The sequence below is a fragment of the Sminthopsis crassicaudata genome, chromosome 2 (assembly GCF_048593235.1).
Source record: "Sminthopsis crassicaudata isolate SCR6 chromosome 2, ASM4859323v1, whole genome shotgun sequence".
Lineage (NCBI taxonomy): Eukaryota > Metazoa > Chordata > Mammalia > Dasyuromorphia > Dasyuridae > Sminthopsis > Sminthopsis crassicaudata.
In genome coordinates, this window is record NC_133618.1 from 333511876 (window position 1) to 334426843 (window position 914968).

Genomic DNA, 914968 nt, shown 5'->3' on the forward strand with positions numbered 1-914968 from the left:
TTCAAGGCTTCCTCACTCATACCCATATACATATGATCTACTAATTAGTTAGCATCTATTAAGAATACATCATTTTCCCCAAAATCATCTCATGTAAATTCTCTAACAATCTGCTGATTACTCACCAAATAGGAAATGATATTTTGCCCTGAATCTTTTTTCATACCACTTCTTATTCCCATACACACATGAATCTTCCTTTGTTTTTTTTCTATTCAACTTTTCTAACCTCTCTATCCCACAGTGATTTTTCTGTCCTCTGAATTCTCTACAACACTTACTATTTGTAGCATTTATTTGGCCCTTGACATATGCTGTCTTGTATTTGAATTATGGTTTTAATAAATTTTAAAATTCCTCCAAACATGTATTAAACACCTTCTCTCTAAAAGATACTATGTTAGGAATAAGACTATGAAACCAAAAATAAAAGTTCCCTTAAGGAATTTATCTCTTTTTAAATAAGTGACAGGGGAATATAACATGGAAACAAAAATAGTAAAACATTAATAACTTGGATATTCAAAAAAGAAATTAGCACTTGAGCTAAATGGTATTTGTTGTTTTCTAAGGTAGGAATTCTATCAAGTGGAAGATAGGAAGAAGTGAATTAGCAAGTGTAGTGGATCACTTATGCAAAGGCATGGAAGTAAGAGATAGAATTTCTTGGGTACAAAATAGATAGCAGGCCAATTTAACTAGAACAGACACTACATGAAAGCAAATAATGTGAAGTAAGATTGGAAAGGTTAAGTGGGACTCATGCTATGGAAGATTTTATTTTTGAAAAAAAATTTTACTGTTAACTTTTTTAAAATAATGCTTTTCTGTATGTTTTATGACACCTTCTCAATGTGTCTGTTTCCCATCCAAAGAGACATTTCTTTTCATTTAAAAAAAATAAAAATAAAAAGTAGTTCAAAAAATCTAATCTATCAATTAATTCCTAAAATGCTCCTCCTCATCAAAGAAGTGAAGGGGTTATTTTCTTATCTCTGCTTTGGGTCCAACCTTAGTCATTATGACTAACTGAACACAGGGTTTAATTTTGGTTTTGTTGGTGCTGTTCCTTCCTTTAATATTGGTTTAATATTGTATATATTGTTTCCCCTTTTCTACTTACTTCACTTTTCATCGTCATCATCTTGGTTCCAGAGCTTGGTTGTGTTTTTCACATTTATTGCTTCTTACATTGAAGTAATATTGCATTTTATTCATGTAGATACTAAGTTGTATATTTCTGGTGGCCTCCTTCAGCTCTCAAAGAGCAGCTGACAGACAACCTCACTGTCTGAAGCCAGGATATCTTTCCTATGAAGATGTGTCCATCTTTTGGTTGTCTTAGAGGGGATCACATCCTTGGAGTAGGCACAGAGACATCAAAACAAGGAATAGAACACTTTTTCCTCTTAGTAGGAAGGAAATACAGTACACTGGGTGAGTAGAAAAAATAATAATTGACAGCGTTCTTCCTAAAATAAAATAAAAATCTGTCATTAAGCATATAGGGCTTAGGGACAGCTAGGTGCCACAGTGATAGAGCACCAGACCTGAAATCAGGAAGACCTGAGCTCAAATCTGACTTCAAATACTTAATGCTTCCTGGCTCTGTGACCTAGGCATGTCACTTAACCCCAATTGCCTCAGGAAAAAAAAAAAAAAAAGTATAGGGCCTGAGCTAATGACTCATATTCTCATTCTCTGAGATATTTCTCTCCAGAGTGTCCTTAATCAAACTGCCAGTTATATAACTTATATTCATTAATTTTTGTTTGCTTATCTGTCTACTAGCTTGGAACCATGCACATTTGTTTAGCCATTTCCCAGTCACTGAGCACTATTACAAAAATTAGTGCTATGAATATTTTGGTATATATATCTTCGACCTCTTTGAATTATATGCCCAGCAGTGAGACCTCTATCTAAGTCAATGTATATGTTAGACATTTTCTCAACATAGTTCTAAATTTCTTTCCAGATTTGTAGGACAAATGCACAGTCTAACCAAAAGTATGCTTGTAAAACCATTTTTCCACAACTCTGACAATGCTAATTCTTCCCACTTTTTTGTTATCTTTACAAATTTGTTGGGAAAATAGTAAAACTTTAGAGTTATTTTGACGTGCATTTCTCTTATTAGTCATTCAGGGCTTTCTTTTATAATTCCTTTGAACACTATTTACCCACTAAAGAATTAGTAAAAGATTTTAAATGACTATACATATTTATTTAATCATAGAAACTATATTGTAAGTTCTCTGAAATCAGGCATTGTGATTTATAACTCTTTATGTCCCCTATAGTTACATGCATAGAGTAAATGTTAAACAATTTTTGTTGGTTATGTTGATCTTAGACTTTACTGACATTTCCCTTCTTTTAAGTCTTCTCTGAAATGCAATCTTCCTTCACATCATTTTGCAAACTAGGAAAACTTGAGCCACCTTTCTTGTTGTAAAAATAAAGAAATATAAGGATATTTCACTTTATTAAATACATGCATTATAAAGAAGAGAATGAGTCCCTTCACCTCTTATCTACTTTAGAAAGGTTAGTCTATTATCCCTTAGAAATGATATGTGAATTTCCATCTTTATAAATTTGCTTACTGCTGTTTGTCTCTTCTACTAATATGAATCCTATCCATTATTCAAAGTTAAACTCCTCCCTCATATCTTCTATGAAAACTTCCTAGACCATCTCAGCCTAAAGTGATTTTTCCTTTCTTTCAACTTCTATAGTATTCACTGATCAGCCCAATACTTGATTATGTTATCTAAAATTGTTTTGTGTGTCTTCCCAATAAGACCGTCTTTCATGTCTTTTATGTCTCTTTATCCCTAGCAACTGGAATAATGCAAGGTATAGTCAATAAATTCTTATTGATTTATTAATTTATGTTCAGTTGTGTCTAAATATAGCATTTTACAATCTATATGAAATAAGACTGTTAGACAAAAAGTGCCTTATTTGCTGAAGTTAGTCTATAACAGATGACAGAAAATAGATATATAGGTTATTGAAAAAAGTAATATGAACTTGATCCATGGGAGAATTCTAGAATAAAACAGGAAACTTTAATGAAAAGGGAAGAAGAAAAGGAAGAAAGGAAGAAAGGAAGGAAAGAAGGAAGGAAGGAAGAAGGAAGGAAGGAAGGAAGGAAGGAAGGAAGGAAGGAAGGAAGGAAGGAAGGAAGGAAGGAAGGAAGGAAGGAAGGAAGGGAGGAAGGGAGGGAGGGAGGGAGGGAGGGAGGGAAGGATGAAGGAAGGAAGGAAGGAAGGGAGGGAGGGAGGGAGGAAGGGAGGGAGGGAAGGAGGAAGGAAGGAAGGAAGGGAGGGAGGGAGGAAGGGAGGGAGGGAGGAAGGAAGGGAAGAAGGAAGGAAGGGAGGGAGGGAGGAAGGAAGGGAAGAAGGAAGGAAGGGAGGGAGGGAGGAAGGAAGGGAAGAAGGAAGGAAGGGAGGGAGGAAGGAAGGAAGGAAGGAAGGAAGGAAGGAAGGAAGGAAGGAAGGAAGGAAGGAAGGAAGGAAGGAAGGAAGGGAGGAAGGGAGGAAGGGAGGAAGGGAGGAAGGGAGGAAGGGAGGAAGGAAGGAAGGAAGGAAGGAAGGAAGGAAGGAAGGAAGGAAGGAAGGAAGGAAGGAAGGAAGGAAGGAAGGAAGGAAGGAAGGGAGGAAGGGAGGAAGGGAGGAAGGGAGGAAGGGAGGAAGGGAGGAAGGGAGGAAGGGAGGAAGGGAGGAAGGGAGGGAGGGAGGGAGGGAGGGAGGAAGGAAGGAAGGAAGGAAGGAAGGAAGGAAGGGAGGAAGGGAGGAAGGAAGGAAGGAAGGAAGGAAGGGAGGAAGGAAGGAAGGAAGGAAGGAAGGGAGGAAGGAAGGAAGGAAGGAAGGAAGGGAGGAAGGAAGGAAGGAAGGAAGGAAGGGAGGAAGGGAGGAAGAAAGGAAGGAAGGGAGGAAGGAAGGAAGGAAGGAAGGAAGGAAGGGAGGGAGGGAGGGAGGGAGGGAGGGAGGGAGGGAGGGAGGGAGGGAGGAAGGGAGGAAGGAAGGAAGGAAGGAAGGAAGGAAGGAAGGAAGGAAGGAAGGAAGGAAGGAAGGAAGGAAGGAAGGAAGGAAGGAAGGAAGGAAGGAAGGAAGGAAGGAAGGAAGGAAGGAAGGAAGGAAGGAAGGAAAGGAAGGAGGCAAAGGAGAGATGAAAGAGAGAGAGAAACTATAAACATAAAAATCTGGACCATTCATTCTATTTGAATGCCATCTAGTGGACACATTGGCTCTGCATGTGAAAAAAAAAATAACAAGCCAAATCATTAGTTGTCAGTCTCACAACAAAGCAGAGTAAGTTACAAATTATATAGTATGATTTCATAGGTTTTGAGCAAAAATCTACATTGTAAAATATTGCTCTTATGTGCCTGAAATTGTATTCTGAGAGATTTTTAGTTCAAGAATGAAAGAATTGTCCACTTGACAATAGTACTATCCCTATTCAATAAAATCCAGTGACTTCCTATTATCTCCAAGATCAAAAATCATGTTTGGCTTTTAGAGACTTTCACAACCTGAGATATCCTATCTTTCTAGGCTTCTCACATCTACTTCCTCTCCACATCCTCTACACTAATAACACTGGTCTCCTTACTGTTCCTTGACCAAGATATTTCATCTTCCAATTCCAGATATTTTCATTGACTGTCTGGCTTACCTGAAACTCTCTCCCTCTTCATCTCTGCCTCCTACATTATCTGGTTGTCTCTAAGTCCTATTGCACTTTCTGCAAGACTTTCTTAATTACCTATGATGCTAGATCTTGTTTGTATATGTCTCTTTGAGTGTTGTTTCCTATGTTAGACTATGAGCTCTTAGAGCCCGAAGACTTTTTGGCCTTTTCTTTGTGTACTCAGCACTTAGTGCAGTGCCTTGCACATGGAAGGTGCTTAATAAATGATTGTTGATTTAACACCATTTGATATTGCCTTAAACCTCCATCATCCAACACCTTATCAGGGATAAGTTGACAAATAAATAGAAGCAAGCCTCTATAGAAATAAGAACAGAGAATAAAAATCTGAGGAAAGATAGATCTGAAGTGGTCCCAAGAAAATAGAAATGGGGAAGGACAAGGGAAAGGGGAGAACAATAAAGACAAACCATTTACTTGAAAATATTGCTTTGCATTCTGCAAAATTTAGTTGTTATTTCTGTTTATATCTTATATTCAACCATTATGTGAGGAAGTATAATGTAGTGAAAAGTGTTGATCTTAGAAATAGGAGATCTGAATTAAAATCCATATTCACTTAATATTTGAAAGATGCATTCCTAATCTTAAGTCACTCAACTTTTCTAAACCCTGATTTTCATATCCATATAATAAGAGTAGTAAGGTTTTTTTAGTTTTTTTGGTTTTTTGGAGGGAGGGATCTAGACTTGTATTTTCATTACATATAGGAAATTTATATAGAGGAAATTCCCTCTGCTAATGTGAAGCTACAACCCTTTCCATAATTTACATTCCCTAGGCCAAATTGGCAACAGTGACAAAAGCAAGGAAGAATCAATATTGGAGGGTTATGAGAGCATTAGCGCATTATTGATGAAGCCATGAATTTGTACAACCATTTCAGAAAGCAATTTGGAATTATGCAAATTATATGATTAAAATATCCAATACCTTTTGACCTAGAGTTTGCATTACTAGTTACATACTCCACAGAGGTCACTGAAAAAAAAGAAAGTGTTCATGTACACCAAAATATTTAAAAGCAGCCTTTTTTGTGGTAGCCAAGAACTAGAAATAAAATAATGTCTATTGATCAGGGAACAACTATCAAATCATAGTATATGAATGCAATTAAATATATTATAAGAAATGATAAATTTGGCAAAAATTTATGTTATAAGAAATTATAAAATTTGGCAAATACAAAGAAGCATAGAAAGACTTAATCTGATTCAGTGTAAATAAACAGAGCCAAGAAAACAAGATACATGACTACAACAATACAAAGGGAAAGAACAACTACATCAAAAAATCAAAATTGAATGTTGCAAAATTAAAAACACCAAGCAGGATTCCAAAGAAGAAAAATATAAAGTGATATTCTTGCTAATTCCTTTGCAAAGATAAGAAACAGCACATATATTCAGTTATTTTAATATATCAATTAATTGATATTGCTGATTTTTAAAAAATCTTTCCCTTTTCAAATTCTTTTAAAAGTTTTCTTTGTTATTACTATAGTATTTTAACTACACATGGTAATTAAAAACAATCTTCTAAGTAGACTTAGTGCTGCCAACATGTTAAATACTTTGTACAAAGACTTTCCTATTTGCAAGAGTAATACTTAGTTACTTCCCCTGCTTCCAGAATTAGAGCTATTTGTAATAAGCAAGTACTCACTGGAGCTTTCATGTTTCCTTTGTTTTTATGCCACTATATATTTATACTCTACTTAAACTCCAGTGTTCCTAATAATAACATATGATTCCTTCAACTAAAATTACATTTTCTTTACTAGAAGCAAAAGAAAGCATATTGGAACTGTGTGGGTAGACTTGGTTCAATCTAGTTGTATATATGTTTGCTATTTAGGTTACTAGATTCTTAATGGAAATATTTGAATCATCTAGTTAGATTTATTGCATTCTGGATGTTTAGAATGACCCCATTTAGTAATTTGGGGCTCCTGAAAATAGGTCATCAAGTTCATAGGTATCTATAGCAGTCCAAGCAATGCCATCGAAAAGGATTTCCATTTAGATTTCAAAGATCATAGCAACAATATGAGTACTTTAAGTACATGAGAAGCATTCTATTTTATATATGCTGATACAGTATAAAAGTATGCATAGTTTAGTCAGCCCTGGAACTAGAAACCTGAGTTTAAGCCCTGCCTCTGACATATTCTGGGTGTATGACTCCAAGGCAAATTTACTAGCTTTCTAAATGCTCTAAGTTAAGGACACAAGTAGCCCAGAACACTCACACCACCAAACTAGATTAAAATGTAATTGTAATTGTAAAATGTAAAATTGTAATATTTAACAAAATACATAAATATAAAATAAAACATAAATAACATTAACTTTTTTTCCCCCCTAAATCAAACAAACCTCCAAGGAACCTTATATATTCACTAGTTTCCATTTCTATTTGAATTTTACACCACTACTCTAGGCAATATTATTCTTGTCCCTCTGTTGTCAAAGGTGTTGTGATTCAAACCTGTCTGCCTCCTTGTGATCTTATTTGGGGTTTTCTTGGAAATGATTTGCCATTTCCTTCTCCAGATCATTTTACAGATGAGGAAACTAAAGCAAACAGGATTAAGTGACTTGCCCAGGGTCACACAGCAGTGCCTGAAGCCACATTTGGACTCAGAAATATGAGTCTTCCTGAATCTAGGCTGAGCTTTCAATCTATTGCACCACCTAGTTGCTTTTCTCTCCCTCCTCCACCCACCCTCTCCACCCCTTCCCCGTCTTCCTCCTACCTCCCTGAACCTCCCACACTTCAGGCTATTAGATAGTGTAGGGGCTAGAAAGCTGGCCCTGGAATAAGGAGAACATAAATTCTAATACAGTCTCAGACATTTACTAGCTGAATGACCCTGAACAAGTCACTTAAGCCTATTTTTCTCAGTTTTCCCAACAGTAAATCAAGAAGAAGTTTTCATTGATGCAGTGAGGATACAACTAAGATTAGATAACATATATTTTTAGTGAACCCAGTTGGCATTTGCAGAGCATTTTGTATATATTATTTCATTTGATCCTTACAACAATCCTGAGAAATTACTACAATTATTATTCCTGTTCCACAGATAATGAAACCAAATAGGTATCTAGGATAGGATTTGAAATCAAGTCTTCCAATTTTCAGATGAAGAAATTTAAACTACTTATTATAGAAGGTGCTCTAAATCACTATTAATCAGACAAATGCAAATTAAGACAACTCTGAGATACCACTACACACCTCTCAGATTGGCTAAGATAATAGGAAAAGTCAAGGATGAATTTTGGAGGGGGTGTGAGAAAACTGAGACACTGATGCATTGTTAGTGGAGTTGTGAACAGATCTAACCATTCTGGAGAGCAATCTGGAACTATACTCAAAAAGTTATCAAACAGTGCATATCCTTTGACCCAGCAGTGTTTCTAATGGGCTTAAATCCCAAAGAGATCGTAAAGGAGGGAAAAGGACCCACATGTGCAAAAATGTTTGTGACAGCCATTTTTGTAGTGGCAAGAAACCAGAAACTGAGTGTATGTCCATCAGTTGGAGAATGGCTGAAGTTATGGTATATGAATGTTATGGAATATTATTGTTCTATAAGAAATGACCATCAGAGTGATTTCAGCCTGAAGAGACTTAGATGAACTGATGCTAAGTGGAATGAGCAGAACCAGGAGATCATTATACACAACAATATCAATATTATACGACGATCAATTCTGATGAACGTGACCCTTTCTCCAACAATGAGATGATTGATGCCAATTCCAATGACCTTGTGATGAAGAGAGCCATCTGTAGAGAGGACTGTAGGAACTGAATGTGGATCACAACATAACATTCTCACTCTTTTTGTTGTTGTTCACTTGCATTTTGTTTTCTTACTCATTTACTTTCTTTTTTTAATCTGATTTCTTTTGTGCAGTAAGAGAATTGCATAAATATGTTTATATATATTAGGTTTAACATATTTTAACACGTTTAACATATATTGAATTGCTGGCCTTCTAGGGAAGGAGGTGGGGAGGAAGGAGGAGAAAATCTGAAACACAAGGCTATGCAAGGGACAATGTCGCATGGATGTGCATATGTTTTGAAAATAAAAAGCTTTATAAAAAACAAAGAAATTGTCTTCTTGATTCCAAACCTAGTACACTATCCATTATTCCATGCTGCCTCCTTGTAAATAAAGTTCTATAAGAAAATTGTAATACTAGCAAAGTAGAATCATGAATTAAGCAGTGGGACTATTAGGGAACCAAATCAAGTCCATAATGATCACATAGGTTCCAGACATGAACCTGCTACATGCCTATCATTTGAAAGGCAGTGTAGTATAGTAGATAGAAAATTATACTTGGTATCTGAATTCAAATATTGCCCTCCTAAAAAAACTTACTTAACATCTCACTCAAACCTCACCATCCATTTTCTCTACTACCCTGTGCCATATATCTATATTGCAGATTCCCTTCACATTACATATAATTTATAAACACACCATTCCATCCATATACTGGGAAAAAATATATATCATCATTTTCCTTCATATTTTGTTATCTATCCCCATGATTTTTCTCCAAAATTATCTGAATATCCCCCTCTTTCTTATTACTCCAAGTCTCCATGGACTGGAATTTTGGGTTTCCATCTATCTATTTTGGGTCTAAAATTAAATTTATTTGGAACTCTAGGGTAGCTAAATATATTCCAAAATAAAACTCAGGGGATCTGGAATATGGTCCTGACTTTTTCACTAATTAATTATGTAACATTGAGAAAGATGATCATTCTTTCTTGCCTTCAGTTTACTTATTTGCTAAGGGAGAAGGTTAGATTTGATATCTCCAAGTCTCTTTCAGCTCTGAGATTGTGATAAGAGTCAACATAATCAAAATTTCTACATCTTTTTTTAGTCTCTGCGCATATAGTCCTGGATTTCTTCTTTTCCTTTAATAAGAAAACAGAAACAAGTCTCATCTTATTTTCCTCACCATTCAGCATTAGGAAATAGAAAATCTAGAGCAGAAGAATAGGTTTATAAATAGTGACAGGTTAGGTCAACAAAAGCCCAAGGAAGATTTATTTATATCTCAGAGGAAACTCCAGACAGTCAGTTGAAATGTCTTCCTCATCCATTCATTCATTTAACAAACATTTACTGAACTATGCACAAAGCCCTGTGTTGGGCACTAGGGAAGATACAGATATGAATTACAGAAAGCATTATCCTCAGAAAGTTTACATTCCTGGGAGATACTTAAATATAAAGATATGCAAAAACTAAAAAGTAGATGAAAAAGGGAAGATAAACCACAGATCGGTTCCTTACTGCAGGCAAAAGGAAGCCCTTAGTATGTTTATATTACTGGAAGATACCCATTTGCAAAGGTATGTGTGCCCAGCTGGTTGCAGATCAGAAATTCATAGCGAGTTTCTCTTGCAGCTGAGATATAAATAAATACATAGCAAGTTAGCTAGTCAACCTGAAGGTACGAAATTGTTAATTTATGTGGAAATGGATTTGGCAAAATGCCCTGCTTCCCAAGAGATGCAGATCAATTCATAAAAGAATCTGTCATCATCATCATTACATAATCCCCCCAAAAGACTAGAAGAAAAAAAGCAATGGTATAAGGAGAAACAAGCTCAGGGAAAAAAATCTTTCCCTGAATAGGTGGATAGTATCAATGTTGCAGCCATTCAGGTTTTTAGTTTCCTCTACCAGCACCTTCTTGAAAGGCAACTAACCCAGTTCAGTCTGATCTTCCACTGTGAGAGATTCTTTTATTTATACATTATTAATTACCTGAGAATAGACTATGTAGGGCAAAGACTTTCAATACAAATGAAATCATGGTCTTCCTATTTCATTTGAGGTAGGATGGGAAAGAAAGAAGGACAGAAACAAGCAATTCTTCAGCTCACACCATGTGCCAGGCATTGTGCTTAGCATTTTACAAATAGTATTTCATTTGATACTTGTAAAAACTTTCAAAGTCAGGTATTATTCTTATTCCCATTTGGTAGTTGAAGAGCTCCTGGAGAACAACAAGAAGAAGACAATTCTGCTTCACATGGATTATATAGGTATGCAAATATTCCAGGAAGTGCCAAAGTCCCTTTTGAGTTATTTAGCTTTGCCAGTTTTGAGACTATGTAAATAAAGAGCGGTGTATCTGATTTTAAATTGGAAGGGGTTTTTCCATCAATAGAAAAACATTTAAGTGTTCCATTTATTATATTCCAATCAGTGTGCTAGGTGCTAAGGATACAGGAACAAAATGAAACCGTCTCTGTCCTCAGTTTACACTCTATCAGAGGAAGCAATATATACATTTTTAGGTATATACAAAACATCTATAAATTGAATTCAAAGTAATTTTTTTTTAACTAAAGCACAATCAGATTAGACTTTTATCACCTACCTGTTTATTGATACTTGACCCAATACACATTCCAGTGACAAAGACTAAGCTATAATTAAAGCTGAACAGCCACAATCATTGTAATTTCACCAGCAAATACTCCCAGTAATCAAATGAATACTATGGTCTCTACCCTAGTACTAGAGGAGAACCAATTTTCTTACCCTGTGAAGTAAGAAGTTTGAAGTAGTTAAAAGATCCAGTTATCTAAGATTTCTTTCAGCTCAAAATGGCTTTTAAAATGGATATAGGGAGTAGTTTGTATCAAGAAGCCAGTATTTTGAGATTCTTATGTTAAAGGACTTTGTTGTAATTTCCTCTCTTGGTAATCTCATCAGCTCCAAAGGATTTAGTTATCATCTCTTTATAGATGATTTCCAAATATATAAATTCAGCCCTAGTGAATTCCAGTCCTCATGCATGATTAACTTTCTATGTAGAATCTCTCTCTTTTTCTCTGTCTCTCTGTCTCTTGTGTTCACTCTCTTGTTCTCTCTCTCTCATTCTCTCATGTTCTCTCTCTCTCTCATGTTCTCTCTCTCTCTCATGTTCTCTCTCTTTCTCGTTTTTCTCTCTCTGCTTTTTCTCCTCCCCCAATATGCATCTTAAATGCAACATAGCCAAAAAAGAACTCATCTTTTGCCCACTATATTTACTACTGTCCCTATTTTTTAATTCCCCCTAATTATTGATTCCCCTAATTATTAGAGTTCTCCTCTCCTCTCACCACATTACTTTGTATATTTTATATTGACCTGTGTGAAGAAATTGTGTTGTTTTGCAGTCAAAAGAAACTGAAATAGACTGGATCCCAGAATTCATTAGCTGAATTATGTTTTGTTTTTTGGTTGTTTTTTTTTTTTTGTTTTTTTGTTTTTTGTTTTTTTGTAACAGACTTCTGTATCTGTTTTTGGAGATTTCTGGAAAAGAGAAGTGTGAAAGAAAGAATCTGAGAGTTTATTCTCCATCTTGGGCCCACGTGGGCATGCCAGGATCAAACAGTTTTCAAATATGTGTTTCTTGCTTATTCCTTCTGAGATTTTTTTAGGCTACAACTGTTGCTGTTGCTGGACAAAAGTGGCCCAGAAGTGGGCCAAAGAAATGCTGAGAATAGAGAACAGTGATTGCTGAGAAAAACAAATGCCCTTCCAAAACAACTTCTTTTCTCCTGTCTTCATGGTGGTGCAAGAATCAATCCCCACTAACTGTCCACCTATACTTTTTTATCTCTCTACTTCCCATGGGGTGAAAGAAGTCAAAATAAGAATTGAATATAGAGCATAAGAATTGTCTGCTTACAGGTTAAGTTTCAAATGACCATGACAATACTGCTTTCTGTCCTTCACATTAGAATCAAATGAGGACACCCAACAAAAATAACTGGCCACTTGATAATCTCTCATTCTAGCTTTCTGCTGCTTGCCTTGTACAGGCTAGCATGACTGTAATGAAAGCCCAAAATAATCTACTCTTCAAAAGCAACAAGCTATAGAAGAAAGTCTTCATGGAACCTACTCAGGTTAGAAGAACAGAAGCCAAAAAAAAAAAAAAAAAAAAAAAAAAAAAAAAAAAACCTTTAGTAGCTGAATAAGTCCAGTTTCTTGATCATGTGTGACAAAAGCCAGGAGAATGAGTTTTAAAGATGTGCCAGAACAATTTTATATTGACTTTTTATGAAATAACCAATGGAGATAATACAAAAGATAAGGCTCAAGGAAGCTACACTTCAAACTCTGTGGGGCCCGGTAGAGATTTTTCTTTTTCTTTTTCCAACTTTTTCTTTTTTTAAAATCTCCCACAAGTAAATTTAAAATGGTATTAGTTAAAACAATAAGCAAATGATAAGGAAATAGCTTGTAAAGATAGGAAGGAACAAAAGCACAAGGATGGCATCATTTTAGTCATTGATGGTAGAGGTAAGTACTTTTAAGAGTATCCCTTCATTTTGGGCCCAATCTAGCTTAAAGAAACTTTTCATCTTTCCTCAGTTGTGGGCTAGGAGAACTGTGGGAGAATTTGAAAAAAGAGGATTCCATTATTCTCATTGCTCTGCTCCATGAATGAATGAAGGTTATAGTTTCAAAAGAAAAGATTTTGTCCTCATTTTGGCAGCAGATATATATAAAAAATTTGCTTCTGTTTCTTCAATCTAGATTTCCTCTGATTCAAGATCAGTAAACCCACAAAATGTATATTCACACACACACACACACACACACACACACACACACACACACACACACCCCTATAAGTACACAATCCCTATTGACTTTTCCTCTCAGACAATCTCAGACTGTCAGATTTACAGTCTGACTCCTCTAAAGAGGGGTAGAGGTTACATGGAGGACCTAGCTGCAGGCAGCCCACAGGGCATCACAGGAATAGAAGATTGGAGAGGGAGCCTAGGCAACAAGACACCAGGCATGTCCTGATCTATGTTATTAAAGCTGCATTGCTCAGTTCTGGAAAAAAAAAAGGAAAGAAAGAATAGAATTGTCTCCTTCCTATTCTCACAAACTGTTCCTCTCTCTTTTGCTTACTGTCCTTTAATTACTATCATTTTAATCTTCTGATATGAAAGAAATTTTGGCAGCTGCTGCTCCCTGTTTTGTAATTAATGTTAGCGTGCATAAAGACTTGGGGAAAGTCTTGGATCTTGAGTATAAATAGGCTGAAATAGAATGACAGAGGCAGAAAAAGACAGAAAAAGGCACAGAAATAGGAAAAAAAAAATTTGCTTCATCCTGAGACTGAAGGAACAGAAAGACTTTGAACCTATTTGGAAATCACAAATGTATTCTACTAAGAGTTCTTCTAAGACAGTGCAAGTTTCCATAAGGAAGTTTTATGTGGGGTGTATGTGGGCATGGGTATGTATGTATGTGTGTGTCTGTGTATGTGTGTGTGTGTGCATACATACACATGTGTTTATATGTATGTGAGAGATAGAGATAAAGACCAAGATAGAAATAGAGATGGAGAATTTAAATGTAAATTGGCAATTCCTCCTCCATCCAGAACTAGTAGAGATAAGAACTTGACATAAAAGTGAGCCAAGACCAAGGAAAAGAGAATCTCTATTACTATGCAGATTTTATATGTTATTCCCCTTTGTATCCTGTATTGCTGTTTACTTGTGAGCTTCCTATTGTAATGAGGGAGCCAGGCTAATGAGGATCAAATCCTTAGTGCATGTTAATGGATTATACAGAGCATGCACTGGATATTTTTTGCTTTCAGCCCCAAGACATGGATCATTGGATAACCAGTTTTTAGCCATGAGTGACTGAGGGTAGAACTGTGTGGTAATAAAAAAACCTCCTAATTTGGGGTTTGAAGGACTGATGACTCAGAAAAAGCTGAACCAAAAAAGAACATGCATATAAAACATTGGCGTTGTATATTTTTAACTTTTTTTCCTGGTGACTTTCAAGTGCAGAGGATGGTCATGAGTTGCTGAATGGGAAAGAGTAGGCCACTTTCTTCCATCTAGCCACTGGTACCTCTGCTTCTTTGGGATTTATTTTTTTCTTGATATTAGGTGAATGATTATCCTGAAATAGATGCATCCAAGTAACCAGTCAGTTTAGGAGATTTATCAGAGAGATTCTACCAGCAAAAAGAATTTGTGGCAGAGGCTATCAGAGTGGAAATATCCAACAACAGAGGACAAAGATAAAAGAACAGGTTGGAAGATTTCTAGTCCCCTAAGAATTTTAGGAGTAACCTTAAAAGGTTGTAATTTTTAACACTATTGATGATTAGCCCAATTCAGTGCTCCTTCCCCTAGTATCAATCTACCATTTGACATCAATTAATTTTTAGAAAAGGGTATTTAAAGACATGGTGAAAAAAGTAGCTACAAAACATGCCTCTCATCCTGAAGGGCTCACTCTCCTTTTGTGAACATGAGGTCTTTTGGAAGAGGAGGCTCAAACTTAAAAGTATAATGGGTACATATGTGGCCAAGGAGTATCCCTCCTACTGGCTTTTTTCTCCCTTTGTAAACTTCTTATAGTGTTCCTCTTAGCTGTAGCCCTTTTTAGGGCTTAATATATCTGTATCTTTTTAAAGTCCATAGGCAGACTTTCTCTCCCTCACAAGGACCATAATTCCTAAAGCAGTTGCCATCCTTGGGTCCTTCAGGGACTATTTTTCCACTTCTGTTTGCAAGCTGTATTAGAAGAGAAAAAGCTATATTGCTGGAGCTTCAAGAATCAATGTAATCCAAAGGACTCATCCTCAGCAGACTCTAGCCTTCTTGAGTGTGAGCTACAGGAGCAAAGCAGGACAACCGCAACAATAGTACTGAGTTGTATAAACCTTGAGACAATCATATAAGAGATGGAACAGTACACAATCTTATCCTCCTTGGAGAGGCAAAAGGTCAGGGGAGTAGAGGACATGAGAATCTGACATAAGATTACTTTCATCAGGTAACCCATCAGAATAACAGATCTATCTTCTGTTATAATTATGGATTGAATGGACATTCCTGTGTTGGACATACTGGAAAGGAGAATGCAGCTTTAGTCATAGAGAAGTTTAAATTTCCTGATCCTAGCTTTAAGAAATTGGAGGAGTCAGAGAAGGATATCACTCTGGGTGCCAAGGACAGTCACATTGACCTCATCATCAATTCCCAATGGACCTTTTCCACTGGGACTCATTGGGTTCCATGCAGTGGTAATAAGAAAAAAAAAAATGAGACTATAGACTGAAAAGCTGTCATGTAAAGTGGATCTCAAATTACAATTATTTTATATTATTTTTAATGACAGGTGTCTAAGTAAAATACTTTTAAAACCTATGACAGGACTTGGACTTAGTAGTATCTGGGATATATCCAGCTGAGTTTGAAATTCCCTAGGGAAGATGTTGGTGACAGCAGAAAAGCAGAGATTCTGACTTTGATATGTCCAGATCCGCCATTGTTCACTGGAGTGTCAGCTGTTAGTAATTATCAGTAAAATAGAATCTGGGGATCAAACCCCAAAATCTGAAATGGTTTTAAAAAGAATGTTTTTGCAACATTTACTTACAAAGGAGAGAGGTGGAGAAAGGATATGATTCCCTTTATTAAGTTATATAGAATTTAGACAAGAACATAAGGACATTTGCCTGATTTACCCACATGTAGATAGTAGGGCAATTTGAGATGTATTTCAGCAGGTAAGAATAAATGTTTAAATTTGAGTAACCCAAAACATAACCTTTGGATAGACCTAAAAGAAAACATAGGTAGAATTTAAGCATTCCTTATAGTCATCTGGCTTCCCCAGAGCATCTCTGAAGTCAGCCTGATCTAAACCTTAAGCTTTGGGATAGATAATTTTCTAGCCCCATAAAGCTAAATCAAACAATATTACTAAATAATATATTTTATCCACATGGTGCTAACTAATTCTAGTCTTTTCAAAATTTTAGCAGGATACTGTAAGCAAAAAGCTAAAATTCAATATCTGCATAGTTAAGCTGTTTCTATAGGTGATGGTATTATTCTCTGAGAAAACAATTGCTTTGAAATGGTACTGGACATCAGATTTTCTCACCTTTTGCTTATGGAGCTATAAGGCTTTTGGATTTTGTGATTGTGCCATTAATTTGCATATCTTTGAGATGGTTTTTGAGATCCTCCATCAAAGACAGAGAAATCCTTGCAGAGCTTTATCTGAAAGGCACATCCCACATCCCACTCATGTGTGAGAACACACTAATGATCCTCTTGTTGAGTTCCTGCCTCAATCTATCCTTCTACTTTTGTGATATTGAAGAGTCTCTAAAATTAAATACCTCAAGAACCAGTACAGAGGGCAAACAGTTGGGGCTTTTGTGGTGTTAACTGGAACTTCTTGCCTCTATCCCCTTCTAAAACTCTGCATAGTCTTTATGGATAGTCAAAATATGCAGATATTGAATGTGTTCTGTTATAAATACACACATATGATCAAAAGAAGATCAGTGATACAAATTTTGTTGAAGTTTGTGTAGGACTATAACTTTTTATGCTCTGCCAGAATTAGATCCATCTGCTTAGTCCCCACACCTTATCCCTTTATTTATTATTTATTTATCCTCAAATTCTGACTTTCCTTGTACTGACTGTTACACAGCATCTAAAATATTCTTGATCATGTGCTCCTGGCTTTCCAAAATCAAACTGAGACTTCTGAATCTTCCCTGACCTTTAAATGATCTTTCAAGGAAGATCAGGACAAGATAAGGACTTCAGTTTGTCGTGAGTGAGACTATGAGAGAAGAGAGAAATCATAATCATAGACTGCCATGAGCCCATTCAGTCTAGCTTATATCTGAAAAATCTCAACAACACACTTGAAAAGGATTCATCCAGCATTTGCTTAAAGACCTCCTCTAAAAAAGAACCCATTGCCTCTTTATGCATTCTGCTTTTAGATAGCACTGATTATTAAGCTGGGCTTCCCCCCCCTTTTTTAGCATTATTTTATTTCTTCTCCCAATTATATGTTTAAAACATTTTTACTATTTGAGGTTTTTTGTTTTGTTTTTTTTTGGTTTTGAGTTTCAAATTCTATCCCTTCTTCTCTTCCCTCTCCCTTTCCTGAAAGAGTAAGCAATCTGGCTTCTTCTGCAAATTGCTCCAAGTTCTAACCTCTTCAAGCCAGATAGAACAGATAACACTTTTCTACACTACAACCCCAAATATTTAAAGACAGTTCTCATATCTCACTTTAAATCTTCTGTTATCCAGGGTAAATATCCCTAATTTTTCATATGATTGACTTATTAAATTTGCTGGTGAAATAGTTAGTTAATCTGTTATATGACAAAATTAAGATTATGAGAAAAAAGAGTGGAACAACAAACAATCTAATAAGATAAAATTAAAACATATTGGGATGAAAAACTTGAAAGAAGAAGTAAAGGAAGATGTGACTAGCAAACCTTGAGTTAATCAACAGGAATTTATTAAGTATACACTATGTGAAGTTGGGTGATGCAGTGGATAGAGCACCAGGCCTGGAATCAGAAAAACCCATTTTCTGAGTTCAAATCTGGCTTCAATTATCAATATGACCCTAGGCAAGGTACTTAACCCTGCTTACCTCAATTTTCTCTTCTGTAAAATAACCTGAAGAAGAAAAATGGCAAACTACTTCAATGTCATGACCAAAAAAATTTCAAATAGGGCCACAAAGACAATGAAACAACAATGTGTGCCAGATGAAGGCAGCTAGGTGGCTCAGTGGATAGAGCATTGAACCAAGAGTCAGGAAGAGTTCAAAACCAAGCTTTACACACTTACTAGCTGTGTGACTATAGTCAAATCATTTCTGTCTACCTTAACACACTGGAGAAAAATGCCAAGTTACTCTAAGATATTTGCCAAGAAAACATCATGGACAGTATTGATGTGCCTATGGTACCCAGACTCATAAAGAGTTGGGCCCAACTGAACAACTCAACAACAATATGTGCCAGGCCCTGGGCTAAGAATGGGGGATACAAAGAAAGTCAAAGCATTTAAAATGTCTCTTTTTCAAGGTACTCCAAATTCAATGGCAGAGACATCACGAAAACAACTATGGACAAACTACATGTGTATAGTATACATAGATTTCAGAAGAAAAGCACTAAAGTCAAGGAGGACCATCAAATGCTTTCTGCTTTAGTTGAGATTAAATTAAGTCAGGAAAGCCAAGAGACTTCATATGAAAAGATTCTGGGGTTATTCTCTAACCCAGAGAAACCCACTATTAGGTATGCATCCTAAAAGACAGAGAGAGCAATGCCATATATACCTTAAAATATTTATGCCAATATTTTTGTAGTTATTATTGTTGTTATTTGTCCCTTGTCTTTGAAAAGAACTAATAACCAAATGGGATGATATGATGACTTGTTAATTAATTGGATTTAAATGAAGCATAGTCATACAAAGTCATCAACTTTACTCTCTCTTTCTAAATCATTGAAGTTCAGTGGCAGGACAAAAATCAAGATAACCAATGATGGCCTAGGATGCAATGAATGACTTTGGTGTCTCCAATGCTTGACCAAGCTCTAAGAGCTCCACAGCATCTGCTCCTGCCACCTTCATGGCAGGTGTGTGGCCCATTGGTTACCCTCAACCTGGTCTAACCTGTCTGCTGAGATGGTTTTATTGAGGTTTATGGAATGTTCAGAGAGGTCTGCTACCTCTGATGTAAGGACTTGCTAAATCCTTCTCAGGGCTTCTCATCCACCTTTTGTGTCTACCTGCCACCAAACTCTCACATGTTTTGTAATAATAAAAAAATTGGAAACAATATGAGTGTTTATTGATTGTACAATGGCTGAACCAGTTAGTGTTCATTCCATACTGTCACATTATCACATTTTTAAAAATAATTATTATTAAGATTTCAGAGAAAATTGAGCAGACATATGAAATAATGCAGTGAATTTAGCAGAACCAAGAGAAAAAATGTATGCAATAACCATTATGTAAAGGAAAACAGAACTAAAAATAGTAAATTTTAGATCAATAAAATGACCAATTTTAAGTTCAGAATATTTATGATGAAATAAACTTTCCTCTTGATATGGGAATAGTAGATCTATAAGTGCATAATGAGACATATAGTATTAGATGTGGTGGATATGCCAGTTTCTTTGACTTAACTGTATTTCTCTGTTAAATGGAGGATGAGGTGAATTGCTGAGATATAATACCAGAATCTTAAAAAAAAAAAAAAAAAAAAGGGTGGGGGGAGAGAAAAAAGAAACATGAATAAAATGCTAAGAAAGGGAAAAAGGCTGAGGTTTTAGAAAACTGCTAGTTCAACATGAGTCCAAAATGTGACTGTGACTTGGCAGTGGAAAAAAAGTCAAATAATATTGAATGATTCCACAGAAGCATTTTTACTAGAGCAAAGTAAAAATCTCTCCATTCTCTGACTTAGTCATTGTGTGCCATTCTGTATGAGGCATTTTATGAAGGACATTGAAAAACTGGAACAGATCCAGAGAAGAGCAACTGGGATAATAAAAGGATTAAAATCTTGGCAAAAGATTTGATATAACTGTGGATATTTAACCTAAAGCAAAAACTTTGTGGGGGTTGTGATAGTTGTTTTTTCTATTTTTGTTAGTCTATTACTTAGAAGAAAAATTAGATTTGTTTTCTTGGTGGTAGAGGAAAAAACTAGGACCAGTGGGTGAAAGTTAGATACACACGCATACATATATATAAAAGGGTTTTTTAAATATAAATACACGAATATATACATATATGTGTATTTAGGCATGTGTATATACACATTTATGTGTGCCTTATTTATATGTATATATACACATGTATAGTCTATATAGATATGTGTATGAAAGTCACAGAGACATAACATCTATATATGTATATTTGTGTGTATGAAGAGAGAGAGAGAGAGAGAGAGAGAGAGAGAGAGAGAGAGAGAGAGAGAGAGAGAGAGAGAGAGAAGGGATAACATCCTACCACTTATATATAGCTGCTCCCCATGTTCTACCAAAATAGGTACTGAATCTCCCATTTTGACTCTTGAAGCAAACATGGAATGTTTAATGTCACAAGGATTCTTGTAAAGGGTTTTTCTAATTTTAAAAAATGTATTGTTATAGGTGATAGTAACAATCATAAATGGAATTTATATAAGGCTTATTAAGGATTTTATATATGTTGTCTCATTTGAGTCACACATAAACTCTGTTAGATTTTATTATTTTCATTTCTCAGATGAGAAAATATTGACTCAAGGAGGTTGAACGATTTGCTTATAGTCACCCAGCTAATTAAGTGTCAGGAGACCTAAGATTTTTTACTCCAACACTAGCTAGCACTCTGGCTTCTGAGGTTCCTTTTAACTGTCAGATTATATGGCTGACCTCATGTAAAAAGTCTGATCCCAAGACAGGATAAATACCCAGGTTACTCAACTGGAACTCAGGGATAGACTGGTGGGGTTACCACTTGTGTCAAGGGAAAATGGAACACATTAATCACTCAAACAACACCTTCCATATTCTCATCTACATGTAACTCCAAGGTCTTGTTTCATGTGATGGATCCTGCTAAGGAGGATAACAGCTCAGCAAACATAAATTTCGGCTGTTCTCAGTCAAAAAAGAAATATAACACCAAACAATGACTCTCTAGCTATTATAACTTTTGAACTGATGACAATTAGCAGCATATCACAAGCTCTTTTTTTTTTTTTTTTTTTTTTTTTTGGCTAAAGCACTGTGTAAATTTAAGTAGGGGACTAGATTCTGGATGGATGACAGATAGTGCTAGCACAGGATATAGTGACATAATTCCTTTGTACCTTTTGAATTTCAATAGCTTAATGCTCTAGCTTTATTCCAAGATAAGATTGAGCAGAGTCATTTTTACATTCACATTGAGAGCCGTCCTGTTTCTTGCATTTTACTGAAACCTGGCACAAGGGCTCCCAAAATACTACTCTAGTCTCTTATCTAATGGTCTGAAATGATCATTGTTAGAATCATCCCTTTGAGAGAAGGAAAGACAATCATTTTCTCCTTTAGCTTTAACCTTTTAGCAAGCTTTAGTTTATCAGAAAGTTGTTAACTTGAATGGAAAAGAAACCTTGATTTTGATGGGCTAAATTGCAGTTTAAAAAATAATATTATAACAGAAGACCCTGGAGAAAAGAATTGGTACTTTCTGGAGAGGGGAGGGTCAAGAATATCTCTAGTCAGCCTAAAGTGCAGATCAATAGCACTAAGGTTGAAAAAATAATAGTTATTGGGGGCAATGAGGCAAACCAATCTCATTTTCTTCTCAATTTTGCCTAAGAATGAAATTATCTGCATCTGGTACTCCCCCCAAACCTTAGTGAAATTCATTATGCTATATTTTTGTTGTTAATATTATTAGAACCAAATTCTACTGTTCTCAAGAAATGAAAGATCTCACACATTCATAATGGATTTTTTTCAAATCTCTTGGATATCACATTTTGGATGTTCTTCCCACGATTCACTTTTGGATCTTTTCCTCTTACTATCACCAAGTTAATGCCTCTTTTTCCATGCCTTCCTATTTGGCAAATATAACCTCAATTTAGGGACAAAAAAGAGAAAGACCTTTGGTATCTGATAGAGATGGCCAACTTGAGGGTCTTGACCCATGCTTCCTGACTAAATACATCTGGTCTAATCAGTAACACTGTAGATAAAACATTTGCAAGGATCATGCTTGGTGAACTTTGTATCTGAGCATGTTAGTTTTCCGTCACCCCATCTGACACACAGTTACACCATAGAGCTTTTCCACCTGGAAAGACACAGTATTTACCACAGCAATGAAATGTTGAAAATAAAATACATTAATAATTTGCTAAAGAATTATATAATCAAAGCAAACAGCAACAGAGATGAGTCAAAGACTGCTTCATGATTATGGATTTGTTAGTATCTTTAAACTACACGGTGCCACTCAGAAAAGAGTCTGATACTCAGAACTCTCAAAACATGGGTTTGCTTCTTATTTGCATGTATTTGATTCTCTATGGACTGGAATAAGTTGTTTACAGTTTGTAACTTTTGAAATCAAGCCTCTAACTAGGATGTTATTCCATCTGTTGAGACCTATTTATTGCTAAAAAGGAAAAAAAAAGAAAAGAAAAGAAAATTGGGAATTCCAGACTCGTGCTAACTAGATTTTTTGTAAAAAGTCTTCCATCTGCCCCTTTTTGGACAAAGCTCAAATAGAAGCATGCATCTCATCAAACATAATGTGGTTTCTGTCACAAATCTGCCAAAATCTCATGCCAGTTGCTTTATTAGTGAAAAGCAACCCCCTAAAAAGAGGATTAAAACCAGCTTTAACTTAATGAGTTGTTTATTTTGTTGTTCCTTTCTTCCCTAATTGAAATCTGAACACAAATGTACTACTCATGAGAGCAACTAATATGATTACATGTATGAACTGCTTTGAAAATTATAAAATGAGAGATAAATATCCAATATTATTGGTAGTAGTATTATCATTATTATTTGAGGGGCAGCCTGAGACCTTGGAATTAGGCCTTTGACAAATACTAGCTGATGTGATGAGTGAACTTCTCATTCCAGTAATTGTCTAAGGATATAACTTATAGAGGAGTTGTCAGATTTCTTCAGTGGTAGTTCTTATGTTTGTAAAATCACAGGTCCCAAGCAAAGGAAAAAAAAAAATCACCATCATTATCATTCTCTTCCTCCTCATCATCATTTTTCAGCTATCATAGAGTCAGACAGTAAGAGTAGGAGCTTAGCTCATAGCTCCAGTTTGAAACATGAAATAACTATAGAGACATCAGACTTAGAAATGAAGAGGCTGAAAGACTGACCTAGTTCTGTTCCTTTAAAAAGCACTGAAATCAAGACTTAATTGTCTCAAGTGGCTAAATGCTTAGGCCCTTGATATAATTTTCTGACATCCTACGCACAAAATGCCAGATCACAAATATTTACCCTGCTCCTCCCTCCCTCCAGTTCCTGATCAGCAGACCAGCAACATGAACAGCATCAATACAGTAAAGCTGTATTCACTTGAATCAACAATATCTAAATATCTTTTCACTTCTGATATTAAGTAAATCTTCTTTTGCTGACTGTTAAGACAATTTACACAGGTTTCATTTTATTTAAATTCATATTTATTGATTCATTTTATTTTCATTTAATTTATTCATTCATTCATTTATTTATACTGAATCTGAACTACCAGACCATTATGGTCAGCCCAGGACTATCAAAGAGGCTTTCTTAAGTAATATCCTATTCTAACACATGTGGCATAATGCTACAGGTGAAGTTTCCTTCCTTCCTTTTATCTATTGTACATCTGTTAACTTCTCATTGTTTGTACCTCTCCATTTAATTTACATAATTATAATGATTCTCCATCTCCCCTTCTCATGAGGGCAGTGAAGCACTAAAGTAGAGGATAGGTAGAGAGAGGGCAAAAGCATAAATTTCTTTCCTTCTGGTGAATCCCAGCTATGAGACAGCAATAATTAGAACTACCCCTAATATCAAACCATTTGATAAAATTTCCAGAATTGCTAGAAATTGACTAGAACAACTGGAAAATATCATTAGAGAGTTTTTTCTTCTTATACTTTTCCTGCCGTTCTTTTCTAAAAGTCCTTTTTAAGATATATGATCTAATAACTTTATTCACAATAGTACCACTATTTTCAAAGAACAGACTAATCTAATAACCCATCAACAAATCATATTATGAAATGCAGATACAAAATAAAAAGAATAATAAGTCCCTCCTCAATCATTCCCCTAGCACAGTTTTCCTCCTCTTTAATGTAAAAATTGAAGCCATTCAAGGTGAGCTCCCTCTTCTCCCACTCTCTTCCCTCAAACCTCTTTGATTTCTTACTCTATCTCTAGATCTAAAAAAAAACAAAACTGATATCAGAAAGTAACAGTGCCCATGCTAAGATGAGCTAACACTAGGAAAAATATATATATAATTAAATATTCAAAGGATTAGAAATGCTGTCTTGTTCCTATTTAATTGTGAATATTTCATGATTTAGTAAGCTTCTATAATTTAGATAGCAAGTTTTTTTAATCCCTCTAAGTTTTTATCTTCTTTTTTCTTTTCATCATATCTGAGATTACACCTCAAGAAAACAAAGTTTTAGCTCACTAAAAGGTATACTAATTGTTGATTTTCCATGCAAGTCTAAAAAAAAAGTCATTAGTATTTGACTGTGTTCCCAAATAGCTTTAGGGATTTCTAATCAGTTTGCCTCGGCAGTACTAGATAAATGATTGTTGGTGGTAAAACACAGAATAAAAGGAAAATCCTCGAGGGTGAAGAATCCTGATAAAGGGTAAAAATATTATTTTTGTCGCTTTTTAAATGTACTTTAGCAGTTTCTCTTTATCTCTTACACTTAGCACAATAGTACCTCTCATAAATACTTAGGCAAGAATACATTTTCAACTTAAAGTATTTTATAGGATAGATATATTTGGAAAAGTGGGTTTAAATCAAATTCAATTTCTCCTTTGACTTACTTTCCTTCACAAAGTTCTACTCTAATGCCTCATTGTGGCATCAAGGATAACCTGAGTGCGCTATGGAAATACCAGTAAAGCACAAATTGTTTCTGTCATCAAAGTAATTTTCCTAAAGCATAAGTCTAACTATGTCATTGCCCTAATCAAAGAATTCCATTGCTTCCCTTTTGCCTCCAGGATCAAATCCAAACTTTTCTGTGTTACAGTATAAGACACTGATCAGAGGACCTGAGTTCAAATCCTTCTTTTGGCACTTAATTAATACCTTAATGACATTATGCATATCACTTGACTACTTTAGGTCTCAGTTTTTCCATCTATGAAATGAGATGGTTGGATTGGACAATTCTCTCTGACTTCAGAGCAAAGTTACCTCAATGAGGGACTTTACTTTTACTTATGATGATCAATCTAATTACACTTCTTATATTTCTATTGAGTCTTATTTTTGGACATATTGCTTATGTATATATATATATATATATATATATATATATATATATATATATATATTACTTATGTTATTATGTATTTTTCAGACATCACTAAAAGTAGAGGGTACCATGTATTCGGAAATTTTAATATTGTATCTTTTACTTTCAATTCCATTCAGTAAATGTACTCTGATCTACAATTTTAGTAAGTAATCCTTTGGGTCACATGAAGTTGGGAAGATCTATAATAGAATGAGAACTAAGCTGATTTTAAACATGAATTATTGTTTATAATTTTTATATTTTCTATCTCTAGTGTCTGGCACATAATATTTACTAAATATTTATCAATTGATTGGATATTCAATACTGAATGGTGCACCATTATGCGCCTGTTCTCCTAGAAGGAATATTCATTGCCTAATCAACCACATTCCTTTCTTATCCTGATGTCAACATATGGTGGATATTCCTGTGGAGAAAAGAAACTTCTATGCTTTACACTGACATGACTCTCCCTACACACACATCTGACTCTTGTCTGCAAGTCATTGTTTAATCAGACTCTGGTCCTCAAATCAAGATTATGGAATTTCAGGGCAGGAAGGAACCATGCGAACCATCACCTCTGTCCCAAACACTGCCCCATTTTAAGATGAGGAAATCAAGAGCCAGAAGACTGAAAGGTCATACTCAAAATATAATAACAAGTTAATGACAAATTCAGGACAAAAGTTCAGTTCTACTAAATCTTATTTCAGTCCTTCTCATCCACAGTACATGCATGACTCACAGATATTCACTGAATTTCAATTATTTTATCTAATATCACCCAAACTTATATACCCATTAGTAATGTCTTTTGTTCTTCTTCTACTATTCCTTACCCTACAAATACCAATTATTGATTGTTCTTTGGAAATCACAGGAATAAGAGATACATAGTAGAAACCAGGAATTAGTAAGGTTTTTGACACGTCATGTTTAAAATATACTCCAGTCCCTGGTTTGGATTGGTATAGACTGGTATAAACTGATTGGCAGCAATATCCATTTTGGCAGGTGCAAGACACAAGGTAAAAAACAGCTATACTCAGAAAAGCAATTGTGGGAAAATGTTACTATGGGATTCAATGCTTCTCCATCAGTTTTTGTTGGCTTAATTCACCAGTCCAAAGACAAACTTATAGTATCACACACTTCCTTTCCTCCCTCCTCAACCTAAAAATCCAGCTGTGTTCTTTGCCTTTGACACCAGAGTTACTGGCTTTGATACAGATAACCATCTGGTTGACAATGAATGAAGCAATGTGGAATACAAGTCCTTCTTCCCTACTCTTTTAATAGGAACAATCACACCACTTGCTGGTATCAATGATGTCATTATTCAGCTACACAAGGGGTTAATACATTAGTCAGCACTAAGTCTATTTATAGAATCTAACATCTGGTTATCCATCATTGCAATTTCCTCCTTCCCTCTCTTTCTCCCTTGCTTCCTTCCTTCCTTCCTTCCTTTCCTTTTCCCTCTCTCTTCTCTTCTCTCTCTCTCCCTTCTCTTCTCTCTCTTTCTCCCTCTCTCCCCTTTCCTCATTTGGGGACACAGTCTCTTATCTAGTCCAAGTCACAGATCTTGTCACTACACTGATCACCACAGAAGCCTTAACCTATTCTGTTTTTCTGATCTGAATGGATTTGTTCCTCTTTAGATAGCCTGCTGGCCCCTCATTCCAGGTACTCACCATATTAGCTATACAATATAAAGATACTTGATTGGCTTTAGCTTTGTTGCAGCTCAGAAAAACCAAACTCAAGCAATCCACCAGCCTCAACCTCCCTGGCACTAGGGAACTACAGATATGTGAAATCATGTCCAGACCCTACAATTTCCATAATGATTCTGAGATGACTTTTTCTTATAATTTTATAAATTCCTTTTGTATTTTTGATTTTAAAAGTTGCCATAAGAAAGTCACAGGCTTTATCTCAGGTTTTCCATAATCTTAAAAGTTTTACAGGGAAGAAATACTAGACCAAGAATGTTTGGGAGCTATTTTCTTTTAAATTATGTAATTATTATAGCATTTTTCCAAAGACTTTTTTATAGAGGGTATGGAAACTGTTAAGGGTCAAGAAAAAATAGAAAGTAACAAAGTAATGATTTTATCTGTCACTCTAAGAAATGATTTTGGCTCTGGAGAGTCTGAGAAGAAAGAGTTGTTTTAAGGGAAAATAGAGAAGATAGAAAAATAAAGATGACAAAACCTTTCTTAATAGGGAGGATTCTGAGAAGATGGTGGAGTATATTGGTAAATTTCAAACTCTCCAGATTTTCCCAATAAATAGAACAAATTTGTGTCTCAGGGTGAACATAGACTGATGAAAAATCAAGAAGACTTGGGGCAGAATAGGGGTCCTCCTGATACAATCCAAGAATATCTGAAAAAAGACCCCAGGCTGGGGATTAACCTGTCTGAAATGCACACATCTCCAATTAGCTCTACATAAATATTAAGTAGGGACCCTCAGACTAGCTGGGTGTGGCTGGAATTTCAGCAGGATCCATAGAGACTTTCAACTCCTGGACTATTTGTGGAGTCGGGGTTTGAGATCAGGAAGGCTGAGTGAACCTCAGCTGATTGGGAATGCCAGGCCCAACTGTGCTGGTGAGACTTGGCCCTGTGTGAGAAGGAACCAGCACCCAGTTAGTGCAGAGAGTGGGGAAAGGGTGCTGCTGACTGGAGGCACTTGCAGGAAGGGGGAACTCTTGGTTTGGGGTTCTGGATCAGAATGAAGAGATGAAGGGAAGCTTGAGGCACCATCTTCCATGATTAAAGGTGCTTACACTAATACCTCTTATTAAAAAAACAATGAACTGGTAAAGAAGAAAGAATCCCACCATTGAAACATATTATGGGAACAGGGAAGACCAGAGTTCATCTTCAGAGGAGTTTACTTTAGTTTAAAAGAAAAAAAAAAAAAAAAAAAAGCTTCCACTCCAAAAACTAACTTGAAATGGCTCCTTGCGAGACATTGAGAAAAAACTAAAAAGAAAAATAAAAACCATCCAAGAAAAACAGATTATGAAAAAAAAAAAAAAGTTAACCATCTATAAAAGAAGATATAGAGACTCAAAGATGAAAACAATTCTTTGAAAATTAGAATTGGGAGAGGGGAAACCAGTGAAGCTATGAGAGACCAAGAAATAACAAAACAGATTATAAAGAAGAAAATAGAACAAAATGTGAAGCATAATAAAAATGATAGATCAAAAAGAGAAAATATAAGAATAATTGAATTGCCAGAAAGTTGTGACCAAAAAAAGAAAAAAACACATTGACACAATAATGCAGGAAATAATCCAAGAAAATTATCCTGGAGTGATAGAACATGAGGGGAAATTAGAAATAGAAAAAAATCCAATGATCACCACTTCAAAGAGATCCTTTGTGGAAAACACACAGGAATATTACTGCCAGACTTCAAAAACCTAAGACCAAAGAGAAAAATTTGCAAGAAACAAAGAAACAAAGAAAGAACAATTCAAATATACTGAAGTTACAATTAGAATTGTGGGAGACTTATCAGTAGCTACAATAAAAGACTGCAGATCTTGGAATCATATCTACTGACAATCAAAAGAACTAGGCCTCTGCCAAAAATATCATTTCCAGCAAAATTATCTATAATCTTGAATGAGAAAAAATGGACATTCAATGAACTTGCAGATTTTCAGAACTTGCCATCAATCATATAAGAGCCAAAAAAAACAAACAAACAAACAAACAAAACAAAACAAAAACAAAAACAAAAAAAACCTTTCTTAATGAATGTAAATAATATGGTCATACTCACCTCGTGGTTCCATATTTGAGATGAGTTTCTTCAGTCTATAATTCTGTCCTCTTAGTACTAGAACAAAATCTGTTGCACCTCTCAAAGGGAAATATTACTTTAATGGTCTTTAATTTATATATATGTATGTATGTATGTATATGTATGTATGTATGTATATGTATATGTATAATAATTTAATAATAACTTGATTATTAAAGTCATTACAAAACAAAAGATATAAAGTAGCTTAAGTAGACTGGCTGGTGCCTAAATGTCATTGTATCCTTATCTTCTCTGAATGTCTTCTTTCAAATCTTGTGCCCCTAAGTCTCTTATCACTTATAATGGAATGCTCTTAACCTTGGTATGTTTTTTACCTCTGAATACTAACATATCTGCTATATAAGGAAACTTTCCCATATTCCACCCCTTTTAAATTGGAAGGCCTTTTCTCATAGATATGGATCTTTAGAGGAATAAGATGAAATAATGAAGATTACTTAATAGGGAATTGAAATGATAAAAGCTATATAGAAGAAATAATATTATAATGAAACATCATGGAGGAATGGAAAATGGGAATTGGGGACCAAAATTCTAGACCTAACTCTATTACTAATTAGTTGTATGTAACCTTCCCATCTCTTGGTCACAGTTCTCCACCTGAAAAATGAAGGAGTTGGATTAGATTATCTTTAAGCTTGTTTATAACTTTAATAACCCTATTACTAAAAGTCTAATGATTCCTGTACTCATCAGCACAATCTGAATTTTCCTCATATGAAAGCATTGCCTTTGATAATTTTCTGGATAGGATTCACCAAAAGCTGGATCCCAGGATTTCATTTTCCTTTTTGCTTAGGAGGTTGGAGGTATGAACCTCATTTTGTGAGCATTGTTATTAACATTCTTCTGATTGTTTATATTGCCTTAAACACTTTCTTTAAAAATGTCATTAATGATGTAGCTGGAAGGGATGGAAGGGAATTTAATCAAGAAGTCAAGTTCTAGAACAAAGGGGCATGGATAGACAGTTGTTGATGTCAGAATGTGGCCCACACAACGAAAGCAGGGAAGAAGAGCTAATGGGTAGGTAACTGGTTGCCCTGATGCACCTTATATAGAAGTAAAAATAATTTGGTTGATATCTGATACCTTTTGCTTTTAAGTGATTATGACCCCATACTGCAAACTCCTCCTGATATGGATTAAAGATTCCTTTCTAATTCCTAACCCCCATGAATCCCAATGGGAGATATCCAGGCTTTCCCAGCCGCCACTGGATCTGAGCTAACTTGGGCTGTCCCAGCTCCCTTTCTAATCTGCTCAGGTTTCCCCAACCCCCACAAACAGCTTTTTCCTTATCTAAAAACCCATTGAAACCTATTCAAATTCTAATCCTGGCTGAAGCTCAAGCCAGGAGTCAACATGGGACTCCACCCACGGGCCCCTTCACCAAAAGCCCCCCATTATAAAAGAGGGAAACTGGAGTCCACTCTTGGCAGAAGCCCCAAACATGGCATCCTTACGCCGGCCATGTTAAGAGTTCCTGTCTGCCCAGCGCTAGCGTGGCCCTGGTGTCTTTCTACCTTTACCCTCACTTCCAAACCCCAAATAAACCTCTATTATTAATTTAGGTTTTCAGGTCTGTAAATTCCTTTACAGAGGACTCTTGCGCTGCTACTAGACCTCATTTAACTCTGTATCCTTGCGCCGAATCCAAAGGGGTTGCAGCTGAGCTCTGTTTGACTCCCTGTACCTTGAACCTGCCACTAGACCTCAATTAACCCTAATTTCATCTAGGTACCTCTTACCTAACTCTCATCACTGCTACCTATTCCCTTGACATCTCTTTTTTTCCACCTCTCAGCCTGAAATTCAGACTCCAATTTCCCAACTAACATTGGAAGAAGAAAAATAAAAGAGACTAGGAGAATAAGAGATACACTGGAGTGATTTGCAGCTTCTCAGAAGTGGAAGTAATAGTATTAAATATATCAGAAAAGAAAGAGTACACTACTTCACTTAGTTCAACCCTATGAAGTCCAAACTGGCTCCCTAGAGGCCTCGGGATCAGCCAGAGTCAGGATAAGTAAAAGTCCTTGGTCTTTAGAGGAGAAGGGAAAGAAGCAAGCAAGCTGCCAGGAGTTTTGCCAAAGATCTCTTCTTGATTCTGGAGTCCAAAATCTCCACCTTTCTCCTCCTCCTCATGCTGCCAAGTAACTCTGGCTTGCCTCACCCCACCCTCTAATTCTTGCCTATGATTATATTAATACTAAACATTGAGTAAGCCCCAAACATTGAGAAGAGCCAAACATATGCTAATAGAGTCATTGTCTCATATCAAATAGGTAATTAGCCGTAAGTGCTCAGTTGTCTCATTCAAGCACACCTTTTCAGAGTTTCAGGCCTTTATACACCACAAAATCTGAGAGCAGAAGCTGTGGCTTATTCATCTTTGTATTTTCCCCAGTACCCATCCCAGTGCATTGCACATAGTATATACTTAATGAATGTTGAATGAATGAATGAACAAACTAGAGAGTGTACAATTTGATTCAATACTTTCTATCTCACAGAGATAGAATCATCTGAGTATTTTCATCTTGGCAAGACTGTGGCTTTTTAACCTATTCAGGGTCTAAGAGAATATAATATTGTTTCCCATGGTGATTCGTCTATCTCAATATTCTAGGTTCCATCCTCACCTCCATCCCCATATTAGCCCACCCCACTCATCTTCCTACAGGGTGAGGCATAAAAAGGGAAGAACCACACACTTTTATGCAACTCTTTTGCCCAACATAGTAATATAGCAATTGACTTTTGTTCTTACTTAGCATTCTCCACACTTGTTTCTTTTCTTCTGTAGTATTTGCAGATATTTTTTCACTCCAGCTGCTGCAAAATTTAAATCAGTAATTCAATACACAGACCACAAGATGTGCCACTACACTCCAACAGGCAAGGTCTGTTTCTCCATGGGGACAGAGGATCAGAGCATCTGTCACTCTTCCCCTGGTTGGTTATAATTAACCACACACCCTTTTACACACATAAATATTTATGTGTAAAAAGAAAAACTCCCTAGTGCTTTAAGCCAATCTTTCTTTTCCTCACTGAGCTTTGAAAATTGTCAAAAAATGAATTTTCTATTTACTTCAGTTTTCTGTAGAAAACTCCTTGAATGGAAAAACTTTGAAATTTAATTATTGACTTCTGGCTAAGATGGTCAAATGAGTGGAACTAGAGCAGCCCATGTCTCAAAAATATTCCAGCAAGGATAAAAAAGAGAGAAAGAATTCCAGACCCAGTAATGATCAAGAAATCTGGGGAGAAATAAGTCATTTAACATCTTTCTACCTCAATTTCCTCAAATATAAAATAAATTGTTGTGAAGATAAAAATAAAATATTTTAAAATACCTACTAGTTGCTTAATAAATGCTTGTTTCCTTACTACAGCCACTTTTCATCTCCTTTTATGTGCTGTATTTAGTATCTATTAAAATTTAAGCTCATAAGGGCAGAGACTATCTTTCTTTTTGCTTGTATTTCTAATCCCAGCACTTAGCACAACATCCATTGCCCTTAACAAATGCTTTCTCTTTCTATCATGTATCTATCATCTATTTATCTAAGATAAATTTGATGGAAAATATGGATCTTCATGAACTATAGGATTTATTAGCATTCCTGATGTAACTAAATAGATACTTTGAAATGCAAACATTCAAGTCAAGGAAAACCTAGAAAGATAAATACAATTGAGCAACTGGAAGGGACAATATAAAGATATATCCAAAGGCAAGAGAGAGAAGAAGAAACAAATATGTCTTCAAGGATCATAGAGGGAATTAAATAAAACACAAGACCTGGGAGTGACTTTGTTACATTTTGATGATTTTAAGAGAAGAAAGAAAAGGAAGGGGGGAAAAGGAAAATACTATGGAAAAAAGGAAAAAAGAAGAGAGTAGAAGTTAAAAGAAGAATTTACAAACAGAGTAAAAGATGAAAAGACTGAGTATCACATGAAATTCACTTTTATTTAAACTGGACAAGGAAGAATTTAACACATTCACCCAGAGAATTTAGTATACACATTTGTGAAATCAATAGGGAAATAGGTGGAAATAAGGAGAAGAAAATAGAGGGATTAAGAGTGAGGATAGATTCAGTAAAGCATTAGTCATTAGCAAAACAAATTCTAATTTTAGAGGATGAGTCAAGAAGGGAGGATTAAAAGGAAAGAAAGAAAGTGTACATATACATATATATATATATGTTTTTTGTGCATATATATGTATGCATATATGTGTAAATATAGATATATCAAATAGCATAATGTTCTGTGTGATGTCTCCCTGATAGTTTAGGTTTAATAGTGCAACAAAATAAGATAATCAGAGGTTACTGAACAGTTAACATAATGACATGTACTTAACTATACCAGGGATGAATATTCAAAAGGGATATATATTAAAGACAGCAAGAGTTAATTCAAGTGAATAAAGATCCTCTGTCTCTGAATTGCCCATGATGGTTCAGCTGCCAAACTTCAGGTTGTTTTTATTTACCTCAGTCTCAATTAAACCCTAAAGATAGTATCATTGCCTAGAATATCATTCCTAATATAAATACTGATTTAGATATTTGAAATAAATAGTTAATTAAATTAGAGAAAAAGACAAAATTATAATAATTTAGGGATTGGTTCTCCCTTCTGATTAGAGGGCTGGATAATGGAGTACCAAACTCCTCCCAATGATTTTCTTTATAGAGTGCAGAAACTAAACTTTTTGATTCACTCTGCTTTGCATCTACTACTTTGCCTGATTTAAATTCCATGGAACAAGGTGCCCTCTCAGTGGGGATTCCCTGTTGTTCCTATTCCCCCCTCCCTGCTTTCTTGCCTCCTTTTGTGTACTGTCTCCTCAATTAGATTGTAAGTTCCTTCAGTTTAGACTCAGGAATTGTCTTTCTTTTTATTAATTGTATTCCCAGTGCTTAGAACATTGCCTGGCACATTTTAGGTGCTTAATAAATGTTTATTGGATTCTATTGAATCTCAATGTACCCCCTTTTAGAGCGAGATAAATCTAACAAAAAGACAAAAAGGACCTGAATAAAATTTTAGAAATCTTAAATATGATTAATCTCTGGCAATTAGACTATGCATGTACACACATGTAGGTACATATATGTACATATTTGTACATTGTTGAATATATGTGTAAATACAGTGTATATGTATCTCTACATATGCACACAAATTTCACCTTCCTCAGTGTTGTTATAAGGATCAAATGAAATATATGTAATATACTTATATATGTATATTTTTTCTTAGTTGAGTGGTACTTTTACAGAAATTGATCATATATTAAAACATAAAAATGTCATCAAACATACAGGAAAAATATTAAATACATCTTTTACTAATTATAATGGGATGAACAAATTATGATAAATAATAGAATATTATTGTGTTGTAAGAAATCACAAAAGGAATGGGCTCAGAGAAAACAATAATGACTGACACAAAGGGAAGTGAGTAGGATCAGAAAAACAATACAATAACAACAATATGGCAAAGAAAAACAACTTTGAAAGGGTTAAGAACTTTGATCAATACATTGATCAACTATGATTCTGAAAGAGGAGTGATGAGCTTTACTACTTACCTCATAAGAAAGAAGTGATAAATTTAAGATGCAAGACCATATATGCACCAATATGGGGGGTTGTTTTTCTTCACTATATGTATTTGAATTCAATCTGAGAAGCAATATTTCTGTTACAGAAATCTAAAGCTCATTGATATTTACTATTACTCATTTATACTCACTTTCAAAAGATGTAGAGCATTTTTAGTCCAAAGTGGGCAGAGCCAGAAAAGAAAAATATCCTATTGAAACTGACCTCTCAAAGTCTGCCAAATACTTCTAAATCACTCCATCCAATGCTCCATTCATCCTCTTGACTTGTCTACTGAATATTTATTATCTTTGAAGACACTTGTCATTTGAATATATCAATAGATCTCCATCATCTTTCCAAAGCCTTAATGTGAATGTTCCCCAACTGTCCTTCATCAACCTTCCTCTCTATGCTCTTTCCTTTGATGATTTCCTTCAACCCTCATAATTTTAACTACCATTCCATGAAGAAGAGTCCCCAATCTATATCTTCAAACCTGACCTTTTTTCCTGGCCTCTGGATCCAACTGCTAGAGCAATTGGGTGGTGCAATAGATAAACCTAGAATCAAGAAAACCCAAGCTCAAATCTAATTTCAAATGCTTACCATCTGTGTGACCTTGAGCATGTCTGCCTCAGTTTTCTCAACCACAAAATGGGGACTATTATTAATAGTGTTTACCTCAGTTGGATTGTTGTGAGGTTCAACTGATATAATATTTGTAAAATATTTGGTACAATGTCTGGCACATAGTGGTGCTTAATAAAGCTTTGTTTCCTTCCCTCCTAAGAGATTTTACTGCCTATTTTTTCTCTACCCTTTTCAAATCATCCTTCATAACCCTCCCAGAATAATTTCCCTTATATACAGAGTTGCTCCTTCTGAAAAAAAAAATCTTCAAAGTGTGCCTATTGTTTAACAAGTAGAAGTCTCAAATCCTTAGCATTTAAGGATCTCTACAATTTGTCACCATTTTACCTTTCAAACTTTATCTCACTTTACTCTCTGTTCCAAACTAACTATTCTCTCCTGAAAATGCACTGAACTCTCTTACCTTTTTATCTGTAATCAAAAGTTGTTCTCTATTGTTAGGATTACTAAGTGAGAACTGAGGTTGTCTGGACAGTGACAAGGTGAGAATTCAGGTTTTCTGGACAATTACAAGGTGAGAACTCAGGTTGACTTGATAGAGGGGGCAAGCTCATTGGCTGGGGTGGTTCTTCCCAGAAGCCCTTGCATTATCCCACGCCCATTCTCTGGGAGAATAAAAGAGAGGACTCTCAGAGATAGAAGAAGACTCTCTGCATTACATCAGGCCTGACGGGGCTCTCTGCAGGAAGGGAAGTCACTTCTAAGGACAAGAGTTAACAGCAACTGCCTGGAGACAACGGTTTCACTACAGGAAGAAGAATCTGTCTGAGAGATTTGAGTAGACACAGCAGATCTCTTCCCAGAGAGCGATCCAGCAGCTTCTGGAGACGACAGCTCGTTACAATTGGCGCCCAACGTGGGGCTCGAACCCACGACCTGAGATTAAGAGTCTCATGCTCTACCGACTGAGCTAGCCGGGCGCCCGAACAGGGACAGATACGGTCCTGATTCCAGTGGAAAAGCCTCCCATCCAGATCTCAGTCTCTCTGACCCAGAACCGTGAGTAACGAGGAAACTTTGTTAAAGATTAAGTGAGTGTGCTAATAGATAAATAAGGAACTTGTTAAGGACTAAACCAGCAATCTCTTATAGTGAAATGGGGCAAACACCTTCTGTTCAAGGAAAATGTTTAGAGAGCATCATCAAGGTTATGAAAAGCCAAGGATTGATTATAATTTTAGAGGAGATTACTGAACTTTTAAGAACTGTGAAGGTCATATGTCCTTCTTTTTCTCTGGAAGAAGAATTGGATCCAGATGAGTGGAAATTAGTAGGAGAGCAATTAGGTGAACAGTACAATTACCTTTGTGACATTTTACCCTTTGGTTCCAGACCAAACTCAGTTTCCAAAGATACAATTCATACCTACAATTTAATCCAAATGGCTTTAAAAAATGTTATTCTAAAGGAAGAGATGAAGGAGCAAAATGGGGAGGTGTCAACTAAACTAGGTGAAAAGGATGAATCAGATAACAATGAAGTTAAGTACAATTCTGAGCAACAGCAACAGGAGCACCTCCCATCTCCTCCCTCAATTAACCCTTCATGGGTGGAGCAAGAAGGAGGAGAGGAAGAGGCAGAAACACAAACAGAATTGCCTGTGAAGCAGCCTAAGCCTATGACAAGATTAGAAAAAGCATTGGTTAAAGCTAAGAGAGAAGGACAGGATATAAGTGATTTTATACATGCATATCCTGTGATTGAAAATACTGACTCTGTAGGTAAAAAAAGGAGAAGATATGCACCTTTAGATTTGAATAAAATTAAGGATTTGAAAAAAGGTTGTACCCTTTATGGGGCTACATCAGCTTATGTCAAAATGTTACTAGATGGTTTGTCTTATGAAGTCCTAACCCCGAATGATTGGAAATCCATAGCAAGGATATGCCTGGAACCTGGAGAAAATTTATTATGGCTTTCGGAATTTCATGAATTATGTAAAATTCAAGTCAGATGCAATTTGGAAATAGGAGTTAACACACAATTCACTTTTGAGCACTTAGCTGGTGAAGGTCAGTATGGAGAGAATTCGGAACAGATTAATTATATCATGACAATATATGAACAAATTGCTAAGGCTGCAATAAAAGCTTGGGGTGTCCTTCCTGGACAGAAAGATCGTGGAGAGGCTTTCACTAAAATACAGCAAGGTCCCAATGAACCTTTTGCAGATTTTGTGGGACGTTTGCAAACTGCTGTCAAAAGAACTATTGGAGAAAATGCAGCTACAGAAATAATGACCAGACATCTGGCTAAGGAAAATGCCAATGAGATTTGCAAAAGAATTATATGGGGATTAGACAAAGATGCTCCTTTAGAGGAGATCATAAGACGCTGTGCTACAGTGGGAACAAATGCTTTTTACACCGGGACAATGATGAATGTGGAAAGGCGGGGTCCCTCCTGGCAAGGGACTTCTAGAGAAACTCGGCGATGTTTTCAATGTGGAAAAGTTGGACATATAAGAGCTCAGTGTAGGTATGGAGATACAGGGAGAAGACAGGGTGAAAGAAGACCTAAAACCCCATGTCCAAAATGCAACAGAGGACTCCATTGGGCATCAGAGTGTAGATTAATTCAGGGAAATGGGATGAGGGGCCCAGGTCCAGGGCCCCAGGCAAAAAAGACTTGGGGCATTATGGCAGCTGATGTTACACCCAAAGAGCCTTTACAAGGCCAGGACTCTGATTTAATCAACCAGCAGAAAAGCAATCACATGGCAGAAATGGATTACCTGATAAGTCAGTCAAAAGGCAATCAGATTGCAAAAATGGATTACACTTGGGGAGAATACAGGCCTTTTAAACCAACAGGGCTGTGTCCAGTGCAAACAATTCCAATGTAATTGCCAGACGATGAGAAGAGATTTAGAAAGTGGTAAATAGAAGGTAATTAGATAGGTTAACTGCCTGGGAGAGAGGGTTTGCTTGTATTTCTTCAGCAGGAAACGGAATCAGATGGGTGCCAACGAGTCATATTCGCCTTGTCCATCAGAGAGAGACAGAAAAAGAGAAAGACCTCAAAATAAAGGAGAAGATCTAAGAAACATTTGACACTGAAAGAGCATGGATAATAAGAAGACTGTTAAAGAACTTTAAAAACCAGCAGGAATCATTGGACTTCCTCACACAAGATGAGACTAATGGACAATGGACTTATGGACATTTATAAATTTTCAATTTATGATTATTTGATTATGATTATGTTATATACTTCTAGCATGTGTTACATTACTATGTTACTATGTGCTTATGTAATTTATGTAATTATCTGTAATACTTCCCATATTGATGGATTTATGTTTCAAGGTCATTTATGTAATTCTGTAATACTTCCCATATTGATGGATTTATGTTTCAAGGTCACGACTGTCCTATGTTCTAAATCAAATTAAAGGGGGAGATGTTAGGATTACTAAGTGAGAACTGAGGTTGTCTGGACAGTGACAAGGTGAGAATTCAGGTTTTCTGGACAATTACAAGGTGAGAACTCAGGTTGACTTGATAGAGGGGGCAAGCTCATTGGCTGGGGTGGTTCTTCCCAGAAGCCCTTGCATTATCCCACGCCCATTCTCTGGGAGAATAAAAGAGAGGACTCTCAGAGATAGAAGAAGACTCTCTGCATTACATCAGGCCTGACGGGGCTCTCTGCAGGAAGGGAAGTCACTTCTAAGGACAAGAGTTAACAGCAACTGCCTGGAGACAACGGTTCACTACAGGAAGAAGAATCTGTCTGAGAGATTTGAGTAGACACAGCAGATCTCTTCCCAGAGAGCGATCCAGCAGCTTCTGGAGACGACAGCTCGTTACACTCTATATCTTTAGATATAGAGAACACTATTCTCACACTATTCACCTAATAAAATCCTCCCATCTTTTAGGGCCCAAATCAAATTCCATTTGATGTCTAGTGCCCTCTTGCTGCCCTTTTACAGATTTCTCTTCTGTTCTTCCCCCCCCACTCCCACCTTTAACAGCCTGTTAAATTATTTTAAAGGAATAGATATTTGAAGGGACAGAATAATTTTAGATTAGGAGTTAAGTATTGCCTTGATTGGGATCTGCAAAGTAATCCAAAACACATTACTCAAATATTAATCTCATACACATCTAGGATAGATAATCCTTGGTTTAGTAGCTCTGGACATGGGATCAAAAGAACTGTGTTTTGAAGCTAATTCTGCCATTTTCTAGTCAATGACTATAAGCAATTAATTTACCTCTAAGACTCAGTTTCTTCTTCTGTAAAATGAAGCTAGACTAGATGATTTATAAGGTAATATATATTATAAATATATGATCAAAAGCAAGGGAGATACAATATTTATTTGTGGAATCTAGTAAATTGAATATCCTACAAGATCCACAAGTCATTACTTCAATCTTTAGCTTCTTCTGCAAACATTTTTTTGCAATTTGCCTCAGGCTTCATCAATTTAAAATATCCTAGTGCTGTTATTAACTTCCACTGTTCAGCATTTACTGCAGAGTTGACTGACACCTGCATACCTCCCTGCAACAACTAATTAGGCCCTTAGTGCCCAAGGTGTAGCTAACAAACTAACCATATGGCTCTGTTCAATGCTGCTCTATATTCTGCATGTTTAGATATAATTATATGTTTATGTAATTTAATGCAATTATTTTGAGGCTAAGTATACAGCACATTTTTAAACAACTTTGCAGCCTCCCCAAAGACTTTAAGATCCATTTAACAGTTTCTCTCTTCCATTTTAATTTCTCCCTGAACTGGCACCAGCTAGATTGGCCTCCTGTGCTTTTTTTGTTTTCATAATAAGTTCATGTATCTCATGTTTATAGAGAACTTTGAGGTCACATGCACATATATATGTATATAAGCATATACATATACACACATACAAATGTCACAAAGTTAGTATTTTGATTCAAACCCTAGTCTTCCTGAGTGCAGGAAAAACTGGTCAGTACTCTATCCATTACACCACACTACCTTTATTGTCCTTGTCTTTTTCTCTATTCTTAAAAGATTAATTGTTTATACCTAATGAGATCAGAACTAGGATCAATGACTTGAAGTTACATGGAAGCAGATGTAATATAAGAAAAATATTAGAATTTTTTTAAATTTTATAATTATGCATTTTTGACAGTATATATGCATGAGTAATTTTTTTAATAACATTATCCCTTGTATTCATTTTTCCAGATTTTCCCCTCCCTCCCTCTACTCCCTCCCCTACATGACAGGCAATCTCATACATTTTACATGTGTTACAGTATAACCTAGATATAATATATGTGTGTAAATCCAATTTTCTTGTTGCACGTTAAGTATTGGATTCTGAAGGTATAAGTAACCTGGGTAGATAGACAGTAGTGCTAATATTTTACATTCAATTCCCAGTGTTCCTTCTTTGGGTGTAGTTGTTTCTGTCCATCATTGATCAGCTGGAAGTGAGTTGGATTTTCTTTATGTTGAAGATATCCACTTCCATCAGAATACATCTTCATACAGTATTGTTGTTGAAGTGTATAGTGATCTTCTGGTTCTGCTCATTTCACTCAGCATCAGTTCATGTAAGTCTCTCCAAGCCCCTCTGAACTCATCCTGCTGGTCATTTCTTACAGAGCAATAATATTCCATAGCCTTCATATACCATAATTTACCCAACCATTCTCCAATTGATGGACATCCATTCATCTTCCAGTTTCTAGTCACTACGAAAAGAGCTGCTACAAACATTTTGGCACATACAAGTCCCTTTCCGCTCTTTAGTATTTCTTGGGGATATAAGCCCAGTAGTAGCACTGCTGGATCAAAGGGTATGCACAGTTTGATAACTTTTTGGGCATAGTTCCAGATTGCTCTCCAGAATGGCTGGATTCTTTCACAACTTCACCAACAATGTATTAGTGTCCCAGCTTTCCCACATCCCCTCCAACATTCATCATTATTTGTTCCTGTCATCTTAGCCAATCTAACAGATGTGTAATGATATCTCAGAGTTGTCTTAATTTGAATTTCTCTGATCAGTAGTGATTTGGAACATTCTTTCATATGAGTAGATATAGTTTCAATTTCATTATCTGAGAATTGTCTGTTCATATCCTTTGACCATTTATCAATTGGAGAATGGTTTGATTTCTTATAAATTAGGATCAATTCTCTATATATTTTGGAAATGAGACCTTTATCAGAACCTTTAACTATAAAAATATTTTCCCAATTTGTTCCTTCCCTTCTAATCTTGTTTGAATTGGTATTGTTTGTACAGAAACTTTTTAGTTTGATGTAATCAAAATCTTCTATTTTGTGATCAATAAAAATCTCTAGTTCTTCTCTAGTCATAAATTTCTTCCTCCTCCATAGGTCTGAGAGGTAGACTATCCTCTGTTCCTCTAATCTATTTATGATCTCATTCTTTATGCCTAAATCATGGACCCATTTTGATCTTATCTTGGTGTTAAGTGTGAGTCCATATCTAATTTCTGGCATATTAATTTCCAGTTTTCCCAACAGTTTTTTTCAAATAATGCATTTTTATCCCTAATGTTAGTATCTTTGGGTTTATCAAACACTAGATTGCTGTAGTTGTACCCTTTTTTGTCCTTTGTACCTAATCTGTTCCATTGATCGACCAGTCTATTTCTTAGCCAATACCAAATGGTTTTGGTGACTGCTGCTATATAATATAGTTTTAGATCAGGTATATCTAGACCACCTTCATCTGACTTTTTTTTTTTCATTAATTCCCTTGAAATTCTCGACCTTTTATTCTTCCATATGAATTCTGTTGTTATATTTTCTAGGTCATTAAAATAGTTTCTTGGGAGTCTGATTGGTATAGCACTAAATAAATAGATTAGTTTAGGCAGTATTGTCATCTTAATTATATTCGTTTGGCCTATCCAAGAGCACTCAATGTCTTTCCAATTATTTAAATCTGACTTTATTTTTGTGGCAAGTGTTTCATAATTTTGCTTATATAACTCCTGACTTTTCTTTGGTAGATGGATTCCCAAATATTTTATACTCTCAACATTTGTTTGGAATGGAATTTCTCTTTGTATCTCTTGTTGTTGCATTTTGTTGGTGATGTATAAAAATGCTGAGGATTTATGTGGATTTGTTTTGTATCCAGCAACTTTGCTAAAGTTGTGAATTATTTCTAATAACTTTTTATTAGAATCTCTGGGGTTTTCTAAGTATACCAGCATATCATCTGCAAAGAGTGACAGTTTGATTTCCTCATTACCTACTCTTATTCCTTTAATCTCTTTCTCAACTCTTATTGAAGAGGCTAACATTTCTAATACAATATTGAATAGTAATGGGCAACCTTGTTTCACTCTTGATTTTACTGGGAAAGGTTCCAGTTTATCTCCATTGCATATTATGCTTACTGACGGTCGTAAATATATGCTCCTGATTATTCTAAGGAATAGTCCATTTATTCCTATACTCTCAAGTGTTTTTAGTAGGAATGGATGTTGGATTTTATCAAATGTTTTTTCTGCATCTATTGAGATGATCATATGGCTTTTATTAATTTGATTATTAATATGATCAATTATACTAATAGTTTTCCTAATATTAAACCAGCCCTGCATTCCTGGTATAAATCCCACTTGGTCATAGTGTATTATCCTGGGGATGATTTTCTGAAGTCTTTTTGCTAATATCTTATTTAAGATTTTAGCATCAATAGTCATTAAGGAAATTGGTCTATAGTTTTCTTTCTCAGTTTTCGATCTACCTGGTTTAAGTATCAGTACCATGTCTGTGTCATAAAAGGAGTTTGGCAGGACTCCTTCATCCCCTATTTTTTCAAATAGTTTATATAACATTGGGGCTAGTTGTTCTTTAAATGTTTGGTAGAATTCACATGTACATCCATCTGGTCCTGGAGATTTTTTCCTGGGGAGTTGATTAATATCTTGTTCTATTTCTTTTTCTTAAATGGGACTATTTAAGCAATTTATCTCCTACTCTGTTAATCTAGGAAGCCTATATTTTTGGAGGAAGTCATCCATTTCACTTAAGTTATCAAATTTATTGGCATAAAGTTGGGCAAAGTAACTCATTATTTCTCTAATTTCCTCTTCATTGGTGGAAAGATCCCCCTTTTCATTTGTAAGACTAACAATTTGATTTTCCTCTTTCCTTTTTCTGATCAGATTTACCAAAGGTTTATCTATTTTATTGGCTTTTTCATAAAACCAACTCTTGGTTTTATTTATTAATTCAATAGCTTTTTTACTTTCAATATTATTGATTTCTCCTTTTAATTTTAGTATTTCAAGTTTGATTTTTGGTTGGGAGTTAAAATATTAGAATTTTATGAAAATGAAATGGTCTTCCTTTAAAGGTCTTGTCACTAAAAATGTTTAATCAGATACTAGAGTAAGAGCCATTAGGGATGTTGTTAAGGGGCCTATGTGTGAGGTAGAAGATTGAAATAGATGAGTCCTAAAGTTCTTTTCAATGCTAAATTATATATATTTTAATACCTTGCCTTACCCTAAGATCACCATTTTCCTCTTTAATATTCCTAATGCCTAAGAAAAGTACTTTCTCTATGTTAATACCCTTATTCCTTTAAAAAATTTCTTTGAGGGCTATCAAACTATACATACCCATTGATTGAACACTGTCTCTATTGGGTCTGCATCCCAAAGAGAACATAAAAAAGTGAAAAGGACCCACATGTACAAAAATGTTTGTAGCAACCCTTTTTATAGTAGCAAGGAACTGGAAAAATGGATACCCATCAATTGGGCAATGGCTGAATAAGTTATGGTATATGAATGTTATGTAATATTATTGCTCTATAAGAAATGACCAGCAGGATGATTTTAGAGAGGCCTGGAGAGACTTACACGAACTAATGCTAAGTGAAGTAGAGGCAAGAGAACATTGTACATAGCAACAAAATTATACAATGATCACTTCTGACAGACATGGCTCTTCTCAACAATGAGGTGTTTCAGGCCAGTTCCTATGATCTTGTGATGGAAAGAGCCATCTGCACCCAGAGAGAAGACTGTGGAGACTGAGTGTGGATCATAACAGTATTTTTTTTGCCATTTTTGTTATTTGCTTGCTTTTTTCCTCTTTCTCATTTTTTCCCTTTTTGATCTGATTTTTCTTATGTAGCATGATAAATATGGAAATATGTATAGTAAAACTGCACATGTTAAATATATATTGGAATACTTGCTGTTTGGGGAGGGACTTGGGGGGAAAAGAAGGAGAAAATTTTGAAGAAGAAAACACAAGATTTTGCAAGAGTGAATGTTGAAAACTATTTTTGCATATATTTTGAAAATAAAAAAGCTATTATAAAAAAGAAAAAAATGTCCTTTAAAAAAAAGTATTTTGTCCTCCAATTTCAGTTTTCTGGCTCAAATAATGCTATATATACATGATTCATTTCTCAATGATCACTATATTATACATAAGGTGTTATTATGGCCTATGAAAATAGCATATTCTATATTTAGAGAAATGAATTTTTACCAATACTGTTTGTTAGTGGTATAAATTTTGATATTCCACATCATTCCATTTTGCCCCAAACTAATTAAGCAAAGTGGCAGGGGAGTGGAAATGTATAGTTAAATGGCCCATTGGATAAATGCCAGACCTGGAATCAGGAAGACAAATCCTCCTGAGTTTGAATCTGGCCTCAGATACTTACTTATTAGCTATGTGACTCTGGGCAAGTCACTAAAGCCTAAGTTTCCTTATCTGTAGACGAACCATTCTAGTATCTTTGCCAAACAAACAAACAAAAACCTAATAGAGTCTCAGAGTCAGACATGACTTAACAACAAGAAAAATTAACAGTTATCCTACACCACATTCTTTTTTATGGTTGAATGTAATTCAGTGCATATTTGCTCTTTATCAGAACTAATTTTGAAGCTAGCAGGGATGATACTTAATGTTCTAATCAATTTTTCCCTTAAATGGATGTTCAAATGATTAAAGGAGAATAGTCATAAGCAATGAAAATCCATAAAATACAGATGAGTCAGTGAATAAAGGACTTTTACTAGCATAGACATAATAATTATATATCCTTAAATTACTTCTTATTTCAACTGTATGAATTTTTTATCTTTTAAAAAATATTATGTTATGTGGTATAAAAAATGGAAACTACAATACAGAACATTTAAAAATCACACCTAACTATACCACATGGTATCCTCCTTATGCCTGGAAGGATCATGTCTAGACAAAAGAAAAAATCATCAATAAGAATAGCAAATAAAGGCTCACATAAGTTGAACAAGAAAGTTGTCACTATTTATCCCATCTCAGTACTTTAATGAGAATTAGGAAAGTCAATTTCTGTGTACTCTAAAGGAATGATGTGCCCAAATAATACTAGCTTAATTAAGTTATAAACAAAACTGTAAAGCTTTTTACTCCAAACATACATTAATAAAAGGTTGACAACTATGTATGGTCTTTCCCCTAAGATCTACTCTAAAACAGAAGATCCAGAGGAGTGAAATACAAACAATTCCAATCCAATTACAAGCATTTATGTAGTAGCTACTATGTGAAAAGCACAGAGAATAAATAAAAAATAAAAAGCTTTCCTTGATCTCAAAAAGCTTGTATTCTTTTGGAAAGTTTCAACATGTAAAGAAATAAATATACACATGGAAAGTTGAGGAGGAGGAAAAGAACACTAACAGCTAAAGGGGATCAAAAAAGACTTCCTGAAAAGATAAGGTAAATGTAGTGAGTTCTGAAGACTGCAAGTGAGTAAGGAGAAAGAGGGCATTCCAGGTATAAAATCTGTCCCAAAGTCAACTGATGTGATGATAAGAGTCCAGCCCTACATGAGGGTTGGGGCAGAGTTGGCAAGAAGCAAGAGAGCTCCAATCTCTACCAATCCCCTTTAGGGATATTTCAAGGCCATTCCCCTTTCAAGACTCTACAAATGTAGTATTCCTGAATTCCAGCTTCAAGAGAGAAGATAGAAGAAGTCAGTCCCACTCTGAGAAGACATAAGTGGAGATGACAATTCCATTATGTCCCTATTCTCAACTTGCCACTCTAGAGACTTTGGGGAGTTTCACTTTGGGTAAGATCTAGAACTTTATTTTTTGATTGAACTAAGTTATCTTACTCCCAATGGAAGGGCTTCTTCACTCTAAATCGTCTAGTATATGTTTTTCCTATGTATATCTTCTCTGATTTCTGTTTTGCTACACATTTGAACAAATGGGCTTCTTTGTATTTGTTAGGTGTGTTTATTGTGGGAAAGGGGTCAAGCCTTGGATATAGAGCTTGGGGTCTCCTTTCTCCCCAAATGACAAAGCAATCAGAAGCTAGATGGACCTTATCATACTCCTTAAATTAACAATCTTCAAAAGAGCAGAGAGATACATTTCTTGCCTCTAAGGAAAGTAGGATGGCTTCAGGCCTGTTTTACCTCCTTACAAAAGTGTCCCTTGGGGAACAGTGGGGGGAAACGATATTAGAACCATACAAGTGGTGCCATTTGTGAGTTTCTCTACATGTGTGGGATTTACCATCTCTTTCTTACACAGGCTTGGGGGAAATTTGTGAAAAGGCAAGGAGAAATAGGTTGGAATGCTGCTATAATACATATTTGATGTAACTAAAATTAAAGTTCAACAGGTGAATAAATTTAAAAAGTCAACTGCTCATTTCCAAAAGAAGCACAATCTAATGAGGCAAGCAATAAGCATTCATTAAGCATCAGCTACAAGCAAAGCACTGTGCTAGAACCTGAGTGTACAAATATAAAAGTAAAGGAATATATCTTCAAGAAACTTAAAATCTAGTTGGGGGAAGTAATATATTTGTGTATATAACTATAAATAAAATAGGCACAAGATAATTTTAGAGAGAATAATGCACTAGCAACTGACGGTTCAGGCAAAACTATATATAAAAGTGGCACTTTAATTAGCTGGGCCTTAAAAGAAGGAATACTAAGAGGAGGTAATGAGGAGAAACTGCATTGTGACACAAGGGAACCATCATTATAAAGGTTTGACAGGAACAATATTTCCTACCAAAGTCCCCTGTTTGGGGAACTGGCCTAGGTTTTTCTAAGAAAGCATCCCATGAATATAAGGCTAGATTGTTTTTCCTTTTAAAAAAAAATTTGATTGGCTCAAGAAACTAGGACTGGGGCTTTTGACCCAGCTTCTAGGACTTCCAAGTACATAGAAAACGAATACCCATATAGAGTCCCCTTCAGGCAACTTCAAACTTAGCAAATTTATTATGATCACTAAATCACTACACTTTTCCCTGTTGCTTCTGTATGGGGACAAGGAGAAAAGTGGTACACGTAAGCTAAATGCTGTATGTTTGTTGCATATCCTTCCTATGGTGTAGCTAAGTAAACCTCCTCTTGTTAAATGGCTTATAAGTATATTGTGTCTTTCCTATTCTTCACTTGAAGCACAAGAGAGACCTGAATCAGGACTAGTCCAGAACAGAAAATATAGCACCAAGAGATGGAATGACATTTATAAGGAATGATAAGAAGGAAAATTTGACTAGACCATAAAGTATATGAAGAAAAGTAATGTAATAGATGGAACGATAGGATGCAGTCAAGTTATGAAGGACTTTTAATGATAGAAATATTTATATTTGATCCTAGAGGTAACAAGGAACCACTAGAGTTGGATATGTTGGACTCCTCCTTGTCTGTCACAAAGTCAATTTTGCCTTGATAGAATAGAATGACTTGGGCAATATTTTTATTGTTTTTATTGTCTTTACTTCAATCTCTCACCTACAAAAACTATCCCCTAGGAGCAATTCCAATTCATTTGGGAGAAAGCTAGAGAGTCGTCCTGAGATGCAAACTCCCTCTTGTGTATATAGTTTTATATAAAGCAAATAAGAAGTCATTCCTAAGGGAAGAACAATAGCAATTCATCTCCTACAGGAAGTGGTACTTAAGATGAACTTTGAAGAAACCTAAGACTCTGTGAGTTGGAAATAAATAGTCTGTGTAAAGATAAAGAAGTGAGAGATTGAATGACATATGCAAGGAATAGCAAAGAAGTCAGTTTAGTTCTAACAAAAGGGAGAGGAGAGAGAGACAGTAAAGAATAATTCCTTCCACAATATAGGAAAACTAGAAAGAGAAATATTTGGCAGGGAAAAGAATTAACTATTTAATATATGATTAGAAATATCTATGGGACATTTGTATAATACAGAATTCTGAAATTCCTCTATTTGACTATTACCTCCTATAATTCCATCTTTCTCTCTCCTTTCTCCTAAAAAAAAACTATTCTTTGCCTTCAGTATAACTTCCAAACCTCCTTCGCTCAATACTTTCCCATTGTCATGACCTCTATTCTGGTTTCATTTTTCTGTACATAGTAGTGGTATGCTACAGCTAGCTCATACCTTCTTGCTAGATCTTACTATTAGATTTTTAGTGTGAGCATTTACATCTAGAAACCTGTAATCACCTCAAATTAGAGTTTAATTTATTATTTTGTTTATTATCTAGATGTGTCTGACAAATTATGGCCTGGAGGACAAATCCAAATAACTTGTTTTTGAATGACCTGGCTTTTAGCAAGCTAAGAATGTAATTTACATTTTAAAATAAATTTCACTTAAATAAACTTCATTTAAAAATGTAAAAACCATTCATAGTCTGTAGTACTTATAAACAGGCTGTGGACTATATTTGGCCCCCATGGCATAGTTTACCCCAGTCTAGAATTAACTTATGTGCATATATTATCTCCAACAACAAACCTGTTGTTAAATATCTACCAGAATACTCCTATATTATTCTATAAACATTGCTTGAGCTCAACAACAATGCAAAAGAAGTCCCAGACTGAAGGCTTAGTGATTGTAGGTTAACAGCAATAATATACTAATAATAGTAACTAGCATTTATATGGTATTTTAAGATTTACAAAGCACTTTTCATTTATTATTTCACATAAGCCTCACAATATCTTTATCACACAATTGGCTTATATACTATATCAACTATTAACTGTTCTCAGTACTAGAATCCATTGGATCATTGCTCTATCAGCATTCATTCTTTTCAAAGTGGCCCTGGATTACCTCCATAAAAGTTATTTCCATGCTTGGTAAATAATAATGAAAGAATTTACACAATTGGGTCCACTACCTATTTATGTTATATAATTTCAACTAATGTCGATAACATGGAACTAAAGCTCAGAAGTGGACTGGATGTGGAGATCTAGGAGCCATCTTTATAGAGATGGCAAAAAGAAACAGAACAGAGGCATGGGCTGTATACAAGCATAAAACATTGGATATGAATGATGACCTAACAAAGAAGCCTAAAAAGATGTAGTGGGACTGGTCTAGAAGAAAAAAACTTCAGCATGTTGGAGTACAAGCCTGCCAAAGATAAATTTATTAATAATAGAATAATGTATTCTTAGAGAGAGAAATATTCAAAAAGAGCAGAAGTTCCTCACACCTTGGAAAAATTCTGTCATACTAGATCTCTACACTCAAAATTTGTTCTATTTACAAACAAAAACAAAATTCCATAAGAAGCTATAGCATCATTATAAAGTTTCATTAACAATTTTGATTCATCAAATAGAATAACTGTCACATAATTTTTGGTACACTTGAGAGAATCATTTTCTAAAATCAACAAATCCCTCTTTGACTACTCCTTCAAAATGTTCTGCTTACCATCTGGTCAAAGGTGAATTAAGATATGTTTCTATTAACTCAATCAAAGACATCTTCCAATTCTTAGTCTGATAAGTAATGATAATCACTTTAGAGAGCAGTCCTTTCTTGGCTGACCAGGCTTCTTCTTTGAGAGAAAGGTTAAAACTTTGAAAATAATGATTTTAAAATATTTCAGTGCAGAACAATGTTTTAGAATTGATAATGAAAGAAAGACAGATAGGAGCTTCTCATTCTTATCAGACAAAAGACTGAGTCCAAAATCTGGATATATGTAAACAGAGAAAAATCTAAAATGTAAACTTCCAAAAACATCTGAAGTAGTATTATTTAGTGTGAATTTTCCAGAGAGGCCTATAAAATTATAAGATGTGTGCTAAATCTTAAATTCCTATCTTAGCCAATACAAAACTTTGTGGGATGAAATTATGTTTCTCTGAGGAATATGCCTTATATGTAAATTGCCTCTGTGTTGTACTAGAAGCTTTCCTAGATTTTAGACAGATTCTGTTGGGTCTGATAATAGAGATTTCATTGATTCAATGTTTTCAAATCACAAATCAAATGTCTGTCTTAATTAGCTTTCTAATTGGTGGTGATTTGAGTAGAAAAAGTCTTGGATTGAGAAGAAACCTGGATTCTAATCCTACATTTAACTTCTCTTGGCTCTCAGTTACTTCATCTTAAAATCAAGAAGTTCATTTGGATGTTCTTTAAGATCTTTTTAACTCTAAAATTCTGACTTTCTAAGAACAAAATTTTTGTAGCCATCATATGCAAATTTTCGTGTAAGTGTGTATTTGACACTAAATTATTCTTACCTTTCCAAATAGAGCTATAAAATTTGGAACCTGTATAAAACTGTGTATACCTTTTGATCCTGCAATATCACTACTGGATCTGTATCCCAAAGAACTAAAAAGAAAAATGAAAATGACCTGTTTCTAAAAAATTATTTGTAGCAGCTCTTTTTATGGTAGCAAAGAATTAGAAATCAAGAGAATGTCTATCAATCGGAGAATGACTAAACAGTATGTGACTTATGATTGTGATAGAATACTATTGTACTATAAGAAATGATGGGCAAGATAGTTTCAGAAAAAAATTGGAAAGACATTCTAACTCATGCAAAGTGATGTGAAATAATCAAGAGAACAACAATATTGGTGTATAGAGTGTATAGAGTGCCAGCCCTGGAATTAGAAAGACCTTACTTCAAATCCAGCCTCAGCATATGACACTGAACAAGTCAATTCTCTGACAGGAAGGAAATGACAACTCTTATTGAAGAAAGTCAGCAAAAGGCATCATGAAGAGTCAGACACAGCTGAAAATGACTGTAAACAACAACAAACAGTGACATAAAAAAATCATTAACAGTGAAGGACTTAGTTACTCTAATCAAGATAATGATCCAAGATAATTCCAAAGGATCCATGATGAAAAATTTATTCACTCCCCAGAGAGAGAACTGATGAATTCAGAATACAAATTGAAACAAACTTTTTCTACTTTACTTTTTTTTAATATGTTTTTTTTTACAACATGGCTAATATGGAAATATGTTTTGCATGGCATCACATGTGTAATATATATCAAATTGCTTGCCTTCTTGAGGAGTAGTGAGGGGTGAGAAGGAAGGAGAGACTTTGGAATTCAAACTGTTAAAAATGAATGCTAAACTTTTTTGCATGTAATTGGAAAATAATGAAATACATAAAAATGTTAAAAATAAAATAAAATTTGGAGCTTAGGAGTAGTGATTCACAGCATCTGACATGATGCACTTAATTCAGGGATAACTATAATAGAAAACTTTTTCAGTAAAATATAAATTGAGAAGGAATTGTAGCTTCATTCTAGGGTTTCAATTGTCCAGTTGCCTCAAACACCTGCACAGACTCTTCAAATCCTCATGTTGAATTTTTCTTTATCTTTTAATTAACTTTTTTCAATTACCAAGCATTCATTTTTTCCTCTCTCCCATGCCCCCAAATTTTTAAAAAGCCACAAAAAGAAATTAAAAGCCCTTATAATAAATTAGTATAATTAAAAAAGAAGTCCCACATTTATCATATCCAAAAAATATATCTCATTCTACAAATCAGTCCCTCACAGATCTGTCAGGAGGTAGGCAATAGTCTTCAACATTAATCCCCTGAAATCATGACGGACTTATGTTAATTAGATTATGTTAATTAGAACAATTCTAAAATTGTTCAATTTTCCTTATTGATGTTATGATAAAAATTGTTTTGTTGGTCCTGTTAACTTAGCTCTACATGAATTCATACAAAGTCTTCTCAAGTTTTGTCATAACTAACTCACTCTATTTCTTATAGCATGAGTATTCCATTACATTCATATACCATAGTTTGTTCAGTCATCCCTCAATTGATAGAAATCTTTTGGTTTCCAGTTATTTGCTACTAATAAAAAAAAATAGAGGAGAGGGAGAGAAGAGATAGAGAGACAGAGAGAGACAGACAGACAGAGAGAGAGAGAGAGAGAGAGAGAGAGAGAGAGAGAGAGAGAGAGAGAGAGAATGATGATGATGAAGAATAAATAGTTTTGCATATATGTTTTCTTCTTTCTTTTATCTCTTTGAGACATAGGTTTGGGGGCAGCTAGGTGGCGCAGTGGATAGAGCACCAGCCCTGAATTCAGGAGGACCCAGTTCAAATCTGGTCTCAGACACTTAACATTTCCTAGCTGTGTGACCCTGGGCAAGTCACTTAACCCCAGCCTCAGAAAAGGGGGAAAAAAAAAAAGAGAGAGAGACATAGGTTTGGTCAAAGATAATAGACAATTTTGTAACTTTTGGAGCATAATGACAAATTACTTTGCAGAAAAGCTGAAACAATTCACAGTTCTACTAATAACTGCATCAATGGTTCACAGTTCTACTAATAACTGCATCAATGGACCTATAGTCTCACAATTTCTCAAATGTCTATCATTTTCTATTTTTGTCAGTTTGGGCAATCTGTTGGGTCTGAAGTAGAACATCAGAGTTGCCTTAATTTGTACTTTTCTAATGACTAGTGAGTTGAAACTTTTTTAATATGGCTACAAATCAAATTTCTTGGAGAACTTCCTATTCATATCCTTTGACCATTTATCACTTTGAGAATAGCTTTTTTTCCTATTACATCAGTCCTTATATATTTTGCAAATGAGACATTTATAAGAGAAACTTGACACAAAAATCTTTTGTAAGGTACCTGCTTCCTTTCATATCTTAGCTACATTGAATTTGTTTGTGCAAAACAATGAATATCAATGAATCAAAATTGCTATCAATTCTTTCCTCCATAGATCTAAAAGATAATTATTTTTGTTCTGCTAATTTGTTTAGGATGTGACTTTTTTTGTCAAGGTCATGTATACATTTGTAGTTTACTTTGGTATTTGGTGTGAGATGATGGTAATCTAAGCCTAATTTCTACCTGACTGTTATCACATTTTCCCAGCAAGTTTTTTTTTTTTTTTTTTTTTTTTTTTTAATCCTTGGTCCAGTAGCTGGGATACTTAGTATGTTTATAAAATACCGGCCTGAATTGGGGAATGATTGTGATGGAATGACAAGCATGATGATTTTAGAAAAACCTGGAAAGACTTATATGAATTGATGCAAAATGAAGTGAGCAGAATGAAGAAAAATTGTACACAATAACAGGAATATTATATAATAAAAAACCATGAATAACTTAGCTATTCTCAGCAATACAATGATCCAAAACAATCCCAAAGGATTCCTTATGAAACATGTTATCAACCTTCAGAGAAAGGACTGATAATGTCTGAATACAGAAAAAAGTATGCTATTTTCCACTTTATTTCTTTTTTGTTGTTTGCATCTTTTTGAACAAAAGAATAATATGAAAGTGTTTTATCTGACTGCACATGTATAAACCATATCAGATTGCTTACAATCTCAGGAACAAAGGAGGGAAAGGAGAAAGCAATAGAATTTGGAACTCAAAACTTTCAAAACTATTTTAAATATTTTAATATTATTTTGAGAGAAAAATAAAATATTAAAAATAAAACTATATAAATACTATGTTCATTATTTTTTTTATGTTGTCAGTCAACAAACATTCATTAAGCACTTACTATGTGCCAAATACTGTACAAAGCTCTGAAAATATAAGTATGAAAAAGAAAAAATTGCTCTCAAATTGCTTATAATCTAATGGAGGAAAACAATACACACACAAAAAGATAATAAAAAGAGGAGAGGGAGATACTAGTGTTGGGGCAAGATCTATTCTATTGATCAACTTTTCTAATTTTTAACTAGCAACTATTTATTTTGAGAATTATTGTTTGTATAGTTTGATATTTAGAACTGCTTATCCCTTTTCCTTCTCACTTTTTTCATTATGTACTATGAGATGTTTTACTTTTTGTTTCTCCAAATAAATTTCATTATTATTTTTTTCTGTCTCTATAAAGTAACACTGTGGTATACTGATTGGTATGGAATTAAATAAGTAAATTAGTTTTGGAATTTTTATCATTTTTAATTATATTGACTAACCATAAGCACTTACTATTCCTGAATCTATTTAGGTCTATATTTATTTCTATAAATGTTTTGTAGCTGTATTAATATTTTCTATGTTTATGAAGCAGTTAGGTCACATAATGGATACAGTGGTAGTAGAGTTAGGAAGATCTGAGTTCAAATATGCCTTCAGACACTTACTAATTGTGTGAATTTAGGCAAGTCACTTAAACTGTCTGCCTCAGTTTCTTCACCTATAAAATGGAAAAATATTAACACCTATGTCCCAGCATTACTGTGAGAATCAAATGAAATAATACTTGTAAAATATTCGGAAAAGCTTAAAATGTTATATAAATTATTATGTTGACAGGTACATTCCTAAGTATTTTACACATTCTGTAGTTATTGAAAATGAAATTTCTCTTTATATCTTTTCCTGCTGGGTTTTTATTGGTAATATACAGAAATACAGATGACTTATTTGGGTTTATTTTATATCCTGCATCTCTACTGAAATTATTAATTGTTTCAATTAATTTTTAGTTGTCTCTCTAGGGTTCTCTAAGTATACCATCACATTATCTGCAAAAAGCAATAATTTTGTTTCTTCTTGGTCTATGCATATTCCTCCAGTTTCTCTTTCTTGTCTCAATGTATATCTTAGATTTGTAGGACTAAATTAAATAGTGCTGATAACAATGGACATTTTTGCTTCACCCCGATCTTACTGCAAAGGTTTCTAATGCTGTTCTGATTTTAGATGTATACTATTTACCATTTAAAGAACATATAGATTATTCTTATATTTTCCAGTATGTTTTTAAACAGATTATAGTAGTTATATTTTCTCAAAATCTGTATCTATTAATATAATCATATGATTTTGTTGGTCTTATTAATGTGGTCAATTATGTTTATACTTTTTTAAATATTAAACCAATCCAGTATTTTTGACATAGATCTAATTTGATCCTAGTGCAGAATCTATGTGATGTTCTTTTAGCTTCTTTATTAACATTTTATTTTAATTTTTTTCATTACATTCATTAGGATTTTGGTCTATAGTTTTTTGTCTCTGTTTTTACTCTCAAGTATCAAGACCCATTTTTTTTAATTATAGAAGAAATTTAGTAGGATTATTTCTCTGTCTCATTTTAAAGAAATCTTAGGCATGTACTAAATCTGTACATTTTTTCCCTTAAGGCTCTAGGTTTTTAAAGAACCAAAACCTGAGACTGATTTAATCTTTTAGATGTTCACATTCCCCCAGGATTGAACTTGGTTCATGTTAGCACATAGATTGAAAGCTAAGCGCAACTCTTTAGCACAGAGGGAGAAGACAAGTATCCCCAGGCACTAGAGTCCAATAGAAATTATTACTGTTACATATAGAAAATGGGTAGAATTTGAACTAACACTAGAAGACAGTAGGATTTGGATAGATGGAAAAAATAAGATAGTGTTGTTTCCTACTTATAGGAAATAAAGTACGTCAATTTGACTAGAATGTAAGACATGAGAAAAAGAATTTGGAATAAGTCTGAAAAAATGGACTGGAGACAGATTGTGAAAGGCTTTAAATGCCAAACAGAGTAATATATATTTTATTCTACAGTGTGAATAGGGAGCAAAAGAAACTTCTAATTCAAGGGAGTGATATGGTCATATCTGTGCTTTAGAAATATCCATTTGTCAGCTATGCAAAGAATGAATAGAGGGGGTACGGAGGAAGGGGAGAGACAAGAAGTAAAAAGATCAATTAAAAGGTTCTTCCTTTCCTATCCAGTTGAAGTTAATTTTAGAAAAAATAGGCATGAACTTTGCATTCTTGTGAGAGCTCAATGTAACCAAGGCAGAGAAAGAGACCTGAAAAGCTGTGTGGTGCAATCCCATCATTTTATAGAAGGAAACTGAGACTCAGAGATGTTAATTGACTTATCCAGGTGACAAAAGTTATATAACCTTTAAATCTAGGGTTCTTTCCACTGTGGTGTTCAAAAAGGTTCAAGAAACATAATTACTGGGTAATTTAATTATTTTTATTAATTAAGCTAGCATTTTAATTAAAATGTTCATATGGCAATCTCTCTTAGACCAAAGATACCCACCCCCCCACCCCCGCATGATGATGGGCTTACCGTTAACATGTGCTTTGCAAAGCTGCTTCTAAGGGTGGCAATCAACTCTTTTTGGTTATGAGAAACAGATAAGCTAAGATGATAAGAAAAGGTAATGATAAATGTTGAAGAGGGTAGGGGGAAATTGGGACATCAATGCAATGTTAGTGGAATTGTGAAATGATCTGACCATTTTGGAGAACAATTTGGAACTATGCCCAAAGGGCTGTAAAACTGTGCAATACCCTTTGATCCTATGGGGTCTGTATCCTAAAGATATCATAAGAGAGAAAAAAGGACCCATATATGCAAAAATATTTTTAGCACCTTTTTTTATAGTGGCAAGGAACTGAAAATTGAGCATCTCCATTAATTGGGGAATGGTTGAATAAATTATGGTATATAAGTGTAATAGAATATGATTATTCTATAAGAAATGATGATTTCAGAAAAGCCTGGAAAGACTTACATAAACCAATAGAACATTATACACAGTAACAACAAGATTATGGGATGATCAATTATTATGGACTTGGGTCTTCTAAACAATGTGGTGATTCAAGATAATTCCAATAGATTTGGGATGGAAAATGTCAATCGCATCTAGAGAGAGAAATATGGAGACTGAATACAGATCAAAGTTTCACCTTTTATTTTTTTTTTTATTTTCTTGTGTTTTTTTTTCCCTTTTGGTATGATTTTTCTTGCACACCATGACAAATATGGAAATATGATTTAAAGGATTGCACATATTTAACTTACATCAGATTGTAGATAGATTTCTGTCTTGAGGAGGCAAGGAAGACATAAAGTCTTGAAAAAATGAATGTTGTAAACTACCTTTACATGTATATAAAAAACCAAAATGTTATTGAAAAAGAAATCAATGAGAAAAATAAAGATTACCATGAGAGAGTGGGCTATATTACAATTGAGGGTCTTGGGGTATGAGATTTGGGTCACCCAAATTTTGACCAAAAAGACTTGCCAATTTCTATATCACCAATCTGGCAAAAGAGAGAATCAACACTTCCCAGATCTGTGCAAGCAGACACAATGAACAGGAATGTATTCATTAGCCCAAACTTAGCATTTCTTTTACTGTCTGATTGCATCTTAACCTGTATAAATCTTTACCAAAGATTTTCCATACTGGCTAATTTCTGGATAAGAAAGTAGAAAAGGAAAAAACACTGGTTCTGATTAAATCATTAATGAATGCAAAAGAATAATGTTTTTCACACACTGTACCAGACTAGATGTTCAAAGATTGTGGAAAATGAATTTGGGTAGATAAAGCCAAATTATGGTAGATTTTTAAAGCCACGTGAAAAGACATTAAAGGGATTCCACTACATAACAAGCTATGTGGAGAAAGTGGCAATTTTTTTTTAATGGATTAAGAAATAGGAAAGTTTCTGAAAGGTTTTTTTAAATAATGCATGATGAACATGTTATTTTTAAAAGATTAGTCTATAATAAGTCTAGTCCAAGATCTCAAGGAAGAGAAATATTGTTCTGTATCATGGCACAGTGAAAAGAACTTTGTAGTAAAAGACCTGGCACTTATTATGTGCATGACCTTGAAAAAGTCACACTTTATTTCTCTAAGATTTATTTTCATTAACTGTAAAATGATAAGATTAAACCAAATGACCTTTGGGTCTCAAATATATACACAGGGTATATTGGCAATATACAAGGAAATATAAGAATGTATGTGCTAATCAGCTTTGCTAGCTGTAAATTTCTCATGTGTCTATTCTGATTTCAGAAGAGAAAAACAACAAAGGGTAAGTCCAAGTGGCAACAACAGTTCTTTAATCACTTCACATTTCCACTCCTTTATCATGCAGAGGTTAAGGGGGCCAGATAGCCTGCATTAGGCAAGATAGTACTAGGTTTTTGCTTCCTATCCCACTTGGAAATGTAAAAGCCCAAAGTTCTTCATGGATATATGTTGTCCTTCCTTTAACATCTGTGTCTTCTTTGCTCTCCCTTCTCCAATTCTCTTCTTCAGTTTTATAAGCATTTGCTAAGAAACTAGTATTGTGCTAGTCAAAGACAAAAACTCACTCCCGATATTAACAGGAGCTTATCTTTTTATTGAGGGAATTAGTATACACAGCTAAGTAATTGCAAAATACATACAAAATCACTGATAGTAGCACTGATGTCTGGGAAGATTAGAAAAAGGACTTTCTTAGGAAGTGACACTTAAAAGGATTCCAAGAGGCCGAGGTGAGGAGGAAAAACATTCCAGACAAGGGGGAGAAAGCCTTCATAAAGATATGCAGATCAGAGACAAATATAGAAAACTGCTAATGGGCCAGCATGACTGGAATGTAAAGCACAAGAGTGGAAAGATATGGAATAAAACTGGAAAAATCAGGTGGAAAGAGATCATATGGAGCTTTAATTGCCAAACAGAGAAGTGCATATTTTATTCTAGAGTGAATAGGAAGCAAAAGAAACTTCTTAAGCAGGATAGTGACAGTCATACCTGTATTTTAGAAATATCCATTTGGGGCAGCTAAGTGGCGCAGTGGATAGAGCACCAGCCTTGAATTCAGGAGGACCCGAGTTCAAATCTGATCTCAGACATTTAATACTTCCTAGCTGTGTGACCCTGGACAAGTCACTTAACTCCAGCCTCAGAAGAAAAAAAAAAAAAAGAAAGAAAGAAAGAAATATCCATTTGGTAATATGCACAGAATGAAGTGGGGAGGAGGGGTAAGGACAAGGGGAGAAACTTATAGGCAAGATGATCAATTAAAAGGTTCTTCCTTTCCTACTCATGACAGTTCACTGTATTAGGAAACTTCTCCTGATGGAAGGACTCCTATGTAGGGTAGGATTTTCCAACCTCAAGAAATTCTTTAAAATTCTCCTCTGATTATCAGGTTATGTCCAGGAAGTTCTCTAGCTTCTATATCATCTCCTATATTGGTATATCTGAAATCAAATCATTTTAGTAAAGTGATCACTCAAAGTGTGGCTTTACAAATCATTTCACAACATCCACTGGTCACCGTTTTGTCCCTCAGTAGAACTAAACACATGATGGATAGCCTGTGTGGCCATTTTGCAGCACTAGAGGGAGCAGGAGCCTCACCTCTTGCCAGGGAATTTTCATACCATTCGGCTGATCCAGTGAGAACTTCTTTGGCTTCCTCTGACTACAGGAGGATGCAGAACAAAGTATGGGAGAAAAGGAAATCAAATCTCTATACAGAAGGTCCGTCTTTCTTGTTTTTTGTTGGAAATACCTAATTCCCCTTTGTAACCTTTCTCTTTTCTTTTCTCCTCCTCCCTAATCTCATTAACTTTTTAACTAATCTATTTGAAAGCAAGGAATTCCCAATTTTCCTTTGCATTTTTTCCTTTCCAACTTTTTGTTTGTTTGTTTGTTCATTTTCAAAGAGGACCAACGACATCATAGAGTGATATCTTAACTTATGAGTGAATTGGATTTAAGTGAGGCAGGATTACACAAAGTGGTCAACTTCACTCTCAATGACTAGATTAGATGAGATCAATGTCTGTGTTTGGAAATAGTGAATTATAATTACTTAGTCAAACAAGGGGCATCTCCATATTGCTGAGTTTTGTTTATCCAATTTCTGCAGTATAATAACTTTCACTCTGTGATTACATTTGCAAATTTTACTAAAGACTATTTAGCATCACTAATTCTGTATGAATCATTGGCTTATACATTGTTTCACTGAATTTTCTACAGAACTGAATGTTCCACTGAAATAAATGTGAAATAAATAGGAAACTTAATGGGTTTTTAAAATGAAATATAAAAAGGTTTTAAAACAGAGAACAAGTATCATAATCATAACTAGCAATTTTTGTGAATGTGGCAAGGAGGAAGATAGGATAGGGAAGGGTGGAATTAGAGGTGGGGAACATAACTGGCTGCCATTCAAAGTGGGAAGAACGTAGATGGCATAATGAGAAAAAACTAGCTACTGAAGAACTAGTTTCCATTTGGAAGTGAGAGGAACCACAGCTGATTAGGAGCTACAAATGTAGAGAAGGAGGGAGAAGCATTCTCTGGGATGGTGTTGATACTCTCAAAATTTTAGCATTCTTAGGCCCCTTACCCAATTATGATTCTGTTAAGTAGATTCTTTACACATTTTATCAGAAGCACAGTGAAAGTACTTTGAGGATCTATAATATTTTTAAGATAATGGGACCCTTTTTCATCTATCTTACAAAAAAAAAATTGGCTTCTCATTTTTTTCTTTGAATTTAGAACTAAAGACTGCCATAGACACTTTTTAAAATTAAATCATTGTAATTCCAAGCACAGTATTTCTACTTACAGAGAAAAATAATGTACACAGCTAGAATGTATCAAAGGTAAGGCTTGAATTCTGGCTTTTCTGACTGCAATATCAGTTTTCTATGCAATACACACACACACATACATACACATATGTGTAGGTATGTATATCACACCACATCTCAAAATTAATACTTTCCTTTTAGCGAAAACAAGTATTTTAAACAAGTAACAAAATACAAACTCCTATCTTCATATCACATCTCCTACTCCCTTCCAAAAGGGAATCTGCTTTGGGGGGAGGGGGGAGAAGAGTCCTATTTCTAGTCAGAAACAATAACGAGTAAGGATGAGAGGATTTACTATCTCTAAAACTAAATCTATCCTTGAGTCCTCAGACCCAAACAAAAAGAAAATAATCGATACCAATAATAATTTCAGTTTTAAACTCCTTCTCTAGGACAAAGTATCAAAAGTTATTCCCCTAAAGGCCAAACCACTTCTGATAGCAATGAGTTTCTGTCACTTTAACTTGAAAAGGATTTTTTAACTAGAGGTTGCATGTTTCCCTCCCTAAGTTCTCCCAGAAGATATTTACTTTCACAAAATTCATTCACATTTGTGTTCAGTATAAATTAGTATCATATAAGTAAGTCCAAATCTCACCAGGCTATCTTCTGGAATATTGAGGTTATCAACAAAATTAAATCATACCAAAAGAAATCTCTCAGAACTTTTGGCAAGCATTAGATCCTGATTAAGCAGGGGGAGATGAAAAGAGGAAATATGGCACTAGAAATATTCTGCAGGGTAGGCAAAAAGTCCTTTTGTTTCCACAAATTATAGAATAATACCTGCTATTTTCAGCACATTGCTTTAACCATGTCCAGAGAAATAACTAGGGCAATACAACTAGAACTTTGGCCCAGGGCAATGAAATTTAAAGGCTAAAAAAAAAATTTAAATAAAGATTGTGCAATGTTAAATGTGTAGCATTTACATTTTGACAGAACTTTAACTCCTTCAGCAGCATAGAAACTAGTAAGCAGAAGTAATCCAATAAACAAAGTTGTGTGTTTCATCTCATCAGTGGTTTCTCCACAACCTAAAGCCATCTTTCTCCTTCCCTGGTGATGGCCTCCTTAGAAACAACTTCCTTTTATGTCAGGATCTGCCTTCATAGAAAAGTCCTAGATCTCTCCCCATTATAATCAGTGGTCTTAGGTCTTCTCCCTAGGGTCAATATCAGAGTATCCCATACAATTATTGTTGATCATTTAGGACAAATTTCATGCTTCTTGCTTCAGGAGTCAAATTTCTCCTTATGTCTCTCTTCACATCTGCATTGTCTTAAACTTTTTCTTCTATGATAAAAACAAAATTTTATAATAGCAGCAAAGTGAATGTTGCAACTTATTTTTCAAGGTTACACATTGATGTTGGCTATCAGATCCTCATCTGATCCATGATCTACTAAAAGTGTGAAGATATTTTAAAACTACTGGAACATATCACAAGTGAAATGGCTTACAAAACAATTTGGAGTTCATCCTATACATTGTTTCAAAGAGCTAGAAAAAGTATAAATACTCCTAGTAAAGCTGTTATTGCCATTATGATGTTATAAATGGGTTTTTTTAGCCACCTAAAGTAAGAATGGGCTATTATAATGTTATGGTGGGGTTTGGTTATAATGTATTAATGACATTATTGTGAAAGTATCATAACTGTGGCAATGTTGGTTATCCTATAATATATACTTACCTACCTACCTCCAGTTGATCTCCAGTTATATTACTAGGAGTATAAAATAATTACCTGCCTGCCCCTGATATAGTAGGTGATTAAATAATATTTTGTATTTCCAAATTGTTTAGAGTAGTCTCAGGTACTAGAATAGGAGCAGTCTACTTAATAAGTTAACAGTGAACATGCATTTATTAAGCACCTTCTATGTCAGGCACTGTGCTAAGCCCTGGGGATACAAAGAAAGGAAAAATATTCCCTACCCTCAAGGAACTCACAGTCTAAGAAAGTCTAATTCTTACCACTTCCCTTTCTTCCCCATTAGAGTAACTCAACCCTTGAGGTTGTTGTAACTAATAATCATCTCATGGTATAGGATTTGGACCACTGGCTTAATGGATAGAGCAACAGATCTAGAGACAGGAAGACTCAACTTGCCGAGTTCAAATCAAGCCTCAGAGGCACCATTTGCTTCATTTTGTCTGCTGTTCCCCTCTCCACAAAAATGTGCTATAATATTCCCATCACTCTTCCCCCACACACAAAAAGTGTAATAATATGACCATTACTCTAGGCCAGAATCTCAAACTATTCAATACTTTCAAAATCTTCTGTATTTTTCCCATGCTCTTTGAAATCTTGGACAGCTCACAGCATGGCCCAGAAAATGAGACTTTTCCAACATATACAATACAGACAACAGAGGCACACAGAAAAAGACATCTAGGAATAATATACCTCCAAAGGCAAAAAACTCCATCATAAAGATATCTCATCTAGGTCACTATCTCTTCTTTCAAAATGAATCAGCTCTGAAAAAGTAGTAGAATGTGTAAATTTCACAAACATCAGTCTAAAAGGACTACTTTACCTTCATTTATCTGCTACACATAAGTGTCCTGAGGAGGAGAGTCATCCACCAATATTCCAATTTCTTGAAAGATAACATTAAGCAATTACCTTATTAGTGTCTAATATCTAACTAAGGGTATAAGTAATTAATATGCTTGGCTCTCCTAATTATTGAAAATCTGCATTCTAAAACTGGAACTTAATTCAACTGAATTCATTTAATACCTTGTTGGATCTCTCGTGGTTTTGAATGCATTCTTTGTCCATATCTGAATCCATCTGTTTCTTTTCACCTTGTGTGTGATATTCTTCCGTACACTCTTCATAGGGAATTCATAAAGTCCTCCCTCTATAAATCATGACATTACACAGATATCTGTGAGTTATGAAGCCTATGGATAAATTATCCCTCATTTTTATTATATGATACTCCCACATCCTTTCCTTGTCATGCATTTCTGTAATGATACTTTTTCTGCCATTTCTTTTGCAATTATTTTCATTAGCAATAGGATGCATGTTACTGTATTAATATTATTCATACTTACGTTATTACTGACTGCTCTTTGGGCAAATCAGAACTTTAATTCTTTGATGATGGCATTCTGTGACCTTAAAGCATCACTGGAAAAATACAGATATTGAAAATATAGATTCTTGTTTCAGGCATAAGCTTAAGGTCATTAAAAACACTGAACAATTTCCCAAAGGCAATGCAGGCCTTGTTCCTCTTATCAAAACCTTACCTGAGGTGAGGCAAATGGGCCTAAGCTTCAAAAGCTGTGAAATATAGTGGTGAGATGATGGCCCAACAGTATGGGTGAAACTGAGCTTCATCTAGAGAAATGTCTGGTTTCTGAGGCAATTTCCTGGTGGCCTAATATGAGTTTGGGTCTCAGTCCTTCTCTAATGCCTCTCTTGCACTTTAAGTCCCTACCTAGAGCTGGTTCCATATCCTGATGTGGCTCTGGCAGGAGTCACACAGATATCGCAGACAGTGCTTGCCACAGGTTTCCTGCAAGGCCCCCTGTGCTAAGGCCTCTGAGAGTGGTGGTGGCTGGTTGTTCTATGTTTGCACTGGTGTTTTTTTTCCTTTAGTGCCTCCAATAGGATCACTTGTTTAAGGACTCTTAGGGTACTCTGGTGCTAGATCTGCCTTAGTGCTAGCCCAGCTGTATCCAGTTGTGGCTCCTACTATTCTCCTTCCCACAAAGATGTGAAATAAAGTCATTAATCTAGGCCCAAGAGTAATAGGTGAAGCTAAATCTTTCTAAAAACAAGTGGTAGAAAACAATGTGTGAGGCTGCTGGGACACAGAAATCTCATGGTGCCAGTACCTACCATACATATACTCATGTGTGTACACACACACACACACACACACACACACACACACACACACACACACACACACACTGTTCTAGACAATGATCTCTGCTCAACTAGAGCAATAAATCTGCTCAACTACTCACCTCCTTGAAGAGTGATGACCCTTTACTCCTAACTAGAGAGTGTCCCTGTTCACCATCCATGGAAAGAAGGAAGTGGCTCAGCACCTTTCCTGAACATAGGCAAGAATAGAGGTGGTGGCAAAAAAGTAGAAAAAGATGCCAGACTATCCCCTTCTATGTCTGCCATTCTAAGAGGCCCTATGCTTGCTAAGACTTAACTAGCACCTATTTTGTAGGAACAATTAAAGTAGGAGTCTATATTAACTTTTCATAGACAAATCATACTAATCACTATTTTTACCTAATATCTGTTGCCTCCATTTTCTCTTTCCACTTATACAAAGCTTCCAATGAGTTTTAATCTTACCACCCAACTGATTGTTAAACCCAATCTAATAGCTTTTTTTTAGTCAATATTTTTTTTCTTTACCTCTTTGGAGCTTTTGATGTTGTTGATGACCCCTTTCTCCTAGATGCTTCTCTTTTCTCAGCCTTCGTGGCACAGGTCTTACTTGGTGTTTTTTTTTTTTTACTACCTGCATGTCATATACAACATGTTCATAATTTACTAATTTTATTTCCACCAAATTCTTTCTTTTTCTAAGCTTCTGTATTCCTATTTAAAGTACTGACATTTTTCCTATCATCTGAATTCACAACCTTGTATCATCCGTTGGGTCAGGGGATATGGGTCCAAATCCCAAATCTGGGATTTATCTTTACTACATGACCTATAGGACTTTAGGCATACTTTTTCATCTCGGATCCTCATTTTTCACATCTATAAAATGAAGAAATTGGATTTCATGATGTATAAAATCCTTTCCAACTCTAAAGCTATGATCCTAATATTTTTCCTTTTTCTTTACTATACACATCCATTTTCCAAGTCTTATATATTCTACTTCCAGTGTCCATCTTTTTAAAGCTGTCTACTAGTATTGCTACATAGTAGCAAGATGCATAATATAACAAGTTCCAAAGATTTAAACGTTAATGTCATGTACAGAACATTGGATAGAAACATGTTGGGTATGAGAAGGCTACAAAATATAACCTATGAGGAACTTTGAAGAAATAGAAAAGTAAAAGATGTCACCAAAGAATTGTATGATATGAAAAGAAGAAAGGTTGATCAAGGTATAACTGATAAACAGCCAGTATCCTTGTAGTACTGTAGTGAAGCTGATAGAAATTGAGGAAGTCTTCTAATATGTTTGGACCACATGTGATAAACTGTTGATAAGATATGGATAAGATTATTAAGAATGGACCGACATGATATTCATATTTAATTCTTTGGAGCTTGTGATATTCTGTATCTTGTTATAATACAAGAATACTAGTAGATAGTATTAAAAAGATAGGCTTTTTGCTTTTATGGGAAGTTTGGGGTCACTAAAGGAACTTTGTAATTTCTTGGAATTAATCTATCCTTTTTCTCTTCAGCTCTAGAACCAGTTCATCATCTATATGAACCATCTGTCCTAGATATACTTACTGTTGGATGAGTTCCAGAGAGTGTACATCTAAATGCATATTGTAATTTGGTCAATGAACATTTTTCATAATTTGATCTTTCCTAGATAGAAGGTTAAGCCAGATTTCATCCAAAAAGTACCAAACAGCTCTTCAAAGTTCTAGAATATTTTCAAATAGAAATACCTGGAGGATTTCACCATCTATTAGGACCTCCATCTCAAACTGGCAGCTGATCTAAATCAAAATGTTGAATATTTAGGTGGCATATTTTATGCCTTATAGTTATAGAATTATTTATATTGTTATACTTTTTGAATCTTGAATGATTTTAGTGTATGGGTAGGAAACATGATTCAAAAGAGTTTATAGCATGTTGGGTACGAGTAGGCTACAAAATGTAACCTGTGAGGAATTTTTCTTCTACTGAATTTTTTTCTATCAAATCAAATGTTTTTCACAATCAACAATCAACAAGCATAGTAGTAACTTTTCTACTTCTTTTAGTAAATGGTGAAATTGTAAATATGTAGCCCATTGTTGAACATCATTTGCTAAAACTGACTTGTTCACCACTAATAACCTCATTAAATATATTACTGATTCAAGACTAGATGATTCATAAAAATCTGCATATATGGAAGGCATAAAAGTCAGTAGTTATCAGTAAACTCTCAAGAATTTGTTCCAGTATTAATAAAGTCCAAGATTTTTTCCACACCTTTAGCATCTTCTTTTCCTTCAAATATCTTGAATATTGACAAATTTTGTGACTTGCAGAGTAGTGATGATTAAACTGTTCTTGATGGAGAAAGGAGCTTGTTGCAATAATTTTAATAATTTTTTCTAATCTTCTTTTCTTTATTGTTCCTATTCCATTTTTATCTTTAAGCATCCTTGGGACAACTTGGCATAGTTGAAGGTCATGCCAAGCTTTCTTTTTACATAGATTTTAGCTTCCACTACCCTCTGCTTTATGAGATGTTACTGCCCATAATCACCTATCATCTTTCTTCATAAAATTTTAAAATCAAGTTTATATTCAAACTCACTGTTGCATTTAGAATCTGCCTCTCTATACTTAGCAAGCAAGTCACTAAGGTGATTTCTGGGTTTTTTTTTTTTTGGAATCCTTATTGCACAAATTAAATTACATTACCTGAATATCTACATGTGATTATAATCAATGTCAATGAAATTTGTTTTCTATTTTTATTGTCAATTACGTGTTTTCTTTTTACAGAATATAGTATTTCATTTGTTTATCGTATGCTCATTATTTTCTTGTTTATTCTAATTTTGATCTTACTTCAACTGAATTAATATTCTGAACAGACACAGATAATTCCAGAATAACTCTCACATCAGTAACAAGTCTTTTCTCTTAAAATATTCATTTCTTTTTTTATTTTATTTTGTTATGTTATTTGTCATGCCCAACACCTAACAATTTTTATCTCATAAATAGTATTCATTATAAAAATGTGTGAGATTTCTCTACAAATCTACAAGCCTTTGGCCTCACATGCCTTCTTCCCATCTATTTCTTCTATCCTCACTTTTTCCCACCTTTGCATTGAAGTTTGGAGTGTCCTGACAAGCTCTTCATGAAATATTTCTTTTTTAATCTTTAATAACAAGTGTTAGGAATAAACTATAGTCATTTCCATGGTGGCCTTTTTGCAAATAATTAGCTTGATAATAAAATATTTTATGAAATAATATTTCTTTATGCCTCAGCATAGATTACAACCCACTTTGCCAATTTTTTTCCTCTTCAAGTAGTACTTGTAAGTCACTTTTCTACTCAACTGGAACTTTATTTTTTATTCTGACTTCAATTACATCAAGAATATCAATATTGATTGATATGAATCAACACAAACAGCAATAATTGGTCACTGGACCAATAATTGGTCATTAGACAAAGATATTACATTTGCAGTATCAATAGTCAAATTAAGAGTTAAAATATGTCTAAAAATTCCCTTTTTTTCTATCAATTCTGCCACCATCATGTCAGAAGCCAAAAAAAGCCACATACAACTTAGGGACAGTTTGCATTTTATGTGTGTGTGTGTGTGTGTGTGTGTGTGTGTGTGTGTGTGTGTGTGCGCGCGTATGTGTGTGTGTAAAACAGATTGCTATTGTTAAAAAAAATTCATCATCTAGAGAGAGCCATCTGCATATAAACAGAGGACTGAATATGGATCGCAACGTAGTATTTTCATCTTTTTTGTTATTGTTATTTGCTTGCCTGTTTTTTTTTATCTCATTTTCTCCCCCTTTTAATCCAATTTTTCTTCTGCAGCATGCTAAATGTAGGAATATATTTAGAAGAATTGCACATGTTTAACCTTTATTAGATTACTTGCTATCTAGGGGAGGGGTGATGGGGAAGAGAGGAAGAAAATTTTCCAACACAATATTTTGCAAAGGTGAATGTTGAAAACTATCTTTGCATATATTGCTTTTTAAAATTCATCATCAAGAAAATAGCCTACTGGTAAAGATCCTTTTCATATTTAGATAGGACAGTCCTGGGATGGGGGGAAGACTCAGTCAGTTTCTGGGACCATTCTTGAAGCTTTTACAGCATGAGAGAATCTGAGAGAACTTATACTTCCCTGTCACATCCAGAATTATCTCCACACCTTGATGAATCATCAGAATAGGACTTTGTGTACTCCTCTGATGAAAGCAGTAATATTCCATTATATTATAATCCATAATTAGTTTAGGCATTCCCCAATTACTGGATACTTACTTTATTCTTTGTTATAATAAAAAGTGCTGCGATGAAGATTTTGGTATATTTCTTACTGTCTTTGAATGCCTTGCTAGCAGTGGGATATTTGGTTCAGAGAACATGAACATTTTAGTCACTATTTTAGCATAATTGCTAATTACTTTCTATAATAGTTGAACTGATTCACAGTTCTTTCAAAAATGTATTCATGTTCTTTGCTTCCTACAGACCCCCCCAAAACTCTTTAGACTTTTTGTCTTCCAATACTACCTAAACTAATCTATTTATTTAGTGCTATACCAATCAGACTCCCAAAAAACTACTTTAATCACCTAGAAAAAAATAACAACAAAGTTCATGTGGAAAAACAAAAGGCCAAGAATCTCATGGGAATTAATGAAAAAAAAAATAAAATGAAGGTGGCCTAGCTGTACCAGATCTAAAATTATTAAATTAAATAATTATACATGTTAAATATGCTAAAGTATAAATTAAATACAATATATGTATACATGTCCAGTTATTTTGCTGTACGAAAAGAATCAGACTTTGAAATAGTGTACAGTTAGCCTGCTTTTGGGATAAGAATTCATTGTTTGACAAAAATTGCTGGGAAAATTGGAAATTAGTATGGCAGAAAGTAGGCATTGACCCACACTTAACACCATACACCAAGATAAGGTCAAAATGGGTTCATGACCTAGACTTAAGGAATGAGATTATAAATAAATTAGAAGAACATAGGATAGTTTACCTCTCAGACCTATGGAAGAGGAATGAATTTATGGCCAAAGAAGAACTAGAGATCATTATTGATCACAAAGTAGGAAATTTTGATTATATCAAATTAAAAAGTTTTTGTACAAACAAAACTAATGCAGACAAGATTAGAAGGGAAACAATAAATTGGGAAAACATTTTTACAGTCAAAGGTCTCATTGTGATAAAGGCCTCATTTCCAAAACATACAGAGAATTGACTCTAATTTAAAAGAAATCAAGCCATTCTCCAATTGATAAATGGTCAAAGGATATGAACAGACAAATCTCAGATGAAGAAATTGAAACTATTTCTAGCCATATGAAAAGATACTCCAAGTAATTATTAATCAGAGAAATGCAAATTAAGACAACTCTGAGATACCACTACACACCTGTCAGATTGGCTAGAATGACAGGGAAAGATAATGCGCAATGTTGGAGGGGATGTGGGAAAACAGGGACACAGATACATTGTTGGTGGAATTGTGAATACATCCAGCCATTCTGGAGAGCAATTTAGAACTATGCTCAAAAAGTTATTAAACTGTGTATACCCTTTGATCCAGCAGTGTTATTACTGGGCTTATATCCCAAAGAGATTTTAAAGAAGGGAAAGAGACCCATATGTGCAAGACTGTTTGTGGCAGACCTCTTTGTAGTGGCCAGAAACTGGAAACTGAGTGGATGCCCATCAATTGGAGAATGGCTAAATAAATTATGGTATATGAATATTTGGGAATATTATTGTTCTATAAGAAATGACCAACAGGATGATTTCAGAAAGGCCTGGAGAGACTTACATGAACTGATGCTGAGTGAAATGAGCAGGACCAGGAGATCATTATATACTTCAACAACAATACTATATGATGATCAATTCTAATGGATGTGGCCCTCTTCAACAATGAGATGAACCAAATCAGTTCTAATAGAGCAGTAATGAATTGAACCAGCTACACCCAGAGAAAGAATTCTGGGAGACAACTATGAACCTCTACATAGAATTCCCAATCCCTCTATTTTTGTCCACCTGCATTTTTTATTTCCTTCACAGGCTAACTGTACACTATTTCAAAGTTTGATTCTTTTTGTACAGCAAAATAACTGTTTGGACATGTATACATATATTGTATTTAATTTATACTTTAGCATATTTAACATGTATTGGTCAACCTGCCATCTGAGGGAGGGGGTGAGAGGAAGGAGGAGAAAAATTGGAACAAAAGGTTTGACAATTATCAATGCTGTAAAATTACCCACACATATATCTGGTAAATAAAAAAAAAAAAAACCATTAAAAAAAAAAACTTTTTGTCTTCAGTGCCAGTACTGAACATGAGGTTAAATGTTCACGGCTTTTTTGTTGTATTTATCTTATTAGTAATTTAGAGCAATTTTTCATATAATTGCTATAGTTTGTAATTTTTGTCCAGAATCTTTTGACACACTTTATTTTCTTTCTTTTTGTAATTTTTTCATCTATTTTAAATTTAAATACAAAATGTGAAAAGAAAAAAACATTGCCATGGACACAGCAGAATGTAGGATTCAATATAAAATAATAAATATCTATTTCAAGAAAACTTATGATAAACACATTTTTTTCAAAAAACAGGTTTTTTTTATTTTTCAAAATACATTCAAAGATAGTTTTCAACATCCACCCTTGCCAAACCTTAAAATATTCTCTGCTCCTCCCCCATACTCTTCCCTAGAGAACAAGTAATCCAATATAGGTTAACCATGTTCAATTCTTCTAATCATAATTCCATATTTATTATTGTCCATCTTTTCTTTGCTTCTTTGTAGATTTTCCTTTGTTTTCTGCTATATATTTTTTGCTTTCTTTTTTCCTTTCTCCCCCCCCCAACAAAAAAGGAGTTTACAATTAAGTATAGCTATAGATACATGCACATACATATACATAGATATCTATAAACATATACATATATAATTATAATTATGTAATCATGAGAGTGCTTGTTAGATTGCTGACCCAGTTCATTGATTTTGTTATTATTTTGAAAGAGATTTCTCCTTCTATTATTTTCCTCAGAATTTTGTTACTGTTACATAGACATATTGATGATTATTGTGAACATAGTCTTTATCTTTAATAAAATAATAATTAATAATTATTTAATTTAATAAAACTGTCAATTTCTAAAAATAGATTCTTTACTGATCCTCTGGGGTTTTCTAAGAAATGGATTTTAGGGGTAGCTAGATGGCGCAGTGGATACAGCACCAGCCCTGAAGTTGGGAGGACCTAAGTTCAAATTTGACCTTAGACAGTAACACTTCTTAGCTGTGTGATCCTAGGCAAGTCACTTAATCCCAATTGCCTTAGCAAGAAAAATGAAAAGAAAGAAATGGATTTTACCTGCAAATAGGGATAATTATGTCTCTTATTTGCCAGTGTTTTTGCCCTTATTATTTTTTTTTCTCTTCCCTCATTGTTTGCATTCACATTTCTAGAATATAAGGGGAAGCATCCTTGTTTTATTCCTATACTTATTGGGAAAATTTCTAGTGTTCTCCTTTTGCAAATAATGCCTCCTGCTAGAGTTAGATATCCATTTTACCATATTAAAAATTACCTTTTTGGTTTTGCCTTTGGTATTTTTAGCACATATTAATATTATATTTTGTTGATATTTTAATTTGTTGCACATTTACTGATGCAATGATGTAGCTTATGTTTGCATTTTAGTATGATTAATTATAATAATTATTTTTTCTAATGTTAGACTATGCTTTCATCCCTTGTATAAATGCAACTTGGTATAATGAATATTTTTTAGACATTGTGTTATAGTCTTTTTCTTAGAATTTTTTATTCAAATTTTTACCTCAATATTCATTAGTAATATTAGCCTATAGTTTGCTTTCCTCTTTTATAAAAGGTCTTTAGCATAATGTTCTCTTCCTCAGTTTTCAAAAATAATTTGTGTAGAATAGGTATCAATTCCTCTTTAAATTTTCCTTTGGTAGTTCCATTATAGCTTGTTCAATTTCATTTTCTGAGATTGGGTTAAAATCTTTATTTCATGTTCTATTAGTGTTAGGGGTTTTTTTAATATTTTGCTGATAATCTTCCATTTCTTTTAAAAATCTGTTTTGCTGACATGTAATTTTGTTTAATAGTTTTGTGACCACATCTTCTCATATAAGCAGTTCAGTGGAAAATTCAAGAACACAGGTTATATGATACATCTGTGTTCACAGAGAATCTTTACAAAAACAGTCCTCTCTTACTTTATAGGGCTTGACCTAGTCTTATATACCTCCTAGAAACAATAACTACATTCTATTAGCATTAGTTTTGCAAATGGACTGATCTGCCTTTTAGTCTTCTTTGTAGAACTTTATAACTATTAGCCAAAAATAAGCCTATAAATTTTATCAGCTAATACAGTCATAGGGGAGATACTTTGTATATTCTGTGCCTTTTTCCTTACTTCCTGGTCCCCACTTTGAAGATCTTGTAGCTTCATTCATTGTTATTTATCTTTAATATCTCTAAAAAAAAAAAAAAAACCTGGCCCCACACTTAGAGTTCTCAAAATAAAAGGAGAAAAGAACAGCTATATGGTAACAATAGACATGAGATGACAGCAAGTTCTGATCCACCACTTGGAGAAGCATTGAACAATGGGAAGAGACAAAAGCATAAAATAATTACAGATTAATTCTTGAATGAGAAATAAAATTTATGTATATATGTGTGTGTGTGTGTGTGTGTGTACATTTACAAGTATATGTAAAATTGTTCTAAACACTTCTGTTTATCAGTTATTTCTCCAGATACAGATAGCATCTTTCTTCATTTGTCCTTTATAGTTAATTTGGATATTCATAATAGTCAAAATAACCTTATTCACTCAGACATTCTTAAAACAATATTGCTATTACCATATACAGTATTATCTTAGTTCTACTCAGTTCACTCTTAATTATTTTGTGCAACTTTTTCCATGTTTTTCTAAGATCATTGAATTCATCATTTTTATACCATAGTAGTAATTCATCTCTGCAATTTCCAGTTTCTTTACCACCACTAAGAGAGTTGTTATAAACATTTTAGAACATGGAGGTTCTTTTTCTTTTTTAGTCTCAGTGTCTTATAATTGTGAATGGAATAGCAAAGTTGGTAATAAGCAGGATCTAGGAAAATTCCTTTGGGAAGTTGATTAACATTCTTTTCTTTTGATAGATCTAATCTTCCAATTGGATATTATGGTAAGAGGATATCAGACAGTCATGGTAAAACATCTAATATCTGTTAAACAGAATGAAAACATTTATCAGTGCCTGAGTATAAGTTAGTGCAAAATCATCTGTAATTGTAGCTCTGTTTGGTACAAGATGCCAAGAGAGATTCATATGATATCAGGTCATGCTTCCTTTTCATAGCATTCCCAATACACATGAGAGCAATAAAGTATTAGGCTACGTAAGTCCAGTCTCAGCACAAATTTTAGCTATCTTATTTTTAAGAATTCCATATTGTCATTCTACTGTTTCTGCAGACTCAGGATTTCGTAGACAATAAGAATGCTATTGATTCTGCAAAATATTACAATTTCCCTAACAATTCATTCAATTAAATGGCTGGTTCTGTGGGTACTGGTAAACAGAGGTATACCAAATCAATAAGTAAATTCCTTGAAAAGTCTTGTAGTAACCATAATTGTAACTGCTTTCTTCTAAGGGAGTTTGTAGTCATCTTAAGTACAAAGAAATAATTTCACACAAATTTAAAGAAATACCTGTCTGTTTACAAAAGATCCTCCTGATGTCATTTTGGCAGTCTTTGATAAGGAAGCTGAACAATAAGTGAGCTTTAAAAAAAGAAACTTATCATAACTATTGTTCTGTGTTCCAGTTCATAATCACTTACACCCTTCCTCTCTCTGTTCATGGTGCACATGATTTGTAAAGTATGGTTCTGAAGGAAGGATGAAGTAAATATGTCCTGGAATCAATACAGAACTTTAAAGTCATTTACATTTTTTCATGGGATAATATTCATCTGATGTATTCCTTTAGGAGACCACTTACCATGCATTAGTATCCTTGAGCAAAAGGGATCATTTAAACCTTGACACCTAGAATAAATAAAGAAGACCAACTCTCATGAGAAAGTTATTTCACCTCTATATTTTCATACCATGGATTTGAAAATGAAGAGTGACACTGGAACCGATCATAAAGGTAGTAAGTGACTGAAGTAAGTATGTAATGTTGAAAATAGAATACTCAACTTGGAGTCAAGAAAATCTCGGTATAAATCATCTCTCTGCTTTCTGGTCCCAGCTAGAAACTCATCTTCAACAAGAAGTCTTTCTTGATTTCTTCTTATGCTAGTAGCTACACTCTGAGATATTCTTCAGTTTGTACTGCATATATCTTCTTTGTGTCTTCTTTTTTGCATGTTGTTTTCTACACTAGTCTATGATTTCCTTAAAAGCAGGACTATTTTTTGCTCTATAGGTATTGTCTGGGTCCTCAGACAGTTAATAAGCATTCATTAAGCATCTACTATGTGCCAGGCATTGAACTAAGCATTGGGGATAAAAAAGAAAGAAAAAGATAATCCTTGCTCACAAAGAGCTCACAATACAATAGAGAAGATAAAATGCAAACAACTATGTATAAGCAAGGCATATATGGGATACAGTAGGCAGTTAATAAATATTTATTGACTTTATTTCATTTCTGTCTTCCAGGATTGTTGTGAATACTGTAGAAAGCACTTAGAAAATGTTAAAGTGAGATATAAATATATACATATATATTAGTGATATATCTTTATTATGTATATCGCTAATATAATATATATGTATATGTACACATACATCAAATATATGTATATATAAACATACATATATTAGTGATATATATAATATATAATAGTATAACAGTAATAATAATAAATTATAGCTAATATATACATACATAAGCTATAATAAATTATTTATTATTTCTATATATGACATATATATTATATATAAAAATCATAACATACTTTAGAGCATTTACTAGAACAATGTTTGACTCCTGTCAAGTCTGGGTTTGAAAGCTACTGATTGACTAATCACAAAACATGTTGAAGCAAAATTTTCTCAGTTCTATTTGATATTAAGAAAAGGTCAGAAAATCATTTTGTAACTTTGTATCACACAGGGGTTAGAAGGGAGGACTATGATCTGACAATTTTACCTTTCAAGAAGAAAGGAAAAAAAAGGTGAAATGGAGTGGGAAAATCCTGTCACTGACTTCACAGGATTGCTTCCCCAAATTTCCTACCAATCTCCATCCATCTGGCACTGATTTAACACTAGAAAGTGCTCGGTAACACACACCATAGGGCTGCAAACATTTTCCCTTGCTTGGCAAATTGCTGACAAGTCATTAAAAAGACCTTTACAAGGATCAAAGTAAAAACACAAATAATAAACCAAATTTTACAGTCCCAAGATACTTCACACAATAAAGTTCACTGGTAACAACTGAAAGCAGGATAGAGTTACTGTTTTAATATTAATAATGCAAGGAATTGGAATTGTTTTACTATTTCAACACAATACATAATATCACACTGTAAAGATCTTTTATTCCCATTGAGCTCATACAATGTATTTTAAATGCTTTGGACATCTTTTTCGTCAGTGCTTTAGCTTCACTCAGCATTTCATATTATATACAACATGCCAAAGATAGAAAGATAGTTTGTTGTTTCATTCTAATTTCTCAGCATTACATGACTAGTTGATGGCATTCTGCCTTCAAGGAGCTTATATTCTATTCAAGGGAAACAACATATAATAAACAAACATGTACAAAATAAATACCAATAAAGTGGAGAACATTAGGAAATGTTTTATCTAGATGAAATATTTTTCACCATTTCTTTGTGTGTATTGAATGGATGTACTTAGCTATAAAGGACAATTGGTTTCTCACAGTTCTATTCTTATAATAATAAGATAGCAAATTGAATTCACAGTTTGATATCATAACTAATGCTAATTTTCAACAAAATAAACGAATTTCATCTATTCTTGAGGAAAAACCAGATCTAAACAAAAAGTTTGATCTCCAAATACAGAACTCAAGAGATTTCTAAAAAGGTAAAAAGAAATCTTGAGAACTATATACATAGAACACATAAATAATTTGTTCTAGAAACTAGAGGTGGAAAGAAAATTATACCAGAAAAAAGGGTAAAGTGGTGGTACTCACGAAGAGGCAAAGGTAGCCTATTATATCTGAGAGAAAGAATGTAGGGGGATGAACATAGTGTATATCATATTCTCATTAGAACTGGCTTAAAGAGAAAAATGTAGACATATTGGATTTATGGTGAAACTCCTTCCACTTCATTAAAAAGTGAGAGGGGAAAAGTGAAAAGGGAAGGAGTAAGCAAAGCATAAGGGAATACAGAAATTGTGAAGAAAAGGGGTAAAATAGGGAAGGAATACTAAAAAGGGAGGGCTGTGAGAAGCAAGTAGTGTTCACAAGTTTAATACTGGGGAGGGGCATAAGGGGGGAAGAAAGGAGAAAAGCATAAGCAGGTGTTAACAGGATGGTAAGTAATACAGAATTAATCATTTTAACTATAAATGTGAATGGGGTAAACTCCTCCATAAAGAGGAAGCAGTTAGCAGACTGGATTAAAAGCCAGAATCCTACAATATCTTGTTTACAGGAAACACACCTGAAACAGGTTGATACATACAGAAAAACCATTCAAAAAACCCCAGATGGCCTTGATTCTACTTAAAAGGTTGGAGCAGAATCTACTATGCTTCAGGTGAAGCCAAAAAAGCAGGGGTAGCCATCCTCATCTCAGATTAAGCAAAAGCAAAAATTGATCTAATTAAAAGACATAAGGAAGGGCACTATATCTTGCTAAAGGGTAGCATAGATAATGAAGCAGTATCAATATTAAACATATATGCACCAAGTGGTGCAGCATCTAAATTCTTAAAAGAGAAATTAAGAGAGATGCAAGAAGAAATAGACAGAAAAACTATAATAGTGGGAGATCTCAACCTTGCACTCTCAGAATTAAATAAATCAAACCACAAAATAAATAAGAAAGAAGTCAAAGAGGTAAATAGAATACTAGAAAAGTTTGATATGATAGATCTTTGGAGAAAACTAAATGGAGACAGAAAGGAGTACACTTTCTTCTCAGCAGTTCATACAACCTATACAAAAATTGACTATATATCAGGACATTAAAAACCTCAAACTCAAATGCAGTAAGGCAGAAATAGTAAATGCATCCTTTTCAGACCACTATGCAATGAAAATTGCATTCAATAAAAAGCCAGGGGAAAATAGACCAAAAAATAATTGGAAACTAAATAATTTCATGCTAAAGAATAATTGGGTGAAACAGCAAATCATACACATAATTAATAACTTCACCCAAGAAAATGACAATAATGAGATATCATACCAAAATGTGTGGGATACAGCCAAAGCAGTAATAAGGGGAAATTTTATATCTCTAGAGGCCTACTTGCATAAAGTAGGGAAAGAGAAGGTCAATGAATTAAGCTTACAACTAAAAATGTTACAATAGGACCAATTAAAAACCCCCAGGCAAACACTAAACTTGAAATTCTAAAAATAAAAGGAGAGATTAATAAAATTAAAGGTAAAAAAACTATTGAATTAATTAATAAAACTAAGAGTTGATTCTATGAAAAAAACAACAAAATAGACAAACCCTTAGTAAATCTAATTTTAAAAAAGGAGAGAGGAAAATCAAATTGTTAGCCTTAAAAATAAAAAGGGAGAACTTGCTACTAACGAAGAGGAAATTAGAACAATAATTAGGAGTTACTTTGCCCACTTTATGCCAATAAATTTGATAACTTAAATGAAATGGAACTTCAAAAATATAGCTTGCCCAGATTAACAGAGGAAGAAGTAAATAGTCTAAATAGTCCCATTTTAGAAAAAGAAATAGAACAAGCTATTAATCAACTCCCTAAGAAAAAATCCCCAGGACCAGATGGATTTACATGTGAATTCTACCAAACATTTAAAGAACAATTAACTCCAATGCTATATAAACTATTTGAAAAAATAGGCATTGAAGGAGTACTACCAAATTCATTTTATGACACAGACATGGTACTGATATCTAAACCAGTAAGGTTGAAAACAGAGAAAGAAAATTATAGACCAATCTCCTTAATGACTATTGATGCCAGAATCTTAAAATATTAGCAAAAAGATTACAGAAAATCATCCCCAGGATAATACACTATGACCAAGTGGGATTTATGCCAGTAATGCAGGGCTGGTTCAATATTAGAAAAACTATTAGCATAATCGACTATATCAATAACCAAATTAACAAAAACCATATGATCATCTCAGAAAAAGCATTTGACAAAACCCAACATCCATTCCTACTAAAAACACTTGAGAGTATAGGAATAAATGGACTATTCCTTAAAATAATCAGGAGCATATATTTAAAACCATCAGTAAGCATCATATGTAATGGGGATAAACTGGAACCATTCTCAGTAAGATCAGGAGTGAAACAAGGTTGCCCATTATCACCATTACTATTCAATATTGTATTAGAAACACTAGCCTCAGTAATAAGAATTGAGAAAGAGATTCAAGGAATTAGAGTAGGAAACCAAACTATCACTCTTTGCAGAAGATATGATGGTATACTTAGAGAACCTCAGAGATTCTACTAAAAAGCTATTAGAAATAATTCACAACTTTAGCAAAGTTGCAGGATACAAAATAAATCCACATAAATCCTCAGCAATTTTATACATCACCAACCAAATCCAACAGCAAGAGATACAAAGAGAAATTCCATTTAAAATAACTTGATACTATAAAATATTTGGGACTCTGTCAAAGGAAAATCAGGAATTATATGAGCAAAACTACAAAACACTTTACACATAAAGTCAGATCTAAACAACTGGAAAAATATTACATGCTCTTGGATAGGTTGAACAAATACAATAAAGATGACAATACTCCCTAAACTAATCTATTTATTTAGTGCTATACCAATCAGACTCCCAAAAAAACTATTTTAATGACCTAGAATAAATAACAACAAAATTCCTGTGGAAGAATAAAAGGTCAAGAATTTCAAGGGAACTAATGAAAAAAAAAAAAAAAAAATCAAATGAACGTAGCCTAGCTGTACCTGATCTAAAACTATTTTATAAAGCAGCATTTTGGTATTGGCTAAGAAATAGACTAGCTGATCAGTGGAATAGGTTAGGCTCATAGGACAAAATAATCAATAACTTTAGCAATCTAGTGTTTGACAAACCCAATGATCCCAATTGTTGGGATAAGAATTCACTATTTGACAAAAACTGCTGGGAAAATGGAAATTAGTATGGCAGAAAGTAGGCATGAACCCACATTTAATACCATACACCAAGATAAGATCAAAATGGGGTCATGATTTAGGCATAAAGAATGAGATTATAAATAAATTAGAAGAACATAGGATAGTTTATATCTCAGACCTGTGAAGGAGGAAGGAATTTGTGACCAAAGAAAAACTAGAGATCATTATAGATCACAAAATAGAAAATTTTGATTATATTAAGTTAAAAAGCTTTTGTACAAACAAAACTAATGCAACCAAGATTAGAATGGAAGCAATAAATTGGGAAAACATTTTTACAATCAAAGGTTCTGATAAAGGCCTCATTTCAAAATATAGAGAGAATTGACTCTAATTTATAAGAAATCAAGCCATTTTCCAATTGATAAATGGTCAAAGGATATGAACAGACAATTTTCACATGATGAAATTGAAACTATTTCTACTCATATGAAAGGGTTTTCCAAATCACTATTGATAAGAGAAATGCAAATTAAGACAACTCTGAGATATCACTACACACCTGTCAGATTGGCTAAGATGACAGGAAAAGATAATGATGAATATTGGCGGGGATGCCGGAAAACTGAGACACTGATGCATTGTTGATGGAGTTGTGAACAGATCCAACCATTCTAGAGAGCAATTTGGAACTATGCTCAAAAAGTTATCAACCTGTGCATACCCTTTGACCTAGCAGTGTTTCTATTCCCAAAGAGATCTTAAAGAAGGGAAAGGGATCTGTATATGCAAAAATGTTTGTGGCAACACTTTTTGTAGTGGCTAGAAACTGGAAATTGAATAGATGCCCATCAATTGGAGAATGGCTGGGTAAATTATGGTTTATCAATGTTATGGAATATTATTGTTCTGTAAGAAAGGACCAGCAGGAGGAATATAGAAAGGCTTGGAAAGACTTACATGAACTGATGCTAAGTGAAATGAGCAGAACTAGGAGATCATTATATGTTAGGTTCTTACTAAGTGCTAATGAGATAATAAGATATTAGGTTCTTACTAAGTGTTAAGTCGGTACTTAACAATTCTCTAATTCCGGCCTTTACTGAGAGTTTTACTTGTGAATTCCTGGGAAAGAGCTTGCATGCTCAGGAGGAGCAAGTTCATTGGTTGAAGTAATTTTTCCCAGAAGCCCTTGCATTATCCCATGCCCATTCTCTGAGAGGATAAAAGAGGGCAGCTCTGGAGGAAAGAGTGAATTTTTGTGTGGATGAGACTTGAGGCGGTTCTCTGCAGGAAGGGAAGTCAGCTCTCTACAAGAAGAAGAATCTGTCGGAGAGATTTGAATATACACAGTAGATCTCCTCCCAGAGAGCGATTGGCAGCTTCTGGAGACAACAGCACATTACAATTATACACTTCAACAACAATACTATATGAAAATCAATTCTGTGGAAGTGGATATCTTTGGCAACGAGAAGATCCAATTCAGTTCCAATAGACCAATGATGAACAGAACCAACTACACTCAGAGAAAGAAACTGGGAAATGAATGTGTACTGCTTGCATTTTTGTTTTTCTTCCCAGGTTATTTTTTACCTTCCTGAATCCAATTTTTCTTGTGCAACAAGAAAACTGTATAAATATGTACACATATATTGTATTTAAGATATACTTTAACATGTTTAACATGTATGAGACTGCCTGCCATCTAGGGGAGGGGGTGGAGGGAAGGAAGGGAAAAGTTGTAACAAAAGTGATTGCAAGAGACAATGTTGAAAAATTACCCATGCATATTTTCTGTCAATAAAAAGCTATAATAAAAAAAATTTGATGACATATATTATAATCAGAGGGAAAGGGGAGAAATTTTATAAAGATCAAAAGAAATATTGTAAAATATTTAGCACATAGTAAATGTTTGTTTACTTTCTTCTTTCCAAAATTGTCCACAGCTGTCCAATTCTCACTGAATTGATTACATGTTGTTATTATTGTTGCTGTTGTAGTTCAGTCATTTAAATCATACCCAATTCTTTATGACCCCATTTGAGGTTTTCTTGGCAAAGAGACTGAGAATTTACATTTCCTTCTCCAGCTCATTTTACAGATGAGTAAACTGAGGCAAACAGGGTTAAGTGACTTGTCCTGGGTCACACAGCTAACAAGTGTCTAAAGCTAGCTTTTTGAACTCAGGAAGGTGAGTCAGGCCTAGTATATTATCACTGAGTCACCTTACCTGTCCCAGACCGATTTGTTATATAACACACAAACATGGATGAAAGACAAGACAAATGCTTTTAGTGTCACAAAATCATTCACACAGAAAATGTTCCTCTCCTAAGATACATGCCAAATTTGCAGCATTATAATAACAATTCTGGCAGGGTTTGGATTTTTTTTCCCTCAGGGCAAATTACAATTGTTTAGGTTTTCTTTCACAAAAATTCAAGCTTTTTAAACTGGCTCAACATTCATTCCTTGCTCCAGAAAAAGCTGCTAAATATTATAATTTCCCTCAGGCTTAACTACTTCTAAAAGGTTAAGAAAAGTTTGCATGTTAATTTAAGGGAATAGACAATGTCTCTCTTTTATCTTTCAATTACAGTTTTAGTTTTTCTTTTCTCCTAAGTTACTAATAAAAATGACCACAGGGCTACCCAAGAAAGATTCTCCCATTTTACCCTTCACAAAATTAACAAACAAAAAACCCTACCAAAATGGGAGTTTCTCTTTCAGTTCATAAAGTTATTTCACACAGGTGAAGCTTGGGTGTTGTCTGCTAAAGTCATCCTTTTAACTAACTATAAGAAAGGCTTCTCTACTAAACAAAGGGATTTTTTTGTCTTTAATCCACTTTACCAAAGAGAAACTCAATGAATTTCAGTTCACTATTTTATCATTATCAAGCCCTTAGCCCACCGAATCTCTTCATCAAAAAGGAGTTGGGTCTACTGAAATGTTAGCCTAAGATCTGACAGATTCATTAATAAATTTGACACAACTCTTTTAGGAAAGGAATCTGTTCTTAGGAATCTTGCTGCCACAGAACCAAACTAAAAAGAAGTACTCTCTTCAGTACTAAACTGAACAGAATATCCAGGAAAGAAGAAAGAAAAAAGAAAGGAGAGAGAGACACATACATAGAGACAGAGAGAGAGAGGCAGAGGCAGAGACAGAGACAGAGACACAGAGACAGAGACAGAGAGGGAAGGAGGGAGAAGGAAGAAGGGAGAAAGGGAAGGAAGAAGGGAGAAAGGGAAGGAGGAAGGAAGGAAGGAAGGAAGGAAGGAAGGAAGGAAGGAAGGAAGGAAGGAAGGAAGGAAGGAAGGAAGGAAGGAAGGAAGGAAGGAAGGAAGGAAGGAAGGAAGGAAGGAAGGAAGGAAGGAAGGAAAGAAGGAAGGAAAAAAGCATAAACTGTTGTGTGTGAACTATACCTTGCTCATAAACAGAATGGTAGAGATTTTATTAAAGGAAGACAAATGAGACACATAGACACACATATAATCAAAGGGAAGCTCTTTTTAAAAAGTGACCCCTAGAGAGACTCATATATTCTGCAGAAGCAATTGCTTACTTGCTTATTTAGCACTACTCTTGAAAATGTGTTAATCCTCATTTTAGCCTTGATGTAGAACTTTATTATTATAAGAAGTAGTACTGCCTGTTTTTATCAGCTTACATACAAGAACTGAGGAGGATGTTAGAGAACTAAAGCAAAGCGAAATATGTATTCTTCTTTAAATGGAATAGATAACAATTTTTAAGATGATTACTCATGTCAGGAGTGAAGATACATATCCTTTCTTTCTTTGCTCTTTTTTGATCTTTTGATATAGTTTTGATCTTTTTCTTCATTATTTTTTATCACATTTAATTTTTATTTGCTATTTTTAGTTTCCTCTTTTTAAAAAATCATATTAGTTAAATGTTTACTAAAATAGCTAATATTTTCAAAACCTTGATTTAATTTCATCATTTTTATGGTCTTTATTTTATTTTTCCTCTAATTTTCAAGATTCCCTTTTTAATTTCTTTTTATTTTGTTGATTTCCTAACTTTAAAAATATGTCAGTTCATTAATTCTTCCCTTTCCTATTTTGTTAATGTAAATTTTCAGAGATATTTTCCCCAATGACTCCTTTAACTGCATCATATCATAACATTCTCTTTGACTTTGTTTTAATAGTACATTCTTTGAGTTACTTGTTATTCAGGATGTCACTATTATTTTTCCATTTATGTTTCTATGTTGCTTATGGCTATATATTAATTATTACTTTTATTATGTTATGTGGCCAGTAAAAGAAATGTTTAGTTTTAGTTTTTGTTTTTTTATGGTTATTTGTCTATGACTGATAATATCACATGCTCCATTATTGTAAAGAGATCAAATATTGCTGAAAATATATATGATCTTTAATATTTCCATTAAGAAAATAAAATGTCTTTCAGATACATTCTCTCCAGTTTTTTTTTTTTTATTTTATGTTTACTTTTGGTTTATCTTTTTGTAAGGATTAATAATCTCTAAGAAAGGAACATTAAAGTCTTCTATGATTACTATATTATGCTATATGGTTTTTTCAATTTATTTAATTTTTCTTTTATAAATTTAGATGCTATAAAGTTGGTACATATAGTTAATATTAATTTAGTACTGATATTATTTCATTGCCTTGCTACATAGCCTTGTAACATTGCCTTTAAACATAACATAGTTTCACTAGTTATTTCTCTTTAACTTGTGGAATTTTTATTTTTGTTTTCTATGATTATAGCTCTTGGTTTTTTGGAATCACTAGATGCATAGTAAATTTTGTTCCACAGTCTCATTTCCATTCTTCAATTTTTGAACATATTAGATGTATATAGCAAATTATAGGGTTAAAATTTTCTGCCACTCTCTTGTTTTTTTTTTTAATTGTTTAATCTATCTACATTTAAAGTTGTTATTATTAGGCTTGTTGTATTTTCTTCCATTTATTTCTTTTGCATTGATTTTTATAATTTTCTTTTTTAAGTTCAATATTTTATCCTTGTGCTTAGTTGGTTAAACTGTTTTTCTCTTAGTCTATTCCAAAAATTCTCCCCATTCCCTATTTCCATTTAACTTCCCTAATAGAGGATTTAGTCTATGTAGCATTTTCCTCCTCCTAGAATCCTGATTGTTAAAATTCCTCTTAAGCATTTAATTCCCTTATTATTGTTCTATAAGAACAATCAGCAGGATGATTTCAGAGAGGCCTAGAGAGACTTACATGAACTGATGTTAAATGAAGTAAGTAGAACCAGGAGATCACTGTACAGGGCAACAGCAAGATTATCCAATAATCAGTTCTGATGGGAATAACTCTTTTTTAATCTCAAATGATTCAGATCAATTCCAATGGTCTTGTGATGGAGAGAGCCATCTGCATCCAGAGAGAGGACTGTGGGAATTGAGTGTGAATCACAACATAGCACTTACACTCTTTTTGTTGTTATTTGCTTGCATTTTATTTTCTTTCTCATTTTTTCTGGTTTGATTTGATTTTTATTGTGCAGCAAGACAATTGTATAAATATGCATGCATTAAAAATGAAAATAAAACAAAAACAAACAAATAAATAAATACTCTTTGGATTATATTAAATTGGAAGCTTCCAGATAATCACCAAAGTGTGAGCTTCTTCCCTCTCCTCTCACTGTGTGAATTTTCCAGGGTCTTTCTTACCTGCCACAATCTGAGCATGCTTATTACACTTCTTGGCCCAGGAGTTCTAAATTAAATCTTTGCCTTCTATGGCATTCTGGAGTCAATTCATGGTCCATCAGCAGTATCTGTCTAAATTGGTAGTTACCATACAAAAATGAAAAAGACAGTTCTGGTAAAATTGATTCTGGGGATTTGGAATCCTAGGTGCTCAGAACAGAGTGTGGATGGAAAGTCAGTGTTGTACTTAGAGTGATTAGCAGTGTGACTCAGAAAGCGTGAGTAAAAGGTCGTGAGACTTTGTGAAAGTTAGAGTGTGACTCAGTATATGTTATGAGTGGGTGCCTCAGGCTGCTTTGGGCTTAGTTCTTTTTCTCTTTCTATGGAGAGGAAAGGAAAGTCAGTATAGCAAATAGCTATGATTGGTGGATGCAAAACATAGAACCACCAAACTCAAAGAATTTATATGAATCTGAGCATTCCTCTTACTTGATTTTAATTATAATGAGCATTCCTTTGCAAGCTCAGAAATTTTTCTCCCTCAAACTAGTGCCTTTGAGCATGATCCAGCTTTACTTTACTATGTAATCACAGTTTTGGTCCTATCCAGTACCAATAAGTTGTGTAGATCTATCTGGCTGCCTGAGATTTAGCTACACATACTGTATGGCTTCACTTCTCTGAAAACAGACCAAAATAGGAACTTTGAACAGCAGTGAGGTAAAAGGCTCTTAAGTCTTTAATCCCTTTTTTATGAGTGTTCTGCTAAAAGAGAGAAAGTTATCATTCAGTGAACACAGTAGCCAGTTAAAGTAGATGTCATTTTATCTTTATTCTTCAAACTTCCCAAACCTGAATAGCTTAGTGGAGCTTTGTTTGGATGAGAGAATTAATCAAATAGGTTTCTAATTAGTGGAAAGTTACTGGGAGATAATTTTTAATAGGCAGGTCACCTTGGCGAGGTCTCACTATTATTCCCATAAACAGAAAAACAGGGATGATGAGCTAAAAGGACAGAGAGTCATTTTTGCCAATAACCGTGACAAAAGCATTAGTCTCTCTTTACTAGGACTGACTTCAGCCACTACATAAATACTGGGAGAAGTAGGACTTACATGCCACCCTAAAAGGTTGAACTAATTTATTGATTTAATAGAGATTGATATTCTTAAATAAGAAAGAAAAAGAGCCAAGCAAACCTTTGTGTGGCAGAGAAATACATTGTAGGAATCTGTTGTGGCTTTTGTTACATCTGTGCTTGTATGTCAGCTCTGCAGCACCTGCCAAGGCCCACCCAAAAGCTGCCCTTAAATTCACACTCACCACAGAATCCATTTGTATTCACATTTCTTTCAATAGCACTCTCTTTTCCTGTAGAGAACCAGTAACTCAGAAATATGTCCATCAGAGATTTAGCATCACTGCTTACAGGCAGGTTGGGGACAGTTGCTTATTTCTTACTCTCTCCATCTCCCTAAATCACATCCAGTATTACCCACAAACTGCCAGTGATCCACAATCAAATGTGGCTCCACTTCAAAATATGCCTTGATCTACTTTCCTTCATTCTTTCTGTCTGATTCATTCCACTAATCAAAATATAATACCAGATTCTTCACCTAAACTCAATTCAACATACCCAGCACTCCACACCTCCAGGTGCCAATATCATTGTAACTGCTTACTAAACCTTTATAGCCCAAGAAAGAGTAGTAACTATTAATCAAGAGCTAGCATATTCCCTTTATAATGTTCAAAAATGTATCTGCTTATTTGGAACTATGCCCAAAAAGTGGTCAAACTGTGCATACCCTTTGACCCAGCATTGCTGCTATTGGGATTATATCCCAAAGAATACTAAAGAGTGGAAAGGGACCTGTATGTGCCAAAATGTTTGTGGCAGCTCTTTTTGTTGTAGCTAGAAACTGGAAGTTGAATGGATGTCCATCAATTGGAGAATGGTTGGGTAAATTGTGGTATATGAAGGTTATGGAATATTATTGCTCTGTAAGAAATGACCAGCAGGAGGAATACAGAGAGGCTTGGAGAGACTTAAATCAACTGTTGCTGAGTGAAATGAGCAGAACCAGAAGATCACTATACACTTCAACAACAATACTGTATGAGGATGTATTCTGATGGAAGTGGAAATCTTCAACATAAAGAAGATCCAACTCACTTCCAGTTGATCAATGATGGACAGAAATAACTATAACCAGAGAAGGAACACTGGGAAGTGAATGTAAATTGTTAGCACTACTGTCTATCTACCCAGGTTACTTATACCTTTGGAAGCTAATAATTAATGTGCAACAAGAAAATGGTATTTACACACATATATTGTATCTAGGTTATATTGTAACACATGTAAAATGTATGGGATTACCTGACATCGGAGGGAGGGAGTGGAGGGAGGGAGGGGATAATTTGGAAAAATGAATAAAAAAATAATTTTAAAAAAATGTATCTACTTATAAGGGTAAGGGAATATCCACAGGCTAATGCCCAAAGTCTTGGCCAAATGGAATGTCAGGGTTGAGTCATAATGATTCCATGATAGAGGCTATGAACACCATCAGTCAGATATCATAGGATCTTAATACTTGTCTACTTTGTACTCCATGATACCATTACACTTCTGCCATGTCCCTCTTTTCTCACAATTTGAACAGAAGAGTCAGTAATTTGTAACCATCCTTCTGAAAAAATTGGCAGACAATGCTAATAGAAAAGAACTAAAAAGCTCTCAGTAACATGTATTTAAACTATAACCTTTTGAAGCTAAGATCTGTTTTTTTGTAATATGAATCAAATGTCTCTACTAGTGGAATTTTTAGTCACTGTTTATTCAGAAGCAAAGATTATGAGAACAGGAAGATCTTTCTATGTCCTTCAAATTACAGGAGTAAATAGCTGCCTATTATGCCTCCTTGTATATTTAATTATTTGTTTTAATCCATAGTGATTCCTATGATAGTGTACACACAAGTTCATATGTGTGTTCAAATAATTCCATTTACATAAAGAGACACCATGGCAGAGTAGAAAAACTTTAGAATTTATTTGTTTGGTTATTTATTTATTTTTTTGCTAAGGCAATTGGGGTTAAATGACTTACCCAGGGTCACACAGATAGGAATAGTTAATTGTCTAAGGCCAGATTTGAATGCAGGTCCTTCTGATTTTATAGTTAGTGCTCTATCCACTGTGCCACCTTGCTGTCCCAACTTTGGGATTTATCATCAGGAAACCTGAGTTCAAATCCTGAAGAGAGTTAGTAAACTAGGCCAATTTGCTTGACTTTGAATCCTGGAAAAAAAAATTAATGAATCAACTAAAAAATAAGTGTCAAACAACTAGATAGGAAGAGATTTAAAGAGTCAACAGGGATTCATCAAGAATATATCATGTCAAAGTAATGTTATTTCCTTTTCTGACAGACTTACTAAACTTAGAGATGAGGAGAATGTTACCTAGTTTGTCAAGATTTTAATTAAACTTTTGATAAAGTATCTCATATTATTCTTGTGGAGAAAGAGATAAATTATGGATTAAAGCAGTGGTTGGTTCTCAAACTTTTTTGGTCAAGATTCCCTTTGCACTCTAAAAATTAAGGAGCACCCTCCAAATTAATTTTGATTTATGTACTTTATAGCTATCAATATTTATCATCTTAGAAATTACAATATCTTAGCAACATTAAAATGGTTTTGACCTCAAAGAAGGATCTTTGAAAGGTTCCTGGACCACACTTTGAGAACCATTGGATTAAGTGATAATATATTCAGGTACATTCAGAAATAATATGATGGCTGGACTCAAAGTAGCTATTAATGGTTGAGTGTCGATGTGACATGAGAAGCAACCTAGGGATCTATATTAGACTTTGTTTTCTTTAACAATTTATCATTAACTTGGATAAAAGCATAGATACTATGCAGTTAACACAAAGCAAGGATGGATAGCTAATGTGCTGGACAGAAATCGGTGTCCAAAAGAATCTTGGTAGATTTAAGCATTGAACTGAGTCTAATAAGAATCAGTTTTGATATGAAGTCTTGCATTTAAACAGAAAAAATCAACTTCAGAAGTATAAAATTAGGGAGATATGGCTAGGTAGAAGTTATAACTACTGTCCTATGCCCTTATCATACCCCATTTAGACAATGTGTTTATTACCAGAAAACATAGTTTAGTAAGTATACTAATAAACTGGAGAATATCTAGGGGAGTGCTTAAATGGTGAAGGGTCTTGATTCCAAGACATATAAGGATAACTTGAAAAAATTTGATATATTTTATCCATGGAAAATAAAATTCAAAAGGGACCTGATAGCTGCCTTCATGTATTCAAAAACTATTACACGTAAGAGGGATTACAATTGTCCTGTTGAATCCCAGAGCATAGAAACAAGAACAATGGGGAGAAGCTGCAAAGAGACAAATGTAAGCATGATTGCAAGGAAAAATCTTCTTAACAATTACAAATGTTCTAAAATGAAATATGTAATGTCCGGGCTAGCTTTCTGGAGAATCTTGGGACCAGCCTAAGTCTTTGGTCTTACTGGAAGAGGCAGGAGAACCACCAGGATGGTCAAAGATAGAATGTTTCTTTTCCAGTCCTTCTCAGCCTTTAAATACCCTATTACAATCACATCATTACAGCATACTGATTATGGGTGAACTAGATAAATGTTACATCACCATGCTAAGTACTAAGTATATGTATACTAGAGAATTATCATTTCATCAATTCCATTGAGTTAACACCTAGTTGTAAATATCCTTGTTTCAAATATACTTCTCCAAAGTTTCAGCCCTCTACAGAAATAGATGGCCTCAAGAGGTAGGTTTCCCCTCCTTGGAAGTCTTCAAGAGGAGGCTAGAAAACCATTTATCTAGTATGTTGTTATGGGTATTCCTTTTGTATACATTTTGGACAAGATGGTCACTGAGGTCTTTTCCAGTTCTCAATGACTATGAAGTTTTTATGGTAAAACTTTGGACTGAGTAGGAAGAAGCATGTTGGAGGGGATGTGGGAAAACAGGGACACTGATACATTGTTGGTGGAATTGTGAATACATCCAGCCATTCTGGAAGGCAATTTGGAACTATGCTCAAAAAATTGTCAAACTGTGCATACCCTTTGACCCAGCAGTGTTAGTATTGGGCTTATATCTCAAAGAGATCTTAAAGAAGGGAAAGGGACCTGTATGTGCAGCCCTCTTTGTAGTGGCCAGAAACTGGAAACTAAGTGGATGCCCATCAATTGGAGAATGGCTGAATAAATTGTGGTATATGAATATTATGGAATATTATTGTTCTGTAAGAAATGACCAACAGGATGATTTCAGAAAGGCCTGGAGAGACTTACATGAACTGATGTTGAGTGAAATGAGCAGGACCAGGAGATCATTATATACTTCAACAACAATACTATATGATGATGAATTATGACGGATGTGGCCATCTTCAACAATGAGATGAACCAAATCAGTTCCAATAGAGCTGTAATGAACTGAACCAGCTACATACACTCAGCGAAAGAACTCTGGGAGACAACTATGAACCACTACATAGGATTCCCAATCCCTCTATTTTTGTCCGCCTGCATTTTGGATTTCCTTCACAGGCTAATTGTACACTATTTCAAAGTCCGATTCTTTTTGTACAGCAAAACAACTGTTTAGACATGTATATATATATATCGTATTTAATTTATATTTTAACATATTTAACATGTATTGGTCAACCTGCCACCTGGGGGGGGAGAAGGAGGGGAAAAATTCGAACAAAAGGTTTGGCAATTGTCAATGTTGTAAAATTACCCATGCATATATCTGGTAAATAAAAACTATTAAAATAAATAAATGAAATAACTGCAGACAATATAAAGTACTTGGGAATCTACTTCCCAAGACAAACCTAGGGATTATAGTTGCAAAGCATGTTTCATACAAATAAAGACAGATCTAAATAATTGAAAAAATAATAATTACTTGTGGGTAGATGGAGTCAATCAAATAAAAATGACAATTCTACCCATGTTACTTATTCAGGGCTATACCAATCAAATTACCAAAGAATTACTTTGTAGAGCTAAAAGAAAATAATAACAAAGTTCATCTGGAAAAATAAAAGTTCAAAGATATCAAGGGAATCAATTTTTTTAAATTTAAAGAAACATAGCCTAGCAGGATTAGATCTCAAAGTACATTACAAAGTGGTAATTGTGAAAATAATCTGGTACTGGCTAAGAAATGGAGTGGTGGATCAGTGCAATAGGCTAGGTACATAATATACAAAAGTAAATGACCATAGTAATCTAATGCTTGATAAACCCAAATATCTAAGCTTTGGGGGTAAGAACTCACCATTTGACAGAAATTACTGGCAAAATTGGAAAACAGTTTGGTAAAAACCAGGCATAGAACAACATCTCACACTATACAATAAGATAGGATCAAAATGAATAAATGATATATAAAATAAAATGGTGCCAAGATATGAGGCACTCAGTTTTCTAGAGAAAAGGGTACAGCAAGCAAGCTGGGCCCTGAGTTTAGTTAGCATAAGAACAATCTTTTGCATTCACTTTCTGGATGATCTCAGCTACAGCAAAGCCCCAGAATTGAAATTTATGTTTTTAACTATTTAGCCCAATTTCCTAGGGTATCCTGTTCTGAGAACTGGAACTACAGCTGGCATAATGCAGCAGAAAGTTATCTTTTCACATTTTCTGACATTCTAATGATGACTATGCTTGCAACTGCTGAGTGAACCAAAACAGGTACTGCACTCCTATCTCACCATGCTAATTCTGGTTTTGTATCCCATTGAATAATCACAAGGCTCAATGATTCTTTTTTTTTTTAATTAAAGCTTTTTACTTTCAAAAGATATACATGGATAATTTTTGACATTCACCCCTACAAAACTCTGTGTTCTAATTTTTCCCTTCCCTTCTCCCACTCTCTCCCCCAGTCAGGAAGTGATCCAATATATGTTAAACATGTGCAATTCCTCTAAACATATTTCCACAAATATCATGCTACATCAGAAAAAAATCAAATCACAAAAGGAAAAATATATATATATATGTATATATATAAACAAAATACAAGCAAACAACAAAAAGAGTGAAAATATTATGTTGTGGTCCACATTCAGTTCCCACTGTCCTCTATCTGGGTGCAGATGAAGGCTTAATGATTCTAATAACTTGGAAAGTGTTTCCACAGGATCCAAGAATGTATCAAAAAAAAAAAAAAAAATGCCTCCACACATGAACCTCCCGTGAGAACTGTTTATTCAAGACCTAAGAATGACTTTTGTGGCTTTCATGCTTAAAAATCCTACACTTAGGGGCAACTATATGGCGCAGTGGATAGAGCACCAGTCCTGAAGTCAGGAGTGCCTGAGTTCAAATTTGGTCTCAGACACTTACCACTTCCTGGCTATGTGACCCTTTTCCTAATTGCCTCAGCAAAAAAAAAAAAAAAAAAAAAAAAAAATCCTAAATTTGCCATAAAGCCATATCCCATCTTCTCAGGAAAAATTCTGCTTGCAAGCATTTCCCTTACTTTGACATTAAATTTCTGTTTGATTCTTGACTGCCCTGTCTCTAATCTGCTTTATTTAGCTCCAACTAGTTCCAGTCTGATTAACAAAAGTATCATAAGCAAATTGGGGGAGCATGGAAAAATGCATCTGTCAGATGTATGGATAAGGGTAGAATTTATGACAAAACAAAAGATAGACAAATCTACTTCAAGGGAAGTAAAATGAAAATTATATGAAACTAAAATGCCTTTGTAGAAACAAAACTAATGCAACCAAAATTAGAAGAAAACCAGGAAATTAGGGGGAAGTTTTGCAGCAAGTTTCTTTGATAAAGGCCTCAGTTCTCAACTACATAAAAAACTAAATTAAATTTATAAAATTATTAGCCATTCCCCAGTTGACAAAGGTCATGTGACCAGTTTTCAGAAAAAGAAATCAAAGTTATCAATGAGCACATGAAAAAAGTGCTCTAAATCATTTCTTATTAGTTTTAAATTAAGCAACTTAAAACAGTTCTGAGATACCACCTCACCGTTATCAGACTGGCCAATGGGATACAAAAGGAAAATGATAAATGCTAGAGGGGATGTGAAAAAGTTGGGACACTAATCCCCTGATGATGAAGTTGTGCATTAGTCCAATCTTTCTGTAAAACAATTGGAAAATATGCCCAAAAGGCTATAAAATTCTGCATATCCTTTGATCCAGCAATACAGTTGCTACTAGGTCTATACTGCAAAGACATTAAATAGAAGAGAAAGAGACCTTTTTGAACAAAAATATTTATAATAACTCTGTTTGTGGTGACAAAGAATTGAACTTTGGGTATGGGAGAGGCAAAGCCAAGATGGCAGAATTAAGGTAGGGATTCACTGAGCTCTTCCCCAAACTGCTCCAACTTCTTTTAAATAATGGCTCTTAACAAATTTTAGATCATCAAAGCACACAAAAGGATGGCGTAAAATAGTTTCGAGACAAAGACAAGTTAGAAGGTCCTTGGCCCCAGGATGGAAGTCCAGCATACAGTTTCAGCACAGCAACAGCTCATGTAACAGCAAAGCAGTAATAGACTTTAAGCCTCTAAATTAGAAGCAGTACTAGATCTGTCAACCCAAAGACACCAAAAATGATTTGGAAGGTCAACAAGAAAGTTCTTTCAGTAAAGTGAGAGCAAACTAGGAATAGGTATAGGTGGTGTGCATGGTAGTGGCTGTGGCAGCTTCCAGAGGTCTCAGCTAATAGGAAGTCTCATTACTAATACTTAGAAAGGACTCTTCTTTAGCACATTAGAACTTACAGACACAGTAGAGAGGGGTACCCCTCACAGTTTCAACACAAAAAGAATGTTTGTGATCAGGTCTCCAGAAAGATCTCTGAAAACATCTTGGGACAGTGTAATCTCCACCCTGAAAATGGAGCCCTACTTTATTTTTTTTTAGTACTTAATATTTTTTATTTTTTATAGCTTTTTATTTATGCATGGATAATTTTTCAGCATTGACAATTGCAAAACCTTTTGTTCCAACTTTTCCCCTCCTTCCCCCCACTTCTTCCCCCAGATGGCAGGTTGACCAATACATGTTAAATATGCTAAAGTATAAATTAAATACAATATATGCATACATGTCCAAATAATTATTTTGCTGTACAAAAAGAATCAGATTTTAAAATAGTGTACAATTAGTCTATGAAGGAAATAAAAAATGCAGACAGACAAAAATAGAGGGATTGGGAATTCTATGTAGTGGTTCATAGTCGTCTCCCAGAGTTCTTTCGCTGGGTGTAGTTGGTTCAGTTCATTACTGCTCTATTGGAGCTGATTTGGTTCATCTCATTGTTGAAGAGGGCCACATCTATCAGAATTGTTCATATAGTGTTGTTGTTGAAGCATATAATGATCTCCTGGTCCTGCTCATTTCACTCAACATCAGTTCATGTAAGTCTCTCCAGGCCTTTCTGAAATCATCCTGTTGGTCATTTCTTAAAGAACAATAATATTCCATAATATTCATATACCACAATTTATTCAGCCATTCTCCTATTGATGGGCATCCACTTAGTTTCCAGTTTCTTGCCACTACAAAGAGGGCTGCCACACATTCTTGCACATACAAGTCCCTTTCCCTTCTTTAAAATCTGTTTGGGATATAAGCCCAATAGTAACACTGTGGAGCCCTATTTTAATAAAGAGTTAAAAAAAAAATCAAGTAATGGGCTGGGGAAATGAGCAGACAAGAGAAAAAAGGTGATGAGGAAGATCAAAACATACCCTCAGAAGAAAATTAAAAAGTCAAAACTCCTACATCCAAAGCCTTCAAGGAAAATAAGAATTAGTCCCAGGTCATGGAAGAACTCAAAAAGGATTTTGAAAATCATGTAAGAAAGATTGAGGAAAAAATTGGAAGACAATTGAGAGTGGTGCAAAACAAAATACAAAATACAAAAAATTAATGAGAAGAAAAAAATGCCTTAAGAAGCAAAATTGGTAAAATGGGAAAGGAGGTATAAAAGCTCACTGAGAAAAATAATTCCTTGAAAATTTAAATTGAGCAAATGGAAGCTAATGACTTTATGAGAAATCAAGAAACAATAAAACAAAACCAAAAGAATTAAAAAATAGAAAAACAATGTGAACTACCTCATTGGAAAATAGATCCAGAGAAATAATTTTAAATTATTGGTCCATCTGAAAACCAGTTCAAAAAAAAGAACTGAGACATCATCTTTCAAGAAATTATCAAGGAAAACTGCACTGATATTCTAGAACCAGGTGGTAAAATAGAAATTCAAAGAATCCAGTAATCACCTCCTGAAAGAGATGTCAAGATGAAAACTCCCAGGAATATTATAGCCAAATTCAGGAACTCACAGGTCAAGGAGAAAATATTGCAAGCATAAAAAAAAAAAAAAAAATTTTTTTTAATACTGTGGAGTCACAGTCAGGATAACACAAGATTTAGCAGTTTCTACATTAAAGGATTAATGGGTTTGGAATATATTCTGGAGAGCAATGGAACTAGGTTTACAAGAAACACCTACCTAGCAAAACTGAATACAATCCTTCAGGGCAAAAGGTAGATATTCAATGAAATAGAGGACTTTCAAGCATTTATGATGAAAAGACCAGAGCTGAATAGAAAATTTGATTTTCAAGAACAGGACTCAAGAGAAGCAAAAGGAGGTAAACAGGAAAGAGATATCATAAGGGACTTAATAAAGTTTATCTGTTTAAAATTTCTATATGAGAGGATGATACTTTCTCATTATTATGATAGTTAGGAGGAGTATATATAGAAAGAGGAAAGAAGTGTTAGTCGAATATAAAGGGATAATAGCTTTAAAAAATAAAGTTAAGGGGTGAGAGATTCCTCTGGGAAGAGGTGGAATGGTGCAAATTATCTGCCATAGAAGAGGCAAAAAAACAAAAACAAAAACAAATACTTTTACAGTGGAAGGGAAGATGGGGAAGAAAGTGTAGTGATTATCTCAAGAGAGATAACTGATAAAGTCCAAACACATATTGAAGCATACTTTTAAAACTTTTTTTTAACCTTTCTTGGTTTTCCCCCTTGTTCTGTGTTTTCTTTTACAAAATGGCTAATATAGACATACATTTTACATGACTTTACATGTATAATCAGTATCAAATTTTCTCAAAGAGGAAATAACATCAGCTCAACATGAGTTGACAAATCTATCTTACCCTGCAGAAAGGGAAGAAGATACAATAAGAAAGGAGGGTGATAGAAAAGAGGGCATATTAGGGGAGGGAGTGGTCAGTAGCTGTAATATGCTCTCTAAAATGTACTGTTCTCTGTTGATGTTTTCTTGGGGTCTCTGGAGGCAGCCTTCATTTCAGTTCAGTAATCACCACACGAGTAGCCAGGGGTTAAAGTCCAAATCCTTTATTGCCTCTTTTAAACTCTTATCTCATTTCCTGGGGCCCAGTTAGCTTTCTTAGAGGCCTCTGTCTCTCTTTGGTTCCTAGAGCTTTAGCTCCTGCCTCCTTCTCTGCCCTCTGAATCTCTCTGACTCCAAAGGTTTTTGCTTCAGCCTCCAGCCACCACAAAGGTGGATGATGGAATGAATCTGTCAGCCTCCAAAAACTTCTAGTGTGCTTGTCCTTTCTGGCCCTGAGAGCTTCTCCTTAGATGTTACACACTGAGTATACACCAATCATTACATCACTAGGAAACCATTATTTGTTGTAGGATTAAATCAATGCTAAACTAGATTTAACCATTGTCTCCTCAATTCCACTTAGTACCTTGTTTCAGGTTTTGGCCCATAATATCTCCTTGTATGATTAAAGCAATCATGCTAAATTAGATAACTATTGTCTCTATCAATTCCACTGATTTAGTATCTTGTATAAATCCTTTGTTTCAAGTTCAGAGTTCTGGCCCATAACAAGTAGCAAAACATTTTTAAGGAGGGACAGGGTGAAAGGAGAAAGAGAAGGGAATAAACAGGATAGGGGATTTAATTAGCAATAATAACTGGAAAGAATTTTGAGGCAAGTTTCTCTAATGAAGGCTTCATTTCTCAAATGTATAGATAACTGAGTCAAATTTATATTTTTAAAAAGTCATTCCCCAATTGAAAAATGATAAAAAAAATATGAATTATGCCCAAAGGACTATAAAAACATGTCTATGAACAAACAATATCACTTTTTTTAAAAAAGGAAAATAACCTATATGTACAAAAACATTTGGAGCAGTTCTATGCTCAGGGCAAAGTATTAAAAATTGAGGAGATGCTTAGCATTGGAGAATGGCGGAATGAAGTGGTATGTGATTATAATGGAATATTATTCTGTGGGAAATGAAGAACAAGATGCTCCCAGAAAAGCCGGTAAAGTCCTCTATGAATTCAAGCAAAGTGAAATGTACTGTATACAAAGTAACAGCAATGTTTGTGGAAGATCAGCTGTGAATGACTTTGCTATTCTCAACAATACAATTATCCATGACTAGTCTGAAGGATTTATGATGGAAAATTACATCCAGAGCTTGAGAAAGGACTATTGTATTTGAATACAAATTAAACTATACTCTTTTTTTAACTTTATTTTTCTTAAAGGCTTTTTTTTTGAAGGTGGAGATATCTCTGTTTTCTTTCACATGTCTTTTATGGAAATGTTTTGCATAACTTCACATGTTCCTTCTTAAAGGGTGTAGGGATGAAAAGAAAGGGAGAGAATTTGGAATTCAAAGTTTTGAAAAACAAATGTAAAAAATCGTTTTACATGTAACTAGGGAAAATAAAATGTTTAAATAAATACTTTTAAAAAGAGAAAGAAATCTTAGGGGATGCTCATCAATTGGGGAATGGCTAAACAAATTGTACATATGTTTGCAATGAAATATTATTTTGTCATTAGAAATGATGAAGCAGGATGGTTTCAGGAAAAACCTAGTTAGATATTTATGAACTCATGCAAAGTGAAATGAGCAAAATCAGAACAATTTTGTATGCAGTAGCAAGATTAGATTATCCTCAAACACCTTAGAGTTAAGTACCAACAGACTATAATTCATTGGGAGGGCAGGGGGAGAAAGCAACCAGAACAGTTTGACAAGGGATTTTTCAAAGAATTAGAAGTAGAAAAAAAAAAGGGGGGGGGACTGTGCTAGAAATAGAAAAGCAGAGAAGAATTTCAATGTAATGTAAAAAAAAGAAAGAAAGAAAGAAAGGTAAAAAGGGCTGTATAAAGACCTAGTGAAGTAATAATACCCACAGGAATTCTGAAACATTTTCTCATATATATCTAGGGGATAAGAAACACTAAAAAGAAAATAGTCCCATTAATAAATGACGAGTGAAATGAAATTAGTTTTTGAAATAAGTGGGCTATTGAGCTACTTCTAACAAGAAAACCCAAGACAGTTGAAAGAGCAGTATAAAGACTTGTCAACAGAATAGTGATAAATATTAAGCAAGAGAATACAGTACTTGAGGAGAGGGGAAATGAAGGTTTTCAAATTAGTAGCCTTTAATATCCTACCTTCCCAATGGGGAAGGAGAAAAATTAATTAATGAATTTATTACCTCATAATTTCTTGGAGCTCATATTGGATTCCTATTGCTTCCAAGATCAAATGTAACCTCTACTGTTTGGCATTTAAAGCTCCATACTCTTTCCATTTTACTGTATATTACTCTCCTTTCTAGACAAATTAGAATTCTTCCTGTTCCTCTTACACACATTCCTTGCCTCTATCTAGAAAATTCCTGTTTCCTTCAAAATTCAGCTCAAGCTCTACTAAGAGCTCTTTGCCTAGAATCTATAGACCAAAAGTCCATGAACAAATTTCAGGTCTATGAACTTGGAAGGGAAATTACATCTTTATTTTCACTGACCTTATTAAATTTTTTAATATGTGTATTTTTAGGCATTTTAAAATCATATTCACCAGACTACTGAAGAAGTGCATTTAAACACACACACACAAGACTCAGATGTTCTACAAAGATCCATTGCTCCACTCGGTTGCTAGTACCCCATCCAAAAAAAAAAATTTTTAATACTTTTATATACTTATTTATTTTACTGTTGTCTCCTCTGATAAAATCTAGTTCATTGAAAACAGGACTCTTTTTCATCTTTTTATCTTTATCTGAAATGCTTAACATTACCTAGACCATAGCAGGCACTTAATAAATATTTTTTGATTATTTGTTATACTAAATATCTTGTTTTCATTCAATCAGGACCATCAAGCCATATTTTAAACAGCAGAGGTCAGTCCTACTTCACCCAAACTCCCCTCTATTTTTTAGTGGCTCAACATTTGTGTTTTGTTTTTTTCTACCACTTAACTACAATTTCATATTCCACACTCTTTAATCTATCCAATACCAGACCAAAATCTCAAACAACATTACAATATTTTCATGGACATCCCTCACACTTGGTTCCTTATAACATTTTTTTTCTTACCTACTTCCACTCCTTCAAAACAGCAAACTAAATTCCCATATCCCAGACTATCTTAATAAAATTCATGGGTCTCCTGGAATGCCAACCATACCACTTATGGCTATCTCAGATTCACAACCTGAAGGTGGAAGTAACAAAGTTCAATTTGATATGTTTAAGGGTGATTGCGTCTAGAGTAGAAAGTTTCAACTTACATGAAAACAAAGATAGATGCCAGAGCAGTAATCACATTTACATAATACTCTAAGTATGAATTTATGTACTGAACTATTTTTTCTCCTGCATCTTCATTTAGTTTAAACAAACAAAAAAAAAATGTAATAAATAATGAATATATTCAAAGTACTGTCTTATTCTCTAAGGATACAAAGACAAAAATGAAACTTTTTTTGCCCTAAAGAAAGATACATTCTGCTGGAAGGTAGACAGAAAGTTGATGAACTCCAAGTGTGAAATAATAAATTTTTGGATCATGCTTGTCTAACTGGTATTTGTTATGAAAGGGTTCGTTTTAGGGGGGAGAAGTCACTGGAAAGTAAGAATAACAAAAAAAATCTTGATTCAAAAGAATTTATAGCTGCATTCAAATCAAATATTAGTAAAGAAGCTACTGCAATATATTTGAAAGATTATAACCAAGTTGTATTTATACTAAGAATTCAGAATTGGTTCAATCTTAAGTAAACTACAGGTATAATAAATTAAATTAATTACAATGATGAAAGATAGGTGTGATTATTATCCTCATTTTGTGATTGAGGACATAGAGATAGGCAGAAGTTAAGTGATTTGCCTGGGCTCATCTAGTAAGTGTCTGAAGTAAAATTTGAATACAAGTCTTCCTGGCCCAATGTTCTATCTCAGCTGCCTTTATGCATGGTAGAAAACCAAAAAAAAAAAAAAAAAACAAACAAAAAACCTTTCAACAAAAACCAATAATGCTAGAAACATTAAAAATCTTACTTAAATGGTCTGTTCCTAAGTAGTATCTCTGTAGAACTAAGACCTAATATTATCTGAAATGGAAAAAAAAAAAAAAAAGCTTTCAATCTTTCTAATAACAGTGGTAAAGCAAGGATATCCATTATCACTACTAATATTTAATATATATGACCTTGATGCCTTTCCCTCCCATTTTTCCAGCATATTGCTCACTCATTCTCCATCTTATCTTCCACCTTTCATTATCTACTAGTTCCTTCCCCACTATTTTCAAATGTATTCATATTCCCTTCTAACATTCATTAGATCCAAGAATCTTCTCAAATTATTCATTCTACAGCTTCTTTCTCTTTCTAGATCAAATGCTTATAGAGTATTTTCTACATTTGCTGAATCTTTATTCCCTCTTCTCACTCATTCCAAATATAAGCTTTTGCAATCTGGATTTTGACTACATTACTCAACTTGTTCTCTCTGAACAGAGTGAACTTGTTCTCTCTGAAATAATCGATGATCTCTTAATTGACAAACCTTATGGTCATTTCTCAATCCTAAACTGTACTTGATCTTTGCTGCACTTAATACTCATTTATCACACTGTCTCCTGTTTGTGATTCATGATACTACTCTTACTTCTCCTGAATGGTCTCACTACTCCTTGATCTCCTTTATTTGGCCATCATCCATACCATATGCGTTAACTGTGGATATCCTGGATTTCCTATAGTCTCTGAGAGTAATCTCATCAGTTTCCCATGGATTTAATTAATGTCTTATTGTCATTTCTGGGTACCCTGTAGTTCCAAATTCCAGTACAGTTTCAATGGTAATTCCAATTGGTTCCGAATTTTGTAGATCTTTGAATTTAATAGATATTTCTCAGGTTTTTTTTTTTTTTTTTCATATGTCAGTGAGTTATGACAGCCAATATCTTTTTGCTTCTACCTGGAATGGAAAATAATATACCTGAACAGTTCTTCCATGGTTATTATGAGTTCCCAGTTTTTCCCTCTCAAACTATAATTAGAAATTGGCAAAAGTTAAGTTCCTTGGTGGTTTTACTCTGATGCAATATGTAGATGATCTATTATTCTGTTCACATTCTTTTGAGATCTCTTGACACATTTCTGAGCATCTTTTTAATCAACTTCCTTTTAAAGATAATAAAGTGTCTAATGAAAAACTGCAATTGTGTAAGTCTGAGGATATATATAAGATATAATTTAAACAGAGATGGATGCCAAATAACCCCAAGAAAACAACCATCAATCTAAATCCTCCTCAACCTCAGGCCAAAAAGTGATTCAGGATTTCTTAAGGTTTGACTAATTATTGTAGACAATGGATCCCAGGATACATTTTTTGTTATAAGTTGAGTAGTTTTCAATCATGTTTCATTGTTCACAACTCTATATGGGTTTTCTTGGAAAAGATATTGAAGTGGTTTGCCATTTCCTTCTCCAGCTCATTCTAAGATGAAAAAACTGAAGCAAACTCAGTGATTTGTCTAGGGTCACACAGTCTGAGGCCAGATTTGAACTCATGAAGATGAATTTTCTTAACTCTAGGCCTAGTGCTCTATCCACTCTACCATCAAGATAATAACAGTGCTTAAGCACTACAAGATACACTACTCTGGCTAAACCCTTTTATCCTATACTACTAGACACTTGCTTTCTTCTCTTCTCTCTCCTCAACTCTTTGAAATCAAGTGTTCATTGATCACCTATGTGAAACTGCTCTCTCCTAAATTAGCAGAAAATAACCAACTCCCATAGACTTTTCTCAGGCCTGATCCTTTTCAACTTATCTGCTGCATTTCATAGAATTGATCACCTTCTCTTCTTGGACATTCTATCCTCAATGAGTTTTCATATCACTTCTCTCTTAATTGGCTTACCACATGACTATGACTATTCCTTCTTAGTCTCCTCCTTTGTTTTCCTTTACCCTCTCTTCTTCTCCTTTTCCTTTTCTCTCTCTCTCTCTCTCTCTCTCTCTCTCTCTCTCTCTCTCTCTCTCTCTCTCTCTCTCTCTCTCTCTCTCTCCCCCCTCCTCTCTCTTCCCCCCCCCCCATCTTCATTTGGATTGGGTTACTAATTCTTATACTATTCCCTTGTTCTTCCCCATGGGTATGGTTTTCTCTATAACTTTTCATCTCCTAAAATTCCTTCCATTCCTTTCCCTTTCCTTAAGAAATGGGAGTCATATTCAGATCAGTTCCAATTGTTTAGTAATGAAGAGAGCCATCTACACCCAGGGACAGGTCTGTGGGAACTGAGTGTGGACCACAACATAGCATTTTTACTCTTTCTGTTATTGTTTGCTTGCATTTTTGTTTTTCCTCTTAGGTTTTTTTTTCCTAGATCAAATTTTTCTTGTGCAGCAAGATAACTGTATGTATATGTGTGTATATATATATATATATATATACATATATATGTATGTATATATGTTGGATTTAACATATTTAGCATGTATTGGACTACTTGCCATCTAAGGGGAGGTGGGGAGGAGGGGAAAATTTGGAACAGAAGATTTTGCAGGGGAATATTGAAAAACTACCCATGCATATGTTTTGTAAATAAAAAGCTACAAAAATAAAAAATAAAAGATAAAAAAGAACAGGAGTCATAATCTATCATTGGCTAGCTCCATTCCATTATAGGGTCAGGGCAGCTCCCCACAGTATTTTGTCTTCCAGCCAACATTGTTTCCAGTTTCTTATATAGTAACAAGCACATTTCCCTAGGATAGATACAAAGTAAATGTTTCTTTTTCTAGTTGCTGAAGTGGGTTAGTATTCCCACTTTTACTTCTATTCTGTAACAGTTAGGAGGTATGACTCAGTTGAATAATGCATTTGTTTCTTGATGCCTTCCAGGCATTGAGTGGAAAGCACTCTTTTTATTGAAAGCCTCAAGGGTGAATTAGGCCATATTAATTTTATACATTAGCTATTGTGGTTAATGGGCATAGGGTTCTTTTAGATAAGATCCCTAGGTTTTCTTAAATCTCATCCTTTCAGGTAATCTGCACATGTCAGTAGATGAGGTAGAAGGTACTTCTTCAAGGATCCAACAGGCTACAACTATTTAAGCAATCAATTTTTCTGTTGCAGTACCCAGACAAAAATCAAATATGGAAAAATAAGAAAATGTAGATTTCTATCTTATTACTTTGGAATATCAATTTCTTGATGAATGGGGATTCTATCACTTCTATATGTTATCAAGTATATGGTGTTTAGTCATCATTCAACAATAGCATCCATCAATCAACTCATTGAGCAGAATTTGGTGAAGTTAGCTAAAGCAATATAATATATATTTATTCCTTGTCTTAGAGTTGGTGGAAAATGTGAGGGAAAGTTGAACAAGCTGTCAAAGAAGGAAAGAACTTTTGGAAGGAAGGAAGAAAGGTGAGAGGAAGGGAATTAATGAAAGGGAAGAGATGAGAAAAGAAAATGAAGGGGAAGGAAGGAAGCAAAGAAGGGAAGGAAAAGAGGGAAGAAGGAAAAAGGGGAAAAGAACAGAAAAAAAGAAAGAGGAAGAAAGGAAGTGAGAGAATAAAGGAGAAAGGGGAGGAAAGAAGGAGGGAAGGAAGGAGGAAAGAACGGCATTACTTTCGGCAGGAATAAAAATAGGAATTCCATAGCTTACATTTTAATTGTAGTCAAAAATTCTCATTTTAAAATAGTTCATAACCAGGAGATGTCTGAAGATACTTTAAGGATTTGTACGGAAAGAATAGATAAAATAGATATTTATTTTACCCTATGATATCTATTTTGGAAAGGACTGATCAAATGTATGTGGGGCATCTCCAGGGAACAAACTGCAAGTAACTCTAAAGCTCCCAAACAGAATTGTTGCCATTGTTGCCTTTGGTGCATTGTGACCTCAAGCTATATAAATAACAAATGCAGTACATCAAGAGACAAAGAGCAGCAACATTAAAGAGAAGATGTATTAACTAGTAGAGAAAAAAAGGAACAGATTTTGAAGAAGCCCTTTTTGTTTCCAGGGTTGATTACAACTACACTTTTAAGATGACCACTAACACAAACTCTTCTACATCTTTCCTAAAATCTAGAACAAGGTGAATCTTTGGTGGGAACTAAAGTTAGGCAAAAGGAGGGGAGAAGGAGTTGTCTATATGATCAATATTAATGGTATCTTCTACAGAAATTCTAGACCACAGGACAGTTATCTAAGTGAATTAAATGAGGACTTGAAAATAAGAAAACGAGAGTTGGTGGAGATACTGAAACCCCTGGAAGAGAAGAATGGCACCTTACTCCAGAACTTAATGACTAATTTAGAGGAAAAACAAAAAAGGTAAAAATTATCTGAGGCTATAAGAAAGCTGGAGAATATATGAAATGGGGGAGGGAAAGGGGAGTACTTTCTTTTTAAAGAGGAAGTATGTATAACAAAATTGTCACACACAAAATGGCCTAAGCATGGAGATAGAAGTTTTGGAGTTTTTTTCAATTTGGTCAGAAATATTTCAATAGACCCAATTCTTTGAGAGCTGATACAAAAGTAGAGAAAGATTCCTTGGTACTTCCATACAATTTTATGGAAAAGAAGTTGGAATAAGGGATACATTCCTATTCTTATAATAACCACAAGAGATATCCTAAGTGATCTAAGCAGGTATTCCCATATACTGAATCCTTTCAAAAGAAAGAATGATTTAAAGTGGGAAGGAAAAAGATTCTTTTTAGAAGCCTGTTTTTCCATAACCTTTCTTATTATTTACTCATATCTGATTCTTTTTGACCCCTTATGGGGTTTTCTTGATAAAAACATTGGAATAGTTTATTACTTCCTTTTCTAGTGGAATAAGGCAAGCGGGTTAAGTGAATTTCCCAGGGTCATACAACTAGTAAATGTCTGAGGTCACATTTGAATTCAGGTCTTCCTAACTCCAGGTCTAGTGAGCCACCTAGTTGCCCTTTTCTAAGGGCATAGATATTTTCACTTTAAGACAAACATAATTATGGACCCAAGAATGCAGGTGATATGTCTATTAGAAGGTTGTCTCTTCTGAATAATAGGACAAGCTGGTACTCATTTATCTTTCATATTGAAGATAAATTTGAGAATTGTGAATAGAGGACCAGCAATGGGGAGTCAGAAAGATCATTTCAAAGTTGGTTTCTGGGGGGCTGCTAGGTGGTAAAGGGGATGGAGCACTGATCCTAGAGTCAGGAGGACCTAAGTTCAAATATGACCTCAGATACTTGCTGTGTGAATCTGGGCAAGTCACTTGTCCCAGTGCCCTCAGGCAACATTCTAAAACAGATTAGATTTCTAGGGACTCTAGAATTTAGATGGGGAAAAAAATTACATTATATTTTCAACATAATTAGTTTCATTTTTAATTCTATGCATTTTATTTAATGCATTTAGAAACATCTTTAAAAAAAAAAAAAAAAAAAAAAAGAGTTCACAGTCTTTGCCAGACTGCTAAAGGGTATATGATACACATAAAACGATTAGGAACTCTTGCTCTAAAACTACAAGTTAAAAACTCTGGATCTGCATTTGTGGTGGGTACTTTCAAACAGGTGTTCCTCACATTGATGAAAATCACAGATCTAATCAAGAAAGCCTTAAGGGGATGAATAGGTGGGAACTTCCTGAGAGTGAATACATGAACTAAAACAAAAATCTCATCAGTTATGGAGAACTGATTATTTCTAGAGATATTCCAAAGTTTTCCTAATAGTCCAGCTTTAATAGCCCTACTTTTGCAGGGGAACTCTCAAGACCCAATAGTTAATTTTTTTCTCCTTCAGAGAATACTTATACTTGATGCCTTCTCCCTACTTCATAGTCTGCAGATCATGAGGCAGATCATGGCTGAAAAGGGGGGTGATTCTGATGATACCATAGTCCTGGAGATGATTGAGGAAGCAGAAGAGTTAAAACAGAACCTGGTGAGTGGGACTGGGGTTGGAAAATAGTAACATGGGCAGTGTTTAGAGAGTTTATGGTACCAGTTATTGAGACAAACTTATGGCACACCTGGGCTATGACATTTACACTGCTCCATATGATTATAGTAGATCACATTTCTCTCTCTCTCTCTCTCTCTCTCTCTCTCTCTCTCTCTCTCTCTCTCTTCTCTCTCTCTCTCTCTCTCTCTCTCTCTCTCTCTCTCTCTCTCTCTCTCTCTCTCTCTCTCTCACACACACACACACACACACACACACACACACACACACACACACATATTTCCTTGTAACACTGCTATGAGCTCAGAAAAAACTCAAGGCAACCTACATAGGACAAGAGTGAAAATACTGGGAAGAACTAATGAAAGGTGTCAAGAATACAATGTCTTAGATTTTCTTTGTGTATGCGATTTCCTAGTGCACAAGCTTATTTGCCTTTTACATCACAGCTCAAGTAGGAAATCCCCCTTCCCCAAAAAAAATATTTCATTATTAGAAGCTAAGGTAATAAAAAAAAATCAGCAATATAAAGGGTCTTTCTTGTTGTTTTTTTAACCATTATAAAGGAGACATATGGCTATAGAAACAACTACTCTACCCCACCCTCAATAGATCAAAAGGCAAAGGAAACTGAAAGGCTTTTGTTTTCTATTTTAATCAGAGTTCTAATCTAGTAATTTTGTTTTCTTTAAATTATAAAACTCATCTCTTGCTTTTCTGAAATATTTGATAGAACATTTCCTTCCTTTTTGGATGGCCTCCAGGCTACAATCTTCCTTTTCTACTCCTCTTTACCCTTTTGTGTCCCTTCCCATATCACTTCTGGTATATGTAGCAGGACAAAAACTCATCTTTCTCTACAGGAAAAAAAAAACAAGTTGCTTCGAAAAGAAATGGAGTTGCTGTGGAACAAGGTAAGAAAGCTGGATTAAAAAATTCTAGAACTTCCTGAAATTGTGGTAAACTCTGCCCCTATTATCACCATTAAAGAGATTATTTTCATCCTTGGGACATTTGATATAATAAAGTTAGGTTTTAGTTAATATCTGATGTTTGGTAATCAATTGCTAACTATGTGATCCTAGACAAGTCACTTAATAACCTCTGTTTCCTCAAATATAAAATAAGGATAATAATGCACCAGAGATTTTGTCTCAAATGAAATAATACATGAAAGTGTTTCACAGTGCTTTGCACATAGTTGCTTGTAAATGCATATTTACTTCCTTATTTAGCTCCAACTTTAGGGATTGGGGATGCAAAAAGAAAGACTAATATCCCTGGAGATAGAAAGCTTTTGTGGACTTTATATAATAATTCTCTGGTCAGAAGATGTGTATCTTTATGAGGTTTTGACTTTTGAATACTTTTCACTCAATCATTCCACAAAAAAATTGGATGCTATTAAGACCAGGTTACAGATAAGACAGACAGCACTACACTCCATTAATTGTTAATAAAATTTGGTTCTTGAGGTCCTTGGACAGAAAGCACTCAGAGATGTGAGGACATTTCCCCTAATGGATCCTAGTTCATCTAGAATTTTTCAATGATTTTCAAAAGGCAATTGGCTCATATTCCCTAGCTTTTGATTGCTCTACTTCCTCATTTCTTCCTAGGAAAGAGTGGCAAAGATGGAAGAAACTTTTCATTTATTCACTCCTTGAGAGTGATGCTGGACAAAAAATGTCTTCCAGCAGAAAAACTGAAACCCTAAATCCATCTTTCCACATCTTCAAATCAATGTAAATATAAAGTTGTTTGTTTTTGTTTTGTTTTAATTCCATCAGCAAGCAATTGAAGATGAATATCGTATGCGACAGAAAGCAATGCTACTCAAAAGCAAGGCAGAAATGCAGGAGTTAAAGGCAAGTGTACTATATGCTGATCAGAATTCTCAAGCCTTTTAATACAACACAGCTAGAAGCATGAAGCTTGGAGACAGGATCACCTTAGGTAGGCAGCTAGGTAATATTTGGCTATCTTGTTGGTTATCAGATTTATTATCTTGCCTTTGCCTATGTACAGACAGTGCCTATGCCACTGACTGCACCCCTTTCCTGGGTTCTCCTCTCCCTTTAGCTCTGTTCTTTCATCCCAGGCTCCTTAATCCCCTCACCACCTAGGAGGAACTGAAGGGACACATCATATGCAGAGAAAGTAAAAGGAGGTAAGAAAAGTAGTGAGACCTTTCTTAGTGTTAGCAGCTTAGCTGTCAGAAAATAACTTCAGAGAGAACCTAACTGTTTCAATAAGTCAAAATGAAACACAAAATAGAGGCTAAGGTGAGATCCCAAATGAATGTGAGTTTCCTTACAGAGCTTGTTCCCTTTTGTATCTAATATTACAGTGACTCTCTAAACTTCTAGGATGTTTGATCTAGGGTGAAGTGTTAGGGTCTGTCTCAATCATTATAACTCTACAATGTGTCAAGTGGACTGTGATGTGTAGTTGAGTTTATTGAAAGATTCTTAGAGAAGCCTTTGATGTATTACATGATTAGAATCTGCCTAATTCAAAGAAAATAAATTTCTTTCATTTAATTTGTCATTTGAAATTATTTTACTACATTATTGTCAATTTGCCAAAAAAAAAATTAATTTGTAAATTAGCTGAAAAAGAGTATGGTGTATCCATACCAGCACTTGATACTGTGGGAATTTCATAGCTTGTGAAGACTGATCTTTAATTTCAATTTGATTTTTCACCAAGAGATTCTTTTTTTTTCACTAGGAAAGACATCAGAACAACAAGGAGCCATTCACTTTTCAAGATGAGATTGATGATGTTCAGGTAACAACTCTTAGTTTTGGATAGTGGGTACAAATTTTAACTTATCAGAGTGTCTTCATATTATTTACTGATGAAACTCACATTCAACAAAAATAAAAGCAGCTTTGACCAGGAGCAATAGATCTTGAGTTTTATTTAAAAAGAGGCTTCAAGAGTCTAAAACTTACCCTATAATATAAAACTCTTAAAAGGCAAATTTTGCCTTTAGGCAAGGATCAGAATTATCTGTAAAATATATGTGTAAATCTTTGCTCTGCCCTTATTTACTTATGTGACACAGGGCAAGACACTTAACTTCCTGGACCTTTATGTTTCCTCAACTGTAAATGGGGAGATTTTTTTTCCCCTGAGGCAATTGGGGTAAAGTGACTTGCCCAGGGTCACACAGCTAGGAAGTGTTAAATGTCTGAGACCAGATTTGAACTTAGGCCCTCCTGACTTCAGCACTGGTGCTCTATCCACTATGTCACCTCGATGGTCCTAAAAGGGGAGATTTTTGAGGATATTACCTCTGAGATGCTTTTAAACTCCAACTCTATGAGATGCTCTGATCACTTCTCTCAGACCCTAGCACTACTTAGGTAACCTGGTGAATAGTAATAGATTTGTCAATAAAATAACATTTCCTAGTTGTGCTGGTAATCCCCAGATAATGACAAAGAGATAAGTATGTCCTTATGGGAGATTAAGCAATTCAACGATAGAATATTAGATTGAGAATCAAAAGGGTTCTGTTTCTAATAATTTTAAACAAATCACATCTTTTCTCTGGTTCATTTCTTCTGTTTGAATTAGTCTCTAAAACTGTGTAGGAATGTATAGGAGTTTGTTGGCAAACCTTGAGTAGAAGATAATGAGTAGTTAAGAAGTAGGTTTAGAGAATTAACTAAGTATTTAGCTAATTGTTGTTTTCCCAAAAGGAACTTCATAGTAGAGTGATTGAGGAGAAGATTGAAGCTCTGACGAAACACCAAAAGACACCTGATCTGCAATTATTACATTATTTAAAGCAAGATTTGGACATACCTCAATTTAACTCCAAACTTCTTATCAGTCCAAGGTAGGTTGGGGGGGAATATGGTAAGTGTATTTCTGAAGAAGGACTTGGTAGTTTAGGGGTTTGTAACACAAGCTGAGGAATCTTAATTTAGGAAACAGAGAGCTATTGCCTCTAAGGGTCCAAAACTAAAGTAAGAATAGCTGGTGTTTGTATTTTATTTAGTATTTTGAAATTTTGAAATGCACTATATGTGCATTATCTCATTTAATCCTCACCACAGTCCTAATAGGTAGGGTACTTCAATTGTCACTATTTTATATATGAAGAAACTGGGGATCAGAGAAGGTAAGCTAGAGTCACACAGCAAGTAAAATCTCAAACTCAGGTTTTCCTGACTCCAAATACAGTTATATACAATATAGCATTATGGTCTTCAATTAAGAGGTCTAGGGAGGAGCTAGAAAGCCTCCAAAGTTAATGAATTTCTGGGTCTTTATTAGTCTATGCTATTCATTAGCATAAGTCCAAAGGAAATCCACAGATATAAAAGTGATAAGTATGTTTGTTTCAGTAGCCTAGGTATTCCTCATGTGTAAGAGTTTACCTTATAAGAGTAAAGGAATGACTCTAAAAAAGGATAGGAAAGGGGGAAAAAAAGGTTCTTGAATCTACAAATAGCTATAAGGGAGTACTATAGAAAGGAATCAGGCATTGGAGATATTATATAAGTATAAACAATGTGTATTCCTTCTTTTGCTTATCCTTTCATTTTGGATTCTCCCTCAGTACCCAGCACAATATTCTCTATACATCATAGGTATACAATAAATGTGGAAATGGAAATCATGGACTTAATACTAGTATAGCTTATTAATTTTTACAGATAATCTGTAAACCCATCATAAAAGAACTAAGGGCAAGGTACCAAAGATTTGGAAGGAAAAGAAAAGCAGTGTCACCAGAATCAAACAATTATTTCAATTTCTTATGTTTATAAAAGAACCCTAGTTAGATATCAGAAAAAATGCAAAAAGTCATAAGATAAGCAAGGGCATTTACAGGTTACCTGGTGGTTATTCTCCCTAAAGTCAGGCAGTTGCCAAAGGCAGTTGCCAAAGTCTACAAACTGTTCTTATATAATGCTGCTGCGATTAATGTCTCATGTTGAGTCCTGAAAGATATATATTGATGTTAAGGAAATAGTATTGTTTTAGTTTCAGGAAATGTGATTGAGTAACCTGTTAGACAACATGAATGGATATTGCTAGCATCATACTAAAATAGATATGAATTTCCTGTTTTTGCTAACCAAGTGGTGGACCAGAAGAACCAGCATCTGGCAATGGTTTCTCACAAGACAGATATACTCTTAGAATCAAAGAATACTAGAATAAGATGAAACTTTAAAGATGATCAATTTCCTTCCTCCCAGCCCACCCTCACCATTCCATACATGAGAAAAACAAGGCTTACAGAGATGAAATGTCCGAAGTCACTCAAGTTAATGATTGGTAGGGCTAGGGTCAGAACTCAGTCCTTCCAGTTCTTAGTCAGCATTCTTTCTATACCAGTGCCAAATCAAAAATTGGTGTTGTAATAGATTTGCAAAGGGCTTGATATAGCTATACAAATATAATCTCACTTAACACAATAATTCTGTGAGATAGGTAATAAAGATATTATTACCCTTATTTCACAAATAAGGAAATTGTATCTCAGGAAATTTAAATATCAAAAGTTACATAGATAACAAATGTTAGAGATGGGATTTGAACCCAAGTATTTCCTAATTTTAAGCCCTGAATTCCACTCCACCAAATTGTGTGCCCTTATCAGATAATACCCCAACTTTTCTTTTTTTATGCTCTTGGAAGATCTATTGCTTTTCCATTAATGAAAGTTTGATGAATGAATGAGCAAATGTAAAGTTTGTCCTATATGAATCATGAAGTTCTTCAGTTATCACAAGTTAAAATGATCATAGGTATGCATTTTCTAGAATTTGGTTTTTCTATCTAGAGAGTAGAACAGAATATTGGCTCTTGCACTGTAAAACTGGATACCTAGTTTCGATCATGGCTCTGCTTCTGGGTTTTCTGATCTTTTTTTTTTTTTTTTTTTTTGTTGTTGTTTGTTTGTTTTATTAAAACTTTTAATTTTCAAAAAATATGCATGCATTATTTTTTAACATTGACAGTTGCAAGCCTTGTGTTCCAATTTTTCCCCTCTTCCCCCCACCCTCTCTCCTAGATAGTAAGTAATCCAATATATGCTATACAATATTCAATATATGTAAACATATTTATACAATTATCTTTTTTTTAATAATATTATCCCTTGTATTCATTTTTCCAAATTATCCCCTCCCTCCCTCCACTCCCTCCCCCCAATGACAGGTAATCCCATACATTTTACATTTTACAATATAAGCTAGATACAATATATGTGTGTAAATACCATTTTCTTGTTGCACATTAAGCATTAGCTTCCGAAGGTATAAGTAACCTGGGTAGATAGACAGTAGTGCTAACAATTTACATTCACTTCCCAGTGTTCCTTCTCTGGGTATAGTTATTTCTGTCCATCATTGATCAACTGGAAGTGAGTAGGATCTTCTTTATGTTGAAGATATCCACTTCCATCAGGTATTCTGATCTTTTTATAATTAAGGCAACTAGGGGGCAAGTCATTTAATTTTGTTTGCCAAGAAAATCACAAATGGGATCATAATAGTCATTTCTTCATGTGTAAAACGACGGGTTATGTTCTGTCATGTTATGATTCTAAATCAGAAATGCTCTTACATATATATACAATCCTTGTTGTTTGCTTGAATACACCTGAAGGATAAGCTAAGACCTGACAAGTCATCATAAATACTCAAGCCAACTCACTAAGTATTTATTAAGCCCCTACTATAGGGCTATAAGCACTATGATATTTGGGGAATAAAAAGACAAAAATAAAGCAGTGTCTGTCCTCAAGGAACATATATTATAATGGATCCAAAATAGATAAATAGATAGATAGATAGATTAAATACAAAGTATTTGCAAAATAATAGTGGTGAAAGAGCAATAAGTATTGAGGAGATCATGAAGGGCCTTATGTAGAAGACAGTGAGAAAATAAAAAGTTAGTTTATCTAAAATATAAGAAAAGTGAAGAGAACTAATATATAATCAGCCTGGAAATCTAGGCTTGAGATAGATTAAAGTGCTTTAAATGCCAAGTTAAAGGATTGTATTTTATTCTATAGGCAATAGGGAGTTACTGAAGCTTCATGAAAAAGAAAGTAACAAATCTGTGCTTTAGCAATATCAATTTGGATGCTATGTGGAGGATGGATGGGAGAGGGGAGAACAGGAAGCAGACTATAATAATAGTTCAGAACAAGGTTATAAAAATATGAACTGGGATGGCTGTTTTATAAATGGAGAGAATAAATAGGTGAAAAATATGTGGTGGTAGAATTAACAAGAGTTGGCAGCTTGATAAGATAATAGAAACTGAGAAAGGCTGGAAGAGTTGAAAAGTTGCCTGAGTTTGGGAACTTTGATGACTGGAAAGGATGGTGTTGCCTTCCACAGAAAAAGGGATTTAGGAGAATAAGGGTGGATTTAGAGGAAAACATAATGAGCTCCATTTGATACATGTTGAGTTTGAATCATTTAAAATAACTCTTACAGATTGTCCTTAGATTCTATGTTAATACATTTACAATTTGTCTACTATAATGATAAACATCTATTAGCTTTCATTAGCAAGGTATTGCTTTTTTTTTTTTTTTTTTTAAGAGTAGCTAACAAAAGCTGCATGCTACCCATCCCTTCATCCTAAAGATAAGAGTAGAGCCTGGCTACCCTAGACAAATCTCAGTAACTGTAGCTGCCTTTCCTTGCCTTGTGATGTCCCAGCTAGCTCCTCTGAAGGGCTCAGAATAAGTCCTTGCCCCACGTTGTGCATCAAAATGTAAAGGTCCTGTCCTCTCTCAGTTGTAATCCTTCTGTGGGAGGAGATTTCTTTACTCTGTATCTTTTCCTCTGTGTGCAGGTTTCTTGGGAGGCTTCTGGAGCCTCCAGCCAGCCTCCTCTTCTTCCTGAATCCTGGCTCTGAATCTCCTCCAGCTCTTGTCCTTCCCCAATCCAGACTGCTTGTTCAGGCCCAATGTCCCAGTCTAGCCTGACTCCTTGCCTGACTGCTCTCCTCTTTTATTCTAGCAGAGATTGTGCTTGTGAGAACTCCAAAGCCAATGAACTTGCTCCTTTAAAAGGTTGTGTAAACTCCTTTTCAGAACTCCTTTTAAAGGTGTAAACTCCTTTAAATATGTAAACTTCTTTTCAGAAGTCTAAAAGTGTAAATTCCCCTTAAAGGCCCGAACCAAAGATGTGAATTCTGAGCTAGAGAATTGCCCAGACAACCTGAGTTATCACCTTGTAATCCTAACATTCTGTGAATGTTAAATATTGCAAAAGTGGAGGGGGAGATATGACTCATTTGCCTGACAGACCATTAAGACAATTACACTTGGGGGCAGGAAAGTGGCGCAGTGGATAGAGCACCAGCCTTGAATTCAGGGAGGACCCGAGTTCAAATATGATCTCAGACACTTAACACTTCCTAGCTGTGTGACCCTGAGCAAGTCACTTAACCCCAGCCTGAGGGGGGAAAAAAAAAGATTCAGTAAGACAATTATACTTCATACCTATGTATTTTTGAGATACATTTGAGAGAAAAGTGGAGAAGTTTGAGAAAGACAAACACGATCTCTTTTAATGGCAAATGAGAATCATCTTCCTTGAGCCATGGATGCTCTGTGAAGCTGGTCCCTAACATGTTCTTTGACTTCTATAACCCACAACCCTACTGTTGAGAATGAACTCTGCAGAAGAAAGGGTAAATTGGCCCCACAAAGCTCCTGATCAAAATTCCCTCATCCCACATCTTTCTGCTGTATTGCCACAATCTTAAGTATTGGTTGGTTTCAGTGCAATAGTACTACATATCTGTGACTTGGTTGGCAAAACAAAGCTGTATTAATGGTGTCTTTAAAAGGAGATCAAACTCTGCTACTAAAACTATTAATCTTCACAGTATTCTTGCTTTTGGTAGAAAGCAGAATTATCACCTCCACTTTCACAGAAGGAAATATACTGATAGAAGGAGAAAGAATTTTCTCAAATCTAGTGTAGTATTTATTGGTCCTTATCTTTTTATTAGGCATATTGTAAAACTCAAAATAGATTGCTAAATATTAGTTTTTTGCTTTAGTTGCCTCAATTCTCTTTCCTCATATTATAAAATGTTTTTCATCTCATTTTTTGTTCCTGGATTTAGCACAATGCCTGGCACATAGTATATGGTTAATGCATGCTTCTTGTCATATATATATGTACACATGAAGCCTCTCTCTCTCTCTCTCTCTCTCTCTCTCTCTCTATGTATATATATATATATATATATATATATATATATATATATATATATATATACACACACACACACACATATATTTTTTATATATGCATATATGAAATCTTTATCCCAGAAATCATATTTTCCCCCTAAAATACTTCCTTCTTCCAAACTTTATTACTATTTAGATCACTACCATCTTCTTACTCATCCAGGTTCACAAACTTTGTGTCATCATCAACTCTCAATCATTACACATATCCAATCTGTGACCGCTTCTTATTATTTCTACCTTCTCTCCACTCATACAGCCTCTAATTTCATGCAGATCCTTAATCACCTATCCCTGGTACTAGCCTTGGATCTGGTTTCTCTCTCCCTCAAGTGTCTCCACTCCAAATTTTATTTTAAAAAAGATAATAACAAAAATAGTAACTTCTTACCCCATGGAGGATGAGCCTGAGTAGCCTGAGATCTTTGCATAGAGCCCTAATCGATTACATTGCTAAATCATATGTATTTGAAAACTAGTAAGACATATTGTATACTATATTGTAATCTATGAAAGGGATGTTGGCTTATTTTATGGATTTCTAGAGCCCTTGTAATAATTCTGAAAGCCTAGAAGTTGGTAACCATTGATATTATATACAAAGACATGATCTCTATAGTCCCAAAACTTAGATTCTATAAACAGGGACCTCACTGATCAATTTAAATTTTTTAAAAGTATATATGATAAATAGAAGTTAACTAAATATATAGAATACACAATAATACATAATAAGTGAATAACTCTGACAGCCATTTGATCTATGCTCTTGGACAAGTCATTTAACTTCTTAAGGATGTAAGACTATTAAATTACAGAAAAGTTGCCAATCTAAATTGGTAGGATGAGTTTCTTTATCCAGGTGATCTCAATACCAGTGAAATCACGATGCCCATGACACTTGATTGATCTCATTTATGTTGATCATTGGCTGTTTTATATACACAAACACACAGAGCACATACATGTTATATGTACATATATAGTATCATTTTTATCAACAGGATAAAAAAATAGCCTTAAGAATATGACTCTGGATAGACATAACTTATTTTTTAAAAAAACATGGAAGAAGCAAATAGAAGTGGAGTAGCATCGTGTGAGGTAGCATGTAGATGTGAGGGTGCTGGTTGTGATGATGTTGTAATCTCTGCTACTACAATAGCCTGAAGCTTGATAATTTGCTTGAGCTAGGGAGTTTTGGGCTGCAGTTAGGGGGTAAAGCCCAATTGGATGTCCTATTAAGTCTTATAGTTGTTTGGTCCTAGAGAATTGCATAAAAGGGCCTTAAAACCATGGACCAGGTCAGAAATACAGGAAAGAGTAGTGGAATCAAATCTTTGAGTGGCTATTGTACTTCCACCCTGAATGAGACAGAGAAATCTTGTCTAAAAAACAAAAACAAAAACAAAAAACAAGAAATTGAAGAATCAGAGGGATGAGGCATGGGAAAAACATTTTGGGTGAAGATTAACAGAAATAGAAAGTAATATTTTTTTTTTCATCAGAAGATATTACAAACCATACGAACAGAAAGAGGCGATAGATGAGGAAATGAGAAAGGGTATTGGAGCACTTTCTGTCAATATCAGAATACCAAATAACTTCTTGATTTGACTTAATGATAGCTCCATTCTTCAAAACGGGACAAACAAGGATTCTCCTCTGGATCTGGTCTCTAATTGTCTCTACTAGGGAGGAATTGATTGTTGGGGTAGAAATGATGAGATGGTTAAGAGGAACTGACCTTTCCTTCATTCCCTTTCATTGGTATGTTTTTATTTCCTTCTTTGATATAAAAGACAATCTGACAACCACTAATACTTATTTATATGATTAAAATAGAGATTTGGAGAGAAGTCTGGCTTGCAGTGAGGCTAAGCCATGAAAAAGAAAGCAGATATGATAATTTTTTGGAACAGGGAAGAAGAAAGTCTTGTATGACTTGTCTGACATGTATCCTAAGTTCTTAAGAAAACAAATTTTAAAGAATTCATACAAAGTATAGATTACATTCCATGGTTTAATATTTGATGAGGATAGTTAGCCTGATAGGGATGAGAGACTCTCAAGAATGAAATTTTGAAAAAAGAAAAAAAAATTCCAATGAGGAGGGAAAATGGGAGATGTCTGAAATGCTATGTATTGCATTGGATGTACGAGGAGAATCATCAACCAACTTAAATTTTAAAAGGAAATATAAAAAACACAAGACTAGAAACAGGGATGGGTAACATAGAATGAATGAGTGTGGCATGCCCCCTGTACAATGCTGTGCTTAAATCATTTCTTGCACGTAGTGTCCAGCTCTGGGCAACCAGAACAGGGCAATCAGAATGAAAAAATCCTTGTATCCATATCAGTTAAAGGAATAGAGGGAAAAGAGAAGAGTCAGGGGAGCACTATATAAGTTTTTGAAGGGTTGTCACATAGTTGAGAGATTATATTTCTTCTGTTTAGTCTTAGAGGGCAGACCTAAGAGCACTGATGGAACTTGACAAGGGAACAAATTTGGGGCTTGTTCAAAATTGTGCAAAAGTGAATTGGACTGCTTCTGGAAGTAAAGGGTTCCAATCCTCACTGAAGGTTTTAAAGTAAAGGGGTAAAGAAAAGGAAAAAGAATGGGATAAACACTTATATGGTACTTACTACTTGCCAGGTATGTACTAAATACTTTGCAAACAGATTTTCATTTGATATTTATAACATCCCTGTAAAATGGGTGCTGTTTTTATTTCCATTTTACAGTTGTTGAAACTAAAGTAAATAGAAATTGTGACTTGCTGGGGGTCACACAGCTAGTAAGTAACTCCAGGCCCAATATTCTGTGCACTGTGCTACTTAGTTGCCTGAATAAGCAAAATAATGATTGTTGTCTATATTATAGTTGGGGATTCCTTTTTGGGTATAAATTTAATAGGTGATCTCTAAAGTATCTTCCAGAAGAAAATTCAGGAAAAATTCAGGAATTTCCAGTGATCTTCTACTTGCCTCTGTGAAAAAGTACAAATCCTCCAGGAATTTAAAGCCTTTCCTATATCAACCCTAAATGCCATTCCATGCTCATTCTCCATTACTATTCTTCTAACACCATAGTCCAAACTAGCCTATGTATTCTTCACACATAATATCCCATTGTCTCTGGCCATGTCCTTACCCAGACTGTTCTCCATGCACTCACCTCCATACCTCTGTGTTATATAGAATCTCTTGTCTCCTTCAAAGCTCAGGACATGAGCCCATCTCCTTCATGTGGTTTTTCCTTTGGTACTCTCAGCTTTTAGAAACTACTCTGCACAAATTGTCTTGTATTGTGTGTATATATGAATATTAATGTATACATATACAAATATATAGACATGTATAAATATACATGTATACACATGTGTATAGATGTTTATATATGTACCTTTATATGTCTATATGTTCTCTCTCCCAATAGAATATAAACTCTTTGAGGACAGGAATGAGTTCATTTTTGTGTTTGACACCCAGTGTCTAGAATAGTACCCAGCACATAGTAGGTGCTTGTTTAAATGCTAATTTTCTTCCTTGCTAAAATTCTGTGATTCTATTACTCTAAAATTTCTAGGAAATAATTATATAATTTATTGAATGAAAATTAAGATATTCACATCAATGCTAATATAAGATGATCCTTTTATTACAGTAAAAAATGATTCTGTAGCAATATATCTTCATATGATAAATAATCTTTGGAGTCAAGAAAATCTATTTGAGTCAGCTATATGGAACATTGGACATAGAATGTTAGACATAGAATCAGAAAGTCCTGAATTCAAACCCAGCTTCAGATACTTTACTAGCTCTGTGACCCTGAGCAAGTCATTTAATTTCTTAGTTTCCTCATCTGTAAAACAGATAATAGCAACACTTACTTTTCAGGATTGTTATAAGGATGATTATTATAAGGATAAACTGAGATGATATTTGTAGAATGCTATGCAAACCTTAAAGTGCTATGCAAATGTTAGCTGTCACTTCTACTACTACTACCATTACCATTACCACCACTACCACTACTACTACCACTACCACTACTACCACTACCACCACCACCACCACCACCACTACTACTACTACTACTATTACTACAACCACACAGCTACACCTCTTAATACCCCAGGGAACAATTTAAGAGTGAATTGCAGAACAGGCACTGATCTATACTGATAGATTGGAAAAATTCTTTACTTGCAGGTTTCTGATACCCATGAAATCATAAGTTCAATCTTTCAAAATATAAAGAGAATTATAAAGATTATAACTCCCAGAAAGCTGATTTTCTCAAAGACAACTCACTTTTTTTTTTTTTTCTCCATGTTTCCTAATAGGTATTCCAGGCTCACCTGCACTGGGCAGAAGTCAACTTGTGATTGTGGTAAGAATGACTTTCATTTGCAATTTTTAAGAAAAATACTTTTAGGAAATATTTTGATAATAGTTTGGGGGTTTGAAATAGATTCAAATATTTGAATAGATCCTTATCCCACCAATACAATAACTGTCTAGAATAACCTATACATATCTTCTTGCCCTGCTTGATTCTTGACCTTAGCTGTTCAACATTCTTAAATCTTTCTTTTTTGACATTGTAAACAGTTTTAACACTACAAAGGAAGTGCCAGGGTATTGGATGTTATTATGGTAACATTTTTATGTGTCCCAGGGCTTATAAAGAGCAGAAACTCAAAAGGAAATTCAAGTACTAAGAGAAGTCTGATTTATAAGGTGTAGCAGGTGAGGGTCTCTTTTCTGAGTTTGTACCAAGCTAAAGCTTTGCCAAATTAAGCTGATGGTCTGAGGATTAGATTTGTACTTTGCTTTGGACTTTAAACAGTGCCTAGCAGTTTGTAGTAATTAAAAATATCTATAAATCTTTCTCTTCCTCCCCCCCCCCCCCAAAACCCCTTCGTCATCTGCAAAAGGCCACATTCTGTCAAATAGCCACTTTTTTATAACTGATAAATTCTTGTTTTGGCACAGTATATAAAATCATCAACGAAAGCTCACAGCTAATTCATAACTAAAGTCCCACAACAAGCACAGTCCCTGAAAACAGGTTTAAAAAAAACTGTAAAACATTGCCACTGATAGCAATATAACCTTATACTTCAATAATTTACTTTTAGTTAAAAAATAAAGGTGAGTTAGCTTAATTTTTTAAAAATAATGTAAGAAACCACAAGAATCAAAAGGGAAAGTATGTGGGAAGAGCATGACAAATTGAGATATTAATTCTTGGGAAAACTCCATATGTAGGTAAACAGGTAAAGGTATTAATGTCCCTGAAATCAAAAATAGGTATAGGAAAAAAAAAACCCACATCCTAGCATTCTAGATTTCAGTTGGACTTAGACAACAAAAGTTGCTAAACTGCTTATACCATATGACCCAGTAATCTTACGATTAGGCACATACCCCAGGAAAGACAAAAACCTTAAAAATTTACAATACATATTAAAATATTCAGGGTAGCCTTTTGTTTTTTGGTGTTGTTTTGGTGGTGGAATGAAATGGAACCAAAAGTGGGTATCCACTGATTGGGGAAGATAGAAAAAAATGATAAAAGAACATAATGAAGGATCTGTATAAATTCATGCAATTTGAAATATGCAGAGAACAATAAACACAATGGGTACAACAATAAAATATTATGATTTATAATATAAATAAATAAATAAATAAAATAAATATTTTAGAAGAAATTTGATAAAACCAATGAAGATCCTGGAGTGCAGAGACAATGAAACTTTATTCTTCCCTCATGGTAGTTAAGTATGATAGTGATGGTAGTGGAGACTACTACAAAAGAATGTTTACATTGGCACAGCAGGTTTTTGGTAACTGATATTTCTGCTTATTTGTCTTGGTCACAGAGTCAAAGTTAATCAGGGATGAAGTGAGTGGGAAATGATTGATAAAAAGAAAAGATATCAATAAAACCCATTAGAAAAGGAAAAAAAAAAAAAAAGACTAAGAAGCAAAGTGATTGGGGTAGAATTTTGCAGGCTCAGTATAGTCCAGTAGTGCCTAGATGTTTAAACTCAGTTTCTCTCACTCCAAATCTTTCTTGATTCACTAATTGGTAAGGGAAAACTCCCTCACAGGTTATGCTATAGGATGAAAATGATTAAGAAACACATGATGACTAGAGCTTTATCTCTAGAAAGTACATAATTCTTTTCCCTCATTGTAATTGAATGTCATTTCTCCTCCTCCCAGAAAAGGTTAATATATTCCTAGCATTTTTTTAAAATTCCTTAACACATTTTGTTATTTTGTTATACATACCAATTCAGTAGGAGTTTCTTGTATATTTTGGTAGTAAAGCAACAGGTTCAATCATGTCAGAGAAAAAAAATTAAACAATAAGAACCTTCATTCTTTCTCAAACAATTAAATCATAGAATATTAAGAACTGGAAGTGGAATTCTATCCATTTTACATATGACAAAATTGAAGCTCAGAGATAAAAAATTATTTGGCTAAGTCCACATAGTTTATTAGTGAAATCACTTCGACCAGAACCCAGTTCTCCTGACTACCAGTACAAGGGCTTTTTCATTATTTACCACGTTACCAGAGATGACAACTTTTCAAGTAAGTCTAAGTTTGGACTTTGTCCCTGTTTTTTCATGTGTTGTTATTTTATATTAGGAAATAGGAGAGCAATTCTGTTCTGGGAAGGGAGTGTTTCTCTTGTAAACCAGAGAGGAAACAGCACATGGTTAAGTATGAAATGTGATTCTTAAATGGTAAAATGAGATTTTTTTAGAATCTCTTTTCTGCCTTGTAAGATTTTAATTTTAATCTGAAAATTCACTTATAAAATTAAAACATACATATGCTAACATATAAACTATTACAATCAATTGACAAAACACAGGGGGATATTTAATGAGATGATGTATTCAAGGTGTCACTTCTTTTTTTGCATTGTTTTTATGAGAAGCATTATATTTAATATGAAATTTGGCTTTAAGCTAATATTTAAATTTAGAGATGAAAGGAAGCATAAAGTTCATGTCATTCAATGCCTACTTTTTATTTCAATTTGAGGATTAATGGATTACTCCAATATAACTCATTTACAAGATAATAATTAGCAGAACCTAGATCAAAACCAGGATCCTGGACTGAAAATCTTTCCAGTATTCACATTATTAGGTGAGGGAAAACTTTCTCATAGGTATTCTATGGCCAATTTATCCACATCATAATAGTCTAAGAAAAGTATGCTTTTGCTTTTGTTTCTAGGTTGGTTTTGATTTTTTTCACCTATATATATCATTCACTCAATCTGTTAATTTGATGATAATTTGGGAATCATTATTGGGGAGGAGGTAGGAAGGAAGTTTGCTTTTGATTATCAGCTTCATTTTTTGATTCCTCTGAATTAAGCCATTCTAAATAAGGTTAATGAATAGGCCAGTAACTACTTTCTCATCTCCAACTCCTCACTTGGATCTCCTAAAGAACTGTGATCATGCCTATCTACTACTCTTTCATACTCCTTGTCTGATCTGGCTTTCCAATTCCAGTTCTGACTGTGTAAACAATGTAGTGATAAGCAATTAGTAACTGAAAATAAGACCTTTTTGTTATGGGTAGCCATATTGACACAGGAGTCATTGGTGCTTTTCAGCCATTTTCATTTGGTAATATACACAAATTGGTCATAGTGACAGTGTCTCTTCAATTATAAAGATAGGTTGGGATGACATGACCTTTAAGTTCCATCCTCTTACATGTTTAGGATTCTATCATGTAAAACTTTATAAATAGTAATGAAATTTCCCAAGGCAGAGATAGACCTAGATTACCAAGATAATAGATAACAAGAACATAGGAAGGGAAAGTATTGTCACCATTATATTCAGCAGATATTAAAATACTAACCATCCTCAATTGCAAATGGGATATACTTTTAAAAAATATATATTTTTATTTATTTTATTAATTTTATAATTATAACATTTTTTGACAGTACATATGTATAGGTAATTTTTTATAACATTATCCCTTGTACTCCCTTCTGTTCTGAATTTTTCCCCTCCTTCCCTCCACCCCCTCCCCTAGATGGCAGGCATTCCCATATATATTAAATACGTTATAGTATATCCTAGATACAATATATATGTGCAGAACTGAATTTTGTTGTTATTGTTTGCAAAGGAAGAATTGGATTCGGAAGGTAAAAATAACCTGGGGAGAAAAACAAAAAAATGCTAAAAGTTTACACTTATTTCCCAGTGTTCCTTCTCTGGGTGTAGTTGATTCGCCCATCATTGATCAATTGGAATTGGATTAGCTCTTCTCTATGTTGAAGATATCCACTTCCATCAGAATTCATCATCATATACTATTGTTGTTGAAATGTATAATGATCTCCTAGTTCTGCTCATTTCACTCAGCATCAGTTGATATGTCTCTCCAAAGCTCTCTGTATTCCTCCTGTTGGTCATTTCTTACAGAACAATAATATTCCATAACATTCATATACTATAATTTACCCCAAAACAGTCCCAGCTCTCAAGTTTACATTTTATTGGGGAAAACATGAACTTTCCTAAGTAAATGTCAAGTAACGTCAAAGAGGTCGAAGTACAACTGGGGGAAATCGAGAGAGACCTTGGGCAAGAGATGGCATCTAGACATTTCTTTGAAAGCAGCTATACCTTCTACAAAATACAGGTGATGAGGGTTTATATTTCAGATGTGGAAGCCACTTTGTAAAGGCAAGAAGTTGCAAAGTGGAGGAACAGTCAATGTGTAAGTGACTTGCATACTTAAATGTGACTGCAACCCTGCTCATGATTTATAGTAAGGACTCAAATCTTGGTGCTACAACCAGGATACAGACTGCCAAATAGCATAGTTTCAGCCATTCAACAGGCATTTATTAAATATGCAGTATGTTCCAGTGTAAGTGGCAGTTATTCAGGGTGTACATTGTGCTAAGCCCTGGGGATAGAAACATAAAAAGCTCCTGTTCTCAAGCCTAATTCTATTAGAAATATTATATCCTATTAGGTCATACATGTTTATCTGTATGAATTTAAGCAACCCAATGTCTTTTCATTTTTACTTATGAAAATGTTCACTCTGATAAAAAGATCAAATAAGTTGGGTTAAAAATAACAAAGGGTACAATGATATTTTAGGATTTTGAAAAAAATGGCTGAAGACCTTATCCTGATACATTGGGGAGAGCAGTAAAAGCAAAACTGAACTGATGGTTGTCCAACCGAATATAAATATTCATGCAAAGGGAAAAAAAAAATCAACCTAAACACTTCCCTTGAAGTGATATTTGAGACATAGTGAGTTCCTCCTAATTGGAAATCTTAAAGCAGAAGTTAGATGACTCCTTTTTTTTTGGGGGGGAGAAGGATGTATGGCAGTAAGGATGTTGTTATGAATAGATGGCTGCTTAGTCTCTACCAATTCTGAGATTCTGTGATGCTCAGGTATACTGTAATAATCTGACTAATGATTAGACGTCAGGAACTAAGAGCATACACACGAATCAATTCACAATTAAATATAATATATAAAAAGTATAATGCTTTACAGTTTTCAAAGTGCTTTCCTTACAAAAATGCAAACCTATTAGTGACTCTAGAAAAATTCAAATCACATTCTATGGGAAGAACATTATCTTGCCAGTAAAAGATATCACACTTACACATTTTAAGTTTTTGGCAACCAATATACACCTAGGCACCTATCTTTTTTACTGCAGGAGCCTTTTTTAAAAGGGAAAGGGAAATGTATTCATTCAATTCTAACACTTTATATAAAATGTATCCTTTCATTTTGCTTTTAAAATATTTGTGGATAAAATAGGATTCACTTTTTCTCCCATTTCTAAAATAATTTTATTTCGAACTAATGCATTTCAATTCCCTGAAGAAATTCAGGACTGATGTCAGAATGTACCCAGTTGGAAGAAATGAGTTTGGTGGAAGATATATCTACCATTGGATGGCGTTTTGCAAGTTCATACAGTAACAACCACTCAGTAAACCATCAGTAAAAGGAAATCACACTAATAATCAGGCCAATGATTTTTTTTCTGTAATATTTTATTTGTTAAAACTTATTGAATTTTTGCAGAGATCATTGGCATTATAAATAAGAGACAGGTATACAGAACCAAATTCTATTAATAAATTTTAACACAAATATTTACTACAAAAACATAACTGCTTGAAATGTCAGGGATATAAAACTTTTGTCAGAGTATTAAAGTTTAAGGTAAATCACATATTGCTTCTCAAACTAACTTTGCTAAATTTTATTATACATAAAATTCAGTCAAGGACACTTTACAAAGAACCAAAGAAAGCCCATGATCTTAAAAGTATTAGTTTGTAGGAAGTCCTAATTAAATGTAATAAAGGTAGCAATTTGTTGCAGCATAAAAACACTTAATTATATGGCTAGAGTATGATTTAAAATCATCTAATCTAGCTCCTAATTTTACAGATGAAGAGAATGAGGTCCAGAATGTGACTTATTCAAAGTTTTGGAAGTGCTGGGACTACAACCCAGGTCTTTTAAACATGATTTATGTTCTTCTATGTAAGAAATAAAATTTTTTGGTTAATTTTACATTTTACAGAAAGGGGGAAAAACAACGTGGACATTTTGCTGGTGTGTATTAAACTGTGTATCTCTTTACTCTTTCTACTTAGTTTGAAATATAGATTATTCTCGGGTTATTTTACATTTGTAAATAGATGACTTTTGGATGACAGATAAATTTTGAGTTCATTATGACCACTCCACATTGTAATCTGTGAAAAATGTTTTCACATACACATACTTCTACAACAAGGTGTGTTATATAAGTATAAATTAATTTGTCTTTGTTGAATCCACTTGTTTTCCCTCCATTACCTTAAACATTTACTAAAGACCTACCCATTTGAGTCTTCAGAGTTGAATAGTTTTAAAATATTGGCTTCTCTCCCCTGGGATAATTTAAAATTCTCACTATATTAACTGTAAAACTCTTAGACATGTACAGATAATTATAAAGTAAGAATTATTGTCAAAGGACTTCTTAAAAAAAACACCTATATTTTACTAAAAAATGTTTTTCCTTGATATGTTGGGTTTTTTCAACCTCAAGATTTTATAATATGACAGATTTTTTTTTCATTAAAGCTTTTAATTTTCAAAACACATGCATAGGCAATTTTCAAAATTCACCTTTGCAAAACTTTGTTTCAAATTTTTTTCCCTTCCCTTCCTCCCCACCACCTCTCCAATATATAAATAGAAGAGTTTTTTTTTTTTTTTGTTTTGTTTTTTTTAAGAATCATGCTACTGGTGAAAAAATGGAGGACAAAACTGAATTCATTATCTTTCTTTCCCAAACCTCCCCCTTAACTATTACCATAGAGGACATCATCCTCCCAGTCCTTTGGGATTGAAACACACATATCATCCCCAACATACTCTCTCTCACAATCTCTTTTCTCTCCCCTACCCAAATCTGTTGCCAAGTCTTGTAGATCTCACTTTTCTAAGATCTCTAATATGTCCCTCCAACACTCCTACTTCATGTCTAAATTACTGCAATAGCCTACTAGTAGGCCTGCCTATCTGAAGTGTTTACTCACTCCAAAATGTTCTCTATTCAATTATCAAAATGAAAAGTTTAGTAAATAAACTAAATTTAATAATTAAATAATTGTTTAAAAATAATTTCTTATTGTAATTTATTGTAATGTAAAGTACAAGTTTTGCAAAGTTTACCTACTCACTCCCAAACTCCACCAGCTCATTCTTGCCTACCATACAAAATACAAAAGCCCTTCCTTTCCAACTCATCTTACACCTTACTGCCCAACACTATTCTCCAATGCTATGCCATTTTCTCTGCTATCTCCAGTCCTGGAATGCTCTTTGTCAATTGCTTTCTCTGGCTTTAAGTCCCAACTAAAATCCCATCTTTCCTAAACCTTCTAATTCTACTGTTTTCTCTCAATTATTTTCCTGTATCTCTCAATGACTTTCTATTTATCCTGTAGATAACTGTTTGTTATTTAAACCCATCAGACTGTGAGCCTCTTGAGGGGAGAAACTTTTTTTTTTTGGCCTCTTTTTGTATCCCTAGTGCTAACAGAGCAGGAGTGACAGAAAATGATCCGCATGCACACACACACACACATATATGTATGTATATATATAAACATGGGTTTACATATTTTATAGAAAGCACAGGAAAATAAGGAACAGCTAGGTGTATCAGTGAGTAGGATGATGGATTTGGATTTAAGAAGATCTGAGTTCAAACATATGCTGCCTCAGACACTAGCTCTGTGACCCTATACTTAATCTCTCAGCCTGTTTCCTCCTTTTCTCTCGTAGAATCGGCAGTATGAAAGGGGGTATATGCACAGTGCTGTGCAAATCTTCAATGTAAATGCTAATATTACCAAATTCCTAGAATGGGAAAATCTCATTTTTTTCTTCTCATGGAGTTCTCTGGCTGTTCATGTTTTCTTAGGGAAATAAGTTTTTAAATGCATAAAATGAAATACATAGCATTATAAAGGAACCAGTTATAAGGAAAATTGCCAATATAATGTGTATATATGTTTGTATGCAAGCATAAGCATATGCATGTCTATCTACATGTGAATACAATTATCTTTCTATAAATAAATTCAAGTTCTAAGAGCCCAGGTTAAGAATTCAATGTCTAGAACCAAGCATTTTCTTTTCTTTCTAATCAAACATTCCTTTCGGTAAATAGGTTTATTCCTCATTTTTTTTCTGCATGGGAAACCCAAGGAATGTCAGGAATGCTAAGGGAGAGAAATGACGCTAAATCACGAAGCAGCTGGGATACCGAGGAATCACCGCAAAGCGCATCGCTGAAGAAACCAGGTTGTCTAAGAGATACCTTCTTCTCCGAGGCGTTTCCGTGCAGCCAGTATTCGTCGTTCTCATCCCACCCACGCATCGCTCAAAGCTTCTTCCAAGGTCCCCACGGGGCTCTCCCCCGCCTCCCGGGGAGTGGGCGGCAGTTCTCCAAGGGCAGTGTGTACAGCCCACAGGAGCCCTACGCTTCGGTTACCCTACAAGCCAGGGGTCTTCCGTGTGCTCAAAACACCTTCCAGGGATCTCTAAAGCAAAGATTACGACGGCGCCACCCCCTCTGGCAAAAGGTGCAAGAAGAGTACTAGGGAGAGATTTCAGCTGCATCTTCCAAAAAAAAAAATCTCTGCTCGGTGGAGGATTGCTTTTGTCTGGGGCCCCCTTTAGGCTGACCGTTCCGCGCGCCTCCCGCGTCAATTTCCTACTTACCTTTCCCCTCCCCCACTCTCATGCCCCGTTAGGCAAAGAGTGCCACAGGCCGCGCGCCACTGCGCGCGGGGCCACGTTCGGTCTCTGGCTCGTGCAGGTTCCCTAACCCGTGCAGTTCCTCAGTCACTCCCCTAGCCACCTCTCCATGCTCCCACTGGCTCCTCTTCCCAGCCCGTGACTCCGCCTCTCCTCCAACCCCAACCCAGCCACCTCCGCCACCCCAGGAAACTCCCCATCGCCACTCTAGCTCCCGGAGGCTCCCACTCCAGCTCCGAGAGGCCTCCCCAAGTCCTTCGCCTTCCGAGAGCGAGATCCCAGCAGCTGTTGCCGTTGCCCCTACTGCCTCAACCTCCCGCCTAGCAGGACCTCTACTCTCAGGAGTCCTCAGTTCCAGCCCGGACTTGGCTCGCGCGGATACTCAAGGCGCGAGCGCGTCAGTGCACTCCTCCCCTTTCCCCATTCCGACCCCGCTGCCCAGTTGCCTCTCGCGGCTCTTTTCCCTTTTCTTTGCCTCCGACCCCCCAATCTCCTAGTCACGCGCTCTGACTCCTCCTCTTCGTACTTTCCCCCTCGGCCGCCTGGGCCGAGTCGCCTCTAGTCCCCACCCCCCTTTCTTTCCTCCTCCCTTTCCTCCTCCTTTTCCTCCCCATTTCTCCTCCTCCCTTCTCCCTCCTCCTCCTCTCCTCCGCGCTCGCGCGTTCCCTCTCTCCTGCTCACTAGCGCGCTCCCGGCCCCGCGCGCTCCGGGCCCCGGGTTTCTCTCGGCTCCTGCCTGTGAGGTGACTGCGCTGGGAAATATGGCGACCGAGGGAATGATCCTCACCAACCACGACCACCAAATCCGCGTCGGGGTCCTCACAGGTAACCGACAGGTGGGGGATGCTGGGACCCCCTCGGCTGCTTCCTCGGTTCCGCCTCGGGCTTCTCGCCGGTGGCCGCTCCTCTCTGCGGCCCCCGGGAGAGCGGGAGGGGGGAGGGAATCGCAGAGTTGGAGGGGGGGACTGACTGACAGTCGGCGGCGCTGCTGGGGGTTGGGGTATCCCCGGGGGTCTCCCCCCTTCCTCCTCCCTTGAGAGCTGCTGCCGCCCCCGCAGCATGTCAGGGCCCGGCACTGCCGCTATTGCCGCTGGAGTCGAAGCCGGAGTCCCCGGCCTCCTGGGAGAGCTAAGGGGCCGGCGCTGCGGGGCACTGATCGCGCGGCTAGGGAAGGAGCTCGGCGTGCTGGGACCCCGCATTGGGAAGCAATGCGTGCGCCCCGCGCCGGCCCGAGCGCATCCTCCCGAGGTGTGTGTGGTGTGGTGTGGTGTGGTGTGGTGTGGTGTGGTATGGTGGTGTGTGTGTGTGTGTGTGTGTGTGTGTGTGTGTGTGTGTGTGAGAGAGAGAGAGAGAGAGAGAGAGAGAGAGAGAGAGAGAGAGAGAGAGAGAGAGAGAGAGAGAGAGAGTGTGTGTGTGTGTGTGTGTGTGTGTGTGTGTGTGTGTGTGTGTGTTTTGGGGGGGGGGAGATTCAGTGTCCGCCCCTTCTCTGATTTTCTCCCTCCTCCTCTTCTCTATACACCCGGCAGCTTCTGGAGCTGCTCTGGCCATGGTTGAATAAGAATAAGGCTTTGGCTGGACACTACCGGGAGTGTTCGCCTGGCCAAACTCCGTTACCACCCCACCTGTCACCTCTTGACCAGTCGCTCCCTAGGGAGGAGAGAGCACCTTGCATGAGGACAGGTGATGGAATCTGCATTTTGCCTCCTTGAGAAAGGAGGTAAATTTTTATTTCCCCCTCCCCCCTCTCCGTTTTCCTACCACAGCTTTGGTACTCTACACAGACAAGGTGGTCGTATCCTGTTCTCTTACTACTCCAACCCCGATCTGACTCGGGAATCCCCCAGTACTCTTTAGCACATATCTCCCATCCCCCAACTGGTGGAAGGTCCGGAGGTTGGTAAAAGGCGCACTTTTCCTCCGGCCCGCGTTTACCTCCTTCTCCTTCGATGTGTGTGCTCTGCATGTCTGATTTGGTTGCGTTATATTTGGGTAATAACCCTCTGTTCGGCGATATGCAGGCAGTTGCTGCAGGACATGACTCCCAGGATAAATAAATAGCAAGTGAATTATTTCTGAAGGGTTTTGATTGTGCTTTGGTTTCTATAGTTGTTGCGTTACTGTGTAATAGAGACATGGTGAAATGGGTTAAAGGACCACCTCTTTGATATTTGGCTTGAAGCAAATACAAGCAGATTCAGTGATGAACCTCTGATTTTGAGATATGGAAAATAATTTACTTTGTTGATGGGAATCTAAGGTTGTCTTCTCCCTCTCCCCTCCATTGTATGTCCACATATGACAAAGTGAGATAGTGCTCTAGGAAGAACTAAAATCATGGCCATGTCTTTTATGGTTTAAAAAAAAATTCCTTAGGCTGCTGGGTGGAAAAAGACCCCAAACTACCGGCTTTTAATTTTTTTTTTTTAATTCAGACTTGAGCTTATTGATTATTTTCATTATGTGGAACTGGATATCCCTCCCAATGCTGATACTCTGGGCCGTTGAATTTTTCTTATTGAAAGCCTCTGGCAGGGGAGCTAGTTCAAATGATTTTTTAAAGAAGGAAACCCCCAAGTCAGAAGGTTCGCTGTTTTTTCTTCTTGGTGCTGAAATTGTTAAGTGGTACTGAGATTCCTCAAAGTTTCCTGGAATTAGCTAAATTAAACAAAGAATCTGGCTGCAAAATTATCAGATTGAATGTAAACTGGTTCTTCTGTTTATATTCTACAAGCTACTGTCTGAATCTTAGCTCGAAAAAGAACCTGTCTCTGGAGTTAACAATAAAGGGTGGAATATTCAGTAAACTCATAGAAGCATTATACAAAGTATCTGCAAAGATACAGTCTAAAGCCATTTTAGGAGCTTGCAATTGGAAAATACGGATAGCTGCAAACTGAACAAATATTCTAAGTATACAATATCTTTACTGATTTCTTTTACAATTGAGCTTGCATTGTGAGGAAGGTAGTATAAGTTTGAATAAGAGGTGGATTTATATTTGAAAAAAGTATTGAATATTTTTTTACTTAAGTAGAGAGGTAGAGGATTATAGGAGGAATTGAGGAATTGTAGGAGTATCTGTCTAAAAACTTCTGAAGCAGAGGATAAGGATTCATAAATCTTTAGAGGTAAAGGCATATGACAGTCAGAATGTTAGAGATATAGCTTTTACAATGGAAATGAAATATGCAATAGATGAAGAGTTCCTCAAAAGATGAAGTTGCAGTAATCTAGGTGAAAGATATTCAGAGCCTGAAATAATACAGTAGCAATAGGGGTGAAGAGAAAAGGAAAGCTTTGGGAGAATTGGTACCAAAAGGTAAAAAAAGACTTGCTTTACTTTCCCCCTATAAAAAGCTACAATGCATGAAGACAAAAGTTGTTGATATTTCTTTGTTGGAAGGTGAGACATGGGGAGGAGGAACATTTTTCTGTGTCTTATGTGTGTTTTGAAATAAGTCATTACTCTGCTTAGTATTGGTATGTATTTTTGGGAAAAATATGAAAGAATCAAATATTGTACATTTTTATATAAGAATTTTATGGCAATTGTATTAATTTTTTTCAATCATAGGATTAAAATTGTATTGAGTTATTTTATAAGACACTGACTTGATTCTTTCATATCAGGCATTCTTTAACTTGGGGTCTGTGAATTTGATTTTTATTTTTTACTATCTTGATAACTATTTCAATGTACTTGCCGTTCTTTTTAATTCTATGTATTTTTTTATGTGTTGAAAACCATTTTTTAAAAAAAGATTCCATAGGTTTCCCTAGAATGCCAAAGGAGTCCATGAAATTAAAAAAAAAAAATCAACTCTACATGATGTCTTCATATACCTCTTAAAAATATGTTTGAAAGATATTTGTATTTTTAGATTTTTCACCTGATACATTGGTTGTATTCTCTCCCGCTTTGAATTCAGCAATTTACTGTGATATATTGAAAGTTCCTTACAATACCTGTATGAGATGATTTCCTAAAATCATGATAGTAGGAAGGTCCAATATTTGACATAAGTGCTTCATTTTTACTTGATCTTTTGAATTATTTAGGAATTTGGAAATCAGCTATATATAGATGTTTCTTTAATTTTTCTGCTTAAGATTATGGACACATTTTAAACAGTAACATAAGATAGTATATATAAAAATCAGTTGATTAGGAAATTTTATGTTGAAACAATGTCACCTTTTGAAAAAAGGTCATATAGGTTTGAAATATTTTATAACTTTTATGTTGATTTCCCAGAAAGGAAGATAACATACAGTATTAATAAATGTAATTTTTAAACATCTCCTTGTTCCTTATTATGATTATAATATATATTTAAGGTAGTCCTATAACTAATGATTAATCTGAAGGTAGTATTTTCTGTTTTAAACCTAAATTTGGATGATAGATAATTATAATTAGTGTGATGATTTTTTTGACTGTCTCAGTGGTTATTATATTTGCAGGTAATCTCAACATTTCATTGATATTCACAGTAAATTATATTTTTAAAAAATAAAATTTCTCACCATTCTCAATTTTTGGAGGAGTCTTTAAAAAAAAAATCAAGGCGGAAAGCCATTTCTCCTTTAAAAAGCAGATTGAGTTAGTTATTTAAAATCACTTATTTTAAATGCTTGCTGTGTTCCAGGTGTGTATGAAATTGACATTTCATGTTGAAATATGAAATAGTAGAAATTAACTCAATAGTTATCATTAATATTATAATTTATCATCTATACTAGCTATTGTCCAAATTAATCAACAAGTTCAAGGCACATTAGAACCAATTATATCATAGGACTAAATGTTATCAAGAAAGCAGCTATTGAAAAATGAGACTTTTTAGGGAGGAGGAGGGATGTTTAATATAATATAATAATAATGCCATCAAGAGAAATAAGTACAAACATAAACAATAGCTATTATCGATTTAAAAACTTATTGGAAATCAGAACACTGTGACTATAAAAATATTTATCTGCATTTCAGTAGCATATAAATACAATTTTTTAATGAAAGCTCAGATTCTAAAGTAAGCTGGTGAGGTTTTGTTTTTTTTTTTAAATGAAAGTGTTAATTGGAGTAGACTTGTCTTTATTAAATCTTAGCTATCTACAAATGCCACAAATATTTTTTGAAAATTCCATTTACTGATATGTTGTAATCATTCATAAACTTTCTACATTCTTAATCATAAACTTTTGAGATGACGAATTTTTTGAGATGAAGACATTGCTGAAATCTTCTCTAGGACTTTGTATTATATTCTCTGCATAGTAGATTGTTAATCAATATTTGTTGAAATTTAGAATTTTCATTTTGAGAATGACAGGATTAAATAGATAAGCAGATCACTTACTACCATTGACAGAAACCAGAAAGTATGCTCAGTCAAGGTAATTCTTAAAAGCAACATAAAGATTTTAGATACAAAAAGTACAAAAATACATCTAATGCAATCCCCTTCTTTTTCAAGTGAGGAAACAGATCAGGAAAAAAAAAAAAGTTCCCAAGGTCACAAAGTTAGGATTCAAACACTTATATAAATTCATATTTAGTGTACTTTCTATTATGTCACATTACCCACTAAATATATATATATATATATATATATATATGGATATATGGATATATGGATATATATATATATGGATATTAATATTACTTGATTGTAGTCTAAAGTGACTACTGTTTAAGCAAGACTATTTCTCAGATTAATTTTTGGATTGGCTATATATTGTTGCTCCTTAATATTTATCTTGAAAGTATATAGAGGATTAAATGAAAATGAAAAGTTGAAGTTTTAATTTAAAAAAAATTCCTGGAAATCACTGGTAATACTAGCATAGAGTGCCATATTAATAAATAACTAATTTAGCTTGAAGGTATTTTGCTTTCTGTCATTTTGGGGTTTGGGGGGGATGGGGTGGGGTGGGAAGGAATATGCCATTATATCCTCAGCACAAATTTGGAGCCTTAAAACTATTTTAAATAGCATATAAATTTTTGAAAGTAAGGATTTTGTTATCTTTTTTTGTCTTTGTGTCCTTAGTACTTAGTGTCTGGCTTAAATACATATTTGCTATTTGATTTTCAGTCATTGTCATCAACTTTCAATTGGATCACTTGGTTCAGTCATTTTTCAAATTATGTGAAGAACACACAATAAAAACTCATTCTGTATCAAATCAGTGTCTTTAAAAGAGAGCTAAGAATTACCTGTGATAATATTTATATGAAAACATATTAGTTGAAGCATAAAAGTTTAAACCTTTTCTATGTTTTTGAATATTTGCTTTTAATCCAGATAATGTGATTTCCTTAATGTGTGATACAAACTTCCTATGCTGATATGGTTTGATATTGAATTGGCCCATTAATATTTCTTCAATTATTTAGATCTGTCTTATTTCTATAAAGAGTATTTTGTAGTTGTATTTGTATAGTTCCAATGTGGAATTTGATTATATACATCCTGTTGTTATTTTGAATGAAATTTTTTTTCTGTCTTTTGCTGTTGGATTTTGTTGGTAATATATACAAATTCTGATGATTTTTATGGCTTTTATTGAATAGTGGCTAGAGCTCAGGATTTGCTGTCCGCAATCACTTAAGTGTGTGATCTTGGGCAAATTATTTAACTTTTCTGTGTCTCAGTTTCCTCATCTGTAAAATGGGGATAATTTACCTATCTTACAAGGCTACTGATGAGAGAAAATAAGTTAACACATTAAAAATGCTTTGTAAACTTAAAAGTGCTATTAAATGCTGTTTATTATCTCTCTACTTTATTGTTTTAATTAGGTTTTTTAAAGTTGATTCTCTGGGAGATTTCTAAATAGACAACCTAGTTATCAGCAAAACCAAATAATTTTGTTTCTTCTTTGCCTATGCTTATTTCATTATTATTATTTTTTTTTCTTAAATCTATAGCAATATGCCAGAGATGATATTGGAAATCTTTGCTTTACCCTTTATCTTAGTGGAAAGGTCTCTAATATTGTTCTATTCCATATAATTCTGACTCTTTGATTTAAATGGGTACTGTATCACATGAAGTCTATTTACATATGCTTTAGATTTTTATTTTATTTTTTTAAAGAAATGAGTATTTTTTGCCCAAAGGGCTATCAAACTGGGCATATACCCTTTGATCCAGCAGTGTTTCTACTGGGTTTATATCCCAAAGAAATCATAAAGAAGGGAAAGGAACTCACATGTGCAAAAATGTATGTGGCAGCCTTTTTTGTAGTGGCAAGAAACTGGAAACTGAGTGAATGCTCATCATTTGGAGAATGGCTGAATAAGTTATGGTATACGAATGTTATGGAATATGAATGTTTTATAAGAAACTAACAGCAGGATGATTTCAGAGAAGCCTAGAGAGACTTACATGAACTGATGCTAAGTGAAATGAGCAGAACCAAGAGATCATTATACACAGCAACAAGATTATAGGAAGATCAATGCTGTTAAACTTGGCTCTTTTCAATAATGAGATGATTCAGATCAGTTCCAATGACCTTGTGATGAAGAGAGCCATTAACACCCAGAGAGAGAACTGTGGGAACTGATTGTGAATCACAATGTAGCATTTTCACTCTTTTTCTTGTTGCTTACTTGCATTTTGTTTTCTTATTTTTTTTTTTTTTTACCATTTTGATCTGATTTGTCTTGTGTAGCGCGATAATTGCATACTAAGTATGTATACATATATTGGATTTAACATATTTTAAAAATATGTTTAACATATTTTAGATTATTTGCCATCTACGGGAGGAGGTAGGTAAGGGGAAAAATTTGGAACACAGGGTTTTGCCAGGGTCAGTATTGAAAAATTATCAATTCATAAATTTTGAAAATAAAAAGCTTTAATAAAAAAAAATGAGTATTTAGATTTATTCAAAAGCTTTTCACCGTTGTTATTTTACTTTTATTATTTTTGTTCATATAATGTATTATATTGTTTTCCTAATAATTGAATCAAACCTGCCTTCCTGGCATAAATCCAATATTGTCATAGTATGAAATATTATAGTCACTTTTTTATCTATCTATCTATTGGAGATTTGCTAAGATGGGAGTGGTGGAGGAGGTGTAAGACTCTGGCATGATTGAGGTTGCAAACTGGATGCAAACTGAGGTTGCAAAAGAGATCGATTAGTAATGCCCTCTAGCAATAGGGAAATTTAGATAAAAGTATGGTTTTAGGAAAAGAGATAATTAGTTTTTTCTTGAACATATTGAATTTGAGATATGGGGCATCCAGAAGATATCAGAATAGAGATTAAACTAGGCTGTTTAGTTTTTAAAATAATCTTATTGGATAATTGAATTCATAGTACACACTCAGTTATGAAGTTCTGATCCAAGACAGAATCCTGATGGGAATCTAAACTAACGCACCAGGAAATAAATGATTATCCTGCCAAAGGAAAAAAAAAATTGATAAGCGGAAAAATAGGAAAGAGTAGAGTGACATTAAGCCAAAAGAAAGAGAGGCATCTAGGAATATGTGATCAATACTGCTGAAGTCATCTACATAGAGGCTAAAGGAGGAAAAGGCCCCCAAAAAAGAAGAGTCCTCAGTTATTCTTAGGAGTTTGGCAGTGAAATGTATCTTAAGAGGATGACATTCAAATGAAGTTTTTTAAAGTGTAGGATATGGGGTACATCTGAACATGGTTTTTTAAGACTATGGAGAAGCAGGCAGATAGAAGCTGAGGGTAAGAAAGGAATGAGTTCCAGGAGAGATGAGAAGGCATTGAATAGAGAATGACCATTTCTTCCTAACAAAATCAAAAGAGGAGAGAATGGGGATGTGTGTTTTAGAGGATATTTTAGAGTAGAAAAGAAGAGGAGGGAGATCATAATAGATGTATTATCTTATTGCTGAGGAGAATCAAGACCAAGTCTTCAAGAGTCAAGTCAAACTGATAAACATTTATCAAGCATATAGTAATGTTCTGAGCACTGAGTGTACAAAGAAAGGGAAAAAAAAAACAGTCCTCCATGGTGGGAGACAAAATATGTAAATAACTGTGTATAACTGTGATGTATACAGAACACTGGAGATAATTTCAGGAGTGTGCACTAAAATTAAAGATGAACAGGAAAGGCTTCATGAAGAAGATGGGATTTTATTTGAAAATGAAAAGTAGCAAGTAGAAAGAAATAGAGAAAGAGGGAATTCCAGGCATAGGACAGCCAGTAAAATTTCCTAGAGTTGGGAGGTGGAATATCATGTCTAAGGAACAGCAAGAAACCCAGTGTCACTAGATTTCATAGTATGTGGAAAGTAGTAAAGTGTAAGACTAGAAGGGCATGAAGGGACCAGATTATGATAGACTTTAAAACAGTATTTTATAATTGATCTTGAAAGTTACAAAGAGCTAGAAAGCATGGTCAGAACTATAGGAAGATCAGTTTGACAGCTAAGTGTGAAGAATGGATTAGAAAGGGGAGAAGCTTGAGACAAGAAGATAGAGCTTAATGGGGAGATGTTACAAAGACAAAACTCACAGGCCCTGGCAACAGATTAGATATGGGGGAGGGGGAGGGGGAGGATGAGATAGAGTGAGTAGTTAAGGATGACCGCTAGGTTTTAAGCCTCCATAACTGTCAGGATATTGTGGTATCTTTGACAGTAACAGGAAAATTAGGAAGAGAAGATTAGAAGATTTGTGAGAAAGATAATGAATTCATTTTTGACCATATTGAGTTTAAGATTTCTATGGGGCATTCAGTTTGAAATGTCTAATAAGGAAGACATGAGACTAGAGGTCAGAAAAAGATTTTAGAGCTAGAAAATCGAGCTAGTTTTGAAAATCGTAGCATAAAGATAATTGAGTCCTTGGAAGCTAATGAAATTATCAAATGAAATAGTATATAGAGAGAAGAGGACACAGGATAGAGCCCGAGGGGACACCATGGTTAGCAAGTAAAACTTGGATAAAGATCCAGCAAAGGAGAAGAAATTGTCAGGTAGAAGGAGAACCAAAAAGAGAATAGTCATAAAAATGTAGAAAGTCTCAAGGAGAAGAGATCAGCAGTGTCAAAGGCCAAATAGAGGACAAGAAGGATAAGGATTGAGAATAGACTATTAGATTTGACAAAAGGGGCAGCTAGGTGGTGCAGTGGATAGAGCATCAGCCTTGAATTCAGGAGGACCTGAGTTCAAATTTGGTCTCAAACACTTAACACTTCCTAGCTGTGTGACCCTGGGCAAGTTACTTAACCTCAGCCTGGGGGGGAGGGGGAAGATTTGACAAAAGAGATCACTGGTAATTTTGGAGAGAACATTTCCAGTTGAATGATGAAATCATTCTCTGATTCTCAAGGTTAAATATTACCAACTCCTTCAAATAGTTAATTTTAATTTCTTTTATTTTTAAAATAGTTATTTATTTTAACAGTAACATTTTACTTCTGGAAATTTGTGCAGGCTGTGTAGATAGTTAAAAGTAAATAATGTTGTTTATAGTCAATACCTTGAACTGAAATCAGTTTCATTAAATTTTGAACTAGGTTCAATGACCTCTATGTAGATGATTCCTATCTCTCTATGTATAGCCTTATTGTCTTTCCTGAATTTCCAATCATGTAGGTTCACAGTCTCTCTCTCATCTTCATTTCTTAATTCTCACTCATTCTACATATCCCAACTGTGCCAAATCTTGTCATTTCTAACACACACTCTTTTATAGGTCTCCTTCGCCATCATCCTAGTTTAGGATTTCATCACCTCTTATCTAGATTTATTGCAATAATTGTCTAAGTTCCTTCTCTTTCCAATCTATTTTTCTGTTCAGCTATCAAATGTTTTATCTGAATCACAGGTTTAAGCATGCCACATTTCTCACTGCCCTCTCTCATTAAATAAATAATCCCTGGGGACTCTTTATGATCAAATCCGTCTTCTGTTTGATATTTAGTTTTTCATAACTTGGTCCCTTCCTATTTTTCTTAAGTTTCTTTATTCTTCTCCATGAATAATTTAGCATTCCTGGCTTACTTGCTAATCCTTACAATACTACTATTTCAACTTCATGGTTTTGCTCTTTCCCTCATGCTTGGAATGCTTTCTCTTCACATCCCTTAAGTTTCCTTTATATTTCTCAGTACTCTGTTCATTTCTTGTCTTTTGTAGGAGGTCTTTCCTGGCCTCAGAGTTGCTAGTGATTTTTGTATTTCAAAATCATCCCTATATGGCTTTTCATTCTGGAATTTCCCTTATCTTCTAGGGCCTCTTACACTAGACATCCTGTGATGCCTTGCAGCCTGCTTGCTTCTGGATATCCTTTGGCTGGACCTATCCCCTTCTTTTATGGTTGGATTTCTCCGGGGGCCTCCATTTGGTGAAGGAGTCTGGGCTACCCTGTCATTATTCCCTTCTGTGCTCTCTTCCTAATTTTCTCTGGATTATAAAATCATATTCAGATCTCTAATTTCATTCTACCTCCCCTTTCTTAGGCTTTTCAGGTCCCTTTTTTCTGTGTAAGCTCCTTAAGGACAAGAGCTATCTTTCTTATTGCTTGTATTTGTATTCTGTGGGTTTGGCACACTGCCTAGCAGAGTTCTTAAATATTTGTTTCTACTGTGGTAGTTTTTGCCTTTTTTTTTTTTTTTTTTTTTTTTTTTAATACTCCTAGTACTTAGCACAGTTCCTGATATATAGAAACTACTTAATAAATGCATTTTTTTTTTTTCTGATTGACTGAAATTTCACTGTTATTGTGTTGTTTTGGGCATATCAAAATCTGAGTGTCCCTCTTTCTTTTGATGCCAAAAACATTTTTAGAGAATTGTAAAATTATTTTAATATATCTCAAATTATAGGATGGTTTTCCTGTGGAATAGACTTGATCATTATCTTTATCATCTAGTCCACAGAATATTAATCCTTTTATAGTTGTAAAATAATGTGTCTTTTATTAGATACTTGAAATATTTTAGTTATTTGGGATCCCCTGGATAATACAATTGTGTTTGGCATATTTCCAGTTTTCATCATTACTTCCATGAAATTTTTGAATCTGGATAAGATGGAGCCATAAGCAACTGGTGAAGAAGTTATATTACTTGTTTTTGGTATGTGGGACAATCTTTACCTGTAATCCCCCTTTTTACTTTGGGTGTGGCTGTTTTTCCTGTGGATTTCAGCTTCTGCAATCCCAAAATTACATTCCCTTTATTAGCATGTTCAATCAGTATATAACTATCTATTCTGAAGATATAATAGAAGGTAATTATGCCTTCTTGCTAGACTTCTGGTAATATTACTTGTAATTTCTATCTTTTTGGCTTTCATTCTCATTATTCCTTTTCCTGTGGAATGGAATTTTAATCATGGGTCCATTTTTTCCTGCCACATCTTCTGTGTTTTCTTGGAAGCTGCTTATTTGGACATCTTAGTAGTGTTTGGAGTTGAGTCTTTACAATATTGCCTATCTCATGGTCTCTTTTCATAGTGCTTGAAAGATTTCATCATGTGGTTTATTAAGTTGTCACAAGTTCAGGGACTTTTTTTTTTTTAATTTTACAATTATAACATTTTTTTTGACAGTACATAAGCATTATCCTTTGTATTCCCTTCTGTTCCGAATTTTTCCCCTCTTTCCCTCTACCCCCTCCCCTAGATGGCAGGCATTCCCATACATATTAAATATGTTACAGTATATCCTAGGTACAATATATATGTGCAAAACCGAATTTTGTTGTTGTTGTTGCAAAGGAAGAATTGTATTCTGAAGGTAAAAATAATCTGGGGAGAAAAACAAAAAATGCTAACAGTTTACACTCATTTCCCAGTGTTCCTTTTCTGGATGTAGCTGATTCTGTCCATCATTGATCAGTTGGAATTGGATTAGCTCTTCTCTATGTTGAAGATATCCACTTCCATCAGAATACATCCTCATACAGTATCATTGTTGAAGTATATAATGATCTCCTAGTTCTGCTTGTTTCACTCAGCATCAGTTGATGTAAGTCTCTCCAAGCCTCTCTGTATTCCTCCTATTGGTAATTTCTTACAGAACAATAATATTCCATAACATTCATATATCATAATTTACCCCATCATTCTCCAATTGATGGGCAAACATTTTGGCACATACAGGTCCCTTTCCCTTCTTTAGTATTTCCTTGGGATATAAGCCCAGTAGTAGTACTGCTGGATCAAAAGGTATGCACAATTTGATAACTTTTTGGGCATAATTCCAGATTGCTCTCCAGAATGGTTGGATTCTTTCACAACTCCACCAACAGTGCATCAGTGTCCCAGTTTTTCCACATTCCTTCCTCCCCCACAAGTCTGAGAGGTAAACTATCCTATGTTCCTCTAATTTATTTATGATCTCGTTCTTTATGCCTAAATCATGGACCCATTTTGATCTTATCTTAGTATTAGGGACTGTTTCAATGCTTTTAACATTCCCTATGTCACTTACATAGCTATTTGTCTAATTGGATGATTCTGGTCATGTCTTCATCTTCAGAGCATATGACCCTTCTTGCCATCACCCTTTTTGCCATTGCTGTTGTTCATTAGGAATGTCGAACAACTCATGTCTTTTTGTGTATTCCAGATATGTAAGTCTTGGATTTCTTCTCCTTAAGACTTAAGAGGTAATTAAATGCAGTGTTTTAGAGACAGCTGGTGAAGCAGTGAAGAGAACAATGGATGTAGAATCAAAAAACCCGAGATATTTACTAGATGTATGACCCATGGTAAGTATTTAATTCAGGTTCCTCAGCTGTAAAATAGGGATAATAGCATCTACTGTGCACGATTATTATGAAGATCAACTGAGGTAATATTTGTAATATGTGCCTTAGTACAGGGCCTGGCACATTGTAGGTGTTATATAAATGCTTCTTTTACTCTTCCCTTTAAGGCTTTCTATCAAACAATTCATCTTGTCCTCTGTCAGAAGCCTGCCAGCCCTGTAGAACTTAAATTGCATTGATGCCAAAGTATTTAAAAGGATGTTTGAGCTAAAAGAAGAAAATTTTTCTAATTCTAATAAAGCAAGTTCATTTTATAACAAAAATCTCCCACATTTATATATTTAGTGGATATTATTGGAAAACTGAGTATGATAAATAAATCAATGCCAAGTTCTCAAATTCATACTATGTTCCAGAAAAATATAAAGTGATTACATATATATAAAAAAGATGTCAAGTACCATCTTTCTAGGCACTCACATCTTTAAACTCAAAGTAACTTTGACTCCTCACTTTGATTCTCCCACCCCTCATATATCCTTTGCTTGGCAAGTGTTGTTGATTCTACTTTCAGAATATTTTTGACATCTAGCTCCTTGTGTCTACAATGCTAGTTCAAGCCCTTGCCACTTCTCTTCTGGATTAGTGATCTTCATGCCTCAAGTCTTTTTCTACTCCAATTCATCTGTTATGTTGTTGCTAGTCATATTCCTAAACACAGGTCTGGCCATGTCATTTCCTTGCTCAGCAAACTCCACTCATTCCACATAACCTTTGGGATCAAATTTAAACTTCTGTTTGGCTATTAAAAATCTTTTTAAAAGGGATTTTTCGCATTTTTTTGTGTCATGGATCCCTTTGACAGTCTGTTGAAGACAACAGATACTTTCTTAGAAAGTTTTAAAATGCATAAAATATAGATAAGATTATAAAGAAACCAATTATATTTAAATTTTTAATTTTTTTCCCATCCAAGTTTATAGAACTTCCACAAGTTAAGAACCTTTGCTTTATGCTCCAAGCTATTTTTCTAGCTTGTTACAATACTTTTCTTTATACTTACAGTGGCCTAGCTTAATTGTTTTTTTGTTTTTTTATATTCTTTTTTACATATTCCTTTTCTTATTTCGGTGACTTTGCACAGGCTGACCTTTATTCTCCTTTTAACCATATTTTAAAATTCCTAACTTCTTTCAAAGTTCAGCTCAAATATTAATTTCTTCATGAGGCCTTTCTTGTCTTTCTTTCCCTTCCCAGCTGTTAGTGCCTATTCCTTGGAATTCTTAGGTTTATTTTATACATACATATATATGTGTGTGTGTGTCTGTGTGTGTGTGTACGCATTTATGTACATACACTTGTATGAACCTATAGGATCATATATATGTATATATAAGTAATACATATCTCTGTGTATGTGTATTTCTCTCCTTATAGAATATATATGATATTGAATAAATCAGAAGTGTGGCTGTAGCACCCAACTGTGTAAGACTAAGTTGGCAGTGATGATTGCTGATTTGCATTAATAGAAGGAAGTTTCTTTACTTGGATGATACCAATGAAATCACAAGTTTTCTTCGTGTGTGTATAGTATACACATATAATATATCCCATAATACACATATATGTCTATTTGTATTCTATATGCAGATATTTGTGCTTGTGACCCCTTTGCTTCTTTTGACATTGTTCCCTTTTCTCCTTGAATACTGTCTTAGGTTTTCATGATTTTTTTTCTTCCTGGTGGTTCTCCTATCATCAAGTTCTTAAGAATTCAGTTATCATCTCTTTGCTAATGATTCTCAAATCTTTCTACTGACTTCCAGTCTTAAAAATTTCCTGCTGCTTATTGGACATATCACATCTCAAATTGAATACTTTGTAGATATCTTAAAGTCAGCATGAATAAAACTGAACTTTCCCACAAATTCTCCTTCTTCCTAATTTCACTATTATTAATATTTTGCTTTTTGCAGAGGCAATTGGGGTTAAGTGACTTACCTAGAGTCACACAGCTAGGAAGTCTTAGTGAATGAGACCAAACTTGAACCCAGGTCTTCCTGACTTCAGGGCTGGTGTTCTGTCCACTGTGCCACCTAGCTAACCCTTCACTATTATTATTAAAGAGTCATCCCATTACCCATCTTAAAACATAGGTATAATCCTTGAAACCTCTCTCTCTCTCCTCCTCCATATGTAATCTGTTGCCAAGGCCTATAGATTTTACCTCTGTAAGATCTCTTTTATATAGCCCTTTCTCTTCTCAAAGACTGCTTGCTACATTGGTATTAAAGGATCTTATCACTTCATACCTGGGGTGTTGCATTTGATCTGCCTGCCACATAACTTTTATCACTCTGGTCAATCCTCCATTCAGCTGTGAAAGTGATCTTATTGGAGTTCTGATTTGACCATGTCATCTTACCCTCTACTCACCGCATTTTATTTTCCCCTGTCATTTCTAGGATCAATTATGAAATCCTCTATTTAGAGTTTAAAATCTCTCATAATCTGAATCTCTTCCTCATGCCTTTCTAGTTTTCTTACACTTTATTCCCTTCTAAATATTTTGCAATCTCATGACATTAGCCTCCATGTTGTTCCTCAATCATAACACTCCATCTCCAAGTTTCAGGCATTTCCACCAACTTTCCACCAGATGTACAATGCTCTTCCTTCTCAACTCTTCATCTTGGTTTTTATGGTTTCCTTCAAATTCTAGCTAATATGCCATCTTTTATAAGAAACTAGATTTCCCTTGATTTATTTCCTTCTGTTAATTATTTCCAATTTGTCATGTCTGTAGTATGTTTGTACCTAGTTATTTGCATGTTGTCTCCTCATTAGACTTAAATTCTTGAAAGTAGTAGTTATTATCTTTTGCTTTTCTTTGTATTCCTATTATATTGCATAGTATAAAGAAGGTGCTTAATAAACACCTATTGACTCGATATGTGTAAAGTATATATTTGTTTTCCCAAATAAAATGTAAGCACTTTGAGTGCAGGAACTGTTTTATTTTTGTCTTTATATCCTCAGCATTTAGCATAGTGCTTGACATATATAAGAAACATAATAATGCTTGTTGCCTATTTTGATTATGGAAATTAGAGCTATGGATAATAATTTTATAGGATTTATTTTTGAAGATTTTCAATTTAATTTCAGTTTTCCATCTTATTCTTTCTTCTGCATACTACATATTAGTGACTTTAGCCTCCTTGCTATTACCCAAACATGACATACTGTCAACTAAGACCTATTTATTAATTACTTGTCCAATCTAAGAAGCAATTATCATTTCATCTTAATGACCCAGATCTTATGTACTTTTCTGAACTTGTTTTCTCATTAATAAAATGTCAATAATGCCCACCTAGTGCTTTGTAAATCTTCAAGTAGTTTTCTAAGTGGTAAGCTATAATTATGATTGTCTTTGGGTTGTTGATGTTTGTCATCATGATTGTCATGTGGTTATTGAAAATATGAAAGGGTATTCTTTGCAAAGATACTTAAATGTATCTATATTTTGTATTCTATTATTGTTGTAACCATTATTTGAGAAAACATTGCATTTATAAGGCTTTGTTGATGCTGTTGCAAAATATGCTGACCTGTTAATCTACTTTTAGTTGCTGAAGTGAAATTTAGAAAAAAAATCAAAAGCTTTTCAGCTGTGTTAACTTTGGAGCATTTGAAAATACAGAGAAAAGGTAATTGCTAAGCAAAAAAGAGTTTGTATTTTTTATTTAAACATTTTAAGCATGAGTGAAGAATTTTAGAAAAAATCCCTGTGATCAGAACATATTAAATCAAATTGTTTAAGTACATACATATTGTTTTGTGCTATATACTACAGAAAATGAAGTAATTATTACCTTCTACCAGCTTAAATGTTACAGTAAGGGCAAGGTATAATGATTTTAATACTACTTTTTATTCAAGAGCTAAGCCGATAGGAATTTAGCCCAGGTGCCAGTATATATATTGTGTAACTTTTCTTCCTTTTTTATGTCTTTTTCTTAAAAGGATATTTTTTAAATAATCTGTCAACACATCACTAAATATAATGGTCATAGATTTGCACTTGAAGGCATAGGACTCTAGATTTCTTTTCTCTGGAAGCTGAAAAAAAATGGAAAAAATTAAGAGTCAGAAGAAATGAATATACTTAGACTTTTGTTGATGATTTCTAAAGTAAAATATTTCCAAATATCAGAGATTGTTATCTAGGAACATATGGAATTGAGGTTTAAAATATTTTATGTAACACTTCTTTATGTCATTTATAGAATGACACTATTTCTTTTAAAAAGTAGAAAAAGGATTAGGAAAACAAGTACACACACACACATACATACTTAATATTTGCTAATTGTTCAACTTTTTTGTAAGAAAGGTTTAAAAAATTGAGCAATATTGATTGATACAGCCTCATGTCCTTTAAAAATTATCTCAAAATTATTGGGTTTAGATATTCTATAAATGATACCATTTTGGAAAATTCCTGTTGGATAAAAACCTTTAATTTGGCAAAATTGGAATTTTGTCTAATAATTTTAGAAATCTTAAACATATACTCTAAAATTAGCAATGTTTTTTAATAATAGCTTTTTATTTTCAAAATACATGCAAAGATAGTTTTCAATATTCACTCTTTCAAAACCTTGTATTCCATATTTCTGCCTCCTTTCTTTCTACCCTCTTCTCCTAAATACCAGGCAATCAATTATATATTAAACATGTGCAATTCTTTTAAACATATGCCCATGCCCAAGGAAAATCAGATCAAAAGGGGAAAAAAATGAGAAAAAAAAGCAAACAGCAGAAAAGGTTAAAATATTATATTGTGATCCACATTGAGTCCCCATACTCCTCTTTCTGGGTGCAGATTACTCTCTTCATCACAAATCTATTGGAATTGGCCTGAATCACCTCATTGTAGAAAAGAGCCAAATCCATCAAAGTTGATCATCACATAATCTTGTTGCTGTGTACAATGTTCTCTTGCTTCCACTCACTTTACTTAGCATCAGTTCATGCTCTCTAGGCCTCTCTGAAATCACCCTGTTGATCATTTCTTATAGAACAATAATATTCCATAACATTCATATATAATTCATATACTATAACATTCAGCCATTCCTCAACTGATGGGCATCCACATAGTTTCCAGTATCCTTAACAATAAGTTTGTCAGGAACCTTGGGGAAAATATTTTATTAAAAAAAGGTTTTAGATGTCTTTTTTTCCAGCTTCCACATCCAATTTTAAATGTATATCTTTTCTCTTTCTTACTTGACAAGTCAGTCTTTGTCAAAAATAGTTAAAAAGTTTTTAAAAGTTCAGTAAAACTGACTAACATATCAATCTGTTTATTAAGTACTTTCCACTTGCAGTACCCACTTTTTCAAAAGAAAACAAGGAAAACAATTTTTCCTCTTTTCTCCAGGGTCATGCATAGGTCACTGTAATTACATAGCTTTGGGCATCTGGGTGGCACAGTAAATAGAACACCAGCCTTAGAGTCAAATAGACTTAATTCATTTGTGACCTCTGAAACATACAACCTGTGTAACCCTAGGCAAGTCCCTTAATCCCTATTGCCTCAAAAAAATTTTACATAGCATTCAGTTTCCTTTTTATTGTTCTTTTCATTTGTTTTGTCAAGTCATTGCATAAATTATTTTCTTGATTCTACTTCGTATCAGTTTAAGTTTTCAAAAAGCATATGCATGGGTAATTTTTCCAACATTGACCCTTGCAAAACCTTTTGTTCTAGATTTTCCCCTACTTCCTCCTACAACCTCTTCTATTAGCAGGTAGTTCAATACATGTTAAATCCAACATATGTATACATATATCTTGCTGTACAAGAAAAATCAGTTCAAGAAGGAAAGAAAAGAAAAACTAAGAACAAAATACAAGCAAATAACAACAGAGTATGAGAATGCTATGTTGTGTTCAATACTCAGTTCCTACGGTTCTCTTTCTGGGTGTAGATGGCTTTCTTGACAAGTGAAACTGGTTTCAGTCCTCTCATTGTTTAAGAGAGCCACATCCCTCAGAATTGATCATTGTATAGTCTTGTTGCAATGTATAATGATTTCCTGGTTCTGTTCATTTCACTTAACATCAGTTCATGTAGGCCTTTCTAAGCCTCTCTGAAATCATCCTGCTGGTCGTTTCTTACAGACCAATAGTATTCTATAGCATTCATTGTGTAGTAAGATTCCTTTATATATACTTGCCACAGATTCTTTAGTCATTTTCCATTTGATAGGTACCTACTTTTTTTTTTTCTCTTTCCCTTATATATTGCATTTCATCTGCATATATGGATCTGCAATCCATGATTCATTCTTTGCTTCCCCAGCGTTTAGCACCATGCCTAACATGTAGTAGGTACTAAATAAATTGTTAGTTGATTGTCTGTTTCCAATTTTGTGCTGTTATCGAAAGTGTTATCAGTATTTTGTATGTTTGTGGGACCTTTCTGTCTTGGATAGAGAATGTCCAAGATACTGTTCCATCCATGGAATCTCTTATCAAAAGATAGGGACATTTTAATAGCTAAGAAATTACCTTTTTGTGATATGTATGGTAGAAAGAAATTTGGTTTGCAGTCAGATTATCTGGGTAAGCTTTAATTGTAGAGAAGGGAAGCTGCATTCAGGGAGACAAGTTAGGAAGTTCTTATAATATTCTAAGTAATAAGGATCAAATCTGGTCCTTATTGGTTGTGGTGTGAAAAGAGAGAAGGGAAGAATATGAGAGATAATTGGAGAGTGGAATTGACAAGATTTAGGAACTGACAGATTATAGGGGGTGAATGAAGGTAAAGAGGCCAGGATGAAGATGCCCTCACCAAAAATAGGGAAGTTAAGGGAAGGGTTAAGGTTATGAAGAAAGGTAATGAGTTCTATTTTGGATATATTGAGTTAGAAGTAGTTCTCAAACTTCCAAGTGAAAATATAGGCAGTATACATGTGGGACTAGAGTTAGGAAAGGGAGCTGAGGGATAAATATTTAGATTTGGAAAATCATCTACATAGAGAAGATAATAGTATCAACACAACTTGATAAAATCACTAAAGAAGAGAAAAGTACAGGGATGACAATACTGAAAAAAACTGAGATTGGTCATACATGTAGAAAAAAGAAAACCATGATAGAACAATGTAACAAAAATAGGAGAAAATATACAGAGAGGTCAATAAGAATGATAATTAAGAAAAATCTATTGAATTTTCTAATAAAGAGATCATTGCTAACTTTGAAAGAGTGATTTAAGTAAAGTGGTAGGGAGAGAAGCCAGATTGCAAGGGACTGAGAAATGAGAAAATAGAAGCAATGAGTATAGATTGCTTTTTCTAGGAGTTTGATCATGGACAGAAAGAGAACTATAAGATGTTAGCTTGAAGAGAAGGCAAATTAAAGGTTTTTTTTAAGAGTGGAGATTATTGGATAAGAAATTAAAAATTAGGGAGAGGAGATGATTGGATCAAAGATATAAACAGAAGGATTGCCATTGCCAAAGAGATCTACTTCCTCTTCCCAGACTGGAAAAAAGGGGGAGAGAAGGGAACATGATGTTGAAGGGATTTTAACTATGGAATGGGGGAGGAAGGTAATTGAACAGAGTATGTCAAATTTTTGTTTCTTCAAATTCTTTATAGAAGACCTCAGTGCTCTAAAGATCTTTTCTCTTGTGCTTTCAATATCTTGAGAATAATAATGTAACATATGGATTGTCCGTCTATCTTTCTTTCTTACTGTCTGACTGTCCATTTCTTTTCCAAGAATATATGTCTTGAGATTTTTCTGAAGCCGACTTTTGATACATTGAAAAGTTTAGAATTTATGTCTAACTTCTCCAATGCAATTCAATCCCTCTCCTCTTTTCTTGACTTTGTAATATTCCAGAGTTCAGTGTTGTTAGTACATTGTCATCTCCAAAAAGGAGCATTTGGAGAACATCATGATATTAGGAAATGCTTTTTTCTTAGGACTCTTTTCAAGACATCTTCTTCCATGATATTTAGTGACCATTTTAGACAAAAGTTCTCTGCATTGGTCACATCATATATAATTTTAATTTGTGTGTATATGAACATTGTGTAATAAACAAGGTTGTAGGTTTAATGTTGAGTAAAAGGCTTCTAAAGAAATCAGGAGGGGGCAGCTAGGTGCACAATGGATAGAGCACCACCCCTGAATTCAAGAGAACCCGAGTTCAAATCTGGTCTCAGACACTTCCTAGCTCTGGGCAAGCCACTTAACCCCAATTGCGTCAGCAAAAAAAAGAAAGAAAGAAATCAGTAAGCAAATTCATACTTAAACTTTACACAGCTCAGTTTTGTAATGGCAAGGTATTTCTATGATAGAAAATAATTTACAGGATTTTTCCAGTTTATCTCGGAGCTTTTCATTAAGGTTATCTTCAATATCTAAATAGTCAACTTTTAGAAAGATTTTCCAGGAATTATAGTTTAGCTGTCATAGTCCTCACCTTTACTTCTCCACATCTCATCTTGTAGATCAGGCTAGTTCTTTTTCCCAAAGCCAAGGAAACTTAGCCAAAATTTAAGTGGTTTGGTAGGCTCTAAGGCTTAACTATTTAGTGTGCAGTTGAGCCTTTCACAGCTTTCTGATGGTCAGCTTTAGCTGAAGGTATAAAATTGCTTGGGCCCTTCTGACTTTTGGGATGTCAAGCCCAGGACTTGAGATTCTCTAGTATATTCTGGAAATCATATGCTTTTCCATGTAGAGATAAGGGGAGGGATATTCATGTTTAGCTGAGTGCTATGAACTTCTTGAATAGTTCTGTACTATAGCTATATAAATATTTTGTTAATTTAACTATTATTGTCTAATTTTTAGTGTCAGATTTAAATTATTTGGGTCCAGTCTGAGGCATATTTACAATATTTGCTGATGTCTTCTTGGTTGACTTTTTTCAAGGACCATTTGTCCTGTCTTTCATTTGTTTGTAAATGTTATCTTCCTGTAGATGGATTGGAAAACAGATTTGTGAGAATTTTGAATTTGTGTTGCCTTTCTCTTAGTCTGAACTTAGAGGCTTTATTATAAAATATTATTTCATAATTTCCAATCAGAAGAATATAGTTATTGATCTGGATTTCAGATTCAACTCTGACACTCAATCATGGGCAGATCATTTAAGTTCTCTTGAATGGATAAAATGATGGTAATAACATTATTGTTGTGCAACAACATTATATTATATTATATACCATGAATGTTATAGTGTTTAAGATGACTTAGCCTTTGATGTTTTTGAAACTTTAAAATTTTAAGGCTATATGGAATGGTGGTTTATTCCAGGATACAAATGTAATTACACGGGTGGCTTAAATTAGGTTTTGGATCATGACCAATATAAAAAGTGAGACCTAGGCCTAAATCATATATCTAAACTGGCACTAATCTAAAAATAGGCTGTTGGATTGTCAGGATGTTTTTTAACTTTTTAATTCTTGTTAAATTTTCATTTTTATAATGGATATACTTTCATTCTATACTCTTAACTGAAAGAAAGAATAAGTTATTGACACTATTAAGATATTTTCAGATAATCATGTTACTTGTACTTAACCAATAGCAATTATGATCATAACACTGTCATTACCACCTTATGTTTGTGTTGGTACTTAGTTGATAGAACATTCTTCTCTATTATTTTAGTGGCTGATAGAGATGACAGTAAGCACCAATTGTTAGGGTTTGGTTATGTGAAGAATTCATAATGGCCATTCTCTTTGGCACAAGGTAGGTTTATTTAAGGAGGAAGTTACAGACAAAATAAAAATCACAGTAGACACCAGGAATGGTAAATGTGAAGGAGTTGGGAGAGCATATAAAAAACAAGTTCCTGAGGTTGGGGCATGCCCTTAGTGGGGGAAGGGAGGGGGGGGCCTAAATCCTGAAAGAGATTTAGTACCTTAGAGAGTTAATTAACTATAAGGAACAGAAGGGGGATTGGAAAGCATAGTTGAGTTAGGAGAGATAGATACCATGTAGCATGGGGAGAGGAGTAAGGGGAAAGATACTATGAGCAGAGTGTCAGTGGTAGACTGATCCAAAGGAGGGCCATAGCAAAACCATGGGCCATAATTAGCCTCAGAGACTTGACTAGATTACCTCCACAGAAGATAGGATCATGGAACTACTCTATCAAAACTTATCTGTCATCAGAGCCTTTTTCCTGTCTGCCCCAGGGATCACTTTAATTTTTTTCAATACTTTTCAGTTTCTCTGCCCACCACATCTGCCATTCAGGACTTCCTCATTTCTCCACCCTTTTAATTTGTTAAAGGAATCTTATGAAAAGTGGGTTGAGGATCCCTAAATAAAAATGAGGTCTAGCAAACTATTGCTGAAATTTTAAGGGCCAAATCCTGGTACACTTGTTAGTTTCCAGAAACTGGGAGCAAAATACAGTGGTCTTGGGGCTGAAGTGTTACAGAGATGAAGCCAAAATTTGGTGACATCACAGGGGTACAAAGTTATCAGATATCAAGGCATGCTAGTAGAGATTAGCCTGGAGTTAGTTTGCATTTATTAGGGGCCCACTCAGACACTGGGTAATATTTTGTTGGGGTCCATCCATCCCAACAATCAGTTTTCCTTCAAACAAATGGGACCCAAAGTCCTTTGGGGTATGGGGTGATGATCTCATCTTCTGAAGCTACTTTCTGCTGGGAATGGATATAGTCATCCTACAGCGTCCCATTTTGTAGGAATGGACCAGGAGTTGATTAAAGTGAATTATTCAGTGAATTCCAAGTTAGTTCCCTGAAGCTGGCCAATATAACTGTGTAGTGCTGGTCATTTGAAGGTGAATTGGCCAAAGCTGAGAAGAAAACAAATCTAGAAACCAGAAGTTAGGGACAGTATCGAATTGCAAACAATTAAGTGGTCACTTAGGTAGCCATGTGCCAAAATATTCAAAAGAACCTAGGCATTGGGTTGAGAGGATAAAAATTGAGGTCAGACTTTGCCCTAGCCTGACCAAAAGTTACTCCCCCACACCCTCACTGACAGCATCCCACAATGTGGGGCAAGGAGAGCTTGAGAGAAAGCACTAAGCTGTAGTACTCTTATTCTTGGGATATATGAGTAAAGGAGCAGAAAAAATAACTTAAGAAGTATAGAGAAAAACTATCTGGAGAGTATTATCAATTTTCTTCTCCTTCCCTGAAGACTGAGTATGCCAGACAGAATGGAGATAACAGTTTAAAGTGCTTAGTCACAATTTGGGTTATTTGTGACATGAAGGTGAGTCATTCTATAAAGAGCTGGGCAGGCCAAAATGAGGCATGATCTTTTTTAAATAAAGGCTACATTTTTACAAGTACTCAGTTAAGAAAGAAAATCCAGAAGTAATAATTAAAAGGTTAGAGGTAAGGTGGACTTGCCAGGGATCTCAGTTTCCAGAGACCTCCACTAAAAGTCCTTTTGATAAAAGCCTATTTAAAAGCAAAAGACCCAATTTAAGTCTGGGATGTTAATTAGAAGTGGGGTGCCAAGCAAAGTGAATAGCCAAGATGTCCCATAAAGGAGATTGCTCTAGGGAACTGAAGTTATGTTTGACTTGAAAGCAATTTTCAGAAATGAAGATCCTTCCTAAACCAACTGAGGCATCTTATTCACCCTAAACAGTAATCTGAGAAAGATGTCCTGCCAAAAGCAGGACCTTTGAGATAGATTAGTCCAAACCCTTGAGGCATGTGTAAGATCTCTTTGCCAATCTTTTCTAGACAAGCATCCTGCCTAACAATTTCTCCTAGGTTGTTCACAAGATATTCTTTGTAGCCTAGCAGAGACCTAAGAAGTTTCCACTAGCTTTTGTGGAATTACAAGCTGACCTAAAGATGTTTAAAACCACCCAGAGGGAATAGAATATCCCTTCTTTGCCAGAGTCTGTTGAAGGATCAGCTAGGAGAGGCCAATATACATTAGCCAGCAGCTTTGCATATCAAATAACTTATAAGAAAACATGTTTGTGCCACAGAACAAACATGTTATTCCTCATTAGTTTAAATAAAATTGACTTTTTGCTCATGGCTTTTATGCTGACCATTTGCTTTGAATATAGAAATTTGCTGTAAGAGAAAAAGCAGGAAGAAGACAAAGCATCCTTAACTGTTTGACTAAACATCTGAAAACCACAAATGAATTTCATCCCCTTGCCAGATTCAGGAATAGGTAGCAATCATTTCTATTCCTATAGAAAGGAATACAAATGGAAAATCAAGTTAGAAGGATTTGACCTAAAGTAGAGCTGAACAAACATCCTTCAAACTCCTTTTTACAAACCAGATGGATCAATCTCCACTTTCTGAAGTTCTATGGCATTTCTCTGAGATGGTGGTTTTTCCAATATATTGGTCCTCATCCATACCTTGGATTCATACTTGAGAAATAATATTAGTTTGGATCCTTCCCCCCTCAATTTCTCTCAAATAGCCAACTCCAAGTTAAAGACTTCAGATCCTTCCCTCCCCCCTCCTCAAAACATAGGGGATAACTAAAACTTATGAGCTAATAATTTGAAAACAGCTCATTTAACTTTTACAAATGTTTAATAATTAAATTAATAAATTATAAATTTATAAAACTTTCCCTGTGTTCTCCCTTTGAAGTTTTTCTTTCTGTCTGCATTTTGCAAATGGAAGGGCAGACAGATAAAGTGATAAGACAAATGCCATTAAAATAATTCAGGGTGTATTTGAGACGCTTGAGCTTCCTCTTTCCAGACTTATCCTTATGACCTAGGATGTCTCCAAGGGCAAAAGTACCTACCTGAATGATTAGGAGATCTTGGTAAGAGGACAAGACTTGGGGGCCATCTGCAAGAAAAAGCCATTCCAAGTACTTTCTCTCTTTGGACTGAAAAAGAGCTAGCTAAAAGCAATTTGCAAGAATAACAAGTCCAATTATTATAATTTAGAGAGTATTTTTCTGGCAATTTTCCTGGTCCCCAAATTGTGCTGGGACCAAGCAGTTTTGTGAAGGAATATGAGATGCCTTCATTTGAATTCCCTTCTGAATAGTTTCTTTTGAAGGAACCTAATGTATAAGGAGACATCCTTAGGTGAATCCTTAGGAAGGCCTTGCTTCATATTCCACAACCCTTCTCCTATACTTGTGTTCTAAAGGATGAGAAGAGAGGGAGAGAGGGTGACTAGTTGAAAGTTATCCCTTTCAAAAAGCCCATCTGACCTGGTCAGAATCTACCTTAACCAACTGTCTAAGAGCTGGGGGACACACCACTACCTGGAGTCTTGGGTGTCCTGCAGAGCCAGCAATGGATGAAAGTGGAATTCAAAGAAAAGCACCTACCTTGTGTAACAAGAGAATCCAGGTCTACAAATGGGACCTCCTGGGTCAGACACATTCTTTTTTTCTTTTTTTTTTCTTCCTTTTTCTGAGGCTGAGGTTGTGACTTGCCCAGGGTCACACAGCTAGGAAATATTAAGTGTCTGGGACCAAATTTGAACTCGGGTCCTCCTGAATTCAGGGCTGGTGCTCTATCCACTGCGCCACCTAGCTGCCCCCACATTCTTTTAAAGTCACAGAAGAGTTTATTTATGCCATCGAGCAAATTAGGTTTATTACACTGAAAATTTTGGGCTTAACTAGCAGGCTAATGGCCTACAAGGTTGTAAAAGAAAATGAAGATCATAATTTTAAAACAAGTTAGAATGGAGGTCTTAATGGACTGGAGACAAAAGGAACAAAGATAAGAGATTTTAATTGCTCCACATTCCTTAGCTAGATTCCTTAGACTCTGGATTGTGACCCATTATTTCTTCCCCTTTCTGTCTTTTGGGGAGAAGAAATTCTGAGGACAAGGATCAGAGGTTTCTATCTTCCATTCAAACCCATAGCTGTCTAAAGCTGAAAAGGGGCAGAACTGATATTTGTATGGCATAGATGTATGTCTGTCAGTAGCAAAATATTTTAATATACATTGTTATTAAAATGTACAAAATAATATTTTTCTCAGATTTTCCCAAGCTACTTGGAGGCATGAGAGAGAGAGAGAGAGAGAGAGAGAGAGAGAGAGAGATTGAATGAATCTCCTAAGGAGAAGCCGAAAGGGCCACATCCTTCTACATTGGAGTCCCAAGAGTAGGACTTTTAGGACTCTGGAACACAAGGTTGTTGTGGAAAGAAACTAAGGCTGATTCCAGGGCACGGGTCAGGGTGTTGAGGAGCCTGTCCAAAGAAACTGGACATAATAAGTAGCAAAATATTAATCAAGCAGAGTGACAAGATCAAGTTAAGCACTCTTGGACAGTGAATCTCATCAAAGGGGAGAAACCTAACTTTTAAGAAAAATTGAGGTTAGTTTGAATTTAAAAAAAAAAAAGGTTGTCATATAGACAGAAATGGACGCAGAGATAGGAACAACACAAAGAAAAGCATGCTTTTTTTTTTTTTAATTCAAGCATGAACTTTTACTAACAGGCATAGATGGTTTTATAAACTGTAAACATTATTCTAATTAATGAATTTGTCAATACCTTTTCCACATTTTTACTTAATGCAAAAATTTGGTCTTTAACCTGAGATACATACAGATAGTAAATTCCAATATTTTATAATAATTGATATAGGTACAGCAATTCATCCATCTATTTAATCATCCATTGTATATAAAGCTCTACTACTAGTACCTAGGGAAATTCAAAATTTAGCTATAATGAGATTCCTGCCCTCAATCAGCTTTATCATAGAGGGATGAGACAAATAGGGCTCTGAGGGAGAGGTGTTAACTACTTGAATAACGCTTTCAAACTCCTTGGTATAAAGGCTGTTCTGTTGGTTCTTAGCAAGATTTAGAAAAGCATATTTTTAAATTTTACATGGTCCGATATTATACTAGTTCCTTTTGAAATATTGGGGATACAAATACCCTTAAAACTCAAAATCCTATCTAAGAGCATAGAGGAATGAGAATAAGCATTTTACTCTCCAATTTTCAGGTCTATCATTCAATACCCAGTGAGCAAAGTGATACCATATGTATTGGGTGTGCCCTGGAGCTTTGCTGTGTTCCCAGATGGTGGCACCCCTACTTTAGATAAGTAGGGAAAATATTGGAGTTCACATATCTTTGGTCAAAAGGAAGGCCAAGGTTTCAAGCACCAAAATGATGTGGCTGATAACAGATATCAGATGATGGTAGGAATCAAATGTTGGGGTTTGGTTATGTGAAGAATTCACAATGGCCATTCTCTTTGGCACAAGGTAGGCTTATTTTAAGGAAGACGTTACAGATAAAAGGTACAGTAAACACCAAAAATGGTAAATGGTAAATATTTAAAAAGTTTGGAAAGCACATAAAAGACAAATCTTCTCTTCCTCTTCCTCCTCCTCCCCCTCCCTCTCTTCCTTTTCCTCCTCTCCCTCTTCCCTCATTCTCCTTCCTCCTCCTCCTCCTCCTCTCTTCCCCTTTCCTTCTTCTTTCTTCTCATTATCCTCCTTTTTGTTCTTCTCCTTTTCCTCCTTCTTCCTCTTCCTCTAGAATTTAAATAGAAAAAATAAATATTTTAAAGCAGAAAGGAAACAGAAGAACATTAGTTAAAACACAGAAAGGGAGCAGACGGTTATAAAATTTGGCTTATTTTCTTTGAGTACTATAAGACTCAAAAACAAAATTATGTGGTAGTTTGCATGCATAGAATATATCATAGTAAAGCACAGGCATAGTCTTGTATACTAAAAATTAATGTTCAGGAATTTTGCTTGCATATATGTATATATCTGCATACACACACATATGTGTGTACTATACTACAGCTACACATCCAGATCAGAATATACTATATATATGTATTTATTTATTCCCCCCTCCCCCCCAGGATGGGGTTAAGTGACTTGTCCAGGGTCACACAGCTAGGAAGTGTTTAAGTGTCTGAGACCAAATTTGAATTCTGGTCCTCCCGAATTCAAGGCTGGTGGTCTATCCACTGCTCCACCTAGCTGCCCCTATACAATATATAATTAAGAAGGAACATGGTTCTTGTCTCTCCCACTGTCTGGAGCTTTTTTATGGAAGGATCAGCAATTATTGCTTACAAATGGAATCACAAAGTATAACTTGAGATAACTGGGTTCTTTTTAAAACATATAACTTATGTTAAATGAATGTGTAGGAATAAGGATTTAAGTTTTATTTCATTACAATGCTAAATCTTACATTGCATATTAAAATTTAGAGGTAAAACTAGAAATTATTTAGTTTATTTACACTCTGTGGAAGCATGGTGATTAGTAGAGAACTGGATTCTGACACTCTTTATAATATTCTCTAGCAGTGTGAGCCTGGACAAGTCAGAAAATAAGGTCTCAGCATTGGAAGAAAAATCAGTTCATCTTGAACTATATATCCCCTAAATTAGGCCCAAGCCCTTTGCTTCATGAGAGTAGGTTCCATATAGTATATGTGTATGCATACCTTTTAAGACTTTGCCTCAGTGTCATTTTACAATAAATATATACCTGATAATAAATCCCATCTTAATACTGTAAAGCCTCACTGTTTCAAAGTTCCTTTGATTACTCTAGATACAGATTACATTATGTTGGCTAATTCTTGAGTCCTCAGTTGGGTGAACTTTCCCAAGCATGAGACAATTTACAATCCCATTTATATAGCATTGCTCATGTGAAGTTAATGCTACTTGCAAACTTGTTTTGGTAAATATAATAAGGTATATCTAGAGATTACATAGATAATAATGGGATCATTGGGTATGATCTAAAAATAAAAAAGGAAGCTTAATCACAGTAAAAGGGGATGTTAGAATTAGTAGGAATTTGAAAGAGGGCACAAGAATGAAGAAAGACTTGAGGAAAATAGGTAAGAAAAAGAATAATTCTAGTTCAGTGACTTCCCCTTTACTGCTTGGGAACTGAACTTATGTGGTGCCATAGATGAAATTGGTTTCAGTTGTCAGAACTCTTCTTTTACATATTACTAATTTGAAAATTAGCTTACTTGTCCTATTGATGAAATAAATACATGTGGTTATAACTTCCTTTTTCAATTTTCAATTGTTGAAAAATTTCCATATACTTTCTTTTTTCTTCTAATTTTTCTTTCTAATAAAGTCCAAAACAAATGTGTTTAACTTAAGTTTAAATCTGGAACTTCTATGTAACGTATGTGCCCGGGCTAGCCCTCTCTATTCAATCCAAAGTAGAGTAAATGGAGATGAGATTACAGATTTGGTAAAATAATTTTTGAAATTATGTAGAAGATTGAATTTGACACTGTTTATCGGTAAATGTTTGACTTGCCACAGCAAAATGAAATGATTAAAATTTCCTTGACCTTTTTGGAAAAAAAATCACCACACCAAAAAACTGGCATTCTTTTTCTTCTTCTTCTTCTTCTTTTTTTTTTTAGTAGTATTTTATTTTTTCCAACTACATGTAAAGGTGGTTTTCAACATTCATTTTTGTAAAATTCTGTGTTATAAATTTTTCACTTCTCACTTTTACTTCTCCCCTCCCCAAGATAACAAGCGATATGATATAGATTTTAAAAAAGTTTAATCATTTTAAATATATTTTCATATTTGCCATGTTGGCATTCTTTTTCAAAAAATTTGAAAGTATCCTAAGGATTATGCAATAAGCATTAAGACAAATTAACACCACTGGTTAAATCATAAGCTCAATTCTAAAATATTTTAGCATTCTCTGAGTCTGAGTTTCTGAGTAGGTACAGGGAATAAACCAAAAACCAGTGGTTTAATCAATTTTCTTACTAGCTAGATGAAGGAAATTTAACTAAAATTGAATCTGATTTCAGGAAAAGAGAAATTTTTTTTTTTTTTTGGAAAAAGGATATTGTTTCTTGGAGCAGTGAAATGGGAAGCTACTTTGTGGGAAAGCCCAAGGAGAATGGGAAGCCCATAAGAGAATGATAGTAGCTTGTAAGAGCTAGAAAGCTACCCAAAACAATTTTGTCTTTAAAGTTTTTTTATTGGAGCGGCTAGGTGGCGCAGTGGATAGAGCACCAGCCTTGAAGTCAGGAGAATCTGAGTTCAAATCTGGCCTCAGACACTTAAGACTTCCTAGCTGTGTGACCCTGGGCAAGTCACTTAACCCCAACTGCTTCAGCCAAAAAAAAATATATATATATATATTTCTGGACAGAAGAACAACACATTCTGTTAAAAATAAATCGATGGAGGATATCCATATTATTTTGTCATCCTGAAATTTTTATGAATGTTTTTTATAGTAGATGGTATTCATTGTAAGAGAATTTCATCTGTACTCATTTAATTTTTTTTTTTTTTTGCTACAGATCTCAGAAAAAGTTTTTGGAGTGAAGACTAATAACACTTAAGTGTATTTATAACTTTCTGTATCCTTTAAGCCCCCTTAGATTGAACTCCCTTGAATTATATGCTTTCCTTTCAGTTGTTAATTATATCTTATATTTCATTCCATTGGACTTAATTATTTTTTCTTTTTTGTTATCATGAAATTGATAAACATAAGCAAACAGCATTTCTGTAAACCAAGAACAGAAAAAGGATCATATGTGAAACTAATTATGTACAATTTTAAACACACACATAAATATTTATACATTTTACCTCTTATTACATAGTATTGATTTTTTTATGTCTATATGGATTCCTTTCTGCTCTCTTGAATTTTACATGTTTCTTTCTTTTTAAGCTTTATCATCACTATACTCTTTCCCCTTTCAACTGTCCTGCTGTGGCCCCAAAACTTATCCTTGTAATAAATAAGTATAGCAAGTGAAACAAATTCACACTTTGGCCATGACTAAAAAATTTATTTCTCATTCTGAGCTTGCTACTAAATTTATTTATTCATTCATTGTTTTTTGTTTTCAAAACAATATTTGTTGTTTTGTTTTGTTCACCTTTTTGATTAAAAAAATTTCTATTTTTTTGTTTGGAGTTTTGGATTTATTGCTTTTCTGGTTTTCTTTTTAGTTGCAAGACCCATTTGCCTCTTCTTTTTTCTTTATGGATGAGTGTTTAGAGAGATAAAATTTCCCTTTAGATTATACTTGGTATTTTAGTAATCTCATTTTTGTCCTTTTACTTAATGAAATTATCTATTGTTTCTTATTTTAACCACTAATTCTTTTTTAAAATTTTTTTAAAATTAAGTTTCCCCTGTTACATGTAAAAACAATTTTTAACATTTGCTTTTAAAACTTGGAGTTCCAGATTCTCTCCCTTGTGCTTTTCTCACCCCATCCCCACATTGAGAATGCAGCAATTCGATATATGTCATACATGTGTGGAATCAAGCAAAACATTTCCATAATGGTAATGTTGTGAAAGAAAACCTATAGACACTCCCCCCCCCCAAAAAAAAAAAACCCTTAAAGAAAAACAAAGAAAGTTTTTTTAAAAAGTGTGCTTCAATTTATATTCTGATACCATTAGCATTTGGTACATTAGCCTTGATATGAGTAGCATTTTTCATTATAAGTCCTTCAGGGTTGTATCGGATCATTGTATTGCTGAGAATAGTTATGTCATCCACAGTTTATTATCTTATATAATAATACTATTACTAAATGTACATAGTAAATTTCACTTTGCATCAGCACATGGAAGTCTTTCCAGGTTTTTCTAAGAGTATCCTGCTTGCTTTCTTTCTTTTCTTTTCTTTTCTTTTCTTTTCTTTTCTTTTCTTTTCTTTTCTTTTCTTTTCTTTTCTTTTCTTTTCTTTTCTTTTCTTTTCTCTTCTCTTCTCTTCTCTTCTCTTCTCTTCTCTTCTCTTCTCTTCTCTTCTCTTCTCTTCTCTTCTCTTCTCTTCTCTTCTCTTCTCTTCTCTTTTTCTTCTCCTTTTCTTTTCTTTTCTTTTCTTTTCTTTTCTTTTCTTTTCTTTTCTTTTCTTTTCTTTTCTTTTCTTTTCTTTTCTTTTCTTTTCTTTCTTTTTCCTTCCTTCCTTCCTTCCTTCCTTCCTTCCTTCCTTCCTTCCTTCCTTCCTTCCTTCCTTCCTTCCTTCCTTCCTTCCTTCCTTCCTTCCTTCCTTCCTTAAAAAAGATGAACTTTTAATAACTGCTTTTATCAACCTGTTAAGTCATACAGTTACAAAGTAGTTAGGAAAAAAACCATGAACTTTCTGTGATTTTTTGTTGTTGTTGTTGTTGTTTGTTTGTTTGTTGTTGTTGTTATTGGTAAAAAAAAAAAAACAACAGGGGAGATGGAGAATTCTTTCATTATATAAATAATACCTGGCACTTCATTGGGACTCTAGACAAAAGACCTTCCCCAAATAACCCCAAAGAAGTAAACTTATCCAATAAAACTAAACCACCAGATTTGATCCAATTTTGTGTCAAGGGCTACTTTGTTAGGCTTAATTATATTCAGAATATGAGATCTCTAAATAAAGAGAAAATACAAAGACTTCCAGAGACCAAGTCATTGACCAATATTTATAGCCGCCAGCTAGGATCCAAATGACAGGACTAGAACTGTTTTTGGTTAGACTGCTCATCATTTCTTAAAGCATACTAATCATATAAAACATCATAATATCACATACCACAGTTTATTTAGTCATTCCCCAATTGATGGGCATCCTCCCAATTTCTAATTCTTTGCCCCGAGAGTTGCTATAAATATTTTCATACATTTAAGTACTTTTTATTTTTTATCTCTGATCAATGGTTACAAGACCATTTTGACCTGTAACCTTAAGGAGAGCCCCAACTCCAATGTGGCCCCAAATTCAGGTGTGGTAGTGCTCCTTCTCACCCTGGCACGGCTAACTGGATTTGAATACATTTGAAAAGCAACAGAATCCTACCTCAGTGCTAGCAAAGTGACCCCACTTCTAATCAGTTGTTACCCCTTACAGCCTGTGAACTGAAAGCTTCAGAAGCTACAACTTTTGCAGCTGATTCAGTGATTTCCAACATTGCACTTGTGCTAAGTATATATTGTGCATGTAGAACCACATAAACAACTTGTAATTGTATGTAGATTATCACTTGATATCAATCTGCTTCAATCACAACACAGGTTGTCACCATCCCCTGACTTCTCAGAAGGCCGAGAGCCCTTAGTGGAGATGGGAAGCCAAATCAGATGTTGTCCTTAGGTTCCCTCTGGGTTGAAGGGTCTTAGACCTTACTCAGAATTCCCCCACTGTTTGTGACCCTCTACAACTACTGACAATGGATTATCAGTCACATCTTTTAGTTCTGGCTCATGCTGTTTAAACTTATCTAAAACTGGTAGATATTTTCTATCAATTTTTGTATGCTATATATTCATCCTGTACTAACCTTTCTATTCTAAATGATATTCTCCTCTGCAATAAAGAAGAAGAGTTAAACTACTATGAATAATGGAATTAACTTTTTCTTTGACCTTTGTTTTCTTTGCTTTTCCTTTAAACATTCTGTCTTCTACTTTGCTTTTGTCTTTGTAGAAGGAAGGTCACACAGAATTTAGGATTAGCTTATATTTTAAAATCTAAATTTATAAATTCTTAATTTCATGTGTTTTCACCACCAAGTGACTGACTAGCTTCTGCTGTTCCTAGCACTCAGCAGTTACTAAAATTGTCCCCATCTTTCTACTATTTACATACATGTTATTTCCCAATTAGAATGTAAGTTTTTTGAGGACAAGGACTGTAACTGCCTTTCTTTATATCTTAGACCTTAAAACAACATTTAGCACAGAATAAGCACTTTAATAAATGTTTGTGGGTTGCCTCTTTGAACATAGCTAGGTTAGTGCTTTAATTTTGTCAGAAACCATTGTCCAAAATTGTTGTTTTCTTGTTCAATTATTTCAGTTGTTTCTGAATGTCTCTTAATGACTATATTTGGGGTTTTCTTGGCAAAAATACTAGGATAGTTTGCCATTTCCTACTCTAACTCATTTTACAGATGAGAAAACTGAAACAACAGGGTTAAGTGATTTGTCCAGAGTCACACAGCTAGAAAGTGTGTGAGACCAAATTTGAACTTAGGAAGATAAATTTTCCTGACTTCATTATTCTTGGTGCCAACTAACTACCCTTGTCCAAAATGACTATCAGTTATATCATGAACAAATATAAAATAAAACAATAAAGGCAGTACTTCATACCTGTCAGATTGAAAAAATGAAAAAAAAATACAATTTTAATAATTCCACTACTAGAGGAACAGTGAAATGATCTATTTTGTAAATCCATTTCGAATTATTCTAGAAAAGTTACTAAGTTTTCAAATCCTTTGACTCCAATCATATCACTGTATTTATAGGATGTAAAGCTTGTAAAGGGACTTTAGAGTTCATCTAGCGAGGTCTCCATATTTTGATGATGGAGTAGACAAAAGTTGTATAAGTGCTAAATGGCAGGATTAGTATTTGAAACCATGTCATTAGACTTAAAATGAAATATTCAATGATACTCAGAGAGTAGTTTAAAAAACTGAAAAAATTCAGTTTTTTATAACAAAAAAAGATGGAACCAAGATACATGCCCAGCAATCAAAGACTGCCTGAATAAAATGTGCTATTTGAATGTAATGAAATGACTATGATGTGATATGTGGTCTTTATTGTTGGTCTCGTTTGTTCATTTTGGGTTGTGGGGATTGTTTGGGTTTTTGTTGAGAAATGTTCATTGTATTGAAAAAAATATGCCAATGATTTCTTAATTTGAATACACCCTTCCTTGAGAATACCATATTAAACTGAATTGTTAATATCCTACCTTGTGTGATTTAGTTTCCTTCTCTACCACTTTAAAGTTAGTATTCATTCATCTGAATTATAATTGTAGCTTTGAGAATTGGAATTATACCCATTTTTAAGCACTGGCAAAGTTGTACAAGAATAATGAGATAGTGAAAATGTTCCAAAATGAAAATTAGAAACAAAAATTTGTTTTGCCAAATTATTGAAAACTTAAGGCTAAAGTATCATTTGTCACAAAAAGAAGCTTCATTATTACTTTTTTTTTTTTTTTTTTTTTTGGTGGGGGCCAAGATGGAGGAGAGTAGACAGGTCTTTGCCTGAGCTCTTCTTTGCTTCCCTCAGAATCAACATCAGAATGGGTTTTAGAGTGAAAGAACTCACAAATAATTTGGAGTGTGACAAATTTCTATATTTGTTACAGAAGATATTTTGGAAGAACTTCAGGAAAGGCCTATTTTAATCAGGGGCTGGGAGGGTGACAAGGTCCAACACAGGTGCAACACAGGGAGACCCAGGGCGGAGAGGCCTCCATTCACCAAAGGAATCTAGTGGGAGTCTCTTAGCCAAAATACAACAGCATTGGCTACTCTATCCTGGTTCAGAAGCTAGTGGATCAACACACTAGCTGTGAGAATTCAAATTCAATTATAGAAGGCAAATAATGAACCCCGGAACCCTAGTATAACAAGCTGGACTTGGTCTCTGCCCACCCACTGGGCAACACTGGCTCCAGGATGGTGTGAAGCCCCTGAGGCCTATAGAGGAAGCTTGGGACAATTTTCCCTTTGCCCTAAGAGCAGACCTCAACCCTTAAAAATGAGCAAAAATGCAAAAAGAGCCCTGACCATATATAGCTATTATGGAGACGGAAGAATAGACCTCAAGCCTGAGGATACTAAAGGCAAAATGCCTCTCGATAAAATCTCAGAGGGTTATGTGAGTTGGCCTTCAACTCAAAAGACTCTCTTGGAAGAATTCAAAAAGGATCTTTAAAGAGAATGGGAAGAAAAATGGGGAAAGGAAATGAGAGCTTTGGAAAAGGAAACATACTGTGTGAAGAAAACCACTCCTTAAAAAATAGATTTGACAAAATGGAAAAAGAAAACAACTCCTTAAAAAACAGAATTTGTCAAATGGAAAAAGAGAACAACTCCATTACTATTGCTTTCAAATTAAAGACCTGTCATAACTGACTTGTCAGTATTAATAGTTGACAAATAAGTATATGTAGAACCAATGGTTATACAAATCAAGAAATGAAATGAAATGAAAAGAAATGTAATTACCATTTGGACTTATTAAAAAATAGTGATAGTTATCTGTTGTGTCCTGTTTTTTAGAGTTCCCAAGTTGGGGGTGACAAAACGTACCATGCTTTCTAAAGCTCCCATGCCAGGATGATTAAAACATACCATTCTAGTGGAGAAATGATGAGGCAAGATTCCTGAGGATGGTGGAAAAATGGAGTCTGTTTAGATTTCATATCCTTATGTAACAAAAACACTGGTCATGTGCTATTGTATATAGTTTGCCACTTGGTATCACTTTTCTACCTGGTATCACTGCTTCAGTCACAACACAGATTGTCACGGCCCCCGACTTCTCAGGAAGGCCACAAGCTGTTAGGGAAGATGGGGAACCAAACCAGACATTGTTAGCAGGTTCCCTCTGGGCTGAAAGGTCTTATACCTCACCCAGAGTTTCCCCATTGTCTGTGACCCTCTACAGTTATCAATTCACAAACAGTTAAAAAGGAATATTTTTCCACAGTTCCATGATTTAATCTTTTTCAACATAAGATTTTAACTCATTTTTAATTTTGTATAATTCTTTTCTATTTTGTTTTATAAATTTTACATATAAGATCTGCTCTGGAAATCTTGTAAGTCTAAATTAACTAAGACACTTCTCATCAATAAGTTGACCCCTAGATGAACATTTCTTTGGCTACAGCAATCCACAAACCTCATAGCAACATAATTTAATATTTATTATTAAAAATAAGGAGAAATAATTTTAGATGCTATGCTTTTGGAACATGTAGTGTAATGTGTTAGTATATGTAAAATAGCTATTTTTCCTTCATTTGCATAAATAATATCCTTTTCAAATCTGTGGCAAAATTGCTAAATTGATATTCCTAAAAACATTTAAGGTTAGCCTCATATCTTCAATTGCCCGTTGGACATCTTTACTGAATGTCCTTTTTGGCAAATTCATGATGTCCAAAACAAAATTTATTATCTTTTTGCCTTCTTCTAGTTATTGAAGCTTATAACTGAGAATCATCTTTGTTTCTTTAATCTTTCTTTTCATTGTATAATCAGATTCTAAGTCTTTTTCTCTTCTCACAATGATAACCACTCTACTCTAAACCCTCATCATTTATTGCCTTGGTTACAGCAATAGTTTCATAATTGGTAGCTCTGCATTTCAGTCCCTTGCCTGGAGGGAGAGGCAGTATAGTTGTAGGTCAGGTTCTTCAAACTCAAATAGACTAAATCACTGAACAACAGTAAAATGAAAGGCCTGGACCTAATTTTTTTATGTTCAATCCAGTTATAAACCGGTTAAGGACCATGCCTAGGTGAAGGGGCAGGTCATTTCTCTAAGAGCCTCCACAGCTATGAATCATAACACTAGAAGTAGTTGCAAAGCTGCCTTTACAGGTGTTCCTTGTGGATTGGAAATGAAATAAATTGGAGGCAAGAGGGAAGAGGAGGGAGGTCAGACAACCCAACTGCCTCTCAGTCTCCTTGTATTATCATCATCATCATCAGTTCACATGAAGAGATCCATTCTGCAGGTCTGACCTCTAGCAGCCACTGGCAGGTAGTTCTCATATCACAACATAAACTATGATTATATTATCTCTATAATTCATCTTGTTTTTGCTGGTAAATTGACAAGCCCAAAGTAAAGACCTGACTGTATCATTTTTGGTTTGAGAAGGTTTAAGTAGTTCATCATTCATTACCATTATGACAAAGTACAGATAAATTTTTTTTTTTTTTACTTTAGTTTTTCACAATCTGACTTCAGCCTTTCTTGCCATGTTAATTACATATGACTATTATATATCCTCTAGTTAGCTTGAGTTCTTTCGTAAAAAAATCTTTAATATTCTTTTTATGGCATAGCTTAGGGGCCATAAGGAGACTTTTCCTAATCTCTCTAGTTAGCTTGCTCTCCCCCCCAAAACTGTTGTGTTCATTTTGTGTAAATACCTTGTTTTCCCACAAGTGTCCTCTTCTTTGAGGACAGATACTGGTTTATTTTTGCCTTTGTATCCCCCAACACCTATAATAGAATCTGGAACAGAGTAGAAACTCAGTAAATGCTTGTTGAATAAAATTTAATTGAAACCAGTAACCTTTAATACTTGAAACATTAGTTTTGTCCAGTCTCCACTACTTTTAGAGCTAGAAACACATATTATAGAAATCATACTAATTCTTTTAAGAGCTGAACAATCTGAGTTACAAAGAAGTGAAATGACTTGCCCAAGAAAACCTGATCTCCAAACTAAGACCTCCTTCTTGTCACTTCAGTGCTCTTTCCGCTATGCCATGCCATTTTTCATTGTTATTTTAAAATATCACCAGAAATTTAAAGGTAGTTATTATAATGATGCAAATTAATTATTTTCCTATGTATTATGGAAGAATTTACTATATTCCCCTCATCAATTGATTTTTAGTACTTGGTATTTTAATTCTATGGAACTTTACATAGTAAAGTTCTTTTTAAGAAGTCAGATCATATGCTGAGTGAAATGACCAGGACCAGGAGATTGTTGTATACTTCAACAACAATACTATATGATGATCAATTCTGATGGATGTGGCCATTTTCCACAATAAGATGAACCAAATCGATTCCAATAGAGCAGAAATGAATTGAACCAGCTATACCCAGCAAAAGAACTCTGGGAGATGACTATGAACCACTACATAGAATTCCCAAAACCTCTTTTTGTCCGCCTGCATTTTGCATTTCCTTCACAGGCTAATTGTACACTATTTCAAAGTACGATTCTTTTTTTAACAGCAAAGCAACTTTTGGACATGTATACACATATTGTATTTAATTTATACTTTAAATATTTAACATGTATTGGTCAACCTGCCATCTGGGGGGGGGGAGGAGAGGAAAAATTAGAACAAAAGGTTTGGCATTTGTCAATGTTGTAAAATTACCCATGGATATATCTGATAAATAAAAATTATTAAAAAAAAAAAGTCAGATCATCAAATCCTTAGCTCATAGGCTCATCTCATTCACTCAGAGAACCATTAAGAGAATTAGAAATCGCTGAGGATGAGGATGGGGTACAAATAGTAACATTGCTGCTTCAATATAAAAGTAGAGGAAAATAAAATAGGAAAATTATTAAACAGTTTAAATTTGCATAGTATGCCTTTGCTATTTACTCTAAAAGATGAGTTGGAGATAATTGAAGAAAGTTAAATGGAAATTGCTTCTTATTAAATAGATAGGAAGTGCAATCGTGGCATACATAGTTATACTAGCTAATATTTTTAAAATACTAGCATATTAATAATTAATATGTATTATTTATATGGTACTTTGAGGTTTGCAAAATGCTTGACACCTCATTTGATCCTCACAACAATGTTATGTAGGTTATTTTACAGATGCAAAAATGAGTGTGAAGGTTAAGAGATTTCCTTATATCTGAGACAATTCAAACTCATATCTTCCTGACTCCAAGTCCAGTATTTTACCCGTTATGCCACCTAGCTGCTTTATCATTTAGACCTTAATTACATTGTTGCTGAGGATATTAGACCATAAAGGACTAGATATGCAAAAAGGCATATCAATTAATGAAAGAAAAGGCATTTTAAGTGATATTATGTGCCAAGGATTGTTCTGATCATTGGGATCCAAACACAAAAGTAATATAGTTTTACTCCTTAAGGAGTTTATTTTAAAAAGCGAAGGTTATACTTAAAGGAGCAATTGCAGGGTGAATGACTAGACTAAGAGGTCCAGAGAACTGATGGGAAGACCCAGTATTTAGTAAAGTAACTGTCACCTTATAAATAGAAATAAAGTAAAGCAAATAGTAATTGAATTTATTATAAGTAGATTGTGTATGACAACTGTAGAGACTGAGTAGAGGAATAATTAGAGAGCTGGCCCCAAAGGTAGTGGACTTGGGGCCAGGGTCTGCCTCTGAAATACACTGATTTCTTGACTCTGGGCCAGGAACTTAGCTTTTCACTGCCCTAATTCTGTAAAGTTATAATCTATAAGAGGCCTTCTGGGTACCATCCCACATTGGTAGAAGCAATTGCCTTGCCTCAGTTCTTTATTTTGTAATGCTAATGAAGTTATACCTGTACATGTTTATTCTCTATATGTTTTATTTTCTTCCATTTCTTATTTGCTATATATAGTTTGCATTTAAAAGTAAATTTAAGCAATTTGTCATATTTATGAAATACAGTAGTGAGTTTTAAGTTGTGATCTATTCCATTTATTAGCTGTTTGATGTTTCTCCAGAGTCATGACATCTGAGTCTTTATTATCTAAATGTATTGGCAACTTCCAAAACTTAGCGTGGATTGCTGTGAGTTACTAAACAGATTCTCTAGAATATGACTTGATCATGACAGATATATCACACAATATTAATAAATATCGATTACTTTTGAGGAGTCTTTACTTTTGCCTTACAAATAAAGAAAATATTCTAAAGAGAGGTAGTTGATGTAAAGTATTAATGTGTATAATGACAGAAACCAGTTTATTCCACTCAAAACTATTAGGCTAAATGAATTGAGTGTATATAAATTATTTAAATTGCTTTTAAGTATTCCCTATTTCATATTTAATGCCTTTAAAGTATTATATCCTTTTCTGGATAATTGTTTCAGACCAAATCTGATGGATTAGAATTCTATAATATCCTCTTGTCTCTAATTTTCATTGTGTCTTGATAATGTTTCCCTGAGTTTTATATACCTTAATATAGCCACTAATAATCAGAATATAAATATAAATATATTTGTTTATAATATATAAAGAATATAAAAAGAATCTGCTTGATTCATTTAACACGTAACTTACAATTTTTGATGATACTATAGTAATTGATTTAAAAATCACCAAAAGTATTTTTTTAATGTTGTTTTCTGTTTAAGACTTAAAGTACCATATATTACCAAGCGAAAGCTCCCAACACAATGTGGTCTTTGTATCTAATGGAAGTTTTAGGTGATCTTAACCAAAACTACACTAGCAAGCACCACTATAATAAGACACTGCTGGTTCACAGCTTCCTGAGGAGCTACAGCATCATGATGGCATGCACACCCACTCAGAATTTATTTTCAGAAATGACAGAAACACCTTGTTATAATTAAATTTTTGTACAAAAAGTACTGGGATGCATTAAGAAAAATACAAAGAAGCCAACAGTCTTTGGGGGATCAAAAACAGTATTAATTTTTCTATAAGGATTTCTTAACCATACAGTGAGAAGACTATAAGATATTAGAGAAAAAAAACAATCATATCATAATGCCCCATGCCTGAGACAGTGCAACTTCTAAGACCAATTATGTATAGGTTTTCTGTGTAACAGACTTGCTTACATCAAAAAATCTTTGAAAATATCAAGAAAAGATTGAATCCAGCTATTCTTTTGCATTTGTAAATATTTCCTTTGTATTAAAAACAAAAACAAAAACAAAACCCAACTTACCCAGAAACATTTCTCAGCATAATAATCATTGTCAATCATAAAGTGCTTAAAGTTTGCAAAACACATGTTATGTTATCTCATTGGCTACTTAAGAACAACTTTGTGAGATTGTTATTACAGTATTATTGTCCCTGTTTTACAATTGAAGTAAGTGAAGTTTAGGGAGTTTAATGAATATGGTCACTTATGTAGCCATGCAGTTTGACCAGGTACACTTGGGGTTACCCAGTAAGAAAGGATAGTGAGAAATTATAAGAGAACTCAAAATGGAATCATGTTATTTATATTTACATGGGAAGTGATCTAGCAAAGAATTTTTTTTTTTTCCCTTGAGGCTGGGGTTAAGTGACTTGCCCAGGGTCACACAGCTAGGAAGTGTTAAGTGTCTGAGACCACATTTGAACTCGGGTCCTCCTGAATTAAGGCTGGTGCTCTATCCACTGCGCCACTTAGCTGCCCCCATCTAGCAAAGAAGTTTGAGACAGAACAAGCAGACACATAGGTAGAAAACTGGGAGAAAGGAGCAATTTGAAAAAGTAGAAAAGAGCTAGTATCCAGGAGAAGGCAGTGGTCAATTATATGGTTAAATGCTACAGAGAGATTAAAGAAGGATGAGGATTTACCACTTTATATTTCACTATTAAGAAATAATTGGTTTATTGACAACTATAGGAACAAATGTTCCAAGTCACTAATAATGAATATCACAATACTGAGTTTTCATCTCACACTCAGCATAAGGGCAAAGATGGCAAAGGATGGGGGTGCAGTCAGTGTTGAAGAAGATGTGAAAAGACAAGAGTTGGTTGTCCCCTCTCTTCCTCCCAATTAACAAACATTTATTTTTAATCGCTTCCACTTCTTCCTTCCACTGGGAATAAAGAAAAAACAAATATGCATAACTAAGAGAAACAAGCCAATCCCCCAAAAAAAGAAAGAAAAGAAAGAGAAAGAAACCCCTTTTAAATTGGCTACATCCAAAAATCTGTCTCATTTAGACTAAATCTTTTATCTTTCTGATAGGAGATAGATAGCATGCTTCAATATTGATTCTCAGGAATCATGATTGGTTATTATCTTTATCAAAGTTCTCAGTTTTTCACAGTTGTTTGTGTGAGGGATGGGTGCTAAACCCCTTTCCCAAATTAACTAATAAGACATCTTTAGATACAAAGAGAAAGCATTTATTTAATCCCAAGGGAGAGCTGTCCAGACACATCTGGGAGCCATCCCAACTCCAGCCATGTGCCCCTGGAACTGGCCAACTTCCTGCTTGTCCAAAACTTAAAAAGCATAATACCTGAGCCTTTTCATTAGACAGATTAAAAGGACATAACAGTTCTTGACCAATGTTGTCTGCTTCCTGTGGATCATATCAATTCTTGCGATTAGAAATCACGTGACTCCCTGCAACCCGAGGTTCAAGACTGGGAATAGAGATCATGTGACTTCCTGAAACCTGAGGCCCAAAACCTCATCTTCCCTCTCTGGGTATAGGGTCTTTCTTTACTAAACTTTCATTGTCCTTTGTTCTCAAAGAGGACCAAAGTGACATCATTATGTTAGAGTCAGATTACAGTGGCTGATCAGACTAGTAGGAGCTTGGAGTGCTCTGCCACAGGTCAGACACAAATAGTCTATGTGAACTTTTGAAGTGGCTTCTCTTATTTTGTGCATCTTGTATTTCTTTTGGGCTAACTCAATTTTGCTTAGCTCATAGAGCACAGCACCTTCTCTGATGAGGACCCACCATGCTAGGAAGTTCTGTGCCAGTGTCTTTCAGGTCATACAATTGATTCTAAAGTTTTTAAGAGATACCTTGAGAGTGTCCTTGTATTGCCGTTTCTGACCTTGTGAGTGCTTGTCTTATGTGAGTTCTCCATAAAATAATTTTTTGGCAAGCATTCGTACAATGTGGCCAGCCCAACAGAGTTGTGCTCTCTGCAATAGATTTGGAATGCTTGGCAGTTTAGTTTGAGAAAGGTCCTATGTCTGGTATCTTATCTACCAGGTGATTTTCAGAATCTTCCTAAGATAACTCAAACAGAACTGATTCAATTTCCTGGTGTAGTGCTAATATACTGTCTAGGTTTCACAGGCAAAATGACTCTTATTTCTATGAATCTATATGGTGAACAGTTTTCTTCTAATTTTATCAGCATTGGTTTTGTTTCTGTTAAAAAATTAATTTTAAATTTCCTTTATGAATTTATTTTTGAGTTTTGTTCATTTCTTTTAAGAATTTGTTTTGATTTTTAATTGTATTTTTAAAGCATGTTCAGTTTCTACTTTTTAGTTGCCATTGTAATTCACTGATCTCATGAAAGTCTGTCAAGTTATACAATTTCCCTTAAAGACTGCTTTGGCTGAACCCCCCACTTTTTGATATCTCTTCTCATATTTGTATCTTTATAAAATTATTGTTTCTATGATTTATTCTTTGGGTTTTTTTGGAAAAGGTATGCCTTCTCCAGTCAATTTTCAATCTTTGTTTTTCCCAACTGATCCTTTACTGAATAAGATCTTTTTTTTTTGCATTGTGTTATAAGTATATAGTTAATCTCTGCTTTTATTCATTTGCTTGCAAGCTTTTTGTGCCTGAATAGTCAATTATTATAAAGGATACATGCACAGTATTTCCATTCAGTAGTTGAAAAAGACCTATCATATCTAACTATTTTAAAATTACATTTTAATATATTTTCTCTTTTTTGGTTAGGTTTTTCTAAGGCTGATAAGATGCATTTAATTATTGGTTAAAAAAAAAAGTTGGTTGGATTTGGTTTTCTAATCCATTCTGCTATCCTCTTTTGTTTTATAGGTGAGTCCATCTGATTTACATTCACAAGTTGTGTTCACAACTACGAATGTAATTGTTATATTTCCTCTATCCTTTCTGTCCTGGGAAATGTCTTTTAGGAGGTGATTGTTGAATTCTTTCTTTTTTCACTTTACCCTCAAATTCTAATAGATTTGAACAGTGTTCTTTCCTCATTTCCTTAAATATGCTATAAAGGCTTTGTTTTCTCATGTTTTGTGAATAAACCAGTGATTCTTTATTCTTAATTTATTTTCTTAATCTGTTTTTTAAGTCACTTGCTTGTGATAGGAGAGACCTTACATCATCATCATCATCATCATCATCATCATCATCATCATCATCATCATCATCATTTTTTTGCCTTTTCACTTTAAAAAAAATTGCTGTTATTTCATGGAATCATCAACTTGTGTTTGGTCTGTTTTAAATGTATTTGTTCTTAGTATTCTAAGCTGTGTTAATTCTCCTTTCAAGTCTATTTTTTAGATTTCAGTCTTTTTCCATTCTGTTGTTTTCATTTCATTTGCCATTTTAAACTCTTTCTTTCTGGAATTCTAGTTGACCTTGTGGCCAGTTGTATTTTCCCTGATGTTTTGTTGAAAATATTTTGGAGTCATTCTCTTTTTACTAGGCTTGTGTCTTGGGCATTCTTAGTATGTAATAATTTTTTATTGTGGGAATCTTTTTATTGTTGTTTATTCATTCTTCCAGCCATAAGTTCTAATTGTTGTTTTATGCTAAGGCCTGAATCTGCTATTTGAAAAGAATGTCAGCCTTGATTAGTTCCGATTTGTGTCCTCTGGGATTTTGCTACTGCTTTCTATGGGTGCTGTGTTCCTCAAAGATCTCATGGGTGGCGTGGCTTATTCTGGGGACAAGTTTTCATTATAGCTTAAATAGTCTGATCTAAGGCACTGGCATTAGCTTTTCTAGCTTATAATACCATTTTGGCTCTGATTAATGCTACTGCAGATTTGACTTGGTTGAAGTTCTGGGCTAGCCATAGCCTTAGCCATCTTTTTGAAATCTGCAAATTCTTAGCGATAGAACTTCAGGGTTTCCTTTGATCTGAGCTCCTTGCCTTGTTCACTCAGTTCCAAATCTCAGCCTTTTTGGAACTAGGATTCTACATTGTGTTGTGGTCAGTGTCACACAGATGTTGCTTACTTTTCTTCTAATACCTTGCTTTAGGCAAGGGTTGAGTTAAATTTTCGATCTTCCTTTCTATAGTAATACAAATTGTAATACAGTAATATAGTTATAGATAATATCATACTCATCCTCTCTTCAGTCCACACTAAATTCCTAACCTTGCTCTGGGGTCAGAGGAACCAGAGTTATTGGCTTGGTTGAGAGAGCAATTTCATTTTGGTGATAAGGTAGGAAACAATATAATATTGCAGAGGGTTGAGAAGTGAGATGAAAGGAGAGAAAGTGGCAGCACCAATTGTGGGTGGGCTTTTTCAGAGTTAAAGGAAAAGGGAGTCTAGATATGGAATGATTGATAGTAGAGATGTTACAATGTTAGTGAAGGTTTCTTGTTTATTTTAAAGATAGGGAAATTTGACTGATTATAAGCAGCAGGGAAGGAACCAGTCCGAGGGGAAAAAAGAGTTGGAGCAACTTGATGGTCTTTCTTGCCAATGCTTTTTACCTATTTTTAAATTTGAATATTTTTCCATCGTGTGTTATGTTGACTCTTGGCTTAAGGTACATAATTTCTGTTGTGCTAGGGAAGAATTCCTATTCCTTTTATAGTTTTTTAAAAATACTAAATAAATATTAGATTTTATCAGACTTTTTCTATATCCATTGTTTATATCTTTAATGTTTTTATTTATGTTATAATTATTATTTTAACTATTAGCTGTTCTTTTATAATTTTGTTTCAAACTAGTATGTTATTAGTTTCCAAAAAAGTTAACGTTCTTCCCAGACACATAAAATTCTGTGCTTACTTTTCTTTTTCTAAATTTTATGGCAAGATTATTTGTTAAGAATAAAACTTACTCTCTGTTTTAGTTTTCTTGTAGGATGAGTCATACATAACAGGGGGTGGAAGTAGAGAAGTGGAAAAATGCTTGTCAGAATTGGTTTAATTAGGAAGGAATTTTTAAAAGTATAAAGAGGATGAGTTACATACCAGTAGCTATACACTTTTACAAAAATGCATTTGTTATAGTATTCTCAATATAACTTTATACTGATAGTTTTTTTTTTTTTTTTTTTTTTCGGTCTTCCTATACTGGCCTGCTTATCATTCTTATGTATAAATTGTGCCAATACATGAAGTACTAACAAAAGCACAGAATGAATGCTAATCTATCTACTGCATGCTTTTCAAATTTAAAACTGGCTGAAGAGAATTAAGTTATAAATTCAGGCTGTGAACTAATTTAATGACATCTTTATTCTTTGTTGCCATTTTTACTCCATGGACATTTGTCTAGAGCATTCATGGTTGATTGGAGTAGATAAATAAGAGTATTTCATAGCTTAGTATAGATCCATGGAGGTAAATTTATACTTGCCTCCATTCCTGTACTCCTTAATATACACCATTTACTTTGTCCTTCATCTTCTCAATCTATTATAATAAAGATTCCAAATTATGAGACAAATAATGCCTTGTCTGGCCACTCATTATTGCTTTAAAATTCCTGAGAAATAGGGAAAATTGCTAAGATACCATCAGGGTCTATTTTGGGCTTTTCCTTTTACCTTAGGGTACAGAACTTACTTGTTCCTGTGTGCATCTTAAAAGTTCTATAAAATGTTAGTAGTAGATCACATTTATATAAGACTTTACAAAATAGTGAAATTATCATCTCCATTTATTGATACGCAAACTAGGGTAAAATAACTTGTCCAATGTCACATAGCTGGTAAATGAGAGTTGAGATTTAAAAAACTGATCTTCTAAATTCAAATCTTGTGCTCTTTTTTCTACACTATACTGTTTTCTTTTTATGAGACTTTGTAATGTCCATTGTAAGTTTCCAAATGATACTTTCAGTTGATGCTTTCTTCTTAGACTTGGTTGATTTTTCTTTTCTTACAATTCTAGAGAATTTAATATCTTTATGACAATTAATTTTAGGACTGATATGAAAAGGACTATTATTATTGGAGAAAATTTTACTTCTCTGTCCTGTACACTACTTGACTGAAAAAGGACTTTTAGAAAGAGTCGAAGAATGAATGCTCAAGAATTCACCCCTTGAAATATAATAGCTGGAGACAAATTGTTAGAGAAGGAGGAGCTCCCCTCCACAAATCTCTTTCAACAAACCTAGGAGATGCACTAGATCAGACCCTTATGGGGAAGTCCAGAAAAGGTCACAGTGAAGCATTTATAAAGTCCTGGTTGTCATAAGAAGAAAAAGAGGTCTTTCAACACTAGAGATGTGATAGGGCCAGGAACATGCTATGCATAACAGAATACTTCAGTTGCCAGGAAAAAGCTAAATGCAAGAGGAGGTGCTTAGAATGAAGGAGCTTAAAATGACCAGGATAGATACTTACTGGCATCTTTGTCACCTACTACTCAGTTTTAGAACAAACATCAAGGATAATATGAGAAGTGGACTTGCAACCAAAGTGATGTCTCTGGGGAGGGAAACGAGGGTAGCCCTCAGTAGTATATCAAGAGAGAAACAAGCAAGTAACAGCAGTACTTCTCAGACCCCAAGGAGCAGAGCAGGATCTCATTTACTGCATCTAGCTCAGGAGTAACCAGGACAGAAATCCCACCAAAATGGAGCCTATCATTCTGAACCAGGGAAATTTCCCAGCTGGCTGATAGGGACTGAATACACTGCTATTGCTAAAACCTAAATCTGGTCAGGAATCTGCAGAGCTTATACCAAAGAGCAGCAATCATACCTTGTCCTGGATGCGACCACTCTAAGAAGACTGAAAGCTTGCAGAGCTTTGGCTTGTCTCTGAGATTCTGGAATACAACACTGGAATACAATACAACAGTATCTCTCCAAAAACAGCAGATAGCCCTTCCCATACTTCCATTCAGAAGTGTCCAGAACTAATATCAGGTTATCCATATGATAACATCAGGTTAAAAGTCAATAAGCTAGAAAAATGACTTTTTTTTTTAATGGATCCCATCATAGAGAGTTGTTGTTATATGACAAGAAAGCTCAAGACACAAACTTCCAACATCTGCAAATAAAACTTAATAGAAAATTACAGCTTAGATACCAAATGACCTAGATTTTTAGAATTAGATGAAATATAAGATTTTTTTAAGGTTAGAAAATGACTTTATAGCTGACATGAGAAAACTTGAGAGCCAAAGTTAGGGGGAAAAATTTGAAAGCTTTGGAAGGAAGAATTGGGAAGGGAATTGGCTCGAAGTACAAAGCCTTGCTCAAACAACAAACTCTCTTAAAATTATAATGGGACAAATAGAATACAGTGACTCCATGACACAAGAAATATTAAAACAAAGTAAAAAAGCTGGAAAAATAGAACAAAATGTAAGATATCTCGTAGCAAAAACAATGTACCTAAAAAACGTGATTGAGGAGAAAAACATTTAAGAATCATTGGACTTTCTGAATGCCATAACCAAAAAAAGAGTCTAGACATTCCATTTTAAGAACTCTTAAAATAAAATTGCTTTAGATCTCTTAGAACCCAAGGGCAAAGTAGAAATAGAATCCATCAGTCACTTCCTGAAAGAAACCTCAAAGATTCCTGAGAATCTCACAGACAAGAATCCAGATCATATGTTCAAATCAAAGAATAAAATATTACAGTAATCAGAAAGAACAAATTCAAGTTCTATACTGAGGAGCCTTAGTATTATACCCAGTTTAGGAAATATCATATAAAGAAGTGGAGAACTTGGAATGCAATAATCTAAGACTCAAAATTTATGACTTTATAGCTTAAAATAATTTACCCAGCAAAGCTGAATGTTAAGCTCATGGGGGAAGATGGATCTTTATTGAAACAGAAAACTTTTTTGGTAAATTTTTATATTTTAAACTTAAATACAAAATAAGGAGGGAAAAGCATTAAAAGAACACCAATATAAAAAAAAAATTTCCATTTCAAGTACTTTGTTTTAAAGCTGCCCATCTTTGCTTCCTTGTTGGTTTTCTTTTGTTCTTTATAATGTACTTTTTACTTTTTTTCTCTTCATTCCCTCCCCCCATCACTGTAATGAAGTCTATATGTAGATGTGGAGACCTACCACACACACACACACACACACACACACACACACACACACAGAGTTATTTATAAACATACACCTATATATACATATACACTTATATACATATATGTAAGATTGTACTATATTTATTTCTTCCTTTCATCTGTTTCTCTGAAGTCCAAGTCTTTTCATGTTTTTCTAAATCAACCAGCTCATCGTTTCCTACACTACAGTAATATTCCAACCCAATCACATTCTATTTGAGAGACTGTCTATGAAAGTTTTCCCCTGGTTTTCTGCAATTTTTCTGTTCTTGACTACATGGGTTTTAATTATACAAGAAAATTTTAATTTAAAATAATCAAAATTATTCTTTTTCTTTATTTGAGAACAGTGTTCTCATCTCATAATATAGATATAGATATGCTAATATAATAATATAATATAGATTATGCTAAATCTATTTCCTTTACATCTTTTCCCCTAGTTTCTTTGAAAATTCCAAATCTTTTGTTCTACCATTAATTTTATTATTTTTTGTAACCCAGCAAAATTTTTTTAAGTAATTTAATTAGGATGACATTGAATAAATAGATCCATTAGATAAAATTGTCATTTTAAAAATTACATTGCCTTTACCTACCCATGAACAATAAATGTTATTTCAGTTATTTAGTTCTGAGTTTATTTGTATGAAAAATGTGTTATATTTATGTTCTTAGTTTTTCTGTTGTTCTGGTGTGTGTGTATGTACATGTACATGATGAGGCCAGGGTTGCAATCCTAATTTGAAATAAATTTGAAATATACTCTCAGGTATTTTATACTATCTAGATATTTTAAATGGTCTAAATGATATTGAATAATATTTCTGTATTGAACAATATTACTGACTTATAGTGTAGTTTCTCTATTTTTTTTTACTTTAATTAAATCTAGTTTAACTTTAACTTTGACTAAGATCATGATTTTTATCCTTGCTTTTTTTACATACTGCATTATATTCCTGCCCATTATTTAACCTCTGTGTGTTTCTTTCATTTTATAATGTTTCATATTGTTGAATTCCAATTTTTTGCCTGCTTATCTTATTTCTGTTTTAGGGGTATATTCATCCCATTCACATTCTAAGCTATAATTCTTTGCTGTGTATTTCCCTCTTTCATCTTTTTGTCCCTCCTTACTCCTTTGCTTCATTTCCATCCAACAGTTTGGCCTTCTATTCCTTAACCTACCCATCCTTGTACCTACCGATCCCTGTAATGCCTTATTCTTTCCCCAATCATATTCCCTTTTTATTTTTTTCTAAATTTAGAAGACCTTTATACACTTTTAGATATATATATTGTTCCCTCTTTAATCCATTGCTGATGAGAAAAAACTGTCCTGTCCCCTACTACCTTCTTCTGTATCAATTTTTACTTTTATCTCATTTTTTTTCTTTTATCTCATTATGTTATGTTCTCTTCTCTAAAATGTAATGTTCTCTGGGAGCAGGTTTCTTCAGGAGCTTCTGGAGGCAGCCTTAATTTCAGTTCAGAGTAATCACCCCTAACGCAGCCAGGAGATAAAGTCCAGATCTCTTTTTGTGTTTTTCAGTCTTGAATCTTTTCCTGGGCCCGGTTAGCTTTAATAAAGGCCTATCTTTCTCTTTGGTTCCAAGAGCTCCCTCGGAATCTCTCCAGCCAGCTTGAACCTCTTGTCCTCCCAATGTCTCCATCCAGCACAAAGGTGGAAGTTGGAATGAACTCTGCCTCCAAGAGAGTGGGCTTCTGGGTTCTCCCTGGGCTTGTGGGAGCTCCTTAAAAGTATGCTCTCTTAAAGGTGTGAATCTTGTGGAATTCTAGTAAGTACATTACTGAACTAGAGAACTGTTAAGTACCGTACTAAATTAGATAATTATTGTCCCTATCCATTCCAGTGACTTAGCACCTTGTGAGAATGGTAACATCTCCCCCTTTCGACTTAGAAGATAGGGTGACTTTTCAAGGAGGTGCGAACCCCAAAAAAGGTGATCATGCTTTCCCTGACTGCTCAAAAAAGAAGTGAAAACATCATAAAAAGGAGACTTCTCAGGGAGATGAAAACACCAAAGGAAATGGGAAATCAAATCAGATTAGTGGGTTTCTGAAGGGGCTCACTTGAGTAAGAATTTTAACATCATTATGAGATAACTGTCTTTTTTTTTTTTTTTTAACTCTCCATACAGTTTTGTTTTTTTAAGAATTATTATTATATACATTTATATATATACTGCTTAGCTCAAACCTTTCTTTCAAACTACCCAAATGACAATCATAAATGTATTGCTTTTATTTTTACATATACAAAGTAAATAGTTTAGCTTTATTGAATCCTTTATAATTGGTCTTTAATTTGATCTTATATTTTTCCTGGATGTTATATGTTGAATTTTCCCTTAAGTTCTAGAGTTTTTATCAGAAACACTTGCAAGTCTTTGAGTTCATTGAATGTCTACCTTCTCCCCCTCTTCACCCCCATTCAGGATTGTATTTAACTTTGCTGTGTAAGTTATCCTTTAACCTGTATACTTTGCTCAAAAAATATAGTATTTTAAGATCTATGATCCTTCAACATAGTAGCTACTAGGTTTTGCACATTCTTTGTTGTATCTCCATTATATTTAAATTGTTTTATTCGTGTTGCTTCTAATATATTCTCCCTACTTGGCTATGATATTCTTTGAAGTTTTTCTTTTAGTATCTCTTTCAGGTGGTGATTGGTGGATTTTTTTCTTTTTACTTTGTCTTTTTGTCTTAAAACTTTAGAGCAGTTGGGCTTTTGCATATTCTTATATGTATCAATTTTAAAATTGTAATTTCAGGTGTGTGTGTATGTACATGTAATTTGAAATAAGCATGGGACAAATTCACAATGGCCATTATCTTTGCCAAAAGGCAGGTTTATTTAGTGGAAGAGGTTACAAAGTAAGAGGCAAAATAGAGACCAGGAGTGGCAAATATGAAATAGAGCGGGGAGAACAATTATCAGGAAAAGGAGATTGGAAGAATCTATTAGAGTAATATGCCATGAGGTCTGACTTAGTATGCCATTGCCTGGCAGGTTAAATCCATAGAGGACTTTACATTTGTATACATTTGGTATACAATATTAGTTGCACATGTAACAAAATATTTGACAGTTTTTGGACATAACTTGAATAGGGAAGGAGAAAGTTTCCCTCTGAAGTTCCAGAGATGAGAGATTTATTTTATTTATTTGTATTTCTATGGACTTGAGAGACCCATATATTAAACACAAATTAGTAGAAGATTTATGAGATTTTTTGTTTATTAAAAACTATTTTTGAATCAATGTAGTCTTCATTTTGCTTGCATTTATAAGCCAGTGCATAAAAAGATTTATATTATTCTGTTCTTAAGAGAGCTGTAACTTTTCAGAACCTCTGGCTCACTAAATTTCTGCGTCAAAGGCAGCGTCAAGAATTGAATCATATGCTATTTAGAGAATGGGCAGGGATTTTGATTCTTGGCAGCAATGAATGTCCTGAAACACCTTGCTGGTAACTCTTTTCATGAATTTGGAACTGGAAGGGGATTTAGAGATCAGCTAGTCTATCTTATTGAGTTTATAATAAATAAATCAAAAACAAAAACAGATCAATAAAGATTAAATAACTTTACATAGGCCATATAGATTATAAATGGTAGAACTAGGATTAGATGCTAGATCCTTAATCTACATATCCTACATTATTTCAAATGAACTTTTTTTACTTCTAAAGTAAAGGGAAGAAGAGAGTAAAAGATAATCTTATGCTCACCTTGGGAAGGGTGAGAAGCAAAAAAGGATAAGCAAAGTATATAATTCAACAAATTTTTCTGGTGTGCAAGGTTCAGTTATGAGTATGCAAATAACCATAATTATAATACAACAGAGAATGTAATAAATATAAACAATGTCCAAAGAAATTATAGTGAGAAATTTTAAGAAAAAAGAACTATCATGCACATATCAGAGGATGGTTTGAGTAAAGGCAAGCAGGCAAGAGAGGGAAAACAATAGAATAAAAGGGCAGTTAGAAAACAGTCCATAAGTGGCTTGTGAACCAAAAGTGTTTGGGTTTTTTTTTCAGGATAGTGAGAAGGTGAGTCAGATTTGTGATATTGGAATATATTACTTTACCCCAGAAATCATAGCTGTGACAATCATTGATTTGCTGTCCTCAAGAGTTAAAAGTAGAGTCTTAAGGTGGAGAAAAAGTGTGCTGGTTTAAAAAAAAAAATAATTCTGGGATATTTGTTGATGCTCTATAAAAGTTTAATAGTCTATTGTCTATTTTGAATTTGAATTTCTTTTTTTTTACTTTATAGTTCTAACATTTTTCATTACTTGCATTTTCATCAGAAAAAAAGCTATAAGGGGCAGCTAGGTAGTACAATAGATTGAGTACCAGCCTTGAAGTCAGGAGGACTTGAGTTCACATCTGGTCTTAGACACTTAATACTTCCTAGCTGTGTGACACTGGGCAAATCATTTAACCCCAATTGCCTTTAAAAAAAAAAAAAAGAAAGAAAGAAAGAAAAGAAAAGAAAGAAAAAGAAAGAAAGAAAGAAAAGGAAAAATGCTATACTTAGAAGAGAGTCTAAATGAAAATGTAAGACATTTTTGTAATTATGTCTATCCTGATAGGACTTAGATAGTAATAATTCACTGTGATTTAATTTTTTTGTTTGTTGGAGTCGGTTTGAATAGAGAACTTCATATTCAATCAAATGAAGCTGAAGAAAGCATTATGAAACTATAATATGGAAATTCCTTGGAACTCAAAATTTCAAATATTCCTGGTTATGGTTCACTGTGCCAATGCTTGCTGGCAGCCAGTGATACAGGCATGCAATTTATGTGTGGTCCATTTTTTTATTCTACTCTAGAGTTTCCATGGAGGGGCACAGGATACTTTGAAAATAAGTATAGTTTGTGACTTATGGCTCTCACTTCAGTATAAAACTGAATACCTCTAAATTTAGATCTATATACTCAGTTAGGAACATGCTGACCAAAAAAAAAAAAAAAAAAAAAAGTAGGCAAATCACAGAATAGAAGTAGTAAAACACATTGAGTTGGAACATAAAAGGAAATGAAGCAAACGTTCTCAACAACCACTCCCCAGATGAATACATTCCCATTTTCTTCTTATCATAGTCTTTGAGAGGGAAATCTTCATCCATTTTCCTGTCTGCAAACTAAGTGGGGAAAAAAAACCAAAAAAACATTGCATCTTGGCAGTCATGAACCCTGTCACTTAGTGTTTTGGACTGTCATTCTGTTTCAGATGCAGCTATCACCTTGTTGGAGCTAGCAGCTTCCCTAGTAGTCAATACATATTTCTGTTTCATTTCAGTTTTTCACTATTGGCAGCTCTAGATTCCCCAGATGCCATGTTTTATCCTTTCTCCATTCAACTCTTGCCTTGAGTTTTCTTCTTTTTTGTGTAATATCCATTTCTTTTTCTTTAATCAAGTATCCCCTTCTCTGAGGGTATCATTTTTTGGAGAAGTGAAGTCCTAATATGCTCTACATCAGCTCAGCATGCTGAAAATGTTGGCTTTCCAGATAACCCTCATTTACACATAGGTGCTAGGTTTTTTTGCTTACAAAACCTTGCAATCTGGTCTCTAATTGAGGGACTTGATACAGTTATGCTATAGCAGAGCAGTGTAGTATGAATTTTCAATACTTTCAAAGTATTCAAAGTATTGATTAATGGATAGTTGTCAACCTAGCTGGCGATCTTTAATGATATACATCCTTTTCTGTTCAGTATTTTTGTCAGTGACTTTTTTTTTTCTTGCTGAGGCAATTAAAGTTAAGTGGTTAGCCAGAGTCATATATCTATCTACTGTGCTACCTATCTGCCCCTTCAGTGACTTATTAGAGACACAAATGACAAAATTTTCAGACAGCAAAGATGACAAAAGATGAAAATAATCACTATTAGAGGGGCTGTGAAAGACATTAATAACATTCTTCTGCCAGGTGTTCGTCTGATTTTCTGGGCTTTAATATCATGCTTCAGCTTCAGTCTCACTGAAACCTGGGGCCTTGAGAACCTACATGCCTGGGTCCGCTTCATGCTGGAACATTCAACCATCTACCTATTTTCCTACTTCAGTGGTCTCTACTCTGAAACTTCAATTCCTGGAGTTTCCTCACCTTGAAATATCTATCCATCCATCTTCTTAGCCTCCTTTGATCATGCTCCTTTGCCTTTTGATGAGTTCTTCCTGGGACTTCCATTTTGGAGAATCATTCCGTCATTCCTCTTATCCCTATGCTTCTCTCTCATCCTCTCAACCTTTTCCTGCTTCGTCTTTCAGAGACTTTGGTTTTGCTTGCATTTGTATCTATAGAGCTTAGCACAGGCTTAGCACTGACACATATAATCATTGAATAAATGCTTGTTGAATTCTTACCTGTTTACCTATGAACTTGTCTAGCCATTTTGAAAGGAAAATTTGAAATTAGGCTACAAATATAATTAAATTGGCCATACCTTCTGATGCAGAGATCCCATTGCTAGCATACACTTCACAGAAGTTAGAGAAAGGAAGGTCCTAGATTCCAAAATAGTGAGTGAGACAGAGACAGAGACAGAGAGAGAAAGAAAAAGAGAGAGGTGATAAAGAATTGAAAATAAAGTAGATGCCCATCGCTTGAAGGATGGCTAAAAAAAATTGTCATATTTGAAATCAAAGCGTGAGTCCCATCATACCTTAAAAAAACCAAAAATGAAGGATTCAAGAAATGTGATGTATATGAACAAATATAGAGGGAAATAAAAGAGAATCATGAAAAGAATACAGTGATTACAGCAGTGTAAATCAAAAGAACCAACTCAAACTAAAACTATTTCATTATGACCAAGTTTGACCCCAAAGAATGATAAGCACTCTTTTCTCTCTTTATTTGTGAAGTAGCAGATTATGGGTGTGGAATAATGTATTTACTATCAGATGTGGTCAAGGTCTGACTGGTTCATCAGTTTTGTTTTGTTTTGTTTCATTTAATTTTTAAATAAAATTAGTTGTTTTTGTTGTTTTGTTTTTGTTTTGTTGGTTTTTTTTTTTTTTTTTTTTTAATCTTTGTTACAGGGAAATGCTCTGGATTAGAGAAAGGGGGAGAATATACTTGAAAATGAATAAAATTTCCAAAAGCAGGAAGGTGGGATGATGTACATAGAATCCAAAAAGCTCATGACAGCTGAGACTGGCTATATCTAATAGGATGAATTTTAATAGGGATAAATATAAAGTCCTGTGATTAAGTGCAAAAAATAACTACAGGATAGGGAGAGACCTGACTAGGCAGCAGTTCTTGTGATAAAGACCCAAAGGATTTTAGAGGAATGTAAGCTCAATATGAATAAGCAATGTCATGGGACAGGTAAAACTGCTCATGTGATTCAGAGGAGAGGAATGAAAAAGGAACTTACAGAAGAAAGAATAAGAGAATGAAATTTTATGTTTCTGGTTATAGCTGTATTCTTTAGAACAGTTTCACTTGTGGGGGGGGAGAACATAGTAAATTACCCAGAAAATCTCTTCACCCCTTTTATATTTCTTCCCTGACACTGTCCTTGTTAATATAATTTTTTTTAACTGAATCTATGACTTCATTGCTATCAGTAACTTCTAGGAATGAAACTCCCTCTTCCAATATAGGGATTGACATCTGCTCTGCAGCTGGTATTTTTAGAGAGTTACCTGGAGCATTAACAGGTTAAACGACTTGCCCAGGGTTGCAGAGTGTGGCCATTATGTGGTAAGAGGCAGGAATTGAGCCCAAATTTATAGAATTCCAAGTCCAGTTTTCTATTGTTTCTATTCTGCTTCTAATTGAAAATAAATATTGACTTTAAAAAAGGAAGGTTGGAGGAAAATATACAAATACATGTTATTAATGAAAGAAATAATTTTAAAATTTTAGATGGATTATGATCAAATAACTATTTGTTTGAAAAATCTCTAATGTATTAGTTCCTACCTATCTGGAAAGCAAAAGTTATCTTTTTTATTTTCCTTCCAAAATGTGCTGGTATCAGCAACAATAACAACAAAAATTATGCAAAAATTTTTTTAAATTCCTCATATTTTATTGTTTTTCCATTTCAAATTATTTATTAAGGTGTGTATTCTGTGCAAGGCACTGTAGGAGGCATTATTGAGGATATAAAAATAAACATGATGGTATATGTCTCAGTGTTTTGTTTGGAGACTGATGTTTATATTTGGGCCAGTACTTCCTAATCTTTTCCTGATAGAAATGTTTTATAGATGGAAAGTAGCCCAAAGTCCTTCCCCAACACTTTTCATTTTACAAATGAAAAAACTGAGGTATAAAATGTTTTTTTAACTTTTTTTTTTCCCAAAGCTTAATAGGAATAAGTTAAGTGAGGTTTTCATGTTTGGTAAAGTCAGTTGAGAAAAGAGAAAAGATCTGCAAAGGTTTTTGTTTAACAAAACTGAAACAAAAGCAACAACCTTTTCTACAATAAGGATTGTAGATCTCTGACTTTTGAATCTAATACCACAATCATGCATATGGAATTGGTACTGAAGAAAACAAAGATAGGAGAAAAAGCTGAACTAGACCAAATATATTCAAAGGGTCTATAGTAGAGTTGACACAATCTTTTCTCTTCTTTTCCCCTCCCTTCCCCTCTCCCTCTCCCTCTCCTTTTCTCCCTCCTTTTTTCCTTCTCCCCTCCCCTTCCCTCTTTTTCTTTTCTTTTCTTTTTTTATATTCTTTGGAGGGGGGGTGTTGCATAGCATTTCCAGTAGAATGTTGGTATGAAAAACATAAGCCTTTGTTTTGGGGGGAAAATTTGAGTCACTAAATGAGTTTTGTCCTTTTCCTCAAGAGAATTCACTTCTACTTCTCTTGTTTGATCTTGGAATCAACTTATTGTCTCTTTGTACCGCTTTTCCCAGATACAGATCATATACATCATACAGATCAATAAATTCTATACTCTATGTTGTAATCTAAGTAGTTCTCTAATTTTCTCTCATTTGGTCTCTTGAGTGAATAGTTGGACCAAAGTTCTTTTTAGTAATTATAGATTTCTTTCAGGAGGTTCTTCATGTTCTAGGGTTTGGTGCAATTAGTATAATGTCAATTAAAAACAGAAACATCTAAAGCACCTAATCTTAGAACAGAAACTACCCTTGAACATGGACTTCATCAGTTAGCAAGTATTTTTGGCAGTCATACATGTTTATTTTATGACTTTCGTGACACTTATGATCCAAGGATTGTTAAACAATTGTTTCTGATAATACATCTTTCAAGTGATTGTGATGTATGTATAAGTCACTTTGTTGTTTTAAAAAAAAAAAAAAGTCTTTAAGGCATTGTTTTGCTTTACTGAAACGAAGGCCTTTTCATAATCAACAAACATTAAGCACAATGGGATCTTTTATATATTTTCAATTAATTATAAAACAGTAAAGATAATGTAGTTTAATGTTGAATATTGCTTACATAAGCCTGATTTTTTTTTTTTAAACTTTATTGAGGATGATCTGTATTTATGTATAGATTTCTCTCCTAAATGTTCTGTACAGATGGGGGAGTAGGCATGTAGTTTGATGTTTGTTTATTTTCTCTTGGTTGTCTTTCAATATTAATAATTAAAATCTGATATTCCTCCTACCCCTTACCCTAAACTTTTGGTATCTTTCCTTCCTTCTGATATCTTATTTCTATATTGCTTCCAAAAAATTCTGTTGCTGCTAGCTTGGAGGTCCAATTCAGCCATTTTTCTTGTTTTTATTCTTAATGCCATAACTTGCTCCTGCAATAATTTTCTGCCCATTTTCTGCCCCTTTTCTGCTTATATATCTAGGACTGTAATTTTAGGGTCTGAATTGGTTTTTGTATTATTCCTGATGAAGAATATAGTTTGTAAGAATACTTTTGGCAAATGAGTCAGATGTTGACTGGCTTAAGTGCATTCGGGACTGTTTGGTCTCCTAGTTGAGGCAATTAATTTAGATTAATTAGAGTTTTAGATTAAATTATTGCAGTTGATGTAGATGGCATTTTTTAATTTATCACTTCATTGTCTCAATACACCTATTGTCACAATAAAGCAGAACCCTTTTTGTTTAAGCCATTTAAAACTAGACTGAAAAAACATATTGGTGAATTGAGTAGGTTTACCCCTGAAGTTCAGCCTCAGGCATAATATTCAGCAACTGAAAATAAATTTTTAGGATATTTTTGAAATGTAAACAAAATAACCTAATTTTTTTAAAGGTTTAATTTCATATAAAATAACTTTTAGAGAAATTAGAAATATAAAGAATTAAACTTTGAACAGATAATAATTGGGAGAAGATCTTGTCCACAAGATAGAGGAATGCTTCATGAGTTAAGTAGTTGAGTCATTTTGCAACTCATAGAAGTTTATGCTCTAGACATAGTGTTACTATATGTGTTACTATCAAGCTGCTTAACTATGATTTGTTAGCATATAATTATTGGAATGAAAGTGACCCTTTGCTTTTAAGGGGACCTTATTTTGAAACATTTAAATATGTATTTATCCTTTTTGTGCATGAGATGAAAGCTGGAGCACCAATATCTGGTGTTTTTCTTCATTTTCTAAGACAATTTTTTTTTTTTTTACAGTTGTTACCTAATTTAAGTTATATGCAAGCAGTATTTGCTTTTAAATATAAAGAAAATAGTGTATATACAGTTTTGATTTTGTGGCATTTTTAGCTTAAAAGAAAAAAGAAAAGAAAAGAAGGATATTCAATTTCAAAAGAAAGAAGAATCCAAAGAATTAGATAGGAATCCTAACCTGAGCCAGGAGGTTAGATAGTGAAAGGATGTTTATATAAATGAGGAAAGGAAGGAGGACTACTGAAGAGATAGATATAGATAAAAAGTCTTGTATGTATGTGTTTTTAAATGTGTGTATAACCTGTGTCTATGTATGTGTCCTTTATAAAGAGGAGAGGGGCTCAGAATGTTTTGAGGAGGAAACAGTTGCTTATCCTCTTAATATATATATATATATATGCAAAGGTATCTTTAGGTAAGAAATAATTCTTCAAAGGTCAAATGAAGGAAAGGAATTGCTGTAGTTGGTAACTTTTCTAATTAATTAGCATTTCTAAGATGGTTATTCGTTAACTAATTGATAGCAACAAAAAGATCTGTTATCTTTGTGGAACATATCTTTAAGATGTGATAGAACCTTCAAAATGAGTAGCTGATATCCCTTTCTGGTGATTCACATAGGCATGAATAATACACTCAGACAGATCCTGTAAAGTATTGCCAAAGATTATGAAATCTCAGAAAAGAACCTGAAAAATATAGGGGATAGATAGTATTTTCATTTCTGGAAAACAATGGATGTAAGAGAAAAAGCACATTTGGTAGCTAGACGGCTGGTATCTGAGAATTAATTTTATATTTTTAAACTATGGTTTTAAATGTAGAAATGGATCTGTAAAATCTATATCTACAAATTTGAGAGTCCTGTAGGATTATATTTTTGTAATGTAAAAGGATTTACACTGAAAAAGGAAGAGAATGGAGAAAACTGCCTGAGTGTATCCACCAAATTTGAATCATAGGAGTTGAAGGAGACTGGGTTAGAGAATAATTTGTCAATAGCTGATCTGAGGTTGGGTAGCTAGGTGGTACAGTGGACAGAGCACCAACCCTGAAGTCAGGAGGACCCGAGTTCAAATCTGGCTTCAGACACTTAATACTTCCTAGCAATGTGACACTGGGTAAGTCATTTAGCCCCAATTGCCTCAGCAAAAAAAGACCAAAAAAAGAAAGAAAGAAAGAAAGAAAGAAAAGATCTGTGGCTACCTCAGGATGTAGTTTGTTCTTTTTCATTGGTGGTTGGAGGATCATTTGCCAGATATGTTATCTTTGGTACTCTTTCATATGTAGATTTCATCAGAAAGTTGCTGAGGTATCTTGTTACCCTCAAATTCTATGGATATGCTGTATTTTTACTTTTGCAGTATCTCTGTTAAATTCCTTATGTGTACAGCAAAGAGTAAAACCATTTTTGTTTCCCCTCCCCCCCAAAAAAATCAGTTTTTGAATCATTTTTAAGAGGAATTATATTCTAACCCTATTATAATCTAGGCCTCTTAATGGTCCAGTATTAAGATTTTCTAGTCTGAACTTTAGTTACTTAAGAATTAATGATCTTCTTGTAACAATTTTGCAATGGAAATAGATGACTGCTGGAATGTTGTTTCACCTATAGTAGTGTTTCCATTAGAACAACTAAAAATTTTACCTGGAGAAAGTTTATACAATAAATTGTCATATTTAATTTTGGATGGTTAAAAAAACAGATGAACCAAAGGAAAATGGTATCCTTAAAGAGATAAAGAACTGATGGACTTTGAATACAGATAGAAATATATATTTTTTTCTACTTACTTTATCCTTGTTATTTTTCTCTTTTTGATCTGGTTTATCTTTGACAACTATGATTAATATAGAAATATATTTTACATAATAACATGTATAAACTGTATCAAAATGTCTGCCATCTTTGGAAAAGGAGAGGGAAAAATCAGGAATTCAGAATATTGAAAAAACGAATGCTAATTATTCTTGACATGTTAATTGGGGAAAAAACAAAATATTACTTAAAAAAAACAAAATAAACAAAAAAAAAAAACCCAGATTGCCACTTTTGAGCATTCAACTATCTTGATTGACTCAGCAATTATATATTAGCTCTTTACACTTTAGTATGTCTATTACTTGACTCTAGATCCAAAACCATTCTTCATTTTCTACATTCTTTTAGCCATCCAATAATACCCAGGCCATCTTGTTTTTTGCTTGCTCTCACAACAACCCCCAACTCCTTCTCTGGAGTAAAGTAGTCTAATCAGTAATAACATTGTTTCTGTAAAGTAATCCTCAGGACAAAAATTTCCTTTTATTGCTGCTCTTCTCCTATGTTTTGTTTTCTTCTATTGAAATGGAAAAGATGTCTTTTTGTTTGTTTGTTTGTTTTTGTTTTTGTTTGTGTGTGTATTATATTCAATGCTTAGCACTGTGTCTTATGTGTACTAAGTGCACCATCATTACATATTCACTCACCTAAAATATATTAAAAGAATGAAATTACATATTCCAATATAGTTAAAAGGTTATTTATATTAACCAGCAAAAACTCAAAAGAAGACAGTAATTATAAATGAAAATCTTCAATAAAATTCATTACTGGAATAGTAGAGGAAGGTAAATGATCTAGATGTCAGAATGATGTTAAAATATAACAACGCATGCTATATAATGAAAAGTGAAAGAAAAGGTCATGAATTAGGTAGCACAACAGATTTAAGAAGTTGAAATATTTTTATTTCAGTGGAATAGAAAGTTAACAAAAGAGCTTACAGTAACTTTAATTTACTGCCAGGAGAAATGACATACTGACACAGTAGTAGCTGCAGTTTTAAAAATTACATACATTCATTTCTTCCTTGCATATGAGAGAACATGAAGTGTTATAAATAACTATGTATTTATATAAATATATATTAGAATTTCAGCAAAATAAAGTTGCAGTTATTTTCAAAATTTAGGCATATGGTAGCTAATATAAGCATGGGATTCATCCTTTCACAATGTCTCTGTGATAGGAATATAATTTTATTTTGCCTTTGATTTTTTTAAAAAAGTCTGTGAGCCAAACAATTTACTAAGCCACTGTTTTCAATCAGTCCTTAAAGATTATAACTCTGCTATATTTTAAGACCTTAAAGTAGTTTGAGTAACCTTATAAAATATAGTATCAGTTATAATTTCTATTTTAATTTAATTTTTGATTTACCTATAGGACCATGATTTCTATGTCCATCTAAATGTATTGTTCAATCATTCAGTCATGTCTGGCTCCTCATATTGTTTAAGGGATTTTCTTGGCAAAGATAATGGAGAAATTTGCCTGTTTTTTTTTTTTTTTTTTTTCCTCTAGGGTTTTAAAGCAAATACAGATTAAGTAACTTACCCAAGGTCACTTAGCCAGGATCTGAGGCCAGATTTGAACTCAGATTTTTTTTTTATTTCAGACCCAGTTCTCTGTTTAGAGACACCTAGCTGTCTCCTATCTAAATTTATCTACATTGTCAAAGAAACAAATAAACTATGTAATATACTACTGTGGGAACTATGCCTTGAAATGAACCTCTTCTTTTCTTAACATATATCATTGTCCCGATGGTCATTCTAGGGCTTTTTGCCCTTTTTCATTCCCCGATGTAATTAATTCAGGGTGAATTCTTTTCATGGGTTGCTTTGGAGAATGGTGATCTAGAGAGAGGGAAGCAGAAATTAGTTTCTGAATAGGTTACTTTTCTACTTCATCCAAGATATTCTTTCATAATTAGTGATTTAAATGATTTCTTAATATTTCTATAAAAGGGATAAAGGTTGGGTTGTCTCCTTTATTTCCAAAACAATATCTTAAGAATATTTTAAAATTAGGAGATAAAAAGCCAAAATTTTTCTTACATTGCAACAGAGGGAAAGTTTACTTGTATTTCTCAGATTTATCCTTCACCTTAATCCCCAGCAAATAGCATATAATAAGCCTCATTGAGGAAAGTATTATCCATGTTTTAATGTACAAAGAAAGACAGTAATGTAGACAGTTAAGTACTATCTCTGGCACATATTGGTATGACCTTGGATAAGGATCTCCTAGTTCTAGGCATCTAACATAGTGGTCTTCAGAGTAGAGTTGGGACTCCCCGGGGGGGTGTGGGGTGTGAAGGATGACCCAAAGGTATATAGGAGGCTGTACTAGATGACCTTTAAGTTCTCTTCTGGCTGTAAATATATGATGCTGTGTTCCTAAGACAGATTGTGTACTGTCTTCTCTGAGAATCATAGAGTTTGTCTCCAATATAATTCTTATCATCCAGTGCTTCTGCCTCTTCCCTCTGATATGCAAGATCCCAATATATCCACTTTTGAGATTGGCATTCCCTTAGGGCATTTATAACTTAAACTTACTACTGCCCAGTAGCCTCATAGGTTCCACTGGGAAAATTATACTCCTGTCCCCCATCCTTGAAATCATTTTGGGATTGGAATAAGTACCCTAAAGGGGCAGTCTCTATGCTTTGTGGAAAGTGAACAGTGAATCAAAACTTCTTGTCTCCCCCATTTTATAAATCTGAGTGGAACTGTGTCAGTCACAACAGGATAAATGGGTCATGAATAGATTATGATTTGGATTTCAAATAATGTTTTTTTTTCTGCAAACTCATTCCTCTTCATCCTTCCTTAGTTCGGTTGAAGGCTCCATATTTGTTCTAGTGATCTGGGTTTTCACGGCCTCTGTCTCATCTTCTCACAGTACCTTACTCCATGCCTTCACATATCTTGTCATTTTTATCTTTTTACATTTTCTGTATTTATCTCCTCTTCTTTCCTTAGTCTTCTATTTATAGGATTCAGGTCTTCATTTCCCCTCTTACCAGGATTATTTCAATGGCCTCCTGATTGTTCTCCCTATCTAAAATCTTTTCCCTTACAAGCCTTTCATATATAGCTGGCAAAGTGATTTTCCTAAGATGAAGGCCTGACCATAACACTCCTACTCATTAAATTCTAGTGGCTCACTATTAACTCTGGGATCAGATATAATAAGAATAGATCCTTGATCTCTGACTCATTAGTATAGGGAACGTTAGTAAGGAAGACTTTTTCTGCCCATTCAAGATAGTACTTTCTCTGTAATTTGAGCATTACCTTAAGCAAACTGAAAGTGACTTGTCCAAGGTCCTATAATCAGTATGTATGAGAGATAGCACTTGAACCCCCAGGTCTTTCTGGATATGTACTATACTATATATTTCTCTCAGTGGGATAAAATATTATTTTATTTTTATCTCATTCTTTTAAGGTGTCTATTTTTGTATACTTTTAATAATGAACATAACTACTGGTAGAGTAATCCCTATGTGTAATTAAGTAAATAGGTACATTTGGGGTACATGCTAAAATATTTTTTACTCACTGGATGCACTCTCAAAATATTTTTGTAGTGACTTGTAATCAAACAAATTGTATAGCACTGCTCTATAAGTTAGAGAGCAAGAGCCAATTTGCATTTGTCCCTTACATCAATAATCATAGGTCAAGACCAAAAATAATAATAAATTAGAACATTCATCTGTTAGGTGAGATTAAATGATCTCAGAGATAGGGATGTTAGGTATGGGAGATAAAAAAGAATGAAGGCTTAGAACTTCTGAATGTATTTTTTCATAGTGTCAAGATTGTCCTTATTGCAGTTCTGCATTTGACTCCAGAAATGCTTTTTTAATGAGATTTTCTGCTCACTAGGGATCTCATCTTTATTACAAGGAGATAGATTTGGAATAATAAATAAATTGTTTGGAGACCATGAGGACCCTTTGGCCAAAATGTAGTTGTAGTACAGCACCAGGAGATGCTTTGTTCTTCTGTGTCTGTAACATGTAGCAGCAGGCTCTTAGTTCAACCAGATGTTTTGCTTGTTAGTGATGAAATAGCTTAAATCTTGCATTCAGATATCTATAAAATAGTTAAATTTAAATCCTAGAATAAACTAGGATTATAAGGCTTAGAGATTTGTTGTGAGGCTATAATATAGAGCATATATATGGATAGATCTTCGGATCTTGGCTTTTTCAGTTGGCCCTTGGAGATCATCTAATTTAACCCTCTAATTTTACACTTGAAATTGAAAGCTAGGGGCATTAAGTTACTTGTTCATGTAAAGATTTTCCCCTTACCTTTATCTCAGAATCCCTTTTTTTCTTCAAAGTTTAGCTCAGACGCCACTTCAGATGGGTAAGACCTTCCTTAATTCCCTGATGGCTAGTCCTTCCCCTTCAAATTAATCCTGTAGAAACAAGCATTGTTGATAGAGCTGTGAACTGATCTAGTCATTTTGGAGAGCAATTTGGAACCAAGCCCAAAGGATTGTAAAAACATGCATACCTTTGATCCAGCAGTATTACTACTAGGTCTTTATCCCAAAGAGATCATAAAAGAGGAAAAAAAGATCCACATATATAATGATGTTTGTAGCAGCTCTTTTTGTGGTGGCAAGGAATTGTAAATTGAGTAGACATCAGTTGGGGAATGGCTGAATAGATTGTGGTATTTGACTCTAATGGAATACTATTGTTCTGTAAGACAAGATGAACAGACTGATTTCAGAAAACTCTGGAAAGACTCATAAGAATTTATATGGAGTAAAATAAGCAGAACCAGGAGAACATTATATACAATATCAACTATGATAGACTTATCTCTTCTCAGTAATATAGCGATCTAAGACAGTTCCAATGGACTTATGATGGAAATGTCATTTGCATCTAGAAAAAATTATGAATATGAATTGAAGCAAACTATTTTCACTTTTTTTCTTAATTTTTTCCTCTTGTTTTGGTTTTTCTTTTATAACATGAATAATATGGAAATAAGTTTAAAATGGTTGTACATGTATAATATATCAGACTGCTTGTTGCCCCATGCCTCCATGGGAAGGGAAAGAAAAGAGGAAGAAAAAGAATTTGGAACTCAAAATCTTGGAAAAGTGAATATTGAAAACTATCTTTACATGTAATTGGAAACTAAAATACTATTAAGAACAAAAAAAAGATAAAAGTTTAAGTAAAGATGGGGGAAGCATAATTACCCTATATTTATTTTGTATAAATTTTGCATGTATTATATGTACACATTGTCTCCCATAAAGGATTTTTTTAAAACTCTTTTTAAAAATGGAGACCATTTCATTTTTTGCCTTTCTATTCAAAGTATTTTGCACAAAGCTTGATATAGCTTAGTAAATGCTTATTAATTGATTTGATTTAGAGTCATAGTTAGAATCTTAGTTCTGTCAATCAGTAAATATTTATTAATTTCCTACTATGTGTCATAGTAGGGCTTTGCTCTTGGGATACAAAGAAAGGCAAAAAGTAGTCCCTGCCCTGGAAAAGATCACAGTCCAATGGAAGGGAGACAACATGCTAATAAATAAGCAGAAACAAGCTATGTACTAAATAAAGAGAAAACAGTCAACAGGAAGGCACTATAGTGAGGAGGAATTTGAAAAGACTTCAGATGGGATTTTATCTGGGACTTGAAGCCAAGTAAGGGAGATTAGTTGAGGAGAAGAGGGAGTACAATCAATTAAAATGTCCAGAATTGGGAGATAAAGCATCTTACTTAAGGAATGGCAAGACTACACTCACTGGATTCAAGAGTATGTATGGGTTGAAAGAAGATTGGAAACGTGCTAGAAAAAGGGAGGAAGAGAGGTAAGGTTGTAAAAATCTTTGAATATTAAGCAGAAGATTTTATATTTGATCCTGGCAGTGATAGGAAGCCACTGGTGTTTGTTGAGTATAGGATAACAAAGTGATATTTGCATTTAAGGAATGTTTCTTTGACAGCTGAGTGGAGGATAGATTGGAGGATAGAGAAACTTAGATCTACCAGTAGGCTATTAACAGTACTCCAGGTGTGATGTGGTAAGAGCTTAGAATGGTGGCATGATGAGAGTTATGAACGTAAAGATCTTAGATAATTCATTTAGTTTTGCTGGAAATCAGTTTTCTTCTCTGTAAAATAAGATTATTGGTCTCTATATGACCTCTAAAATCTCTTCTGGTTTGAAATCTGTGATACTGTTACATAAGTAAATTTAGAATATATGTCAGTTGAATTGTGGGCCCAGAACTTCTAGACTTAGCAAATGTGGAGACTTTTTTTTTTTTTTTTTTTTACACTTTGGTTTTGATGTCAGTATACTGTAAATTGGTTGGCTGGCTAGAAATAATAGAAGAGGAAAAAGTGCATAAGATGCCAGGTTAGAAGATGTTGAGGTGAAGAGGTAACTATTGAGTAAGAAGGTACTTGTTGTTCCACTGGCAACTGATGTGATATCAAGAAATGGTTTGATTAGGATTAACTAGGGAGAAAGATGCAATTTCCACTATCTCATTTCATGATATTATTGATAAGAGCCCAGGGTTCAAACCCAAGTACATGTCAAGCTTTTCTACATCAGTGATGTTCAGTTTTGACTAAGAGTCCCCTATTATTAAAAAAAAAAAAAATGAGTATGTACTCTTAATATGAGAGAACATATTTATATATAAAATATATACATATGCCATTATATTAGTTGTTAATATATTGTTATTTGATGATTTTTGTATATGTGTGAAGTGTAGTGGAGCTAGCTTTCAAACCAGGGAGATCTATATATTCAGATGCTGGTTCTAATATATATGTGATCTTGGCAAGCCTCTTAACTTTTAAAATTTCTAGATAACTCTTCTAGCACTCTAAGTTGCAGAAAAGATGCTGACCTTCCATTGATAGAGATTCCTCTTCTGGGAACTTGTTGTACTAGTGAAATAATAGATCTACTTCCTAATCCTAACCTGTTGTTTTTATTACTATTTACATTTTTATATGCATTTATAAAAATAGAAATTAAAATGGCGGAGATAAAGATATATATTTAAAACATTTTATTCATCAAAGCTATAAAAACTACATTTAGTGACAGGGAAATGAGCTGTTGGAGGAGAGGGAGGGAATAAGCCTACGGTATACCAAATATTGTACTAAGTGCTTTAGAAATGTTACGTTACTTGATTTGCAAGAAGCCTTTAATATTGATGCTATTATTATCCCCTTTTTACAATTAAGGAAACTGAGACAGGGATTAAATCATTTGTCCAGCATCACATAGCTACTCAAATGTCTGAGACTAAATTTAAACTTGGGTCTTTTTGACTCCAGGCCCCATGCTTAATCTATGATACCACCTTATTGCTTGATAGAATATATTCTTTTTATTACTATCAGTTATAAAATTAAATTTTAAGCACATCATGGTTTCCTTGATTATTTTATAATTTTAAGACTACAAAATACAGCTAGTTTCCAATTTGAGTGATATTAGTATTTGCAAGTTGCTCTTGTAAAAGACTAATTTTCAGGTATGGATGCCAGAACTTCTCATTCTATTCATAATATAGCTAGGGATAGGAACTATCAAATATATTCAGTTTTATCATGTGTTTCCCCAAATTTTGAAATTTAAAAGTTTTATCTTCACTAGACAAAATCTTTTTTCTTTTTTCTTTTTTCTTTTTTTTTTTTTTTCATTTTAAACAGACTTTTGAATAGATCTCTGAAAGTTTGAGCCTAAAAGATGTGTTACCATCAAGAGAACTAGAAACATTATTAGAAAAGATGGGTTTAGGGTTACTTATACCTTTGGAATCTAATGCTTAATGTGCAACAAGAAAGTGGTATTTACACACATATATTGTATCTAGGTTTTATTGTAACACATGTAAAATGTATGGGATTGCCTGTCATCTGGGGGAGGGAGTGGAGGGAGGGGGGAGATAATTTGGAAAAATGAATACAAGGGATAATATTATAAAAAAATTACTCATGCATATATACTGTGAAAAAAATTCTAAATAAAATTAAAAAAAAAAAAGAAAGAAAAGATGGGTTTAGGGGAAGGTGAGTTTTAGGTGTATTAAGATAAGGTATTGGTGGGGAATCCAGGTGGCGGTATCTTATAGATAGCTGGGGACATAAAATTAGGTTTCTTGGAAGATTAAATGAATGAAACTATATATTTAAGATGACTTTACATAAGGTAGGTAATTATCATGATTAAATAAGCTAAATACTGTTAAAAGTTTAGGTGTGGTAGATAAGAATAAAAGATCATGGGTAAGAGATTCTGAATAATTTTTTAGAAAAATTGTGTAAGATAATTTTAAGACTGCTTTGGAAATGGTTATTTCAGGTACTTTCAGATATCCAATTTCATCTTTGCACTTTTTTTAAGGTATGTGAACATAAATTGATGCTAATTCTATCTTTGGGTTTAAAATCCTGTGTCTATATCTGTCACCACATTGAATAAGGAGTTTCTGCCTCAAAACTTTCCTACAGTGAGTAAATCATAGCTTCAATACAGAAATAAAAACACAAACTCATCTCTCAATAAACACCTGCTAAGGTATAATTTTAAAACAGCTTATATGCGCCTTTAAGGTTTTCAGAGTGCTTTAATGTACATCAGTTCATTTTATCCACACAACAGCTCTTTGAGGAAAGGGATACAGATTTATTTTAGGATATATTTAAGGATGAGATAACTGAGGTTAGTAAGTATGAAATGTTTGGCCTGTTATACAAATGGTCAAAGTAAGTCCAGATCTTCCTAAGATTCATTCCATCAATTCTTCCATTATATCATGCTGCCTCCAGATGGCATAAGAAGGTTGTGATCTGTGTGGACAGTTCTGTTCACACTAATGAAATAACAGCTGTTTAAAGCATTGGTTTATTCATCAAACTGATTTTTGTTATGCACTTATAAAATTATCAGACATATTTTTACATTTATGTAGTAAAAATGTCCTGTGCCATCAATATCAAATTAACGATCTTAAGAGCATTTTGATTATTTGGCCTCTTGCTTTGCTTTTTAAGTAGCATTTTGTTTCATTTCTAAAAGTAACTATTCTCTGCAGAGTCAAAATTTCTTCTATTCAGTCAGAATATGTCATGTCTGTTCATGTCCACTGTGTGGAAGAATAGGGCAGACAATGGAGATAAATTTCAATGTTATTAAGTCATGTTCTAATAAAAATATCTTCTATTTTGTTCTTATGTCTTTTTTTTTTTTTTCAATTAACATCTATAATGCAGACTCACTTTACTAAAGATTTCATTAATCACTTATTTCTTAAAAAGTTCAATGGCATAATTTATGTAATATGTAAACAAAAATTGAGTGATGCAAGTTAGTCATCTGAATTGTGTTATAAAGAAACTCTTTACGGTAATCAATTTAATATAAAAACAGATCTATAAGGACTATAAAAAAATAAGAGATCTCTTTTCCCTCTGCACACTCAGTCATAATAGTCCCCTCTAACCTCATGCTACACTTTTTTGTTTCTCACATCCACATAGATTTATAAATCTTCCTTGTCTATATAATTTTATTCCATATAAATGTAAGCTATTTTAAAATTATGCCTTAGTAGTTGTTTGAGAGATGAGTTTGTGTTTTTATTTTTGTATTGAAGCTGTGATTTACTTAGTGTAGGAAAGTTTTGAGGCGGAAACTCCTTATCCAGTGGTAACATAATTAGACATAGGCTTTTAAACCCAAATCTTCTGACTGGCTTCTGTATTTTAAGTCTTGGTATCTTTTTCCGGACCAAAAATTCATCATCATGCCTACATGGTCTTGGGTTTTTTTTTGTTTTTTTTTTACATATTAGTTCTCAGACAGCAAACATAACTTCTTTGATCATTCCTGTATTCAAAGACATCAGTAGTGGGAAGAATTATTAGAACTTCTACTTGATTTCCAGTTTTTAAGCATTCCTGGTTACATCACAATGAAAAAAGCAAAAAACAAAAACAACAAAAAAAGCAGAGGCAACCAAATGATGATGGCCATAATATGTTTTTCATAGTATTTGGATTGTTGCTACTCTTAGCCTTCCTAATAATGCATATATTTACATTATATTGCCATTTGGGAGTTTTGAAATCATACTTCCTTTGCGAACATACATCATTTGATATTGCTTGCTAGATTAATACATGCATTGCACCCCTAAGTAATTACTTATCACATTTCATAGATGAAAGGTCTCTTAATATATAAAGCACTGAACAAAAAACCAAGTGAATTTTAACCTGTTTGCTGCAGTTAATTGCTTCAGAGTCTGGAGATTGGTCCAAGAGAGTTGAGTTAAATCAGAAGCTCTGGCCATGAACAAACTTAATATTTTGGTTTTCATTTTGCCATGGAGTCCCTTATATGAGCGCATGGCCATTTGGGAAAGAAAATTTAGTATATAAGCAAGACCATGACAGCAAACTCCCATCTGTATGAGTACAGGTCCAATGAATTGGTCATGGGTTGAGTCAAGACATTTTCCCTCTTTTGCTTCTTTTGTCAACCCTCAACCATTTTCAGTGCTCAAAGATCCCAAAGTGTAAATTTGGTAGTGTAGGGAATTGAATCTTACTTTTGTACCACTCACTTTTTAAAACTCCTGAGAAATGAACAACACAGAAATTTTTACTTTTTTACTTTTACTATATAATACAGGAAAGCTGAAAACTACCTTTGCTGTCTTCCCTTATCTCTGAGCTAGTATATCAAACTAGATAACATGTATAGCGCCTTAGAATTGTTAAAGCACTGAATAAATACTAGTTGTGATTAATGTGACACCATGGGCAGCCATATAGATCTCTAATGAAGGATTATCTTAAAATGTAGACCTGCTTTGTTAACTTTTTATTAAATATATGACTTTAGTAAACTAGGCAGGCTTGAATTTAAGTGCTTTCATTTGTCTTTCCATTCAACCATACTGCTGCAGCTCACTCTATATCACACTAACTAGAACTTTATGGTTCCTCCCTGTTAGTCTTTTTGTTGCTAATTAAGTTCAGTTGAATGAAGTAGTCAATTCAAGAATTGCTGATCTAGCTGCTAAGCCTCAGCCTTGGATGACTCTCACATTCTTCTACCTTACCTCCTATTTCTGTGCTGTCGAATGGAGTTGGAGAAAACAGAAAACTGCGAATTGGGTCTACTACAGGTTTCTTACATGATCTTAATCGAAGTGCTTGCCTTTCTTACCAAGGCAAACTCTTTTATTTGCCCAAGTGATCTGATTTCATCTCATTTTCTTTTTAGCAGATTGTATCCTTTATTATCACTAATCTTCACTTTGTCTCTCTGACTACTTTCCTATTGCTTAGAAATATGCCCTAATCTTCTCCATCTTTACAAACCTCATTAACTGCCCAATCCCACTTGCTATCATCCTTTACTAATGTTACATAGCCAAACTCCTTGAGAAAACCATCTATAATCAGTGTCTATCTTCTTCTCTCTTCTCAGTTTTCTCATCTTTTGAAGGCTTCTAACCTTATTTGATTGAAATAACTCTTCAAAATTACTAGTGATCTTTTAATTGCCAAATTGAATATAGCCTTTTCTCAGTGCTCATACAGAGGTATGAAGTCTAGAATGTCTTTTAAACTTTCTTTGCATTTTGTCTTTTCAGAGCTTAGTGCCTATCACTTAGAAAATGCTTAAGCAATGCTTATTGCCTGTTAAATATTTTTATTTATATGATTTATTTGATTTCTTTGCATTTTGTCACCTGAATTCAAGTTCCAGAAGTGCCACTTACTAGTTATTATGGCCATAAGTAAGTCATTCTTCTCAGATTCATTTTCATTAGCAGTAAAATGAGAAACTTGGTGTGGATGACTTCTCAGGTTCTTCGAGCTTTCTAATTCTTACAGTCTATGAATTCTATCCATAGTATGGACAAAAAGATTCTCTGGTAATAAGATTCTGTTTGCAAATAATAAGTTAATTACATTATGTACTACAACTCTATGAAACCTCAGTGAAATCAAAATAACATGAAAGAGACTGGTTCAGTTATCAGTGATAGAAAAAAAAAAAGTAAGAAATAAGTAATGCCATACTCGGACCTGCAACTAATTGGATAGCTCATCTATTTGGCACAGCTAGGAAGTGAAGACTGATAGCAATTCTAATACGTAAAAGTGGCATTGTGGTTTATATAACTTTTGAAATACTCATGTAGAAGAAAGGTTATACATGATTATTTTGACTCTAGAGGTCACAAAAGTAGATAGACCTCAGCTCAGTATTACAGAGGTAAGTATAGTGTTTGACCTTGGCTAGATAAAATATGACTATATTTTATTATAATGGTGATCAAAGTGAAGGACCTGTGTCTTAGCTAAACTTTGTATTCATATTTGAATGTAGTTGTTACTTAATGTTTGGTGCATAAATGGAATAGATTGGAAAAAGATGAAATTCATTTTTTATACTTGTCTGTGATTCTTCTGAGGAACTTCAGTCCAATTTAGTTTACATAGTAATATACTCAATCTAATTTAGTACATAGTTTTCATTTATTTATACTTATGCATCTTTTTTGCAAATTCTGTGCCTTTGGACTATTTGGCAATTCTTATTTACATAATACAGTCTGCCAACTAGCTATACCTGAGAATTGTTTCTTTGTTTAAATATTTTCTATTTTATGTTCCAATTATTATTTTTACTTTGAAAATTAAGGACAATAAGGAAAAACCTAAAATAGTTTATTTGCTAACTACTTTTACTCTTCTAATGGTTTTTGTTATGGTGCAGTTATGTATTAGATTTGCTAACAGAGGACCTGGGGTTCAAATCCCCCCTAATCCTTCCTCTTACTATTTGTGTGACTTTGGCAAGCTTTATTTTGCTGAGCCTCAGTTTCCTCATTTCTAAAATAATGTATTGGATGGTCTTTAATGTTCCTTCCAGCTTAAAGTTGATGATACTATAATGCCATTTTGGTATTTGTTTTGGTATTTTATGTATTATGTATTCAAAGTGCTGGGTTTTGCTCTGACAGTACCTTAAAACAAACAAAAAAAAAATTATGAAGATCTTTCTTTTCCCCTCATATTCCACCTCCAATTATAAAGCAAAAACAAAACCCATATTATTTGTCTAATAAAAATAAATTCCTGCATTAACTATGTCAAAATAAAATATCTCAGTCTTTACTTGGAGTCCAACAGCATTCTAATTAGGAGATGGATAGCATGTTTCATTCTGAGTCCTTTGGAATTATAGGTAGTTATTATGTTGATCAAAATTACTTAATCTTTTAAACTTGTTCATCTTTACAATATTGTTATTGTCTAAATTTTTCTCTTGGTTCTGCTCACTTCACTTTGTATAAGTTCACACAGATCTTCCCAGGTTTTTCTGAAACCATTCTTCATTTCTTATAGCACAGTAGTAGTTCATCATATTCATATACCAGAAATTATTCAGTCATTCTCTCAATGATGATTATTCCCTCAGGTTCTTTGCCCCCACAAAAGAGCTGCTTGTCAAAACTTTTAATTCACAGTGTAAGTGATATAGGTTTTTATACTTGAGAGTCAAAATATGTTGATGATAAAATTTGACTTTTTTGTTGTATTATTAATTGTAAATTAATTGTAAAATTAAATTTAATTGTATTAAAATTAAAAATTAAATTATATTAAAACAACTTATGTTTCTTGGAACAGATTTAGATGATAATTAGATTTTATTTAAGTATTATAAACTCTATATTAATTATTGATGTAATCAATTTATAACCATTTACATTTAAATAAACTAATTTAAGTGTATTAAATTTCATAGCATCTTTTCAGTTACTCTTTCTAAGTCTATCAGAATGCTTTGTCAGTTCATTCCAATTCATTTTTTTCCTTGTAAAATCTTTTGTTGATGCTTTTTCTTTTTTATAACATCATTGTTTCCCAAGTACTCACTTCATTCCCATAATAGTATCCTTTCTAGTAACAACTCAAGGAAAACAAACCAGTACATTGACCATATCTGAAAATGTATGCCTTTTAGAACACCTGGTGTCCATCTCATCTCTGAAAAAGGGGGAAACAAAAGTTTTCTAGAACCAACTATATACAGCTTACTTATAAACTCATTGTTAAAATTTTAGTGTGAGTATTTATGCTTCAGTAATCATATTACTAAAAATTAGAATTTGATTTATGGTTTTATTATTGTGTTGTTATTTATCACATTTTTAAAAGTACTAAAAATGCACATCATTTTTTTTAAGTTTATGCATACATGCCCCCTTTTCTCCTACCCCACTCATCTTCCATTTCATTTTATATATTTACCTGTACAACACTGAGTGGAAGGTATACTTTATTGTCAAATCTTCTGAAGATAGTATTGGTCAGTGAGTTACCCAGAGTTCTGAAGTCTTACAATATTCTTTTCCATGACATTGTTATTTGCTTTTTCTCTTACTGATTATAGTTGGTTTATACGCTGTCCTATGGTTCTTCTTTTGCTTTTCATTATTCATAACATTCTTACCACTTTTCTTAATATTACTCCTACTTCTTGGTTTAAATTATATCATAATATTCCATGATATTCTCCTTTTGTTGGACATTTAGATTGCTCCCAGGGTTATTTTTCCCAATTGATGAAGAGTACTCAAATATTCATCTGGATATCATCACTTTTTTAGCTTACTCCAAAAATACAAATCATAACCCATCCTTTACAACTCTATTGTCCTTCCAAAAGTTTACTACAGAAAGTCCACCAAACATGCTGGACCTCTATCATTGTAATTCTTCTATTACTTGTAACTTATAATAGTTTCCTTGTGCACTTAATTAGGGCTACAAAATCAATAAGCAGTTCTTGACCACAAGGCCAGCTCTCTTTCATTAATCCCTGTTACTTTTAATAAGTCAGCTGAAATTCACTGGAGTCAGTTTGATAGGCTACCATGGGATAATTGATTTAAGTGATTGGCTCCTGGTCACACAACTAAAAACTATCAGCAATGAAATTTCTGCTAAATACTCCTGACTCCAAGTCTATTTATTTATTATTCAATAGTATCAAATTCAGATTGTGGTGACTAATCCATAATAATGCATGTAGGTCACATATTGATTTAGCTGTAAAATATAATATCTTTTATTGTGTTTTTATTTGTTTTGTTAAATATTCACCAACTACATTTTAATCTGGCCCAGACTGCTCTTGGGAGTGTTGTCCCATTGATGGCATGTTTGGACCTGCATTATACTCTGCTGTTTTTCAATAAAAGAGTATGGATTTAGAAAGATTAATTAGAATGATATTGCCCAGACAACAATTGAGGAAGGCATACACTAGGATGGATTATGTTGTGATTGGAGAGGAGACAGATTCAAGAGAAATTGGGGAGGCAGAATTTAAAATTTGGTAATTCGGTGGATTAAGAGATGAAGGAGAGGGAATAGACAAGGATGATTCTTAGGTTGCATACCTCAGTGATTGAAAGAATGGTGGTATTCTTGACATTATAGAATTAGAGAATCTTGGAGGAAGGAGAGGCCAAAGGAAAATATGCCAAAATATGTGATATCATAAATATTATTCATTCAAGATGCATTTAGTGCTTATAATAAGCATTTAATTAAATGACAAAGAAAACAAACAGATGGATATCTTCAAAAAGAGCTATAAAAATTATATCAGCAGAAATGTAATAGGTATTTAGAAATGAACAAGTCATAAGTTGTGATTGTAATTTATGCTAATCCTCCCCCCTTCTTCATAGTGTATTATAGCACAGTCTTTAGAATTGACTTAAAGACTTTTAAATATATTTCTTACTTTGATTCAAGAGAGAAGCTAAGTTGGAAAACATTTTTTTTTGTCTGGAAATGGCTAGATTTTTTTAATGCACTATATAGAACCATTAAACTATTGACCTTTAAAACTTTTTTATGCATTTTTCTAGGCCTTTTTCTAGCTTTCCATTTTAAATATCAATTTTAAAATTTTATAATCATACTGAAAAAAAAAACTTGTTTTTGGAAATTTTCTTCCATCCTTTCTGAGAGTACATAGTATAAAACTGCTTTGACCAGTATGACTTTTCAATAATAATATTAGTACATTATAAGCCAAACCTAATATAACTGTGAAATCTCACTGTATCATTATTTGTTTAAAGTGAGCATTTCTAACATTTTCCCTGTGTAACTAATATAGCCTCCTATAATTTTATTTCTCCTAATATATTTTCCTAGAACCAGTTAAATAATCAATTAACAAACATTTATTGAATACCTGCTGTGTGATATTAGGATATGTCTGCCAGATATCATTTAACACCTCTCTGATCCTTTGAATCCTGCCTTTGAAATCTTTCGAGGTTATACCAAGTATATGACCTGATGATCAGTGGTGCAATTGCCTCATCTCTGGAAGAAGCAGAGAAACTTTGTAACTAGAAGATTTAAGGAAGTACTGGATTGATCATGTAAAAGCTGGTCTCTTATTAGAAATGTCAAACAGCAAGCTTAGGGGACAAAGGACAAAGTTGTCAGAAGCAAATTTGTACCAAAGTCAGCTGACTTTAGTTTCCCTTTTGGCACCCTGCATTTTGTCTGTTATGTTTGAGTTGATTTCTACATTCTGAGAACTTAGATTTCATTTGGATTCAGATGCAAACCTAAACTCTCTTTCTCTTATAAATGATGTCTGAATTGTGGCATTCAGGTTTGTTTATTATTGTTCATTTGTTTCAATCTTGTCCTAGTCTTCATGAGCCCATTTTTGTTTTTTGTTTATTTTTGGCAAAGATATTGGAGTGGTTTGTCATTTCCATTTTTAGCTCATTTTATAAATGATAAATTGAAGCAAACTGGGTTAAATGACTTCAGTAGAGGTTATACAGGTATTAAGTTGGCTGAGGGTGGATTTGAACTCAGGAAAATTAGTCTTCCTGATTCCAGGACCCGTGCTCTGTCTATTATGCCAATTAGCTGCCCAAGTAATTTTCTATAATACCCTACTGTCTGCTGTCTAATTTGACTCATAAAATAAACCTAAAAAACCTAAAGCTAACCTAAAGCTTTGTTTCTTATAACACTTTTTACCAAGTGAAGATTCCTGAAAAGCCTACCTATGGTAGAAGTAACACAAGATAAAGTTCAAATTGGACAAATATCTGTAACTTTTGGAAAAAAAAAATTATAAATAACAAATAGGAATAAAATAAAATAATGTAAAGAGAATCTTGGTCTGTGATTTCATTAGTGTAGGGCACTTCCAATTAGGGAATTCCTTTTAACCATGCAGGTTATCACCTCTACTCCTTAGTCTTAGTTGACTAGAGTACTGAGAAGAAAGATAAGTGACTTACCTAAGGTCACACAGCTAGTGTATGTCAGTGTCAAGAATTTGATCCAGGTCTTTCTGCCTACTATGCTATATTGTCTCTCTCATCATTTTATCGCTAGGAAATCATACAACATAAACTTAATTCTTAGGCATATGGAATTTTGTAATTGTTCAAGAGTAAAATGAAGAATTTCTTCCTCTTTCCTTTTTTTAATCACATTTACTAAGGGTTTGTCTATTTTGTTGGTTTTTTCATAGAACCAACTCTTAGTTTTATTAATTAATTCAATTTTTTTTTACTTTCAATTTTATTAATCTCACCTTTTATTATTAGAATTTCAAGTTTTGTGTTTATCTGGAGGTTTTTAATTTGTTCCTTTTCTAGCATTTTTAGTTGTAAGCCCAATTCGTTGACTTTCTCTTTCTCTATTTTATGCAAGTAGGCCTCTAGAGATATAAAACTTCCCCTTATTACTGCTTTGGCTGTATCCCACACATTTTGGTATGATGTCTCATTATTGTCATTTTCTTGGGTGAAGTTATTAATTATGTCTATGATTTGCTGTTTTACCCAATCATTCTTTAGTATAAGATTATTTAGTTTCCAATTATTTTTTGGTCTATTTTCCCTTGGCTTTTTATTAAATGTAATTTTAATTGCATTGTGGTCTGAAAAGGATGCATTTACTATTTCTGCCTTACTGCATTTGATTTTGAGGTTTTTATGCCTTAGTATATGATCACTTTTTGTATAGATTCCATGAGCTGTTGAGAAGAAAGTATATTCTTTTCTGTCTCCATTTAGCTTTCACCAAAGATCTATCATATCAAACTTTTCTAGTATTCTATTTACCTCTTTGACTTCTTTCTTATTTATTTTGTGGTTTGATTTATCTAATTCTGATAGTGCAAGGTTGAGATCTCGCACTATTATAGTTTTGCTGTCTGTTTCTTCTTGTAGCTCTCTTAATTTCTCTTTTAAGAATTTAGATGCTGCACCACTTGGTGCATATATGTTTAATATTGATACTGCTTCATTATCTATGCTACCCTTTAGGAGGATATAATACCCTTCCTTATCTCTTTTAATTAGATCAATTTTTTCTTTTGCTTGATCTGAGATGAGGATGGCTACCCCTGCTTTTTTGGCTTCACCTGAAGCATAGTAGATTCTGCTCCAATCTTTTACATTTATTCTGTATGTATCATTCTGTTTCAGGTGTGTTTCCTGTAAACAACATATAGTAGTAGGATTCTGACTTTTAATCCAGTCTACTAACTGCTTCCTCTTTATGAGGCAGTTTGCCCCATTCACATTTATGGTTAGAAGGACTAATTCTATATTGCTTGCCATCCTGTTAACCCCTGCTTATGTTTTTCTCCTTTCCTTCCCTCTTACCCCCCTACCCAGTATTAAATTTGTGAACACCACTTGTTTTTCACAGCCCTCCCTTTTTAGTATCTCTCCCCCACCTTAAAGTTCTTCCCCCCTATTTTACCCCTTTTCTTCACAATTTCTGTATTCCCTTCCCATTAGCTTACTCCTTCCCTCCCACTTTTCAATGAAGTGGAAGAAGTTTCACCATAAATCAAATGTCTATTGATACACATCCTACTCCTTTCTTTCTCTCAAATATAATAGGTTACCTTTGCCTCTTCATGAGATGTACTACCATCACTTTACCCTTTTTTATGATATAATTTCCTTTCTACCTCTAGTTTCTAGGACAAATTATACATGTGTTCTTTACATATCTTTGTGGCAGAAATATAGTTCTCAAGATTTCTTTTTACCTTTTTAGAAATCTCTTGACTTCTGTATTTGAAGATTAAACATTTTGTGTAGATGTGGCTTTTTCATCAAGAATAGATGGAATTCATTTATTTCATTAAATGTCCATCTTCTTCCTTGGAAACCGATGCTTTTTTTGCTGGGTAAGTTATTCTTGGCTGCATACCAACTTCCTTAGCCTTTCGGAATATATTCCAGGCCCTTCGTTCTTTTAATGTGGATGCTGCTAGATCCTGGGTTATCCTTATTCTGGCTCCTCCATATCTGAATTGCTTTTTTCTAGAAGCTTCCAATATTTTTTCCTTCGTCTGATGGTTCTTGAACTTGGCCACTCTGTTTCTTGGCGTTTTGATTTTAGGGTTCCTTTCAGTAGGTGATCAATGAATTTTTTTCAGTGTCTATTTTACTCTGTTTCCAAAACGTCTGGGCAGTTCTCTTTGATAATTTCCTGGAAAATAGCGTCCAGACTCTTTTTTTCCCCTCACATTTTTCAGGAAGTCCGATTATTCTCAAATTGTCTCTCCTGCATCTGTTTTCCAGGTCTGTTGTCTTTCCAATAAGGTACTTTACATTCTTTTCAATTGTTTCGTTTTTCTGGTTTTGTTTGACCTCTTCTTGGTTTCTCCTTGATTCATTCATTTCTACTTGTTCGAGTCTAATTTTCAATGATGTATTTTCTTCACTCACTTTTTTTATATCTTTTTGTAATTGTCCAATTGTGTTTTTAAGTGAGTTTTTTTTCTTCTATGGAATTTTTTCCCATTTTATCCATTTTATTTTTTAGAGAGCTGTTTTCTTTTTCCAGCTCACTAATCCTGTTTTCCTTGGAGTTGTGTACCTTTTCTAATTCACTAATTTTGTTTCTCAATGATTTGATTTCTTTATCCACTCTGTCTTTAAATGCATGGGATGACTTCTCCAGACTCTCTTGCCAAGCTTCCCTTTTCTTTTCCCATTTCTCTTCTAGCTCATTTGTGAGAGCCTTTTTGATTTCCTCTATGAGAGTCTTATGTATTGAGGACCAGATCATATACCCCTTAGGGGATTCTCTGGAGACAACTGTTTTTAATCTCCTCAGTGTTTGAAGTCTGCTCTCCATACAGAATCTGTCAGTGGTTAGAGCCCTTTTAAATTTTTTGTTCATTTTGTCAGAGCGGGAATCAAAGAAAACAAAGAGAAACAATTGGTCTGTTTCTGGGGGGGAGGAAGGGGATGGGGCTGGATGGTGTTCTCGGGCTTCCTCTACAGACTGGGGGAGACAGCAGCGAGGCACTAGCAGGACAGTGATGGCTGAGCTGCCTCTGTGCTCTGTGGCTCTAAGAACGGGCTGAGTCACTCTGGGTGGGGGTAGGAGTGGCCAGTCCAGAGAGAAGCTAGCTTTCTGGGGTTTTATTCTTTACCTCCTGTGTTTACACCTTCTCTGCTGCTCCTGGCTTGCTGCCAAGATGGAATATCAACACTGGGGTAAAAGTCTTTTTGCAGAAATGGAAGAGATCGTACCCTTCCCCCCTCCGATCTGAGCTGTGTGAGCTGCCTACCTCTCTCTGGCTGCTTGCCCTTAGTCTGCACTCAGTCTGTTCCTCCCCTCCCCCGAGCAAACACAGACCTATCTGGCGGATTTCAAGAATGTCTTCTGTTGGTGATTATTTGTGGGTTTCTTTTCCGTTCAAGAATTAATTCTGAGGCTTGTCATGAAATAAATTCTGAGAGAAAACACGGAGCTCAAGCAGCTAGAAGCACGCCACCATCTTGGCTGGAAGTCCCAAAATGAAGAATTTCTTAAATAAAACTAAACAAGTCTTTTTTTCTTCTTCTAGATATTGATCAGATCTCTGTTCCTTCTTAAACCAGTAAGATAATTTTAAGTATCTATATTCCACAAGTGTTCCCCAAGGCTTGATCCTAGTCCCTTTTCTGTCTCTATAATCTCTCTTAATGACTACATCAATTACATAGGGCTTACTTATCACCTTTATAGAGATGATTCACATATCTACATATCCAGCTCCTTTATCATCCCTGAGCTCCCTTTATCACCTTTCCTGAATTACCAGCTTTCACACATTTCAAATTAGAAATAAAACATTCCCAACTTTGTTTTCTTTCTTGAATATGTCACTTCCTGTCCACTTTCATACTCTTCTGCATACACTCTGACCCAATCATCAACATCTCCCTTCAGCTGAAATCTTGAATTCTGAACCTGGGATTCCAGGTTCTGAGAGGTCAGTTTTTTGCCTTATCTTGCCCAGATTAAACCATGTCTCTTTTCAATCATTGTTTCTAAATCATGCTGTCTCCCTTTCCAATTAGAGCTCCACTCTCTAATTACCTTCTATTGGAATGTGAATTCCTTGAGGACAAGGAAAATACATATTTCACAGAATCTTTTATGAAATCTCCTTTCTTATATTCTGCAAGTGGGAAATAATCATAGTTGTGATGTTTGGGCTAGCTTTCTGGAGGTCTTCTGGAAGAGCCTTGGTCTTGGCAGGATAGACACCAAAAGAATGAACAAGAATAAAGTCCAAAGTCTTCATTGTCTCCTTCAGTCTCTGTCTATCATAGTCTGTCCCAGTCTCAATCTGAACCAGTCTCCTCCAGCAGTCTGACAGTCTGCCATTGTCAATAGTCTCCCTCTGAGTCTGACTTTGTCCCCAGTTTAAATACCCTATTATAATTATATCATTATAGTAACTGAATATATGTGAACTAGAGAACCATTACATCACCATACTAAGTATATATGTGAACTAGAGAACCATTATCTCATCAATTCCACTGAGTTAACACCTTGTTTCAAGTGTACTTCTTCAGAATTCCAGCTCACTACACATAGTAATCAAAAAGCATCACAACCAATATTTGTGAGTCACTTTTTTTTTTTTTTTTTTTTTTTTTTTTTTTTTTTTTTTTTTTTGGTTAAGTATTTTTCTCTTTAGTTTTCACTTGGATATGTTAAGAGAGAACCTCATATAGAGACTGTCTCAGTGATGTATCTTAGTTTTAAAGCTATACTGATGAGGTTAAAAGAGATAGCCCCAGACACAAATGATTAACAGGAAATTCCTGTCTTAGAAGTGGTTAAAGGAGATAACCTGAGACACAAATGATTAACAGAATTTTACATCCTTAAGAGAAATTCTGGTCTTATTTACAAATATCTCCGGAACCTCTTTGATAACATCTCTATATCTGAAGGAAGCAGAAAAGTCCTTTTCAAAAACAAACTTTGTTTTAGGACCCTGATTGTGTATAAAATGAATCTCCAAAACTCTATTCCTTGCACTTGGTTTTTCTTTGCCTTGTGCCCGCTGACTTTGGTGCTGCATACCCTTTCAGGCAGTCTGGCCTTTCTCCCTGGAGGCCAACTGCCTGCCTATCCCTTTACTTATAAATAAAGACTTTGTTTTAACACAGCATTGAGTAGCGAATTCATTCACTAAACAAACCCGGCCTTTGGTACTTAGGAGGAGAAGGAAGCATTGAACCATCTTTCTTTTGAGCCTGTTTCGTCCTCATCAATACCTTAAGTATTTGGAGGAAATTAACAAAACCGAATAGATTTTGAGTGTGGTAGAATTGAAAAAGCATTAAATTTGTAGTCAGAAAATTGAGTAGTAGTTCTGACATTTATTATTTGTGGTATATTTCTGGTTCACAGTTTCCTCAATTATAAAATGAGGTGTTTGGACTAGGATGCCCCTTGGGATCCCTTCTAGCTCTAAATCTCTTAATCCCATGATTCTGTATTTTAAAAGCATTCATGAACCTGACATGTGTGACAGCACAGAAATGATAAAAATAAACTGGAAGGGTAATGGCCTTTATTTAATGAATCTGCCTAATGCTTCCCACTGAGTTACCTTTTAGGTTAACCCATTATTTCAATAGCCTTACCTTTGCATAAGAGTCCAAAAGGGGTTCATGTTTTAATGGAATCTGGAATATAGTAAATAGTGTTAGAGTAAGATTCTAGTATGATATTTATTTAAAATTATATTGAGTGGGACTGGAAAGAATTATATTGAGGCTAGCCCCTTATTTAATGAGTTGCTCAAAATATCTATAATGAAAATAGAAAATAATAATTATATAATAGCCTAAGAAATTGTGAATAATAGTGTATTAAAGACAGATTATAATCTTTCTAATGACTTAATGTGATCTTTGGCAAGTTATTTCACCTTCAGGCCTAAGTTTCCTTATTTGTGAAGTGAGGGGTTGAACTAGTAAATGAATACAGTTCCTTCCAATGATGTTATGGTTCTATTGTATCTGATAGGTGATAGGTTGTCCAGACAACCTGAGTTCTCACCTAGTAATCCTAACAACATTTTACCTTCATTGTTACCTACAGTCTCTTGATTACTCCCCCTTTCTAGTCTTTTAATCCTTTTTCCTGTCTGTAGTTTCATTTTCTCTTCTTTAAACTTTTAATTATTCTTGAGTTTTTGTCATATCTTACTCATTAAATCCTGTTACAATACTGAGGGAATGAATTAGATCATAAAATAAACATTATTTTGCTGCTATATATTTATCATGTTTTTTTGTTTGTTTTTTCTTCACTGAATATATGACTTTATCAATGATATACAACATAAGGTTCTATGCTTCTCCCCTCTCTTGCTCTTGTACATTGGGACAAGAATTGTGAATGGGACATGGGAAATCTAGCATAAGGAAATAGGGGTATCGCTGGCCTCTCTAGTGGTAGAACCTTTCTTTTGTATGGAGAGATTCATGGTTTTCCATTGAGACCATGGAACAAGATGGTTGCTATAATAGTATTCTTTGTCATACCAAGATCATAGATATAAACTGGAAGGAGCTGTATTCATTTACTAGTCCAATCCCCTCATTTCACATGAGGAAACTTAGACCTGAAGGTAAAAATAACTCATCTGAGATCACATTAAGTCATTTAAAAAATTACAATCTGTCTTGAATACACTATTATTCACAATTTCTTTGGCTGTTTATAGATATAAATCTTGCCTGGATGTTTTCTCACTTGCTCTTGAAGTTCCTTAAAGAGCTGATAAATATTGGAGGCTACAAATTTTATTTGGGCTGTGGCAATTCTTTGTACTACACCTACTGAATAGGCTGAATCAGTAATTATCTTTACGTCTCCTGGGTAATAAGTAAGAGCTAACATGATAGCAAATAATTCATTCTGTTGAGTGGACTGAAAAGGAGTCCTGACTACTCTCTTTATGGTTAAATCATGAGAGTATATAGCACAAATATTTTCTTTGGAGGCATCTGTAAAGATTGTTGGTCCTTTAAGAGGAACCTTAGAAACCTTTTCTTCAAAGATCCATCGCCAATTATGTGGTAGCCGGGTTATCTTTAATGGAGATCCATGTGCAAAATTTGGAGCTGTGGCCAATAAAATTTGCCATTCTGGGATGGTCTCACAGCATACATTAATTTGTGTGTTAGTATAGAATGTGTATATTTTTTCAGGACTTATTCCAGATAATTGTATTACTCTCTTAATAGACTTTAATAAAATCCTAGCCACAAGCACTGGGTAAGGAGTAAGGCTTTATTCTGGTTGTGCTGGGAGGTTCACCCACTCAATCACACTGTCTCCTTGATGAAGGACTGCTGTGGGTGCCTCTTTTGTAGCAAAAACTGATATTTCCAAGGGTTTTTGAGTGACTCTTTCAAGCACATTGGATAAAGCCAGTTCAACTTCTCTCAAAGCCTCTTGTGTTTCTTTTGTAAGCTGGCGTGGTGAATTTAAAGCACTGTCTCCCCTTAAAATGTCATATAGAGGTTGTAGTTGATTGGTAGTTATGCCTAACACTGGACCCATCCATTGGATATCTCCTATTAATTTTTGGAAATCATTTAAGATGTTCAACTTCTCTGTTCTTAAAGAAAGCTTTTGTACTGTGAGTGTCCAGACAACCTGAGTTCTCACCTGGTAATCCTAACAACTAAAGGTGTAAAAAAGATGTTTTAAAGATGTGAACTAAAGGTATGAATCCTGAGCTAGAGAAGTGTTAAGTACCAACTTAGCACCTAGTAAGAACCTAACAAGGAGCCATACCAGTGAGCTTCCCATTTAGTTCAAATATGACCTTGTCTACTGTCTTAGGAGCTTCCATGGAAGCAGGGATGATACTCTGAGTAGCTTCATGCCCTTCATGCCACATTTTGCCAGAGGGATCATATGCAGTTTTCTGAGTTGCAGTAAAAACATCATGGATTGTAGTCATGAGTTCTTCTTCAGTGTCAAAATTGTTACAAATGACCTTGGCCAAGAAGTTGGTAGTATGGGAAGTATTATTGAGGGTATTAATTGTGTTTTTCATGCTTCACTTCTGTCACAAACATAAGAGCATCAGGATTAAGGGCAGAAAAAATGACAGGCTTAGCTCCATCCTTCAATTGAGCCCTGGCTTTTTCTATGGTGATAAAGATACAAGTGAACTCTATTCAACTCTAGCATCTCCTCATTTAATATTGGGATTTTTGCTTCTGGAAGATAGTAAAAGTTTTTCTGTTGACCACCAGTTTTCCACAGCCATGATAATATCCTTTGCCATAGGCGAATTCATATTAGAACATAAAAACACATACTTGAGATCAATGAAGGGATCAGTGATAGTCCCAAAGTCCACTACACCTGAGGTGACTGCGGCCCTGCTTACCAGGCATCCAATATGGCCAAATCCATTGATTCCAACCCTTATCATCTTGTCTCAGGGATGTGACTGCAGTAGCAAATTCTGGCGTCAAGCTTGAGAGAAGAGGCTCATACATGTCTTTGGGGCCTATGGCTGCTTAACAGTTGTTTTAGTCTACTTTTACCAATTCTCTATCCAATCTGTCACACTCTCAACTCCCTTTCCAATCCATTTCTAAATTCTTTCTCTACTTAAAATCATCAGCCAAATCTATCTCTTATCCCTAGCAGAGAACTTGTCCTCTTCCTTCAATGAGATTGAAGCTGATTGATGAGCTCTCATATCCATCCCATTCTTTATATCTGGATTCTCACTTGGATCCCATTCTTTTTATTCCCTGATTGTTTGTAAATTTCTTTACCATAATTGCTTGTTCTATTTCTTTTTCTGAAATGGGACTATTTAAGCAATTTATCTCCTCCTCTGTTAATCTAGGAATCCTATATTTTTGGAGGAAGTCATCCATTTCACTTAAATTATCGAATTTCTTGGCATAAAGTTGGGCAAAGTAACTCATTATTATTTCTCTAATTTCCTATTTATTGGTGGAAAGATCCCCCTTTTCATTTGTAAGACTAACAATTTGATTTTCCTCTTTCATTTGTAAGACTAACAATTTGATTTTCCTCTTTCCTTTTTCTGATCAGATTTACCAAAGGTTTATCTATTTTATTGTTTTTTTCATAAAACCAACTCTTGGTTTTAGTTATTAATTCAATAGTTTTTTTTTTTACTTTCAATATTATTGATTTCTCCTTTTAATTTTAGTATTTCAAGTTTGATTTGTGGTTGGGGGTTTTTATCTTTACCATAATCATTCATTTATTCCATTCTTCCTGTTTCAGAGGAGTAAGAATCTTTACTTCTTGCTAAGATGAATCCCTCTATGTGCTTCTTTAATTTCCTCTCCTGTTTTGTTCCATCTTCCTACGTCATCAGCTGTTGTCTTTTTTCACTCATTCATCTTTATACTGTTCTTAAAATACTCTCTTTTCAGCTGTGGGACAGCAGACCTTTCCAGAACTTTCCAATTGTTAATAATCTCTCCCTTCTCAAATTATCATGCTTTTATATGTATAAATGTATCTCTCTAGTAGGATAAAAGATATTTGAATCCTAGTATTATTTAATTTTTAATCTTTGTGTCCACAGTGCTTTGCCTGCACAGATTAATCAAAAAGAACTAAATACAAATATATTTTATATGGAAAATAGAACCTAATATCTCATTCTCTCTCTGTCTCTGACTTGTTTATTTAACTAATTTTATCTAATCATCAATACAATATTAATATAGGATAAAAAGAAAGAGGTTATTTAGTTGTTCTACATCATTCATATTTAATGCATGTTTGAATTAATTTTGGTACTGAATGAAAATAAAGTAATGTAATAGAGCATGGTCAGGTCAAACAAAGATTTTAGGATGGAGAGATAAAAGGGAAGAATCCAAGGTAGTCGAAAATTTTTTGTTTGTTTCTTTCTTTCTTTCTTTGAATGAAATTTAGATTTATTAAAAGATTACAAGATGTTTTAAAAAAAATCTTTGAAATGTTTAAATTAACAAATTTTATATGTTAGGTCAAGTTAGTTTTTTATAGTAATATTCATTTTTAATGAAATCTTTACCTCTGATATTTCTTATATGAAATTCACCAAGTTCAAGCCTCTATTTAAAAATAGAGTTGTAACTTTTTGATCAACTTTTGGTACAATTTATTAATGTTAAAATTATTTCCTTGATGAATTCTGCTGTTTGTATCTAATTCTCCATTCATCCCATTCTTTCATTCAGATTTATTACTGCCACAGATTCTATTTTTTCTTCCATAGTCTAGTCTCCTGGGAGTCTTTCCTTTTTTATATTAAACAGCTTCATTAGCTTACAAATTAAGCCATGGAACAAACTATCTTATTTTGGGAGAAGTTAAGAACTTATTTCTATAGTGGAGGAACTCCCCCTTTGTGATGTAAATATGGTGTAGGTTTTCACAGAATATGAATATGACTGAATGGTTGAACTTAATTCTTTGTCTTATATGAGAGAACGTAGTATTTTTACCTTTTCCTTTTTGGTACTTGCCTTTTAAAGAATTGAGAAATAAAAAGTTTTTAAAAGCTTGTTGAATAAAGAAGATCCAACTCACTTCCAGTTGATCAATGATGGATAGAAATAACTACACCCAGAGAAGGAACACTGGGAAGTGAGTGTAAATTGTTAGCACTACTGTCTATCTACCGAGGTTACTTAAAGCTTTGGAATCTAATACTTAATGTGCAACAAGAAAATGGTATTTACACACATATATTGTATCTAGGTTATATTGTAACACATGTAAAATGTATGGGATTGCCTGTCATTGGGGGGGAGGGAGTGGAGGGAGGGGGGGGGATAATTTGGAAAAATGAATACAAGGGATAATATTATTTTAAAAAATTACTCATGCATATACTGTGGAAAAAATTCTAAAAAAAAAAAACTTGTTGAAGGAGCAACTTAATATTCACAAGAATAAAACATAATGTGATAGTGTTGCAATAAATTCAAAATGCCTGAAATACAGAAAGACAAATTCTTTCCTTTTTTTAGAATATATTGGCTCTGGGCTCCTGAGTAGGTATGAAATTAGTTGGTAAAATTTACAGGGTATGACCTGGAGAGAAAATATATAAAATATTGAGTTCTATTTTTCAGATTACATATACTTATTTTTAATCCCTTCTGATTTAAAATTCTATGGTTCTTTTCTGCCTATGAATCTCAGATATGTTTTGACAAACTATTTTCCATTTATTTTCACTTTAGTGTAGCTTAGTAATGTATATACAATCAGATGAACAACAAAAAAAAGCATAATGGTCTGTAATCATAGGAATCTTGATAACTACTGTGAGGGATTGAAACTTTTTAAAGATCATCTAAGCAATTGGGCTCCAATAGGAGCCAGCTAACAGATTTTATCAGAACCTAATTATACACACTTGCTTTCCCTGAATCTGAATCTTCTTGAGGGAAGTAGGACTACTTTTTATTTGAATTGTGAGGATTATCCTCAATAGTTATCACAGATACTATTAGGTTAATTTAGGGAAATTAATTTTTACTACTGAAATGATAGGGAGTTATTTAGTGAATTTGGTAGAATCCTGTTGGCTAAGGTCTAGAATTGATATTATGTGCAAGGTAAGACTTCCACTTAGAGGCTGTGAAGTGTAAAGCATTTGGATTAATTTCAGCAATTTTTCCTTCATGATGATAGACAAGTTTTTTTTTAATTTCTGAAATAAATTTGCATATTTTACAAATTATATAACAGATTTTTAAAAGTTTTGGGGGAAAAAGTTTTCTGGCTAATGCTTACTATTATTAACTGGAATATTAAGTTCTCTTTGGACTAACTGAATTAAATTCAGTTAATTAGAATATTCAGTTACTAAATAGTCCCCAATATTTGATGTTCCCTAGTTAGGAACAATAAGCATCTTATATATATGAATTGATTGTATACTTCTCCCTCCATGTTCCTACAGCTCTGGTGGCCAGTTTAGAGAAATGTGAACCTGGTTCTTTCCTGTAGGAAAGAAGGAAGTTGAATTACTTAATAGCTAAAGATTCTTCGAATTCCCAATTTCCCCTGATTCTTTTCTTGCCTGAAAGGGAACCTATAAAACAACACTTTGATCCACATTCTCTCTCTGGATGTAGCTAGCTGATTCCATCCCAAGTCTATTGTAATTGCCTTAAATCATCTCATTGTTAAACAAAGCCAAGTCCATCACATAATCTTGTAGTGTTCAATGCTTTCTTGGTATTCTACTCACTTTGCTTAGCATCAGTTCATCCAAGTCTTTCCAGGTTTTTCTGAAATTAGCCTGCATATCATTTCTTATAAAACAATAATTCTGTTTTAAATATATTGAAGTTGATAAACCTGTGGCACATCCAGTTTAAAATGTCAGGGAATTAAGAATAGATGTAATGGGGTTTTACTTAGTAAAGATAAGAAACTTTGGATAAGGGTCATAGATTCAAGTGAAGGGGAAAATAGGGGATAATCATGCCAGAGGGATATGAGATGAGTTTCCTTAGTGGAGGGAAGTTAGAGATTTAAGCATAAGATTGCCTGATAAACACTGATATTGTTGTATCAGAGAGCAGTCCTAAGGTTGTTTTTTGCTGGGAGGGTGGGATACAACACATCTTCTCATTCTCTTTGATTGATTATTACCCTTTTGAAGGTATGAGGCTATGAGCCCCAAAAGGGTCTTCACTCAGACTTTGGAGACCTATAACTTAAATAGCAAAATATTCAGCCATCTCCAGTAATCGAAGTAGTGGCATCTAAGTAGACACTTTGAGACAAGCAACATAAAATTGTAAAAGTGTTTGGAGCAAATCTCCAGTGGTTTTAGAGACTTAATAAGACTCCTATAAGCAGCCCTAGTGGGTTCAGGTAATGTGTCTCTGTGGAGACTGTGGGAGACCCGGGAAGCAATGTTGGTTTTCAACCAACCATTGTGGTGTCATGCACTCCTTTTTACTCCAATTATCTTCACTTTAATTTTAAAATTCTTCCTTAAATAAAGCTTATCATTAGAGAGCCCAAAGTACCACTACAGCCCATTATTTCAACATATCTTAAAGAACTCAGCACAATTGATGGCAGAAGTCAGATAATAAAATAGCCATAACTGAGTTTCAGAGAACTAAGTAGGAGGAGGAGAATTTTGGAATTGTTTTGAGTGAAAACAATTTCTTCTTATTCAGTGATTCAGTCGGAGTTCTCTAAGCTTCTGGGAAATTCCAAATAGTGGATTAAAAAGGCCATCCATAAGAAACCTGCTGACTTGGTGAAATGAACTAAAAGGGAAACTCCCATATACCATGCTGTGATTGTTTTAAATTCTAATTGAGCTAACCCATATGGGATTTTAGCAATTCACATTTCTTTTTTCCCCCATATATACATACTTTTTTTTTTTTTTTTTTTTTTTTCCCAATCAACAAGTTCAAGCTGCTTGTAAAAGATCTTAAAAAATAATTCCACTCTTGCCTGTTTAAAACAGAATTTTAACTTTGTCCAAGTTAGGAATCCTTGACAATCCTCATTTTAGTTTGGCCTTCCATGGCCAAATTGGAATGTTCAAAAAAAAAAATTTTTTTTTTTTTTCAAAAGCTAGTCAGATTTTCTCTTCCTTATTCAAAAAAATCAAGAAACATATGATACCTGGCCAGGAGCCCAGAAAAATTAGCTAATGATTATATTGTATGTTTTTTAGTGCTATGGATGAGTGAATACTAGTAAAATCATTCATTTCTCTTGATTTTTAATTAAATGTGATGAATCTGTTCAGTTTCTAGTAAAGTTAGAATGACATTTAAAATTAATGAGAATATTAAAGTAATGAGAGATTCCCAAACTATGTAATTATAATTGTAATTTGATTCAGACTTTTTTTTGGGGGAGTGGAGCAATTGGAAAGGAATAGGAAAGAGATAATAGTGAAAACAAAAAAAATTCAAAGTAAAAATTGAGATCTCAGTCTTGAAATTTGTTTGCATGGGGGGGTAAGAGACTACAAAATATCAAAAGATGCTTATTTAAAGTATAAATTTGGTGGATTTTGGTGCACCCCTACATATAAAGATTAAACAAGATTAATTGAAATGTCAATAATGTTTCAATTGTAATTTTCATCTCTAATATCAGGCAGTTAGGTGGTGCAGATGATAAGAATAGAAGGTCTGGAGATAGGAAGAGCTGAATTCAAATTTGGCTTCAGACACTTGCTAGCTGTGTGACTGGGGAATTTACTTACCCCTGGTTTGCTTGACTGTTCCTTTGTAATACCGAAATATGAATATCTATTTTTTCTCTCTCTCTGTGTATGTCTGTATCTGTCTCTGTTTGTCTTTGAATTAGTGAAAAAAAATTAGAAACTAAAATTTCCATCAATTGGAGAATGGCTAAGCAAATTATGGTATATAAATGTAATGGAATACTTTTGTGCTATTAGAAATAAAGTGAGTTAGTCATAGAAAAATGTGAAAAGATTTTGTATAAACTCATGTAAAACAAAGTGAACAGAACCCAACAGAACAAATTTTACTATAATATGGAAAATTGAATAATTCTAAAATATTTAAGAACACTAATCAGCACAATAATCAGTCCTGGTTTCAGGGGATTATTGATGAAGAAGGTTACCTACCTCCTGATACAGGATATCCATTTTTGTATTACATAAGAACAGTTGAACAAAACATTCCCATATTGAGCACATACAGAAATGCATTTCTTATTTTGCATATTAGTCCAACATCTCCCTGTGATGAAATGATTAGCATTCTTTTTTATTGGTACTCTGAAATCAAGGTCAAATATTGTATTGAATCATTCAGTGACAAACAATTTTTCTATAATATTGATGTCACTGTGCAAATTACTCATCTTGTTCAATTATTTCATTCTGTTTCACTTCATCTTCATCTTTCTATTTAAAGTAATTATTTTCCACATTTCTTATAGCAAAATATTTTATTATATTTATTTGAAGACACACTTTTTTAGTGTCTAAAGTGGGTTATTGATTTTTTTTTTTTTTTTTTACCACAGGAAGAATTTCTCTGAAGATTTTTGTATACCTTTTCCCTCTTTCTTTCATTTATTTGGATTATATGAGCTTTATATAGCATAATCACTGATGAGAAATTTTTGTGATGGCAGCTAGGTGGTGCAGTGGGTAAAGCACCAGCCCTGATGTCAGGAGTTCAAGTCTAGTCTCAGGCACTTAACACTTCCTGGCTATGTGACCCTGGACAAGTCACTTAACCCCAATTGTCTCAGCAAAAAAAAAAAAAAAAAAAAAAAAAAAAAAGAATTTTTTTGGTGCATAATGCCAGGTACTTTCCTGAATGTCTAAACTATTCTCAGTGTATCTATTTGCTCACAGCCCAACACTTGCCATTTTCCTTTTTTTTTTCCCCCTTAAATCTTTGTGTGATGATGTCTTAAAATGGCTTTAACTTACATTTATCAAATTCTTAAAGATTTGGAACATCTTAAATATGGCAATAGATAGCTTGGGTTTCTTCCCTGTCCTATCTTCAGACTGTTTATCACTTTGGGGAATGATTCTTATTTTTGTAAATTTTAATCAATTGCTGATATGTCTTATAAATGAGAAATAAGACCTTAATCAGAGAAACATGCTGCAAAGATTTTTTCCTCCAATTAATCTGTTTTCCTTCTCATGTTAGTTATGGATTTGTTTGTGCAAAAACCTTTTTTAAGTTTTATGTAATCCTTATTATAATGTGATATGAAATGATAGGATATATAGGATTTTGTAATCCTAGCTATCGACCTGAAAGGTATTTTCTTGTTTCTCTATCTTTAAAAGTGATATGACTTTTTATAACTAGGTTGTATATCCAATTTGGGGTTTGATGTGGTAGAAGATGTCAGTTATTGGTCTAAATCCAATTTCTACTCTACTACCCACCTGATTTTTTTCATCAGTTTTTATCAAGTGATGCATCATTACCCAAATAACTGGACTCTATCAAGCACTGGGATGCTGGGTTAATTTTCTGCTAAGTGTTTTGTTAAGAAATTTGTTCTACTGATTAATCTCTCTTAAACATTACCAAATTGTTTTGTTCTTTTGTAGTACAATTTGAAAAAAAAATTTCTATTGCTAGGTCTTTTTCCGCCCTACTTTTTTCATTATTTCTCTTTAGATTCTTGCCTTACAATCTCTGCCTCCCCAGTAGCAGAGATTTACACACATGTACTGCTCTACCTGCCTCTGCTGTTTCTTCTCATTTCACTTAGTATAAATTCATACAGATGTTTCTCTTACTACATCTTGTTCAGTATTTCTTAGAACATAGGAAAATTATGATATTCACATTTCCTAATTTGTTCAGCCATTCTACAGTTGAAGAACAATCATTTTCAGTTAATTACTACAACAAAAAATACTGGTTTAAGTATTATTTTTTTTTTTTTACATATTAGTCCATTTATTGTTAAAATATTTCTACATATATGTGTAGAAATCTTAAATGCATAAAAAATATTTGTAGCATTAACAGAGGCCAGTGGAAGTAAAAGTATTTTGTATCTTTTGTTTAGGCTAAGATTAAAAGGAATTTACCTATTCTTCAATTAGTATTCCACTAACTGAGAAGAAGGAAGGGGGGGAAAATTCTACATATTGGCTAGCTAGTTTAGAGTGACTAAAAAAATAAAGAGATGAATTTGTACTGAACTGTCTAGATGATAGCCAAGGATTCTTAAAAGCCAAATAGCAAAAAGTAAAAAGAAGATTTATAGCAGTAACCATTCGTGGGTCAAATAAATCAGTAACCTCTTTATTATTAAGTGCCCCATAAACCCTTATTTGTTTCAAGGAGGCTGCCAGAGGCCTCAGAGGAATCATTGCTCTTAGAGAGGATTTGATTTGTGGACAGGTCATCTCAAAGAAGCATGTTGAGCTTTAATGTTGTATTTTGAACTTGACTGGATAGAAAAACTTCCACTATTTTAATTATATAGGAGATTTTTACTTCTAGTAAATAATCTTCCTGTAGCTTGTCACTATCATCAGGAGAAAATATTATTCCTATTGTTATTCTTTTGTTAGTGTTTTTGTTGTCATTCTTTCTTTTATGTTGAGTGAGTACCTAATAACAGTCTCATATGGCAGGGGAGGGGAGATACAAACTATGAAACTTCTTGCCTTGCATTGGACTCTAATTAAGAAAACAAAAGTATCAAAATTAATTATAGTAATATTTTTTAAAAACACAGGTAGAGTAGTGATGGGACTAAAATATCTCAAGTGCTAATAATAGCAAAGTTTGTAAGCTATATGTAGTAGTTGTTTAATAAATGAGATTTACATATGAAGACTAAGTAGAATGAATTTTAAGAACTATACTAAGAAGGCTGTTAACATGTGGACAAAAAAAGAATAAGGCATGGTACTAAAGACTAAAAGCAGCATTGTCTTGAAACTTGAATTAAGTTGAAACTCTATTAAAGAAAACACTTAGTACATTTTGGTGTTTTGCCATTTCTTTTTATCTACTTTGAGGTGAAGTTTTCACTGTTTTCCATTCTACCAAAATGGAATTTAGTATAATGTGTCTATCCATTAGATTATTATATCCATTCTGTTTGACATGGTGCTTATTTTTTTTAATTATAACTTTTTATTGACAGAACATATGCCTGGATGATTTTTTACAACATTATCGCTTGCACTCACTTATGTTCCGACTTTTCCCTTCCCTCCTTCCACCCCCTCCCGTAGATGGTAAGCAGTCTTATACATGTTAATTATGTTATAGTATATCCTAGATACAATATATGTGTGCAGAACCGAACAGTTTTCTTTGCACAGGGAGAAAAGCAAAAGTGTAAACAGTACACATTCATTTCCCAGTGTTCCTTTTCTGGGTGTGGCTGATTCTGTCCATCATTGATCAGTTGGAACTGAATTAGAGCTTCTCTTTGTTGAAGATATCCACTTCCATCAGAATACATCCTCATACAGTATTGTTGTTGAAGTGTATAATGATCTCCTGGTTCTCTTCATTTCACTCAGCATCAGTTCATGTAAGTCTCTACAAGCCTCTCTGTATTCATCCTGCTGGTCATAATATTCCATAACATTCATATACCATAATTTACCCAACCATTCTCCAATTGAGGGGCATCCATTCATTTTCCTGTTTTTAGCCACTACGAAAAGGGCTGCCACAAATATTTTGCCACATATAGGTCCCTTTCCCTTCTTTAGTATTTCTTTGGGATATAAGCCCAGAACTATCACTGCTGGATCAAAGGGTATGCACAATTTGATAACTTTTGGGGTATAATTCCAGATTGCTCCCCAGAATGGTTTGATTCGTTCACAACTCCCTCAGCAATGCATCAGTGACATGGTCTTTATTACCATTGAACCCTTTGCAACGTTCATTATGTTCTTCCATGATGTGTTAGACTTAAGATTTCTTTAAAATCTTGTGGTTTCTAAAACAGTACTAGTCAGTACTAGTTTTTTTCAGTCTTTGGAGAGCTCTAAAACTTAAAAAAAAATTTTCTTAGGATCTATGATCCTGCCACTTATAAATTCTTAAAGCACAATTTTTTTTTTTTTTTTTTGCTGAGGCAATTTGGGTTAAGGGACTTAAACAGGTTACATAGCTAGGAAGTGTTAAGTGTCTGAGACCAGGTTTTGAACTCATGTCCTTTTGACTTCAGGGTTGATGCTGTACTTAGTAATTTGAAGGGAAAAAACTATCAAGATTATATTGATTGAAAGGAAAATATCTACTGTTAAGCACTTTTTTATTTTTTATTTTGATGTAATACCTGGCAAATTGCTATGTAAATCCACAGAACAGCTGGAAAAAAAAAAGTAATATATCTCTTCCTTATTTTTATGGACACTTTTACTTGTTTTGCACATATAACTCAAAGTACTAGTTTTAATTTAGGGCTTTAAAGGTAACATAGATTGAACAAATCTTTATTTCTCTTTTGAATATCAAGATCAACTAGCAGACTCATATTAAAAGCTCTTAGGCTTGAAGAAAAGAGGCTATGTGACTGTTTTCTGAGGATGATTTCTATATCATCTCTTGCTCTAACAAAGCCTGAGTATTTATGTTATATATAAAACTATTGAATTTATTTTGCTATCATATTCTCTGTGGTTTATGTCAATAGTTTAATTTAATTGTTTTTTATGTGGGCATTCTCATAAGACATGGCTTAATTAAAATATATTTTACATATCAAATAAATAAAAGGCATGATAAAAAGATAAGATATTATTTTGATTTTATGAAATCATAATGGGTCTGTTGCTAATATAAATATTCTCTTTTTCATTAATTATAATTCTTGTTTGTACTAGATTTTCTATATTTAAAAAACAAGTTTTAAAAAAATACTTAGGCCCCCAACCAAAAATAAAACTTGAAATACAAAAATTAAAAGGAGAAATCAATAATATTGAAAGTAAAAAAAACTATTGAATTAATAAATAAAACCAAGAGTTGGTTTTATGAAAAAGCCAATAAAATAGATAAACCTTTGGTAAATCTGATCAGAAAAAAGAAAGAGGAAAATCAAATTGTTAGTCTTACAAATGAAAAGGGGGATCTTTCCACCAATGAAGAGGAAATTAGAGAAATAATAAGGAGTTGCTTTGCCCAACTTTATGCCAATAAATTTGATAACTTAAGTGAAATGGATGACTTCCTCCAAAAATATAGGCTTCCTAGATTAACAGAGTAGGAGATAAATTGCTTAAATAGTCCCATTTCAGAAAAAGAAATAGAACAAGCTTTTAATCAACTCCCCAGGAAAAAATCCCCAGGACCAGATGGATTTACATGTGAATTCTACCAAACATTTAAAGAATAATTATCCCCAATGCTATATAAACTATTTGAAAAAATAGGGGATGAAGGAGTCCTACCAAACTCCTTTTATGACACAGACATGGTACTGATACCTAAACAGGTCGATCGAAAACTGAGAAAATTATAGACCAATTTCCTTAATGAATATTGATGCTAAAATCTTAAATAAGATATTAGCAAAAAAAGACTTCAGAAAATCATCCCCAGGATAATACACTATGATCAAGTAGGATTTATACCAGGACTGCAGGGCTGGTTTAATATTAGGAAAACTATTAGTATAATTGACCATATCAATAATCAAATTAATAAAAACCATATGATCATCTCAATAGATGCAGAAAAAGAATTTGACAAAATCCAACATCCATTCCTACTAAAAACTTTTGAGAGTATAGGAATAAATGGACTATTCCTTAGAATAATCAGGAGCATATATTTAAGACTGTCAGTAAGCATAATATGCAATAGAAATAAACTGCAACCTTTCCCAGTAAGATCAGGAGTGAAACAAGGTTGCCCACTATCACCATTACTATTCAATATAGTACTAGAAACTCTAGCCTCGGCAATAAGAGCTGAGAAAGAGATTCAAGGAATTAGAGTAGGAAATGAGGAAATCAAACTATCACTCTTTGCAGATGACATGATGGTATACTTAGAGAACCCCAAAGACTCTGCTAAAAAGCTATTAGAAATAATTCAGAATTTTAGCAAAGTGGCAGGATACAAAATAAATCCACATAAATCCTCAGCATTTTTATATATCACCAACAAAATGCAACATAAGAGATACAAAGAGAAATTCCATTCCAAACAAATGTTGAGAGTATAAAGTATTTGGGAATCCATCTACCAAAGAATAGTCAGGAATTATATGAGAAAAATTACAAAACACTTGCCACAAAAATAAAGTCAGATTTAAATAATTGGAAAGACATTCAGTGCTCTTGGATAGGCCGAGCGAATATAATAAAGATGACAATACTCCCCAAACTAATCTATTTATTTAGAGCTATACCAATCAGACTCCCAAGAAACTATTTTAATGACCTAGAAAAAATAACAACAGAATTCATATGGAACAACAAAAGGTCGAGAATTTCAAGGGAAGTAATTAAAAAAAAAGTCAGAGGAAGGTGGTCTAAGTGTACCTGATCTAAAGCTATATTATATAGCAGCAGTCACCAAAACTATTTGGTATTGGCTAAGAAATAGACCGGTAGATCAGTGGAACAGATTAGATACAAAGGACAAAAAAGGGTACATCTATAGCAATCTAATCTTTGACAAACCCAAAGATACCAACATTAGGGATAAAAATTCATTATTTGAAAAAAACTGTTGGGAAAACTGGAAATTAGTATGGCAGAAATTAGATATGGATCCACACTTAACACCATATACCAAGATAAGATCAAAATGGGTCCATGATTTAGGCATAAAAAATGAGATAATAAATAGATTAGAGAAACAGAAAATAGTCTACCTCTCAGACCTGTGGAGGAGGAAGGAATTTATGACCAGAGGAGAACTAGAGATCATTATTGATCACAAAATAGAAGATTTTGATTACATCAAACTAAAAAGTTTCTGTACAAACAATACTAATGCAAACAGGATTAGAAGGGAAATAACAAATTGGGAAAATATTTTTAAAAGTAAAGGTTCTGACAAAGGTCTCATTTCCAAAATATATAGAGAACTGACCCTAATTTATAAGAAATCAAACCATTCTCCAATTGATAAATGGTCAAAGGATATGAACAGACAATTCTCAGATGATGAAATTGAAACTATTTCCACTCATATGAAAGAGTGTTCCAAATCACTACTGATCAGAGCATTGCAAATTAAGACAACTCTGAGGTACCACTACACACCTGTCAGATTGGCTAAGATGACAGGAACAAATAATGATGAATGTTGGAGGGGATGTGGGAAAACTGGGACACTGATACATTGTTGGTGGAGTTGTGAAAGAATCCAGCCATTCTGGAGAGCAGTTTGGAACTATGCCCAAAAAGTTATCAAACTGTGCATACCCTTTGACCTAGCATTGCTGCTATTGGGATTATATCCCAAAGAAATACTAAAGAGGGGAAAGGGACCTGTATGTGCCAAAATGTTTGTGGCAGCTCTTTTTGTTGTAGCTAGAAACTGGAAGTTGAATGGATGCCCATCAATTGGAGAATGGTTGGGTAAATTATGGTATATGAAGGTTATGGAATATTATTGCTCTGTAAGAAATGACCAGCAGGAGGAATACAGAGAGGCTTGGAGAGACTTACATCAACTGATGCTGAGTGAAATGAACAGAACCAGAAGATCGCTGTACACTTCAATGCTGTATGAAGAGGTATTCTTTTTTTTTTTTTTTTTTTTTTTTAGTTATCAACATTCACTTTTATTAAGATTTTCAGTTCTAAATTTTTCTTTTTGCCTCCCTTCCTTCCCAAAACAGCAATCTAATATTGGTTATACAGGGGCAATCATGTTGAAAAGTCCTTCCACATTAGTCTTGCTGTGAAGGAAGAATCAGAATAAAGGGGAAAAGCCACAAGAAAGGAAAAAGGATGAAAATAGCAAACATTCAGACTCCACAGTTCTTTCTCTATTTGTAGGAAGCATTTTCCATCATGAGTCTTTTGGAACTGTCATGGATTATTACATTGCTGAGAAGAACTATGTCTGTCATAATTGATCCTTGCACAATGTTGCCGTTACTGTGTATAATGTTCTCCTTATTCTACTCATTTTATTCAGCATCAGTTCATGTAAGTCCTTCCGGGTTTTTCTGAAATCTACATGCTCATCATCATTTATAGCAAAATAGTATTCCATTACAATCATACACCACAACTTATTCAGCCATTCCACAATTGATGGAATGAATTTTCAATTCTTTGCTATCAAACACACACACAAAAAATTTTTTTGTACATGTAGTTCTATTTCCCTTATTTATGGTCTCTTTGAGTATAGACTTAATAATGGCATTTCTAGACCAAAGGTTTTGCCGTTTTATAGCTCTTTGGACATAGTTCCAAATTGTTTTTGAAAAAGGTTGGATCAGTTCACAACTCCACCAACAATACATTAGTGTCTCAATTTTCCCACATCTTCTCCAACATTTATAATGTTTCTTTTCTGTCATATTAGTCAATCTGTTGGGTATGAAGTGGCACCTCAGAGTTGTTTTAATTTCTGTCTCTCTAATTAGTAGTGTATGTAGCTATAAATGTAACATATATTATATATATATATATATATACATACATAACTATAGCTTTAATTTCTTCATCTGAAAACTGCCTATTTATATCTTTTGACCATTAATCTATTGAGTATTGATTTACATTTTATAAACTTGCCTCAGTTTTCTTTTTTTTTTTTATTTTATATATATATATATATATATATATATATATATATAATATTATCCCTTGTATTCATTTTTCCAAATTATTCCCCCCCCTCCCCCTATTCCCTCCCCCCGATGACAGGCAATCCCATACATTTTACATGTGTTACAATATAACCTAGATACAATACATGTGTGTGAATATCATTTTCTTGTTGCACAATAAGCATTAGATTCCGAAGGTACATATAACCTGGGCAGACAGATATTAGTGCTAACAATTTACATTCACTTCCCAGTGTTTCTTCTCTGGGTGTAGCTACCTCTGTCCATCATCCATCATTGATCAACTGGAAGTGAGTTGGCTTTTCTTTATGTTGAAGATTTCCACTTCCATCAGAATACATCCTCATACAGTATTGTTGTTGAAGTGTATAGTGATCTTCTGGTTCTTCTCATTTCACTCAGCATCAGTTGATGTAAGTCTCTCCAGGCCTTTCTGTATTCCTCCTGCTGCTCATTTCTTACAGAGCAATAATATTCCATAACCTTCATATACCATAATTTACCCAACCATTCTCCAACTGATGGACATCCATTCATCTTCCAGTTTCTAGCTACAACAAAAAGAGCTGCCACAAACATTTTGGCACATATATGTCTCTTTCCGCTCTTTAGTATTTCTTTGGGATATAAGCCCAGTAGTAGCGCTGCTGGGTCAAAGGGTATGCACAGTTTGATAACTTTTTGGGCATAATTCCAGATTGCTCTCCAGAATGGTTGGATTCTTTCGCAACTCCACCAGCAATGCATTAGTGTCCCAGTTTTCCCACATCCCCTCCAACATTCATCATTATTTGTTCCTGTCATCTTAGCCAATCTGACAGGTGTGTAGTGGTATCTCAGAATTGTCTTAATTTGCATTTCTCTGATCAGTAGTGATTTGGAACACTCTTTCATGTGAGTGAATATAGTTTAAATTTCTTCATCTGAGAATTGTCTGTTCATATCCTTTGACCATTTATCAATTGGAGAATGGTTCGGTTTCTTATAAATTAAGGTCAGTTCTCTATATATTTTGGAAATGAGACCTTTGTCAGAACCTTTGTTTTTAAAAATATTTTCCCAATTTGTTACTTCCCTGCTAATCTTGTTTGCATTAGTATTATTATGAAGAGGTATTCTGATGGAAGTGGATATCTTCAACATAGAGAAGAGCTAATCCAATTCCAGTTGATCAATGATGGACAGAAATAACTACACCCAAAGAAGGAACACTGGGAAGTGAATGTAAATTGTTAGCACTATTGTCTATCTACCCAGGTTACTTATACCTTTGGAATCTAATACTTAATGTGCAATAAGAAAATCGTATTTACACACATATATTGTATCTAGGTTATATTGTAACACATGTAAAATGTATGGGATTGCCTGTCATCAGGGGGAGGGAATGGAAGGAGGGAGGGGATAATTTGGAAAAATGAATACAAGGGATAATACTATTAAAAAAAATTACTCATGCATATATACTGTGGGGAAAAAAATTCTAAATAAAAAAATTAAAAGGTCATTAGGGAAGGTCATTTGTTTTGATAATATGCATATTGAGGTTTTTTTTTAACTTTATTATATTTCAAATTAATCTGAAGAGTGTAGTTTGAATGAACAACTGCAATAAGATGAAAAATGATCTATTTCTAGAAAGTCTTCTGTTCTATTACAAAAATAGAACATTTATGGAGTATTTGTACATTAACAAATTTCAAAATTAGTTAAGCTGATTACAGTGATTTGTGTCTAGGCAAACTTCCAGTGTATGTAAAGATCATTTTTTGTATTTCCTATTTAATCTGGCACAAAAAAAAAAAATCTCTTGTTGATTTTGAGGGAGGGCAGGTTTGGACAGGAAAAATTACAATTTTAATTTTTTTGTAACAAAAATTATGATAATCATTTAAGGATGTGTACAGTTTTAAAACTTCATTATTATTTGGTAATGAATGGTGTCATTAAATAATAACACAGAATACTTGAAAAGAGAGCAGCCTATTATAGGATTTCTGTTCTAATTTAAGATGAAGAAAATTGGTCATTTTTTTGCCAAAAGGAATGAAATAACTGACAATTTTTTTAAAGCTTCTCTCCATAATAATAGCTGACATAAGGCTTACATGTAGTTTTACTCAAGGTATTTCATTTGATATTCACCCAAACTCTGTGATATTATTACCATTTACATTTTAATTTTCAAAACTTAATATTTTGGTTGTTATTTTCTAATAATCCACCCATCCATGCAGCTTGAATGGTATAATAAATAAAATGCTGGACTTAAAGTAAGGAAGACCTGACTTCAAATCTTCCTTCAATTATTAGCTTTGTCACCTGAGCAAATCTGAGCAAGTCACATACTCTCTGCCTTAATTCCTTCCTTTTTCTCCCTGCTTCCTTCTCCTCCCCAGTCATAATTATTCACAACCTCCTCTCCTCCCTCTCTTCACTTCCCTCCCTCCCCCCAGTAAACCTTATAGCTTAAAATAGCACAATGGATAGAGCCTTGGACTTGAAGTCAAGAAGATCCAAGTTCAAATCTAGTCTCAGATACTTACTGTAACTCAGAGCAAATCATTTATGCTCAGTTTATTCACCTGCTAAATGAGGATAAATGTGAATATTTGTAAAGTGCTCTGCAAACCTTAAAGTGTTATGTTAACTGCTAACCATATTACAAAAGGAGTTCAAAACAACCTCTTGACAATGGCTAAGCATATACTTTGTTCTGTATCTCTAGGTCACCATTTCTCTATGAGAAAGTTGTATTTCATAATTACCAATATGACCCCAATAGCCATCATCTAAGAGGACTGACAAGTGCCTTAGCAGGTTTTACAGTTCCTGCTTTCTTGGCAGCCTGGGCTACTGAAGACCAGAAAAGAAAGTTCTTAAAACTAAAGGTCTTGGCTTCAACACGAGGTCTAAATAGAGTGTCATTAATGGAAATGGCATTAATGAAGATCTATTACCATATGTTCTGTTACTGTACCCTGGGAACTGCTGGGCATTTCCATATTCCTTGAAATTGAAACCTCCTTTTTGTTGATCTTCCTTAATTATTAGCATGTGAGCTTCTTGAGAACAAGGATTCTCTTGTCTTCTGGTTACATCCCTAACACTTAGCTTAGTGTTTTGGCTATAATGAGCACTTAATACTCTTTCATTCACTTACAATTAATTGTCTAGAGTCATTATTATATTTCTTAGAATTCTGACACTTTTAATGTTGTTTTCATGTGTAGTTGTCTGCCTTTTGACTTATACATCTGCATTCTACCTGACCCAAGAAGTCAGGAAGACCTGCATTCAGATCCAATGTTAGACTCTTAATAATAATTATATGATGTTGAGCAAGTCACTCAGCTTCTGCCTGGATTAATTTCTTCATCTGTAAAATGGTGGTGATAATAGCATCTACTTCCTAGGTTTGTTGCACAGTTAAAATGAGATAATATTTGTGAAAATGTTTACCAATCTTTAAAGTGTTCTATAAATGGTCTCTAAGCTAGTTTTTATTTTACTGTGGCTACACTCATAAAAGTCTTTTTTGACACCCTTTTTTTGTTTCCAGTTTTTAATTATTCCAAATAAAAATAACATACATGAAGCACATTAAAGAGCTATTTACATACATTATTTAATTTGATTCTTATTACAACTCTTAATAAATACATGCTATTGTTAACCCTAATTTTATAGTTGAGGAAACTAAAATTGAGAGAAAGTTATATGACCCCAAATTACATCTGGTAAAGGGACAGAGGCAGAATTCAACAGTGCTGGGCCTGAAGACGGGAAAACCTGAGTTCAAATCCAGCTCTAGTCATAACTAGCAGTGTAATTCTGCACTAGTCACTTCTGTCTCAGTTTTCTTAACTATAAAATAGAGATAATAATTGCATCTCTTTCCTAGGGTTGTTGTGAGGATCAAGTAAAGTATGTAGCATGCATAGTAGCTAGGACATAAAAGGCACTTATTAATCCTCCTTCCTGTCAATTGTGTGTCTGCTTTCCTGTAGAACATTTAGTCTTTTTTGTATAACTTTTTTGGATGAATTTGATAAGTGTGAGGTAAAGCCTTAGTTATATTTTAGTATGTACTTCTCATTAGTTATTTGGAGTGTTTTTTCATATGATCATTTGTAGTTTACCTTTTATTTGTTCATACATTTATATATTTTTTGATAAGACAGGTGAGCGACATTTATAATCTGTAATTTTTTTCTTCTACTTTATTTTATTTTATTTTTTTAAAAGTTTTTATAATTATAAAATTTTCTTTGACAGTACATATGCATAGGTATTTTTTTTTTTTTTTTTAACAACATTATCCCTTGTACTCCATTCTGTTCCGAGTTTTTCCCCTCCTGCCCTCCACCCCCTCCCCTAGATGGCAGGCATTCCCATACATATTAAATATTTTATAGTATATCCTAGGTATAATATTTATGTGCAGAACTGAATTTTGTTGTTGTTGTTGTTGCAAAGGAAGGATTGTATTCGCAAGGTAAAAATAATCTGGGAAGAGAAACAAAACAAAACAAAAACAAACAAACAAAAAACAATGCTCACAGTTTGCACTCATTTCCCAGTGTTCCTTTTCTGGGTGTAGCTGATTCTGTCCATCATTGATCAATTGGAATTGGATTAGCTCTTCTCTATGTTGAAGATATCCACTTCCATCAGAATACATCCTCATACAGTATCATTGTTGAAGTGTATAATGATCCCCTAGTTCTGCTTGTTTCACTCAGCATCAGTTGATGTAAGTCTCTCCAAGCCTCTCTGTATTTATCCTGCTGGTCATTTCTTACAGAACAATAATATTCTATAACATTCATATACCATAATTTACCCAACCATTCTCCAATTGATGGACATCCATTCATTTTCCAGTTTCTAGCCACTACAAAAAGGGCTGCCACAAACATTTTGGCACATACAGGTCCCTTTCCCTTCTTTAGTATTTTCTTGGGATATAAGCCCAGTAGTAGTACGGCTGGGTCAAAGGGTATGTACATTTTGATAACTTTTTGGGCATAATTCCAGATTGCTCTCCAGAATGGTTAGATTCTTTCACAACTCCACCAACAATGCATCAGTGTCCCAGTTTTCCCACATCCCCTCCAACATTCATCGTTATTTGTTCCTGTCATCTTAGCCAATCTGACAGGTATGTAATGATATCTCAGAGTTGTCTTAATTTGCATTTCTCTGATCAATAGTGATTTGGAACACTCTTTCATATGAGTGGAAATAATTTTAATTTCATCTTCTGAAAATTGTCTGTTCATATCCTTTGACCATTTATCAATTCGGAGAATGGCTTGATTTCTTATAAATTAAAGTCAATTCTCTGTATATTTTGGAGATGAGGCCTTTATCAGAACCTTTAACTGTAAAAATGTTTTCCCAATTTGTTACTTCCCTTCTAATCTTATTTGCATTAGTTTTGTTTGTGCAGAAACTTTTTAATTTGGTGTAATCAAAATTTTCTATTTTGTGACCAATAATGGTCTCTAGTTCTCCCTTGGACACAAGCTCCTTCCTCTTTCACAAGTCTGAGAGGTAAACCATCCCATGTTCCTCCAATTTATTTATGATTTCGTTCTTTATGCCTAAATTTTGGACCCATTTTGATCTAATCTTAGTATGTGGTGTTAAATGTGGGTCCATGCTTAGTTTCTGCTATGCTAATTTCCAGTTTTCCCAGCAGTTTTTGTCAAATAATGAATTCTTATCCCAAAGTTTGGGATCTTTGGGTTTGTCAAACACTAGATTGCTATTTTTATTCACTATCTTGCCCTGTGAACCTAACCTATTCCACTGATCAACTAGTCTATTTCTTAGCCAATACCAAATAGTTTTGGTGACTGTTGCTTTATAATATAATTCTAGATCAGGTACAGCTAGACCACCTTCATTTAACTTTTTTTTCATTACTTCCCTTGAAATTCTCGACCTTTTGTTGTTCCATATGAATTCTGTTGTTATTTTTTCTAGGTCATTAAAATAGTTTCTTGGGAGTCTGATTGGTATAGCACTAAATAAATAGATTAGTTTAGGGAGTATTGTCATCTTAATTGTATTTGCTCGGCCTATCCAAGAGCACTGAATGTCTTTCCAATTATTTAAGTCTGATTTGTTTTTGTGGCAAGTGTTTCATAATTTTGCTTATATAATTCCTGACTTTCCTTTGGTAGATATATTCCCAAATATTTTATACTATCGACCATTATTTTGAATGGAATTTATCTTTGTATCTCTTGCTGTTGGATTGTGTTGGTAATGTATAAAAATGCTGAGGATTTATGTGGATTTATTTTGTATCCTGCAACTTTGTTAAAATTCTGAATTATTTCTAATAGCTTTTTAGCAGAGTCTTTGGGGTTCTCTAAATATACCATCATGTCATCTGCAAAGAGTGATAATTTGATTTCCTCATTTCCTACTCTAATTCCTTGAATCTCTTTCTCAGCTCTTATTGCCGAGGCTAGAGTTTCTAGTACTATATTGAATAGTAATGGTGATAGTGGGCAACCTTGTTTCACTCCTGATCTTACAGGGAAAGGTTCTAGTTTATCGCCATTACATATGATGTTTACTGAAGGTTTTAAATATATGCTTGTTATTATTTTAAGGAATAGTCCATTTATTCCTATACTCTCAAAAGTTTTTAGTAGGAATGGATGTTGGATTTTATCAAATGCTTTTTCTGCATCTATTGAGGTGATCATATGGTTTTTATTAATTTGATTATTAATATGGTCAATTATAATAATAGTTTTCCTAATATTAAACCAGCCCTGCATTCCTGGTATAAATCCCACTTGGTCATAGTGTATTATCCTGGGGATGATTTTCTGAAGTCTATTTGCTAATATCTTATTTAAGATTTTAGCATCAGTATTCATTAAGGAAATTGGTCTATAGTTTTCTTTCTCAGTTTTCGATCTACCTGGTTTAGGTATCAGTACCATGTCTGTGTCATAAAAGGAATTTAGTAGGACTCCTTCAATCCCTATTTTTTCAAATAGTTTATATAGCATTGGAGTTAGTTGTTCTTTAAATGTTTGGTAGAATTCACATATAAATCCATCTGGTCCTGGGGATTTTTTCTTAGGAAGTTGGTTAATAGCTTGTTCTATTTCTTTTTCTGAGATGGGACTATTTAGACTGCTTACTTCTTCCTCTGTTAATCTGGGCAAGCTATATTTTTGAAGGTATTTTTCCATTTCATTTAAGTTATCGAATTGATTGGCATAAAGTTGAGCAAAGTAGGTCCTAACTATTGTTCTAATTTCCTCTTCATTAGTGGTGAGTTCTCCCTTTTCATTTTCAAGACTAAAAATTTGCTTTTTCTTTTTCCTTTTTTTAATCAGGTTTACTAAGGATTTATCTATTTTGTTGGTTTTTTCACAGAACCAACTCTTAGTTTTATTAATTAATTCAATAGTTTTTTTACTTTCAATTTTATTAATCTCACCTTTTATTTTTTGAATTTCAAGTTTTGTGTTTGTCTGGGTTTTTTTAATTTGTTCCTTTTCTAGCAATTTTAGTTGTAAGCCCAATTCGTTGGCCCTTTCTCTCTTTATGCAAGTAGGCCTGTAGAGATATAAAACTTCCCCTTATTACTGCTTTGGCTTTATCCCACACATTTTGGTATATGTCTCATTATTGTCATTTTCTTGGGTGAAGTTATTATGTCTATGATTTGCTGTTTTACCCAATCATTCTTTAGTATAAGATTATTAAGTTTCCAATTATTTTTTGGTCTATTTTCCCCTGGCTTTTTATTAAATGCAATTTTGATTGCATTGTGGTCTGAAAAGGATGCATTTACAATTTCTGCCTTACTGCATTTGATTTTGAGTTGTTTATGTCCTAGTATATGGTCAATTTTTGTATAGGTTCCATGAGCTGCTGAGAAGAAAGTATACTCCTTTCTGTCTCCATTTAGCTTTCGCCAAAGATCTATCATATCATACTTTTCTAGTATTCTATTTACCTCTTTGACTGTTTTTATTTATTTTGTGGTTTGATTTATCTAATTCTGAGAGTGCAAGGTTGAGATCTTCCACTATTATAGTTTTGCTGTCTATTTCTTCTTGCAGCTCTCTTAATTTCTCTTTTAAGAATTTAGATGCTGCACCACTTGGTGCATATATGTTTAATATTGATTCTGCTTCATTATAGATGCTACCCTCTAGGAGGATATAATATCCTTCCTTATCTCTTTTAATTAGATCAATTTTTGTTTTTGCTTGATCTGAGATGAGGATGGCTACCCCTGCTTTTTTGGCTTTGCCTGAAGCATAGTAGATTCTGCTCCACCCTTTTACTTTTAGTTTGAATGTATCACCCTGTTTCAGATGTGTTTCCTGTAAACAACATATAGTAGGATTCTGACTTTTAATCCAGTCTGCTAACTGCTTCCTCTTTACAAGGCAGTTTGCCCCTTTCCCATTTATGGTTAGAACAACTAATTCTAAATTGCTTGCCATCCTGTCAACCCCTGCTTATGCTTTTCTCCTTTCCTTCCCTGTTACCCCTACCCAGTATTCAACTTGTGAACACCACTTGCTTTTCACAGCCCTCCCTTTTTAGTATCCCTCCCCCACTTTAAAGTTCCTCCCCTTATTTTACCCCTTTTCCTCACAATTTCTGTATTCCCTTCCCCTTAGCTTACTCCTTCCCTCTCACTTTTCAATGAAGTGGAAGAAGTTTCACCATAAATCGAATATGTCTATTGATAACACACTATGTTCATCTCCCTCCTTTCTTTCTCTCAGATATAATAGGTTACCTTTGCCTCTTCATGAAATGTAGTACCACTCCTTTACATTTTTTTTATGTTATAATTTCCTTTCCACCTCTAGTTTCTAGGACAAATTATACATATTTCTTTTTACCTTTTTAAAAATCTCTTGAGTTCTGTATTTGATGATCAAACATCTTATGTAGGTCTGGTTTTTTCATCAAGAATAGATGGAATTCATTTATTTCATTAAATGTCCATCTTCTTCCCTGGAAAACGATGCTCATTTTTGCTGTGTAAGTTATTCTTGGCTGCATACCAAGTTCCTTAGCCTTTCGGAATATCATGTTCCTGGAACTGGAATATAATCTGTAATTTTAGATGCTATATGTACTATGATTTTATGTACTGTCTTTTCTCCTGGAAAGTGTGGGACCCGTTGTTCTCATTTTTACTAAGTCCTTGTCACAGAAACCTACTGTGTTTCTACCTAATCCTCTCTCTTATTAAGGACTAGTGATTTAATGTATTGTACTCATAACTGTTAGCTCATTTTTTTGGCCTAAAAGTAATCTGATAGCTCTATTTGCCCCATGTGGTTTATTCTACTGTTTGATGGAGTTTGTCAGATAAAAGTTATTAATGCAGTTACAATAGCCAAAAGCTATTTCCAGTGAGGAAAATTCTTAGCATTCAATCAAAGATTTGGCTCTTTGACCTTGATTTGATTTTATATATTTCTAGCTAACTTCTGGGTTCTTTATATTTGAGGCATGCCAGAAATATTTAATTAAAAGAAGTGGTCTGAGTATATTATAGTTTCTGGAAACACTGAACATAGAGAAGCATTTGATAAAAGAGCATAACTTGAAGAGGTTGTATAACTAACTTGGCCCAAGTTATCCGTTCCAAAATAACTATAGTATAATACCTGACTGTTCACCAAATTTTCTCCTTTCTCTGTTATAGTCTCACTGCACTTTGATTTGCTCTTGTTGACTTTTTCAGTTACTCTCTCAGTTGTTGGTCCTGTACAAGCTCAATTAATTAAATACTTGGTAAGGCTGAAAAGACCATCGTTTCCTTGATCCTTTCCTTCAAGCTACCCTCAGCTGAATTTTTTCTTTTTTTTTTTCTTTTTCTTTTCTTTTCTTTTCTTTTTTTTTTTTTTTTTTAAACTCCTAGATGAGACTCAAGTTTACTGGGTTTTTTTGGCTTTTTTTTTTTTCCCTGCAAGTTTTTTGCAAGTTTTCTGGCTTAAAGATTGAAATAATCCAAAGGCCTATTTAGCCTATTCAAGGCTAAGAATCTTGGTTCTAGATAGTACTAAGAGGCAACCCTCTAAAATACAAATTCCAGCATGTCAGTAAGTTCTCAAGCCCCTAATACATTTTGAAAATAGTTTATGTCCTTTTCCACTTATCTGCTGGGGGAGACAATATGGTATAATTGAAAAGGATCTATTTTTGGAGTCATGGGATGACTCCAAATCACAGTTTTGCTACTTACTACTTCATATGGAGTGAAGTAGGCAATTTATTTTTCTAGACTTTCATTTTTCTCCTTATTTCCTTTTGTAAAATCAAGGGTATAGAATAAGTTGCCTCTAAGATCCCTTCCAACTTTTTCTAAAATTCTATTTTTCTATATAACTTTATCAAAGGTAGTTAATACACAGATTGATTTTGCTTGTGCAAAAAAAAAAAACTTTTAATTTTATATTGTTAATGTTTTGTCTTTTGTGATATTTTTTTATTCCTTTTTAGTCTATAAAATTTTCCTCAAATCAAAGATATAAAAGCTACTGAATGACTGATAGGTTAGTAGTATTCTTGACAATAACAGGGAGATTACGAAGAGGAAGAGAGTTTAGGAGAAGGAATAATATATTAATTTTGGATATTTTGAGTTTAAGTCTCAGGACATACCATTCTAAAAGTTCAGTTGGAGTTGTAAGATAATCTGTATGTAGATAATAATTGAAATAAATGAAAGCTGGTGAGATTACTAGCTGAAGGCACAGAACAGTTCTTTGGGAATTCCACTAGTAATTGGTATGACTTGGGTATAAAAAAACCACCAAAAGAAACTGAGAATGAAAGGTCAAAGTAAGGAGGTGAACCAGGAAAGAGCCATAAAAACCTAGAAAGCAAAGTATGAAGGAGAAAAGGAGATCTGAGTGTCAAAGGCTGCAGAGTTCAAGATGTATGAGAAAAAGCTTTTATATTTAACAATTAAGAGATCTTTGGTAAGTTTGAAGAGAGCATTTTATAGTTGAAAGGTGAAATCAGAAGCCAGACTGCAGAGAATTAAGAGAGTGAGAATAAAGAAAATAGAATCACCAATTGTAGGTGACTTTCTCAAGGAATATAGCCACAAAAAGATGGAGCAAAGTTTTTTGAAAATGGGCAGAATGTGGTCTTGTTTATAGAGGTGGATCGAGAGAAATTAAAGATAAGTGAGACAGGGATAACAGTAGAACAGGTAATATGCTAGAGAAGATAGAATAGATTGGATTACATGTACCTATATAGAAGGGTTTGCTTTGGCAAGGAAAGGGGCCATCTCTTCATGTGGACAGCAGGATAAGAGTGTTGGAAGGCATCTGAGTGATATCAGAAGTGAAGGAAGGGGCAAGGGGGAGCTTTTGGCCAAAGATCTTTCTTTTCTATTATTTTAATTAAAGCTTTTTATTTTCAAAACATATCCATGGTTAATTTTCAGCATTCACCCTGGTTGAAAACCCTTGTGGTGTAAATTTTTTCCCTCCCTTCCCCCCTCTCTTCTACATGGCAAGTAATCCAATATATGTTAAATATGTACAATTCTTCTATACATATTTCTACAATTTTCATGCTGCACAAGAAAAATCAAATCAAAAGGGAAAAAAATGAGAAAGAAAACAAAATGCAAGCAAACAAAAACAAAAAGAGTGAAAATACTATGTTGTGATCCACCCTCAGTTCCCATACTCCTCTCTCTGGTTGCAGATGGTTCTTTCTATCATAAGATCATTGGAACTGTCTGAATTGTCTCATTGTTGAGAAGTGCCATGTCCATCAAAATTGATCATCATATATAATTTTGTTGTTCCCATGTATAATGATCTCCTGCTTCTGCTCATTTCATTTAGCATCAGTTCATGTAGATCTCTCCAGGCCTCTCTGAAATCATTCTACATCAGTAGAATGTAGTAGTAGAAGTTATTCCATAACATTCATATACCATAATTTGATTAGCCATTCTCCATGATGGGCATCCACTCGATTTCCAGTTTCTTGTCATTACAAAGAGTTACCACAAACATTCTTACACATATAGATCCCTTTCCCTACCTTTATGATCTCTTTGAGACACAAGCCCAGTAGGAACACTGTTTGGTCAAAGGGATGCACAGTTTGACAGCCCTTTTAGGGCATAGTTCCAAATTGCTTTCTAGAATGAATGGATCCATTTATAGTTCCACCACCAATGTCTTAGTATCCCAGTTTTCCCACATCCCCTCCAACATTCATCAATATCTTTTCTTGTCATCTTAGCTAGTTTGAGAGGTATGTAATTGACCTTTTTTTTTTTTTTTTTACATGAAATATGAAGCAGGGTTCTCAAGTGAGAGAGAACTGTGCAAGACTTTAGGAAGGATAAAAATGTTTGGAAAAGCTTCTGTGGTGAGTGGAATAGTGAATAAGGATAGTGAATCCCCATATAAAATAATTCCCTTTTTCAATGAGGGCCCAGTTGAAATATGTAATGTAATCTGAAGGGAGGCCAGAACATTGTAAACAGTAGCAACAGAATTGTAAGGATAATCAAATGTGAAAAACTTGGCTACTTTGAATAATATGATGATGCAAGACAATTCCAGAGTACAGTGTTATCTTCATATTTCCAGATGAAGAACTGCAGAACTAACTCTTGAGTGAAGATTGAAGCAAATATTTTTTATTTTGTTTTCTTGCTTTTTTTTTTTTCCTAAGTTGACGTATAAAAATATGTTTTGTATGACTTCACATATACAATGAATGGAGGACTGAATGAAGGGAGTAAAAGAATTTGGAACTCAAAATGCAAAAAAAAAAAAAAAAATGCTAAAAAAATTTTTTTAAGCATCATTTGTAGTAGCCTTGACATGATTTCATAATTTTCTCCACCTTTGTATAGCATCACATGAATAGGAGTAAAGGCATGAGATAGTGGGAATAATTACTGGTTAGCAGTAATTCAACCCTTATGATTTGGTTTGTTACATAAAGAAGGCCTATTATTTTTGTGGATTTCATAGCTTGCTAGTTTGCTGAAGTTATTAATTGAACTTTTTTTTCATTGTATCTTTAAGTAAGTTAAAATATTGTTTACAAATAGAAATAGTTTTGTCTCCTTTTTGTCTTTACTTATCCCTTCAATTCTTTCTCATGTAATTGTTATAACATGTCTAGAACAATTGTTATAACATGTCTAGAATCAAGTTGTAGGAGAAATAATTGGATTTCTTTATTTAACTACTAATCATCTAGGAAAGCTTTTAATATTTCTCTATTGCATATAACACTATTTATATAGATACTGTTCTTTATGTTAGGAAAAAATCTTTTAATTTTTGTTTTTTTTCCTTATGTGTGGTTGTTTAAAGCCTTTCCTATCTATTAATAACTATCCTGTAATTCATTGTTAATATGCAATTATGTTTACAGTTTTCATAGTGTTAAATTACCTTTATAATCTTTGGTATAAATACAACCTGATCATATTAAACATATTTTTGTTCCTTCTTTGGCAATATTTTATTCAGTATTTTCCCATGAGGGTTAATTGGTTATAGAGGAATATAGTTCTTATCTGCTTTATGTCACCCTATTTTGGGTATAAGGACTATATTACTCTTATGTATAGTTTTTGCTAAGATGTTCTCACTGGCTTACTTTTGTGAACCATTTCTGTACTAGAGGATTAATTTTTTTCTTAAATGTTTAATAAAATTAACTTGTATATCTATATAAACTTTCCCTTAAATATTTTTTTCCATTTTTCAATTCCAAATTCTTTCACTTTCCTTTTTATTCTTATCTACTTAGATGTCAAAAAGAGCAAAGGCTATTATAAATATGCAGTCATGAAAAAAAAATTCCCTTTTTAGGCTTGTAGAAAGAAAAGAGGAAGGAAGGAAAGAAGGAGGGGAAAACATGCTTTCATCATTAATTTTCATTAGTTGTCTGGCATTGAATAAGATGTTTCCTCTCAAGTCCTTTAGAATTGTGGACTACTTCTGAACTGCAATTGACCAGAGTTCCTAAATGTTTGATTATTTTTACAGTATTGTTGTTATTGTATAAAATTATTCCCTTGGTTCTGCTAATTTCATTCTACATCAGTTCATTCATACTAGTTTTCTAGTATGTTTTCTAGTAGTTTTCTGAAACCATCCCTTTTATTATTTTGAAAGCACGGTAATATAATATCATCAAACACCATTATTTATTCAAATATTTCCCAGTTTTCAGTTTTCAACTCTTTGCAACCACAAAAAAAAAATGCAATAAATATTTTTGTATTTATAGGGTCTTTTCCTTTTTCTTTAATCTCTTTGGGGTATAGAATTAACAGTAAAATAATGAATAATGATAGTGAGGAGGAGCTTTTTTTCACTCCAAATCTTATTTGGAAATCTTGTAGCTTGTCTGCTTTACAAATTAAATTGGCTTTATAATTGAAGACATTTAAAATTAATTAAAATAAATTATAAATTTTTGATAAGATAAAACATGTATCTCATGCTCAGGCATTGCATTAGTATAGTAGAAAGAACTTTGGAGCCCAAACATATGTCATAATTATATCCTTTAACACTCTTGCCTTTAACTAGAAATAAAATGTCAAATTTAATAACATTAACAATATTAAAATATCAAATATTAATTAATTATGTTTAATTTATTAATTAAATGTTAAAACAGTACTGAGTTATGGTGCAGAAATTGAAATACATGATTAGTGAGCTACTGTTTTCAGCAGCTCTCTGCAAACACTACTTCTTTCAGAGTTTATTAGCTTTAAAATTCCAGGGATTTCTTAAAAGATATCAGTGAGTCAACAAGCATTTGTCATTTGCCCACTCTGGGCCTGGTAACTGTGCTAGGGTCTAGCTGTATAAGTACAAATAATGAGAGTTTTTATTTTTAAGTATCCTATTGTAATGAGAGAAACAAAAGGTATGCATTGAAGTATATATAGAATATATGAAAAGAGAATAAATAAAATTAAATAGCAAGTAGTTAAATATAAAGTAATTTGGAAGAGAGGCTATTAGGGGAGTAAGGGAATTAGGAGTGGTTTTATGTAATAGATGATTTCTTAAGTTGCATTTTGAAAAGACTTTCTATAAAGTAAAGGTGAGGAAGAAGTCCTTTATAGGTAATGGGGATTGTCAGTGCAAAGGCCTAGAGATGGTAGATGGTATATTTCAGAGATAGACACCAGTTGTGTGATGTGAGCAAGCATGAGTAGTTAAGAATAATACTGAAGTTATGCCCTGGAAAACTGAAAGGATGATAGTTACTTCAAGAGAATTAGGGAAGTTTGAGAGAAGAGATGATTTCAGGAGAAAGGTAATGAAGTCAGTTGTGGACAGGTTGAATTTAAGTTTGTTCTGGGATATCTACTTTGCAATGTGTTCAGTAGGCAATTGGTAATTTGTGATTGAAGGCTAAGGATGGCTATAAAGATAGAAGTGATAAAAAAGAATATCCATGGCAACTAATGATTACCAAAAAAAGAGTATAGAAGGAAGGAGGGGAAAAAAAAAGATTGTAGGACAGTAATTTAAGGAACAACCACAATTAGGGAATATAATATGAATGATAAACCCACAAAAGAGACTGAAGAAAACTAGATGAGAATAGTGTCAGAAAAACCCAAAGTTGAAAGTATTCAGGAAGAGAGCATGATCAACAGTGTCAGTTATAGCATATAAGTCTAAAAGAATAAAGACTAAAAACACTGTCAAGTTTGATAATTAAGAGATTATTGGTAACTTTTTAGAGATCAATTTCAGCTTAGCCAAATTGCAATTGAGTACTTAGAAAAGAAGTAGCAGAAACCATTGTAGAAACAACTCTTTCAAAAGTTCTTATCTAAAGAAGTGGAGAAGTATAGGATAGCAGCTTGTTCTTTAGATTTCAGCAGTTTGTGGAAGTAATCCTCAAGAGATGACTAGGATAAAAGGGAAAGATTATATTTTATATTTGTGATGAAGCCCTCCAAAAGCACCTTATGTCTATGATGACTTACAGGATATCTATTTACCTATGCATTACTTAGGGATGCCTTCTTTTTTTCTACAAGTTAGTTTTAGAGGTTTCTCTTTACTTATAGATTAGAATAGGAAATCTCTTAGATCTTTTCTTTCAAATTTAGATTTAGCAATATTTCATGACACTATAGAAATCTTAAACATACATAAAAATAATGTGAAAAATTGCTTCATTGAATTGCTGTCATTTGGTTATAAATTGAAGGGACCTTTAAATTCATCTAGATTAAATCTTTCATTTCATAATCAAATAAAAAAGCCAAAGAGTTTAAGTGGTTTGTCCAAGGTAATGTCTATAGTGAGTAGGAGAACCAGGAGTTGTACATATGTCCTTTTATTCCATTCCAGCATTCTTTCCACTGCACCATGCTGATGACCAAAGGCAAAGTTGAGTGGTTGCTTGAATATTTAAACTTTGGGTTTTGGATTTTTTCTGTGCTTAATGGTGGCTTCAATTTTATGTAGCACTTATTATGTGGCACTATTATTCAGAAAACCTGCTTGTTACCAAACCTCTGTTACTCATTTTCAGCACAAGATAAATCTGGTGAGAATTAAAAGTATATCGCATTGGCATTTCTGTGTCCATAAGTGGCTAGCCCTCCTTCTGGCATATTCCTCTTCTCTGTTTCCACCTTCTCCATCCTTGCCAGACTTCTCCAAGAGGAATGGGAGGACATGGGTACTTGATCGTGTTGAGCCATTGGAGATATGACTGTAAATGATGAATCATTCCTTTTGCCATCTCCCAGAGGTTGACATGAATTTTTTTGTTAGTCTCACTTTAATTGATTTGACTTGAACTTAGTTTTTATTTAAAAAAAAAAATTATATATATATATAGTGCTGTACCATGAAAGGGCCCTATCTCCAAACTTTGGAAAATTCTGCTCTCAATCAATTATTCTTTTCAAACACATGTATGCATACAAGTAAAAGAGTTATTGTGTATAATTACTATATGTACATAATGAAAGTAATCTGGTTCTATGCATATTATAATTTTGCTCATAATATTGAAGCAAATAAATTTTATTTTCTCAAAAAAGATTTGCTCTGATCAAAAAAAATTCATTATAATTCATTTGTTTTATGAGGGCTGTACATTCTCCTAAATTAGCTATTTATATAGATTGGATTTTGATTAACTATGGTGTACACATCATTTGATGTAGTATGCCAGAGTTTTGATTTTCCTTATAAATTATCTAGTTTAAATTATTTTTAAAAGATGTTATCTGAGGCCCAAAGAACAGACATTAGCATATAATAAAGGTTTAGGAAATATTTATTGATTAATTAAACTCATCTTTGAACTCTCATTAATGCTTTTCTCACATTATGCTGATGCAGTTTGCATTGGTTTGAAATAAGAGACAGAAGGGAATAAACATTTTATGTAGTACCTGCTTATGTGCCAATCATTGTGCTAAGCGGTTTTACAAAAACAGCCCTGTGAAGTAGATACTGTTGTGATCCTTATTTTACAGTTGACACAGACAGAGGTTAAGTCATTGTCCAGGATCACATAGCTAGTAAGTGCCTGAGGCTGAGTTTGAACTCAAGTCTTCCTTGCTCCAGATCCAATTTTGTACACTGTGCTACCCTGCTGTCCTTTAGACAGAAAGACAATTATATTCTAATTTGATTTTGTTTCACAAAACATGATATAAATTTAATTGAAACAAAAATCAGAACTCCAATAAATATTTGTTGAATGAATAATTATATTAAAATTATATATGTTTAAAATAAAACAATGAACTCTGATGTTATTTTGCTGGATTTGAAGAATGTTCATCTTTTTTTTTTTTTTTTTCTTTGAAAACAGATTTACTTCTATTTGTATTAGATATAAAACTTCTAAGTAGGATGACAACTTAAAATAAAGAAATTTGAATAGGAATAATTGTTTTCAATAGTGAAATGTTTGAAAACTCTCATCTAGGAAGTACATGTTTCTTCTTGAAGTTTTTACCTGTGAGAAATAATTACTTAAAACAATTGTGCCATTGGGTTTCACAAAGAAATTTTTTCCCCAAACTTAAAAAACAAGTAACTTGGCTATAGAAAGGTCAAAATACAGAAAATGTCATCAATAATTTGTATGAGGCAAATATGGTTTCAATTCCTAGGATGAAAAAAGACAAAACTAAGAAACAAATCTGTAGGCCAGCATCATTAAGATCAGAATAAAAAATTGGATCAATAATTCATAAGTCATATATAGTTCACCAATATAAGTTATCTACTGAGACCAAATAGAATTTCTAACTCCGATTCAAGAATGGTTCAATTCAAGCACAACAATATAGTAAATAATATTAACAAGACAAAAAATATAAATAAGATGTGGAAAAAGCCTTCAATAAAATGGAACATTCACTTATTGTTTTAAAGAGTAAAATAAAATATAGAAAATTCTTTCCTTCATTTCATTTTTTAAAATAATACATTCCAGACTATAAAATATATTTCTATTATTTAAATGCTCCACTGGATAATGAAGAAAATACCATAAATATTCCCATTTATAAGAGACATAAAGGGGCAGCTAGGTGGCACAGTGGATAGAGCACCAGCTATGAAGTCAGGAGAACCTAAGTTCAAATGTGGCCTCAAACACTTCCTAGTTGTGTGACCCTGGGCAAGTCACTTAACCCCCAATTGGCCTCGGTGAGGGGGGAGAAAAGGTATAAACGTGGGTTCATTTATGCCTTGTCTCTTCAGCCTAACTTAAAAAAATCTTAGTAGTAATTGCAGTAACATGTGAAAAGGAAATTAAAATAATGAACACTAACAATGAAGAAACTAAAATGTCCTTCTTTATTGATAACATCATTCTATATCTAGCACACCCAAGTCAAAATAATAAAATTAATAGAAAAATTAAACAACTTCAGTGAAGAAATGGTGTATTATATAAACCTGTAAAGTTACCTGTATTTCTGTATACTTTCTTTTCACCAAAAGTTAAGAATATTCAAAGAATCAGAAATACTTTTAACAGAAAGAACTTATGTCTCATCTTCCTAACTAAATTGAGCAAATATAGTTTAAAAAAAATCAGTGCTTTATCATTTCAACTCTGTACAAATTAATAATGTTATGACCAGATTCATATGGAAAAATTTACAAATGATATAAAATTATGAAAAAATCATCAAAAAGAGACTTTTCTTTCCAAATTTCAACATTATCTCAAATATTCATATAACTCTGTGATCTAATTTAGATGTTTCCTATAATACCTCAGATTATAATTTATCTAGTACTTCCCATTCTGTATGTCTCTTCATAAATACACCAGAAGAGGTCCACTTTATACCAGTAGATAGCTTCACTTTGTCCTAATCTAGCTTGACCAATATATCCAGTGGTAAATGTTATCCCTTGATTTTAACATATCCAGCTTAGGACAGGACTAATTTATTGAAATATACTATTTTTGCTAGTCTATTCATTTTACACTTAATTTGTGGCATTTAAAAGAAAATCTTATTTCATAAATTACTAGAAGGCAGAGATTATTTTGCTTTTGTTTTGTATCTCCAATACCTTACCCAATTCCTTACATAAGTTATAAGTTTAATAAGTGCTTTTTCTAATTAACTTATTAACTTAAAGAAATTTTTGTATTAGAAATGATTGTAATAATGTTATCTCAATAGCCACAAGTTGAAATAGCAGTATATTTGGACAATATATAATTAATTTTGTAAATTGTTTCTTTAATTGCTAAGTTGGAAAAGCATAATCTTTGAAAGAAAAAGTGTATATCTATATTCTTTTCTAAGTACTTTTGAAGGAAAAATGGTAGAAGAATCATTATTAAAAGCAAAGCAACATATAATTTACTGAGTGCCTAGCTCATTGTTCATTCCTGGTTTTTCTTAAAGATATATGTACTGTTAGAACAACTCTCATTCAGCTTCATATTATAACCTGAATGATAGAAATTCTTCATTCTCCTAGGTTTTCCTATGTGGATGAGTAGAACTGACTTTTAACTGTTTAGGAAGCTTTTCAGTGTTCTTGGACCTGTGGCAATCAATATGCCATCCATAAATGGAAATATCTGAATGACCTAACCATCTTCAGGCAATCTCTGTTCCCTGTGCTATATATCATTTGTAATGATATAGATATTTTCGGTAAGCATTTGTCTCTGTTTCATACTTTACTTGATAATTAAGAGAGTTTTTATACAAAAATATGAACATTATTCCACCTTTCAAGCAATGTTTTGTGATTTTGGTAGCTGCATTAGAGACACTGTTAGAAACAAGACCTTTTGAAGTCAGTTTTTCATTCTTCTGTGAATACTTTTTAAGATTTCTGATTAAGGTGGTAGTATGAAAGGTTACAGAGGAACTTGTACTCTGCCACATACATTTCAAGAAGAATCTAAAACAATAAATACTAAAATTGCCATTATAAATAATGTTTAAATATTCCCCCAAAAAACATAAATAAGTTTCTTCATGTAATCTAGAACTGTAGAAAAATACACCCAAAATCTGCATGAAAGAAGAGGCATCCAGCATAAAACTAGCATAGGTTCAGATGGATATTAAAAAACTTGCAGTAGCACTCAGACCAAGGAAAAATTGACTAGGATGATAGAAAGCTGCCACACCCAGATTGGAGAAGTTCCTGAGGAATGGAAGATTTTAGTAGTATCATAACTTTGGGGATAGCCAACCAGAGCATTCTTTTCAAAAACATTGATGACAGTACTGTAATCACTGAGAATACAAATAGAAAATCAAGCTAGTCACTGCTTTAAAGCTCACATTCCACTGAAGGAGAAAACACATATAGAAGGTATCAGCTACAAGACAAATGGAAAGGCCAAAGCAGATAAGTTATTTCCAACTTTGTCAGTTTCTGATGGTGAACCACATTCAATAATACTAAGGACTTTCGTTTCAAAAATTTTTTTTTCCCCAAGGACTTTTGATTTCAAGAACTTTATTTTGTGGGTCTTTTGTTAGCTGTGGCTGTAAAAACTGCAGAAATATTCTAGCACAACCCCACAGGGCTTATTTCTACGTAGAATAGCACTAGAAGCTGATCTATTGTTACTATTATTCCCAAGACTCTTGGGTTCATTGTCCTGGGCTATCTCCAATAAAAACTAAAAGAAGTGGTGGTGGTGGTTTGACTTGCATTGCACTTGCAGCCTCCTATCTCTTCCTTAAGGTACTCGGCTGCTTAAAAGCCTACTGGCTTGATTGCCCTGTAGGTGGCATAATGTGAATGTGATAAAATTTTACTTCATAAGAAATTATGAATTTGAAGAATGTAGAGAGGCTAGGGAGGATATATACACATAAAATACTAATACAAAATGAAAGTAAATAAAACCAGGTAAATATTGTACATAATGCCTACAATAATATGAAGGGAAAATTAAAATTAAATTGGATGCTATGTAATTATAACTAAACTGCCTTCATTACAGACTATGAAACATAGCATATTCTTTTGGAATTGACTGACATGTTGGTTTATTTTACTGAACTCTCCTTTCTTTTCCTTTATTTGGCTTCCTAGGAGAAGGGCATATTGGGAAATAAAGATGATGTGAAAACTAAATATATCAACAAAAATTTTAAAAAGAAATATTCTCCTACTTTATTCTTTTCTCTCAGATTATCTTAATTGATCCCTAAAATTGGGACCCTTTCAATGATCCTTTTGCATTTAGATATTAAGTTAAGTGTAACTCATAATGCTGTTATCTGTGGATATAATATATAAAGAAAAATAGGAAACACCACAGCTAAAGTGCTAGAATTTAGGCATGCATTATCAAACTTTATGTGTTAATTTATGTATGTAGCTGCCAATCTGATATTGTTTGTGGTATATCAGAGACCCACATATTTCAGAATAATGTACATTATTCTGCTAATAGGACTGAAATTTCAATATAGTTTTCTTTTAAGTTAAGATCATTGGTAAAATACAGCTATTTCTTAGGTTGTATGTTACATTAAGATATTAACTCTCATCAGGAGTTTAATTAATCAAGCTAGATTACCTAGTTTAATAATAGCTAGTTTTTACATAGTGCTTTAATATGAGTTATAAGAGTGTATAGATACAAATTATGTAAAATTTTAATTGATGAAAAAAGGAGGAAAAGGGTATGAGACATTACATACTTTTTGAAGAGAGATTATTCAGGTAGAAAGTCATTTTTAGAAACTCTACTTAGCAAGAGTCCATGAATAAACAGTGATGAGGAGAATTAAGGAAGAGATAATAGAATATTAAAGACAAACTCTGTCTAGTAAGTTTTCTTCTCAGATTTGATTGTTGTAGAGGTATAGCCAGAAAAGAGATTCATTTAATCAGAGAGGATAAATCATAAAAACAAGTGAAAATTGGTACAATATCTTCTCTGATGAAAATATAACAAATATAATGATTATGGAAATGTTTCTTGTTGAGGGAGGGGGAAAAAAAGAGTGGGCATCAAGGATGTTGTAGGCACTTACCAACAAGGACTTATAAGTGCCTAGTTTTTTGCCTACACTCTGCTAAACACTGGAAATATAAATACAAAAGTGAATGTTGCCATCAAGAAGCTTGCATTTTACTAATTTTGTGTGTGTGTACACATATATACATTTATATATACATATATATATTTATATATATATATATATGCACATACACATACACATGTATATATATCCACGTAGTATATTTACACATTTACTAACAAGTATATTTACTAACTAAATAACCTCTCAAGTTCTCTTATAGCTGCTCGGTTTCAAGAAATAAAAAAGAAGAGCAGGCTTATTGAAAGACATCTGTAAACAAAATTGTTATTCTGGTTGTGTTTTCTTAATTAGATTTGCTTCTAAATACTAAGGTATTTCTTGAACAATTCCTAGTTATCATTTTCACTGTTAACAACATCAACTGCCTATCAGATGTTAATTTGCTCTTAGATATTCTACCATCATCTCAAACTCATTATGTCTAAAACATAATCTTCTTCCAATACTTTTTGTCTTAACTTTCATCTTTTTAGCAATATTATTCCCTGAAATCATAGATATAAGGCAAGAGGGAAAACTCATATAAATTTATCAATTCTTCATTAGTAATGTCTTTTTTCATCTTTCCCTTTCCCATTCATTGCTGTCATCCTGTTCTAGGTGAAATCATTGCTGGATTATAGTCTCTTTATCAATCTGTATTCATTGTTATCAATCTTTATCAATCTGTATTCATTCATACTTCCAATCAAGTGTGCATACCTGTATTGACTTAATGTAATTTTGTGGTCCCCTGATTTAGGCGTTCTAACAATCTAACAAGTCCTAAATCTTCTGGCTTTGAAAACTTCCACTCCCATTGTGTCTGATTCTGACCACTCCTTAGTTAGCTAGCTTCTAGCCTCTGGAAACTTCCCAGAGATCAAATTCCTGAGATAATAGTGAATAAGACCACTCCTCAATTCATCATTGATTGGTAATCTTGTCTGTAATAGTCTGTTCAAGGGAGAATCACTCCTTCCAGAGACAATTCCTTCCTATGAGTATATAATTAGCATATCTATGACTGAAAGCTGAATAAAAGTATCTCCTTGTTTCTTCTCCCCCCTTCCCCCCATTCCCTTAGAATTCAGTCAACTTTGTAATGGTGTTACAATTACTATTGCAATAAAGCTTTGCTCTTTGACTAGGAGATGGGTTCAAGCCTGCAAATTCTTTTGAGGTATCTCCCCGACACCAGTCTGGGACTCCAAATTTTGGGGATTCCTCCTTCCCAACCCCAACAATATTAATTTACTTTCCTAAAATATCAAGCCATTATATTCCTCCTCCCTTTTTGAAAGCCTTTAAATTACTTTCCATTGCTTATTTGTATCTTACTCATGTATGGAAACCTTACTCTCATAAATATTTTTCCTTTTATACATGTACCTTCCTCTCTAGACACACATGGGTTATTACTGTCTCTTAAACATAATGCTGTGTATTTCTGCCTCTGTGCCTTTTCCCAGACTTTTCCTCTTTTTAAAAAACTAGTTATTTTTCAAAATCTAATTCTGTACCCCCAATTATTTGTCACAGTAATCACTTTCCTTCTTTGACAACAGTATATTCATTATGTAATCACTAAATCATTTGCTAACTTGTAGAATCTCTTGTATTGCTATTTAACTTTTCATATGTGGAGTTCTTATTCTTTCAGAGAGCTTGTAAGTTTAATTGATATAGAGATGCTATTATTATTTAGCGAGCATTTCTACTATGTTCCAGGCATATTCTGGATGCTGGGAATAAAAAACAACAACAACAATAATTAAACAGATTCCCTATCCTCAAGGAGCTCACTTCTATTTGGGAAGATAAAACCAACTAAAACAAAAACATAATAATAGCACAAATGTATATGATGATTATTATGCTAAACATCTTACAATATCTCATTTAATCCTCTTACAAACCTTGGGAGGTATTTGATATTATTTTATATATGAAGAAATTGAGAATAATGGAGATTAAATCATTTCCCCAGAGGTAGAATGTCAGAGGATGAATTTGAAATCAGGTCTTCCTCACTCTAGGTTTGTCGTTGTCCTTTTACTGTCTAATTGCTTATATGTTGTAGTGAATACCCAAAGCCAGGTAGAAGATATGCTTTGCAGTCTTCATTTATTAATTTGAGTGCCAGGCTTAATATCATATTCCTCCAGAGTTAATGCATATTCCATACTTTGATATTTCAGTTTACCCCAATCATCAATATATATATATATATATATATATTTTTTTTTTTTTTTTTCTTTTCTGAGGCTGGGGTTAAGTGACTTGCCTAGGGTCACAGAGTTAGGAGGTGTTAAGTGTCTGAGACCAAATTTGAACTCAGGTCCTCCTGAATTCAAGGCTGGTGTTCTATCCACTATGCCACCTAGCTGCCCCCCCCCCCAATCATCAATATTAAGATACTTATCAACACACAGAATTGTAAATAGCTTAGTTGTGATGCTCATCAATATCAACAGAATTGCTATGTTTTATCAATACCAAAGTACTTGTCAAAACAGAATAGTAAATAGAAATTATCACACTAGTGCAGTTACCTCACATATGTCTTTAATTCATTGTTGAGTGGTAAATAGTATACTTAAAATATCTTGTTCCTGTTGCTTCTGATTTTTACCAAATATGTCTTTACAATTATTAAGGAGGTGATAAGCCAGCATGGGCATGGGCTTACTGGTCCTCTACATCTGATGGTGAGCTGATATGGCCTTAAATCTCTATACAAACCTGTTGGCTTTCTGCACTTATATGTGTGTACAATAAGTATATACGTAAATCTCTGTATATGTTTCTGTATGCATACATACTTGTATGACATTAAAAGTAAGGTAATTTGGGGAGGGGAAGTATTAGCAGCTGGGTAGATCAGGAAAGGCTTCTTGTAAAAGAAGATTGATGAAGAAGAAATTCTTAGAGGAAGAAGTACATTTCAGGTATGGGAGCGAGTAGCCAACACAAAATCATGGAGATGGGAGATTCATGTTTTTGGAACAAGGCCAGTTTTCCTGGACAGTAGAATGTTGGAAGGGAAGTAATATATAATTAGGCTGGAAAGATATAGAAAGACCAAGTTGTGAAGCACTTTAATGCCAAAAAAAAAAAAAAAAGGAATTTATATATTTATCTGAGGGGCTATAGAAAGCCATTCTAGTTTATCAAGTACAAGAATGATAGGATTAAACTCTAAAGAAAATCATTTTGGCAGCTGTGTAGAGAATGAAATGCAGTGAGTGCAGACTTGATGAATGGGGAAATGGGGAACAATTAATTGCTTCTTTCAGTAAGCCAAGTGAGAGATAATTGAGCATGTGAATTAAGGTGAGAAGGGATCAAATATGAGAGATATCATGTAAGTAGAAAGATTTGGCCATTCATTGGATGGATATATGTTATTGTCCTCTTTAAAAATGAAGAATAAAAAACAAGAAGTGATGGATAGTTCTAGCTTAAGAATTGAGAATTATGCTGGTTGGTAGTACCTTTGACAGAAATAGGGAAATTCAGAAAAATGGTGTAGGTTTGGTGGGAAATGCAATGAGTTCTTTTTCGACCTTGTTAAGGTTGTTAAATCTGATGTCTTTGTTTCATATAATAAGGCATGACATTGCTTGGTAGCATCTTAAATATTTATTGAATGATTAATTAGAAAATCTTCATTCAGCTCTTTAGTATATCATTCAAAATCATGGCCATAGTTTACATTAACTTTGATTAGTGAGTTGATTTTTTTTCTCCAGCAGGAAGTATAAATAAGTGGCATAATTAAGAGACAAATTTTCTCATCCTGCCAAAGAGGAATATAAGCTAAGAAAAATATTGAGAACTTCTCCCATTAGACTTATATGTGAATTTTGCTCTAAATGGGGCTAGAATTCAATAATTTTCTCTGTATCTTGCCCCAGATTTAAGAGTCAGATAACTTTTTACAACTTTCAAGAAAAAACAAATGAAAAGGTAAAGGAAGAAGACTTCATGTTGCCATAGAGTATTGCCACAGAGCATTGTTCCCAACATCATTTTAAAACTCAAATTATATTTCCAAGGAATCTTTAGAAGAGAAATAGTCGCAAAGGATTTAAAAACTTTGTAAAGATTTAAAGAGTACATCTAACCTATGTACTCCTTAAGTCATATACAAAGCAAGTAAAAACCTTCTAGCTGACAATTTGCTGATAATTATGCCATTCAGGGACAGCTTGATGATGCAGTGGATAGAGCACCAGCATTGGAGTCTGGATTTGGGCTCAAATTTGGCCTCAGACCCTTAATACTTCCTAGCTGTGTGACCCTAGGGAAGAAGTCACTGAATCAATTTGCCTTGCCAACAAGCAAGCAAACAAAAAAAGAAATATGCAAAGACTAAAGAGCTTAATCATAAAGTAAAGCAAAAATGTTGGCAAGTAACAATTTTCTAGAAGCCCTCAGACTGAGTAATGCTCTTTGATCCTGAATTCTCTTTAAATTGATAGTAATAGTAAAAGAGTAAAATCTGTGTGAATTAGCTTTGATTATATTATTAGATGCTATGATTACCTTGTCTTTAATATTTGTGAAACCCCAAGTTAAAAGAATGTTGATTTTAATATATCTGAGAAGTTGAAAGACTACATATTATATTGTGTATGTTTCCTCATGTTTCCATATATTATGTACTTGTAGGATCAAAGTAAATACCTCATATTAAGAGTCAGACCACTGTGGAAGGCATTTATGTGCCTGGTACCTTGTTCAAATTAACCCCAAAGGCAGCTCTAGAAAAGCTGACTTTGGAAAGTATGAGCCATGACTTAGTGATCCTCATAATTTTGCTCACTGATGACTTGGATTTGTGAGAATTTGTATTATAGGTCTGCTTCTTGCTTGAGGAAAATTGGAGAAAGGGTCCAAAGAAGGGATTACAAGAAAGTAAACCAATAAAATATATTTGGATTTTATAATAACATTTAGAATTTTCATTGTAAATTATTGTATTTGATCATGTATAGTCATAAAACTTCTCTTTCAGGATAGCAGATCTAAACATCTATCATATCAGATGCTACTCTCTTGCTGCATTTTCAATTTCTTTGGATGATGTTGAATTCTTCCCTACTGATTTGTTAAATTACTTTGTTAATTTGTTAAATCTCTTTATTATTTTGGATTTAAGTATTCTTGATTTCAGTTTAAAAAGAAAGCATATCCCTGATTAAAGAACAATCCAATCTTTTGCAAAATAACTGCTCACTTATCTCAAAAACATTTTGCTTGCTAGCACAAAGATAAAAGGAAGGAATAAGAGAATAGGCTTTATTGCTTAAAGAAGCATTAGTAGTTGCTATCTCTCTATTGTTAGTGACTAAGGTTGCTTTATAATTCTAGTTACACATGGATTTTTAAAAACTTTTTGTATATTGCTGCTAAATAATTTGATTTTTTGATTAGTATATAAAACAATTTGAAATATTTTGAAACTTGTGAATAAATACTATAATAAGTTGGAAATTTTCCTGGTATTCTGCTTATTGTATACAAATACTTTGCTATTCTATTGAATGGCTGCATTGATTTTTTTTCTTATTATTATTATTTATATAGACCAGGAAAAAAATAATTGTATAAAGCTTGATAAGTCTAGGAAAAATTTCAGCAATAACATGTTATTGTTTAAAAAACAGCATAATGTATTATTGCTCTTTAAACTTTAAACAGTATGGCCAAATATAGTTGATGCTTCAAGTTTATCTTCTCAACTGGGCCTATAGCAGCTTTTTTTTCCCCAGAAAAGATCCAAGTAATTCTTTACATTACATTACATTAGTTCTTGCTCTAGTTTAAGTGATAGATTCTTAGTATCTTCTATGTTAAAAATACATTTTTGATGACACTTTATTTTTTATCTCATATAATCTCTAATTATCTTATATAATCTATAATTGCTATAGTTAGGATTTAATATTCATGCAGAGTCTTAGTTTTTCACATCCTTTATTACTAGGTAATTGTCCAAAATTTTGAAAGGTTGTATTCTTTTCTATCAACTTGTACTAATATTAAAAACCAACTAACCAATGAAACATTTTGGAGTTAAAGATATTATCTTCATTTTTTTTTTTTTAATCAAGCCCTTAAAACCTGGTCCAAGAAAAATGGAGCTTATATAATTTTTTTTAATTGGAATTTCTTTTTTTTTTCCCACTGAGGCAATTGTGGTTAAGTGACTTGTCCAAGATCTCACAGCTAGGAAGTGTTAAGTGTCTGAGTTCAAATTTGAACTCAGGTCCTCTTGACTTCAGGGCTGGTGCTCTTAACTACTGCACCACTTAGCTGCCCCCTTTTTATTGTAATTTCCAACAAAGTATGAGGTGACTGTTTCTAGCCACATGCGGAGTATATTCTTTCTTCCAGGATACTTTATTTAGGTACTTTGTAAGTTTGTAGACATATTTCTCTCCAGTGAATAAATTGTTCCCTGGGTTTAAACTATGTATTGTGATATTAAAAACTCGTTCTGGAGTAACGAGGGTGTAAGATAAACAATGTTGAGCACCAAATCAGGGTCACTTATAGGGTCATGTGGATCATATGGGGCAGGTGACCATTTATCTGCTCCCTATGTTTTAGCTGCCAGGAAGAAGCCTGCCATGGTTTTTGGTGTCTCTGGATCCCCCACCATATCATCCTGCTCTGGTGGCTCTCAACAGCAGCCAACAAACAGCTACTGAAAATGCAAGGCAGGTAAGTTTTCTCAAATTGCCCATATGGCTGCAGTTGTATGTATGGTGACCATGTGTCCCAAATTTTCAGGGACATTTTCAGTTTCAAATAGTTTCTTTATCTCCCTAAACTATGAAAATATCCCCTAAATTCTTATCTTTTAGCAAATAGTAATTAAATAAAGAATTTTTTAAAATAATGAATTATAAAGCATTTATTCAGTGCTGCTATGTACTAGGCACTGTATTAAGCACTGGGAGCACATAACAAGCAACTTTCATTTGAATAGGGGAACTAGAAACTAGAAAGTGGGAGGGTGTATATAGAGGATGGCAAGAATGCATGGATTGAAATTGGCTGAGAGGTGACATGGAGGCCTGTTTCTAGAACAAAGCAAAAGTTCCTATATCAGAGCCCTGAATCCTGTAGTCTAAATTCCAGTGAGAACAGGATGAGGAAGATTGTCAGAGTATAGCTAACATCATTTGAATATGACTAGATACAGGGTGGGAGTGGGGAAAAGAGTGAGAGTCATGAAAATATGTGCCTTTTAATCCATTGTACATGTATCCAGGCAGTAGAGGATGTGACAGCTTTGGAGCATGATATTTCTAATATTAAAATCCACAAAGATTTCTTTGTTCACACCAGTTACAACTAGTAGCAAGACAAAATTAATGGATCACAATATTAGATGTGAATATTCATATCACAGTATTAGGGTGAATATTTTCAAAGTATTAATGACTTGGTAGTTAGAAGTTATTTAAAATTTGTTTCAAATAGAAATATGGCCATTATAAGTATTTGATACTCTAATACCCTAAAAGAATAATTGGAGGTATTTTTATACCCTCCCCAAAATAGGATACTTCTTAATTATAAAATTGCAGATTTAAAAGGATGCAGAACACCTACCCAAAGTTTCATTTCTACTTAAAATATCTCTGACAAGTGGTCATGTGAACTTCATAGACCTCTAATAATAATTAATTCATTGCCTTTTATTTTATTTTAGGCCTGTTTTAAACATTATAAAGTTCTCTTTATACCAAATGGTCTACCTTACTGTAACTTCCCCTTATTGGTCCTAACTCTATCTTCCAGGATCAAGTTAAACAAACATTTCCTCTTTTTATTTACTGCCTCCACTATGACTAAAATATTTATAACAGTTAAATATTATTATTTTAGCAAAATCTTGAACATGTTAGTAGATCAGTTTAAGGATTTTAAAGTCAGAATACAAATTTTTAAAATCATAATTTGGTAGTCTCTTTTGGACCAACCAGTAAAATAACCAATTACTTTCCTTGAAAGTAATTCATTATATATTTGCTTCTTTTATATAAATTTTTCTGCATAAATCCTTAAGCAATTAAATGCTATATAAATCTTGTAAAAGTATACAACTAAAGCCGTCTTTCAGAATTTCAGAAGTAATAACTATCTGAATTGTCAAGACAATAGTGTTTTACATGGACTTCAAATTGGTAAATTTTTGCGCCAAGCCATTTTTCTTTAGAAGGGTAAATGTTATCACTAGTCCTTTAATTATTAGAATAGATGCAAGGCCATTCATTTAGGTTCATTTTTTTCTACTTTAAATACTCAATTATGCTTAATTTTATAATGGAAATATAATTGAACTTCTTCATTTTGTTGTGAGGAAACTGAGATGAAGCAAGATTTTTACAAGAACCAGGTCTGACCCAAAATTCATTATTTTTTCATTATGCCATATATATTATAACTCTTTTAGTATGATACATAAGTGTGAAACTACTATGTCTTAAAATAAATGACCATTTTTAGAATAACAATTGAAAGTTTCATCTCAGTAGAAAGGACCATTTCAGGTTGACCAGCAGATAAAAATACTATGAGTAAGTTAGTTAAAATATGCAGTGCATACTAGCAAATTCCCTGATAATGCTGAGAATGAAGAAGTTGGCTCATCATTTAGTCCCTTTCCCAGTTTGGATTATATTTTAAACACAGGTTGATATAATAACTCAAATCAAAGGTAATGGGGAAGGAAAAAGATACTCTACCTTCATGAACAATTGATATTTGACTTTCCTTTTCAATCTAGAACACTATTTATATTGAGACATCAATTTAGAATTATCTTTAAAGTAGGAAGGATTTTTTTCCTTTTCTTTGTGTGTATATAGGAGTTACTTTTGTTCCTCTTGTTGAATTCTGAAAGGATAGAGGAAGCAGGACAAGTCTTCTTTATGATTACTATCTACAGGAGTTAGAAAAATTTGAAGTAATAAAAGAGAATAATAATAGCTGATTGATTATATTTGGTAATTTTCAATGTTATAGAAACTTTAGTTATAGTCTGCATCCCAGCTAGATGATAATGTTAGTAATATCTTGCATTTTTAAAGTGCCTACTCTGTGCAAAACACTTTACAAATATATCCTATGATCCTCACAACAACCTGAGAAGGTAGGTGTTTTTATTACCACCATTTTATGGTTGAGGAAACTGATCATTGAAGAAGATTAGCTCCTTAAACCAGTTGAAGAGATGGATTAGTGAAATGTCTATAAATGTCATTTAAAGAATTCTTATACTTTTTTCCACTCGTCCTCTTTGTTTCCCTATATCCTCTACTAGTAAAAAGCCTTAGGAAACCTAAAGAAAGGTTGTATACTTATTTCAGAGAAAGGAAGAAGTGGTAAATATACATCTTTGAAATTGGATGAGCCAAATTTCAGGGGTTTGTGGGAAAGAAAAAAAAGGGTAAGACATAGTCTGGGCTGCCCACAGAATTAAAGTGACAGACACCCTTAATTTCTCTACAACCTCAGTAGGCAAAGACTTGACTTATTTACTTACAAATTTACTTGCTCTTTGTACCCTAAAATTACAGAAATTTTTATTGTAGTCTTTCAAGATTTACAAAGTATTTTATATTCTTTATCTTTTTTTTAATCCTTATAACAACCCTGATTATAGTGAAACAATCTAATTTCAGCTAAATCATTACTGATGGTTCCAAATATTGTTTTTTTATACTTTTAAGTAGTTGAAATATAAATTAGGAAATTTACTTTTGGGAAATCACAATTTTAGGGTGAGGAAGGGAACTCAGTGGCCATCTAACTTAATTCATACCAAAAAAAATCTATCCTTACCTTATATTATATACTTGATAATTAGTCATACAGATTCTGCTTGAAGACCTTTAAGGTAGATTCTACTATTTCTAAAGACAGCTTATTCTACTTTTGGATAGCTCCAGTGCTTAATAAGTCTTTCTTATGTTATATCTAAATTTGCTTCTTTGCACCTTCCACCATTCACTCCTAGATCCACATTCTGGGGCCAAACTGAATAAGTCTAAATTCCTTTTCCATATTTGCTTTTAGTATTCTTTTCTTCAATCTAAATCTTTCTAAAGCTTTTAGCCCTTATACAGAATAGGTTCAAAGCTTTTGACCTTTCTGGTTGCTATTGGTTCTGGTAGGCAATTGGGGGGGAGTGAGGAAGAAACTGAAAACAGAACACGATGTTTCAGGTGTTGAAGACATTAACTTTGTTGCTGTCATATCAGACTACTAAATCCTTATGAGCTTGTAAGTCCCCTCAATTATTGTAGGATACTTTTATTTTATAACTATAACTTACCTATATTGTACTTGTGAAATGTATTTTTTCCATCCAATTATAAGACTTTATATTTATCCCTATTGAATTTGCAACACTTCACTCTGTTAAGCTATTTCTGACTTAGGTAAGTTTTTGAATCCTAAATTGAAGAACAATATACATAAGGAATAATCAAGAGCCACCTTTCTTTTTCTTAATTAAATTTTATAGCTTTTTATTTACAAAACATATGTATGGGTAATTTTTCATCATTGACCCTTGTGAAACCTTCTGTTCCAACTTTTCCCCTTCTTCTCCCCACCCCCTCCCCTAGATGGCAGGCAGTCCAATACATGTTAAATATGTTAAAGGATATGTTAAATACAATATATGTATACATATTCATATAGTTATCTTGCTGCACAAGAAAAATCGGATTTAGAAAAAATGTAAAAATAACCTGAGAAGGAAAATAAAAATGCAAGCAGACAATAATAGAGTGGAAATGCTATGTTTTGGTCCACACTCATTTCCCATAGTTCTTTCACTGGGTGTAGCTGATTCTCTTCATTACTTAAGAATGGGCACTGATTTGGATTATCTCACTGTTGAAGAGAGCCACTTCCATTAGATTTGATCATCATATAGTGTTGTTAAAGTGTGTAATGAACTCCTAGTTCTGCTCATTTCACTTAGCATCAGTTCACGTAAGTCTCTCCAGGCCTCTCTGAAATCATCCTGCTGGTCATTTCTTACCGAACAATAATATTCCATAACATTCATATACCACAATTTATCTATTCAGCCATTCTCTAATTGATGGAACCCACCCTTCATGCAAAAGAAATAGCTGCATGTAATTTTTTTTTTTGTTGAACATACTGTTTCTAAATAATTTTTTCTCATTTCACTCAGCCTTTCCACCAGGGAGATATATTCACCCTGTATTTCTCCTTTTCCAAAAGATGAACACATATTACCAGGGGCAGTAATAATGATCACTAATATAATCATAGATTTTGGAACTAGAAAGGACCAATTTCTTCATTTTATATATTAGGAAACTTTTAAAATAGTGAAGTGATTTGGTCAGTGTTATATGAGTACATTGAAGTTTATATATATTATATCATTTTATCTTTATACTTTATAGAGGTATTATTATCTCTGTTACAAAATGGGAAAATCATCTCTGAATAGTTAATTGGCATGCCTAAGTATGCATTGTTAAGGAGTAGTACAGTTTCAAATCTAGGTCTTCTGATTCTAGATCCATGACTCTTCCTGTTACGCTCTGAGTAATGGGAATGACTAGAAGTCTTGAATTCATTATTTATTGGGGATGTTACAGATAGGATTTGATAGGATTTATGCTTTGGATCAAGATTGAACTAGATTAACTTTTAAGTTCTTTTTCAACTTTATGATTCTTTGATTTACCATAAACTACTTTTGGCATGGCTTATGCTCTTGCCATGTATAGTCATTTAAGTCTTCAAGTATGTATGTTTATAATTTCTGAATAGATTATAGGTTCCTTGAAGTTGGGAATGATCTTTTAAAAATTTTTTGTATCCTTTGTAGGCCATTGCATGGTTCTTTGCTTGTAGTAGGTATAATATTTGTTGATTTTTAAAGTGATTTTCCCAGTTCCTATGTTGCATTAATGTAGTTTTATCACCTGATCATGAAGGGATGACTTATTGGATAGTGCTGGGCCTGGAGTCAGAAAGACCTGAGTTCTGATACTTTCTCAAACTTTTTCTAGCTGTGTGACCTTGGGCAAGCTTTGGAGTTTTTTGCTTTGCTTTTTGTTTGCTTTAGAGTCACTTTGGGCCTGAATTCAGGAAAGTGGAAGTCATAAACTCTCTTGGCCTTAATCAATTGGAAAAGGAAATGGCAAACCATCTCAGTATATTTGCCAAGAAAACACCATACAAGATCACAGAGAGGAGCTGGATATGACTGACTGACTAAACAACAAATCACCCAGTTGTAAATTTCATCATATTGTTTTGTTTGATGTATATAAATTGTATAAATTTATAGGCATACTTTTTTTTTTTTCTTAGTTTCTCTGGGAGATGGAAGGGTTAAGGCAGTTGGGCTTAACTGACTTGCCCAGGGTCACACAGCTAGAAAGTGTTCACTGTATATTTTGTCTGAGGCCTCATTTGAACTCAGATCTTCCTGACTACAGGGCCAATGTTCTATCCACTGCACCATTTAGCTGTCTAGATGTCTAGCAGGGGTTCTCAAACTATGGCTCTAGGGCCAGATGTAGCCGGCTAAGGACTATGTGGCCTGCCAAGTTATGGCAAATGGGCTGAGGGGCAGAGACAGTTTTTACTATAGTCCGGTCCTCCAACAATCTGAGGGACAGTGAACTGGCCCCCTATTTAAAAAATTTGAGGACCATTGGAAGTATTGGCATACTTTATTTCAAATATTTATTTCATATTTATTTTATAGGTTGGTTGCTTGAAAATCAAAATATATTATAAATAGCTGTTCTTTCCATAAAAATTCTCTTTAATCTATATCATAGCTAAAACAGTATTAGTAATAGTAATAATAAACATGAGTCTTAAACTATCTCTTGGAAGTCTAAATATCTTACGGGTCCTGAGACCTGAAACAAATTAATAGAGAGGACTTAGAGAATTTCAGTGGTTTGGGTGTCCACTCCAAGAGCAATATTCTTTGAAGTCTTTGGAAGTTTGAAAGTATGGAGGAAACCAAAGCAGGTCCTTAACAGCAATGACAAGGAAAGACTTCTTCGTTTTCAGGATAAAGCAAGGTACACAATGGCTCTGGACTGAGTTACAGTATCCATTTGATAAATAGGGAAGTGTCTGTGATTCAAGAATTGCTTATTTGTATATTTTGTACATGGATCAAAAGTAGTTAAGACCTTTTCTTTGCCTTCTTTGTAACTTACCTGAAGCTATAGGTCCACTAATAAATTTTGTTAAATGAGTGGGATTCTCCAGATAGGTTTTTGGTGTTTGGGGTTTTTTAAAGCTGGAAAAATTTTTTTTAAAGAAACTAGTACAAACATCTGCTCTTATTCCCCTCCTCCCCCACTTTTTAAAAAGAAGAACAAACTGAGATTGAGGAATTAGGGCACTTTCATTAGGTCAGATAGTTAATTTAAATGGCATAGCTAGGATAGTGAATGTGGATCCCATAATTGAGTTTTTTGCATTATGTGATTCTGAATTGTTTTATCTTTATGATAATTAATCCTTCTAACCTCTTCCATGCTCAGTGGATAAAAATTCACTTAAATCCTAACTTGCTACTTTAAAAACATACCATTAAAAAATTAATAATAAAGTGCCTCTTGCATAGCTTTCTACTTCAGAAAAACCCCAGAAATTGATTTTTCATAATTTTATATTGAACAATCAATATATTAGAAGTGTTCAAGAACAGTTTGACAATGAGTTTGACAAAGTGAACAATTTATTGTAAAGGATTTTTCTTTTATATATAGTCATAAAAACTTACTTTCTTAAGTTCTTTTTATCAATCTTAAGCAAATATTTCATCTTTATTGACTAAAAACATATCCCCAAAATGTTGGTACCAGTTCTATTTTTTTTTTTCTTTTTAATGAAAATTCATTAACCAGAGAGTTTTGGGCTTTCTAAATTCTTGGTTTGTTTTTTATTTGCTTCTAATTCCCAAAAAGTTATTACACATTAAATTCTTAAAAAAATTTTTTTTAGGAATATTACATACCTTTTTCTTCAAAAAAAAAAAAATTCATTTACAGTTTTTGGTTTTACATTGACTTCATTTCTCCTTGACTTCTTACCTCACCAGAAAGCAATCCCATAGTACAAAATTATCTAAAGAAAAAAAGAGATAGAGGAAGAATGATATAGTTAGTAAAACTATTCACTTTATTTTAAAAAATCTGAAAACATATGCAATGCTCCGTGCCTATAAACTTCTCACTTCTCATAAAGTCATCAGGGTATATGTCAAGCTTTTTATAATTTTGTAACATTTCTTAGGTATGTTGTTGTCATTAGGTATTGTGCATCAGCTCATAGAAGTCTTTTTCAACTTTTCTGCCTTCCTTATACTTACATGTTTTTATATATATTACCACAATTTTAAAATTTGTTTCTCAGCCATTGGCCTTCAACTTTGTTTCCAGTTCTTTGCTACCACAGATATTTTAGTATATATGGGAACTTTGTTTTTATTAATGACCTCCTTGGTTTATTTGTTTAGTAGCTATATACCTAAAATACCTGGGTCAAAGGTTATGGACATTTTAGTCATTTTATTTGTATAATTTCAAATAACTTTCCAAAATGATTATAATAATTAATAATAGCTCCACCAATAATGAATGTGTGCCTTTTTTCTTGTAATTGTTCCAACAGTTGATGATTCCATCTTTTGTTATCTTAACCAATTCATAGCTTTTCTATTTATCTGCAAAACGATGACTAACCCCTTCCCTCCACTCTTTATCTTAAAAATAGCTTTACTGATAGATTTTGTTTTATTATCTGTTGGTTGTATCTGCCTAGTATCTTTTAGGTGACTAAATGATTCCATGCATTAAGTTCTGGGACTGGGGTCAACAAGGCTTGAGGACAACTCTGGTACTCAATGCTTAGTAAGCTGTGTTATCCTAGACAGTTTATCTATCTGCCTTAGTTTCCTCATCTGCAGATCAGAGTTGATAATAATAATAATACTTATTTCCCACATGTCTTATTTTGGGGGGGGAAAGAAAGGGTGAGGTAAGGCAATCTGGGTTAAGATATTTGCCCAGGATCACACAGCTAGTACATATCAAATATCTGAGGTTGGATTTGAACTCAGGTCCTTCTGACTTGAGGGCTGACTCTATCCACTATACCACCTAACTGTTTCTATGTATGCCTTAACAAGTAGACTCCCAAGTATCTTCTGTTGTCTGTAGTTATTTCATTTTTTAAAATTGTTTTTATTAATTTTATAATTTTTTGACAGTACATATGCATAGGTAATTTTTTACAACATTATCCTTTGTACTCCCTTCTGTTCCGAATTTTCCCCTCCTTCCCTCTACCCCCTCCCCTAGATGGCAGGCTTTCCCATACATATTAAATATGTTATAGTATATCCTAGATACAATATGTATGTGCAGAACCGAATTTTGTTGTTGTTGTTGTTGAGAAGGAAGAATTGGATTCGGAAGGTAAAAATAACCTGGGGAGAAAAACAAAAAATGCTAACAGTTTGCACTCATTTCCCAGTGTTCCTTCTCTGGGTGTAGCTGATTCTGTCCATCATTAATCAATTTGAATTGATTTAGCCCTTCTCTATGTTGAAGATATCCATTTCCATCAGAATACATCCTCATATAGTATTGTTGTTGAAGTGTATAATGATCTCCTAGTTCTGCTCATTTCACTCAGCATCAGTTCATGTAAGTCTCTCCAAGCCTCTCTGTATTCATCCTGCTGGTCATTTCTTACAGAACAATAATATTCCATAACATTCATATACCATAATTTACCTAACCATTCTCCAATTGATGGGCATCCATTCATTTTCCAGTTTCTAGCCACTACAAAAAGGGCTGTCACAAACATTTTGGCACATACAGGTCCTTTTCCCTTCTTTAGTATTTCCTTGGGATATAAGCCCAGTAGTAGCACTACTGGATCAAAGGGTATGCACAGTTTGATAACTTTTGGGGCATCATTCCAGATTGCTCTCCAGAATGGTTGGATTCTTTCAGAACTCCACCAACAGTGCATCAGTGTCCCGGTTTTCCCACATCCCCTCCAACATTCATCATTATTTGTTCCTGTCATCTTAGCCAATCTGACAGGTATGTAGTGGTATCTCAGAGTTGTTTTAATTTGCATTTCTCTGGTCAATAGTGATTTGGAACACTCTCATATGAGTGGAAATAGTTTCAATTTCATCATCTGAAAATTGCCTGTTCATATCCTTTGGGTCTGTAGTTATTTCAAATTTCTCTTTTTCTTCCTGATGGGTCTTATTGTTAATATTTAGAAATATCGAAGATTTTGGTGAATTTGTCTCCTATCCAAAACTTTGTGATTTTGTTCAAGTTGTGTTGACTCTCTAATTTTCTGAGTGTGATATTTTGTTTCCTCTTTGTCTGAGCTTACTTTTTTTCCTTATCTTATCTTATTGATAAGCTACCTTTTCTAGTACAATATTGAATATAATCATGATAATAGACTTCCTTGCTTTATTCTTGATTTTATTGTGAAGGCTTCTAGTTTGTCCCCATTACATGCTGACTGTTGCTTTTAGATCAATACTCCTTATCATTTTAAAGCAAATTACTTTTTTTCCTAAGCTATCTAGTGTTTTTTGCAGGAATGAGAATTGTATTTTGTTGATTTTTTTATGTAATTTTTTTGTTATTAATATGGCAAATTATATTTATAGTTTTCCTCACATTAAACCAGACCTGCATTTCTGATATAAATATGATCTTTGTGATCTTTTTTACTGGTTTAATTTATCTTTTTCCATGTTATACTGGTAATTTTTTTTAAAGAATCAAATTAGCTAATCATTTATCTATTTTAAAATAGTTTGTTGATGTTGTTATATTGTAGTTGTTGTCTTAAAAAATACCACCACCTAGTTTTTTTTGTTAATTGACATTTTTTTTTTTTTTTGATGAGGCAGGTGGGGTAAAATGACTTGCCCAGGGTCACACAGCTAAGTGTTACATGTTTGACATCAGGACTGACTGGTCCTCTATCCACAACACTATCTAGCTGTCCCCAAATTGATTTTTTAAACTTTCAATTTTGTTGAATTTCAAAATTCCTATTTTGATGGGAGGAATTAATTTGTTGGTTTTCTAGATTTTTTTGGTTGCATGCTCAATTTACTGATCTGCTCTTTTTTTCTTTTCTTGATAAACATTTAGGGATACAAATTTCCTTTTATATACTCCTTAGGTTGCATCACATTAATTTTTATATGTGTCATGTTGTTATCTTTTCTTCTATCTAATATTTTACTTTTTGGGAGCCGCTTGATGGCATAGTAGATAGAGTACTGGCTCTAGAGTCAACAAGACCTGAGTTCAAAATAGGCCTCATACACTTAATAGTTACTAGCTGTATGACTTTGGGCAAGTCACTTCACCGCAAATGCGCCACACACACACACACACACACACACACACACACACACACACACACACACACAACACACACACACACACACAAAATTGTTTTTTCCCCAGTTACAGTTTTAAAGTTTTTGAGTTCCAAATTCTCTCGTTCCCTCCCTTTCTTTCCTTAACCTCTCCTTTAGAAGACAAACAATTAGATATAAGTTATGCATATGCAGACATGCAAAATATATTTCCATATTATGGTGTGAAAGGAAACAGAAACCAATGTATTATAAGCAATAGTATTCCATCATATTCATTATACCAGAACTTGTTCAGACATTCACCAACCAATGGACATCCTCTTAATTTCCAATTCTTTGGCACCAGAAAAACAATTGCTATGATTATTTTTGTACATAGAGGTATTTTTCCTTTTTTCTTTTTTTTTTTAAATCTCTTTGGGATGTCAAAAGTTTTATATTCCTTTGTGCATTGTTCCAAATAGCTCTCCAGAATGGTCAAAGTATTTCATAGCTATACCAACAAGTATATTAGTGCCTTAGTTTTCCCATATAGCCTAGTCTACCATTTGTCATTTTCCTTTTCTGTCATTTTAGCCCAGGTGATAGGTGGGTGGTAGCAGTTATTTTAATTCGCATTTTTCTAATTAAGAATGATTTAGAACATTTTTTTTCATATCCTATGAGTTTTTATCAATTGGAAAATGATTTGTATTTTTATAAATTTGTTCTCTATTTGAGAAATGAGACTTATCAGAGAAATTTATGTAAAATTTTTTCACATTTTTTGATTACATATTTCACTTTATCCTATTTTCAATTTTTCAGCATTGACAATTGCAAAACCTTTTGTTCCAACTTTTCCCCTCCTTCCCCCCCCCCCCCCCTCAGATGGCAGGTTGACCAATATATGTTAAAGTATAAATTAAATACAATATATGTATACATGTCCAAACAGTTGTTTTGCTGTACAAAAAGAATCAGACTTTGAAATAGTGTAAAATTAGCCTGTGAAGGAAATCAAAAAATGCAGGCAGATAAAAATAGAGGGATTGGGAATTCTATACAGTGGTTCATAATCATCTCCCAGAGTTCTTTCACTGGGTGTAGCTGGTTCAGTTCATTACTGCTCTATTGGAACTGATTTGGTTCTCATTGTTGAAGAGAGCCACGTCCATCAGAATTGATCATCATATAGTATTGTTGTTGAAGTATATAATGATCTTCTGGTCCTGCTCATTTCACTCAGCATCAGTTCATGTAAGTCTTTCCAGGCCTTTCTGAAATCATCCTGCTGGTCATTTCTTACAGAACAATAATATTCCATAATATTCATATATCACAATTTATTCATTCATTCTCCAATTGATGGGTATCCACTCAGTTTCTAGTTTCTGGCCACTACAAAGAGGGCTGCTACAAACATTCTTGCACATACAGGTTCCTTTCCCTTCTTTAAAATCTCTTTGAGATATAAGCCCAGTAGTAATGTTGTTGGATCAAAGGGTATATACAGTTTGATAACCTTTTGAGCCTAGTTCCAAATTGCTCTCCAGAATGGCTGGATGCATTCACAATTCCACTAACAATGTATCAGTGTCCCTGTTTTCCCACATCCTCTCCAACATTCTGCATTATCTTTCCCTGTCATTCTAGCCAATCTGACAGATGTGTAGTGGTATCTCAGAGTTGTCTTAATTTGCATTTCTCTGATTAATAATGACTTGAAGCATCTTTTCATATGGCTAGAAATAGTTTCAATTTCTTCATCTGAGAATTGTCTGTTCATATCCTTTGACCATTTATCAATTTGAGAATGTCTTGATTTCTTATAAATTAGAGTCAATTCTCTGTATATTTTGGAAATGAGACCTTTATCAGAACCTTTGACTGTGAAAATGTTTTCCCAGTTTATTGAAAAGCTATTATTATTAAAAATAAATAAAAATATCCTCTGGTTTTAGAATATCAGGGAAGTTTTCCTTAATGATTTCTTGAAAAATTGTATCTAGTTTTTTTTTGTTTTTTTTTTAAACCTTGACTTTCAGATAGTCCAATAATTCTTAAATGATCTCTTCTGGAACTATTTTCCAGATCAATTTTTTTTTTCTTTAGGAATTTAGATATTGTATCTTCTGGTGCATATATATTCAGTAGTTATAGTAATTTATTGTATATAATTTCTTTTAACAAAATGTATGTTTTTTTGTTTTCTTTTGACTTAGGTCTTTTTAAAAAACTTTCTTTGAGATTATGATTACTACTCCTGTCTTTTATTTTTAAAACTTAGCTGAAGCATAATCGAGTCTGTTTGAATTCCTTATTTTTAACTCTCTTGGTATTTCATTGTGTTTTTTCTAAACAATATATTTTTGGTCACTGGTTTCTAATTCACTTTAGTTTCTTCTTTCATTTTGTGTCAGTTCATCCCATTCCTTTTAGAGTTATGATTATTAGCACTGCATTTTCTTTCATTCTGTTCTCTTTTACAATCTTTCTCTTTTTTTCCCCCTTCCTCCTCTTTATTTTTTCTTTTGCTTCATATTATTCATTTATTAATCAGTCCTTTCGAGTATTCCTTTCCTATGTCTTAACGAAACCCTTTTCCCTCCTATTTTTCTGTAGCAAGAATCATCAGCAGTAATCACTAATTTTCACTTCCATTCAGCTGTAATTGATGCTTATTTTATTGATTACCTTCTTATGGTTTTCCTCAGTCCTACATTTGGAAATCAGAGTTTTTCCTAAGCTCAGGACTTTTTATCATGAATGCTTAAAAATCCTTTATTTCATTGAATGCTAATTTTTCTATTGAAGGATTATATTCCCTTTTGCTGAATAGGAGATTTTTGGTTGTAATATTCACTCCATTGCTCTTTGAAATATCATATTGTGATGAATGTTGGAGGGGATATGGGAAAACTGGGACACTGATACATTGTTGGTGGAGTTGTGAAAGAATCCAGCCATTCTGGAGAGCAATTTGGAACTATGCCCAAAAAGTTATCAAACTGCATACCCTTTGACCCAGCATTGCTGCTATTGGGATTATATCCCAAAGAATTACTAAAGAAGGGAAAGGGCCTGTATGTGCCAAAATGTTTGTGGCAGCTCTTTTTGTTGTAGCTAGAAACTGGAAGTTAAATGGATGCCCATCAATTGGATAATGGTTGGGTAAATTATGGTATATGAAGATTATGGAATACTATAGCTCTGTAAGAAATGACCAGCAGGAGGAATATAGAAAGGCTTGGAGAGACTTACATCAACTGATGCTGAGTGAAATGAATAGAACCAGAAGATCGCTGTACACCTCAATGCTGTATGAAGATGTGTTCTGATGGAGGTGGATATCTTCAACATAGAGAGGATCCAGCTCACTTCCAGTTGATCAATGATGGACAGAAATAACTGCACCCAGAGAGGGAACACTGGGAAGTGAATGTAAATTGTTAGCACTACTGTCTGTCTACCCAGGTTACGTGTACCTTCGGAGTCTAGTACTTGATGTGCAATAAGAAAATGGTATTTGCACACATATATTGTATCTAGGTTTTATTGTAACACATGTAGAATGTATGGGATTGCCTGTCATCCGGGAGAGGGAGTAAAGGGAGGGGAGGGATAATTTGGAGGGATGAATACAAGGGATAATGTTGTGGAGAAAAATTGCTCATGCATATATACTGTGGAAAAAAATTCTAAATAAAAAAAAAAAAAGAAATATCATATTGTGTGAGATGGCAACCTGACTCAAAATGATTACTAAGAGATTTCTCAAAATGAATATCATAAGTTTCATTAGAATCTCGTGAGAAGCAGGCTATACCATTACTGAGTTCTCAGAGGAAAAGACGATTTTACAGAGGCTAAGAGATGATTTAAATGGTCAAGAAGAAAAAAAAAAAGATTACTGAAACTAATCACCCAGTCATCTCCTGTTAATCCTCCTAAAATCCTTGGCAAACTCAACTTTTATTCCTTTATTTGTTTTTGGAATATAGGTGGGCGTTTGTGGCACTAGGGTCTTGGGTAAACAATGCCTATTTCAAAAAAAGAAAAAAAAAGTGGTCTATTCTGCTTCAAAGTTTGTAATATTCAGGCTAGCTTTCTGTCATAATCTGAGCCAGTCTCTTCCAGCAGTCTGACAGTCTCCCCTCCTTAGTCTGACTTTGTCTCCAGTTTAAATACCCTATTATAATTACATTATTACAGTATACTGAGTATATGTGAAACTAGAGAACCATTACATCACCATACTAAGTATATATGTGAACTAGAGAACCATTATCTCATCAATTCCACAGAGTTAACACCTTGTTTCAAGTATACTTTTCCAGAGTTCCCACTGGCCACAAAAGATTAATAATCAATTAAGTCAGAGGGGATAAAGGTTTCTAAAATAATTTAGGAGACTTGATTTTACCTCAGGCTTTTCTCAGTCAACAAATAGAGATTAGCCACTTTGTAGATTTCTCAATATCTCTAGGCCAATAAATAATTAGCCTGGTTCTTCTCTAAGCAGTTTTCTTTTCTTTTCTTTTCTTTTTTAATAGCTTTTTATTTACAAGATATATGCATAGGTAATATGATACTTATAAAATAGTATTTCTTTTTCTTTTTTCTTTTTTTCTTTTTTTTTATTATAGCTTTTTATTTACAAGATATATGCGTAGGTAATTTTTCAGCATTGACAATTGCAAAACCTTTTGTTCCAACTTTTCCCCTCATTCCCCTCACCCCTTCCCCCAGATGGCAGGTTAACCAATACATATTAAATATGTTAAAGTATAAGTTAAATATAATATACATATACATGTCCAAACAGTTATTTTTAAGCAGTCATCTCTTAAAATCTTTCTTTTTCTTCCCAGAGCCTAATGATTAAATCCTTGGTGCTAGTTTTATTATTATGAGAAGTCCTGTTTCTTGTTTCATCCATGATTAATGTGTTATAAAATGTTACAATGTTTGTTACATTCCAATCTGTTACAATGTTTACTCACTGATATAGTTGCCTTATTACAAATGTGTGCTCAAACTTAGCTGATCACAGTACTTTACTTAAACTATTTTAAGTTCTTTACCATGATATTTATACAAAGAATTTCATTTCCCAAACCCATACGTTAAAATCTCAATGGTAGGTTCAGTTTCCTTAATTACTTTATGAGAAACCACATAATCCCTTACAATATTCCAAGCCCTCTCATCTTTTAATATAGAAACTGCTAGATCTTGTGTTATTCTAGCTGTAGCTGCATTAATTATTTTTTTTCTGGATGCTTGCAATAGTTTCTCCTTAACTGGCAATTCTTAAGTTTGGCTATAATATTCCTGGGAGTTTTCATTTTGGGATCTCTTCCAGTAAGTTATCAGCAGATTTTTTCAATTCTATTTTACTTACTGGTTCTAGAATACCAAAACAATTTTCCTTGACAATAGGAAACAATGTGAAATATCTCACTTGAAAATCAAGTAACCTGGAAAATAGATCCAGGAGAAATAACTGAAAAAATATTGGATTACTTGAAAGCCATGATTTAAGGAAAAAAAAAAAAAAAAAAAAAAAAAAAAAGCCTAGATGCCATCTTTCAAGAGGTCCCAAGATGAAAACTCCGAGGAATGTTATAGCCAAATTCAAGAGCTTCCAGGTCAAGGAGAAAAATATTGGGAGCAACCAGAAAGAAATTATATTCAGATATGAAAGGAGCGACAGCTAGGATAACACAGGATTTACCAGCTTTCACACTAAATGTTTGGAGATCCGGAATATGATATTCTGGTGGGCAAAGGAACTAAGATTACAACAAGAATCACCTGTCCAGCAAAGCTGATAATAATTCTCCAGAGGAAAAAATACATATTCAATAAAATTAAAAACTTTCAGGCATTCTTAATGAACAGATCTGTACACAGGTCTTTCAAATGCAAAACTCTAAAGAAGCATAAAAAGATAAATAAAAAAGGAAAATCATAAGGTACTTAATGATAAAATGTTTACATTCCTACACAGGAAGATGATACTTGTAACTCAAATGAACTTTCTCATTATTAAGGCATAATAGAGGGCATAAGTGTTAGTTGAATGTGAAGGGGGATAGTAATTTTTAAAAAGTTACAGTGGATGGGAAGAGGAAGGAGGTAAAGGGAAATGAGTGAATCTTAGTCTCATCAGAATTGGCTCAAAGAGAGAATAACAGTTGAGTATAGAAATCTGTTTTCCCCTATAGGAAAAATGGGAGGGGAAGGGGAGAAGTAAAAGAATGGAGTAATAGAAGGACTAAGGAAGGGGGTAGTCAGAAGCAAACACTTTTGAGGAGCAGTAAGGTGAAAAGAAAGACAGAATAGAATAAACAGGGCCGCGGGAGTAAAGTTAGTGATAGTAATTGTGAAGAAAAAAATTTGAAGCAAGTTTCTCTGATGAAGATCTCCTTTCTCAAACATACAGAGAACTGAATAAATTTTATAAAAATAAGAGCCATTCTCCAATTGATATAAATGATCAAAAGATATGAACAGCTTTCAGATGAAGTAATCATAGCCATTTATCAACATATAAAAATGTTCTAACTCACTACTGATTGGAGGTACTACCACATACCTCTTACATTGGCTAATAGGACAGAAAAATAAAATGACAAATATTGGAGGGGATGTGGGAAAAATGAGACATTAATGCATTTAGTGGAGTTGTGAACTCGAACTATTTTGTAGAGCAATTTGGAGTGGTGTTCAAAGGGAATATAAAACCATGCATATATCCTTTGAATTAACAATGCCACTGCCTGGTTGGTATTCCCAGAAATTAAAAAAAAAAAATGAAAAGAGCCTATATGTTCAAAACAACAACAAAACAAAAAAAACATCTGTAGCAACTCTTTACTGACAGAGAATTAGAAATTGAGGAGATGCCAATCAATTGGGAAATGACTGAATAAATTGTAGTATCTGATTGTGACTGAATACTATTGTGCTATAAGAAATGATGATCAGGATGCTCTTAGAAAAATGTGGAAAAACTTCTATGAGCTGATGATGTAAAATGCAATGAAATGTGTACATTAGTAACAGCAATATTTTAAAATTATCCGTTGTGAATGATATAACTGTTCTCAGAAGTAAAATGATTCAGGACATCTCTGAAGAAGTTATGATGAAAAATGTTATCCATACCCAGAATAGAATAAAGAGAATAATTTATACATTCTTATTAATAATTATTCTTTTAAATTCGATAAAATTCCCATGTAAATCCATTACAAACAAGATTTTTTCTCCCTTAGGTTATTATTTTCTTTTTTGAGACTGGACTTATTTAGGATCTGTAAGTTTTTGGAGAAATCTATTAGAACTTTGTAAGAGCTTGTGAAACTTTTTAATCAGTAAAGTGGCCAAAACTGGGTTTTTCACATAACAATTTGACGGAATGAAGGTTGTATTGAATAGGGGAGAGACTTGAGATCTAGGTTTTAGTTTAGTTTTGATTTTTTTTTTCTGTGACTACCTTTCTGTTCATATAAAATTAATTTAAATTATCCTCATCCTAATTTCTTCAATTACATAATAAAAATATTGAAATATTTGGTCTTTTAGCTTCTTCCAGGTTTAAAAATTCTTTGTGATTAATTTCATTTCTAGCTTTATGTAATTTTTATTTTTAATCACAAACTAAATATTATATATGATATTTATACTCTTCTAAAGGAGTAATTGATTCATTCAACTTAGTGTTTTTTTCTTAATGGATATTTTTAATAGAGATTTTTATAGCTTTGCTCTTTCACATAATATATGGATTAATGTGTGTGTATATATGTGTGTGTGTATGTATGTGTGCATATACTTGAAGGTTTCTTGATTCATTGAAAGTTATTGTATGAAAATTCATAGATAACTATATTCTTTTAGCCATTATTTAAAACTACATACTTAAGAATACCTTTTATATGTTTTTACCTCTCACTTTGAATTTTTCCATCTTGAATTGTTGCTGAAAAGAAAATTATGTGTCTTGTTCAATTTTGTGTGTATACTATACTGAAGAGGAAAAGATGAAGGGTAGGCCATATTTAGTGTAGTCTATGTAATACTTATTTTCTCATATTTTTATAATATATGTTAGAATATTTAAACTAATTCAATTTTCTGATAATTTGATGCATATTCTTTCTTTGGTTCAAAGTTTTTGGTCTCTGAAATTTTTTTTCCCTGAATATCAATAGAATGCTGTTAAATTACAGGTGAAATGGACTTGAATGTCAAATTATGCTCTAGGATTCACTGCTGGTTGTTTTTTATAATAGATTTTCATGATACCTTTTGTTATTATGTTGTCCAGACTTCCTCTTATGGTCTTCCCTTTTTTAACTTCCAGATTGCCTTCCTTGAAGAGAAATGATTTAAGAGAAAGAGGCAGAGAGAATAGAAAGACAGATGGAGGAAAGAGATAAAAGAAGAGACAAACAGAGACAGAGACAGAGAAGAAAGGAGGGAAGAAGAGAATAAGAGAAAAATTTAGGGAAACTGAAAAATATTCTATTAAATTGTATTGAAAAATTATATTGTTATATCAGTGTTTCCAGAATTAAGTGACTAGACCAGGGTTACACAATAAATGTCTCAGGTCAGAGGTGAACTTGGAAAGATAAGTCTTCCTGGCCCCAGCCCCTGCATTTCATCCACTGTACTAACTAGCTATCTTGACAATAGAGATTACACTGCTACTGTTATCCACCTTTCAGTCTAAGATAACATTAGCTTTTTTGTAGTTTTGTCACAAATTTGTCACAACAAATTGATTAACTTCTGGTTAATTAAAGCCTTGTTTCTCTTCCCCCTCCACTCCCCATAAACTAATGACTACCCAGATCTCTTGTACTTCTGTGATCTAAAAACTAGCTTAAACTTTGCATTTGTTTCTTAAGTTCTGTGCTTTTATTTTTTATTCTAATGTATCAAAATCATTTTATATCTGATTTTATTGGTCATTAGTTCTAGATATCCTCTTTAAAAGCATTCCTTCTATTCATTAGTCACTGATAAAAATATGGAATAGGACAAAGATAAATGACATCACCTCTGTATTAAAATAATTCACCCAGAGTGACACTGTGTCTAAATTTTTTTTATTTTTCTCTAATACTTTATTTAGCCCATTTTTCATCATTTTACCCACAATGGAAAATTTTATGAACTGTGCGATTGAAATTGTAATATTCAATGTCTATAAAAATTTCCCGCCATTCTAGTAATTCTATCATAAGTAGAAATTAAATTATTTTGGTTTTATTTGATCTTTCTAAACTTACTGTATTTAGAAATTAGCATACTATTTTTCTTATTTCTCACAAGCCATCTGACTAATAATTTTTTTAGAATTTGGAAAGGTATTGACACCAAACTAATTAATCTGTAAATTAATTTAGTGCCCTAGGATATACATGGACATGGATGTTTAAAGCAAGTATATGCTTTTTCTCCCTCCCCCTTCTCTCCTTTGCGTAAATCTTGTTCTACTTTTTTCTAGTCTAAAGACCATTCTCCTTATAGATAATAAACAAAACAAAACAGAAGTTGATTCTTTCTATTTTTTTTCTCTCACTTGCTAACATTTAACCATGTTATCCAAGAAGGGAGCCTCTCCATTTCTTGGGAAGGAGGAATATTATGATAGAATGGTTTTCATTTCAGCCTGGGATTGTGTATCATTGAGATTAAAAGAGTAAGAAATGGAAATATGTTAGCTTTTGGTGGATTTAGTACTTTTTGTCTGAGGTTTTCATGTACTTCAAGAGATTGGTGAATAACAGTTCTCCATAAAAATGAGGGCCTTTATGTCTAAGACTTTAGGTCTGATCTGAATCCAGAAGGTAGATGGTACAATAGATGGAAATATTTTGAATTGTAACTTTGAAGCAGTGCATCTGTCTAGATTTCTGGTAGATTCTTTCAGTTTTAATGAGAAGACAGATATGAGGACAGCATATCCTCTTAAGTCAGTGTCAGTCTATCCTCTTAAGGAAATGAGAACTACTTAATTTATTTTATTTATTGTCACCCAGCCAAACATAGGGTTTTCAGGCTACATTTTGATGCAGAGACCCAAAAGAAAAATTGTGATATTAGTCTGATTATTAAAGTTGGATTTTGTAGTAGGCAGTCATGAGAGACCTAAAGGCAACATGAAGGCATTCGGGGCTTGCCCTGGCATGACCAAAAAGGTATAACAGATACATACTGAAGACCTGTTTTTCCATTTCATAATTTTTCCAATAGTTAGCCCTGTTCTTTTCCTATGATAATTAGGATTTAACAATAGAATATCGAATTTTCATGGAAAATAAAGCAAAAATTCTTTTCAGGAAAAAAGATCTATAATTTGTATGTTTTCACATTACTCAGTACTTCATATAATTTCCTATTCTAACCCTCATAATTTTTTTTTTTTTTAGGAGAATGCCAATATAAGTAAGAAAGACTCTTGTCTTTGTAGCTTTTTTTATTGTTTGCCTATATTTAATGGCACAGATGGAGTATTATTGTATAGATTCACCTGATTTGTGATTTCACTTTTCTATGCCAACTTTAATAAAGGAAAACAGGAGCAGCTAGGTGGCGCAGTGGATAGAGCACCAGTCTTGAATTCAGGAGGACCGGAGTTCAAATGTGATCTCAAGACACTTAAGACTTCCTAGCTGTGTGACACTGGGCAAGTCACTTAACCCCAGCCTCAAAAAAGAAAAAAAGGAAAACAGGGAAAGCAAAAAAGTTGTTATTCAGTTTTTCACTATGACTATAAAAATATGTGACTTTGTGTCTTTCTAATGAAGGTAGAGTAATTTTTTTTTGTTTTGTTAATAGAAAGGTTGACATTTTATGTTATAGAAATCTTTAGTTAGTATGACATTTCCTACATAAATCTCTTGCTTAACCAATATGCATTAAATATAATTCTCATTTTTTAATTCAAGAATTATTTTATATACAGCATTCTCAGCAAGTAAAGGATTAGAAAGATCTATAGCTACAAATTACTACTCATTACATCTTTGTTGATACCACCTGCTTGCTATATGTAGTCTTCCACTGACTGTTACATAGAGCTGAGCTAGGATTTTGGTTAATATAACATTACAAAAAAATATATTTTTCATGAAGAACTATAAATTGGGCAAAGCCTATTTTTTTCCTTCAAATTTTTTGGCCATTGCCCTTATATATGGCTATTTATTCTATATATATATATATATGTACATATATATATAATTTATTTTTTTTCACTTAATAATTTATTTTTTCAATTACATTGAAGATAGTTTTCAGTATTCACTTTTGTTAAGATTTTGAGTTTCAAATTTTTTCCTCTTTCCCTCTTCTCTCTCCAAGACGACAGTAAGCAATTTGATGTGTTATATATGTATAATCATTTTAAACACAATTTTATATTAGGTCATGTTGTGAAAGAAAAATAAAAACAAAATGAAAAAACGATGAGAAAGCAAAAAAGCCCCCAAAATGGAAATAGTATGCTTTGATATGTATTCAATCTCTGGATATAGATGGCACTTTCCATCCCACATCTATTGGAATTGTCTTGAATCATCACATTGTTGAAAGGAGCCAGGTACATCACAGTTGATCATATCACATATTTTTGTTGGTACTATTACAATGTTCTCCTGAATCTCCTCATTTCAATCAGCATCAATTCATGTAAGTCTTTCCAGGCTTTTCTGAAATCGGCCTGCTCATCCTTTCTTATAGAACAGTAGTATTCTATTACATTCATGCCACAGTTTATTCAGCCATTCCCCAATTGATAAGCATCCACTCAATTTCCAATACCTTGCCACCACAAAAAGAGTTGCTACAAACATTTTTGCATGTGTGTCCTTTTCCCTTTTTATTATCTCTTTGGTATGATATAGACCCAATAATGATACTGCTGAGTCAAAAGGAATGCACAGTTTTATGTCTCTTTGAGCACAATTCCAAATTGCTGTCCAGAATGGCTGGATCAATTCACAAAACTTCATCTAAAAAGGCAAGACCTATTTTTATATATTCAGCAATAAAAACACATTATAATAATATATAATTATACATATTATAATATTAGTAATAATATATAATATAATTATAATAAAACAATGTTAGAATAATATCATATAGATAGAAAGAATAAATAATTAAAGGGAAATACATGTGATCCCCTTCATTATTCCCAGTTATCCACATACTAAGTGAATTTCTCCCTGGCCCACTTTCATTCTATTCCCTGTTATTGCTTTCCCTAACAACAAACAGGCAGTAATGCCTTAGATTCTCTCTGTATCTCAAAGTCTCTTTCTAAGGTCTTTTCCTCAACTAAATTTTTTCAGAATGCTAATCTCATGGCTTCATAATGTTCATTATAATTTTGTTAACCACGCTTTGCCAATATCACAGAAACACTGTTAGGATGATATGATAGTAACTCTTAATTTGAATAACCATCTGGTGTATAAGTAAATTGATTGACATTCCTAATTGATTCTCTATTCTAAACATACTATTTTAAGCCTTTTCTCTCCTCAATCTTCCCATTCTAATCCCATCCCCTTTTTTTCAGCAAAGGATTTTACATATCATCTCTTTAATATTCTATCTGCATTCCCTCCTATTTCCTCATTGCATTGCCTCACTCCTACCATTATTCTATTTTTCTAATTTTCAGTCTCTACATATATCCTGGTTAGTCTATCAAAGCTATAAAAAGATCTTACATTAAAACTGTAATTATAGACATTTATTTTAAGGTACAATAACATGATTTTATTGTAGACTGAGGTTTTCTGGCCAGTTTCATTTCATTAACCTCAATAAGATCAACATTTGGTAATAGATTTTAATACAAATATCATATCCTTGTGTGTTTTTTCCTGTGATTTTTTTTTTCTTTTTCTTTAATCATTACTGTTATTGACATTGGATTGTTTGTTTTATCACAAACAAAGGTATATAAATGGAATAATGTCAAATATTACTTGAAATACTTACCAAATTTTAAGCAATTACTTAAACTTTGTGAACCTTAGTTCTCATCTCCAGAGTAAGAAAGTTGTACTATATGACCTCTGAGGACTGTTCTAGCCCTAAGTCTATAATCCTGTGACCTATAATGAACAAATACACTGAAAATATATTGTAATACTCCACTAAAATGAACAGAATGCACTATTTTTGCAGAAGTAGAACTTTATATTATAGTCTCATTTACTGTATTAAGAAGATAAAGAAGATATGAGCAAGTTGTTATTTTATTTATTTATATATATCCATTATGTAATTAAGCCCACATTTCATTTCATTTATATAATGTGTTAACTTTCCTGGACCATGTTAAGATGTTGGATGTAAGCATAATGTGTTTAAGAAATATTAATCTTTTGACTGCCAGGGGTTGATTGAGATGAATCCACTTTAGGCTCAATTATGCATCTCTCTCAAAGCTGCCTTCTCTCAAAAGTAGCAGAAGTAAAAGAAGTAGTAATGAATGATTTAGTGAAGTGAAACTGAGAAAAAGATCTCTAAACATATCTTCTCTTTTTTTCATCCCTAACTTTTCCCACATGACTCTGTCTGTAAATTAGGGAAAAGGTAACTTGAAAAACTGACAGAACTAGTAAGTAGGTTTTACTGTTTAGATTGTCATTTTCTGAACCAGTGGGTGACTATTCTTTCAGGTTAGCTATTAAAAATGAAAACATTTTTGCCATTTATATCATTATTGTTTGTACCATGTTTAAGACAGATCAACTTGATATGAGGGGGAAGAATACTAAATCAGAAACAAGCATTGCATTGGGAGTCAGAATATCTGCATTTTAATCCCAGCTTTGCCACTGATTTGTTATGTTATGGTGAATAAACCATTCTGTCTCTACAGGGTTTATTGTATTCATTTACAACATAAGGAGGTTGGCAATCTTTGGGGTTTCTTTTATCTCTAAAATTCTATAACTCTGATAGAGATGTGATATAACTGCTAACATGTACTGCTATGTGGCTTGTCAGATAATTGAAGAATGTTAATGCCACTGTACTTAATAGAATCACTATTTGCTGAGATTTTAAATAATGGTAATTTATACATTAGTATAGACTTTGCCTCAGTATAAAATGTCCCAAAAATCTGATTACAATTGTAAGAATTAAACTTAAAATCACACCAAGATTTTTGTGACACCCAGCATTGTTTTAGTAGTTCATCAATATTATTTTCATTACAAGAGGTAAGGTAGGGAAAGTAACTCTACCATTACCAATATACAAATCATAGTGAGTCCTATTGTATACATTATTTGGTTACTCCATGTATATTGAGTTACAGTGCTAGAAAATGATATGAATATATAGTTCAGAAATAGAGACCTTGAATATCTAAGACATTCACATGAAATGAACATGTATTCAGCCTGATTACTAAGTACAACTCAATACTTAGCTCAAATAGGTTTTGATGATGCTATTGTCTCTAGAACTCAAAGGTTATATTTACATTTGTTATTGTTATCCTATCATATTTTAATGAATCAGAGGCAATTAAATCTTTCTCTAAAAAACCTTACCATTTTTATTAAAGTAGTTTATTTTTTTTTTTAACTCAGTTTATTTTAATTTCCATACAAATACAAAATATTATGTTGTGGATGATTTTTGAAAATAATTATAAGAGGCAGTGTGACAGGAACAGATTGATGGCTTTAGAGTTAGAAAGACCTCAATTCAAGTTCTGATACATATTGATTGTAACCATGGGTAAATCACTTAACTTCTCAGTGTTCCATCAGTGCTCTGAGATTGTAACAGTTGAGTTGCAGATCCATATCAGTGTAGTAAATGACAACATCTGGCATTCTTCTACATTGATGAAATTGCTGTTATTGACCTAAATATATTTATAACATCCCATGCAGCCTCCCAATAATAATAATCCCAGTAACAGCACACACAAAGAACTCAGACTACATTTATACTTATTGTGCAGCAAGACCATACTTGTATAATCAGTATTTTCTAATACAAGGAATTAGAAGAATATTAAACCCCATATGTTCACACAATGAGAGTCTGTTTTATTTTATTTTTAAAATACTCTTAAGAATTCATTTTTAAAAAAAGGAAAATGACAAAATCTCATGTGCAAATAAAGAAACCTGGGTCAGGGAACCAATTGAAGAGGTTCAGAGTTGTGTCCCCAAATGATGAGGTTCAGTGCAGGAACCCCTCGATTTCCTTAGGATTCGGCACAGGGCAGAAAGTTGTGGAAACCCCTTTGATCGGCGCAGAGGTCCTTTGTAAAGGAATTTATGAACCCGAAAACCTAGACTGGCAAAAAGAAGTTTATTATTGGCATTGGGAAGTCAGCCTTTGCTAAACAGACTGAATTCCTTGGTGGAAGGTCCTGACAGAGAAGTAAAGCTTCTAGTGGAGGAATCTTGGCAGAGAGAGCGAGAGATAATGTTTCTAGGAGAAAAATCCCAACAGAAAGGTGAATAAAGTCTTGTAAGGGAAATAGTAAGAAAGATACAGAAGGGGTAATGCTGAAAGAGAAAGTTATTTCAGTGGGCAGAGGGTTTCAGCTGAGCAAGCTACTTTAGGCCTTCTGCAAGGAGCCAGCCCCCAGTTAGTTGCCTCTTTATAATTGAAACCTTGGCTAGAAGCTGGGTTGGTGGGGGCTGGGAGCAGTTTGAGCTGAATCAGAATAGAAAATCTTGGAATGGAATGAGTGTCTCTGGGCTAATTTTCAACTAAATAAGATTGGAATCTCCAGCTCTGGCTAAGTAGGAGTGGTCCTGTACTCAACTAGCCCCACCTAGATAACAGAATTCCCTGGGGCAGGTTTCTCTGGAGAGCGTCTCTTAGAAAAGAGCTTAGTGCCCCCCGCCCCCCAAAGTCAGAGAAATAGAGAGTTTCGGGACTCCCCTCATCAAAATGGTTTAAATTATAGAATCATTGAATCATTGGACTAGAGTTGGAAGAGACTTCTAATTCAATCCCTTGTTGTGATTCCTCTCCTCCCTCATTTTACAAATAAGGAAACTCATGACTTGAGAGAAGTTTCTTGCCTAATCACTGTGGTAAAGGCAGGATTTGAATCAACCTAGATCCTTTGCTGGAGTCAGTGTTCTTTCCACTGTGCCATAACAAATTGGGAAAATGAAGAAAATATAAAGAAAAGTTTAATTCAAAAATCAAATAATCCCTCAAAGGATTATAAGAATAATTAACATATAAGTTATTTGTCCCTAATAATCACAGTTAATAAATAACATAATTGTAATAGTTTTAAATAGGTTTCATTGCTTTTTAGATCACATACTTGAATTATACGTTCACACATGAGAACCTCAAATCAATATCCACACAGCAACCAGGTGTTTATTTAAAGAATATAAAGCAGAGTCATAACAGAGTGCTCTGTGGGGATGCAGCTTGGGGAAGGGGTGTGCTGCCTCAGTTTTCTTTCTGCCAAAAACATTAGCTTATTGCTTTCGCTTAGTAATTTCATCCCTCCATAGGAGAAAGATTATGAGGAAATGGGTTTGATTCTTACCAAGAGGGAAAAATTGGTTGCTGGTATATAAAAGATTGAAACCTGGAAGAGAAATAACACTTCTTCCTAGAATTTGTGATAGAGGAAAGAAAGGGTAGATAGACGCTGTACACTTCAACAACAATGCTGTATGAAGGTGTATTCTGATGGAAGTGGTTATCTTCAACATAAAGAAGATTCAACTCACTTCCAGTTGATCAATGATAGACAGAAACAACTACACCCAGAGAAGGAATACTGGGAAGTGAATGTAAATTGTTAGCACTACTGTCTATCTACCCAGGTTACTTATACCTTCGGAATTTAATACTTAACGTGCAACAAGAAAATTGGATTTACACACATATATTGCATCTAGGTTATACTGTAACATATGTAAAATATATGGGATTGCCTGTCATCTAGGGGAGGGAGTAGAAGGAGGGACGGGAAAATCTGGAAAAATGAATACAAGGGATAATGTTATTAAAAAAATTATGCATATATACTGTCAAAAATATATACTCATGCATATATACTGTCAAAAAAATTTATAATTATAAAATTAAAAAAATAATAAAAAAAGGAAAAAAGAAATGTTTAAGCTTCAAAGTATATTTTCATATCCCAAAGGTAAGTTTTGATCAGCACCAATATTAATATTGAGGCAGATTTTTAGTTAACAAAAAATTGCAGTAATCCCAAATAATGTTTTTTAAAAATCCCCAAACAGTATCAACTGATTAACTGATATTAGAAAAACACATTAGTTGCCCTTTTGTGGATAGTTTTAGAAAGTAAATTTCCTCAGTGTTACCCTTAGAAAACCCAAGAGAAGAAATATTAATTTCCATTTTGGATATTTAACTTGTCAGGGAAGTAATGGGCAATTGATTTAAGAGGTGGTGTTGTATGAAGTTTCTTTTGTGTTTCTTTGTTTCTTTACTTTCTTTTCTTTTTTTTTTCTTTTCTTTCTTTTCTTTTTTTCCTTCCTTCTTCCTTTTTTTTCTTTCCCATTTCCTTCTTTTTTTCTATTTTAATCAATACCTATTCATAAGTCTTATATGTTCTTTAGCATTACTTTTGTATGGATAAAATAAATAGCTGTTCTTCTCTAATTTACAAAGTGCATGGAAAATGTTTCTACATGAATGTTTGTTATTCTTAGCATTGAGAATTGAAATTCTCTTTAAATTGTAATCCAAGAAATATATATTTTATGATACAATACCATCCTGTGTGGAATAAAGTGGAATGGCTACTGAAAAAAAAAAAAAAAAAAGAAAGGGTAGATAGAAACTGATAAGCATTTGAGCTGTTGAGAAAGAACTAGAAAATCAACATAAAATTTTCTTAAAGATCAGAAAATGGGAATTGTACATGAAATTGAATGTCAGCTGTGTACAATTTATTCATCTTAGTAGATGTCAAGTTTAATTGGCAGTGCCAACATGGTCCTGTTTGTTACTATGTGGTCTTTCGCATATTTTAAAAAAATGTTTCTTTGATGTTCCTTGTCTTATCACCACCCTTAGCTTGCCAAACTTAGTCCTAGTTTATTACTCCCATCATCTACCTTCTCCACTCCTACTTATAAGTTACTCTATGAACTAGAGAAAATCCTTCAACTGTACTTTATAGCTTTCATGTTTTACATGGTGTTTTACAGTCATGTTATTCAATTACAACTGGACCCTCATTATAGTAGATTTCTTCACTATTTGATTCCTTCTATCCCTTCAGAACCTATTCCAAGCCTCTCTTTCTTCACCAAACTCCCTACATCTTTTGTTTCCTTCTTCTACTGAGGACTTTGCCATTTACTAGAAAAAAATTTTTTTTGATTTGATGTGAACTTCCTTTTTTTTCTCTCAGAATCCCTTAATATTATTCAACCACTCTCTTCATTTTCTTTGGCAAAGGTGGCTCTTTTCTTTCCAAAGGTTAACTTATTCACATACACCCTCAATCCCATCTTGTTCCAGATTACATTTTCAATCATCCTTACTCTCTGTTTTGTCCATTTTATCAGTGTTTTCCATTTCTTTCAAATCTTCAACCTCCTGTTAATTGGTTCCTTCCTTTCTTTTCCAAACTCTTTGAAACAGGTTTTTTTGTTTGTTTTGCAAACATTATTTCCTTTACTCTCATTTTCAGTGTCTTGCAACTAGAAATTCTTTCTTAGTGGTCAGCTGACACCAACTCCCTCCAAAGTTGACAATGATCTCTTATTCCCTAGTCAGTTTTTTAAAAGTATCTTTGATGCTCTTAATTTGTTAATGATATAACTTTTTATGTCCAGTTCATGTATCCAGATGGAGCTTATTATTGTAAATAATATGAGATACTGATCGATACCCAATTTTTTTTGTTGTTTACCAGACTGAATTCCATTATTCAAAGGCAGTTTTCTTAGGAAGTTGGTTAATACCTTGTTCTATTTCTTTTTCTGAAATGGGACTTTAGACTATTTATGTCTTCCTCTGTTAATCTGGGCAAGCTATATTTTTGAAGGTATTCTTCCATTTTATTTAAGTTATCGAATTTATTGGCACAAAGTTGGGCAAAGTAGCTCCTAAGTATTGTTCTAATTTCCTCTTCATTAGTGGTGAGTTCTCCCTTTTCATTTTTAAGACTATTTGCTTTTCCTCTTTCCTTTTTTAAATCAGATTTACTAAGGGTTTGTCTATTTTATTGGTTTTTTCATAGAACCAACTCTTAGTTTTATTAATTAATTCAATAATTTTTTTACTTTCAATTTCATTAATCTCTCCTTTTATTTTTAGAATTTCAAGTTTCGTGTTTGTCTGGGGTTTTTTAATTTTTTCCTTTTCTAGCATTTTTAGTTGTAAGCCCAATTCTTTGACCTTCTCTTTCTCTATTGTATGCAAGTAGGCCTCTAGAGATATAAAACTTCCCCTAATTACAGCTTTGGCTGTATCCCACACATTTTGGTATGATGTCTCATTATTGTCATTTTTTTGGGTGAAGTTATTAATCATGTCTATGATTTGCTGTTTCACCTTATTTTTTGGTCTATTTTCCCCTGGCTTTTTAGTGAATATAATTTTCATTGCATTGAGGTCTGAAAAGGATGCATTTACTATTTCTGCCTTACTGCATTTGATTTTGAGGTTTTTATGCCTTAGTATATGATCAATTTTTGTATGTGTTCCATGAACTGCTGAGAAGAAAGTGTACTCCTTTCTGTCTCCATTTAGCTTTCATTTTAGCTTTGATATGATAGATCATATCAAACTTTTCTAGTATTCTATTTAGCTCTTTGACTTCTTTCTTATTTATTTTGTGGTTTGATTCATCTAATTCTGAGAGTGCAAAGTTGTGATCTCCCACTATTATAGTTTTGCTGTCTGTTTCTTCTTGCAGCTCTCTTAATTTCTCTTTTAAGAATTTAGATGCTGCACCACTTGGTGCATATATGTTTAATATTGATACTGCTTCATTATCTATGCTACCCTTTAGGAGGATATAATGCCCTACCTTACCTCTTTTAATTAGATCAATTTTTGTTTTTGCTTGATCTGAGATGAGGATGGCTACTCCTGCTTTTTTGGTTTTGCCTGAAGCATATAATAGATTCTGCTCCACCCTTTTACTTTTAGTTTGAATGTCTCACCCTGTTTCAGGTGTGTTTCCTGTAAAAAACATATAGTGGGATTCTGGCTTTTAATCCAGTCTTCTAACTGCTTCCTCTTTATGGGGGAGTTTACCCCATTCACATTTATGGTTAGAATGAGTAATTCTTTATTGCTTGCCATCCTGTTAACCTCTGCTTATACTTTTCTCCTTTCCTTCCCTCTTACCCCCCTCCCCAGTATTAAACTTGTGAGCACCACTTGCTTTTCACAGCCCTCCATTTTTAGTATCTCTCCCCCACCTTAAAGTTCTTCCCCCTATTTTACCCCTTTTCCTCACAATTTTTTCTGTACTCCCTTCCCATTATCCCTCCCAATTTTCAATGAAGTGGAAGAAGTTTCACCATAAATCGAATATATCTATTGATACACACTATGTTCATCCCCCTTCTTTCTTTCTCTCAGATATAATAGGTTACCTTTCCCTCTTCATGAGATGTAGTACCACCACTTTACCCTTTTTTATGATATAATTTCCTTTCTACTTCTAGTTTCTAGGACAAATTATACATGTGTTCTTTACATATCTTTATGGCAGAAATATGGTTCTCAAGATTTCTTTTTACCTTTTTAGAAATCTCTTGACTTCTGTATTTGAAGATCAAACATTTTGTGTAGATCTGGCTTTTTCATCAAGAATAGATGGAATTCATTTATTTCTTCTTCCCTGGAAAAGGATGGTCAATTTTGCTGGGTAAGATATTCTTGGCTGCATGCCAAGTTCCTTAGCCTTTCAGAATATCATATTCCAGGCCCTTCGTTCCTTTAATGTGGACGCTGCTAGATCCTGGGTTATCTTTATTGTGGCTCCTCCATATCTGAATTGCTTTTTTCTAGCAGCTTCCAATATTTTTTCCTTCATCTGATGCTTCTTGAACTTGCCCCCTATATTTCTTGGCATTTTGATTTTTAGGGTCCCTTTCAGTAAGTGATCGATGAATTTTTTCAATGTGTATTTTACTCTCTGTTTCCAAAACGTCTGGGCAGTTCTCTTTGATAATTTTCTGGAAAATAGTGTCCAGGCTCTTTTTTTCCTCACATTTTTATGGGAGTCCAATTATCAAATTGTCTCTCCTGCATCTGTTTTCCAGGTCTGTTGTCTTTCCAATAAGGTAGTTTACATTCTTTTCAATTGTTTTCATTTTTCTGGTTTTGCTTGACTACTTCTTGGTTTCTCCTGGAGTCATTCATTTCTACTTGTTCGATTCTAGTTTTCAATGATGTATTTTCTTCACTCAGTTTTTTAATATCTTTTTGTAATTGTCCAATTGACTTTTTTTCTTCTATGGAATTTTGTTCCATTTCATCAATTTTATTTTTTAGGGAGCTGTTTTCTCTTTCCAACTCACTAATCCTGTTTTCCTTGGAGTTGTGTACCTTTTCCAATTCACTAATTTTGTTTTTCAATGATTTGATTTCTTTATCCACTCTGTCTTTAAATGCATGGGATGACTTCTCTAGACTCTCTTGCCAAGCTTCTCTTTCCTTTTCCCATTTGTCTTCTAGCTCTCTTGTGAGAACCTTTTTGACTTCCTCTATGAGAGTTTTGTGTATTGAGGAGCAGATCATATCTCCCTTAGGGGATTCCTCTGGAGACTGTCTGCTTTTAGTCTCCTCAGGGTTTGAAATCTGCTCTCTATCCATACAGAAGCTGTCAATGGTTAGAGCGCTTTTAAATTTTTTGTTCATTTTGTCATAATGGGAAGCGAAGAAAACAAATTGACAAGAGAAACAATTGGTCTGTTTCAAAGGGGGGGATGGGACTGGATGGTGTTCTCGGGCTTCCTCTACAGACTGGGAGAGACAGCAGCAAGGCATTAACAGGAGAGCAATGGCTGCTCTGGGTCTGTGCTCTGTGGCTCTAAGAACTTGCTGAGTCACTAAGGGTGATGGTGGGCGTGGCTGGTCCTGAGAGAAGCTAGCTATCAGGGGTTTTATTCTTTACCTCCTGTGTTTACACCTTCTTTGCTGATCCTGGTTTGCTGCCAAGTCTGAATATCCACACTGGTTTAAAGGTCTTTTCACAGAAAAGGAAGAGATTAACCCCTCCCCCCTCAGGTCTGCATAGTGTGAGCTGCCTGCCTCACTCTGGCTGGTTGCCCTCCTCCGAGCAAACACAGACCTTTTCTGGCCAATTTCAAGGATGTCTTCTGTTGGTGATTATTTGTGGGTTTCTTTTCCGGTCAAGCATTAATTCCGAAGCTTGCCATAAAGTAAATTCTGAGAGAAAACACGGAGCTCACGCAGCTGTCTGCCTTCTCAACGCCATCTTGGCTGGAAGTCTGTCCATGGTTTTTTTAATACTGAATTGGTCCTACATTTTTGTTAAAAATCTGGCCTGGGAACACTGTATAAACTTTTCAATACATTGCTATCCAGTGGTCCTCACACTTTTTAAATAGAGGGCCAGTTCACTATCCCTCAGACTGTTGGAAGGCCAGACTATAGTAAACTCACACTCTTTCTCCACCCCCCTCAGCCCATTTGCCATAATCCAGAGGGCCACATACACGTCCTCAGCAGGCTGCATCTGGCCCGAGGGCCATAGTTTGAGAACCCCTGCATGATAGTTTCTTTGTTACTATGTCACTCACAATGACTTAATTATCAGTACTATATATATATTTTTTTTTCACAAAAGGAGTTTGATAAGTGTCATTCTCAGTTTTTCTAAACAATTTGTGTAAAATTTAAGTGAATTTTAAAAATTTAAATCATTGATAAAATTCAAAATTCACAAGTAAATATATCATCATGGTTTTTTATATTTCTCTTCTCAGTATCTTTTGTGATTTGTTTGATTCATTTTTTTTCTAAAACTGGGTCATTCAAATTCTCTATTGTTCTGAAAATCCTGGAAGTGTGCATTTCTTCAAAATTAATATATTTAAGTTGCCAGCAGGTAATTGGGCAAAATAGTTTCTCATAATTTCCTTTCTTTTGCCTTTTTTTGTATTTTATTTTTACTGTTTTTATATTCCTTCCTAACAAATTTAGTTTAATTGTTTTATCATTTAAAAGTAGCTTGTACTTTTATTTCTCATTTCAACAGTTTTATTTTAAATTTATTTATATCTTATTTGTGCTTCAGAATTTCTACAGTATTTTGTGGTTAGTTGGTGATTTTTTTTTTTAAGCTGGTAATTTTTAATTTGTAACTTTTCTTAAATTTTATATCCAATTCATTATCTTTTTTTGTCAATGAAATCCCACTTAAGATTTTTTTCCTGAAGGAATGTTTTATCTGACTCTCCAAACTTTTGCATGATGTCTCATTGTTGTAATTTCCTCTAATTAAATTAAGTGTTGTTTCTGTGTTTGTAGTTTTATTCATGAAATACTGTCTCTATTTAAGTTGGAGTCCTTTCCTCAGAGGTCTGTTTAACTTATTTACCTTTTTAAAAATTATTTTTTGCCATGTGATGGGCATCTTTTGATCTCCAGCATTTCTCCCTGTAATTCAATTGACATTCTTTAAATACTTATATATAGCTTTTATTTCTACATACTGTGTGTGAATGCTTGTGGTGGGAGGTAAACTGAGTGAGTATTCTAACTGAGAAAGTTCTTTGGTATCAATTCATAAGGGTTTTTACCTATCTTTTATGAATTTATTTATAATTGCTTTACAACCGGCGCAGTTACTTTAGGGGTAGGTTATAATGACTAATCTGATCACATTTATGATTTTTTTTGGTTATCACTCTTCTGTAAATGAAAGAATACTGCTAGCAAAAAAAAAAAAATGTCTTTACTATCAGATTCTGAATCTTGTTAATCAGTAAACAAATATTTATGAAGTGCTACCATGTTTCCCTAAAAAAATCCATGATATAGAAATAGACTTTAATAAATGTTATATTTTATTGTTTAATATTAAATTTAAGATATTTCTTCAAATAATATAAAATATAAAAATAAGTCCAGCTTTGTTTTGGAAAAGAAAAAAATTTAATTGTTCTATAATGGGATGTTATTATGATTCATGGAGTCTTTGGCATGAAAGTCACACTTAAATAAGCTGCTATAAAAAATCATGCAAAGGTCATAGAATTTCAAAGGGTTAACATTTTTTGTGAGGAAATAATTTATTAATAAATAAGGCTGCACAATGTTTTTCCAAACCATCACCAATTGGGAATTGGGAATTGTATGACCCAGAAGAAAATTATGAATAGGGTTGTCCAATTGGTTTCTTAGCACTTTAATGTAAATATGTCTTCCCTACATTTTTATCTTTTCCTATATGAAGAACTACATAGAAACTTCTTTCTTGGCTATACTTTTGTTCTGTGAGCATTGAAAAGCCAGATATAACTGATTTGTAAACTTTTCTATCATTATATTCTTCTGATGCTCCCGGTTCAAAGGATAAATACAGTTAAGTGTCTTTTCCCTGTTAAATGAGAAGCTCTTTTTGCTGCCTCAAGGACAAGTTTTCCTGGTATTTCAATATGGTTCGGTGATACCTTCTGTGGTCTTTTAATGTATATATATTCCAAAATTTTATTACCTTGATGTAATGCCCAAAAGGACTTTTTTTTTTTTTTTTTTTTTTGTCTAATAAAGAGACCTCTATAGGACACATGGGGTCCCACCTCGCTGTTTCAGATTTAGATGGAAGAGTAATGATTTTATAAATTACATCCTTCACAGAAGTCCATTTATGAGGGGAGTTTAGATCAGACTCTCCTTTCAAGATGTCATATAAAAACCTGTATCAAAGAAATAGGAATAGGGGCACAAGCCCTTAACCATTGAATTTCTCCAACTAATTTCTGCTCATTTCACTCAGCATCAATTCATGTAAGTCTCTCCAGGCCTTTCTGAAATCATCCTGCTGGTCATTTCTTACAGAACAATAATATTCCATAACACTCATATATTACAATTTATTCAGCCATTCTCCAATTGATGGGCATCCACTCAATTTGTAGTTTCTGGCCACTACAAAGAGGGCTGCCATAAACATTCTTGCACATACAGGTCCCTTTCCCTTCTTTAAGAAGAGATCTTAATTTTTAAAACAGTTTTTAAAGGAGCCAAACTGTTTTAAACTATATATAATTTTGAATTTTCTAGCTTTGTGATTCTATGATCATTTTATTACTGTGGAACTTTACATATTTAGGGATTATAAGAGTCAATAAAATGGCTTTAAAATTTGTTTAATAATTCATTGGGTTAGATGCAACTTTGTATACTCAACAGTATGACAAGGATTGCTTTTATTCAAAGAATACATATAAGGTATATTTTTGGATTTGATTATTTGGAGAAGCTTGTCAGAGTTTGAGGAAAGGGAAAAGATTAGTAATAGAAGTTGCCTCAGATTTAAAAAAAAAGAGCCCAGTAGATACTGAAGTATATTTTTAAGTGAGAGATAAACTTAGGTTAAGTTTTCACAGAATGTGGTAAATGTAAGGCAATAAGTATTTCTGACCAATGAGTTTTCAGAAGAGACTCACTTGGTTCCAAATTTTTGATAAAGGGCTCTAGGCTAGACTGGTTTATACCAGCTGGGGTCAATGACAGGGAGAAGGCTTTTCTTTATTGAGCTTGCTTAATAAAGCTCATACATAGTATCTTCTTGGCCAGAGGGGAGCAATAACATAAATCTAGAAACAATGCAGTGGGGAAGAAGGCATTTCTAAGGGTCCCAAAAACTATTCTTTTAGCTCATTTTAGGCTAAGTGGGAAGAGACAAGGAGGAGATCTAGAAAAGCTTCCTCTAGCTTCTGTAACTGTGCACTTGTTCTTAGGGAGTGTGTGGCCACTTCTCAGAAGAATCAGGGTGTGTTCTTCAATCTCTCTCACTCTTTGAATAAAAACATCACAGGCTTTGAAATTTAATCCAGATTTTTGTGTCTTAAATTTTAGAAGAGACCAAGTCACATCGTTGTTTAATGGAGTTAAAATAGCCCACTTTCCAGGAAACATTTTAAAATAATGTAATAGAATATTTTTATCTATTTGTGACAGATATATTACTTTCTTTTTTTTTTTTTTTTTTGCAAAATGAATCCCTATTAAATGAGTTATATTGCCTTTATTGATTGAATCAGAGCAGTATTGGGGGGTAAGTTAATAACTAGATGTAATAAAAGCATGTTTAAAGATACATTTGACCACTTGAAGAATTTATTTGATAAAAGCTTCATTTCTCAGTTATGTAGGGCAGTGAGCCAAATTTATAGAAATTAAAAGCCTTAATTGGTAAATGGTCAAAGGATATAAACAGGCAGTTTTCAGAGAAAAAAAATCAAAGCTATCTATAGTCATGTGAAAAAATATTCCAAATCACTAATTGTTAGAGAACTATAAAATAAAACAGTTCTGAGGTGCTATGTCATACTTATCATATTGTCTAACATAAAAAAGAGGAAAAGGAAAAATAATGAAGAGAATATGGAAAAATAGTGAACTGATCTAATCATTCTGGAGAACAATTTGGAACCATGACCAAAGCATTGTAAAAATTTGCATACATATTTATCCAGCACTGTCACTACCAGATCTGCTTCCCTCTGTGTGAGACAGGGTGCTAGATCCCCCCCTTAACCCAAATTGATTACTTGGAGGCATCTCCAGATACAAACAGAAAGCATTTATTTGGTCCTTAGAAAGAGAGGCTCAAGCACACCAACTAGACAAAGTCCAGTATGGTTTGTGGCACATGGCAGAAAATAGGGAGTGAATTATATAGCAAAAAAACCCCAAAAAACCCAAAAAAACCCAACCTTGGGTTCAACCCCCCTTCCTGTTGATTTTTAAATTCATTAGATGGATTGAAAAGGAAGTAACCATTGTCCAATGGTCAGCAATGCTGTCTACTTCCTGGGGGACAAGTAACTTCCTGAAACTTAGACCTAGGGTCTGACTTTTTCTGCCCTACATAACCCTCTGAAAATACGGATCACGTGACATCCTGTAACTTAGACCTAAAATCTTACAACCTCTGAGAAATTTTCGTCTGGTCCCATTCACTCTCAAAAACAAAGGAAAAGGACCCATATTACTTGCTGTGGAGAACTGGTTTACTTAAATCAATGAAACTATGAGTTATGTCATGCAGACTAACCTTAGATGGTTAGGTCATAGTAGATCAAAAGATGATCCATTAGAGAAGGAAGCAAGCCATTTCAGAATATTTATCAAGTAAAAACCCTTTGGATAGTATTAAATGATAAAAGAGATGACATCAGAAGGTCAGCCTCTCAGTTTGTAAGGTGTCCCATATGCAACTGGGAAGAGTAGAGGCCAACTCAAGATTTAGGTCAAAGCCAAAAGGAAGTTCAGATGCAGATATATGCAGTTATGAGGAAAAAAAGTCTGAAACCCAGAATGTAAGATTTATGAACCAAGCTGGATGAGTAAAACAATAAACCAGGAGATGGAAAGATTAAACATTGACATTGTGTGTGTCAGTGAACTTAAATAGATGGGAACAGCGAGCAGGTGAGTTTAATTTAATGATAACTAAATATATTACTGCTCTTAAAATCCTTTAGAAAAAAATGGAGTAGTTCTGATAGTCAATAAAAGGTGAGAAAAGTACTATTGGAGTATAATCTAAAAAAAATGACTGAATCTGTTCAAATCTGAAGTGTGCTGTTGAACCTGATAATAGTACAAGTCTATGTTCCAGTTACACTTGGCCAAAGAGGCCAAAGTGATCCAGTTCTATGAAGACTTACACCATCTTCTAGAATTTATACCAAAAAAAGATATCACATTCATCATAGAGTATTAGAATGCTAAAGTAGGAAATCAAAAGATATTTGGAATAACAGGCAAGTTTGGCCTCATAGTACAAAATGAAGCAGGACAAAGACTAATTGAGTTTTGTCAAGATAACTCACTGGGCATAGCAACAATTAAAGAGATGAAGTTGCATATGTGATGAGGTTAAGAGTGGTCTAGATTCCTGGTGGTCTAGAGCTTAATGGCTTACAAGAGCGTTATTAAGAATCCCCATTAAGTCAGCCGCAGATTCTAAGAGTGAAAGAATTCACTCATTCCCGAATATTAGTTACAAAATGAAAGTTTATTGTTAGATAGAAATCAGTTTGCCCGGAGACTAACTTCTATAGTGGCAGATCTATAGAAAATAGTTTTGTACTGAGAATGCAGTTCTCAGTGGACAGAAGGTCCTGACAGCTGAGTGAGCCACCAAGGTCCATCTGCAAAAGACCTTATTTGATGGATGCTTATTATATTGGTTATCTTAGCGGGAGTTGGGAAGCCTGAGTTGGGCAGCCCAAGCAAGTCAGAATGGGGTTTGGGACAACTGAAGCAGATTCGAACCAGTAGGGGCTGGGACAAGACTGGATCTCCTATTGGAATTAAAAGGGATGCTTTTTGGCCAGGAATTATAATTGAATGTCTGGTATCCTGGAAAGACAACTTATCTGGGGAGGATATGCCTCAACCAGGAGGGACTGGGAATCTGAAAGGAATCACAGAGCAATAGGAAATACAGTTTCTTAAAGGAACCATAACCTGCTTCATGTGGACCTCACCACATGGTGAATATCAAGATCACTTTGATTACGTATTTTGCTGCCAGAGATGGAGAAGCTCTTTACAATCAGTTAAAACAAGACCTGGAGTTGACTGTGGCTCACATCTTGAACTTCTTATTGCAAAATTCAAGCTTAAATTGAAGAAAGTGGGAAAGCTTTAAGATCCTATAAGTAAGACCCACTGAATGAAGCAGAAGTGATAAATAAACTTAAGATATTATATCTAATAAAGTGCCTGAAGAACTATGGACAGAAGTTTGTAATATTGTAGAGGAGACAGCAACCAAAAAACATTCCCAAGAAAAAGAGAAACAAAATGGCTGTCTGCTGAAGCTACATATGTCCACTTAAGGTATTATATCCCTACCTGTGGGTGCTTTCCTCAAAGGAATATAAATTTTGATTGCTGAAACCTATTTAAGTTTAGAGATTTTTGGGTTTTCTGTTTGACACTTTGCCTTAAATCTTAATAACTCTGACTCTCTTAAGGATTGACTTTTGGTAAGTCAAGCCTCACTTGGTCATTGTTTGGTCCTGATCAACTCAGAGTGAATTAAAATAGCAATTGTTGTTTTGGCCAGAAACCTTAAGGGTCTTTCCCTCCTTGCCATTGATCTTTATTTTCCTTTTTGACTGGGTAAAGGAGGACATTATCTGTCTCATGTATTGCCTAGCTTAAAAAAAGCTGGTCTCCCTTTGCATTATTATGATTATCTTGCCACTGGTCCCAGATAGCTCCAGAGGAAAAAGTAAAGCTGGTGATTTTGCACAGCTCTCCCTCCTTAAATCCAGTGTCATGGTATTACCTACTTGATGTCATGATTCTCTTTGAAAATTAAGATAACATGTATAAATATATATGCATATATTGGATTTATCATATATTTCTACCATGTTTAACATATATTAGACTACTTGCAATTTAGGGAAGGGGTTGGGAGAAGGGGGAGAAAAACTGGAACACATGTTTTTTTAAGGGTTAATGTTGCAAGATAATGTATTATTTATGCTTATATCTTGAAAAATAAAAAACTTTAATAAAAAAGGAGGGGCGGCTTAGTCTTAAATCAGGAACTACAATAAAAGTCAATATATAGTCAAAGAAAAAGAAAGAAATTTTAAGTTTCAATAACTTAAAACCTTAAGGTATTTAAACTTTAAAATGTAAACAAACTTTAAAAAATAAGCTATTAAAGATTAAACTGAATTTAAAAAAAGAAAATTAAAACAACAACATAAAGCTGAGGCAAGAGTAGCATGACAGATGACAGTTTTCTTAGATAAATAATGAAAAAAAATTGGGGAACAAGATCTCTTCATGAAAATTAGAGATAAAGGGAAGTTTTATGAAGAAATGGACATAATAAAAGTAAAAAATTGAAGAGAAGCAGAATAGATTAAGATAATGGGGCAAGAATACATAAAAACCCATATCATGAATAACCATGATGATGTGGTTACTTATTTAGAGTAGGATATCGGGGAGAATGAAATCGTGTGGGACTTGGGGAGCATTGCTAACTATGAAGCTAGTGGAGGTAATTAAATTAGAGCTAAAAGATGATACTCCATTCAATATGCCAGCAAATATGGAAAATTTGGCAGTGACTACTGGATTACACCAGATTTTATCCAGTTCCTAAAGAAGGATAATGTCAATGAATATTCAGATTACTGAACAATTATATTCATCTCATATACCAGCAAGGTTATGTTTTAGATTTTGCAAGGTAATATGTGAATTTAGAATTACCAGAAAAACAAGCTGGTTTTTGAAGAGGCAGCATAACTAGGGACCAAATTGCCAATATTTGCCGTCTTATGGAGAAAACAGATGAGTTGCAAGGAAAAAAAATCTATTTCTGCTTCATTGACTACACTGAAACCCTTGTGACTATTTTTCAATACAAAATGTGCCAAGTCTTTAAAGAGATGGAATTACTATATCATCTTATTGTCTCCTAAGGACCCCGTATGTAGGTCAGGAAGTAATTAGAACTAAACATAGGATAACTGATTGGTTTAAGGTTGGATAAGGAGGCCCTTATCTAATTTAACTTATATACAGAGTATATGATGCAAAATAGCAGACTGGATGAAGTTTGCTAAGGATGCTAAGTATGAACATTCATCTCAGGTATACAATTGATACCTTACTGATAGCAGAAAGTGAAGAGGAATTAAGAAACCTCTTGAGAGTGAAAAAGGAGATTGTAAAAGCTGACTTGACATTTAACATGAAAAAAAAAACAAACTAATACCATGACAACTGATCCTATCACATCCTAGCAAATCAAGAAATGAAATCAGTATCAAATTTTATAATTATTGGTTCCAAAGGTTGCTGCAGACATTACTGTAACTATGAAATGAAAAGATACTTGTTCCTTGGAAGGAAAGCTATACCCAATCTGGATATCGTATTAAACAGCAGAGATATCATCTTACTGACAAAGGTCCATAGGGTTAAGAATGTTTTTTTTTCCAGTAGCAATGTATGGTTGTGAGAATTGGATTGTAAGGAAAGCTAAGCATCACAGAATCAATATGTGCGCTTTCTTATCTGGAATGATCCTACATCAGTCTAATCTGCAGTCATCTTTCTCTTCATTCAACAAAGTACCTGGCATAGAATAGATAATTACTAAATAGTTATTTGGTTGATGAATGTAAAATTCTGTTGTCTCTAGATTGTAGAGCATTATCTGGGAGGAGATCTCTTGGGGAGCTTCTGGAAGCAGCCTTAATTTTAGTTCCAATACCAGTAATCCTCAAAATGCAGCCAGGAGTTAAAGTCCTTTACTGTCTCTTTCCAAATCTTCTTTGCAGCTCCCTCTGAATCCAAAGCTTCCAGCCAGCATGAACATCGAAGTGGAAATGAATCAGACTCCACCTCTGAGAGTGGGATTGTGGGCTTCTGTGTCTGGCCCTGAGAGTTTCTTGTTTATATGGTGCCCCCTAAGAAACCATTATTTGTTGTAGGATTAAATCTATGCTAAATTAGACTTAATCATTTAATTCCACTCAGTACCTTGTTTCAAGTTCTGGCCCATAACATCTTCTTGTAGGATCAAATCAATTGTCTCTATTCATTCCAGTGACTTAGCACCTTGTAAAAAATCTTAACACATGAACTCTAAGAAATTTTAGAGCCTAAGAAATGACTTTCTGCTAGGATTTTTGAGGATAAAAACATGATTTGGTCCTTGAAGAAATTTCTACAAATGGAGGAAAGGAAGTATCTTTCTGAATTGGAGAGTATCCTGAATTAAGACAACTTGGGAGATCAGATTTTGACTGGATTATATAGTATTTGACTGGATTACACAGTAATGAAAGAAAGTCATAAGAAATAAAATTTTAAAGACAGGGTTTTTGAATCTGATTATAGAGGCTACAAATATGAGGTTAATTAATTTGTATTTTGTCCTATATAGAAATAGAATAATATAAATATAAATAATATAAATAGAATAATAGGAAGTTTTTAAGTAGGTGTCAAAGTTGGGGGGAAAAAGACAAAGGAAAACCATTGAGGTTGTTCAAATCATCCAAGTGAAAGATAATGACTATGTGAATGTAGAGCAAAGGACAGGTGTAAGAAGTGGAATCATGTAATGGAAAGAGGGAGAATCTGTGTGGGATTTAGTGACTGATTGGATGAAGGATGTGGAAAATTAAAATAAAGCTTTAAAATGGGTTGAGAGAATAGTAATGGCATAAATTAGTGAAGTTGTATCATAGTAGAATGGGGAAAGAAGGCTTAGAGGCATTTCCCAGTTTGCATCATGCCAGCATTGTGACCTTAGGAAGTTTAAAATATCTCTGAGCCTTTGTTTCCTCATATGTAAAATTGGGATAAAAATATTGGCATTTTGCATGGCTGTTTTGAAGAAAACGGTTTGTAAATCATGAAATCTATCTAAACATAGGTTTAAGGTGGTTAATATTTAATTCAATTTTGAAATTTAAAAATTGTTGTCACTTATTTTTTCTGAAACCAGAATTATTGTATAATAGTAGCCAGAAGTGACCTGAGAAGTAACGTAGTCCAGTGGCTCTCTTCAAAAATGAGATGATTCAGACTACTTCCAAAGATCTTGTGATGAAGATAGCCATGTGCACCCAGAGAAAGGACTGTGGAAACTGAATGTGCTTCACAACATAGCATTTTCACTCTTGTTGTTGTTGTTGTTTACTTGCATTGTAATGTCAGAGAAACTGATGCAAGATAGAGATTAGAGTTTTTAATATTTTATTAGAGGGAGAGTTTGGACTGGGGACAAAACAGGATTCATGTTAAACCCCAGCTAGCTGGATAGGACTCTTGTCTCAAAGTATCCAGCAAGGAATGAGGGATTCCAGAGATTCTTATAGGACTCCAGCAATCAGGGAAACAAAGGCAGAGGAGGGTGGAGCACTGGGGAGCAGGAATTCCAGGAAAGGACCATAAATTCAATTTTAATAGGTTGGGAGTAAGGAAGAATCATAAATTCTGATAAGTTGGGAAGAGGCTAGAAGCCACAAAGTCTGGTTCAGAGGGTTTCATCTAGGTATCTGAGATAAGCTATCTGGGGTTTTATGACTCTTTGGAATGCTAGTGGCCAGGGCTCCCAGTCTTAATTATCTCAGTCCTAATGGTCAGGAAGGAGGGTTGCCACCAGGGAGATTGAGGCAGAACAATTCAAGGAAACTCCAGCAGAACAATTCAGAGAAACTAATGCAGGGAAACAGGCATAGCAGTATTTTATTTTCTTTCTCACTTTTTTTCTGGTTTGATTTAATTTTTCTTGTGCAGCAAGATAATTATATAAATATGTATGCATATATTGGCTTTAATATATATTTCTTCCATGTTTAACATAGGACTACTTGCCATCTAGGGGAGGGTTGGGGGAAGGAGGGGAAAAATTGGAAAACAAGGTTTTACAAGGGGTAATGTTGAAGAATTATCCATGCATATGTTTTGAAAAATAAAGCTTTAACAAAGAAAAAAATATTCTATATAAAATAAAATGTTAGCTGCTTAAAAAAAAAGTAGTAATATAGTCTATTACCCTCATTATTGCAGAGAAAAAAAGGTATTATCAGTCCTTAGTGATGAGGTTTATACTCAATGTTTTAAAATGTTTATTAAATAGAGGTTGAGTTGGAATAATGCAGGAAAAAACTGAAAGAATTTTCCATAACTTGCTTAAATCTTGTAGCTAATTGATAGTAAAACTGACTGGTGGTGATGGTACTACTGCTCTGTTACTGCTGCTAACTAAAATTTATATAGCACTTTCAAGTTGGAAAAGTGCTTTATAAATATTACCTCATTTGTTCTCTCAGAATGATCCTGAGAGGTGGGTGCTATTATTATCCCAGTTTTGCAAATAAAGAAACTTGAGGCACATAAATGTTAAATGGCTAGAACTGACCCTTCCATTGTAATTAGTGAGAACACATCCAAGTTGACTTTTTGTGAGTCATTTTCCTTAAATCTTAAAAATTAGACTTAACATTAATACTTAATAGAAAGCTTTTATGAGTTTTTTCTTATCTTTAGTGTGAAATTCCAAGTATGTGTAGAGCCCAGGTTCTTAAACTGTGGTTCAGGTCTTATAACTGAACGTGGGGATAGTGAAACTACAATTTATTATCAGTAAATGTTTCATTTGTATACTTACTTTGTATTGTTGTGTACTGGGATAACACGAAAATTTCTTGGGTGAAAAGTAATCTCTAGTAGAAAAAATTTGAGAAGTCCTGCTGTACAGTATGTAGAATGTAAGTGAAATACCCATGCATAATTTTATTTACTTTTCCAGCAAAGATAGTGAATTCAGTAAGTATGCATTTAACCAACAATAAATCAATAACCATTCAGTTAATTACCTGCAATATGCCACTTACTATTCTAAATGCCAAGGATACAAATAAAAAAAATGTTAGTCCATGCCATCAGAGAACTTTGATTTTTGTCATGGGAAACAATGTGTACTACTATATGTAAGTACATACAACATGAATATGAGGTCATAATAAGAAGAGAAGATAGTGGAAGGATAAAGAAAGGCTTTATGTAGAGGATGGCACTTGAATATATAAACTGCTTTAGCTGAATAGAGAATCCTTTTAAACAGTATCTACTGAGGTATATGTAGTGCAAAATAAAATACATAAGCAAATTCATTATTTTAACTACATTTATGGAAGTACCTTTTGTAATAGAGAGAATATTCTTTTTCTTCTTCATATTCATTTATATAATTTATTCTTCTTGAATTGGGTCCAGTCAGTAATATAATTATGAAGATAAAAGAATGGAAGAAAATCTTAGCACTGTTTAATCAAATTGCAGAAGCTAAAGAAGTCAAATGACTATTTTAAGGAGAGACAGGAAAAATGTATTACTAGCTTCATAATATAGGTGATCATCAAACTTTTTTTTTTTTAATGACCTTGTGGGGTTTTTTTGTTTTCTGTTTTTGACAATTTGTATAATGCTAAAATTCAGTTACTGAAAGTATGGCCTCTAGAAGTAGTAACTAATGTTAGTGTTTATCATTTTACTTTCATAAATATGATTTCCTTTGATTTTCACAACAGCCCACTAGATCACAAACTGTAGATGTAAAATTAGAAGGGATGTCAGAAATCATCAAGATCAGACCTCTTTTATAGAGAAGGAAACTGAGGCTTAAAAGCAGTAGGGTGATTTTGCCCCAAGTTACAAAGGACAGGTCTGGGATCTAAATCCAGATTCTCCAGTTCCTAAATCAGTGTTTGTACTGCATAGCTGTTTGATAAGCAGGGCAGAAATTATCCTAAACTGGCAAGTGGGAGAAGTGAGACCCAGAACATCAGAATGATTTACCAGTACTTAAATTTCTTAGGATTAAGTTAGCTAGGTTAGTGATACTATAATGTACACAGCATTGGATCAAAAATGAAGACCTGGTTTAAATGTGACCTCATATACCTGTTACCTCAAATACAGTCAGTAGCTTTCAGCATTGATTGATGACAGTCTGTTGAGAACATTATAGAAGTGCTCAGTCCCTCTACTTAACTATAGACTATACTTTTAGAAACAAACAAACAAACAAAACCCTCTCCAATTAGATAGAACCTGTTTGGCTGAAACTGTCTTCCCCAAAGATACTGATCCTTAATTGTTAAATCCTAAGGCCTTTCCTTAAGTCCTCAGCTTTCTTGACCTTTCTGTAGCATCTTAATCATGCTTTCTTTTTGGACACTTTTTTTTCTCTCTCATTTCTTAATTCATCTTCTGCTTATTTGATGGCCCCTTTATTTTTAGTCTTCTTTACTGAATCCTCATTTATATCTCAGTCCCTAATTGTAGCTACACACAGAGGTACCAAAACATTAATTGGCTCCAAAAAAAAAAAAAATGTGTAGAAGACATACTTTTAAATTTAATTAATTTCTTAATAATAGTTTTTATTTACCAGATTTTGCATGGGTAATTTTACAACGTTGACAATTGCCAAAACTTTTGTTCCAATTTTTCCCTTCCTTCCCTCCCTCCTCCCCCATGGCAGGTCGACCAATACATGTTAAATATGTTAGAGTATGAATTAAATACAATATATATATACATGACCAAACAGTTGTTTAATTAATTTCTTAAGTCTGCACAACCAACAAAACAGTAAATCAAACTCTGATTTGTAGCATTTGCCAATTTCCAAGGTATAAGTATTCTCAATAAAAATTTAATCATTGATTTTTGGCAGTCAGTGTAAGTCAATTCCAGCACTAGTCTCCAAAACTGTTTTAAGCAATCTTCTCTTTCACTTTTTTATCTTGACTACTTCACTAAATCAATTGGATTTAATTATGCCTATAAAGATGTCTTCCAGATGTCTATGTACAGTCCCATAATTAGAAAGTAATGAATTTGAGAGGTATTGGTATGGTAAAATTGATGCTGATATTTTGGTAGAAGCTGGGTATGATGGTGGTATTCTTAAAAGTAGACAAGTTTGTTTTTTTTTTTTTTTTTTTTTTTAATTATATATATATATATATATTTTATAATATTATCCCTTGTATTCATTTTTCCAATTTACCCCCCCTCCCTCTATTCCCTCCCCCCGACGACAGGCAATACCATACATTTTACATGTGTTACAATATAGTCTAGGTACAATACATGTGTGCGAATATCATTTTCTTGTTGCACAATAAACATTAGAATCCGAAGGTACATGCAACCTGGGCAGACAGATATTAGTACTAACAATTTTCATTCCCCTCCCAGTGTTTCTTCTCTGGGTGCAGCTACCCCTGTCCATCATTGATCAACTGGAAGTGAGTTGGATCTTCTTTATGTTGAAGATTTCCACTTCCATCAGAATACATCCTCATACAGTATTGTTGTTGAAGTGTACAGTGATCTTCTGGTTCTGCTCATTTCACTCAGCATCAGTTGATTTAAGTCTCTCCAGGCCTCTCTATATTCCTCCTGCTGGTCATTTCTTACCGAGCAATAATATTCCATAACCTTCATATACCACAATTTACCCAACCATTCTCCAACTGATGGACATCCATTCATCTTCCAGTTTCTAGCTACAACAAAAAGAGCTGCCACAAACATTTTGGCACATATATGTCTCTTTCCGCTCTTTAGTATTTCTTTGGGATATAATCCCAGTAGTAGCGCTGCTGGGTCAAAGGGTATGCACAGTTTGATAACTTTTTGGGCATAATTCCAGATTGCTCTCCAGAATGGCTGGATTCTTTCACAACTCCACCAGCAATGTATTAGTGTCCCAATTTCCCCACATCCCCTCCAACATTTGTCATTATTTGTTCCTGTCATCTTAGCCAATCTGACAGGTGTGTAGTGGTATCTCAGAGTGGTCTTAATTTGCATTTCTCTGATCAGTAGTGATTTGGAACACTCTTTCATGTGAGTGGATATAGTTTCAATTTCTTCCTCTGAGAATTGTCTGTTCATATCCTTTGACCGTTTATCAATTGGAGAATGGTTCGGTTTCTTATAAATTAGGGTCAGTTCTCTATATATTTTGGAAATGAGACCTTTGTCAGAACCTTTGTTTCTAAAAATATTTTCCCAATTTGTTACTTCCCTTCTAATCTTGTTTGCATTAGTATTATTTGTACAGAAACTTTTTAGTTTGATGTAATCAAAATCTTCTATTTTGTGATCAATAATGATCTCTAGTTCTCCTCTGGTCATAAATTCCTTCCTCCTCCACAAGTCTGAGAGGTAGATTATCCTCTGTTCCTCTAATCTATTTATTATCTCCCTCTTTATGCCTAAATCACGGACCCATTTTGATCTTATCTTGGTATATGGTGTTAAGTGTGGATCCATATCTAATTTCTGCCATACTAATTTCCAGTTTTCCCAACAGTTTTTTCCGAATAATGAATTTTTATCCCTAATGTTGGCATCTTTGGGTTTGTCAAAGATTAGATTGCTATAGATGTACCCTTTTTTGTCCTTTGTATCTAATCTGTTCCACTGATCTACCGTTCTATTTCTTAGCCAATACCAAATGGTTTTGGTGACTGCTGCTATATAATATAGCTTTAGATCAGGTACACTTAGACCACCTTCCTCTGAGTTTTTTTTCATTAGTTCCCTTGCAATTCTTGACCTTTTATTCTTCCATATGAATTTTGTTGTTATTTTTTCTAGGTCATTAAAATAGTTTCTTGGGAGTCTGATTGGTATAGCACTAAATAAATAGATTAGTTTGGGGAGTATTGTCATCTTTATTATATTCGCTCGGCCTATCCAAGAGCACTGAATGTCTTTCCAATTATTTAAATCTGATTTTATTTTTGTGGCAAGTGTTTTGTAATTTTTCTCATATAATTCCTGACTTTTCTTTGGTAGATGGATTCCCAAATATTTTATACTCTCAACATTTGTTTGGAATGGAATTTCTCTTTGTATCTCTTGCTGTTGCATTTTGTTAGTGATATATAAAAATGCCGAGGATTTATGTGGATTTATTTTGTATCCTGCCACTTTGCTGAAATTTTGAATTATTTCTAGTAGCTTTTTAGCAGAGTCTTTGGGGTTCTCTAAGTATACCATCATGTCATCTGCAAAAAGTGATAGTTTAATTTCCTCATTTCCTACTCTAATTCCTTGAATCTCTTTCTCGGCTCTTATTGCCGAGGCTAGCGTTTCTAGTACTATATTGAATAGTAATGGTGATAGTGGGAATCTTGTTTCACTCCTGATCTTACTGGGAAAGGTTGCAGTTTATTTCTATTGCATATTATGCTTACTGACGGTCTTAAATATATACTCCTGATTATTCTAAGGAATAATCCATTTATTCCTATACTCTCAAGAGTTTTTAGTAGGAATGGATGTTGGATTTTGTCAAATGCTTTTTCTGCATCTATTGAGATGATCATATGGTTCTTATTAATTTGATTATTAATATGGTCAATTATATTAATAGTTTTCCTAATATTAAACCAGCCCTGCATTCCTGGAATAAATCCTACTTGATCATAGTGTATTATCTTGGAGATGATTTTCTGAAGTCTTTTTGCTAATATCTTATTTAAGATTTTAGCATCAATATTCATTAAGGAGATTGGTCTATAATTTTCTTTCTCAGTTTTCGATCTACCAGGTTTAGGTATCAGTACCTTGTCTGTGTCATAAAAGGAATTTGGTAGGACTCCTTCATCCCCTATTTTTTCAAATAATTTATATAACATTGGGGCTAATTGTTCTTTAAATGTTTGGTAGAATTCACATGTGAATCCATCTGGCCCTGGGGATTTTTTCCTGGGGAGTTGATTAATAGCTTGTTCTATTTCTTTTTCTGAAATGGGACTATTTAAGCAATTTATCTCCTCCTCTGTTAATCTAGGGAGCCTATATTTTTGGAGAAAGTCATCCATTTCACTTAAGTTATCAAATTTATTGGCATAAAGTTGGGCAAAGTAACTCCTTATTATTTCTCTAATTTCCTCTTCATTGGTGGAAAGATCCCCCTTTTCATTTGTAAGACTATCAATTTGATTTTCCTCTTTCTTTTTTTTGATCAAATTTACCAAAGGTTTATCTATTTTATTGGCTTTTTCATAAAACCAACTCTTGGTTTTATTTATTAATTCAATAGTTTTTTTAAAAAGTAGACAAGTTTTAAGGGGAAATATGAGTTCTGGTTTTACACATTAAATTTGGGGTGCATATGAACATACTGGTCTAAATATCCCATAAGTAGTTGTGATAAGAAACTAAAGTTCAATAGGAAGACCAAGGCTATACTAGGCACTATTTTATTTCTAGAATAAAAAATTCTATTATAAATATTTTTATACTACTATTCTAGTAATACTATAAACTATTAATACTCTACTGAACTAATACTACTTATAAAGACTATACATAAATTTATGCATACACACACTTCTAATAATGGGATTATGTGATCAAAAATATGTATAGTTTCATGACATTTAGTGTATAATTCTAGATTGCTTTTAACGATGATAGCTAGGCTAATTCACAGTTCTATCAAGAATACATTAATGTTGTTGTTCTTCACATCCTCTTCTATGATTATCATTTTCCTTTATTACTCATTTTTGCTCTTGTAATGGGCAACCTTAGAATTGTTTTAATTTTCATTTCTCTTTTTGTTAGATTTGAAAAATTATGTTCATATGATTATTAATAGTTGGTATTTCTTAATTTGAGAATGACTTGTTCATATCATTTAGTCATTTATACTTGTGAAATGGTACTTGTTGTTTCAAATAAATACAAACTACCTTTGTATCTTGGCTATCAAACATTCACCAGAAATACTTATTACATAATGATTTTAATTTTTCTTAGATATTTTCATTCTACTTTTGACCATATTGATTTTACATGCCATTTTGTTCAATTTTGAATACTTAATCCTTTCATTTTATTTTCATGACTTTTTTCTACTTAGTCTCTATTTGATCAAAAAAAAATTTATGTCCATAGTTATACCAATTTGTTTATGATATAACTATTTGTATCTCAGACATGGATCTGTTTGAAATTTACAGTGATATGTAGTATGAGATGTTGTACTGAACCTAATGAAAGAATGATTTTTTAATTTTCCTACAAGTTTCTGCCCGGTGAGTACTTATCACTGGGATAGGTATGGTCCTGGGATTGATTTATTGAACACTACACTGCTTTGATCATTTGTTTCTAAATCTCATATGCTTAATTTATTCAATGGATTGCTTAATCCATTTTTAATTGGTTATAAATAGCTTTGATGCTTTGCAGGATAGATTCAATTTTGGTATTTCTAAGTCCTATTTCTTCACACATTTTCTTTTTAATATTTTTCTCAATTTTCTTGACCTTATGTTGCTTCAAATAAGTTAGTACTTTTTCCTAATCTTTTAAAGTAATCCTTTGGTAATTAGCCAATTCACCTGTGCCAGGTCTTATTTTAAGAAGTAGAGCTGCAAAGAGAGGCAAAAACAATACCTTCTCTCAAGAAGCTTGTTTTCCAATGAAAGAGACAATGTGAAAATAATTAAGTATATATAAGATATTTGTAGAATAGATGGAAAGTAATTTTAGAGAATCAAGGTTTTGAAACTGATGAAAGGAAACATGACTGGGGACCAGAAAAGGTAATCCGCATAAAAGGACATTTCACCTAAGACAGTTATAAAACGTAAGACTTAGAAGGACGATCCTTCTAGGCATTGGGGATAGCCAATGCAACAACACAGAGAGATATGTGATGGAGTGTCATATGTGACTGACTGTATTGTTTAAAGTACAGTTCAGAAGACTGGAAAGGTTAAAAAAAAAAAGGGCCAATTTATGAAAATATTTAAATGACATACAGGATATCTTTTGGTAACGAGGAGACACTAGACTTTATGGATTAGAATGGGGAGAGACATGAGGCAGAGAAAATAACGAAAATATTGAAATAAGTCAGCTGAGAGATTTATATAGAATCAAACATTAAGTACTTACTATATGTTAGACACTGTACTAAGTGCTAAGAATATAAAGAAGCTTGCATTCTAATGGGGAGAGAGGATATATAAATATACTACTAAAGCAAAATATATACAGGATAAATAGGAAATCATTAAAAGGGGGAAGGCACTGGAATTATGAGGATTTGGGGTAGGCTTCTTATAGAAGTTGAGATTTTACTCGAGATTTAAAGGAAGCCAGGGAAAGAAGCATATTAGAGAAATATTGTGAAGAGGAAACTGGTTTTTGACAATAAGATGTATATTTCGGGTGAGTGAAGGGAATAAAATTTAACACCAAGGATAAGAACCTGGTCAACTAGGATGATGGTGATACCTTTAGGATTTACGTGAAAATTTAGAAAACTCTAAACAGAAAATCTCAGAAGAGCAAAATTTTGGGGAAGTAAGAGGGAATAAATTAGTTCTGGTAATCTGGTACACCAGTGTGTACCAGTATGACTTAATGTTGATATAATTTTTATTGTAGTAGACCGCACCAACTGTAATTAATTGACATCTTTCCAATTTTTATTATTTCTGTAAAAATTACTTTGTGGATATAATTTCAGTGTGCATCTTAGTGTGAGACTTCCAAGTGTTTTATATATTATTTAGTTATTTTGAAGGGAATTTCCTTTTCTACTTCATCTTGTAGGGATTTTTGTTCATCTTCCAAAACATGAATGATTTGGGAGGAGAGGGTATTTTTGGTTTGTTTCTTTATTTTTTTGTTGTTGCTTTTTTAAAGACTTGCCCAGGGTCACATAGCTAGGAAGTGTTAAGTGTCTGAGACCAGATTTGAACTTGGGTCCTCCTGAATTCAAGGCTGGTGCTCTATACACTGCGCCAACTAGCTGCCCCTGTATTTTTTTTTTTTTTTAACTGACTTTTGGGTAGATGACTATATTCCAGGTGAAGGATCAGTCTATTAAGGACTCTGCCAAGAATCTTGCACAGTTACTGACTAAGAGATAGGCTCTCTTGTGATTGTCACAAGACAACCCATTTCATTTTCCTTTTTAGGGATGGAAAATAGAGGCTGTCTTGAACTCCTGGAGGATGACTTGCCATGCAACCCAGAAGATTTCAGGCAGCTTTTTTTTTTTTTTTTTAACTTTTTCAAAACATATGCATGGACAGTTCTTCAACATTAGCCCTTCCAAAACCTTATGTTCCAGTCCCTCTCCCCCCAAAGCCCTCTAGATGACAAATAATCCCACATATGTTAAACATGACAGAAATGTGTTAAATCCAACATATGCATACATATTTATACAATTACGGTGCTGCACAAGAAAAATCAAATCAAACCAGTTTTTTTAAAAAGAGTGACAGAGAGAGAGAGAGAGAGAGAGAGAGAGAGAGAGAGAGAGAGAGAGAGAGAGAGACGCAAAATAATTGTAAGCAAACAACAAAAAGAATGAAAATGCTATGATGTGAACCACATTCAGTTCCCACAGTCCTCTCTCAGGTGTAGATCTCTCTCTTTATCACTGAACAATTGGAACTGTCCTGAATCATCTCATTGTTGAAGAGAGCCATGTATATCAGAATTGATCATCGTATAATCTTGTTGTTGCCATGAATCTCCTGGTTCTGCTCATTTCACTTAGTTTCAGTTCATGTCAGTCTCTCCAGGCTTCTCTGAAATCATCCTGCTGGTTATTTCTTATAGAACAATAATATCCCATAACATTCATGTACCATAACTTATTCAGCCATTCTCCAATTGATGTGCATCCATTCAGTTTCCAGTTTCTTGCCATTACAAAAAGGGCTGCCATAAACATTTTTGCACATGTGGGTCTCTTTCCCTCTTTTAAGATCTCCCTGGGATAATAAGCCCAGCAAAAACACTGCTGGATCAAAGGGTATGCACAGTTTGATAACTTTTTAAGCAGAGGTCCAAATTGCTCTCCAGAATGGTTGGATCCGTTCACAGTTCCACTTAATGATGTTTGTGTCCCAGTTTTCCCACATCCCCTCCAATGTTCTTCATTATCTTTTCCTGTGTTAGCCAATCTGATAGGTGTGTAGTATCTCAGAGTTGTCTTAATTTACATTTCTCTGATCCATAGTGATTTAGAGCACCTTTTCATATGACTAGAAATAATTTCAATTTCTTCATTTGAAAATTGTCTGTTCATATCCTTTGACCATTTATCAACTAGAGAATGGCTTGAATTCTTATAAATTTGAGTCAATCCTCTATATATGTTAGAAATGAGGCCTTTATCAGAACCCTTGCATGTAAAAATGTTTCCTAGTTTATTGCTTCCCTTCTAATTTTGTCTGCATTTGTTTTGTTTGTACAAAATCTTTAAACTTAATATAATCAAAATTATCCATTTTGCATCTAGTAATGTGCTCAAGTTCTTCTTTGGCCACAGATTCCTTCCTTCTCCACAGATCTGAGAGATAAATTATCCTATGTTCTTCTAATTTGCTTATAATATCCCTCTTTATGTCTAAATCATGAACCCATTATCTTGGTATATGGTATTAGGTGTGGGTCAGTGCCTAGTTTCTGCCATACTAGTTTCCAATTTTGCGAGCAGTTTTTGTCAAATAATGAGTTCTTATCCCCAAAGCTGGGGTCTTTGGGTTTGTCAAACATTAGATTACTATAGTCATTGACTTTTTTTTTTTTTTTGTCTTGTGAACCTAAATATTCCACAGATTGACTATTCTTTTTCTTAGCCAGTATCAAATAGTTTTGATGACTGCTGCTTTATAAAACAGTTTTAGATCTGGCACAGCTAGGCCTTCATTTGCATTTTGTTTTATTAATTCCCTTGAAATTCTTGACCTTTTGTTCTTACATATGAATTTTGTTATAATTCTTTCTAGCTCTGTGAAGTAATGTTTTGGGAGTTTGATTGGTATGGCACTAAATAAGTAGATTAATTTAGATAATATTGTCATCTTTATTATATTCTCTCAATCTACCCAAGAGCACTTGATTTTTTTTTTTTTTTCCAACTGATTAGCTCTGACTTTGTGTGGAAAATGTTTTGTAGTTATGTTCATATAGTTCCTGATTTTCCCTTGGTAGATAGATTCCCAAATATTTTATGCTATCAACAGTTATTTTAAATGGAATTTCTCTTTGTATTTCTTGCTGTTGGATTTTGTTTGTGATGTACAAAAATCCTGATGATGTATGTATATTTATTTTGTATCCTGCAACTTTGCTAAAGTTGTGGATTTTTTCTAATAGTTTTTAGTTGATTCTCTAGGGGATATTTTGTATTTTACTACTTTGTGTGGAATGCCAATGATAGACTTTCATATTGGCTCTCACAGCAAAGCAAGAAAAAATGGAGAAAACGCTGGTGCCAATGGTCAAAACATGTATTTTCTCTATTCCTTCTCTTTTAAGCTCTGAAGCCACAAAGTTGCTAAGGAACTTTTTAGCAGATAAATCAGTCAGGGTATGAAGAGATTCAAAAGAAACTTTAACATTCTCAAATAAACTGACTCTTATCCTATCTAGCCTTTTTACCATTTCATTCCCGCATATCCTCTCCTAACCCTTCTTAGTCTGTTGGCTGACTCTTAGGAGAGTTCAGTTCCAGGTGAAGATGACTTGAAATCCTGTAAACTAAGCACAAACTAAGCAGGTATAATTGCCCAGGAAGATACACCTTACTGTAATTATTATGTCAGTTTATTTTTTTTTAAATATGTATAGTTCTCTAAACTGTCATATATGCACAGAGTATTACTTTTGTTTCCTTCTTTTTATGCATATTCTCTTCATTCCCTGTTCAGAATATCTATTTTTGTGTTTAATTGGAATTTGAAAATTTATTGCTCTACTTTTTTCTAGTTGTTTGTACAGTTTATTGATATTATCATTATTTATTATATTGATTTTATTTATTGATATTATTTATCATTATTTATTATATTGATATTATTTACCTCTTTTACTATGAGAATATGTAGGAAAACATTTTCCACTAAGATCTACTTTCCTAAATCCTAAATGTTTTGGCATATTGTGTCATTGTTGATATCTTATTTGTCTGAATTTTTTATTGTTTTTCTTTAAACTTTGGTAACCCCTCCCATGCTTTAGGGAGTATATAATCTCTATTTGCATTTAAAGATTTTTTTTAAACCATTATTTGATTATAATTTATTTTTGCATTGTGGTCATTATGGATTTTTTAAAAGAAAAACATTTTTTCTTCTTTTTTCATTTGGTTAGGTGCCCAAGGACATTGTTAGTTGCTGTAAAGGCACTACATATAGTTGAGAAAAGTTTATTCTTCTCTTTTCTCATTTAATATTAAAATCATTTTCAGATCCTTAAAATTCTTTCTTGCTTAAACTTTTCAAGTATTGTAAAAGTCACATTGAAATGACTCATATTTTGCTATCTTATTTCTTCCTGCAATTAACTTTTCATATAGTACAAACCCTATATGTACTTATAATTATATATACTGTATAAGCTATATATATATATATATATGCCTGTTTTTGTTATTGCCTTGTTTGAGAATATTACTGATACTACTAATAATCTAAGGCATACTTAATAATTCTACTCTAGTTCCTTTTTTTAACTCAATATGAATTTTTATGTTTTAATTGTCTTTTCAGTAAATAACATATTACATGATTCTGCTTTCCATTTTGCTATTTTCATATAATTCTTGTTGAAGGTTGTAATTATTAATTCTCTAGTATTTTTCCTTTCATTATTTCCTGTCTTCCTCTTTACAAAGAAGATCATGGCTAAAGAGAAAGGAATGCCATCAGTACAGTAGCATAAAATTAAAATGATGTTCTCTTATTCCATTCTTCCTCCTCTCTTACTCTTGTTCAAATCCTAATCATGAGTTACTAAATTTCTAAAATTTTATTTTAATCCCTCTTTCTTACCTTTAAAATCTACCCTTGTGACACTGAAGTTTTTTCATTGGGTCTATTGCCCCCCAGTTGTATCCTCCCCTATTATTTTCCTTACCTGTTGAGTTTTATGTGCATATATGTATGTGCATATTTTCACTTTGCCTTTGTCTATTTTTTGGGTGAAATTCTTGATATTTCTATTCCCTCATTGCATTCTCCATGTTCTTATACTCTTCTTTATACCCCAATTATGAAAAATAATTACATTCCTTTCCCTTCTTCATTTCCTTCATAGTGTAACTTTTCTCCCCTTTCTTTCTTTCACAAAATCACCAGGTTTTTTTGTTTTGTCTTTATATCCCCCCCAAGGTTTTTTTGTTTTGTTTTGTTTTGTTTTTTGTCTTTACATTTTGTATGAGCTTTAAAGAAAGTGAGATTGTAAAGGGACTTTTATCTATTTTTTTCTTTTTAGGCTATGAGTAATTAATCATTATTTATTCTCTTCCAACTACTCAAATATGTTTACTTTTTTAGGTATCTCTTGATTCCTATTTTTATCTTTAATAGCTCTGTTTCAGCTCTGTTTCAACTGGAATGCTTGACAGTCCTTTTTTCATTAAAGTTTCACTTTTCACTATATAACATAGACTTGTATATTGATCTTGGTTGTATAAGCTTTTTGTCTTTTTTTATTTTGTTCCTCAGTCTTCGGTTCTTTAAATAGATGCAGCATAATCTTGGGTGATCCCAACACTGATTCTTGGATCTTGAGCTCCTTTATTTAGATTGCTTATGGTCTTTTTTTTTTCTTGTTTTTTTTTTTTTAACTTGGAAGCCCTAGATTTTGGCTATGACATTGTTTTCAATCTGGATTTTCTTTCAAGGGATAGATTTTTAAAAAATGTTCAATTTGTTTTCTGGTTCTAATGGACTTGTAGAATTTTCTTTTAATAATTTCTTGAAACATGTTAATCAGATTTTTTTGTTTGGATTTTTTTTTTTTTCATTTAGTTCAATGGTTCTTAAATCTACCTCATTTGAATTTCCAGGTCATTTGTTTATCATAATAACTCCTTGCTTTTTCTTCTATTTTTAAAAATATTTTGAGTTTGTTTTCTTGTTTCCTGTTGTTTTTTAAGCCCTGGGAGGCTTGAGATTTTTATTATTTTACCTAACATGTAACTCATCCTTGAGTTCTCACTCTAGACAATTCTAATTTATGTTTTTCTAGAGATCTTCTAAAGAGGGCTTCCTCAAACATCCTAGGATCATTTTTTGTATTATGAATAATAGTGCTACACTAAATCTACCTGTATGTGTCCCATCCCCATCTCCCCAAAATGGTATATAGGCATACCTTAAAGATATTAAGAGTTCAGTTCCAGACTACTCCAGTAAAACAAATCACTTGGTTTTTAAAAATTTTCCAGTGCTTATAAAAGTTATGTGCAATAATATTGTCTTTAAATGTACATGCTGGGATGGAACCAAGATGGCGGAGAGTAGACATATCTCTATTTGAGCTCCTCCAAGCTTCCCGCAAACCAACACCAGATCAAGACTCTGAACTGGTTTTGGTGTGACAGAACCCACAAATATTTGGAGTTTAACAAATTTTCAGCAGAAGATACTATGGAAGGATTTCAGAAAATGTCTTTTTCAATTGGGCAGAGGGAGGGGCTGTGGAGCCCAGACTGCAGAGCAGTTAGCCTAGGCAAAGAGCTGGGGTGGGGAGCCAGGGCATTGCAACATCTGAGCACCAGGGAATCTACTGTGAAGCTCTAAACCTGCTCTGACCTAGTTACAAAGCAGTGATTCAGCAGATTTGCTCTGAGACAACCAAAGTAAATATAAAAGGCAAATTGTGAGTCTCTGAACCCCAGAATAACGGGCAGAACCTGGCCACACTTACAAAGCACCAGAAGTCAGTCAGAAACACCAGCCCGGGGCAAACTAAAGTGGCTGTCACCTCTTTGCCCATAAGAGCAGACCTCAACTTTAAAACAAAAAAAATGAGCAAAAAAGCCAAGAGAACTATAACTAGAGACAGAACAGACCTCAAATTCTGAGGATCCTAAAAGCAAATCAGCTCCAGATGAAGCTCCAAAAGATGATATGAGTTGGTCCCCATTTCACAAGGCTCTCTTGAAAGAATTCAAAAAGGATCTTAAAAGGGAATTAGAAGAAAAAAGGAAAAACAGAAATCTGAAGAAATCTCCTTAAAAATTAGATATGATGAAATGGGAAAAGCTTATAACTCCTTACAAAATAGATCTGAAAAAGACACCAATTCATTGGAAAACAGAATTTGTGAAATGGAATGAACAAAATACTCCATTTAAAAGTTCATTTGGGCAATGCAAAAGAAGATAAAAAAGCTAACTGAAGAAAACAATTCATTAAAAATTAGAATTGAACAAATGGAAGTGAATGACTCAATGAGACTTCAAGAATCAGTGAAACAAAAACCAAAAAATGAAAAAATAGAAGAAAAAAATAAAATGCACATACCTCAATTAAAAAATATTGTTTTAAAAAATGCTAGCTATTATGCAAATCTTCAATGAGTAGTATTCTTTTGCTGGTGAAAGTTCTTTCCCAGTGGTGATTGCTGCTGTCTGATCAGGCTAATGGTCAAGGTGTCTGTGGCAATTTCTTTTTTTAAAAAAATGAGACAACAAGGAAGTTTGCCACATCACTGGTTCACCCTTTTACACATAGAAGCCATTGTAGGAAATGTTAATTGGTCTCATTTCAATATTATTATGTCGCCTGGAATTGTGAGGCCAGAGGAGAGGTGGAAAGATCTAGAAGTGACAGGTTTTTGGCATAGTCAGAAGATATGCAACATGAGGTTTGTGGTATCCCAAAACAATTATAATAATGATGTTAAAATTTCAAAAATCACAACCAAAAATGTAGTGCAAAAATTGATTGTGGGCATGTGCTATTTGAAAAATACCTGAAATAGATTTGCTCCACACAGTTGTAAAATATAATATCTATGAAATGCAGGTAAAGAGAAGCTCTATAAAACAAAGCATACCTTTAAAGTTTTTTTACATCTTACATATAATAAATACTAAGTGTTTGTAGAATTGAATTATATCAAAGACCCCGATCACAATGCCTCTGATTAATATTTGGCTCTTTATCTTAAATTTAAATACAAATTTTTCGAGATTATCTTTGTATAAATATTTATCTTCCAATTAACATTGTGTTTTAACAGAAAATGAGCAGAATCTTAGCCTCCTAGGAACTTCCACAGAGCTTTTTACAAAAGGTGGTTATGACTAAAGAGCTGTCCTGCATCACTTATCAGGAAAAGATTTTAGGCATATCTTACTTTAAAAATTTATCCATTATTGGTTTAATAATTATTTAAGAATATTTGAATGCTCATTGGTAGAATAAGAATACCAATATCCTTTGCTAGTTTTTATATTTTCACTAAGTAGGAGCAGTTGATAAGAATTATTTCTAATTATACTGTTTAGTCTAATATAAGAAACTTAATATATATATATATTTTTTTTTTGGTCTAGTACATATCTCTTTTTAAAAATTCCATCGAATAATAAATGTTTATAAGTACAAATGTAATTGAGTATAATACTTTATTAGAATTATTGGTTAATTATTACATTTCCTACAATGCAACAATTAATTATTGATATTTATTAATAATTTATTCTCAGAATTAGAATTTACAATGATATTCTAAAGATTTCTTGCAGGGATTTTAAATATAAAAGCAGAAGCTCCTGAAATTCGTAACTAACCTCATGTTTGTCAAATTTAGCAAAAAAAAAATCATAGGGAGATAAATTTTATTTTATAATTGTCTATATTTTTCTTTATTTTACTTAGTTAAAAATGCCCTTTTCATAGGATATTTTATTTTCCTCCTTCTTTTCCTCTTTAGGAGTGTAGTATCACAAAAAGCATATATGTTTAAAACAAAAAAAGATGAGGCATGAGGAAGATTCATTACAATTTATTAACATTTGGAACAAGTCCAACAAGATGGTCACTTAAGAATATTTGAATTCTCACTAGTTAAAATAATGAGAACACTTATTCAGTTAACTTCGCTGGTTTTTATTCCTGCAGTATGAAGCAGAAACAATAATAGATTTCTTATGGTGATTTTGGTTTAATATAGGAAACTTAATGTGCCTCTTATCCTTCTAAAATTTGTCTAATTTTAAAAAATAAATCCAACAAACAAACAAAATGTTCATTACTTAAGTACAAATGTCATTAACTTTATTATTTCACTTGGAATTGGAATTTATAAATGTACTTCTAAAATACAGAGATTTAAGTTGGAACAAGTATATGGTATAGAAAAGAATATCTTTCAGTGAAACACAAATTTATGTACCATATGGTATAGTAGAATGAACACTGAATTGTAGTTAGAATCTGTGTTTCAGTTTGATATGTTTTACTTATATTACTATGCATGAATCAGTTAACCTCCTGAAATATTTTTGTTCATTTGTTCTATAAGTTTAATAATATCTGTACTACCTACTTCATGGGCAATTAGGTAGTGCGGTGGATACAATATTGGGGTTCAAATCAGGAAGAGTCATCATCTTAGTTTAAATCAGATTACTAGTTATGATTCAGACAAGTCATTTAACACTGTTTGCCTCTCATTTCCTCATCTTCCAAATGAGAAGAAACTGGCAAACCACTGTAATGGGTTTTTTTGCCAAGAAATCCCCAAATGGGGTTGAAAAGAGTTGTTCATGACTGAAAAATGATACAACATAATTCATAAAGTTATTATGATGAAGTCCTAGGTTACTAGATGGGATTGGCAGAGAGAACCTGAAGTACTGACAACATTACTCCCTGAGGCAAGCAGGGAAGGGAACTAACCGGGATCAGTTCAATCTTATAGTCTCACCCTCTGTGAAGGTCATAGGTAGCCCCCACCTTGCCTTGTCTATCCAGAAATCCAAGTTATGTCAAACCCCAGAGGTTTAATTTCCCCTATATATTTGTCCATGGCCATGCCATCATTGCTGAACCTTTTGGGGTTAAGCCCACCTTGGCAACGTTCTGCCTCATGTTTTTCTCCTCACTTCTCCATATCTCATGGTGTCTTTCCTCTCATCACCCCACCACACCTCATGGTATCTTTCTCCTTCTTATAGCTAACTCTTTTTTTTTTTTTTTTTTTTTTTAATAAACATCTATGATCTTCTTTATTGTTACAACAATCCTGAGAAGAGGTAAAAACAACAACAACAACAACAAAAAACCACTTATTTCAAATTTCCATTTGACAAGATTAAGATACTAAGAGGTCTGTCAGAATACTGCTATGATTATGTTATTTCTGATTCTGCCTCCATTAATCTTCATCCAAATGTATTGCATCATTCTTTGTTGGATTTTTATATGAATTTATCTTTCTTCATAGAAGTATATTAAGTTTATTTATTTTTAATATACATTGCTTTATGATTCATGTTGGGAGTGAAAAATCAGAACAAAAGGAAAAAAAAGCCATGGGAGAAAAAAAACCAGAAAAAAGTAAACATAAAATGTGTAAATTTACATTCAATATCCAGACTTCTTTTTCTGGATGCAATTGGCAATTTTTTGTCCAAAGTCTATTGGGATTGCTTTGGATCACTGAACTATGAGAAGAACCAAGTTTTTCATAATTGATCATCTCACTTTCTTGCTGTTATTTCTGCTTCTGCTTGTTTTGCTTAGCATCAGTTCATGTAAATCTTTCTAAGCCTTTCTAAAACCAGCATGTTCATTTTTTTATAGAAAATAGTATTCAAACTATGCTCAAAAACCAGTTCCAATCATTTAGTGATGAAGAGAGCATCTACACCCAGAGAGAGGACTGTGGAATTGAGTGTGGTTCACACCATAGCATTGTTGTTTTTTTTGCTTGCATTTTTATTTTGCTTCTTTTTTTTTAAACTGGTTGTTTGTTTGTTTTTTTTTTTCTTGTATGGCATAATAATTGTATAAATATGTAGGCATATATTAGATTTAACATATATTTCAACCATGTTTAGCATGTATTGTACTACTTGCCATCTACCAGAGGGTGTGGGGGAGAGGAAGGATTAGAACACAAGGTTTTGCAAGATCTAATATTGAAGAATTTTCCATACATAATTTTTGAAAAATAAAAAGTTTTAATAAAAAATATTCGATTATCTTCATATACCACAATTTATTTAGCCATTCCCTAATTGATGAGCATCTATTCATTTTCCAATTTTTTATTACCACAAAAAGAGCCATTACAAATATTTTTGCACGTATGGGTCCTTTTCCCTTCTTTATGATTTCTTTGGGATATAGACCCAGTAATGGCACTACTATGTCAAAAGGTATACACAATTTTATAGACCTTTGAGCATAGTTCTGCTCTCCAGAATGGTTGGATCATTTCACAAGTCTGGCAACAATGCATTAATGTCACAGTTTTCCCACATTCCCTCCAATGTTTGTCATTATCTTTTCCTGTCATATTAACCAATCTGAAAAATGTAAGATGATACCTCAGAGTTATTTTAATTTTCATTTTTCTAATTGATAGTGATTTAGAGCATTTTTTCATATGACTATAGATGGCTTTAATTTTGTCATCTGAAAATTGTCTTGTTCATATAGATTAACAGTACAATAAATTGTACTTATCAATACAATTAATGACTTGTATTTTTATCAGTATGACACAATTCTTTATATATTTTAGAAATGAGACTTTCATAAGAAACGTTGGCTCTAAAGATTTTTTCCTAGCTTTGTTACTTCCCTTTTAATCTTGTTTCTATTGGTTTTCTTTGTGCAAAAACGTTTTAACTCAGAATTATTCATTTTGACTTTCATAATGTTTTCTAGTTTTTCTTTGGTCATAAATTCTTCCCTTTTCCAAAGATCTTGTAGGTAAATTATCCCTTGTTCTCCTAATTTGTTTATGGTATCATCCTTTATGCTCAAATTGTATATCCTATTTGATCTTACTTTGGTAATAGGGTGTGAGGTATAGGTCTCTGCTGAGTTTCTGAAAAATTATTTTCTGCTTTTCCCCACAATTTTGGTCAAATTGTGAGTTCTTATTCAAGAAGCAGCAGTTTAGAGGTTTATCAAATACTAGATTAATATAGGCCTTAATTATTGTATCATGTATCAATCTATTTCACTGATCCACCACTCTATTTCTTAGCCAGTATCAAATTGTTTTAATGCTACTGCTTTACAACATACTCTTAGGTTTGAGATTATTAATCCACTATCCTCCTCCTAATGAATTTTTTTATTATTTGTTCTAGTTCTATATAATAATGTTTGGCAGTTTGAGGAGTATGGCACTGAACAAGTATATCAGTTTAGGCAGAATTGTCATTTTTATTTTATTTTATTAGCTGGGCCTAACCATGAACAATTGATTAGCTATGACTTTATTTTTGTGAGAAGTGTTTTGTAATTGTGTTCATATAGTTTTGGGGTTTGTTTTGGCAGGTACACACCCAAGTATTTTATTTTGTCTATAGTTATTTTAAATTTTTCTTACTATCTCTTGAAATTGAGCTTTGACAGTAATATATAGAAATGCTGATGATTTGTGGGAGGTTATTTTATATCTTGCAACTTTGCTAAAGCTGTTAATTGTTTCCAGTAGGTTTGGGGATGATTTTCTAGGATTCTCTAAGTCTAGCATCATATCATCTGCAAAAAGTGATAAGTTTTATATCCTCTTTGTCTATCCTGATTCCTTTAATTTCATTTTCTTATCTTATTGCTAAAGCCAACATTTCTAGTACAATGTTGAATAATAGTGATGGTAATGGGCAGCCTTATTTCACTCCCAATCTTATTGGGAATGCAGTCCACTTTTCTTTTTTACAAATAATGCTTGCTTTTGATTTGTTTGTTATTTTAAGGCAAGCTGCCTTTATCCCTATGTTCTCTAGTGTTTTTAATAGGAATGGAGCCTGTATTTTGTCAAGAGCTTTTTCTGCATCTGTTGAGATTAACATGTGATTTCTGTTGATTTTGTTATTCATATAGTCAATTATGGTAATGGTCTTCCTGATATTGAATCAGTTCTGCATCTCTGGTATAAATCTTTCTTGGTCTTAGTGTATTATCCTGATGATAAGTTGATATAATTTCTTTGCTAATATTTTATTCTAAATTTTTGCATCAATATTCATTAGGGCGATGGGTTTGTAATTTGCTTTCTCTGTTTTGAGTCTTCTTGGTTTAGGTATCAGAACCACATATGTGTCATAATAGGAATTTGGCAGGACTCATGCTTTGCCTATTTTTTCCAAATAGTTTACATAGTATTGGAATTAATTGTTCTTTAAATGTTTGGTAAAATTTACTTGTGAATCCATCTGTCCTTGGTGATTTTTTCTTAGGGAGTTTATTAATAACTTGTTCAAAATTTTTAAAATCTAAAATGGGGCTATTTAATTTATTTCCTCGTTTCTTAATCTGGGCAATATGTATTTTTGAAAATTTATCCATTTTGGTTAGATTGTCAGATTTGCTGCCTTACAGTTGGACAAAATAACTCTTAATTATTGCTTTAATTTCTTTTTCACTGGTAGTAGGTTCTTCCTTTTCATTTTTAGTGCTGGTGATTTGGTTTTTCTTTCCTTTTTCTAATAAAAGTAACCCTCTGTGTCTGCCCCAGTGACAGATACATTCTTAAGAGTTACAGATGTCATTTTCCCATCTAGGGATTTAAACAGTTTTTTCTTTAAATGATGTATATTTCCCCCCCTCTGTTTACCATTCTATGTTTCTCTTGAGTCCTGTGTTTGTAAATTAAATTTTCTGTTTAGTTCTGGTTTTTTTTTTTCTCACTAGAAATGATTGAAAATCTCTTACTTCATTGAAGATTCATCACCTCCCTTGATGTTCAGTCTTTCTGGGTAATTAATTCTTGGTTGGAACTCTAGGTCCTTTGCCTTCTAGAATATAGTATTCTAGGCCCTCAATTTTTTATTATAGAAGCTGCCAGATCCTGGGTAATCCTGACTATTGCTCCTTGATATTTGAATTATTTTTCTCTGGCAGGTCTTCTGTCATTAATTGTTATAACTTCTTTCCTTGCTATGTGCACTCCCACTCTTTCATACTTATCATTCCCCATGTCTATTATATCTATTCATTTTCTATAATTTGTTCTCCTAAAAAAAAACCAAAAACATCTTTGGCCAAAAAGAATGGCCATTTTGAATTTTTCACATGCCTGAACTCCAACATTTGATGCCTGCCATCATCTGGTACCTAAATAATATCATTTGGTGCTATTTCAGCTACATCAGTAGGCTTTATAAATTTAGTTGTTTTAATTATGTTTTCAAAGAATGGCTAATTAAATTAGAACTTATTAACTTTTTCAATTGTCACATCTCTTGGTTAGGATTTTAGAAATTGTACATGGTACATTATTTTAGGAAATAATCAAGATTAAATCTCCTTGATTCAATTGGTCTATAATTTGAAATAGAAATAATAAAATAGTTCCTTTGGAAGTAATTAAATTTGAATCTTTAATTTGTTTTTTTAATTAAAAAATATATATCCTAGAGGTGGAGAAAATATTAACATCTATAAAGCCTATTTAGGTGGCACAAGTAGTTGGATAGGTTATAGGATCAAATGTCAAGAAGAACTTAATTCAAATTTGACAGGGTTGTGTCACTCTGGGTAAGTTATTTTTCTCAACTATAAAATGGGGATAATATTAACTACCTTTTGGTATTCTTGTACGAATTAAATGAGTTAACAATTGTAAAAGTCTTAGAACTGTGACTGGCACAGAGTAGACATATAATAATAAATGCTTATTCTCTTCCTCTTATCCTTTGTTGAATAACAAAAGGCATGATGAATAATATGCCCACATTTTTAGCAAAATCAGGTTTTTTGATTCAAAGCTAATTTACATCTTCTCAAGAGTAGTTTTTGTGCTAGAATTCTGTAAGTTTAAGTTCATTAGAATCTGATTTTGTAATCATATTCTACTTATTATGAATTATTTGTATCTGCCATTTAAATTATCTACTCTCTAGTATAAGTGAAATCTAAATTAGAGCATTGGTCAGCATTTCTAATTCTTTATTTTGAATGTTCATTACAAAAGTTATTTTAGGAACAATACTACTTTTAGAAAAGTTGTGTATCTATATTTGATGATACCATGCAATGGAGAGATTTAGAAGAAAGCACTGGGAATAGGAAATGCTGAGCTGATTCTTACTTTGTTATCCAACCAGATTACTTGGTTTGACAATATTTTCCTTAGTCAGTCTAACAATTGTAAGAAGCAAAGTTTCATTGTAGTATCTAATATGAAAATGAAAGAAGATCATTGAATATATTCTTTATGTGTTCAAATTATTAATCAAGATGAATTTTATTTAAATTTATTAATTTCCTTCCCCCAATCCCTTCTTATCTTTTTAGTGAGTGACAGTTGCTTTCGAAATCTTGCAGAAGACCGAAGTGGGATAAATCTCAAAGACCTGGTCCAAGATCCTTCTCTGTGAGTAATGGGATTTCATTGCTTATTTATTAAAACTACAAGTGATGTCATATATAAAGGATCTATAATTTATGCTGATTTAGATTAAGGGAAGGTTTTCATTGGCAGCCTTTGCTTATATAGAAAGATAGTAAGTGAAGAAAACAAGACTAGAGACTTGAAGAAACACAGAGAAGAAGAGATGCTTGACATGGTTAAAAATGTAATTTTGAAAGAACAAAACTAAAAGCTCTACATTGCCAGAAGGTACAATTGTCAGCAATAATTTTATTAATTATTAATTAATTTAAAATAAATAAAAATTAGCAATTTGGAAAATGAAACTGAACTTGTTTACATTCCTTTTGAACATGTTTAATGTGCTTTATGAAGTAAAAAGGGCTGTTTTCCATTTTATTGTATACATTTTACTCTTTATAATTTTACTTTAAATTTATTAATTCCAATCTTATTCACACATGTCACTTTAATATTTTCTTTTTCCAGCTGAATGAATTTTTTTTTTTTTTTTTTTTTTGACAAGTCCTATTTAACTGGGGTGGAGTGGGAGGGACTGACAAGATATTTTCTACATGTTCTCCGAGGAAAAACTCCTTAAAATTGTCAAAGCCAAGAAAACCCTAGAAAAGCAAATGAGTTATGGCAGATTCAGAATTTTAGCATTCTTTAGCAATGCACATTATAAGGTTGGGAACAGAATCTGAGTTTTCATTGTTACAAGGAATTCTAGGGTGGGGCTGGGAACTGGGAGATTGGGGTAAGGCTTTACAACTATTTTATAGATTTTTTTGTTTCCTAAAGCACTGAGAGGTTGTGAGTTGGTCAGACTCATACCTCATTATTACATTGTATATGAATACAAATTTTCCTATTTTTGAAGCTCTCTGATCTGTGTATTTTATTTTATTCATTTAAAAACTTCTGAGAAGGCGTCATGTAACTGCCAAAAGGTTCTATGACCCCAAAAAAGGTTGTGAATCCCTGCTCTGTCTTATTGAGTCTAATAGACTCTCCCCCCATTTTTTTCCTTGTCCTTAATAATTACTTAGACCAAGAGTATATTACAGTTATTTACTGTTGGGGTATGTGTGTTTAGTAAATGATATCATTTTTTGGAATGTGAAAAGAAAGTTATTTCTTGAAAACCCATTTGAAAAAAATAAATTGTTATACTTATATTATGTGTAAGTTATATACTTCTGTATAAGAGAAATATATATATATATATACACACACACACACACACACACACACACACACACACACACACACACACACACACCCCTATACACATACACATATTGGTATAATCCCTGTGTTTAAATATTTTATTCACAGTGAACTTAAGTGATTGAGAAGTTGTGAGAAATTTCAGTGGAATATTAGGGTAATAATGAATTGTATTATTTTGCATGAATTATATATTTTTCTTTTTAACTTAATACCATATTCTTTGGACACCCTACTAGCAGATCCTTAATGTACCAACAGAGCTGATAAAATGTAGTTAATCTTTCCAATGTAAGAAAAATCTAAGGGAGGATTATGTTGCCATATTTTTGTCATATTATATGTATTACTACATTTATATATATATATATGTGTGTGTGTGTGTGTGTGTGTGTGTGTGTGTGTGTGTGTGTGTGTGTATGTATATCTCATACTATAGGTATAAAAAATGTACAGACACTGATTGTTTTTTCAACCACTCTTAGAGTAACTTTTTTTTTTTTTTTTTTTTTTTTTTAATTTTGGCAATAGTCCGGTGTTCAAAACAGATCACTGGATAGAAGCATTTTGTTTTTATTTGCTCACTTGAGTTGAGAAAATACACCAATGAAGCACAAGGGCCTGGGAGAATTGTTCCATTGTGAAAAAACTCACAAAGGCTTCTTGTAGTTTTAAGGAATCCCTTTATTGTCATAAAAAGTACAAAAATGAGCTGATCAACATAAGCTAGAAGCCGGCTATAAGTGAAGGAATGACATTTAAAAATCAGAGGAAAAGGGGAAGTAAGGGTGAGATCTAAAAAGTTAGGGAGGAGTCAAAGAGGGTTCTAGTGTAAGACAAATCTATCTGCATGTTTATTTTGTCTGTTGTCAGCAAGTGCATGATGGGAAGCCAGGAAATACAATATTAATTCAGGATAATGAGAGTACTTTGGTCACAAAGGTTATTTATAGTAGGGCAAGAATATTTCTAGTGTGCCTTCTCAGAGAAAAGAAGGATCCTTTATCTGAAGGATCCTTTGTGTTGGGTAAGTCTTGATCATGCTTACTCGATAGCAGTCCCAGAAATGTGGTGGCTCTTTGTGTATGATAAAGTTGTCAGTGTGAATAGGATGGACTCTGTTAGAGTTAGTTCAAATTATTCCTAATGATGGTTGCACAACCTCATTCTCTCCTCTTTTAATTGTCAAAGAAATCTTTTGGAAAGTGGGTAGGGGGGTATTCCTAAACAAAAGGGGACAAATATCAAAACTGTCTAGAGGCCAAATCCAGAAATAACAAGTAAGTATCGGGATGGTACTCCAGAAAGTGGAATGGAATACAGTGGTCTGTGAGAAGGAAGTATTTCAAGAATCAGAGAAAAACTCAGGCCAATGTTTGGTGACACTATAGAGGTACAAGGTGATATTGATCACCAGGATGCAACAGTGGGTGTCTCCCATCCAAGTACTAACCAGGCCTGAGCCTGCTTAGCTTCCAAGATCAGATGAGATCGGCCAAGATCAGACTAGATCGGGCGCGTTCAGGATGGTATGACCGTAGACAACAGTGGATGTCATTGTAAGCTAATTCTGTCTATATATGGTAATGTCAGATAGTTGTACAAGATCAGCTGTACTGGGGCCCATTCAGATACTGGATTTTATTTTGCTGGGGTTCATTCACTCCATTAATGACCATTAAGAATCTTCAAAGTTCTTTGTTCCTTTGAACATGGCTAATGTTTTGATATAAATTGGTTATTGAGCATCTTAAAGTAAAATGATTTGTGTAATGTTGAATTTAAAACCCATATAGTTAAGTATGAAAATAAGCTATGAACTTTCTACTATGAATCTCTTACTATTATCAATGTAATACTTATTGAGGATATGTGATCCTTGAGAGCTAAATTCACCTGAAGTTTTGATTAATGAGACTTACTATTTGAGAGAAAATCTCTTGGAACTGTAGCTAACATTATTTGGAGTTTTATTCAAACTGGAGTTTGATTTTTTGAATTTTCTGGGAAAAAAGACAAAAAAACACAAAAAACCCAATGCAGTCTTTTCTAATAGAGCAGAGAGATTCTGGAATATGCTTGCATTTTAAAAATTGTCAGTACCTTTTATTTTAGTCTAAATTGTGAATGTAACTATTATTCTTATGGAAATGAACATTTCTTTAAAGTACAAAAGATTGTAAAAAGATCATTGCATGTTACAGTATTTTGTGAAGAAATTTTTAGAGTTTTTTTTTGCATTTATGAAAAGCATGAAATTCTTTGTCAATAGGAATAAAAGATCTTGTCTTTCACCTTAAAAATTAAAACAGAGTATGTTTCATAATAATTTTGAAACCTTTTTTTTTTTTTTTTTTTAATTTCTCTTCCTGACAGTTTGGTGGCACAGTAGAGCACCAGCCCTATAGTCAGGACAACCCGAATTCAAATCTGGTCTCATACATGTAACACTTCCTAGCTATGTGACCCTGGGCAAGTCACTTAATCCCAATTGCCTCTCATATATATATATATATATATATATATATATATATATATATATATATATATATATATATATATATATATATATATATATACATATATGTATAATTCTTCAGTTAAGGATAATCCTACATTACTACTATAGTTACTATAGGAATTGCTTGTAAAGGATTCCTTTTAGCAAAAGAATATATTCTTTTTTTAAGTGCAAGTGACCAATTTGGAATCATAATGATGGGGGTTGAGGTCCCTTTAAGATTTCCTTTCTGATTCCCCAATCCCCATGGCTGACCTTTGGTTCACAAATCCTGGTCATAAAGGACCCTTTTGAATTTCTTTCTTTTTTTTTTTTTTTAAATTTTATTTAGAATTTTTTTTTCACAGTATATATGCATGAGTAATTTTTTGAATAATATTATCCCTTGTATTGATTTTTCCAAATTATCCCCCGCCTCCCTCCATTCCCTCCCCCCGATGACAGGAAATCCCATATATTTTACATGTGTTACAATAAAACCTAGATACAATATATGTGTGTAAATACCATTTTCTTGTTGCATATTAAGTATTAGATTCCAAAGGTATAAGTAACCTGGGTAGATAGACAGTAGTGCTAATAATTTACATTCACTTCCCAGTGTTCCTGCTCTGGGTGTAGTTATCTCTGTCCATCATTGATCAACTGGAAGTGAGTTGGATCTTCTTTATGTTGAAGACATCCACCTCCATCAGAATATATCTTCATACAGCACTGAAGTGTATAGCGATCTTCTGGTTCTATTTATTTCACTCAGCATCAGTTGATGTAAGTCTCTCCAAGCCTCTCTGTATTCCTCCTGCTGGTCATTTCTTACAGAGCAATAATATTCCATAACCTTCATATACCATAATTTACCCAACCATTCTCCAATTGATGGGCATCCATTCAACTTCCAGTTTCTAGCTACAACAAAAAGAGCTGCCACAAACATTTTGGCACATATAGGTCCCTTTCTGCTCTTTAGTATTTCTTTGGGATATAAGCCTAATAGCAGCAATGATGGGTCAAAGGGTATGCACAGTTTGATAACTTTTTGGGCATAGTTCCAAATTGCTCTCCAGAATGGCTGGATTCTTTCACAATTCCACCAACAATGTATCAGTGTCCCAGTTTTCCCACATCCCCTCCAACATTCATCATTATTCGTTCCTGTCATCTTAGCCAATCTGACAGGTGTATAGTGGTATCTCAGAGTTGTCTTAATTTGTATTTCTTTGATCAGTAGTGATTTGGAATACTCTTTCATATGAGTGGATATAGTTTCAATTTCATCATCTGAGAATTGTCTGTTCATATCCTTGGACCATTTATCAATTGGAGAATGGTTTGATTTCTTATAAATTAGGGTCAGTTCTCTATATATTTTGGAAATGAGACCTTTGTCAGAACCTTTAACTTTAAAAATATTTTCCCAATTTGTTACTTCCCTTCTAATCTTTTTTGCATTAGTATTGTTTGTACAGAAACTTTTTAGTTTGATGTAATCAAAATCTTCTATTTTGTGATCAGTAATGATCTCTAGTTCTCCTCTGGTCATAAATTCCTTCCTCCTCCACAGTTCTGAGAGGTAGACTATCCTCTGTTCCTCTAATCTATTTATTATCTCATTTTTTATGCCTAAATCATGGACCCATTTTGATCTTATCTTGGTATATGGTGTTAAGTGTGGATCCATATCTAATTTCTGCCATACTAATTTCCAGTTTTCCCAACAGTTTTTTCCAAATAATGAATTTTTTCCCCTAATGTTGGTATCTTTGGGTTTGTCAAAGATTAGATTGCTATAGATGTACCCTTTTTTGTCCTTTGTATCTAATCTGTTCCACTGATCTACCATTCTATTTCTTAGCCAGTACCAAATGGTTTTGGTGACTGCTGCTATATAATATAGCTTTAGATCAGGTACACTTAGACCACCTTCCTCTGACTTTTTTTTCATTAGTTCCCTTGCAATTCTCGACCTTTTATTCTTCCATATGAATTTTGTTGTTATTTTTTCTAGGTCATTGAAATAGTTTCTTGGGAGTCTGATTGGTATAGCACTAAATAAATAGATTAGTTTGGGGAGTATTGTCATCTTTATTATATTTGCTCGGCCTATCCAAGAGCACTGAATGTCTTTCCAATTATTTAAATCTGACTTTATTTTTGTGGCAAGTGTTTTGTAATTTTTCTCATATAATTCCTGACTATTCTTTTGTAGATGGATTCCCAAATATTTTATACTCTCAACATTTGTTTCACCCTTTTGAATTTCAATGATATCTGGGCCCAGCCCCCATGGGATCTGAGCTGGCTTGGGTTTTCCCAACTTCCACCAGATCTGAGCTAACTGAAATCCCGCCAGGAGCCTGGGATTCCACCCACCTTCAATATCACCAAGAGCCCCCATTATAAAAGGGCAACACTAGATGCCATGCTTTTGCAGAAGTCCTAAGTATGGCATCCTTATGACAAGGGTTTCTGTCCACCAGACCTAATCCAGTGCTCTTCTATCTCTACCCTCAACTTTACTAACTAAACTTTATTTCTAAAATCCCTACAATAAACCTTTTTATCAATCTAGGTTTTCGGGCCTGTAAATTCATTTACAGGAAACACTGCACTATAATGGGACTATCTTCGTGCTAACTAAAACGGGGTTTCCCCTTTCCTATTTCTCATCATTTGGTGGCCCGTATGGGGATCGAACCCACGACCTTGGCGTTATCAGCCCTTTAAGATTTCCTTTCTGATTTCCCAAGCTCCATCAATAATACTTAAAAATGTACCAGAGAGAAATTTTTTATTTAAAATTTTGCTGACAACAGCTCTTTTCTGCATAATTGATACTAATATTTGAATATAGGCACTTACCATATAAAAATGAAAGTAATTTCCACAGAGAATAGTATTATCTAAAATATAAATCTTTGAGACATTTCATTGTAAATGTGCTCTCATTCTATTTCAGGAACTTTGCAGCTTGTTATGGTGATTTTCTGATTGTTTTGGTAGTATAGAAACAAATCCTTCTTACCAATTATACTTTTTTCTTTGACTGAACAGTGTTTTGATATATTGGTTCACAGCATTATGTAAAAGGGAAAGAAAAGATTGTTAACTGGAAAACAATCACAGTTAAATATAATCTGCACTTATATTTGTTGTATTAAAACAAGTTGCAGTAATGATTGGAATTTCTTGAAAGTGCCAGGAAGCTGAGAATAAGTAATACTTCCTAAAATGTTTAGTGTTCATAGTGTTCTGATGAAGCATCTTTTTGTTTTTTTTTTTTACACTTTATTTTACCTTTTTTTTTTTTTTGACAGTACATTGCATAGGTAAATTTTTACAACATTATCCCTTGCACTCACTTCTATCCGATTTTTCCCTTCCTTCCCTCCACTCCCTCCCCTAGATGGCAGGCAGTCTTATATATGTTAGATACATTATAGCATATCCTAGATACAATATGTATGTGCAGAACCGAATTTCTTGTTCACAGAAAGAATTGGATTCAGAAGGTAAAAAAACCTGGGAAGAAAAACAAAAATGCAAACAGTTTACACTCATTTCCCAGTGTTCTTTCTTTGGGTATAGCTGATTCTGTCCATCATTGATCAAATGGAACTGAATTAGATCTTCTCTTTTTCAAAGATATCCACTTGCATCAGAATACATCCTCATACAGTATTGTTGTTGAAGTATATAATGAACTCCTGGTTCTCCTCATTTCACTCAGCATCAGTTCATGTAAGTCTCTCCAAGCCTCTCTGTATTCATCCTGCTGGTCATTTCTTACAGAACAATAATATTCCTTTACATTCATGTACCACAATTTATCCAACCATTCTCCAATTGATGAACATCCATTCATTTTCCAGTTTCTAGCCACTACAAAAAGGGCTGCCACAAACATTTTGGCACATACAGGTCCCTTTTCCTTCTTTAGTATTTCTTTGGGATAAAGCCCAGTAGTAGCACTGCTGGATCAAAGGGTATGCACATTTTGATAACTTTTTGGGCCTAGTTCCAAATTGCTCTCCAGAATGGTTGGATTCTTTCACAACTCCACCAACAATGCATCAGTGTCCCAATTTTCTCATATCTCCTCCAACATCTGATGAAGCATCTTAAGAAGCTACATGTTTTATTAAAATCATACTTGTTTTTAAATCAGCTGTTTGCCAGACTTAAATTTTATAATTATCTTTCAACTTGAATTTCATGTTTTCATCATTATTCTTCCACATTTTTCTCCTGGCATTTTTTTCTACTGAAACTTTTTTTTTTTTTTTTTTTTTTAAACAACTGTAGGATTTCATTTTGGTTTGCTAATACTAAAACTTAACCAACTGTAGGATATGAGTAAAGCCAGAGTGCTAATATATGTCATAATATTAGTTAGTGTGAGAAAATTATGTAATTATCAAACAACAGTTTATTTATTATTTATCAACAAGTGGCTAAAAAACTGGTAGTCTAAAAGTCTGGACCATGAGAAAACAATTATACTTGTAATTAATAATAAATGTTACTCTAAGATATCTTTTTGTTTTTTTCCCAGAAGCTGATGATTTGAGACCTTATCTTTTCAGGAGGTGAAGTAAATTTAAAGATATATTCAATCAAAAAACCAAACCAAAACCAAAACAGATTATTATAGTGATGATACAATGAAAGATTTCATACTTTTCAATTTAAATACACACAAATCCTACCAAAATGTTTAACTTTATGATCACCTATCAGTCTATCAATAAACATTTATTAAATGTCTACCATGTACCAGACACTGCACTAAGTGCTGGACATATAAAGCACTTATGGAAATAATGCAGCAGACATTAAAGAATTTAAGCAGGAAGGGAGTTATGTATATTTTTGTTTTGGATGATGATTTTGCTGATATAAGGAATTCATAATAAGAAAACTCATAACAGTTTGGCATTTTTTCTTTGAGAGGCTAAGAAACATTGAAAATGAACAAATTGAATTATTGTAACTAATGTACATCTAAAAGATTTACAAAGGAGTTTCATGCCTTATTCCATATAATGTTAAAGATACCCTCGTAGGGGGGCAGCTAGGTGGCATAGTGCATAGAGCACCAGCCTTGAATTCAGGAGGACCCGAGTTCAAATCTGGTCTCAGACACTTAACACTTCCTAGCTGTGTGATCCTGGGCAAGTCACTTAACCCCAGCCTCAGGGGGGGGAAAAAAGATACCCTCGTATGTAGGTATTCTACCCCATTTCATACATTAGAAAACCAGGACTAGAGAAATTCTTATATAGATTAATGTTTCAGATATAGTGTAAGAGTTTGGATGTCTCCTGACTCCATATAAAATACATATATATATATATATATATATATATATATATATATATATATACATATATATATATATATATATATATATTTTTTTTTTTTTTTTTTTTTCCTTTTGATGCTTCCTGCACAAATAAAAAAGTTTTATTTTATATAATCCAAGATCTAGACCTGGAAAGGACTTCAGAGCCACCTCCTCCAATCTTCTCATTGAAAGATGAGGAAACTGTCTCTGTGCCTACAGGGACATTAAATGAATTCCTCAAGGTCTCACAGAGAATGTGTCAGAAGCAGAATTTTAACTTATATCCTCTAAGTACTAAGTTTCCGTACTTTCTATATTACCACACTACTTTCCCTTGATTTCTCACTCAACTCTAGAATCTAAGTGCTTGCTATGTGTACATGGTACCTCAGGACAAAACTAAACAATTGGCCTACATTGGGGATTCTACTAAAGTATAGGTAGGATGGGGGGGGGCATATTAGTATGTATTGTGATAAGTAAATACAAAGTATATGTACAAGCAAGTTGGTTAAAAGGTAGTTTTTCTGTTGGCAGGAATATGGGAATAAATAATGCAACAGTAATCGAGTTGAATTGGTTAAGAAAGGCGTTATGTAGAAAGTAGCAAACTGAGCTGCAACTAGAAAGATTTCTAAGAGAGAAAAGTGATTGGGAGACAATTATAAGCATAGAGGATGCAAAAGCGCAGAATCCAGAGATGAAATACTAAACAGGGAAAAGAGCAAATAGACTGGAAAGTGCTTGAACATAAGTGATGTGTTGTTAGTCTGGAAAGCTTGGCTGATAAATTTATAAAAGGAGAAAATCTAGGACAGGTTATTTATAGATCTAGGAATTTTCTGTGTAGAGATTATTAAGTTTATGAGAGCTGCTGAGGTCACTTAGTTTAAAAAAAAAAAAAAGGATAGCAAGAAGAGGATCTAAGACAGATTCTTGAGGTCACCCAAAATTAGGGAGAATGACATGGATGATGGTCCATCAAAGGAAACTTAAGAAGGTATAAAATATAATTAAAGAGTACATCAGAATGGATAGTGGTACTCTTAGAAAATCAAAAAGAGGAATACATCTCCAAGAAATGATGAGCCTTCAAAGCCTTTGCCTTTCTAAATTTACCTTTTCTCTTGATACTTAAACTAGTAATGACTAGATCTCTAAAAAAGATATGGTTGTAATGGAGGAAGGGAGCACACTCACATTTAGAGGGTAATATATGGATAGTTATCTTTGATGGAGCTTGAATAGGACTGGTCTTATAGAAATAGTATAAAGCTTTGTCACAAAAGCCAAGAGAGGAGAGAATACGAATAGGAAGGAGTGGCCAATGATGTCAAATGAAACAAAAGGATTAAGAAAGACAATGAGTAATAAATCTAAAACATCAAGTGAGTATTGGGGGTTTGTGTGAAATACGTCTAGAATAGAAGATGGCAAAGAACAAGCAGCACCCCAGCTTTAGAAGATCAGCAAGAGAGGCCTGTGTCCTTGGGATGGGCAATGGCCGTGATGGCAGCAACTTCAGGAACTTTTTACTCAGTATGGAAAGGGACTTGACTGCTGAGAAGAGATTATAGGAGATTCTTTGCTGGCATTAGGTAAAACTGGCACTAATTGGCAACTCTGTTCTATATGCAGTTCTGGGTCATAGTTTAGGAGTTAGGGTAATGCTTGTGGTTAGTCAAAAGGGAGCAGGGGCCCTAGTCATAGTTCGAAGATGGAGAAAAAACACTAATGCTTGCTGCAAGAGAGCGGGGAATCTGGTTATAATTCCAGGATTGTGAATTAAACTCAATGCAATGCATGTGGCTGTAGGGGAGCAGGGACCCTTCTTGAGTAGATATCAGAAAGGAGAACAGGAGATCAGTGACTACACCTCTTTCTGGATCCATCTACCTTGGAAGTACCAAAAATGGATAGACCTCCATACCTAGCTATGAAAACAGCAATAAGAAAAAACCCAAATTAATGGGTCAGGTCCTCTCTAGAGGTCAACTTTAGCATAAAGTTCAAAATCAGAAAATAGGATGGAAAAAATGAGCAAACAATAATTAAAAAAAGAATATGACTATAAAAGGCTATTTCAATGACAGGGAAGACCAATACACAAACTCAGAAGAAGACTACAGTGTGAAGACATCTATAAGCAAAACCTCAAGTTTGGACCTAAGATTAACAAGAATTTCTGGAAAAGTTAAATAATGAAAATATGAGAGGAAAAATAGGGGGGAAAAAGTGAGAATGATGCAAGAAAATTATGAAAAGAGAAAGAACAGCTGGGTAAAAAGAGGTGTTAAAAATGCTAAAGGAAACAATACTTTGAAAACCCAAACAACCAAATTGGGGGAGGGGGGAAGGGGAAAAATACAAAATCTCATTGAAGAAAATAATTCCTTAGAAATTAGAATTGGACAAATGGAAGTTAAGGACTCTCTGAGATCTTAAGAAACAATAAAACAAAATCAAAAGAAAGAAAAAAAGAAGAAAATAAGAAATACCTCACTGGAGAAACAGCTAACCTGAAAAATAGCTAGCCATATTTTAAGAATTATTGGAATACATGAAAGCCATCAAAACAAGAGCCTTGATATCATATTTTAAGAAAATCATCAAGGAAAGCTGTCCCAATATCTTAGATCCAGAGGATAAAATAGAACTTGACAGAATCTATCAATCACCTACTGAGAGAGATTCTAATTAATACTCCCAAGAATGTTATAGCCAGATTTCAGAGCTCCCAGGTCAAGGAGAAAATACTGCAAATAGCCAGAAAGAAATAATTCAAGTATCATGAAACTACAATCAGGATCACATACAATTTAGCAGCTTCTACATTAAAGGATTAGAGGGCTCCAAATACATTATTCTAGAGGACAGAATTACACCTAAGAATAACTAATCCAGTTTCCATAATTTTACATATATGATTGATATTATTTTGCTTGCATTCTTGGTATATGAGGGAAGGGTTGGAAAGGAGAGAATTTAAAGGAAGGAAGAAGGAGGATTTTTAAAATCAATGTTATTACATAAGTTTTTTAGAAGAAATGCCTGGGATAGTAAATTAGAACCAAACTATGTAGCAGACTGTGTATTTGATCCTAAAAACTTTAGGGAAACATTGAAGATTTTTGAGTAGGGCATTGAAATGGTCAGATTTGTGCTTTAGGAAAGTTATTTTAATAATGATTTGGAGGACAGATTGGAAAGGAAAGTAACCAGAAATGGGAGATAAGTTAGGAGACTACCAAATGTGATACATAATAATAATAATGACCTTAATTAGAGTAGTACAAGTGAAGAGAATTATGGTGATAGATATTGTAGAAGTAAATAGAAGACTTGAGGGTATGAGAGAGAAAAAATAATTAGTCTCTGAGGTATGAAACTGGGTGAATGATAGTGACTTCATTCTTAGTGGCTTCATCTTAACACATCTCTGAGAGATGTGCCGTGTTAATTCTGGTTGGGTTTTGCATTTGGTCTGCTTATTAGATTGTTTGTAGTGTGTCTGAAATTTTGGTTTTTAAGAAATCTTGATTTTTAATGTGCTATAGTTAATAAGGTCTACAAGATATAATGTCTTTTGTCCTATGGTTGTAGGAGTGCCCACTTCTCATATTCTGTAGTTGTTGGTTCATACCCAACCCTGCAGCACAGTGGAATAATTTTCCAGATATTAAAAGGAAAACCTGCTAGATACCATTCCTGATAGGAAGCCAAAGCAATTGAAACTAGAAATATTTGAAAATAATTGAAAGCATTTTTCACCATAGAACTCTAAAATTACCAAATTAGCTAACAATAATTCTATATGTGGTAACTCTATTATCAAAATTTTAGCCCCAGAAGTTCAGAATGTAGTCTTTTTCATCTTAATAAATATTAGTTTCTTTCCACCTTTGATTAATTTTTCCTTGATCCATCAATAAAAAGGTATTTGTGCAAAATATAAATATTTATGTGATATGTAGACTTGAAATTGGCCTTATAAGTTGTGTTTATAACTATTCTTTAAAGTTTACTTTTATAGTACAAGAACCACATTTGATAAATTTTCAGAGAATCTTAGTACAGTCTCTGGCACAAGAAAATGCTTAATAAAAGATTGTTGATTGGTTTGTAGGTCTTACATAAGAGTTTTTATTTTGTGATTTTAATGGTGAAAATTTTTATGATCATTAATAGCTTACCATTATTAATTCCTCTCAACTTAATGAATAGTCCTGCTTTAAAACATTGAGTGAGGGTCAGGTACTTAGAAATTTAATACAGAAATTCATGCAAACTAAAAATTTAAGCATTACTCTTCTGGATAGGGTGTAAGATCTATAGTAAAAAAAAAAAAAAGATCTATAGTAAAAAACAAAAAAAAATTCAAGTGACTATCAAAAATGAATGTTTACATGAACTTAACTAATTTAAAATTTCTTTCATATTTTCCCAACTTCATGAGTAAGACATATATATAATGTGGAGATTAATTAATACTTACTTTTTGCATTGATGGAACTTTTCCACTGCTGTTCCTCTTTGTTCCTTACCATTATTATTAATAATAATATTTGTAGTTATATATAACTATATATAAGATACAGTTCTCCAAGGTTTACAAAGTATCAATTTTGGCAACAATCTTATAAAGTATATCATGTTGGTACTCTTGGACACTTGTATAGATAAGAAATTATGGGTTTGTTTTTTTTTCCTTTTTTCCCAAGCCCACATAGTTAAGTAAAGGAACTAGAATTAAAACTTGTGTCCTGACTTCAGGTCCCAGGCTCTCATTACTAAAAAGAAAAAGAATGAAGGAGTCAAAAATGTGCTAAGTTTCTTCACCATTCCACCCTCTGCCATATCTGAGATTGATATGTGTGATACTGAAAAAAATATCATAAGTGTATGAAATAGGCATTCAAATCAAACAGTTTCTAATAATAAATAATAAAGAAATTATTTTAAATAATTCTTTGGCTTATATATGTTATTTTTACCATTTATAAAGAATGAAGCAAATTTGCAATACTAACGAAATGGATGTGCTTATTTTTACATAAAGAATTCAATCTTAGAGAAATGTTTGGTACCTTTTACTGGTATTTTTTGCAACCTTAATTAATATTTAGTTATGTGACCCCATATAGAGTTGTGATACATAGATTAAGAAGCTTTGCTATAGCTCTTTTTGTAGTGACAAGGAATTGGAAATTGAGTGAATGCCTATCAATTGAGAAATGATTAAATAAGTTACAATATATGAATATAATGGAATATTACATAGAATAATCCAATGGGATATTGTTCTATAAGAAATAAATAGCAGATTGATTTCATAAAAGACTGGAAAAACTTACATAAACTGATATTGAATGAAATGAGTTGAACCAGAACACTGTACACAGTGACAATTTTTTTTCTTGATTTGTATATTTTTGCTTTTTTTATTATAGCTTTTTTATATATAAAACATATACAAAGGTAATTTTTCTACATTGACCCTTGCAAAAACTTCTGTTTCAACTTTCCCCCTCCTTCCCTCCACCCTCTCCCCTAGATGACAGGTAATCCCATACGTGTTAAATATGTTAAAGTATAAGTAACAACAATTTAATGTGTTGATCAACTGTGATAGACTCAGCTCTTCTCAGCAATGTGGTTATTCAAGACAATCCAGAGAAACAATTATGGAGACTGAATGTTCATCTAAGCATAATATTTTCACCTTTTTTGTTGTTGTTTGCTTTTTCTATTTCAAGGCTTTTCCCCCTTTCTTTTGATTTTTCTTTTACAACATAACTAATATGGAAATATGTTTAAAGAACTTTGTACATATAATCTATATTAGATTACTTGCTGTCTGGGAAGAGGGGAACTGACAGAGGGAGGAAGAAAAAAAAAATTTGGGACATAAGATCTTTCAGAAATGATGTTGAAAACTAATCTTGCATTTATTTGGGAAAATTGAGTACCACTGAGAAAATAAATTAATTTTAAAAAGAAGCTTTGTTGTAAGAAACAGGAAATCATAAGAACTATAACCAAATACAGTGATCATTCCTGATTCTAGCATAATGAAACATGCTGTCCATTATTGTAACTTGATTGGTTCAGGGTCCAGAATGATACAGATATTTTTGAATTACAAGCATTAAGAGCATTTGTTGTACTTGAATACGAATATTACTGTAATTTTCTTTTTCTTTGTCATTGGGAAGAAGAAAATTAGAATTTAACTGTTTTGTCATGAGACCACTTATGAGCTAGTAATCTGTTTAAAAAAAAAGTGAATCAAAACAAAAAAAAAATCCGTAAAACTGAAAAGAACAAAAATATGAATATGATTTTTAAAATGAGAAGATTTATATGAATTTATATAATTAAGTAAATATTCAAAATAACTATCATAATCTAAATGGAGAGAATGATTACAATAAAACAAAGACTAAATTTTGGGAAATTGTAATGAACAGTAGCAGACCTCAATTTTGCCTACATACCTGTGGAGAAGGAAGAACTTTGGAAATTGAAAGTGCTCTCTACTTAGTGTAGAGAACACTCAGCCAGAGAACAAAAGAACATTGGGTATAGGTACAATGGTATTATTGAGGTCATCTAATTTCTGGAGTTTTTTTTTTGTTTGTTTGTTTTGTTTTGTTTTAAGAAAACAGACTATAAACTTAATGTCCTCCTCATCTTTCACTAACATGGAAATAATAGAAACTATGCTGCCTGAGAGCAAAAGTGCAAGAATCAGACTCTTGTACAAGGATCTGCCCTAGCTAAAATGATATAACAAGAAGGCCAGTGTGGTTTATTTTTATTTTTATTCTTTTAGTCCATAGCAATTCTTGAAACTAATTGTAAAACATTATTTTAAAAACTTTAAATTATTGTAAAGAGACAATTGAATCACTAGGTAAATATACTTTAGAAAATACTTTTTGGTATTTCCTGAAAAAATCAAGTCTAGTATTTGGTTCTTTGTCATAAAATTTCATTCACTAGTGATCTGATAGTTGTTTTTAAAGTGTAATCAATACTGTTTTCTTCCTGCTGGCTCAGCATCTTCACAACTTTATATGAGATATACTGAGAGAGAATATTGGGGAGTGATGACCTCACTTATCCCCAAGGTTCTGATTTTTTGCCACTCAGCATACTTAGAACAGAAATATCCAAAAAAGAACGAAATATTTTCCTAATGAAACCAAAGAGGAGCCTAAAAGAATGTTTCCAAGTGTTTCTGTTTCCTCCTCAGTTCAATTTAAGAAAAACCTACATAGCAGAATTTTTTGAGATGTACAAAATGTCTTAAATAGTTCAAGCTGTAGAAAGATATCTGAATTCTCCTATTTCTTGAAAGGTGGCATTATTGAAAATAAGTTAGGCAGATGGTGTTTTTCTCTTCTTTCTATGTCCCCATCTTGTCTCTCCTTCTTTTATACTTTTGATTAATAGCATAGTCAGAACTAGAAAAATATACAAACCTTGCCAATCAGGGGAAGAAATCTATAGTCACATTTTCACATAGCCATCTGGCATTAAGTATAACTTGTTTCCATCCAGTTGGACTAGAAGCAACCTAATTAGCTAATTGGTTTCATTTAGTACAAATAAGTACAATTAGATACTTTGAGATATTTTTGTAACTCCCCTTTTTCTTTTCACTATAAAGTCATGACTTTTAGGCAAGAGTAGCATTTTCATTGTAGCAAATGAATTGAAAAGATTTTTTGATCTGAAGTTTAGCAGAAGTTTTCAGCAAGTTAGTAGTGAAAAACCAAGTTTCATGGATAACAAGAAATCATACTGTAAAAGTGTAAGAAATATTGTACTGTGGTTTAATTATAATATTCTAATGGTGATCCTTGTGTCTGTAATGTTGACCCTGAATAATTCAATGCCTTAATCAATTGGCAGAAAAAAAGTTGTTGGTTCACTGCTGTCCTCTGGTAGAATGTGTTCCATTTCCTACAGAATCGAATCAGTTGATTTATTTCTTTTCAGAAAGCATATTGATCTACAGCATAAGCAAAGAGTCAGAATCAGTATTGATTATGGCATGTTTAGGAAGGTTGTTATGCAACTAACCTTGTTGTCACAGAAAGTTCATGTTGGGAAAACAGTGGGGGAAAAACATTTAATAATTTGGATGGAACTAGATTGTAAAGGTTCTTGAATGATAGATCAGGCCAGAGGTTCTTTACCTTTGTGTGTCATTGGCTTCTTTGGCCAGTCTAAAGAACCCTATGGACTCTGCAAAATAATCTGATTTTGTTTTTGCAATATACAAGAAGGAAATGCTAAATTTTAATTAAAGGTTAGTGGGGGGAGGGGAGGAAAGGTCTAAATTTTTTTCATAACAAAGTAGAAAGATCCTAATTTAATATTCTCTTCTCTAGAGATTGAAATGTTAGAGATGGTTTTTTGAGAAGGGTAAGGTATCTTATGAAAATATATAGAATGAGATGGGAGAGATCCAAAGGCAAGGAGACTAGGTAGGAGTTATTGCAAAGGGAAGCCAGGAGGTGGAGATGAAGAAAGAATTCCAGGTGTGAGGGAAAGCCAGTAAAAGTGTCCATAATCTAGTGATAGTCTCAAAGAATAGCATTGTCAGTAGATTAAAGAATATTTAGGTTGAGTAAAGTGTGAGAAGACTGAAAAGATAGGAAGGTGTCGGGTTTTAAAGGAGTTTGAATGCCAAACAGAACATTTTATATTTGATCCTGGAGTAATAGAGAGCTGTTGGAATTTACTTAAATAGGAAGTGAATGTGATCAGGCATGTACTTTTGGAAAATGTTAAGTGGATCAGTTGAAGTTTGGAGAAATTTGTGGAAGGAAGACTAAGCAGCAGATTATTACAGTAGTCCTGTGAGGTGATAAGGACAGGGACCAAGGTGGTGTCAATGTCAGAGGCAGAAAGGAGGCATGTTATAATGGTAGAAATGGAATGAATTCCCAACAAGTTGAATAGAGAGGATTAGCGAGTGAGGAATCAGATATCAATTAATTTGAAAGTCTGGGTAACTAGGAGGGTAGTACTCCCATTAAACTTAAGGAAGTTAAGAAGAGGATTTGGTTTGGGGTTTAAATACCTTATCTTTGTAAATTTAATAAATAAATAAATTTAAATCTTTGTAAGAATGTAAGCTTAGATAGGTAATGTAGAAGGGGGATAAAGACATTAGATAATTACATTAGAACTTAATTTATTTAGTATTTTAGCACTTAGTACTAAACTATAATAAGTACTTTAGTATTTATCTAATACTTAGTACAGTGTCCTTATTAATAATACTTTATTGTTACACCTTCACCTTTAGATCTCACAAAATACTTTGAAGTTATTAGGTCTTTAAAGTCAAGGATTGTATCTTAACTGAACTTTTCATTTATCCATATCATTTAGTACACAAGTTATTTGTTATTAGTTGTTACTAGTAATATCTTTATGAATCTTACCATTCTCTCAAGCGGTTATAGATGTTCTCCTATGGATCACATAATATGTAGAAATCTCTTGTTGCTAGAATTTCTGTAGACATTCTGAATACCACATCGAACATTTCCAAATAGATTTTCATTGACCCAGAAGTGGGATAAGCTAGCAAAGGAAACCATAGTGATCAAAACAGTAAAGAGAAAACATTAAAGAGGGTATGGAAAGAAGTCAACAGTTTTTGGTTTTGTTTTTGTTTTTTTAATGTATGTATTGAAGAATAATGAAGTTAAAGAAAGGACATTGAATTTTTCAAACAGGTCAATGTGGATCCATGTAAGTTCACCTAACCCACATGCTTCACATGCTACCCACTTTTGCAAATTAGTCTAAATTGAGTGACTATAACGTCTATAATGAATTAGTATTGGGGGGGGGGGAAGGGGAAGAAAGGTTTATTTAATATCACAGGAAAGAAAATAGGAAATGAATTTTTAAAATGATAAAAGAAGGAAAAAACCTAATGATTTAAGCAAACTACCCAATAGTACTCAATTCAATGATCTTTCAGTTGCCAAATCTTACACTCATTTCTCAATGCTCATTTTCGTTGACCTCTCTGCAGCCTTTGATACTGTTAATCACTCATTCATTCTTTATTTTTTTTTTCCCCCTCTGAGGCTGGGGTTAAGTGACTTGCCCAGGGTCACACAGCTAGGAAGTGTTAAGTGTCTGAGACCAGATTTGAACTCGGGTCCTCCTGAATTCAAGGTTGGTGCTCTACCTACTGCACCACCTAGTTGTCCCTCATTCATTCTTGATATTCTCTCCTTTTTAAATTTTGTTATACCATTCTTTCTCTTGGTTTTCCTCCTTTGCCAGATCCTCTTCCACATTAGGCCCTCTAACTTATGATATTCCTGAGATTTCTTAGGTTCTCTTTTCTTCTCCATGTTAATTAATTGCTATATATTGATGATTTTCAAATCTATATATCCTTCCATAAACTTTCTGCTAACTTTTACTCTGACATCTCCAACTGTTTTTCAGACATTTTGAATTGAACAATGTCTAAACAAAACTCATTACCTTCCTATTACTTTGGGCAATAAAATCATTCTCCTCGTAGGTTGCCAACCTACAAGCTATCCTTAATATATCATAATATTTCATCTCCTCATATCCAATCTCTTTTGAAGGCCTGTCAATTTTACTTTTAAAACATCTTTTCTATATGATCCTTTTCCTCCTCTGACCTTACCATCACTCTGATATAAGCCCTTATCACCTCAAGTCTTGATTATTATAATAGCTTGGTGTCAGATCTGCCTTAAGTAACCCTTTCCATTCCAAACCACTCTCTAACCCACTAAAGTGATTTTTCTTTTCTTTTTTTTCATAATATAGCTTTTTTGTTTTCCAAATACATGCAAAGATAGTTTTCAACACCTTGTCTTCCAAATTTTTATTCCTCTCTCTCCTCCTTTCCCCCCCACCAATATAGCAAGTAATGCAATATAAGTTATTTTTTATTTTTTAATTTACTTTTTATTTTTGTTGTTATTGTTGTTTTAATTAAAGCTTTTTATTTTCAAAATATATACATGGACAATTTTTTGACATTCACCCCACAAAACTTTTTTCCCTCACTCCTCTCCAGTCGGCAAGTGATCTAATATATGTTGAATGTGTGCAATTTCTCTGTACATAATGACACAAATATCATGCTGCTCCAGGAAAATTATCTAAAAGGAAAAAAAAGGAGAAAGAGAACAAAATGTAAACAACAAAAAAAGTGAAAATACTATGTTGTAGTCCACACTCAGTTCCCACTGCCCTTTTTCTGAGTATAGTTGGCTTTCTTCATTACAAGACCATGGGAACTGGTCTGAATCACTTCATTGTTGATGAGAGCCATGTCCATCAGAATTGATTATCATATAAGCTTGCTGTTGGAATATATAATGATTTCCTGGCTCTGCTCATTTCACTTAGCATCAGTTCATGTAAGTTTCTCTAAGCCAGCTGTTCAATAAGTGTCTGAAGCTGAATTTGAATTCATATTTTCCTGCTCCAGGCCCAGCTACATACATCTAGCTACATACATGTAGCTACATACATATATAACAAAGAGATTGAGATAAATGGCAAAGACTCATACATAAATATATTTAAATTTTGAATTAGAAAATGCATCAGCAAATTATGGAATATTAATATTGCTCCAGATAAATGTGGAAATTTTTCTTTTATTAGGACATAAATCATATGACAGAAAAATAGAGAAAGCCTTATATGAGCTGATACAGAGTAAACATGAACAGTTTGAGATGAGCATAGTTTACCTGAACATCCCAATAATAACAAAAACCCAGAAAGAATGAAGAACTCCAGTGAAGGTAGCAAATACAACCAAATATGACATTAGAAGACTAATGATGAAACATTTCATTTCTCGGTAAAAAGACTAAAATAGTGGTCACCAAGGGAGCCTGAAGTGATCCGTAATATCAAAAAGTTCAGGAAGTTCAGAAAGGATGAGGCCTTTAAAAACAAACAAACAAAAAAAAAAAACAAAAAAACTTTTAAATTAGCAATTAAGGGATTAGTTATTGATTTAAGTAATCAGAAAATATAAATAATTCTCTAAAGAATGATTCTATACTATTAACAGCCAAGGTATATTCAAGTAATAAAGGAACTATAAATCAAAATATTTTTTATATTATGTTTCCTACTTTGCAAATTATTATTTATGGCAAAACATGGAAATAAGTCAATTTTGGAGTACATACAAGAACCTAGATTGGTCTAAATATTCTGGAAAGCAACTTGAAATTATGTTTTATAAAAAGTATTATGTTATCCATATGATTTGCCTCAGGGCCTTCCATGTAAACAAATATTACAAAAGGTCAAAAACAGAAACTTCTATGTATACAGAAATATTTTGAGATATCTTTTTTGTGGTTACAAAATACTTAAGGAACAAAGTATATGCCCTTTGATTGGGAAATAACTAAAATTGTGATACAAAATGCTATGGAATATTATTGACCAGAAGAAATAATATAAATGATGTAAAAATAAATGGGGGAGGCTGATATTAACTGGTACACAGTAAAATTAGGAAAATGAGGAGAATAATATATGCAATGATTAAGAATAATGTAAATGAAAATAATAGAAGAAAAAGGACAAAAAATTCAAAATTGAATATAATGATCAAATTTGACACTAACAAACTAGGAAAGTATAACTTCCTCCTTTATATATAACATCTATTGTATTATATTACGTGTGTGTGTGTGTGTGTGTGTGTGTGTGTGTGTAGATGTTAAGCATTACATTACTTTGAGGCTTGATCTATTGTTCTTTGATTTTTTTCTTTTTTTTTTTTTTTATAAGTCTTTGCTATTAAAATGCTTTCTGGTTGTTGGGAGGTTTCGGATATATTTGGAAATAAGGCTATTTACATTAAGATACCAACTTTAAATTTTTCAAAAAATTAAGAAGTAAAAATTTTAAAGTTATACATGTTGTTTTCTCCCATAGAAATATAAGTTCTTTAAGTGCAAGTTTGCTACTTTCACTGGAGTTTTTCTTGCTCTCTGGGTTTCCCCCTTTGTTATTATTGGGATGATCAGGTAAATTATATGTCATTTTTATCTTTGTAATATTGTCACTCAGTAGTCCCTGTTGCACAGTATAATAGGTACTTAATAAATTAGGAAGGGATGTTTTTAGGAACTCAAGTAATAATATTAGTTAGCATTTATATACTATATGCTAGACACTATTAAGTACTCTATACTTAACTCCTGGGAAGTAGGTGCTATTATTACCCTCATTTTATAGATGAGGAAACTAAGGCAAATAGTGACTTGCCCACAAGGACACAACTAGTAAGTATCCAAGGCTGAATTTGAATTCAAGTCTTCTTAATTCCATGCCTAGCCTTTATAAACTGCACCATCTGGGCTATCTGACCAGAATGCTGTCCCAGTGCTAGTGTTGTTTCTTGTCCAATCAGAGTTGTATCTGAACTGACTGAAAGGAAAGTGATGCCTCAATCCCTCCATCCTTACTTTATCACCAACTCTGATGGCAAGTGGCAAAGAGTGGGAGATCTTGTTGTATATGTCTCTGTCGTCACCCAGCCCTCAGTTCTACTAAAGGAGCTACCTCTCATGGTGACTAGGAAAGATCTAGATTTATCCCACTTCCTCCTTATTCTGCTGGCCTCATTCTAAATGAAGTCCATTGTAGACCTGCCCCCTCTGAAAGAGTTGTACTCTCCTGCTGCTCTAATTTCCAATACATTTCTTACTACTTGGTATTTTGCTATATTTACTTAATCTAAGTGCTTTCTTCATCTTTTTAGAATTCATCTCCTGATTTATGTAATGTTATTTTTTTCTCCATCTTCTTCATAACTCAACATTCAAGAAAACTTTATTTGGTTCTTTTTCTCTGGACCATAATTGTACTCAGGTTATTATCTCACATTGTTGTCTCAATCTCAGTGTATGATATTTGACTGACTTTCTTTTCTGATCATATATAACCTTGATTTTATCTTTTTGTATTCATTAGTCATTTTTGATAGTATCCTATAGTCTCTTTAGGTAGACTATGTAGCTTCTCATTGGTTTCTTTTAATTTTGGCTTTTTAACATCATGAAGTTTTGTGATTCTTAGCTCTTTATCACTTGGAGAATATTGGCTTTTGAAACAGTTAGCAATTTGCAATCCTGAATGCTCTGTATAATGCTTTAAAAAATTCTCTACCAGCTCTTTTTCTGTCTGCACCAAGTTTCCAAGTTGTATTTATTGATAAGACTAACTCATTGGTCTTTTTGTTTGTGTAGCAACATGCCATAACCTGGTTCAAACATGTTTTCATTAATTCTGTTAGGCCAATATCTCTTGATGTTGCTATGAGGTTTTGTGTTTATTTTTATCCTGGTTTCAGTATATGTAGTACAATGATATTAGTAAAAAGGGCATTTGAAAAAGATCATTTACATAGTCACGTTTGTCTTAATGTCTTATGTAATTTCATTTTATATATATGAGATACATTCTTTAATGAGTGATACATTTTATTCTACTAAGCTATAACAATAATGACATGTAAGTTGTCTTCCAACAGCCTTTTTTTACTTTTTTACTTTTTCAATCATAGGATGAAGAGAAAAGAACAGAAGATTATTGTATATAGCATTTATTTCCATCTGTTAGTTACTTCAAAAAAGTCAAAATATATAGGGAAAAATTTTGTATGCTTTTCTGGGGAAAAATTCTTTTAATGTAATTTTTTAGGGATCTTTGTCAATGAATTACCTTACTTAGTTGTAATGAATTTGTGACTGGTAAATTGATGTATGCATTAAGTATATAAAAGATGTCCATTTCTACAAGAAGAACAAATTTAAACTCTAAAATAAAAGTATTGGGTATATTCCTCTGCCTGATCAGAAAAGCTTGAATTTACCTTTATGTTTAAGTACTATTTCACCATCACTAACTATCTATAAATGACATTTCTGCCAAAATATATTGTGTTCCAATTTAGGGTGCCAAGTTCACATCTTACTATCTCACTACCTATAGTTTTGTCAGTAGTACTGGAGTATATGGTAAAAATTACTTTGGGAGCTAAGAGAGGAGAATTTTATATTTCTGGGTACCAGTAACTTATTAGTATTTTGTATCTTAATTCATAGAAGAGAAAGCACTTTCCTATGTATTTTTTTTTAAGCATCATCCAATTATTCTGAATTGGGAGAAAAAAGAGAGCAAATGGAGGAGTTAAGAAGAAAGGAAGAGAGAGTCGTATTCATAAATGAAGGACTGTCCATTCTGAAAATGTGTCTGGTCAAATTAAGATGAACATAAGAGCAAATTCTAGGATACCATGGCAGTTTCTCTGTAGAAAGATTTGGAGTATCTAAGGGGAGAGTTAATTATAAGATTATATGCTATGCATTATCATCAGTGTTAATAAAAATAGGATATAAAATTAAGAAATAGATTACCCTCAAATGCAATTTTTTTTCCTTTTCTCTTTATGCATACTGTAGTCTATGAGAAAATGCAAAGCTACAAATGTTACTGTTACTGATATTTCTTCTTTTGTCCTTTTTTTGGTGGTGTTCACTTATTACTTTTCTGATTGTTATAATCAAATATGTACATTATTTATCCTATACTTTTCTATTTTATTAATATGAAGTCTCATAGATTTAATCTTTCTTCTAAAACCTGCTTTAATTGTATCACAGAAATTTTAGAATATTGTCTTTTAATTATCATTGCCTTATAGCAGGTTATGGCCAGCTGATAACAAATTTGTAGTTGACCTTGTCAGAAAAATTATGATTTCCTTCAGAATTATACCATAGCATATTAACAGCAACAGAAAAAGCAATAGAGGAAGAATCAAAAGTTCAAATTTGATGAAAACTTCAAGAGTAAAGAACATTGTAATGTTGAACTGGTTAATTTTTAGGATCAAATTGTGATAATAGGACTTCAAAACCAAGCATGAAAGATGATAACCTTAATGAAAAGAGTTTTTAAATTTACAACTTTAAGTTAATAATTCACTATTGTCTGGAAATGCCATTGTGAAAAATCACAATTTAATTTATAAATTGTAAATTGAATAGTAGATAATAATTCTGCAGCCACATAATTTCATTTTAATTGAGCCATATTTATTTGAATAATGTACTATTTCTATCTTAAAAATTCTTTCTAGCATGAAAATAGTTCTTCTGTTTTTGACATAGGCAGAGGAAAAAATGTTTTCTCTCTTTCTCTGTCTATATATGCAAATATATACATGCACATAAACATATGTGCCGCTTTTCAATTTATAAAGTATTTTCCTTATAGCAACTTTCTTTCCTCCTCAAATTACTTCTTCATTTTTTTTTAAGGAATACTTCATTCTTCCTGACAACCAGAGAGCAAGCTTCCATTTCATCTGCTTTCATATTCTCTTCTAGGACAGAGACCACTTTGTACTTAGGAAGTGTTAATGGCAAAAACATCTAGTATATACCCTACAAGCCATAGGAAAATTCTCCTTCCCCCCATACTTTCTTAAGACTTGAGGAAAAGCTCAATTTTATTTGTATTCTTTTTTTAGTAGCTCTTTAAGGTAAACCTTTTGGTTAACTACTACCTATTTCTGAAACATGAGACTAGAATTATAAATATGAGATTTACCCACCATATTTCACCCTGTCTACTTTAATTCTCAAAATGGAAAGCCAAACATGTTATTGAGTGAATTGATCAGTCATATACTTTAGTGTGAAAAAAGTCCCTGATCAATTTAGATGTCCTTGAAATAAATCAAAAGAACTAGAGTGATCTTGTATAGGAAGTATAGCTGGATTGGTTGAGAAGACTGATCTTGCTCTGTGATGTTTTGCTTTGTTTTTGTTTTTAAATAAAATAGCAGACCAGTTGCCAATCTGAAGTTTCAAGCATTTGGGTACCTTAGAATAAAAGCCTTTCTGAGAAAGAATCATTTGATGATAGGAAAAGAGCTCCAGCTCTTTCTATTTGGGACAGGTACCATATCTACACAAACCAAATACAAAATATCAGCTGGATGTAGACTATTTACTTGGTGAAGAAGCTATGCAAGTTTAGGAATAGTGTTGTAGCAGAGCCTTTCCTTGTTTGTATGAGGCTTTCTATAGACTTAAAAGAAAGGTTTGGTATGTTTTAATCATTAAGGGAGCAAATATATTTTATATATTATATTTTTATGTGTGTGTATATATATATATATATATATATATATAATTTACCCAAAAGTTGATACTGCCTATTGTTCTCATCCAGGATGCAGATGTACCTATGCAGAATATTCACTCTTACAGGAGCAGCAATAGCAACTGCTAACATTTATAATGAGTTCGGATTCACATAGCAAAAAAAGATTTGTCAAGCACTATTCCTATGTTACCTCATTTGATCTTCACAACAGCCATAGGAGCTAAGAACTGTTATTATCCTCATTTTACAGATAAGGAAACTGAAACAAATGGAGCTTACGTGACTTGTCCAAAGTTATAGAAATTGGGTGTAAGGCAAGATTTGAACTCAAGTTCTTTTCACTCCAAAATTAATACCTTAATCCATTGTATTATTTAGCTACCCTCTATTATGCCACCTAAATGATTGGTGCTTATGTATAAGAATTTTTCAATTAGCCCCATGCAGCTTCTAATGGCTAGGCAGTAAAGAAATATTCACACATTGGCTCTGAAATCAAAGTGAAGAGTTTGATAATAAAATATTGTATGGAATTTTTAAGCTAGGAATACTCTGTGGATCTATCCCAATTTTGACTTCTCTATATGTGTGAAATACAGTCACCTAATTTGCAGTAACTATATAGTTTAATAAATAGTGAAAATTCCAGGAAGATTATTAAGATTTTGCCTCACGAAAATTCTTTAAAAAAATTTTTTTAATGACAGCTTTTTATTTTTCCAAATACATGCAAAGATGATTTTCAACATTAATCTTTGGAAAACATTGTGTTCCAAATTTTTCTTCCTTTCTCCCCTATACCCCCTCCCATAAACAGAAAGCAATTCAATATAGGTTAAACATGTGCAGTTCTTCTAAATATATTTCTATATTCGTCATGCTGTGCAGGAAAAATCAGATTAAAAAAAGGTGAGAGAACAAGCATGAGAAGAAGAAAAAAAAAAAAAAACAGCCAAAAAAGATAAAATACTATGCTTTGATCCACATTCAGTCTCTACAGTTCTCTCTCTGGCTGCAGATGATTCTCTCCATCATATCTATTGGAATTGCCTTGAATCATCTTACTGTTGAAAAGAACCAAGTCCATCACAGTTGAGTATCACATAATGATGTTGTTGCTGTTTACAGTGTTCTCTTGGTTCTGCTCCTTTCACTCAGCATTTATTTTATTTAAGTCTTTCCAAGATTTTATAAAATCATCCTGTTTTTCATTTTTTATAGAATAATAATATTCCATTATATTCATATGCCATAACTTATTCAACCATTCCCCAACAGATGGACATCCATTCAATTTCCAGTTTCTTGCCACTACAAAAATGTTTGTCTATCTATCCACATACATATAATAAGATGTATGTACATCTTATTATACATGTATATATATATATAATTTTATATAAATATATATGTATTTAATGTATGCATTTGTCTCCATTCATTTTTTGATTCCCTAGCTTTTTTAAATTTTGAATTCACCCAGAAGTACCGATTCTCTGAAATGGCAGTCCACAGCTTGTATTTCTATTTCAGATTTGTATCTCAGGTCACCCATACATATTACTTCTATACCATAAAGCAATACTCTGGTTTTGGACCAAAAGCCAGAAGAATATGATTCAGGATCACTTGTTACTTATTGTCCTCTTGCTATGTGCTAGACACTGTTAGGCACTGAGGATATTAATAAAAAAAAAAAAAAAAAAAAAAAGAAGAAGAGCTTTCTGCCCTCAAAGGCTTGTATTTGAACAGAAGTATCTTATATCATATATATCACATTTATACATGCATATATATATATGAGTATATTCAGTATAGAAATTATCATAAATGATAAAAATGACCAATTTGTTAAATAAAATTAAAACATTTTACATATTTTAAAATCAAGTTAGAATGAGAAGGGAAACAGGTAAGTGGAAAAATATTAATAGAAAATTTGTCTGATAAAGGTCTGATATCCTAGAAACAGGGAATTTTGATACAAGTATATAAGAACAAGAATCATTCTCTTAAAAGATAAATTTTCAAAGTATATGAACAGGCAATTTTCAAAAGAAGTACTTGCTGTAATATAACATCTATGTGGAAAAAGTGCTCCAAATTACTACTAATAAAAGAAATGTACATTATTATTATTATTCTGAGATTTCACAATTGACAAATATAACAATTATTGGAGGGACAATGGGAGAATAGGCATATTAATACATCATTGTGTTTGGAACTATGCTCAAAAAGTTATCAAACTGTGCATACCCTTTGCACATACCCTTGTATGTGCAAGAATATTTGTGGTAGCCGGAAACTGGAAACTATGTGGATTCCCATCAATTGGAGATTGGCTGAATAAATTGTGGTATATGAATATTATGGAATATTATTGTCCTGTAAGAAATGACCAATAGGATGATTTCAGAAAGGCCTAGAGAGACTTACATGAACTGATGCTGAGTGAAATGAGCAAGACCAGGAGATTGTTGTATACTTCAACAACAATACTATATGACGATCAATTCTGATGGATGTGGCCATTTTCAACAATGAGATGAACCAAATCAGTTTCAATAGAGCAGTAATGAACTGAACCAGCTATACCCAGCAAAAGAACTCTAGATTATTATGAACCACTACATAGAATTTCCAGTCCATCTAATTTTGTCCTCCTGCATTTTGGATTTCCTTCACAAGCTAATTGTACACTATTTCAAAGTCCGATTCTTTTTGTACAACAAAAACAACTGTTTGGATATGTATGTATATTGTATTTAATTTAGACTCTAACATATTTAACATATAATGGTCAACCTGCCATCGTGGGGGGAGGGAAGCAGGGGAAAAATTAGAACAAAAGGTTTGGCAATTGTCTATTGTAAAATTAGCCATGCATATATATGGTAAATAAAAACTATTAATATAAATTTTAAAAATACACCATTGTGAAATGACCTAATTAATTTGGAACTGTACCCCCAAAATTGTTAAAATGTAAGGTATACATCTCAGAGAACAATGATAAAAGGAAAGGACCCGTATAGACAAAAGAATTTATAGCAATAGATTTTGTTGTTGCAAAAAAGTAGCATATAGGGAGTGTCCATCAATTAAGGAATAAGAGAACAAGTTATGGTATATGAATATAATAAAATGGCATTAAATTTTAAGAAATGACATAATGCAAAAAAACTCATGGATTGATATAGTGAAATGAGCAGAAAACAGAATTTCTTCCCTACCCCCTAAGCCTCCAATAACTACACCATTATTAAAAACAAAAACAAAAACAACTGTCAAAGAGTTTAAAAACTTAGACTAATGCAATGAGTAATAAAGACTCTAGAAAATGATGGATCATACTTCCCACCTCTTCAGCAAGAAAGGTAATAGACTAGAAGTATCCAATGAGAGAGAAACATTTTCAAATATATGCTATATGTGGGTTTATTTTGCAAATAGGCATTGTGAACCACACTCACATTTAAGATCTGAGGATTATTCTGAACTTGGAAATTTTGGTGACAGAACAACTTGTGGTAACCTTTTTTTTTTTTTTTTTTTTTAAAGACACATTTATTCAGCGTCATGATCAGACTATTACATTTAGCAATCAACAGCATGGGTGCAAAAAAAAAAAAAATCTACATTAAAACCCTTTGTTGGAATGCTTTACACTTTCCACAGAAACAGAAACTAAAATAACCTCTTATACAATTAGTCACAAATACAGTCCTGGTGTTTTTTTTGCCCATACACAAAAAGTATTGTCTAAAACATGTCTTCTTGTAGCAGCTAGGCCCTGCCACCACTGTGCTTGGCTGAGTTCACAAATCTGTTGTAACCTATAGCTTCCCTGTCACTTCTCTGGCTCTCCTCTCCTGCTAAGCTTTGTTTCCTAACAGTAATTAAAATCTTCTGCCACTGCCGTAACTACTGCTACTACTGGAACCGCCATAGCCACCTTGGTTACGGGGTTTGGCAAAATATTGGCCCCCACCATAAGGGCCCGAGCTCCTGCCTCCAAAGTTTCCTCCCTTCATGGGACCAAAGTTTGATGACTGATTGTTGTAGTTGCCAAAATCATTGTAGCTTCCACCACCTCCAAAGTTGCTTCCACTACCACCGCCAAAGCCGTCTCTGCCTCCTCCGTTGTTATAGCTATCATAGCTGCCACTCCCGCCATAGCCACTGCCCTGGTTTCCATAACCCTGTCCACCACTTCCATAGCCTCTGTTTCCTCCAGAGTAACCAGGGCCGCCTCCTCCATAACCACCATCATTTCCAAATCCATTGTAGCCATCTCCACTTCCACCATATCCTCCTCCACCTCGGCTGCCACCAAAACCACCACGGCCACTGAAGTTTCCACCTCGGCCAAAGTTATCATTTCCACCAAAGCCACCTCCACGGCCACCACCAAAGTTTCCAGAACCACTTCTACCTCTTTGACTAGATGAAGCACTGGCCATTTCTTGCTTAGACAAGGCTTTCCTTACTTCACAGTTGTGGCCATTAACAGTATGGTATTTTTGAATGACAATCTTGTCCACAGAATCATGGTCATCAAAAGTAACAAAAGCAAAGCCTCTCTTTTTGCCACTGCCTCTGTCAGTCATGATTTCAATCACTTCAATTTTTCCATATTGTTCAAAGTAGTCTCTTAAGTGATGCTCCTCAGTGTCTTCCTTAATGCCACCCACAAAGATCTTTTTCACAGTTAAGTGGGCACCTGGCCTCTGAGAGTCCTCTCTGGAAACAGCTCTCTTTGGTTCAACAACTCTGCCATCGACTTTGTGGGGTCTGGCATTCATGGCTGCATCTACCTCTTCCACTGTGGCATAGGTAACAAAACCAAAGCCCCTGGAACGTTTGGTATTTGGATCCCGCATCACCACACAGTCTGTAAGCGTGCCCCATTGCTCAAAATGGCTCCTTAGACTCTCGTCTGTCGTTTCGAAACTCAGGCCTCCGATGAAGAGTTTCCGAAGCTGCTCGGGCTCCTTCGGGGACTCTGACTTCGACATGGCGAGAGCGGTAGCAGACGCTTCAGCGATCCTTCTCCAACGGCGTCGAGGACAGAAAGCCAACTTGTGGTAACCTTAAGAGAAAGTTAGGAAAGCTTGATGGGAAAGGCATCAATGAATTCTCTTTTGAACATTTTGTGTTTGAGATACTATGAGATATCTAGAGGTTAGTTATATAGAGTGAAACTCAGGATATAGATAATATCTGTGTGTATGTGTGTTTCTCTGTATGTGTAAATATATATTTACATTCATGCATATATACATATTTATAGTAATATATACATGTATTCACATATGTGAATATGTATATTATACATATTTACATGTAATCTGCATGGAAGTGATAATTAAACCCATGGAAATTAATAGAATAATAAAGAGTGGACTTAGGATGGAGCCCTATGATACTCCCACCAACAAAAATATGTAACAGAGATGATGTTCCCACAAAGAAGTCTAAGAAACAGTGATTAATACACCAGGGAAGAAAAATATTCAAGAGGCAAAGTTTAAAAGTGTAGAGCAAGTGATGAGGTGAAGTTAACAATTTTGGATGGCATTTTCTTGGAATTTGTGAAAGGGAAAATAGGTAAAGGATATGAGAGCAGAGATTCCTTATCTTCTTTCATTTCATTATCTTAGCCAAAAATTATACTAGAGTATGTTCTTTCTGTACTTAATGTCTGATTTGAAATTATTTGTATTTTTGTCAAAAAGTAAAATGATTACCTTGTGGGAATGTACATTGGCTCTTAGATTTTGAGCTGGAATAGACTTCGGTGATTATCTTACCAAATTGTTTATGATCTTTCAAATGCATTTCTGAAGAAAAATCAAGTTTCTTATTCTTAGTTACCAAGAATCTGGTTATGAAGGCTGGGTAGCAATCTTCAGAAAAACACAAACTTTTGTGTAAAGACCAGTATGTGGACTGTATAAATCCATGCTTTTTTATTTTTAAAGGATCACTCATGCTTTAAAAAAAAAAATACAAGCTTCAAAATGAAGATAATATAAAATTGCTTTTTAATAAAGCAAATTTCTTCATTTCAAATTCATAGCATATTTCACATTAGCAGGAATCTAATGCTTTATCTCACATTTATCTATTGACATCCAAGTAATTAATGACTTTTTCATTCATTTCTGTTTTGTAAATATATTATACTCTGTATATATACTATACTCTATACTCTGCATAGAGCCTCACACTAAGCACTGAGAGATAAGCAAAATTCAACAAGAAAAGGTCCTTAATTACCCATCAGCTTTATGATAAGTAATTTCCACTTACTTACTTTGTAGTGGCAGATTATGATGGAGTATTTTCTGGTATAGAAAATTGCAGGAGCAAAGGCACAAAATTGGGAAAGCACAGAATGTATATATAAGGAATGACAGGTAGGCAAATTTTGTTAGACAATATTTTCGTAAAAAGTATGACATAGGGTCATAAAGATAGGCTGGCACCAGACTGTTTAAAGCCTAAATTATTATTATTTTTAATAGTTTTTATTTATCAAATATTTGCATGGGTAATTTTACAACATTTGACAATTGCCAAACCATTTGTTCCAATTTTTCCCCTCCCCCCCAGATGGCAGGTCGACAAATACATGTTAAATATGTTAAGAGTATAAATTAAATACAATATATGTATACATGACCAAACAGTTGTAAAAGCCTAAATTATTAAGCTTCAGGAATATATATTTTACAGGACAATGGGGATTTGCCTTTAAATTTTTTATTTTAAAGAATACATCTCAGAAGTCTTAATAGATTCATCTTTTCATATATAGAGAGAGGGAGAGGGAGAGGGAGAGGGAGAGGGAGGAGGAGGGGAGGGAGAGGGAGGAGAGGGAGAGGGGGGAGAGGGAGGGGGAGAGGGAGGAGAGGGAGAGGGAGAGGGGGGAGAGGGAGGGGGAGAGGGAGGAGAGGGAGAGGGAGAGGGAGGAGAGGGAGAGGGAGAGGGAGGAGAGGGAGAGGGAGAGGGAGAGGAGGGAGAGGGAGAGGGGGGAGAGGGAGGAGAGGGAGAGGGAGAGGGAGGAGAGGGAGAGGGAGAGGGAGAGACCTAATCTAGTAATAGAGTAAAGGACCAATAAGAGAAATCGGAGAATGAAGCTGAGAATACTTGCTAGGAAAATATTATTATACTGATGTATGGTAATGATAATAATAACAATGGAAGTAGAAAGTTAATATCTGTATGTAAATTTAAGTAAAAAGCCTTACTAAATAATAACAAAAATGACACAATGAATAATATACATCTATTCTAATATAAAAAGACATACAATGATAGAATTGGTTCTCAATTTCACTGAATATAGCATTTAATTAAATTCACCTTGAGCTTTTCTTTCATCCTTTTTGTAGAATACAAAACCTCTTATTCTTCTTTTTATCTAGTCTGAGAGGTAATGATTCCTCCAAAACCATTGCCTCTTCCCATTATCCCATGTTCCCCATCTTTTCTCTTCTGTATATTGTCCTAACAATCATCCCTACTCTTTCTAATTTTCAGTCTTTCCCCCATCTACTAATTCCTTTCTTGCTATTTATGAACATACCAACACTCCCTCATCCTTGGTACACACTTTTGTTATTTTTCAGTTGTCTGGCTCTGTGACCCCATTTTGATGTTTTTTTGGCAGATAAACTGGAATGGTTTGCCATTTTCTTTTCCAGATCAGATGAACTGAGACATACACAGTTAAGTGACTTGGGTCACATAGCTAGTAAGTGTCTAATGCCAGATTTGAACCCATGAAGATTAGTTTTCCTGATTTCAAGCCCAGTGTTCTATGCACTATATACCACCTCACTACCCTGATAGACACTACTATCCCCTCAACGTATATATACTTCTACCATTTATATACAAACTTTTAGGTAGAATTGTCTCCACCTATTGCTTCCACTTCTTTTTCTCTTATTGACTTTTTAAAATTCTTAAAAACAAAAAACAAAAACCTTTTAATCTGGTTTTCTAGCCTTATCATTCTCTCCAGATTTCCAGTGTACCTCATTTACTAAATCTCATGGTCTTTTGTTTATCTTCATTCTTCTTAATGTATCTCTATACAAAGATAAAGTGACATATGCTATTTATGGATTCAACATGTAACCCAATAAGTTTGTACAAAACCTATGCAAAGAAATAAAAGGTTAATTCTGAAGAGAAGAGAATTCATCATTTGACACCATTGATTACTTTCTCTTCTGGAATTAATCTTTCCTCTCTATGTATTTTTATTCTTGATTCTGTTTCCAGCATCTCTTCATTCTTTTCTGGTTCATCATCATTACTCTGCCCTCTAACTCTGTTTTGAACTGTCTTCTATTTTCTTTCTATACTATTTTACTTACTGACCTCATCAGCTTCCAAGGATTTAATTATCATCTCTGTAGTTTCTTTGTAAATTTTTATATCTGGATCTACTCTCTATCTTAAGCTCTATTTATGCTTTTCTAATTGCCTCTTGGATTTTTCAAACTGGATATTTCTAAAATAGAACTGATTATCTTTTCCCCAGAATCTACTTCTGTCCCTCCAGAAATCCCTTATTTCTATCAAGGATACCACCTGTTCTCCCATTTACCCATTTTCATAGCTTCATAACTCTCTCACTTCACAAACCTTCACCTCAGATTTTATTAGTTGCCTGATCTTGTCCTTTCTGCATTTGTACTATCTTACATCTGTCCTCTTCTCTCCATGTAATCAGCAATAGTTCAGATATTCATCATGACTTGCATGGACTATTGCAAAGAGCTCCTTAATCAGTTACCTTGCTTCAAGTCTTATCTGTCCTCCATTATATGTGCTAGTGTAATTTTTCTACTTAGGTTTGATCATATCATTTTGTTGCTGCTGTTCATTTATTTTTCAGTTATATCTGACTTGTCATGACCCTGTTTGGTGTTTTCTTGGCAAAAATACCAGAATGATTTTTTTTTTTTGTTTTGTTTTGTTTTGTTTTTTTGTTCGGAGGCAATTGCAGTTAGATGACTTGCCTAGGATCACACAGCTGGGAAGTGTTAAGTATCTGAGACCAGATTTGAACTCAGGTCCTCCTGACTTCAGAGCTGGTGCTCTATCCACTGTGCCATCTAGTTGTCCCCAATACTAGAATGATTTGCCATTTGCTTTTCCAGTTCATTTGACAAATGTGGAAACGGAAACAAACAGAATTAAGTGACTTGCCCAAGGTCACATGACACTAAGCACCTAAGGCCAAATTGGAACTCAGGAAAATGAGCCTTCCTGATGCCAGGCCAAGCCTTCTATCTACTGTGTCACCTGGCTGCCTTGATCATATCATGGCCTTTCTCAATAAATTTTCAGGAAGCTTCCTGCTCCTTCTATGGCTTTTAAAGTATAAGCTCCCTCTGGCTTTTAAATTTCTTCATGACCTAGCCTTATTCTATGTTTCTAACCTTATTTTACATTACTCTTTTTCAAATTCTGCATTCAGACATGCTGGCCATCCTAATGTCCCTCACAGGATATTTCTTCATCTATGTCTGTTTCTTTGCATTGGCATACTTGAGTGTACTTCTGCCAGAAGCTAACCTTACCTTCATTTCAAAGAATCCTTTTTTATTTTATTTTTTTCAGTTCTCTGATCAAGAAACTAAAAGACTTCTACATCAAGATTTTGCTATTTTCCCAACTTATTATCCTCTGCCTTCCAAATTTACTTTATACTTATTTATCATGCACTTTGTAATATACATATTTTGTTCCAAAATAAAATGTAAATTCCATGATGGCAAGGAAGAGACTGTAATTTTGTCTTGTCATCTCCTGCATAGTACAATTCCTGTCACACAGTAGTCATTTAATTAATGCTTGTTAATTGATCAGTTGATTAACAGAACAATCAGAAGAAACCAAAATGTATCACTAGTTTTGGAAAAGACCATACCTGATTAGTTAAAAATCCAGTCAGATTTAAAATATTTGGAGAAAATTTTACTGTCATACTTATTTAAAGAAAAAAAGACTTTGAGAAAGAAGATCAAGTTCAGTTTCTCTTAACTGCTTATTAGAAAATCATTATTGCCTTGATTTTGTGTGTTTATGTTTGTATGTATGTATAAAAATTTTGTGTGTTTATGTATATATGTATAAAAACCAAAGATTTAGTGCTTTTACTTAATAGAAATCAACTAATGTAATGGTTACACCTCAAACCTGTCGGTGAATTATAGAGTTTATCTATCTGAAGCATGTGAAGACTTCCATGGGTAGAATGAGAGGATGAAAGCAGGCATTGTGGAACCCTTAGAGCTTAATTAGACATCAAAAATGCCAACATTATCCACTGCAACTTGAGTAATAACCAGTTATCTTGGCTTTTATCTTGCTACTGGATTTTGATGACCAGAAGAAAGAATGAGGCCTGATGACTTTGTGCAACTCAGCCTTACTTCAACATTATCTTGTGATGCCACTGGTTCTCTTTGAAAATGAAGGACAAACAAAATCACAAATATTCAAAATAGGAGTTATATGCTATATTTATTCTACAAATGAGTAAGGCAGTGAAGAAGAAATGTACAAAGGCAAGAGATGCTGACTTCCACATCAATATTCTTATTTTCCAAAAGAATAACTTTTATTTGCTTATCCCTAGATCACATCATGTTAGCAGAGGGAAACTCTTGCCTTGATGTATTCCTTAGCCCTATCTCACTATTTCACTTACTAAAGTTATGCAGAAGAAAAAAAGTTATAAACAACTCTCTTGATTCCTCTCACTTCAGTCAGCATCAGTTCATGTAAGTCTTTCCAGGCTATTCATTATTTCTTATAGAACAATCATATTCCATTATATTCATAAACACAACTTATTCACCCATTCCTCAACTAATATCACCCATCCTAATTCAACAAAGACATACATGGTTATAGGATAAAACTGAATTCACTTACCTTTATAGTTTTTAAAACACCAGTACAGCCAATTGACATTACATACTCCTATATCTACTCTTTTATTTTCTCATGGATGATATACTTAATTGCTAAAAATTAAATTTATATTTCTTTCTGCTTCAAAATGAGACAGAATCATGGCAAAGCAGGAAATGATAGTAGTGATGGGAGGAAGCCAAAATGGCAAGGTCTGGCTAGCTCCTCTGAAGAGTTCAGAATAAGTCCTTGTCAGGATAAGCAAAAGTCCTTGCCCCACGTTGTGGGTGCCAAAATGTAAAGTTCTGTCATCTCTCAATTTTAATCCTTCTCTGGGAGGAGGTTTCTTTTCTCTGTGAATCTTTTTCTCTGTCCTTTTCTTCCCCTCCAAAAGTATGGGATTGCTGGACTTGCGAATCCACCAGACGTCTTCTCCTTGACCCAATCCAGAACTGACTTTCCGGACTCTAACTTCTTCTTTTATTCTCCCAGAGAATGGGCGTGGAATAACTCTGGGGCTTGTAGGAAAAATACTTCAACCAATGAACTTGCTCCTCTTAAACATGTAAACTCCTCCCCAGAAGTCCAAAGGGGTAAACCCTCCTTAAAGGCCAGAACTAAAGGTGTGAACTAGAGAATTGTTAAGTACCGACTTAGCACTTAGTAAGAACCTAACATCTCATTATCTCATTAGCACTTAGTAAGCACTTAGTAAGAACCTAACATCTCCCCCTTTCTTTTGATTTAGAATTTAGGGTGGTTCGTGACCTTGAAACATAAATCCATCAATATGGGAGGTATTACACATAATTACATAAACACATAGTAACATAATACATGCTAGAAGTATGTAACAAATAACATGATCAAATAATCATAAATTGAGAATTTATACATGTCCATAAGTCCATTGTCCATTAGTCTCATCTTGTGTTAGGAAATCCAATGATTCCTGCTGGTTTTAAAGTTCTTTAACAGTCTTCTTATTAGCCATGCTCTTTCAGTGTCAGATGTTTCTTAGATTTTCTCCTTTGTTTTGAGGTCTTTCTCTTTTTCTTTCTCTCTCTGATGGACAAGGCAAATACGACTCATTGGCATCCATCTGATTCCTTTTCCATCTGAAGAAATACAAGCAAACCCTCTCCCCCAGGCAGTTAACCTATCTGGTCCCTTCCATTCACTTTCTGGGTCTCCCCACATCACTTGGCTGCTCTAAGGACAGTGAAGCTGCTGGCACTGGACACTGCCCTTCTGGTGGGTTATAAAACCTGTTATTAAATGCCTGTTAAATGCTATTCACTAATACATGCTTTACAAGTACTATTCTCATTTAATTTGCGCAACAATTCTTGGAGATATTTATCCTTATTTTACAGTTGAGGAAACTGAGATATACAGTAGATGACTTACCCATAGTCACCCAACTAATAAGTATTTGAAACCAGATTTGAAGTCAAATTACTTAATTCAAGATTTAGTGTTCTAATCAACTAGCTGCCTCTTTAACCAGAACAAATATAGTATATATCCTTATTTTGTAACAGAGTAGCACCATTTCCTCATCCACTCATTTTCACAATCTCAGAATTGTTTTTTATATTTAATTCTCTACCCTTTTTTCCTCTCTCTATATTATCAGATACTGAGTCTGGTTAAATCTACATCTACAGCATCTCATATTTTCCCTTTATCTCTACTAACCTAGTCACTACTGTAACAGGTCCTCATTTCTTTTTTGTACTGTTAAAATAAACTTTTAACTGATGATCTAATATCTATTGTCTTACTTCTATAATTGATCCTCTTTAAAAAGCTGTCAAAAATATTTCTAAAGCAGGGGAGCTAATTGGTGAAGTGGATAGAGTACTAGCTTTTAAGTGAGGAGGACCTGAGTTCAAATCTGATTTCAGATACAACACTTCTTAGCTGTATGACCCTGTACAAGACACTTAACCCCAATTGCCTTAGCAAAAAAGATAGATAGATAGATAGATAGATAGATAGATAGATAGATAGATAGATAGATAGATAGATAGATAATAGCTTCTACTTAAGGTTCTTAGTATTCTGGCTGTAATCTACCCCCCCAGATTTTTTTTTTTTTTTAATGAATTTTCTTCTCACCAAAATAGTTCATTTTTCTTCCCTGAATTTGATGTTCCATCATATTTTAAGGTCTTTGCTCATGGCATGCTGCAGTCCTGGAGTGCATTCCCTCTCTTTAGAGTCAGAAAACTGAAAAACAGAGGGAATAGGCAGGATGTTGTATGTAAAGGTGTGTGTGACACTACACAATCCTGAAGAAGAGTTCTCAGCTTCCAGGTAGAGCCTGTTCTGTTCCTCCAAAAGTTACTTGGGTTGATGAACCATGAGTTGCCCACCATCTGAGAAGTTTGATTCCCAGCCTCCAAGAAAATTATCAGTGGGGAGAGAGTCAGAAAGTAGACAAGAGAGGAGAAAGAATAAAGTTACAAAGATTTTGTGAAGCAGAAAACTCAAAAGACTGGAGCTTAATCAGATAAAAGAAAAAGGAATGTGGAAATATGAAGGAAATATGGCCTCCTAGATCTAGTAATCAAGTTGAGGCATCGCTTAATAAATATTGTAAAACAAAGGAAAATGTTTGAACACTTGGTGAAACAGAATAGCTGGGTGAGAGTTAAGTGGCTCAGTAGATGGTATTGACCTGGAGTAAGGTCAACTGTCTCTCAAATTCAGCCTCAGATACTTACTTGTTATGTGACCCTTCCCTCTGACATTACCTTCCATTTATAGGATATGTAAGATAAGTATATAGGGTTAAATGTAAATTATCTTATATATAAATAGCTATTATCTGTCATATTGTTTTCTCCATTAAAATGTGACTTTCATGGGACAGGGACCATGCTTTTCCTTTTCTTTGAATCACCAGAGCTTAGCATAGTGCCCAGAAAATGATAAATGCTTATTGATTGAATGGTAGAAATTCAACTTTTTGAATCAGTTTTCTAATATATTGCTAGAATCTTCTTTTTTGGCTAGAGTTTTATTTTAAAATTGCATCACTCATTGTTACTGATGGTTCTATTGTTTTCTTTCTCTGTCTAATGATTTTGTATAATTATATATATATTTGTCATGTTAAAATTATGTAATAGTAAAGATATAATGTAAAAAATGTAAGATGACCTTATTTTTGATTATTTAAAAATCTTTGCTAGTATTTGCTTATTAAAATATTAACTTGTTTTTGTTTACTTTTATGTTTATTTTATTATTAAAAATAAATTATTAAATTCATCTGTATCAGGATAGGTTTTTTTTTTTTTTCTCCCTCAATTGTTGCATTTTTCAGTTTAATCTTTTAGAGGTTAGGTCTTCTTTTGCTAGCCAAGATATTTTTTTTTTTGTAAGTTATCCTTCATTTACATTAGAGTCTCAGATTTGTGGTCTGCATGTAATAATAAACTTGTTTTTATTTTCTCTTTGTTAATTTTGAATTTACTTAGTCCATTTTTCTTTTTAGTTATGATTTTCTTCTCCATGAAATTAACAAAATAATTAATGTTTTTTTAAAAAAAACCCACCCAAATTTTTAGATTTATCAATGTGTTTTTTTTCCAATTTTTTCTTTCTCCCATTTTCAAGGTGACTTCCCCAAAAATACTCCTCTTTCTAGGTGAAGGTGTAGAAAAGTATGTTTGCAAACCCTACTGACTACTACTTGTTGGGGGTCTTGGCCCCAACCCTCGAGTGGAACAGGCCTTATGTGACCAACACTGCCTGTTCACTTGAATAGCGAAAACTGTGAATAATGAGGAGTGAGAGCCAGGGTGGTGTGAGACTCTGCTTTATTAAAAAGACTGCAAATCCTTTTATCTCCTCATGCCTGCTTCTAGTTCCTACATCATATGTAAGCACATTCTAACCTATAGTAAATACATGATTCTCCACAGGAAGCTACACATAGATATATTGTGTGCATTCCTTTCCTAAAAGGGATATGGTCAAGGTACTCCCCTCCAAGTTCCAGCATGCCTCTCCTGGGAACTGCCACGTTGCTTCTTCGGGTGGGACTCCTTCCTCCCAATGCCATCTTGTTCACCCTTACAAGGCTACCTTCAGTTTACCTGAGACATGCTCTGTGTGATGTCCAAAGCTGGTGGGGGGGGGGGGTTGGCAAGTCCTCTTACAACTACTCTCTATGCATGTTAAGAGAACCTTATCTATATTTTCATCTCTAATTTCAATGCATTTGAAATTTTAAAATTTATTTATTTGAAAGTTTTAATTTAAAAATACTTAAATGATTTGACTATATTCACATAATTTTTATCCAATTATGCAACATGTTAAAAAAAGAAAAAAGGCCTATGCCCAAATAATGCAAGTTTAATAGAGCTAAAATAAAATAAAGGATTATTGATTTAGTATCAAGCTTCTATTTCTATAGACTTTAGTAATCTTTAAGGGCACTTTTTTCAAATTGTGTGTCTAATGTATTTTATAGTAGTTGCCTGTTTCCCAGTAAAGCTTCCATTTTCTTCTGGCATGGTTGCAGCAAGCCAGGGGCTAAGTTACAGACTAAGTAAGTTCTTAAGCAATATGAGGTTTCTAATGATAACTTCAGACTATGTCATACCTTTATATGTATTTGTTGGCTATTCTGGAATTGTAGATTTAATTTTAACATCAGTTCATGCTAGTAGGTAGCTAGATTAGATTTTGATTAGTAGGAGGCTACATTATTAGAACAGCTATTGCAAGTTTTGCAGATTTTGTCAGGTGTGCTGAAACTAATTCTTTTTTACTGTTTTTTGTAACTAAACTATCATCTATTTGGATCAAGCTGATTTGCTTGAACAGCATTGTTCACCTGCCTTTAACCACAGTGAATAACTTACTGTATATTAATGAAAATATTCTTAAATAAACGTACCTATCTTCTTTGAAAGCTGTCTTTCACTTCCAGAAGGAACTATTTATGGAGCTTTAAAGTAATATTTCCATGGGAATGCTTTCCCCAATATATTTTATCATAGAGTTGTCATAATTCAGTACCTTCTTGAGTCATGTTTGCTCAGTCTACTCTTAATTTTGTGCTTCAGAGAATTTATGACTTTACCTTGATGTGATTTCATTTTAAAATTGAATTTATATTTTTTATGAGAGGAATTCACAGATTTTTCCACACAATAAGTAGCACAAAATACCTTTGCTTAGAATTGTACAATTAATTAGAGACAACAAGATATAAACTTTCAGAGTTTTATTCAGGTACAGATTTTAATTTTTTATCCTTATTTAACTGCTACTAGGTAACAATAATAAAGGATTTGAATGGCAATAGATGATTATAAGGTAAATCTATCTAATAGGTGGATATCTGATTCTTAGGCTCGAGATTTGATATCTTTCGAAAAAGCACTCCCCAAAACAGTTGGTGTCCATTTTGTACTCATGTGAAACTCTTGAGTGATTAAATGAAATCATAAGGAGAAATGAAATGTATTATTTATTCATTTATTTGTATTATCAAAGAATTCCTTCTCTCAATCACTGATCAGATTAAGGAAAAAATATTCGTAATTTCTTTAGAAGTTTAAAACAAATCAGATTTAAATATTAATTGGTCAAAAAATGTGTCTTACAGTAATGAATTAATTTTACATTACTTTTTCCTAATGAAATTATTTCTTATTTAAAAAAGAAAGGGAATTGACAGCATGCCAGAAGTATAAAAAGTTGTGCTGTTTAAGGAACAAACTTCGTGAAAATTAGAATGGAGCAAATGAAGTTAATGACTGCTGGAACTCTGTCTTCCCCGAAATCAGCCTGAGTCAGGATAATCAAAAGTCTTTATTCTTGGTCCACACCACCCCCTTCTCTCAACCTCAATTTCCTCCTCCTACTCTCCTCACACACATCACTTCCCCCTCTTTGTCCCACCAATCAAGTCAGCACAGAACAGCTGGGGAGGGTCAACCTACAAACAAGTTAATAGAGAACCGTCCAATTGGCAATTAATCTCACGTGCTCCATTATCCAAGTGCATTTGCTCAGTTCTAGCCCTTTACATTCCTGCTTTCTTTTGTTTTAGAACACAGGTGGTCATGCCATCCCTGGCTTTTCAGGGAGGTGAGAACCCCAAAAAGGAGGTGGTCACCCTCCCCCCCCCCCCCCGACTTCTCAGGAGGGGAGATGAAAGCACTAAAAAGGAGATAATCACGCTCTCCCTGACATCTCAGGAAGGGAGATGAAAAGCACCAAAGGGAAGTGGGAATTGCTAGCGGGTTTCTGGGTTGAAGGGTCTAATTAGAGACAAGTATGCACAAACCCATCAGCAGAGTTATTACACAAGCACATAGCAATAATGCAGAGGCTATTAGTGATGACTCTCCCCACAGTCAGTGCAGGCTCGATGTGGTATAACAAATATGAATTATACATACAAGTGGTGATATAACAAAAAATATAAATCAACACAGTTTTGTAAAAGATTTCCAGAAGTCCTAGAAGGAGGGTATGTAAACATCAGTCACACATATGTCTTCTTCAGCAACCAAGAGATAGTCCAAAACTAATCTATTGTCCATTGCTTCACATGTTAGGTAATCCAATGATCCCCACAAGTTTTTGAAGTCCCGCATCAGTCTTTTTATATGTTAGGGAATCCAATGATCCCTACAGATTTTTGAAGTCCTGCAACATTATGATGCCCCAGAGAATCCAATGATTCCTGAGGACTTTCAAGTCCTACAATAGTCTTATCACATCTCAGAGAATCCAATGATTCCTGAGGAATTTTATTTTATTTTATTTTTTTTCATTTGTCAAGTCTTTTTTTTTTTTGTTTAAATTTTATTTAGATTTTTTCCCCACAGTATATATGCAGAGTAATTTTTTTTATAATATTATCCCTTGTATTCATTTTTCCAAATTATCCCCCCCCTCTTTCCACACCCTCCCCCCAATGACAGGCAATCCCATACATTTTACATATGTTACAATATAACCCAGATACGATATATGTGTGTAAATCCCATTTTCTTGTTGCACATTAAGTATTAGATTCCGAAGGTATAAGTAACCTGGGTAGATAGACAGTAGTGCTAACAATTTACATTCACTTCCCAGTGTGAACTAACTTCAGCTGCTATTGATCCTCCTACCCCAGACATGTAGGTATCTGCCTTAGTCTTTGGCCAGTGACTAGGTCCGTTGGCTGTGTGATCTGCACCTGTGTCCACCAGTCCTTCTAATGCTATGCCATTTATATAGATGGTAAGCATAGGTCGGTCAGCTATCACTGCTGCTGTCCATTATATTCCTAGGTTTTGCTGCTTGGAGTCAGAACGTGGGTGACTGTCACCAAATTGTTTATTAGGGGTCTGTATCAATAAACCCATTGCTACTATTTGTCCTGGTTGATAAGTCACACATTGTCTACCTGTGTTAGTGACTGAGATATTATCTACACATTCCCCAGTTTCCCACATCAGTATATGAATGAACACTGTTTTGTAAGTACTCTCAGGAAGTGAAATGGTCAAGCCTACTCTGCCTGGAGGCAAGGGATCCATAGGCTGAAGAGGAATAGATTTCACCTCTCCTGGGGGTATCTCAGTTGTCCCAGCTGCATACAACTCTATCCTCCCTAATTGTAGTCCCTTTCTCCTATCAGGTTGCTTCTTGGCTGACTGGTCATGTCTGGGTATTGGACTTCTAGGCACTTTCTGGGTATAGCATCTGCTGTCATCATGCCCCAAGTGTTTTTTGCCTGGGGCCCTGGAACTGGGCCCCTCTTCCTGTTTCCCTGAATCAGTCTACACTCTGATGCCCAATGGAAGCCTCTGTTGCATTTTGGACATGGGGTTTTGGGTCTTGTTCTCCCACCCTGTTTTCTCATTCTGTCTCTATGCCAACATTGAGCTTTCAGATGGCCTGCTTTACCACATTGAAAGCATTGATGAGTCTCTCTGGAAGTCCCTTGCCAAAAGGGACCCTGTCTTCACTTGCTGGGATCTTGGGAAGTCTGCACCATAGCCTGGCTATAAAAGGTATTTGTGCCCACTGTGGCACGGCATCTTATGATCCCCTCTAAAGGAGCATCCCTATGTAGTCCTAGTATAATCCTTCTAAAAACCTCATTGGCATTTTCTTTAGCAAGTTGCCCTCCCAAAGTGTCTGTTACTATATTTTCACCATTAGTCCCTATGACAGCTGTCTGCAAATGTGCCACAAAATCAGCAAAGGGTTCATTTGGTCCTTGTACAGTTTTTGTGAAGGTCTCACCCTTGTCATTTTCACTGGGGAGAGAAGCCCATGTTTTGATAGCAGCAGTAGCAGCAATTTGCTCAAATGCTGTTATGGAGTAATTAATCTGTACTGAAGTATCTGCATAAGAACCTACACCTGTTAGTAGGTCACAGGTGATTGAAGTATTAACTCCACTTTGACTATTTTGTTGGGCTTGAATCCTACAGAGCTCACTATATTCAGACAGCCACAACTAGTTTTGTCCAAGTTCTAAGCACATCCTTGCAATGTCTTTCCAGTCACAAGGGGTTAAGACTTCATAAGCCAAATTCTATAGTAACATCTTAACATAAGCTGATGTAGCCTCAATGAGAGTGCAAGCTTTGTTCAGGTCTTTAAGGATGTCCATATTAAAAGGAGTGTATCTTCTACTTTCTTGGCCCGCAGAATTATACTGTTGAATCAAGGGGAAAATTTGAAGTTTGAAATCATTATCTATTTCTTTTCCATTTTTAGTAGCTTCAACAATCCCTTTTTGTAATCTAGTTATAGGAGTTGGTGATTGCTGGGGCGGGAGGTGCTGATGATAACACCGCCTCACCCACTACTCCTCCTCCCTCTGTCCCTGAAGGTGGAGTTGATGTGGGCTTGTCAATAATCTGCACTCTAGGTGGGGTTGAAGCTTCTTCAAGGGAATCGGAGTCATCACACCCTAATTCCTCATATCTTGAGATTATCTTTTATCTTTTTTTCCTCACACTTACTCCTCTGTTCATTTTTAAAACTTTTCCTTCTCCTACAACTTGCTCGATAGTTTGTCTAATTGAACTACATTGTATATATAAAATATCTCTGTGGAAATTGAATAAGGCCCATTTTTTGTGTAAAATTCTTTCAGTTGAAGTCCCACTAGCTTCTAGTTATCTTCACTTAGTTTATCTTCTTCTAAGAACCAAGGGGACATGCATTTTAATGTGCCCAAGAGTTTATCAATCTGTAGCCAGTTTACAAGTAAACTCTTCTCCTCAATTATCTTAATTATATTCTCTATAGCACCACTACTGGGTGAGGCTGGAGCAGGGGTTGGGGCTGGGTCGGCTGAGGTTGAGGGAATGTTTATACCTAACATCTGCCCCATTTCAGCTATAAAAGATTGCTGGTTTAGCCCTTAACAAAGTAAGTTCCTTATTTGTCTATTAGAATACTCACCTAATCTCCTGATCATCGGAGGACTTCAGTGAAGGTAGGGTGCTTGGCCCAATGTTGGACACCAAATGCTGGAACTCTGTCTTCCCAGAAGTCAGCCTGAGTCAGGATAATCAAAAGTCTTTATTCTAGGTCAGGGGATTAGATCTAATAATCTCCACACCACCCTCTTCTTTCAACTGCCACAAGAGAGCATGCCTCAATTTCCTCCTACTACTCTCCCCATACATGTCACTTTCCCTTCTTTGTCCCACCAATCAAGTCAGCACAGAACAGCTGGGGAGGGTCAACCTACAAACAAGTTAATAGAGAACTGTCCAATTGGTAGTGTCACGTGCTCCATTATCTAAGTGCATTTGCTCAATTCTAGCCCTTTACAAATGACTACATGAGACAATAAAAAATATTTTAATTTTTTAAATTTTTTTAACTTAATTTTAATTCTAAAGCTAAAAGGTGCCCCTTCCCCTAAAATAGAAAAAAATGGAATATTTATCATTTAAAAAAAAAAATTGACCCTGAAAAACAGATCCTGGAGAGATAATTTAGAAATCCATGATCACAATTTATAAGAAAACAAAAAAGCCTAAAAATAAGTATAACAGAATAGGATGCAAAAAAATACACATTTAATTATCATAGTTGTATCAGTGAGATTAACTCACCCATAAAACAGACAAGAAGAATGGATTAGAAAGCAGGATGAAACTATGTTATTTACTAAAATCATACTTGAATCATAAAAATTCAGTCAAAATTAAAATAACGAACTTGAGCAGACTCTATCATGATTCAACTGAAGTAAAAAAGTTAAGGGCAGCAAATATGATTTCAAGAAATACAGTAACAAAAATAGATATAATTAAAAAAATAAACAAGGAAAGTGCATTTTGCTGTTAGGTGTCATAGACAATGAATTTAGTAAACATATGCATTGAATGGCAAAAAGAAAAGAAATGTTAAATAAATTAGGGAGAAATAAACAGTAAAACTCTGAGTGGAATTCCTGGATGCACTCACTTTTAGATTTATATTAATCTAACCAAGAAGGAAGTTAAAGCCTGGATGGGAATTTTAGAAAAGTTAGATGTGGGAAGTAGAAGAGAGTATAATACATTTTCAGCAGTTCATGGTACTTTTATATGTCAGGAAATCTGCCTCCAATACTTACTTGATTGATCCCAGGGCCAAAGTTATGTTTCAGTAAAGCAATTGTCATCTAATTGCCAACTTTATTTGGCTTTCTGGGCTTTGGGGAATAGAAGAGAGCATATATATTTTCAGCTGTTCATGGTACTTTCATATGTCACTTAATTGACCCCAGGGCCAAAGATTTAAGTTGTATTTCATTTAATGCAATTGCCATATTTATTTGGCTTTCTGGTTACTTTAATGCATGAAAAGGCTCATTCCCAAGGCCCTTTGGAGTTGGAAGAAGGCACAAGTTGTCTACCAAAGCTAAATGCTGAAATATTTTTGTTGTCTATTTTTCTTATGCTGTTTAAGACTTCAAGTTGTGAAGTGTTTTCTAAATTGTTGTTGGATTTTTGTTTGAGGGAGGGGCAATCAATTGGATTGATCAAAGAGTTTTTAAGGTCTAATGTAAGAGTTAGGAACTGAAAGTATTCTAGCACTGTTCCCCTTCCTACTAGATAATTTCAGAACAAGAATCTTTAACATTTCTTTTTTCTGATTTACTTAAAAATATATTTTTTATCATTTTTATTTGGAAGTTTTGTTATTGAGCTTCATTTTCTTTTTTTTTTTTTACATCATTATCTTTTTTAAAAAAATTTTAAACTTTATTTAATATTTTCCCCAGTTACATTTTAAACAAGTTTTTTTTTTTTTTTTTTTACATTTGTTTTTAAAACTTTTGAGTTTTAGGTTCTTTCCCTTATTCTCACCCCCAATTAGGAAACCACATATAAAGTTATGTAAAACATTTCCATAAAAGTCACATAGTAAAAGAAACATAGATTTCCCACCCTAATGGGGGGGGGGGGGAAAGAAAAAGAAAGTTTAAAGGCATAGATGGAGAGAAAAAGAGAGATGGAGACAGAAACAGAAAAAGGAAATGCTTCAATCTGTATTCAGACACAATCAGTTCCTTCTGATATGGATAGGATTTTTCATCAAAAGTCCTTTAGAATTGTTGTGTTGTCCCTCATTTTCAAAGAGGACCACCATCAGAGGTGATATCTTGGCTTTTATGTGAATTTAATTTAAATGAGGCAATGAATTGCACAGCCTTGACTCTCCTTTCCTGAGTCATTGAAGTCCAATGGCAGGATAAAAGTCAAAATGACTGGTGATGACCCAGGATGCTATGGATGGCTTTGCTGTCTTCAATGCCTGACCAAAACCTTAAGTGTTCCATATCATCTGCATTAATTGTCTTCATGAACAATGGAACAAATTGTTCCTTCTCCCCATTCTCCCAGGAAAAGTCTTCATGTGCTTGGGGTAGATACCTTCCTAACTGATAGTTTTGAAGCCTGTCAGTTACCTCCAACTTAGTTTAGCCCATCTGCCCAGAGAGTTTATGAAACGGTAGCCACTGTGCATTTTACAGTATCTTGGAGCCACCTGTGAAAGTTGGGTGAAGGTGAATACCTAAGGTGAATGAGCAGTATAGAAGGAGGGGCAGATGAGAGGAGGGGAGGGAGGAGGAAGTAAGGGATTCTAGCTAGCTCTCTGGAGTCCTCTGAAAGGTCCTTGGTTTCAGCAGAATAATCACCACAAGAAATCAGGAATAAAGTCTTTATTATCTCCTTCACAGTCTGTCTCCTTCGCCTGGGACCAGGCTAGCTTTCTGGGGGACTTTCAGATGGGCCTTGGTCTCAGTGGAAAAATGCAGAAGGCAGGAGAGCCATCAGGATGATGGGAGATAGAGTGTCTTCTTCAGTCTTGCAATATGAACCAGTCTCTCCCAAAGTACAGGAGGCAGGAGAGCCAGCATGAGGCTGATTGAAGATGGAATGTTTATGGCTGACTTTGTCCTCAATTTAAATACCCTATTACAGTTACATCAACTCTAGAACAATTAGATCACTAAGCTAAGTACTTTTTATATATAAGTACTACTTTATGTAAACATTGTCTTATCAATTCCACTGAGTTAACACCTTGTTGAAAGATTAAATCAATCATACTGATCCTTAAATATACATTTTTGGTATTCCTGTCTTCTACAGGGGGCTTATTTGCATTGTATACTTTTCTGGAGGTATATTGAGAATATCCCCAGGTGCTCCTACTGATCCCTATTCATTTAAAGATACATTGGTCATTCATTTCTGTGGATGTGAGGCTGCGAGCTATTACTTATTTTGACTCACAGAATACCCTCAACCAAAGATATCCCAAGCATATTGCTAAGTACTTACAAGCTGAGGCAGTGAAGAAGGATCGGCTAGATTTCCATCAGGAATGGAAGAGTTATTTCAAGATGAATGTGGCAGACAAAATGTCAGTAACTTGGTGCAAGTATCTGGCCCTATCTCATCCCTTCACCTTCACATAGCAGGACATGCTCAAACTTCATCAGCAGATCTACAAAGAGCTGTGTCACTGCAGAGTCACTGTGTGAACCTTGGACCCCAGATCTCCAACCTGTTCTGAAGGCTTTCCCCTCTCTGACCTGAAAAAAACCTATTCCTTTTTCTCCCTGGATCCTGTGACTCCCTCATATACCTATTTGTTTTCATATTTAAATGTTTCCCCTGGTTTCTTGGTTTTTTTTTTTTTTTTTCCTTTTAATGAATCCTTATTGATTTATAGGGGGTAGGATTGACCCTGGGAACCCCTTTTTCCTTCCTCTGTCATGGAGTGTGGTAAGAATGTACGATGAACACTTCCCTTTCCATATTTGTGGAACTTGTTTGGAATTTTTTTTATGTGTGGATAGAGGGAGCAGAGTAATGGGTTAAAGGATTCCTGTATGCCATGCTGCCAAGCTTTACTTGTTTGTTTATACACGTTTCTCTGAGTATGTGTGTAGAAAATTAAGAAAAATACTAATTGGACTTAAACCTATCAAATTTTTGGAAGAGTTGAAGAAAGTGATGAGGGATAGAGTAAAATTAGGAAAAGAAATGAGAATACAAAAAAAATTTAAAAAAAGAAAAGAATTAACATCTTGTTAAAAAAATACAAAAAAAAAAATACAAAAGAAAATACCATGAAAAACAAAATTGGCCTAATAATAAAAGAAATGCAAAATTTTATTGAAGAGGAGAATTTTTTTTTTTTTTTTTTGAGAGGTAATTAGGATTACATGACTTGCCTGGATCATATAATTAGTAAGTTTTAAATGTCTGAAAGCAAATTTGAACTCAGGTAGTCCTGACTTCAGGGTTAACGTTCTATTTACTGTACTATCTAGCTACACTGAAAAGAACTCTTTAAAAAGCAGAATTAGCCAAATAGAAAAATCTTACTGACAGAGGAAAAAAAAGCTAGACATTGCCTTTCTTTTTTCAAAGGATCAATTAAGATCTTATTTGTTTTAATTATTATTTCTCTAGATTTTGTCAAATATTTTTAAAAACAGTTTCACAAAAACTAATATAAAAGCATACAAATCTGATCAGTATTTCAGCTTATCCACTAAAATTCAAAATAAAAGATATTTTTGTTTTAATGTGTCACAGGCATGAAAATTTAGTTTTTTTGTTGTAGAAAATATGGTGAAATTTGTTTTATTTTTACTTCCATAGTTCCTGGAAATTTTCATGTTTTTGAGCATTTAAAGTATGATACTCTAAAAAACAAATTTTCAATGTCTCTGAAAAATTTTCCTTAAAACCTAGCTGCCATTTTCGTATATGATTTCCTTCATTAAATTACTAATCAAACGGAGCAAGACTTTGTGCTTTGAACATGCATAGATTACCTTTTTGTTTTGTCAGCATATATTGTGGTCTTATACTGATTCAGACAAATCATTTGGGTCAGACTTTTGGCCTTAGACTGGGAGGAAAAAGACATTAATAGTTCATCAGCAGTTAAGAAAAATACATTTACTTAGCTATACCATGGAAATTATACTGAAAATGATATTGAAAAGGATATACTTCACTTGGGTAGGCCTAGCTCCTTTATCTTAATATAAACTTACAGAATAAACGGGGTGGGTAGCTGTCAACATTGTAGAACTTGAATCTTATCTCCAAGGTTAAATTCTTAATTCTTAGAAAAGAACTAATTTAACTAATATTGGGATAAGAAAAGGAAGAAGCTAGAAGATATCCTATCACAGGACAGTTTAAGATTTCTAACTATGCAAATGGCTTAATGATATTAACATTATTCATTTTATTTTTAAATTAATGTTTGAGTTTAACAAAAAGTTGATAATAATTGTCCAAAAAAATTGCTTCAGTGTTGTTAGTGCATTTTACATTCAATTTACATTACATTCAATAAGTGTTCCAATGAAATGAGATAGAAAGCAATCAGCTTTTAATAAAAATTTATTGAATGTAATGTCAATAACAGAAATTAGAACTGAACAAAGGGAATCCCAAACTCTTTATTTAATCATAGTAAACAGCATTTCATGATATTCTGTGCATCCTAAATAACCATTTGGTACTTAACATCAAAATTTCTAAGTAGCATTGGTATGTATGCATATTTGTGTATGAAATAAGAATATCAAAGTCTCAGTTGTATATTTTTATGACATGTAAATTTTGGATGGCAAGGAAAACGTTGGCATCATTTAGACAGCAAGATCTTTCTGCAAAGAGATTAATGTTAATTAAAGTGGCATCTGAGAAACTTCTGCATATGGTTGCAGCCAAGCCAAGTACACAGTTATTTTTAGAGTATTCTGTTCCAAACTTGACTTAGAAAGATGAATCAATAGTCTGGATTCTTAAGGAGAGTTACTAAACAGATTGGTTCACATTTCCAGAGATAGGGAATGCTTTGAAAGCAAATTTCTGCCCAAGCCAAGGACATCTAAGAATTTTTTTTAAAAAGATTCCATTAATACTATGTATTCTGAAAGAAAATAAAATATCTCAGAGATTTGATAAACAAAGGGTCTACCTCACCCTTGGAATGAATTCACTGTATAATTGTACACTTTTGCATGCCTTCCTTCATATTGGTATACCTCAGATTTGTTAAAAAATGTCATCTCACTGAATGTACCTATCAAGGAATTTCATATTATCTTAAAATTAGGATAGGAGACAGTTTTTAAAGTTAATTTTCTTTATTGATTTTTTTTAAATCAGTAAAAATAGTTGAATCTTTATATTACATGCAACTTTCAGCCAATTATGTAGATGTGACTGGTCTGTTATAAGGCCTACTTGTTTTCAGCTCATAATTGTGTAAATAATGCCCCCAATATGCATGCAGATTTACAAAGTTTTATGGAGACAAAGAAAGACTCACAGATAAGTAGTCAATGATTGCTTTGGAGTGTAATCATTTTTCTAATTCTTCATTTTTCTTTGCTATTTCAAGATCTCATGAGAAAAAAATCTCATGCTTTCAGAATCATGTAACTTTCTTCAGCACAGATTTCCTTTGTGTGACTCAATTTGGTTCAGCTGTTCTTTCTATCATCAGCTTTTTTAAGCAATATTTTAAATTCCTTATAGAAGAGACATGTAGAGAATTGAGTTCTAATAGTTCCACTATCAGTAGATAAGGAAAGATTGAGAACCATAGGATAGAAAATACAGAGGAAGAGATGCTATTTCTAATGTACAGATCTTATACATGCCCCCAAAACTCCTGAAGAAAGCAGGAAAGGAGAGGATTCAGGACAGAAGGGTTGAGTGGCTTTGGCAAGAAAAAATTCATTTGATTTCTGATGAAGAGTTAACCCATAAAAGGAAGAAAAGTTACTGAGTGATAGCAACTAAAGAAGTCTAGAAGTTACAGTAGGAAACAATGAATATATTTACTCTTCATCCAGCAAGTTTAAGTGGCATTGTTCTTGGAGTCAAAAAATGGTATTGTAGAATGATATAGTGTCCAGGGATACAATGACTTCCAGAAAGAATTGGATTTCCATGTAAATATTATCAGAAGAGATTTAGGAAAAAGAAATATTTGTTGATTTTAGGGTGGGGGCTCTAGAGAACATAATGAAAAATGAGTATAGAAAAAGGTTGAAATTTGGAATCACAAATCCTGAGTTCAAATCCTGCCAGAGCTTCTTACTAGATTAAATGTTTGACTTTGAACAAGTTAAGTTCTTAAAGCCTCATTTTCTTCATTTGTAAAATAACCTTGAAGATCATTGCAACTTTAAATTTATGCATATGTGTAGGGACTAAAGAGAGATAGAATTGAGGTGAATAGAGATGTAAGGAGAATTTAGTAGGAATATGATGGTTTCACTTTGTTAATTCATTATTCTAAATCATGATTACATAAAAGAGAGATAGGAGTTTGATAAACACTTCTGAGCCTTTCATCCTATAATGATGTAGGATAGTGTTGGAGTCCAGCTCCAGTGAATGAATAAGGGAAGACCAGGCAGAAGATAAGCTTTACAGTCTTCATTTTATTCATCTGAGTGCCAGTGTTTTATACTTTTCAGTCTGGTATCACTAGCATCATTTGCTTTTCAGAGTCAATATATAATCTACACTTTGGCATTTCTGTATCTACCTTAACTATCAACCCAAGATGCCTATCAATACAGATTTGCAAATAGCACATTTGTGATGCTCAGCAACATCAACAGAATTATAAACAGTTATTATATTTATCAGAACAGAGCAGAAATTGTCATATCTCAAGTATTTACCTCAAGTATGGCTTTGATTCATTGCTGTCCTAAATTTACCAAGAATGTCTTTGATTCATTGTATAGTAAAATGCCTTTTCCTGTCCTAAATTTACCAAGTATGTCTGATTCATTGTAAAGAATGCTTTTGTTTCAATTGTAGACATTCTTTATCAGAATTTAGCAGGTCTGTCTATATAGTTGTTTATTGGGAGGATGATGAGCCCATATTCAATATTGGCCCTCTATAGGGTAGAATCAATTTGTTCACTCTCAAGCACCAGAAAGATCAGGTAGATATCTTGTTTAAAAAAAAAAAAAAAAAGTGATTAAGTAACCAACTTCTTTCAACTAGAGCCCTACCATCCCAGATCCAATTCTAGAAAAGGAACGAGAAGATAAGGCAAGAGCTTTGCTATCAACAAAAGCAACAAAAGTTTCATACTACTTGGGCTTGATGATAACAGAAACTGTTGTAGTGACATAAGACAACCTCCATGTATGGCTCAATGTTCCATGGCAAAGAGAGTTTATAAATATTAATCTGATTTTATCCTCACAACAGCCCTATGACATAAGAAACTGAAGCAGACAGAGGTAAAGGTATTTACCCAGAAATGATTCAGCTATTAAGTCCAGTTCAGTTTGAACTCAAGTTGTCCTGGCTCAGGGTCCCATTATACCACAACTCTACCCATGAAACTACTAAATACCAATGATTAACTGATTCTAAGCCAAGTGGCTGTTGTCTGCTACTATTGAATATGTTCTAGTCTGCTTCCATGGAGCATTGACTTTTGATTTACTTTAGAAATGAGAGCTATAAAGGAAAAGATTAGAAAATATATGAGACCCTGGCAGAAAGATTAAGAAGAAGAATGAACAACTTCATGCAAGAGGTACAAACTTTGTCCAAATAACAGACTATTAAAAAATTTAAATGAATCAAGCAAGTTAATGATTCCATGAGACAACAAGAAAAGTTAAAGTTGAGACAGAAAAAGTGGAGAAATTATAAGATCTTGTATAAAGAAAAGTAACAAGCCTGGAAAATAGTAAAGGAGAGAAAATTTAAGAATAATTAGATGTGCTGAAAGCTATGGACACCCCCCCCACACTCCCCCAAAAAAACCCTGCAAAATGAAAACTGGTAGGAATGTCATAACTAAAATCCAGAGCTTCTAAGGCAAAGAAAATCAAAGAGTTCAAGTAATGAGGAACTGTAATCAGGATCACACAAGATTTAGCAGTTATTAAGTTAATAGAGTGGAAGGCTTAGAGTATGTTATTGCACAAGTTAAAGGTCAAAGGCATTTAATCAAAAAGAATTCACCCTGCTAGAGTAAGTATAAACCCTACAGGAGTATAAACCTTAAGGAACCATTAATAAAATTAAGAACTTTGAATCATTCATAATGGGGTAAAAAAAAAAATCAAACCAACCATTGAACTTTGAAATACATTCAAGAATATAGAAAAAATATGAAAGTTCAATATAGCTGAGTAATGAGTATGTAGTATGTAAGGATAAAGTGTTTGTGTTTTGATAGGGGGAGTTGATTTTTTTTTTAAAGTACCCTCTCAGATATCCAGTGTCATTAGGGGCCATAGAGGAAAGGGTCTCTGTTATGTTTTAATTTTCTTAATAAAGTAGGGATGAAATAATAGAAACATGTAACATCTTACATAATTGGGATATTAAAATAGAAGACTAAAAATGAGAAAGCAGTAGAATCAGATGATGTTAGAATAGAAATAGAGATGCATATACCAAGGATGGTTAAGGAATACTTTCCACTAAGCAGGGAAACATAAAGAAACTGGTAGAACATTGAAAATTTTACTTTAGAAAAAGTAAGTTTTCTAGCTTGAGGGTACATTATGAAAAAGTATTTAAAAGACAAGGAAGGTTATGCAGCAAGCATAAACCATCACTAGCTCTAAACTCTATAAAAATAGTTCCTCACCAGTTTCTTCTTTATAAAGATTAAACAGGGAGGAAGGAAAGAAAACTATATACAAGGACAGAATAGGAGGAAATACATAAATAATGATAATCACAACCAATGGAATGAACTTACCTATAAAGATGATAATGAAAGAATGGATTTCTAATCCACTCCACAAAATCCACTCTTTCCCTAGTTTATCCTTCAGCTTGCTGTACCTCCATACTGACTGTTTTGCACTTCTAAGGGATGGCTCTATCCTGAAGATTCCTCCATAATTGGTGGGTCCCTGCATCAAACTATTATGATGGGAAGACCCAGCCATACAGAAAAGGAAAATTATGAAGCATATCTTTTAAAAAGAAAACAATGCAATAAAATTATAACCATAAAAAATCATTGAAGTTCTCTTTGATCAAATTAGCCTGAGGAAAATGCCTAAGGAGATTTATTTGGTAAGCAATGGAATGTCAAACATTTTGTGCTAATCATAAGAGAAGGTATAATTGGAGTTCCTAGACAAAGAGATGGAACATCATTGGTATTAGATGTAAGAGGCAACTAAAAATTGTCTACTATTAATACAGGAATGGATTCCATAAAAGAATAAAACCTAAGTCAAAGAATATCATTGTTGCAGCATTTGGTTCATCTTGAAGATTCATCTCATTGTTTAAAAAAAAAAAAAAGAGGAATTATTATGAATCAAAAAAGAAATCAAAAATTTAATTGAAAAAATATTAAAATTAATTATATATTATATAACTATCCTAAAGAATTTTTGGGTTAGAGAACTAAGTTATAGAAACTGCATATAATTCCTTAAAATGATTATCATAATATAACAATATATTAAAATCAATTGTTTAAAAAAACTACCATATTGATAAAAAATGAAAACCTGGTTTTGTAAAAATATTAATAAGTAGACCAACACAATTTGATTAATAAAAAAGAAGAGAAAAACCAAATTATAAATAGAAAAAAGGAAAAGGGATAATTTACAACAAATGAAGAAATAAAGGAAATTATTAGAAACGCTTTTATCCAACTTTTATCCAATTTTATCCAAAATTAAATGGATGAGTATTTATAAAAAATATAAGATGCTCAGTTTAACAATATATGATTTAAACAACTCAATGCCAAAAGAAGAAATTGAACAATACCAATGGATTAATAAGCAAATTCTAACAAACATTCAAATAATTGCATATCTATTTACAAAAATAGAAAAAAAGAAAGGATCTTATTAAATTTCTTGTATAATACAAATATCTTGGTTTCTAAGGTAGAGAAAGCCAAAATTGAAAAGAAAACTAGAGAATAACTTCCCAAATGAATAATGGTGTAAAAAAAAAATCTAAAAAGAATTTAATAAAGTCCATCAAAATATCACAGAATTTTACATGATAGTATGTACAAGTGTATACCAAAAATGCTATATTGATTCCATATTAGAAAAACCAATTAACATAATATATCAATAATAAGAAGAATGAAAGTTATCAATAGTCAAACAAAAAAAGCTTTATGTAAAATATACTACCCATTTCTGTTTAAGGAAAAAAATAAACTAGGAAATAATTAGATTTTAAACAGATCATTCCTTAATATGGTAAAAGGTATCTATCCAAAATTCAGAACAAGTATTATGTGTAACAAGACATAAGCCTTTCCACTGAAAACAGAAGTAAAACAAGGATATTTGTTGTCATCACTACTATTGGATATGATGCTAGAAAGGAATAGCTGTAGTGATAAGTAAAGATAAATTGGAAGAATAAATGTAGGCACAAGAGGAGTATACATACCTACACGCACATATACATATCTATGTATATGTGTATTTGCATCTGATATGATGGCTTTTTTAGAGAACCCTAGTGAATCAATCATGAATTAATTGAAATAATTTCAGAAAAGTTGTGGCATGTACACAATCTATATAATGTGTTTTATATTATCAACAAATTAAATTGGAAGAGAGAATTTTCATCCAAAATAACTATATAATATATAAAATACTTGGCAATCTGTCTACCAAAACCACAAAGGAATTTGATGAATACAACTACCAAACACTGTTTTAAAAAATAAAGTCAGATTTAAATAATTGGAGGAATATAATTTGCTCTTGAATAGGCTAAGCAAATATAATTTTAAAAAATTAACAATACTATTATTATTGATTTATTTCTTTAGTATAATATTAATCAAATTAGTTAAGGACTACTTTATAGAACTAGAAAATTTATAAAATTCATCTAGAAGAACAAATGGTCAAGAATGTAAAGGGAAATGTTGAGGGGATGCAGAAGGAAGGAGACCTAGAAGTATAAATCTCAAACTATGCTACAAACCAATTATCATTTTAAAAAATTATTACTGGTTAAAAAACAGAGATTAATTAATGTAATAAAGTACATAGTATACTATTGTAGATAAGCCTAGTAGCCATTCTTAGGTAAGCCCAAAGACTAGAGCAGCTTGAGTAAGAACTCCATGTGTCTTCATATAAAAAGTCACAACCTAAACAAATTGTAAGAGCAAGGAAGAAATTCTCTATCAAAACTATGGATTGTAGAAAAGTTCATTACCAATCAAGAGGCAAAGAGACTCATAGAAGACATAATGGACAATTTTGATTACATGAAAGCAGAAGGAAGGATGAAGAAGACACATACAGACACACACATTATACTCTCAGAACTGTGATAAATTCTTTGCAAATATTATTTAATTTGATCCTTACAACAATCTTAGGAGGTTAATTGCTCCAGTTATTAGTTGAATTTCACAGTTGAGGTGAAAAGAAGTTAAATGACTTGTCCACAGATCCCTGGGCTAGTAAGTTTGTGAAGCTGAACTTCAATTCAGTCAGGCCTTTTAGCTGCTTCAGATTAAAAGTAAAAGATTTTCACAAATAAATCCAGTGCTAATAAGATTAAAAGTTAACACAGGGACAAGAGAACCTTTTCTGCAAGTTTCTCTTTAAAAAGTATCTTTGAAATTAACATATTGCCAACATATTAGATGGAGTAAGAACAGTAGAAACAAAATGCAAAACAGTCAAAGATAGGAATATGATATTCTAAAATTCTGAATGCCTAAAATTCTCAAAATCCACCTAATTACAGAAATTCTGAGGTGATTTATTCATTGAGATTTCATCAGTTATATTCTGTGACAGATTCCTAATGTTCTGATGGTCCAGCATGTTTATTTGTAGTGCAAAAAACTCAGATGTAGCACAAAGAAATATCACACCCTGTCATTCTGTCAATTTATATCATAGGATTACAGGATTTTGAGGTGAAAGCAGTCTTAAAAATCTAATCTAACTTTCTTTATAGTTTCAGAATTGGAGATGAAGAAATTTAAGTTTCTTGCCTAGGGTCACACAGGTTGTAAATAATAGGTAAAATTCTTAATAAACTCTTTTTGTCTCAAATCCATTGCTTCTTCCAGTTATTTTTCTTGTCCTTTATGTGCTGTGTCCTAATAGAAATAACTTCATTATATAATTAACAAATGTTTCATCCTAGAAATGAAGGATTATTTATATATGGAAAATTTATAGGGCATTTTGGTCTAGGGGATCAAGGTTAGGTCTCAGATGAACTTCCTGAGATTTGAACCAGAATTATAGAGTCAGACCTATGAGCATACTTTATATTAAAACATATGGCTTCCTTTTTGTTGTTGTTGTTGTTCTGAAAAAACCTCTTTTAGCCTTACCAAAAAAAAAAAAAAAAAAAGTATTGTAAACCCCCAGAATAATTTAAGAGATTACTCATATTATTTTAGAATTATTCATTAAATGCTAATAATAGCTATAACTTTTACATCCCCAAATGCCTAATTAAAAATATCATATAATAAATATATAAAAGTGATTATAAATTAATGACAGATATTTTATGTTGGTTACTTTGAAAAAATTGAGAAAAAAATAGATCAATTCACACTATTATCCTATTATCCTTTACTGTAATTGTCTTTCCATAGAGTCTTTAGCATTTGCCAATTTTCATCTTTTGTCATGTTTGCCAAACTAATAGGTATGAAATGAAAGAAATGTCAAAGTTACTTTAATTTGAAATTATAATTCAGAATACTTGTGTTTTTTAATTGCCTCTTCATATCATTTAGCCACATGTCTTTTGAAGAATGGTTCATATTGTTGAGGGCGGTAGCCCTTTGGTATTCCTTGTTTGATCTCCAACTTCCTTTGGGACTTGGACCTTTGATACAAGATCTGGTCAAACTAGTTTGGGCTATCTGAGCTGGCCAGGGTTTTACAGCCCCCATTCTAATCTACTCAGACCAAATGGCATCAGGAAATTCCTTTATCAAATTCCTACCCATCAATAGGCTAGAATAGGAAGGGATAGTTGGAAACATGAGGTCCTCAAGCTGGCAAGGCAGGGAGGGGTTTCCAAACAATTTTTCCTTTCAGTTCCAGTACCTTGGGGGGGATGGGCGAGTAGGATCTGAATGGAGGAGTAGAATTTTTGTATAATAGGGAATTCTTAGCCTAGTACTCCGACTTGAATTTATGGAATACTAGGATGCAGTGTTCAATTGTTTCTGGGTCTTTGTTGTGATACAGGAGCCACCTGCCAGTGGCTGCTGGAGGTCTAACTCAGACCTGTGTAATGAATGTCTTCACATGAGAGAATGATAATGATACAAGGAGACTGAAAGGCAATTGCGTTTTCTGACCTCTCAACTGAGAGGCAGTTGCATTATCTGACTTCTTCTCTTCCCTCTTGCCTCCAGTTTACTTCATTTCCAATCCATAAGGAACATCTGCAAAGGCAGATTCACAGCTGTGGAGGCTTTGGGAGAATTGACTTGCCCCTTTACCTAGGCATGGTCTTTAACAATTCCCTGGGTTTTTGTTTGTTTGTTTGTTTGTTTTTGTTTTGTTGGTTTTTTGTTTGTTTTATTGTTTGTTTTTAATGGAAATGCAATTATTTTCCCCCTGAAGCATGATTTGTAAGTTTATGCATTAGCTGTTAGATATCTAAATCCACATGCAAAGGTATCTGAGTCTGCTTGCTAGAGAGTGCTAACAGAACTATAGCCAGTGTTGAATTTTGTGAGATGCCATGGGGGCAAATTTTCAAATGGAGAAGAGGATATAGTGAGAACAGTCATTTAAGTCTCTCATCAGTCTCCTGGCTCACCCCTTTGATGTGCTGACCCATTTAATTACCCCAACTAAAAAAAAGTCTCACCAGGGTCTCTTCTTCCTTTCCTTCCTCATGGATTACCAAAGGAACAATGGGAGGATCCTACTCATGAACAGCTCTGGAATGCTGCTGCTTCTTTGTTTCTTGTGTTTCCTGTGATTCGTGTGTCCCTGTTTGGGAACCATATGTTGTGATACAGGAGCCACCTGCCAATGGCTGCTGGAGGTCTAAGACCTGTAGAATAGATCTCTTCATGTGAGAAGATCATGATGATACAAGGAGACTGAGAGGCAGTTGTGTTCTCTAACTTCTGGAACTGAGAGGCTGTTGCGTTGTCTGACTCCTCTTCTCTTCCCTCTCACCTCCAATGTATTTCATTCCCAATCCACAAGGAACAACTCCTTCAAGTTTATGATTCACAAGTGTGGAGGCTCTTAGAGAATTGACCTACCCCTTCACCTAGGCATAGTCCCTAACAAGTCTTGCTTATTTTTGTCTGTTCCACTGATAGACTTTTGTACTCTTTTAACTAGTTTCAAATTAAGTTTTATGTCTGCTGCTTTATATCATATAGGCATACCTCATATTATTGTAGATATTTTATTTTTTTACAAATTGGTTATTTGTGGCAACCCTGCATAGAGCAAATCTTTTGATATCCTTTTTTTTTTTTTTTAACAACAGCATATGCTCATATTGTGTCTCTGTCACATTCTGGCAATTTTTGCAATATTTCAAACTTTTTCGTTATTATTTTCGTTATTATTATATCTGTTTTAGTGATCAGTGATAAGGGATCTTTTTGATATTACTTTTTTCATTTGTAATTGTAATTGTTTTTGGAATGCCATGAATTACACTCATATAAGATGGTGAATTTATCGATAAATGTTGTATGTATCCTTTGTGCCCCACTGTTACTCTCCTCCTTGGGCCTCCCTATTTTCTGATATACAATAATATTAAGATCACAATAATCTTACAGTGTTCTAAGTGTTCAAGTGAAAGGGAGAGTCAATTGGTAATTTTAAAATACTATAAAACATCAGCTGCTGTTATTATTTTTATTATTTAAATCTAGTAAAGTAAGTATATTCTAGCAAGCTTTTAGCATAGTATAGTAATATGTTGAGAATCCCTGGCTTTATGTGGGAAATCTAATATTCTTGCTAATATGAGCATTATTTCTTATGATTTTATAAATAAAGAAGGGGGAACTCCATTAATTTTTTACTGGATACAGAGTTGTAGCAAAGAAATCTCAAGATTGTTGGTAGATTTAAATGATCCAAAGAAGCTAAAAATAATGATTAATATATTAATAGAATTAACTTAATGTTATTAATTAAAAGATACTAATTGTTAATAGAATTAAATTAATATAAATTAATAGAATAAAAGGTGGCAGAGGTGGTAGTAAGACTGGTAACAAGACTTCCTGTGTGTACAACTAGATTGGAAAATATGTAAAGCTTAAGTAGATTGATATTAAAAAAGAACTTTTACAAATTACTTCTTAGAGTTGTGTTCACAAAGAAGTTTGAAAATAATATTTAATTCTCTTACTGTTTTGCTCACCTAATTTTGTCAACACATTGTTGATACTACATCAAATATTCTTGAAATTCTAAAATATGAAGATATATAGAATATTTTTCCTTGACTGTTCTTCTCTACATTAATAAATTGACTTTTCTAAGAAAATCGTATGCTGTTTTCTTGGCATTGTGATGCTATTTTTCATAATAACTTTTTTTCATATTATCTAGTAGAAAATGTGTAGGTGTGATTTTATTTATGGTTTGAAAGAATCAAAAGCAAAAGCAAAGAAAGAAAAAGAGAGTGGGAGGAAGAGAGTGAGAGAGAAACTGAGAGATTAACTTAGACAGCTAGGTTATCAAAATTTCATCACTGGTAATTCATTGAATATCCAAGGCACTGTACACTTTCTGTACAGTATGGAGACTACAAATATGGGATGACTGTTATCATAGAACCCATAGTCTAGTCAGGAATATTGAAAAATTGTATATAATTATTATTAATATAATTGTATATATTTAATTATAAATGAAAAATTATTAATATTAAATATTATTGTGTGCAAGGCACTGTGTTAAGCTATTACAAAAATAATATAAATTACTTATTTATCTTTTAGAATTTTACTACTTATATTAATATTTTACATATCCCATGAATTAAGCTTTAATTCCTTTTTTAGGTTTCATTTTGTTATTTCTTAATGTATCATTTTTCTGAAATATTAAGAAGTCCATTAAATATATATTAATATAAAATATATAATAACACATATCACTGTGTTCAAAATTGTGCTAAGCACCACAAACACAATAGAAGTATAAAATATATTGTTAGCTTCAAAAAACTTAAGATCTTAATGGTAGAATCAAAATAATTATATGAAATAATTTAAAATAATATAAAGCAATTTAAAATCAAAGGTTAGATAGTATAGATTATTACTTTAAAATTTGAATGATAAAGAACTCAAAATATTCTTAGCATGGTATTAAATATCTGATTTGAGATCTATAATATATTCCTTCATATGCATCTTAATATTAAATTCCTCAGGGAATTTAGTTAACTATCTTGTCCAGAATTTTGAATCAAATATTATTTTAGTGATGATTATTGTATCATTTGAAAGATTTAAGTTACCCTTTCATGTGATGTCAGATTTATCCAAGTACCCTAAAATTCAAAGTTAATTTGAAGGGAAAATGAAATCTGTCACTGTTTATTTGGAGTACAAGTTATACAGTGATGTCTATTTTGCATATCATTGTAAAGATCAAAGCCTTTTGAAAACTTGAGTCGATGAAGATTCCTCTTCTCTCTTGAAGAATTTCAGGGGCAGCTAGGTGGCACAGTGGATAGAGCACCAACCCTGAAATCAGGAGGACTTGAATTCAAATATGGCCTCAGACACTTAACACTTCCTAGCTGTGTGATCCTGGGCAAGTCACTTAACCCCAATTGCCTCAGCACAAAAAAAAAAAATAAATAAATAAAATTTAAAAAAAGGAAAGAAGGAGGGAAGGAGAGAGGAAGGAAGGGAGGCAGGGAAGGAAAAATTTCAGATCCACGGAAGTAGCCATGACACCAAGTTGGTGAAATATATAATTTTAAATAGCACTTAAAAATTAAGAGAGAAAAAAAAATACAAACAAGTTTTGTCTATCTGTTGATTTAGCAGACTGTTTTATATATAGTCCTGTCTCCTCGATTTTAATGGACATTTAGAAAGCCTTTCAGACTAGAAGTGATTTCTCCTTGATTTGACATGTAATAATATTTATCTGTAAGTCTGAGTTTGATTTTTTTGTTTGTTTTTTGACTTAGTACTGGATTCCAATCAAAGTAAATGTGTATCAGTGTTAGTAGCATGATCTATATGCAGTAGGAAGTAAATTTTAAAGTCAAACTAACATTTACTTTGCATAGACAGAATGTGTAGTATCCAAACTTTCTTGATCACGCATTCCAATCTGTAAAAATATTTTTATCACACCTACCTAGTATATGTATGCTTGTGTTTAAAGTATATTTGTATGTATTATAAAACATAAAAAAATGAACATTATTTAAAGATTAAATTATTGTGAAATTAATTTTATTTTATGAATGACATGAAACCTGTGTTGGTTAAAATAGCTGTTTATAAATTTTAAAATAATATCAGAATTATTTTGATGAGCAACAAAATCTATTTCATTCCATTAATTTTTTTTATTTCATTTTATATTAGTGATCAGAAGATCTTATTTCAAGTTCATCTTCTTTCTATAGTTAAATTTAGTGTTTGTAATAGCTGAAAAAGAAAGCCTCACTGGATATAAAATAAAGGAGATTCATTGTTGTCTATATTTGGAAATCATGATATTCCTTTTTCAGTACTAACAATAAATTCAGCCACTAGGTTTCCATCTTCCCTAATGACACTTAGTTTTTCTTATAAACTAGTTGGAAGATGTTTCATTTTGTATTTTTCATATTTTCTTATATACTATTCTTGATTTTGAGAGTATTTTTTTCTCCCAATTTCAGGTTGGGTGGGACTATATCGGCTTACAAGATAGTACCAGATGAAATAGAAGAAATCAAGGTACAGTATAATATCCTTCAATTCTGGAAAAAAATAGCCATGAGGATTAAAAAAAAAAAAAAAAAAACAACTATAATTACTGAGTATGCAGTAAGATATAGAAGTACTTAATGTTACTCTTCCAACTCAAAAGGTCTTTGTGGAGGGAAAAGAAAGTCTGTTTAATGCCTATTGAACAACCCACTTATATAACATTGATCACTAAGTTAAAAATGTACTTCCACTGAAATAATGCATTTCTGATAAACCTTTTCTTTGTTGTACATCACAGTTTTGAAAATAAGATGATAAGGAAGTACAGCTTTCTTGGATAACCTGAATTTCTAACTTCCAAAAGTAAATTTTCATTATAAAAATTAATAGCTATTATTATTTCTGTCTATTAAAAATTTAGCTGTTATTATTACACATTCAAAATCAGCTGTTCTGTGTGAACAAAAGAAAGACTATGAAATGCACCCCCACTATCATTGCATGATCGCTTATGGCATTTCCACACAGTAGTTGGTGCCCAATGGGGGATCCCTACAATTGGCATCTAAAATTACTCTAGATGTCTCATTTTTGTAAGTTTTATTTTTGTAATTGTTCATGTAAAACATCATCAAATCAGTGAATCTGTTGAAGAACTCAGCTGCTGAAACCATGTAAAATATTTTAAATTACCCTTAAAATATGGAAAATGTTTTCTGAATGTTTTATATTCTTTCTACTGTAAATTTAAAATGAAGAAAATTTCCCCACACTTAAAAAAAAGAATTATTGAATATGTTGAACCCTTATTGAATTCCTAATTAGTGATAATTCTTGAAGAGAGAACAGTTATTATTTACTACCAGCTAACCATCTGAAATGATCTTTAAAGAGAAACTAGAATAAATATAAAAAGGAATTATTCGATTTCTATGAAAATTTTTTTTAGTTTTTAAAAATTAATTTTATAATTATAATTTTTTTGATAGTACATATGGATGAGTAATTTTTTTTTTTTTACAACATTATCCCTTGTATCCATTTTTCCAAATTTTCCCCTCCCTCACTCTACTCCCTTCCCTAGATGACAGGCAATCCCATACATATTAAATGTGTTACAGTGTAACCTAGATATAATATATGTGTGCAAGTCTAATTTTCTTGTTGCACGGTATAAGAATTGGATTCTGAAGGTATAAGTAACCTGGGTAGAAAGACAGTAGTACAAACAGGTTACATTCAATTCCCAATATTCCATCTCTGGGTGTAGCTGTTTCTGTCCATCATTGATCAACTGGAAGTGAGTTGGATCTTCTTTATGTTGAAGATATCCACTTCAATCAGAATATATCTTCATACAATATTGCTGTTGAAGTGTACAGTGATCCTCTAGCTCTGCTCACTTCACTCAGCATCAGTTCATGCAAGTGTCTCCAAGCCTCTCTGTATTCATCCTGCTGGTCATTTCTTATAGAGCAATAATATTCCTCTATGAAAATTTTTAAGTTGGAGGCATAATAATTTTAGAATAGGCACTTCAGCTAGAGATGTATAACAGATCAATTAAAGCTTTTGCACTAAGGATATTTGCTACTTAGTATAATTAATAAACTCAAATAGTTATAAATAAGAGTAAATATTAAAATTTGTACATATGAAAATGAATGGAAAAAAATCCCACACCTTCTTTGCCTAGTCTGGAAAGTTTTAAAGAAAATAAAAGCCAAGATATGGGCTTACTAGTAAAGAAACAATACACGAGAAAATACTAAAACTAATTTTTATCATGTTTCACTTTCTTTTTCCTTTATCACACTAAGCATAACTCAGATTTCAAGTAATTCTTATTCACTGCCTTTAAAAATCTATCCAACCAATTATGCTATTTTCAGTTTATATTTATTAGTTAATGTGTGAAAGAATTTAATGTTCTACTATATCCCTTCCCCCTTAATTCTGTTTCAAATTCTTTGGCTTGAATTGATTTATTACTATTAAAAATAAGTTTACTTTAAGATAACTGTGTTCAGAAACATTGTTATTGTAAGTAGTAATTAATCCTAATTCTCACATAGCATTTTCAAACACCTAATGATGTAGAAAGAGGGAGTGGGTGTGGGAAAAGACTCAACATTCATCCCTGGAAATTTTGGGAATTTTGAAAATGTGTTTTCAAACATGAGTTTTTAACATGAACATGTTATGGCTGCTTCCTTACTTCTTCCTTAAGCCACAAGGCAAAGATATTTCTGGAGAAAGCACTAAGAACCTTTGAGAAATACCTATGTGACCTTGTTCAAGTTATTTCCCCTCCTAGTTCTCATCTGTAACTGAAATTAGAATAAGTGAGCTGATATTTGTCTATGTATTGTCCAGAAAGGGGAAAAAAATGTTTAGCCCTTTAGAATTAGTAGATGATTTGATTTTCTTAACCTTTTCATTCTTTAATGGGATCCCTTTTGAACAAAATAAGAAAAATGGTAACTTAAAACAACAGTAAAATTGTTTTTTTATTTCTCCTTTTCTGTTACATGTGAATTGTAGTCATAAATTGTTCAGAGGGATGATGAACCACACCAAACCTTACTTCATAACTTTGTCTTATCTGGGGAAAAAACTGGGATGGTAAAGAAAATGCCAGAGGTGGAGTTCTGAAAACCTGTGTTTAATTCCTAGTTGTGTTCGTCTAAACATTTGGTTTAACACAATCTCCTCACTTTATCCTTTCCTCTTCTCCTCCCTCTTCCCCTCCCCTCATCTAGAAAGACACACTCAATTTTCTTATCTATAAAATTAGAATAATAATAGCACTTACCTCACTGGATAGTTATGAGGAACAAAGTGCTTTGAAAAAATTGGTTGTTATTAATTATCCAAAGAAAAGGTGGTTAAAAAAGCTTATAAATAATGGTATTTTTTGCCATCAAAAGAGAATTAAAAGAGTATATAAAATGTTTATATACACACATATATGTACAAATGCATGTATTTTATTTAATAATATTATTTTGATGTGATCAGAATAACAATACCTAGTTTGAAATGAACATGTTGCAAATTCACAATGGCTATTCTCTTTGAAAAAGCTATATTTATTTAGGGAGGAGGTTACAGACATTATGAAGACACCGGAATAGTACATATGAGTTGGGAGAGCATAGAAAAACAAGTTCCTTTGTGGAACTCACAGTTACCCAGTAAAAAGGGACACCCCATGAAGTTGAGGCATGTCCTTAGCTGGCAGGCTAAATACTGGAAAGGACTGAGAACCCTAAAAGAGTTAATTAGCTTTAAGGAGAAGTGAGATTAAGAAAGTAACTATGAGACATGTGGGGTTAGGAAGGACCATGTGGCATGGGAGAGGGATAAGGGGAAAGACACCTAAAAGCAAACTGCCTTGGCCAAGTAACCCAAAGGAGGACAATAACAAAGCCATGACCCCTTAAGTAAATTTTATAGGGAAATTTAACCTCAGGGATATGACTGGGATTTCTGACAGGACTTGGTAAGGTAAAGCTGACTTAGATCTCCTACTGAGGATAAATTTTAGGGTTTGAATACTCAGATTTTAAATTAGATAACCTCCTCAGAGAATGGGACCTCACAGCTAAACTGGTTTCTATCAGTGCTTTCTCCCTGCCTGCCTCAGGAATTAATTTTTTATCAGTTCTTCAGTTTTTTCTATTAACTACTCTTGATATTGGAGACTAATATTGGAGACTTCTGTATATATAGACATATGTATATATATAGACATATATATATATATACATATATGTGTATTTTATTTTAAATAAACTTTTGTAAGCTTAATCAACTCAAACAGGATAAATCCAAAATATTTATATTCAGTTCTAAGAAATGTAATTGAAGAGGTTTCAATTTCATTGTCACAAGTAAATGATCAAAACAAATAGAAATTTGTAGAAGAGATTTAGTTAAATCTCTAATAATAACTAGAAGAAATTTTAACAATGAGGAAATCAAGTTCTAGAGAGATTGTGCCTTGCCCAAAATCATACTACAAGTTAGTTACAGCATTATTTAAAAGGCAACCTGACCAGATTATATCTGCCATCTATTAGGTTACACTCTAGACATACCTTATCAACCCCTAATATTTATACTTAATCCTGAAATTTTTTAATCCAACATGAAGTTAATCCAGATTGGAAATTCTTTGTTTGCTTTCTATCACAGCCAAACTTAAGATTTTAACTGCCTAAATATTTGTAATAATATTATCACTGATTTCTTATCCCAGGGGAACAAAAATATGGTATAGTAGAAGACTATCTTACAGCAGGTATAGGAGAGAAACTCCATTCCATCAGCTATCCACCACTGGTTCCCTCACCTAAACCAAGGCTTTTGCCACTTGCAACCCCATTTCATCTAAGAAATTTTTACTGGACCCCAGGTATATAAGTATATAAAGTAGGTATACAAATCAAACATTTACTGAAAATAAATCATAATTTTGCGACCTCCATAGTAAGTTAGGAGACCCTGTACGACATCTTGAACCACATTTTAAGAAGCTGGAAGCTACTTCATACCTTAAGGTGAACTCTGCCCTAACACCAAACCTCTTGTTCAATTATTTCAATTGTATCCAAGTCTTCATGACCCCATTTAGATTAACATTTGTTTTTTATGATTTTGAGTTCCAAATTTATCTCCCTCCCTCCCCAATACAACAAGCAATCTGATTATACATTATATATGTATCATCATGTTAAACATATTTCCACAGAAGCCATTTTGTGAAAGAAGAAACAGAACAAAAGAAAAAAAATGAAGAAAAAAAGTTAAAATAGTATATTTCATTTGCATTCAGGCTCCATCAGATCTTTCTCTGGATGGGGATAGTATTTTCCCTTAGGAGTCTTTGGTAATTGTTTTGGATTTGTGTTTGTATATTGTAGTTAGATGTATTACTGTAAAGACCTAAATCTGTGATAATTGATCATTACACAATATTGTTTTTACTGTGTATAGTATTCTCTTGGTTCTGCTTACTTAACTCAGCATCAATTCATGTAAGCCTTCCCAGGTTTTTCTGAACTATATCTATGTATCATTTCTTATAGCACAATACTATTCTCTTACATTCATATACCACAGCTTGTTCAGCTGTCTTCAATTGATGGAAAGCTTCTTAATTTCCAGCTCTTTGCCAATATAAAAAGAAATGCTATAAATATTTTTTGCACATATATGTCTTTTCTCCTTCTTTATGATTTCTTTGGAATATAGACCTAGTATTTGTATTGTTGTATTTGTACTTGTTGTAATTGTATTGTTGGATCAAAAGTTTGTGCAGAGTTTGATTGCCTTTTGGACATAGTTCTAAATTGCTTTCCAGAATAGCTGGATCAATTCACAGTTCCAAAAACAATGAAATAAATATTTCTCATTTTCCTTTTCTGTCATATAAGCCAATCTGGTTGATGTGAGTTGATACCTCAGAATTGTTTTAATATGCATTTCTCTAATCAATAATGATTTTAGAGCATTTTTTAATATGACTACAATTTCTTCATTTGAGAACTGCTTATGTCCTTTGATCATTTATTCATTGCAGAATGACTTATATACTTATACATTTGACTCTTTTGTTAGCAATATACTCTTGACACTGAAAATTCAGATATTGAGGAAAATTTATTAAAAAAGAATCATAAGGAATCATCTTAACATTTCTGGCCAGAAGTGAGTTCTGTTCCTTTTCAGGAAAAGGGATCCCTAAGTACAGAAGTAGGAGATTTTATACTTGTTAGTTTGGTGCAGTCACTCCCTTCAAAAGCCAGATTGGTACGTTCCCTTCCAGGTTACAATATTTCTGAAACATCTATTATATGTTTTCTTCTAAATATGTATAAGCATATTCTCCCTCCCTCGTCATACATCCCATGTTCAAAAGTAGTGGAAAACTCTTACAAGGTGTGTTTGTCATTCAATTTGCCTGTTAAACAGATGCAATTGTGATTTAGTCAGTTCGGATCATTGACCCCCAAACCAGTTTGAGCTACATCAGCTATTATCTTTATAGAAAATTTTATAATTTGTTCTTGGTTCTGGATTTTTTTTTTTTTTATTAGAAGTTCAATTCATCAATTTGGCTTTATTTTATTGATATTAACATTTAGAGATAAAAAATTTCCCCTAAGTTCTATGTTGGTCACATCCCAAAAATTTTGGTATGTTGTCTCATTATTGTCATTCTCTGATGAAATTATAGATAGTTTCTGAGAATTCTTGTTTGACACACTTATTGTTTAGGATTAGATTATTTAGTTTTGAATTAATTTTCTTGGGAGCAGGGTAAGGAGGAAAGGAAAGAGAAAAGCATAATTTGGGGCTATTTAGATGGCAGGAAATATAGAATTAGTAGTTTTAACCATAAATGTGGATGGGGTAAACTCCCCCATAAACCGGAGGCAGATAGCAGACTGGATTAAAAGCCAGAATCCTACCATATGTTGTTTACAGGAAACACACTTGAAGCAAGGTGATAGATACAAAATAAAGGTAAAAGGATGGAACAGAATCTACTGTGCTTCAGGTGAAATTTAAAAAAGCAGGGATAGCCATCCTGATCTCAAATTAAGCAAAAGCAAAAATTGATCTAATTAAAAGAGATAAGGAAAGGCACTATATCTTGCTAAAGGTTTGAATAGACAATGAAGTAATATCAATACTAAACATATATTCACCAAGTGGTATAGCCTCTAAATTCCTAAAGGAGAAGTTAAGAAAGCTGCAAGAAGAAATAGCAAAACTATAATAAGTAGGAGATCTTAATCTTGCACTCTCAGAACTAGATAAATCAAACCACAAAATATATAAGAAAGAAGTTAAAGAGGTAAATAGAACACTAGGAAAGTTACATATGATAGATCTTTGGAGAAAACTGAATAGAGACAAAAAGGAATACACTTTCTTCTCAGCAGTTCATGGAACCTATACAAAAATTGACCATATATTAGGACATAAAGACGTCAACTTCAAATGCAGAAAGGCAGAAATATTAAATGCATCCCTTCTCAGATCACGATGCAATAAAAATTACATTCAATAAAAACCCAGGGGAAAATAGACCAAAAAATATTTGGAAACTAAATAATCTCATCCTAAAGAATGATTGAGTGAAACAGCAAATCATAGACATAATTAATAATTTCACCCAAGAGAATGATAATAATGAGACATCATACCAAAATGTGTGGGATACAACCAAAGCAGTAATAAGGGGAAATTTTATATCTCTAGAAGCTTGCTTGCATAAAAATAGAGAAAGAGAAAAATCAATGAATTAGGCTTACAACTAAAAAAGCTAGAAAAGAGCAAATTAAACCCCCCCCAATCAAACACTAAACTTGAAATTCTAAAAATTAAAAGGAGAAATCAATAAAATTGAAAGTAAAAAATTATTGAATTAATAAATAAAACTAAGAGTTGGTTTTATGAAAAAACTGACAAAATAGATAAACCCTTGGTAAATTTGATTAGAAAAAGAAAAGAGGAAAATCAAATTGTTAGTCTTAAGAATGAAAAGAGAGAAATTTTCACTAATGAAGAGGAAATTAGAACAATAGTTAGGAGCTACTTTGCTCAACTTTATGCCAATAAATTCGATAACTTAAATGAAATGGAAGAATACCTTAAAAAATATAGCTTGGCCAGATTAACAGAGAAAGAAGTAAATTGATTAAATAGTCCCATTTTAGAAAAAAGAAATAGAACAAGCTATTAATCCACTCTCTTAAAAAAATTTCCAGGACCAGATGGATTTACATGCGAATTCTACCAACCATTTAAAGAACAATTAACTCCAATGCTATATAAACTATTTGAAAAAATAGGGAACGAAGGAATCCTACCAAATTTCTTTTATGACACAGACATGGTACTGATACCTAAAGCAGGTAGGACGAAAACAGAGAAGGAAAATTATAGACTAATCTCCCTAATGAACATTGATGCAAGAATCTTAAATAAAATCTTAGCAAAAAGATTATAGAAAATCATCTCCAGGATAATACATCATGACCAAGTAGGATTTATGCCAGGAATGCAGGGCTGGTTTAATATTAGGAAAACTGTTAGCATAATTGACTATATAAATAATCAAATTAACAAAAACCATATGATTATCTCAATAGATGCAGAAAAAGCATTTGATAAAATCCAACACCCATTCCTATTAAAAACACTAGGAGTATAGGAATAAATGGACTTTTACTTAAAGTAGTCAGTAGCATCTATCTAAAACCATCAGTAAGTATCATAGGTGATGGCAATAAACTGGAACTATTCCCAAAAAAATCAGGAGTGAAACAAGGTGAAACATTTTCACCCTTGCTATTTAATATTGGATTAGAAACACTAGCTTTGGGAACAAGAGATGAAAAAGAAATTAAAGGAATTAGAGTAGGTAATGAGGAAAGCAAATTATCATTCTTTGCAGATGATATGATGGTATACTTGGAAAATCCCAGAGATTCTACTAAAAGTTTTAGAAACAGTCCACAACTTTAGCAAAGTTGCAAGATACAAAATAAATCCACATAAATCATCAGCATTTTTATATATCACTAACAAAATCCAACAGCAAGATATATAAAGAGAAATTCCATTCAAAATAACTCTTGATAGTATAAAATATTTGGGAATCTATCTGCCAAGGGAAAGTCAGGAATTATATGAGGAAAATTACAAAACACTTTCCACAAAAATAAAATCAGATCTAAACAATTGGAAAAATATAAAGTGTTTCTGGATGGGTCGAGTGAATACAATAAAGATGACAATACTAACTAAACCAATCTATTTATTTAGTGCTATACCAAGCAGACTCTTAAGAAACTATTTTAATGACCTAGAAAAAAATAACATCAAAATTCATCTGGAAGAACAAAAGATCAAGAATTTCTAAGGAACTAATGGAAAAAAAAAAATCAAATGAAGGTGGCCTAGCTATAAGTGATCTAAAACTATATTTTAAAGTAGTGATCACCAAAACCATTTGGTATTGGCTAAGAAATAGACTAGTTGATTAGTGGAATGAGTTAGGTTCACAGGACAAAATATTCAATAACTATAGCAATCTAGTGTTTGAAAAACTCAAAGACCCCAACTTTTGGGATAAGAATTCATTATTTTACAAAAGTTGCTGGGAAAATTGGAAATTAGTATAGCAGAAACTAGGCATTGACCCATATTTAATATCATTCACCAAGATAAGCTCAAAATGGGTTCATGATCTAGGCATAAAGAATGAGATTCTAAATAAATTAGAAGAACATAGGATCATTTACCTCTCAGACCTGTGGAGGAGGATGGTATTTGTGACCAAAGAACAACTAGAGGTCTTTATTAATCACAAAATAGAAAATTTCTATTATATTAAATTAAAAAGCTTTTGTACAAATAAAACTAATGTAGACAGGATTAGAAGGGAAATGATAAACTGGGAAAACATTTTTACAACTAAAGGTTCTGATAAAGGCCTCATCTCCAAAATATATAGAAAATTGACTCTAATTTATGAGAAACCAAGCCATTCTCCAACTGATAAATGGTCAAAGGATATGAACAGACAGTTTCAAATGAAAAAATTGAAACTATTTCTAGTCATATGAAAAGGTGTTCCAAATCATTATTGATCAAAGAAATGCAAATTAAGGCAACTCTGAGATATCACTACACACCTGTCAGATTGGCTAAGATGACAGGGAAAGATAATGATTAATGTTGGAGATGTTGGAAAAATGGGACACTGATGCATTGTTGGAGGAGTTGTGAACAGATCCACTTGTAAAAGGCTGAAACTCTTAAAAGGTGTGCTTAAATCAGACAACTGAGCACCTATTGGACAATGATTCTATTAGCATATGTTTGGAAAAATTGCCCTTATTACTGTTTCATGCTGGCTCGATGTTTGGTGTATGCAGATAATGGTAGGAAGGATTAGAGGGTGGTATGAGATGAACCAGACTCACTTTTCAGCAGGACGAGGAGGCAGTTTGACCATCTCCTTTACTTCTCCCCCTAAAGACCAAGGACTTTTACTTATCCTGACTCTGGCTGCTCTTGAGGCCTCCAGGGAGCTAGCCTGGACTTTACATCCAACCATTCTGGAGAGCAATTTGGAATTATGCTCAAAAAGTTATCAAACTGTGCATACCCTTTGATCCAGCAGTGTTACTGCTGGGCTTATATCCCAAAGAAATATTAAAGAAGGGCAAGGGACTTGTATGTATAAAAATGTTTGGGGCAGCCCTTTTTGTAGTGGCAAGAATCTGCCCACCAATTGGAGAATGGCTGAATAAATTGTGGTGTATGAATGTTATGGAATATCATTGTTCTATAAGAAATGACCAGCAGGATAAATACGGAGAAGCTTGGAGAGACATACATGAACTGATGCTAAATGAAATGACCAGAACCAGGAAATCATTATACACTTCAACAATAATACTACATCGTTATGGGCCAGAACTCTTGTACTTAAAACAAGGATTCTTAAAAGTTGTTAAGTCAGTAGAATTGATAAGTACAATGGTTATCTAGTTTAGCATGGTGCTTAATAATTCTCTAAGTTCAGTATGATTGATTTAATCTTACAACAAATAATGGTTTCCTAGTGATATAATAATTGGTTTATACTCGGCATAGAGCATATAAGCTAGGACTCAGATTGGGAGCCAGATTCATTCACTTCATCTCACAGGACCATGGTGGCTGGCCTCCTGTACTTCCCCCACTGAGACCAAGGGCTGTCTAAAAGGCCTTCAAGAAAGCTAGCCGGGATACAAAGAGAAATTCCATTCAAAATAACGGTCGATAGTATAAAATATTTGGGAATATATCTACCAAAGGAGAGTCAGGAATTATATGAGCAAAATTACAAAACACTTGCCACAAAAATAAAGTCAGATTTAAATAATTGGAAAGACATTCAGTGCTCTTGGATAGGCTGAGCGAATATAATTAAGATGACAATACTCCCTAAACTAATCTATTTCTTTAGTGCTATACCAATCAGACTCCCAAGAAACTATTTTAATGACCTAGAAAAAAAAAAACAACAGAATTCATATGGAACAACAAAAGGTCGAGAATTTCAAGGGAAGTAATGGAAAAAAAATTAAGTGAAGGTGGTCTAGCTGTACCTGATCTAGAACTGTATTGTAAAGCAACAGTCACCAAAACCATTTGGTATTGGCTAAGAAATAGACTAGTTGATCAGTGGCATAGGTTAGATTCACAGGGCAAGATAGTAAATATAAATAGCAATCTAGTGTTTGACAAACCCAAAGATCCCAAATTTTGGGATAAGAATTCATTATTTGACAAAAACTGCTGGGAAAACTGGAAATTAGTATGGCAGAAACTAGGCATGTACCCACATTAACACCACATACTAAGATTAGATCAAAATGGGTCCAAGATTTAGGCATAAAGAACGAAATCATAAATAAATTGGAGGAACATGGGATGGTTTACCTCTCAGACTTGTGGAGGAGGAAGGAGTTTGTGAAGAGGGAGAACTAGAGACCATTATTGATCACAAAATAGAAAATTTTGATTACACCAAATTAAAAAGTTTCTGCACAAACAAGGAAGTTACAAATTGGGAAAACATTTTTACAGTTAAAGGTTCTGATAAAGGCCTCATCTCCAAAATATACAGAGAATTGACTTTAATTTATAAGAAATCAAGCCATTCTCCAATTGATCAATGGTCAAAGGATATGAACAGACAATTTTCAGATGATGAAATTAAAACTATTTCCACTCATATGAAAGAGTGTTCCAAATCACTATTGATCAGAGAAATGCAAATTAAGACAACTCTGAGATATCATTACACACCTGTCAGATTGGCTAAGATGACAGGAACAAATAATGATGAATGTTGGAGGGGATGTGGGAAAACTGGGACACTGATGCATTGTTGGTGGAATTGTGAAAGAATCCAACCATTCTGGAGAACAATCTGGAATTATACCCAAAAAGTTATCAAAATGTGCATACTCTTTGACCCAGCTGTACTACTACTGGGCTTATATCCCAAGGAAATACTAAAGAAGGGAAAGGGGCCTGTATGTGCCAAAATGTTTGTGGCAGCCCTTTTCATAGTGGCTAGAAGCTGGAAAATGAATGGATGTCCATCAATTGGAGAATGGTTGGGTAAATTATGGTTTATGAATGTTATGGAATATTATTGTTCTGTAAGAAATGACCAACAGGAGGAATACAGAGAGGCTTGGAGAGACTTACATCAACTGATGCTGAGTGAAACAAGCAGAACTAGGGCATCATTATACACTTCAACAATGATACTGTAGTGAGGATGTATTCTGATGTAAGTGGATATATTCAACATAGAGAAGAGCTAATCGAATTTCCAATTGATCAATGATGGACAGAATCAGCTACATCCAGAAAAGGAACACTGGGAAATGAGTGTAAACTGTTAGCATTGTTTTTTTGTTTGTTTTTGTTTTTGTTTTGTTTCTCTTCCCAGATTATTTTTACCTTGTGAGTACAATCCTTCCTTTGCAACAACAACAACAACAAAATTCGGTTCTGCACATATATATTGTACTTAAGATATATACTATAAGATATTTAATATGTGTGGGAATGCCCGCCATCCAGGGGAGGGGGTGGAAGGAAGGAGGGGAAAAACTCGGAACAGAAGGGAGTAGAAGGGATAATGTTGTAAAAAAAAAAAAAAAAAAAAAATTACCTATGCATATGTACTGCTAAAGAAAATGTTATGATTATAAAAATTACACTACATGATGATCAATTTTGATGGAAGTGGTTCTCATTAGCAATGAAAGGATCCAAATCAGTTCCAAATGATCTGAAATGAACAGAACCAGCTATACCCAGAGAAAGAACACTGGGAAATGAGTATGGACCACAATATAACATTTCCACTCCTTCTATTATTGTTTGCTTGCACTTTTGTTTTTTTCTCCTCAGGTTATTTTTACCTTCTTTCTAAATCTGATCTTTCTTATACAAGATAACTATATAAATATGTATACATATATTGTATTTAACATATACTTTACCATATTTAACATGTATGGGACTACCTGCCATCTAGGGGAGGGGGGGAAGGAGGGGAAAAATTGGAACAAAAGGCTTGGCAATTGTCAATACTATAAAATTATCCATGTATATATGTTGTAAACAAAAGCTATAATAAAAAAAAATGGTAAAGGGTATAATAAAAGATTTACTAAAAAATAAAAGTCATCTATCAAAAGATGGGAAAATTTAAAAAAATTATTTGTTTTAAACTTAAATGCAACATAGGAAAAGAAAATAAACAAAAACATTGTCATATACATGGCAGAACACGAAAGTGTTCAAAATATAAAGCAATAAATGTCCAAAGAAAAGGGAAAAAAAGATGAAAATAGTACTAATAATGAAGCATGTTACTCATTTCTCGACTCACAGATTATGGACTTAAGAGTTAAAAAGCAGAAAAAAAATTTTGGATTTGACTTCCATAGGGATTGGTACTTAGTTATGCTTATTTTTAAGAGGATTGTTTTTGTTTTGTTTTATTATTGTTAATTTTTTCCTCTTATTTGTTTTTAATAAATGTAAGGATTGGGGGAAAGAAATAGTAATGGTGATTTTTTAAAAAGTAGAAGAAAATACAAAAGGATGTTCATAGAAACATTTTTTAAAACTATACAAAAAAGTATTCAAAAGGAAGAGCAGAAAATAAAACACTTGGAAATAATGGGTTTAATATATTGTATAGTATATTCTACAAGTTTTAGTTCAGTTTTAAGTTATGAGATTAGTTATGAGAGAAAACCTTAATTACTGATAATATTATAATATTCCCTCAGGTTAGCAAGGAAGGGCACTGATGGGAATAGCCCAGCCTTACAATATTAGCTCCTGTAGAGGTCTTAGGAAATCCTACCTTACCATATTCAATCAGAAAGCTGAGGCGCAATGTCAAAACCCTAATATTAAATTCCCCCTATTAGTCTGCTGATGGCTCACACCAGTTTTGCTGAATTTCTTTTGAGATTAAGCCTTCCATGGTGTTCTGCCTCATGGTGTCTTTCTTCTCACTCACTCTCCCATGCCTCGTGGTGTCTTTCTCTCTGTTATAGCTAACTAACTCTTTTAAGGCACTACCTCTATGGATTTGGCCTATCAGTCAATAACATACTCCCACTTCATGGCATATTCCCTTTCTCCTGGTCAGATGTAAGTTCTACTAGGAAACTTGTCTTTTCTCTTGTTAATTATTAAAACCCTTTTCCTTGCTAACTATATGCTTTCCCAAATCTATGTCATATTTACCATGCCTGGTGTCTATTTTCCCCCTTCATTGTGTCTGTAACCTCTATTCATAAATTCCCTTTTGGCAAAGAGAGCACCATTGTGAATTATTCACATTTGTCTTACACCTTGCCCCTTGTATTTTGAAATAGGAATTGCTACTATCAATTAGTATTGTTTTTTTTTTTCTTTTTTTAAAAGTCAGTAGTATAGAATAAAGATTTAGTGATTCTCATATTCTCTCTTTTTGTTTCTTATTTTGTATTTTATTTTTGTCTTAAAAATAAATAAATGATGGAAATGTACAGTAAGGGAAAGGCTCTCAAATACAAAATAGTCCTCCCAAATGGGCTTGAATAGCTCCACTGTGTATGAAAAAATCATTCAAACAATGGATTTGACTCAAAAGTTCAGACTTCATTCATTCTCAGCCACTTATCTCCAAAAGGAGATAGAAACCTAAATTGCTTAATTTGAACTCATTGCCCTAAAATAAAAGGTGGAGTGTCTTAATGAGAGAAAGGACCCTTGAAACTAAAAAGATTGCCAAAATTTAGACAAGTTACATATATCTCTTCTACCTCCTGTTTAGAAATGACAAATAACCTTGGAGCTGGAACTCTGAGGAAGTCAATAAAAGAGATTTTTTGTCAGTCCTATACTAAGGGTACAGTACATCTTCCTCTCCAGCAAGAGTACTTCACTATCTCCTGAAAAGGGCTTTGCCTTTAAGTGACCTACCCAGCCTATTGTAGCAGCACACCAATCTGTCTACCACAGTTTGCTAGTAGGTACTGATGGGCAGAGTAGCCTGCCCAGGTAATTTCAATAGTCATTGCCTGATGAAAGCATAATCTGCCTGACTCTATCTAGCAAAAGCAAAGTTCTACCTAGTCCAGCATAGCAGTTGCTAAGGCTAATCAGAAGTCAAAACAATTAAGCAACTTACTTTACCTAACCCAGCAACAAATAAGTCCTTCAATTAAGAGACCATGATTTTTATAAGGTTAAAGCCCATTCATATCTGGCTTTACACATTCCACAACTGCATGACTTTGGGGAAATCACTTTACTTGTGCTTGTTTCAGTTTCCTTATCTGTAAAGTGATATAATTATATATCTATCTCCCAAGGTAGTTGTAAATTTCAAAGAGATAGTTTATAAAATGTTAATTATTATTACTTAAAATCCTAAACCTTTCTAACATAGCCTTCAATTGTGATAAGGAAAAACAATGAAAAACTATTTGATACTCTGATTTATTCAATCAGTTTGTATATATATCCTAGTAGTCCAAAGTCTATCTGCTGGGAATAGAATGCTTACTTGTTTGTTCTCCATAGTCTTCATTCTTTTTTTCTTTTCATAAAATACTTTGTTTTAATCAACCAAGATTCATTAATCAGTCTATGGAGAGAAAGGAGGCAGCTGATCTACCCATATCCTTTGATCTTATTCCCTTGTCTTACCTGCTAGGCAACAGGTGGCAGTCCATCTCCCATAACTCCAATTTTATTTCCTTAATATGCTGCCATAGGAGAGGAGCTAACAAATATTTATTGGGATTGTATTGCTCATATTAAAAAAAAAATTGTCTTTAAGAGCAATCTCCATCTTGACTTTGGGGCCAGTCCCTTGTGGCCATTCTACCAACAGATTTCTGCTGGGTATTTTTAAATAAACTTAATTTTTTTTTTCTAATCCTGGATTTTGCCTGTTTATTCAGGGTAAAGACAAAATTTTCTTTTTGACAAAAACATAGCATTTTCATCCCCAACTTATAGACCCCCCCTCTTAAGAGTTCCACTTTTTTGCCACCTCAAAAAAGCTATAAACATTTTTAAACTTCCTTAGTATTTGTTTTCTTTAGTCCTAATGCCTCCTCTTCATCTTCTCTCTAATTCCTTAGATCCTTCTTCTCTTCCTCTCCTCTTTTCATGTTGAATGAAATAGATTTTTGTATGCAATTCTTTGTATGCTTATCTATCTTCTTTTTCCTAGTTTAAATGAGAATTAAAGTTCGAATGTCAGCCATTCCACCACCACCACATTTACCCCTCCTTGTTGGTATAAATATCTATTTGTGCTCTCCAGTTATATAAAATTATTTTCTCTAATCTTCCTTTCTCCCCCTTCCTACTCACTAAATTCCTCTTTCCCTATCTTTCCATTCTTAAGATCAAGACATATGGAACCAATCCCGAGCTTTGTCTAATTATATTCTTTCTGTGAATTCTGAGGAAGATAAGATTCTTAGGAGATATACATATCATTTCTCCACATTCGAATTAAGCAGTTTATCTGTGTTTATTCTGTTTTTCATTATTTATTCATCTTTAACTTTTTATGCTTTTCACTCATGTTTCACTGCAACTCTGATCTTGTCATGAAGAATACTTAGAATCTTCTGTTTCTTTAAAGATCCTTTTTTTCCCTTGTACCATTATACTCCATTTTGTTGGGTAAGTTATTTTTGACTGTAAGCCCATTTCTTTTGTCTTCTCAAAATCCATTTTTCAAGTTCTTTCCTCCTTTAAAGTGGTGATTGCTAAAACTTCTGTCATTCTACTGTGAATTCTTTCTTCTTGACTGCTTACAATATTTTTTTCTTTGAGCTAGAAGCTCTGGATTTTAGCTATAATGTTTTTGGGTTTTCATTTGGGGATTTTATGAAATGGCCAATTCTGTTAACATTGTGCCTACTGCTTGCAAGAGATCTGGGAAGTTTTCTTTTAAGATTTCTTGAAGTAGGATGTCTAGTCTCTTTTTTTGGTCATTGAATTCCGATAATTTAATGATTTTTTTTTCTTGATCTGTTTTCTATGTCAGTTGTTTTTGTTATATCTTATATTTTGCTCCATGTTTTTCAGTCTCTTGATTTTGTTTTAATATTTCTTGTTACCTTATGGAGTCATTGGCTTCTGTTTTCTCCATTCTAATTTTCATAGAGTTTGTTTTGGGGCAAGTTTAGTACTTCTTGTGCCAAGCTGTTCATTCCCTTTCCAATTCTTTATTCCTCAGCTCTCATTTCTTTTTCAGATTTTTCCTCAGCACTTTCTTTTAATTTAGAAAAACATTTTTAATTCTTATTTAAAAAAAAATTTGTTTTTTTCTCTTCCAGAAATTCTGGTTAAATTTTTGTCAAGGAGTGTGTGTGTGTGTGTGTGTGTGTGTGTGTGTGTGTGTGTGTGTGTGTGTGTTTGTGTTTTAAGACAGTGTTTGTAGATGTTGTGGAGTCATTCTCTTCTGCATTTGTGTCTTGAGCATCTTTGCCACCATAATTGCTCACCAAGATGTGGTCTTTAAAAAAAAAAAAAAAAAATCTCCCATTTCTAACAACCTAATTCCTGACTTGCCTCTTAATGTTAGGGCTAGCCTTTATACATGTTTGAAGTAAAGGTCTGAGCTGGTTCTTTTATTGCTTTCTTTGAATATTGAGTTTTATGCTGTGCTCTCTGCTTTCAAAAGGATCTGCTCCAGAGTAAAGTGTGGTTACTATCGCGTAATCTGAGCTCTGAAAGTTCCTGACCTCGTTCTGGATCTATACAAACGTAGACTTTCTCTACCAGCTGTAAAGTTCTTTTGATTCAGACTGGCTTAACTATAGGCTTCCTTTTTGTCTAGATGTCACTACTTTTGTTTTTCCTGTGCCATCTGGGCTACATTTCTTCTAGATCCTACTTTGTGCATGAGGGCTAATTTATATCACGGTTGCAGCAACCTAAAACTTATTGCTTTCTCAGTATACAGAAAAGGGCCTCCTTACCTATGTATAGACTCTCTTCTCATTGACTCCAAGATAGATCTGCCTCCCAGGACTGGATAATAAGCAACAAAACTGCCAATTGGTCATTTTCCCCATCAAAATATTTCAGAATGGATCTAAAAATATCACAGTGTGGGCCTGGGATCTCTTTTATGCTAATGTGCAGGTTTTCTTTGTGTACTGGAGCACTGCATATAGCTTCATTCCTACCTCAATCCTGTCTCTTATGCCTGTAGAACTCTTTCTATTTCCCTATGCTGTGCAAGGCAGGACAACACCCTAGCTGTAATGGCCATATTATCAGTGGGGTTTTCTTAAAGATACTGGAGTGGTTTGCCTCTTTTCCTTCTTCAAAGGATTAAGACAAAAAGAGGTTGGTTATGTGACTTGCCTGAGGGTCATGATAATTAATAAGTGTCTGATGCTGGATTTAAATTCAAGTCTTCTCAACTCTAAGCTTAGCACTCTATACACTAAGCCATCTTAGTGGCAATATTAAACCTTGCATTCTACTTTTTCTTATTTTCTTATTTATGATTCCTACTATTTCTTATTCTCTGAGATTCTAGACCTTTTATTTTCCATATGAATTTTGCTGTTATTTTATTTGTCTAAGAAGTAACTCCATGGTAATTTGATTAGGATAGAAATAAATATTATTTATTATAACAGGGGAGCTCCATCCCCGAAGGTCTTGTTTTGCATGTGTTAGAAATCTGCTTGACACACTGAAATTCAGGTATCAGGAAAAGTTTATTGTAGAGTTAAATATAGAAGCAAGACAAGTTTTATGCTTTTAGTTTATATCACAGTTCCCTCAGAAAACGGAGTGGATTGATCAGTTTTCATTTGGATTACATCATCCTTTACATGTTACTTCTAAGCATGTCCCCCTCCTTCCTCATACATCACATATTCTGTTAATGAGGGGTATGTCAGCTTATATGTATGAGGCTTATTAAGCAAATGCAATAAAGAAAAACCTTTTCTGGTTCATTGACCCTGATCAGTTCAAATCAGTTTGTAGTCTAAACTTCTTGATGAGAAATTTGTAGCCAAGTTAGTTTCTCTTTGTGAAAGCTCATTGGTCACTGATACTTACTATCTTATGTTACCTTGAAGTTTACAACATTCTGTGGAAACCTAACTTTTCCGTATTTCTCACATATTGAAGCCACCAAGAAGCAATAACAGTGGGTTGTTTTAATTCTTTAATTCAGTTGTTGGGGATAGTTATATTATTATTTTTATTTTTTTTCCTGAGGCAGTTGGGGTTAAGTGACTTGCCCAGAATCACACAGCTAGGAAGTGTTAAGTGTCTGAGGTCAAATTTGGACTCCTGACTTAAGGGTTGGTGCTCAATCTTCTGTGCCACTTAGCTGCCCCTTCTATTGCCTTCTAAAAGGGGGGGGGGGGACAACACTATAAAGGAAGAATAGGAAGGAAGGAATTTGAAATGAATTCAACCACATAAACATGTTATACTTATTATTCATTTATTTTATCAGGAGAATTTTAGGTAGTCTAGTAATTTCCCATTTTTATAGAGGAGAAATGAGTCAGAGTGGTGTAATGGAAAACTGCTGAATTTGGGGTCAGAGGATTTAAGTCCAAATCTTGGCTCTGATTCCCAGACTCATGGCCTTAGGCAGATAATCTTGGCTTATGTATCTGGGCCTCAGATTCCTTGTCTATAAAATGGGGACAATAAAAAGCATGTACCTCCCATGGTTATATAAAGATCAAATGAGATGATATTTGAGAAGCTCTTTTTAAATCTTAAAACACTCTATAAATGCTAGCTAGTTATCTTTATCATCATTATCATCACTATTCTGGATGAACATCTCATTCCATTCTTATTTCAGGCTTAAACCACCACATGACTAGCCTGAGTTAGTCCCAGCCCATTAGAGTTTATATGATTATCAATCAAATTATTCTTTGTTTGCACCTTATGAGTTCTCCCTATCAGTGTTCACCTTTCTGCTCATTTGCAGTACTATAAGAACAAGAAGAATCATAGGGCTATACCAATAATTAGTCTAAGAATAAGATAGAAGAATAAGTGTGGTTTGGCAGATCTTCATTTTATGACTAGATCTTTGTTTTTTTGACCTTACATATAAATGATATCATTGAACTTTGCAGCTCAAATCTAATCTAAATAAAGATATGGGAAGGTGGAAAGGAATAATAATAATAATAGTTAACATAATACTAGTACCTGTGCTATGCCAGCCACTTTATTACATACTTCACAAATACTATCTTATTTCATCCTCACAGAACGTAGGACTCATCCCTATTTTTTCTTAATCCTATTACACAGATGAGGAAACTATAGCAAACAGAAGTTGAATGACCTGTCTGAGGTCATATAGCCAATAAGCTTCTGAGGCTATATTTGAACTCAAGTCTTTCTGACTCCTGTATTTTATCCATTGCCACCTTGCCATCTGGAAGAAAATGACTTAAGATCAAGCCATATATTGTTTGTGACTTAAGAGTATTCTTAGTGAGAGTCAAATAGGTTCTCCCTGCCTCTAAGTTGTTTTGACACTGCTCCTAGAGGCAGAGCAATACTTTTCAATATGTCTTTCTATACTAGGCAGTACAGGGTCTCTAGCCAGTAAATATAAATAAAAACACTATGTTATCATTCTCAATCCAATTTCCAAATTTGCCTTGCTTTTGTATTTATTTGATATTACCATTATTTTTTCAGGCACCCAGTTTCTTTGATTCTGCAATCTCACTCTTCCTTATTCACATTCAATTTCCAGGCCTGCCTCCAAAACAAATCTCATATCTAATGCTTTCTTTCCATTGTCTAGCATAAATCCACATCATCTCATACCTATTAGATTGTCTAATATGACAGAAAAGGAAAATAATAAATATCAGAGGAGATAAGGAAAATGGGTAAACTATTATATTGTTGATGGAGTTACCAAATGGTCTAAACATTCTGGAGAACAATTTTTAAAAGAGCCCAAAGGGCTCTTTTAGGCAGAGAATTGAAAACTGAGGGGATGTCTTTGAAATGTGGAATAGTTGCATAAGTTTTGGCATATGGTTGTGATGAAATACTATTGTGCTATAAGAAATTACAAGCAGGATAGTTACAGAAAAGCATGGGAAGACTTATCTAAAGTTATATAAATTGAAATGAATAGAAATGAGAATATTTGTGTGTTAGGAGATTCTTACAGTGCTAAGTCACTGGAATGGATATAATTATCTAATTTAGCATGGTACTTAACAGTTCTCTAGTTCAGTAATGTATTTACTAGAATTCCATGAGATTCACACCTTTAAGAGAGTATACTTTTAAGGCACTCCCACAAGCTCAGGAAGTACCCACAAGCCTATTTTCTGGGAGGATATAAAAAGCCAGGAATCAGTCAAGGAGAGAACTTCCCGGGAGAACTTCAGGAGACTTAGAAGGAGACGACTTTGGAAGATTCATAACTAGGATTGATATCTGGGAAACCCACAATCCCACACTCTTGGAGGCGGAGTCAGATTCATTCCAACTGGCTAGAGACATTCAGACAAGAGCTCTCTGGGAATCAAGAAGAGAGGAAGGCCTCCAGAGAACTAGCCGAGCCCCAAGTGAAGAAGATAAGATTTGGAAAAAGACAGTAAGACTTTAATTCCTGGCTGCATTTTGGGATTATTGAACTAAACTGAAACTAAGGTTGCCTCCAGAAGCTCCCTAAGAAACCTGCCCCCAGAGAACGATTACAATCTAGAGAAACAGAACATTACATTTGTATATTGTAACAGCAATATTATAACAATGATCAATTGTAAATCATATGACTTAGAATGAAAAAATGTTATCTACCTCCAGAGAGAGAACTTATGTACTCTGAATGAAAATTGAAGCATAAATTTTTTTCACTTAGCTTTTCTTTTTTTTTTTTTTCCCAACATGGCTGATATGGGAAAGTTTTGCATAATTTCACATTTGTTGTTTATAGCATATTGTTTGCCTTTTTAATAGGTGGAAGAGGGTCTGGAAGGAGGAAGAAAATTTGGAATTCAAATTTTTTTATAAATAATTGTATAAAATTAAGTTAATTGAAAAAAATGTTTTTCAAAGGTAGAGCTCCAATGCCACCTTCTATAGAAAGCATTCATTTTCCTTCCCTGCTATCAATCATCATAACTCTCCTCCTCTTTCTGATTAAACTGCTTGGGAGAAGGCATGTATAACTTTTCTTTTTTATTCCTTTGCAGTTTGGCTTCTAACATCATCATTTGATTGAAATAACTTTTCCCCAAAGTTATCAATGTCCTCTTCTTTTTGTTTTTTGTTGTGTTTTGTTATACTGGGAGTCATTTCACTTTAATGATAGTGTTCACTACAAAGATATTATTTAAGTGTCAATTTAGAATGCCATAGTTATTCAAAGTCAATTATTTTTGTACAAATAAAGATTTGCATTTGTTTTCATTCTTTCCAAACAAAGTTCCTAAAACTGTTCAAGCAATCATGCTAGAAAAAGTAGTTCTGCTTCATTCTGGAGTTTGTCCAAAACCAAGTAGTCTCATTTTAATTAAGTGCAGTAAAATTCAATCTTAAAGGAGATTCAGCATACTATTTTCTGGTCAAGGTATTTATTTGAAATATCCTTAAATCTTCAGATATTGGAAATGTAATATTACATGATATTTTCAGGTAAAATTAATTCCAATTGATCCCATATGTTTGGAAGCCCTATACCTTTTCCTTTTTTTCCCATCAAAACTTGTAGTTTTTCTCCAAGATAACTGAATATACAAGATAACTATTATACAGATAGGCCTCTTAAGTACCAAATAAGAATAAATGTGTCACCAGTTTGTAGAGGCCCTAATGGATCTATTAATGTTTCATATAGTCATTATCATTTCTCTAAAAATGCTGCTACAGCCATAGGTCTTCTTGTGCTTTCTCTTGCTGAAACAGTCAACTCTTCGGTCTCAGCATTTAATTTGTTAATTACCCACTCCATTGCTTCATGGCCTTTATTAGCATTAGATGATATTGTACTTTCCATCAGTTCTTCTAGATAATTGCTGTGGCACTCTCCTTCACAGTGGTTATGGTGGACTTAAGCTGTTTCCTTTCCTCTATGGGACCAACTACATAATTTTCCTGCCTATAAGTTTTGGTTCTTGCTGTACTGAAAATTAATTTTATAGTAGAAGGCATGTCTCACTCTGAGCTGAGAAGTCCATGGCTATGTAGTTTCCCAGTGTCTTTCTCACAAATCAGATCCAAGTAGATTTGGATTCATAGTATTTGGATGTTTTTGCATAGCAGCTGTTGTTAACTGTTTCCCATGGTTGGTTGGAAATATGTTCTTTATGTTCAAATCTTCATGCTAACAGTAATAAGCACTATATCTGCCTGGTACTAAGGCACAAAAGAGAAAAAGAAGTGACACATCCTTTTGCCAGACAAAACACATGGATGTGGAAAGGCTCAATGACCTCTTAATTGCCACATTTAATAACTTATTCTCACTCCATCCTTATTTATACTTTGACAATGTCAAACACTCTTTTCTCATGGATATTTTTTCCCTAGAGTTTTTTTTTTTTCCTTTAAACATTATTCTCTTCTGGTTCTCCTCTATTGTTGGCACAGTTTTAAAGCCAGCTAAGAGGATATTCTTAGCTAAGGTTCAGTGTTGGGACAAAATTAGGTACCCATGAGCCATTGAATGTTTAAAAGAGGAGGTTTACTTTGCTCTAACACAACAAAAATATACAGCAAGGATTCAGTGACACTCATCTTTGAGTGCCACACATTAGCTTTGGTAGGTGCAGTTTCCCTAACTTACTGAAATTGATCTGATCAGCAGGTCTAAAAGATATAATTTATATGATCATAGGCCCTCCACCAAGTTTGAGAGGCACAAAGTTCACATGACCTGGTCTATTTTATTGACTCTAGACCTCGAAGTTGCATTGAAGAAGCTGGGGAATCAGATAACTTGGGAAAAGTAAGCTTCACTAGGAAAGCCCCTAGGAAAACAAAGACTAAAAGAAGTTGTGTGGTGGTTATATGTATGGGGAGGAAACTGTGAAAAGATAAGAAAAGCTGGACAAGAAACTTATGCCTTACTATATTCTTCTGTCTACCTGTTTTGTTACTTTTTAATCTTCCCATTGACTTTAATCCAATCCCCTACAGTTTAGTAGGTGTCCCCCAAGGGTCTGTCATGCTCCCTCTTCTCTTCACCTTTTATATTATTTCATATACTGATCTTATCAATTTCCATGGACTAAATTATCATCTAAATAAATTATCACAGATGATTCTTAAATCTCTTTTCTAATTATTGGTCATTTGCCTTTATCTCAACTGCATTGTTCTTCTTGAAATCTTGCAGTAGTTATTCTTCTTACACCCACCAGCTAACTTTCTACATTAGGATTGCATTTTTACATTGCTACTACTAATTTTTATATCGCTATGTCATTTAAACTACCCCTTTTTTTCATTGTCCTGTGACACTGTGTGTACAGAATATCTGAGAGTAAATTAGAGAAATCTTGATAGCCATTCAGTCTAAGAAGCCTCATCCAAACCAAATATTCCCTTTTGTACTTTAGCTTTACTTCTTCATTCAGAAAGATAATCTCACTACTATATAAAATTGAAAGGGTAATTTTTTTCCCCAGACAGTTCAGCCAGAGGAATAATTCTCCACTGCTTTTGAAAATTTAGTCCAAAGCTACTTGTCTGTGTGGTATTTTTGTGTCTTACAGATTAGTATTCTACTTTTTTGTGGGGAGGGGAGCTGAGGCAATTGGGGTTAAGTGACTTGCCCAAGGTCATACAACTAGGAAGTGTTGAGTGTTTGAGGTCAGATTGGAACTCAGATCTTCCTGACTTCAGGGCTGGTGCTCTATCTACTGCATCACCTAGCTGCTCCTCTACCCTTTTTTTTTTTTATTGTTATTCTCTCTCTCTTTATATTCAATTGCTTGGCTATAATTCTTTCATTCCATTCTACTTTCTTTGATATGTCTTAAATGTATTTATTTTATATTGCATAGCAGTTTAGGCCTCAGTATAATCAAGTTAAAACTTAGACAATTCAACTTTTACTATGCAGAATAACCTATGCTTAAGTACCAGGACTACAAAGACAAACACAGAAATAGTTCACATATAGATATTATATATCTCTAGGGAGATAGAAAAAGAAAAATCTAGTGCAAAAACAAATTGGGGAGAGCAATTGATAAAGTACAGGAAGACAAAGAGAAAATGTTTTCCAGACTTGGGAGACAGTCAAATGTATAAGCAGGGTAGCAGGAGATAAAAAGTCAATTTCAGGTGGCTATTTAGTTTTTTAAGGGTGCGAGAGAATCATTCATATTTTTAGGCATTAGGGAAGAAAGATTAGGTAAAGAGACATTGTAAGTGATAAAAGAATTTTTTTTAATAGGCAACATCTCAAAAGAGACAATGTATTTTTGAAAGCAACAAATGGGTGGGACTGGCTTTGGCAAAGTTAAAAACCATCTCTTTCTCAGAGACTAAAGAATAAATTACGGTGTGAAAGACAGTTTGGGGGGCACAGAATAAAGGAGAAAGTCGTTTAAAGACAAATGGCCTCAAATTTTTAGAAAAAGAAGGAGGGAAAGGAGAGATGTTTTAGGGAATTTGAATAGAAAAGAGAATCTGAGAATAGCTACTTTGGGGAAGAAGATAGTTAACCACAGTAAAATAAAAGGCTTGCCATTTAGCAGTGAGGGTTCAGTTGGGTTAGATACACATTTGTAATGGACCTGTTCAGTATGATTGTTTGATTTTTTCCTAGTAAGATTCAAAGAGGAAATCTTTGTCTTTGAACTTGGAATTTGCTATGCCTATATTACCTCACCCCTGTTTGAAAAGGATGCATTAATTATTTCTCCCTTTCTTCCCTCCTCAAGAGAGCAAGTAATAAGCATGCTGATATAGGTTATAAGTGTATAATCCTTTTAAATATATTTCTATATTAGTCATGTTTTAAGAAAATCAATATAAAAGGGAAAAACCATGAAGAAGAAAGCAACAAAGTAAAAATAGTATGCTTTGATCCATATTCAGTTTCCAAAATCTATTGTCTTGCATCAGTATATTGCTGAGAAGAATAGAGCCTGTCATGATTGATTATCATATAATCTTGCTGTTATAATGTACAATGTTCTCCTAGTTCTGTGTACTTCACTCAGCATCAGTTCATTTAAGTCTTTCCAGGCTTTTCTGAAATCAGTCTGTTCATTTCTTATAGAACATTAGCGCACTGGGGAAGAAAGATTATTCCTTTGCATTCAAATAGCACAGCTTATTCAGCCATTCACCAATTGATAGGCATCCATTCAATTTCCATTCTTTGCTACCACAGAAAGAGCTGCTACAAACATTTTTCTTAGGGGGTCTTTTCCTTCCTTTTATTATCTTTTTGGGATGTAGACTTAATAGTGGCACTGATAGATCAGAAGATATGCACAGTTTGATAGCCTTTAGGCATAGTTCCAAATTTCTCTTCAGAATGGCTGGATCAATTCACGAGTCTACCAACATGTATTATTATGCCAATTTTCCCACAACCCCTCCAACATTTATCATTATTTTTTCCTGTCATCTTAGACAATCTGATAGGTATAAGATGGCATCTCAGAGTTGTTTTGATTTCACATTTCTCTAATCAATAAGTAAATTAGAGCATTTTTTTCATATGTCTATAGATGGCTTTAATTTCATCATCTGAAAATGTCTGGTCATATCCTTTGACTATCAATTGGGGAGTTTCTTGCCTTTTTGCATTTGATTGTAAAAATGTCATGCCCTAATATATGGTTAATTTTTGTGTAAGTGCCACTGTACCATGTATCACTGAGAAAAAGGTATATTCCTTTTTATCCCCTTTAACTTTTCTTCAGAGGTTTATCATACCTAACTGCTAAAATTCTATTAATCTCCTTAACTTCTTTTTTGTTTATTTTGTGGTCAGATTTATCTAATTCTAAGAGAGAGATCTTAAGATCCCCAACTAGAATAGTTCTGCTATATATTTCTTCCTGACATTCATTTACTTTCTCTAATAGTACCCTTTGGCAAGATGTAGTTTCCTTCTTTATCTCTTTTAATTAGATTTGGTTTTTGCTTTGTCTGAAGTCAGGACAAAGGGGCCTCCTCTGATGATCTGGGTTATGGCTCCTGCTAGATTCCTTGCACCTACCTGCACTTTGCCATGCTCCCCTTTTACCCAAAGTGAAACAGAACTTCGCAGAAGTCCTTCTTAATTATCTTAACCTGGAAAAATTTTCCACAGTGTGTTTTTTTTTTTTTATGATTTAGAGGCTTGATTTTGTGTTGTTTCTCAGGGAAGCTGGAGAGAACTCAGGCAACTTCCTGATTTCTCTGCATCATCTTTTCTCAGTTCCACCTTTAAAATCTTTTAAAACCAAATTTAAATGTCACATTCTTTGTCTTTCCCAATCCTCCCTATTGGAATAACTTCTGCTTAAACTCTCACATGTCATTCTGTATTTAATTATTATTTTGTATTGTAAAGTAATTACATATATGTCACATTCACCTATTAGATTCTAAGCTACTTTCTCCACACAGCTGCCAAATTCCCCTTCTCAAAAAGTTTTAGTAGCTCCCTGCTGTTTCTAGGATAAATAGGAAACATACTAGGTGTTATTAAAAGCCCCTTGTAATCTGATTCTGAACCTACTTTCCAGATTGATTTCATAATAACCGCTCAACTCTCCTCCACCCAACCACACCATATTTTGCATTCTAGTCAAACAACACTATTTAAGCTTGCTCTCAAACATGGCATTCTACCTTCATCTCAGAGAAAGTTAAGTAGTAATAAGGAAGATCTAGAAAGGTTTCTTGCAGAAGAGTAGGATAGAAATGAGGAATAAGAGAATTTCAAGTATTGTAGATATTCAAAAGAAATGCAGTCAAGAGAGTGTATGTCTGATGGGAGGGATAGCAAGGAGAACAGAGTCATTAGATTGTGGAGTATGTGGAGAGGATTAGGATATAGGGAGACAGGTTATGAAGCGGTTTTAAAAAACCAGGATTTTATTGATCATTAAATTAAAATGAACTTGAAAAGGCTGATGAATTTGGAGAGCAAATTGTTTAAAGGCTGTTGATGTGAGTAGGGTGAAGATTTTAGTACAGATACTGTACTCTGAAAAAGACAAGAGTAACTCTAAAACAAGTAAGGACATTAGACAACGCATGTTTGTATTCCCTCAAAGATGAAAGATCAAGTCCACATATGAAAATAGTTCCTTAACTCCCATCACTGTGATTTTCATTTTCACTCAACCTTCAACTGGAATGTTTGTATCTTAGATCTCACTGTCATCCATAATCGTTCCTACATGACAATGAATCCTAAAATTCCCCCCTCTCATAATAATCTTCTTTATCTCTTTACTTTTGCCTCATTTCTCCTAAACCTATTCATTTTCACTCATTTTTAATACCACTATTGTATATTGTGTGAAGGACTATTCTAATCCTACTATTTTCCAGACTGCTGAACAATTTTCCTAGCAATTTTTGTCAGATAAGAATCCTTTCCAATTCAGCTGAAATCTTTGAGTTTGACATGCACTATTCTATTGTATTTCCTTCTGTGTCTCATTTCCCTCATGTGTCCTACTGATTATCCTTCAGTACCAAATCATTTTAGTGATCATTGCTTTGCAGTACAATGACCAGGCTCTTTACCTCATTTCATCCTACTTTTTTTCATTATTACCCTTGATATTCTTAACCTTTTATTGTCATATATTAATTTCATTACTATTTCCCTATAAATATAAAATATTACTAGAGGAATTTGGTACAGCACTGAACAAGTAAATTAATTTAGCTAGAATCATCATGCTTAATATATTAGATCAGTCCATCCATGAATGATTAATATTTCTCCATTATTTATATATGTACTTTTTTCCAGCAAAAGTTTGATTCATATAGTTCTTTGATATATCATGGTGGAAATGCTCCCAAACATTTTGTAAATTACTATGGTTAATTTGATTGGAATTTATCTAACTATTCCTTCTATGTTTTATTGGATATTATGGTTAAGTTAAAAATTTTTGCTTAACTGATAACTTGAATCAAAAAAGACATTTTAACTTGTTATGAAAGGAAAAATCTTTCCAACATTAATGCTCCTATGTGAATTTTTTTTTTAAGTGAGATTCTTGGGCCTCTTGAAAAAAAAAGAATATTGGCCAACATAGTTTTGTAAGTACTCTCAGGAGGTGAAATGGTCAAGCTTACTATGCCTGGAGGGAAGGAATCCATAGGCTGGAGAGGAACAGCTTTTACCTCTCCAGGAGGTATATCAGTTGTTCCAGCTGCATACAACTCTATCCTCCGCAATTGTAATCTCTTTCTCCCATCAGATGGCTTCCTGGCTGATTAGTCATGTGTGGGTACTGAACTTCTAGGCATTCTCTTGGGTCCCTTATCCCATTTCCCTGATGCCCATTCTATTCTGCTATATTCTGATGCCCAATGGAACTCTCTGTTGCATTTTGGACATGGGGTACTGGGTCTTGTTTTCACACACTGTCTCTGTGCCAATATTGAACTTTCAGATGCCCTACTTTACCACATTGAAAGCATTGACGAGTCTCTCCAGAGGTCCCTTGCCAAAAGGGACCCTGTCTTCCCATGTTGGGATCTTAGGAGGTCTGCTTGGCTATAAAAGGCATTTGTGTCCACTATGGCACAGCGTCTTATGATCCCCTATAAAGGAGCATCCTTGCAAAATCCTAGTATAATTCTTCTGCAAACCTCATTAGCATTTTCTTTAGGAAGTTGCCTTATCAAAATGTCTGTTACTGCATTTTCACCATTAGTCTATATGATAGCTATCTGCAAATGTTCCACAAAATCAGCAAAGGCTTCATTTGGCCCTTGTGCAATTTTTGTGAAGATCTCACCCTTGTCATTTTTATTGTGGAGAGAAGCCCATGCTTATTTTTTTTAATTTTTTAATTGATTTTATAATTATAACATTTTTTGACAGTACATATGCATAGATAATTCTTTACAACATTATCCTTTGTACTCCCTTCTGTTCCGAATTTTCCCCTCCTTCCCTCTACCTCCTCCCATGGGAATGGCAGGCATTCCCATACATGTTAAATATGTTATAGTATATCCTAGATACAATATATATGTGCAGAACCGACCTTTGTTGTTGTTGTTGCAAAGGAAGAATTGGATTTGGAAGGTAAAAATAACCTGGGAAGAAAAACAAAAAATGCAAACAGTTTACACTCATTTCCCAGTGTTCCTTCTTATCTGTAGCTGATTCTGTCCATCATTGATCAGCTGGAAGTGAGTTGGATCTTCTTTATGTTGAAGATATCCACTTCCATCAGAATACATCCTCATACAGTATTGTTGTTGAAGTGTATAATGATCTCCTAGTTCTGCTTATTTCACTCAGCATCAGTTGATGAAAGTCTCTCCAAACTGCTCTGTATTCATTCTCTTGGTCATTTCTTACAAAACAATAATATTCCATAACATTCATATACCATAATTTACCCAACCATTCTCCAATTGATGGGCATCTGTTCATTTTCCAGTTTCTAGCCACTACAAAAAGGGCTGCCACAAACATTTTGGCACATACAGGTCCCTTTCCCTTCTTTAGTATTTCCTTGGGATATAAGCCCAGTAGTAGCACTGCTGGATCAAAGGGTATGCACAGTTTGATAACTTTTTTGGGCATCATTCCAGATTGCTCTCCAGAATGGTTGGATTCTTTCACAACTCCACCAACAATGCATCAGTGTCCCAGTTTTCCCACATCCCCTCCAACATTCATCATTATTTGTTCCTTTCATCTTAGCCAATCTGACAGGTGTGTAGTGGTATCTCAGAGTTGTATTAATTTGCATTTTTCTAATAAATAGTGATTTGGAACACTCTTTTCATATGAGTGAAAATAGTTTCAATTTCATCATCAGAAAATTGTCTGTTCATATCCTTTGACCATTTATCAATTGGAGAATGGCTTGATTTCTTACAAATTAGAGTTAATTCTTTGTATATTTTCGAGATGAGGCCTTTATCAGAACCTGTAACTGTAAAAATGTTTTGCCAATTTGTTACTTCCCTTCTAATCTTGTTTGCATTAGTTTTGTTTGTACAAAAGCTTTTTAATTTGATGTAATCAAAATTTTCTATTTTGTGATCAATAATGATCTCTAGTTCTCCTTTGGTCACAAATTCCTTCCTCCTCCACAAGTCTATGTTCCTCTAATTTATTTATGATCTCATTCTTTATACCTAAATCATGGACCCATTTTGATCTTATCTTAGTATGTGGTGTTAAGTGTGGGCCCATGCCTAGTTCCTGCAATACTAATTTCCATTTTTCCCAGCAGTTTTTGTCAAATAATGAATTCTTATCCCAAAAGTTGGGATCTTTGGGTTTGTCAAACACTAGATTGCTATTTTTATTCACTGTCTTGTCCTGTGAACCCAACCTATTCCACTGATCAACTAGTTTATTTCTTAGCCAATACCAAATGGTTTTGGTGACTGCTGCTTTATAATATAGTTTTAGATCAGGTACAGCTAGGCCACCTTCAGGTGATTTTTTTTTTTTTTTCCATTACATCACTTGAAATTCTCAACCTTTGTTCTTCTATATGAATTTTGTTGTTATTTTTTCTAGGTCATTAAATAGTTTCTTGGGAGTCCTATTGGTATAGCACTAAATAAATAGATTAGTTTAGGGAACATTGTCATCTTTATTATATTCGCTCGGCCTATCCAAGAGCACTTAATATTTTTCCAGTTATTTAAGTCTGACTTTGTTTTTGTGGCAAGTGTTTTGTAATTTTGCTCATATAATTCCTAACTTTCCTTTGGTAGATATATTCCCAAATATTTATACTATTGACCATTATTTTGAATGGAATTTCTCTTTGTATCTCTTGCTGTTGGATTGTGTTGGTAATGTATAAAAATGCTGAGAATTTATGTGGATTTATTTTGCATCCTGCAACTTTGCTAAAGTTCTGAATTATTTCTAATAGCTTTTTAGCAGTCTTTGGGGTATACCATCATATCATCTACAAAGAGTGATAGTTTAATTTCCACATTACCTACTCTAATTCCTTGAATCTCTTTCTGAGCTCTTACTGCTGAGGCTAGAGTTTCTAGTACAATATTGAATAGTAATGGTGATAGTGGGCAGCCTTGTTTCACTCCTGATCCAGTCTGGGAAAAGTTCCAGTTTATCGCCATTACATATGATGTTCACTGATGGTTTTAAATATATGCTCCTGATTATTTTAAGGAATAGTCCATTTATTCCTATACTCTCGAGCGTTTTTATTAGGAATGGATGTTGGATTTTATCAAATGCTTTTTATGCATCTATTGAGATGATCATATGGTTTTTGTTAATTTGGTTATTGATATAGTTGATTATGCTAATAGTTTTCCTAATATTGAACCAGCCCTGCATTCCTGGTATAAATCCCACTTGGTTATAGTATATTATCCTGGGGATGATTTTCTGTAGTCTTTTTGCTAAGATTTTGTTTAAGATTTTAACATCAATATTCATTAGGGAGATTGGTCTATAATTTTCTTTCTCTGTTTTCAGCCTACCTGGTTTAGGTATCAGTACCATGTCTGTGTCATAAAAGGAATTTGGTAGGACTTCTTCAATTCCTATTTTTTCAAATAGTTTATATAGCATTGGAGTTAGTTGTTCTTTAAATGTTGGATAGAATTCACATAGAAATCCATCTGGTCCTGGGGATTTTTTCTTATGGAGTTGGTTAATAGCTTGTTCTATTTCTTTTTCTGAAATGGGACTATTTAGACTGCTTACTTCTTCCTCTGTTAATCTGGCCAAGCTATATTTTTGAAGGTATTCTTCCATTTCATTTAAGTTATCGAATTTATTGGCATAAAGTTGAGCAAAGTAGCTCCTAACTATTGTTCTAATTTCCTGTTCATTAGTGGTGAGTTATCCCTTTTCAGTTTTAAGACTAACAATTTGCTTTTCCTCTTTTCTTTTTTTAATCAGTTTTACTAAGGTTTTGTCTATTTTGTTGGTTTTTTCATAGAACCAACTCTTAGTTTTATTAATTAATTAATTCAATAGTTTTTTTACACAAAATCAGCAAAGGGTTCATTTGGCCCTTGTGCAATTTTTGTGAAGATCTCACCCTTGTCATTTTTATTGTGGAGAGAAGCCCATGCTTATTTTTTTAAATTTTTTAATTGATTTTATAATTTATAATTATAACAATTATAACTTTTATTCTGAATGTATCACCCTTTCAGGTGTGTTTCCTGTAAGTAGGATTCTGGTTTTTAATCCAGTCTTCTAACTGCTTCCTCTTTATGGGGGAGTTTACCCTTTTTATTTTCAATTTTATTAATCTCACCTTTTATTTTTAGAATTTCAAGTTCTGTGTGTGTCTGGAGGTTTTTAATTTGTTCCTTTTCTAGCATTTTAGTTGTAAGCCCAATTCGTAGGCCTCTAGAGATATAAAACTTCCCCTTATTACTGCTTTGGCTGTATCCCACACATTTTTGGTATGATGTCTCATTATTGTCATTTTCTTGGGTGAAGTTATTAATTATGTCTATGATTTGCTGTTTTACCCAATCATTCTCTAGCATGAGATTATTTAGTTTCCAATTATTTTTTGGTCTATTTTCCCCTGGCTTTTTAGTAAATGTAATTTTCATTGCATTGTGGTCTGAAAAGGATGCATTTACTATTTCTGCCTTACTGCATTTGATTTTGAGGTTTTTATGATCAATTTTTGTATAGGTTCCATGAACTGCTGAGAAGAAAGTGTACTCCTTTCTGTCTCCATTTACCTTTCTCCAAAGATCTATCATATCATACTTTTCTAGTATTCTATTTACCTCTTTGTCTTCTTTCTTATTTATTTTGTGGTTTGATTTATCTAATTCTGAGAGTGCAAGGTTGAGATCTCCCACTATTATAGTTTTGCTGTCTATTTCTTCTTGCAGCTCTCTTAATTTCTCTTTTAAGAATTTAAAAATTCATATATGAATTTGGTGCATATATGTTTAACATTGATACTGCTTCATTATCTATGCTACCCTTTAGCAAGATATAATGCCCTTCCTTATCTCTTTTAATTAGATCAATTTTTGCTTTTGCTTAATCTGAGATGAGGATGGCTACCCCTGCTTTTTTGGCTTCACCTGAAGCATAGTAGATTCTGGTACATTTATTCTGTATGTATCACCCTGTTTCAGGTGTGTTTCCTGTAAACAACATATAGTGGGATTCTGGCTTTTAATCCAGTCTTCTAACTTCTTCCTCTTTATGGGGGAGTTTACCCCTTCACATTTATGGTTAAAATGACAAATTCTATATTTCTTGCTATCCTGTTAACCTCTGCTTTTGCTTTTCTCCTTTTCTTCCCCCTTACCCCCCTCCCCAGTATTAAATTTGTGAGTGCCACTTGCTTTTCACAGCCTTCCCTTTTTAGTATCCTTCCCCCACATTAAAGTTCCTCCACCTATTTTACCCCTTTTCCTCACAATTTCTGTATTCCCTTCCCCTTAGCTTACTCCTTCCATTTTCACTTTTTCCCTCCCACTTTTCAATGAAGTGGAAGAAGTTTCACCATAAATCGAATATGTCTATTGATATACAATTTCCTTTCCACCTCTAGTTTCTAGGACAAATTATACATGTGTTCTTTACATATCTTTATGGCAGAAATATAGTTCCCAAGATTTCTTTTTACCTTTTTAGAAATCTCTTGAGTTCTGTATTTGAAGATCAAACATTTTGTGTAGATCTTTTTTTTCATCAAGAATAAATGGAATTCATTTATTTCGTTAAATGTCCATCTTCTTCCCTGGAAAAGGATGGTCAATTTTGCTGGGTAAGTTATTCTTTGGCTGCATACCAAGTTCCTTAGCCTTTTGGAATATCATATTCCAGGCCCTTTGTTCCTTTAATGTGGCCGCTACTAGATCCTGGGTTTTCCTTATTGTGGCTCCTCCATATCTGAATTGCTTTTTTCTAGCCACTATATTTCTTGGCGTTTTGATTTTAGTGCCCCTTTTAGTAGGTGATCGATGAATTTTTTTCAATGTCTATTTTACTCTCTGTTTCTAAAACGCCTGGGCAGTTCTCTTTGATAATTTCCTGGAAAATAGTGTCCAGGCTTTTTTTTCCTTCATATTTTTCAGGGAGTCTGATTATTCTCAATTGTCTCTCCTGGATCTATTTTCCAGGTCTGTTGTCTTCCCAATAAGGTACTTGAAATTCTTTTCCATTGTTTCGTTTTTCTGGTTTTGCTTGGCTACTTCTTGGTTTCTCCTTGAGTCATTCAATTCTACTTGTTCGATTCTGATTTTCAGTGATGTATTTTCTTCACTCACTTTTTTATATCTTTTTGTAATTGTCCAATTGCGTTTTTAAGTGAGTTTTTTTTCTTCTATAGAATTTTTACCATTTCATCAATTTTATTTTTTAGGGAGCTGTTTTCTTTTTTCCAGCTCACTAATTTTGTTTCTCAGTGATTTGATTTCTTTATCCACTATCTTTAAGTGCGTGGAATCACTTCTCCAGACTCTCTTGCCAAGCTTCCCTTTCCTTTTCCAATTTCTCTTCTATCTCTCTTGTGAGAGCCTTTTTGATTTCCTCTATGAGAGTTTTGTGTATTGAAGAGCAGATCATATCCCACTTAGGGAATTCCTCTGGAGACAGTCTGCTTTAATCTCCTCAGGGTTTGAAGTCTGCTCTCTATATAGAAGCTGTCAATGGTTAGAGCCTTTTAAATTTGTGTTCATTTTGTCAGAGCAGAATCAAAGAAAACAAACTGACAAAAGAAACAATTGGTCTGTTTCGGGGGGGGGGATGGGGCTGGACAGTGTTTCCAGGCTTCCTCTACAGACTGCAGGAGACAGCAGTGAGTCACTAACAGGACATCAATGGCTTCGCTGTCTGTGCTGAGTCTGCACTCTGAGGCTCTAAGAACAAGCTGAGTTATTCCAGGTGATGGTGAGGGTGGCCAGGTCTCGAGAGAGGCTAGCTTTCTGGGATTTTATTCTTTACCTCCTGTGTTTACACCTTCTCTGCTGATCCTGGCTTGCTGCCAAGATGGAATATCCACACTGGGGTAAAGGTTGTTCCACCGAAACAGCAGAGATCACACCCCTCCCCCCCTCAGGTCTGAGCAGTGTGAGCTGCTTGCCTTGCTCTCGCTACTTGCCCTCAGCCTGCACCCAATCTGTTCGTCCCCTCCCCTTAGCAAAAACAGACCTTTTCTGGCGAATTTCAAGGATATCTTCTGTTGGTAATTATTTGTTGGTTTTTTTCCAGTCAAGTCTTAATTCCGAGGCTTGTTATGAAGTAAATTCTGAGAGAAAATGTGGAGCTCAAGCAGCTGTGTGCGTTCTCAACGCCATCTTATCCAGAAGTCTAGAAGCCCATGCTTTGATAGCAGCAGCAGCAACTTGCTCATATGCTGCTATGGTGTATTTAATCTGTACTGAAATTTCTGCAAAACAACCTACACCTGTTAGTTGGTCACAGGTGATTGAAGTATTAACTCCACTTTGACAATTTTGTATCGTACAGACCTTTTCATTCAGAAAGCCACAACAAGTTTTGTCCAGGTTGTAAGCATACCCTTGCTATAGATTTCCAGTCACTAGGGGTTAAGACTTCATAAGCCAAATTCTGTAATAACCTCTTAACATAAGCTGCTGTAGCCCCATAAAGATTGCAAGCCTTTTTCAGGTCTTTGAGGATGTCTATATCAAAAGGAGTGTGTCTTCTACTTTCTTGACCTGAAGAGTTAAAACTGTTGAATCACAGGATATATTTGCAGTTTCAAATCACCTATATTCTACTCTTCCTCTGTGGCTTTAAGTACTGTCTTTTGCAATCTAGTCATAGGAAAGGATGATTGCTGGCAGGTGGAGGTGGGGGAAGAAGTAGGTGCTGGTGGTGTCACTGCCTCTCCTATTACTCTTCCTCCCTCCAGGTGGAGTTGATGGAGGCATGTCAATAATCTGCTCCCTAGGCAGGGTTGAAGCTGCCTACCTCATGAGAGTGAGAATCACCATCCCTTTGAACCTCATTTAAGTCCTCATTCCCTCTGGCAATATGGTCATTAGACTGTTCTTTGTCTTCCTCTTTTTCCTCACATTTCCTCATCTGGCTGTTCCTCAAACTTTTCCTTTTTCTATAACTTGCACCATTCTTTAAGGCCAATTGTATTATGTTGTATATTTAGAATGCTTCCATGGAAATTGAATGAGGACCTTTATCATTTTAGTATTCACATAATTGTTCTCCTACTAGCTTCTAATTATCTATAGTTATTTCTTCTTCCTCTAAGAACCAAAGGGACATGCGTTTTAATGTATTCAAGAGTCTAGCAATCTGTTCCAAGTTATAATTAGGCTTTGTCCCTCAATCAACTTAAGCCTGCTTTCTATAGCGCCCCTTCGGGGCAGGGTTGGGCCTGGGGACTGGAGAGAATCTTTCCTAAGATCTGCCCCATTTCAGCTAGAAAAGGTTACTAGTTTAGCCTTAAACAAGTAAGTTCCTTGTTTGTCTATTAAAATACTCACCTAATTTCCTGATCACCAGGTGGCTTCTTCAGTGAAAGTAGGGTCCTTGGCCCACACCTTGGGCGCCAAATGTAATGACCTCGTTAGCACCCTGGATATTTTAGAATCAGCTGGAGTCAGGATAAGCAAAAGTCCTTGATCTTTAGTGGTGGTCTTTTGGGGTCCCCATCAAGAGAATAGATATAGGAATCTGTCTCTCCACTGCCAAAAAATGATTCCCACTTGTCCTACTCTACCCTCCGATGCCTCTTTTCATTCACTGTATACACCCACAGATAGAGCCAGCACAGAATAGTTCGGCAGGGTTATTCTCCAACTGTATGCTAATAGAGTATTGTCCAATTGTCAATTAGCTTCAAGTGCTTGAACTCAGCACAACTCAATTTCAGCCCTTTGCATATCAGCAATGACCTAAAATCATATAGTGCACATTTTTTTTAAAGTGTCTTTTAGAAGTAATATATACACTTCTTGAAAATCATAGCACTTAATATTTAAAAGAAGGATTAAATATCAGATCATTAGTTTGAAGGAAAAGTTTCCACTTTATTAGTAGCAGATTATACTTATTCTGAAATTTTACACTGTGAGCAGATGGTTTGACAGTTTTATTATTTAGTAAGAATGATAAATGATGACTTAACATTTAGCAAACAAATTTCTGTACTTTTTGGACTCTTTCCATGGCTGGGGATGTTGTAAAAATTAATAAAGTATTTGTGTATTTGTCCTGCCCCAGGATTTCATCTATATAGGAGGCTCCTATTGTAGAAATTCCCTCTGCCAGCTATTCAACTTAGAGCCTTAGAGTTTCCTTGAGTTACTGAGAAGTTAAGTGGCTTGTCTAGAATTACAGTCAGTATGTGTCTGAGGCATAATAACTTGACACATATTACCTATGTGGCCTTGGGCAAAAATCACTTACTGTAACAATGTTCCAGGCATCAAAGACTTTAACTCACAGATAATCTGCATTAGTAGAAGAAGTTTCTTTACCTCAAGAATTCTCCAATGAAACCATCAGTTTAACCCTCTTGTCCTATAGCAATCATATGTTCCTTGCAGGGCCTCCATTTTGTGAAGGGCCCCAGACTGAACAATATTCATGACTTTTTCAGTTCTACTCCTGATTTTCTGGACTTTGCCACCAGGCATCTACTGTCTTATATACTGTCTCACCCTGAAATATACCTTAGCAACTGGGACCTCTTCACCCAGAAACAATCAACTTCTCCAGCCTTCTCATCTTGAAACATACATCCATGAGTCTAGCCTCTTATTTTATTGATGAGGTACCTCCATTTTGTTTAAGAGCTCTCCTTTCCAAGCTCTACTTCTAACATTATAGATTTAAAACTCATGCCCTCCTGTGGTCATGCCTTCCTCTTAAATGCCAATTTTCAGCCCCCTTTTGTATGTGGTCTTCCCTTAATGTAATGTAGAATCCTTGAATATAGAGACTGTCTTTCCTTTTCCTTTTTTTTTTTTTTTTTTTTTTTTTTTTTTTGTATCCTCAATACTTAGTATAGTATTTCAATAAGTGTTTGTTGCCTTGCTTTGTCTATTTCATTTTTTACTGGCGACCAAAGCCAATTTTTATGGCTGGTTCCATGTAGAAATTAAGTTTTGAATATTATTTTTATAACAATAAGTAAGCTTGGCTCTAAAACTATAAAACATGAATAAAATTAAGACCACTAGTAGGTAACAGATGGAGGAGAAAATAACTAGCGGTATACTGACCAGCTAGTGAGAGCTGGTTATTAAATTTTCATTGTGACCATAAGTATTTTACGTATATACCTTTTCCTCCAGAGATTCGGTTGTTAAATATTCACCGGCACACCACTGGAAAAACCCCACTTACAATTTTTAGTTGTGTGATATTAGGCACCTCCTTTAATCCACTTATCTGGGCAATCTGTAAAATGCCTACATGATATATAAAGGCTTTTCAAACTCTCATTTATGAAAAGGATAAATAAATCCATTGGAAAGAGATTTTAAAAAGCAGCTACTTCTAGAATTACACTTCCATCTGGGAATTATCAGGAATAAAGTAGTTTGATGGTTTCTTAATATATAAGTCAAGAAATACAATGAATAACTTAACATTAATAGCTACATAGGAAGATGAACCTGGAATTACTTATTGTATCTGGAACCTAATTAGAAAAGGATCTCCAATCCATGATCACCAGATTGAGCTGACCTACCTAGGAATAAAATATATCAGAAGAAGAAACATGACTTTTGTTCAGTCATATCAATCTAGATTCTGTGACTAAGGTTTATAATATATATCCTCATCATATCATAGTCAAATAGGTTCTGTGCTCCATATGGTTGACTAAGAATGTTATAATTTAAATCAAAAGTATCAAATATACAGTTTTAAGTGTGGCCTGAGTTAGTTTAAAAGATAATTCCTATCTGATTTTAATGTGTTAGTAAATTAATAAAATATATATAAAATGTGTTTTTTCTAAGTCAATAAGTAGCCCAATGGGATCATCACATGTGGTTTGGTGGCCCCAATTCTATTTGATTTTGATAACACTGATGTAAATAAGTGACTATAGAAAAAGGTTTGGAACTAGAGAAGAGGCAGAGCCATGAAGCCAAGGTAAAAGTCTAAAGGAAAAGGTAATTGCAGTAAAACCATCAGAAGCTAGATATAGATAGTGTTCTCTTTGAATATGTTTGAGGAAGCTTAACCACATAAAAGAAATCTCATAAAGCCAGAAAGAAAACCCAAGAACTGTTCTTTAAGTTCAGTATAATTTTCACCCACTTAAGATCTTCAATGTTTTTTGAAATAGCAGTATAATTTTTCAGTACTTTAAAAATCATCCACAAAATTTTAAGTCAAGAGAAAATAGAAAAAAAGACTTTTTTAAAGCTTTTAATTTTCAAAATACGTGAATAGTTTTCAACATTCATCCTTGCAAAACTTTGTGTTCTAAATTTCTTTCTCCCACCTCTCTTCTACAGCATGTAACCCAATATATGTTAAATATGTGCAACTCTTTTATACATATTTCCATAATTGTCATGCTGCACAAGAAAAATAGATCAAAAAGGGAAAAAATGTGAGAAAGAAAAGAAAATGCAAGCAAACAACAAAAAAGTGAAAATACTATGTTGTGATCCACAGTCAATCCCCACAGTTGTCTCTCTGAGTGCAGTTGGCTCTCTCTGTCACAAGATCTTTGGAACTGGCCTGAATCACCTCACTGTTGAAAAGAGCCACTGTCAGAATTTATCATTGTATAATCTTCTTGTTGCCATATACAATGATCTGCTCATTTCATTTAGCATTAGTTCATGTAAGTCTCTCCAGGCCTCTCTGAAATCATCTTGCTGATCATTTCTAATAGAACAATAATATTCCATAACATTCATATGCCATAAACTTATTCAGCCATTCTCCAATTGATGGGCATCTGTTATGGGCCAGAACTTGAAACAAGGTGCTAAGTGATTATGTACTTAGTACTTATTAGTGTTCACACCTTTAAGAGAGCATATATAAGGAGGAGATTCAGAAGTTCAGGAGATTCACAAGTCGGGAAGAAATATAAATAAGAAGCTCTCAGGGACAAGCCCACAGAAGCCCACAAGCCCACTCTTTTTGAAGGAGGAGTCAAGATTCACTCCAACTTCCACCTTTGTGCTGGATGGAGACATTGGGAGGATGAGAGGCTGCAGTGCTGACCTTTGTGCTGGATGGAGACATTTGGAGGAAACTCTTGGAACCAAGGAGAGAGATAGGCCCCTAAGAAAGCTAACCGGGCCCAGGAAAAGAAACAAGACTTTGAAGGAGAAAATAAAGGATCTGGACTTTAATACCTGGCTGCATTTGGAGTGATTATTCTGAACTGAAACTAAGGCTACCTCCAGAAGCTCCTCAAGAAATCTGCTCCCAGAGAACAATTATATTTTAGAGAAGAACATTACATTTTGGTGCCCAAACAGGGACAGACATGATCCTGATTTCAGTGGAAAAGCCTTCTCAACCCAGAAATTAGGGTGAATATAAAAATAAACAAGGAAACTTTATTAAAGAGCGAAAGTAATATTTCACCTAAAATGGAACAGATGTTTATAAAACAGCCTTCTGTTTCTCTTCAAGGAAAATGTGTAGAGAGCATTGTCAGGGTTATGAAAAGCCAAGGTTTGATTATAATTTGGAGCAGATCACTGAACTTTTAGAAACTGTACAATACACATCTCCTTGGTTCTCTATAGAAAAAGAATTGGATCTAGAGGAGTGAAAATTAGTAGGAGAGCAACTTTGTCAATATTACAATAAAAATGGACCTTACTCAATTTCCAAAGATACACTTAATACATACAATTTAATACCACTGGCTTTAGGAAATTATATGAGTTATAGAATAAGGAAAAAGAAGAAAGAGCAGGAGGAGGAGGTGCCAACTAAACTAGGAGAAAAGGATGAAGAATCAGATAAGAATTCACAGCAGGAGAAATTAGATAATTTCCAATCCCCTGATCTACTTCCCTCAATTAACCCTTCATGCGTGGAGGGAAAAGGAAGAAGGGGAGAGGCAGTAATGCAATCAGAACCACCTATTAAGCAACCTATGACAGGATTAGAAAAAGCATTGGTCAAGGCAAAAAAATGAAGGACAGGATGTATCTGATTTTATAAGTGCATACCTTGTGATTGAAGAGCTTCATTCTTCAGGTCAAAAGAGGAGAAGATACACTCCTTTTGATCCGGAAAAAATTAAGGATTTGGAAAAAGGTTGTACTCTTTATAGTGCTATGTTATCTTATGTTAAGATGTTACTAAGTAATTTGTCTTATGAAATCCTAACCCTCAGTGATTGGAAATCCATAGCAAGGACATGTTTAGAATCTAGACAAAACTTGTTGTAGCTTTTCATAAATTATATGGGACTCAAGCCAGATGGAATCAGCATACAGGAGTTAATGTACAAGTCATTTTTGCCCAACTAGCCAGTGAAGGTCAGTATGGAGAGAATTCAGCAAAGATTAATTATCCCATAACAGTGTATGAGCAAATTTCTAAGGCTGCAATAAAAGCTTGGGGTTCCCTCCCTAGACAAAAAGATCGAGGGGAAGCCTTCACAAAAATAGAGCAAGGTCCCAGTAAACCCTTTGCAGATTTTGTGGGACATCTGCAAACTGCTGTCACAAGAACCATTGGAGAAAATGCAGTTACAGAAATAATGACCAGACATCTGGCTAAGGAAAATGCCAATGAGATTCGCATAAGAATTATATGGGGACTAACAAAGCTGCTCCTTTAGAGATCATAAGACACTGTGCCACAGTGGGTCCAAGTGCTTATTATACCCAGACTATGATGACTATGGGAAGACAGAATCCCTCTTGGCAAGGGAATTATAGAGAGAGTCATCGATGTTTTCAATGGAAAAGTTGGACATCTAAGAGCATAGTGTAAATATGGAGATAGAGTGAGAAGACAGGCTGAGAAAAAAACCAAAACCCTATGTCCAAAATGCCATAAGGGCTTCCCCTGGGCCTCAGAATTTAGATTGACCCAGGGAAATGAGAGGCAGGGCCCAGCTCCAAGACCTCAATCAAAAGATAGGTGGGGCATGTTGGCAGCTGAGTTTACACACAGAGAATCTTTAGAAGGTCAGGACTCTGATATGATCTATCAGCCAAAAAGCAATCACATGGCAGAAAGGGATTACTTGATCAACCAACAGAAAAGCAATCAGATAGCAGAAAGGGATTACGATTGGGGAGAATACATGTTTTTCAAACCAACAGGGCAGTGTCCAGTGCAGACAACTCCAATGTAATTGCCAGATGATGAGGAGCAATTTAGAAAGTGGTAAATAGAAGAGACTAGATAGGTTAACTGCCTAGGAGAGAGGGTTTGCTTGTATTTTTACAGACAGAGAAGGAAACAGATGGGTGGCAACAAGCACCTGGAGAAAGATAGAAAGGGAGAAAAACCTCAAAACAAAGGAGAAGATCTAAGAAACATCTGACACTGAAAGAGCATGGCTGATGATAAAGACTGTTGTAGGACTTGAAAACCAGTAGGAATCATTGGATTCCCTAACACAAGATAAGACTGTTATAGGACTTGAAAACCAGCAGGAATCATTGAATTTCTTGAGATGAAAAATTGTTGATGAGACTATTGCAGGACTTCAAATCTTGCAGGAATTATTGGATTCCTGGCACATGAACTAATGTTCAATAGATTGGTTTTGGACTGTTTCTGGGACTTATGGACATATAATCCCCCATGTTGATTCATGTTATTTGTTACATCATTTCTAGTCTGTATTATATTGCTATGTGCTTATGTAATTTATGTAATTATGTGTAATATCTCCCATATTGATGGATTTATGTATGCCTGTTTTAAGAGTGAGCCCCTTCAGAAACCCACTAATCTGATTTGATTTCCCATTTCCTTTGGTGTTTTCATCTCCCTTTCTGAGAAGTCAGGGAGGGCGTGACCACCTCCTTTTTATAGTGTTTTCACTTCTCTTTTGAGCAGTCAGGGAAGGCATGATCACCTTCTTTTTTGGGGTTTTCATCTCCTTGAGGTCAGGGAGGTCATGACCACCTATGTTCTAAATCAAAAGAAAACGGGAGATGTTATGGGCCAGAACATGAAACAAGGTGCTAAGTGATTATGTACTTTGTACTTATTAGTATTCACATCTTTAAGAGAGCATATATAAGGAGGAAATTCACAAGTCCAGGAGATTCACAAGTTGGGTAGAAATATAAACAAGAAGCTCTAAGAGACAAGTCCATTCTTGGATTTCTGGGAGATTCACAAGCCCACAGAAACCCACAAGCCCACTCTCTGGGAGGAGGAGTCAAGATTCTTTCCAACTTCTACCTTTGTGCTGGCTGGGGACATTGGGAGGACAAGAGGCTGAAGCTGGCTGGAGACTGAAGGACAAACCTTTGGATTCAGAGACATTTGGAGGAAGCTCTTGGAACCAATGAGAGAGTTAGGCCTTTAAGAATGTTAACTGGACTCAGGAAAAGAGACAAGACTTTGAAGGAGAAAATAAAGGATCTGGACTTTAATACCTGGCTGCATTTGGAGTGATTATTCTGAACTGAAACTAAGGCTGCTTCCAGAAGCTTCCCAAGAAATCTACTCCCAGAAAATGATTACATTTTAGAGAAGAACATTATAGGCATCCACTCAGTTTCCAGTTCCTTGCCACTACAAAAAGGGGTACCAGAAACATTTTTGCACATGTGGGTCCCTTTCCCTTCTTTAGGATCTCTTTGGTGGAATATAGGCCCAGTGAAGACACTCCTAGTTCAAAGGATATGCACAGTTGATAACCCTTTGGGCATAATTCCATATTGCTCTCCGGAATAGTTTGATCAAGTCACCAACAATATATTAGAGGCCCAGTTTCCTACATCCCCTGCAACTTTCATCATTATCTTTTCCTGTCATCCTAGTGAGTCTGAGAGGTCTTAATTGACTAGAAATGGCTTTAATTTCATCTGAAAATTGTCTGTTCATATTCTTTGACCATTTATCAATTGGAGAATGGCTTGTATTTGAGGCAACTAGGTGGTTAGTGAATAGAAGCTTTGAAGTAAGGAGGATCTGAGTTCAAATCTAGTCTCTTAACACTTAACACTTCCTAGCTGTGTGGCCCTGGGCAAGTCACTTAACCCCAATTGCCTCCTCAAAAAAGAAAAGAAAAGAAAAGAAAAAAAGAAAAAGAGAATGGCTTGTATTCTTATACATTTGAGTCAATTCTCTATATATTTTAGAAATGAGGCCTAGAAAAGTGACTTTTTGAAGTGAAAGTGAGTTGGATAAGAAATTTAAAGAATAATCTCTTTGTTTCTGTCTTATGTGTCCATAAATTGAGATGATATTAGTAGAAGAGTTATAAATTTTTAAGTCTTTAAATTCTTGTTAAAAAAAATCAATGGAAATAACATTAATAGTGGAACAAAAGGAATAAGGAATAAATTTAAATGTAACATGAAATCAAAGAAAAGGTGTGTGAAATAAACCGGCAGATGAAAGTGAAGAAGGCAAAGCTTCAAAGAAATTGACAAAACTGAAGCTAATCATGCTGGGAAGTTGTAATGGACAATTGGGCAGATGCTGTATTTCTTTATAGGACAAAAATAGACAAAAGTTGATAATTCAAATGCTTCATTCACGTTTTTAAATCTGGTAATAAATTCAGTCCTTTCCCTTTCCTTCTTCCCTTCTTTCTTTTTTTTTTTTTTTGGTGGGTAGAGAGGTACCCCTCAAATAAGACATGTAATCTTATTGGTATAGAGCTAAGCTCTGAGACTCACAGCTCTTTCAAGTGTGACATGAACTACATTAAATGCAGTTCCTATCCACTAATGTGTTAATGTATTTTTTTTTTTTTTAAGGAAGAAAGACAAAGACAGATGTGAGAGAGGAGAGAAATTTATAGTTTCTAACTTAATATGTACCTCTTAGGGATCCTTTCATATAGTTTACTGGCCTCTAATTCTGTTTGAGTTTGACAGCACTGGTATAGAGAACTCTAGGTGAGGAAAGTTCCTATTTCAAAGCAATGCATATTAGTATGTACCCTGCAATTTATAGTTCTAGAGAGTTTCCTGTATTAGTAAGAAATTAAGCAATTTGCTGAGGAACAAACATCTTTTGTTTCTCAGAGGCAAAACTGAACCCTCATATCCATTACAACATACTACTTTTTGTTGATACTTTCCTTATCTGAATTTTCAAAAAGTAATATCTGCTGGTATGGTGAATAATCTCTACTGCTGTCAAAGCTGAGACTGTTAGATCCCTTAAGCGTGGGAGTTCTGAGCTATGTGGACTAAAGCTCAGACTCAGCATTTTCTAAAGCTGGTATAATTACCCTTAGGCAATGATACATCCCCAGCTAGCTTAAGCTGATATGGGCTCATATCAGAAAGATCAATGCTTCTACAACAATCTGTGGTGGTATCAGGCCACTATGTCCACTGTACTTCCAAACTGGGTAAGACAAAGAGGCCCAATTTCAAAAGAAAAAAAAACTCAAAATCATCAATGTTAAAACAACAACAACAACAACAACAACTTCAGTAACAACCCCTACTATAAAATTTAAATCTACAGTGGCAATTTTCACCAAAGAATCAAAAAAAAAAAAAAAAAAAAAAAAAAAAGACAACTGGTTGGGGATGCAAATATATTGAAATAAAAGATAATCTGAAAAAAAAAAAGAGAAGCAAAAAGGAAATATGCATTCCATGCAATCAAAACATATTGAAGATAGGTTATATAAAAAGACCATTTGAGGATTCCCAGTCTCTCAGAACATGTTTAAAAAAAAAAAAAAAAAAAACAACTGAAAACCATACCATAAAGCAAGAAATAATATAAGAAAAACTTCTGAACACAGAAAACAAAGTATCAGAATAAAACACATTATATTTGTTTCTTTTTTGGGGAAAGGGGAGGAAGGGGAATGGAATGGAAGTAGAAACTCCACTCCATGGTTTAAATGTAACAGTTACTTTGACAAAAACTAATTTTTCAAGCAACTAGTTTTGAATAAAACACAATTGTTTACAACCATTAGAAAACATTAGAAGAAATGGAATAATTTGTTGCAAAGAGCACTATAGTTCAAGTTGCAGTCCAAAGTGATATTCCTTGTGATTCCTGAGCAATAAGTGAAAAAAAAATGCATTTTCAAAACATTATTAGGAATTAAAAAACAACTGAAGAGGTTGTTTTCTTCTCAGACACCCCAGACAAAAGAAATGCAAGAAAGGTAAATACAGCAACCAAGGATAATAACAATAACAGTAACAGACTATTAAGAGACAAATTATAAAAATTACTTGCCCCATTACTCTTGTTTGATACAACTGATTTAGATTATCAAAGGAAATGATAAAAAGAGATAGAAATAGAGTACTTATAGACTTCATTAAAAGGTAGTAATCATCAAAATCATCAGGAGTTGTTGAAAAATGAAGATTTATAAATCAAAAAGACTAATTAAAGGGGAATCAGAAACAATGGAACTCAGTAACTCAGTGTTTGATAAAACAGAAAACATAAAGAAATCTTTATTTGACAAAAACTGCAAAGTAAATTGGAAAGCAATCCGAGAGAAATTAGGCTTAAATGACCACCTCATGCCATATCAACAATACATTTCACAGATGGATGTGTCAGTTTTATATTCAAGATCATAATATAAAAGTATATAGGAAAATAAACAGAACATGTACTTCTCATAGCCATGGGTAGGAGATGTATTCTTAACCAATGAAAGGAAGCAGTTTTAAAAAATAAGCTAACTTTGATTACATGGAACTGAAAAGTTTCTACACAAGACAAAAGGGAGCGGAAAGTGGTCTAATGGGGGGAAAATCTATGTATTAAATTTCTCAGATAAGGATTGGTTATCCAATATGTAAATAATTGAGATACATAATACGAGAAATAATCAAAAGAAGTCAAAGAATATTAACAAATGATACTGAAAAGAATTATAAAAATACTTACAACCACATGAAAATGCTCCAAATCTCCAATGAAGATAATTATATATTAAAACAACCCAGAAATTTCAGCTTATACCCTACAAAATGTTAAAGATAACATTTGTTAATGTTGGAAGGGCTGTAGGATGCAATTTTGAGTGATGAAAATAATTTAAATCACTTTTGACCCAGAGTTTTGGTTATTGGATTTATATTCCATGAAAGCTACTTTTTGGGTAGTAAAGAATTAGAAACAAAGTGATGCCCATCATTCAGGGAATTGCTAAACAAATTATAACATATGAATATAATATAGTATTACTGGGCAGTAAGAAATGATGAGTCTGTTGAATACACAGAAGCATAGAAAAATCTACATGAACTAATTCATTGTGAAGTAAGCAGAGCCAAGAAAACGATATACACTATAACTAAAATACAAGTGAAAAGAACACATACACACATGTATATGTGAATGTTGCACAATTGTGAAGAACAAATATGGCTCAAAAAAAAGTTTTATATTGTACATCATGGTGCTTACTATCTCAAAAAGGGGGCAGGTTAAGGGAAGGGATAGAATTTGGAACTCAACTTTGAGGAGTTATTTATTTAATATTTTTCCCCAGTTCCATCCAAAACAACAATTTTACATTTGTTTCTAAAATTTTTGAGTTATAGGTTCTCTTCCTTTTCTCTACTCACAATTAACAAACTACTTGTGAAGTTATGCAAAATATTTCCAAAAAAGTCAGGTTGTGGGGGGGAAAAAAACCATAGGGTCATGCAACTAGAAAGTGCTAAGTGTCTAAGACCATATTTGAACTCAGGTGCTCCTGACTTCAGAGCTGGTACTCTATTCACTGTACTACCTAGCTGCCCCTTACTTGAATTGTTTCTTTCTGGATGCTTACAATATTTTCTCCTTAACTTGGGATTTCTAGAATTTGGCTATAATATTCCTGGGAGTTTTCATTTTGTGATCTCTTTCAGGAGATGATTGATGGTTTTTTTAAATTTCTATTTTGCCCTCTAGTTGTAGAATATCAGAATATCTAGAATATTTTTAATTTCTTGAAAGATGATGTCCAGGCTCTTTTTTTGATGATGACTTTCAGGTAGACCAGTAATTTTAAAATTATATGTCCTGGATCTGTTTTCCGGGTCAATTGTTTTTCCAATGAAATATTTCATATCTTTTAAATATTTTTTTCATTTTTTTGGTTTTGCTTTCTCAAAATAGTCATTAGCTTCCATTTGCTCAATTCTAATTTTTAAGGAATTATTTTCCTCAATGAGTATTTGTACCTCCTTTCCCAATTGGCCAATTTTGTTTTTTAAGACATTCTTCTCCTCATTAACTTTTTGCATTTCCTTTTATACCACTTTCAATTCTTTTCCTAATTTCTCCTCTCTCTTACTTGGTTATCAAAATCTTTTTTGAGCTCTTCCATGACCTGAGCCCAATTCTTATTTTTCTTGGAGGCTTTGGATTTAGGAACTTTGACTTTATTATCTTCTGGATATGTGTTTTTGTCTTCCTTGACACCATAGTAACTTGCATTGTTCAGAAACCTTTTTTATTGTTCTTATCTGCTTATTTTCTTAGCCTGTTACTTGGCGTTTGACTCTTTGTTAAAGTATGGCTCTGTTTTCAGAGTGGATGGTGCAGTGTCTCAAGTTTCAGGGATTTATGCAGCTGTTTTCAGAGATCCCTCCAGAAACCTGGAAGCATTCTTTTCTGTCCTAGAACTGTGAAGAGTGCTGGGGCCCTACTGTAGCTGTAAGATCTAGTGGGCTAAAGCAGCAGAGTTTTGCTTTGCTGATGCTTCGGCCCTGGGATTGGGTCAAGGGCTGCATTGCCACTACTCTAGGCTATTCTGTAACTGCACACCAGACTCCCAGCCTGTTACCAGAGATCCTCTCTACTGACTTTCTGTATCCCCTTTGGTGTTTCTGAACCCATAGGCTGCTGGTGAAGCTTGTGCTGGGATTGTGCATTGAGCTCCCACCTGTTTTCACATAATCTGCTGACTTTCCTGATCCTCTTTGGTGTTTCTGGATTGAGAAGTCTGGAAACCAGCAGTACTGCCACTGATTCAGAGGTCAGGCTGAGCCAGCCCAGGCCCAGGACTGCACTAGTGCAGCCTGCACCAGGATTGTGAGTTGGACCTCCATCTTGGGGTCACAGATCTTTCCTGCTAACCTTCTAAATTCTCTTTGACTGGAAAATAGTCTAGTCTATTTTTTGGGTTGTTCTGATGTTCTTAAAAAAAACAAAAATTTGAGTCATTATTTAAAGGAATTTGGAGCAATTTGGGGGAGAGGGTGGGTGATCATTTCTTTATCATTTTTTTATCCTTTTATCCTTTATCCATTTGTTTTTAAAATATTGTTATATGGAATGGTTCTTGTGGAATTTAAAAGGAAGAAGGAAGGAAGGAAGGAAGGAAGGAAGGAAGGAAGGAAGGAAGGAAGGAAGGAAGGAAGGAAGGAAGGAAGGAAGGAAGGAAGGAAGGAAAGAAGGAAGGTAGGTCAAAAACTTTTTGACTAGTCAGAAGCATCATCATTATTTATTGTGAATGATTTCTAGAAAAGAGTTTTGAATATATGTTGTTGTTCAGTCACGTCAAACTCTTCATGAAGAGTTTTGAGTCATAACACACCATCCTCTGCTGTCATTCATATCTCAAAATTTGTCTAAATTCAAGTTCATTGTTTCCATAATATTATCTATCCATCTCATCCTCTGCTTTTCCTTTTTCCTTTTGCCTTCAGTTTTTCCCAACATCAGTATTTTCCAATGTTGCCAAAGTATTTAAGCTTCAACTTCAGTATTTGACCTTTCAGTGAAGTGAATAGCCTGAATTAATTTCTTTAAGTTTTCACTGATTTTATCTTCTTATTATCCAAGGGATTCTCAAAAATCTTCTATCTTTATAATTTAAAAGCATCTATTCTGTGGTCTTCAGCTTTCCTGTAGCTCATCTCTCACAGCCATATAGTGCTACTGGAAAAACCATAGCTCTGAGTTTATAGATCTTTGTTGACAAGTTGATATCTCTTCTGTTTAGTATGCTGTCGAAATTTGCCATAATTTCCTTCCAAGGAGCAAGTGTCTTAATTTCATGACTGCACTTGCTGTCTGCCGTGATCTTTGAGAACAAGAATATAAAATCAAGATACTGCTTACATTTCTTCTCTCTTTATTTACCAGGAAGTGATCTGATTAGTAGGTAAGGTTTTAGTGAGGTGTTTTGTTTGTTTGTTTTTTTAATGTTAAGCTTCAAGCCAGCTTTTACATGTTCATCCTTTATCCTCAAGAGGCTTATTAATTTCTCCTCATTTCTGCCATAGAATGGTATCAGTGAAACCAAATAACATCATCCCCAAGAAAAAAAAGGAATTGACTATTTTAATAAATTGGAAATGCTTACTTACTTATATGGGATTTATTTTACCCTATTACTATTTTAAGTAAAATTCAAAACATTATATTAAAAATGTATAAAAATGAAAAGATTTATAAATACATAAGCTTCGATATTATCAAATGAAAATATCTGTTAAATTCAAAACTTGAGAAATGGATAAAAATAAAGATATTGAATCTAATTTTAATTATTTCTTACTGAAGTTTAATGGATGTAAAGCAATAGTGAAAATGAATGCAAAAGGGCCCACAAACTGCTTATAATAGCAAATATTTACTAAGTTGAGAAATTGGATCAGCAAGAGCAATAATAAATTAAAATATGAACTCACTAACAAAACATTACTAAGATAAACAATAGATTAACAAAAATATTGTCCCACAAAGAAAATTAAAGGGAACTAAAGGCAAAACAAATTTTCAAATTCATTGGCTAATAACTAAACCAGATTATTTTAAGAGCATCTATGGGTAAAACTTGGAAGGAAGATAACAATTGCATATGGATCGGAATAGATTTGTCAACATTTCTATGGCAATTTATTCTTACCATTGATGACAACAACATTATCAAACTTATATACTAACTTTTTAGATCTAGGAGAAGCAACATTTTAAAATGACATCATTTTAATGAACAAATCAATAGCAAGAATTACAGCCCACCTTCATTAGTAGAACATTTGGCAGAAGGATGACCTATGACCAGGAATATTATTGCCTTAGAAAACAAAGGCATATTGATAGAAAGCAAGGCTACATAGAGTTTTGTCATTAGTGTAAGAACTGAATCTTAGTGAGAACCTGCTAGATGTTTAACAGATTGTCTCATTTAAGCTTTCTATTATATTGTCTAAGGACTATTATAAATATATTTTGTAATTTTTTTCTGGTAAACCCAAAACTATACTAGATAAATATGCTATACAAATCATCAAAAAAGTTCAAAAACAGAGTTATAATGCCTAAGTTCTTATGCCACTTATTTCTTATATGGCCTTAGGCAAGACAATAAACCTCTCTGGGCTTCAATTTCATCAACTATAAAATGAGGGAATTTTTCTATACCTCTGAAGTTCTTTTGGTTCTAAATGTATAATTCTTTGCTTTCCACATTCTTTCAGAAAACCAGTATCCCAGATTTTGGGTACAATTTAGTTGATATATTGATCTTATGATCAATGTATTTTGAAAATTTTTAGGCAACCATTTATTCAAATTCTAGAGTGGCTATGGGAAAATGGGTTCTTTATTGCCCTGTTGATGGAGCTGTGAAGTGATTCAACCATTCCAGAAAGCAATTTGGAACTATTTACAAAAAACTATAAAATTGTACATACCCTTTGACCTTATGAAATCACTAGACTGCAGATCAAAGCATATTTCACCTTTTTTTAGACATGACTAATGGCAAAATTTGTTTTGCATATGTTTGTTCAAGACTTTTCTTTATGATCAGTGGGGGAGGGGAATGAGAGAATTTGGAAATAAGAATAGAATAAAATTGGAGGGGGGAAATGAACTTCTATTCTCTGCCTTCTGAAAAACTATTCAGTGGATCAGTTTTTTCTTTTTGGCAATGGTTAACATTAGTTCACGTATTATACCTTTTTATTAAATAAAACAAGTAATAATATGAGTGGATCTAAAAGTATACACAGCTTAATAGCTTTTGGGGCATAGTTGTGATTTGTTTTCCAAAATGCCTAGGCCTGATACTATACCTGCAATGCACCATGCTGTAGCCCTTCCACAAATGTTCATTTTTTTGGGTCATCTTTAACAGTGTGATAAGTATGAGATGAGACCTTTAATTTTCATTTCTCTAATTGTTATAATAACAAAAATTCTGGATGAAGTCTTTACACAAAGAGAAGGATTGCCAGAATAGATTTGGTTACACATTTCTGAAATATGTGCATCACTGAAATTATGGTCCAAGTTTAAACTTACTCTTCTCATGGAGGCTGTATTTGTGGGAAGGATTGAAATAGGTTCTTACAAAAACATTTTGTATTAACTGTTTATCATTTTATCTAAGTGGTCTTTGGGAACCCAGCTTGAAAATTTGAGCAGAAAGTGGCAAATGATATTATTAGTTTCTTCCTCTTCCTCTTCCTCCTTCTTTTCTCTTTTCCTTCTTTTACTTATTTTTATTAATTATTTTGTCCTATGTGATTTTGATTTCTTGAAATATAGCTCTGAAAAGACAGGTTTTTAAAAACCCATTGTGTTTTAAAACCCAAATAACTCTGATTTTCATTGGGTGACGAATAATAGCCCTAATCTGAATTTCCCTGATTCATTTAGTTTTAATAGCTTAGAATGACTGTAAATAACAGTTATTTTTGATTTGGCCAGAAATTTCGTTCCCAGATTGTTATCTTTGTGATAACAATTGAACCATGGCATCTGACTGAGACCAAGGAAAAATTAGAAAGTCCATACTCACTGCATACTGGGCCACCTTATAATATTATTGGCCTTCTTCAAGAATGAAAGAAAATCAGTTTGGGGCACTTTTTTTTTTTCCAAATGATTATTAATAGTTTGAATTTGTTCTTTTCATATATCCTTTGACAATTTTTCCATTGAAGAATGGATCTTGCTCTTGTATATTTGAATCTGAGTATCTTGGATATCTTTTTTGTTGTTATTTGTTGAGGCAATTGGGTTTAAGTAACTTATCCAGGGTCACACAACTAGGAAGTATTAAGTATGGATTTGAATTCAAGTCCTTCTGACTTCAGGTCTGGGACTTTATCCACTGTGACATCTAGCAGCCCCTGGATATCATATTCTTAAAAAGAAACAATGCAAATTTTTTCTTGCTGTTTCCTTTTGTGGTTTTGACTATACTGATTTTATGTAAAAACTTTTGATATTATGTAATCAAAAGTGATTGTTTTATCTTCTTTGATCCTTTCTATTCCTTGGTTGGTCATGAACTCTTCTCTTATGCACAGTATATCAAAGACATTATTCCTCATTCCTCTACTTCATTTATGAGGTGCTCTTTTATAATCTAGACCCTATGTCTGATTGGAGTTTATTTTGATCTTATTAGCAAATTGATTTCTACCAAGTTTTTTTCCTAGCTTTTCCAGTAGTTTTGGTTTACTAGTAAACATTTATCTCAATAGCATCTATCAAACATGCTATCAAACTATGTTTGTTTCCTTCTGTATGTTAGGTATTTAATTTGTTCCACTGATAAATTTTCCTATTTCTTAACTAGTAACAGATATTTTTGATTTATGGCTTTAAATCTAGAATTTGAAGGGCCCCTTCCTTTTCACTTTTTCTTTTTCTTGTATTCCTTTGAGATATTTTATCTTTTATTCCACCAGTTGAATATTATTTTTATTTTTTCTAACCCTTATAAAGCAGAAGTTTGATATGAGTCTAAGTTAATTAATATGGAGGTTATTATAATTTATGTTTGTAAGACAGCCCAATCATAAGCAATTTCTCTCCACTTATTCAGTTCTATCTTTATGTCTGGAGTATTTTATAATTTTATTCAGATAGTTGCTTCCTTATCTGGATGGGTAACAAATTCCTTACAGTTAGTTCTGTCTAAAATTGAAATGATCTGCTTTGTTCAAGTAAGTCAAGTTACCATATTATTTGTTATAATAAGGATTCCTTTTGTGTATCATCTGAACTATTTAGCCTCTAAGGTTTTCAACTCTCAAATTTTAGTTTTGTGGCATAAGAAACAAGACTGATTTTTAGGGATAGGAACTCAGTCTAATTAAAAATAATATTTTACCAGGAATCAGAAGATGTGAATTCTAATCCCAGCACTGTCACTAACATAAGCTATGTGGCCTTGGGCTGTGGTCTATTTGAGCTCTAAAATTCAATGAGACTATGATTCTCTGATATTAAAGTATTGAAGAAAATATTAAGAAGCTATCTATTTCAGTCTCCTGCATAATTAGACTGCCAAGCAAAACAGATTATTGACAATTTGGAAGGTTTTCTGCCTATTAAATATGATGGGAAATGGCAGTGAACTCACTATTTTAAGTAGAAAAACTTAAACTGAAAAAAAATGTTGGAAGTAATATCATTAACCCTTAAGATTGCTCCTTTCCTACTTACTTTTTGTTTGTGACTGAAATTCCTACATTTTGATTCTCAGGAGTTACATATTATTGTTTTCTATAATGGCCACACTTGTAAATGATAGTTGTCTTGGTGAGTGTCCGCTCTTTCGTGAGGAAATTGCTCCAAAATTACTTTATTTTTTGTTCATAAGAAGCAGTGTTTCATCCCTATATATGTTGTGCTTTGGGTGTAACATGTATTTGGAACAAATAAACTCTAACACATCCCACAAATGACAGTAATTCTCTTCTCTTTCAGGAAACACTGATAGATTGGTGTGATGAAAAGGAACTTAATTTGATTTTAACTACGGGAGGAACTGGATTTGCACCACGAGATGTAACTCCAGAGGTGAGATAGCATATGCCTTCATATTCAGTAAATAGCCTAACCACATGCTCTTTTAAAATCTTGTGCTCTTTTTAATAGTTTCTTTTTGCAATTTCTTTAGGCAAATCAAGTGATATGTAAAGAGAGTATATTTGCTTACACAATATCATTCAGACACTACAACCAACATTTTCTTTACATTCTTTGGATTTAAACTAGAAGAGATTCCATATAAGCATGTTGGACTTTTTGCCCCAGGTTATGATAAGGCATTTTCTCAATGGCCTGTTTTATGACCCATAATTTAGATATTTTTCTAGTTGAAAGAAGATTAATAATGAACAATTGATGCTGAAAACTCTGCCTGTTGGCATCATGAGTTTTTGCCTAACTTCTAAAATATGTGGCCTTATTACTTATGTTAACATTCTGTTTTGTTACATAGGATTATATGGATTATAACAAAGCCCCAATTTAATATATGCATGAATGTTCCAGTATTTTCAGTCAGGAACAAATTTTTGCAAGGAAAAAGTTCTCTTTCTCATGGCTTTAAATGTTAAGTTCATTGTCATCCAGAATTTAGCAAACTAGAAGAGCTAGATAAATATCTAAGCATTCTGTATCAAGAATCTATTTTAACTCTTAAATAGGAGAAAAAAAATTACAGAAAAAGAGAAAATTTCAATCTTCCCCTTTATGTTTTATTATTCATGTTCCAATTTGACCTAAAGAAGAAATGGTAGTTAACTATCATTTTGGTATTAGACTTTTTAAAAAATTGATATAACTGATCCCATTATTGTTTTTCCTTTCACTCTACCTAAGGGGGAGTGGGGGAGCCTTGATTGAAAAACAATTTAAATGCTATCAGTTGACATCTCTAATTAGCTACTCCATTACTTCTACTCAGCTTTGAAGTAAAATTCTGATGTAGTTCTTAAACAGGTACTGCTCCCCTTTACCCAAGGAAGGATATCGAGTGTTTGAAAGGGTACCTTTTATATAGAGAATTTTCAAGATATTTTGTGGTTCTTATTGAAAATCATATGTAAGGTATTTGTAATTTTTTCATCATTAAAGTGATTCTTCCTCCTCTAAAAATGATTAGATTTTGTTACATTAGTAGATTATCAACTTCACTAATTTTTAAAATTATCTTGTATATAGAGTTATACTCTATTGTAGTTAACTTCTTGATCTCTGGGAGAAATAATCATTTGATCATTGCTTCTAGAACTAAAAATAATTATTTGAGGAATGCAGGATGGCAACAAAAAATTCTCTTTAGAATTTTCCTCAAAAGATTAAGAAGTGTATGAGGTGAGTGGAGTTTTTATCAAGAGCAACAAAATTTAGAAGTTCTGACAATGTTGTGTTCCAGGTAAAAGAAGTAGAAAAAAAAATTGAGCTTATAATAGTTTAAACAGGAAGTCACCAAATAGTAATTGTTCCTCTCCCCACTACGCCCTGCCCTTCTTCTTTCCCCATTGACATTTTCTCTAACAGCTTCTTTCTGGTACCTTAGGATCTCCTCCTGTGTGGGATAATGTTCCAAAGTTTCTCTCTCTCCTCACAGACTTTGTATTTTAAGATTAGATGTCTCCTTATTACCAATTGAATCTCTCTTAAAATTTTTTGAGAGTACTTTTCTTGCTACTTTGCCCAGGCATGCTTTATAGTGCTTGCTCTTGATGTAGTCATTATTAGTTATGGCTCTATTAAAAAGTCACTTGAAGGTGCAGATTTTCAGAAGGTACATATTCCTAAACAGTGGTCAGAATTTGAACTGAGTGACATTGAGATTCATTACATCTCTATTTTCTATATTTTCATAATTTATAACATTTTACATTAAAGTGGATAGAAATAATGCTATTGGAAATTTCATTCTTAACCTCTATTTACAAATGTGGGAAAATCAATTGTATATCAAGTTAAGTAGCCTCTGTGACATAGAGCCTCAAGTTAATTCCATTATGCTTTACTGAAAAAATACCCATAATCCTATGATATGTCAATATATTATTAGCATGATCAATTTTACTCTGAATTTCCATTTTTAGCATCCTCTTATTTTGCCCCAGTTTTCTTTGTAGCAACAATTTAGTGAAGCTTATACTCTTCCATGATTATTTCACATGTTATCATATAAAGGACTAGGAATGAGTATTTCTGAAATTGGAGAGTTGTTTACATTAAAATTAGGTTTTCAGATTATTGAAGGCAGGATAGGTATATGCCAAAAGCAAATGACTAGGTATTTAAATTGTTTTTTACTTTAAATCTTTTTCATGGCTTTGAAGATACATGAATTTTATTTCCTTGGTGGCATTTGTTAATATAACTCAGTGTCAACAGGTTATAAACTTTAAAAGAAAGATATAATAGAATGACTACATAAGAAGACCTCTTCAATTTCCATTACAGAATCCTCAAACTCTTTTTAATTTAACTAAAAGATTCATAATTTCATAGTTAAAGATGCCTTCTATTGTTATTATTGTAAGATTAAACTGATAAATAGGGATTCAAAGATAAAATCCTCATTCTAAAATTACCTGATTGTGTTTTTTGGGTAATTTCTTTAACTTTTTGCCTCTTAGTTATTTCATTTGTAACGTAAGTAAATTGCATCTATATCTCTAAGACATGTCTATCTTATATGAAGATGATGAAGTATAAAATATTTGTATTTTTAAATAATATATTTAAAATATTTTAATTGATATAAAGCACAAATATGTATTATTTAGTTCAAGGCTAATTAATAATTCATTAAAAGTTAAGTTACACAAAACTTCTGAGGAGGCAGTGTGGTACACTGGAAAGATTACTGAATTTATAGTTATCAATTAGAATTCCCTCTTAACCACCAACTTGCCACTTGGGCTTTAGTTTCCTTTTATGTAAGAAGTAAGGCAATTCCAAGTTCTGTTCTACATTTAGAGCTATGATTAAGTTGGTGATTTTTTTATTGCAGTATGAACTTTATACTGAGCTCAGATACAACCAAAGAAAAATATTGCCAGCTTCCAGGATTATTTGCAACTACAAATGGCAGCTAACTACTTCTAAATGTATTTCAAAGAAAGAAAGGGGAAACGATAAAGAGAGCAAGAGAGAGAAGGAAAGGTAAAGAATGACAGTGAATATGTATAATAAATGGAATAAAATCATGCAAAACCAGTGTAAGACTCAGGGCAAAAAATAATTCAGTCAGTCCTGACCTTTATTTAATTTATGTGTTACACATTTTAAAGAAAGAAGTTTAGTAAGCCACTAGGATGAAATCAGTCCTAGCGGATAGCTTGTAACTATTTTCTGAAATTAAGGAATTATGTCTGCTCTTGTTCCTGCATGTTAGAAATGTGATTCTGTGGATAGAAACATAAATATTGTTCTTTCTTCCATCTCCTAAACAAAAATGGCTATAAATGTAACTCATCTTCTTGACATAACTATTTTCCAATCATTAAAATTTTTTTCATTTAATATTTTATTATTATTTGAATTTTCTTAAGGCACTTTTTTTTTTCCATTTTTAAGGATACTTCTTCATTGTGTTAAACTTTGAACATCAACACCCAGAGTGTTATAGCACCCAGCTCAGTTGATATAGAACATAGAATAGAGATATCTACCATAGTTAATTGAATCAATCATGCTTAAGTTTTTGCTTAATTAAAAACATTTATATTAGATTCTTTAAATTGTAGTTGGATTGCATCTATTTTCCACAACTCCAAGTTTTCTCTTTTAAGGAAAAACACCTCCCCAGGTTATTTGAATATCATGACAGAAATTTGAGTTACCATGTAGCATAAAATAAAATAGAAAAGGTAAAAATGAAAGTGTCATTTTAAATAAACTTAAAATATAAAATTCCATATTTTTAGTTGACCAAAAGAGGTACATAACTTTTATATTTGTGACATTAAATACTAGAATTCATATGTTAGTTGGTAGAACCTGCTGAAAAAATGTTACAAAGTGGCCTTTATAAATAACAAAACAAAAAGGTCAAAGAGTTTGCAGATTTTTCAGATCAGGAAACCATAAATATAAAGAAATTCTTATGATCCAGAGGAGCAAAGGGAGATTTTAGAACCTGAGAAATGTTGCCAAAATAAACATACTTTAACTGTTATATGAAGATTGTTCATACCAGCTGGAATTATTCTGCTAATGTCTTAAAATATACAGCATGTCATGAGATAGTTCAGTATCTTAACTGCTACAGCACATGTTTACCACTTAACTTATTGAGGGACATTCTTTTACATGAGGGTAGATCACCAAATTTCATAATTATGTTGTTAGTGAAAAACAGAATTTGCACTACACACATTTGTATTATAATACAATAAAATTTGCTGGCATAGATCTATTCCAGAATTTAAAACATATATAAACAATAAACCATATGTTATCTTAGTTATTATCCTTTTTTTCCTTCTTAAGCTGAAGATGTTCTTAAAAAACAACAACAACAACAACATGTAAAGCAAGAACAGGAAACAATTAAAAGAAACAACAAAGCACTGGACCAAAAAATAATCAAATATAGATTAAAGATTCTTAAGTCTGATTTTATGATTTGTGAAAAATCAATAAAAATTGTTGTACTCCTTTGGTAAAATTATTCATTTTGAAAAGCAGAAAAACTCTTACATAGTAGTCATTTGGTTCAGAGATACTAATCCTTTTCAGTGCTACAAACTTTATAAGGTTTGTTTTATAAGAACAAAAGTGTCTTATTGACATAGGTGAAATAAGCAAAATTAAGAGATGTTAATAGTAGCCTGAGCACCAAAAACATTTCTATGAAATCAATCACTCCAGTTATATATGAAACAGTGTTTTAAAGTTTGAAGACTTTCCAGAAATTTTCTCATTTGATCCTTTTAATAGCCCTTTGAGGTAGATGTTACCTGGGCCATTAGATGAGAAAAATAGGCTGAAAAGGTAAGTAGCTCATCTGTGATCACACAGCTAGTAATTAAGTCCCTTCTAACTTCAAATCCAAGGAGAAACACACACACACACACACACACACACACACACACACATACAATATCTATACATATACATATATATATATACATACATGTATATATATATATATATATACACACACACATATATATATATATATATATATATATATATATATATATATATATATATACATATTGTAATATTAGAACATCCTTGCTATTTGAGAAATTAAAACTAGGCTGAATTAAGTCTCATATTAAGTATGCCACTTTTATATCATCTGACAAGACGTTCCTGTTACCACTCAAAGGAACTTTTCCTTTTTTGGTTCTATTTGGTGTATCTATCCATAGATAATGGATCTATTAACACTGGTTCTTTTGTTAACATTGGTCTTTTCAGGTGTCAGTGCTCTCTATTAGTGCCACATATTCTAACCAATGTTGTAATTCAGTTTTTTTTGTAGATGCAGATTTATTTGTAAGAATTTTATAACAACCAAATCCTTAAGTGATTAGAATATATTTACTTTTTGGTGTCAGAATGCAGGTATTAAAATGCAATAATAAGAGAATAGGTTCCCACAGTCTCTGATGTATGGAATATGATTTTCCAAAAGGGTTTTAATATCCCTAGAGCCTGCTTCTGATGTGGAATATGAGTATAAAACAGTTTGAATTGTATACCTTTTCATTCCTGTCACTGAAAGATACAAGTTATTTTTAATGTGGTCATTATAACCAAACCTTTTTACTGTAGCTTTATATTGTACAGTTTCCATATATTTTATATCTTAATCAAATTTGTACCAATTTGGGATGGCAAAATTTAAGAACTCACCTGAATTGGTTTTCATATGAAGATACAAAGCTCGAAATATCAACACCTTTTAAAATTGCTGCCTAGGACAAACAACAGCAAATGTGTGTCTTTGTAATTAATGATCTAAAAATAATGTGAGAAGTAATTAAAACAAATTCAGATGAATAAAAGGAAAGATTGGTTTACGTAGGATATTAGAGGCTCAATCCTAGGTTGGAAAGGCCCTTCTATGCTCTTACCAATCCACCAAAAAAGCATTAGTTAAGCTCAGGATCATTATAGTATGTTGTAGGTGGTCTTGCAGTGGATAGAGCACTGACCATGGAATCAAAAAGACTTGACTTCTGAATTCAAGTGACTTCACTTATTAGCTGAGTGACTATGAGCAAGTTGTTGTTTTTCCTTCATTCTCCAAGAGAACAAACTTCCTCCCTTCCTCCTTTCCTTCCTCTAAATAGGGTATTATATCCTTACCTACAGATGCTCTTAAAACAGTCTTTTTTCTCTTTTGCACCTCTTTTGTAACTTCCAAGATACCTTGGAGTTTACAGGCTAGATTTCTTTCTTAAGGACCAGGTCTCAAACAAAAACCAATCTGATTCTACTTGGCCATCAATAGATCTTAGACCAACTCCATTTGGCCATTGTTTTTCCTCATTGACTCAGATGGAATGTAAAAAGCAGTCACTTCTGTTTTGGCCAGAAACCTTGAGGATCTTCCCTTCTCAGATTTATCATTTATTTGTTTAGATTTTTTTGGACTAAGTAAAAGGGGAGATTCTTTGCCTTGATTGCTACCTATCCTTAATCATGGAATGTGTGTGGTCTCAGTCAAACTGAGAGCTGTTAAAGACCTAAACTTAAAAAGGCTGAGTGAGGTCGCATTTCATCCAAAGCATCTCCAGTTTTCTTGCCACAGTTCACTTGTATGTCATGGCATCACCTCCCTGATCCTCTTTGAGAACAAAGGACAAACAGCAACCATGGATATAAATTTAACCCTGTTTGCCTCAGTTACTCATCTGGAAAATGGAGAAGGAAATGGTAGACTTATCTAGTATCTTTACCAAAAAAAATCCAAAATTGAGTCACAAAGAGTTGAGACACTTCTGAACATAACAATGAAGGAAAAGTGGCACAAAGATTTATTACCTACTTTAACTTAGAGGGATTCATGCTGTTTGTGTAAAGAAGGGCAAGAAAAAATTTGAACAACCAGGAAAGGAGAAGTAAAGAAGAGCTTGTGGAAGTTAGTGCTCTCTTTTTGAGACAGATGAAGGAAGGAAAATAATAGGTCGCAGTCTGCTGTTCTCATCCAAAATCTCTTCCTTATTCTTCAGCAAGTATCTAAATTTACATTCCTCTCATTTCCTTCTACTCTGCTAAAAGAATACAAGTCTTAATTTTTTGTAACCTCTAAATTTCTTTCCCTAGGGCTGAATTGATAGATTATTGTTCCTAGAGTCAAGAACACTTCTTAGTATCCAGCCTGATACAAACTAGCTGTTTAACTCTAGGCAAATCATTTAATCTCTTTTTGTTTCCATTTACTTCTTCATTTATAAAATGGAGATAATCTAGAATTTATCATGATTGTTTTGAGGATGAGACAATACATACATACACACACATAGAAAGCTCTTAGCCCAGTGCCTAGCAAGTGGTAGTTACCATATAAATACTTACTTCCTCCTTCCTTTCCCTCCCTTCTCTATTAATTACAGGTGTATATAATATTTAGATTAACATTTTAGTGGTTACTTGCTTTGTACCTGGGGTATTAAAATAATATTTTTCTTTCTCCTTTGAAAGGATGTGTGTTCTTCCTAATAGCTAATCAAATTAGATACATTATGAGAACCACCAGTTCTCTAAGACAGAAAAAGAATGTTCAGCAATGTGGTATGAGGAAGCATAAGCCTATTTCTCTTAACTTTGTCCTTTATGGTTTTGCCTAACCTTTTTAAAGAATTAAATAAATCAAAATCTTAGAGTTAAAATAGATCTTAACTGTCACACAGTCCCAACTTTAATCTACAAAGAAATTCCTCTACCAATGCCTTGAATAGATATCTATCCAGCTTCATGTTCTTTCTACCTGAGATTGCCTTTTATTATACTTAACTGTGTGCATGTTATATCCATTTTTCTCCTCATCCTTAATCCCACCCCAGCAAGATAATATAATATCCTTTTTTAAAGATTCTCACTAGTATTTGATTTTTCCAAATACATGTAAAGATAGCTTTCTATATTCATTTTTGTAAGACTTGGTGTTCCAATTTTTTCTCCCTATATCCCTAATTTTCCCCCACCCCAAGATAACAAGTAATCTGATAGGACTATTTTCAGAAAGTCTTAGTGAGGAGAGTTAGGAAAGGGGGAACCCCTTTTGGGTTGGTGCAAGGATAGTCCAGTGATGGCGCAGATTCCCTGTAAAGGAATTTACAGGCCCCAAAACCTAGATTGATAAAAAGGGTTTATTTGGGGTTTGGAAGTAAGGGTAAAGGTAGAAAGTCAGCAGGGGTAGAGGTGGTCGCTGGGAGGACTGGAACCCTTACATGGCTGGAAGGACACCATGTTGGGGGGGAGGGGAAGCCCCTACAAAGAGTGGCCTCAAAGGGGTTCCCTTTTTATAATCTTGAAAGCGGGTGGAGTCCCAGGCTCCTGGTGGGTTTTCAGCCAGGGTCAGCATTGAATAGAATTCAATGGGTTTTCAGATAAGGAAGAAACTGGGGGGTTGGGAAAATCCAAGTTAGCTCAGATCCAGTGGGAACTGAGGAAAGCCTGAATATCAATGGAATTCAAAAGGGTGCTTTTTGACCAGGATTTGTGATTCAAAAGATCCTAGCTTAAAGGGATCTCAATCCCCATCATTTCCCCCCTCAAACAGTTAAGACTTAAATTCATTTAAAAAAAAAAAGATTTGGGGCAGAGTCCTTCATTTGAAGCAAGGTTGAAGATTTTCTCCAAAGATTTTCAGAGTAGCGGAGTCCCCTCTTCTTGTTCCCCCTCAAACCATCACCTCTAGATGCATGTAGGAAAAAAGTCGATGATTTCCTCTTAACTGCTTCAAGCTAACAAGGGTCATAGAGATTTGGGGTTTCATGCCAGGAGGTGAGGTGTGAGGTGTGGGGGATGGCAGCAGGGCATCTAGGGGGTATCCCAGTCAGTTGTCCCCAGTCAGTTGTCCAGTCTATGTTCTCCAGGCCGAAGGACAGCTGAGAATCCAAAGTTTGGAGCCTAGAGAAAATAGATCTGGGGAACAGATTAAAAGTGGGATGTCATCCAGGGTGGAGATGGTGACAATCAGGAATGGGGAAATGTATTAGGTCCCATCTATGGGCTGATTGTAAAGTGCTAATGGCCCATGTAACTATCAAAGAGAAATAGGAGAAAGTGCTGAGAGAAAAAATTATTTGTAGCCTAGCCCTTTCACTGATAATTCCTCCTGGGGTTGGGAATTAAAGGGTGTGGACTCAGAAGTCAGGGGAGGCAAGAGGCCTTACTATTCAAGATAAGAATGCACTTTAAGGTCTTGGAAATCTTTTAACTGTGGTGCTTTTCTTTAAAATAATAGAGTTGGCTCCTCAATAAGCAAAAGATCCTGAATCTTTTCCTTCCTAGTTTCCCTACTCTTTATGGGGGAAGGGTAGAAGGGATCAGAGGGATGCATAGTATCAGCATAGCTTACCCAGCTTACTGGCCCCTGAGGTGTTCGGGCTGTCCTGAGATAAAGGGAAACAGGGCCAGATCCCAAATTCCTACCAGGGAGCAGGATGTCAGGGGGCCAGTTCAGCCCCTGTGGTGTAGTTTTTCCAGTTTCCCTCCTGCTTGAACTCAGGACAGAGACTGGGGTCTCCTCAGACAGTTTTCTACAGAGCAAAGTCTGGGACAGATTTGTATTTAAAAAAACACATCTGACTTCCAGCCAAGATGGTGGTGTGGAGGCAGACAGCTGCTTGAGCTCCATGTTTTCTCTCAGGACTTACTTCATGACAAGCCTTGGAATTAATGCTTGATCAGAAAAAAAAAAAAAAAAAAAAAAAAAAAAACCACAAATAATCACCAACAGAAGACATCCTCACCAGAAAAGGTCTGTGTTTGCTTGGGGGAGGGGACCACCAGACTAGGCCCAGACAGAGGGCAAGCAACCAGAGCGAGGCAGGCAGCTCACACTGTCCCGACCTGAGGGGGGGAGGGGTGTGATCTCTTCCTCAAAACAACCTTTAACCCAGTGTGGATATTCCATCTTGGCAGCAACCCAGAATCAGCAGAGAAGATGTAAACAATAAAGAATAAAACCCCAGAAAGCTCTTAGAATGGCCACCCCACCCCCACCCAGAGTGACTCAGCCTGTTCTTAGAGCCACAGAGTGCAGAGGCTAGTGCCTTGCTGCTGTCTCCCACAGTCTGTAGAGTAAGCCCGGAAACACCATCCGGCCCCATCCACTTCCTCCCCCCCAGAAATAGACCAATTGCTTCTCTTGTCAATTTGTTTTCTTCCATTCTGCTCTGACAAAAAGAACAAAAAATTTAAAAGGGCTCTAACCATTGACAATTTCTGTATGGATAGAGAGCAGACTTCAAAGCCTGAGGAGACTAAAAGCAGACTGTCTCCAGAAGAATCCCCTAAGGGGGATATGATCTCCTCCTCAATACACAAAACTCTCATAGAGAAAATCAAAAAGGCTCTCACAAGAGAGATAGAAGAGAAATTGGAAAAGGAAACGGAATCTTGGCAAGAGAGTCTGGAGAAGTCATCCCACGCATTTAAAGACAGAGTGGATAAAGAAATCAAATCATTGAAAAACAAAATTAGTGAATTGGAAAACATAAACAACTCCAAGGAAAACAGGATTAGTGAGTTGGAAAAAGAAAGCAGCTTTCTAAAAAATAAAATTGATGAAATGGAAAAAAATTCCATAGAAGATAAAAACTCAATTGGACAATTACAAAAAGATATAAAAAAAAAAAAGTGAGTGAAGAAAATACATCATTGAAAACTAGAATCAAACAAGTAGAAACCAAGAAGTAGTCAAGCAAAACCAGAAAAACGAAACAATTGAAAAGAAAGTAAAGTACCTTATTGGAAAGAAAACAGACCGGGAAAACAGATTCAGGAGAGACAATTTGAGAATAATCGGATTACCTGAAAAATGTGAGGAAAAAAAGAGCCTGGACACTATTTTCGAGGAAATTATCAAAGAGAACTGCCCAGATGTTTTGGAAACAGGGGGTAAAATAGACATTGAAAAAATTCATTGATCACCTACTGAAAAGGACCCTAAAATCAAAACGCCAAGAAATATAATGGCCAAGTTCAAGAACTATCAGACGAAGGAAAAAGTATTAGAAGCTGCTAGAAAAAAGCAATTCAGATATTCAGGAGCCACAATAAGGATAACCCAGGATCTAGCAGCGTCCACATTAAAGGAACAAGGGGCCTGGAATATGATATTTCAAAAGGCTAAGGAACTTGGTATGCAGCCAAAGAATAACTTACCCAGCAAAATTGACCATCCTTTTCCAGGGAAGAAGATGGACATTTAACAAAATAAATGAATTCCATCTATTCTTTTTTTTTTTTTTTTTAATTTTTTTTATTATATATATATATATATATTTTTTTATAATATTATCCCTTGTATTCATTTTTCCAAATTACCCCCCCTCCCTCTATTCCCTCCCCCCGATGACAGGCAATCCCATACATTTTACATGTGTTACAATATAGTCTAGGTACAATACATGTGTGTGAATATCATTTTCTTGTTGCACAATAAACATTAGAATCCGAAGGTACATGCAACCTGGGCAGACAGATATTAGTGCTAACAATTTACATTCACTTCCCAGTGTTTCTTCTCTGGGTGTAGCTACCTCTGTCCATCATTGATCAACTGGAAGTGAGTTGAATTCCATCTATTCTTGATGAAAAAAACAAATCTACACAAAATGTTTGATCTTCAAATACAGAACTCAAGAGATTTCTAAAAAGGTAAAAAGAAATCTTGAGAACTATATTTCTGCCTTAAAGATATGTAAAGAACACATGTATAATTTGTCCTAGAAACTAGAGGTGGAAAGGAAATTATATCATAAAAAAGGGTAAAGTGGTGGTACTACATCTCATGAAGAGGCAAAAGTAACCTATTATATTTGAGAGAAAGAAAGGAGGGGGATGAACATACTGTGTATCAATACACATATTCGATTTATGGTGAAACGTCTTCCACTTCATTGAAAAGTGGGAGGGAAGAAGTAAGCTCAGGGGAAGGACATACAGAAATTGTGAGGAAAGGGAGTGAAAATAGGGGGAGGAACTTTAAGGTGAGGGAGAGATACTAAAAAGGGAGGGCTGTGAAAAACAAGTGGTGCTCACAAGTTTAATACTGGGGGGGGGCGGGTAAGGGGAAAGGAAAGGAGAAAAGAAAGAAGAAAAGCATAAGCAGGGGTTAACAGGATGGCAAACAATATAAAATTAGTCATTCTAACCATAAATATGAATGGGGTAAACTCCCCCATAAAGAGGAAGCAGTTAGCAGACTGGATTAAAAGCCAGAATCCTATTATATGTTGTTTACAGGAAACACACCTGAAAGGGTGATACATTCAAAATAAAAGTAAGGAGGTGAAGCAGAATCTATTTTGCTTCAGGTGAAGCCAAAAAAGCAGGGGTAGCCATCCTCATCTCAGATCAAACAAAAACAAAAATTGATCTAATTAAAAGAGATAAGGAAGGGCATTATATCCTGCTAAACAGTAGCATAGAAAATGAAGCAGTATCCATATTAAACATATACGCAACAAATGGTGCGGCATCTAAATTCTTAAAAGAGAAATTAAGTGAGCTGCAAAAAGAAATAGACAGCAAAACTATAATAGTGGGAGATCTCAACCTTGCACTCTCAGAATTAGATAAATCAAACCATAAAATAAATAAGAAAGAAGTCAAAGAGGTAAATAGAATACCAAAAAAGTTTGATATAATAGATCTTTGGGGAAAGCTAAATGGAGACAGAAAGGAGTACACTTTCTTCTCAGCAGTTCATGGAACCTATACAAAAATTGATCATAAAAACCTCAAAATCAAATGCAGTAAGGCAGAAATAGTAAATGCATCCTTTTCAGACCACAATGCAATGAAAATTACATTTACTAAAAAGCCAGGGGAAAATAGACCAAAAAATAATTGGAAACTAAATAATCTCATACTAAAGAATGATTGGGTAAAAAAGCAAATCATAGACATAATTAATAACTTCACCCAAGAAAATGACAATAATGAAATATACCAAAATGTGTGGGATACAGTCAAAGCAGTAATAAGGGAATTTTTATATCTCTAGAGGCCTACTTGCATAAAATAGAGAAAGAGAAGGTCAGCAAATTGGGCTTACAACTAAAAATGCTAGAAAAGGAAGAAATTAAAAACCTCCAGACAAACACAAAACTTGAAATTCAAAAAATAAAAGGTGAGATTAATAAAATTGAAAGTAAAAAAACTATTGAATTAATTAATAAAACTAAGAGTTAGTTCTATGAAAAAACCCACAAAATAGGCAAATCCTTAGTAAACTTGATTAAAAAAAGGAAAGAGAAAAAGCAAATTGTTAGTCTTGAAAATGAAAAGGGAGAACTCAACACTAATGAAGAGGAAATTAGAACAATAGTTAGGAGCTACTTTGCTCAACTTTATGCCAATCAATTCGATAACTTAAATGAAATGGAAGAATACCTTCAAAAATATAGCTTGCCCAGATTAACAGAGGAAGAAGTAAATAGTCTAAATAGTCCCATTTCAGAAAAAGAAATAGAACAAGCTATTAACCAACTCCATAAGAAAAAATCCCCAGGACCAGATGGATTTATATGTGAATTCTACCCAACATTTAAAGAACAACTAATTCCAATGCTATATAAAGTATTTGAAAAAATAGGGGTTGAAGAAGTCCTACCAAATTCCTTTTATGATACAGACATGGTACTGATACCTAAACCAGGTAGGCTGAAAACAGAGAAAGAAAATTATAGACCAGTCTCTCTAATGAATATTGATGCTAAAATCTTAAATAAAATCTTAGCAAAAAGACTACAGAAAATCATCCTCAGGATAATATACTATAACTGAGTGGGGTTTAATGCAAATTAAAACAACTCTGAGATACCACTATACATCTGTCAGATTGGCTAAGATAACAGGAACAAATGATGAATGTTGGAGGGGATGTGGGAAAACTGGGACACTGATGCATTGTTGGTGGAGTTGTGAAAGAATTCAATCATTCTGGAGAGCAATTTACTTCCCAAAAGTTATCAAACTGTGCATACCCTTTGATCCAGCAGTGCTACTACTGGGCTTATATCCCAAGGAAATACTAAAGAAGGGAAAGTGACTTATATGTGCCAAAATGTTTGTGGCAGGCCTTTTTGTAGTGGTTAGAAACTGGAAAATGAAGGGATGCCCATCAATTGGACAATGGTTGGGTAAATTATGGTATATGAATGTTATGGAATATTATTGTTCTGTAAGAAATGACCAACAGGATGAATACAGAAACGCTTGGAGAAACTTTCATTAACTGATGCTGAGTGAAATGAGCAGAACTAGGAGATCATTATACACTTCAACAACAGTACTGTATGAGGATGTATTCTGATGGAAGTGGATATCTTCAACATAGAGAAGATCTAATCCATGAGAAGGAATACTGGGAAAGAATGTAATCTGTTAGCATTTTTTGTTTTTCTCCCCAGATTATTTTTACCTTCCGAATCCAATTCTCCTTTGCAACAACAACAACAAAAACAAAATTTGGTTCTGCACATATATATTGTATCTAGGACATATTATAACATATATCTAGGACATATATTTAATATGTATGGGAATGCCTGCCATCTAGGGGAGGGAGTGGAGGGAAGGAGGGGAAAATTCGGAACAGAAGGGAGTACAAAGGATAATGTTGTAAAAAATTACCTATGTATATGTACTGTCAAAAAATGTTATAATTATAAAATTAATAAAAACAAAAAAAAAACCACACACACACACATCTGCTCTGAGTGTTTCTTTCAAGAGGCAAATGTTGCCCTTAGAAGAGAAGAACTGAGAGTCTCAAGTTAGCCGTAAAGGGAAACCAACAGGTGTTAGCAGCAGTTTTAGTCTTACAGACCTCTGTTAATTGTCCAGTAACAGACAGATGACCAGGCTAACTACTTATTTGCCCAAGCATTTAGGATACAATGATTACATATAATCAGGCTGGAAACAGCAAGGTATGACATAATTGAATAAACAGATATTTATCATAGCCTTATATTGATAGCAGTAAGGAATTTGTCCCAATAAGTTTATAACTTAAACGATTATCATATCCAAGTAGATGTTTCATAAATGAACATTATTCATACAAATCAGTTTGCTTTTAAAATACATAGAAAATGTACCAAATTGCATAAAAAAAAACAACTTATTATTTTAGAGGCTGTGACCCAATACAATACAATCAAGTAAAACTTATACAGAACGTCCAATTCCACATAAGAGAATTCAAGAAGTTCTTAAATATAGCAGTTAAGCTTTTAGAAATAGTCCTACTAAGGTATGGATCGCATTTAAAGTAACAAAAAACCTAGGCTCTTTCTGAACCTTTTTTGCTTTAAAAGGAGCTAGCTTTGGTGGGTGTGTTTCGCTGGCAGTAAAGGAAGCCCTTTCAAGGTAGGTGGCGATAGATTAGCTAATCTGTTCAGTGGATTGTTTTTCTAGGCAAGTGAATTTCTGTATTAAGAAGGTAACCGGACCCCAACTCTATAGCTTTCATTCTCTTTAGGTGTCCTCAAAAGAAAGAGATATGGCAAAAACTTTAATTTTTGTCAGTTCCACTGGAGCATGGCCATGATGTCTCAATGGACAAATGCTCAGCTTGAATGTTTTAAACTCCAAACAGCGTCAATCAAGTCCCGGGAAATTGAGCTGTTCATCTCGCTGAGTTTATGTTACCTCATGAACAGTATATCAGAAAGAATGAAATAGAGGCAAGAGCAATGAAACTATTGGAGTAGATCTCCAGAGAGATGAAATAATCAGAGGAGACAGCATCTTGATCAGACATTCTGATACCTTGGGATGGGAAAGGCATTCTGATATTCTAAGCCTAAGTTCTTTTATGTTTATCAGGTATTCTGATAAGGAAGTCAGGGAGGTTTTTCAGAACAGAGAAGCAGGAGGACTGAGGCGGGGGTGAGTCAGAACAATTAGGGAAACTGAGTTAGGAAAATAATAAACCAGACTAAAACTAGAAAAAAGCAAGGATTTATGACAAGAACTAGTTTCTCCCTGGTAACCCCAGAATTATTAGCATCAAACTGCATTCCTCATTCAGAGAGACACACAAGCTTCCCTGTTCAAATCTCTGCACTTGGGGGGGCATCTCAGCCAGAGATGGACAGTTTTTAGGTCTTTGGTCATTTGTGCATTAAACTCAGCCTCTGATGAGTAGCAGTGCTCAAGGCAGTTCTGCTGCCCTAAGAGAGGCTCCAAGAGACGGGAGAAGTGAGGTTTTGAGTAACTCCACCTGTCGCCTTCTCTCTGGAACAGGAGCTGCTAGTAGGAGACAGATTTCTGAGCAAATTATGCAATTAAACCAAGAAAACAGGGCACCCCAAACCTTTAGAATCCTGATATCGAAATGCTGAAATAGTAATTTAGGAACTGGGGTAACAGGGGTGGAGAAACAGATCAGAGAGGCTGCCAGTCCTTGGACAGGTGTCTGATTTTTGATTGTTTCTAAAGACTGAATAAGGATTTCAAAGTTAAAACATAACCTAGCAAATCATAGTCTAGTAAATTTTAAGCAAAGAGTAAAATAGTTTCCATTCAGTCTGAACTTAATGAAATAATACATCAGTTTTTACCATTTTTTTGACCAGCTGTAATCAGTTTCCTTCTTCCCCCTGTTTACAGAAATTATCAGATCATACATCCTAAAATCCCTCAAACATACAGCAGTAGTTAAACAATTTCTCTCATACAGCAATAGTTAAACAGTTTTAGCAAATCCCAGTTTTAACAAGTCTTAAAAATAGATCAATTAACTTAAAGGCAGGCCTATCTTGAAATATTTTGCCAAAGCCAAGCCTCTTTGACTGGAGGGTGGAACCCACTAGTGAGTGTGGGGGAATTCCACATGCCCCCCTTCTCCCCACTCCATTTCAAGAGGCAGGAGGGAAGGGAAGGCAGCTACCCTTCACCCCAGGATAATTAGGTACTAGCAAAGAGCAATAGGTGAGTTGAAGACAAAAGATCCTACCCCACCCATCCTTTTGTGGGTTGGGTGTGGAGGCGTTTGAGCATTTCAGACCCTAATTGGAGATATGTGACTCCTGAAAAGAAAGTTGGGGGTTGGGTGAGAGAGTGATTGGAATTTTATCCAGAGCTCAGGTATTAAGCCATTTTCTAAGAGATAGCTTAAAGGAGAATCTATTCATATTCTATAGTCCCTGGCTTCATGGACTGAAATGCCAGAGAAGCTGAGACAAGAAAGAGATCAGTTTAAGGAAACTAAGGCAGTAAAAGAGAACTGTGGCAGAACAGAACAGAGATTCTAGAGAGGCGCCAAATTAAAAGTAGTTAAGGAGTTTTCAGATAGTCTTTGATTCTCCCTTTTAACTCATTTCCCGCCTGCAGTCAGGGAATGAGAAAAAGAAAAAGAGGGGAAAAAAAAGACAAAAGAAATTATCCTCACTCTCTTAACAAGTAATTTATTTTGCCTTGATTTGGAATTTTTTTCCCCAGCCAACATTACAAAAGTCTTTTTTTTTTTTTTTGAAGCTACAACGTGGCCAAAGCTGAGCTTTAGAAAAGAAACCTTTAATTGTTGGCAGGGGGCATAGAATGCCAATCGAGAAAAATAGGAGCTAAATGCAAAAGTTCAGGAGTTCCCACCTGCAAGGTTAGATAAGAAAGGCATAGAAAGGTGGAGCAGACATCTAGGTTTTATCTGTCCACAAGCAGGCAAGTGTGCCCTGAGGCAAAGGAAAAAAATATGCAGTTTTAAAATCCTCTGTCCTACCTCAAGAGTGTGGAAAAGCTTAATTTTTTAAGATTGCTATAGTAAAAAGCTGTGACGGAAGGCTGTGTTCTAATGCAGGATGACCAAATCAGGAAAACTGAGTCCTGTTTTAAATGTATGGAGCAAGCTAGTTCTCTGAGAGGGCTGAAAGCCTCGGCTCCTTTAAGAACTCTGGGAGGGGTGTGGCTTGCTCCTCTAGCTCACCAGCAAAGTACCATTTTAAATCCCCAATTCCCCACTGGACAGTTAAATGGCAGGTTGCCAAGTCACATGGGAGAGGTTCGAGAAGAGAGAGGATGGGGGAAGAGAGAGATGTTATCTTACCCAGTGTTTCCCATATGGCGGTGGTGAGGGCTCACACCGAAACTTCGGGGTCAGGAAGCAGCCAGGCAGAGGCATCTCTCCAAATTCACCCCGATCCAGTGACCTTTCTCCTTGTGGCTACAGCCTGACCACTACAGTAGAGTGGGAGAGGGGCTCAAACACAGATTTCTCCCCCAGAACAAATCAAAGAGATTGCTGACCTGGGACCCCTAGAGGAATGGGGTCCTCAGAACGGCCACGTGGTGGGGGGAGGGGTGAAAAAGAGACCCTTTCTCCTGTTTGTCTTGGAGTTCAGAGCTGGTTTTTCTGGTGAGAGAAAAGGGATTAGAAATGCCTTGGAAAAGAAGGTCTTTTGTCTCTGGAAGCATTTTTTGTCCACAGTTCTCCGGGTTCCTTGGTCCTGCTATCCCTAAAAATAGAGTATGACAAAAAGAGGATCTTTTTCCTGAAATGCAAGTAGTCTCAATGGGAGAATTTTGCTTGCAGCCCAGACCTGGTCTGGATGCCCACTATGTTTTAGAGATAGAGTGAGACGAGGGTAGGAACACAGATATTTTCCCAGAAGCTGCGTGAACAGCTGAGAACCCAGATTGGTTCTGAGAGACCTGAAAAGGTTAAGATTAGTTTTGTGGGTACCAATTTTCGGGGTCCCCGTACAGGCCACTACATGATGAGAGTTAGGAAAGGGGGAACCCCTTTTGGGTAGGCGCAAGGATAGTCCAGTGACGGCGCAGATCCCCCTGTAAAGGAATTTACAGGCCCCAACCTAGATTGATAAAAAAGGCTTATTTGGGGTTTGGAAGTAAAGGTAAAGTTAGAAAGACGCCAGGGCCAGAGGTGGTCGCCGGCAGACTGGAACCCTTACATGGCTAGAAGGATATCATGTTGGGGGGGGGTGTCCTGCAAAGAGTGGCCTTGAAGGGGTTCCCTTTTTATAATCTTGAAGGCAAGTGGAGTCCCAGGTTCCTGGTGGGTTGTCAGCCAAGGTCAGCATTGAGTAGAATTCAATGGGTTTTCAGATAAGGAAGAAACTGGGGAGGGGGGGTTGGGAAAATCCAAGTTAGCTCAGATCCAGTGGGGGCTGGGAAAAGCCCAGATATCAGTAGAATTCAAAAGGGTGCTTTTTGACCAAGATTTGTGAATCAAAAGATCCTAGCTTAAAGGGACCTCAACCCCCATCATTAGCATGTAGCACAGTATCTTATACATAGGTTTTTAACAGATAGTTGTAGATTCAAAGGGGAGTTTTTTGTTTGTTTTTGGTTTCTTTAACATAAGATGTGGCATTGAGGCACCATAGTTGCAAATGAAGCATATATCTATAAAACCTTTATATAACAACTTAAGAAAATGATCTTTGAGGTATCTTCAAATTCTGGAATTCAGTGATTCTTTATGATACAATAAGTGTCACAAAAGGTTTTTTTTGTTTTTTGAAAAATAAGTATGATGAATATAAAAATTTACAGTGGAAGTTTAAAGAAAGAGAAAGAGAAATTTTAACTGTATCTTGAAGGATAATGGTAAGTAGGAAGTTGGCAGATAGTATAATATGCTGGGCATGAGAACTCTCCTAACAAAGAAACCAGTGTCACTAGAAAAGAAGATTCAATATAGGAAATAGTATAATAGTAGTTATAGAATATAGGTACTGCCTTAGGACTCAGGAAGAATAGAGAAGTATAGTATTATTATATAGTAGTAGTCCCTCCTTTAGCAAACCATATTTATGGTAGTAAGAAATCATGAGTGCCTTTTCAGGTCAGGAGTTTGTAGGTCCAGATATAATAAAAGATTGGGGGGAAGCAGGAAAAGGGAACAAAGTGTCACATAATAATCAATTTCTTAGCTACTTAGCCAGGTTCTTCTCTGATCAACATTAGTTTAACTGTACTATAATGCAATTTCATATCATTACTGAATGACAAATTATTCCATTGGAAAGGACTTCAGCAGTCATTTAACCCAACCATAACATATTCAATAAGTGGTCATCTAGCTTATGCCAGAAGAGTTCTAATGAAGGAGAATTTTCTTCTTCCTGAGGGCACCCATTCGTACTTAAAAAAAAATAAATAACCAAATATTAGAAAGTTTTTCCAGATATCCAGATTAAATTTGCCTCTTGGCAATTTCCATTGCTTCTGGTTTTAACCTACAGACCTGAAAACAACAATATCAATCTTTCTCCCATGTGTTAGTTCTTCAGCTATTTGAACACAACTATTATGTCTTCCTTGAGATTATTCATTTCCAGATTAAAATTTTTACTTCTTTCAACTGATCCTCATATTGATGAGATGTAAGAATTGCACTTAACATCAAGGGGATCTCCTTGGCCAGTGACAGGCTTTGTGAAATAATTTGCAAACCCCAATGAATACAGGGATGAGATTTGTGGCAAAAAATGGGATTTATTTGCACTAAGAAGAAAGCTTGCTAGGAAGACAGCCTTTTTAGTTGGCAAGGTCCTATTAGGACTTCTAGAAAGATTCAGGGTTCAGTCACTTTTTATTTAGTCTTATGAGACTTTTTCAGGGTTTTCCCAGGTCCTTAGCTGGAAGCAACTGCTCCCAGAGACTTATATAGATGGTGGTGATAATACCTTTGGCCAAGATCTCCAATTGAATGAGACCACTTAACTTGGAAAGGGTGTTGTCTGGGGAAAGTGTTTGAGGCTCAAGAATACCTTCCTCCCCCCCACAGATTAAAGGGGACACAGTTCCAGGGCCTCCATCAACATTAAAGGGGACACAATTTACATCATTTTTCCCCCTCAAGCAGTCCCTCCCAAATTCATTTGAAGTAATGGGACAAAGGTCTCATCTTCAGTAGCTGCTTCAAACTGGCAAGGGGTGTAGAGCTGGCCCTACCCAATGGAATCCAGACTGAAGAGGGGAAATGAGTGAGTTGTAGGTGGAAGCAGCAGTGTTGAATATCAGAATCAGGTCTCAGGTGATTTCATGTTAATCAAGTGGTTGGAATTTCATGACTCAGAGTCAGCTGGGCATTGGGCTGTAGTGGTAGAGCGAAGGGGAACTTGACCAAGCCCTAAACTCCTACCATAAGGCAGAGCATTGGGGGGGGCAGCTTGTCCCCTATAGGCAGTCTCTCCTCCAGTGCCCCTCAGAGCAAGGACTGGGGAGTTTCCTCAGACAGTTTCCATGACATCTAAGGCACAAACTTCTATGGTTGCTGGAAATGTCAGCAGCCAAGAGTAGGGACTATAAGCCAAATCTTGCTTTAATTCTGCAGTCTCTCTCTCCCCGGCTGCAGTCTGATCCCTATCATTAAAGACTCCATTAAACATTAAAGTTGTTTCTAGCAGCTGAGGGGGAGAAATTTGAGGGCCCAAAACTGGCTTCTGCAGCTTTTCCCATATATCTGGGGCAGATTGTTTAATATTAACATCTTCCCAGGAAAGATCAAGGAGAGCATTGGCCTTGTACCCCTCGAAAAGCTGTGTGGGGTCCTCAGAGTAATGGCCAGGTTTTTCCTTAGTCTGGGAGAGACTTGACATTGAAAGAAACACCTCTGCTCCAAGTATCTCTCTCTGAGAGTCTGCTGCTTTTTCCAGGGGGCAGAGGAGAAGAAAAAAGACTGGGAGTCTCAGGATCTAGTTCAGGTGAGGGAGATAGAATTAAAGAGATATTGCAGGACATTAAGGTCCTGTTCTGGAAGGGATTTTGGAGCCTCCTGATAGGGACTGCATAGGGATGCAAAGAAGGGATCCTGTGTCCCTAGAGGAGCAGGAAGGAAGGATTTTGATTTCCTTCTAGCAAATTTAAGCAGCATCCTGCAGTGCTGTTTTAATTTAAGCTTTTAGTTTTGAGATCCTTTAAGCTGAATTTGTCTCTTTTTTAAGAGACTTTCTAAGGAAGAGTCCTTAGTAATCGAGGCTGATTGTCCCATTTTGCCACAAGCCCCAGATTTCCTTGATTTTATAAGCAAAGCACCTCATCCTTTTCTAGGCATCCCTAGAGATGGAGAGATGACAAAAAGATCCATGATTAAGGGGATTTTGTCAGACCGCAGGATTCCCATTTCAGGTGTCCCTGAGGGAATTCCAATGACCCAAATCTTTCCCGGAAATTTTGGGTGTCCTAGCTATAGAATAGACAAGAAAAGGCTTTACTTCGGCCAGATTCTTGGGGATCCCCGTACTGGGCCACCACATGATGAGGTACAAGTATGGAGAGTAAGAGATCCCCTAACAGCAATAGGATCCTCTTGGCCAGTGGCACACTTTGAGAAAAAATTTGCAAACCCCATACAGGCACGAGGTTTGTGGCAAAGAATGGAATTTATTTGTACTAAGAAGAAAGCTTGCCTTCTTAGTGGGCAAGATTCTGTTAGGACTTCTGCAAAAATGGGTTACGCTGAGAAGAAAATATCTTCAGTAGTGGGCAAGATCCTATTAGGACTTCCGCAAAGATTCAGGGTTCGGAGTCACTTTTTATTTAACTTTGTGAGGCTTTTTCAGGGTTTTTCCAGGCCCCCAGCTGGGAGCAACTGCTTAACTTGAAAAGAGTGTTGTCTGGGAAAGGTGTTTGAGGCTCAGGAATATCCTCCCCCCACAGATTAAAAGGGACACAGTTTCAAGGGGCAACTCTAAAGGTTATAGTGAACATAATTTACATCACTATGACATGGACTAAGAGTTAGTTCTTCACTAACCTAGTTGCCGCTTTATGGAAACTTTCTGATTTATTCATGTCCTGATTTAAGCCAGAACTGAGAATAATATTCTAGATTTAATCTGATCAGGGCAGAGGACAGAAAACTTATTATCTCTTCATTCCTAGAAATGTAATACCTTAAATTCAGCTCTAAAAGGGATGAAGATTAGCTTGTTTGGCTTCCACATCATGTGCTTACTGATATATAGTTCATTAAAATCTCAAGAGAGATCTTTTTCAGTAAATTGCTGTCAACTCATGCCTCTCCCATCCTGTAATTGCAAAGTTGACTTTTTTGCTAATATTTTACATTTATCCCCCTTTAATTTCATCTTCTTAAATTCAGATCACCCTCTCAATCTCTTTGTATCCTTACTGTTTAACCAGCATGATGACTATATTTCCCCAACTTTGTAGCATCTGCAAATTCATTAAGTATGTCATCAAAGCCTTTCTCCAAATAATTGATAAAGATGTTAATATGTTAAATAGCACAGAACCAAGCACATATCCCTACATACTCTCCTAGAAGTTTCCTAATGAGCTGATATTGGAATCATTGATGATTTTATTTGAGTCTATATTTTGATTATATTTTGACTCAACCCATTTCAAATCTAACTCAACACACACACACACACACACATATATATATATATATATATGTATATATATATATGTATATATATATATATATTATAATATATTATATATTCCACACCAGTGGTATCAAATTCAAATAAAAACAGATCCCTACTAGCACATAGACTTAGTAAATTAAAAAAATTAACATTTGAAGATGGCGGCATGGAGGCAGACAGCTGCTTGAGCTCCTCGTTTTCTCTCAGAACTTACTTCATGACAAGCCTCTGACTTAATGCTTGACCCAGAAAGAAATCCACAAATTATCACCAAGAGAAGACATCCTTGAGAGTCGCCAGAAAAGGTCTGTGTTTGTTCGGGGGAGGGTCAATCAGACTGGGCGCAGACTGAGGGCAGACAGCCAGAGCAAGACAGGCAGCTCACACAGCTCAGACCGGAGGGGGAGGGGTGTGATCTCTGCAGTTTCTGCGAAAGGGCTTTTGCCCCAGTGTGGATGCTCCATCTTGGCAGCAAGCCAGGAGCAGCAGAGAGGGTGTAAACACCGGAGGTGAAGATTAAAACCCCAGAAAGCCAGTGTCTCTTAGAGCCCGGCCACCCCCAACCCCCACCTGGACTGACTCGGTGCGTTCTCAGAGCCTCAGAGCGCAGACTCAGTACAGTCATTGCTGTTCTGTTAGTGGCTCTCTGCTGCCCTACCCCCAGTCTGTAGAGGAAGCCCATTAATACCATCCAGCCCCATCCCCCGCAAAACAGACCAATTGTTTCTCTTGTCAGTTTGTTTTCTTTGATTCCTACTCTGACAAAATGAACAAAAAATTCAAAAGGGCTCTAACCATTGACAGCTTCTGTGTGGAGAGGGAGCAGACTTCAAATGCTGAGGAGACTAGCAACAGAATGTCCCCAGATGTATCCCCTGGGAGGGATATAAGCTGCTCCTCAATACAAAAGAACCTCATAGAGGAAATCAAAAAGGCTCTCACAAGAGAGCTGGAAGAGAAATGGGAAAAGGAAAGGGAAGCTTGGCAAGAGAGCCTGGAGAAGTCATCCCATGCATTCAAAGACAGAATGGATAAAGAAGTCAAATCATTGAGAAACAAGATTAGTGTGCTGGAAAAGGTAAACAACTCCAAGGAAAACAGGATTAGTGAGCTGGAAAAGGTAAACAACTCCAAGGAAAACAGGATTAGAGAGCTGGAAAAAGAAATCAGCTCTCTAAAAAATAAAATGGATAAAATGGAAAAAAATTCCATAGAAGATAAAAACTCAATTGGACAATTACAAAGAGATATAAAAAAAGTGAGTGAAGAAAATACATCATTGAAAATTAGACTGGAACAAGTAGAAATGAATGACTCAAGGAGAAACCAAGAGGGAGTCAAGCAAAACCAGAGAAATGAAACAATTGAAAAGACTGTCAAGTACCTTACCAGAAAGACAACAGACCTGGAAAACAGATCCAGGAGAGACAATTTGAGAATAATCGGACTCCCTGAAAAATGGGAGGAAAGAAAGAGCTTGGACACCATTTTCGAGGAAATTATCAAAGAGAACTGCCCAGACGTTTTGGAAACAGAGGGTAAAATAGACATTGAGAAAATTCATCGATCACCTACTGAAAGGGACCCTAAAATCAAAACGCCAAGAAATATAGTGGCCAAGTTCAAGAACCATCAGACAAAGGAAAAGATATTGGAAGCTGCTAGAAAAAAACAATTCAGATATGGAGGATCCACAATAAGGATAACACAGGATCTAGCAGCGTCCACATTAAAAGAACGCAGGGCCTGGAACATGATATTCCGAAAGGCTAAGGAACTTGGTATGCAGCCAAGAATAACTTACCCAGCAAGAATGAGCATCGTTTTCCAGGGAAGAAGATGGACATTTAACGAAATAAATGAATTCCATCTATTTTTGATGAAAAAACCAGACCTACATAAGAGGTTTGATCTTCAAATACAGAACTCAAGAGACTTCTAAAAAAGGTAAAAAGAAATCTTGAGAACTATACTTCTGTCAAAAAAATATATAAAGAACATATGTACAATTTGTCTTAGAAACTAGAGGTGGAAAGGAGATTATATCATAAAAAAGTATAAAGTGGTGGTACTACATCTCATGAAGAGGCAAAGGTAACCTATTATATCTGAGAGAAAGAAAGGAGGGAGATGAACATAGCGTGTATCAATAGACATATTCGATTTATGGTGAAACTTCTTCCACTTCATTGAAAAGTGAAAGGGAAGGAGTAAGCTAAGGGGAAGGGAATACAGTAATTTCGAGGAAAAGGGGTAAAATAAGGGGAAGATCTTTAAGGTGGGAGAGGGATCCTAAAAAGGGAGGGCTGTGAAAAGCAAGTGGTGTTTACCAGTTTAATACTGGATAGGAGGGTAAAAGGGAAGGAAAGGGGAAAAGCATAAGCAGGGGTTAATAGGATGGCAAGCAAAATAGAATTAGTCCTTCTAACCATAAATGTGAATGGGGCAAACTGCCTCATAAAGAGGAAGCAGTTAGCAGACTGGATTAAAAGTCAGAATCCTACTATATGTTGTTTACAGGAAACACACCTGAAACAGGATGAGACATTCAAACTCAAAGTAAAAGGGTGGAGCAGAATCTATTATGCTTCAGGCAAAACCAAAAAAGCAGGAGTAGCCACCCTCATCTCAGATCAAGCAAAAACAAAAATTGATCTAATTAAAAGAGATAAGGAAGGGCATTATATCCTGCTAAAGGGAAGCATCAATAGTGAAGCAGTATCAATATTAAACATGTATGCACCAAGTGGTGCAGCATCTAAATTCTTAAAAGAGAAATTAAGAGAGCTGCAAGAGGAAATAGATAGCAAAACTATAATAGCGGGAGATCTCAACCTTGCACTATCAGAATTAGATAAATCAAACCACAAAATAAATAAGAAAGAAGTCAAAGAGGTAAATAGAATACTAGAAAAGTTTGATATGATAGATCTTTGGCGAAAGCTAAATGGAGACAGAAAGGAATATACTTTCTTCTCAGCAGTTCATGGAACCTATACAAAAATTGATCATATACTAGGGCATAAAAATCTCAAAATCAAATGCAGTAAGGCAGAAATAGTAAATGCATCCTTTTCAGACCATAATGCAATCAAAATAACATTTAATAAAAAGCCAGGGGAAAATAGACCAAAAAATAATTGGAAACTAAATAATCTTATACTAAAGAATGACTGGGTAAAACAGCAAATCATAGACATAATTAATAACTTCACCCAAGAAAATGACAACAATGAGACATCATACCAAAATGTGTGGGATACAGCCAAAGCAGTAATTAGGGGAAGTTTTATATCTCTACAGGCCTACCTGCATAAAATAGAGAAAGAGAGGGCCAACGAATTGGGTTTACAACTAAAATTGCTAGAAAAGGAACAAATTAAAAACCCCCAGACAAACACAAAACTTGAAATTCAAAAAATAAAAGGTGAGATTAATAAAATTGAAAGTAAAAAAACTATTGAATTAATTAATAAAACTAAGAGTTGGTTTTATGAAAAAACCAACAAAATAGACAAACCCTTAGTAAACCTGATTAAAAAAAGGAAAGAGAAAAAGCAAATTGATAGTCTTGAAAATGAAAAGGGTGAACTCACCACTAATGAAGAGGAAATTAGAACAATAGTTAGGAGCTACTTTGCTCAACTTTATGCCGATAAATTCGATAACTTAAATGAAATGGAAGAATACCTTCAAAAATATAGCTTGCCCAGATTAACAGAGGAAGAAGTAAGTAGTTTAAATAGTCCCATCTCAGAAAAAGAAATAGACCAAGCTATTAACCAACTTCCTAAGAAAAAATCCCCAGGACCAGATGGATTTACAGGTGAATTCTACCAAACATTTAAAGAACAACTAACTCCAATGCTATGTAAACTATTTGAAAAAATAGGGATTGAAGGAGTCCTACCAAATTCCTTCTATGACACAGACATGGTACTGATACCTAAACCAGGTAGATCGAAAACTGAGAAAGAAAACTATAGACCAATTTCCTTAATGAATATTGATGCTAAAATCTTAAATAAGATATTAGCAAATAGACTTCAGAAAATCATCCCCAGGATAATACACTATGACCAAGTGGGATTTATACCAGGAATGCAGGGCTGGTTTAATATTAGGAAAACTATTAGTATAATTGACCATATTAATAATCAAATTAATAAAAACCATATGATCATCTCAATAGATGCAGAAAAGGCATTTGATAAAATCCAACATCCATTCCTACTAAAAACGCTTGAGAGTATAGGAATAAATGGACTATTCCTTAAAATAATAAGGAGCATATATTTAAAACCTTCAGTAAACATCATATGTAATGGTGATAAACTAGAACCTTTCCCTGTAAGATCAGGAGTGAAACAAGGTTGCCCACTATCACCATTACTATTCAATATAGTACTAGAAACTCTAGCCTTGGCAATAAGAGCCGAGAAAGAGATCCAAGGAATTAGAGTAGGAAATGAAGAAATCAAATTGTCACTTTTCGCAGATGACATGATGGTATACTTAGAGAACCCCAAAGACTCTGCTAAAAAGCTATTAGAAATAATTCAGAATTTTAGCAAAGTCGCAGGATACAAAATAAATCCACATAAATCCTCAGCATTTTTATACATTAACAACACAATCCAACAGCAAGAGATACAAAGAGAAATTCCATTCAAAATAACAGTCGATAGTATCAAATATTTGGGAATATATCTACCAAAGGAGAGTCAGGAATTATATGAGCAAAATTATAAAACACTTGCCACAAAAATAAAGTCAGATTTAAATAATTGGAAAGACATTCAATGTTCTTGGATAGGCCGAGCGAATATAATAAAGATGACAATACTCCCCAAACTAATCTATTTATTTAGTGCTATACCAATCAGACTCCCAAGAAACTATTTTAATGACCTAGAAAAAATAACAACAAAATTCATATGGAAGAATAAAAGGTCGAGAATTGCAAGGGAACTAATGAAAAAAAAGTCAGAGGAAGGTGGTCTAAGTGTACCTGATTTAAAGCTATATTATAAAGCAACAGTCACCAAAACCATTTGGTATTCGCTAAGAAATAGACTAGTTGATCAGTGGCATAGGTTAGGTTCACAGGACAAGATAGTGAATAAAAATAGCAATCTAATCTTTGACAAACCCAAAGATCCCAAATTTTGGGATAAGAATTCATTATTTGACAAAAACTGCTGGGAAAACTGGAAATTAGTATGGCAGAAACTAGGCATGGACCCACATTTAACACCACATACTAAGATTAGATCAAAATGGGTCCAAGATTTAGGCATAAAGAACGAAATCATAAATAAATTGGAGGAAAAGGGGATGGTTTACCTCTCAGACTTGTGGAGGAGGAAGGAGTTTGTGTCCAAGGGAGAACTAGAGACCATTATTGATCACAAAATAGAACATTTTGATTACACCAAATTAAAAAGTTTCTGCACAAACAAAACTAATGCAAACAAGATTAGAAGGGAAGTAACAAATTGGGAAAAAATTTTTACAGTTAAAGGTTCTGATAAAGGCCTCATCTCCAAAATATACAGAGAATTGACTTTAATTTATAAGAAATCAAGCCATTCTCCAATTGATAAATGGTCAAAGGATATGAACAGACAATTTTCAGATGATGAAATTAAAACTATTTCCACTCATATGAAAGAGTGTTCCAAATCACTATTGATCAGAGAAATGCAAATTAAGACAACTCTGAGGTATCATTACACACCTGTCAGATTGGCTAAGATGACAGGAACAAATAATGATGAATGTTGGAGGGGCTGTGGGAAAACTGGGACACTGATGCATTGTTGGTGGAGTTGTGAAAGAATCCAACCATTCTGGAGAGCAATCTGGAATTATGCCCAAAAAGTTATCAAAATGTGCATACCCTTTGACCCAGCCATACTACTACTGGGCTTATACCCCAAGGAACTACTAGAGAAGGGAAAGGGTCCTGTATGTGCCAAAATGTTTGTGGCAGCCCTTTTCATAGTGGCTAGAAGCTGGAAGATGAATGGATGTCCATCAATTGGAGAATGGTTGGGTAAACTATGGTATATGAATGTTATGGAATATTATTGTTCTATAAGAAATGACCAACAGGAGAAATACAGAGAGGCTTGGAGAGACTTACATCAACTGATGCTGAGTGAAACGAGCAGAACCAGAAGATCATTATACACTTCAACAATGATATTGTACGAGGATGTATGCTGATGGAAGTGGATTTCTTCAACATAGAGAAGAGCTAATCCAATTCCAATTGATTAATGATGGACAGAACCAGCTACATCCAGAAAAGGAACACTGGGAAATGAATGTAAACTGTTATTTTTACCTTCTGAATCCAATTCTTCCTGTGCAACAAAAAAATTCGGTTCTACACACATATATTGTATCTAAATTATACTGTAATATATTTAACATATATAAGACTGCTTGCCATCTGGGGGAGGGGGTTGGGGGAGGAAGGGAAAAAATCTGAATAGAAGTAAGTGTAAGGGATAATGTTGTAAAAAATTACCCATGCATATGTACTATCAAAAAATGTTATAATTATAAAATAAAATAAAAAAATTAAAAAAAAAAAAAAAAAAAAAAATTAACATTTATATACATGTTTAAGCTATTTTTATTTATTTTGTTAAACATTTCCCAGTTATAGTTTAATTTAGTTTGGGCCAAAAATCTGATAACTCTGTTCTGTATCCCCTCCATGTTTTCTTTAAGAATAACATGAAATATTTTATCAAATGCTTCAATAATTTAGACAAACTATATCTATCATAATTCCACTGATCTATGAGTTGAGTGAAAAAAAGATTAATTTAGTATGACCTGGGGTTTTTTTTTTTTTGGTTATTTGGTTTTTGTTATATTTTAAGGACTCCTACTGGCTTTGTAATAACCTCTTCCTTTTCTATTTAATCATCCTTAATCATACATTCAGGAATTTTTACTCAAGTTCACTGGCCTACTTTATTTAAAAAAAAAAAAATCAAGACTTTACCTTTCCTCAATTCTCTAATACCTTTCCCCATTATCTATCATCTTTAAGATATCTCTGATATAATGGCTTATCAATCACATCCACTGTTTCTTTAAATGCTCAAAATCTCCTATAAAGCAGAGCTATTTTTCTTTGTAATAGCAAGAACACCTTGAAATTCCCTTTAACCTTGGACATTAATATCCAAACCTATCCTTTCCTCTGCTAGGACTGTTAAGCGAAGTCTTTTGTACACAAAAGGCTCTTAATTAGTGTTTGATTGATGTCCAATTGACTTGAATTAAGATCAAGTAGTATTCTTTTACTCTTTCCTTTTTTATTTTAAATATCAACTCCCTGTTAAATATTTTTTATTCTTTTATGTCCAAGACCAAGATCAGTCTCCCAGGAAAAAGAAACAACACAAGAATGAGAAGCTCTTCCTTCCCTCTATGGTCAGTTATTATTGTCTAATCCACTGGTAGCAATGGTCTTATAATTTAATTAAGCTTCTTTTTTTAGACCTACTATAGGTCTAAAAAATATATCCCTTTTTTTGCTGCCTGATATTCCTCCTCAGCCTTTATAATTTTGACACTTTTACAGATCTGTGCTTTTACATAGTGCTGATATTCATTGCCTATTACCTTCCCTTGCTTTTAAATTACATATATAACTTGGTTGTTTTTTTTGTTTGTTTGTTTGTTTTTTGTTGTTGTTGTTTTTTTTTTTAACTTAAATTAGTGAGTTCCCTGTGCATTTGCATTAGTCTGTTCAAATACTTATTTTCTTCAGCATTGTTATTCTTGTGTCTTTGAAATTTCATTCTCTAGAATTTTTCATTCTTCTTGCCAGGTTTCTACTACATGTCCATAGTTTTCTCCTTAATCTTCTTCTTAACCCTTTGAAATATGTTATTCTCAAATAGAGGTTTTATGAAAAACTGTCCTCTCCTCTATCACAAACTCTAGGAAGGAAATGGCATTCTCTACCCAACCGCCTTATTCCCATCATTTTCACTCTAGCAACAAAGTTAAGAGTTATTCTTAGGCATTCTACATTTGACCTACAGAGTTTCACCTGTTACCTAGAGTTATCTAGAGATAACTAAAGTCTCCTATCACTACTCTTGGGTATTTATGCAAATCTTGTGATATCTTTTTTGAGTACCTCTTCTATTTCTTCTTTCTGTCAAGGTAGTCAAAAATCTTAATGGCAAAGTCATTTTTCTTCCTGCCTCCACTGATCTTCACTCAAAAGCTCTCCACCATTTTTCTCCCCCTTTGGTTCCTAAATTTCCTCAAATGAATATACCTTGCTATTATAAAATGCTGCCCAATTCCTTTTCCCTTCTTTACCTGTCCTATTTCTTTTGACTAAGGTATTATTTTCCATAATAATCTTAACCATACCAATACATCCTCTTTAGTTCACGAAAGCAGTTTAAATCTTGCAACTTTTGAGAAGAAGGCAAATACCAGTGCCTGAAGATGAATAAATCAAGGTGTTCCAACAATAGTCAAACTAAGATTCTTCCTTCATTATAGCTACTCTGTGTTGATTTTAGGTTAACATATAAATGTAGACTGTTTTATGCATGTTGTAATGAAGCTTTCTGATCAGTACTAGAGGACATCCAAGAGAGATTCATTCAAATCACGATGATTCCTCCCCTTTAGGGGAATAAGTTATGATAAGATTCTGTTGTATTAGGAAATTTGTATAATCAAAGTCTGCCATAAAGCATATCCAGTAATACCCATTTATTTATTTTCTCCCCGCTTTCTTTTTTTCCCCCTAGATCCCAACCCTAATTGCTTAGTCTCCTTTAAGATAGATCTTTTTGGAGTAGGTAGATGAACCCCTTAGTGCCAAATGAGATTCAGAGGGTATACAAGCACTGCTTTTACATAATATCTTGAGATAAGTCTTAATATAAATCATTCTACATTCTCATGGGCATCATTGGCAATCATAATGGTAACAAATTATATAGCACCAAACTAATCCTTGTCTATCTGGGGGCTTAAACTAATCTTTTTTCCCCCTTCTGAAAACGTTGGGGTTTATCTCTCTGCATTATGTATTTTTAAAAATTGTTGTCATTAGTTTCACATCATATCTTTTTTCTTCCCCCTCTACCACAACTCAGTACACCCAGCAAGCCATCCCTTCTAACAAAAATTAAGAGAGAAAGAAAAAAGAGCAGTTCAGCAAAACCAGTCAGCACATCTACCATATTTGACAGTTTATTTAGACATAGTCTTTTAGCTCTGCAATTAAGAGAGAATGGCACATTATCTCAACTCTGATTTGGGGCCAAATTTGGTCATTATAATTACTCTGTCCTGTTTCTTATTGTTCTTTCTGTTTACATTGTTGTAATTATTGTGAATATTGTTTTCCTCATTCTGCCGACTTCATTCTGTATCAGTTCACCTAAGTCTATTCATGCTTCTCTTCATATTTATCATTTCTTAAAGATTAGTAGAATTACATTGCAATCATCTGTCACAGTTTGTTTAATTATTTCCAAGTTGATGGGCACCTCCTTTGTTTCCAGTTCTTTGCTACCATAAAAAGTACTGAAATGAATATTTTGATGTATATGTGATCTATATCTGTGTGTGACTATCAATGGGATCTTGGGTATGAACACAATAGTTACACATTACTCATCTAAAACAACAAAATTTGAGTTTTCAGAAGAATGTGCTGAGAATTTGAGACAGAAGTATTAGAAGCCTCAGAAGAGAATAAAGGTATTTCTAACATATTATTTGACCCTTCCTTCTATTTATTGCTGCAACTATTGCTGTTATTCTCCTCTACCATCTTCCAAGAAGCAATCAGTACTAGACAGTAGTAAGGTCTGACCTCTTTTCCCTCATAAAAGGTGAAGGGGATCCTAGTGATCTACAACTGGAACTACCATTAGCAGTTCATCCTCCAATCTTTCCATGCTGCAAACAGGGGTGTTCCCCAAGTATCTCCTTGCTGGGAGACTGTTTGCACTGGAGGTAAGTGTGAAAAGGGGAAAGTTGTGGGATGTAGTGGGATGAGGGTTTCCCAAACCTTTCCCAGTTCTCAGAAATAACTTGATTCTGGGGCAGAGAAAGGTTCGGGCTGGTTCTTATTTTCTCTGAACCAGTTACCCCAGCCCAAAATTTGACCTGCTTTTCCTCAAACTGGGAGTCAGAAATCCCTTTTCTTTTCTGTTTTTCTGCTGCAGAAATTCCCAACATTCCCATTTTGTGGGCTCCAGAAAGGGGTAAGCAAAGCCTTCAATCCCAGCCAATCATTTCTAAATTAATAATTTTTTTAGTGTTTTGGTTTTGTTGTTGTTTTTTTGTCATCATTCAAAACAATGCTCAGATCCATTTCCCTCATCTATTTAATTTCCTTGTGGATTGTTATGTACCTATGTTATAGGATTGTTTCTATATCCCTAAACATAAGCTCAGATCCATCTGCTATTTCCATTTGTGTACTGTTCTCTTGTGGGTTCTCATATGCAATTGATTTTTATATATTGGTATTTACTGAATGGAAGAAAACCCAATCAGGTTGTTTTACCTTCAATCTCATCCTTTCCCTGAAAAGTAGTGTGTTTTTTTGTTTGTTTTTTTTTTGCTGACAGCCAGGTACTACCTCACTATCTGCCCATAATCTGAGATCATCTTTTTGCTCTTCTTTCTTTGTGTTTACTGCTTTTGGTTGCTGTATCATCCTGCTGCCCACTCACCTGCAAAATTTTTTGCCTTCTCTCAGTGGTGCTTTGTCCATCTGCTAATGGCCCAATGTTGCCATATCCATTAGCTGCTTCATCTTCCTAGAAACTGCCCAGCTTTGCCTATCTGCAATCCTGTCCACTCTCTGGCATTATTACCTGCCAAATGCTGTGCTTTCTACCTGCCTGCCATGTCCCTCCATTGGAAAATGGGTAATACCAAAACCAAATGCTGACTACCTGTCTTCTCTCCTGTCTATTTCCATTTGGTGAACATCCTTTGAGATAGCCTTTTGACTGGATTAACTTGTCTGTTGTTTCATCTACTGGTTTACTGTATATGACTAATTTCAGTTCATTGAAGACATTATATTCATCTCCTGTGTCTCTAATACTGTTCTTTTGCTACTTGTTGATTAGATTATATTGCCTCCTTATGGTCCATTACATCTGATATCTCATTGGCATTGCTCACTCTGGCCTTTATTGACCTCTTAATATTTTATTTTCAAAAGCATTTTTCTAAGCATGGTAGAAAGAAATAATAGAAAGTTTTTAAAATCTTGCTAATCAGAGCCTAATAGTTTATCTTTTAAATTCAGATTTGTCTTCCTTTTTTTGTCACCTCCTTATCTGGAAATAAAAAGCTACTTCTCCAGTTCTTCATTGCTTTTATATCAATTACCTTTTCATATCATGTACTCTGAACATTTATTTCAGTTTTTATGGAATAATTTTATATTTTCTCCATTTGCTAAATATTTTAAAAAAATAATCCTTTAAAAAAAATCCCTTAAAAGGAGAATTGTTTCTGCTCACTTTTATCCTTTTTAGTGATTCTGGAAGGTGGGGGAGGAAGGAACCCTTCAGAGTATCTTCTCAAATTAGAATAAGTTCAATTCTTAGTAATTCTTTGTAGTACAAATTATAGTAGTTTTTTTTTTTTATTACCCTTTCCCTTTCATAAGATCATTTCTTTCCTCAGCTTCTGCATAGTTTCTTTATTGATATTATCAATACCAAGAATATTTCAATTATCCTTTCTCTTTTACTTTCATTTTAAAATATCTTTTTTTTTTTTTTTGGTGGGAATAGGAAAAAGAGTTGGCATATTTTGCTATTACTTGCAAAATTTTCTAGTACTTACAAAGAATATAAAGAACATATTTCTCTATACTAAGAGTTTGCAATCTTTTTTCCCCTCAAATTTAGATGCAAGTTGAAGTCCAAATATGAGAATCTGTGAAGATATTGTTAGTGAGATCAGCAAGCACAAGCCCGGGAAATAACACCCTATTTTTGGTTGTTTGGAAGCTTATGTTTGGAATTTAGAAAATGACAGGTATAAAATCTAAAATTAGCTTTCTCTACTAAAGATTTAAAGGAGAACAAATATAAAAGAAAAAAAACTGTACTATCTAAGGATATGCAGAAAGTTTCAAGAATAGATACTATAAGTAAGGCCCTTTTTCTTAGTAAAAGATAGAAAACTAGTCATTGTTATTATTTAGTATCTTTTAATTTTTTTCATTTGACTTAATGGAAATAAAATGAATAGTTGAGGAATTAACAATATTCAGTAATTGTAATCTCAATAAAAAGCCAAGGGTGTTTGTAATAAAGAGAGAAGGGAAAAAAAAACACTTTTAGAGACACTACAGAAAATGAAAGAGTAAAATTTTTAAGGACTCAAATTCTAAAATAAAGAGTAGAGAGAATGAAATTAAAATGGCATGAATGTTGAAAAAGTTTGAGGTACAAGAACAGTGATACTGAAGAAGCCAAAAGAGAACAGTAGCCTTGGAAAGGTGACATTGCTTTGAAATGAAAGAATAAGAGCATTTCAAAGAAGGAAGTCTTTAAAGAGAAGAATTCCCATAAAAGACACGGCATAGAGCTTGAGAGTGAATAAGTATTCCAGTGGAACTTGAACTTTATTATAAAGGCAATAGAAATAAATATTTACTATACTATAATATTTTAATATAAATATTTAAGAAAAATTAGTGGAGGTAAAAAAGTCATTAATAAAATGCTTTTAATAGTAATGATCACAGGAAAGATTGTGTTGATGCATGATGATTTGGTCAGAAAAAAAGTCAAATATACATCCTCATAATATATGTACTAATTATGATTTAAAGACTAATCAATAATGGTACAATATTATGAGTAATCATCATCATAAATAGTATAATTGTAATTTCAATCTTATAGTTCAGAGTAGAAGGTAAACTGAAATAATACAGCAGAACAAATCAAGGTATTAGTTCATGGGTGGTTTAGAACAGTGATCTTTAAAAAAAATTTTTTTTGATCATGTACCCTGGTCACAAATTTTTTTCCCTCAGTGAATATCTTGGGGTAGAGTTTTCCAATGGCACCTTAGCAGAAGCAGCTGGTGTACCAAAATGCTTTGAAGGGCTAATTTGGGGAAATTTGGGAAATTAAACAACTGGGGGGGAGGGGAAGGAGAGGGAAATTCATGTAGGAGAATACTGGACTGAAATGGATAAAGGATAGGTGTAACTATGTTTCATATAAGCTCTTCAGTTGGGTATCATGAAGAGAGTGGGATGGGATATGTATTCTGTCCTTTAATTGGTCAATCACATACCCTTTGAAGTTAAGCCACATCCTCAATGAGATGATACTTCCAGCCCTAAGAACAGTTTTGAGCACCTGACAAAAAGGTGACTTCTAGAGTACATAAAAGAGCTTAAGTTTTAGTTACTTCTCCCTGTACATAGACATAGAATAATATACTAAGCTATGGTCATAAATAAATAAAATTATGATAGATAGATAGAGTGAGCCATCATTTACTATAGACTAGGAACTATGTTAAATGCTATCCATACAAAAACACTGACAGCAAAAAAGATGATGGTGATAGTGCCTATTACATAATAAGCTCTGTGCTGAACACTTTACAAATATTACTACATTTGATATAACTCTGTGAAGTCAGTACTATATTATAAGCTTATATTATAAGCTCCATTGTGCAGGTGAGGAAACTGAGATAGAGAGAAATTAAGTGACTTACATAGCTAATAAGTGTCTAAGGCCACATCTGAACCTGGGCCTGTCTTCTTGATTAGTGGCCTAGTGCTGTATTTACTGCCTAATAAAACTAGGAACTTTCCTCTTTGTAAGGTGAGGGTGAGTTGTGCAGGAATGGTGACATGTATCTAAAAGTATCTAAAGTTAGAAGGGCAGGGGAATGGTAAATGTAAAGATAGGACAAAGAATGTTGTACTGTGGTGAAAAAGTCTGAATAGCAGATGAGGCCTGAAAGTTTTATCCAGGTCTCATCAAGTAGGAGATCAGGCTTCAGAAATTCAATCAAATAGTCAGTAAACATTTATTAAGTTCTGTATTAGACATTGTGCTAATCACCAGGCATATAATTTTTTTTAAAAAGAAGCATAATACCTATCCTCAAAAGCTTACAATGCAATGGAGAAAAACAATACATCAAAGGAAGTTGAAAAGGGTGGAGGGAAAGGGGTTGCTGATGTGAAAGTCTAATGGAGAAGTCCAAAATAGTATAACAGAGTAGGAAGAGATAGCTATCCTATAAGTCTTTCTTAAATGATAGTTCGGGAAGAAGCTTTTCACTCTTCATTCAGAGAAGTCCCAGGAGCATAGGATTGATGAGATGTAAGTATAGGGCTGACATAATCTTGTAGAATGATAAAACTACGGTGGGTTTGATGGAGAAGTCCAAATGAATACAGCTAGGGTATGGCTGTATTTAGTATTACTAATTTCCACAAGTTAGAAAAAGTGGCACTTGCTCAATAATTTCTAGGGGTTCTCTATTTCCAGAATCAAATATAAAGTGCCTTGTTTTGGTATTTAAAGCTCTTCCCAACTGGTAGCTTCATACCATTCCAGATTCCTTTATTCCCTACCATGCTCTACAATCTAGCTATCCCAGGATAGGAACTTACTGTTCCTTCCACACAACATCTCATGCCCCATCTCTTTGCTTTTGTATTTCCCCAGCCTTGGCATTCTCTCTTTCCCAACTTCCAATTCCCAGACTCTGTGGTTTCTTTTAAGATTGAGCTCAAGCACCAGCCCCTCCAGAAAGCTTTTCAAGATACTCCTAGCTGCTAGTACAACCCCCTCTAAAATCACCTTCCATTTGTTCTATATGGTGTCTATGTGTGGGGGGGTGCACGTGCATGTGTGTGCATGCACGTGCACGCATGGGGTCTTCCTTGTTGGAATGTAAGTTCCTTAAAGCTAGGGAGACTTTTTGCTTTGATTTTTGAATCCTTAATACTTTTCACAGCGCTGTCTTTCACTTACACAATAAATGCTTTTTTATTTATTGATTACATTTGACTATGTCCACTACTCAAAAGATTTTATTCTTTCCTTCTATCAAGTCCTTTGCAAAATCACACTTAATCAGATATAGTGCCTAGAAGTATATCTTTTCATCTATCCTAAGAGCTGATGATTCAGAAGTAGTAATTTCTTCTATATTAATGATGTATCTTACAGAAGGAAGATTGTTTGATGCTGATTATAACTTAAATGCCACTTGGAGTGCTTTCACATTGAAAGTTTACCACATTCAATGACAGGTTAGTCATTCTATTGGTAGTTATTAAAATGATCACCAGCATTATGTAAAATTGGGGTTTTTATTTTTATACCAAAGAACTTTAGAGAGTAGAGATATAATTAGAAAACAAGCAGTAAGGAGATTGTCTTTGAACAAATAGGGAAAATTTTTTTCTTGAGTGCAGCTTCAGGTTAAATAGAATTATGATTTGCACATATGAATGAATAAAAAAGCATTTATTAAGCATTTACTTTGTGCCAAACACTGTATTAAATCCCGAGGTTACAAACACAATAGCAAAGACAATTTCTGTCCTCAAAGTCTTTACATTCTTATGTGAGAGACTACATTTAATGGAGTAGTGGCCAGGTATTCTGATTTCAATAGCTTGAGATATCATAAGTAGAGATTTATTGGAGTAGATTAATATACCCTTTCCAGGATCATTGGCAATATTCATTTGATTATGGCTCCTAGAATTGGAAATCAAGACAGAATAGGACAAAGGAAACACTGAAGGTATGCAGCTGGGAAGAAAGTATCAGGGGAATAAGGAGTAAAATGAAGCAGGTTTGGATTCCATATGAAATAATAAGTCAGAGGAGACATTCACCTATGAGGATAGTCAATATCCTGAGGTGGAGTTCAAGAGGTGAAAGGTTTAAGGCCTCCAAGAATGGATCTCTGTTCCAAGGTGACACTGACAGCATTCTGGAATTTAGTTCTGCTTCACTATCGACTGACACTCACTGTCCATAGACTCTGCCATATTAATTAGTGTCACTACAAAGTAAATCCATCACTGACTAGATCAATTAATCATCTGAGCCAGGATTTCATTATTTTACACTCTGCCCTGTTTCTCCTGTCAAAATTGCGGTAGGCTCTCCAACCTTGACAGCAGTTACCTTTCATTCCTGCTGCTCAGAACTTTATAGTCATTCCTTTAAACTTAATAAGTTTCACTGACCTATTTGTCTTCCATTCTCCTCTTGTTGTACAGACGTTATTTTAGTTAACAATAAGGGAAGAACCAGGTTCTTCGAGCAGAGAAAAAGAGACTAACATGAAAACATACTCATCTCTAACTTGCCTTTTTATTAGCTTCTATATCGAATTGGCGATCTATCTTAATGTAAACTAAAAGGTATTTTATTTGTTTATATAATGAAAAAAATCAAGGCAGAAATAAATTATATACTCATACAGATAATGAAAATTCACAATGAAAAAATACATATAAGAAAGCCAATGAAAAATTAATGTTTTGTTATATATATATTTTTCTTTTAGCATAAGTATTGAAATGACTTCTCTTGAAGATTAGGAATGAATATTTATACCTAAGAAAAATAACAGAGGAAGTAATTGGATATTATTGCACTTCCTTTGCAGAAATTAGTCTAAAAACAGATTACTTTAACCTGATTCTGAACATCATGGTACAATGAAAGAGAATTTAAGAATTAAACATCAAGGTTCAAGTCCTGTTTTGCCCCTCACTGCCAAGTCACCTACCTAACTTCTCTAGTCCTCCATTTCCTCATGGATGAAATAAGGAAACTAGATGATCTTTGAGTTCCTTTCTAGCTCTATCTAGATCTATGATTCTATTGTTATCATTACATATAAAAAAAATCAAGTTCTTTTCATATATATAAGAACCTTTTTAGAAACATGATGTTAGCAATTCTTCAGCAAAGTAAACATTAATTTAGTACCTCTTATGTGCAGGTTACTATTGTAGGTTTTGGCAGAAACACATAAATCAAGACTTTTTTTCTTCCTTCAAATAGCTTCCAGTTGAGTAGAGGAGATAAGGACACATGCAAATAACTGTAACTTAAGGTTATATGAGAAGAAAAAGACAAATAGAGTGTTATTAAGATACTTAGAAAGAAATGGGAGGGAAACTAGGTCTTAGATGGGAAAAAGTCACATAAGTTTGAAGGATGATAAAATTTCAGCAGGCAGACTTAGGAACAAGAGAAAAAAAGTATTCTTAATTAAGAAAATGGTACAAAGAATCTTAGCATAAGCATAAATCATAAGATTTATACAAAGAACAGCAGAAGTCCAATTTGTTTGGCACATAGATTTTATAGAAGGAAATAGCACAAGATAAAGAAATTTTTTTAAAAAAAATTATACCAAACTATGGAGAGGCTTGAATGCCACCTTAAAAGATTTAAACTTAATTCAGTAGAAAGTCATTGAATTTGAAGCACAATAAGACTGGAGACAGGTATACTAGATAAGAGATTTGCAGTATTCTAGATAAAAGGTAATTAGACCCTGGAATAATAATAATGGGAATAATAATAAAAAAAGAGTTGGGGACAAATGTAAGAAATATTGCCATGGTTCAGTGACTTCTTATTTTCCATAAAGCTTAAGCTAATTTTTTTTTTCCTTTTCCTGATTATTTTATCAGTCTCACATGTATTTATGCTAAAATGGAGAGTAATACATGCATTCCTCACTTTACAAAAAGTATAATTGAAGTTTGAATCTAAATCCATGGAATTCTGATATTTTAGAAATTATTTATTCCTTGTTACATTTAGATTTTTGTTATATAGTTTGGTTAGGCTCATAGATGGACAGAAAGAGAAAAATGTAGGTTTTATGTACAAAGAAAAGGGCACCTAGGAGGTGCAGTGGATAGAGCACCAGCCCGTGAATTCAGGAGGACCTGAGTTCAAATCTGGCTCACACACTTAACACTTCTTAGCTGTGTGAGGTTGGTTAAGCCACTTAATCCCAATTGCCTCAGAAAAAGAAAGAAAGAAATACAGAAGAATACTTAATTCATTGCCTCAAAGTTTATTAATACCAGAATAAACAGGTTTTTTTTTTTCCCACTCATATTTCCCTATGGCAAAAGTGAAAGCAAAAACAAATACAGATTTAAAGATAGCAAATCAACAAAATATAAACATAAATCTTTGAAATACATTAATTTTTCTATTTAAAGAACAAAACCTCTATGAGTTTTGTTATGACAGCTACAATTTTCTCTAACTTATGACCCACTGTTGAATCTTCCTATGGTATTACTGTCTAATACTTTGCAACATAATAGGAAGGTATGTGTATGAATGCAACAAAACTACATTAATTAAAAACAACTCTCACCACCTCTTCATTTCCAATCAGATATCAAGATCATCCATAGGTGCTCAGTACCTCATACCTAAACTATTGCAAAAACCTGCTGATTGGTCTGCTTGCCACAACTCTTTCCCTACACTAATCTACCCGCCACTCAGCTGTCAAAAAGATTTTTTGAAAGAAAATAAGATTTTCTCATGCCCCCTATCATCTCCAAGATCAAATATAAAATCTTCCTTTTGGTATTCAAGGTCCTTTATAACCTGAAACTCCACTTTTCCAATCTTTTCACACCTTATACTGTGTCACAAACTCTTCAATCTAGTCACACTGGCCTCCTTGCTCTTCTTAGAACTAGACATTCCATTTCCCAATTCCAGGCATTTTTATTGGCTTTCCCACATTTGGAATGCTTTTCTTCCTCAAATCTGATTTCTGACTCCTGCCTTCAAATCTCAGCTAAAAATCCTATTTTCTACAAGAAGCATTTACCAATTTCTCTTAATACTAGTTTCTTAACTTTGTCCATTATTTTTAATTTATCATATAACATCAATCATAGACAGCCTGAATAAATATATGTAAAAATTATTAAAAATAGCAGTGGTTGTTTTGTGTAATGTTCGGGCTAGCTTTCTGGAGGTTCTCCAGAAGGGCCTTAGACTCAGCAAGTCTCACCATGAGAATGGACAAGAATAGTCCAAAGTCATTATTGTCTCTTACACAGTCTGCGTCTGTCATAGTCTGACCCAGTCTCAGTCTGAGCCAGTCCCCTGCAGCAATCTGAGAGCCTTCCAGTCTCAACCAGTCTCCCTCTCAGTCTGACTTTGTCCTTAGTTTTTACTCTATTACAATTACATCGTTACAGTATATTGCATTGTTGTGACCTAGAGAACCATTACATCACCATGCTAAGTACTGAGTATATGAATACTGGAGAACCATCATCTCATCAATTTCACTAAGTTTACACCTTGTTTCAAGTATACTTCTCCAGAGTTCCCCAATATCTGTGGTCCTCTACAGTTTTGTTTTTGTTTGGTTGGTTTTTTGTGGCTGTTGTTTATTTGTTTTAACACCAGACTTAGGGCAGTCAGTGTAATTTACCAATCCTAGTCACACATGTCCTACCAGCTGCCATCATTAGGCACCTATAGAGACTCTTTAGGGAGACATGATGCTTCTCTTTGGTATTTACATCAGTAACTTCAGTTGCCTTTGCCTCTCTGATTGGAGGTCTGAAGGTCAAAACAAAAACCTCCTTCCAAAGCCTCAATTTAAAGAGAGCTCAGAATCTTAAGACAAATTTTCATTTTCCCCCTGTTGCCTTACACCACCTTTCCTTTCCATTTTTCTTTTGTTTTTTATCTTCTATTAGACTATAAATACCTTGAGGACAAAGAATCTTTCTTAGCACAGTCCCTAGAAGTTTATAGGCACTTTAATAAAGGTTTATTGTATCATATTATATTGAATGCTATGAGCACCAGCCTAGGCATAGTCACTCTCTCATAATCACTATACTTGATTTTTATAGAACCTGTGTCTTCATCAATATAGGGAGCTCCCAGTAAGGAACTTCCTCTATCAATTCAAATTAGTACCTTTTCTGATAAGAGATGAAAAGACTGGACCAGCACTGAAAGATTCAATAATCATTAATGTCCTAATTTCCAAATCTACTTTTTCTCAATGTCCATACATCTTGACCTCCCTGCAGCACTAGACAATATTCTAGTGGTATAGTGGATAGAGCACCAGCCCTGAAGTCAGGAGGACCTGATTTCAAATCTTCCTTCAGACACTTAACACTTTCTGGCTGTGTGGCAATGGGCAAGTCACTTAACCCAATTGCTTCAGAAAAAAAAAAAAAAAAAGGAAGAAAGAAAGAAAAGAAAAGACACTAAGAATTAAGAGGGGTTGGGGAAAAAAAGATGGGATTTTCCTTGGGATTTAAAGGAAGCTAGTTAAGACAAATATGGGAGATGAGGAGGGAGGACATTCCAGAGGACAGCCAGAAGGAACACTTGGAATGGAGAGACTGAGTGTCTTGTTCACAGAATAGAGAGGAGACCATTTCTATTGAATTGAAGATTATATGAAATAGTATATAGAGAAAAGAAAATAACTTGAGATAAAATCCTGGGAGAAACCTATAGTTAAAGGTTCTGAGAATCCAGAATAAGAAACTCAGAAGAAGCTCCCAGATAGGTAGGAAAACCAGAAGAGAGTGGTATCCTAAAAACCTGGAAAGAACAGCAACTACAACAAACATTGTTTAACACTGTGTACCAGGCATTGATACTCATAACTCTGAGAGGTAAATACTATTATCTCCATTTACAGATGAGAAAACTAAGGTAAACAAAGTGACTTGTCTGGTGTTACACAGCTGGTTTCTGAGGGCAGATCAAGGAAAAGAGTGTGACCAATAGTGTCAAAGGCTACAAAAAAGATTAAGGAGAATTGATTGAAAAAAGGCAATTAAGAGATTGATAATTTTGGAGGGAGCGGTTTCTGTGGATTGATGAGCCTGGAAGCTGGATTTAAGCTTTTAAGAAAATAATTAGGAGAGTTTAGCCACAAAGGCAGAAGAGCTATATGGCATTGTTAGGAGAAACAGTGAGGTTTTTAAGAAGACTTGGAAATCTTTGTAAACAGTAGGAAATGAGCCAGTAGATAAGAGAGAGAGATTGAAAATAAGTGATAGTAAGGATGACAAAGGGGCAGTCTGTCGAGAAGATGTGATGAAATGGGATCACTTGATAGAGAGAGGGGTTAGTCTTGGAAGGAAATAAGGTTAGCCATCAAGACAGTGTCGAGTTAAAGTTGCTTCACCAAGGGATCAAGATGGGGAAAAGACGGAAGCAGGGTTAAGTGCAGGAGAGGGGATCTGGGAGATTACTAAGGGAAGCACTAATAGATTGCAAGCAGATAAGGAGATTTCAGAATTCTTGAACATGGAGGTGGTACATTTGTGGATTATGGAAAGATCAAAGATATGGCCATCATTGTGTGGCTGAGATGGAATGGAGGAATAGGTTGAGGAATTAAGTGGTTAATATAAAAACAAACCATCTGTAAGTTGGTGGGTTATTGTCTACATGCAGGTAATTCCTAGAGCTAGTATCCAGCCCTGATCCCTCTCCTGAGTTATTGTCTCCCATCACCAGCTGCCCCTCAGAAATCATAAACACTTTGCCCCAAAGAGATCTCAAACTCATCCAAAACATAATTCAAGAACATTCCCCACCAAACCTTTCCTTCTTCCAAATTTCTCTATTACTCCTCAGGAATTTCCATTATCCCCAGTGTCATCCTTAATTCCTCATTCTCATTCATTCCATATGTCCAATCAGTTGTCAAAGCTTGTCATTTCTACCCTCACAAAATCTTTCCTATGTATTACATTTTCTACATTCACATAGCCTCCAGCTTACTTAAGAGCCTCATCATCTGTTATCAGGATTGTTGCAATATCCTTCTAATTGCTATTCTTCACACACAACCCTTCATCTCCTGGTTCATACTTGGAATGCTTTTCAATTTCAATTCCATAACTAGAATTCCCTTCTACTTTACTTTTAATCTCTTAGTTTTCCTGATCTCCTTCATGACTCAGCTCAGATCTCATCTTCTTCAGGAAACTTTCCCTGGTCTTCCTAGGTACTAGTGATGTTACCTTGGAGATCATCTCCCAACTATTTTTGTTTATATATTGGTATTTTCTTAATATATACATTGTCTCGCCCATGTGAGTTCCTTGTTGGAAGTAACTGTTTTTACTCAGTTTCCCTAGTATTTAGTATAATGACTACAACATAATAGGTGCTTAATAATTCTTTTTTTATTGACTTGCTCAGCATTATACCCATATGTATTAAAATGAGGACTTGAACCTAGGTCTTCATGGCTGTAAGGCCAGCTTTCTATCTAGTACATAGTGCTGTCTCTCATGCTAATTATAAATGGAACTAATTAATTATCTTCACTATTATTTATACAAGGATATAAGATCATTGATTACCTCCAATTATAATTTGTCATATTTAAGTTGAATCAGAAGTAACATGGTGATTATAGAAATGATAAGGTTTAGAGTTTTATACATACACTTCCTTTCTCTATATGTATTTGTAGTTCTTAATCACCGGAAGAGAGATGGAAGTCTAATGTTGTTGTTCTAAGATGAAATACCCTCTTTTCCAATTTTCATTGTTGGCTTAGGTATACACTATGGGACTTCTGATCTAGGCCATTTGTTTTTCCAGTACTAAATTGTGAATCCGAGTTCTTAGTTCCAGATTACATATAAATTTAAAAATATATGGTTTCTTTAAATTACTTAGAATTTGCTTATTCTAGTTTTCAAGGGCTAGAGATTATCTACAGACAAAATCATTTCCATATCATATGGAAGTAATTGATGAAAACGCTAATGGGGTGGGGAATGGGGTGGGGATGAGGGGCTTTAGGGAAGATTACCTAAGAAAAACAACTGCTGAGAAACACTTAGAGCTAGTCTGATCAGTTTATGAGTATCTATATGTGATTAGTATTTAGGGACCAGAACTTGTTCTAGTCTGTTCCTTGATGATGGCCCATCTGGATCTTTGGGTTTGTCTTCTCTTTCAAATATTTCTAAGCTAGTACTAAATGATATTAGTGTCCAAGTGATAGTTGAATGTTTGCATCTGAGTAACGAATGGTGAAGAAAGCCATTGAAAAAACTTTAGATGGGACTTCCGGCCAAGATGGCGGCATGGAGGCAGACAGCTGCTTGAGCTCCTCATTGTCTCTCAGAACTTACTTCATGACAAGCCTCAGACTTAATGCTTGACCCAGAAAGAAATCCACAAATAATTACCAAGAGAAGACATCCTTGAAAGTCGTCAGAAAAGGTCTGTGTTTGCTCGGGGGGAGGGTCAATCAGACTGGGCGCAGACTGAGGGCAGGCAAGCCAGAGCGAGACAGGTAGCTCACACAGCTCAGACCAGAGGGGGAGGGGTACGATCTCTGACGTTTCTGCAAAAAGACTTTTTCCCCAGTGTGGATACTCCGTCTTGGCAGCAAGCTAGGAGCAGCGGAGAGGGTGTAAACACCGGAGGTGAAGATTAAAACCCCAGAAAGCCAGCGTCTCTCAGAACCCGGCCACCCCCAACCCCTACCTGGACTGACTCAGCGAGTTCTCAGAGCCTCAGAGCGCAGACTCAGTACAGTCATTGCTGTTCTGTTAGTGGCTCTCTGCTGCCCTACCCCCAGTCTGTAGAGGAAGCCCATTAATACCATCCAGCCCCATCCCCCCCCAAAACAGACCTATTGTTTCTCTTGTCAATTTGTTTTCTTCGATTCCTACTTTGACAAAATGAACAAAAAATTCAAAAGGGCTCTAACCATTGACAGCTTTTGTATGGAGAGAGAGCAGACTTCAAACACTGAGGAGACTAAAAACAGACTATCCCCAGAGGAATCCCCTAAGGGGGATATGAGCTGCTCCTCAATACAAAAGAATCTCATAGAGGAAATCAAAAAGGCTCTCACAAGAGAGCTGGAAGAGAAATGGGAAAAGGAAAGGGAAGCTTGGCAAGAGAGCCTGGAGAAGTCATCCCATGCATTCAAAGACAGAGTGGATAAAGAAATCAAATCATTGAGAAACAAGATTAGTGAGCTGGAAAAGGTAAACAACTCCAAGGAAAACAGGATTAGTGAGCTGGAAAAAGAAAACAGCTCTCTAAAAAATAAACTGGAAAAAAATTCCATAGAAGATAAAAACTCAATTGGACAATTACAAAGAGATATAAAAAAAGTGAGTGAAGAAAATACATCATTGAAAAATAGACTGGAACAAGTGGAAATGAATGACTCAAGGAGAAACCAAGAGGTAGTGAAGCAAAACCAGAGAAATGAAACCATTGAAAAGAATGTCAAGTACTTTATCAGAAAGACAACAGACCTGGAAAACAGATCCAAGAGAGACAATTTGAGAATAATCGGACTCCCTGAAAAATGTGAGGAAAAAAAGAGCTTGGACACTATTTTCGAGGAAATTATCAAAGAGAACTGCCCAGACGTTCTGGAAACAGAGGGTAAAATAGACATTGAAAAAATTCATTGATCACCTACTGAAAGGGACCCTAAACTCAAAACGCCAAGAAATATAGTGGCCAAGTTCAAGAACCATCAGACAAAGGAAAAGATATTGGAAGCTGCTAGAAAAAAGCAATTCAGATAGGATAACCCAGGATCTAGCAGCGTCCACATTAAAAGAACGAAGGGCCTGGAACATGATATTCCGAAAGGCTAAGGAACTTGGTATGCAGCCAAGAATAACTTACCCAGCAAGAATGAGCATCGTTTTCCAGGGAAGAAGATGGACATTTAACAAAATAAATGAATTCCATCTATTTTTGATGAAAAAACCAGACCTACATAAAAGGCTTGATCTTCCAATACAGAACTCAAGAGATTTCTAAAAAGGTAAAAAGAAATCTTGAGAACTATACTTCTGCCAAAAAAATATGTAAAGAACATATGTACAATTTGTCTTAGAAACTAGAGGTGGAAAGGAAATTATATCATAAAAAAGTGAAAAGTGAAAGGGAAGGAGTAAACTAAGGGGAAGGGAATACAGAAATTTGGAGGAAAAGGGGTAAAATAAGGGGAGGATCTTTAAGGTGGGGGGAGGGATCCTAAAAAGGGAGGGCTGTGAAAAGCAAGTGGTGTTCACCAGTTTAATACTGGGTAGGGGGGTAAGAGGGAAGGAAAGGGGAAAAGCATAAGCAGGGGTTAATAGGATGGCAAGCAATATAGAATTAGTCCTTCTAACCATAAATGTGAATGGGGCAAACTGCCTCATAAAGAGGAAGCAGTTAGCAGACTGGATTAAAAGTCAGAATCCTACTATATGTTGTTTACAGGAAACACACCTGAAACAGGGTGAGACATTCAAACTAAAAGTAAAAGGGTGGAGCAGAATCTATTATATGCTTCAGGCAAAACCAAAAAAGCTGGAGTAGCCATCCTCATCTCAGATCAAGCAAAAACAAAAATTGATCTAATTAAAAGAGATAAGGAAGGGCATTATATCCTGCTAAAGGGCAGCATCAATAATGAAGCAGTATCAATATTAAACATATATGCACCAAGTGGTGCATCATCTAAATTCTTAAAAGAGAAATTAAGAGAGCTGCAAAAGGAAATAGATAGCAAAACTATAATAGTGGGAGATCTCAACCTTGCACTCTCAGAATTAGATAAATCAAACCACAAAATAAATAAGAAAGAAGTCAAAGAGGTAAATAGAATACTAAAAAATTTTGATATGATAGATCATTGGCGAAAGCTAAATGGAGACAGAAATGAGTATACTTTCTTCTCAGCAGTTCATGGAACCTATACAAAAATTGATCATATACTAGGGCATAAAAACCTCAAAATCAAATGCAGTAAGGCAGAAATAGTAAATGCATCCTTTTCAGACCATAATGCAATCAAAATTATATTTAATAAAAAGCCAGGGGAAAATAGACCAAAAAATAATTGGAAACTAAATAATCTTATACTAAAGAATGATTGGGTAAAACAGCAAATCATAGACATAATTAATAACTTCACCCAAGAGAATGACAATAATGAGACATCATACCAAAATGTGTGGTATACAGCCAAAGCAGTAATAAGGGGAAGTTTTATATCTCTACAGGCCTACATGCATAAAATAGAGAAAGAGAGAGCCAATGAATTGGACTTACAACTCAAATTGCTAGAAAAGGAACAAATTAAAAACCCCCAGACAAACACAAAACTTGAAATTCAAAAAATAAAAGGTGAGATTAATAAAATTGAAAGTAAAAAAACTATTGAATTAATTAATAAAACTAAGAGTTGGTTCTATGAAAAAACCAACAAAATAGACAAACCCTTAGTAAACCTGATTAAAAAAAGGAAAGAGAAAAAGCAAATTGTTAGTCTTGAAAATGAAAAGGGTGAACTCACCACTAATGAAGAGGAAATTAGAACAATAGGAGCTACTTTGCTCAACTTTATGCCAATCAATTCGATAACTTAAATGAAATGGAAGAATATCTTCAAAAATATAGCTTGCCCAGATTAACAGAGGAAGAAGTAAGTAGTCTAAATAGTCCCATCTCAGAAAAAGAAATAGATCAAGCTATTAACCAACTTCCTAAGAAAAAGTCCCCAGGACCAGATGGATTTACATGTGAATTCTACCAAACATTTAAAGAACAACTAACTCCAATGCTATGTAAACTGTTTGAAAAAATAGGGATTGAAGGAGTCGTACCAAATTCCTTCTATGACACAGACATGGTACTGATACCTAAACCAGGTAGATTGAAAACTGAGAAAGAAAACTATAGACCAATTTCCTTAATGAATATTGATGCTAAAATCTTAAATAAGATATTAGCAAATAGACTTCAGAAAATCATCCCCAGGATAATACACTATGACCAAGTGGGATTTATACCAGGAATGCAGGGCTGGTTTAATATTAGGAAAACTATTAGTATAATTGACCATATTAATAATCAAATTAATAAAAACCATATGATCATCTCAATAGATGCAGAAAGAGCATTTGATAAAATCCAACATCCATTCCTACTAAAAACGCTTGAGAGTATAGGAATAAATGGACTATTCCTTAAAATAATAAGGAGCATATATTTAAAACCTTCAGTAAACATCATATGTAATAGTGATAAACCAGAACCTTTCCCTGTAAGATCAGGAGTGAAACAAGGTTGTCCACTATCACCATTACTATTCAATATAGTACACGAAACTCTAGCCTCGGCAATAAGAGCCGAGAAAGAGATTCAAGGAATTAGAGTAGGAAATGAGGAAATCAAATTATCACTTTTCGCAGATGACATGATGGTATACTTAGAGAACCCCAAAGACTCTGCTAAAAAGCTATTAGAAATAATTCAGAATTTTAGCAAAGTGGCAGGATACAAAATAAATCCACATATATCCTCAGCATTCTTATATATCACCAACAAAATGCAACAGCAAGAGATACAAAGAGAAATTCCATTCCAAACAAATGTTGAGAGTATAAAGTATTTGGGAATCCATCTACCAAAGAATAGTCAGGAATTATATGAGAAAAATCACAAAACACTTGCCACAAAAATAAAGTCAGATTTAAATAATTGGAAAGACATTCAGTGCTCTTGGATAGGCCGAGCAAATATAATAAAGATGACAATACTCCCCAAACTAATCTATTTATTTAGTGATATACCAATCAGACTCCCAAGAAACTATTTTAATGACCTAGAAAAAAATAACAACAAAATTCATATGGAAGAATAAAAGGTCGAGAATTGCAAGGGAACTAATGAAAAAAAAGTCAGAGGAAGGTGGTCTAGCTGTACCTGATTTAAAGCTATATTATAAAGCAACAGTCACCAAAACCATTTGGTATTCGCTAAGAAATAGACTAGTTGATCAGTGGCATAGGTTAGGTTCACAGGGCAAGATAGTGAATAAAAATAGCAATCTAGTGTTTGACAAACCCAAAGATCCCAAATTTTGGGATAAGAATTCATTATTTGACAAAAACTGCTGGGAAAACTGGAAATTAGTATGGCAGAAACTAGGCATGGACCCACATTTAACACCACATACTAAGATTAGATCAAAATGGGTCCAAGATTTAGGCATAAAGAACGAAATCATAAATAAATTGGAGGAACAGGTGATGGTTTACCTCTCAGACTTGTGGAGGAGGAAGGAGTTTGTGTTCAAGGGAGAACTAGAGACCATTATTGATCACAAAATAGAAAATTTTGATTACACCAAATTAAAAAGTTTCTGCACAAACAAAACTAATGCAAATAAGATTTGAAGGGAAGTAACAAATTGGGAAAACATTTTTACAGTTAAAGGTTCTGATAAAGGCCTCATCTCCAAAATATACAGAGAATTGACTTTAATTTATAAGAAATCAAGCCATTCTCCAATTGATCAATGGTCAAAGGATATGAACAGACAATTTTCAGATGATGAAATTAAAATTATTTCCACTCATATGAAAGAGTGTTCCAAATCACTATTGATCAGAGAAATGTAAATTAAGACAACTCTGAGATATCATTACACACCTGTCAGATTGGCTAAGATGACAGGAACAAATAATGATGAATGTTGGAGGGGCTGTGGGAAAACTGGGACACTGATGCATTGTTGGTGGAGTTGTGAAAGAATCCAACCATTCTGGAGAGCAATCTGGAATTATGCCCAAAAAGTTATCAAAATGTGCATACCCTTTGACCCAGCCATACTACTACTGGGCTTATATCCCAAGGAACTACTAGAGAAGGGAAAGAGGGACCTGTATGTGCCAAACTGTTTGTGGCAGCCCTTTTCATTGTGGCTAGAAGCTGGAAGGTGAATGGATGTCCATCAATTGGAGAATGGTTGGGTAAATTATGGTATATGAATGTTATGGAATATTATTGTTCTGTAAGAAATGACCAACAGGTGAAATACAGAGAGGCTTGGAGAGACTTACATCAACTGATGCTAAGTGAAACGAGCAGAACCAGAAGATCATTATACACTTCCACACTGATACTGTACTAGGATGTATTCTGATGGAAGTGGATATCTTCAACATAGAGAAGAGCTAATCCAATTCCAATTGATTAATGATGGACAGAATCAGCTACATCCAGAAAAGAAACACTGGGAAATGAGTGTAAACTGTTATTTTTACCTTCTGAATCCAATTCTTCCTGTGCAACAAGAAATTTGATTCTACACACATATATTGTATCTAGAATATATTGTAATATATTTAACATGTATAAGACTGCCTGCCATCTGGGGGAGGGGGTTGAGGGAGGAAGGGAAAAAATCTGAACAGAAGTAAGTGCAAGGGATAATGTTATAAAAAATTACCCATGCATATGTACTGTCAAAAAAAAAGTTATAATTATAAAATAAAATAAAAAAAAGAAAAAAAAAAAAAAGAAAAAACTTTAGATGATTATCTCAAAAAGCCACACCAAAGAAGGTCCAGTCAAACTTTAATCTGTTTAAATGATAGATATCTTGTCATTTTGAACAGGGTTAAGTTCATGTCCATGCACAAACAATCCTATTGAAAAAAAACAAGTTATTCCTGTGACAAACATCATCATCATAATCATTTATTTAAATAATACTTTCATATGCAAAAAACAATTGCCTCATAACATTTTTTAGTATATCTAGCCAGTGTCAGAGAAGTGTAATGTTTGGCCATTGTCATACAGTTAATTAACATTTTAGCCAGGATTCCAGCCTAGGTCTCTTGCTTCAAGTCAAGTACTACTTCTACCATATTTTGCTGTCTCTCAACAATAATTTTAATATGGCCCATGAATCACTTGTGTAATTAGCATATATTTCACCTAAACCATATTTTTAATAGTATCATATTGTGTTTTCCTAATTTAAAAAATGTTTCTTATAAATTTCTTATAAATGTTTCTTATAAAATTAAATACAAAACCTTTCAGAAACCCAAATATATTTTGTCTTATATTTATCAGTGATCAACTCAACTAGCATTTATTAAACATCTGCTGTGAGTTTGACAACTGGGAATATTCAAACACTCAGATGATTGGTGGTGTCATCAACTTGAATTGTCATGCAGTGATTTAGCTCACAATTCACCTTTGCCTTCCCATCCAGGCAACTCTTATCCATGTCTTCTTATAAGTTCATTATCAGGGATCCATTCAATATTCTAGAGACCATCCTCACTTTCTCCTGATATCAAGAAGATATCACTGGAGCATTAAGCCTATCCCTGGCCCTTGTCATATGACTAGTCCATATTTTTTCTCTTTCATACTTTAATGACTTTTTTTTTCTCAAAAGTTCTGTTCTTCTTCAAAGTTCCTTATTGCTTATGTTACAACTTGCTTACACTAACTATGAATCTTTCCTCTGCTTTCTTATGTGGTATTCATTTTCATTTCAGAGATAGTAGTGTTCCATGTCTCAGGGCCATACGATAATACCAATAGAGTATTGGTATTTAAAAGATAAGCCTTTGTTTCCAGAAGAAATATGGGTCATTAAAAAAAAAAAAGTATTGTTTCCTAAAGGCAATTTAGCTCTTTCAATTTATCCAGTTTAATTATGACCTATATCTTATCTTTTCTACATTCTCCTTAAAAAAAAAAAAAAAATGTACATCTTCATTACCTCTTGCCTAGATGATTTACAATAGCCTTCTAATGAAGAATCTCATCTTCAAGTCTCTCTTCTCTTCAATCCATTCTCTACTCAATTGCCAAAGCAACTCCAGTGATTGCTATTAAAATTGGAGTACAAATTCGTTTGTTTAGTATTTAAAGCCTTTCAGAACTGGTTCATTTCTTTTATAACATAGCTTTACAGCTTTATTATACATTACTCCCCTGCATGAACTATGGTCCATTCAAATTGACCTTCTTAGCTGTACTTCATAAAACATTCCTTCTCCTATCTCCATGCTTTTAAAAAAATTGTCCCATATCCTTTGAATGGACTCCCTCTTTACCTCTACCTCACATGCCTAATTCTTTTCAAACCTCAATTCAAATAGAACTTACATATTATGATGTTTATATTTTACATAATTGTGTTGTGCATGTGTGTGTGTGTATATATGTGTGTGTGTGTGTGTGTGTGTGTGTGTGTGTGTGTGTGTGTATGTATTGTGTATATGTAAATGTTCCTTGAAAGCAATGGTCCTTTTTTAAAATATCCTAATAATTTTTTAATAATACATAATAAATGTATTCTTCTCCTTTAGCAATTTTTAATAAATGCTCTTGATTATCTAGATTTTGGCCCAGTATTTGATAAAACATCTCATATTCTTCTTATGTAAAAGATAGAAAGATAATGTGGTATGTTATATATCATATATTCAGTCAGTGAACATTTACAAAGCACTTTATGCTTAGCACTAGTGAAACAAATACAAAAAAAAAAGAATGACACTTTGCACTCAAAGAACTTACAATCTAATGGGGAAATTACAGCACACAAAACAAAACTGAAAAGAGGGTGGAGATGAAGAATAGGGAACAGAGGGGCATAGTGGAAAAGTCAGAAAAATTCCAAAGTAGTATAGCTATGTGAGAAATAAGATGTTCTAAAGTGAATTCCTCCTTTAATGAAGGTTATGGAGTTCATGGTTCTTCCCCCCCAGAGGGACAGAATGCCATAATGAAGTGAAGTGCTAAGGTATCCTGCCTAATGAGGTTTTCCAATCAATGAACTTTCAGAGACATGTTCAAAAAAGTAAGAGAAGTTCCAAAGTAGTACAGCAAGATGAGAAATGGATATGACTATTTCCAAGGCTGCAGTGTCTTCATATTGCTCTCAATACACTTGCTTCTCTCAGTCAGCTAGGACTGCTTTCCTCTGGATATGATATCTCTGTTCAACTTGTCTTTTTAATTCTTCCAACAATCAGAGAAAAGAACAACCAAGCTATGTATGGTATAAATTAACAGAGGGAAGGCACTAGAACTAAGCTAGAATGGAAAAGACTTCCTGTAGAAGATTTAGTTGGGACCTAAAGGAAACCAAAGGCAGAAAAAGATGAGGAAGGGAGAGTATTTCAGGCATGGGAGACAGCCATAGGAAATACCTGGAATTGAAATGTTGACATGGGACACCAAAAGGGCTCATGTCACTGGATCTAAGAAGGAGCAGGGGAATATAACATGTAAAAAGACTAGAAAGGTAGGGGGAGGGAGGGTATAGGCTGTGAAAGGCTTTGAATACCAAACAGATAATTTTATATTTGCTTTTAGAGGCAATAGATAATATCTAAGTCTGTTGAGCAGAGGAAGTAATATAGTCAGACCTTCTCTTCAGTGGCTGGATGGAGGATGATTTGGAGTAAGACAGGTTATTCAGCAAGCTATTATCCAGGTGTGAAGTCATAAGGTACCTGGATAATAGCAATGTTAAAAGAGAGAAGGAAGTGTGATATATTGCAGAGAAGTTACAGTGTTAAATCCTAGATTATAACTCTCCCTACACTTCTCCTCCACCTCAAAACAAAATTAGATTCTTCAAATTCAGAAAATCAACAAATGCCCATTAGTCCTTTTTTCTCCAGTTTTCAATAACTTTAGCCAGAAGTAACTCTGTACCCCTCTTACTGGTTGAATTTTTATTTAGCCACTTTTGAAGTTATTTTCTTGGCGATAACCCTAGGAGAAACTGTTCCAGAAGTAAAGAGAAAATATTATCCCTCAGAAGTAAAGAGAAAAAGAGATCCATTATATAGCAAAATATTTGTCATTGTAGTATTATTCATTATGGTAGCAAGTGATTGGAAACAAAGTGGTTGCATATCAATTGAGAAATAACAAAAAAAAACTCATAGTGTATGAAATTAATAGAATATTACTATGCATTAAACAATCATTAGAAATTCAGAGAAGCATAGGAAGACTTGGGTCAATTAATATATATTGAAATAAGCAGAACCGCAATGATTAAAATAATATAACTGGGTAGCTAGGAGACATACTGAATAGAGTATCCAGTCTGGAGTCAAGAAGACCTGAGTTCAAGTCTAACCTCAGTTACTTACTATCTCCATAACCCTGGACAAGTTATTTAACCCTTTTTGCCTCAGTCTACTCATCTGTAAAATGAACTTGAAAAGAAAACAGCAAATCACTCTAGTATCTTTTTCAAGAAAGCTACAAATGGGGTCACAAAAAATCTGAAACAACAGAAGAACAAAAAATAATAACATAAATTTTAAAATCCCAAAAAAGACTTTTTAATTGTTTTTTACAATTAAAGATCACAGGGAATAGAAAATGAAACATCTCTTTTTATGGCAGAGAAACAAAATACTAATAGAGCACAATATTGTTTACATCTTCAGATTTAGTCTATCAGATATTTATGCTTTATGGTTTTTATTTATCAAAATGTAAGTTTCATTTATTTATTTCATTTATTATTTATTATTATATTTATTATTGAAAAATAGAGAATTGTTTTTTTTCTCCCAAAAATATAAAGGATATAAAGACAACAAATATCAATAATTTTTTTCCTCTTTTTCTTTAAAAATTATTTTTTAAAAAGAAAATTGTCAGAATTCACAGCTGAATCCAAGTACCAAGAGAAAAATCCATGTAGAAGGCAACATAATTTTAAAGTTATTGAACTATTGATTTTTAAGAGATCTAAAAAAAAAAAGGCAGATACCAAATAATTGTAAACAATCACAGATGGCATTAATATTCAGGAAGAAGTTATCAAAAGGAATTTAGTAAGTAGAAACTTTGAAATCTATGATCTACATATATTTAGAGGATATCCCTAGTGAGAATAGGAGAAGGGAACAAAGAGAATTTTTACAAAGTTTTCTACATCTGTAGTCATAAAATTAACTAAAAAAAAATAATAATAGAATACAAGATCTTTGGTCTATTATTTATTGTTTTGATGGGTTTTTTTGGATTGGATCTATGGTTTCATTAGAATTCTTAACATGTCATTCATATAGGAACTCCCAGTGAACTTATCTTTCCCTATAATTCTTCCTCTTTTCCCAACTTCCCTACTATTTTTGAGGTCACCACCCTCCTCTTAATCATCTTTCTACATCATCCTTGATTACTGACTCTCATCAACACCACATATTCAGTGTGTATTCCTCTTTTTTTTTTTTTTTCATTTTTGTTTCCACAGTATTTCTCATGTGCCCATTTCTCTGCACACAACCATATGCCACTCTTATTCAGGCCCTCATGATCTCTCACCTAGCTTTGTACAATAGCCTTCTAATTTTTCTCCCTAAAATCTTGAGATTTTCCCACTTCACTCTATCCTCCAGTGTTGCCATAATACTTTTCCTAAACTGTAATTCTAATCATGTTACACACACACATTTAATAATGACTTCCATATTAACCTTCATAATCAAATATAAAATGTTTCCAGTCTTCTAGTACTTTCTTCCCTTCCACACAATCTATATTAACCTACTTGCTCTTCCTTACATGTATACCTTAATAACCTAATTCCATTTGTCTTAGAGGCTCCCATACTTGGAATACTCTCTTCTTTACTTTCAAGTTTTGACTCTCCTTCAAGACACTCAGCTCAAATCTGCACATACAGAAGCTACACTATATTTATATAGGTTGCTTTTTCCAATTTCCCAGGCTTCCAGTCCCTTCCTTTAGAGATTACCTTCCATTTATGTTGCCTGTATCCAATATTTATTTATTTAGTTACATGTTGTCTCATCCATTAGAATATAAGGACCTTGAGAAAAACTATGACTTACCTTTATTTCTGTGCCTAATTCTTAGTACAGAGTCCAACAAAACTGACACACATTATATGTGTAAAAATAAGACTTGAATTCAGGGCATCTGAGATCAACTCTCTATCCTCTGTAAACATTGTCTTTCATAAATTAATATTAAGATTAATGAAACTCCATTATGTGAGTTTTGAGGATAGTCTTTTTAAATTTGCTTATTGTATTACCTTAGGTATACTCAATAACCGTAAGTAAAAATTTGGCTTACCCAAGAGGACAAATCATTGGAGTAGAGTCAAGATAACCAAGAAATCCACTGGTTAAATGTTCTGACTACCCAAGAGCCTTTCAGTATTGTCTTAAATGAGATCATCTTTCAACTTCATTGTTTCTCAAATCTCAGAAAATAAAATTTTCTTATAGTTTTCTATTAACTATATATTAAATTTCAAGAGGTAGAATAAAATGGCATTTTAAGTAGTTGAAGATAGCAATAAAAAAGTAGTTTTAATAAATATTTATATCTTTCCATGAAGTATGAAAAATGAAGATAAATAATCCATGCATTAAAAATTGGTGAAAAGCATGTGTTAGGAAGGTGAGAATACAGCTTGTGAAATATTGTATTTCCTGGAATCAATGAACAAATTCTTATTAAGCTCCTTTATTGCTTATACTGAGTTGGATACTAAGACTACAAAGATACAAATAAGACTTTCCATGCCCTTTACAAACTGAAAGTGGAAAGTCAAGAAAGAAGAGGGTGTGAAATATTCACATATAAATACATTCAGGATATGTTCAGGAGAACCAGGAAGATGTTCTTGAAGGAGATTACATTAGATGTGAGGCTAAAGGAAGTAAGGATTTCCAAGAGGCCAAGAAGGAGTACATTCCAAGCATAAGAGCAGGTACATGGAATATATAGGAAACAGCAAGTAAGCTGAAACACAGAATAAGAGGAAGATGGTGGGAAAAATAATTTATAATTAGCCTGGAAAGTTAGGCTGGATCCAGATTGTGAAATGTTTTAAATGCCAAACAGAGCAGAGATTTATATTTTATTATAGTAATCATTAGGAAACCATTACAGCTTCTTGAGCAGGAGGAAAGTGGCATGATTAGAACTATACTTTAGGAATATCAATGTATCTGTTGTATGGAAGATAGATTAGAGAGGTAGATAGATTAAATTCAGAAGGCATTACAATAGTCTGAAAGGTGGCTTTGATATAAAATAGAGGAATGTAGCTTTAAGAGAGGTAAAGGAGGTAAGATTATTGATAAAGCAACTGATTGCATAATAGAGGAGAGGTAAGATTTATTCAGAGTTTACAAATGTGAATAATTGGAAGAATGAATATGTTTTCTAAAAACTGAGGAATTATAAAGAGGGGCAAGTTTAGGGGGATAATATTTTTAGATTTGACAATTATCTAGTATATCTGGTAGGCAGGTCTTGATGCAGGAGAGGGGAAAGATGAGTGCTGAATTTAGGGATTTAGTAGTTGATAATTGAATCCATAGAAACTTATAAAAATCACTGAAAAAATAAAATAGAAGATGGACTGAAATAGAGTCCTGAAATATATTTACTCTTCAAGGATGACCAGGGATAATGATCTTGCAAAAGATCTTGCAGTCAGACTGAGGGGAAGAATTTTATGACAAAGCAGTGTCATGAAGACTGAAGGAAGAAAAGAGTCATCCAGAAGTAGGCAAAAAAACTTTTAGTCAGTATGACAAAAAGTATTAAATTCTGAAGAGAATTAATAACAAATGATAACTTTAAAAAGTTCATTTGATTTAGCAAGAGAGTATTTAAATCAGTTGTAAAAAGTATTAATAATATAAATAGAAATAAATATAAAAATAAGCATTCCTACTAAGAATGGAGGAAAAATAATCTTAGTTGTCTTTATAAATTCTTAGGGTTTCAATTGCCTCCAGATTGATACAATAATAAGGGTAACACTTAGAGAGAAAAAATAAAATGTCATGATGGTATACAGTTTAATTATGGAAATATCCTTAGTGCTAAGCTCACATATACATTTTTAAACATCACATTATCAAAACAAATTATTTTAGTTACAAAATAAGATCAAAACCTCTGAGTTAATACTCAGAGAAAGGATATACGTTATCAGTAAGATCATATATTCTCGTAGAAGAAAAAATTGGTTTTGATAATTCAAATGAATTTTTTTCTGATTTTTCCATAATACTAGGTTTTATCCAGTTTTTTTAAAATACTAGTTATATTAATTTTTTTAAAAAATCTTGTGCAAAGTAAGTTAGGCTAATCCATCTCTTTTTGGTTGGCAAAGGTCAAAAGAATTTAAATAGTTACTATTAAGGCATCATGTTATAGTGGATAAAAAGCTAGTCTCAGAACCTAGGAAATCCTGAGTTCAAGGTCCCTCTCTGACACATATTGGATATACAATTCTAGGCAAGTCACTTACCCTCTCAATGCTCTATGCAAATCTCCAAGACTATGGAAGTTCCAGAATAGTTATGTGTAATGTTTTCTAGTTTGGTTATCTTGGTTTCTCTGGGAGTAGCCTTTATTTCAGTTCACTAATCACCACAAGAACAGCCAGGTGTTAAAGTCCAAATCCTTTATTGTCTCTTTCAAAGTCCTATCTTCACTTGGGGCTCCGCTATTTTTTGGAGGCCTTCCAGAGTCTTGGTTTCAGTAGAGAAGCAAAGGAGGAGAGCTTGCCACCAAGGTGGTGTGAGATGAAGTGAATGAATCTCTTTGAGTCTGAAGATTTGTGCTTCAGCCTCCAGCCACCACAAAGGTAGATGATGGAATGATCTGTCTCAGCCTTGGCTGGCTGTTATATATACTCCATTATCATAGGTGTGAATCTTGTGGAACTATATTAAGTACTAAGTACATGAACTGAACTAGAGAACTATTAAGTCAATTCCACTGACTTAACACCTTATAAGAATCCTGGTTTCATAGTTCTGGCCCATAACAGTTATGGAGCAGCATTGATAGAGAATTTCATCACTAGGAAATTACCTAAATCAATAAGATGTTTCATTTCCTATTTCCCCCCAATTCATCCCTTTTTTCTTTATTCGGAGAAAGATCAAGAAGAATGAAAAAGAGACTCTGGAAAAATATATTCCCCCTCCTAGAATAGATGCTGGAGGTGTTACAGAATATAGGTTATCACTTATCTCTCCTATTATGTGCATTTCTCTAATTAGTTAACAGTCACAGACATTGCATTCTAAAGCCCTATTGTTTCTAGTTTCATATTCTTTCATATATGATCCCTTCTCTCCTCTGACATGGCCATCACCTGATTTCAGGTGCTTATCACTTCATACCTGGACTACTTGGATAACTTCCTGGTTGGTCTCATCTTACTGAGTTAAAATTTGGTCTCAGGTATTTATTAGGTGACCCTGGACAAGTCACTTAACCCTGCTTCCCTCTGTATTTTCATCTGTAAATGAACTGGAGAAAGAAATGGCAAACCATTCCAGTTTCTTTGCCAAGAAAATCCCAGATAGAGTCATGAAGAGTTTCCCTGTCTGAGTCTCTTCTTTCCAATCAATCCTCTATTCAAAGTGCCTAAGTGAATATGCAGCTCTAATCATATCACCACTTCCCCATTCCATAACAGGAGCTACTATTTGTGTAACACTACAATTTACAAAGCATTTTAAAATATTATTTTATACTCTGAAAAAACCTGAGAGAGGAGATACTCTTACTATCCTCATTTTATATTTAAGAAAAGTTAAATGACTTAGATTTAAAGACAAGTTTTCCTGACTCCAGGCCAGGAAGTGTTCCACTATGTTACCAGTAATTCCTTATAAACTTCATGATCAAATATAAAATCCTCTGTTTGGCTTTTAAAGCCCTTTATAACTTGACCTTTCCAGTTTTCTTATAACTTACACCACTTAACATACTCTGTGATCCAGTAACACTGACCTCCATTCCTTACTTTCCCTTACACATGATGTTCCATCTTCCCATTCCTAGTATTTTCTGAAAGGTTCTTCTCATCTCTGCCTCCTTTTTTTAAATGTTCTAAAATCCTGCCTTCTGCAAGAAGCCATTCTCAGTTTTCCTTAATCATAATGTTTTGCCCCACAGACTATGTTCAGTGTATCCTGTATGCATTTTGTTTGTGCATTCTTGTTTTCATATTATCTCCCCATTTAGATTCTGAGTTCCCTTGAGAGCAGGAACTTTTGCTATTCTCTCAGCTGTTACAGTTGTTGAGTTTGTTTTTACCATTCTTAACACAGTGCCTGGCATATAACACAGTAGCTACTTAATAAATTCTAGTTGACTGACTACTATTCTGAAAATATGGAATCAGTAGTTGTCAATCAATTTGTTTGGTCAACCTTTCTATCTTATTTAAGGCTACCTCTAAAATATAGTCTCTGGTGATTAATGTAAATGTCAGATGGCAGTGGGAGAAATGTTAGTTAGTAGGGAGGAGCTTTTTAGATTAAATCTCCCCAGACAGAAATAAGTGTGGAACAGACAAATTTCCACATTACTGTAAACAGAAATATGTCTAGAGTAATAAATAACACCACTCCCCCCTCCCACTATATTTAGTGACATACAAAGAGATTCATAGAATTAATCAAGATTTGAAACCTTTTGGGATTTTATTGTTGCATGTTCTTCATATATTTAAAAATCCCAGTGATTTTTCAAGGTCAGTCTTTCTGTAAAAAGTGGACTTGAATTTCATTGACAGCTTTCATACACTATAGAATCATTGTTTATGGTATTCTTTTACAACTTCATCTGTCTTTAAAGCCTCTTTAGAACTTTAATGATGTCTTCAAAATATTACTGCTGAAGGACAGAGAAAAAGGGATCATGACGCATAACATTTTCCTTCTGTTAGAGGTGATTCATAGCTACTTAAGCACTTAGAGGTAGAAAGAAAAGAAACATTTTTAAAGAGAATATATAAACACCATGTAACCTTATCACCTTGGACCCCATTAATTTGAAGTAAGGGATAATTTGAGCAAGAATTGGGAAAGTTTGACTTTTCATTATCTATGAAAGTTAGAATGATGGAATATTGAATTTTGAAGGACCTTAAAGATCATCTAGTACATATCTCTCATTTTAAAAATGAAGAAATTGATGTCCACCAGAGTGACTCAGTGTCACCCTAAATGAATTTTTTTTGTCATATGATACTGACTTCATTTAGGTCATTTCCCATCACTATTTCTCTGCCACCAGCCACCTCCCTTCTCTTCCTCATTTTAGGTTTTATTTTTCTTACCCTCTCTACCTTAATGTATCTACCTTATTATTTCCTCATCTTCTTTCTCTTTTTAGGCTTATTTCTGGGTTTCTTTATTGTATTGTCAGAGTTTAAAATAGGGTTTAGAAGGGGTGGCAAGGAAGAGGTTGCAAAGAAAAAGATGTTGCATTACTTCATATATTCACATTAGATAAATTACTGCCACCTTCAGTGTCAAGATAGTGTAGTGATTAAAGAGCCCTCTGAAGCCCTCCCAAATTCCCCTCCAAATAAGTAGAAAACTGCCTCAGAGTTGATCTAAAAACAGGGAAGCTCTTTCCAGAAAAAATTTGTCTCACTGGAGTGGGAAGGGAATAAAGTCCCAGAGCAACAGCTAGCCTCACAGCAAGGGGCCTGAAAAAAAAGGATCCATATCTGGGGCAATCAACCAATGTAGCCCCATCCTCCTGCAAGCCAGCAATCCCTTATGCAAGTGAGCAAGTGTAGCACAGCAAGGTTCCACCCCAGCAACCCTATCTCTAGCTCGAGCCCCCAGCCATGCCTTGACCCTATTGCTTTACCAGTAAGGAAGTGCCAACCAGGGACTGGCCAATATGGAAAACGCACTCCTGTGGCCTACCAGCAGAGACTCTGTTTCCATAACAACCAAGCAGCAGGATCTCATCCCTCAAAACAAATCAGCAAAAAGATCCCTTCTCCAGAAAAGTTGTTACCATAACAACCCACTATTGAAGCCCCATACTTGGAGCAGACTGAACAGCTAAAACCTACATTCAGATCAGACCAACAGGGAAACCCCACATTCCAGTACAAGCTAGAAGAGAAGGTTACCCTCCAGAGAAGGTAAGCTTCTAATTCTAGAAGCCCAATGAAAACCAGCAGTAATCCCAAAATCCCAGAACAAAAAGCTTGAAATATTGCAAGACTAAAACCCAACATATATAAAAACACCAAGTCACCAAAAAAGACAGAAAAATGAGTTTAAAAAAAAAAAAAGAGAGCTTGAATCTAGAAAGTTACTATGGAGATAGGGAGAATCAAGACATAAACCTAGAAGAAGACAATAAATCCAAATGGCTTGATCTGAAGCCCAAAAAGAATTCCTGGAAAAAGCTTATAAAGATTTTTGGAAAGCAAATTAGAAAAATAGAAAAAAAATTGTTGGGAAACAAAATAATGTAAAAAAATTATGAAAGAGAGTCATTAGTATGGGAAAAGATATTTAAAAATTTACTGAGAAAAATAACTTTTAAAAAATAGAACTGGACAAATGGAAAAGGAAACTCACTGAAGAAAATTTCTTAAAAATTTGAATTGAACAAGTGGAAACCAATGACTAGTAAGACATCAAGATATCAGAAAATCAGAAAAGTAAAAAAAGAAAGAAGAAAATGTGAAATTTCTCGTTGAAAAAACAACTGAAAATGCATCCAGGAGAGATAGTATAAGAATTATTGGGCCACCTGAAAGCCATGATAATTAAAACAAACAACTTAAACAATATCTTTCTTGAAAATATCCAAGAAAATTGCCTGATATATTAAAATCAGAAACAGAAATTGAAAGAATCCACCAATCATCACCTGAAAGAGATCACAAAATGAAAACTTCCACAAACATAATAGCCAAATTCCAGATCCCATAGATCAAAGAGAAAGTATTACAAGCAGCCAAAAAGAAACAATTTAGATATCATGGAGCTGTAGTCAGGATTACATAGGATTTGACAGTTACCACATTTTAGAACCAGAAGGCTTGGCATATGGCATACTGGACAGCGAAAGATTTAGGATTATAATCAAGAATCAAATATACCACAAAATTGAAAATAATCTTTTAGGCAGAAAAAAAAATGGACATTTAAATGAAATAGAGAACTTTTAATATTTTTTAAATAAAAAATAAAAACAATTAAAAATTTCTAAAAAAAAAAAAAATCAAAAAAATAAAATTCCAAATACAAAACTCACAGGAAACATTTCAAAAGACAAGAAATAGAAAATATATATGGCAAGATTATACCTATAACTCTTAAAAACTTTATTATGAAAGCAATTCCTACGCAGCAGTTTCTAGATTAGTGGAATTTTGCAACTACATTTGTCATTCTATCCCCACCCCCTGGGGTGCTAGAACACCTCCTGCTTGGAAAACAGGTTATTTTTAAGAAAATGATGGGGGAAGCGGAATGATACCTAAAAAAAAAAAAACAAAATAAAGTGGTAAGAAAGAAAATTTCACTGGAAGAAGAATGGGGGAGATTGAATGGGGTAAATTATCCCACATAAAAGAAGAAAGAAGTACCACTATGCAGTAGTATACTTAGTCAATCTGAGATTGGCTGAGGTGACAGAAATTGATAATGATAAATGTTGGAGAGGATGTGGGGAAACTGGGACACTAATACATTGTGTGGAGTCGTGAACTGCTCTAACCATTCTGGAGAACAATTTGGAACTGTGCCCAAAGGGCTATCAAAGTGTGCATACCCTTTGACCCAGCAATGTTTCTACTGGGCTTATATCCCAGAGAGATCTTAAAGGAGGGAAAAACATGTGCAAAAATGTTTGTGGCAGCCCTTTGTGTAGTTTCAAGGAACTGAAAATTGAATGGATGCCTATCAGTCGGAGAGTGGCTGAATAAATTATGGCATACAAATGTTATAGAACATTATTGTTCTGTAAGAAACGATCAACAGAATGATTTCAGAGAGGCTTGGAGAGATTTACATGAACTGATGCCAAGTGAGTAGAACCAAAAGAACATTGTACCCAGTGGCAACAAGATTTTTGTCTGTAAAGAATTTAGCTTTTTTCAACAATGAGGTGATTCAGGGCAATTCCAATAGACTTGTGATGAACAGATTCAACTGCTTCCAGAAAGAGGACTATGAGGACTGAATGTGGATCTCAACATGATATTTTTACCTTTTAGAGAGTTGGTTGATGGGGGTGAGAGAGAAGCTGAGAGTTTAAATGATTTGCTCCCTTAACATGATATCAGTTTTCCCATTCAAATATTTTTGTGTAAGAAATAAATCTAGTATATGTCAAAGGGAGGATTTATCCTAAGACTCCCAGCTAAATACATTACTTATTAAGTCCAGATAGATTTATTTATTTACTCATTATAACTTTTCTCCCTTTTGATAGGCCTAAATTCTTTAAGGCTAGAGTAGTCATGCTTCTTTGCTATTGCAGTGTAATCATAAAATCAATTCAAGGTTTGTCTCAATAATAATATACATAAATGGAGAGAGCCATCTGCATCCAAAAAAAAAAAGGATTGTGAAAACTAAATGTGGATCACGCCATAGTATTTTCATTTTTTTTTTTGTTGTTGTTCCTTGCTTGCTTTTTTTTTTCCTCATTTTTTTTCCTTTTTAATCTGGTTTTTCTTGATAATGTGGAAATATGTATAGAAGAATTGCACATGTTTAACATATATTGGATTGCTTGCAGTCTAAGGGAGGAGTGGGGGGCAAGAGACGGAAAAGATTTGGAACACAAGTTTTTACAACAATAAATATTGAAAACTATCTTTTTATATATTTTGAAAATAAGAAATGATTAAAAAAGAAAAAATAATAATAATATACATAAGCTTACATACTCTTTACATAGTCACTTTTTCTATTATTTATTTAAAAGATCCAAAATTCATCCTAATTCTTCTTCCTTTCCTTCCCTAAGTCTCCTTACCTTCTCTCAAATTTTCATTTATCTTCCTAAAATTTCATATTAGATCTGTTTCTATTATCTGACCGATTACATTCCTTAAGAAGCTTGGTTTAATTATATTCTCTTACCTGAAGTTCTCTGGTCAGTTTATTTAATTTTATCATAAGCCATACTATGTTCAATTCAGTAAACATTTATAAAACATCTACTATATGTCAGGTACTGTACTAATAACTGGGGATATAAAAAGAGACAAAAATTAGTCTCCATTCTCAGGGACCTTTCAATCTAATGAGAGAGATAGCATGCAAATATATACAAAGCAAGCCTTTTACAGGATAAATAGAATATGAGTAACAAAAGAAAGGTATTGGCTTTAAGAAGGTTTGGGAGGCTTACAGGAGGAGATGAAATTTTTAAGTGATTTATAAGAAGCCAGAGGTCATTAGGCAGAGTAGGGGAGGAAGAACATGTTATATACCACATTTGGGGATTTATCAAAGTAGTATATAATGAAACTTTTAATTCTCCTTTCTATCTTCACTGTTGTCAAAGTCTTCTAACTTCCCAGGTGTGTGTTGTTGTCTTTTGTTTTTTTGTTTTGTTTTGTTTTGTTTTACTTTTTATTAAAAGAAAACTATCCCCTTGATTCCAAAATACAACTAAGAGTAGTCTGAGAGATGTTGTTCTTTAAGGGGAAAAAAAAATTAGGAACTAGGAGTTCCAAGTGCTATCCTGACTGCCACTGACTATCCTGACTGTGGCCCTGGAAAAAATCATTTTAATTATGTATGTCTTTCAGTAGGTTTATCTTGAAAATCTTAATACTGCCTTCATGGCTTCTATAATCTCAGATATAACTCATTTTCACCATTTTGCCTCCTCAATTAACATCATACAAACTAGAGATTGTATCAAATCTAGATTTCTTTGAAGAATTTAATATAGTTCAATTAAGTAGATAAAACAAGGAATCACTTTGTGATGTTTCATTAGAACCATACCAGATTGGTTAGATTTGTGAAATGAGGGAGGATGGGTTAGGTAATAAATTAACATCAGCAACTTTATTTGTACATTGAAATAAAAGTAATTTATTCCTACAATTAAAGATACCACCTATCTTCTGTAAAAAATCAAAAAGAATTTAGGAATTCCCTTGATTCCTATACCTTTCTACATATAACCTCTTTTTAAAATATCCTCTTTCCCTAAAGATGTTACATTCTGGGGCTGAGTTAGTTTTTATTCTCATATATTTTATTTTGAAACTTTTGATTTTGCTTAGTATTACATTAGCCTATATTATATTAGAGTTTGAAAAGTTAAATAATAATGATTCTTAATTTAATTAACAGTAATCTACTGCTTTCATTATACCAATAAAGGTATAAAGTAGTATAGGTTTTATTATTCCTCCTCCTAGAGAATAAAACTGAGGTTCATAGTGGTGTGTGAATTGCCCATGACAGTAGAAAATGTCAGAATTGATGCATAAACTCAAGTCATATTTTCATAGTATTGGTAGGAGATAGAAAGGTATACTAGAGAAGAGCTAGATTTGGAGTCCAAGGACCTGACTTTAAATCCTTGCTGTTATCTTTATTATTGTGTTTATTAATTTTGGCAAATCACTGAACCTCTTGTGCCCTCAGTCATAATGCAAGGAGTTGGACTGAATGGACCTGAGATCTTTTTCAACTATCCATCCTGATTCCAGTATTCTTCCACATATGATAAGAAAATCTTATGAATTAATGGACCAGCAATCATAATTCATAGATCATATATTTTTAGTTTTAGAATTATAAAGAACATTGCTATTCCTGTCTCATTTTATTGCCTATTAAGTTGTAAATTAACTTCAGTTTCCGTTTTATATAAAACAAGTGATATATTTCAATTGTTTTGCCAGAGAACTTAACCTGAATCTAAGGGTGTTATTTGGGACCAGATTTGGGACCAATCTCTCCATCCCCATCACAGAAATATCACACTCTTTTTTTACTTCTACCATGATTTATCCAGTTCCTTTCCTTTCCTTTCCTTTCTTTTCCCCATTTTTTTGCACTCCTTGCAAAAAGAAATTGTTTCATTTATTGTATTTATGTGCCCACTGCCTTGCATATAGTAGGCACTTAATAAATGCTTGTTAATTGATTATCTAGTGAAATTCTCTATTTTGTAGCTTTGTTTTCTATATTTTTTCCTTCTCATTTCTAGCAGGACTAGGAGATCAGACTAAATCATGTCTAAATCATCCTAAACTTACCAAATTTGTCATTTCTACCTCTATCACATTTCACTTTAATTTAGGTGTCCACTCTCACCAACACATTTCCTGTGGCCTTCTATTTGGTCACCCTGCTTCAAGTCTCTCTTCTCTGCAATCTGTCCTCCACACAACAGAATAGTTTTCCTAAAGTTTTCTCTTTGTTAATTAATGTCTCCTCACATTCTGACTTCTTTCTACATTTCTAGCATTCTCACGCTTAACTTTGCTACATGCACTCTGCATTCCAGTTCCTCACACACAAATTCTCATCTCTTATTTTCATTTTCCTTTGCATTGATTGTGTCCCATGTCTGGAATGTACTAGCTCCTCATTTCCACTCTTGACATCCCTAACTTCTTTCAAGACTCCTTAGATGTGGCCTCCTATAGGTCTTCCTGATTCCTTCTAGCTGAGACTTCTTCTCTATACTTGATTTATATTGTATGTGTACTTTTTTTATTTACATATTGTCTCCCCCATTTAATCTCATTGAAGGCAGGGAATTTTGAGTTTTTGCCTTTCTTTGTATCCTCACCATTTAGCACAGTATCTGGTACATGGTAAGCATTTAATAAATCTTTTCTATTGATTGATTATGATTCTTTTAAAAGAAACTTCTGCCATCTCCCTTAGTAATCCATTCTATTGTTTAACTGCTCTCTGTGAGATAGTCTTGTCTTATTCTTCACATTTGTAACAGTTTCAGCAAGTTATCTCTTCCATTCTCTGTAGACATGAAGATCATTTCTTCATTATTATTTCTAAAAACAACTCAATAATCTATATTGTAAATCACTCAGTCAACCAGTAAGCATTTATTCAACACCTAATATGCATCAGATACCATGTTGAAGAATATGGAGAAAGGTAAATTTTAGAATTTTTCTTGTCCTATAACAAAGGAAATGGTCTAGATCAGTGGTATGAAGTTAAAAATGTATTCCTACAGACTGCACATTGACTTGGACAATGGACATTGACATTATCGATATTTTATTCTATTTTTATTTATTTTGTTAACATTTCTGTTGCATTTTAATATGATCCAAGTTGTACTGGGCAGTTATGGGCCCCAGAATGACACTCACTCTAGATTATTTATTCATATCTTTTTGAGCCCAATCAATAAATATTCAAAGGACCTCAAAAAACTCCTGAGTTGATTCTATGATTACTTTTTAAATGATTTTACACATGATAAGCTGCCATCATATAAAGGATAAAGAGCCAAGAAGACCTGAATTCATGTTCCATCTCTTAATGTGTACACTTATTGTATGACACTATTCCAAGCAAGTGCTGTAAGTCAACTTTTTAAGATTATAAGTTGAAGAAAAAGGACTAATTAACATTGGTAAAGGGAGTTTCGTTATCTGAGATTTCTCCATATCATTTGAAATCAGATGTAAGCCTTATCCCTTTAGGAAAGCAACCTAAGAATCCCAGATTTCTGGCCTTCTGAAAATCTGAATATGTTTGATGCTGGTCTTTAAATTAATTTAAATTAAATTAATTTTTTAGAAAGCTTTTGATTTGCTCAGATTGATTACATTATTTTGAGTTATTCATTGGAATTTTTAGGTTATTTTTTAAAAATTAGATTTAGAGAAGGTAATTTTTTTACGATTGAGAAAATGCCTGACAGGGAAGTAGTCTCTATGCTAGTAATCTTGCTCATTGTATTTTTCATATCCCTGCCATAGACAATTAGACACTGATGAACAAATGATGCTTTTTTCAAAAAATACAAATGTTTTGGGAAGGAGAGTTAGATTTTAATTTTCAAATGAGTTTCATTCCCCCCTCTCTGACCTCTATTCCCCCAGTTTAGTTAATCTCACTCAGTGTGCTGTTTAATCTTTAATTACAGGCTACAAAAGAAGTAATAGAACGGGAAGCTCCAGGGATGGCCCTTGCAATGCTGATGGGATCACTTAATGTTACACCTCTGGGCATGCTATCTAGGTAAGAAAGTAACTAATATGTTGCAAAGATTACTATTTCCATCTATTATTGGGTGGCAAAAGATTAGTTCATAGAACTTAGGCAACAAGCAAGCACTATACCCAGATCTGTCCAAGTGAGTAAGATGATTTGTCCCTCTTCAGATCTGCTCTATAGCCAAACACTGATCATCTTGGCACAAATATAATGCTAGACATATGCCCTTGGTTCTGTTTGTTTTTATTGTGATAGCCACAATTGCACATCTAGTCAAGGCCAGTGGAAATGAAAAGACTGCTTGTTGCCTCTGAGGTGGTTACAGTTAGTTCTCCTCTTCACAGATTTTTCAGACCTGAGTCACTGATACTCCAGATATGGACGAAATCAAGACCTAATTGGCTACCGCTATATATTTTTTTAAATACAGATAAGGGGAGGGTAAGGATTGGGACTTACTCAGAAGTTATATTGAAGCCTTATTATATTTGATCATAGGAATGGGGATGGATATGAACTAATCTGAATTGGTTTTTGTAGCACAGTAGAGGGGGAATTCTGAGTTCAACAAGGGATTGCTGATATGTTCAGTTTAAGGAATGCTTAGTTTGTTTCTTGCTTATCTGATTCTGATTCCCAGCAGTGTATCCTCTTCTGGACTGTATAATAGAGGAGTGTGATCAGATCAAGGTGGTTAGTGAAGTCATTAACCAATTAATTTTCACAATGGCAATAGGATTTCACTTTTCTTGGGTTTCAGATTATTAAGGATATTTTAAAACCCTTTGATTGCAAAAGTCATTCTAGATAGAGAAAAAAAAAAACTAAGTTATATTTGAGTAGTTCTCTCCATTATGACATTTAAAAATATTCAAGAGACATAGTTTCTGGGTAACTTAATCATTTTATTAATTAGGCCAGCATGTTTTTAACAAAAGGATAGTCCTTTGTCTTTCAAACCAATGACCATCTTGGCAGCAGAGCTCACAGTATATATACCCTTGGAAATAGTAGGTGATTAATGAGGCTTATTATTTCTATTTAGACTATCCTCAGCTATCTCCAGATCATCCCCAGCTTTGGTCTATCTAGACTAAATATTCTGTCCCCACCCCAGCTGGCGTAGAACACAGTGAGTTCTCCTAACCTAGATTAAATTCCTTGAAAGTTTGGGTGGGGTCTGACCAAATTTTTAAAAATTAATGCAATTTCCTTATTGTAATGTCCTACAATAAAACTGAACTTAAAGTCAGGACTTTGGAAGCAGAACTTGGAACTCTGAATCTCTTTAAGATATTGGTTATTAATAATCATTTCTCCATCATCTGTTATCATTGCTCTCTGTTTCTGATGGGCCTATTCCTTCTCTGATCTTCCTTTTAATTCCAATATAGCTTTTTTTTTTAATTCCTTTTTGATATCCTTAACATTTGTTTCCAGGAAAACTTTAACATTCATAACACTATGGCAGGACACTGCCTAAGTTTTTATATTTATTATTTGTTACTTAATCTTCACTTCATCTTCTGCTACTTGTCTTCTTTTTTTTTTTAATTTATTATTCTGAACTTAACAAATACAAATGAGCATTTCTGTATTTAAAAAAAGAACAAAAAGGAGGATGTCACATCAAACTGAATTATAAGTCTTTTAAAACTTAATTTGTTTAAATAGTTCCATATATTCATATTAATCTCTTTAGTGCAAGACTGACAGGTAGTGTGGAAAAGTGAATAGTTTGCTGTATTTGGAGTCAAGGAATGAGTTTTCATTCTTCCTCATATACTTAACTTTTAAATGAGCAAATCATTTATCTTCTTTGATTCTTAAGTTTGCAGATATATATTTTATTTAACTAAGTTTGCAGATAATAATACTTGGAAATACTTCACAACGTTATTGTAAAATGAAGCACGTTATAAAACTAAAAACTCCATAGAAATGAAAATTGACATTTAGAAAGCTCTTTTTTTCCCCAATGGAATTGTTTGCTTTTCTCATCAGAATTTTATTCTTGAGAGAACTTCCTCTATAGTTTTAAGTTTTCAGGCTACCCATCTTCTCTTAAAACTCTGAAATTTTTATTCCTGAAAATTCTGGGTGAATGTCAAACTGCACTACGTTTTTCTTTTCTATATCTATACTTACATATCGGGGCAGTTCATTGCAAAACTTCCACAGTTTTCAGGTTGTTATTTAGGTACAATTCCACATTAGCAGTTCATTAGTCACATTGCCCACCTTTGTAAATTAATAATTTATCAACTTCTCTGTCTTATCATTTCTATATCACACCTCTGTCTATGATCTATTTCTCAAACTCATCATCCATTTTCATTATAAAGAATAATAATATCTCTTCATACCCCTTAAGAAGTTTATAATCTAAGTGCTGAGATAAGACATTCAAAAAGAACTTGGCTGATCACCTTATCGGTACAGTTTCTGGCACTAGTGAGATATTGGATAAGAAGAGCATTAAAGGGCTATCAAAGTCTAAAATTATTCTATATGCACATATGTAGATTTCCATATATATGTAAATACAAACATGCATGTATGTGTGAAAGAAAATTCCTCATTAGTAACTCACTAAAACAATGAAATCACAAGTCTGTTTACAGACAAGAATATATATCTGACTTTCTCTGGCAGTGCAGATGAGCTGGGTATTATCTTAGTGAATTGCTTGAGTCACCAGAGGGTTACATGATTTGCCCAGAATGGTAACTAATGTCAAAGGGAGGCCTTGAATCCAGATCTTCCTAACTCTGAGTCAAGCTCTGTTTCTTTTCTCTCTCTCTTATTGTTATTGTTTTTCAGTCATTTTCAGTCATTATTAACTCTTCATGACTCCATTTGGGGTTTTTTTGGCAGAAATACTGGAGCCATTTCCTCTTCCATCTTATCTTACTGATGAAGAAACTGAAGTAAACATAGTTAAGTAACTTGCCCAAAATCATACAACTAGTAAGCATCTGAGGCAAGATTTGAAATCCATATGTGAAATTCTATCCACTTCACCACCTAACCACTGTATATATAGATATGGATATATAAACATATATGTATACAAATACATTATAAATATATGTATTTAGCAGAGTATATGGATAGAGAACTGACCTTTGGGTCAGAAATACTTAAGTTCAAGTTCTAACTCTACCACATAATATTTATATGACTGGATAATAGAGACCAGCTTGACACCAGTCTCCTATTCAGGTTCAGTGTTGGGATAAAATGAGGCTCTCAGAGTCATTAAACAGTTAACAAAAGGAGCGTCATCTTGCCCTGATACATCAAGGATATGCAATAAGAATACAGTAGCACTGAAGTCTTCTGAATGTACCTTTCCATTCTTCTCCATATGAAAATACAAGTGGTCATCAGAGCAGGATATGGTGAAGAATGTGATGACTTTTGTGGTTTTTAGAAATCCATCTGGAGGCTGACTTCTTGTAGATGAGATTTTTGTGTGCTCTTAGGGTTAGGATTAGGAAGGGAGTATCAAGGGAGGCAGAATCCATTCAAGTCTCAGGGACTTTGTTGCCTTTTAAGAAAACTAACAATCCCTGTAAAAGGGAACAGAGGACCCTCTATCTTTAAATGTTATCTGGGACTTTACTGGACAATCTTGCTAGAATAGGGAGGAGAATAAAAAACACTTCCCTAAGAGTCACCAAAAAAGAAATGGAAAGAGGAAAAAACACGGAGGAAGACCAAAAAACTCCAAATCCTAAGTCTCAGATCTTAATGGTCTAGTCCATAGATTAGATGAAGTATAGGATTCTTTTTTTTTTTTTTTTTTTTTTTTTTTTTTTTTTTTTTTTTTTGGTACATATAGGTCCTTTTTATTTTTTTTTTAATTTTATTTTTTTTATTCATTTTTCCAAATTATCCCCTCCCTCCCTCCACTCCCTCCCCCGATGGCAGGTAATCCCATACATTTTACATGTATTACAATATAACCTAGATACAATATATGTGTGTAAATACCATTTTCTTGTTGCACATTAATTATTAGCTTCCGAAGGTATAAGTAACCTGGGTAGATAGACAGTAGTGCTAACAATTTACATTCGCTTCCCAGTGTTCCTTCTCTGGGTATAGTTATTTCTGTCCATCATTGATCAACTGGAAGTGAGTTGGATCTTCTTTATGTTGAAAATTTCCACTTCCATCAGAATACATCTTCATACAGTATTGTTGTTGAAGTGTATAGTGATCTTCTGGTTCTGCTCATCTCACTCAGCAACAGTTGATTTAAGTCTCTCCAGGCCTCTCTGTATTCCTCCTGCTGGTCATTTCTTACAGAGCAATAATATTCTATAACCTTCATATACCACAATTTACCCAACCATTCTCCAATTGATGGACATCCATTCAACTTCTAGTTTCTAGCTACAACAAAAAGAGCTGCCACAAACATTTTGGCACATACAGGTCCCTTTCCACTCTTTAGTATTTCTTTGGGATATAATCCCAATAACAGCAATGCTGGGTCAAAGGGTATGCACAGTTTGACAACTTTTTGGGCATAGTTCCAAATTGCTCTCCAGAATGGCTGGATTCTTTCACAACTCCACCAACAATGTATCAGTGTCCCAGTTTTCCCACATCCCCTCCAACATTCATCATTATTTATTCCTGTCATTTTAGCCAATCTGACAGGTGTGTAGTGGTCTCTCAGAGTTGTCTTAATTTGCATTTCTCTGATCAGTAGTGATTTGGAACACTCTTTCATATGAGTGGAAATAGTTTCAATTTCATCATCTGAGAATTGTCTGTTCATATCCCTTGACCATTTATCAATTGGAGAATGGTTTGGTTTCCTATAAATCAGGGTCAGTTCTCTATATATTTTGGAAATGAGACCTTTGTCAGAACCTTTCCTTTTAAAAATATTTTCCCAATTTGTTACTTCCCTTCTAATCTTGTTTGCATTAGTATTGTTTGTACAGAAACTTTTTAGTTTGATGTAATCAAAATCTTCTATTTTGTGATCAATAATGATCTGTAATTCTCCTCTGGTCATAAATTCTTTCCTCCTCCACAGGTCTGAGAGGTAGATTATTCTCTGTTCCTCTAATCTATTTATGATCTCATTCTTTATGCCTAAATCATGGACCCATTTTGATCTTATCTTGGTATATGGTGTTAAGTGTGGATCCATATCTAATTTCTGCCATACTAATTTCCAGTTTTCCCAACAGTTTCTTCCGAATAATGAATTTTTATCCCTAATGTTAGTATCTTTGGGTTTGTCAAAGACTAGATTGCTATAGATGTACCCTTTTTTGTCCTTTGTATCTAATCTGTTCCACTGATCTACCATTCTATTTCTTAGCCAGTACCAAATGGTTTTGGTGACTGCTGCTATATAATATAGCTTTAGATCAGGTACACTTAGACCACCTTCCTCTGACTTTTTTTTCATTAGTTCCCTTGCAATTTATTCTTCCATATGAATTTTGTTGTTATTTTTTCTAGGTCATTAAAATAGTTTCTTGGGAGTCTGATTGGTATAGCACTAAATAAATAGATTAGTTTGGGGAGTATTGTCATCTTTATTATATTTGCTCGGCCTATCCAAGAGCACTGAATGTCTTTCCAATTATTTAAATCTGACTTTATTTTTGTGGCAAGTGTTATGTGATTTTTCTCATATAATTCCTGACTATTCTTTGGTAGATGGATTCCCAAATACTTTATACTCTCAACATTTGTTTGGAATGGAATTTCTCTTTGTATCTCTTGCTGTTGCATTTTGTTGGTGATATATAAGAATGCTGAGGATATATGTGGATTTATTTTGTATCCTGCCACTTTGCTAAAATTCTGAATTATTTCTAATAGCTTTTTAGCAGAGTCTTTGGGGTTCTCTAAGTATACCATCATGTCATCTGCAAAGAGTGATAGTTTGATTTCCTCATTTCCTACTCTAATTCCTTGAATCTCTTTCTCTGCTCTTATTGCCGAGGCTAGCGTTTCTAGTACTATATTGAATAGTAATGGTGATAGTGGGCAACCTTGTTTCACTCCTGATCTTACTGGGAAAGGTTGCAGTTTATTTCTATTGCATATTATGCTTACTGACGGTCTTAAATATATGCTCCTGATTATTCTAAGGAATAATCCATTTATTCCTATACTCTCAAGAGTTTTTAGTAGGAATGGATGTTGGATTTTGTCAAATGCTTTTTCTGCATCTATTGAGATGATCATATGGTTTTTATTAATTTGATTATTAATATGGTCAATTATACTAATAGTTTTCCTAATATTAAACCAGCCCTGCATTCCTGGTATGAATCCTACCTGATCATAGTGTATTATCCTGGGGATGATTTTCTGAAGTCTTTTTGCTAATATCTTATTTAAGATTTTAGCATCAATATTCATTAAGGAAATTGGTCTATAATTTTCTTTCTCAGTTTTCAATCTACCTGGTTTAAGTATCAGTACCATGTCTGTGTCATAAAAGGAGTTTGGTAGGACTCTTTCATTCCCTATTTTTTCAAATAGTTTATATAGCATTGGGGCTAATTGTTCTTTAAATGTTTGGTAGAATTCACATGTAAATCCATCTGGTCCTGGGGATTTTTTCCTGGGGAGTTGATTAATAGCTTGTTCTATTTCTTTTTCTGAAATGGGACTATTTAAGCAATTTATTTCCTCCTCTGTTAATCTAGGAAGCCTATATTTTTGGAGGAAGTCATCCATTTCACTTAAGTTATCAAATTTATTGGCATAAAGTTGGGCAAAGTAACTCCTTATTATTTCTCTAATTTCCTCTTCATTGGTGGAAAGATCCCCCTTTTCATTTGTAAGACTAACAATTTGATTTTCCTCGTTCTTTTTTTCTGATCAGATTTACTAAAGGTTTATCTATTTTATTGGCTTTTTCATAAAACCAACTCTTGGTTTTATTTATTAATTCAATAGTCTTTTTACTTTCAATATTATTGATTTCTTCTTTTAATTTTTGTATTTCAAGTTTAATTTTTGGTTGGGGGGATGTATAGGATTCTTAATGTAAGGTAGTGACGATGTGCTGAGCCAAAACAGTACCAAGAATATCAGGAAGATGATGTCTCCAAGACAACCAGAGTTTTCTTTTGATTTAATGTACTGATGAGAAACAGAAGCAGCACCAGAAGTTGCTTATAACATAACTAATACCACTTCTGTTATTGTCAGTAATTTAGCATGCTTTAGGTCGTGTCCTAGGAACTCGCCTGATATCTCTCAATTTTTCTACCAGCTCAGTATTCCCTGGTTTACCCACCAAAATATTCTTTTCCCTGAAAGCCACATTAAGGCAATGATACAAAATCTTTGCCCTTTCAAAGCATCTGTGAACCTGCTACTCTCTTCTTCCACAGAGATTCTCCCTCACATATCCCATCTAGGGACTCAGAATTAACATCAGGTTAGCTAGGGAATTCCCTTTCTTCTTAATTAATATGCCTCTGCTATATACAGATAGTTTTTCTTCCCCCATACTATTAGAAAGCAAAATGTTTCCAATAATACCTTCTCTGGGTTCCCCAAACCCAAAAGAAGTTTTCCAAACCATCCCTGAGCAATGGAAGTTAGTTGAAACTAGGTGAAGAAGATCTGAGCTAATTTTTCAAGGTATATGAAAACAACTGAGGAGGTAAAAATCTTGAGACCAAAGCAACTCCTTTGCTGAGGAATACAAAGAGCCAAAGGAGGTCAGTCAAAACCAATTCCAGAAACAGTTAAGACTGGTTCTAGAAAACCAGAAGACCAGGGCCCTTTTCTTCTTAATGACTTATCACAAGTATGACTTCTTAGCAATTCTTCCCTGTAATACCTTGCTCTCCAGCAACATTTAGATACAGATTGGAACAGGTATCACTTAAGTGAAAATATGAAAAAATATTCCCTAAAGACCAATCTCTGCTCCTTGTCACTCAGAGGTAATTAATATTTTTCCTCTGCAGGGAGGGCATTATCTTGGCTTTTGGAGAAATTTAATGAAGTTTTTTGGGTGTATCTGTTCTCTATCAAAAAGAATAGATCAAGAACCTGGATGCTAATAGTACTAGCCCAAGCACAATACAGGCATAATTTCAAAATGCAAAGAGAACCATATAGACATAATTTCTCCTTCCTAGAAGTATATTACTAAGACATGTTGAAAAATGTTACTATAAAGATATTTTTGATCACAGGATTAAAAACAGTATAAATGTACAATAATGAAGTTATATTCTATACAAAAAGAACAACTGGGGGAGGAAGGATAACTGTGAAGCCAGAATGAAAACATACTATATATTTGGGGACATATATCTATCTGTAGTGAACCCAGAGAAACTAACAGAATGGTAATTTTGCTGGTACTGCTGTTTAGTGGATGGAAGAAAAAAGGTGAGTGGGTTGAATTGAGCTATCATAGAAAATGTCATTCCATATAACTTTGATTAGGAAAAATTGGAAATCTTTTATTCTTAATAAGAATAAAGAGAATTTTTCCCCCCTTTTGGATACACATAGTTACAGAAGTCAAGTGGATCATAGATTACATTGCTACAGAGAACAACAGCTTCCCTCTAAATATAGGCTATATTTTCAAAAGCTCTTTAAGATATAAAAAATTGCAGAATAACTTTTAAATTGTTTTGGTCTTGACTTTGTGGTTGTTCTCTCTTAGAATATTATCAAAAGTTTCTTTTTCTTTTCTGAGGGCTCCATATTGTAAGGATTTCATGATGAGCCAGGACAGTAAGAAATCAACAAAGCAGAGTGGAAAAAAGCACTGAACTTGGAATCAGAGAACCATAATTCAGATCCAAGATCTGCAACTTACAATCTGTACAAGCTTTGACGAATTATTAAATTTCTCTGGGCTTCAGTTTCTAGTAAAATGAGTAATTTGTACTAGATGATGACTTCCAAGTTCTTTCTGAAATATCTAAAAGTTATTATAGCTAAAGCTCTAGACTTTGATGTCAGAAACATCTGATTTTGATTCCTGCTTCATCTAGTACTTACCTTGGCAAGTCATTTATTCTCTGTCAACCTCAATTTCCTCACTTGTAAAATAACTATTATATTAGCACAGCATTATGAGGTTCAAATGAGACAACAAATACATTGAACTTTGCAAACCTTAAAGCACTAAGTCAGTAATGATGATGAAGAAGATGAGGATGGCTTTAAATTTATAAATCTACAACCCTAACTGTATCTTATGTATATTTATATCTATATGTATATTTATACATATAAATATAAATTTTGTATGCCAGATTTTTAGATGTATTGGATCCTGTTTTCAGTATTGTTTGGCCACTGTGTGACAGCTAAGTAACACAATGGAAAGAGCATTGGGCTTATAGTCATCCATTAGAGGGAATCAAAAAAGATCTCTTGTGATGCATTTAAAAGGCATAGATATGCTCCATCTCGGGCTGGCTGAGGAGGAGGTGGCTCCCAATCTTGAGGCCAGACTACCCTCTAGCTGTTCCCAGCTGCGCGGCACCCGCCACTGTGGCCCATCCCCATGGTCTCCCCCTGGGAGCTCACCCAGAACCCCCTAAAGAAGATATGGATGCCATATAGCAATGGGAGGCTGGCACAGCACGTGTGTCTGCGCAGAGTCTGTGTGACCAATTGTCCCACACTGCCAGCTCGAGGGAAGATCTATATCTCCAAGAAGCTGACACACTACTTAAACTGGATTGGTGTCCCAACCAAAGAATTTAATGTTGGTCAGTATCATTGAGACCTGGTGAAGACAAATAGATCCTTTGAGTTCTTTCTTCCAGATAATGAAGAAGGCTTGAAAATAAGAAAACAGTGTGCTGAGGTAGCCCTCCGAGATGTCAGGCGGTTCCTCAGTGAAGAGAACAGACATGTAGTGGTTTTTGATGCCACAAGTACAACATGAGAACGCAGAGAGACCATCTTTAAATTTGGAGAGGAAAATGGTTACAAGACTTTCTTTGTTGAATCAATCTGTGTGGATCCTGAAGTCATTGCTGCCAACATTGTGCAAGTGAAGCTGGGCAGTTCCAACTACATTGACTGTGGGAATGATGAAGCCACAGAAGACTTGATGAGCAGGATTGAATGCTACCAGAACTCCTATGAGACACTGGATGAAAATCTAGACAAGGTTCTCTCCTATATCAAGATCATGGACATGGGATGAAGTTACCTGGTAAATCTAGTGATAGACCATATTCAGAGTCGGATTGTTTACTACTTCATGAATATTCATGTGACCACTCGATCCATCTACCTCTGTCACCATGGAGAAAGCGAACTCAATCTCAAAGGAAGGATAGGAGAAGACACAGGACTGTCTCCAAGGGGAAAGGAATTTTCCAAGAGCTTGGCCTGGTTCATTGATGATCAGAATATCAAAGATCTGAAGGTTTGGACCAGCCAGATGAAGAGGTCAATTCAAACTACAGAGGCCCCGGGGGTCCCCTATGAGCAGTGGAAAGTTCTGAATGAATCTGATGCAGGTGTCTGTGAAGAGATGACTTATGAAGAAATTCAAGAGTATCACCCTTTGGAATTTGCACTTTGAGATCAAGACAAATATAGATACCAATACCCAAAGGGAGAATCTTATGAGGATCTTGTACAGAGACTGGAGCCAGTAATTATGGAGCTGGAGAGGCAAGAGAACGTCCTAGTGATCTGTCACCAGGCCGTAATGCACTGCCTGCTTGCCTATTTTCTAGACAAGACTGCAGAACAGCTGCCTTATCTCAAATGCCTGCTGCATACAATTTTAAAGCTAACCCCAGTGGCCTACGGTTGTAAATTGGAATCCATATTCCTCAATGTTGAAGCTGTGAACACACACAGAGACAGATCTGAGTTCACATATAATTTGTTGTCCAGCCATGCGTCCCCATCTTGTATTTCGGAAGTTGATTTTTTGAAGCAGGAGAATGGCTTTCTCTGAAATGGTCAGAGGCCATGAAAGAATGTAGACATTTCAAGACCTCCAGAGGAAACCCTTGTCACTGTCCCTGCTCACCAGGGATTAATCTGATTCATCTTCTCCAAAGTTTTCTAATCATCCAATCTTTCCACTCCAGTGTTTGAACTCTGATGTGCAGTAGCAGGCAGACCTGTACAAAATAAATTGCCACTGTGAAACCTCTGTATGATGGACTTGAATGTTAGCAAATTCCCTGGGTTGATCACCCTAGGGGAGAGCCAAACTAGTGCCATTGGATTGCCTTATCTGCTAAACTGTTGAACTGGTGCATTTTGCTGTTGGGCAAAATCCCCAACCAATCTCCAGAGTATTTCCTGGGGTGTGGCAGGGACCAATGGACGGGTCCACCTTAGCTTGTTGCTGGCAGAGCCTTCTCATAGTGTTATTTGCCTTAAAAACATCTTTCCACTGAGCACCCTCACTTTAGAGGGATCCAGATATCCTTTCCCTTTTAAGCACTTAAAATTTCCATAGCCCCCTGCTGCAGGAGCTGAAAGTATCCAGACTCACCTCCAGTTGCATCACTAAGTACTGTACTCCACTCTGTGACCAGATTTACTCATTGCTGAGTTGTACACACACTGAAATTCCAAACAGTAAAGTGACGGCTCTCATTATTCCTTCCTTGTATGGACACACCAGATTTCATATGGCAAAGCATCAGCCATAATGAACCTTCACCAGGTGTTCACACACTTATCAAGGGCTGTGTAGTTCTAGTCACCTCTTATTGGTTTTGCATCCACTTTGAAATGTATAAAGGGGTGACGGCTCTCTGTTGATTATGCACACATACAGGAGTTCTTAGAGCAGCAGTTATGGTCACCCTGAGTCACTTTATCCATGCAGAAATTCTCGTAATTTTACATACAGTACTGAGATTTACATGGAAAGGTGACAGCTGTAGTTAGCACTTCCTGAATATGATCACAAGTGAAAATTCATTAGCAAGGTGGATAGTGCCTGTAGTCTCACCCCTTGCCAAGTGCTCAAACTAAAATACATTGGAGGAGAAAGAGATATGGATGTGACTAGCATCAGAAAAATTTCTCATGCCCTCTTTAAGTCTTTGGCTCTGAAGTATGTGGACATCTTTCCTGTGGATCAGGTTTGTGGCTTGAGTCCTTCTTGAAAGATGTGGAGACCAGGGCTGGGACCTTGTCATCCCAAGCACTTTATTGAAGGATCATGACTGTGTTTTATGTGTCTATGGAAGCTTAATAAAAATAATAACAATAACAAAAAAAAAAGGCATAAATATATATAGGGTTGCATTTGAAGTCAGGAAGTCTTTCTCAGTTTCTCAACTGTAAAATGAAGATTATGATAGCATTTACTTCTAGTGTTATTGTAATAATAAAATGAAATCATATTTTAAACCCCTTAGCACAGTGCCTGAACATAGTAGATGTGTAACAATAAGTACTTATTCTCTCTTCTGTCTTTCTTGAGCACTGCATACTTTTCCAAACTCTGCTAAGGGGGATTTGGTGAGATGGATGTTCTAGAATCCTTCATTCCATCCTTTTACTACTATATCCTCTTCCCCTTATTAAATAGTTGTATCCATGGTGGCAGAATATGCAGCAGACCTAACCACCTTAAATGGTGTGCTTATACTCACTTGGGAAATCATATTTGCTGCTGCGTCTGATCTCTGTTTAGAAGCTTTATATACTTGCTTAGCTTGTGAAAATAAATTAATGTATTTTTAGTACTCAATGCTGCTAGTTTTAGTATGTAGTACTACATGTGCAAGTATTTAGTACATTATTCCCTTTTTTCTACAAGGACACTCTCAATGTATCTTTTAAGAATTTTAGAATCGATTATATGACATGAGAGACAAGGCACAGGACCGCCCAGCATAGCATGCCCTCTTCAGAGAGGGTGCTATGCTGTATGAGAAAAGCAAAATTAAATTATCCCAAAGGAAATGAAAAATACTCAAAATTAGAGAAGCCACCTCAAATGTTTATATGGATTATTTATATCTGACTTATGGCAGAACTTTCTGAGCTCATATAGTCAAACACAGTATAACTCAATTCTAACATAGTGATGTCATTTTGGTCATCTTCAAGAATAAAGGAGAACAATCCCTTTTTGTGATCAGAGACTAATGCTTAGAGAGAGTTTGATCTTCCCACGTAGCAAAGATAAGACTTAAACTGACATCTTCTGATTCTTAAGTCCAAAGTTCTTTCTACTAAGTGATAAAGTAACTAAACTCTTTCTAATGGGGTGCAACAAAAATCTCTATTTTATTGGCACTTCCTCTTTAATTACAAGATTGTCAAATTTTTTGTAATTTGTGTCGAGCCACAAAGTCATTGCTATTCCAAACATGCTATAAGAACTACCTGTATTCTTCATACTTGATGTTGAAAATATAAGAATTACTGCTAAAAGTCAATTAAAAATTACTCAATTTTAAAATCTGATTATATGCATAGTTTTGAGCAATATTCTAAATCACATGCTGGGTAATTTATATTAATGTAACCAATTACCAATGGATGATACAGGGACCTACAGAACAACATTCTTTGTTTTACTCAGGTTGCCAAAGTAAAGAAAGTAAATTTTCACATAAAATGTATAAGCAGGTTTAAGGAATTATTTTTTAAATATATAAATGACAGTATTCTAGGAAAGCTAGACTTACCTTAAAGGAACTATATTACAATTATTTGCCTTTTTCTTTAGAAAACACAGTTCTATGGTTTTACTAGTAGGAAGGAAAGGAGAAAACTCTGAAAAAAAAATCATATAAAGTGAGTATACCACAGAAAATATGTCCTCTCAGAAAGAGAACAATTTGATTGGGGTAGGAGGGTAAATTTTTTCATATCATAGGAGATTTCAAGTGGAGATTTGACATTTTTCAGATGGTTTTTTAATTAGGAACAAACCAGAGGTTCAGACATCAAACTATAGTCAAAAACCTCAATAAGAATGTAGTTTATAAGCTAAATTTCTTTAAATTATGATATCTAGCCTGTCTCTCTTCTGGCTTAACATATATATATCCACACACATATATGTGTATGTATATAATGTATAGATTTCTCCTCATTCATCTTCTAGCACTTTTGCGTAAAAGTCCCCAAAGTCTCTTTCTAGACTTTCTTTTCTCTATATATTTCTCCACTGGTCTCATCTACTATCATGAATTCCCTTATAATCTCTTGGTTTAAGACTCCCAAATATTTATAATCTATCCCTATTATCTCTTTAAACTCCATTTTCACATTCCAGCCTTCTAACTGCTTACTGTGGTTAATCTTGCCACAAAAAGCTATTATGGTGACAGAGGCAGTTAAGACAAAAACCCAGAAGAGAATTTCACCAAAATGTCTATAAGCAAGTTCTCAATGAAAAATAAAACAACTTGTGTATAAAAGAGTTTTAAAAGATTTTTTAAATCCCTGTATAAATAAAATTAAAGGATTACAAAGGAATATTGTACACTAAATCCATATTGCAAACATCCAGAAGTACTGGGGTTTTCTAATGAAAAAAAAAAAGGAATTCCAAGAATTCCATATGAAAGGACAGTTATGTAGAAACTGAAGTTCAAACAAAAATTAAGAAAAACATGAAAAGGTAAATAGGAATGAACAACGGTAAAGGACAAAATAAGGATAAACTGTTTACATTCTTATATGAAGAAGATGGTAAATGTGGCCCCTCTAAATGCTATCTTTACCAGTTGTCATAGATGGAATGTGATAAGATAGAAAACTTGAGCATGGTTTAATTATGTCTTGACCTAAAAAGAAGAATGGAAAGAGATGAGAAGAACAGAAGAACATCTTATTACTAGGAGAGGAAGATAAAAAGAAGAGTTAGAGTATACTATCTCATATAATTGAGAGTGTGAAAGTAGACATTTGTATGTGTAAGGAAATGGTGTAGGAAAGGTTGACACTTGAAATAATCTTCTCTGAATTTGTCAAAGAAGAAAAGAATATACACACAAAGTTGGATACAGAAAATACATTTCATTTAAAAAGGAAGTAAACGAGAAAGAGAAGAGAAAAGGGGGGTTTAGAAAGAGAGGTAATAAAAGAAGAAATTAGTCCTAAGCAAAACAAAACTCTTAAGAATGTATAAAAGTATTTAGAACTCTTTCTGAGAGGCCTGGAGAGACTTACGTGAACTCATGCTAAGTGAAATGAGCAGAACCAGATCATTATACACAGCAACAGCAAGACTGTACAATGATCAATTCTGATGAATGTGGCCCTCTTCAACAATGAGATGATTCAAACCACTGCTTGTTCAGTGATGAAGAGAGCCATTTATACCCAGAGAGAGGACTGTGGGAACTGAGTGTGGAACCAGAACTTCTTATTCTTATTCTCTCTGTTGTTGTTTGCTTGCATTTTGTTTTCTTGTTCAGTTTTTTTTTCTTCCTTCTTGATCTGATTTTTCTTGTGCAGCAAAATAACTGTATAAATATGCATACATATATTGGATTTAACATATATTTTAACATATTTAACATTTATTGGACTACCTGCCATCTAGGAGAGAGGGTGAGGAGGAAGAGGGGATAATTTGGAACAAAAGGCTTTGTATAGATCAATGTTGAAAAATTAACTATGCATATGTTTTGTAAATAAAAAACTTTAATAATAATAATAAGAGAACTCTTTCTGAGATGGCAAAAAATGGGAATCTGGGGGTAGAGAGCTATCAGCAGGATACTAGCAGAAGTAGTGATGACATGCAAATTTAATCATAAACTATTGTGCTGTAAGAATTGATGAATGGGATGGTTTCAAAGAAACCTGGGAAGGCTTGTATGAACTAGTTAGTAGAAACAGAACAATTCATATAATAATAGTGATATTATAAAGACAAACAATTGATCAGCAGCATGATCATTATAACTCCACGGGACTAATAATGAAATAGGTTACCTACTTCTATTAGAGGCTAAAAGATGCAGAGTGCAGAATGACATATATTTTTATTTCTACATGTACATATGTGTGTTGTGTATGTATGGATGGATTATATATGTTTGTATCAATGTATTATATGTTTGGACATGACCAATATAAAAATTCCTTTTGTTTAGTTATATGTGTTTTTAGCAGAAGCTTTGTTTTGCTTTGGCAGGAGGTAGGGGAATGGAGATGTGGAGGTATGGCATGAAAACATATATTTGCTAATTGAAAAAAATTAGTTTAATTTTTTAAAAAGAAAGCTATAATTTAAGACTTATTCAAATAATCAAGAGATTCAATTATAGTAGAAAATTATATTACCAAAATTAATTGTTAAGGAAACATTTTATATAATTAAAATAATTTTAAAATACAGATTTATGAGGAAGAAAATTAAGAATAGCAAGGAAAATAATTGGGGGAAAGTAATCATGAAGAGTATTTGATATAACTGGATTTGAAATGTTACAGAACAAATTTTATCAAAAAGAATCTTGTAGCTTGATATTATTAGTTTTGATTCAGATCTATATTTTCATTAACGTGGAAACACCTGTTATGGAAATTTCTCCCACCAATGCAGAATTATAAATTGTAATTTATCCTGTTAGTAAATTGTCTAGAACACTTAAGAGATTGAATGATTTGTTTATGGCCACACACCTCACATGTTTCAACATATATCTCACTTGAAAATAAGGTAAGCCTTCTAATCACCACACTATGTCCCATCTCTGGTGTTGGGTAAGAAAATGAGCAAATCTATGCATTAGATAAAGCATAAACTAAAAGCAAAAGTGTTCAGCAATGCCATGATAAGGTCAAAATGGAAATATGATTTAAGATATAAAGGGTAAATTAAGGGAGCATATAAAAATTACCTGTCAAATCTACAGACAATGGAAAAGTTTATGATAAAGCAAGAGATAGAGAAGATCTTGAACAGTAAAATGAATAATTTTGATTACATGAAATTAAAAGGTTTTGCACAAACAAAACTAGTGTAACTGAAAATAGGAAACTGGAAAAAAATTATAGCAAGTTTCTCTGATAAAGACCTCATTTCTCAAACACAAAGTACTTGGGGGGAATCTCTGTATTACATAATAATTGTATTTGTAATTAATGGGATTCTTGAAAAGTCTGAAAAATAATTTGGCAAAGATTAAATGTAGAACAACATTTTATACCATACTTCTTTAGTACTTAGGTGGATTTATTCTTTCATTGACTAGAATATTCCCTTCTAAAAGTACAGATTACAACCTATCTACATGTCTTCTTCTGCTAGATAACTCTTGTCTTCCCATAAATCTTCCAGAGAAGTCCACCTACTATATTGTGAGTTTTTCTTTAGTTAATTGAGAATCACAGGAATACTAAAAGAGCATAATGGTTGACCATCTGTTAACACTGTCTTGAAATATGGAGCCACTTCCTTTTCTTGAGATACTCTCTTTAACGACATCTTTTATACTGCTTCATTTAAACAATTCTTCTTAATATTATGCAGCCTACTCTTTCGCTCACCATGTATCTTTCCATTACCATTTAGTCATAACTAGAATTCTTCAAAAACTTGGTATTATTCTGAGATTCACAGACATATGTTATATAGTAACAATAACAGTGAACATCCATGATTCCAGATGACTAATGATGAAACATACAGATACAACGGAATTAGGATATAACATGAAATACAGTCATACACATATATATATATATGTATATTGAATGTATATATATATATATATATATGTGTGTGTGTGTGTGTGTGTGTGTGTGTATACACATATACAAATTACAAAGCTATTGAGGGAATTTGTTTAGCTTGATTAAGTATTTGTTACAAGAAGTTTGTTTTTTTAATGAATTAAAAGGCAAAAAAATATGATTTTTCGTGGTTTTTTTTAAGAGAAGTAGAGTATGTTATAGATGTGGGGTGTTGCATGAACTTTCAGATGAAATCATAGTTTTACTTAATTATTTTACTTTGTTAGGAAAAAACCCTTGCAAAATAGGAGTAATCATCTAACAAAGTGGGAGTGATTTCTCTCTAGGTTTATAATGCAAAACCAAAACATAATGAAACTTTTTTCTTTTTTGTTATTTCTTTTATTTTTTTGTATTTTTTAAAATATATTTTTTCCTTTTATCCCCCTTACCTTCCCTAAGCAGAATATAGTTACATATGGTATATATACATATACATATGCAGATATATTCACTTTTATATAGCTACATGCATACATGCATACATATATGTACATATGTGTTTATACACATGTTGACATGTATCTAACACTATATTAAAATGACTAACATGATGTAGTATAGTGTTCTTATTTGGTTTTCTGGAGGTCTTGGGAACAGCCTTCTTTTCAGTGGAGTGTAATGTTCTTCCCTAAAGTGTAATGTTCTCTGGGAGCAAGTTTCTTGGGGGGCTTCTGGAGGCAGCCTTAGTTTCAGTTCAGAGTAATCACACCAAATGCATCCAGGAGTTGAAGTCCAAATCCCTTATGGTGTCCTTCAAAATCTTATCTCCTTCACTTGGGGCTTGGCTAGTTTCCTGAAGACTTTCCAGATCTTGCCTCTAGTCCTTTGCCTCTGCCAACTTCAGCCTCCAGCCAGCACAAAGGTGGAAAATGGAATGAATCTGCCTCCACCTCTGAGAATAGGCTTGTCCTCTGGTAGGCTTCTGTGTCTGGCCCTGAAAGCTTCTTGCTTATATACTGTACACTGAGTACACACCAATCATTATATCACTAGGAAACCATTATTTGTTGTAGGATTAAATCACTGTCTCCTCAATTCCACTTAGTACCTTGTTTCATATTCTGATCCATAACATCTCGTTGTAGGATCAGATCAATCATACTGAATCATGCTAAATTAGATAATTATTGTCTATCAATTCCACTATCTTAGTACTTTGTAAGTATCCTAACAGTTGAGGAATCACCACAAGAGTAGCCAGATATTAAAGTCCAAATCCTTTATTGTCTCCTTCACAATCTTGTCTCCTTTCCTGGGGCCCAGGCTAGCTTTCTTAGAGGCTTTCTGGAGTCTTGATTTCAGTGGAGAAGCTAAGGAAAATGAGCCTGCCACCAATGTGGTGTGAGATAGGATGAATGAATCTGGCTCTCCTTGGCTCTGAGAGCTTGAGCTCCTGCCTATAGTCCTCTTTCTTCTCTGACTGAGTCCCAGATTATATGCTCTACACTAAGTATAAACCAATCATTATATCACTAGGAAACCATTATTTGTTGTAAGAGTAAAACAATCATACTGAACTTAGAGAATCTCCATGTTAAAGAAGATAACCATTGCCTCATCAATTCCACTGAATTAGTACCTTGTAAGAATCCTTGTTTTAAATACACAGTTCTTGCCTATAACAATGCAGCTTTCTTGATTGAATCTTTAAATTTAACTTTGTCTGAGATCAATAATTACTAATTCTATTTTTTCTAATAAATTCTACTCCTGATCCTTCTTATGGTGTTTGTATGTATCTTTTATTTCCTATTCCTGCTAACTCTTGTGCTTTAATTTTAGTCTTTAACTAGCCTTTTCTATCACTTAACTTTCCCCATCCCTTGGATCCTTCCCTTGTCTTCTCCCCCTCATCTTTTGCCTCCCTCCTAATACTATTCCCATTAATTACTGACCATATCTCACTCCCATTAAGCTAATACTTTTTTGGTCCCCACCTTATCACTATGCCACACTTTCCCTCCTTCCTTATCCCTTTCCCACTAATCCTTCTCCTACTGCCATAAGTTTTCATGCCCTTCTATATCCCATTTATCCTATTTTCTTCCCCCATCCTTATTTCCTATGTGTATGTGGGGGGGGGGGGTTGTTCTCTATTTAACCCATTACTGATATAAGTAGGTTTTCACAACTGCAAGCCTTCTTCTCCCCTCTAATGTCTTTGTGTCACTTCTTCTTCTGCACCTCATTCATGTAGCATAATTACTATATTTACCATTTCCTAGACAGTTTTGCTTTTTAAGAATCAGATCATACACAGCTCTGTCCCAGTCTTTCTTTTAAGCTAATCAATTCCTGAGGTAAATCTTAAACATATGGTTTACATTTCTATGTAAAAAATATAAACAATTTGTCCTTATTGAGGCCCTTGAAATTAATCTTTGATGACTTTTACGTGTTAAATTTTCTTATGAGTTAGGATTTGATTGAGACAAAGTCCTGAAAATCTGCAAGTTCACTGAATGTCCTTCCCTCAGCCCCCCCCCCAATATTATGGTTATACTGGATATGATTTTTTGGCTGCAGGCCTAGTTTTTAAGATTGTCAAAATATATTATTCTAGTACCTGTAGTCTTTTATTGTATGTAGCTACCCTGTAAGATTCTAATTGTAGCTCCAGCATATTTTAATTGGTTTTTTTTTTTTTTTTTGGTTTTTTGGGGGGTGAGGAGGTTCTTATAGAATTTTCTCTTTGATCTGGGGATTTCAAAATTTAGCAATAATAGTTTTATGTTTTTCTTGTAGGATATCTTTGAGGTGATGATCAGTGGATTTTTTTTTTCTATTTCTACTTTCTCCTTATATTTTTTCACTTCAGGATAGTCTTCTTTGATTATTTTTTGGTCACATCTTTCAGGTAGTCCAATTATTCTTAAATTTTCTTTTTGATTCATTCTCCAGATCTGTTGTTTTTCTTATGTTTCACATTCTGTTTTATTTCTTTCATTCTTTATATTTGGTTTTGTTATTTCTTATTCTCATAGCTTCACTGGCTTCCTCTTGTCCAATTCTAACTGATGTGTTGGTTCCTTGTCACCCATAGCTATATCTCAGCAGTACATCTAGGCCTCATGATCCTTATACAATCCCTGAGTTTCCATACTATCCGTGTGATGAAAGTTCCTGTGCTTTGGGCTGAAATACCCTTTGAACACAGATAGTCCCAGGATCTTGGCTTGCGGTTTTTGCTGATTTAGCCTATAGGTGTTTTTCTGCTGGATAAACCAGAGCCTGGGGATCCTTCTTCAGATCTTCTTAGATTTTCCCAGAAGGACCCCTGTTCTGCACCGTCTTATTTGTTTTTCACTGGTCTATGTTCACTCTAAGATATGATTTTGTTTTGTTTGTAGAGGAAATCTGGAGAGCTCCGAATTTTCTGATGTACTCTTCTATCTTCCCAGAAAATACCCCTTAAAGTTTTTTTTTTAATATTTTAATTGGCCTTTGCTTCTTCCCCCCTACCCCACTGGGGTTAAGTGACTTGCCCAGGGTCACACAGCTAGGAAGTGTTAAGTGTCTGAGACCAGATTTGAACTCAGGTCCTCCTGAATTCAAGGCTGGTGCTCTATCCACTGCACCACCTAGCTGCCCCTGGCCTTTGCTTCTTAAAGCATTTCCTTTTCAATCATGAACCTTATTCATTGTCCATCTGCATTTGCTGTCACACATACACACACACACTATCAGTTCAATAAACTGTCTATCTAATTTATACATTATAGACTCAACAAGATTTTATTTCCATTTGATTTGTCCTTTATAGCTAACTACATGTCATGACTTATCATGACAAAATCTTTTGAGTGTTTTTTTTATCTTATTTAATAGCATCTACAGTTTTCTGAGTTTTAATTTGTAACTTGCTGTCATCTCCAGAAACTACCGATCGCTCTCTGGTCTAGAGGAGAGACTTCTTCCTCCAGAAAGCCGCCTCAACTCTGGCCTAGAGCAGAGACTCTCTACCTCTCCAGTGCCGCTCTCTTTTATCCTCCCAGAGAATGGGCGTGGGATAACACAAGGGCTTCTGGGAAAAATTACTTCAACCAATGAACTTGCTCCTCCTAAGCATGCAAGCTCCTCCCCCAGAAGTTCACAAGTAAAACTCCCAGTAAAGGCCGGAACTAGAGAATTGTTAAGTACCGACTTAGCACTTAGTAAGAACCTAACATTAATTGAATTGGGAAAATTTGACTTTTTATATTTAGTTTGTTCATCCATCCATCTTTTATTATCTTCCATGATGGTGGCAAACTGAGTTATGCTATGTTGACACTAATCATTTCCTATTTTGTACCATGATTCTTTTCCTCCACCTCACCAGCTGTTTTGCCATCTCAGCTTTGAGCCCAATTACTCTTAAGTGGTGACTGCCTACCTGGAACACTATTTCAAAAAAGAGCCAATCAATGCTTACCCCTATCAAGACTAACTCCACTTTGCTTTTGACTCCACTCTCATCTTCTTTTTCACAGTATCTTGCCCTCAAGCAAGAACCATTTCTTCTCTGAACCTTCATTTTTGAGTTATCTTTCCATTAGAATATTAGCTCCTGAAGGGCATGGGATTCCAGGAAACTATAGCATGTCTAACAATCACATCCAGGTAAAACCAGTTTAACAAAAGAATTGGATAAAGGTAAGGGTAATCTATCATGTGCTAATGGGACATCTACTTCAAGCATGTGAAGAATGGGTAGATGAGAACAATTTGTTCCATGGCCTTGGCAGCTATAACTATGGAATACTTAAAGTTTGGTCAGTCATTAAATATGTCAAGATCATCTAGTGCATCCCAGACCATCACCAGTCATCCAGAGTACCACTGATTATTCTGGAAGAGAAAGAGTTAAGCTGATAACTGTGCAACTCTGGTTTACTTAAATCCAGTTCATGTGCTAGTGAAGACATTTTCTAAAACAAAAGACAAACAAAAATAATAGCATATATATTCAGCACTTAACACAAAGCATGGCTCATATTAAGCACTTAATAAATGCTTAATCTAGCTATCCTTGTTCATAATAATCAAATACTTATCTATTAGCTTTGTTGTTGCATATTTCAAGAAATTTTGTATGATTCTAACATATGGATGCTAGTTACCTTGTTGGAATATTCTCTTCCAATTTTTAAATCTATGTGTTGTTTTACCATAAGATTTTTTAAAATACTCAGCAAAGAGTAAGTTCAACTAAATCTTGTATTCTACACAAATTTCAACTAATTGTAAGCTATAGAATATCATTTGTGAAGTCATATTCTCTTTGAGAAAACCCATGGTTTATATGTAGATTATTGGCATAGAATCAGATTTTTAGAATTGCTAAGGAACCCAAAACCCATCTAATCCAACCCTGGATTGAAAATGTGTGTGTGTGTGTGTGTGTGTAGTGCTCAGGATCAATTTACTAGGGAGACCCCCTACCTTGTTCTGGCAACAGCCTGACTCAGGTCAATCCCTAGCTAATTTCGATTTGATATTGGAAAAGAATGAGACATATATAGGTCATTCAAAAGGAGGTTTACTTCGCTCTTATCCTTTGGAAAATGATAATAATGGAAGGCATTGAAAATTCCTTGAGTTGATTCAAATCAATGAAGGTCCCATTATGGTCTAGCAGCCAATAATGTGGGAGCCCCTCTAGTTATTACTTTTTTGCCCACATGATGAGGAATGTATCTCAACATTCTGAGCTAACCAAGTCTTAACAAAGACTTTTAAGGGAAAAAACTATCTTAACTTTCATGGGGAGAAGGGTTAGGATATTGCTCTTATCAAGCTATCAAGCTCTGAGAAACATGTATATTATAAAAAAATACTCCTTTATGCCCAACTCTCACTCTCTAGTCATATTCAAAGTAACCAGTTTCTGTGGACAGAAGTTCTTCTGATCATTCTTGTTATATATAAATGAGATATCTGGGTCTCCAAAGGAATAGTGTTTTTCCATCATATTTTTCACTTTCTTCCCCTGTGCTTGCCCATTATTGTGAAAGTACTAGCATTAAAGAATAAACGTATATTAAAAGATTTTATCAGTTTCTTCAAAGAATTTCTCTGCATCCTTAAGTTTTATAGTAGGTATTAGCGTGTATTCTTTACTTCTAGAAAAGAAATAAATCTCATGGTCTTTTTTTGCCAATGCTTATCACGAAATGCTATAATATGACAAGAAATGATATTTCTTGTTTAGGAATAAATAAAACTACCTCTGCTAACTCCTTTATTTGCCTCTTCAAAGAGAACCTTTTATTTAGCCACAATATGCTTTTTTAAAATTTTATTTTATTTTCAGTTCCGAATTCTTTTCCTCCAAACTCCCCCTGGCTCACCAATTGAGAAGCAAAGAAAAACAAAGCCTTGAGAATAAGCAAAGTCAAAACAAATCGCTGAGTTAGCAAAGTCAAAAAAAAAAAAAAAAAAAAAGAAAAGAAAAGGAAAGGAAGTATTCCTCCTTCTACACTCTGAATTATCAACTATCTATTACATTTCATCATAAGTCCTTTGGATTTTGTGGTCATTGTGTTGATCAGAGTTACTAAGTCTTTTAGACTTAAGCTTTACAGTAATGTTATTGTATAAATTATTCTTTTGCTCTACTCATTTCACTTTGTATCAGTTGATACAGATCTTCCCAGGTTTTAGAAATTAATAAATCCTCATCATCATTTCTTACAGCCCAATAGTCATATTCTATCATTATCATAAATCATTCTCCAATTGATAAACAACTCCTCAATTTCCAATTCTTTGCTACCACAAAAAAATAGCAACACTTCTTTACTGATAAAGATCCAGTTTAATTTTTAAGAACATTTTTATACAATTCAATTCCTTCAGTATTATATTAACTTGTTGTAAGACAGATGACATATTTCAAATACCTATTTTAAGGTAATACTTATAGCCTAAAAACTGATTTTTAAAATACTCTATCACCTTTCCACAACTACCACTGTCATTACAGAACTGGAAGGACACTACAAAGGGTTGAAGTTCATTATAAAAAACATTTTGTTTCATAGATTGCTTTGAAATTTTTTTTCATTATTTTATGGCATGGCTATTGTTAGTAAGCTTCTTGGTGTTTGAATCAGCCAGTCCTTAAAGCTCAGACATCATCTATTGCCAAAAACATACATTATACCATGTGCCACATAGATAGATAAAATATCTAAAATATAAAAAGTCACACCATTAAAAAATTAATAGAGAAACATTATATGTTTTACAATTATAAGTAAGTGAAGAATTCATAATCAGACATAGAGATATTGAAAAGATAAGATAGAGAATTTTTATCATAAAAGTTTTAAAATTCCACATAAACAAATGTAATGAAGCTTGAATTAAACTAGAAGTCAAGAGAAATATTTCTGCCACATCTGATAAAAGCTTGATCCTCAAAATTTGTTGACATAAATTTAAGAACTATTCTCCAATAGAAAGGTGAATAAAAGGTACAAATCTTTTTTTTAAGTACACTATCAATAGCTGCCTAAAATGTATTCAAAAATTACTAATAATCAAAGAAGTACAAATTATTACAATTTTGAAATACAATATTATGCCCATAAAATTGATAGAAATGAGGGTAAATGTGAAAATGTAACACTGGAGGATTTATAAGAGAATAGATAATAAATAAATAAATTGTTGATCCAGTCAGTCCAAATTCCAAGTTGGAATTATGCAAGAAAAATTACAAGATTGTTCATACATTTTAATCTAGGAATCATTGCTGGCTCTAGAAATAGTCTAGAATTGGCTGGGGAGAAGGAGGAGTCTAAATTTTCTAAAGAAAGAAAGATAACATTTAATGGAAACAAAACACTAAGGTCAAAGATAATATAGGTGTCTAAGTATTATTGTTAAAGAAATTTACAATATGCCATGTACTGTCAGTCATGATTTCTTTGTTGAATGTTTTGCTTAAGTTTCTTAAACTAATCTTAAGGAGATGTTTTGGGGAATGTGGCAGTTGCATCAGAATAATATATCAAAAAAGAAATTTTATTTTATTTTTATCTTTTTTTTTTTTTTTTCTTTTATGAGGCAATTATGTTTAAGTAACTTTCCTGGGGTTACACAACTAGGAAGTGTTAAGTGTCTGAGGCTGGATTTAAACTCAGCTCCTCCTTATTGCAGAACTGGTGCTCTATCTACTGCACCATCTAGCTGTCTTAATAAAGGCATTTTAAACAACCCCCCCACCAAAAAAAAAATGCTCACAAGTCATCCTTTTAAAACCCATTCAATTATTTTCCCAGAAATCAAAGTTCAACTTACTTGTCTGTAGTTTATTTTTGGTTTGTTTTCATTAGAAGATTCCAGTCTAAAACACATCCCATTTTCCAGGACTTCTCAGAGAACAACAGCAATGATTAAAGAAACATATCAAGAATCTTTTTCAGATCCCATGATATACTTTGTCCAGAACCAAGTGACTTGAATAATTTTAGAGAAGTTAAATTTATCAACTCTTGAGTTTGGGTTTCAGTTTTCTCTTCACATTTATTTTCAAATATGAACTCTTGACTTTTCTTTCCTATAGCCTTGTTTCCATATTTCAAACGTAATCCTTTAAAAAATAAATGGAAACAAGCATCTATTAAATATTTATTATGTGCCAGGCATTTGCTAAATGTTTTATAAATATTATTTCATATGATTTTCACAACAACCTTGGGACTCTCCATCTTACAATTGAAAAAACTGAAATGTCTACCTTAGTTAGATGTCTTTCCCAGTATCACAAAGCTAATAAGTGTCTGAGGCTAAATTTGAACCCAGGTCTTCTTGACTTCTTTACCTTCATCATCAGAATCATTCATAATTGACTGGGCAAAATTTATTTCTCAAGCATGTCATATGCCACAAAATTGACTTCTCTTTCAAAATCTGAGATTCTTTGAATTTTTGAAATATATGCTACTCTATTGCCTGCGGTACATGTCAAATTATACCTAGTATTTTCTTTTTCATTTATCATGCAGTCCAAAATAACATGGTCATATTTTCCTAAAAAAAAAAAAAAAAAAAAAAATTGATCAAATGCTGGTGAGATCCAGATCTAAAAAATAGGAGTTTGCCTTGTAGTTCCTCTCTGTTATGATAAAATTATTGGAAATTAATTTATTAAACCACTTGAGTTGTTTGTTATAACAATATCTTATCTTTTAATTAAATTAGTTATGTTGGAAATTCATTATTTTCTTCCATAGAAATAGACACTCTGTAATAATCCTACCATTTGGTCATTTCTTTAATTGTTACCTGCATACTCTTTAAGGTCCAACCAAACTAGACCTCATTTCTCTGTATGCTTGCATCTAATGCTTTGCTCATACTTATTCCACTTCAAATCACTGAAATCAAACCTGAATGTTCCATCCTCTTTTCAGCCTAATCAGACTCCTGTTCTTCAAAACATCTAGTTCAAGTGCCATATTTTTCCATGAAGCTTTAAATATGATAGAGTCTGTGTTATATTCACTTAATGAATATAAGCTCAGTAATTTTTTATTAGTTAATAATTGACAAAAAGCCTGCATTTTTAAAAGGAATGAGCTTGTTTAAGTATCGTGTGTATTTGAAAACTAGCTATTATCAATAAATCATTATGCTCCCGGGGCAAAATAGTATATTTTCTGGATGAATCCTGGAATTAATAATTGCTTAACATTTTTACTAATGATAAGAAACTAAAACATAAAAGACAATGACTACATTTATAGTTTAGAAATAACCTGGAGGTGAGTGAACAAGTGCTTTATATGGTAAGACAGGATTAAAATTAACAATAGTAAATTGAAAAATCGGTAAGAAAATCCATAAATATACATAAGGAAGAAATTATAATATCTAAATACAAAGGTTTAAGAGCTATGCAAACTTTAAATTATTCCTCATATCTTTATCTGTAAAATTCAAATAATGATACAACTCCCATTTATCAGCATTTATAAGGAAAAAATTCATTGTCATAAAAACACATTGAATATATAGAAGAAATGCAAATTGGCCTATTGAAAGGGATATGCAACTTTTTAAAAGTTAGATTTGGCAAAGCTATATGGAATTCATGTCTTTTATCTTCTGTTGTGATGGTTAGATATCACAGTTGATTTCATCTGTCACTCTTAAGGCTCTTTTATCCTTAAAAGTTAACTTATGAATGAGAAAACCCTAAAAGGGCACTCCAGTTTTTTTATGTAAGTAGAAACACCATAATTCTAAGTAAACAATATAGCTTTTATTCATTCAATAAACATGTATTGACTGCTTACCATTTTACAGAGCAAGGCACTGTTTTAAATTCTAGGGTAGATAGCTTATTCAACCTGGCATGTGTGTAAAATATATTGGAAAGAAGGTAGAGAAAGCTTTTGTAGTAAACTAGGTAAAAGAAAATGGACTACTGAGTAAGGATTATGGCAGTGGGGAAAGACAAGAAAATTCATTTAAGAAATACATTTTAATAATAGAATAAGAAACAGCACAATTCTAGAATACATGAATAATTGCACATAGGAATTATAAAACAATCTTCCTTTTACACTTTATACTAATAATGCTTTAACTAAAGACCCATGTTCAGATCTGAGCACTACTGTCAAAAGAAGGTATTTAGCACTTGGAAAGTGTTCTGGAAATTATTTTAAAATTGGAAAGTATATTTGAACAAGGTTTAAGGGATCTATTCAATCCATTGGAGAGAAAAGAAGGCCAAAGAGTGGTATTTTAACAGTCTTCAAATTTATGAAGAGTTTCATGAAAAAGGATAATTACCAGTTGTTTTACTCACTCTTGGGTCCATCATAAGATGATTAAAGTGTAGAATATGTTATTCATATTATATGTAATAATAAAGAATGCTGAAGAAAAGATTAGTATCTATAGGAGATTATGAAATCTCTTTTTTTTTTTTTTTTTTTTTTTGAAACTCACAAAATTAGACCTTAAAAAGACCTTAGAGATCATCAAGACAGTTACCTGAGTTTTACTGTTTTGCATATAGCTAGTTAATAGCAAAATCAGCATTAACCTGCAGGCCTTTTCTCTTTATTCTTTATGTTTTAGAATTCTCCCTCTATCTTGGCTTCCTGACTGTAGGAGATAGCCAAAAGTGAGGCTCTGAATTAAATATTTTTTAAGGTTCCTGCCCTCAATTTCATGTAATTTGCAACATGGCTGATAAAGATTTTGGTTTTTGTCCCACCTTTATCTCCACTTCTAATGTTTGTCCCTTAAAAAAAAAACAACAACAACAACACTATAAATTGGTTCATTCTTAAGAACGTATGTTTCACTTAAGCATAAATATCTTGGAATACCCTCCTCACTGAGCTTCAGTTTTTTTGGAACCTGATTCTTTTTGTCATAAAAATCCCAAACTGTGACAAATTGATGTATAATTTTTTTAGGAACATCTTAATAGAGACATTTTATTCCTAAGACAAGTTATTCATAACTAAAGTAGAGTGGTTCTTCATTATTGATTTTTTTAAAAATGTACCTGATAAATAGTCTTCATCTAGTTTCTCTTTTGTTTCAGACCTGTATGTGGAATCAGAGGGAAAACGCTCATAATTAACCTGCCAGGTAGCAAGAAAGGGTCCCAGGTAAGCGCCATTAATGTCAATATTGTTTCAACAATCACAGCTCATTCACAGATTTGAACTGAGCTGTGCATTCTATTTTACAACCATCAAAGTTTGGTTTGAATATGTGATTACTAACTTTATGAAGACACATATATAGCTAAAATTAGGATGAAATATTCTTCCTGCCTCAGACATTTAATATGCTAGGTAAGTCACAACTTCTGTCTGACCAAGTTCCTTAAATGTAAAATAGGGATCATAATAGGATCTACCTTTGGGGGTTAGAGTGAGGCATAAATGAAATTATATATTTAATAAAGCTGAAGCATAGTACCTAGCATGTAATAGGTACTTAATAAATCCTTCTTTTATTCCCCAATTCTCCCTTGTTATCTCTATATTATTCTGGGATTTCTCTTCCTTGAAAGAGTGCTGAACAGAACAGAGGAAAACGTTATACTTATGCTAAGAAGCAGTAGAAAGTTCAACAATGGCACATGCAAGATGTAGTTTCTTAATGTCCCACATCTCTCTGTATGATTAGAGATTCATTATGCTGGTGAAAATTGAAAGATTTTTTTTTAAAGAGGGAAGATTTGAAGGAAAAGAATGAAATTCTGGGGGTAGCTAGATAGCACAGTGGATAGAGCACAGGCCTGAAGTCAGGAGTACCTGAGTTCAAATCTGGCCTCAGATACATAACACTTCCTAGTTGTGTGACCCTGGGCAAGTCACTTAACCCCAATTGCCAAAGCAAAAAAAATAAATAAATAAATAAATAAAAAGAATGAATTCTATTTTCAACATGTTGAATTTGAGCTGCCTGTGCCCTTCTAGTCGATCAGACAGTGTTGTGCTCTTATATTTTTTCTGAGGAGATTGGGACTAGATATACAAAACTCAGAATTCTCTGCATAGAAATGTTAATTAAATATATGTGAGTTGATGAGATAAGGGAGCTTGGATAGAAGAAAAATAAAAGTAGGTCACAGAGAGAGCCTTAGTGAAATACCCACTCAGAGTGACCATGACATAGATTACAAACCAGTAAAGAAGACAAAGAAGGAATGGTCAGTTAGAAGGAGACCTAAGAGATCTGCTGTACTTTAATAGTGTATTCAAAACCTAGGGAAGGGAGTATTCCAGAGGAGAGGGTGATTAGCAATGTCAAATACTTCAGAGAGGTTAAGAAAGGCAAGATTTAAAAAGATCCCTCAGATTTGTCAGGGATTTCGAGGGATTATTGGAAACTTCAGAAAGAGGAATTTTATTCAGAAGCAAAATTTCACAAAAATTTGAAAAAGAATTAAAGGAAAGGAAATAAAACCAAGCATAGGAAACTTTCTCAAGCAGTTTAGTTGAAAGGCAGAGGAGAGAATTAGAACAATAGTTAATGGGAATGGTCAGATCAAGTGATAGATTTGAGACCTGGAGGTCTCAATATTTGTAGGTAGCAGGAAAACAGCCAGTAGATAGGAAGATATTTATGATTAATGAAAGATAAGCTTGATAGAGGGGCAATTTGCCAGAAAATATGAGATAAAATGGGATCAAGCAGACGTCTAAGAAAAAAGTTTGCCTTGGCACACCTCTTCTAAGATTGAAAAACAAAAGAGGAAATAATGGTAGTATACATTATGGAGAACTCGTAATGAGTGGTATTAATTTTTTTTTTTCATGAAACATAAAGCAATAGGATATACTAGGAGGGTTGAGGCTAGATATGAAGATCAGTAGAATAATGAATTAAGGAGTAGAATGATTGCTTTGCTTCGATGGACACCTAGTTGAAATTAGATAAATTTGTAGTGAACATAGTTTTGCAATTTCCTCCTTCTCTGTTCAGGAGCAAATAATGGTGGGCAGATGATAGACATAAGCCAGGGTGTGCTTTAGAAAAGCATGATGACCAAAAAATGAAATGGCACTAAAAGCTTAATCATGGCCTGCTTATTATGTTTGATTGTGATTCTTTCTTATTTAAGGATAGTCATTGAATAATTCTCTTCCTCCAGACCTTTAGTGGAGAATTAACATAAGTTACCAAGACACCTGCTATAGGAAAAAGTACTGAAAGGAGAGCAAGGAAACTTAATCTGCTAGTCTATAGCACACACTCAACCAGGGTGCATCAAGTAAATACACCCTTTTTGAAAAAATTCCATCAACATTTTGCTGTTTCATATAGAATCTGAAACACATACTTATTGAGCAACTGATATTTATATTAAATATTCCTAAAACATTGAATTAAGATATAAAGAAAAAAGAGTAATATTTTCCATTTTTATATTTATGGAGTTTTTAAACTTTTCGATGTGGAAAAACATCTAAATATGCATATACAAGGTATAAAGTAAATGTTTAGTAAGAGTAGCCCATCATTTACAGTTGTAAAGATCAGGAGAAAAAGATCAGTTCCTTCATTAAGGGACTCAAGTATTTTTTATGCATTTATGTCTTGTCTCCCTTATGTTTTGTAACTATGTGTAATCTTTTTTTTTTTAATCTTTGTTTTATTCATTTTTGTTTCTGTAACCGTGAAGCTCAGTGTCTTTTCTAAAGATGTTAAACGAGGAGTCAATTCCCACAAAAGGCATATAAAATTTAACTACAGTGTCTACTTATTCTATTGCAGCTTTCCCAACATTCTTAGAATATGAGCACTTTTATTTTTATATACGGAGGGCGTGGCTCATGAAAGGAAAGAGAAAGCTCAAACTACATTTAGCAAACATCACTCTGAGATTATAATACCTGAAATTTGGGAAGAAAATCCTAAATCTAATTTGTGAAAGTTTTTACATACACTTAGCCTCTGTAATTATTAATATTTTATCTCAGTCTTTGAATTCTATCTTATATATGATTTTAAAAATAGATCCAACATAGCTTTAGCAATGCAATGACAATTTGTTTTGTACTATATGCCCTGACAGTCACTTGTAAACTAAATTTATTTGTCATCATTAAATAACTATAGCACTACAAAATCCTGGGGAAGGAACTTTATATATCAAAGGTACATATGGTATTTTCATCATTCCTACACACTGGAAATAGAGATTTCCAAAGAGAAAGGTGATTTTGAAAGTATCTAGATGGTTAAGAAAAAAATATTAGAGAAGAGAATTTGAATTTCTCTGCCTAAACTTAAAATCAAAGGGCTATCAAACTGTCACAAAGTATATCCTTTAAAAATATGGTAGGATGCATTTGCCTATAGACTTGCAGATCTGATCAAAAGGACCTTAAACCAAAAATGGAGGAAGAGAGACAACTGTCTATGCAAATCTTGTGCCAGATACCAGGTGACACAAGTATAACAAAGAAGAACGAGACTAGAGTTAAGTAATTGTAGTGTTCTCGTTTGGTTTTCTGGAGGTCTCTGGAGCAGCCTTCATTTCAGTTGAGTAATCACCACAAGAATAGCCAGGTGTTAAAGTCTAAATCCTTTATTTTTTACAATCTAGTTTCCTTGCCTAGGGCCCGGCTAGCTTTCTTAGAGGCCTTCTGGAGTCTTGGTTTCAGTGGAGAAGCTAAGTAGGACAGGCTTGCCACCATGGTGGTGTGAGATGGAGTGAATAAATCTGGCTCTGGGTCTCTTCTGAGTGTGTGTCTGGCTGGCCCTTCTGAGTCTCTTTCCAAGCCCTTCTGAGTTTGTCTCTGGCTCTGCTTGGTCTCAGTGGGGAAAGTGCAGGAGGCCAGGCCAGCCATGGTGGTGTTAGATGAAGTGAATGAATCTGGCTTTGAGACTGAGTCCCAGCTTATATGCTAGATAGATAGATAGATAGATAGATAGATAGATAGATAGATAGATAGATAGATAGAGATAAATTGATATAAACCAATCATTATATCACTAGGAAACCATTATTTGTTGTAAAATTAAATCAGTCATACTGAACTAGAGAACTATTAATCACCATGCTAAACTAGATAACCATTGTCTCATCAATTCCACTGAATTATCACCTTGTAAGAATCTTTATTTTAAGTACAGAGCTCTGGCCTATAAAAGTATATAAAGTAATAATTCAGAATAAACAAATTCCACAAACAAACAATAAATAGCCACCATTTCAGTTTTATAGTGCTTAGGATTACAAGTTTTTAAAATGAACCAAAAAACACAATTTAGCATCATAGCTAGAAAAATAGGTTCTTGGCTCATTAGTTATTGATATTTTCTTGATTTATTTTTTGGTAGTAATGACATGTGTGATTTTTCCCCTCAGAATTTGGTATATTCTTTTGAGCTATTTTGAGAATTTGTCCTTGTCTAAGCTGTTTTTCCTGTCTTTTTTTTTTTTTCTTTTCTACAATTTCTGCTTATTTATGTAGTCTCTTGGAATCTGAAATATTGAAACCAAATTATGATACTTTCATTGCCTTTGATGGAAACATTAGTTTCTTAGAGTAATCTTGACAGATCTTTTGCATCTTTCATCTGTTTATTAATCCTTCCAGTTTTATTCTTATATGGTCTTGGAATAGTCTGGTTTAATCAGATCTCTTGCCAAGTTTTCTAGAAATGTGTGTTTCTCATCACCACTTCTATTTCTTTGGTCTATACTGTTCCTAATCTATCATGCTCCTCCATAGATTTTTTACCAATATTTTTTAAAAAATAAACTGTTGTTACCACTGGCTGCCATCTCTCTCTCTCTCTCTCTCTCTCTCTCTCTCTCTCTCTCTCTCTCTCTCTCTCTCTCTCTCTCTCTCTCTCTCTCTCTCTCTCTTTCTCTCCTCCCCCCTGCCATCTCTCTCTCTCTCTTTCTTTCCTCCCCCCTGCCATCTCCCTTTCTTTCTTCCCCAGTTTCTCTGTCTGTGTTTCATTCTCCCTCCCTCCCACTGCCTCTTTCTCTCCCTCCCCTCACCTCCTCTTTCCTCTCCCTTCTTTTCTCCTCTCTTCCCTTCCCTTGCTTTCCCTTTCTTTCCTTTTTCTTCCTTTCTCTTCTTTTCTCTGTCTCTCTCTCTCTCCCTTTCTCTCTCACTCTCTCTGGCAAGGAAATAAAGTGTTTATTGGCTCATGAAATTTCTAAGTTCTTTTGGCTTTTTTGTGGTGAATAAAATTAAATTTCTTTTGGAAATGATAATTCTTCATGTTAATGTCTGCCTATTTATTCATTTTCAACTTCTCAATGTCAATATCTTGATTAAATGTTAGATGAGAATTTAGATTGTAGATTATATTGTCTCATTTTATTCTTTTTCTAATTTGGGATTAATGTTACTCTCACAAATCAATGGTCTGACTATATACAGATTGCTGATTTGGAAATGATTCTCATAGCCTTTCTATTAGAATATAATATCTCATAATCTATCATTAGAACATAGTATCTTATATCCTATCTATTAAGATATAGATAATTTTTATGATGTTATTTGATGTTGTAGTACCTACTGGCTCTTTTATTGAAGAAAATGTTTATCAAAGAGCTCATATATGATTTACCAGCCTCTCTCACTTTTGGCTCCTGAACCATATTTTCCAATATTCCAATATTTGTTTTTGATGTCCTCCTCTGTGCCCATTTAAAGGGTTTTTTAAATTAGCAAGTATTTGTATATTCTATGTCCCATCTCCATTCCCTCATGAATCTTGCGGAGGGAGGGAGAAAAATAAAAATAAAAGCTTTATACCAAATATAAATAGTGAAATAAAATTTGTTCTAATATTGAATGTTTAAAAAAATGTTTCATTCTGCATATTTAGTCTATTACCTGCCTCTTTATCAGGAAATGGGTAAAATTTCTCATCACTTTTCCTTTGGAATCATGATTGGTCATTGATAAGGATCCTTAAGTCCTCCAGAATTGTTTATTTTTGCAATATCATTGCTATAGTATAAAGAATTCTGGTCACTTCAATCTACATCAGTCTTCTCAAGTATTTCAGAAGCCATACCCATGATTATTTCTTACAGCACAAGAGTATTCCATTGCATTCGTATATCATCATTTATTCAGCCACTCTCCCATTTATGTATATTTCTTTGCCATTACAAAAAGAGTTGCTATAAATATTTTTGTACATCTAGGACCTTACCCCTTTCTTTGACCTCTCTGGGAGGGAGGGGGGAAATGCCTAATTGTGTTAGATAAAAGAGTAGGCTCAGTTTAGTTACTTTGTGGACATAGTTCCTAATTTCTTTCCAAAATTTCTGGCCTATTTCATAGCTGCACCAACCAACTACTTCTGATTTTTTGAAACTCACAAGATTGGGGTTTCCAAATTAATCTCTTTTACCTAAAATAGAAAAGAACAAATGGTAAGGTAAAAGTAAAGAAACCCATTTTCATGGACCCATATATCAATCTCAGAGGAAAGGAGACCCCCAAGGCCTTTCCACTAAAAATATGGTTTCTCATTAGATCTCTTACCATCAATGAAGGACTAAAACCAAGAGAGAGAAGCTGAAGAACAATTAGTCAAACTCTGCTCAACTATTGATTGACTTTGCAGCCAGAAAACTACCTACTGACTATTGTGGTTAATAGACCAAAATCAGTTGTAGAATGTATGTTCCAATTTCTTCAAAGCAGTTCTTATCACTACTCTTCTATAAGCATATTCCCCATTTTCTTTCACATGAGGTAACACCATCAAAAGTGTTTTGTACTGATTCCCATTACAATAGATGGTAAGAAATACATAATTAACAATCAGAAAGAACTATGAAAGCAAATGTGTGTGATGAACTGGCATATAAAATAGATGAGGATAGCAGAATGGATTAGAAAGCAAAATCTAATAATATGTTGCTTAACAGAAACATACCTGAAACAGATTCATTCAGAGAAAGAGAGAGAGAAAGATTATATTGATACAAATACCATTTAGTTCTAACTTGTATATATACATATGTATATACATAGAGACACATAGGATGTTCCAAAAGTCTTAGTGCAATTTTAACTCCAATTGCCTCAGAAAAAAAAAAAAAAAGAATACTAGCCATTAATGTTTATAGGCTATCCAACAACAGAATTTTAACATTTTTCCACCACTCTGCTATTGACATTGCTACAGAAAAGAACCACATAAGACTGAGAGCCATTTATAAATTATTTTTGTTTCATGGGTTTTCAAATCAATTAGTTGCCAGATGGCTCTCTCTGTACTTAATTAGCATGGTCTTCAGAAAGCAAATACACAGGTTTACTAGGATCTTACTTGAAGCTTTTCCAGTTTGTTAGACATGTTGGATTTGTGGTCTGTTAGATAACAGCTCTTCATAATAATCTTCATACCAAAAAGAAATAATGGATAAGGACTTTGAGGAAGATTATTTGAGACATATATGCATTAAAAAATACCTAGTCCAAAAACACCTAATGCTTTCTCTTCTATTAATACTTCCCTTGCCCTCTTCTTATCACCAAGTGAGAATAATCAGAAAAACGATAGAGCTCTAAGAATAAATTAGTCTATTCATCTTAATGATATAATACCATTTTCTACCTTTAACTGTGAAAATTTTTTTCAGCTTCTTCCAAGATCTCTTTTTAGATACTAGTTGTTTTTGTGCTTATGTGTGTTCAGTTCATTATATGAAAAATGGATTTGGAATTCTTGTTTTGTGACCCACCATAAAGTCATGTTTGTGGCCTAAAAAGTAACTTCTTTGTAAATAGTTTTTCCAAAAGCTTAATATAGCTTCTCAACTAATCATGCCCCTTCAGCATATTCTTTTCTTCCTCTTGCACACAGGAATGTTTTCAGTTTATACTGCCAGCTCTACCTCATGCCATTGATCTTTTACGTGATGCCATTGTAAAAGTAAAAGAGGTACATGATGAACTTGAAGATTTGCCTTCTCCACCACCTCCTCTTTCCCCTCCTCCTACTACCAGCCCCCACAAACAGACAGAAGACAAAGGGGTTCAATGTGAGGAAGAAGAAGAAGAGAAAAAAGACAGTGGTGTTGCTTCAACGGAAGACAGTTCTTCATCACATATAACAGCAGCAGCAATTGCAGCCAAGGTAAGTCTACTGAATTTGCAAAGGGAGGCAGTTTTATTTTCTAAATAAATAATACATGATTCCTTTGGGGATTTTTATGAATACAAGTATTTTGAATGGAAGAAAGAAAAACTTTGATATTTTGGGGTAAATTGTGTCATTAATTCCATACCAATATAAAATTCACCACAGGTATTTGTACCCCTTACCCTTAAATAATCAATTTAATATATCCTTGAATATTTTCTAGGTTAGTTTATTTTATCTTTTTGCTGTCTCATATCACTCATATATTTCCTGAGTGATTACCTAAAATGCATTTTTCTATAGCCTTTTCTACTGACACTAATTTTTCCTTTTGTAACTAATGACCTATTGTTCTACAGGAATAACTTCAAGATAAAGTTTACAGTTTTTGAAAATAGAATATGTGAAACATCATTATTCCCAAAAACATAGTACTCCTTTTTGCTGATATTCAAGAGCAGTGAATAGATTTTATTATATGCAAGTTACAGTAGCAATCTCTTATTTTTTAACTCTTTATAAGGAGATCTCATCTACCCAGCTTCTTTATAAAATTCCATTTTTCTTCCCTGAATTATCCAAATGGGAAAGACCAAATCTTGTCCCATTTTGAATATATGTTACATGTATTTGCTACTATAATTTTTCTTTTAAAATTTAAATTCATTGTTACCTTGGTCCCTGACATAATTTGATTAAAATAGTTTTTGAATATATGATTTATTTACAAAAATACAACAGTGCTAAAAAAAAAAATTATCCCATAGTGATCATCTAAATGAAATGTATATTTTGCTTTACTGATTTGTATTTTATTTTTAATATTTCTTTCCCTTCCCCATCCCTGTCTCACTTTCAAAATTTCTCTTGCTAAAGCCATTCTTTTTGAAAAGTCATGACAAAACAACACCCCTAGAACCTTCCTAGGTATCTCACCATGTATCATTGCAATTTTTGTCTCAGTACATAAATAGTATGTCATCTTTACTTCCCTACACATTGTAGCACCCAGCATAGATATTATATAGTACTTTTAGGAGACCACATGCAAGTGAAGCATACAAGAAGCATGTTATTAAGAATCATTTAAGGTAAACTTCTTTAATTTTCTTGTTAACTCATTGAAATATTCTGAAACTTCAGAAGAGAAGGGGAATGAAATCAATTTAGAGATATAGAGAGGTTCTTTAGGCTTCTAAATTCCACCAAATTCAGAGATAATGTACCAAACTTACTATTGCTATTCACTACTTCATATGCATTAAGCGTTTGCTTTTGTTTTATCAAAGTCATATTATGCTGTTTCTTGTTTAAAAGCTAGTAATTTTAAAAATGGAAATGATGATTACTTCCATATTGTCCACTATCCAGAACTCATTTCCTTACATTTAAACATCTTTTGATTTTACACTATTATCATTGCCATTTTGGGTATAATTAAAATTATAAATTTACCATTGCTTATTGAAGCTTTATCAATACAGTCAGCAATGCAGTATCAGACTTAATGTGTTCATTATCTGGAAACATCTGGAGCCAATGAGTTAATTTTTTTAAAGCAATGTGGAACTTAAGATTTAAACTGACCATTCCCCTCTAAGTTTGTAAGAAATTGTCATTTCATTGTCTCATCTGTTTTCATCTTTCCAGTCATTTTGCTTGTATAGTTTCATGTTTTCCTATCACTGTATTCATAGCTATTATGTGTTGTGCATTAGAAGCATCCATTCTACACCAGTACTGCTGTTATCATGGCACACGGTGAACAGCCCATTCCTGGTCTCATCAATTATTCCCATCACTCAACAGGCAGTGCAGGAGAACGGGTAAGACACACCTACAAGAGGCTTTTATATTAATGGTTTTTGTGAACATACTGCCTGCCTCCTATCCTAGTATATAGGAACAATGCATTTATCAGTTTTTCATGCTGATGACTCTTCAGCAGTGGGTTGTTTTTTTTTAAATGTAAAATTCAAATGCCAATGAGCATAAGGGAATTACACTTAACAGAGTTTCTACTGTGACAGACGCATTTAGTTTAGAATTAAGTTACTGTGTTTAGTTCATAAGCTTCCATCACATAAGCATCAAAGATTTCATCACTTAGAAGTCTGTGTTTCTGATTATTCAGCAGTTTCATTTCATATCAGTCTAATTAAACTAATCTGTTAAAATAATCAGTTTAGGGTTTTAAAATATATTTTGTTTTTTAATCAGGTTGCATTCTTTTTAAAAGTAATTTTCAGCAGACAACTATTTTTACTTTTATTTTCTTTGTTTTAACCATACATTCATTCATATAATTTGTGTATTTGGTTTCTTACTCCTTCAGTACTTCTTTGATTCTGAGTTATCCCCATGATATTTTTCACATACATCTATTTAGAAAAGAATAGCTATTTTTATAAGCTACAAAAAAAGGAAACCAACAACTTGGAAAGCCAAACATAAAAATAGAAACTGTATAGAGGAGCAAAATACCCTGCATAGGAGAATGGTTAAATAGAAATTAAGAAAACGGGGGAAATTTAGTTTCTTAGGACAGAAGGGTAAGAAAATTTGGTATATGCTACTGTATAAGGAGAATCAGAATTTATTAACCTCCAGTATTCAAATGGATCTGCGACCTCCTTCTCAATTCAAGAATTCCCTCAGGAGTTGCAATGATAACCCAAGAATGCTTGTCCACCCTGTGTGACTCTCATCCAAGTCCACCCAAAAGTTTGTAACTGGACAATCCTTCCAGTGTCCTTGAGATTTTTCTCACTTTTCCCCATTATGTGAGCACCAATGGAATTCTTTGGCCTGTCACTTCTTGTTGTTGTCTTCTTGACTAGCTTGTCTTCTCTTTCTGTCATAAAATGTTTTGATGGCATTCTTTATTCCAATATTTCATGAGTTTGTAATTGGTGCTATGTTTCTTTTTTAATAATAGCTTTTTATTTTCTAAATGTATGCAAAGATAGTTTTCAACATTCATTCTTGCAAAACTTTGTGTTATAAGCTTTTTTCTCTCCCTTCTATCCACCCCCTCCCCCAGATGGCAAGAAATCCAATATATGTTAAACATGTGCAATTCTTCTAATACATATTTCCACAATTATCATGCTGTACAAGAAAAATCAAATCAAAAAAGAAAAAAAATGAGAAATAAAACAGAAAGTAAACAAGCAACAACCAAAAAGGTAAAAATACTATATCTATGTTCAGTCTCCACAATCCTCTCTCTGGGTGTAGATGGCTGTCTCCATCACAGTATATTGGAACTGGCCTGAATCACCTCAATGTTGAAAAAAGCCACATCTATCAGAATTAATCATCACGTAATCTTCTTGTTGCCGTGTATAATGTTCTCTTAGTTCTATTCACTTCACTTAGCATCAGTTCATGAAGTCTCCCCAGGCCTTTCTAAAATCATCTTGCTGATTGTTTTTTTTCTTTCTTTCTTTCTTTCTTTTTTTTTTTTTTTTTTGGCTGAGGCAATTTTGGGATTATGTGACTTGCCCAGAGTCACACAGATCATTTCTTATAGAACAATAATATTCCATAATATTCTGGTGATATGTTTCAACTTGCTCACCCTGCAACTTTCCATGCCTTTCTTTGTGGTATTTATCTTCCATCTTCAGGGGCAGTAATGCTCCAGGTCTTGCTGCCTGGTGCTTACAAGCACTATTTGTAAACTGTATTGTTTGGGCCTTTGCTGTTATGGGGTATTTGGGGTCATTAAAAATGCTTTGTGATTTCCCAAAAGTAATCCAACTTCTCTCTTCTTCTTCCTTTTCAACTTGATTCACGCTCATTACATTGTCTCAGATGTTGTACTCAGATGGACAAGTTTGATAGTTTCCATTCAGCTATATAATGAAGTCTAGGCAAGAACTCTCCATTCATTTGTTCTTTTCTATGTGGATTAATAGGAGAGACTCCATATAGTGATTACAGATGTCTTCAATTAGACTGCAGTGTTTTAGAGCTTGATGTAACTAATACAATGTTATCCTCAAATAGGAACCCTTGGAAGATCTCAAGCCCTCCTCAACTTGAACGCTGTGCTCTTTCTCCTCCACCGCAATAGTGAATATTTCTGGCAAACATACATCTACCAGTTTTATACATTGCTCTATTCCTCTATTTCAGAAATTTCATGAACAAGATTATTCCTGTTGTTAAATCTTCCAAAGAAACTTTGAGTTCAAACAAAGATCCTGATGAATCTGTAGGAAACACTTTGTAAAAGAACCTATAACCTGTAACCAAATTTATTTTTTTTAATAATCTAGAAACAATAGCACAATGGAAAATTATATTCTCCTTTTCTTTCAGTAAATTGTAAAATGCTAAATATGTAACCAGTTGTTGAATATTGTTTACTAAAGCAAACTTTTCCCCTACTAATAGTCTTATGGAAGATTTGTATATGATGACTACGATAAAGATTTTGTATATCTGAAAGAATAAGGATATAAATTGGTAATTAATTGTGAATGATTACTCATTCACCTTTTTAGTATCAATAAGGTCCAAGATTTTTGTCCTGCCTTTGGTTTCTTCCTCTCCTTTAGAACCCTTGAAAAGAAGTCCCTGAATGTTTTGTCTTCAGAATGGATATCTTAGTTTGTTTTAATTGGTCCAATTCAGCTGGTTTTCCTGTTTTTTGTTCTTCTTAGTGCCATTAGTATTTCCTTTATAAGCCCAAGGGATTGTGATATTATGGTCCAAATGTAGTAGTTCCACTACCATAGAAGCAGAGAGTCTGAAAATTTAAAAACAATTCAGTGGCTATTTAGTCCAACCCATACATAAAAAGCATCCCCACCATTATATACCTAATAAATAGTTATTTAGCCTTTACTTGATGATCTCTAAAGAGGGGAAATATATTGCCTCTCTAGGTATTCCATTAAACTTTTGGATAGCTCCAATTCTTAAGAAATTTTTCCAGCATCAATTCTAAATTGGCCTTTTTGCAGCTTCCACCCATTGTTTCTGTCTTGGCTTTTGGGATCAATTGGAACTTGCTCCTCTCTTATACAAAGTGGTCTATCAAACACCTGAAGATAGCTATCATGTAACCCCTTTTTCTTCATTTCTCCAAACTAATCATACCTAGTACATTTAACTGATTTTCATGACAAAAAGAGAGACCTATATCATTAAGGTTGCCCTCCTCTGGACAGTCTCCAGTTTATCAAGATCCTTCTTATACTCCTGATGAAGTCTTTGGAAAGCAGAAAATGGAAATGTAAAATTCATTTATCTCTTTATTCCTGGAAACAGCACAAGATCACATTAGTTTTTTTGACTGATACATCACCATAGCTTACACAAATATATGTATGTGTGTGTGTTACACATACACACATGTACCTATATACATATGCATAAATATATAGAGAGAAAAAGCACAATCCATTAATAGTCTCATGTCTTTTCAGGACTACTTAATTCTGGTCTTAGCTCTGATGAGTCAATGGTCTAATTGTAGCTAGCTAGCTCCACAATTACTCCTATGTCCATAATAAGTCTTTTTTGGCTGTTGAAATGAAGCCAATTTAATTCATTTGATTTTTGCAATGTCTATCTCCTACCAATTTTTTGGAAGACATTTTCTTTCTCCTAAGCCATATTTTCCCATATATTTCTTCCATTCTCACATTTTCTAAATTTTATATTAACCAGAACATCTATTGATTTGTTTTGAAGGGATTTATCAAGTTCATTGAATTTCTTTACCAGTTTGCCTTCATCATTTATTTTCATAGTGGTCCATATGCAAATATTTCACATTATAAGATGATTATGATTTGTGTGATAATATTTCTATAAATTTGGGGTATTTAATAAAATTCATTTTTCTAACTTTTTTCTTTGCCTCTGTAAAGAGTAATCCTATCTATTTATGCAACTTCCTTCTTTGTTCTTATTTATAGAAAAAATATTAAGATGGATATGAATCACCTCCTCCAACAGTATGTCCACTCATTAATCATTAGACATGTCTCTCATATTTAGAGTATCAAAAGTTAAATTAATTTGTAGATGATCAAAAAACCATGTAATTCTTAGTACTCTTTGACTCCCTTTCTCATCACTGCCACTATCAGACTAAAAAGAGAAGAGAGATTGAGGACTGAGACTCATTTAAAAATTTTGTTTCATAGGTTGCAATGGCCAAAAAAATTGCATCATCAAGATACTCAGCCTACCAGTGAGGTGGCACTCTGTGATTAGTATTCTTCTTGTAAAAAAGACAGTTTGTTCCCAAGGCCAAAGTGAAAATCTTCAGCATGGTAGAACTTAGTGTCACTTTCATATAATAACAAAGCCAAAATAGGAATTTTATGAAAGAATGTCAAGTCATAATACAAAATATAATAAATATAAAGTTAGCATTCTAGGTTGTTTTGTATTGTGCCAAGTACAGAACAAGGGAAGTATTTAACATTTACTTGTTGTCCTTGTAATTTTTAAATTCTGTTGATGTCTAGTATCTATAAAATAGTTTTTCTGTGAGACAGACTCCCAAATTATAATTTTTACAAATCAAGCATACCTTTATAAAAAGGAAGGGATAAATTTAAATTTTTGTTAGTAAAATAAGTAACAAAATTGAATTGATAACTGAAAAATGAGTTCTTATAATCTTAATTACAATAATAAATACTCATAGTCAGTTTGTCAAATGTGAGACAATTTCATTCATTTATTGGGAAAAAATAGTAAGGTTAGTCTTGTCACTTCAGGCTACACGTTAAGTTATGTTCTAAAACACAGATTTATGTAACGTGTGTGTGTGTGTGTGAAAATCTCCTTCAATTCTGCCTTAATAAGAGACCCTGCCCCAAGTCCTTTTTAATTTAAATGAATTTAAGAAACTGTATTTCCTATTGATTTCTGATTCCTTTCAGATTGATCTGTGATTCCTTTCAGATTCCCAGCCCCTCCTGACTGAGTCATATAAGTCTAGGAAGCCAGGGCCTTTGATTCACAAATCCTGGTCAAAAGCACCCCTTTGAATTCCAATATGAGATCCAGGCTTGTCCCAGCCCCCATTGGATCCAAGCCAACTTGGGCTCTCCCAGCTCCCACAGGTTCTGATCTGCTTCAGTTTCCCAGCCCCCGTTTCAGATTTGTGGGTTTCCCAACCCCCACCAAGACAAGCAATATAATGAGCTCCCATCAACTAAAGTCTTTGCAGATGGACTTGGTGGCCTACTCAGCTACCAGGACTGCATTCTCAGTGCAAAACTCCATTTTCCATAGATCTGCCCACTGGAATAATATTCTTTTCCAGTGCCATCCTCTCTTTACCCTCACTTGTTTCCTTAACGAGACTTTATATTTCCAATCCCCATAATAAACCTCTTTTATCAATCTATGTTTTTGAGTCTGTAAATTCCTTTACAGAGAACCTCTGTGCAGCTAGAAGGGAGTCCCCAAAACTCCCTTCCCTTGCGCTGAATCCCAAGGGGTTACAAGGGAGCCAAACCTCTCCATTTAGTTCTCTGAACTCTGATCCTGCCACTAGACCTTATCATTTAACTCTCTGACCATCAGAAACCCTAATTTCATTTTGGTTCCCTAAATCTAAACTTCATCACTTTTTCTCAGTTTCCTTTGTTGAATCTTTTTGCAGATCTTGCATGCTTAACAAAGATGTTCCACAGGATTCTGTCCTGATGCCTCTTCACTTCTCTCACTATAGAATTTTGAGTGGTGATTTCATCAAGTCTCATGGATTTAATTACCATCTATACTCAAATTTTCCTATTCTGCCCTATCCTCTCTGCTGATTCCAATCTTACATGTCCAATTACCTTTCAGACATCTTAAAACTCATTGTCTTTTCTCCTAAACCTTCCTCTTCTTCTACCTCCCCTATTACTTTATAGAGCAACATCATCCTCCCAGTCCATGAAGCTTGACATATAAGAGTCATCCTTGACTTGTAGAGGCCTGAATCAGACAACTGAGCACTAAAGGCTAATTACATATTCAATGTGAGATAATGACTCTATTAGCATATATTTGGATAAATGGCTCTTCTCACAGTTGGTGCTTGCTGAATATTTAGTGTTAGGATAATCATAGACAAAGATTGGAGGGCAGGGTGAGAGAGGCCAGAGTCACTTGGTGGCAGGAAGAGAAGGAGAGAGATTGGAGACTGGACTCCAGAATCCAGGATACATTTTTGGCAAGCTTTGTGACAACTTGCCTGCCTCCTTCACTTCTCCCCCTAAAGACCAAAAACTTTAATTCATCCTGACTCTATCTGACCCCAAAGCCCTCCAGGGAGCTAGCCTGTACTTTACATTGACTCCTCACTATCTCTCAATACCCCTCTCCCTCCATTTCCAAGCTATTGCTAAAGTCAATTAAAGTTGGCAACATCTCTCATAGGTTCTCTACTCTTCTCTGACTACAATTGATAAAGTGTGAAGCTGGGCTCAGAGAAAGAGGAAAAGAAAAAGAGACAGAGAGGCAAGTCCATGGGACAAGAATTTACAAATCCAAGTATCTCTGGCAATAAAAGGAAAGTATATTTTTTTGTTCACTAAGAAAAGAATTCTCTTAGTAGACAAAAACTCCTAATTCAGTCAGGAGATTTTGTAAAGAGATTTGTTTTATGGGCAGACCCTGGCCTAGGGCTAGGAACAGTTTGAGTTGAAATCAGACTGGAATCTTCAATTTGAATAGAGAATTTTTCAGTTAAATGAAAAGTCCTAGACTAATCTTCAACTCAATAGGTGGCATAATCAGTAGTGTGTGGCTACCGCACTAGCACCTTGGATACCCCAGAATCAGCTGGAGTCAGGATAAGCAAAAGTCTTTATTCTTGGTCTTTAGCAGTAGAAGTCAAGGGAAATGGACGTGCAGGATCTTTGTGACCTCACCGCCTCATCTCTCACAGAAGTGACCCTGGCTAGTCTCACTGCACCTCCTAGTCCCTCCCACAATTCTCTGTTTACACCAAACGATTGGGCCAGCACAGGATAGTGGGAAGGGCCATTTTCCAAGTATATTCCTATATTGTCCAATCAGTAATTAGCCTCAAGTGCTCGATTATCCAACCCTAGTGCATTGACTTAAGAGTTTCAGCCCTTTACAGTAGTGAGTGTTATCAATGGGGCTATGCCAGTCATTCATGATAACAAAATGAAGCCACTTATCCTGATTCCTTGGAGAGGGTCTTTTACAGAGGCAAGAAACTTCAAAGAAGTTTCTATCTCCTCCCCCCCCCCCCAGTCAGAAAGAGAGTTTCAGTGCTCACAATCGCTCTAGACTATTAACAACTTTTGACTGTGATAGTTTGCCGTTACATCTGCCTGCCTTAAATTTAATCCATCCTCCATTCAACTATTAAGGAGTGTGTGTGTGTGTGTGTGTTTCCTTAAAGCAAAGTACTTTACCTACCCAGTAAACTTTGGTAGGTTCCCTATTACCTCAAGGATCAAATACAAAATCCTTTTTGGCATTCAAATACTTTCATAACCTATCCCCTTCTACTTTTATTGTCTTCTTACTGCTCATATATCATTATGTGTTCTTTGATCCAGTGTCACATTTCCTAACTCTTCCATCAAAACACTCCATCTTTGTGTTCTGGGAATTTTCTCTGGCTTCTCCATACTTGGAACACCTTCCCTCCTTATCTCTACCTAATAGCTTGCATGGCTTCATTGAAGTCCTAACTAAAATCCCATCTTTTTCAGAAGGCCTTCCCCAATCCTTCTTAAATTCTAGTGCCTTCCCTCATAGTATTCCCTATTTATTCCCCATAAGCAACATAAGCTTTCTTTTGTCTGCTTTTTTTTGTATTCCTAGTAGTTAGCATAGTGCCTGGCATATAATAGGCATTTAATAAATGTGTATTGACTAACCAATCCGAAGATGGATTTAGGGAAGCAACTAGTAGTTTTTGTAACTCTTAGGATATCTTATAGGCTCCTTTCTTATTTATAAATTGGTAATTATAATGCCATTACTCTCACTTATTTCACATATCCAATTAGTTGTTGAATCTTGCCATTTTTTCACCATCATATATGCCCCCTCCTTATCTCCATATACACAATTGCTATCTATCTAGTTCAGTCACTTAACTCCTCTTGCCTGTTATATTTTGACTTCCTGTTGTTCTCCCTGACTCAAATCTCTCTTCACTATAATCCATCCTCCACTAAACTATCAAAATGATTTTTATGTAGCATTTATGTGGTTGTGTCAGTCCCCCTTCTTGGTTGTTATTGTTGTTCATGTGAACATTTGGAGTGGAAAGGTCTCTAAATTTGCACATCTCATAATTCTTTTGAACTACTGCAATTCTGCTTCACTCATGGATGATAATCCCTTCTTTGATGCTAGGATGGTGGGTGGTCCTATGCCAGTGTCTCCCAAGTCATGCAGTTAATTCCCATTCAGGGAGTCCTTGAGAGTGTCCTTATATTTCTTCTTTTAATTATCATGTGAGTGCTTGTCTTGTGATTTCTCTGTAAAATAGTCCTTTAGGCAAACATATACTTGGTATTCAAAATGTGGCCAGCCCATCAGAATTGTGCTTTCTGCAATGAAGTTTGAATGTTTGACAATTTAATTTGAGAAAGGGTCTCAGTGTCTGGTACTTTATCCTGCCAGAATCTTCCTAAGATAATTCAAATGAAAACAATTCAACGTCCTGGCATAGCACTGGTATTCTGTTGTTCAGACTTCACAGGCATACAATGAAGTAAGCACAATGACTCTGTATACCTTCACTTAGGTAGGCACTCTAATATCTCTTTTCTCCCACACATTCCTTTTGAGCCTCCCAAACACTAAGCTAGCTCCAGCAATGCATGTACCAGCCTCATACTCCTTGGAAAGCATACTGCTGAGTAAGTGAATGCTATCATTCAGTATTTCTCCCTTCACTGTAATCAAAAGGTCCATGTGTAGTTGACATATGTCAAGTGGAGAACCTCCGTTTTCTTGGTATTCATTTTTAGGCTAAAATTAGCACAAGCTGTAGAGAATCCATACTTTGTTGCATCTCTGCATCAGAGACAGCACTGAGTGCACAATCAATACTCAGTAGACAAGCCTACTCAGTAAACTCCAGGGGTTCCCTGATGCCTCCAGAATCAGATATGAAGTCTTCTGTTTTTCAATCAAAGCATTTAACAATCTGGACCCTTTCTACATTTCTAGTTTTCTTATACTTTACTCCATAAACTTAACGATACAGCAACAGTGGTCTATCTGCTGTTTCCTTTATATAACATTCTATCTCCCATACTCATGTTCTTATACTGATTTGCCCCATGCACGAAATGCTCTACTTCTTTTATTCTGCCTCTTAGTTTCCTGAATTTTCTTCAAGACTCAGTTTAACTTTCACCTTTGCTATAGGCCTTTCCCTCTATGATTACCCTCCAATTCTACTCTCCCCCCCCCCCCCCCAATAGTATTTTATTTTTCCAAATACCGGAAAGATAATTTTCAACATTTATTTTTGTCAGATTTTGTGTTCCCATTTTTATTCTTCCTTACCTTCCCCCTCCCCAAGACAGCAAGTAATCTGATATAGGTTAAACATGTACAGTTCTTTTAAACATATTTCTATATTTGTCATGTTGTAAAAAAAAAAAAAAAAATCAGACCCAAAAAGGGGGAAAACATAAGAAAGAAAAAGCAAAAAAATAAAAATAAAAAGATGAAAATACTATTCTTTGATTCATATTGAGTTTCCATAGTTCATTCTCTGGATACAGATGTCATTTTGCATTCCAAGTCTACTTAATTCTATTTTATATAGATCCTGAATAAGCCTTTTTTACATATATTTTTAATTTACATTTTATTTATTTTTATTTAATATTTTATGCCCCTTCCCTTTTTTAATATCCCCAGTATTTAGCACAGTACCTGGATCTTAATAAATTGCTTATTAAATACTCCATTTACTGTGGCCATAATTACTTTGACAGATCACCATCCAAGTGCAAGGCCTTTGTACTTCAAATATAACATTTAAAAATAAGTAATTATAAAGAATTGAGAAGAAAAAGAATAGAGAGAATGAAATCTTCAGAGTTCATGATGCCTGTAATGAAACCATATACGTGCTATATATACTTCTACTAGCACTGACCTTAGCAACTCCTCTGGTTTGTTGGCAGTACTCCAGAAGGTGTCTGTAGGAAATTAATCACTTGGGCTTTCCTTGGGTATTACTGAGCTATTCTTTTCAGGATTTTTCAATAATAAGCTAAAATGCTACTTTTAGAAGGGAAGGGTTATACAATCTATTTCTTTCCTTTCTTTCCTAAGTCTGTCATTTTTTTTTTAATTTTATTTGTGTGTGTGTGTGTGTGTGTGTGTGTGTGTGTGAGAGAGAGAGAGACAGGGAAGTAAATCTTGATCAGAATAGCAAATACTTAGAATCTTATCTTGTACTTATAAATTGTCCTTACTTATATTAAAGTTAAATAAGATATTTCTGTTATCTTTCTCAAGATTTGACCAAAGGGAGACAGGAAAGCTGGCATGGTTTCTAATATTCCTATTGTAATTTATTATCAGATATTAACCTTCACACTAAAGGTATGTCTATGTGATAGACTACTGAAAGATATGTGATGATTTATTGGTAATACTTATTAAAGTAAATATGAATAAGTGAAGGAATGCCTGACGGTGCATTTTATTTTATAAAATACATAGAAATACATACATAGAATACATAAGAGAAAATAAACATATCTAAGCCTTTCCCAGATACTTGAATTGATATTTAATTGTTGATTTCCTCATTCATTATCTGCATCTATCCTCCTCTGAATCTTTTTTAATTACCCTCTTTGCTCACCTTATCTAATCCTTAATCCAATACATCTTTCAAGGTCTAGTTATTCTATTTGTGTGAAACTTTATCTGACTATTCAAACTTGTACTAATATATACCTTTGGTGAACTATATTTCATTCATTTAATGAATATTTAATTATCAAATGTTATAGATAATAGAAATATATTTCCCTGTAACGAGTTTATGAAAAAGTAAAGATACAGCAGGCATATGAAGAAGTTTTAGACCAATCAATGAACATACTCCCGTACTCCACAAAACTTCCTAGAGTCATTACTCATTTATTCCTTTCCTTCTGTCCCAGAGGATGTCTCCCTTTTTCAAGGCTAAGTCTTCTGTCTAAATTCTTTCTTTCATCCTTTCCCATACATTCCACTTTATTTCAGTCATTATCATCTCTCCTCCTGCTTCCACCAAGCATCTTCAATCATCCTCCCTCTTCATTTGTATCTTTTTATTTACAAATATTTTCAAATATTCCCAAAATCCTAAAACCTAAGAGCTGGAATAAATAATAAAAGTTGTATCTGACCAGGAATCCTTCCTTTAACATCCTCCTTAAACATCTTTTAACATAACCAAGTAAATGGTCACCTAACTTCTGTTTCAAAATCTTTAAAGCAATCTATTTCACTTTGGGGTAACTCTAATAATTAAAAAAAAAAAAGTTGGGTTTGTTTTTTTTTCCTTATGTCAAACTTAGATTTGCCTGTCTGCAGTTTCTATTCATTGCCTCTAGGTTTGTTTTCTGGGGATAGTCAAAACAAGAATAAATTTTTTCCAGTGCAGTTTCAGTTTAACAGTTTAATCATTTATAAATTCTGATGAGGCAATTCTAACAAAGCAGTGAAAATATCACAGAGATTTAGATGAAAGGATAGTTAAACAAGAAAGACCCATGCCATTCTCCTTAGAATGATGGGAAACTGTTATTCTTCAACTGTTATTTATAAATTCACAGCTTTTTCAAAGTCCTTCTGGTTGTTCACTATGAGACACACTTCTCCCATTTGGATATCGCCCTATTCTTCTCAACATAACCAACCTAAGGATGGCATTAGCTTTTGGCTCCTGCACTATACTGTTAACTTATACTTCACCAAAGCCCCTAGTTCTCATTCTCATGAAATGTTATTTTATCAAATCTTCTATCCTTTATGAGGTTGATTTTAAAAAAAAATCAAGTATATAACTTAACATATATAGCTATGAAATATCATTTTATTTGACTCAGCTGAACATTCTGTCTTTCTAAGTCTAACAAACTAAGAAACAAAAGCAAAATAAGAATTGAATATTTTTCACCCACCTTCATTTATCATCACCCTATCTGCCCCAAGCAGCAAACTCATCCCTTCATTGATACATTTAATAAAATTTTTAAAAATTCTATTTGTTATCCTCAGCATTCATTGTCATTTTTTTTTAAAAAAGAAGAATCTTCCTTTGACCTTTATACCATATTTAAAATCTTTCCATCCATAACTGTGCTGGTTAGATATATTAACTGGGTCCTCATACACCAGTTATGTCTTTTTGTATTTCTAGAATTGATTTTTTTATCTCACTCCCTACAAAAGCTTTTACAAACCTTGTCTTCTCTAATCAGACTTTCTTGGTAAGGATTGTTTAATCTACTTTTTTTATCATCATTGTATAACATACTTAATGATTGATTGATCTCTCCTTTTCTGCTAAATTTTTTATTTTTTAATACCAAAACCATATATAAATTCCCATTGTGTATGGAGGACAGTAGGTAGGCTCTGGGCTGCCAGACCACTTGAAAAAGTTGACTATGTTTAATATCTGTACTTCCTTATAGCCTCTTATTTTAATAATCTGGTTTCCATGTCCCAGCACTAGTGAAAATGTTCCATTAAAGGTGACCAGTAATCTCTTATTTCTTAAATCCAAAGGGATAGTCTTTTTTCTCCACTAAATTATAATCTCTTTGAAATTAAGAATTATGCTTAATATTTCTTCTTAGCCTTCCTAGTACCTAAAAGTACTTGAAAGGAATTTTAAAATTTTAAATTAATTCCTGTGCTATTTTCAAGGGAAATATGAAAAGTATCAGCTAGTAAGCATGTTAATGAAACTGTAATCATACCATAATTTAAAAATATGGATCCCTGGATTCTATCTAATTAATAATTCCATCCAACTCTATCGTTGGGTACTTACTTCCTCATCCACATTTTAAAGCCTTCTTCCTGGGGAAAAAAAAAAGAAAAAAGAAAGAAAGAAAGAAAGAAATACTACCAGTACTCTTTCACAAATCTTCCTACATAAACCACAATGGAAAGGCATGAATTCCAGGCCCATGACTGAGTGTAGATAAGGATTCCTCAGACTTATAGAAAAAATATCAAAGCATCTTTCTTGGCCTGAACAGTTAGCAGTGCTTCCAGCTTGTGCTGATAACACAATACTGCTGCTGACTTAGAGGGAGTACGAATAGGGTCTTCTAGATAGACTAACTATACTACTGCATCAGCTTTTCAGGGCCAAAGCACTGGTAACTATTTTAGGCAATAACCTTTCTCTTAGTTTCTCTACTATAAAGGATACATTGTGTAATACTAGATAAAGAGATCTCGTGAGTTTATAAGGAAATAACTTTTGCAGATAGTTGAGTTATTTCCTTGCCAGAATTCTCATCAAGCCCAATAAACAGGGAGAACAAACAGTAGGAATTACAAGTCATAGTTGTCCTATATGTGCCAGGAGGAGATAAGTAAATGTGGGAACATATTTGGATGCTATATAAACCACTCCTAAATGAAGAGTCAACACACATAATTCATTCTACATTGTGTAACCAGTTTTTGGTATATTAAGAGGCATTGTGTCCTAGTGAGAAATCTAGATTTTGAATCTATCACAGACTATTAGAACCAAAAAAGAGCCTTAGAGATTTTCTAGTCCAACCGTCAAATGTTACTGAGGCTCAAAGTAGTGTAATGAGGCCCAACGTTAAAAAACTAGTAAGTAATGGAGCTCAGATTTCAACCCTGTTCTTCTGATTTAAAATCTGCTGTTACAATAGCACAGTACTAAAAACCATTTTCAAATTTCAACTCTGAAACTTAGTATTTTGAGATTTGGGGAATTTGCACCTTAACAGTAACAATAATTCACATTTATATAATATTTTAAAGTTTATAATGGGCTTTTCTTACAACAACACTTTGAAGTATTTTTACCCCCATTTTATATACCTCAGAGACATAAAGTTACTTGCTTATGGTCAAATAGCTAGTAAGTAGTGTACTTTTGATACATTTAGTTGGACTTGAGGAAGAAGAAGAAGAGGAGGAGGAAGAAGATGAAGATAATGACAATGGTGACAACAGAGAGAATGGAAACAGGAGAAATGGAGGATTAATTGGAAAAGAAAGAGCTTAAAATAAGAAAATGAAACTATTTTTTCCAAAGTTACTAATGATTTCCTAATTTCCAAATCTAATAAGGATTTTTCATCTTTCTTGACATGTCTGCATCCTTTAACACTCTTAATCACCCTTTTCGCGTTAAAACTCTCTCTTCTCCAGGTTTTTGTGACATTTTCTTCAAGTTCTATTATCCTTTTCTCTGCCTCTTTTGTTGGATCTTCTTCCATGTTACACTTGCTAATAATGGGTATCCATCAAGGCTCTGTTCTAGACTTTTTCTCTTCTCTATATCATTTTAGTTGATGATCTCATCAGTCCCTTTGATATGAATTATCATCTCTTTGCACAGGTGTCTTATATCTATTTATCCAGTAGATACTAGTCCTTTCTTTTGACCTCAAGTCTTGCATCTTCATCTGCCTTTCAGATATCTTTAAGTGAATTCATTATCTTTCCCATCAATCCCTCTGCTCTCCAGAACTTCTCCCATCCCAATCACCTATACTTATAACTTGGTATCATTCTTAACTTCTTATTCTCTCCTCCCCATTTTCAATTTGTTGCCAAGATGCATCAATTTTACCTTTGTAACATCTCTCACATCAATCCCCCTCTCTCCTAAGAATGCCAATATCCTGATGCAAGGTCCTCATTACCTCATACCTAAACAGTTGCCTATTAATTAGTCTCTTTTTTTCAAACCTTTCCCTACTCTAGAACTTCCTCTACTATTAAATTGATCTTCTTAAAATGCAAATTTAATGCATATCACATACATGCCCAATTGGTAAACTCTTTGGTAAAGTGGCTCTTTGTTACCTCCAGGTTCAAATGCTAACTCCTCCATTTGGCATTTTAAAGGTCTTTCCCTCCTCATCTTTACTTCCCAGTTTCCCTTACTGCCTTCAAGTCTCAGCTAAGGGCTCACTTTCTACAAGAAAACTTCCTCAGGCCTCCTTCATTTTAGTGCTTTCCTTCTAAAACTAACCTGTCCCCATCCCCCAAGTATGTTCTGTAATATATTTTGTTTGTACACAATTGTTTACCTCCCCTACTAGACTATGAGCTCCTGAGAGCAGGAACTGGTTTTTCCTCTTTCTTTGTATCCTTAGCACTTAGGGAAGTACCAAGATAGTTAAAAATGCTGATTGACTTAGTGATTGAGAGAAACCAAATAAGAATTGGTTCAATTCAGTAGTCTAAGCAAGAAGTAATTACTTTCGAGTATAAATAAGAATATAGAAAAAGATGTAAGAGTTATTTTGGAAGTAAAATCAACAAGAAAGGACTGGGTAGTAAAAGTCCAGAAATTAAAGCAGTATTCACAAAAGTCAGCATCAAGAAAAGCTTATATCAAACCAACCTCTTCTCTCTTTCTGTCTCTGTCTCTCTCTGTGTGTGTCTCTCTCTCTTTCTCTTTCTTTCCTTCCCTCTCTCCTTCTCCATCCCTTCTCTTCCTTTTCCTTCCTTCTTTTTATCAACTTGGAAGAAAGTCTACATTGTCCCCTATAATTGGTCCTGTTCTCTTTTTTAACTTTATAGAATAAAAATTTATAGAAAAAAATATAGCATTTCTGTGATATAGTGTAATAAAAAAGATGATTATACGTGTTCATTTTTATCAGTTACAAGAAGAAGGCATAGATGGCATGTCAAAATGCAACATCAGGAGCCAAATATATCTCAACAGACTAAACCTTAGTTCAAATCTAGTGAATTGGGATTTAATAGAGAGATTCATGAAAACCTTATAACTATTTTTTTTTTTGTTTTGGGGTGTTTTTTTAAAAAGCTTTTTATTTACAAAACATGCATGGGTAATTTTTCAACTTGTAAAACCTTCTGTTCCAACCTTTCCCTTTCTTCCCATCACCCCCTCCCCTAGATGGCTGGTAGTCCAAGACATGTTAAATATGTTAAATACAATATATGTATACATATCCATACAGTTATTTTGCTGCACAAGAAAAATCGGATTTAAAAAGAAGGTAAAAATAACCTGAGAAGGAAATCAAAAATGCAAGTAGACAATAACAGAAAGAGTGGAAATGCTATGTTGTGGTCCACACTCATTTCCCATACTTCTTTTGCTGGGTGTAGCTAATTCTCTTCATTACTGAACAATTGGAATCGATTTAGATCATCTCATTGTTGAATAGAGATATGTCCATCAGAATTGATCATAATATAGTATTGTTGTTGTCGTGTATAATGATCTCCTGGTTCTCTGCTCATTTCATTTAGCATTAGTTCATGTAAGCCTCTCTGCAATCATCCTGCTCATCATTTCTTACAGAGCAATAATTTTCCATAACATTCACATACCACAGTTTATTCAGCCATTCTCCAATTGCTGGGTATCCACTTAGTTTCCAGTTTCTGGCCACTACAAAGAGAGCTTGCACTCACTTCTGTTCCGATTTTTCTCTTCCTTCTCTCCACCCCTTCCCCTAGATGGCAGGCAGTCTTATACATGTTAATTATGTTATAATATATCCTAGGTACAATATATGTGTACAGGACCAAATTTCTTATTGCACAGGAAGAATTGGATTCAAAAGGTAAAAATAACCTGGGAAAGAAAAACAAAAATGCAGACAGTTTAACTCATTTCCCAGTGTTTCTTCTCTGGGTGTAGCTGCTTCTGTCCATCATAGATCATTTGGAACTGAATTAGATCTTCTCTTTGTCAAAGATATCCACTTCCATCAGAATACCTCCTCATACAGTATTGTTGTTGAAGTGTATAATGATCTCCTGGTTCTGCTCATTTCACTCAACATCAATAAATGTAAGTCTCTCCAAGCCTCTCTGTATTCATCCTGCTGGTCATTTCTTACTGAACAATAATATTCCATAACATTCATATACCACAATGTAATCTCATTCTTAATGCCTAGATCATGAACCCATTTTGACCTTAACTTGGTTTAAGTGTGGGAAAATGCCTAGTTTCTGTCATACCAATTTCCAATTTTCCCAGCAGTTTTTGTCAAACAGTGAATTCTTATCCCAAAAGCTGGAGTCTTTGGGTTTGTTAAACTCTAGATTGCTATAGTTATTGACTATTTTTACAACTGGTTTTTTTAAAAAATCAATCTCATAAGTCCAAGATACAGGTAATATGATGACAGTTTATTAAAAAATATTTGAAATTCTTAATAAACTACAAGCTCATATGAGTCAACATTATGATGTCTCTACCAAAAGTAAAAATCAATCTCATAAGTCCAAAAAATATTTGAAATTCTTAATAAACTACAAGCTCATATGAATCAACATTATGATGTCTCAACCAAAAAAAAAAAAAAAAAAAAGTAACCATGTCTTTGAAAGACATAGTATTTGGGAAAAGAATGGCCCCACTCTGCTATATACTTTTTCATGGTCAGACCAGTTCAGGAGTATTGTATTCTGTTGTATTTACCATAAATTTAAGGACATTGATGAGTTATAGAGTATCTAGAGGAAGTTTACCAGAATGGTTAAGGGCTCCAAGATTGTCATGTAATAGTTCACATTTATATAGTGCTTTGCAGTTTATAAAAGCCTTTTCAGTATCTCTTCTGGAGCTAATTTCCTTAGATTATCACTAACATTAGGGGTCAAAGTTCCCAAAGGAAACTACTTCTCTCCTCATGACCCTATGGATAATCTTGAGCCTTGCTGGAGGTTTCTAATACTATAACTCAGAACTCTCTATATAATATATCAACCAGAAGTTTAGTAGTAAGTGTCCTCGTAGAGTCCTAAAGCTGCCTTTCTTCAGGATGTCTAGTTTGTCCTCAGTATGTTCCTTATTTCCCAATGCTACCTTTTACTTCTGTTTTAAGGATCATGCTACTAGGACTTCTCTGATGGCTTTGATAGAGATCTCTCAAACACATTTGCCTGAGGGAGGGGAAGAGAGTTTAAGAAATCCTCCACCTAAGTGATTCCCTTGAAGAGGTTTAGCAAGAGCTGTTGTTGGAATATGGAATTCTGAAATACCAAGCCCCAGAGATTATTTGAAAAAACCATATGTCCTTTGTGTTATATGCCCTCTTCTAGAGAGTGAAGTTCAAACTGATAAGGACTTGTTCATACCAAATTTTAAACTTATGATTCACTAATTGATATGCTTTAGAAATCAAGGCCTTCTGTGTTTACAAGAATGGATAAAGGTTTTCCACTTTCCTTCCCCACTTTCACCCCTTACACACATATATCTTGTGAAAAAGGTGGTTTTTTGTTTTGTTTTGGTTTATTTGTTTAGACCTGTGATTTCACTGACGTCAGGAACTCCCTGCTCTTCTGTTCTTCTCCTTCACTCACCAAATGAGGACCAGCTATATACTTTTCTACTTTAGACTATAGCCTAAGGCACTCGGGGATTAATATGACCGACTGGACAAATGCAAGTCTTTCTGAGTAATTCTGCCTCTTAAAGCAAAAGAGCATTGGTTGAGAAAATTATAATTGTTTTGTCTTGCCTTCAGATGAAAGGATTTTGTAGGAGTAAGGATAATAAAATTTAGTAAGACCTCCAGAGAGCAAGGAATGTTTGTTTTGTCTTTTTGTATCTCCTAGCACAGAATTCAATTGAAAAGGAAAGTCTTCAGTTATTTGAAGCACTGGTGGTTTTTTGGTTGCCTTTTTTTTTTTTTTTTTTTTTTTTTGGAATACAGATTAGATTTGTTCTTCTTGGCCTCAAAAGAGAACAAGGACCAAAGGTGAAAGTTACAAAGAGGCCTATTTATATTGTATATAGGAAAACAGAGAAACTTCTTAATAGCTAGTGATATCCAAAAGAAGAATGAGCTTCCTTGAAAGATAATCCATTGCCCCTCTTGAGGTCTTTAACCAAAGAACTTGACCAAAATTAGGCCCTCATGATTCATTTCTTTTTTTAAATTTTAACTTTTCAATAGTGTCTTATTTTTCTAATTACATATAAAGTTTTCAACATTTTTTGTTAGATTTTGCATTCTAAATTTTTATTCCTTTCTCTCTTACTTCCCTTTTCCCTAAGATAACAAGCAATCTGATATAAGTTAATACATATACAATCATATTAAACATATTTCCTTATTAGTCACGTAGAAGTGTCTTGGATCACTGCAGTGATGAGAAGACTGTGGCAAACAGCTTCCTGCTAAATTCATTGTAACACACCTGTGCTGGGCTGCCCTGCTTCCCTTTTACCCAAGTGAGACAGACCTTTCCTGAAGTCTTTCTAAGATATCCTAAGCTGGAATATTTTTTCTCTCTGAATTATCTTGGCTTTACCCTCACTTATATTTGATCATGAACAAATTGATCAAAAAAGAATCTTTGAGATCTATTCCAGCTCTAAGGTTCTATGAATTGTTTGCTCTCACTAGCTCATTGGACTTCACTAGACCTTAGAAATTCACTGGTAACAATTTGTTATCAGCAGGTATTATAATCATTACATTTGGGGTTTAATTAGTCTATAAATTAAACTTTACATGGGTCAGTTTTTTTTTTAATTTTCAATAATATTTTATTTTTCAAATACATGTAAAGATAGTTTTAACATTCATTTTTGCAAGTCTTTGTGTTCCAAGTTTTTCTACCTCCTTCCTCCCCAAAATAGCAAGTAATGTAATATAGGTTAAATTTGTACAATTCTTTTAAGCCAGTGGTCCTCAAACTTTTTAAATAGAGGGCCAGTTCACTGTCCCTCAGACTGTTGGAGGGCTGGACTATAGTAAAAACAAAAGCTTATACTCTGTCTCCCCACCTCAGCCCATTTGCCATAACCCGGCAGGCCACATAAACGTCCTCAGTGGGCCGCATCTGTCCTGTGGGCCGTAGTTTGAGAACCCCTGTTTTAAGCATTTCCATATTTGTCATGTTGTACAAGAAAAATCAGACTATAAATGGTCAAAGGCTATGAACAGACAATTTTCAGATGAAGAAATTGAAACTATTTCTATTCTATGAAAAGGTGCTTCAAATCACTATTGATCAGAGAAATGCAAATTAAGACAACTCTGAGATACCACTACACCCAGAGAGACAACCATGGGAACTGAGTGTGAACCACAATATAGCATTCTCACTCTTTCTGTTGTTTGCTTGTATTTTGTTTTCTTTCTCATTTTTTTCCTTCTTGATCCATTTTTTCTTGTACAGCAAGATAACTATATAAATATGTGTGCATATATTGGATTTAATAAAAAGCTTTAATAAAATAAACAAAGGAAGGGAGGAAGAGAGAGAGAGAGAGAGAGAGAGAGAGAGAGAGAGAGAGAGAGAGAAGAAAAATCAGACAAAAAAGTTCTATGCTTTGCTCTATACTCATTTTTTATAAATGCAGATTGCATTTTCCATCCCAAGTCTATTGGAATTGCCTCAATCACTGCATTGTTGAGAAGATCCAAGTCCATCACAATTAATCATCCATGATTTTGTTGTTACTATGTTCAATATTCTATTGGTTCTTTCTGCTCACTTCACTCAGTATCAATTCATATGAGTCTTTCCATTGCTTTTCTGAAATCTTCCTGTTTACCATTTCTTATAAAATAATAATATTCCATTATATTCATATACTATAACTTATTCAGCCATTCCTCAATTGATGGGCATCCATTCAGTTTTCAATTCTTTGCCACTACTAAAAGGGCTGCTACTACAAACATTTTTGCATATCTAGGTCAGGCTCTTTTCCCTTTTTTATGATCTGTTTGAACAATACTGCTAGATCAAAAGAGCATAGTTCCAAATTGCTCTCCAGAAAGGTTGGATCATTTCATAGCTCTACGAATAATCCATTAGTGTCCTAGTTTTCTCATATCCCCTCCAACATTAATCATTATCTTTTTTTGTCATCTTAGCCAATCTGAGAGATATGAAGTGCTGTCTTAGAGTTGTCTTAATTTGCATTTCTCTAATCAGTAGTGATTTATGGCATTATTTGTAGACTAGCAATGGCTCTAATTTCTTCATCTGAAAATTGTCTATTCATATTCTGTGACCATTTTTATTTATTTATTTATTTATTTATTTATTTGCAGAGCATATGCAGGGGTATTTTCCAACATTGATCCTTGCAAAATCTTTTGTTCCAAATTTTCCCCACCTTTCTCCTACTCCCTTCCTTAGCTGGCAGGTAGTCCAATACACATTAAATATGTTGAAATACATGTTAAATCCAATATGTGTATGCATATTTGTACATATTCTTGCTGCACAAGAAAAATCAGATCAAGAAGGAAAGAAAAGAAAAACTGAGAAAAAAAAAAAACACCAAAATGCAAGTAACAGAGAGTGAGAATGCTATGTTGTGTTCTACACTCTATTCCCACAGTCCTCTCTCTGGGTATAGATGACTCTCTTTATCACTGAATACGTGGAACTGGTTTGAATCATCTCATTGTTGAAGAGAGCCACGTCCATCAGAATTGATCATCATATAGTCTTGTCGTTGCGGTGTATAATGATCTCCTGGTTCTGCTCATTTCACTTAGCTTCAGTTCATGTAAATCTCTCCAAACCTTTCTGTATTCATCCTGCTGATTGTTTCTTCCTACAGAACAATAGTATTCCATAGCATTCACATATCATAATTTATTCAGCCATTCCCCAATTGATGGGCATCCACTTAGTTTCTAGTTTCTGGCCACTACAAAGAGGGCTGCCACAAACATTCTTGCACATACAGGTCCCTTTCCCTTTTGTAAGATCTCTTTTGGATATAAGCCCAGTAGTAACACTGCTGGATCAAAGGGTATGCACAGTTTGACAACTTTTTGAGCATAGTTCCAAATTGCTCTCCAGAATGATTGGATCCATTCCCAGTTCCACCAACAATGTATCAATGTCCCAGTTTGTTGGGAGGAATCTCTCTTCATAACTGAACAGTTGGAACTTGCCTGAATCAGCTCATTGTTAAAGAGAGCTATGTCCATCAGAATTGATCACTGTATAATTTTGTTGTTGCTGTGTATCTCCTGCTTCTGCTCATTTCACTTAGTATTAGTCTCTCCAGGCCTCTCTGAAATGATCCTGCTGATCTTTTCTTACAGAACAGTAATAAGAAATCATTTCTTTTAAAGCTTTACTTCAAGTTAGCTTTTAAACTCAATCATCAAATTTCATATATTCTTCCATACCACTATCAGAGATTAGGGGAAGTTCTCAGAGCTTCCTATTTGGCATCCACTCATGTTCTCCCCCCTTCCTTCTGACTTCTCCTGGAAGGAAACAGCTTAACAGTTAGAGATATACAAAAGGAGAACAAGCTTCTTTCAAAGATACTGAATTGATTTGCATTTGTGGCTTCTTTCATCATCTCAGAGGAATTTCAGTCAACATGCTTAGAATAAGAGTAAGTGTATATCATATCATGTACATGTTAGATTTTTTGAGTAGTTAAGTTTAAGACAGCATAATCTCATATTTCCCTCTTTACTTTTTTAATGAAAAACTGCAGACCATATATTTCTGAAAACTTTTAAGATGAGATAAAGTCCTTGTCTTTAAGGAGCTTCCATTGTGCAGTAAGCAAATAACTATGTACATACAAAACATGTTCACTTTAAATGGAAGGTAATTTCAGAGGGAATATACTGGCAGAGAATTGGGGAGGTATGAGAAAAGTATTACTGGGGATTCCGTGAGCTGTCTTGAAAGAAGCCAAGGAAAACTGGAGTTGCAGGGGAGGAGGAAGACCAAACAAAATAATTTGTATTTCATACTGGAAGTAATAAGGAATCATTCAACTTTATTAAATACAGGAGAATGTAGTTCAGAAATATAACTTGTCAACTATTGAATTGGAGTACAGAAAGACTTTTTGGAGACTATTGTAAAAGAAGAGGTGTGAGTTAATAAGGGCCTGGACCAATTGCCACTGCCAATGTAAAGACGTGATTGAATGATTTTCATTGAAGACACCAAGTATCTAAGTTGTTAATTTGATCTGGAGTGTCCTATTGAGTTCTTCATGAAATATTTCCACCTTTTGATAATAAAATTTATTTATCTTTTTGCAAATGCTTATCATGACCACATACTGAGACAGAGTTTGGGAACAGAAAGATTCCAACAGATATTCATGAAAAGTAAACCTAATGTTTCTGTTATACAAAGTGAGAATGGTAGTGGCAATGGTCTCAAATCTCCTACCATGATCTTTGGATGTTTCTTGGATGGTTTGGTGCAAAATCCAAGGAGTTTGCTCCCTTTCCTAGGTTAGAAAGAAACAGCCTTGCTTCAGGAATCGGGAACACAAGTATAGACAGGTTGCTACTTTAACATATAAAAATCACAGCCATGACAAGTAAAGCTCTCTCCCCACTCCTACACTTATTCTGACAGCCTCTCCCCTCCATATTTCCCATCCCTTGTAGTGTCAGCCAACTTCTTCTACTCAGAGCTCATTGTGCTTCCTCCTCATATGCATTCTTATTTTTGCTATTTTGTCTCTTTACCTCAATGAGAGGAGGAAAGATAATTTTTATACTTGGAGTAATGTTTATTAATCCCTTTCAGCAACAGGGAATTTAAAAACTTGGGAGCTATTATTCATAAATGCCTCAAGCTCATTAGTTCTGTTGAATCTGTCATAGGTTCAGCTTCATGTAAACTAATTAAAATTTTCTCAGTTCTCTAGTAGCTAAACACTATACTCAAATATGTCAAATATGTGAATTTTGGTTACAGAGCAACCAGGTGAAAGAAAAAAATGTTTAGATTAATTTGCAAGAATACAATTAAAAAGTGGAATGTAATAATTTGCATATGAAAGGTGATTTAATATCAAGGATATGTTTGGCCTGAAAACATGGGTTATTTATGTAGTGATTGAAAATTAGCCCAAAGTGAGAAGAAGAGAGGGAGAGAAGGAAAGAGGAAGAGAAAGAGGATTAGAAAAAGGAAGGGAGGGAAAGACAGAGAGACAGACAGAAAGAAAATGTCTCCGATGTGATCCTTTATGGAGAACATAGAGAAAAATACAAACATGGATAGCCCAGAATGAAGTGTTGAAGGAGAGGAGGGAATAATCAGGTTTATTTGTCTGAAAATAGATTTGTCAAGTAATTAAAGCAAAAATTTAGTTTTATAGTGATTTTTTTTCCAAACTCTTAATCCTGTTTTTCAAAACTCTCCATCCGTTCCTCATCCCTTTCACCAAACACATTTCTCTCTCCCTTTTCTTTCTTTTTTAAATTAAATTATATTTTATTTTCATGAAGAACTGTCTTATCTTTATTCTGAAAAAGCAAAAAACCCAAATCCTTGCTTATCAACATATGTGCTCATGTTTTAAAAAAAATATGTTTCAATCTGCATTGTGAGTTTATCACCTCTTTATCAAGAAGTAGATTACATCATGAAAACTCTGTAATTGAGTTTGATTATTGTGTTGATCAGGTACTGTCTTTCAAACTTGTTTATCTTGAAAAGAGCCATCTGCACCCAGAGAAAGGACTGTGGGAACTAAGTGTGAACCATAATATAGTATTTTCACTTTTTTTATTGTTGTTATTTGCTTGCATTTTTTCTTCTTTCTCATTTTTTCTTTTTTGATCTGATATTTCTTGTGCAATACAATAATTGTGAAAATATTTATAGAAGAATGCACATGTTTAACGTATATTGGATTATTTGCTATCTAAGGGAGGGAAAAAATTTGGAACACAAGGTTTTACAAAGGTGATTGTTGAAAATTATCCATATGGATATATATATATATATATATATATATCCATATGTATATATATTTTTAATTAAAGTTTTTTATTTTTCAAAACATATGTGTGGACAATTCTTCAACATTAACCCTTTTAAAACCTTGTGTTCCAATTTTCTTTCCCTTCCCCCATTGCTTCTCCTAGATGGTAAGTAGTCCAATATATATTAAAAATGGTAGAAATGTATATTAAATCTAATATATGTGTATACATCCATGCTTTTATCATGTTGTCCATGCATATGTTTTGAAAATAAAAAGCTTTAATTTTAAAAAACCCAAAGTTGTTTCTCTTTATAGTATTGTTGTTATTATATAAATTATTCTGGCTCTGCTCGCTTCACTCTACATCGCATCATACAAATATTACTAGTTTTCTTTTAAATCATCGTATTTTATCATTTCTTAAAACATAATAATATTCTACCATATTCATATGCCATAATTCCCTTGTTAATGAGCTCCTCTTCAGTTTCTAATTCTTTACCACCATATACAGAACTGCTATCTCTTTGGGATATAGACTTAGTAGTTGTTTTATTGGGTCAAATGGTATCAGTTATAAGTTAATAGCTTTTTAACCCTGGTTTCACATTATTTGACAAAATGGATGAACTAGCTTCCATTTCCCCCAATAGAACAATAATTATAATTTCCCCACAGCCCCTGAAGCATTTATCATATTCCATTTTTTTTTGTGTCTTAATCTTTTTTTTTATATATATATATATATATATATATTTTATAATATTATCCCTTGTATTCATTTTTCCAAATTACCCCCCTCCCTCTATTCCCTCCTCCCGACGACAGGCAATACCATACATTTTACATGTGTTACAATATAGTCTAGGTACAATACATGTGTGCGAATATCATTTTCTTGTTGCACAATAAACATTAGAATCCGAAGATACATGCAACCTGGGCAGACAGATATTAGTGCTAACAATTTTCATTCCCCTCCCAGTGTTTCTTCTCTGGGTGCAGCTACCCCTGTCCATCATTGATCAACTGGAAGTGAGTTGGATCTTCTTTATGTTGAAGATTTCCACTTCCATCAGAATACATCCTCATATAGTACTGTTGTTGAAGTGTACAGAGATCTTCTGGTTCTGCTCATTTCACTCAGCATCAGTTGATTTAAGTCTCTCCAGGCCTCTCTATATTCCTCCTGCTGGTCATTTCTTACCGAGCAATAATATTCCATAACCTTCATATACCACAATTTACCCAACCATTCTCCAACTGATGGACATCCATTCATCTTCCAGTTTCTAGCTACAACAAAAAGAGCTGCCACAAACATTTTGGCACATATATGTCTCTTTCCGCTCTTTAGTATTTCTTTGGGATATAATCCCAGTAGTAGCGCTGCTGGGTCAAAGGGTATGCACAGTTTGATAACTTTTTGGGCATAATTCCAAATTGCTCTCCAGAATGGCTGGATTCTTTCACAACTCCACCAGCAATGTATTAGTGTCCCAATTTCCCCACATCCCCTCCAACATTTGTCATTATTTGTTCCTGTCATCTTAGCCAATCTGACAGGTGTGTAGTGGTATCTCAGAATTGTCTTAATTTGCATTTCTCTGATCAGTAGTGATTTGGAACACTCTTTCATGTGAGTGGATATAGTTTCAATTTCTTCCTCTGAGAATTGTCTGTTCATATCCTTTGACCATTTATCAATTGGAGAATGGTTCGGTTTCTTATAAATTAGGGTCAGTTCTCTATATATTTTGGAAATGAGACCTTTGTCAGAACCTTTGTTTTTAAAAATATTTTCCCAATTTGTTACTTCCCTTCTAATCTTGTTTGCATTAGTATTATTTGTACAGAAACTTTTTAGTTTGATGTAATCAAAATCTTCTATTTTGTGATCAATAATGATCTCTAGTTCTCCTCTGGTCATAAATTCCTTCCTCCTCCACAAGTCTGAGAGGTAGATTATCCTCTGTTCCTCTAATCTATTTATTATCTCCCTCTTTATGCCTAAATCATGGACCCATTTTGATCTTATCTTGGTATATGGTGTTAAGTGTGGATCCATATCTAATTTCTGCCATACTAATTTCCAGTTTTCCCAACAGTTTTTTCCGAATAATGAATTTTTATCCCTAATGTTGGAATCTTTGGGTTTGTCAAAGATTAGATTACTATAGATGTACCCTTTTTTGTCCTTTGTATCTAATCTGTTCCACTGATCTACCGTTCTATTTCTTAGCCAATACCAAATGGTTTTGGTGACTGCTGCTATATAATATAGCTTTAGATCAGGTACACTTAGACCACCTTCTTCTGAGTTTTTTTTCATTAGTTCCCTTGCAATTCTTGACCTTTTATTCTTCCATATGAATTTTGTTGTTATTTTTTCTAGGTCATTAAAATAGTTTCTTGGGAGTCTGATTGGTATAGCACTAAATAAATAGATTAGTTTGGGGAGTATTGTCATCTTTATTATATTCGCTCGGCCTATCCAAGAGCACTGAATGTCTTTCCAATTATTTAAATCTGATTTTATTTTTGTGGCAAGTGTTTTGTAATTTTTCTCATATAATTCCTGACTTTTCTTTGGTAGATGGATTCCCAAATATTTTATACTCTCAACATTTGTTTGGAATGGAATTTCTCTTTGTATCTCTTGCTGTTGCATTTTGTTAGTGATATATAAAAATGCCGAGGATTTATGTGGATTTATTTTGTATCCTGCCACTTTGCTGAAATTTTGAATTATTTCTAGTAGCTTTTTAGCAGAGTCTTTGGGGTTCTCTAAGTATACCATCATGTCATCTGCAAAAAGTGATAGTTTAATTTCCTCATTTCCTACTCTAATTCCTTGAATCTCTTTCTCGGCTCTTATTGCCGAGGCTAGCGTTTCTAGTACTATATTGAATAGTAATGGTGATAGTGGGCAACCTTGTTTCACTCCTGATCTTACTGGGAAAGGTTGCAGTTTATTTCTATTGCATATTATGCTTACTGACGGTCTTAAATATATACTCCTGATTATTCTAAGGAATAATCCATTTATTCCTATACTCTCAAGAGTTTTTAGTAGAAATGGATGTTGGATTTTGTCAAATGCTTTTTCTGCATCTATTGAGATGATCATATATCATATTCCATTTTTATTAGTTTTGCTGATCTGATAGGTCTGAGGTGAAACCTCAGGATTCTTTTTAATTGTATCAATAATTAAGAACATCTTTTTTTTCCCACATAGCTATGAATAGCTTATATTTCTTCTGAAAAGTACCTGTTCATATCCTTTGACTATTCATAAATTGAGGAATGACTCTTGGGAATTCCCTGTATGTTTTTGAAATGGGACATTTATTAGAGAAATTTACTGCAAAACTTTTTTTTCCATTTTCCTGCTTCTCTTCTCATTTTAAGCTGCATTAGTTTTGCCTCTACAAAAGCTTGTAATTTTATGTAAGCAAAATTATCCATTTTTACCTTCTATCATACTCTATCTCTGTTTCTGAGTTTTCTTTAAGTAACATTCTATTCTGTTTGAATAACATGATGGGACTTAAAATATGCAGATAAACATGCTTCAGAAATACTCTTCAAAATTTTATCTTCTTAAACTATTTCAGGAATTTGCATAATTATTTCAGTATTGTTACTACTTTTCAAGGTACTTTTAGGATTCTTCTTTTGGAATTTCCTATGAAACCAGTTTACAAACTGTCTGAGAAAATCAGTTTCATTTTTTTTATAGTCATGTCTTTTTTTCCCCATTGATTAATGAATTTTTCTGCTTCCTCAAAATTATACGATTATGGATTTAGAACTAGAAGGAACTTTTGAAGCCATTAAATCCTACCTCTAATTGAGGAAGCTAAGACACGGAGAAAATGAATTACCTTTAAGTAAAAGGCAGAAATTAAATGTGTATATAAAACCTCCAAGTTTAGAACTCCCATCTACCACTCTACACTCTCATCACAAAGCATTATCTGGTGGCCATTTTTCTGATGATGCAGCTCTGTGTACTTGTTTGGTCTTTGGCAACAGACATTAATATTTGCTTAAAATCTTTACAAATTAATAAAAATTTGATAGAATTTAAATTCCAAAAGCAGAGCCTTCAAAAACTCAAGATCATTACTGTGTTTCAGTGAAGCTTAATGAGGAAGGTCTCTTAATCCAGCAAAAATTTGATCTTTTTACTGAATGGAAATGTGATAAACAAGAGAAACAGAAATTTAAATTATAACTTTATTTGTAAGCCACTATGGAAGAGAATAAGCAAAGACTAAAAACAGTCCCAACTTCCAAAATATAGGAAAAAAAACAGTTGAGAAAATGAGCTTGCCATGAGAACTAACTAAACCAAATTATCCTAAAAATATTTGTAAATAAAACAACAAAATATCAAAAATGAAACAGATCTGCCAGAATTTTTATAATGACCTATTTTCATCATCAATAATGATGAATGTGACCTATTTAATTCTTACTACCTCTGTATCTTATGTACCATGTAACTAGTAAGAGCACTAAAGAAAAAGTTGGTAAAAGCTGCTGGACTAACATATACAGAACAAATCCATGCTGAAGACAACATAATTTTAAAAACACTCAGGAATTTGATTCTCAAGATACCAAACTTCAAGAGGGAAAATTATAAAATGTTTGAAAAGATCACAGATGGTGCTTTTACCAAAACAAGGCAACTAAGAAGACATTACCAACTACCAACACATATGCTTGTTCTCCTATCTCTGCAAAATCTTTACCAACTACCAACACATATGCTTGTTCTTCTATCTCTGCAAAATCTTTATAAGAATTATCTATGCATGTATTAAAATATTCTCAATGAAAATATAAGAATAGAATATATAAGTTTTTTGAATCTCTTTTCGACAATGAAATATCTTTTTATGGTCACTTAGTTGATAGAAACATAGAATATCCTTCTTTGTTTTATCATTTATTGATTACTTGGAAGCATTTGACACAGTGAATCCAAGACAAGATTTTTCTCTTACATGTTAAAATTCTACAAGTTAAAACCATATAACAAATTCAACTTAAAATAATTTTATTCTGTGATTTGCTGAATTTTAACATTAAGTGATGTTAGAGTACCAAATTGACCTAAAGTATTCACCAGTGATATGGAAGATAACCTGTGCAAAGTTAAAACAAAAAATTTTCTGTCAGTGAATAAGTTTTCACATGGCGTTATACTGATTGTATTGAGCCACACATGTCACAGAAGCTCCCAGTGAAATCTAAGACAGTGTAGAAAAGCTTAGTCCAACCATCCATACACACTGGGAAGACAAATTGATAAAAATCTCATATTCCTCAACTATGTTGCTATGTTTGGATATTCAATCATTGATACATGCTGTGGATGAGAGGTTTCAGATTCATGATAGGCTACTATCAAATGACTCTAAAATGACCCTCAAAGCTCCCAAGCATAGCCCAAATATAATTAAAATGAAATTAGGAAATTTTAGCAAAATAGATTACAATATAATACAACATTAAAAATGTTCATTTGTGATCTTCTAAAGTGAGGCATCTTACAGGGATGTTGGTTGAGCCCAGAATTGGGGAGCAAGAAATTAAACTAGCTTAGACTTGAGGAATCTGCTTTCTAGTGGAATGAACTACTTTCAACAAGAAAAACCCATCATCTTTTTTCATCAGTATACCTTAGGAGATGATATGTGGCTATAAAATCGGATTAAAATTAAAATAACAGCTAGTATTTATGTGAAGTTTTAAGTTTTGCAAAGTACTGTATATAGATATGTTATGTCATTTGACCTTGACAACAATAACAATCTTGGAGGTAAGTGACATTAATTTCTCCATTTTATAGATGAGAAAACTAAGGGTAAGAAAGATTTAGCGATTTCTCCCCCTCCCCCCGACCACATAACTAGTAGGTATCAGAGGTCAGATTTCAACTCAGATCTTCCCGATTCTAAATATAGCAGTTATCTAATAAGAAAATTATAGAAGAGAGGTAGGAAGGAAGAAGAGGTGATCCAGGAATGTAGTAAGAATGAAAGACAACAGAGTGTCCAAATGATACACTGGTATCCTAAGATATTGAAAGAAAAAGGCTTCCAGTGTGTTTGAAAGATTTCTGTAGAGAATGGGAAAATATGAATAAGAACTGCACAGGATAAGTACAATAAGAGTCTGTGATCTACATAGGTGGAAGTTTAAAAAGATGACCATTTTCTTTTTTTTTTTTCTTTTTTTAAAGCTTTTTATTTTCAAAGCACATTCCATTTTTTTCTCCTTCCCTTCACCCCTACCCTCCTCTCCAAGATGGCAAGTAATCCAATATAAGTTAAATAAGAACAATTATTTTATACATATCTCCCAAATTATCATGTTCCATAAGAAAAATTGTCTCAAAAGGGCCAAAATGAGAAAGAAAACAAAATGCAAGCAAATAACAACAAAAATGGTGAAAGCACCATGTTGTGGCCCATATTCAGGAGTACCCATAGTTCTTTCTCTGGATGCAGATGGCTCTCTCCATCACAGAAAGATGACTATTTTCAACCCTGAGATGACTTGAAAAAAACAACTGTCTCTAAGTATCTGAAAGAATATGTGAGAAGGTGATTCTTGTCATGGTGATAATTCGTCTTGGCTGGCACATGCTGAATTAGAGATCTTCTCTATCTGACTTGTAGCTTAGGGAACAAGATGAATGTTGAAAATTATCTTTACAGGTATTTCAAAAAAAACCAAAGATTATTGAGGAAAGAAGTCCGTTTTCAACATTTATTTTTGTAGATTTTGTTTTCCAAATTTTTATCTTTTCCTCCCTTATCTTTCCTCTTCCTAAGATAGCAAGCAATCTAATATAGATAAAACATGTCTTTTTAAACATATTTCCATACTTATGTTGTACAAGAAAAACCAGACTAAAATGAAAAAAACAAACAAATGGGAAAATACTATGCTTTAATTGTCATTCAAGTTCAATCGACATTCATAGTTCTCTCCCTATATGCAGATGGCATGTTCCATCCTAGTTCTGTTGGAATTGTGACAAGCTTATGATTCTTGAAGACTTTAATGCTTAGAGTAGGCTCAGACTATCAGACAAGGTAAGGGGTCTTTGGGAGAAATAGAGTTGGATACAGCAAAGGCAGTGGTTACTACTACTGAGTACTGGACTAATCATAGACTTATCCTCTCCAAGCTGAATATTTACAATCAACAAAAAGACAAAAAGAGTAATAGAAGATTTAATGTCCAAAGATTAGAATGCTTCTCTGAAAGGAAAACAGTTTGTTGCTAACTTGGAAGGTAAGTTGAGACAACACACAGTTTACAACAAGGGAGGAAAAAAGGAGTAGGCAGCTTTCAGAGATTTGGTGTACAGCATTGCATTTGCTCATCTGAATCAGCATTCACAAACAATCAAGACTAGCTTGAAAAAAATGATGGGGAAATTCAAAAGCTGCTAAATAAAAAATAAGATGTACCTGTAGGATAGTTCATCCGTGTTTAAGGAGTTAATCTTCAATTCCATCAAAAGTAAAGTACAATCAAAACTTAGAGAGATGAAGGATACTTGGCTCAGTAAGAAAACAGGTGAAATATAGTTTTAAATAGAAAATAAAATGAGGGAATTTTCCTGGAGTAAATATTTCAAAGAAATTTCTTTAGTTGTATGTTTATTTTGTATAGGCTATGTTAGAATTATAAAGTAACTATATATGCAAAAGCAAAGATTCTATGTAATTCCAGAAAGCAAAATTTGGACTTTAAAAATTAAAAGTTTCAGGTAGACAGATTTTGACTCAACATGAAGACCTTTCTGATAATTAGCAATCTAACAATGAAATGTGTTGCCTTAGTAGATAGTGACTTCTCTCTATTACTCTCTCTATATAACTGTGCAGTTAAAGATTAAAGGACTACTTCTAATTTTGTCCAAGAAAATAACTGTGATTCTAAAAAATGCCTTAACTATTCACATTTACATAATGCTTTTGCCATTTATGAAGTGCTTTCTTTACTACTGAAAGCCTTCTGAAGTAGGTATGCAATATTATTATTCCCACTTGACAGATGGCTTATTCATGGTCACAAAGCTGGCAAGTGGCATTGTCAGAACTAATTCCAGAACCATTGCACCTACACTCTAATACACCACCTCCCAGCTTCCTTGGCATTGTAACACCCATGAGATATGCATGAATCATGATTATATTCTAATTAGTAGCTCAGTAGATACAGAGAGAGACAAAAAGGAAAGAAGCTTGCTGGGCATATAGTCTGGTGGAGGTAATATACCCTACAGTTCCTCTTTGAGATTTTTCCTAACCAGTTGATTAGCTACATAGAAGTGAATAATGGACGGGGGAGGAGAGTCAGCACAATTCCTTGGGAAGGATATATTCCCAATGCAATTTCCCTTAATGAACAAAATTCTATTGGTTTAATAACTCATAGTTGAAATTATAATATATGTCTGCTGAGAGATTGGGATCAGTTGGGACAAGTGGTTTTCTTTACATCAGTTACATAAGATAATAGGGTATAGATCACTTCTCTGAAAGTAATAACAGTATTTCTTTTGGAAGCTCTGGAATTTTTCTTCTATTCTGTGTTGACTTAGCCCATTACAGATTCATCTTCTCTAACTTCAATTGGTTCCTCACTGTTGTTACTCAAGCCTTTTATTTCACATCTGTTCACTTCTATACACTTGACCACAATATCTATTTTATGTTTTTATTCTTTTAATTCTTCCTGTGTCCCCTAGTCTTAGGTATATGACTTTGCCCCTTACTTAAAAAGATCAAGTCTGTAAAGAATGAAATTATTTTGTTATTTTCTTTCTATTTGAAAATAACTCTGTAACTATGTTTAAATCTTTTTCCTCCTCTTCTATCTTGGAGACAACCTAACCCTAACCTTTATTTCTACCTTCTCCCATATAGTTCCTTCCTTCCAACAGTATCTTCTTTCTCCAGTATGTTCAATCTGTTCTACTCTACTCCCAAACCACTATGTGTTAATAGAATTTGTATACATCCTATATTTATTTATCTTCAGAATAGTATAAATTTCTCAACGGTAAAGACTTTTCACTTTTTTTTTTCACTTTTGTGAACTAAGGCAGGTACATGATAGTTTCTTAATAAAGTCTTGGTAATTAATTAATTTTCTTTCTCACTGTCAACCATTCTTCTTAATTCTTTATAATCATGGAATCTGCCCCACTACTCTGCTGAATTTCTGTTCTTCTAGGTCACCAGTGAATTTGTCCTAATCAAAATTTGTGATCTTCTATTATTCATTTGTTTAACAAAGTATTACTTACCTAGTACAAAGTAAAATTGTAGGCATTATACTCATTCACCATGATCCTACTGAAGTAATTCAAAGTGTTGACTAATCACTCCTTAAAAATTTCCTCCTTTGTTTTCTGTTATACTACCACCATGTTTTCTTATCCATCTGATGAGTACTTCTCTGTCTCTTTTCTACCTTTTCAACTTCCATTCTCAGTGTTCACTCCTGGTATCTTTGTTCTTCCCTTTGCATACTCTAGCCTTTGGAATCATCATTTGCTCTAATGGCATAAAACTCAACATCCCTGCAGATGATCCATCACCCTAATTTTGTATCCACTTCTCTTGAGATCTAGTCCTGATTTTACACTTATCTCCATATTTTCACTTAGATCTTCCCCTTCAAATTGTCCTTACACAGAACTGCCAGATTCATTTATCTGAAGCTGTATTTTGATTATGCTGCTCCCTTGCTCAAAAACCTGTAATAGATTTCTATTGCCAGTTAAGTTAGAACTCCTTACAAACAGTAGCTATAAGGGTAACATATGACTATCTCATTTCTAGCAAGGATGATGAGCACAAATTGTGTATGTGAAGTTTGTATTAGTGCTATGAGCCAGGTAACAATTATCTATACTCAAAAGTACAAGCTGGTTTATCTTTTAAAAGGAAAGGAAAGGGAGGAGTGCATGTTTACTTTAGTTTACTTTATCAGAGAAAGCAAAATATTCCTTTAAAATTAAAGAAAAGATTGAATGTAAAGACCAAAAAAAAAAAAAAAAAAAACCTCAGAGTTGGGAGGGACCTCAGCAGTCATCTGAGTTCAACAACTTATACAAATAAGAATGCCCTGTACAAAATATGCAACAAATGTCATTTTGCTTTTGATATATATATATATTTTTTTTTTAATTTTTATTTATTTATTTATTTATTGCTTGAAGATATTTACTTGAAAGGGGAGTTCACTATCTCTTAAGAAAATCCATTCCAAATTCACCTAGTTCTAGTTGTTAGGAAATTGGTTTTTTCTTTATACCTAGCCTAAATCTTTCTTTTTTTCACCACTATTTTTTGCTTCTAGTTTTACTCTATTCCAAAGGATAATAGATACAGAAATAGAAGAAGCCTAAAGCTCTTCTCCAGCCTCCATATTTTTCACATGAGGAAATATGAGGCATTGAGTGACTTCCCCATCAGCCAGAACTCTGACACAAATTCTAACTCCAAATCTTATGTTTTTTCAAGTTAATAACACAAAGAGAATAGGTTTGATTCTTCTTCCACGTGACAACCCTTTAAATACTTCTTTTACAAAAAGAAAAAAACAAAACTGTTACCTCCCTAGTCCTAAATTTGCTGAACTTCTTTTTAAAATTTTTATATTTTTCTCCAATTACATATGAAAACAATTTTAACATTCTTTTTTTAGATCTTGAATATATATATACATATATATATGTATATATACATATATATATGTATATATATATATAATCATGCAAAGCACATTGCCCTGTAAGTCATACTCTGAAAGAAAGCACACAAAGAAAAATAAAGTATCTTTAATCTGCATTCAGGTTTCACCAGTTCCTTCTTTTGGAGATGAAAAGCATCTTTTATAAGTTCTTCAGAATTGCCTTGGGATCATTTTATTGCTGAGAATAGCTAAGTTATTCATAGTAGATCCTCATACAATATTTCTGTTACTGTGTACAATGTTCCCCTAGTTTTCATTTCACTTTGCATCATTTCAGGTAAGTTTTTCTAGGTTTAGCTGAGAGCATTCTGCTCATCATAGCACAATAATATTCCTTTTTTTTCCCAACATGAGTAAATTGTTTATTTTTATTTTTTTTAATTTTATTTTATTAAAGCTTTTTATTTACAAAACATATGCATGGGTAATTTTTCAACATTGACCCATGCAGAACCTTCTGTTCCAAATTTTCCCCTCCTTCCCCCACCCCCTCTCCTAGATGGCAGATAGTCCAACACCTATTAAATAACACAATAGTATTTCATTACAACTATATACCATAGGTTGTTCAGCCATTCCACAAAAGATGAGCACCTCTCAATTTCCAATTCTTAGTTGCTACTGAAAAAGCTCTTATAAATATTTTTGTACAAATAGGTTCTTTTCTCCTTTTAAAAATTTTTATATCTCTTTGGAATATAGACCTAATACTAGTATTGTTTTGACAAAGGTTATATATGATTTTGGGGTCCTTTGGGCATAGTTCCAAATTGCTCTCCAGAATGATTGAATCAGTATATAACTTTACCAATAGTGCATCAGGGTTCTAATTTTCCCACATTATCTCCAACATTTGTCATTTTCCTTTTTTGTCACATTTGCCAATCTGATAGTTATGTGATGGTAGGTCAGAGTTGTTTAATTGCATTTTTCTAATCAGTTGTGATTTAGATTATTTTTTCATATGACTATAGTTAGCTTTGATTACTTCGTCTGAAAAATGCATGTTCATATCCTTTGACCACTTATTAATTGAGGAGTGACTCTTAGTTCTATAAATTTGACTTAGTTTTCTATATATATATTTGAGAAATGAGGTCTTTATCAGAGAAATTTTGTGTAAAATACTTTTTTTTATAATAATGATTACCAACTATGCATTTCCCCCCATCCAGTTTTACCAGTTTATCCTACTCAGTCTCTTTTCACCCTCTCCATCCTCAAAACTGTTTTGCTTCTGATTTTTGCCTCCCCCAATCTATCCTCCCTTCTATCAGCCCTCTTCTTTCTATCCCTTTCCCCTTCTTTCCTGTATGATAAAATAGATCACCAAACTGAATGTGTGTGTTCTTCTCTTTTAGTCAATTCTGATGAAAAAAGGTTCACATACTGTCCTACCTCCTTTCTCCATCTTTCCCTCCACTGTAAAATTTCTTTCAAACCTGTTATATGTTAGATAATTTACTCCATTCTCCCAATGCATTCTTCTTTCTCATCCCTTAATATGTTTATTAGATAATCATCTAATCATATTCAAATAACATCTGTGCCCTGTATGTATACTCCTTTTAAATGCCCTAATAATGAGAAAGATTTTAGGAGTTACAAGTATCATTTTTTCACATAGTAATGTAAACAGTTTAACCTTATTGAATCCCTTATGATTTCTCTTTCTTACTTAGTTTTTTATGCTTCTTTTGAGTCTTATGTTTGAAAGTCATATCTATTCAGCTCTGGTCTTTTCATCAGGAATACCTGACAATCCTCTATTTCATTGAATACTATTTTCCCTCTGAAGGATTATACTCAGTTTTGCCAGGTATGTGATCCTTAGTTGTAATACTAGTTCTTTGCTCTCTAGAATGTCATATTCTGAATTCTCTGATCCTTTAGTGTAGAACTTGCTAAACTTTGTGTTATCCTGATTGATTCCACAATATATAAATTTTTTTTCTGGTTGCTTGTAATATTTTGTTCTTGACCTGGATACTTTGAGATATGGCTATGATTTTCCTGGCACTTTTCATTTAGAAATCTCTTTCAGGAGGTGATTGATGGATTCTTTCAATTTTATATTACCCTAAGGTTCTAGAAGATCAAGACAGTTTTCCTTGATAATTTCTTGGAAGATGATATCTGGGCTCTTTTTTTGTTCGTAACTTTCAGTTTTAGTAAATCTCAAATTATTTCTCCTGGATCTATTTTCCAAGTAGTTATTTTTCCAATGAGATTTTTCACACTTTCTTCTATTTTTTCATTCTTCTAACTTTAATTTATCAGGAGTTATTTTCTCCAAAAGTTTTTTGTATCTCTTTTTCCATTTGGTCAATTTTGCTCGCTCTTCCTTTTCCTTCCTTCCTTCCTTCCTTCCTTCCTTCCTTCCTTCCTTCCTTCCTTCCTTCCTTCCTTCCTTCCTTCCTTCCTTCCTTCCTTCCTTCCTTCCTTCCTTCCTTCCTTCCTTCCTTCCTTCCTTCCTTCCTTCCTTCCTTCCTTCCTTCCTTCCTTCCTTCCTTCCTTCCTTCCTTCCTTCCTTCCTTCCTTCCTTCCTTCCTTCCTTCCTTCCTTCCTTCCTTCCTTCCTTCCTTCCTTCCTTCCTTCCTTCCTTCCTTCCTTCCTTCCTTCCTTCCTTCCTTCCTTCCTTCCTTCCTTCCTTCCTTCCTTCCTTCCTTCCTTCCTTCCTTCCTTCCTTCCTTCCTTCCTTCCTTCCTTCCTTCCACAATTGGGGTTAAGTGACTTACCCAGGGTCACACAACTAGGAAGTGTTAAATGTCTGACGTCAGATTTGAATTCAGGTCCACCTGACTTCAGGGCTGGTGCTCTATCCACTATACCACCTAGCTGCCCTAATTTTGCTTTATCAAGGCATTCTTTTCATTGGATTTTTGTTTCTCTTTTACCATTTATATTATTCTGTTTTTTAAGATGCTGGGAATTTTTTATTATTATTTTTTGTGTGTCTCCTTTACCAATCTGTTGACTCCTTTTTTTAATGATTTTTCTTGTATACTCTTTCTCTTCCCAATTTTTCAGCTACCCCTCTCCCCTCTCTCCACTTGATTTTTTTAAATTTTTCATTTTTTTATTATAGCTTTTTATTTACAACATATATGCACGGGTAATTTTACAGCATTTACAATTGCAAAGCCTTTTGTTTCAATTTTTCCCCTCCTTCCCCTCACCCCTTACCTCAGATGGCAGGTTGACCAATACTTGTTAAATATGTTAAAGTATAAGTTAAATACAATATATGTATATATGTCCAAACAGTTATTTTGCTGTACAAAAAGAATCAGACTTTGAAATAGTGTACAATTAGCCTGTGAAGGAAATCGAAAATGCAGGTGGACAAAAATTGGGGATTGGGAATTCTATGTAGTGGTTCATAGTCATCTCCTAGAGTTCTTTCGCTGGGTGTAGCTGGTTTAATTCATTACTGTTCTATTGGAACTGATTTGGTTCATCTCATTGTTGAAGAGGGCCATGTCCATCAGAATTGATCATCATATAGTATTGTGGTTGAAGTATATAATGATCTCCTAGTCCTGCTCATTTCACTCAGCATCAGTTCATGTAAGTTTCTCCAGGCCTTTCTGAAATCATCCTGCTGGTCATTTCTTACAGAACAATAATATCCCATAATATTCATATACCACAATTTATTCAGCCATTTTCCAATTGATGGGCATCCACTCAGTTTCCAGTTTCTGGCCACTACAAAGGAGGCTGCCACAAACATTTTGGTACATACAGGTCCCTTTCCCTTCTTTAGTATTTCCTTGGGATATAAGCCCAGTAGTAATACTGCTGGGTCAAAGGGTATGCACAGTTTGATAACTTTTTGAGCATAGTTCCAAATTGCTCTTCAGAATGGCTGGATGTATTCACAATTCCACCAACAATGTATCAGTGTCCCTGGTTTCCCACATCCCCTCCAACATTGCACATTATCTTTCCCTGTCATTCTAGCCAATCTCACAGGTGTGTACCCACTTGATTTTTAAAATTCTTTTTAAGCCCTTCTATTGGCTTTGGGTAAATTCCCTTTTTTTTTTTTTTTTTTAATTAGACTTTAGATAAAGGAGTATGTTATCTTCTTTGAGTGTGTCTTGATCTTCTGTAGGTTTTCAGTTCTTCCAAGATGGTGTGATATGGGGAAAGTTGTGTTTACTGTTCTCCCGGCCTGTGCTCTGGTTTGAGCATGTCCACAACTATTCTTTTTTGCTTTGGAACTGTGACTACAGTTCTCTACTCCATTGACACTACAATCTCTGGTATACTAATGCTTCTCCTTGCCCTGGGACTGCCACCAAGGATTGAGACTGTGATTTGAATATGGACAAAGTAATGGAGTCCTGCCCTCAATGCCAGCAAAGAGACCCCTATAATCTTCACAACTGTTGTTTGACCTCCTTCCTAATTTTTGGCTGACAGGTCTATATCCACTGAGTTATTTGCTGCCAAAGCCTGCTCCTTATTTGCTAGGGCCTGGTCTATACTGGTGTAACTCTTACCTTTTGGTGAAATAGATCTTTCCTACTTATCTTCTAAGTTGTTTATGTTGGAAAATTGTTTTGCTCCATCCTTCTATTGGTTCTGCTTCTCTAGAATTTGCTTTAAGTCATTATTGAAAGTATTTGGAGAAGTTGGGGGAAGAGCTCAAACTGGTCCCTGCATTTTCTCAGCCATCTTAGCTCAGCCCTGCTTTAAATTTACTATGCCTCTTTTAATGTAACCTAAGAACAGATTAGGTTTTGGAGTTTCCATAGTATATTTTTAATTCATTTTGAGCCTGGTCTAGTGATGCTCTAACACTTTTTCAGACAAACTTCTCTTTAGCCATTTTCCCCATTTAGAACTTCTGAAGTTAATCTTTTTGAACCCAAGATTAACATTTTTCATTTAATCCAATTAAATTTTAATTTAATAGATTTGGCCAGTGTTTCAGTCTGACAAGATCTTTGGAGATTTTCACATTCAACCAGTTCATTGTAGTTTTCTGCCATCTACAAAACTGAGAAGCCTGTAAATCTTTGCCTTTATCCTAGTACTTGAGAGAAGTATTAACTTACACAAGACTAGACACAGATCTTTAGAGCAATTCGTTTGAGACATCCTTCCACTTGATATCAATGTATTAATAACCATTATTTGGGTCTGGATATTTGATTTCTTCTGAATCTGACATCTAATTCACATTTGTCCATCTTACAAATTTAGCATGAGATTATAGATTGTAAAATGCTTTACTAATATCTAAATAAAATATATCTATGGTATTTATATCAGTTTAATAATCAAGGGAGAAAGGGAATAATTTGATCTGGCATGACCTATTCATGATGAGGCCAAGCTCTTGAGTTTTGTTTTTTTTTGTTTTTTTTGTTTTTTTTCTTCTATATATTCTTTATTGTTGTTATTCAGTAATTTTCAATAATATTTGGCTCTTGGTGACTGTATGTGGGGTTTTTTTGGCAAAAATACTGGAATGATTTGTCATTTCCCTCTTCAGGTCATTTTATAGATGAGAAAACTCAAATAAACAGGGTTAAGTGACTTGCCCAGGCTCATACAGCTAGGTAATGTCTGAAGCCAGATTTTGAACTTGGGAAGCTGAATCTTCCTGACTCCAGACCCCACATTCTATCCATAGAGTCATTTTGTTGCTCTTAAAACAGCATCAATCATTACCAAATGTTCTCCAATTCAAGTACTAATCAGGCTTAACTTTATGTCTGACCTTGTCTCATCTTGGAAATTTTTAGGGTGGTATGACCATCGACAATATGTTAATTAATTATCATTAATTATACTTTTAGTCTTTTACAAGGAGTTAAATAAAGTTTGTAGAATTTATTTTCTCTTCTTTCTTGGAAACTCAGGGAAAACAAATTTTTGGTTTTGTTGTTTTTTTTTTGGGGGGGGGGGTTGAATCCCCATAGCACTTCTCCCATTCACCACATTATTTTAAAGATCATTGATAGCAGTTCAGCCATATTAGCCAATTCTTTCACTACGCTAGGATGTAGTTTGTCTAGGTCTGGTGATTTGTACTTAACTAATGGAGCAACTAAGTGGACTCATTTCTTCCCTTGAATATCAGTTTTCTAATAACTGTATATTTTGTCCTTTCTAAACTAGAGACTATTCTCTTTGGAAGAAAAAAGAGAAGCAAAATAAACAGCTTTTTTTCCTTATCAAACATTATCTTCATTGCATCCAATAATTAATCCATTAATAACATCCTCTTGTGCTTCCTCTTTTTCCAATATAACTTTAAAAAAACCATTTTTTGATATCTTTGGCTCTCTTTATAAGACTCAGTCTCTCACATATGCTGGCTGAATGTTCCTCACAAGGTACTTAACTTTTTATTGTCTCAGGCAACTTTTTAATATCATAAATTGGCAATATGCATGATAGTTTCTTTACAAGGAGTTCCCTATGGCAATAAAACCACAAGTCCAGACAAAAATTAAAACTTCCTTTTATCATATGAATGTTTTGAAGATTGACTAGAGCTAAGGACTGATGTTTTCATACTAAATGAGCACTAAATGTACAAAGCATCATGTTATAATATATATATACTTATGGTATATATATATATATATTTTTTTTTTTGCATAAAGTTTGCACATCAAAACAACTAAGTTTCCTAAAACCAATAGTGAAATTGTAACTTTATTACAACTCCTAGCAAATCAGCTTTTTTTTTTTTTTTTGCTGAGGCAATCGGGATTAAGTGACTTGCCCAGGGTTATACAGCTAGGAAGTGTTAAGTGTCTGAGGTCAAATTTGAACTCAGGCCCTTCTAACTTCAGGGCTGATGCTCTATCCACTGCACCACCTAGCTGTCCCACAAAATCGGCTTTTTGATGGAGACTATGACCAAATTCTTCTAAAAAGTATTTCCATATACTAAAGACTCACTGGGACACTGACTGTAATCCATTCCCTGAAACTACTTCATAGATTAGATGGTCTTACAGTCAAGTCCCTTTAATGCTCCAAAAATGAAATACTTTTGGATGACATCCCTGACAGCCTTAAGTTGCTTGTCCTTGTGGTAGGGCCCTCAATTTATGTAATGAATTGGGCTCTAATAAGATTCCAAATGTATTATTCTTATAAATAAATAAGAAGAGTATTCTAGGTCATATCTAGAGGATTAATGATAGCTAACTTTTGAATTTTTCCTCTCACTTTAAAGCATTTTCAACTTTTGTTTTAGTGTCATCACATATTTCTGTGAGATAGATATAATCAATATTAGGGGATAGGGACGAGCTCTATGATTCCATAAATATAAGAACTTCCTGGTAAAGAAACTCTCTTTTCCAGTGCAGCGTTGGTGCCTTCTCTGAAATGTAGAGTTTGCCGGGATTTTGTGAAATACTGAGAAATTAATCACCTTGATCTGGGTAAACAAGCCTGCATATGGCAGAGGAACCTAAGTTTTCCTGGGCCCAGAGCAATTCTTTCTCCACTATACCATCTGCTTTTCAGAATAGATTTGATTATCTCACTATATAGTGAACTGCTCACCTCAATTTTCTTTCCACTGATTTGTAACTGGAAGTCTAAAATGTCTTTTTCTTTAAAAATTTCAAACCAATCATTTTGTTCTCCACAAGTAGCCTGAACTGTGTTTCCAAATCATATGAAAAGTGCTCCAAACTATATGAAAATATATTCAAAAAGTATATTACACTCGAGAAAGTTCAAAAGTTCAAAAGATCTGAGTTTTAAATCTTCATCTAATGCCACCTCTTGCATGAATTTAGAAAGACAAGTCACTTAACATTCCTGGGCCTCTGTTTGTCATTTATAAAAAGAAAGCATTGGGTTAGATGGCCTCTAAAATTTTCTCTTCTCTAAATCTCTAATCCTATTAAAAAAGATGGGAACAATCAATATAACTTGTAAGATAAATTTAACAAATGCAGTTTGGGACCTTGATTTCCCTTTCTCATGAAAGAGGATGATTATTGTTGCAAGAGAGATATAATTTCTATATACCTAGCTTCCTAATCCTTATGGAAAACATATGTATCTTTTAAATTACAGTCACATAAAGTTGAAGAGTGATATTTATTCCCATCATTGATCCAGGGAAAGAATATTAAAGTTGTGATTCATCTGTAGTCTCAGAAAATTTTAAAGGAATGTGAATAGATGTAAGATGGCATAGTAAGCCATGATATCCTGATAATAATGCTACTTTCCAGAATTTTTTTTTTTGTAACATTAAACAGTTCATGAATTCCTACATATTTGCTTGATAAATATTGGAATTTTTGCAATTTTTTCTTTAGAAAAGCTCTCCTCCCCTCTGTTTTTTTTAAACATATTAATTTAGTTGTGTTTTTGCATTCTTTTAAATGATTCTTCTCAGTTCCGTTAAGAATTCTTTTCCTCCTATGTGACTGTTTTTGGTGCAAATCTGAAGGAGACTATGTGGTTTGTTGTAATTACATAATATGCTGTTGTATTCCTATTGTTACCTCGGCAGATTGTGGCTTTATTGCATAAAATTGCATAATACAGGATTTAATTAGTTGTGTTGTGATTTATGTTTCAATCAAGATTAAGGCAGGCGCCACATAGGAATAAGTCATATTTTGCTTCTACACATGTGGGTGTTGTATACTTTCAACAGTTCCCATATTTATTATTATAGTTCATATATTTTGAGCTAGAAATAATTATAAAAACCATCCAGTCCTCTCTTACAGATGAGAAAACCAAGGCCCACGGAACTTAACCAATTTCCTCAAGGTCACATAATAAGTGGCAGAGCTGAGATCTGAACTTTGTTTATCTCTCCCCAAAGCCAGTTCTCTTTCAACTACTCCATGTTGCTGCCCACAGCTGTATAAGTATGACTAATTTCTTTAAACTTCCATTCAGAGGATACTTTGGTTTCTCTTCCTGCTGGAAGTTAATTATGAATGTTTTCATAATGTAAATTTACCTGGTAGCCTGTCTTATATAAAAACTAAAAAGTGCCAAGTTCTGTAGCAATCATTCTGACCAAGGACCTTTAATGCAATATTCTGTGTTTCACATAATTTTGCAAATTATCAGTCTCTGTTTATATTGTTAAATTTGAGAAAATCTAGTGAATATAGTTTTGGCAAGTACTTTTTTTTCCAAACTTAAAGATTTTTTCATCTATCAGTGTTGGCTTTAGATCATATTCCACATTATTGGATTTTTATTATTACTGTCAACAAATAACACTAAGGTTGTAAAAGTAGAATGAATTACACATCACAAAGACCTAAAAATTAATTTTGGCATAAATATTTTTGTGTTAATAGTTGCTTTAATCATATTTTCAAGATGTTAATCATATCTGACTGTCTTGCTCAGATTCCAGATTCCATCATTTCCCGTGGTGTTCAGGTGCTCCCACGAGATACCGCCTCCCTCAGCACTACCCCTTCAGAATCTCCTCGTGCCCAGGCCACATCTCGCCTCTCCACAGCTTCCTGTCCAACACCAAAAGTAAGCACAATGCCTTTGCATCTGGCACATCTCCAACATGAAATTGTATAATGACTCATACTTACTTCAACTGACCAAAGTTGGCTGACATGTATGAGAAATGAAAACTGAATTCTAAGTCTTGTTCCACAAATTATAGTTTTGAAAAAGTAATAAGAAAACAGAAACATCATGGGAAAATCTGTATTTCTGTGTCGCTACTAGGAGCATCACTTCTATGGTTCCTAGCATTTAGTCATGATATATGAACATCACTTGACATAATATGCTGTTACTAATACAGATGTGAAATTGTTTTCATATTGAGGAAGATATTCTTAGACAGCAGATAATGACTATATATACATTCATAAAGCAAGTCTATTCACATTTCTAGTCTAGGCTGGGGTAGCTCTCTCATTTAGTATCATTCCATTTTCTTTCAAAAATATTCAAGTTGGAATGTTGCTGCCTGATATTTGGAAACAACTCTAAATTGACTAGAAAGAAAGTTTTAATGCCAACCTTTGGGGTGGGATGATTATTATTCAACATTTGTATTATAATCAATCCTGAAATCATAAGACAATAGATTGAACTCTGTTAATAGGCCTATTTATATTTTAACAAATGTGGTGAATAGACTACCTAGCATAATAATGTCCATACAAGCTTTCTCCTGAAAATTTCTTCCCTAGCATCAGTGTATGCTTTAAAGATCTGCATCATCATAAAACTTTTATTATTAAATGTACCTGATATGAACATGTTAAATAGACTGGTAGCAAATAACTAAAAGTATCATTCTTTTTTATTTAATTGATTGTGATGGTTATAGATTAGTTGGTTCACTAAAATGATTGCAAGAGTCTGACAGTCCATTTTTCATACTGTGACTTTTTTTTTTCTGTCAGCAAATTGAATGAACTTCAGGGATCTATTCAGCTGTCTTTCCCAACTCCAATATTTTTGTCAGCATTAAGAATGTCAATTCTGGATTTGACTAAACTAGATCAGAAATGTATGTGAACATTTTAAGCTAGTTTTATGTCCCACAGTACAATTTTCCTAGCAGTGTTTTCTTCAATTATAATGAATGTTACACGCCTAGTTCTAAAATTAGTTGAGATTAACTGACCCTTTAGAAAATTGAGGTCTCAGAATTTCAATGAGAAGGCTGAATAGTGAATAAAAATAGTAGATGCATCTTGGGTGTGATGTTAAATGTGTTTGTGCTATTCAGATCAGCATCGATCAGCATCAGTCAGCAACCAATCAACAAATATTTATTTGGATGATAATTTAATGCAGTTTGAACTGATTGAAAGCGTCTATCTTTAAAAATGTGATTTAATGAAAATTCTTATTTCATATTAATTAAATGTTTCAAAATAGAGCCATAACTGTCATAGAGCAACCAGGGCTTTGTCCCAGAGCAGCAAATTTGCTACCTTGGGCATACTTTATTCTCTCAGGAAGTAACCCATCCACCCCTGTCTTACATGTCATGGTAGTCTTTTAGGGGCAGCTTATTCCCCACTACAGATAAACCTCAAGGAAGCCGCTTGTCCCAGACAAAATGTTATTTACAACTCTGTTTCAAAATAAAAGTTTCCATAGCCCACTGGGATTGCATTCCAAATGTGTAAACTGAATTTGGGGAACAAAACATAAGGGCAGATTCACTTTAGAATGTTGATGTTTCAATTGTTTCACAGATGCTAAAATGCTCCATGAGAAGTTTTTAAATTTTTAAGCAATATATGGTATAGTTAAAACAACCTCTATACAGGTATAAGTGATACCAATATCTTTATGAAACAAAAAGTGTTATGTATAAAAAGTAAAACTTTTTCTATGAATAAACGTGTAACATAAATGCTACTCCATAAGGAATCTAGGACTATTGCTCTTATTGGAAAGATAATTGAAATGCTGGTGGAATTAGAAGAAATATGGAAAGATTGAAGAAACAAAGTCTTAATGGCTCAAATAATCAATAAGTTTCCCAGAAGGCAAGATACTATTATATTTCTTTTCTTATTCTATAGTTTTCTTCCCTTTTTTTTTTTTTTTTTGGTAGTTCAGATATAGGTTCATTCAAAAGAATGCATATATACATATATTATATGTATATCTATGAGCTTCTCTGAGATTTTTTTCCAAAAGCATTCTTATCCATTGATTATGGTAATATCTTCATGTTTCTGATGTAGCTTTTGTTATTTTAAGTGACAAGTATTTAGCATTTAAGAAATTTTCTCATCTTAATTCATAATTTTAAGTTAGAAACATAGAATATTATATATACTATGTATAGTTGTTCCAGGATATTGTTAGAAATAAATGAAAATTATTATTGTAGAATTTTCTTCCTATGTTTGATCAGTTCTCAATTTTCACCATCTTTGACCATCATCAGAGAATTAAGTTTTATGTATAGGACATAAAACATATTATACATGAGCTCTTCCTCAAGCTCAAGAATGAACATAACACATTGGTGAAATACCCTTTTGCTTTTAAACAGCAGAAAATACAATAGGGGGAAAAAAACATAAAAATCCACTGAGTTATATCTAAGAAAACTATATTATATATACTAGGCCATATCTTATGTTTTTTTTTTTTTTTTTTTTTAGGTACCTAAGATTCTTGGACATTATCTTGTTCAAAAAATTATTTGAGTAGTAATTTTTCTATTTCTTGTGATATTCTTGTTACTGAACTTCTGAAGCAGTGTCATCTCTGGTTTCATTAGATGCAACTGTCAATTTAAATATTCTCTTGCATGTGACAGTTTAGTCAAACAGTTCAACAAGCATTTATTAATGAGCTTCAACACTAGGCTCTGTTATTGGTTTGCCTGGTGATTTTTATGCAAGTTACTATCTGGTACTTTAGAGTCCTTGTTTAGAAAACAGATTGCTTTTATAGAGGTATTGTGGGGGGAAAAAACAACTAATTTAAATATTTATTTTAGAAGGAATATCACAATGTTTTTGTGCCTTTAATTCACATTTTTAATATGAAATCAAATATGATCTCTTAAAGGAATGTCTATAAAAGATTTTTCTGTGAGCCCTCAAAGAAAATTTCAGAAAATATTCTTTAATTCTTTCAAAAGAGAATTTTATCTTTAGCAAGAGTTCTTGCTAGAAGGAGTTCTTTCTTTCATGGAAGGAGTTCTTTCTTACATTACTGCTTGGATTGTATTTATACCTGTGTTATGTGAGCTGTCATCTAAGCTCCTTATTATAAAGGCATTAAAATTATATTCAGTCTTTTTTATTTAATGACAAGTTAAACATTTATTTTTGAATGGATGTGTTCTATATATACTGAGAATATGGAGAAATAAATGTTATGTGCTTATTTTTCTGTGTTTAATTTTTCTTCAGTTCCAAACTGGACTCCTAAATAGGAAGTTTATTTTATGTAGACAGAATAAGAAATAGAAAGTGCATATCAAAAAGCACCAACCGGGAAAAAGTTAAGATGGTTCTTACACAAGATTTTACCTACTCATGATTTATTGACTCTAGATTTAAGATCCTTTCTCTACCATAGGTGATAAGATTGTTGCATTTTCTCACTCAATGGTTATATTAAATATAGCACATTTTTCTTTCCCTTAATATACTATTAAGTCCATTAGCACATGGGATTTCTATCCATCAATCTATTTATTCTCCAAAAGTCATCCTTTAAAACAATATTTTGCTATCAGAAGAGCCAGTTCAGAAATCATAAAAATTAGGTACCACAGTGAAGAAAAAGTCCACAATAATAAGGTATTCCAAAAGAAGACCTCACAAGGCTTGCTTTAATTTGTGAAATCCATAAGCATATTGTTCACATTCAAATTTAAATCTTTCCTAAAGAGTATTTTTCATAGGAAAAGTCAAAAAACTCTTTATTTTCAAATAAAAATTTTTGAACCCTTTAAGTCAGACTTGGCTAGGCAATTAGTGCTAATATAACTAATTCTCTGTAAGGTATTCTTGCCACTTAACAACTGTGCCTAAAAATTACCTTAAAAGGAGTTATCTTTTAGTAATCATTGTTAGCGAATATCATTATTAACACATTTCATTGACAGTGATCCTTAAAGTTCTTTGTCTATCACCTGTTGAGTAAAAAATTAAAGTCTTAGAATATTATCCAGAAACCATCAATATCAGTTAACTAGAAGCATTAAATAATTTGGTATATTCAGGTACTATCTGTCATTAAGCAAAAACTACACGTCAGAAATGGCTCTGAAAGAAACTATTATCAGCCTCTCCTAAATGAAATAAAGCAGCCTGAGATAGCCCAATTATTTAATCACTTCTTTTATTCATGTATTCAAAAGAAATTGTGAATGAGTAGAATTTAAATTTGATATAGTAATCAGTTTATAACAGTCATAGCAGTTATATTTATGTAGAATGGTTAATTTTTAACTCAACATTCAATCACCCATAATAATTTTGAATTTACTTTTATTTCTATTCTATTTTTAGGTTTGTTTCTTTAATTATATTTAAGCAGGGATCTGTGGAAAACACTTTTAAGATAAAATACAGTTCAGCATGAAAAAGAATAGTTATTTTTCCTTATAGAAACATCCCATTTTATTTTGGAATTTTTGTCAATTCATTTGAATAGCCTCTAATCCAGAAAATAGCAGTAAAGTAGTCATTTATCAAATGAAAACATAGAAAACTAAACTAAGAATTATCTTGGATATTATATAGCCCAGTCACCTCATATTATAGATGTCAGGTTAAAATACAAAAGTTCACACAGGTAGAAATTATCAGAGATAGGTTTTGAACCTAGGTCCTTTGACTATGAGTCAGAGATCTACTGTGCCACACTTCAGCACAAAGTAGGGCTACAAGCAGGGATAATATAAAATAAAAGAAATGTTTCAATTTTCATGCTTACTGGTACATTGATGAATTAGAATTTATCTTCTTTTAGAATCAACAAGAAATAAATAAGCAAATACTGAAGAGCAAATTATGCAAATAAGTAAAATTTTCAGTACTAAAGGCAAAGCTACATTCCTGCTGACATTCTACATGAAGTATCAAAAATCTCTATGTGTAGGTTTGCAAAAGTTTTCAGTAGTATATGTATACAAAGAACTATTTGCTATGCAAAACTTTTAAATACCTATAAATTTCTTATATTATATCATGGAAGCTCATAACATTCATCTAAATATTCTTCTGAGGCCTAGAAGTTATTTTCATTAGCTCCTTTCTACTCCACAAAAAAAGTTAACTCATTGAGCTGTGTTATTATATATGTTGATCTTCATTTGCTTCCTCTAGTCACTAATGAAAAAAATATAGACTTTAGCATATTAAAGGATACTGAGATGTCATTGGGAAGGAGCCAAAGTGGAAAGATTATAGACCCTCAATCTGTAAATTCATTAGGATCACTGAAAAAGATAGTTCTTAAAAATTATGGTCCTAGGTCTCTATTCAGTTTCATTTGGGAAAAGTTATTTATACTAAACAATTACCAAGGCCAATTTTTCTTACATCCAATCTACTATGTGCAGAACTCAATGTTAGACATTGGAAATCTGAAACATTACATTCATTACCTTTAAGAACCATGCATTTACTCAAAAATACAACATGTGAATGCTTACTTATGTGAGAAGGGAGAAAGCTCTGACAACTGGGGGAATCAGGAAGGATTTTTTAATATATATTTACATATATTTTTTTATATTGATATATGAGCTGAACCTTGAATCTACAAAAGCATTGAGGCAAAAGATGGAATGCCAGTTTTGGGGAATAGGTATTACACTGATTTGTCAGCTTGAGTAAGAAAATAGTATATAATAGACTACAACTGGATTATGAAAGGCTTTAAGTATGACCTTGAGGAGTTTATCATATATAAAAATGTCATATATCCTATAAGCAATAGGGAGCCACTAAGAGTTGTTGGCTAGAGGAATTATATTATTGGATGTATAAAAAGTTTATAAATTTTATAAAATTTACTTATAAAGTTTATTATAAAATTATTTTGGTGGCTATAGCGAAAATTAATGGAAGAGGGAAGAAAATGGAAACTGGAAGTCTAATAAGAAAGTTTTTGGAATAGTCTATGGATGAAGTGATTAGGCTCTAAACCAAGATGGTGGACGTATGTCAGGAAACAAAGGAAATTTATGAGAAAGATGCTACAGAAGTAGAATCAACAAGATTTAGTTACCAATTGGATATTTGGGAAAGGAAAAAGGCAAGGATGAAGCCAAGGTTGTAAAATCTAGGTTTCTGGAAGGATGGTAGAGACCACAACAAAAATAAGGACATATGGAGGAGAGGTAGTTTTAAAGATAAAGGAATGCTTTCTTTTTTGGATATATTGAATTTTAATGACTGCACGACATCAAAATGTAGCTTGCAACATGGGACTGAAATTTAGGAGTGAGAGTACTGTTGTATGTATAGATCTAGAAGCTGTCCGAATGAAGAAGGAAATCATGAGATTTTCATGAGAGACAAGGCAGAATGAGAGAAAGGTGGGCCCAGGTGAAATCCTTGGGGAACAACCTTAGCTATGAAGACACCAATGACAGTCCAACCAAGAAAATTGAGAAAGAATAGGAGGAAGAAAGAGCAATAGCACAGAAACTGAGAAAAAGAAAGGGTCCAATGCTGCAGAGAAGTCAAGAAAAAAACAAATTAAGGAGAGGCCGTTGCTATTCATTGGTAACCTTGGGAAGAGTAGTGGTTAAGTCAGAAGTCAAATTATGAAAAGGATTAAAAAATGAATAGATGGAGAGAAAATGGGGAAAAGACTATTAGTTGTAGATATATGTTTTTTCCCCTACATATGACTTTGAAAGAGAAAAGAGATATAAGAAGATATATTGAAAGTATAATAATGTTAAGTGAAGATCTTTTAAGAATAGAGGAAGATATGGGTATGTTTCTAGGCAGCAGGGAAAGGGACAAGAGATAGGAAATTAAAGCTGTGAAAGAGAATAGAAATAATCAAGGCAACATGCACTCAGAAGACTCTGGAAGGAGTCAGATAAAGGGCACAATTAAAGAAATTGACCTTGATAATATGAGCAATTTCATCAGAATCTACAGTAAAGAAAATAGTGGAAGATTGTGTTGAGTTTTGGGGAATTGGATAAAGGAAAAATAGAAATTCACAAGAAGTGACTTCTGTTTTATTAGTAAAGTATTAAGTGAGGTTCTCCGCTGGAAGTATGCAAATTCCATGGAGAAGAAGGAATAGTATCAGAGGTATAAGGAAAGAAGTTCAGCAACAGCTACTATGGGGAATATAATAGAGTCAGTTACTAAAGAATAAAAGGATTATACCAGAGCAGTGAAGACCCAGTTAAGATTAAATAACAAATTTATAGTGAACCTTACCTGCATGGTTGTGTGATTTTCTTTAGTTTGCAGATGTAGCAGATAACTTGGGATTTGTGTTTGGCAATGCACGGACAGTGATAAAACAAGAGAGAAAGAATTCAAAAGTACAGGACAGTCTATAGTTGAACTATTTTACTAGAGATTCAAGATTTCAAAGGGAAGAAAGTGAGATGAGAACAGCAGTGATGTATTAGGAAATGACTAAGTGATGGAGTGAATAGAGGAAGAGATAAGGACAAAAAATAAATATAAAAAGAATACAGCTCAGAGAAAGATAGAATAATAAGAGTCTATGTCAGAAGAATTCCAGAGTTCTGTATTATGGAAATTAATGGATGATGGTGAAATGAAGAGTATGGCCATCCCTTTGTGTATCTTCCTTCTTTTAGTGACACTGTTCTAGACCAAAAAAAATCTCCTAATTCATTACCCTATTCTAATCTCTTTTCTCTCCATCCTTCGCACTATCACCAAAATGATTTGGTGATTATATACAAATTAGGCAGCAGTAGACATAGAGGATCTGAAAACAGATTTAAATGTTCTTATTCTAACTTTACAAAAGATTGTCAAATCAAATGACATTTCTGAGCCTTAGTTTCTCCATTTAGAGAGGCTGTGATATGGTAGAAAAAATGCTAGATATGGTGTCTAAAGTTTAGGATCAAATCCTTTGAAATTCTAGAAGCTAGGTGGCACAGTAGATGGACAACTGGACCTAGAGTCAGGAAGACCTGAGTTCAAATTTGGCCTCAGGTACTTCCTAATTGTGTGACAGCAGCCAGTTCATCCAACCTCTGTTTGCCTCAGTTTCCTCATCTTCAAATTGGAAATAATAATAGCACCAACTCCCCAAGATTGTTATGAAGATAAAATGAGAATAATATTTATAAAACCTATCACAAACCTTAAAGTGTTATATATCTACTAAATATTATTATTATTATTGCTGCTGCTGCTGCTGCTGCTGCTACTACTACTACTACTACTACTACTACTACTACTACTACTACTACTACTACTATTACTACTACTATTATTACTACTTCTAAGAGTTGTTTGACTGGAGACATGACATGTCCCTTAACCTATCTAAGCTTTGTTTTCCTCTCCTGAAAAATATGAAACTACTACCTCATAAGACTTTTGTGAAGCTTATAAGGAGGGATAACTTATATGTCATGTCTGTAAAATGGAGACAATAATAATGGTAGTTCCTACTTCATTGTACATTTTTGATAATCAAAGGAGATGTTCTATAAAAGATTTTGTAAATCTTAAAATACTAGATAAATATCAGCTATCATTATTATTCTCTCTAAAAAGGGATAATACTTGCCACATAAATCAATCTCATAAGAATATTGCAATAAATGAGATGTTATAATAAAACTTAACTATTTCAATTTGGTATGAAAAAAAGCTCATTTTAGCTAATGAATTATAAAATATTTTAAAAGAAATTCTATTTTTATTACTTATAAGCATATATTCAAACTAATTGGTGTAATGTTCTGTTTCTCTAAATTGTAATCATTCTCTGTGAGCAGGTTTCTTTGGGGAGCTTCTGGAGGCAGCCTTAGTAAGTTTCAGTTCAGTTCAATAATCCCAAAATGCAGCCAGGAGTTAAAGTCCAGATCCTTATTGTGTCCTGAATCTTTTCCTGGAGCATGGTTAGCTTCAGTAGAGGCCTATCTCTCTTTTTGGCTCCCCAGAGCTCTTATCTGAATGTCTCCAGCCAGCACAAACGTCGAAGTAGGATCTTGACTCCTCCTCCCAGAGAGTAGGATTATGGGTTTCCAGAAAGTCAATCCTAGTTGTGAATCTCCCAAAGTCTTCTTTGGCCCTGAATCTCTCCCCTGAAGTTCTCCCGGAAGTCCTCTCCTTGATTGAATCCTGACTCTGAATCTTCATCCAGTGAGCTTGTCCTTTTATATGCTCTCTAAAAGTGTGAAGTCTAATGTGTGAACCAATGAGTAAACTCCTTTAAAGGTGTAAAGTCCTTTAAAGGTGCGAACCAAGTACACAATCATGTCTCAAGCTCAGGCCCACATCATCTCCCTGCAAGGCCAGATCAATCACTCTGAATCAGACAACTATTGTCTCTATTCATTCCAGCACCTTGTAAGAATCCTAAGAAATTAGCCAGCACTATTTTTAAATAGAAATTCTGCTTAGCCTGCTTGAATGAATATATAAAATTCTAGAGCTCTATTCTGTGTTTTTGCCTTTAGAACCTTGTTCCTCCCTCATGCATTTTCAGCCTGTTTTGTATCACTACTACTTCCTCTTAAAAAAAACCATGTAGTGTTGTTCTAAAATCCCCAAGAAGAAATTACCTTTGATCCTTATAAATCTGCTCTTCTATTTCCATTTTCCTGCCAAATTCTAAAGTAAAAGTAGTCTATACTTTCTTATTTTTGTTCATATAGCCCCATGTAATCTTGATTCTTTTCCAACTGCTTTATGAAACTCTCTCTGAAAGGATACTAATAATATTATAATTAAATATTATTTTTCTCCTTTTTCCTCCATTTCTCCATAGTCTAACACTGACTTTACTGGTTCTCCTACCACCTACTTTAAAAACCTAACTTTCTTCTTGGCCTCCTTCATTGGTTTCAAATCCTCTCACCCCCTAAATGTAAGATGTTCTGGAGGGCTCTATACTTGATCCATTTTATATGATATCTTTTTTTTCACTTTTGATTTGGTGATCTCATCTATATCCCTTGCAGAGAGAAATTCCTTGTATAGAATTCAATTCATTTTCTGATCCATAAATTTATTCACCTAATCTAATCTTTTACCCAATTAACTGATTGATTCTGAAACATTATCCTAGGTAAGAGAGATAAGTAAGCTGAAATGTTATAACTTACATTTTTATAAAATTTTAGTGCCAAATACAAAGCATCCCTTTAATTTATAATTCAGAGTCTTGAATTTCATGAAAGCTTTTTTTCCCTTTTCATTGAACTATTAATTCTATTTCATTGATCACCCCACACTCCAATATATACATATTCAGAAAACTGATTTCTTTTTCTAAATTGGCAACTTGCTAGAGATTTTTAAAATACTTTACAATCCAAATTGACCCCAATATATTAGTAAACATATATTCAAGATCAGGTCCATAAATGCATATGTCTGACCAACATACGTTAATTTTAAAGAACAAAAACCCTTCCAAATCATTCTTCTATCTATGTATATATCTGTATGTATATGACTATAGCATCAAGTCTATAAAACATTGTACACCCTAAAAATGAGATTTAACAAAACATACCAAATTCTCCCACTTTCCCCTCTTTTCAGTGTTTTCACTCCCTCCTAAAAAAAAAAGAATTTCTATGTGTCTGTCTCTGTCTCTGTCTCTCTCTCTCTCCTCTCCTCTCTCTCTCTCTCTCTCTCTCTCTCTCTCTCTCTCTCTCTCTCTCTCTCTCTCTCTCTCTCTCTCTCTTTCTCTCTCTCTCTTTCTCTCTCTCTCTTTTTTTCCTGACGCTGGGGTTAAGTGACTTTCCCAGAGTCACATAGCTAGGAAGTGTTAAGTGTCTGAGACCAGATTTGAACTCAGGTCCTCCTGAATTCAAGGCTGGTGCTCTATCCACTGTGCCACCTAGCTGCCCCAATCTCTCTTTTTTAACACTAGTACAGCACAATACTATTAGGTTGACTTTCTCCCTGAGTTCATCCCACCCTGGGTGCCTCTTCTTTCAGATCCACTTAATACCAGAGTACTTAATTCCCACTGTTCCTCTCCTTCCACCCAAGTATTCATACTTGCATGTGTGTACCAGCACTATAGCCAAGTGTGTAAAAAGGTTGAAATTACTCATAAATATTCTTCCAATCTGAAATAGGAATCTGTCAGGGTTCTCTCCTGTTTACTCTGAAGAATGCACAGAGTCAGGAAAAAACTACCTCAGCTATTTAGTCACCTCAGGTCCAATTATTTCCAACTCTCTTGTATACTGTGAACTGTGATAGCTATGAGGTACTCTATAATGAACAACCTGAGCAACACAAAATTGTTACCTTTGCCTAACCCCAAAGGGATATTTGTATGCCAGAAAAAAAACTAGAACTTTCTAACAAATTAAGTTGGTGATGCATCTTCCTCATGGTTGTCCTGTGAAGAAACTCTAGAAAGAAGAGCAAATGGGACTATGGCTTATTCTGACCACACAGATGATAAAGACAGACTGCTTTTTTTTCACTGAGACCATATATCATTATCATATATCATTATCCATATATCATATATGGAGAATTCTCCATAGCATGATCTTGTTCTCAATAAACATCTACTTGCTAAGCCTTACCAAAAAGAACAATATTTTTTTCATTCAGGCATTTTTCCTAAGGAAACCTACAAGATGAATAATATTCAATGATTTTATACACTGAGAAATCTTATAGGCATAAACTTTTCAATGTTCTTGTTCACTGCTTCAATTGATAGCCAGGACTGCCACATATTATCATCTTTCCTTCAGGAAGAGTAGTTTCAAATTCTAAAACAATGACAGTCATCCTGAAGAGAATTTTCTTATGGATTTGTGTTGAAATCGGCTTGGCTCACAACTTAGATAAGTCGTGATTTGTTATTGTTGTTGTTGTTTTTATAGTGAATATCAGCATATAAATTAGAAACAAGCAATGAGTAGAAAATAATGACCACAGCATGAAGTCTTTATTCCCTCTAGACCTTATCAAAATAAACCTCAGGAAAAAAATCAGGCCAATTCATTGAAGGGTGGAGATTCTGCCTTTCCTTAGGTTTATTAAGCTTGACTTTTTTTTTTTTTAAGTGCCATCTATATAACATATAGTTTCTTGTAACATAATTGTTAGGATAAAGCTATTTAGTTGTAGAATTTTTGTGTGTAAACCAAATAGCAAGCAATTTTTGTTCCCCCTTAGGTAGAAAATTTAAGTTCTAGTAGTGTCTGCATCATAAAGTCAGCAGTCTGCATCATAAAGAGTTACATCTTTTTAAATATTTTGCATGCAGAATATACATGTTAATTACCCAGTATCTAATATATTATTCTAGATAAATTTAGCATTGAACCCCTAATAGGGAGTTATTTTACTATTGACTTTTGAATAATAATAATAGAACCATTCTAGAAGGAAGGAAGGAAGGAAGGAAAGAAGGAAGGAAGGAAGGAAGGAAGGAAGGAAGGAAGGAAGGAAGGATGGAAGAAAAAATATTTTTTCTGTATGTCCTAGGCAACTGGAGCACTACAAATCTTTCATCAGGATGGCATTAATATTTGAGTTTTTCTTTTAATACTGATGGCTACCTCTAGATAATAACATGATTTTACAAATTGATTAGTGAGATTTAGAGAACCATCTATAGCCATGGATGAATTTGTTTTTTTTAGAAACAGAAAATATGACTTTGTCTATATTCTCCGTATTTTCTTGCAAATCTAACTGACTCTAACCCTGAAGTATTTCTTTTAGTCTTCCTATTCTCTCTATCCAAAATGTGTGCTACCATAGATCTGGCCCTTATTGTCTTTCACCTAAACTGCTATAATAGCTTCTTTAAGAAGAGAATTATTGTCTTCTATACAGTAGAATATCAATACATTAAATGACTGAAGAGTGTACTTTGTGCACACTATATGCTTCAAGTACCATAAATAATAACCAAAATATGGGGCAGCTAGGTGGCATAGTGGATAGAGCACCAGCCCTGAAGTCAGGAGGATCTGAGTTCAAATGTGGTCTCAGACACTTAACACTTCCTAGTTGTGACCTTGGGCAAATTACTTAACCCCAATTGCCTTAGCAAAAAAGAAAAAAAAAAGATAATAATAGTAACCAGAACCTAAGGAAACTTATAAGATGAATAATATTCAGTGACTTTGTGCACTGAGAAATCTTATAGGCATAAACCTTTCAATGTTCTTGTTTACTGCTTCAATTGATAGCCAGGACTGCCACATATTATCATCTTTCCTTCAGGAAGAGTATCGTTTGCTTAAGGTATTATAAATTGAAAGGTTGACATTATAACAACATTTCTGGACCTTTAAAATGTATAGAAACCTGTGAGCAAAATTTTTTTGAAGATTAACTCATAGAAAATCAAGGTTTAATTGCTTAAGTGATCGTCTTAAATATACATTCCAAAATAAGGTCATATTAATTTTTACCTTCTTGCTTATTATATAACTTTAAAAAAATCTTTTTGTGCTCCTTGGTTGTGGAACTAGGGACTGATTATGATCTAATTTATATAACACACACTTTACTTTCATGTGGAAATATATTAATTCACTCTATTAACTGAACAAAAGACAACTTTGAGATCAGAAATTATTCAGTGATCAATGAGAATCTTGCTAAATATTAGGTATAAAAAGATGAAAATGAAGTAGTTTCTGCCCTCAAGGAACTTGCATTCTATTAAAAGACAAGAATTGAGTTCAAGTTCTATCTCTGATACATACTCTTTGTATGACTTTTGGAAAGTCACTGAGACTTTCAGTGTCCCAGTCAACTATTTAAGACAGTAAATTATAGACAAGTTGCTGAGCTACATTGGTAAAAAGGAATTTCTATACTAGAAGATTGTTACTACTGATGAAATTATAGATCTACATCAAAAAACAATGATCAGACATTTTCTAATTTTCTCATTCCTTTAATTTCCTTTTGGAAAATCAACCCATAGATACATTTTTTGTCGGCTATTTGTGTTTATTCTGATTGATTAGCAAAGATAAAATTTAAGATATTTCCATCCAAAAGTTTTGTTATGTTTTATGGTTATTCTTTTGTATCCTATATATTCTACTCATCAATTATGGATTTGTGGTTAGGAATGGTTTGGACAAGTTGCTTAACTATTTGGTATATGAGATTTTACTTTCATCTATGCTTTTTTGTCATCTGCCTTTACAGATATTAATTACAGAAACCACAAACCTAATTCATAATAATATCTACATTTCCCTTAGGAAGTCAGTGAATATTTACAGCTTTTATGTTCATCATAGAAACTAAGCATAACTTAAATTTTGAAATGCCTAGTTTGTATTCTGAAACCTGTCTTTACAAATGGAATTTGGTATGTGGAAAATCAACCTTTTTGATACACAAAGTCAAAAATTATTATTGGTCAAATTAATAGTTTCTGATCCTAAAACAATCTCAAATGTAAACAGTTCTTTTTCCTTTAGTTTGAAGAACATTTTTTTTCTTTTTCTTTTTTTTTTTTTTTTTTTTAATTCATTTTTCCAAATTATCCCCTCCCTCCCTCCACTCCCTCCCCCCGATGGCAGGTAATCCCATACATTTTACATGTGTTACAATATAACCTAGATACAATATATGTGTGTAAATACCATTTTCTTGTTGCACATTAATTATTAGCTTCCGAAGGTATAAGTAACCGGGGTAGATAGACAGTAGTGCTAACAATTTATATTCGCTTCCCAGTGTTCCTTCTCTGGGTATAGTTATTTCTGTCCATCATTGATCAACTGGAAATGAGTTGGATCTTCTTTATGTTGAAGATTTCCACTTCCATCAGAATACATCTTGAGGAACATTTTTTAAAATCTACTTTCTTTCTTATTAAAAAGATCATTTTACTTTTTACATATTGCTTTCCCACGTATTGGATCTGTTAGAATGGGAAAGAGGCTCCTGCTTAATATCATTGACTTTCTTCAATCTACTTTTATAACATCTATAACTAGTTCATTGATTCCCAACCACTTATATGTGTGACAGAAATGGATCAATTTCAACTCTATTTTGAGGTTATCTTCATATAATTTAGGAGGAAATTGCATTTGACATTATCCTCTATTGATCATGCCTGATAGTTTCTAAAAATAGTCATGTATCCAAAGTCATATGAAGCTTCAATTATTACAAAATAATTTCTCTTAAAAGTAAATCAGACTTTATCATCTCATTAGCTCTCCTTTCTTAATTATGTTTTCTACTGCACATAGAAAATTTGTCCTTATTATTTTACATTTCATGCCTGCAGGTAGATTATCCATCAAAAATGCTGTCTTCATTTAAAGACGTTTTCATTTAGGTCATGTCAGTTTCTGCTAAATAAAGTATTGATTCTTTTTGCTATCCACTGAAATGCTCTGTCAGTCTTAGGAATATAGGGAAGTAACCTACTATAGAACTACAAGGAATAGTATAATTTAGAATGAAAGTTGTTGGTAAAAAAAAAAAAAAAAAAAAAAAAAAAAAGCTGTATTACCTACATTGCATATTATGTTATGTATATTACATGTTAAGTACTATATTACATATATATATATATATATACATATATATATATATATATATATCTCCTATATTCTATCCTCCATACCCCCCCTAGTTGCTTTACAAATGGAATTTGGTATGTGGAAAATCAACCTTTTTGATACACAAAGTCAAAAATTATTATTGGTCAAATTAATAGTTTCTGATCCTAAAACAATCTCAAATGTAAACAGTTCTTTTTCCTTTAGTTTGAAGAACATTTTTTTTTCTTTTTCTTTTTTTTTTTTTTTTTTTAAATTCATTTTTCCAAATTATCCCCTCCCTCCCTCCACTCCCTCCCCCCGATGGCAGGTAATCCCATACATTTTACATGTGTTACAATATAACCTAGATACAATATATGTGTGTAAATACCATTTTCTTGTTGCACAAAGCATTCTATCAGGCACTAGAAATAAAAAAAACCAGATAAGACATGATGACATATAATCTAAACTGTCATCAACTTTATACTCTACAACTACTATGTGACTTATATGACTCCACAACAAAATAATGAATAGAAAGTCAGTAAATTCGAATTGTTTTGAAGGAATAACTAAAAAGGGGAGATTGATCAAATTTTCCTGTCCATATTATTTCCTATATTTAGCAGCAGTTGTTTTCTAAATGGATGATATTTGTAATAAGCTGCCACAGCAGAAAAGAAAGAATTAGCCCATGGATAGAACTGTATATCCTAATAAATTTTACCAAAGGATGCCCTTTATAACCTATAGAGATCTTACGGGCTGGAAGTTGATGGTTTTCTGGCTTCTTTTGTCTGCCTTTTGCCTTCAAGCAGTACAAAGGGTTTTCGTCAGATAAGCTCATAAGGAGCATGGAATGGCAAAACTGCAGACACCTCATGAGAGTTTCAATACCAAAGGTAAACTTGCCAGCTTTCACTTTTTATATAGAAATGGTCTCAGCTTTATTGTGATAAGTGATATCACTGATAAGTGATGTTCCATTTCAATGGAACCATATGGTCAGTGTTTAGCTACATAGAATAGTATAAGAGATCTTATCAAAAGGTTTGCTCAAATACAGCCAAACTATATCCAAAGCATTCCCCTCTTTATTAGTCCATGCTACAATTTGCTCAGAATTCAAAGTAAAACTATATTCAACTAGAGTTTGAAGACTGTTCTCCTTCTCTTTTTCTATAATTATCTCTCTAAATCTCTCTAAATATTTCTCTAAATCATGTGAAACCTCTTCAGCTAATATTCACAATGGCTCAGAATCAAATATGATGGTTCTTTTAAGACCTAAGGTTCTACTTCATTGGACCAGGTGAATTAATCAATTAAATACTTTTTTTAAACCATCTACTTACTTATCTTACATAGAAACTCTGCATTGTTCATTTTAGTTATGTCATTTCTTGTGCAAAGGTATTCTCTGTTGGAGAGAAAATACTAACAAAAGCTGAATATCATAGAATGCATTGTAGTGATAAGAATTTAGTAGGAGCTAACACAAGTACTTATTAAAATGGGAAATTCCCCAGGATATCTGATTTATTCAGTAATCACTGACATTTTTTTTTAAGTTTCATATCAGCTAGGTGGCACAATGAATAGAAAGCTGGACCTAAAGCCAAAAAGACCAGAATTCAAATCCAGACTCAGAAATTTCCTAGCTACATGACTCTAAGCAAGTCAGTTCATCTGTCTGCTTTCAGATCCCTTATCTATAAAATGAAGATAGTAATAGCAGCTACCTCTTCAAATTGTTGTGAAGATCAAATGAGATAATATTTGTAAAATGTTTTGCAAACCTTAAAGTGATATATAAACTCTAGCTATTATTGCTTTGTTGATAATTTTCTTTTTTCTTCATATTGAGAAACTCTATACTCCCTCCTTACAAAGGCATACTGGAAAATTTATATTTTCTTAGAATACTAAAATTATTAAATGTCATAGCTTATAGAGAGCCTAGAAATTGACAATTCTAATATACCATCCAAATATACATGAGGAAAAATAAGGCTTGGTGAGGTTTACCCAATGGTCCACAGAAAACAAATATCAGAGTTAAGATTGATACCCAAATTCTCTCACTCCAGAGCCACTGTTCCATATACCACAACACTGCTAGTTAGAAAGACTGAAATTCTCTATATGAAAGAAGTGAAGAACACATTTGGAGATCAGCAAAGCAAGTTAAAACAGTAGTACAGATAAGCAACTCCAATCATCAAAAGACTTTCTGAAAGAAATTAATTTTGAAAGGGAGGGGTATGGATTCATAGGGTCAGAGAATACGTAAGTCTTAAGGATTAATTTTGTTCTTTCAGTTCTCACTTTGCATTTGAAAACATGGTTGCTGAATTTATACAGCAACAAAAATTTTCCATTAGGAAATATCATTTCTTGATAGGACTGAAAAGGCTAATAGTGGTTAAAAAATAAATAAATCTGTTCTGTATTAAAAACAGGAGTGAACATAAAGGCTCATAGGTCCTAAATTTTTCCAGCTCCTTATCTGTTTATTTTTCTTCATACAGTATTTAGAATGGATCTGTGATCCCATCAAATATGGATTGTCTCTTCTGTGATTCAGAGTCGCAGTCCTTTCATGCCTACCTATCCTGTGTAACTCCTATCTTTGCTGTCCCATGTTTGCCAGAGTGTGCTCAACCCAACAATACTAAAAGTTTCCTTACTTTCTTTTAATATCACAGGATGATTAGTGGAGCACTTGGTCTTCATTTGCTGTATTGAAGTATGTTAAAACTCAACTAAAAAGAAAAAATCCTTAATTTCATGATTTCTCTAGCTCCATTATTGAGACCACTAATTTCTTGAGACCACTAAGTCATTTTTAACTCCTTTCTTTTATCTAGGAAATCAACAAAACTTGTTGATTCTTTCTTTGAAGGAAAAAAAAAAAAGGAACATTCCTCCTTATTTTGCTATTCCACATTGCTATGATCTTAGTCTAGAACAATGGGAAAAGTGAGGCACACCTTGGAGAGGGATATTCCAGATCATAGGATGTTTCAGAGCAAAGAGGACTTAGAAACTGTGGGAAATTCCAAGATGAGACAATATAGACTTGATTTGGAAGTCTAGAAAGCCTGGAACAAAGTTGGGAGTAGAATATAGGATGAAGAAAAAAGAAGGGGTAATCATTCTACTAATCTGTCATTGTCCTTGGGGGAACAGAGCAAGGCAATTTTGTTTTATTTCATGGTTAACATTTCAAGGAAACTAGGGAAGAATAACGTATAAACAAAATGTGATTGCATTTTATACTTAAATAGAAACTTATTTAAAGATGGAGTCATTCATGTTAGGAGAAAATGCCTCTTTTTGCTTCTATACCAGTAAATCTCTCTTTTGTTCTTACATGTTACTATCATACTGAGATGAGATGTCAGAGAATGTCCCTGACTGCAGTTCATTTATATTTTGGCAAATGGTTACATGATAGATACTTAAAGCAGGAGCACACTTAGGAAGCTGATATAATAATCATGTCATGAATAAGACAATTATGGTTTGGTGTAAAGAGCTTCTCAAGTAGGTGTTAAGAAAGTAAAGAGTCTAATAATGGTTCTGCCAGTCAGTGTGTGACTTTGAACAAGACATCTCACTTCATTTGGCTCCAGGTTTTTATTTTTATTTTATTTTTTTGGTCACCTAAAAAATCATAATATTAAACCATTTGTTAGCAAGGAAAGAGAACTCAATGGAGAGTCGGAGCATCTAGGTTTGTATCCCAATTATTCTGCTTATCATCCTTCCCTAGTCCCTTAACTTGTCTGTGTTTCCTCATTTGTCAAAAGACAGAGTACCATGATTCCAAATGATAAAGACTTGAATCGGGGAAAAGAGAAATAAAGAAAGATCAGTAATGCAAAATGTTAAGTCAAATATGGAGAACAAAGATCTTGAGTTGTAAGGAGAGAGAGATGATACTAGTTGGTAGAATTATGGAAATCAGAAACAGAAGCTAATTTGCTAAGGAAGATATGATGATTTTAATTTTAAAATGTTGAGTTTGGTGTAATAATAAGATATAATTAATCATTTGTAGATATAGGATATACTTTAAAAAAAGATATCAGATTTAGGAGTCACCTAAATCTAATGCTAGTTAAATGTAAGTAAATAAGGTCTCATAGAACAAACCTTAGGGAATATTCCTACTTAAAAGGTAAAGAAAGAAATACAAAACATAAAGGGATTTGAGATGTAGGAAAACCATATTGTAACATTGAAGCCAAGAAAGAAAAAAGTGACAGAATCTACTGGTCTTGACGAAATTTAAGTTCACTTTCAATACCATTTGTATATTGGTCATCCATAAAATCATGTTTTATGATGTTTTATTTTTAAATGATAGGTACTCCCCTGAATTGAGATGACATTCTCAGACATGTACTGTAACCTTCATACAGATAATATAATATAATGACAAAACCACAAAACCATTACTGCTTTATATGGATATTTGTTCATTTAGGAAAATTAAGACTTTGTACTATTGTTTGTTTCTTAAAATGGTGATATCTCTGGCCTAAGACAAATATTTAGCTTTGATTTTACTGTTTTCATTTTTTATTTTGCTTTTAGGAGATTAAGAGATCAGAGATATTCATGAGGAAGGTTTTCTAACACTCATTCAGTAATTGGAGTTTCTTTTTCTCTAAGATTCTATAAGTTTCTTGTTCATTTTTGTCTATTTAAGCTTAACAGTGACAAGTATACTATCCCAAATAAGATTTATTTATTTTTTTATTATAGCTTTTAATTTACAAGACATATGCATGGGTAATTTTCCAGCATTTGACCCTTGCAAAATCTTCTTTTCCAACTATTCCCCTCCTTCCCTCCACCCCTTCCCCTAGATGGCAGGTAGACCAATACATGTTAAATATGTTAAAGAATATGTTTAAATACAATATATGTATACATATTTATACAGTTATCTTGCTGCACAAGAAAAGTTGGATTTAGAAATAAGGTAAAAATAACCTGAGAAGGAAAACAAAAATGCAAACTGACAAAAACAGGAGTGGATATACTATGTTATAGTCCACACTCAGTTCCCATAGTCCTTTCGCTGGGTATAGCTAGTTCTCTTCATTATTGAACAATTGGAACTGATTTGGTTCATCTCATTGTTGAAGAGATCAAAATTGATCATCATATAGTATTGTTGTTGAAGTGTATAATGATCTTCTGGTCCTGCTCATTTCATTTAGCTTCAGTTCATGTAAATCTCTCCTGGCCTTGCTGAAATCATCCTGCTGGTCATTTCTTACAGAACAATAATATTCCATAACATTCATATACCACAACTTATTCAGCCATTCTCCAATTGATGGGCATCCATTCAATTTCCAGTTTCTAGCCAGTACAAAAAGGGCTGCCACAAACATTTTTGTACATGTGGATCCCTTTCCCTCATTTAAGATCTCTTTAGGATATAAGCCCAGTAGAAACACTGCTAGATCAAAGGGTCTGCACAGTTTGATAAGTTTTTGAGCATAGTTCCAAATTGCTCTCCAGAATGGTTGGATGCATTCACAATTCCACCAACAGTGTATCAGTGTCCCAGTTTTCCCACATCCCCTCCAACATTCATCTCCCAATAAAATTTTTTTAAATTCCTTTTAAACCAAAAGTCTTTAAAATCTGTTTTGAGTCTATAAGGCTAAAATTATTGACTTGCTTATTCTTTAAATCTTTCAATGCTAGATGCTATTTAGACATTTATTCAGTGCCTGCTATGAATAGAGTATCATATTAGGCTTTGTTGAGGTTACACAAGATGAATAGAACATGATCCCTGATATCAAGAAAATTATGATCTCTTGTAACAAATAATAATTACTCTTATTATTTATGTATCATTTTTTGGTTTATGAAGTTCTTTATATGTTATCCTATTTGGTCATGTAAGGCCTATATAAAAATATTATATTATAAATTAGAAGTTATAGGTACACTGGACAGGTGCAAAGTGCCCTGAGGAAGAAGAATTTAGTTCTAGCTCAGGGAAATGGTGATGAACTATATTGTAGAGCATTTAAACAGTTGTAAAAAAAAGTCTCTCAACCGTAAAGGATGAAATGAGCTACACATAGAGGCTAGAAAGGACAAGTTTGTAAAAGATAAGTACTTTAATTTAACTAAACCAGAGTTCACATTGAAATAAGTTTGGAAAGTTAGGCTGCAGTCATATTATTATTAAAAGGTCTTGAACTCAGGAATAAGACTTTTTTTTTTCAGCTTTTCAGCAGGGAAGAACCATTAAGAATATTTAAACAAAGTAATGTGGCAAGAAATATTAGAAACAATGTTCCAATAGTAATATGCCTTGTTCTGCATACTATTTTGTTAAATGTTTTTAACAAAATAAAATCATTTAAATTATTTTATTAAATAGATTTTTAATATTTTTATTAAATTTTAACAGGAAGAAATTGGAGATTGGGAGGTTAGTAGACTATTGCCATAATACAAATGATGTGAATACCAATAGGATACAGATGTAAAGGTTGGGTTTTTATTTGTTTTGATCTCAATTTGTGATTTCATCAGTGTATGGAATTTTCATGGAAACTTTGTATCAGTTGGAACTGGTGCAATTCCATTTGCTACCAAGTTTAGAAAATCACAAATTTAGAACTAGAAGAGACAGCAGATATTATCTAATCCAACCCCATCATTATTATGGATGAGGAACTGAGGCCCAAGTGAATTGCCCATGTTCACACAAGTAGAAGGTGAAAAAACCAGAATTATAACCACTGACAATAAATTTCCTTCTCTTTCCACAGCAATATTCTGCTTTTAATTTACAATGTCAGAAAGTTGACTAGAGTATTAAATTATATGATTTAGCCATGGTACAGCTATTATATGTCAGGACAGGACCTGAATGCAAAACTTTTTGACTCCAAGTCCAGAGTTGCTGTTTTGGCAATTCATTTGATATGGTTGAGGGAGGCTTTCAAGGTTTAAGCCCAGAGGACTGGAAAGATATAATACTTTTCAAAGAAATAAGGAAATTACAAATGGAGAAGCCTTCATCCAAAGGCATGAGAATTTAATCTTCTTTCAATCTTTTTGTTTAGTCAAAAGCCTGCTTTCTTACCTATCTTTAATCACTGAATGTATTGGTGCCTCAATCAGACTTAGACCTATTAAAGACTTTAAAAAGGCCAAGGGTTCCCCTTGCATCCAGGGTTATCTCTAGTTGTCTCTGATCTAAATCTGACTTCTGATGGCTCCAGAGGAAAAAAGTGAGGTTGGTGACCTAACAAAGCCCTCCCTCACTCAGATACAAATCATTCATTCCATCATGTGTCTAATGTCATAGTTGGCTTTGAGAACAAAGGACCAGCAATAATAGTCAAAATCCCACTATCTTTAAGTGGGGGGGAGGGGAAGAGATGGGCAAGTACAAACAGTAGTATGAACGGAATTTTCATTTAAAGGAACTACCTAAACAATAACAAAATATAAAGTTCCTTCAGTTTGATAGAAATACAGGGGTATTGACCATTGGATAAAGGCAACTGTGGAACACAGTCAAATGATTGGCATAGTCTGCTCTATCATTATGCTCTAGAACTGGACTTCTTAAACTTTTTCTACTTGCAGCCCCTTTTTGACAGAAATTTTTATATGATCCCAGGTATATAGGCATAAAAAATAGGTATAAAAATCAAAGATTTACCGATAATAAAGCATAAAGAAATTTATTTTAAAATAGTTTTTAGTATGTATATATAATTTTACAGGTTATTAAAAATGAAAACAGATTTGCATACTAATGAGATGGATGTGCTTGTTTATTTTAACATAAAGATTTAAATCTTGTTTGATTATTTGATACCTTTTACTGTTGCCAAATTTTTTGTGACCCATTATTTAAGAAGCTTTGGTTTAGAATAAATAGCAAGCTGACCCTCTTCTAAAGTGAGTTCTGACAAGAGAATTTACTTTGTTTTACCCTTTTGCCTCTCATTCTTTCCTTTTAGCAATGGCATCTTGCAACAGAAATACAAGTCAGTATCCTTTGGAAATGGCTTAGCTACAGTTCTAAATGAAGACAGTTGTGGTGCTTGGAGCTAGGATCTTGCTTTGGAGACGGCAGGCCCCAGAGCCAAGATTGATGCTGGTTCTAGGGTATGGTGTTCTTTCTAAAAGTGTATAAGTCAGCCTAAGCTAAGATTTCAGGATATCTAGAAGTCACAGTGCATTTGTTAAGAACCTACTATGTGCCAAGCACTGTGCTAAGCACTGGGGGAAAAAGAGGAAAAGACAAAATTTACCCTTCAAGGGCTCATAATCTAATGGGAGGAACAACAAGCAAACAAAAATGTACAAGCTATGTAAAATAAATCAAATAGTATACTATATGTAGTATAAATGGTAAATATGATAATGAAAAATAAAAAGATAGAAGTTAGTAAAAGTAAGATTTTTGGAAAAGCTACATAGAGAAAGTAGGATTTTAGTTGGGATTTGAAAAAAGCCAGGGAAACCACTAGGTGAAGGGAGAGAATTCTAGTCATGGAGGACAGTGAGAGAAAAATGTTCAGAGTTAAGAAAGAAAATGTATCTTATTTGTGTAACAGCAAAGAAACTAGTATTACTACATTTGAGAATAAGTTGTAAGAGGACTAGAAAAGTAAAAGTGAGAGGGTTGATTATGAAGGATTTTGAATACCAAACAAAGGACTTTTTAATTGATCCTGGAGATGATGAGTAACCAAATTTATTGAGTAGAGAAGTGACATGATCAGATCTATGCTTTAGAAAAATTACCCCAAGTGCTGAATAGAGGATGGAATGTTGGTGGTTAGAGAAGCTAAAGATGGTTGAGATTAAAACCAAGCAACACGCAGCTTTAAACAGTGGAGGAGGGTTCAGCAGAGAATGTGATCCCATGACCATTAGAATTAGTGCAAGGATTCATAATCCTGCAGCAGTGGAGGCATGAAATATCATTCTTCAGATATGCATGAACTACATTTCATATATTCCATACATTTGTCTCTCTATTTATGACCAATATACACATCCATCCTTTCTAATTATGTTGTATTTATTTGTGGGAAAGGGTGCCCCAGATTCATTGGAACAATTTGTTGCTACTTTGTTTTTTTATGCCATTTCAGTATATGGCTTTGCTTTGAGTTATTGTGACAGACTACTAGCAGAACCCAGTACTGAAGATTCTTGTACAATAGTTTCAGAGTACAAATCCATAGAGTACCTTGAAATCTGGATTTCCTAAGGTGAAAGGATAAAGGTTGAATTAATTTGGGATACCATGTGTGTTATAGAACTCACTGGATTTTTTTTCCCCCTCTGGGTCTTCTTTTGAAACTGAAATAAAAACTCATTGGAGAAATTTATGGATTGCTTATCTTCCCAAGAAAATTCATTAGAGGTATTTTCTCCCAGAACAATTAGGGTTTTTGCCTGAAGGAAAAAGGATAAGTCCTAGTCAGATCCCAAATCCCCAATCCTTATTGGTAAATTTCAGCATTCGCTGGGGGCTTATCTAGGACTATACTGTATTCTTTGGGGGTAAGCTGATTTTTTCTTCTTCTTTTCTTTTTTTCTATTTTTCCTATTGTTTTTTAATTTACATTGAGATTTTTGTTCTTTCCTAGTTGTTATCAGAGGGGAATTAGGCCCTAACAACTGTCATGCAGATACTATTTTTAAAATATTGTTTTTTTGTTGAATGTGTACGTGTGTGCATGTGTGTGTACACATACACACGCACACACACATATTTATAAACTTTGTATTGGGTGGGAATATAATCTTTATGCCCACCTACTTTGGTGGATCTGAACCCTCAGGAAAGATTGTTAATTTTAAGATCATCTTGAAATTGTAGTGAATGGACTTCTGAAAATCTTTGCGGGGCATTAAATTCATTAAGAATTGTACTATGTGGTTTTGTTGGGACTCTAAGGAACTGGAAGAGGCATTAGACAGGGCAATGCTTGAGCCTTCCTCAAGTTTGAACAGAACTTTCCAGAAATGAAAATATAAGGGAAATGTTCCCTCAAAAAAACTAGCTGATTTTTGGGGGAATAGCAAATATTCAACTGGGAAAAAAAGCATATTGGAATTTGTTTGGATTGTAGAACTTCCCATGGAGCTGAGCATCAGTGCTGTCCCCTTTTGATGACACATATGTCTTAGTGCAAGACACTATTTGCTGATAGTTGAGAAGCAAGAGGAAAGAAAGAGAAATTCCCAAGCCACTCACATCTCATTTCTTCATGCTTCCAGAGGAAAAAAAAAGGAAAAACTATTATTTTTTTCTTAAAGCTCACCTTAGAAGAGGGATTCATCTTGCTTTTTTATCTAGGTCACAGTGGTGTGGCTGAGGCTTTCAGCCAGTCATTGGAAATTCCCCTTATTCCTACCAACCTTCCTCTAATAACCAGTATCCTATAATTCCATATGGTTAAAGATCATCTTTTCATATATATATATAATTTTAGGAGAATGTCTTAAATTTTTCCTTTATATTACCTTTTTAGTATCCATTTTCTATTCTTGTTATTAAATTGTTAATTTAATTTTATTAATTTATGTATATAAATATGTAAATATTTATATAATAATTATTTTAAAAATTAACTTGAAAAGCTCTCTTTGCTTATTTTAAATAGGGTTAGACTATGTTCTGTTTTTGCAGCAGGCCAAAAAAGAAGAGAAACTGATTGCTAACCATGAATAACTGGGCTCAGTGAAGAAAAGGAGCAAAAGGGGAAGTGACCTGGAGTTTTCAGAATATCAGTTTGTCTACTAGGAAGATATACATCATATATCATCCTTTTAAAAAAAATTACTGCACCCCTTCTCTCACTCATTTCTATGCACTAATTTATAGTTTGCAACTGGAGGAGCCTCTTTCCCCATTTCCTGAAAGGAAAAGGAGGATAAGTTCCTGATCCTACTATATTGAGGAATGAGAATAAAGGCATGAAACCCTGTATTTCATCCCTGTAAATTCTGGGTTAAATAGGCTTTTATAGATCCCCTTCTCAGGATTCCTGTTAGCTCTAGTATAAAATACAATCTATTCAGAATGATGTCAGTCTAATCTTCTAGCTTTATTTCATATTGTTCCCCTTTACCAACTCTTCTTTTCATCCAAACGAAACTGTTTCCTAAATTCCCAGAGGCTTCTGCCTTTGTACATTCATGAAGATCTTTTCACATTCATTTCTGCTCTTCAGAGTCTTTCTGCCTTCAAGAACCATCTCTGGTGCCATTTTTACTTATAAAACCTTTGATCTACTCAACTAGTAACTGCTTTGTACTCTGTTCTGGGGATAAAAATAAAAGCCCCCCCCCCCAAAAAAAAAAAATCCCTGCTCCGAAGGTAATCATAATCTAATTGGGGAAACTAGCAAGATATGCATAGGATACATTGGAGATAATCTCTGAGAGAAGGCACTAATATTAAAAAGGATAGAGAAAGGAGCCAAGAGATAAGAATGTAGAATATTCTAATTACTCCTTTGTAATAGAGTTCAAGATCTCCTAAGCTAAAAGTACTCTCTTCCCCTCAAATCTTCCTGAAACATTTTGTTTGGATTATTCCTTTATATTCATCATGATCCAACTTATTTTATACTTATCTGTATATTGATCATACTTATGGCCCAGCCCCATTTCTCCCTCTCTTGCCAAATGTAATATCTTTGAGGACAGGAACTATTATATTTTATCTTTTTTTTTTTTTTTAAAGAAATTTTGATGTGAGCAGCTAGGTAGTGCAGTGGATAGAGCACCAGCCTGAGGTTAAGAGGACCTGAATTCAAATGTGGTCTCAAATGTTTGATACTTCTTAGCTGTGTGGCCCTGGGCAAGTCACTTAATCCCAATTGCCTCAGGAAAAAAAAAAATTGAGTTCTAATTCTTTTAGAATTAGAAGGCAGGTTAAATATCACATTTTATCTTTGCATCCCAAGTACCTACTTTAATGTATTATCACATTAAATGCTTAATAAATATTTGTTTAATTCAATTGAGTTAAATTGACCTAACCTAAGAACCTAATTATAGTTATAGCTACAATATGTTTTTTATGGTAATATGCAGTTCAAATTCCAAATAATCAATTTTAAGTCAAAACTATATATAAAGTTAATTCCTCCTAATTATTATGAGATTTATTATATAGATTATGAATTATTCAGACCTACTAATTGCTTATTTTCTTCCTTCTGTTGGCTACCTATTGTCTGTTTCACTTTGGCAAACCTCTTCAATATGACCAAGAGAAGAAACAAAGAAATAAAATTTGAAATATTCAGTTCTACCTAGTCAACTTTTGCAAAAAACTGAAATTAAGTACCTCAAACCAAATTCTAGAGAGGCATAGAGTAGAGTCAGGTGAAATGATATTCCAACTCAAGACAAATTTGAAGATCATCAGGAAAGGTCAAGTCAGCTAGAAAGTACAGTATATAGAATGCCAAGTCTGGAGTCAGGAAAATTCATCTTTCTGAGTTCATGTAATAACTTCATATACTGACTAGCTATGGGACCATACGCAAGTCATTTAATCCTGTTTGCTTTAGTTTTCTCATCTGTAAAATATTCTGGAGAAGGAAATGGCAAACCATTTTAATATCTTTGCAAAAAAAAAAAAGCAAATGAAGTTACAAAGAGTCAGATACAACATGAATATAGGAAAGACTGTGAATACAATCCAGGGAACGTCTTGCTTGGCAAGACTATTTCATTGCCTATACTCTGTTTCAGTCTTTGAAACTAGCATATGGATGCAGGAAAGAAGAATCCCTGGTCACAGTTCCAGGGCAGAAAAGAGTGCTTCTGGTCATGCAGAGGTCAGGCAAGCCATGAGCACATTTCTCCTTATATTATACCATCTTGGAGGAATAGAAAAATTCTAAACCCCTAACTCCTAAAACAGCATAAAAAACCAAAAACTTGGAACAGTATTGCCTCCACCACAGCAGCAGAATTCAATTTTAATATAAAATTAAAAGTCAAGAAAGTGGTTGAGAAAATGAGCAAATAACAACAACAAAAAACCCACCACCAACAAAATAACTACATCCAAAACCTCAAAGAAAAATGTGAATTGGTCTCAGGCCCAAAAAGCATTCCTTGGAAAAGCTCAAAAAGACTTTAAAATCAAGTAAAAGAACTAGAGGAAAACTGGCAAAAGAAATTAGAGTATACAAGAAAATCTTGAAAAGAAGTCAACAACTTGGTAAAAGGGGCACAAGAGTTCACTGCCTTATTCCATTGGTTAAATCCATTGCCTTAAAAAGGACAGTTGACTAAATGGAAAAGGAGGTACAAATGCTTACTGTAGAAAATTTCTTAAAAATTGGAATTGTGCAGTTGCTAGATAACAGTGGATAGAGAACCAACCCTGAATTCAGGAAGTACTGAGTTCAAATCTGGCCTCAGACACTTAACACTTCCTAGCTGTGGGACACTGGGCAAGTCACTTAACCCCAATTGCCTCAGCAAAAAAAAAAAAGAAAAAAAAAATTAGAATTATGTGAGAAACTGACTCCATGAGACATCAAGAAACAATAAAACAAAATCACAATAATTTTTTAAAAATAGAAGAAAATGTGAAATATCTCCTTTAGGAAAACAACTGACCTAGAAAATAGTTCCAGGAAAGATAATTTTAAAATTATTGGATTACCTGAAAGCCATGATCAAAAAAAGAGCCTATACATCATCTTTCAAGAAATTCTCAAGGAAAACTGCCCAAAAATTCTAGAACCAGAGGATTAAATAAAAATTGAAAGAATTTACCTATCATCTCCTGAATCATTCTCCCCAATTATAAAGATCTAAACATTCTTTCTTATAACTCTACTTTTCTTGAGGGGTTTTTTGGTCTTTTAAAACAAACAAACAAACAAAAAGAAAAACATGATTTATATGGAAATGTTTTACATGACTGCACATGTATAATTATAAAATTACTTGCCCTTTCAATAGGGGGAGTAGAAAAAGTGAAGAAGAGAGAGAATTCGGCACTCAGCATTTTAAAGCAACATCATATAGTGTTTTACATGTAATTGGGAAAAATTAAATTTTTTTTTTTTGAAAAATTTAAAAGATTTTAATCTGTAGTAGAAACACCCACATTGACAAAACATTACAACAATCTAAATAACTCAGGAAGTTTGAACTGGTTTTGTCATGCTGGAGGATATTAAATTAGGTAAATTTCTGGAAAAATTAAATATTTTTTAAAGAAGAAAGCAAAAAAAATCAAACTGCTAATTTTAAAGAAAGCATTTGTATTAACTTTATATTTCACTTATTCAAGTTATTTTTATTCTCCACTACTGCAGATAATTGGGAGCTGAATATAGAATGAATGAGGACATCAGTGTTACTCCAATGTTTTGGAGTTTTTTAAGTAGTTTTGATGAGATTAGATTTAGGGAACCAAAATGATGAGATTAGGGTTCCTGGTGGTCAGGGAGTTAAATGATGAGTTAAGTGACAGGTTTGGGGTTCAGGGAACCAAATGAAGAGGTTTGGTTCCCCTAAACCCCCTTAGGATCCAGTGCAAGATAGGGAGTTGTGGGAACCCCCTTCTGGCGGCACTGAGGTCCTTCATAAAGGAATTTATGAACTCGAAAAGGTAGACTGATAAAAAAGTTTATTATTGGCATTGGGAAGTCAGCCTTTGCTATGCATGAATAGAAAGACTGAATTTCTTAGTGGCAAGGTCTTGGCAGAGAAGTAAAGTTTCTAGTAGAGAAATCCTGACAGAGAGGTATAAAGTCTTAAGTGAGAGAATTAAGAGAGGGTAACGCTGAAAAAGAATGTCATTTCAGCAGGCAGAGGTTTGCTGCTATGCCAGGAAGAGAGAGTTTCCTTGGCATGGCATATTAGGTCCTCTGGAAGGAATGAGTTTAAAATTGACTCTCTTTATAAGAGAAGCCTTAGCTACAAGCTGAGGTTTTTGCTCTTGATGGGGCTGGGTTTCAGCTTGAGCTGGAATTGAATAGAATTGAATGAGTCTTTCTTCAATTCAACAGGGTTGGAATTCTCCAGCTCCTGACTCAAATAGCCCCACCTAGATAAGCTTCTTTATCTGATTCCCTGGGATAGTCTCTCATAGAGACAAGGTTCAAGGAGAATATCTCCTTCAAGGAGTTTCAAGTGCTTTATCTCATGGTTCATTCTCAAAAGTCAGAGAGAGAGAAAGAATTTCAGGGCTCCCCTCCTCAGTTTGAGCTTAACTTCTTTCCTCTTTATTTTTCAAAATCTATTAATGCCCTTTCCCATTCTTTTTCAATCCCAGCTTCTTAGAAAGAATTCTTTATGAAGTTTCTCTATTAGAACTTATTGTTATCTTCCTGTTTAACCAGTTCATGAAATCAATAGAGTAGTGGATTATAGCCATCACTTGCTTTGAAAATCACATTGATTTTCTAAAGTTTTCATTCTTTAATGATTTCAACTGTTCTCTGACTTATTTGCTTGTACCTAATTGCTTGCAAACCATTGAAAGGCAAATCAGCTGTTTCCTAAATCTCTTTAAACTGACACTATAGCTCGTGTCTTAGTCTTCAATGAAACTTCAAATCTTACAATAAATTAATAAACTTTAATAATTATTAACAACAAACATGTTCCTTTTTGTTTCTCTATAAATTGGCATCTTTATTTGTGCCAAGTTTCTTAATCTGTGATTGGCTGATATTTTTTAAAAAATTTTTCCTGATTCAGTTACTTCTTCCACAGATGTCAGTCTTTTAGCCATTCTAGAGAATGTTACTTCTATCTGTCTCTGATAGAAAAGTTCATGGCTTTTATTTCTAGCATCAGCACTGACTTTCTTTGTAAACCTAAATAAGCCAGTTCATGTTGTTCTGCTTCATATCATCCCTACCTGAAAAATTCACTTATAAAATGTGAGATAATTGGAGAATATCTTTTCATTATAGAGCATTGAAATGAATAGTGTTTGAAATAAGTAAGTTTGTTGTGAGAGGCCTTAGGAGATATTTTATCCTTCATATTTGTGTATCATAATAACCATTTTATTTTCATACTCACCAATGGTTATTTTACAACTAATTTTCTTCATAATTAAAAGTGTAAAACTACTCTATTTTTTTTTCTTTTTATCCCCAGCACGGAATATAGTGTTTAGCAGAGTAATCAATCAACATTTGTTGAATTGAATTGTTGAATTGAAAAGCCCTTTTTAGTAAAGGGAAAAGCAGTTCATTAATGACCAAGTTAACTTGTTGTATCATAAACTTTTTGCAAAGCTTCAATGTCCTTTTTGATGAAAATCAGATATCCTATTATCTACTTTCTTAATATCTAAAGCCATAACTAAAAAAGGAGACATTTGATAATTATTTACAGAGATTATTAAAATAAGGTGAGACATAAAGATATGTTTTCCAAGATGTTTGCCATTATCACATGAACATAATCATGTCCTATATCAAGATCCAGTTGGAATTTTCAGAAAATGATGAGGTCTTTTAGATGTTCCTATTTGCAAATGGTATTATACTGAGTTTATCAGACCCTACAACAAAAAAAGGAACAACTCAGTGAATTATCCTCAAAGTGATCAACCTAGTAATCCACATAAGAAAAACTAAACGTATGAAAAGTATCTGTTGTCTAGACTATAACATTCAATTTGATGGCTAATTCATGAGGCAGAAGTAAAATCCATTTCTTACTGGTCCTAAATTCAACACTGTCTGCTATATCAAAGTGCAAGGGACTTAATTAGTTCCTGTGAAATGTAAAAAGACCTAGAGAATGGTCTCTATAATATTGGGCATATGATCTTTAGACAATAAGGAAGACTTTAAACAAGAATCCTCCAAGATGAAAACATAATTTTTGATCTCTACTAGTGGGAAAAATACCTAGGTCAATGAAGTCACATATTCAAAGAACAGTAATAACAAATCTTTAAACAAAATTTATGGCATTTTGAACATAATTTTCTATTGTGTCATTTCTTTAACATTACAATTTCTAGTATTATTTAGCTTTGTTCAACAATAAATCTCATTCTAAGACACTTCTGTTGAGGTTTCCCTATATTGTTTGTCAGAAACCTCAAAGTGTAACATAGTTAACAGATACTACTAGGAAAAAAAATTGTCCTTTACGCATCTCAAATTCAGCATCTTAAAACAGAACTTGTTTTCTTTCCACAGAGGGTAAAAGAGAACCCTACCCTGTCCCTTAACTTTATTTCTATTGAAGGCATTCTCCCCCTCATTCAGGTTCAAAATCTCAGTCAACCTCAACTCTTTAACTTCATATATCTCATATCCAATCACTTGCTACTTCCTATTGATTCTACCTCTATATCTCACATCTGTCACTTTACCACTCAAACAGCCCTTACTTATAGTCAGGCCCTTATCTCTTCTCATTTGGACAAACTCATTTAATTCCTTCCCTCCAGCTTTTCTTCAGTCTATCCTTTGTAAAACTAGCTGCCCAAATGATATTCTTAAACCTCAGGTCTTACTGTGTTGTTACTCTCCTTCTCAACAACTTGCTACTTCTTTTCTGTAAGATAAAATATGAATTCTTCTGGCTAGTTCTTAAAGTCCTTTATATTCTGGCTCCAAATTTATTTTCCAGAGTTACTGCACATTGCTAACTTTCAGATATTCTCTATTCTACCCAAAGTGACCTATTTGCTTTCCTCTGGATACAGGATTCCTTCTCCTGATTCCATGCCTTTATTCAGGTTGCCCCTATGGCTGGAATATGTTCTCTCCTGAGATTTACTACATAAACATCTTACCTTTATTCAAAACTCTGCTCAAGTGTCAATTCTTAGAAAAAGCCTTTTTCAATTCCTCCAGTTACTTATTACTTCTTCCCAAAAATTACTTTATATATTATTTTAAATTGAGTTTTCCATGTATATGTTGCCCCCTTCCCCCCAAAAAAATAGCTCCTTGAGCAGAAATTGTTTTACTTTTGTGCTTATATCCCCAATACCTAGCAGTCCCTAGTAGCATTAGAAACAGTAGGAATTTAATAAATGCTTGTTGAATTAAATTGAAGAGTTTCTTTAGATTTTAGCTGTGGGAATCACATTTATTTTATAATAATACTCTTTGAAAAATCATGTGAACCAATTGTAACAGCACAACCATAAAACTGATTATTAATTTGGATCACCTTTAATCTGGAATTTAGTACCAATTTCTGAAACTTCTTGCCTTCATTAGCTAGGAGAGTTGTTTATTTTCAGCAAGGCTTCAGATTAGAATCTCAATAAAAATTAAAGAATTCCTAATTGATGTAATACATTTAAAACTTTGTGCTCAGGAAGTTTTTTATATGTTTCAGTAATGATGTGTGAAAAGTAATTTAATTTGATTTCCACACACATTTTATCTGATAGGAATAAAAGATTGTTTCACATGGAAGAAAATTAACTGAACTAGCAAGGAAGATTTAAGGGAGTGATTATATCTAATGTTGGTCTGGCATTAAAATTTTCTAGTCGGGCAGCACAATTGTTTAATTGGGAAACTTAATGGCAGCTGAAAAACCTTAGTGCTTGTGTTAGCAAGCCAGAGTGATTTACTATATTACCTTGTCAAGACTGACTTTCTATTTAAAGGACCCTTATGTTTCTAATAACACAATTGATGCTTTCTGATATTAATCTTGGACCAGGAGACTAATGCATTGAGCATAGTCAATGGAAAGTTTTATTCTCCATAGATGCCTTAGTATTTCCTTGTTTTCTGTAAGCCAAGTCCAGATGTAATGTCTCATCAAGTCCTGTCACAAGAGAAGTCCCCAGCTAGCCAAAAAGTAAGTGTTTCTTTCCCAGCTTAGAAGAGCATTTGAGTGAATTCAGCTTCTGAAGCCAAGGCTCCCAAATTATTACTATTCTAAAACCAGCTAAAAGCAAATCTAGGGCACAGCTGTTTCAGAGAGCATGAAACCTTTGTATTAGCTAAAGTAAAATCTCTTCTAGCTTTTCAAAGGGGTACCTCAGAGATTCAACTAATGTCTTTGCATGTATTGCTAACTAATGTGTAGAAATTTTTTTAAGTTCACTTTTTCTTTATTCTTCTGTCTTTTTTACCCATCTTCCCTCATTGTAGCAAATTAGACGGCCGGATGAAAGCAAAGGAGTTGCTAGTAGAGTTGGATCCCTCAAAGTAAATATGTTTCTAACATTTTGGGGCAAAATTTTGTCTATAGCCTATACTTCCTTCTTCCTATTTGGGAGGGTGGGATGGGTGGGAGGAGGCTTTTTCCATTTTCCACCATCCCATTTGTTTGTTTGTTTGTTTTAATTTCAATATTTTTATTGGCTGTTGGGTCATATTATTTTTTGTTTCAGCTACACATAAGAGCAACCAGCTGAAGGCAAGCCACCAAATAACTAGCTTTGAAATGGCACCACAAACAAAAGGGAGCAATAGCCTCCTTCAAGGTGCCTATAATTTGGGGCTCCAGATTAAACCGTTCCTCTGATTGATGTCACTGTATGTTTAAGTGCCTGTTTCACAGAAAACCGATTGATTCATTTTCAGAACATGTTCTCCCCCTTTTTCTTTTTTAGCAAAAAGTAAATATTGCCATACTCATGCTAATTGTAGTTCTTTTCCATCAACATAATTATTATAAGAGTAAAGAGCTTCATTTATTATTTTTGCCTAGTAACTAAGAAAAAGGGATAATTTTGACACTAATAAGAATGATTTTACTATTTAGCTTATAATTTTTAAACATGTTGCCACTTTTATTTATAGTGTATTTATAGTGTATAGAGTATTTTTAGTGGTCAACCAAAACAGTCGTACTTCAAAATTGTTACAATTTGGGTGTAATCTTTTAAGAGGCAACTTAAAGTTTCTTATCTAATGGCACTATTTTGCCAAATCCTTCCCTTTCTATTTGGTTAATTGAAATCAGGCACTCACCACTCTACCATCTAGACTTGGTACAAAAGCAAAAAAAAATTTCTCATCAAGAAACACTTTTCAAGGTAGCCTAGAGTCACTTCCACTGCTGCCACCAAAAATTTTAGGTAATGAATTTGCAAAATTTTAAATATATATATATATAAAAGCATACATTTATAAGAATCAAATTCTGCCCTGCACCCCACCCCAATTTGCTCTTAAACTATGTATTATGTTTATCAATTTTGTCTAAATGCCAGAATCACTATAATGAAACTGTAATGACAAAATTCGAAAGCCATCTTATAGCCTAATTTAAGCTATTTCAGTATTTCACCTTTTTCTCCCCTCACCTTATTTCCTTTTAGTAATTTAAGAAATACCAATTTCTGCCCCCTGCCCTTTCCCTGCCTTCTTAGTTTGATCTTCACTTAATTTTTATGTTAATTTCCTTTTTGATGTGTGTGTGTGTGTGTGTGTGTGTGTGTGTGTGTGTGTGTGTGTGTGTGTGTCTCCTTTGTTCCAGGACAAGCCATCCTCTTTGTTCTCTAACACTGCTATACAGCGGGCAAATCTTTTGTGGAAATGTTATTTAGAATTCAGAAACAAAGCCATTTAAAATGATTCCATTAGAAAAAATGGAAGTTTGTGTGTCACAGTGATGCACTTGGAACATTCCTCATTGTCTATCTGTGAGGTTTCTTTTCTTTCTCCCTTTTTATTTTGGGGGAAATTAGCCAGTATAAACTTTTACCTTGAGTCATCCTAAAATTTGAATGAAAAAAATACAGTATATGTATGAGAGACCTTTATTGAAATTACTGATGGTGACATAATGAGATTTCATGGAAAGGAAAGACAGTACCTATAGTTACAACAGCATCTACGGTATGCTGAATATTGTGTGAGAGTGGTTGTTGAGGGCAGTACGTGGGTGTGGGTGTGTGGGTGTAATTTTGATTTCAGCTTTGAATGTATTTTACAACAATTTGTAAGTGTATGTTTACTGATATTTTCATGTATATACACTGTGAACATGTATATACATAAATATGTATTTGACAACAAAAGATGTAGGATCCAATCAATTTGTTATTTTAATATGGATTGCCTGCCTACAACAGTGTTTTGGGAGGAAAAGTCATTTCTTCCCTCTTAAAAAAAAAAAAAAAAAAAGAAAATTTAAAAGAGTAAGTACCTGGGAAATTATTTGGCCAGTTATTATATTTATTTCCCTTTTATTACTGCTGGGGGGGAAAGCTTCTCATAAGTAAACAAAATACAATGTTGATCTCCAAATTATTGGTTTATTTAACATGTATGCTTGTGTTATACAAAAGAACTTTGATGTCATGAAATGTTTTGCCAAAGGCAGTGAGAAATGTATAATACTATGATCTTATCTTGAAAAGAAAAGAAGAAAAAATGCAAATAGAACAAGTTGCTTTTTCAATTCATTTTCTGATGTTTACATGTAGCTCCATCGAAAGCTGGAGGAGCTCAGAGATCACCTAGAAGGCAATGTGAAAGGATACTCTCTCAGAGTAAATGTACGATTTCACTCGGTGATTTTTTTTCTAAACTTCCGCTGGCTGGTAACACCAAATCTAATTGGTTTGTCCTTTCATCTCCATCTTTTTCCTTTCTCTCTCTTTCTCCCTCTCTCTTTCTTTCTTTTATAGCTGGGGTTTCATGCTAACATATATGAGATAAAGACACCAAAACTGTCAGGATTTAAAAGAATATACCACACTGACCAATATTGGGGTTCATTCGATAACTTTTAGACCAATTATTAAGTAAAAAATTCCCTGCTCAAAATCAAATTTGTTCCTATAAACAGTTACTTGCTGGGAATCACTTTTTAAGAGACTTCATTTTGAAGCTTTTCCACCAAACTATTTTTCACCTCTCATTAAAAAATATTAAGCAAAATTTTAAATTATGGGCTGGTTTAGGCAAATGAAGCCTTGATGCTTCTCAAGCTTGGTCTGTGTGGGAGATTAATGTGCTCCATGTCAATCATTAGGAAAAATAATTGATGCCAGAGTGAGATTATAGGTAAATTGGCAAAAGGATTATTCTGTAATTCAATAGAATAAGTTAACAAAGTTCTTAATTCACACATTTTTAAAATAATCTAAGGTGTTCTTTAATTAAATCCAAATGAAATAATTATATCTTAACTAGACTCAAAGTGTCATAAAAATATTTGAGATACTATATAGTTCTATGCCTAAAACAGAATTTTGGAGAAAGTTGGCCACAAAACAAAGCATTACTTTGGGTATTTAATTTTTCACATTGCATCTAATACATCTTTTGTACAGGGCATATTTTTCATGACAATAAAGTTGGATGTTAGGATTTAGATGAAAATTATTTATGAGCTGCTTAATGTACTTCTCACTCCTTAACTTGTGGTTTTTATTATAAATATATCAAACTGGCAGCGCTAAGTGGTACAGTGGATACAGCACCAGCTCTGAAATCAGGAGGACCTGAGTTCAAATCTGGCCTCAGACACTTAACACTTCTTGGCTGTGTGACCCTGAGCAAGTCACTTAACCCCAAATACCTTAGCAAAAAAAAGAAAAGAAAAGAAAAGAAAGAAAGAAATATATCAAACTTCTCAACTCACTTTTTAGAATAATTTTGAGTATTTTGTAATTAAAAATAGGATACTTATCCAAATAGGATAGGAAGTGAATTGAGAGAGGGTGCATGCTGTAGTTGATAAAAAGTAAATGTCAAATCCAGGAAAATCTGGATTCAAATCCTACTTTTGCCACATATTGACTTTGTGACTCTGGCCATATCACTTAACTTCTCAGTCTCTGGGTAACTCTTGAAAGGATCACATATTGCAGATCAAATACTAGTCTGAACTGGCAGTTGTTTCCTTACCCAGAATTCCTCTATACTAATGAAATTGCAGCTCTAGTTCCTATGCTTATGAAGTGGATTTGGCAGACAAGAGTATAATATACTACAGTAAAAGAATGTATAAATCTTTTCAACCTGAACTCTATTCTTGGAGCTTCAAAAAAGAATAGCACCTATGAATCTTAGTTCTTGATTTTACTAGTATCATAGTATAATAATAGTTTTGAAACAGTCAAAGTGGAATCAAATGTTATGGTTGTCTCCTTGTTTCATTGGGTTATTTGGTCTAGCTTCCAAATAAGTAAGAAAGTCATGTACTTTTCAAGTCTAGATCCTCAAATCCAAAGCTGTAAAGTACATAATTCCGAAGACTTATACCTATACAAGTAATTAATTTAAGGATGTTAGTTATGAGGGTTTCAGCTTTCCACATCATTCTACCAAACCAGAGATTTCCAAGAAAATTCCCTGGGTCTACCAGGTCCTTCATACCTCAGTCACAACTGTACCCCATTAGAAAACCTTAACATAAATTTATTCCTTTTTACATTAGTTTCATCAGCACATATAAAGAAACCAGAAATATGCTTAGGTGAAAATTTTAAGAATATGAATAAGCTTATTTTTAATATTATACCTTCTTTATAAAAGGTATGAAAATAGCATCATTTTTTTTCTCTCAGGGAAGACAAGTCCATAGAGAGAATTATTCTTAGTGTTGCAGTCATAAAATTATAACTCTATAATATATATATATATACATATATATAATTATTTAATGTTTGCTTACAATATCATTTCATTTTTTTTAACACTTCATTGGGCAGTATTTTGTTTGCCCAGATTTCCATATGAAGGGATATTGAATATTAGGTGTTACTATTGATTAAGTGTTGTATGTGGACTAACATCTAGAAAAGGAAATATTAAAATGGAACCCACTGTCTCTAATAAACTCAATGCAAGGAAAGTTACAAACTGCATGAGTAGTCTCGGCTCATTCATTTCTGCTTAATTCATCTTGCCCTAAAATTCCTTTAGAGGAACTATTTTTAATGAGTACTGTGTCTTTCAGGCAGAACAAAGCATACACAGATTAATTCAGATTATTTATCATTCATTAGTGGAGTCCCTTGAAATTAAGATTTTATTAATACTTTTCCAAAGTTAAGTTGGCATATAAAGTTGTTTTATTTTTTTATAAAGGATTAGATTCATTACAGAGGCCATATATAAGAATAGCTATGTATTTCAAGAAATGCCATGAATATTCAGTAAAATAGGGAATTCAGAACAAGTGGGTTTGGCTTACCATATTTTTCTTTTTTGTGTTGATTGTGTTAGGTGAGGAAAATCTTCAAATCACTTTGTGAAAATAAATCCTTACAGTTTCTTATCTGACAGTTTCTAAAATATAGTTGTATTAAGGAAAGGGGAGTACAAGAGGAAGGCTAGGAAATAGAATTTTTTTTTAATGAAATATTTGAAACTATTAAATTTCTCCCTTATAAGAAGAACTTATAAACAAATAAGAATACTGGGATCCTACAATCTAGCCAAAGAATATAACATGTGCATTACCATTTTTTATACACTAAAGAGTAAAGGCATATTAAACATGACTTAATTTTAGTCACTGTCTTGCATATTAAATATGACTTAATTTTAGTCACTGTCTTTAATTATCATTAAAAGGACATTTTTTAATATTAAAATGCTTGAATATCATCTGTCTAGGTTAATAGATAAGAAAAAGAATTCTAAATTCTTGGAATGAAGGTAACAAAAGAAAAAGATCCCAAATAGAAGAAAAAATAATTCCCCTTTTTATCAAAAACAGAGAATCAAAAACCTTTTATCAAAAACCTGAGAGAATTTTTAAAAACTACTATAGATGCCAAAGAAATATTTTTAAAAATTATTGAGTAAATAATTAGAATTAAATTTAGATAATTAAAAGTAATAATCTGAGAAATATTAATGTCATATAGCTTTTTCAAATAAGAATTGATTGGTTAGAAAACAGTCAAACCCATTCTGCACACATATATGGTATCTAGGATATACTATAACATATTTAACATGTATGGGAATGCCTGCCATCTAGGGGAGGGGGTGGAGGCAAGGAGGGGAAAATTCGGAACAGAAGGGAGTACAAGGGATAATGCATATGTACTATCAAAAAAAAAAAGTTATAATTATAAAATTAATTTTAAAAATTAAAAAAAAGAAAACAGTCAGGCCTTAAAGATTGTTTATAATTATTCACTAATATATAGCCAAATATACAACTTTAAAAAAGAAGAGGCTTCACTATATGCATGTGTTTATGTATGTGTGTGTATATATTTATAATACCTGGATCAGGTGTCAGGTGAAAAAATGAAAAGTTTAAACTACTCTCTTTTATTTTCTTCATTCTTGATAGGATTCCATCCTGCTACAAATAATTCACTCCTTGCTCAAGATATTTAATAATATCTTGTTTTGTTTTACTTTTTTAATTAAACACATCAAGAAAAGATAAAAAAAATTTTTAATGGAGAGAAAATGATTGTGAAGACAAATAATTGGAATTTAATAAGTAAAAGTTAGAAATAGATATTAATGTGTCAGAACTATGACAATTTTATATTTATATAAAACATTTTACATGTTTATTATTCTATTACTACCAACAAAGAAGAGGAATTATTTTTATTTAATAAAAGGAGCTATGGCTTGAAACAGGAACAAGTTCATAGAAGATACTAAGGAAAATATTGTAATTAAGTCACAATGGCTCAGTCCATTGGCAAGTATGCTTATTTTTGAAGAATAATAGGAAATGTTCAGGAATGGACTTACAGAAATATCTGTTAAAGGATTCTCTTGAAGGATAATTCAGTAGTAGTGCAGATAATGTATTAATTCACCCTAGAAATTTATTTATTACTTAATGTAGAGGTTTTTACTTTAGCATAGTCATGTACTTTCATGTTACATATTTATGATGTCCAAGCAAGTCTTTGCATTTATGAATGCTGTTCATGTGTTTTCTTTATTTATCATATATTTACATAAATACAAATACAGATTATTCCACTGAAATGTCTTACACTGAAATGTCGGTGAATAGAAATAGTAAAATCATTTCCTTCCGGAATCTAGAGCTTTGAAAACAGAATTATTCATTTCATGTGGCTTATGTTCTTATCAGTTATGTCTAGAGATTAATAAACTTGTTAATCTGTCATGTGACTATACATGTTTTGTCTTTTCTTTTTACACCATTTTGCCCCACAAACATAAAATTAACCTTATGCTCTTCATCTGTTTATTCTCTGTTATTATAGTCCCAATCAGGAATGTAAAAATAAGCTCTATTTCTAGTCATTTATTTAAAGAGCTAATGATTAGACCAGTGATTAAGCTAATACATTTTCTTTCATAAGTACTTTTGTTTTATACATTGAATATTCCATTTATTATTACTATATTATTATTATCACTATTTTGTAATAAAGAAAGCTCTTTCCCCTAAGGAAATATCATTTTCTCTTTTGAATTCCTTTTAATTCTCCATTATGACTTTACCAAAAGTCATAATTCTTGCTACAAACAAAAATATGAGAACATAACAACATAATCATAGTTTAATATATGCACCTGAAAAAGGTGTCTATATCAGGAAATATCCCAGTTTGATTGGGGGAGTAGGAGCAGTTGTAACATTGTAGCTTAATTTTATGATAAATACAAAGTGTTACTCTTGGTGAAAATTATTCCACTCCACTAGCTTTTTACATTTTTCAGGCAATCCTAAATGCTTCTTACTACTTGCATGGTGTCTTTTGACTCTTAATGATCCTTGATACTGGATTACTAAAATGTTCTATTTGGCTTAATATTATATGTGAAAAGAAATAGTATGGTGTGGTGGATAGAGAAGTGTTTTCAGTCAGGTGAGGTCTGAGTTCAAGGTAAACACTAACAGGGTATTGTCCCAAGGTATCTCACTTAAGCTCTCAGTATCTTCCAAGCAAAGTTGCAGAAAAGGACAAAGTTTGGTTTTAGGGTGGGGGTGGGCAGCACTTGCCAGAAGTCCCTATTGTAATGAAATCTCAGGTCTAAACCAAATACATCGATCTTGGAATTATTAACAACATAAACAGTTTTTATTTAGTGTCATGACTGCCTTGACAAGGAGTATATAAATAAGTTAATCATCAATGAATGTTAGGTTTGACTCATTAAAATATTAACAACCCTACTGTGTTACACAAGTAAAAGAATCCCCTGAATGTTTAAAGTTAATCAAAATGATTTTGAAATGTAGCAATCATATTTTTATACAAAATTTCCATTTTTACTCTGGAATTAGAAACAGAAAATTCTCATCCAGAATTTATAAAACCATTTACAATAATGACATTACCTAAATCAACATTCTGTATACTGGTACTTCTGGAAAGGTGTTTATTGTTCATAGCCAAAATCTTCTCAGAACTGACTTTAACTATTATAAAAGACAAATAAATCTCCTTGGTAACAGAAAATGGAGTATAGAATACCACACTGGAGTGCTATCAGCCAAACTCTTTTTAATAAGTTTTCTCAAAATTTTCTGATTTCTTTTAGCCCTGAAAACAGGGACAGAACAATTGGAGAGAGAGCATTGATTTAGAGATAATATAGTCCTGCTTTTCTGCAAAATGACAAAATTCATCTTTCTCTGAATTTGCCACACAATAAAGAAAAATACAAATATAACTTTTTTTAAAAGACACCATTTGGCACTACATTTTTTAAAATGATGAAAAGTACCTCCCCAAGCCACTGAATATCAGAAACTCCTTTGCTTGGGGTTAGGTTTATATTAGTTACAGCCTCTAACTATTATATAAATGTTTTAATACCCACTGAGTTTTCTCCTAAATATCTCATCCTTCTAAGTTTTCAGAGAAAAGACAGAATCAAATCTCCTAATAGAAACTACTTGATTCATTATTTCTCCTTTACTGTCATTCCTCCTCCTTACATCTATGCATCTTGAATTGTTATCCCAAATTTGTTGCTAGAATATTGCAAATTTTTTTATATAAAAGAAGTATTTCTAGTTATATCTATCTTCATTAAAATTGAGATCATGTGGCAATTTAAATGAAGGACAAATGAGCACTGGGTTCTGAACTTGGAATGGATTCAGCATTATAGAATCCATTAAACATGGCTTAAATGAAAATGAAGAAAAGCAAAATGGGTCTGGTAAGGAAGCTTTTGTGTTCAAATAATCTATTTGAAAATATGTGTATTCAATGATGTTGTCATTGGGTGGTATTTTTTCTTATAAATTTGGAAGTTCACTAATCCTGAGAATGGACAAGTGGGAGGAAGAAAAAAAAAGATCAGAATATGCTGACTTTGGCATCCTGGGGAGAGGATGGCAATAATATATATTCAAGAGTCACTCAATAAATAATTTCAAATGTGATTTTGAACTAATAATAATCAGTGTGGCATAGCAGGAAAAAGTAATCCCAATGTGCTATATTGCCCAAATAAGCACAATTCTGCCAGGTTTTGAGCAGAGGAAAAACATCCCCTTACTTCATTTTATTTTTTAGCCTGGTATTTTCAAGAAAAGATTCCACTTCTGATGGCTTGAGGCCTGGCATATTTTCGAACTAAATGTCTTCTTATAACAACTACTGAAATCCCTGGCTAATGTGTTGGTGTTGGAACCATCTAAACTTCTGAGACCCTTACTATGCCATCTTTCCTTTTTAACAGTGTTTTCTTTTCCTCACTGCACAACCAGGCTCGGCTTCCCTCGTGCTCATCTACCTATAGTGTTTCTGAGGTATATTCTGCACGTGTTTTATTACACAGTCAACAACATGCTCGCCCTCACTGTTTTTTTTTTTGTTTTTTTGTTTTTTTTTTTAATTTTATTTTCCTTTTGCCTTAATTTATTTTGCCTTGCACTTTGCACAACCTGCCTGGAAAGGGAGGGAGAATCAAAAAAGAGTTATCTCTTTGGATGGGGGAAATGGGGGGCAGGATGGCATATAGGATGGTCTCCTTTAATACATTGCTTCAGGGTCCAGTTTGACATTTGGGAGCCATTATTTTATCATTTTAGGATTGCTAAAATTCAAAAATTTAAATATATACCTATATTATTACTAGTAAACCTCTGCCAAAGTTGCTTTAAATTAAATCATTTATTACTAGGAGAGGCAGTGTGGAGGGAGCAATGGAAAGAGAGCCAGATATAGAATCAAAAGACTGTTCAAAACCTGGTTCTGCCTCCTCTTATCTCTGTTTGACCCGCAACGTCACTTTAACCTCCTGAGCCTCAGTTGTCCTGTTTGTAAAATGAGAGGAGTGGACAAAATAGCCTCTCAGTCCTCTTCTGGTTCTAAATCTATCATGTTGTGGCAGAGATTCCAGGTTGTAGACTTGTCTCTCCCCTCACAGCTGAAACATAACACTCTAAAAGTCATTGTCTTTTTCAAGAGTGAATAGCAAAAATTTGCTGTTGTTTTTTTTCCACAGCAAAACCAGTTCAGTTATTCAACAAAGCCATTTTTCCAGGCCATTTCTTTTGCCAAGATTCTCACAATTAAGAAAGGCCTACAACTCAAAAGATTCTGGCTCTTTTAATAAAATAGTTGAGATTAAGATTTGAGCTGTCTCTTTGCTCTTTTGGGAGAAAAATAACGTTTTCTTCTTCCTCTAAAAGGATTAATTGAAATCTCATCACCAGACTTTCAATAACCTTTTGATCCCATTTTTCAAAGCAAAAACATTGTTAAATAGTAAAAAAAGTTAGAACATATTTAGCTCAAACTGTGATTGAAAAAGTTACTTTTAATATGAGTCTGGGAATTTCAAATATTAGCTTCTGATTCTACAGACATAAGACATTTTTACTTATATTAACTCTGTACTACCTCAAGCACATGTTGACACATATGAAATCCACTCAGCTCTTACTATACAAATATACTACTTATAAAACACACACACACACACTGTAGTTCTATCAGATTGCAGATAAAATTTTCAGAACCAGCATGTAGAGTATCATCTTTTGACTTGTAAATTGAAGAAACCAGCTCCAAAAGCAATTAAGAAAGAATGAATTTATGTTCTTATTACTGAGTCATCTTTTAACTTGCAAATTAAAGGAGCCAGATCAGAAAATAATTAGAAGAGTCTAAAACTAGAGTCTTTCGCTATGATATTTACTGAATCATTTCTAATTATTGTCATTTTTTTATTTGCAAGCTATAACTTTCTTAAATTTTTTTCTTACAATTGGTTTTGAGGAGAATTAATCTTTATTGAACCTAATCTTTGTAGAAAAAAGGAAAATCATGTGAGGAAAAAGAATAAATAATAATTTCAGTCAAGAACCTCGACTTGAAATTTGATACTATCTCATCACTACAGTTTTCATAGGACACTTCATTTCATAATTTGCCCCTTATGTAAGTTCTCAGTGTAAAAAATAAGTAACTTGTTTCACCCTGTCACACTATTTCTTAGTGTAACAGGAACAGCTGTGGAACCATCTCCAATAATCCATAGCAACTTTCAGGATATTACTTTCTCTATCATGGTATATATAGAAGATATTTCAGGTTGTAATATGGAACTGATTTCTGGGGCATTATTGTTTGACAAGCCATTTGTTCTAAGACACTCCATATATAAGTATGTTATAATGGTCTCTGATTTGAATTTATCCCATGTAGTTTTATTTTGTACAAAAAGCAAGCATTGTACAAAAGCAAGAATAGAAGTAAAAACCTCATAAATTTCTTTCATCAGTTTGCACAAAATATCTTAAAACTAAATCTAAGCCTAAAAACAATATAAAATAAATTCAACCCAAACTTTCATTTTGTGCAAGTCATATATTCAATGATGAAAAAAAACATAGTTTTTGTCTCACTGAGCTTACATTCTATTAAAAAATATAGATAGATAGATAGATAGATAGATATATGTATATATATATATATACTTTATATATATATATATATATATATATATATATATATATATATATATATATATATATCTCCAAATAATTATAATACATGTTGCAATGTGTCAGGGTGCATAGGAGAGGAATGAGAGATTGGAAAAAGGAAGGATACTATTAGGAAAGGAAATAGCTATCAGGATAGGCTTCTTGAAGGAGATAGTATCTGAACTAGATCCTTGAAAGTCAAAAGTATAAATTTAGAGAGAATCTGTCCTAATTTAGCCTCTTCAAAAATACAGAATCATTTTTTTTAATATCAGATGAACTTGTATCTTATGAAAAAGTCTATTAAGTGCTTACTATGTGCAAATTTTGTACTAAATGCTGAAGATATAGCTACAAAAGATTCCTTTCCCTGAAGTAGTTAACATGCTAAAAAAGAAAAGACCTGGATGTTATGGTTTGGAAAGTCACGATAGTGAGTAAAGCTATAGGGAAATGACTAGACCCTGCCTTTTCCAGTTTCAGTAGCATTGTTGATTCAAATACAGTTTTAGAACTGGTAAGAGATAAGAAGAGACTAGTACCAGGGCACATAACAAGAAGGTACAAAGTATGACTAAAATTAACCTAGAAAGGGTAGGATATGAAAAACACTTAATTGGTTAGCCCAAGACCCTGGATGGGAGTCAATGGAGCTAAAAGTCCTTTAGGACATGTTCTTTGGTTTGGAGAGTATAGAACATAGATGATGAAAAGAAGATAGATTTTAGTTCATTTTACCTAGAAAGCAAAATGTTAGAAGGGAATTTATTTTTTTTTTTTTGGTGGGGGGGGGGGGGAGGGATGGAAAGATAGATCAGAGCCAGATTATATAGAGCAGAAACCAGAACAGTGCAAGAAATTGCAAGAGTCAATGGATTGTTGGAAGAAGACCTCAAAATATTAGAGAAAAAAAGGAACAAGGATAAAGATGGAGGCCTTTCTGACACTAGAGGAATAAGGAATGGGTTCTGTAAGTAGGCATATAGAGAGTTAAAAGAATGGAGAAGAGTAATTGAAAAAATTTATATGGAACACTTGAGGGGGAAAAAAAATCAATTGGGGACTGAGGTAATGAATCAGAGATGAATAAAAAGATTGCCACAAATTAAAAAGGATTTAATGAGAGTGGTTTGTTGTGAATTCAGCCAGTGAGTCTTGATGATTTTCTCCAATTTCTCTCAGCAATTGAAAAGTAGTAAAGCAACTAATATACCCTTTCTTCCCTATAAAATTTATTGAGCACCTACTATATTTCATAAAGCCAGATAATGTATATACAGTCATTTATAAGGGAAAAGGAGAACAATAACAACTTAGGAGATATGTATAAATATTATAGAAGGTCATTTGAATTTTGAAAGAAATTAGTATTACTCGTAGAAAGAAATAAGAAAACAGGCCATCAACAAACATTTTTTAAGCAGTACTATGCTGTTATGGGAAATACAAAAAAGAAGCCTCTGCCCTCAAGTCCTTCATTCTAAAGAGGAAAACAACTCTGCAAAAAAAAGTTATGTACTTACAAGATATATACAGGGTAGGTGGAACATAATCTCAGAGGGAAGTGGAGGGAACAAATCCCGATCTCAGAGGGAAGTGGAGGGAACAAATCCCGGAGTTGGGATTTGGCTGAGTTTTAAAGGAGTCTTAAAGGCAGAGATTAGAAAAGAAAGCATTACAGTCATCCGGGCAACTAGTAAAAAGACACAAGAGTTGAGATACAACTATCGTATGCAGGAAATAAGAAGGCCACTGTTGATGGTTACAAATGATAGATGCAAATATATGGAGAGGAACAAGAAGAGGAGATGAAAAAGAATACTAAACAAAAGGATTTCTGTATTTGATCCTAGGGTACTAGGAAATGTGTTGAGAATTCTTCTACTCATATATCATGAGATCCTCCCAGAGAATAGTGCTATCAGCATTGATCTGAAGGCCAATAAATCAAGGGACAAAGCTAGAAGGTAAAAAGTTTAATTAGCATCAGTTGATGAACAGTTGTCAAATAGATAGTCATGGGCCCAAACAAAGGGAGGTACATACATAAATGGGTTTCTATACAATCTGACATTCTGTGGCAAAAAGAAAAGTTCAATTAACCTATTGAGTCAGTTTACTAACCACTTTTGTTATTTGGGATGTTGAGTAATTAAAAATAGGATGGCAGTCAGTTTGGTAGAGAATGTGTTAACTTTGAAGTCTTATGAGTTACTCAAAAACAGATTTGTTCCGTGTAAATCTATGTTTTCTCTATAATTAATCTTATCAGAGTGTTCTATTTGGGCTGTAAAACTCTAAGGTAGTAGAGACCTCTCTTCAAGGCAGGATTAGTCATGCTTATTTTTTCTTTTCCCACCTAAAGGTCTCTATTTACATGTATACCCTAACTCTGTTTCTCTAGCTTGTAAGGTTAATTTTTTCTGGGGATTGTCCACTTCCTCCATTATATTTTAGGCTTGCACATTATTCAGGGAGTAACAGGAAAACCAGTTAATTTGAAACAGAATGCATGAAGGAATACAATGTGCTGTTCAATAGTTGGCTGATAGAATAATAATAAATTTTAATTGGGTTTGTCTTAAATATGATTTTAAGTTTATTAAATCTATGATAAAAAGCCTTCCCATGATATAGAAGGAGACTGACATTTCATTACCATAATTTCCTAGATGAGGAAACTCCCTCTATTAATATCATAACTTTTTTTATCTATTATTCACATTTTTAGGCATGTGTTTTAACTCATGAAACATAATTTAAAAAGCAATATGTAATTTTTTTAAATGAAGAAAGGCATCTCCTAACACAGTTTCTTATTGTCATTATTTTATAAAGATGCTATCATTGGGTACATGTAGCCATACTTCATCATATTGGCCCCTTGATTTTGGCTTAGCCCTTAAGAATCATCTTCATATTGGGGGCTCAAAAAAACTAGGGTGAAATAAAAATGTATGAATAGTATGACACAGTGTCATACTTCTACAAAGAGATTCATCTTTTTATGTCAAACTCAAAAAAAAAGAGAAAAAAATTTTCTGCTGAAGTCATAAGTGACTCTCCATCTTATATCAATATTCATTCATATAGTGTTCATTTTTAAAGGATAATTTAACATTGATTTAGAACTTCCTTTGTTCAACCTAAACAAGATTTACCCAATCCCCTGTGCATTGATAATTTTGTTTAAAATTACAAAACAAAATGTGTCATGCCATAAGAGAAGTACTTTTGGAGTCCAGAAGACAGAAAGATTTCTTTTGGCTGGAATATCAGAGAAGGCAAAGATGGGGAGAAAAGATAATCCACTGAGAAGTAATACTAGTGAATGATAGTTCACTAACTGAAGTGTGTAATATAGCAAAGAACATGTAGGATTTGGAGTCAGAGGCCCTTTTGTTAGCAATCCCAGTTTTGTCACTTACTTACTGTCTTGATGACTTTGGGCTATATAAAGGGCTAGAACTGAGCAATGCACTTGGATAATGAATTGCCAATTGGACAGTTCCCTATTAACTTGTTTGAAGGTTGACCCTCCCCAGCTGTTCTGTGCTGACTTGATTGGTGGGACAAAGAGGGGGAAGTGATGTGTGTGGGAGGAGGAGGAGGAGGAAGAGGAATTGAGACGAGATGCTGAGTCAGTCTCTCCAAGCTTTTGAGAGAGGACAGTGTGTGTGAGGTTGCTAGGCCTAACCCCCTGACCTTGACTGTAAAAGATCAAGAATAAAGCCCTTTAGTGATCCTGACTCCAGCTGATTTCTGGGAAGACAAGAGTTCCAGCAGGGCAAATCACTCCAGCCCTCAGTTTCCTCCTCTGTAAAATAAAAATGATACTTATAACACTTCCATCTCAGAGCTATTATATTAAATAAAATAATGTACATAAAATACTTTGAAAATCTTAAAATACTAGGTAAAGAATCCTATTATTTTGAATTTCCTATGCAGTTCTCTATGATGTTGTTAATTCATATCAGTTATATCTGACTTCAGATATAATTTGGGGTTTTCTTGGCAAAGCTACTGGAATGGTTTGTCATTTTTTTCTCCAGCTCATTTTTATATTTGAGAAATTAAAGGTAAATAGGGTTGTGACTTGCCCAAGGTCACACAACTAGTAGATGTGTAAGACCAGATTTGAACCCAGGTCCTCCTGAAGGCCAGCACACTCTCTATTATATCAACTAGTTGCCCCACAATTCTGTGTACATAAAAAACAAATATTTGGTGATTGATTGTTTTGGTTAGAATCGATATCTGAGAAGTGCAGAGATTTGTCAGGTTTCTTGAAGGATCAGTTTTAGGGCTAGGTCAGTAGTATTGATACCCTAATACTAAGCACTGTATACATGTTATCCTTACAATTAATTTCCATGCTATATGACCCCTTCATAAAACCTTTTTTTAAGCTTAATTTCAAGTAAAGCCAGTTTCAAATACTTGTTGATGCTGATACCTCAGTAAATCTTAATGGATATGAGGGGAGAATGCAAGTTGTTGAGTGTTCTCTCTGACCCCTCTTCTGTGGCTCAAGTTCATGACATTTTTTTAAACTCCACAGTTCTGTTTTTCATGTCCCCATGAGAACCTCTGGGTGGGCTCTCTTTCAAAGGGATTGATTGCCAGTTTGAGAAAAACTGAGCTTGTATATCTGGAAATTTTGTTCAGATTAAATCCATAGGAATTAATACAGAGAAAAGAATAACTGATGTGAGTTAGGAAAGCAACTCCTAGTTCCAAATGATATGTACTTGTGGTTCAGTAAAAATACTGAGATTGATATAGGCACCAAATGTTATGTTTCAGTCATGTAAAGAATTCACAATGGCCATTCTCCTTGGCAAAAGGTAGCTTTATTTAAGAGAAAAGGTTATAGACAAAATGAAGCAGCATAATAGACACCGGGAATGGTAAATATGAAATAAAGTTGGAAGAGCATGTAACAATTAAAAATGGAAAAAACAAGTTCCCTAATAGAACTTACAATTAACCAGGAAAAAGGGAACATTCTGTGAGATTGATGTCCTTAATTGACAGACTAAAATCTAAAAAGAATTTAGCATCCTAAAAGAATTAGCTATAAAGAGGAGAAAGAGAAGAAAAATACCATGAGGCATAGTGAGGGGATGAGAGGAGAGACACCACATTGTGGCATCAGGGTGGGGGAGAGCAAAGACACTACAAGGCAGAGTGCCATGCTAGATTCAGCAAAAATGGCATGGCCATAAACAGATTTCTAGAGGAAATTTAACCCCAAGGGTTTGACACAATTTGTATTTCTGAGTGAACATAGCAAGGCAAGGTGAGGTTTCCCAAGACTTCCCAGAAGATGGGACTTTAAGATTGAACTGGTCCCCAGCAGTGCTCTTCCTTGCTTGTCTCAGGGAGTAATGTGGTCAGTACGTCAGGCTTTCTCTGTAAACCCCACCTAGTTACTTCGGATCTCATCAGTAATTACAAAATAGAGTAGGTTAAGGATTATTAATAAATGACTAGAAAATAATTTGATGAATCCTGTCTGAGATGGAAACTAAAATCTGATGTTATTGATAAGCAAATAGAACATTTGTCTCTAATTAAAGCTATAGGATTATTACCCAGCTACAAAAGGGAAACAATTGGTCAGTAATTTAAGCAAAAAAAAAAAAAAGGAAGGGTTGATGTATCAATTTCCTTTGACCTTTTTTAAAAAAATCAATATGTTTCTCAGAATGAAAATCAATCTTCTTTATCAAAGAGATTTTTTTACTCTTTTTGGACTGAGCCCCAGAATTCTTTTTTCCTATGCCCTTATGCTCTACAGGCCAGCATTTTCTCTGCATTATTCTCCTTCTTTCTTAATTAACCCAATTGCCTCTCCTGTCTAGGGAGACAGTGCCAACACACAACCTTCACAGCTTCCAGTAAATTACAGAAGTTTAATGAATACTAAGTAGCTCATGATCATACCTTATACCGGAAACCTTGGATTTAATGCCACACGTCTCTTCCCCTTAGATTTGTAGGCATTTTTGAGTTATCACTAATTCTTTTGGAACTCTTAAATACATAGATATATATTTTCCTGACTACTAGCAATATCAATTTTCTCTACATATCTTTTTCTTGTGCCCATAGGCACGTTCATTTGTGTACAGTGGAGTTTATAGGCTGGTCTACAGCAAATAAAACTATCAGCTTTCTGTGGTTATCATTTCTATACCTTTCAAAAGCACTTCTTTTCCATAGATAATGTCTCTCTGTTTTGTGTAAGAATTCAGTCCTTTTGATAGACCGTTTTATGTTTCCAAACTGCATTTGCAGAATCAGTCATAAATTTCTCTTTAGTCTCTGAATAGAATCTCTTACCAGCCATGTGAGTTTGGGAAGTTGTGCTTTAAAATATTTTTAAAATGAAGTATTTAAAATTTCCTTTCCATCATTTTTCCAAGAGTAAATTTGACAAGGTTCTTAACATCTTCTGTAACTATTGTATAGTTTATTACTACTATTAGTATACTATTTTGTAATATACAACTATAATAACTATTTCATAAATGATTACATTTGAATTTCCACAGAGCTTTTTAAAAATTGCATTTATTCCATTGATTCCTTGACTTTTCTAGATGTCTTTAGGGTTTTATTTTATTTTGTTTTTCACTACTGTTATGGATAGAATCAGCTTAATCTTTGACCAAGTTCTTTACACAGTTTGCTCTTTGTAGAATATAGTGAGATATTTTATTTGCCCAGTGATTAGACATAGGGAAGAAGTCTGAAATTTTGGGTATTTATCTGTAGCTTCACAATCAACTTGTTCTTACCTAAGGAATCACTACTATACTCTTTTTTTTTTTTTTTTTTTTTTTTTTTTTTACCCTAGGTCTGCTACATCATCACCTTAAGGAATGTGGAACAATAACATTTTTTGAGTATTTTTTTTTTCATTCTATGTGTCTAGTCTTTCTTCCTTTTGCTTTCTGGCTTCTGCTTTTCATGTTATTTCTTTGTCTTAGAAAATACTTTCAAGTCAGAAAGAGCCAGAAGGCTCTGTTGTCTAATTTGTTAAGCAAGTCTATTGATTTAATCCTATTACACTTTTTTAGATATGCCCTTTGTTATCTAGAATTGTTCTATTATAATACTATGGCAATTTTACACTTTCCATGAAGTGTACAACAAAAGTTCATTTGTCATTTGGTTGTTTAGATTTTAAAATACATCAAAGTATTCAGGTATTGAGTTCCAGTTTGGTGCATACCAATGTATCCTACTTTTTATTTTTTTAATAGGCTGAAATTTGTTCTATTCAATGGTGATATTGCAGAGATGCTTGCTGAAACAAATAGAGCTACTCTATCATCTTTCTGTCAACCAAACTTTGACCTTAATCTGATATATACCTCGTATGGATAATTCTTGTCTCTCAGTCTGCCAAGTTCTAGATCTTTCATGGGCTTTTAATGGTATTTTTCTCAAGTATCCCATAACAATAACTAGCAATCAATAGTTACTTGTGATCCACTATCTAGAAAGGCAAGACATTCCATCAACAATATCTCTTCTACAATAAGATCCTAGGAGTCTAGTTAGGATAGACCCATAAACAACTAACAAAGCTGAACATAATGTCTTTGAAATCTTAAGTGGAAATTAAATGTATTTAACAAATTACAATATATTTGACAATACAATATGTATTTAATAAATAACAAAATTAATTAAAAATAATAAAACATAGATAATGTTATAGATTAAATTTTTTTTCCACGGTCCTTTCACTATTTCCTAAAGCCTATTCTTTGGAAATCAACTTTTAGCCAATAAACTCTTGATTTCTTCTGTTGAATGTATGCTGTTAGCCAATTATGTCTGTCCCCAGATTGTTTTGATTATTAGGCTGGATCTGCTGGGCTGTTCTTACCTGTTGTGACCTTTGTTCTCTTGATGCTTTTCCTCTCCAAATGTAATGTTCCATGTTGTTTATTGTTCCATGTCTCAGCATCTTTTCTTTAGGCCCTTGCCTTTGAGTCTAGATAACCAGTGCAGTTCTCTTGCTTAGCTTCTGTAGCCCATGCACAATGAAATGGCTTAGAGTTAGTTCAAGTTAAATCTTTCTGAGATTGACTATTCTTTGCATAGCTACCCTAGTACCCAAAATTTTTTCATCTTTTAAGCCAGAATTAAATATGTGACTTGTGGGCCTCATGTAGTCCACAAAACTAAGTGTGGCCCAAAGCAGATTAAAATGTAACTGGAAAATATTTAACAAATTACAATATATTTGACAATACAATATGTATTTAATAAATAACAAAATTAATTAAAAATAATAAAACATAGATAATGTTATAGATTAAAATAAAGATAATATGAAGTTTGCAATTATCCTTATGTATGAATTAATGACTTTTTGTTTCTATTTGACTTTGACATCACTGATTTAAGCAATTTTTCAGAATTCAATTATTGTCTCTCTCTGGTCACTAGATGTTCTTAGAGGCATTTGTACCTTCACAGATCTTTGAAACATTCCCTTTGTTTGCATCATTCCTCTTCTGTAATTCCTGTCCATATTCTACATTCAAATTCTGAACAAATAAAAAAGTATGGCTTTTGATATTTTCTACCAAATTTTTCATTCAATTTATATGGGCAATCTAAACTTCTGCTCAGTCTTTTCTAGAGACATAGGACTCCTTTACTGAGAAGATTTGTAACTTAGCCTTAAACATGTTCATTTCCTACAATGTACTATCTGAAGATGAAGCATCCCTTCCCTATTTAAGTTTGCTATTTAAGCAAACTTCACAGTTTATCTATTGGATCTCCACTTTTTAAAAATAAGCTTTTTTTCTTCTGAAGGAGGTGAAGTGATCAATTTTTAGGTACTGTTTTTTAGAGTTACTAGATCAAGAATTGTTTAATTTCTGATAATTTAAAAAGAACTGTTTCATACTTTAAATTTCTTACTGATCACTATGTCTCTCTAAATCTTTTATGATTTTCTCAAGGTTTTTACAGTGTCCATATTATTACACATAGTCTATTCTTAGTATTTAAAAAGGTTCCTTTTATTTCCATATTACTTCATATCACATTTTTTGAGTGTTAACTCCCATTTTATTCAAATTTCAGTTTAAGTTGTTTTTAGCAAAACAAAAATACTGAAGCAGAAGCCACACATAAAGCACAGTATAGTAATAGTCATAAATAAATATTCAAATGCTACCAACAATATATATGTGTGTGTGTGTATATATATATATATATACATATACACACACTGTAAAACAATATATATGGAACCATGCAATGCAAATAACAGTAATTCAATAGATTATACTAATAATTAGCATGTTGAAGACAAACTATATCAATGACTTCAGTGTTTCATTTAGATAAGCAACAATATCTTCAATAGCATATAATTTTAAATAGTGTGAATGGCCAGTAATGCAGTACTATTGTATATAATAGGCTTAATAGTATTGATAATCATTAATAATTAACAGCACTTACAAACACAAGTCATTTGTGTTCCAGTGCAGTATAATGAATTGATTATGAAAGAAGAAAACCTCAGAGGGGGAAGATGTTTAAATATAAAATAAAGAAGAAAAATTTATCAATATCTGAAATGGAAAGAAACAATGATGTTTTGAAATCAGAATCAGGAAGAAAGGGGAAAAAATTTTCAGGAAAAAAAAATTAATAAAATAAAATTAGCCTATATGGGAATAATATACTCTGAGTTTAAAAAGTTGCATACATCCAAAAAAAAATTTTTTTCCAGAATAAGCATCCTAATATGTGATGAAAGAGTCTTACATACACACATAAACACACCTGCACACACATACATACACACACATTGGAAAAGCCATATAGACACATGCTACTCTGTGGCAAACAATCCAGTTGGACTTAAAACAATCAAAACACTGGGGGGCGGGGGGGGGGGGGGAAGGAAGGAAGGGTAGCTAGAGATATAGAGGATAGAATACCAGCCCTTAAGTCAGGAGGACCTGAGTTCAAATTTGATCTCAGATACTTAACACTTCCTAGCTGTGTGACCCTGGGCAAGTCATTTAACCTCAATTGCCTCAGCAAAACAAAACCACACCAAAAAAAATCAAAAGACTCTAGATAAGCACCCACAGTGAATATTCAAGAGCTCTCATCAACAGAGTCTGATCTTGTGGGGCTTACCCCAAGAAAGTCATTAACTCTCTTGAGTTTGTTTCCTCTCTTTGAAGTTTCTTCAGGAAAATTTAATCTGCTCATTTTCCAAGTTTTCTAAAATGTAAAATAAAAAGAGTCCTAGAGTGCCTATGTCCCACACAAGTACTCAAAGTATAATATGCATATTGAGTATAGAATACTCTATTTCATTATACAGAAAATATATGACACAAAATATTCAGATACAGAAACCATATAAATTATTAAATTATTCCCAGCAATTCCCCCTCTAGAAATAAACTGAATGTGGAACTACCATCAAGACAGCCCTTTGGAATTCTTATGAATTCCTCTTTCCCAGAGAGTCATATTATATAGTCCCATTTTTGCCATGATTCAAGCTAAACTGTGGTTTATGTAGACCTAGAAGGTAAACATATTTTAGGAGCTTGTGAGTAAGCAACCCCTTCCCATAGGAACTGTACTTTCCGAATTAAGTCACTGGCTTTGCTCTCCCAGAAGGATATCATATAGGAAATTTGTAGGTAATCCTCTTCTTTCTCCAAGGAATATTCTGCTTCAGGAAATTTCCTTCCCCCCCCCCCCTGCCCCCAAGAGGTCCAAACCTTAGAATTCTAAATCTGGAACTGCCCACGATAAGCTGCCAATGACTTTCACTTAGAAGGCTAGATTTCAACATCATGAATGATTTTTTTTTAATCAAGAAAAAATCCTGGTATGCTTATCAGAATATATCAGAATATAGTTATGCCTCTTTACTACTCAAGAGTTTGGAATTCATAAAAATTATCTATGAACAATTGTCTCAGGATGAGTTAACATACACACCTGTCTCAGCCTGTGTATCTATAGACAATCTATTATTGCTCTGGTGGTTATAATTTGTTGAGCTAGGAAATTCCCTTTCAGATATTTTTCAATCTACTTCTGCTATGTGCTTCTGCCACAAATTGCTATCAACTGCTCTTGGTAGGAAAAAGTTTCCCATGCCTCCCCCTAAACACAAGTCTGCTCTGTTGTAATCCTGTCTTCTGGCTTCTTAAACACAGAAAGAAAAAAAGAAGAGTTGATATTATAGCTTGTTTTTGGAGACTTAGAATCTTTTAGAGAATTGGTTTAGAGACCAGGAGCAAGATTGAATCGTCTTCAAGTCATATTCAGTCAGTATGTTGGAGACAGTCTCAGTCCTAAGAATCGTTTGTATCCTCCATAAAGAGTACCAGTAGATGTGATACCAAAGGAAGTGTTTCTTAAGATTCCTTCAAATAAAGGACCATGATCTATAAACTCATAATGATGAGGTCTAGAATGAAATTAGGTTTAATTAAGGTCTAGTGGCAGGTTCAGCGTATAGGAAGTCAAATAGAGCTCTTCTGCAACTCCTTTGGATTCAGCGCAAGAATACAGAGTTAAATGAGGTCTAGTGGCGGTGCAGAGTCCCCTGTAAAGGAATTTACAGACCCAAAAACCTAGATTGATAAAGGAGGTTTATTATGGGGTTTGAAAGTTAAGTTAAAGTCTAGTTAGTAAAAGGTGAAAGTAGGGCACCGGAAACAGTGTTCCAGTGGACAGAGATCCTTGGCATGCCAGGCATAGGACTGCTATGTTAGGAACCTCTGCAAAGAGAAAGCTCCAGCTTGGCTCTTTTATAATGAGAGATTTAGCTAAAGGGGCCTGTGGGTGGTATCCCAAGTTGGCTCAGATCTGGGTGGGGGCTGAGAGAACCCAGATCTCTTATTGGAATTCAAAAGGGTGCTTTTGACAGGATATGTGAATCAAAGGTCCTAGCTTCTTGAATTGATAATGCATCAGCTAGGAGGGGCTGGGAATCAGAAAGGAATAAATCAATCTGAAAGAATTAGTTTCTTAAAGGGAACACAACCCACATCAATAAAGCAGACAATAGAAATTACTAATTTTTTTCTTTTTTTTTTATTTTAAAATTAAACATCTTCCCCTTTGAGTTGTTCCTCTTTTATATAAATCAATTCATTGGAACACAATGACTTGTATTTGTAAATGCTTTTAATTATTAATGATTACTAAATACTTCTGATGAGGTTTAGATTTGGGGAACTCAAATGAAATTAAGGTTTCTGGTGGTCAGGGAGTTAAATGAGGTCTAGTAGTGGTGCAAAGGTAGGGAGTTTTGGGGACTCCCTTCTGGCTGCTCAGTTCTCTGTAAATGAATTTACAGACCCGAAAACCTAGATTGATAAAAGAGGGATTGAAAGTAAGGTTAAAGTCTGGTTAAGGAAATAGGTGAGGGTAAAGAGAAGATGGGACTGGAAAGAGTATTCCAGTGGGCAGAAAGACCTGGTAGTAAAGGGCACTGCCAAGGTCTGTCTGCAAAGACCTTAGTTGATGGAAGCTCATTATATTGCTTGGCTTGGTGGGGTTGGGAAGCCTGAGCAGATCATTAGAATCGGGGCTGGGACAGCCCAAGTTGGCTCAGATCCAATAGAGGCTGGCACCTGTTGGGATCTTCTATTGAAATTCAAAGGGGTGCTTTTGACCAGGATTTGTGAATCAAAGGTCATGGATTGATAATGCATCAGCCTGGAGGGGCTGGGAGTAATCTGAATCACAAATCACAAATCAATCTGAAGGGAATCACAAATCAGTTTCTTAAAGGTACCACAACCGGCTTCATTTCCATGATTAATCAACTTTATATTCACCCTTCCCTTTTTATAGGTAGAATTTAAAGGAAGACTGATATGGGGAAGTAAAGAGGAAGCTCTCAACTATTAAGGTGCTACAAAGTAATCTTGAAATTCTCCAAAAATGGTGAAATATAGGAATGTATGGTCATATTTTTAGGACTTGGAAACAATTTAGTTCAGTATCCTCACTTTATAGTTTTGGAAAATGAGAGAGAATAAATGACTTGCTTAGAGTCCTATTTATAGTAATCAGCCAGGATTCAAACCTAGGTCCTCTAAGTCTTAATTTTGCATTTTTCTGTAATGATTATTAAGTTGTGCTCAGTTTCAGCTATGTTTGCCAGACAGAACAGAATGTTGGTAGCTTTAATGCAGTATAGCATTAGAAAGTCCTGACCAACATGTATTCTGTGGCTACAGGGTAGATGACATCATATTAGACAGAAAACCTAAAAGAAACCAGACATAAGTTGAGCTCTTACAGATCTTATAGGTTATTAAATGAGATAAGACACTAAAATAATCTTGTTCTGGCAATGGGTTGAAGATATTGGAAAAAATGCTTCAGAATCTTTTGGGGAAGGGAGGTTGTTGTTATAAAGGACTTGCCCTATATTCTCTGTTAGGGTCTTTTTTTGGAAATCCAGAATAGTCTTAACCTTGTCAACATTCCTTTAATAACTTTTGTCAACCAGGGTAGTTGTAACTCCCATTGTCATAATTTAAAATCTCCAAACATTCATGCAATGGCATGGAAAGAATTTCTTCCTAGGACATATACAGAACCTTTATATTTATTATATGCTTATATACATACAATTATTGTCTTAGAAAACTGTTGTCATCAAGTTGGTATTTATTTTTTTTCATCTCACTTAATTCAGATAGTGGCTAAAAAAAAATGCTTTTCATGGATTACTACATTTGAATTTCAAAAGAATTGTGTAAGATAGAAAGTTTTGACTCCTACTTTGGTGCTTCTAAGATTCAGTGCCTGACAAGATCATTTCTTCCAATAATGCAGCTTCCTACTGTCTACACCTTAGTAGACCATTTTTTTGTGTCTCAAAAATTCAAGTGGTCAACTCTCTAGTGATGAGTGCAGATATCATTACCCTCATCTTATAGATATGGAAACTAAGCTTAGAAAGATTCAATGAGTCATCCACATTCATATAGCTAGTAATAATAATTGATCAAAAGATCATAGTTATAAAACTAGAAGGAACTTCAAAGATCATCTAGTCCAGCCCAATCACTTACATAACAATGTCTCATTTATATAATCAAGCAAGCAACCACCAACCTTACTTAAGTGCTTATTATGTGTCATGCACTGTTTTGCTCATTGGGAGTATAAAGAAAAAGCAAAAATTATTCCTTACCTCGATAAACTAAAGGGAGCAATAACATGAATATGTGTCAGTACAGACAAGATTCAAAATAAATGAAAGATAAACAGAAGAGGTAAGGCACTGGCAGCTGAAGGTCTGCAGAATATGGGGTTTGAACTCAGGCTGTAAAAAACAGAAAGCATGATGAATAATCAGCACTAAGGCCCAGAGAAAGGAGATGATTGTAACAAATCACAAAGGGCCAGAATGGCTCAACTACAGAATGAATGGAGGAGATTTAGTCATGCATAAGAATACTATAAAAATAAGAAGGAAACAAGTTTTGGAAATATATACAAAGGGAGACACTGAGGTTTGTGGAGGCAAAAGAGCTAAATCTATACTTTTAAGAAATTTATTTTGCCATCTGTATGGATGATGCTTTGAAATGGAAAGGAAACTAAAGAAGGAAAATCCTGTAGTAATCCAGGAAAAAGGTACTTGAGCTAGGATAATGACTTTGTGATTGTAGAGAAGGGACTGCTTTTGAGAAATGTTGTCAAAGTAGAAAAACAAGATTTAGCAATTCATTCATATTCAGAAGAGATAGGTTTGGGAAGAAAGAGAATGTGTTCTATTTTGAACATGTGTTTGAGATGTTTATAAGACATCTAATTCAAAATGTCCAATAGACAGTCTGTGATATGATCTCTTGGTAAGACTAAGACTTGATATCTGGATCTAAGAATTATCAACATTGAGATAGTTGTGAACTCCTGGGGATTAGTGAGTATACTGAAAAAATGTAGAGAAAATATTCTAAGAGAGAGTATTTGGGTAAACTGGTATTGATGAAGATCCAGCAAAGAAGACTAATTCAAAATTATCTGCATAAATCATTACAGAGCTGTTTGTACTGACTGATGAAAGACTGATGCTTTTTAAAAAATTTTTAATCACATTTAATGACTTTGAATAGACTATTCTATAGAATTTATAATTTTAATAATCCTTTGCATCTGTATCATGCTTTGCCTCCAGAGAGCTCCAAAAACTTTAAAATAATAATTTATCACCACTGGCAGCATCTTTGTGATTTTCATTCACTTTTTAAAAATGAGGCATAGAAAAGTTAAGTACATTGCCTTAGGTTATTCTCTGCCAGTAAAATGCCAAGCCAGAAATAGAATTGGAGCATATGTGGTGATTACTCCCTTTATATCCTCTCAGCAGGTTGAAACAAAACTGCTGGCTTTCTACCCGTAAATATATATTTTGGACATTGACTGCTGTGCCAAATTACACTTTTTCAGTAGCTAGAATATCTATGCATTTTGGGACTGTTGACCTTATCATAATAGTTTCCCTTGAATGAAATTTGTTGGACATTGAGAGTTGCATTATTTCTTTAAAGGCTTGTTTCATGCCTGTCATCATTTGTCACTTAACTCAGTGATAAAGAAAGATCACAAGCATATATCATGTGGTCCTAGTAACAGATTTTGTCTCACTTATCTGTCCAGTTTGAAAATGCTTTCCTATTACTTATTCTTCATCATTTTGGTTGTATGAGAAAGTAAGACTAGCAGACTTATGATACCTGGGATACATACTCTAGCTGATTCCCTTGTAATGATATAGATTTGAGGATGGGTTTTATTTAGAAAGACTGTTATCATCTATCACTAGAACAGACAAGTTATATCAATTAAATGTACTCTAGTTTTAAAATCTTTACTATTTCTCCCCCCCCCCTTCAAACGACCTAGTTTTCCATTTCCTTTGTCCTTGTTCTCATTTAAAGAATGGATTTCTCTTTCCTGAGTTTTCTATACCAGATTTGTAAGAATGTACAACAAAATGGAAAAGGATGAGTTCAATAATATCATATAGATATTTTTAGTTTTGTGCATTATGAGATTAGTAATGGGTGTTTTGACTCTCCTGACCTTTCTACAACCATATTTTATTTTTATTGATTAATTCACTTGCTCCTATTTCTGTTTCAAAGGCTGCCCTCACAAAAGAAAATAAAGTTCTGTTTTTAAAAGGCTGTCAGTGTCATCTTACAAAAGGAATTGCTTAGAGCCATAATTAACACTTATATTTCAAATTTACAAAAACCTTTAGTCCATGTTTCACTTAATTCTCACTCCAATCCCCATTTTGAAACTGAGGACCCTAAAAGTAAGTAACCTGCTACTAGCCACACAAGCAAGCAGTAAAGTGTCTGAGAAGGGATTTGAACTCAGATCAAGTACAACTTTTCTTCCAAAACAGGTTCTTTTCATCTTCACCAAGTATGACTTGGACTTGCTATATGATTTTGGGAAAGTTCCTTCTCCTCTCTGGGTCTCAATGTCACAATATTTAATAAAGACGTTATTGTAGATAACTACCAAAGTGTCTTTGTAAATTACTAAATTCTAAATTCTATAACCAACATATAAGGCTTATCCCCACCTACCAATGGTGCCCCTTCCCTCACCAGAGCTATTCTAGCCTCCTTTTATCTAATTTCTCTCTAAGTTGTCATGATTATAAATGTTCTTGTTTGGAAAGCATGGCACAAGCTTCTGCATGGCTCTTTGATATGGCTGGTGTGTGCAACTTCACTGAAAGGAAAATTTTTATTGGCAATCTAGCCACTCCAATTTTTTTCTTTACCATACCTGTAATAATTTTCTATGAGCTTCTAGATCTTGTACAGGGCCTGACAAAGGAAGAGAATTCCCCCTAGATAGGGGAACTCTGTTAAAATGAGAAAACTAAAATGAACTTGCTGCCTATAGCAGTCAGATGCTTCTGAATTCCAAGCAAGCATCTCTCAATGAGCTTGAGCGAGGGCTTGAGCACTGTATCATTTTTTTGGGAACAGATATGTTTTCTGGTTCTGATGGAGTATTTTTGATAGACCTGCAAATATCACTGATATGGGTTTCTCCTCCCAAAAATGCAGACCCATCCATATGTCTTATCTGAGCAACATTTTTTGTTTAAATTCTCCTATTAATTTTCCTCAATGAGCCACCTACTCAATCTCTTAATATTATGAGGATGTCACTGAAACACATGTGCTGTCCACTTGTTGTCTCTCATTCACACTGTGTAACTATGAAATATCCTTCTCTCATTGATATTATGTTTTATGCTGGTTTTCACCTATAACTCATTGTTGGAAAAATGTTTTAGCCTATTCAACTCATGGTATAACTCTTCTTTGTGCTACGAATGACTTATAATTTTAATTTTTCATTGATTCCATGATTCTCAGCCATTTAGCAACACTAACAGTAGTTTTTAAAAGGTTGAGATATATATATATATATATACATATATATATATATATATATATATATATATATATATTCTAATGGGCCATGTGTAGTGAAGTAGTAAAAAGAAGATTCAGTATACTCAAATTTAAAGAGATGCTGTGGGAAATTAGCAATACTAACTGAAAGTAATATCCTCAAATATTTGGCCTAATATCTGAAATGTAAATAATTAAATCAAACTAAGACTGACTTTAATTATTCTGCAATTAGATTTCTAGATGCAGATAAATTAATCATCCATCTGAAAAACACCTCAAATATAATAGAATTTGTTCATCTGTGAAAGAGTTTAAAATGTTTTTTAAAAACCTTACTGTTACCTACTATATTTTAGAAGCTCATTGGTAACCGTCATTGACTGACTGATTCAAACGTCAAGTACCTTCATCAGTTTCATTACACACTCTTCTTGCTTATTTGAAAAAGTGAACTGGATACCAATGTTTGTCTTCTTGATGAAAAGTAGACTTCTTGCTTTCTTTTCAGTTCGTGATTTCATGTTGAAATGAGAAGGGAAAGGAGGGCCCTGAATCTTATCATTCAAGTTCTGAATTCTAAAATGATAATTTTTCCATGAATCCTTGGGTTTTCAGTACTATATATAGGTTTTCCAAGTCTTCATTTCACAGTTAACACCTAGCTAGAATTTTCTTAGGGAATGGTAATAAAATGATAATAAAAGAATACTATCCAGAACTAGGCTACTTTTCTGCCACACTTTATATGTAGTTGAATATAACAGAGAACATATTTATTTCCAAAAGTTCATAATGCAGTTTCATCTTCATTCTGAGTAGTTTACCTTATTTCATTTCCCCTTTTTCATGCCAACTATGTCAATAACTTTCCTCAGTCAGTAGACCTTATATATGCAGCATAGTATAAACGATGAACTATAAAACATACATAGAAAGTTGTAATGGTTAAGCATTTACAAGTTAAAAAGCAAGTCAAAAGCATAGATTTTCCAAGTCTTCATTTCATTTTTTTTAGTATTTTAGACATTTGCTGAGTTCTTATACATTATAATTCCCCAATAGTAGCATCACCAAAAGCTGCCTTCTGCATTTGGGACCCATAACTTTTTTTTAATATATATTTTTATAATATTATCCCTTGTATTCATTTTTCCAAATTATCCCCCCCTCCCTCTACTCCCTCCCCCCCGATGACAGGCAATCCCATACATTTTACATGTGTTACAATATAACCTAGATACAATATATGTGTGTAAATACCATTTTCTTGTTGCACAATAAGCATTAGATTCCGAAGGTACATGTAATCTGGGCAGATAGATATTAGTGCTAACAATTTACATTCACTTCCCAGTGTTCCTTCTCTGGGTGTAGCTACCTCTGTCCATCATTGATCAACTGGAAGTGAGTTGGATCTTCTTTATGTTGAAGATATCCACTTCCATCAGAATATATCCTCATACAGTATTGTTGTTGAAGTGTACTGCGATCTTCTGGTTCTGCTCATTTCACTCAGCATCAGTTGATTTAAGTCTCTCCAAGCCTCTCTGTATTCCTCCTGCTGGTCATTTCTTACAGAGCAATAATATTCCATAATCTTCATATACCATAATTTACCCAAACATTCTCCAACTGATGGGCATCCATTCATCTTCCAGTTTCTAGCTACAACAAATAGAGCTGCCACAAACATTTTGGCACATACAGGTCTCTTTCCGCTCTTTAGTATTTCTTTGGGATATAAGCCCAGTAGTAACACTGCTGGGTTAAAGGGTATGCACAGTTTGATAACTTTTTGGGCATAGTTCCAAATTGCTCTCCAGAATGGCTGGATTCTTTCACAACTGCACCAGCAATGTATTAGTGTGGGACCCATAACTTAAGACTACCTGTATCATCTTCATTTTTGCCAGTATCACCTTTCAAAACATTCTGTGTCTTGGGACCTCAGTCTGTAAACCTCCAGCCAAGTCATTTGCATTCTGCTTGTCTGACCCACTGCTTTGGTTGGTGCATTTCCTGGTGCAACTTTCCATCTGCTTGAACATTTTAGTCATACTATACTATTACTTCTAGCAGTGTTTGAAAATTACTTTAATTTCCTTTTAAATGTCCCTCCCCGCAAGGGAATGTTGCTACTGCTATTCTGATCAGCTCCAGTGTTAGTCAAATTACATACCCTTTTCTTTATACAAATATTTCTTTGTGCCTTTATCCTAAACCTTTGGTCCTTTCCCTTTAGAAATATTAAAAGATGGTTCCATAACTGAATAAATAATGGCATCTTAGATGTTGAGTATGTATAGTAATTGTTGAAAGTGGGAGTAATTCTCAAAAGCACCTTGTGGTTTTCTGTTCATCATCTGCATTACTCTCCCCTATGTCCTACATCTCTTCCCCACATTTTTCCTTTCTATAGTTCTTTTTCTGCAAAACTTTTCTTTTCAATCACCATTCCCCTTTGCCTCTGGTTCCTGGTGCACTTTCTTGCATTCCTCCCATTCATCTGTCTTTGGCTTCCTAAGTTCCACTGACCTTGCCCTAGTTTCATTTACTAAGCAATAGCACAAACCCAGAAACTATTTTTTTAAAGTTTCATATTCTAGAGTGATATGCAAAATAGGGCTAAGTATACTTTGCATATAGTGCTAAAAATATATTTATATACTATATCCTTATCCAGTGCCAGATAGTTCATAAAGGATACCACTGATTCACAAGGACATGGATGATAAATTATGGATTAAACCAGCAAAAACAAACTGAGCACAATTTATCCTAACAGTTGAAATTGCAGTATAAATAACTGTCTAAAGGCTTTAAAAGAAAAAAATTGTATGTGATTACTTAAAATGTGGCTAAGCTTATAGGGCTCACTGTATGAGCCAGCAAACTTTCTAATATTCTGTGGTCACAGTTTATACCAGCTAGTTATTTTACAAATATGCAAATAAGCATAAGAGAAACCAAGCAAGAGATTGTATTGATCAATGTAAAATCATTACAACAGCAAAATTTCACTATTTGAATTGGCCATGAGAAAAGATCAATCTGTAATAGTGCAGATTAAAATTTTTAATATATTTATTTATTATTTAAAATTTTCATCTATTTAAAAATAATTTTGTAATTCATATTAAGAGTGACATCAGTTCAATTAATTATTTTTGAAACGTCTTTTATTTTCAAAGAATTCTATTTAGAAAGGGTAAATTCTGTTTAGAAATTGGCTTCATTCCAGTAAAAGAGGAAAAAAAATTTTAAAGGCTGAGGAAGAAGTTTCTGTGAAGTTTGAACTAGTTGCTTTTTTGATGCTACTGAAAAAAAAAAAAACTACCCTTAGAACACAGTAGAGCACAGTAATAAGAAATCAGATGGAAGGAGGGAATCTGAGAATGATAACACTGACTGGAGCAGCAGTGAGAATTTCATCAAGGTTCTAAGGCAACAAGGCTGAAGTGCATATTAAATGATTATTCATTGCTATAGCAGTTCATATTATCTTGCATTCCAAAATGGGGCAATCTAAACCTATGAGATTTTAATATATTAATGGAAGCATTCAAAGTATGTGCTATAGTGATAGGGGTTTGTATATGAAGGACAGAAAATTATAAAAACATAAAAAAGTGAACAAAATATTTATGTACAAACATATATATTTTCACTCTGGGTAAATTTTGTTATAGAAATGGATTAATGTTTATCCCAGCTAGAGATAGCATAATTAAAAATGGAATGTACCAACACATTTTAAGGTTCTTTTATTCCAATGATTGTGATATGTTCCCTGTGAAAGCTTATGTTTACTTTTATAAAAGTTCCTAAGGTTTAGATAATAGTATTACTTCAATGATTACCTGTGTATGTTTGTGGGAACAGATTTACATTTACAGAAATTCTTTGTTCTTTTATTCATTTAGTACTTAAAATGTTTCCTTTATTTTTAACTTTGAAAGCTAATAGCAAGGAAAAAATGTTTATAATTTAACGTTTATTATGAAGACACACTGGTCTTTTAATTCTGTCCCACATGATATATTATTCAGTAAACTGGCACATTAGATAAGCCATTCAATTATTATGTGAGGGTGGATCAATATCATTGTGGATTATAGCAAGTATCTTTAGATAACCATAACCTTTCTAGTTGTAACCATAAAATAGCCATAAATAAAAAATAACATAAAATCAAAAAGTCAAAATATTCTATATTCTTCTTTTATATTCAAAGATTGAAAAACTACCTATCAGTCTAGAATGCCAGAAAACTGATTTTTGTGGTCTCTCTCAGCTTAATGTGATTTTTAGTTCTATAATTATGAAAAAATAGCACATGAAAAGGAAAATTGATGTACCAAACTCAGATTTCTAGACTATTTCCTTGACCAATATATATTTGTTACACCTATAGAACTAAATAATGAAAACTGATGTCTAATAATGACTCTCAGTCACTCAAAGATCTTGAATCACAAAATATACAGTTCTGTTTATCAAACTATACTTCATTACTTAATAAGTTTGTGATTTCATTACTGTGGGGTACCCTTTCCATCATCATCATCATCATCATCATCATAGATTATGTAATAGTTACTCACCTAATAGGTTGAATAGGTTCTGCCTTGTACATGATCCAGGTAAAAGATCTCAGGCTATAACTGTCTCTCTAATCTTTCTTCCATTAGATTCTGCTGCTTCTCAAATATCTTAAGTAGCTTTAATACAGAATTGGCATTTCATATGTTTAAAGTAATATATCCTTTTATACACTTATAAAAATGGATTCTGTTAATAATAAATAAATCCAGTATCCTCAAGACTGGAACTTAGAAAAAATAGTCACTACTGGTTTAATCTAAATTTCATATTTTGACTTCAGTTAAAGGCTTTCTAAACTAAACATCTATGTGATTTATATTATAAATGAAAAAGAAACTTAGATGCTTTTTAGCATAAACACAACTGAAAAGTTACAGAATCAGGGAGTTGAAAGGGATTTAAAAGATCATATGTAGTTTAACTCTGAACACTAGTATTATCTATATATGATCATCTAGTCTCAATGCAAAGACCACCAGGAATGGGAAACTCCCAATTAACCAGGGTAATCCTTTGCCTTTTAAAAACAATCCTAATTTTAAGATATTTTCCCTTATATTGAAACTAAATCTTCAACTTTTATTCATTATTCATAGTTCTATCCTTTATGCCAAAGTCCTATAAGAATTCAAATTCTTTAAAATAACTTATCACATTACTACCAAAGCTTCTGTTCTTTGGGCTAAACAAACCAAATTATCTTAACTAACCCTTATATGACTTGGTTTTGAGCACCATCACCATCTTATTATGGTACACGAGGTCACAGAGATAATAAGTGTCTAAGGCTGGATTTGAATTCAGGAAAGTTGAGCCTTCCTGACTTCAAATCCAGTGCTCTACTCATTGTGCCACCTAACTATCCTAATAGAAAAATATAAAAGTGAAAAGCAAGAAAATAATCTAAGCCTATTATCAGTTTACAAAGTAGAGGCTTCTATTAGATCTTTAGAGACTTAAGTAGCAACACATTAGATACCAACAACTCATCTCACTTTAAGTATAACATTTTAGACAGCTATATGTTACACATTTTAATAATCTAGTATTTTGTATTTATTTAGTCCTTGTCCCTAATATGATTAAAGTACTTCATAGATACTTTCTCATTAATCACCCTTGGTTTATTCATGCAGTAAAAGTTTTCTTTATAATTTCATAACATCTTTCACCCCAGAAATTGCTTTTATATCTTATGAATGCTAATTTTACCACCTCTTGCAGATTTGGAAAATATATGTAACTATTTTACAAAAAGCAATTGCCTTTGAAGTAAAAAGAAATAGAATAGGACAGAAATTCCTAGTAGTGTACCTTGCACATAGTAGGGATTCAATAAGTATTTCTTAAATAAATCAGTTATATAATGGTGGTTGTTTAAGAAGGAAAGTCCAAGAGAATTTTAAATCTAAATAAAAATGCAATTTAAAAAAAGTTTAGGAGCTTAACATACATTAACGTGACTTCTCATCAGCAGTGCCAGAAGTGGTCTGAAACTTATGTTTCATATCATAAGATAAATGTCATCTCTAATAACTATAGCTATAACATTTGTTTTATCTTATTCATTGAACCATGAAATCGTTGATTTGAAGGTATGTTAGAACTTTTTTCGAAGTCTTACATCCAGCTACTGATACAAACCAATCTCAGTTTATTTCTAAAGTTCATTATGATCATAACAGAAATCACATAATGATAACACAAAAATCACAAAAATAGTTTATCACTACACTAAACAAGTTAATTTGAGATTATTCCTCTTTCAAATAGGGTAAGTAATTGAGCATTTCACAGTTGTAATCCAAAACATCATGTGTGATTGTTCATGGTAGATTTACCTTCATAGTTATATTCTGGTGTCATTGAAAGCACTACACAATTTCTTAAATGTTCTCTTCTATTAAATTAGTTGTCCATTTCATTATCTATCATCTGTGTTTGCATTAAGATACATATATACTGATCAATTTTTGGCTGTTCACCCAGTTGTATATCAAAGTCTGAACACTTTGTGGATAGTTAAGCCAAAAATAATTTTTTTTGGTCATGACATCTTATTTAAGAGGCTCTCCAGTGATCTCTGGCTTAAAATGATCAATAGAATGCCATCTATAAATAGGGGTAACTAGAAAACCACAATTTCTGCAGAGAATCTCTCTTCTATTTGGACTCTTAAAATGATTATCTTCTATGTCAAGCTTCTCTCTGAAACAAGATTATATTATAATATTTTCCCAGTAATGTATTATTGCTATAAATCATAGGATACCAAAATTTCCAAAAAATAAAAGCTGCAGATTACCCAAAGGACAATGGTAGATGTAATTAAGCATTAGCATATTACCAATGATTAATTATGTCAAAGAACTATGTAAAAGAGATCAGAGAGATATACAACCAGAAAAGGTAGGTGGACCAATAATACGGTAAGGTCAAGGGATAACCAGGATTAAAATCCAGTAAGAGACCTGGAGAAAGGCAGTCAAGATATTGGATTGCATAGTGGGTAGAGCAATAAATTTGGTAGACTTGAGTTCAAATTCCACCTCAGAAACTTAGTGACTTTGTGGCATTGCCAGGTAGCTTAATATCTCTTGGCTTCACGTTTTCTCATCTGTAAAAATGAGGGAATTAGATTCAGTAACCTCTAAGGTTTATTTCAGCTCTAAATTCCTAAATTTTGTGGAGAATTTATAGGAGGGTATGGACAAGGATTGTAGAAAACAAGAATATATGAATAACTTTAAATCTTTAAGGTTGGAGATCATAGGTGTATCAAAGTTATTTTAAATTAAATACTAACATGCATCCTCTAATATATACTGCCTTGAAAACAAGGAAATGATCCGGTCATGTCCTTCATGGCAAGGGTAAGGAGTATATATGTGCCAAAAAATAATTATGACTATAGTTAGAAGGGAAAGAGTTTTGTTGAAAAAAAAATTTTTTTTTAGTTGTGTTGTGATTCAACTCCCTCTTCTGAGTCATGATAATATCTCAGTAATGTACTTATGGATATTCTAAGTATTAAAATTTGTCATTTTCTTTGAAAAAGATTAAATTCTACAGCATGTCTATTGCAGCCAAGAGTAGCAGAAGATGGTCTTTGGTTTGAAATAGTGGCTAGAAAAATTGCAAACTGATTTTGAACCAGGTCTTAGATTGTTTTTCCCCTTTAGCAGCTCATGAGGAATCAATTTAGTATAGTAAAAAGATTGCTAAATTTGAAGTCAGAGGACCAGAATCCAGAATCTGCCTCTGCCATTTAAATCCATGTGGGCAAGTCACTTGTATCCTCTGGGATTCATAACTCATATACAAAAGAGTTAGCTCACTTGACCTCTAAATTCCCTTCTGACTTTAAAACTTTCCTCTAAGACACGGGCTCTGATCTGTATTCGTAAAGGGAAGCCCAAGCCAATGCCATCATAGATGTTTTGAAGTATTGAAGATGTAAAACTGAAAAATAGAAACTAATATTAAAATTAGTAATTTATAAATCAATGAGAAAATCGACATTGCTTGAAATTATTCGAACTATGTCTACAAATTTGTACTCATTTTATGTCCTTGATGTAACAAGCTACCACAGACTGTTATTATTCCTAGGTAAGGCCAAGAATCTAGTTAAGTATCACAATGAATATTGAAAAACTCTTTTTTGATTTTAGACTTAACAAAATATAAAGCTAAATAACTGCTTCATTTAACCAATTAATCTTACCATTGTAACAAGATTTGAGTAGCAAATAGTGGAATATATTTAACATTGCTTAGAACTTCATATTTTTCATGATATTTAAATAATTATGACAATTTTAGGCAGTACTACTCTATTTACTGGTTTGTTTACAAGGTCTGTAAAGTGGTCAATTGGCTAATTAAAGGATTCCTTTAAAAGTATTTCTTATATAAATTGCCTGAAACCCTGATACTGTGGTATACAAGGAATCAGGTAAAAGAAAGATTTCTTATACAAACAGCCCAGATTTTAAGTTAATCACTTTTATCTTCCTCTGCCTAAATCAGTGGTTTTATGAATTACCAGCCTCTCTGTAGACTGTAATCTGTCCCTGAATCATCTGCTGGTAAGCTATCACAGCACTTCCCCCAGTCTGTAAATTAGACTTGATGCTTACTGAACAAGAATTTCTTATAGAGAACTTAAATTATTTCAGAGCACTTTTAAATCTGTGGGTTTGAAAGAGATATAAACAGGGTAATATAACATTAATTTAATGTGGATTGTCATTAAGATGAGGCACATATAATTTTTGTATACTCAGATAAAGTTTTATGAGGAAAAACTATGGAGAAGAGAGTTTTTGAGGCAGCTATTCCATTTTTACCTTCAGAGCTGAGAAAAGAAGGAAATTATCTGAAATTCCAAGAGTCTGAGAAAGATGTTAGAGTTGCTAGTTAAAATTGCTTAGTTAGTGTTTAATTAAGTCCAGATTTTCATTTCCCTTTGTCTTGGAATAAACTTTTAAGATTAGTAGTTGGACTAAATGCTTAATCACCAATTTTTTGGCTACTTCCATTTCTCCCCATCTTCCCACACAATAATATCTGAAGAAGAGCTTGTAGTCTTAAGAGTTTATTCAACTATTTGTAATTTCAAAGGCAGTTTGTTTTTATGGAAGAATTCGGGTTAGAAAAGACCTTAGTAAATCCTCAGTGACCTGATCACATACAAAGTTCTAACCCAATTTTTTCTAGAGGATATCCTAGTCTTGTAGAAAATTAAGAAACCTAAGATTCTGGCCTTAAAGACCCTGGTATAGAAAAGCATTCTCAGATTCCAAAAGTCTTTATTCAGTTAACTTCATACATTTTAATAGTAGTGTATTGGGATTGAATTATGTATTTTTAATCAATCTGATTATTCAGTTATTAAATTAAACATATTTTTCTATTTATATTCCTACCAGTAGGCAGATGAAATGCAGTAGTTGAATTTCACATTTCACACTGTTAAGAGATTAGCTATGACCACAGCTGAAATAATCAAAAGTGATTTGGTCTCAATGATGGGATGGTTCATTACATTTTGTTGCTGTTGTTTTTTGTAAAGCTCAATCATTTCTGTTTCTAAAACACAAAAATGTTGCCACATTTAACTGTGTATCTTTACAATGTTTTACAGCCTTTATTCATAACACCTTATAAAGTTATGAAATTATTGAAGTTTCATACTGAAGAATTTTGCACAATTTTTTTTAACTTTAGGTTCAAGTAAAATCACATCTTTACTTTATCCATTGAAAAAGCTACAGTGGGATGAATACAGTCATAATGCCTGTTAATATTTTGTCAGCCATATCAATGCCTTTGATGAATATAGGAGGAATACAAAACCTAGCTTTCTCCAATTGGCAGGAGATGGATGGAGATAGCTATGCTATACTGATTTGTTAGTGAGTAATATTGGAAAAAAGAAATATCAATACAGTAGTTACCAAAGAATTACATGACCATAGCACTAGGAGCATTTGTAGGCTGAGCTATGATATCACATCTAACCTGAATGAGAAATACACTGTAAAGAAAAGTACAATGAAATCAAATAAAGAAAATGTTAGAAAATTTTAACAAACTGATAGTAAACAGCTAAGTGAGAAGAGTACATTTCTCAAAGAATTTATTTCCAAGAGAGAATTTAATGGAAGCTTTAACATTTTTCTAAATAGGTAACTTAAAAAAAATATTTCCTCAAATAAAAAGATTGAGATTTTTAGAGTCCTTTTGGCACCACCTCTTCAAAACTTCCTAAATGACATAACTATAGGCAGGCATAAAAAGTCTCAATTTTTGAAATAAACTAGCAATTAAGAATAAAAGTATAGGAAGATATAATCTAAGACTAGAAATGTAACCAAGATTTTTATCCCATGGGCCCTTTAATGTCCACACAGAACAGACAGCATCTTGACTTAAAAGGCCTTATATACCAGACCCTAAGTAACTCAACTGCTCAGAACTTTTCAGTTTGCAATCATATTTTACAGATTGATACCAGCATATTTTTCATAGAGTTAAAGAAAGTTATCAAGGTGAGCAGCATAAAGCCATTAATTCTTTAAACCTGAGTGGTGTTAATCTGTGATTTATCATATTCACCATTCAAATATTTTATATGAACCTACTCTCAAAGTGGGTTTCATTTTATTTGCTCCTTTCTTTCCTTATTTCTGCAAAATGCAGAGAGGGAAAGATGTTAAACACATATTTATACTTAACCACCCAGTGTTATATATACTTTCTGGCTTCCACTGGAGAACCCCTGACATCGCAAGGAACGGTGATCAAAATTCCACACACTAGCTTCAAGCTGGGGGCTCGTAGCTACTGCAGCATTAAAAAGGGGTCTTGTCCTGGCTTCTTTAAATAAGCATGGTGATGGGATGGTTTAAGGGAAGAACACCTCTCAAGTCACATGACCACTGCTGTGCTTCATGTGTCCTGCTTCTTTCATTACAGCTTGGCCACTACATTCTACCTCTGTAATTTAGTGGGTGTGTGTGTATATGTAGATGTATAGTTCTGTTGGTGGTTACAAATTATGCATGCCTTTTTCAGTGTTAGAATGATATGCTTCCCCCTGTGTCACAGGTTATGGGTTAGCCCTTTCCAATTTTCTGTGTTCCTAAGAGTTTGGGTCTTCTGTTATTAGTGTGTGGTTCATGTAGCTGTTCATGTTGCATTAAACATGAGTTGAAATGCTGTCCCATGAAAGTTAGCTTTTCACATTGGGCTGAAAAAGTCTTCATTTCTGTGTAGCAATTCATGTTACTATAACCTATGGCTTTCAATTGTACCTCCATAATGAAGACCTGACTTTAAACACTGTGCTATTCTTGTTATGACCTAAGCATAAGGTAAGTGACTTCTCTAACTGTATCTAAAGATTGTGGTCATTTATTAAAATTTTTTTCTCTTCTTTTTTTTGCCTTTTTACATTATTTTTCTCATCTCTAGTATGTGCTTTTCTCATTTCATTTTCTGTTTGACTCCTTAAAATTGCTTTATGAGCATTGTGATCTTCAGCAAAATATATATCATAGATTTGAACACATCAAATTGTATTGTCATGTATAATTTGATGTCCTAAAGCAGTCTTGAATGGTAACTGAAAATATGTACCTATATTGTCAATAAACCATATGGTATTCATTTCTTCCACTGCCTTGAATACTACGGATTGTGTTTTACACATGGCTTAGCATTCACTCCAATGGAAAGATGAATCAGTCTCAACACCGGAAAGTCAGAAATTAAATATGGTAAAATTTTCTTGTACTAAGAGAGTGATAAAGCAGATACTCTGATACTGTCCCTTTCATTATGAATCCTTCAGAAAGCTGGTGGTAGATGAAATCCTAGTTCTGTTTTGTTTTTCAGACTTCCCCCTTTCCAATGATACATCCAGGGTAAGGTAGTGAGAAAAAAATCCACAAGACATGAACCTTCCCATAGAACTGGAGACGGACATGTGTTCCTTTCTTTGTGACATGTGTGAGATCAAGGGTAACACTTGTTTCCCAAATCCTTCTGTTCCAACAGATCCCATTACATTTTGTGTAATGGTACAGTAGAATCTTCAGCTTGGAGTATTATGAAAATACTTGAGAATTTTAAAATTCATAAACCTTATAGTGTAAAGTGGAGGGAAGGAGTTTATTTTAATTGGGTTTGACATATATAAACATTAGAACTGGACATTTTTTTAAAGTGATTTTCCCTCATTCTCCATCTTTACATCCAGAGTCCTTGGTGTTTAGAAAATATTTATATATATATACACACACATATATATATACACACACATATGTATGTATGTATTTATACATTTACATATATGTGTGTGTATATATATATATATATATATATATATACATACATACACAGAGAGGGAGAGAGAAGCAGACAGGCTGTTCTGGGTTGTTGGGTTAGTTGTTTTTTTATTTTAAAATTTCTCAAAAATCTGGCATTGTTATGCAAAGTAAAGTTATCAGACACATTATTCTATTGTTTGCTGGCTGTGTGCCAATATTGAGAAATGTTCATATATAGTTAGTTGAGTTTGTTTCTTATCATTCAAATCACTCTTCAATACATGCTTTGAAATTTATAGGAAGCAAGCTCTTTTCCATTGGCTCATATTGCCCTATAACAGGAATGTGAGATTTTAATCACTAAGTCAGGATTTCATTTGGATTTCTTTATTAAACCCACTATATAATAAAAAAATAAATGTTTAATAAACTATCCCTAGAGGCTTTTAAATTTTTTTTAACAATAGCTAGTGCAAAGTGATAAGTTTTTGAAACATTTTAAAACAAGATTGAACTGCTCTGTCCATTATAAATTTCTGGGTTTTGTCTATACATTAGCTCCAGAATAGATTGAAAGGGCTTAAAGATGAACTCAGGAGAAATAGAGATGATGGCATGAGTAACCACTACTGATCAAAGGAGTTGCTTTCCATATGCAAACATTGTTTTGCACTATGAGCTTGAGCTCCTTCTGCTCTACACTTTGTTGAAGATTCTCTTGACTTCCATTTTATTCCTTTTAGTGCTTTATTCTATAACATTTCTCCCCATACCCACTTTCCTTTTCTCTCCCAACCTTTTTCCCTCTTTTAAAAAGCTGCTGCTTCTATTTTCTGAATCATTTTTTTAACTTAGTTTTTCTTTTAGCAAGCTTGTCTATCAGTGTTTCTATTTCTTTTCTCCTTTAGGACTGTGGTGGTTATTGTAGTTAGACTTATTTTCATTCCATGGTATGCCAACTTGCTTTGCTAATTTTGTATGGAGCTCATCTTTCCCTTCTCCTTGTGATTTTCAATGAGAAACAGAAAAACTTTAATCATGTAAATGATGCCCCCTCCCTGCCTATCTACCCTTCTACATCTATAGATCTAATTCATTCAAATCCTTTTTTTCCCCCACACTTCCATTTCTTTTTTCTTAAACAGTCATCATTTTTTTCCTTTTGGTCCAGAGACGTGTTTTAATAAAACTTCAAAGAAAAAAACTTCACAGAGGCTCCATTTTTCATGGTGTCAAAAAAAAATAGTTCAGTGTAATAAAGAAAAAAGGCAAGATCTGGGCCAGAGGAGGACAATTTTGACATTTCTTTGGAAATTTTTATTTTTAATTGCATTTTTGTGTGGTTTTTTAACTTCCTGTGTGTATGTTTGTGATTTTTTTTGGTTTGTTTGTTTTAACATTAACGATTGTTTTTTTCAGGGAAGGACAACCATATCTCACCCTAAGTTGCAACATTCCTTTTATAAGTTGTTTCATTATTATAAGTAGATTGTGTTAAACTATAGATTCCAGTTTTTTGTGTGAATGTATTTTTGGGGCAAGCTACTGTGGAGCAAAGAGAAGAGGTTTGAAGTTTCAACTAAGCACAATTTCCTCTGAAATTAGCAGAAATATCTTCTAGCAAAAGACCCTTTTAGAGCACTATGATGTTCTGCTCTTACCTTAAAAACATAAAAAGGGTGGTTGTTGTTTTTTTAATTTTTCAAATGAGTTCACTGGAATATATACATACATAAATAACAAATAAGTCTAAATGGTAAATACAAAAATAGTAGACAAATAAGCTTAATTTCTTAGATTTTTACTAAGAAGCTATAAAACCATTGCATTGAAGCAGTATTAGCAAGGTGCTAATCAACACTCTCACAAAATAATGTTCCTTATTCTTAAATTTCTTTTTTCTTGTCCCACATTAATGGGTCTATATAATATGACTACAATTAAGTCTTTTGAGAACAACTTTCTTACATGTTGGTTATTATTGTTCTATTATAAAATGTCTAAAAGTGAATAATTTTTGCATCTTCAATTAAATAATCAAACTTGTAATTTTATCTATATCTTGATTTCTAAAACTTGTGAACAAAATTCCTATTATTTTCATCTTTGTTTTAGTTTATAATATGCTCTCAAAGTTTATTTTTATGACTGACAATCAGTGCTTTCTTGAAAGCATATTGGGGGGAGAGTGAATATATATGTGCCATATATGTCAGGTATATTGAATCCTACTTTTGAGATCTCAGAAATACATAAAGCCTTTGCCTCTGGATCCCAGAAGCTTGCCCATTAACTCTGCACATCTGATTGTCCATGTTACTTACAGTGTCTCACTGAGTCTATACTCTTTCTCTGCAGGTCCAGTCCAGGTGCAGCAGCAAGGAAAATATTCTCAGAGCCAGTGAGTATTGCATCATTTCAGGTGGATTATTGAATCAAATCTTCTATTAAATATAAAGATTTTTTAAACCTTCAATTACATATAAAGGATAGTTGAGAATAATATATCGGTAATGGACTAGCAAAAGAAAAAGCCATCTCAGACACAGAATTGACAAGGCTTCGTGATTCTGATTCTCAAGTAATATCCTCCAGGAATTTACATTTTCAGATGAGAATGATATATTCTTTCATGAACTACATATTCATTTTTGCTTTTTACTAAATCTCTTTTCCTCATAATAAAGGGGAAAGGGGGAAGAAAAGTAGAGTTATACTGTGAGATATATATATATATATATATATATATATATACATATATATATATATATATATATGTATATATATATATATATATATATATGTATATATAATTAAACTCCTAATCCCAGTGCAAGTATGCTATTGTTTTGCACTCAATAGTCTTAAAGTCTGAATCGTGGGGCCTAGAGATATTATGTAGCTGCCCAGAATCACAGAGACAGTGTGTGTCAAAGACAGAGGTTAAACCCAAATCTTCCTGACTTCAAGACCTTCTCTCTATTCACTGTGCCTTCCTGTACTTCTTTATGATATTCAGAGAGTTGCAACTAAACATAGATAAGTAGTAATGGTAATTTAAAGTCATATCTCAATCTGTAGTAAAATTAGAAGGCATGTAATTAATATGAACATGAAGCTACTATTAAATTACTTGAAAAGGTGGAAGCAATAGGACAATATACCTGATTCTCTCCCAAAAAAGAACATACTATTATCCTCTCAGTATTATTTTGTTACAATACATCTATGATGTTATCAATGTAGTTCCTCCCCTCAATGGGACAAGTCATAACTTAGTGACATCTTCTCATCAACTGCAATTTTTGTGCATATCTTCCCATAAAGTATATATAGACAATTTAGCCAATACCCAACAGTCTTCTTTATATCTTTTAGCACACTTTGGATACAACTTCACGAACATTTATTATCCCTTTCATTTGCTTCATGGCTGATGCACTTTCTTGGCCAGTCTCAGAATAAGAAAGACTTGTGTTCTAGTCTTGCCTTTGGTACATAATAGTTGTGTGATTATGGTCAAATTATAGTGTTCCCAGTTCCTCTCTAAGACTGTAAATGACAGCTGGATGGCTAATCTACATTGAGGAAAGTGGGTTTTTACATTAGGAGTTCCTTATACCAAAGAACTCATTTATTTGGGAGTATATATGTATAGACACTTAAATATATTGTGCAAGTCCTTATTGGTAACATGCTACAAATGTACTTATGTATCTTTCCATTATAGATCATTCAATACATTGATACTTTAGAGATTTGGGGGTTCTATTATTCATAATTGTATAACATCACTAGAAAACTGTCGGCATAAAATAAATTTTTATGTAAGGGAGAAGCTTGGTATTATATAAAGTTCTGCATAATACCTTAATCTAATCTGCTCTTCTTCTAACACACAATTATATATATATATGTATTGTGTATTTATATGTGTATGTATGTATGTGTAAAGAATGAATGAATAATTTTAAAAGGCATTTTTAAAATACTTGATTGTGCCAGGCACTATTCTAAAAATAAAAATCAAGCAAGACGGTCCCTGACTTCAAGAACCTTACATTCTAATAGAGTAAAACAGCATGAATAAGACAGAATTATATTGAGTGGATAGGATATAACTGAGAATATGTGTAGCAGTAGGATTTAGAACTGGCAACATAAGGTAAAAGCTCACCTCTCAGAGCCCAGAACCTAGAGTCTGAATTCCAGAGGAAAGAGGAGGACCAAAATGGACAGAACATGAATGATAATTTAGCAAAGGAAGCTGAGAAGTAATCATACAAGAAAGAAAAAAGCCAGTTGAGGATTATTCCTCTTGCCCCATCATATGCATGTTAGATTTTGTTTTTAAGCAGTAAAGCAAGATTTCATTTGAATAAGAATAATATTTTATTTAAAATTTTTTTACATTTAAATTTATTTAAACTTAATTTTTTTAAATGAGGAAGAATGGTATAAAATAAAGGGAAAAACTGATGCTCATTGTCATTAAAAGCTTCAGAATTGTCCATAAAAATTGAGAATTGGCTATCCTTCAGATTCTCTAAATTATAGATTATGTTGCACCTCATGTACCAAGCTCCATAACACCATGGAGCCTTTTCATTGAGATTTGCAATCATATAAAAGAGATCAGCCAAACTAGTCTACCCCCCAAAACTCAAGTAGATGAAGATGGATTAACTCCTGTGGGGCCTAACCCCAAAAGAGATATGATCAACTAATCATAGGGTGTGAAGATGACTTACTTCCATCTTTGTCCACAGCAGACACTCATAAGGCTTATCTCTTAACACCCGCTCATTTCCCCTACCTCAACCCCTCCCTCCTTTGTACAAGCTTACAACTCCCCCCATCTAAGCCAGGTAGCAGCCCTTCTCTCCAATCCCAGAACCACCACCCAACTCATCAAATCTCACCTGTCTCTTATAATAATCTTCTAATTGATCTTCTTGCATTATATCTCATTTCCACTCCAGTCAGTCTTCCATATAACCATGAAAGTTTTCTAAAGCATAAGTATGTCTATATCATACTTGTTCAATAAACTTCAGTGATTCCCTATTCATCTTTATCTCATCCATTTTTAATTTCTGTTTTGTTTCAGTTTGATAATTTATGTGATTTATAAATAATTAAATTATATATGTGAATACACATAAATGTTTACTCAGAAATTCAAGGATGATCAAAAAAATTTAGATGGGTAGATTATTGGGTTAGTGTGTGTATGTCTTTTTCTATACATGCATATATTTATATGTGTGTGTATGTATATCTGTATGGGTGTGTGTTGTATACACAAAGATTCACAAGTGGCAAACCCATCCCAGATTTTTTTTGTTTTTGTTTTTGTTTTGTTTTGTTTTTTGCTGAGGCAGTTGAGATTAAGTGACTTGCCTAGAGTCACACAGCTAGAAGTGTTAAGTGTCTGAGACCAGATTTGAACTCAGGTCCTCCTGACTTCAGGGCTGGTGTTCTATCCATTGCACCACCTAGCTGCCCCATCCCAGGTGTTTTTAACAAACCTATATTGACTCTTGGTGATTATTAGTTTAATGATTTTCTAAATAATTATTGATTTCAATTCTAGATTTCATAAATCATCCCTTTTAATAATACATTCTAAACTTTTGTCAGGAATGCAGTCATGCATGATATTTTCATCATTCAAAAAATCACCTATCTTTCTTTTCTTTATCTTAAAGTTTGAAGTAGCATTTGCCTATTCAAAGTCCCACAGTGTGTCATCTATTTATCATGACTTTTCAGAGATTGCTAACAGTGGCTCACCAACAAACTCTTTCTGTGCTCTGGAATATAATTCATCTGGACTGAGTAAACTCATTGAAAATAGCTAGGTTTTGTTTCATCATCTTTTCACTTTGAGTTAGGTTTCAGGTTATTGACTAACCTTTTTTATTTTATCCTTCCTAGGCCAAAGATTGTTCTCTCTAATAGAAAAAAGAAAGGCAAAAGAAAAGTTAACTGTTTCTAATTAGTTACCATACCTATTATTATTTCTCTGTATGCCTTGAATAATTGTCTCTTATTGATTCAATGTGATTTTTTTACTTGATTTCTCATATTCAACCTATTTGTTGATATTAGGGTTAGTTATTCATATAGTATCATGCCATTTAACCCCAATTATTTTCCTTGCTTCCATCTTCTTTATAAGTCTTTTAAAATTCTATATTGGCCTATGATATCTCTCTGTATTATTACATTGGTCTCTTTAGACAAATCATCTTTTTCTTTCTCATTAAAATCCCATTCCTCTGGGCAGGATTCACTTTTTTTTTTTAATCCACAAAATTCTATCCTTTCTCTGTAATCTTTAAAAAAAAAAAAAATCCCCTCTCTGGAAAACTGAGGTATAAGTCACATTGTGCCTAGTTTTTCCTTTCTTTTCTCTTGCTTTTTCTAACAGGAGTTTTTACTGAAGGACATATGTATTATGTGCTTACCTACCAAATTCCTAAATAGGGATAAAGTATTGAAAAGAGCTATGTGCCAACAATAGTGACAAAGGCCACGCAGTTGCAAAAGCAAACAGAAATATTAGAAGCAGCTTATCAGTGCTTGAACCCTCCTTTAGATGCAGATATTATGCCAAGGATTTGGACAACAAGTCATCAAATGCCTGATGTTACTGTATTTGTTCTAGTAGACTGAGTGTCTGTAAGCTTCCTGCCAAGGGGACTAATTCATTAAATATATAAATACTGGCTTCTATAATAATATATCTTGCCTATTGATTACAATGTCCCCAAATTTAGAAAACTGTTAAATTAAATCTGGTTTTGAGAAAAATAGTGACCATGAGATCCAACATTGGTTAAGCTAACAAGTTATCAGATTCTTATGGTCAGTATAGGGATGCAGAGTTCTCTCCAAATGCTACTTCAGATTCTTCAAATGGACAGTTAACTGCAGATACATCTTCCTCTTAACATGATGTAAAAGATTAGTGAAATAATTACAGAATGAAGGAAATTGATCAAGGAAATTGATTGGTTGGGTAAAACCAATTGTCAAAGTATAAGACTGAACAAGAAGTGCATCATGCAGGGGCATCATGCATGTGGTACAGTGGATAGAGACTTCCTGAAGTCAGGAAGACCTGAGTTCAAGTCTGGCCTCAGACACTTAATATTTCCTGGCTGTGTGACTCTGGACAAGTCACTTAACCCCGATTGCCTCAGGGAAAAAAAGAAAAAAAAAAAGATGAAGAAGTGTATTATGTGTGGATAAGATATTGTTGAGACACACAAAAAGGAATTTTAACTGGGTGGCCAAAATATTTAGAAGCAATCATTAACTGTAAAAAGTTTTAACTAGGTACTTAAGTTAATATGTAATTATCCGCAAATAGTCTCAAGAAACAAGGAAGAAATCTCAACCATTATGGAGAATAGAGAAAATTGTTAACTGAGTGGCATTGAGTTTGAAATGTGTCTAGTTATGCCATATCCTGAGTTTTATCTATATTTTAAGTGAAGGGCAGTCCCTATTAAAGGAAAAAGCGAAAGGACATTAAAAAACACTTTTCCCCATTTCATGTTGTAAAGGAAAATGCAGTTTTATAAAGGAAACAGAAGCAGTGTTTCCGGGGGGGGAAAGAGAATATGAGATGGAAAAGGCAAAATTTCATTTGCCAAGACAATGAATAATTTAAGACAGAGGAAAAAGGAATAGAAAGGGTTAGCTATAAATTAAAGCTTAAAAACAGTTTTCAGAATCCTTCTGAAGAACATTAAGGATGAACTGAAGGAAAATAATCTACTCCTACAAAAAGAATGATATAGTAGAGCCCCAAAAATATTGGATGAGAGAGAGGGAGAGCATCCAATAAAAGTCTCAGGAAGAAGGGAAGTGTGGTAATAGTTGGTGACTCCCTGCTGATGAATATCAAGACAGCTAGCTATTTATTTGTCAGTCCCAAAACAATTATAAAGAGTTTATTTGTCTTCCTTGGACATGAATCTAAGACATAAAAGAAAAGTTGACAAGATTTATTAAAATTAAAATCCTTACTTCTGATTTCACATGGGCAAAAATAACACTTCAAAAAATAATCTAAAAACTATTGCCAACAATTATAAATTTTTTTGAAAAAAAAAAAAAACAACTAAAGACCATGGGGATGTAAGTTATGGGTTTTTTTCATGTTGCCCATTGAAGGCAAGTGATGTAGTAGAGAAAAATTAATTTCTCTGAGAATGGGATTTGGATTTCTGGATCTGACTCCTGGACAGAGATGGAGTATACTATAAAAGATTATTAAGAATTTGTTTTCCAGATGTCTTTAAAATTTAATCAGAAGGATGGAAGTGGATATCTTCAACATAAAGAAGATCCAACTCACTTCCAGTTGATCAATGATGGACAGAAATAACTACACCCAGAGAAGGAACACTGGGAAGTGAATGTAAATTGTTAGCACTACTGTCTATTTACCCAGGTTACTTACACCTTCGGAATCTAATACTTAATGTGCAACAAGAAAATGGTATTTACACACATATTGCAACACATGTAAAATGTATGGGATTACCTGTCATCGGGGGGAGGGAGTGGAGGGAGGGAGGGGATAATTTGGAAAAATGAATACAAGGGATAATATTATAAAAAAAATTTTTTTTAAATTTTAATCAGAAGGACTTAAAGCTAAAAATGAAGGGGAAGGTAGAAAACTTTGTGTGTTTGTGTACATATATACATTATATTTGTGTGCATGTTTATATATTAAGTTTCACAAAGATAGATACATACACACATGCATATGTGCGCGAGGATAACAATTGGGATACCCAGAAATTCACTAGTGACAAAATCTAAGAAAGGAATAAAACATATGTCTATATGCAAATACCCAAAGTTAGACAATAAACAAAAAGAAAGAGGGATCCTAATATATAAGGTGATAAATTTAATTTCATAAGTATCACTGAGCCTTTATGTAATGAAACCTCTGACTAAACCATGTCTCTGGAGAGGTATATATTATTCAAAAGAAATAGTGTAGGTAAAGGGGAAAGGAGGTTAGCTTTGAAAATTAATAAAGGAGTGAAAGAGGAAAACATGACAGTAATTGAGTAAAAATCAAATAAGGAAGAAAAAAAGCTGTTTTTTAGTGGACTGTATATATTACAGACCACCTAGGCCAAAAAAAAAAAAAAAAAATACATGGAGAATTTGAGAAATAAATCACAAGCTTGATGCAGAGGTGTAACATAGTAGTGACAAGGAACTTCAGTTAACTAAAAATTTGCTGGAGCATTCTCTCTTCTCTAAAGAGAGCATCTTTTATGTTTTATCTCTCTTTCTTTTTCCTCCTTATTTTTGTCTTTCTCTTTCAGGATTTTACAATCTGAATTTTGGCTATCCAAGAAAATAATTTTTTAATGATCCTGGCCTGTATAATATTTGTAACCTGACATGGTTTTTTTAAAGCTTTTTATTTTCAAAACATATGCACAGATCATTTTTCAACATTGACCCTTGCTTGGCCTTGTGTTTCAGATTTTCCCCTATTTCCCCCCCATCCCCTCCCCTAGATGGCAAGCAATCCAATATATGTTATACATGTTAAAATATATGTTAAGTCCTATATACGTAAATACATGTATACAATTCTCTTGTTGCACAAGAAAAATCAGATCAAAAAGAAAAGAAAATGAGTAAGAAAACAAAATGCAAGCAAACAACAACAGAAAGAGTGAGAATGTTATGTTGTGGTCCACACTCAAGTTCCCACAGTCCTCTCTCTGGGTATAGATAGCTCTCTTCATCACAAGATCATTGTTGGAAAGAGTCACATCCATCAAAATTGATCATCATCTTGTTGCCGTGTATAATGATGTCCTTGTTCTGCTCATTTCACTTAGCATCAGTTCATGTAAGTCTCTCCAGGTTTCTCTAAAATCATTCTCCTGAGCCTTTATTTATAGAACAGTAATCTTCCATAACATTCATATGCCATAATTTATTCAGCCATTCTCCAAATGATGGGCATCCACTCAGTTTTCAGTTTCTTGCCACTACAAAAAGGGCTGACACAAACATTTTGGCACATACAGGTCCCTTTTCTTCCTTTAAGATCTCTTTGGGATATAAGCCCAGTAGAAACACTGCTGGATCAAAGAGTATGTATGCACAGTTTGATAACTTTTTGAGCATAGTATGAAATTGCTCTCCAGAATGGTTGGATCTGATCATAGTCCAACCAACAATGTATTAGTGTACCAGTTTTCCCATATCCCCTCCAACATTCATCATTATCTTTTCCTGTCATATTAGCCAATCTCAGAGGTGTGTAATGGTGTCTCAGAGTTGTCTTAATTTACATTTCTCTGATTAATAGTGATTTAGAGGATCTTTTCATATGATAGAAATGGTTTTAATTTCTTCATCTGAAATTGTCTGTTCATATCCTTTGGCCATTTATGAATTGGAGAATGACTTGAATTCTTATAAATTTGAATCAATTTTCTACATATTTTAGAAATGAGGTTTTTATTAGAATCTTTGGATATAAAGATGTTTTCCCAGTTTATTGCTTTCCTTCTAATCTTGTCTGCATTAGTCTTGTTTATACAAAAACTTTTTAGCTTAATATAATCAAAATTATCCATTTGGTGTTCAATTATGAGTTCTAGTTCTTCTTTGGACACAAATTCCTTCCTTTTTCACAGATCTGAGAGTTAAACTATGCTATGTTCTTCTAATTTCCTTATAATGTCACTCTTTGTGTGAATTATGAACCCATTTTGACCTTATCTTGATATGTAGTGTTAGGTGTGGGTCAATGCCTAATTTTTTCCATACTAGTTTCCAATTTTCCTAGCAGTTTTTGTCAAATAGTGATTCTTATCCCAAAAGCTGGGGCCTTTGGGTTTGTCAAACACTAGATTGCTATAGTTATTGACAGTTTTGTCCTGTGAGCCTAACATATTCCACTGATTGATTACTCTATTTCTTAGAACCTGGCATGTTTTTACAGAAGCAGTTAATGACATTAGGCAGGATATGCCTGTAATTTGTCTTTTTGTCATCTCTTTTTTTTTAATAATACAAAGGTACTAAATTAAAAAGACAACTTTATCATTTCTCTGAAGCAGGTTGAGACCCTCTATAAAGTTTCCTATTTCTGCTAATACAGAAATAGTGGCAATCTTATTCCTCCACTGAATCAGTTCTGCATTTGTGCCTTTCCTTTGGAATAGCTCTGTACTTCTCCCACTATTGTGCTGAAAGCTAGGGTTGGATCAACTGCCAACAAGGCAGTCCAGGCCCAGGGACTATGAGGTGACACATTCCTGGCTGAAAGATGAAGAAAGGATATTGTCAGGATCATGCCAGTGTAGAAATTTCATCCCAATGCCATCTCATCTTGAGAGTTTTCCCAGCCTACTCAATGTTAGTTTAGTCACTTTTTGACTAGATGGAAAGGGAACATTGAATATAGGATGTAACGAGCTGTCGTCTCCAGAAGCTGCCGGATCACTCTCTGGGAAGAGATCTGCTGTGTCTTCTACTCAAATCTCTCCGACAGATTCTTCTTCCTGTAACGAACCGTTGTCTCCAGGCAGTTGCTGTTAACTCTTGTCCAGAGAAGTGACTTCCCTTCCTGCAGAGAGCCCCGTCAAGCCTGATGCAATGCAGAGAGTCTTTTCCTTGAATCCTGGCTCTGAATCTCCTCCAGCTCTTATCCTTCTCCAGGCAGACTCACTTTCCAGGCCCACTGTTCTCTCTTTTATTCTCCCAGAGAATGGGCGTGGGATAATGCAAGGGCTTCTGGGAAGAACCACCTCAGCCAATGAGCCTGCTCCTTCCATCAAGTCAACCTGAGTTCTCACCTTGTAATTGTCCAACCTGAATTCTCACTTTGTCACTATCCAGACAACCCGAGTTCTCACTTAGTAATCCTAACAATAGGATATCCATCATGTTTCCAGAGAACTTTTTTGGGTGCAATAGAGCAATTTTCAGTGTAGCAACTGTGTAATAATTGTCTAATGATACCCAAATTCAAGATTTTTATAAAAATAATGGTCTCTTTTAATTTTATTATTGAATTTAGAACTAGAAGAGACCTTAGAGACCATATGGTTCAAATCTCTAGAGCTGAAGAAACTGAAATCCAGAGTGACTGGCCATGGTCATATAGCAAAGCCAAAAGCAAACCTATATACTTTGATTCCCAGTCCAATGACCTTTTCAATACTGTCAAGGTCAGATGGCTAGGACTTGAAAAATCTTTCCTTAGTTTCATCATTAAATAATTTGTTTAAACTTCACTTAATGCCTCAAGTTTCCTTTATATCTGCATAAATCTAATAGCCATAGTACTCTGAAAGGGTTTCATGAATTAGTCAAGCTGGTAAGTGATAACAAATCCTTAGATGAAAGGTATATATTATCCACAGACAGTTGTTTCTACCCTAATATTATTTGTTTTGTTCTGTGGCTTAGCATCAGAAGTTTCTTGTCAGTGTTTTTTTGTTTTTTGTTTTTTGTTTGTTTTTTAATTATTGGATTTTTTAAAAGCTAGAAATTTAATCTGTTCATCTTCTTTTGCACTGAGGGAATGTTACAGTGCTATTCCTACTCCAAAAATGAACTATTCAAGGTTTTGAGGTGTTTGTTTTTTTTTTTAATGTAAAAAGTGAAATTTCACACATAGAAAAATTTGAGAGTAGGAGGTATTTCTATGAAACTGAAGAGAGAGAGAGGGAGCTTAAAAGCAACGCTGTTACTAATATAAGAGGAGTAAGTGAAAAATGCAAAATTTACGATTTCATTACCACTCTTAAAATCGTAAACTTGAAGGAAAGTATTAAGAAATACCTCCTCCTTTGTTTCTTTGTTTTCTTGTCAGAATTTTTTTAAATTTTAAGACATAAAAAATATACAAAGAAAATATTTTAAACAGAGTTCTGTGAGAAAGCTAATGAAGCTTATTCTTCTGTGTATTTATGTAGAAGAGGAAATAATTTCCTTTTTTTTGACCATCAGTCAATAAACAATAGGTATTTTATTAAGTTCCTAGTATGCCAGGCACTGTTCTAATAACTGGAAAAAGGAAAGAGGGAAAAGACAATTCTTGCCCTCAGGGAACTCACAATCGAAAAAAATTAAAAGACTAGAATTAAGAGGGGTTGTAGAATTAGAAGAACACAGTATATAGTAACATCTACATTGTTTTAAGGATGACTTTGAGTGAATAAACAACTCATCTATTACAAATACACGTATTGATTATAAAGGATATACAAAGAAAGACTATGCATTCAGAGAAAGAATTAATAAATAGAAGTATGTATAGAATAAATTTACATACATACCTATCTATTTGTGTCTAATGGTAGCCATCTCTAGTATTGAGGAAACTTAAGGAAAATGTTTTTTGTTTTTTTATTTTTTACTTCTTATATATATATATTTTTTTTTTTTTAGCCAATAACTTACATAAAACCCTCTTTAATTTAGAGTGACAGCTTTCCACAAGAAACTACTTAAAAAGCAGCTTTGGTCAAGAATGGAATGAAATAGCCAATCACAATAGACATTACTGATGATTTTTTTTTAAACCAATACATTCACCAGTTATGTTCAAAAAACAAAACCAAAACATCTACAAGAGATATTTTCTCAATTTTGACTTGTGGTAGGGTCTTTCCCATCTTCATGCAAATGCTGGAGCTGCATTCTTTCAAGTGTCTGTCATGCTAGAGAATGAAAGTACAGCTTCACATGATTCATAGCCCCTGTATCGAAGACTCTATAAAGTCTTGAAATCCCAAATTGTCATCGCTCCATCAATACCAGTGGTGCAGAATTTGAGGCAGTCTTTCTTGTCTACTTCATAAATAGACACTTGGGTGATACCATTTTGGTGTAGCATTTCTAGAGCAATGTTGCGATCTTCAGTCATGGCTCTCTTATCCATGTTGTGGAAGCACTCCATAGCAGAGATGCTCTGTTTTGGAATGTTTGATTTGGAGACAAAAATCAAGGAGCCATGGTCATCATAGTTAAGCAGCATTGGGCAGCAGTCATGACCAGCAGCCACCATGCTATTCTCAGAGACAAATAATACACTCAGGAGTGGGAGGAGCTCTGTTTTCAGCTGTGAAATCATCATGTTTTTGGAGGCATCAGCAATCCAAATAGTACTATCATGGGTGACCTAAGCAAGGCGGTTCCCACTACCAGAGTAACTAACCCCATGGACCCAACCACCACTTACAGTACCACCAAACTCTGACATCAGCTGACCAAAAGGCATCTTGGTATCCCATGGAGTACTGGCTGGCTTTTAATCAACTTCTTTAATGTAGACAAAAAAAAAACCTCTGCATTTGAAATCACAAGATCCAGCAGCCAATAAAGCATTGTTTGGGTGCCAGTCCAAACTAAGGACAGTATAATAAATTGGCTTTTTAATGTATTTGCTCACTTACCAGTCATTTTCAGATTCAAAGTAGAATATATAGAAATCAGCCAAGCTCCACTACCTACAGCAAATTTATTCTCCAGGGGAGACCATTTCACAAAAATAGCTGCATGATTAATCCTAAGGATGACTAGGATTGGTTTCCAGATGCCATCTTTCTGACTCCAGCTATAGGCATTATGGTCTTCACCACAAGTTACAATTCAATCATTTTTGAGAACCCAATCAATACCTGTAATGTGTCCATTGTCTTCCTTCAGTTTATGGGCTTTTACCCATTGGTTCCCATACTTGTCAATGTGGACTTCATGATTATCAGGGCTAAAGGCAATCTAAGTACGATCTCTGTTCTAAGCATGGCAAGTGATTAGCTCTAGTAAAAACTGATGTAAGGACATTATTCTTAGTGTTTTCAAAAGGAAAAAGCTGGGATTGGGAGGGTGCAGAGAGGCAGTGGAGGATTCCTGGACTCTGGTCAGTTGGTGCAAATTAGCTCCAGCAGAAGGCTGGAGGAAGACAGAGGCCAGGCAGGAAAAGGTTTTAAAAAGAAATTTGCATAATAATTTTGTGATGTATTTAAAAGGAATAGCAAATTGTGTACAGTAGATTTACGGTTTCGTCTATAATCATCTTTTTATTAATAATATAGTATATATATATTATATATATATAGTGATATTAGGGAAATGCTTTTTTGTTCTATAAATTAATTTTAAAAAGAAAGCTTGGGAAATTATTCCTATAGAAGATAGAATTTTAATTGGAAAGCCAGGAAACAGATAAAAAGGGAGAACATTCCAGACATAGAGGACAATGAGAGAAAATGCTTAAGTGTTGCAAGGTGGCGTGAGTATCTTGTTCACAGAATAGCTGGGAGGTTCCTGTCACCTGTACGTGGCAGAGAGAACACTGAAAGGATGGAAGGGAGCTATGTTATAAAGGACTTTGTTGAATAGATTATTTTTTAATTTGATCTTGGAGGTAATAGAGTAGACTTTATTGAGGTAGAGGGGGTAAGGGAAGTATGTGATAGGATTTGACCTATTCTTTAAGAAAATTACTTTTTGATTTTTTTTTAGAGTGGGAATGGACTTGAAGCAGACAGATCTGCCATCAATTAGACTATTGACTAATCTACATGTAAGAACCTAAACCATGTTATCAGAGTATATCTATTATCAGAGAGAGTATCAGGAGAAATAGAGACATATTCAAGAAATGTTGCAAAAGCAAAATTTGGCAAGTTTTAGCAATAGCTTGAAGGTGGAAAGTATGAAATGTTAAGGATGATATCTTAGGATACAAGCCTAGGGGCTGAGAAGATGGTGTCCTCTACAGTAATTGGGAAGGTTAGTAGGGAGGAATGCTAATGAGCTCAATTTTAGATATATTGCATTTAAGATGTCTACTAGATATCAAGTTTAAGATAACTGAAAGGTAATTGGAGGTGAATATTAAGGCAGGATAGATAAATTTGAGAATCATCAGCATAGAGATGGTAACTAAAGATAATTACTCAGTAAAATAGAATAAAGAGAAAAGGGCAAAGGATAGAGCACTGTGGAATACCTACATTTAGAGAATCTGTTCTAGATGAAGATCCAGGAAAGGAAATTTTGAAGGAGTACTTAGATAGGTAGGACAAGAACCAAGAGACAGTAGTGTCCTGAAAATCTAGAAAGAAGAGAGTATGAAGAAAAAGATGGTGGTCAGCAGTGTTAGAAGCTGCAGAGAAGTCACAGAGAACAAGGACTGAGAAAAGATTAGTGGATTTGGCAACTAAGAGATCATGAATAACTTTGGAAAAAGTTGTTTCAATGGAAATCAGACTGTAAGGGATTATGAAAACATTGAGAAAAAATAAAAGGAAGCTCCTCTTCTCAAGCAGTCTTCTTAAGGAAATAGAAGAGATATAGAATGATAGTAAATGGGGATAGAAGAATCAATTGAGGGGTTTTTTGAGGATGGGAGAGTCATGACAATGTTTGTAGGCAGTAATAAAAGGAGCCAGTACACAAGAAGAAACTAAAGGGAAATGAGGAAATGGGAGTGACAGAAGGGAGAAATCTATCAAGGAGACAGGATGGAATGGGACCACTTTAGATAGATTGAAAGGCAATTTCTTAAGCTGAGACAGATGAAAGGAGGAGTGAGTGACAGAAGGCTTCTGGATGATACAGGAAAGTAAGAAATGGGAAGAAAGAATATAAAAGCAAATAGTATTCATTCTTTCTGTAAAAAAATGAGGCAAGATTCTTGACTGAAAAGGGCAGAGTAGGGGGGAGGTATGGAAGATTTTTACAAAATCTAACCAGGGTTGCAGTCATTTGCAAACATGCATTTGCCTCTGTGTAGGGCATAATGGCAGATACTTGGGATACAGAGAAGAATAAGGCAATCTTTGGTGGGGTATATAATCTAAATTAGTGAGAATTAGACTACTTAAAGGGAAAAGATAACTAGCAATATGAGGTAGAATATATTAGGTGACAAATGCCATAAGTGATAAGAACTATTCATTTTGTCACTTAATGATCTCTGAACTTCCTTATAGCTTTAAACACTATAAAAATTTTTTTTTTATAAACATCTTCCATTATCTTCTGTAACTTGGAAGGTGTTCTAATAACCTTCTAATTGGTCTGCTTCCAATCTCTTCCCTTTCCAATTTTTCTTTTACACCATTATAAAAATAATCTTAATTATAGATAGATAGATAGATAGATAGATAGATAGATAGATAGATCTGATTATAACACCTCCCACTTATAGTTTCTTCTTGGCTCCTGATTGCCTCCTAAATCAAGTCTTAAACATCCAGCACTCCTTCAGTATCTACTTGTCCATACAAAATCTCTGCTCTAGCCAAAGTGAAGAAGCAAGATATAATAAAAATCAGAATCTGGATTTGCAAAAGGTTCTAACAGGGAAAATGGCAAAGACTAACACTGAAAAGAGGGTATCTTCACAGCAGGCAAGAGTCCTGGCAGGCAGCTGTGCCAAGAAGAAAGGTCCTTGGCAAAGCGTAATCCTACTTCGGACTTCTGCAGAAATTTGGAGTTCAAAAGTGTCCCTTTTATAAGAGGTCTGAGGCTGGGGCTTCTATTCAATGTCCCCAGGACTAGATTTTCAATTGAAAATAAAGTACTTATCTTGGAATTTCGAGCCACTCTGTAGGAATATCAGGACCAGATCTCCAAATTAATGAGACCACTCAAGCTCCAGCTACTGGGAGTAGTCCTGGCTAATCTTCAACTCAGTAGAGGGTGTAGCTAGTCCCTGCCAAGATTTCTAACAGAATGAGACCATTTAACTGCCTTGAAGGGTGGGTCTCTGTCAGAGGAGAGTTTCAGGGTTCACCCCTCCATCCCCATCAAAAGGACACTTAATTCAGTGGTGTGCAAGAAATCATCATACTCTTTTGAGACAATGATTTATTTAATCAGGATAGATAACCATTCTAGTTCCTTTATAACATAGGAGAAGAGGATTGGCTCTGAGGTTTTAATTAAATAAGGTACATTTATTTATATAATAGCAAAACCCACCAGTTACCTATCTTTCCTCCCTGCCTGGATCAGCTTCTAGATTCTTGTCATGCAATAAATGTGTGTGCTCAGATTCAAAGTAGAAAAGAAAAGAAAAGAAACTATCACCATAACACCAATTGTCTAAATGAAGAAACAATGTTGATGAAATGCCCATTTTAACATACAGGAAAATGTCATTCTAATATACTATTGAACAAAACAAAGGAGAAAACAGAATCCTTAAATGAAAACTTTAGAATTAGAAGGGAGGTACTTTAGAAATCATCTATTTCTATTTTTTAACTTATTCTGTCATCTAGTTAATTTTTAAAGATATATATATATATATATATATATATATGTATATATATATATATATATATATATATATATATATGTTTTCCTCCTTTATATTATTTGAAGATATTTAATCCTAAAGGCTGAGCATCAGCTGAAGAGGTTTGTTTATTCCTGTAACTTAACTTAGCAAGCACCACTAAAGCTAGGAATTTGTCATGGTTCTATTTCTAGTCTTTCTCAACACTCCTTTAGTACTAATATGAAGTGTTCTGCCATGTTTAGCTAGCAGATTTTCATATCCCAGTTTCACATAGGTTTTCAATTTAAAAATAATTTTATCAAAGAGCCATTTGTATTTGTTTGGTGACATTACTGTTTTAGTGGAATAACACATTATCATCCAGCATAGGTGCCCATAAAATGTAGACAAAATGAATTTATTAAAATTCTCACCATAACAATATCAAGTTGTTAAGAGATTTTTAAAAATTCTATTCTTTCAACTACAGCTCATATTATTCTATGAAGACTTTCTTTTTCAACTTTTTATAGTGGCAAGAAATTGGGAACTGAGTGATTGCCTATAAAAGGCTGAATAAGTTATAGTGTATGAATGTATGGAATATTATTGTTCTATAAGAAATAATCAGCAGAATGATTTCAGAAAGGCCTGGAGATACTTACATAAATTGATACTTGATACTAAGTGAAGTGAGCAAGACTAGGAGATCATTATATATGGCAACAACAATATTATACGATGATCAATTCTGATGGACACGGCTTTCCAACAATGAGATGATTCAGGCCAGTTTCAATGATCTCGTGATGAAGAGACTCATCTGCACCCAGAGAGAAGACTGTGGGAATTGAGTGTGGATCATAACATAACATTCTTACATTTTTTGTTGTTTATATTTTGTTTTATTATTCATTTTCTTTTCTTTTTGATCTGATCTTTCTTGTGCAGCAAGATAATTGTACAAATATGTTTATATACATTGGATTTAACATACTTTAACATGAATAACATATATTAGGAAAAAAATTTAATTTCAAAAATATATTGCTTTTTGAAGTGTCTCCTTTACAATATATCAGCATTGTGATGGCACAAATAAAGAAAAGAAATGAAGAAGAAAGATTCTATTCATTCTCCTGGAGACTTTCTAGCTTTGTGTTACAAAGGTAACCTAGGTAAGCCTGAATCTTGGATTCTCCAACAATTCTGCTATATGACTTCGGAAGAATAATTTAATAATCTCCTACCATTGTTTTCTTCAAAAGCAAATTGAATGGCTGTGCTGCAACAGAGGTATCAAACATTCCTTCAGCAGCACCATAATGCCTTGAACCAGATTAAAACATATTTTGAAAATATTTAACAAAATCAATAAAAATATAATAGAACATAAGTAATGTTAATATGTGGTTTTCTATGAAAGTTTAATGGCCCCCAGTTTCTATTTGACCCTTCTAAGCTAAATGATCCCTATTATTCTTTTTAAATCAAAATTTCTGTGATTCTAAATCATTATACTATTAAAAAATTCTAGAAAAAAGTAAGAGTTTTCTAATATGATAAATAACTTTCTGTCACTCTAATAACTATATTTACTGGATAATAAACAGGCTATGAGATCTCACAAATGATAAACAGGAACTTTTAAATAGTGTAAGAAACAAAAAATATTTATTCTGTTTCAGGTTATCTTCAAATTGGTGTTTGTTGGAAATTGGAATATTGCTAAGACTTCTGAACTAGGAATGTGACATAAAAAATATTAGATGATCATGTAACCAACGGGAAAGCACAGTATTTGTTTTCCTCAAAACTTTCAAACCAAAACCTCAGAAAAAGCAAACTATAATGTCGAGCAGCTAAAAAGTACCATACAAAGGAAGGAAAGAAGGAAGGGAGAAAAAGAATTAACTAATCAATTCTCTGTAGCCATAAATGTTGCAGTATATGTAAAGATAATCAAAAGTTTTAGCTGAAGGATCCAGCTGGAGGAGGAAAAATCTTAGAAAAAAATGATACTGAAACTCAGTGAGGGCTTGCTGGAAGTTCTACATAACATTGTGAAAGAGAGAGGAACCTAAAGGTAAAGAGGAAAAACAATGACTACATCTACAAGGGAAAAGGAAAAAAGACTAGAGTTGTAGGGGGAAAAAAAAATTTTTTTTATCTCCATAACAGTGACATTGACAACTTTACCCGGTAATGATTCATAGTCTTAGACTAACTAAATTGCCTTCAGAAATCATTTCTTTTTTTTTTTTTTAATTAAAGCTTTTTATTTTTCAAAACATATGCATGGACAATTCTTCATCATTAACCCTTGCAAAACTCTGTGTTCCAATTTTCCCTTCCTTCCCCCACGGCCTCCCCCAGATAGCAAGTAGTCCAATATATGTTAAACATGTTAAAATATATGTTAAATCCTATATAGAGAGTGAAAATCCTGTGTTGTGAACCACACTCAGTTCCCATAGGCCTCTCTCTGGGTGTAAATGGCTCTCTTCATCACTGAATAATTGGAACTGGTTTGAATCATCTCATTGTTGTAAAGATCCATGTCCATCAGAATTGATCATTGTATAATCTTGCTGTTGCCATGTATAATGATCTCCTGGTTCTGCTCATTTCACTTAGCATCAATTCATGTTATTGACCTACTTCTTAAGATTTATTGTATATTACTTTCCACATTCCAGCCAAACTGGCCTTTTTGTTGTTTTCATACATTCCATCTTTCATCTTGGTACTTTATCACACAAACCCAGAAAGCATCTCTTCTTCACCATCATCTCTTTACTGCTCACCTCAGATTCCATCTCCTACAAGAAGTCTTTCCTATTTCTTAACCCTCTGGTTACTGAGTTTTCCCTACAGAAATTACTTATATTTATTTGCATTTAATTATCTATATAGTTGTTTTTTTCCCAATAGAATATTAGCATCTTGAATCAGTGATTATTTAGTTTTTATCTTGAACCTAGTATGGTGCCTGGCATTTAATAAATACTGACCAGATTGAATTAAATAGAATTGAGATGAGGAGAGGAAAATGAGGAGGAAGTTCATGATAAATAACCTCAATTTTCTTTGGTAATTAGCAGGTGAGATTTTCTGTTCAGATTGGAAGAAGGTGATATCTCAATTGAAGACTTGTAGAAGGGGAAACAAGTAAGGGGGGGGAAGCATTTCTCAAATGCCTACTACAGCCAGGCATTGTAACATTTGGAATGCATGCTTTAGAGTCAAGGAAGAATAAAAGTATTGCTGTGCAGCATTGAAGACCCAGTTAAAATTACATAACATCAATTTGCAGCTGACCAGTTGTTTCTAGTATTGTTTAGAATTTTAGAAAATCTTGGTTAAAATCTAGCCAATGGATAATCCAGTGCATTGTAAGAACATGAATGTCTTAAGAATAAGGATGGAAAATAATATAAAATAATTTTATTTTATTTTTTTTTCTTTTTTCTGAGGCTGGGGTTAAGTGACTTGCCCAGGGTTACACAGCTAGGAAGTGTTAAGTGTCTGAGATCAAATTTGAACTGGGGTCCTCCTGAATTCAGGGCTGGTGCTCTATCCACTGCGCCACCATACTATTAATTTTAAATTGTGTGTGTGTGTAACAATGGAAACAGGATGGTGATTAAAATTCCTGCTCTGTATCATTGCTTCCTCTTTTAATTGTTAAAGAACTGTTGGTAGTTAGGGGACCATTAGAAGTCAAATTCAGAAATAACATGTAAGAGCCCAGAATCTAGGTATAGAATACAGTGGCTGGTGAGGAGGAAGTATTACAGGAACCAGAGAGAAACTTAGGCCAATGTTTGTTGACATTATAGAAATACAAGGTTGTTTTGGTTCCCAGGGCCTATCACTAGGCATCAGGCTTGCTCTATCTATATATGATAATGTTAGTACAAGATAATTCTACAGGTTATCTTTGTGCTCACAGGGGCCTATTCAGACACTAAATAGTGGTTTGTAGGGTCCATTCATCTCATCATTCAGTACCCCTCTCAGACAAATGGGTTCCAAAATCTTTAGGGTATGGAGCGATGATCTTATTTTCTAAAGGTATTTCCTGCTCTGCATAGAGCAGAGATTGCTTTATAGGGTCCCATTCAGAGAGGTGATGAGCTTAAGGTCTCAGTAGTTGGTCAAAGCAGCATCCAGTGGGTTCTGAGTCTCAAGATCAAAATCTCTGAAGCTGGTCCATACAGCGTCCAAAGCTGATCCTCATTTTAAGATGAATTGACCAAAGCCTAGAAGAAACAAATCTAGCAAATTGAGGGTTAAGGACAATATCATCGAAAAGGGATTAGGCCTAGAGGGTAGAGAGAATGACTGGTTGATTGGTTAAGGAGGTCTCCAATTGGAAGCATTTCTCTTAATAAGGCCTTCAGAAATATAAAGGGAAGTTATCTTACAGAGAAAAGTATCCGCCTCACTACTAGGTCAAACAAGAGGCCACTAGGTGAGACAAGAAAAGCTGGGGAGAGAGGACTAAAAGCAGAGCCTTCATCCTTGGGATATGTGATTAAAGGGCAGAGGAAAAGGTTTAAGAACTGTTAGAAATAAAAAAAGCTATAATGGTAAAAAAAAGTGTGGGAGAAAGCAATTGAGCTAGAGAGAGTATAACCAGTTTTCTCCTCCTTCCCTGAAGACAGATGATTCCAAGAAGAATGGAGACAATAATTAATTATAAATATGCCTCAGCCACAGCTTGGGTTATTTGTGACATGAAGGCTAGGCCACTGTCACTCTCTAAAGAACTGGACAGGCCAAAATGAGGTATAATCTCTTTTAACAGAAACTTTGCTACCTGCAAGGAAAGGCTTCTATTAAGTTGATATAAGTGTCAACAAAAAGAAATCCAGAATTGAAAAGAGAGTGGCACTTAATACCTTCAGGATTCCCTTTGACATAAATTGTCAGACAATCCTGCCTAATTGTTCTTCCTTGCTTGTGACCAGTGAAAATAGGTTTCACAAAGGATTGGAGGGCATTCTTTGTAGCTTGATGTAGTTCTAAGAGAAGTTTCTACTGACTTACCTATGGGATTAGAAGCTGGCCTGAGGATGTTTAAACTCACTCCAAAGGGGGAAAGAGTATATCCTCTTTCTTTTGTGAGAGTCTATTATAGGATGGAATGTAAGAATTGGGGACTGGGGAATAAGGAGACCAATATATTAGATCGGCTGGCCTCTTTGGTGGCTGCATTAGCATGCTGATTTCATATGGCTTGGTCTGTGTATATCAAATAAGTCGTTTATAAGAAAACATGTTTGTATCACAGGATACACGACACAAGCAGATGTTATTCTCACATTAGAAACAAACTTCAGTAAAATTGACTTTTCCCTTGATGTAACTCAAAATATTCCATAAATTACATCTACTAAGAAAACTGATTGTACTTAAATTCTCTTCTCCAAACCACACTGAAAATGTTTCACACTTAGTTTCAGTAATCAATAGAATAACAGCTAGATCTCACAGATATATCAATAAGGAATGGTTCATGTATCATTTTGAAATATTTAAGGACCTTATTTCATCTGGTAACTGGCAGATGACTAAACCAAATACTCCTTTATCTAAGGACTATACATTTTCAGATTGAAAACAGCAAGATCTTACATGCACAAGTTGTGCTCATAGTTTCTACTGGATGCCTGTTCTCAATATAGAAATTTACTATAAGAGGGAAGACAGGGACATGAATATAATAGAAAATATCCTTACCTCTATTTGAGTTCAGGTAAGAATCACAGTTGACAACCAAACATGCAGTAATAATTCCATCCATAGCCAGACTCAGTAATAATTAGGTGAGAAATACAGGAACACAATTGGAAAACTGAGCCAGAAGGATCCTACACTAGGAAAATCTTACAGAAGTCCTCTAAGCCTTTGCCCATACATAGACCTCTACCTTTAACAGTTTAAGATCACATCCTTCTGAATAGCTTGTGGAATTTCTCTTAAATGGTGGGTTACTGACTTAATAGTCCATCAGACAATTATATCTGACTTCAAAACTTAAAACAATAGCAGTTACAATCTCAAGAAATTTTACCTCAAATAGTAAGTTTCACCTCAGAGCTTCAAGTTCAACTCTAAATAATAAGCATTGACTATAATCTTACATTGGTAACAGTAAGAGATTTCTTGATATATGAATAGTTGAGTTTAAGATCAACATAAAAAATTGATTTTGCTCTAAGATACTCAATTACAAATAACCAAAGACTTAACGTTATGACGAGTTACAATAACTTAATTAACAATCATATGATTTTCATAATTGATAGCCAAATTGCCTTAGCTTTAACTTCCCCTTTAAAATGTCCAGTTCCCTAAGTGGCAGAACTGGTTTTAAATAAATTTTCCACCTTCTTTTAGTTGTTAAGTTTATACTTTAATTCAGGTTACTAGATGATAAGACAAATCTCAATTCAACATCCCAGAAAAGAACTTTATAGACATAACTGATAGGATTTTCCTTTCTCAGACTAGCAGTTCTCAGAAGAGATGGGGTTTTCCCTCGATTCCTTTAAAATAAATTTCTTTCTTTGTTTTTAGGAGAAAGCAAGACAATTCTTAAAATTCAGATAAAACAATATCGCAAAAATAGTTGAGTTCCTGTAATTTATAGTCTTTTCCAGCTTTAACACACATACCACTTAAAAGTTATTTTTACTTAATTTTAGTGTATGACTTTCCTAAATTCTAACTACATCTTCTAATAACTCTTTTTTTTTATTGTTTTCATATAAATGTTTTCTCTTTTTGTGAGCCAAGAAAAGGATTAAGTGCCAGTTATATTTCAAAGTGCAGATATTCACCTTGAAATTTTTACTGACCCTTAAACCAATCTCCTGGATCCCAAAAAAGTTTTAAGTGACAGCAAAATGCTTTTATATTATCCCATTAATTACCAATCAATGACATACATTTAGTTGAATGCACTTCCAAATTAGAGAAAATCAGGAGCAGCTAGGTAGTGCAGTGGATAGATTACCAGCCCTTAAGTCAGGAGGACCTGAGTTCAAATGTGATCTCAGACACTTAATACTTACAGCTGTGTGACCCTGGGCAAGTCACTTAACCCCAATTGCCTCAGGGAAAAAAATTTAGAGAAAACCATTTATCTCAATAATGGCAATATATGTTGGTCATACCTAAAAAACCTATTAAATTGTCAAGTATGAAGCAAAACCAGTAAACATTCATATCTTTTAAAATATGAATTTTTTTCCTAGTCATATGATCCTCCAGAACAAATGTGGAGTGTGCTTTCAAGTAACCTCTTATGGAAAGAAATGGCTGAAACACAAGAGTAGGGTTCTGTTTCCAAAACATTGTTAACAGATTATAAAAGATTTGACTGCTTAATGCATTTTTCAAATGAAACATAGGAGGTGAATTTATCAAAAACAGGCTGGCTGGCTCCCCCCCCTACATACTGCCATACTAGTTGTTGCCATGGGATGGAAAAGATGCAAGATTCTCAAGTGTACAGTCTTCTGTCTAGAGAGAACTTGTTGATTATGGTATAGGGCCCTTAACAAAGATCTTGGGACTCAAAATAGATCATGGCAGGCACTAGGATCCTGGATCAGAGGGGGTGTTTGGGGTCATTAACAAGGGAGCTTAGAAGCCCAAAACTTCCCCCCACTGTATCAAATGGCCTGACGGAGCCAACAATAGGAAATGAGTTTATCTTGAATTGTAGAGGCCAGAAATGTTGAAGTATACCAGAGATGCTGGGGTACTAGAGTGTGGATTGAGGTGTAGTCTCTCTGAAACAATTCGGGCTTGAAACTATCAAGCAAGGGTATTGACTTGACTAGGACATACCCTGGAAGCCCCAGAAAAGGAAGAGAGAGACATGGGCTATCCTTAAAAGAATTCTAGAGTAAAAAAACTTACTCAGATGTTTCAGACAGGGTGCTCTTCCCTGGTCTTAAAATAATTAACTTCAAAACCTCCAGAATCTGCTAAAGTGTTTTTAGCAACTTTATAACATTAGCTTTATCTTGCCTTTATACCTGCAGCTACTGTTGTGACTACAGAAGGCTTTCCTTTTCTTTAACAATGCTAATAAATCTTCAAAGCACATCTGCTGGATACTTCTAAATGATTGAGTTTCTACTCCCCATCAAAAGGACAAGAAATTTTAATCAGAGTGTAATCAGAATTCATGAATTTCTTTGAGGAAGGGATTGGATCAGAAGAATGAGATTCTAACATCTACTCTTCTACTTATTAAGTGACAATGGGTAAATCACTCAACTATCCACGCAGTTTCCATATTATTGAAATTTCCAAGGCCAATATGACTCTAATATTTTCAGATTTTGTGATATAAGTTATGATAAATCCAAGGACTATCAGTTTTTAGCACTGTCAAATAAAAAAGCCACCAAGATATCAAGAATTTAACATTAGGACAACAGGAATAGAGAGGACCAAAAAAACCACCCTAGTTTATACATCTACTTTTCCAACATAATAACAGCTCATTTTTATAACATTTTTCAGTGTACAAAGAAAGTATTTTTCTCATAGTAATTCTGGGAGATAAGTATTATATCCATTTTACAAATAAGGAAATAATGCTAAAGCCGATTCTTCTGACTCCACATCAATAACTCTTTTTACCATAGAACTGTGCATCAAATGTAGTGAAATCAAAGGTTGATATTAAGCAAATCTTTGGCATCAGTATGGTACACATAAACAGAATCAGAACAAATGACAATAATCATCCATAAGGGATAAAATAGGAAAATCCTCCATATAGTGATAGATGAGATTTGTTGTATTTCTTTTCTTTTCTTTTTTCTTTTTTTCTTGTAACAAGCCACAGGATTCTTGGTACTGGTAGGTTAAATGGCTCATGTATAGTCAATCCCAATCATTCACTGATTGTGGGTAATCCAAACTTCCTTACTACACTTTTTGATTTTCTGCTGTTCTTTAATTAAGGAAAGGGAAGAGATCTAAGTCATATCATTTCCTATTGGTTAGCAACACTGTTTAAAAATGAATTAGAGGGAGAAAGAATGTTTCATCTGTTTCTGTAATTTCATCAACTATAACTCATGGATTTTATTGTTTCATGCTACTTCAGTTCTTCATTAGGTTGATCCAGACTTATTTGCAGTCATATTTGTACTAATGTCAATGAACTTACAATGTACAGTGTGGCAATAAGATTTTGCCTACTATCTCTATGCACACACTCCAGGAACTCTTTGTTTTAATTTTCACAGTCTTAATTCCTCCCATCTCTACCTCCCCCCCAAAAAATACAAGGCTTTTCACCCTCTCTTTTTAATATGTTTTTTTTCTCCCCAATTTGGGATACATTGCCTTGAATAAAAAAAGAAAAAAACTTCAGGGATAACACAAGGAAAAACTACCCAAAATTCATATAGCCTTGCATATCCAAGTCTATGCAATTATACAACTACTAGCAATTCTCTAGAGCTTTGGACCCATTCATTCTTTCTTTGATAGATTTATGTAAAAGGCTGAATCCTTTGCACATTCGAACGGCAAACATTCTGTGAAGTATCAAAGACCCTAATTACTTGATCTGAATAGTTACCATCCTTTGTGCTATTTAAAATTCCTAAGACCTCTATTCATTCTCTTTTGGCTGTTGTGCTTTTTTAAAAGATTCAGGTAACTGAAATGGAATGTATTTGGACAACAAATACTGTAGTAAATGAGATAGTAATATTAACAGGGAAGAACAAGTATCTTCCTTGTGGCTTTCAATATACCCTAAAAATGAATAATGATTTAAGCTTGAACTACTTTAGGGAACTCTGTTGCTGATTGCTTTGAAGAATAAAGTTTCTTCCTGAGATTACTTTGATTAATCAGGTAGAACTTACATAAGCCTTTTATTTGTTTCTGCTTTCTTCTCTTCTGTGATCTAAAGAAAGCATCATTTCTTCATTTATTTTTAATAAACATTTGAATGAATTTTTCAGATGGAGATGAAACTGTATACTTATGAGGCTGATAGGATATCTGAAGTATTTTTATTATTGTTAATAGTCTGTTTTCATAGACACAGTGCATGAGAAAGGCCACTGTTACACAAAAATCATTATTCCTTTTTTCATTAGAAGTATGCCTGAAAATATCTTGCAGAATCTGTTAGTAACTGAGCATTTATTAAACTCTTATTATGTGCTGGTTATGGTATTAATAGTTGGGAATACACAGTGAAGCACAAAATAGTTCCTGTTCTTAAAGAATTCACAAAGTAACAAACAACTAAATACAAATGATCTATACAGGGTAAACTGATGGCACTTTCAGAGGGAAAGTCCTAGGATTAAGGAAAATTGATAAATGCTATTTGCAGAAGGTGAGCCTTATGCTAAGACTTGAAGGAAACTTGGTAAACCAGGAAGATGAGGAAGGAGAACATGCTAGGCACATGGGATAGCCAGAAAACACCCAACAACAGGAGATGGATCTCAGGGTATTTGGCAGGGTACTAGCCTGGAAATATAGGAAGAAAGTGGGTTATAAAGGGCTTTAAAAGTCAAAAAGATGGTTTTATATTTAATGCTTGATGAAATAAAGAGGTGATCTAATCAGACCTATACATTAGGCATATCTTCTTGTTGGCAGAAGATGGACTGGAATGGAGAGAGACCTGAAGCAGGCAGTTCCACCATCAGGCTATTGCAGTAGGCATAAAGTGATGAGACTGTACCACTGTCTGAGAAGAAAAGGGAACTTTTTTAAAAGAGATATTACAAGGGAAGAAACAACAGATTGTGTATTTGCAGTAAGAGTGAGTGAGAAGTCAAGGATAACTCCTAAGTTACAAGCTTTGGTGACTAAAAGGCTAAATGATACCTAGACAATGTAGAGAAAAGGGGAAAGATAATGGATCCAGTTTTAGACATTTAAACTTAAAATGTCTGAGAAAGAGAGATTAGGACTTAGACTAGTAGTTCCCAGAACCATTTGCATAGAGGTACTAATTAAAACTAGTGAACTAAATGCAGAATAATTGAATTATTAGACATAATAGTAACTGAAATCTCTTCTCAGCTTCCATTTTCCTTTCATTCTCATTCAAGTTCCTACAGTATAGTAGGCATTGTTTCTGTCATTTTAAAATGCTCTTGTTATTAATGTGAAAAAAAATGACTACAAAAATATAGTTTCTAGGTAATCTACTGTTTTGTTGTTCAATCATTTTTAGTCACGTCTGACCCTTTATGACTGCATTAGAGTTTTTCTTGGCAGAGATACTCACATAGTTGGCCATCTTCTCCTCCAGTGGATCCATTTTGTCAGGTAATCAGAGGCTAAGTGACTTTCCCCAGAATCACACAGGTAGAAAGTGTCCAAGGCTAAATTTGAACTCACATCCTGACCCTGTGCCCAAGGCTCTATCCACCAAACTACTAACTGCCTCTAATTTACTATGATGTATTTATATGTATTCTAGCTAGAGTTGGAATTTTCAGAGTTCTAAACTCAGACATAATTATATTATGCCCCACTACTACTGAGGAAAGTATTCTGGACCACAATCATAAAAAATTTGTAAAATTCTTCTGTGGACACTTCAGACAGGGAGTTCTACCGAAGATTTCTGTATTGTAATTTTTTTGTGTGAATGATATCTGCCATGTTTCAGGTAAGCCATCTTTAAAATAGCACTAAAAAAAATCTATCTCACTGGCAAATGGCACATATTATTATTTTAAAAATAAAAATGTCATACTGTTGGCCACCCAGACAAGTAAAACATTTTCCTTTGCAGAATTCGTTTTCTGGTCATGATTTTTAATTTTTCTGATAGCAAAAATTGCCTGCACTTCTCCCCCAAGTTAGTAGTTGATCACCTGCCCTCTCTAGGAAGAGAGCTCCCCAGTATAGGTAGAGAAGTGGCAGCACTTTTCATTTACTTCAGGATAGCCCCTATAAGACAAGATCCTATTCTTTTTTCTATAAACCTTAAAATCTCAACTTGCTGAAGTTATTCAGTGTTTGGCAAGATTGCACTTCAACAGGAACTCAAACTGTAGCTGTAGATGACCAGCCCATTTTTCATTATATTGTGTCATATGCTGTGCCCAGGTTTAATGGTTTGGAATAAGATAGAGCCAACGTCTCTTGGAAACTATACCCTATTTGGTTGCACCCATCTAATGATAAGGGTTAAAAGTTCACAGGTAGAGGGGAAAACTTAACTGAACTACTGAAAAGTAGGCTGCTTGCATCATAAGACCTTACTCATAAAATATTACTTAACTGTAGAGAAATATTAGACCTCTCTTTCTTTTGGAATAGGAAGAAATAAAAAGAGATCAAATGATTGACTGAGTTGATTAGAGTCTACCAAGTTCACTCTTCTGGTTCTCCTCATAAACCAGTACTAGTCATTTGCAAAGAAGTTTAGTATAATCTCTAGCTAAGGAGCAAACTTTTGTTATATGAACCAATCACGTTAGCTTTCATTTTACCTGCTAGTCTGCTCTGAACGGGCTTATTATATAAGATTACTTTTGAAGTTTGAAAATTTGTGGGACAGGTTAGGTGCAAGACCCCTCTTCTCAATTAACTAATCAGAGACATCATCAGGTACAAAGAGAAAGCATTTATTTCATCCCAGCTTCCACCTTGTCCAGGGTTTAAAAGCAAAAGACTAGAGCTTTCTTGTTGGATAGATTAAAAGGACAGAACCATCCTTGATCAATGGTCACCAATGCTGGCTGCCTCCCACAGGTCATGTCACTTCCTGCCATTTCCTGTATCAAAGTTCATCCCTTCAGAGATCAAATGACCTCCCCAAGGTCCCAGCTCTGAGAATAGGGATCGTGTGACTCAATACTGAGAAATACTTCATCCAATCAGTCCCATTCAAAAAGCTGTTCCTTTTGTCAATTTTTGTCTAGTTTTCAGCTCCCAGTTTCAATTTATTTACTACTATGTGATTGTGACTCCTTTAGCTATCAATGCTTGTATTATGTTGAAAGTTTTTTTTTAATTTGTTTGTTTTAATTTTTATTAAAGTTTTTTATTTACAAAATATACACATGGGTAATTTTTCAACATTAACTCTTGCAAAACTTTCTTTCCAAATTTTTCTCTCCTTCCCTCCCAACTCCATCCCCAAATGGCAGGTAGTCTAATATATGTTAAATGTTAAAATATATGTTAAATCTAATATATGTATACATATTTATACAATTATCTTGCTGCACAAGAAAAGTCAGATCTAGAAAGAAAAAAAAAAAACTTGAGAAGGAAAACAAAATGCAAGAAAATATCAACAGAAAGCATGAAAATGCTATGTTGTAGTCCACACTGTTCCCACAGTCCTCTCTTTGGGTATAGATGGCTTTCTTCATCACTGAACAATTGGAACTGATTTGGTTCATCTCATTGATGGAGAGGGCCACATCCATCAGAATTGATCATCATATAGTATTGTTGTTGAAATATACAACGATCTCTTGGTCCTACTCATTCCACTCAGCATCAGTTCATGTAAGTCTCTCCAGGCCTTTTTGAAATCATCCTGCTGGTTGTTTCTTACAGAACAATCATATTCCATAACATTCATATACCATAATTTACCCAACCATTCTCCAATTGATGGGCATCCACTCAGTTTCCACTTTCTGGCCACTACAAAGAGGGCTGCTACAAATATTCTTACACATACAGGTCCCTTTCCCTTCTTTAATAACTCTTTGGGATATAAGCCCAGTAGTAGCACTGCTGGATCAAAGGGTATGCACAGTTATAACTCTTTGAGCATAGTTCCAAATTACTCTCCAGAATGGTTGGATGCATTCACAATTCCACCAACAATGTATTAGTGCCCCAGTTTTCCCACATCCCCTCCAACATTCATCATTATCTTTTCTGTCATGTTAGCCATTCTGAGAGGTGTGTAGTTGTATCTCAGAGTTATCTTAATTTGCATTTCTCTGATCAATAGTGATTTGGAGCACCTTTTCATATGACTAGAAATAGTTTCAATTTCTTCATCTGAAAATTGTTCTTTGACCTTTTATCAATTGGAGAATGGCTTGAATTCTAATCAATTTGAATTAATTCTCCATATATTTTAGAAATGAGGTCATTATCAGAACCTTTAATTGTAAAAAATGTTTTTGCAATTTATTGCTTCCCTTCTAATCTTGTCTGCATTAGTTGTGTTTGTAGAAAAACTTTTTAACTTAATATAATCAAAATTATCTATTTTGTGATACATATATCTTCTCTTTAAAGAACTCTAGTTGCTATATAGTTAAATCATATTTAGCATTCACATCAATACAACTTTATGTGGGACAATCTTTATTGTCTACCACTAAAACAAAACTAACAAAACATACTTGGACTAAAACAAGTCCAAGTATGAGTGTAGGAAAAAGTTTATTTCTTTCTTACCAGAAAAGGTACACAAATTCTGACACACAAAGCATGGTTTGAGAGAGAGACACACACACACATCCAGGTAAAGGGCATTTTTAAAATTCCTTAACTAGAGCTTCCCTTCCCAACCCCTGGCTCCTTTCCCCATTATTTGGGGTTTTGAAGGTGAAGTTTCTGAAAATAAAGTAGGAAAGCCTGAGGCTCTCAAATGCCTTACAGCACTGGGTATTTCCCATTCAATCTAGTCCCTGCCCCCAAGGAACTTCCATTCTGGCTGGGGAAGATAACAGTGGAAAGCCCTGGGGCAAAGAACAAAAGATACTTTTCAAATCTCAGGCCACCTGCAGATTACAAAACCCAGTCCCTGCCCCCTAGAAGTGTCCATTCTTACATTCTTTTGGGCGAGATAACCCCCACCTCTGACCTTCATGTCCCTATGGGTTTCAATTTTCTATTTGTTTCTTTTCTCCAATTTTTATAAGTGTGGAAACCAAATAAATCCATTTCATATAATTGTTTTAACAAAAGTAGAGTTTTATGATAGTTGTTATTTGTAACCAGTACAACTCAGAATTAAAAATCAAAATTGACAAATATATGTGCTTGCTTCAGTAGCACATATATTAAAAAATTTGACAACTTTAGGTAGAAAACTATTCTCCACAGGAAAAGCTGCTGATCTGTCATCTGACAGAGAAAAAAAATCAACAAGGCAATTACCCTACCCTGGAGGCTAGTTATATGCTGGGAAGTAATAGATTAAATGTTACCACCAACCTCCTTCTGCAGTGACCCAAAATTCCCAGAGAATCCTGCAGCTAATCTAAATTAACAATAGGTTTCTCAGGACCAATAATGACTAGTCTAAATGCCCTCTAACTGCTTGTATCTAAGAGACTGTGGGCACTTCCCAAAAAGCCCAAATCCATGGATTTTGACCAAGACATTACGAATGGTAAATATGTAATGTTCTTCTCTAAAATACAATGTTCTCTGAGAGTAGGTTTCTTGCCGAGCTTCTGGGAGCAGCCTTCAGCTCACTTCAGTGTAATCCCCCCAAATGCAGCCAGGAGTTAAATCCAGAGCCTTTATTCTCTCCTTCAAAATAGCCCTATTAGCTTTCTTAGAGGTCTATCTCTCTCCTTGGTTCTGAGAGCTCTTCCCTCTAGTCCTTTGCCTCTGCCAGCTTCTGCCTCTAGCTCCCTCTGAATCCAAAGCCTTCAGCCAGCACAAAGGTGGAAAATGGAATGAATCTGACTCTGCCTCAGAGAAATTTCTGTGGGCTTATGGGAGCTCCTTGCTTATATGCTGTGCACTGAGTACACACCAATCGTTATATCACTAGGAAACCATTATTTGTTGTAGGATTAAATCAATGCTAAATTAGATAATTATTATCACTATTGATTCCACTGTCTTAGTACCTTATAAGAATCAGAATATAAACATGGTGAGTCAAAGGGCATTTTTGCCACCCTCTCTGCTGAGGACCTTTCTTCATACTTCACCTAAAAAATTAGAAAATTCACCAAGAAATTACTTCTTCTTCATCTCATAATAGCCATTGCCTCCCTATCTGCCTTAGTCCTCTTTTCATGTGAAAAAAATTGGCTCTCCTTGTTGCCAAGACCAGCCTTTCTACTTGTACTATGGTGGTAAAAGTTGAAATGACTGAGGAAACAAAGATTTGGTATTCCAAGCTTATTGATTTATAAAGCAATGAATGTCTAGCAAACTGGGATCAGATCTTTATAGCCTGGACTTTGTGTGGGATTGGGTGCTAGACCCCCTCCCCAAATTAACTAATCAGAGACATCTTCAGGTACAAAGAGAAAACATTTATTTAGTCCCTGCAAGGAGAGGCCCAGTCACACACCCAGGAGACATCTCAGGTCCCAACATGTGCTAGAGCTGACCAGCAGCAAGTAGTAAAGCTGGTTAAATAACAAAGGACCAAACACTTTTCACTGGATGGACTAAAAGGAAGTAACCATCACTGACCAATGGTCACCAATGTTGTCTGCTCCCTGGGGTTGCATCACTTCCTGAAGCTGACCTAGGATCTGACCTTTAGAGATCTCTAGGACTAGAGATCATGTGACTTCCTGCAGCCTGGGCCCAATTCCTGATCTTCCAGCTCTGCAGACCTCTGGGATTAGGGTCACTTGACTTAGGCATAGTCTGACCTACTCCATCTCATATTCTCTTTGAGAAAATTTCACCTTGTCTCACTCAACTTGAACTCTGAATACAAGGAGAGATAGACTTTTATTCATTAAAAGTAATCATATAAGACCAATTAATTAAAAGAAAAAAAAATACAATATTAGACAATCTGATTTCTCATTGACTGAAAGATTAGGGAGAGCATACAGGTGTAATTTCCTAGCTTCAGAAAAAGTTGTCTCACTCTCCTCAAGTGTCTGTAAACAATCAAAGGAACATGAAAAAAATAGCTGATTGATCAGTATAGGACCATTCCTAAATAAGATATAGTTTGCTTAAAATGTACAATGGAACAAAACTCCTTTGGAACTGGCTCAGTTTCTAGTGAGTAGATCCTTTATTAAGGGTCTCTAAACAGCACATAAGGATGGTCCAGCTTCCCAGACACCTCAAGTCACTTACATTCAAACAATGTAATAATGGTTTTCTCCCAATAAGTTTTCTCACAAGACAGAAACTGGATTTGGACCCATAATTGAACAGAAAGAAAACTGAGCAAAATCCAAAATTGAGTCACAGGATAAAATCAGTCTGGTTCACTTAATTGCCATAGCCACTTGCTGCACATTATTGTTATTGGATCATTTTCCAGTCATGCCCAACTCTTTGTGTGTCCATTTGGGATTTTCTTGACAAAGATACTGGAATGATTTACCATTTTCTTCTCTAGCTCATTTTACAGGTGAGGAATATGAGGTAAGTAGAGTTAAATGACTTGCCCAAGATCACACTACTAATAAATGTCTGAGGCCAGATTTGAATTCATGAATAGGAATCTCCGGGTCCAGCACTCTATCTGCTACTCTACCCAGCTACCACCACTTGCTGCTCCAATCCCCTCAATTCCTTTAGTTCTCTTGATCTAGGGGTATACTAGCAAATATTTTTACAATCAATTTTCTAAGAGGAAAAAAATTTTAAATTTAATCTGCGTTATTAATATTTTCTCTATCATTTTCTTAAATCTTGGAAATTTACAGAACAGTAAGTTATGCCCTAATTTGTAACGTTTGCTGGTGTATATGTGTAATGCTGGAGAAACTGAGGCAAGATAGAGATTAGACAGTATTTAATAATGTATTAAAAGGGAGAGATTTACTGGGACCAAATGGATCCATGGTTTGGTCCCAGGGCTGAATGAGACTATCGTCTCCAAGAATCCAGCACCAATGTGAGTTCTCAATGACATATATACACATGGCTCCAACTCAGGAAGTAGACTGAGGCAGGGGCGGAATCAAGGTACTCAGAGCGGGAACGGGACTCTGACAGAGTGGGATGAGCCACCAGAGATGAGATGACATGAGGGGGGGAGAGGAAGGAGGGAGGAACCCCGGAGACAGGGAGAGGCATCTTGATAAGACAGAATCTTATATTCTGATATTTTGGGATGGGAAGAGGCATTCTGATATTCTAAAATATAAGATCTTTTATCCTTATCAAATATTCTGATTAAGAGGGAGGGGTGGTTTTGCAAGATTGGGCAGAATGTTTATAAACTGAGGTGGAACAATTAGGGAAACTGAGGCAGTACAATAAAAGAGAACTGTGGCATAACCATATTGGAAACAGCAACATATGACATATAACCAGATTGGAAATAGCAAGGTATGACATAATTGAATTTCATTGACTATTGCTCTGATCATAGAAATCAGTCACAGGAGGAAAAAAATGCAGGGACACCACCTAACATAAGTAGTTAAAACTTAACTTTCAGCAAAACAGGATAAAATAGCTTTAATTAATTTTTACTCAATGCTTCTAGAAAGCAACATATCATTGAAGTAGGGAGACACAAACACGACCTTCCCTAAGGTAAGCTACTGGCATTTTGTTTTAATAACCTATATTTTAACTTAACATCCAATCAAATGCAGCTTTAAGTTCCCAATAATATAAAATTGCTTTTCCTATTATATTTCAGATAATGAATTTCACTAAACATCATAGTTTTTTTTTTCTCTCTGACCCCATGTGGCCATTATTTCCAATGGACTTTTCCTAAACTCCAACTTTGGCCTGAGTTGGAGCCTTTAGAAAAGTCAAGACACTTCTTTACCTAATAGAGGCACGTGACCCCTTTCAGGCAAGTTAACAGAACTTCACTTCAACAAGTTTTTAAGATCTTACACTCAAAGATAACTAAATCTAACCTGCATAGGCAACAGTAAAATTATTTCCCACAATTTTAAAGCTGCCCAAAAGAATACTCAGAATAAATCTGGCTTACAAAGGCAATAGCAAAATTATTTCCACAATTTCAGAATTATCTTAAAATTCCTAGGCAAATGTTTTCTCCTGCCAGAGTTCAAAGCAATTAGCATAAACTCCTTTGTTCTCCAGAGGCCTTATCTAGGTTAGCCCATCCCAAGCCAAGCCTGAATTTTAAACTACTTCAAGGAAAAACCTGATTGCCAGTTTTAAAATACTTACAAATTATCATAAGCAAGATAGAGATTACAGAGTATTTAATAATTTATTTAAAAGGGAGAGATTTACTGAAACCTAATGGATCCATGGTTTGGTCCCAGGGCTGAATGAGACTATAGTCCCCAAGAATCCAGCAAACAATGTGAGTTCTCAATGACCTATATACTCAAGGCTCAGATTGAAGGGGTAGAGCAAGGCATGGGCAGAGTCAGGGTGCTGAGAGTGGGAATAGGACTCTGACAGAGTTGGGCGAAAGATGAGATGACATAATAGGGGGAGGAACCCCGGAGATGGGGAGAGTCATCTTGATAAGATAGTATCTTATATTCTGATAGCTTGGGATGGGGAGAGGCATTCTGATATTCTAAAATATAAGATCTTTCATCCTTATCAAATATTCTAAGAGGGAGGGGTGGTTTTGCAGGATTGAGCAGAATGTTTATAAACTGAGGCTGAACAATTAGGGAAACCAAGGCAGGACAATTTAAGGAAACAGAGTCAGAACAATTAAAGAGCACTGTTGTATAACACATGCTTATATTGAAAATTTTACAGGTAGCTTCTGGGAGCCAGTAATAGCTAAGTCTAGGACATCCCTGTCTTGATCCTATCTTGAAAGGATATAAAGCTTCACAACCTCTTTATTTTCAAAGTAAGGGGGAGAGAATCAATCTTCCCAATTTCTTGTAGACCCATTTTTTAAATTGTTGTTTCAAGTTCCTTCCTTCCTCCTCGTTTTACAGCTCCCTTCACTTAATACTTCATCAGTTTTGATCATGACGCCATTTGGAATTTTCTTGATACTAAAGTGGTTTACTATTTTCTTCTCCAGAATAGATCAACCTTCTCGTAAAAACCAACTTTTCTTGATCCCATTCCTTCCCATCTTCTCTAACAAATTCTTCCCACTATTCTTAGAAATATACTTAGCACTGAAAATCACATATAAAGGAAAATTTATTAAAGAAGAATCTTAAGGCATCCTCTTAAGATTTCTGGCCAGATGTGGTATCACTCCTCTTCACGAAAAAGGAGCTCTAAGCACAGAAACAGAAGAAGCTTTATGGGTGTTAGCTTGGCACAGTCCCTCCCTCCCTTCAGAGGCCAGAGTTCGGTTCCCTCCAGGTGTCTTTCCTCCTTCATCATACATCCCATGTTCAAAAATGGCAGAAAACTCCTCCTTTGGACTGTTATTTAATATTCAGTTAGTCTATTAAACAGGCATAGCCATTTGGTCAAGTTAGGTCATTGATTCCAACCAGTTTGAGCTGGATCAGCTATTCATCTTAAGCTTGTGTCTTTTTCAGAACTACAAAACTCTTTCTGATTGGCTGAGTCCAGTTGTGCTTTCCTAGCTCCCTAATTCCTTGTTTGCTCAAGGCTTCTGAGAAACCAACAGGGAACCTTCCTTAATTTCTCATATTCTGAAAACCTATTGGTAACTGGTACTTATTTTCTTACATTACCTTGAAGCTTGCAACATTCTGTGGAAACTTTTCAGTATTTCTCACACTATCATTCTTATTGTCTTGAATCTCTTCCTCTCTACCTTCTAGTATTTTCAGATGAAATTCATACCTGTGGTCTGAAATCAGTTTTAGACCCAGCTCTGCTCCGGACTAATAATATGATTGAAAAATTCACATCACATTTATGAACTTTTTTTCACTTTGATAAATAGGGATGATAACATATATCTCCACACTTCTAATTCCTGCCTTCCTTTGCTTTACTTCCTCAGTTAAAATTTCACCCTATTCAAGGATCATTTTCTGATCTTCTTTAATGTTTGTGAATTCCCTCTGAAAGTATCTCCAGTTTATTTTGTATGTATCTTCTTTGTACTTGGTTGTTTGCATATTATCTCCATTGGATTGTGAGGTCTTGAAGGGCAGACATTTTTTGCATTTCTTTTTATCTCCTTACTTGTAAGTTGTAAATACTTAATAAGTGGGCTGGTTGAGGGTACATGATTTAAAAGAGTTGGAGGTCTGGAGTCAATGAGACCTAAATTCAAATGTGACCTTAGACACTAATCTATGTAACTCTGTAGAAGTCATTTAAACCAGTTTTCCTTGATGTCCTCATCTGTAAAATGAGCTAGAAGAAAATGGCAAACTACTCCATTATTTTTGACAAGAAAACTCCAAAAGGGGTCATGAAGAGTCAGATATGGATGAAAATAATTAAACAACAATCTAATAAATACTCATTGACTTGACTAATTCCTAGGATTGTGAGGATAAAAAAAGTAAGTCACAAAATGTTATGTAAAGCAATTTTCTTTTTTTGTTTTAATTTTATAAGATTAGAAAGTCAAATTGTTTTTTGTTTTGTTTTGTTTTTTGCTGAGGCAATTGCGGTTAAGTGACTTGCCCAGGGTCACACAGCTAGGAAGTGTTAAGTGTCTGAGACTATATTTGAACTCAGGTCATCCTGACTTCAGGGACTGGCGCTCTATCCACTTAGCCATCTAACTGCCCTTCAAATTGGGTTTTTAAAATGTGTGTGTGTATGTGTGTGTGTGTGTGTGTGTGTGTGTGTGTGTGTATTTCTATTACTACAAAATGATAAGTTAGCATATCTCGTGATATAATTGTGTGGGATGGCTGCAAGATTCCCTTTCAGGTATAAGGAGAAAGCATTTATTTCATCCCTACAGGAAGAAGCTTAGACACACCTGGGAGCCATCCCAACTCTATCATATGCTCCAGGAACTTGGCCTGCTTCCTTCTTGTCCAAGATATAAAAGCAAAACTTTTAGATATATATTTAGATATATATCTTCCACTAGGGCATCTCTGTGACGTAGACCTTCAGGCTGGCCCCTCTTCAGTACTAACTGTAATCTACCCTCTACCATTTAGAATCAACACTTGCACAACAGTGGAAGCTTTCAGGAACCACTTTAGCTATTCCTGGACTTCAAGCTAAACCTTGAACTACTCTAATGATTAAGTGCATAAGCAAGCAGGTGACAGGATATTGCTGCTTAAAACAATGATCAGGAATCAGAGACCCCGCTTCCACCAACTCCCACTACCTGTCTTGGAAACTCTGTCATCACAGAACAGTGGCATCTAGCAGCTATAGAACTACAGCACTGTGGAGGGGCCTCAGGTTCATTGTCACATCATTCCCACCTCAAGCAGTCCATACCCAGACTCATTTGGGACAAAGAGACAAAGGTCTCATCTTCTGGACCTGATTGAGGCTGACAATGGACATAGAGCAGAAGAAGGAGATGAGTGAGTTGTAGGCAGGGGCAACGCGTCCAGTGCTGAATATCAGAATCAGGTTGACCAAGTAGTTGGAATTTCATGACTCAGAGTCTGGAAGAAGCAACTCTCACAAGTATATTAAAATGCAAGGACTAAATATGAGTAAAAGAAAAAGAATAAACAAAGATAGAATTAATATAGAGGTTACTAGAGACAATAACCAAGAAATCCACCCAGAACAAGGCTGGGGGCGCAGATGAGGTTATCATAAATGCCTCTCATCCAAACAGCTTTCCTAGGCTAGATACCAAAGAATGTTTTTCCAAAATTCTTGCCTTTGTTTCCTCAAAGGAGTAGTTGCAATGGGTAGAAGATGTACCCTTCATTTTAAATGATCTCTCCCAACAAAAACCCTAGAGGCCTTACAAGGGAAGGTTTTTACCCAATTAATGCAGATGTTAACAAAACTGAAAGCAGTTTGAAGTAAGTATACATGAGTATAAATCAGGGGTCTAGGATTAGGGTTCCAGAGACCCCAGGGACCTAGCCCCACCTTCTATCAACGTACAGTATAAAAGATTCTAGGCAGATTAGTTTAACTTTTAGGGTCTTAAATAACCTTACCCTAATCAAGGCATGATAAGATTGTCTGCTTTCTCTCAATGAACAAAAGGGAACGTTGGAGTGGCCCCAAATACTTGGGCAAAGTAGGCCTTTAGATAAAGAAACTCTAGTCCCAGGAAGTAAAAGTGTTAAAAAATACAATAGCAGCAACCAGAAAGTTCTCCAGGGCTGGACTGCAAATTAAAATATCTATATACTTGTATTGTGTTTTATATCTTCCACTGATCACTTGCTCTGATTACAGAAATTTGCTATAAGGGGAAAAATCAAGAACATGATTTCCTTAAAGAAGTTTTACTTCTTAAAGTTCTACTTCTTTACTTCTTAATCAAAGCTTCAGCTGAATCTAGTTTCTAAGGATCACAGTAAGAGATTCATTATAGAAAGTTCACAGCTTATTGGGCTCATTTTTCATAACTAAGTAGATGGTTCTAAGTTCAACATTACACAGATCATTTTGCTTTTAAAATACTCAATACATAGAAAAATTTTAAATTGCATATTGTCCATAACAGAAACATTTTCAAAGGGACAAAGGCAAAAACTATTATTCTCAAAGTCCCTTTAAATAATGGTACAACTTTAAAATGACTAAATACAATCAATTAAAAATCATAGAATATCCTATTTCCACATAAAAGAACCTTTCAGATTTAACATTAATAATTTCTTCATTCTTAAAAAAATATTAAACTTTTAGAAATAATCCTATCAAATTATCAGATCAAATTAAAATTCTGCTCTAGGTTTTTTTTTTTTGTTATCATATTCCTTAAACAAGAAGACCATTATAAAAATTAAATAATTTGCTGAAGGCATATGGGATACCTTAGTAGAAATAAATCGCTTTCAGAAAACGCTTCCAACAAACCTCTTAGAGCAGCTGTAAACTTGAAAAATAAAAATAAAACATTCAGTTATTAACACTATGTAAATGTAGACTGTTCCTTTAAAGCTGCAGTTTGTTTAAAAAAAAAAAAAAAGCCACTGAGCCACTGTACCACTTAATGGGGGAGGGGAAAATTGGATTGTCACCTGACCAGGCCCTTTCCATGTGGTTGCCCTTCCCCTCTTCCCCCTACATGGCATTTTCCCCAATTTACCATGCTTCCCAATCCCTACTTCTCACAGCTAACCCTTTTAGGGTGCCAATTCCCCCAGGATCCAATCTGCCATCTAAAGACAGGCCCCAATTTCATGGAGTGTCTCCTTTCCCCTGGCAAATAGCAAATCCACTAGGGGTTTGCCCCTTTTTGTCCCCTATTTCTGGGAAGCCATTTTCCTCTCTTTCTTTCTCCTTCTCTCATGCCATCTCTTCCCTTATCCCATTTCTATCTCCTCTCAATGCCTATGTGCTCAATTCTTTTCAGATATACTTTAAATACACTCCCAAACCATTAACCCTTCTAACTAGATGCTCCATTTAAACTATTAATTGCTTTTGCAAATCAATCTTTCTTGCCCCTTGTATTTAAATCACTTTTTTTTTTACTTTAAGATTTGCAATTAAATAACTTTGAACCAAATTTCGTAAAAATTATACATATATCCAGCAGAACTGACAAAATTTTAAGGCATAACTTATAATGTTTACAGATCACCCACTATTTCTAGAAAGCAACATATCATCTAATTTAAGTAGGGAGATACAAACATGACCTCCCCTAAGGTAAGCTAGCAGCATTTTGTTTTAATAACTCAAAACTTAAAATCCAATCAAATACAGCTTTAAATTCCTAATAATATAAAACTGCTTATCTCAAATAATGAATTTCACTAAAGTGATTAAACATAGTTTCTCTCCCTCTGGCCCCACGTTAGGAAATGAAGAAGGAAAAGAAAAAAAAAACTATCTTCACTCTCTCTTCACTCTCTGCATGATCCTCCCCAATTTAATTGAATTGCTCTGGAATTTTGAAATGACTGATTGCCAAATTCCCCCACCATTATTCCCAATGGACTTTTCCTAAAGCTCCAACTATGGCCAGGAAAGTCAGACCTTTCTCTCTTTTTTTTTCCTAACACATTACTAGATCACAGAACGAACATGAAAGACATTCTGCACAGACACAAACAGCCAAAAATTACATGGAAGAAACCATTCCTTCCCCACTGTCCCACATACAACAGAAATACCCACGTGCACTTTTTTTTCCTTTTTATCCAAAGATTTGAGTTGAACTGCCCCCTCTCAGAGCATCCAATCTCACCCCTAGGCTCTAGCAAATGCACAGCTGACCCCCCCAGGGTGGCTTGGGAGTCAGAAGGAGTTGCCTACCTTCATAGCCAACCATAGAAAGCCCCTATCCTGAGCTGTTAGCAGAACTCCTTAATCTGGCCCTCACCCTTTAATTTGGATCACCCAAGGTTTGATGATCCCAAGGCCCAAAGGGATGGTTTAAGGGCACATTAACCGATAGCTCCTATCGATAAAGCATGCTTGAGTTACCTGGCTCTCTCTCACCCAGGCTTGATCTTTGAAAACTTGTGTGCCTTCTATTTGTATCGGAGTGTCTTTTCTCCCTAGGCCCATTCTTCACAGAGAGGGAGGCTGAGAGTCTGATCTCAAGGTCGGTTGGAGAACCCAACCTGGCACCTGCCTTGAATCAGGATCCCAGCCATCTCTCTGGGAAGCCATAGGTCCTGGGCTGAGCCCACATAAACTGGGGGGACAGGTCAGGTTCAAGACCCCCTTCCCAAACTAAACCATCAGGTACAAAGAGAAAGCATTTATTTCATCCCTGCAGGGAAAGGCCCAGACACACCTGGCAGCCATCCTAACTCCCTCCATGTGCACCTGGAACCTGATCAGCTTCTGCCTTATCCAGGACTTAAAAACAAAAGACCTGAGCCTTCTCATTGGATAGACTAAAAGGACGTAACCATCCTTGACCCAGTGGTCATTAATGCTGGCTGCCTCCCACAGATCACATCACTTGCTGCAAATTCACTAACTTCCTATTTTCTAGGATTTAAAGTTCATCCCTCCAGAGATCATATGACACCCCTCCCAAGGCCCCAGCTCTGGGAACAGGGATCATGTGACTAAACACTGAGAAATACTTCATCCAATCAGTCCTATTCATTATGAATATCAACATCTTATAGTTTTTTGTTTTTTTCTTTTTTGCCAATGGCTATTGATCTTAGTGGAAAGCCCTTAGAGGATAAGAACTGCTTGTCTTTGTCTAACTAATCTCCTTAGATGTTAGTTGGTGATGGTTATTTTTTGCTAATCTTTGCATCTCTCAATCCAATGAACCAGTTAATTAAATGTTAATTGATCTTAGCAAATATTATTAGTTGGGTGAGAGACGCAGCAATTTCCCAAAATCCCTTCTAAGAAGCATTTTAATTCAGTTAAGAAAAGTTATTCTAAATTATATATGGATATAATATGCAAATTAGATCTATCCTCATTAGGTTTAAACAAAAATAGTGCTTATTACCAACTGACCAAGAAAAAAGGTAGGATTGGTACAATGCCTGTAAGTGGTATGACATTGATTCTTTCTTCCTTTTCCTCCTACCAACTGGTTGGTCTCCTGTGGATTTTCCCCAAGGCTTTGTCTTAGGCCTTCTTCTCTTTTTATCTTTGTGTGATCTCCATTGGTGCTCTCATCAATTCATATATCATCTCTATGCAAATAATTCACACCTATATATATACAATATATATCTATATATTTTGAACTCCAATTCCATATTTTCAACTGTATATTTGACATTTCAAATGTCTCATAGGTATCTTTAACTCAGAATGTCTACAACAAAACTAATTACCTTTCCCTTCAAACCCACCTCTTTTCTACACTTGTCTATTACTCAAGGTCATTCCCATCCATTTATGAATCTTCCTGTTTCTTTCTTGATAACATCTATATCTCCTTCTCTCCATTCACATAGCTACCACTTCAGTTTAGTTCCTCATCATCTCTTAGCTAGACTATTTCCTCTAACTGGTTTCCCTGCCTCTCCTCATTTTAACCTATGCTCCAGACCTGCTAAAGTATACTATAAGTCTTATTGTGCCATCTTCTTATTTAAAAATTTCCAGTGACTTCCTATTACTTCAGAGTCTTTTCTGACTTCCTATACTTTGCTTCCCATTACACACACACACACACACACACACACACACACACACACACACACACACACACACACTAGTGTCCTAAAAAACTGACTGACTTGCTGCTCCTTGGATACAATGCTAAATTCCCTGCCTTTGTATCTTTGGCTAACTGGAGCATCTTGTCCCTGAAATGCTCTCCCTTTCTTGCCATCTGCCTCCTGGCAGACTCAGCTCATTTCATCCTACTGTCCCTGCCCACCCAACTTCCAGAACTTTTCTCTATAGATTTCCTTTTTTCTACTCTAAACTCATCTGGTATGCTCCTATTTATTTACATATTGTCTCCCTGATCATTATAAAAGCCTCTTTCTTTCACTGGACTATTTTTGGGTTTCTTTTTATTTCTAATGCTTAGGTATACCTGGCATGTAATAAGCACTTAATAAATTCTTATTGATTAAATGATTGATTGATTAAACCTTGCCTATCTCTGCACTATTGAGAACCAGACGTTAGAGGGAAGATTATTATGTCAGTAATTTGATTGCAGGCCTATGATTTCCCCAACAGTAGTGTACCCTAATTTGTTATTTAGTCATAATACTTTTTTATCCCTGTTCCAGTATCCCTTAGGACTAGAATCACAGCAGATAAAAAAAGAAAGAACCTGAACTAACAATATTTAGGCCCAAAAATATAAGTTCCTCTTTATTCTGGGCACCAACCAAATTCCACTTTGAACCACTCCTTTTTTAGCTCCTGAATTAGCTCACTAGAAAATCAAACATGTATCCTATGTAGTTTTAGCATATAATTTATCAATGATAATTTCCTCCAGTGTTTTAATACAAGTGTGTGTGTGTGTGTGTGTGTGTGTGTGTGTGTGTGTGTATTTTGAGGTGGGTCATTTCTTTGTTTTGTTGTCTTTATTTGGAGTATCTCAGAATGGAATTTATTTATATGCACAAATTATTCCTCCTTCCAATTGTTCTAGTGACCACTGAAATCTTCTCGTGTAGGTCACAGTGCTGTTGATATCACCAAAGTGGCAAGAAGACATCGCATGTCTCCATTTCCACTGACATCTATGGATAAAGCTTTTATCACGGTCCTAGAGATGACACCGGTGCTTGGAACAGAAATCATCAACTACCGAGGTACATTTAGATATAGTACTACCCTTTCTTTGTACATACACTAGGTGCAATGTTTCTTTATGATCAGGATTAATATTAAGATTTGTAGCTTTCATAAAATATCAAATATTTAATATTAAATAGTATATTTGTTATTACACTACTCTGTCTTAACTCTAAGAAACAGTTCTTTATTTCCTTTTTTTTTTCTACTAATTCCAATATCAACTAAAGAAGACTAAAGACAGAGTAGTAAAGATAACTATTCATGAAACTACCTGCTGATATTCCTACTTGATAAATGGGAAACAACTAATGACACTAATAAAAACATACTATGGTTCTTTTATTAACTGCGATATCTGTAGCCACAATAAAGGAATGTACTTCTGTTCTTTCTAATACATAAGAAATAAAATTATTTAAGGTGAAATAACAAAAGGTATTTATTTTAGTTGGAAGACTAAGGCTAGTGAAACATACTAAACAGTAGATTCATCACAAACATGGAAGGTCCTCTTTAGCTAGATTCAGTGTTGGGACATTTTACATTTGTCCTACATTTCTGACATCCTTCTATTATGTAAGCAGAAACTCAAGATGCACATTTACTCTTGTGTTTTTCCACTCTGAGGAAAATCTTAAAAGAGCCCACTAGAGAAATGTCAGGTCTTCACAACTGAAGTCAATTTGGATAAAATGAAAGTTCCCATCTATTTTTAAAGATAGAGTGAATATTCAGAAATAGGTTGTATATTTTCCACATATTTTCTAATACAAAAATACTTTCAGAAAGTATGAATATACCCTCAAGTTAGAAAGGAATTATAAAACATTAACAATTCTTAAAATATACTTTTCTATCCTGTCCTTACTACTTGTCATTTTGAAAGAGTATTACGAAATAGCCACTCTTAGTGACTTCTGCAGCACTCTTAGAAGTTGATAGTCTGTTCATTGTCCATAAAAGTCACTTGTACTTTATTGCGGCAAGAAAGTAGAAAACAGTCTTTTTTTTTTCTTGTGAAAAGAAATTCAGCAAAGTAGAACTCACTTCCTCTTCATATATTCTAACAAACTATATCAGTTATCACTCATTAGTTGACAACCTTTCAAGGATGATTAGCTTTTTGTCAAAAGCTGCTTCTATCCATACCGATGAAAAAATGATAAAGATCCCTGCACTCAACCGCTGAATCAACTAAAGCTTAGTTTATAATGTAAAACAGAATTAGTTTGTAGTGGGGATTTATATAACACTAAAGTTGTATTCAATGGATACAGTATTTTGTATTTATAAAAGTTTCTCCAAACTGAAAAACAAATGGGGGAAATAGTTACATATTCCAAAGTATGACATAATTATATGACATGATTTAATTTGTATCTGTGTCTGTGGAACTTAAAATTATCACTGCTGCTACTTTTTTTATACTCATTGAAGGCCAGCAGCTCAAATTAGAGCATCTTTAATGCTTCAGAATCTTGTTTGGATATTTGAATCATGCCTTATCAAATCCTTATGTCATCTTAAGTCAAGAATGTTTGAATATGCCCTTAAAATTTTGTCTGTTAGTTTTTCTTTCTCTTTTCTCTCATTAATTGTGACCTTCCATATTTTGTTCATTAGTTTGTGATAACTTTAAATACCAATTTAGTATCCTGTCCTATCCCTAAAAAATTCTAGTCACCTACATTATAATTAATCTTTGTACTTTAAAAGATACTATAAGTGGAAATTATACAATCTTAATCTTATTTTCTTCATTTTGTAATCAAAGGTAAGGACCTTTTAAAGAAATAACCAAAAATATCCTATTTAATCAACTGTAAATAATATGCCAGTCTGTTGCATAGAATGAAACTTTACAAAGTACATATAAATCAATGAAAATTTGATACAATAATCAACAAATAATATTTTTATATGTTATAGTGTCAGAGTATGTTGCATAATGTTTTTATTTTGACAGATATATTTGAGGAATCTTTTTGTGGGACTTTAAAGCCTTGTAATAGTTTTTCAAGAAACTGATCTAGGGAAATCTATTGACACTAAATGGAATAGCATTTTGGAGGCAGGCAGGTTCTCCTCACCAAAAGTCTTCAAGGAAATGCTGGCTAATCACTCACTGGGTATATTTTAAAGGGATTTTTTTTTCATATATTTGTTGATCTCTAAGGTCCTTTCCTATTGTGGTACAATGGTAGCTTTCATTTATGAAGAGGCATCAGAGGGGGACATTAATGGGGAAATAGAATAGAAACATTTAAAAGTAGATAAGAGAAATTACCCTAGACAGCAAAAAGATCAGGATGTGTTTAGAGGCAGGTGGAGAGAGGAGGACAGGAAAATTGAGCATCAATGTATTCATCCTGCAAGAGATGGCAACCAAGCCCTCAACTTCTTCAAGCTGAGAAAGAAATAAAAGACAGTAACCCAGAGAAATTATTTGCAAAAGAGAATTGGAGGCTAGGCAGATACCTTCCCTCTTTTTTGCCCCCATCTATTTTCATTCAGGTATTTGAGAAAGGCTGTGGATTGTCAAGAAAATTTGGGCTGTATACAGAGAAAATTTCCCTAACCATTAGAACTGTCTAAAAATGGAATGGCCTTCTTAGGTGTAGTGGAATTCTGTTCACATGAGGTCTTTAAGTTGAAGCCATTGGGCTTTACCTCTCTATGTAAACATAGAGAGGTGGACACCTTTCTATGAGAAAGAGACAGAGAAGGAAGAGGATGAGTGTGCACTGAAAACAGTTACAGGCCTTACCCAGGTTTGGTACAAGATAGCTATTTGAGGAGAGAAATGGGAGATAATTGAGGGCTTATCAAGGAAGACCTAACTTTTATCTGAAGAAAACATTTCTTGAAAGCATCAGTGCCTTTGTTTTCTTTGCCAAACTACCCCTGCCTTAATTCAATTCTGTTCAACGGGAAAGAGCTGAATGTTTTTCACATCATTATTAAGCTCCTACTAAGTGCTAAGATTCTGGGAGAATCAAAGACAAAAAAGAAACATTCTGCCTGCCCGGAGCTTATATCCTCCTAGGTCATACAACTTAAGGTTTTAACTTTTCTGAGGGCCAAGTGCATTTTAAAAGGTCAAGGCATTTGCCATCAAGTAGAGAAAAAAGGGGAGCAGCGAGACTGGCTATCAGAGCTTCCCTATCCCTCTCAAATCACACCAGCTCTGCCTGTGTATAAGATTAGCCTTGACACAAATGCCTTAAAGGAAAGTTTGTATTTTAAATGAAGGTGTAGGAAAATTGAATGCATGAATGAGTATGAGGTCATTGATGTCAAATGAGCTCAACAATGTTGCTTTAAAGTATATTTGTCAGAGCCTCTTGAAAGCAGACATAGAATGTCAGAGTACCAAAGAGTGGGACTGTATATAAAAATGCAAGTAAGTATGCTTTTGAAAGGATTTTAACATAAGAGAGGATTTTAGAGCTTAGAAGGAACTTTAAATCATCTATTGCATTTCTCTTATCTTACAGATGAGGGAATTGAGGCCCAGGGAGAAGAATTGACAGAGTTTAGAATGAAATCACAGAATCCAAATTAAAAGAAAACTGAGAGTCCTCCTAGTCTAATCTGTGGTTGAACAGGAATTCCTTCTATATTTTTATCTCGCAAGTGATCATACAGCCTATGGTTGAAGGCTAGCTACCTCCTGGGGCAAGCCAATAGGTTTTCACTCACTCTACCAGTATTTTCATCAACTACATTCTACACTGTTTTGATTTGAATCTGTTCTTTGCTATTTTTTGTCAACTTTGTAGCCAGGATTTATTAAGTGAGTATTACTTTTGATTTCATATGATACCTTTTATAACAAAGGTTGGCAAGATTCTTGAGGCTACTTTTAAAGATTCATTTTCAAAAGACCAAATTATAAACCCCCAACCAAAAATTAAACTTGAAATACAAAAATTAAAAGGAGAAATCAATAAAATTGAAAGTAAAAAAAACTATTGAATTAATAAATAAAACCAAGAGTTGGTTTTATGAAAAAGCCAATAAAATAGATAAACCTTTGGTAAATTTGATCAAAAAAAAGAAAGAGGAAAATCAAATTGATAGTCTTACAAATGAAAAGGGGGATCTTTCCACCAATGAAGAGGAAATTAGAGAAATAATAAGGAGTTACTTCGCCCAACTTTATGCCAATAAATTTGATAACTTAAGTGAAATGGATGACTTTCTCCAAAAATATAGGCTCCCTAGATTAACAGAGGAGGAGATAAATTGCTTAAATAGTCCCATTTCAGAAAAAGAAATAGAACAAGCTATTAATCAACTCCCCAGGAAAAAATCCCCAGGGCCAGATGGATTCACATGTGAATTCTACCAAACATTTAAAGAACAATTAGCCCCAATGTTATATAAATTATTTGAAAAAATAGGGGATGAAGGAGTCCTACCAAACTCCTTTTATGACACAGACATGGTACTGATACCTAAACCTGGTAGATCGAAAACTGAGAAAGAAAATTATAGACCAATCTCCTTAATGAATATTGATGCTAAAATCTTAAATAAGATATTAGCAAAAAGACTTCAGAAAATCATCTCCAAGATAATACACTATGATCAAGTAGGATTTATTCCAGGAATGCAGGGCTGGTTTAATATTAGGAAAACTATTAATATAATTGACCATATTAATAATCAAATTAATAAGAACCATATGATCATCTCAATAGATGCAGAAAAAGCATTTGACAAAATCCAACATCCATTCCTACTAAAAACTCTTGAGAGTATAGGAATAAATGGATTATTCCTTAGAATAATCAGGAGTATATATTTAAGACCGTCAGTAAGCATAATATGCAATAGAAATAAACTGCAACCTTTCCCAGTAAGATCAGGAGTGAAACAAGGTTGCTCACTATCACCATTACTATTCAATATAGTACTAGAAACGCTAGCCTCGGCAATAAGAGCCGAGAAAGAGATTCAAGGAATTAGAGTAGGAAATGAGGAAATTAAACTATCACTTTTTGCAGATGACATGATGGTATACTTAGATAACCCCAAAGACTCTGCTAAAAAGCTACTAGAAATAATTCAAAATTTCAGCAAAGTGGCAGGATACAAAATAAATCCACATAAATCCTCGGCATTTTTATATATCACTAACAAAATGCAACAGCAAGAGATACAAAGAGAAATTCCATTCCAAACAAATGTTGAGAGTATAAAATATTTGGGAATCCATCTACCAAAGAAAAGTCAGGAATTATATGAGAAAAATTACAAAACACTTGCCACAAAAATAAAATCAGATTTAAATAATTGGAAAGACATTCAGTGCTCTTGGATAGGCCGAGCGAATATAATAAAGATGACAATACTCCCCAAACTAATCTATTTATTTAGTGCTATACCAATCAGACTCCCAAGAAACTATTTTAATGACCTAGAAAAAATAACAACAAAATTCATATGGAAGAATAAAAGGTCAAGAATTGCAAGGGAACTAATGAAAAAAAACTCAGAGGAAGGTGGTCTAAGTGTACCTGATCTAAAGCTATATTATATAGCAGCAGTCACCAAAACCATTTGGTATTGGCTAAGAAATAGAACGGTAGATCAGTGGAACAGATTAGATACAAAGGACAAAAAAGGGTACATCTATAGCAATCTAATCTTTGACAAACCCAAAGATTCCAACATTAGGGATAAAAATTCATTATTCGGAAAAAACTGTTGGGAAAACTGGAAATTAGTATGGCAGAAATTAGATATGGATCCACACTTAACACCATATACCAAGATAAGATCAAAATGGGTCCGTGATTTAGGCATAAAGAGGGAGATAATAAATAGATTAGAGGAACAGAGGATAATCTACCTCTCAGACTTGTGGAGGAGGAAGGAATTTATGACCAGAGGAGAACTAGAGATCATTATTGATCACAAAATAGAAGATTTTGATTACATCAAACTAAAAAGTTTCTGTACAAATAATACTAATGCAAACAAGATTAGAAGGGAAGTAACAAATTGGGAAAATATTTTTAGAAACAAAGGTTCTGACAAAGGTCTCATTTCCAAAATATATAGAGAACTGACCCTAATTTATAAGAAACCGAACCATTCTCCAATTGATAAATGGTCAAAGGATATGAACAGACAATTCTCAGAGGAAGAAATTGAAACTATATCCACTCACATGAAAGAGTGTTCCAAATCACTACTGATCAGAGAAATGCAAATTAAGACCACTCTGAGATACCACTACACACCTGTCAGATTGGCTAAGATGACAGGAACAAATAATGACAAATGTTGGAGGGGATGTGGGGAAATTGGGACACTAATACATTGCTGGTGGAGTTGTGAAAGAATCCAGCCATTCTGGAGAGCAATCTGGAATTATGCCCAAAAAGTTATCAAACTGTGCATACCCTTTGACCCAGCAGCGCTACTACTGGGATTATATCCCAAAGAAATACTAAAGAGCGGAAAGAGACATATATGTGCCAAAATGTTTGTGGCAGCTCTTTTTGTTGTAGCTAGAAACTGGAAGATGAATGGATGTCCATCAGTTGGAGAATGGTTGGGTAAATTGTGGTATATGAAGGTTATGGAATATTATTGCTCGGTAAGAAATGACCAGCAGGAGGAATATAGAGAGGCCTGGAGAGACTTAAATCAACTGATGCTGAGTGAAAGGAGCAGAACCAGAAGATCACTGTACACTTCAACAACAATACTGTATGAGGATGTATTCTGATGGAAGTGGAAATTTTCAACATAAAGAAGATCCAACTCACTTCCAGTTGATCAATGATGGACAGAGGTAGCTACACCCAGAGAAGAAACACTGGGAGGGGAATGAAAATTGTTAGCACTAATATCTGTCTGCCCAGGTTGCATATACCTTCGGATTCTAATGTTTATTGTGCAACAAGAAAATGATATTCGCACACATGTATTGTACCTAGACTATATTGTAACACATGTAAAATGTATGGTATTGCCTGTCGTCGGGGGGAGGGAATAGAGGGAGGGGGGGTAATTTGGAAAAATGAATACAAGGGATAATATTATAAAATATATATATATATATATATATATATATATATATATATATATAAAATTAAAAAAAAAAAAAGATTCATTTTCTTCCCTGCTAAAATGCATGACGTGAATAGATTATAAACTCACAAATGGTGTATATGAGTTGCCAATTATTAGAAGGAAGATTTTGAAATGAATTCTCACCATTCATGAACTTTATTCAATTAGCATTGATTGGAAATCAAGGATTCTGTGAACTTTAAGCTTTCTTACTTGGAATTACATGACAAAATATAGAAGTGCTTGCAGTCTTGGCTTCTGATTATGGTACAATTGACTGAGGCCTTTCTAGCCATGAAACTTCCTTCTATTTGTTATGAGAAAATCTCAGTCTTACTTCCTATCTTAGGATGGTACAAGCCATCCTAAAAACCATCTTAAAACCACCTAAAACTTTGGCTATTATCTGAAGTATGGATCTCATGGAAGGCTGTGTCAAAGTCTGAGTGCTATGCAAAGATTCTCTGAGTTGTATGTTGCAGTTGTCAAGAGATAGTATTCAGGAACTTTCTTATCTTCTTAGAGTAGCAGGGAATTCTCCTTCATTTGATTTTTTTTTTCATCAATTCCCTTGAAATTCTCGACCTTTTTTGTTCTTCTATATGATTTTTGTTGTTATTTTTTCTAGGTCATTAAAATAGTTTCTTGGGAGTCTGATTGGTATAGCACTAAATAAATAGATTAGTTTAGGGAGTATTGTCATCTTAATTATATTCGCTCGTCCTATCCAAGAGCACTTAATATTTTTCCAATTATTTAAATCTGACTTTATTTTTGTGGCAAGTGTTTTGTAGTTTTGCTCATATAATTCCTGATTTTCCTTTGGTAGATATATTCCCAGATATTTTGTACTATCGACAGTTATTTTGAATGGAACTTCTCTTTGTATCTCTTGCTGTTGGATTTTGTTGGTAATGTATAAAAATGCTGAGGATTTATGTGGATTTATTTTGTATCCTGCAACTTTGCTAAAGTCATTAATTATTTCTAATAGCTTTTTAGCAGAATATTTGGGGTTCTTTAAGTATACCATCATATTATCTGCAAAAAGTGATAGTTTGGTTTCCTCATTACCTACTCTAATTCCTTTAATCTCTTTCTCAGCTCTTATTCCGAGGTTAGCATTTCTAATACAATATTGAATAGTAATGGTGATAGTGGGAAGCCTTGTTTCACTACTGATCTTACTGGGAAAGGTTCCAGTTTTTCGCCATTACATATGATATTTACTGACGGTTTTAAATATATATGCTCCTGATTATTTTAAGGAATAGTCCATTTATTCCTATACTCTGAAGTGTTTTTAGTAGGAATGGATGTTGGATTTTGTCAAATGCTTTTTCTGCATCTATTGAGATGATCATATGGTTTTTGTTAATTTGTTTATTGATATAGTTGATTATGCTAATAGTTTTCCTAATATTGAACCAGCCCTGCACTCCTGGTATAAATCCCACTTGGTCAAAGTGTATTATCCTGGGGATGATTTTCTGTAGTCTTTTTGCTAATATTTTATTTAAGATTTTAGCATCAATATTCATTAGGGAGATTGGTCTATAATTTTCTTTTTCTGTTTTCGATCGACCTGGTTTAGGTATCAGTACCATGTCTGTGTCATAAAAGGAATTTGGTAGGACTCCTTCAATCCCTATTATTTTTCAAATAGTTTATATAGCATTGGAGTTAATTGTTCTTTAAATGTTTGGTAGAATTCACATGTAAATCCATCTGGTCCTGGGGATTTTTTTCTTGGGGAGTTTGTTAACAGCTTATTCTATTTCATTTTCTGAAATGGGACTATTTAGACTATTTACTTCTTCTTCTGTTAATCTAGGCAAGCTATATTTTTGAAGGTATTCTTCCATTTCCTTTAAGTTATCAAATTTATTGGCATAAAGTTGGGCAAAGTAACTCCTAATTATTGTTCTGATTTCCTCTTCATTGGTGGCAAGTTCTCCCTTTTCATTTTTAAGACTAACAATTTGGTTTTCCTCTTTCCTTTTTTTAATCAGATTTACTAAGGGTTTGTCTATTTTGTTGGTTTTTCATAGAACCAACTCTTAGTTTTATTAATTAATTCAATAGTTTGTTTTTTTTTACTTTCAATTTTATTAATCTCACCTTTTATTTTTAGAATTTCAAGTTTCATGTTTGTCTGGGGGTTTTTAATTTGTTCCTTTTCTAGCATTTTTAGTTATAAGCCCAATTCATTGATCTTCTCTTTCTCTATTTTATGCAAGTAGACCTCTAGAGATATAAAATTTCCCCTTATTACTGCTTTGGCTGTATCCCACACATTTTGGTATGATATCTCATTATTGTCATTTTATTGGGTGAAGTTATTAATTATGTCTATAATTTGCTGTTTCACCCAATCATTCTTTAGTATGAGATTATTTAGTTTCCAATTATTTTTTGGTCTATTTTCCCCTGGCTTTTTATTGAATGTAATTTTCATTGCATCGTGGTCTGAAAAGGATGCATTTACTATTTCTGTAGCAGGGAATTCTCAGTGTGGATGGAGGGTTTATGAGTCATTTTATAACTTCAAGTGTTCTGTAGCTCCTGGTGTTTCCTGGATGGAACCAAAGTAATATGCACTCCTTCCTTCAAATAAGTTTTGGTTAGTGAACCTCATGAATTATTCTCAACCACTGAGAAGTCCACTTTACTTACAAATTGTGCACACTGACATAGCATATTTATTGGAATCAGAGTAGCAATGGGGTTAGGATATATTCAAATTATTTTTTCAGCCAATCAAATGGGTTCCTCCTAATTCATTACTAAGAGCTAATTAAACAGCAATCTTTGTCTATTTTTTGTCTCATTGTTTCAGAGAGGTCTTCAAAACCACATTGGAAAACTGAGGAATTTATCCAAGTAATATAGATGAGAACAATAACAGCCAGCATTTTTACAGCACTTTAATGTTTCCAAAACATTTTGCAAACAATATGTCATTTAGACCTCAATAGCCTTGTCAAACAGTTATTGCAGGAATTATTTCCATGTTACAAATAGAGAAACTGAGACAAAAGAGCTTAAAGCACTTACACGGGGTCACATTTGTAGTCCATAGGTATAATCTGAATCTGTTTTCTGACTCTAATTTGTGTTTGAGGTTTTAAATAACTGCACTGGTCTTTACTAATTGCTAAGGACTAGCCTAGAATAGGTAACTTGTATATGTTTCTCTATATAGACATTATCTTTTGTTAACTTTCACTATAGGTCTTTGTCTCCATGTACATATGCATATATATACATATACATTTCATGACATTGTTCCCTGAGTGAATTTCAGTACATCCTTAAAATAGTTTCATCTTATTGTACTGTTACATTCATGAATCTTGCTAACCTTCTAAATTATGCATATCTTATTACATCTTCTCCATACATTTCATTATTCTTTATACATCTCATTGTACTTTTAAAATATAAGCATATTTCTAAATAAACATTTTATCTGTGGGATTTTAAAGGGTTTGAGAGACATAATTTTTGGGTAATTTAATCTTTTTATTAATAATGCTAGCATTTTAATAAAAGGAGGATCATTTTGCTATTTCTCTTTTTGACCAGACAATGATGGAGGCAGACTCACAGTTCATATAACCTTTGAACAGCAGATTTCCCCAGGATGAGAATCAATATTTTTTAACAATCAATGAAAGAATGAATAATACAATAAGAGGCTAAGAGTGACTTTAGATAAGGAGACGCTCTATACCCAGACCATCCCCAAACTTGGGCAATTTAGACAAAAGGCTCTGTTTTCCACTCAAGCTTGATTGAATGGAATTAATCTTAGATTAGGGATTTCTTGTAAGATTGGGTAGCATTAGATAGAGGATATTAGCACGGTCTTTAGAGGCTGAAGTCTTGAAATGAATATAGAAAAAGAGGGAATTCTGAATCTTTCTAAATCATTAATTTTTAATAATCATTTCTCTCAAAATCTTCTTATAGCATTGAAGCAACATAGTACAGTGAGTGTATTGCTAGGTTTGGAGTAAGACTTAGGTTTAAATTCTGCCTCAGATTCTTATTGGTTATATGACCCTGAATGAATAACTTAACCTCACTAGGCCAGTTTCTTCATTCATGAAAGTGAAAAAGTTAAATTAGATGACCTTTGATGCCCTTTTCAGCCCTAAATTTCTGTGATCTTATGATCCTTTCATGTGCAAAAAATGACATTGATTCACTATCAGTACAGTATATACTTTGAATTCATTTTCCAGTAGTGGTATTGTATTTGTGTTTTTTCTATCCAACCCTAATCTTAGGTGATGAGATGATGAGGACCTGCACCATGATTGTGGCAATGTAAGAGGAAATAAGAGGGCATTTATGAGAGATGTAATCAAGGTATATCAATAGACCTTGGCAACAGATTGAATGGGAGTTAGAGGGGGGACTGAGATAGTAAAAAGCTAAGAACACCTAAGGTACAAATCTGGGTTGGTGAATGGTATTGTCCTCAATAGTAAGTTAAGAAGAGAGAAGGATTAAGAGGGAAAGACAGTAGAGTCAGTTCTGGACTAGTTGGATATCTATGGGACATCGAGTTTTAAATATCCATTATTAGCAGAGAAATAATCACTTAATCCATAGGAACCGATGAAATTACCATGCAAATGGTATAGAGAGAAAAGAGAAGAGGGGCAAAGACATCTACAACACTGTTAACAGGTATGGATTGGATGAAGCTCCAAAGGAATCTGAAAGTAGTACGTAGTAAGTAGAAAGAGAATTGTAGAGGATAATGTCATAAAAACCTTGAGAGAAGAGAATATCTAGGAAATAAGGGTGCCTGAAAATTTGGAAAAGATCATTAAATTGGCATTTTGGAGGTTGTTAGTAACTTTGGAGAGAATGATAAAGTTTAAAACCAAATTGTACAGAGTTAAGAAGAGTGAGGATAAAAAAAAGTAAAGGCACATTTTGTAAACAGATTCTTTCTTAAGGACTTTAATCACAAAAGGGGAAAAAAATATGAAACTAGTGAAGATAGATAGATTAAATGGGGATCTTCTGCAGATGAAGGAAATGTGGGTATGTGAAATATTCAAAATATGATTATGAAAGAGGAGGAATTCATCTTGGCCAAGGAGAAAGGCCTTCTCATTATTTGAGATGGGGTCAAGGAGGAGATAGCAACAGAAGAGCTGGGCCATGTAAAATGAGAAGAGAATACACAAATACTCTTGACAAATGGTTTCAATTTTTTTTTCAAGTAAAATATAAAACAAGGTTCTTCTTGAGAGGTTAGAGGAAAGGGAAAGCAGGGGAGGTTTCAGGAAAAATGAAAAGATTTAGAAAGCCTCTGTGATAAATAGGATAGCAAGTTAATTAGGGCAGTGTAAAATAAGGAGCCAGTTGAATTTATGTAACATAAATTTGTAGTGAATCTAATTAGCATTGTTTCACGAATTTCTCAAGCATTGTTCAGCAGCACGCATGTAAGAACAAAGGCAGTGGATAATGGAAAGTGACCCAAGGCTGAAATTTAGTGGGGCAAAATTGGTGATGTGATAAGGACAGGGGATTTAAGAGAAGAGGAAAGTGTAAAGTTGAACTGATTGACAAATTGTTCAAAATGGGACAATAGAATGTTAGGATAATGACCTGGGAAGAATGGGATCAGTGATTTTTGGTTATATATGGACCAAGTCAGAATTTAGAATTGCAAAGCCAAAAAGGGAGATAGAATGACAATAGATTATGATCATACAATGGAAATTCAGAGTTCATGAACATAGGAAGAGGTAGATTTGTGAGTGATGGTAAGATTTAAGGATTTGACCATCTGTGGCTGAGAAGGAATGAAAGAATTGATATAGAAAATGAGTAAATTGAGGAGCTGTGTGTTAGTCCTATTGTATGAGAGAGTAGCATAAGGGTAGGAACTGAAAAAGACAAAGTCTAAATCCGGCACTGAATTCATTGAGAAAGGAAGAGGAGTGTCCTGGAAATCAGTAGACAATAGCTGTCAGAATTTTGATTGGGCATTAGATATGTATTGAATGAACCTCAAAGGAGGAGAAGTTACAGAATAATGGTATTAGAAGAGAACCTAGAAGTGGCTATGGGGTTCTAGAAGTATTCCATGACCAGTGAATGGATGAAATGAGCAAAATTACAACCAGTCTTAGAAAAAGAAGGAAGTTGTTGTATATCAGTAAGAATCCAGGTTTCGGGCAAGAGCCAGAAGATAGGAGTGGGAAAGAAAAAGAAATATGAAAATAAGTTTGATGTTTAATTGAAATAAGAAGAAAAATGTGTTGACTATGGAACAAGAATATCATTGAGGACAGTGGAAGGGATGGATGGCTTTAGAGTAAAACACTATAGGGATTAAGTTGTGGAAATGGGAATGGGAAATAGGAATTGAATATTGACCTTAAGTTCAGAATCAGTAAAGTACAAAAGATTTAATCAGGGAGAAATTTGTTGATCATTGAGGAATGAGTTCAGTTAGATATTTATTAAATCAATAAATCCTTTTTTCAGACTAAATCCTTTCTTTGGTTGTTCAGACAAGGAGTTAAGTAAGTGGAATTCAAGGAATGGTATTACTCCACTTTCCAAGTCATGAAACTAGGATGGAAACTTAATTAGATGGCCTTTCTCCTTTGTAAGGGAGGTTGGAGATTAGGAAGGAGATGAACACTGTGAAATGGTGTTTCTCTCCTCACCACCAGGAGATGTATGGGCAATTGAACCATATTTCTCCTGTTTCCAAGGAATATAGAATACCAGGAAAGAGATCTGGAATGATAGAATGGTGTTTTTCTTCTTCCCCTAAAGCCAAAAGAAGAACAAGCACAATAGAATAGCATTTCTTTTCTCTCCACTAGATGCTAAACAGTAGACAGAAAACCCTGATGTGATATAATAAAGGACAATATCAAATAAAATTAGAAAGTAGGATTGTGCTATGCTGTAGAGAGCCTTGTATATCAACCAGAAACATTTGTATTTTACTAAGGAGACAGTAGGGAGCCATTGAAGATTTTTAAGCAGAGAAGATCATGTCCATATCTATCTATGGACAAGGATAATTAGTCTAACTACCTGTATGAGCAGTTAGAATAGAAGGAGAGAAAGGAAGAAAGAAAAACTGTGGGATACTATTGCAAGAGACCAGGCAAGTGGCAGTGAGAACCTGTATTAGACTATCAGTAGTGGGAATAAAGATAGAGAGGACAGCTGCAAGAGATATTGTGGTAATAGAATCTCCAGGACACAGTAAACATTTGAATGATACAGATGAGGAAAAGAATCAAATGTTTTAAACATGGGAAGATTGGGTAAATTATAGTGTTATTGATGAAAGTAATAAAATCAACAGGAGGAACAAGTATTAGAATCTCATCCCATAAATAGATAATATATCATCATGCCCTTCTGTTGCTATGCATCCACATTAAGACTTTTGGGATATCCTGTATTTTATACACTCCTGCTAGCTGTGTTTCAAAATGTTCAGGGATTGTAGATTCGTAAAATATATATATAATGACATTTTTAATGAATTGTAAGTAAAATGGGAAAATTAGTTTTTAAAAAGTTTCTTACTTTTACAGTTAAAAACTTCTTAATTTTAAAGTGATGAGAGCTTTTGAAGAAAAAGCTTTCATATTCAGAAAAGTTATCACTTTGGAATAAATAAGGAAAAGTTATGTTAGCATAATACAAAGACTTGACTCTATCTGAGAGTATCAGAGAAAATGAAGGAAAAAAAAAGCAGGTAAATTATATTAAATTAAGTACAAGTAAAGATCCTTACAGAAAATTTAAAAGGAATGAAAGCTTGACAAAGGCCTTCAGGCCAAATTAATTTATTTTCCCCTTCGTTTTCCCATTAAAGTATAGAGCATCACACCAGTTATCTCTTAAACTGTCTCTATCTTTTCTTAGTAAAAGTCTTTGTAACTCTTACTTAGTTGGCTAGTTGCTCACCCCAAGCAATTCATAGCTAAGTGCCCAAGTAATGTAACACATCCTTTCATTAATTGCTGTGATGACATTATCAAAAGAAAAACAAAAAACATGGGAAGGCTGCTATAATCAACAGCCCTCCATGTATTTGCATAACACCCTGTTATAATAATTAGCTCTATTTAAACATTGGAAAGAATATAATAGCCTTTTGAGGTCCACGTTGTTCGTCCTTCATCTTTAGGAAGTTTATTTTAAAGGAAAAGTTACTGGGGCATTTCAAGCCCATAGTTAGGAAAATTCTTAACATTTAGGCAGCAGTTGGGTTCTCAGCCTCATTTTATATTTCGGTATGTTTCTAGTTTACCCTCTGGCATTTTTGTAGTTGAGGCAAAATGCAGTTTACAATAACTATTTAGGTAATAAATTAGCAAATCATATTTTACTGAGTGTGGATAGACAGGTACTAGGCAGGAAAGATAAAGGGAGAAAAAAGTCTTTACTCAGGACTTCTCTCAGTATGCATCTTGTAGCAGAAGATCCATAATCCCAAATTCCAATCATTATAGAAAATTCAGCATCATCCCTCTTAACTACTTTTTTGAATGCCTTAAATGTTTTAAATTCTTTCCCTGAGTACCTTATTGTTAAAGTACAGGCCAATTCTCCAAGAGTCTCCACAGCTGTGGATGATAGCATCTGAAGGAGTTGCAGGGCAGCCTTTGCTGACACAGGTATTACAGCTGGGAATGAGATAAATTGGAGGCAGAGAGAAGGGGAGAGGTCAGAGAATAGCAACTGCCTCTCAGTCTCCTTGTATCATCCTCTCACAAGAGGAGATCCATTCTGCAGGTCTGGATTGGATCTCCAGCAGCCACTGTCAGATGATTGCTGTATGCCAACACTTTATACTAAAGAATCTCAGGAAGAAGGTATGTTGGGCACTTTGTAATCAAATCCAATAATCAACTTTCTTCTCTTTCCTAAAAATTAAAATTTCCACTTAATTAGGAAAAAACAAACAAAAAGCTGCTTCCTAGCTCTAATCCCAAAATAACTTCTTTTATTCCAGATTTGGGAAGACATATATAATTCACAGGATTTTTTAATGACTTAGGTCCTTTTGCAAGGCAGCCAATGGAAGCCTTAACAGAATCACTTACATTTACTCTGTAACATTGATAGGTTATACAATATAGCCAAACTAATTTAACCACAAATTAAACATGCTTAACAAACTATGTAATAAATGTGTGATGATAATACAAAGCAAATAAATGTATGAGAGAAAATTTAATTTTAAAAAGGAGCCCGCAGCAATTAACATGTGCATCATTGAATACAAATAATTATATAAAAAGGCATACATTGCATTGGTAAGCGCTAGTATTACTGTCAGACTACATATGTAATTTTCCCCTTATTTTCACTTAGGACACTATAAATTAGTGATCACTGATTAGAGAGCGCTTGCTTTTCTGTGATCTGATGATCTATCTACCTGCTCCTGTACTAGTGCAAATTGATAGTGTTGGCTGATCAAAATCTTCATTCAAACTATAGTCCTACCTTCCAAATCTTGAATTTATCAAGGATGCAGACTAGCTAGAATTTTTATTAGTTCTTCAGGAATAGTGTACAAAGTCACCTTTATTTGAAATATTTGTTTCTGATCTACTGGTTGGGTAGACTTTGTTAGAGTGGCAAGCGATCTCTTTGACATAGTTTAATTCCATATTTATTTATTAAATACTTACTATGTGCCAGACACCATCCTAAGATCTGGGATACAAAAAAGAGGCAAAAGACAGCCCCTACCCTCAAATAGCTTACAATCTAATGGGGGGGGGGGGAAATAACATACAAATAAATATAAATAAAATCACAAATTATATATAGGATAAATAGAAAATAATTAACAAAAGGAAAGCACTGGAATAAAGAAGGGTTTGGGGAAGGCTTCTTACAGAAGGTGGGATTTTACTTCCATTTACAGGAAGCCAGAGAGTTTAAAAGTCAAGACTAGAGGAGGGAGATGTCCCAGGCATCAGGGGATAGAGATGGAATGTCTTGTTTGTGAAACAGTGAGGTCATTTGATCAAAATGTATATATTAAATAAGATGCAAGATGACTGGAATCTTTTGAAATGAATAACTATCAGCCTCAACTTGATTGTCAGCATGTCTAACCAACTTAGCTACTACTAAGCTATAATAATTAATTATAGTGGATCATCTTTGTAGAGCCTTTATTATCCTTGGGGATTATTTTATAAACAGGTAAATTATTTAGTTTTACCATTATTACTATGAAGTGGTTATCCTTTATTCTTTTAATTTGTGGGTTCATAAACATCAAGAATTTTTTGGTAAATTCCTCAATTTTAAGAAACTTTTCTATTTATCAACTTCTTTTAGAATACAGTCATTTTTCTGAGGTCTTACATTATGATTTTAGATTTTTTTTTATGTAATCACAAAAATCACAGATCAAAACAAAAAAAAAAACCCTAAATGTTATTCCCTGATCCTTATCTAGAAAGTAGGTTTTAGCAAAATAACTGTTTGGACATGTATACTAATATTGTATTTAATTTATACTTTAACATGTTTAACATGTATTGATCAACCTGCCATCTGGGGGAGAGGATGGGGGAAAGGAGGAGAAAAATTGGAACAAAAGGTTTGGCAATTGTCAATGCTGTAAAATTACCCATGCATATAACTTGTAAATAAAAAGCTATAATAATTTTTTTTAAATCTAAAAAAAAAAAAAAGTAGGTTTTAATAATGCTACCCTGTCCCATAGCTGAGTTTCTGTAGTTCATGATATTATCAGAAAAATTTTTATTCGAAGAAGCCCTGTTAAAGGAATCCTTTTTTTGTAAACCAAAGAACCCTGGTTATAAAGCAAATAACCATCCCTTAAGTTATTTGGATTTTTAAAAGTCCTAATTATTTCATTTTCTCCACTTGGAACCAATATCAAAGAACCTATTACCTAACACATTGCTGTCATGGGAGCATTACATTTTTCTTATTCGTATAAAGATAATTACAAGACTGAAAAATAATTTTAAGGTAGAAAAGTGTTTGTGAAAAAAAGAGGTATTTTTACACTGCAGAAAAAAATAGATCATGTAGATATTGAAAACACTATCATCCTATACAAGTCATTGCAGATAAAACTCTAGTTCAAGAAATATTATAAAAATCTTAGACTAACAATCTCACAGTTAAAAATCAATATCAGATTGCATATGTTTAACAAATATCAGATTGCTTACTGTCTTGAGAAGGAGGAGAGACAAGGGAGGAAAAGAGAATTTGGAACACAAAAGTGACTTGAAAACTGTCTTTACATGTATTTGGAAAAAGAAAATACAATTGAGGGAAAAAAGAAAAGTTAAAAAAAACAATATCAGAAGTATGATTTTATTGCTGAAATACAAAGGAAACTATTGTTTCATAAAAGAAGGGTTGGCTCATTTTTAAAGTTCTACATAAATAATTCTGAATGTACAAAATATCAAATACAAAACAGTAGTGTGGTAACAAAACTAAATGGCAGAAATAATGATCACATCAACATTAAGAATACTAAAGATACCATCTGCCATATAAAAGTACTTATAGACAAAAATAATTGAACAATATGTAAAACGATTTTATGTCACAGAAATTAAAGTAATTAGTCTAACACACCTAAACCTCTTTCTTCTTCAGTATTAGTAGCCCCACATTATCTCTTGTTAATTCGTTTTATTTGTTATCCCATCACAGGCAGGAAACATCTAGTAGGACTTATAAGAAGTCAGAGAGTTCTGCAGTAAGCAACTTTAATAAAATATAAATCTGCAATGTTTATTTCATTTGCTACTTTTGACTTTTCTTCTGAATCTTGAAATTAATCAAACTATCATCTTTCTGTTATTTCTTCCTGTGAAGGAATGGACATATTACAATGTAGTCTAGCAGTGTAAGTATATCCAGAAATGGTAATAATCAAAGTCATACTGAGCAGGGCAAGCCCAGTATTGTTCTCTGGGATTGGGAGCTATTTGAGGTAGGCAGGGAGCTTCATTTTTACAATGTGGATCATACTCTCCAGCACCATTCTCAGTCTCCAATTACTCCAAAGCAGTAGTCCTGATTGCTACTGCACCACACCAAGGACCAAACACCAAGATTTCTTTTTTTCTTTTTTTCCCCCCTTTATTAAGCTTTTTGTTGTCCAAAACATATGCATGGACAATTCTTCAACATTAGCCCTTGCTCTAGCTGTGTGACCCTGGGCAAATCACTTAACCCCAATTACCTCAGCAAGAAAAAAAAAAATTAACCCTTGCAAAACTTTATGTTCCAATTCCCTCACCCCCCTTCCCTACTTGGAAGGCAAGTAGTCCAATACCTGCTAAACATGGTAGAAATATATATTAAGTCCAATATATGCATATATATATATTTATACAATTATTGTGCCACACAAGAAAAATCAAATCAAACCATTAAAAAGAGAGACAGAGAAGCAGAATGAAATGCAGACAAACAACATGAAGAGTTACCACTCAGTTCCCACAATTCTCTCTCTGGGTGTAGATGGCTCTCTTCATCACTGAACAATGGGAACTGGTTTGAATCATCTTATTGTTGAAAAGAGCCACATCCATCAGACATCATATAATCTTCTTGTTGTCAAAACACCAAGATTTCTGAGCAGAACTCTTGTTATCTTGTAGAAGAGGTTAATGGGAAATCCATTCAATAATTTATTTCTTTCAGTGTTCTGAAATTATGACTAGTTAGCAAGTTTCTTTCAGCTTCTTTCTTAGCCAAGAGATGTTTTGTTCATAGGTTTCTGCAGTCTTTCCATCTTCAGAACTTCAAAACAAATCAACAGGTAGGCATGTCTCACACTATGTAAAATCAGTGGTTATCATTACTGATGGAGTTATGTGTGTTGCTCTACTGAGGTTTTTGTTCTAGTCTAAATGTATCTAATATATTTATCAGTATGCTCTTGAAACATTCAGATCAATGGGTAAGATGTTCCAATGAATGCCAGCCAAGACTATAATTTCAATGAGTTACATGCTTTCAAAATCTGCCTTAGGAAGTCCATATACTGAGAAATATTTTACTCACTTTTTTTTCTTAGCAACTATGAAATCTTTCTAATGAATACTTTGTAAAATAATAAGCTACTATTAATACGTAATTATATGTTTGTTATCTCCTTCCAGAAGCAAAAAATCAGTGCAGACAAGTGTTAAAAGTTTGCTAGTGGGGGCAGCTAGGTGGCACAGTGGATAGAGCACCAGCCCTGAAGTCAGGAGGACCCGAGTTCAACTCTGGTCTCAGACACTTAACACTTCCTAGCTGTGTGACCCTGGGCAAGTCACTTAACCCCAGCCTCAGGAATAAATAAGTAAATAAATAAATAAATAAAAGTTTGCTAGTGCTAACATTTTCCAAGTAATGCTGTGCAAATTAGTAACAATTTTCATACACCTTTCACACTTATTGCTGATGTTTGGTACCAGTAAAATTTGTTTCTTACTACCTCTAAGATCCAAAGATGCCTGAAAGTTCTCTTGTAAAACTTTAATGATCTTAGAATGATACATTTTGCATAGTACCACCTGTTTTGGGTAACATTGTGGGAACAAGCACAGCCCAATTTAGAACTTCATTGCATAGATACAATTTATGTTATTCTCTTGGAAATGAGATAATGAGGGCCAAGAGATAATAAGGAATTCAACTATAGTGGAGAGCTATAAGTAGCTAAAGAAGGGGATTGATATAAGCTGGGGACCAAAAGATTGATGGTATTATCAAAAGAAAAAGTAAGGGAGATTTTAAAAGTGATGTTATTGAGTTCTCTTTTGAATATGTTGAATTTGATATGTTTTTAGTCCAATTGGAGATACCTAGTAGACAATTTTTCATATGGAACTAAAATTCAGGAAAGAAAAAGGCTAGTTATATACTCTTGAATTTTTCTGAGATAATTTGTTTAGATGAGGTTCTCTCGGAAGCCACAAGGATGATACAGAAGACTAAGATCATTGTTCCACTGTCTTGAATTCATAAATTTAAATGGACTTTTCATATTTCTCAATATTGCCATTTTTGGTGATCTCTTCAGATGGCAATAATGCAGCTGGTACCAACAAAGGACTTTATTCCAATGATCATATTCTTTTTCTATATAAGGGTTAGACATTTCATGCTTTATTCCTAAATCCAGGCTATACTTTTCTTTGTTCATTTATTGAATGAAAATTTTTATACAGTTCTTGCCCATTACACATAGAAGCATACAGTGATATATCAATGAGTAGAAACAGAGTTCCACAACTGAAAGTTAAATGTACTTTGAGCTTCATAAAGATTGTTCTCAAAAAGAAAAAAGAAAAAAAGGAGTTTCTAAACTCCTTTTTGAGACAAATATGTTCTTGATTCCCAAACAAGACAAAACAAGAAAAAGAACTATTGAGCAATCTCAAGATGAAGACAGATTCAAAAACAAAAATTAAATCCTCACAAATACGATTAAAGAAATGTAGTCATAAATAATTCACTATATCTAAATTAGATTTACAGCTGGGATACATATAGTTCATTAATAAGGAAAACAATTTTCATAAACATAAAAACCAAAGATAACAAAAACTCATATATTGAAAACCAAAAGCAAATATTGTTTACTATTGAAAAGCAATCAATGCTTTCCCAGTACAAATAAGGAGAAAACAAGATTGCCCTCTCTCCTCAGTATTTTTTAACATGATTCCAGAAATGTAAACTATAATAATAAGACAAGAAATCAAAACTCAAAAGTATAAACATTGCTGAAGAAGAAAAATAAACTACTTCCATTTACAGATGGAAGTAATATATTTAGAAAATCTCAGAAATTCAAAAAATTAATTAATTAGATAATTAATAGCTGCAACAAATTTTCAGGATACAAAGTAAATCCATGAAATAATCAGCATTTCTACATAGAGTCTTTTAAAAAAAACAGTAAAAAATGATATTAAAGAAAATAACTACAAAATATTTGGGAATTAACCTGTTGAAACACATAAAATGCAGACTCTTTATAGAAATATTGAAGAATCATTTGATGAGCATGGTTAGACCATAACAATATAAATATAAATATTAGTTAAATTAGTTCAAAGATTTAGTCTTATGCCAAATTGCCAAAGTGCATTTTTAAAACTAGACCCAAAAAATGAAATGTGTTTGCACATAACAAAAAATTTGGAATATCAGGAAAAAAATATGAATAAAGGGAGCATAACATTACCATATTACGATAATATATTATAAATCATCATTTAAATCATTTGGAATTTGCTTTAAAAACTTTTTTTAAAACTAGTAGATAAGTAGAACAAACCTGGTAAACAAGGAACAGAAGCAAGTGAAAACAGTTGTTCTCTTTTTCATAAACCCAAGAATATAAATTATTGAGTAGAGACACCTTTTTTCAAAAATACTGCTGAGAAAACTGGAAGGCAATTTGGCAGAAATTAAAATTAGACCAATATTTTCTATAATGTACAACAATAAACTCAAAATGGATATGTGACCTAAATATGAAAATGCATACTATAAAAAGGGGAAAAAAAACAGATGAAAACAAGATCAAGTGTATTTTACAACTATGGCTAGGAGAAAATGCTTAACCAAAGAGAGAAAGGAGATTATGTAAATATAATTTTCGTTACTTTAAAAGGCTTTTATACACATACAGAAAAAAACCCCACCAAACCAGCTCATGAATACAAAATCAGAAAAGAACTAGAATGGAAAAAATATTTGTATCAAACATCACTGATGAAAGACTGAAAGTAAAAGAATAATTCCCTTTATCCCAAAGATAGAGACTTAACATACATAATTCCAGAGCCATAAACTGCAAAGTATAAATTATTAAATGAAGACATATCCTAAGTTACTAATAGAATAAGAAATACAAATTAAAACAATTTTTAAGTTTTACATAACTCTGCTATGACAAAGATAAAGAGGAACAACTTCCATTTGGAAGGTCTGTTGAAAAATAAATACACTGATGTTAGTGTTGATGGAGCAGTTATAAGGTTTGAAGATTCTGGAGTTCAATTATGAATTATGAAACCAAAAAATGACTAAACTGTTCATACTCTTTGACCCAGAAATCTCATTACTCGGTATACCCCCAAAGAAATAAAAAAAAACAAAACAAAATCCGAATACATACCAAAATCTTCATGTCAATATCCTTTTTTGGTACTAAAAAACAATAAACAACAATGGCTAAAAAAATAAATAAATAAACTGCGCTATACGGATATAACATGTGTGATAATAAATTAAGAATATGAGAAATTCAGTGGAACATGGGAAAATTTGTATGAACTAAAGCAGAGAAAAATAAGCAGAACTAAGAGAACTATATACATTTGTATATAAATACATACATAGTGACTATAATCATGTAAACAAAAAAAAATCACTAAAGGAAGTTGAACTCTGAGTAATGGAAAAGCTTATGAAAATTCTGGAAAAGAAATATACATCTCCTTACAGCAGGATAGAGACCCCAAATTATACAGGTTTTCTAGATTCATGTGTTTTTTGAATCTGTGATACCTAAGCAAAGTATCACAGAATTCATTTGTTTTCTAAATTGTCTTTTAAATGTACTCTGAGATTTTTTTTATAATATTTGTGATTTCACAAGATGCTCCCATTAAAAAAGCTACTACTATCAATGCAAATAACCATTTTCTCTGCAACTTAAGAGAGTTCCCACAGACATGAAAAGTAAAGTAACTTCCTGAAACTCAAATAACCAGTGTATGGCAGATGTGGGACTTCAATTCAGATCTTTCTAACTCCAAGGACATATTAATCAACTATACTATGGTACCTATCACACTAAGGGTATAGTCAGTAAAGTACACTAATAAACTGAGGTCAGAAACCATATCATATCATATTTTGGTGCAAATCTCTACCAGAATATATATAGTCACTTAGATATATTCTAATGCTGGTTGCGTTCTTAGTCTGTGGACAGTAAATGATATTGTTCTTATCAGGAGTTATTTTGACTTTCGTTGGCCTTGGCTGCCCCATAAAGCTATCAACTTTAAACTTTTTAAATTAGTACACTGAATAACTATTAGTTAGAAGAAACTATTCAGTCATTTTTTCCTTCTGCTTTGATTCTTTATTTGAGCTATATTTTTTTGAGAGAATACTTACATCAATAAGATCTATTGGAGTATGTATTGGACACTATAGCAAGCAGAACAGACATATATTTACAAATGGGAATATGTAAGCACACCTTGAAGCACTATATAAATATTAACTTTTTAGACAACTGGGAGCCACAATGGATAGAGTACTTTTAAAAAAGTAACTTCTTCAATTATATATAGTTAAGTTTATGACTGTGGAATCACTTTGGTGATCTTGGGAAACTGAGATCCTATTTCCCATTATCATCCATTCCAAATTAATTCAGTTTTCATCTTCTACATTTAAATTTGTAGTTCAAGACGATGTCTGGACAAAGACAATAAAATAATTTTTTATTTTTTATTTTGCCCTTTGGAGAATGAGAATAAGCTAATTGGATGCACATAAATAACTGCCTTTGTAGACAAATCCCTATTTTATATGTATTATAAACATTATGGAGAGATCCACCATTTCTTCTGATTCAATATAAGGGAGAGGCACAGACTAGAACCAGAACAGATCATTCAGCCTTTAATGCCTACTCTTGCCATTCCTCTCCCATTAATCTCTTGTCTAAATATAGTTCATGTTCCCTAGCAAGTGCCAGCATATGCTTGCCACCAAGATTTCAGATACTTCTAGATCTCATTAAAATGCATATGTCTTCTAGATCTCATTAAAATGCATATGTACTGTTAGATTTTTTATTTCATAAGGTAGATAGAAATTCTTTATTTTTTTATTTTATTTATGAATTTTTTGACATTATATATGCATGAGTAATTTTTTATAACATTATCCCTTGTATTCATTTTTCCAAATTATCCCCTCCCTCCCTCTACTCCCTCCCCTAGATGACAGGCAATCCCATATATTTTACATGTGTTACAATATAACCTAGATACAATATATGTGTGTAAATACCATTTTCTTGTTGCACATTAAGTATTAGATTCCGAAGGTATAAGTAACCTGGGTAGATAGACAGTCGTGCTAACAATTTACATTCACTTCCCGGTGTTCCTTCTCTGGGTGTAGTTATTTCTGTCCATCATTGATCAACTGGAAGTGAGTTGGCTCTTCTTTATGTTGAAGATATCCACTTCCATCAGAATACATCTTCATACAGCACTGAAGTGTACAGCGATCTTCTGGTTCTATTCATTTCACTCAGCATCAGTTGATGTAAGTCTCTCCAAGCCTCTCTGTATTCCTCCTGCTGGTCATTTCTTACAGAGCAATGATATTCCATAACCTTCATATACCACAATTTACCCAACCATTCTCCAATTGATGGACATCCATTCATCTTCCAGTTTCTGGCCACTATGAAAAGAGCTGCCACAAACATTTTGGCACATACAGGTCCCTTTCCCCTCCTCAGTAAGAAATTCTTTATTTTATAGAACTGTTGCATTGTAGACAGGAAAGCAAAACAATGTGGAAATTACTTACCAAGCCTCCAGGTAATCCTGAAATAGCATATAACATCTCTTTAAGGGATGACTAGGACCAAAAATCCATTCTGGTTTGGAAAGGCCAAGGTTTTATGTTCAAAACTATGTGCCCTAATGACCTCATTTGTGGGGAAAAAAAGATTACATTCTCAGGCCACAATTTGTATTAGCAGTTAAGTTACTTATTATAAGTAGATCATACTTTTAAGATAACTAAATTTTTACAAGTTAAGCAAGAGAAGAGAACAAAAGATAGTATTTACTATTTGGTAAACTACATATCATTTAACCCCTGTCCTGGTCATAATGCAGATGCAGTTGCTAACATAGCAGAGATTAAAATCAAATCTGATTGTCTTCTATCTGCTGCCATCTGGGAACCCTTCCTATTACCAGATCTGCTGCATATTGCTTTCCAACACATCATCTGCCTACCCTTCTACTGTCCCTCATGCTTTCAAACCAAAACTTGCAATGACACATTTCCCACTTGGGAGGGCCATGTTGAAACTCTCTGGATCCATCTGCTTTGGCATTGGTATTTTGCTGATTTGCCAGCAAAGATGAATTTACCTGAAAGATGGCAGCTTCCCTACATTCTTGGCAGGAGGAAAAATAATTTAAAAACTTCAACTCTGCAGTCCAGTCTCAAGGGCTGCTAATTCTGTATTAATAATTTTGTTAAATAAGCATGAAGCAGCCTTTCTTCTTTCTTTCCAGCTGAGATGCATTAATGTTAATTCTATGATCCTTGAAGATATGCCATAAAGGCCAGATGGCATTTATGTGCTGTAAATATGAAAGTACAAGAATGTACATATGATCTCTCGAGTTGAGGACAATACTTTCTTTCCTTTGATCTCTACCCTTTCCTTGTTAATAAGGATCAAAATTAAGTGATGGAAATAAATATGTACATTCTAGAATGTGTAAAAGGGAGTAAAATCTCCAAAAAAGGAAAATAGGGAAGAGAGCAAGTTGTAAAGCACCAAGTTGTGGGGAGAGAGGGTGCTTGGGGTCGGAAGTGTTTGGTTTGATCCTCAAATTAACTGAGGAGAGGTACCACAGTCAGATCTATGTTTTGGAAAAATCACCATGGCAGCTGAGTATATGAGGTATTGAAATGGAGAGAGACCTGTGGCAGGAAGACCAGTTAGAATGCCTATTACAGTAGTCCAGTACTGAACTAGAGTGGCGTCTTTGTGAGTGGAAAGAAGATACAGAGATGCTGTGAAAAGATATAGGGAGAGCCTGAAGATTAGAACAAAAGTGGGATGATAGTGGGAGCAATTTGCTAGAGAATCTGGACAAGGATCGAATCAAAGATTCATGCAGCAAAATTTGTCTTGGCAGTTAAAAGGACCATTTCTTCATGAGAGACAGGAGTTAAGAATTGTGTGGGAAGATGTGTGACTTCTGTGAGAAAAGAGAGCTCTTGGCAAAAAGCCTCATTTTTTAAGTGAAATATGGGACAAATTTCTTAAGTGAGAGGAGGGAATACTACAGGAGGCTTAAGGACCAGTGAAAAGGCTTAGAATAACTGCTATGAGAAGGATAACATATTGATTAGTGAAGTATAGAATTTCTTGCTTTTCCTTCAGTGAAGACTTATTTGAGATTTAATAACATAAATTTGTAGTAGACTGAACCAATATGGTTTTGTCATTTTTCTCCAGCTCTGTTCAGCTGCATGTTAATAGTAGAAAAAAATCTACTTGATTATATAGATTAATATAAAATTGAGGTGCTTTATGAAAGGATTGAGGCAGGAAAGATAGATGAATAATAGCTCACGCAGAGGGGATATCCTAAAGAAAATAAATGGATGGAGGAAATGAAAGTTGATATGAAGAGAGAAAAAAAAACAGGATTAAGGCATAGAGGAAAGTGAAACAATAAAAGATTATAAACAGATAAAGGAATTTTGGAGTTCATTAGCATGAAAATGAAAGTCTTTTGATGGTGCTTTGAGTAAATAGAAGGATATTTGGAAACAAACCATATTTCCATGAAACATGAAAACAATTGCTATTCATGAAGTGGCATAGTACTAGCTGAATAAGTGATGGATGACAATGGATTAGAAAAGGAGTAGTATTTATTAAAAATAACTTCCTGTGTTCATCAATTGGAGAATGGTTGGGTAAATTGTGGTATATGAAGGTTATGGAATATTATTGCTCTGTAAGAAATGACCAGCAGGAGGAATACAGAGAGGGTTGGAGAGACTTAAATCAACTGTTTCTGAGTGAAATGAGCAGAACCAGAAGATCACTATACACTTCAACAACAATACTGTATGAGGATGTATTCTGATGGAAGTGGAAATCTTCAACATAAAGAAGATCCAACTCACTTCCACTTGATCAATGATGGACAGAAATAACTATACCCAGAGAAGGAACACTGGGAAGCGAATGTAAATTGTTAGCACTACTGTCTATCTACCCAGGTTACTTATACCTTTGGAATCTAATACTTAATGTGCAACAAGAAAATGGTATTTACACACATATATTGTATCTAGGTTATATTGTAACACATGTAAAATGTATGGGATTACCTGCCATCGGGGGGAGGGAGTGGAGGGAGGGAGGGGATAATTTGGAAAAATGAATAAAAAAAACAACAACAAAACTTTACAGCTGAAACAAGATGTCTGTCCATGGAAAAAAGCATTAAAATTTTAAAAAACATTAAAAAAAATAACTTCCTGGAGAAGCTGTATCTTGAATTGGTTAAGAGGTCCTGGACATGATTTGGTGAATACATGAGAGAGCATTTCCAGGAATGAATGGGTTATTCATTCATTCACCATGCATTTATTAAGTATCTTCCATTTACCAGATAGTGTCTTAATTACTGGAGATATACAAAGAAGAAAAGGCAGCCCCATTCTTCAAGAAGCTCATAATCTAATAGGACATTCCTATAAAGCACTGGTGGATATAATCACCAAAGGAGGAATTAATAAGCTACATGCAAAAAAACAAAACAAAACAAAACAAAACCATAGCTTAGAGAATAAATGAGTGATGAAGTCAGCAAGGTAACTTTCTCATGTATCATTGTACCAGCTTTTCTTATTAAAGTACCATGCCATGGTTACTAGAGTACTGAACTTAGAATCAGGAATACCTAGGCCCAAATGGGAATTTTAACACTTTATTACTCTTCTATTACTTCTCTATTACTCTTATATTGATAACAATATAGAAGCAACTTTACAGAATTGTTATGTGAGGCTCAAATCAGGTAATTTTTGTAAGGCACTGTGCAAATATTAAATACTGTATGAAGTCAGTAATTGTCATCTATAAAATCAGAATAATACTGATCAACCATTATAAATTAGAGGTTCCAAAAAGCAGCAGGGTCTAGATGAATATAAATATTTTAAAAAGTCATAAATACATGGATTAGCTCTTCAACCTGCTTATAATCTTTCTTTTTGGAGATTGTGACATGGAAATAAGTCTCAGTAATTGTTTATCATGTAAGTTGAATTCCTCTTTGTCACATCATAATGTTGAAAGTTGTTTTTTCAGCATTATAGGCTTGACCATCTCTATATCAAAGACATATTTTTTTTAAAGATAGGACAAAGTTATACCTTTTTTTTTTTCAATTATATACTTTTTTTTTTAGACAGGAAGAAATTATACTTTTATTTTCAATAATCTTTCGTTTCCTTTGTAAACCTATGCATTTTGATTTTATACAATTTTTATTATTATATCTTTTTATTTACAAAACATATGCATGGGTAATTTTTTTTTCAACATTGACTCTTGCAAAACCTTCTGTTCCAAATTTCTCCTCCTTCCCTGTAGAGGGCTGGAATTCTGGAGAAGTATACTTGAAACAAAGTGTACTGTCAGAATAACAGGGAAAGATAATGCAGAATGTTGGAAAGGATGTGCAAAAACAGGGACACTGATACATTGTTGGTGGAATTATAAATCCAACCATTTTGGAGAATGATTTGGAACTATGCTCAAAAAGTTATCAAACTGTGCATATCGTTTGATCCAGCAGTGTTACTACTGGGCTTATATCCCAAAGAGATTTTAAAGAAGGGAAAGGGACCTGTATGTGCAAGAATGTTTGTGGTAGCCTTCTTTGTGGTGGCCAGAAACTGGAAACTGAGTGGATGCCCATCAATTGGAGAATGGCTGAATAAATTGTGTTATATGATTATTATGGAATATTATTGTTCTGTAAGAAATGACCAACAGGATGATTTCAGAAAGGCCTAGAGAGACTTACATGAACTGATGCTGAGTGAAATGAGCAGGACCAAAAGATCATTATATACTTCAACAACAATACTATATGATGATCAATTCTGATGGACGTGGCCTCTTCAACAATGAGAGGAACCAAATCAATTCCAATAGAGCAGTAATAACTGAACCAGCTACACCCAGAGAAAGAACTCTGGGAGATGACTATGAACCACTACATAGAATTCCCAATCCCTCTATTTTTGTCTGCCTGCATTTCTGATTTCCTTCACAGGCTAATTGTACAGTATTTCAAAGTCTGATTCTTTTTGTACAGCAAAATAACTATATGGACAAGTACACACACACACACACACACACACATTATATATATATATATAGATATAGATATAGATATAGATATAGATATAGATAGATATAGATAGATAGATAGATAGATAGATATAGTATTTAACTTATACTGAAAAATTATCTATGCATATACCTTGTAAATAAAAAGCTATTAAAAAAAAAAAAAAGAAAGAAAGTGTACATAAACACATCAGCATGGGAGGTATTATACAAGTATACAAGTATATAGTAATATAACACAGGCTAGTAATGATGTAACAAACAATATGAATTAGCATGAAGAATTATACATGTCCATAAGTCCTAGAAGGAGGGTATATAAATAACAATCACACATACACCTCCTTCAGCATCCAAGAAATAGTCTAGGGGGGCGGAGCCAAGATAGCGGAGAAGATACACGCGAATCTGTAAGCTCCCTTCTTCCCTCATTAGCAATTAGTTAAATAAGCCTCAAAAATAATGCTGGACTGATAGAAACCACAAGGATTGGAAGCACAACAGCTAAAGAGTATCTGGAGTTTCAACAGAAAAGGTGAGTTCCGAGGGGAGGAAGAAAAAAGGCCAGCACAGACGGTTAGGTGCTAGCACACTGTGCCGATCGGGCTGGGGAGAACTCTGGGATCAGAGAAGCCACTGAGATAGAGGAATCTGACATAGGCTGATAGTTCTACTCTGCTTATAAAATAACAGTTCAGAAGAGAAATCAAGCCACTTTAAAATATAAAGCCAGATACTAGAACCACCCCAATCCGGAAGTGACCTAACAGATCTCGGCTTGGCTGTGCAGCCGCTTTCTGCTGTCCGGGCTTCACCTTAGGGTACTTAAGAGCCTGAACAGTGGGGACACAGCCTGAGGCAACATCTAATCCACATAGTGCCGGGCTTGGCCTGAGGCTGGGGAACTCAGCCACAGAAGTCTCAGAGAAGCGGAACCTTTGAAATAGGGACCTTGGTTTCCGGGCAGACACTTCCAGTTTGAGTGCAGGGGCTTTTCACGTCAGCTGCTGATATCCATGCCCCATGGGACGCTTTGGCTGGGCTTTGTGTCGCCTTTACTGTTCAGTCTTAAACCTCAAGGAAGTCTCTAGGATACACAGCTGGGTCCTTCACTGGGCAACCCTCACAGCACAGTCGTATTAATCACCTCTGAGGCACTTCCGGGGAGGGGGAGGGGAACTCTCTCCCAGAGTTGTCTCTTAGCTCAGACACAAAAGCCACTGCATTCATCCAGTCTGGGAGGAATCTGGTAAAGAAATAAATAAATAAACTTCTTACCCCAAGGGCAGACCCCAAAAGATTTTTAACCATGAGTAAAAAGCTGAAGAGAACTATTGATTCCTTCTACACAGAGAAAAAGCGGGTATCCAACCCCGAGGAAGTTAATAGCAGAGAGTCAGCAGATAACAGCCTAAAGGGGAACGGTACTTGCCCCCCATCGCATAACTCTCCTAGAAGAGACTATTAAAAAGTTAAGAGAGTTTGAAGAAAAATGGGGAAAGGAAAGAGAAGCTATGATAGAGAATAACAACGTTCTGAAATTGGAGTTGGAAAAAATAAGGAATTCACAGGAGACTCAGGGAAACAAAATTTGTGAATTAGAAAAGGTTAAAAAATCACAGGAAAGGAGGATTTCTGAATTGGAAAAAGAAAATAACTCTCTTAAAAAATTAGGGAAATAGAAAAAAATTCAATAGAGCAAAATAATTCATTAAACTCAATTGGGCATATACAAAAAAAACCAAAAAATGTAAATGAAGAAAATAACTCATTAAAAATCAGGACGGAACAAATAGAAATGCATGATTCATTGAGAACTCAAGAATCAAACAAAACCAAAAAAATGAAAAGCTGGAGAATAACATCAAATACTTACTGGGAAAAATTTTAGACCTGGAAAATAGATCTAGGAGAGATAATCTGAAGATCATTGGACTTCCCGAAAACTATGACCAAAAAAAGAGCCTAGATTCTATTTTACAGGAAATCATCAAAGAGAACCGTCCAGAAATAATAGAAACATAAGGGAAAATAGGCATTGAAAGAATTCATCGAACACCTTCTGAAAAAGACCCTAAAAAAAGAACTCCACGGAACATTGTGGCTAAGCTGCAGAACTACCAAACAAAGGAAAAAATATTGCAAGCAGCTAGAAAAAAGCAATTCAAATATCAAGGTGCCATAATAAGGGTCACTAAAGATCTGGCTGCCTCCACATTAAAAGATTGAAGGGCCTGGAACCTGATATTCCAAAAGGCAAAAGATCAAGGATTGCAACCAAGAATAAACTATCCAGCTAAGTTTAGCATTTTCTTCCATGGAAGAAGATAGTCATTTAATGAACCAGAGGAATTCCATTTGTTTCTAAGAAAAAAAACAGACTTAAACAAAAAATTTGATCTACATCCACAAGACTGAAGAGAAACAGAAAAAGGTAAAAAGAACTCTTGAGAACTGTATCTCTGTTGTGGATATATAGAAAGTCCGCATGGATAATTTGATTTTACTGATATTAAAAAAAGGGAGAGTAGTAAAGGGAAGGGGGTAGTATCAGAAAAAGGGGAAGGAGTGATAAAAAGAGGGAAACTACATCCCAGCAAGAGGCATAGAAAAATATACCACATCTGAGGGAATTTAGAGAGAGGGTGAAATATTGTGTGAATCTTACTCTCATCAGAGTAGGCTCAAAGAGTAAATAATTAACATATTTGTTTTTCAGAGAATTCTCTCTCACCTCATAAAAAGGGGGGGAGAGGAAAAGGAAAAAGGGAAAGGGGAATAAGGGAAGGGTACAAGAAAAGGGAAGGGATTTGGAAGGAGGGGGGAGGGATACTAAAAAGGGAGGGCTGCGCTTCACAAGTGGGGTCTATAAATTAAATATTGGGGAAGGGGTTCAGGGGGGTCAAGGGAAAAAAGCATAATCTGGGGATAATATGATGGCAGGAAATACAGAATTAGTAATTTTAACTGTAAATGTGAATGGGATGAACTCTCCCATCAAGCGGAGACAGCAGACTGGATCAAAAGTCAGAACCCTACAATATGTTGTTTACAGGAAACACACTTAAAACAGGGAGATACATAAAGAGTAAAGGTAAAAGGTTGGAGCAGAATCTATTATGCTTCAAGGTAAAGCCAAAAAAGCAGGGGTAGCCATCCTTATCTCAGATCAAGCAAAAGCAGAAGTTGATCTAATTAAAAGAGATAAGGAAGGAAACTATATCCTGCTAAAAGGTAGCATAAACAATGAAGCCATATCAATACTAAACATATATGCACCAAGTGGTATAGCATCTAACTTTCTAAAGGAAAAGTTAAGAGAGTTGCAAGGAGAAATAGACAGTAAAACTATAATAGTGGGAAATCTCAACCTTGCACTCTCAGATTTAGACAAATCAAACCACAAAACAAATAAGAAAGAAATTTAAAAAGTAAATAGAACATTAGAAAAACTAGGTATGATAGACCTTTGGAGAAAACTGAATGATAGAAAGATGATAGAAAAGAATATACTTTCTTCTCAGCAGTTCATGGAACCTATACAAAAATTGACCATAAATTAGGACATAAAGATCTCAAAATTAAATGCAGGAAGGCAGAAATAATAAATGCCTTCTTCTCAAATCACAATGCAATAAAAAACTACATTTAATAAGAAAGTAGGGGTAAATAGACCAAAAAATAATGGGAAACTGAATAATCTCATCTTAAAGAATGACTGGGTGAAACAGCAAATTATAGAAACAATTAATAATTTCACCCAAGATAATGACAATGATGAGACATCATACCAAAATCTGTGGGATGCAGCTAAAGTGGTAATAAGGGGAAATTTTATATCTTTAGAAGCTTATTTGAACAAAATAGAGAAAGAGAAGATTAATGAATTGGGCCTGCAACATAAAAAGCTAGAAAAAGACCAAATTAAAAACCCCCAACCAAAAATCAAACTTGAAACACAAAAATTAAAAGGAGAAATCAATTATATTGAAAATAAAAAAACTATTGAATTAATAAATAAAACCAAGAGTTGGTTTTATGAAAAAGCCAATAAAATAGATAACCCTTTGGTAAATCTGATCAGAAAAAGGAAAAAGGAAAATCAAATTGTTAGTCTTACAAATGAAAAGGGGGATCTTTCCACCAATGAAGAGGAAATTAGAGAAATAATAAGGAATTACTTTGCCCAACTTTATGCCAATAAATTTTGTAACTGCCAGGAGGGCACGTTAAAAAAAGGCCTCAGAGGAGGTGAGCCGGGTAGAGTTGACACTGCAAAGGTCAGTAGTCAAAGGGACTCTGTTGGGCCTAGGAGAGCCTAGTAATTGTAACTGCCAGGTGGGCACGTTACAAAATTTGATAACTTAAGTGAAATGGATGACTTCCTCCAAAAATAAAGGCTTCCTAGATTAACAGAGGAGGAGATAAATTGCTTAAATAGTCCCATTTCAGAAAAAGAAATAGAACAACTCCCCAGGAAAAAATCCCCAGGACCAGATGGATTTACATGTGAATTCTACCAAACATTTAAAGAACAATTAGTCCCAATGTTATATAAACTATTTGAAAAAATAGGGGATGAAGGAGTCCTACCAAACTCCTTTTATGACACAGACATGGTACTGATACCTAAACCAGGTAGATTGAAAACTGAGAAAGAAAACTATAGACCAATTTCCTTAATGAATATTGATGCTAAAATCTTAAATAAGATATTAGCAAAAAGAATTCAGAAAATCATCCCCAGGATAATACATTATGATCAAGTAGGATTTATACCAGGAATGCAGGGCTGGTTTAATATTAGGAAAACTATTAGTATAATTGACCATATTAATAATCAAATTAATAAAAACCATTTGATCATCTCAATAGATGCAGAAAAAGCATTTGACAAAATCCAACATTCATTCCTACTGAAAACGCTTGAGAGTATAGGAATAAATGGACTATTCCTTAAAATAATAAGGAGCATATATTTAAAACCTTCAGTAAACATCATGTGTAATCAGGAGCATATATTTATGACCGTCAGTAAGCATAATATGCAATGGAGATAAACTGGAACCTTTCCCAGTAAGATCAGGAGTGAAACAAGGTTGCCCACCATCATCATTACTATTCAATATAGTACTAGAAACGCTAGCCTCGGCAATAAGAGCCGAGAAAGAGATTCAAGGAATTAGAGTAGGAAATGAGGAAATCAAACTATCACTCTTTGCAGATGACATGATGGTATACTTAGAGAACCCCAAAGACTCTGCTAAAAAGCTATTAGAAATAATTCAGAATTTTAGCAAAGTTGCAGGAGACAAAATAAATCCACATAAATCCTCAGCATTTTTATATATCACCAACAAAATGCAACAGCAAGAGATACAAAGAGAAATTCCATTCCAAACAAATGTTGAGAGTATAAAATATTTGGGAATCCATCTACCAAAGAAAAGTCAGAAATTATATGAGCAAAATTACAAAACACTTGCCACAAAAATAGTCAGATTTAAATAATTGGAAAAATATTAAGTGCTCTTGGATAGGCCAAGTGAATATAATAAAGATGACAATACTCTCCAAACTAATCTATTTATTTAGTGCTATACCAATCAGACTCCCAAGAAACTATTTTAATGACCTAGAAAAAATAACAAAAAAATTCATATGGAATAATAAAAGGTTGAGAATTGCAAGGGAACTAATGAAAAAAAAAGTCAGATGAAGGTGGTCTAGGTGTACCTGATCTAAAGCTATATTACATAGCAGCAGTCACCAAAACCATTTGGTATTGGCTAAGAAATAGAATAGTCAGTCAGCGGAACAGATTAGGTACAAAGTACAAAAAAGGGTACATCTGTAGCAATCTAGTCTTTGACAAACCCAAAGATACCAACATTAGGGATAAAAATTCATTATTTGAAAAAAAACTGTTGGGAAAACTGGAAATTAGTATGGCAGAAATTAGATATGGATCCACACTTAACACCATATACCAAGATAAGATCAAAATGGGTCCATGATTTAGGCATAAAGAATGAGATCATAAATAGATTAGAGGAACAGAGAATAGTCTACCTCTCAGACCTGTGGAGGAGGAAGGAATTTATGACCAGAGGAGAACTAGATCATTATTGATCACAAAATTGAAGATTTTGATTACATCAAACTAAAAAGTTTCTGTACAAACAATACTAATGCAAACAAGATTAGAAGGGAAGTAACAAATTGGGAAAATATTTTTGCAGTTAAAGGTTCTGATAAAGGTCTCATTTCCAAAATATATAGAGAACTGACCCTAATTTATAAGAAATCAAGCCATTCTCCAATTGATAAATGGTTAAAGGATATGAACAGACAATTCTCAGATGATGAAATTGAAATTATATCCACTCATATGAAAGAGTGTTCCAAATCACTACTGATCAGAGAAAGGCAAATTAAGACAACTCTGAGATACCACTACATACCTGTCAGATTGGCTAAGATGACAGGAACAAATAATGATGAATGTTGGAGGGGATGTGGGAAAACTGGGACACTAATACATTGCTGGTGGAGTTGTGAAAGAATCCAGCCATTCTGGAGAGCAATTTCGAACTATGCCCAAAAAGTTATCAAACTGTGCATACCCTTTGACCCAGCATTGCTGCTATTGGGCTTATATCCCAAAGAAATACTAAAGAGGGGAAAGGGACCTGTATGTGCCAAAATGTTTGTGGCAGCTCTTTTCGTAGTGGCTAGAAACTGGAAGATGAATGGATGTCCATCAATTGGAGAATGGTTGGGTAAATTATGGTATATGAAGGTTATGGAATATTATTGCTCTGTAAGAAATGACCAGCAGGAGGAATACAGAGAGGCTTGGAGAGACTTACATGAACTGATGCTGAGTGAAATGAATAGAACTAGAAGATCGCTGTACACTTCAATGATGTATGAAGAGGTATTCTGATGGAAGTGGATATCTTCAACATAAAGAAGATCTAACTCACTTCCAGTTGATCAATGATAGACAGAAACAACTACACCCAGAGAAGGAACACTGGGAAGTGAATGTAAACTGTTAGCACTACTATCTATCTACCCAGTTACTTATACCTTCGGAATCTAATACTTAATGTGCAACAAGAAAATGGTATTTACACACATATATTGTATCTAGGTTATATTGTAATATATGTAAAATATTTGGGATTGCCTGTCATCAAGGGGAGGGAGTAGTGGGAGGGAGGGGATAATTTGGAAAAATGAATACAAGGGATAATGTTATTTAAAAAAAATTACTCATGCATATATACTGTCAAAAAAATTTATAATTAAAAAAATTTTTTAAAAAGTCCAAAACCAATCTATTGTCCATTATTTCACATATCAGAAAATCCAATGATTCCTGCAGATTTTGAAGTCCTGTGTCAACTTTTTTTTAAAGTCCAAAATCTTTATTGTCTCCTTCACAGTCTGTGCCTGTCATAGTCTGACCCAGTCTCCTCTAGCAGTCTGACAGTCTGCCAATTTCAACTAGTCTCCATTTGAATCTGACTTTGTCCCCAGTTCTTAAATACTCTATTACAATTACATCATTACAGTATACTGAGTATAAATCAGTCTAGAGTGATTATATTATTATATCAAACTAGAGTGATTATATCATATCATACTAGATATGTGTGAATTAGAGAACCATTATCTCATCATGTATACATATCTATATAGTTATCTTGCTACACAAGAAAAATTGGATTTAGAAAGAAGGAAAAAAAAATCTGAGAAGACAAACAAAAATGCAAGCAAACAATAACAGAGTGAAAATGCTATGTTGGGGTCCCATAGTCCTCTCTCTGGGTTTAGATGGCTCTCTTCATTACTGGACAGTTGGAACTGGTTTGAATCATCTCATTGTTGAAGAGAGCTACATCCATCAGAATTGATCATCACATAGTCTTGTTGTTCCCGTGTATAATGATCTCCTGGTTCAGCTCATTTCACTTAGCATCAGTTCAATGTAGCCCTGTCCTGGAACTAGTTCAAGAATTGTATGGTTGGTTACAGAGCAGTCTACCTGGGAAATATTGGGATGGGGGAGAGGAAGTATGGATTTCCATTTTGGTCTAAAATAGACTATTTTATTCTCCCTCATTTTCTATCCTGCAAATTGTATCAAAAGACCACATTTCCTATGCCTTGGAATCTATAAAGAAGAGTTTCTTCTTACTCAGATGTAACTGTATGACTGCTTCAGAGATCTCCTCCTATTATTTTTTCCTTTTGAAATATGGCAACCAGTTATTGGGCTTATATCCCAAAGAAATACTGAGGAGGGGAAAGGGACCTGTATGTGCCAAAATGTTTGTGGCAGCTCTTTTCGTAGTGGCCAGAAACTGGAAGATGAATGGATATCCATCAATTGGAGAATGGTTGGGTAAATTATGGTATATGAAGGTTATGGAATATTATTGCTCTGTAAGAAATGACCAGCAGGAGGAATACAGAGAGGGTTGGAGAGACTTACGTGAACTGATGCTGAGTGAAATGAATAGAACCAGAAGATCGCTGTACACTTCAATGTTGTATGAGGATGTATTCTGATGGAAGTGGATATCTTCAACATAAAGAAGATCCAACTCACTTCCAGTTGATCAATGATGGACAGAAACAACTACACCCAGAGAAAGAACACTGGGAAGTGAATGTAAACTGTTAGCACTACTGTCTATCTACCCAGGTTACTTATACCTTCGGAATCTAATACTTAATGTGCAACAAGAAAATGGTATTTACACACATATATTGTATCTAGGTTATATTGTAACACATGTAAAATATATGGGATTGCCTGTCATCAAGGGGAGGGAGTAAAGGGAGGGAGGGGATAATTTGGAAAAATGAATACAAGGGATAATGTTATTAAAAATTACTCATGCATATATAATGTCAAAAATATATAAATAAAAAATTTTAAAAATTAAAAAAAAAAATGAAACATGGCAGCCAACTCACTGACTCAAGAGCTAGCCTATGCCTTAAACCCATAAAGTTGCTTGGTAAGGCCAGGTAGTATAACTGTTTTATGGACTTTGTGTAAATAAAGTCCTTTATTATTGAAATTAGAGAGGCTTAATCTTTTTTCTTATGAAAGGGTTGTTGTTAACTAGATAATGTTTTGAATTTATAATGAGATCTAATTTTTTTTTGCTATTGGAAAATATTTGCTAAATGGTTCAGGTTATCAAGTAATAATCCCAAATTCTGTAAAATTCTGTGTGATTTCAATATCCTCTACCTATGGTAGTTTTAGGCTACTCCTTAAAGCCAACTATTTGGTCTATTGAAGTCCAAATCAGCAGCTAAAATTTATATAAGCTTTGTGGGAGAAACTTCCTCTTTATCCATTAAAAGCTGATAAATTGATGACTTAAGGAAAGACTATAGTGATGTTAACTAAACTGAGCACAGTAATTAGGTGATCAATCTTCAGAATTTCTCTGCTGCTTTTGCCCAGTCTTATTTGCTACTAAAAGGAAATCTCAGTAGCTTCCCTTTTAAAGAAAAATGATATTTAGGAATATTACAATGTTTATGATGGTTCTTTTTGAATCTTTTTGAAGGCTTTGTGCAGCCCAAGTCAGTATTAGGAACTTTCCCCAAAGAGTCTAGGGAAATAACTTATTCTAACCTTTCATCATGAATGTCAAGATACATTTTCAGTCTTCTTTTAGTATAGGAGATCTAAAAAAAACCTTTATGAATTGAATTAGATAAATTCATGTAAACATCTCATTTATGGCTATGTGACATCTTTGATTTTCTTTCTCAAGGTTTACTCACTCCCACTTCTTGTTTTTTTGTTTTGTTTTGTTTTAATTTTATTTTTTTACTTTGCAGATGGTATGGGAAGAGTCCTTGCTCAAGATGTATATGCAAAAGACAACCTACCCCCCTTCCCAGCATCAGTAAAAGATGGCTATGCTGTCCGAGGTAAGGGTTTCTTGATTAATATTGGTCACATATTACATATTTTGAAGGATTTGGCATAATTACAGGCACCCAACTGTTATTACATCTGCTTCTTTCCTATCCTTTAGAATAACTTTTTTCACAGAAAGATATACTTACATGTATAGTTCCTGACATTTAGGCCTAAAGTGAATTTTTATTGGAAGCCTCACCATTACACAAAACTTCCTGCTTAATAAATATTTAAGGAAGGGTCTTTGAATTTTGTGCCTTCAAATGTTAGTCTTGGTTTAGAGCCACTCCCTAGAGACTTAGGGATGTTTTCTTAATGGAACCCCTAAAGTCTCAAAACCAAGAAGAGAGAAATCAGTGGGAACAAAGGAGTGCTTAAAGTCATATTTCAACTGGGCAACCAACAATTGGAATGATCTGTCATCCTACTTGAATCACAAATAAAACATTTACTGAGAAGAGTGAAAGCTAAATATCTATCCATCCTTAGAACACGCCAACCTTCAGAGCTCTTTTAGTTACAGATGGTGCTGGTAACACAAGCAGTTGGAATTACCACAGACTATATAAATCCAGTAAATAAAAGCTTGGAAAGTCCAGTCTGATACCCTAGAAATGGAGATTGTGATGGAATTGCTTAAAGACTCTTGGGATCTTTTCATTAATTATAAATACAGTAGTGATGGGATTAGAAAAAGTGTTTAGAAACATTTCTCAGGACACAGAATATAGCTCCAGAATGTAATTTTCTTTTGTTCTTTGCTATATTTAAATATTTATTCATGTGTTACATCTCAGGTGCCTTTATGGTTGGAAACACATTGCTCAATATTCTTGGTCAGCATTACTAGACTTGTATTTTACAGAGCTCATTTTGTGTTAGTCTTCTGTTGCTATTCAACTTAATATATATAGGAAATCATACTACAGGAAAATGATTCTTATTTGGCTCATTTCCTTCAGCTGGCTGAACTGTAGAACATTGAGGTAGAAAAAGGCAGAACAGAAACTCCAGATATAAAACTTGCCTTGATTCAGCTGGTACATTTTTAGCTTCCAAATTTCTCTCTGCTCTGATATGAATATTGTCCAGAAAAGAAATTATTTTCTTCTTTTAACAGCCTCACCAGCTCTTACTGCCCTTATTTCCTGCCTAAAGAGCTAGAATTCTGTTTGAGGCATTGTCATTTGTGATCTTACAGAATTCTTGTAAAATGACAAAGGATTCTGACTTTAAGAGAAGGACAAAAACTAAAGCAGATGAAACTCCAAAGTGATTGAATATTCAATTTTTATCTCTCGGGTAATATAAATGAGAGAAAAGTGGAGGGGAGAATTAATTAAGGAAAAATTATTCTGAAAGACAATGTTCTGTTTTTATATGAGGTACCAATAGTGTGGTAAAGTGAAACTATACTACTCAGAGCTTTTCCTATTACCAAAGGTAATAACTAGCCTACATGAACCCTTTCTTGAATTATATGAACTAATGCATAGTGAAGTGACCAGAACCAGGAGAATGCTATACTTGGTAATATTGGTATTGTTTGTTGAAGAATTGTGAACAATGTAGCTATTTTGAGCATTACAATGATGCAAGATAATCCCAAATAATTAATGATCTGCCTCCAAAGAAAGAACTAATATTGATTGGATTCAGAATGAAGAATGCTATTTTCACTTTTTTCTTTCATTTTATTTCTTTTGAGTTTTATTATAAAATGTCTAATATGGAAATGTGTTCAATAGCTACACATGCATAACCTTTAATCTTATTGCTTACCAACTCAAGGAGCAGTGAGGGCAGGGAGAATTTGAAACTCAAAGTTCTAAAATAAAATTTCTTGCTATTGTGAGATGCTTCCAAAAAAGTTGCATGTGAATTACCATGCAGTGATAACTTTAAAAAAACTATTTTACAAAGAAAAGTATTAAATAAAGCATTATAATATGTAAAGTTCAAGAGGATATCAAGCTGTGCAATTATCTGTTATTTATTATTTACTATTTGTGGTAAGTTGACAGTGCTTTGAGCTATATAAAAAGTAATTATTGAAATTTGAATTAGTAGGTTCTTAGGTATTGTCTGCTAAGTCAATATATAAAGACATTATGACTGAAACAGACAAAATGTCAGAAATGAGAGCTTCAAGCTCAAAGCATAACATATTCTTTTTTTCCTTTCTTTTTTTAATGTTCTTTTTGAGTTTTTCTTTTTTTATTAAAGCTTTTTGTTTTCAAAACATGTGCATGATAATTTTTCATTATTAACTCTTGCAAAAAACCTTGTGTTTTCCCTCCCCTTCCTTTATCCTCTCCTCTACATGGCAAGTAATCCAATATATCTAACATATTCTTAAAGTAAACTTTGATCCATCAGCATGATGAGTTTTTTTAAAACTCCCTTAGTTCATTATCTCTTAATAATAACAAATTTTATATTATTATATTTTAAACGTTGGGGCCTTATACTAATTTTCTCTTCTTTGTAATTAAATTCATTCGTCACTTTCTGCATCACATCATGTCCATCAGTGTCTCAATGAAACACATCCTAGGCAGTTGTTGATTCTACCAGTGTCTACTTTCACCTTCTTAATCTTGTAGATCAGAGATGTCAAGCTTGCCACTTGCAAATAATTGAGAAATGTTTAACTAAAAGAATATAACTACAACCCAACATAGATGTTATCTTGTGATTTTTCTAAGTGAGGATACAGCCTACAGGAACCCATTTCTATTTCTACTTACCACTACTGTAATAGACAAGTTATTATTCCCAATGTACAGCATTACATCTCCCATCTTCATGATTTTGCATAGACTGTACCTTGTGTTTGGAATGCACTTGCTCCTCTCCTTCACCTCCTAGAATCCCTACCATGCTGTAGAGTGCAGCTCAAGTGCTACCTCCAACTGAAAGCCTTTCCTGAACCTTCCCTCCCCTGAGTTATTCTCTGCCATCAGAAATTAATTTTTATGGATTTTGTATTTTATATTATCTGAATATGGATTGTTTCCTCCCAATAGAATTATACATTTCTTGAGAGAAGGGACTGTTCTGTTTATATTTTTATGTTCCCAGAGAGTAATACAGTACTTGGCAAACAGAAGCTAACTAAGGTTTATTGAAGATATGTTTGAATGAATGAACATTGAAATATTTTAAGAATCTTAAAGAGAGCTTATTGTGTCACCAGAAAATAATGGAGAAAAATAATGGGGGTTCTAGCCACAGTGCCATCTAGCATTTTTCAAAATTTTCTTTCAATTCCTGTAAGATATAGAAAATCATATCACTTTGAATGTAGGTTTAAGGCTTCAGTGTTTTTGTAGAAATCAAAAATCACTAAAGAACTATGTCAAGAAGCAGGGTTCTTGAAGTAAAGATAAAGATAAAGAAGGCAACTTCTGAGTCCAGCATTAAACATTTGTGAATTGCTTACATAATGTGTTTGTTGTAAAATTTGATTTTGATTGCTTTTTATTGCTTCCTGCAAATTAAATTCAGTTGTTACAAAGCAGGAAAAAACTCATTAGTAGATATGTGAAAATTAGCTATGTGCTTTAGAAGAAAAGCAAAATGAAAAAATAAGCCACTACTGTTAAGTTTTGCAAAAATTGACTCCATAAAGGCTTCATTCCTTGCTTTCAAGAATAAATAAAATGGTAAAAATAGTCTTTAAAAAATTCATTGTGTTTTATGATAGTGAGTTTTATGACAGTGCTGGCTACTTGAAATAGTTTTCTGAATTAAAAAAAAAAAACAGCAGTATAATACAGTATAAAGAGTAATGGAGTAGGAATGAGGAGGTCTTGGTTTTAGAGACTCTGCCACTAATCAATGATTTTAGATATAAACCTCCAAAGTAATCTTACGTGAAAGGAGTACCCACACCCAATAAAGTTCAAGAACCTTCACATATTAAAATTTAGATAATATATTTTTTAACTTCCCAGAGTACCTCATTTAACTTTCATTTAATAATTCAATGAAAGCAGAGAAAATTGGAGCACACAAAGGTTTAATGTCTCAAGGTTGGACAGTTATTTAACAACAGTTAATATTTTGGTGAGGCATTTGGGGTTAAATGACTTGCCCAAAGTCACACAGCTAAGAAACATTAAGAATTTGAGGCTGGATTTGAACTCCAGTTCTCCTAACTTGAGGACTGGGGGTTCTAGCCACTGTGCCATCTAGCATTTTTCAAAAAGATCTTTTATATCTCTATATAATCAGTGTGTATGTGTGTGATCCCTGATACATAGTGACAGTATATTGGGAAAATGTTTTGGAATTGGAGGACATCAATCCAAATCCTTCCTCTATTTCCACTGCCTGTATGAACTTGGGCAAATCACTTTCTTGTTTCAGTTTCCTCACCTGTAAAAAGGGGTTGGAGATAAGATTATATCATCTCTAAAATTCTTTCTTACTCTAAAGCCTAAGATGCTATTATTGACCTCCTTTATGCCATACACTACTAACATTTTATTCAATGGCTTTTTGGGAGACATATCAATTGAAAGCAAAAGAATGGAAATTACAGAAAGAAAGGGAGAGTTAATTCACCAACATATCACCAAAAATACCATCGAAAAAAGCCTATTCAGGTGATGTTTCAAGTGGCATATTGTGAACAACCAATCCAAAAATTGTACAAATTGTTGTCTGGTTAGCAGACTCCTGAATAATCTTAAACTCAAAGTCTTTTTAGAATGACTTCAAGCCTTTTTAGAAGGATTTAGAAGGAATGTTTGAATAGCACCTTGGATTGTTTTCCCATTATTTGAATTTCATTAATTGCTATAGGCCTAACACTCATTGTTCCTGGTTCTGTTCCATTTCATAGCTGCTGATGGCCCAGGAGACCGTTTCATCATTGGGGAATCCCAAGCTGGTGAACAGGTGAGACTCGTGTGCAGGATTTGATGTGATTCAATTTAAACTAAATTTAATATTTATTTAGTATCTGCTATATTCAAAATATAATATTAGATACTATAAGAAAAATACAAAATAAATGTCACAAAATCTTTACATTCAAGGAATTTATAATTTATTAATGGAGATAAGACATGTAAGATGCCTAAAAAAAATTATACAAGTCTTAAGTGTTTTACTAGAGAAGTCTGTAGTATTGTAAATCAATTAGTACACTTCTGACTATATAAATGAAGGAAGACTTCATAGAGAAAATGATGTTTGATCTAGACTTCAAATGATAGAAGTTTTATAGGCAGAGGTAGAAAGGAAGGACATTTTAGTGGGAGGAGGGATAACATTAATAGGAAAACACATGGCTTATTTGGGAGATAGCAAATAGCCCAATTTGGCTGGAACATAGGAGGACATAAAAAAGGAATAAAGGAAAATCTGACTGGGACCAGAGCGTGAAAGACCTATTCAGGCTATTGGAGTCTAAAATTTATTCTCCAGAAAGTGGGGAGCAATTTTTGATCAGAGGAGTGACAAGATCACAATTGGGCTTTAGGGAAATTATTCTGGCAGCAGTATGCAAGCTAGTTTGAAGAAAGAAAATACTCAAGGAAAAAAGTACAATTAGGACACTGTTAAAGGTTAATTCTAGAAAAAGTTGGGATTGCTTGAACTAGTACATTGACAGTAGAAGATGAGTTTAAAGGGGTGATGAATGAAAGACATTGGGGAAAAAGAGTGAAGTATAATAATGAACCTAGAAAGCAGAAGGTACAAGGAAAAGCAAAAGGTATAATAGATAAATCCCCCCCCTAAAAAAAAATTACAGATCTAAGAATTGAAAGGGACAGCACAGGCCATATATCCTAGACTAAACCTGACCAAAAATCTTTTTATAACATTGTTAACAAATAGTCATTCAGTCTCTACTTGAAATGGCAAATACCTATGACAGTGATATTTATGAGGTCATTTTTTTTCTTTGAATTAGGATCTTTAAGTCACTGTTCTTTTTACCTATAGGAATCTTTGTCCCTCCAAAGTTATTTGGATTATTTGTTACAGCTCTGGAATTTATATATAAATATCTGAGACCATAGATTTTATTCCTTGTTCTCTTCTTCGTTGTTGTCTTCCTTATTTTACTGGTCCTTTCTAACACTAGTTTTCTTTCTTATTTTGTACCTGTAACACTATAAACTAGTAGGTTTGGGAGATATGCGTAAAAAGTTTTTCCCTTCTGTTCCCCTCTTCCTTTTTTTCCCCCTTCTTTATTTTCCTTTCCTTACTTCCCTTTTCTCTCATCCTGCTCAAATCCCCATCTCTAACATCAACTTCTTAGTCAGCTGTTCACTCCCCAAATCTACATTTCTTTTCTTTCCTTTTTTTTTTATTTGAAATATATTGGCAAAAATAAAATTGATGAAGCCAAAATTAGAAGAAACTAGGGGAAAGTGGATTATGTCTCTCTGCATTTTATTTTATTTTTTATTATAGCTTTTTATTTACAAGATATATGCATTGACAGTTGCAAAACCTTTTGTTCCAATTTTCCCCCCTTTTCCACCTCCTCCCCCAGAAGGCAAGTAGACCAATACATGTTAAATATATTAAAGTATATGTTAAATACAATATATGTATGCCTGTCCATACAGTTATTTTGCTGCACAAAAAGAATCGGACTTTGAAATAGTGTACAATTAACCTGTGAAGGAAATCAAAAATGCAGGTGGACAAAAATAGAGGGATTGGGAATTCTATGTAGTGGTTCACACTCATTTCCCTGAGTTCTTTCGCTGGGGGTAGCTGATTCAATTCATTACTGTTCTATTTGTTTCATCTCATTGTTGAAGAGGGCCGTGTCCATCAGATTTGATCATCATATAGTCTTGTTGTTACCATGTATAATGATTTCCTGGTCCTGTTCATTTCACTCAACATTAGGTCATGTAAGTCTCTCCATGCTTTTCTGAAATCATCCTGCTGGTCATTTCTTACAGAACAGTAATATTCTATAACATTCATATACCACAATTTATTGAGCCATTCTCCAATTGAGGGGCATCCACTCAGTTTCCAGTTTCTGGCCACTACAAAGAGGGCTGCCACAAACATTTTTGCACATACAAGTCCCTTTCCCTTCTTTAAGATTTCTTTGGGATATAAGCCCAGTAGTAAAGGGTATGCACAGTTTGATAACTTTTTGAGCATAGTTCCAAATCGCTCTCCAGAATGTGGATATGTTCACAATTCCACCAACAATGTAGCAGTGTCCCAGTTTTCCCACATCCCTTCCAACATTCCATATTATCTTTCCCTGTCATTCTAGCCAATCTGACAGGTGTGTAGTGGTATCTCAGAGTTGTCTTAATTTGCATTTCTCTGATTAATAATGACTTGGAGCATCTTTTCATATGGCTAGAAATAGTTTTAATTTCTTCATCTGAGAATTATCTCTTTATATCCTTTGACCATTTATCAATTGGAGAATGGCTTGATTTCTTGTAAATTAAAGTCAATTCTCTATATATTTTGGAAATGAAGCCTTTATCAGAATTTTTGACTGTAAAAATGTTTTCCCAGTTTATTGCTTCCCTTCTAATCATGTCTCCATTAGTTTTGTTTGTACAAAAACTTTTCAATTTGATATAATCAAAATTTTCTCTTTTGTGATCAATAATGATCTCTAGTTCTTCTTTGGTCATAAATTCCTTCCTCCTTCAGGTCTGAGAGGTAAACTATCCTATGTTCTTCTAATTTATTTATAATCTCATTCTTTATGCCTAGATCATGAATCCATTTTGACCTTATCTTGATGTACAATGTTAAGTGTGAGTCAATGTCTAGTTTTTGCCATACTAATTTCCAATTTTCCCAGAAGTTTTTGTCAAACAGTGAATTCTTATCCCAAAGGCTGGGGTCTTTGGGTTTGTTAAACACTAGATTATTAAAGTTATTGACTATTTTGTCTTTTGAACCTAACCTATTCCACTGATCAATTAGTCTATTTCTTAGTCAATACCAAATGGTAACTACTGCTTTATAATATAATTTTAAATCTGGTACAGCTAGGCCACCTTCATTTGATTTTTTTTTCCATTGGTTCCCTTGAAATTCTTGATCTTTTGTTTTTCCATATGAACTTTGTTGTTATTTTTTCTAGATCATTAAAATAGTTTTTTGGGAGTCTGATTGGTATAGCGCTAAATAGTTTAGTTTAGGTAGTATTGTCATCATAATTATATTTGCTCGCCCTATCCAAGAGCATTTAATTTAATTTAATATTTTTCCAATTGGTTAGATCTGACTTTATTTGTGTGGAAAATGTTTTGTAGTTTTGCTCATATAGTTCCTGATTTTCCCTTGGCAGATAGATTCCCAAATATTTTATACTATTGGTAGTTACTTTAAATGAATTTCTCTTTGTAACTCTAATTGTTGGATTTTGTTAGTGATATATAAGAATGCTGATGACTTAGGTGGGTTTATTTTGTATCTGCAACTTTGCTAAAGATGTGGATTATTTCTAATAGCTTTTTAGTAGAATCTCTGGGATTCTCTATACCATCATATCATCAGCAAAGAGTGATAATTTGGTTTCCTCATTACCTATTCTAATTCCTTTAATCTCTTTCTCAACTCTTATTGCCAAAGGTAGCATTTCTAATACAAGATTGAATAGTAATGGTGATAGTGGGCAACCTTGTTTCACTCCTGATCTTATTGGGAATGGTTCCAGTTTATCCCCAGTACATATGATGCTTTCTGATGGTTTTAAATAGATGCTACTGATTATTTTAAGGAAAAGTTCATTTATTCCTATACTCTCAAGTGTTTTTAATAGGAATGGATGTTGAATTTTATCAGATGCTTTTTCTTTATTTATTGAGATGATCTTATGGTTTTTGTTAATTTGGTTATTGGTATGGCCAATTATACTAATAGCTTTCCTAATATTGAACCAGCTCTGCATACATTTCTTTTCTGAACTCCTTACCTTCAATCACTAGTAAGAGCATTTCAGTTCTAATGCCTTCATTTATAAAATAATCAGAATAATTGCTAACATTTTTATGGTGTTTACTACCTGCCAGATGCTATACTAGGTGCTTTACAAATATTATCTCAATTGATCCTCACATACCTTGGGAGATGTGTTATAATTCTCATTAAGATCCCTCATAACAGAGATTAAGTGACTTATTTATAATCACCATCTATAAATCTCAGAGGCCATATTCAAACCCATGTTTCTCCTAATTTTATTTTTAGTAATCTTCCCATTAAGATAGTCTTTTAAGACCATAGTCTTTTTCTGGTTCTTCAAAATTTCATTTTATGAAAAATCTTTATCCTTTTTTGTTCTTCTTGTTGGTAACTCTCTTGGCTAGCATTTGTAACTATCTCTTTGCCACTCCTCCTAATTGCATTAACCAACATCTAAGTGAGGTTTAATTTACTTGCCACATATTTCCCATTATTTCTCTTGACAGAATCATATACTCTGCTCAAATGAGTTTAATTGGCAGTTGGCATAGTTGGCATACACCCAAATATAGCCAAAAGCAAATTGAAGCTGATTCACAAGAAGAAATTAAATAATCTAATTAAATTCAGCCTCTTTCCTGGGAAACTCCAAATATTTTTTCCCTGTTCTTCCAACATCATTTGGTTTTCTGATGGATTTCAAAATTTTGAGCTTGGATGACTAGAAGAATGGTGATGATTTTAATAGAGATAGAAAGGCAGGAATAGCCTATATGAGGGAAAGATGTTCTTTTTCCAGAGCTCTTTCATATTTTGGTAATTTGGTATAAATCTGTAAATTACACATTTTTGGCATGGAAAGTATGTGAATTTCTTTTGCTTTACAATGCACATTTCTTATAAGGATGGTTTTTGTCTTTGCAGAGGTTTAGCAACAGGGAGTGGTGGGAGAAGATGGGGACTTGCAACAAGATTGCTGCCCCCCCCAAAAAAAAAAGAAAGAAAGAACGTTATTGAAGCATTTTTTTTCAAAATTTAGAAGGGAACAAATAGGACATCTATAAAAGCTACATGTTGAATTTATTATATTCTTAAAAAAAAAACTCTTACTAGATATTTGAATTTTTAGATGTAACTTTCTGTCCTATTCTACTTTGTATATGAGTATGTACACTATGGAGTAAGTTCATTAAATTCAAAATAAGCAAACAAACAAAAAACCTTTTTAAGCAGCCGCCTAGAAAAAATGTTAAAATCCAATGTTTCTACTTGGCCTATATCCCAGAGAGTTCTTAAAAGAAGAAAAGGGACCCATGTGTGCAAAAATGTTTGTGGCAGCCCTTTTTGTAATGGCAAGAAAATGGAAACTTAGTGGATGCCCATCAGCTGGAGAATGGCTGAATAAGTTTGGCATATGAATGTTATAGAATATTATTGTTCTATAAGAAATGATCAGGAGGATGATTTTAGAGAGCCCTGGAGAGACTTGCATAAACTGATGTGAAGTGAAGTGAACAGAACCAAGAGATCATTATACATGGCAACAAGATTATACAATGATCACTGCTTTCTCAGGTTTTTTTTTCCTTCTTGATCCCATTTTTCTTATGCAGCAAGATAACTGTATAAATATGTATACATATAGTGGATTTAACATATATTTTAGCATTTTTAACATGCATTGGATTATCTGCCATCTAAAGGAGAGGGTAAGGAGAAGAAGGGGAAACTTTGGAACGCAAGGTTTTGCAAGGGTCAATGTTGAAAAATTACCTGTTAAGGACCATGCCTGGGTGAAAGGACAGATCAATTCTCTGAGAGCCTCTGCAGCTATGGATCGTGAAATTGGAGGAAGTTGCAGGGCAGCCTTTGCTGATTCAGGTGTTTCTTGTGGATTGGAAAATAAATTGGAGGAAAGAGGGAAGAAGAGAAAGGTCAGACAATGCAATAGCCTCTCAGTGGGGAGGTCAGAGAACAGTAATTGCCTCTTAGTCTCCTTATATCATCATCATCATCATGATCCTCTTACATGAAAAGATCCATTCTACAGGTCTGAGTTAGATCTCCAGCAGCTACTGGCAGATGGCTCCTGGATCACAACAATTATCCATGCATATGTTTTGTAAATAAAAAGTTTTAATTTAAAAAAAAAAATGCCAAAATATGTTACTGTGGGGTTTGAGTAAGGAAGAAAGTAATTCTTAGGTCATAGTCATAGTTGAATATTCTCAGCTCCTTTCAGACATTTGTTGCATTTCAGGGACTATTTTTGAATTCCATATATAAGTGGTATGAAAACCTTAGATGTTTAAAAAGTTCAAAAAATGCCATATGAGGATATATAAAAGAAACTACAATTTTTTAGTCGATAAACAACCAGAGGATACTTATCTCTCTGGAAGAGTGTGGTAAGCACTCCATTGGTTGCTATCTTTTGTTCCCTTCTAATTTTATTATTATGTATTTTGTTTGTTGGTAGTTTTTTGTAAATAGCCAGAGATCATTCTTTATTTGCTGATGTTTTGAAGAAAAATGTAATGACTAGTTTGCAGGTACAAATTCATAAATCTAATTCTCTTAGACTTTTTCTCCAGAGTGTATTGTGACCAAGAATTTTTTTTAAAGCCTGTTTTCTATCCTAGCAAAGAGGGAAAAGGTTTATTTAAGAACAGGTCTCTAACCTTTATGTGTACTGTTTGAAAAGAATTTTCCTATTAGGGTGCAGGTAACTTAGCCATTCCCAAAGTAATCTAAGAACAGTGATTTTCTTCACTGAGGATTTTATTCCATCCTCCACTAGTTATAATAAAAAACACTGCCTAGCATATGTATTGATTAAATCAAAAACAAACCCAAAGTCCTTCAGGACTTTATCCCTGGATACTTAGCTGTCACTACCATATAACTTTGCAATTTTTTTTTTCCCCAAATGAGAGAGCATCAAGAATGATCTAAAATTTTCCTTGTACTTACTAGCAATATCAAGTGTGTATGTAATGACAGGAAGGGGGAGAGTGAAAATTTTAGTATAATACAAAGTTATGGGAATGAGGAAGTCTAGAATCAAGACACAGTTGAGATGATTGACCACGGGGTGAATAAATGAAGATATGAAGGTTGATAAGCAAGATTCTGGAAAAGAACTATGGTAATCTGTACACCCCCATCTCATTATCTCGGGATTAGCAAGCAAAGACATTTCCTGGGCTTCTGAAACTGTCTCCTAGAAGACCATATCATCAAATCCTTAGTTGCCGGTATTGTGAAGAACAAGACTTTGTCACAGTCCTAGAATTAAGGACAGTCAATCTGGTTTGCTGGTACAGGCATTTTCTCTGGGCTGTGAAAAAGCTTGTTTTTGTTTTACTGTTTACATGCTAGCAATTTGCCATATAAGTTTATGTAAGTCATGTATCTTCTTGGTTAATTACCATAATGAAACTTCCAACTTTCAGTTACTCAAGGTATGGTTAGCTAGGCTCCTTATCATCATCTTCATTTTACTTAATTTCAATCCTGGGAAATACTTCTGCTAGAGAAATGAGAGTACAAAGAGAATTAGGAAATACAAATCAGACAAAAGGGATTCTTTGAGCAAATTCTATAAGAGCAATGTAGCTAAAATGCTAACTGCCCTTCTTTCCCACCTCCCACTTTTTTGGATTTCCTCTGCCAACATAGGCTTTTAAACAATCTAAGACATTTTTTCTGGTAGAGTGTAATGTGCTTTCTAGAACCCCAAAATTGGGGTGCCAAAATGTACTATCTAGACTATCTCTCTGGAGGATCTCGGGACCAGCCTAAGTCCTTGGTCTTAGTGGAGGAGTGAAGAAGGCAGAAGACTCACAAGGCTGGTCAAAGATGGCGTCCTTATTTCAAGTCTTCTCAGCCATTAAATACCTTAGTATTAATCATTACAGCACACTAAGCATGTGCCAACTAGAGAACAATTGTATCATCATATCACACTGAGCAAGTGCTAACTATAAGCACCCTGCTTCTTTACTATAAGTATCCCTTGTTTCAAGTAGAACACAGGTGGTCACATGCTCCTTGACTTCTCAGGAAAGGTAAGAGCTTTTAGGGGACATGGGGAGCCAAATCAGACATTGACAGCAGGTTACCTCTGGGCTGAAGTCTTATACCTCACCCAGAGCTCCCACACTATTTGCAGCTCTCTCACATGGTTCATTTTTTTAAAATGTATGAACTCAAGGGACTTCAGAGAATAAAGTTAGTGAGAGGATGATTTTTTTTATGGTGCCATAATGGGCAGCACCTGGCATAATCTATAAATCATTCAGCTTTTCTCAAGGACCCCATAATTATGTGACATTTTCATTAAATAAGTACAGTTGTTGGAAATTCAGTTCAAAACCTCCATTAAAGAAACATCAAGATTTAAAATGCATGCATTGTACTTGCATATTTAAATAATATCAATATATAAGGGCAGAGAATGTCAAACATTTCCAGAGGAGTGTACATTACAGCATTATTCACATGATTAAACAGATTCATGATATTATTGATTTGAACATTACAGTGATGTAGAACGCAACTCATCTGTGTCTTTCCATACTGTCCATGTGCTTACATATTTCTAGAGTGGAGTATTTCTAGTTGCTCATTAAACACTAATTAGACATATAAATATACTCTCTGCAATATTGGGTAATTATTACAAAGTGGACTAGATGACCTCTTGAGGATTTTATTAGCTAATTAATTAATCAACAAGTGTTTATTAAATACCAAGTATGCACCAGGCACTACATTAAGTGCTACAGATACAAAGACAAATGAAACATTCCCTGTTCAAAAAAAGCTTACATTTTGAGAAGATAATGAGGATATCTATAAGTATAAGCTGAATAAATGAATAAATACAGAGTAGTTAGATTAAAGGTAGTTTGAGAGGGAGACCATTTGAAGGGTTTGGGAAAGGCTTTATGTAAATGGTGTTGTCTGAGCTGAATCTTGAAGGTAAAGAGGAAGAAGTGCCAGTGCAAAGGAGGGTAAGAAGCAGAGGAAAGGCCAATTGAGAAAGCAGAAAGGAAGGAAAAGTTACATATAGTGGTGCTGGGCAGATAGATTGGAACAAGATTGTGAAAGACTTTTAAAAACTAAACATAGTAATTATATATCTTATTCTAGTGGCAGTAGAAAGCCATCGGGAATAACATGATCAGACTTGTGCTTAAGGAGGCCATAGTGCAGATGTGAACTACAGCAGAAAAAGATTGGTGAAGGGAGAGGAATTAAGGAATCAGTCATTTAGAAAAGAAAGAAGTTAAGGTTGATGCCAAAGTTATTTACTTGGGACATTGGAAGAATGGTCTTTGACAGAAAGAAAGAAATCTGGAAGAAGTGGGGTTTAGGAGAAAAGATGGTGATTTCTGTTTCATTGAGATTTCTCCAGGACATTGAAGTATCCAATAGATAACTGATGATGCAGGAGTAGAATTGAGAGAGACTGTGATTGGAGATAAAGATCTGGAAAATTATTAGCACAGAGATTATATTTAACCTATTTAACCTCATATTGTTGGTGGTTATATGCTTGTTCCTAGCCATCATAGAAGATTCAGGATTTATGAAGTATATATTTTATGTGTTATTGGTGGAGTTTTTTTTTTTTTATTTTGGCTTCAGTTTTGTTTTTCATTTAGCCCTATCTCAGGATTTTCTTTGATGTATGATTTATAATAGTTTTTTGTGAGGATAGTTCTAAGGTAGTACAAGAACTTGAATTACTGAAGAATGATACAATTATATGTTATATACTTGACTAAGACAGGACTGTGGACTGATATTCCAGATAGATTTTCCACAGGGTTTGAAATGAAGAAGCTTTTGTGGTTAGTCATAAAAGAAAATACAGTTAATCAGAGCACAGACTAAGAACGCAACCAGCATTAGAATATATCTAAGTGACTATATATATTCTGGTAGAGATTTGCACCAAAATATGATATGATATGGTTTCTGACCTCAGTTTATTAGTGTACTTTACTGACTATACCCTTAGTGTGATAGGTAGCATAGTATAGTTGATTAATATGTCCTTGGAGTTAGAAAGATCTGAATTGAAGTCCCACATCTGCCATACACTGGTTATTTGAGTTTCAGGAAGTTACTTTACTTTTCATGTCTATGGGAACTCTCTTAAGTTGCAGAGAAAATGGTTATTTGCATTGATAGTAGTAGCTTTTTTAATGGGAGCATCTTGTGAAATCACTCAGTTCTCAAACATCAAAGTCTGAATTCAAATTCAAGTCTTCTAATTCCCAAGTCTAAAAATTGTACCATGAAGTAAGTGTCTTCTTTCCATTTGTACATTTTCTTTTTCTAGCCTACTCAGACAGTTATGCCAGGACAAGTCATGCGGGTGACAACAGGTGCTCCGATCCCCTGTGGTGCTGATGCAGTAGTACAAGTAGAAGATACTGAACTCATCAGGGAATCCGATGATGTGTGTAATTCCCAGATCCTCTTTTTCATTGTTCTTTTGGATGGTTCTATAAGTCTAATCCTGTTTAAAAAACAAAACTCTACAAGTCTGATCAGGGTCTTTCATTATATTGGAATTTTGTTGTATTGAACCAAATTACCTTTAAAATAGGAAAAATCTTGTGTTAATTTCTTTTGTAATGGTATTTGTTCTAACAGAAGTTGTCCTATATTTGGCACCAGAAATTTCAGGTGCAAATAAGAAATAATTATGTATCCTAAGGGACCAGTAACTATCAAGTTAAAGTATGTAAAGTATGTTGCTTTTGCTGGGAATTATTTCATAATGTAACTGGCTTGTGACTACAGAAATGATGAATTTAAAACCTCAAGGGAAAAAAACTTCAGTAAAACACTGGATCCATTTTTATTAAATCAGTTAAGATGACTTTTTTTAGAATTAATTTTCTTTTGATTCAATGAAAATGCCTTTCAGTTTACTTTCAGCCTCTCCCCTAAAGCTTAACTCTGTGATCTCTTATGGACTGAACAAGTTTTCTTCTCCCTAAAGCCAGATAGAATGTTTGAGAGAGAATTATGAAGAGTACTGAGAGTGGAATGGCTTCAAGATTTCGAGGGCTTTATCTTACTTTTGTTGCAAAGTTTTTTGAAATATCTTCTATAAAAGGAACAAAGGAACTTATACTAAAAAAGAAATATATTTGCTCCTATGCTTAATCTGTTATACAGATTCAGTTGTACTGAGGCAGTCACTTTCCCTGGGCTAAGATTTTGAGTTTGAGTTTTTAATTACTTGCAAGCCTTACAAAATTCACCACTTGGGAAATAAATCATATTGTCTGCATATTGAAACTCTCCAAGCAGATTTATGGGCACCAAGAAAATTTGTAGAACAATGAGGTCCAGAACACATGTACATGCAAGTTTTTTTGTGGTTGGACAATACCTACGTCCATTGTCATCATATTTGCAATTTACAAATGTGGAATTGATTGTCACTTTTTATTCATACAAATTGACTAGATGGCAAATAAAAGTCTTTCACTTAAAGCATTGCCATGAAATCTTAGCTTATGGATAAATGATTCAAAATAATGAAAGGGGAATGTCTTCTTTATTTCCTACATATTCATGAGGACAATCATAATATTTTCATTGAATAACTGATCCCCACTCTGAAAATGAATTTCTTTGAATTGAATTGATCCATAAAAGGAGGAGATTGTGAAAGAGGAAAAACTATGCAGTTTACTCCTTGCCAATTAGCTTGTCAAGGTTTCAGGAACCTTCAGCAAAAATTCAAATGCTAATGTTTTTTCCTTTAGCAAATGGTTTTCCATTTCCATATATTTCTATCCTATCTGTCTGGTGATAAAAGCATCTGAGGGAAACAAGTGAGACCTTTTGAATGAATTTGGAAATTAATCTATTTTGTTGGATTGACCTGCATGTAGTCACATGACATTCTTGTTCCAGGGTACTGAAGAATTGGAGGTACGGATTCTAGTGCAAGCTCGTCCAGGTCAGGATATTAGGTAAATAGATAATATTCTTCATTGTATGAAAATGTATAACCAACTTATAAATGCACACATAAATTACTATGTATATATGCACATATGTGTACAAATAGTTATTGTCAAGAGAGTATAAATAACATTGTCATACAACTAATACAAATTACTACTAGTTTAAGCTATTCACTTCAAAAAAAGTTAATGTTTTTACAAAATTTACTGCAATATTTAAAGCTTCAATAAGTATCACACTTAATTTGATTTCTTCATTCTTCTTGTACCTATTATTTCTTTAGTGCAAATGCTAAAAGACAAAAGGCAATAGGAAGAAGAAAAGGAAAGGTTACCAATAAAACTCTAACTGAATAATTACAAATAGGTTGTTCCAGGTGATGGAGTTTGCTTTTATTAGTGATGATAATGGGCTGCTCTTTCAAAATACTACTGATCAAAACCAGAGTGCTTTTATCTACTTCTCTTCCAAACTACTCATTTTTTCCCTTCACTGATATCCTTCACTAATGCTGAAGAATACTTTGGAGAGGAGGGCATGTGTTTTAACAATTTCCTATAGGCAGGTTAAATTTGCACTGAATCTGTATATTCTGACATGACCATCCACTACTCTCTGCCCATCCCACTACCACTGTCCCCGAAAATAAAAGCGCATCCTCCAGAGGACTTCCCAGCGTGAATAGAGAGGATCAAATTGTCCCATGTGAGGCTCAGACTCAAGACTAACTTGGTTAATGTAGTTCTCTAATCAGCTGAATTATTCAGCCACATTAAACATCCCAAATACTTAAGATTACAGATTAGTTAACTTTCATACATTCACATATCCATTTGGTATATGGAGTATGTCTTTATTGGGACTCTAGTAGATAAAAATTTGAAAATTACATGTATGAGCAATGTCAGTGTTCAATATTAGAAAGTCAAATAAAGCAGATCTCAAAAAAAAAAAAAAAGTCACAAAAAAAGTTTAAGAATCCCTGCTCTGAAACAATATGTTTACAAAGTAAGCAGATTTTAACTCTCAAGATATAAATGGTAAATTTTATGGGCCTCATTTCCCATTCAGTTTTCCTATATTTAGTGACTCCATCAGTGGACGTATAAAGGGTACATCTTTTTCCAGGGGAGTTGAAAAGTTGCTTTTCTGAATCATAGTATTTGTGTTTATACTCTGACTTTCAGACCCATTGGCCATGACATCAAAAGAGGGGAATGTGTATTGGCAAAGGGAACCCACATGGGGCCATCAGAGATTGGTCTCCTGGCAACTGTTGGTGTCACTGAAGTTGAAGTTAACAAGTTTCCAGTAGTTGCAGTCATGTCAACAGGGAATGAGGTAAAAAAAAAAAAAAAAAAATTTACTTTCAAGTAAATGTATTTCTGATATCCATTCTGTTTAGAGTTGTAGATCTAGCCCAAAATGTTGTCAGTTAACACCCTTGTGTACATATATTGAAGATTTGTCTCAATTTCTTCCTCTATAATCTGATGGGTTTAGAGAAATTGATCCCTGAGGCCCTTTCCAGTTAATATCAATGATCCTTTGACAAGATGATCTTCTAACAGGAAAGTTGGAGAGTGATTTTGAGGTAGTTTGGGTTAAAGAAAATAAGACTATTCCCCATATAATTAGAAATTAGATGTTTGGAAACAGAAAATTCATTAGAATAAAGTATTAAAACCACTGGCTTCTGTGTAACCATTACATCTTTTAGAAGGAACATAAATTGTCACTTGGAAGCTATGTATATTTGATTTTATATTTTCAACACTTAGGCCACAACAGTAGTAAAGTGTGTTCACTCACCTTTCTATTGATATATTGGACCATGGGGGGCAGCTAGGTGGCGCAGTGGATAGAGCACCAACCTTGAATTCAGGAGGATTCGAGTTCAAATCTGGTCTCAGACACTTAACACTTCCTAGCTGTGTGACCCTGGGCAAGTCACTTAACCCCAGCCTCAGGGGGGGGGGAAAAAAAAAAAAGAAAGGAAAAAAAAAAGAGAGAGATATTGGACCATCCCTTGGCAGGGAATCATGCTGTCAGGCTAACCCTTCTTCTTGATCAAAAGGCCATGTGACTTAATTATTAAGAGTAGATTGACGCTTAGTCTTCCTCTCTTAAAGGCAGCATGCTCTTCTAATGTGTCAAAATGCTGCTTCAAGCCTAATTCAGGAAAATTGAGTAAAGTTTGCAATCATTCCTCTTTTGTATGGAATGTGCATTGTTTCAGTAAGGGATTTCTGGGGCTAAATGTCTAGTTTTTACTTCTGGAAACTTAAAATTTTATAGTAAAGTTACGAAAACTGCTTGGCATATAGTAAATGCTTCCTATGTATGCTTGTTGACTTACTAGCTAGACAAAATTTTTTTTAAAATTTTAATTATTAAAAATACTACACATTTGACATGTAAGAAGGATATTTTTAGGGAAAAAAAACTATGTGGTTTGAAAAACCTTTATTTTTTTCTTATTGCTATTTTTAATTTCAAAAATGCTGAATATGATTTATCATATGGCTTTTCCCCTGCAACAAAAAAAAATCTCTTCTTATGTGGCTAAAAAGAAAAAATTCACATTCCACATTTGTTTAGTTCCTAGTTGCTATGTTCATCTTTTTTCCAGTATTATCCATTGACTTCTAATCTTCTAGGTACAAGGAACAAGAATTATATCAGCCTTATCGACATAGTAAAGAAGAAGCTAGATGAGTTTCATATTCCATGGATCAAATAATTCAAATACAGTATTCAGCATCAGGAATTAGGTTTAATGCAACTTACAAGAACCTCATATCTAAGTGTCTTTGTAGATTGTTTTAAAATATTTTATACCTAGTTTAGCATGTTCCATGGAACAATGATGTTTTGCATAATGTGTCTAGGTATTCCATGAGAAATTATTGATACTAATGCTATTTTGCTCTATCAAACATTAAATATGCCATTTTGTGTGTCCAAATATTTATTGTACTTACCTACAATTGTACATATGCACTCATCTTTTGCGTGTCATTGATTTTTTTTATCCCACATATAGGATTTTACATTTATCATTATTAAATTCTATCTTACTATTATATTTGTTAACGTACATTATCTCATATGCTAAATTATCTATTATCATCTCATATTCGATTATAAGTTCCTTGATATCTGGGAGTATGTCTTCTCTTTGTTATTCCCCTGATAGCTAGCATGGTGTGCTGAGTCAAGGAAGAGTCTATTGTGCAATTTAATTCAACAGACTTTTATTAAATACTTACTGTGTATAAGGCTATGTCCTGAGCTAGGTGCTCAAGGTACACAGAAACAAAAGTGAAAGTCCCTACCCTCAAGACTATGGGAATAAGGAAAGGTATGTTAATAATGTTAACAATATGGTAGCAAGCAAGCAAGCAATGGGGTTCACAGAAGGAAAAAGATAATCTTCTAAGAAATGTTCTTATGTGTCTTGAGCTGCCATACTTGTTTCTCTCTTTATGTACATATTGTCTCCACAAAAGAATTTAAGTTCCATAAAGGCAGACAGACACTGTGATATATTTTTATATCTTTGGTGCATTTAATAAATCCTGATGGATTGAATCATCACTCACAGATCATGACATGTGAAATTTTATACAAAGTAGATTTTATATATTTTCTATTGCTGGCTACATATATTACACTTTTACTCTTTGCCCCAGGAATACTTCTCAATATATTTACTGCCATTTTGGGCCAAGAGACCCCCATCTATATCATCTTCAGTTTTCTTTTGGTCCAATTAAAAAAAAAATCATCATAAAGTATTTAAATGACCATGGATTACTAAGCCTTGGATAATATCTCTTGCCTCCTTATTATCTGGGTAGGATTGTTTGTACCCTGCAGTCTTCATTATAGAGCTCTGATTTCTTCCTTTCTCTTACTGGCAAGTTTTGTTCAGAGGAACTAACGTAAGTTCCCTGAAGATCATATTCCTGTTTCCTTACATTGAAACAGTTCGTAGATAGTCACCAAAGTTGCACTTGCCACCAAAGATAATCAAGGCATAGAAGACTAGTTCCATGCTACAACATTAACTAGCACCAAAAACATTCTCTGAAGTCCTAGACTGTCAGCTACTTTTTCGTGTGTGAGTGGTCCCACTACCTAGATATATTATTCCTTTCGCACTTTTCTTGAGAAATTATATAGGATTTCTGATGCTTAGATTCTACGTGACAGAGCAACAACATATATTCACACTGATTTTCCCTGATCCTCATAATTGGCCAACACATCTAATCAATTCTAAACTGGCCCTAGCCAGTTTAGCATTTGTTAAAATATAAATTAGTGGATTATTGATCATCTGTATTTGGAATCAAGTTTGGTACATCAGTCTTAGAACTTAGTAGCATCATGCTCACTTAGTAGCAAGCCAAGAAATTTAATTTAACTTAATTTGAAAGGATAAATTTTTCTCACTGTCATTCAGACCTTATTGGGTAAATGCAGTAGGCTTCCGGTATTCATTAAAAATTGTTTTTAAGCCCCCTAGCCTGTCTTCATTGGCTTGCTTCACTGAATTGTTCAGTCTATAAAAGCCATTGCATCTTTGAGGTAGTTAAAATATATCTTCAAATATCTCCTCCCACCTATAATATTATTGATCTTTAAACTGTACCAGCGGGTTCAGAAATGATGTCTCTCCTTTGCCTTTTTATAAGACCAGATCTCAAGATAGTAAAGGATCTCAGAGATCATCTAGTCTAACCACCACATTTTACAAATGAGGAAATTGAGGTCCAGGGAGATTAAAGAGACTTATTCAAAGTTACATGTGAAGTGTCAGAAACAAGATTTGAACTGAAGTTGTCTAACTCAGGTCAATGTTCTTTCTGCTATACCACACCTCTATACCTCAGCCACATAACCGTAAATGAAATCACTTTGAAAAAATGAAATTATGACCTATGTGCCTGTCAGACTTTGCAGAAAGGAGACTTATAAATTGTCAGTTTCAGACCAGTAACCCCCAACTCATCTAAAACCTTCAACATTCTCTTCTAACATCTTTCTTCATTCTATTCTAACATTTTTCCAAATACATCAAGACCATCCAAATGCACCAAATCCCCAAGAAATCTCATATACTCAAATTAGCTCGATCCCAGTGAATAGACTAAGACTATCTTTTCTGTATCAGACTATGCTCAGATAATTATATAGTATTCACAACTCAGGTTCAACACAGAAATTCACTGGTTCCAAGGAAGACGATCAAGGCCACGTTGAAGTTGGTATCGTGTACTGAAATATCTTAGATATTTTATTCTTCTTCATTTTCCTATTCTTCTCTACCCTCTTATAAGTGAAGCATATGGATTCTGGGATTCTATGGTTATGCCAGTATTTTCCTGAGGCCACCTACTTCAGAGAAAGCATTTATATTAACTTGCTGATCCAATGGTCAAGTTGTTGAAATAGAGTGAGAGCATGTCAGTTCTCATACTCATTGAACAGTGAACTCCTGATTACAGTCCTCTATAAAAATTTCTTCACCTTAACATTAAAGCAGAAGCCTTCTCTCCTTTCCATTAAGAGATAAATAAAAACTTTCTTCATTTGCTCAATGAGGAAATTGGATTATATGGCTTCCATGGTCCCTTCTACCTTAGGATGAATGATCTTATAATCCTAATAATTGACAGATCTATTAAATGTCCTCTGCCTTCAAGGCACAATATTTTAAAGGCCATCATTTATCTCCAACTCTTAATTGCATGACAGATACAAATAATTTATTCTCATGCTCTTTGCTTTACTGAGTTAGCTTTTGCAATAATACTATTATTTAGCTCAGTGATTTATTTCTTGTATTTTTGCTGGATTTATCAAATTCTAATAGTGAGGTACTAAGTATCCTAGTGTTATATTAATTTTTTAAAAATTTGTGTCTCCTTTGAGGAGACAAATGCTATTACCACTGAAAATCAAAATCTTGTATCTGGTCATCCGGAGCTCCCTTTCTTCAGAAATACTCTTTCCCCATTTAAAAAAATGAATTTAACCATATTTCCATAGCAAAAAAAAAATCTGTCAACTTAATACCAAATATACTGGGATTAATGATTCAGGATCAAGGCCTAAAATATAACCAGGCACTTATTAATCATTAATTGCAATTTTTAAAATGTTTAAAAGTTACTAATTAAGAGATTAAAAGAATCAAAAAAATACAAAACATTATTCCCATTTACTTCTATATTCACCAGGTCTGAAACTTAAGAAAACATTTCCCACAATTTATAAGAACTCCAGCATATTCTTCGACACAGTTCCACATCCCACCTTATCCCAACCTAGAGTTTCTTATATATCAGATCATGGAGCAGAACTGCTGAAAAACCAAGAGAAAGAGAAGCTAAGGAGTAGAGTGAAAAGAAAGTCAGAGAATTCAGCCTTAATGGCCTTGAGGAAGTGACAGGAAATGTAGAGAATTAGGGTAATTATAAAAACAGTGTCTGGGAAGGATAATTTGGGTGTTTGGAAGTGGGCTAATGGATTATACTGGCTGCAGTCTCTTTTCTCCCCATTTTGACCTAAGATACATAAGTTTGTTTCTACAGTAGTCTGTATTTTCAAAACACTTGACCCCTGGAACTATCTCTAATCATACTTAGCTAAACCTTTCTCCTAGTACAATGCTACTAAAAGGAGCTTGAAGGAAGTCATAAAATTGTCCATTGAATCCATATAAATTTGTCAGCTAATATCAAGTGGGCTTTTAACTTCATCTAGTGTATCTTTGGTTATATACAATCTGTCCCATATAGCTATCTGTATTCTATATTGGTTCAGTTCTTTAAGCATTTTCTTCTAACTTATTCACCCCAGGAGCCATTCCAAAACTTCCCTTTCCTCTTGCTTCCCACTACATCCCTTTCACTACTCTTCAGCTGAGAACCTTCTCCCACACTTCATTGAAAAAAAATGGGACTATTCAACAGCAATCCAGGAATTCCTTTTCTTCTCCTCACCTCATATCTTTCTGACAACATTCCTCACTACCTCCTCCTTCACTTCACTTCACTTCACCTCTGATTAAGCCAGCCCCCTCCCATATACCTTGGCCCCAGCCCTACCTATCTTCTCCAGCAGATAACTCAGGAGTTCCTGAACTGGATGGATTAACTCCCCCAGATTATGTTCTCTAAGCCATCCAACAACAGGATTGGACAGCAAGAAAATAGCTAAAGTAGACAGTTGAAAGACATGTTGGACCAAGCTGACTTCAAAGAAAGGGCCATTAAAAGAGTATGTTATTTTAAAAGATACCATGCAAAATAACAATACATAAATCTTAATGAATCTACCAAACAATCATAGAGACAGAGTAGAAAATACTATGGAGTTAGAAGACATAGGGTCAGGTCCACTTCTGACATTAACCACTTGTGTGATATTGGCCAAGTCATTTGACCTCCGTAGGGCTGCTTCATTTATAAAATGATGGTGCTGAACTACATTACTTTTGAGGTCCTTTCTAGATCTAGATTTATGATGCTATAATCCTAATTAATCAGCCGGTTGGTAAACATTTATTAAGCATCTACTATGTATCCAGCAATGTGCTAAACACTAAAGATACAAAAAAAAAAGGAAAAGATAGCCATTGCCTTCCAGGAACTCATATCCTAATTGGCAGAGAAAATCTTAAAGAATCTTAAATTCTAAAATCTTAAAGAAAAATCAGTCCTCAAAGGAAACGCAAAATTTTTAAAAATTAATATAACACTAGGATACTTAGCACCTCACTATTAGAATTTGATAAATCCAGCAAAAATACAAGAAAGAAATCACTGAGCTAAATAATAGTATTTTTAAAATTAGATTTAATAGATATATGGGAAGAACCCTATGAGAAAAGTAAAAAATATGCCTTTTCTCCAGGGATTTTGATACAATTGATAACATACTGAAAATAAAGAAAAATCTAGAAAATCATATATTTATACATGTGTAGCCAATAATGAATATAACTAGTTCCATATGGACACTAAAATTTGATATATAATGAATGAATAAAGAAATTATAAAAGCAATAGAAGTACATAAAAATATTGATATAGACAGTACATGTCAGAATCTATAAGATACACCCTAAGTATTATTCAGAAGCACATTCGTAGCACTTAATGCTTATATCAATAAAAAAGAGCAAAAATTAATAAAATGATCCTGCTTTAAAAAAAACTTAGAAAAGAGCCAGCTAGGTGGTGCAGTGGATAGAGCACCAGCTAGAAGTCAGGAGGGAAGAAACATCATGGGATTTATCAGTTATCCTTTACTTTCACCATATGACCAGCCCATTATTTTGCTCATATATTTTCTCGATAAAATCTTTTATTTCAATTTTCCTTCATAATTCCTTCCTTTTAACCCACTATGTGCCTCTTTGTTATCATTTGGATGATGTTTATTTACTTTGATTACTGCCATGCTCTGTGAATCACAGTAAAACAGCAACAGTGCTAGAATATTAGTATTTTTTAATTAAAACTTTTAATTTACAAAGCATATGCAATATTGACCCTTGCAAAACCTTTTGTTCCAAATTTTTCCCCTCTTTCCCCCACCTCCTCCCCTAGCTAGCAGATAATCCAATATATGTTAAATATGTTCAAATGCAGGTTAAATCCATTATATGTATACATATTTATATAATTATCTTGCTGCACAATAAAAATCAGATCAAGAAGAAAGAAAAAGAAAAACTGGGAAAGAAAACAAAATGCAAGCAAACAACAACAGAAGGAGTGAAAATGCTTTGTTGTATTCCATACTCAGTTCCCATGTTCTCTCTCTGGGTATAGATCACTGAACAATTGGAACTGGTTTCAATCATCTCATTGTTGAAGAGAGCCATGTCCATCAGAATTGATCATTGTATAGTTTTGTTTCCGTGTGTAATGATCTCCTGGTTCTGCTCGTTTCCCTTAAGCATAGGTTCATATTAAGTCTCTCCAAGCCTCTGAAATTATCCTACTGGTCATTTCTCACAGAACAATAGTATTCCATAGCATTCAGATTCCATAATTTATTCAGCCATTCTCCAGTTGATGGGCATCCATTTAGTTTTCAGTTTCTTGCCATTACAAAAAGGGCTGCCACAAACATTTTTGCATATGTGGGTCCCTTTCCCTCCTTTAAGATCTCTTTGAGATATAAGCCCAATAGAAACACTGCTGGATTAAAAGATATGCACAGTTTGATAACTTTTTGAGCATAATTCCAAATTGCTCTTCAGAATGGTTGGATCCGTTCACAATTCCACCAACAATGCATCAGTGTCCCAGCTTTCCCACATCCCCTCCAACATTCTTCATTATCTTTTCCTATCCTCTTAGCCAATATGAGAGGTGTGTAGTAGTATCTCAGAGTTACCTTATTTTGCATTTCTCTGATCAATAATGATTTGGAATATTAGTATTTTTAAATGAATCTTAGAATCAAGAAGAAATTTGGAGTTATTAAAGAACTTTGAAACTGCCTAAAGGCAATCCAGGCAGCTTTCCAAATTTTCAATTCTAGGCTCAACTCATTATCAACATAAAGAATGCTATCAGACTTTTAACAGAAAAGAAAAATTAAAAAGACCAGTCACATAGTAAAAACTAGTCCATAATATAAAAGTAATTTGAGAATATGACCTTTCTCTGGAGGATTTATGAGAGAATGTGATTCTCAGGGATGTATATGGCCTATAATTTAATTCAGTTCAACTATTAAGGTGCCTTTTATGTACCAGTCACCAAAAACGGACAAAAATGAAAATGTACCTTGCCTACAAGGAGCTTATATACAGATATCAGATAAATATCAAATATTTGCAGAGTGATTTCAAGAAAGGAATGTTAGCAACTAATGATATCAGAAAGTAGCAGTTTTAGTTTGTGTTTGAATGAATCTAGGAATCCTAAGAGGCATAAATGAGATAGAAAAATATTCTAAGTATGACAGATGGCCTTTTTTTAGGCTTTGTATAATGTTCAGGCTAGCTTTCTGGTGGGCCTCAGGATCAACCTGAGGCTTTGAGCTTAATGGAGGAGTGAAGTGAAGGAGGCAGTAGAAAGGCCACCATGTGGCTGATCAAAAATGGAGTCTGGGAATCTGGACTCCGGAGCCTGAAATCTTCTCTGTGGCTGAGATCACTGTACCCAAGAAAGCCCTCTGTTTCTGGGACACCCTTAAATATCCCAGCATGACTATATCACCACACCACCCTGGGCATGGGCAGCTATAGAACATCACATCACCATATTATCCTAAGTATAAGCCAACTAGATTGACCACATCATTACATTACATCATGTATGTGATTAAAGAACCACCATCTCACACCTTAACTTAACTGGTACTTAACTACAAGAACCCTGCTGTCTTAAGATACAAGTACACCCTTTCAGAGTTCCAGAGGCTACATTTTGAATGATGAGATGAAATTCTGTAAATAGGAAATAATGATATGCACCATGGTAATACTTTTGTCAATAAGATCACATTATCTGAAGAGTGTTAGTGTTAGTGGGACAAAAGCCAAGCTGCAGTGATATTTGAGAATTGAAGAGAGTGTGGAGGGGCAACCCAATCTTAAAGAAAGTAGATTTGCATTGGCAAAGTGACTGGCAATAAGGAGGCTTTTCAAGTAAAGGCAAACAATACAATCAAAAAGTAAAAATAAGAGAATGATATAATAAAAACTATATTTGAGCAAGAATATTCTAGCAGTTGTAATGCCAGTAAATCCACAGGAATTAGTGAGACTGGAGAAAAGGAGAGTAATCATAAATAGCCTTTGGGATCATGAACTAAAGATGCTATAAACTGGGTTTTTAGTGGTAAATATGAAAAGAAAGGAGTCAGATTATTATGGGGAAAGGATTAAAAGTACTTGCTCACTTACTAATTATAGGAAAGGAGAGAAAAAGAAGAATCATGAAAATTCAAGTTTTCATAGGAAAAATAGTGATGATATTGAGAATAATAAAAAAAAAAAAAGTTGGAAAAGATTATCATTTTGGGAGAGGGAAGGACGATGTTAAGACTGAATTGTTTTCCAACAACATGTTGGAGACGCTTTAATGACAAGACCTCTTAACCCCTCAAATTTGTTATCCTTAAATCAGAAGATCCTCACAAAGATGAGCTAACTTCAAACAAGCCAATTAGTTTGGAATTTTCCCAAAAAGTATAACAGAAAACTGGAAATATGAAGTACATAGAAGATAAAAAGACAAATTTTTGGGAACCTATGATTATAACAAACTTAAATCTTCTGATATTTGAAATAGTGATAAAAGTTTTCATTGAAAATATCTACAAAAGGGACAGCTAGGTGACGCAGTGGATAGAGCACCAAGCCCTAAAGTCAGGAGAACCCAAGTTCAAATCTGGTCTCAGACACTTAACACTTCCTAGCTGTGTAACCCTGGGCAAATCACTTTAACACCAATTGTCTCAGCAAAAAAAAAAAAAAATAAAATACCTACAAAAGGTAGTGGAATGAAGTAAGTATTTTTGTAAAGCTCTCCTCCCAAAAGTCTCTAAAGAACTTTTTAAAATGCTTTTCAAATCAAATTCTGAGTGGGATATACAATAAAAAGTCACAATGAGTTATTCTTCAAACCCAGGAAATCATGGAGGAGATGAGGGGAGAAGAGAGAAAGGCAGACAGAGGGAGAGATGGGGAGGAAGAAAAGAGGTCTGTGAACACTGGGTTTGGAGTTAGCATGGTGCACAATGTGGCAAAATTAGCAGCAGCAGTACCAGGAACACCCAACATACAAGGACAGTAAGGAAAATGAACACTTGGTCCGAAGGAAATTACAGGAGTCTCTTGAACTAGCACTGATTAAAGGCCCAGGAATAATTTAGCACTTCCTTCACCTATTAACTAGTTCTAGGGTCTCATTTCCAGAGCATAGAAGAGTTGTGGTCATGAAAGAATAGAAACCCTACCTGAGTAGGGACCAGAATGCAGACAAAGAAGACAATTACTACAGACCACTCTCTAGAGCTTACCAAGTTGAAAGCACCAAAATCTTTCAGGCCCCAGAAATAGCTGTGAAAATATCAGAAAGACACAAAGACATAAATTTGCTCAAGCAATTCATCCCTCCCAAACATAACAAGAACCTAACTCTAACAAAAAGAAATAGGTTAGGAAAATGAGCATACAACAGAAAAACAACAACAATCTGACCATAAAATTCTACTATGATAAAATGGAATCTCAAAACACAAATTCAGAAGACTACTTGAAAACATTTTAAAAGATATGAAATCTCAATGAAAAAAACCAGCTCCTTAAAAGTATAATTGGTTTACTAGAAACTGAAGACTTCATAAGACATCAAGAAACAATGAAAGACTGAAAAAGTAGAAGAAAATGTTTTTTCAGAGTAAAAACAACTGATATGGAAAATAGATCAAAAGGAGACAAGTTAAGAATAAGTGGAATATTTGAAAGCCATGATCAAAAAAAGAGAGAAATTATACTGCCCAGACATTTTAGAATTAGAAGACAAAATAGAAATCTAAAGAACAACTGATCACCTCCTGAAAGAGATCCCAAAATGAAAACTCCCAGAAATATTAGAGCCAATTCCATAGTACTTTAAGAAAATACAGCAAGTAGCCAAAAAGAAGTATTTCAGATACTGTGGAAGAAAATTTGGAACTATGCCCAAAGTGTTATTAAACTCTGAATATCTTTTGAGTCAGCAATATACCACTACTAAGTCTATATCACAAGAATATCAGAGAATAATGAAAAGGATCAAATGTACAAAAATATTTATAGCAGTTCTTTTTATAATAGTAACGAATTGGAAATTTAGGACATGCCTATCAATTGGGGAATGACTGAACGAGATATGAGATATGATTTTGATTGAATACTATTGTGCTTTAAGAAACAATGAGGGGGATAATTTGGGAAAAACCTAGGAAGACAATGTGAACTGATGAAAAGTGAAGTAAGCAGAATCAGGAAAACAGCCTATCCATTAATAGTGATATTGTAAAGATAACCAACTGTGAAAGACTTAGTAATTCAGATCAATACCAAAGGATTCATAATGGAAAATGCTGTCCACCTCCAGATAAAGACCTAGTGAGAGGAAAAGATAAATAAAAAGTAATTTAAAGAGGAAGAAATTGCTACCAGTTTGGGGGGATCAATAAAGAAAGATTTCACAGAAGAAATGAATCCCAGAAGGAGCCTTGAAGGAAAAAAAAAGATTCTGAGAGGAAAAAATGAAGAGGAGACAAATTTCAGACGTAAGAGACTGCAGAGGGGATAAAGAGGGAAATTAGAATGCTCAATTCAGGGAATAACAAATAATCCAGCTTTGCTAGATCATTAAATTATGAAAAGAAATCATGTTTTGGTGGTTTGGGGTTTTTTTGCTGAGACAATTGGGGGTAAGTGACTTGCCTAGGGTTACATAGCTAGGAAGTGTTAAGTGTCTGAGACCTGATTTGAACTCAGGTCCTCCTGACATCAGGGCTGGTGCTCTATCCACTACACTGCCTAGCTGTCCCTGAAATAAGTTTCAAAAGGCAAGTTGGAACCAAATTGTGGAGAGCTCTGAATACCAGGCTGACTTGTATTTCATAACAAACAGTGAGGAGAAACTAGAGGTTTTTGAGCAGGGGAATAACATGTTTGGAAAGGGAAGAGGTTTGAAAGGAAGAGGTTTGAAACAGGGAAACCACTCAGGAGCCCATCCTGAGAGAATATGCTCAGGGCCTTAATTGGAATGGTGGATACAAAATATGTGATGAAAGTAAAATGGCAGCAACTAATTGTATATGGAAGATGAGGAAGAGAGAATCAAGGATGACAAAGATTATGAACCTGGGTTATTAGAAGGATGGAAGCTCAATACTGAAAAAGGCACACATATTACTGACTATGTGCACTGTGGGAGGAAATGCTTGGATGTTTGGTTTGACTTTGAGATTGGTGATAATAAATCCCATGTTGTCAGGTTCCAATTTGATATCTGTCTGTATTCCACTGGCTACTTAACAGAGATGTCCTGAGGCAAGGGATTTAATAGATGCTGTCTCTAAAACATTGTTCTCCTCAGAAGAAAAAAAAAAAAAAAGATGGTGTAAATTCAACATACTATTACATGTAAAAACTTATTAAGAGAAATTCTGCAGTTCCAAGGTGTGTTATTCCTAAATCTTTTCATTCAGGTCTCCCTCATCCTTAAAAAAGTTTCACTTTGACTCTGCCATCTCTTCAAATTTATCATCCTATATTTTCTGGCAAAGTTCTAGAAAAAGCATCCTATAATCCTTACCTCTTCTTCATATCCTACTTCTCATTCCCTTGTAATATGATTTGCACTGCTCAACTGAAACTGTTCCCTCCAGAGTTACAACAATTCTTTACTTGTTACCCAATGTCTTTTTTCCAAGTTTCATTCTTCTTGAGTATTCTGTAGTATCTGACATTGTTGACCACCCCATCCTCCAAGATAATGATCCTGACCCCAGCTACCCTCCAAGTTTTCATGTTATTGCTCCCTCCTGCTTCTTTTCCTCCCTGTCCAACCATTGCTCCTCAATCTCATTGACTGTGTCATCATCGATGTCTCCCATCCTTTGTATGAATGGACCCCAGGGTTCTGTTCTGAACCATCTCTATCTCTCCCCATCTGTCTTGGCAGTTCCATCATGTCCTATGGATTTGATGATCATCTCTATGCAACTATCTTCCAAATCTATGTAACCAAATTTCATCCTTTTCTTGAATTCTTCTCCCACATTGCCAGGTGCCTGCTATACATCTGGGAAAAGGATAGACACTGAAGTAAGAAGTTCTAGGTTTAAAACCTTTTGCAAAACGTAACATCCCTAGACCTCAGTTTTCTTACTATGAAATGTAGAGCTTAGGCAAGATGACCTCTGAGGAACTCTCAAGCTGAAAACAGGCCTACTTAACCTGAGGTCCATGGAGAAATTTCAGGGGTTCCGTGAACTTGGATTGGAGGAAAAATTACATCACTAATCTCTAAATGAAATTTAGTATTTCTTTCAATTATAGGCAATAAACTGAGAAGGGGCCCACAGACTTAACTAGACCTACACAAAAGAGGTTACGAACCCTTTTTCCAATTCTGCAGTCTATGACTGTTCAGATCCTACATGAAACATGAACACAGCAGCAACTGAGGCTCTGCTCCTGTTTCCTCATTTGATTCTGAATTACTTACTAACTCTATTTTTATGATTCTGTGATCTCCACCTGGGTGCCTCATATATTTATATCAAACTCCACATATCCTAGATAAGGATATTTAGTAAAAAGATGCCTTGTATTTTTATTAATTAAAACTCGGCACTCTTCTCAGTTTTTCCATCATTCCTAATATCTAGATTTGCTACCTCAAAGTTATCCTTGACTCTCTACCCCCGCAACCCAGATTCATAAAGTTGTGAGATCTTTTCAATTCCATCTTCACAATATTTTTTATATGTCTTCCCTTCTCTTCCCTCACATCATCACCCTGGTTTAAGTCCTTATCTCTTGCCTTGATCATTGCAATTGTTTCTTAATTGGTCCCTCTGCATCCCGCTGATCCAATTCATCCTCTATAAAAGTGTCAGGCAGATACCACTCATGCAGAATTTGATCTTCCTCAAAAAACTTCTGGGGCTCCATTTTGCCTTTGTTACCAAACTCATTTAAAGTCCTTTGTAATCCAGATCTAACCGATCTTTCCAGACTTATTTAATATTACTTCCTCTCACAGAGAAGTTATATGGTATAGCAGATCAAAAAAAACCAAGAAAACTTGTGTTTGAGTTCCAGGTCTGTGGCTCTAGAGAAGTCCCTTAGCCTATCAGTGGTTTAGGTAAGTCTCTAAGACTTCAGGTTGCAGAGAAACTGCTGGCCAGTAAAGCCAAGTTTTCCAAATCTTAGAGTCCCCTATACCAGTGAAATAACAGGTTCAGCTCTTAACCTGATCCCTTTTTCTTTCTACTCTAAGTTCCAACCAAAATGGTTGATTTGCTTATACCACACACAGTATTTCACCTCCTTTGGTATCTTTGTATAGGATTTCCCCAAAGGTATTACCCTTCTTTATCATATTCACTTCCTGGAACCAATCTCCCTTCAAGATGCATCCCAAAGATATCTCCTACATAAGGCCCTTCCTGAACCTTGTAGTTGTTGCTGTTCTACCAAACTCCCAAATTACTTTGTATTTACTTAGTATATATTCTAAATTGACCCATTTCCAAAACAGGATTTCGTTTCAGAATATAAGCAGAGGAAGCTCAGAGCTTATTCAGTTACATGTATCTATCAGAGGAGAATGGGTGTCCTTAATGACAACTGCACCCTTCAAGGAAACATTATCATAAGAGATTAATTGGTGGGGTTTTGTCTTTTTTTCGGGGGGGTGGTTTATAGTTGCTGAATCCTGAAGATGACCTCTTACCAGGAAAGATTCGAGACAGCAATCGTTCAACTCTCCTAGCAACAATTCAGGAACATGGCTACCCAACCATCAACTTGGGAATTGTAGGAGACAAGTGAGTATTAAATGTTAATTTGACAAGTTAGACATTGTGCAAATATGGCTCTTTAGAATATTAGTGGAGTTTAACTCAAAGAGGTAAGAAAAAAAATTATTGAAATGTTTTAACTTATGTCCATCTCTGGGAACTAAAGCTGTATAGAGATATCATTATCTTTTAGGGATTTTTTTCTTCCCAGGAGGTGGCTATTGAAGCAAAAAGAAAAAAAAAAAAATCTGTATTGCTGTGAGTTTTAGCGTTACAAAAATATTTATGTTAACAGTGTTGGCTTTTTCTGCCTCCTCTTCTAAGAGTCAGTAATGTTTTTACAACTCATTCCTGTGCTTACTGCAATAAGGCCCAGGAAGAGCACAGGTAAGTAAAATAGAGAGGATTTCAGTACTAGCATTCAGGACCAAAAATTTGAATTTATAATCCGTAAGCATTCCATTTCTTTCAATATTTACTTTTGAAACTCAATATTTACTCCTTGAAACATGCAGCTACATTGACACCTACAAAACTACTCATTTCTTTTCTGTCATTTCACTCTTTGCAATCATCTTTTCTTCACAGTTTTACCATCTTTTCTTTTTCTAAGATTATTCTTATGCAAGTTATTTCCTTTGACAATTGTTTGACCTTTGAAAACCTTGACATTTACTTCAACTTTGATATTTAGTTCTATAATTGAGTACTAGCTCAGAGTCTTGTACTCAGCCTTGTGGGCCTGACTTGGTATCACTATATTCCATGCCCATGAACTAAATAACTTTAACCCTAACCAGCTGTAATGAAAAGAACCAGTTATAAAAAAACTGATTGTGTGAATTTTGAGTTGGCCAGCAACCAGTCCTTCTTTCACACCATTTCCAGCCCTTGGAAACTATGTGTTAATGCAAACAGTTCCAAGAAAGATAAAATCAGTTGCTAAGTAGAAGAAAAATTTCTGAGGTACAAAAAAAATAAAACCCTGAAATACATAGCCATGAAATAGCAAAAATAAGGCTGTCAGATTAATTTGTGTCTCTTTCCTAATCAACACTATCTCAAACCCCACAGGTTTCCCTCTGTCCTAATCTCAAGCACAAAAATGGATTCTGAATAAGTACCTTTTTTTCTTAGCAATGAGACACATGCATCCTTTTGTCTTATTGCTTTGTCTTCCAAAACACTTTTAATCACTTACCATATTGCCATCATAATATAAAAAAACATTTTTCACCTCTACATTTTAATCTAGTTATTTCTTTGTTCATCCTGGAACTTTTCAAGCTCCAGCTTCTTCTTCTTTTTTTTTTTTTTAAACAACTTTTATTTTCATATGAGGAACACCAAAAAGTAAGCTTACCTTTGAAGTCTGGGTGCTGTTTTTGATTTTATTTTTTAACCTGTTTTCCTTGCTCTCCATGCTGGCCCTTACCATGTGTAATTCCAAAGATATGCTGGAGAATATTCTTCAGAGCACGGCATGAACTTTTTTTGGCTGTAAAAACTGAATACTTCCACAATGCTGTAAAAACTGAATACTTCTACTTTATTTCATAAAATAAAGCACCAATGTCAACATGAGTTTTTTTCACTGGGGAGCACTGATTTAAAATCATATTTACAGGTGTTTTAAATTAAAGTAACAAGAGGAAAATAATTTATAAGTACTCTAATGGGAATCTGTATGAGTTTAGATTAAATTCTTGTTTCTGCTGTTAAAGTCATTTGGTATTCTACGAAGGTTGCCTTCCCCCTCTTTTTTAGCTACCTTTGCAGCTGTATGCTAATGAGAACAAATAACATTACATAGAAGCTACCATGTATAGCCTACTAGGGAAAACCTGAAGAGGTCTGGGACAGTCTTTCTGAAAAATTAGAAGAGATACAATGTCCAAGTGTTCAGCAGCTTTACCCAGCTGTGGCTAAGAGAGTCAGAAAAAGGAGCAACATTGAATAAATTTAAACTCTGTTTTTCAAACCCTGGGAAATTATATTTCTCACCCAAAGAAGTCTCTAGTTTTCAATATATATCCCAAGGATGATAAGGTCAGATAAGATTATATATGTACATGCTTTAAAACTCTATATTAATGTTAGCTGTTATTAGCATCTTAGAATAGGAAGGAATTTTTAAGGTGATATAATCCAATCCCTACTGATCCGATTCAAAAAAATCTGTATGATGGTCACTGTCCCAGAAAGTGGTCTGTTGCATTTTTTTTCACAACTCATAATTGCTAGAATTTTTTTCCTTATATTTAAACCAGTTTGCCTTTCTATAATTTCCACATTATATAGGAGCTTCACTATCACCACATACTAAGTGTGTCATTTCCAACAAGTAATTTCTAATTCCTACCTCATTTACAAAGTTGCAGGTTAAATTACATAACCTATGAGTTATCTTCCACTTCTAAATTCCTGTACTTCCATCTGCTTTGTCTTGTATAAATGCTGTTTCTTCTTCCTTTATCCATGAAATACTTAGCAATTGCCTTTATTAGCTTTCAAACTTTTCTAACCTATGACTAATATTACTAAGGTAGTTAGTAAAGCACGAACTACTCTTACCAAGTTGATAATATCAAGTAGCTTTAATACATATTTTCAAAACCTACTTATATTCCAAAAAATTTTGGATAGAACACACCATCTGGATCCAGAAAAAGAACTGTAGAAATTGACTGTAAATCAACACATCTATGTTCAATTCTTTTTTCTGTTTTTTTCTCTTTCATGATTTTTCCCTTTTATTCTGATTTTCCACTTCCAATATGATTCATAAAGAAATGTGTATTTAAAAATTGATAATGTATAATCAGAAAAAAATAAAAGAATAAAAAGAATAAATTTTTAAAACTTGTTTATAAGTAATTCATCTTGAATTTATACAAAAACTTTCTAACTGTGCACACAAAATTTTAACAAGCATGTTACTGTACATAGTAAAATATGTGGCACATAGTAAGCACTTAATTCACAGTTATGAGCTTTAAAAATATTTTCCTCACAATAACTATGAGGAAAGTGAAAATGATGTTATTCCCTTTTTATATTTGGAAACTGAGACACAGAAGCTAACTGACTTGCTTCAGTAATAAATGTCAGAGACCCAGGCTCAAGTTCACTTGTGCAACACATTTATACAAAACTGCAGTTAGTCCCCTCCTTGTCCTTTTCTAGAAGTCCTAGAGAGACAGAGAAATATAGTTACATGCCAAACATTTCAGAGAGAGGATGAGTCACTTTTTTAAAAATAATTTTTATATTTTTTAAATAACATTTTTTAAATAAATGTTAGCTTTCATTTTTAAAACTGAGTTCCAGGGACAACTAGGCAGTGTAATGGATAAATCACCAGCCCTGAAGTCAAGAGAACCTGAGTTCAAATCTGGCCTCAGACACTTAATACTTTCTAGCTATGTGACCCTAGGCAAGTTACTTAATCCTAATTGCCTTAACACACACACACATTCACAAAAAAAAAAAAAAAAAAACTTGAGTTCCAGATTTCCTTTCTGCAATAGCAAGCAATTAGATATAAATTACATATGTACACTGATGCAAAACATATTTCTGTATTAGTTATGTTGCAAAAGAAAACATAGATTTCCTCCCTCCCCTGAAAAACAAAAACAACAAGAAAGTTTTTTAAAGTATGTTTCAATCTGCATTCAGACTACATTAGTTCTTTCTCTGGAAGGTGGATAGCATTTTTTCATCTTAAGTCCTTTGGAATTGTTTTGGGTTGTTCTTTACTGAAAATAGCTAAATTATTTACAATTGATCATCTTGCAATATGGTTATTAATTGTGTTCACTTCATTTTGCATCAGTTCATATAAGTCTTCTCAAGGTTTTTCTGAAAGCATGCTGTTTATCATTTCTTATAACTCAACAGTATTCCACCACAATTACATACTACAACTTGTTTAGCCATTCCTCAGTTGATGGGCAGCTCCTCAATTTCCAAATCTCTGCACATAAATAAATGAATGAATGAATGGAAGCTGCTATAACTACTTTGTGCAAATAGGCCCTTTTCCTTTGATCTTTTTGGGATACAGACCTAGTAGTGGTATTTCTCTGTCTAAAGGTGTGCACAGATACTCTAAACAAAAGAGGTACCCCCTTTTAAGGAGTACTGAGTTGATTGCTCTTGCTACCTTGGGGGGGAGGTGCAATACTTCCCCACCCCCTCCCAGGACAAGGAACTGCTGCATCATTCCAAAGCACCAAGTCCTTCAGAGCTAAACCTTGTACATGATTTTCCAAAGGGGAGGAGTGAACGCAATTGATTACCTTCCCTGCTGCCTACATAAGGAATAAGCCCAATAAGGGAAGTAACTTGTCCAAGTTCAAAGGTAGTAAGTGGCAGAACTGGAGTAGAGACTGGTCTCCTGTCTTCAAATCCAAGGGTCAGTCCTTCCTCTGCCATACTCCCTAAAAGATTCCCCATCAGAGCAATCACACTGATAGGTAATTCAGATCCCATAGCAAACTTGATGAAGATTAGAAGTTCAACACCAATGAGAAGTTAATTTGAATTATTGCTAATATGGTACTTTTCAGACAGTTCCTAACTCAGCAAACGGCCATCTGGATTTTTTCACTTCACATTATTATACTATATGAATTTCTATTAGATATTCATTTAGCTTATTAATGAGCATCACTCTGTAACAAAAATTACTTTGATCTAGTTAGTTAATTGTAATGTCTGGGCTAATTTTCTAGAAGTTCTCTGGATGGGTGGCCTCAGCAGGATAGTCATCACAAGGATGGTCAGAATAGAGTCTAAAGTCTTTATTCTTGAGTCTCAAATCTATCTCCTTCACAATCTGTTCACTCTGACTGACTGTCCCCAGTTCTCTCAGCCCTTAAATTACAATTACATCATTACAGTATATTGGGTATGTATGAACTAGAGAACCATTATATCACCATATTAAGTACTAAGTATCTATAAATTAGAGAACCATTATCTCATCAATTCCACTGAGTTAATGCCTTGTTGTAAATATCCTTGTTTCAAATATATTTCTCCCAAGTTTTGGCCCTCTACAATTAATGGAAACTAAGTTATTCATATTTGAATGTAAATTATTCAATCTAGTTGCTTTCTTCCTCACACTTAGCTATGTTGATGGTATCATATCGGAGGTAGAGGTGCTGGATGGAGGGGGGCTACAGAGGGAGTTGAGGCAGCATAACATGGGATCCTGGAAAAGGTACATGGGTTCTCTAGAGGAGAGTATGAACAGGGTAGTAAGAGAAGAGATTATCAGTTTCCAAATTATGCTAGACCAGTGACCAGAGCTTCCTTGGCCAATGCTCCTTTTTTCCCTTTTATGTCTCATGGCTCTGAAACTGAAAACAATTGTGGGAAAGAGTGACAAGCTTGGAGTCACAAAGCCCAAATTCAAATCCCATCTCTGCCCCTTTACTCCCTATATGACTTCTTTCACCTTCATTTTCCTATAAAAAGACGGAATCACTAAGTACCAACTCCTTTCAGGTCTGGATCTATGATAGTTTAAGCTCTTCAGTACTTGAAAGGTACTTTAAGTACATTTTGTACTAAATAAGCCTTCATGAGTTGACCTCAGACTCCAACCATCATTTATGGTATTATTTTAATAGGAAAGTGTTTTGTGAATTTCATACAGTTGATTTAGAATTGAACTGTTGGAAATCAATCCTTCATACATCAGGAATTGCTTATGTAAAAGGGAAAAATTACAGAGAATCCAACCTATGGCAGTGTCTCTATGACAGAGACTTGAATTTGAAGTCAGAGCTAGGTTAGAAGTGGGGATGTTGGACTTGTAAGTCACTCTATCGCTGGCCTCCAGTTTTCTTCATTTCACCCTGTTCATAGAGGCTGAGGAGATGTGGCCATGCCCCAGGGTCATCTGTAAATTATCTAGAGTAAGATTTCAGCTGAACCCCTGAGAAGCAACTACAAAAGGAAGCATGAGAGGCCTAGCTCTCCTTCCCCACAAAGATTTAGTCTTTGTAGGTAAAAATTTCATCTTGAATACATAACCTGAGCCATTGTTTGATCATGTTCATACTAATATAAATATCCAGCTGATCCTAGATTTCAGAATTCTAGAACCTTTTCTCTTTTCCTCTCTATAATTTTTATTCATCTTAGAATGTTTTAGCTTATATTTTCTGTTGCAGGTAAAATAGGAAACTAATTAGCATCTGTTGTCTGTCTGTGTGTTTATATTAAATATTTTAAAAATAAATCTGCATTTATTGGCTGAACACTATGTTTGAATTCACAACAGTGAAACAAATGTGAAGGCATTGCCTTGCATTTTATCATTATGACAAAATTGCCTACCCAGAAAAAGGAGCAAATTATTATTAAAGAGGCAAATCAACATCAAAAAGTAACAATTCCTCTGAAGTGAGAAGTATGTCCAAAAAGATATACTGATTTGGAGAAACCATGTCCTTCACACAAAAGGACAAATTATGATGATTAGTTCATCATAATTGGAGAAATCACATCCATCCTTAAAATGGCTAAAAATAATAAATAGCATTGAGACAGCTAAATTGTCAGAGTAGATAGATTGCCAAACCTTAGAGTCAGAAGAGCCAAAGTTCAAATGAGGCTGCTGACTTAGCTGTGTGACCCTGGCTACATCACTTAATCCTATTTGCCCCAGTTTCCTCATCTGTAAAATGAGCTGGAGAAAGATATGGCAAATCTCTCCAGTATCTTTGCCAAGAAAACTCCAAATGGGGTCAAAAATGTTAGAAATGACTGAAAAACAATTGGAACATTAGGATTTTCAAAGTGCTTTACAAATATTATTTCATCTGATCTTCACAACACCTCTGGTTGGTAGGTGCTATTATCTCCATAACATAATGAAGCAACTGAGATGACTTGCACTGGGTCATGGAGCTAGTCAGAGTCTGAGGCTGCATTTGTGATCTCAGATCTTCCTAGTTCCAAATTCAGCTCTCCATCCACTGAGGCCACCTCGTTGCCAAGATTTTTTTTTTTTTTTTTTTTACATATTTGCCATTTGTGTTCTTTTTCTGCTCTTTAAGTGTCAGTGGTTTCTGAATTAGCTAGAATTTGAAGAGGATACATTACTGATTCTCTATGTCCCAAATTAAAGGTAAATGACTTTATCTTCCATTCGATAAGCTAAAAATGTAGCAAGTATCACTGTGATTTGACCTTCCTCCCAACAGAAAAGTAAAGAGCTGATTCTTTCCAGATCACATCTTTCTCTTCTCACAGGATGGCTCAGGAGCATGACCTTCCTTTGTTCCTGCCTCTACTCTACCGATGCAGGTCTAACTCACCTGGTTCTAGTTATAACAGTGTTTGCTCTTTAGCCTAGGGGATAATTGGTCCCACTTTTCTGCTATATAGTATAGAATATATAAATTTACATAAATTTATATACATTTATATACACACACACACACATATATATATATAAATGTATATAAATATATATATAAAGAGAGAGAGAACATCTGGTGATGATTTTTATTAGTTTTTATGAGTATATATATATATATATATATATATATATATATATATATAAGCTCTTCTATTACAACTTTAGAAAATCTGGGTAGAGAGAACCCAAATGTTTTGAACAGAGATTTGAATGATTATATTTGAATGATTGACTTGATTAAATTCTGTGAATTTCTAGCTCATCACTTGAATCCTCCTTTCGCAATGTTTTTAGGCAACAAATATAGAAGTATTCATCACAAAGAAGTTATGGTCAATGACAGGTTTTATGTCAAGGGAAAATGTTTTCAGAACCACTAATTAAATCATAAGTGATAAGCAATATTTTTAAAAAACTATTATTTGCAGGCAATGATAAAAGTAAAAGAGGAGGAGAAGCACTTCACAGGTTTCATTCAGTCTTCTCATATAGAATAGCTAGACCACCTCTCAGTTATGAATTTACTAGACAGGAGAGGTAACTTAGTTGTCTTTATAGCCACCTTGACATTGTAGCCTTAATCTTCTTTCAAAGCACTCATGACCTCGATAAATATGGAAATATGTTTAGAAAAATTGCACATATCTAATGTATACTGAATTTCTTGCGGAAGGGAGGAGTAAAATTTGGAACAAAAGGTTTTGCAGGGATGAATGTTGGAAACTGTCTTTGCATGTATCTTGAAAAACAAAAAAGTTCCTTTAAAAAAACAATCCACTATGGTAGATCTTCAATTCTTGCTTTATGGTGAGATGTCTAGGCAAGAAGACATTACATCTCCATTTAAACTGTGTTTCACAAAAGTCCATGTAGCTATTCTATAACTTTTTTCTGTTCAGGCTATATTCACATAGCCCTTTTACAATTATGATAACTAGACAATGTTCCTTGCAGAAATTAACTCTTTTTAAGTGAGTTGTCTCACACAAAAATGACCCTGATTCTACTATAAGGGGTTCTCATATTTGCCTCAAACTAGATAATGTGAGATGTCTTGGGTACCCAGGCCACTCCATGTCACCACTAATAAAGAGAATTGTGGAAAATGGAAAAAGCTCCACAGGACAATCAAAGACCATCAAGAATACCACTAAGCTCTTGGCCAACCAGCCTCCCAGAGATGTCATCCTTGATTTGTCACTCTCTGTTAGCCCCAAAATCCATTCTGTTGCAAAGACCTATTAATTTTTATCTTTAAATACTTCTCTTTTCTGATACTGACTGCTACCACCTTGGTGCCAAGAGCAGATCTGACCATGTCAAACACGGCTCCTTATTCTTTCCAGGATCAAATATAAAATCCTCTGTTGTTCAAAGCTCTTTATAATTCAAACCCTTCCTATTTTTCCAGTCTTCTTATACATTACATTCTCCCATATACTTTGAGATCGAATGACACTGGCCACTTGCTGTTCTTCCAACAAAACTACCTTCTCATCTCTCTATCTTCTTCTCTATCAGGCTTCTGGGCTTCCTTCAAATCCCAATTCAAATTCCACCTTAATTCTAATGATTTCCTCTGTTAATTATTTTCAATATATCCTATATATAACTTGGTTGTGATACATATTTGTTTCCTTGTTATCTCTCCCATCAGATTGTAAGTTTCTTGAAAGTGAGGACAGACTTTTACCTTTATTTTTATATCCAACATGATGCCTAGTACATAGAAGGTACTTAATGTTTATTGATTGACTGACTGACTGGAAAAGGGCAAATATTCCAATTTTTCAAAAAGGGAACAGTAGAATCTGAAAACTATAAGTCAGTGTAATTGACTTCGGTTACTAAAAGAAAAAATAAAGGATACTTAGCAATCTACTAGAAGATCAAAAGTTAGCATGGCTTTATCAAGAACAGATCATGCCAAATTAAATGCATTCCTTTTTTTTTTATGACAAGACTGGCAGATAAAGAAAAATTCTGTAGAAATAGTTTACCTGGAGTTTTGTCAAAATTTTTGGAAGTCTCTCATGCAATTCTTGTAGACAACATAGAGAGATGATACAGAATTGATTGAATTGCCAAACCCAAAGAATGATTTATCAGTGGTTCAATATTAGCTTGAAAAGAAGTTTCTACTAGAGTGATCCAGATCTGTGATTGGCTGTATATATAACTTATGTCAGCAGTGTAAATAAAGGCATAGATAGCATATTTATGCAATTTGTACATGGTACAAAACTTAGGAAGGATGAAACATTAGGCCCAATATAGTAAAATGAAGTTTAATAGAGATAACTTTCACTTGAGGTTTTTTAAAAAATCATATCTACAAATAAATGATGGTCAGATCTAAATAAATGATGAGTTTACCTGAAAAAGAGCTGATGAGTTTAATAGACTACAGAGTCCATTAAAATGCAAAGTGTGTGATGTATCACCTAGTAAACTAAAGTGATCTTCATCTGCAATAAGAGAATCAGGAATAAAGGAATAGAGAGATAATAGTCCTGCTGTACTCAACTCTGGTCAAATTATCTGTGGTATATTACAAGTAATTCAAACATATTTCTTTTTGTTGATTTTATATCATCAAGAAACAGGCATATTAAATAATAATTGCTAACATCTAACTTAAGGATTGCTAGCTATTTAATCCTTAAACAATCATATGAAATGGTAGTAGAAGTAGTACTATTCTTATTTTGCTGAGAGATTAAGTAATTTGTCCAGGGTCACACAGTTAGACTTGAACATTTGGCCAAAATTATCTTCCCAGATTTGAAGCATTCTTTCCAGTATCACTTGGCTTTGGTGCCACATTTTAGGAAGAACACTGATGATCTGATGATTTTTAGGGAAATTTACAGCTAGAGTAAGGGAGAACTTTTGGGATACCATAGGAAGACTGGTGGAAGGAATTGGAAATGTGATTGAAGGAATTGGGAGGTGGGAACTTTAGAGAAGAGACTTGCTGAGAAGGGACAGAGAGGGACAAGGAGAAGAATACTATCTTCAATCATCATCACTATCTCTAATTATTTAAAGGACTCTATTATAGAAAAGGATTCAACTTGTTCTGCTTGGCCTGAAAGGGCAGAATTAGGAAGAGTGGGTGAAAGAAGCAAATGAATATAAAGATTAGGGGTGAGAAAAAATTTCCTAATAATTAGAGGTATCCAGAAATAGATTGGACTGCCTCAGGATGGATTAAGTATCATACTACAGATTTTAAATCAAGGGTTAGATAACATTTGGGGGAAATGTTATCAGTGGAATTCTTATTCAAGTATATGTTAGACCAGATACCCTTTTAGGTCTCATCCAGTTGTGAGATTATGGCTCTCTGCTCCGCTTCCTGCTCTGTCAACCCAGCTAATTCCCTAGCTGCCTTGTAGCAGCTGGATCCAAAGTAGGAATAGTCCAGGAGACCCATATGACACCAAAATTCTTAAGAATTTTAGAATTGATTGAATGACATGGGAGATACTGGCACAGGATTGCCCAGCATGGCGTGCCCTCATCAGAAAAAGTGCTGTGCTCTATTAGCAAAGCTCAGAAGAAACATGAGATGCGCGAAATTAGAGAAGCCATCCCAAATGTTCCTAGGGACTATTGTGTCTGTGGCAGAACATTCAAAATTCACATTGGTCTGATCAATCACAGTTAGACACATTGTAACTTAACTCTAACATCATGATGTCATTTTGATCCTCTTTGAGAACAAAGGCCAACAACCAACCAACCAAGCCCTTATGATCATTTAGGGGTGACCTGACCTAACTTCCAGACCAATCCAGATTGAAGCAGAACACTGGATCCACCCTAATTCAAGACCACACTGTGCACTCAGGTGACCTTGAAAGCTTTAGCTACCAAGTACTTAATCCTCTTGATATTTAGCACTATTTCATTCAGATATGGGAAGATGTCATGTAATATCAGTGCTCCTAAGGAATCATCTAACCATAAATGGTCAAGGAATTGGTAATACTGTAGTTATTAAGATTGATGTTAGAATAAATATCCTTGGAAAATTGGTCATTTAAATTACAAGAATAATTAAAATCCTCATGTTAAATGCAGGAGAAACCGAAGACTTAAATTTCTAGTATAGATCTAGAACAGAATGTGATTTATAAAGATCTTTGTCTAAAAGTCCCTCTAGTGGCAGTAATGAGATAATATCTCAGAGGTAAAGGAAAAATTTTTTCTTTATGTATTCAAAACTTTGAGTGTACATTTCTTTGCCATATTAAAAAACATGAGCCACACATATAATGAATAGGTTTTTAGCTAAGAACTTTTCAGCATATCACATATTGCCTTGATTGCTTGTTTTCTATAAAAAATGTAATCCTATTATACAACAAACTCATGGTTAAATATTATCTACTGCATTATCTACTGCTTTCTGTTTTTATTCCTTGCTCTTGGAAAAAGACTTGATAATAGCTCTTTATTTCTGTATATCTGAAAAAATTAACTGTCTTTTTAATACCCAGATCCCTGCCAGTACTTTATTTCTTTTATTTATCCTGAGTCATTTTTTCTTTTAGCTCCAGATAGCAAATTGATAGCTATCCTAAAATTAAATTTAATCAAATCCATTCATTAATTAGAATAGCCTAAAAAGAAATATTTTATTCTGTAAAACTACAATAAAATATTGTATTATGTAAATGTACCAAATCCCTTAACAAGATGCTTTGGTATAATTGTCTTAGACTATTGTGCAGAGATCTCTATTAGGATTTTCCAGGGGGTCATATCCAGGTGTTTGAAATAGGTAGAAAGACTATAGATAGGAAAGCCTGTGCTTGAAAAGACTATACAATTTATTCTGAAGCAAAATTTTTTTTTTTTGTTCAATAAAAACGCATTTATTGCATGCCTGCTACATGTCAAATAGTGGTAAACACTATAAATTCAAAGTCAAAAAATTAAGTAGTCCCTGCTTTCAAGGAGCTCACATTATTGGGGAAGATATCAAGTAAAGAGAAAAGTATACAGAGAAAAACAAAATAAAGAAAATATAACTAAGATAGTAAGGATGAAGGTCACTAACCATTGAGAAGAATCAGGAAAGAGAAAGTAATGCCTGAGCTATATCTTGAAGAATGAGAAAGACTTTATGAGCCTGACAATGAGGAAAGAGTATACTCCATTATTATTCTGTAAGAAATGACTAGCAGGTTGATTTCAGAGAGGCCTGAAGAGACTTACATGAATTGATGCTAAGTGAAGTGAGTAGAACCAAGAGAACATTGTACACAGTAACAGCAAGAGTAAGCTATGATCAATTCTGATTTTTTTCAATAATGAGATGATTCAGGCCAGTTCCAATGTTCTTATGATGAAGAGAACTATTTATCCCCAGAGAGAGGATTGTGGGGATTGAATGTAGATCATAACATAGTATTTCTTTTCTTTTCTTTTTTTTACAGGTATTTATTTTTTTCCTTTCCAACTCTTTTATTATTATTATTATTATTATTATTATTATTATTATTATTATTATAGCTTTTTACTTACAAGATATATGCATGGGTAATTTTTCAGCACTGACCCCGTGCAAAACCTTCTATTCCAACTTTTCCCCTCCTTCTCTCCACCCTCTCCCCTAGATGGCAGGTTGACCAATACATGTTAAATAACAACATAGTATTTTCACATTTTGTTGTTGTTGTTTGCTTGGATTTGAACTCAGGTCCTCCTAATTTCAGGGCCAGTGCTCTATCTACTGTGCTATCTATCTGTCCCCTCATTTTTTTCTTTCTCATTTTTCTTTCTTATTTTTTTTCTTTTTGATCTTATTTTTCTTATGCAGTATGATAATTGTGGAAAATTATATAGAATTATACATGTTAACACATTGGATTACTTCTGGGGGAAGAAGGAAGAAAAAAATTGGAACACAAGATTTTGCAAGGCTGAATGTTAAAAACTATCCATATGTTTTGAAATTTTTTAAAAAGCTTTATAAAAAATTAAATGAACAGAAATATTTAAAAAAAAAAAAAAAAAAAAAAAAGTACATTCCAGGCATTAAGACCTAAAAGGGTCAGGCCAGTCTGGTAGGACTGTAGCATGCAGGAAGGGGAGTAATGTACAATGAATGAGGCTAGAAAGATAGGTTAAAGCAAGTTTGAGAAAGTATTTTAAAATAAAACACAGGCATCTCTGTTTTAACTTAGAAAAACCAGGTTGCCACTAGGATCTAAGTAGGGAAGTGATATGACATTTTAGCAGCAATGTTGAGAATCGATTGGAACATTTAAACACATAAAGTAAGAAGACTAAATGCAAAAAACCATGGGAGCAACAAATGGGGTCAACAAATAAGAGGGCAAAGAAAAAAGAGGATCCAGGACAGTTCTGAGTAACACCCAAAGTTAGAAGATTTGATAGAGATGATCATCATCCAAAGCATCTGATTTTGTAGACATAAAACCTAGAAAGTACTTCTGAGCCCCTGCTTCCTCTGTAGTCACACATACTGAAAACCCAGAACAGATAATTCCCACTGCCAAAGTTCTTGTTACTATCTAACAATTCAACATAAGAAAGGATATGGTTTCCTTAATAGAAATAACATTAAAAAAGATTCATTTCCATCCTAAAGGACATGGGGCCTTGCATTTGACAAACAGCTAAAATCTTATGTGTGCAGTCTTCCCCTATTAGAATGTGAATTCTTTGAGAGAAGGAATTATCTTGCTTTTCTTTTTTTATCCCCAGAGCTTAGTACAATGTTTTACATACAGTAAATGCTTAATAAATTATCATTCATTCATTCATTCATTCATGAGTAAGGAAAAGAGACTGAGAAGAAAGCAGTCAGAAAAATAGCAGACAAGAGAGAGACAATCTTCCTAACTTGAAAGAAAAGGAACTCTCTTCATTGATCTCTTGAAGGTTGTCAAACATTTTTTATCCTTCTTACTATTCCTTTTTCCCCAGTAATAATCCCACACATAAACATCATACAATACTAGATAAAGATCAAAAGAAGAGACATGGGGGGGGGGGGGAAGGGGACAGCTAGATAGCACAATAGATAGAGCACTGGCCCTGAAATCAGGAGGATCTGAGTTCAAATCCAGCCTCAGACACTTAATACTTCCTGGGTGTATGACCCTTTGAAAGAAAAGTCATAGGGAAGAGCAAGTCATACTACAAGTAGTTCATTGACCACAGTGTGGTAAATACTACTGAGTATATGTTGGAGGACACTAAAGGAAGAGTACATATCATAAACATGGGGATGGGGAGAAATCCCCTTTAGCTTAATTCTATAAAAACTGAAATATTGACCCAGAAATTTGATTGACTTAGTGGTTTTGGAAACTACTAAAATGATCTTTGAAAGGCAAAAGCATTAGCCCTCACATTTAAGAAATATTTAAGTGCAAATATGGGGCAGTCATTCCCGAAACCTTCATCATCCACCTACAAATATTAATAACATAATACTCATATAACTGCTATTGTTTTCATTGGCTCAATATTAAACTGAGTTAACTTTGATGAGGTTCAGTGCAGAGCAGAGTTATGGGAACTCAATCTGGTCAGCACAGGTCCTTTGTAAAAGAATTTATTTACAAACCTGAAAAGTTAGACTGGCAAAAAGAAGTTTATTGGCACTAAGAAGTCAACCTTTGCTAGAAGGCTAACTTCCTCAATGGCAAGGTCCTGACAGAAAAGTAAAAGTCTAGCAGAGGAGTCCTGGCAGAATGATAAAGAGGGGTTAATGCGAAAAGAGAATGCTTTCTCATCGGGCAGAGGGTCCTAGCAAGCTGCTATGCCAGGAGGAGAGAGAGGTTCCTTGGCATGGCATGTTCTTGCTTTGGGCCTCTCTGCAAGGAGTGAGTTTAAGGAAACCTGTTATATGGGTAGCTCTTGGTGGGGGTTGGAACAGCCAGAGCTGATCAGACCAGGATTTCTCATTTGAATGAAAATTTAGAATTTCAAAAAGATCAATGGGAGTTTATTTGCCCTTGAATAGTGTTGCTTCTCTCATCCTGGAAGATGAACCCTCTCTCTAGACTCCTTGGAATCTGATCTCTCAGATCAAAAAGGGGACACAATTTAATTTTAAAGGGAACAATTTCAATAAAAGGAACACAATTTCAGAGTGATCATCTTAAAGGGAACACAGCTTCAGTAAAGAGAACAGTTTCCTTCCCGCTTCAGCCTTGATGAGAGTCAACATAGGTTATAAGTTTCATATACTAAAATTTAGCTAATGTCACTTTCTTCTGGCAGAACATTATTGTACTTTGATGCTAATGTTCATTTTCCACTCATCTTTAACCACTCCCCAAGCTATGTTCCAAATGATGTTTTTTATAATGATTTTTTCCATTTACTCTATAGGTCAGCCATTTGGCTAGGATAAATGATCCAGCAAAGGAAGAAACTCAGAACTATGGCCATACAAAATTATTGTGCCCTAATTAAGTAACCTACAGCATTCACAATAATGTGTTACTTATCTTTGCCAATTTAGGACAAAATAAGAAATTGATGAAAAAATCTGTTGAAAATAACTAGCATTATATACCTATTAATATCACCATTATTGGAGCAAATTTCTCTCAGATATTTCCCAATTTTAATGTATAAGTCCATGATATAAATTGTCTTTTCATCTGCCTTTTTGGTATTGTCTTCTTTTGTTAGAGTATAAATTCTTTGAAGGTGAGACTGTCTTTCTTTTTGCTTGTATTTGTAACCCTAGCATGCAGCATAGTGCTTGGCAATTGTTGTTCATCCTTCATACTTGATGTTGAGTTCAAGGTACGGTGTGTTTTGACTGTGGTTTATCAGACAAGTACTAGGTTAAAATACTAGATTGCAAAGCTCTACCACAGGTTGGGCAAAAATAGTATATTTGAACATTTGAGGTAGAGCTGTCGCTAGATTTGCACGTCTTATTTCCTTTGAGCTGCTTTGATTCTGCTTTGCTCATAGAGCACAGCACCTTTTTGATGTCCTATGTCAGAGTCTTCCATGTCTCACAAATGATAGTAAAGTTCTTCAGAGAGACCTTGACAGTGTCCTTGTATCATTTTTTCTGACCTTTGTGTGAGGACTTAACATTTCCATATAATAGTTGTTTAGATAAAAATACATTTGGCATGCAGGCTATGTGGCTAGCCCATTGGAATTTTGCTTTCTGCAATAGTTTGAATGCTTTGGCAGTTCAGTTTGAGAGAGAACTTTGGGTGCCAGGAGATCTTTAGTATCTTCCTAAGACAATTCAAATGGAAATGCCAAGCCTAATAATTAATAGTTGTTTATTTCCTTCCTTCTTTCCACAATCTGTCATTGATAATTTGCACATTGGTAATGTCATAGTCCAGGATTTTCAGTCATATAGTATCACCAAGAAGATTTTAGTGTCTAAAACATGAACATTTATGGAAAAAAGCAATTTGAAATTAATCAGAATACTATAATTTTCCAAATTTAAATAAGCTTGATCTTTCCCCATTTTATTCTAGTCTCACGAGGCTCATTGTCCATCTGTAATACCTGTCTAAAATTTGTATACTGAAAATCTCCATCCAATTACATTTCATATGTCATGTGAATGGGTAGCTAGGTATCACTGTGAGTAATCTGGCCTGGAGTCAGGGAAACCCCTCTTCCAGAGTCCAGATCTAACTTCAGATACTAGCTGTGGCAACCCACTTAGCCTTGTTTGCCTCAGTTTCTTCATCTATAAAATGAACTGGAGAAGGAAAAGGCAAACCACTCCACTGTATTTACTTACTAAGAAAACCCTAGGGGAAGCTAGGTGACACAATGGATAGAGCACCAGCCCTGTAGTCAGGAGGACCTGAATTCAAATTTGATCTCAGACACAACACTTCCTAGCTGTGTGATCTTGGGCAAGTTACTTAACCCTAATTGCCTCACCAAAAAAAAAAAAAAAAAAAAAAAAAAAAAAGAAAATTCCAAATGGGGTGACAAACAACAATTATGTGAATAGAAACATTTGGAAATTCACTATCCACAAAGTCTTTTTTTTTTTTTTTTTAATTCTTTGTAGGATATCTTCTATGATACTTATGAATGTCTGTTTTCAATTCAACTCAACAGATATTTATTAAGTAGGTACTACGTGCAAGACCCTATTTTAGGTTCTAGAGATAGATAAAAGTGAAAATATCCTGAGCCTTATTAAGTTTACATTCAATTGGAGGAATACAAAATGTACACAGATAAGGAAATACAAGAAATTTCAAGAAGACACTGTAATAACTGAAGAAATCAGGAAAGGCCTTGTAAAATAAGAGACATTTCAGCTTTGAAAAGAAAAGAGAGAGAAAAAGCTTCTAAGAGGCTAGAAATATATAGCAGTATATTCCAGAGAGTAGAAACTACCTATGTTTTGTGTCTTATTTGCTGTTTCTGTGAGAGAGAAAAGTAATTTAATTTTTTATGATTTTAACATGACTTGGAAAGCACCTTGTTTTTTTTCAGTCATGTTTGGCTTTTTGTGACTTCATTTGAAGTTCTCTTTGGGCAAATCTTCTGGATTTTTCTCTAACTCATTTTACAGATAAGGAACCTGAAGTAAACAGAGTCAAATGACTTACCCAGGGTCACTCAGCTAAGAAATGTGGGACCAGATTTGAACTTGGAAAGATGAGTCTTCCTGACTCTAGACCCAGCACTCTATCTACTGAGCCACCTAGCTACCCTTCCTTAATCTATTTAAAAAGAACCATTTATACAGTATTTTGTTTTACTAATCAAACTTTTTTAAAATTATGAATAGACAACAGGATCTTATTCTCTATATTTTTCAGTGAGTTTTTTGCTGTAATGTTATCTACCATAGAAAATTTTCTGCAAAAAAGCTGCAAGGACCATCTTCCTGTGGAGATCACAGATAATTTCAATTCATATAAAGACTTATTCTCATAAAACTATGTTAAAAATAAGAAAGCAGGCCTATATTTGGTAATTGTTTTCTAAGCTAGTTTTTATTGCTTATTATCTTTTCTGTTAGTTTGGAATTTTCCCTTCTATGAGCTATTTTGAGCATTGAACCCTGAATACCTTTAAATTTGTCTCACCAGCACAAATTTTTTGGCATATGTTTGGTCAGATTCAGGTATTCTTCCCAATCTTATATTTTTTATTTCTCCTCAATTGAAAATATTTATTTATTTCTACTTCATCACATAATAGTGTACGGGGGACAGGAATCAATCCTTTTCATTTTAGGTTTCAGATTTATTGGTGACATTGGGGACACACAAACGTGGTGCAGGGTGTGTGTGTGTGTGTGTGTGTGTGTGTGTGTGTGTGTGTGTGTGTGTGTGTGTGTGTGTGTGTTAAGTATTGCCACTTGGAGGGAGATTCAAATGGCAGAACTTCCCTTGTCAGTTGAAACTGGATGCCTGAACAAGGTCTGCATGTCATCTTCAGAAAAAGACAAAATTCTGCAACCAAGATTTAACAAGGGATTAGAATTCAGGTAACAATTGCTGATTTATCAAACAAAATAATAGCAAGTTTAAATGTTTATATTCCTTAGAAAATCATTTTCCTAGTAAAGTCAAAATGATGAGGTTTAGATTTGGAATACCCAAATAAAATTAGGGTTTCTGGTGGTCAGGGAGTTAAATGAGGTCTAAATGGCAGCTCAAGGGTAGGGAGTTCTGAGATTCCCTTCTGGCGGCACAAGAGTCCTTGTAAAGGAATTTATAGACCCAAAAACCTAGATTGATAAAAGAGGTTTATCATGGGGATTGGTACTAGATTAAAGTCTAGTTAAGTAAATAGCTGAGGGTAAAGAGGCACTGGAAACTTCCAGTGAGCAGAGAGTCCTTAGGGTGCCAGGCATGGTGCTGACATGTTTGGACCCTCTGCAAAGAGAGGGGTTTAGTTTGGCCCTTTTATAATAAGGGGCTTTGTCTACAAGCTGAAGGGGGTTCCTGGGTGGAGTCCCATATTGGCTCCTCACTGGGTTTCAGCTAGGACTAGAATTTGAATTGAATGCTATGGGTTTCAGGACTGAGCCCACCCCACCTAGATAACAACAGTGAAATTGTTTGTGCTTGGGGTGGAGTCCCTTTACTGAGGCAGAGTTGAAGAAGGTTTTCTCCTTTGAGGATTTTTCAGAGTTTTGGGGTTCTCTCTCCAAAAACATGGGAAAGGATTGCTCTTAATTAGATTAGTCAAAAGGATTTCTTTCTTTGTGTAGTCATCACCATAATTCTCTCTTTAGGGAGATCAGAGCTCTTGCCTGAAGTTTAGTTTACCATTAGAAATTGCCTAAGCCTTTGAAAAAACTGTTACAAAAAAGCTTTCAGGCTAGGACACTAGCATCTTCATACTTGATTATGTACTGGAAAGAGTTATTTCATTCATGTGAATCCAAAGACTAGAATACTAAGTAAAAATTATTTCTTCATAGTTCTGCAAAAGGAAATAAGGAAGGAAATGGAAGTTTTAGTATATTTCCACATTTCCTTCAATGTATAAATGATGTTTATTAATCTATAATTTCATTTTACATCTGTTAATCAATGGTAATATATGCTACTCAATATATGCTACTCACAGTTCATTATAAATAAGAATCTTTCTTCATTTTACTTAAATATATCAGATACATCAAAACAACAAACTAAAGAAAAAAACTATTCAATATTCTAACAGTATGCCAAATAGTATATTGTATTTGAGAGTACTGCCTTGAATAGCACATTATTTGAGATGTGGCATAAAAAGCAACACAGTGAGTGGAGGCAGTATTCAAACTGATTTAAGTCTCCAGCTTTTAATCTGCTGAAGAGTGAGCAGAAGGCTATTAAGATTACTGAAACTATCTAGGATCAAGGCAGTCCAATTTTAGAGTAAATAATATTATTCTGCTAGTCAGATAATCTGTAGGTAGTCATCTGATTCCTTTAGCCATATTTATAACAAAATTGACATTCTCAATCTAAATACTATTTGTTCAGTGGAGTTATATATAACTGTGGAGAGTGTACATTCTCTAATCCAACAAATCTTGCACTGCAACTGTAATCTCCTTGAAATTTTTTTAAGTATTATTGGATGATTATAAAGGCCAGAAAGTTAATCAACAAATTTCTCCCAACAAATACTGGAAATTGCCCAGGAGCATTTAAACTAGATTAGATTCTCTTAGGTACTTGATTTCTCCCCATCTCCCATATTGGTTTTCCAAGAGAACAAAGTATCTGAAAGACTCCATGCATTACCAAATGTATACTTCCCTGGGTCCATATTTCAGTGCTCATACACACTCCATTGCCCATATATCTTTGGAATCCTTTGTGAATTTCTTGAGTGATAAAAGATTGTTTTCCTATTGTAAGTTACTTCATTTTTTAAATTCTGCATTTTTTCCAGGTGGTATAGATAATTCTAAAGGAATAGCAGTCTATTAAACTATTCTCTTAGGTCCTCAAGTATAATCATTCTCTGAATTTGTTGTAATTTTAACTATCTGGGCTCTTCTCTCTTTCCTGCTGCTTTTTTAATTGACTCTTAATAGGGATTACCATAGTTGACAAAAAATGAAGATCTTGTGTTGGTCCCTGTTTAAGAGAAGGGTTTCTAGATCCATCTTGTTTCTGTGGATGAATCAAAAATTTGAGTCACTCTTCTGACCTCTGGAGGTTAATGTTTGTTGTTAGCATAATTGCAATTTTATATTTTCTTCTTCTGAGATAATCTTTATAAACATTTCTTATTGTCCTTTAATTAAGCTTCATGTCAGTACTGTGCCAATTTAAACTACCTTAATTTTTTTCATTCTTTCTCTAATTCTTAACACACTGATTTCTTAATATTTCTAAAAGAGGGATCAGGAGTGGAAAGTAAGGGAGCTTAGCATACTTCCACAATAGTAATAAATGGAAAAATAATCATAATAACTTACATATAAGTTCTAAGTTACATATTCTAAGTTATAAAAGGCTTTGCAGCCTAATATAATGGATAAAAATCGAGCCTCTGAATCAAAAAATCCCACCTCTTCCACATGCTGGTTTGAAGGCTATGGGTAATTCATATAACGTCTGGGTGCTCCCCAAGCAACTAAGATTTCAAATTGCTAAGCAGATGCTTACTTTCATTGATGGAAGGCATTTCCTGATCAGAAGTTCTCTATACCAATGATATCACAGGTCCGGGTTCATTGCCTCTCTTTCTGTCCCTTTTTTACCCTATCTCCTTAGGTGGGGGAAAAAAAAAAACCTGTGAGGTAAGTGGTTATTCCCATTATCATAATTATTCCCATTCTACAGATAAGGAGCCTCTGAGAGAAGTGACTTAGCCATGGTCATGTGACTAGTAAATATTACAGCAGGGATGCTAACCCAGTTCTCTTCTGAATGTGCTAATTCCTCTGAATATCTCTTACATATAACCCTGTATTCCTGTTCTCACTACCAGCACTCTACCTAAGCCAGTGCTTGTCATCTCATTACTGAGCTCTTTTAATAGACTTCCTAACTGAACCCAATCAGTCTGGTTTACCAATATTACTAGATTAGGCTTTTTTTTAATTGCAGATTTAATTTTATAACTCCTCTGCTTAAAAAAAAAAAATCTCCCATAATTTTTCATTTCCTACAGCTCAGAGAACTGATTCATGAGCTTGACATTCAAATTGTTCAGTGTCTAGCTTGCCTCTGAACCACACTCTTTTTCTTGAGTCTTTCATTCTTGCCCAGACTATCTCAATCAGTGAATACTTATTAAAGATCTGTGAAGCACTATGTGAGAAGTTAACAGACAGAAATGAAGAAATCCCTGATGCAGCATATGTGTGTGTATACCCACACATATACATATATATATATATATATATATATATATATATATATATACATATATATACACATATACATATCACTTCAAAGACAAATAATACAACATAAAGGCTATTGGGAGCAAGGGTAGGACTAAAAGTTGATTGAATGATGAAGCCTCACGTCAGAGGAGAAATCTGAGCCAAGTCTTGAAGGGGACACAGGATTCCAGGAGGTGAGGTTGGTGGGCACCCTAGATAAAAGGCCTAGAGACATTCTTTTGTCTAAAAGAGGGAATGGAGTTGGAGTGAGGGTGATGGGTGTGCTTCCACAGTGGAGTATTATTTATGAGGAAGAGAAAGATCAGTTTGCAGAAGAATTTGTACTGAGTTTTCCTGAGACTGGAAATGATGTGGTCAGACTTAAAATACTTTTGAAAAAGCAATCTGGCAGAGTTATGTAGAATGTGGATTGGAGTGAGGCAGGAAGGAAGTTCAGTGAATGGAAGTGTTAGGGCAAAGGTCAATGAGGGTCTGAATTATTCATTATTGTTTTTATATAAAGAAGGACAAGATTTGGTATTCAGTAAACATTAATTTAAAAAAAAATGCTTGCTTATTAATTTTTGAACTCATGTAAAACATTTCTATATTAAGACATATATTATGGAGGAGAACGACTAAAAACAATATGTTTCAATCTGCACTCAGAATTTATTATTTTCTTTTTGAAGATGGATATCATTTTGTATCATGAGTCCACCAAAATTGTCTTACATCATTGTTCAATAAATACATAGCAACCACTGTGTTAAGTGACAGAAATACAAAAAAGCAGCATAAGATAATTCTTCCCTTCAAGAAGTTTACAGTCTAATGGGGGAGACAACAACAGATTACCTATGTGAGATAAATGAAATGAGTAGTTAAGGATTTTATGAAGATATGAAGAGTTGAGAATTTCATGAAGGTATGAATCTGAGTGATTTAGAACAGAGGGGTTGGTTTAGAGTGAAATCAGCAAAAAAGCATTTATGTATTATGTATTATTATAGTAGCACCTATTATGTGTCAGATTCTGTGCTAAGTTCTGGGGACACAGTTACAAAGATTGAAATTCCTTAATCCCAAGGAGCTTATAATTTTTCTGGGGAAACAAGTGTATATATAAGTATATACAGAATAAGGATAAAGAAAGTGAATGCTAGGTATGGGGGAAAGGCATTATCAGTGGGGGATCAAGAAGGACACTATATAGAAGGTACTCTCCAAACTGAATATGAAAGAAGACAGAGACTTTGTGAGGTATAAATGAGAAAGGAATATATTGTAGATATGAGAGATAGCCAACAGTAATAGACAAAGATATAAAAGAGACAAGAATGCAGTGCTGACTAGAAGATAAAAAGGTAGATTGGGACCAGAATGGGAAGAGTTTTAAGAGATAAAAAGAAGAATCTATATGTGATCCTAAAAAGAAAAGTAAGTGATTGTTAGATTTATGATCAGCTCTTCTTTTTAAGGTAAATCATTTTATCCATTGTGTGAAGCTTTTGAGTAGGGAAGAAACTTGAGACAGAGAGAAGCAACTTCAAAGCAATTGCAATAATCCAGGTGAGTAGTAGTAAGAGCTTGGCCTGGAGTAGTAGCTGTGTTAGAGAAGAGAAGGATACATAATGTGAAGAAAGATGTGACCTCAAGATAGAAATGTCAAAATGTTATAGCTAAGATAATTAAACAAGAGACAGAGTGCAGAGACATAGAGGAAAGAAGAGAGACAGGATGATTATGGGGGAAATCTGCTGGAGAAGACAGAAGAAGATAGAAGATAAAAGGCATAATATATAGAAAGATTGCCCAGGGCAAGAAGAAGAGCCACCTTATTCATTATCAGAGACTAGGAGAAAAATATCAATCGATTTTGAAATAGAGAAAAGAGAAAAACGATGCTGAAAACTTCCATTTTCTCAGTAAGGTTAAAGACAAGGTACTCAACTGAGTTGGCAGTAGGAGAAGAGTAAGAGGCTTGAGAAAAAATTTGAACTACTTCTATGAACAATAAAATGGAAAGAATAAAAGGAAACATAAGAAATTTTGTTTTGGACATGTCAAGTTTAGACATGAGATATGTGTAGGATATCTAGATTAAAATGTCTAATAGGCAGTTGGTAATGCAGGACTGTATATCCAGACTCTATCTGGTTATCTAGATAATTAAATCTGGGAATGATATTCATAGAAATGATAACTAAATCCATGGGAGCTTATGCAGTCATAGGCTACAAACACTTCTGCCTTTGTCATAACTCTAAGATTTTACTCATGATAGTACTAGTACCAGTAATGATACTTTCCCATCTCTTATGTCCAACCTTCCCTTCAGTATATAGTTCAAGGCCTACCTCTTCCATAATGTCTTCCTTAATGTCTATTATTTATATCTATAAGTAACTCATTTTGCAGCTTAATCTTTAAGCCTGCACAAAACTATAATATGAGTAGATCTTTGTTTTTTCCTCAACCAAATTGAAAAGTTCTGAAGGGTAGGGACCAGGTCTTAAGTTTATGTATAATATAATATACTTGTATATATGTATATATTTATACTTTTATATATTTTTTTCAGTACCTAGTAATGCTATCCTGATACCAATTACTTACTCAAAGAATAAAGTAGTTGATTTTAAGTTTGTACTATTCAGTTGAATATTTTTTCTATGTGTTAATTTCTTTTAATTTTCTTACAGCCCAGATGACTTACTCAATGCCTTGAATGAAGGTATCAGTCGTGCAGATGTCATCATCACATCAGGGGGTGTATCCATGGGGGAAAAGGTATGAAAAAGGGATCTCATGATCCCGTTGTAACTCCCTGGAATATGATCAGTCTGTTTTTTGTTGCCCTGGCATCTGACAAGTCCCTCAAGTAGCCTTTGCCCATTATCCCAAAATCTAGGGTACCTTCACTGCAACAGAAAGGGTTATGGTTCAGGTGGGTAAGAGGACCCATTTGGGCCCAAACATAGGTAGAGGTTTAATCCAAAATAGATAGTTTTATAACTCCCATAAGATTTTTGTTTTGTTTTGTTTTGTTTTCTCTACCTTAACTTCACTATGCTTCTCCAGGACCATCCCCACAAATCATCTGTACTCAAGAAAAAGTTTCAAATCAATTTAAGCAGGAGTCTGCTATTCTAAGCCTATATAAATTAAAAACTATAGGATCCCAGGCTTACTTTAGCCTGAATCAATTGGGGCATTAGTAGCTCTAAACTTGTACTGAAAGTACTTAGCTCCCCAGATCTGCTTTATTGTATTTCAATCCATACAAGGAGGTATTTTTGATCTCTGAAAAATGAATGCAGATTTTGGTGTAAAAGTATAATTGTAAATTACAGGTCTTTTCTGTGTAGTACTATACAAGTTGGAAAAACTTAGAATTATCTGTTCACTATCATATTTGGAATGTATTTATTAACAAATACAACATTATGCCTGATAAATATAAGATTATAAACCAAAGCAGCATATTTGCTAATATTTCATCCAGCCTTACATTTCAACGTTTTAAAAATATCCTGACTTTTGCCAGATTGTCAGGTTTCTACAAGCCCATCCTATGCTTAGTTCTAATTTCATTGTGTATCAGTCAGTAGTCTGAAGAAATCACAGTATTCAAGATTTAGTGTTAGAATGGTCCTTAAAGATAATGTAATCTACCCCTTCTGTTACAAATGAGGAAATTGATCAAATAAAAATAAGTGACTTCCCAAAGTCCCAAAGTGGTACAATCAGTATTTGAATCCAAATCTTCTCACTTCAAATCAAGACCAATTCTTTTGACTATACCATGCTGTTCCCCAAGTATGAAGTTATTGGGATTTTTTTGTTAGAGTAACAATTTCTTTATTTTCTAAGAGCATGATTTCTCTTAGCAAGAGTTAACTTCTTTCAAGTCCTTTGTAGTGGGCCTGATCTAATCAATGTATTCCTTGGTTTCATCATCTCTGTTTGGAAAACAGCCTCAGAATTTTATGCCTTTCCCTTCAGAGAATAACCTTCAAAATATTTGAGAATAGTTTCTGACTTACCAAAAAAGAAAAGTTATTTTGACTTGAATAGTAGAGAGAAGTGGAAATGATAAATATAAGTAGGGTATGAACTATATAAAAGCCCATCAGGTAAATTCCTGGACTGATTGTCATTTAAAACTTCAGAGTAGTCTTTAGTCCCAAATAGAGCAAACTCCAGTAGTTCTCTCCAAAGATTACAAAGGCAAAATACTGAGGGCTGTAGATATTTTTTTAAATTATGTTTGGTATTTAGAGCAAATACTATTGATATGTTACAAATATTAAATTTGCTATCTCCAGGGAGCATTTCATGTACATGGCTCCTAATAAACTTAACAGTAGGGTGATGAGAAGTGGTTTTTATCCTTAAAATGTATTGCTTTATATCTAAGTGATAAGTTTATAACACACACTTTCTATTTTACTATATTCTATTATATTCTATGTTCTACTACATACTATATACTACTAAATACATTCAGACTATTGTCTGAATGAAGGTTTACCTTGTGCAAGTAAGAAATGAGTCAATGAAGAATATTGCCTTATTTTTTATTTTTACTATGCATGTTACCCCAAAGTCATACAGCTGAGAGGTGAAGAATATTTAATGTACTTATGGTTGGAATGATAATGATTTTCTTTATTATGAACCTATAGTGTTACTGGCATAGGGAATATGACATAGGAAATTTCCTCCTAAGGAGGAAACTCTTCCCTGGAAAATTAGAACTTATTCCAAACTCACATTCTCCAAGCCTTGTGTAGGCTGGTGAAATGTTAACTGAATCCCTCAGTCACACAGCCAGTACTATTAGAGGCAAGATTTCCTCTATTACTGAATGTGTTTCTCAGGGATAATGATAGCTTGAATTTATGCAGTGCTTTAATGTTTATCAAGCACTTTTCTTATAACATTGAGAGGAATTATTATCATGTTCATACATGAGGAAACTAAGTAGTTCATTGGTTTTGATGATGTTGCAAAATTAAATATTAGAGCCAAGACTCAAACCCTGCTCTAACTCCAAATAGAAGTGCTTTTCCCACTATACCATGATACTTCTATGAATTTCAGAATATATTTGACTGGGAAGTACAAAACGGAGCTTTAAAGACTTTCCTCAAACAGTGTCTCTCACACATATATTAAAATATTACAAGATTCTATGATAGATGTAGTCATTTTGTTTAACCATTTAATGGCTATCAACTTCAGACTCACCTCAGGGGTTAAGGTTCTCCAGAGGCTATCAACAGATGACATCATTGCATACATTTTTTTCTTTGATTTATTTTTCCCCTTTGAAATATGATGATCATTCATTTTCCCCTTTGAAATATATAGTCATTCAGACTGACCTTAGTTAGCCAATGAATCTTTTTTGATGGGAGAAAGTAATCAGGGTTAATTAGTTTGCCCAAAGTCACACAGCTAATAAGTGTCCAAAATCAGATTTTAACTCAGGCCCTCCTGACTCCAGGAACTATGCTCTATCCACTGAACCATAGTGCTGCCTTCTAGCCACTGATACTTGAAAAAGTAAATGGACAAATATATATATATATATATATATATATATATATATATATATATATATACATATATATATACTATCCAGATTATAATATGCTGCTCATTTTTTAAAAATTCATTTATCTGTTTTTTTGTAACTCAAGATTATTTTATATTGATTTTTTTTCATTTTCAAAGCATATGCAAGGATAATTTTTCAACATTGACCATTGAAAAACTTTATGTTCCAGTTTTTCCTTCCCTTCCCCCTACTCCCTCTCCTAGATGGCATATAATCCAATATATGTTAAACATGGTAAAAATATATGTTAAATCCAATATAGGCATTCATAAAAATTCATTAATCTTAAAAGTAATATCCTTAACAATTACTTCCTTCCCTTTTGGAGTATGTTCAGCTGTTTTCTCCTGGAGTCATGTAGATGAAATCATCATTCCACACTTGTATACTCTCCTATGGCATATCAGTTCTTTTTTTTTTTTTTTCTTTAGACTAGGCAAGTTCATTGGGTTATGAGAAGAAAATAAACATCTCTTGTATTCTCCCTAGATGCCAAAGGAGGAAATGGATTATTTTAGTACCTCGGGCCTGAATTACAACCCCATTTGGTTGGAAAAATCCATTGATAAGAATAATATGGAATACTGAAAAAAAAAATTATTTATTCTCATAAAGCAAAGAAAAAGGAATTGTTTAATAGAACAAGAGAAAATTTAATTCATAGAAAAGTATGACAGAATTCTATTTTAAGACTACTATTTGAATATTTCATTTTGCATAATACCTCTATTTCAGTGTCTAGAGCAAGAACTTTATATTTCTATAACAATTCTGTGGAAGGAAAAAAAAATCCATATCACCAATGTTTCCCAAAGCATTCCAGGCTTTTATTTTAGGATCATCTAATTTAGAGGTGGAAGAGGGCTTAAAGATCATAGGATTATAAATCTACCTTTGAAATGGGACTTCAGGAACCAAGTTAACAAAACTCCCTTACTTCACAGTAAATGAAGAAACTTAGGTCCAGGAAGGTAAGGGAGGGACCTGCCCAACATCACATAGAAAGTAAAGAGAGTCTGATTTAGACTTGAAAACTAGGACCAAGCTGAGGGGAATGCTTTATCCTAGGCCAGGCTGGTGAATCCTACTGAGAAGTTTGGCTGGGCCTTGGCCCATGCAGCTCTGGGTCTAGTCCTGCAAGAGTCTGGCCTCTCAGGGAGCCAGGCTTCTCATCTCCATGTCCCCAGCCTAGGAGAAATCTCTCATACTTAAACTTAGCTCCTAAGCTCCTTTGGAGCCAGTCTTCTTCAGCTGTGGGTGGCAAGCCCTCATGGGAATCTCACAACTGAATGTGGAAGTCTTGAAATTTCTTATCAGTAAATGTCTGGTTTGTATACCTATTTTACATACCTAAATACCCAGGATTATGTAAAAATGTCTTGAATGAAAAAAGGGTTCACAAGTGGAAAAAAAACCTTGCTCTAAAGGAGCAGCATGAAATCAAGAAGAGTATAACTATTTTATCTCCTCACAACTTCTTAGAATTCTTAGAAAATTTTTAGAAAACATAAGACACACACATTAGGAAGAACAATTAAGCAAGTAGCAGTACCTTCTAAATACTGTTCCACTCTTCTGGCACCTTAATGTTTTAAAATATCAAACATAAAGTTTTTTGCAAGATTTCTAAATTGGTTATTTCACTTTCTCTATAGCTTTGTACTCTTTTCCTCAAGGTTCATATCTTTTGGCAAGTTAAGCCAGGAGTTGGACTCTTCCTGCTAATTTTTTTGGTTACATTTTAATATTCAAACTATTTTCTTCCCTCTCTCCCTACCTCACACTAGAAAAGACCACCATTTGACACAGGTTTATTAATGTGTGTACAACTGTATCATGCACACTTTCATTGCTCCATCTTTCTCTAGAGGCGGAAAACATCTTTCATATTGTTGTTACTGTATACAACATTTTCTTGGTTCTGCTACATTTCACTTTTCATTATTTCATTCAAATCTTTCCATGTTTTTCTAAAATTAACTAGTATATCATTCTTATGGCACAGTAGAGAGCCATCCTATATCACAAATAGTATTTTTTTTTTATAACATTATCCCTTGTAATCATTTTTCCAAATTATCCCCTCCCTCCCTCTACTCCCTTCCCTAGATGACAGGTAATCCCATACATTTTACATGTGTTACAATATAACCTGGATACAATATATGTGTGTAAATACCATTTTCTTGTTGCACATTAAGTATTAGCTTCCGAAGGTATAAGTAACCTGGGTAGATAGACAGTAGTGCTAACAATTTACATTCACTTCCTAGTGTTTCTTCTCTGGGTGTAGTTGTTTCTGTCCATCATTGATCAACTGGAAGTGAGTTGGATCTTCTTTATGTTGAAGATATCCACTTCCATCAGAATACCTCTTCATACAGCATTGAAGTGTACAGCGATCTTCTGGTTCTGTTCATTTCACTCAGCAACAGTTGATGTAAGTCTCTCCAAGCCTCTCTGTATTCCTCCTGCTGGTCATTTCTTACAGAGCAATAATATTCCATAACCTTCATATACCATAATTTACCCAACCATTCTCCAATTGATGGACATCCATTCATCTTCCAGTTTTTAGCTACAACAAAAAGAGCTGCCACAAACATTTTGGCACATACAGGTCCTTTTCCGCTCTTTAGTATTTCTTTGGGATATAATCCCAATAACAGCAATGCTGGGTCAAAGGGTATGCACAGTTTGATAACTTTTTTGGCATAGTTCCAAATTGCTCTCCAGAATGGCTGGATTCTTTCACAACTCCACCAACAATGTATCAGTGTCCCAGTTTTCCCACATCCCCTCCAACATTCATCATTAACAAATAGTATTTTTTAAAGACAAAAGAAAAAAATTAATATATATCAAAATATGAAAATATTTGCAATATTCAGACTTATAGTCCTCACACCTCTTCAGAGGGATAAGATGGAAATATTTTCTTCTATCTTTTCTTTCAAATTATGCTCGTATTTCATAATTTTGCAGCATTCACTTTTGATTTTGTCTATATGCTTTTTTTTTTTTCCCTGAAGTAATTGGGGTTAAGTGACTTGCCCAGAGTCACACAGCTAGGAAATGTTAAGTGTCTGAGGTCAAATTTGAACTCAGATCCTCCTAACTTTGGGGCTGGTTCTCTATCCACTGCACCACCTAGCTGTCCCCTGTGTGGTTGTTCTTTTTGTTTACATCATTGTAGTTACTGTGTAGACTATCTTCTTGGTTCTGCTTATTTCACTCAGCATCACTTCATGTAAATCACTTCATACTTTAGCATATTGTTCATGTAATATTCACATTTATATATATAATTTGTGGGTATCTACATCGTTTCCAATTCTTTGCCCCCACAAAAAGTGCTACTATAAACTTTGTGGTGTAGATAAAGTGTTCTTTCCAATAGTTTCCTTAGGGTAAAAATCTAGTAATAGAATCTTTGATAGAAAGGATTGTTAATCTTATTTGCATAATTCCCAATCACTTTCCAGTAATGGTTGTCACAGCTCCAACAAAGATAGGCCTGTCTTCCCACAACTCCTCATTCTATTTGGATGGGATATTGCAGTCTTATACAGCATGGGAGATGAAACACAATCCCTGAATAGCACAAGTTCATTCCAGTATTGTCATTTGGTTCCATATTCTTAGGGAAAAAAAACAAAAGCAGAAAAATCTACAAGAGTTTTAAGATCAAATCTCAAGCTCATGTAGGCCAGAAGATATGAGCAGTTCTGAAGCTCTGACAGATTTAGAAGGCAAGGAAATAAAGAAAGATAGGGTCATACCTTTAAGTCTACTCTCTGGGCAGTCCTTCCTACTTCTTAAGTAGGCCAGTCTTCTCTGATTCTGCTTTTTTTTTTCCCCCCTGTTCTACCATCCCCCACCTACTGGAATAATGATAATAATAGCTAACAGTTATATAATGCTAAGAGCTTTACAATTATTATCTGATTTGATCCTCATAAAAACCTTGGGAGATAGATGCTATTATCATCCCAACTGAGACAAACAGAGGTTAAATGATTTGCCAGGATCATATATTTCTTTTTTCTTTTAATAGTTTTTATTTACCAGATATATGCATGGGTAATTTTACAACATTGACAATTGCCAAATCTTTTGTTCCAATTTTTCCCCTCCCTCCTCCCCCTCAGATGGCAGGTTGACTAATACATGTTAAATGTGTTAAAGTATAAATTAAATACAATATATATATATATATGTCCAAACAGTTGTTTTGCTGTACAAAAAGAATCAGACTTTGAAAGAGTGCACAATTAGCCTGTGAAGGAAATAAAAAATGCAGGCGGACAAAATTAGAGGGATTGGGAATTCCATGCAGTGGTTCATAGTCATCTCCTAGAGTTCTCCCACTGGGTGTAGCTGGTTCAGTTCATTACTGCTCTATTGGAACTGATTTGGTTCATCTCATTATTGAAGAGAGCCATCAGAATTATTCATCATATAGTATTGTTGTTGAAGTATATAATGATCTCCTGCTCATTTCACTCAGCATCAGTTCATGTAAGTCTCTCCAGGACTTTCTGAAATCATCCTATTGGTCATTTCTTACAGAACAATAATATTCCATAACGTTCATATACCACAATTTATTCAACCAGTCTCCAATTGATGGGCAGGATCCTATATTTCTAAGAGTCTGAATTTGAATTTGTCTTCCTGAGCACTTTATTCACTGGTGCCATTTAAAAATACAGAAAATTCATATCATATAAGTATATCTGAGCAAAACAGATTCTCAAGTTACCCATGTCTAAAAATGCATTTCACATTTTTCATGTTAATCCATCATAATAGAGATGAGCCCCATTCTACATTATCAATCTTCTGGAATCATGGTTGATCATTGCATTCATCATAATGAGGGAAAGGAAAGGGGGAACCCCATTTCTTGGCTCATAGATAATCCCATGAGGTGCAGTGTCCCCTGTAAAATGAATTTACAGGCCCGAAAACCTAGATTGATAAATAAAAGGTTTATTGTAGGAATTTGGAAGTAAAGCTCAGTTAGATACTAGGATCAAAGGCGGCCGCTAGGCAGGCAGGTACCCTTACATGGGTGGAAAGATACCATGTGTTGGCGGGGAGGGTTCCTGCAATGAGGGCATTCCGGCTCACCTCTTTTATACCCAAAAGATGATGGGTGGTACCCCTAAGTTCTCGGCAGGCTTTTCAATTAGCTCAGATCAGGTGAGGGCTGGGGGAAGCTGAGCTGATGGTGGGGGCTGGGCCCAGATATTCAAAGGGTGCCTTTGACCAGGATTTGTGAATCAAGGTCAGTCATGGGTTGGGCAATTAGAAAGGACTCCAACCCTTATCAGTTCCCCCCTTAAACAGTTGAGACTTAAATTCATTTAAGAAAAAAAGAAAATATGAGACAGTGTCCTTCATTTAAGGAAAGGTTGAAGATTTTCTCCAAAGATCTTCAGAGTAGCGGGATCCCCTCGTCTTGTTCCCCTCTCAAACCATCGCCTCCAGATACATTTGGGAAAAGGGGCGTCGATCCCTCTTAACTGCTTCAAGCTGACAAGGGTCATAGAGATTTGGGGTTTCATGCCAGGAGGTGAAGCGTGAGTTGAGGGGGACGGCAGCAGGGCATCATCGAGGGGGTGTCCGGGTCAGTTGTCCCCAGTCAATGTTCTCCAGGCTGAAAGGCCAGCTGAGAATCCAAGGGTGTGAAGCCTAGAGAAAACAGATCTCGGGAACAGATTAAAAGTGGGGTGTGATCCAGGGTGGAGATGGTGACATTCAGGAGAATAGGGCCTTTAGCAAGAAATGCATCAGGTCCCTTCTGTGGGCTGCTTGTCTGATGGCCCATCTAATTATCAAAGAGAAATAGGAGAAAATGCTGAGAAAAGATTATTTGTAGCCTAGCTCTTTCACCCTTAATTTCCAGGAGAGCTAATTTCTCCTGGGATTGGGATTAAAGGGTGTGGACTCAGAAGCCAGGAGAGGCAAGAGACCTCTAGTAGATTTAATGAACCACTGCTCTTCTGTAAGGCAGGGTCTAGGGATGGGTATGTATCCCCAGTTGTCAGAGCTGCAGATCAAGATAAGAATGCGGTTTAAGCTCTTGGAAGTGTTGGGAAAACTGTGCTGTTTTTCTTAGAGAGTTAGTTATTCAATAAGCAAAGATCCTGAATCTTTTCCTTCCTAGTTTCCCCACTCTTTATGGAGGAGGGGTGCACAGTACCAGCATAGCCTACCCAGCTTACTGGCCCCTGGGGTGTTCTGGCTGTCCTGAGATAAAAGGGAAACAGGGCCAGACCTCAAATTCCTACCAGGGAGCAGAACGCTGGGGGACCAGGTGAACCCTTGTAGTGTTCTGTGGTGGTGAGAAGGCAGTTTCTCCTGCTCGAATTCAGGGCAGAGACTGGGGTCTTCTAAGGCTTAAGTCTAGAAGAGATTTGCATTAAAAGAGCACCTCTCCGTCTCTCTGAGTGTCTGGAGGCAGGAGTTGCCCTGAGAAGAGAACTGAAAGTCTCAGGTTAACAAGATAAAGGAAACCAACAGGTGTTAGAAATCAGTTTTGGTCTTACAGATCTCTATTAGTTGTCCAATAGCAGACAGATAACCAGGCTAAATGCTTATTTGCCCAAGCATTTAGGATACAATGATTACATATAATCAATCTGGAAACAGCAAGTTTTGACATAATTGAATTGCATTAATTTCTATTCACTATTGCTCTGATCTTAAAACCAGTTACATGAGGAAAAAATGCAAAAACATAAACAAATATTTATCATAACCTTATGTTGATAATAATAAGGAATTTGTCCCCATAGGTTCATATCCAAGTAGATGATATTCATACAAATCAGTTTGTTTTTAAAATACCCAATGCAAATACAATCACATACAGAATGTCTAATTCTACATAAGAGAATTCAAAAAGTAAACTTTTAGAAATAAATCCATAAAGTATGGATGACATTCACAGAAACCCAGGTTAAGTTTGGTTATTGCTCTTTCCTAACCTTTTGGCTTCAAAGGAGTTAGTTTTACTGGGTGTAGAAGCCCTGTCAAGGTGGGTGGAGATAAGATTAAATTAACTGGACCCCAACTCTATAGCTTTCATTCCCTCTAGGCGTCCCTAAGGGAGAGAGAGAGATTTATTTCGCCAGAGCTGTGCCATGACGTCTCAATGACCAGTGCTGGGCTTGAGCGTAGAGGTCCAGACAGCGTCAATCAAGTCCCAGGAAATTGAGCTGTCCCACCTCAATGATAGAGTGGGGGGGGGGGGGGAATTTCAGGACGACTGAAATAGAGGCAAGAGCAATATTGGAAGACATTCCCAGCTTGGGATGGGAGAGGCATTCTGCTATTCTGCAGCATAAGATCTTATCAAGTATTCTGATAAAGAGACTGGGGGAGGTTTTGCAGGACTAAGAGGCAGGGAAACTGAGGCAGGACTGAGTCAGAATAATTAGGGAAACTGAGGACAATAATAAACAAACCAGACTAAAACTAGAAAACGCAAGGACTTGTGGCAAGGACCAGTTTCTCCCCATAACCCCAGAATTATTAGCATAGAACATTCAGAGAGACACATGCCTCCCTGTTTGAATCTCTGCAGTTGGGGGGGGGGGGGGATCTCAGCCAGAGATGGACAGTTTTTAGGTCTGGGGTCATTTGTGCATTTAACTCAGCCTCTGCTGTGTAGCAGTGCTCAAGGCAGTCCTGCTGCCCCAAGAAGGCACCCCAAGTCTGTCAGGGGCTCCGAGAGAGAGAGACAAAAAATGGAGTTTGAGAGTTTCATATTCTCTCTCTCTCTCTAGGGAGCAGGGATTTCTGAGTAAATTATGCAATTAGACCAAGACAGGCAGCCCCAACTATTAGAGTTCTGATCTCGAAATGCTGAAATAATAATTAAGGAACTGGGGTAACAGGGGTGGAGAAACAGATCAGAGAGACTGCCAGTCCTAGGACAGGTTTCTGATTGCTTTTAAAGAATAATCCCAAAAACTGAATAAGGGGTTGCAAAATTAAAACATAAGCCAGCCAATCATAGTCTAGCAAGTTTAAGCAAAGAGTTTCCAATTTGGCCTAAACTGAAATAAGAAAGACATCAGTTTTTCCCAATTTCCTGACCAGCTGAAATCTCAGTTTCCTTCCCCCACTGTTTACAGAAATTATCAATTATATATAACAGACTAGTAAATTTCCTGAAAGAGCAATAGTAAACAGGTTTAAACAGAGCAATTGTTAAAAAAGTTTCTCATACAGACCAATAATCAAACACTTTTATGCAAGTCCCCCAGTTTTGAGTCAGGGAAGGTGGGTGGAGAAATCCCACATGGCCCCTCCCTACTCTGTTAGAAGAGGCTGGAGGGGAAGGCAGCTAGCATTTGCCTCAGGCTACATACCAAGCAATGCAGAGAATAGTGAGTGGAGGACAAAAACCTTACCCCCACCCATCTTCTAGTAATTAGGGTGTGGGGGTGTTTGGGGCACTTAGAAGGTCAGACTCTAATTAGAGATAAGCAATTCCTGAAGCAAATTGGGGGTTGGGCGATTAGAGAGAGATTGGAACTCTACATATAGAATTCAGGTGTTAATTTAGCCATTCTCTAAAAGGCAGCTTGAGGGAGAATCTATTCTTAATTCTATATCCCTGACTTCCTGGACTGTTGCCAGAGAAGTTGAGTCAAGAAAAAGACAGTTTAAGGAAACTGAGGCAGTAAAAAAAGAACAGTTACACACCAGAAGAGAGAAAGATTCTAGTGAGGTGCCAAATAAAGTAGTTAAGGAGTTTTTTTAAATAGTTTCAATCACTTTAATTCACCCCTGCCTGCCTGCAGTCAGGATGGGGGGAAAAAGGAGAAATCAAAAGAAACTATTTTCACTCTCTTAACAATTAATTTGCCTGAATTCAGAATTTTGTTCCCCAGCCAAATTACAAAGATGTCCTTTCTGAAGCTTTAGCCTGGCCAGGATCAAAACTTGGAAGGGGCATCTTTTAACTGTTGGAAGGTGGCATCCAATCGAGAGAAATAGAGAGTGCCCTAGTAGCTACAAGTCCTGGACCAAGAGAAAAGTCAGGAGTTCCCACCTGCAAGGTTACTGAGACAAAGAAATGCTTGAACAGCTAGTTTAAATTCTGTCTAGGCTTTAGAAAGCAGGTAAGTATGCCCTGAGGCTTAGAAAGAAAATGGGCAGTTTTAAAATCCAGCCTAGAGGGACAAGCTAGTTCTCTGAGAGCACTGGAAGCCTTGTCTCCTTTAGAAGAGCCAGGTAGAAGCTATGGGAGGGGCGTTCAGAATTGCGGCAGAGCACCTTTTAAAAGTGAATAGGAGACTTTTCTAGAGATCTTGAAGAGTCCCCAAATCTCCCCACTGTACCCCAAGAAGGGGACAGGATGGGAGCATTTAAATGGCAGGTTAAGCCACATGGGAGAGGTTGGAAAAGAGAGAGGATGAGGGAAGGGAGAGATGTTATCTTACCCAGTGCTTCTCAGGTGACGAAGGTGAAGGCTTACACAGTTGGGTAGAGACACATCTCCAAGTTCGCCCCGATCCATTGACTGTCTCCTCTGACTGTCTCCTCGTGGCTACAGCCTGACCACTACGGTGGAGTGTCAGAGGGCTCAAACACAGATTTCTCCCCCAAAAGAGATCAAGGAGACTGCCTGTCCAGGCCTGAGAAGGTTGGCCACTTGGTGGGGGGAGGGGTGAAGAAGAGACACTCTCCCTAGTGTCTTTGGCCTGAGGGCAGGCTTTTCTGGCAAGATAAAGGGATTAGAAATGTCTAGACTCCAGAAGCGGCCTCTACAGACTGAGTGAGATGAAAAGAGAAGTAGTCTCCACAGGAGACTTTGCTCGCACCCCAAACCTGGTCTGGGTGCCCTATGTTTTAGAGATAGAGTGAGACGAGGGTAGGAGCACAGATATTCTTCCCGGAAGCTGCTCGAAACTGCTAAGGACAAAGATTGGTTCTGAGAGACCTGAAAAGGTTAAGGTTAGTTTTCAAGTAACAATTTTCGGGGTCCCCGTGCAGGCCACCAACTAATTTGGAAAAGGAAAGGGGGAACCCCATTTCTCGGCACATAGATCCCACGAGGCACAGTGTCCCCTGTAAATGAATTTACAGGCCTGAAAACCTGGATTGACAAACAAAAGGTTTATTGTAGGAATTTGGAAGTAAAGTTCAGTTAGAAAGACTTCAGGGCCGAAGGTGGCCACTGGGCGGGCAGGAACCCTTACGTGGCTAGAAGGATACCATGTGTTGGCGGGGAAGGCTCCTGCAATGAGGGCGTTCCAGCTCACCTCTTTTATACCCATAAGATGATGGGCGATACGCCGAAGTTCTCGGGCGGGCTTTTTAGTTAGCTCAGATCAGGTGAGGGCTGGGGGAAGCTGAGCTGATGATGGTGGGGGTTGGGCCCAGATATTCAAAGGGTGCCTTTGACCAGGATTTGTGAATCAAGGTAAGCCATGGGTTGGGCAATTAGAAAAGAATCTTCATCAATCAGAGTTCAAGCCTTCTAGAAATGTTTAGCTTTACAACATTTAATGCAATTGTAAAAATTGCTCTACTACTTGTATTATTTTAACTCTGCATCAGTTCATTTGTCTTCCCAAGTTTCTCTGTCTTTCTTCATTTCTTACTATACAGTAGTATTCTATTATATTTATATTGGTTCCCACAGTTCCTAGTTATTAACCACTACATAAAGAGTTGTTTTAAATATATATATATTTTAATATATGACTTTTTCCTCTTTCTTTGAAGTCTAGTAGTGGTATAGATTCAAAGAGCAAAAGGCATAATGACCTATAATTCAAATTCTTTTTTCCAGAATAATTGTGCCATTTCATAATTATATCTATAAAATATCAATCTATTTTTCTACAACTTCTCTAATATATTTCATTATTCTTTTTTATCAATTTTGCCAAAATAGTAGGTTCAATCTGGCATTTGTCTAACAATGATTTGGAGCATTTTTCTATGACTATGTTGAGGGGTGAAATATCCTAACAGTGATTGAGGTCCCCAGGCCAGTGTTACAGGTTTTGTGAAAGAATTCATAGTCCCAGTTTCTACACAAGGTTTGGAAAAAATAGGTTCATTTTCACTGAGAAGCTCTTTCTCTTGGTGGGCCCTTTCCTGATTAGGAAGATAGCAAAGATTAGGGTACAGAGTTTTGATTTTATTTAGCTTTTCTATGGCTCGGGGCTAGGGAGTGATTTGAGGGACTAATTTCCAAATAAATAAAGGTAGTGATTGTTTCCCAAGCCAAATTGATTCCCAGATCAATTGGAGGTGGGAGTGTAAAGCCAGAGAAACTGAGGCAAGATAGAGATTAGAGAGTATTTAATATTAAATGGGAGAGATTTACTGGGACCAAATGGATCCATGGTTGGTCCCAGGGCTGAATGAGACTATCTTCTGCAAGAACCCAGCAAACAATGAGAGCTCTCAATGACATATATAGATATGGCTCAAACTCAGGGGGTAGACTGAGGCAGGGCGGAGTCAGGGTGCTGAGAGTGGGAACAGAACTCTGACAGTCGGGTTCTGACGGGGTGAGGGGAGGCATGGGAGGAGAAACCCTGGAGACAGGGAGAGGCATGTTGATAAGATGGTGTGTGGTACAGACAGGGTGAGGGGTCACCATTTAATAAAAAAAGCTGGAGAGATCTCTAGAGAAAATCAAAGTTTATTTTACATTCTTAAGAGAAGGGCATCCCACCCCTTTGAGCAGACAGTGGAAGAGAGGAAGTGCCTCCTGTGGGCAGGATTAGCACTTTTAATCCCTAACGCAAAACGCCCCCTCCCACCACTGACTCTCATACTCATTGGCTGAGAGTCTTACATTTTAAATGGGAGATCTACCCACGAAATTGAACTTGACCAATAAGTACATAGTTGCCCATATATGACTGAAATAGGGAGGAGATTGTGTCATGGGAGGGTAGCAGGAAGGGGACCCGATTACGCCCTTGAATCAATGCTCAAAGTCCTTCAGGCCTACTCAAACTCTGAAGTAGATGAAGCCTTACTCGATTTTCACAACTGTCTTGAAAGATCTCACCTCATCTCATTCAATGGTGTCTGACATTCTTATAGTTTGGGATGGGGAGAGGTATTCTGATATTGTAAAATATAAGATCTTTTATCCTTATCAAATATTCTGATAAAGAAGGAGAGGAAGTTTTGCAGGACTGAGAAGCAGAGAAACTGAATCAGGACTGGGTCAGGATAATTATGGAAACTGGGAACTGTGGTATAACAGGTAGGAGGGTGAGCATCATTTCAGGAATCTTCCCAAGGCCAGATGGCCCGCTCTCCAGAAAGATCAGGGGGACACAGAGTCCTATTACATCAACTATAGATATCTTGGGTTTCTTCCCTTAAAAACTGCTTCTTTACATCCATTGGCCATTTATCAATTGGGGAATATTGCTTATGCTTATAAACTTGAATCAGTTCCTTAATATATCTTGGAAATATGACCTTTATCAGAGAAATTTGCTGCAATATTTTCCCAGTTAACTCTTTACTTTTTAATCTTGGCTATACAATGTCAATACATTTGCCCTTCTCCAGTACTGTGGTACCTGTCCCTTTCTCCATGATTTTTCAAACATAACTGACAGTTGCTTATCATTGATGTATCCTATTTCTTTCAATATTCTAAAATGTAGCTCATTAGGTTACAGTAACTTGAATACAAAGGATAGCTAAGAATAGTCCCTTTATATATTTCAAAAAGCAGTTCCTAGTTACTAATTTTTATACCATCCTTAACATTTTAAAGATCAGTGTTCTAAGCTAAGAAAAATAAAAGCTGAGCAGCTCTTCCTTTTTCTCCAATTTTTATTACTGAAACAATAGTCTTATTTATTTCTTTGTTCCTCTCATTTTCCTTCAAATATTTGAATCACTAACCCCATTTTTTTTGTCTTGCCTTTTCTTCTCAAAGTCAGCTTACTCTGATCTTTAGATCTTTATTTATTCTTACAGAACAATAGCATGCTTTTATATTCATCCTCCACCTTCTTTAAATAACTTTGTAAATTTTAAATTTTAAACAAGGTTGCTATTATAACCTGCCTAGATCATTGTAATAGGCCTGCTAACTGATCTCTTTTCCTCCATTCTCATAGACCTCATATGAGTTTTCCAATATACTTGTCACTTACTGTTCTGTATTATAATTACTGTGTTTGTTCTTATTTCCCATACTAAATACATACTCTGGGAAATCTGCCTTTTTAAAATGCAACTATTATTTTACTTTTTGTCAATTACTATACATTAATTTTGTCTTCCTACCACTTTCCCTTTCCCCAGGGAAAAAAAAATGAAAGCAAAATTATTATAGCACATATGCTTAGTCAAGCAAAAGTAATTCTTGCACTGTGTCCAGAAACATATGTCTCCTTCTATATCCAAAGCCTATCATTTCTTTGTCAGGAGGTGGGTAGCATTCTTTATCATTAGACCTAAGGAATCATGTTTGGTCATTGGATTTGATGAGATGTGAGGCTAAGCTCAGAGAAAGAAGAAAAGAGAGGGAGGCAGGTCTACATGACAAGAATTAGGAACCCAAGTATCTGTGGCTAAAATGAAAGTTTATTTCTTTTTTCACTAAGAAAATAATTTTCTTAGTGGACAAAAACTCCTATTTCAGTCAGAAGATTTTGTAAAGAGGTTTGCTGGTCATACTTAGTTTTTGGGCAGACACTAACCTAAGGCTAGAGACAGTTTTGTTGGGGATCCAGGCTTATGATGTGTGAGTTCTCAATGATATATGGCTCAGACACAGGGGGTAGACAGAGGCAGGAGTGGAGTCAGAGTGCTGAGAGCAGGAACACGGGACTAACAATCCGGGGTTCTCACAAGGTGGACGGAAGCATGGGGGACATCTGAAAAATTGGGTTTACAGAATGGGGAGAGGCATCCAACATTCTGATAAGTTGAAATGGAGAGAGGCATCCAACATTCCGATGATGTTTAAGATAGAAGGTCTTTTCTCTTTATCAGAATCATCATGATTAGAAGGGAGGGGTGGTATTGCAGAACAATTAGGAACTGAGGCAGAACAATTCAGGGAAAGTAAGGCAGGACAATTAGGGAAACTGAGTCAGGATAATAAAAGAGAACTGTGACACAACAGAGAGAAGGCAATCTTCATATGTCTGGTGCCCTCTGCTTGTGCTCCTTTGCTCATCTTCTCTCTCCTCATGCAGAGTGTGATCTGGATAATAGAAATAAGCCCTCTCATTATTAGGCTTCATAGAGTCTAAAAAGAGCACTGGGTATGGTTCTGTGTGGTACGGAAATGGTGAGGGAACACCATTTAATAAAAAAGCTGGAGAGAGCTCTAGAGAAAAGCAAAGTTTATTGTACAGTCTCTGGAGAAGGGAGTCCCACCCTTCGAGTAGACAATCAAAAAGAGGAAGTGCCTCTTGTGGGCAGGACAGCACCTTTAATCCCTAACGCAAAATGCCCCCTCCCACCACTGACCCTCAACCTCATTGGCTGAGAGTCTTACATTCTAAACGCGAGATCTACCCATGAAATTGAACTTGACCAATAAGTACATAGTTGCCCATATTTGGATGAAATAGGGAGATGATATCATAGGAGGGGAAGGCAATGCCCTTTGCTCGAACTTCAGAGTCCTTCAGGCCTACTCGAACTCTGAAGTAGATGAAGCCTTACTCGATTTTCACAACTGTCTTGAGAGATCTCACCTCATCTCATTCAGTCCCTCCTCTTATTTTGTACACTGAGATCTCTTCAAATTTTTGTAACATAATTTCACATTCCCTATGAATTCCTCACTTCCTTCTGGTTCCTGTTGGCCTTGGGCCACTGGCTTCACCCTTGCCCTTTTAACAGCATCCATCTAACAGACCCTTCAGCTTTCTCTTCCAACCTGATCATTCCAGATGATGAGTTTTGGACAATTCTGGTTATTAATCTGATCAAACAAGGGATGCAGATAGGGAGTAACATAACACCAACTAGGGGCTATACTATAAGGCCAAACAAAGGAGCTGCTTCCACCAGCTTCCCAAACCAGGACCGCCAAGAAGTATTGAACAGTGAGGTCCAAGTCTGTACAGGAACATGAGCAAGTTTCCTAATGTTCTTAGTGATTTCCTTCACTAGATTACCATTGTTATCAATCTTTATACAACATGTGGATAAATTTAGTTTAGCACAAACTCTCCCTTCCTCAGCCAACAAATAATCCAGCACAAGCCTATGTTGTAAAACAGCCTCTCTGGTTTGAGTAGCTTCATCAGCCAAAAGATGTAGTGCCTCAGCTGTCTGATTGGTGATAATCTCTACAACTGCCTGAAGCCTAATTATCCTGTTCAACATGTATATTGGAGTTCTATATCCCCAACTTCCATCTTGAGCCCAGGTCGCTGGCCCATACTCTTTGACTATTCTTTCTGGAGGCCAGACCTCACCCCAACCATTTGCATCTCCAGTCCAAGTGATGGAGGTATCTAAACTCCATTTCCCCCTTCCCAAATCATTATACAACTGAATCCCTAAATATTGGTTTGCCTCTTCGGGAAGAAAGAAAAATTTTGGCTTTATTAGTCCAATATAACAATTCCCTGTCCAATTGAGAGGCAGGTGAGTATAGGCAGTTAAACCACAGATCCAATAATGACCCTTTAGAGCAGGTTGTTCCCTTGGAAATATGTCTGAGCTATTCCTTGTAAAAGGGTAATATTGTTGGTCTCTCGTCCCTAGGGGGCTTCTCCCCACAAAGGGGTCGTCATACTGGCATTTCCATAAACCTTGCTCTTTTCTCCAACTACAATTGGCAACTGGCCACTGGCCTGTTAGATTAGAGGTACTCCAAAATGTGGAAAACAGAGTCCCATGTTGCCCGGGTGTCCCTGGGGTGACATTATATCAACCCCATTGGTAACTGTACCCAATGTATATGTTCCCTTTCCTATTTCTGGGAGAACATCCAAGGTACAGTCTTTCCAGTCCTTCCCACACTTCAATTGAGGATTCCTCCCCGTATCCCGCCAATATTTAGACATTTTTGTACAGTCAATTGTCTTTGGCCTCAGGTCTGTTCTCAAATAGGTCCACTCACATACACTAATTCCCAGCTTCAAACCTTGTCCTGTCTGATTTAAGCAGTATTTCCCTTTCCTATCTTCTGTCAATGACCACTGATGTTTCTCTTCTCAATTCCAGAAACCGGTCCCATGATGAATTTGGGATCTGTTGCTAAGGATCCAGGCTGGGCTTAAGGGGACAGGTACCCATGGCCATTGTTTGATTGTTGGGATCCACCACAGATCCAACAATTTGATAAGTTAAATGTTCTCCCTATATTCTGCATGAGCAGGAGAAATTGGTTCTCATCTCTAGAAGGTCATAAGGAAATAAATAAACCCAAAGCTTAGGGAGAGCCTCATAATGTTCAACTATTATAACACAGTGAAGTTAAGGTGAACTTCCCAAAGGAAAATATATCAAATCACAAACAGGCAAAGAGACCCAAAGTAAGAAAAGAGAAGTCATACAGTTACAATGCACTGGATTCAGAATCAGTGTTCCCATTCAGTGGAGGTCCCCTCCTCAAATGTAATTGGAGGTCTCCCCTGTCTTCAACTGTCCACTCTGATAAAGGTGGCGCCATAGGTCCTTTTGTCCTGGTGTGTTGTGTCCAGCCTCGTTCCTGGGTGCGAATCGCAGTATCTGAAGTCAGTATCACTTGGTAGGGTCCGTCCCAGCACGGAGTCAGCTTCTCGTCCTTCCAGGAACGGATCAGCACCCAATCACCAACCTGAATTCTATGAACAGGGAAACCTAGAGGAGGAGTCTGAGCTATTAGCCCTTTTTGTTGAAGTCCTTGCAAATGTTCCAGCAATGATTTCACATATCTCTTAACAAACAAATCCTTAGTTTCTAAAATAGGGTCCCAGTCTCCCTTAGGATAAGCCTGGAAAGGATGACCATACAATAAGGTGAAAGCCCAATATCTCTATGCGGCTTGGTCCTGATTCTAACCAGAGCGAGAGGAAGGCATTTCGTCCAAGGTAGATGGGTCTCTAAAGATAACTTAGTCAGCTGCCGTTTTATTTCTTGGTTCATCCTTTCTACTTTCCCAGAAGAGGGAGGATGCCAAGGGGTATGGAGACCCCAAGTGATTTCTAAGGCCCTAATCAGATTCTGCAATACCTGGGCAGAAAAATGTGTTCCCTGATCCGAGTCTATCCTCTCCACCATCCCATATCTAGGAATAATTTGTTCTAATAAGACCTTACTTACTGTCGAGGCAGTTGCTCGGCCTGACGGGAATGCCTCCACCCATGAGGTCAGATGGTCCACTATGACCAGCAAGTATTTGAGGTGACTCTGGTGACAGCTCAGTAAAGTCCACCTGGATGCTTTGGAATGGTCTGATTCCAAGAGGTCGTCCCCCTTTTGGAAGCTGGCGTTGAGCAGCCCTGTTAGTCCTTTGACAAACAAGACAACCGTCCACCAGTTGTCGAGCCATAGTATATAGGCCGGGGGAAACATACCTTGTCAGTACAGCATCACACAGGTTTTGGACATCCCAATGGCTGCCCTGGTGCAGTTGCTGAAGGACTTGCCTCATACTTGCTTTGGTCAGTACCTCTCTGCCGTCAGGTAAGAGCCATCGTCCTTCCGAGTTCTCAACTGCTCCGAGTTGAGGCTTTCTCTTTTTCCTTCTGAGTAAAACTGGGAGAGGGTAGACTAGGGGGAAGTACAGGTATCAAGGCCATTATATGAGAAATATCCTGGTCTCCAGCTCCCTTGGCCTCCTCATCTGCTAATCTATTTCCCCTTTCCTCAAAACAACTTCCCATCTCATGTCCCTTTACATGTATTACTGCTACATTCCAGAATGTTTTCCAGTCCCTCTTCTCTCCCAAATCCTTCCAAATCCATGCATCACACCCCAGGCATATCTCAAATCAGTGTGTGTGTGTGTGTGTGTGTGTGTGTGTGTGTGTGTGTGTGTGTGTGTGTGTATATATATAGTCCCATCCTATATATATATATATAGTCCCATCCTATATATATATATAATCCCATCCTATATATATATATGTAGTCCCATCCTGGTCCCACAATAATTTCAACCCTTGATTTAAAGCATACAATTCACAAGTTTGAGCAGACCAATGGGCAGGTAGACTGCCCTTGGTAACAGTGGAAGTTCTAGCAAACCCATTTCTTTTTCCCATAAATTCTAAACAAATATTTATTATAACCTTGTGTTGATAACAATAAGGAATTTGTCCCAATGAGTTTATATCCAAGTAGATCTGTCATAAGTGAACATTATTCATACAAATCACTTTGTTTTTAAAAACACCCAATGCAAATACAATCATATACAGAATGTCTAATTCCACACAAGAGAATTCAAGAAGTTTTGATAAGAGATTCCCATTAACTTGTAATGGGAGAGACATTCTGCTATTCTGAAACATAAGGTCTTATCAAGTATTCTGATAAAGAGGCAGGGGGGGGGGAGGTTTGCAGAACTAAGAGGCAGGGAAACTGAGGCAGGACTGAGTCAGGACAATAATTCAAAGTTAAAACATAAGCCAGCCAATCATAGTCTAGCAAATTTTCAGCTAGAGTCCCCTGTAAATGAATTTATAGGCCGAAAACCTAGATGAGTAAAAAAAATGTTTATTGCAAGGTTTGAAAGCAAGGTTGAGGTCTGATTAGAAAGCCTTGAAATGCAAAAGGGCTTTTGTCTCTGCAGCCTTCTCCAAACCCAGCATCTGCTAAAATCAGGTGTGTCTAGCTAGTGGACAGGTAAAGAGCTTTTTCAACTTTTTGCAGCCTCTCCCTTATCTGTAGAGACAAGAGAGCGAGACAAAAGGAGACCTTTTGTCAATCGCAGCAATTCTTAAAAGAATTGTTCCGAGCATAGAGCTCTAACAACGATCCAGGCCAGAAGCAGCCTGGGTGTCCACTGCAAAAAGAAAAAAAATCTTTTACCTTTTCCAGAGTTCCATTCAGTACCCAAATTATGTCTAGTTTTCGAGGTCCTTCATCAGGGAACCAAAATGATGAGGTAAAGCAAAGAGTAAGTAGTTTCCAATTCGGTCTGAACTGAAATAAGACATCAGTTTTTCCCAATTTTCTGACCAGTTGAAATCTCAGTTTCCTTCCCCCCCTGTTTATAGGAATTATCAGATTATACACAACAGACTAGTAAATTTCCCAAAATAGCAATAGTTAGACAGTTTTATACAGCAGTAGTTCTGTTCTCCAGGGGACAAAAAGGAAGCAGGATTAAAATTATGATCTTGGATTATGGAGCATTCTTTTCTAATAGTATTGCCTCATGTTTCAACACTCTGGAATCTGTGAGCCATCTCCCAGCCCTCTAGATTTAATATTGTTCTAACTTGAATATCCCTTCCTTTCATTTTCTGTGCATATTTAATAGGGGATTGAGTGTCAAAAGTTCTTTCCATATAAATTCTTTCCCCACCATGATCATGCAAAACATGAAAAACGCATCTGAATATAGATCTATAGTCAGGAGTCTAGGATTGGGGTTCCAGAGATTGCCAGCTTCATCTCAAAAAGAAAGGCAAAGTGGGAGCGGTCCTAGCACTGTATATCTCACTGACCACTTGGCTCTGATTACAAACATAAGAGGAAAAACCAGGGGCATGATTTATTTAAGGCAGTTTTACTTCAGGTAGCTGTCCTAATTTTAACCATCCCACCTCTAGATGGTGGAGTTTAACGACCTATGCAAACAGTTATACCTGAATTCAAAACTCCAAGTAAATATTAGCTTCAGTCCCAAAAGATTTTATCTCCTACAGCAATTATCATTAATCAAGGCTTCAGGTGAATGTAGTTCTCAAGAATCACAGTAAAGATTCATCCTAGGAAGTTCACAGATTATACAGTCTACTTTCATAAAGTAGATGGTTCTAGGTTTAACATTACAGATTATTTTGCCTTCAGAATACTCAATACAAAGAAAAATTCTAAATCTCATGTTGTCCATCCCGTTTCCACAGAAAAGAAACTTTCAGGTCTTTCAGAGTTAACATTAATACTCTCTTCATTCTGAAAAGGATTAAAATTTTTGCAAATAACCCTATCAAATTATCAGATCAGATTAAAATAATCTTTAAACAAGGAGACTATCACGCATGTAAATAAACATTGAATAATTTGCTTTCAGAAAACTTCAGTTCCAACTCCTTAGAACAGTTATAGACTTGAAAAATAAAAATAAAACATTCAGTTATTAACACCATATAAATGTAGGCTGTTCCTTTAAACAGTAGAAATAATTAATATCTAAATCAGCAAGGAAGTGCAGTTATTAAAAACAAACAAACAAACAAACAAAAAACCCCACTATACTTAATGGGAAGAGAGTCCTCTCCACGTGGTCACCCTTCCCCCATACCACCATGCTTCCCGACCCAATATATCATAGCTCCATTTAAACTATTAATTACTTTTACAAATCAATCTTTCCTGTCCCGTCTTTAAGTAAATATATATATGTATATATTTTTAAACTTTACACTTCAATGTTCGCAAGTAACTGACCCAAATTTCATAAAACTTAATATATGCCCAACAGAGCTGACAAACACTTAAGGCATAACTCAGTTACAAATTACCCAATACCTCTAGCAAACATACCATCTAAGTAGGGAGATACAAAGATACAACCACAACCTCCCCTAAGTAAGCTACCAGCATTTTGTTTTAAAAACCTATGTTTTAACTTAAAATCCCAAACACAGCTTTAAATTCCCAATAATATAAAACTACTTTGCCATCATATTTAAAACAATGAACTTCACTAAATAGCGGTTTCTTTCCCCCAGCCCACGTGGCCCTGCTGTAGTCAGGACACGTGGGAGGAAAAGGAAGGAAGCCACCATCTTCACTGGCTCAATCCCACATACTTCCCCAAGTACAGGGTTTCTGATCCCAAATGGGATCTACTAACAGCTATTTCTGGTCAGCTGAAACGACCCCTGCTTCAAAAGACATATTTCTCCTCCCCGCCCAAAGGCCCCTGGAAGGGCTAATGGAATTAAATCCTCTCAGGTCCTTCCCTTCAGGTACCATTTAATCCTTTTGGCACCACCAGTCTGCAACAAAACAACAATACCTTATCATCTTTTTCTTGCTTTTTTTATTTTTCCTCATATTTTAGCAGTTTGTTCCAATTACTTAATTTATCTCCCAAGGGACTATCTACCGGTATTTTCTGATATTTTTCTCATTTCTCTCTGCGAGGGCTGGCTGGGACTAGGCCACACCCATTGAATTTGGAAGGAGTTTAACAGACTCCTAAACGCCCAAACACGCTAACCGTCGCCGGTTAACTCAGTCACCCAGGAAGGCCTAGCTCTCTTCCTGTCTACCGTCTACAGCCCCCTCCAGAACCTATAACTAGACTCAAGGGGCTTCACAGGACGCTTACCTCTGGGTTGCTGCGCAGCAAATTATTTGACTGATCTGTCCTCCACCAACCGGTTGGGATTTTCACCGCGGAGTTTCCGTTGCTTTTCTCTGAGTTTCTCCACTTCGGGTCCACTCTACGTCAGGGAGCAAGGAGAAGCCCCTGGATGCTGGCGGGCTGCCTAAATCAAGGCAGGGTGCCACCCCACTAGCACCCAGGAGTTCACTTACTCACCGAGTAAAGGATCCCGGACGAGCCCCCAAACTGTGTGGTATGGAAATGGTGAGGGAACACCATTTAATAAAAAAGCTGGAGAGAGCTCTAGAGAAAAGCAAAGTTTATTGTACATTCTCGCGAGAAGGGCGTCCCACTCTTCGAGTAGACTATCGAAGAGAGGAAGCGCCTCTTGTGGGCAGGACAGCACCTTTAATCCCTAACGCAAAATGCCCCCTCCCACCACTGACCCTCATCCTCATTGGCTGAGAGTCTTACATTCTAAACGCGAGATCTACCCATGAAATTGAACTTGACCAATAAGTATATAGTTGCCCATATTTGGATGAAATAGGGAGATGATATCATAGGAGGGGAAGGCAATGCCCTTTGCTCGAACTTCAGAGTCCTTCAGGCCTACTCGAACTCTGAAGTAGATGAAGCCTTACTCAATTTTCACAACTGTCTTGAAAGATCTCACCTCATCTCATTCAGTTCTGTTATGTTTTGATGAACTCAAAAGAAAGGAAAGAGAGGGGGAAAGGGAGAAGAAGGGCAGGGAAAATTAATTAACACATTCAATGTATATCAGTAGAAGACATATACATGAAGAGGAAAGGGCAGGCGAACAGGCATCATTTGAACTCATTCTCATCTGATCTGGTCCAAGGAGGGAAGAACACATCACACATTTTATTCAGTGTGAGGGTGAGAATGTGAGAAGTGAGAGAAGTACCATGGATTAAGGGAGGGATTAATCCTAAACAAAATAAATTCCTTAAGAGTTAAACTTCCTTTAAGAAGCAAAGGGGTTTAAAAGAAAAAGCTTATTTCTATTATGACATGATCTCTCTACCTGCTTTCTTCTCACTGCAAGTTTAGGAGAAAAGGGGAAAAACCAAGAGATCATTATGGATTTGTTTCCCAAAACATTGAGCCCTTCACCATACATATCGACTAAAGTTCCCAGGGGAAGTTCAGTGAAAACTATAGGAAGAACTCTAGTCATAATGCCACTATATAAATAATAAGTAACAGAATTAGGATTCATTCCAATAATCTTTCTCATATTCTACACTACTTCAAAAATAATATGCTTTTAAGTAATGCATTTAGGTATAGTATAGTTGTATTTAGTTTTCTGTAAGTATTGATTGCTCTGGGGTTTTATGAAAGGGACAAGGGGGTTGTTTAGTAAAGATTGGTAGTTGGACTGGTGGGAAATGTAAAATATTAGGACTCTGATCAACTCAGGAGAAGCAAAATTACTATTCTGGTTATTATGTGCAGCTCTCAGATCTTCTAAGTAGCAAAGTGCTGCGAATTGCTTTTCTGTTCTACAAAATATCCATCTCAAATAAGACTTGATAATTCACAGAACAGCTTGAACACTCCACTTTGTCTCCACCTCACATTTAGCAATGCTCTGTCTTTATGTTTACTTCAGTAACAACAGTTTACATTCAATTTAACTCAGTTGAATTCAGCTATTATTTATTAAGCACCTACTATGTTGTGTGGGACAGTAGTGATCACAAAAACAGACTCAGAATAAGAAAAAGCAAAAAGGGATTTATTACTTCTCACAAGAAAGGGCATTCCCCCATCTGACAAGGTGTTAGTCAGTGAAAGGAGTGCAGAGCATAAACTATAAAACACCAGATTAAATAGCCTGAACTCAGAAGCCCCCACTTCTCCAGCCTGGCCTTTTCTCCTATTGTTTGGGGGAGTCCAGACTTACATTCTAATCATCTAAACCAAAAACAAAAGAATAAATTTTCTTTAAAAGAGGTATTGAAATGCTAACTAATAAAAGGTCGTGGGAAACAGGAAGGGAGAAACACCTGCAACTTTTTTTTTAGCTATAGCTCTATTTGTTATCAAGTATCAAGTCACAATTAAGGTATAGTTTAAGGTTATATTCCCATGAGACTGTCTTTACTCAATTAATTCCACACATATGCAAGCTACCCAGGTATATATCCACACATATATACATAACCCTTTCTATCCTCAAGAAGCTTGGGGTTTAGGGGCAAGGTATACAACATGAATTCAGATATAATATATGATAGGGAGAGATCAAAGGCAAAGAAGAGATCAAGGAGCTGTCGACTTTTGAGGAATGTGTGTGAGAGGGGTGCTAGGCCCCTTTCCCAAATTAATCAGAGTCATCTTCAGGTACAAAAAAAAGCAAATAAACACTTGGGAGCCATCCCAACTTCCACTATGTGTTCATGAACCTGGCCAGCTGGAAGTAAAACACCTGGTTAGATAGGAAAAGACCCAAGCCTTTTCATTGGACATAACCATCCTTGAGCAATAGTCACCAATGTTATCTGCTTCCTGTGGGTCACGTCACTTCCTGTAACTTCACTAACTTCCTGCATCTCAGGGTTCAAGGCCTGGGAATAGGGATCATGTCTCAAATTTGAGAAAACTTCATCCCATCAGTCTCATTCAGGAAGAAGAGAGAATCAATAGTTGGTAGATCAGGGAAGCACTAACCAAGAAGGCAGAACCTGAGTTTTGGAGTCAGATAAAGATAAAGGCTTTCTAGCCATGAAGCATCACTCAAGGCAAGAATTAGAAATCCATTCTGATTGAAGCATTGATAAATAGAGTAATGTGAAATAACTGGAAGTATATGTTGGAACCAAATTGTAGAGGCTACATAATTTTGTTTTAGCAGAAAAATAAAGGGAAACAGGAAGGAAATAAGCATTTACTAAATGCCTACTAGAGCCATGAATTGTGCTAAATATTTTTAAAATATTATCTCATTTAATCCTCATAGCAATTCTGAGAGGTTGGTGCTATTAAAATTGTGAGGGATAGAAAATCCTATCCAAAAATGACTACTCAGAGATCACTCATAGAAAAGCAGAATTATTTATTAGAATCTCCAGAAGCAGACCCCATCCTGGTCTGTGAGCCAGATTCACAAGCAGGAGAGAGCCACTCCCTTGAAGATGTTCACAACTTTTATACATTTCAGACAAAGAACCTCCAAAATCCCACCCTCCATAGGTTGTGATTGGTCATATTTGGTCAGTGGAATGCAGCCGACAAAGTGATTTATAGCTCCTTCGGCCATGTATAGGTTAATCCCTATTTGGGCAAAGGAATGCAGCCTAGGCCTTCGTGTGACTGGGGCCTATAGGCCCGATTTTACATTAGCTAGCAGTCTCTGATCAATATGTGCTTAATCTGTAAGTTCTTCACCATACCTTACTCCACACAGCTCCCCACTCCTAATATGTAAGTGATTTTTATCACATGCTCTATGAAGAACTTATACATTGCTCAGAATCAGTTAACAAGATCACACATTGTTTATCAAGTTCACTATCAGAATTATCTCCTTCCAATACCCTCCAGCCTCTTTTCTGGAGAATCATCGTTTTAACAGCATCCTCTGGATGCAATAATTTTGAAAGGGATTGTTGGACTATTTTGGTTATTAGTGTAATCATACAGGGTAAATATAATGGTAACAATCTAATACCACTGATAGCAATTAGTCCATACCATAAAAGTTGTTTTCACCAGCTACCATCACACCAGGACCACCAGCTATTAGAAAAAGGGGATTTACATACCTGTACAGGCACATGAACTATTCTGTGAATGCCTTTTGTAATTTCTTTTACCACTTGTCCATTGTCATCGATTTGCATGCAACAAGTGGACAAGTTTAATTTTCCACAGACCCCTCCTTCCTCTGCTAGCAAATAATCTAAAGTTAATCTATGTTATGAAACAGCTTCCCTTGCTTAGGTGGCCTGATCGACTACTAGATCAAGGGCCTGAGCAGTTTGGTTAATTATTACCTCAAGGACTGCCTATAGGCTAATCAACCAATTTAGCACATATATCAGTGTTCGATACCTCCCCATCCTGGGCCCATGTTGCCAAGTCTGTATTCTTTTATAATTCTCTCAGGAGGCCAGGCATCTCCCCACCCATTGGCATCATTTGTTTGGGTCAAAGAAGAATCAATGCAGGTTAGGGAGCGGTCCACACTTCGTGTTTCTCTTTCCAAATCTTTGTATAACCATATCCCCAATTATCTGCCACCGCTTGATGAGAGAAAGAAAAATTTAGTTCTAATTATACCTATATAACAAACCCCAGTCCCATTTTTGGGTAAATGGGTATAAGCTGTCTGACCACAGATCCAATAATGTCCCTTCAGGGCAGGATTATTTTCATACTAAAATATAAAGGGTCCACTTAAAGGTGGAAAATACCCCACATCTCAGGGACCTAAAGGTTCCCCCCCCCCAATATTAAAATTACATCTCCAGAGATGACTTTCAACTACCCACTGGCAGATGCAACCATTTTCCCCAGTTAGATCCTGACAGCTCCAGAAATTATTAAACATTTTCCTAACAGTGCCTTCTCTATTCTCCCACTTCCATTCCATTGAAGTATAAGTTGAACCTGGTGCTATGTCATTCAAAGTTATACACGTCCATATTTGGGGTCCCTCTCAATCAGGGATTAAACAGGCAGGTGGTATTTTCCTCGCACACCCCTCACTCCTATTAGAACTTTGAATACAGCAAATTACTGATCCATCATAACAAATTATACTGGCTTGACTCCATCTATTCACATACCTACTGTAGTCTATGATAGCTCCCTTCTCTGACCTGCAAGTAAATGTCCATGTACACTCACTTTCTCCCATCCATGGCCCTGTACCAGTCTGATGTAGGCAATATCTCCCTAAAACTGTGCTGGTCAGGGGCCAGTGATGCTTTTCTTCTGCTCATTAGAAACAAAAACCCAGGCCCACATATCCAACAGCCAGTCAATTTAAAGCTAGTGGCTATTATTTGGATCAGGATTTGAAAGGTATTTTCATACCCCACTGCTCTTGAGGTACCAGTACAAAGGGTGTACCCACATAAAATCATATACAAGGCACAGTCTCCAACCCTTTGGGTTTGGTTCACACCCCATTCTCCTTACTAGCATATAATACCCCTAATTCCTAACAATACAGTTCAACAAATTGTAATATCTAGTACAAACAAGAAAAGTTCCAAGACAGTTCCCCAAATGAGGCAAGTCAAAAAGATTTTACATGCACAATTCATTAGTCTTTGCTCAGCCACACTTTCAATGTTCCTGGATCAGTCTCTACTGCCCACTTCTTTGGCGCATCCACGGGACCTTTGACTCGAGTGTGATGTGTCCAACCTTTCTTTTGATGCATATTGCTGTATCTGAAGTCAACAGGATCTGGAACAGTCCTTTCCAGCTTAGGGTCAGCTTGTCCTTCTTCCATGTCCGAACCAGGACCCCGTCTCCAACTTATGCACTGTGAATCCTAAGGGAGGAGTCTGAGCAATAAGGCCCTTTTAGGTGTAAAGTTTTTAGATGTTGCAATAAAGACTTGACATATTTTCCTAAAAAAAAAAATCTTTGGTCTCAAACATTGGATCCAAGGAGGAATTTTGAATCCCTTTTAGATAAGGGTGACCATACAATAATTCATAAGGTGATAATCCCACATCCCTTTGGGGTTTTGTTCTAATTCTTAATAAGGCAAGGGGAAGGCACTTAGTCCAGGGCAATTGTGTCTCTAACTCCAATTTAGTCAGTTGCTATTTAGTTTCCTTATCTATCCTTTCCACTTTACCTGATGAGGGCAGATGCCATGGGGTATATAAGTCTCATGATATTTCTAGAACTTGGGCCACAGATTGGAGGATCTTAGCCATGAAACTGGTGCCTTGGTCCGAATCTACCTGCTCTACCATCCCATACCCTGGAATGATATACTTAAGGAGTACTTATATAACTGCTGAGGCAGTTACCCAGGCAAGGGGAAAGGCCATGAGGTCAGATGGTCCACTACAACCAGCAGATATTTGAGACATCCCACTGATGGCAGCTCGGGAAAGTCCACCTATATGCTTTGGAAAGGCCTGATACAAGGGGCCTTCCTCTTTTTTGGACTTGTCATTGGACTGCCCTATTCATCCTCTGACAAACAGGATACCCACTGACCAATTGCCTGCTATTGTGTACAAGCCAGTGCCACAAATTTAGCACCACATCACACAGGCCTTGGACACCCCAATGACTGCTCTGATGTAAATGTTGGAGTACATGTCTCATACCTGCTGTGGTCAGTACCTCTCTGGCGTCAGGGAGGAACCAGTGCCCTCTTTATCCTCCTGAGCACCAAGGCTTTGGGTTTCCTGCTTCCCTTCTGGGCTAAAGGAAGATGGAGGAATTGGAGGGAGAAATGCCAGAATTAGCGCCATCATCTCCTCTGTACTTACAGATTCCTCTTCTCCAGGCCCTTTCGCCTCCTCATCTGCAAAGCAGTTTCTCCTTATCTCAAATGAATCTCCTCTTTGTTGCCCCTGCACATGAATCACTGCAGTATTCTTAGGTAACATAAGGTTAGTCAAAATTTCAGTGACCAATGCCCTGTGTGCCAATCCCTTTCCTCTGCTATTTACCATTCCCCTTTCTTCCCATATTTCCCAAATATATGAACAATTCCCCAAGCATATTTGGAATCTGTATATACAGTTCCATTCTTTCCTTTAAGCAATTTTAGGGCTTGATTTACTGCATATAATTCACAAATTTTGAGCTGACCACTCTTTTGGCAAGAATCCAGCTTGAACGAGAGTCAAATCTTCCCCATTAACAACAGCATATCCATTTTTCCTTTTCCCATTAACTATTCGTGAGGAACCATCTATGAACTTTCAACAAAGGGACCTCCTACAAATGTTCCCTAATCTTAGTTTGGTAATCAATCACATTTGGACAGTCATGTTCAAGGGACACATGTTCCCCAGGGGAAGCAGATAAGAATATGGCTGGATTAAAGTTATGGTCTGGTGAGAGTACCAAATCATCTCTTTCCAATAATATTGCTTCATATTTTAAAATCTTTGAATCAGTTAGCCACCTCCCGGCCCCTTTGAGTCAGAATTGATTGAACCTGGTGCAGGACACTCACTATTAAACTACCCCCAAAGGTAAATTTCCGACTTTTCTTCTATTTACATATAAATGAAAAGCCTTTTCCAATGATGGCAAAAGTAAAACAGAGGCTGACATTTCAAAACTTTGTTCCCCTTTTGAATCCCATTGAACTATATCAGGCTTCTTTTCCAATAAATGAATTAATAAAGGCTTAGTTAATAATGCATATTCATCAATCCAGGTTCTACAATACCCCACCAATCCTAGAAATTTCTGGATACTCTTTTTCATTCAAAGCTTAGTAATTTGAAGAATCTCCTCCACCCATACAGGATCTAGTTTCTTTTTCCCTAAGCTTATAAAATGGCCTAAATATTTTTCCTCACATTTCACAAATTGCCATTTGTCTTGGGAAACTCTTAATCCCTGTGCCCCTAGATTACTTAACAGACTGATAGTAACTTGGGCAAGGTCACTCTTTTTCCTCCCTGCCATAAGAAGATCATCTACATATTGTAAAACTTTTAACAGTAAGAAATCTATCCCAGAATGTTCACACAATTCTTACATACCCAAATAGATGTTTCATAAGTTGAACATTATACCAATTATTTTGCTTTTAAAATACCCAATACACAGAAAAATCCCACACTGCATATTGCCATAACAAAAACATTTTCAAAAGGACAAAGGCAAAAACTATTATACTTGGAGTCCCTTTAAATAATTGGCATCTATACAATTAATTAAAACTTCCTATTTTCACATAAAAGAACCTGAAAAGTTCTTAAAAACATCACATTTCTAATCATATTCTTTAACCAAAAAAAAAACAACAACAAAACATTATGTTTCAAAGAGACAAATATTCAGTCAATTAACATCTTGTGAGAGCAGCCTATCCTCCCCCCCCCCCCCCCCAACTCAAATTCAGCAGTTTGGCGGGAACCAGGAACAAAGGCACTGCTGCTCTCCCCCCCACTTAATTTCCTACAAAGGAATTCTTCTCAAGATTTAGGCAATCAGTCAATTTCCTTTCTTTTTCCAACTGATTCCTTCTTGATATCATTCAAGTTTCCAATTTACTCCTATAAATCAATCCTTCATAAATCTCCTTCATTCTCCTCTCCAGTTCCCTTCAGAACTTTTAAGATTCACAATACAGTGAATATCTAGATAACTCCATAAAACATAACTTACAATATTAACAAATTACCCAACATGTTTCAGAAGGTAACATACTGAATCAAACTAATACAGCTGCTTTTAAAAGTTTTCTTTCTTTTTCTTTTGTCTGAGTGTTCTTCTGATAGTATTAGCAGCTCTTTCTCTTGGGTCCAGGCAGCTTTTATGACCTCTTCTGCCTGCATTTCAATCAGATAAGGCTTTATTGCTCTTTCATCTAGCAGGTTCTGAAAACTGCTTTAAGGGAAAAACTTTCCCATCAGTTTAAAATAGCCAAGTTCCATTTACTTACAAATTAGTGCATCAGGTTAAAAAGTTTAAAATCACAAGCAAATTTTATACTAAGTAACATTAAAATAACCTATTTCCAAATTTCTTAACATTGTTCTTACAATTTAACAGGGCTTTTAAATCAGCAAAAGAGACTAGGGGCTTTTCCCAGGACACCTACCCCTGGAGAGAATGTTTCACCTTGAACATTCTTCCCTCCCAGAATCCAAACAGAGTTTCTCTAAACTTCCAAGCCCATTTAGTGCATCTCTCTGCCTTCCCAGAGAATGCCTGGATATTGCATGATTTAAGACCAATACATTCTGAGCCACTCTGAAAGAATTACTACTCTGACTGAATCCCAACTCCCAGCAATTCAGCCTGATAGTTTTCTAAGCCTGCAACACAGAGGCTGAACTCTTTTATCTCTTACAAACTTGCTAACTTTTAACACAGGACAAAAACAATACAAAGCAGACAAACAGGCATACACAGACACAAGTAGAGCTCTTATTTTCACCTTTTACATTTCTTTTTATACCTAGCTACCATCCTGACAAATTCTTTTGACTGCTTCTATCCCATTTTTTACAACTTGGTCTCAAACCAAATTGTCAGCGGAGGCCATTTGTTACCCCCCACCCCCACCCCCTGCCACGTAGCCAACCCAAGAGAATTTCTTAGAGCATCCTTCCGTTGAGATCAATAGCAAGCAGTCCCACACAACAATTTTAGGAGGGCTAATCCCTTGGGTCTTTCTCAACCCAGCCAATAGATCTCCAGACTTCCAAGCTCATCTTGAGAAACATGTGTTTTCCTTTCAGACTACAGCTACCAGCCCATCAGAACTCTATTTCTCCTTTTTGTCTTCAATTCTGCTTTTCACTGAGTATCTCTGCCTCAGGTCTTTTGTCAGAGAGGGAAGGAAGCTACACACTCAGAGCCAGAGAACATGGAAAAAAACTATCCATGGGCGCGCCTATCCCCTTTCGGGATGTGCAGCCGTCTCCCCCAAAGACTTATCCCGGACCGAGCCCCCAAACTGTGAGGGATAGAAAATCCTATCCAAAAATGACTACTCAGAGATCACTCATAGAAGAGCAGAATTATTTATTAGAATCTTGAGAAGCAGACCCCATCCTGTCTGTGAGCCAAATTTACAGCAGGAGAAAGCCACTTCCTTGAAGATGTTCACAACTTTTATACATTTTAGACAAAGAACCTCCAAAAATCCCACCCTCCATAGGTTGTAATTGGTCATATTTGGTCAGTGGAATGCAGCTGACAATGTGATTTGTAGCCCCTTCGGCCATGTATAGATTAATCCCTATTTGGGCAAAGGAATGCAGCCTAGGCCTTCGAGTGACTGAGGTCTATAGGCCTGATTTTACGTTAGCTAGCAGTCTCTGATCAATATGTGCTTAATCTGTAAGTTCTTCACCTTACCTTACTCCACACAAAATTCTCATTAATAGTTGAGAACACTGATACAAACAGAAGTTAAGTGAGTTGCCCAGCATCACACAAACTGTACTTTAATTCAACTTTTCCTGATTCCAGGATCAGCACTCTATCCACTGCACTACCTACCTGCCTCTAAAAAGGAACTACTAAAGATTTTTGAGTAGACGGATGATGTTTTCTTTTCATAACTTTGATTTAGAAAAATAATTTAGAAGAGCTTTGTGAAATTTGGGGAGAAACTTATGGGCTGGACACTAATTAGAAGAATATTACAGTAGAAGTTAAGATAGATTTGAACAATCTGAACTACATTAATGACAATGTAAACAGATGAGATTCTAGATGCAAGAGATGTTGTAGAAGTAGAAACAATAAAACTTAGAACTGACTGATTACAGTGGCGAAGGTAAGGACAGAAACAAAGAGGAGTTAGCAGTTACAAACCCCTGTGACTGGGCAGATGATGGTATTCTCAACAATAAGCAAGAAAATTAGAATGTTTCCCAATAAAATGAAAGGTCTTTGAGGACAGAGATTGTTTCAATTTTGTCTTGCTATCTCCAATCCTTAGCAAAAAGTCTTGCATATGGTGATTTACTCAAAAACATTTTTTTTAAAAAATTGAAAAAGCAGTGGGTTTAGGGTTTGAGGTTATCTTTTTTTTTTTTTTCCTTGAGTCTGGGGTCACGTCACACAGCTAGGAAGTGTTAAGTGTCTGAGACCAGATTTGAACTCAGATCCTCCTGAATTCAAGACTGGTGCTCTATTCACTGCGCCACCTAGCTGCCCCCTTTGCAGTTATCTTAATTCAGTTTGGAACATGTGGAGTTCAGGTTTCTGAGAGAATACATCTAAGTGGATCTGTGCAGCTGTAGTTGATCTTGTCACCACTCTGACAACATATTGCTACTACTCTGGTACAGGCCCTCATCTTTCACATCTGGATGACTATGACAATCTGGCAATGGGTCAGCCCGTCTCAACTCTTTTCATCAATCCATCTTACATTCAGCCATCGAATGGATTTTCCTAAAGCACAGGTCCAACCATGTCACCCCCATAGACAATAAACTGTAGTCATTCTATTTCATAGCACTTCAATGAATGTGTTTTCATTCATGTGAGCAGAGCTTGCAATAGTGCAAACGGCTTCTAGCATTGCTGCCTTGGCCCTATGCCTATAGTCAATATCTTCCCATAAACTTTCACAGTAGAACCATACAATGACCTCTTCTTCTTGAATCCTTGGCATAAAATAGACATTTTTATGTCATTCAGACTGTAGGTACTTAATTTGATGAAATGGATAAGTTTGAATTGGGATTGAATGGAATTGAAGCATAGGAAATAAGATCAAAAATTTCAGGAATGGGGAGGGAATAAGCATTTATAAAGCATCCATTATGTGCCAGGCACTGTGCTAAATGTTTTACAAACCTCTCACATGAAAAACAAGCAACAGACGAACTGATTTAGATTTAGCAGTTAAGGAGAGATGTACCTCTTTCTGCAAAAAATAAATAAATAAAAAAGATAAATTTATGAAAACCTCAGTAGCTTATCATTTTGATAACAGATAAACTTTAATTAAGATGTAACATTTTATAGTATAGTCAAATGTGATAAGAAGCAAAACTTTCTCTTTTGCAATAAACTTCTCTATATAGATGAATTACTTACAAATATGTGGTACATTGAATCCAGGCTTTATATTAAAAAATAAAAATATATAGTGTGCAATTTGTGAACAAATGTCTATTGTAGAGAAGTTTACATCGTACTCAACAGATAGAGCACTGAGCTTGGAGTCAAGAAGACCTTTATATACTTCCTAGCTGTGAGACCCTGGGCCATTTACTCTCAAGAGTGAGCTTCAGTTTGCTCATATGTGAAGTGAAGCACCTAGTGGAGCACATAATGAGAACACTCAACTCACTGTGGTGAAACTCAAATTAAATAATAAAGGTAAAGGTAAACAGGTGAAAAAGAATTGCTTTGGTAACTTGGCTGTAGGCTCTCCTTTATGCTGAAAGATTCTCAAATATCTCTGGCTCTGAAACAATCTTCTAATTTATAGAAGATCCACAGGACCAAGGATCTCACAAGCCCCTCAACCGATCCAAACAGATTACTCCTAGTTGAAATAAATGCTTTTTGATTGATTGATGTCCAAGCCTTGCTCACACTTCTGACTAATTCTGCTAGTTGTGTTCTTACCTATTGAATGAGTCACCAAGGGAGGCTCCAGCCAAGGCCTTCCAAGCTGATTCTTTCTCAGTTAAGCAGAGTAGGATTCAGTCATCCTCCATCATTGCATATATGTAAAATGCTTTGAAAACCTTAAAGTACTAGATAATTATTAACCACAATTTTTAGAAATGGGGAATGGATCTTTCATTTCATTGCAACAAGGAACTTCCAGGAAAGAAGATTCCTTTCAACAATCAGGTTGGCATTTTACTGTCTAACTCAAATGGAAATGATCCACTAAACCATACATAAGGATACCTCCCGGGTACAAATTAAATTAATATTACCTGTTTTATTACATTTTAATCTGGTTCTAGCAGCACTCTGGAGTGTTGTAGATAGCAATCCTGATGGCAGATTGGGTGTTTGATACCTCTGACTGGAACATTAGAGGTGATCACATGACCTGTTTGTAAGAGAACCTAGGTCTTACTCCTAAGCCTGCACTCTCCACTATGCATGAAACCGTGATCATGCCTTTTCAGTTTAGTTAAAAATTATTTTTTCTATCTCCAAGTGGCCAAATAACTTTGTAAAATGCATGTGCGGGTAAAATTAATGAATGAATAGCAATGTAAATAACATATACAATTTTCCTTATGCACCTATTTGCATAATAAAGAGCATAATTCACTGTTGGTATTTGACATGGCAAGAACTGACCATAAAAAATCTAGCATTTTGAAAATCTACAAAATAATAGGATGGAGTGGAAAGAGCACTAAATATGGAGCTGAGGGACTAAGTTCAAATCCTGTCCCTCCTTCATTCCCTGTGAGATTTTAGACAAATCACTTTTTCTGAGCCTCATTTCAAGTATAAAATGTTTCTTCTAGCGCTAAATCTTATGGATGGTGCCTCTGTCATGAAGAACATCTTGACCTGAATTTACCCACTGCTTTGGTGGACTGCCTTGATTCTCCAGGGCAGAACTTATCCCTCCCCACTCCAACAGCCACTTAAGTCAGTAGGTAGGATCTTTCTGTTTGAAAAAACTAGCTCTAGAGGCCTATTACTGTTTCCCTATTCTTGTTCTCATAATTTAAGTTATCAGACTCCTTTCTCTCAGAGGATTAAAAGTACAGATTTCTGGAATTGCTTTTCCTGAAAACATTTAATTGAAATATTGGACTTAAAATCATCTATCTGGTCACTCTGTATAGAAAATTTTGTCTGAGGATATTCGCATCTACTTTTAAAATGTTTTAACTTATTGACCACTGTTAGTCATGAGAACAAACCTAAAAATGTGAAATAGTTTTAGAAAGAAATTTCTTTATTCATTTGATAGAAGAGAAAAGCTGGAAGGAGGCTCCCTCTTCCAGGTTCTTGAAGGTTTACATTATGTATTCTTCTGAATACCAACACCTGAACCACATGTATCATTTAAACTATTTAATGGAGAAAGAAGTTCCCAAGCTAGGTCAGTCAAGGTGTATATCAGTAAACATAAACATGCAGACTTGGGAAACACAGAACACAAGCATTGGGTGGACCAAAGATCTGGGTAGGATCCAAGCATTCCTTGTACACAGCTGACTTTCCCAGGAGCATCAGAGGTCAACGTGACCCCTACATTAAGCTTTTGGATTAGATAATTCCAGCTACATAAGACTAGGTTCAAACAATATTAATAAATAAGATTTTCTGAACAATATACGTAGTAAAATAGTTCCCTACTTCAGTCCTAAAAGATCTGAAATTTATACCCCCCAATTTTTTTTCTATTTTGTTTAACAGCTTATGTTTAGCAATCTAGACTTCATGTCCATATTTCGTTTAGGATGTTGGCCATTCATCATATTATATATATCTTTATTTCATAGCTGTTTTTAGGCATTAGAGATGAAGTACTACAGAAGATACATTCGGGATAGCTATCCAGATATAAATTTCTTTGAGTATTTATGTTTCCAAGAAATTAAGTTTTTAAAAAAATATAGCCTCACTAAATTATAACTTTTATAAGCAAGATAAATGAAATACATTCATTCTTTCTTTTCTTTTTTATTTTAATAAAACTTGAAATTATAGCTATTTTTTTCATATTTGCAGGACTATCTCAAGCAGGTGCTGGACATTGATCTTCATGCACAGATCCATTTCGGCAGGGTTTTTATGAAACCAGGGTATGACATTTTTCTTGTGTCACAAAATATATATAATATATATATATATATATATATAAAATATGAATTTTGACTTACACTTTGCTGGAGACTTTTTAATTGAAAATTATGATATATGACACTTTAATAATATGTCTCTTTCCTTCTAAGATATTCACAGAACATTTAGCACAAAAATAATTACTACCTAAAATGGGTATTAATGTGCAAATAAAACCAAGCAAGTTTTCTTCCTCAGAGCTATAGGGTAACTAGGGCTTTACCTGAAGTCACTAAAACTTTAGGGCAAATCCTCCTTCACTGCAACTGAGAAACAACTGAGTTTAGATCTTAGTTAGCAAGAAAATTAGTTAAATTAAGAAACCATTATACTTGTAGTACACTACTCCACCCAGAGAAGCAGCTTCTCCTTTAGCCTTCTGGGATCTTTCTTCACTGGCAGGGGCCAAAAGTCTAAAAATCTCCTTCCCTCAATGAAGTAAACTGAATTTGTTTTAAAAAGTGGATTTGAAGGGCACTTTTAATTCTCTCTACAGAGGAAAATTTGCAATTTGTCTCAAAAAAGAAATATGTATGTTTATATGCCTCTGAACATATCTTATGAATGAATAATAGCACTAACAAATAAAGCAAAGCAACTTCTCTACATCACTTCTCACACAGCCTCCAAGGTAATCTAAATTCTCATCACCTCACATCTCCATTACTACAGTAGTTGTTAGATTTGTTATCTACAAAGCTAGTCCTATGGAAGAACTTTTTCTCCCCTTACAATTCTCATACCTATTTTCCTCTTCCTTCTTGTCCCTTTTTCCCCACTCAGCCTTTCATGCCTCCCAAGGAAAGAAAGAATAAAGTTTGTATTTTATATTTAATGTAACTATTCAAACCTTGGACTTGTCCCCATAAACAGTAACCACTTTGTTGTTCAGTTGTATCTGATTTTTTGAGATCCCCCATTTGGGGTTTTCTGAGATACCTCAGTGGTTTGCCTTTTTTTTTTCTCTAGCTCATTTTACAGATGAGGAAATTGAAGCAAATAGGATATGAAGCAAATAGCTTGTCCAAGAGGCCAGATTTGTAATTCAGGTCTTACTTGACTTCAAGCTCTGCTCTCTATCCACTGTACTACCCAGCTGCCTCCAAAATAACCAATCAGAATGGCTAATGGGTCGACTGTAGCCGAAGGACTACAACCAGTGACAAATCCCTAAGAAATGAATGTCTTATATCCAAGTTATTGAAAAGAACAGATAAAAAAATTTCTCCAAACCATCCCTTAACCCCATATCAAAAAGCCTGATATCCTATTCAAAAATGCTTGGGCCCAATCTATGGAGAAAAGGTATAAGGGTGATTTTAACCTGATTCCATATACTTCTATACTACCTTATATCTCATTTAAGTGGACATAACATGACTATTGTCTTAGGGAAATCCCTGAAAGTGTGAGAGCAAAGTAAGGAGGGAATTGAAAAGTGCTGATATTCTCATAAGTGAATAAATATACTGAAAAGCATTGAAATATTCTTCAGTCGCAGCCTAGGCTAAGTTGAGGGGTTATTTCTTCCTTTTTATCATTTACTAAACAACAGTGTTATTTTTATATTTAATACATTTGCCTATTTTCTCATTATTAACCATTGTATCTATCGACCATAAACCTTGTATTATCACCACTATCCCTATCCTCCCACACCCTCCACCAAGTACTTTTTGTGTTTCTATATACTTCTAAGCATCTGTGGAAAGAAATAGAGGATAAAGATAAGTCCATTCACTAAAAACCCTCAGTTTCAAGAAATTCTGCAGGCTTAATAGATTGAATATAATAGACAAATGGTTAATCATCCTTATAACATGTACAATTGAAACTATGAAGTTGCTCAAAGTTGTTGGGGGGTTTTATCTAGAAAATAAGTTATGTAAAAAAAGCTAAAACTAGGATTAATATGGTTAAAGAAAATACTAGAAACTAAAAACTGCCCCAGGAGCAAGTAGCATGAAAATGGCCTCATCCTAGTCCACCATCTGGTAGCTTTCTATTTCTGGTTAGCTAGTTCTAGATTCTTTTATTTCTACCCTACTCTAAATTTAGCATTTTGGTACAAAATACTGGTTATCTCAGCCTAGTTATGGTTCTGATACAAGGCAGCATGATGTAGTGAAAGAGTTCTGGCTATGTAGTCAGAGAATCTCAATTCACATTCTGAATCTGTTACTCACTATTTGTGTGCTTTGCTAGGGCTGCTAGGTGATAATGGTTCTGTCAGACCTGGAGTCAGGAAGACTCATTTTCCTGAGTTCAAATCTGACCTCAGATACTTCCTAGTTGTATGACTCTAGACAAATCATTTAATCCAGTTTGTCTCAGTTTCCTCATCTGTGTAAAACAAACTGGAAAAAGAAATGACAAACAATGTCTATATGTTTGCCAAGAAAACCCCAAATGGGATCACAAAGGGTTGGACACAATTGAACCACAAAAACTTAATAACTTTGCTTTTCCATTTCTTTCTGTGTAAAATAAAAGATTCCTTTTAAACTCTTAGAGGTAGCTAAGTGGTGCAATGGATAGAGCACTGACCCTGAAGCCAGGAGGACCTGAGTTCAATTGTGGCCGCAGTTGTTGTGTGATTCTGGGCAAGTCAGCTAACCCCAACTGCCTTGCCAAAAAAAAAAAAAAAAGTTTAAATTTAAGCTCCTACACTCTCCCTCTGTTGTTGTAGGAGCAGTGTGAGAAATACAACATTTTCTTTGTAATAATAACTTACATTAGATAGCACTTTAGTTTCCAATTCTTTATATACATTGTTTCATTTGATCCTCACAACAGTCCTTATAAATTAAGAATAAATATTATTTTCCTTTTGCAGATGATATCATTTATAGTGACTTGCCCAGAATATCACATAGCTAGTATATGGCATAGCTCATATTCAAAACCAAGTCTTTTTAAGTTCAGTGCTCTTTTGATGAAACACATGTTTAGTTATAAACAACTACCCTTGCATTCTTGGGCAGCCTAGACGTGGAAGTCAAGTTTCTCTTCTATGACTGAGACCTTATTGTTATTGTTGCTGGGAACGTGAGATTGGCAGTAGGAGCTCTCTAAAGTTCCCTCCATAGGGATCTAGGTTTGCTTTTTGTCAAATTATGACTATAGTCAAGTTGGAGTGCAGTTGAGTTGAGTAATAATGGACCTTTGAGAACAAAGTTCTTTTTGTCTTGATACATTGTCACTCAGACCAATCATAGGATGATCATAGTTTTAAGGGACCTCAGCAACTACTGAGTTCAACTTACTCATTTTACAAAGGAAGAAACTGAAGCTAAATAATTTGGAACTTAGTGACACAAGTCCAGGGCCTTATCTGCCCAGGCCCCACTCTGCCACTCATTCCTACTGAGAAGAATATTTGTTTTAGATAAATATTAATTATTTTACCTTGGCTATTCAAGTTTTTTCTTTTGGTTTTGCCAGTTTAATTAATTATGCAAAGGAAATTCCAAGTGAATTTCAATGCACTTCTTATTGACCACAAAAATGAAATGATATGTTCTCTTCCCAATGTAAAGTATGCAAACATCTTTCTTACTTTTACTGGAGAATTATTGATTAAAAATTTTCTTAACCTCTCTGCTATTTAAATTAGGTATTCTTCTTTCTTCATTCTTCATTATTCAGAGTTTTTGTGGGTTTCTGGGGCTTATCAGTCTTTAATAGTTATTCTTCTTCCCTGGAGTCATAATACTCAGTTTGTGACTTCAGTCATTTGCGTGCATGTTTGTGCTAATATGACTAGCAGAGAGAATAGACAATATGAGCTGAAAAGTACCAAGGAAATTGCTTCCTAAAGATAAACAGAAAATAATTTCCATTTAACCACAACATTTTTAAGATAAGACACTTATGTTATAATCATTCACAATACAAATATTATTTGGTAATGACATTTTTTGTGTTAAATGGATTTTGTTAAAGTGAATTGGTTGCAACCCATTTTTAGCTTTCAGATTCATAAATGATACAAAGCTGAAGCCCAGACTCTCTAAAATGAATTAGCAAGGGAGAAGAAATGATTCCTTTGTCTGTAGGAAAAAGGAGAAGGAAGTATTTGTCCCAGATCAGTTCCATCCAGTTCCTGGATCTTTGTGGGTGATGTTTTGTTTTGGTGATCCACTTGAGAATTTAGGTGGCCTCCTTAAAGACTTTGGAATGTGGAGAGAATTAAGAAGAATTTAAGCACTCTTGCTACTTGATAGCAAGACTAAAAGCAGCATTAAAATTTTTGGGAAAGTTCTTTCCACCCACCACATGCAATTATGTTGTTTCATTTTGGAATGAATGTAATGTAGACAGAAGCCTGTTCTCAGGCCCTTTATGCAGGATTATTTTTGTACAAGATTCTTTAAGCTATTTGCTCTTCTTAACGTACTGGTTCTAACAAGTTTGGATATCTCTTTCTCAAGCCCATAGCAGATTAGAAGCAGCCAAAGACTGGCCCCAGACTACAGTGAAAAGTGTCAGTAGATATCCAGACTTCAAGAAAAGAAGTAGCAAAACTATAACTCAGAAAGCACAGGGATCTGAGGTCATTTAGAGTAGAGATCACTGCAGTGACCCATGATGACCTCCAAATATTATCGAAAAGTAGAATAACTGATGTTCATAATAATAATCTTGAGCTGTCAGATTGGAAACCAGTGACCCATTTTGACACATTCTTTAAAAAAAAAAAAAAAAGAAAAGAAAAGAAAAATGATTTTCAGTATTATGTGAGTAAGAAATCAGGGGACATATAATATATCTTAGTAAGAGCCCACAGTTATATAGTGCTTTATATTTTACAAAGGGATTTCATTTTCAAATCATCCAAGCATTGAGCTAGGTCAGTAAATAAGATACAACTCATAATGTTTCTCAAGGAACTTTCCTTTAACCTGGGAAGTGCAATCCTCAATTTTAAGATATTTCGGAAAAGGGGACTCAGATTGATGCTGAAGTGAGTCATCTTAACAAGAAAGTCATACAGGTAGTTAAAAGGAGTCAAACAGCCAGCAAATATTTATCAGAGATCAGACCCCAACTATATCCATTTCTTTTCCTGTTGTGTTGTATCATTTCTTAATATATATGATACCAATTTTAGAAAGAGTTCCACTTATAGCTAAAACAAAGGGAAAAAAAAAAAAAACCATGGCAAGAATATGTGAGATAAACCTTAAATGTCCTGATTAGCTTAGGTTTATTATAATGGAATTTTACCTTCAAGACAAATGAAGAAAGAGTCTAGCATTTAAAAAAAAAATTTAAAAATTTTTAACTTAAATTAAAAATAAAATAAATTTTAAAAGTAAAAAGTAAAAAAAAAGGTTTTTGAAGATTTTTGTTAATTTAATAAAAGATGAAAAAAAAAACTCTACAGCACTGTAAAGAATTGAATCATTAGAAGAGTAGAATAAACTTTGGAATTTGTAGTTACACATTTGTACTCCAAGCAGACTAAAGGAAGGAAAATGACATACTAAAAAAAAAAAAGAAGAGCTTGGACACTTAAGAAAAATATTAACAAGAAGTGTCCTTAAATTCTTGTTAAATACTTTAGTATTCAAGGGGCTATAAGAAAGATTAATAAAGTATTTCAAATATAAGTGATCATTTATACTATACTGCTATAACCAAAGTACCTCAGAATTTACTTCAATTATACATTTTATACCTAATTTATAAAAACATCTTCATTTCTCTCTAGCCTGCCAACAACATTTGCAACCTTGGACATTGATGGAGTAAGAAAAATAATCTTTGCACTACCAGGTAAGAAAAACATAATTTCTGTGGCTCTCTGGAAAAGGGACAGAAACATTTTGTAATTTCCCACTTCAATCTTTTGAGCATATCCTAAGCCACTTAGCCTTCAGTTTGTCAGAGAGAGCTGGTGGATGATGACTATGAGTAAATCAGATGACCTCTGAGTTTCTTTATGGTTCTAAAATGCAGTGTAATTCTCGAATAATGTTATCCCACTTCTAGAACTTTGAAGAACCTGGATCCATGGATTCTGTGCAAATTCAGAGACAAAAAGGAAACTGTCCCTGCCCTTAAGGAGTTTACAATATAGCTAAGGAAGAAACGTACATATAAAATTATAGACAAAATTGAGAATGGGGAAGAAAGGCACAGAGAGCTAGAGGAATCTATCCAGAAGCTGTCACTTAAGCTGAGCCTTGAGGGAGTGAAGAAATTTAGATTCTGAAGAGTTGAAGAGGGAATGTTTTCTAGGCACGTAAAAGCACTAGGGTAGGAGACGAGTGTCACAGATGAAGAAAAGAAAGAAGGCCAATTTGTGCGGATATTAGAATACAACAATGGAGGAAAACTGGGATCCGAAAATCTAGTCTTCTGCAATCCACATGCTCATCCCAGAATGTCTCACAGATTTAGCATTTTTAATTGATTTACAGTCTCTTAGTTGACCATAGAACCAAAGATACATTAGCATGAGGGGTTACTGGCAGTGACTCTGAAATTGTCTCCCCCAAAATACCCAGCAAGAAACTGTTACTACAGCTTGAAATGTTCTCTGCTCATCCCTAATGAACCAAAAGAGGGCAGCAGCATCTCGCATCTGAAATTATAAAGACAGCAAAGGGCACTCTCCTCCAAAGCTAGCTCCTCCTCATTGCCAAACAGAATCTTTAAGTCTTTATGATTTTTTTTTAAACAATTCATTTTAAAATGGAGATAGAATCTCTGTTGATTGAAGGTTTTCTGGGCTTTTCCAGAATTTTCACTCTTCTATTTCAAGGTAAAAGGAAAAGGATAGCTATAAACATTTTTGCATATATGGGTCCTTCCAATTTTATAATCTTTTGGGCATGATTCCAGATTGCTCTCCAAAATGTTTGGATATCCACCTCCTTAACAGCTCTCACATCTATCCTCTTCACCTTTACTACTTTGGAACCACTACTTCCCTTCAATACTCAGCCCAAGTAGTAGAAAGCTAGGTTGGCTGGGGGACAAAAGAATAATCAGTTCGGATTGGGATATATTAACTTCTCCATCTCTAGTCCCTGCCCTCCTTTAATCCATCCTTCACATATTTGACAAAATAATCTTCCTAATGCACAAGTCTTGTCAGAAACCACACGCCTTCCAGATGCCTTTAAGATAAAGTAGCCTGTCATTTTAAACTATCCAAAATTTATCTCTATCCAGGCTTTCTATTTTTCACATACACTCTGAGTTCCAGCCAGACTGAGCTATTAACTACTTCTCAATCTTGACTTCCCATTTTGTACTTCCATCCATTCATGTACTATACATATCATGTGTGTATTCTTCATCTCTAACTTAAAATTCTTTCCTTAAGGCTTTACTAATATTCTAGCCTTCTTTAATCTCTTCCCACCCTTAAAAGGTTATTTTCTTCCTTCTCAAATTTTTGCAGAGTATCCTAGTTAGATTTCTTCTTTGTTTCCATCACATTCTATATTATGTGACACCTCTGGTATCTCACCAATAGACTGTAAACTCCTTGAGGCAGGGTCTAGGCTGTTTTCCATTTGTATATCTCAGGTGCTCAACACAGTGTCTTTCACACTGTAAGCACTTAATTAATGTTTGTTGAACTGAGTTTTAGGTATGGGTAGATAGTGGGGAGATGTCCAGCAATGAGTTGTAGAGCCTTAAAGGTTTCAGTTTCTTTTCTTTAAAGAGCCTTATGAAGAAAAACTTAAAAACAAAAACAAAAACCACAGATCTTACTCCTACCATTATAACTGCTTGTGTTAAAGTATGGGAAAATATCAGAATCATAAAATCAAATTATTTCTGATCTTGAAGGAATCTTAGAAACTATCTAGTCCAAACTATGTAGAAACTGAGGCACAGAGAGGTCAAGTAATTTAACCATGATCACATAGCTAGTTAAAAACAAAGTAAAGACTCCAATGATATTCTTTTGACTTTCAGTCCACTGTACTATACTGGCTTCCTTCTGAGAGGAAATTCTTCTTAAATAATTACATTTTCTTTCCTCAGTTCCTCTTTCTAATTTTAAAATCATTTGGTAGTATTATAGACTCCCTTATCTGTCTGTAGCATAAAGAATATGTAATCAAGGAAATGCATGGAGGGAAGCTAGGTGATACAGTGGACAGAGCACCAGTCCTGAAGACAGGAGAACCCGAGTTCAAATCTGGCCTCAGACACTTAACACTGCCTATCTGTGTGACCCTGGGCAAGTTACTTATTCCCAGTTGCCTTAGCCAAAAAAAAAAAAAAAAAAAAAAAAAGGAAATGCACAATTAAAAAATGTCATAGACTGATCTTGTGGTTAAGAGTAAGAGCTAACAGAAAGATAAATTGAATCATTGATTGGTACCTACAAAATATATAAAGTGTCAAAGGAAAGCATGCAACATGTTAGGTTGGATCCACCATGGAAAAAGCAGAAATGTGACATAGTCTGCATCCATGAAGGAATTTTTCCATGAGTGAAGTCATGACAGCAAAGTATTGAAGAAATTGTATGAGCATTCAGAACAACTGGAGTTGCTATATAATCCCTAGCATTTTATATAATCACTTTTATTTTAGATCCTTTTTTCAATTTGAGGTGCTTCTGATGTAGGAATGGCTATAGATCAATCAATTTTAGGTCACTACAGTTAAACTTCAGCACTTTACAGTTTTCAAAGCTCTTACCTCAAAATAGCTCCAGGAGGAGGTTTTTGTATACCAAAAAAAAATGAAAATCTAGTAGTAAGGACATTAATTAGGAAACATTTCTTTGTTTATACTATGACTAATTGGTTTTATTTTTCAGGAAATCCTGTGTCAGCTGTGGTCACCTGCAATCTCTTTGTTGTCCCAGCACTAAGGAAGATGCAGGGAATCCTAGATCCTCGACCAACAATTATCAAAGCCAGGGTAATGTTTTCTAATTGTAGCAAACAAACAGACAAACAAAAAACCCCTAAACTCTAAAAACCCATTTTTTTTTTTTTAGTTGTCTAAAACTACTTGGAGTGTTAAGTTTTTACAAACAAGGGAAGAAAATGTAAATTTGGAAAAAGCCAGTCTCTTCTGCTCTCCTTCCACATTCTCTACTGAAGTCATCCTTGTCTCCAGGGGAGAATAATTGTCATATAATTGAAAGCCAACAAAGAACCTCTAAGAACTAAAAATTAAGAATGGATGTTAAGGGAGCTATTACACTGCCAAGAAAAAGTCCAGGGCATGGTAGGCACTACCCTGATCACAAACTGGCAAAGGATTTGAATCAAACCTTTTTCCTTGGTATAAAAGCCTAGTATTGCAACTATATTTACATAGAGATGTGCCCTCCCACTAGACTTAACCCAGTGATTCTGTTTTGGTTAAAGTATTCTGCAAGATACTGAGGATACAGAAATAAGTAAGTCATAGTCCCTGCTGTCAATGAGCTATCACTCAACAGATAAGAAAAGATATATAAGAAAAATACTGATGACAAATAAGGAAAGATGCCTATAAAGGATTTTAAAGAATGAACACTAATATAGGGAAATAACACTAAAGTTATTTGGAATAAGTTTAATCTTTCCTTTCCTTCATCTGCCAAAGGAATGAGAACAAAATTTGATTATGTTCCTACATTTTTCTTACTCTGTAATGAAAATCTTTTTTTAAATGGACAAACTACAAGACCAAAGACAGATATGGCAACAAAATGTTGAATTTGGAAAAAAAACTTAAAGGGTATGCAACCCATGCCTAAGAAGGAGTGCTCTCTAAAATATTCCTGAACAATGGTTATCCAACTTATGCTAAAGAAATCCTTCCTTAATGCACATATTAACTGTATATGTTCTATTGCATTTTTACTTTTTAAAAATATTTTCAAATTACAATTTAATCTGATTTGGCTGCACTTGGGAGAGTGTTTGACATCTCTGTATGGCATTCACAGAAAAGTTTGCCTATTCCCTTCTCATAACAATGATGACTTTAATACATGTATAGATTATGCTCAAAAACATGTTACATAGAGGGGGAAGTAGGCATATAATACTGAAATTATTGGCATTCTTTCTGCTACTTTTTTTCTTGGTGATAAAATTTTTCCCATATCTACCTCCAGTATAGCCAAATATTTTATTAACATCTGAACTTTATATAATATGAAGGAAAAGAAATAATTGCTTGGGGTTCCTTAAAACATTTTATCTAGGACTAATAGTGCAAAATTTAAGAATTTTTAGACTTTAGAAAAAGTATAAGTGGCTCTTTTCAACAATGAGATGATTCAGGTCAGTTCTAAAGATCTTGTGATGAAGAGAGTCATCTACATCCAGAGAGAAGACTATGGGAACTGAGAGTGGATCTCAACATAGCATTCTCACTCTTTGTTGTTTGCTTGCATTTTATTTTCTTTCTCATTTTTTCCCTTTTTGATTTGATTCTTTTTGTGCAGCAATATAATTATATAAATATGTATGCGTATATTGGATTTAACATATTTTTACTATGTTTAACATATACTGGATTACTTGTTATCTAGGGGAGAGGATGGGGGGAAGAAGGAGGAAAATTGGAACACAAGATTTTGCAAGGATTAATGTTGAAAATTATCTATGCATACCTTTTGAAAATTAAAAAGCTTTAATTTTAAAAAAATAAAATTAAACATAAAAAAGAAATATTATAAGACTGAAAAATGAAGGGTAGAATAGTGTGTAGAAAGGGCTTTTTCTTCTTTAAGTCAGCTGCTTAACTTTTACTATGTCAATACATTTCCACATTTGGAGTGAAAGTCCAACAAGGAGTTCAGGGTAGTTATTTTAGACTTTTTTTTGTTGTTGTTGTTAACTATATAGCCTTTCCCGCCCTTAGTTTGAGATCAATTACTAAAAATAAACAAATAAAATTCAACAAAAAGCAGAAAAATACTCTGACTGACTAGAGCATATTAACCAAGCAACTTATTTACTATTTAAACATCATACTAAATTTAGGAAACAAGAAAATTCTGTTACTGACAAGAGAATACTAATCAGAATTTTCTGGCACTAGAAAAGCTTCAGGAATCCTTTTGTGCTTTACTTACATCAATACCTACAATTTCTCTTTTTTTGAGATTGACATTTGTAGCTACATTCCATTAGGCAAAACTGGCTGGATGGGCTCCTTAAATCACTCTGATGTTCTATACATTGTTTCTAATTTCCTGTCAGTTAATAGGAATGCAAAACTTGGTCCAAGAATCCATCAAATTCCTATCTCCCACAGAGCCATATCACTCTGTCTGCCAGCAAAGCCTCATCAACTTGGACATTTACCTCTTAAACACCATCCCTAACTTATTTTAACAAGCACTTTTAACCACCACAATCACCCCAGTCTTTTCACTGACACATAATCACATCCTCAGTATCCAGTCATTTCATTTTGCTTTAAAAAGTGTAAATTTTACAATCTCAGCTTTCTAAGTGAACAGGGAGGCAAGTCATTAACAAAAGGCAAAGGAATGAGGCCTTAATTTGAGGTCTGGCCTTTCTCTGCCGCTTCTGGCCCTCCCTGATGCCTCTGTGCGAAGGCCCTGGTCTCCACCTCAGCCGCAGAGACCTTTGAAGCTGCACATTGTTTTCAAAGGCTGGACCAGGTTTCATTGGAAGATCAGCCATTTGGTGCTACAGTATTTTACAGGATGCCCACATGGAGCCTTCACTTTGCCTCTTTGTTTCTCTGATTGATCATGGTTAGAACTGAAGAAGCATTTTCCTCCTTCTCCAAGGATCTTACATTCATTCTTTAAAGAATGACACCTTTTTAATTATACAAGATATAATGTAGGGATAGGTACTGGACAGTGATAATTTTATTAATATAGAATTTCCAGATGAGGGTATGTCTTCTATCAATGCTTGTCAGCAACCTTTTTGCAATTTTAATCCTGGAGAGTTGCTTGGATCAGAGGATCAGAGGATGGTACAGCATCTTGTGCAAGGTCCCATAGCCGAGAATCAGAGGTGAGACCCGAATGCTGAACTCTGGGGCCACCTTTGTAGCCCCTGTGGCTGGAGGCCAGGCTCTATGGGTACAGAATAAAAACAAGTAAGAAGAGAACAAAAAGGCCTCTAGGAGAAGTTGATGCTTTAGTTGAGCTTTGAAGGAAACTAGGGCTTTTGTGAGGCAAAGGTGAGGAGGGAGTGTGTTCTCCTCAGGGTCCGCCTGTGCAAGGCGTATAGTCTGGCAGTCCATGAAGTAAAGATGTGTGTAGCAATCCTAGAAAGGTAAGTTTTCATGCAGAAAGGAATCAGGATTGCCACTCCTTATGAGAATCTCTTTCCTTATTATTCTTCCAGAGTACACAGAGCTCTGTACATTGTAAACACTGAACAAATACTTTGTGACTGATACAAGCATGAAGGCATATATAATCTGAATTTACATACAAACTCATAATTTTTTGAGTTCTTCTATAAATTTTCTTTCACATTATTCTTTGGAAAAGAAGCTTTTTTTTTTACTAAAGTGTTCTCCTCTGAAGATTAACCCCAGTCTTCCCTGTTCCCATAATATATTTCAATGATGGAGTTCTTTCTTCTTTGTCGATTCATTTTTTTTTTTAAATAAGAAGTATTAGTGTAAGTGCCTATAATTGTGGAGTGAGGAGATGGTGCCTCAAACTTTTCTTCAGCTCTCCTCCCTGACCTGGAACCCAAACCAAGAATTCCGCCATCCTGCAAGTACCCACAGCCAGCAGTGCCCCTACCCCATTGTCTCTGCATTCATTGTGTGCTAGTTCCTTCTCTCCCAGAACCTGGTATTCCCCAATCAGCCAGGGTTCACCTAGTCTTCCTGGACTCAAACAACTCCACAAACAGTCCAGGGGGTAAAAGTCTCTGTGGTTCCTGTTGAGGCTCTAGTCACATCCAGGTAGCCCCCAGAGCTCCCCATTTGATGTTTCTCTGGAGCTAGCTTGGAGATGTTTGCAATTCAAATGGGTTAATCTCCAATCTGTGGTCTTTTTTCAGCTCTGGGTTGAATCTGGAGTTCCCCTGTGCTGCCCCCAAGTCTTCTTGATTTTTCCCCAATCTATGTTCACCCTGAGGCACAAATTCATTCTGTTTATGGGGGAAACCTGGAGAGCTTGAAATTTACCAACCTATTCTGCCATCTTCCCAGATGCAGTGGACTGATTTTATATTTGCTTATTTGTGTATATGTTCTCTTTCCCTGGAGCAATTAAGCTCCTTTAAAGGGATGCTTTCCTTTTGTCGTTGTTTCCTGGATCTGTTTTTGGCACTTAATAATAGTTTGTTAATGGGGTGATGTAGGTTAGTTTCTGGACTCTGGCAAACAGCATTTTAGAGTATCCTTATCTTCTCAGCCCAAAAATCTCACGAACCAGTTTGGGTATAGACTTAGAACAAATCCCTGTCCATGAGACTGTGTAGGACAGGTGCTAGACCCTCTTTCCCAATTTAACTAATGAGAATTAATTCAGGTACAAAGAGAAAGCATTTATTTAATTTCTGCAGGGAGAGGTCCAGACACACACATGTGAGCCAATACAGTTCCCACCATGTGCTAGGAGAAACCTGACCAGCTTCCGGCTTACCAGAGATTTAAAAAGTAAACGACCCAAGCCTTTTCATTGGATAGACTAAAAGGACATAACCATCCTTGACCAATGTTGTCTGCTTCCTGTGGGTCTGACATTTAGAGACCCTGTGACTCCCTGCAACCCAGGGTTTAAGACCTGGGAATAGGGATCATGTGACTTAGTCTCAAATTGAGAAAACTTCATCCAATCAGTCCCATTCAAGACCAAGACTGGTTAGTTTTCATATTCAACTGAACTCTTACCTAGAGATTGAAGAAAGCAATTACCATCTGGCCTTGGGTGAAGCTATCTGGAAGTAAAAGAATGATCCCATAAACACTTCCTGGCAGGAGATGACTGATACCTACTTTTTGAAAGTGGCTAAGTAGTTTTTTGATCCCTTGGATTTGTTATAAATATTTTTTCCTAAAAAAGGCACAATATATTTTTGCCTTCATAATTAACATTCAGATTTCCTGAAAACTATATGGCTAATAAGAAAAGTATCATATAATCATGATATTGTTATTATGATTGAGTCTTTATTTTTAACTTTGTAGAAGATGACTTTGTTTTCTCTGACTGTCAACTCAGGCTTTAAAACAAAGGTTGAAGAGAACACCTTAGAAATTTTCTGCCCTACTGTCATTGTACATAAGAAAATTGAAGCATATAAAATTTTAAGTAATTTGTTCCAGTTCAAATAGCATGTGGCAGACCTGGTAATGAAGCAGGTTGTGGTCCCTTTAAGAAACTGTATTTCCTATTGATCTGTGATTCCTTTCAGATTCCCATGGCCCTCCTGGCTGATGCATTATCAATCCAAGATGCCAGGGTCTTTGATTCACAAATCCTGGTCAAAAGCATCCCTTTGAATTTCAATAGGAGATCTGGACTTGTCCCAGCCCCCATCAGGACCTGAGCCAACTTGGACTCTCCTAGCCCCCATTATGATGATCTGCTCTGGTTTCCCAACCCCCACCAAGCCAAGCAATACAATATAATGAGCTTCCATCAACTAAGGTCTTTGCAGGTGGACCTTGGCAGTTCCCTTTACTACCAGGTCTTTCTGCCCACTGAAAACTGCATTCTCAGTGCAAAATTCCATTTTCCATAGATCTGTCCACTGGAATATTCTTTTCCAGTGCCATCTTCTCTTTATCCTTACATATTTCCTTAACCAGACTTTAACCTTATTTCCAATCCCCATAATAAACCTCTTTTATCAATCTAAGTTTTCGGTCTGTAAATTCCTTTACAGAGAACTTCTTGTGCCACCAGAAGGGGGTTCCCCAAAACTCCCTACCCTTGTGCCAAATCCCAAAGGGATGCAGGGGAACCAAATCTACCCTGAACCCCAAACCTGCCACTAGACCTCATTTAATTCCCTGATCACCAAAAACCCTAATTTCATTCAGGTTCCCCAAATCTAAACCTCATCAGTAACAGAAACATTTCCTAACTCCCAGACTATTGTGGAGAATACAAAAAGAAATCAAAGCTCTCTACACTAAGGGAAATATCAATATGATTATGACATGAAACAGCTTGATTATATTAAGCTCATATGATATTAGATAAGACAAGTTCTAAATCAATACATATGAAAAAATAGTATAAACTGAGTTTACTATGGTATATGATCAGCAAAGAGTAAGGGAGTAATCAAATGGATGCGATTTAGTCAGAAAAAATTTCTTGAGGGAAATAAATTTCAAGCCATGTCCTGAAAGAGATAAAGAACTTAGGGGAAAAATAGGGAGGAATGCTTTAAAAGCATAGTACAAATGAGCACAGGCTAGATCTGTTGTTAAAGTAATCAGATTTCCATTTTTTCAAGATTTTATATAATTATGATTTCTTCTGGAGGTAATAGACTTAAGACTACTTAAAAGGTAAAAGCTTGAGGGAAATATTAGTTTCCACATACCTGAGCAAACCTTATTTATTCTGACATTGAACTAAACCTTCAATGAGTATGATGTATAATTGTGTGTTATTCATCTTAGAGAATACTCTTTAGGCACCTACTTATCTTGTTTTTTGTACCTGTTCTTTCTTTAGCATATCAGATTTATCACTGAGGAGGAATTAAAAGTCAAACATAAAAGGAGTAGAACTTAAATCTGATTGGTTCAAAGTCTAATTAGTCAGTCAATGATATATGATGTGGGTGTATTGTTTTTGCTATGTTGGTAACCAAAGGATTTCTTTGTCCTTTTTCATTCCATGAAAAGGAGTCATCCAGAAGAATTTTTTTATAATGTTCTGGTTAATCCAGATTGTTATAACTCGTAAGAAAAATTATCTTCCTCAGCTATAATAATGAATCTTACTTTAGATGAATGTGTAATATATGGATATCTATATCAATATGTAAATATATGTTTGGATAGATAGACATAGATATATTTCTTGGTGTCAGAGTACCAATGAGAAACTCTAAAGAGAAAATGTACTGTCTTCATGCTGGGGTTTGTTTGTTTGTTCTCCTGTTCATATACATTTAAATTCTTGAAAAGAATTTTTTTATATGCTACTTTACAAACTGCTTTGATTCTAACTTATTTATGCTATATGTTAACACAATCACTATCATTCAGGAAGTCTTTCTCTCACATTAGGCATAAAGGCTTCTTGACCTTCTTTCATCCCCCAAAGGCCCAACCTGCCATTAGTAGAAATAGTGATAGTGAAAGGTGCATTGGACCCTTAGTTATTGGTCCTGCCAGTCATAATCAATGAGAGAAAAATAACAAATTTCTTTTTTCCTTTACCCTTTGTTTCTACAGTTATCATGTGATGTGAAATTGGATCCTCGCCCAGAATACCATAGGTGTATCCTGACTTGGCATCACCAAGAACCGCTGCCTTGGGCTCAGAGTACAGGTTAGTCATATCTGTGTTCAAGAACACTTTATGTACCTGTTCTATGTGCATGATTACTTACCACTTTATATTGACTTGACTATTCAGATTATTGGAAATTTTCCTTTTAAAAATTCAAATAAGTTAAATTATTTCTGCAGATCGGACATTCTGACATTATAACAGGCAAAAGTAAAAAATTAAAACATAGATTCTTTTATTTTATTTAGCTAGGATTTACAGATAATGAATTGAATTGTGAAAGTGGAATAGCAGAACACTTGTGCAGCAGCTTCACTCTATCCCATCATGTTAAAATGAGTGTCTCCTCCAGTTATTCTATTCTAAGTATTCCAGTCTAAAATGTTGATACCAAGGAGTAATATTTCAAGGTCCTATGAAGATGTGTGATAGGATTATTTCCTGTTCCTCCGGACAACTCTACGATAGCTAGTTTTTCTGCTTAGATAAAAATTTGATTAAATACATCCTCAACTGTTATTATAAATACAAGTGTATTTACATAAATGCCTTTGAAACAAAATCTGAAAAAAAAAATCTTAAAGCAACTGTAAAGACTGGAAATGGAAATATACATGTCATATAACTAAAGCCACTTCTGATTTCTAAATCCATGTGGCAATTTTCTGTTACCTCCATTTGTTTCTTCCATTTCAACTTCCTGACTCCAAAATTCTTAGCTATCTCTACTCTTCTAACTCTGTCTCTAATCTAGGTGCAAAGACTACATATGTCAGGGAGGTAATTATTCTATTGCAATACAAACTCAGAGTCTGAAATTATTTTTACAAATTCCCCATTTTCTGTCATATCAAATGGGTAGCCTGAGTGTGGTATTTTATGAAATGAGAAAATATAGCCTATTGAAGCTATAAAAGTTACCTTATTGGATTTGATTTTTTGTACTTTCAAGAAAAATAATTCCCAACAGTAACAAAAGCAAAAGATGAGCACCTAAAGTAAAATTCAGCTATAAAAACACAAGTTTGACCATGTCGCTCTCCTGCTTAAGAAACTTCATTGAGTCTCCTATCATTTTAGGATCAAATGCAGACTCTTCTGTCATTTAAAGTCCTTCCTAATATATTCTAAACTATCTTTACAGTCTTTTCCTATGTAAATCATACGCCTACACTTGCTTTGAACGTCAGCCAAACTGATTTCCTTGTTTTCCCTCACACAACATCATTTTTTATTACTGTGTCTTTGCCCAGGCTGCCCTCCATGCAAAGTGTTGGGGGGAAAAAAAAACATGTTTGGATAAGCAGATATGAGGCTACTTGAAGAGGGTAGGCAGCATTAGCATGATGAGAGAAGGCTTCTTAGGGATCACCTGAGTTGAGCTTGAAAAGAAAAAGAAGGGTTTTGAAATATAGAGATGAGGAGGGTTTAAATTCTCAACTTGTAGGAAAGCTAGCTTATTCGTGTGTAGGAAATGGAATATTAGGCTCAGGGAGCAGCAATTACACCTATTTGCCTAGAAAATAGGTTGTGTGAAGGAAGAAGTAATATAAAGGTAGTAGGATAGTTTGAAATGACTGTGAAGTATGTTTAAATCTTGCCAAGTTGAGGAGTTTGCATTTTAATTTAGAAGTAATAGGGAGAACTTATATAAACAGAGTGAAGTGAGAAGAACCAGAACATTGCACACAGTATCAGCAATATTATACGGTGATCAACTGTGAATGATTTAGCTATTATATCAACAATATAATGATCCAAAACAATTCTAAAGAACTTATGATAGATGCAATAGAGAGACAAAAAATTTTGTTCAGGGAATGACAGAAGACATATGCCTGAAGAAGAAAAAACTAAAACAGGGTAGTAGAGTGAGGTGAATAATAGCCTGAATTAGGACAGCAGTGGTTCAGGTAGAGTAACAAGTAAGTGAGAGATGGAGAGAACATCCACCACACTTGACAACTTATTGGTTGTCGGGGTGAGAGTAAGGTGAGGGAGAGGGAAGGGTCCAGAATGCCACTAAGGTCATATGCCTCCTCTGAAGAAGACAGACACGGAGGGGGGTAAAGTCATCAGTTGCATTATGGATGTGTTGAGTTAGAGGTGTTGACAACATGGAAAAGTGGAGATGTCCAACAGAGTTGGCTACTTAAGAGAAAGATTGGGGAGGATTTGTAGATCTGAGAGTTATCTATGATCAGTGAGATCAGAATGGAGAGAGTGTAGCATAAGAAGGCAAGAAAGCCTAAAACAGAGACGTGGGGGACACTCACACTTAAGAGATAGGAGATAGAGGATGATGAACAAAGAAGACTAAAAAGAAAATATCACACAAGTAAGAAAATCAGAAGAAACCAAAGTAATGGAAGCTAAGGAAGGAGAGAATGTGGGTGGTCATCAGCATCAGCATTCAGTCATGAAGGACAAAATCTAAGAAAAGGCTACCAGACTTCTCTGTTAACATCTTTGAAAACCTTTAAGAAAGCTATTGTAGTAGAGTAGGATGTTCAGAGGAAATTGGACTTAGGGAGGAAGATATTCAGCTCTCTTTTGGACTTGGCTGGTATACTGATTTGAAATCATCTTTGTAGAAAAGATAATTGAACATCTAGTAGTTGTTCAGATCAAGGAAGTACATTCGCAAAAAAGATCAGAAGTGAATGGATAATAAGGTGAAATCAGTGGTTATAGATGACTTTCAGTCCCCAAGTCTTGTTAGCAATGAAAGAGAGCACAGAGAACAAGAGGACAGCACCTTGAGTGAGGATCAGGTGTTAGTGAAGGGAAAGGAAGAGACCTGCTCTTTGTGAAGTGAAAGAGTCCTTAGATTGGGAGATACTGAGGCTGAAAGTGAGAGAAATGATGATCAAAAGTGCAAGCTCCCAGAGGAGAAAGAATCAAGGTACATAAGTGGAGTGGTGAGCCTAGACAAAGCATGGAAAAAAGGAGTGGTCAAATGAAGATATTTAAGGTATAGAATAGGAGAAATGAATAAGCTATGTTTAAATGGCTTTCGTTTTCTCAGGCAATTAGGAGGCAAAGTCTTCTGAGAGAGAGATATGTTGGATTTGTGGAGAGAGCAACTCCAGAGAGCTTGTCAGATAGAGAGTCAATCAGGGAAGTATAAAGAGGGCAGAGAAGGTCACATGAATTTATAATATACCCATTGGTCACAGTTGAATGGCTTCCTTCAGTAGCTTTCAGCAGCTTGGAACTAAGAGGAGAAGAAGCAGATGGTGGGATTGACTCACAGATTAGAATTCGCAGCAATGATTAGTGGTAAGCCAATGGTCAAAGGATTCAATAGTGTAGATGATGTATAATTGAATTGATCAACTTAAAGTTCAAGAATATGAAGGCAAAAAAGTGATATCAATGACATAGAAGTTATAGAAGGTAAAAAGTTACATGGAAGTGATCAAGATATCTGTGATATCACAGTTCCTAAATATGAGAGCAGAAGTTAGGATGGAGAAGAGAATTACAAGCCAGCTACTGAATGGGCTCCTTAAGAAAAGTAAAAGAATGACCTAGAGCCTATTAGATTACATTCAAAAGAATCTGGACCAAATAATATAGATGGATGAAGTGAACCTTAAAGGCAGAAAAGTTTTAGATTTAATGGCAGCACTCCAGAAGAAGCAGAGGAGCCTTCTTTCTGGCCCAGTTGTATTATTGTTGTTGCTGTTGGTGCTATTGGAGAGAGTGACAAGAAATATCTTTTGAAGAAACCCATTTTTTTTTATAAGCACCAGGAAAATGAATGGTTATGAGATGAAGGGGAGTTGTTTAATAAAAAAAAATCTAGAGGTCCAGAAGGCAGAAGAGCAAAAGAACTAAGACAGGGGCAAGGCCAATCTGGATAGGGATGATGGTTCTGGGAGAAGTATCAGGAGTAACATTTTGCATCAAGCAGTGGTTCCTCTGCATTACAGAAATTTAGGGAAGCATTAGGATGGAACAAGATAAGAAATAGTGAATCAGAACCCCTTCTCTGAGGTGAATTTTATTATGACCTACAAGGAGAAAGAATATGAGGTACAGAGAGGAAGAAAGTTGGAAAGAAAAGATTTTGAAACAGGAAATTGAAACTAACTAGCTTTGTGTCTTTAGCAAAGCACAATGAAAATAGTCTCAAAGTCATATGAGACCAGAGTTTGAATAGTACACACCTTTGATTAAGTATGTAACCATAGGCAAGTCACATAAATTCCCTGAGCTTCAATTTCCTCAGCTGTAAATTTTGCCTTACAGGCTCACTATTGTGGGGATCAAATGAGATAATATACAAATAAGATAAATACTTTCAGTAGGTATTCTGCTAACAGAACTCTCTCTCGCAGGGAATCAGATGAGTAGTCGTCTGATGAGTATGCGCAGTGCCAATGGATTGTTGATGCTACCTCCAAAAACTGAGCAGTACGTGGAACTTCACAAGGGCGAAGTGGTGGATGTCATGGTCATTGGAAGGCTATGATGATCACCAGCGCAAGCAAAGCTTTGATGCATGTCTACATATCATTGACTGTATCCTGTAATATGCAATGGCACAGCTAGTTTTTTCTGATTTGGATAAAAGTTGATCAGTATAGTCAACATCTTGATCTATATTTCAAATGAATTTAAATAAATATCTTTTAAAAAAAACACCTAAAAATAAAATCTTAACAAAGAAATTTCTTCTGATTATATCAAAGCAACTTTTTCCTTTCTTGCAATTGCTTTGTGTGTTCAATGCTAGGTCTAATAGCGGTAGCTTTTAGTAGACAGCAGTAGGTGCCTGCAGAACTTGTGTTTTTTTCATCTTTAAAATACAACTACTTATGCTCTTTAAACAAGGCTGTCTGCTTATTTATACTAGCTTAGGAAATACTTGGATTTCCCTTCTTAGTATGCTTCATAACCACTTCACAGAGAGCTTTGGCTTGTTATTTCTCTTGTATCTCGTGTTTATGTGCACAGTGCCAAAAGAAGACTGTGTGGGAATCTTGCTCTGCCTTGGGGTGCACCACCCCCTTTGCAGCAGTGTCTGGGGGGGATTTTTTATCCCAGCAGCCACCTGGCACAGTCCTCTTGGGCAATAACTGGATACCTTTTATTTGAACAACAGAAAAAAATTGCTTCCTTAAGTGCTGACAGCCTTTTTAACCAATACATTTAAAAATGTACAGAACTAAAAAAATATAAAGAATCAAAGACTGATCTTGTACAGATATTAGTGTTACCAGCATTCATGTGGAAATTAAATGAGCAGAGAAATAAGAAATCTAATGTTGAACAATTCTGTACCATAACATTTTCTGTAATGATATTAAAACTTAATGAATAAAAAAATCCTTGATCATTATTTAAAATTTCATTGTATGAAGTCTCATTATTTGAAAAGAAAAGGCTGTCTTACCTCTGAGATGGAGTACAGTAAGACTAAAAGAAAGGAAGAAGATATCCTGGCAAGGTAAGTTGGACTAAGAGGGAACTTTCACTTCATAAATGTTCAAGTCTTTTGATAACTGGACTTTGTGCACTTTGGAAAAGAAGACTTAGTTGGCCAGAAAGGAAGGAAGAGTAAGTTTTGCTAAAGTACTGTTTCCTGGCCAAAAATGAGTAATTGGATCCTCGTTTAAGAAAACTGCAATATCTGGCAAAGGCAGGAAACTGGAAAGAAATATGATTCATTAGCTTGGAAGAGAATGATAAAACAAACATACTGAAATTCAGAAATCTGTAGTTCTTTGGGAGAAAGAAAATAATAAGAAAAATCATATATGAGCACCTGGGAGATTTTTAATAATCTTAGGACAAAAGCAGCAAATGTATTGTATAAACCATGAAAAATTCAATAGATATTGTAAATACCTTGTGAATACCTTAGGTAGGGAAACAGTGTACGTATTAGTTGATTTTGCTGAACTATTTACATAGAATTATTAATCAACTGGTTACAATCCAGAAGCACTTCTATGCTAAGTGATGACACAAAGACAAAAACCAGTCAGTCTCTGCCTTCTAGAAGTTTGTTCCTCATGTAGGAAGTAGCATTTACAAAAGTCTTTAAAAAAATTAAAGATTGCATGAGACAGAGAGTAGGAGAGCATGCCTTGCAGAGACATTCCATACAAAGGTATGAAGGTGGGGATGGATTGTCATGAAAAAGAAACAGCTTGGCTGGACTATAGAGTATGAAAGAGGGAAAAATACATCTGGAAAGGTAAATTGGAGGCAAATTATAAAGTCAAGGATTTTAAATGCCAAATAGAATTTGTATTTGTTCTAGAGATAATGTGAGGGAGGAACCTGAGAAGCTTCTTGAACAGGGGAATGACTTGGTCATGCTCATGTGTTCACTATCAATTTGGCAGTTAGGTGGAAGATAGATTGGAGAAAAGGAAAGCTGAAGGAAGGGAGACGTGAAAAAGCTAATTGTTTTCTTTTTTTCTTTTTTTAATTAATTTTATAATTATAACATTTTTTGACAGTACATATGCATAGGTAATTTTTTACAACATTATCCCTTGTACTCCCTTCTGTTCCGAAATTTTCCCCTTCTTCCCTCCACCCCCTCCCCTAGATGGCAGGCATTCCCATACATATTAAATATGTTATAGTATATCCTAGGTACAATTTATGTGTGCAGAACCGAATTTTGTTGTTGTTGTTGTTGTTGCAAAGGAAGAATTGGCTAATCCAGTTTTCCAGGTGAGTAGAATTATGACATGAACTGGGATAGTAATTATTTGTATAGAGAGGAGATAGATGTGACAATTTTCAGAAAACATATGTTTGCAAAGAAAGATAAAAAGATAATGAGTTCTGTTTTGGACATGAGTTTGAGATGCCTGATAGACAGTGTCTTAACCAGCCAGTTACAGGATGAATGAGGAGAGACTTAGGCTGAATGAAAAGAGTAAACTTGCATTTAAAGCTGAGAGTTATGGAGAAGATAACTGAAATCATTAAGAAAGCACATAGAAAAGAGGGCTCAGGAAAAGCCTTGAGATACCTGATGGACATGGTAGGGTAGCATGGTAAACAAACAAAGGAGTTAGAAGAAGCAATCACATGGGTAGAAAAAACAAAAACATTACAAAACAAAACAAGAAAATGACAAGAAGAGGGATTTATTGCAGGAAGATAGTGCACTGGTCTACATGCACATATTTAATCAAAATTATCTTTTGAGTCCTGTTAACTCATGATTTAATTCAATAAACACTAATTAAGTCACAATTGTGTAAAAAGCACTATCCTGGAGGGGGAAGTTGAAGACACAAATATTATGTGTACAATATCCCTAACAGAGAAAATTAAGATATATACACTATGATACAAAAAATAAAATTCAGAGAAGTACAGGCACAGTGTGATGAAAAAATTAAGAAAGTAGAAATCACCTTCAGCTAGTGGGTTCATGGATGCTTCTAACCTATACCAGGTTTCAGAAGTTAGAAATAGGGATTGTGGGAGTTAATTGAAATGACAGGGCAGAGTTAGGTAGTCATCCCAGGCATAGGGAACAAAATGAGCAAAAACAAAAACAGAGTGAAGAATAAAGCTAGAAAGATGAAACTGTTGATATTCCTCAGTACCAAGAACTGAAGGTTATGATTTATTTAGTAAGCAAAGGAAAAATAAGTGTAAAAATGAGCAGACTAATTCTACCTATCAAAGATTTTTTTTTAAAAAATTCTCTTTGGCATTCAGAGTCCATAATTCAAAACTACCATTCCCCACTATATATTTATACCCCATTATATATTCTCTGATTCAATGACACTGGTCTCCCAAATAATATACTCCATCTCCTAATTGTGAGCATTTTCATTAAATCCCTCAATGCTAGTGCCTTCCTTCTGTTAATTATTTTCCATTTATCTTTAATAAGTTATTATTTGTACATTGTTATTTGCATTGTGATTAGGTTGTGATATTATGATTAGGTTGTGAGCCACAGGGAATGAACTGTCTTTTACCTTTATTTGTACTTCCAGAGCTTAGTAAGGTTATTTCATACATAGTACATGCTTAATAAATATTTATTAACTTATTAATGGAAGAATTGCATAGAGAGGAGACTGAAGGTACAAAGACTAGAGTGATGAGAATTTGAGTAAGGATTATAGCTATAGACATGAAGAGAGAATAGCTATAGATAATAGATGAAGATAGAATCAAAAATATGTAGCAATCAACTGAGCATTGAGAAAAAAAAGTAAGAGGCAAAGGTGATCCCTATAGTTTCAAACTTGGATGTCTAGAAACAATCAAAGAAATAGGAGAGTTAAATAGAGGAGCAAGTTTTAAAAAAGTTCAATTTTGTATGTTGAAATTTTGAACTACCAGAATATCCAAGTAGAGTTATGCAGTAGGTAGCTGGAAATATGGAATTGGAAGTCTGGAGGAAAAAGTAGATTTTGCCATCATTAGATGAGCAATAGCAATGGATAAAATCACTAAGGATAAGAGTGAATCAAGAAGAAAGTCAATTGAATTTTGCTTTCTTTCTCTTTTTTTTTTTCCTTTTTGACCTGATTTTTCTTGTGCAACAAGATAATTATATAAATATGTGTACTATTGAATTTAATATATATTTTTAACATGTTTAACATATATTAGATTACTTGCCATCTAGTGGTGGAGGGAAGGGTCGTGGAAATTTTGTAACACAAGGTTTGCAAGGATCAATGTTGAAAAATTATCCAGGCATGTGTTTTGAAAATAAGAAGCTTTAATAACGAGAGAGAAAAAAAAAAAAAAAGAGTTGAGCCAAAGACAGGAACTGGGGGATATTCATATTTAAAGTGTTGGAGGATGATGGGAAGATAGAGAAAGTACAGTTGGAGAGGTAGGAGGAAAACTGATACTATTGTGTCATGGAACCCAAGGAAGTAAAAAAATTCAAGATGGGATGGAAAAATTCATTTGTCAAGATAGTCATTTGTAGATGGTAGGGTAGCAAGAAGTAATATATTAAATAATCCATCAAAAAATACACTCCTTCCCCATTTTCCCACTCCCTTCTCCCCCCCACCAAAAAAAAAAAAAAAAAAAGAAAGAAAAGAAAATGCACCAGATCAAATCCTGATTGAAAAATCCAAGAAAAAGTCACAATGATTCATTTTTCCAGCACAGGCCAACATAGCAAAATAGAGAGATCTGAGGGCACCGAAAAGGGGCCTGACAGGAAAGCACTCCAGAGTATTCCAGTAGAGAAAGAGGTATTGCACCTGGGCAAAAGGACATTCAACACCCTTTTTGGGGCACCCCAAGACCCATTGCAGGACACCCAAGGGGAAGTGGAACCAACTGACAGCTTTGGTACTAATTACCCAGTTTTCCAACTAGGCAGACAAAAGAGAGAACCTATACCCACCAATTCAGAAATAAGCAATAGTGAAGTAGCACAGATTTCCAGAGTAGGGACTCTCAAGATACAAACCCAAAAGAAGAAGGTGACTCCAAAATATCTACACGCAAAGCCTCAGAGAAAAATACAGTTTGGGTCCAAATTCAACTAGACTTCCTGGAAGAGATGTTGCAAGTGTCAAAAAAAAAAATTATAAATGAAATCAGGATGCTTGAGGGAAAAAATGAAAAAGAAATGGGAAAAAAAGAATCACAAAGGAAATTAACAGCTTGGAGCAAGAGAAGCAAAACTTTGCCCAATCAACAAACTCCTTGAAAATTAGAAAGGATCAACTAAAAGCTGAGACAAGAAAAATTAAAACTAAGTGAAAAGACAAAAGAGATGAAAAAGAAGACCTCAGTGAAAACAACTGACCTGGAAAACAGATAAATAAGAAAAACTGCTTAAACCTCATTGGATTATAAAAATGACCGAAAAAAGAAAAGAAAAGAAAAAAGAACCCAGACAACATGTTTCTTTTTTTTTTTTAGAATGTTTTTTCCACAGTATATATGCATGAGTATTTTTTTTAACATTATCCCTTGTATTCATTTTTCCAAATTATCTCCCCCTCCCTCCAATCCCTCCCCCCGATGACAGGTAATGCCATACATTTTACATGTGTTAGAATATAACCTAGATACAATATATGTGTGTAAATACCATTTTCTTATTGCACATTAAGTATTAGATTCCGAAGGTACATGTAACCTGGACAGACAGATATTAGTGCTAACAGTTTACATTCGCTTCCCAGTGTTTCTTCTCTGGGTGTAGCTACCTCTGTCCATCATTGATCAACTGGAAGTGAGTTGGATCTTCTTTATGTTGAAGATTTCCACTTCCATCAGAATATGTCTTCTTACAACATTGAAGTGTACAGCGATCTTCTGGTTCTGCTCATTTCACTCAGCAACAGTTGATTTAAGTCTCTCCAGGCCTCTCTGTATTCCTCCTGCTGGTCATTTCTTACAGAGCAATAATATTCCATAACATTCATATGCCATAATTTATCCAACCATTCTCCAATCGGTGAACATCCATTCATCTTCCAGTTTCTAGCTACTACAAAAAGAGCTGCCACAAACATTTTGGCACATACAAGTCCCTTTCCCCTCTCTAGTATATCTTTGGGATATAAGCCCAGTAGTAGCACTGCTGGGTCAAAGGGTATGCACAGTTTGATAACTTTTTGGGCATAATTCCAGATTGCTCTCCAGAATGGTTGGATTCTTTCACAACTCCACCAGCAATGTATTATTGTCCCAGTTTTTCCACATCCCCTCCAACATTCATCATTATTTGTTCCTGTCATCTTAGCCAATCTGACAGGTGTGTAGTGATATCTCAGAGTCAGACAACATGTTTCAAAAAAAATCTTAAAAGAAAAATTTCCTAGAATTCTTAAAACCAGAGAGCAAAGTGGAAGTAGAAAAGATACACCAACCACATCTGGAAAAAAAAAAAATGAAAACTTCTAGGAACATTATAGCCAAAATCCGAAGCTAAATATATATGTGGTGAGTAGCCAGAATCAGTTCAATTACCAAGGATCCACAGTAATTCACACAATTTAGCAGCCATCAGTATAAAGAAATGGAGAATTTGAAATATGACATTCCAGAAGAGTCTAATAAAAAATAAATTGCCTACTTTCAAATATAGGAAGAAGATATATGTATTCCCAATAAGTTCTATAATTATCAGAGGGAATCTAACTAAACAAGGCCTGGGCTAAAGATGAATATACTGGGGAGGTGAAAAGGGGAAAGTGAAAGAAAAACTTTGGAAAATTATCTCACATTCAGGATAAAAAACAGACATTTATGGCTAACACTTGAACCTCACTCTTGTCTTGTAATGCCAGAGAAACTGAGGCAAGATAGAAATTAGAGAGTTTTTAATAATTTATTTGAAAGAGAGAGATTTACTGGGACCAAATGGTCCCAGAGCTAAATGAGACTATCTTCTCCAAAAATCCAGTAGCCAATGTTAAGTTCTCAATGACATTTATACACGTGTCTCAGACACAGGGGATAGACAGAGGCAGGGGTGAAGTCTAAGTGCTGAGAGCAGGAACACAGGACTAACACTCCAGTTCTCACAGGGTGGGCGGAGTCATGGGGGACATCTGATAAATTGAGATTACAGAATGGAGAGAGGTACCTAACATTCTGATAAGTTGGAATGGGGAGAGGCACCCAACATTCTGATGATGTGCAAGACATAAGGTCTTTTCTTCTTATCAAATATTCTGATGATTAGGAGGGAGGGGTGATGTTGCAGAATTGACTAGAACAATTAGGAACTGAGGGAGAACAATTCAGGGAAACAGAGGCAGGACAATTTAGGGAAACTGAGTCAGGATAATTAGGGAAACTGAGTTAGGATAATAAAAGAGAACTGTGGCACAACATTTCGTACTTTCTTCTGAATATTCAAATCATTAAATTAACTTCCTCTAGAAGGTCTTAGCACCATAATTTTGACCAACCCTATGTAAAGCAAATAAGCCAAACTAAAACTAAAAAAATGCAAGGACTTATGGCAAGGACAAGTCTCTCCCTGATAACCCCAGAGTTAATCAACAGTACAAAAGCTCCCTCTTGCAAGCATGCTAGCTCCTCCGAGTTGGGGCATCTCAGCCAGAGAATCCAGTTTGAGATGGACAGTTCACTGTGATTTAGGTCTGTGGTCATTTGTGCATTTAACTCAGCCTCTGCTTATAGAGGGAGTAGCAGTGCTCAAGATAGTCCCTCTGCCCATCCTAAGAGGGGCACCCCAAGTCTGTCAGGGACTCCAAAAGGGGGGGAAAAGTGGGGCCTGGCGTAGCTCCACCTCTCCCCTCTCAATAGAACAGGAGCTGCTACTAGAAAACAGATTTCTGAGCAGATTATGCACAGTTAGACCAGGGCAGATAGGCAACCCCAAAATATTAGAGCCTGATACCAAAATTCTGAAATACTAATTAAGGAACTGGGGTAACAGAAGTGGAGAAAGAAATCAGAAAGACTGCCAGTCCCAAGATAGGTATCTGATTTCTGGTTGTTTCTAAAAAAAAATAATAATCCCCAAAACTGAGTCTGCCTGCAGAATAAGGGTTACCAAGGTTAAAGCAAAACCAGCAAATCATAGTCCAGTAAATTTAAGCAAGGAGTAAAAATGAAAAGAGCTGTTTAAAGGATTTCTAATTCAATCTGAACTAGTGAAATGGGGATGGGGCAGAAATGTCTAAGGCAAAGTGAATAGGGGTTTCCATTCCCATTCTTTCAGGTATTTTGAGAAAAATACACCAGTTTCCCCAATGTTCTATCTCTTCCTCCCTTTTTTTTTCTCACAGAAAGGAATTATCAAATAACCATTCCACATATAAATCCCAAGAGTGAGTCAAAATTCCTATACATAACAAACTAGTACAGTTTTAACAATTTCCATGCCAAATCTTAAACACAGAGTAATACATGACCCAATCAGGGTATCCAAATTCCCATATCAGTCCAAAGTGCACTAGGAGCAGGGATGCTGGCCTCTCAAAAACTGCTTCATGCTGAAGGATGGGCTGAGACACTTAGTCCAGGGAGGGGACTGCTGCCTGCTACCAAAGTTTCAGATGGACTGATCCATGTCTCAGAAGCGGTTCAATAATCTATAATTTGACCAAAATCTAGAGCAACAAAAACACAAATCTAACGAATAAAAGTTAGAACAGTCTGAGATAGAAAGACTGATCCACAAGGACTGCTACAAAATGTAGAGAAGCCAATATAGACTGGCCAGAAACTTCTTATGTGAAAAGATGCTTATCTCACAGGCAAAAGGCTCAGTTATAGTAATAAATAGAAGTTAGGTCTCACTATGCTAATTGTCCTCTCATTATTTAGAAACTTAAAAAAACAAAACAAAACAAAACAAAACAAAAAAACACTTGAATATCATAGACACAATATCCAGTGACAGATAGATGATCAGGCTAAATACTTATTTTCCCAAGTGTTTAGAATATAATGATTACTTATAACCAGGTTGGAAACAGCAAAATAGGACATATAATCAGATTGGAAATAGCGAAGTATGATATAATTGAATTGCATTAACAGTTTCTATTGGCGATTGCTATGATCATAGAAATCAGTCACAAGAGGAAAAAATGCAGGGACACAACTATAACATAACATAAGCAGTTAAAACTCAACTTTCCCACATACAGGATAGCTTTAATTCATTTTTACTCCAGTAAGTTGTCCCACTAATTATCAGAGGGTGGAGGGTGGAGCTTTAAAACTCTCAAATAGCATTAACTATAAGCCCAAGAAATTTTACTTCCAATAACAAATCCCATTAACTATAGTTTCAGATAAATCCTAAACAGATATTTACCATAACCTTATAACAGAATTTTGTCTCAGTAAGTTCACTTCTTTCATATCTAAGTAGATGTTTCATAAGTAAACATTATACATACAAATCATTTTGCTTTAAAATACCCAATACATAGACATTTTGCATATTGCAAATTGCATATTGTCCATAACAGAAACATTTTTAAAATCACAAAAAAGGAAAAAAGCTATTATTTTCAGAGGCTCTTTAAATGATGGGCATAACCTCAGGATACAATCAATACAATCAAGTAAAACTTATACAGAATATCCTAATTCCACATAAAAGAATCCAAGAAGTTCTTAAAAATATTAAACTTTTAGAAATAATCCTACCAAAGTATGGATAACATTTATGATCATACTCCTTAACTAAGAAAACCATTATATATCAAAAGAAACAAATATTCAGTCAATTAACTTAAAAACGGGCCTATCTCTTGAAATCATTTGCCAAAGCCAAACCTCTGCAGAAAGAGACTGGCACACATTTAGTGTGGAGAGGGAGGGAGGCTTCCATGTGGCCGACCTTCCCCCCACTCCATCTCCAAAGAGGCAGGGGAGAGGGAAGGTGAGTCCGTTTCACCCTACTCCTTCCAACTTCTTTTCCATGAAAATTTTTCCTTCTAGTCTCTCCTAAATCGCCTTCAAAACTATTAAGATTCACAATACATTGGGTAGCTACATGATTCCATAAAACCCACATGTCCAGCAAAGCTGGCTTTAAAGCATAACTTATAATGTTATAAAATAATATAACAAATTACCTAAAGTAAAGGTAACATACTTTACATAAGTAGAAACATGTGACCCCTTTCAATCCAGTTAAAAGAACTTCACTTCAACAAGTTCTTAAGTACTCAAAGGTAACCAAATCTGTTAAGTCTAGGTTACCACCCTGGATACCTTAGAATCAGCTGGAGTCAGGATAAACAAAAGTCCTTGGTCTTTATTCTTGGTGTTTAAGGGTAGAAGTGAAGGGGATGAACACAAGCTCTCCACAATTTCCCTTCTCCTCATCCACCACAAAAGTGACTCTGGCTTGTCTTATTCCACCCCCTAATCCCTCCTCCAATTCTCTATATGCACCAAAAGATCAAACCAGCACAGAATAGTGGGAAGCGCCATTTTCCAAACATATGCTAATAGAATATTGTCCAATTGGTAATTAGCTTTAAGTGCTCAGTTGTCTGATTCCAGTGCATCAACTCAGAATTTCAGCCCTTTACATCTCCTGCTTTCTTTTGTTTTAGAACACAGGTGGTCATATCATCCCTAACTTCTCAGGGAGGTGAGAACCCCCAAAACAAGGTGATCACAGCCTCCCTGACTTCTCAGGAAGGGAGGTGAAAGCACTAAAAAGAAGATGATCACTCCCTCCTTGATTTCTCAGGAAGGGGGATGAAAAAAAGCATCAAAGGGAAGTAGGGAGTCAACCCAATATTGCGGGTGGGTTTCTGGGCTTACTTCTGGGGTCTTACTAGAAAAAGGTATGCACAAACCCATCAGCATGGCAGATATTACACAAGCACATAGCAATAATGCACAGGCTATTAGTGGTGACTCTCCCCACAGCCAGTGCAGGCTCAATGTGGTATAACAAACATGAATCATACATGCAAATAGTGATATAACAAACATATAAATCAACATGGTGTAAAAGATTTCTAGAAGTCCTAGAAGGAGGGTATGTAAACATCAGTCACACATACACCTTCTTCAGCAGCCAAGAGATAGTCCAAAACCAATCTATTGTCCATTGCTTCACCTGTCAGGGAATCCAATGATCCCTGAAAGTTTTTAAAGTCCTGCAACAGTCTTTTTATGTTTAGGGAATCCAATGATTCCTACAAATTTTTAAGTTGTGCAACAGTCTTATCATATCTTAGAGAATCCAATGATTCCTGATGGTTTTGAAGTCCAACAATTTTTGATGTCCATGAGTCAAACGCCATAACTGCCAGGTTCTTTCAGTGATGGGCACAGTCACCAATGGAACCACCTGATGTTTCTTGGGCCTTCTCCTTCGTTTCAAGGGTCTGCTCCATCTCTCTCCGATGGGCAAGGTGAATACATCTTGTTGGCACCCATCTGATTCCTTCTCTATCTATAGAGACAACAGCAAACCCTCTCCCCCAAGCAGTTAACCTATCTGGTCCCTTCCATTCACCACTTTCTGGATCTCTCCATATCACCTGGTGATTATCTATAGATAGTGGAGCTGCATGCACTGGACACTGCTCTTCTGGTGGGTTATAAAACCTGTCTCCCGGAGCCAGTGCATCTTTGTCAAAAATCAAGAAGTTAATAGTATAAAGAGCTACATTTAGAAATTTTCTAGGGTTACCTGTGGTTCCCCCTTTCTTTTATTTTGGGAGGAGCATCTTAATGTCTCTATTTCTCTTCTCTACTACTGTCCTTGAGTATTAAAGGGTATACCAGTAGTGTGTAAAATCTTATACTGTGCACAAAAGTGTGCAAAATGTTTAGAAGTATATGCAGGTTCATTATCTATTTTTATTTCTTGTGGCACACCCACAACTGCAAATGCTTGCATGAGGAATTCAGTGACCATGTGGGCTGTCTCTTTTGCTGCTGTGAATCCTGAATCTATCACAACATGGATAAAAGAGAGATGCCCAAAAGATTTATAATGGGTCACATCCATTTGCCAGATTTCATTGGGTCTCAAATCACGAGGGTTCTTCTCTGGAGGGAGTGTGGGAGCATGCAAAGGAAAGAAAGCTGGATAGGTTTTTACTATGCTCCTAGCTTCCTCTCTTGTTATTCCAAATTGTAAACGTAAAGATCCGGCAGCCTGATGATATTTAAAATTAGTTTCTTGGGCTTCCTGAAATAAAGAAGTACTGGCCAACATGGTTAGAAGGCTATCTTCCTTTGAATTACCATCAAAAATGGGACCTGAAAATCCAGTATGAGAGTGGAGATGCAAAATATAAATCTTACCTAGTGCTTTCTCACTTGCTCTTGAAATTCCTTAAAGAGCTGATATATATTAGAGGCTACAAATTTTATTTGGGTTGTGGCAATTCTTTGTACCACACCTACTGAATTAGTCAAATCAGATATTATATTTATATCTCCTGGATAATAACTAAGAGCTAGAATGATTACATATAATTCATTCTGCTGAGTGGACTGAAAAGGAGTTCTGACTACTCTCTTTATAGTTAAGTCACGAGAGTATACAGCACAAATATTATGTTTGGATGCATCTGTAAAGATAGTTGGTCCTTTAAGAGGAACTTTAGAAACCTTTTCTTCAAGAATCCATCTCCAAGTATGTAATAGTCTGGTTATCTTTAATGGAGACCCGAGTGTAAAATTTTGGAGCCATGGCCAATAAAATTTGCCACTCTGGGATGGTTTCACAGCACACATTAACTTGTGCATTAGTATAAAAGGTGTATATCTTGTCAGGTCTTATCCCAGATAATTATACTACTCACTTAATGGCCTTTAATAAAATTCTAGCCACAAGGACTAGTAAGGAGTAAGGTTTTGTTCTGGTTGTGCTGGGAGGTTCACCCACTCTATCACACTATCTCCTTGATGAAGGATTGCTGTGGGTGCCTCTTGTGAAGCAAAAACTGATATTTCCAAGAGTTTTTGAATGACTCTTTCAACCACATTGGATAAAGCCAGTTCAACTTCTCTCAGGGCCTCTTGAGCTTCTTTTGTAAGCTGGGGTGGTAAATTTAAAGCACTGTGTCCCCTTAAAATGTCATATAATGGTTGCAATTGACAGGTAGTCAAGCCTAACATTGGACGCATCCATTGGCTATCTCCCATCAATTTCTGAAAGTCATTTAAGGTGTTTAGCTTCTCTGTTCTTAAGGAAAGTTTTTGTACTGTAAGCATCTTAGGATATACTTCATATCCTAAATATTGAAAAGGAGCATGTCTTTGAATTTTTTCTGGAACTATGTGCAATTTGTAGTTCCTTAGTGTTTCTATGGTCTTTTGTAGACATGCTTCTAACATTTGTTCCTCAGGGTGCACATCCCAATATATCATCCATGTAATGTAATAACATTACTTTTGGAAATGCTTTTCTTACTGGAGTAAGAGCAACAGCAACATGCATTTGACACATAGTAGGGCTGTTTTTCATTCCCTGTGGCAAAACTGTCCATTCATATCTTTTATAAGGCTCAGCTATGTTAACGCTGGGCACTGAAAAGGCAAATCTTTTCATATCCTCCTTATCTAGAGGGATTTCTATCTAGAAACAGTCCTTAATGTCTATAACCAAAGAGGCCATTCTCTAGGCCAGTGGTCCTCAAACTCTTTAAATAAGGGGCCAGTTCACTGTCCCTCAGACTGTGGGACTATAGTAAAAACAAAAACTCACACTCTGTCTCCGCCCCTCAGCCCATTTGCCATTACCCAACAGGCCGCATAAACATCCTCAGCATGCTGCATCTGGCCCTTGGGCCGCCTTAATTTGAGAACTCCTGCTCTAGGCAATTGAGTAGGAGATGGGAGTCCAGGTTGAAGAGTTTCCATCTGTTCATTTACTTTTCTTAAATCAGTCAACATCCTCCATTTTCCAGATTTCTTTTTTATAACAAATACTGGGGAATTCCAAGGACTTAGAGAAGGTTGTAAGTGTCCTTGATCAAGTTGCTCCTGTACTATGTCTAATAAGGCCTGAATTTTATCGCTACCTAAGGGCCACTGTTCTGTCCACACTGGTGTATCAGTTTTCCATTGGATAGGAACAGGTGAGAGTGTAGACAGGTCTTCAACAGCAGCCCTGCCTAAAAATCCAAAATACTCATTTGAAATCATAATTGTTGTAAGATGTCTGTTCCCCATAGATTGATGGGGATTTTTTCAACTATAAAAGAAGTAAAAACTCCTGTTTCACCTTCAAATATCCATCTCAAAGGGGTAGCAGTAACTTCAGCTGCTACTGATCCTCCTACCCCAGACATGTAGGTGTATGCCTTAGTCTTTGGTCAGTGACTGGGCCAGTTGGCACCTCTAATGACTGTATGATCTGCACCTGTGTCCACCAGTCCTTCTAATGCTATGCCATTTATATAGATGGTAAGCATAGGTCGGTCAGCTGACACAGCTGCTGTCCAGTATATTCCTGGGTTTTGCTGCTTGGAGTCAGATCGTGGGTGACTGTCACCAGATTGCTTATTAGGAGTCTGTATCAATAAACCCAATGCTATTATTTCCCCTGGTTGATAAGTCACACATTGTCTACCTGTGTTAGTGACTGGGATATTATCTACACATTCCCCAGTTTCCCACATCAGTATATGAATGAACACTGTTTGTAAGTACTCTCAGGAGGTGAAATGGTCAAGCCTACTGTGCCTGGAGGCTAAAGAAGAACAGATTTCACCTCTCCAGGGGGTATCTCAGTTGTCCCAGCTGCATACAGCTCTATTCTCCCCAACTGCAATCCCTTTCTCCCATCAGGTTGCTTCCTGTCTGATTGGTCATGTCTGGGTACTGAATTTCTAGGCACTCTCTGGATGTGATATTGGCTGCCATCATGCCCCAAGTATTTTTTGCCTGGGGCCCTGGAGCTGGGCCCCTCATCCTGTTTCCTGGAATCAGTTTACATTCTGATGCCCAATGGGCACCACCTTCAGGCATGGTTGTAGCTGAAAACTGCTCTCTTCCCTGGAGACTCTGGAAATAAGAACTCAGATTTCCTGCCACCCTGAGGCCCAAGGTGGAGACTCGAAGGTCCCTAATCTCTAATCCTGCTCTCATTTTCTAATATCTCAGTGGAAAGCCTCCAAAGTGTAATGCTGGAGAAACTGAAGCAGGATAGAGATTAGAGAGCATTTAAAATTTTATTTGAAAAGGAGAGATTTACTGGGACCAAATGGTTCCATGGTTTGATTCCAGGGCTGAAAGAGACTATCATCTCCAAGAATCCAGCAAACAATATGAGTTCTCAATGACATATATACACATGGCTCAGATTCAGGGGGTAGACAGAAGCAAAAGTAGAGTCAGAGTGCTAAGACTGGGAACTGGACATTGACAGGGTGGGGGGAGGCACCGGACATTCTGGGATTGGGAGAGGCATTCTGATAAGTAGGGAAGGGCTGGGATCATAATGTCTAAAATAGAAGGTCTTTTATCCTTAGCAAATATTATGATAATTAGGAGGGAGGTGTAAACAGAACAATTAGGAACTAAGGTAGAACAATTCAGGGAAACCGAGGCAGGACAATTTAGGGAAACTGAATCTTGATAATTAGGGAAACTGAGTCAGGATATTAAAAGAGAATTGTGGCACAACAGTCTGAACTGATCAAAAGAAGGAATAATACACAGAGTTGGGTACAGAAATAAATTTCACTCAATAGGGAAAGAAGAGAAAGGGAATTAGAGGAAAAGTAAATTAAGGGCGTTCTAAGTAAAAATAAACACAAAAAGAGACACAAAAATATCTGCAGTTCTTTTTGAGGTAGCAAAGGAAGTAAAGGAGGTGCCAATAAAGTGGAGAATGCCCAAACAACTTTTGGTATATCAATATGATAGAATACCTCTGTGTTTTAAAAAAATGATGAAGAGATTCAGTGCAGGAATAGCCCTTCTCATTAATGACCCCATTGCTCAAGCAAGTCATGTCAAAGAGGCCTAATTTTGGCATTACTTATTCCTGTTTGGGAATTTTTCAGAGGAGGAAGGGCAGATCATTGCCAGTGATTAAAGAATAAGGACCATCTCAGTTATATTATTTTCACTGACACAGAATATTTAATCAGAGATGCTCAAGTTGCAACAAATCCCACCAACACAGTACTAAGCTGCACAAAGTGTAGGGGAGACATACCTAGTGGATTTCCCAGGTGATAAAGCAATCCCATTCAGAAATGCTTTTTATGAAATGCTTTTTTATAAAAAAGATTTACCAAATACACCAGATGAGACAACATATTCTGTGTAGCTTTTCAAAAACTGAAGGATGCAAATCTATAGTCAAAGTAGTAGCAGTTTAAATGTTAACATTTAAGCTACTGTGTAAATCTGGACATTATTAATACTTGAATGTATACAGAGGGAGAAAAATGAGCAACACTTTGTCATTACTATAAATCAGTGGAAATGCAATTCTTGAACCTGATAAATAAAATGAAGAAAGGAAGAAAAGAAGAAAAAATGATAAAGGAGATGGTTTCAGAGAAACCTAGAAAGATTTGCATAAACTGATGCAGAGTAAAGTGAACAAAACCAGAAGAAGAACAATTTACACAAGGACAATAAGATGTTTAAAAAAAAAAAAAAAAACTTTAAAAGGGCTAAGAACTCTAATCAGAGTTCTTAATTCCAGAGAATTAATGATGACACATCTACTCACTTTTTGATAGAGAATGGAAGGATTCATTGTGTAGAATCAGATATATATTTTTGGACATGGACAGTATAGAAATTTGTTTCATTTGACTACACACATTTTTTTTGTTTTCAATTTGGGAAGAGATTGGGATGAGAAGATGAGGAAGAGTTTTGCTGATTGAAAAAAAAATACAATTTTTAACAAATATGGAATATGAAAAAATACTCTATTGGATACAATCTCACATCTATCATATTGGTTAAGATGACTAGAAAAAAGATAGTGATAAATGTCAGAGTGATAAATGTCAGAGTAGATGTGGGAAAACATTGTTGATAGAATTGTAAACTGATTTAGCCATTCTGGAGAGCAAATTGGAACTATGCTCAAAGGGTTATAAAACTGTGCATACCCTTTCATCCAGCAGTTTTTTCTGGACTTATATCCCAAAGAGATCATAAGAGAAGAAAAAGAACCCACATGTGCAAAAATGTTTATTTGCAGCCCTTTTTGTGATGGCAAGGAATTAGAAATTGAATGGATGTCCATCAGCTGGGGAATAGCTCAATAAGTTATGGTATATGAATGTAATGGTATATTATTATTCTATAAGAAACAATCAGCAGGAAGATTTCAGGGAAGCCTGGAGAGACTAACATAAACTGATGCTGAGTGAAGTGAACAGAACCAGAAGAACAAGGTACATAGTAAGATTATGTGGTGATCATCTATGATGGACTTAGCCCTTCTCAACAATACAGTGATCCAAGACAATCCTAATAGACTTAGGATAGAAAATGTCATCCATATCCAGAAAGAAAACTATGGAGATTGAATGTGGATTAAAACATATTATTTTCACTTTTTTTCTTTTGTTTATTTTCTCTTCTTCTGGTTGTTCTCTTTTGTTCTGAATTTTTTTCACCACATGAATAGCATAGACATATGTTTAAAGTGACTGTACTGTATAATCTATATCATATTGCTTGCTATCTTGTGGAGAGATTAGAGGGAGAAAAATTTGAAACTCAAAATCTTACAAAAATGAATGTTGAAAACTATTTTTATATACATAATTAGAAAAATAAATTATTTTTGAGGGGAAAAAAGGATGAAATGGGATGCAAGGCAGTCAAGAAGGATAAGGACTGAGAAAAGGAACTTGGAATATACCTGATGTTTCATTCCTAATATCTAAAAATTAAAATTTTATAATTTTATTGTTAATGGGGATCATTTACCTTAATAGTATTTTAGATGAATGTCATTCTTTGATGCATTTTTTGTTACCAATGTACAAAACATTATTGATCTTTTTCTACTTTATTGATCTTCAAGAAAGCCTACAAGGTTTATTATCATCATTATTATTATTAATATGACAACTACTTGTAAATGTCTGAAGAAGAAAAGCCTGAATTAAAATCAAATGCTGTTAAAAATAAAGCACAGCACTAATTTGGTTATAATGCTAGAGAAATAATGTATCTCACCAGCAACACTTTTGGCTTTGTATGCTAACATTAGTATTAAAGTATTAAAACAATGGGTTGGGATAAAGTGCAATAAAAATAATAATACTGACAATAATAATGATAATTTCTTTGTATCCTCAAGCACTTATCATAAGGCCTAGCACGTATAGTTTACTTAAAAAGTGTTTATTGACTAACTAATGGAATATTATTAAATATTATAAATTCCTAAACTCTTCTTTCTTAAACAGTGAGAAAGGTTTCACTTTCAATCAGGATCTAATTTTTCTACTGAAAATTGTCTTAGTGGGTTCCTTATCAAAGCTAACTTTTAAGCCTTACTCAGCCAATGGAATCATAAAAATAAGAACAAAATATAGAGGTCATTTGCTACAATTTCTCACCTAATTCAGGATCTCTTTTGCAATCATTTAATTTTTGTAATCTTGTTAAAAGATAACAAGGTCTAGAGAATCATTCTCTCCCCAGACATGAGTAGGAAAACAGCTCTACAAAGAATGGATCCTTTCAGAGACTAAAGTTGGCAGCAGTGGCCATTATCTTGAATCAAAGTCTATCCTAGGACCTGTTCACCCTACTCTATATGATAACCTTATTATACAGTTCTCTAAATAACTATCAGAGGCAAATAGGTGGTACAATGGAAAGAGTTCTGGAACTGGAGTCAGGAAGACCCTGGACACTTATTTTTGTTTGCCTCAGTTTAATGAATTATAAAATGAGCTGGGAAAAGAAATGGTAAACTACTCCAATATCATTGCTAAGAAAATCTCAAATCACAAACAACAGTTAAAAACAACTAAATGACAGCAACTGAAAATAACTATGACACAGATCTCTACCAAATAAAACTTCATTCTATCACAACTCAAATTTATAGCCAACAAAGGGGCACTGTAGCTGAGGTCCACAGAATCATAATTATGTCTTACAGCCACTAAAGTTTGTGGACTGGATTCAATCCTAGGTAAGTCTGATCTCTTATTAAGGTCCCTGTTCTAACATTCTCTAGTTCATCAAATACCCTCCATCAGCTACTCTGGGTACAATTTTCCTTTAAACAAAAGTTATGGCTAGGGTTTCCCAAAAAGAAAAGGGGGAAGGGGCAGGGATAGGAAATAACAAAAGTATTCAATACATAATTGTGATATGATTTGTATAAGGGCCAATATTTTATTCCTGAATATAAAAAAAACTGCTAAACATCTTAACACATGAATAGAATAATAGAATTAATAAGCTTCAGTAACCTGACTTATAACTATGGTTATAATCAGTTAGGAGGCTAATATTTAAGCTTTATCAGAACATGAAGCAGTTTTGCCAAACTGCTAATCAGGATATTAAATTTCACCACAATGGAATACTGTCTGATCAAATAGCCAAGCTGATCTTTCTAGTAGTTGTCTTCTCTCATGCAGCTTTCCCTGCCATTAGCCTCCAATGCTATGGGTTAATGATTTCTGTAGGCCTCCCAATACCTTCAAGTCTTTCAGAATTCATAAAGTTACCATCAGTTCTAGACATGTCCATTTGGAAAATTTAGTTGAATGGCCACAAAGAAGCTGGCAAAAGCAGCCATAAGATGTGCCTCTTTTCAACAATGAGATGATTCAGGTCAGTTCCAATAATCTTGTGAGGAAGAGAGCCTTCTACACCCAGAGAGAGGACTACAGGAACTGAGTGTGGATCACAAAATAGCATTTCCACTCTTTGTTGTTGTTCACTTGCATTTTGTTTTCTTCTCATTTTTTTTTCCTTTTTGATCTGATTTTTCTTGTGCAGCAAGATAACTTTATAAATATATATATATATATATATATTGGATTTAACATATATTTTTAACATGTTTAACATATATTGGATTATTTGTTATCTAGGAAAGGGGGTGGGAGGAAGGGGGTAGAAATTTGGTACAGAAGGGTCAATATTGAAAAATTATCCATGCATATGTTTTGAAAATAAAATAAAAAATAAATAGAAAATAAAAAGCTTTTAATTCAAAAAAGAGGAGCAGCCATAAGCCCACTTACTTGAGTCCACACTCCAAGAAGGGAACAGTATCAGCTTTGTTATAATACTAGAACAATGTTTACATATGCTTTCTATGTGCCAGGACTATGCTAAGTACTTCACAATTATTATATTATCCTGGGAGGTAGATGACATTATTATCATCACCATTTCAGAGATGAGAAACTGAGGAAAACAGGGTCACCTAACAAGGTGTCTAGTGTTGAATTTGAATTCAGTTCCTGATTCCAGGCCTGGTACTCTATTCACTATACCACCCAGCTGTCCCATGCTGATCCACCCTTCATTGGAAGCAAGTCACCTTCAGAGCTATATTCAAGAGGGTTAAGCCAGTAGCTGTCTCTTTTTTTAAAAGATCCACTGAGTCATCAGTTATTCCAGTTCAGCAGCCAATCAATCAGGGGAGTCATCTGATTCTCCTTGGCAAGTTCCTCAATGATGAACTCCAAAGCTCCCACAGGGACAAAGCATGGCACCTGAGCCTCCATGGAAAAGATCTCAAAGCAATACAGTGTGGCTAGATCAGAACAAGCTTTAGAGTCAGCCAAATGCTGACTTTATAAGTTATTTACTACCTGTATGACCTTTCGTGAGTCATACACATCTCAGAGAGAACCTCAATTTCCTCTTCTATAAAAAGAAAATGTGGAACTAGGTGATAACTGAGATCCTTAGTTTTGAATCTATGATTTTATGACTTCCTGTCTCAGGTTCTTAGATTCTTCAATTATAAAATGAGGAGAGTGGAACTAGACAATCTCTAAAATCCATTCCAGTTCTAAATCTCAGAAATTATAAAAAGCAATCATATGTTATTTGCTTGTCAAACATTATTTCTCATTTTCAAATGAGAAAATAATCATCACCATCTCTAGCTATTTCCGCAGGAATCCAAAGCAAAAATTGAATAGGAAAGATTTAAGACAGGATCTGTTCAGAGAGCAAAGGAAAGGCAGAAGAAGTTATGATATAAGCAGAAAATGAAACTACTTTCCTCTACCAAAATAGATATTGTGCCTCTTTCCTGCAACTCTGCACTTTCATTCCGCCCTCAGTAAATCTCTATCTTATAGCTTACATTCCCTGTAGGTAACATCTTATAATATCCATTTAGTCGTTATCTCTTAGAGATTACATAGAGTAATGAATAGAGAGCTTGATTTGGAGTCTAGAATCCTACCTCAGATAATTAATAAGCCATGTGGTCCTGGCAAGTCACTTAATTATTTTAAGCCTCGGTTTCTTCTTCACTAAAATGATATTCTCTAAAATATGTTTCTCTTTAAGGTATGTTTATTCATTAATAGACTTCTCCATATCACCTCCAGGCAGACTGTTCTTTAAAACTCTTCTTCCGTTCAATAAAAATGGATCCCACCCAGCCTTTGGGATAAGAACTCAATGTTTGACAAAAATTGCTGGGAAAATTGGAAATTAATATGGCAGAAACTAGGCACACTGAACCACATTTAACACCGTACACCAAGGTCAGGTCAAAATGGGTTCATGACCTAGGAATAAAGAATGAGATTATAAATAAATTAGAGGAACATAGGATAGTTTACCTCTCAGACCTGTGGAAGAGGAATGAATTCATGACCAAAGAAGAACTAGAGATCATTATTGATCACAAAATAGAAAGCTTTGATTATATCAAATTGAAAAGTTTTTATACAAACAAAATCAATGCAGATAAGATTAGAAGGAAAGCAATAAACTGGGAAAACATCTTTACATCCAAAGATTCTGATAAAGGCCTCATTTCTAAAATATATAGGGAATTAACTCAAATTTATAACAATTCAAGCCATTCTTCAATTGATAAATGATCAAAAGATTTGAATAGACAATTTTCATATGAAGAAATTGAAACTATTTCTAGTCATTTGAAAAGGTGCTTCAAATCATTAGATAAGAGAAATACAAATTAAGACAATTCTGAGATACTACTACACACCTGTCAGATTGCCTAAGATGACAGCAAAAGATAATAAAGAATGTTGGAGGGGATGTGGGAAAACTGGGACACTGATACATTGTTGGTGGAACTGTGAACAGATCCAACCATCCTGGAGAATAGTTTGGAACTATGCTCAAAAACTTATCAAATTTTACATAGCCTTTGACCCAGCAGTGTTAACTACTGGGCTTATATCCCAAAGAGATCTTAAAGGAGGGAAAGGGACCCACATGAGCAAAAATGTTTGTGTCAGCCACAAACTGGAAACTGAATGGATGTCCATCAATTGGAGAATGGCTGAATAAATTATGGTATATGAATGTTTTTGAATATTATTGTTCTATAAGAAATGACCAATAGGATAATTTCAGAAAGGCCTAGAGAGACTTACATGAACTGATGCTGAGCGAAATGAGCAGAACCAGGAGATCATTATACATAGCAACAACAACATTATACGATTATCAATTCTGACAGACATGTCTCTCTTCAACAATGAGGTAATTCAAACCAGTTCTGATTGTTCAGTAATGAAGAGAGCCATCTATACCCAGAGAGAGGACTGTAGGAACTGAGTGTGGAATACAACATAGCATTTTCACTCTTTCTGTTATTATTTGCTTGCATTTGGTTTTCCTTCTCAGGTTTTTTTTTTTTTTCTTTCTCGATCCAATTTTTCTTGTGCAGCAAGATAACTGAATATGGATACATGTATTGGATTTAATATATATTTTAACATATTTAACATGTATTAGACTATATGCCATCTTGGGGAGGGAATGGGAGGAAGGAGGGAAAAATTTAGAACAGGAAGTTCTGCAAGGGTCAATGCTGAAAAATCATCCATGC

At 34.3% G+C, this 914968-nt stretch overlaps 3 protein-coding genes, 1 long non-coding RNA gene, 1 other non-coding gene and 4 pseudogenes across 18 annotated transcripts; 4 read left to right on the plus strand and 5 right to left on the minus strand.

The window, feature by feature from the left end:
* Window positions 1–36674: 36674 nt before the first annotated feature.
* Window positions 36675–36746, minus strand: TRNAK-CUU (transfer RNA lysine (anticodon CUU)). Its single transcript has one exon. It is a non-coding gene; the product is annotated as a tRNA-Lys (tRNA).
* Window positions 36747–105914: 69168 nt separating this feature from the next.
* On the plus strand, window positions 105915–130514 carry CCDC196 (coiled-coil domain containing 196). 2 transcript variants are annotated; one of them, XM_074290424.1, is made up of 9 exons: window positions 105915–106111; window positions 106198–106350; window positions 107858–107960; window positions 108842–108892; window positions 109769–109846; window positions 110712–110771; window positions 111692–111831; window positions 121593–121639; window positions 130072–130514. In XM_074290424.1, the coding sequence occupies exons 1-9, from the start codon at window positions 106062–106064 to the stop codon at window positions 130464–130466; spliced, it is 1077 nt and encodes a 358-aa protein (XP_074146525.1). In that variant the 5' UTR covers window positions 105915–106061; the 3' UTR covers window positions 130467–130514. The 2 variants fall into 2 exon arrangements, with proteins under 2 accessions (XP_074146525.1, XP_074146526.1); XM_074290425.1 differs by lacking the exon at window positions 108842–108892.
* Window positions 130515–130792: 278 nt separating this feature from the next.
* GPHN (gephyrin) lies at window positions 130793–892862 on the plus strand. 13 transcript variants are annotated; one of them, XM_074290409.1, is made up of 25 exons: window positions 130793–131447; window positions 332308–332386; window positions 398103–398160; window positions 454235–454327; window positions 488085–488123; window positions 525717–525811; window positions 555081–555147; window positions 562850–563122; window positions 564847–564954; window positions 610248–610382; window positions 645231–645287; window positions 689258–689300; window positions 733256–733393; window positions 773611–773703; window positions 778548–778603; window positions 788976–789095; window positions 790571–790629; window positions 791812–791965; window positions 807099–807220; window positions 832197–832284; window positions 870981–871054; window positions 876811–876875; window positions 879892–879995; window positions 887448–887544; window positions 891852–892862. In XM_074290409.1, exons 1-25 carry the CDS (start codon window positions 131384–131386, stop codon window positions 891983–891985), a joined length of 2415 nt encoding a protein of 804 aa, XP_074146510.1. In that variant the 5' UTR covers window positions 130793–131383; the 3' UTR covers window positions 891986–892862. The 13 variants fall into 13 exon arrangements, with proteins under 13 accessions (XP_074146510.1, XP_074146522.1, XP_074146513.1 ...); XM_074290421.1 differs by lacking the exon at window positions 564847–564954 and adding an exon at window positions 647516–647581; XM_074290418.1 differs by lacking the exon at window positions 488085–488123 and adding an exon at window positions 264343–264456 and having other exon boundaries at window positions 131306–131447.
* Window positions 157667–162854, plus strand: LOC141556385 (uncharacterized). The gene is made up of 2 exons (XR_012486516.1): window positions 157667–157766; window positions 162710–162854. It is a non-coding gene; the product is annotated as an uncharacterized LOC141556385 (long non-coding RNA).
* LOC141556379 (heterogeneous nuclear ribonucleoprotein A1) lies at window positions 362262–363801 on the minus strand. The gene has a single exon (XM_074290408.1). It carries the CDS (start codon window positions 363741–363743, stop codon window positions 362625–362627), a length of 1119 nt encoding a protein of 372 aa, XP_074146509.1. The 5' UTR covers window positions 363744–363801; the 3' UTR covers window positions 362262–362624.
* LOC141556103 (PRELI domain containing protein 3B pseudogene) lies at window positions 421139–425493 on the minus strand (annotated as a pseudogene).
* LOC141556380 (6-phosphofructo-2-kinase/fructose-2,6-bisphosphatase 4 pseudogene) lies at window positions 532665–542033 on the plus strand (annotated as a pseudogene).
* LOC141556381 (actin-related protein 2/3 complex subunit 1A pseudogene) lies at window positions 700471–701882 on the minus strand (annotated as a pseudogene).
* Window positions 752130–752541, minus strand: LOC141556384 (CDGSH iron-sulfur domain-containing protein 2 pseudogene; annotated as a pseudogene).
* Window positions 892863–914968: the final 22106 nt, after the last annotated feature.

Bases quoted from the DNA above. Each gene is read 5' to 3' on its own strand.
- LOC141556379 (XM_074290408.1), bottom strand. From the start codon at position 363,743: ATGTCGAAGTCAGAGTCCCCGAAGGAGCCCGAGCAGCTTCGGAAACTC.
- CCDC196 (XM_074290424.1), top strand. From the start codon at position 106,062: ATGACCACTAACACAAACTCTTCTACATCTTTCCTAAAATCTAGAACA. The intron at 106,351-107,857 runs GTAAAAATTATC...CCTACTTCATAG, and splicing joins TTAGAGGAAAAACAAAAAAG to TCTGCAGATCATGAGGCAGA. The intron at 108,893-109,768 runs GTAAGAAAGCTG...TAATTCCATCAG, and splicing joins TGGAGTTGCTGTGGAACAAG to CAAGCAATTGAAGATGAATA.
- GPHN (XM_074290409.1), top strand. From the start codon at position 131,384: ATGGCGACCGAGGGAATGATCCTCACCAACCACGACCACCAAATCCGC. The intron at 555,148-562,849 runs GTAAGCGCCATT...TCTTGCACACAG, and splicing joins GTAGCAAGAAAGGGTCCCAG to GAATGTTTTCAGTTTATACT. The intron at 564,955-610,247 runs GTAAGACACACC...TGTCTTGCTCAG, and splicing joins CAGGCAGTGCAGGAGAACGG to ATTCCAGATTCCATCATTTC.